Source organism: Pan troglodytes, chromosome 7, assembly GCF_028858775.2.
Source record: "Pan troglodytes isolate AG18354 chromosome 7, NHGRI_mPanTro3-v2.0_pri, whole genome shotgun sequence".
Classification (NCBI taxonomy): domain Eukaryota; kingdom Metazoa; phylum Chordata; class Mammalia; order Primates; family Hominidae; genus Pan; species Pan troglodytes.
This window is the reverse complement of record NC_072405.2, coordinates 105,480,001-106,535,000: the sequence shown is the minus strand read 5'-3', so window position 1 is coordinate 106,535,000 and position 1,055,000 is coordinate 105,480,001. Positions and strand designations below refer to the sequence as shown.

Genomic DNA, 1,055,000 nt, shown 5'->3' with positions numbered 1-1,055,000 from the left:
GCACCCCCGACTTGTGGAGCCAGTTCCACAATGTGGGAAAAAAGATGATGTTAATGTAGAGCCCAGAGTCAGGAGCTCTTCGGTGAGTTGAGTGGAACAGGCATGGTGGCAGGGTTGTTGTAGGAATCTGGGGCATGAAAGCTCTAGGCTCGTGTGTGTGAGCTGGGTGTATGAGCCAAACTTGAGAAGCAGAAGAGATTTTGGCTTGCCAACAAGCCTGCACGTGGATTCTGAGGATGCCACAGCAATGCCAGGGACATGGAGGCCGGGTACCTGGCTGCTGCATCCCACACGCACTGCTCCATGGCTGCACAAGCAATCCCTGGATGGCTCAGAGTGTGGGAGACCCCCTCTCCTGGCAGCCAGGGCCCAGCCTCCAATAGTGGAAATGAGATGTGTATCCATGTTAACTCAATGACCACACAATCACACAGGATGCCAGGAAGGGTCCTCCAAGTTCAGGAGTGAGCTTCTAGCTCTGATTAAGGTGGGCAAAGACACCTTTTTGGAGGAAGCAAGAGCTAAGTGTGGCATAAACAATAGATACAATTCCTATTGTGCTCCTGTCAACTTTCTAACTTCCAAAGAATCCCCGGCACAAGGAGGGAAGGGGAGAAGCGGGTCTTGGGTGGCAAACCCAGAACTGTTCTGCTTAGTCGTTTAGATACTTAGTAGGATTTGGGGCAAGATGCCATTTGAAGAAAGGGGATCGGCTGCTAAAAAAAAGCTTTGTAGGCCAGGTGTGGTGGCTCACGCCTGTAATCCCAGCACTTTGGGAGGCTGAGGTGGGCGGATCACGAGGTCAGGAGATCGAGACCATCCTGGCTAACATGGTGAAACCCCGTCTCTACTAAAAATACAAAAAATTAGCCAGGCGAGGTGACGGGCACCTGTAGTCCCAGCTACTCAGGACGCTGAGGCAGGAGAACGGCATGAACCCAGGAGGCGGAGCTTGCAGTGAGCCGAGATGGCACCACTGCACTCCAGCCTGGGCGACAGAGTGAGACTCCATCTCAAATGTAACTACTGTCAGAGCTTCTGAGATGTCAGTGGAGGTGCACTTGAGTGCAGGGGGTGGGGTGTGGCAAGATAAAGGGAGGATGAACAGACACAGTCACGAGGAGAAGGGGAACTGGCTATAAAGCTATACCAGCAGGATGGCGGTGACTCCCCTGTGCTGGGAAGGGACCCCCCTCCCAACATCTGTTCCCCTGTGTTTGCACCCTCTCCCTAGAAGGAAGCTCATGCTCATAGTTGCATCTACCCTTAAGACAGACAGTCTAGGCTGCGTGCCGTGGCCAATGCCTGTAATCCCATCACTTTGAGAGGTCAAGGTGGGAGGACTGCTTGAGTCCAGGAGTTCAAGACCAGCCTGGGCAACATGGTGAAACCCTGTCTCTACAAAAACTAAAATATAATTAGCTGGACATTGTGGTGTGTGCCTATAGTCCCAGCTACTTAGGAGGCTGACGTGGGAGGATTGCTTGAGTCTGGGAGGTCAAGGCTGCCGTGAGCTGTGATCACTGCCACTCAACTCCAGCCTGGGCAACACAGCAAGACCCTGTCTCAAAAGAAATAAAATTTAAAAGGAAAGAAAGCCTGAACTATGGGCCTGGAAGAACAATAGAACAAAAGCACAATTATGAGAAATTGTAAGGAGGAGAGAGGGGTAGAATGGGAAGCCAGCAAAGGGAACTGAAAACAGAAAAGTGAGAGGAAATACAGGACAGATATTGCAGAGGAAAGAGGACAGTTTCAAGAAGGCAGATACTGTGCAGAAGATCCAAGAAGAGGATGAGGAAAGGACTGGCTGGTTTGGAGCTGACCTTGGAGAGCAGCAGAGGTGGGAACTTATTGTGATGGACACATTAGCAGAGGTGGGATCACAGGCAGCGAGGAAACTGGTCGGGTGAGGAGCAGCTCTGGCTGCCTCTGGGAGGCAGGATGCAGCCCTGGGCCCTCAGGCAGGGTAGGCTCACTCTCCCACGAGGGCCCACCCCATGCACTCCCAGGAAGAGGAAAAGCAACTGTGCACTGCTGTTCAGCCGACGCTTGGCCACCTTCCTCCCAGGACCAGGCGATAAAACACTGCTTCTATTTAAACTGGGCCAATACTCTCTTTTTGAGGCAGAGAAGCTCAATTCTAATCAGGGTGGAATGGGGAAAAGACAAAGATGACATAAACCCCACACCTGAAGAATTTGTTTACATCAGTCTGGCCCCAAAACTCCCACCGAGCTGAAGGAACATCATGTGACATCTAAATAGAGAAACAGCCGACCTTTCCACACGGCTGCTTTCTCTCTGTTAGGGATCCCATTCCCTTGCTGGATGGCGCCCTCTCTCTGCTGAGTGCAACACCTTTCGTATAAAAGGTTTAAAAGCTCAGTCTATGGCACAACCGTTAGGGATGACATGTATTTAGCTACAATAGCAAGTAATTCATAAAAACATTTTGAGGATACCATCTTTATAGAAGAGAAAGTACCCTCTTCAGGAGAAAAAGGGTGGAGTGCTGGGAAAGAACCCCAGGCGGGTGATCCTATTTGACCTTTGCCTTCCCCTTTCTACCTCCCAAAAGGCAACATTCAGAAAGTCACTATTTAAGGCACTGCTCCCTCTCATTTCTCCACCTTACCAAAGTCTGAGATCATTCCAAAATTAGTGAAAAGAAAGCTATAAAGCAGCTATTAGTGATTAAAGGAAACCACACACTTCAGTGTTTTCTGTTTTGATAGGAGAGGAAATAATGACAAAATGGCGGGGAGGTAGAGCTGGGGCAGAGGAAGGAAGTGGGTGGCCTCCGGGGTCAGGAGAGCAGGAGGCTGTGGCTCCTGTTTCACCTTCCCTGGCTGGCAGTGGACTGTGCAGGGGGCAGCTCTCACGGCTGTTCACGCACACAGGAGGATCCACTGGGTGTGATTTATGAGGAGGGCTTCATTATTTTTCAGCATAGCTCACTGGTTCTCACAAGAGTCTTCAATCTCGGTATCACACTGTTTCGGGAGTTCTCAATTCTCAGTAAAGCACACGAAGCCCAGTGATCTCTCCTTTGCATTTCACTATATTTTAATCACTTTCAAATAAGGCACAACTTTCTGGGGCAGTGTTTACCACTCTTTGGCATTGTTTACTTTTTTCCTTTTTTTTTAAAAAAAAAAAAAGAGAGACAGGGTCTTGCTCTGTCATCTGGGTGGGAGTGCAGAGGCACAATCATAGCTCAATGCAGGCTTGACCTCCTTGACATCCTGGGTTCAAGTGATCCTCCTGCCTCAGCCTCCACAGTAGCAGACTACAGGCGTGTGCCATCATGCCTGGCTAACTTAAAAAACTTTCTGTGGAGACAACGTCTCGCTATGTTACCCAGGCTAGTCTCAAACTCCGGGCGTCAAGCGATCCTCCCACCTCAGCCTCCTGGATTGCTGAGATTACAGGCGTGAGCCGCCATAGTGGAGTTTACCTTTGCCGTTTCTCCCACCGTGGGGATGGTGTTTCATGGCTGTCCAATTAGAAAGAAACTTTGTCATGATGCGACCTCTCTCTCTGACCCACTTATTTCCCTCAACACGTAAATCGATACAATTCTGTGGAAAAAAAATCCACTCCACAGCAGAATAATAGGACCTTGCTAAGGACTTTTAAATATGAAAGCAAAATGCACGTGGAAAGAATGTGTGAGTGGGAGAGAAGAGCTCAAATGCAGGAAAAGGAAAGACCATTTCCTCCTTGGACAATCCTTTAGAAGGAGGGGCCCACATCCCTTCTTCCAGTACACAGGGCCCTCACACATGAAGCGGGAGCGCCACCTCTGCTCTGTCAGAAATCTGGGAGATGTGTGAATTCTCCCTCCTGCTATATCATGAACAAAGGAAACCAAATCCATCTTATCACCTTTTACGACAAACCACTTTGGGTAAGAAAATCAGCTTACACCATAGAACCTATGAGAAACAAATGACAATGGCCCTTAGTCTTCTAAGGGTCGGGAGGAACCTGCCTAAATCTAACCTGAGTATCAACATTTTTAGCCTTTAAAACTATGTCACCCTTCAGAATCTAGATGACAGCTGGAAACACACACACACATACACAGAAAAATGGAAAGGAATGACATTAAAATATTAACAACGATTATCTCTAAATGGTTGACTTTTTTGGGTGATCTTTAGTTCCTTCTAGATCCTTTTCTGAATTTTTATCATTGTGCATGTATTACTTTTTAATTGGAAGAATGTCCTGTTTAAAAATCTGTGAAAAGTAATTTCTTCTCTATAATGGGTTTTCCTCAATTTTTCTTTATACTCTCATACTCCATTTAGAACCTCGATTAGGTCTTGAAGCTAAGCCACCTTGGGGATTGAACTTCATGTATAGATTTGCTGGATGTCTCTGGAATTTCAGTCACTAAATGGGATGGTAAATTGTTGCTGATGTAAAGTAGAAAAACAACTTACTTGAGATATTCAAGAGGGTCTCACATTTAACAGCAAGAGGTTAAACTAGATAACCTAAGGTCTCTTTCTCATCAGTTAAATAATAAATTAAAATATAACATTTGAGGCCGGGCGCAGTGGCTCAAGCCTGTAATCCCAGCACTTTGGGAGGCAGAAGGTGGGTGGATCACGAGGTTCAAGAAATCGAGACCATCCTGGCCAACATGGTGAAACCCCATCTCTACTAAAAATACAAAAATTAGCTGGGTGTGGTGGCACGCGCCTGTAGTCCCAGCTACTTGGGGGACTGAGGCAGGAGAATCGCTTGAACCTGGGAGGCGGAGGTTGCAGTGAGCCGAGATCACGCCACTGTACTCCAGCCTGGCGACAGAACACTCCGTCTCAAAAAGAAAAAAAAAAGATATAACATTTGAATCTATAACAAGACCATTGTGACCATGCTGCTGTATGTTAGTACTCTTTGGAACAATAAAATTATACTTCAGTATATAGCAAGCAGCTGTTCCAAGGGGCTCTTTTGATGTGACAGTAATATGGGGTGTGGGTCGGCCCATGACAGGATGGCATTCCAAACTCAAGATACATCCAGAAGGAATGCAACCAATCCATTTTCTCTCTAATGTATTTCATAAAACAAAGTCTCAGAGTTGTTTGTGGGAAATACCATCTGATTTCCTAATTTATTTAAAAAAAAAAAGAGAGCCAAGGCCGGGTGCGGTGGCTCATGCCTGTAATCCCAGCACTTTGGGAGGCCGAGGGGGTCAGATCATGAGGTCAGAGTTAGAAACCAGCCGGACCAACATGGTGAAACCCCGTCTCTACTGAAAATACAAAAATTAGTAGGGTGTGGTGGTGCACACCTGTAATCCCAGCTACTTGGGAGGCGGAGGCAGGAGAATCACTTGAGCCCAGGAGGCAGAGGTTGCAGTGAGCCGAGATCATGCCACTGCCCTCCAGCCTGGGACAGAGTGAGACTCCATCTCAAAAAAAATAAAGAGAGAGATCCATTTCTTTTTGTCTGTTTGTTTTTTAACATGGAGTCTCACTCTATCGCCCAGGCTGGAGTGCAGTGCAGTGGCGCGACTTTGGCTCACTGAAACCTCAGCCTCCTGGGTTCAAGCGATTCTCCTGCCTCAGCCTCAACCAGCTAATTTTTGTACTTTTAGTAGAGACAGGGTTTCGCCATGTTGACCAGGTTAGTCTCGAATTCCTGGGCTCAAGTGATCCGCCCACCTCGGGCTCCCAAAGTGATAGGATTACAGGTGTGAGCCACTGCACCCGGCCAAAATAAGAAAGCCATTTCTATACTCTTGTTTTATAATTTGCCAAGTAACTATTCTTAACTTAAATCAGAAAAGGGAATATTAAAGATGAAAAGATATATCTATATGTATATAGATATAGATATATAAAATCTTGTCCACCTGCCTTCATAGAAAAATTATACTGAAAGGCTCTTAACACAGGGTCAAGAAATACCCAAAGAAATTTAGGGCTTAAGTGGTTTTTAAATCTCCACAATAACAGATTACTCACCCAAACACCCAGCACTGTGTTCCTACGCGCTTGCACTGTGTGTCGGTGAGGTAAGCGTAGTACTGTCTGAAAGAACAAAGTTGGAATTCATTGAGAGCTGCTGGAAGACCAGCGAGTCAGCACATAATTAAATCACTTTGACAAAGTAAAAAACGTCCCTCCTTGTCCCATGTCAGGCTGCCTGGTCTAGTTCTGTTCAAGAGAAGAGAAAGCCAGTGCCTGTTAAAACATTCCTGTAAGAGATTCAGCGTTTGGGTTAGGCTGGAGGGAGGGGAGCATCATTTAAAGAGCCAGATTCTTGTCTGGTCTGAGTGCCGGGGTGTTTACAACTAACTGATCACAACCATTTACAGATTTCTTTGTTCTTTTTCCACTCCCACTGCTTCACTTGACTAGCCTTAAAAAAAAAACAAAAACCACTAAAAAGAGCCAGATTATTGGCAAAGGCAGTCTGGATTCAGTGGTAAGACTTCCACAGCACTGCAAAGGAACCCCAGGTGGGTGTTTCCATGTGTAGCTCCGTGGAGGTGACTCCAGAGAGTGAGCAGCACTGTCCATTGGTTGTCTCCTCTGGTTCTCTCCAGGACAAAGTTTGCTGATTGTAACCAGGCAAAAAATATACAGATTTTTGGCTTTCAGAAACTGGAATGGGACCCCAGCTATACCTCACTGCCACTGAATGCCAATGACTTGGAATGTTACTGACAAGTTCAGAAAAAAAACAGGCAATGACATGGTGTTGAAAGGCTCAGAACAGCACCATCCGGTAGAAATATAATGCAAGCCATAAATGCAATTTTAAATTCTCCAGTAGACATGTTAAAAAAGTAAAAAGGAACATATAAAATCCATTTTATTAATATGTTAAACTAATATTTAAACAAATATATTAAAACATTATAATGAGGTATTTTATATTCTGTTTTGGCCCTGACTCTTCAAAGTCTGGTGTGCAGTTTCCATGCACGGCACATTTCATTGCGGAGTGACCACATCCCTAGTGCTCAATAGCCACACGTGGTGAGTGGCCTCTGGTGGGACAGCATGGCTTGGAGTCTTATAAGTACCCCTGAAACTCAATCTACCCCTTCAGCAGTAGCACCTGAACCAGGAACTCATCATCTTTTTGGGGTCACTGACTCTTTGAGGATTTGATGAAAGAAAGGCATAACACTTTGCATTAAAGTTCAGAGGATTCACGAATACCTGAAGCTCATGTATAAACTACTGTCGTCTCACCCCAAAGACCAGAGTGAAGAATTCTAATTATAAAGAATGTAGCTTTTCCTCTAACTTCATATTGTCATGACCTAACATGTCTTGATCATTTTAGCTACTTTACACTCTAACTGGACCCATCCTTATATTGTACTTTATAGTATCAGATTAAAAGCATGTTCACTCAAATATCTTCTCAAAGCAGATGTGTGTGAAAGTCTAATAAAAAAGGAAGAAGCTGGAGATGTTAGGATTTACACTGAAGCCTCTAAACTCTCTCTCCTCTCGGGACCTAACATTTGCTAAATGGGGTGGCTGTGTTAAAATCCATTAGCAGCACATCCATCTTTCCGAGTAACTTGTCAAAGAAACTCCTTACATGGGAACTGCCTCAAACAGTGTAAGGGCACAGGAAGTGTCTGATTTTTTAAACAAAGAGAGTTGTGGAGAAATCCATAGGGCATTGTAAAATTTTGAGGATCTCTCAAAAGTTCAAAACGTTGGATTTTTAGTGTCTAGTTTTTATTTTGGAATGTTTAGTACTGAAATTTCATGATAAATCATATACGATTTGCTATTTTGTTCTAAGAAGAAAATTCTTTCCATTCTTACTGACTTTATTGATTGGTCTTAATTTTATGAAAGAGCTGCGGTGAATCTTTCCTGAAAAAAATTATAAAGTCTCAAATTAAATTACATTTTAAATGGGGACTCTAAACCATTAAGAAAAAACAGGATTTATGAGATAATGACTGCAATAGACCACTAATCTACGAAGTTTCAAAGGGCTGCTGGCTTACTCTTCTTTTCCATTTTGGTCATAACAAAAAGAACAGATGGGAATGTTAGGCTTAACTCCTCAGGACTTGGACATGTCTTACTTGATTTGTTGAATCCAGGATCTGGAGGTTTTTTTTTTTTGGTAATAATGAATGATGACAAGAAGAGGTGCTGGCTGGAAGGTCTGTTTGACCAAGGTATAGATCTACTGTCCTTGGCAAGTGAGGCCCGCTGCTTATGGGGTTTGCAAGCACATTAAAAATAATGGAATAAACAATCTTACAGCTTCTGAAAAGCTAACTCTTTTAACTGCTTAAATTATATTTGTACCTTTGGCAGATCTTTGGTGTTGCTACTCATTAATGCCAGTATTCCGTATTAGTTATAAAACTCAAATGCCATTTCTAAATAGGAAAAATGAAACAAATGAAAATGCTTGCTTTGAACTGCACTGGGCCCAGTCTACTTGAGGGATGGTGTCTGAATAAGCCTCACCTCTAGGGCCCCACATTAATCCAGGGGAATAATGGCGGGAACACCCAAGCTTATCTCAGTTGTCCTGGAGGACTACAGGAAGGGCCTTTTTAAAAGGAAATTAAATTAATTGGGTCTGAAAAAGCTGAAAGTCTCATTCAAAAAATAATGTCATTTATGACTTCAGTTCTACCATAAAAACGTTTGCATTTTTCCAGTAATCTCATTTTTAAAAAACTCAGCATCACTATGCTGTTATTTTTTTCTAATATGATGTTATAGGAGAAAAAAAGATCGGCAGTCCAAGACTGTAAAGGAATCTGATAATAATGAATAGTACTATTGGTGTGGTGCTGATCAAGTGCTTCTCTTTTTAAATGTCTGGTTAATGTTACTGACATCTGAGAACAAAACATTTTCGTCATATTCTGGATGTACAATTCTTTACGATGGTATTTTCATGGAAAATCTGCTAGTTTATGTGACTTTCCTTATGCTAAACAGGACAATCTAAAGCAAGTTAATGTTCTCATATGACAGTCAGGCTTGTGCAGAATTACCTCACTGTGGGAGCCGTGATGCCACCAATAAAGAGAATTCTACCCCAACTTAATGGATGACTGGCTTGGAACACAAAGATATGCTTCAAGAAGAAGGTATTCAACTCAGTCAGCTGAAAAAGACGGAGAAATTAGTCAACCTGGTACCTCATGCTAATTCAAAATCCTCTATTCCTTAAATAGACATTCTACAATTAGAAATAATTGGTATGTTCAAAGCATTTTCAGAGAATAGATGTGGTCTTCCAAGGATTGCTATTCAAACTAGTTAACAGCCAGTACATTATGGGCAGGGAGCAACTGGAGGCCCAGGGAGAGGTGGCAGGGGTGGTGGATGGGCACATAGGGGAACAGGATTATCAGCTATTTGTCATGTTTCCTGGTTTGTATGATTGTTACTCAGCTCACACATGTGATCCACTGGGATAGTTGGGAGAGAAATGCTTTGAGCATACAGAAGTCATGAAAGCAAACCTGTGCCAGAGAACACCTATGCTGCCTTACAGAAATCAGGCCAGGTCTAACAGAATTTCAAACGTAGATAAGTAAGCTCTTTAACAATCAAAAGAGGCTTGAGGCCATGCACGGTGGCTCATGCCTGTAACCCCAGCACTTTGGGAGCCCGAGGCGGGCAGATCGCCTGAGGTAAGTTGTTTGAGACCAGCCTGGCCAACATGGTGAAATCTCATCTCTACTAAAAATACAAACAGGCATGGTGGTGGGCGCCTGTAATCCCAGCTACTCAGGAGGCTGAGACAGGAGAATTGCTTGAGCCTGGAAGGCAGAGGTTGCAGGCTGCAGTGGGCCGAGATCACGCCATTGCACTCCAACTTGGGTGACAAGAGTAAAACTCCGTCTCAAAAAAAAAGCAAAAAAACAAGCTGGAGACACATCTGAGAGATGACGATGGACTCGTGCAGCACACGCCTGGGACAGAGCAGATCCTCTACCAAAGGCAGTCCTTAAAAGTAGGTATGAAGGGTTGGTCCAAGTTTCAGCTGGGAGCAGTAGTACTTTTCCCTGAGGTTAGCATCCTCATGCAGTTCATCATGAGTAGCACAAAATATCTTGTGGCTGGGATGTGGCTGCTCTCTGCCTAGAGCCCAGCTCCAGGTAGCAAGCAAGGGGTGGAGATTATGGAACGGTCACTGTGCTAGGAGAACACAGTACATAGACTGGCAGGTTCATTACAATTCCACAAAATGCATGTTGTTTTCCCATAGCACTGACTTCAAGGACACAAAATAAAAAATAGTCTAATTAATATCACATATGGAAAGCTGATCCCAGCGCAGGGCTCACACTCATGGGAACAGTGTGCTCCATCGCATACCACCAGGTGGTTCCATCCTAACGGCACTATACTACTCTCCTTGACACATCCAATCATTCCTCCTTGTAATAAAAGAAAGCTTCTGCTTTCCGTGACATTGGGCCTGATAAGGCAAAGCTTAATCCCAATCCATCTACAGTCCTGTTTTTAAAGATACTGACCTCTCCAAACCACAGTGATTACTTACTTAACTATTCACGTACACTTCTGTATGCATAAACTTCATTTATTGCGATGGGCATTGTCTCTGTGTGAACAAGGAAGATCGTCTGTCCTAAAAGTGACATCTGCTAATTTTTTCCTTATGTTGGGAGTATTTTGTGTTTATGTGTCCAAAACATAATTTCTGATGACTCTGAAAGATCCTCTTCAGGCAAAAGCTGGTTTCCCTTGGCTACTTTCCAAAAGTTGTGAAACAACCTGGGGCCAGGAGCATCAGAAAAAATTGCTGTCTCTCAGAAACACAGATGCTTGATAATCTTTTGCCAAGACCCTGGGCTGTCAGAATCACTTCCGTCGTGAAGTGGGCCACTTGGAAATACAGCTTCTCTCCATGGAGGACAACACTCTGGAGGACTCAGCAAAAGGCTCCAATTCCCCAGCACTCATTTAGCACCCTACAGATTACCCAAAGTGGTAACAGCTGAGGAACAATTTTAACCAATAAACACTGAATTAGGAATGTAAGAAAAGCCTTCTCATTTGTTCCTTTGGTCTTGAAAATGATCATTCTAAAAAGCAATCCAATGCCTAACTCATTGGATGATGGATGCTAGACACAAATTATTTCACGGAATCTAATCTGTTTCTAATTTGTAATTCAAAGATCCATATTTTAAAACTGTCTTCAAAATGAGGCAAGACCTTAGGCATAACAATATCACTTTGCTTAATTATTCTACATGCCAGCTGCAGAATATTATATCTTGTAAAGTATGGAGCTGAAAAGCAATGTAAACTAACGTTAACTCTAAATTCCTAAAAAGTTTTTATTTTAGTTTTTGTTTTCCTCCCAACTTCTGGGCATCTGAAAAAATACCTGCCAGATGATCATGAAAAGGTACACTCCAGCTACTCTCTGAAAAGAAGATTTGGGGTCAAACCATCGAACATAGGTCCAGCTAGCAGGAGTGAACTGCAGAACAGCTCTCTTGATCTTCCCGGTGGTGGTATGAATGTCCCTGTAAGAAGAGAATGGCTCCAGTGAAAATCCAGAGATAACGCAGGGGGAAAACAAAGCACAAGAAAAAAATCCTGTGCGCTGATGATTTTTATAATAAATGCTCAGGACAAAGAGACTGCTTTTTATTTGAATTGTGTCTCAAAGGTCTCTCTATACAGGTAAAGCAGGTGACAGAAGCACACTCAATGGGGAATCTCATTGATGACAGGCACAGGGCAGCAAGGAGACTGTTCTCCCACTGCTTGTCTCCCATGTAAAACTGCACACACTCCATATTCTTGCATCACCCACAACACTTCTTTACCCTATTTCTTCCCCAGAGCAGTAAACATTTTGGGTTGATGAACAGTGATATTTAACCTTTCTTCATTTGCATCCTCGAAATCACTCAATTAAAAGTTTCACACACCCATGAAAGAACGAAACAGTCCTACAGTTTACAAATGCAGACATTAAGGCCCAGAGACAGCAAGTGGCTGGCACACTCAGCATGAGGAGTGGGTGCAGATTCCAGCCCTCCCTGTACTAGTCCAGGAGAGCCAAAACCCAAGGTATAATAAATACTATTTAATAACTGGTAAAGAGTCTTTAATTCCACAAATATTTATATCATGAACTTTTACGTCTCCAACATTGTGCTAAGTGGTTGGAGGCACAAGCACCAACCAGTCAGGCCTTCCGTTCTAGTGGGTGGGAGCAGGGAGAGTGATAGGAAACCAGGGCTGTTCCTTCATCCACCCACCTATCCACCAACAAACTCGTATTGAGAAAACATCACAGCAAGAAGATCTGTGGCACACTGGCAGCAAAAAATAGAGACTATCCAAAAATAAACAAGAACTACAAAAGACTTGTACTGTAAAAATAGCAAAGTGCATAGAAAGACTGAGAAGAAAATGGGAATAAAGAGAGATGCAGCGTGATCAAGAATCAGAATATTTAATACAGCAAAGAGGTTAATTCAACTTAATCTGTATTCATTTATACATTTAATATTACTTTAAAAAAACCACCAATAGGATTTTTTGTTGTTGTTTATTAGTTGGGTTTATGTCGTGGGAACTTGACAAAATGATTCTGAAGTCAAATTTCAAGAATAAACATAAGAAAACAAGGAAGTATACTGTAGCAGTGTTCAAGAAAGCAGACATCCTGAGGCCAGGCATGGTGGCTCACGCCTCTAATCCCAGCACTTTGGGAGGCTGAGGCCGGCAGATCACTTGAGGTCAGGAGTTTGAGATCAGCCTGGCCAACATGGTGAAACCCTGTCTCTACTAAAAATACAAAAATTAGCCAGGTGTGGTGGCGGGTGCCTGCAGTCCCAGCTATTTGGGAGGCTGAGGCAGGAGAATCACTTGAACCTGGGAGACAGAGGTTGCAGTGAGCCAAGATTGTGCCACTGCACTCCAGCCTAGGTGACAGAGTGAGACTCTGCCTCAACAACAACAACAACAACAACAACAACAACAACAACAAGGAAAGCAGACATCCTGGTGCAAATTCAGACTCAGCTGCTTGCTAGCTGTGTGTCCTTAGGCAAATTACTAAACCTAAGCCTCAGTATCACACCATTCCTAAACTGAAGAGAATAACAGTGTCTACCCTCAGGACTGATTCAAGGCTCAAATGAGATACTGCTTGTGAAGCTTGCTTGGAGCAATACTTGAAGCATGGCTACTATTTTTATTAGGTTAAATGCTGCCTTAAATATATTAAAAAGTGGCTGGGCATGGTGGCTCATACCTGTAATCCCAGCACTTTGGGAGGCCGAGTAAGGCAGATCACCTGAGATTGGGAGTTCGAGACTAGCCTGGCCAACATGGAGAAACCCTGTCTCTACTAACAATACAAAAATTAGCTGGGTGTGGTGGTGCATGCCTGTAATCCCACCTGGGGATTACAGGCACTGGGGAGGCTGATGCAGGAGAACTGCTTAAACCTGGGAAGTGGAGACTGCAGTGAGTTGAGATTGCACCACTGCACTCCAGCCTGGGTGACAGAGCAAGACTCTGTCTCAAAAAAACAAATACATAAAAATAAGAATTAAAATTAAATATATTAAAAAGTGTCCTTGCAAGTCAGTGACTAAAGAAAGGTTTAGTAATAAAAGGGATGGGGAAAACTGGTTAACCAATGGCAAAAACATTGTGAAATCTCCTCCTCACATCATATACCAAAATAAATTTGAGACAGATTAAATACTTAAAACAAGTAAAACCACTAAAGAACTAGAAGAAAGGCTGGGCACGGTGCTCACGCCTGTAATCCCAGAACTTTGGGAGGCTGAGGCGGGCGGATCACCTGAGGTCAGAAGTTCGAGACCAGCCTGACCAACACAGAGAAACCCCGTTTCTCCTAAAATACAAAAAAAAAGTTAGCCGGGCGTGGTGGCTAATCCCAGCTACTCGGGAGGCTGAGGCAGGAAAATCGCTTGAACCTGGGAGGCGGAGGTTGCAGTGAGCCGAGATTGTGCCATTGCATTCCAGCCTGGGCAACAAGAGTGAAACTCCATCTCGAAAAAAACAAAAACAAACAAACAAACAAACAAAAGAACTAGAAGAAAATACTGGTTAATATTTACCTAAACAAAAAGATTAACAGTATTTTTGATGTTTAAATAAAAAATCCACCACAAACTAGTTTAAAAGGGGATGACAGGCTGGGCACAGTGGCTCACGCCTGTAATCCCAACACTTTGAGATGCTGAGGCGGGTGATCACCTGAGGTCAGGAGTTCGAGACCAGCCTGGCCAACATGGTGAAACCCCATCTCTACTAAAAACAAAAACCAGCCAGGCGTGGTGGCACGCGCTTGAAGTCCCAGCTACTTGAGAGGCTGAGGCAGGAGAATTGCTTGAACCCGAGAGGCGGAGGCTGCAGCGAGCCGAGATTGTACCACTGCACTGCAGCCTGGGTGACAGAGCAAGACTCCATCTCAATAAAACAAACAAAAAAAAGGGGGTGACAAAATGGAAAATAAAGTCACATTTATGGCAAGGTGTTAATTAGCTTAATCTGTAGAAAGCACAAATAAAAGAGGGTAAATCCAATAGAAATTGATAGAAATCCAGTATCACACAATTTTATGTGTGATAAATTTGACAAAGGTTTAAAAATGCAGTTCAAGGAAATAGTGAAATGGATATACATATATATTATAGGTGAGATTACAAATTGGTACACTCTATTTCTAAGAATTTATTTACCAAAAAAAGGTGATGCACACTAAGATATATGTCCAAGAATGATCACTCCAGTCTTCTTTATGAAAGCAAAAACTTTGAAACAACTAAAGGACCATAAAATGGAACTGGTTAAATACTACATGGTTTATCCACATGTTGAAGTACAAAGAAGCCCTTTAAAATCATGTTTTAGAAGAATATTTAATGATGTGGGAAAATGCTATTTTGTTATATAGAGTAAACAAAGTTTTAAACACAATTGAAGCAACCACAACTTTCATTATCAGTACCATTATTCTTCCTTATCAATGGCATGATTCGTGCTGCAAAATGAGAAGCAAGTTTAACAAAGCAGGATAAAGCAATGCCGGCGGTATGACTGTCCTCTACTGGAAGCATAGTGGGGCATGCAACTTAAAACTATTCAGAGAACTTCCTGGGTGGCAAGTGAGCTAAGTCAGCAAAGAAAAGGATGATCAGGCTGGCCTATGGGTACACAGGCCAAATCTCAGGTGAAGAGAGGGGAGCATGTGCACAAACAGACTCTCGGTTGCCTGGGAGGGTGTAGAGAAAGGATCTCCCTACTGGGGTAATGGATGTATTGACCATGACCAAAGACCATGAGAAGCCATCACAGGGGAATGACATGATGAATCTGATGTTCTTAAAAAGATCACTCAAGCAATGGTGTGGGAAGGACTGGAGGACTTAACCTGGAAACAGAGATGAATTGATCCAGGGATGGGAGTCTGAATGAAGGCTGAGGCAGTCGGGATAAAAAAGAGTGGGGGTGGATTTGAGAAATCTTTTGAATTAGGACGATGGTGTTAGGACCCCCTGAATACATAGGGTGAGAAAGAGAAAATCATAAATGATTGAGCATTTTCTGGACAAATGCTTGAAATCAGGTTTATAATCATTTATGAGTTTCAGTTATTAACATGGAATTTATTCCTTATCGTCAAAGATCATACTAAAATGGATTCCTACCAAAACAATTAAATATATATCATGAAAAACTGTGACTAATATCCAAAAAGAAGGTAACTCACTTGAAGCTTGCCCAGTGGTAAGTCCTCATCTCTAAAAACCGGCAAACGACCATGCCCAGCCAAATGCCACCGCCATTGCACAACAGGATGTCCAGAATGACTTGATCCCACCAGCACTCGGCAAAATTGGGGAGGAGATGCATGAAGAAGAGCTGAGAAACACAAGAGCCCATGGTTGGAAAAATAAACAAAACTGGGGTACCATGCAGATAGATAGATTTCCTTTTTAACAATACATTATTTTAGAAGAAGTTGTTGACATTTCATTTTTTCCTAATGTACAGAAAATAACCAACAGTAACAGGTTCTGCAATCTGTTTCTTGTTTTTTATATTGCAGATGGTTTGCAAACAAACAGCACATATCCAAACAGCTCTTCTCTTTTTGACACAGGGCTTTTAAAGAAAGAATGGTCTCTCTTGAAAAATACTACCAATTAATTACCTTGGCTAATGACAACATGACAAGGATCTGGGAGGGGAAAAGGAGAAAAGTTTCCAACCCCGACAACAAAGCATTGTCATAATTCTCAAAATTAGCAGCTTGAGAATTCAAGTTGTGCATTTCAAAAATATCCCCTAGATATTTAGGTAAAACAGTGAGTAAGCTGTAAAAGAACAGTTAGCTCTTGATGACACGATGTAGGAAGCATGACAGCTTAATAGGAAATCTCACACCAACTGATTCACAATGATGACAATCTTTTATTAAGTTCCCATGATGTGCAAGGTGGTGAGAGAAAAGGAAGTCAAGGGTCTTGATTTCAAGGAGAGGTGTCAGATGTTGTATTTTTTTTTTTTTTTCTGAGACAGAGTCTTGCTCTGTTGCCCAGGCTGGAGTGCAGTGGTGCGATCTCGGCTCACTGCAACCTCTGCCTCCCGGGTTCAAGCAATTCTCCTGCCTCAGCCTCCCAAGTAGCTGGGATTATAGGCACACACCACCATGCCCGGCTAATTTTTGTATTTTTAGTTGAGCCAGAGTTTCACCATGTTGGCCAGGCTGGTCTCGAACTCCTGACCTCATGATCCGCCTGCCTCAGCCTCCCAAAGTGCTGGGATCAGATGTTTATCCAGATAACCAGAACCACAAAATATGGTAGACTGAGGAAAGTGTTACAATGGTGACATAAATGGAGTATGGTGGAAAAAAACATTCATTCTGACTGAGGCTGAAGGTTCCTTTGGCCTCTGGAACTTTCCTGGAGAGGGCTTCTGCAAGAAAGACATATTGGAGGGGGAACATTAAGGACAAGAATGACTGATTTCATGAGATGGAGATGAAGATGCGGGCATTCCAGGAAGAGGAAACAGTAAGATCAAGGGTAGAACAGAAGTTCTCTGGAAATCAAGTTGTTTTGTCCAAAACAAAGGGCATATCCACTGTGTTCAGAACAGCATGCCCTGCCGTGTGAAGGCCCAATGTAAAAAGGTGAAATTACTAAGACAATGCCTGGGAGTTCTCTGGAAAGAGACAAGCCTGTAATTACAAACCTTTGAAGTAATATAATAAATACTGCAAAGATAAAACAGTATTCATGAAAGCATTTTGTAAGCTATAAACAAATTATAAATATGAGGAATTTTTTGTTCTTAATGAACCTGCTGTCAAGAAGCTACAGAGTAGCTGCTGCATGAGATGGCTTGTGGCTGCATTATTAACCCCGGGGGCCTGGTACTACCCTTGAAGTGTATTCCCAGGTTCCAAGCCACGAGATGGAGCCTTAACTCTTGCCCTTAGAGAGGGAAGGGAGAAACTTCAGCAGAAGTCAATGACACATATTTGCTGAAAGAAAACTATGCAAGAGAAAGTGGGAATGTGGAGGACATCCTCCAGCCTAAGGAACTTTCCTGGAAGGTACCAGGTTCTGGGGGTGAGAGGAGCCCCCGATAGATCCAAGCCCAAGGAGGAGGGGGCTGCATTCTTTCATTCACTACAGATTTGTGGAGCATCTGCCATGTATAAGGCAAAGTCCTTGGGTCTGGGAATACACAGGCATGGGCCCTGCCCTCTTGAGGCACAAGGATTAGCAGAAGAGACACTTATCGAGTGTCTAACACATGAGGAGCATTTCAAAGGAGAGTGGCAAGGTGTTCTATTTCCAGCTGTATGAAGATGGAGCACAGTTACTTGAGGGGCAGGGAAAGCCTTCCAGAGCTGAGCTCTGGAGACAGCTTGTTAGCAGGTGAAGGGCAAGAAAAGAGGGAGGAGCAGCAGGGAGGACTCTGTGGTGGGGAAGACAGCAGAGGCGGCTGCAGCACTGAGGGCAAAAATGAGGCATGATGAGGGTGAGGCTGCAGGCAGGGGCCGGTGAACCTGGAGCCTCGTAGGCAGGGTTGGAAGTTTGGATTCTATTTTAAGAGTAATGGAGGCCTGGTACGGTGGTTCACACCTGTAATCTCAGCACTTTGGGAGGCTGAGGCAGGTGGATCACCTGAGGTCAGGAGTTAGAGACCAGCCTGGCCAACATGGCGAAACCCCATCTCTACTAAAAATAAAAAGTTAGCTGGGTGTGGTGGCACATGCCTGTAATCTCAGCTACTTGGGAGGCTGAGGCAAGAGAATCGCTTGAGCCCAGGAGGTGGAGGTTGCAGTGAGCCAAGATCGCACCACTGCATTCCAGCCTGGGTGACAAAGCAAGACTCCATCTCAAAAAAAAACAGAGTAATGGACAAACACTAAAGAGCTCTGAGTAGGAAAGAGCCTTGGTCTGGTGGGGTCTAAAGAGGATCATTTGGCAATAAATAGTGAAGAGACAAGCAATTCTGACAGAGATGACCATGGATTAGAGACAGGTGGGAGCAGAGGTCTGAAGAGACGTCAATGGACGACTGGGTGCTTAGAAGACTCTACAGAACTCTATAGGGCCTGGTGACCACAGGCACTGGGAAGCAGGGAAAGAAGGTACAGCAGATGCCCAGTCTGCAGTGCAAGGGGGAAGCAAGCGAGGCCGACAAGGGCCAGGTGCCTGACACAAGCCTATGCAGCGGCCGGGTTCCAAAGACACTTGGAATTCAGAGGTGGAATGTGGTATAAGGGCAGGAACGTGGGCTTCACATCTGGAATCCAATCCTAACTCACCTAAGGAAGCAAGGCTGTGCACTCCGGATCCCCCATCTGTACAGTGAGAACCTATATGCACCGCCTTTCCCGGTTTGTTGTGAGGACTTAGAAGGCATATGTAAAGTGTTGGGCACTATTATGGATCAGTTGAATTGTGTCCTCTCAAAACTCCTATGTTGAAGCCCTAACCTCCAATACCTCAGAATTTGAGCTTATTTGGAGATAGTCATTGGAGAGGTACTTTGTTAAGATGAGATCATAGGCAGTACAGTGAGCTGCTAATCCAATATGACTTGTGTCCTTATAAAAGGGAATGCTCTTGTGTCCTTATGAAAAAGAACACATGGGGCTGGGCACAGTGGCTCACGCCTGTAATCCCAGCACTTTGGGAGGCTGAGGTGGGCAGATCACAAGGACAGGAGATTGAGACCATCCTGGCTAACATGGTGAGACCCCGTCTCTACTAAAAATACCAAAAACTAGCTGGGCGTGGTGGCACACGCCTGTAGTTCCAGTGACTCGGGAGGCTGAGGCAGGAGAATGGCGTGAACCCAGGAGGCGGAGCTTGCAGTGAGCCGAGATCGCGCCACTGCACTCCAGCCTGGGCGAGAGCGAGACTCTGTCGCAAAAACAAAACAAAACAAAAAAAAACAGAACACCATGAAGGCTCAGACACGCACAGGGAGAATGCCACGTGACCACGAAGGGGTCATGCATCAACAAGCCCAGGGACCACGACTGCCAGCAAACCACAAAGATAGAGAAGGAGCCTGAAAAAAATGCTCCAAAAGGCCCCAGGGGGAACCAGTCCTGCCGACGCTTTGATCTTGGACTTCTGGCCTCCAGAACAGTGAGAGGCACATTAACAGAAGCCACATCTAGTTGGCACATGTCTCTAAGTTAGGGTCAGGACAATGATGAGCATGGAGAAGTATACTGCGCATGTGGCTGAATTCTGTTCACTGGGAATGATTCATAATAAAAGAACAATAATGAGTTAGTTCCCAAAATTTCATTTTGCTATAGTTTTTCAAGACTGTAACTCTTTTATTAAGTAAATGCAACAAACTTTTGATTACTGACATATTAGAGCTAACATTTGGAATCCATTTTGCAGCTACCAAATACCCTGGATGCTCTTATAGTACTTGAACACACAATTCTATTATCTCAAACTGGAAGCTAGTTAGTAGGTCAACTGATCTATTGAATTCTAAGCAGATCTCCTCATTCCCATTTATTTGTCTTACTTGGAATTTTAACTTCATTCTTTAGCTTTATTTCATTTGTTTCTCTTTAAGACTTGCAGGACAGAGGTACACTTTATTAAGTTAACAAGGACGTATTTTTAATATTTGCTTGTTTTTTAAACAGAAGTATTAAATATTCTTATGGGATGGTTTAAATACTGTTTTGTACCACAGGGGCTGGAGAACGGATTAACTGACTGTTAACTGACATACTTTTTCCTATATATAAACTACACACATGGCACAGTCTGGGGAACCCCCAATGCCCTCCTTCTTACCTCAGTCAGCTCCCAGGTAATACTGATTGTCCAGCAGAGACCGTAACTACGGATCAGCAAGGCCTTCATGGCCCAGCCCCAGAAATGTCCAAATGCAAAAATATCAAAGTGGCTGATAATCCTCTCCCAGGTGATCACATGGCAGTTCACAGCATACTCCTATTTAAAATAAAAAAGAGAATAATTAGTGAAACTCTAGAAATCAACTTGCTTCCAGGATTCTCCTGGTAAATGAAAAGAATAGATATGAACTTGACAACTAAATAATAAGTCCTGCTCAGTAACAAATGAGAAAGTTTTAATAACTTAAGGGCCTTGAGGGAAAATAGACAAGTATTTGAGTTTATAAATCAAAACTGCTTTGCTCTGAATTGCAAAAGCTGCATTAAAATGAGAAGCAAAATAATTTTACAAAGGCTCAACATATCCTAAAGAAGTGGTATCACATAGATCATGTCATCGGACCACAGGGCAACAATATTAAAGCCAGTAACTAAAGCACAAATAAAAGATTCCCAATAGATTTGGAAATTTAAACACACATTTCTAAATATCATGGATTAAAGAAGAAATCATAATAGGAATTTTTTTAACGTGTCATAATGATAATGAAAAAACACCATGTAAAAATTGAACTTTAGAGGAAAATGTAAAGCCTTAAATAGTTAGCTAGAAAAAAGAAGAAAAGCACCCAACTTCAGTAATTAAAAGAGAACTCCCCTCCCCAAAAATATATCGGATACTACATAATTTAAATATTAAAAATTACAAAGCTTTTCAGAATGTTGGTTCCATTTCTAATATCTTTGTTTTTGATTATACGTATTTCTAAGTAATTTAATAGCTTATCATATGACTGCATGACAATATGATAATATAACATTTACTGGGAATCTCTACATTTCACATCCTTTCTTCCCAAAATTAATTTGACAGGCAGTAGTAAGAGTTGGCAAATATTCACCCCCTATTATCAGCCAGCTGAAAAATATTCCTATAAACTATAATAGTTTTAAATTCCAGAAATGATACTTTCTGAGAGCAAAAGAGCTTCCCTGTCTCTTCTGAAACCCACCACACATCAGATTTCCTTCTCAGATAAAATGCATTTCGACTTGCAAAGCTGAACAAACATTTTTAAGAATTCTATTTTTTGAGAAGCAGTATGATGTGAGATTATGCTGTGTAAATGGGAAATCTGGAGAAAAGAGGATAAAATTCAATAGGGTAAGTCAAGATAAGGCTTTAAAAAAAAACAAACTGCCCTGCAATAAGATGAAAAGTCTCTTCCCGGACTCTGGAACAGCATGTTCTTGTCACAGAGAATCGCAGGCTGACAGAGGGAAATGCCCTTAGGCTGAAGCAGGTTGTATATTAGGTTAAGGAGCAGGGCCACGTCCAGTCAACCTCAAATGTCTCAACCACCCCACCCTCTTCTTTACTCTGGAATACACTGTGTAGGGTTAGATAAGAAAGGGGTAAGATCTGTTTTTAGAAGGCTGCTCTTAAAGTAATCACAGCTTGCAGATAACTCTGGAGGACTTTACACTCTATTAAGTAGCTCTATGCTTTGACATGTGGGAAGGCATTTTAAAAATCACAAAGACCAATCCGTCTATTTCCAGTATAGTTAGTAATGAACAGATATGCCAGTTATCCCCTTCATAAGACCTGAGGTCCTTGTCCTGGAAGGGCCACAGGGCATTGCAGTTTAAAGCAGCCAGAGAGCTGCATGCAGGCAGAACCCTGGGAACCAGGAGGAACAGGCTTTAACTGAAGACAGCGTAGAGCTGAAGCCTGGAAAGGGGGTCAAGTGGACAGGTGCATGTCTGTGAGCAAAAGATGGGTAAAGACAGATTCTGCTGACTTCCCAACTGGTCCTAGGCTGATCTTGGCGGCCTTACCCTCTGCCTTGCTTGCTGGACACCTAACCAAATACCAAGTCCTATTCACTTTACCTCCCCAGGTTGTTCTTTTATGCATCTCGCTGCCACTATTATTTCTTGCTTAGACTTCCGTAATAATAGCTTTCGAAAACTGTGGAATGTGTCAGGCATATAACAAAGTATAGATGATGCTATAATAAGCACCTAGGTATTCACATCCAGCTTAAGACTACAGAGAGATCTTGAAAATCATAATCAGATCACGGAATGTGCATGCATGTGTGTAAGGGTGTCTGGGGCAGGAGGGTAGGAAGAAAGGGGTTGGGTAGCATGCCCATCCCAATGTAGAAGGATCTCCACTACTACACACGCCAGGTCTCCAGCCCAACTATCTCTTCACTCCTCTCTGGGGCAGTTGCTGACTTTGGAAGAAGAAAGAGATCTAACCTCTTTTGGGTCCTCTTTGGAAATTATTTGCCTACAGACAGCACAGGTTCTCATCAGCTCCCCCAGCCATGCAGCAATTTTTGTGCGTCAGGCCCTGCTTTGCAGAAGCAGCTTGTGGTTGTCTAATGGGCTAGGGGAAGACAGGCTTGCTTACTTCAGCCCAGGTCTAAAGCAATCTGCTCCACTGAGCTTTTACAGGAAGAAATCAGCTGAGATTTTGATCTCTTGTTTCTGTTTCCAAACTCAACTAGAAATGGAGGTATTTATTGATTGACCTCCTAAAACATCAACACAGGTCATGTAGCTCCTCTGCTTATAAACCTTCCATGGCCTTTTCATACACTTAGAATAACACCCAAACTCCTCATCCCAGCTGGCTCAGCCCTGGCAGCCTCCTAGCCTCAGGCAGGGCCCTCTGCCTCATGATCCCTACACTCCTTCTGCATCAGACTGGTCCCAGCTCCCCACACCCCCAATCAGGACCTCTACACAGACTGTACCATTTGTAACGATCGTGCTTCCTTGAATCTATGACATGCCTTTTTCACACTGTATTGTTTTGACTATTTCAATATATTACAATGTATAGCACTTTAAATATAAGGTTTCTTTTCTTTTCTTTTTTTTTTTTTTTGAGACAGCGTTGCCTAGGCTGGAGCGCAGTGGCACCATCTCGGCTCACTGCAACCTCTGCCTCCCAGGTTCAAATGATTCTCCTGTCTCAGCCTCCCGAGTAGCTGGGATTACAGGTGTGTGCCACCACACCCAGCTAATTTTCGTATTTTTAGTAGAGACAGGGTTTCACCATGTTGGTCTCAAACATGGTCTCAAACACCAGGCTGGTCTCAAACTCCTGACCTTATGATCCGCCCACCATGGCCTCCCAAAATGCTGTGATTACAGGCATGAGCCACCATGCTCAGCCCAAGGTTTCTTTTTTTCTCCTCCAAAAAGTCATACCTATAATTGATGGTGCATCTTAAAATTGATGTTGACCTCACAAAGCCATGACCAATCTTAACATTATAAAAAGCGAGACCACCAGACACTGTGTGCCTCCCAGTGTGATACGCAGCACCAGCTATGAAGCAGTCCCACTATAAAAACTGATCTGGAATCTAGAATCTCATCCAGCCCCTACACCTGAGTTCTACTTTATAGAAGATATAGGGGGACAAAAAGAGCATGTTAAATGATGATACTGCAAATGCAGCTGCAAAATCCAGATGTGAAAAACCCTATAGAATAAGCAATGTGGTTTCTTTGACAAATAAATTTTCAGGACATGATGAGGGGAATTACAGATGAAAAGAGATTTAAAAGACACATCATATGCAATGTGTAAACCTTGTCTGGATCCTATTTTGAATAAATCAACTATACAGAACATTTACGAAGCGACTGCAGAAATGTCAACACTCACTGCGTACTGTTCACTGTTCAGTGGTTATGCTAAAAAAAAAAAAAAAAAAAAGAAAAGCCCATCTATTTTAGGTTTAATTCCTGAGAACTGTTTCAAAATAATCCAGGATGTGGGATGAAAAGGTGAAACAAGTTTGGGCCTGTGTCAATAATACTGACACTGGGTGATGGGTACCTGAAGTTATAGATTCTCTCTACTCTTGCATAGGTTTAAAATTTTTCATAATAAAATTCTAAAAAGCTGTTGAAATTGTCTTAGGGTTCAATAGCCAACAATTATTTGTTTAATTTGCTTTCTGGTAGACTCTAAGCTCCAAGAGGACAGGGAGCATACCCACCCTCTCCCCCACTCCCCCCAGCATGGGATGGTATCTTATGCAGAAGAAAAGCTGGGTCAGCATTAATTAGCCAAAGACTGCTGCTTCAAGACAACCCAGTCTACAAACTTGTCTGAAGCTTAAAGACATATTTTTGAATAGAATCAATATTTTAAAATGCAGCAACTTTTCAATTACACAAAAAACTGCCTCTAATGGGATTTCAGTGATCCAATTTATAATATTTATAATAATATTAATTCTAAGGGATTTATATTTTATAAATGTTTATAATATTTATATTATTTTATAAATGTTTATAATATTTATAATATATTTTATGAATATTTATATTATATAATATTTTATAATATTAATTTATAATATTAATTCTAAGGGAAAATGAAGTCTGAGTCTCAATGTATGATACCAGGCATGGACCATGGTCTATCAAGATTAGGAATGGGTAGCAACATGAAGGAGTGGAGAGAGTAGGGACTCTGGGAAGCCAGGAATTATAGACCTGTCTTGCATAAAGGAACCACTAATGAATAGGTCCTTAGAATTGCAAAAGACAATTTAAAGAAGTATAAAGGGATGGGATTAGAGATGGAGAAGATGAGGCTGTTTTAGCACCAGTTAGAACTCTACAGGCTGAACACAGCCTCGTGCTTTACTTTGGCAAGAAAGATTTAGCCAATACTTGAAAACTAGAGTTTAAAAGCCAGGTTCAGCTACTTGGGGCTGTAACTTTGACATCTGGATGTCCCTGTGATGTCAAATTCTTAAGAAAGCCAGGTGTCAAGAGCATTATCATTTGATTCAATCTCCTCCTACTGGCTGTGAGAATTGGATCAGCAGAGGCACACAAGCACATCCACCTGCAAGTCAGTTTACTTTGCAATGTGACCACTTTTGCTCAAAAATGCAAGAAAGATGTTTGGGAAAATATTACACTTGGGATATCCTTCTCCCAATTTCTATTTCCTAAGGCTCCTGTGAGCATCAAAGCACTTATTTTTATAACTATATACTGAAAGCACACTCCAAATGAAAAGCACAGGTTTTGACGCCAGAGAGATCCATCGGCTTGTGTTTTCAGTGAGATACTGCATTTTAAGCTTCCATCTCCTCCCCTGTAAAATGGTGATATGAACATCTAGCATGCATGCACGAGGCTTATGTAGAATATAAAGTGCCCTGCACAGTGTCTGACACAGACAATTCATAATAAATAACTGCCCTTATCCTCATAACCGTCATCTGCATTATCATCATCATCATAGGCTAAGAAGTCAACCTCCGTCATTCTCTCCCTTAGAGTAAAAAAATTCCAAAACAGACTTTCTCCCCCGAGACTGATAAATAATTTCTGGCATTCTTATTTTTGCTTTAAGCATATCCCTTAAAAAATTTATAGATAACAATCTTTAAATACCACTCTAAGAAGGATTTGACCAATGTCACTATGGGGGAATGATTATTTCTTGGACCTTTTATGAAGTCCCTTTGTGTTACTTCTTGTTTGTCAAAGCAAACCCATCTATGGCCCAAATTCCCGTTCTCCTTTTCAGAAAAAAATTAACCTGTACCAAATGTTGGGATTAAAAAACATTAGAAAAGAACATATTATAGTATAAAATAGTGTGATACTGTGATTCATAATAAATACATAATTTGGTCCTTGTCCCCAGTTCCTGGCCCAGAGCTCCTGAAACCCTTGCAATTTCCTGACCAATAGGGGTGCCAGGTGCATCTTTTGTTCTAATATCTGTTCTTTGACCCCAGTTACTGACACAGAGCTCCTAATTCCTTGGAGTTTCCTGGGTGATAGGAGCATCTTTTGTTCTAATGAGGTGACTTGGTAAGTTCCTGGGTTGGGGCTGATCATCAGAAAGACCAAACCATGATTAGAAGCCTAGAACTTTCAGTCCCACCTTCCATCCTCCGGAAAGGAGAGCAAGACTGGAGATTGAGTTAAAAATCATGGGGGTCTGGGTGCAGTGGCTCACACCTGTAATCCCAGCACTATGGGAGGGCAAATCACCTGAGGTCAGGAGTTTGAGACTAGCCTGGCCAACATGGTGAAACCCTGTCTCTACTAAAAATAGAAAAATTAGCCAGGCGTAGTGGCAGGCGCCTGTAGTCCCAGCTATCTGGGAGGCTGAGGCAGGAGAATTGCTTGAACCAGGGTGGTGGAGGTTACAGTGAGCCGAGATTGTGCCACTACATTCCAGCCTGGGTGACAGAGCGAGACTCCATCTTGGAAAGAAAAAAAAATTGATCATGGGCCAGTAGTGGTGGCTCACACCTGTAATTCCAGCACTTTGGAAGGCTGAGATGTGTGGATCAGTCAAGGTCAGGAGTTTGAGACCAGCCTGGCCAACATGTTAAAACCCTGTCTCTACTAAAAATACAAAATTAGCCGAGTGTGATGGTGCATGCCTGTAATCCCAGTTCCTCAGGAGGCTGAGGCAGGAGAATCACTTGATCCTGGGAGGCCAAGGTTGCAGTGAGCTGAGATCATGCCACTGTGCTCCAGCCTGGGCGACAGAGTGAGGCACCATCTCAAAAAAAAAAAAAAAAAAAAAAAAGGCCAAGCGTGGTGGCTCATGCCTGTAATCCCAGCACTCTGGGAGGCCGAGGCAGGCAGATCATTTGAGATCAGGAGTTCGCAACCAGCCTGGCCAACATGGTGAGACCACCATCTCTACTAAAAATACAAAAGTTAGCCGGGTTTAGTGGCAGGCGCCTGTAATCCTAGCTATTCGGGAGGCTGAAGCAGGATAATTGCTTGAACCTGGGAGACAGAGGCTGCAGTGAGCCGAGATTGTGCCACTGCACTCCAGCCTAGGCAACAGAGTGAGACTCTGTCTCAAAAAAAAAGATCATGCCTATGCGATAGTCTCCATAAAAATCTCTGAACTCCGGGGTTCAGAGTTTCCAGGTTAGTGAACACATCCACATGCTGGGAGGGTGGTGTACCCCAACTCCACAGAGACAGAAGCTTCTGCCCTCAGGACTCTGCTGGACCTCGCCCTAGGTACCTCTCCATCTGGCCGTTCACCTGTATCCTTTATCATGTCCTTTACAATAAGCCAGCAAACTTAAATATTTCCCTGAGTTCTGTGAGCCATCATAGCAAATGATCGTGCACAAGGAGGATATTGTGGGAACCCCTGATTTGTAGCTGGTTGGTCAGAAGCACAGGTGACAGCCTGGACTTGCAAGTGGCATCTGAAATGTGGGCAGTCTTATGGAACTGGGCCCTTAACTAGTGGGATCTGACGCTAACTCCAGGTGTCAGGAAAGTTAGAGAATTGGCTGGTGTGGGAAAAACCTACACATCTGGTCACAGAAGTGTTCACCGTCAGTGAAGAGAAAAAGTTGGTTTTTCCCACATAATCAGTCTCTTCAGTAAAAGCCAAAATAAAGTCGTTTTAGCCAAGAATAAAATTTTTTTGTATGGTTTAATAAAAATAATAGTAACAAATGAAATAAACTAATTCATTACAACTGGCCTCTCTGTGGCAAGCAGTGGAGCAGGATCAAGGCATCAGGGCCAGAGAGTGCAGGTGCTGAGAGTGACACTGACAGGTGCAGGGGCAGCCGCCGTGACCCAGGGCATGGCCCAACAACATGGGGTGTTGGGGGCACCATGGCCCACCTCGCAGAAGGCCTCACAGATAATGCTACTTTGTTCACTTCACAATAATCCCCAAGTAAGTATGACTATGTCAACTTACAAAAACATGGAATAATCTAACAAGTACTTTGCCCAAAGTCCCACAACTACCAAGTAACAGAGGCAGAATTCACACCCAAGGCTGTCTGACGATTAAGTGTGCATTCTTCCTCACAGACCCCTTTGCGTAATGAGAGGATTTTCGTTCCCTGGACTCTATCACCTGTGGACAACCATGCAACTCAACAACCCTCCCAGAGACCTGGTTTTTAGGTAACTACACAGGAAATACAGAGAAGGAACAATTTAAAATATGAAGTCTATTACCTCTTACACCCAAGAAAGAGTCTACCAGTTTCTCCAAGAGGCCACTGACAAGTACATACCATGACATCTGCTTCCCTTGTGGCGTATCGAAGATTTGGATCTAGCCAATACATTAGAGATTTAACCTGCTCAAAATTCAGGAAGAGTAGGAATACCAGGAACAGGAAGTAGAGCACACTGAGTCCTGAGAGAAACAAAAACATGCTGAAGTTTAGAAGAGATCCAATAGTCAGACACACACAATACACATTAGACTCGAATGGCATTGCCAAAACCAGACACTAAGATTGCAGCACAGCCTGTCAAGACTCCTCTTATAATCTGGGATTTCCCTTGATAAGGCACTGATACACAGTCCTAATTCAGATTGAGAGTGGTCAAGAAAACTATCTCTGAGAAACTGATGCTAACTTAGACTGAGACTTGAAGGATCATGAGGCAAAGGGTGTGCGGGGTGGGTGTGAGGATTGCACGCAACATTCAGGTAGAGAACAGCATGCAGGTCGGTTTCCGAAAAGAGAAATATCTAGGACCCCGTATGTGGCTAGAGCACTGGCAGAGAGGGGAACGGAGCAAGGCGGCCCTGAAGCGACCGTCAGGGCTTAAAGGCCACGGCCAACATTTCAGATATGATTGTAAGTTAAGTGGGGAAATAAGATGATCTAGGTAACATTTTAAAAAGCCAACTAAGTGGACTGGAGGAGGGCAAGGCTGGGTGTGGACAGTACTACCAGTGTAAGGTTCAAGAGGTGGCCCAGGGCCACTTTTTTGAGACTTACACTCCACATTACCCCGTGTAGGCATTATTTTATTGTTCTATCATCTCATAATTGCTATCCTAATAATCACTATATATCATTTTAAAAAGAAATGTTAACAATGCACTTTTAGAAAGCAAAAGCCTGTCCAATACGTTTTAGAGAGATTTCAGAAATGATCACGAGGGGTTTTGTGGTTTCTCTTTCCCTTGAACTCATTGGAATTAGAATGTTTATGCGGGACATTTAGAGATCGTGATACAAATGACCTTGGATCACAGCATCCATCCAAACTTGGCTCAGCACTAATCTCCAGTGAGCCACTCCAGAGGAGAGCACGTCCGTGGCTGGAATGAAATCCACTGCAAGCGCTATAGTGCCAGGCCTTCTAACAGGCACCCCTCTCCTGGCCTCAGGGAGTTCAAGGGAGGCCCGGGTGGTATGTGGCCAGCCCATAATTGTGCATCCTAGGGCCCAGGGAATGCACATTTTTTAGGCAAGTTGATATGAGAATTGCCTTCAGTTTGCACTTATGCACCACCCATTTTTTACCAATTTTCACCACAAACGCCCCCCACTACACTTTTTAATAATTATGATCCTCTTGAATAATTACATTAGTACAGAAAGAATCTGTGGTGCAGGGATTCTCAATCTGGAGTTCTTGGTTGGGCTTCGAGGTCTGTGAAGCCCTGGACACTATATGCAGAGCTGTGCATGGTGAATGTCCATGGATGCACACATAGGGAATGGGTCTATCTATAGGTCTCATCGGATTATCAAAGGGCTCCATGCTCCCAAAAGGCTCTCAAGAAGGAAATAAAACTGCTTACTACCTACCATAGATCATTTGAAATAGGAAGAATTCAGATGTGTCCAAATAGCTGAAAATAACTTATAACTTCAAACAGCACTATTAAATCAATGGGAGGTATGCACGTTATAGCCAGAACTATCTTTTTGAAAATGTAAATGGAATCAGGTCACTCTGGGAAAAACCCTCCCGTGATTTCCCCCTGCCCTTCATGCCCTGCTCTTTACCCTGGCCCACAGTCCCCATGATTACATCTGTGCCCGATGACTCTGACTTCTCTCCTACTCTTCTCCCAGGGCTCACTATACTAGGGCCACACTGGCCTGGAAGTGGTTTCTAGCTGTGGGCCATTTTAGCAGCTTTTCCCCTTGCCTGGGATGCTCCCCTCCCCCAGAATCTTTGCAGGATTGGATCCTTCTTTGTATGACAGTTTCAGACTTGGCATCACTCCCTCAGGCCTCCCATCACTCCTCAAGCTAAACCAGACACCAGCTCCTGTCACCTCCCCTGGTCTTAACTAGCTTCCTACTAACTTCAGATAGCTGATATTTTTTTGATTACTGATATGTGTAATAGTTTGTTTACTAGCTGTCCTCCGTCTCCAAGTGGAAGGGCAGCTCCTTGAGGGCAGGCTCCTGTCTGTCTGGCCTTCCCTGGTGGCCTCAGGGCGCAGAGCAGCACCTGTCACACAGCTCACTCAGTGAATGGCTGCTGAGTGAAAAGTTCACCAATCAATTCAAAGAGACTAAGAGTTACCTAGAAGCTCTGAAGGCTGAAAGAAAAATAGGCAGCCTTTAGCAAAATAGCAATTTCTTAGAGTTCTTGTACATTTTTACATAAGATTACATTTTCCAAACCTAAAATAATTTGGTGACTTATTTAGGTCAGATGAAGCCAATATCCAAAGTTTTGAAGATTCATTTTAAATCCTTTAGGTGATTTCACTATTTAGACTACAAAATCAAGTAAAAATAAGACATCCAATATTTATATGCTTATTTCTAACCCTTAGTTCAAATTAGGGTTCTTTATCAGAAGTCTTTCTCTTTCCAACTTCTTTCTTATTCAGAAAACTGAAGAAATTGAATTGCTTTGTTTTCATTCCCTTCCAGATGCTCACAAGACAAATGTGCTCATCGTAAGTTCTTGGGCTTGCACTAGTAAAAAGCACTATGAAAACACATAAAGGAAAACAAGAGATATTTGCTTAAGTCAAATCCTGTGTACATTAAGAGACAACAACATAAGGAGGCATGTGGAGTTGAAACAGTTCATGTGTAAGAGAATTTAAGTCATCCTCAACACTTTATTTTGTGTCAAATAATTTTAAGAAAACATGTATATTAGGAACATCAAAAAGCAAAAAGCTAGAATAAAGTTTTAACTATTGAGAGTAGCAAGTAAAAGTCTTAAAGTGATAAACAGAAAAAAGACTAAAAAAATAGAACATCTTTTTACATTGCTAATATAAACTCACCAAAAACCATTCGCCATAGGGCTGGATGAGGTCGAGTGAACGGACCTGCAGATAAATAACATTATAAAGTTAGAAGGAACTGGTTTCAGAGAAGGCTAAAACTTAAGGTGCTGCTGATCTCCATACAGATAACAAGAAGAAAAAGCTCTCTACTGTTAAAAGTTTTTTTTTTTTCTACATAAACACTTTGAGGTCAAAGTTTGGTTGAAATGTTTTCTCCACATTATAACGACTGTCACCACAATCATCACAGGCACAACTCTCCACAACAGAGATTTTTTTTTAAAGCTTTGTCTTGAGAAGTCAGAACATAATTTCCCATGGAAACAATGTTGTAATAGTGAGTGGGTCATCAGGCTAGGCTTAAGTGTGTGTGATACATATTGTACCTTAACAAGTAAAATGTCCCAGCTGCCCAGGAGCTCCAGGGAAAGAGGCTCTGGACAGCACAGTCATCATCATGTGTGTGCGTTTGCATGTGGGTGCATGCGTGTGTGTACGCGTGTGCACGTGTGTGGGGGGGTGTGTGTGTGAGAGAGAGAGAGAGAGAGACTGAAAAATAACAGAGGAAACAGAAACACCGTGTGGCTTTTCATTATGACCTGTGCTGACAAAACACCTCTGACATGGCAATCCAGTTCAGACACATGCAGATTCCACACAACTGAAACAAAAGTCTCATAGGACAAAACTTTCCCTTACGACAAGTGATAGGCCAATACTTTCTCTTTTTTCATTAAAAAGCAGAAGAGGGAGAAGAAAGCAAGCTGAGCCTCGACCTTACACCTCACAGCTATGGAAAAGCACCATTCTGGTGAGTACCTGTTCTATGAGGGTCTGCCCACGCCTTTCGAACAGCCTTCCTACACTTGCGGAATTTCCAACTTTATGAATCCCATGTCCCCAGGAGAGACACCAGAGCTTGTTTCCCAGCCTTCTTTACAGGTAGGGCTCATTCTGCAGTGACACTCGTGCCAGGCTTGGCCTCAGGAGCTAGTGACAGTAAAAGGAGTAGGTACAGCTCTCCTCTCTCTCTGTTTCTCTAGCCCTGGCCAGTAGGGGCAGTAGGCAGGTGGTGGCCATCCAAAGTGGCACTCCCTTAGAATCCATTGCAGAAGTGACACTGGGGCAGACCATAGCCCATGCTCGCTGGGGTTTCCTCCTTAGAACAGCTCTGGGGGTGGTGCCTGTTTCTGGAAGGTCAGACTATGGTTGGTTTCCAAGCAAGCCTATGACACTGTGAGCCACTCCTAGTCTTTAACAGGCTCTTTAATAAGCACAGTCAGCTTCTGTTGCTTGCAATCTTGAATCCTATCTGAGGCAAACATTCTGCTGCAATTTTTATTCCTGAATTCATTCTAAAATCATCTATATATTCTTAAAAAGACCACATTGAAATATATTTTAACTACTTTCTTTTGATGAGTCGAGTTCTTATTATGAAAATCAGTTACAAGTACCCCCCACCATTCAAATCTATCAGTTCCTAGGTGGCAGTTCGGATGGTGAGTTTGGTTCATGAGAGACTCTGCTTTATCCAAATGCATTTGCGTTTGGTTCCTGCATTTTGGATGGCAGGTAGTGAGAATGCAGATGGTTAGGGGTTTATTGAAAATTCATCTAAATCTGTTTGATTTCTGAGTTCTAATAGTGAGGGCTCAGACAGTGAGGAATACCTATATTCCTTTTCAAAATCAGCTGCTTCTTTCTCAGAAAGTCACAGTGAAGGTTATAAACCAGGATCCCCCGCCAGGTAATGTGACACCATCACCTTTTGTCAAGTCATTGGGAAACTCATGGCTGAAATTATCATCTTTTAAGTTATTTTCACTTCCAAATGCTTCTCTTTACTCATGGTAGGCCATAGCTCTTGACGTGTCACCATAAGTGACTTCTGTATTTGGTGGCTGCCTGGCTTGCAAATATTACTTCATCTATAACACTAAATTAACTTTTTAGATATAAAATGGGACGTCAGTTTTCTGTATAGTTTCCTCTTATAAGGTTCACCTCTAAAACTGTATGACCTATCATTTGGCTTGTGACAAAATCAGCACTTAAAAATTCTATAATGTTATTCTCAAGAGCAATCATAATGACAGGAGTCAGCAGTACCTTCCTGAGCACTTACTATGCACCAGGCTGTGGAATGAGACACCCCCACACAGTGTCATAAGGACTCAGTGACAAAGGTGTCATCATTACTCCCACTTTACAGATAAGGGTACTGAGGCAGAGGAACCTGCCCGGGGTCATACAGCTCATGGAGTCCACCTTAGTTCCATCAGAGCCTCCTGTGTCACCAGGCTGAGTCGTGAGGAGCACCTGGGGACTTTCCTATGAACTTTCACAGAACTGGGTCGGCTCAGGAAGAGGAAAGGGTTAGAGAGGGTATCTGAGGGTTGAGCCCGGACTGGTTTCAGAACCAGGAGAGTGAGGGGAAAGAAACAAGCTAGGAGTGTTTAGAGCCGATGCAACAGGGGGAAAGGCATGGCGCAGGCTTTACCATAATGTGGAACTGATAAGCAGGCTCAGGAAAAGCAAGACCAGGGAAAGGGCAGGGAACTGATAGCTCTAGAGATAAAAGCCAGGGACCACCCTAATCCAGGGAGGTGGGAACCACTGGTAACTTTTGCCTACAAAAGGTGAGATAAGGCCCTGGAATGTAAGGTGGCCCTTTCAGTAACTAACTTCAAAACCCAGTCTAGGTTTGATTTCAACCATCAAATCTGCCGCCCTGCGAGTGTGAACCTTGTCATAACTGCCCATTGCCTCCTGAGAAGAAACTCTGAATTTTTTAAAGTGGTATTTTAAAAAGTACATTTTAGTAGCATTATATACTAACAGTGCAATCTTTACTGTCAGACAGCAGTATTGCTAAAAGTATCATTTTACTTTTTAAAAAAAAATCGAGGATGAGGCTGGCGTGTTCTAGATTATAAATCCTGATACTTATGCTCACTAGGTTACTTGCACCTGGCTACTCCAGTCAAGTCACCTTTGCAGAGCCTAAGGGTGTATGTGCCAGGGGTGGGGATGCAACTGAGGAGGAGCCCCGCCTTCCACAGCATCACCTGCCCGGCATGAGCCCCACCTGTAGCATCCTGTGAACATTCATGTCATCTCAATGCCTTCCCCACAGATCTTATTTCCCAACAGACTATTGACTACTTTCTCAGTGGTCTTGTAAAGGCAGGCTTCCTTTTCTTCTCTGACCATTGTTATGGTTCTTAGGTTATTAGAAGGGCTTAGCCTCATGGTTGCTTTCCACAGGAGTTCCTACTCCTTATCTGTGCTTTATATCGGATTTGATAAAAGCTGCCTGGGAGAATTTGGATCTGTGGTTTGGTTACTTACTCTCTTGCTTATGTTGGAGAATTGGGGAAGACTTCTTAGGGCAGTGGTGCAGCAACAAACGCTGGGGTTTGGTTTTCTTATGAGGGACATTTAAAAACTATGTGTTTTATTTACCGTTCCTTCCACCTAGAATACATCATTTTCTTTTTCTTTTTTGTTTTTTTGAGACGAGTCTCACCCTGTCACCTAGGCTGGAGTGCACTGGCGCAATCTCAGCTCACTGCAGGCTTCAATCTCAGCTCACTGCAGGCTTCAGTCTCAGCTCACTGCAGGCTTTGTATCCCAGATTCAAGTGATTCTCCTGCCTCAGCCACCCTAGTAGCTGGGATTACAGGCATGTGCCACCACGCCCAGCTAATTTTTGTATTTTTAGTAGAGACAAGGTTTCACCATGTTGGCGAGGCTGGTCTCAAACTCCTGACCTCGAGTGATCCGCCCACTTCAGCCTCCCAAAGTGCTGAGATTACAGGTGTCAGCCACCACGCCTGGCCTAGAATACATCATTTTCAATCTTATATTAAGAGCAAGGTTAATTTCAAAAGAACTAGAAACCAAATGTCTTCATGAGAAGAGCTAGCATTTTAAAATCTACGTCAGAAATTAGAAAATAAGATCATTGCCTGACTCACCAGAAAGTGTTATACCTAGAAAAAATTAAGTTCACAGGACTTCACCTTAGGGAAATATAATTATTTTAATAAAAATCAGACATTGCCTGTCCAACAGCTAACATTTGTATCCTCAGGCCAGAGGCCCCCTGGCAGACCCTCTTAGTCAGCTTCTCTTTTTGATTATTATTAGTTAGAGTTCTTCTAGGAAAATTTGAGAAGGTGAAAAAAATGATCTCTAGGCAACTTTCAAACCTAAGGAAAAGAAAATTTATTTATTTATTTATTTATTTGAGATGGAGTATTGCTCTGTTGCCTAAGCTGTAGTGCAGTGGCGCAATCTCGGCTCACTACAACCTCTGCCTCCCGGGTTCATGCAATTCTCCTGCCTCAGCCTCCTGAGTAGCTGGGATTACAGGCATGCGCCACCCCACCTGGCTAATTTTTGTATTTTCAGTAGAGACAAGGTTTCACCATGTTAGCCAAGCTGGTCTTGAACTCCTGACCTCAAGTGATCCACCCGCCTTGGCCTCCCAAAGTGCTGGGCTTACAGGCGTGAGCCACTACGCTGGGCTGGAAATTTTTTTTTTTTACAAAAAGTAGTGAAGGAGGGGACACAGGATGGAAGGAGAAAGGAACTTTTTTTTTTTTTTTAATTTAGAAGATGGTGACCTTTTGGACCACTTCTAAACATCAAGGAGACATGATTATCATTATCTTAGCAAAGAGAAATCAAATGACACAGAAGAAGAAACAATGATAAACTCAGGAAAAATAAGAAATACTAGTTTTTCACTCTCCTCAAAGACCGTAAAAAAGTGCTGAGTGCAGCCAGGTGTGCTGGCTCATGCCTGTAATCCCAGCATTTTGGGAGGCCGAGGCAGACGGATCACCTGAGGTCAGGAGTTCCAGACCAGCCTGGCCAACATAGTGAAATCCTGTCTCTACTAAAAATACAAAAAAAAAAAAAAAAAAATTAGCTGGGCGTGGTGGCATGCACCTGTAATCCCAGCTACTCAGCAGGCTGAGGCACAAGAATCGCTTGAGCCCGGGAGGTGGAGGGTGCAGTGAGCCAAGATTGTGCCACTGCACTCCAGCCTGGGCAACAGAGTGAGACTCTGTCTCAAAAAAAAAAAAAAAAAGGGCTGAATGGTGTTTCTCTTGCAGACAACAAAAGGGAAAAAAGAGGTCTTGTTCTGTGAACTTTTTTCCAGGTGGATTTATTATTTAATTCAGCATATATTCATGAGAAGTTAATATGGGCCAGGCACTTGAAGTACAGATAAGGCTGGGCTGGTTTTGGGGGCGTGGTAAGGTGGAAAGGGGATGAACAACAGTTAAAGGGAGTTCTCAGAAGCAGGAAATGTACATCAGAAGGTCGCCCGTTGAAAGAAATCTCCAGCCAACTGGAGACTCAAATAGGTTTCTAAATTTCACTCCAGTGATAGGGTGGTATAGTTAAAATTACACAGACACTTGAGTGTCAGTTGCTATAATGGGATGAAGGTAGCAATTAAAACATTTTTGTAAGGAAGCCAAAAGAGAATGAAGAGGAGAACTGAAGAGGCGAAGAGGGCAGGAGAGAAGTGTAAAAGCAGACATCAGACCCTCTCCTTCCCCTGCTCTCACTGCCAGCCCTCTCCCTCCACATCTGCTTATGGGACTGAATGAAAGAACTCTGGGACCTAATCCTGCCACTCACCCTGTTGATTGTCACACAAAATTTTGTTTGAGTGTCCACTCCTCTGCCATATAGCTCAGGGGTGGATTCTAAACCAGCGGAGGTAATCCTAGTCCCCTGTCATTCTTCTAGCCAACAAATATCTGTTGAACACCTACTCCTCTACACACTATAAATTTCTGTCCTTGGAACTGGTTGAGAAGAGACATGTGGCCCAATCCTAGTCAAAGACATGTAAGTGTGCTGGAGGATTGCTAGAAAAGGGGTCTCTACTCAAGTAAAGACACACGAGAAGAGATGATCTCTTCATCTGCTGGCCATTGCCTGCCACTACATGGCTGGCACTGCAGGAGCTGTCTCAAGGCCAGCAGGGCAGACTGCAGCCTAGAAGACGGCAGAACAGAAAGGGGTAAAGAAGCTGGGTCTTCACAGGTCACTGAGCCACTGAATAAGCCAGTCTGCCAACCACCCTATCTCAGAACGTCTTGTTACGTAAGAAAATAACAAATTTCCTTAGTGTTTAAGCCATTTTGAAATGTGTTTTCTATCACTTGCAGCCAAAAGCATCCTGACTATTATAAAATCCTATGGAGAAAGTCAAAGGTCTTTTTTGTTATTTAGACTCTACAAAAAGAATCACAAGGCTCCCTTCCTGTAGAAGTTGACCAAGTCTACCACATAGATAACATATATGAACTCACACATACGTGATGAGACAAATGGACACAATCCACTTTTGGCCTATACACAGCCGTGCAGGGCAGCATTTACCAGGTCAAGGATAAATGCATTTCAAGTTGCCAAAAAATTGTTCCGGACATGCTATCCACTGCAGGCACTTCCCCAAAACTGTCTGTGAAGGAGAGGGCAAGTTTGGGCTCCATTTTTCCTATTCATTTTCACTACTTGATTTGAGAATATGTGCCAAGGGTGGGGAGAATGGAAAATAAGGGGACAAGACTGAGTGTGAAGGGGCATGTACACTCCACTCACAGAGACAGCCGTTCAGCATGGGCTCCTGGGGAGGCCTGTGGCCTGAGAGAGGGCTCTAATAGGGGAGGCCACGCACCTCAGGGGCACCCTGCCCAGGGCCCTCCCAACTCCCCACCATCTCCACTAGCACCTTCCAAAGCCATCCCTAATTTGAAAATATTCAATAACATTCTTTCATGTGGAAAAGTTAGTTTTACTACTCTTAGGTAAGGTATGAATAAACAGATCTTTAGAAAACAAACGATGTAAACACAGTATGTTTGCTATATACACATGGCTTCAAGAGAATCCAAGTCCTCCCTTTGCTGACTAATGTCCCAATCCCTCCTGCACAGGACACTGAACTGCCATCCTCCTTGTTTATACCTTCTATACCTATCTGAAACCTTATTTTTGGCATGGTCTGCCTTTTGGTGAATGGTGTGTGTGTGTGGGGGAGGGGTGTGTGTGTGTGCGTGTATGTGCCTGGGAGGAGAAGAAAGGATGGTAGGGCAGAAATAGAGTGGAAACAGGAGACAGTAGGAAGGCTCAGATCAATGTGTCAGCTCCTGCCAGTCACAGACAACACATGAGCAACGGAGGAGCATCAACTCAGTCACCACCCACCTCCTTTGTGGGATGCAAAGCACGCTAGGTCCAGGCCAACTAAGACCCCACCATGGGGGAAAAGACAAGCCAGAGACTGACAGAAAAAAAGAGAAACAGCAGGAGACAGAAAACATATTATGGAGAAAGCCAGAGATAAAGCACCTTGCAATGGACCTAATATGAGATATGACCAGAGCAGCACCGCGGAAGGGAAATGCACAGCTGTGGCCCTGCCAACAGGCTGACATCAAAGGCTGGGGTACATGGTGGCACGTTTCAGCCTTCTCACTGGTAAACCGAGCTGGCTGAACTAGATGAGCTCTGTGGCTCCTCCTCCCTTTGTGTGTATCACAAAGTCCATGCAGCCAGGATAAGGAAACGGAGCTTCAGTTTTATCTTTCCAGAATCAAAACAAAAGCACAGTCCCACAATGAGAGATTGAGCAGCTGAAGTCAACTTTGAAGATTAGAGGACTTCATTGGGGAACAGAGGCAAAGCCAGAAGAAATCACACAAAGTGTTACATCAAATAGATTTAATCCCCTAACCTTCAGTGCTTTTGGTACCTCAAGAAAAACATCAGCTAATGAAGCCCCAATACTCAGCTCCCGCTAAAGACTTAGAGAAGGGACGGCTGTACAAATCACAGCTATTGAGAGACTAATCTTTTAGAATCCTCACACTTCTAAAACAGCTCTGGGCTCAGAAACAGCAAATTTTTCATAAGGAGCCAAAAAGAAACTTTCAAAGCCATGAAAAAGTAACCCTTGAGAACTAAGCAACAAATAACACAGGTCAAGGAAAGCTGAAGACTTAAAGAACAGACCTGATACCTGTGCACTGATCAGTTTCCTGAGGACATATGCACGTATCATGCTCTGATTGACTGATAAGGGAACAAAAAGGACAGAGGACATAAGAGAAATAAGAGAAAAGTAGGAATAGAGGGCACAGACCAATAATGGTCATGGCATTGAGTGATGACAAAGAAGAAAGCAGCAGATCACGGGATACAGAAGGTAGAATGGCTGAGGGGAATGGGGAATAAACTGTCACTACCATCTGAATAGTCACCTAGTCATGTTTTAGAGGCTCCAAATGTCTGCTTTGGTGGTGGTCAGCCTTGTGTTGGTATGTAACCTGAGATAGAGTTTGCCATTTCCTTGCTTTGAGATGTATTCTTAGGCCACCTTTGTACAGAAAGAGCTCAGGGAACCCACCCTTGGCTGGCCACTTATGCCATATACAATACAGCACTCTTGAAGGAGAGGAGGGTCTACATAAGACCCAAGCACTCCTCTAACCTACAATTCAATGAGAGGGAAGGGAAAGTTGGCAAATAGCCAAAAAGCTGTTTGACGTCAGGGATTTTTTTCAGTAAATTTGATAGCAGGAATCCCAGCTGCTCAGGGAGCTGAGGATGGAGGATTGCCTGATGCCAAGAGTTTAAGACCAGTCTGGGCAACATAGTGAGACCCCATCTCTATCTACAAAAAATATAAAAAATTAGCTGGGTGTGGTGGTGTATCTCTGAAGTCCCAGCTGCTCAGGAGGCTGAGGCGGAAGGATTGCTTGAGCCCAGGAGTTTGAGGATGTAGTGCCCTATAACCACACTTGTGAATAGCTATTGCACTCCAGCCTGGGTAACACAGCAAGACTCCATCTCTAAAAAATTTTTTTTTTAATTAAAAATTCAATAGCAGGGTCAACACCCCTTTATTCCATGACTTACCCATATTATGCACAACTTGTCTTCATACCGTGATAATTGTGCATTACCAGAACCACCAATCCTTACGGAAAAGCCAAACTACATTTGACATATCTGCATAAGGTATGCAGATTTTCATTAAAAAATTCTTTTTCACCTAAAAGCTTGAGTGGTTGGAGAGCTAAACTCAGCTCCCAAATAACTTGGCTATGTAGAACAATTCATTCTCTGAGAGATTCAGAGTCATGGTTTTATCAGCATGATTATTATGCTAGTCTGCTACATACTAAAACCACTACATTCTTGTAAACGCAGTGCTACGTATGAGTCTGCCTCCAGAGTGATGCTCCTAACTACGATGGAAAACTCGGATTATTATTATTATTATTATTTTGCAATGGAGTTTCACTCTTGTTCCCAGGCTGGAGTACAATGGCGTGATCTTGGCTCACTGCAACCTCCGCCTCCCGGGTTCAAACGATTCTCCTGCCTCAGCTTCGCGAGTAGCTGGGATTACAGGCACGCACCACCACGCCTGGCTAATTTTGTATTTTTAGTAGAGACGGAGTTTCTCCATGTTGGTCAGGCTGGTCTCGAACTCCTGACCTCAGGTGATCCGCCCACCTCGGCTTCCCAAAGTGCTGGGATTACAGGCATGAGCCACCACACCCGGCTGTTTTTTCTACTCTATCTTCTAGATGACTCGTATCTCAAAAAATAGGACAAAATTCCACTGCCACCATCTTAGGAAGCCTGAAGGCCTTGACATGCAACATTTCCAGGTAGCATCTGATAACATTCATAATGAGCTTCTTATATTACACATGATAGCCTACTGAATAGCATGAGCGGTTACAAAAGAAATGCATCTTAAAGCAAGATATTTAAAACCTGAGTACGTCCGGCCCATGGAGAATAACCCCTAAGAAAGACTGGAACAATTTCCAAATGTCATAGGTGTTTAAAAAAAAAAAATAGAAGACAAGAGTGAGCGTTTAGAAGTGGCTACGGCGAACAAGTAGAGAATATTCTAGTGGAAAGGTACTGAAAGGGAATAAGAAAAAAGAAAACAACTTTTAAGGAAGAATTTGGAGGAAAGGGATGAATTATGAGCATGGCAGAACACCAAACTTGCTTTTTAAACAAAAGCTTTGCCTCACTCACTCCATAATCATGATGGGGGTAAAATTCACAGAAATCATTGTCTTTTTTTCCTGCTGATGAAAATTCATCATATCCTAAATGCATAATCAGCAAAGTTTATGGTGATAGAAGATCACTTGGGACAACTTATTTAAGTAATACTCATTACAGCATTGACCCTGTCCTTAGCAAAAAGGAAGAACTCAGCAGTAATGGAGTATTTTATGACTCAACTGATAATAACAAAAACAGCAACAAAAAGAACCACATTTATTGAGAGCTTATAATTTGTCAGTCATGTTCATAGTGTTTAACGTGCACCCATTTAGTTAACCCTCACAACCGTACCTGTCTGCTATCTCCATTTTATAGAAGGAAACTGAAGTATTCTCAGCACTCTTAGGAGGCTTCTCTGGGGCTAGGAAGTGGCAGAATGGGCAGTCTGCCTCCAGAGCCTGTGCCCCTAACTGCTATACAAAACTCAGATTATTTCTTTACTTCATTTTCTAGACGACTCACATCTCAAAAAAACCAGAAAGGCACAATATAGGAGAAATGTGGTAATGCATGACGTTACTTACCATTGGGGAAAGCTAACACACTGATGATAAGAAAGAAGAAAATAACAGAGAGGATGCCTCTCCAGATGTTGTCTTCTGGAACAGAGTCATCCCTGAAAATAGAAAAACAACATTGAGCATTTACTTTCAGATCCAAATAGAAAACCTAGAGGAAGGAAGACTTCCATGTTCTAAAAACTGGGGGACTGCTAGATGTATGACAGGATTGAACATAGGTTCTGAAATAAGAGATTTATACAGATCATACAATAATTCTTAGATCATTATGTGTCCAAACGGCACTAACAAACTAATGCTGACTGTTAATTTCACAGACCTGATTATAAAACCAGACTACATAATCAGACACACTTTACCTTCCAGTGAAGTGCACTTTTAATAGACACCTAACAACTGAATATCTGCCCAGAGGTTATAAATGTAGCCCTCAAAATGCCAGCCTGATCTTTACTAGGGTACCTGTGATGCCTTCTGGCTTAGATAGGGAGGCTCAACATCCAATTTCCAGGAACACCAGTTTTTACTTAAGAATGGCTGCACACTGAGGGCACACAATGTCCTCATTCAGACTGACATCACATAATTGACATCGGGAATGATGATGACAACATTAATAGCTCCCATTTATCTATCTACTGTGTGCCAGGCACTGACCAGGCAGTTTATAAACGTTATCCCTAATGATCACAAGTTTGCAAAATGGAAGTATTATCAACCACATTTTACAAAATGAGGTTGCAAAAGTTCAGAGAGATTAAGTAACTTGTCTGAGGTTGTGTAGGTAAGACATTGCTAAGCTGGCATTCAAAACCAGGTCTGCTAGACACTGAAGACAATGATTGTTCCCCCAAGCCAAGCTATCTCATGAAAAAATGATCTGTCATCCTAAATCAGCCTGACTTATGTTAGAGGCACAGGGTTGGTATAAAAGACATTGACAGGACACACAATATGTAGGTTACAAAATAAAAGCAAAGCTGAAATTAACAACTGTTGCATGGGAAAAGAAGGTTCATTCTGTAACTCATACTTTATAATAAATATATTCTGGAGGATTCAAAAAATTAAAATTAAAGATTCAAAAAATTTTAAAAAATACTGGAAGAAATTGGAGAATTAAAAAAATAAACGAACCTCAAAACAAAACAAAACAATCAACAATCATGAAGTGGTAAATTCACATGGCAAAGAAATCAGTAACAAAATCGAAGGAAAAGAGGTAAACTTGGGGGAAAAAAATTTATAACTCATATCAAGACAGAAGACTAATTTCCTTAATATGCAAAGCATTTTCCCCAAAATCAACTAACAGGAAGAACAACAAATGAACACAGAAAAACAAATAGAAAAACGGGCAAAAGATACGAAGTTTGTTCACAAAGTAAAAAAATCTAAATAGAAAAATGGGCAAAGCATATGAAGAGTTTGTTCAGAGAGTAAAAAATCTAAGGCTCTCAGAAGTGAAAAGATGGTCAACCTCACTCATGGTAAGTTAAAAATAGTGACCGTTTTAAAAGTCTACCTTATTGAAAAACGGGCAAAGGATATGAAGGGTTTGTTCACAGAGTAAAAAATCTAAGGCTCTCAGAAGTGAAAAGATGGTCAGCCTCACTCATGGTAAGTTAAAATAGAAACTGTTTTTAAAATCTACCTTATTGATAAAGGTAAAACTTTAATGACTGAGCTGGGGAGGATATGAAGAAACAGGAAAATAGGCATGCTCATACATTGCTGGTAGCAGTATAAATAAATCACCTTTATGGAGGGCAATTTGGCATTATTTTAAGTCTACAAATGCATATGCTCTGTGACTCAGCAATTTTACTTTCGGGTATTTATCCTTTAGATAAACTCTCATTCATGCAAAAATGACATATATCCCAGATTGTTCACATGGCATTACATGTATTCTTAAAAAGTTGGAAGCAATCTAAATGTCCACCAAAAAGAGACCGAGTAAAGAAATTATGGTCCAGTCTTGTGATGGAAAGCTGGGCAGCCATTTAAAAAAACAAGGAAGCTTTTTAAGAATCAACTGACTCATAATAATTTAAAAGATATCATTAAGTAAATAAAGCAAATTGCAGAATAGTAGGTATAATAAGCAACTATTTGTGCAAAACAAGGTGGGGAATGTGTATGGGTATGTAGCTTATAATTTATGCTTATGCTTGCATAGGATGTCACTGGAAATCCACCCAAAAAAATGGTGACACTGGTTTTCTCCAAAGAGGAAAAATGAGGGGCTGGGGAGAAGTACGGAGAGAGGTATTCACCACATACCCTTTGATGTATCTTGGACTTCAAGCGACGTGAATACATCATTCTCTTTAAAAACATTAACTAAAATTTTAATTAATGGGTTATTAACCACAAATAAATGGCCATGGCAAATCAGTAAATTAGTCTCTATTTAAAATTATCTACCAATCAAAATGCTTGAAAAGGTACATCAGCACTAAATTTATAACTAAATGGGTAATATATTAGGTTGTAAAACCAATGAAATGGCAGTTTTGTAAATTTTGAGCAATTTTATTAGAAAAAGAGGATCAAATGGATGGCCTAGTTTCAGAGGCGGGAAAATGTTGATTAAACGGAATAAAATAGCAGGTGGTTCTGAAAAGTTGGCAGTTTTATATTTGTCTAATTAGGAAAAAATGTATTAATGAAAGACAGTGAGGTCTTTGGATAAACTGAAAATATGCAGTATGGGAAGATCAAACTTCTGCAATCAAAGATTAGGGGATAGGAGAGTGAGTTTACGAAGCCATGTGAGTCCTATCAGACTAAAGGCCCCAATGTCATACTCTACTGTGAGTTTCGAGAGCAGAGAGGGTGTCCCCACCTCATTTAGAACAGCCCCTTACCAGTCTGTGGTGGTGGTGCACAAAAAGAACAGAATGCCTGACAGGTGAGGATGCCAAACTCCCCTCTGGCCACAGGGCAACCTGAGCACACAGGGCCATTCTATAAGGTCTGGTGTGAGTCCCTCCTCTCTGAACCCCGAATAATCCAGAGATTTAACCACATGCTGAAGTTTCCATAGTTAATCATGAAACAGAACTTGGCTGCAGAGTCCACATGAGTGGACCCCAAATGAGGGACAAGATCTAGTATCCATGGACAGCCACTATATTCTAGTGGCTTTGCATGTTAGCTCTCTGAATCTTTGTAACACTCTATAGCAGGAAATGATCATAATCTGCATTTTACTGATAGGGTCTGGCCCCAAAGTACAAGCTATTTCCCCTACAGGAGGCCATACAGTGCAGTGACTGGTACAGGCTGGGGCCAGACCACCAGCCTGTGTGACCGTGGGCAGATTACTTAACCTCTCAGTGCCCCAGTTTCCTCCTCAGTAAACAGAGGATGGTAATAGTTCTACCTCATAGGGTTGTGTGAGGATTAAATAACTTAAAACATGTAAAGCACTTAAAACAGTGCCTGGCACAGAGAAAGTGTCCGTTACTATCATGAGTTCACAACGTTTGAATGCCCTTCATTTATGTCCACTCATTCCTTCTTCTAGTTAATGCCTATCATTGGGTAGGGACTCTTTGAGGTCTGAGATAAAGAGACATGGCCCTTATTCTTGAGTGGATCAAGATAAAAAAGGACAATGAGACATTATCTTAGTATAGCCTTGCCCTGAAGGAAATGTTTTTCATATGTAGGAACTGTCTCTGACAAACCTCAAAAAAGCCTGGGTATTCACCTGTGATTGGCCCCTTGGTGGGATTGTAATTGTCTCCTGGCTTTGTGAGGCTGCAGTGTGGTTCCTGCTTCTCAGGAAAGATCATGACTTGTGGTCTGGGCTGCCCAATCCTCATCTTGACTCTTCCTGGCCTAAGGGTACTTGCTCAACTAAGACATGTTGCTTGTTCACAGCAACAACAAATATGAAGACTTAAAGCTTTCCATTGTGATGCTGTGACACTGCCTTGACTTCTTTCCTGGGTCTACTAACAACAAAATGCCCCAGTCTGCAGTGCCCTGAACACTCCAAAGAACTTTCACAGCTGGTGTTTTATTTAACAGTTCCACAGTTCTGTGGGGGAAGGCAGAGCCAATATTATCTTTGTTTGAAGGATGAGGAAAATTAAGCTCTTGGTTTATCTTGCCCACAGTCACACACAAATAGAGGCAGAGTGGAAGTAGGTATGAGGGCTTCTGGAATGCTGGCTGTAGGTCAAGATTGCTATTATACATTCTCCAATAAGGACACAAACAGACAAGCTTAGGAAGGCAAAGTCTTCCTCGCTCTCTGCTAAACTTAGGAGGTGCTCCAGAATAGCACTGACCACATATTGTGAAAATACCAAATGTACAGATTAAAATAAGAAAGCTCCCCAGGGCACAAGTCCCACCTCATTTCCCCAAGGTAGCTCTAGTGCCTGGCACAATGCCCTGACACACAGCAGGCATCCACCTGCCATAGTAGGTGGCAAGAATGAGCAAGATGATATGACAGAGTAGGCCAGTGACTCAGGTAACATGAGGGGGGAGTCTCAGCCTGACCCACAGGGTCCACTGGCAGCGACTTCCCTCTCCCCTTGCAGAGTGTTGGCTACAGAGGGCTATTGAGACCATCAGCAAATATCTAAAATCCCAATCAAGTTTTCAAACACCTTGGCTTCTTCTGCAGAGCATTGTTTCAGCTAGGATAGGGAACTACCCAAAGAGACAAAGTCTTAACAGCAGGAAGTATCAGGAAAGCCCTGAGTTAAAAAAAAAAAAAAAAAAAGTTTGCACTCCAAAGAATTTCTGGACTCTGACTCCGATTCTGTCTCAATTTAATATTTGAGTACAGGAATTTGACCAGAGGGGTGGTAACTTCAGGAAACCAAAGCAAAGTCCATTCACTTGCCTACAATCTTTTAGACAAGTCTTTCTCCCTGGGGTCAGGCAGCCAGGAATATCTAACCTTTATTATGATTCCTAAGGCTTCTAGGTTAATTGTCCCTCTCCCCCTCCCATCTTCTCCCTCATTACTTTTAATATGAGTCCTTAAATAAAGACCTATAGGTTCATGTTTAGATGAGTCACTGTTTAAGGATCATCTCTCCCAATAAAAAGTTTAATCCCAGGTTACATGGTAGACCAATGTTAAGTAGCTTAGGTATTATCTTTAATACCACATTCATCTATTTTATAGAAAGTTATGATTCTTGTTAAGAATTATGGGTGAGACATCAACTAAAGGAAAAGAATGGTGATAAATTTTAAGTTCTTATTGAATAAATGATTTCATGCATTCAATTCATTCAGCATTTACTGGATGTCTATCCTGGGATGACTCAGATAACTGGCCTCAAGAAGCTGATACAGAAACTAATATTATGACATGTTAGATACAATAATAACAAGTATTTGGAAGGATATAAACATTTCTTCCTCTGTGCTTCTTGGAACAATTGAGAAAGGTATCTTGGAGGGGAACCATCCAAATGGATTGTGAAGGATGCCAAGGGTGGTGTCATGTGTGGGCAGGAGGTGGCGGGAGGTGCCTTCCAGTCTGAGAGATGGCAGCCCTGCCTAGGTATGGGACACGTGAGCTGCCGGGGCCTGCTGGGTGTTGGGTGTTGGGTGTGCTGTGTATGGAGGGAGGGATAGAGGTGGGAAAGTAGACTTACTCCATTACAAAGGACGCTGGAGTCCAGCTAGTACTTTCCTATAGGTGACAGGCATCTACTGAAATACCGATGTCAACCAGCTTTGGTGTTATCTTTCATACCATACTAATTTCGTTTTATGGAAAGTCACAATCCTTGTGAAGAATTACAGCTAAGTTATCAACTAAAGCAGGAGAAAGATGATATGTTTTAAAGTATTTATTAGATAAACGAGAATTTTAAACAGGGAAAGATGGGACCATGATTTTGTCTAAAAAGATCACAGGGGCAGCACTGGAGGGAGGGGAAGCCAGGGCCTGAGAGTCAGCTATCCCAAAGGGTTGGGAGTTTGCTGAGCAAAGGCTTGGGAATGGAAAGAGAACAGTCCCGAAAGCTATAAAGGCCCAATCAGACCTGCTGAAGATAAATGAGATGGTGAACTCCAGGTTGGGAGAAACCTGGGCTAGAGGCAATGAGGACTATGAACTGTTGAATTGAATTAATTAAATTAAATGGGATGCCAGGGCTGAGGAAGCAGTGCAGGCTGACTGGACTAGTCCTGGTTCTGGGATTAGTTAAGACTGAAAAACTGTAACTTCTCTACAGAAATCTGGGGCAATAGGAATTATGTCACAAGATAAATTGCGTTACATCTGGTAATAGAACTACATCTAAAATGCTAAACACAGTTTATTCAGAACAGATGAACTTGAATTAAGGTTGCTTACTAAAGAGGAGTCTGAAAGGCAGCAGTTCCTAGGTATATAATCTCTGTGGGCTGAGGCATCATCTAAGCCAAATAAATATTTAAGTCACCCAAGTGCCCATTCACTGCAGAAGACCCCAGAGAAATATATGGCACATTTCCCCCTTTAACAAATTAGAAATCGTATTATGGACATAAAACTCTGGAAATCAGTATAACAAAAAATGTAAAACATTAAGTTCAATAAAAAATTTGATTCAAATGGTAACCGGGGAAAAGAAATGCTAACAATCATTGATAACTGGACCTCAGGTGCAACCTAACACAATGTTCACCTCCAGGGCTGGTTTAATCCTAGCCCATAATCACTATAGATGAGCATTTAACATTGCTAGTGTCAGCCAACAAGGGCATGCAGGGCTTTTGTTGCTGGGAGAGAAGGAACATGATGTATATAAAGGAAACAGGATAAAGACAACTGAATCAGCAGTATCAGGGGACATTTTCTAATGGGAATTTATGTGGTCAAGAGGGAAAGAACAGGGAAGGCTAGCAAGTATCCATAAGCAATATAATACAGGTGGCCAGAAGTATGCCCCAATGATATGACGGTGAACTGGAGTTCCAAAGCCAATAAGGGAAATTAAGTAAAAACCATTATTAACAAATCAATCAGTCAATCAATCAGTCTGTCCATTTCCCTGTCCTTGCCTGTCTCCTTAGTTCTAAATCGAGGAGAAATGAAGCATAGACAAATTGATGATCACTTAAGTACACAAATCCGCAGAAAGGCAATGTCTTCTAGGTAAGTAACAATTTTTGTTGGACAAGTGCTAACAAAGGCTGATTCTACTGTTTAATGGCAGGTGCCTCTTAAGGAGAGGTGGGCTTCTTTGAATGTGAATTAATAGATTCTGGTGTTTTCTAAATCTAAAGCTTGAGTTTTTTAAACTAAAGGCATTCAATATTTCCAAGTTTACCAACCCCTGAATGCAGAGTAAATATGAGGGTATCTTATAGGTAATTATTATACTCTGAGCTTGAGACAAAAGTTTTCCTTGCCCTACTTTGCTAACAAACTTCTAAGACATATGCGTAAGCATTTATTTATAAAAATACTATTTATTTTTTAATAGAGATGGGGTCTTGCTATGTTAGCCAGGTTGGTCTTGGACTCTTGGCCTCAAGCAATCCTCCCACCTTGGCTTCCCAAAGTGCTAGGATTACCGGCATAAGCCATTGCACCCAGCCTACTTATTCTAAAATGTGGGAAAATAAGTTTTTGGTTTTCTTTTGAGACAGGGTCTCATTCTGTTGATTGAGTAGGGTGGAGGCTGGAGTATGGTGGCATGATTTCAGCTCACTGCAACCTCTGCCTCCTAGGCTCAGGTGATCCTCTTACTTCAGCCTCCAGGTGCATGCCACCATGCCCAGCTAATTTTTGTTTTGTTTTGTTTTGTTTTGTTTGTTTGTAGAGATAGGGTTACACCATGTTGTCCAGGCTGGAAATGAGCTTTTTCAAATAGGAAAATGATTAGGTGGTATCTAACTTTATTTTTAATGATGGTGATAAAGACAGGAGATTTAAATACTATGGTTTAACAGGGAATTGACCTAAGGGCCATCTAACAAAAGAACTACTTGACAAATCCAAACTTGTCTCAGACTTCAGTGCAAGGTATCTAATCCTCTGTAATTCTAAATTCTTGCTGGATCTCTGAAGCATGTGACAGTACCCAAGTACTGTTTCTCACATACTGGTTATATGACATCCCAAAAGAATCCTATCTCCTTGTTCTCTTAGACAACTAGTCTTTGCAAAACAAACTTTAAGACATATCTTTTAAGTTTTACTGAAAGAATTGCACTGAACAATTGTCCAACTAAAATCTTATAAAATAAATAATAAGGCACTGGAGTTAATCATTACAAAAGAACATAGGATAAATTTTCATTTAAGAAGTCGTTACTTTCCGTCTTTATGGAGGAATATAGAGCTATCATTGTAATGCCCCACTTATGTCACAAATCATTACAAAAAATGAGTAAGATTTAGTAAGTACTAATTCTATTAATGGTGCTTATGATTTTATATAAAGTGAAACTTGTTATTAATTAGTTCTTCATTATGTGATTTGTCTCTTTATGAAATTAGTGGAAGAAATAAAATTGTTAACATTTTTGGACGAGGCTACAGTCTGAAGTTCAGATTATGGTTCTTCTATTATTTTGGACAAGCTGTTAAAATTCATATTCATTTCTTATACTTTCACTGCTGCAATTTATTGACTGCCTTGACAGAATATGATGTAAAAGGAAATTTCAGAAGATTGTGACTTTTTATATCAGAAAAGAGGAAGAGAAACCTATTTTGAAAGGACCTAGAATAATATTAAAAATGAAAGGCTGAAACAAATGGCTCATTCTTGCTTCTCATTATTTAAAACAAAATACCATAATTATTTTTCTAATTTCCAGAGAAACTCCCTCACTAATTTCATTATTTCAAGCCCACACCTAAGATGAAGTTAAACTGAAGTTAACATCAAACAGGTATGTATGTTATCTAATGTCCATTTTTCCAGTGCTTTTATCCTTCTCAATTACAGAGCATACTACATCCTCATTCAATAATAAATATAACTTAGAAGACAGTAGCATTCAATGAAATCACATCGTAATAACCACTAATGTTTATTAAGCACTTAATACTTGCCATGCACTGAGCTAAACAGATTATCTAAAAAGATGAATTTAATCCTCATGACAGATAATCCCGACAGATTAATGTATTGATATTTTCATTTTACATACAGATAAGGAAACTGAGGCCTAGCAAAATTATGTGGCCACACAGCTATTAAGTGATAAAATCAGGCAACATAATGAAGTATTTGAAAGTAACCATAGTTAGGGACATGACTCATTTCTCTCCAAAGCTAGAAATATGTCTGGTCAGGTACTGTTGAAAGGTCTGGTCTTCACCTGCTGCACAGCTTTAGCAGATTTTATAGTAATAGTGGCAAGATCCCTCAATCATTAAAGAGTAAGCAATTGTTACTTAAGCTTTATACCTTTAGGTAGATTCTTTCAAATGGATAAACACTTACATAACAAGAACCAAGAGTCAAATGAATCCCAGAGGTAAGGAACAAGTGTGATGTGGGAGGATATTAGTTTTATGAGGATTTGAAAAACTGCAGTTATTCCTAAGGGAGGCACCACCGGCACTTGTGTGTGTGTATGCAAACGACTGTGTAGAAGACAATTCACTTTATGTTGTACAGCGCTGTCACATATGTCACAATACATTTAGTATCCGTTAACTGCTCCCCCTCCCAAATACTAGAAGTTCTCTCAATTCTTGTGACTACCCAATACATATATCCCTACACATGTTCTGCTGACCCTGACAGAGAACCTTGATTGTTGGATAAAAATATTGGGAGAGAAGTAACTGACATGAATTGTACATTGTGCTCCAGGGACTCTGCTAAATGCATTCACACACATTCATTTAATTTTCATAACCCTATATAAGTAGATATTTCATCCCCATTTTACGAGTGTGGCCCCTGAGGCTCAGAGCAAGGTTATGCAACTTAATTAAGGACACACAGCCAGTTTTGAAACCAAAAGTGTGGCTCAAAAACTACTCTACTCTAAGTTGGCCTTTTAAGCCATAATGGTGAGACAGGTGTGACTTCCCTTTCTTTAAAGAGGTTCATTCAGAAAGTATAAATCATTCTAAGTAGGAACCACGGTGTGTACCTCCTTATGAACCAAGGATGAATTAGTTCTCTAGGTTAGGAATGAGGAGCCACAGGCGCAGTGCCAGAGTTAACATGAGGTGTGTTCAAGATTTGGGCTGGGCAGCTCCTATGAACCGGTATATATTAGAATGTGTGTGTATGTTTTCCAGGGAATAAGAGAGTTGTGTTATGCTGTGTGAGGTTTATGTGTTTCATTTAACACACAGCAGTTACTATACCCCAGGCACCATTAAAATTGCTGGACAAGATCACATTTCAGCACGTATGTTAGGTAATGAGTGAGCAGGGTATGCACCGCGTGATGTGTGGCGGGCTGGTGTCTGTGCAGCCATGTACACAGATGATGGGTATTGGGCTGTGCTGGAAAGGAAAGGTCCGCTGTGAGGTGTGTGTTTAGAGTGGCAGTTTGTGCCGTGGTACAGATGGTAGTGTTTGAGGCTGGGGGAAGTGTTATGCTGGATGACTTGTGTGCAATGCATACGGGAAGTGCTGCACAGGAAAGACCGTGTATGTAGCACACATGTGCATTTTTTGTGCGTTACGGATAGTGCCGAATACCGGAGTTCCACAGGAAGGGATCTAGGTTGTGTCCTGGGCCTGTGTATGGTGCCTGCAGGCGCTGTGGATTGGGGTGCTTTGTATGTGTAGCGGTGTGTGCTGAAAGTGGTGCATACGACATGATTCATGCGGTGTGCTGGGTAGGGACGAAGGCTGGAGCAGTGCAGAGGAGGGGCCCGCGTCGTGATGTTGTGTGGAGCGATGCTGAGTGCGGTGGGTGGGGGGGCGATCGTGCTAGGTGACTCGCGTGCGTTCCCCGTGTAACCGGAGGCGCTGTATGGAGAAGGGGCACTGAGGGGTAGGGGAGCAGGCTAGCGTACTGTGAGACACCGGGCGGGCGGAGGGGCCGCGTGGGCGGCGGGCTGCCAGTGCGTGTGCGTGGAGCAGCCAGCCCACTTCCTCACCCAGAGCCATGCCGGGCCCCCCTCCCTGCCACCCTCCCTCCCGCCTCTTCCCTAGCCCTTGGACGCGCCCCCCGCTCGGCTGGGCCGCCCCACCTGGTAAAGGCGAAGTACATGAGGCTGACGATGGTGAAGCTGAGCAAGGTGATGGTATGCGGCCGGTAGAAGAAGTCAATGGTGATGTCCTCCACTTGCTGCTCGTTGATCATCCGGAAATGCATTTTGTAGTTCACATCATCCTTGCTTAGGGTCCGGCTCCCCACGCAGGACGCCATGGCCCGCCTCCCCGTCCTGCCGCGGTGGCGGCGGCCCCAGCCCGAGAAGGCCGGGACCCCGGGGGTGACTAGCCACAGTAGGCTAATAGCCGGACGGCGAAGCCGGGTCTGGCGCCCAGCAAAGGCTGGGAGCAGAGGGAAGGACAGGCGCGAGAGGGCGGGGTCGCGGCGCCGCCACCGCGGCCTGGGGCAGGGGACGCCGCCGGCCGTCCCCACGCTGTCATCCTGGCTGAGGCATCTCTACGCACTCGAGGAATTTTCAGACTCCAAGTCCACAGGACTTCAGGGGAATAGCGAGCCGGAGAAGGGTAGCCGCGGCCCCTGGCTGGCTCTTTTCAGAGCACGTAGCCCGCTGTCTCCCCGCGCAACCCGACACATGGTCTCGCCCACTCCGGGCGCAGCCCACGTGGGCCCGGGAGCGCGGCTGCGCTGTGTAGGGCGGGCTGAGGAGCCGGCGTGCGGCGCGGCGGGACCGGACGTGCGGCCCAGCGAGTTGGTCGGTCCCGGGGTCACCCGCTACGGGAAGCAGGCCTCGCCACAGGTAAAGCAGGAGCTGCCCCAGCACGAGGATCGCGCTCCTGGCGAGGGTTCAGGTTCCGGCGCACCCGCGTCCAGACCGCGCCCCAGGGCCTCAAGGGCCTTTAGGTTTTCGCGGCCCAGTAGAGGGTGATTGGTTTTGTTTTGTGTTTTTCCCCTGGCTGATGTAGTGAAAACTCAACCATGCTGGCTAATTAGCGCAGTGTGAGAAGCCTCAGGAGGGGGCTCTGCCTTCCTGCGCAAGTTTGGGGAACTGAAGTGGGCTAAAATGGCCTGGGAAGTATTGAGAGACCCTTTATTAGGAAGCTGCCCCCATAACCGCCCTTCTCTCCTAATTTCATTTATAGCATTTCGTAGGTAGAAATCTTGAACTCTATTTCAGTGCCTTTTTCTAGCGAAGCACTAGGCACTCATTGAGAACAGTATATATGAATTGTTAAGAGACTTCAGTTTCTTTAAGGGTTTTCTGTAATTTTCCTGATGAAAGGACCTTGTTAGAAGACTTCTGGTTACTACCTTACAGGGCTTTTATACACATCTGCACATCCCCTACCCGCTTTTGCATACTGTGTAAGCAAGTGAGTTAACTGTACTTGCCATTGATTTATTTCCATTCCGCAAACATTAGAGCAGTACAAGGCTCTGGGAAAGTAGAGAATAGTCCCCGGAAGGGTGGATCCAGGGATGAGACCCAGCTCTACTCTTGTGCATGAACAGTTAATCAATTGTTAAGATGTGTAGGTAGCAATGAAAGGATGTGGAGAAGATAGTGCACTTGTAAATAAAAATGCAAGGATAAACATTAGTTGTATGCACAAAGATCTTTTAATGACGGGGTGAAATTTGAAAGTGAGTCTTCCTGATGTTTAAGTGGTATTGAGTGTGGAAAGGCTTCAGGATGAATTTGGGATTTCAGGAGTTTGAAGTAGGATGAAGTGCTTAGACGTCAAAAAATGTTAGAGCTGATAGGGGCCTTAAGAATCATCTTATTGTACCCCTAGCCTTTTAAAAAAGCATTATTTGAAGAATGGTTATTGACCCCACCCCCACCCCCCACATCATGGGCTAGACTGCTGCTTTTGTTAGACTGCTGCCAGAAACAGCCTTGTCAAGGTAGCCCAACCGAGGTCTTCTGACTTTCAATTTAGTGCCCTTATGACTACCGTGCAGAGAATGAATGTTGTAGGTTTGAGGGAAAACTTGGCACATTTGGAGTCCCATTTCTCACCAAAATCTAACAGAAACCACCTATCCCAGCAGGGTATTGTGAATACTTACTTCTTTTCTAAAATCATCGCAGAATGGGCCGAGCGCAGTGGCTCACGCCTGTAATCCCAGCACTTTGGGAGGCTGGGTGGATCACCTGAGGTAAGGAGTTCGAGGCCAGCCTGGCCAAGATGGTGAAACCCCGTCTCTACTAAAAACACAAAAAATTAGCCGGGCATAGTAGCGGGCGTGGGTAATCCCAGCTACTCGGGAGGCTGAGGCAGGAGAATCACTTGAACCTGGGAGGCAGAGGTTGCAGTGAGCCAAGATGGTGCCGTTGCACTCCAGCCTGGGCAACAAGGGCGAAACTCCGTCTCAAAAAAAAAAATAATAATAAATAATTGCAGAATGAAAGGAAACTTTCACTTTTGTAAAATCTCTTTCAGCTAACTTCCCAAAACTACAGATCTCCAAGAAAAGATTAGACCCTCAAGTATTTGGTCTAATTTAGAGCATAAAACAAGCTGAATTCCAGTATGCAGAAAAACAAAGTATAAAGTTGTAGGCAGCAATTAATTCAGCAGAATTTTTGTATTTGGTTGCGTAACCAATAATAATGGCTAACATTTATTGAGCATTTCTTATATCCTGACTCCATCCTGTGTTTTATATGGATAATGTTATTTAACGTAAGATTATATGCATCAAATTTACCTTTCTAATTAGCTGGCTAAATATAAAATCCCTTCATATTTCTGGAGTTTAACATAGCACTAGCCTTTCCTGATAAAAATATTTTTGAAAACTACTTTTTCAGTCAAAATATACAGGTATTAATTGCTGGTTGCTTATTTATTTCTGTCACTTGGTTTTGTTTACTAGTTTTGACCTTTTCTTTTTGAAGGCTTTTTTCTCCTTTCCTACAGGGAAACAAAACTTGACAAAACTGGTTTTGTTCAATTCCCTTTGGAAGAACAGCTTTATCTGTGAAGTAATCAACAGTGTTCAGCCCTGAGAATGAAGCAAGAAACTGCTTTCACTGTTCTATATATCAATGATAATATTTTGATGATTTGTTTAGGACACAGTAGATTTCTGTTTTTTCATTTTGGGACAAATTTATATACATAAAATGCATTTGAATAATTCAGTGTTACTTTGATCAGCAATCTGCTGCGGAAACACCCTTCACACCAAATTTCAAGAACACTTATTTGCATCAGCTTATTCTCTTTAAATGATTAAATTAACAGATTAGTGAGGTCTGCTGTCACTTGAACATTTGCAGATTTTTGTTTTAAGCATTTTTCTTACACCAGTGTCATTGCATTTTGTTTTTAAATTGTAAAGTATATCTTTATTTTTCCACTCAGAAATTCCTGTCTGTTGGTTTGTAACTGAGATTGCCTTGTTGTTGGCTTTTCCTGTACATAAGAAACATCTCACTATTTTAGACTAAATATATATTTAAACACCTTTCAATTAGAAAAAAATAATTTCCAGTTTATCTTTTTGTTGTTTGAATACTGTTTTAAACATTTAAGTAAATTAAATTTCTCTTCTTTTGACGGTTATATCTTTCCTTTGTAGACTAAGAAAAATGGCTTTGTCAGCCCAACAGATACCCAGATGGTTTAACTCAGTTAAGTTGAGGAGCCTCATTAATGCTGCACAACTCACAAAACGTTTTACTAGACCAGCAAGAACATTGTTACATGGCTTTTCTGCTCAGCCTCAGATATCCTCTGACAATTGCTTTCTCCAGTGGGGATTTAAGACTTACAGGACTTCCTCCTTATGGAATAGTTCCCAGTCTACTAGCTCAAGTAGTCAGGAGAATAATTCTGCCCAAAGCAGTCTGCTTCCTTCCATGAATGAACAGTCACAGAAGACACAAAATATATCCAGCTTTGATTCTGAGCTGTTTCTAGAAGGTAATTCTGAACTTTCAGAAAAGTCTCCCTTTCCCTACTTTGGCCATTTGAACAAGCTACCTGTTTACCTTCTGCTAGCCCATTTCAGGTAATATTTTGTGCCAAGAAAGAAAAAGAATAATACTAGTTCTATTGATGAACTTCTATCATGCCTTTATTTTACTGGTAAGAAAAAAGTTCGTGGGCTAACGTGTAAGATTATTTTATAGCTACACATATAAAACATTTGCTTTTTAAATACTTTATTGTTTAGATTCTTAAAACAAAATTATTCTAGTGGTAATTAGTTTTATTAGGGTATAATTATATCAAGTAAAATTCATCTTGTGGGATATATAGTTCTATGAATTTTGACATATGCATTTAGTGTGTAAGAACTACTGCAATCAACAAATAAAACAGTTATATTAACTCCACGGAGTTCCCTCATGGTCGCTTTTTAGTCAATCCTCTCCTTCCTATGGGTCCTATTCTAGGAATATTTCGCTGGTAATGAAATAATATAAGGTTAAGTAGAATATGAAGGAAAGAGAGCTGGGGAGAGGGCAGGGAGGAGATGCTGGCTATAAATGATGAGAAAGGATAGTTAATGATGAGAAGCACAAAACAGAACAAAAGATCACAGACCTGATTCCTTAGCTTAAGGTAATGTGTAGTTCTAAGTGTCTTCCATGCTGCGTTTGATTTTAAAAAAACAAAAACAACTTCAGAATCAGGGCTGTACTAGAGAGTCACATCTCCTGTAGAGAGGACTGCAGGTTGTAGAAACAATCATAGAAGCCCTTTTAAAGATGTATTTGAGGGTAACTTGGAAGGGAGGGCATTGGGTCAAAACAAAGACTTTCAGGATATGATTACTTTAATCCATGCAATTCAGACTGTTGGCATATGTGTACTTTTAGCCAAGTTAACAGGCTATGGTAAACTCAATCTCTGTTTCAAAATTCACTTGAAAGTTAGGTGATTTTTAGCATTCTCACCTACTGATTAAGTGAAGGAAAGGCATTGTATGCTTTGAAATTTACCAACAAATTTCTAATCTCGGAAGAACAGTAGTTAGTCTGTCTAAATAGTTGTAACCTTACCTCTTAAAAGGTGAAAAATTGGGAACTTGGATGTTTAATTCTAAAATGATCCCAAGATTTAACCACTGAAAGAAGCAAACAAGGGAAGAGCTGGTCTTTGTAGAAATAGTTTTAAGTGTGCATATTAGAGCACTAATTTGTTTCTCTCTTTCAAAGAACTGGATGAATTGCCTCCATTGTCTCCAATGCAGCCAATTTCAGAGGAAGAGGCTATTCAGATTATTGCAGACCCTCCATTGCCACCAGCTTCATTCACACTTCGAGACTATGTGGATCATTCTGAGACTCTGCAGAAGTTGGTTCTTCTAGGTAAGTTTGACTAAACTACAAGTACTTTTTGCATGTACTCTTCATTACTTTTTTTACTTTTTTAAATTAACAATTTAATCTATACTAAGTAGTATACAAACATAAGCAAAAGTCTAATAGCATAAAGGCTTCTAGTGAGAAACTGTATTCCCTGCCTCATCCTTGCTGATCTTGCATCCTATTCCCCAGATGCATCTACTTAACTTGTATCATTCTTTTGTTTGTGTTCAACCTCCTCATTTTAAAATAGTTGTTTGTAGTGCTGTTGTTTGGTTCATCAGTTTTAGACATCATTTGATCTCTTGTATGTACACATGTACTTTTCCAGTATTCTTTTCAATTCTCCTAATATAAATTACAATTTTAGATAAATCATTAGTCAGTAGTTAAATTATGACTATAAATATTGCTATCTGCCCTAACAAGAAGTATGCTATCATTATTTACCTTCCTGTACAACTTTTCATTTTTCCGGCAGTAATAGTTGCCTTGTTCTTCATTTGATGAATTGTTTTGTTTGTTTGTTTGTTTCTGGGGTTAAACTTTTCCATACCTTCCAGTAGCCTCTCAGGACAGTTTTTCCCAGGTAACCCTATCAGATGATGTATTTCATTTCTCCAGAGTGGATTGTTCCCTGCTTGTCACACTACCCCGACCTCCTTCCTGAAGCCACTGTCCTCCTGATTTGAATGGTTTCTAGGCCTACTCTATAGCTGCCTTCACTTGTTGACCATTAGGTTGCACTTGGATCTGGATAGCTTAAGGGAGCCAGGGGATCTCCCTCCAAACTTTCATTTAGTCATCTTATTTTTAGTCTGGCATTTTATTACAAACTTTTGCTTTCCTCATTTCTCTGGGTTTGGTACTTCTCATACTTGATTTTCCCAGATAATGAATCTCCTTTCTCCTAGTGCATTGAGAGGAACTGGATTTGGGGGAGGTCGGGTTTCTCCATACCCAATACCCCAGTTTTTAGTCTGTGCCTCACCTCTAATCTCTCAGATTTCTAGGGACTCCAATTTTGGAGACCTTTGAGTTTTTTGTGGTACTGATCACTTACCACTTGCCAGATTCTCATTTGCAGGCATTTCAGTGTCGTCTTTCTCCTCTCCGATAAGGCTGTTGCCATGCTTTCATCTGTTTTCAGATGTTTTCAGATATGTGGGGATATAATCTCGTTTCCTCAAAGAAGGATCTCATTTTTTGTTTGTCATTCCCCATATTTTTGGGAGGTGATTTTTAACAGGAGAGGAAAAAGAGAAAAATCTGTGCTCTGTTAGAAACTTTGGGGGTCATCCTTGATTTTTTTTTTTTTTTTTTTCTTCAGACTGGGTCTCACTCTGTCTCCCAGGCTGGAGTACAGTGGTACCATCTCAGCTCACTGCAACCTGCCTCCCAGGTTCAAGTGATTCTCCCGCCTCAGCCTCCCTGGTAGCTGAGATTACAAGCATGTGCCACCATGCCTGGCTATTTTTTGTATTTTTAGTAGAGACGAGGTTTCACCCTGTTGGCCAGGCTGATCTTGAACTCTTGGCCTCAAGGGATCTGTCCACCTCGGCCTCCCAAAGTGCTGAGATTATAGGCATGAGCCATCGCACTCGGCCTATCCTTGATTCTTATTGCTTTTGTCCCCTCCCTCTTTACATCTAATTTAACAGCTTATCCTATGGATTCTACCCTCTCTATTTCTTTCAAATCCATCCACTTCTCTCATCCTACAGTCACTACCTTGTTTAGGTCCTCATTTGTCACTGAGTGGCTGCAGGAGCCTCCTATCTTGATAGTCTTCTCCTCAGCAGTATTGGCTCTGATATCTTTCCAGTGTTAGTGCTCTTTCTGAAATGCAGATCTAAGTCAGTGACCTATTTAAAATCCTTCAAAACCTTCCCATGGCATCAAAGCTTTTCCTGATTTGGCTTCTGCTTACCTGTTCAGCTTCATGGCTTGCCACTTCCCTCCTTTGTTTAGCCAACTCCAACAACTGGAGAACATCACTGAAGTCCAAGTAACTTCTAAAGTGTCTTCTTGACCCTGCAGACAGAGTGACCCTCTTCAGGCTCTCATTTCACTCCCTGCTTACTTGGATCCTAGCATTAATGACACTCTATTATAATTGTATACGCATCTCTCTCTGCCCAGTTACCCATATGTTACCCATATGTTTAGAATGGCCTTTGTTCTCAAGAAGCTTCAAGTCCTCAGAAACATCTAAATATATAAGAATAACTGGAATGCAAGGATGAAGAGCAAAGTGATAAGTCCCACATGAGAGGCAAATAAAGTGTTCTGTGAATCAGCCTAAGTGTCCATCAGTGGATGAATGGCTAAAGAAAATGTGGTATATTTATACACTGGAGTACTAGTCAGCCTTGAAAAAGGAGATCCTGTTATTTGCAACAACACGGATGAACCTGGAGGATGCTATGCTAAGTGAAATAAGCACAGAATGACTAATGCTACGTGATCTCACTTATATATGAAAGCTAAAAAAGTTGAACTCATAGGAGCAGAGGGAGCTGGGGAGTGGGGTGGGGAGGAATGGGGAGTTGTTGGGCAAAGGGTACAAAGTTTCAATTAGACAGGTGGCATAAGTTTTGGAGATCTATTGTCCAGCATGATGATGGTAGTTAATAATAATGTATACTTGAAAATTGTTAAGAGAGTAGATTTTAAGTGTTCTCACCACAAAAAAAAGTCATGAATATGTAAGGTAATGAATATGTTAATTAGCTTGATTTAATCGTTCCACTATGTATACAAATGTCAAAACAGCATGTTGTATCCCATAAACATATAATTTAAAAAGTGTACATTCAGAGGCAGGAAAAAGATGACGTCTGCTGTGAGGAGACAGTCACCTTTCCTTTCGAAACAGCTTTCCCTGTCTTATGGCAGGTGCTATGGATGATACAAGATAAAACCTAAGACACAGTCCCTGTCTTATCTTTTTTTTGACACAGGGTCTTGCTCTGTCACCCAGGCTGGAGTGCAGTGACACAGTCTTGTCTCATTGCAGCCTTGACCTCCTGGGCTCAAGTGATCCTCCCACCTCAGCCCCGCAAGTAGCTGGGACTATAGGCACATGCCATCTGGGCTAATTTTTTTTTTTTTTTTTTTTAATAGAGGGAGGTCTCACTGTGTTGCCCAGGCTGGTCTCAAACTCTTGGGCTCAAGCTTTCCTCCCACCTTGGCTTTCCAAAGTGCTGGGATAACAGGCATGAGCTACCGTGCCTGGCCTAGTCCTTATCTTTAAATAATTTACAGTATACTTACAGGTTTGGAATATGTTTCAGCCATTCCTTTACCTGTATGCTGATACTTCAACAGCATGTCTTAGAAGTAACTTAAATAATAGTAACTTAGGGGAGCCTTATTTGCTCTGTCAGACAGTATTTTTGAGTACCCAAGTCCTAGTTTTTTCTCTGTTTGCTTCTGAGACCTGTTCTCTGCCCGATCTGTATCCCAGGAGGCCAACCCCTATGCACCAGGGCTCCTATGCCAGCTGGCTTCTTGGCAGCTTCAGCCAGTGGGAGGCACCTACAGGACAGAAGGTAGAAGGGTCAGGTGGGGATATTTTTCCCGTTCCTTCCCTTCTTTGGGTCCTGTACCTGCCTCACTCCGTGACAACAGCACTCTTGAGCAGCCCTTCCTTAATAGCCTCTAGTCCCTCTGCGCCGTGGTAACATTTTGCCTCCTTGTCTCTTTAGTGTTGGGAAGGCTCTTGTTTGTTCTCTTAAGGCTGCTCACACCGCTGTATAGAGTCCCTTCCTTAAAGTCCTTGTCATTTGTACTTTCCAGGGCACGTTGTATAGCCTGCTAGACCCTGATTGATGTACTAAATACGTGTAACCATAACTGAATAAAATGGTAATATTCGTAATTACTGAACTGATGAGGTAAAGCCCAACTAGACTTGTCACCTAGAGGTTAGAATCGTGTATTATTCTTTTTTTATAACCCCAATACCTAAAAAAGTGCCTGGTCCATAGTGGGCATTCAGGGAATATTTTTTCAAGTTAATGAAATGAAGTGAGCCCAAGTTATTTGCATTGAGAGCAGTGTGCATTCCTGATGAGATTCTGCTCTCCTACTGCTGTTAAAAAGCAGCTTTTCAGGATTTCTGTTCGAGCACAGTCAGGGTGTGACAGCTCATGCTGAGCAAAGCACTTCAGTTCATGTCAGCTGTAATATTTAGTTAAATGTGAAGTCTGAACCCTTTATGTTATTTTTAAAGCATCTGATCCCCCATTTATCACAGATTTTTGGAACTGGTTTTCATCTTATTTATTTGTCCATCTAATAATTGGATTTATTTTTCTACTAATATTATTTTTAAATTACAAAGGAATTACATCCGGTTGTCAAAAGTGCAGATATTATAAGAGAAGGACCTCTTACCCTCTCTTCGTCCCCAGTTCCACTTCTCAAAGGTAACCACTATTAACCAAATTGTGGAATAGCTTTCCAGACCTTTTTCTACACTAGGTTTTATACTATTCTGTAGTTAAACGTAATTTTTTTTGTTGTTCTAGTAGAGTTAATATATGTTTAGATTCTTTATCTAGAATTAATTTCTGTATAAGATACAAAGATAATTTTTTTCAAAAGTATAGCTAATGGTCCCATATATTTTAACAGTCTATCTATTTGATTTGAAATGCATTATTGTTTGTATAATAACATTTTTTAGTTTATTCTGGATCTGTTTCTCATCTTCATTGAGTGTGCGTATTATTCTGTTTTCACACTGCTGATAAAGACATACCCGAGACTGGGCAATTTACAAAAGGAAGAGGTTTAATGGACTTACAGTTCCATGTGGCTGGGGAGGCCTCACAATTATGGCAGAAGGTGAAAGGCACGTCTCACGTGGCAGCAGCCAAGAGAAGGGAGCTTGTGCCTGGAAACCCCCCTTTTTAAAACCATCAGATCTCTTGAGACTTATTCAGTATCACACAACAGCACAGCAAAGACTTCTCCCCATGATTCAGTTACCTCCCACCTGGTCCCTCCCACGACACATGGGAATTCAAGATGAGATTTGGGTGGGGACACAGCCTAACCATATCATTGTGTCTGTGTATTTAATCTATTTTACTGTTCATGGGCATCTTAATACCTGTTTAATATCAAGAAATTTGGATTTATAATTATATTTGGTTCTAATAATATTTGGAGTTATAATGAATATGACAATTTTTTTTTGACTGTGTGATGCCATTAAGAAGTTTTAAATGTGGAGGTTTAAGGTTGTATACTTTCTGCTTTGTTGTATACTTGAAGGGCTATGTGTTCACTTGTTCTCACTCAGACATTTCTTGAGTTTCTTCAAGGGACTTGTCTCCGCGCTAAAGACCTAGAAATTACAACGATGAGTAAGGCACAGGGTCATTTTTATTCCCCCTATGATGGGAATCATAAACATATTTTTAAAATAATGCTTATAACTAAGGAAAAATAAAATCTTCAAAGAAGGTAACATTTTATTCATATTGTTTGTTACCCTGCAGAATTACCAGTTACTATGGGGTTCATTTGGGACTGACAAACATTCTGAAACAATATTCAAGAAACCTTAGACAAAGATGATGACCCTACACCAATATGACTTAGTGAATTTGTTTTGGGGGGAAATGTAGCACTAAATGCTCTATTTTCCTCTGTACTTGATTTTTAAAATAAATACTATGTTGTTTCTGCAACCAACTTAGTTTAAAAATATTTAGAAGTTTCTATTGATCTATCTCAGTGCTCCTTTGGATAGGTATTGATCTCCATCAGTAATTTCTTGTGCTTATGTATATGAGTTTAATGGGTGAACTAAGAAGTCATCTTCAGACAGTATTTATAATTTATTATAGGCGTGGATTTGTCCAAGATAGAAAAACATCCAGAAGCAGCAAACCTCCTTCTGAGACTGGATTTTGAAAAAGACATTAAGCAAATGCTTCTGTTTCTTAAAGATGTGGGTATAGAGGATAACCAACTGGGAGCATTCCTGACAAAAAATCATGCAATTTTCTCTGAAGACCTTGAAAATCTGAAGACCAGGTAGGACTTTTAAAAGGATTCTCATATAACCTAAGAAGTGGTTATGAAGGAAATATATGTGGAAGTTATTCTTTAAGTCTCTGCTGCACAAGGGTCTACTGAGATAACATGAATTTTTTTTTGTTATAGACCTTCTTTGATCTAAATTAAGTATTTACAACAGTTCTTTTATTCAAGTACCCCTTCTTCTTCTTCTTCTTCCTTCTTCCTTCTTCCTTCTTCCTTCTTCTTTCTTCTTTCTTCTTTCTTCTTTCTTCTTTCTTCTTCGAGATGGAGTCTCGCCCAGGCTGGAGTTGAGTGGCAAAATTGCGGCTCACTGTAACCTCCGCCTCCCAGGTTCAAGTGATTCTCCTGCCTCAGCCTCCCAAGTAGCTGGGTGACTACAAGTGGCCACCATGCCTGGCTAATTTTTGTATTTTTAGGAGAGATGGGGTTTCGCCACATTGGCCAGGCTGGTCTCGAACTCCTGACCTCAAGTGATCTGCCCATCTTGGCCTCCAAAGTGCTGGGATTTTACAGGCATGAGCCACCCTGCCTGGCCCCATTATTATTTTTATGTTTTCAACTTATTACTGAGTCAGTAATTAACTCTTTCTCTTTAGAAACTGGAATAAGTTTTTTTCTTAAAAAAAAAAAAAAACCCATCAACAAATAGCTAACTTATCTGAGAGTGCACTTAAAGATATGATCTTTTGTGGTTTTTGTAGTTTTTGTCTGGCCAATTTTTGTTGTTAGACATTTGAGATTGTCTTGGCAAATTACTGTATAATTTGCTTAATCATTTCCATAAGTTGGCTATTTTGGTTGTTCCTTGTTTTCTTCTTAAGGAGCACTTTTATAAACATCTCTGTACTTCATTCAACATTCAAAGAATTATTGAATTTGTGAAAATAAATACAGTGAGATATTGATCTATGAGGTAAGAATCCTGCTAGGCATTGGGAATACCACAGAGAACAAGGCAAAACCCCTGTCGCTAAGTTAACATGTTGAATTCATCATCGCCCCCACCTGTCACTCAACCCAGTCTGTATTCCCAGATTCACTGAATACCCTTTTGCCCAACTCAGAAATATTGGTATTAACTTGCTTTCTCTTCTTTTATCATCTACATCTAATAAATCATGAAAGCCCATCAGTTCTTCTCTTCTTATAGCTCAAATCAGTCATGACATTTCTCTGAATCTTTGCTTTGACTATTTTGCCTCAGTTCCCCATAATATCACACCAAGATTACTGCAATGGTCTCCTAATTGGTCTGCCTCTAGTCATGACCCTCCAGACTGTTCTCCACACTGATGTTGATTCTTACTACATTTCAGAGAGCTTTGCGATTCCTTAAACCATCAGTCTAATGTCTTTTCTCGGAATTAGGAAAAAAAACTAAACAAAAACCGCATTTATTAAATTGAACATTTGAGCCCTTCTATATGTGACACACTGGCCTAAACTTTAGACATCAAAAACAGTCTTTCCCTTCATGAGAGTGATAGTCTATCACAATACAGAAGGGAGAGAGAATGATTCTAAGAAACTCATCTGACATATCCAGCTCTAGTCTTCCTGGCGTCAGGAACACTAATTCTCTCTGCAGTCAAAAACCAGCTTGCCCTTTTTGCTCAAGATTTATTCCAAGAAAGCATGAATACCAGGAGGGTAGGGATCATTTCACACGCTGCACCATTATTGTTAATAGCACCTTTGTACATGGGAGTCGCAGAGAGGTTAAATAATTTGCCCAAGATTACACACCGTTAGTATAAGTAGCAGAGTAAGTGGTTTCAACCCCAGTTAATCAAACTCCAGGGTTCTGACTACTACACACTGTCTCTACATTTAATTCTTTGAAGGAAACTTAATAGCTTAAGTTACTTGCTCAAGCCATATATGCTCCTAACAATTGAGGAATATTCTCACGTCGGTAGCATAGTCCATTGATTCCTAAACCTGGCTGACTATCAAATTAAACTGTAGAACATTTTTAAAAATTACTTAGAATTTTTTAATAGGTAATGCAGCCACATGTATTCAAAAGAGTATACAGTAAAAAATACTGAATAGGCACAGGTATGAGAACCTTTATTTAAATGAACTTTGTTTCTGGTTCTGATATATGCAGCACTGATTTCATGTACTTATTTTTTAAATAAAAAGTTATATTTTAAAAATCCTTGTAGAATTTTCAAATGAATAGTCGCATTTTAATTATTTAAATACTCTTTTTTTGGTTGGGTGGGCCTTATATCTTGATTTTTTATTGGAAAAATCATTACAATGTAGACAATAGTTTTGATAATTTTTTAATCAAATGCTGAACCTTGCTGCCAAAAAAACAAGTAATACCTCCTTTTCTCCTACTTTGTCCCTTGGACTTTCAAGACCCACCTATCGACACAGCTACTGTTATCAGGATTTTTTGTTCAACCTTCTAGGAAGCATATATCTGTGTATACACACATGAATACAAATACATAACAATTGGTAGCATTTATACACACTATTCTGTATCCCACTATCTTACCTTCACTGTATCTTGGAGATTATTTTTTCTTGGTGCTGCCTATTCTTTTTAACTCTAGTACAGTCCATGCTGCGGATCTCGCTAGTACCTATTGATAAGCATGGAGTATGTTTCCAGTCCACTGTTAGGACAAGGCTGTAGTGACTTACCTTGTAGATACTTCTGAAAAATCACACATATTGGTGTCTCTCTGTAGGACGTATTTCTAGAAGTGGAAATGCTAGGTCAAAGGGTGTGTTCATCTGTAACTTCAATAGATATTGCCAAATTATCCTTCATAGGGGTTGTTTTCCAGTTTATACTCTCCCCAACAGTGTACAGAAGTGCCAGCTTCCCTGTTATCCTTACAGATACAGTGCTATCACACTTTGCTTTCAGTTGATTGTATAGATAAAAAGAGTACTTTATTTGTTGGTTGGAGCATCAGATGTTGAAACATGGAATGTTGTTTGGAGCATCTTTTCATATGTTGAATTTCTGTTTACATTTCCTTTTCTGTAATATATCCTTTGCTATTTTTTAATCAGGCTTTTTTCTTTTTTGGTAAACGTTCTTTTATATATGAAGAAAATTAGTTCTGTCTCTGAGACATGTTGCAGATATTTTTCCTAGATTGTCACTTGTCTTTTGACTTCATTTATAGTGGGGTGTTTTTGTTTTGTTTTGTTTTGCCATGCATTTAAAATTTTTATATACTTAAACTTATAAATATTTTAACTATTTTTAAAGGAGTAATAGTCATGTGATTATAAAGTAATATAAGTTTTGGTATATAGTATAAAAATACCATAGGCTTTAGATGTAGGCATGCCTGAGTTCACATCTTAGTTTTGTCAGTAATTAGGTGATGATCTCAGACAAGTTATTTAACTTCCCTGAATCCGTGTTTCCTCATGGAAAATTCACTTGGCTCACAAGTTGTTTTGTTTTTCTGGTTAGAATTAAACAAAATAATATCCTGATATATTTTAGACATTTAGTAAAACCATCTTTTACTATGTTTTAGATTTTTTTAAAATGTTATTTTATAGCCAAACTTTCTATATTTTACTAACGTACATAGTTTGATCTTCAAAAACTTAGCAGGAAAATCTCTCAGTTAACAAAATACATATTGAAAGACTGTAGTAAAAATCATTTATAAAAATACATACTCAGGCCAGGCATGGTCACTCAAGTGTAATCCCAGCACTTTGGGAGGCCGAGGTGGGCGGATCACTTGAAGTCAGGAGTTCGAGACTAGCCTGGTCAACATGGTGAAACCCCGTCTCTACTAAAAATACAAAAATTAGCTGGGTCTAGTGGTGCGTGCCTGTAATCCCAGCTACTTGGGAGGCTGAGGCAGGAGAGTCACTTGAACCTGGGAGGCGGAGGTTGCATTGAGCCCAGATCATGCCACTGCACTCCAGCCTGGGCAACAGAGCGGGACTCTTCCTGAAAAGAAAAGAATAGAAGAGGGGTGGGGAGGGGCTCAGTAAATATACTAACCTAAAAAATGCCTCTCTCAGTTATAACCATTATTTCCTTAATTTTCTTAATTTGTGTTATTTTCTTAATTTGTGTTTTTCTGTTCTTATCAAAAAAAAAAAAATCTTAAGCAGAAGCTATTTCATTCTTTCTTACCAAGTAATAAACCAGATTAATTGAAAAGAGAATCTAAAGGTTGGTGCAAAAGTAATCATGTTTTTGCTATTGAAAGTAATGGCAAAAACCGCAACTAATACCTATTAGTGGATTTCAGAATTATTTTCTGTTTTTAAGTATAAATGGAAACCATCTAGAGTTGGGTGAATGCTTGTTTTTTTTTAAACATGTTTTTGCCATTGTTACAGAATGCTTTTATTTAGTTAGTAATTTAGGGTGTGGGAGCCTTTTTAAAAATAGCTGTTACTTTGGGAAGTAGCATGAGACTCCGTCTCAAAAAAAAAGAATGTAAATGTTTATCACATGCGTATGTATTTATGTTTCTCTAGGGTGGCTTATCTGCATTCAAAAAATTTCAGTAAAGCAGATGTTGCACAGATGGTCAGAAAAGCACCATTTTTGCTGAACTTTTCAGTGGAAAGACTGGATAACAGATTGGGATTTTTTCAGAAAGAACTTGAACTTAGTGTGAAGAAGGTAAAGAAAAGGAGAGAATTTGTTTATTTCCATGTCAGGTACATTTTAATAGCTGATAGATCTCATGTTCCCAACAGATGCCTGGCCCATGTGAATCATATAAATTCCTGGTATTTTTTGTACAAAAATGAATTATCCTGCTAGTTTAAACATAGAGCTCCATCATTTTATAATACTTAATCAAACTGGTTCCTTCAGTTTTTGTTTTCTTTTTTTCCAAACAGTACTAATCTTATATATTCCTGGGGTTCCTATCACTTTTCTGATTGGGTCATATTTTAAGTTTTAACTTTGTATCTTAATAATGCCTTAATTTTCCAAACTAGTTAAAGATGCACATATAGTAATACTAGATTGTTTTGTTTGCAACCACAGACTAGAGATCTGGTAGTTCGTCTCCCAAGGCTGCTAACTGGAAGTCTGGAACCCGTGAAAGAAAATATGAAGGTAGGACAACTTTAGGCTTTTTGAGAAATCAGTTTCTTTAAGTGTTAAAATCCTCTGAAGAGAACAGATTTTGCTATTGTCATGTAAAAGAAAACTAGACTTTAAAATAAGTTCTTTCTAAAAAGAGAAATAGGAACATTTAACAAATGTCTAGCAAGCAGTTTGTTTCAGTTAATATTTTCACGTTGAGCAGGTATTAACATGAGTAAATCACCTTGCAGACATTGATACCCACAATCCTAAAGCATTAGATAGGGATATAAGTGGTACCCTGAAACTGCTTCTGTTGCCCATTGTGGGCGTCTGACGTCTTTGTTACCTGGGCAGTGTTACCAGTCTATGAAAGTACTCCTGTTGGCCAGCATGACAGTCTGTGTATGTCTCAGGGAGTTTTGGAGGCTGGATCCAAAAGACTTCTGTGAAAAGAGTAGCAGCCAGCACATTGTTCTCCTTTGCACCTGTCCCAGTTGCCGACTCTCATTCTATCACAGAATGTACCAGACACTCTTTACTGTCCTTCCTCCAAGAGAATAAGATAAAGCCAAGAGCAGCTGACTAGTTAGTATATAAAGCTGTAGTAGTATTTGAAATATTATATAAGGGCTGTTTTCTGAGGTGAACAGTTCAGTCATTGAAGAAATCTTTATTGAGCTCCTGCCCAAGCGCCATGCTGAGGAGACAGCTTCTCCTCCCAAGGAGCTTACAATCTAGTGGGGGATCAAATCCAGAGTGATGGGGGCAGTTACTTGGTGGGGGCACACAGGACACTATGAAAGCAAGTAGAGGACCTGGCCTGTGTTTGGTTGTTTAGTTCCTCATCTCTGCTTGGAATGTTGACATGTCGTTTTTCAGACAACACATATGTGGGTGTACTTGGGAGCAAAAGCTCAAAAAGCATTTTGAAGATCCTGCTGCTGAAGGATCTGTTTGGTGTTGGGCCCATGCCTCTGACCTGCAGCCCTCCCATGTCACTCATTCTCTCTTGTAATTATGGTTGCCCCTTTGGTGATCTTCATGACCATCACGGTGTAGCTGTTTCTCAGCAGAGGGGTTTGAAATTCTGGTGACCCCAGGAGCCGGAAGCTGTAATTCCTTGAAGGCACTGGCATAGCTGTCTCCAAATTTTAAAATGTTATTTTAAGTTTAAAAGAATCATGGGTCAGGCGTGGTGGCTCACGCCTGTAACCCTGGCATGGGAGGCCGAGGTGGGCAGATCACTTGAGGTCAGGAGTTTGAGACCAGCCTGGCCAACATGGTGAAACCTCATCTCTACTAAAAATACAAAAATTAGCCAGGCGTGGTGGTGGGCACCTGTAATCCCAGCTACTTAGAAGGCTAAGGCAGGAGAATCACTTGAATCCAAGAAACGGAGGTTGCAGTAAGCTGAGATCGTGCCACCACACTCCAGCCTGGATGACAAAGCGAGACTCCATCTCAAAAAAAAAAATCATGGTCAGGCGCGGTGGCTCACACCTGTAAGCACTTCGGGAGGACAAGGTGGGTGGATCACTTGAGGTCAGGAGTTCAAGATCAGCCTGGCCAACATGGTGAAACCCTGGCTGTACTAAAAATACAAGAATTAGCCAGGTGTGGTGGCATTCCTCTGTAATTCCAGTTACTTGGGAGACTGAGGCAGGAGATCATGCCACTGCACTCCATCCTGGGCAACATAGCGAGCTCCATCTCAAAAAAAAAAAAAAATCAGTGCAGCCTTGCCATGGTACCAAAATAACTATTTCTACTTACGATTCATAGCAAATTTACTTTCTTTTAGGTTTATCGTCTTGAACTTGGTTTTAAACATAACGAAATTCAACATATGATCACCAGAATCCCAAAGATGTTAACTGCAAATAAAATGAAACTTACCGAGACGTTTGATTTTGTGCACAATGTGATGAGCATTCCCCACCACATCATTGTCAAGTTCCCACAGGTAATGCCACTCACAGCTCTCTCTGTAAGCGCTGCCATTGCGCTTCATTTGGAGCTGCTCTCCAGCTGCATAGTTCTGTACGCTGGGAAGAGTTTACAACTTGCAGGGCGCAAATATCCATCTCCTGAGGAGAAATCAGTGATTAGTCTCTTTCCCTGGAGTTTCTACCTAGTCCTAGTTCTGATTGTTGGAATTAGGCCAACAAATTTAATGTAGTCTCCCTCATGTTTTTCTCTACTTTACTTTGGAATAGATCACTTCCCTTAAAGGTCCTTTCACTGCTACGTGTACTTTTTAGTCACAGTTTATTTAAATTCATGAATCAATAAGCCATATTGTAATGATCCCCATCCCAATATAAAAGTGATCCAGTTTGCCATCATGCCAAAGCCGTAATTATATTTTCTAAGCTAATCAAGCTTCCATCCATATTCTTTACCTAGTGAGTGATATTATCTGCTGTTCACAAGAATATTAATCTTGAATATTGACTCTTTAAAAGCAGAAACTTTGTCTGATTTATACACTGCCAAATCCTCAGTGCCTAGAAGTACACCTGGCACTAAGTAGGCACACAATTAATATTTGTTGAACAAATGAATGATTGGATTTTATCAAAGTAATCCTTTTTTCCTATTTCCTATGCAAATAGCCACTCAGTATTTATTGGATAAATGACAAACTGGATTTTTATTTAAGTGATCCCTCTACTCCATTTGCTAGAACACATGTTCCTGTTTTTGAAAAAAGATGGGTAAAAGAAATATGACCTTAATACAACTCTCAGAACTAGATTGCATTAGGTCCAGTTCCTTCACATACAGCTATATTTATTTGCCTATTATACTTCACTAGGAATGGGCCTCTAATATAGGATTTTCCTATTTTACCAAACGTAAATATACCCATTATAGAAGTGTTAGAAGCCTACAGTTTTGTGAATTTGGCTCATGGAGTAATTGTGAAATAATCTTCAACGAAAAAGAAATGACAATTTGTTTTTCCCTGGGTTGGTGGGTAATTCATTTTTCCAGTATATCACTGAGCATCCATCAGTGCTACACATTGGGCACTGAGGATACAAAAGTCAAGCAGACATGATCTCTGTTCTTGTGGAACTTATAATCGAGTGTGGAAGACAGGTTTAAAAATAGAATTGCTTTATATGATGGTAAAGAGTCCTAACCAGAGCTCCTACAGTGATTTAGAAGTGGTAGGAGAATTATAGAAGTAATAACAGCAATTGAGTACTTACTGTGTGCCAGCTCTATCTTTATTGCTTTATTTGTATTAACACAGTTAATTCTCACAACAACCATATGAGGTAGATTCTATTATTACCCCTATTTTACACGTAAAGAACTTAAGCTTAAAGAGATTTAAGTAACCTGTCTATAAGGTTACCCAAGTAACAAGGTTGGGGCAGAACCACGATTAGAACTCCAACAGTCCAGTTTAAAAACCCAAGCCCTTTACTAGGATCTGCTAGAAGTACATTTGAATTGTCTGTAGAAGAGTGAGTGGTGTTTAAAAGATGGAGAGGAGCTTTCCAAATAGAAGAAATTATAAGCTGACCAGATGCATCAAAATCACTTAAAAACACAGATTTTAGGCACCCCAAACCCTTGCCTCAGAGAAGCTCTGTTGCAGAATTGTGGCTTCCAAATTGGGATTCTCAGATTCCTAGAGTCTAGGTGGAATTATTGGGGAAAAAAAACAGAAAAATAAAAAGCTTATTAATGAAAAAATACATTAACGGACAGTAAGGCTGTGAACGGGCTGATATAGACTTTAAATTTTTGGCTGGTGTTTAAATCTCAGTGGCGTGGAACTAATTTTCTCATGCAGATAATATTCCTGGTTGGCAGATCTGACTTACGATTAATTAAAAATGGGGAAAGAAGTATAACTTAATAACTATGATCAATTTAGTCATTTCAAAGAAGAGATCTTGGAAGGTAAAGGATAACAAAAGCAGTTTTAGGGTAATGAATGTGAAGAAATCACTAGGCTAAGGAAAGAGGTTATATTCAGGATCCCCCGAAACCTTCACTCTCCCCTTCCTCTGTGACTTTCTGTGAAGGCAAAGTTGAAGTCCACCTTAGGATTAGAGGGGACCAATAATTCTCAGGCTAGGGGCACTTTTTTTAACTCTGAAGAATTTAATATGTCATTAATAGGATGAAATTTTTGTGCCAATGGCAAAGTAGCCCCTGGTGACCAACAACCCTCCCCCCACACCACCACACCCATAAAAAAAGAAGGGAGAAACACCGCAATCTGAGCAGTAGCTTTTGGACTTGAAAGAGTACACAACTCTCTAATGATGGAGTAACTTCGGTCCACTGGAGAAGTAAACATATAATATCTGCTCATAAGCTAAATAAATGCTTTGAAGTATTATTATATTTAGGAAATTAGTAATCGTTTAGGAGCACCAGAACCATTTGTGGTTTTGTCTGTTGTTGGGTGATAGTTTTTTTTTGTTTTTTGTTTTTTTTGTTTTTTTTTGAGACGGAGTCTGGCTCTGTCGCCAGGCTGGAGTGCAGTGGTGTGATCTTGGCTCAGTGCAACCTCCGCCTCCCGGGTTCAGGTGATTCTCCTGACTCAGCCTCCCGAGTAGCTGGGACTACAGGCGCCTGCCACCATGCCCAGCTAATTTTTGTGTTTTTAGTAGAGACGAGGTTTCACCATGTTGGCCAGGATGGTCTCAAACTCTTGACTTTGTGATCCGCCCACCTTGGCCTCCCAAAGTGCTGGGATTACAGGTGTGAGCCACCGTGCCCGGCCGGGTGATAGTTTTTTAAGCCAAGAATCACTGCATAGGAGTCATACTTCTAAAAAAAAAATCTATCTAAAACCTCTTACATCTTCGTTATCCATAATATAGTGATCATGGGAATTTAGTTATCAGAACAAGGGCAGAATAGCAGAGACTGAAAAGGGAGATGTTCTGTTCCAAAAGCAAGCCAAACCTATGTTGAGGTAGCACCCTGTGCTTTTTTTAGTCACTCTTCTCATAGTACTTTGGTTTTCAACAATTGCTTTTCAGTGTCCTTTCCAACTGATCTGTTACTGTTTCCACTTGAATATAGGGAAAGAGGCCTAGGGGTTATGTGTCACATCCCGTGTTCACATTATATCTGTAACAGCCAAGAGGAGAGCTTGAGGCAGGCATAATATTGAAAGGGCTTCCTCTGAGCCTCACCAGGGAACCTCACAGGTCTCTCAGGCTTCAGGGCTGTAGCTCGTCTGGCCGGATCTCCCATTTCTCTCTTCTTTCTGTAGCTGACTGTAGAGCCTTGCCTGCTTCTGACTCCTTTCTAAAGTTGCTGCCGCTCACTCTAGTTTTTAGGAGTTTTACTTTGAGGCAGGTAAGACATACTTTCCCTAGTTGCTCTCCCAGAGGTCAGATTCATTTCATTTTGATTCTAGTTAAGGGGAGGAGTGCAAATTTTAAAAAAGGGAGAGAGAGAGGTGTTACAGATTATGAAATCTTATACAATTTTTTATAATAACATCTTAATCTCTAACATTGGTTCTCAAACTTGGTAGATATCAGAATCATCTAGAGGGCTTGTTAAGACAGATTTCTGGGTTCTGCTCTCAAAGTTGCTGATTAAGTAGTTTTGGGGTGAGGCTTGAGGATTTGCCTTTTTTTTTTTTTTTTGAGATGGAGTCTTACTCTGTTGCCCAGGCTGGAGTGCAGTGGCGTGATCTCGGCTCACTGCAACCTCCGTCTCCTGGGTTCAACCAATTCTCCTGCCTCAGCCTCCCGAGTAGCTGGGATTACAGGCATGCGCCACCACACCCAACTAATTTTTGTATGTTTAGTAGAGACAGGGTTTTGCCATGTTGGCCAGGCTTGTCTTGAATTCCTGACCTCAGATGATCCGCCTGCCTCAGCCTCACTACAGGCATGAGCCACCACGCCCGGCCGAAGATTTGCTTTTTTAACACATTCTCCTCTGTCTCTGGAGCACTCAATCTTCTTTGCCCACAGTATAGCCCTTAATTATTTTATTATTGTTTTGTATGTTGATTTTGAATCCCTTTTTCTAGTTTCTTCACAGAAAATATAGGATTTAAATCCTCTGGCATTTATCCTACTTACTGAACGCATGGTCAGTACTTGGTATTGGTTAACCTATTAAAATTTTTGCCAAGTAAACTTTTTAATATTTCATCCTCCCGTGTGCAGTGTTTTTTAAAAACTTTTTTTTCTTTTCTAGGTATTTAATACAAGGCTGTTTAAGGTCAAAGAAAGACACTTGTTTCTTACCTATTTAGGAAGAGCACAGTATGATCCAGCAAAACCTAACTACATCTCTTTGGACAAACTAGTATCTATTCCTGATGAAATATTTTGTGAAGAGATTGCCAAAGCATCAGTACAAGACTTTGAAAAATTCTTAAAAACGCTTTAGATTTTTATGTATGTTAAAATGCAGTATTGTAAAGTGAATATATATATGAATAAATGAATATATTTTTAAATGCCTCGGGTCTCAACTGATATTGGAAACCATTTGATACTGTAAATTTGGGTACATATACTGTGGTAGAACTTTCATCAAGTTCCTAGTGACTTAATTCTTGTTTGACCTTTTCCTTCCTTCTTAGGAAATACAGCAAGCTCAGAGAAGGGGAAAGAGTTGGTTTACTTTAAGTTGGTGCTTTGTCATTCTCATGAAGATAAAAACAGTGGAGGATTTTTAAAGTGGTTTCATTATAAAATGGCTTTATTTCCTTTGAACTGTTACGAGTTTCCAGAGCATACTACATTAGTCATCTAATATCTACTGCTCAGATAATGCTACAAAACACACTTCATTTTGGATTATCTACATTGTTAACTTCTTGAACACAGATATTCACAGTTGGCTAAGAATAAGGAAAAGGGAAGTGGAGTTTAAAGATTAGGGGCAATGAGATATAGTGAAAGGCTTAACTAGCCTTTGACTTATTACCAGTAAACAAAGATTTGTTTTCCATTTACAACATGTGTTATCCTGGGCAAGTGATTTCATTTCTGAGCCTTTGCTTTTTTATTTGTAAAACGAAGCATCATGACTTCAGTTGTCTGCCTTATGATCACCAGATTGGGTAGACTGTTAACACTGGTGGCCCCCATGAACCACACCTGGTATTTGCACTCTTGTGTAGTTAGTCCTCTCCCACACTGACTCTGGGCCGATGTGATTTGGCCCAGAGGACATTTGTCAAGCAGAGGCTTAAGAATTTGCACATCAGGGCTTGCCCTCTTGGAACATTTGCTCTTGGCACCCTAAGCTACTGTGTAGAGAGGTCTGGTTACTCTGCTGGAGAAACTAGGTGGACAGAAAGATGTCTGGCCAAACCCAGCTTTTTCAGACATGCCAACTGAGCACCAGACATGCATGAAGAAATTATCTGGGATGTCCCAGACTTAGTAGATACTACACTAAGCAGAACGACTCAGCGGAATTCAGAATTGGGAGAAAGTGTTTTAAGCCGCTAACTTTGGGGGTAGTTTGTTGTGCACAGGGTTCTGTGGTGTGCTGGATGCCCTTTAAAAAACCTCATGAAAAACTAAATTTGGAATTGGTCAGGGCCAGGTATAGTGGCCTTCCTGTTACATATTTTATTCATGCAACCGACATTTGAGTTCTAGAATACAGTGGTGAGTGTGGCATAGATATGTGCTTTCATGGAGTTCTCCAATGGATGAGATCAATAAACAGGAAACAATAAAAAATAAGCTGGGGACACCATGGAACCATCCTGTCCTCTCTTTCTGTGGCTCACAACCTCATTTTGCCTTTATGAATAACCCACTGAACAACCTTAGCAGTCAGAATAGGCAAGTTGTGTTAATACAATGAACAATGCTAAAACCTCAAATGATTGAAAAACCACAAAAGTTTTTATCTTATACATGTTTCTTAGGACCACAAAGGCTCTGCTCCACATCGTCTTCAGTGATACAGGTTGATGTATCCTGTCTCCATCATTTCTGGTGTTGCCAGTCTATGGAAAAGGAAAGGAATGTGAAGAATTGCTCTTAAAAAGTTGTCACATTTTTCTTGGCCAAAGTATCACATGGCCATGCCTAACTTTAATAGGGCAGAGAGGCAATCCCTAATCCTGTGCTGGGAGGAAAGAAAACCAAAAATAGTTTTTGAATCAACAATCACTACCAGCAAACATTCAGTCTCTCTAGCTTAATTCCTTAGGAGCTGGATTTTGTGACAATTTTGGGTTTCAGATCTTTTGATATGTCTTTTCTTGCTACCTTCACCTGTAACCAGCAAGCTAAAACTTAAAGGGTGGAAGGGAGGAGAGTTCATTGAGTACCTACCCTCTGCAGGGCAATGTGCCAATGTGCAAATGTATTGCATTTCTTCACATCTTTCAGACTTCACTTTGGCTAGTGTAAGATAGAAGAGATCATTCATCAGCTTTAGTGCTGTATACAGGACTGACTAATGAAGAAATTGTGACAGCATGGAGATAGAAGAAAAAGGAAAATCAATAGAATTTTAGAACTGGAATGTGACTAAGATCGTTAAATCTAACCTTTTGAACTTAGGATGAGACAAGGCTCTACTCTATATTGTCCCAGCTCTGAGCTTAAAACTGAGGGGAAAAAAAAGATATCACTGAGTAATGGTAGAAGTTCACCAGTTAACTATCAGTCATGCTAGCTCCCCCTAATTGTTTTCTGTCTCTAGATGTTTATGCCTAAGACTTCGCATGTTGGGGCTGAGACCTTAAAAGTGAGAAAATCTATATACTTCTCTTTTGTCTTAAAATTGTGTGCAAATTCTGCAATACATCTTAGATTTAATCTTTAAAAACCTTTTCTGCTGGGCATGATGGCTCACGCCTGTAATCCAGCATTTCGGGAGGCTGACATGGGTGGATCACTTGAGGTCAAGAGTTTGATACCAGCCTGGCCAACACGGTGAAACCCCGTCTCTACTAAAAATACAAAAATTAGCGGGCATGGTGGTGTGTACACCTGTAGTCCCAGCTACTCAGGAGGCTGAGGCACGAGTCATTTGAACCCAGGAGGCAGAGGTTGCAGTGAGCCGAGATTGTGCCATTCAGCCTGGGTGACAGAGGCTGAACAACAAAAAAAAAAGGGGTGAAAAAAAACCCAAAACCTTTTCTGACCTAACCTTCCACTAAAATAGCTAGATATAGATCTTCAGCTGGAGAAACCCAAGGCCTGAAAGACTTGGTGTCTTTCCTGGATTAGTAGTGTAGCAGTATAGCATATGACCCTAGAATTAAGGAGCCCCAAATTTGCATCTGGATTTTCAGATTCTGGAAAAAGAACCTGGACTCTTCTAGTCATGTGCTCTTGGACAAGTTATCCAACCTTTCTGTGCCTCAGCTTTCTCCTCTCTACAATGAGATAATTACAGTACTTTTAGAATTAAAAGATAGTGTAGGGGAGTGAGAGATCACCTCCAACCCTCCCTCCCCTTTGCTCTTATGTGGGCTCTTTGGTTGGATCTAGGAACCAAATTGACACATGGCAGATTAACAAGAGAAAAGCATACTAATTTTACTAGTTTTACATGTACATGGGGATCCGCACAAAAGAGTGAAGTGGCCAATGTAAGATGCCTTTATACTTTTTACACGAACTACAAATCAGAAGAAAGGGGATCTGGCTAGGGGCAGTAAATTTCTTGTGGAGTCATTAGGAGAAAAGTGTGTGTGTTGGGGTGTAAACTTAGTGGAAGATAACGGTTACTTCGGAAAGTATATTCAGGTCCAAAGCAGCCCCCAGTTTCGTCTCTGGTGATAGGTGCTATTTTCTCCCTCTGGTAAGGGACGGGTACTCCAGAGGAATCCTGGAGGAAGCTTTATGGCTTGCTGCATGCAGGAAGAGATAGGTCATCAAACCTTTTCTGAAACTACAATTTCTCCAATATTTTCAACTCGAAATAATCAATGTACCAATTCCATATATTTTTGGGATGGCACATCCATCAGTCCTTCAATAGAAAGTAAGACGATGCCCTTAAAACATTTAGCTTCCTGCCTGGCACAAAGAGCTGAATTAATACTGTCCACGCTCTCATAGCTATTAACAGCAAATAACAGAACCCAGCTTTAAGCCTCGGTCTCCTAATTCCTGACCTGTGTTCTTCCCATCACATCACAACCAATACTTCTTAGAATGTAGCACGCAAAATGCCCCGCCTACTCCATTGGCTTCACCCTGGCCGAGAGGTGCTTACGCAGGTGCTGAACGGCCGTCGTCAGAACTGCGCCTGCGCAAGCGGCCTTTCTCTGTTCGCGATGTGACGTAACGCGCCTGCGGACTGGGCCCAGCTTGTCCTCTATGACTTACCCAGAAGGCAACGCTTCTCTTTCTGGTCAAAATGGCTGGCAAGCAGGCTGGTAAGTAACTGGGGGTCTTCTTGGCCGGCATCGTCGCGCTTCACCGTTTATTTTTGCTGCAGCTTGCTACGTTTTCTCTCTTCTTTGTAAGTGGCCAAGTTTGTCGCGGAAGGGAAATTGGCTGCTTCAGTCCAGCGCAAAGGATGTGCTTCCCCACTCGTTTGCTGTCCCCAGGGCGGGCTTGCCTGTATAGGGTTGGGATGTTAACCCGCTGTTTGTGAAGGTGCCCGCGGTGGCTCTGACAGCCCTGGAGTTCCAGCTGCCTGTGCTCGGAAGTCCTTCCCCTTGGCCTTAGAAAAGTTAAAGGGCACAAGAGGATAACTAGTGGATGACTTTCAACCCGAATGAGCTCAGTGCTTTCTATGACCCAAGTGCTCTATCGTGTGCATTGGCCCTATAAATTTTCTTGCCATTGCGACGAGGGAGATATTAATTTCCCTTTTACGCTGATAAGATAACTGAGGCAAAGTGACCCAAGGAAGTAGAATTGGAAATATCATTGCACCCCTCGCGCTTCTCAAACTGCGAATCAGAGACAGTTGAGCAAGGGATACGAGCGACGCCTCAGGTTGACCTTGGATTATCTAGAGCGTCAGCTTGATCAGTAGGTTTGGAGAAATTTGAATTTATTGTAGGTTCTTTTTTTCTTTTTTCTTTCTTTTTTTTTTTTGCTAATCTCTGCCCTCTGGCGGTACAAGTTGGAGTAGCCGTTTTGTTTGTTTGTTTGTTTGTTTGTTTGTTTGTTTTGTCTTTGAGACGGAGTCTTGCTTTGTCGCCCAGGCTGGAGTGCAATGGCACAATCTCGTCTCACTGCAATGCAACCAAGTTGGAGTAGCTTTTAAAAAATGTTGATCCTTTTCTCCCCGCCCCCAGCAATTGTGAAGCTGTTAGGAAACATCAGGTTGCCAGAAACATCCGTTAACCTAATTGACATTGAGCTTTTTGGGGGTGGGGGAGACTTTTTAAATAATTATTTTATTAATTTGGCAGATATTGAAGGAGTCTTACTAAATTCAAGACACTGCTTCTTTGCGTGTTTGGGAACTACATAGACCAGATCTCAACTCCCATTAGCTAACTCTGACCTTGGGTGGGGTCACTTCTGTAAGCCAGCTTCCCCTTCTGTAGTAATAGACATGTAAATAAATCAGCTAATGTTGGTAAAGCAAATAGGAAAGTGTTTGGTGCACAATAAGTGCTTAGTGAATATTATTATAGTCACTGATAGGTGGTTGAAATGGTTGAAAATAATCTGTTTTCCACAAGTATGTTTGTAGATTGTTGACTGATACTTGTTTTTCTAGCAGCAGTTTTATACATGACTCTTAATTTCCAAGGAGATTTGCTAAAGCCACGTAATCTGTAGTGCACTGAGTTTGCAAGCAAGGAGAGTTGAGTGAAAGGAGAGTTTGCTTTCCTTCCTTGGTAAGGGCTAACCCTAGACAAAATTTTAAAAGAGAATACAAACTTGTTCTACCTCTCCTTTTGTAAAATGTCTCTCCTAAAATGTCAGATACGGTCCTGCTGTACTTGGACCCTGCTGGGTTACTTATCAGGCTCAGCCCTGTTCCCCAGTTTTAAAATTACCTATTTCTCATCCGTTTTCAATATCCATTCCCTTGGGGGGAACTTAGTTGCTTAGGAGGAGGTAAATGGACTTCTTTTACGAATCCATATTAATGTTTAAATGACTAATGGTATCAAAATCCTCCCCAAAATACATACATTTTTAAAGAATGTGGCCAAATGAAATAACTGTAATATCGAGTGAAAATTTTAGAGGATGAGGGTCATTTAGACCTGCCAGTCTATGCTGAAATCTCACTGTCTTTTCCCTACAACTCCAGCTCTCTTGAAATGAAAAGTTTACAATTATTTCCTGTGATCTATTTATGAAATTACAAATGATAGAAATTTCCAAGTCCTTTTCCTATCTCCCACCCCTTCATTTCTGAACGTAACAGGGCAGGCATAAGGGCACACGATGTACCTATGGATCTTTTGTACATTCAGTGTTTGAGTTTACCCTTTTCTGTCATGACTTGCCACCATTTTCCTGCAACCACTTTTGCTCATAAATAAGCACTTTTTATCAACACTTTATAGAGTATAAACTTTTTTCTTTTAAATCTAATTCTTTTTTGATTAAATTCTTGCTGTATATACTATATACTTTTAAAAGGAAATTTATTTCTATGTTTGCATTCATCAGCAAGATAACTGAGTACTGGTTGCTTGCCTATCAATGTGTTCATATAGTATAATTAAATTGTAGCAATTAACAGTGTGACAATTATCAGTTTCAGCATCAGGCAAGTGGCTGGATGGTATTCGAAAATGGTATTACAATGCTGCAGGATTCAATAAACTGGGTAAGCAGCTGTGCTGTTTAATATTTGTTGTTGTTGTTGTTGTTTCTTTGTTTTTTTAATTTTTCTGAGAGTATTGCTTTTGCAAGTGTTACTGTGGTTCCAAAAACCATTTCAATTCTTGTATACATCAGAAGATTTTAAAATTAAATCACATTATGTTAAATCCAGTTCCTTTTTAAAGTTTTTTTGAGAGAAGAGGGATGAAAGCCTCTAAAATGTTCGACTTGGTAATGATTTAAGTAGTAAGACATTTTCCTTCTACACCCCCTTTCCCAACTCTTCCACTTAAAATTTTATTTATTTATTTATTTATTTATTTATTTGAGACGGAGTCTTGCTCTGTCACCAGGCTGGAGTGCAGTGGCGCAGTCACGGTTCACTGCAACCTCCACCTCCCAAGTTCAAGTGATTCTCCTGCCTCAGCCTCCTGAGTAGCTGGGATTACAGGCATGTGCCACCACGCCCGGCTAATTTTTTTTGTATGTAGTAGAGACGGGGTTTCACCATATTAGGCTGGTCGCAAACTCCTGACCTCAGGTGATCCACCTGCCTCGGCCTTCCAAAGTGCTGGGATTATAGGTGTGCACTACTGCGCCCAGACTTCCACTTAAAATTTTAATTTAAATTATATAAACATTGAAAGTAGAGAGTTTTCGAATATTAAAATTTTATCACGTCCATGCAATCATATGATTCCTAAGCTTTTTTAGAACTTTGTAATTTACCATGAACTTCATCTTTTGCTATTGAAGCTTGAAGAAAGTGTAAGCAAAAGTCACTATTCCTTAGTATGCTATCATTTTAAGATTCTTTAATACCTTGATCTCAGATTTAAACTGAGAAGAGATGTGGTTTTTTAATGTGTGTTTAAAAACAAAGTAAACATTTAAAATATTTTGTAAATGGTTTAGATAAAATATGAATTTTGTGGCATTGGATTTTAAGAGGCTCATATATTGTTTCCATAGTCTAGTTCAAGAAGTAACCCATTATATCAAGTAATAACTCATTACTTTTAATGGCAAAACTGCAATTACTTTTGCACCAACCTAATAATGTACGAAATGCATTGAATTTCCATTGAACCTAGTGATTTGAATTCGATAGTTCACCAAAAGTTGTAAGTTATAAGTTATAAGTCATAAAGATATTTTACTAATTTAAAAAAAAACGCGATTTTTGAGATGCATGTGCAATCTAACTTTGTCGTCTATCATAGGGTTAATGCGAGATGATACAATATACGAGGATGAAGATGTAAAAGAAGCCATAAGAAGGCTTCCTGAGAACCTTTATAATGACAGGATGTTTCGCATTAAGAGGGCACTGGACCTGAACTTGAAGCATCAGATCTTGCCTAAAGAGCAGTGGACCAAATATGAAGAGGTAGCACAGCTTTATTTACCTGACAGTGTTGCTCATTAAGGATGGAGTTTTAGAAACAAGAGAAACATGTTCATTTGCATAGTGTTAGAGTTCTCTGAGTCATGTCAAATAAATATGTGAGGTTAATAAAGCAAATGTTATTTCCGTTTTAGAAGAAAACCACATTGAGTCTTATGTGTGAAATGATGCTTCTGAAATTACTAAGCAAGTCTCTAATATAGAGAGCCAGGACTAAAATCCAGGTCTGTTGCCTCCCAGGTCTTTGCTCTTCCACCTCTGCACTCTGCTTCCTATTTAGATGAAAAGATCAGCCCATTGAGTGTCCCTCCAGATCCCAAGAAGAGCTTCTGTGAAGCAAACTCTCACCCCTTGAACTGCATTGAAACTAGGCAAAGGCCTGTAGACATTCATTTCTTTTTCTTCCTGAAAAGACTTCCCCCTCATAACCTATCAAAGCAACTTATCACACCATCACCACAGATTTGACATTTTAAAAAGCAGATAGTTCTTAGGTTGAGAATATGTTTTCTAAAATTGGAAATTCAAAAGTAATTGCTTTTTTCTTGTTATTGAAGACCTGTTGAGTGTTTGGGATATATCAGTACATGATGGTAACATATAATATTTCATTCATTCTTTAGGAAAATTTCTACCTTGAACCGTATCTGAAAGAGGTTATTCGGGAAAGAAAAGAAAGAGAAGAATGGGCAAAGAAGTAATCATGTAGTTGAAGTCTGTGGATGCAGCTGTTATGAAGATGGTTAAACTTGAAACAAACAATTTTAAGAATTATTTGGTCTGCAGATGTTTTACTTTAAATAAATGTCTATTGTAATGGCTGGAGTTTTTGAATTCCAAACCTTATACTGAATAACTACTGAATCCCTTTACTGTTAAATTTTTTTCCAAACTTTCAAGATATATTTAGTTGTGTTTAACTGCTACTTGGAGCTCAGAAACCACTTTATCAGTTTTCCTCACTGGTTGGATAGCCTATCAGTTTATGGAAGGATATAACTTCCGTAAGTTACATCCTTATGGAAGCTACTGAATAAAAGAAGGGGGTATGCACCCCCTAGTTTGCCAAGATTGAGAAATAGCCTCTTCACTGCTATGCAAACAGATTTGATTTTGCATCCTATCATTTAAAAAGAAATTATGTATGCACCCCAACATAGGCATACTTAAGTAATATATATACTCCTATGCTAACATGTAGACTAGAAAACAAAAAGACGTTAGAAAAATAAAAGTATAAAGACAAATCATACTGTCCCCATATCCCAGTGACTTTTCCACTTTGGAAATGATTGTTATGAAGTTTAAGGGATGGATACTAGTCAGTTAAAAGTTTTAAGATTATAGGGTAATTTTTAAAAATATAAATTAGAATCATTGGCGAGGCATGGTGGCTCATGCCTGTAATCCCAGCACTTTGGGAGGCCGAGGCGGGCGGGTCACCTGAAGTCAGGAATTTGAGACCAGCCTGGCCAACATGGTGAAACCCCGTCTCTACTAAAAATACAAAAAATTAGCTAGGCATGATGGTGGACACCTGTAATCCCAGCTACTGGGGAGGCTGAGGCAGGAGAATTGCTTGACCCCAGGAGGCGGAGGTTGCAGTGAGCCTAGATCACACCACTGCACTTCAGCCTGAGCAACAGTGACTGTCTCAAAAAAAAAAAATTAGGATTATTCAATGTTGTCATCATTTCCACTCCTAAATTCTGAAATGCTTTCTTTGGTAGAGGTGAGAGTGCGGAGCCACAGCTAGTAGAGAAGGAACAGTAGGACCTGCAGCCTCCCTGGTTTTCCAGGACAAGTCATTGCTGTGTGTGGCAGGAATGCCTTACCTCAAATAACAAAACAGTGTGAAAAACGAATTTGTGTTACATTTAAAATTTGTAAAGCAATGAGAAATGTGTGTATCATAAAGAGCATCTTTAAATTTTTGCTAAAATATTAGCCTCTTAAATTCTCTAGGAACCCCCTCCCCCACTTTTTTTTTCTTTCCGCTGGTCATTATTTTTCTAAACCTATCCTGAAATCACGTCAATTTTCCTTTGTATGGTTGAAGACAACTAGATCACTTGATAATGGTTTTGTTCAGGTCACATTGTGACAAGGTTTTAATGTAGTCCTACTTTGCAGAAGGAGGCCAAGAAGATGGGCTGTCTAGAACCCCCTTTAAAAGCATTTGTCTATTCAGAAATTTTTCCTGAGTAGATCTCTGCAAAGCCTCTTTTAATAGTGATTTCAAGATCACGTTTGCAGGACTCTGGTCTATTCCTTCAGACGTCTACTGTGCACAATTACAAGGAGATTACAACTGAGGCATCTCAAAGAGCACTGTCAAGGTGTGTAGGGAGCCGGGTGGAGGGAGGCTGGGCTCTGACCCTAGAAACCATGCTTATGAATGCTGTTAATGTTTAAAGCAAGCCTAAGGGCACTGCTGAAGGACAGGGGAACAAATAGAACTGACCAAGACTGAGGTATAACAGGAACCCCCAGGCTATCCACCTGCTCAAGGTAAAGTGTGGTATTACATAGGGCAACCTCTGATTTTGTAAGAGTTCTTCCTAAAGCCAAAGTGTATGCCTATTCTATGTTTCCAGATTACTTCATTCTTCTAAATGAGAGCAAGTGTGCAAAAGTTCTTTGAACACTAGATCAATGTTTTGTGTTCATTATAAATTATGGTTATCGTCCTGCTTGTTATGAAGACTAAGAAAGTAGATCTAGTATTTGGCTCACACAGGTGAATGGGTGAGAATTTGTTAATCCATCAGTGAAGTCCTTTCATTTGAAAGAGAGGGCCTTTCTATTATCAAAAGCTGTCCTGTGTGAAAAATCACCATGAGAGTGCCTGAAACACAGGCACTCTGCATTGTCCTGTAGACCAAATCTACATTGTCCTGTAGACTGGTCTACATTGTCCTGTAGACCGAATGGTAGAGTGATTCAGAGCTAATTCTGGGTTAGACTGCACAGGTCTGAATCTATTTTCTCACTGTGTAGTGCTTTAGGAATACAATTTAACCTCTCCGTGCTTCAGTTTGTTTGTTCCTAAGATAGAGCTAATGATAGAAACCTACTTTACCCAGTTGTGAAAATTAACTGACTGCATGTCAAGCACTAACAGTTTCTGGCACATAGTATGCATAATGTAAATTATGTGCTGAGAAGCGAGAAAAAATAACTTGGGAAAACGCTGAATATCATCAATGTCGAATAGCTAACCAGTAGCTAAGGTCCAAGGTCTCCTCTCTTCCTTCTATGTGGCACTCTTGTTTCTGGTTCATCTACTCCCCTTGGGTGTCACCTCCTTGAGTGAAGTACCTGCTGGAGATGAGAAGAGTGGAACTGGATCTGCATGACAGCTTTGATTAGGATGGAGCTAAGACTTGGCTATCTCCCTGTTTTGTGTTTTGGATGGGTGACATTTTAAAACTGCCAACATTCAAATCCTGCTAATTTGCTTTGTACAGTTTAAAATGTTTGCTATCTTTTGTTGTTTAAAGTTTGAGATTGGTTTTGAATATACGGTTTTCCTACATCTTGAAGAAGGTTATGTTTGTTTACTCTGAAGTGGTCTATGTTCTGTTTGTTCGTTTTACTTTGCAAAAAAACAGATGGCTGGCTTATGTTCACTGTTGTAGTGCACTACCTAGTATCACTTGGCCTTCCTGTTGTCAAGATGTAGGAAGCAGCGTAAGGGATGTTGGGCCTTCAGACCCCCAATTGCCAGCTGTGGTCCTAGTTCCAGATTGCATGGAAATATTTGATAACATTCCTGCACTGAGTTATCATGGTCTGAATATTTATGTGACGCTCTACGAGTGGTACCAAAATGTTAGTGATGGAATTTTCCCTAATGGCACCTTTTCCTGTTTTTAAATTCTAGAATCTTAATAAATCCAAAGTGTACATTTTGGTAGTGATTTCATTTAGTTATTTACTTTAAGGACTCCCTTTTCAAGCATTAACTCTGCACTAATTTTGACTTATGAAAAGATTCAGCAGTAAGAATAAAAACTGGGCCAAAGCCCAAAGTAATAATCCTTCACAAATAGGATGGAGTTTTAAAAATATGGGCATCCTGTGTGTAGCTTTGAAAATAACCAAAGTACTTGGAATTAAAAAGTTAGGTGAACATGAAGATTGTCATAACCAAATCCTTGACAGCTTGATGGATGAAGAGCAGATGGGTTTACGGTGTATGGGAGGAAGCATGGATTTTAGGAGGGACAGTATCAGAGAGGGATGGTTAGAAAGTGAGTAAGACAGCTTGCTCTTTGGAAAACAAGGAAAATCCCTTTATTAGAACAAGGCATGAAATTCTGCCACTAGGTGGCGATGCCCTATAACTTTACAACTTAGGGTACATCACAGGAGCACTATGGAAGATTTCTCCATTCTGCACCCCACCAACTCCCTCCCCTCCTTCATTTTTCAGGATGACAACACCTTAGAGGTTTATGGCCATCAGGAGAATTTACTACTAAGCTATATACTGATGTAATGAAATCTAATATATGTTGTGCAATGAATTATGAGATGTTATTTAGTTTCAGGATTTTATTACTTCAATCAGTTATGACCATATTTCCTTTTATATGATTGCTCACTCGTTAAACATACCAGATGACTGTATAAGGAACACCTAATAAAGTCTATAGATGTTAAAATATTTTAAATGTTTTAATTTATATGCCATAATTTGTTTACATTCTGGTTATACTGGAGTTCATATTAAAAGCCATAACATGTTAGAATCTGAGATCTCAGGTCGGATAGTGCCTCTAAGTTATATTTTGCTGAGAAATTTTCTTGTATTAGCAATTGAGCAGGAAAGAAGAACTGAATCGTTATAAGGTGGTTAATTTTTAGCATAGATGTCAGAAAGCCTGTTAATATTCCAGAGGCTTATGATAAACTATTTAAATTGTCATTCTGGATTCTGATTATATCTCCTACAGAGAAAGAGTGTATTATTTATTGAACTTTTTGTTTGAATACATGTGCCTATTTTTGCATAAATGTAAAAATGTAATTTTAAAATAAACCCCTGAAAACTTCTGGTAACATTATCCAGTTGAACAATTGTTCTGTTAGTATTCTAAATATTTTAAGAAAATTGTATACATATCTGTGACAATTGTATTCACAAGCCAAACCAAAAAAAGATAATTATTTGTTTTACAAAGGAGTCAGCTTACAATTTCTCTCTTATGCATGCATTTAAAATGTGGTTTGCCATTAAACTGGAAGCACTGATCTGAGGCCAATGATTTAGGCAAGTCATTAGTCTAAAGATTGGCTTCCTCAGCTATAAAATGAAGGGCTTTGACTAAAAAGTCTTTTTCATTTCAGTACCAAAACCTTCTGGGTCTGTGATTTAACTTATGCTCTTTATTGTTGGGATGAACTAATACTGATGGAATACTAGCTTTGTACCAGGCACTGTTCGTATGTTGTCTCTTTTAATCCTCCCTGCAACCTTCTGGCATGGCTATTATAATGCCCATTGTATGGAAGAAGAAATTGGGCTTTGAAAGTCCATTTTATGCTTGTTCATTACATAATTTTCTGGATTTTTTAAATTGATGTACGTGTTTATGTTCCAGGCTAGGCAGAAGCTAGGAAGAATATAGCAGCCTCGTCACTGTTGAAATCTGGGGCTAGATAATTCTTTGTTGTGGGGGCCTCTGTATGTCACAGGATATTTAGCAGCATCCCTAGCTTCTACACAGTAAGTACCAGTAGCACCTCCTGCCTCCAATTGTAACAACCAAAAATGTTTTGAGACATTGTCTGGAAATGTCCCCTGGGGGAGGAGAATTGCCCCCAGCTAAAAACCACCAGTGTAGGGAATACAGAGAAAAACCAAGATGGTAGAGACAGGTATGTAATCAGATGCATGAATATGTAAACATATATGTACATACTGTGTGAATTGTCCACAAAAAATATGTCCTGGGTACTATGGAAACATGGAGAAGGTAAACTAACTAAACCTGGATGGGAATCAGGGCCTCTGATAATGTGGCTGATTCCAGAACAGTAAGCAAAGTTAGCTAAGCCAAGAAGATGGTGAAGGGCTTTCCAAGCAGAAGAAAATGAGCAGGAAATGCTCAAAGGCATGGAAGTGCAGGGTGTATGTCTAGGGAAGGACAGGCAGTTTTGCACTGATGGAGTGGCAAATATCAGCTGGAGAGACATGGGAGATGCAACCTGAAAGGTGTACGCCATATTGAGATGCTTGGACTTCATCCTGTGAGCAGCAGAGTGTTTGGATAGATTCTGGGAAGTGAAAATGTTGGGGCAAAGGGGATGAATATTTGAAGTTTTTCAATACTGGACTTCCAATTTGCTTTTCAAAAGTTTATAATAATTTATATTCATCTAAGCAATCACGAGGGTCCCTTTATTGCATTCCTGCCTGCACTGAGTGCTCTCATTAAAAGCAATCTTTGTGAATTTGGTTGGAGAGTTTCTTGTTTAAACTTGCATTTCTTGGATTGAGTAGCTAGACGTTTTTCCATATGCTATTATCAAGTTGTTATTTCTCTTTCATCAATCTTGTTCATGTCCTTCACCTATGGGCCTATTTTTAATTTTCACAGCCTTTTCCTTATTTGTTTAGTTTTCCTCTTAGCTCCCTCTTCCCCCTTCCCAAACCTGGGTCAGTTCTTATCTATTTGTATGAGACCTTTATATGTTTAGATAGTACCCCTTTTACTTACATTTGCTGAAATGATATTTTTATTTCATTGTTTGAATTTTATTTGGGGTTTTTTGGATGCCTTTTCAACTTTGTTCATGGTGGGTTTTGTCAAATGGAATTTTCTGATTTTTATGTAGTACAAACTCTCAGTCCTCTCCTCTGTGGTTTTGCCTCTGAGGTCATGCTTTGAGAAGTCCTCTCTTTACTCCAAGGTTTCATAAATATCCAGCAAGGTTTCATCCAGTGCTTTTAGGTATAAGAAACAAAACCATAAATCTTCAATCCCTCTGGAGTTTAGGGATATGGTGTGAGCAGAGTATATTTTTGAGAGATACTAAGAAGTCCAGTTGGCCTGACTGGATATCAGTTAGATGTGTAGGAGGTGGATGTGAGGAAGGGTAAAAGAGAGAGGTCCGGAGGGGCCCCGCAAACACGGGTCTGTTCAGGGTGATGCAGCCTGGCAATCAGCCCCTTCTGTGGCTTCTCATTCTGTGAGACGTTGGCTGTGCTGCATATTCTAAATCTACTCTTGTCTCTCCAGGATTCAGCTCTGTACCCCAGGAGAGATAAATTGATGTAAAGACTGCACAAATAGACACTTTTGCCTTCTGGCTTCTGGCTTGGGCTTGGCCAGCCAGTGTGGGGAGGGTGGCCATCTGCAAGAGAGGGCAGATGAGAGAGACAGGGATATTTATTCCCCAGCCCACGTTCCTCTGAAGAAAGCTACAGCTCCTGTCAGGCAGCCCCTCTCAAGATTCCTACAGCTCTCCCTTCCATCCCTCCCCACTGTGCTATCTCTATCAAAGTTGGTTCTCCTTGACCTTGCCTGCCCTTTGTTAATTGTCCCTTCATTGGACATTCTTTGGTTTGCCTGATTGGGTGGGCCACACTTTCCTGCCAGGACTCTGACTCACACAGAACTGGGCTGCCCTTGAGAATGGCTGGGTTGCCCCATGAGAGCACCAAGTGCTGCCACTTGGAACTGGTTTGTGGTCAGTTCCTGGAAAACCAAAACTTGCTTCTTTGAGGTAAGCTAACTCATGCCCCAGAGTCAGACTCCAGGAGACCACACTAGTTCCAGTTGAAGGGAGTGGCCTTCCAAAGCCTGGCTTCTACCACCCCCACCTGTCTGCCTCTACCCATGATAGATCTGCTTCCAATCAGAGACTTACTCTTCTACACAATTTAATGCAGGTAAATGCCAGTGCTAAAAAGATGCCATATGATAGAAAACAGAAGGTTTGTCCATTCTGAAAACATTGTGTTCTCTTTCCTCCTGTTTTAACTCCCTCTTCCCCAAACACATTCTGCAAAATTCTACCTCTAACCTTTTTTCCTTCTATTCTCAGTCCCCTGCAATGCCACTTGCAATCCTCACCATACTCTCTGTCTAAATTCTAGCTTTACTTTAAGACAAAAATTAAATTCTGCCTACTGGGAGAAGCTCTTTGTCATCCGCAGGCACTTGACATTTCTATTTTCTTTGACTTTGTAAAGCACTTACTACTTCAACCAATCATTTATTATTTAACAATAATGAATACTATTTACCTAGTGTTCACTGTGGGCCATTTCAGGTTTCATTTATTCCTTGAAAATTTTTCCAAGGTGAGCACAATTATCCTCTTTTCATAGAGGCTCAGACATGTTAGGTAACGGGTACAAAATCACACTTTGCAAGTGAACAAATGGAAAGTTAAATTCTGTCTTCCTTGAAATTGCTATGTTGTCTTTTCTTTTTTATTTAAGGTGTACAGCATGATGTTTTGATACAAATATACATAGTGAAATGATTACTACAGGCAAGCAAATTAAAATATCCATTACCACAATAGTACTTTGTGTATGTGTGTCTGGTGAGCACCTAAAATCTATACTTTTAGCAAATTTTTAGTTTACAATATAATTAATTATAGTCACCATGCTGTACATGAAATCTCTAGACCTGTTCATCTTATATAATTGCAAGTTTGTATCCTTTGACCTACCTCTCCCCATTTCCTGATCCTTCCCACTCTGGAAACCACCATTCTTCTCTGTTTCTATGTATTTGACATGTTTTAGATTGCACAAATAAATAAGATCATGCAGTATTTCTCTTTCTGTGTCTGGCTTATTTCAGTTAGCATAATGTCTTCCAGGTCATCCATGTTGTCACAAATGGCAGTATCTTATTATTTTTTAAGGCTTAATAACATACCATTGTGTGTGTGTGTGTGTGTGTGTGTGTGTGTGTATGACAATTTTTTCATTCATTCATCTGTTGGCAGACACTGGTTGTTTCCATGTCTTTACTATTGTGAATAATGCTGCATCGAACATGTGGGCACAGATGCCTTCTGAGATGGTGGTTTCATTTTTTGGAGGTATATATCCAGAACTGGGATTGCTGGATTGCATGGTAGTTCTACTTTTAATTTTTTGAAGAATGTCCATACTGTTTTCCATAATGGCTGCATGAATCTACATTCCCACCAAAGTGCACAAGCACTGTCTTTTCTCTACACCCTCACCAACACTTGTTATCTCCTGTCTTTTTCATAGTAGTTACCCTCATAGGTGTAAAAGGATATTTCTTTGTGGTTTTAATTTGCATTTCCCTGATGATTAGTGATAATGAGCACCTTTTCACGTACCTTTTGGCCATTTTCATGTCTTCTTTAGGAAGATGTCTATTCAGGTCCTTTGCCCATGCTTTAATCAGGTTATTTTATTTTTTATTTTGTCTTTTCAACAATGCTGTCCCACACTTACCTTTATTTTTACAAACTCAATTCCATTTTGTACTCATCTTTTGTTTATACTTTTCTTTCTAAACTCTATTTCTTAAATGAAATCTTTAGTTGTGAAAGTAGAGTGATCATGCTGTCTGTGAGGAGATGACATTTGAACGTTGGAGAGGAGCCACCACAGGAAGCCCTGGTTCTTTAGGTGGGCTATGCAGAGAATCACCTGGGAAGCTTCAAAACAAACAAGCAAACAAACCCCAAATAACCTGATGCCTGGGTCCGACCCCCAGAGTTTCCACATTAATTGGTTTGGGAAGCAGCCTGGGATGCAGATGGTCTCAATGTGTAATTGAGGCTGATAAACATTGATCTAGAAAAGAACATTCTTGGCAAAGAGGACAGTGAGTGCAAAGGGCCTGTGGTAGGAATGAGCTGGGGGTGGCTGAGAAGGAGTTGACAGAGAAGTCCACTGTGCTGAATCCAAATGGAGAAGGAAGAGTGCCAACCCTCAGGTCAGAAAGGTAGGCACAGCCACCCCATGGAGGGCATTTTAGACCAGAAGAAGGAGTTTAAATTTTACTCAAATGCAACTGTAGGCCCTGGAGGGTTTTTAACAGTGAAATATGATTATAAGGCAAGTAGTATGTATAAACTACCTCATTCTTTTTAAGAAATGCATACAACTCCGGATTATGGATGTACCACAATTTATTCAACTACTTGCCTGTTGATTGACATTTGGGTTGCTTCCAATCGAATGTTATTACAAACAAAGCTGCAGTGAATATCCTTGTGCACTTGTGCTTTTGAATTTTGGTAGGATAGAATCCAAAGGCTTAAAAAATTTAGACAGGAAACATGGTTGGTAGGGAGGGGAGAAAATCCCTGTCATGCAAGGGAGAGAGATCTCCTAAGTTCAAATGTCTCAAATGCGTGTTCTACATCAGCCTGGATAAAGCCAGGTTTAGCAGACCATCAAGATTTTGCAACCAGCCACTGGAGTGTCCTACAATAACACTGAAGTGTGAGAAACATAGACACACCCAGCATTACTCAAACGGACATTTAATTTCTCATTAGGTTTTAATACTATCATATGTTGATTACATTGACTCTGCTTTCGGTTCTGTCCAAGTGATTTAGCTAACATATTGTAAGTTTACTCGGCTTTTTACCGTTCTATCATAAATCTGAACAGAATTTTCCTTTTAGAGAAGTATATGATTTTTTATAGTTTCCATTGTCCAAAGAAAAGGAGCCTAGTATGAATGTTTATCTACTCAGAAAGTTTTTTTCTTAAGCCACTTCCACCTTTTTTGCACATTTATATACAAATAAGTTTTAATTTGTTCATGCAACTAATATTTATTCATACAATGTGTTAGGTGTTGGCATGGAAAGATGAATCACATTCAGTCCTTGTTCTTACTGAGTACAGTCTGGAGGGGGAGATAGCCCAGTAAGCAGACAATCACAACTCAGGGAGAGACAGACTCCTTCACAGGAAGCAGGAGGTGGCATGGGAGCATAGAAGATGGGTACCCAACCAACGCTGGGGTGTAGGCTAGAGGTGGGTAACATTCAGTTGGTAATAAGCAACTGAAATGGACTGTGGTTTAATTCAGCAGAAATTTGTATTGAGAGAATATCATGGAATCAGTGAGAAGGTGTGTTAGTTGAAAACTTTCTATTGCTGCTGTAACAAATGAACAGACTTAGCAGCTTAAAGCAACATAAATTTATTATCTTACAGTTCTGGAGGTCAGAAGTCCAAAATGAGCCTTATGGGGACAAAATCAAAGAGTTGCGAGGGCTGGCTCCTCTGGGGAAGAATCAGTTCCTTGATTCTCTGAGCTTCTAGAGGCTTCCAGCATTCCCTGGCTGATGTCCACATCACTCCAATCTCTACTTCCATTGCTACATGGCCGTTGCCTATCTGTGACCCTCCTGCCTCCCTCTTATAAAAGCTCTTGGAATTACACTGGCCCACTTGGAAAATTTAGGATAATCTCCCCATCTCAAGGTCCTTAACTGTATCACATCTGCACAGTTCCTTTTGCCATGTAGGTTAACATACTCACAGGTTCCAGGGAGGAGGATAGGAATATCTTTGGGGAGGTTGTTACTCAGACAGAGGGCAAGAAAGAAAAATGCAAGAGAGGTATGGATAGCCTCAAGTACATAGCCGAGGTCCTGCCCAGGACCTGAAGCATTGCACTGGCCACTGCAGCTGCAAGCCCCTGCTGCTGCCGTGAGTCATTTCTCAGCTATCCTTGTGCCTGTGTGATTCCTGCAAGACAAAGTTCTTGAGTTGGAACATATAGTTGGTGAAGCCTGGTTCAGGAATACTGGGCCAGCTTTCAGGAGAAGGCATATAGTTTCTGATGCTCCGGTAACAGGATGGAGGGGTTTATCTTCCACCAGGACTCACACTCTGAAGGGTTCCTTCCCTCCACCCAGGAGGCAGCATGTTCAGATGCGGAGTTCTGATGTGGACACATCTAACACCTAGACACCACAGGAAGGAATGGATAACTGGGGGGTCCTCGTCGAGCAGGAGATGCCTGGGCTGGGACTGACGAAGGGTTTTAGAGTAACTCAGGTGAGTTCTTTTGTCTTTCTTCAGGTAACTCATTTAAGGATGCTTGGGCCCTTTATTAGGTTGTCATTTTCCAAAAAACTTTGCTAATGCAAGAGATCTGAAAAGAAATCAAAGCTACACAATGCATTTCAAGAACATACAAACAGGCTGGGAGCAGTGGCTCATGCCTGTAACCCCAGCACTTTGGGAGGCTGAGACGGGCAGATCACCTGAGGTCAGGAGTTTGATAACAGCCTGGCCAACATGGCGAAACCCCATCTCTACTAAAAATAGAAAAATTAGCAGGGTGTGGTGGCACATGCCTGTAATCCCAACTACTCGGGAGGCTGAGGCAGGAGAATTGCTTGAACCCGGTAGGCGGAGGTTGCAGTGAGCGGAGATCTCGCCACTGCACTCCAGCCTGGGCGACAGAGCAGAATTACATTGGCCCACGTGAATAATTTAGGATAATCTCCCCATCTCAAGGTCCTTAACTGCATCACATCTGCACAGTCCCTTTTTCCATGTAGGTTAACATACTCGCAGGTTCAGACTCTGCCTGAAAAAAAAAAAAAGACCATACAAACAACAAAAAAAATAGATTCCTTTACACTTTAATACATTCCGGGTCAGTGTGCAGATTGAGATGATCTTTCTCAAAAGCAATTTGGCAGCAGATGCTGTCTTTAAAAAGACATACCATTTAACCCAATAAGTAATTTCACATCTCAGAATGTAAAAGGTGTATATAAAAATGCAGAGATTTATGTACAAGGATGTTTATGACAGCATTATTTATAGTTCAAGTTACTGTTCAAGCATAGTTAGAGTTACTGTTCAACCCTGGGAAGATGGCTGGTGGAATGTTATTCACCCTGTAAAAGTGATATTCTCAAAGGGTACTTAAGGATATGGACAAATGTGCATGCATTCTTGTTAACTGAATAAAAAAGCAGTTTCAAAACAAAATATACAATACCAGTATTATAAAAAACCACGTATGGGTTTGGAAAAAAAAAAGACTAAGCAGTAGTTTTCCATAAATTTTTAGAGGTTTGTGCCACAGATCTTTTGAAATCTATCCAGATTGAAACTCCATAGACTAAAAGGGTATTTCTGATTACTGAAATTAGAAATGATGTTAAGATTTTTATGTATGCTTTTTCACATTTTCCAAATTTTCAGTGATTTGTTTTTATTATCAGAATGTGTTCTTTTTTAAAATTAATGGTATTGGAAAAATTAATTTGTGATATAAGAAGAAAATCAAGGAGAAAAAATACATATGTGGTACAATGTTGTTCTTAATTCTTAATCTGCAGTGGTTCTAATGTATGACACACACCCAGGCCCTACCCTAGAAATTCTGATTCAGCATGTATATTAGTCTGTTTTCACGCTGCTGATAAAGACTTACTTGAGACTGGAAAATTTACAAAAGAAAGAGATTTATTGGATTTAAATTTCTGTGTGGCTGGGGTGACCTCACAACCATGGTGGAAAGTGAAAGGCTTGTCTCACATGGTGGCAGACAAGAGAAGGGAGCTTGTGCAGGGAGACTCATGTATTTTCTAAACCATCAGATCTCATGAGACTTACTCACTATCACGAGAACAGCACAGGAAAGACCCCATGATTCAATTACCTCCCACTGGGTGCCCCCAACAATACGTGGGAATTCAAGATGAGATTTGGGTGGGAACACAGCCAAACCATATCAGTATGCAAACAAACAAACACAAAAAACATGAGAATCATCTGAATGCCCCGGCCAAGGATTACCAACATAGTATAACTCCAAACATGTACATGTTTCCTATATTTAAAATCAGACTCCAAACCTTCCTCAACTGGAATGCCCCATTTCTCTTCAGTTTTTCGTAACTAAGATATTTGATGATTCTTCAGTTTCTCTGCTTTTCATTTCTCCACCTCCTTCTTACTTCTTAATAGCATGCATCTTGCTGGAAAGCACTATCCTAACTTATATCTTGGAATTCTCTCATTCTTTAATATGCATTTTGGATTGAATCTGTGTCAGAACCCTCACAAATAAGTTTGCCAGCATTGCGGGCTTTGCTACCATTTAAATGATTTTAAATACTTAACTATTGAAAAGTGGCTTTTATTGTCCCATTTTGGAAGACCTGGGAGCAGTTTGTTGACGGCAAGAAGTCCTACATTGCCCTCCAGAGCAAGGGTCAAATCTTAATGCCTTTAATTAGGAAATTGACTCAGTAACTTGGTGATCAAAACTTGGTATAAAAGCAACACATCAGATATCTTTCATCAGTGGGAGAACTTCCTAGTGGAAAATTGGTTGAGAAGGCGAAGAACATGTTGAACCATTTGCTGCAACTCGCTTCTGGGGTTAGAGGGCACCTTATGTCTCTTACTCAAATATTTGTAGCACAAGGTGATCATGAATAGGTGGTCCAAAAAAAGAAATAGTCACTTTGGGGCTGGTCACTGGTTTGTTTTTCTCTTTTCTCCCTAAATTGCTTTTTTTTCAACCGACATTGAAATTTTGATATAAGATTTTGTTAGCTAGCTAACTTGAATATTGAGTCCTAAATACATTGCTTAGCTGACTGACCCATATTTTAAGCCTTTAATTGTTGAGATTGTTATCTGAAGATCATGAAAAAGTAAGAAAAACTGATTTGCCAATGAACAACTGTTTCAAATTATAACTTGGTTGACTTAAAAAGCAAAATATCAACATTAGACCTTAACACTTCAACTTGGAACTCGGCTTTGGGGCTTGATTGAATTTATAATCTCAATTTCACAGCTCAATTGTTCTAGGAGAAAAGGCTCGGTGGACTTTGGTTCAGAGATTTAAGATAAGGATTTGAGAGTAGAGGGGTTGGTGAAGGCAGTTGTTTAAATATCTGAAGAAATTCTTTCGTTTGACAAACAAGTTTGTCTTTGAAGTTTAGGCATTGTGCCTGAGTTAAGCAAAAACAGAAATATAGTATTTTTACATTTCTTTCTGATCGTTTAGAAAATCTTTACATGAATCCTAACCTGAACTTATTTTTACTCTGGAATCTTTACTGTCTTTCAACTGTGAAAATGCCAGCGGTAATTACAAATTGGAGCCATCTCTGCTGTGAGTTGACAGAGGTAGCTCAGTCTCATCATAATCCAGAGACACTTTGTGAAGTTTGGACACACTGGACATTTCAGGAGGAAGATATAGACAGACCCTGATATATGAAGAAATGGGATTGTCTGAGTGATTGAATTAAACAATCCTGGCTGAGTAATTCTGTATTTCAGGCAATGGAACATTTGGGATACAGTGGTGAATAAAGCAGATAAACTGTCTACCCTTGTGACACAGTGACAATAAATCAGCCTTTTGAGAACAAGGTGTGGGAGAGAAGAATTAATTAGACATTCTGTCTGTGTGAAGGTTGAGTAGAGGTGCTTAGCAGTGAGGAGAAGCACTCTCTGGACTTGGTCCAGGATTGTGCAGTTTCTCTCTCTCTCTCTCTCTCTCTCTCAATCTCGTGTGTGTGTGTGTGTGTGTGTGTGTGTGTGTGTGTGTGTGTGTGTGTGTGTGTGCATAAATTTTCGGGTGCTGGTGAAGCCTCAAAGAATGATATCTGCTATGAACTGAATGTTTTTGTCCTGCCACCAACCCCTAAATGTATATGTTGAAACCCCTAATTCCCAATATAATGGTATTTGAAGTTTAGGTCTTTGGGAGGGAATTAGGTCATGTGCCCTCATGGTAGAATTAGTGCCTTATAAGAAGAGACAAAAGAGATCTTGCATCCTCTGTATCTCCTGTTTGGCATGTGACATTATGAAAAGGTGGCTGTCTACAAACCAGGAAGAACGTGCTCACTAGACACCAGATCTGTTGGCACCTTGATTTGGAACTTAGCCTCCAGAACAATGATAAATAAACATTGGTTGTTTAAGCAGCCCAGCCTGTGGTATTTTGTTATAGCAGCCTGACCTAACTAATATAGCATCTAATAGATCTTTTTTTGGCTGTGTTATGATTATGAGGCTGGTAGTTTTCTAGTCCTCAAACTAGATTCAAGCTACATGCCTTTGGTGGGTCACTGGTTGGATATATACATATTATGTCCAGCATTTGCACCTCAGTCTCATCCACATTTGAGGGCACTATGCATTTTCCTTCTTTCTCATCAGGGTGAGCACCCATCCATGCCAATGCCATGTTAAGGCACTTATCAGGCCTCTCTGATTGGCTGGTTGGCAGGCATGCTGGCAGCTATGGACCCTGTGCCTAGGTCAGTGCGGTGAGATCTGTATTCTTGGCAGGACCCAGTCCAAGGAGCCAGTGCAGCTGCTGTTCTCTCCCTATGTGGTTCTCTCTGCTCTTCCAAGCAGCCTTCACTTGCTGCCCTCCAACCATGGGAATGGGGGTGGGCATGTTCCCCAGGCCACTTAGCCATTAGTCTCACACCTTTGCTTAGAGGACAGGCTGGGTCTGGGGTTGGGGGGTAGTTAAGGGGTTCTGAATTCAGACTGTCTGGGTTCAAATCCCAGCTCTGCTGTTTATAAGCTGTGTGACCTTAGACTGGTTGCTTAGCCTCTCTGTGTCTCTGTCCCCTCATCTATAAAAATGGGGATTATGATAATATTACTTATTTCCTAAGATGATGATGATGATGATTGAGATGGAGTGTTGTTCTGTTACCCAAGCTGGAGTGCAGTGGTGTGATCTCGACTCACTGCAACCTCCACCTCCTGGGTTCAAGCAATTCTCCTCCCTCAGCCACCCGAATAGCTGGGACCATAGGCACCCACCGTCATGCCTGGCTAATTTTTGTATTTTTAGTAGAGACAGGGTTTCTCCGTATTCTTCAGGCTGGTCTCAAGCTCTCTACCTCAAGTGATCCTCCTGCCTTGGTCTCCCAAAGTGCTGGGATTACAGGCGTGAGCCACAGCACCTGGCCTATTTCCTAAGTTTATTGTGATTAGGTAGGTAAGTGAGCAGAGCAGTGCATGGCACTTACTTTGCTTATAATCATAATATGCGTTGCTTATTATGATTTCACAGGTTGTAACACACAACTAAACCCTGACCTTCAGATGTCCAGTACTGGAACAGGCTTCTTTTCACATTTAGACTTGTTCATTTCTACATGAAGTGACAGTGGCTGGAATAGAAAAGGGGCTTATTTTACTGATTTGGAGAAGAGGCGCCGCAGGGAAATGTGACCTGGAGGGCAACGCGAGGAAAGTGGGTCAGGGTCCCAAGAAGTCAGTATCAACTGTTCTAGACCAACCAGCTGGTCTGACAAATGAAAAAGCCCTGCTCCTTCCCATTTCCCCTCAAAGTCTTGACCCTTCAGGAGCGTGACTACCTACAAGTAGCTGAGAGTGAGAGGAATAGGGGAAAGAGGCAAGGGTCTGTTTTGTTGCTTATTAATAACTAGAGAACAGACCTCGGGGTATGTATGGACTGCACGTGTTCATTCTCTCCTAACATCCACCCTGCCTTCCCCATGCCTACCTAACCACTGGCACTGAACGAACCATCAACAAAGGTTTACTTGTGTGTTGGATTTTTAAGGCGGAAAGTCCTAGATTCGTACATTTGTAAAGAAAAAATTATCTGGCCCATATCTTTGCCTCCCGTTGTCAACAGCAGATTGGTGGCTTCCAAAGTTTCTCGACCACAGAAAGCTGAGCTTCCCAGCTCTAACTTTCTGTGTAAGGTGAGACTGACCTCAGAGTTTTGTATTTATCATTGGATTTTGCCAAACAAACCAGCTTAACGAAAAACATGGAATTGAGAACGTCTTCACAGGGCCAAAACCTGAGCAGTAACAAGAACAGAAACTTAGAAACTTGGCATTTGGGTCTCCATTTGTTACTGAAATACTTTTCTTGTCCTCTCCCTCTCTTCCCCCTGGAGCGTTTAAACATTTGAATAAAGATTTCATTCAAAGGGAACTGATTGGCTCTCCTGCAAGTGGGGTGGAAGATGCGTCATTGAGCGTCAGCAGAAGGCAGGAAGGTGGTATTGCTGGCACTATTTACGTCAGGGGATCAACTTTCTCTTTTGGCTGGTGTTTTGTTATTAGAGTTTGTTTAAAACTGGAATCCTTAGAGTCCCTTTCTGAATAGCACCATCAGCATCTTTCTCAGCAGCAAAGATGTTTCTTTCCATACCTCAGATCTGCCCTTTAAAAACCAGACCATGTCAGTTGGCTTGTTTTGGTCTTCTGGACAGTGGGGTTTTCAGACTTTTTGAAGTCTTAGAAACTTTATCAAAAAAATAGGAACCTTGATTAAGAGATATGTTTCAAAGATATAAGGCAAACATTAATAAAGTGCAAAGTACAGTTCTTTGTAGACAATATTTTGTGTTAAAAGGGATCTTATAAAAGATAACAATAAAATATTAGGGTGGTAAGGATGGAGGTTTAGGGATTGTAATAAAATTCAGTTCAACCCAACAAAACTTTATTGCAATTATATTGTTATGCTCTTCCCTAGCTAATGGTAACTGAACCATGTCAAGGGCAGAAAGGTAAAAAAGAATTGTGGGGATGATAGAGAGAGAGGAAACAAGTATGGCTTTGGAGTTGTAAATTTTAGGAGGTGGTGGGATGGTGATGTCTTTAATTGAAAAACAAGAAAATAGGTTTGGGGATAGAAAATTGTGGTTCTATATTGGATGTATTGATTTTAAGTGCCTGCATGACATCTGTCATCCAACCATAAACTCCATGAAGACACCAAGACTCTCATGTATTTTTGTATCTGGAGTACTTACTACCCAATAAATGTCTGATAAATGGTTGAATTAATGAATTAATGGCTCCATGTGGAAATGGCCACCATACAGGCAGGAAAGTAAATCTGGTGCTCCAAAGTAGACCTGGATCATTAATTTGGGAAAATCCACAGAGAAATGATCGTTGACTCTCGGAGTAGATACACTGAAGAGTGAGTGTTGAGTGAGAAGAGAAGGGTACTCAAAACAGATTTGGGGTATTGCTTATGTTTCACTAGTGTCAGCCTCCAGGAAACCCCCATGTCTTCTATACTACCAGGGACCCTGTTGGCCCATCATAATTGCCAGAATGGTTTGAGTAAAAGCCTGAGGATTAGAAATGAATGAGAAGCGTATGATCCCTCCCACAAACTATGTCCATTGGGAGGTATGTTACAATAGAAAAAGCAAGCCTCAGAGGAATTATGCCACACATATTTATTAGCAACAAAAGACATTCATCCAGTCTTTTCTTGTAAGTTTGGTGAAGTCCTAGATTGCCCGCAATACTTTGCATGACATTTTCTTGAGGCAGATGAACTAGCAATGCAGCCAGCTTCTCTTCTAGGCTAATGGGATAAATCCTGCTTGAAGTAGAGACACACAGGATCAAATGGAGCCTTAAGCCTATGGGGCCGTGTGGTCTAAAATCAAGACCCAATATTGTGTGCTGCCTTGGATCTTATAAAATCCATAGGGTCTCAAATGGCCTAACTACCAGTTCCCCTCCCTCTGTTCTTTTGGATAAGGTCCCCCAGCCAAACAAAGCTCCTTATCATGGAAACCACAAACAGTTTCTGCTTATCTCTGAGTAGCTAGTTTTATTCCCTGCCAGCCTGTGGAATTATTCAGACAAGCCTATTGCATCCTCCTGCAGGAACTAGGGGGGCGTCTCACCCTCTTGATACTACAAGCCTGCCTCCCACAGCCCCTGGTTGTTCACTGCATTCCCAAGTATAACCTCCGTGCGGCCCTGCATGGCATGCAGTGTCTCCTCCCAGGCTGTGAGTATATGTGACTAATAAACTGCTGTCAATCTCACCTGTCCAGCTGTGTGTTCAGCTGTCCTCATGACCTCAGAGCAGAATCTCTTTCTCACCAACAGGGTGCATAGGAGGTGATTAAAACAGGACCTTTTGAAGGAATTAGGTTCTTAGCGTCACCAAATCTAATAACCTGTTCATGTAAGGAGCCTGCGCAGCATTTCTAGCCAATTCCTATATATTTAGCACTACTCCTTTCCCCAGTGAGGACATTTGTATAACAGTTTTGTTGTTGTTTGAGATGAGGCCTCCTATGTTGCTCAGGCTGGCCTTGAACTCCTGGGCTCAAGTGATCTTCCTGCCTTAGCCTCCCATATAGCTGAGGCTATAGGTGTGTACATCACGCCAGGCTCTTGTAACATTCTTTATTAAAAATTTTTATTGATTTATTTTTATTTTGAGAGGGAGTCTCGCTGTGTTGCCCAGGCTGGAGTGCAATGGTGTGATCTTGGCTCACTGCAATCTCCGCCTCCCGGGTTCAAGCAATTCTCCTGTTTCAGCCTCCCAAGTAGCTGGGATCACAGGCATGCGCCACCATGCCTGGCTAATTTTTGTATTTTTAGTAGAGACAGGGTTCACCATATTGGCCAGCCTGGTCTTGAACTCCTGACCTCAGGTGATCTGCCCGCTTCGGCCTCCCAAAGTGCTAGGATCACAGGCGTGAGCTACCGTGCCTGGCCTTTAGTTTACAGACCTGAGTGCAGCATCAAAGCCCTTGTGGTAGCTGCTTCCAGAGTGTATATGCCTAATTAGGGTTTTCCAAATGCTAACTGTGCTTCTGATAGGTTACTCCTAGGATAACATATACATATATTTCACTCTATGCTGAGGTATTTTAAATCAAATTACAGACAGTGTTAGTTCTTGTTTCCTTTAATGTTGAAATCAGTTGGCTTGAGCTTCTTTTTCTTATAAGGTGGATATCTACTATACCTTTTTCTAGATCTCTTGGGATTTCATGATGTGTTCACCTCTTACCTCTCTTCTAGTCAACTGCTATCTCTGAATTTGCAATCTCTTGTGTGCATTCTCCCTTTCTCAAACCCTTGCCCCTTCAGGACATTACCTTGGTTCCTTTACTCCCCAGATTACCACTGACTGTGAGTAGCAGACTTTACTGAAGATGCAGGGCAAGGAGGGACCTTTCACCTAAATTGAATACTAGAAGGGTTGCCAGATTTAGCCAATGAACATATGACTCTCAATTATCTTTGAATTTGATGTAAACAAGTAATTACGTCCCAAATATTTGCATGGCATCCTGTATTTTATCTGGCACCTTTTTTTTTTTTTTTTTTTTTTGAGATGGAGTCTCGCTCTGTCTCCCAGGCTGGAGTACGGTGACGCAATCTCGGCTCACTACAAGCTCTGCCTCCCGGGTTCACGCCATTCTCCTGCCTCAGCCTCCAGAGTAGCTGGGACTACAGGAGCCCGCCCCCATGCCCGGCTCATTTTTTGTATTTTTAGTAAAGACGGGGTTTCACCGTGTTAACCAGGATGGTCTGGATCTGCTGACCTCATGATCCACCTGCCTCGGCCTCCCAAAGTTCTGGGATTACAGGCGTGAGCCACCGCGCCCGGCCTTATCTGGCAACATTAAATACTAACCCCCAAATAATAAACCCTAAATAGACATCTCCATTCTTACTCCATCAACTAGAAATCACTCCTGATCTCCTTTCCCGACATTTAACAACCAAAGAGCAGTCATAGTTATGAGAGATAAGCTGTGGACTGAAAGCCTGAAGTGTGGTAAAGGGTGTGCAATGCTGAAAGGAAGAGATAAGAGAAGTTGTAAAGAAGCCATCAGGGCCAGGCATAGTGGCTAATTCCTGTAATCCCAGCACTTAGGGAGGCTGAGGTGAGAGGGTCTCTTGAATCCAGGAGTTTGAGACCAGCCTGAGCAACAATAGCGGGACCCCATCTCTACCAATTTTTTTTTTTTTTTAATTAACCAGGTGTGATGGCATGTGCCTGTGGTTCCAACTACTCCATAGCCAAGGTGGGAGGTTCACTTGAGTCTGGGAGGTCGGGGCTACATTGCACCACTGCACTCTAGCCTGGGCAACAGAGCAAGACCCTGTCTCTAAGAAATAAAAAAATAAGAGGCCATAAGCCTGAGCTTTGTGACCGTTGTAAAAGCAATGCCATTGAATGTTGGGAGGAAGGATGATTTTAAGAGACTGAAACTAAATTAAGAGAGACTGTTGAAGTTTGTTAGTGAAGTGAAGAAGAGCGTGGATACCAACCTGAAGGGGATAGAATGATGGAGGATTTTTTCATTGCATAGAGTTATATGCATTTTTAGCTGAGGAGAAAGAGCCGCTGCAGATAAAGATGGCAGAGAAATGAACTATGGATGAAGGATTCAAGAATAGGGGAGTCCTTTCTTTTGGCTGCTGTTCTGATGGAGAAGTAGTGTTATGGACTGAATTGTGGTTCCCCCAAATGTATATGTTGAAGCCAAGCCCCCAGCATCTCAGAATGTGACAGGATTTGGAGACAGGGTCTTTAAAGAAGTAATTAAAGTAGAATGATGTCATCTGGGTAGGCCCTAATCCAATATGACTAGTGTCATTGTAAGAAGAGGAGACGAGGACATAGACACACACATACAGAAGACGATGTGAAAACACAGGAGAAGACAGCCATCTACAACCCAGGAGAGAGGCCTTAGGAGGAACCAACACCGTCGCCACCTTGATCTTGGATTTCCAGCCTCCAGCACTATAAGGCCATTTCTGTGTTTAAGGCCCCAGTCTGTGGTACTTTGTTATGGCAGCCCTGGCAAACTAATACCAATAGTATTTGTAGTCATTGCCCACACAGGCTTTGGGGTCAGACAGTGTGGGTTTGAATCCTGACTGGGCTTCTTTCTGGCTATGTGATCTTGGGTGACTAAATCTGGAAGCCACATGTTCCTCCTCTGGAAAATGGGCCTGCCCTCCATTTAGTATTGTTGTGAAGATCATTATGAGTTCATGTATATGAGACCCTTAGCATAGTGTCTAGCAAGTGGTTAAGTGCTCAATATCTTTATTCTTTCAATAAAGATTTACTGAAAGACTCTGTGCCAAGCACTGGTCTAGGTGCTGTGGACATATCAGTGAATTAGACAGACAGAAGTCCCTGCCCTCAGGGAGCTTTCATTCTGGTGGGGAAGGCAGACAAACAATTAGGTAAAATCTATAAGTGTTGAGGAGAAGAAGTAAAGCTAGGAAGGGGTAAATGAAATGCTAGGAGGTAAATTTGAGATAGAGTGACCAGGGAAAACCTCCCTGAGGAGGTAACTCTTGAGTAAAGACCTGAAGGAGGCGACAGCCAGCATTCCAGCAGAGGAAACAGCACATGCATAGTCCCCGTGGGAGGAATGAGCTTGGTCTACACAAAGCACAGCAAGAAGGCCAGTGAGTACGGAGAGGAGAGAACAAGGATAAAAGGAGCAGAAGATTAGGCCAGAGAGGTGAAGGGGATAGATCACATAGGGCCCTATAATGGGTTGAACGATGGTTGCCCCAAAATATATGTTTGTGTCCAAATCCCTGGAACCTGTGAATACTCTCTTACATGGCCAAAACATGACCAAGTTAACCATCTTCGGCGGCAGAGCTTGTTCTGGATTATCTAGGTAGCCCTAAAGGCAATCACATGTATACTTATGAGTCAGACATGAAGAAGAGCAGGCAATCAGAAGACAGAACACAGAGAGATGTGTCCACAAGCCAAGGAGTGCCAGCCAGTGCCAGGAGCTGGAAAAGGCAATGAACACATTCTCCCCAAAGCTTCCAGAAGTAGTGTGGGCCTGTGTGCACCCTGCTTCCAGACTTCTCACATCTAGAACTTTGAGAGAGTAAAATTTCTGTTGTTTTAAACCTCTATGCTTGTGGTAATTTGGTACAGAAACCCTAGGAAAGTAATACCAGCCCTTGATTTATCTTCTTAGTAATATGGAGGACCATAGGAGGGTCTTGAGCAGTGGAACAGTATAATCATGATTGAACTTCCATTTTTTTTAAAGTACTTTGCAGACTATATTGGGGCACAAGGGCAGAGGCAGGGGCACCAGTTAGGGACAATTTTAAGAGTGCAAGGGAACAATGATGGTGGCTTGGACCAGCGTGGCAGCAGAGAAGGTGATGAGAATGGACTGAATTCTGGGTGTGTTTTGAGGTAAATCCAATAGGATCTCTGATAGTCTCTTGTGCAACGTGAGAGAAAGGAGGAATCAAGAATGATTCCAGGATTTTTGGTTTGAGCCACTAGAAGAGTAGAGTTGACAATGCCGAGACAGGGCCAATGGCAGCAGGGGCTATGTGGGTGCACGCAGGTGAGGGCCAGCTAAAGGCTCAGGGACATAGTACGTTCGAGGTGCCTCTAAGCCCTCTAGGTGGAGATGCTAGCTGCTGCAGATGGGTGGGTTGCAGAGTCCATGTGAGAAGTTCTAGCTGGAGATGTACATTGAGGAGTCAGTGACACACAGGTTGTATTTAAAGCGGAGACAAGTTAGTCTTAAACAAGTGAGGGAGAGTTTTAGTCTTATTTTATGTTATTGGGTTTTAATTGACAGGACCAAGGACCACCACACTGCAATAGGCACGGTGATTATTGAGTCAAAGGAACATAAACCTCTGCCTCTGGATTTCCATTCTCACAGTGGTTGTCTCCTGATGTGTCCTTAGTTGACTGGGAGCACATGGACCACAACCACCAGGCTGATGATGTCATCTGGCAATGGCACTGACTTCAGACTTACTAAAATGTAAAATATTTAAAAATCAGTACTTTTATAAACGAGTCCAAGCTTCACTCTTCTTGCAAAATACCCATGACTCTCCAAATAAGCCTCCATGAAACACAGTTTGAAGATGAGCGCTGTCTGGTGCTTGGGTCTTGCACCCAGAAAGGCACATCCTCAACAGCACTCTTCCAAGAAACGGAAGTCTTTCCTTGAGATCTCAGGAATGGAGTATAGTTGCAAACCCTTCCATTTTTAAAAAAAGATAAATTTACAACTGCTCAAGGTTAAGTTAAAAGAGCTGTGAGAGCAAGTTAATTAATTTTTCCGAAAAAGATGTGGCCCATTTGAAAGCAGTAACAATGACATTAGCTTCACCACTGCTGTGCTTGATACAGCATTTTATATTCACAATTGGTTTAAATGACTGTCACATTTATCATCATAATCACTTCCATCCTGCTTTCTCTTGAAAGGAAATCTGAAAATATCATTGACTTAGGGGAAAAATAAATTTTAAAATCAGGGAAAGTCAAATAGCTTAATTAGAAAAAAATTTTCTATATTTTCAATTCGATTTACTTCATTCCTTAGAGGATTTTGTGTGGGTCGAATATCCATTTTTTAAAATGTAGCTAAGCTCTCTGGAGAGGTAACAAGCTGGAAGAAAGAATATAGGCATTGATGTAAGAACTGGCTTCAGATCCCACACATGTCCCTAACTATCTGTGTGTCCATGGGCAAATTGCACCAGATTTGTGACACTGAGTCTCCTTCCTTCTTAAGTGGGGGCAATAGCATCTACTTCATAAAGTTATGAGGATAAAATAAAGCATTATCCTGAAGGCACATAGCAGAGCACCCATCACATAGACAGTAAAGGTCAGTTGCTTCTCTGCACACACCTCTAATTTGTAGCATAAATTAGGCAAAAAGCTCCTGTCTTGTCCTAGGCACTCACATTAGATGCTAGCAGTTGAAGGATGAGTAAGACACAACCCTGGCTGTTGAGGCTCTCAGAGTCTTTTGAGGAATTCACTCATTCATTTACTAGGTATGCATTAAGTGCTTATGATGTTTTAAGAGAACACTCTACTTATTACTGTTATTACTCTCTTATGAGTGTTCTAAAAGAGAATTGATGAAGTCCCTGTCCTCAAGGAGCTTTCCTTTCGCTGTAAGTAGCTATATGGACAAATACAAAGGAAAAATTAAGTAGGTAGGCCAGTGCTCTGAAGAGGGTAGGGGTCTAGAGAGTGGTGGTGGGAGTTGGCGCTAGTTGGATAGGGTGTTTGGGGACAGCCTCTCTGAGGAGGTGGTTCTTAAGAGGGAAATGAGGGAGTGAGCCATGTGGCTCCGGGGGAATAGAGTTCCCAGAGAGTGCAAAGCCCTGATGTGGCAACCTGCATGACTGAGAAATGGAAGGAAAGCCAATGTGGCTGGAGCAGGAAAAGGAAGGAGGGAAATGCAAATCGAAACCATAGTGAGATCTCACCTCACACCTGCCCAACGGCTATTATCAAAAGATGAAAGATAATAAATGGTGAGAATGTGGAGGAAAAGGAACCCTTTATACTGTTGGTGGAAATGTAAACTAGTACAGCCATTATGGAAAAATGTATGAAGGTTCCTCAAAAAATTAAAAATAGAACTACCATATGATCCATCAATCTCACTTCTGGGTATTTATTCAAAAGATTTCAAATCAGTATATCAAAGAGGTGTTTGCATTCCCATGTTCATTGCCGCACTATTCACAATAGCCAAGACATGAATCGATCTAAGTGTCTACCAATGAATGAGTGGATGAAGAAAACACGATATATTTATACAATGGAGGATTATTCAGCCTCAAAAAAGAAGGAAATCCTGTCATTTGTGACAACATAAATGGAACTGGAGGCCATGATGCTAACTGAAATAAGACAGGCACAGAAAGATTAATACCACATGATCCACTTATGTGTGGAATCTGAAACAATCAGACCCACAGAAGCAGAGAGTAGAATGGTGATTACAGAGGCTAGGGGGTGGTGAGAATGAGTAGTTGATGGTCAAAGCAAACAAAATCTCAAACAGAAGGAATAGATGTATATATATATATATATATAAATATTTATGTATATAACTATACACACACATATATATATACATATAGAGAGAAGGGAGGGAGTTCTATTGACAGTGTAGTGAATATAGTTAACAAGAGTATTGTGCACTTCAAAATTGCTAAGAGAGTAAATTTCAATTGTTCTCACCACAAAAAATGTATTTGAAGTGATGGATATGTTACCTAGCTTTAATTATACCACATAGTATGCATAAATCACATCATTTTGTGCCCCATACATTTAAACAATTATAAATCATTAATTTAAAGTTTAAAAAATGAAAAATCAAGGGGGCAGTAAAGAAGGTAAAGTTGGAGAAATAACCAGGGCTCAGTAGTGGTGACAGGTTTTTCTGGTGAAATGAATGTGGTGCTTTGGAAATGCAGAGGAGGGTTTTCTTACTCCTGCTTGAAAATGAGAAATAGCATGCTGGTTGGTGTAAGGGAAGGCTTCTCAGAAAGGTGGAAATGGAGCTGAGCTATTGAGCAGATGCTCAGACACTGCTCAGTGCTGGGGTGCAGAGACAATCAGATAAGGTACATACAATCTATTGAGCTTATGAAACAAAATACTTGTCCTGATAAACTGGAATGCAGTGGAGCCCCACTGAAGCAGAGGTCAGTGGCTTGTGGTGTGTATAGGGCAGGGGGTTGCCTACTGAGTATTTGGCATTTGCTGAAATTAATTCAAAGATATGCTTTCTCTAACCCGTCCAAAGGAGATCTTGGCCAATGGGACACAATATACACAGGCCATCTCTCCCTTCTGTCACAAGAGTGTGGGTGAGGGTAGCTGTTGGCGGCTTGCTCTTCTGTATTTCAGTTGTGTTCCCTCATGATTTTGGCCTCCATTTGGTCTGGAGGCCCCTGTGCATCCCGAGGATTATCAGAAAATGTAGATATATACTCAGGATGACTGCATGTCCTTTTGCACTGGCTATCCTGTTGATATGGGAAATGAGAGAGAGAAACTGTAAGATGGGCTTACCAGAAGCCATGAGAGGCAGCAGGCATGGAAAGCTTTCAGTGAATCAGGCAGATCCAGGCCTGATTTCCAGTTCCACCCTAAGGCAGCTGATGGTGGGTCAGTTACTAAACCTTTCTGGGCTTTCTATTGCTCATCTGTAAACTGGGCTAATAATTGTATCAGTGTCACCATGTTGTTGTGAGGACAAAGTGAGTTAATGCTTAGAAAGCATAAGCATCTTGCCCAACACATACTCAATTTTCAATAAAGGCTTTTTTTTAGTTAATAATGCATCTCATTAAAAAGATAGAAATGGTCTCAGTTCAGATTGAAAAGTTTGAACTACTTGAACTTGATATGGTGAACCCATAGGAGCTAGCAAAGTGCTTTGAGCAGTCAAGCAATGGGATCAGATGCCACAGTGAATAACATTGAAGATAAACTTGAGAGGGGAGAAAGTGGTGCTAAAAAAAATGTAGGCAGCATAGTAGGTCCCTGTTTCAAGACATTTGGTGGCAAAGGGAAGGAAAGACTTTCAGATTGCTTGAGGGGAATTTTTAGGTTAAGTTTTCCGGAAGCTTGGCAATCTAGGCTGCCGCAGCTTATGTGATGTGGCTGATGTGATGATGCTTGGGCTAGCATGGATACCATTCACTCCCAGGGAGGTGAGTTTGGCTCTTTACTCTGGCCAAGGGGTTGGTAGGGAAGAAAGATGGTCTGGCCTTCTTAAGCTGGTACCAGAGAGTGGAACAAGGACAGAGTCCTTACTTAGACATTACTGATAAGCCCCATTGTCAACCATAGAAATTACTTTACTCATAGCCTAAAGCTCATCCCATGGTTAACTCATTCCCACCTCTAAGGCCAGAAACAACACTCACCGTGCTTCACCATACCCGGCACATCATACATACCCAATAATTATTTTTGGCTGTATAAATAAATCTATTTTTTTCTTTAATCAAAAATTAGACAAGGAGTTAATATCTAGAATATACAAGGAACTCAAACATCTCAACAGCAAAAAACAATCCAATTTAAAAATGGGCAAATGATCTGAACAGACATTTCTCTAAAGAAGACATACAAACATCCAACAAATATATTTTAAAATGCTCAGCATCACTAATCATCAGGGAAATGCAAATCAAAACCACAATGAAGTATCATCTCACCTTAGGATGGCTGTTATCAAAAAGACAAAAAGTAACACATGCCGGCAAGGATGCTGAGAAAAGGGAACTTTTACACACTTTTGGTGGGAATGAAAACTAGTACAGCACTGTGAAAAATAGTATGGAGGTTCTTAAAAAAAACTAGAGGTACCACATGATCCAGTAATCCCAATACTGAATATTTCTCCAAAGGAGAGGAAATCAGTGTATTGAAGAGACACTTGCATCCCCATGATTTTTGCAGCACCATTCACAATAGCCAAGATATGGAATCAACCTAGGTGTCCATCAACAGATGAAAAGATAAAGAAAATATACATATACACGATGGAATACAAAATGAAATCCTGTCATTTGCAGCAACATGGATGGAACTGGAAGACTTTATGTTATGTCAAATAAGCCAGGAACAGAAAGTTAAACACTGCATATTCTCACTCATGTGGAAGCTAAAAAAAAGTTGGTCTCACAGAAGTAAAAAGTAGAGGCTGGAAAGGGTAGGGGAAGGAGGAAGAAGGGGAGAGATTTGTTAAAGGATATAATATATAATATTACAACTAGATAGGAAAAAAAGTTCTAGTGTCCTATATCACTGTAAGATGACTACAGTTATCAATAATCAGTTACATAGTTTCAAATAGTTAGAAGGAGGCTATCAAATTCCCCAATACAAAGAAATGATAAATGTCTGAGGTGACGAATATGCTAATTACTTTGATCTGATCACTATACATTATATGTATTGAAACATCACTATGTAGCCCATAAACATGTACAATTATTATGTGTCAATCTTAAAATAAAATATTTTTAAAAATAAATTATAATCTATTATTGGATAAGCACAAACTGATCCTGATGGCTAGGTCTGATGATTAGATGATTTGACCAGTGCATAGCTGATTCAAGTTCACAGTCATAAACTAGAATTATTTGGCAAAAATACTACTAAAGATTTTGCAGGTCACATGCATTTTTATTGGCCCATGTTTGCCAGAGAAGTGACACAGGTGGAACAATAATTGAAGTCAGCCTTTTTCACGTGGACTTTGAAAGTCGTTACTTACTCTGGACAAAGAAATGGTGGAAAAGCTATGCAGCAGAAACCTTTGCAGTAGAAAACCTTGAGGCATGAAGACTTATCAGCAAATTTCACAGCTGGAAAAATGATGGTATAGGAAGATTAAGTGACTCAGTCAATGTACCAAATTTAGGGACATGCGTTGGAGATTATTAGTGATAACTTTCCTGTGAAATTCATCAACAGACCACTAAGGAAAAGTTGTTCATTCTAACACAGAACTCACTAGAAGGGGGAGGTGGTAAGAGGAAGATGATTAAACAGTAAAACTCTACTAGGGGGAGGTGAAAATGTGTCCAAAGTATATAGACAAGGAGCAATATTAGAGTCAGCCAGAAAAGACCCAAAGAGCTACAACTGTTTAAATAAAATTGCCATTTTATATTCACAAAGGGCCAGATTTTATCCCAGTATAGCTCTTCAGGAATTCTTTGGAAAGGTTCCTAACTCTAGAATTACTTGGTGAGAGTGAATTGGGGCCCTATGAAAATGATACTTGGTGATTTTATGCAAACCACCTAATAGACATAGAATTACTTTTCTACTAGTCCCACATTGACACAGCCTTGAGCCACATAGAGATGAACATTCAGCAAATCCCATTATACATGAATTTGACTTTCCTTTCAGTTTAATAGCTTTTATGGAAAAAACCTCCAGTGAGTTGTGTATTTGTCTAATTATTTCAACATACATATTAATTTCTACAGAATAAGTGTACTATGCAAAGTTGGCCCAGCCATATAAGTTTATAAAGTCCAGCAAATCTTGTAAGAATCATTTAAGGAATGAGAATTTAAAACCTAGCAATGTCTATGCACCTAGATAATCAGATTGCTTCTACTGCTGCCTGTTCCCTTGTTATGGGCAGCAAATACCAAGGAAGTTTATTCTGTTTCCTCATGCTTTGTCCATCTGTTATCTTTATTGTAACTACATCCTTTCTTCTGATAGTTTAAAATGTTCCTACCAACTTAATCTTTCCGTAAGTTGTCCTCAAATTTGGGGAGCTGTTATCTTCTTCCTTATGCTTTATTGTCCCAGACTCACCATCTAAGAAAAGCTGTCTCTCTCCTTCCCTCCCTTCCTTTCCTAACTCTCATTTATATGGTGATAAATAAATCATAACCTTTGTCCTTGAGAAAGTCACAGCCTAGTAGAAGGTGGAAGTATAGTGATTAGGAAAATAATGGAAGCATTAAAGAGAGGAATACAAGGGGACTCCAAAAAGTTCATGGGAAATGGAATTTAAAGATAAAAATTTTAAACTATAAACTTTTTTCTCAACATAATTTCCATCAGGTTAAGATACTTTTGGAAGTGATGATACCAGCCATTTAGCCCAACCCCCAAAATTGAGGGTATTGGGAATTTAACGAGGTATATGCAGTCTTTTTCACATTATTCATTGAGGAAAAATAGGTACAGACTTTTTAAGATTAGCAAGAAAAAAGAAGTGAGAAAGGGGCCAAATCAGGACTGTAAGGTGGATGCCTAGTGATTTCCCACTGAAACTCTTGATGAGAGTAACAAGAAGGAACATTGTCTTGGTGGAGAAGAACATTCTAGTGAAGCATTTTTTTTTTTCTGCTAAAGCTTGGCTAAAATTCTCAAAACACTCTTATAATAAGGAGATGTTATCGTTCTTTGGCCCTCCAGAAAGTCAACAAGCAGAATGTCTTGATCATCTCAGAAATCTGTTGCCATGACCTTTGCTCTTGACTGGTCCACTTTTGCTTTGATTGGACCACTTCCACCTCTTGGTAGCCATTGCTTTGATTGTGCTTTGTCTTCAGGATCATACCAGTAAAGCCATGTTTCATCTCCTGTTACAATTATTTGAAAAAAAAATGCTTTAGGATCTTGATCTCACTGGTTTAAAATTTCCATTGAAACCTCTGCTCTTGTCTGCAGTTGATCTGAGTGCAATGGTTTTGGCACCCATTGAGTGGAAAGTTTGCTCAACTTTAATTTTGTAGTCAGAATTGTGTAAATTTGAACCAAGTGAGATGTCTATGAGGTTGCCTATTGTTTCTGCTGTTCTTGGTCTTGTTCAATTAGGGCATTAACAAGGTTAATTTTTTCCTTAAAAATTGATGTGGATGGTTTGCCACTGCAGGCTTCACCTTCAACATCATCTCATGCCTTCTTACAATGAGAAATCAATTTATTAACTGCTTATTTCTTTGGGGCACTGTCCCTACAAACTTTTTGTAAAGGATCAGTAATTTCACTCTTCTTCCTTCCAGGCTTCACCATAAATTTGATATTTGTTCTTGCTTCAGTGTTAGCAAATTTGTGTTGCTCTGACAGGGGTTCTTTTCAAACTGATGTCTAATTCTTGTGAGTGGTTCAAACTATATCCTGTCTAGAAATGTTATAGCAAGTTATTATGAGCTTATTTTGGTGCAAAATTTTTTTGAAATCTGTGCATAATTTTTTCATAATAAGAATTTTCCATGAACTTTTTGAAGACCTTTCATATCTGCCAGCCTGGAAAGAAATCCCAGAAGGACTCCAAAAAAAACCTGGCATCTTAACAGAGTCATAAGGTATGAATGAGAGCTGGAAGTGGGTAGGCAGAGAGGGGAGCAGGGGAAAGAAGTCTGGGCAAAGTAGACATGAGCAAAGGCAAAGAGGTGGGCAATAGGAAAATGGGTGCTGTGGCCAGGGGTGGAAGACTACAGGTCCTTGGGATGGCACAGTAGGAAGCAGGAAGCTGGGGAGATGGGGAAGGAGGGGTAGACAGGTCTTCATCATCAGACCCAGTCATGCTTGGAGATTCTCTTTCTAGAACTCTTCTGTGCCAAATCTTCACAGAGTTCTGTTCCCAAAAGAAAGTCTCCTCCCTTGCAGTCATGGGTACGTAACGATACATTGTTGGAGGAATGAAAAATGAATCACTAAGAAATTGTTTTTATGGTGAGGCTCACAGAGGTATTGAATAATATATGTAAAGTTCCTTAACACGGTTCATAACAAGGACTTGGTTTCTGTGTAGATTAGACTCACAGTCAAATTGCTTGATGATTTATTCAGTTTTTACTATGTACATTATTGCCTACGATGTGCCAAACCTTTACCGGATGCTAAGGATACAAAGATAAAGAAGATACCAGCATGCCTGGCTCAGAGTATTGTGTTTTCCTTTAAAGGTATGGCTCATGGAATTCATGTTCGGTTACAAAAACAAGCAAACACTGGTGACGTGCCCTAATCAAGGCTTGAGTTAAGCTGGGTAGTGGTGAAGCCACTGATATGCAATCGGACAGGAGGCAGCATGGCGCCGAAGAAAGATCTGGGGCTGCGAAGTCAAGACTTGCTCTTCCAGATTGTGCTCTAACAATTAATAGCTGCGTGTGGCCTTGAGCAAGCTACTGACCCTCTCTGAGTCTGCTTTCCTTCTGTCAACTGAGAGTAATGACGTTTACCTCAGAGAGCTGTTTCAAGGATTACATGAGATCATACATAGGCCTGGCACATTGTAGGCACACACATTTCCTTTCAGCAAACATTCTTCCAAGATGCAATTTGTGTTTGAGTCATATACTATTTCTTTCTTTCATTTCCTTTGTTTAGAGGAGGTACCTCACTCTGCGGCCCAGGCTGTAGCACAGTGCTGTGATCATAGCTCACCGCAGAGTCAAACTTCTGGGCTCCAGAGATTCTCATGCATCAGCCTCCTAAGAAGCTACAGGTGCCTGCCACCATGTCTGGCTAATGTTTTTTAAAAAAAATTTGTAGAGACGAGGTCTCACTATATTGCCCAGGCTGGTCTCAAACTCCTGACCTCAAGTGATTATTTCGTCTCAGCTTTCTGAGTAGCTGTGATTACAGGCACACACATATACTATTTATTTTTTCTTTTCTTTTTTCTTTTTTTGAGAGGGCTCATTCTGTCACCCAGGCTGGAGTGCAGTGGCACAATCACGGCTCACTGCAGCCTCAACCCCCAAGGCTTGAGTGATCTTCCCACCTCAGCCTCCCGGGTAGCTGAGACTACAGATGCACACTACCATGTCTGGCTAACTTTGTGCATTACATATACCTTCCTAATCATCAAAACACTAAGAATTCAAAGATGAATAAAACACAGTTTAAATTTAAGACACCTATCACCAAGTATTAGCTCTTTTCCAATAATTACAGATATAAGCTTCTATTTCATATTTCTGTTTCTCATCTACCATAAGGTTAGTTTTTCTGCTTTTCTCCCCTCATCCATAGATAGTCTCACCACCTAATAGTTTAAACATTTTCCAAGCACTGGAAGAATAAAAAACTTACGCTATAAAACTGAATGTGTATATATATATATATCTTATCTTTTTTTATCTATCTATCTATCTATCTATCTATCTATCTATCATCTGTTTGGTTTTTTTTTTTTTTTGAGATGGAGTCTTGTTCTGTCTCCCACGCCGGAGTGCAGTGGAGTGAGCTTGACTCACTGCAACCTCCGCCTCCCGGGTTCAAGTGATTCTCCTGCCTCAGCCTCCTGAGCAGCTGGGATTACAGATGCCCACCACTATGCCCAGCTAATTTTTTTGTATTTTAAGTAGAGACGGGGTTTCGTCACCTTGGCCAGGCTGGTCACCGGACTCCTGACCTCAAGTGATCCACCCGCCTCTGCCCCCCGAAGTGCTGGGATTACAGGCGTGAGCCACCGTGCCCGGCCTGAATGTATATATTTTTATATAGTGTGACATTAAACATACATCCTGAAAATAAGTTAACAAACAAACAAACAAACAAAAATGCCAGTTTCCACATAGGCTAGGGCTGGTGCTGCTTTGGCTCCTAAAGTTATAGGTTACAGCATGGCTTCTCCCAGGACATGGAAAAACTGTGGGCAGGTTTTTCTGGCTCATGCCCATAATCCACTTATGTCTCCTTGGTGAGGGAAAGGCAGACAAAGTCACAGGAGACTCAGTGTTCTGATACTGCTTCTAAATGCCAGTGCTATCACTGGGCAGGGACGCAAGAATTCCACAAGCCAAGTACTTTTTGATGATCATGATGGGGTGAGATGGGGGTGGGGGCATCTCCATCCTTTAGGACTTTGTTTCTTTACTGTGATGTGCTACACTTGTTCATCTGTTCCATGTGTCCTCATTATTAGCCAGCAGCTTTTTTCAAGCTATCTGGGCCAATCCACAGAAACACTTAAGCATTCAGAGAACATTAGTGATAATGCACCTGATAAATCCTTTTCTGTTACATTGTTTTCCTGCAGAGAAGCAGGGAAAAGACCAGCATTCTGATGACATTCTAGCCTGTGGGGCACACCTACCACAGATTAAATGACCATTTCAGGGGCTCACTTCTGAAAATGATTTCTTTTCATTTTGGAAGGACAGCTACAGCTGTGCCTCACTGCAGGTTACGTTCTATTAAAAGCAGCCCAAACTTAGCAGTTGTTAAAAATTTCAGACCACTTTCACTGATGTGTGTGGGTTTCAATGAAGCAGAATTTGTCAAATAATGTTGTTGCGTGTATTTTTTCATTTCTTTCTTTCTTTCCTTCTTCCTTTCTTTCTTTCTTCTCCTTCCTTTTTTTGAAAATAAATCTTTCAGGTGATTCAATTGAATTTTAATTCATCAAAAATCTTGTCCCACAGTACAGAGCATCCTGTTAAGTGCATGGTCTAACTGGAATCTTCTGTAGTTCCTCCGCAAACAGATGGTGTTTAGAAATGTAGGACATATCAAAGTTTGAAAAGCAGAATTTGCAAAACACAATATGGCCCACCTGCACGTGTAGACCATGGTTTGTACTCACCCTGGTGAGAGTTTGTAGTGAAGAAGATGTCGTGTGTCTTGCAATGACAGAGTTCAGGACAATTCTAGAGCTACCTGGCCAGTCTACTGTCAAAAATAAACTAAGAAGAGAGTACTCTGCCTCCTCTCCTCTTCTTGTCCATCCCTAGGACCCAACCTAATCTCACCTCTCATGCTAGCCCTCAGGTTCTCTCAGCATAATTCAAGGGGAAATAAAGTAGAAATCTGATTTGTGAATGGAAAACAGGAGGAACTCCTGGTGAGCTCGGACAATGGCTTTTTGTTACTAGGAACTGAAATTCTGTCACTGTAGCTCCAGAAATGGGTACTCCTGTAATAAAGAAGACTGAATATCATGAGAATCATAAAACATTGGCATGAGCAGACCTCAGGGAGCCAAAGATGGTTCAGGGCATCTCTGAAGCTGGGCTTTCTGAGTCTACTCTTGTCATCACATTTGGTGGCTTCCGCATCCACATAGAGAGATAATCCCCTTAACACTTGCCTCAGTCCCATGACCTGCCACTTCGAATGACCTCTCCTGCTATCTGTTAGTTCTCTACTCCAAGAGTCTAACCCTGAATCTTGACATTACCAATAAGTGCACCACCTCCTAAATCACGATTTCCAGCACCCCACATTCCTTTGTTTAGTATTTCCACCCCCAAAATTCCATCTTTTAACACCCTTTTCACTGTCCTTTCCCACCATCTCTTCTGCCCCAACCACCTCATTTCCCTCTCTACCCAGCATGGATTCTGTAGTCCATCATGGTAGCCTATTACTACACCCCCAATCTATTACTTATACCCTCAACTCCCAGAGCCCTCTTTTCCTCCACCATACTCACCTGGAAAACTCCCAATTCAAATTCAACCAAGCTCTCTGATTACTCTGTGCCTGCCCTCAAGCAGCTAACTCAGCTAGGGGAAAACGCACATCATGTTGATTTTTCCTTGTTTAAATTTATGATCATGCATCTCAAGTGGGCCCTCTGCACCACCCAGTGCTCTTACCACCTTTCTCTGCTCAATTCACTCTTCCTTCCACAGGACAACTATGTTACACTTTCCTTTCTCTCCCTACACAACTATCCTACGCCGTCCCCTCCTCACTCTCTCGGAGGACCTCTGTTCTCTTCTCACCAGGAAAGCAGAAGCTGTCCAAAAAGAACTATTTCATCATTCTGCCGCCAGAACAACAACCTGTCTCTGTATCTACCCACTTGCCCTGCCTTTCCTCCTGTTATAAAAGACAAATCGGTTTTTTATTTTGGTCTCTCATCCAAAGTGAACTTCCCTGTCTTGTGGAGTAGATCCTACCACTTCTCATCTACTCAAGAACTTTACTGCTGCTGTTTTCCCTTTCTCACCTCCAGTATTCTCTTCTGCATGTCAACATTCTGTAAAATCTTCCATATTTTAAGATTTCTCCCTTGACCCAAACTCCTTCTCCAAATACAGGCTCATACATCGTTTCCCTCCATAGCAAAATGTTTCAAATGAATTTGTATACTCCTTTTCCTACTTGCTCATTTCCCACTCTTTTCTGGATCCTCCCTAATTAGGGTAACCCATTACTCTTCTGAAATGCCTCTTGACAAGGTTGCTCATCACCTCTCTGCTGCCACAGATGTTAATTCTCAAATGTCACCTTCTACCTTTCAGTCAGCTCGAAACGCTGGACTCTCTTGGCTCCCAGGACACTGCATTCTTCCATTACTTCTTTCATCTTAACCTCTAAGTGTGGCATTCTGCCAGCCTTGTTTCTCTTTTCCTGTCCATCCATAAGTCCCCAGGTGGTCTCAGTAATATATATATTTTAAAAATGACAGTATGTATATACTGATGATTTCCCAAATTGTAGCTCCAACCCTAATTTCTCTTTTGAGCTCCACCTTAAAAATGCCAACTTCCTACTCTGCTTCTTCATTTGCATGTCTCCAAGCCATCTCCAATGTCGCATGCCCACCACAAAGCTCTTTATTCCTGCCATCCACCTCTCCTGCCAACTGTTCCTGATTTCAGTAAGCAGCACCACTATTCACCTGGTGATGAAGCCAGAAACTAAGACTCATCCTCACTGTCTTCCTTTTCCTGGCATCCCTTAGCCGATCCATCAACAAATGCTGTCAGCTTCAAGCTTCCTGTGTCTCAGTGCTCAATCCATGAAATGAGAATATTAAGATTTACTTATAGATTGGTCATGAGGTTTAAATGAGGTAGGCGTGAGAGATATTTGCTGAGAGCATAGTAGCCACACAATGAACATTATTCTCCTGTGACTTTCCAATGACCTTGAACAGTACTGATGCTCACTGCATCAGTTCCACACCTCCACGTGGCATTTGAGACTTTTCAAGTTATGGCCCCACCTTATCTCTTCACACTTAAGGCCCAATGGTTACATTACTACTATGATTTATACTTTACAGAGTTTTTTGGCATATCTTACTTGTTTCTAATATTATCCACATTAAATTGGTATTATTATCCCTATTTTACGGGTTAGAAGATGGGAGGCTATGTGAATTGCTGAAAATCATAAACCAGTCAGTGATAGAGCTGGAAATGAAACAAAGAATTTCCAATATGAGATGTCTTACTTTTCCTATCATGCTATGCTGCCTCCCCCACACAAAACTTTCTTATCCTCAGGCCAGAGTTCTTTTTTCACTCTACCTGAAATCCACTCCATGCCCTGCTTTTCTTTGTTTTTCTTACCAAGAAGGCTCTCTCTCTTCTTCTTCTTTTTATTCGTAATTCCTTTGCCGAGTACTCCAGTGTACAATTGTCTCGCAGATTAATGTTTATTGTTTCATTAATTTACTCATTCATTACCTCCCTCTCTCATTTTCTCGCTCATCAAACATTTAATGATAATAAACTATGTACAATTCACCTTGAAGGGGTCCTTCATATCCCTTGTAAGTTGGATTCTAGGTATTTTATTCTCTTTGTAGCAATTGTGAATGGGAGTTCACTCATGATTTGGTTCTGTGTTTGTCTGTTATTGGTGTATAAGAATGCTTGTGATTTTTGCACATTGATTTTGTATCCTGAGACTTTGCTGAAGTTGCTTATCAGCTTAAGGAGATTTTGGGCTGAGATGATGGGATTTTCTAAATATACAATCATGTCATCTGCAAACAGAGACAGTTTGACTTCCTCTCTTCCTATTTGAATACGCTTTATTTCTTTCTCTTGCCTGATTGCCCTGGCCAGAACTTTCAATACTATGTTGAATAGAAGTGGTGAGAGAGGGCATCCCTGTCTTGTGTCAGTTTTCAAAGGAAATGCTTCCAGTTTTTGCCCATTCAGTATGATATTGGCTGTGGGTTTGTCATAAATAGCTCTTATTATTTTGAGATATGTTCCATCAGTACCTATTTTATTGAGAGTTTTTAGCATGAAGGGCTGTTGAATTTTTTTGAAGGCCTTTTCTGCATCTATTGGGATAATCATGTGGCTTTAGTCATTTGTTCTGTTTATGTGATGGATTATATTTATTGATTTGCATATGTTGAACCAGCCTTGCATCCCAGTTATGAAGCCCACTTGATCATGGTGGATAAGCTTTTTGATGTGCTACTGGATTTGATTTGCCAGTATTTTATTGAGGATTTTTGCATCGATGTTCATCAGGGACATTGACCTGAAATTTTCTTTTTTTGTGTGTGTCTCTGCCAGGTTTTGGTATCAGGATGATGTTGGCCTGATAAAATGAGTTAGGGAGGAGTCTTTCTTTTTCTATTGTTTGGAATAGTTTCAGGAGGAATGGTACCAGCTCCTCTTTGTACCTCTGGTAGAATTCGGCTGTGAATCCATCTGGTCATGGGCTTTTTTGGTTGGTAGACTGTTAATTACAGCTTCAACTTCAGAACTTGTTATTGGTCTATTCAGAGAGAACTACAAACCACTGCTCAAGGAAATAAGAGAGGACACAAACAAATCGAAAAACATTCCATGCTCATGGATAAGAAGAATCAGTATCGTGAAACTGGCCATACTGCCCAAAGGAATGTATAGATTCAATGTTATCCCCATCAAGCTACCATTGACTTCCTTCACAGAATTAGAAAAAACTACCTTAAATTTCATATGGAACAAAAATAGAGCCCGTATAGCTAAGACAATCCTAAGCAAAAAGAACAAAGCTGGAGGCATCACACTATCTATCTTCAAACTATACTACAAGGCAACAGTAACCAAAACAACATGGTACTGATAGCAAAACAGATATATAGACCAATGGAACAGAACAGAGGCCTCAGAAATAACACTACACATCTGCAACCATATGATCTTTGACAAACCTGACAAAATAAGCAATGGGGAAAGGATTTCCTATTTAATAAATAGCGTTAGCTAGCCATATGCAGAAAACTGAAACTGGACCCCTTCCTTACACCTTATACAAAAATTAATTCAAGATGGATTAAAGACTTAAACATAAGACCTAAAACCATAAAAAACCTAGAAGAAAACCTAGGCAATACCATTCTGGATATAGGCATGGGCAAAGACTTCATGACTAAAACACCAAAAGCAATGGCAACAAAAGCCAAAATTGACAAATGGGATCTAATTAAACTAAAGAGCTTCTGCACAGCAAAAGAAACTATCATCAGAGTGAACAGGCAACCTACAGAATGGGAGAAAAATTTTGAAATCTATCCATCTGACAAAAGGCTAATATCCAGAATCTACAAAGAACTTAAACAAATTTACAGGAAAAACAACAACAACAACAACAACAACAACAACAAACCCCAACAAAAAGTGGGCGAAGGATATGAACAGACGCTTCTCAAAAAAAGACATTTATGTGGCCAACAAACATACGAAAAAAAAGCTCATCATCACTGATCATTACAGAAATGCACATCAAAACCACAATTAGATAGCATCTCACACCAGTTACAATGGCAATCATTAAAAAGTCAGGAAACAACAGATGCTGGAGAGGATGTGGAGAAATAGGAAAGCTTTTACACTGTTGGTGGGAGTATAAATTAGTTCAACCATTGTGGAAGACAGTGTGGCGATTCCTCAAGGATCTAGAAACAGAAATACCATTTGGCCCAGCAATCCCATTACTGGGTATATACCCAAAGGATTATAAATCATTCTACTATAAAGACACATGCACACATATGTTTACTGCAGCACTATTAACAATAGCAAAAACTTGGAACCAACCCAAATGTCCATCAATGATAGAATGAATAAAGAAAATATGGCACATATATACCATGGAATACTATGCAGCCGTAAGGATGAGTTCAGTTCCTTTGCAGGGACATGGATGAAGCTGGAAACCATCATTCTCAGCAAACTAACACAAGAACAGAAAACCAAACACCTCCTGTTCTCACTCATAAGTGGGAGTTGAACAACGAGAACACATGGACACAGGGAGGGGAACATTACACACTAGGGCCTGTTGTGGGGTGGGGGACTAGGGGAGGGATAGCATTAGGAGAAATACCTAATGTAGATGATGGGTTGATGTGTGCAGCAAACCACCATGGCACGTGTATACCTATGTAACAAACCTGTACGTTCTGCACATGTATCCCAGAACTTAAAGTGTATATATATATGTGTGTGTGTGTGTGTGTGTGTGTGTGCAATTCACTATGCTAAGGATGGAATACAAAGATGAAGGTCATAATAGACCTTAAGATTGAGGAGCTCACAGTTTAGGATATGCATTCTTAGCAGGGTAATATGGCTTCCGCCAGTGGGTGAAAATTGGCTCCTGGGGAACAAAAAATCCATAATTTGTGACCCCCCCCAAAGCTGGAAATCTTATTTCTTAGTATTCCTTAGCATTTACTTTCTGTTGTTGGGTTTTCTTGAGTAGCCCATCAGCAGCATTGCCACTGAGTTCATGGAAAATACACAAAATATATGCAGGATAGTGCTATGTAAGGTCAGTGCTACAAAACTATGGTGACTAGGGGGCTGTGATTGTAGATCTTTCCCTCAATTGATTTTGTAATCTTTAAGTTCTCTTGTGAGAGGTGGCCTGTGTATGCCTGATGGCTGCTGTTGGCTGTCTTGCAAATGTTGTTTGTATTTGATCCTTAGTGCTTTGTCTTTGAGAATTAAAAAAGAATACTTTTGTATTATCGAAATGCATAAACTTGAATTATCATCTCAGTAAGCACTTTAACCTTGCATTAAAAATAAAGTAATCCTTATACTTTTAAAATGTGGACCCAACATTATTACATGTTGTATATAGCATATGAATTTTGTACACTGGATAAACATATATATGGCAAATAAATAAAAAGTATATCTGTGAGGTTAAAATAGCACACTCTGGTTGTGCACATCCACAGGTTGATCATCACCACTGTCTTAGTCTGTTTTCTGCAGTTATAACAGAACATCACAGATTGGGTAATTTATAAACAATAAAAATGTATTTGGCTCATGGCTCTGGAAGCTGGGAAGTCCAAGGGCATGGTACTGGAATCTACGCAGCCATTTGGTGAGGGTCTTCCTATGGAAGAAAGCAGAAAGGCAGATGAGCACACAAGGCAGAGGGAGGCAACTGGGCCAAACTCTCCTTTCTATCAAGAACCTACTCCTGTGATAACTAACCCACGTCTGCAGTAATGGCATTAATCCCTTCCCGAGGACAGAGCCCTCATGGCCTAACCACCTCTTAAAAGCTCTACCTCTTAATATAGTTACAATGACAATTAAGTTTCCAACCATGAACTTTTGGGGGACAACACTCAGACAACAGCAGCTACCTAGTTGCAAGTCAATCATGTTTTGTGAGACTGAGTCATCATTATATAATCCATGGACAAAGTAGCAATATGATACTGATGATAGAAGAAGTTGTAAGTGGGGCTAGATGTTATATCCAGGTGACATGGTTCTGTCAGTTCCTGATTGGAGAGATTTGCTTTCATATTTCTTGCTGTTCCTCAACAAGCCAAGCACATCCCCACCTCAAGACCCTTGGTGGGACTCATGGTTCCCTCTGCCTAAATTGCTCTTTCTTCCAGAGTATGGCTCACTCACTCATTTGGTTCAAGACTTTCCAAATTTCATGTCCTCAGAATGCATGTCCTGCTGGCTTCTAGCACTTTCAACCTTTTACTCCGTTGTTTGTTTGTTTTAACTTATGATACCTACCACCACTTGACATTGAATTTTATGTCTTTTTGGTTGGTTACTTTGTTGATTTTCTATCCCCCTCATTAGACTGTAAACTTCATAGGATGGGGTCTTTTGTTTACAACTGTACCTCCAACACTTCCAAACTAGGGACTCAGTGTTGAGTGAATGTGTAAATTATACATTAATAAATAATGGAGCCCTAGTTCAATTCTTAGCTTTAATGGAACACAGCTTGAACATTTATTTTTCCTTACTTTACGCAACTTTTCTACCTAGTTGAAGTAGTGGAAGTGAAGTATCTCAGGAAAACAAGCATCTCTTACTCTCTCTAGCTCTTTTTCTCTTATGCATCCCCCTTCCTCTCTTTTTTCCCTCTCTTGCTCCATCTATCACACTTTTCATATTATAAGTGATTGATATGGTCCAGGCCCTGAGTGGATAAACCTCAGAGGACCTGCTCCGAAGACTCCTCCTTTCTCTCTTACCTACTTAGAGCAAGTCTATAGCGGAATTTCCATGGACATATAGTCTTTGAAGATGTTTTCTTCACCTGGTTGCAAGGGAGAGACACCCACCACTTGGCCACGTAGCACTGGGATGACCAAGGGCCTCTGGCCCAGCCTGCTTACCAGGTCCTATTGTCAGGTGTGAGTTACTGTGGGCTTGCATGTCTCATCTGAGTGTGATGACAGTCTCCTCCAGAACGGTCATGCAAAACATTTCTGCTGGAATATATTGCTCTAATCAATTTCAGACCTTTCCTTGGATGTCCTCGAAGCTTCCCAGGAATGTCTGAAAGTGAATTCCCATGAGATTCTGGCCTAGGACATCAGAACACTTTGAAATTAAACTCCCTGGTGAGTTTAGACATTGCTATATACATATTTCTGGAGCAATCTGAAAGGACAATGTAATTTCTATTGTAGGTCTGGGGGTTGTGTTTATCTATCGTGTGAAATGGCAGAAAAGGAAACACATACTGATTTTTGCAAATGTATACCTTTTATGGTCTCTAAAGAAATGAAATAAATTAGAAACCCCATTTGCTATTGCCATATGGAACATAGTGCAAGAAAAATTTACCAGCCTGCAAACCTGCAGTTTCTGGTCTTAAATCTTACCTATGAATTGTGTTTTTCTTCCTACACATGGAGATCCCTTGAACATTTAAATGGAGCACTCACTTGTCCCAATGCAGATACCTTTTTCACTGGATTAGGTTGTTTGGGTCCCTCTAGCCATAAAGATTCTTTCCTTGGCATCCATATATGTTTTGGAAAAGTGAATAGATCAGTGGGAGAGATGTTAACCTGACATACCTTTTGTGTTGATGGCATGGCAGTATAGCATACTAGTTAAAGAGTGAGCTTTGAGGTTGGGCAGACTTGGATAGGAATCTCGTATTCTCTACTTCCCCAGTTCTGTCACTGGGGGCAAGTTATTGAAGGAGGTGGTATTGAAGAGTGATTAAGACCATGGGCTTCCACGTCTGACAGCTTGAGTTTAAATCTCAGCTCTGTTACTTATTCTGTGATCTTGAACAATTGACTTTACCTCTCTGTATCTCAGTTTCTTCTGTAAACTAATGCTTACTTTACTGGATGAGGATTAAGTGAAACAATGCATATAAAGCTCTTAGCACAGTGTCTGGCACATAGTAAGGGTGAAATAAATACAGCTGTTATCATAATAATCATCAGTAATATTAGTAATTGTGGTATTAGTTAAGATGACAAAGATAGTTAGTGATGAAATCTAAAAAACAAAAAACAAAAAACAAAAAAACAAAAAAACAGCCCAAGAAAACAAAACAAAAAAATACCCTCTCACTCTATTCTCAGCCAAATGATTATTTTACTATGTCAAAATATGTCACTTTGGGAACACATGGGTCAAGGAGTTAGATAAATCAGTGTGGAAATGATGATGATGTTAGTGGTGATGGTGATCAGTTGAACCACAGCTTTCCTTAGAGCAGTGGGTCTCATGTTTGGTCACATATTGGCATCATCTGGATGGTTTTCAAAAATACCGATTCCTGGGTTCCACCCCCACAGATTTTGATTTAAATGGTTTAGAGTGCCGTCTGGGAGGCGGAACTTTTAACATATGCCCTTGGTAATTCTACTGTATAGCCAAAGCTGAGAACTGCTGCTTTAGAGGTGCTTCCTGTGGCTTTCAGATCCTCAGTGACAATGGCCAAGCTAAGGTCAGGCTCCAGCGCCCCCAGGAAGGAAGTCAAGCAGAACAGTTTTATTCACTTGTTCCAGAATTATCTGCTTTCACAGGACTGAGAGGAGCAGCATGAGCTTCATTCACCTCACAGGGCATTAGGAGAGGAAGCACAAGCAGCTGGCTACCTCCCTACCGGAAGCTGCTAACCCTTGACTTTCTATGGGCACCTCTCTCTACACCTCTCTCAAAAGCTAACTGAGAAGCAGAAAATGCTCCCATATGGAGGCCTGCACATGTTTAAGAACACATTATCTTGGAGATTGCCATGGGAAACCTGAAATGCCTGTGTGTGTGTGTGTGTGTGTGCAAGCATCCGTGTGTGTGTATGTGAAAATGGAATCATTACAATCGATTTCCAGATCCCATATTCAACCATATTCAATATAAAATTGCTGAATATTATGTAGTGAGGGGACCCTGGTTTGAAAGCACCTTAGAGTTGCTCTAAACCACCAGGTGGTACCATATTGCACACCTAACTAATGGCTTTCTGTTTAAGAGGGGTAGTCAAGTCCACATAAGGATTAGTAGTCATTATTTATTAATATATGGTACTCCTTATGCTCAGGGGTGAACAGTGGGAGGACAGCCAGCCTGGTTTGAGAAAATCTCACAAGGATGAGTGACATTTTAAAGTTACGATGTGTCAAGCTGGAGAAAAGAGCCTCAGAATAGTGTCCTTGAGGAGCGGGGAACTGAATCTGTAGTAACAAATCCAAGAGCCAGGGTTCTGGAGAAGGAACCAAGGTGTAGAGTCCAAATAAGGTGTTGTGATGCCAGGAAGGCAGAAGATGAGGGGTACAGGGGATGGAGAAACAGAAGGGGTCTTGGAAAGATGCTGGCAAAATGGACCAATGTGTCTCCATTTGTAGGGGAAGTGGAAGCCAGAGTTAAGTGAACAATTATTATTATTATTGTTGTAGAGACAGGGGTCTTACTGTGTTGCCCAGGCTGATCTTGAACTCCTGGCCTCAAGTGATCTTCTTGCCTTAGCCTCCCAAAGTGCTGGGATTATAGGAAACAGCCACCATTCCCAACCCTGATGTGGAAAATTGTATTTGTCTATAATTGTTTATGTCTCTGTGGTAAATTATTTGCCTTGTGAAATTCCAGCTACTTCAGATAGCTGTCTGGAGCTGGTGATTTTATCAATCCACTAATCTCTTTTAAGCCACTGTGGGGTCTTGTCGATGGATAATAGGCCCTCTGGAGTCTTCTTTTTTGAGACAAGGTCTTGCTCTGTCACCCAGGAGGGAGTGCAGTGGTGCGATCATAGCTCACTGTAGCCTCCAGCTTCTGGGCTCAATAGATCCTCCTGCCTCAGCCTCCCAAGTAGCTGGGACCACAGGTGCACACCACCATACCTAGCTAGTTTTATGTTTGTAGAAAAGGGGTCTTGCTATGTTGCCCAGGCTGGTCTTGAATTCCTGGCCTCAAGCTATCTTCCTGACTCAGCCTCTCAAAGTGCTAAGATTACAGGCATGAGCCACTGCTCCTGGCTCCTCTGGAGACTTCTCCCCACCTTGCTTTAGTTGCTGCTTCCCAAGCCAAACCCTGCCTTTCGTCTTCCAGGTGCACCTTCTTCTGAGGAGACACTTCTGCCCTTGCCCTGTCCCGGGCTCTTGACTTGGGGCTGCTGTTCTGTGTCCTTGCTCCGGACCCTTTGTTTCTTCCTGCAGTCTGTTAAATCCCAGCAGTCAGCGAACCTTCCTGCTGAGACGGGTGAATAAACTAATTTACACCAAGCTATGACAAATTTAGAAAAGCTTACCATGTTACTTCCCGTTAGAGTACTTGCATTTTTATAGGGAAGAATACTCTAGGGAAAAAACTTTTAATAAAACAGAAGTGCAGGTGTCTGTCATTAGACTGGTGACAGATGAATAAAGAAAGACACCTTTGAAAAGGGCTGTTTGAGAATTTTTAAAGTTATCATGGCCACTTCCTATGCCTCTGAGTCAAGAACTGTTTAAATTCGGTTTTGTTTCTCCAATGTGCACGCCTGCACAGAGGTCTGGGAAGGGTGAGGCGGAGAGGCACAGAAGGACAAAGCACACGAAGGAGACTAAGGAACCTGGGGCTAAGCTCACACTTGGGCACCCAGCAGCACCCAGGCGATCTACCTGACCTTGCATTTTCATTTGAAAAATTAACTCGGCCAACATTTATTGGACACACACTGAGTTCTAGGGCTGTGCTAGCTAAGCTTGGGCATGCATGAAGAACAGTGTTTATTAGGAAAGCGAATGCCTCATCACAATGCTCTCATAGAGGGACATACAAAGGGTGCACAGAAAAGGAGTGGAAGAAATGCATTAACTTTGTAGGGGGCTGTCGGGGAGATCGTTTCAGAAGTGAATATTGTGCTAGAAGACAGCTGCTCAATGACTACTGCCTCATCGGCAGGAGCGAGGAGCCCCGGAGTCACAGAGTCAGCGTGGATCCAGGCCCTGCCGCTTACTAGCCGTGCAATATTGGGGGCATTATTTAACTTCTCCATGCCTCCATTTCCTCATTTGAAAAATGGGGATGATGATAGTGTACATTCCGTAGTGGGAAGTAAGATAATAGGAATGAAATGGTTGGAATGGTGCCTGGCACATAGGAAATGCCTGCCTTTGTAATTTATTGAGAAAATGATACGGAGGTTTCCTGGCAAAGACAAGAGATTGAGGTAAGAGTACTCTAGGCATAAATGATGACTTGAGGAAAGGCAGGAATACGAAGCGAATGATGTGTTTGGGGACTAGAAGATATGATAGGAATGGAAGACAGGTTAAGGTGTAGGGAGAGAGTGAGGGACAAGGCTGCAGGGGGCCAGTGAAGGCCAGACCTAGACAGGCCCTGCAGGCACTCGGAGGAGTGTGGTCTCTACCCAGAGTACTGGGGCAGCCATTGACGGGTTTGGAGGATCAGAGAAGGAAGTCTCTGGCAGCTTCATGGAGGAAGGGAGCCTGGTAACAGAGGTGTGGGAAGAGCAAATGAAATAATGAGTGTGAATCAAGCTCATTTTAATCCGCAAAGTGCAAGGTGAATATGAGTGGCCCAGGGAGACCAAGGCGTGGCTGGGAACTCCCCTGTAGCTGGAGGGACCTTGGGCAAGAACTGTTCCTGTCCTGCCTGGGGAGGAGGTGGAGAGAGCCGGGACAAGGCTCCCACCTCTTTCTGCCTGCGCTTGAGTTTACAGCAGGCTGCTGCAGGCCAGCAGACAAGGATCATCAGAAAGGACCCCACCCTGTCCCCGTCCATGCATGCTTTTGGATGGGAAACTCTCCATTACAGTTCTATATAGACTAAGGATGAAGGTGCTGGAAATAGACTGGATTTAAATCTGCTTATCTTAATTACTAACTCTGTGACCCAGGCAAGTTACTTAACCTCTATCTCCTTTGGCTTCAGTTTTCACATGCATAAAATGGGGTTTTACCTGCACCATATAACATGGCTGTGAGGATTAAATGAGTTAATATGTGAAAAGTACTAGAATGGTGCTTGGTACACAGTAAGTTCCAAATATAAAGTTATTAATTAAAATATATAGAATAATAATTGTACCTACTTCAAAATTAATTGTGTGCTTTAAAGTATTTAGGGTAATGTCTGGCATATTATACACCCTTAATTAAGTTAGTTGCTACTATTACTATTCTAATGGATGCCCAGACCCAAGCAAAAACCAAGGGGTGAGGTAAAGGTGTGGATGGGAATGATATTTTCCGTTTTAGTGAATCTACTTGAACATGAACTTCATTTTGTTGCATTTCTGTTTGAAGTTTACTTCGGTTATGTTCATCATTTTTTTTTTTTTTGCATTTACAGATTCTCACCTATACAGCTGCAATTTCCAATGTCCATCTATGAAGAAATATTTATCCCCACCCCCACCCCCACCCATAGGATGAGGCTGTTGTCTGCCTAAAGCAAGTTGAGTCCAGTTCTGCTCTGAGACAGAAGGATGGACTAAATGACCTCCTCCCACCCTAAAGATTATTTTTCTAAAAGCAATATCACCATGGCCTTTCTGACAAGTCAGATTCCCATCTCTGTGCCCCCACACCTTTCTTCCCTGACATTTCTCTCAGTTGCTTTGCAAGATACATGTAGGATCACTTCTCAGTTTCCTGGAGCTGCCCCTGGGTTTGGAGGGAGGGTGGCCATAGGGTGTCTTCTTTGGGACCTGTGGGGCCCAGTTTCAAGAGGGAAGAGAAGGTGAACATTTCCCGAAGGAGGAGAGAAGAAACCAGGCAAATGGGAAGCTGGGAGAATCAAGACCTCCCTGTTGTATAAGGGCTTCATGCCCTGGGCCCTCTTCCATGCACAACAGCATGGCCACCCACAGGAGGAGCTAGCTTTCTCCAAGGGGCATGAGGGAAGCCCAACTCGGATCCCAGCTCTGCCTCTTGAACTGCAGGATCTGGCACCACGTACTTAACTTCTCTAGCTGTCATTTCCTCATTTGTAAAATGAGAACACAACAACACATCATGATTGTTTATAAGAATTCATGAGTTAATAGCTTTGTTTCTGCTTCTCAGACACATAAAGTTTGTTCCCACCCCAGGGCCTTTGCACCTGCTGTTTTCGCTGCCCAGAGTGATCTCCCTCTGGACTTCTGTGTGGCTATTTTTATTTCATCATTCAGGCTTCAGGGCAGATGTTCTCTCCTCAAAAAAGTCTTTTCTGACCACTTCATCAAAAATGGCCATCCCTTGACACCTTGATCACCTAATTCCATTTTATTGTTTACATAACACTTATCACTACTTGAAATTGTTTTTACTTGTTTACTTGGATGTTACTGTGTTCCCTGACTAGAGTATCAGTTCTGTAAGTACATATTCATCGACATACACCATGCTTGGCACATTTGGTGAATCGATAATGCAGTAAAAGAACCTGTACATTCAGCACCTAAACCTCAATGATGTAGTTGCTATTATTATTATTTTACCAGGAAAGGGTATCAGTTTTACCATTCTCTTGTTTTATTTCTAACAATTCGGAATTCTCTAGACTTTTATCATAGACAACTTCAAACTATGTGCTATTCAATTCTGATAAAAACCCATTTTTGAGAAAAAATATCTATAGAGGCATGAAGTCCCTCTTTTTCTAAATATCCCAAATTCTGCACCATCAGAAAAACTATAAGAACTTGCCCATTTCAAAGAGTAACTTAAGTTTTTTGCTTTGCTTTTAGCTTTCACTAAGGGATGCTGTGAAAAATCACTATAAGAATCATTTGCTGTTTGATCGATATTAGGGAGATGGTTCGTTATAGCATCAGGAACCACTATGAGAAACCCCGGTGTGAGAAATTCCTTTCAAAATTCAACCCTTAGTAAAACGTTTGCTTCCTTTAGGGAGCTAGTATTTTTGTCTTCAAGAACGAGGTAAGAGACCATATTTCCCTTTTCACTTCAGCTGCCAGGAAGCCCAGGGTCAAATATTTAACTCAAATGTACCCACTTTGTAAGCTTTAAGGTAAGGGCCTGCATACTTACATTTTTTTCCTAACCTTTATTTCATGCTCTAATTCATCTTCAGTATAATTCATCTCTGGGAAGATAAAAAACATTTGGCTCAGGAAATGGGAAGGTGCCGATGGAGGCTGGACAGTGAGAACCACAGCCTAATCATACCGCAGTGACTATCTGGGAAGGGCACTGCTACCCTGGCCTCTGGACACAGGCCCCTGACACTGTAGGTGCAGAGTCCTCAGAGGTAGTGTCCACCTAGTCAAGACCAGGCATGTGCACAGACCCTCACAGCCAGGGAAGCAGTGCAAAGTGAGTATCTGAGCTTCGAGGCATCTTTATGACAGACAGCCCTGCCATTCACCCACTCAAACAGTAGGTAATTCCTCAAACATGGGAAAATGGTTCATATATTAGACAGCTTCCAAAATATAGCTGCTCATTAGAGTTTATTTGTATTCTATGGATTTTTTATAGAGCTCAAAGTTTTTGTGAAATGAAGTGAGACAGGAATAAATCAATAAATACATAAAACAGGTATGAATTGCTCCAGGCTACCAGGAGAAAGACACTTTCATTTCTTTACTTTTCTAAATGAAAACCTGCTCCGGTTCCCATCTCCAACGTTGGTGAGAAGTTCAGTGTGAATTACTTCCTGTAGCCCCGTCTTCATTCCTTGGGCTATCAGAGCCTGGGAGTCACAATTTTTAGGAAAAAAAAATGGGAGAGAGGATCCATTCTCGGATGAGCGCTCCACTGTGGTTACTATGGACATGCGCGCTATCCAGATGCCTGCATCCATTCTGAGATGGGCGATCCCCATGGTGACACCCACTCCCTCTGGGCCATCTCATGTGCTGTGTTGGTTGCAAACCGAGCCACTCTTAGGTGAAGGAGGAAGTATTTTAGATACTGTATCTTTTTAAACAGATTAAACCGGCGCATGCTGTGGTCTGAACACCAGAGGGCGCCATTAGCTTGGTTTCTGGACTCTGCTGCTGTGATCGGTACAAGAACCTGACAGATGTGACACCGTCAAATAAAATACAATCTTAATCTTTTTGATTCAGACACAGAGTACTAGCCTCCTTGCTGTGAATTAGGGTCACTAATAGTAAAATAGGGAAGAACTTCTTTGATTCCTTTTTTCCTTTTTTTAAAAAAAATTTTATTTATTTATTTATTTATTTATTTTTGAGCGGGATCCTAACTCTGTCGCCCAAGCTGGAGTGCAGTGGCGCGATCTCGGCTCACTGCAACCTCCGGCTCCCGGGTTCAAGTGATTCTCCTGCCTCAGCCTCCCGAGCAGCTGGGATTACAGGTGTGTGCCACCATGCTCAGCTTTTTTTTTTTTTTTTTGTATTTTTAGTAGAGACGGGGCTTCACCATATTGGCCAGGCTGATCTCGAACTCCTGACCTCAAATGATCCGCCCGCCACAGCCTCCCAAAGTGCTGGGATTACAGGTGTGAGCCCCCGCGCCCGGCCCCCTTTTTTCCCCAATCTTAAGATAAATAAGTAACCAAGAGGCTAATTTAAATGGTTTCCAAAGCACAAATTATTCTAGACATTGAGGTAAATAATAGTGATTCTGGGCACCAGAAGCCCTGAACCTTGTACAAAGAATGAGGCAGGCTTTTAAATAATTTCAATGAGAAGGCTCCCAGGCTCTACCACTTTAATCATCTCAGAGCCAAGCAGGAGATGCTCATTCTCTGCAGCACCGCAGCAGCTCTGGGACCATCCCCGGTCCGGCATTGTTCCCAGAGCTTCTGTTTGAAAGTGGCCCACCACAGGGACCGACATGCAGCCATCGGGGTCCTTCCACTGGAAATGCATCGTCTTTTTAAGTCTGGCCAGAGCCAGGGCAGGTTATGGAGAAAGCACTAGTTAAGCAAATGAAAACCACAAATAAGATCTCAGGGGATGTGATTAAAGCTTCCGGTCGGTGGCTTTTTTTTTTTTTTTTGAAGGAGTCTCGCTCTGTCACCCAGGCTGGAGTGCAGTAGCCCAATCTCGGCTCACTACAAGCTCTGCCTCCCGGGTTCACGCCATTCTCCTGCCTCAGTCTCCCCAGTAGCTGGGACTACAGGTGCCCACCACCAAGCCCGGCTGAATTTTTTTGTATTTTTAGTAGAGACAGGGTTTCACCGTGTTAGCCAGGATGGTCTCGATCTCCTGACCTCGTGATCCGCCTGCCTCGGCCTCCCAAAGTGCTGGGATTACAGACGTGAGCCACTGTGCCCTGCCAGGTCCGTGGCTTCTTTATTGTGTGTAAATAGATTGAGCTGATCATAAATGAGTCTCATGGGGCTGTAAAAACAGGTCTCAGCAGGGCATTCACTTGGAAACACGGATAGCAGTTACGGTTTTGAAAGTAACACATTCTTTAAAATCCATGATTCAGACTCTATTCATTTATCCAACATTCAATTAATTACTTATCAAACACTGGCTATTTGCCACTGTGTCCCAAATGTGCCCCATTGGGGGATGAATTTGATGTGGTCCTTTGCCCTGGGGCTGCTCTTGGTCTTGTGGGAGACAAATACATGTCAAATGGAATTGCTGTGCTATAGGATGAGGGCTGGAATGCCAACCATGCAAGTGGAACATAGGAAGAGAACCAAGTCAATAGGAAACGTTAAAGGCACATTTCTCCTCCAATAATTCTGTACCTCGTCATTCATTCAACAGGTACTTATTACTCAGCATCTAGGTGTAATGCGCTGTGAGGCCCTGAGTGCAGCAGTGCATAGAACAGACATTCTTCCTGCCCACATGGGGCTAACACTCCCTTCTTTCCTGTTGACCTGAAAGAAAGGCATTTCGGTTTCTCTCCTTTTCCAAATTCACAGAACCAAATAGGCCATATGTCTCTAAAGGAGGATCAGAAATATTTTTTCTTCCTAAGGGCTACTGACCGATGGAGAAATGGAGGAAAGAGGAAATGAATCCACGAAAGTTAAGTAGTAAGTTTCAGAAATCCAGCTTAAACAAATTTAAGCAGAAATTGAGATTTATTGGAATGACATTTCATATGGTTTACAGAATGGAAAGATATCTGACCATCCCAGCTTCGCGGGGGAGGGACGCAGATCTGGGGATGTTAAAGGCTGGAAGCAACTTTTTTTTTTTTTTTTTTGAGATGGAATCTCGCTCTGTCGCCCAGGCTGGAGTGCAGTGGCGCCATCTCCGCTCACTGCAAGCTCCGCCTCCCAGGTTCACGCCATTCTCCTGCCTCAGCCTCCCCAGTAGCTGGGACTACAGGCGCCCGCCACCACGTCCGGCTAATTTTTTTTTTTTTTTTTTTTGTACTTTTAGTAGAGACGGAGTTTCACAGTGTTAGCCAGGATGGTCTCTATCTCCTGACCTCGTGATCCGCCTTCCTCAGCCTCCCAAAGTGCTGGGATTACAGACTTGAGCCACCGCTCCCGGCCCCGGAAGCAACTTCTGTAATAGTCAAGACTCTTTGGGTCACAAGTGATAGAAAGTCAACTAAAACTAGCTTAGGCCAAAAAGGGCAGGGATGAATCTTAGATGAACAGAACTAGGGACTCCATGCCATCAAGACTCTCCTCTCACCTTAGCCTTTCTAAGAGGTGGCCCCCATTCTTTCTGACGGAGCACCAGCTTTCTCTGAGGGGCTTCAGCCAAGGTTGCTGGCAGCTCTTTGCTGACTTCTTGTCGACTGTGTCACTAGAGAGAAAAAGGACCATCTTCCCCAACTCCATTTAGAAAAATCTGGGCAAAGGCTTCTGATTGGCTCAGCACCTGTCTTTCTCCAAACCTAGACCAACCACAGGGGCTGGAGGGTAGGTAGAATACTATGGCCAGGCCAGCCTGGGTCCTGGTCCTGGTCCTGGTCCTCACTCCCTATACAGGGCTGGGGTGGGAGGTGCTGGGATTAGGGTAAGAGGGACTTTCCACAAAGCTGAAGGTCTGGTCACCTAAAGAAGGGCTAAAAATCACTGAGTCAACAAAATAACAGCTGACTGCAAATGGAAGATAGATTGGGGAGGAAATTGTCAAAATTTACCAATGATTATTAAGTGCTGAATGCATGCATTATATCTCACACATCTTAACATATGCAGTTGAACCCAAAATTTACCTTATTAAGAATTTCTTCTCCAAAGGTCTAAGGTTGGTTTTAGTTGGTCCTATAGAAAGAAGGAGAACAACAAGAAAGACTTTAATGGGGAAATCCATTTATAAATATGTGTTTAGTCTAAAAGGCAGTGTGATAAGAGAGAATTTAATTTTAAAATTTTATTATGACTATGTTTGGTTCAGAAAGAGAACTTGCATATGGCTCCTTGAGGGCTATCACTGGGGAACATGTCTTCCTTTTCAGGGGAGAGTCCTTGGAGGGTATTCTCAGATATGTAAATGTAAGTAGACATGCTCATTGGCTTGGGTGGCAGGTGCAATAGGATTGTATGAGGCCAAGGAAGGATGCTTTTTCTGGTACTCCTTAATACACAAATCTGGCAGTTTGGTAGGTGGATGGGAACTAGGCATAGAAGTAAAGGAGTTTTCTAGGAAGGAAATAACTCAGGACTCACCGTCCTTCCTTTCTGATGAGAACTTTTCTGATGGGCTGAGATGGCCTCAACGAAAGTCCACGTGTGGAAAGGACCCCAAAGGCCCTTGAAAAGCGCTCACATGCAGGAAAGGGGGAGTATCATTTATTCTAGTCCAGTGTATATTTGAGCCTGGAAGGCAGCCTTGACCCTGACATCCTGTAAGAAAGGGCAGAGTTGGGAACCCCTGAGCACAAACATAAAAGCTTTACACCAGAGACCCCAAGGGTGGAGCATCCTTGGGTGAGAGTAAAACACAGGAAGGAGGAGGAAAGACTGACTCCTTTAGACTCAATAAGTTTCTGAGGCTCTTGAATCATTTAAGTGAGTAGCAAAGAGGTAAAAGTAGGGAACCAGCAAAAATGGCTATTCTGTTAAAATGGACAAGTGGGAGCTCAAATGATTACTTGAATATTCAAAAGAGATGAGGTCTTATTTGGATATCAGACTGATGAAGCAGTTCATACCAGAAACATTGGAATGAGTAAAATTTTGAAAACTCACAATAAAAAAGATCTTCAAGGCCAGTGCAGTGGCTCATCCTGTAATCCCAGCACTTTCGGAGGCTGAGGCTGGAGGATGGCTTGAGCCCGGGGGTTTGAGACCAGCCTGGACAGCACAGGGAGACTCTGTCTCTACAAAAAATATAAAAATGAGCCAGCTGTGGTTGGCACACACCTGTGGTCCCAGCTACTCGGGAAGCTGAGGGGAGAGGATCGACTAGGCCCAGGAAGTCAAGGCTGCAGTGAGCTATGATTGTGGCACTACACTTCAGCTTGGGTGGCAAAGTGAGACCCTTTCCAAAAAAAAAGATTTATACTTCACCTAAGATTTGGAGGATGAACTTTGGAAACAATTATTTTTCTTTTTTTTTATTATACTTTAAGTTTTAGGGTACATGTGCACAGTGTGCAGGTTAGTTACATATGTATACATGTGCCATGTTGGTGTGCTGCACCCAGTAACTCGTCATTTAACATTAGGTATATCTCCAAATGCTATCCCTCCCCCCTCCCCCCACCTCACAACAGGCTCCGGTGTGTGATGTTCCCCTTCCTGTGTCCACGTGTTCTCATTGTTCAATTCCCACCTATGAGTGAGAACATGCAGTGTTTGGTTTTTTGTCCTTGTGATAGTTTGCTGAGAATGATGGTTTCCAGCTTCATCCATGTCCCTACAAAGGACATGAACTCATCATTTTTTATGGCTGCATAGTATTCCATGGTGTATATGTGCCACATTTTCTTAATCCAGTCTATCATTGTTGGACATGTGGATTGGTTCCAAGTCTTTGCTATTGTGAATAGAGCCACAGTAAACATACGTGTGCATGTGTCTTTATAGCAGCATGATTTATAATCCTTTGGATATATACCCAGTAATGGGATGGCTGGATCAAATGGTATTTCTAGTTCTAGATCCCTGAGGAATCGCCACACTGTTTTCCACAATGGTTGAACTAGTTTACAGTCCCACCAACAGTGTAAAAGTGTTCCTATTTCTCCACATCCTCTCCAGCACCTGTTGGGAAACAATTATTTTTCAGGAATAAGATTGCCAATATGGAAACTAGGGTATTACCTCTAGGGGCTTTCAATGCCATGTTATCCTAACACAACTATTGTGGAAAAACTGCTGTTACCTGTTGGATTATCTCCTATGGACCACAAGTAATAAAATAGACAATAAAGTTTGAACAAAGTCTTCTAATCCTTACTCTAAAATATCTACAGGACAATTCAAGAATAGATGCAGAGAAAATGGAGCATCTATCCAGGCACTCTGCTTAAGTAAGTATATATGTATATTGGAGCGCGTTGTCTTGTCCAGTTCTCATTTTTTGCCTTGATGGAATCAGGTCAGCCAAATGTTGAATTGTACCCTTAACTAATTTAGCTAAAGGCTTATAGACTCAGCCAAAGCTGTTGGTTTAGGGGGTTTTTCCTTAGCCATGATGAAGTTACCCATGTGACTTACATTTAACTTCATATAAGAGGTGTGGCTGGGCTGGCAGTGTGCTAGCTAGCACATTGGGCTAGATAGCAAATATCATTAACAACAACAATAACAAATGCTACATTGAAGAGTCCTGGAAGTATGAGCACATATTTTCTTGCTCAGAAAATTCTTTCAACATGCTTGGTTTTTATAAACTCTAAATGTCACATATTTAATAAATCAGTTTCTCAGTTAAGCAAGTTTATTAAATATCCATAGTAGTGAGAAGAGGAAAAACACTGTTAGAAACAAACCTTTAAAGAATCTGACTAGGTCTGTTTCTGCTTTTAAAGATTGGGCAGCATATTTCATATCAGGGTAAGGGTGCCTTCCCCAAGAATTTAATCTGATTCAGAGAAAAAGTGAGCTTTTGATTTCAGTATATTTATAGGCTTCTACATATAATGACTGGAGACTGGCCATCATGGTTGAGTCTATTGTTGGTTGGCTTATTGCAATGGGCTTTGTATCTCTTGGGTACCAATAGAGGAAGAAACGGGAAGCTGATTTGATTTATGTAATAAAGAAACAAGATTTTGAGATGTCCTGGGCAGTCTGTGAAGAAAGAAGGGGGTAGGGAAACTGGGCAGAGATGAGAGGGATGGGAATTGGAGATGGCTTGTGAGAAGGTCACAGAGGTGATCCAAATGAGAATGGCTTAAAAACAAAGACTTCTGGACCGGGCGCGGTGGCTCATGCCTGTAATTCCAGCACTTTGGGAGGCCGAGGCGGGCGGATCATCTGAGGTCAGGAGTTCAAGACCAGCCTGGCCAACATGGTAAAGCCCCGTCTCTACTAAAAATACGAAATTTAGCTGACTGTTGTGGCAGGCACCTGTAATCCCAGCTACTCAGGAGACTGAGGCAGGAGAATTGCTTGAACCTGGGAGGTTGAGATCCCGCCATTGTACTCCAGCCTGGCGACAGAGCGAGACTCCATCTCAAAAAAAAAAAAAAAAAAAAAAAAAAAGACATCTAATGTTGGCATCTGCTGGGCTTCCGCCTTCAGTAGCAGCCTGACACAGGTGGCATTCTTGTGTACTGTGGGGAGCCAGAGGCGAAAGCAATGACAACTGCATTCAAGGCAAGATTGCAAGGAGAGATTGTCATAGAAGGACAGAAGAAAGTGAAAATTCAGCATAAATTTGGAATAAGAGGAAACTGGGAGAAACATCATCCTCCAAGAATCCCCAGAAATACCAAGGCCAGGAAGAATACCAGTTTTCCCACTTACATGGGATAGAAGCTCCAGACACTTTAAAGTGAAAGATTAAAGAAATATTGAGGTGGCAAGATTGACCGGCACCCACACATGCTTGGCCCTTGAGTCATGCTACTCTCTCAGGCACTCTGCTAGCGTTTTCCCACAGGCTTTTAAATCAACTTATCAACTGCCTGGTTCAAAAGCATGTTAGTGTACCCTGAGGCTAACCGGTCTGGATTGAGTTTTTCTAAACCAATAAGTTTCAAGAACAGTGATTTGATGGGGGCAGGAGAAGAGGACAAGAAATAACCAGGTTAAGTTTGCTGTCTGTGTATTTTAGTTTTATAAAAGAGAGTCTCAAATGAAAAAAAAATCACATTGAACAGTTGCCATGAAGAACTTCTTCAGTTCTTTGTGGGAGGGAATGGCAGCTTGAATTAATTGGCCTCAGTTATTGGTTTTCTTTCATCTCCAGCCATTTTATAAGAAAGATAACCACAGGACTGTAGTAATTATAGAGTCATCAGAGTGATTTGCCAAAGGTAAACCTAGCTGGTGGAGTACTAGGGATTCTGTAAACATTTTGTCAGTTTGCACATTTTGCAGACAACTTTTAAGGAAACATCAGTTTGTTTAACGGGCTTCTTTGGGTGAGCTCTGTCCTCAGAGACACTGACTGTAGCTTTTAATCCCTCTTTCATTTAAGCTGATGCTGTTAATATTTTTGAGCCATCAATCATGTGGCCAATGCAACCTGTCCTGGTGGAAATTTGGAGGCTATGGTCAGGGCTCTGATCTGGCCAGCCAGCCAGAGTAATCATTTCCTGGAAAATGGTAGCAATGAGCAGCCTCTGCCTGCAGCTACACTTTTCCCTCACTCCTTTGTCCCGGCTCTTTTGCCTGCAATGTAACGTGGCTAAAGCAGATGAGTATCCCGGGGAGGATAAATAGAAAAGGCCATTATTAGTGAAACCATTTATTCCAAAGGAATTAAGAAGGTTGTTCCTCACAAATTTTCTAGCTATATATCTCACCATGCTAAAAAGTGTTAGAGAACAATTCTAAAGAAATGTTTTTTTTTTAAATTAACCACATCTCTAGTAAGAATTTTATGGACAACCCACAACACACACACACACACACACACACACACACACACACACGTACCACTGAAATTTTCCAAGAGAATGTTTGTACTATGTTCAAGGTATTCTGATCCATTCCATTCTATTCCATTCCATTCCATTCCATTCCATTCCATTCCATTCCATTCCATTCCATTCCATTCCATTCCATTCTATTCTTTCTGTTCTGTTTTATTCTATTCCAATCTTTCACTTCAAAAAAATCTGTGGTCATTATTCATTACTCTGATATCATAACCCACTACTATGTCACAACCCACAGTTTGTGAAACACTGCAATCGAGAGCATTTGGCATTGCATCACCACATTGAAATTGTCCATTTGTTTTCAATCCAGCATGCCTGGATAGTGATTAGAAGGCATCGGTTGTAAGCTCTGCTCTCTCATCAGTACCCCCAATCTTTTTTAAAATCTGTTTAGTCATCCTGCAAAAACTCACTGTGAACTTCATGAAGTTCATGAACACCCACCCTTTTATTACCTGGTTGAATGGTAGTCAGGAGACATGGCTTTTCATCCCAGCTCTGTCACTAACTGTGAGACTCTGCACAGAACCTAACCCTGAGCATCATTCCTCTCATCTGTAAAATCATAATATTACTAACAGTAAGATGTTTCTATGTGACAGTCAGTATTCAGAGGGTTTTACATGTATTCGTTCATTTTATCCTCACTGCAAACTTGTGAATTAGATGGCATGTTGACCCCACATTATAGAAGGGGTTAAGAACAGAAAACATTCTGTAAGATGCCAAAGCTGTATAGCTGCAATGGTAGCGGCAGGATTTGTGCTTGGGCAGCTTGAACCATTATTCGACACTGCCTATTTTGAGCCAATTATACTGGGTGATCTCTTAGGACTTTCTAAGATCTGACTTTCTGTGATTCTTCTTGTCACAGTGGTTAGGAGTTTCTCAAAATGTAGTCTCACTAAATTTTCCTGCCTATGGTTCTTTTGGGAGAGTTCCGTGCTACATGGCTCTAGAGAACTGTTACTTTACTAGGATGAACCCCAACCATGCTTCTTACTCTAGGAAGAGATGTATGTATGTGCAGAGTTGGTTGGAGAACATGGAAGGCAGAAGAGCTGATAAAATCACTCAAGGGGTTTATTTTTCTTCTTTATCTTTCAGATCCACATACGCCCATTCTGCAGGACACATTAGGAGCTAGGGCGGGGGCGGGGGGGGGCGTGGTGCCATGAAACGTGTCTGTTACAGTTAGGTGCAGATGGTGGAGAGGAGGCAGGCAGGCCAGCCTTCCACATGAGGCACATGTGTTTGCAGAACATAGGTGGCAAGAAAACACATGCAGATTTAGAAGGATCCACAACATCATGTGGCTCAATTGCCAGATCTCTGCTTAGAAGTAAGGGGAGATGAAGTTAGGGCTAGAATGTATTGGCCGCAGTAGATGCATTGGCTCATGCCTCTAATCTCAGCTACTCCAGAGGTTGATGCAGGAAGATCACTTAAGGCAAGGAGTTTGAGACCAGCCTGGGCAACATAGCAAGACCCTGTCTCTAACAAACAAACAAACAAAACCTAAAGAAGACCTTGAGTGCCAATAGAAGCCAAAATGCTTATGGAAGAGGCTTATAGTGTTAAAATTATAATTTCAGATATTATTAATTTATATTACACTCCTAAAGTGATAGTCTTGGCAAGTTACATACTGCCTAATATTGCTAAGATATGAGCTAACTGCTAAGAGAGGGTCAAACTGAATCCATGGCAGCCATATGAACCTTCAAAAAATGCAGCAAGGGAATTGTAGTGTTGGCTACACTACACCCAACCATAAAAACACACCAATACAAGGAAGGAATCTGTATTTATTTGATGCCATATTTAAACAAATACCAAATAATAAAATCCTTATGGGACAGATAGGGTTTAAAAAAATTTTTTTCCCCTTTCAGGGCCACTGTGGGAAAATAAATCTATCAAGGGCCACATTTAAATAAAAGGAAAAGTAGATTAGTTTCAACTGGTAGGATTTTTTTTTTTTAGAGGAAAATATAAAGTTCAATTCGTTTGGTCCTTAAATTAGGGTCAATGTGAATGGAAAGTTTTAAAATGTGCTTCAGTCCCAGATGTTAGCTAGTTAGAGGAGAAAGGATAGGAAGAGAGCTGGAATGAGGAAGAGAAAAAGAAAAGGCTGGGAGAAAGAAGAGGAGGCGGGAATGAAGAGGGAGGAAGATGGAGAAAAACCAGTAGTGGAGAGGAAGAGAGCCAGTCTCTGAGCAGAGAAGAAAGAGAGCAAATGATGAGAGAGGCCCTGCTGAATTGGAAAGTCTCAGGGAGCCAGGGAAGTGAAAATAACAGGAGGCAAACTCCTAACTCGTCCCTTGTTATTTTCTTTAAATTGCTAATGGGTGGATTCACCACTGTTTCTGCAACTCTGATTGTTCTTTAATATTAAAATGTTAGCATTCTCAATAATTAGAAATGCGCTAACCTCCACCTCAGTGACTTTTTTCTACAGTGAGAATGTGTAGAGGCCAGAACTAGAACATTCCCGAAAGTGGATTAAAAGAACCCAGGGCTTTATCTGAAATCTGTCTAGATTAGGTTGTGTAAGTTCCTTTATGGGAGGACATTACGTTGAACAAATAAAGTCTTGTTGAAACACCTAAAGCAGACAGAAAAGGAAAAATTGGTCATGAGTTCATAATAGTCTTCAAGTAAGCAAATTGCTCTATATGGATTATAATTCCTGTTGTCCTTGCTGTGCAGGAGATAGAGGAGGACAAGAGAAAGCGAAGGTCAATTCATTTCGACACAGATACTTAAATAGATGATATAGATTGATAACTATGTCATGTGTGCCTCACCCAGTGGGATATACCTAACAGCATTTAAAGTATGTAAATACCTGTATTTGACACCTGTAAATATCAAGTACCTGAATATCTCTACATCATGCTTACCCAGCCCAGAGGGGAATAGCTAAAAGTATGTAAAGCATGAAAATTATCTTCACAGTCCTCAAATTTTTTGGAAAGGAAAGACATTCAAATGGATACTCCTTGGAGAACAGTACAGGAAAAAGTGCTGGTGTTCTAAAAAGAGTCCTGGATTCATGATTGGGGGCTGGGGCTCTCAACTTGATGAACTACACAAGCCTCAGTAAGTCTCTTACCAGTTTCTGCAGCCATAGTTCTTCATCTCTAAAAGAAAGGGCTGGGCCATGTGATTTTTATAGTCCTGTCCTGCCTTCATGAGCTATGATTGTAACATGTACACTGTAAATGTGGCAAGATTCCAAGAAAGGAATACAGCCACATAAACATATGGGACTGTCATTGTGCCTGGATCACCACCACCACCATTCAGACGTCATGATTTTTGACCTGAATACTTTTTTGGTATTCAAGAATATTTTATTGAAATACATGTATTTCTTGAAAGCTTAAGCCTGGAATCAATTTACTCTTGGAGAGGTAGATATTAGGCATTAATTGACATTTAGCCAAGAGAAAGACACACTGGGAACATGATGATTCTGGAAAGAGAAGGCAAGGAGGAAAAATATAAATTTTAACTATTTCAGAATTTTTCTTCCTTGGAGGCCTGTTAAACATTGGAATAGGCACACCAGGAACTTATAGAATCAACTTTTCATATGGTGCTTTAAAATCTCCTTCACAGGGAGGGATAGCGTTAGGAGAAATACCTAATGTAGATGACGGGTTGATAGGTGCAGCAAACCACCATGGCACGTGTATACCTATGTAACAAACCTGCACGTTCTGCACATGTATCCCAGAGCTTAAAGTATGATAATAAAAAAATAAAAAATTTAAAAAAATCTCCCTCACATATTAGTCCTTTAATAAAATAGCTTAGCAAATTCTAATCTTTACTGAAACAGTCTTATCTAAGGAAAAAAATAAAGTGAGAAATTCAGGATGGCTCACATGATACAGCTGGAGAGGTAGAGTCAAAAGGACTAATAAAACATTCCCCTTGACATTTCTGTAAATAAACAAAAAACCGCACTCAGTTATGCTTATTAACAAAGTCTATGCAGTGAAATGAAAAAGCCAAAATTGTCAACAAAGCTGTCTAAAAAAGTTTTGTCTTTAAGCATACATTTTGCAAGTGGATTTTTTTGGAAAATTTTTATTATATGTGTATTTTTTATTGTAGTCAAATAGATACCATGTAAAGTTGACTATCTTAACCATTTTTAAAGTGTACAGTTCCGTGCCTTAGGTACATTCACCCTGTTGTGCAACCATCAGTTCTGTCCGTCTTCAGAACTTTTTCATCTTCCCAAATTGAAACTTTGTACTCATTAAATACGAATTCCCCATTTCCTCCTCCTGCAGCCCCTGGCAACCACTATCCTACTTTCCATCTCTGTACTTTGTATTTAAGATCAACTTATTATAACTTGCAGCTGTTGATATTTCATAATCTTAGCACTTGAGAAGAAAAGTCATGGAAAGGTTTTTTGAGAAAGGTAGGGTTTATCCTGACTTTTCAAACTCTTAAATCCCATAGTTACTCATTTCAAAATAAAGTTTCAACCATTTCTAAGACTTAAAGTATTTATTTAATTAATTCTAAATAAATAGGCAACAAATTTGTGGGTTTTTTTTAATTCCTAGAAACAGACACATCGAAGTACTATTTTAAAAAAGCACATACAATTGTTACATCAATCATTTTTATTTGAGTAGAATATATTGAAACTACTCCACACAGGCATATGCCCTAAATATTAACATAAAATATAGGAAATTTTAAAATTATCAAGAAAGCATTTGACACGTTTGATTGAAAGTTAATTGCTCTTTTCCTTTTCTCTCATGAGTAAAACCTGGTAAATTAACTAATAGACAAGACAGCAATAAACAACAGATACTGTTATCATTTTGTTAATACTATTTAGAACTCTGAAGTAAAAATAGATTATGATAAATTGATAGTAAATGTGACATTCTCAGTGTATGTAAATAAACCCTGAATTTGAGAACCCTGTTTTCCCAGAGCCCTAGTAAATACACTTTTAATAGAGATCTCATGTAAAGTAGCCATATGCTTATAATTATCCAAACATTGTAGATCCCCTGTGTGAAATTTCACATCTTTATTGCTTCTATTTTAATGTTTACAAAGTTGGTAGTAATTTTTCAAACCAAATTTGATCCTAAACAGGAAAGACAATTTCCTATATGATTGTTATTCTCTATGCTAGATTTGGCAACGATCAAATCATTCCTAGAATTTAATCATCTTTACTCTCATAAGCATCCTAGACGCTCATTTGAGAAGGCACTTCGTCTGTTCAATTTAAGTATCCCAATACCTATTAGCAAACTGCAATGTGTTTTTAATCTAGAATATTTGGACAAACATAAAACATGTCAAATCATTACAGAAGAAAAGTATTGCCCCAAATTCACAGTGAAATAGAGGAAAAACTCGCTGTGTCAAACAAACAGCCATTTTAGAGAAGTTACTTAACGAAAAAAAAATTTAAGAGAATATAAAAGCGAGTTAAACTAAAAATTTTAAAGTGTAACTCCAAAATGAAAGTATCAAGATTGAGAACTACTAAAATTAAAGAATTCTTCAACATTTAAAAAATCCAAATAATTGACTAATTAATAATCACCATATTTACTTACATCTGTGGTAAGATTTACATATGTTATTGTATAGTCTGCACAAAAAACTTAGAGGGACATATTTTCACCTCTGTTTGAGGTGACAAAACTCACAGTAGAAGATTTTGAATTCACGTAGCTAGGAAGTGACGGAGCTGAGATCCAAACCCATGGCTCTAAGCCCCTCATTTAACATCCAGAGTGTATAAGAAGATATCTGCAGTCAACTTCATTCTGATGACGTTTCTGTCTTCCTTTCAGATTATAAACAGGCCGAATTTCACTTACTTTTAGAGATCAAGCCAGATTAGCTACATTTGGCCTGGTATGGCTGTAGGCAATTAAATACACGTGGTTCACATGGAGAATGAAAATTATTTGCTCATTAGGAATGAGAATCATTAATTTGAAAATAAAATTGCATACTATGCATTTCCTTTACAGCTTTCCCTTTAAAATCAAAGCGTTTCTTGAAGTTCTTGGCAGGTAACTTGCCCCTGTTTCATGGTGTAGGCCAGAGGGGCTCAAATCTTGGTGTTCATCAGAATTCCTTCAGGGCTTGTCAAAACACAGATTGCTGGGCCTTAGCGACAGAGTTTCTGATTCTGAATCTGGGTGAGGCCTAAGAATTAGCATTTCTAACAAGTTTTCAGGTGATGCTGATACATGCTGCTCGAGGGGCCACACTTTGAGAACCACTGGTGTTGGCAAACTACAAGATGGTTGGACATCTATGTGCCCTGCAGTGGAACCAAAGAAGGGCAGTGACTGGGTTGCTTTGATTCCCCCCCGCGAGTGTTGGTGCTTCTTTCAACATCCAGAACTAAAATGCCAATTCCTACCAATCTCAGTGCTGTCATTCTGGTGGCACGCATGGGACCAACTGAATCTCTGATTTGCCTTTCACTGAGACCCCCCCGTTCAGCTGATCGTGGGGGGAGGCTGAGACCCAGAGTATTCTGTCATCTGGCACAACTCGTTTCATTTAACTTCTCTGTAAATTATTCTGCCAAGGAAACAAATAAATAAACAAAAGAAATGGAATAATCAGTCTCAATATAAATTAGGGAAAACAGAGGGTATTAATAGGGCTGGTACCTCCCAGTCTAAGAGATAAAGGAGAAGCTGTATTTTGTGTGTATCTGTCACAGGTTTTTTTTTTTTTTTTTTTTTTTGCCTCTTCTTCCACTTTCCTGAAGCAGAGTCTTTACCTTTCCTCCTGCTGCTCAAGACTTCACGCATTTTTCACCCTGACCACCCTCTGAGGAACACTACCCAGTACTCTAAGCCAATAGCTTTCATTTTCTTTTCTTTTTTTGAGGGATCTTTTTGCAGATGAAATTTTATGAGACTGTCAAAAACAGATAAAAGCAGGACTGCTCAGGCTGAAGCAAGTGTGGGTAACCTGAGGTGCACCTGATTGGTTTCTTCCTTATTCTTGCCAGAGGCTCTAGGAGTGCAAAGGAACAGAATTTAAAACCCAGCCCTTTCTGTCTTCTTATAATCAAAATCCACCAATCTTAAGTCTCATTACTTTTAGACCAAATAGGTGTCAGCTAGCCAGTCTTACAGGATTATTAGTTTATTTGGAATAGTCTAATAGTGGTAGTAAAATACGAATGGGGATCCTACTAGATAATGTTTGTGTTTCAACAGGGGTCTTATAAAGAAAGTACCTTAAAGAAGTGACTTTATTTTTGCAAAATTTCAGGTGCTAAGACATCTTTCTAGAGTATATTTCCAGAGCCCCTTAAAGTATGGTTACTTCACAGCTAGGTGGAGTCCATACCAAAGTCCAACATCCTCAGTCATTGTTATAAAAGTTGTCTTTGGAGTGACACCTGAATGAAAAATGAAATAACAAAAGATATAAAGTCTTCTACTTATTTAAGAGAATCTTCTCTCCCTAGATTATTGTAAAATAATAATTTTAAAACAATACCAGCACCGATTTGAGATAATAACAGGATAATTCTATTTGCTTTTGGTCCTGTATCTCTGGGTGGACAGATCTCTCATTTATGGATGTTTTGTTGCCAAATGATACACATACCTTAGACATGACTCTCTGATTTCTTAAAATTATGTTAATAGATGCCACTATCCCTTGCTCAACTTTGAAAGTGCCTGTAAGCATGCTCCTGTCCAGTATTGTTTTGGTTCTCCACAGGTAACTCCGTCGGCGTCCACAGGGGGGCAGGAGATACCATACTGCACAGTTGTACGTCTTCCATCTGTTTGGTGTAGAAAAATCTAACCACTACAAGAATGCCACGGTGCTCACATCAGACCTTCTCAATGCATCTCAAGAAACTTTCACTTTCCTAACATTTTTCACAGATAAAGTTGTTTAAGATTACTAGAACATCTAAGATTAGATCGAAAATTTAAATTCTATAGCACTAGTTCAAAGACTCAAAATGTTCCCTGAAGATCTTAAAAGCAGATTTGGACTTGTGGTTTGCTCTTCGTATCTTTATTTTTCACACACACACACACACACACACGCACACACACACACAGAGAGAGAGAGAGAGAGAGAGAGAGAGAGAAAGAAAGACAGCATGAGTGCAAAGGCTTTGGTGTGGTCTCCACATTGGGGTGGATTCCTATCTGAAACTATCTGAAATTTACCCACTGGAGAGGAAGAGATCAGACACTATATATTACTGTGGGTCATTGTCATGATCTTTGAAATTTTTTTTTAATACAGGAGAAGCATTCGCTTAGGAGTCAGAATGTCTTGGCTCCTAATCCTAGCTGTATTTTGGACTAGTTTAAAACCTCGGGCTCTCTCCACTGAGTTTGTCTGCACCTCTGTTTCCTCACCTGTAAAATGATCGCTGCAGCCCTTTCAGGCAAAGACCAGCTAGAACTTTTCTTGCAAAGACCCGAGGCTGATAGCAATGACGGAGGGTAATGTCAGCCCCAGGGGAATCCTGAAGGACAACAGACCATGGCCTTTGTGGTCCCTGTTTCAGTGTCATTTACTGTTCTGTGTGGCTCCATCTAGCAGGCTGAGAGGTCCTAAACCACAGCAATAGGCTCATTACTTTGTTTCCTGTTTACTGATAACTTGCAGCAGATAATAATTGCTGTGGGCAAAATGAAGAGAGAACACATAGAGTTGCCACTGCAGGCAGGAAACATACAGTACTTATTGGATGGAGGGTCTGAAACTGTAAAACTATGAATCATTGTTAACCAGGCACCATACTGATAGAAATTAAAATATTGATAACACAAACCACAAGTGTTGTTTCCTGGGGAAGGGATGGAAATAGATCACAAGGAGGGCACTTTCCTGGATGACACTTGAGAGGCAGACATACAGAGCAAGACACAGGGCAGGCCAAAAAAGACCACTTACATCCCACGGGCGACAGGTAGGCAGGGGGGAAATGTTCCTTCTGCAAATGAGAAATGGGGAGTTTTGAGTCTGTGGTTTTGCAGAGATTGCATTTGCAGGCCAGCAGAGGGGCAGTGAAGGGGGGACATAGGGGAGAGACATTGAAGGCAGTGGATTTGGTTGTAAAATGTTAAGTGACAAGGGAGGAATCCAACATAATATCTATCCCTGGATTACAATAATATGAAAAGGATATGTGCATAACAAATAAAGAAGGAGTGGAAGGGAACCCAAAAGGTAAAAACATTTGGATTTGTTGTAGTGGCAAAAATCTGAGAAAGAATTTTTTCTTTCAGTTTATCTCCTTTTATTTTATTTTATTGTAAATATTAACAAGCCATTTTAAAGCACAGAGAGAGGAAGGAAGAAAATATTACAGTAAAAGCACCTTCAAGTATAAGGTCTCAGAACTTGACAACCAAGAAACCAAAACTAGGGGACATAAGTAGAATTGGGATAGGGCCAGAAGGGGCATCCACGGAGACCAAGGGGAGAGCAGCCAAGCTCAATAGCCCAGTGATTAAGAGCCCAGACTCTGGAGTAGTGTGACCCTGGGCCTCAGTTTCCCTATCTGTAAAATAGGAATAATACAGCACTTATTTCAGGATTGCTGTGAAGATTAAGTAAAATAATATTGGCAAAGGGCTTCAAACCATGACTGACACACAAGTTCTCTGTGGGTGCTTGCCATTACCTGGAGGAGGCCAGTGTCCAGGGTGGAGGGCATATCCCAGACCTTAAGGAAGTTAAAGGATGAGGGGAGCAGCGCAGCAAAACTCCCTCCCCCTGCAGGCTGTCATGTGAGTGGTCCCTGCAGGACAGAAGAGGTGATGAAAAAGCAAAAGGAAGAAGGGGTTAGAAAGTGAGAGGGAGGAGATTAGAGAGACTGGGAACACACACAGAAAGTAGCATGGAGGAGAAAGAAGCCACCTGAGATCAAGTGAAACCATAAAGAGAAGAAAAAAGTCAGAACTGAAATAGAGAAGTTGGGCCAGGAATGACTGTCTATGCTGTAGTGGGAAGAATCTTGGGCTTGGGGTGGGAGCCTGGGTTCTGTCCCTTGCTGCATAACCTCTTGGCAGAGTGGCCTTGGAAAAGTCACTTATCTCCATTGAGTCTTTTTTTTTTTTCCATCCGTGAAGGTGAAAATAGTCAACTCCAACCTCACAAAGCTGTTGGCACGATTAAAGGAGGGTACTTTATGGTTGGTGCCTGAGCACCCAATCAGTACTGAGGGAAACTCTTCTGCCCATAGCAGTCCAGGGCAGAGCACTGTGGCAGACAGAAGCAGCGCTACGCCGCATCGCCTTTCAGCGTGCAGGCCCAGGAATGAGCGAGGCAGTGGGCGGGGAAGACAGGCACGGGGAATCTGGGGACAGATAAAGGAAACTCGTGATGGGGCGAGGCTGGGCTGAAGAGAAACAGATTGGGGTAGAGCTGCAAAGGGAGGGGTCCACTGGAAGGCGAGGGGGGAGGCCGGGAAGAGAGAGGGTGGGAAGGCAGTGTGAGATGGGAGGGCAGTGTGAGAAGAAAAGCAGGCTGGGGAAAGAGGGATTGGAATGCAGAAGGAACTTGGGGAAGGAGGAAGTCCTGCAGGCGGGAGGGAAAGAAGAGAGGGAAAATGGGGATGCAGTGGAGGCGGGGGACAGGCCGCGAGAGGGAGAGGATCCCGGGAGCAGACGAAGAAGTGGAGCAGCTAAAGTCTGCGTCAGAAGAGGTTGGGGACTGCGAGAGGAGAGGCTGGGGCCTGCAGGGGAGCGCAGCAGCTTTTAGCATCGATCCAAACTCTAAAAGACTCGTGGCCTTTGCCTGACCTCGAGGGTCGGGAATAGACGCCTGTCTTTGTGGAGAGCGATACCCCACCGAGAAAATGGGGCTGTTCCGAGCTGGGCCCTGCGCCTGGCCCACGGCGAGGCTTCTCTGGCTCCGGGCTGGCCCCTGAGGGGCGCAAACGGCAGGCCTGGCGGTTGGGGCCGAGGAGGGAAGGTACCACCGCCCCGAGGCAGCGCGCAGCCTGCAGCAGAGGCGCCTGCTCCAAGCTGTCTCTGGGGGGCGCCGCCGCCGCTTCCCTCCTCCGGGGCCGCTCGCTCCCAGGGAAGTGGAGGCGGCTGGCGAGGACCGAGAGCCGGGGCCGCGCTGCGGAGGGACCACACCTCCGGGAGTTCGAGGGGGACCCTGGCGCGGCGGGCCAGCCTTTGCTCCCCGGCCACGGGCCGGCAGCGCCCGCCTTCCCCCGGTCAGCGCTTGCGGCCCGCGCTGCGCGCACCGCCCGGCAACCCCGCGCGCGTCCCGCGGGGGCGCTGCGTCTTCCTGCCACACCGGCGCACCGCGGCCCCTCTCCCCCACACCTCCGGCCCGCACCACCCGGCTCTCCTCCCACCCTCCCCACCCCTCCTCTGCCCTCCCTCCCCATTCCTCCCCTCCCGGCGAGGGGCGGGAGGGGGCGTGGCGGGGCCGGGGTTTGTGTGGCTGGGACCCGGCTCCTCGCACTCCGAGTCCGCCCGAGGAGCCGGGCCCCGGCCGCTGTCCAGCCGCTCCGTGCCCCGCGCGTCCTGCGCCGCCGCCACCGCCTCCTGGGGAGACGCAGCCACTTGCCCGCCATGGATACTCCCAGGGTCCTGCTCTCGGCCGTCTTCCTCATCAGTTTTCTGTGGGATTTGCCCGGTTTCCAGCAGGCTTCCATCTCATCCTCCTCGTCGTCCGCCGAGCTGGGTTCCACCAAGGGCATGCGGAGCCGCAAGGAAGGCAAGATGCAGCGGGCGCCGCGCGACAGTGACGCGGGCCGGGAGGGCCAGGAACCACAGCCGCGGCCTCAGGACGAACCCCGGGCTCAGCAGCCCCGGGCGCAGGAGCCGCCAGGCAGGGGTCCGCGCGTGGTGCCCCACGAGTACATGCTGTCAATCTACAGGACTTACTCCATCGCTGAGAAGCTGGGCATCAATGCCAGCTTTTTCCAGTCTTCCAAGTCGGCTAATATGATCACCAGCTTTGTAGACAGGGGACTAGGTAAGTGGCAAAGAAAACGCTCGACTCCCCTCCCGCTGGAGCTCGGCAGCCAGGGAGCTGTTCCCGCTGGAGGTTGCATTTGTGAATTCCCTTCCAGCTCTGGACACTTCCCTTTTACTTTTCTTAAATTGTTTTTCTCAAGCTCGAGTAAGTTTCTGAATGTGGCTGCGGATTCTATTCCAGTCTCTAAACCTCCCTTCCTTTCCCCCCCTTTCTTTCTCTCTCCCTTCTTTCCTTCTTCCTCTTTTGCAGAAGGCAGCGTGGTTGCCGCTTGTTGGTGGCTGGTGGGGGAAACGTGGAGGACGGGAGGCAGCAGGCGGATGAACCCGGCTGGAGAGGGGTCGGGATGGGGACTGATGGAATCGGTGTCTCGGGATACTGGGTTCGCAGTCCAAGGCCTGAGCTGCTGGGGCAGATCTAGGGCATGAGAGAGCCTTGGAAAGCCCTGGGCAAAGCCGGCACTAGGGAGTCTCACAGTCTGAGGAACTAGTCCGCGAGCGACGTCGGGCAGCCCCCTGGTCCTGACGCCGCGCGGGTTTTCCGTTGGTCCCTGCGCTGGGTGGGATGGTCAGCCGGGCTGGAGCCCTGCGCCCTCCAGCTTTTTTGCTCCAGCGTGGTGCTCCCGGCTGCTCCGAGGCCTCAACACGAGTGGTTTCTGCAGATGCGGCGGCAGCAATTGGGCGGGCCGGGACAGGGACGGCTAAGTTCGGAGGTTGTGGGTACTTAATACACAAAGGTACATGGGTATGCCCATCCACCTTTCTCAGCCAGGCGACGTTCCTCTCTCTACGCTATTCCTGGGGGCTGGTGGGGGTCTGGGAAATCCCTGGTACCCTCTGTGGGAACGCCTGTATGTGTGGGTGTCTGCGGAAACCCTTGCGGCCCCTTCTTGCCACCGGCGTTGATCTGCAGCGTGGCCAGTGCCCTCAAGAAAACCTCGCACCACCTCTGGTCCCAGAAATCAGGGAAGGATCCACAGGCGTCGGAAACTCAGCTCCTAAAGGAGAGAGACAATAATGTGGAAGGAGACAGGAAAGGAAGAGAGAAAAAGGAAAGGAAGAGGAAAGAGAAGGAAGGAAGAAAATGAGGGGATAAAAGCGATTTAGGCAGATATCCACTCCTCCATCCTCCCTAGACTTAGCTCCATGACTTTGACCTGCTCCCAGTTAAGTGGGGTTGCCCGGAAACCTTGCAGCGCTGGGGTTCGGGATTCGGAAGCTGCTTCAGCCACTGCTACCCTGGGTGCTCGCACATCTCTTAAGCTTTTTAGAGCAGGCTAACGGCCCCCCCGCCCCCAGCCCCGAGCTCTTCCCCGGCTCCAGTCCCCGCCTCTCACTCATAGTCGCGTTCCTTGCTCGAGGGTCCTGCCCACGCCGGGTTCGCCGCTGCAGCCCGAGGTCAGCGAGGTTCATGAGCTGCTGAAAGGTCCAGAGGGCAAATTAACGCCGGGTATTTTATGATGATTTTAGGGCTACTAAAGTCACCTTTGCAAAGACACGTGGCTTCTTCGTAGTAGTGCAACTGAGTCCCTGGCCTCCGTGCTGCCCGTGCAGCTCGCCAACCCTCCCCACGACGCACGCCTTGCTACAGTTGTTTCTGTCCCTCAAAGTCCTCTGTTAATCGTGCACTTTCTCTACTACAATTGCGGAAGGAGGCTAAGGAAGCTCAGAGAAGACTGCTCAAGAGGCCCTTCCTCAAGAGAAGAAGTCCCAGAGGCCTAGGCTGGCCGGCGGTTGGGCGCGGATTTTCTTTGCCCGGGAATGAAGTGGCAAGAATCTCTGCCCCTCCCCCAAGTGGGCACCCTAACTGGTTCGCTGCGCCCTGTGAGTTTGGCACAGGACCAAAAGACCCTGCGGGCTGTTCGGAGGTGTCTCCGGAAGCCTGTGGCATTCAGACAAGGGTTGGGGAAAAGTCTTGGGGGCCCCAATCCGGCGTAGACGCGTTACCCTGGTTTGCCCTGTAGCCTCCCCACCCCCATCCCCGCCACTGCGCTGTATGCCCCCGATCCTGGAGATAGAGGAGGGATTGCATGTGCACCCGGTCTGGGGAGGCCTCTGTTCCCGAGCCAAGGCCTCCAGACTAGCAGGACCGAGATCCACAAGTACCGCTACAACCCCGGAATGCGGTGGAGGGCTGGGGATGCGAGCGGTCCACAGCGGGAGGAGACGCTGCATGACCACCCGGACAGCATCTTCAAAGGCGCTGTCTCCTCCGCGTCTCCGGGTTCTCAGAAAATGCGAAGAAAGGCAGTTCGTTGACTGGGAAGGCGGTGCGGCTTGTCGCACGCCGCGCGGGGGTGAAGGAGTGCGGAGCCACGGGCGGGAGGGGTGCGCAGAGGAGGGGGTGCGTTGCTGGCTGCAGCCCCAGCTTGATAAAGGGAAAGCCTCACTTTCCCTCTCACTGATTTTGATTTGATGTGTCACCGGCGGTGACCTCAGGCTGGACCTTCCGGGGCTTGCTTAGCATCGGGCCCCTGATTGGAGTGTTTCAACTCAGCGATCTAATTGAGGGTTCATGTCATAACACATCAAACGGTGTCTCGTCTCCCGTGATGGAAGGGACCCGCCAGCCGCGCATCCCCGGCTCCTGGCAAGGACTTCCGCCCCTCTCACGTGGGGCTCTTAACCGCGCCAACCCCCCTAGGGTCCCCTCCCCCAACGCGTGGACGGCCTGGCGAGGAGGAAAGAGCAGCGGCCCGCCTAGAGCTGGGCCAGCAGCGCTAACTTGGCGCCTTGCCTAAGGGATGTTTAAATCGCCGTCGAGTGGGGCTGGCCTGGCTCGGTGGAGCCGGGGGTCCCCCAAGGGGAGGAGCGAAGAAAAGGAAAGGAGCCCCGAAGTCAGTCCAGGAGGCATGGGCGACTTGCTCCTGTACAGTATCTGTAAAAAGCCTTCCTTACCCCGGAAACCCCAAAGTTACACCTGAAGCCTATGGTTGAGAGTGGGAGAACAGGCATAAACTCTGCCCAAAGTGAATGAAGGACGCTTTAGGTTTATAAAGAAAGCAAGTTCTGTACTCCATCCCAGGCCACTTCTCCCTATCCTCCAGGAGGAGAACTTATTGGGGAAAAACAAACAAACAAACAAACAAACCTAAAACAGGTCCCTTCTTTCAGTATGCTCTCCAGACACCTAGGAGTAATAATAGTAACCACGATTTATTGAAAATTTACTGTGTACCAAGCATTGCACTAAAATTTGTTACATGAATTATCTCGCTTAGTTATCACAACCACTTCCTAGGAAAACGCTATCATTACCACGTTTTACAGGTGAAGTAAAGAAGAGAGAGGAGTTAAGCAAGTTGCTCGAGGTCACACAGCTAGCGAGAGGTGGGGCTTATATAAGATTTGAGACCCTGCATGTTTAACTAGAGCACTGTATAGATAGTTTAAGTGGTGAGGTGGTTTCTAATGGATGGTTACAAGAAGCAGAAGTCAAGAAATGGAAAGATTTTCCCCCAGTCTAATATTTGTCTGCAGTCACTTAAGACCCAGTTAGGAGTGTGAGTGAAACTAGATGTGAGGGTCTGAATTTTGGTGTGCTTTGCTTCCTCCTGTTCTTATTTTAGCAGATGCACAAACCATATTATCCCTGATTTTTAAAAATGCTCTTATATTGTGCTTTAAAAATGATGTTGGATCCATAAAGGTGAGAAGGTGTGTGCCTATGTGTTTCGGTGCCATCATGGGATGAGAATGGACAAGGTTGGATATGGTGAAATTACCATTTGCTCATGAAATAACGCATTAAAAGGCTACTAGTACTGGGGCCCTGGACCCCCAGCCCTGGGGCCTGGGAAAGCCAGACAATTAGTTCTATGAATTCAGCAGGGCTGAGAGATAGAGGGGAGGGAGGAAAAGAGAGAGACAGAGAGAGAGAGAGAGAGAGAGAGAGAGAGAGAGGGAAAGAGAGAGAGAGAAAGAGACTGACTGATTCAGACTTTCAGTTTATGTAGGGAAAGGTGCCACATAATTCCAACAAGGAGAAAAAACAACTCTCAAGAATGAGAGAACCGAAATGAGTCTAAGACTATTGCTGTGAGTTAGGTTTCCAGATGGCTTTGAAATAAGAATACCCTTTACTTTTTTCTTGTTGTAATAATATTCTCAAAAAGGAGGCAGTGAGGAACGGATAAAAACCAAAACGAGATGGGAACATCCTTGAAGAACTTGATGCCCTAGAAATAACTCTCAGGACAGTTTGCCACTGACTGTTTGTTGGCTTCTCCATTCACCTTCTGGGTCGTGATTATCAAAGGGCAGAGCAGGACCATTCTGGGAATAGCCCGGCTGCGGGGAGGGCATTCAGAGAGTTGCACAGTTCCCTCGCGATTGAAGTTCATCTGGTACCTCATGTTATGCAAAACAGCGGGTTTCTGGGTGGACCTGAGCCGCAGAGTGGTGTAATCAACTCAGCAGCGCTTTTGCCGGTACCCTGTTGTCGTTGGCAAACCGAAAATGAAATATAAGCAGGGAAGTATTTTAATGGGGACGGAGGGAATTCACAACTGTTAATTATTTGGTGACCTTGTATTCGATTTGTTTGAGTCCCTTATAAAAACACTAATGCAGACCAGACGGCCAAATGAGGAAGCTGGGCAGAAGGTTCCAATCTAGGCTTTATTTCCCCGGAAAGAGGGAACAGCCTTGGAAAAGGCTTGCTAAGCGTTCAAGTGTGTGCGTATGAGGGTGCGCCTGCATGAGCGCGGGCACGGGGTTTGTGCCACTGTCCAGGTTCAGGGTCCTCCTCCAGCCAGGTGAACTGGAAGGTCCTGCAAAAAGCCTGGGGGTAAGGGAAAGAAGCCTTAAATTGGAAGTTTGTTTTGCTCTTCTGGTTCGAATAAGGCAAGTTTAAGGCCACAGACCAAACTCTTAGGCACTGACTTGCTGTTAAACATCAGTTATTGTAGTTCCAATCCTTAAGGCCTTAAGGTCTGCCTTACAGGGAAAAGCAAGAAGATTCTAAAAAGAAAGAAAGAAAGACCACCTAGTATGCTCTACAGCGAGAGCGCAGGTTGCGCAGGGATTCTTGGCGAGTTTCCTTGGCAAAGGAGGCTAATCTGAGACGGACATAGCGTTTTCCTCAACGCGGGAGGCTCTCGGGCCTCTGGGAGTTTGCGCGGTGGAGTTGCCGATGGGGGAGGGGATCTAAAAACGTGCTCAAACATCCTTGTGGTTTCTGCGCATTAAAAGAAAAAAGTCACTCAGACCACAGATCACGACAGGCCTGGCGAATCCCTCTTCTCCACCCTCCCCACCCCCCAATTGAATCAGGACTTGAAAGCTCCTCTTTCCGACCGGAGAGGATGCGTGTCACCTGGACCCGCGGGGAACGCAGGGCACTGCATCGGAGGCCCTAACACCACATGTTTTTCTTAGCTGGAGTCCTTGAGGTTCTTACACACCTCCTCGAAAGTGGTGACTTCTTTCTGGGGCGGTGGCGGAGAAGGAAGAAGGGAATGAGGTGGAGAGGTGGGGAGGAAGATGGTATGATAGAAACAGGGCAGAACGAGAACTTCTGTTTCCTGCTAGGACTACTGCGTGCACCAAAGGTCTTAGAGCAAATCAACAGTAATCCCTGGGGGCTTTTAAGTAAAAGGAAAGCCATTAGTTCGATAACCCCTCGGGTATTGAATAACCCGGGTCAAACGACACTCTTTGGACCAGGGGACTGAATCGAGCCGAGCCCTCGAGGTGTGGAATGCCGGAATGTGGATTCACCGTGCCATTCCGTTGCTTGACATCCCTCCATCCCCCACCCCAAGGCCTGGCTGTTTATTTTTAAACTCTAAGTCGGTTAAATAGTATCTCCTGTTTACAGGAATTAAATAGGTCCTCCTTGGACTAATGGGTTCCAGGGTTGCAGTTCTCTGCCTTCTAAGACAGTCCATTAGCATTGCTGGGGACTGAGGGTTGGGTCCACTTGGGGTGAGGGGCTGCAAGAGCTTGGAAGGGGCGGGCGGCGGGCGGCGCTGGACAACGTTCCTAGGGAAGCGCGCGCGGCGGCGCTAGTGGCCCCGGCGCCTGGGGGCGGGGCATGGTTTAGGGACCCGAGAGTGGGCGTGAAAGAGGCCAGGGGCGGGCCTCTAGCCCAGGCTGGTTTAGCTTGGGGAGAAGGGCAGAGGACGGGCACAGGGGCAGCGCAGGGGATTGGCTTTAGTGGGGTGCAGAGGGCATCCCTTAATAACATAGGAGCCCAGGAGAATCGGTGCGCCTGCTTTGCAAGCCTGGCTTCCAGGCAAATTGGTCCAGCCTCCCACTCCACTTCCCAGCCCACTGCCGCTCCGAAGCTCAGCGTGGAGGGAAATTGACTAGGAATAGACTAGGGCCCACGAATCTCACTTTGCTAAATTGTTTCGAAAGTCAGACCTAAATGAACAACGCAGACAGAGATTGCGGCTCTCCCTTCCTCCCAGACTGCACACGGCCCAGCACCTTAAAGAGCACAGCACAGCGGTTTCTCCTGCGCAGGACCCCTGGGTGCTGAGTCCAATATCCTCCCCGCGACTACAAGCCAGTTTGAACCCTCGCCCCCACCTGCAAGCTCAGAACTGGTCAGGGAGCGGAAGTCACATAAAATGAACACCCTTCCTTCTACTTTTGATCTCGAAACTGAAGCCATGCAGCCCGATCATATTCCAGCTCCGATGGCAGCTTGAGGATTCCTCCCTTTCCGCTCCCCTAGCCTTCGTGGAGGACCTGGTTGCTCCCCTGGGCTCCCGGGTGACTTACCGGTCGACAGTGCAGGGAAGGCCGCCCCTAGCCAACCCCCCAGGTCCCGGCCCCAGGGGAAGGGCAGGCCGCGTGCGCGCCGCAGTGAGGTGGGGAGGGAGGGCTCAGCGCGGGAACAGTACGAGAGCTTCGGTTTGGGTTTCATCTGCAGTTATGTCAAATTAAGATTTGAGCCGCTGTGGTCGGGAGCCCAGAATGGGACCCCGTTGAAAAGAGAAGCACAGTGAAGTGCCCTTGATCTCAGCTTTGCCTCTCTGGCCCCTCAAGAGAGCACGCAGCCATCAGGGTCATTAACTAAGTTCAGGAAAACTGCTTTGTAAATGAATCTGTTTCATCCTCTAGAGACAAAAGGAGTTTCCCTAAAGCGCCTTGGAGCTCCTGATAGGGTGAGCAGCACTCACGGGAGAGGGCTTCTCCCCAGCCAGCACTGCTTGTCAGAAACAGGCACCCTGGGGTTAGAGCTAAGGCCACTAAAGGCGGTGCTGAGGCCCCGAGGTGAGGGGTGCGAAGCTGTTTTCAGTTGGGTGGGATTCGAGGATCTCCTTTCTTTTCTTTCTCTCCACTCTCATTCATTTGCCTCACCTTGAGCCGCAGCTTGCTGTGCCCATACAGGGATTTCTCCCAGGGATCCAGGCAGGCCACTAGACCCACTTAACTTGTGGAGTCTACAAGGCCCAGGCCCCTCAGGAAGAGAAGGGCCTGGGTCTGGAGGCCTGAGGGAAAGAGTGGAAAAGCCTCTCCAAGACTCCGTGGAAGACTTGCCTTGGACCCCTCTGGTCTTTGGAAGGAGAAATACAGGGCAAGCTATTGGGGAGGGCACTGGGGAAGCCAAGAGACATGAGAAAAGCTGGACTGGTGAATGTGTGACGAGAAGGAACACACACTGAAGACAGACCCGCGGACGAAACCTTCGAAAGTGACAAGCACCACAGGCCTGGCCTCATGCTGCAGCCCAAGGGGCCCTCCATTGCAGCCCTCCCCATCAATATGTGTCTGGCCCTTTGCACAGTGAAGATCAGTAACATCTGCCTCCTTATCCCCACCCCAGACTGGCCCTGTGGTCAGATCGTGCCCCCACAAAAGGACACCAAAGTGGGGAAAGAAACGAATCCTTAGGCCTCTCAGGGCTGCACTGCCAGCCAGGGAGTCATTTGGGTTAGCACAAGGGCTGTCACTGGCCTTGACCCCTGCAGAAGAGGAAACCTGCAAGAAGGGCTGGATCCTTGATGTGGCTGGGGTGGAGGTCATCTGTTCACCTGGCACTGTGGGAGGGACAGCAGTGGTGACAGGGCCTCACGGGACTGAGAAGAATCGGGATGATGAGGTGAGGCTGCAGCCTCCATGAGCCTTGACTTTCACTTGACTTCAGATAAGCAGGAACTGGAAGCGTCTTCATCTTTCTCATGCTTCCTAGCACCTTTCCTCCACTCACTTCTGGAATCTTGTGGAGAGAAGTGGACCACAAGGACTGAAGTCCAGAGAACTGGATTTCAAAGGAAGTCAAGAGAAGGACAGGTGCACCTTCCCCTAGAAGATGTAAGTAGTCACAGAAATATTGGCTGCATTCACTGGACGTCTCTACGTACCATGCACATCCCTGAGTACTTTGACTCTGACCTTTACAATGATCCTGCAAGGTACAGGTGGTTCTCTCATTTTACAGCTGAGGCATATGAGGCTGGGAGAGATTATGCGACCCAGTCTAACCAAGGTCACCCAGCCACTAAGTCACAGATCAGGACTCAAATTTATGTCTCTTAGACTTTAAATTCCTATGCTCATTCCACATTGTCAGTAGTGACTGACATTTGCGTTCAGAAGTCTTTCTCTCACACCTTATCTCATTTGCACCCCTCTGTGGCCCTGTTAAGTTTCCTCCTAAATTCTCTTTCACAAGTCCAATCATCGACATTTCTTCCGCTGAAGTAATGACTGCTGTAGTTCTGCTGAAGTGAGCGACTCTTGCAGGCCAGGGATTAATGCCCTCCCTCCAGGCATGGGCAGCATGGAAGAGTTTCTCAGGGTTTCTACAAGGCACAGAGATCAGGGCTGGGATGTCTAGGGTGGTGGCACAGATACTGGAGCCAGATTGCCCACTCTACTACTTAGTATCTTGAGCCAGTTACTCAAGCTGTCTCTTTTAGTTTAGAATGATGGCTGTCTCAGAAGTGGTTTTGAGAATTAAATGAGTTACTACAAGTTAAGAATTTAGATCATGCCCAGCACAGATTTAGTGCCACACCAGTGTTTGCTCTTAACGATTATTATGCTGGGGGATCAGGCATGAGTATTGGGGTTAAGAAAAAGCACCCTGGAAAGGGTGAATTGTATGGACTGCTTCCCGAACTTACATCTCAGTAAGAATGTTAGCAATGCGTCAGCAGCTTGCAAAGCTCAGATCTCAACAGAGGCCTGACTCAGGATGAGTATCTCCTCAGGGGGAGGCCCAGGAGATCTGTATTTCAGGAAGAGGGTACATAGTTGGCACACAGATTCCCCTTAAAGCCCTTCACACTCCAGGAGGAGGGGTTGGTGGCTCATTTTTAATCACCCAGTACACCTGGCTCTATTTCCAACCTGATGGACTTTGCCCCCTCAGTGCAGTGCGGAAGGTGAGAGACTTAGTTGAGAAAATGACTCCAAGCCCAGTCATGAATTTTGAGCTTGGAGGTCTTCTTTGTAGTAAAGAAAAGAAAAAAAATCCTGGGGGAACCCAGCCCACCTTGATTACATTAATGATGAAGCTATGTCCTATTTCCTGGCCCCCTGCCAAAACAGGACCCTGGTAGAGCAGCATGGCTGCAGGACTGGGGTCAGAGCACTTGGAATTAGGACCTTCAACACCTGTCTCTTGCGCTGCAGGACTGGGGTCAGGGCACTTGGAATTAGGACCTTCAACATCTGTCCCTTGCTAGTTTCAAGACAATGGGCAAGATACCTCTTAGAGCTTTAGTTTCTTCATCTATAAGTGAGTATCACAGTAGGCCTGACCTTAGACGTTCGCTGTGAAGATTCAGTGAGAGAGGCCATCAAAGCTCTGAGCACGTGCCTAGCACAAAGGTGGTGCCCTACAAGCGCTCAATGCTGCTGCTGGCTCTAAAATGGGGTAAGGGAAAGGCGACTAGAGTTTCTCTTGCAAAGATGGGTGATTCTCCCTGCCTGGGGATTGGGGATGGGAAAGTCCACTATCTTCTCGACTTTCTGGACAGTGGCCTAGTCGCGGGGCCTGTGCCACCGGAGAACATGGCTGGGAGGCGTGGCAGGACGCCTGGCCAGTAGCTATCCAGGGTCACTGCGTACTCAGAGATGTGAGCCAGGTGCGCGCGGAGGAATCTCGTGGAGCCCAAAGTCAGCCGTACCAAGAATCGTGCAAGTCTGGGAAGTTGGAGCCGTGGGTGCACAGCCAGGCGAGTGACAAAATCCAACTAGGACTTTCAAAAGGGACCTCAAGCTGAGTATATATCTCAGAGATGTCTTGGGAAAATGCAATGCCGGTCCCTTCCCACCTCCAACCAAAGGAAGTTTCTGGTTTTTGGAAACCCTCTACAGGCTAGCCCAAGGAAGTAGCCCCCAGCAGAAGGCTCTGGGGCTGCAGTGGGCAGGCTGGAGTGGGCAAGCGCACAGAGTCCTGCAGCTACGTGTCCCTCCCTCATGCCGCCCTCTTGGGGCTCAGGTTCCCCGGGCGTCTGGCCTTTGGCGTTGCGGGCATCTTTTCCTTTCCGCTCTGGAGTTTGCCACTCCAACTTTCTCCAGCCACGTACTGTGACCGTGGACAGATGCCCTTTTCCTTTCTAGGCCAGTTTTCTCATTTAAAATGGGTGCAATGGTAATTACTTTGCAAATAGGTACCATTCCTTCTCTTGGTTTCTTTTTTTAATTAAAATTTTATTTTTTACCTTATATTCACCCTAACTGAAAATTTGTACCCTTTGACCAACATCTCCCCTCTTTTAAATTTTTCCTAAATTCTACACCAGAAATATATGTTTGAGGTGCTTTCAGCCTTTTACCAACTCGTTGACCATTATGAAGGAGTATCTTCTAACATGCCACGGTTTGTTCCTTCCTTCTTATTTTTCTCTCTTCACCCTCCTTTCTCTACGCAGCTGCCAGGAAACGAAGATAAGCCCAAATCCAGCAATTGTAACTGGAAATGTTTATATGTCTAATGTTCAGCAAACACTGTTAACAGAGGTGTGAATAAGCTGTAACAAACCAGGTTGATGCAAAGTAAAAGGGAAATAAAAAACTCCCACCATGTATTTCTGGTCAATTTCAATTTAAGGGCCCAAAGCATAGGATTCACTTCCAGGATGTGGGAAAGTGCCACAGATTTTGAAGTGACAAGTGCATGTTTTTTTAGTCAAAGGGGTGGGAGAGAGGATCATTTGATGACATCAGTCTTCATTTATACAAGACTTAATGGGAGAGGAGGCTTTTGGAACGGAGTATGAAGGGCTGGCTTTTTGCCCACAGATGGCTCATGGCAGCTGAGCCAGGCTCTGTGATGCCAGGTCAGCAGACAGCAGGCAAAGTGTCTTCAGGGTAACAGTGCATGGTGTTGTATTCACTCCCCAGGTTGGATGCCTCCTCTGAGCTATTTCTGTGATGCAGGTTTAGACAGGTAGGGAATGTGGTCTGCAGGGGAGCTGCACAGAGGAGCCACTTTCTTGGACCTTCTGTTTAGGGGTTAGAGGTTCTGGGGACCCAGAACCAAGAGAACTTGTGGCTGAAAGGATAAAAAAATGGGGGTGGCTTTGGGGGCCACGAATGGGCTGGGAGAGGTAGAATTGACTTGGTCCTGGTGAGTACCACCTTAGATGCTGCCCTGAGCCCTGTGCTTTGCAGCACCTTGTTTGGTGCTCCCCCCTACTCAGTGGTGAATTCAAAGAACCTAGAGGACAACCCCCAGTTAGATCAGTGGTTCTTAGGGTAATTCCTTGGACCAGCAGAATCAGCATCATCTGGGAGCTTACTAGAAATACAAATTCTAGACCCTACCACAAGCCTCTAGAGTGAGAGAGAATTTGCATTTCTAGCAAGCGCCTATGTGATGCTGATGATGCAGATTTAAAGACCACTGCAGATTTAGTGGCTTTGAGAGTCACTATTCCAGACCAAGCTCCAGATACCTGGGCCATATAATTCTTGCCCAAATATCCCTGAGCTCACTTGCAGGGTCTGGACAGCCTCTTCATCCATTCAGTTCCCCCAAAGGTAGATCACACCACTGATGTGTGCACCTGTGAAACTGTGCACAGCTTTAAGCTGTCAGCTGGGATGTCCACATGCTCACAGGTGAGGCCCCTTGAAGTAGGTGATGGAGCTAGTGTGGAAAGAGAAGAGAGAAGAAGCTGAAGTCCCATTTGCATTCTTGCACTGAAACGTGGAAAGGGTAGGGGTGGGCTGGTCTTGCTGGAAAGATCATCAGAAATCCTAAGGCTGCAGAATCAGTAAGAGATCTTTCTCTACAGATGCTTGCCTCAGTTTTAACTCAGCTGTGCAAATTAATCATTTATTAGCCCACACATTTTTTTTAAAAGAGTAAAAACAAAAGCAGGCTGATTTCCCCCATATTGCATGAGAGAGAAGTAAATCATAATTCTTTACACCTGCCTAATGCACTCCAGCCAGTGGCAAACCATCTCAAGAGTTGTGTAAGCAAAGATGGAAATGATTTCCTAAGGGAGCCTAGATTTTATTCCTAGCAAGCCCTGCAAATAATTTGGACTCTTTCCCCCTTTTCTTATACACTGGCCACTTCTGGTTACTTTTAGACTCCAGTACCTGGACTACAGTGGAGAGGCAGTGGGGTTTAGGGGCTAAATGCTCCAACTCTGAATTAAATAGACATAAGTATGGCTCTTAGCCTCACCACTTTCTGGCTGTCTGACTTTTGGCAATACCTTTATTTCTCCAATCCTTGGTTTTCTCATCTGTAAAATGGGAATAATACAAGTAATTACCTTTCAGAACTGTTCTGTGCAGGTGGATATAGATTAGAAATATGTTATTCCTAACAACATTTAGCTAGTGCAGCAAGTGCCTTAGATTTGTTGCTCTCATCTCATCCCTAGTTTGGCGAGAGAGGCAGGAAGCCAAGCCTAAGGCAGTATGTCCAGAGATCTGGATGGAGGCTGAGCATTGTCAGACACAGGTTTCTTTGAAGGAGAAGAAAGTGTGCTGAATTCCCCCTGATTTTAATGTGACCCTGGTCTGTTTGAAGGTCTTGGCTTCCATAAATCAACTGCCTGCAGCAGCTTTTCCCTTTTCACCTCTCTAACCCTTCCCACACCCCATCTCAGGTTGGGGCATGTGCGTAAGAGTGAACCAGCCAGTGCTACGGTCAGCCCCGAGTACAAACTGGGTGTGGCAGAGGCTCCAGAGCCAGTGCCCCCGGGCTACATCTGGACTGGTAGAGAGGGTTGGATGCTGGGCCCAGTGACACTTTTACTATTGAAATCGACCCAAACTTTACTAGCTTCTGGGGAAGGCTGGGGGCTTTGGGGATTTTTGTATTTGCTGGGTTGTAAATATTTTATGGGAAGGCAGCCCAGGAAAATCTGGTTAGCTTTCCGCCTTGCACATTGAAGTGGAGTTGGCTTCGTGCACAAATGTGTCAAAAAAGAAGTCCGGTTTTGCCTTGGTTCTGAAGAATTTGCCTTGGATTTTAAAAGCCTGTTACACTCCCCTACCTCACCTGTCCTAAATTTCTTTTTCTCACTTATGACCAAACCTTTTATCTTCAGGAATAGTTGCAAAGTGAGAGAATTTTAGATTGGGAGTGTGAGGAGAGATGGGAAAGTCTCTCTCTCTCTCTCTCTCTCTCTCTCTCTCTCTCTCTCTCTGTGTGTGTGTGTGTGTGTGTATCTAATTGTCCCTGGCTGAGGTTTTCTGCCTTCCAGTTTTCTGCCTTCCAGGTACATATTTTTCTCATTGACGGCAGGATGTTCTCAATGGACAGATGCAAGGTGTGTGTGTTTGTTCATTTCTCACCCCCTGCCCCCAATACTTCTGAAACTTCATTGCTCTTTTGTTTGTTGTTTAATGATTGGTGAATAAATAAATAAATCTCTCACCAGCTCTTCATTCTGCCTGCACTGTGTTGGACCCACCAAAACCGCCTGATGGGCAGCAATGTTACCCCAGACTAGTGAGTCTAAACTAGAACTGCACCTTTAAGTCATCTTGGAGTTAAAAAAAAAAAAAAAAGCAAACAATAAACAAAAACCCCATGCCCAGTCCTGTCCTTAGACAGTGATTCAATAGGCTGAATCAAGCCCTGGCCCTGGCAGTTTTTCAGTTCTCCAGGACATTTTAGTGGGCCAGATTAAGATTCGCTGTCGTAGAAGTTTCCCACTTACCTGACCGGCGTGTGCTCCAGGTCAGGAACCGCCCTAGGCACTGAGGGGAGCAAGGTGGACAATGACATCGGCCTAGCTCCTGTGGGTTGGTGGAGGCAGACAGAGTGTTGCTGGGAAAGGCAGACTACTAAAGAGATAAAAGTAAACAAGGTAATTGTAGATAATCCTAAGTACTGGGAAGATAATCAAGCCAGTCCTGTGATAGAGACCTGGAGAGGCTACTTTAGATCAGGGTGCTCAGGGGTGGCCACTTGGAGGAGGTGACATTTGAGACGTCAACGAGAACGAGCCAGCCCAGCCCAGAGGAGGTCTAGGGGAAACGCGGCCCAGGCTTGAGACCACAAAGGGCACATTAGTGGTTACGAAGCCTTTTGGGGGGAAAACCCGGTAGGCCGCCGCCGCCTCGCCAGCAGCCACCGACTTCCGCCCTGAGAGTCCGGAGCTGACGCGAAGGAGGGGGCCTGTCCTGGCGCGCCCCCTTCCCCGCGCCATGCACCAGCCAGATGGGGAGCCGGGGTGGTCAGGCCCTGGTCCGGGCAAGCTGGACTGCCCGGCCGACCTGCCCCCACTCCCCGCCCTTTTCCTCCCGGGGCGGCCGAAGAGCACCGGGCTGATCTCCCCCTTAAGTGAAACTGACTGTAATTATTTTTTATCTCGCAGACGATCTCTCGCACACTCCTCTCCGGAGACAGAAGTATTTGTTTGATGTGTCCATGCTCTCAGACAAAGAAGAGCTGGTGGGCGCGGAGCTGCGGCTCTTTCGCCAGGCGCCCTCAGCGCCCTGGGGGCCACCAGCCGGGCCGCTCCACGTGCAGCTCTTCCCTTGCCTTTCGCCCCTACTGCTGGACGCGCGGACCCTGGACCCGCAGGGGGCGCCGCCGGCCGGCTGGGAAGTCTTCGACGTGTGGCAGGGCCTGCGCCACCAGCCCTGGAAGCAGCTGTGCTTGGAGCTGCGGGCCGCATGGGGCGAGCTGGACGCCGGGGAGGCCGAGGCGCGCGCGCGGGGACCCCAGCAACCGCCGCCCCCGGACCTGCGGAGTCTGGGCTTCGGCCGGAGGGTGCGGCCTCCCCAGGAGCGGGCCCTGCTGGTGGTATTCACCAGATCCCAGCGCAAGAACCTGTTCGCAGAGATGCGCGAGCAGCTGGGCTCGGCCGAGGCTGCGGGCCCGGGCGCGGGCGCCGAGGGGTCGTGGCCACCGCCGTCGGGCGCCCCGGACGCCAGGCCTTGGCTGCCCTCGCCCGGCCGCCGGCGGCGGCGCACGGCCTTCGCCAGTCGCCATGGCAAGCGGCACGGCAAGAAGTCCAGGCTACGCTGCAGCAAGAAGCCCCTGCACGTGAACTTCAAGGAGCTGGGCTGGGACGACTGGATTATCGCGCCCCTGGAGTACGAGGCCTATCACTGCGAGGGTGTATGCGACTTCCCGCTGCGCTCGCACCTGGAGCCCACCAACCACGCCATCATCCAGACGCTGATGAACTCCATGGACCCCGGCTCCACCCCGCCCAGCTGCTGCGTGCCCACCAAATTGACTCCCATCAGCATTCTATACATCGACGCGGGCAATAATGTGGTCTACAAGCAGTACGAGGACATGGTGGTGGAGTCGTGCGGCTGCAGGTAGCGGTGCCTTTCCCGCCGCCTTGGCCCGGAACCAAGGTGGGCCAAGGTCCGCCTTGCAGGGGAGGCCTGGCTGCAGAGAGGCGGAGGAGGAAGCTGGCGCTGGGGGAGGCTGAGGGTGAGGGAACAGCCTGGATGTGAGAGCCGGTGGGAGAGAAGGGAGCGCAGCCTTCCCGGTAACTTCTACCTGCCAGCCCAGAGGGAAATATGGATTTTCACACCTTGCCTGGCCACCCTGGAAAAACAAGCCAAGGAGGATTTCTTTTGTTCTGTTTCTCTCTCTCTCTCTCTCTCTCTCTCTCTCTCTCTATTACTGTGGCTTTGGATTTCCTTATGTGTCTTACAGGCTTTGATAGAAGGGGAGGGGAGGGAAGATGCATACCCGTTTCTCAACTGCTCCATGGATTGAAAAAATAACAGTTTAAAAAGGGAAACAATGTGGGAGGAAGAATCACCGTTGACGCATCTTGATTTGGTTGGTTTTTACATGTGTAAAGAAGGTGGGGTCTCTGGCCATGTCATAGCCCATGTCTTGTGCCCTCCCACACAGAAAGTGTTAGATAGGGAAATTGGCAAAAAGAATAGTTAAGTCAGGAATGGTCCTGCCTATAGAAGAGCTTTGAGAGAGGTGGGCCCACGGGTGCCCCTCTCACCCATTTGTGTACTCTGTGAGTTTACCAGCTCTGCCCTGGCCTCTTTCGGTACCAGGAACTGGCAACCTTCATCTCACTCCTGAGGGCCCAGGTCTCTGCCTTCATTGTTGCTTTTTCTGGTGGGGGCAAGGGGAGCTGGTATGGATGGAATGACAAGAATTAGTCCAAATGGAACCCCTTGAAGGATAATGAAAAACCACAAGGCCTGCCTCTGACTGGGGCTGACACGGAGGTGCATTAGCCCAGGCTGGAGGTAGCCCACCCAAATGCCCTTTCTGATTCTAATTGATTTCTTTCAACAGAATTTGCCAAAATTCAGACATGCACTTCTAAGGGGAAGGTGATTTTCCAGTTCAAAAAAATGGGCAGGAGTGGGGAACAAAACAATTAATGTAAGAGCTACAAAGGAGGGAATAGGAACCAAGAAGTAGAAGGAGTCCCATCAGGAGGGAAGATGGTGGGCCTCAGGGAGGATGGGGATCAAGGGACAGGCCAGGAGCCAGGAGTGGGGAAGGGAGGGATGAAAGGGGACACAAGTCCCTGTCTCTGAAGGTTCTTTAAAATCTGAGTTCCCTCCCCTCTCTTTGACATTCCTGAAAGATTACCAGCCAGCAATAGCCCCGGGCTCCCCCAAAAGAATTGTTTCAGATTGTAATTATCAGTTAGGCAATGTTTTTAAAACTTAGTAATGAGAAACTGTGAAAAGAGCCAAGTGTTACATTGAGCTTGGGGTGGGAGATGGGGAACAGGCAGTGAGGAAGGAGACAGGGGTGGAATTCGTCTTCTGGGAGGAAGCTGGAGAGAGCACAGTGAAATTGAAATACCCATTCCCAGATAGTCAAAAACATGAACTTTCCCCCAGCCTGCACCAGTATTGTTTTCAAACATTGCCCATGAGTAGGCCCTTTGAAGAGTTAGCTTCCTCCTCATCTTTGACTATAAAATTGTTTAATCAATGGAATTTGTACCAGCCCTTCAAAAAGTTTTAGTTTTTCCTAAGTGATTTTGCTCTCTTCCAATCTAAACCTGTTGCTTGTTTGGTTCAGAGAACTACAAACTGTCAAAGAAAGGGTGGGGATGATAAGAAATGCTAATATAAAAATGCTAAGTGAAAAAAAGACTTGGCCAGGAGAAATAATTTAAAATGCACATTTGCTTTGGATGCACTGTTGTTCTGTTAAGGCTGTATATATTTGTTTATTTAAGGTGACTGAAAGTGCAAAGAGGAAATGGACAGCATGCAATTCATCCTAATGTACAAAACGTTATATGCACTCAAATGTTATAATTTCTAAAATTTTTAAAGTTTATATTCGAGTTGTACAAAGTTAAGCATTAATCAGATATTTCATTTTTTCATAATGTTACCATTTTCTTAAATATTATTACAAAATTTTAAGTCTGTCTAATGGAGAGTTTTTTTTAAACTGTCTACCTCATATAATACAAGTATTTACAACGCTAAGGTTACCAGAGGTCAATGAATAATCAAAACATTTTTTACAGTACACCTTTCCTGGATAATACGCAATCGAATGCTATATTATTAAACGCATTTTTCTCCTTAATAACTCAGCCTGGTTTATATGGATCGATTTAGAAAAATCCTTTTCTCACAGAATTATTGTCAGAGGTAGTTTGTTCCAGTATGGGACTGAATGTCTGAAAACAAACTGATGATTTTAAAAATCTGTCATTTAGAGCATTACACTTTTTCTTCATAACTCTTCAATAACTCCTTTTTCATGACATTTTTATTCACTAGAATAAAGCCAAATCCTTGTCACCTATTAGACCAGTGTTTATAAGCCTGTCCCTCATCCCAGCACTTCAGGAATCCAAATAGAAATTGGATTATTTCTTAGTTGCTTTAATGTTGAAAAAAACAAAGCGGTAATGTTGAGGTAAGAAAGTGGTTACCTAAGTCAACCAAGATGTCAGTGTAATTACTCATTACCTTTGTGGCATACTGGAAGCAGAAGATACAAATGTTTTTCTGTGCTTGCTGTGAATTGGGGAACTCATGTATGAATGTGAGCACTCACTCTATCAGGCATGATGTTATTCTACACATGTAGAATCTCATTTAAAACCCTCAGAGGTAGATATTATTATAATCCCCATTTTACAAATGAGGAAACCAAGGTGCAGAGAATTTAAGTAACCTGCCTGTGGGCATCCAGCCAGGGAATTGTAGTTAGGATTTAAAATTAGTTCATTCAGACTCTAGAGCCTGAGGAGTTAACCACTGTACAATTCTGTCCCCAGATCATCTACCTGCTCTCTGATTGGTCCCTAAATATTGACGTGGGGAATGTGCAGTTAGCTACAATCCTTAGGGTTGGTCAGCTGGCGGAGGAGGAAATGGTACAGAGGCCAGCAGCATTGCCTGAAGTTTTGGAGTGTGTGAATTGTAACTGCTGGCATAAGGGCAGCTGAAAAATGGGTATGGGTTGCAAAACTCCTTGAATTCTTAGCTTTGGGCTTGGCCCAGTAAACTTACAGTTTAAGCCATTACTGGGCTTTGGCTCTCTACTCTTTGCTGGGACTGCCCTGGGTGTGATTTTTATGAGTTTTGGTTATCAACACAATAGTCAATTTACAAATAGGTCATGTTTCAAAAAACTGGTTGCAAGTGGACCCTTAGAACTAAGAAACACTTTCCCGTGGACACAGTGATTGTTTGAGTTTCCAGGTCATTTTGCAGAAACTTTATTTACCCAAATGGAACTTTTTAACAAAGCAATTTTGACTTCTGAGTTTTGAGAGGATGTAATCGCCTGGGAAAGTGGAAAAGAGACTGTCTTTTCTGGGTGGAAGCTGCTTTTGAAATCGTTGAGAATTCTTTGCATTTTTGCACCACTCTTTTTATACCTGGCACCCAATTTGCCCAAGCTCACGAATGCCCTGAGGACTACCAGACTTGTACTTTAATATGTTCCCAATCCAGAGATTTCCCTTTTCTGAACAAATATTTTCATGTCCAAAGTTATTTTTCTTTCTTTCCTCTATTAGTTTATTCCTTAACTCAGGTGTTAGGAAAAACACAATCTGATTGAATTACATGAAGATGTAAATATCTCCTAGCCTTTAACCTTAGAGAGATTTGTATTTTAAGAAGAAAATCTTGGTTAACTCAGATTTTTTGGGAATGATGTGAAAAACTCCAGAACATAGAGGAGAAGATTCAACACTCAAGCTACACACAATTTTGAGAGTTAAACGTGAATGAGGCACTAGTGATAAAAGAATGAATAGAGACACTTGTCAATGTGAGTTTTTGGTGTCCCTTAGGAGAAATTCTGTGCAATAAAGAGGCTATGTATGGCCAGTTTGTTTTATTGTTAATATCTAACATATTAAAGCAAAGAATTTAATAACTTAGTTTTTTAATTTTCTCTAAAGCTCTTAAGTTTAACGTGTCCAGGCCCCATTATGATATGTTTTTGCCCTTGTTTTGTTCATTGCTATATTCCTAGCACCCAGAATAGTGCCTAACACATAGCAGACACCCAGTAAATATTCTGAATGAATACATTACAAATCCTAGTCTACTTGTAAATCTAGAAATTTTGACAGTCACTTTCAAGGAAGCCTTTGATTGATGTCTTCAACTCACATTGAATGGACCAACCTCCCTTAATTAACCAATTCTAGTTTCAACCTAGTAATAAACTTCCTTTAACTATTGTACATTGCTTTTATGAGCTTAATATATCCCATTTTCTTTTTAAGGCACTTCAAATTTCTTTAATGGGAAAAACCTTCCAATATACTTAAACCATTCCAAGTAAAGCTAATACACTAAACTTCTAAAGATGGTGATTCATAAGTTCTATTAAGCATCCCAATGTAGTTTATACCTTTTGACTCAACATCAGGAACCTACAATTAATTACTCAACTACCCATTTAAATTGGTGTTAGAGGCTAACCTGTTAGGTATCTTAATAAAGTACATTTTTAAAGCTCGCAAACATCTTATTTATTTATTTATTATTTTTGGAGATGGAGTCTCACTCTGTTGCCCAGGCTGGAGTGCAGTGGTGCGATCTCAGCTCACTGAAACCTCTGCCTCCTGGGTTCAAGCGGTTCTCCCTCCTCAGCCTCCTCAGTAGCTGGGATTACAGGTGCTCGCCACCACGCCCGTCTAATTTTTGTATTTTAGTAGGGCTAATTTTTGTATTTAGTAGAGAGGAGATTTTGCCATGTTGGCCAGGCTGGTCTTGAACTCCTGACCTTAGGTGATCTGCCCACCTCAGCCTCCCAAAGTGCTGGACTTACAGGCATGCCCAGCCACAAATATTTTAAATACCAAATATATATAGATTGTCCCAATTATTACAAAAACTATTTTTGAACTTAATACAAAATTGTTAATAGTTTAAATTTGATTTACCTAATCTCTGTACTTCATTCTAAAATATCTTTGGGTTAAAAACGCTAATCTGTTACAGAAAAATCATACTGTCACAAGGAAGACGGGGTGACTATTTCAGCAGACTGGCGCAAATCTTCCAGAGGCGTTGGTCAAGAAATGAGATGGATCTTACCTGGACACTAACCAACATGTTAAGTCCCCTTTAAGCGTCACAGAAAAAAAGGAACCCCAAATTTATCTTTGACGAGTTGGCCTCTCCTGGGTTCAAGATAGGCCATTTAATTAATTTTTCCTCCCGATTTGGGTAAGTTGAACTCCACACTCCCCATTAAGATTGTAGGTAACTTGCTTCACTAGTTAATTATATTTCATTATTATTTATCTCTCTTAGGACCTTTCTTTGCTTTCATCCTTGGCTTTAAAAGTACTTTATTGACACTGTATTGAATTATTCTGCCCTTACATATTTGTTCATAACCTCTTTTGACTTTATCATCAAACTCTGATCATCTGAATTTTGTGTGTTTCTTTTTCTATATTCTTCTGTCTGGAAGAGCTACAGCTCTTACAGATGTTAAAATGACATCTAACGGAAATCATACATCCCTTATTCTTTGTCTAGTTCTCTGGTCACAACACTAACGTGTGTTAATGAAAAACTGGTCCCTATGCTTGAAGAGTTCACAGGAATATTATTACTACTCTTATTTTATTAGGTAATTTTTGCAACAACTCTATTATTACTCTGCTTTACAGATGGAAAAATTGGGAGTTAGAGAGGTTCAATAACTTGCTTGGGAGGAGCTAGAACTTATCTGGTAGAATCTAGAGCGCATTCTCATCTGCCCTTATTCAGCTGTTGTTTAGTGAGTTACTGTGGTCTGGCAGGCACTGTTTGAGGCTTTGGGAAACTTTACATATAGAACTAGAGAGAAAGGAAATTCAAAATTGAAGATGAACTTCTAAGACTTTCGAGACTCATACAGGCAAGCTGTTCCTTCGACCTAAGTTCTGCTTTTATGACTTACTCCTCTGCTTTCTAACTTACAAATTCTGTCAAAGCTTAATCCGCCTTTGTCCCCTATAACTACTGAGGAAGCAGGGAGAACAGGATTAGGGATTGAGGGATGAGGAGAAGGGTAATATTTATAGCCATGGGTTCTTTATACCATTCTGATGTTCAAAACAGGTATAATGCTGACCCTTCTAAGAAGTTCAGACTTATTAGGAATATAACATGTTTGTTAAGGCAGAATTTAATAAATACTTACTATACTTATTATATATTGGTATCATCTGAGAATAGGTATGCCAGATGTGTCTGAGAATGATCACATGAGTGAAAATTAGAACTTCTTGATTCAACTTTCTTTTTGAAAATTCACATTTCCAAGTGATTATTTTTTAACTTCTGAAAATTAGTGGGTGATTTTAATCATGATAATTATTTAGTAACAGGAATGTGAAACTAGTTCATATATCGTTTCCCCTGAAAACAGATAAAAACCAACAAGACGTGTCAAGGGAATTTTAAAACAAGCATAACAGGAGTATTTACTCTTAAACTAGGTCAATGACTAAAGGGAATATATCCATGATGCTGAGATTCAGCATCCACAGCTTCATGTTTGGTCACCCCCTTGTTGGAAAAGGGCACATCTCATGTGTCTCTGTATCTCTTTTCTATTCAGAAGACTTCGTGATTTACTTGGGAAAACCAAGTGACTTATGCCATCCAGTTGTGCCCTAAACTTCAAAAAAAAAAAAAAAAAGTGATTTGATTCCTACTTTGTTAACATTCTTTTGAAAGTTCCAGGAAAATGATGGGCTCTAATTTGTTGGAAGAAAGGGATACTTGGACTCCAAAATATCATCACTCCTTTCCTTTAAAACCAATCTAGTAATCTACATAGGGAATATTTACCTGTCTGTGCCAAGATAGTCTTAAAAGTCTCAGAGGTTTGGTCTCAATTTTGGAACGTCCCATATCTCCAGTTTTATCCCTAAAATATCTGACAAGCTGAGAAAACTACATAAATAATTAGCCTCTGAGTTATATGATTATTTTTGTCCTTACTAGTGGCTAATGTTTATCGGACACCAACAGCATTCAAATCATGGTAGAAGATTTAGAGTTGTTCAAAACCCTTGGTTAGAGGGCTCAGTTCATGCTTTATTCACATAAGAAAGCACTTTTCATTTTTCTGACTTTAAAATTGCTGTCTAGAACAAACAACAACATTATTCTTATAAGTATGTTTGGTTTAGGCTTAAACAAAACTGTATGTATTCATTCCATGCCTTATCTTTTACTAAAGCCTGACTCCTGAAGTTTGTTGGGAATGAGTTGTTAGTGACCATTAACCCCTCCCATTGCACTGAACAAACGATTTTTCCTAAAACGATTTCCTAGATAATAGTTTTATTAAAAAAGAATTTTCTGTTTTCTTAAAGTTTACTTGTGTTAATTGGAAAGTGGCTTCTTAGCCAGCACATAGATAGCTGCTGTTCTCTAGTCGGCAGTGAGAGCACCTTCGGCTAAACAATGGGCCAGGGTAGTGATTAGAGACCCCTTTGAGGCATTCTCTGAACAGCCACTGTATCTTGGAATTCCTCCAGATTATCCCATATGTCTGAATTTGGGCTGTCTATTGGTGGGTCTGCAGCTGTAGACAGGTCTGTCTTCTGCGTATCTTTTCCCCTACACCTAAAATAGTCTGCATTATTTGTTATTTAACACACTGATCTTTTTCTACATATGGAGAAGATGGTAAATTTGTATGAATGTTATCAGTTGAGTTTCTTTCATGGACCACACTTTGAGTGCCCTATAACCTCATATGTTATTTTGCTTCAGAAAGGTAGACCATAGGTCAAAGTATTTCTTCCAAAAAGCACACTCAACAAGGCATTCAGAAGTCAGTTCAGGTTCTGGATATGGCAGGGGTGGGTGGAGAGGAGAGGAGGGGCTTTCAGTGTCACAGCACCAAATTAAATGGCTTCTTTTTTGATTCTGTGTGACTTGGGCATGGAATGTAGCTATAGATATAATGTAGAACTAAATACACACAATACATAAACCTCTCTCAGTGTTTTTTCAAGCTTAATAAATGACCTAGTACAGTTTGTCCTGGCCCTCTGTATCTGGGTGTTCCACACCTGTGGATTCAACTAACCCTGGATGAAAAATATTTGAGGAAAAAAAAGTGTCTGTACTCAGCATGTACAGACTTTTTTCTTGTCATTATTCCCTAAACAGTACAGTGTAACAACTATTTACATAGCATTTACATTGTAATCTAGAGATGATTTAAAGTATATGGGAGGATGTGCATAGGTTATATGCAAATACAATGCCATTTAATATCAAGGGCTTGAGCATGGAGGATTTTGGCATCTGAGGGAGGTCCTGGAACCAATCCCCCATGGATACTGAGGAAAAAATCCATGTAGAAAGTGCTCTGGCGAGAGGATTGCTTGAGTCTGGGAGTCAGAGTTTGCAGTGAGCCAAGATTGCACTGCTCCACTCCAGGGTGACAGAGTGAGACCCTTCCGCAAACAAAACAAAACAAAAAAACAAAAACAAAAAAAGAAAAGAAAAGAAAAGAAAAGAAAAAAAGTGCTCTGTAATTATTATTACCATCATCATTATTATCATTTTTTAATAGATGTTTTGAAAGCTACATTCATTTTTGACTGGTGATAGGAACGGTAGTTGAAATGAGCCTGTAGTAAAGGACATAATTTATTAAATAGTTGTGAATATTTTTTTGTGCATCTACCATTTGGCAGGTATTGTGCTTAGCACTAAGGATATAGACTTAAATAGAAACATCTCTGTAGAAGACTTGCTAAAATCATTGCCCAATGTGGTAAATAGATTAGATACTCACATAATATGCTAAAGAAGAGGAAGCAGATCTCCTCTGTACAAAAGTGAAATTTCCCTGAGTCCTTAGTGAGCCATTCACCCTCACTGTTAATTCTCACATTGGTGAGATAGCCTGCCAGGCTTAGTGTGCAACATGTGATCACAAAATTAGTTTTTTCTCTACCTGAAATGAACTATGTATGCCTTTGGAGAATCAGAATATTGGCACATATCTTATTAACCCTGATGAGCAAACTCACCTGGAATCTATATTTCAGTAAACTATATTAAAAATTATGGAGGGGGTATTATGTCAACCCTGCTTGGTAGAACAGATAATCAAATGAACCAGTGCAGAGAATTTGTTTTGGGGCCAAAAAAAAAAAAAAAAAAAAAAAGAAGGAAAAAGTAGACGTGTCAATTAATATTAGATTCATCTGCCTAAAACCCCAAACAACAGTGGCTTAAACAAGAATATAGACAGTCCTTGACTTACGATGTTTTCAAGTTAGGATTTTTTCGACCTTACGGGCTACCAAATACATTTTGGGGTACTAGTATTGGGGTACTAAATACACTTTCAATTTATGCTATTTTTTAACTTAGGATGGATTATTTATCAGGACATAACCCCCATCAGAAGTTGAGGAGCAGCTGTAGTTTGTTTCTCTCTGGTAAGAAACAGAAACAAAAACAAAACCTGGAATTTGGCATTTCAGTTTTGCTATGGTGATTTCTCATCAGATAATTTAAAAAGTCATTTAAAAGTATGGCTTTTATTCTCAAGTTTGCCACATAGTTCAAAATAGCTGCTGGAGCTCTGGTCATCACATCTATGTTCCAGTGAGCAAGACACAGAAGAGGGAAAGGCAAAAAGAGGTCACCCCCATCTCAGCAGAGTCAGCCACCTTTAAGAAGTCTTTCTGGAAATCTCACCTGACACTTTCACTTACATCTCATTGGCTAAAACTTAGTCATGTGCCTCCCCCAACCTGACTACAAAGAATGATGGGAAATGTAGTCTTTTACCTGAGCACATTGTTGCCACCGATAAAACTGAATTTCTGTAACCATGGGAGAAGGGATAATAGATATTGGGAAGACACTAATAGTCTGTAAGACAATAGGCATTAGTATGGATTACCAGACTCCGCAGTTGTTAAGAAGAGTGGTATGGGACATGTCAGTGGGAACAGAGAAAGAAAGACGAGCCAGGAATGTAGGGTGAAGCTTTTTTTAAAAAAAAAAAAAAAAAACAAGAAAAAAAATTCCTACTTTTCCCAATTACGAAGATGATTTATTCTTAATTTTATTAAATGTCATTGTACAATGTGCTTTTAAGATACTGCTTTCTTGAGTTATCCGGAAAATTATGACCCATGGTGGGGGGAAACTAATGTCATGGGAGATGAGGGTAGACTGTTCATTTCCACCCCATGAAGAGCAGTAGCACTGCTCTTCAGTTCCTAACCACTGAATAGCGGTGGAAGGGGTTAATGAGTTAGTGCTTACACAGGGCTAGAAGATGAAAACCAGTAGGGTGGGATATTATTTTTATTGTGTTGACACAGATGCATTTTCTTAAAGATTTATAAGAAACTTTTAATTTTTCAAAATACTCTGCTTCTTGCTTTACAAATTCCATTTTACTTATGTATGTGTCATCTACACTGCAGCCTAACCAGGGGAGAACAACAACAAAATATATTTCTCTTTACTTTGAGGTTTTACATTCATGGGGAACATTTTTACTGAGTCAATAAATTGCGGCTTACCAGTAAGCATTCCCCTAAAGGAATTGATCTTCGGAAAATTTTCTGAAATTTGGGCAAGGTACTAGCCATCCAGGAAGAAGATTCAAACAAGCAGATTTAACTTATCAACTTCCAAGACAAGCAGTGGTTTTGCATAAAAATATCACCACCACCCATAATAATAAAAAATGCCAACCATGTATTCACTTCTTACAATACTAGGTGCATTTTCTGCATCCAGCACATCCTCCCCCATTTCTTCCTCTCTACTTGTATTATCCCTAATTTACAGATAAGAAAACTGAGGCTCAGAGAGGTTAAATAAAATACCCTTGGCCATAGCCAGAACAAGGCAAAGGTGGGACCCACAGCAGGCAATTTGATCCCAAAGCCCACAGTGGTCTCAACCAGTGTGTAATGCTGTCTCACAAACATCCTCAGAATCTGCTCCATCTCTTATCACCAACAAAGCGTTGGATTTGCTGGTACAGAAAAAAAATGCTTGAACTCTAGCTGGGCTCCTCTAGTATCTGTTTTGACAGCCGAAATTAATTGTTCATTTTCTGAGCACTTTTTGGCAACTCCTTCTAATGACCCGAACTGCCGTCTCCTTCCTTTTCAGCTTGGCAAGGCTCCCCGGTGTGGAGCTGACGGGGCGCGGGGCGGGGCGGGTGCTAGAACTCCACTGATACAGTGGTCTGGCAGGGCTGCAGGCTTTAGGAGAAAGGAAATGATTGTTTTCACTCTCTGGAGTTGCTGAGAATGACGATGGGCATTTTCTGACTCTGGTTAAAATGAAAGTCTCACAAAGCTGATTAAACCAAATGTGATAATTGAGTTGAAGATGAGCCTATCTCATCTTTGTGATTGTCTTCCAAAGCAAGACAATCTGTCTTTCTCACACTGCACCTCTGCACGCTCAGAGCAAAGGGGAATCTCTCTTCCCTCTGCACTCTCCCTCGGTGTTGACCAGAAGAGGGAGCAGCTTCTGTTGGAATGTGAGTGATGCATAGGCACATGTTCCGAATGGGCACCTAGCTCCAAAGATGCTTAGACTCTTAGGATTAAGAGCACTTGTTAAATTTAAAAATCCTGTTGGAGTAGAAAATACCAATATTTTCTGGCAGCTCTGAGCCCTTAGGTACCATTTTGGGCAACATTATTTTGAAATGTGCAGAAGCTATCCTCAAACGTGCATTAATTACTTGAAAGCCCATCAGCATCCTTGATACTGTTATTCTCAAAATACACATGTGCTAATCCAGAGGCTGGTGCTTGAAACATGCAGAAGGCATGAGTTGTATCTGCAAGGTTAAAATATTTTAAAAAGGTGTAGAGGAACACCAACATTTCCCCCCTTATTCATTTACTCTGTCTCTTTCTTATAGATAAAGCAGAATGGAAATAAATAGGGCAGGTTGATATTTGGCTTTGGATAGGAATATTTCCTCTCCAGATTCTTTACCATCATGGCGGAATTCCTGGTGAAGGTGAGCTTCAAGGTGGGTTTTAATTGGAAAGAGAAGGGAAAATCTGAACTACGAAGAGGAGGTAATTCCTGCAGGTCAGGACTGGATGGAAATCTTTGAGAGACAGAGAGAAAGAAATGGACAGAAGTTGCCAGTATTTGCTTGACAGCAGATCAAACAAAGACTTTGGGTCTGACAGGCTTGTGGCAAACTCCAGGAGGAAGAGTATGAATTTCATGCTAAAAGCAGTGGAAATTACTAAAGAGTACTGAGGCTGGAATGAAGGGTAAGAAGATGATGCTGGCCACGTCACGCCATGGTGGTAGCATTTAAGTGTTGGAACCTGGTGGGCAAAAATTCAAGTAATAAGGCCGCAGTTAGGAAATCCAGATGTACTGATTGGTCAAGGAAGGTCCCAGTTTATATTTACTGCCCAGGCAAAACTATTAATAGCTCCTTTGTTCACTGCCCAAGTATCCTGTTTGGTTGTTAAATTACACAGTCACCCTGGCCTTAGTTTACATATGGCTGAGGGTCAAGGAATAAATCACATACTTAGCAATGCACACGCAGGGGGAGAGAGAGATCTTGAAGAGATGGTTGTAAACAAACAAACGAAAAAGCAGGATGATAGGAATAGTGAAAAGTGACCTACCTGGTTATGTCCAGTCAACAAGGACAGTGAGCAGTCAGTGAGGGGGACCATGAGGGAAAGATGTAATGTTCCATATCATGGCAAGATCCCCAGGGACAATAGATATTTATTACATAAACAATGTGGAAGAACCAATCAGTGCCTGTTAGATGAATGAAATTGTGCACAGGTAGAGGAAGCAGGACTGATGTGAAGAAAGGACATGGAGCAAAGCCAGGAAGTGGGTGTTTAGGAGCAGATTTGATTTTCCAGGACAATGATATCTAGAAAGAAGTGTGAAGGCTCTGTGGATGTTAGTGGGTCACATCAAAGGAACAGAAGTGACACTGGAGAGGCAATAATTTGGGGAATGGAAGAGATGTAGAGCAGATGAAGCTTCGGGTGTGGAGAGAGGGGTGGTGAAGATGTCACTTGCTGTGTGTGCCAGGCACTGTGCAAGGCTTGGAGACAGAGATGCAGGGAGGCAGCTCTCAGGGTCTGGTGCTTTAAGACAATCACAAGCAGTTATTCTCAGTGTTGTTTGAGGAGCACAGTCACGAAGGGGCGAATTCTGCTTCAAGGTGGGGAGAGGGAGACTGCTTGAGAGGGGCCAAATTAGTGTCAGAGTTGGAGATGGCTGGTGAGAACCTTGAGGAAAGCATAGGGATTTCCTAGTTGTACAAGTGGGGGAAGGTGGAAGGATTGTGTGAGCACATGCAGGGAGGTGCGGCTGCAGTACAGAACATCTCTAGGATTGTGAGGGCAGGTGAGGATGCAGGCGAGGATGCAGGATGGGCAGCCTTGCATTTCAAGCTGGAGCATAAGAATTTTATCTCATGGTTTGCCAGGAACAGTTCTTAAAGTAGGAGAGTGTTTCACAAACTCGCTGTGAGCATTGGCTTGAAGGACGTGGAAGGATGGAGAGTCTGGATGGAGCAAGGGAAACAGGGGAGGAGAGAAGCTGCAAGAGAATTCCCAATCTGTCAGAAGCAGAGGAATAGAGAGGAAGAGATGGAGTGAGGGGACACTTGCAGGGTCTATTTGGAAGGTCTTGAGGACAATTTGGATGTGGAAGGTGAGAGAGAGAGAGAGGACTCAAATATTTTGACTATGAGGAAATCTTTGGGAAGGCGGTGAAAGGAGACAGTCCCAGAAACAGAACTGCAGGGATGTAAGAAATGAGTTTGGTGAAAGAAAGCAGAGACAAGTTCAGAGAGCTTAAGCCTGGAGGGGAGGGTTGAGATGGAGTGATAGTTTGATGGTGGGGAGGGGACAGGGAACAGGAAGGAGAAAGGTGGAGGCGGGCATGCTGCCAAGGCTAAATGAAAGTGGTTTTGTCTTGTTTCCTAAGATGGATGGGGAAGCCTGGGTATATTTGGTTTTGATGGGGTTATAGAAACAGAAGGAAAATGCTGATGAAAAATGAGGGAGAGTCTGTGGTCACTGAAGAAAGCAAACAGTTCCAGCAGATGTTACAGTTCTGGTCCGAGGATTCTTACCAGCAGGTACTCCAAGTCTTGAAGATAATGATGGGAAGTTAAAATCCAGGTAGAAATTGGGGGATGGCCGAAAGAGGGAAATTACTGAAGAGGCAGAGAACAGCCAGGGACAAAAATGGGACTAATGTGTGTCTGAGGTAGATACCAAGATATCAATAGAGATATCAGTAGAGAAGGGAAGAGAAGAAAAAGAATATCTGGCTCATGTGGGTGCCGAATGACACAGAGAAGATGAGAAGAGAAAAGCAGAAAGCAAGTTTAGGATTGTAGTGGTTGTTTGTTGTTTTTGCCACTCAACATTCATACACACTTCTTGAATCAAGAATGCCCTGATTTTGCTTTGGGGAAACCACCTTTATTCAGTGTTTAGCCTGCATGCTTGGAGTTTAGCTGATGATACCGAGTCCCAGCATTGGGGTAACTTCGTCCAATTCTAATAGTGTATTTCGCCCCCTGGGCACAATGATTTGTACATGAGTATGCACCAAGCTCAAGTCAGAGCTAGGAAGACTCAACCCTGGCATGTTTTTAATGAAGCTATTGATGGAGAAGGCTCTTTCATCAAGGACTTGAGTGTAGAAGACTATAAACTGGAGATGCTCCAGACATTTTACAACCACGAGGGGGGAGAGTCTATCAGGGAATGCAGACAACATAGTGGAATGCACAATTAATAGATGGAGAGAGAAACTGGGTCTTCATGAAATCATCTGAGCCCTATGCCTGCAGCCAGTCCTAGCCCTGCGATTTTCAATTGTATGAGCACTAGATTAGTTTTCTTTTGATTAAGCCATTTGGATTGGGTTTTCCTAGTTGCCAGAAGAAGAGTTAAAACTGATGAAAGGATGTAGGCGGAATGTTATGGAAGCACAAAAAAGTGAGTGAAGAAGGCAGGTATTTGAGGATAAGAGCAGAAAGGAGGCAGAAGCAAAGAGTCCATTGAGATAAGGTTGATAGGAAATAAAAGGAAAGGATTAACTGACAGGGGCTAGCCAGGCTTTTAACATCCATGAAGAGGTACCCTTGGACTGTAGTAGATTTCATTGATGAACACTAACCTAGGAATTAAAGCCACCCTGGGGGTTCAGTATTTTTTCTCATGTACACAAAGAGAACAACATGCAGTGATGATAGTCACACTCTGTAACACCGGTGGATGCCCATTCATTCATTCATTCATTCACTGTTTCATTTATTTGCTCAGCCAAAGTTTATTAGCATCTGCCAAACAACATGTTAAGAATTAGAGGTAGAAAAGACACCATATTCTCCCTGGAGGTGCTTTATTGAAAGAGAGCAGCAGTCAGATGTAATTACAGTGCTGGGTGGTCGGTAGACTGGGGATAAGTGTGTAAGTTTGAGCTCAGAGGGAGCCTCAGGGAGGTGACTGCAATAGCTAGCATAAGTTAGTAAGAGTTGTGCAGCTAATGGATACCTGAAACAACCCCTGGTTTGGGTATTGGCAGTCTAGATGAGCTTTGTTCTCTCTCAGAGTCTTGGTCCCACATTGGAAAAGAGGAACCAGATGAATGTGTTTCTGTTTTCCTGTTTCGTTTCTCTTAATGTGAATGGACACTTGCTTATTAACTGTGGTACCCTCTGGTTATTGTAGGATGCTGTTCATTTAGGCAGTCAGATATGGATTTTGAAAGTCCTCTTGCCTTTTACAAACTGGTTGCATTAAGTACAATAAGTACACTTTTCTTTATTAATATGCTGACTGTCTTGTATACCTAGGCTGAACAGGTCTACCTTGTTTGCCTCTCAGAGCAATGTGTATAAGCAGCTGCAAAACATATTTGATGCAATGAAAAAGCAATTTTTGTCATTAAAATAAACACCAACTTTTCTCTTCTGTAAGCCTGTCCAGATGATCAAAAGCCAGATAAGGCCTTAAAACAAATTCCCTTTTCCCATTTGCAATGTAAAAAACTCCTTTATTCCCAATACACCCTCCCCTTTCATTAATGGAAGCGCAGCTCTTATCTTGATGTATGTGTAGCTGGTGCTTCTTCAGTTCTGACAACAAGAAAAGTGAGCAACAGAAAATAATGGAGCCCTGAAAAATTGCTGTCTTATAGCCCTGAAATTTCTCCTTCTTTCAGGCCAAATCCACCCACGTACCATGTTTGAGAAATGATGAGCACAAGAGGTATCTGTTAAGTCAACAGCCTGCAAAGCTTTTTCTTTTAAATAGCCAATGATTATTGAATCGTTGGCCAGTCTTGAACACTCTTAGGCACAGTGACAGTTAATAGAATGGAGAAGGCATCATCTTATGGCCTTCAAAAGCTTCTGAACTAAGATGGGTACAAGGAATTAGAAGGAAAATAATTGAACAGCCAGAGCTGCAGCAATCTCAGAATCTCTGGACTCAAATATAGTGGCTGCAGCTTCCTGGGACATGTCCCATTCTTAAAGTGTGCGATAAGCAAAAAACATGTACTATTCTCTTGTTCTTCACATACTGTGAAAGATAAACATAAAAGTAAATTCACCATCTGAGGGAAATCCTGCATATCCAAGCTGTGTAGGGTGGCAATCAAGTATATACTAAGTTCTGGTTGTTGCTCAATGACGAGCACAGCATCAAGCCTGCCAGCACTTACAATAGAACAGTGATCTGTAGCTAGACCAGATCTTCAGGTGTTTCAATAAGGCTACAGGTAGTTGATTGATTTCTTTTGCCATCTAGGATGATTCTATATCAAGGACTATGAAATATGTTTGCTCACATAATTTTGACCAGATCTTCAGGCCAGACGACTTTGTCTTTAGTCAGTCTGCAGCAGGCTATGGCCACAGAAGGAAGGAAGCAGACCTGATAGCCTCCATCGTGATATCGTATCTAAGGTATCTAGAGCCATTACAGGCTTCAAGGCTTCCTATGGACTCAATGGCTAGATGGGGGCATGGGCTCCGGCATGGGCACACTTCTCATTTGCAAGGTCTGTATCCAGGACCCTGAGCACCTCCTAACATCTAGCACAAGCCCTTCACCCAAAGTTTAGGCACCATGGCCAAATACCATACCATATTCTCTGCCCACTGGTTGGTGGACACCATAAATAATGAGGTGCTCTACTTTGTTTCTGAAACTTCAAGCTGACCCTCTGACATTGACAGTGACCTGAGCCACGCCATCTTGATCTGCCTGTCTCCACTTTCCAGGCCAGTTCAATACAAACTTCCACAAACTGGTGGTCTGCCTGGCCCCCGTTCCTTATGTTACTTCTTTATGTAAGATTTTGCCTCACTCACTAGCTTGGGAAACTACTAGTACTCGGCTCTGACTGCAGCAAAGCTCACCCAGCAAACTCTCAATGCCAAAACAAGATGGCAGCATGTGATCTATGTCATGCTGCTGTTATCATCATCATCATTTTTTGAGGACAGAAGTATATGAAGGAAGTGTATAAGGACATGCTCAACTAAGAAGCAAGAGCAGCAGCTGCTACAAGGAATGGATCCCCAACAATATCAAGACAGTTATCTACAACATTCCAACCAATGGGCCCAAGGTGGACATTAGCAAAAAACCACCATCCAAGAGCTCTTCAAGGGACTCTCCTAGTCTAAGCAGTTTAATGCTATGTCCTGTCTGAATGCTTTCTACATTAGAACACAGGGAAAAGAATGAGTGAAATGCAGTTCCTGGAGAATGAGAGCAACAGGAACACCTTTGTTAAAAAAAAAAATCAATGGCATCAGAATTCCACAAGGAAGAAGAGAAGGAATTTCAGCAAAGAGTCCAAGAAGGAGGTCTGAGGACCTAATCCTCTGTCCCCATACGTTAGTCTTCTCAGTTTACACAGCCTTCAACATGACCCCATTCCCCCCCCCCCCCCCCGCTAAAATTACCATTTTTTCAAAGTCTCTATCTTTGTTTATTTGTTTTTCTGGGGAAGGGAAAGGGGGACTTGTCTCTTTCTTCTGGGGAACTGGATTTCTGGGTCTTTTTTTCTATCCAAGAGCATACTACCACGTCCTCACAACTCAAATGCCTACTGACTTGAACTCAGATCATAGCCAAGAGAAAAAGAGGACCAGAGTGATTGACTCCTAGTAGAAGCAACTGGGTCAATCCTAATTTGTCTTTCATTGACCATCTCAAGTTGTTTCTCTGGTTTTTGTATGACTACTTCACTTTCTCCTCCACCTTAGGTTCAGGCGAGATGTTGATGGTATTGCTCAGTTCTCCTCTCAGTTCTGCTCTGAGCCTTCATTTTCCTTTGGAGGAAATGAAGAGAGGAAATAACAGAGAGGCCACCCGGTCTGTTAAGGTGGCCCGCATACTTTGCCTTCTTTTTGGGGGCAGACAGGAAGTGGGGAGAGAGAACTGCTTGATCTCTAAGCCTCTAAGGAGGACCCCCCTCCTCGTCTTTCCTTGCTCATTGCATCCCTAAGATATGGAAAGAAATGTATTACCAGCTAAAAACAGAATACAGTTTTTTTTTTCCCCAGAAGATGGAGGAATCAAAAGATGCCCCACCATCACTCCTTTGCAATTTCTCTTCTTTGTTTTTTTCCTAAGCTGGGACATTTTTTCTGCCTTCGTTTTCCTGTTCTGCCACTCAGATTTCAGTTTTGTGTGAGATTTACTGCTCTTTGGAAAGATGAGCTTCTGTGAGTCAAAAACAAACAGAAAATGAAAAAAAAAAAAACTATGCTAAAGCGTGACTCAATTCTGCTTTCATTCAATCAACTTTCACAAAGCATCTAGTACATGCCAAGCATTGATTTGGGGAGGGCACACACCCTGTCCTGCCTGCAGCATCTGGTCTTGCTGCCCTTTAGGTGGGAGTTGAGCCAGGTAGCAGCTAATGAATGGTGGGCCACCCTCTGGAGGGCAGGGATTAATTGTGGATGGAGGTGCTAAAGTGGCCAACCCCGATTGCAAGGATAGAAAGCGTGTTGGAATCGCTTTCTGTGATCTTGTAACTCTTCAAATCCCTCTAGGAATATTGAAATTCCCAGTTTAAGGAAAACTGCCTTCACACAGTGGGATATAGCCACAAAAATGCATTTATATAGAATTTTTGCTGTTTATTCTAAAGAAGTAGATCAAAACCAGGCAAAAACTCCCTTCCCTCTTCCACCTCCCTTTTCAGGGACACTTGGCAGGAGGCATTTTTGATTGTTTTGGTTGGGGGGACAGTGAAGGTGGCATCTAGCAGGTAGAGGTCAGGGATGCTGCTAAACATCTTTCAATCCACAGACAGCCTCCCATAACCAAGAATTATCAGGCCCAAAGTGTCAACTGTGCTGAGGTTGGAAACCCCGTTCTAAAGGAAGAGACCTCTGACCCTTCCCTAATTGTGCAGTGATAGTAATAATGCACATTTGACAAGCACTTACTGTGTGTCAGATGCTGTTCTTAGGGTTTTACTTGCAATACTTCACTGATTTCTCATTATCAATGACAAAGGAAGTCTTATCATCATCCCCATTTTCCAGATGTGGAAAATGAGTCCTGGAGAGATTAAGTGTTTTGCTGCAAGTCTCCAAGCTAGAAAGCAACTGGGTCAGGATCTGAATCTCAGCAGCCTGTGGCCAAGTTCATATACACTTAACCTTATTTATAGGTTGCCTCTCTCCTGGACAACAAAGCTTGCTAAAGTTTATTGTTCTCTGTTGGAAGTATAGTTTTTTTGTTTTTGTTTTTTTTGCTTGGGTGAACATAGCAACCTAGAAGAGGGAGTAAAGGAGAAGGGACAATCTCAACAATTTGTCTTTGTAATGAGAATAATCAAAGTCCTCTTGTCTCTATTGCTGCACTGGAGTGGGTGGATCCTGGTGAACATGAAGGAAGAGATGCACCTGACCAGACAGGACCCGCATTAATGACAGGGCACACTGTTTCAGGCAAGCCGCTCCTCTGAAGCCACACACACCCTGCTCGCTGATCTCCCTGCAGTAGAAGGTTAAGTCTGCAGCATCAGCCAGCCCCAGAACCCTTTGAAATACCATGTCGGAAACTTCTTGGCAAAGCCTAACAATAGAAACCATAAGCAGATTCTAAGTTACCATTATCATTAATCGGGGTTGACATGTAACTGGCCCCTTCTAAGTACTGCTCAATCATTGCCCCCCCTTTATTCCTTTCTCCAAGGTTCCCACAGGCCTCCTCAGACTAAAGGGTACCTGAGCCGTGCCCCAGTGTGTGGTCCTCGGCAGAACAATGGAAGCAAAGTAATCCCTGACAGAGCCGGGCTGGGACCTTCGACATAAAGCAGATATGGGGGCAATGTGAGAAAGGGCCATGGGGAGAAGCTCAGACAGGGAAGAAGACCGGGAGAGCAGCCAGGTATTAAGAGGCCGGGTAGGGACAAGGAGAGCCAATAATACAGGGTGGGTGAAATGGAATGAACACGGTTTGTGTTCAGAGTTGGCATTTGTCACTTTAATGGATTCCAAAGAAGGAGGCAGGCATGCTTTCCAACTAGCCTGGGAAACCAGCTACATATGGGAGAAGAGTTTTTAAAAAGCCCTTCATCCAAGAAACCTACCTGTAAGCTATTGTTTTAGAGCATTTTTAAAATAACTGTTAATTATGCTTCAGATTTTTTTCACTTTTGCACCACACATGGGTTTTAGGAACTGCAAGAAGCCCAGACCATATCTTTAATCTGTCCATTCACATATTCAGCTATTTGGCAAATGTTTATTGAGATCCTACTAAGTGCCAAGCACTGTTCATAGCACTGGGGATGCAGCCATGGACGAAATACGTATGGCCTGGCCCTCACAGAGACTGCATTTTAGAGGGGAGACAGAAATCAAAACAGTAAGCATAATAAACAAGTAAATGACTCCTTCTCATCAAAGGACACAATCAACACAATGGAAAGGCAACCTATGGAATCAGAGAAAATATTTGCAAATTGTATATCTGATAGGGGTTAATATCCAGAATACATAGAGAACTCCTACAACTCAACAATGTCAACAATAAAAACTTGATTTGAAAATAGGCAAAGGACATGAATAGACATTTCCCCATAGAAGATATACAATTGGCCAATAAATACATGAAAAGATGCTCAACAGCACTAATTGTTAGGGAAATGCAAATAAAAGCCACAATGAGATATCACCTCACATCCATTAAGATGTCTACTACATTAAAAAACCAAAACTCCAGAAAATAACAAGTGTTGGTGAGGATGTGGAGAAATTGGAACCCTTCTGCAATATTGACAGGAATGTAAAATGGTGCAGCCACAATGGAAAACAGCATGGCAGTTTCTCAAAAAACAAAAATAAAATTACCATATGACCCGGCAATTCTGCTTCTGAGTATATAATCAAGAGAACTGAAATCAGGATCTTAAAGAGAGATTTGTACACCCATGTTCATGGCAGCATTATTCACAACACCTGAAAGGTGGAAGCAACTCAAGTGTCCATCGAAGAATGAGTAGATAAGCAAAATGTGATATATACGTACGATGAAATTTTCTTCAGCCTTAAAGATAAAGGGAATTCTGATATATGCTACAACACGATGACCCTTGAGGACATTTATGCTGAGTGAAGGAAGACAGCCACAAAAAGACAATTCGACTTTATTTTTTTTATTATAATGTCTTTTTCTTTTCTTTTTTTTTATTATACTTTAAGTTCTAGGGTACATGTGCATATTGTGCAGGTTAGTTACATACGTATACATGTGCCATGCTGGTGCGCCGCACCCACTAACTCGTCATCTAGCATTAGGTATATCTCCCAATACTATCCCTCCCCCCTCCCCCCACCCCACAACAGTCCCCAGAGTGTGATATTCCCCTTCCTGTGTCCATGTGATCTCATTGTTCAGTTCCCACCTATGAGTGAGAATATGTGGTGTTTGGTTTTTTGTTCTTGCGATAGTTTACTGACAATGATGATTTCCAATTTCATCCATGTCCCTATAAAGGACATGAACTCATCATTTTTTTTTTTTTTTCTTTTTTATTGATCATTCTTGGGTGTTTCTCGCAGAGGGGGATTTGGCAGGGTCACAGGACAATAGTGGAGGGAAGGTCAGCAGATAAACAAGTGAACAAAGTTCTCTGGTTTTCCTAGGCAGAGGACCCTGCGGCCTTCCGCAGTGTTTGTGTCCCTGGGTACTTGAGATTAAGGAGTGGTGATGACTCTTAACGAACATGCTGCCTTCAAGCATCTGTTTAACAAAGCACATCTTGCACCGCCCTTAATCCATTCAACCCTGAGTGGATACAGCACATGTTTCAGAGAGCACAGGGTTGGGGGTAAGGTCACAGATCAACAGGATCCCAAGGCAGAAGAATTTTTCTTAGTACAGAACAAAATGAAAAGTCTCCCATGTCTACCTCTTTCTACACAGACACAGCAACCATCCGATTTCTCAATCTTTTCCCCACCTTTCCCCCCTTTCTATTCCACAAAACCGCCATTGTCTTCATGGCCCGTTCTCAATGAGCTGTTGAGTACACCTCCCAGATGGGGTGGTGGCCGGGCAGAGGAGCTCCTCACTTCCCAGTAGGGGCGGCCAGGCAGAAGCGCCCCTCACCTCCCGGACGGGGCGGCTGGCTGGGCGGGGGGCTGACCCCCCCCCACCTCCCTCCCGGACGGGGCGGCTGGCCGGGCGGGGGGCTGACCCCCCACCTCCCTCCCGGACAGGGCGGCTGGCCGGGCAGAGGGGCTCCTCACTTCCCAGTAGGGGCGGCCGGGCAGAGGCGCCCCTCACCTCCCGGACAGGGTGGCTGGCCGGGCGGGGGGCTGATCCCCCCACCTCCCTCCCGGACGGGGCGGCTGGCCGGGCGGGGGGCTGACCCCCCCACCTCCCTCCCAGACGGGGCGGCTGGCCGGGCGGGGGGCTGACCCCCCACCTCCCTCCCGGACGGGGCGGCTGGCCGGGCGGGGGGCTGACCCCCCCACCTCCCTCCCGGACGGGGCGGCTGGCCGGGCGGGGGGCTGACCCCCCACCTCCCTCCCGGATGGGGCGGCTGGCCGGGCGGGGGGCTGACCCCCCCCCACCTCCCTCCCGGACGGGGCGGCTGGCCGGGCGGGGGGCTGACCCCCCCACCTCCCTCCCGGACGGGGCGGCTGGCCGGGCAGAGGGGCTCCTCACTTCCCAGAAGGGGCGGCCGGGCAGAGGCGCCCCTCACCTCCCGGATGGGGCGGCTGGCCAGGCGGGGGGCTAACCCCCCCACCTCCCTCCCGGACGGGGCGGCTGGCTGGGCCGGGGGCTGACCCCCCCACCTCCCTCCCAGACAGAGCGGCTGGCCGGGCAGAGGGGCTCCTCACTTCCCAGTAGGGGCGGCCGGGCAGAGGCGCCCCCCCCACCTCCTGGACAGGGCGGCTGGCCGGGCAGGGGGCTGATCCCCCCACCTCCCTCCCGGACGGGGCGGCTGGCCAGGCGGGGGGCTGATCCCCCCACCTCCCTCCCGGATGGGGCGGCTGGCCGGGCGGGGGGCTGACCCCCCCACCTCCCTCCCGGACGGGGCGGCTGGCCGGGCAGAGGGGCTCCTCACTTCCCAGTAGGGGCAGCCGGGCAGAGGCACCCCTCGCCTCCCGGACGGGGCGGCTGGCCAGGCGGGGGGCTGACCCCCCCACCTCCCTCCCGGACGAGGCGGCTGGCCGGGCAGAGGGGCTCCTCACTTCCTGGTAGGGGCGGCCGGGCAGAGGTGCCCCTCACCTCCCGGACGGGGTGGCTGGCCGGGCGGGGGGCTGACCCCCCCACCTCCCTCCCGGACGAGGAGGGAGGGCGCTCCTCACTTCTCAGACGGGGTGGCTGCCGGGCGGAGGGGCTCCTCACTTCTCAGACGGGGCGGTTGCCAGGCAGAGGGTCTCCTCACTTCTCAGACAGGGCGGCCGGGCAGAGACACTCCTCACATCCCGGACGGGGCGGCAGGGCAGAGGTGCTCCCCACATCTCAGACGATGGGCGGCCGGGCAGAGACGCTCCTCACTTCCCAGATGTGATGGCGGCCGGGAAGAGGCGCTCCTCACTTCCTAGATGGGATGGCGGCCGGGCAGAGACGCTCCTCACTTTCCAGACTGGGCAGCCAGGCAGAGGGGCTCCTCACATCCCAGACGATGGGCAGTCAGGCGGAGATGCTCCTCACTTCCCAGACGGGGTGGCTGCCAGGCAGAGGCTGCAATCTCGGCACATAGGGAGGCCAAGGCAGGCGGCTGGGAGGTGGTTGTAGCGAGCCGAGATCACGCCACTGCACTCCAGCCTGGGCGCCATTGAGCACTGAGTTAACGAGACTCCGTCTGCAATCCCGGCACCTCGGGAGGCCGAGGCTGGCGGATCACTCGCGGTTAGGAGCTGGAGACCAGCCCAGCCGACACATCGAAACCCCGTCTCCACCAAAAAAATACGAAAACCAGTCAGGCGTGGCGGCGCACGCCTGCAATCGCAGGCACTCGGCAGGCTGAGGCAGGAGAATCGCGCAGGGAGGTTGCAGTGAGCTGAGATGGCAGCAGTACCGTCCAGCTTCGGCTCGGCATCAGAGGGAGACCGTGGAAAGAGGGGAGAGGGGAGAGGGGAGAGGGGGGAGGGGGGAGGGGAGAGGGCAAACTCATCATTTTTTATGGCTGCATAGTATTCCATGGTGTATATGTGCCACATTTTCTTAATCCAGTCTATCATTGTTGGACATTTGGGTTGGTTCCAAGTCTTTGCTATTGTGAATAGTGCCACAATAAACATACGTGTGCAAGTGTCTTTATAGCAGCATGATTTATAGTCCTTTGGGTATATACCCAGTAATGGGATGGCTGGGTCAAATGGTATTTCCAGTTCTAGATCCCTGAGGAATCACCACATTGACTTCCACAATGGTTGAACTAGTTTACAGTCCCACCAACAGTGTAAAAATATTCCTATTTCTCCACATCCTCTCCAGCACCTGTTGTTTCCTGACTTTTTAATGATTGCCATTCTAACTGGTGTGAGATGGTATCTCATTGTGGTTTTGATTTGCATTTCTCTGATGGCCAGTGATGATGAGCATTTTTTCATGTGTTTTTTGGCTGCATAAATGTCTTCTTTTGAGAAGTGTCTGTTCATGTCCTTTGCCCACTTTTTGATGGGGTTGTTTGTTTTTTTCTTGTAAATTTGTTTGAGTTCATTGTAGATTCTGGATATTAGCCCTTTGTCAGATGAGTAAGTTCCGAAAATTTTCTCCCATTTTGTAGGTTGCCTGTTCACTCTGATGTTAGTTTCTTTTGCTGTGCAGAAGCTCTTTAGTTTAATTAGATCCCATTTGTCAATTTTGGCTTTTGTTGCCATTGCTTTTGGTGTTTTAGACATGAAGTCCTTGCCCATGCCTATGTCCTGAATGGTAATGCCTAGGTTTTCTTCTAGGGTTTTTATGGTTTTAGGTCTAATGTTTAAGTCTTTAATCCATCTTGAATTGATTTTTGTACAAGGTGTAAGGAAGGGATCCAGTTTCAGCTTTCTACATATGGCTAGCCAGTTTTCCCAGCACCATTTATTAAATAGGGAATGCTTCCCCCATTGCTTGTTTTTCTCAGGTTTGTCAAAGATCAGATAGTTGCAGATATGTGGCGTTATTTCTGAGGGCTCTGTTCTGTTCCATTGATCTATATCTCTGTTTTGGTACCAGTACCATGCTGTTTTGGTTACTGTAGCCTTATAGTATAGTTTGAAGTCAGGTAGTGTGATGCCTCCCGCTTTGTTCTTTTGGCTTAGGATTGACTTAGCGATGCGGGCTCTTTTTTGGTTCCATATGAACTTTAAAGTAGTTTTTTCCAATTCTGTGAAGAAAGTCATTGGTAGCTTGATGGGGATGACATTGAATATGTAAATTACCTTGGGCAGTATGGCCATTTTCACGATATTGATTCTTCCTACCCATGAGCATGGAATGTTCTTCCATTTGTTTGTATCCTCTTTTATTTCCTTGAGCAGTGGTTTGTAGTTCTCCTTGAAGAGGTCCTTCACATCCCTTGTAAGTTGGATTCCTAGGTATTTTATTCTCTTTGAAGCAATTGTGAATGGGAGTTCACTCATGATTTGGCTCTCTGTTTGTCTGTTGTTGGTGTATAAGAATGCTTGTGATTTTTGCACATTGATTTTGTATCCTGAGACTTTGCTGAAGTTGCTTATCAGCTTAAGGAGATTTTGGGCTGAGACAATGGGGTTTTCTAGATATACAATCATGTCATGTGCAAACAGGGACAATTTGACTTCCTCTTTTCCTAATTGCATACCCTTTATTTCCTTCTCCTGCCTAATTGCCCTGGCCAGAACTTCCAACACTATGTTGAATAGGAGTGGTAAGAGAGGGCATCCCTGTCTTGTGCCAGTTTTCAAAGGGAATGCTTCCAGTTTTTGCCCATTCAATATGATATTGGCTGTGGGTTTGTCATAGATAGCTCTTATTATTTTGAAATACGTCCCATCAATACCTAATTTATTGAGAGTTTTTAGCATGAAGGGTTGTTGAATTTTGTCAAAGGCTTTTTCTGCATCTATTGAGATAATCATGTGGTTTTTGTCTTTGGCTCTGTTTATATGCTGGATTACATTTATTGATTTGCGTATATTGAACCAGCCTTGCATCCCAGGGATGAAGCCCACTTGATCATGGTGAATAAGCTTTTTGATGTGCTGCTGGATTCATTTTGCCAGTATTTTATTGAGGATTTTTGCATCAATGTTCATCAAGGATACTGGTCTAAAATTCTCTTTTTTTGTTGTGTCTCTGCCTGGCTTTGGTATCAGAATGATGCTGGCCTCATAAAAAGAGTCAGGGAGGATTCTCTCTTTTTCTATTGATTGGAATAGTTTCAGAAGGAATGGTACCAGTTCCTCCTTGTACCTCTGGTAGAATTCGGCTGTGAATCCATCTGGTCCTGGACTCTTTTTAGTTGGTAAACTATTGATTATTGCCACAATTTCAGATCCTGTTATTGGTCTATTCAGAGATTCAACTTCTTCCTGGTTTAGTCTTGGGAGAGTGTATGTGTCGAGGAATTTATCCATTTCTTCTAGATTTTCTAGTTTATTTGCGTAGAGGTGTTTGTAGTATTCTCTGATGGTAGTTTGTATTTCTGTGGGATCGGTGGTGATATCCCCTTTATCATTTTTTAGTGCGTCTATTTGATTCTTCTCTCTTTTTTTCTTTATTAGTCTTGCTAGCGGTCTATCAATTTTGTTGATCCTTTCAAAAAACCAGCTCCTGGATTCGTTAATTTTTTGAAGGGTTTTTTGTGTCTCTATTTCCTTCAGTTCTGCTCTGATTTTAGTTATTTCTTGCCTTCTGCTCGCTTTTGAATGTGTTTGCTCTTGCTTTTCTAGTTCTTTTAATTGTGATGTTAGGGTGTCAATTTTGGATCTTTCCTGCTTTCTCTTGTGGGCATTTAGTGCTATAAATTTCCCTCTACACACTGCTTTGAATGTGTCCCAGAGATTCTGGTATGTTGTGTGTTTGTTCTCGTCGGTTTCAAAGAACATCTTTATTTCTGCCTTCATTTCATTATGTACCCAGTAGTCATTCAGGAGCAGGTTGTTCAGTTTCCATGTAGTTGAGCGGCTTTGAGTGAGATTCTTAATCCTGATTTCTAGTTTGATTGCACTGTGGTCTGAGAGATAGTTTGTTATAATTTCTGTTCTTTTACATTTGCTGAGGAGAGCTTTACTTCCAAGTATGTGGTCAATTTTGGAATAGGTGTGGTGTGGTGCTGAAAAAAATGTATATTCTGTTGATTTGGGGTGGAGAGTTCTGTAGATGTCTATTAGGTCCGCTTGGTGCAGAACTGAGTTCAATTCCTGGGTATCCTTGTTGACTTTCTGTCTCGTTGATCTGTCTAATGTTGACAGTGGGGTGTTAAAGTCTCCCATTATTAATGTGTGGGAGTCTAAGTCTCTTTGTAGGTCACTCAGGACTTGCTTTATGAATCTGGGTGCTCCTGTATTGGGTGCATATATATTTAGGATAGTTAGCTCTTCTTGTTGAATTGATCCCTTTACCATTATGTAATGGCCTTCTTTGTCTCTTTTTATCTTTGTTGGTTTAAAGTCTGTTTTATCAGAGACTAGGATTGCAACCCCTGCCTTTTTTTGTTTTCCATTTGCTTGGTAGATCTTCCTCCATCCTTTTCTTTTAAGCCTATGTGTGTCTCTGCACGTGAGATGGGTTTCCTGAATACAGCCCACTGATGGGTCTTGACTCTTTATCCAATTTGCCAGTCTGTGTCTTTTAATTGGAGCATTTAGTCCATTTACATTTAAAGTTAATATTGTTATGTGTGAATTTGATCCTGTCATTATGATGTTAGCTGGTTATTTTGCTCGTTAGTTGATGCAGTTTCTTCCTAGTCTTGATGGTCTTTACATTTTGGCATGATTTTGCAGCGGCTGGTACCGGTTGTTCCTTTCCATGTTTACTGCTTCCTTCAGGAGCTCTTTTAGGGCAGGCCTGGTGGTGACAAAATCTCTCAGCATTTGCTTGTCTGTAAAGTATTTTATTTCTCCTTCGCTTATGAAGCTTAGTTTGGCTGGATATGAAATTCTGGGTTGAAAATTCTTTTCTTTAAAAATGTTGAATATTGGCCCCCACTCTCTTCTGGCTTGTAGGGTTTCTGCTGAGAGATCTGCTGTTAGTCTGATGGGCTTCCCTTTGTGGGTAACCCGACCTTTCTCTCTGGCTGCCCTTAACATTTTTTCCTTCATTTCAACTTTGGTGAATCTGACAATTATGTGTCTTGGAGTTGCTCTTCTCGAGGAGTATCTTTGTGGCGTTCTCTATATTTCCTGAATCTGAACGTTGGCCTGCCTTGCTAGATTGGGGAAGTTCTCCTGGATAACATCCTGTAGGGTGTTTTCCAACTTGGTTCCATTCTCCGCATCACTTTCAGGTTCACCAATCAGACGTAGATTTGGTCTTTTCACATAGTCCCATATTTCTTGGAGGCTCTGCTCATTTCTTTTTATTCTTTTTTCTCTAAACTTCCCTTCTCGCTTCATTTCATTCATTTGATCTTCCATCACTGATACCCTTTCTTCCAGTTGATCGCATCAGCTTCTGAGGCTTCTGCATTCTTCACTAGTTCTTGAGCCTTGGTTTTCAGCTCCATCAGCTCCTTTAAGCACTTCTCTGTATTGGTTATTCTAGTTATACATTCTTCTAAATTTTTTTCAAAGTTTTCAACTTCTTTGCCTTTGGTTTGAATATCCTCCCGTAGCTCAGAGTAATTTGATCGTCTGAATCCTTCTTCTCTCAGCTCGTCAAAGTCATTCTCCATCCTGCTTTGTTCCGTTGCTGGTGAGGAACTGTGTTCCTTTGGAGGAGGAGAGGCGCTCTGCTTTTTAGAGTTTCCAGTTTTTCTGTTCTGTTTTTTCCCCATCTTTGTGGTTTTATCTACTTTTTGTCTTTGATGATGGTGATGTACAGATGGGTTTTTGGTGTGGATGTCCTTTCTGTTTCTTAGTTTTCTTTCTAACGGACAGGACCCTCAGCTGCAGGTCTGTTGGAATACCCTGCCGTGTGAGGTGTCAGTGTGCCCCTGCTGGGGGGTGCCTCCCAGTTAGGCTGCTCAGGGGTCAGGGGTCAGGGACCCACTTGAGGAGGCAGTCTGCCCATTCTCAGATCTCCAGCTGCGTGCTGGGAGAACCACTGCTCTCTTCAAAGCTGTCAGACAGGGACATTTAAGTCTGCAGAGGTTACTGCTGTCTTTTTGTTTGTCTGTGCCCTGCCCCCAGAGGTGGAGCCTACAGCGGCAGGCAGGCCTCCTTGAGCTGTGGTGGGCTCCACCCAGTTCCAGCTTCCAGGCTGCTTTGTTTACCTAATCAAGCCTGGGCAATGGCGGGCGCCCCTCCCCCAGCCTCGCTGCCGCCTTGCAGTTTGATCTCAGACTGCTGTGCTAGCAATCAGCGAGACTCCGTGGGTGTAGGACCCTCGGAGCCAGGTGCGAGATATAATCTCGTGGTGCGCCGTTTTTTAAGCCCGTCGGAAAAGCGCCGTATTCGGGTGGGAGTGACCCGATTTTCCAGGTGCGTCCTTCACCCCTTTCTTTGACTGGGAAAGGGAACTCCCTGACCCCTTGCGCTTCCCGAGTGAGGCAATGCCTTGCCCTGCCTCAGCTCGCGCACGGTGCGCGCACCCACTGACCTGTGGTCACTGTCTGGCACTCCCTAGTGAGATGAACCCGGTACCTCAGATGGAAATGCAGAAATCACCGTCTTCTGCGTCGCTCACGCTGGGAGCTGTAGACCGGAGCTGTTCCTATTCGGCCATCTTGGCTCAACATCGACAATTCGACTTTTATGAGGTATCTAGAGTAGTCAAATTCTTAGACACAGAATGTAAAATGGTGGTTGTCCCTGCCTGTAGTACCAGCTACTCCAGAGGCTAAGGCAGGAGAAGCACTTCAACCCAGGAGGCGGAGGTTGCAGTGAGCGGAGATCGCGGAGATCGCGCCACTGCCCTCCAGCCTGGGGGACAGAGCCAGACTCTGTCTCAAAAAAAAAAAAAAAAAAAAAAAGGTGTGTGTCAGCGGATGGAGCAGAGGGAAAGGGGAGTGTTTGTTTCACGAGTAAAATGTCAGGTTTGAAATATAAAAAGGGTTCTGGAGATTGGTTGTACAACAATGTGAATACACCTAACAGTAGTGAACTATACACTTAGAAATTGTTATGATGATAATTTTATCATGTTTTATGTAATTTATTCCAATCGAAACTTAAAAAATAAGTAAATAAGAATAGTTTGTTAGAAGGTGATGAGTGCCCTGGAGACAAAGTGTAGCTGAGGGGCAGGGAGTGGCTGTGCAGGGTAAGCCACTTTCAGACAGTGAAATTTGAACGAAGACTTGACATTGATGAAGGATTGAGCCATGTAGATGTGGAGTAAGAGCTTTCTAGGAAGAGGGCAAAACTAGGGCAAAGGTCTTAAAGTGACCTGGCGTGTTTGAGGGACAGGAGGCCAGGGAGGATCCAGCCAGGTGAGCCAGGGTTAGAGAAGCAGCAGATCGTGTTAGGCCTTGGATGCCACTGTAAGGATCTGGCTTTTATACTGAGTGAGGGCCAAACCACTGGAGGACTTTGAGTAGAAAAGAGCAATATTTTAACTGACTTATGTTTCTTTGGGATCGCTCCACTTGCTGTGCTGAGAAAGGACTGTAGGGGGCAAGAAAGGAAGTTGGAAGACCAGCGGAGGCTGCTGCTTCAATCCAAATGAAAGAAATTATGATCACTTGGACCCAGGTGAGAAGAGTAGAAGTCTTGAGAATTGGACAGATTCTGGATAAAATTAGAAGAGAAAGTCCATTGGATTTCTTGGTGAATTGGAAGTAAAGTGTGAAAGAAAAAAGCAAGAATGACCCTAAGACTTTTGTCATGCGCAATGGAAAGAATGGAGTTACTGTTAACTGAAATGTGCAGAGCAGCAAGTCCAGAGGTTTTGGGGAGAAGAGCAGGTGTTTGATTTAGGCATATTAAGTCAGAGATGATAATCACGTATTCAAGAGGGACTTCAGTGGATATATGGGTCTAGAATTCATGGGGGAGGTTGGGGAATTATTAGTATACATAAGTCACTTGGGGAATTATTAGTACACAAATGATATAGATTAAAAGCCACGGATCTGAAGACGGTCACCTTCAAAGTGAGTAGAGAGAGAAGGGAGGGGGCTATAAAACGCACCTAGGATGACCTAATATTAATAGGCCCAGAGAAAAGGAGGCATCAGAACAGGAGACTGAGGCAGGTACCATTCAGAGTCCATAGTGGCTACAGAGAAACTCCAAGATGGAGCAGGAGAGGCTACCTTCTCAAGGTAAGGAAAAACTGAGTCCCAGAAGGAAGATGGGATTTACTAAAGTCACATAGCTAGTCAGTGGCAAACTGAAAGTAAGTACTTCTCATAGGAACGTGCCTATTCAGCAAGCAGAAACAGAATACCTAATTTTAATGGAGGTGGGGACCAAACCTTCAGTAAAGTACAAAAATTCTTTCTTTGAAGTTCATCTAGACTAGCATGTAATTAGACAGTATGTTACAAATGCTGTAAAACTGACAATACAATAAGCAAAGCCAAGGAAAAGAAAAGTTAACTGTACATCCTGGTGACTTCATGAGCTTGAACAGTTAATAGGCTAGCAGTGCTAGCACAATTATGAACTTAACTTTCAAATCTGCTTCTTCATAGAAATTCTCTGTTCAGCCCTATTCAAAGCTTGTCATTTTCTCAAAATTCTTTTTTAATCACCAGACCTATAATAATGCCTAGAAGTGTTTTGAATACTCATGTTGAAGAAATTATCAAAGCCCACCAGACATAAGAAACAGTGTTGTGCAACTCAGTGTTATTTGTAAAATGAAGCCCTAAGAGATGCAAATTGTGTATTTTGAGCCACAAGTTTTTCTTACATTGTCATTTCAGTGGCATTCTTAATGCATGGCATGTTTTACCTTGACCTAGTCTACTTCAAAAATATTTACACATTGATATTTTGAATATTTTCAATAACATCCCAATTGTATTTTTTCCATGTACCTTTATTTTGTTTCCCTTTTTTTCCCTGAAGCTGCTCCATATCTCACCTCTCATAGTTTCAGGCTTTCAGAAAAACTTGGAAGAGGGAAGAAAAAAAAAGTAAAGTCACCCATAAAATCATTATCCAGAAACCATAGCCATTACTAACATTTTAGCAAGTTTATTTGTAGTGGATTTTTCCCTCTATGCTTAACTCCTTTTTAATTATCAGTAATTTTACAGTCCTAGTATCTTAGGTTACTAGTACTTCCCAAACAGCTGGACTATTCCGGACTCTCTGCTTCTGGAGAAATGTGACTGAGCAGAGAGCAGAGAAAACAAAACCCATTCCTTGGCTTTGGGGTTTGAAAGCCAATGTGTTTAAGCATAGGAAGATTATAGATCAGCATTGTGAGGACAGGATTTCCGAAGTATAGGAACTTGCTCTTACTCACTCCTCAATAAACACTCTCTCTCTCTCTCTCTCTCTCTCTCTCTCTCTCTCTCTCTCTCTCTCTCGGCTGGGAAAAAGAAAAAGATGACCCAGGGCAAATTTGGAAGCTTCCAGAGGAAGACATTAGGCTCTATTCTTCAGGTTAATCACCAGGAAAATGGCAACAACTGAAGACAGAATATCAGATTTGAGACCAAAGGAGTCTGTTCTCATCTTTCAGGTGGGACCTGGGGAAGTGGTAAGATATTAAAGAAAAAATGGCCCTGGGTTTGTTCAGAAAAGGAAGCCTAAACCAGTCTCACAGAGGGTCTTATACTGTGGTTTAGAAGCAGCAAGATGATCCAAGATGGAAGGTTGATCTTGGCTGAAAATGAGGGCTACGGCAGATTGGAGGGTAGACTTTTCCACAGGAGCCCAAGTGCCCTGCTGATACTGAGGAGCACCTAGGAGAAAGGAAAAACTCTGGATTCTGTAGTAAAGTTTCTAGCACTCCAAGGAACATAGCTCAAAAGGGAAATTAACTTGTTATACAATTTTTTTTTTTTACCCTTGGGTTTGTGAACTGAACTCTTACAGATATGTTTTATATCCTGATTTTTTTGCTATCTTCAAGATTTCCTAATGAAAATCATTTTTAATACTGGCTTAATATGTCGTTGATTTGATGCCATAATTTTCCTAACCAATCCCTTATTTTTAAACATTTTTATTATTTCTATTTTTTGCCATTATAATTACTGCTATGTATTTTAAAGCATGAGCATCTAGGATGAGTGTTTAAAAAAATTCCTGAAGCGGAGCTATTGGTTAAAAGGCCAGAACAATTTTCTTTCCAATGGTACATTATTACCAAATTGCTTTCCAAAAGTTTTGTAGAAATGTAATCATGAGTCATCTATAGGAATTCATTGTTAGACATGATATCAGCATCAAATGACTTTACCATTTTATAGTTGAAGAAGGGATTTCACTGGTCTATAAATCACGTATATTTCTTTTTTCTGTGGTTAAAAGGGCAACATATATTCATTTTAGAAAATTTAAAATGTACAGGAAAGTGTGAAAATCACCAATAATCCCATTACTTGAGGATAGCTACTGTTTACATGCTAATGTACTTTTCCCAGTCTTTCTTTCTCTGAGTGTGCATATCTACTCACATACAGAATCACATGCACCTATATTTTGCTTCTTACAAAATTGGAATCATATAATATATATCATTATGCACATTTTTGATTTAAGAATGATATGAAAGTTTTCCAATATCATAAAATATTCTCCTAAAACATTAATTTGCACAATTATTAATGTTTGAAACCTGCCTTAGACACAAAACACTCAATAATAGCTTGCTGTTGCTGTGATGTAATGGGGATAGTAAAACCATTAAGTGGAGGCTGAGGCGGAAGAATTGCTTGACGCCAGGAGTTTGAGACAAGCCTGGGCAACATAGCAAGACCCCATGTCTACAAAAAGAAACCAACAGTGGGAGGATGGGCTGGAGCATTAAAACATGACTTTAAATGACTCTATATAATGTATTATAATGTTTTGTTATATACCGCAATTTTTTAAATCATCTCCCCAGTTATTGGAGATTTAGATTATTTCCTATTTTTCACCATTGTAATAATTCCAAGAGGATCATCCCTGTATACATCTTTGTGCACATATCTAGCTCCAATTATTTTCTTCAGATAAATCGTTAAATGTCAAGATGTTTGAATAAAAAATTATGCATGTGTTAAGGCTTCTTGTTGTTACCAAATTGCCTTCTAGGAAGTTTATACCATTTTCAACACTCATTAGTAGTAATTGTATGAGAATATCTATTTACTTGCACCTATGCCAGAACTGGGCATTATAATATTTAAATATCTCTGCCATTTCATTTGCAAAAAACAACATCTTGTGGTTTAAAAAATTTTGGTTAATAGTGATATTGACCAGTTCCCCAAGTATGCTAATTATTATATCTCACCGTTTGTAAATATTCTTTTTAATGTCTTCTTCAGGTGAATTCCATGACCTTGAGAGCAAATATACTGAGTAGTATTTAATAAACACTCGTTGATTACTTCGAGATGCATATGAATGCCAATTCTTTCGGTTTGACTACTTCTATTCTGAGGTTCTCTGGGGGGGATCCATTAAAACAATAATAGCGTTCTTCGGTTTTCTTTTTTTAGTGTTTCAAAAAGCTTAGTAAAAATTTGTACACATATACAATAAGATTGGACAGCTTACTAAAATATCTTTTTTTTTGCATTGGCTCGGAATTTTACATCATTGTTACGTTGTACTGATTGAAATCTCAGATTAGTGGTTTGAAATGATAGATTGGTGAAAAAAAGTGTTGCAAAATACTGCTTTGCTTGGCGGTTGCCAGGGAATAATACAAATCCCTGTTATTGAAAAGGGTGAGAACCATTAGATTATGATATATCTAAGTGCTGAGTTTAGGTATTTCCTTTTTTTCCCTTTTCATCATAATTATTCTCATTTATAGATTTTTTGATTGGCTAATTTAAGCATTACATTTTGTTGTGGTGGTTTATATACTTTTATTCTTCCATAAAAATAATTTGTGTTCATTAAAAAACAATCAAGCAGCACAGAGAGCCCAGAGAAGAAATGTTGGGGGTGCAGATGGGGGTATTAACAGAGACCAGGCAAATCAAGGCCAAGCAGATTTCCCAAACAATTTCGATTAAATATGAACACCCCTTACGTTTCATGAGTAGTTGCTTACCTCTACTTCTCTTGGACTGGTCTTGGTAATACACACATAAAGATGCACTTACACAAACATCTATTTCACATAGATATTGGCACATGATTCTGGCCTTCAAAATGTATGATAAGGCTGGGTGCGGTGGCTCATACCTGTAATCCCAGTACTTTGGGACGCAAAGGCAGGAGGATCGCTTGAACCCAGGAGTTTGAGACCAGCCTGGGCAACATAGGAAGACCCTACCTATAGAAAAAATAAACAAATTAGCTGGATGTAGTGGCACGCACCTGTGGTCCCAGCTACTTGGGAGGCTGAGGTTAGTGGATCGTTGAGGCTGCAGTGAGCTGTGATTGCACCACTGCCCTCCAGCCTGGGTGACAGGGAAAGACTCTGTCTCAAAAAAAAAAAAGTATGGCAATTTGCAGTGTACAGTAAGCCCTCACTTAATGTCACCAATAGGTTCTTGGAAACCTTGGTTTTAAGCGAAATGATTTACTGCATGATGTAGGAGCTTAAAGTTGTAATTTCCAAGAACCTATTGACAACCTGGAGGACTTACTGTAGTTTAGTGTAAAGGGTATTGACTTTGAAGTTGGAAAATAAGGGGTTTGAGTTTGATTCCATTATTTGGCAGTCATGAGGCTTTGGGTAAACTAATGAGTATCACTCTCCTTTGCATATCTTTATTTTAGGGGTTTATTGTGAGCGTGAATGGGAAAGAATTGGAAAATGTCATGTCTGACATCTTTGGTCCATGTATTGTATCTCCACTGGACTTTAGTATTCAATCACACCAAATCCAATGAATTAGTTGAGACCTGGAGCCCAAAGAATCATTTCTGGTTTGGCATCTCAGAACCTCTTTCTCCCTATCTAGCAACCGTAACAAAGTGCTTGTGAGTTGTAAGACTACTAGTATAGGGGGACTCTAGTTATCAATCTTTTATTTTTTTAAGAACTGGACCAGAATCACATTTTTAGCTTATCAGGTTATCTATGCTCAGTAATGAGTTGGCTGTCCACTGGCTTTCTTCAATTGACCCTACCTATAGGCAATTGCTAAATACCCAATTCTTGGGAGTAATTGTTCTTCCCCTCACTTTTATATAGGGGTGGCCTGTTTAAAAAGCCATCCCATTAAGTGGAACAGCTAACTAGGCTGCCTTATATTCCGCAAAGCAATTATGACCAAACCTGCCTGGGATTTGCCTTGCAGTGTGCGGGCACTTTCAGCTGTGAGGCTGCACCATGTAATGTGTTCTGTCGGACCCAACTTGACACAACTTGCATGGTGCATTTACTTTCTTCATTCAAAGAGATTCTCTCTTTTAAGGCACTGGCTACTGAAAAATATGCAAGTGACCTGAGGGAAGAGACCCAGGGCCTCATCTTTATTCAGACATATCTCAGGTTAACCCCGAGACGGTTAACCCATCATGTTTATTGGTGGTATTTTAGCAGCAAGATGTTGATTTTACAAGTATGTTATTATTGGGTTTTATTATTAAGCTACCTATAAAATACCTGATTCATGTGGATATTTAACAGCAAGACTGAATTGTTTTTTAGTATTTCTTTTTAATTACTTAGAAATATTTAGAAAATGTTATGATTTTACCTCCCAATCTTTCTATAGATGAATCAGAAAGACTCTCTGCAGCCAATTTCCTTAGTACCCTTGAGAAAATCAGTTTAGCTATGCTTAACTCTAGTTTCCTGGATGTAAAAACAAATGTTTGGGACTTGAGAATTTCCTGAAACCTTTAGAGAGAAGGGGCCTTTGAGAATATTCAGAGGAGGAGGGGTGAAGGGCAGGGAAGGAGGAAGTGATAAAAGTCATTTTGCTCCCTGAGGCTTGGGATATGTTCCCTAAATAAATTTCTTCTCTCCTTGGTTGTTGAAATATTTTGTCTCAATGAGAAAATTGTGGTTTCCTTTCTTGCTCAGGGGAATATTATTGTGGACATATCCCTGACTGCATGTGTGTGTAAACACACACACTCACATGTGCACACACAGACACACACACAAACAATTATGCAGGGGTGTTGGAGTAGAACAGATATGGCCAGGTGCAGTGGCTTACACCTGTAATCCCAACACTTTGAGGGGCCAAGACAGGAGGACTGCTTGGGCCCAGGAGTTCGAGACCAGCCTGGGTAGCACAGGGAGACCCTGTCCCTCCAAAAATAATTTAAAAATACAAAATTAGCTGGGCATGGTGGTGTGCGCCTGCAGTCCTAGCTCCTTGAGAGGCTGAGGCAAGAGGATTGCTTGAGCCTAAGAGGTTGAGGCTGCAGTGAACTGTGATCACACCACTGCACTCCAGCCTGGGTGACAGAGTAAGACCCTTTAAAAAGAAAAAAAGAGCAGATATGATTAGAAAGACTCTTCAGCCAACAGTTAGAAGTAGCATTTATTGGATGCTTACTATGATCTGGGCACAGTGCAAGCACCCCATTTGTGTTATTTTATAGTCACTAAAAAAACTCTCACATGAGGGCAGTGCTCTTATCACCCCCTTTTACATGAGAACACTAAGGCTCAAAGAGTTTAAATTGCTTGTTCAAGCCCACATAGCTGTTCTGAGAGGGAGCCAAAATCACATCCAGGCCTGGTCGACTCCAAAGTCAGATGCACGTGAGAATGGCGGAGGCCGTGAAGCTGTGGGCTGGAGGCTTCATGGAGCCCTGACTTGGAAGGGTTGCAGAATTGCCTTGGGACCCTCAGTCTCTAACCTAGTGTGGGTTCTGTGAGGACAAGAAGCGGGCGCTCTAGGCCCTGGAAATGCTGAGTGGGTCCATGCCCCTGACATGGACCATCTGTTCTCATTTCCTCGTGTGAACTTGTTATGGTTAATTTTATGTGTCTGCTTGACTGGGCCACGATGCCCAGATAGTTTGTCAAATGTTATGCTGGGTGTTTCTGTGAGGGTGTTTTTTCAGATGAGATTAGGATGTAAATTGGTAGCCATCAAGTTAAGCAAATGGTAAAGTAGTGGGCCTCATCCAATCAGTTGAAGGCCTTAATAGCACAAAGGTTGACCTCCTCTTACCCTGCCCCCAACCAGCAAGAAAGAACTGTGCCAGCAGGCAGCCTTCAAACTCTGAACTGCAACACCAGCTCTTCCCTGGGTCTCCAGTCTGCCCACCTGCCCCATTAAATGTGGGACCCACACGGCCACTATAATCTCATGAGCCAATCCCTTAAATCTCTCTCTCTCTCTCTGTCTCTGCATACAACTTCTTGATTCTGTCTCTCTGGAGATTGCTGATTCCTACAGAACCTGTTCAAACTGTTAGTGATCGTCTCACTTTTCCTCTAGGATCCCCCATAGCTTGCTATGTCCCGCCACACAACCACCACTGAGCATCTTAAAGGTGTTTGTTTTTTCTTTTTTCCAATTTTAAAAATTACAGTTACTCCCGTTCTTCATTTTTTCTCACCAATTTTTTTTCTAAGAGTGAACTTGACAGTGCTGGAAGTTCCTGGCCCCCTGGGGGGAGTCTCACCCCGCTCTCTCCCTCACTCCAGGCAGCCAGACCTTCTTCTTCCTTCAAGTCTCCTCCCGCGCTTAGCATTTGAGGTTCGCGGTGCTTGTAACAATTTCTCCCCAAAAAGGTTCCCGTCTGTTTCCTTCTCCACACTCAGGCCTTGGCTTACACATCTGCTTCTGATAGACCTTCTAACACCCACTTCAGAGTAGGCTCTCCAGTCTCATTCTAGCACATCCCTTTGTTTTATTTTCTTCAATGCATGTATCACTTCTGATGCATCTTCTTTCTTTACTTCCATAGTGTTTGCTTTCCCCGCCAGAATGTCAACTCTGTGGAGTTCTGTCTGTCCTTCTCTTGCCTGTCCTTTTCACAGTTATACTCCCATGCCTTGAACATTGCCTAGCACAGAGCTGGAGCTCAAGAAACAGTAGTTGAGTGAATGAATGAATGAATGAATGAATGGACAAATATATTTTATCAGCTGGGTAGGCAAGGGTGTGCAGGTGCATGATATCCTACTGGTGAGAAGAGAGTAAATTGCTCATTTTTGAAGGTGCATTAACTCTTTCAGGCCCCTAGGGTATCATTTAGTTCACTGGAATAGTAATTTACTAAACTGTACCTTAGGGGCCTGAAAATGTTAATGCACCTCCAAAAGTTTCTAATTTACACCAGGGAGCAGTTTATTTACCCAGCAGGGTTTGACCTAATAGGTCTTAACTCCATTTAAGAGAGTCATAAGGACTTTATCACTTTTCCACCTTCACATTTCCTACTTCTAGCATTTATCTGCTTGTGGAATACTGTTGCCAGTAGCTACTGTGTTTATGCACACCCATCATATTCATACCAATACCAAGACCTGAAACGTTGCTTTCTTATGGCACTGGCACACATCTTTCATGTATATTTTAATTTGTATAATTAAAAAAAACCTGTATATTGCAATCCATTCACATAATGTTATTTTAGTGGCTTCTTGGTATATATTTTAAATAATTCTTTAAATAGCTCACATTTTGTTTTTATCCAATAATTAAATCACGGTTTTAGAAAATATAAAAAATTCTACGCATTTGGGTTACCAACCCTTATCTACAATATGCAGGCCATTATTTTATTTCTTTTTGTTGTTTCAAATAGCAAAGCTGCTTCCACTCCTAGTCTTGGACACTTTTGTCCTGAGGTTTTCCAGATTTAGTCTAATCTTTCCTCTTTTGCTAATTAGTGTCAATTCTGTACTGTTGTAGCATGTCAAAAAAATCTCCTCCCCTCCTGAGTTTATTTTTTTGAAGAATAATTCTTACAGATTCAACTGTGGAGATATCTTTTCTTTAATTCTTGTCACACTGATGTTACAGGACTTGGTAAAACGTTTCTCTTGACTTTGGGGTAAAATCAGGTATGATTGTTACCAGCAATAAGTAGCAGAGTTTTTCATAAAACTGATTGTGGAGTTTTCCAAATATGTGGGGTTTTCCAAATATGGCATAAACCCATTAATGAAGCATTCCCTCATTTAGTCTTTGTGATGATTCATCCTGGACTGGGTTTAAATGTGCCCTTGCTGTAGAATGAGGGTTTGCTAAGTAAATAATAGTGTAAATCAGATTAGAGAGAACAATTGCTTTTGAGAATGTTAGTACTGTATGGTAAAATCTTGACAGGGTTACTTAATTTTTTGGTACCATGAAGTTTTTTGTTGTTTTTGTTTTTGGTTAAACACCTTAGAAACATGTTCTTTTTTTCTGTTTCAGCTAATAAGGTAATTAAATTTGATTTCTGAATATTTTAATTCCTCAGGGATATCATTCTGGACAACAATGACCGCTCAACATAGGTCAGTAGATGTGAATTAATTGGAGTATCAAGTCTCTGGAAGTTTTAAATGATATTTGTTGATGCAGAGTTATGGTCTTGTGAGTTGATTCATCCTTCTAAAGGTAGATTGCAGCAAAAACATGAGCAGGATCCAGGGTAATGGAGGTTTTGATTATGGTTCTTTACATTTACAGAGATCCTCCAATTTCAAATAATTTATTTAATCAGCAGTTTGTGTATTTGAAATAAGAAGATATCTTTTATTTCAAAAATTTTATCATTCAGACTTTTTGTTAATTCAGAATTTCTTCTGCCTTCTAACCTTCTAGGCCTTCAGGATTAAAGGGCAATCCTGAATTATTACTCTACTAGAAAAACATTTTTAGCAAGTAGATTTCAAAAGTGGGCTTTTTCTGCCTCACTTCTTTTGTGGGTTGTAAAAAAATTACAAAAGCTAGACTTTATACTGGAAACACAGTAGTGTTAGGAGAGGGTTTGGGTGAGCGCTGTTGCTATGGAGACCTTTGTTGGTATCCTCCTGCATAGACTGTCCCACCTCTGTGTTATCTACAGGTGGTAGCAATATTGGAAAGATCAAGGGTCTTACTTTACTGACTTGACCCAGGCATTCTGAAGAGCTACCCCTTAAATTCCTAGCTCCTTAATGGCCTTGTAGCAATAGCTGCTGCCCAGATTGCTTTCTAATTCTTGTTCATATTCTCAAGTTTGAAGCCTCTACCTAACTTCACATTTTTTTTCTTGAGTCATACAATATATGACTGAACTTTCATCTGACAGCTGGGGATGAAAAACTATATCCCGAAAATGGTCTTGTCTTGCAAATGGAGAAGTCTGAGCCAGTTCATCACTGACTCTCAATCTGTGTTGCTTTTAACAGGATAATTGAGGTCTTGCCATTTTTAAAAAAACATTTATTTTGGTTCCCCGTGGATGAAAGACATCCAGAAGGTATAGAAGTTACACAAGAGTCATGTCAGAAGATGGGAAGTGATTGTTAGGGGGAAATATCAAGCTGTGGATTCTTTAGTTAAATGTGATTGTTTTAGTCAAAATGACTTGTTTGGGGCTATCTTCATGTGTCTTAAAGTATTTGAATGGCACTTAATTTTGTATAACTCCCATAGATCTCCTTAACTGATTCTTCAGTTAGATAAAGTTTTACGTACTAGTGAAAGTTAATGCTGATTTAAGCATAATCAGATTGAAAATTCTTCCCTGTGGTCTACATGAAGGCAGATAAACTTCACATGAAGAATCCTAAATGTTATGGGACACACACAAAATCCTGAGTTTTAGAAGTAGTGAGGCACTGTGCTGCTGCTTTATTATTGGATACTATATGCTTTCAAGGAATTTGTTATATATTTATTTGTAATTTTCACAAGATTTTATTACACTGAAGAAATATGTAAATACATGTGAGAAAGCTGTATTTAGCCTCAAGAAAAAAATAGTAATCGTTATTTCAATCTCATATTTCAATTAACCTTAATCTTTTGTTTGTATAGCCTTGAAAAGCTGTAAAAATCAGTCATTATAGTTTAATTACTAAGCACTATCCCAGGTGGTTAACTGCACTTCCTTCTAAACAAGTTCCTTCTTTCATTTAGTTTTTAAATGCTACGATTGGCATTCTCTAACAATGGTATTATGCCTTATAGCCAGGTGCTGTAAGTTACGCTGTAGAATATTTTAAGTCTTGTTGGTTCCTACTGGTACCAGAGATCTGCTGCTTCTTCTTTTCTTTCTTTTTGAACTGGCCTGTTTGCTGTTCCACTTCAGCATAGAATCACACTTGACTTTTACATAATGACAGAAGTTGAATGTTTCCTGCACTAGTGTTTATTTAGTAAAACATTTTACATTCCTGGATAGATACCAGTCTGTCATTAATGGATTCTTGGCTTTGGGCCAATAGCTAATAGTTTTATTGGTCCTCATAACATAGCTATGTGATTTTTGTAACCACAAGGGGCTCTTTTTGGTGTTTGTCTTTCTTTCTTTCTTTCTTTCTTTCTTTCTTTCTTTCTTTCTTTCTTTCTCTGCTTCCTTCCTTCCTTTTCTTCCTTCTTTCCTTCTTTTTTTTTCCTTTCTTCTTCATATTCTTTTTTTTTTTTTTTTTTAGAAAAATAACCTAACAACCCAGAGGTGCACCAAATTTAAGGACAGAGTATTTTCTTTAAACTGTTATCTTTTCCACCTCATTCATTCTCTTTGCTCTTAGGAAATTCTCACATATCCTGGAGTATTTTGAACAAGGCTTGGGACTCAGTTGCACCATTCCCAGCTCTCTTGTTGCCGTAAGGAGGCCGAGCAAAGCTCATATTCTCTGCCAGGTGCTATTTGCCTATCTCAATAGGGAAAGGACAAGAAGGGTTATTTATTGTAGGTGAACTTGTTAAGCTTTATTTGATTGCTATAAGCATTGAGTAAGGAGGGCCAGCTTTGGAAATCTTGGAGTCAGGTGCCCTAAAAGAGGAAGAAAATGTCTTTACAATTGGGTAAGTGTGAGCCAAGTCTGTGCAATTTATGTAGTTTTTTCTCAGACGTATAGGTGTTAATCTTGAATTCAAAACCTGCCATTTCAATCATTAAAAAGTCAGGAAACAACAGGTGCTGGAGAGGATGTGAAGAAATAGGAACACTTTTACACTGTTGGTGGGACTGTAAACTAGTTCAACCATTGTGGAAGACAGTGTGGCAATTCCTCGAGGATCTAGAACTAGAAATACCATTTGACCCAGCCATCCCATTACCGGGTATATATCCAAAGGATTATAAATCATGCTGCTATAAAGACACATGCACACGTATGTTTACTGTGGCACTATTCACAATAGCAAAGACTTGGAACCAACCCAGATGCCCATCAATGATAGACTGGATTAAGAAAATGTGGCACATATTCACCATGGAGTACTATGCAGCCATAAAAAAGGATGAGTTCATGTCCTTTGTAGGGACATGGATGAAGCTGGAAACCATCATTCTCAGCAAACTATCTCAAGGACAAAAAACCAAACACTGCCTGTTCTCACTCATAGGTGGGAATTGAACAATGAGAAAACTTGGACACAGGAAGGGGAACATCACACACCGGGGCCTGTCGTGGGGTGGGGGGACGGGGGAGGGATAGCATTAGGAGATATACCTAATGTAAATGACGAGTTAATGGGTGCAGCACATCAACATGGCACATGTATACGTATGTAACAAACCTGCACGTTGTGCACATGTACCCTAGAACTTACAGTATAATAAAAAAAAGTGGAAAAAAAACACCCGGATCATGAGACCCCTAAAACAACAAAAACAACAACAACAACAAACAAACCTGCCATTTTTGTCCTGACCTCACACAAGGCTATGCTGTGGGGTCATTAAACTTCCCTGCCTGTTTCCACTCTGTGACATTGCCTGTTTGGATCTTTCTTTCCCCATCCCCCCATGTATTTTAAAACAGAGGCTTAAAAGAAGTTAAAGTGCTTTGTGTCTCTAAATTCCCTACAAATTCAATCTTCTCCCTAGTGCATAAGTTACTATGCAATCTCACGATCACAAAACCATCTAAAAATAAACTATGAAATTGGGCTGAGTTCCAGGATGGCAGATTCTGCTTTTTGCTTCGCCTTAAAATCTACTAAACAATAACAAAAACATCAACAACAAAATATGAAGATCGTGCCTGCCAACTGTGGAAAATTCAGAAAATACAAAGAGGATAAAAACAGGATAATTATTCCCAATTCCCAGTCTCCATTTCCACCTCTGTCCCATCACAACGATACATAATTTAGCCTATTACCTTAAGGTAGTTGTTTTTCTCTATTTTTCACATAGTGGAGAGCATTCTTTACATAAGATTTTTGCATTCTTATTTTTTATTTGTTATATAATGCTTATTTCCACATGCCATTTAAATTCTCTATTAACACAATTAAAAAAAAACATAACATGCCATGATAGTTGTACTATAATTTACTCAACCATCTCCCAGTATTGAGTATCTTGTTTTTCTTTTCCTTTGCAGTTATGAAAAATATGGTCATTAACATACTTGTGCATAAATCTGTGTCTCATTGTCAAAATTCTTGGAGATTTTGCCTGATTTTAAACACAACCCCACAAGACATTAGGGAAGTCTAGTTCTATTGATGGACACTCACTTCCAGAGTGAGTGTCCATCACTCACTGGCTAATTCCAGAGAAAATACGTTGCCCAGGGAGTAGTAAATAAAAATGCTCCATTTTTGTGTAAGAGATTTGCCTTCAAAAAGAGGTAAGATTCTGAAGGTTTGGCGGGTGAGGGGAGGGTCCTGATTATTTTTCAGAAGGAGGTTTACTCTTGGAGCTCAGCTGGAGAAGTTATGGTATGACATATGTACAGATGCATTCTGTTGGCACGGCTCGCTGGAGAAGATTGAGCACTTTGGTGACGTAGGTCAAGTTTCCTTAACGCTGTGATGTTTTAAAACAGGATGGTGCCAGTTCAGCTAAATGTCCCAAAACAACAGCGTGCAAGGCCATTCTTTGAAAAACAAAACAAAATAAATGTTTCCTACTTTTGAAAACAGTGCCTACAAATAAATCAGATTCTACATAGAACAAACCAGCCACAAAATAAAATGTATTAGAAAAACTAAGAGAGAGGGCTCTACCTGAGGGCACCAATGATCACCCATCAATCCATCAGTCAGCTGTAACTGCCTACTGTAAAACTAATGTATTTTACTGTTATGGTAAAAATTACATCTGGATTTACTGAACTCATGAAAACAATAATAGCTAAAATAAAAGTCAATGTTCTTTTATGTAATAAGCCAGTATTTTTATTTGCTTGGCTGATGCCTTTAAAGAGCAGCATGTTTCTACTACTGAATCCAACCTCACGCCTCCTGTTACTATGACAGCCAGGTGTATTTGGAAGCTGAGAGGAGAAAAAGAAATAAATTATTGCTCCTGCTGTTTCTGATTATGAAATTAAGCCTGTCAGTGATCAGAGTTTAAGAGGAATGCTTTCTTCACACCAGTTGTCAGAGAGCTCCTTTTGTGTACATTCTGTTCAGGTCACCAAGTCTGGTTATGAATTTTATTAACCAACTTGGTTGGTGGTTGAATAAAATCCCACTTACTAGCTAGCAAGGGAAGAACTCCTTCTCTTTTGTGTCAGTTTTGTGTGAAAATCTGGAGTGACCAGATGAATTTAGCAGCCCAGTGAGCCAGTCTGATCTTCAGAGCAGTCTCTGGGTCTCTTGAAGGTCCCACATTAGCACCCTAAGTCTGACTGGAAGAAGAGAGAGTGGTAAGTTTAACCAGCACCAAAACTTCAGTTTGGTTTTTGACCAGGAAATAGCTAGTTGAGAGGCATAGTTCCAAAATCAGAGGATGTAGTTTAATTTCCTGCAGCACCAGTGAAAACTCTGATTTACCTGAACAACTATCTGAAGCAAGTCCTAGGCCCAGCCACAAAGTTAGTAGAAGAGAAAAGCCTGGCCTCTTAGAAGATAAGATCTACATCTTCATCTTCATGTCTCCCTTGGCACTTAGCACTATGTTATTTATTTTATTATATTTCATTTTATTTTTGAGACAGGGTTTGTCTCCTGTCTATCACCCAGGCTGGAGTGCAGTGGTGAGATCACAGCTCACTGCAGCCTTGACCTCCCAGGGTCAAGCGATCCTCCCACCTCAGCCTCCTGAGTAGCTGAGACCAAAGGTGTGCACCACTATGCCTGGCTTTTTTTTTTTTTTTTTTTTTTTTTTGTAGAGGCAGAATTTGGCCATGTTGCCCAGGCTGGTCTCAAATTTCTGGGCTCAAGTGATCCCACCTTGGCCTCCCAAAGTGCTGGGATTACAGGCGTGAGCTCCTGTGCCTGGCCAGCACTGTTTTGAACATGGTAGTTCCTTATTGAACATTTGTGGAAAAAATGATCAAACAAATAAGTTAGGAGTAGATAATAGAAGCTAAAATGTATTAATAGAGCCAAGTCTCATGCCAAATCTAGGAGTATATATTTTTGCCCTGTGTTATGTGAGGCCCCAGGATGCTGAGATAAATGAATCAATCCTTAGGGCTCCCTGTGTACTGTGATTTGGGATCTGCCAAGCGGCAGTCACAGTGGATGACTTGTTTTGAAATAGGTTCTGAAGAGGGGACTGAGCAGGAGGTGGCCACCTGGTCTGCAATGAATTCTCACCAAGCCAGGCCTACTATAAACAGGAGTGTTTTAAAATAGCAGGATGATAACGTGAGGGATTCCACAAATGATCATTTCTCTCTAGTTAAATGGGTTATGAAGTAATGCTCTTGTCTATGCACTTTCCTTTCATTTTGAACTCTCCATCTCGGCCTGAGCAAGAATTTTGCAAGCTTTGAAATATGTCAACATAAAATAAGCTTTGAGACAGCTTGAAAAATGTAAGATTCATAATGGACTCCACTAAAAATATGGTTTGTTAAGAAAACAAACCAGGCTCGATCTTCCTCACTTGGAAAAACAATCAGATGGAACTTGAGCTATCACCACCCTTTTATAGATTCCTGCACCATGAGAAGTCAAGCATTTCCCAATTAAAGCAGGCATATTTGTGATGTTCTTTTCAACCACTTCCCTAATGACCTCCATGACCTCTTCAAGTTCTACTTGACATTCTTCAAGGCTCTTACAGAGGCTGCCTATTCCATGAAGCCTTCCAGACTACTCCACCATGACAATCTGTCCATCTAATTTCACACTCCGCTGTGCATTGGCATGTACTATCCACTGATTGATTCATCAGTGTTTTCTTCCAGCTTCCCAATAGACAAGGCCCTTGGTGGTAGGAATGAAGTCTTTTATTTAATGTCTTAGCACAACAAAAGTTTATTTCTTATTCATGCAGGCCCTGATGCTGTTTGCAGGGGCAGGTTGGAGTATGTTGGAGAGCTTTTCTCACGACTTAGGTTTCCTTCGTCTTGTGACAGCATTTTCTCAGTAGCGACCTTCTAAGATCACTGCAACAAGGGAGAGTGTGGAGGTAGCTTCCAGCTTATAAATGTCTCAGCCTCAAAGTGATGTACATTACTTCTCATTTCAGCTGCAAGATGGCTGAGAAGTATAGCTGACACACGGGCTCAGGAAGAAGAGGAAATTGTATGTGGGTGACCCTAATTAGTGTCTACTATGTGGCTAAACCAACTCAAACTACTCTCTCTGGCTCTGGTCTTACTCATTCCAATCCATTCTGCATACTTATAAAAAAAGCAAAACAGATTATTATACTTTCTGAACCATCCATTACTTATATGGTAAAGTCCTAACTCTTTAAAAAGCATAGAGTTCCTCCAGAATCTGCTCTCTGTCCTTCACATTTCTCTTAGTTGCTCATAAATACTCTGCTTTTTCAAGCCTGAATGGCTTTGTACATGCGATTCCTTCGTTGAGCCTGAAATATTCTTCATCTCTGCACATCAGGTAAATTCCTGCTCAATAGTCCTTTTAGAAGTTTATTCCTATGAAAGGGCCTCTCCCACCAGAATTAAGGACCTCTTCTTTGAGGTCCCATGGAACCATCTTTCATGGCTGGGCCACTTACTAGCCATGTGACCTTAGCAACTAACTTCTAGGAGCTTCCATTTCTACATCATAATAATGTTAATGTCCTGTCCCCAGCTGAGAGTCATTTTGAATAAGAATACATGTAAAAGCATGCTGGAAACTCATATAATATACCAATGTGAAATATCTTTATTAAAATTCAGGATCTTTTCTCTTCTTTGCTATGATGCAAACAGACAAAACTAAGTCCACTTGAAAGTCCACTTTGGAAGAGAAGGTAAAATTTGAAAGGTTTGACTGTTTCTTATTTATTCACTCAAAAACATTTATTGAGCACCTGATATGTCCCAGGCATTGTGCTCAATTTTGGGGCTTCCACAACCAATAAGATAGACAAGATCCCTGCCCTCCAGCAAGTTTTGACAAATGGGCAGTGAAGGCAATTTCAAAAGGAGTCACTTCTGGCAGGCCTACTGAGGTAAGGGTGCCACTCAACATTAAAGAGCACATATTTAGGGGCTTAAGTTCCTAAAAGTTTGTTACTCTTCAGTCAACTCTACTGTTGTGGCTTCTTCCCTGTATTAGATGGTCATAGATTTGTAGTTCCAAGCAGTAATAGGAGGTAGTAGAACTGGGTTTACCTTTGTTCTGGGGAAAATCTCTTTGTGCCTCAGGTGGTCATAATGATGTACAATGTACTTCCAGGGGTCACCTTTCTGAAATGGGCTGTCATTGTGTCCACACTTTTCAATATATGGAATCATCTGAGATGCTGGATAGACAAAATAACATTAGCAGCAGCTTTCTCCTCCAGAGAAAAACCATGAAATTATGCATGCAGCAAGAATTAAATTAGCTACCCTGCCATTTTCCCCCCTGCTTTAGGTAACGGCACTCCAATTTCTTTTGGGGGACCCCATCCCCCTCTACTGTTATGTGATTCTGGTAGGAGTCCACTCTCCAACTCAGGAATAGACATGAGATCCAAGCTAACCAATCAGGGGACTAATGCTCTCAGTTTGCACAATTGGTAAAAAGTGGTGATGTGGCCATGTGGTGAACAAAATTCTCTTGGTCCCTGTGATTGGTGGAGGGATGAAAATAGGTTGTAAGTCTACTTAATTAGAGTGGATTCCAATGCTTTAGTGTAGTAATTTCTTCTTCTGAGATTGCAGAGAGAAGCACACATTCCTGGACTGCCTTTAACCATGGGCAGAGCATGCTTGAAAACAGAAACATTCAGAGGAACCATGTCCTGATTGTATTGTTTGTGTTACCTCATTCACTGGGGCCTGAAATCAGACTAGCCCTGAAAGTTATTAGTTATCTAAGGAAATAAATCCTCACCTTTATCCTTTTTATTTTTATTGTTTTTAATAAGCGAGTTTGAGTTTTTTTAAAATCACTAGATACTGAGGAAGTTTGAACATTCCTAAACATTCATTCATTCATTTATTCCACAAATATTTATTGATGGGCAAAAGTTTAAAGCACAGCAATATGACTCAGATAAATGCGTGTGTAAACAGAAATATATAAAATGGGTGACTATGACTTGCAGTTTTATTTAGTCTGTTTTTGTTTGGATCTTTAGAAGGTCCTTTCTGTACAGTGGTTTAACCTGGGAAGGCCTCCAATCTGTGGACATTTTGTGGGTCACAAAGCTTAGATTAGTTATATAGGTATGCAGGGAGATACTGTGTTAGCAGTGGTTTCAAATGTTTGTGCATCCGTTTGACTCTTGAGGTCTTGATTTTTAATAGACCATATCATATGAAAGTTTCATATTATCATTTGGAGGAAATTCAGATATTCTGCAATGAAGTGATATCCAAAGATATTCTCTGTTTCTGGGAAATTCGTATTATATATCCTGTGTTTGTTTGCAAGATATGTGCATAAAACCCTCTTCAGGGAAGGCCAACCATACTGCACAAAAATGGCTCACCATCACTAATTTTTAAAGAAATCCAAAATGACAGGCAAGGAGATCTACTCACATGACCATTATTCAAAGCTCGATAGGTATTTGAGTTCATGTCTGGTTCACTGATACTGCAGCGGAACTGATTTGCTTTTGGTGCATTCTCAGCTGGCTGGACTGAACCATGAATTCATATTGGATACCTGTTACTTAAATCAATTGCCAATATCTGATCCAAAAATAACTTAGTTCCTCCTGCAGTGTTCACTGGTGCTTCCTATTACATTCTATAGGATTTTTTTTTCCGAGTTACATTTGTCACATGGCATTACATTTTGCCACATTAGCTGATACTTCATAAAGTGAGGAAGCAGGGTACAGGACAATGTAGAAGATGAATAAAACAGAATATACATTAGCATTAGTATGCTTGGATATTTTAAAGCAAATTCTAAATTATTTTTTGACTTAATTCATAATATCAGCATCATACCTAACACAATTAACAATATTCCCTAATTATTATGTGATACACAGTCTTTTTCAAAATTTCTGTTTGTCTCAAAATGTCTTTTTACAGTTGGTTTATTCAAACAAGGATATAAACAAAGTCCATACATTGCATTTAGTTGCTGTGTCTCTTTCTTTATCCTCCTGTATCAGTCCACCCTCTTGTATCCCCTACCTAATGCTGTCTATTTGTTGAAGGAATGGACAGCTTGTTCTGTAGAATGTCTCACAGTCTAGGTTTGGCTGATTGCTTCCTTTTGGTGCCCTTTAACTTATTATTTTATTCCTTTTATTTTTCTGTAAGCTGATCATTAGGTCTAGGATTAATGAAATTCATATTTATTTTATTTAGACAAAAATATTTGCAAGGTAATATGCTTCCTAGTCTGTTACATCAGGAGACACATAACCTGTCGTTCTTCCTCTATTATTGGTGCTACGATTGAGCAATGGATGTGGCTGCTCTCTGCCTCATTTATTTATTATAAAAAGTTCACCCTCACCTACTTAGTTGTTTTAGTATTCATTGACTATTGTTACCTGCATCCATTCTTTTATTAGGCGCTGCAAAATGCTTTATTTCTCCTTGATGGTTAGCTGGAAATTTTCCATAAAGAATGTTCCTTCTGTCATTGATGTTGAAGCTATAGACTGGAAAAAGGGAAATAGGCAAACACTTCAAGGTCTGATTGACTTTATATCTGGGGACGCAAAGAATCATCACAGCCTCCACTTAACCTACCCCAGATCTGGTTTACGGTGGATCCACTGAGACCACGGCCACACCTGGACATACTTAGTAGTTGGCACAGCCTGTACATTCATTCTTTGGCTTCTGGGTTAAGAGCTCTTGTAGTGAAGAAAACCAGGTGGAAGCCTCTGAAACTGCCCACATATTCGGGCCAAGATAGTAAATAAAAAATGACATTGCCTCCCAGAGGAAGGAGAAGTTTACCACAACCTTTAAAGGTACAAAGTATAAAGAGTGGTGGTCTCTATTAAGTTTATATTTAATTTGTCATTCTGACACTTATGAAAATTAGTTGATCATGGAAGATGACAGTAAATCATCACAAACTCAAACAAGTAATAGTTCTTTGCAAGGCTGCTCTTCCCGATGCGGCATCTTTGCTAAAACAGATTGACATGGCCTCAGGTATATGGTATGCAGCCACTGATCTAGGAAATGTGTTACCCTGCACCAATATCAGAAAGAAGGATCAGAAGCAGTTGGTATTCACTTGGAGTAGACAATAAAAGTCAGGTAGAGTCTTGACCCAGGACTGTGTTAACTCTCCAATCCTCTGTCATTGTATAGTTAAAAGACACCTGGGCCATCTGGACAATCAGAACATAACACTGAACATCCAGTCTATGGATGACAACATTCTAACAGACTAAATGACTAAGAAGTGGCAAGTATATTAGAGCCTGATAAGATATGTGGGCTCCAGAGGGCAAGAGATAAACTCTGGATGGTTCTCAGGTCTGTCCTATTAGTAAAACATTTAGAAGTCTAATGGTCTAGAATGTGTCAAGACATCCTCTCCAAAATAGAGGATGCTTTATGCTGCATAAAGAGAGGATGCCTTTCTGCATCTAGCACTGGGAGGAAGAATATTTCACACCTGGGTATTTTACTCCCAAGATGCAAAGGACATTAGGGAATAGGGTTGAAAGGACTTGGCAATGGGTCAGACCTCTATTTGTACAAATAAGGGAGACAAAGATGATGCTGAGGTTTCAGGTCTGAGACATTGAGATGATGGTGATGCTAGGAACTCAACTTTTGCACAAAACATGAGGAGTTAAGTTTTAGACAAATTTTGTTTGAGATGCATACATAGTTTGAGATGCATGTAAATAGTCTAGCAAACAGTTGGACATGTAGGGCTAGAACTTGTAAGATATATCAGGACTAGAAATAACATGACTTCACTAGTCATTCAATAATTATTTACTGGAGATTCCTGATGTTCTTAGAGCTGAAGCTAGGTCTCAGCTCTGTGTCACAAGAAAATTACTAGATGCCCTCTTAAGATGCTAAATTTGCATTCAGGAAAAACTTGCAGTTTATTTGACATGAGTGTCATCAGGATAGGCATGATACTGAAGCCCTGATTTTCATTTGTTCCCTCATTTGTTAACTTATTCATTCATTTACTTGAGATTTCTCAGGAACATAGAGGGCAGAAATCACCTGGGGAGCTTGCAAAAAATGGAATGTCTGCTCTTTACCCTGGACAGAATGAATCAGAAACTCCAAGAGTAGGGCCTGGACGCATACATCTTTTCAAAGCTCTACGGGTAATTTGACATTCAGCCAGAATTGAAAACTACCAGTGGGTGAAAAAACACATGAAAACAGCTCATTTGTGAAAGAAGAAGAGCTAGAGAAAGACACAGAGCAGGAGGGTATCAGCAAAACAGAAGGTGACTCAAAAGAGGATCATATCATGGAAGCCAGGGGAATAATATTGTGCATGTGTGTGTGTGTCCATTTAGAAGGTGCATGGAGGATAAGGTGAACTTATAACCAACGTGAGGAGGGAGGCATTTGGAGGAAGGGAAGAGCAACACTGATATGATTGCTACTGGAGGAATGGTGGCAAGGAGTTTCTGTGTAAAGAAGGCTCCATGTGCATGTGTATTGTTCTTACAGGATTGCAATGGCTCTTGAATTATATTAAATCATAATTTTTGGCTCGGGCATGGAGTCTCACTGGAAAGATGTGATCATTTGGTGTACCATTGTCTGGGAAAGAGGAGTCCTTGTACCCAAAACCAGAACCCAGAAGCAATACCCTAGGTAAGTACAGGAGAGCATTCAGCCTCCCCTGATATTCCTGAACTCAAGGCAGCAAGATAGTGCTTTCACATGGACAACGCATATGAAACCAAGCTTGGTGAAAAGCTATGATAGGCTTAGTGCCCTGTGCTGTACCTCTGGTAGTGTATATTGCTTATGAGTTCTGTGTGTTTGTCATAAAGTCCCTTCTGATAGTTCTAGTCTCTCTCAGCTGTAGAAGGAAATGAAGGAAGAGCATTTTGTTCTCTGGAGTCAGAAAATGAAGCACAGAGAAGCCAGCATGGTGGTGCCACGCTTGGTGCAGCCACCTCCCCTTTCTAGGAGAGTCTTGTTCCAGACTTTACCCTGTGGGTTCTAGAGAGTGTGTTAAGCAGGAAGACCTAAATCAGGGTATGCAATGAGGGAACTTACACATTTAAGTATGATTTCTATGTGTATTTCTGGTTGTTTTCTCTTACAAAATCTTCTTCCATGGAGAGGTCAAAAGTAGGCCATTACCTTTTAATCTCCAACTTTTTGTTGCAAAACATTTTACAAAACTTTAAAGAACAGGATAATGATTGATCATATTATCGCTACCTAGACTCAATAATTGTTAACATTTGGCCAATAGTTGCATTATCTGTCAATCAATATTTTTTTTCCTGAAGCATTTGAAAGTAAGTTGCAGATATCATGATATCTCATCTTGAAAATACTTCATAATTCATCTCTCAAAAATATGGACAATCTCTTGCATAGTCACAATATTACTCTTATATCTAAGAAAATTAACATTGATTTCCTGTTTCATCTAATTTCATATAAATCCCTACTGCCTCTTAAATGTCTCCTTACCTGGATTTTTTTTAAAAACAGGGTCCTGGCCGGATGTGGTGGCTCACCGCTGTAATCTGAGCACTTTGGGAGGCCGAGGCAGGTGGATCACTTTAGGTCAGGAGTTTGAGACCATCCTGGCCAACATAGGCAAACCCCCTCTGTATTCAAGAAAATTCAAAAATTAGCCATGTGTGGTGGCACATAACTGTAATCCCAGCTACTCAGGAGGCTGAGGCAGAAGAATTGCTTGAATTTGGGAGGCAGAGGTTGTGGTGAACCAAGATGGCACCACTGCACTTCAGGCACTCCAGCCTGGGTGATAGAGTGAGACTCTGTCTCAAAAACAAAAAACCAACCAAACAAACAAACAAAAAAACCAAAAAAAAAAACAAAAACAAAAAAACAGGGTCCAATTAAGTTGTAGGCATTACTTTCAGTTATTATGTCTCTTCATTCTCTTTACTCTAAGACAGACTTTCACGATATGGGTGTAGCTTTTTTTTTTTTTTTTTTTTTTTTTTTTACTCTAACACAAACTTTCATGATATGGGTGTAGCAAGGACCGTATCTTAACACTTTTAGTCTCCAGTCTTGAAACTGACCAGGGATAGTGGTAGATTACTGCTTTTGTAACTGCCCTTCGGTAGACTCCTCTCCTTGAATCTGGGCTGGCCCTCCAACTTGCTTTGTCTAATAGAATGCGGTAGACATGATGTTCAGGAACTTAAGACCAAGCCTTAAGAAGGCTTGGCAGCTTCCAGGTTTACTCTTTCAGAGAAGCCAGCCCCTCTAAGAATTCTGACAACTAGATCTCTGTGCTGTGAGAAGCCTAACTTAGCCAACTGTAGAGTTCAGCTGGAGGAGAAATGAGGTTTCCAGTTGATGGACAGCACCATCTGGCCAGCCACGTGAGTGAGGCTATCTTGCAGGTGGGTCTTCCAACCCCAGCTGAGCTACCTCGGCTGATGCTGTGTGGAGCAGAGATGAGCTGTCCCCACTAACACCTGCCCAAATGGCAGAATTGTCAGCAAGTAAGTGCATGTTGTTTTAAGTCACTAAGTTTTGGAGTAATTGGTACTCAATAATCAAGGACGATCCTGAAGAGTTGTTTGTTGAACTGGACTGGAAAAAAGCCTGAACAGAGGTAATTTAAGAAAAGCAGTCAGAAGCTGTAGGAAAAAGGCCTTCTGACTGAATCAGCAGATTCTTTATGGTCTTCTCCCAGATCACAGGAATCCAAACTTGGCCAAACCCTAAAGTCAATGCCTGTCTTCTTCCTTGCATCCTCCCAACCCCAGCCAAAGGGGATCCTGTCCCACCCCACTCTTTGCTATCTCTTTGCTCTCTTCACACCCAGACCCCAGTAGACTTTTGTAATCTTGCTTCTTATAGCTGCCTTCCATGCATGCTGTGTCCTGGCCTGTCCTGAACTTCCCAGGTTCTCCTCAGCATGAAATGCCATCCACCCATGTCTTCTCTGTGTCTATAGGCTTGTCAAATGCCACCTCCTCTATGAAGCCATTCCTAATGCCACACCAGAATTAATCTAAGCTCCTAAAGCAGTTGTCTATGTCCCTCCTATTCTATCTGTCACATTTTTCCTTGTTCTGTGGTGATTTTTATACATGTGTCTCTTTCCTCATAGCTCACAAAGCCCTGGAGAGTAGCAGCCATGTCCTTCCATTCTGCTGTTCCTCCCACTGCATGGCTTACAATGAGTGGCATGGGACATGCACCCAAGATTAGAAGGTGGCACGGCACAGTAGCTAAGCATGGGCTTAGAGTCAGGCTGTGGGTTTTGGTCTTCATCCTGTCACCTATCAACTGTATGATTCTGAGAAAGTTACCCAACCTCTCTGTTTCTGGATTTATCATCTGTGAAGTGGGGATCATAACAGTATATATCTCATAAAGATGCTGTCAGGATTAATGAGATGCACAGAATGCTTGGAATAATGCTTGTCACAGAGGAAGGACTGCATAAATGTTAGCTATTTTAATCTAAGCAGTTCACTGAATTGAATCAGTCATCTCTTTTTCATACTATAGTACTGCACTTCTTTTTCTGTGCAATCCTCCCGCCCACTTTAGACTACGTAATTTTTACAGAAAGTATTATTGCATTGGAATTAGAGGGAGAAATAAAGGTAGGGGGTATTATAATATGAATAATATGATACACAAACCTCAGGAAGAAGTTATACCTTAAATGCCAAGAAATTTCTTTAATAATTTCTCGAAATAGATGGAATTTAGACTGGAGAAGTATATGAGAGTGAGTGGGGAGGAGGAGAAGTGTGGGACTAAGAAAGAAGAAAGTCCCCAGGTTTTTCTTTTCTTTTTTTCTTTTTTTTTTTTGAGATGGAGTTTCGCTCTTGTTGCCCAGGCTGGAGTGCAATGGCACAATCTTGGCTCACTGCAACCTCTGCCTCCCAGGTTCAAGCGATTCTCCTGCCTCAGTCTCCCAAGTAGCAGGGATTACAGGCATGCACCACCATACTCGGCTAATTTTTGTATTTTTAGTAGAGACAGGGTTTCACCATGTTGGCCGGGCTGGTCTCGAACTCCTAACCTCAGGTGATCTGCCCGCCTTGGCCTCCCAAAATGCTGGGATTAGAGGCATGAGCCACCAGGCCCGGTCCTTGGTTGGGTGGATTCAGCTGGACCCCACCCTCATGCCAGATGCAGTTATTTACTTCCAGCTTTATTTAGGAACCACATTAGAGAGGACACACCCTTTGGGCCCTCTTGAAAGATCCTGTAAAAATGAAGGCACTTCCTTGTAAGTAAAATATCCCTGAATGCAACAATATTTGGATAATTATAGTCTCCCAGGAGCATAATCCTTAAATGGCTGAGATAATTATAGCATCCCAGGCCTGTGGCATTTCTCTTTTAAGAGCCTAATCCTATGGGCAGAGGGAAGTGGGGACCCCAGGATGCTTCTTATGCTGAGTCCCCCTTGCCCACACCCTAGGACAGATCATTCTCTTAGAAAGCAAGACTGGTGAGTCTTCAGACCAAGACTTCCTTATTCACACTGGATGTGTTCCCTAGGGTGCAACAACAACAAAATCTAGCACGAAACAGTGTGCATGAATGAGTACAGCTATTTCTGACAAGTAGAAGATGACTCTGCATATAAACAAATGAGATAAGAAATGATTCTTTGGAACGACACCTCTGATAGTTACTAGAACCCTGATAGTGCTTTCCGGCACAGGCTTGGGCAAGGAGAAAGCAAGTCAAAGTTCATGGTCATTGGTGTGACCTTTATTGTTATCTTCTCATCTAGTCTGGGAAGTGAGTTGGGTGGGGTGTGATATTTTTGCCATGGCTATGTTTGATCTCTCAAAAAGAAAAATGGAGTCAAAGAAAGAAAAGTGTTTCCTTGGCTTTGGGCTGTACCTCTACCACTGGCCAAGGAGCCTCTTTTAAATTTGTGAGCTGGTGTTCACAAGACAGAGATGAGAGAGTGATGATTGTTTGGTGTAGCCTACCACCTTTACTGGGAAAACAAGCCAAAGTGAGCCTTCAATTGATAGGCAGGCAAAAGCGTCCTGCCTGTCCATGAGTGACAGTCTCTCTATCTTTTATTCCTGGATGCCTTATCCCTCATCGCTTTCATCGCTTGCATTCTGTTAGTTTTCTCTTGATTGAAAGTGACTCTCTGAGTGACTTAAAGGCACTGTGAGGGATATATAGATATAGATATAGATAGATATAGATATATATAGATATATATACACACACACACATATATATATACACACACACATATATATAGATACACACATATATATATATATATTTTTTTTTGAGATGGAGTCTCACTCTGTCACCCAGGTTGGAGTGCAGTGGCATGATCTCAGCTCACTGCAACCTCTGCCTCCTGGGTTCAAGCAATTCTTCTGCCTCAGCCTCTTGAGTAGCTGGGATTATGGGTGCATGCCAACATGCCTGGCTAATTTTTGTATTTTTAGTAGAGATGGGGTTTCCCCATGTTGACCAGGCTGGTCTCGAACTCCTGACCTCAGGTGATCCTCCCACCACAGCCTCCCAATATTTTTTCTTATTAACTAGACTATGAACGCCCATGGATAGGTACCATGATTGATAAGATAGAGGAGAATACTCTAAAGCCTGTTAACACTGTCTCCAGGACTTACCCTGTGGTTTATGGGAACATGCTGCATTTTCCTTTTATAACCTGCCACCGTTAGGTTCCCACAATCAGAAGAGGTTGTTATGATTCACTTTGCTTATAGAACTCTTTTCTTTTGAAGCTTGGCAAGTGTACTTTTTGTAGTTCAGCTGACTTCTATGGGCCCTGGGATGATTTTTTTTGTTTTTTTTTTTGAGATGGAGTCTCACTCTGTTGCCTAGGCTGGAGTATAGTGGCGCAATCTCGGCTCACTGCAACCTCTGCCTCATGGGTTCAAATGATTCTCCTGCCTCAGCCACCCAAGTAGCTGGGATTACAGGCGCACACCACCACACCCCACTAATTTTTGTATTTTTAGTAGAGATGAGGTTTCACCATGTTGGCTAGGCTGGTCTCTAAACCCTGACCTCAAGTGATCCGCCCACCTCAGCCTCCCAAAGTGCTAGGATTACAGGCGTGAGCCACCGCGCCCGGCCGATGACTTTTATAGATAAGAATAATAAAACCCTTTTTTGACCTCTATTTCCTAAGCTGGTGAAGAGGGGGCTGCACGAATTTATCTCTAAGATCCCTTTGGGTTTTACACAATTGTGTTTATTTATTTTTTTGTATCCACATTCTTTGCAATATTTGTTCATTCATTCATTCACTTGCTACTATTTGTTTTATTCTACTTTACAGACATGTACTAGACACCAGGAAAAAATTAAGATATATGGCTTGTCCTTTCAGAACTCATTCTGTAAATATGGATGCTCAATAAGTGGTGCTCTGGTCTCGTAAAGCACAGCCATGTAACTAGACTATGTTATCATGAGCTGTTTTGCAGCCATAGATACTTAACATCAACTTTCTTATGCTGCAGTTATTTTCCCCAGTGACATCTTTTTGACACTGTTCCGTAAAGGTGATTCAGAAAAATTTCTTGCTGGGGCCTTGCCTTTTCTGATTCATTTTATTTCCAGCTATTTTCTCTTTGAAGAATGTAGGTATCAAACTGGGTATATTTCTTGGGACTCATGTTGCCTGGGTGCCTGTTAGGGTTTCTTTGGGGGCTGTACAAAGAGGCAAATGTTGTAGCAAGAAAAAGCAAAACTGAGAAGTGCTGGCAAGAGCCAGGACAACCCTCTACTCAAGCTTCTGACAGCAGCAAACACAAAAAATCAAGCATGAAGACTATTTCACAAAAGGGACATGCTGACTTGTGAACAGACCCCCAAATCAAGTTCTCCCTTAGGTTCCCTGCAAATTTGAAGGAGTCGGAAAGTATAAAGAATATAGTCCTTAGATTTCTCTATTTTTCCTTGGGGCGAGAACATTTGCCATGAGATCTAACTTCTAGAAGATGAAGGTTTATTTATTTGATACATTGTATTCTGGTCAACACTGTGTTCACAATGCTTTAAAACCCCAGCAGAAGATGAAATATCCCTACCACAGGATATGATGTCCACCTAAATCTGACTTATATTTGCACCTCCAGCCATAGCTCCCACCTTTGTCTTTTCTCCCTGTAGGTGGCAGCTTCATTAAACTCCCCTGGGTTCCTTCCCACATCAAGTTGCTTCATGTCTTTTTGGCTCTACTTATCTTGCTCTCTCCCAGGAATTGCTTTTCCTCCCCTCAATCTCTGTACCTGAGTCCTATGTAGACTTGAAGACTCAGTTCGTGTGTCACCTCCTCCAGGAAGCCTCCTCTGAACTTTCTTCTCCCCGCATTCCTTGCACTTCCTCTCTGCTCCCACAATACCCTGTTCGTAGTTCTATCATTTAATTTCCTGTGATACATTTATCTGTTTCTGTGTCTGGAACTCTCACCAGACCTCAAGCAACTTGAGGGTGGTGGTGCTTTATCTCTGTATCCTGAGAGTCTGGCAAAATGCCTAGCAGAGTCATAAGTACTCGTGGACTGAATTAGTGAAAGTTATTTCAATTTTCTGAGCTTCAGCTTGCTCATCTGCAAAATGGGGGCAATAATACCTCTCTTTCAGGGTATTATTGTGGGGATAAGAGAACTTATACAAAGCACCTAGGCCAGTACCTGCAAATAAAAGGAACCCTGTGAGGGATAGCCCTTGTTATCATCAATGCAAGTGCAGTGGCTGCAGTGCAGAGAAGGCCATATTCTGACTGTGGGCCAGGAGTCCTGGCAGAAGAATGAAAGACAGCATTTTGTGTGCTTCTCAAGCCATATCAGTGGAATGACCCAGAGCCTGGGTCCCAGCTCATTCACACAAGTGACAGTCACTGAGAGGTGGCTGTGGGTGATTGTGGCTCATAGATTCTTGAGGAAACTACCTTCCACTCCTTTGATAGACACGTCAGGTGACCCATGAAAACCACGCAATAAAACAGAATTAGGTTGAGCTTATTTACTTTCCACCTCCTGCAGGAACTGTGGTTCTCATGAAGGTGTAGCAAATGGCTAATTCTGCTTCAAATGCTCAGGCTGCCCAAGGCCCCATTTGCAAGCTGCTGATATTGTTTGCATGCCAAAAAGCTGTGCTATTCTGGATTTGTACAGTTAAATCCCAATTAATCAGAACTCCAATAACCACGATTTGGAGTTCACTTTCCAAATCAAGAGGTAAGTCTTACAGTGCACGAACTAAGATCAGGACTTAATGAAATAAACAAACAAGGAAAATGCCTGACAAAATCCCAATGAACAAGCAAATAAAGCTCAGAAAGGACCACTCACAAATAACTTCCAGAACTTGATTATATATAGTTCAGAGTTGGGTTCAAACTTCTTTGGTATGCACAGAATAGAAGACTTGAATTTTGAAGATAGGGGGACTTGGGTTTAAGTCCCAGTGCTTCCATGTATTATTAGTTTTTGAGATATTGGGCAAGTCATTTTAACTGCCTAAGCCTTAGTGTCCTCATCTGTAAACTGTGGATAACAATGGTAACTACAGATGGTCCCCAACTTATGATGGTTCAACGTAATGATTTCTTGACTTTATGATGGTGTGAAAGTAATAAGCATTCAGTAGAAACTGTACTTCGAGTACCCATATAACCATTCTGTTTTTCACTTTCAGTACAGTATCCAATAACTTACATGAGATATTTGACATTTTATTATAAAATAGGCTTTGTGTTAGATGGTGTTGCCCAACTGTAGGCCAATGCAGGTGTTCCAAGCATGTTTATGGCAGGCTAGGCTAAGGTATAGTGTTCAGTAGGTTACATGTATTAAATGCACTTTTGACTTATGATGTTTCAACTTATGATGGGATTATCAGGATGTTTCCCCATAGTAAACTGAGGAGCATATGTACTTATTCAAACTAATAGAAGCAGAGAATAGAATGATGGTTACCAGAGGCTGTGGGGAGGGGAAAAAGGGAGCTGTTCAATTGGTATACAGTTTCATTTAAGCAAGGTGAGAAGTTCTAGAGAACTGCTATACAGTATAGCATCCATAGTTAACAATAGTGTAATGTGCACTAAAAAATTGTGAAGAGGGTAGACTAAGTGTTCTTACCACACACACACACAAAAGGGTTTGCAGTGATACAGTCACTTTTTATTTTTGATTTTTTGAGACAGGGTCTCACTCTGTTGCCCAGGCTGGAGTTTAGTGGCATGATCTCAGCTCACTGCAGCCTCCACCTCCCTGGGCTCAAGTGATCCTCCCACCTCAGCCTCCCAAGTAGCTGGGACTATGGGCACCTGCCACCATGCCCAGCCAATTTTTGTATTTTTTTGTAGAGATGTGGTCTTGCCATGTTGCCCAGGCTGATCTTGAACTCCTGGGCTCAGGAGATTCGCCCACCTCCACCTTACAATGTGCTGGGATTACAAGCCTGAGCCACTGTACCCAGCCTTATAATCATTTTTGTCATGATGAGGCAGCTCTACCTGAGAATTGAGGTACTACCTGATGGGGAGCAGAACCAGCAAAATCATGGCAAAACAGAGCTGGGACTATGATTACTAATCTACTTTTTAAAACTGACCTACTCTGCACATTTTCTAAGATAAAAATTTCCCCTTATTGTTTAAGCAGATTTGGGTTAGCTTTTCTGTCACAACAAAAAGTGTTTGCAGTCATATTACCAATCCCCTTGAAGTCTACATTTGGAAAGGCAACATTCAAATTAAATTTAATTTATTTTGTGTGTGGCAAAAGTGAGGGCAAGTACAATGACATTCCAAAACGGACGTGGAGAGGCTGAGCCATGGCCCACTGTTGTGGAGTGAGTCACACAAATGAACTTGATCTCTTGATGACTTTCTGTATGCATGCATGCTCACACTTTCTCATACACAAATGTTTCTGATGTATGCTAATGTATAACCTTCATTCTTTCAATACAACCCCCTACTTCATGGATGTTCTAAAAATTCACGTAAAATATTTAGATATACTTCGCACAGCAACCAAGCAAATTACTTCCAAGGGAAGGGGAGAAATGACATCTTTATTCACTACAAGCCTACTAGGGCCATATGGTAGGCAGAATAATACCCCCAGTTACCCACCCACCATCATATCCACGTCCTAATCCCCAGAACCTGTGAATGTTAGGTTACATTACAAAGCGGAATTGAGCATTGAACTTGCCAATCACCTGCCTTGTTATTTCTTTTTTGAGACCAATTTTGCTCTGTTTCCCAGGCTGGAATGCAGTGGCGTGATCTCGGCCCACTGCAGCCTCCACTTCCCCAGTTCAAGCAATTATCCTGCCTCAGCCTCCCGAGTAGCTGGGATTACAGGCATCTGCCACCATGCCCAGCTTTTTTGTATTTTTAGTAGAGATGGGGTTTTGCCATGTTGGCCAGGCTGGTCTCAAACTCCTGACCTCAAGTGATCCGCCCATCTTGGCCTCCCAAAGTGCTGGGATTACAGGCGTGAGCCACCACCACGCCCTCCACGCCCAGCCACAAGAGTCTTTATAAATGGAAGATAGAAGCAGAAGCATGAGAACCAGAGAGATGGCCGCAGGAGAAGGACTCAGCCCAAGGTTGCTGGCTTTCAAGATGGAGGATAGGGCCAGAGAGCACAGAATGTGGACAGCCTCTAGAAGCTGGAAAGGGCAAGGAAACAGATTTTTCCCTTGAGTGTCCAGAAAGAATGCAGCCCTGCCAACACTTTGGGTTTAGCCCAGTGAGACCCATTTTTCACTTCTGACTTCCAGGATTTAAGATAATAAATTTGGATTACTTTAAGCCACTAAGTTTGTTGTAATTTGTTACAGCAGCAAACAACTAATGCAGGCCACAACAATACGTTTTTACAATTGAGTTTTCTATTTACTAGTAGAAAATTTAGTCAATAGAAGGAAGGCAGGGAAGGGTAATAGGAAGTTTAAGGTTGTTTGAACTCCAGGCAAGTCATTTGAAATATCCTCTACATTGCTCTTGAACATAACTCAGCAAGAAGAACTGGAAGGTTTTTCTTTTTTCTTTTTTTGTTTTTTAATGTATATAATCATAGAGACAACTTGGGTAAGATTGAATGTTCTCCCTCCATTATGCATAAGCAAAATGTCTGATCCTCTAGAAGAACCTGTTACTACATTATAATAATGCCTAAGTAAAAGTGAAGAGGTGACACAAATGAAAATCTTAGAGGGAAAACAAATCACTATAGCCATGAGGGAAGTATTATCTAAAAGATGGTGTGAGGCTGGGCGCAGTGGCTCATGCCTGTAATCCCAGCACTTTGGGATCACTTGAGGTCGGGAGACCAGCCTGGCCAACATGGTGAAACCCCATCTCTACTAAAAATACAAAAATTAACCCGGTGTGGTGGCACGCACCTCTGGTCCCAGCTACTCGGGAGGCTGAGGTGGGAGAATCACTTGAATCCAGGAAGCAGAAGTTGCCAAGATCAGAAGTGAGCCAGGGTGAAACCCCGTCTCTACTAAAAATACAAAAATTAACCCGGTGTGGTGGCACGCACCTCTGGTCCCAGCTACTCGGGAGGCTGAGGTGGGAGAATTGCTTGAATCCAGGAAGCAGAAGTTGCCAAGATCAGAAGTGAGCCAGGGTGAAACCCCGTCTCAGCTAAAAATACAAAAATTATCCGGGTGTGGTGGTATGCACTTGTGGTCCCAGCTATTCGGGAGGCTGAGGTGGGAGAATTGCTTGAACTCAGGAAGCAGGAGTTGCCAAGCAGAAGTGAGCCAAGATCGCGCCCATGCACTCCAGCCTGGGTGACAGGCATGACTCAGTCTCAAAAAAAAAAAAAAAAAGATGGTGTGATTTTTTGAAGCCTGGTTGAATTAGGCCAATTTAGCCTCTTTAACCACATTTCCAAAACGTGGAAAACATCACAGTAGGTTTCTATAATGCCAAAATAATTGTGAAATAGATAATCATAAGCTTCATGAAATTATGTCATCTAAATAGAAGTTATTATTATCTCCTTTTGTTGAGGGATTATGTAGAAAGACTTGGCTTCCCAACAGTACCTTATGGTTTTAGAAAGAGATTGAGACTTTTTGCATCAGGTTCCAACAGATTAGTGGTTAATGTTTGAGTTATAAAATACTCACAAACCCAGGGCGGGTTCATAATGTGTACGGATCTCAAAACTTTAATCATACAATCTTCTGCCTAGCTCCATCTCAGCCCTTCCATTCTGTTTTTAAAATAAAGCTACCAGTTTATAAACAACTTTGAGACCAAAGGCGTGACCCCCTGGGTGGTAAGTGACAAAAGAGGAGTACTAATGGACATTTTAAGTGTTCCACATCTGCAGACTTAGCCTGCCTCAAACTGGCTTGGGGTTATCAGTGTAATCTTTTAAAAATTACTTTCTAAACAAACTTAACAACTAAAATGATTGGTATAAGGGAAGGAAAGTTAAAGCCAAAAATATTTCAAATGTAGCTTTGAAAAGAATAATGGCACATACATCACCGATCAATTTCTGAGCTCTGGACATTTTCCTGTTTTCTTTGTAAAGCAGAAGAGTTTTCCTCTGCTCTTGTGCCTTTGACCTCCTGCCACACATCATAAATTTAAAAAATTTGTGACTGTCATAAGCATTATTCAGAATTACTTCTGCACACGACACTGTGTTAGGTGTGATGGTAAACAAGTTAAACAGTCTCTCTCATGAAGCAGCTTTTATTTTAAATCAGTCTTAGCTGGTCTTCTAGTTAAATTGATGTGTTGATTTCAAGTGTTTCTTTTTCTTCTCTCTTTACCTCTTGGGGCCCAAAAAAGAAGACAGAAATATTGAAGGATAAAGATAAGAGATTTGAACCAATTTTTGGAAGATTGAAAACAGAACCAGGAGTTGTACCTGACATAGTAGAATAGAGGAAGTTTTAACATAAATTACTTATTAAGAGGGATGCTAATGAGGGACCAAGAATGATATTGATGACAGGAAAATTCATTCCCTCCTGCAAACTTCCTTCTGTAGTACTTAAGAATTTAGAGTCACCAACAAACCCTGAAGGTGAGCATGAAATGTGGGACTGAATACAGGGAACTTATTGAACTGAAATTTTGCAAAAGGAACAATTGGATCCCAGGATGTCCTCCCTGATGCTGTGTGAGCAGGGGATTCTAGTCTATGAATAATACTGAAAATGTATTCTTTGGAATCATTCAAGGATATCAGATAGAGAGGGGGGCAGGGAAGGTGTTGAGCTGAAGCAGAAGAGTAAGTCAAAACCACCCTAATGAAACGTAGGACCTGTAGGATGTGTCCCTCTTATCATCTCTGAAAACATAAAAGTCCAAGCATGCAAACCTTAGGTAAGAAACTAGAAAACTTCTCTTTGGAGAAACTCCAGAGAAAATACTTTCACCTACTGATAACTGGGAGTTCCCCAAATCTAGCTGGCATGCTGCTGACCCATTTCACTAGAGTGGAGACTACCAGTACACAAGTCTTGCTTACTCACAAAATTTCTAAACAGTTTAATTAAAAGTCTTTTGTTATAGAAAACTTCAAACATATAAAAGTAGAGAGAAGAGTATAATAAACCCTCACACACCCATTGCTCAGCATCAATGCTTAGCAATTCATGGCCAATCTCAAATCATCTCTACTTTTACCCAATTTCTCCCACCTGTATTATTTTGAAGAAAGTACCAGGCATTATATAATTTCACCCTTAGATATTTTAGGTTTTATTTCATGTTTTCCTAAAAAAGTCTGGCTCTTAGCCTGTACTCAGACAGCATCCCATCCCCCTGCACCATCCCCGTTGCTTTTTCTGTACTGCTTTCCTGGAATGCAGACTGCAGGCCAGAGACTGGGGAAGGAAAAGCAGCAGAGACCCAGCCCGACCCATCTTGCCTTTCTGCCGTGGAACCTGAATGCGGCTGCTTCCCTCTTGCCTGCACACCAGAGCTGGAGGCTAGGTTGGAGGCGTAGGCTGAGGGCCTGGCAGATTTCCCGAGTGCTGTCTGCAACAGACCAGCCCCAACAGAGAGGAACAGGGATCTGGTGAATGACCACAGCCACCAGGAAGTGGACTGGAAGAATTTTTCACTTCTCCAGAGATATTCTTACTGGTAACTCCAGGGTCTATATATTAGACAAATGAGGTAGGGGTGGAAGGGTGGTTGGCCAGAATAGAATCCCAACTTTGTCACTGACCACTAGCAGTCATGTGACCCAGACAGGTCGTTTCAATCTCTAACCCTCAGTTTCCATTTTATAGTGGGTGCAAAATAAGTGGTTCCTGTGGTTGTCATGATGACTAAATGTAATCCTGCCGTGAACTTTCCAAATGTCAGGAATTGGCATGACATCATGACATCTACACAAATGTGTGCCATACCTTCATGCCAGTTCTACTGTTATTTCTCTGAGACCTCCCCCTAATTGCTTTGCTTTTTAAACACGGGCATCTCTCAAAGCAATGCTGCTTGAAAAACAGGGTTTATTTTACAGGTTATTGTTTCCTAATCTACTTAAAATAAATAGACAATTACTAAAGTAAGAAAAAAAACAGACTGGCTCTTTAGAAAAATAACCACACTACTATTATCAGAACCAAAATAAATAACAATGATTTGTTAATATCATCCAATACACAGTGTTCAAATTTTCCCAAATTGTCTTATAAATATCATAATTTTGTTTTATAATTTGTTTGAAACAGGCTTCAACTTAGATTTGTCCCTTGAAATTAGTTGGAATGTCTTTTAAGCTCTTTTCATCTATAGGAGCGCTCTCCATCTTTTTCTCTTTTTTGTTTGCAATTTGTTAAAGAAACCAGGGTTTCCCTACAGGACAGCATAGTAAGATTTACTGGTTACATCTTTGTGGAATAGTTTAACATCTTTATTCTCTGCATTTCCTGTAAATTAGATCTAAAGGCCAGATCAGATTTAGGTTGAAATTTTGGGGGAAGAAATATTTTCAGGTGGTGCTGTGTTCTTTTATTTGTTGACATATAATATCTGGCTGTCTCTTTTTGTCTGATGTTTGCAGTTCTTGATGTTCACCCATTATTAGGTGATGCAAAATATTGATATTCTAATTCTATTCATCTTCCATTTATTAGTTGGATGTTTCTATAAAAAGGAAATTCCTCTCATTTGACATTTGCTTACATATAGGAAAGGTATGATTAGTACTTGATTCTTCCTCTTTGCAATTTTCTAAATAATGAATTGGCTCACTAATATCCTCCAGTGATGACCAATTAGGTTTTGTTTTGCTTCACAGTTTTCATGAACCCATAGATTTAAAAATATTTACTTTGTTCTATCCAAGGCATTAGTATTATTATATTTATTGAAGCTTAAATTGTGCTTTTGGTCAGTGGGTTTGGCTACTGAACGCTTCTGACATGACATTAGTAATCATTGATAGCTTCTTTACTATTTGGAATTGCCACATGATTCAGGCTCGCTTAGACATTTCCTTATTCAAAACATAGTCATTGGAGAAAAGTGTCTAACATGAAAAAATAAATCAAAAGAGAAACCCAAAGAAAACAAAGATAATGTAGGAAATTATATAAACCTTGAAAAATCCCTCAGGGAGATCACTCGGATGGGAGATAAAGTAAAGACAATTTCTGGAGGAAAAAAGGGTAAAAACAAAAACAAATGAAAAAATGACACATAGGTCCACCATTCAACTGATTATAAGATCAGAAGAAAAGATAGAAAAAATCAAAGGAAGAAAATTACTTAAAAAGACATAACCCTCAAAAATCTCAGAATTAAAACTACAAATCTTAGAACTGAGAAGGCTCACTGAGAACCAAGTACAATGAAAAAAATAGACACACAACATGAAATTTCAAGAATTTCCAGAATACCAGTAATAAAAAGAAGAGCCCCTAAAACTGGTTATATATGAAGAAACAAAAATGAGAAAAGCATTGGATTCCTCAACATTAAATACTAAAAGACAATGGAGGGACTTCTGCCTCCATATAAGATGTCATAACAGGGATTGAATTTATCCTCTTATCCAAAACAACTGAAAACCAATGCTTTCAAGACATCAGATACTAGGCAACAAAAAATCAATGATCCCTGAGAGATGGGGAACAATTAAGTATGCCTCAGCTTACTGTGTTGAGAGAGTTTTCTGGCCATAGAACTGAATTTAGGGAGATTAAACTAACGGTTAAGGAGATTAAGCTGACAGTCAGGAGAGGTCAAAACAACTGGAGCTCACAGGGCAGAACACTAGAGAGAAGAGAGAGATAACTCTAGAGAACTGCAGAAGGGCCCCCTCAAGTATTCAGTAAATTACTGACCAGTATCCCTGCAGAAGCTGGGGAAAGAAACATATAAAAGAATTAGAGGTAACAGTACCTTGAGCCCACATATGTCTGGGAATAGTTTCTATTTCTACCATCCAGACTGGCAAATGTCACTATGAAGAGTATCAGAAGGGTCTCTCCTTATTAGTGGAAAATAATTATCCCTAAATCAAATGCTGTTCTGATCTTGCTTATCAACTATTAATAGCAACACCCCAAGAAATCAAACTATTTTTAGGTAATTTCTAGAATATAGTTTAAGAATATTTACAGAGAGATAAAAATTTCCAGCATCCAAAAAGGTAAAATTGATCATGTCTAGCATTTAAGCAAAAATGACTAGACATACAAAAAAGAAGGAAAATGCAACACATATTGAGGAGAAAAAAACACAATCAATTAAAATTGATGCAGAACTGACACAATAGTTAGAATTATCAGGCAAAGACATTAAAACAATGGCTACAACTGTATTCCACACAGTCTAGAGATCAAAACCATGATGTTTGGGATCAAAATCCCACTTGGTAGGATTACCAACATATTAGACATTGCAGAAGAAAAAAAATATATATATATATTTTAATTATACTTTAAGTTCTAGGGTACATGTGCACAATGTGCAGGTTTGTTACATATGTATACATGTGCCATGTTGTTGTGCTGCACCCATTAACTCGTCATTTACATTAGGTATGTCTCTTAATGCTTTCCCTCCCCCTTCCCCCTACCCCACGACAGGCCCCGGTGTGTGATGTTCCCCTTCCTGTGTGCAAGTGTTCTCATTGTTCAATTCCCACCTATGAGTAAGAACATGTGGTGTTTGGTTTTTTTGTCCTTGTGATAGTTTGCTGAGAATGATGGTTTCCAGCTTCATCCATGTCCCTACAAAGGACGTGAACTCATCCTTTTTTATGGCTGCATAGTATTCCATGGTGTATATGTGCCACATTTTCTTAATCCAGTCTATCATTGATGGACTGTATTTGGGTTGTTTCCAAGTCTTTGCTATTGTGAATAGTGCTGCAATAAATATACATGTGCATGTGTCTTTATAGCAGCATGATTTATAACCTTTGGGTATATAACCAGTAATGGGATGGCTGGGTCAAATGGTATTTCTAGTTCTAGATCCTTGAGGAATTGCCACACTGTCTTCCACAATGGTTGAACTAGTTTACAGTCCCACCAACAGTGTAAAAGTGTTCCTATTTCTCCACATCCTCTCCAGCACCTGTTGTTTCCTGACTTTTTAATGATCACCATTCTAACTGGTGTGAGATGGTATCTCACACTGGTTTTGATTTGTATTTCTCTGATGGCCAGTGATGATGAGCAATTTTTCATGTGTCTCTTGGCTGCATAAATGTCTTCTTTTGAGAAGTGTTTGTTCATATCCTTTGCCCGCTTTTTGATGTGGTTGTTTTTTTCTTGTAAATTTGTTTGAGTTCTTTGTAGATTCTGGATATTAGCCCTTTGTCAGATGAATAGATTGCAAAAATTTTCTCCCATTCTGTAGGTTGTCTGTTCACTCTGATGGTAGTTTCTTTTGCTGTGCAGAAGCTCTTTAGTTTAATTAGATCCCATTTGTCAATTTTGGCTTCTGTTGCCATTGCTTTTGGTGTTTTAGACATGAAGTCCTTGCCCATGCCTATGTCCTGAATGGTATTGCTTAGGTTTTCTTCTAGGGTTTTTATGGTTTTAAGTCTAACATTTAAGTCTTTAATCCATCTTGAATTAATTTTTGTATAAGGTGTAAGGAAGGGATCCAGTTTCAGCTTTCTACATATGGCTAGCCAGTTTTCCCAGCACCATTTATTAAATAGGGACTCTTTCCCCATTTCTTGTTTTTGTCAGATTTGTCAAAGATCAGATGGTTGTAGATGTGTGGTATTATTTCTGAGGGCTCTGTTCTGTTCCATTGGTCTATCTCTCTGTTTTGGTACCAGTACCATGCTGTTTTGGTTACTGTAGCCTTGTAGTATAGTTTGAAGTCAGGTAGTGTGATGCCTCCAGCTTTGTTCTTTTGGCTTAGGATTGTCTTGGCAATGCGGGCTCTTTTTTGGCTTCATATGAACTTTAAAGTAGTTGTTTCCAATTCTGTGAAGAAAGTCATTGGTAGCTTGATGGGGATGGCATTGAATCCATAAATTACCTTGGGCAGTATGGCCATTTTCACAATATTGATTCTTCCTATCCATGAACATGGAATGTTCTTCCATTTGTTTGTGTCCTCTTTTATTTCATTGAGCAGTGGTTTGTAGTTCTCCTTGAAGAGGTCCTTCACATCCCTTGTAAGTTGGATTCCTAGGTATTTTATTCTCTTTGAAGCAATTGTGAATGGGAGTTCACTCGTGATTTGGCTCTCTGTTTGTCTGTTATTGGTGTATAAGAATGCTTGTGATTTTTGCACACTGATTTTGTATCCTGAGACTTTGCTGAAGTTGCTTATCAGCTTAAGGAGATTTTGGGCTGAGACGATGGGGTTTTCTAAATATACAATCATGTCATCTGCAAACAGGGACAATTTGACTTCCTCTTTTCCTGATTGAATACCCTTTATTTTTTTCTCCTGTCTGATTGCCCTGGCCAGAACTTCCAACACTATGTTGAATAGGAGTGGTGAGAGAGGGCATCCCTGTCTTGCGCCAGTTTTCAAAGGGAAATCTTCCAGTTATTGCCCATTCAGTATGATACTGGCTGTGGGTTTGTCATAATAGCTCTTATTATTTTGAGATACGTCCCATCAATACCTAATTTACTGAGAGTTTTTAGCATGAAGGGCTGTTGAATTTTGTCAAAGGCCTTTTCTGCATCTATTGAGATAACCATGCAGTTTTTGTCTTTGGTTCTGTTTATATACTGGATTACATTTATTGATTTTCGTATATTGAACCAGCCTTGTATCCCAGGCATGAAGCCCACTTGATCATGGTGGATAAGCTTTTTGATGTGCTGCTGGATTCGGTTTGCCAGTATTTTATTGAGGATTTTTGCATTGATGTTCATTAGGGATATTGGTCTAAAATTCTCTTTTTTTTGTTGTGTCTCTTCCAGGCTTTGGTATCAGGATGATGCTGGCCTCATAAAATGAGTTAGGGAGAGTATCCTCTTTTTCTATTGATTGGAATAATTTCAGAAGGAATGGTACCAGCTCCTCCTTGTACCTCTGGTAGAATTCGACTGTGAATCTGTCTGGTCCTGGACTTTTTTTGATTGGTAGGCTATTAATTATTGCCTCAATTTTAGAGCCTGTTTTTGGTCTATTCAGGGATTCAACTTCTTCCTGGTTTAGTCTTGGGAGGGTGTATGTGTCCAGGAATTTATCCATTTCTTCTAGATTTTCTAGTTTATTCGCATAGAGCTGTTTATAGTATTCCTTGATGGTAGTTTGTATCTCTGTGGGATAGGTGGTGATATCCCCTTTATCATTTTTTATTGCATCTATTTGATTCTTCTCTCTTTTCTTCATTAGTCTTGATAGCGGTCTGTCAATTTTGTTGATCTTTTCATAAAACCAGCTCCTGGATTCATTGATTTTTTGAAGGGTTTTTTGTGTCTCTATCTCCTTCAGTTCTGCTCTGATCTTTGTTATTTCTTGTCTTCTGCTAGCTTTTGAATGTGTTTGCTCTTGCTTCTCTAGTTCTTTTAATTATGATGTTAGGGTGTCCATTTTAGATGTTTCCTGCTTTCTCTTGTGGACATTTAGTGCTATAAATTTCCCTCTACACACTGCTTTAAATGTGTCTCAGAGATTCTGGTATGTTGTGTCTTTGTTCTCATTGGTTTCAAAGAACATCTTTATTTCTGCCTTCATTTCTCGTTATGTATCCAGTAGTCATTCAGGAGCAGGTTGTTCAGTTTCCATGTAGTTGAGCGGTTTTGAGTGAGTTTCTTAATCCTGAGTTCTAGTTTGATTGCACTGTGGTCTGAGAGACAGTTTGTTATAATTTCTGTTCTTTTACATTTGCTGAGGAGTGCTTTACTTCCAACTATTTGGTCAATTTTGGAATAAGTGTGATGTGGTGCTGCGAAGAATGTATATTCTGTTGATTTGGGGTGGAGAGTTCTGTAGATGTCTATTAGGTCCGCTTGGTGCAGAGCTGAGTTCAATTCCTGGATATTCTTGTTAACTTTCTGTCTTGTTGATCTGTCTAATGTTGAGAGTGGGTGTTAAAGTCTCCCATTATTACTGTGTGGGAGTCTAAGTCTCTTTGTAGGTCTCTAAGGACTTGCTTTATCAATCTGAGTGCTCCTGTATTGGGTGCATGTATATTTAGGATAGTTAGCTCTTCTTGTTGAATTGATCCCTTTAAATGTGTAATGGCCTTCTTTGTCTCTTTTGATCTTTGTTGGTTTAAAGTCTGTTTTATCAGAGACTAGGATTGCAACCCGTGCCTTTTTTTGTTTTCCATTTGCTTGGTAGATCTTCCTCCATCCCTTTATTTTGAGCCTATATGTGTCTCTGCATGTGAGATGGGTCTCCTGAATACAGCACACTGATGGGTCTTGACTGTTTATCCAATTGTCCAGTCTGTGTCTGTTAATCGGAGCATCCAGCCCATTTACACTTAAGGTTAATATTGTTATGTGTGAATTTGATCCTGTCATTATGATGTTAGCTGGTTATTTTGCTCATTAATTGATGCAGTTTCTTCCTAGCATTGATGGTCTTTATAATTTGGCATGTTTTTGCAGTGGCTGGTACCAGTTTTTCCTTTCCATGTTTACTGCTTCCTTCAGGAGCTCTTGTAGGGCAGGCCTGGTGGTGGCAAAATCTCTCAGCATTTGCTTGTCTGTAAAGGATTTTATTTCTCCTTCACTTATGAGGCTTAGTTTGGCTGGATATGAAATTCTGGGTTGAAAATTCTTTTCTTTAAGAATGTTGAATATTGGCCCCCACTCTCTTCTGGCTTGTAGGGTTTCTGCCGAGAGATGCGCTGTTAGTTTGATGGGCTTCCCTTTGTGGGTAACCCAACGTTTCTCTCTGGCTGCCCTTAACATTTTTTCCTTCATTTCAGCTTTGGTGAATCTGACAATTATGTGTCTTGGAGTTGCTCTTCTCGAGGAGTATCTTTGTGCCGTTCTCTGTATTTCTTGAATTTGAATGTTGGCCTGCCTTGCTAGGTTGGGGAAATTCTCCTGGATAATATCATGAAGAGTGTTTTCCAACTTGGTTCCATTCTCCCCGTCACTTTCAGGTACACCAATGAGATGTAGATTTGGTCTTTTCACATAGTCCCGTATTTCTTGGAGGCTTTGTTCATTTCTTTTTACTCTTTTTTCTCTGAACTTCTCTTCTTGCTTCATTTCATTCATTTGATCTTCCATCACTGATACCCTTTCTTCCAGTTGATAGAATCTGCTACTGAAGCTTGTGCATTCATCACGTAGTTCTCGTCCATGGTTTTCACCTCCATCAGGTCCTTTAAGGACTTCTCTACACTGGTTATTGTACTTAGCCATTCATCTAATCTTTTTTTAAGGTTTTTAGCTTCTTTGTGATGGGTTCGAACTTCCTCCTTTAGCTTGGAAAAGTTTGATCGTCTGAAGCCTTCTTCTCTCAACTTGTCAAGGTTATTCTCCTTCCAGCTTTGTTCCATTGTTGGCGAGGAGCTGCGTTCCCTTGGAGGGGGAGAGGTGCTCTGATTTTTGGAATTTTCAGCTTTTCTGCTCTGTTTTTTCCCCATCTTTGTGGTTTTATCTACCTTTGGTCTTTGATGATGGTGACATACAGATGGGTTTTTGGTGTGGATGTCCTTTCTGTTTGTTAGTTTTCCTTCTAACAGTCAGGACCCCCAGCTGCAGGTCTGTTGGCATTTGCTGGAGGTCCACTCCAGACCTTGTTTGCCTGAGTATCAGCAGTGGAGGCTGCAGAACAGTGAATATTGCTGAACGGCAAATGTTGCTGCCTGATCGTTCCTCTGGAGGCTTTGTCTCAGAGGGGTGCTCGGCCGTGTGAGGTGTCAGTCTGCCCCTACTGGGGGGTGCCTCCCAGTTAGGCTACTCGGGGTTCAGGGACCCACTTGAGGAGGCAGTCTGTCCGTTCTCAGATCTCAAACTCTGTGCTGGGGGAACCACTACTCTCTTCAAAGCTGTCAGACAGGGACATTTAAGTCTGCAGACGTTTCTGCTGCCTTTTGTTTGGCTCTGCTCTGCCCCCAGAGGTGGAGTCTGCAGAGGCAGATAGGCCTCCTTGAGCTGCGGTGGGCTCCACCCAGTTCTAGCTTCCTGGCTGCTTTGTTTACCTACTGAAGCCTCAGCAATGGTGGGTGCCCCTCCCCCAGCCTCACTGCAGCCTTGCAGTTTGATCTCAGACTGCTGTGCTAGCAATGAGCGAGGCTCCGTGGGCATGGGACCCTCCAAGCCAGGCACAGGATATAATCTCCTGGTGTGCAGTTTGCTAAGACCATTGGAAAAGCACAGTATTAGGGTGGGAGTGAGCCAATTTTCCAGCTGCTGTCTGTCATAGCTTCCCTTGGCTAGGAAAGGGAATTCCCTGACCCCTTGAGCTTCCCAGGGAAGGCGATGCCACGCCTTGCTTCGGTTCACACTCAGTGGGCTGCACCCACTGTCCTGCACCCACTGTCTGACAAGTCCCAGTGAGATGAACCCAGTACCTCAGTTGGGAATGCAGAAGTCGCCCATCTTCTGTGTCGCTCATGCTGGGAGCTGTAGATTGGACCTGTTCCTATTCAGCCATCTTGGAACCACCCTCCAGAAGAAAATATTAATGAATTTGATAATGTAGCAATAGAAATGATAAAAATGAAACAGAAATAAGACTCAAAAGAAAAGAACAGAACAGCAGTGAGTGGTGGGACAATTTCACGGGGCCTAATATTATGGGTAATTGGGGCACCAAAACAGGATGGAGGGAAAGACATTTTAAGAACAATGGCCCTAAATTTTCCAAATTTGATGAAAACTATAATCCCACAGAGCCAAGAAGCTCAACAAACCCAAATCCAAGCAAAGAAAAAGAAAAAAGAAAAAACCTACACTCAGGTATGTCATAATCAAATTGTTCAAAACCAGCAAAAAGTAAATATGTTAAAAGCAGCCAGAGGAAAAAAGATACCTTTCAGACAAGGAAGAAAGATTAGTATTAGATTTCTGATTAGAAACAATGACAATGTAAGCAAGAAGATAGTTGAGCAACATTTTTAATAGTATTGAAAGAGAGAATTTCAAACTAGACTCCAATAACCAGAGAAACTATCTTTCAAAACAGAAACTGAAGTTGAATTAAATAAATTTTCAGAAATACAAATTTAAAAGATTCTATCACCCACAGACTATAAGAAATGTTAAAGGAAGCCTTTCAGGCAGAAGGGAAATGATACCAGATAGAAATATGGACCTATGCAAAGGAATGATGAGCATCAGAAATGGCAACTAGTCTCTGCTCCTCCTGTTTGACATACAGCTGCAGCTTCTCATGCAGCACCAGCTTTTAACTCTGGCAAAGTAAATATTGTCACCATCAATGACTCCTTCATTGATCTCAACTACATAGTCTACATGTTCCAGTATAATTCCACCCATGGCAAGTTCCATGGCACTGTCAAGGCTGTGAACAGGAAGTGTGTCACCAATGGCAATACTATCACCATCTTCCAGGAGCAAGATCCCACCAAAATCAAATGGGTTGATGCTGGCATTGATTATGCTGTGGAATCCTCCAGTATCTTCAGTATCTTGGAGATGGCTGGGGCTCACTGAGAGTGGGTAGCCAAAAGGATCATCATCTCTTACCTCTCTGCTAATGCCCCCATGTTTTTGGTGGGCATTAACCATGAGAAGTGGAAAAAAAAAACTCGTGATCCCTAGCAATGCCTCCTGAACCAACAACTGCTTAGCCTCCCTGGCCAAGGTCATCCATGACAACTTTGGCATTGTAGAGGAGGACTTATGACCACAGTCCATGCCATCATTGCTACCCAGAAGACTGTGGATGTCCCCTCTGGGAAACTGTGGTGTGAGGGCAGGGCTCTCCAGAACATCATTCCTGCATCTACTGGTGCTGCCGAGGGTGTGGGCGAGGCCATGCCTGAGCTGAATGGGAAGCTCACTGGCATGGTTTTCCATATCCTCACTGCCAATATATCAGTCGTGGACTTGATCTGCCATATGGAGAAACTTACCAGATATGATGATATCAATAAGGTGGTAAAGTAGGCCTTGGAGAGCTCCCCTGAAGGGCATCCTGGCCACACTGAGTACTAGGTTGTCTCCTCTGTCTTTAACAGTGACACCTGCTCTTCCTCCCTTCAATGCTGGTGAAATGCCCTCAATTATCACTTACTTTGTCAAGCTCATTTCCTGGTATGACAATGAATTTGGCTACATCAACAGGGTGTTAGACCTTATAGTCCACATGGCCTTCAAGGAGTAAGAACTCCCTGGACCACCAGCCCCAGTGACAGCATGTGTGGAGGAGAGGGGCCTTCAGTGGCAGGGAAGTCCCTGCCACAGTCATTCACCTCCACACTGAGAATCTCCCCTTGACACAGTTTTCATGCCAGAAACCCTGAAGAATGAGAGGGGCCTAGGGAGCCCCACCTTGCCATGTACTGTACCATCATAAAGTCCCCGTACTCAGCCAAAAATAAAATAAAACAAAATAAAAAAGTAACCACATTGGTTAGTACATGACTTAAAAAGTTACTTACATCTCTTTATAAGATAATTTACTGCTTAAACAAAAATAATAACAATGTCGTGTAGGGTACATAATATATGTAGAAGTAAAATAAACTACAACATTAGCACAAAGGCTAGAAAGAGAGAAATAGAAGTAAACTATTGTAAGGTTCTTAGACCATACAAGAAGTGGCATAATATTACTAGAAGGGAGATTGTTATAACTTAAAGATTATACTGTAAACCACAAAGTAACCACTAAAATAATAAAATAAAGAATTGCAGCTAATTAGTTTACAAAGGACATATAATGGAATAATAAAAAATACTCAATACAAAACAAAAGGGCACAAAAAAGAGGATGAAAAAGTAAACAAAGAACAGTTAGGACAAATAGAAAACAAATATCATGACGGTGATGTCAATAAACATACTAAATGGAAATGTTCTAAACACCCTAATTATAATGCAGATATAATCAGATTGGATATAAAAGCAAGACCCCAATTATATGTGGCCCACAAGAAACCCCATGTAAATATAAAGACACAAATAGATTAAAACTAAAAGGGTGGAAGCACATACACTATCCTAGTATGAATTAATAGAAATCTGCACTGGCTATGTTAGTATCAGACAAAGTGAACTTCAGAGCAAAAAATATGACCAGGGATAAAGAAGGTCATTTCTTAATGATAAAGGAGTCAGTAAATCAAGAAGACACAGCAATCCTAAGTATTTCTGCACCTAATAATATAGCTTCAAAATATTTGAAGCAAAAACCAATAGAACTGCAAGGAGAAATAGACAAATCCACAATTTTAGTCACAGATTTTAATGCCCTTTTCTCAATTTATGAAACAAGACAGAAAGTCAGGAAGGATATAGAACACTTGAACAATGCTATCAACCAATTTTACCTAGTTGACACTTATAGACTGCTCCTCCCAACAGCAGCAGAATACACATTCTTTTCAAGTACACAGGGAAGAAGTTTATCAAGGACCAAGTACATATCAAACAAATCAACACACAGTTTAGCAAGATGGACCACGTTCTAGGCCATAAAATATGTTTCAATAAATTTGAAAGAATTCGAGTCATACAAAGTATATGTTTAGAAATGGAACTAATTAGAAATCAATGACATAAGGAAATCTGGAAAATTCTCAAATATATGGGAATTAAATAATATGCTAAAAAACTTGGCTTTCACTCACCTTTACTGAGGAAGCAAAAACTATGTGTTCCAGCACAATTAGAGAGTAAAATAAGGAAGGGAAAAACTTGAGCTTCAGAATATAGGAAATTCTAGACAAGATCTTGTAAAATCGAAGTTCAGAATAACAGCCATCCTTAAGAGAGCAACCGGTTTAGAATTGGGAAATTGGAGGGAGAATTTCATGAGGAAGGTATCCAGGAACGACATAAAATTGATACATCATCCGGTATGTTTAAACATAGGCATATGATGGAGAGGTTTGAAACATCTAAGGATATTGTTTATAGATATGGTATCTTTTATCTCATAAAAGATATAGATGATTATGATAAAAGGGAGGTAATTAAGTAATACCAGTAAAAATCAAAAAGTACAAGAAGCATAATTATATTGTAGCATTTGCTATGCAGAGAACAATATTTTATGTTGTTATGATGATGGAAACAACAGTTACTGATTTTACTAAAAACTCTGATAACTGTATTGGGAAGGTGAAGGAAAGGAAAAGGTATATTGGGGTTAGAGAATTTGATATCTATCATAACAGCAGTAAATAATGCATCTATTTGATAAATCAAGAGGTAAATTCTTATTTAAAATAATGGCAGAAATATAAGAAATGGTTTTTAAAAGTTAAAAAATATTGCTCTTGGAAATTACATTAGGAAAAAGTGACAGGGAAGACATTCTTCGTTATAAACTCTGCTTAGTTTTGATTAAGATAAAACTCTGTGTAAGTATTTTTTTGGTGAAATATTTTTAAACAAGAAATGAAACCAACTAAACAGAAATCAGTCATGTCGCCTATTACTCTCTACTTCAACTAAGAACAGAATAAGAAAAAATAGTCAATTCTTTGGGGATGGTTCACTGTCATCTGAGCTGTAGTAGGTAAAGCAGAATATGTCCTAGGTGTAAAATTTTGACACACTTCTATAGTATTTAACAAAGTTTACTAACTCATAATGTTGGGTTGTAAGGGTAATGACATTTAAAAATAGTATTTAAAAGGGACATTCTAATAGACAATTAATGGAGAGGGTGGGGAGCATCAAAAAACTCAGTAATCAAAGTAAATAATATGTTAATGCAATATTTTAAAATTAAAATCTGCAAAATAAATGCAAAACATTCATAATGAATACAATATCAAAATTTTAAATAAAAATAGGATCAGTATTGCTGAATTTTTTCTTTTGTCTTAGGCTCCAGTATGGCCCAGTATGGCACGGGTTTAACTTATAAATATTAAGGGTTCTGGGTACGGGGAGAATAATAATCATCCTCTTTCACATCTCATAACTCTGCATGAAGATGAACTATTGTCACGAGGGAAAGTTTTTTGAAAACTTTAACATGCTGTATAAATATGAGTTATTTCAAATAATCTCCATAGTGCTTTATTACCTACTAAATCATTCATTCTGATCAAAGGTGTATGGTTTCTGGTGTCTTCTAGCAAGCTCATCAATCCTGTATTTTCTTCAATGACCTTAGCAAAATGAATAATTCTTCTAGATACCATTTTCTTTGCAGGTGACTAGTGTTTAGTGTTATTAACCATCTGTTCCATTTACTTTACTCGCCACAAGTAAAGGGCAATTTGTCCAAATTCCAGTGTTGATTTTTTTCTGTGCTCACAGCATGGACTGTAACAATGGGGTGAGACTCAATGCATTTTCTGTCTTGGAGAAAGCGCACCTGTGAGAGAGTGAGCCATAGACCTCCAACATTTTGAAAGCAATTGGGGAATTTGGAAGCCAATAGGTAACTAGTAGAAGAAATAGAGTCATACTTCTGAGTAGGCACCTTCCTCAAAGACCTGTTTCTCTCAAGGTCCATCTTTCTAATTGCTGACTTTGCACAGACTCCACAACAACCTGCATACCATAATCTGAAAGGAAAGGTCAATCTAAAGGTCACAGGTTTTAAGGGTGCTACTTCAAAGACATTTATCTCCTTTACAACACCATTAGGCTTGGGTAATGGTCTATTGTCTTTCATCATCCCAACCTCTTCACCTGCTTGTTTACTCTGAGTCTAACGTCAGAATTTAAGCCCCAGCATAAATGGATGCTTTCCTGCTACTTAACATGGGCCCAATGGAAGCTTGTTCATAGTCTAACTTCCAACTGTCAGTTGTTTAAAGGAAATACAGTTACTAAGAGAGGGATATGGTTTAGTCTTTTGGATAAACGATGAAAAGGAAAAGAACTTTTTAGATAAATGATTAACAATGAAGAAAATAGCTTTATGCATTAAGTTGCTTATTGTAGTTTTATTGGTATTTCTAAAAAAATCAGGAACATAAATATCCAACGATAAAAATTGCTATATTTTCATAGTACTGATCTAAATATTTTATATCTGATATCTTACTGAATCCTCATTGTAACTCTATGAAGCAGGTATTATTGTTAGTCCCATTTTGCTGATGAAGAAAACTATTTTACGAAGAGGTCATGTTATTTTTCAAGGTCCTAGTAAGTGGCAGAGATGGCATTTGAACCCAGGCAGTGTGGCTGTGAAGCAGGGTCTTTAGCCTCTATGCTAGGCTGCCTTGCACACAAAGGAATAATATACCAACTTGGTGCTTCATTTTTCAACCTTTACAATGGTAGAAAGTCTATGTAGCAACATAAAAAATATAAATTAAATATAAATTTCATGACCTTGTTATTTAAACTATATAAAATATATAACAGTGTAGATAAAGACTGAGAGGTAATAGGAAGAACTGACTTAGGTCAAGGACCCCAAGTGGTCAAAAGAAAAAAAAATTACAAAACCGAAATATGACAGGAAAGGCCCTTGGTAGAATCTAAGTATTACTAAGAACTGCTCCTGACTAAATTCCATTTTCCAAACTCAGCTTTGTCCCTAGATTATGACATTCTGGAAACTTCTGGAAAGGTTCTTAGGGAAGTCTTTTACTGAAGCATGTTATCCAACTATCTTTGACTGCTTGAATCACAGACTCATTTACCCTCGTATGGCTGATACTCAACATCTATTTCCAGTCTTTCCTTCTACATAGTCCTCCCTGTAACACAAACAACAATAATGAAAATAGTTCTGGTAGTGTGCTATTGGGATTGTGTTGATCATTTTCTCTTATTAGAAATGTTTTTCTGTTGTAAACATAAATAAGGTAAAATTGGACATGAGCCTGCAAATTAAAAAAAAAAAGATGCTCCCATAATGATGAATGAGGTGATATTTGAAAGAACATGTAGTATTGGGAAAAAAAGGAAATGATGAATTCCAGACAGAGTCAGTGATCAATTTACATCAATCCATTCATCTATTCAGCAAATATTTATTGAGCACCCACCATGTGCCAGGCACTGTGCATGTGCTGGATATTCAGAGGTGACCACAATGGATAAGATCCTGACAGTCTCAGAATTTACTGTATAATCGGTGGACTTTAAGCAGGTAAATATAAATATGTAATTACTAACTGTGAAGTGATATGAAGGAAAAAGCAGAGTGTCAAGACTAAGAATAATCTGGGGACCTGCTTTAGACTGAGCACTCAAAACTGGTCTTCTTGATGAAGTGAGGCTTAAGATAAGACTGAAAGATGAAAGGAGATTGGCCATACCATAAGTCACTGTAAGCACTCTTCAGGGGAGGGAACAATAGGATGCGTAAGGACTCTGAGGTGGTAAAGAAAAAGTCAAAAAGGCTGAAGTGTAGTGAATGAAGAGGGGAATGAGGTAGGCAAGGGGTGAGATACAGGTCATGTGAGAGTAGAGGATTTAATTATAAGTGTACAAGAAACTATTGAATATCATTCCGGATGTTTAGAGAATAAACGTGAGGGTTACAAGAATGAAAATAAAAAGGCTATTGCAGATGTCCAAGTAAGACTTGGTTGACCCTTGACTAGAGTGTTGGCAATGAAGATGAAGAAGAGAGGAAGAATTGAAGAAATATTGTGTTGAGAGAATTCTCAGAATTTAGATGAGGGGTTGCACTTGGGAGGAAAATGAAAGTAACAAAAGCATGTATTAGGCAGGGCAGGAGCTGCTGTAACAAGCATCCCTTTCCAAATCTCAATGACTTAACCCACTATTTTCTTGCTCATATCACAGTCCAATATGGGTCTACAGGAGAGTGAGGGAGATCTGCTCCACAACTTGTGGCACCTCCATTTTCAACAGGTGGCCTCTAAAGAATATAAAGAGAAAGCATAGAGGATCATAAAGGACATTTTAGGAGCCAGGCCAGATGTGGAGTTCATTACTTTCACCTACAATCCCACTGGCCAGAGCTCAATAACATAACTATGTTACTTTAGGGGGTGCTGGGAAATGTAATCTGGCTGTATGTTCAGGTAAAAAAAAAGTGAAATAGGTTTGTGAACACACAGCATTATCTATGCTCCAAATGACTGCCTGGTTTTGGCTTGAATAACTGGCTGGATGGTGTCAGCTCTATCTACATACTCAGCTGGGGAAGACTAGAGGAGGAATACGTTTGTGGGAAGAGATTGCTATGGTCTAAACACTTGTATTCCGCCCAAATTCATATGTTGAAATCTTAACCCTGTTGGCCATTTGTATGTCTTCTTTTGAGAAATGTCTATTCTTATCCTTTGCCCACTTTTAAATGAAATTATTTATTTTTTGTTCTTTTACTGTTGAATTATTAGAATTCCTTGTATATTCTGGCTATTAGTCTCCTGTAGGATGAATAGTTTGCAAATAGTCAAATATTTACTCCCGTTCAACAGGTGGTCTCTTCACTCTTGATTAGTTCTTTTGCATTGCAGAAGCATTTTAGTTTAATTAAGTCCCATTTGTCTATTTTTGTTTCTGTTGCCTGTGCTTTTGAGGTCTTTGTTATAAATTCTTTGCCTACATCAATGTCCAGGAGAGTTTTCCCTATGTTTTCTTCAAGTATTTTTAGAGTTTCAGGTCTTATATTTACGTTTTTAATCCATCTTGAGTTGATTTTTTATGTATAGTGAGATATAGGGGCATAGGGGTTCCATTTCATTCTTTTGCATGTGGCTAATCCAACTTTCCCAGCACCATTTATTGAAGAGGGCATCCTTTTCCCCATGTAAGTTTTTGTCAGTTTTGTCAAAGATCAGTTGGCTGTAAGTATATGGCTTTATTTCTGAGTTCTCCCTTCTGTTAAATTGGTCTATGTATTGATTTTTATACCAATACCATGCTGTTTTGGTTATGATAGCCTTGTGATATCTGCTGGTACCTTGATCTTAGATTTCCCAGCCTCCAAAACCATAAGAAATACATTTCTGTTGTCTATAAGCTACTCAGTCTATGGTATTTTGTTATGGAGGCCCAAATGGACTAAGACAAAGATCAAGCAATCGGTTTTAGACTTGCTAAGCTTGAGTTGCATAGTAGCCATTCAGGTAGAGATGTCAGGTAGGCAGTTTGATACTCATGTACTGAGTTCAGTTTTTGGTTAGATACATAAGCCACTAGGAAATATGTAGGTAATTTGATCAAGGTCATGCACATTGACTGTATATTTGCTTAGCTATTAATTATTTACTGAGCACTTATTGTGTTCCAGGCATTGTGCTAGGCACAGGGTAAATAGGGTTATACACAATAGTTAATACGTTTAGAGCTTTGATTCTACTGGAGACAGACAAACAATAAAGCAAGACAAATAAGTAAAATACATAGTATGTTGAATGTTGATAAAATCTAGAGAAAAATAGAGAAGGGGACTGAGGAGTGAAGTGGATTGGCTATTGCAATTTTAAACAGGGTGGTCAGGGAAGACTTCACTAGGAAGGTGACTTCTGACCAAAGACCTAAAAGGAGATGAAGATCAAGACATGCGGTTAACCAGAGAGTGGAGATTTAGGCCAGAAAATACTAAATGTAAATGCCCCAAGGCTGGATGTGACTGGCTTTGGCTGGACTAGACTAGGAGAGGAGGGGTGAGAATGAAGTGGCTGAGGTCACAGAGGTAGTGGGTAGGGGTTGAGCCAGACTGTGTAGGTCTTATAAACCCTTATAGGACTTTATCTTTTACTTTGGCCATGCAATTTATGTTTATTTAAAGTTTTCTTCTAAAAGTTGAATAATCACTCACTTTTTGAATTTTCCTTTAGTCCTCTGTCCTGCTTTAGAATACAATATAAAACAGGGTAGAATCACCTCATTTTATAGTAACACACTGGTTAGAGTACCTGTTTCTGTGAGGCTAGGCACTGTATTCACAGATACATTAAACAAGAGAAACTAAATATGTATTTTTTCAATGGCTTATTATTTAGTAGTCATTAGGCCAGGCACTGCGATACAAAGATAAAAGAGATATGATTCCACTTACAGAACTTCCTGAAACAGATCATTTTTAATATATCATGTTAAGTACAGATAGATACATGCAGAGGGTGTTGCAGAAAGCTGTTTAGCAAATGGAATATGTGCCAGGAGAGGTCAATGCTTGAGGCAAGACTTAACAAGTGAGTAGGCTTCATACAAGCAAAGATGGTGGAAGTACAAGTGAGTGAAACAGAAGTAAGTGTTCAGAAAGACAGTTTGGGCAGAGTAGACAGTGTCAAATCAATGAATATCATATTTAATGGAAGGTAAGAGAATTAAGGTCAGAGAATATTTTGGAAAAAAGTTTGCATGACAAAATCCTTATTCCACACATTTCTATTAAAAATAATTATGAGAACTTCCAATCTAAAAAAAAAGCACATTCGCTCCAAGAACTCAAAAAAATTATCTAGACTCTCACTTTACAGATGAGGGAACTGAGAAGAGAAGAGGCTAAATGACTTGTTTAACACCAAACAGCAAATAAGTGGCTGCTGTAGGACTCAAAGCCGTGGGTAATGGTTAAGCTGATGCTGTCCCAAGTGCTTCCTCAAAAATAAACACACTTTTTGTTCTGGTTTCTTTATCACTTGGAATATGCATCTTTTTGAGCCCAAGTGTACTTCCAAGTATTTTTGGAGACTTCAGGATGGTTCCTAAACTCTCTGTGAATTTGTTTTCAAACACCTGTTAGAATTGGTCTTACTCATTGGTTTCTGCTTGGAGGATTGCTCTCAGCCCAGTACAACTGTTCTTCTACTGAGACTTTCTCCAAAAAATATAGAATTTGTTGGTTCTACTTAGTTTTCAGTTTTGCTCTGTTAATTTTTCTCCTTCAGTCTTGGAGAACACAGAGAACTTATGAGGCTAATTTAGGGCAGATATGCTAAAAGTCAAAAGTAATGTTTTCTCTTTGCAGAAAACACCCCAGGGGGCAGAGAATGCAGGAAATTGTGTGTCACTGTGATGAAAAGCAAATGAAAGGCTTTACAGCAGAAATGTTGGTCTCTGATCATCTAACACGTCCATCACAACTTGCAGATGTGTTGTGTAGACACCAGCCAACTGAGCATCCAAAAACAGATTCTTCTCATTCTCTTGTTCACCACGTCCTTCACTGGAACTCTCAGAGATCAGTAGGAAGCAGTAGATGTTGTGAGAAAAATGTGAGAGCATGTGTAACTTTTACGATAATTAGATTAGAATGTAACATGTGACCTTGTATAAGGAAAGAACTCCCTTGAAACTATAGTTGCTTTCCTCTTATTGAATAAATGTCATGGTTATTTTATTTTATTAATATATGGTTATCCAAATGAGATAATTCCTGTTTCAGTTACCTGGGGAAGAGAAATATCCCAGATAGGAAGTGAGACAGAAGATCTGGGAATGTCAGCGGAGAAAGAACACGTGATCTAGTCTTTAAGGGCTTCATGTGTCCGGGAAGATTTTCCTTTAAGAAAGACTTAAAGTTGGCATCTATCTAGAGGAGGCAAAGCAGGAGGTAGGAAGAAATCTCAAAATATCATTCATTTCTCTGTGCTTCAGTCAGCCGTAGCTTGTAAATAACATTAGTTAGATTCATAATCCTTTCTGAATTTATTTCCCCTTTGTTGTATCCCAGAAGCAATGAATCTTGGGCACACTTGAGCAAGCAGTTTTTTTGTTTTGTTTTGTTTTGTTTTGTTTTGTTTTACATTTCTATCATTCTGTTTAATGATTATATATTACCGATTACTTTTGCCACTGAGAGTCAAGGTTTATATCTTTCACATGCCAGTTTTTAACCCCCTTAAAAAATGCAGGGGTGTTATCCCTTCTATCCTGCTCCGCGCACATTCTAAAGAAGCCAAGAATTGTTTACCATGGCCCGTACATTCTTTGACATGGCATTTCCCTAGCTCTTCTATTTGTCACTTGGGCCAGTTTTAAAGGAGTGAATGTCCTGAGGCCAGAGATAATCAAGGAGAGACTCTAAAATAGTAGTTCCATCTGGGGGCAATTTTGCCTCCCGGGGGACATTTGGCAATGTCTGGAGACATTTTTGGTTGTCTTAACTGGTGGAGAGGATGCTATGGTCATCTAGTGGATAGACAAGGGATGATGCTAAACTGAGTCCTGCAATGCACAGAATATCCCCACAATAGAGGACGATACAGCTTACAATGTCCATAATGCTAATATTGAGAAACTCTGCCCAGAAAGGGAAGATGAATCTCAAGAGAACAGAATTGGCATCATGTGGCCCAGCTGTTTCCAACTTCCAGAAGATTTTCCTTTCAATGCTACCTCTGGAGGTTCTGGGTTTTCACTGTGACTGGGATAAGCAACATTTCCTTATTCCCATCTTAAGTAATATGCTTTTCCTATTGCCAAATCTGAGAAACCTCCTTGACTTCTCCCACTCTCCAAGTCGTTAATACCAAATATTGATTGATATTATACTAGTCTTATAAACTAAACTGTGCACTGGGGATAGAAAGAAATTTGAGACGTTATCCCTTCCCAGAGATGACTAAAGCCTTACTTGAGATCCCTGACATGTCACTGTCTTTATAAAATTTCTTTTGTAAAATAACTTGGTTATTTGGAAAAATGGGCCTTAGCTCCCACTGTGAGCAGGTAGGTTTGACTCTTCTTCTAGGTACTCCCAGAGTCAAGAAGTCATTCCTGAAGTTTATAACAAACGCCTGTGACAGTAAGATATTTGCAATCCTTTTAACCTAACCAATCATGAAATATAAAAAGTGTTTGGGCCGGGGGTGGTGGCTCATGCCTGTAATCCCAGCACTTTGGGAGGCCAAGGCGGGCGGATCACAAGGTCAGGAGATCGAGACCATCCTGGCTAACACGGTGAAACCCCGTCTCTACTAAAAAAATACAAAAAAATTAGCCAGGCGCTGTGGTGGGCACCTGTAGTCCCAGCTGCTCGGGAGGCTGAGGCAGGAGAACGGCATGAACCCGGGAGGCGGAGCTTGCAGTGAGCTGAGATTGCGCCACTGCACTCCAGCCTGGGTCACAGAGCTAGACTGCATCTCAAAAAAAAAAAAAAAAAAAAAAAGTGTTTGGTATTAACTGTTCAAGGTTCTTAAATTGTGTTATGCTTTGACTTCTTAGTGGGTTCTAATGTCTCAACTACATATTGCTCATTGCATTTTCCCTTGATAGAATGAGGATTGATTTCTCTCTCCCTTCCTTCCTTCCTTCCTTCCTTCCTTCCTTCCTTCCTTCCTTCCTTCGTACCTCTCTTCCTCTCTCCCTCTCTCCCTCTCTCCCTCTCTCCCTCTCTTTCTCTCTTCCTCTCTCCCTCTTTCCTCTCTTTCTCTCTCTCTCTTTCTTTCTTGTTTTTTTGTTTTTCTTTTCGGGGTCTTGTGTTCTGTTGCCCAGGCTGGAGTGCAGTGGCGCTATCTTGGTTCATTGCAACCTCTGCCTCCGGGGTTCAAGCGATTCTCTCACCTCAGCCTCCTGAGTAGCTGGGATTATAGGCTCACGCCACCACACCTGGCTAATTTTTGTATTTTTTGTAGATACGGAATTTGGCCATGTTGCCCAAGCTAGTCTCCAACCCCTGAGCTCAGGTGATCCACCTGCCTTGGCCTCCCAAAGTGTTGGGATTACAAGCATGAGCCACGGCGCCTGGCCAGGATTGATTTATTTTTTAAAGAAGACCTGCTTTAAGAGAGTTATTCTTGAATCTCGTTTTTTTAACAAAAGAAAGGCAGGATTGGAGACTGTCAAATATTGTTGGGGACTATTAGTTGCCAATTCTGAACAGACCTAGAGTTTTTGGTATGTGTATATATTATAGCCCCCTCCACAGGCAAACAAAAGAGTAGAAACCACTGGGCACCCTAGCTTGGGGGGTGGGTTTGAGGGGGTGAGGACAGACAAATCAATAATCCTACAATTTTTATAAATTATAAAAGAAATAGGAAGAAAATGTAATTGTTGTGAAAATGCAATAGCAATCGACATCTTAATAATTTAAAACTGTAGGTAGTTTTCCCTAGAAGTACAACACTTATCTCTTATTTCTATATATATATATTTCCTTTTTGTGTGTGTGTGTTTACACAGTGGGCCTCTTCCTTTTATATTATCAGCTGTGTGTGAGGTCTGCAGTTTAAGCTTTGATTCTGACTTATTGACTCAAGAATGCCAAGGGCTATTATTTCTACAAGGTAAAATGGAATATATTAAAGCTCCTGTTCAGCCAAAATCTCATTACTAAAGAAATAAATTAGATTAAAGGTGTTATCATCCCACAGAAGGATTTTAAAGGTGGGAAATATGTAAACATGCAGTAGAGAATGAGATACTTTATAGAATTCAGAGAGTTAGTTGGAAAACCTGACCACAAGATAATTCAATTGAGGTGACTTCCAAAACACTTATTGAATGCCTGTTGCATATACTAGAATTAAAATAAAATGCGATTTTAAAACTGAGAAATTGGTGCAATGCTTTGTCTTAATTTAAAAATTATTATTATTTTTTCAATTCAAATGTATTAATCCTACCATGAAGATACCTGATAACATTTTCTGGCATCTATACATCTTGACAAATTAAAATCAAAGTTACAAACATTTAATTAACAAATCAAAATTAGCAAATATTTACTGAGTACCTACTACATAAAAGCAACTGTTTTAAACATAAGTGAGGTAGAGCAGAGTTAGGAGGAGGTATAAACACAGGTAACAGCAGGCTCCTAACCTCAAGTATCTTACAGATTAAGCCATTTGTACTTAGTTCAGTCCCAGTCTCGGAGAGAAATATATGTGGTGTGTGGGTGGTGGCGGCGGTGTGTGTGTGTGTGGTGTGTGTGCATGTTTACAATGCCATTGGCATATTAACCACTGAGAAGTGTCCAACTCAGAAAGAGTTGGACAAGGAGCTAATACCAACCTTCCTTGTAAAATTCTTCATTAAACTACTGATAGGATGTACAGAGAAAGCTAAAGATCTCTTATAAACAATTGAGATTTGTTTAGAAGCTGTGAACAATTACGGATTTCTGGAGAGCTGTTGAAACAAAAACCAAAGCAAGAAATAAACGAGTGTATCATGTGATACTAAAGTGTAGCAGAGGATTGCTCCCCCTTCCCCCAGAACTATGAATACAAAGAGAGGGAGGGAAGGTATCTGGCTATTTACATGAAAAATGACTCTCCCCTATAATCACCTTCTGTCAATAAAATGCTTATTTTCTGACATGTCAATTAGGTGATTCATAATCCAGATGACCATCCCCTTCCATTTAGTACTGTTGGGCTGGGTTAAATGTCTTAAGTGTTTACCCTTTATGACCAGTGGCCTGGATCTGTTCTCAGTCAAACTGGGCCACTCATGACATGTTTGCCTGTAGGATTTCTCTTGAGGTAAAGTAACCATTATTATCAGATTTTAAACTGAACGGCAGATTAGGACAGTGGTTTTGCCATCAGCGGTGAAGAATGCTTGTTTTATAGTACCGTGTATCCAAAATACGAAGTTTGTGGGAAGAGTATGATGCAAAATAAATAGCCTGTAATTTACAGAATTACGGAGAATGAGGCTTATGGGGCTGAGCTTGGTACTTCAAAGGAATCGTCTGTTGTTCAAAAGCCCATTATTAGGGAGGGATGATTTGTCCTCAGCATCTTTAGCTAATTTTAAAAGATTTGACTGATAATGAGGTAAATTTTAAAATAAAAATGGAGATAAAATTCACGCGACGTAAAGCCTGCCATTTTAACCATTCAAAAGTGTACAGTTCACTGACTTCCAGTACATGAAATAGTCATTTTTCAAAAGATTAGTGAACAGCATTCTAAGGAATGGAAAATAAAATTAAGCACATTGAAATTTTCATTCATAAATACATCCAATTCTACCTAACAAATATTAAATAAGTACAGTATTAATATATCAGAATGCTCTTTTGTAATTCTATGATGAAATCTTCAAATAAATGATATATTTTATTGCTACTGAAGGTACAAATTGTCAATCAGTTTTACAATCAAAGTTAGAAGGGTGTTTGCAGCTTTAACTCTGAGGAAAGGCAGATGGAGTTTAAAATATCCACATTGTCAACTTACTTTGCAAAAATGATATTTGGAGAATGTTTGAATGGAAACTTTGAAAATAGTTCTGGGAACTAGAAAACATAATTTTTGATAGCTAAGAATTAGATTTTTGTAAAGACATGTTTGCAGATAGGCTATATTTCGGATAAGACTGCTTTTTACTACTTTGGAGTAGATGTATGAGGACTACAGAAATCGCAAGTTTAAAACTTCAGATTGCTGGGCGCGGTGGCTCACGCCTGTAATCCCAGCACTTTGGGAGGCCGAGGCGGGCGGATCACGAGGTCAGGAGATCGAGACCATCCTGGCTAACACGGTGAAACCCCGTCTCTACTAAAAATACAAAAAATTAGCCGGGCGTGGTAGCGGGCGCCTGTAGTCCCAGCTACTCGGGAGGCTGAGGCAGGAGAATGGCGTGAACCCGGGAGGCGGAGCTTGCAGTGAGCCGAGATCGCGCCACTGCACTCCAGCCTGGGCGACAGAGCGAGACTCCGTCTCAAAAAAAAAAAAAAAAAAAAAAAAAACAACAACTTCAGATTGCCATGTAAATGACATAGTAAGCTAGTGAGAGACTTTGGGTTAGTAAGTAGAAAATAGAAGACAAAAATTTGTTTTGGCTGAAAGTAGATCCTTTTAACCAGTGATTCTTCGCTAGCGATGGAGGTATGTTCCCATAAAGATAAGTACAACTTCCTAGAGGCTCTTTTAAATTACAAGTCTTCTGAGGCACCCTGCTACCCTTTCCCTGCCAAATTTTGATTTGTCCTACTGGTACATGGTGAGTAGTAATAACCTCCTCCTCAGCTGAGACCCAAGAAGGGAAGATAACCACTGGTCTTAACCAACAAGACTTTCGTTAGTAGATATATAGAAATACTTTTTTATTTGAATCACACGTAGTTGGAATTTATAATAATTTTTTGAAGAGTTAGGGTTTATCTCTGAGTTATTTGTGAAGGAAAAGACTTACTAAGTAGCTGACCAGAGTAAAAATATTAAAGCCTCAATCATTTACAAGTGTATTGGTAAATACAGAGAAAGAATTCTATTTCGTTAAGATAGAACTACTATGGACCTCTGCGTGACCATCTTTTTTACACTACAGCTGTATTTCCTAAACAGTTGTGGCGAGGGAGAATTTGATAAATAAATTTGAGACATATTGAGTTAAATAAATTGAAGTTAGCTTACAGATTTCTCAGCCACTTTAAATTACCATTGATATTCCAAGAGGGCCTTGTCTGATAAGCAAATTTTGCCACTTGATTAGTGTTTTAATTTGTATTTTTCTTTACATTGGTGAAGTTGCAGAACATCTTTTCATCTTTTTATTTTTCTGTACATTGCCTGTTCATATCATTTACCTGTGTTCCTATTGGGCTGTTGGTCTTTTTCTCACATTCCTTTTGTATTACACATGTTGCAAATATTTTCATTCTGTTACTTGTCCTATAACCTTATGGTATCTTTCTTGAAACAGAAGTTTTTAGTTTTGATGAACTGAATTGGCAGTCTTCCCTCTTATTACTTCTGGGGTTTGTTTGTGTTTTAGAAAAGCCTTCCCTACTCCAAGATTATAAAGATATTGTTCTCTTTTTTTCTAACAAGGATATAGTGTTTAAAATATTTCAGTGCCAGTAGAGCCTTCTGCAGTGATAGAAATACTCTGCATCTGTGTTGCTCGATGTGGTGCTACTAGCAACATGTGGCTATTGAACTCCTAGGATGTGGCTGATACACCTGAAAAACTGAAGTTTTAAATCACTTTATTTATTTATTTGAGACACAGTCCCGCTCTGTCGCCCAGGCTGGAGTGCAGTGGCATGATCTTGGTTAACTGCAACCTCCGTCTCCTGGGTTCAAGTGATTCTTGTGCCTCAGCCTCCTGAGTAGCTGGGATTACAGGTGCCTGCCACCATGCCTGACTAATTTTTGTATTTTTAGTAGAGATGGGGTCTCACCATGTTGGCCAGGCTGGTCTCGAACTCCTGACCTCAAACAACCCTCTTGTCTTGGCCTCCTAAAGTGCTAGGATTACAGGCATAATCCTTAGCACTGTGCCCGGCCTAATTCATTTTAATTTAATTTTATTGTTAATAAATTTTATAGTTCACACTCAAGGTTTACAACATGATGTTATGGGGTAAATATAGATAGTAAAATGGATACCATACTGAAGCAAATCTCATATAGTTACTATTTTTATGACAAGAACAGCTAATATCTACTTAGTAAACAAAAATCCCAAATATAATATGATTTTATTAACTATAGTCCTTATGTTGTGCTTTAGATCCCTAGACTTGTTTATGCTACACATCTACTACTGTGAGAAAATAAGCTTATTTGCTACTTTGTATCCTTTGGCCTGCATCTTTTCATTTCCTCCACCTGCCTCCCCCATTCCCTGTGACCACAGTTTTATTTTCTATCTATATATTTGACCCTTCTTTTTAAAAAAAATTCCACATGTAAGTGAGATCATGTGATATTTTTCTTTCTGTGCCTGGCTTATTTCACTTAGCATAATGTCCTCCAGGTCCATCCATGTTGTAGCAAATAGCAGGATCTCCTTTTTTTTTAGAAGGCTTAATAATATTTCATGTGTGTTTATTTATATATTTTATCCATTGGTGGATACTTATGTTGTTTCCATATCTTCTCTATTGTGCATAATGTTGCAACGAACATAGAAGTGCAGGTATCTTTACAAGGTGGTGATTTCATCTCCGATACCAGAAGAGGGATTGCTGGGTGATATGGTTTGGCTCTGTGTCCCCACCCAAATCTCATCATGAATTGTACTCCCATAATTCCTATGTGTTGTGGGAGGGACCTGGTGGGAGATACTTTGAATCATGGGGGCAGTTTCCCCCATACTGTTCTCGTGGTAGTGAATAAGTCTCATGAGATCTGATGGTTTTATCAGGGGTTTCCACGTTTGCATCCTTCCCATTTTCTCTTGCTGCCACCATGTAAGAAGTGCTTTTTGCCTCCAGCCATGATTCTGAGGCCTCCCCAGCCATGGGGAACTGTAAGTCCAATTAAACCCCTTTTTCTTTCCAGTCTCCAGTATGTGTTTATCAGCAGCATGAGAATGGACTAATACACTGGGTCACATGAGATTTCCATTTTTAAATTCTTTAGGAACCTCCATACTATTTTTCATAATGGCTAAACCAGTCTACCTTCCCACCAACAGCATATAAGGGTTCTCTTTTCTCCACATCCTGGCCAACATTTGTTATCTCTCATCTTTTTGGTAATAGCCACCTTAATGGGTGTGAGGTGATATCTTACAGTGTTTTTAATTTGCTTTACCCTGATAATTAGTGATGTTGAGCACATTTTCATACGCTTGTTGACTATTTTTATATCTTCTTTACAGAAAGTCTTTTCAGGTCCTTCATTCATTCTTTTATTTTATTTATTTATTTATTGCTATTTAATTTTGAGAGTTTTTTAAAAAATAAATTTTAATCATTAATTCTTTTTCAGGTATGTGGCTTGCAAATATGTTTTCCCAGTCCACAGATTGCCTTTTCATTTTGTTGTTTCCTTTGCTTTGCAGAAGCTTTTTAGTTTGATGTAGTCTTATTTATTTATTTATTTTTGCTTCTGTAGAGTGAGATTTTGGTATGGGATCCAAAAAAATCACTGCCAAGGAGTTTTTCCCTATGTTGTTTTTCCAAGAGTTTTATGGTTTTAGTCTTACATTTTGGTCTTTTATACATTTTGAGTTGATTTTTTGGTCCGGTGTAAGATAAGGATCTGATCTCATTGTTTTGCACGTGGAAATCTAATTTTCTCTGTACTATTTATTGAAGAAATGATTCTTTTCCCCATTAACATTTTAATTTTATTAATTTTAAGTTTTATTAGTCACTTTTGGATAGTGGCTACATATTTGAACAACAAAGATATATCTTTGACCTGTCTGAAATTTGTTTTTATGTTCATTGTGGATTAGAGATTTTTCCTATACGAATGTCCAATTATCCTGACATTATTTCTTGACCAGTCTTTATTATTCCTCATAATTTGAAAAGTTACTTATGTCATATTACAAATTCCCATGTATATATAAATCTGTTCTGGACCATAATTTCTTTCATTGATCCATTCGTCCGTCCTTGAGCCAATACAGCATGTTTTAAATTACTCTTTATCAAGTTGATAAGACATTTCCTGTTATTTTTCTTCTTTTTCAGAATTTTGTTGCCTCTTTTTGCATATTTTCTTTTCTAGGTGAAGTTTAGAATTGGCTTGCCAAGTTTCATGAAGTCGTTCTGTTAAGTTTTTTTTGCTATTATTATTATTATCACACAATTTGATGTGATCTAAGTAATACTTAAATTTTTTTATACTTATATTTGTACATGTTTATGGGGTACATGTGTATCTTATTACATGCATAGAATATGTGATGATAAAGTCAGAGTTTTAGGGTATCCATCACCCAAGTATTTATCATTTCTATGTATTGGGTACATTTTGAGTCCTCTTTTCTAGCTATTTTAAAAGTACAATACATTGCTCTTAACTATACTCACCCTACTCTGCTATCAAACATTAGAACATTTATTTATTTATTTATTTATTGAGACAGAGTCTCACTCTGTCACCCAGTCTGGAGTGAAGTGGCACGATCTTGGCTTACTTCAATCTCTGCCTCCTGCGTTCAAACGATTCTTCTGCCTCAGCCCCAAGTAGCTGGGATCACAGTCACATGCCATCACGCTCAGCTAATGTTTGTATTTTTAGTAGAGATGGGTTTTGCCATGATGGCCAGGCTGGTCTTGAACTCCTGACCTCAAGTGATCCACCTGCCTCAGCCTCCCAAAGTGCTGGGGTTATAGGCGTGAGCCACCATGCCCAGCTTGTATTTCTTTTATCTAACTATATGTTTGTACCCATTCACCAATCTCTCTTTATCTCCCCACCCCCACCCATATGTCCTTCCCAGTTTCTAGTATTTATCATTCTCTTTAGTATTATCATACTCTCATGTGATCAACTTTTTTCACTCCCACATATGACTGAGAACATGCAATATTTGTCTTTCTGTGCCTGGCTTATTTCACTGAACACAATGACCTCTAATTCTATCTATGTTGCTGCAAATGACATAATTTCATTCTTTTTCATGGCTGAATAGTATTACAATGTGTATAAATACATTTTCTTTATCCATTTATTCACTGATGGACTTGTAGGTTGATTTTACATGTTTGCTATTGTGAATAGTGCTGCAATAAACATGGGAGTACATGTTTTCCCTTGATATATTGATTCATTTTCCTTTGGGTAAATACCCAGTAATAGGAGTGCTGGATCCCTTGGCAGTTTTATTTTTAATTTTTTGAGAAATCTCCATACTGTTCCATAATGGCTTTACTAATTCACATTCACTCCAACAGTGTATAATAGTTTCCTTTTCTCCACATCCTTGCCAATATGGTTTTTTTTGTCTTTTTGATATTAGCCATTCTGCCTGGGGTAAGATGATATCTCATGGTGGTTTTCATTTGCATTTCCGTGATCCTGATGATTAATGATGCTAAGCATTTTTTTTCTGTTGTCCATCTTATTTTGAGAAATGTCTATTCATCGTCTTTGCCCACTTTTAATGGGATTATTTGTTTTTGTTTTGTTTTTGTTTTTGTTTTGTTTTACCGTTGAGTTGTCTGAGTTATTATTCTGGCTGTTAGTACCCTGCTGGATAAGTAGTTTGCAAATATTTACTCCCATTCAACAGATTGTCTCTTCACTCTGTTGATTGTTACTTTTGCTGTGCAGAAGATTTTTAGTTTAATAGTCCCATTTGTCTATTTTTGCTTTTGTTGTCTATGCTCTTAAGGCCTTAGCCATAATATCTTTGCCTAGACCAATGTCCTGAAAAGTTTTCCCTAAGATTTCTTCTAGTAGTTTTTACAGTTTTGGGTTTTAGGTTTAAGTCTTTTTCCATCTTGAGTTGATTTTTGCATCTGGTGAGAGATATGGAGTCCCGTTTCATTCTTCTGTGTATAGTTACCCAGTTTTCCCAGCACCATTTATTGAAGGTGGTGTCCTTTCCCCAGTGTATGTTCTCGTCAGCTTTGTTGAAGATCAGTTGGCTATAAAAATGTGGATTTATTTCTGGGTTCTCTATTCTGTTTCACTGGTAGGATTTTGAAGGGGGATTTCAATGAATTTATAGATCCACATGGAAAATAATTGACTTTTTTGATATTAAGTTTTCTCTCTAGCTATTCTTTAATATTTTTTAGACTGTATGGGCTTTGTTTACTTTTTGTTAGATTATTCTTAGATATTTTACAGTTTTTGATGCTATTACAAATAGTCTTTTTTGTTTGTTTATTTATTTATTTTTTGAGACAGGGTCTCACTCTGTTGCCCAGGCTGGAGTACAGTGGCACGATAAGGGCTCACTGCAGCCTCAACCTCCTGGGCGTAGGCGATCCTCCTTCCTTAGCACCCCCCTGCCCACCGAGTAGCTGGGCTTACAGGTGTGCACCACCACACCTGGCTAATTTTTTGTAGAGATGGGATTTCGCCATGTTGCCCAGGTTGGTCTTGAACTCCTGAGCTCAAGCAATCCACCCACCTCAGCCTCCCAAAGTGCTGGGGTTACAGTCGTGAGCCACCGTACCTGGCCTACAAAGAGTATCTTTTTTCAATTAAATATTATAATTGATTATTGTTGGAGTATAAGAAAGCTATTGATATTTTCATGTTGATCTAATATCCATTTACCTTGCTGAACTTTCTAAATCATTGTCTTTATTATTTCTGATTTTCTGGATAGTTACAATCTCTTCAAATAATGCCAATAATATCTTTGTTTTCAAAATGAAGAAAATTTTCATAGTCCTTGTATATGTATGTGTGTGTATATATATGTATACACACACACACACATAGTATCCACACAGTAGTTAGGAGATTGAGAGCAATGTTGAATTAACTACCACAATTAGGAGTATTCTTTTCTTCTCCTTTACTGTTGGGGCTGCTTCACACATTTGATTGCGATATGTATAGCTTGTTGTGCACATCCCACAGCCCTCCTCTCCAACATGCTCCTCTTGCAACTTTCCCCATCATAGAAATGACACCTCTAAACTGCTAGTTCTTTTGGATAAAAGTCATGGGCATCATTCATGACACTAGACTTGCTCTCAAATTTTATCATACAAATGAAAATCCTGTTGGCTGTACTTTCCAAAGACCTGCAGAATCATTTCACTACCTCCATCACTTCTACCACTTCCATGTTGATTCAATCAATCATCACCTCTTGGTGGATTATTGCATTAGCCTCCTGTCTGGTCTCCTTAATTCTGCCTTGGTCGTCTATCCTCAACATAGGAACCAGAAAGATTCTTTAAATTTGTAACTCAGATTATATCTTTGCTCAAATTCCTCCATTTCCCAGCTAACTGAGAGCAAAAGCCAGAATTCTGACAGTGTCATCTAAGACTCTATATGGTCAGCCTTCCTCACTATCTCTTTGAGTCATGTTCTTTTACCCTTACTCTCACTTACTCTCTCATCAATTTAAAGTTTCTGCTAAAATGTCAGCTTTTCTATAAATTCTTCCCTCACCACTCCACTAAATTTTCACAACACCTACTTCTTCCTCTCCTATTTTCCTGTTTAGTTTTTCTCTACAGCTCCTATGAGCATCTGACATATTGTACACTTTGTTTATTTGTGTGTTGTCTATCTTCCCCCACTAAAATGTAAGCTCCATAAGGGCAGGGATTTCTTCTGTTTTGTTCATGACTGCATCCTCATTGCCTAGAAGGGTGCTTGATGCATACTAATACTTCAATGTATATGTCATTTTTCTCCTTAGTTCTATATGAATTCAGATTTAAATGAATGTGTAGTAATCCTTGTGTTCCTGGAATAAACTCTTATTGGTCGTGATGCATAATGTTTTTTATTCACTGCTGATTTTGAGTTGATACTGTTTTATTTAGTATTTTTGCTCATAAGGGAGAATATAGTTTTCTGTTTTGTATAATAATTGTTTGGTTTTTATAGCAGGATACTTGTCTTATCAAATGAATTCAGGAGATTTCTACCTTTTATTTTCTATGCTTTGGAAGAATTTATATAATAGAGTCTCTTCATTAGATATTTTGTAAAATTCGTGCATAAAAATCTCTCAGGCTTGGTATAAAGTTTAGGGTCTGTTGACTAAATTTTCCCTTCTGTGGAGATTGATTTATTCAAGTTTCCTAACTTTTCTTTTATTTAATTTTGATAATTTATATCTTCCTAGAAAAATCATCCTTTTAATTTATATTTTTAAATTTATATATGTATAGTGGATGTCTTTTCATTTCTAATGACATTTGAATCTTTTTTATTTTTTGCTTACAAAAATTGATCTCCTACTTTGGCCTTTTAAAGAAAGCGTTGATTTTCCTTTTATGTATTATTTTTCTTTCTCTTTATTATTTTTTTCTCTTAGCTTAATTTATGCATACTTTGGACAAATTTGTCTAAAGCATTGTCAAAACTTTGAATGCTTAGGATTTTATGTTTATTTTTTGTCTTTCTTTTTTAATGAGTACATTTAGTGTATAAAAAGCACTTGAGCTGCAGCTCAAAGATTATAATGCATTGTTCTCTGTCATACATTTATAAGTAATCTGTAGTTTCCATTTTGATTTCTTTTTTCATCCAACAATTATTTGAAAAAGAGTTTTAAAATTTCCAAAAGCATAGATATTATTTTATTCATTGTTTTGACATTACTGTTATTTTCATTTTACTATGCAGAGAATCTGCACTCAGTATACATTGTTGTTTATAAAATTTAATAAGACTTTGTCTTTTGGCTTGATGATTTTTTTCAATAACTACGTCATGGGTGTTTGAAAAATATTTTCTTCCTTTGTTGTGTGTAAAACTTTATAGGTATCCATTAGAACCAGCACAATAGTTTGTATTCAGAATCTCTGAATGGTTTGTTAATTTCAGAGACAGTGTTTTAAAATCTCCCTGTGGATTATGTTTTGCATTTCCTTAATTTATGTTATTTATTTTTCAAAACTATACATTAAGTGCATGCCATCAACATTTTACCCTTACATTTTCTCTGTGGATTGCTTTTATTAAAAACCAAAATAATCTTTTTGCCTGTTTATTTTTATTGTTTCAAATTCTATTTTTAATGAGCTTTATTTACTTATTTTTATTTTTGATTTTTTCCCAGTGTATCTTTTTTCTCTTATTTTTTTTTCTTTCTTTCCTTGGTGATCCTTGTTCTGATCTCTCTTTTTTTCTTTTTGTAGAAATAGGATCTCACTGTTTTGTCCAGGTTGGTCTCAAACTCCTGGGCTAAAGCTGTCCTCCTACTTCATCTTCCCAAAGTACCGGATTACAGGCATGAGCCATCACATTCAGCCTCAATGTATTTTGATCTGTACAGATTGAATGAGTTTTATTTTGTCAAATCTGTTTTGTTATTGTTAGCATTTTTTGGCGCACATTTATATCTTTATATTTTAAACCTTTCTCTGTTACTTGGCTTAATTGTGCCTCTTCTAAATAATATTTAGCTAAATTGTAAGTATAAACGTCTCTCTCTCTTTTTTTCTTTGAGACAGAGTGTTGCTCTGTTACTCAGACTGGAGTGCAGTGGCATAATCTTGGCTCACTGCAACCTCCGCCTCCTGGGTTCAAGTGATTCTCCTGCCTCAGCCTCCCAAGTAGCTGGGATTACAGGCACCTGCCACCACGCCTGGCTAATTTTTGTATTTTTATTAGAGATGGGGTTTCACCATGTTTGTCAGGCTAGTCTTGAACTTCTGACCTGAAGCAATCCACCCACCTCAGCCTCCCAAAGTGCTGGGATGACAGGTGTGAGACATCACACTGGCCAAACATCTCTATTTTTAACTGGAGAAAATTAACATGTGAAGCTGTAAAAGGCTAATATTCATAAACTATTAAGAACTTCTATGAGTCAATAGGGAAAAGACCAACATCCCAACATAAAATGTACAAAAGATATGAGCAAAGAATTCATAGAAAAAGAAAATCAAATGGCCAATAAACGTGAAGTGAAACCCTCCTTAGGGTGCAAATTCAGGAAGTGCAAATTAAAATAACAATAAAAATCATCTTTTGCAAAAAAGAAGAGCAAAAAAATAAGATAAATAGTCTTTTCAATAATACAATGAATAATTGGAGCAAGGATGTGGAATTCTCAAGTGCTCTGAGTATAAATCTGTATCAATTTTTCATGTTATGACTTCTTTTGTGAGAGAGGAATAACTATTTTAGCACTTTTCAATCATCCTGAAGGACTTAATTGGCCCAAGACTGGGCAGTCTACCCCAGACCATTTGGCTTTGGTAAGGCTTATGGCTGAACAGAGAGCAGGATGATATGATTGGTTGAGTGGTCAGTGTCTACTCTGGAATCACCAATAATGGCCAGGGCTAGGGTCAGGGAAGACTACATGACTCCCAGAGTAGCCATGGGGGCTAGGCTTAAGGGAGAAGGGAGCAAGGGGTTAGATCTCAGGCAAACATGGAAGGGTTGCTTGGCAGACGGTTTCACAGACGTCCATCAAATTTTACTTTACCACGTGCAAAATGGGAGAAATAATACATCAGATACATCAATGCATGAACTAATTTCACTGTCTACCTTTCTCAAATAAACAGACCCACTTGGAAAGCTTTCTTGATTTGAAAGGAAATAAAGCTAGATAAATGAGCCAATGTATGTGATATGTCTTGCAATTGCTTAAATGACTGAGTAAATGCGAAAAACGGAGGTGTTGATTACTTCTAAAACCAGTAAGGAAAATAGGAGCCCATGTAACGACTTTCAGAAGGGAATCGATCTGGTCTACAGAATAGAATTCTAAATTCTTAAAAAGAGAAGTTCATGGAAATGTCACCTCACAGCTGAGGCATTTCAGTAGTATTGAAGTGAAGGGGAATTTCAGATTGTTCATTCATCTGCCTTCCCACTTAAAACTGTGTGGTGTATTTTGCAATTTGGCTGAGATGGCCATCCTTTCTTAATAAGCATTCCTGCAAAGCAAACCTTTACTCATGTGGAATAAAAGGCAAAGGAAAATCACAGAACCATGTAATTTAAAGCTAGAAGAAAGAGAGGAAAGAAGAGAGTTCTTTTTTAGTTTAACAACCTGAATTATGGAAGATATTTAAATAGACGTAATTTTATAAATCTTAAGTACATGTTGTGAACTAAGATACAAATAGACCTCAGTAAGAAAAATGAGGCAAGGAAGAATGACAATTTACCTGGGTTTCACATCACAAAATACGATGCCATTGTGTAATGAGGGATGCCAGCAGCCTCAAGAATTTTAACTAGTCATGTATGCTCTCTTGGGAAATATGTGCTTTTGGCATTTAAATATATTGCACTGCAATTATTTGGTTTCATGTATGTCATCTATTAGCATGCCTATGCTTTGAGGGAAGGTATGTGTCATTCATTTTTGTAATTGCCCTGCCCAGAGCTCTAATTAGTTCCCAAATTGTACTTGATGCTCAACAAAAGTTTGCTGAGAGACTGAATGAATAGAATGGATAGAAAGGATTTATATAGACTGGTCAAAATCCATCATGACCCTGTCCCCAGATATTCCAAACTCTTGGTGGATGAAGTAATCAAATTAAGTATGAAAATCATCTAAAGTGTCTGCATTTAGCAAAAACTCTGAGTTAGTAGGGTCCAATTTGTTGAGGACTTTCTGTGTTTATTCACCATGGGATTATATGAGGACAGAGTTGTACACACATTCCTAAATCCCTCATTCCTTTCCTCTGCAGCTTGAATCACCTCCTGCCCTGGTGTGCCTAGGAAAGTTCTGACTTATGCTGTTGTCTCAGTGTATTATTTGTGTTCCATTTCAAAAGTGTCTCAGGTTGGAAAATAAATTATATAGTTAGTTTATATATAGCACCTTTTACAAACCCATGTTTGAGAACCTATCTGCCCTTCTAAATACGGGAGATTCTTTTATGTTTGGAATGGACCTTTTCTCAACCAAAACGAATCCTTTTGCTGTGAAGTTCTGCAGAAACACCTTATAGCTGTGGGAGAGTCAAATTTTACAGCTTTGGGAGATGACATCTTTGGTTGCCTCAACATGCTAGGATGTTTTTGACTTCAGCGTTTTGGCTCCAAGGGGTCAAACCATCTTGGTGCAGTTTTTATGAATCTAAACCACTTTCTGTTCATTGCTTTTTAAATTAAATTAAATTAAATTAAATAAATTTATTTTATTTATTTATTTTTTAATACTCTGTGTTAGGTGCTTGATGTTTGGCCTATTGAAAAAGGAAGAACTATCAGCTTTCTCTGAGGCTTTGAACATGAAATTCTTTCACACTCTGGCAAAAATCTATTGCCAAGAGAACCGTCATAAAAGAGGCCTAGGCAGTGATGACAGTTTGGAGCTTCCTGTGATTTCAACCCCAAGTATCAGGTATGTGGTAAAGGTAGGTTGGAGACCTGTAATCATGACTCTTCTATCCCCTGACCTTTTGTGACTATTTATTCCTCTTTCCTATCCTTACCCAGTCAGCCAGCCTGACTCCATTGTCTGCTTGTTGGTCCTATGTTCTTGTTAACATGAGTCATAAATGTAGTTGCTACAACAGATATTTGTTCAACATACATTTTTCAAATGCCTGTCATATGCTAAAACTAAAAACATAGATTTTCAAGAGATCTCTGCATTCTGGGTTCTCATGTTCTAGAAAATGAGATTGATACATATACGTAGATCATTACATTGTAGTATATGATAGGGACCATGCTGGAGTCTATCCAAAGTGTTGTGTAAACATTGAGGCAAGAGTGATTGATTAGTTAAGTTTGAGCTATTCTATTAGATGACCGAGTACAAATGCCCTGTAGGCAGTTAAGGGCTCAAGAAAGAGGCCGAGTTAGAGCAGAAAATTTTAAGTCATTAACAAAGAGATAGTATTTGGAGTCTACCAGGATGGCACACAGTGTCGCTTAGAGTTAAAAAATGCAGCTTCTGGAGATAGACTATTTGAGGTAAAATACTGCTCTGGTAAGATACAAAAAAAAAAGCATTTTGCTTCTCTTTTGGAACTGTCTTCATTATGGTTATGTTAAATCATTTCTGTTGGAAGTATATAGACATACTGTCATATGTCGACGAACATACACAAAACTTCTAAAAAACCTTCCTTTTGTTAGGCAAAGAAAATTGCTTGATTTCTATTAAGGATGGAGTGAATCTACTGTATTATGTAGTACTAACGTTCCTTTAATGAGACTTTATCAGTGTATCTATCTATCAAATCTAATCTACCTGGAACAAGTGAAATTGTTGCTTTCCTAGTTGAAAATCATGGGAAGAAAAATACTGATGGTGAGAAAAAATTTTATCATGTGAAGGAACGTTTTAGGGAACTAGCTCCAAAATTTCTATTGTTTTACAGGTATTCCCTCTTAGCTCAAGGTGTGTGAGATAAGGCAATCTAGATTTTATCTTGGAAATGACTCGGGGAACCTAATCCTGATTGGAGACATCTGGGCAAAGAATGCTTATCTCCCTTACTCCTTTTTACCCTCAGGACACAGAATAAGAATAATACAAAGTCTTATTCCCAGTGCCTCTCAAACAAAAACCTAAATTATTTTATAGTTATTCAGTCCTGTAATCACTGGCAACTTCTTACTCCACTGCCAGGGATCATAAAATTTTCTGGCAGCAGATTAGAACTTATTTGAGCAAAATGACATAGGAAGGCAGTGTTGCAACTAGAAATAGTATGTGGGACATTCTCCAAGATCTTTCTTAAATAATGTTTTTGTTTAGGGCATGAATGATTGAAGGTATAGGAATGACTTATTTAAGTAGCCTCGAAGGAGAAAACAACTGGGAGGAGGTACATGTGTTTATATGTCGTGCAGACCCCACAGGCAGAAAACGCATTTACATTTATTTTTATTTTATTTTTTTAGAGAAAGGGTCTCATCCCATCACCCAGGCTGGAGTGCAGTGCTGCGATCATAGTTCACTGCAACCTCAAACTCCTGGGCTCAAGCAATCCTCCCACCTCAGCCTCCTGAGTAGTTGGAACCATAGGCATGAGCTACCTCGCCTGGCTCAGAAAATAAACTTTTAAATATTTATGCTATTAGAGGGAAGCAAAGACATGAACAATTTAATAATGATGATAAAATAATAACAATAAAATAGTAACAACTACAATGTTAATAACCAACAGTTACATAATGATCACTACGTGCCAGGCGCTCTTCTAACCACTTATTTAATCCTCACAACAACAAATCTATGAGGTGAGGATCTTATTATCTCCATTTTATATATAAATCAGAGTCAACAAACCCAAGAATGCCTTTGAAACAAATCTGGGATCCTAATTTGATTAAAATTTAATAATTCTATCTTGGGTCAGGATTTTCTTACAGAAACATGAGAAATGATAATGGTAATTATCAGTGAATGTGATACCAAAAACATTTCAAAAACTCGATTTTTAAGGCAAATTAATTTAACATATGCATCTGATATCTTTTTCATCCCTTGAAATCAGATTATATTTGGTTTAAGAATGGCACAAAGAAACACGTTCTAACTTAGTTGTGAAGCCTTTTCTGGATTACTTTGTCTTGATTTCAACTAAACACATGCTCTTCCTCACCTGTACCAAACTGGGACTTAATTGGGCAGGAGAAAGGAGGATTCTTAGATAATCTGCTCAGTGGTGAAACACCGCAGATACTTCAGAACTTGCTATCATTCAAAAAAATGTTTGTGTAGGGATTGAAGAAATGATCCACATTTAGAAGTCTTTGGAGAGTTTGAGCTTGGTAGTATATTTAAAATCGAGTCCTGGAGACTGTTAAGCATGTTTTTGCTTCCTTTTATAGTTTTGGTAGAGGAAAGAAAACCCATGTAATGTATTGGGTATTAAATGGTATTACATTACCATTTAAAAGAGAAATTAACAATGCTGTGCTCCCACACAGGAATTTTTCCACCCAGTGTTGACATTGGGTCAAGTGAGCCTGATAAGTCAAGCCACAAGATGGATGGACAAGAGGTAGCTGCCCCAGAACACGAACATGCTGGATGCTTTGTGCAGAAACATGAATGTCGGAATGACAGAGCTCATGTTCTGTGGATGACTGATAAGAGTCAATGTGTGTAGGAGAAAAATTCCCGGGGTTGAAATCAGAAGCTGGGGTTTGGAACACTAGCTCTATAATACAGTGGTAGGGTGGCCATAAACAAATCACCAGAGGTCTTGGAACTGCTGGTTTTCCATTATGAAATGGAAGGCATATCTAGTTTACTGTTAGACATAGGATTCACTGAGACAATGCAGGTATTTTTAGGCTGTACAGTGATAAATGTTTTATTGATGTTAAAATGTGTTACTAAAAACAGTAACACATTTTAATTGTTTCTTCTGCAAATATCTATTGAGTGCCTGCTGTGTGTTAGGCAGAGTTCTAAGCACTGATAATACAAGAGTGAATGTGTTAGATCTTTCAGTGGGGAAGACAGAAAATGAATATGTAAAATAATATGTATGTAAATTTATAGATTATATGTGTAAATTTAAATAATCAATCAGTCAATCAATCTTTTTGCTAAGTAACATATTGCACCAAAACTTAGCACCTTAAACAAACAGATGCTTGTTATCTAAGACAGTTTCTGAGGGTCAGGAATTCAGGAGTGCCTGGGCTGGTAATTGCAGCTCAGAGTTTTTCATGAGGTTGCAGTCAAGATGTTGGCTGGGGCTGCAGTCATCTCAAGGCTTGGCTGGGCTGGCGGACCCACTTTCAAGCTCATTTGCATGGCTACTGGCAGGAGGCTTTGATTCTTCAGCCTGTGGGTCTCTCCATGGTATTGCTCACACAGTGGCATCTGGTTTCCCTAGAATGAGTTACCCAAGAGGGAAAGAGAAAGAGTGAGATGGAAGCTGTGTCTTTTAAGCTAGTCTCAGAAGTGACATACCATCACTTCTTCTCTACTCTATTGGTTACACAACTCAGCCTTGGTACAGTGTGGAAAGAGACCACAGAAGGTTGTGAATTTGAGGAGATGGGAATCACTGGGGGTGATCTTAGAGGTTGGCCATCATGATACTCTAATACATATGGTAAGTATTGTGATCTTTAGGGGGTAGGGTTCCAAGATGGCCGAATAGAAACAGCTCTGGTCTGCAGCTCCCAGCATGATTGACGCAAAAGATGGATGATTTCTGCATTTCCAACTGAGGTACCTGGTTCATCTCACTGGGACTTGTTGGACAGAGGGTGCAGCCCACAGAGGGTGAGTCAAAGCAGGGTGGGGCATCGCCTCACCTGGAAAGCACAAGGGGTGGGGGGATTTCCCTTTCCTAGCCAAGGGAAGCCATGACAGACTGTAGCTGAAAATCAGGACTCTGCCACCCAAATACTGTGCTTTTCCGATAGTCTTAGCAAACAGCACACCAGGAGATTATATCCTGTGCCTGGCTCAGTGGGTCCCATGCCCACGGAGCCTTGCTCACTGTGAGTGCAGCAGTCCGATACTGAGTTGCAAGGTGGAAGCCTGGCTGGGGGAGGGGCATCCACCATTGCTGAGGCTTGAGTAGGTAAACAAAGCATCCTGGAAGCTCAAACTGGGTGGAGCACACCACAGTTCAACAAGGCCTGCTTGCCTGTCTAGACTCCACCTCTGCGGACAGGGCATAGCTGAACAAAAGGCAGCAGAAACTTCTGCAGACTTAAATGTCCCTGTCTGACAGCCCTGAAGAGAGCAGTCATTCTCCCAGCATGGTTTTTGAGCTCTGAGAACAGACAGACTGCCTCCTCAAGTGGGTCCCTGACCCCCGTGTAGCCTAACTGGGAGACATCTCCCAGTAGGGGCTGACTGACACCTCATACAGCCAGGTGCCCCTCTGAGACAACACTTCCAGAGGAAGGATCAGGCAGCAATATTTGCTGTTCTGCAGCCTCAACTGGTGATACCCAGGCAAATAGGGTCTGGAGTGGACCTCCAGCAAACTCCAACAGACCTGTAGCTGAGGGACCTGACTGTTAGAAGGAAAACTAACAAACAGAAAGGAATAGCATCAGCATCAACAAAAAGGACATCCAGACCAAAACCCCATCTGTAGGTCACCATCATCGAAGACCAAAGGTAGATAAAACCACAAAGATGGGGAGAAACCAAAGCAGAAAAGCTGAAAATTCTACAAATCAGAATGCCTCTTCTCCACTAAAGGATCGCAGCTCCTAGCCAGCAACGGAACAAAGCTGGATGGAGAATGACTTTGACAAGTTGATAGAAGTAGGCTTCAGAAGGTCGGTAATAACAAACTTCTCCAAGCTGAAGGAGGATGTTCGAACCCATTGCAAAGAAGCTAAAAACCTTGAAAAAAGATTAGACTAATGGCTAACTACAATAAACAGTGTAGAGAAGACCTTAAATGACCTGATGGAGCTGAAAACCATGGCATGAGAACTACCCAACGCATGCACAAGCTTCAGTAGCCGATTCAATCAAGCAGAAGAAAGGGTATCAGTAATTGAAGATCAAATGAATGAAATGAAGTGAGAAGAGAAGTTTAGAGAAAAAAGTAAAATGAAATGATCAAAGCCTCCAAGAAATATGGGACTATGTGAAAAGACCAAATCTATGTTTGATTGGTGTACCTGAAAGTGATGGGGAGAATGGAACCAAGCTGGAAAACACTCTTCATGATATCCAGGAGAATTTCCCCAGCCTAGCAAGGCAGGCCAGCATTCAAATTCAGGAAATACAGAGAACACCACAAAGATACTCCTCAAGAAGAGCAACTCCAAGATATATAACGGTCAGATTTACCAAAGTTGAAATGAAGGAAAAAATGTTAAGGGCAGCCAGAGAGAAAGGTTGGGTTACCCACAAAGGGAAGCCCATCAGACTGACTGACAGAAGATCTCTTGGCAGAAACTCTACAAGCCAGAAGAGAGTGGAGGCCAATATTCAACATTGTTAAAGAAAAGAATCTTCAACCCAGAATTTAATATCCAGCCAAACTAAGCTTCATAAGTGAAGGAGAAATAAAATCCTTTACAGACAAGCAAATGCTGAGAGATTTTGTCACCACCAGGCCTGCGTTACAAGAGCTCCTGACACAAGCACTAAACATGGAAAGGAACAACTGGCACTAGCCACTGCAAAAACATGCCAAATGGTAAAAACCATTGATGCTATGAAGAAACAGCATCCATTAATTGGCAAAATAACCAGCTAACATCATAATGACAGTATCAAATTTATACATAACAATATTAACCTTAAATGTAAATGGGCTAAATGCCCCAATTAAAAGACACAGACTGGCAAATTGGGTAAAGAGTCAAGACCCATCCGTGTGCTGTATTCAAGAGACCCATCTGACATGCAAAGACACACATAAGCTCAAAATAAAGGGATGGAAGAACCAAGCAAATGGAAAGCAAAAGAAAGCAGGGGTTGCAATCCTAGTCTCTGATAAAACAGACTTTAAGCCAACAAAGATCAAAAGAGACAAAGAAGGCCATTACATAATGGTAAAGGGGTCAATTCAACAAGAAGAGCTAACTATCCTAAATATATATGCACCCAATACAGGACCACCCAGATTCATAAAGCAAGTCCTTAGAGACCTACAGAGAGACTTAGACTCCCGCACAATAATAATGGGAGACTTTAACACCCCACTGTCAACATTAGACAGATCAATGAGACAGAAAGTTAAAAAGGATATCCAGGACTTGAACTCAGCTCAGCACCAAGCAGACCTAATAGACATCTATAGAACTCTCCACCCCAAATCAATAGAATATACATCCTTCTCAGCACCACATCACACTTATTCCAAAATTGACCACATAGTTGGAAGTAAAGCACTCCTCAGTAAATGTAAAAGAACAGAAATCACAGCAAACTGTTTCTCAGACCTCAGTGCAATCAAATTAGAACTCAGGACTAAGAAATTCACTCAAAACTGCACAACTAAATGGAAACTGAACAACCTGCTTCTGAATGACTACTGGGTACATAATGAAATGAAGGCAGAAATAAAGATGTTCTTGGAAACCAATGAGAACAAAGGCACAACATACCAGAACCTCTGGGACACATTTAAGGCAGTGTGTAGAGGGAAATTTATAGCACTAAATGCCCACCAGAGAAAGCAGGAAAGATCTAAAATTGACACCCTAACATCACAATTAAAAGAACTAGAGAAGCAAGAGCAAACACATTCAAAAGCTAGCAGAAGGCAAGAAATAACTAAGATCAGAGCAGAACTGAAGGAGATAGAGACACAAAAAACCCTTCAAAAAATCAATGAATCCAGGAGCTGGCTTTTTGAAAAGAGCAACAAAATTGATAGACTGCTAGCAAGACTAACAAAGAAGAAAAGAGAGAAGAATCAAATGGATGCAATAAAAAATGATAAAGGGGATATCACCACCGATCCCACAGAAATACAAACTACCATCAGAGCATATTATAAATACCTCTATGCAAATAAATTAGAAAATCTAGAAGAAATGGATAAATTCCTGGACACATACACCCTCCCAAGACTAAACCAGGAAGAAGTTGAATCCCTGAATAGACCAATAACAGGCTCTGAAATTGGGGCAATAGTTAATAGCCTACCAACCAAAAAAAAGTCCAGGACCAGACGGATTCACAGCCGAATTCTACCAGAGGTACAAAGAGGAGCTGGTACCATTCCTTCTGAAAGTATTCCAATCAATATAAAAAGAGAAAATCCTCCCTAACTCATTTTATGAGGCCAGCATCATCCTGATACCAAAGCCTGGTAGAGACACAGTGAAAAAAGAGAATTTTAGACCAATATCCCTGATGAACATTGATGCATAAATCTTCAATAAAATACTGGCAAACCAAATCCAGCAGCACATCAAAAAGCTTATCCACCACAATCAAGTAGGCTTCATCCCTGGGATGCAAGGCTGGTTCAATATACGCAAATCAATAAATGTAATCCATCATATAAACAGAACCAAAGACAAAAACCACATGATTATCTCAATAGATGCAGAAAAGGCCTTCAACAAAATTCAACAGCCCTTCATGCTAAAAACTCTAAATAAGCCAGGTATTGATGGGCTGTATTTCAAAATAATAAGAGCTATTATGACAAACCCACAGCCAATATCATACTGAATGGGCAAAAACTGGAAGCATTCCCTTTGAAAACTGGCACAAGACAGGGATGCCCTCTCTCACCACTCCTATTCAACATAGTGTTGAAAGTTCTAGCAAGGGCAATCAGGCAGGAGAAAGAAATAAAGGGTATTCAATTAAGAAAAAAGGAAGTCAAATTGTCCCTGTTTGCAGATGACATGATTGTATATTTAGAAAACCCCATCGTCTCAGCTCTAGATCTCCTTAAGCTGATAAGCAACTTCAGCAAAGTCTCAGGATACAAAATCAATGTGCAAAAATCACAAGCATTCCTATACACCAATAACAGACAGAGAACCAAATCATGAGTGAACTCCCATTCACAATTGCTTCAAAGAGAATAAAATACCTAGGAATCCAACTTACAAGGGATGTGAAGGACCTCTTCAAGGAGAACTACAAACCACTGCTGAATGAAATAAGAGAAGGAGGGCAGCTGTGCTGAGCCTTGACCTTTTTTTGGATTGCTCTGACTTTTCTCTGGTCAGCAGGAAGGGTACTGACTTCCACTGAAGGCCAGGCATTGTGCCAGGCATGCATTATCTCATTTAATGCTCCCCAAAGTTCTGAAAGGTAAGTATTTTTATGCTTGTGTTACTGTTGAAAAGAATTGTTACTGAGATATGTTAAGTAACTTGGCTGAGCCTGGATTATATTTGTTTATTTTTACGTACCTGATCTCTTTCCATGAAGGATGTACAATGGTGCTAAAGGATGGGGAAGAATCACTGAAGGGCAGGAAGGCCTTTGGTGATTTGGACTGTCATCCACTCAGGGCCCAAACCTATAGGTCTCAGTGTGTTTGCTTCACGTGGATCTTCTCTTGCCTCACACATCCTGCCACTCCACTCCTACCACAATAGGCTAGTGTCAGGGAAAATTGCTTAACCTTAGGCAAAAGAGTGATTTAAGCAAAGTTTTTATTTCCATGCCTTTGGCTTCTAATGTCTTCCTCGGGTCCTTTTGCTCTGCTCCAATGCAGCTGCCTCTTAAGCCTTTGCCTCTTATTAAATCCTGTTTTAGAGAAAGAAGCAGATAAACTCATTCTCAATGAGGTGCAAATTGCACATCAGTCTTGGTAGATGGCCTTTCCTAGAGGTATTTTCTTTTTTTAAGAGGGGAAGAAAAGACTTACATAAAAGGAATGGAAAGCTCTCAGGGAAGGACTTCTGTAATTAGAGAGCTGTTGGGCAATTGGCATACATTTCACCTGGGAAACTTTCTCTGGGCTCTGGAGAGCATTTTACACCCCCATTGTAGCTGAGGCAGCCGCCATGGGAACAGGGACCAGGCCTGCTGGGGAGCAGCAGGGCACACCCATTGAAGACTCTCCCCTTCATTCTCCTCTGGCTCCCATTCTGAGATTTTCAGCCTTATAAATATGTCCTTAGATTTGGATAGGGGAGAGACATTTGTTTTACATGCGTGTCATTAATAACACAGAAGAAAATGACAACATTCTCTAAACTGTGATTTAAGGGAACTGAACCATTGTTTGAAGGTAAGGTAAGGTAAAATGACCTATACATTTTCTAGTTCCTGGCATTTTTAGAAAAACATTTGGGACTGTATACCTTTATATAAGGGGATTTGGGAAAAGATTGTCATAGTTTATTTTTAAAATTCACTGCTTTTATTAGATTTCAAAAAATATCACTAATACTGCTCATTGAAGTAAGTCATCGTATAGAGTGGCATATAAGGGAGAAGTATCTGTTTTCTCCTCTTACTCTAATCTTACTCTCTGAAGAGACAGTTTGGTGTGTGCCCTTTCACAATTTTCCCTGTGTTCTTACAAACATATCTATAAAATTTATATTTATATAAACATATACATATGCATATGCATACACAACACATACATGCACCTAATAGGGTTTATTTTCTAATTTCTGTAAATAAAATGGTATCATGATAAAGAAATTACCTACAACTTGCTTGTTTTCACTGACTGTTGGTTCCATAGATCCCTCCAAATCAACACAAACAGATTTAGCTCAGTTTTTAAAAATACAACATTCCATAGCACAGCAGTGTCATAATTTATTTGACGCTATTTCTCTACTGATGCACATTTAATTATTTTCAGTCCCTCCTGGGAAGGCATTATGAGCTCTAAAGTTAAAGAACATTTGCAAATTGATCAGAAAGGAAAAATCTAGTAGTAAATTGGCAAAATTTATAAACAAATAATTCACAGAATCCAAACTGAAAATGTCCAAACATAAATGAATAGATGTTCAACTCTCTAGAGTTGTGGATATACAAATGGAAACAATTTACTACTTTTAAAAAATCCAGTAGATTAACAAAAATGAAAAAGTTTGCCAACACCCATTGTGGTTGAGATAAGGCAAACAGATACCCTCATGTCTTGCTAGTGGGAATGAACTCTACCTAGCAGCATCTTTCAAAATCAGGCCTGCCTTTCTCCTGACACTGTAGTCTCACATTTGGAATTCTAGCTGACATAATAGAAGCACCAGTAAGAATGATTCTTTTCAAAGAATATATGTTCAAACATGTTTACTGCCAGTTTGACCTTCAGATCCAGACATTTTATTTCACTCTGATGCTCACAAGAGAAAAGTTCATATATTGTTTTATCAGAAGTCTTAGTACAGTGCCAGGTTCATAGGAAATGCTCAGTAAATGTTTGCCATTATTGTTATTGGACAAACTAGAGACAAGAAGAGGTAAACAGCAACAACAAAGGCAAAAGAAGTAAACAACACAGATAACAAATAAGAGAAAAAATTAAACAACAATAACAAAGGGAAAAGAAGTAAACAACAACAAAACGACAAAAAAGGGAAAAACAATACAGAAGAGCTAACCAACCGTGAAAAGACTCCAGTTCATGTTTGTGGAATATTTGTGAGCATGAATTCCATACGGATGTCCCACTCTCCCAAGAAATGTCAGCTCTGGGAAGTTGGGGGAGTCATGTGTGTGCTCTAGGTACCACGCAGCCTGCTGAGGTTATGTAGTGATTGTTAAACAAAAAGAAAACTAACCCTGATTATTTTCTCAAATTGTGTACGCCTGCACTCAACTCTGATTTTATTCATAGAAAGAAAGGCACAATGCACACTTTTAATCTTTTCCTACTTATTTTAAACTACTTACCTTCTTTTCAAATTGGAATTTCAGAGCACTAATATTTCAATATCCTCCATTAAGGTTCTGGATAAATTATATAGACTCTACATGTCATCCAGCAAATATGGACTGTGAACCTACTATGTCTCAAGAGTCATTGAAAGGCCTGAAATAATGCACATGATAGGTGTCAAATAGGGTTTAGCAGCCCCATTTGAGGCAGGGAGGAGGGGGAAAGGAAGGTGTGCAGAAAAGGCGGTTAAAATTCTTTGGAATGTAATGCGATAAGTGCTAAAGGAAAAGAATGAGGCGCCTTAAGAGGAGATGACATTGAGTCTTGAAGAATGCATGGACTTTTATTTCAGAGGGGATGGGCGTTTCATATAGAGGGAGAAACAGATGCAAGCTCATGGATTGAGGACAGGCCTGGGGAAGACTCATGATTTTGGAGTGATTGGTGTAGTGCATGATGGGAGGTGGGACCAGATGTTACTTTGCATCCAGATCACAAAAGCCTGTGTTGACTATGGGCTCTAACAAGAGAAAGTCAGGGGGGTTATATGTCGGAGAAAGGATCAGAGCTATACTTTTGTGAAACAAATTCTGGAGAATTTCTCGAGACTGAGTAGAGAGCAGGTGGCAGGGAAACCACCAAAGACCCCGCTGTGGTTATATGGAGGGATATCATGATGTAATTTATGGTTAAGATTACAGCTGGATCCTTGAGGAATCACCACACTGTCTTCCACAATGGTTGAAGTAATTTACACTCCCACCAACAGTGTACAGATGTTCCTATTTCTCCACATCCTCTCCAGCATCTCTTGTTTCCTGACTTTTTAATGATCACCATTCTAACTGGCGTGAGATGGTATCGTCATTGTGGTTTTGATTTGCATTTCTCTAATGACCAGTGATGATGAGCTTTTTTTTCATATGTTTGTTGGCTGCATAACTGCACATGTATCCCAGAACTTAAAGCATAATTAAAAAAAAGAAAAGATTACAGCTGGAGCCACATTGCTTGGGTTCAAACCCCAACTCCATAATTTCTTAGCTATGTGATCTTGGGAAGATTACTTATTTCTCCATCTATAAATTGGGTATAATAAATCTCATGGAATTGTTAGGAGAATTGTATGAGTTAATATTTGTAAAGCGCTTAAAATAGTGCCTAGCACATAGTACATGTGTTATAGATAATTGTTAAGTAAAATAAATGAAAGTAATAGATACTGATGGTCAAGACTAAGTAATTGGCAGTAGAAATAGAAAGGAAGCCCTGGCTGGAATTGAGAAGTATTTATTTCTGAGGTACAATTTCAGTGGTTTTGGTGACCAGTGGGATGGGGCAGATGAGGAAACAGGAAGAGATGAATATGAAGCTACACAGCATAGCAAGGCTCTGAAGTAACACAGCTTTGAGCCCCATGGCCAGGACATCTAATACGGCCCTAAACTTCATTTTTCCTCTCTATGAAATAAGGCTGCTAACGAATGCACTGTAAACCTCCAATGGTTCTTCTAATGCTTAAATCAGAAAATGCATATAAAATGCTTAGCACGGTGCCCAATAACTGTTAAGTTGTTAATAAATGTTACTTAAATTATTATGACTCAAAGTTTACAGCGAGGATGAGAGAGAGAGAATGGTTTATGGTGTCATTCACCAAGATAGTGTGTGTGATGTTGAAGAGATGGAGGAGAGACAGCGAGTTCCATTCTGAACTATGTTTGAGAGGCCTGCAGGACGTCATGTTAAATACTTAGTTGGGAAACGGCTCTGGAGCTTCTGTGAGAGGCTTTTTCACTTATTTATTTATTTATTTATTTATTATTATACTTTAAGTCCTAGGGTTGCTTAGGCCATGGGGCCAGAGATGATCACCTACAGAGAGTCTCCATGGCAGAGGAAGAAAAGGACACTAAGACAGCCTTCTGTGGCCCCCAAAATTCAAGAGTCAGCTTGCTGGAGGAGGAACCAGGGAAACCAAGAAAATAATGATGTTTCTAAAACAGATACAACAGGAGATGTGTCCCGTAATACTGTGAAAGTTGAATGTCTATCCACAAGAATGATCTCACATCTTAAATGTTCTTTACAGCAGTTTCTCATGCATTATCTATTTTAACACTCCCAGCAACCCTCTAAAGTCTTCTTTAGTTATGTAAACTGAGTCTCAGCTTTTCAAATGGCAGAGCTAAGACTGGAAACCAGGGCTTTCTCTGGTTCAACATACGCAAATCAATAAACATAATCTATCGTATAAACAGAACCAAAGACAAAAACCACGTGATTATCTCAATAGATGCAGAAAAGGCCTTTGACAAAATTCAACAGCACTTCATGCTAAAAACTCTCAGTAAATTAGGTATTGATGGGACGTATCTCAAAATAATAAGAGCTATTTATGACAAACCCACAGCCAATATCATACTGAATGGGAAAAAACTGGAAGCATTCCCTTTGAAAACTGGCACAAGAAAGGGATGCCCTCTCTCACCACTCCTATTCAACATAGTGTTGGAAGTTCTGGCCAGGGAAATCATGCAGGAGAAAGAAATAAAGGGTATTCAAACAGGAAAAGAGGAAGTGAAATTGTCCCTGTTTGCAGATGACATGATTGTATATTTAGAAAACCCCATCATCTCAGCCCAAAATCTCCTTAAGCTGATAAGCAACTTCAGCAAGTCTCAGGATACAAAATCAATGTGCAAAAATCACAAGCATTCTTATACACCAATAACAGACAAACAGAGAGCCAAATCATGAGTGAACTCCCATTCACAATTGCTTCAAAGAGAATAAAATATCTAGGAATCCAACTTACAAGGGATGTGAAGGACCTCTTCAAGGAGAACTACAAACCACTGCTCAATGAAATAAAAGAGGACACAAACAAATGGAGGAACGTTCCATGCTCATGGGTAGGAAGAATCAATATTGTCAAAATGGCCATACTGCCCAAGGTAATTTATAGATTCAATGCCATCCCCATCACGCTACCAGTGACTTTCTTCACAGAATTGGAAAAAACTACTTTAAAGTTCATATGGAACCAAAAAAGAGCCCGCATTGCCAAGACAATCCTAAGCCAAAAGAATAAAGCTGGAGGCATCACGCTACCTGACTGCAAACTATACTACAAGGCCACAGTAATCAAAACAGCATGGTACTGGTACCAAAACAGAGATATAGACCAATGCAACAGAACAGAGCCCTCAGAAATAATACTGCACATCTACAACCATCTGATCTTTGACAAACCTGACAAAAACAAGAAATGGGGAAAGGATTCCCTATTTAATAAATGGTGTTGGCAAAACTGGCTAGCGTTATGTAGAAAGCTGAAACTGGAACCCTTCCTTACCTTTATACAAAAATTAATTCAAGATGGATTAAATACTTAAATGTTAGAACTAAAACCATAAAAACCCTAGAAGAAAACCTAGGCAATACCATTCAGGACATAGGCATGGGCAAGGACTTTATGTCTAAAACACCAAAAGCAACAGCAACAAAAGCCAAAATTGACAAATGGGATCTAATTAAACTAAAGAGCTTCTGCACAGCAAAAGAAACTACCATCAGAGTGAACATGCAACCTACAGAATGGGAGAACATTTTTGCAATACACCCATCTTATAAAGGGCTAATATCCAGAGTCTACAAAGAACTTAAACAAATTTTCAAGAAAAAATCAAACAACCCCACCAAAAAGTGGGCAAAGGACATGAATAGACACATCTCAAAAGAACACATTTATGTAGCCAAGAGACACATGAAAAAGTGCTCATCATCACTGGTCATCAGAGAAATGCAAATCAAAACCACAGTGAGATACTATCTCACACCAGTTAAGTCAGGAAAGAACAGGTGCTGGAGAGGATGTGGAGAAATAGGAACACTTTTACACTGTTGGTGGGACTGTAAACTAGTCCAACCATTGTGGAAGACAGTGTGGCGATTCCTCAGGGATCTAGAACTAGAAATACTATTTGACCCAGCCGTCCCATTACTGGTTATATACCCAAAGGATTATAAATTATGCTACTATAAAGACATATGTACACGTATATTTATTGTGGCACTATGCACAATAGCAAAAACTTGGAACCAACCCAAATCCAGTCCATCAATGATAGACTGGATTAAGAAAATGTGGCCCATATACACCATGGAGTATTATGCAGCCATAAAAAATGATGAGTTCATGTCCTTTGTAGGGACATGGATGAAGCTAGAAACCATCATTCTCAGCAAACTATTGCAAGGACAGAAAACCAAACACCACATGTTCTCACTTATAAGTGGGAATTGAACAATGAGAACACTTGGACACAGGATGGGGAACATCACACACTGGGGCCTGTCATGGGGTTGGAGGAGGGGGGAGGGATAGCATTAGGAGATATACCTAATATAAATGACGAGTTAATGGGTGCAACTCATCAACATGGCACATGTATACATATGTAACAAACCTGCACGTTGTACACATGTACCCTAGAACTTAAATTATAATAAAATAAAATAAAATAAAAATAAAAAAGAAATTATTTTAAGCAGATAGAGAGGAAAAGGGGTCCTTGGGAAGTTTTCATTAAAACAACAAAAAGAAAAGGAAAACAGGCCTTTCTGCCTCTAATCCAGTCCTTTTGCAACTGTCTCAAGCTTTTGCCAAAATAATAAAATAACAATAACAATAATTAATACTACCTTTTTAAGAAAGCCAAGTGAAATGTAGAGCTGAGTCACTCTATTCCTATAATTCTTGGGACTATATGACCTGTTGGTATTCTTTGACCCTCTACTTTTCAGTCACTTTTCAATCACACCAATGACTGTTAATGTCTTTTGGCACCTGCTCTTTGGTCTGGGCCCAGATGAATTGGAAGAGCAGCCTTGAGGGCTCAGAGAGCTGAGGAACAGGCCTCCTTCCTCAGGGCAGGTGGATAGAGAAGGATGGAACACAGGTTCTTGCAGATATGTTGAAGGTGATTGGGAATTTTTGCCCCCATCTTGCCCCTGGTGAGGGGCAAATGCTGGTTTCTCAGCATTTCTGTCCTTTCCTCATTTACCAGATGAGAGAACATTGGCTTCAAAGTTGATCTAGTCTGCTTCTAGATTCTGGTTCTGCCACTTGCCAACCATGTGACCTTGGGCTTGTCACTTAACTCTTAAAAGAATCAATTTCCTCTCCCAGGAAATGGGCTAGTGATATCTTCCTAAGGGATTTGGAAGTTTTGTTTGACAAATGATGGATGCTTAAGAAAAATTGGTTAAGCCTCGATTGAAATTAAAGCTTTCAGTGGCTCCCATTGCTCTGGGATAAAGGGCACTTTATCTTAACTGGGCTGTAACTCCCTGTGAAGTCCAGCCTCTACCTTTCAGCCTTCCCCTGCAGCATGAATCACCAAAGCCCTTGGCTCCAGACACACTGGCCTTCTTTCCATCCCTCCCATTCACCATGCACCCTCTCACCACGGGACCTTTGCACGTGCTGCTCCCTCTGTCTGGAACGTCCCTCTTTTCCCTCCTACCCACCTTTTAGAACTCAGCTTACATGTTCCTACTCCAGAAAAGCCTTCTCTGACTTGTAGATAGGCTGACCTTTGTACACATCTTCCTCATTGCACTTATCATAGGTGCAATTTTCCATTGATCTGTGTGATTTTTGGTTCATGTTTGGGAAGATTGGAACCTTGTCTGTTTTTGTTATCTTTGAATTCTTAGTGCTGGCACATATCCTGTCACATAGTAGATTATCAATATTTGTTGACTAAATGAATGAACGAGATAATGTATACAATTTATTTGACAATTGCTAGTGTTTAGTTGATTTCGGTTGGTTTCACAGACTTCAGAAGTGTAGCAGAGATCTCTTGTGGTTGTGAAGTGCTGAGTCCCTCTGGAAGATAATATTGTGTTATGATACTAATATAGTGTTTAGAGTTGTGCTGGAATGGAATTTGAATCCCAACTTCACTTACGAACTGAACAAATTATTGTCACCTCTCTGACCTGTTTCCTCATATGAAGCATGGGACAAAAATCGCTTCCAGAGCTGTTGTTGATATTCATTCAAATATTTATGGAGTACCTTCTGCATGCCAGGCACTGTTGTAACCACTGGAAATACAGCAGTGAACAACATCAATAAAAGTAGATGCCCATATTTTGGTAGGAAAGACAGAAAATAAACAAAGCAAGTAAGTAAAATATATGTTAGATGGTAATAAGGGTAAGAAAAAATGCAGCAGAAATGAGGGTAGGAAGTATGCCATTGATATTTACATGAAGAAAATGATATTGACAGGAAGAAATGAAGAATGTGTGAGAACATTTTAGGCAGATGGAAGGTAAAAGCCAAGGCCCTGAAGCAGGAATATGCGTGGCATGTTTGAGAAATAGAGTAGATTAGTCTAGCTGGCTGGAGAGGAGGGGTAGGGGTGGAGGGTAGCAATCAATGAGGTTTGGTGACAGTGATAAGATCATGTAGGATTTTATGGGTCACTATAAGGACCTTTAGTCTGAGTTGAGGAGAGTTTTAGATAGATAAGTGACATGCGTTTTAAAAGGACCACTGTGGCTGCTGTGTTCAGAATAGAATGATTAATCTTAATCAGGGAAGAACCAGGGAGACCAGTTAGATAGGAAAGTCTAGTGTTTGAGCCAGGGTGGTATTAGTGAAAGTGGAGAGGAATGGTTGGGTTCTTTACGTATTTTCAAGGTAAAGCTGATTTGCTACTGGCGTGGATGTGGGGTATTAAAGAAAGAGGACTCAAAGGTGAGTGAACAACAGGAAGAATGGAGTTGCCGTTTACTGAGAGGGGGAAGGTTTGGGGAGAAGTCAGTCTGTCACATGGAGTGGAAATCAGGACTTTGTTTCTGGACTTCCTAAATTTAAGATGCCAAGTAAAGACATACAATGGCAGTTAGATAAATAAATCCAAAGTTTAGGAGAGGGATCTGTAATGAAGATATATGTTTGGGAATTGTCTGCAAAGGGATGATATTTAAAGCTGTGAGACTGGATGGAGTAACATCTTGTCTAATTTTGGTAAATGTAGATTTAGAAACAGATTAGATCCAAAAACTGACATTTAGTAGAGGTTGGGATGGTAGGGGATGCCAGCAAAGAAGTCTGGCAGCCAGGAAGGTAGGAGGAAAACCGGGTGGGTATGTTATCCTGGAAGTCCAATGAAGAAAGTGTTCAGAGGGGAGGGAGTGACCCACTAGAGTCAAATGCTATTGAGAAGTCAAGTAGGATGAGATCTGAGAATTGACCATTGGATTTAGCAATGTGGAGGTGAATGGTTTTATTATTGTATGCATCTGTGTGTGTAATGGAGGAAGAAAAAAAATTAAGCCACAGTGACTTTCTAGGAAGCCTGCTTTTCATTGAAGGGAAGTTTTTTTGGGTCAGCTGAGTCTCTGTTAATATATGCAAGTGTATGCCTGGAGCCTTAGGCAGTAGGATCCAGGGTAAGCTGGACCCTTTCTATAATGGAGTGAAAAGAATATGAATTGGGGGTGCATTGGGGCTACCTGGAAGGAAAGGGATGAGAAGGAAGATAAGAGGAAAGTGTGTGAAAGAAGTTACTGAGGTGACCTGAAGCTGAAGTTGTAAGAAGGACCCCCGAAAAATGTCTGATGGCCAGAGACACAGAGCCTTGAAGAATAGGAAGGATAATATTTAAATTAGATGATTTGCTGGGATGCAACCATCTCTCCTTTGGCTAAATCTTTGGTCAAGTGTATCACACACATGAATAGCATTTGAGAGAGAGAGAGAAAGAGAGTGAGAGAGCAAGCATGTGTGTCTATACATATGCATGTGTGTGGTAGAAACTGGAGAGGTTGAACTTCATGCTTGAGTTGTCAGGAGGTCAGCCAGATGGAGGATGTATGAGATAGAAGGATGATCCACAAACTGAATAGATGCAGCAGGGCATAGAAATCGGAGCTACAGATGATCATGGGAGGGTTAGTTTCCCTAGAAATTTACAGAGAAGGCTTTGGACTTCCCCTGGTGTGGCATGCGAGGCTTAAGGTGACAATATCCAGAGACATCTAGGTTAGAACTTACAAGGCACCAAGCATTCAATAGAGTTTCAGCAAATGCTACTTTCATTTCTCCATCCCAGATCCTTTCTAACCAAAAATAAGCAGGCTCTTAAAACATTTCATTAATTAATCACTATGATTAACTATTCAAAATGTACTAGTTGCAGTAGGCAGTATAAAATCGAAGGTAAAATAAGAACTTTGTTTCCCTGGTGCTTGCAGTTGAGATGAGGAGCTAATGCAAAGCAGGATGAACTCAAGGGCTAAGTGTCAGACTTGTCAGTCTGAACAAGGGTTCAGACTATTAGAGCCATGGATTTGCTCAGTTACTTGGTGCTGTGCAAGTTTTTGGCCTTCCAAAGACACTAGACAATATTTAACCACTATTTCACAGGGCAACGAATCGGTCAATTTAGGTAATACTGTAGCAAACAGTGCCCAGATTTCAGTGACTTAATCTGACAAAGGTACACTTCTTGTTTATGTCCCAGTCCAATGTGGATCAGCTGGGGTTGGAGTGGGTGGGGTGTTTTGCTCCACGTTGTCATCCAGGGACCCGGATCTTTTTGTTTTTAGTGGCCCCTTTGGCCACTTAGGCCTCAGAGTCCTCTGCTGGGTATTCTGCATCTGATTGGCCAACAAATGAAAAAAGAGTGTGCGGGGAAGGACTGTCTGATCCCAGTTGCCTCCATCTAGTAGGGGCACACTACTCGGACTCATATACCTGTGGTGAAGATTGGCCATGTGGCATCTCTTTGATGCAAGGGAGATGGAAAATGTGGTTTAGCTGAGTATCCATGAAGGGGAACTGGGTCTAGTGAACATCTAAATTTTCAATAATCCCTTCCATGGAGGAAAATAACATAATTACATAGGAAACTTTTTAAACAGAATGTTAAAATCTGGGTGAAGATTTTTTAAAAAATACTTTTTACTTCATAAGAGACAAATTAAGAATACAAATTAAATGGTAAGGGCATTAAATATACTTGACAGCTAGTACCTGATATTAGAGGATCCCAGCAAACCTCTTTTATTGACATTTTAGTATTTATTTATAGACATAATTACATTCATGTTTAGGTGGTAAAAGCAGCTTCTTGCAAATGGGCTTCTGGACCAAGCTGAGTTCTCAACTACTTTTATCATTAGACTAACATTGGTGAAGCTGTATTTTCTCAAGCTGAATTTGGGGGCTTTGAGAACATTTTTGACATAAACTTTCTGAAGGAAAATGGGACCGACAGTTGGAAAAATATGGAGTGAGGGTAAGCGCATGTGTTTTTTTCTGCTTTTTAGGAGATAGAGCAGGTATTTATTTCAATTTAAAGGATAAATTTCAAGAGCAATCCCAGTGTATGAGTTACTGTGGATATAAAAATGAACTTATTTCTCATCCCACCAAGAGAATACAGACATACCTTGCATATATTGTGGTTTGGTTCTAGATCACAATAAAGTGAGTGTTACAACAAAGTGAGTCACATGAATTTTTTGTTTCTTTTTAGATTATTTTATTTTATTTTATTTTGAAACAAGGTCTCATTCTGTTGCCCAATTTGGAGTATAGTGGCACAATCATAGCTCACTGCAGCTTCAAACTCCTGGGCTCAAGAGATCCTCCTCCCTCAGCCTCCCAAGTAGCTGGGACTACAGGTGAATGTCACCACACCTGGCTAATTGAAAAAATGTTGGCGGCGGGGGGGTCCAGATATGGTCCTGCTATGTTGCCTAGGCTGGTCTCAAACTACTGCCCTCAAGTGATCCTCCTGCTTTGGCCTCCCAAAGTGCTGGGATTAAGGTCGTGAGCCATCATACCCAGCTGAATTTTTGGATTTCTCGGTGCATATAAAATTATGTTTACACTGTACTATAGTCTATTAAGTTTACAATAGCATTATACTTAAAACAACAATGTACATACCTTAATTGAAAAGTACCTTATTGCTTAAAAACGCTAACAATCATGTGAGCCTTCATTGAGTAATAATCTTTTTGTTGGTTGGAGGATCTTGCCTTGATGTTCATGGCTGCTGACTGTGGGTGGTGGTTGCTGAAGGGTGGAGTGGCTGTGACAGTCTCTCTTTTTTTTTGAGACAGAGGCTTGCTCTGTCATCCAGGCTGGATTGCAGTGGTGCGATCTTGGCTCACTGTAACCTCCGCCTCCCAGGTGCAAGTGATTCTCCTGCCTTATCCTCCCAAGTAGCTGCGATTACAGGTGCACGCCATTATGCCCAGCTGATTTTTGTAATTTCAGTAGAGATGGGGTTTCATCACGTTGGCCAGGCTGGTCTCGAACTCTTGACCTCAAGTGATCTGCCCGCCTCGGCCTCCCAAAGTGCTGGGATAACAGGCGTGAGCCACCGTGCCTAGCCTTGTTTCTTAAAATACAATAACAATGAAGTTGGTCACATCAATTGACTCTTCGATGACTGAAATATTTCTCTCTAGTATGTGATGCTGTTTGATGCCATTTTACCCACAGTACAGCTTCCTTCAATATTGGAATAAATCCTCTCAAACTCTGCCACTACTTTATCAACTTAGTTTAAATCCTTTGTTGTCATCTCAACAATGCTCACGGCATCTTCACCAGGAGTAGAGTCCATCTCAAGAAGACACTTTCTTTGCTCATTCATAAGAAGCAACTCTCATCCCTTCAAGTTTTCTCACGAGATTGCAGAAATCTGAACACATCTTCAAGTTCTACTTCTAATTTTAGTTCTTTTGCTTTCTCCACCACATCTGAAATGATTTCCTCTACTGAAATCTTGAATCCCTCAAAGTCATCCTTGAGGGTTGGAATCAACTTCTTCCAAGCTTTTGTTAATGAGAATATTTTGACCTCCTCCCATGAATTATGAATGTTCTTAATGGCATGTAAAATGGTGAATCCTTTCTAGAGGCTTTTAATGTACTTTGCTGAGATCCATCAGAGGAATGACTGTATAGCTGCTATAGCCTTATAGAACGCATTTTTTAAATAGTAACATTTGAAAATCAGAATTACTTCTTGATCCATGGGTTGCAGAATGGACATGTGTAGCAAGCATGAAAACAATATTAACCTCCTTGCACGTCATTAATCTCCGTCTACAATATTAATCTCCATGAGAGCTCTTGGGTGACTATGTGAATAGTCAATAAACATTTGAAGGGAATCTTTTTTTCTGAGAAGTAGGTCTCAAGAGTAAGCTTAAAATATTCAGCAAACCATACTGTAAACAGATGTGTTGTGATCCAGGTTTTGTTCTTTCATTTATAGAGCACAGGCAGAGTAAATTTAGCATCATTCTTAGGAGACCTAAGATTTTTGGAATGGTCCAAAGAGCGTTGGCTTCAACTTAAAGTCACCAGCATTAGCCCCTAACAGGAAAGTCAGCCTGTCCTTGGAAGCTTTGAAGCCAGGCATTGAATTCTCCTCTCTAGCCACGAAAAGTCCTAGTTTGCACCTTCTTCCAATAGAGGGCTGTTTTGCCTATGTTGAAAATCTATTATTTAGAATAGTTACCTTTATCAATGATCTTAGCAAGATCTTCTGGATAACTTGCTGCAGCCTCTTCATCAGCACTTGCTGCTTCACCTTGTATTTTTATATTATGGAGATGGCTTCTTTTCGTAAACCTCATGAACCAAGTTTGGCTAGCTTACACTTTTCTTCTGCAGCTTCCTTACCTCTGTCGGCCTTCATAGAATTGGAGAGACTTAGGCCTTACTCTAGATTAGGCTTTGACTTAAGGGAATGTTGTGGCTGCTTTAATCTTCTATCCAGACCACTCAAACTTTCTCCATATCAGCAATAAAGCTGTTTCACCTTCTTATCATTTGTGTATTCTCTGGAGTAGCACTTTTAATTTCCTTCAAGAATTTTTCCTTTGCATTCACAACTTGGCTCTAACTGTTTGGCACAAGACGGCTAGCTTTCAGCCTGTCTCAGCTTTCTACATGCCTCCCTCACTAAGTTTAATCCTTTTGTAGCTTTTGATTTAAAGTGAGAGACCTTTAAAGTGACTCTTCCTTTCACTTGAACACTTAGAGGTCATTGTAGAGTTATTAATTGGCTTAATTTCAATACTATTGTGTCTCAGGGAATAGAGAGGCCCAAGAAGAGGGAGAGAGACAAAGGAACACCTGGTCAGTGAAGCAGTGAGAACACACACACCACAGATTGGTTAAGTTCATCATCTTATATGGGTAGGGTTTGTGGCACCCCCAAACAATTAAAATAGTAACATCAAAGATCACTGATCACAGGTCATCATAACAGATATAATAATAATGAAAAAGTTTGAAATATTTTAAGAATTACTCAGATGTGACATAGACACACAAACTGAGTGCATGCTGTTGGGAAAAATGGTGCTGACAGACTTGCTGAAGGCCGGGTTGCCACAAACTTTCAATTTGTAAAAAAAATGTAGTATCTGTGAAGCACAGTAAAGTGAAGCACAATAAAACGAGGTATGCCTGTAATTATTTTGAATAACACACGAAAAAGGACCTTTGATTTGGCTAAAATAGTGCAGTTAGCCAAACTTTATCATCATCAAGCAAAATGTAATATAGTCATCTTTCTACTTCTTGTGGCTGAAGCAGAGTATTTGAGGAGAAGCAGAGCAAGTGTTGTAATAATGTAGGTGAACTAGAGAAGAATTCTACGGACAATTTATAAACCATATGTACCATTTTCAAAAGAATACTGACATCTTGGGGCAAAACCTTATGGGTTCTGTTGTGTGTTAGTCATATGCCATTGCTTGAAATTATATCACCAATACAGCCTTGAAATATGAGATTTCTTTTAATTAACATCCTCATGAACCTTATCACCAGGTTCAATGTGATTTTAGATCTTGATATACTCACTCTTTTGCCTGAGGCTGCCTACAGGAGGCCACGTCCCAACTCTCCTATAAAAATGACTTCCACATTCCACATCCCAATTACTCTGAAGGACCTGCCCAAGATGCCTATAAAACCCTACTACAGTCTACACCACCTTCTAACTAATATTCTACATGTGTTTTTGATCAATGAATCAGATTTTCAAAAGTCAGAATGGTTTTCCACGTGGAATTTGAGTAAACATATAAACCTTTGTTATTTATATACATGTTTCAAAAAATAACATATGAGGCCAAAGATGTAGAAAGAGCACTGGACTTAGAGTCAGACGAGCTCAATTATCAGGCCAGCCACTTATTCTCAGAGTGACATTGGGAACATTAGCTAATCTTTTTGAGCCTCAATTTCCTGATTTATAGTTACCTCCAGGGTTATTGTGAGACTGACATGAGCTAGTGTATGCCAAGGGCTCACACAATGAGATGCTTATGCTAGGTGTTCAGGAGATAAACCTGCCTTGCCTTTATGAGGAATTTTTAGGTATCAAGCAGAAACATATTCAGCTCAACTGTTACTGGGAATACTTTTGGTTACAAGTGACAGAAGCTTAAACCAAATGGATTGAAACAATATAAGAAATTTCTTAGCTCATTTAGTTGAAAATTCCAGAGGTGCAGCATCAGGCATGGTTTGGTCCAGATGTTCTGCATATCACCAGGGCTGTATGCCTGTTTTCCTGGAATACTCTTGGTTTTGCCCAGTTTCATATTTTGGCTTAATCTTGGGTTGGCTTCTTTCGTGTCACATGGCTGCCAGCTGCTCCAGGACTAGTTTCCTCATTAATATCCAAGGAGAAAAATAGTTTCTGCTGCCCCAAACACCAAATGGTAATTATGATCTTCCCTCTGGTTGGACTAGTTTAAGTCATGGGTTCATCCCTGAACCTATCAGTGTGACTAGGGAAATCTGATTCCTTGATTGGCTTAGACCAATCAGGGCTAATCTCTGGAGCTGGAGAAATGGAGTTAAAATTGCGAAAATCACGAATCTGGGGAGTTTCTTGTCTTATTAGGAATGGGGGAAGGAATGGGGGGAAGACATTCCACTGACAAATCCACTCCTCTGTCTTCTTCCCATGTCTCACACTCCTTTCTTTCCTTATGTACATCTTCAAAAGTTCATGCCTACTGAAATCACAAGCAGCTCTCATTTTGAATTCCAGATTCTGGATTTGCAGCTGATGTGTCTTCTTCTAGGTCAGTTTCTGGATGGAGTTTTTCATAGTCTGGTATAGCTAAATAATGTTACCCACTCCTGTGGAAAAACCTGCAATTTTCCCCTCATTATCTAATCTCCCAATCCTCCCTTTAGTAATAGAACTCCTGATTTTCAACCAAGCACATGGCCACCCAGCTAGACACCACATTTCCTAGACTTCTTGACATTAGATGTGGCCATGACTCCAAATTCACAACAAAGGAATATGAACAAAAGTCAAACGTGCCACTTCTCCTTTATAGCCTTAAAACATATCATTTGTCCTCTCTTGTCTGTTCACCTTCCTGGGAATGAGAATGCCATGTGGTGGTGAGCAAGGTGGGCTAAAGAGCATAACAACCCAGGCCAGTGGTTCTTGAAGAGGGTCCTGGACCAGCGGTCCAGGGAGCTCACTGGAAAGGCATATTTTCAGGTCCTACTCCAGAACTGGTGAGTCAGGAATTATGGCAGTGGGGCCCAGAAACTTCTGTCTTAATAAGCTCTCCAGGGCATACACACAGAAGTTTGAGAACCACTGTTGGGGTGATTTTTGGCCCTATACCCTCCAACATTTGGCAGTATTTTTGATTGTCACAATGTGGAGGGACAGGAAGGTACTGCTACTGCCATCTAGCAGGTATGGAACAGGCTCACTCTAAACATCCTACTATGCACTAGATAGTCCCAACAGCACAGCTTTATCAGGCCTCAAAAGTCAATATTGCTGAGCTTGAGAAATCCTACTCTAAGGAAAGTGGAATAATGAAATCGAAGCATTGTGAGTTCCTGGCTAACCCTGGAAAGAACTGTTTAGGGACTCTCTCTGATCTCTACTCTGCACTGCCCAATATGGTAGCCACCAGCTACATGTGGCGTTTGAGCTCCCGAAATGGGGCTAGTCTGAATTGACATGGGCTATAATTTAGTCCCTCCCAAAAAAGAATGCAAAATATATCAATAGTATTTTATATCAATTACATGCTGAAATGAAAATATTTTGGATATATTAGTTAAAAGAAATATATTATCAAAAATTAATTTCACTGCTTATTTTTTCCAGTGTGGCTACTAGAGAATTTTAAATTACAAATGAGACTTGCCTTATATTTCTATTAGACAGTGCTGCTCTAGCACTTAAGAAATAAATTTCTTTCTGTCTTCTTTGAGCCACTGTAGTTTTAGGTCTCTTCGTTGCAACAGCTAAGCCTGTTTTCCTTTCTATGATAACCCAGTAAATATAAAATGGTGGAGGATAGCCTCAAGGAAAACTTTTATTGGAAGAAACAGACAATGAGAAAACAGTACACAGTGGTCTCTGATTCACTGCATGTATTTTTCCCTGCTTGACAGGAACAGTGAAGTGTTCTTGCCTTGGTAATGCAGTGAGTTCCTTGGTTAGCCAATCTGACAAATCCTAGATGTGCTGTCTGGAAACGTCTCCCTTGTCCATTGTCCTCTTAGCCCATCTGAGATAGATGTTGGCACATATGCCCTTTTTGGGATCTGTACTTCTTTGGAGCCCATTACTTTTTGGTGCAAATTTGAGGGGCCTGGAAATTACCTCAGGGATTGAAGAATCACAGGCTGTTGTCAGCCAGGCTTGGGTTTCTTGGACTGAACCAAATTCCTTAAAAACCTGAAGGCTTCCTGTCTATTTGCCTTCCACCAATTCCATGAGCTGATAATCAAAGCCAGAGTCCTTGTCTAGTCATCTCTGAGTCTGGGAATTCCGGTCTCTCAGCAACAGGCTTCTGTGCTCTGCCTTGCCAAGATAACCAGGGCTGAGCACTTCGCCAAAATTCTGCCATCCATCTTGCACCTGAAAAGCAGCCAGCCCACGGGTGCCGCCCCACAGAGATACCTGGCACTTCGTGGTGCATAAGCAAATTGCCGGGATCCTGCCTGTGAGTTTCCATTCAAGGCATGGGAAGAGTCAGTTGGTCAGCAGTGTCTGAAGCTGGGGCAGCAGGGCCAAGAGGTGGTGGGGTCGTCGTGAAAGAGGTGGTGGGGTCATTGTGATGGCTGAGCACTTGAATAAGCCACAGTCCCCTGTTGTGGAGCAGCAACAAGGCCAACAGGCATGAGAGCTTTTTACACGCTGAATAAGGCTCCAGTTTCTGAATATCTTTCTGGGCTCCATAAAACGTAGTTGTGTGGCCAGGGTGATGGGTTTCAGAAGTGAGAGCAGGGTGACCTCTCTATATAGGAAGTCCCATATAAGAACCCTTTTTCCTGGCCTAGCCAATACCTCTCCAAGTGAGCATCCCAGTCATGCACCCCTGCTGTCTGTATATAGCACACCCTCTTCCTAGGGGGTACTTGTCAGGCACTCTAAGTCCCCTGCTTTTAGAAATGGACAGAATAAAATCCCCCTCTTAGATTTGTAAGTAGATTTTTCTGGCAGAATAACGAGCCCCTCTTGCCATTAATCTTAATAAGCTTTGGGGCTAACAAAATCCATTTTCCCAAGGTCGGAATTATTCTTAAGTGGACTTTGGGAAACATTTTAACCTTTTTGTCACTCAGGCTAAAGAATTAAAACACATTTCTGGAATTTTTTTCTGGGGTTACTAGGAAGCCAGAGTGAGGCGTGGCTGCCTTTGTGTATTTTTCTTTATAAAAACCTTGATGTCAGGGGACCCGGGCCCTTCTCAGCTCCGGTTTGTGTTTGTATTTCCACGTATAGTGCACATTCCTGGTGGATATTTCTAGGAAAAAGAAGAAAAAGTGGCATAATGATAGACTAAGGCAAGGAAAATGTTTTTATGAAGCAAACAGGCCAAAAATGAGAAAATGGGAGCAACTCTGACCCTGGTATACCACCCTACTCATAACCCAGGCAGCGGGGTTACCAGCTTTGCCTTACATTCTCAGACTAAATTCGTCTAATGTAAAACAGTGCATGGGAACCGAACTCCCGTTTTCTCTCAGGTATGGTGACATAGTAGGAGATGTCACTTTGAATACTTCCAAATGAGAAAGAAAGATGACAGATTTGGCTGCTGCATGGTTCAAAGATGCAGGAAATGGATACAATACGTGGTGTCGTTTAGATTCAAAACAAGGGTACTTGAGTGTTCAGTGTTACTTGCAATAAATATATTAGATTTAAGCCTCAGTTTGAACCTAACCATAACTGGATTCTTAACTATCTAGTTTAAATGACTGGTAACATGAAGCATTTCATAATTTCTGGTCCATTAGTTGCGATCAGGTCCTAATTAACATTCCAGGACCTGGTTTTAGCCAACCTATGTGGAAAATTTGAAGTGGGAACACATATCTGGGGCTATGCCTCTAGTATGGTGTGTATCATGTTGTGGTTTCTGCTACATTTTTTTGGGGGGGGGGGCGCAGAATTGGACCAGTGGAGATTACCCACACAGTTATGAGTTGCTTAATGACGGGGATATGTTCTAAGCAATATATCATTACGTAATTCTGTTGTGTGAACATCATAGTGGGTACTACCCAAACCTACATGGTGTAGCCCACTACATACCTAGGCTATAAGATATAGTCTATTGCTCCAAGGCTACAAACCTGTACAGCATGTTACTGTACTGAATATTGTAAGCAATTGTAATACAGTGGTAAGTATTTGTGTATCGAAACATATCTAAATATAGAAAAGGTACAGTAAAATTATGGTATAAAAGATATAAAATGGTACACCTGTACAGGGCACTTACCATGAAAAAAGCTTGCAGGACTGGAAGTTGCTCTGGGTGAGTCAGTGAGTGAGTGGTGAGTGAATGTGAAGGCCTAGGACTTTACTGTACACTACTATGGATTTTATAAACACAGTACACTTAGGCTACACTCAGGCTACACTCAATTTAGGAAAACATGTTTTTCTTTCTTCAATAATAAATCAACCTTAGCTTACCGTGACTTTTTAACTTTATAAACTTTTTACTTTTTTAACTTTTTAACCTTTTGTAATAACTGCTTAAAACACAAACATCGCTGGGCATGTGGCTCACACCTGTTATCCCAGAATTTGGGAGGCTGAGGCAGGTGGATCACCTGAGGTCAGGAGTTTGAGACCAGTCTGACCATAATGGTGAAAACCCGTCTCTACTAAAAATACAAAAATTAGTTAGGCATGGTGGCTCACACCTGTAGTCCCAGCTACTCGGGAGGCTGAGGCACGAGAATCACTTGAACCCGGGAGGCAGAGGTTGCAGTGAGCCAAGATCACACCACTGCACTCCAGCCTGGGCAACAGAGTGAGACCCGGTCTCAAACAAACAAACAAACAACAAACAAGCAAACAAACACAAACACATCACGTTGTACAGCTGTACAAAATATTTCCCTTCTTTATATCCATACTCTATAAGCTTTTTTCTATTTTTAAAGTTTTTAACATTTTTCTTACTTTTAATACTTTTTTGTTAAAAACCAAGACATAAATACACACCTTAGCAAAAAAAGGGTCAGGATCATCGGTATCGTTGTCTTCCACCTCCACATCTTGTCCCACTGGAAAGTCTTCAGGGAGAGTAACATGCCTGGAGTTGTCATCTCCTGTGACAACAGTGCCTTCCTGTGGAATCCCTTCTGAAGGACCTTCCTGAGGCTCTCCTTGAGAAGGTATCACTCTTTTTCAGGAATATATCCATGGTGATTTATTTTTCTCACCATAGATTTGTGTGAGTAATGCATTGTGCTACAATGTTACAATAGCTACAATGTCACTAGGCAATAAGAATTTTTCAGCTCAATTCTAATCTAAAGGACCATTGTCATATATGGGGTCAATTGTTGACCAGAATGCCATTATGTGGCACACACTGTATTTTCTCTCTTTGGTATTAACTGAGCAGTATTTACTTCCTGGTCTAAAGATACTCTCTGTGTGTAATGTAAGCAAAATCCCTTCTTTATGGCGGTAAGGTTCTTATCTATTGATCAGTTAAGGCTAAAAGCTATACTCAACTTCTCCACTTCACTTCTTTATCTGAGTGAGAACTGAAACTCTCCGCTGCCCATATTATGCAGCCTTGTCTGGAAAATCCACACCATGTACCCCTTGATCCTAACAGGAATCCATCCTGCTTCCCTGTAGCCCACTGTCCCTCTCAGGGAAAGCTTATAGGTTTTTCTTAGACTCAAACACATCAAGAGGTGATGTACCTAAATAACTTGAAGGAGAAATATCAAAAAAAAATCCAATACTCCATCCAGAAGGATCTGACAGACAGGGTCATCCCAGCTAGTGTTTCACGGAGCAACAGTGATTAGAGTGAGAAATGCTCAGTCTGGGAAGAGATGTGAATGGCCCGAGGCTGATATTGCCTCAGGACTCATAGCCCTGCCAGGCTGTATGAAGTGATCTTAGCATATAAACAAGAGCAAACATATACCAGAGACAGCTAGTTGCTTATCCCAATATGTCCAATGGCACTTTTTTGTGGTATAAAATGGAATAGAGTTGCCAGGATATAACTCATCCCTGGATGTGGTTTGACAATCTACAAATACTTTTAGTCTCAGCAGGGTACCTGTCCATGTTTATATGTATGTTTGCATGTTTGTGCTGCTCTTGCATTTGTCACTGGAAAAATTCCCTATGGATTAATGTGTCTCTGATTCTGCACACATGCTACTTTGGAAAAAATAGAGATGAAGAGCCTTGCTTAGCTGGCTGAGACTTCTTCCTTTGAGAAGTGGGGACCAATGTTCTTGATGACTGGGTAGCTACTTACTAGCTCTAATAGGAAGAAGAGATGGAGGATATAGGCATAGGGCTGGAGGCAGGCATTTGCATGCTTAAACAAGACTTTCTGAATAGAATTCATATAATAAACAGATTTCCAACTTCCATGCCACAAAAAGTCTAGATGGGTGATATTTGGAAAGTAGGAGGATTCTCCCCCATTTTTGTCAGTATCAGCTATAGTCAGATATATATCTTACTTCTTTTTTTTTTTTTTGAGATGGAATCTCGCTCTGTCACCCAGGCTGGAGTGCAGTGGCGCGATCTCGGCTCACTGCAAGCTCCGCCCCCTGGATTCACACCATTCTCCTGCCTCAGCCTCCCCAGCAGCTGGGACTACAGGCGCCCGCCACCACGCCCGGCTAATTTTTTGTATTTTTAGTAGAGATGGGGTTTCACAGTGTTAGCCAGGATGGTCTCAGTCTCCTGACCTCGTGATCCACCCACCTCCGCCTCCCAAAGTGCTGGGATTACAGGTGTGAGCCACTGTGCCCAGCCTATATCTTACTTTTATCAAAGTGGGTAACTGATATAGCTGCATTTAGACAAGTGCATCTAGAGAGAAAAGAACTTCTACCTACCATAATATTAATAATGATCATCTATCATTATTGCTATCTTCCAGATCATGGTGATCAGGACGTTATAATATGTTTTGCACACACATCCCAGAAATGTAGTTCCTCTTTATTTTGCCCTCAGTATACATGCAATTTAAATTATCTGTAGACTGCTAACTTCTCATGTGACACAGAGTAGATGAATGGGGAGAAGAGACCGCAGAGCTTCAGGTAGAAGAAAAAAAAGCATTTCTTTCCTTCCTTTCTTTACCGTCTGATGACTTAGTGTATAAACAAGAGCAAACGTATACCAGAGACAGCTAGTTGCTTATCCCAATATCTATTCTCCCTTCCTCCTTATAAAAGAGCCTGATAGCTAGTTTTGTAGTTTGAAGGTTTGTCCCTCAAACCTCATGTTGAAATTTGATCCCCAGTGTCAGAGATGGGGCCTAATGGGAGGTGTTTGGTCATGGGGATGGATCCCCCATGAATAGATTAGTGCCCTCCCTGGAGATTGGGGGTGAGTGATTTCTCACTCTACTAGTTCCTGGGAGAACTGGTTGCTAAAAGAAGTCTGGTACCTTCCCCCATCCCCTACTTTCTCTCTCTCCATTTGATCTCTGCACAGGCCAGCCCCCCTTTACCTTCTGCCATGAGTGGAAGGAGCCTGTGGCCCTCACCAGATGCAGATGCCCAATCCTGAACTTTTCCAGACATCAGAACTATGTGCCAAATAAACCTCTTTTCTTTGTAAATTACCCCTTCTCAGGAGGTATTCCTCTATAGCAACACAAAAATGGACTAAGAAAGCTAGACACATTGCCCTAAGATAAAAGGCTATATTTTCAAGCCTCTTATGTTGCTAGGTATGGCCCCTGATTAGTTTCTAGCCAGCAAGATATAAGCAACATACTGTGTGGGACTTCTAGGAAGCATCCTTAAAAGTAAGATAATGTGCTTTTATTTTCATTTCTTTTTTCATTCTAGTACCTAGAGCTCGTACGGTATGGATGAAGTGCCAGCAAACATTTTGGACCATGAGGACAGTGGAAAGGGCAACTGAAAGAAGCCTAGGTCCTTGATGTAGGTTGGTTCTGGTTGACCCATTTCCCATTTTCTCTTATAAGAGAGAAAAATAATCTTGTTTAAGCCACTGTGTCTGTATTATATGTAGCCAAATCAAATGTTAACTGTTACACTGTGAACAAGGAAAGAGTGGGTGGATTGAGTTCTGGTTCTTGGCACCCAGTGTCTGACTGCAGTAATGACATTTACCTGGAGCACATTTTTTTTTCCCTGGGCAACATACCAGCTTTATATGAGACAGTCACTCACTCTTCAGACAGGGGTCAAAGCAGCAAATAGCAAGATTTGTTGGGTTGATGTCTTAGTCTGTTTTGTGTTGCTATAAAGGAATATCTGAGGGTGGGTAATTTACTCTAATATAAAGAAAAGAAGTTTGTTTGGCTTATAGTACGGCCAAAGCTACCAACTTCTTGTTGGGAGTATTTACACCATGGGAATTGGCAACTGCTAAAAATCAGTTGTTGTCATTGTTGTTTTTATCAGAGATCCTGCTTATCCACAGACCACTGGCTAACACTGGACTATTGTCCTAAATTATTTTTCTTTCTCATTGAACTATCAGAGAACATTCTAGGGTATAATAATTATATACAGAATTCGAGGTTAATGGGTTACAAAATGCTTTTCCTGATATTATATCACTTAATTATTGCAACAACCTGTGAAATAGGCAACACGGTTTTTGTCATCCCCTTTGTGTAAGAGAGGAGCTGAGATTTAGATTTATACCGAGTGAACGAGGAGCAAAACTGAGATTAAAAGCCAGTGCTGTTGTTTCTTATTTCTGCTAATTTCACTGGAATTAACTCATTTTCCAGTTAATTTGGAAGAAGAAAAAGAGGAGGAGGAGGAGCAGGAGAAGGAGGAGGAGGAGGAAAAATCTATTCCAAAGGAAAAGACAAATCAAAAACCATAATAATTTTTTCATCTTCAGTGTTTTTTTTTCTAAAATAGGCCTATTTGAAAAATAGTATGTAAAGAGTCAATGTAAGAGTTTAGAAAATGGCACAGTATTTTTCTTTGAATACTAGTACCAGATGTAGTTATCTGTTAAGCTGTGGTGGGAGCAAGTGTGCTATCGAGGAAAGAGTATGAGTTTTGGAATCAAATGCCAGCTGCCATTCTCAATTGGCATTCTCAATTTACTGCTGTGTGAACTTAGGCGAATCACGTAACCTTTGCATGCATCAGTTGTTTTCACCTGCTAAATGGGTCTAATAATGAACTCTTAGGGATACTATGAGGATTAAATGAGATAACTGTGTAAAGCAGCCAGGACAATGCCTGCTACATAGTGAATATTTATGAAAAGCCATGGCTCTCTTTACTTTTCGATTTTGAGTACTACCTATCATAAAGTAAATCATGGGCTGTGATTCGTGCCTACGTTTTTCTCAGAATGACCCAAAGTGTCTCTAATCTAAAACCATATATATTATAAGTGTTCTGAAGGGTCTTGTGGGTGTCCAAATCTAGAACTCATATTACAAGTTTGGGGGAGACTGAGAATTTGGAGAATTTTGTGAGAAAGGACAGCAGTTTTTAATTTTGCTGTCTGTCTCTAGTACATTCCATGCTGGCTTTTGAGACCAAAACCAAATCTGGCAGCAGCAGGCAATCATAGAATCTTCATGTAATTCAATAATTTATCACAAAGAATATTCATTTATAAACAATGACTTGTTTTGGAATGATAGCAGCTGTCAGTTTGGAGGCCTTGTTTCTCCCCCCGCGGGACAGGAGTCTGGCTTCCCCCTTTGTTAAATCATGCAGGGTCGCTGAGTTTGGAATCTGAGGCTGAGTGCACTTTACAATGTGTTTATGTTTTGGTATGTGCATTATTTCGTTTTTACTTTGTGGTCATGAAACCCATGTTGCCAGATGCCAAAGGAGTCTCTGAATAACCCCCTGTATGTGGAGAGGAAATAGTCAAACTGAGAGCAATGATTGCACCTGAAAACCTTGAACCAGAAGATGTAGAAACGTAATCCTCTTCCATGACAGACACACAAATGTCCTGGTGCTTCTCTGTGTCATCACTTAGATTTGCTTCAGCAAAAAAGAATCCTGGATCCTTTGCTCTTTGGAAAATTTATTGCCAGAATGATTTGTACATCAGAAAGTTGTGATTATTTCTCTCTAGTGTCTTGGGAAATTCAGTGTTTTGAGTTCCAGAGAAGATCAAACTGCCTGCTGGGAATAAAGTATTCAGCATCCTATGAAACCATCTGATACCTTGCACCACTTTCACAACTTTCATGTCACTAGCAGCCAAAGGTCCCTGGTTTCTCTTACAGCTCCCCAAACTTCCATGAGAGCCTGGAAAGCTGTTAGTAAATCGAGAGGAACTTGCCCAACTCCTGGAGGCCTTCCATGTCCAGCATCAATTTTCATTGCCTGATGTGGCATTTACACTCACAAATTAGTCTTTGGAAGTTCAATCAAGTACACTCTCAATGGCCACTTACTAACTGTAGTCAACTGAGGACCTATGACATGGTCTACTGGGGGGTTGATTGGAGGTTGCATTGTGTCCCCCTGCCAAAAAACCAACAACATTTGTTGAAGTCCTAACTTTCAGGACCTATGAATATAACCTTATTTGAAAATAGGATTTGGATCTTTGAAGATGTAATCAAGCTAAGATGAGGCTATTAGGGTGGGCTGTAATCAATGTGACTTGTATCCTCACAGAAAGAGAGAAATTTGGACAAAGACACACAAAGAAAATGTTATGTGATGACAGAGGCTGAGATTAGAGTGATGTAGCTGCAAGAAATGCCAAGGATTGATGGCCACCATGAGAAGCTAGAAAGAGGATGCATGTTTCAGAGAGAGGATGGCCCTCCAGACACCTTAATTTCAGACTTCCATTCTCCAGAACTGTGAGGCAATATTTTTCTGTAGTTTTGAGCCACCCCACTTCCAGTACCAAAATCTGTGTTAGTTTTCCAGGGCTGTAGTAACAAAGTGCCACAAACTTGGTGGCTTAAGTTCTTCCTGGGTGGCTTTCATGTGTCATAAGAATCAGAAAAGCCCAATGGAATTCTGCAAATCGTGTCCTCCCATCCTTTTAACACAACTCCCCTGTCTGCTGCTCTTCCCCTAGCATCTTATAATGCTCTTCACAACTCTGTCTGCTGGCACTCTGAGTGTGACATCACCATTCCAGGCAGAGGTGCTCGGGCTCCTGGCTTCCTTGCCCTGTGTCTGATTTCCTCACTCATTGGCCCTTTGCCATGGAGTAGCAATCACTTAATGGGATGAATAACTTCCCAGTGGGGTGACTTCTCTATGATATTCCTTCCAAGGGTCATGTTGCCTTAACACAGACATCATCTTAAGACTTTTCTTAGGAAGCACAGTCTCTTAAACACCAGGATGGGCTAGAGGGGAAGATAGTATCAGTAGCCCCCTTGAGGTCCTTTAAAGAACAGAGGTGGTGCTGTGTTTTAATTTCCATTTTACAAAGGAACAGATAAGTCAAGAAAGAAAGAGCCACTTACCTAGGTTATCTCTCTTAGTAGTAACTCTTCAACCATTGCTGTTTTTGCAAAAATAGACTTTGTCTTAGGAGAAGGGATTTTCCCTTGCAGTAGAGAGACCATGTGTGGTTTCTAGTAAGCAGGCCCACTTAATAGAGGTCTTTCCTTTTGTTAAGGCACTAGATCTTATGCACTGAGAAATATGTTGAAAATGAGTTGTAAATTTGTAATGATATTAAATCAGATCCTCTCATCCATTTCTTTCCTCTAAGTTGAAGAGCCTTGAGTCACCTTCATTTAGTCTGCCTGTGACCAACGAATGGTCTGGCACAGTGAGGCATGTGGTAAATTTCCACTCCTGTTTCTCCTTTAAATAGACACTTCTAGCTGTTTTTCCCCACTCTTGAAGTTATATTCAACTTAATTACAAATTGTTAGATTAAAGTAAACAATATGGGGCATTTTAGAATGAGGAAAAGGAGAGGAGAGTTGGTGGTGGCGGGGAGAGAGACAGAATGAATAAAGAGCATCTGGAAACCTGGAAGAAAGTGGTACATTTGAAACCTGATAAGCTGCTGCTGGTATTACCAGACCTCATGGTTTATAACAGCCATGCAACATTTATGGCTAAAGACATGTGCACTTCTTACACAGGCACAGCACACTCACACTCCAGGGCAAATCGGGGACATGGCACTTGGGACTTGAGCCTGTGGTTGGCTAAGCCCTGCGCCTGCACCAAGCTCTGTGTGTGGGGACATGATTGTGTTGACATCACCAGTGGACCCATTTTAAGCAGCTGCCCAATCCATATCTGTAAGATATCTGGGAAGCATGACAGATTGAAATGAAAGCAGAAGAAGGGATTGAGGAACTCCTGAAGCCCTCAGATGGATCACATTGTAGGGGGAAGCAGATGGACCAGGTGCTTTCTCAGTAATTATAACAGCTACTCAAGCCACCAATTATGGATGTTTCCCATGCATTTCGCATTGTGCCAGGAATTTGACATGTATTATCTCATTTAATTCTTACAACAACCCTATGAGATGTTTTATTAATTCCTTTTGATAGATGAAGGAGCTTAGTCTTAGAGCTTAGCACACTGTCTGACACAGAGTTGGCCCTTAATAAATGCATGTTGACAACATGATGAGGAGTAACAGTAATGCACTTAGGTTCACATAGTTAGCAATTGATGGAGCCACATTTACATCCACTCTGTGTGGTATTTTCAATTATGCAAACCAATGTACTCTGAATGGAATTTTAGATTGAAATAAGAACTGGAGCTAGATTTGCTCAAGCGAAATTCAGGAATCCAAGAATAGTAGCATTGAAATACTTTTTTTTGGCAGAGTAAAGGATGGAGGGCTGGTGTTGACTACAGTAATAGATCAGGACAGTCAGGGTAGGGCTGTGAACAAGGCAGGAAGGCTTTCTAGGTCATGGTTTGTGAGGATAGACTTGGGCTTGTATAGGGGTTCTTGGGTGTAGATGAGGTAAGGGTGGAGAGGTTCTGGAATCTTACAGGATATGAGCATAAGGAATGAATTAGTTGGGTAAGGGCAACTCTGGACCAGCCAATGCCAAGGGATCAGTGATAACAATCTTGGTTTCTTTCTTCTTTTGCTTGGAAGAAACTGCTATGTCTACATGCTAGTGTATGGTTCTGCAACCCCAGGTCCTGTTTTAGAATCACAAGGGCATTTAGGGCAACAGAAGTTTGATTCCAAAGAGGTATATCACACTGGGCAATCTGAAGATGAGTACTTCAGAGATCGGAAACAGTCTGTGTCATCGTCAGCAAACATGGCCCTCCAAGAAGCAGCTGTGGCTTGAGTCAATGGAAAAAATATCGTGAGCAGGAAAATGTGAGCCATGTGCCTGTGCCCTGCCCAGTTGCCTTCCCCATCTGAGGAATGGTCTGCCCTTTGAAATACTAGGAGTGAGGCGTTTGCACGCAGGGGCTTGAATGGTTTGTGACATGAGAATGTAGAGTTGGCCAATTCTCCAGGAAGGGAGCTAAGTTTAGAGAAGTTTTCAGGCCTGGTTTTTACTTCATTGTGTAACTGCTGCCTCATGGGAAGGGAATGAGCCCATAGGAGCAGATGTGGTCCCCCTAGGTCAAACAAAGCTCTCTGAAGCCTCCACAACCCAAAAAGGCAATGGAATGGAGCTTCAAAATTAGTTATTTCTTATTCATGGGTTATACCAATGTATCATCTAAATAGTTAAAGGGCACATACCCAATCTGTTGGACAGTGTCAATGGCCTATCCAGCATCCATTCTCTCCTTTCTTCACCGTGACATCTCAGTTTTGTTCGTAGGATTTAGGGGAAGTTACCCCATCTCTGACTTCAGTGGTAAGACTCAATTAATTGAAACCAGCTAAACAATCTAATCCACTTGTTAGTGAATGCTTCAGGAATGGGCATATGACCCAATTCTGGTCTAAGAATGGGTTACTGGAGACTTCAGGCAAGTTCTTCCTTGTCCTTAGGAGAGTAGAACAGAAGTCAGCTTCTTCTTTCAAAGGATGTGAATAAGGCGGGTGATTCCCTACCTCTTGCTGTTGGCTGCCATCTTATGGCCAGAAGGGAAGTCAGATTTAGATAAAACAAATTAATGGAAGAGAGCAGAGACTTACAGAGAAATGGAGGCCTGAATTGACCATGAGAATAACCTCTCTACCTCTGAACTTCCAGCTATTTAGCCAATATAATTCCTTGATATTTTAGCTAGTTTGAATTGGATTTCTGCTACTAGCAGTTGAAACCTTTTGTACTGATAAACTCTAGAACTGGCAATAACATGAGAGAGAGAAGAAATGGTAGTAGTTAAGGTGAAGTATAGGTATGAGAAGGAAGACTGGGGAAGTGAAAGAAAAGGCAAAATTTACCTGAAACAGCTGGTTGGGACATTTGGGACTCATACTCAACCTTACCCTGTATTTTTGTTTATTAATGGTTGCAGGTAAAAGGAGGAATGGCAGCTGTCAAGGTTTCTTTTGCCCAGTGGATTATGGTAAAGATTTGTCAAAATTTAAAAGCACAGCCTCTGTATCAATGTCAGATGGTAGTAAAGAACAGAGGTGATGAGTGCATGCTGGAAGAAAAAACAGATAAAATGGCCCTGCCCATTGGCCTGGAAAAATTGTGTGGTCTCTTTCCTCATCTGAATGCATTGTATACCCTCAGTCTGCAGGGCAGATTTACACAGCTATCCAGAGACTGGAAAGTTTTAAAATGCCACTGCAGGGAGCTATTATTTATATCCTTGGCAGTAAGTGTTTTTGATTCTAAGTAGGAGTTTGAGGAGCACCGAGGTTCTCAGCGATCCATAACAATTGTCACATTTGATCTTTTGGTCCAGACTGTGACCATAGCATGTATTTAGGAGATACTGGCTGGTGGCTGGTATGGAGATGGGGTTTAGGGAACCCACAGGTCATGCCTATAGTATAAATTAAGTAGTCTCAGTACACAGATTGAACATGAAGTCATGACGTTGGCCTCATTAGCATTCCATCTAGTGCCATTTGCAGAGTGGCTGATGCTTTTCCTAATCTTATCTTAGACACAGCTGTGCCAATGGTTCACAGAACCAGTAACTCACTTTCTACACTAAACAACCAACCAATTAATCAACTGTACACGTGAACACACACACACACACACACACACACACACACAGAAGCAGGGAGGGAGAGAGAAAGGAGAATTTATTAATGCCAGCGCTGTTTCTTAATTCTGCCTTACTACAAGATCACACTGCACAGGAATGCCACTTTGGCCAGTAAAACCCTTAAATATCCTTTTCTGAGTGTGAGCTTGCTTTATATAATAATAATGGCTAAGAATCAAATCCCTCTACATTAAAAAGTGAGAAAGAGCCTCACAATTCCAACTATGACATGTACTGAGACCTTGAGTGTAGAGGTTCCCAACTGTTTCTGCCATAACATGAGTGATGGATGATGTTCACATGCAGGACGCATTCCCATTGCATCCCTATGCACTATCCTAGGGGTCCTTGAAGTAACATGAACCCTTTCGCTCCAACTCAATAAAGCATATCAGAGAATGTGGTGGTTTAAAGTGGCATTATTATAGGGCTTACCTTGAAGCTACCACTAAGTTTTATTTAAAAGTGAATTATTAACAAACTTTAGTAGTTTAACTATTATTAACTACAGATCAATTGCAACATATCCCACAACATTCAAGTAGACTCAGACCTCTTGTACTTCCAGAATAAAGTTTATTCTCCTTATTTAACCCAGTGTCTGTTTACTAAGTTAGGAGATAGTGTTGAGCTTGATTTTGAGAAATCATTTTTTTCCACACTCAACTTGTAAGCCCAAATATTTCATGTCACTCCACAAATGTAACTATGTGTTAAATTTTCTATGTGGCTCACAACTTAATAAAAATAATGAAGAAATAGGTTAATCTGAGTCTATAAAAATAAGATTTATTAAAGAAAACTGGATTGGAAGAAGCAATTGATTTCATCATGGTGAATATTGTCAGAAGTAGCAGAATGCTGAATAACTAAGGTTTCAATGAACTTTTTTAAAAGCAAGTTTTGGGTTTGATAGAGTTTAGATGTAGATGGCCCTATCTAGCTCTTGTGGAACAGGTAGAAAAAACATTCATCATTTGACATGCCAACTCTTGTCTGGGCTGTGAGGGCAGCCTTAGGTGGCCCAGGTCTTTTTTTGTGGCTTCCAGTTTGGGAGAAGCTCTTGGTGGATTGGCATGATGCCAATATCCAACACAGCTGAAGTAATAGCGACGATTTCTCTCACTTGTCCATGCTGAGAGTGGACTTGACCTAGTGGTCTCCTGTATACCCTCTTCCCAACTGAGAATAAAGCTGCCTGAAGTGAAGAATGCTGGGAGAACTCCCAGAACTTGAGTTCTTCCTCCTGTTTTTGAGAAGCCTTGCTTCTCATTTTTCTGCTCCTGGTTGACAGGTGGATAAAACCCAGCACAGTGGAAGTCATAGGAGGAATTCAATTCAGTCTCACACTAAGTCAGCCAGTTGATCTGACTACAGAGAAGTGAAGCCTACCCCTAGTCTGAGTTAATGTCACGAAATATGTTTAATCACCACCAGTCAGTGCACACACACATACACTCATAAACAAACACACTCACACTCATACATCATAGCAATAACAGCTCAATCAAGTCAGCACTGTGGACGAGTGGAGACATTTTGCCAAGCCCATAGTGGACTGAAGCACCAAGGGATTTGGAATTTGGACCCTCCCACTACACCCCTTCAATCCTGGGGAGTGGAGCATGTAATCTCTTGGCTAAACAAGGCTTCTTAATATTCAGGGAAGAAAGGTTCAACATGGTATTATACACCAATGCAGAGCCTGTGGGACATGATAGCCTTGAGAAGAGGAGATTTGGTCAGTTACGTGTAAATGAATCAGAAACAGATGGATGATATTTTTGTTAAAATACACATGGGTTTTTAAATTAAGAGGGTGAAGAAGAGTTGCAGAGACAGCTTTGGCAAAAATGTCTTGTGCTCTGCCGGGCCCTAAGGAAATGTTCAGTGAACCTAGAGTACAGCCAAGGTCAATGTTCTATCATTAATGGATAGCATACAGCCCATGACCACACACAGGCCAGGAAATAGGAAGAATCCTAATATATATTGGCATTTATCAGCAAGATTTTCAGTTTGTGATAAAAATAAAAAGGCTCATATTATGTCATGGAACGGCATGACACGCATTCCATAAGCCAGCGGTTGACTTGGTCTTGGAATGTGAAAAAGAGGAAGGTATTTTCTATATCTCACCCCCTTCCTCTGTCACAAGTTTTTTACATGGTATTAAGAAGCAATGCGTCCAGATTCTAATTTGCTCTTCTTTTTATTTTTTTGCTGCATTTCTTTACTAATTGAAAACGGACAGCAAAGATACCCCCAACCACAAATATCTAGAAGAAAATGGAGACATTTGGACAGACTGAAAAAGTTTTATGAGCTCTAATAAGGCTAATCAAGGCTCTGGAAAGAATTTTGTTTCATGGTGGACTCAACAAAACAATGAACTGGGTCCTTCAAACAATGAGCTGATTGGCCACAGCAGGAGGCCTGGGGGCCAGGGCCCTGATGAACTGCTGGTCAATTTGGGTGTTGCAACCACTTTCCATGGTGACGCAACCGTGGTGGAACTTAGGCACCATCTGTTGCTTGTCCTTCAGGCTGCTGTCAATCCCCCATCCCTGCAAGTCCTAAATAAGCCTCCCCTGAAGTTCTCAAAGTGGAATCTAGCCCTCAGTGAATTTGTTTTCTGAGCAGTTCGCTCTACAGTGGAGGCATGTTCCCCACCTCATTTCTTTATGTCAGTGTTACACAGTCCAGGCTGAGGAGTGAGGTGGGTGAGTGAAGAGCACACAGGAAGGGCTACTCTGTAGGGATAGCAAAGGAGAAAGTAGAGTTGATAGACAAAGGGGCAGTTCCCTCTGGGTTAGTGCCAACGTCAAATTCCTCTGTGCTGGGAAGAAGGGGAGTGTAATCCCTTTCCCTCACCCATCCTTCATCCCCTCAAGTGATCTCCTAGGGAATAAGAAGGTTCTACCAGCCAGTAGGTTCTGAGGACTGGCTGAGCCTGGAGGCCTCCTTTCTAAAGACAAAGCTGCTCTGAAGTGGGTGCGCTTTACCTTTGCCTGGGCAGATGCCACTGCTGTGGTGCCTCCACAGAGCCCTGGGAGGAGCTGAATTCCACCTTCAGTTCCCCTCACCTCCTTTCCTAACCTGCTTCCTCTTTTTTTCCCAAGTTGTTTCCATGAGTTTTTCCTTCCCCTGACAAGCTACAGATTTCCCCAACTTCTCAGGGGCAAATATTATAAACTCCTGAGGCACGGGGACTCTATCTGATCTAGTTTTATAACCTTAGTTTCAGCACAATGCCTAGCACATAGTGGGCCTACCACAAATATTTGGAAACTTCTAAGACCTCGGATCTCCCAGCACCTGAAGCTTGGTGCATCAGCTGTGATGGGGGCATGAAAGCCCATCTACCTTCTCCTTCCCTTCATCCTCCTGCAGGTGTGTGTTTTCATATGCTATCACTCTTGTGTATGGCAGACCCACACACAACGGCATTTTCTAAGTCGGTTCCTCCTTACACTCTCAACACCACAAGTGTGTGAACTTGAAACATCAAAATTTAGCTGTGCCATGTCCCGTTCCTTCTATTCTGGAAAAGCAAAAAATTTAAAATCCCTTCCTGCTAATGTGGCCTGACTGCTAATGGATTACTGAGATAACATATTTCTGTTACAGATAATGCCCTAATTGAAGGAATGACTCCAGTGGAGGGAACTCCAGGCACCACATTGGTATGTCCGGGCCAGCTTTCCACGGCCTTCCTTCGGTAGGGAAGTGGTATGAAGCATCGGAAGGGCATGGTTTCAGACAGATCTGGGTTTGTTCCCAGGTTCTCCCACTTATTCGCTGTCAAATATAGGCAATTTACAGAAATTCCCAGAGCCCATTGGAAACCAATACTCATCCTTGGGGTTATCGGAAGGATGAAACAAAAATGATGTATGTAAATCTAGTACCGTGCCAGGCACACAGTAAACCCAAATTCCTTTCTTTCAGTTATTCATTTGCCTCAACAGTAAATTATTACTAAAAGCCTACCTTTGCCAGGCACTCTGACTGCACTACAAAGATGCAGTGTTTCCCGTTGGCATTAGAGGTCTGGGATTCTCCACTTCTCAAAGAGCCCCCAACTTACCTGAGTAATCTCTTGTAACCAGATGCTGTTTGGCTTCTGAAGTTGAGCGAGTTCTCTGTACAGATACACATATTTCTGTGATGAGTTCTCATCTGCACACCAGGGATCTCGGAGACTCTACCGATGAGGAGAGGATTTGGGGGCTCACCTCTCCCCCTGGGATTGCTGGCTATGCATCTTCACAGCTGTGGGTCCAGCTTCCCAGCGGAGGGAAGCAGAACACCCTGAGCTTCCCTTTCCCAAAAGAAAGAGCCCCACAGTTGTCTCTCCCCTCAGCATCCTCAGGCACCAGCTCGGAATTGCCTTAGGAGCGTGGGAGCGGGAGAGGGCGGAGCAGAGGCCATGAAGCTGGTCTCAGAGCCTGTCCCCTGGAGTGTGGATCTCTGCTGACCGGCCCGCTGCCGCGCTAATAAATATCAAACCCTTCAGCGGGAAAATAAATTATCCCCAACTGCTAGGCAAAACAGTCTTGATAAATTGTCGTTTTAGCCAACAGTGTTTAAAGTAAAATCAGTAAAGTGTGAGTAATGATGGCTAAGTCAAAAGTCCTGTACTAAACACAATGGTCCGAGGAGAGCGGGGGCAGCGTTCAGAGAAAAGCGAATGCAAGTTTAACTAAAACAACTCTTGTTCAGAGAGAAAAAAAAATTTAAAAAGGACTTGGGATTTATTATCCTATTAGCTTTTTTTCTGTAGGAGCAGCTCTCAGGGTGTCCCGGGCATAAAGTCAAAATTTCCATTTACCAGAGATGTTTAGAAAACATGCTCTTAAAAGTGAACTACCAAGTTTTTGACTGGACAACATAAATAAGGTTAAATTCTTTCAGTATAATGAAGAATCCTGAAAGAGCTACAGTTCTTAAAGAGGCTGTCTAGGAAGAATTTCCGGGTGAGGAAAATCTAGAGGACTTTTTTCTTAAAAAAAAAAAAAAGATGAAATAAAAAGCACAATGATCAGTTGCTTATGTGACCCTGTATTTCAATATTTATACATTATTTTATATATGTACAGTCAAACTTTACTAATTCTGACTGAATTAGAAAAGAATCTGAATGATGAGAAGTTGAGGGTGATACATTAAATGAATGGGCTTTCATGTTTTACAGTCATGATAAATAACCATAGATAACACATATTACTAAGAACTTAATGGGTTCTAGGACCTCTGCAGAACATTTTACATGACTTCAACATTAAGTAACTTTCCTAGGGTCACTTAAGTGACAAGTGGTGTAGCCAGTATTCAAACTCAGTTCTGCTTGTTTCCAAATCTGCATTCTTGACCATTATATATTTGGCCTCTATAGTCAACCTATAAATTTCATTTTTTTTATAATCTAGCACATAGGACTACTAAAAATGGTAAACAAATATGCCAAATGGGTACCCTATGGTTCATATTTTAACGTAACAGAAATTTTATTAGTAATGTAAATATTGTCATATTAACGGTTGATCAGCAAGGGTGCAAATAGCTAAAGTGCTAGTTGCTTAAACTGGTTTATGTTTAAGGACACAATGGCCTTGCACTGTCAATTATGTCACAGATACTATTACTTTTAATTAGTTAAGAATTTGAGGCAGCTTAGTACATATATACAGTAGAGAAAGGACACGTCTCCTTCTGATCTGAAGTCAGTCCCTCCACCTGGACTCTTGAGTCCATCCCCTCCAACTTTCTCAAAGGGGACTCTTATCCATAGATCACTTCATGTCTTTTCTTCATCTTTGCCTTTTCTCTTGGTAGCGGTCAATGATTGCTTTTTGTTTGTCCAACATTCTTTGATTTTGGGAACATTTCTCCTCCACTGCATATGAATAAGGTGGGGCCGTCAATCAAAAGACTCTGTCTTCTCTGCCACAGGATTTGGCACATGATACAGGCTGGACAGTAAGTGCATCCTATATCTATGGACACCATGGTGAAGCCCAGGTGGCCATAGATTCCACGCATGACTGGAGTCTTTTTTAAAAAGATTTGCATAAATGTTTGTAGTGAGAGAGGAGAGAGGTCTCTTTCTTTCAGATATTGTGACTTCAAAGCCTGTAAATCTACAGCTGATTATAGCTATCTGTAAATATACATGGATAGATTCTAATAATAAGGCCAATGCAGAGGGAATCAAGCTGAGAAATTGGAGAGGGGGAGCCCTGAAAATATTTTTTGAACAACGCCTTAGATTGAATGAACTCTTCTTTTCTGATGACCATAGGTGATAATTTAATGAACTGTTATGCTAGATTATTATCCCAGAATACTAATTAAATTTTCACAGCCTTCATCCCAATAAGGTCAGTTTTCCAATCCTAAAGTCCCTCCATTTCTGTGGGGGCCTGTGTAAGTCACTCTTTGCTACCAATTTCTATACTAGTCCAGGTTCTTAGTTGTAAAAGTTTTAGCAGAACTTGATTTACTGTTCAGGTTTTTAGTTGCTAAATTTAGCAGAAGTGCATTTATGGAAAGGCCTTTGGATAGTCCACAAAATTGATCAAAAGTTAAAACACTAAACTAGACAATGGGCAAGGATCAAGAGAAACGTGGCCACAGAGAGCAGCCAATGCCTTCTTCCAGGAATAGTCTGACTCGGCAGTACTCACCAGCACTGTGGTTGGGCATTTGTTGCCTCTGTCACTTCTCTGTAGTTGGACAAATATCTTCTAATTATCCCTGCTTTATTATGTCAACTCTTGTCAGAATCAAAGTCCTGGAGGGCAGCATCCTGTTGTTTCAGCCTAAGTCATGCACTGACTCCCGTTCCTATTCAGTAATTTTGTGTTTATTTTCATAAGGCATGTTGGTATATAATTTTCTTTCATTGTAATGTTTTTATTTTTTGCTATCAGGGTAATGCTGGCCTCATAAAAGGAGTTGGAGATATTCTTTCCTTTTCTATTCTCTGAAAGAATTAATGTAACTGATATTACTAGTTCCAAATGTGTGGTAGAATTTGCCAGTGAAGCTATTTGGGCTTGAAGGTATCATTCTGGGAAGGCTTTTAAATAACAAATCCAATCATTTAAATTATAGAGGACTCTTCAGATTTTTTATTTCTTTCTGTGTCACTTTTGGTAATCAGTGTCATTCAATAAATCTATCTATTTTACCCAATTGTTGAGTTAATTGGCATAAAGTTCACAATATTTCTTTAAATATCTGAATGATATCTATGAGTCCCTCTTTTTCTGGTCAATCTGTCTAGAGTTTTATCAATTATTAGTCTTTTCAAAGAGGTGGATTTTGGTTACATTAATATTTCTTTATTGTTTCTCTGTTTTCTATTTCATTAATTTCTGTTCTTATCTTTATTTAGCTTATTTTAGATTTCACTGGCTTTTCTTCTACTTTCATAAGGTAGAAGTTGAGATCATTGATTTAAGATTTTTCTTTTCTAAGATAAGCACTAAATATTATAAATTTCCCTTCCAAGGACTGTCTTACTTTATCCCACAAACTTTGATGTGTTTTCATTTTGACTCATTTCAAAATAATTTATCTTGTGCTTTCTTCTTTAACCCATCAGTTATTTAGAAGTGTGTTATTAAGATCCAAATATTTGGGGATTTTTCATATACCTTTCTGTTATTGATTTCTTGTTTTATTTCTCTGTGGTCAGAGAATATGCATTTTATAATTTCAAGTATTTTAACTTTACTGATGTCTGCTTTGTAGTACAGAATATGATCTATTTTAGTAAATATTTCCTGCACACTCAAAAATGTGTTTTAAGCTGTTATTGGATGAAATGTTCTATAAATATCAATTAGGTTGAGTTGTTTGATAACAATTTTTACATCTTATACGTCCTTACTGATTTTCTGTCTACCTGTTTTATCAATTACGGGGAGAAAATTGTTTAAATTTCCAGCTACAATTAAGGACTTGTCTACTTCTACTTTCAACTCTATTAGATTTTAATTAATAAATTTTGAAGTTCTATAATTAGGTTTACTCATTTAATGTTACCATATAGTCTTGTTTTTATCATTATAAAATATCCATCTTTCCCATTGTAAGATTTTTTTTGTCTTAAAGTCTACTTTGTCTGATATCAATATAGTCACTCTAGCTTAGTGTTTGCATGATATCTCTTCCTCCAGTTTTTTTTTTTGAAAAACAGTGAAACTATTTGCAGATGACGTGGTTTTGAATGTAGTTGACAACAATAACAGCAGCAGCAACAACAAAAGCCCCCAATAGAACTAATAAGCGAATACAGAGAGATTGCTTAAGATACAAAATTCAATTATGTTTTTATATGTGAGGAATGAACAATCTGAAAATGAATTTAAGAATATTATTTCATTCATTATATTGTCAAAGAGAATAAAATACTTAGAAATAACTTTAATAAAAGAAGTACATGACTAGCAATTGAAAACTACAAAATATTGCTGAGAAAACAATGAAGATTTAAATAAATGGAGAGACATTTCATGTTCATGAATTGGAAGCCTTGATACTGTGAAGATAGCAATTTTCCTCAAATTGATTTACATATTTAACACAACTCTTATTAAAATCTTAGCAGATTCCTTTGAAGAAGCTGACAAATTGATTCAAAAATTTACATGAGAATGCAAGGGACCCAGATTAGCTAAACAATTTTGGAAAGAACAGAGGTGGAGGACTTATGCTATCCAACTCCAAAACCACCTAGAAAGCCACAGCAAAGTACAACATTGGCCCAAGGAAAAACATGTAAGTCAATGGAACAGAACGGAGTCCAAAAATAAACTCTTAACTTTATGATCGATTGATTTCTTTCAACAAAGTTTCCAAAGCCTTCAAAGGGAGGAATGGATAGTCTTTTCAACAATGTTGGATATCCACATGCAAGAAACAAGCAAACAAACCACATACTTTTACCTGACACCATACACAAAAATTAACCCCAAATGGACCACAGATCTTTTCACTTTTTGATCTGTGTTTTAAAATTTAAAGTGCTCTTGCTTTTTAATCCAATCTAACAATCTATGGTTTTTAAATGGGTCAATTAGACTTAATTTGTTTAAGATAATCATTGATTGGTTAGGTTTAAATCTACCACCCTGCTTTTTCTTTTCTGTTTATCCTTTTGTTCTTTGTTGTCTCCCGTCTCTTTTCCTGCCTCCTTTAGATTAAGCTTGTTTTAAGCTTTTATGTTATATCTAATATTTGCTTGTTAGCTACACTTTTGAGTATGTGATTGTTTTCTTCAGTAGTATAGTAACAGTCAATTAAGAAGACGAAAAATGAGAAAAATGGTTATATATATATATGCGCACATATTAATCTTTTGTTAGTATTCAATTATTCATTTCTTTGTATAGTCCTATGTTTCCTTCTGGTATTATTTTCCTTTTGTTTTTGCCTGAAGAATTTCCTTTGATATTTTTTGTAGTTTCGGTCTGATAGTGATTAATTCTCTTTGCTGTTTCTTGTCTGAGAAGTTTTTACTTTGTCTTCACTTTTGAAAGATATTTTCACTGAGTAAAGAATTCTAGGCTAACTATGTTTTCTTTTTGGACCCTAAAGATGGTAATCATTTTTAGAGTCCAGATTAACATCTAAAGATGTTAATCATTTTAATCGTGGTCTATATTGCATAGTTTCTGATGAGAAGTTGTCTGTCATTCTTATCTTTGTGTCTTCTTTTCTACCAGCTGCTTTTAAGATATTCTCCTTAATTTACTTTTACTGATTTGATTATAATGTGCCTTGGTGTGGTTTCTTTGTTTCTTTTGCTTGGGTTTTTCTTTAACTTCTTAGATCTGTGAGACTATAATTTTAATCAAATTTGGAATAATTTTAGCTGTTCTTTAAAAATATTTCTGTTTCTTTCCCCTTTTTGGCTTTGATTATGTGTATCTTAGATAACTTGATAACATCCCCAAGGATATCGGTGTTCTGTTTACTTTTTCATTGTTTATTTCTCTCTTTACATTTAAAAAATAATTTCTATTACTATGTATTCAAGCACATTGAATTTTTATTCTGTAGTGTTTTTTATCCAATGTATTTTTAGCTCCAGATATTGTAATTTTTATCTTTAGAAACTCTTTTTTATATATTCCATTATTTTTTATTATGGTCATTTAACAATGTATTCTGTTTTGAGGCCCTCATTGGTTAATTCCATCATCTCTTTAATTTCTTTGTATGTTTCTATGATTGAGTTTTTTTCCTGGTTACAGGTTATATTTTCCTGCCTCATTTAGTTTTCTGTCACACAAAGACAGACCAGGTGAGTCAAAGACTCAAGTGGACCTGCTTTTATATCTTTGGAATGCTCTCTTTTTGAAAAATCTCTCTTTTCTCCAGCATTCTGTCCTACAAATTCTAACTTGTCCTTGCCCTCCCAAAAGTCCAATCTTTCTCTTCCCAGCTTAGCAAAAACATTAAGCTCTGTTCAGAGTACCCATTTTGGTACTGTGTCCTGGAGACTGTCTCTGGGCTGTAAGTTGGTATAATTGTAAGGCATACTGTTTTTTTTTTGTTTTTTTTTTTTTTTTTTCCAGAATTACTGCACTGGCTGCGGTCCTATGTCTGAAAATTGTTTTTCATATATTTTGTCCAGTTGTATGCTCACTTAAGATAGAAGAAATCTATCCTTTGTTGCTGCATCTTGTCTGGACATAGAAGTAACCACATAAGTTTATATTATATTGTATTGTATTATGTTGAATTTCTTCCTAAAATATTAATTTTCCAAAGAAGAATTACTGGGTCAATGGTTGTAAAATTTTTTTTAACCTCTTCCTATATGTATATGTATATAGATATAAATATGTAGATATCTAGTTTATCTATCCAGGTTATCTATTTGTCCTTGTCTGAGTTTTGGTAGATTGTGTATTATAAGGAATTGACCAATTTCAACTAAGTTATCAAATTTGGGGGCATAGAGTTATTCATAATATTCCTTTACTGTCCTTTCAATGTCCATACGATCAGTAATGAGGATCTTTTTTATTTCTTATATTATTAATTAATGTTTTCTCTTTTCTTCCTTAGTTAGACTGGCTAGAGGTTTATCATTTTTATTGATCCTTTCAAAGAATCAGCTTTTGGCTTCATTGATTTCCTCTATTGATCTCCTATTTTAAATTCCATTGCTTTCTGCTGTAATTTTTATTTCTTTTCATCTGTTTACTTTGGATTTGGTTTGCTTTTCCTGTTCTAGTTTCATAAGGTGGACATTTAGATTATTGATTTTAGATCTTTATTCTTTTATAATATATGCATTCAGTGCTACAAATTTCACTTTAAACATTGCTTTTTTTTGCATCCACCAAATTTTTATGATTAGCACTTTTATTTTTATTTAGTTCCAAATATTCTCAAATTCCTCTTAGGACTTGCTCTTTGGCCCCTGTGTTATATAGAAGTGTGTTGTTTAATCTTCAATTATTTTGGTATCTTCCAGCTATCTTTCTGTTATTGATTTCTCATTTAATTCCATTGTAGTCAGAGAGCATACTTTGCATCTCTTTTGGTCTTGGATACCCTCTGTTACTTTCAGGCAAAACTAGCCATGTGAGGTATTGCTCAATCCCTCTGCCCTAAACATGACTACTATCACAGGAGACATTCATTCTTTTTATACTAACTAGCTTCTGGGATTGGGGGAAAATATGCAGAGGTCATTTAGCCTTCCTATAGTCATGTCTGTATCCCAATGAATTCAATACTCATTTGCCCCATGCTTCTTCCTAATCTCAGCTTTCTCCTCGGATGTGAGCTATCATGTTCTTCTCATCATTTAATATAATCCTCTTCTGAGAATTCTTGCACATATTCTGAGCGATCTTTTATCTGTATAATAAATCCCATCTGTTTCTCAAGGATACTGCACTGATAGTTTTCTCTCTTATGTTTGAGTACTCAGAATATGTTATTTATTGTTGTGTAACAGACCAGCTCAACACTTAGTAGCTTAGAGCCTTAACACTTACTTAGTTCATGGGTCAGCAGTTTGGGCTGGCTTAGCTGGGTGGCTGGGCCAATTATGGCTGACTAAACTCACTCAAACATTTGCTGGCAGCTGCCTGGTTAGCTGGGGGTTGTCTGGTCTGAGATGGTTCAGCTGGAATGGCTTGTCTCTGCCCTACGTGATGTCCTACCATCCAGCAGGCCAAGTCTGTACTTGCTCACATGGCAACAGTAACAGAGGTTTCAAGAGAAAAAGAAGAAGCATGCATTTAAGGCATCATGAGGCCCAAGCTTAGAACTTGCACAATATGACTTCCATGGCATTCTACTGATCAAAGAAAGTTTCAAAGTAAGTCCAGATTCAAGTAGTGGAGAAATAGACTCCACTTGTTGATGAGAAGAACTGCAAAAAACTGTGGCCATTTTTACAATCTAGCACATTTTGTTATATAAACATTTATCTTGTCTATAACTTTTAAGTCTCGTTATCCTGGTTGTGGTGGTGGTGGTGGTGGTGGTGGCAGTGAGCTCTATTAACACTTTTGTGTGGACTCAGTTCATCATTTTCTACTTAACTCTTTAATTCTATTTGCAATTTATTCTGGTATATGCTGTAAGACATATTGCTAATATATTTTCCTCTAAAATGTATATATATATATGTATCTGAATTTTAAATCATTTATTAAAAATTATTTTATGATTATTTTAGAAAGCTTACTTTATCAACTATTGAGTTTTTATAGATAACAGGGTCTATTTCTGGACTCTTGTTTCATTGAATAGTTTTTGTTTTCCTTTAACACCTCTCTGTTTGAATTATTATTTCTTTATGATAAGTTTTAGTAACTAATAGAAGGAAATATCCTTACTGTGCATTTTTTCAGTTTTTTTGTCATCCTCACATGTAGATTTTTCCTTGTGAACTATCAGTGTTTTCTAAATTCCATAACTATATTGATACTGTGTTCAACTGAAAAATAATATGGGTGGAAAAATTAAGTTTTCTAATTTTTAAGAATACTGTAAACCTAGATGATAAATCTCCTTATATATTTAAAATTTTAAAAATACAGTAATATTTAGACTTTCAAAATACACTTTCTAAATTTCTTTCATTAAATTTACTTGTTGTATTGTTTCCTTCCTATTGTAAATGAAATCTGGATCTATCTTTTTTAGAAATGATATATAATTTAAATAGTTATTGCCAGCACAAAGAAGTGGTACTGATTTTTCAGAATTTATCTTGAACTTCAACTATTCTACATAAATTATTTTATGACTTTAGGTGGTTTTCACATGATTCTTTTGGATTTTTTTTCAGGTATACAAAATCATGTCATCTTCAGTTATTAATTTGTCTCTTTCTAATACATATTTTTCTTATTTGTCCTAAAATTTTGCATTATTAAAAATCTCTAGCTGGGCGCGGTGGCTCATGCCTGTAATCCCAGCACTTTGGGAGGCCGAGGCAGGCGGATCAAGAGGTCAGGAGTTCGAGACCAGCAGCCTGGCCAGCATAATGAAACCTCGTGAAACCCCTCTCTACTGAAAATACATAAAATTAGCCAGGCCTGGTGGCAGGCGCCTGCAGTCCCAGCTACTTGGGAGGCTAAGGCAGGAGAATCGCTTGAACCTGGGAGGCAGAGGTTGCGGTGAGCCAAGGTCACGCCACTGCACTCCAGCCTGGGCAACAAGGGTGAAACTCCGTCTCAAAAAAAAAAAAAACAAAAAAACTCTAATACATTTTAAAATAAAAAGGATAGCATAGGCTTCTTTGTTTTGCTTTTGAGTTTAATTAGTACACCATTGAGAATAAAATCAATTAATTACAGCATCTGCTGAACAAATAAATTTGATTGTACAGATTTTTGATGTGGGTATTTTTATTAGATCTTAAAATATTAAATCATAATTCTATTTCTGAAATAATAAGTAGTTGGTTATGATGTTCTTTTGAATGCTGATTATATTTCAGTTTAAATATTAATTAAAAGTTAGAGATTTTTGTGTATTTATAAAAATAAAAATATCCAAATACAATATGACTTTTTGTTTATTCTTCCGTTTTTAACATTTTTTTGCTGTCTGTATTTTTTTATTATTGATTTTAAGGTGCATTCAAATCATTTTTTTCCAAAAAGTGTTATGTTTTTATAAATAACTTATATCTGCCATCACAACATAATGATCTCCTTCTCTTACATGCAAAAGCTCATTAATAATATTTGCCCACATTACATTTTAGACTATTGACTCTCTTTGTGCTTTATGTGCATCTCTAAGTTCATGCAAGGATTTAAATAATTAAATAGGATATCTTGATGAGTTTTCTACATAATTTTATGTTCTTTATTTTGTTAATTCTCTATCTTCCTATTTTATGTTTTTTAAAGTTGAACTTCTATGTTTTTTCATTTATATTATGAATGTTAATGGACTGTACTGTTTTCTTTTTCACATTAGAATAATTTGAAAGTTTAATGTCCTACACTTACCATTACTTATGACTAATTTTAAACAGTCCATAAGCATCCTTAATTGGAGTAGTCATTAATTTATTACTATAAAATTAGCCACAATTGATCGAGACCATCCTGGCCAACACAGCGAAACCCCATCTCTACTAAAATACAAAAAATTAGCTGGGCATGGTGGCGCTCGCCTGTAGTCCCAGCTACTCGGGAGGCTGAGGCAGGGGAATCACTTGAACCCGGGAGGCGGAGGTTTCAGTGAGGTGAGATCACGCCACTGCACTCCAGCCTGGCGACAGAGCAAGACTCCGTCTCAAAAAAAACCAAAAAACAATTAGCCACAATCACTTTTGGCACATATTTTCTAGTCTAATATTACTTTACGTCTATACATTTAAACACAATTACTGTGATATCTTGTCTATGGAGGATAAGACATTTTTGTGCTTTGTGGCTCCCCCTTTCTTCTATTCATTATTTTCTTAATATGAGGCACTTATGCCTTCATTATTTTTTATTTTGTCCGACTTTTATTTAAATTATTACTCCCATTACTTAAATGTTTCAGCAATATCAATCTCCTTTTTTCTTCGATTTGCTCTTATTCCGTTAATATCAACTCACTATCTTTTTCTACTAACATTTGCTTATTTTTAAAAGAAAAAAAGGAAACTTGACTTTACTGGATACCAGGCTGCGTTTCTACATCAGCTTTCCCCTCCAAAGACTCCTTCTTATGCTCCTGTCCCAGGGTTTGGTGAGCTGGTTAACACTCCATGTGATCTCTGCAGAGAAGATGTTCTGGAGGTTTTCTAAAAGATAGACCATTTGAAAATTTTTGTCTTTCCTACAACTCATAGCTTGGCTGTGTATATCGTTCTTAGATCTGACTTTTTTCCTTAAAAATTCTGAAGCTCTAATTCTATTATCTTGGGATAGCAGTAAAGCAACCTGAAGACATTCTAATTTTGGCTTAAAATGGTGAAATCTTTATTCTCAAAGTTGAAGCATTTTAATAGTTACTTTCCAGAGTTAGTTTCTGTTTATTTATTGAACATGAGGCAGTGATTTTTTAAAATTAATTTATAGTTCTTTTAATAATTTTTAAAAAATTCTGGATCTTAAAAATTATATCTTGATTATTCATTTTAATTTTGCCCTTCAGGCACTTTTTTTTTTTTTTTTTTTTTTTTTTTTTTTTGAGGCGGAGTGTCTCTGTCGACCAGGCTGGAGTGCGGTGGCGCAATCTCCGCTCACTGCAAGCTCCGCCTTCCGGGTTCACGCCATTTTCTTGCCTCAGCCTCTCCAAGTACCTGGGACTACAGGCGCCCGCCACCACGCCCGGCTAATTTTTTGTGTTTTTAGTAGAGACGGGCTTTCACCGTGGACTCTATCTCCTGACCTCGTGATCCGCCCGCATAGGCCTCCCAAAGTGCTGGGATTACAAGCGTGAGCAACCGCGCCCGGCCCCCTTCAGGTACTTTTATAGTTTGCATTTTGGATTTCTGTTCTTCATCTTCCATATCTTTCTGTTTTCTGGTATTCTTTTGGTCTTAATAATAATTATATGCGTTGAGCCCCCAAGAATGTATACGTATTTACAGATCTTTAAGTGTAACTCCTTGGGATTTGTATCAGAGCAGACGTTGACCTTGCTTCTTTTTAAAGCTTTGTTCTTTTGAGTTGGAAAATTTTATTTTAAAAATACTTTTAATACTCTTCCCTCCTTCTTTTATTTGTTTGTTTCTGAGGATGCAGAAAATTTAAGCACATACGAACTGTGACTTGTGGGAAAGTGATATTTTGATTCCAGTGTTGTTCTCTTTCAGCAATCTTTCCAAGTTATACTTTCTAAGCATTCGTGTCAAAGTCTGGGTTCCTCCTACCAGGAATATAACAAGTGCAACATGCCACCTTCACAATTAGACTCCGTACCCTCCCCATCCCTTCAGCTACCATAAAGATCCTGGATTTGCAATTTACTGATACTAACCAAAGAACTTAGAGAAAAAAAGTGTGACTATTGGCAGAGCATGGTTTATTTAGAAGGGTACCTACAGTAAACATTCTAAACGGAGACAGGGGTGTGCTTCCTGTCTGACAACAATCAAGACATGCAGGACAGCCAGTGCAAGCCAGTCCTCTTCTAGCAGCAGGCTGAACTCCGTGAACTCTGACCACCGTTGCTGGAAAGCTCCAGGAAGGGGTCAGGCTTGGCATGCCAGCTGAGAGCCTCAATTCTCAGAGCTAGACAGTGAAATGGGCTGCTTCTTAAGAGGTCTCCGGGGAGGCAAGACTCAAAGCCCAGAATTGCCTAACTTGCATTCGTTCAGGCTTCCTCTTGACACATGATGAGGCACTGCAGAAGGCTGAAGTCCTCTCAGGTAACAAATTTCAGCAAGAGCCCTTTGGGAGGGCCAAAGCCCTATCATTATATAGAGAGATTCTTCAAGGGGATTTTTTCAGCTGTGCTAGCTAGACTTGCTGCATCAGCCTCATCTGAGAAATTGTTAGACATGCAGATTCTCTTTTCTTGGTGGTTAATTTTTCTTAACTTTTATTTTAAGTTCAGGGGTACAAGTACAGGTTTGTTACGTAGGTAAACTTGTGTCATGGGGGTTTGTTGTACAGATTATTTCATCCTCCCCGCTCCTCCCACCCTCCACCCTCTGAAAGGCCTCAGTGTGTGTTGTTCTCCTTTATGTGTCCATCTGTTCTATTATAAATGTAGATTCCTGAGCCCTGCCTCAAACCTACTGAATGACAAACTCTCAGGGTGGAGTCTAACCATCTGTGCCTTAACAGATATCCCTGGTGATTCTGATTGAGAACCACTATTTTACAGACTGGCACCTACAAGATAGAAATACTAGGTTAACTGAAAAAATTAGGCTGGGTGTTATCCACTTTGGAACCAAACAACTGTATTATTATGGCAAAAAAATTATACGCTTTATTTTCTTTTGAAGACATTATAGCCATGCAGATTGATTCTTTTAGATAACTTCAATAACATTTGCTAATTCAATTAGCAATGACATATTGAACATATTCAATAACATTTGCTAAAACAAATATCTATTAAACATCTGCTGGTTTGTGAATTATATCTCAGTAAAGCTGTTAAAAAATGCAGCAGCAAGGAGTGGTGGCTCACATCTGTAATTTCAGGACTTTGGCAGGCCAAGGTAGGAGGATCACTTGAGCCAGGAGTTTGAGACCAATCTGGGCAACATAGTGAGACTCCGTCTCTACAAAAAAAAAAAAAAAAAAAAATAGCCAGTCATGGTGGCACATGACTGTAGTCCCAGCTACTTGGGAGGCTGAGGTGGGAGGATTGCTTGAGTCCGGGAGGTCAAGGCTGCAGTGAGCCATGATGGCACCACTGCACTCCAGCCTGGGTGACAGAGTGAAATCCATCAAAAAAAAAAAAAAAAAAAAAAAAAAGAAAGAAAGAAAGGAAAGAAAGAGAAATGAAAAGGAAAAGAAATGCATTGACCACTTAAGACCTGCGAACTCTACCTGATTATGTTCTTGGCAGGGCCCAGAAAACATTCAGTTCACTAAGGCAATAAGAAATACACTGGTAAGAGGGTTTGTGCTTTTGTAATACTTGCTGCTGTGGTGGCAATGAAGTGGACTCCATGTAGAGATGACCACTGAGGAGGAGGCTGGGGTGAAACAAATGGTCGAGGGCCCCAGGTACAGATGAAGCTGGGAGGAAATGAAGTAGTGATTACTAGGTAGAGATACAACACTGCCTATTTAATGTGTCTATGTCAAAGAATATAATTTAAGGTGCCATTCTAAAGCAAAGCACACTAAGACTTATGACTGACATGTATAGGAAAAATATGTGGGATGAAAGTTATTGAATGGAAAAAGGCCAATATTTCAACAGCCTTTATCTCTGAATGTGAATGGACTAAGTGATGTATTAAAGGAACAAAACATTCCCAGGCTTCTTCCTGAGAGCTTATCATGTTATGGATTATTTACGTAACTTATTTATTTAATCATCTTAACAGGTTTAAAAACAATGTATTGCCTCTGTTTTAAAGATAAGGAAATTATAGCATGCACAGATGACTTTAACTTGCCTTGCCCTGATTATACACCTAACAATGGCAGAGCAGAAATGAAATCCAGAAATGTCTGGCTGTGATGCACATCTGCTGAGTAGCTACTGCGTGTACTGGGGGAGAGATAGCATCCTGTTTCAAGTGTGGGTTCTCCCGAGAAACAGTGTCAACAGAATCAATATCTATATCATCTCTATCCTTTCTCTCTCTCTCTCTATATATATACACACACACACGTATATATGTATATATATACGTATGTGTATATATATATATACGTATATATGTATATATATACGTATGTGTATATATATATACGTATATATGTATATATATACGTATGTGTATATATATATACGTATATATGTATATATATACGTATGTGTATATATATATATGTATATATGTATATATATACGTATGTGTATATATACATATATACGTATGTATGTGTATATATACGTGTGTGTGCGTGTGTGTGTGTGTATATATATGTATGTGTGTGTGTATATATATATATATATGGAATTGGCTCACACAATCATGGAGGCTGGCAAGTTTCAGATCTGGAGGTTGAATCAGCAAGCTAGAGACCGAGGAGAGCCAATGGTCTGTCTCCAGTCTGGGTCTGAAGGCTTGAAAACCAGGAGAGCTGATGGTGCAGTTCCTGTCCAAAGGCTGTTAAGCTCAAGACCCAGGAACTGATGGGTCTTGAAGGCCCAGGAATTGTTGGGAACTGCAGTTGATGTTTCAGTTTGAGTCTGAAGTCATAAAAAAAGAGGCAGTGTCCCAGTTAGAAGGTTATTGGGCAGGAAGAATTCTCTCTCACTCAGAGGGTCCACCTTTCTGTTCTATTCAGGCCTTAGACTGGATGAGGCCCACCCACAAAACCGGGGTACAATCTGCTTTACTTTTTGACCAATTCTGATATTAATATTAGCCAAAAACACCCACACGGACTTGCCTAGAATAATGTTTAGCCAAATGTCTGGGTACCTTGTGGCCCAGACACAAAATTAACCACTGTACACACCTCATCTTACTCAATCCTGACAATTGCCTATGATTGCTATTTTACAGCTGAGACATGGAGGATGGTCAACTAAATGGTCCTTTCGTGGTCACTCTGCTAGTCACTAGGAAAGCTGAGATTCAAACTCAGCACTCCCTGGAGCTAATGCGAGCTGTTTCCCTTGTATGCCACACTTCTTTCAACAAACAAAGTGTTCCATAATGGGGAGAGGCTGTTGAGAAGACGATGAGGACGTGTGTTCAGCAATGTTTTGGGAGGACTAATTAGCAGAGAGTATGGGATGGATTTGAGCTTTTTCAAGTGTAGGGAAGGAGCGGAAGACTAATGTTTATTCTAGAGTCTCATTTAACACCTCCAGATCTTTAACCACAGACAGAGTTCATTGATGAGAATTTGAAGCATAATCCTAGAGTTCAAATGTACTAAGCCTTTTGTTATTCCCATATGTGTTTTAAATAATTTCTCTTTTCTAATAACTATATCCTGGATTTCTGTAGTGTGTTGGGTTATTTAGTTTTGTTTAGTTATTGAAGTACTCTCATGCTTCCCTTCCAAACACTTAAGATTAAATAGATACTACTATTCACCTTTCACGATTGGAAAATTAATTTATGCTCAAATGGTTCTTGGTACTTACTATTGAAAGGCAGTAGAACACAGTGGTTAAGAGTTGAACTCTAAGTCAGACCCCAGCTCCACCACCTACCAGCTGTGTGTCTTTAGGCAAATTACTTAACCTTTCTGTGGCTCAGTTTCTTCATCTGTAATGGGTTGTAATATAGGAGTCATTGCATGAGAAGCACTTAGAAGAGTGCCTGGCACAAATTAAGGTTTCTAAGTGTTAGCATTTTTTATCATCGCTGTGTGGTAGGCACTGTTTTAGGTGCCAGACACAGAGCAGTGACTAAAACAAACAAGGTTATTTTGTCCTTTGCTTTTGTGAAACTCACATCCTATTGAGGAAGACATACCTCGATCTTTACTGTTTCTCAGATAAATAATTTTAGCGGAGCCAGGCACAGTGGCTCACGCCTGTAATCCCAGCACTTTGGGAGGCGGAGGCAGGTGGATCACCTGAGGTCAGGAGTTCGAGACCAGCCTGGTCAACATGGTGAAACCCCATCTCTACTGAAAATACAAAAATTAGCCGGGCATGGTAGCAGGCACCTGAAATCCCAGCTACTTGGGAGGCTGTGGCTGGAGAATCGCTTGAACCTGGGAGGCAGAGGTTGCAGTGAGCCAAGATCATGCCATTGCACTCCAGCCTGGGTGACAAGAGTGAAACTCCATCTCAAACAACAACAACAACAACAACAACCAATTTTAGCTAAAAATATTATTTTTACAATCAAAGAAACACACATAAACACATAAACCCAAAACATGCCTAACCTCAATAATAATCAAGAAACTGAAAACAATTAAAAATATTTTCCTTATCAATTTGGCAAAGAGGAAAACGATAGTGCTGGTGAGATTGTGGGGAAGGAGGGTCTATGGTGCTGAGCGCCACGGCTTTTCTACAGGGCATCTTCAATTGACCATCTTTCCCTCATGCTTCGTACCTGGTCCATCTGCAAGTCTGTGGTCTTTGTCTTGAAATACACATTCAGAAATGTCCCCGCTATCTCCTTGCCCCAGGGCAAACGCTTTTATCCTTGTCTGAACTATTGCAACACACACCTAACTGAACTTCAGCTTCCATCATCCATTCTCCACCCAGCAACCAGAATGGTGTTCTTAGTGTGGAATGCCAATCATATCACTCTCCTGTGCAAAGAGCTTCCCACTGTGGTTAGAACCTTGTGGTCTAGCTCCTGCTGACCTTCCCCATATTCCTCCTCTGGCCCATTCCACTCCAGCCACCTTGGCCTGACAAGTCTTCAATTGGGCCAAGCTCGAGTTTTTCCTGTTTTTTTCTCTCTGCCTGGAACACCCACAGAGGTGGTCTCTGCTCACAAGTCATGCTCTCAGACAGACTCTCTAACCATGCTCTGCAAAATATCGAGGCCCCATCACTTTACTTTTGTCTGAAGCACTCATAACTCTCTGCAATCACATCATGAATTTACTTTTTCATTGTGAATTGTCAGCCTCATCCACAAGTGTAAGCTGCATGTGGACCAAAGCCTGGTCTGAGTAGTTCAGAATGCCCAGGATACCATTTATCTCAATAAATATTTGTTGAGCAAATGAATGATGTTATGGACTGAATATTTGTGTGCCCCCCCCAAATTTCATATGTTTTATCTTATTTATTTACATTATTATTACTTTGCTTTTTTAGAGATGGGGCCTTGCTGTATTGTCCAGGCTGGACTCAAACTCCTGGGCCCAAGCATTTCTCACACCTCAGTTTGTGGAGTAGCTGGGATTACAGGCATGTGTCACCATGCTCCAAAATTCGTATGTTGAAACCTGATTCCCACTGTGATGGTTTTGGGTAAGGCCTGTGGGAGATGATTAGGTTGTGAGGGCGGAGCACCCATGAATCGGATTAGTGCTCTTAAAACAGTCCGAAGAGACCAGCATTCTTACTTTTCATCATGTGAGGACACAGCGAGAAGACATTGTCTATGAACAAAGAAATAGGCCTTCATGATACACCGAGTCTGCCAGCACTTTTATTTTGGATTTTCCAGACTCCAGAACTGAGAGGGACAATTTTTTATTCTTTATAAGTCACTTAGTCTATGGTATTTTGTTATAGCAACCTCAATGGACCAAGACAAATGAGTACGAAAAGTGCTAAGCACATGAATACTCTTAATCCAGCAATTCTAATTCTAGGAGATTATAAAAGCAGACAAAGGTATTGCTATGGGAATGTTCATTGTAGCATCATGCTAGTACCAAACTTGGCCCAACAATAGGAAATTGAATCATAAATACCCCACATTTATTTGTTAAATACTTTGAAACTATTAAAAATATGTGGTAAAATATTATTTAATACCATGGGGAAGTATTCACAATACATGATTGACTTAAAAAACTGTAAGACACAATGTACCGTAATAGTTCCTTTTGAAAAGAATGTACTATCTTTTCAATGGCCACTGTCTCTTGAACTGTTGGCCTTTTCACACCTGAATAGTAATAAAACCCACATTTAAAAATATGTTGAGGTGGATATTTGTGATCTGGTGGTAAATCAAGACTGCTTCATGCCTTGGCTCCAAAAGAGACAGCTGAGTCTAGCAGTCAACACTTTCTGCCTTTCTCCCAAGTAGAGGATGCTGTGCAGCCTCAAATAGGTTGTTCAGACAATCAAGACAGTAACAGTATCACTGCATTTTTAGCTCTCTAAAGCTCATGTTCTGAATTGCCTGTTGTTTTAGAAATTTTAATATTGAGGTTCCTTGTCAGCCAGTTGCAGACTTGGGTGGCTTTGGCCATTTTAATGAGTTGCTCAACATAATGCCCTCTATCTCGTGAGTGACAGCTACTTCTTTGACCAACAGTAAAAGGGTTGAGCAGAAAGTAACCTTTTACTAAGCCAGTTAGAAAATGCATGGATTGTCATGCTTTGTAGGGGCACAAGAGGGAAAGAATGAATAATTCAATGTAAGAAAGGAAGGGAAGCAGCTGCTTGTCCTCCCAAAATAAGAAAATAAAGATCATTTACCTTAAACTAATCAGAAATTCAGCCCAACTAGACTGATATTGAATTAACTTAAAGTGAAACCACATTTCTTTCTTTGCCCGAACCCATTCTTATGTTAACCTGCAAGTGTTTTGGCCGGGATCCCAGTGGATTCGTATGAAGAATGTATTTTTTCTAATTTAAGTTTGCCCTCTTGATGCTGTAGAGTGATACTGCCTTGGAAGTAGCTATAAACCCAGGACAAATTTGTAAAATTTGCAGCTAGTATGAACAATTGATGTTGCCATTTCTCATGAGATCATCTCTTCCAGTTGGTGTAGAGTAGTTTCATTTTGAAAGAAATATGTAAATGTCTGTATTTTGAAAATATGTTTTATGCTACATTATAGCATAATTTTTGTTGAGTGTTTTTTTTGTACATGGACTATAATATGAATCTTTTTCTCAAAGAAAAGACTACAGTTTTGTAACAGAGCTTACTTTTGAAATCAAAATCCTTAGATTAAAAAAAATCCTAATGCATATATCTAAGCCTATAAAAATGCATGATTCTGTGCACATAATGATGCAGTAAGAATTCAGAGTTCTCAAATTTGAAGTTTGTGGAGTTGGGCAAACCTCGGGAAAAAGGGTTCATGTTTTTTGGGTAATCCTTGCCACAAAGAATCCCACTGCTGTGAAGTGTGAAAATGAAAACCATTCAAGAAAAGAAACCCAGTATACATTGCTCCTTGCCATTCTGCTTCTGACAGAGACAAGGAAAGAACTGAAACTCTGTCTGATACTGAGTTTCATATGAAAATGCCTAGCAATTGGAGGCCTACGCAAAATGGATCGAAAGCAGGTCACAAGTGAATTGAAAAGACCCTCAAAGGGCATATTGCTTAGAACCGATAGGGAGCCACTATATGGAACCGTATGATTAACTTCAGGAGACAGAAGTCTGAAATGAATTTCATTCTCTTTAGTGATGTTCTGGGTTGTGGGAAAGCCTTTGAAACAGCATAGATCTTCCAAGAAGACCTGGCTTCTGAGATGGCACAGGTGGAATCCTCTTCCTGTAGATATTTTGGACTACCTGGCTCTCTCATGCTTAGGAACTCCAGGATGCTAGCAGCTTTCCTCCGAGGTGGGAGGCTCCCCTGGAGGCCATCTGTACCTGAGGACCGACCCCTTGCAAGGGCTCTGTTTGCTGACTCAGTGAGATCTGGCCATCTGCACTCCCTGCTAGGCAGATGTTCCTTTCAGGATTCAGTTCATGTGGCAGATGAAGATGCAGAATGCATATGTGAGCACACATGGAATTCCTCATTCTCCAGTTCTGGGGAAGCCCTTCAGAGAACTGGAGCCTGTCTCTCAAGTCCCACCAGCAGATGCCCCTGCTGTGTGTGAAGGCCAGAAGCATCTTACAGGCTTGTGTCTGTGGCCAACTTGGGTCTTGATCTAATTTGACCCTCTCATTAGTTCTTGATGAGGGAGTCAATGCTTTGCACTGGGCATGTTGTTCTGCTTTTAAAGATATTTTCCTAAATAAGGCCAAGGAAAAACAAGACATATTTGGAAGTTATTTTTAAATACATCTCACTGAAAAAGACATCGTTTCCTTCATTTTCAAGTGACCACATATGCAGTCTCTTCCGTAAGTTTTGCCACAAAATGTTCTCAACAAAATAACTCTGTGCAGACTTAGTTTTAAGCAGAATTTCTGCTAGCTTCTTGCTTTGTGACCCTGGGTAAGTCTAAAATGTAAGTCTGGTTATAGGGTTCCTCTACATAACCCTGGTCCTGCCTCCTGATTCCCCACAGTCCGCTGCATGGCTACCAAGGCCCTTTGTGATTGAGTCCCCCTCCCCTCCATTCCCTCTCCCTGGCAGTCTTGGTCATACCTGCCTCAGGCCATTCCTGCAGCTGGCTGTGTTCACTCTTGCTCCTGGGTCATGCACACACTGTTGCCTGCAGATGAGCTGCTCTTTCTCCTTCCTTCCCCTCATTATATTCAGCATACTACTACCAATTCTCTAGGTCTTTGCTTAGATATTGTCCCTTTCTGATCCCTCTGGTGTGGGTTCAGTGCCCTTTGTATGTTCTCGTACTGCATCCGATAACCCCATGGTAGCTCTTCATTCTTCTGTATTATAATTGCCTGTTTTCTTGAAAATTATTCTCCCTCTAAAGCCCCTCTAAAATAGACTTTAAGCTCCTAAGAACTAACTATAGACTAGACTACCAATAAGCTGGGGCTTACTGATCTGACTGTACCATTGGAGCTGGGCTTTGCAGCTGGGCCAGATTCCTCTGGGTCTATACCAGTGTGACAGTCATCAGGGCTGGTCTAGTGTTCGGGCTGTTTCCTTCCAGGCCAATGATGGGATTGTATCTCCCTGTCCACTAGATGTTAGGTATGGCTGTGCTGTATGATTTCCTTTGATCGATGGGAGGTGAGCAGAAGTGTGGGGCCTTCAGAGCTAGTTTGTGTTTCCACACATCTCCTTTGCCTTTCTGATTGGCAATGTTCCAGATAAGTGTACTCCATTAGCTAGGGCCTTGAAGTGAGCATGATCATGATGTGGAGCAAAGTCCCTAGCCAGCTGTTAAAGGATGTGTAATCTAAACAAAAGATGAATCTCTGTTGTTTTCAGCTACTGAGAATTTGGAGTTATTTATTAATGAAGCATCACCTACCCTATACTGATTGAAAAACTAAGATGATGGATAGATTTTTTCTGTGATGTCAACTCTTGATTGCCAATGGCTACTTAGAGCATTGAACTGTGAAGTGTATGTTTGGGTTCAGTGGGAAAGGATGCTGTGATGTATTAATGTCTCTATTAGCATAACATGGGAAATCAGAGCCTACTTGCCTATCTTGATTTATTCTGTGCTAATAATGAGTATATTTCATACCAGGTGTCTTCTCTTTTCCTGATGACCTATCTGCTTGACTCCTTGTTGCCTCTGCTATATGCATCAGCGTAACTAGTGTTAGAATTTCAACATAGCATGAAACTGAGTAAGTAATTCCCTAGCGGTCATAGGGTAAGTTAAGGAACTGAGACTAGTACACTGACTTCCAATCAAATATCCTTTCCCAACTGGATTGTTGTTTATTAACAGGTAAGCATATGAGATTCTCTACTTGAAAAAATGTTTTTTTCCTGAAAAAAATATAAAGTGGTGATTTAATTCTGTCTTTTGTCTATATTTCTAATAATTTACTAGCCATCGTAACATTCTTTTTAGTTCATTTTTATTACACGATGATGACACTTTTGGGTAATTAAGTCATTTTTCAGTACTTTAATTCATATGAGACTATAACTATGAATAAAAATATTTATTTTTTAAATAAAATTTATACATTGCCCCCTTCATTTGACATTTATACACCTAGACAAGTATAACATTTCTTTGGCTAACATTTCCTAGGTGTGTCCATGCTGGGCAGTATTGAGTCATTCAGTGATCACTACTTGATGCTTGGTGCTCTGTTTGTTCTTCCTCAGTTTTTTGGCTGGCACTTCCCTCTTCCCACTTCTCAAATCATCCTCTGAATCCAATCATCAAGCACACCCTACTATTCCTGTCCTCTTAATTTCTTCCAGCACTGTTCCACCTTCTCCATCTCCATCTTTGCTGTCAAACAACAGTGCCAGTGTAAGCTTTCTCATCTCTGGCCCACACTGTTGAGGGAATATCCTCACTGGACTCCTTGCTTCATGACCTATCCCTTAGGTAACTGTTGTTTATTGAGTCCTTACGTTGTGCAAAGCATCAAGCCAAAGATTACATATATTGTCTCTCTTAATCCTTACAATAACCGTATTGTTTTCAGGCCTCACAGAACCTGGATCCCTCCTGTCGTACCTCAGTCAGAATTTGCTTAGAGTAGATCATATGACTCCAAGCATCTGGAGAAACTATAAGTAGGGGGAAAAAGGCCAAGAGTGAGGGTCCTCATTTATCTTATCTCTCAACGAGAGAAGAACTTGCTTTGAGTCTCTTCAGAAAATGCTTTAACCCAAAGTCTGTTCCCTCCAGGGGGTTCTTAGGAGGCATTTTTTGAATGTGACCTTCTAATCCTGTGTCCAAACCATAGGTAAACACAGGCTTCCCATCTGTGCATGTTTAACACTCACAGGTGTGTCAGCCGAGGGGCTTTCCCTTTCCCAGTGGCCCTCAGCCCACCACTCAGCCCTCCATATCCTCTGGTGGGAGGTGGTTCCCCCTCTGTAGCCCACGCCAGGTATCTCCTCCACCCCAGGGCCTGAACCAGTGTCCTGTGATGCTGAGGGGAAGACAGACATCTTGGGATGGAGAGATTGATGAATCCTGGCCTACATGGATGGGTTCTTCCTTTCAGAAGCTTTGTGATCCTCCCATTCTATAACTGAGTCCCCAACAATTAAAAAAGAAAGACACCAGCTCAATTTATATTATCACTATTACCTATTTAGTGTATTTTTCTATTTAGCCTCATCTGTGTTAAATGCTTCCCACTAGAGTGAAGCTTTAATACTCTAAAATGTTTATATCTCCCCAAAATAGTGAATTCTGCACAAAGGCACAACAATAAGGCTCCCCTCAAAGCTTAGGAAAACTTGTTTTGGGTGAGATCAATTTCCTGAGAAAACTAACTTTTCCTAAGCAATAATTTGAACATAGTGGCTGAGATATTTAATTAACCCAAGTGTAGTGTTAAGAATGCAAATGACTTGACCAACAAGCACATAAAAAATGCTCAACATCATTAATCATTAGAGAAATGCAAATCAAAACCACAATGAGATACCATCTCACACCAGTCAGAATGGCTATTATTAAAAAGTCAAAAAACAACAGATGTTGGCAAGGTTGTATAGAAAGGGAATGCTTACAATGCTGGTGGGAATGTAAATTAGTTCCACCACTGTGGAAAGCAGTTCGGTGATTTCTTAAAGAACTTAAAAGAGAATTTCTATGCGACCCAGCAATCTCATTATTGGGTATAGACCTAGAGGAATATAAATTGTTTTACCATAAAGACACATGCAACTGTATGTTCCTCACAGAACTATTCACAATAGCAAAGACATGAAATCAACCTAAATGTCTGTCAGTGGTAGATTGGATAAAGAAGATGTGGTATATATACACCATGGAATGCTGTGCAGCCATAAAAAAGAACGAGATCATGTCCTTTGCAGCAAGATGGATGGAGCTAGAGGCCATTATTCTAAGCAAATTAACACAGGAACAGAAAACCAAATACCACATGTTCTCATTTATAAGTGAGAGTACACCGAGTACATATGGACACAAAGAAGGGAACGATAGACACCAAGGGTGGAGGGTGGGAGGAGGGTAACGATGGAAAAACTACCTCTCGGGCACAATGCTTATTGCCTGAGTAACAAAATAATCTGTACACCAAACCCTCATGATGCTTAATTTGTCTGTATAACATATGTGTACATGTACCCCTGAACCTAAAGTAAAAGTCAAAAAAAGAATGTATATGACTATATTAACATGTCTAACGTTGAGACCTGGTCAGTTGTGTCTTCCAAGTGAACACAAGGGGATTGTCTGCATAAAGTCTAGAAAATGAGAAGCTAAAGAAATACAATTTTTCAGAGCATCTCTATCACTGTCTAGAGAAGATGGCACCCTGGCTAGTCTTTGGGGCCATTTCCATCAACTCAGGAAGGATATAGAGAGAGTGCTGAGTGGTTGGATGGATGAGTAAGTTAAGCCGACTCCTCTTCCTCTAATTGTGTGTTTATCAAGGAAATTTTCTCATTATAATCTTGTTTTCTCCATAGATTCTCCTGCTGAGATAATTCTGACTATAGAATACTGGCAATTAAAGTTTTGGGCAGTTATGTTGTGCATAACACTAGTAGACAGCATCTATGGTGACCCTACGTGGTCCTAGTAGACCTCCAAGGTGGCAGGACTTGAGTAGACACAAGCGTCTCTAGATGAGCTCTGTATCTCCTTTGCTGTAAATGTAAGAGAGTTAAATGTTAGTTTGTTTTAAATCTGTTGAGATTATGGTTAGTTGGGATTTGGTTCATAGGTATAGCTATATTCATGTTCTTCTAAATGTTCTTTACTTATCCATTTATTCAATTATTATTATTATTTTTGAGACAGAGTCTCGCTCACTTGCCCAAGCTGGAGTAGAGTGGCATGATCTTGACTCACTGTAACCTCTGCTTCCTGGGTTCAAGTGATTCTCGTGCCCAGCCTCCCGAGTAGTTGCGAGTTCAGGAATGAGCCACTACACCAAGATAATTTTTTGTTTTTTCTGTTTTTTTTTGTTTTTTTAGTAGAGACTGGGTTTTGCCATGTTGGCCAGGCTGGTCTGGAACTCCTGACCTTGGGTGATCTGCCTGCCTCAGCCTCCCAAATTGCTGGGATTACAGGCGTGAGCCACCATGCCAGGCCCATTTATTCAATTATTTATGTAACAAATTGATTACCACTATGTTCCAGGCACATTATGAGATCCTGGGAATACAACCATGAATAGTGCACAGTCCCTGCCCATCAGGGGTTCTCAGTTCAGTTGGAAAGACCATATTTTAGACAAATAATCGTAGAATATGATATGTACTGTAAAAGAGTTACAGAAAAATAACTGGTGCAGGAATGCTTAATTGTGCTCATAGCAAAGTCAGACAAGGCTTCCCATAGGAGGTAACATGGGGGTAGAGTCTTGCAGGCTGGCCAGGGGTTTGCCAGGCTGATAGGATAATCATAAATTCTCCAGGCAGAGTGAAGAATGTCTTCAAATAAGCTGTTCAGTCAAGACCATTTGAATGTGGGTTAGGGAATAAGGAAGGGGAAGATAGATGAAGCTAGAAAAATAGGCAGATGTCAGGTGAAGGGTTTTGTATGTTAAGAAATTTATATTTTTGTCCTGTATGCTAGAAGACAAGTTCTTGAAATATTTTTCAGGGAATTTCATGTATTGCATCATCTCTGTCTGATTATAGAGGATAAATTGGGTGGGTATAGACCTGGTATCAGGAAGACCAATTGGCAAACTCTTACCAGGGTCTGGTTGAGGGCTGAGGATTTGAATTGAGGCAGTAAAAATAAGAATGGATAGTTAAAGCCAGTTTTGAAGAAAATTAAGGCAGACAAAGTGTCAGAGGGCTGGGCATAAGTCCCAAATTTCTGATTTGAGGGGAGGGGCTGCCGGGAACCTCAATAAAGCATAAAGGAGAAACAGCAAGATATTTTTATGGAGAGATGCAAGATTTGTTTTGTGTTGACTTTGATCTATTCAGGTCAAATTTGAAGCTCAAGAAAGGTATCCAGGCTGGAAATAAATGCTTCAGGATTAATGAATGAGCAGAAAGTGAAGCCGTGGGCAGGATGACATTGCCCAAGAGGATCTTGTAAATTGAGAGAAAAATAGGGCCAGAGCCAGGCCGCGAAAGAACTTTCACATATAAGGATTGATCTGAAGAGTGAAGGAAGCTGAGAAGAAGGCGTTAATGGAAGATATGTTTTGGAATATTCTCATGTTAATTACCTTGTTTATAATTATCAGGACCATTCTTCCTTGCCTTTTTCTCTCTCCCTATTCTCCTCTTCCTGTCATTTCCTCCACCACTTTTTCTTTTTCCTCTTCCTCTTTTTCCCTCCTCCCTTTCCTCCCCTTCTTTCTTCTTTTTTATTCTTCTTTATTCTTTCCAACTCTTGACTGCTCCAAAATAAAATCTCTGATACGGGATTTTTTTTTCCTGGCAAAGTTTTTTCATACCCAATCTCAGAATCTTAATATAGACAAAGCACCATTTACTTACTTTGCAATAGCTACCTAACAGCTGATAGTAAGAAAAGCTAACACTGGTACTCTAATTATTCTCATTTTTAAACAGGAAGAAACAGGCTCAGAGAGGTTACCTGGCTTGCCAAAAGTCACATAACCAGATGTGCTAGTCAAGAGTCAAACCTATATCCATGAGCTTAAGTCCTAGGTCATGTTGCCCTTCCCTCTTCCCTGTTACTTGCTCTTCTTGCCAATTCTAGTTTCGTGATGTTCCATCTCTTTGTAACTCAGCATCATTTTGAATCCTCCGAGTCTTAACTCCTACCTAGAAGAAAAGACCCCTTCCCAGTCTCCTTTCAGTGGCTTCAATAATTTTCAAGCTTTTCCTCAAGACCCCTGTAGTTTTGCAAATACAGCTTCAGTTCCTGTCTCCTATCTTCCGCCCAGTTTTGAAGTCTGCTCCTGAAGGTTGATTTTGCTACAAAAGAAGGTGACCTCACTCCTGATATATGATGGTGGTGATGATGATAATAATAATAATAATAATACTAGCAAACACTTGCACTAATCATAAGGCAGGTATTTACAAGTTCATTTTCACCTCCCAGCTGTCCTGAGGATAGTGTATGGGGCTTTCTCCACTCATAACAACAACTCCTTTACATCTAGACTTGGCCCTGGTTGGCTTTCCAGGAGTCTCATGTGGTGCTGCCTCCTTACTTTACGGGGTCCATGGCCAAGTCCCATCTTTTCCTCTGGTAGCATCTAAGTCCTTCTCTCTGGCTAGGCCCTCCTGCATAACCCCTGAGCATGTGGTCTCTATTTCCTAGCACTTTTGCTTCCTTTCTTTCTGATTTCTACTGCTTTTGAAAATAAACACTCCCAAATCTGCCTTTCCAAGTTGCTGACAATGCTGCAAATAGGGTATTAATGTGCCTCACTGCTGGAAACAGAGTTAAAAGCAGACATGGCCTCTCTCCTGGCACAGACTGCTGGGCAGGTAGAACTGCCCCAGTAAAATGAGCGTTCTTGTTTTCCAAAGACAACATTTTTAGGCTAGTTGAATTTTATTTTTTTGCTTGGTTTCTCTGGCTGTAATAAATCAGGTAACATCCCAGTTTTCTCATGACCTTGGTGGGCTAGAGGAATAAATCTTGCCTTTCAACTTCAGGTTCCTACCTCCAAAACTAGAATGTTCTATCTCAGAGAGAAACGAAAGTGGGCTGGGGTTTGCATACCACAGGGTTAACATGCCGCATTTTCCTGTAGCAAGAGCTTTATTCTATAGAAGAAATAAAACCCCTGTTGATGGCGTAGAACAGAAAATTCACATTATTTTTAAGATAAAATGAGACTTCAGATTTCCTACTTTATAGGCTTGATTCCCAGAGGTTTGTATCACTCTCTTTCAAGGTCAGAAGTACTTTGGTGGAAAATTTTGTGAGGCTCTGGTCTGGAATGTTGATGAGCTGAGACAGGTGAAAGGGGCTGGTAGACAAGTGAAAGAGGCTGAGACAGGTGAAAGGTGCTCAATAAATTCTTTCTTCCTACCTCTTCCCATCTGCCTTCCCTCCATCCTTCTCTCTCTCCTTTCTTTTCTTCCTTTCTCAGGTTCTAGCTTTTATTTTCTGTCCCAGTGAAATGCCCTTTTTAGTGGGGACAGTTTGTCACTGGCATTTTCTAAGCATCAATGTGTTTGGGGATTGTATAATTGTTATAAACTCTTAGAATGCAGGAGCTCACAGTGACCACAGAAGTTTACCCCTTTCACTTGCTAGGTAAGGAAATCAATCAAGGTCACATAGGAGGTTGGAAGCAGAGCCAGACTACACCTCAGGGCTCTTGGCTCAGGGCTCTGAGCAAAGTCAAAGGGGCTCTAAATCAAGGCACTAGCTTTCGTTTCATGAACAGGCTGTGGGATTTGCAGATCATCTGTTGTTGATGATGCCATAAGAACAAGATTATGGTGATGATAGGAGGTATCTGCTCCAGACTAGTAACAGCACAGACCTCTGGAAATGCCAGGGCTGGAGGCCCCTGCCGAACTATAGCAAGCAGTGCCCATGAGGCCCAGGGATCCAGATTCAGCCAAAACCAGGGCCAGCTGCTCTGGAGGAAGGAACACTTTCTTTTTTTCCTGCCTATCCGGGGAGCTGGGCATGTCCTGAGGCAGGACACTGATACTACAGCTGCTTTCCTGAGATGGAGGACATCATCAGTGCCTTCACATTCCTGTATCCTTGTTCTCCTTGGAAACTAGTTAAGTAATTTTTCTCAATGATTATATGGTAGATTGATAAGTGAAAGCTATTTTTAAAAATTTTATAAGCAAATGCAGATCTCTTCCTACAGATAAACTATTGCTACATGGACCATAGACCCAGAAGGATTCAGAAAACATGGGTGAGCCAGATAATTTTGCATCCTATCTTTTCTTCGACAAATATATTTGAGAACCACTGTAAGACAAGTATTGCTAGAGGAGCTTGGAAGACACAAAGACATGATTCCTGCACTCAAGAATCTGACTGTCTACTGGGGGATTTTATTCATTTTCTATTGCTGCTGTTAACAAATTACCACAAATGTAGTGACTTAAATGATGCAGTTTTTTATCTTAGAATTCTGGAGGTCTGAAGTCCAAATGGGTATCACTGGTCTACAGTGAAGATGCAGGCAGGGTTGTCTTCCTTCTAGACTCTTTCAGGGAGAATCTGCTTCTTGCCTTTCCTTGCTTCTAAAGGCTGTCCACATTCCTTGGCTTGGGGCCCCCTCCTCCATCTCCAAAGGCAGCACTAGCCAGTAAAGTCTTTCTCCAATGGCCATATCCTTAGTTCTTACTTTTCTGCTTCCCCCTTACATGTCTAAGTACCCTCATGATTACACTGAGCTCACCTGGGTAATCCAAGATCATCCCCTCATCTTAAAGTCAGCTGATTAGCAACCTTGATTACCCTTACCATGTAGTCCAACAAATCCACAGGTTCTGGGGATTAGGATCTAACATCTTTGGGAGGCCATCATTCTGCTCACCATGGAGATGCAGACATAGTCATAGATGATAATTAAACACTAGGATTTGGGCTGTGATGGCAGCATATAGGAGGAGCACCTAACTCTGTATGGGTAATTATGTGATGGCAGGGCAAAAGTCAGAGAGGTCTTCCTGGAGAAGGTGACATTTGAGTTCAGATTTTTAGCTTGTGTGAGAGTCTGGCCAAGGAAGGGGAAAGGCATTCAAAGAAAAGAGAAAAAGGTACAATAGAAACAACGGTATTAGAACATGAAAGGGGATGAAACTGTGGCTGGAATGTGGGGTCTGGTAAGAAGAGTAGTGAGTGATCAGTAAGGTTGGAAAAAGTCATGTGTTGGAAGGTCCCAGCAAGAAACAGATGGCACTCTTAAAGAAGTAATCAAAAGGCCTTTTTACAATGGCTTCTTCAGGGTGATGCCTTCCTATAGTCAAAGCTCTCACCATTTCTCAGTAACTCTTCCTTCCCATGGCCCCCAGGCCTAGGAAGGGTAACACTCCTGGTTGTTGCTAGTCCTGGGGAGCTTGATCATCCCTTGTTGACTTACCTTAACCTAGTCCAAATATTGTAAAAGGGCCCTTTAACCAAACATTGTAAAAACTGTGGAATGCTGTGCAGTGAATATGTACCACATTTTCTTTATCCAGTCTACCAATGATGGACATTTAGGTTGATTCCACATCTTTGCTATTGTGAATGGTGCTGTGATTAACATATGTGTGCATGTGTCTTTATGGTAGAAAGATTTATATTTCTTTGGTATATACCCAACAATGTGATTGCTGGGTCAAATAGAAATTCTGTTTTAAGTTCTTTGAGAAATTGCCAAACTGCTTTCCCCAATGGCTGAACTAATTTACATTCCTACCAGCAGTGTATAAGTATTCCCTTTCTACACGACCTAACCAGCATCTGTTGTTTTTTGACTCTTTAATAATAGCCATTCTGACTGGTGTGAGATGATATCTCATTGTGGTTTTGATTTGCATTTCCCTAATGATGAGCATTTTTTCATATGCTTGTTGGCTGGATGTATGCTTTTTTTGAAAAGTGTCTGTTCATGTCCTTTGCCCACTTTTTAATGAGGTTGTTTGTTTCTCGGTTGTAAATTTGTTTAAGTTCCTCATAGATTCTGGATATTAGAGGGCCTTTGTTGGATGCATAGTTTGCAAAAATTTTCTCCCATTCTGCAGGTTGTCTCTTTACACTGTTGAGAGTTTCTTTTGCTGTGCAGAAGTTCTTTCTTTAATCCAGTCCCATTTGTCAATTTTTGTTTTTGTTGCAGTTGGTTTTGGTGTCTTCATCATGAAATATTTGCCAGGTCCTATATCCAGAATGGTATTTTCTGTGTTATCCTCGAGAGTTTTTATAGTTTTAGGCTTTACATTTAAGTCTTTGATCCATCTTAGGTTGATTCATGTATATGGTGTAAGGAAGGGGTCCAGTTTCAATCTCCTGCGTATGGCTAGCCAGTTATTCCAGCACCGATCATTGAATAGGGAGTCCTCTCCCCATTGCTTGTTTTTGTTGATTTTGTGGAAGATCAGATGGTTGTAGGTGTGTGGCATTATTTCTGGGCTATCTATTCTGTTCCATTGGTGAATTTTTATTGAAGTCATAAGTGAAGGCTTCTGGGTTCACTATTTGGAGAATGGTCTTTGTGGAACTATTATGCTCCAGCAAGTCTGCATAAGCAGACAATTGTACCTGAAAATAAACAAGCATGAATATGGTTTCCTTCTGTACTCTAAGAAGGCTGCACTGCTGTTTTACTTTCTCTTTCAGGTTTGATTAACTTAATGCTCAGTTGGAGGCATGAAATACAAGAAGATGAGCCTTTCCTCAATCACGGCCTTCTCTTACCTCATCACTCTCCAATAAGGGTTAGGGAGTTGGCTCAGATGTATAGCTTGAACAGATAGAGCACTGAACTGAAGAGTACAATGCCTCTCCTTATGGGAATATGAATTGTGTGCCTCCAAAATTCATATTATAGTCCTAACCCCTAGTGCCTTGAATGTAACTGCATATGGAGAAAGATTTGCCTTTAAAGAAGTATTAAGGTTAAATGAGATAATATAGGTAGGCCCTAACCCAATACGATTGGTGTCTTTATAAGAAAAGGTGATTAGGACACGGACATACACAGAAGAAAGACCTTGTGAAGACACAAAGGAAGATGACCACCTACAAATCAAGGGGCGAGGCTTCAAGAAACCAGCCTTGCTAACACCTTGATCTTCAACTTCCAAACTCCAGAACTGAGAGGAAATAGATTTCCGTTGTTTATGTCACCCAGTCTGTGGTGCTTTGTTATGAAGTTTTAGAAAACGAATGCACTCCCTTAATTAAAAGAGAACAGCCAGAGGAAGACTTTTTAGAATCGACTCCCCCAGCCCCATCCCAGCATGCGTAGAGGGTGATTCCAAGCTGCCTGCCAGGAGAGGCATGCCCATGGAGGAAGCTCCAAGAGCTGTGTGTACTGGAAACTCACAGGGGCCCTTCAGAGTGGCCAGTGAAGGCTGAAGACAGATGGTGCTGGGGTCCTTTCATGTGGTCTTCCCTGAGGCTTTGCAAGCAGTTCCAATTTGTTCCTTGTAGGCTGATGCTAAATTCCGTTCATTAGCAAGTTTCCCAATGGCCTAATTTTAGTGGTTCCTCAGGAGTTCCTCTCTTGCTTTTCAGGCCTCCAGTCATCTAAAATGTGGTGTCTTCAGCAAATTCACTCACCTCATTATGTGTGATCCCTCTTCTAGGCCATTTAGTCCTTCTCCCAGCTCCTAATAAATAAATACTGATTCTAAGACCAAAGCCCAAGAGGCCATACATTTAATTGCTTTCCATGCTGAGAGAGAATCATTTATTAGCGCTGTGCAAAGCACTGTGTTTGAAAACTCCAAACCACATGAAACGCCACAAGTTTTGAGCCAGAGCCTAACGGAGAAACAGCCAAGTTTCATCCGAACTTTGTTAGGCCTCATGACCTTTCACAAAACCTCAAAGCAAACATAATTCAGCCCCTGGATAGGCTCAAACTCTGAGTTGAGTGCTGTCATTTGTTTGGTTTTGTAGCAGCTGCTTATATCACAAATCCCCACTTCTGGTTCAAAAAAAAAAAAAAAATCTACAAGATGGCTTCAACCCAGTGTGACGTTCATTTTATTTTTGTTTTGTAATATATCTATTGATTGTGAAACTCATGACTCCTTTGGAAAGCTAGCTCTACAGAACAACTTGTGGGTTTAGAACTGCCAGGTGAATTGGAACCAAGAGAGTAAAGTGGAATTTAGTGAGAAACCAATTGTAGTGAATCTGACTGGAAGGATGAGAGGAGGAGATGGGGGTAGCAGTCAGGAGGTCAGAGGAGAGTAGTTTTATTTTGTTTTCAAGAAGAAATATTTTGGGCCGAGGCCTTGTCTGGACCTAGTAAGTGTTTGGTAAGAATTTGACTGACTTTTTCAGCACGTGTAATCTATAGTTTCCCTGTGTCCTAAACTTAATTCAGAGATCCCTGTAAAGGACATGAGAGCCCTTTATAGATCACCATGTATCCATCTGGGCCTGCTGGGATGCTGTCTGCCTGATTAGAATGGCTTGACAGTGAAGGCTATTTGGAGAAGGAGGCCAGCCCATGGCTCATCTTGTTATACTTGGACTGAAAAAAAGCACGAATTGGCAGACAGAGCGGGTGTGGACTTCAAATCAGACATGTCACTGGTTTGAGACAGGGGCCTTGGGTTGAGGCAGACCCAAAAGTGGGTAACAGAAATGTAGTTAATACTGTGGACTAAACACATTCCTCAGACATTCTGGTGATAGTTCAGGCAAACAGAGATGATCAGAACAAAAGTAAGGTCTTCCTCAGGCAGGGGCAGCCTCATGACTGCCAGCCCTTTGAGGGTCGCCTTAGGTTAGTCTGGTAGCGGGTGGCTTACCCAAGTGGGAGACTAAAGTTTGAGGGCAGGATTCTGATCATTGTGTGTTCAAAGTTGGTTTGAGGTAGGAGGGGATACTCATGGTGTGGTGCTGGGGTAACAGGATGAAGAGTAGATTTCTTCGAGTTTCAGAGTGGGAACTTAGTTCTAACAGCTGGCAGATGCCCAACTGTTAAATGGTGTCTAAAAATCAGATAAACTGATGCTGACTCATCTACGAATTAGATCAGAACTACTTAAAGCACTTCTCATTTCCCTTTTATCCCCCTCTCTACCCTCCTCTACCATAGATGTGGATGGAAAAGGTTTTGGAGCGGGGGCGGGGGGTCAGTGGAAGAAAATAAGGTCACAGTAGAAGGGGATCTAGATCAAGTGGGGCCATGTAGGTCACTGTGAGAACTTTCAAGGCAAGGAAGGCTCCAGCAATTTCAGTCACCATCTGCCCTTCTCTGCTTCTATGTCCCAGGTCCAAGACAAGCCCAAGCGGGAACCACAAGATAAAATTTGACTTCGTTTTCTACATTTCAGGTGATACATGAACCAAATCCAAATTATTTACATTGGCAACCTTTTTGTAGGTATTGATCTTATTTTCAATAGCAACTCCTTGCATTTGGTCACATTAGTGGTTTTATAATCTTACATCCATTTCACAGAAAGGAGCAAAAGAATAAATAATATTTTGACCCTACTGTTTTGACCCCACTGTTTTGGACTTCCTTATTGATTCCATAAATATTTTATCTCTGTGTTTATATATACAAATATTTTAATAAGAATTACACCAAAATTAATATTTTTTAAGGATGAATCTTTGTTAATTCAATCATTTGATAACATTTTCAAAAAGTTAAACCATTTTTATAAAAGCATTACTTTAACATTAATTATTATCAGGATCAATTATTTTCTAATGTGATTTATTTATTTTGACTCAACTTTTACCTAGTTATGCATTCTATGATTATGAGTTTTCTTTTGCAGAAATTATTTCTACCAATTCATTTCTCAGGTCAAATTATATAAATATATAAAGGTTTGATGCACTTTTAACTAAAAAACATTTTAAATCATGCAATTTTATATACTATAGATTTTGTTTTAAAAATTTATTTCAACCAAGTCTGTTTCCCACTTTTAATTTTTCAGGTTTTCATCTATACCAAATTTTAACCACCTACAATTTTAGCCAGTGTTAGTTTCACCAGCATTTAATGATCTATGTTGATTATTTCTTCCAGTAACACTCAGTAAGAATTAGATAAACAGCTGGTGATTGGGAAATTTTTATCAACACAATGGCAAAAAGAACAATCACAGGAATTGGATATAGGACAGTCTAAACATCGGGGTCAAAATGTCTTGCGCTTGGCCCTCCCTGCCTCTTACCAGTCCACCATGATGTCCAAGTCCAGAAACCCTTTGGGCACACAATGACGCCTTTTAGGAAGATCCCTTTGTTAGCTCTTTGACATGTGCCAATTTCACCAATAGGGAGTGGTGGTGGTGGAGGAGCTGGGAAGGAAAGAATCTAAGAGACAAATGACAATGCTTTATTGTGACAAAATTCCAGAACAAAGCAAAAATTTTTATATTCCTTTGACAATAAATTTTGGCCCAAGATTATTGTTCCCGGGTTACAACTTTGCTGGATTTGTGTCTTTTTAATTCACAAAATTTAATGAGATGCTTAAAAAGTTAACAAATGAGAAGAAAAGAGACTGTTATGAGTACTTAAAAAGTTGAAAATTTGCAGGATTGAAACAAACAAAGAAGGCTGACTTAAGTGTGGAAAACAGACACTGTAGACTGTATTGGAAAGAACAGGAATGTGGGGTCAGAAGACCTGGTTTCCAGCCGCACTGTGTCCTTTTTCTGGCGTGGGGGATATAGGGTCTTCTGGAGTTTCAGTTTTCTCATTTGTAAAACTCTAAACACCTCATAGAGTAGTTGTGAAATTTATGAAACACAAACGCTCTGGCTAATGTGAAGGGAGAAGCAAATGGCAGTTATTACTGAGTTGTGGTCATGAACTTGGGGAATTAATCTCTTTTCTTTTCAGAGGAAAACTTCCTGCCCTGTCCCTTCGTCTCCTTGTCTCCCCTCATCTTTAAGTCCTCTCCCCCTTGTTTTTTTCCTCCTTTGGATGACCACACCCAATAGTCTTAGGGTGGGGGCTGACTACAAAAGAAAGTATGAATTTAGGGCAATAGCTCTGGCTAACATGGTATCAGATGACCTAGAGACTGAGTTCATTCATGTGGACAATCAATAGACCAATCAATTAATCATGCCTATGTAATGAAGCCTCAGTAAAATTCTGGACACAGAAGCTCAGGTGAGCCTCCTGGGATGGCAGAACTCTGGGGGATTTTGCTAGACTCTACCTTATACATCTCTTCCTTTGGCTGACTTTAGTGCATCTTTTCCCTATAGTCAATGTAACCGTGAATATAATGGATTTCATGGAGTTTGTGAGTCTTCTACTGAGTTATTGAAACTCAGGGTGGTTTCGGAAAACTCTTGAACTTGGTGTCAGAGTGAGGGTGGTCTTATGTGGGCTCTTCCCTCTAACTTTGTCATTGGACCCTAATTCTTCATCTTTGGGGTCAGAAGTCTTGGGCAGCACTGGCAGTCTGGAGGATCATGCCCTTCACCTGGCAGTTTGGCTAACTCCAGGTACCATTCCTGATGTTTCTTAATTCTCCCTTAAAATTCTGAAAAAACTTGATTCATTGCATCATCTTTTTTCACCACTGGTGATTTCTAGAAGAGGAGCAAGAAAATAAACAATTTTCAGGTACTTGCTTGTTTTGAGCTATGGGTGAAATGCAATAGAAATGCAGTTTTAAGTTCCTTCGGTGAGACCTAAAGAAAAGTTTACCTATATTATTCATATGGCTCATTCACTCAACAAACACTTGCATGGCTCTTACCATTGGTCAGGCACTGTTCTAAATGCTATATATGTATTAATTCATTTGATGTTGACAACCGTGAAGGCAGACTCAATTATTATTATTATTCCTATCATTGTACAAGTGAGCTTCTTAATTTTACTTTTTTTCAGTTTAGTCCTTATATACTGACTTTCCCCCTTTGAAAAATGAGGATTTTGCTTTCTTTCACATGCAAATGTGACCTCTTTTACATGCAAACACACATTTTACATTTTCCAAACCTCCCTATGTATATGTAGTAAAATTCAAATGAGATCAATCATAAGTAGTTACATTATTATGTCCATGAAAAAGCTATTCATAGCAGAGACAGGGACAGTGAGGACGACTCATCCTTAGCTGCCTAGCATTCGTTTTTCCCTGGCATTGTAAGTACCTTCTTTCTTCATTTGTTTTTCTTTGTTTAGTCTTTACGTTCTGATTATTCAATCCCAAACTTTCCTTCAGCAACATAAATCTCTTCTCAGTATATTTAAGCATATGAAGTATTTTGTGATTTTCATCTTCTTGAAGAAATCTTTCTGAGAGCCCTCTGTTTTGCCCTAAAATGGACAAGTTGGTCTCTAGGTCAGCTGCATGGCTATTGTCATGGTGTTTCTCTTCATCCTCTTAAATATTTCCACTTTTGTATGGATCTCATTCCTGGATCCCATGCCTTCCTCCTTCACGACTTGCTCCATCATTCTAGGGAAGCATTGTATCAGTCATGCTCCAGTCAAGAGGCAGAAAGCACACCAAATTACTTTAACAGGGAAGATCTCATATAGTGAATTTTAAGTAAACTAAAAAAGGCAAAACATAAGGTATCACAGAGAAAGGGAGTACAGGAAACAGATGCTACTAATAGGACTGAGAAAATAAAGGAACAATTAGGAAGGCTCAGAGAGGGGTTCCTGCCAAGCTGAGATCCAGAACCCTGGGGAAAGGAGCATTGTTCAGCCAATATTGGTGGCTCTGGAGCTTAGAGGGGAGACATTGCTGGGATTCATACCTCTGAGGAGTGGGCACCGATTAAAGCTTTTATCTCTGAAAGGATAATTTATAAAACCTGCCAACTGGAACTAACTGTTGCTACCCAGGTGAGAACCGTTAAGTTGGGATGAAACTTACAGAAACAAGAAGCCAACAGGAACACATCCCTTCTTCCTCCTCCAGCCTTGCAGCCTCTCTTGCTGGTGCCCCCTGTTGGCAGAGACTGGCATGGAGCCCACTGCAAAAGGAGAAATAATGGTTGTAGAGTCCAGCCCAGCATCCGAGGAAGGAGGAAGGGGAAGTTAAAGCTAGGAGACATTTGCTCAGTAACCCTCACAGGGATATTCTCCAACAGCTTCCTCAGGAAGAGTGCATTGTGGGAGTGTTTTATTTTGGTTTTGTTTTGATAGTTTCATGCTTGAACATTTTACCTCTCAGTGTGATTGGGGCATGGGATTCTAGATTGTATGTTATTTTTGCTTAGAGAATGTTTCTGGCCCTACTCCTGTGTCTTCTACCTTCAGCTGTTATTGCTGAGAAGTGCAGTGTCATTCTCTTCTTGACCCTTTGTGTGAAATGGATTTATTCCTCTCTCAAGCTTATATAATCTTCTCTTTAGTCTTCTGAAATTTCTTGATGATTTGCATTGGTGGGCCTGTTTCATTGTTCTCAGTTGTCAGCCTGTTTAGGTTGAACACCTGTGTTCTTAAGTTCTGAAAAATGTTCTTAAATTATTTTTTTGATGATGTATCTGCTCTCTCTTTTTTTTCTCTCTCTCCCTTCCTCCTTCTCCCTCTCTTATTTCACGCCTAGGACTGTTTTCTAATTTTATTCTCCCCCCATTTCCTATCTCTTTGTCTTTTTGTTCCAATTTCTGCAAGATTTCCTCAACTTTCATTTTCAAAACTTTTACTGAGTGTGTGTAATTTCTGCTCTCATATTTTAATTTCCAAGAGTATTTGTTGTTCTCTTTAATGTTCTTTTTGTATAGCACCTTGTTCTTTTTCCATGAATCTAATAGCTTCTCTGTTTTCTGTAAGTCTTTTAGTAGTTTTTATTGAAGTTTTCTTTTTGTCTCCCTAATGTCTCCACAACTTTGCCTTTAGCTGTTTAACCTAATTAGTACAGTCTTCTAATTTGAAATACATGTCATGTCTATAATTTTGTCCACTTTTAAATAACCATTAAATAACTATTATCCTTCCTTCCTTCCTTTCCTTCCTTCCTTCCTTCCTTCCTTCCTTCCTTCCTTCCTTCCTTCCTTCCTTCCTTCCTTCCTCCGTCCCTCCCTCCCTTCCCCTTCCACCCCTGTCTCTCTGTCTGTCTTTCTCTCTTTCTTTCTTTCATCAGCCTTGAATTTCTTTCAAAAGCCGGAGCTTAGTGTGAACTTAGCACTCGTATTTTGGTTGGCAAACACATGCAGGAACCTGCCTGCAATATGCACTCATGTAGTTCTCTTATGCGCAGATGATTCAGGGGTCACACTGTGTATTTAACCACCCATCCCCCAACCCCTAAGGTAATAACATCCATTAAAGCTGCTGTAATATTTTATTAATTTTTGTAATGTTTCCTATCTTGAGCTCAAATAATTTTTCCCCCTGGCTGAGAGCCAATGAAGAGATGTGACCAAAATGTGGCTTGTCATAAAAAGAGCTAATTCTCATTAAGGGACTTACTTCACACGCTGATCATCTCTGCTATGTCAGTCTGTACTTTGTAAGACCCGAGAGAAAATATTAGGAGTATGTTGTGTGCTGTCTAGCACCTGATTATTGCACTAATAATGTTCCAAGTATGTCATTTATCACAGCAGTAATTAACAACAACAAAAAAACCCTTATATGCCACTGAGTTCCCTGAAATCCACTAAGTAATCACAGAATAATCATGGCTTTTCCTCCCAGACATGGCCCTTAGAGATCATTTAATTCAATCTCTTATGTTTGAGGAAACAGTATGGGAGGAGTCAATGATGCGCTCCAGGCCACATGGCTGAGGCCTTGTGTGCTGTGACTGACCCCCCCGCAGGCACATTGTTTTTCCTGAAGGCAGTGTGGGTTTCCCAGGGTTAGCTGCTGGCTCGCACACCTGCAGTTAGGACCTGTGGGCAGCCTCTGCTGCAGAGAACATGTCACATATGGATTGTCCTTTTCCTTTGTAACAGAAGTTCTTGGAACTGAATTTTGATGTGCCAATGTGGACCCCCACACGTTTGCAGTACTGGCTGATAGGGTTAACAGACTTCACTCCTAGAAGATTCTAACTGTTCAAAATGAACTGCATTCAAGCCAGTATGTTCCATATTAGCTGAATTTTTAAATAATAGCGGACCAAGCACTTTCTTGAGCCTCAGCCTAACCTGGGCTTGTTTCTTACTGCCTGTCTTCAATTGTACACTATGTGGCAATGCTAACGTAGGAACATGACCACAGCTCCAGCTCTGCTGGAGACTCTAGAGGCCACAACCCAGGCAGCCCTACTTGTCTTACTTTACTTAACAACCAGAGCTGAAGAACCTGGGAAAAGAAGAGATCCTGTAAGAATTGCCCTTGCGGCCGGGTACAGTGGCTCATGCCTGTAATCCCAGCACTTTGGGAGGCCGAGGTGGGTGGATCACCTGAAGTCAGGAATTCGAGACCAGCCTGGCCAATATGTGAAACCCCATCTCTACTAAAAATACAAAAATTAGCTGGTTGTGGTGGCACATGCCTGTAATCCCAGCTACTTGGGAGACTGAGGCGGGAGAATTGCTTGAACCTGGGAGGGGGAGGTGGCGGAGGTTGCAGTAAGCTGAGACCACGCCATTGCACTCCAGTCTGGGTGACAGAGTGAGACTCCGTCTCAAAAAAAAAAAAAAAAAAAAAGAACTGCCCTTGTCTGTCATCTGTGGCTTCTTGTTGTGGGTCTTATACATAAGAACTTTCTGGACAGAGGAAGCAACCAACAAACTTCAGGGAATATCTTCCCAGCCTGATTCCTGGATGTGCTCTGCTACCTTATCTCAAACAGATAGTGGGCAACAGGGCTTGGCTCCTGAGTTCAAGTTTTGTAATTGGCGATGGACTTCTGTTTGTGTCCTACGTGTTGCTGTGACTGTCCATTTTTGTGGAATGACCATGCCTCAATACCTAATTCCATGGTTTCCTCTTCTGTATATAACTAGAAAGGAGAAGACGCTAAAACAAATACAGCAAGACTGATTGTTTTGACCAAATTGGCAATTAACTAACTCCATGTGCTAGAAATTGCAGTCAACGTCTGCAGCAAGAGCAGCAGCAGCTTCTGGATGAACAGAAGAAATTAAAAGAAAAGGATGAAGAAGGGGTCTGAGATCTTGGTTCATAAGCTTTTTGCTATGTAAACAGGGACTGATGTTCATTTCTAGGTTTTGTGCAAGCAGCTCTCAAAGAGTGGTGCCTGTGTATGGAAGAGCAGGAAGAAAACTTTAATTACATCTACTTTTAAATGGGAGATGGAGATGGAAATCAGCACTTGCTATGTTTCAGAAGGGGAACAAAGAGCCACCCCTATTTGATTCATGTGTATGCCTTTTGAGAGAATTTCATTTCCAGCAGGAGTTACTTTGACTGTGAAAGAATCCACTGGAGAGGACTTCTTTCCTGTAGCCTGGATGCTTGAGGGTGACATTGAAATGCAATTGAGAATGGAGGCTGGAAAGACAAGGTAGGGATGGTGAAGAGTGGCTATGCCAAAGCTGGTATGCAGCTAATCATGAATAATAGTGAGACCACCACTCCTTCTTCCTACTGCCTTCATTAGTTTCTGCCAGTTTCTTGTGTGTCTCCTGAGAAAATTTGTTTTTATTCACAATCCTAATTGCTTGAGATACTGAAACCATGAATGCGCGTGCATGCACATGCGCACACATCCATTCCATCCCATCTCACCCCATCTCCCTTTCTGATCACGGGGACACTTACGCTCATGGCTTCTGCCTTTGAGGCAGGAACAGTGATTTCCCAGCTTTTTGGTGAGCCCTCCTTATGCTATGTGGTAGCTCCTTATGCACATGTGCCCACTGTGCGTGTAGCAGCTGTGGAATGATGTGCACAATTTTTCTTGGGTCATGACTTGTTTTTCTTTCATTTGTTTTGCTTCCTATATTTTTTCTTAAATGAACAAAATCTTGGAATATGGCATATCTAAAAAAAAAGGCTGTTCTGGTTTCCATTTCTAAGAGAATTTTGGCAGTAGAAGGCACAACCGCTGGATATTTTACTGCAGTTATCAAGCATTGTGCATGTGGGAACAGTCCTATGTAGATAAACTCTCAGAGCAATCGCTGTTTGTAAGAGGCCATTTTGAAAGAAGGATTTTTTTAACCCCAAGTGGAGTAAAAAAGAAAACTATAAGAAATAGATGACAGAAAAGACTCAACGACCAAGAGAAATAATATAGCTTTCTGTTTCATAAAAATAAAGACTGGTAACTCATTTGTAGTCAGACCTGATAAACCTGATTTTATAAGTCAGAAATTGATTATTTGCAAATCTAGATATCAAACTCAAACCATTTTAACCAAGAATGGGAATTTGTTCTCAAGATTCTTGATCCTCAAGGGAAATCCAAGGAAGAGTTAAAGACGTTAGCTATAGAAGTAGCAGGGTTGGCTGGGCGCAGTGGCTCACACCTGTAATCCCAGCATTTTGGGAAGCCTAGGAGGGCGGATCATGTGGTCATGAGATTGAGACCATCCTGGCTAACACGGTGAAACCCCATCTCTACTAAAAATACAAAAGTTACCTGGGCGTGATGGCAGGTGCCTGTAATCCCAGCTACTTGGGAGGCTGAGGCAGGAGAATTGCTTGAACACGGGAGGCAGAGGTTGCAGTGAGCCGAGATCACGCCACTGCACTCCAGCCTGGTGACAGAGCAAGACTCCATTTCAAACAACCAGCAACAACAACAACAAAAACAAGAAGTAGCAGGGTTGCAGATGAGCCTACTTTTTTTTTTTTTTTTTTTTTTTTTTTTTTATGAAGTCTTGCTCTGTCGCCAGGCTAGAGTGCAGTGGGTTGATCTCTGGCTCGCTGCAACCTCTGCTTCCTGGGTTCAAACCATTCTCCTGCCTCAGTCTCCTGAGTAGCTGGGATTACAAGTGTGTGCTACGACACCCAGCTAATTTTTATGTTTTTAGTAGAGACGGGGTTTCACCATGTTGGCCAGGATGCTCTTGATATGCTGAACATGTGATCCACCCATCTTGGCCTCCCAAAGTGCTGGGATTACAGGCGTGAGCCACTGCACCTGGCCTTGAGCCTCCATTTTAACTGGAACACTCTCTAGTGTCATCTGGCTTTCTCCACATGGTAGAAAATATGACTTGAGTTTCTCCCTTCACCACTGAGAAAAGACTGATATAATTCAGTCCCAAGTCCAAGTATTCAGTGTGGAACTTACTGGCACGACTTCGGATAGGTGCTGACCCCTGGAATAGTCAGCTGTAGCTGGAGAGATGGGACACTGGATTGGTCTAGCTTGGATCTGGTGCCCAGCTCTGGGTTGATCAGCTGAGTGGAGGGTGGGGGTCATACCATGCTCACATGGAGTTTCACGTGTTAACTATTGTGGATTGAGGAGGGACTGAGAGGAAAATGCCATAGGTGTCATCTGCATAGTTCAGCACTATTCAGAGAAATGCCTTTTGCACACTTGTTTTCCTTACAACTTTGCTGATTATAGAAAAATAATATGTTGCTTCAACTTAGCGTAGAATGGAACCTACGTTTGTGTTTGTGTCTGGGGGATATTTTTGGGTCTGGGAGGTTAGGCGCGAACTCTCCCCAGAGTGAGCTCTGATGGCATTAAATATTGGCCTTTGTAAGAACCAAATACAAATGGATGCTAGCCAACATCATAGTTTGAAAAGTATTGTGTTTCTTCTAATTAAAGGCTCTTAGGCAGCAGCTGGGCTAAGGAAATGCTTGAATCAAAGATCAGCATCTTACAGCATGCTGATTTTCAGTGAACTGTGAGCTGGGATTCATTGCCACACACCTCTTCCTGCCACTTGAGGCATTCTCAAAACACTCCATTCCCCTTATGACTCTATAAAAAAAAAGATTGATATATTGATATAAACATTTGAAAGCTTCTCATCCCTAACTTATAGATTATCAGGATGACTGGTTAATAATTCCCTACTGGCTTTATTATGAAAATCACTGAAAAAAATGCAAGATTTCAATAACATCAACAGGAGTACTAGTCAAGGGTTTTGTAATCTGTAGAGAGAATTTGCATCAACCCAGTCACGTATAGAATCCTAAAAGATATAGCAAGTTTAGGAAGAAATGCAGCTGGGGTTGTCCAACACCTCCATTGTTTACATACAGTAATAAAATCACACATCTGAGGAGGAGATAGACAATCAGAGCACATGAACCAACAAGGGGAAAAAAATCAACAAACGGCTTGTGAAAATATTAGGAAATATAAGAAAGAACAAAGAGCTCATGTAAGATACCAAGGAAAACTTGTGTTAGAAAAAAGTTAACTGAAAGAATACAAAATAAATCTTTGAAAGCATCTGTTTTGTGTTCTCGATAAAATTCTCAAAACATGTCCTTTATCAAATAAGAGGAAAGAGAAGGTGATGAGACAATAGACTGAGATTAAAAGTAAGTTGTTTAGGGTGTAGGAAGAGATTAAAAAGGCTCAATGAGGCAAAGAAAGGTAACGAAAAAATGTAAATGCTTCATACCTTTTGTTTGTTTGTTTTTGAGACAGGATCTCACTCTCTGTTACTTAAGCTGGAGTACAGTAGCGCAATCACAATTCACAGCAGCCTCAACCTCCTGGGCTTAGCAATCCTCCCACCTCAGGCTCCCCCCACCCGCCGAATAGCTGGGACTACAGGTGCGTGACACCACACCTGGCTAATTTTTCATGTTTTTTGTAGAGACGGTATCACTATGTTGCCCAGGCTGCACTCGAATTCCTGGGCTCAAGTGATCCTCCCACCTTGGCCTCCCAAAGTGCTGGGATTACAGGTGTGAGCCACTGCGCCTGGCTGCTTCATACCTTTTAAAGTTGAGATCACAAGTTTAAATAGTTGCAAAGGATCTTTCTAGTGTATTATGAACATTAATATTTCAAGACAAAAATATATGATCACTACTTAAAATGTGTCCAGTGTAATCTAAATACTTTAATTATTTCTATAATGACCATTATCTGCTTTAAAAAGTACATGAACAAGCTCGTCTTTAACAGTTGAAAATTTAAAATAGTTTTCAGATTTTCAGTTTGATTTTCCTTTCCCTGTAGGGTATATTTTAAGCATGGATTTTTAAAATATTGATTATCATATTTTCAACAGCAGAAATATGATATACATTTAAATTTAAAATTGATACATTTAAAAATTTAAACTTGAAAAAGTTTTCTGTGACAAAACTTGAGATCTTCCCTCTTAGAAGATTTCAAGTATACAGTATATTATTATTAACTACAGTCACCATGTTATACATTGTATCTCCAGTAATTATTCATCTTAGAGCTGAAGATTTGTACCCTTTGACCATTATCTCCTCTTTTCCCCATGCCAAAGCTCCCAAATTATGTGAAGTGATGAATATGTTAATTAGTTTTACTGGGGTAATCATTTCACAATACATACATATGTTAAAAACATGTTGTACACCCTAAATATATGTAATTTTTGCTAGTTATACCTCAATAAAGATAGAAAATATTTTTTCTGTGACCATAGGCTCTAAGTGTTAAATAATTTTTTTCTAGTTTGAGATATAATTACAATTGTTATCAACTGATTAAACTGATGTAGCTACATCACCTTTTTTTTTTTTTTTTGAGACAGAGTCTTGCTCTGACCCAAGCTGGAGTAAAGTGGCACAATCAAGGCTCACTGTAGCATTGACCTGGACTCAAGTGATCCCACCACTTCAGCCTCCCGAGTAGCTGGGACTACAGGTGTACACACTTGGCTAATTTTTGTGGTTTTAGTAGAGATGGGGTTTTGCTGTGTTTCCCAGGCTTGTCTCAAACTCCTGAGCTCAAGTGATCCACCCACCTCGGCCTCCCAAAGTGCTGGGATTATAGGCATGAGCCACTGTACCTGGCTATCACACATTTTGATAAATAATTGTTAACCATAAGAAGTATGATTTTTATTGGAAATGCTGTTCTTAATGAGATGTTTAGGTCTGTTTATCTTTTGGTCAGTTCACATGATCCTGAGCAAATATTACTATTAGGATGAAACATGATCTCGCATCCACTCTATTCTTATTTTTTATTTTTATGAATGAAAATGCAATGATATTTTGTTTACATAAATAGGACTAGAAAAATTTGTATTATAGCTAATATTATATATTCTTTGAATTGTTTATGATTTATATACCAAAATTCACATAGCTACCAAACATCAAAAATTATTTTAATTATCTAACAGCTAATAAATCTGTAAAGTCTTATTATAATTTTGTTGAAAGGATTAGAAGCCACGTCATGTAATAATGTGTGCTAGCCAGTCATTCGAGTCCTTCATTTTTATCAACATCTGTTCCAATATTCCAAATGATTCCTTTGTTTGGTGCCCTGGAAGTTTTTAAACCCTGGGCCAATGCACCTGGGTCAGTTCCTGTTGTTATGTAAGAAACCATCCCCAGACTCAGAGGCAAACAACCATTTTGTTTTATTTACAGATTCTATGGTTAAGAATTGGTCAGGTCGTAGTGAGGATGCTTATCTCCTCTCCTTGATGTGTGGGGACTCAGCTGAGAAAAATCAAAGGCTTGTGTGACCCTAAGCTGGGGACCAGAATTATCTAGAAGCTTCTTATCTTAGTCTATTTGTGCTGCTATAACAAAACACCACAGACTGGGTATGAAGCACAGAAATTTATTTCTCATGGTCGTAGAGGCTGGAAAGTCTAAGATCAAGGTGCCAGCAGATTGTATGTCTTGTGGGGGCCTTCTTTCTGTGTCCTCACATGGTGAAAGCATAGAAGATAGCAAACTCACTCCCTCTCACCCTTTTATAGGAGCCCTAATCCAATCTATGAGGGCTCAGCCCTTATGACTTAATCACCTCTTAAGGTTTCACCTCTTAATACTACTACATTGTTGATTAAATTTTAACGTATGAATTTTGAAGGGGACACTATCATTCAAATGCCCTGTATCTGGACTGAAATTATTTGAAGTCTGGACTTAGCTGAAACTGTCCGTCCAAAGGCCCACACATAACCTTTCCATGTGGCTTGAGCTACACCACTGCAGCCTTGGTATAGTCAGACTTCATAGGGGGTTCAGAGCTCCAGTACAAGTTTTCCAGTAAGCAAAACAGAAACTGCATTGCCTTTTATGACTTACTCTTGGAAGTCATTTAGCATCTCTTCTACTGTACTCTATTGGTTAAAACAGCTATAATCTAGCCCAAATCTAAGGGGACTCCACTTTTTGATGGAAGAAATGTCAAAGGCCTAGCAGCCACTTTTTAAAAACCACTACAGCACCTTATTAAGATTTAGACAGAGTGAGAGAGTTCTTTTCTAACGTGGCTGTCTTAGTTCATTTGTGTTGGTATAAAGGAATACTCAAGGCTGAGTAATTTATACAGAAAAGAAGTTTATTTGGCTCACGGTTCTGCAGACTGTACTAGGAACATGGTGCTGACGTCTGCATCTGGTGAGGGCCTTAAGCTGCTTCCACTCATGGTAGAAGGCAAAGGGAAGCCCAACCCATGGTGTAAGCAGGGAGAAGGAGAGAGAAAGAGAGAGAGAGAGAGAGAGAAGAAGGAGGAGGAGGAGCCATGCTGTTTTCAACAACCAATTTTCATAGGAACTAAGACTGAGAACTCACTCACTCCTGTGACAATGGCACTAAGCCATTCATGAAGGTTCTGTCCCCACAATCCAAACGCCTCCTACCAGGCCCCATCTCCAACATTGGAGATAGAATTTCAACATGATGTTTGGAAGGCCAAATATCTAAACTATAACAGTAGCAGAAGGGTACTTGTGAAAGGGGAAGTACAAAAGAAGAAACTTTTGATGTCTTGATAGCATGCCTTTGCTAGGCAGATCAATTTTATGAAAACTTATGTATAGAAGCTGAGAATCTGGAAATTAATTCCTTTATATCTATGCCCACATCCAATTTGAAAGTCTTTCTATACCACCAGGACTATGTGTATGTCAGTTTGAAGATCACTGTTGCAGGATTCAGTTTTGGCAAAGCTGATTTAGATATATTCTGATGAAACTTTAAAATTATACAAATAAAAAATTATACAAAGATCATCAAATGAACAAGACTTATAAACAATAACAACGCAAAAATACCTTAAATAAATAAATGAAGAAACCTGATACAGAATTTCTTTTTTGCAATACTGAGAACTAGGGAACCAAGGAATACTCTGTACAGAACTTTAAAGGAAATGGTTGAGATTCAAGAGTTCTATACTCAGTAAATTTTCAAATGAAAGAAATTTCAGGATAAGAAAGAGCTCAGGAAATAGATCATTTATGTATGTTCCTGGAATAAACAAACAGCTGAAAACACTAATTAGCTGCACTTCAGCTAGTCCGGCGTCTATAAGTTAATAACATCTTAAGAATTAGGAAAGACGGCTTTGGTGGTGACTGCATAGCTCTGGGACCTTCCTGAATCCCCATATTAAAAAAACAGAGCATGTAGATAGCAAAACAAAATTCATGGATATCATTTTAAAAACTAGGTGATAAGGTATCTCCACAAACCAAATGTAAATGAAAAGTGACAAATCACCATAGCCACAAGTTTGTGTGTTCCATCAGTGCTGGAGAAAGCAGAAGGACCTATGAGTGAGGGAATGCATAGCCCAAGTTATTTCCTGGGGATCATAGTCAGCTGATTTGAGAAAGTTGATAGATCTGAGCAAACTTTTGACTTTATAGTAGTTTGTGAGTGCATGGGACTCCCTATAAGGCCTAAAGTGGCTGAAACAGTATACCTCCATGAAATCTCACAACTGACCCACAAGGGCATCATACCAAAGAAACTTCTGGGAGAAGTATAGAGGCAGCAGAGCCAGGAATTTTTGAAAATAAGCCACTATATTTTAAAATACTATACAAAAACAATGTAAGAGGTTGTCTAATGTAAAGTTAAAAGAGATCTCTGAGCCAAGCCTCTTTCTAAAAGTTAAGAAAAGCTAAATTCACATAAAAATAAGCAACAGAAAATTACTAAGGCCAAATCTCTTGCAGAGGTATTATAGGAAAAAAGAGATTAAGAAGTAGAATAACATCCTTGCAGACAATGAAATCATGCCAGAAAGACATGTTCATAAACCTGTAATAGATGAAACTGTAATAGATCATTCCAAAACCAATGGAAAAGATTAAGAAAATTATACTATGTGTGAAAGAACATGAATCAGAATTAGAAAACCTAAGAAATGAGATGACATAACTCAATAAATAATTAAACATGCAAGAAAAAAACATTTTAGAAATGACTAAACTAGAAGAAAAGCAAGAATGAATAAACATGACAAATACCTGAAGTGAAATAGAACACGTAAACGAGAAAACATCAGAATCAAGAGAAGAAAAAGACAAAAAAGGGATTGACAGAAAGTGACAAATATTGAAGACAGAAAAAGGAGATCCAAAATATTGATAATAGGAGCCACCACAGAATAGGGGAAGCAAATGAACAGAATGACTAATGAGAACTGTAATTCAAGGATACTTCACTGAAATAAAATAATATTTGAAATACCATACTGAAAGAGTACATGGTATATCTAAGAAGAATGACCAATGCCAAGATATAGTCTAGCAAGATTACTGGACATTAAAGAAAAACATGTTTTTGATGTCTGGCAAAAATAAGCAATAACTTACAAGAAAATATAAGTTATCCTCAGACTTTTGACATTAACGTTTGCATAAGAAGAAAATGAGGTAACATATTTAAGATAGTCGAGGAAAAAAACATGAGCCAAGAATTTTATGTCCAATAAAATTTTCTTTCAAATATAAATATAAACTGTTGTAAACTTTTAAGAACTCAAGAAATATTGTTCCCATGAGATTTAATAAACAATCTACTGAAAAAACAGGCTTTAGGCGAGCAAAATGATGGGTAAGACAGCAACCTAAAGACACGTGGTAAGTATTCAACATATAATTATTTGCAGAAATAAGACCGTATGAGGTTTAAAAGGAAGTGGTTATAATATGTAATGGCTAAAAGATCTGAAAATATAGATACAACCCAACCATAAAATTGTGAGGAAGAATGAAAAGAACAAGAGCAAATTGAAATTAGAACTGTTTCTAGTAATTATAATTGGTGGTAGCAATATTAAGTTGTCATTCTAAGACAGTTGTATGTGAAGACTGGATAAAGCAAGCAAGTAAATATGAGGTATTCTATTTCTATCATCTCTTGTGTATTTGAGAGCCAGGATTCTCAGAGTGGAATAAAAGGGATACAGATATAATATAGAAGAGGTTAAGCAAAAATGCTTCAGTTCTAAATTTGAATGGAAAATATCAGTAAATAGCAGTGTAAACGTACAAAGTATTTTATTTTAATAAACGGATAAATATATATCATTAAATATAAAATTATTTTATATATTATAAAATATATTAAAAAAGAAAGCAAGCTATAAAAGATTATTAGGATCACATCAAAAGCAAAAAACAAAACCCTCATAACCAATTGGAAGAGGATCCCACTAGTCAAAGATAGAATATTTTGAGTTTCATTAAAGATAAAAATTGGAATAGATCAAAACTCATCTAATAGTCTTAAATCCATGGGATATTTTAAAACAAACCAATTGGTCATTTTCTGAAGATAACAGGGAATTAATATGTTAACTTGAAAACTGGGTGAATAAACAAAAGAATCCTGCTCTTTTGTGTATGATCTGTACCATGGTGTAACCAAATGGTAGATGAGAGGAAACATCTTATAAAATTATTTCGCTAATAAATGAAAACAAAATGATAGAATTTAATGTTACCATGCGTCAACCTACAATTCTGATCACCAATGGCTATAACATTATGAAAACAGAGAAATCATACATAATATGCCTCCTATTATCTTGCCAGTGGGGTAATGGGAGTGGCAAAATAATAGGAGGCACTTAATGTCTCTGGATCCAGCTGTCCATTTGCAGGAAACTCAAAGGACCAAAAACGTGTTGAACTGCACCAAGAGCATGTGCTGTGCAAAAACAGGCCATAGGAAACTCTACAGGTTAAAATCTTTGGTTCTTCAATGCTTGATTTACAAGGAAAAGAAAGGAATAGAGGGAAAGTGAAGGCCAAAAAAGACTTAAAAGATAAGTGATAGGCAAGACTAAAGGATGCACACTCGGGGATAAAACAAACCCTAAAGGCATGCAGGAAGGGATTATGAGGAAAGTCTGGACAGAGTTCTTTTTTTAGGGTAAGGGTAGGGACTGTGATTGGGATAGGACTCATGGAGGATTTTCTGGGAAAGGCAAGTTTCTATTTCAATCTATAAGTATTAATTATTAATACTTAGAAAAATATAGGCTGAATGTATTTTAAAAATATAAAAGTAACCATCAAAATAATTAAAAATTGCATTTTTTCCAATTCATTAAAAAACTGAAACCAACCAACCAAATAAATAAAACTACACAGCACTTACACTGAAATATGGGAAAGAAAGGAAAGCACAGGGATAATTAAAAAGAGATAACATGAGATTACAGATGACCAAACATAACAGCTTTTACTTAAATTTGCTGATATTTATGTTAATAAACAAAGATGATCATTTTAGATCAATATGCAAAACTGTATTTCATGCTGTTTTTAAGAAACACACTGTATCAGTCAGAGTTCTCTAAGAAAACAAGACCAACAGGATGTGTGTGCATGTGTGTGTGTGTGTGTGTGTGTGTATCAACATCTATATCTCTTTTCTCTCTTGCACTCTCTCTTGATGTTGTAGTTCAAGTCTGAAGGCTGCTAGTAGAGTTCTGTCTTGCTCAGAGGAATTCAGTCTTATTTTATTAAGGCCTTCAATTGATTGGATGAGGCCCACTCACTTTATGGAGGGCAGTCTGCTGTATTCAAAGTAAACCAATTTAAATGTTAAACTCATTGAAAAAATGCCCTTACAGAAACATCCAGAATAATCTTTGACTAAATATCTGGGCCTCATGGCCCGGCCAAGTTGACACATAAAATTGATGATCACACACATCTAAAAGCAAAATGACAGAGAACAATTAAATGTAACAGAAGGGGAAATATTTATTGGGCAATAACAAACCAAAAACTGATTTGACAATATCTACTTTAGACAATATCTACTTTAGACAATATTAATTAGCTGCAAAACATCAAATGAATGCAAGTTATTTTATGTTGTTGATAAGCTGTAAAATAAACAAGACAGGTGTCATAGTCATGAAGAAGTTTTGCACTTAATAACAATATTGAATTATAACAAAATAATACATCAAAGTAAATCAAATAACAATAAGCTTATATATACTAGTAGACATGACCAGAAAGACAATAATAGTGGATGAATTTAATATGCCACTTTTAGTATTTGATGGTTTAAGTAAACTAAAAATAAAGGACATTAAATGTTACTAGGGTTACCTTTTTAATAAAACATTAATGTTTTTATTACTAATAGTATTAAGAGTTATTCACTGATAACATGCCATTGAAAACATACCTTTCTTTTTGACATCTATGGATTATTTACAAAAGTGGATCTCATAACTGAGCTCAAAACAGGCCGTAATGAAAATCCCAATACATACCAAAAATAAAAACAGCTTGGGGTTGAGTTATATTCTTTGTCTATAAGGCAGCCAAACTAGAAACTAATAGAATAAATTTAAACAACGTAAACAGAGGAAATCCTACACATTTGAAAAAAAATACTCTCCTAAATACTCTTGGTCAATTTACAAATTAACAGTAATGTGAACAGTTTATAGCAAAATTTAAAGGATGCAGTGAAAGCTGCATTCATACCTCCTGTCATTCCCTCCTATTTTTATCATTAAAACAAATATTATTCAGGAATCTTATGGATGGAAGCAAATCCAACCTTAACCAGTTGGAACAAAAAGGAACACCTATTGGTTCACCAATGGGAAGTATGGATGGACGTTGCTGCTGCTCAGTTGTCCCAGAATTCTTTCTCTCTCCTCCTGTTCCTGCTTCCATCTGTGTGTCAGGTGCACTCTCTCCTATTGCAGGCTGAATTTTTCCATGGAGTGGCATCAGGGTTCTTATTTATACCATCACAGAGGAAAAGGTCCCCCCACTCCCTCTCCCCATTTCTTTCAGCTCCAGTTTGAATAATCCTGGAGCAGAACTCTGATTGGCCTAACATAATCAGATTCCTACCTCTTGACCAATACCAATCACTGGGCCAGAGAGGCAGGTGTAATCTACCTCCTATTCAGAACATGTGTTAGAGAGGGGGTGGAGCACTTAAGAAAGTGGGTATTCTTTATGTGAGAAGGGAGAGTAGCTTGACCAACAGAAGTAAAAGGCCCACTATGAAGAAGAAGAAGAGTGAACATGTATTCAACTAAAGAATCTAGTAAAATAAAAACAAATTTAAAAGCAGAAGAAAGAAAAAGAGAAGAAATAAAAAGAGATATAAAGAAAGTATGGGGCAAAACATAAGAAAATAAAGGGATGTAAAATGTGTATGTCAGGCCATTAATGACCCCTCAAAAATATTAATATTGCAATATTAATATCTTTAATATTGCGAATATTGATATTACTTAAAGTGAAATTTAAGGCAAAAAATATGAGAGATGAAGTTATTTAATATTAAAGAACAGTTTACTAATAATATGTTAAATTCTGAATCTGTGTATATCTAAACATTTAGCTTCAATGTGGAAAAAAAATTATAAGGAGAATTGACTACTCCACAATTATAAAGGAAGATTACTATAGTTCTCTCAAAAAGTAATAAATTAAATGTATAAAAATGTAGTAAGTATATAGAAGATTCAAAAAATATAATTACATTGTCATTTCCAATGGACACATACAGAAAACTGGACACATATCTTAAAACACATGTAAAAATTTTTAAAAATTGTTCTCATACTAGGCCACAAAGTTAACCTCATCAACTATTAAATAATTAATTTAGTAAAAACAATATTTTTTTACTATGATGTAATAAAATTAGAAATCAATATAAAAATAGTGAAGAGGCCAGGTGCAGTGGCTCGTGCTTGTAATCCCAGCACTTTGGGAGGCTGAGGGGGGGTGGATCACCTGAGATCAGGAGTTCAAGACCAACCTGGCTAACATGGTAAAATCCTGTTTCTACTAAAAAAAAAAAATTATAAAAAATTAGCTGGGTGTGGTGGCCTGTGCCTGTAATCCCAGCTACTCCCAGCACTTTGGGAGGCTGAGGCAGGAGAATCACTTGAACCTGGGAGGCAGAGGTTGCAGTGAGCTGAGATCATGCCATTGCACTCCAGCTTGGGCAACAAGAGGGAAACTCCATCTCAAAAAAAAAAAAGTGAAGAAAACCCCATAGAAATAGAAATGAAAAATTACACTTCAGAATAATTCATTGGTCAAATAAGAAATCTTAAAGAAAAATATTAATTATTTAGAACTGAACATGTAACAAGAAAATTCTACAAATAAAAACTTGTGCTTAGAGGAAAATTGATACTATAAAGTAGTTAAAAAAAAAAAAAAAGACAGGCTGGGCGCGGTGGCTCACGCCTGTAATCCTAGCTGCTCAGGAGGCTAAGGCAGGAAAATCGCTGGAATCTAGGAGGTGGAGGTTTCAGTGAGCTGAGATTACACCACTGCACTCCAGCCTGGGTGATAAGAGTGAAACTCCATCTAAAAAAAAAAAAGACTGAAAATCAATGAGCTAAACATTCAACTCAAAATTTAGAAAAATAACAATAGAAAAAATCCAAAGAAAGTAAATTAAGAAAATAATTTTTGAAAAGGGTAAAAAGTCATTAAATAGAAAACCAACACCAGTTTGAAAATCTTAATACAACGACAAACTATTGACAAAATTAATCAAGAAAAAAGGAGAAATATACAAATATACAATATTAGGAATAAATAAGCACTAAAATTATAGAAGACTAGAGATCTTAAAAGCCATAAGGGAAGTTTATGCCAATAAATTTGGTAATTTTAAGGACAATTTTTTCTAAAACATGAATGACCAAAACTCAATCAAGATAGATTAACAACCTAAATACACTTATAATCATTAAGTAATTTAAATCAATATAAAAATTCACCCATAGTATTATTTATTTGTTATTTACTACACGATAAATATTTATTATTGTGTTAGAGTTTTCAGAGGAACAAAACCAATAGGATGTGTGTATGTGTGCATGCGTGCATGTGTGTATGTATACAAAGATTTATTATGAAGCTGAGAAGTCCCCAGATCTGCAGTCAGCAAGCTGCAGACCCAAGGGAGCCAATGGCATAAGTTCTAGTCTGAAAGCTGAAGCCTGCCAATGCTTTCTGTCTCAGTCTGAAGGCAAGAAAAAAGCCAATGTCTTAGTTCAAGCAGTCAAATAGAATGGGTTTCCTCTTGCTCAGTCTTTTTGTTCTATTCAGGACTTCAATCAATTAGGTGAGGCCCACCCATTTTAGGGGCCACAATCTGCTTTACCCAATCTACTAATTCAATTTTTTTTTTTTTTTTTTTGAGACAGAGTCTTGCTCTGCCGCCCAGGCTAGAATGCAGTGGCGCAACCTCGGCTCTTTGAAGCCTCAACCTCCTGGACTCAAGTGATCCTCCCACTGTAGCTTCCCAAGTAGCTGGGACTACAAGCATGCACCACTATGCCCAGTTAATTTTATTTTTTGTAGAGTCAAGTTCTCACTATGTTGCCCAGGCTGGTCTCAGATCCCTGGGCTCAAGCAATCCTCTCACCTTAGCCTCCCAAAGTGATAGGATTACAGGTATGAGCCACCCTCCTGGCTGATTCAAATGTAAATCATTCAGGAACATCCTCACTGACACACCCAGAACATCCTCTGGCCAAATGTCTGGGCATTTTGTGGTCCAGTCAAGTCGACACATAAAATTACCCATCACATTCAAAGTCTTCCCAGGAATGCATAGAAATACTGGGGAAGGGTTTTGGATTCCCACTGTCTGAAAAACTGGGGATCTGAGCCAGTGTAATCTATATCTTAATAGGGCAGTAGAATTCAACTTGAGTGAAAGAATAAAGATGTGTGACATCGAAGTATCTCTCTGTGGGAGGGACAAAGCCTTTATAGGAATGTGGTAGTTGATCTGGGTATTGAAGCATGCATATGTGTGTGCTGGACTGACAAGGTGAGGAAGAGCCGGGGGAACAGGATGGGCAAAGTCACAAGACAATAGTGTGGTGCTTAAGAACACAGACGCTGTGACAGATTGCTTGGTTGAAATGCCAGCTCAGCCACTTACTAGTTATAGCACCAGAGGTAAGTTACTTCCTCTTTCAGTGCCTTCATTGCTTTTTCTTTTTTTTCTTTTCTTTTTTTTTTTTTTTTGCAAAATAAGGATCATAATAGCATCTACCCTCAAAGAGCTGTTTATCTGCTGTTTCCTGAATGCCTGGTAAGCAACAGCATCAGTGGGAGTTGGGCAGGAGGGAAGCAGGAAGGTCCTTTGGAGCATGCAGATTTGAGCCTCAGCACTTTTTACCCTAGCTCTTGAAATGCATCATGATTTCTGTTCAGTGGATGGTAAAGTTTATCTAGGTTATCTTGGAAAAATGGCAACAAAACTTAATTGGAATGGGCTTTCGCTACTAAGGACCACTCTGAAGTGTGTAGGTTGCTAGAAATCCTCCCGACTTAGCTTTTTTTGAATTTGAACCCAAGATGTGGCTGAAGCTGTATGAGAGCTAGATGGAAGATCACTGTGTAGCTGCCCTGTGAGAGCAGAACTGTCAAATGGTGAAAAAAGAAGTAGAAATGATGGCCCACCTATCTCTTGGGACTGTCACCCTCGAGATGATCATTGTAGGAGTCCTCCACCTCTCCGCAGATGTCCAAGAAGGAAAAGCTTCTCTCACAGGGGGAGTATCTTCTTTTCTAGAGATAGGAGAAAACACAGAGATCACTGTCTTGGGAGAGAAATCACAAGCCGTCCCGATCCTTCTCTAGGTCTCAGTCAGTTTAAGTTGAATGAAAGGAAATAGAAGACCAGTTTGCAAGAGAAGTTGTATACAGGAAATAACTTCATTTGACTAGAGTATGTGCAGAAAACTCAAGTTTTGTTTGAGACTTCATAAGCATGGTACATTTTAAAGATGTTTTAACTTTTCAAATTTGTCTGCCTTTGGGAACAGTGACACACAAAGGTGCAATTCTCTGTGGTTTGAAATGGATTCTATGAAGCATGTAACACCAAGAATTGCTACTTTATGATGTTCCCTTAAGCAAAATCGAATTTGCTTTGAACTTTAGTTATGCATAGACTGATAATAAACCTCTAAATTCTGCCTAGTAGAAATGTAATTTTTAAAAAAATACAGAAACAAAACTGGCAAAAATGGAACTAAGATTTACTTTTTTTCCATAGCTGTGATATAGTATGCAGCTATAGTTAAGCAAGTGGTAAAAGTTGCTGTGGAACACAAGCCAATGGATAAAAAGAAAAGCTGCAACATCAAACTAAATTAGAGGTTTTTGAGAAATCCAACTGGTTTTCACCCTGGGAGAGGTTGCCAAGTTGGTATAGAATCTGTTAAATTTCAAATAAGTTTACCTTTACTTTAGGTCATAAGTTCCTTATGTAATTGCTATATATGAAGACTTGCCTGTTTGTAACATTCTTCACTAGGAAATTTGAGATTTCAAAATACCAATGTCCTGCCAGTTTAAGGGTATTTTGTAGAAGTGAACTTTGAGTTACTACGCAAAAATTTGTTTTCATGCTGTCATTTGTAATATGTTTTGTGAGAATCCTTGGGATTATAGTTTTGGTTACCAAAAAAAAAAGCTGTTTATGACCATTGAATGAGTCACCAGTACACAGTAAACTCTCCCTGCATTAGCCATTGTATTTCAGCGTTCTTTAGAGGGACAGAACTAATAGGATAGATGTCTGTATAAAGAGGAATTTATTAAGAAGTAATAACTCACACGATCACAAGCTCCCACAATAGGCTCAGGAGCAAGGAAGCCAGTCCAAGTCTCAAAGCTGAAGAAACTAGAGTCCGCCGATGTTTGAGAGCAGGAAGCATCCAGCATGGGAGAAAGATGTAGGCTGGGAGGTTAAGCCAGTCTAGCCTTTTCACGTTCTTCTGCCTGCTTTTATTCTGTCCACTCTGGCAGCTGATTAGATGGTGCCCACCCAGATTAAGGGTGGGTCTGCTTTTCCCAGTCCATTGACTCAAATGTTAACCTCCTTTGGCAACACCCTCACAGACTTACCCAGGAACAATACTTTGCATCCTCGAGCCAATCAAGTTGACACTCAGCATTAACCATCACAGCTATTATTGTCATATTCAGGGAAAAATTTAGTAGCTCAGCATGACCTGCATCGGTGTGCCTAGTGGTGAGATTTCGAAGGTAGATTGTGTCTACCAGACTGATTTGAGAATGTCTTCTGTTGCATAGTTTTTAGTGTGGTCAGAGTTGCACTTTAGAAAGGTGTCTGTGGTATTGGCATCGGGCAAGGATTGGAAGTGAGTAAAAGTGAAGACAAGGAGAAAAGTTGTGAGGTTTCTGCATTATCACTGCAAGGTAGTGTAAGCACTCAGTGATATTTACAGAATCACTGAATGACCCGATAAATTATATTCCAATGTGAACTTACAAAAGAGAAGCGGAACCACATAGTATGGAAAAGAACGATGTGTTTATAATCGGGCTATTTTGTTAAATGCAAATGCAGGAAGCACCTAATATGTAATGTGTTAAACTTAAATCAGAACATAAAAAGGCTAGAGCCGATTTTCCCATAGACTCCAGGACTTTCTAGGTTGCCAGACTGATGGCAAGGACAAGAGCAGAGCCTCTGCCTGCACTCGTCTCATGGGCACATTCCTTTCCAATGCTCCATCAGGCCCAGCCAGTGCTGCCAGGCAGAGCAGGAATCGCCTCTGCTGGATTTGAGCCCATTGCTGCTTTCATCTTCTTCCTGGGAAGGGGGTGAGATCCTCTAGTCTCATCAGTCATTTGTTCCCTGTCAACAAGCCTGCTGCTAGAAGCCTGTGTGGCTCAGGTGGCTGCAGCAAGAAGTCCCTGTGGGGTGGAGGCTGTTTGGAGCCAGCAGAAGCCTCTACACCCAGCAGGTGCTTAGGAGCCACAGAGGAGAGGAAACAACTTAGACGCCTTCCCCTAAGAGGTAGTTTTACCAGAAGAGGGATGAGCAGGCCGGAAGCCATCCCGCCAGCAAACCTCCTCCTGTCAGCTCCAAGCCGGACAAAACAAATGCGCTTTATCTGCAAGTAAGATTGGCTTCCGAGGGCCGATATATCATGCAGAGGCCTGGCGACTCCCTCCCGAGGAGCGTCATCTTCTCCCTTCTCGCAGTGCCCCAGTCCCTGAAGGTCTTCCCGCTAGCAGCCAAAAAAGTTCAAAAGAGCAGAGGATAAGAGATGTTCCTCTCTTCTCCCACTCATCCAACTAGGTCCAGGCCCCAGAGCCCAGCCTGGCTTCAGGTGGGGGCAGCGGCTCCAGCCTCTCTGGTGTGCTTGCCAGGGCCCAGCAGCCAGGCCTGGCCAGCCAGGAATGGCTGACCTCCAAGTGCCTTGCTTCCCTCCGGTTGCTCCACCTAGGCGGCGCAGAAGAAGCTGGAATGCTGGTTGGCTTAGTGTTTGGGTCACTTTTCATCTCTGGTGGGAGGATCAGGGGAGTCAATGGCTCAATGGCTCAGCCTTGAGGATACAGCGGCACTGATCGTGGGTTTTACTGGCATGGCTGGGGTTCCCACTGTGTGACAGCAGCCTGCCAATAGGTTAGGAGAAGAAGGTTAATATTGGGCTGGAAGCTGGAATTGGGAAAAGAAAGAAACTTAGGTCATTTTGAGCTCGCTTCTCATGATCCTAACATCCTTCTCACTCAGTCCTTATTCTGACCATGTCTGCCTGCCATTTAGGGATAGGAAAGGAGGAATTGAGAGTAATGGGAAGGAAAGGATAAAAACAGAGGCCAGAATAAAACAAGGGACATGAAAAAAGCGAGGGGAAGGAGGTTGAGGTTATTTGAATGAAAAGCAGTGGAACAGAAGATGCTGAAAGAACAGGGCTTCTGCTCTGCTGAACCCACTTTTTCATTTTCTTTTAAGTTCTTCTATTTCTTTTAATCTTGAACATTGCCCTGGTTTCAGAAATGCTTGGAAAATCCTTGTTGGTGGTGAAGCCTCTTTTCACATTGAAGGAGGCCAAACTTGCAACTGCCTCGTGAGAACATAAGCCTGTATTCCTGAATGTAAAGTCTCATGCAAAACTCTGGAGGATGTGGCTCCACTCATAGGATTGCAATCAGCCCTATTGGGAAATGACGTGATGGATTGGAAAGTGTCCCAAATAGTTCTTGATTCAACACTACCCTTAGCAGGCTGCATGACATTGTACAAGTCACTTCGCTTCTCTGGGTCTCGGTGTTCTCAATTGCAAGATGACACACCAAATTATTTCTAAGATCCTTTCTAGCTCTAAAACTGTATAATATCTGATCATATCTTTCATTTGTTTAAAAGCAATATAATACTTTGCCTACTAACTTCACCTAGCATAGCATGCTAGGTCCCCACTGTCCTCTCCAGCTGTATCTTCTCTTTCTCTTTTCTTCGTATTCTGTGCCCAACCCATTGTGAAGTACTCACAGTGAGTCTCTCTTGGTCCAGTCTTTGAACACAACATTCCCTCTGCTTGCAATGCCCACCCTTCTCTCCCCACCCGTATCTCCTATTTTTCCTTCAGGGCTCTGCCTTTTTTGGGAAGCCTTCTCTGGTCATATCCTTAACTTCAGCTGAGTGAAGTCTCCTATGTATTCTTAAAGCCTCTATGTTGACCCATATTTCACTTTGCAGAGAATATTATAATTGCTTTTCGTCATTCTGCCTCATTAGATCTTGATCTCATTGAAGACATGAGCTGTCTCTTGGACTCTTATGCCTAGTTCTGTGCAATAACACAATGCATGCACCAATTAATTATTAAAGCTGACCTTAGAGCCCTTGTCCATATCTTTCTGAGTTTTTCTTTTCTTGGAAATATGTGGTAGAAATGTGTTCTTTAGTGAGAGAACCAAGGCAATGGGAGTGGCAGAAAATGGGCAATAAAGCAAATGTATTTGGACCCCAAAGGCTTCTGGATTCTGTTAAGGAACTGTATACACTCTTGGACTAAAGACATAAGGCAGCTTGTTTCGAGGATTTGGAATGCACAGCATTGACCTCAGCAGCCCTATCCCTTCAGGGAAAAGCACAATGCTGTTAACTGAGGCTAAAATGTAGAAAGACATTTAGAGAACTGAGCAAGACAAGATATCTGGGTACATTTTATGAATCACTTTTCTAATTTTTCAGTCACCGTGTTACTCATTCTCCCACCCATCTTAGTTCTTAACTACAGAAGCATCCAAAACGTATAGTCAGACACTTATCCAAATCACAGCCTTCCCACACGATCCAAGAACAATGAACAAGACTTTGGAAGAACCTGGGGTGATTCCAAAAAATTGCAAGAGAGTCAAAAGGGCACATGCATGTCATTATTTACTGAGCAAATGGGAGGTAGAACTTTGGAAACACATGCTTATTAAAGAAAAAGTGAAAAATGGAGAAACACAGCAAGAAGGGGGAAAAATGACTTGAAGTCTACCTGCCCCTCCCCAAAGACAGCTACCACTCGGAGTTCAGCAGGTTTTATTAACATTTTTTATGCACTTTCCCCCACCTCTGCTTTACTTTAAAATTAATTGTTTCCCTAGTATGCATATAACTTTCAATTTTAATTTTTTTTTTTTCTTTTTTGAGACAGAGTCTCACTCTGTCATCCAGGCTGGAGTTCAGTGGTGCAATCTTGGCTCACTGTAACCTCCACCTCCCTTGTTCAAGTGACTCTCCTGCCTCAGCCTCCTGAGTACTTAGGATTACAGGTGCCCACCACCACATCTGGCTAATTTTTGTACTCCTACTAGAGAAAGAATTTCACCATATTCACCAGGCTGGTCTCGAACTCCTGACCTCAAGGGATCTGCCCGCCTCGGCCTCCTAAAGTGCAGGGATTACAGGTGTGAGCCGCTGTACCTGGCCACATTTTCTTATGTAAATAGCAAACAGTGGAGACTACACAGAAGTGAAAAAAATTTGAGTTGTAATCGAATAAAACAATGAGTTTAATAAGGAGTGTGTCACCATTGTTGTTTTGCAAGAAAGAGGCATAGGTGAGTGGCTCAGTGAATGATCTGTGGAAAAATACGGTGCTCCTTTTCTAGAGTGAAAGTAAGCATTTCTGGAGCTAACTTGGGTAAACAGTGAGCTTATAAAAAGGGAAGAAAAAAAGTTTGTGGTTCCTGGCTTGACTTTCCCCAAGAGAAGGCAGGAGTCAGCCACCGTTCTTTCCCCGCTATTAGATCAGGCCACGTAGCCACCAACATTCCAGATTACTGTTGGTTGATTTCCAGTCTGAAGGTGAGAGACAGGCATAGAGACCCTGGGCCCGTGGACAGCACATCTCTCCTGCTGGGGACACCTGGAGGCAGAGTCACCTCAGACCTTCTGAAGTAGACATGGCTCTTTTCTTCTTCCACCAGGAGCTAGTCCACTTCTTCAGCTGGGATGGAGGTGGGCCCACGGCGCTTCTCTCCACAGAAGAGGCAGAGGGTAAGAGTGAGGGGACTTCTGCTTGCTCAGAGTGATTCCTTCACAGCTGCCAGAAATGCTGTGAAAGAAAGTTCCATTCAGGTAGAGCCCTTGGCAAGGATTAACCGGTGCATGTGAGTTATTCACTAACACAGAAGCCATTCTAGACATGCATAGAAAATGTAAGAATGGAGGCTGGGTGCGGTGGCTCACTCCTGTAATTCTAGCATTTTGAGAGGACGAGGCGGGTGGATCACTTGAAGTCAGGAGTTCAAGACCAGCCTGGCCAACATGGTAAAACCCCGTTTCTACTGAAAAACACAAAAATTAGCCTGGTGTGGTGGCTTGTGTCTGTAGTACCAGCTACTTGGGAGGCTGAGGCAGGAGAATTGCTTGAACCCAGGAGGTGGAGGTTGCAGTGAGCCGAGATCACACCACTGCACTCTAGACTGGGTGACAGAGCGAAACTCTGTCTCAAAAAAAAAAAAAAAAAAGTAAGGCTAGTAATAAAAGGATTTGGTTAAACTATAGGCAAAGAAGTCTTCCAAATACTTCCAAAATATGATTTGGAAGAATCTGAAAACGTCTGGTTAATATATAACCATGTGAAATGCCTCTTATTGTTGACTCTGTTATTGAGTAACAGAGCTGTGAATAGTTTTTCTTGTTTTTATTTTGTTTCGGAACTGTAAACTTTATCCCATATCCCTATTTAGGTATATCTGATTTATCTAAAAAAGAGTGAGGTGAAAGAAGAATTATAAATTGCTAATTCCAAGACTCATTAAAACAAAGGTGACAAAAGACTAGGTCTCCTGACAGGACACATAAAATTAAAGGTTTTTCTCCCATAGCTGGAGAAAATCCTGCTGTTGTGTGTTAGAGAATTTTTAATATAAAAAATGACTCTATCAAGAGAGAATATGATTAGAATAAAAGTTTAAAATCTGCTTTCTTTTTAATATAATATTTTAAAAATATAACAGTAAAAAGCAGAGATGTACAGTTATATAAAAATAATACATGCAGTTAAGTTGCAGATGCTTAGGTGATTTCTAAGCATTTTAGGTAGCATTATCAAATATTTTCCTAATAAAGGGAAGAGAAATTTTTTTATGGGGGGCATGGAGAGGAAGAAGGGAAGGACTGAGATGTCATTTTGGAACAGAATGCTTCTTAGGTGACAATAGGTTACATTTCCAACCCTGATTTCCTGTTACATGTTCAACCCTCTTCTGAGTTCCAAAATGTATTTCATTCATATAACATTTATTGAGTGCCTAATATGTATCCATCAGATTTAAGGCTGCATTCTGAATCTCCTGTGTATCCAAAGACATATTTTACATCAGAGGGGGAAAACGATAAATATGTATTGTTTTCCTGCCCATCCCTGTTAGATGCACCTCCAAATCTGTTCTTTCTCCTGTTTGGCCATCTAGCTAACAGAACACGTGCACCCTGCCTCCCAGGCTGGGAACCTTGCTCTCTGTTTCATTTCCTCTTTTACTTACCACATTGTAGTCGGTCACCAAACCCTGTTGAGACTGCTCTCATCTGTGTTTTGCCTCTCATCTCCATCTTCTTGAACTCTGCGTTGAAAAAGACTGTTACCATCTCTAATCTGAATTATTGCATTTGCTTTCTAGCCTCATCTGAGTTCATTCCCTTCAACATTACAGCCAAGGAGTTTGCCTCTCACAAAGTAGATCACATTATCTTTCTGCTTGCATTTCTGTAGGCTTAAATACCTGCAGTCTAACTTTCAGCTGTGCTCTGTCTCTGGAAAAGCACCATTTTAAAATGATTTGTCTTTTTTCCTATCTTTGCCTGACATTCCACTGGAGCATTCTGAGGACAGGGCCATGTGCTTTCATATTTGTATCCTTCACCCACAGCCCAGCAGCAAGTAAGTGCTCAGCAGCAATTTGCTGAATAGGACCGACTTAGGAATGGGCACAAGGGAAGAGGATAGACGTAGGAGAAGAATAGAGGGAGCCACTTCTCTTCCCAGGGGTTGGCAAGCTCTTCACGAATCTTTTCCCCCATGTTATTCCACTGCTCCCCTTGTTCTGTCAGGAGTGGCAAAGGAACTTGACCCCACCATGCAGTAAGTCTTCCTGATAAGCTGATAAGTATGCTGAAGTGTATAATTCCACTTATAGAACTTTTCAAAGGCACAAAATTATAGTGATAGAGAATCGATCAGTGGTTGGCAGGGTTGTTTAGGGATAGGGTTGTGGGAGGGTATGACCATTAGGTGGTAATGCGGAATTTTTATTATGGTGATGGAATAGTTCTGTATGCCAGCTGTGGTGATCTTTACGTGAATCTGTACTTGTGATACAATTTATAGAACTGTATATACATTAAAAACTGGTGAAATCTAATTAAGGTCTGTACTGAAGTTAATAATACTGTACCAACATCAATTTCTGAGTTTTGAAAATAAGATTTTTTCATTGGAGGTAGCTGAGCAAAATATATACAGACACCATACTATTTTTGCAACTTCTTGTGAGTGTGAGTCTTAAATTATTTCCAAATAAAAAGGTGTAGATAGCCAACTCTCATTATTTGTGTTAGCTATGGTCTCTGAAGTCTCTATGAACATTGAATTAATGAATACTGAACCATCGCTCCTAGGAGATGTACAGGGCTAGATTCCTGCAGCAAGCCTTTGGCCACAACATTTTTGTCAACTGATCAATATATAACCTTGTTTTCTGCGTGTTTCTGTTTAAATATTTAACATCTATTTAATATCTGTTATCGATTTATTAACACTGAACTCACAGGCAGCAGCACTATAACTCATGCCTCAATGAAGCTTATCTAATACATGTATTTTCTCTGTAAGGCACATCACAGCCTTCTAAAATTTAGGAACACTGGACAGCTCTTCAATACTGTGGATGGGCCCATTTTAAACAATGAAACCACAAACAAAAGCACAAAAATGTGAACAATATGGCACTAAATAAACCACCAAAAGGACATGTTTACAGTATGAGAGTATGGGAGCTGATATTCTACAATAAGGCAGACTGTTGCCTTGTTTTAACTCAGTTGAGACTCTATTCATCAAGCAACTCAAATTGCCTGTATTCATCAGGCATCTGCTGCTCTGCACATGTCCACAAATGACCATGAAAGAACTGTAAGTATTGATTTTAAGATTACAAATAAATTTTAGTGAGTAGGTAAATTCACAAATACAGATTCTACAAATAATGAGGATTGTCTGTACATGTCTGTATATGTCCATATATGCATATGTGCACATATGTGTACTGTATTATTTTTGCAACTTTAAGCTACCCAGTTTATGCTATTTCTTATAGTAGCAAGAATGGACTAAGACCACAGGATGAGGATAGTGGGAAGGCATTCTAGGTATTCTTGAAGTCATACTTCCCAGCTTGCTGACTGTCTAAAAAGCCCTCCCTGATAACATTATATTTGAGTGCTCTGTTAATAAAGGCTAAGAATGTACATAGTTCTGTGAAAAGAATTATGTATATAGTTCATATATTATATATGTGTGTATATATGATGTATATATGTATATCTTTTTATATGTCATGGTGACTGCAGAAGAGGCTGGAGCTCAAATTTATGTAATGATATACATATTGTATAATAAAACTAAATGTCATCTCAATGGGAAAAACAATGTCTGACAAATTGACATAAGAATCGCTCACATTTTCTTTGTAGTTTAGATATTTGCAGCTTTTTCTGAATTATGGGATTTTTTTTGTCTAAACTTTAACTGCTATGCAAAAGGGTAGCTTTTGTCAGCATTATTCAGAAGGCCATTTTTTTGTTTGTTCGTTTGTTTTTTTTTGTTTGTTTTTCCTGAGACGGAGTCTCTCTCTGTCACCCAGGCTGGAGTGCAGTGGCACAATCTTGGCTCACTGCAACCTCCGCCTCCCAGGTTCAAGCAATTCTCCTGCCTCAGCCTCCTGAGTAGCTGGGACTACAGGCACCCACCACCACGCCTGGCTATTTTTTATATTTTTAGTAGAGACGGGGTTTCACCATGTTGGGTAGGATGGTCTCCATCTCTTGACCTCGTGATCCACCCACCTTGGCCTCCCAAAGTGCCGGGATTGCAGGAGTGAGCCACCACGCCCGGTTGCCATGCTGGTTTTTCAGCCATCAGTCACTGCTTTTTATGCCCCTTTCTGTTTCGAACTCATAGTTAAATGTCTGAGCTTAAGTGCACAATTACCCTAACTCCAGCTTTTCCTTCCAATGACACACACGTGTGGGGGGTGTGTGTGTGTGTGTACTCTTCACCTAGTATAAGTGTATGTATACAGATAGTATGCTATGGCCTGAATGTCTGTGTCCTTCCAAAGTTTGTATGTTGAAATCCCAACCCCTAAGGTTAGGAAGTGGGGCCTTTGGGGAGGTGATTAGACTATGATGGCAGAGTCCTCATGTATGGGATTAATGCTCTTGTGAAATAGGATAAAGGGAACCCATTCATCCTTTCCACCATGTGAGCATACAGGGAGAAGGCATTGCTTATGAACTAAGAAGCAGGTCCTCACCAGACACTGCATTTACCAGCACCTCGATCTTGGACTTTCAGCCTCCAGAATTTCAAGAAATAAATTTCTCTTGTTTGTAAGCTACCCAGTTTATGCTATTTCTTATAGCAGCCCAAATGGACTAAGACCATAGGATGAGCAGAGTGGGAAGGCATTCTAGGTATTCTTGAAGTCATACTTCCCAGCTTGTTGACTGTTTCAAAAGCCCTCCCTGATAACATTATATTTGAGTACTCTGTTAATAAAGGCTAAGAATATACATAGTTCTGTGAAAAGTAACAGCTGTTTCTCCTCCTCATTGGAACTGTGTGCCTTTAACTGTTAGAAAAGGTGGGGTTTTAAAGATCCCGAGAGGAATCCTATTTCTTGCTATTATTAGGAATTACCAGAGCTCTTTCCTGCCCATACTGGGAACGGTCTTTTAGTGATGGTGAGTGAGAAGCTCATTTTGACAGTCTGGAATGACCCTTTTCATACTTGGTATCTATAACCATTATACTCTCCATTATGAGTAAATTGCTTTCCTCGACTTTGGCTTCTCTCTAATCCCTTGTAGGCATATGCTAGTTCTGGAACTCTTAAAGAGTCTCTGGTTAGTGTATTTCTGAGAAGTTAGATAAGGCCAAGCTTTAGTTAAGCTCCACATAGCCGAGTGACATAGAACTGTTTTTGGCTGAAAGCCCTTTAATTTTCCAAGTGCTCAAATGGAATCATTTGAAATGTAAAATGTATGAACATCTTTCCTCTGAATGAAATGGTACGCTTTTTCTTGGCTTAATTTCCTCTAGACATAAAAATTAAGCCTCGCCAGTACCAGGGATCAGTAATGTTGTACATGTTGCCAGACTTACAGATTAGATAAGCATTTTGGTTTCCAGTAGTGTTTTCATGGAATTATCTCTATTCAGGTCAAATTCTATTTTGAGAACTCCAGCTGATTCAACAGCCCACAATTTGTACTTTTGGTCTCAAAGTAAATACTTGATTTAACTCAAGCCGGGAGAACTACACTTGCATCTGAGCCCTGACCCATGTAATTTTAAATACCCATCAGCCCCTACTATGGGATGTAATTGGATGGATCAGATGCTTTGTAGGTTCATGCCAACAGAGGGGAAAGCATTTAGGCCATTTCCCTTCCAAAGCAAACAGTGTGAGTCTATTGGTCTAAGCAGCAGTCGCCAATTAGGCTTTGTTTCTCCCTTCACCACTTCCTTCCGCTTTGTGTTGTGGGGCCCTCAGTGCAGAGAGATGAAGGAAGAGGGCTTGGAAAAGGGCATACAACTGCTTTAGCAGGTCTAGATGCAGATGTAAACTTGTGGTAAAGATGTATTCAAGAATACAGAAACACTAGTCCTCAAGGTGTAGGGATTTACAGCCCGAAAGGAACATGGATCCCACCAGAAACTTCCATGTCTCCCAAGACACAGGGCAGAGAGTGTGGGACAGAGAGAGAATCCATGCAGGAACTGAGTCATTACAGGCATAAAGAGTTAGCGTTAACCTCAGGGTTAATTAGGAATCTAAGAAGCTGATTTGCAAGCAGGTAGAAGAGGAGTATTCACAGCAAGGAAAGATGACACACTGCGAAGTCCAGAAATGAAACCAAATCAAAATCTGAAGAGACTAGGTGATCATTAGAGACAGCAATAGAGACTCAAGCACATAGCACTTTGGTGGAATTGCTGCTCGTTTGCCCAAAAGGAAGCCCTCAAGCATGCCTGCTTTGACCCAAGGATGCCATACATACGGTATGTGGTAATCCTGGAGGCAATGCTTGAAAATGACCATTAATGATAAAGTAGTCATTATAATAGCTACCTCTTATTGAGTGCTTACTGTGTGCTATGTACTAACTTTAGGCACTTTACATACATACCCCTGGTCTTATGCAATCTCCACAACTTCACTTTAGAGTGGGCTTGTTTCTGTTTTCTAGTGGAAGAAACTGAAGCTCAGAGAATTTTAGGAATTTGTATTAGTTCAAGCAGTTTCTGAGTGATAGGATTAGAATTTGAAAGCATGTCAATCTAACTTCAAAGCCTATGTTCGTAACCACTAAGCTACACAGGCTCTCAGTATGCCATCAAGTGGCATGTAATTTAAATAATTAGAATTACCACCTGTAATTCTAATTAGCTAGGGTCTTTCATATTGCAAGGAGCAGACTCCCTAGCTATCTTAGTTAATGAAGAGTTAGTGCAATAGGAATACATAAGGAAGTCAGAGTAGAAAAAAAAGTTGTAGCCAGGCCTCAGAGAACCAAAATGTTAGCCATATGCAACTGTAACTCAAGTGGGCTTACAACAGCTTCACCAATGGTCCCCACAGAAGGCAGTTACACTACCTTATTCAGTAGTCTAACATTATTGGGGCTCAGTTACTTCACATCACCTCTTCAACTTTCCTGGAGCCTACTATGTACATTTTATTCACTTTCCTTTCTATGGTATAATGTTTGCTTACTCCTAGCTTCTACAGTCCCATGATGACTGCTGTCGAATGCATTTTGTTTACTGACTTGTCTCTATCATCTTTTCCTCCCTAATGTCTGTGTTTCTCTGTGTCAGGCACTCATGCTCCCTGAGAGGCAGGAACTAATCACCAGCCAGGGGAAGATACTCACACTGGACAGTGTTAGACCACTTCATAGGCTATGGCCAGCCTACAGAGCAGCCTTTGGGTGAGGTAATCATTCTTGGCCCAGCCAGCTGTGAACTTCTACATGGTGACCTATGCACAGAGAATCTCTCATAATGGGCAGTGGGCACAGTGGGCACCTTATCTGCCTGGTTTTTGGATAAATTACATTTCCCTAAGTATTATCCCATGTATAATCGAACTCTAGTAGCCTATCCTGCTGTAAGCTGGGTTGGGATGACCCAGAGACTCTCTTCTGATATTCCTCGTCAAGCCCTAAGCCACGGAGAGATCAGAGCCTAATGTTTTTATAAGGCCCTCAGCATGTGGTTGTATGGCATTGAGTCTATGTTTCTGCATTTTATATCTAAGTATGTATTTTTGCCTGGCTATATGTTCCTAGTTTATCTTTCCTTCCCACTGAGAGAGAGAGAAAAAAAAACCCTGAAAACTCCTCTTTGATGTGGCAGTGCTGAACTCTGTCTGTTCTTAAGGCACTAATAACAATGTTAATAATATCACTTTATAGCACACGTATGCTTTTAACACTTTGGGTATTCAGTTTTGTGAGGAACAACTTTATGACATGAATAATTTCAAAATTGACCACTATCTGCAGGGATGAAAGGGAGCCCATTTTCCTGATTACTTTAGTCTTTAGATTGTGTTTTATGCATCTTGTCATATGGAAGTAATAGTGCCACATACTGTTCACAAAGACATCAAATGCAATCTGAGACTTTGAGTCTTTGAGCCTTCTATTGCTGCATTATGAAACCAATAAAGCAAGATGTATGTTTTATTCTTCTTTTGTTCCCTGTAGTTCTTAACATGGTGATCTGAACATAACTGCTTTTTAAAATATTTGTCATGACTAAATGAATGAACAATTAGAAATGTGACCTGTAGGGATCTGTTCCAAGATGGCAGAATAGGAATAGCTCCGGTCTGCAGCTCCCAGCGTGAGCGATGCAGAAGATGGGTGATTACTGCATTTCCAACTGAGGTACCTGGTTCATCTCATTGGGACTGGTTGGACAGTGGGTGCAGCCCACAAAGGGCGAGCTGAAGCAGGGTGAGGCGGAAGAACAAGGGGTCAGGGGATTTCCCTTTCCTAGACAAGGGAAGCCATGACAGACTGTACCTGGAAAAACGGGAAACTCCTGCTCAAATACTATGCTTTTCCAACAGTCTTAGCAAACAGCACACCAGGAGATTATATCCTGTGCCTGGCTCGGCGGGTCCCATGCCCACAGAGCCTTGTTTACTGCTAGCGCAGCAGTCTGAGATCCATCTGCCAGGCAGCAGCCCAGCAGGGAGAGGGGTGTCCGCCATTGCTGAGGCTTGAGTAGGTAAACAAAGCAGCCTGGAAGCTCAAACTGGGTGGAGCCCACTGCAGTGCTGCAAGGCTTGCTGCCTCTATAGACTCCACCTCTGGGGGCAGGGCATAGCTGAACAAAAGGTAGCAGAATCTTCTGCAGACTTAAATGTCCCTGTCTGACAGCTCTGAAGAGAGCAGTGGATCTTCTAGCACGGTGTTTGAGCTCTGAGAACAAACAGACTGCCTCCTTAAGTGGGTCCCTGACCCAGGTGTAGCCTAACTGGGAGACACCTCCCAGTAGGGGCCGACTGACACCTCATACACGCAGGTGCCCCTCTAGGACAAAGCTTCCAGAGGAAGGACCAGGCAGCAATATTTTCAGTTCTGCAATATTTGCTGTTCTGAAGCCTCCACTGGTAATACCCAGGCAAACAGGGTCTGGACTGGATCTCCAGCAAACTCCAACAGACCTGCAGCTGAAAGACCTGACTGTTAGAAGGAAAACTAACAAACAGAAAGGAATAGCATTAACATCGACAAAAAGAACATCCACACCAAAACCCCATCTGTAGGTTACCAACATCAAAGACCAAAGGTAGATAAAACCACAAAGATGGGGAGAAACCAGAGCAGAAAACCTGAAAATTCCAAAAACCAGAGTGTCTCTTCTCCTCCAAAGGATCGCAGCTCCTCACCAGCAATGAAACAAAGCTGGACGGAGAATGACTTTGACAAGTTGACAGAAATAGGCTTCAGAAGGTTGGTAATAACAAACTTCTCCGAGCTAAAGGAGGATGTTCAAACCCATCACAAGGAAGCTAAAAACCTTGAAAAAAGATTAGATAAATGGCCAACTAGAACAAACAGTGTAGAAAAGACCTTCAATGACCTGATGGAGCTGAAAACCATGGCACAAGAACTTCATGATGCATGCACAAGAACTTCATGATGCATGCACAAGCTTCAATACCTGATTCAATCAAGTGGAGGAAAGGGTATCAGTGATTGAAGATCAAATTAATGAAATAAGTTGAAAAGAGAAATTTAGAGAAAAAAGAGTAAAAAGAAATGAACAAAGCCTCCAAGAAATATGGGACTATGTGAAAAGACCAAATCTACATCTGATTGGTGTACCTGAAAGTGACGGGGAGAATGGAACCAAGTTGGAAAACACTCTTCAGGATATTATCCAGGAGAACTTCCCCAACCTAGCAAGGCAGACCAACGTTCAAATTCAGGAAACACAGAGAACACCACAAAGATACTCCTTGAGAAGAGCAACCCCAAGACACATAATTGTCAGATTCACCAAGGTTGAAATGAAGGAAAAAATGTTAAGGGCAGCCAGAGAGAAAGGTTGGGTTACTCACAAAGGGAAGCCTGTCAGACTAATAGCGGATCTCTTGGCAGAAACTCTACAAGCCAGAAGAGAGTGCGGGCCAATATTCAACATTCTTAAAGAAAAGAATTTTCAACCCAGAATTTCATATCCAGCCAAACTAAGCTTCATAAGTGAAGGAGAAATAAAATACTTTACAGACAAGTAAATACTGAGAGATTTTGTCACCACCAGGCCTGCCTTACAAGAGCTCCTGAAGGAAGTACTAAACATGGAAAGGAACAACTGGTACCAGCCACTGTAAAAACATGCCAAATGGTAAAGACCATCGATGCTATGAAGAAACCGCATCAATTAATGGGCAAAATAACCAGCTAACATCATAATGACAGCATCAAATTAACACATAACAACATTAACCTTAAATGTAAATGGGCTCAATGTCCCAATTAAAAGACACAGACTGGCAAACATGATATAGAGTCAAGACCCATCAGGGTGCTATATTCAGGACACCCATTTCACCTGCAGAAACACACATAGGCTCAAAACAAAGGGATGGAGGAAGATCTACCAAGCAAATGGAAAGCAAAAGAAAGCAGGGATTGCAATCCTAGTCTCTGATAAAACAGACTTTAAACCAACAAAGATCAAAAGAGACAAAGAAGGCCCCATTACATAATGGTAAAGGGGTCAATTCAACAAGAAGAGCTAACTATCCTAAATATATATGCACCCAATACAGGACCACCCAGATTCATAAAGCAAGTCCTTAGAGACCTACAAAGGGACTTAGACTCCCACACAATAATAATGGGAGACTTTAACACCCCACTGTCAATAGTAGACAGATCAATGAGACAGAAGGTTAACAAGAATATCCAGGAGGTAAACTCAGCTCTGCACGAAGCGGACCTAATAGACATCTACAGAACCCTCCACCCCAAATCAACAGAATATACATTCTTCTCAGCACCACATCACACTTATTCCAAAATTGACCACATAGTTGGAAGTAAAGCACTCCTCAGCAAATGTAAAAGAACAGAAATCACAGCAAAGTGTCTCTCAGACCACAGTGCAATCAAATTAGAACTCAGGGCTAAGAAACTCACTCAAAACTGCACAACTAAATGGAAACTGAACAACCTGCTCCTGAATGACTACTGGGTATAATAACGAAATGAAGGCAGAAATAAAGATGTTCTTTGAAACCAATGAGAACAAAGACACAATGTACCAGAATCTCTGGGACACATTTAAAGTAGTGTGTAGAGGGAAATTTATAGCACTAAATGCCCACAAGAGAAAGCAGGAAAGATCTAAAATCGACACCCTAGCATCACGATTAAAAGAACTAGAGAAGCAAGAGCAAAGACATTGAAAAGCTAGCAGAAGACAAGAAATAACTAAGATCAGAGCAGAACTGAAGGAGATAGAGACACAAAAAACCCTTCAAAAATCAATGAATCCAGGAGCTGGTTTTTTGAAAAGATCAACAAAATTGATAGACCGCTATCAAGACTAATAAGAAAAAAGAGAAGAATCAAATAGATGCAATAAAAAATGATAAAGGGGATATCACAACTGATCCCACAGAAATACAAACTACCATCAGGAAATATTATAAACACCTCTATGCAAATAAACTAGAAAATCTAGAAGAAATGGATGAATTCCTGGACACATACACCATCCCAAGACTAAACCAGGAAGAAGTGGAATCTCTGAATAGACCAATAACAGGCTCTGAAATTGAGGCAATAATTAATAGCATACCAACCAATAGAAGTCCAGGACCAGATGGATTCACAGCCGACTTCTACCAGAGGTACAAAGAGGAGCTGGTACCATACCTTCTGAAACTATTCCAATCAATAGAAAAAGAGGGAATCATCCCTAACTCACTTTATGAAGTCAGAATCATCTGATACCAAAGCCTGGCAGAGACACAACAAAAAGAAGAGTTTTTAGGCCAATATCCCTGATGAACATCAATGCGAAAATCCTCAGTAAAATACTGGCAAGCCAAATCCAGCAGCACATCAAAAAGCTTATCCACCATGATCAAGTCAGCTTCATCCCTGGGATGCAAGGCTGGTTCAACATATGAAAATCAATAAACGTGATCCATCACATAAACACAACCAACGACAGAAACCACATGATTATCTCAATAGATGCAGAAAAGGCCTTTGTCAAAATTCAGCAGCCCTTCATGCTAAAAACTCTCAATAAACTAGGTATTGATGGAACGTATCTCAAAATAGTAAGAGCTTTTTATGACAAACCCAGAGCCAATATCATACTGAATGGGCAAAAACTGGAAGCATTCCCTTTGAAAACTGGCACAAGACAGGGATGCCCTCTCTCACCACTCCTATTCAACATAGTGTTGGAAGTTCTGGCCAGGGCAATCAGGAGAAAGAAATAAAGTGTATTCAATTAGGAAAAGAGGAAGTCAAATTGTCCCTGTTTGCAGATGACATGATTGTATATCTAGAAAACCCCATCATCTTAGCCCCAAATCTCCTTAAGCTCAGGATACAAAATCAATGGGCAAAAATCACAAGCATTCTTATACAACAATAACAGACGAACAGAGAGCCAAATCATGAGTGAACTCCCATTAACAATTGCTTCAAAGAGAATAAAATACCTAGGAATCCAACTTACAAGGGATGTGAAGGACCTCTTCAAGGAGAACTACAAACCACTGTGCAGCGAAATGAAAGAGGACACAAACAAATGGAAGAACATTCCATGCTCGTGGATAGGAAGAATCAATATCATGAAAATGGCCATGTTGCCCAAGGTAATTTATGGATTCAATGCCATCCCTGTTAAGCTACCACTGACTTTCTTCACAGAATTGGAAAAAACTACTTTAAAGTTCATATGGACCCAAAAAAGAGCCCGCATTGCCAAGATAGTCCTAAGCAAAAAGAACAAAGCTGGAGGCATCATGCTACCTGACTTCAAACTATACTACAAGGCTACAGTAACCAAAACAGCGTGGTACTGGTACCAAAACAGAAATATAGACGAATGGAACAAAACAGAGGCCTCAGAAATAACACCACACATCTACAACCATCTGATCTTTGATAAACCTGACAAAAACAAGCAATGGGGAAAGGATTCCCTATTTAATAAATGGTGCTGGGAAAACTGGCTAGCCATATGTGGGAAGCTGAAACTGGGTCCTTTCCTTACACCTAATACAAAAATTAATTCAAGATGGATTAAAGACTTAAATGTTAGACCTGAAACCATAAAAACCCTAGAAGGAAACCTAGGCAATACCATTCAGGACTTAGGCATGGGCAAGGACTTCATGACTAAAACACCAAAAACAATGGCAACAAAAGCCAAAATATACAAATGGGATCTAATTAAACTCAAGAGCTTCTGCACAGCAAAAGAAACTACCATCAGAGTGAACAGGCAACCTACAGAACGGGAGAAAATTTCTGCAATCTACCCATCTAACAAAGGGCTAATATCCAGAATCTACAAAGAACTTAAACAAATTTTCAAGAAAAAAAAAAACAACCCCATCAAAAAGTGGACAATGGATATGAACAGACACTTCTCAAAAGAAGACATTTATGCAGCCAACAGACACATGAAAAAATGCTCATCACCACTGGTCATCAGAGAAATGCAAATCAAAACCACAATGAGATACCATCTCACACCAGTTAGAATGGCAATCATTAAAAAGTCAGGAAACAACAGATGCTGGGGAGGACATGGAGAAATAGGAACACTTTTACACTGTTGGTGGGAGTATAAATTAGTTCACCTATTGTGGAAGACAGCGTGATGATTCCTCAAGGATCTAGAACTGGAAATACCATTTGACTCATCAATCCCATTAATGGGTATAAACCCAAAGGATTATAAATCATGCTACTATAAAGACACATGCACATTTATGTTTATTGTGGCACTATTCACCATAGCGAAGACTTAGAACCAAACCAAATGTCCATCAATGACAGACTGGATTAAGAAAATGTGGCACCTGTACACCATGGAATACTATGCAGCCATAAAAAGGATGAGTTCACATCCTTTGCAGGTACATGGATGAAGCTGGAAACGATCATTCTGAGCAAACTATCACAAGGACAGAAAACCAAACACTGCTTGTTATAACTCATAGGTGGGAATTGAACAATGAGAACACTTGGGCACAGGGAGTGGAGCATCGTACACTGGGGCCTGTCATGTGGTAGGGGGCTGGTGGAGGGATAGCATTAGGAGAAATACCTAATGTAAATGACGAGTTAATGGGTGCAGCAAACCAACATGGCACATGTATACCTATGTAACAAAACTGCACGTTGTGCACATGTACCCTAGAACTTAAAGTATAATAATAATAAAAAAAAAACTAAAAAAAAAAGGATTTAAGAGTTTTTCAGAGACAAGAAGATGATTCTTAAAGAAAATCAGGGCCATCAAGAAGTTATAAAATCTACAGATAAAAATAAATATCCTGGAGAAATTCTTTAAAGAAAGAAAAAAAAAAAGAAAGAAATGTGACCCATAGAGGTTTGGATTGCATGCATGCAACCTTTGATTCATGGCAGTACTCAGACTGGGATATTGCTAGGTTACTAGTCAGTAGGTTTCATTTGATTACTACTTCTACTATTGCTAATATTGGTAATTTATATTTATTTAATGCTTGCCATGTGCCAGACGTATGAGAAAACAGGCTCAGAGGGTAAAGTATTTTGCTCAACATTGGGTAGTAGGCAGTGGATGCTGGACTTGAACTGAGGCAGTGGGACTCTGAAAGCCACATTCTTTCTATGCTACCTTGATCATGAAAGAGGTTGCTATAGAAGAATCACTTGGGACCAGCAAAGAAGAGTTTTGGGAACTCAACCTGAGGTGCTGAGTGGCCCAGTTTCTCAATAAATGCCTTTGATATGATGCAAGAGACTAAGTAGGAACAACTAATGACCAACTGGGCTGTCCCTACGGTCTGAGAGATTTAGATAAAATTGTCCCTACCTGGTCGGGATAAGTCAGTGATCTGGAATAGATGCTAACTTAGCTTATCAGTCCATAAAATGTAGGGTGTGACCACTGAGTGCAGAGTCTGGGACTAGGAGATAATGGGGAATCCAAGAGGATGAGAAGACCACAAATGCCTGCTCTTATGTAATTTTCAGTCTATCAGTGTAATAGAATTTAGGACTAAAAGGAAAAAATAGGAACATAATAAGAATCATCACACAGAGGACAGCAAATTAGTGCAGTTTATGCAGAGCAAGCAAGTATTGCATTATGCTTACCAACATTTGGGTTGTGGGGCTTAGTGGGTATCCTATGTATAACCTAGGGAATCTGTCTTTTTATTTTCCATTAATTCTGATTTTTTACTTTGAAAGGAGCCCAGGGATTATCCTTTAGAATGTTTCCCTTTTACTTATACAGTATATAAATATAGTTTTATTGTCATACACTTGTTCCTGACTGTGAGATCTTTCAACATCCACTCAGTGAGTACCTACTACATGCCAGGTACTTTACACAGATGAAACCAATATGATTCCTGCCTTTAGAAAATAGAAATTTATTGCGATGCTAATAGTTTTTACCTGCGGGTGTTAGAATTATGGATGAGATTTATTTTCCCAACTATATTTTTCTGCATTTATTAAGATTTCTGCAGTGACTATGTAAGACTTTTATAATCAGAATGCAAAAACTGAAATAAACTAGGATACACAAATTTAGTCTTATGACACATGCAAGAAGATAGACAATAGTAATAGTAATTTTGAGAGCTTCCTATATAACAAATACTGTGCTGAGCATTTTATATAAACTATTTTATTTAATTCTCATAGTGTTATCAAATTAGTACTTTTTAAAACCTCATTTTCCAGATAGTAACACCAAGGCCAAAAGAGAGTAAACCCCAGACTACATAGCTGTAAATGGAACAACTACAATGGAAACAACTGTACTAATCAGACAAATAAAAGCAAAGTGAAGATTAAACACATCTGTTTTGGCCCTGGGAACTCTCTTCATTATGTAATCTTGTAGCTATATACAACCAAGTGGCTTTATACACCTGTACATATTTGGTGGTATATGGTGTTATTTTTGGAAGAGTTTGTTTCCTTTCGATAGAGAGCAACTTAAGGCCAAGAATCATATCTGCCTCAGTATTTTATGTATTTATTTCTTCTTTGGTTTGTGGTAGAGGCTTACCTGTCTGAGTAACACTTAAAAAATCTTGTTGACTGCCTGGCATAGTAGGTGTGTAGTCACAAAGTTCTCCTGCTTTGCTGAGGGAGACTGTGGATTCTCATATGACCCTTAGCTGGGCTCAGTTTCTTAGCTTCACCATGGGACCTCAAATAAATATTATTGTTTTTCATAATAATATTTATTAAGCATCTACATAGTTTCTAGCACCAAAAAAAGGATTTCAAAGGGGGAAATGCATTGTATACACAGTGTTTAGGTAGCTGTGAGGGATCATCCAGCTACTCCCAGGACTGCTCTGAGTCTAGATGTTGTGCAGACTGTAAAGTGCTTTAAGCTTCCCTGGAGAAAACAACTATGTCAGTTCCACTGAGTCTTGATTTTATTTTCTGTGATTAGGTGACCCATGTGATAAGCTGCATATTTTTCTCTTGTTGAGAATTTGTCTAAGAACAAACTCCAGTTGGATTCAAAAGAATGGCTGACCTATTTTATGAGGTTATTTAAATATGGAATTCTAGGGTGAATAGTTAGTAAACATTGGACTGCCCTCTGATCATCTAGTTTTAAAGTAATTATTTATTGAGCATGCTCTTCATACAAGGCATTATGGTTGGTGCTTCAGATAATGCAAAGATGATGAAGATGTGATCTCTGACCTCGACAGTTATAACCCCTAATGACACAAATACAGATAACTGGAAAACAAAGCAAGAAGTAGTAAAGTAACACATGAAGGCTGAGGGCCCATGCCACATGGAAACCTACTACATGGGAGGTCATTGGCGGCATTGCCAGAGTGTTTGAGCACTCATATTGTACCCAGACACCAATATAAGAGCTTTATATGAATTATTTCAAGCAAATTCTCAAAGAACTCTGAGTGCTGATGTAACACACCCTTCTCTGCCTGAGATTTTAACCACTAGAGAAATAAAAAGAAAGACAGAGTAATAAACAAGGACCCTTATTACTGATAAAGGCTATGTTAGTGGATGTAGCTTAGGATCATAAACAGTCTTTCTAATTTACTATCTAGACCTTGGAAAAACCTATCGGAAGGAAAGTTTGAATCTGCAGAGCAAACACTGTTAGCCAGGTTATTGCCTCCCCTGGAACGGAGAGAAGGAGAAAGAGAGAAAATTTCCTGTGTTTAGACCTTTGGGAGATGAGCTCCACTGGTGAAGAATTGTGGAATGATAGCTGTAGCTACTGACTGGGTGTCACTGGCCAGGTATTTCACACCATCTCCATGGGGAGGAGGAGAAGGGAGGCCAGGAATGACTAGAGAAATCCCTTTTCATTGAAATAAAAGGGGGGAAATGGGCTTTTCCCTCCATGGTTCCCCGGGTTTTAATTCCCTTTATCCATTGAGTTTGCCTATTGAGTGTATGATTAAGATAAGAGTGTGGCTTTCCCTTTGAGAGAGGAGTCAGGTAATTGATCAAGTTAGTCCTTCTTACCCATGAGAGGCCACACCCTTCCTTTGAGGGACATCTAGAAAGCAGTGAGGATTTTTACCTCAGAAAGCTCTGAGATGAGTCAGAACAGAGCATTACAAAAATACACTTTGATGCCACATTGTCCTTAAGGCCAAAAACATATTACCTATTCCAATCCCAACCTATATCCAGCCATGTGTAAAATATAGACAATTAGAGATTCTGCCACAGGATAAGTGAAACATTAAGACGCTTCAATATTAAAATGCATGAATACACGTTAGTAATAAAATGCCAATACAATAGAAGCATTCTAAGCTTGATTTTTAAAAGCTCTTATTATCAATTGGCCTGGAAATAATGAAGGCCCTCAAATTAATTCTTTTTGCAAGGTAAAGACCCCAAACTTTCAAGTCTAATGGAATTAAGAGCAACATCAAATGATCTTGCCCTGATTAGTTAAAAGCAATTTAAGTCTAAAACTCACCCTTGTCTGATTTTTTATTCTGCTGTCGAGGGGCTCTTCTTTGCAGAGTGGACAGGGGCAGCTGGAATTCTTTCAGCAGATGCCGCCTGGGCTGAGTATCTCTCCCTGCAGTGGGCAGAGTTCCTTTAGGACCTATGAAGCTGACCCAGTTCAATGCCAATTCTGTAAATTGCTCTCCTATGAAAAGAATTCAAAGACAGGCAAGTTAATCACAGTAGGGGCCTCGTACCCACCATATTCAGGAAACAAAGTAATTCCTAGCCCTTATCAGTTATTCCAGGTAGAATTATGTTGCTAGAGCCAAGTACCAATGGCCGTCTAAGAGAAGGAATGTTGCTGGAGAAACAAAAACAAACAAACAAACAAAACATGGTTTCAGTTCCTTCAGAGGCAGTTAGACTATGTCAGTTGTCCAGAATCCATGATCCATTTCATAGAAGGGACTCTCTCCTAAGAGAGCAAGGACTATATGGAGCAAAGGGTCTTTTACCAATGAGCATTGTCTCTTCTCTCAGAGAGTAGCCTTTGAGCCATAATGACTCTTTACAAAGTTTAGAAACTAGCCCCAGGCAGCATATCTTATGTGAGGTGTGCTTTGTTTTTGCTTTTGTTGTTGTCTTAAGCAATGTTCCAATCTTTTTGTCTATCAGCTTCCTTTGAGATCCAGTTTCTGGCACCCTAGGTCAGCACTATCTACTGAGGTCCATGAGTAGCAACATGGCATCCATTCTCTCCTTTGAGCCACCCTGGCTGCTTCGCGGGGATTTTTTAGATGAAAGGTGTCTCTGTGCCCACATTTGTTCAGCTGGAGAATCATCCTCAGCAGATTCATGAATTGGAGCTGTTGTCCTTGCTCCTGGAGATTATGTCCATGGGAGGTTGGTGACTCCCAGTACCTCTCTGCCAGGTGCTTCTCAGGGCACTACCCTCCTCTACTTTTTTAAAAAACTCATTTTTAATGGAAAATTTCAAATATATATAAAAGTAGGCAGATTAATATAATACATTCCTCATCTACCGATAACATGGTTTCAATGATTAGTAACTCATGCATCCTTTTGTTTTCCTCGAGGTTTGAATATTTCAGATCTCGAGGAGGCTTTCTTTCTATTGCGTCTTTCTCTGCAACACTGGAGTATGCCTCCAATATTTTCTTCCCATCTGCTCTTTCCCTCTTCCTCTGGCAAAGCTTAGTTGAGGTTCTAACAGCTAATCCTTTTTCTTCTCCAGTAGATACAGGGCTAGAGCTATGGGCTGGGAGAGAACAGTTTTCTTGCTTTTACTTGTGCTTTGCATTTAGTCCCACACATTTGTTTGTTTTTCTAGTAAAATTCTTTAGATTTTGTTAGATGATGTCTCCCATATAGAAAGCTATGGCATGAATCAGTCCCAGGCTTGCTAAAAGCTTTCATTATTAAAAAAAATCTTTCAATATAGTTGACAAGTATATTTTGAGCATCTACTAAGTGCCAGCATTTTTTTTTGCCCTGGATAATTTACAGAGCAAAGAGGCAAATAACCCTGCCCTCAAAGAGCGTCCATTCCACTGGAGGGAGACGGACAAAAAACACACATTGCTAAAGCATATGTCTATCAGATCATGAAAAGTGCCAGGAAGAAAAGTAAAAGCAGAGAGGTATGGAGGAAGTGCCTAGGGGTTGGGTGGGCCTGTCACACTTCAAAATAGGGTGGTCAGGGAAGGCCTGGCTGAAAAGGAAGCATAGAAGAAGAGGTCTCCAGGAAATAAGGAAGAGCTTTGCACACATCTAGGGAAGAGTATTCCAGGAAGCGGGGCACAAAAAGAGCCCAACCCTGCAAGGAGAGTGTGCCGGAGCACAAGGAGACTGGTATGGTAGGAGTGGAGTGTGCAAGGGAAGAGAGTGGTAGGAGATAAAGCAGAGAGCGAAGGGGTGGGACAGGTCTAAGAGGGTGTGGTCTGATCTGAGGAGTTGACTTCTACTCTAAGTGAAATGAGAGCTTTAGGAGGCCTCTGAGTACAGGAGTGACAGGAGATACTCTTCTGACCATGAGACAGGCATTGAACCCAGGTCTAGGTTGACTTACTATTATTCTTCCTGGTACCCCTTCACTGTGGCTCATCTCCAATGTGCTTTCCTTGGAGCCCAATTCCATGACTTTCTAGGGCAGGTCTCCTTAGAGTCTAGGCAATACTTTTAGCTCTTACAATGATTGTATGCCTTGAAACTCACAAATCATACTTTAAGTATTCTTCACTGGTTTTCCCGGCCTTCCCTTCTCAAATCTGTCCAGATTTTCTTCTTTTCTTTTTTTTTTTTTTTTTTGAGATGAGTTTCACTCTTGTTGCCTAGGCTGGTGTAGTGCAATGGCACAATCTCAGCTCACCGCAACCTCCGCCTCCCAGGTTCAAGCAATTCTCCTGCCTCAGCCTCCCAAGTAGCTGGGATTACAGGCATGCACCACCATGCCCGGGTAATTTTGTATTTTTAGTAGAGACGGGGTTTCTCCATGTTGGTCAGGCTGGTTTTCAACTCCTGACCTCAGGTGCTTCGCCCGCCTCAGCCTCTCAAAGTGCTGGGATTACAGGTGTGAGCCACCGCGCCCGGCCTGATTTTTTTGTTGTTGTTGTTGTATACTTAATACAGCTCTCCTAGCATTCGTCGGGCAATTTTCTGCTTGTTTTTACTATGAGCTTGCTACTTGTGGCTTAGAATTACAATAGTTTCCTGGATTCTGTCCCTCCCTGGAGGAATCATTTTACTGCCTGTGAGAAAATGCCTCTTTCTCTGAGAGACTTTTCTGGATCCCAGTAACTTTTTTTTCATCCAGTTACACTTGGACCATCTGTCCTTTTTCTTTTCTTTTCTTTCTTTTTTTTTTTTAATTTTACTTTAAGTTTTGGGATACATGTGCAGAACGTGCAGGTTTGTTACATAGGTATACATGTGCCATGGTGGTTTGCTGCACTTATCAACCCATCATCTAGGTTTTAAGTCCTACATGCATTAGGTATTTGTCCTAATGCTCTCCCTCGCCTAGTCCCCCACCCCCTCAACAGGCCCCAGTGTGTGATGTTCCCCTCCCTGTGTCCATGTGTTCTCATTGTTCGACTCCCGTTTACGAGTGAGAACATGCAGTGTTTGGTTTTCTGTTTTTGTGTTATTTTGCTGAGAATGATGGCTTCCAGCTTCATCCATGTTCCTGCAAAGGACATGAACTTATTCTTTTTCATGGCTGCGTAGTATTCCATGGTGTATCTGTGCCACATTTTCTTTATCCAGTCTATCGTTGATGGGCATTTGGGTTGGTTCCAAGTCTTTGCTATTGTAAATAGTGCTGCAATAAACATATGTGTGGATGTGCTTTTATAGTAGAATGATTTATAATCCTTTGGGTATATGCCCAGTAATGGGATTGCTGGGTCAAATGGTATTGCTGGTTCTAGATCCTTGGGGAATCACCATACTCTTTTTTTTCTAGTGCTCTATTTCAGAGAAATTTGACTTGAGTATTACTTATCCTTTCCCTTTTTGCTTCCTTTTTAGTATTTGGGATCTCTTTGTTTTGTTCATATCCATGTAGTCTGTGTCCTAGGACCTCAGCTTCTCTCCTATGGAAACATTTCTCTTTTCTCCAGGAAGAGCAGTTGGACTTCTTTGCTTGCTTTCATTCTTAGAGCCCATAGGTGCCCACTGAGGCTAGGACTAGGATTAGAAAGCCTCCAAGCAGCCTTCTGGAATTTATCCAATTTCTGGCACCAGCTCTGTCTGGGATGCTAGGTAATTATTATCATGGATCAGCAAATCTCAGAAAACCTGAACTTTTCACTCAAGAACAAGGTTGCTCATTGTCACCCCATTAGAATAATGAAATTAAGGGAACTCTGACCCCTGAGGTTCAGCACAAATCTATATAAGCATTTCTTCATTGGGCATGTGAGAGGTTGAAATTTAAGGAGGCTGGTGGGAGAAGAAAAGAAGTTTTCCCCAGAATTAATCTCCTTTAAGAACAAGGAAACAATATTTTACTGTCCTGAACTGCCAAAACTCATTTTTATGGAATCGAATCCATGAAAAATTGGCCATGGTCCATGTAATATTGTGAGTGTTAGAATTTGCACTTGGTCCCTCTAGTTACTTGAGCTGTGTGAAAAAAATGCCCATTGCCAGCTCACTCCCTACTGGCTACTCAGAGAGTATTATTACTCCACTTAGGAATTACACTTTAAAAAGAGACTCCAATTAAGACCATTTTCAAATGACAGAATTTGAGGACATGCTAGGCTATTTAATCTCCCAGCGTCTTCCCTATTTGTGCTGCTCCACTTTGATTCTCTTGTAGCAGTTAGTGACCCATTTTGAAAAGCCCAGCATTAGAGATCCTACTTCTGAAGTTTACCAGGTACAAATATTACACCTAAACACCTTGGGTCCCTTTCAGTTTGATGGCTGGCAATTCTGCCAAAGTCCTTAACTGAAATTTCAATTGAATCCTTTTTCAATTGGGTCAGTACATTTTCCTTAAAGCAGTTTCACCTGAAGCAGGGCATCTAAAATTAGTTTTGAGAGACCCATGGATCACACCCCCTTAGTGGTAGGTAGGATGAGGTTGATTGGTTACAAACTTTTTTTTGTTTGTTTTTTGTTTTTTTTAGACAGTTCTCGTTATGTTGCCCCAGGCTGGACTCAAACTCCTGTGCTCAAGCAATCCTCCCACCTTGGCTTCCAGAGTAGCTGAGACTACAGGCATGCACCACCATGCCCTGCTTGGTTACAAACATATTTGAATGGGCTGCATGTGCATGCTTATTAGCAAGAGACCGCTCAATTATTCATTCATTCATCAAATATTTTTTGAACAACTACTCTATTTCAGGCACTATTTTATATGTTCAGTTTATTGTGATGAACAAGAGCCTAAAATATTTTATACCTTGGACAATCAAACAATCAATGCTTCCCAATAGCAAGAGGACCATGATTGAGGTCACCCTCTCCTTTGGATCTTCATTATCACATTGCCTTGTCTGAGCCTCTCAATTGTGCATTCAATCTCCTACTGTATTTGCAGTCATAGCATCAACTAAGCATCTGGAAAGGCAAATACCAGTGAGAACATCTTCACAATATAAACTTTACATGGGTCAGAATTTGCACTGTTATATTTATGGGCTAAGTTTATGATAAATGATCCTTACTGAGGTGGAAATACAATCATAAAAACATGTAATTTTAAAGTCAGAATGAACTTGGACATCCTGAAATCCAACCCCTGGTATGATCCAAGAACTACAAAGTGACCTACTAATTCATTCACAGATGTGCTCATTTATTCAATAACTGGTTATTAATTTGCTATTGTGTAAAGTATTGTGATAGACACTGGTGATACAGTGGTAAATAGGATAGACTTAGTGCCCTATCCTCACAAAGCTCATAGATTAGAAAGGGAAGTAAAGCTTAAGCCACTATTTACACAGTCAATTATTTACTTGCATAGAAATAAAGATTGCTAAAGAAGCATCTCACAGGGACAACATTTCCCTTGTCCAGTAGAGTCACGGAGGCATCTCTGAGGAAGTGAAATATAGGGGAAGAGTGAAATAGGCAGAGGAAACTGTGTTCCAAGGCTAGAAAAAGCATGCCATATCAAAAAATCTGAAAGGAATCCAAGGTGGTTAGAGTATTCTGAATGAAGGGGAATGATTCAGGATGAAGTTAGGGTAAGCCAGGGCCCTGTTATGCAGGCTTTTATAGGTCAGGTTCAATGTTTTGAATTTTATTCTAATTTCAATGCTAATTTACTTAAAGAGTGTAACAGGTAAATTGCATATTTCGTTTTTCAGTTATTTTTTCTTCTCTATTTTTCCATATGCACTGTTCTCAGGAAAGTTTGATATATAGAGAATAAACGCTTCAGATCCTGGCTTTTGAATCCCTATGTTGACTTTTTTATTGTTATTATTATTATTATTATGGTTAAAAACACATACCATAAAATTTAGCATCTTAACCATTTTTACTACATTGACTTTTGTAAACATATAGCAGAGACAAGAGTTGTAAAAGCCATGGCTTTCAACTCAAAATGCTAGAGGATAAAGGTCTTTTGACTGGAAATATCAAGTCCAAACCCGAAGGAAGAGAGCACAAACTTCATTCATTAACAGTAGATTGGAAAGAATCTGCCCAGAGCTGGTTTCAATGAAAAGGGAGTAGCATCGTATTTCACTAGAGAGAACAAGGAGGAGATGAGAAAGGAAGCAGCTAGAACTTAAACATCGTGGGTCTCTGGAAAAGGCTCAGCACCTCGGCTGCTCCTCCACAGAGGATTCCTGGAAAAAAGGAGGGCAATGAATGCCCCATGTAAGTTTTTGGGAGAATCCCAGAGCAGATGGCATCATTGCTGTCTTCTCAAGGGGAGCATAGAATATCATACACCTGTTCAAAAAGCCCTCCACCTAATTAGTAAATAATGTTCCAGTCCTCTCTTGCTGTATACAAATCACTCCCAAACACAATGGCTTAAAACAAGAGCAATCCTTTTTTATTATCAATCATGGCTTCTGTGGGTCAGGAATTCAGGATGGGCTCCACTGGACAATTCTGGTATGGGATCTCAGCAATGCTTTTGGGACATTGATGACATACCTGTGTTCCAGACACCAAGAAGGGCAAAGTGGACAGAGATAAAGGAGGTGCCATCTTCAGTTGAACACTTCTCTTTAAAAGGTCTTTCTGGAAGGCTCATACATTATTTGGTCTGCATCTTACTGGCCAGAACTTATCCATATAAGCCATACTTAGCTCCAAGAGGCTGAGAAATGTGATATTTTTATAGCGTCACAAATAAAATCAGCCTTTTCTTGAAGGGCAAAATAAATTGTGAATACAATTAGCAGTTTGTGGTGCATTACATAAAGCAGACTGAGTTTTAAAGCATAAGAGACTGAGTTACCTGGCAAGACTAGTAGTGAATTGCTAGAATTCAGGTTAGAGGTCATGATGACTTGGACTAGAATAGCAGCAATGAAGATGTAAAGAAATGGACAGAGTCAAGTGACATCAAGGAACTAGAGTCAACAATGGCCTGGGGGAGGGAATGTGTTAAAGATGACTTCCAGAATTCAGGCTAGAATGGCTGGGAGCAGATAGTAGAACCCTTTACTAAAATAAAAATCACTAGGAGAAGACCTTGTTTTGAATAAAATAATAAATTCCAATTGAAGTATGCTAAGTTTGAAGTGCTTTTTTTATAATTTCAACTTTTGTTTTAGATTCAAGGGGAGCATGTGCAGGTTTGTTACATGGGTATATTTCGTGATGCTGAGATTTGGTTTTGAGACATTGAAGAGAAATGTGAAGTAGGCAGTTGGGTATTAGGGTCTGAAGCCTGGAGAAGTTAGAATTGGACATATATATTTGGATATTGGTATATAAATGGTGATTGAAGACATAGTTGTGAATGAAATAATTTAAGATGGGCTAATAAAGTGAGCAGATTTTAAAATTATGAAGAACGGATTGAGTCAGCAAAGGAGACTAAAAAGAAATGCTTAGAAAGTTAGGTGGAAAACTTGAAAAGTAAAATGATATATAGAAAGGAGGGAGAAGGAAGATCAAATATTTGCACTGTGATTTTAATAAGAGCTATCCCAGAGGCTCGGTAGAGGCAGAGGCTAGACCAGGTGAAATAAAGAATGAGGGAGAGGTGAGGAATCAAAGGCCACAAGAGAAGTCCGCTCTTGAGAAGTTTCTCTATAAAGGGAAGTAGGGCAACGTGGTAGTGGTTGGAAGGTGAGGCAAGGTGAAGACCTTTCCTTCTATAAGAATGAAACTTAATAAGAAATTAAGAAATTGCTATTTTCTTATACTTTCTTGTTATCTATAACTTACTTTTACTGCCTAAGCACTGTGATAATTATTGAGTTGATTTTAATCTATAGTTAAGGCATGATTAGTATTCTAATCAGGCATATACTATTTAAGAGTATTTAGTTTAGGATGTTAAAACTTCTAATTGGAAGCCCAGACATCCATGTTAATATAATAGATACAAGCAATGGCTTTTTTTTTCGGTGAAAGTAGAAAGCTCAAGACGTGGGTAAACTAGAAATATTATAAAGGTACCCCTGTCCCTGCATAGACAAAGTATAAAAATCCATGCCGCCCAATGGCTTGTACCCTTTAAAATTATGTCTGAACCTTAATTTGAAAATGGTTCCTAATTCACAAGCTATTCCAGTACATAAAAAATTAGTAACCTATATAACTCATTTACCAGACTTCAAAAACTTAGAAAGGGAAACAATAGATAAGGGAAGTATAGATTGTTCTTACTTAAAAATACAAAGCAAAAATTTTAAATGGAAATGTCAGTAAATAGAACACAACTCTATTAAAAAAATAAAGCACATGACTCAGTAAAGTTATACAAGGACTGCAAAGATGACTCCATGCAAGAAAATTTTGCCCATGTAATTTAGTACATTAATAGGCTGATTAAATTTATGCAAATAATAAAAAATAGACTAATTAAACAAGACCCTTTCAATTATCTCCAAGGGATACTGAAAAGGTATTTGATACAATCTATTCACCAGTAAATCATAAACACTTCTAGTCATCTAAAAATAAGATAGATTTTAAAAAATTTTTGATGAGCATCTAATATAAATCTAGAACAAACATCATACTTAATGGGCAAACATTAGAAGCATTTCTAACTAAGTTAGCAAAAAGACAAGGATGTCTATTATCACTGAGACTCTAAACTTTGTACTGGAGATTTTAACCAATGCACTAAAACAAGAAGAAAAAATAAAACATGTAAGAATGGAAGAATTATCACGTATGTCCAAAATGACTTTTTTATATTAAAAATCCAAGAAAAGTAACTGAAAACTCTTAAAACCAATAAGATAGTTAAGCAAAGTGGCTAGATATAGGAAAAACATATTAAAATTAATTACTTTTAAAATTTTGACAATCTATAATCAAAACAATGCAATTCATTCTTCATTCTGGATGACGTCCCAAGAATAGGTGGCAATTGTTTCCATATTCCAAAGTTAGGGTCTGGGCCATCCATAAAGGACTAACCAGTTTTGTGACCCTTGAGTTTTTTATGTAACTCAGAGTGTAAAAGAATTAAAAGTTTACAGTTAAAAATTAAGGACATTATTTCTTTGATGTGAGAGAGGCTGTGTGAGGACCACTTGGAAAGGCTGATACGTGTTTCCTGGAGTTTGAGGGCCCAGAAAGCAGGTCTTGAAAACTCGCCTGAGGAATCAAAACATACAGCTAAACTACACGTATTTCCATGTTCATGTACTTACTTGTAAATCTGCAAGGAAATATCTTACACTAACAAACAATAGTTACTTTGGCATGGGCTTGTTATTGGAGCAAGGAGGGTGTCAGCTTTATTTGAGCAGTTTAAAGACATACTATATTGCTTCATCAATGAGTGAGTTACATACTGAAAACTCACTTTTTTCATTTATCTATGTCTGAAGAGAATATAACAGCTAGGCCCACAAATTCATTAACAGACACTACTTTTGTTAACAAAGTGTTTCCCAAAAGTTTTAGGACATAATTCACTTCTATAAAAAGGCTTTATTTTTGATCTCATACCATTTTCATGAAATTTTTTAAACTCTTACATGTTTATATCATGCTCATTATAAAAATTAAATAATATAGAATTCAAATAATATAGTATCTTATTAGTTTTAAGAATTAATGTAGAATAATGTAATTTAAACTAATGTTCCCCTTCACCTCTCCTTCCTCTAGCCAGGGGTAATCATCATTATTAATTCAGTAAATATCTATTGAGATAATTTTTGTGCATTTACATTTGTATTTATAACACATTTTCATAAATTAGATTAAGCCACACATATTATTCTATGCTTACTCTTACCCTTAGTGATAATTGTGGAGGTTGTTCCATGTTAGTACATATAGATTTCTCCTATTCTTTTCAATTCTGCATAATATTTTTTGGATGCTCTATAATTTCTTTTATTGTAAGACAAAATAGAAGAATTCATTAAACTGAACATACTCTCTGTGGCTCCAAGTATGTAGTTGTGTGATTTGAATATTATGCAGTGTTATTGTCCTATCAGAAATTTAATCACCTCAGTACAAAATTTAAGCTTCTGAAAGATATTACAGATATATTGTAAAACTTTTTCTGTATTAATTATTCCAAATAGTGAAATTAATTACCAGATTCAAGTATTCTACTACTTACTATTCTGTATTTTGTCAATGTTGCAGTGGGAATAAGACAAACCCACTGAAGAATGAGAATTAGTATAAAAATTGGCAACATTTATCAGATATGCTTAGTAAATGCAAAGAAACTGTAATACACATAAGCAATAATAATATCCACACTGAAATTTAATTTGGAAGACATATATATATATATAGAAATGCTGAAGAATAGACTATACAAATGTTAAGAAAAAATATTGGCATAACATTATTGAATGTATGTAATTCAGTTTTGGCATGGTGATATCTAGTATTCTGATGATTATTCATGAATATGAATACAGTAATGAGAATTGTCTTCATTTGGCAGAAATTGTAGCAGAAAATTGCTAATATTTTGTTGATTTTCTGTAGAAATTAAACATTGACACCAAATAATATCACACACTGTTTATGGTGTTGAAGTTTTTAGAAAGCACTAAAATTATAGTGCATGTAGTAACAAACCATTTTGAAAGAAGTAAGAAATTCTGTTACTCAATTTTTTTCTTTATATTTTATGTCTATATTTAAGGTGTACAGCATGTTTTGATATATGTGGAGAGAGTGAAATGATTACTAAAAGTAAACAAATTAACATATCCATAATCTTCCATAGTTACGTCATTTCTGTGTGTGGTAAGAGAACATAAAATCTACTCTCTTTGCAAATTCTTAATATAAAGTACAATATTATTAACTCTAGTCCTCCTGCTGTACATTAGTTCTCTAGACTCATTGATCCTACATAACTACATGTTTGTACCCTATGACTTACAGCTTTCCCTTTCCTGACGCTTCCCACCTCTGGTAATCACCATTCTACTCTCCGTTTCTATGTACTCAGCTCTTTAAAAGATTGTACATATAGACGAGATCATGTAGTATTTTAAAGTAGCAGGAAATAAAATCAACATCCAAAAATCAATTGCATTTCTTCACATCAATAATGACCTATCTGAAAAAGAAATCAAGAAAACAATTCTATAAAAAGAATAAAATATTTATGAATAAATTTAATCAAGGAGGTGAAAGATCTGTATACTGAAAACTCTAAAGCATTGATGAAGGAAATTGAAAACACAAATAAATGGAAAGATATCCCATATTTGTGAACTAGAACAATTAATATTGTTAAAATGTCTATACTACCCAAAGCAGATACACAGATTCAATGCAATCCCTATTAAAATTCCAATGGCATTTTTCACAGAACTAGAAAAAGAAAATCATTCTAAAATTTGTGTTGAACCACAGAAGACATCAAATAGCTGAAGCAGTCTTGAGAAAGAAAAACAAAGTTGGAGACATCATACTTTCTGATTTTGAATTATACTACAAAGCTATAGAAATTAAAACAGTAATGTACTGGCATAAAAAGAGACATATAGACCAATGGAAAAAAATAGCCCCAAAATAAACTCAAGCATCTATAGTTAATTAATTTTTTAGCAAGGCCACCATGAAGAAGACACAATGGGAAAAGGTGAGTCTCTTCAATAAATGGTGTTGTGAAACTGCTATCTATATGCAAAATAATGAAATTGAACACTTGTCTTACACTATACACAAAAATAAACTCAAAATGGACTAAAGACCTAAACATAAGACTTGAAACCATAAAACTTCTAGAAGAAAACATAGTGGGAAATCTCGTTGATATTGATCTTGGCAATAATTTTTTGTATATAGTGCCAGAGCTCAGGCAACAAAGGCAAAGATAATCAAGTGGGAGATCAAACTAAAAAGCTTCTGCACAGCAAAGAAAACAATCAATAAAATAAAAAGGTGGCCTATAGACTGGAAGAAAATATTTTCAAACCACATACTGATAAGTGGTTAATATCAAAAATATATGAAGAACTCAATTCAATAGCAACTGCCCCCAACCCAAACACACACACAAGAAACTAAATTAAAAATGGGCAAATAATCTGAGCAGACATTTTTGTAAAGAAGACATAAAAATGACCAACAGGTATATGAAAATGTGCTCAACATAACTATCATCAGGGAAATGCAAATAAAACCCATAATGAAATATCTCACACCTGTTAGGATGGCTATTACAAAAAAGACAAGAGATAAGTGTTGGTGAGAGCATGGAGAAAAGGAAATTCTTGTGCGCTGCTGCTGTGAATGTAAATTGGTACAGCCATATGGAAAACAATATGGAGGTTTCACAATAATTTAAAAATGGAATTACTATATGACCACATGCATATCCCTCTGCTGGGTGTATAATAAAAGGAAATGAAATCAGCACCTCATAGATTTATCCGCACCCCCATGTTCCTGCCAGCTTTATTCACAACAGCCAAGATATGAATCCAACCTAAGTGTCTAGAATTCTATATTCTAATGAGCAGATATAGAAATTGTGGTGTGTGTGTGTGTGTGTGTGTGTGTACTCATATAATGGGATACCATTCAGCCTTTAAAAAGGAGAGACTACCACAGTGGCTCACGCCTGTAATCCCAGCACTTAGGGAGGCTAAGGCAGGTAGGTCACTAGAGGTCAGGAGTTTGAAATTAGCCTGGTCAACATAGCAAAACCCTGTCTCTACTAAAAATACAAAAATTAGCCAGGCGTGGTGGTGGGCACCTGTAATCCCAACTACTCAGGAGGCTGAGACAGGAGAATCACTTGAACCTGTGAGGCGGAGGTTGCTGTGAGCCGAGATCACCCCACCGCACTCCAGTCTGGGTGACCCAACAAGACTCTGTCTCAAAAAAAAAAAAAAAAAGAAGGAGATACTACCATGTGTGACAACATGGATGAAACAGGAGGAAACTGTACTAAGTGGCTGACCTATAGTTTCTTTAACTATCCTCCTATTAAACAGCCCAAATTTAGTTTTTTTTTCTAAATGTTAACTGCATTGAAAATTTTTGTATATGTAACTTGAAGTACAAATTAAAATACATGAATAGATGTGAGATGAGATGATTTCTCAAAGGAGAATCAAGGTACTGTTACTTCAGGAAGGTTGGGTCGATGGATGGTGGGTGAGCAAAAGCATCAGGCAAAAACTCAAGATTGGAGAACTTACCTGTTTAAATATGTTTACTTTTGGAATTTGGTTGAACTATGTGAGAATGCTGATAGCGTGTTTTGGGGTGTTAGATCTAAGCTGAGAATAACCACCCTATAACCTGTGAATGGGTAAAGTTTTGTCTTTTAGAGATAAACTGAGACTGAACTTAAGTTCACATAAGCACCTTTATCAATGTGAGCTGTAAAATAAAACTACGTATTGTATTGATATCATTCTACGTGATGGACAAGAGGACAGCTGGCAGGTCTTTGCCTAGTCTTGATGACTAAAGAACACTGATTAGGGTAAATCATGTTCCACTGTGTAATATCTATACTAATTTTATGGTGTGAAACTCTATAAAACTTGATTTTATCAACTGATTGTTAATCTACCCTTGATCCTCAGCTTTGTCAGTTCAGTCTTAATGATTTGATGCTCTTGATTTAGGGGATTTTAATTTATGATTTCTATACCAGGTTTGGGTATTTTATTTTCCAAGCTTTTTACCTTCACTTATTCTTTCCTCCGGATCCTAATGGCTTGGTTTGAATGACAGCCTGTTAACATAGCCTGCAAGCCTGGTCCCTCCTATCTCTGAATGGGATGACGATCCCACCATTCCTTAGCTCATGGAGAATGTCTTGCAGCTGTCTGAAGAATACAGATCATTAGTGATTTTGGCAAGATTTTGTTGGAAGCACAATGCTAAAGATGAAAGGTCAGTTTTATTTAACTGATGAAAACAATGAGTAGCAGATTAAGCTAGTTTTCTGGTAAACAGTGCCATTACTTTCCAGTAAATAATGTCAGGATGCCTTGATGAATAACATACATGGAGATAAAGAAGAACATCTCTCAGGGATGGAAAATTAGGTATCTCTATAAACCCAAATATGCCTTTAGTTTTCTTCTTGCTATGAGCTGTTCCCTAAAACATTCACCAATAGGTCATTTGGTTGTACTTGTGGAAAAAATGAAGTATGTCCTGTTGAAGACACAGTCTACAATGATGGGCCAGTTTAAGGCTTATTCTTTTCATCTGTCAGAAGTGTTAAGATGCCGAAAGAAAGCAGTGTGTTCCATGCTGCTTCTGCATTGCCCACCCGTCTGTTGACGCTCAGGGATGAGCTGGAATGCAGGAAGAGAAGAGCCGGTCTAATAAAAATGGAACGCAACATACCAACCCATCAGCATCCTTCACTGCAAGACAGAAGATATAATTTTGGCCTGCTTGCATATGTTTTTTTTGAAGCACACATCGACAGTCCATGCTGAGAGGCAGAGTTTCTGAACTTGAGACAAGAAGCAACACAGTGCTTGCTATCTGGAGAGTTCAATTCTCCATAGTACCCAAGTCTCTATGGTATTAAGATGCTGAGGGTAGGTGCTTAAGGAAGAACATTAACTCTTTCAAGGTGTTCATGCGCCAGTTAGTAATTTTTATTGTGGCACCACTAATAGTAAGTAAAATAACAACTACCATTCATTGAATGCTTATGATGTCCTAGGCATTGTGCTCAATACTTTCCAGGAATAATTACATTAAATTCTTTCAGTAACTCTATGTGGTAGAAAAAAAGAGGCACAGTAATTTTTTTTCAGAGGGGCTAATTTTTTTTTTACCCCATCCTGATTTATCCTAAAGGGCTCTGTATGGTATTTAAAAACTAAAAGAAAAAAAAAAACTTGAAACAATTAAATGTGTGGGTTTTTTTTTTTTTTCATTTATTTCTAGCCTTTTGCAACTGCCCTTGAGCAGCACTCTGCTGAGCCGTGCCAAAGATAGGAGTGCGTGAGCCCCTGACCTTTGGTGAATGAATTTCCTAGCACTCACGAAGGCTAGGGTTCTCACTTTACACATTTTGAAAGATCCCGATGCCTAAAAAAAAAGGAAGAGTAAGAGAGCCAGCAAGTTGGCCAGCGTGAGGGGAATCCAGCTGCGCTTACCCATGTCTGGTTTGTTGCCTCAGATGTTAAAGGAAAAAATCTTTTGAAACCATTGCTTAAAAATAGAGCTTTTTGGACACTGATTTGGAACTGTTTTTGATCTTTTGGCCTTGTTTTTGTTGAAACAATATACTGTTTTACAAGCAGTGCTGAGCTCCAATCCTCCATTCCTACTGATACAACTACAATTATTTCGTGGTTTCAGTATCTTCTCCGGTAACCCTATGCATAGTATTTTTTAAATAGTGAGATAAATGTGTGTACATGTGTATGCACGTGTGTGTGTTAGGTGTAGGGTGGGGAGGAAAATCTCTCAGGGGAGTGCCAGATCTGGCTTTCGGTCCATTCAGATTTTTCTGAGTATGGACAACAAAGCAGATGTATCCAAAGCACCAGTATTTATAGTGCAACCTGTTTGTGCAGCAGAAACAAATTGGTCCTGGTAAAATGCAGTGGGTAGAATTGGATGTGGCTTATTGGCTTTAGGAGAACAAGAGGCAATGCTATCTCCTTGGGTGATAATTTTTTTCCTTTAGAGTGATCATGTAGAACCTTCCTAACTTGTTCTTTCTGCTTTCTATTTTCCAAATGGAAGTTACAGTGGAGAACAGGACTCAATTGCCTTGTAGCGGTTTGAGACCCTAATTAGTTTTGCTCAACTCACTGGCCAATTTGAATCTTAAGCAGGAAATAGAGAAATCAAATACTTCGGCAGTGCTTCTTACATCATTAACTATAGTATTACTGCAAAATTATTTAGTACTATAATTAATAAACACTTTCAGATAATTTTCTCACTTGATTTTTCCCATGAATACAGGAAAACCAGCATTGTCCCCATTTTGTCATATATGGTAGCAAAGTTAAAAGACATGATAGATAGCACCCAGCTGGTAACTGTTGGATCTGGGATGAGACCCAGGTTGTCTAATTCTTATATTGAGCTTTATTTTAGTATACCAGGATCCCTGTAATCTTTTAAATATGACATTTATAGTTATGTAATTATAATGTAACATTATTGTAGTAAACCCAGAAAATATAGAAGAGTAAAATTACCAACAATCACACCAAACAGAAGCACTTACTATTCATATTCTGTATGTTTCATATATATGTATATGCAGGCATATACATATATACTTTATATATTTAATATATATATATTGTTATATACACAGACACACATATATGTAGGTTAGTGCATGTACACAGTTTAAATTTCAACAGGTATAAAGACTACAAGTCTTTTACCTGCCATTATTCTCTAGCCTTGCAATCTCCCTCTCCACATATCAAAATAATTTGTATTAGGTTATTAGGTTGCTGCAAACACATTAGGTTGGTGCCATTACTTTCAATGGCCAAAACTGCAATTACATTTGCATCAATTTAATAGTTTCTTGTATGGCTCTCTGGAGATATCTTATCCAGAACTATTTTATCCATACAAGAAAAAAAGAACATACATATATTCATATATACATATGCACATATATAATATGTTTTATATGTATGTATATGTGTGTAGGTACATTCATGTGTACACACACACACAGACACACACACACACACACTCTCACCTCCATACCCATTCATTCATGAATGGTAAAATGCTATGTACACCTTGTCATTTTCCAAAAAGATCAAATATCTTTGTTTCTTTTTTACTTAACAATTTATCTTGGAAAAATTTTTATATAAATATATAGTTTCCTAAATCTTTTTAAAATGGCTGCATGGTTATGCATTAACCTGTCCCCCTATTGGTGACATTTAGGCTGTTTCCAAACTTTATGGTTACTTACGCTGGTTAAACTGTATAAAGCCATTTTAAGTGTGTGAGTTTGTGTTTTAGAACCAATTCTGAGAAGTGATATTACAGAGTTAAAGGGTGTATAGATGTCTAACTGTAAAATATTGACAAATTGGCATCCACAGAGGTTGAACCAGTTTGTATTCACCAGCTATACATGGGTGTACCTATTTCTCCACATGTGTATCAATAGAGTGTGTTATCAAACTTTTTGATATTTGATAATCTGATACATAAAACATGATTTCTTGGTGTATTTTTAATATGCAAGTCTCTTATGAGTGGATTAAATGTCATGTTTTTTGAGAACTAGTTAATTGTATCTTTTGTGAATTGCTTCTTTGCTCATTTTTCTATTGGCATATTGTATTTTTAATTAATTTATGAGTTATTTGTATCTTAGAGAAATTAATCCTCAGTTTGTAACATAAATTGATAGTACTTTTTTCTAATTTGTCTTTTTTTAAAAAAAGAACTTTGCATATGATAGTTTTTACTTTGCAGTTAAAAAAACTAGGTAGCCAAACTTATGAATTTTTTTATAGCTTCTGGGTTTTATATCATAGCTAGAAAATCCTTTCCTGCTCAAAGGTTATAAGAAAATGTTCCCTCTTATAGAACTTTTACGGTTGCAGTGTTTATATTTAAAATACTTATTATTTTATCTTTGTATAATCTATTTTGAGTAATGTATGTGATGTAAATCCACTGTTTTTTGTTTGTTTTTAGAGATGGGTACCTCTGACTTCCCTGGCCATTTACTTAATTTTTCCCTACAAAACTGAGATATCCTCTTTGGCAAAAACTAAATTCCTCTATAGATTTGTATTTATTTCTTTGCTTTCTATTGTGGTGCAGTAATCTATTCAAGTGCCAGTATGACACTGTTTTAATTCTTGATCCTATAATAATAAACTTTATTATAATAATGTTTTTTTCTTCTGTAATACATCCTTATTACTTTTCTTTTTCAGAGTTTTTCTGTCTATTCTTGCTTGTTTATTTCACTGCATAAACTTTGGAATCACCTTGTCTGGTTCCAGAAAAAAAAATGTGTCGATAGTTTTATTGGGATTATGTTGTATTTATAAATTAATCTAGCAGAAACTGGCATTTTTATGATGTTGAGTCTTCCCCTCCAAGAACATGGTATTACTCGTCATTTGTTCAAGTCTTCTTTATGTCCCTCAGGAATATTTAAACTATTTATTCAAAGAGAAAACTTTCACATTTCATGCTGTTTTTTCTAGTACTTTTCCTTTTTGCTGTTACTGTAAATGTAAATTTATCTTCCTTATTTCTGACTTGGTTAGATATTAATTTTCACTCAGTCACCAGCAAAATGTGAGAATTTTACTTCCTTTTTTTCCAGTTTTTATACCTTTAATTTCTTTATCTGGCAAAATTGCTTTGACTAATGCCAATAAACAATATTAAGTCAAATATTAGTGGTCATAGTGGAAATCATTGTCTTTTTTCAGATTTTAATGGCAATATTTCTTGTGCTTTACCATTAGTCATTATTCTGGCTCATGTGTTGAGAGATTTTTATTATGTTAAGAACATTTTTATATCTTCTATTTAATTAAGAATTTTCTTCAATTATTTTTTAAGGTCAAGAATGGGTTTTGAATTTTACCAAATGCCTTTTCAAAATCTGTGAAGAAAATCACAAGATTGTTTTCTTTAGAGCTATTAATATATTGGATCACAATTTTTTTTTCTCATTATTAAACCACCTTCACATTGCTGGAATACATTACTAGATGTAGTGTATTTTTTAATGAGCTACTGGGGTCTGTTTACTAATGTTTATTTGATATTTGCATCAATAATCATAAGTAAGATTGGTTTATAGATTTGTTGTACAGTCTTTGTTGGATTTTACCAATGTTATGCTTGATGCATAAAAAAGTGGGAGCTTTCTTTTTTTCTGTTTGGAACAGTTTAGCTGAAGGATCATTATTATTATTTTTAGGAAGACATGGAGGCTCCTCATGCAGCTGTCTAGGGCTGGTGATTTTGAAGGAAAATAGCTCTTTATTAGCTTCCTCCATTTTTTCTATAGTAATTGATTTATTTAGATTGTTTTTTCCTTCTATAGACAGTTAGCTTAGTAAATTTTATTCTGCTAGAAAATGTATTCATTTCATTAAGGTTTCCTAACATATACATAAAGTTGAGAAAGTCATTGCATATGGTACTTTTTGGTTTCTTCTATATTTGTAGTTATTTTCCTTTATCATATTTTGTTTACATATTTATGATTTCTCCTTTCACTTTTTTGGATCAGCTTATTAAACAGTTAATTGAGCTTATTGGTTTTCTCATTCAGCCTTTGGATTTGTATATTAATTTAAAAATGTATGTGTTTTTATAAAACATATTATTTTAACTTTAATTTTCTTACTTTCATTAAATAATTTCTTGATTTGGATTCTTAATCCATTAAAAAAATTCTTTCTTGTTAGTATAAGTACTGTGGACTATGCATTTTCCTGTGAACACTTTTAGCTGCTTTGATGCATATTTTTATTATTATTTATTATTATTATTATTATTTTTAGACAGTGTTCAGAATTTATTTGGAGTTTTTCACCTCCTTGAATATCTTCGCAGTTTATCACCCATATGCAGTCTAGAGATCTTAGTGTTTCTCATTTAAAAAAACTTCGTGTCTTTCACACTCTTTAATCCACAGGCTTGCCTCTCTGACCCTTGCGTTTTCTCCAGATTGGCAGCCAGATCAGACTTGTGCTCTGTCCCTTTGGCAGGAAGTGTAAGTGAGGGTGGGTTCTTCCATCGGGTTGTCTCTCTCTCCTTTTGTTGGTGCTGGCAGCCATTGATGCTCCTTACCTAGATCCATTAATTCATTGGGGGCTTCAAATGGTGATCATCTAATTTCATCATTTCTTTATCATTTATTACCTGTACAAAGAGGTTTTTATTTTCCTACCTGCCAGTCATATAGGAAAGACAGGCTAAGTCCTCAGATCTTTCCCTTTATTCACCAACTTTACCTGGTTTGCTGCCTTCCTCTGAGTGACCAATTAGCCTGTTTAAATCATCATAATTCATGGACTTAAACATAGTTGATTGATGGGTTTCAATCAACTGCAGTTATTATCTTCTGTAAAGCTGAAGTTGTTCTATTTTTGGCCAATGAGAGTCTCTTCATATTGGCTCCTGGGTCCTTTTGACACAATCCTGAAGTCTTTGATAGCTTCCTTGCTTTCCAGAATAATGAAATGTTCTAGGCTCATCTTGTGAATTTCCTGCCCCAGAACTGCAACCAACCATTCCTAGAAACATCTCTGGTTTCTTTCAGTGACAAATTCTATTTCAAAATCATCATGTAGGTGCTGGGAGTGCTCACTGCTACTAAGGGCATCTTTCCAGTAAACAGAACCCATCAACACCTCGTGGATTTATAGGACAATTCCAATTCCAATTCAGTGTTCCTTTTTTTTTCTCTAAAACTTTTCAGTATTACATCTATTCATCTCTGTTCTCCCAAACTGAAAACCCTAATTCTCAAGGACAGAGAAGATAATAGAATTAGAATATTCCATAATCACTCATTTATTTTGTCTAACATTACACTCATAAAAGTTTCAGAAGAACTATTATACCACAGCAATATAATTACTGAAATTATAACAGTTGCAGTACATACATTATCTAAGAAGATTGCCATTAGATTGGATGCTTTCCCTCTTCAAACCCTTATTCATCAGTGCTATAATCAACTAGAGGCTTAATGCTCACCACCAGTCTTTGCAATGTCTCCCCATTCGTTTTCATTGTCTGAAGCTATTTTTTCTGTTAAATTTATAAAGAAGGGGACATGGGACAATCTCCTCTGAGTTCTTGTGTACTGTTAATAGCTAGTGATAAATTTCATGCACAAAAGTCCATTTTTCTGGATGTGAAATCTTTGACTTACATTTTCTTTACTTGAACATCCAAAATATGTCACTCCATTTTCCTCTGGCATGAAGTGTTGCTGTCAAAAAAATCTGTTGATAATACAATAGTTTTGCCTTGATAAGTCACTTGCTGTTTTTGCCTAAAAGTATGAAGCATTTTTATTTTTATTTAAAGTCCAATAATTTGACTAGAATATATTTTTGTGTTGGTCATCACATTCTCAGGTACATGATGTGTTCTGTCAGTGTTAATTTAAAATAAATTAACCACACCTGTCATCCCAGCACTTTGGGAGGCTGAGGCGGGCAGATCACTTGAGGTCGGGAGTTCAAGACCAGCCTGGCCAACATGGCAAAACCCCGTGTCTACTAAAAATACAAAAATTAGCTGGGCATGGTGGTGTGTGCCAGTAATCCCAGCTACTTGGGTGACTGAGGCAGGAGAATCACTTGAACCCGGGAGGTGGAGGTTGCAGTGAGCTGGGATTGCACCACTGCACTCTAGCCTGGGCAACAGAGCAAGACTCCATCTAAAAAAAAAAAATTCAGCAAAGTGTTTTGAATTACAGGATATGTGTTGCCTCTCCTCAACATATTTATTTTTTCTAAAATACTATTTACCTCATTTCTTTTCTATTTTAAAAATTTCCTCCTCTTTTCTAACCTTCTGTTCTTAAGGCATTAGCTGTTGTGTTCATTTATTCTTGTCTTCCTTTTAGGTTCGTCTTTATTTCTGCAATGAGGTTTTATTTTTAAATTTTTTCTGTTGTCTGATATTTTATAATTCAATTCTAACTTTGATCTTGTGTAATTATTATTATATGTTACTATGTTATTTATATTATACATTAAATATCATATGTCATTTAAGACAATTTATATGGTGTTATATCTTGTATAATTTTCTTGGCGTTTCTTAGCCTGTTTTGAAATAGCGCATTACAATTTTAACCCAGGTTTGAGCATGTCCTTCTGATATACAGACAGCATTTTGTTTCTCTCTCTTTTTCACTGTCTCTCTCTCCCCTTCCCATTCTCTCCCTAATAACTTTGTATGGGATTTGGTTTTGATATATTTATATCATTCATTTTTATGTAAAATTAGTTTTCTAGAAGGAGGCATGATTCGGGCTAGCTTTTTAAATTTCACAGAGCTCCTTCTGTTTTTTGCTTATTGCTTTTTCTTTTTTGTCTTTTTTCTTCTTTATTTTTCATTAATTAATTAATTCATTCATTCATTTTAGGGGGGTGGGCGTTGTGTTAAAAAATATGATGGCTCACTTTCTGAGATTTCCTGGCACTATTCTTCTCTCCCATTGTTATTTGAATCTTCTCTTGCCTTCATCTCTAGTGACCCTTTTCTGCTCAATTTTGATTCTCCTTCCAACAGGTTTTCCTCAGTGTAAAATTCTGTCCTGGAAGGGAGCCCTGGAAAGTCAGTTTTGAGAGCATATGGAGTTTAGACTGATCCAACTCCTTTAAATCTCCCTGTGAGCCCCTTGCATTGGTCTACGATTGAACTAGGAAAAACATTCTCCATTTCAGCTGCTGTTCTCAGGTGGGCCTCCTGGTGCTTTGCTCTCACCTGGTTGCATTTGGGAGTTCACAGACCATCTCATCATTCAGTTTTTAATATAAATAGTGTCTGTGGAATTTGCTTTTTCTATCTAGTTGCTTCTGTTTTAAATGTGGGGATTTGGAAAGATTTTTCAAAAATCTGTGATGACATTGTTGTCATCTTCCAAGAATCTCCTTCAGATTTCTTTCTTTTTTCTTTTTTTGACACAAGATTTAAAAGAGAAGTTTTTTGTTAGTGATGATATTGTTTTGTTTTAAAACTTTTTGTTTTTAACTTTTAGAAGAATTGCCTTTTACCTTCTTGTTTTATTATTAAATTTCTAGATTTGTTATAAGAGTTCTAGTCTTGTTTTTGTATTCAGGAATGGCTTTGGGTGCAAAGATATTCATATCTCTGTTATCTTCATTGTGAAATGTACTCCTTACCATTATAAAGTTCCCTTTTTTGTTTTATTTAAATAATTCTGCAAGTAGATGAAGTTACTTTTTGTTTGCATTTCCTGCAATATTTTGTTATTATTTTTTATTTAAGCAGAGAATTGTCTTTTAAAAGGATTAAAACTGGGAAGTTTGAAATTTATATTTATGGGAAGTAGAATAGTGAACCCCAAAGCTTTCCAAATCCTAATCCCCAGAACCTGTGATTGTTGCATTACAAGGCAAGAATCAATTAAGTTTGAAGACTGAATTAAGGTTGGTAACCAGCTAACCTCAAAATAGGGAGAGTAGCCTAGATAACTCAGGTGAGCCCAATATAAATCACAAGACCTTTAAATGGGGATGATGAGGGGCAGAAACGTCAGAACCAGAGAGAAGACGTCACGAGAAGGGCTTGATCAGCCATTGAAGATAGAAAAAGACATGAACAAGGAAGCTGGAAGATGCAAGAAAACCATTTCTTTTCTAGGACCTCCAGAAAAGAATGCAGCTCTGTCAACACCTTAATTTTAGCTGAGACTCACTTCAGACTTCCGACCTCCAGAACTGTAAGATAATAAGTTTATGTTATTGTAAGTCAAATTTATGGCAATTTGTTATAGCAGCAATAGGAAACAAGTGCAATATTATTTCTATATTTACCACTTATGGACCTCTTCATTCCTTTATGTAGATACAAATTTCCATCTGGTGTCCTTGTCCTTCTGCCTGAAAAGCCTCCTTTAACATCTCTTATATTGAGGGTCTGATATCTGAAAAAAATATTTGTGTCACCCTCAATTTTGAAAGATATTTTCATTTGGTACAGAATTCTAGTGAGTGTTTTTTTTTTTTAATGCCTTATAGATGTCACTTCCTGCTCCTTTGGTGTGCAAAATTCTAATGAGAAGTACAATGTCATTCATGTTTTTGTTTCGTGTACCTAACGTGTCTCTTTCCCCCTCTGGCTGTCTTTAAAATTTCTCTTTATCATTGATTTTGAGCAATCTTACTATGTGCCTTAGTTTCATTTCTGTTATGTTTATTTTATGTGATATTTATTGATCTTTTTGATCCTATAGGTTTATAGTTTTTATAAAATTTAGACCAGTTTTAACTGTTTTTTCAGATTTTTTCAAATTTTTAAAATCTTTTTCTCCTCTTTGAAGAATCCCATTATACCTATATTAGACCACTTGCTATTGTAATAGATATCATGGAGACTCCTACAACTTTTTTCTTTCTCTCTGTGTGTCATTTGTATAGGTTCTGTTGCTATTTGTTCAAGTTTATTGATCTTTTCTTCTTCAGTGTCTAAGATATTAGACAAATATTAATCTCATCCAGTGTATTTTAATTCAGGCACTTTTAATTTCTACATGTTCCATTTTGTTATTTGTAAATGTCTTCTATGTCTCTCCCAATAATGTTAATACTTCCATTCACATTCTCAATAATGTTTTTTTTTTTTTTTTTTTTTTTTGACAGAGTCTTGCTCTGTTGCCCAGCCTGGAGTGCAAGTGGCGCAATCTCACCTCACTGCAACCTCAACCTCCTGGGTTCAAGCAGTTCTCCTGCCTCGGCCTCCCAAGTAGCTGGGATTACAGGCGCCCACCACCATACCCTGCTAATTTTTGTATTTTTAGTAGAGACAGGGTTTCACCGTGTTGGCCAGGCTGGTCTCAAACTCCTGACCTCCAGATCTGCCCACTGTGGCCTCCCAAGGTGCTGGGATTGTAATCCATGCCCGGCAAGAATGTTTTTAATATTTATAATAGTTTTTAAAGATCCTGTGTGCTAATCTATCCTCTCGGTCATGTCTAGGCCTGTTTATAATGATTGGATTGTCCCTGAATTGTAGTTTCCCTTTTCTTCTTTGCATGTCTGTTAATTTTTGATTGGATACTAACATTGTGAGTTTTACACTTTGAGTGATCTGTTTTGTTGTATTCTTCTGGAGAGTTGGGTTTTGTTCTGATATACAGTTATTTTGGGTCAGTTTGATCCACTTGTGGCATGCTTTTAATTTCCATTAAGTCAGGTCTAGAGTATCCTTTTTTCTAGGGATAATTCAGTTCTACTACAAAGGTGAAAGACTTCTGAGGGCTGTATCAAATTCTCAGTAGACTACAACATTTCTTCACAATGGCTTTCCTTTCTGAGCCCTAGAGATTGTTTGGTCTACTTTGTTCCAGTATTTCTTTTCCCGGTCTCAGGGAATTTCTACTCGTGTGTACACTGACTACTCAACCAAGACTCAAGGGGACCCTCTGAATATTTTCAGAGCTCTCACTCTGTGCATCTTCTTCTTCTTTGCTAGTATTTGCCCTTATAAATCCAAGACATTACAGCCTCCTGAGATATACCATTTCCTCTTTTAAGCAAGACTTGTAGGCTGTGCGGTTAACACTCTGAGCTGCATTCCAGAAACTGCCTCCAGGCAGTAAGCTTTTGCATTGTAAGGCCCACCTGATCTGCTTCCCTTTTGTCAGGAATCAGTGCCATGTTGCTTGTTGGCCAATATCTAATAAGATATATATATATATATATATATATATATTCCAGATTTTGATTAGAAGGGCAATTCCCATAGCAATTAATCCTTCGAGGGAAGAAACAAATGTTCCCTACTCCTTTAAAGACAAATTCTCATACCCTAAAACTTGAGGGAAGTCCTGCTTCAAAATATTATGATAGCTTTTAAGAAGTGTATGCTTCTTTTGTGCAAACACACACACACACACACACACACACACTTTGGGAAAGAAAAAGGGAGGATTTATGGCTTAGTATGGGCGCCAATTTGGCTTCTCCTAAATCAGAACATGAGACTAGTACTTGTGTGCAGGTAGTTTATTTGGAAAGTAATTAGATAAAACAATATGAGGTAGTTGTGGGGAGTGAGACACATCAGGAGGAAGACCAGGGTAGAAGAAAGAAAAAAATGGAATTTGATTCTGCTGTGATCTCTAAAAAGTATATAGAACTATAAATCAAAAGTATTGGAAGCTGAGTTTTCTTGGGGAGCATCAACTCCTCTGTACTCCCAGGCTGCCTTTGCTCCTATACCACTCAAACCCCCTTGGCAATGGGGAAGGCCCTGGGGTTAGAATGTGTAAAGCAACCAGGCACACTCTTGAGATGGGTGCTGGCAGTGCAAAGGGAGTTGGAGATATTCACCAGAGCTACAGCTGAAGTCAAAGGTGAGTCAAGGAGCAGTGGAACAGGCACCACAGATGTTGGCTACAGTGTAATTTTTGGGATGAGAACACAATACATCCTCAAGACTAGACCATGAAAGAAAGTCTGACTGGGCTGTAACCAAGCCTAGGTATTAATGTAGTTTCCTATTGAAATTTGTAGCCTTGGATAAAAGGGATCCTATGGCCAGCCTATAAGTTAAATCATTTATACATTTGCCACCAGAGAGAAAGAAATGAAAAATATAGCAGAGCAAAGGTCTGGGGATGGGTGGAGCACACATTTTATACAGAGGCTGGGTTCCTTTGGATAACAGGCTTCCCCTGGCTTGGATTCTCGGTCCTCTTTTTCCAACAATTTAATGTTCTGCACCTCTTCCCCTACTCCTAGAGTTCCAGGGTCTTTCTATCCCACAAAACACCCTGTTGAGAAGGCCGCAGTAGAAAATAACCTTAAACCCTCAGATTTAGCAAATCCTGGCCAACCAGATGCTGACCTGCTGTTATCATTGAATAATACTTTTAAAAAGACTTGATGTCTATTAAAAAGTCATAGGACACTAACAGAAAAAAATGATTTAACAACGTGGTATTGCCCCAATTCTAAATCTCCATGTAAGAGGATACATTTCCTCTTAAATCTCCTGACTCTAAGCATACCAACTCAAACTTTACAACTATATCTGACCTCTTCTCCTTACAACATAACTCCTCTCCTAGAATTCAAGCCCTTATCATAAAGTCTCTGGATGAAAATCACCAATCTTGAGTTCTCGACAATAGAGCTAACAGATGAAAGAGTAACAGATAAAACAAAGTATATATCCTGCTCATTATGAAATAACTCGGAGGTATGGGACTATACCAGGGCATTTGTCATTGATAGTTGAAATCAGGCTCTGCCCACGATGACAAATTTGTGCTGATGCTAAGGAGGAAGACATTATTTATAATTTTAGGAAGCACTTGAACATTGCAACTGGTCTGTTCTCCTGGTGAAGTCCTCTCATCTGAGAACTTCAGTGTATCATCATGCAAGGGGAATAAATTTCCACTGATCATACTGTTCTCCTTTCCTCTGTGACCTACCTTAATTTCTGAAGAAAGATGAAAATCCCCATGGCACCTTTATGAATCTGTGAAATTGTTAGAACAGGGGCAGATCAGGCAATGCATTAGTCAAATCAGCCTGCATTATGGTACAGTCCCAGAGTATGAATTGAATTGCATCGGGACATTACAGAATGACTCAAGTTCTACGTATCTAAGCTATAAGAAACAGTCATATTTAAAGAGTGGAACACAGGGCTGGTCCCAGAAGAGATTGTAAAGCCATCCAAGACAAGACATCTCGTGCTGAAAACTTAAGTATTAGAGGCAGAGCGCAAGAAGGAATGAGATAGGTTCAGGTCAACAGTTTTAGAGGGCTGGAGCTGTCTTAATGGATGGTGTCCAGCTATGGGTGATGGGCGGAATTAGATAAGAATGGGTAATTTTGATTGGTTGGTTTAACTGAAACGGAGCTGGTGTAGACAGGCTCGTCTCATATTCTGCCATGTATTGAAGATTGAGTACCCTATCCAGATGGTAAGCACTTTGGGGATAATGTGGTGTCGTGTAATTTTCTATAACCAACATACCACCCAGAACAATGTTTTTCTCACTGCATGTTTCCTAACTGGCTGAAAACCCTGCTAACATATCAGCCATTTCATTCAGTCTGGCATAAATAATGCTAAGTGCTGGTTCATGTAAACTACATTTGACAAATCGGTGTTTAAATGTTTTATGATTTATTATAACTAGCAATATTTACTAAACCCATTTTGCTCTTTAAAAAGTAAATCAAGAACATATTTGCAGGAGGTGTGTGAATTTTAAATCACTTTCACCCACATTAAATGTTCTCATTTAATTTAATGAGAATGGTCTCATTTCCATTAGGAAGTTCTCTTGTGTTTTACTGCCTCAATGCCTTAAAGAAAGAGTCAAGTTTATATTCCGGCAAAAGGGCAGTGTTCCATCAAACCTGGGCTGCCTGCATTATATTGAAAATTCCATGCTGCATTGATTACTGGTCTCAATAAACACATTATGAAGACTTTTATGATTACCAGTGCTTGAGAATTATTATAAAATATAATGAAAGAAATATTTAATATTGCCATGTGATTGCTTCCTACATTTTTGTTTCTATTTTAAAGAGTTAGTTAAAATGGTATTGTTCACCTCTAAGATCCCAATACTCTGTGGTTATAATAAAACTAAGAGACACATAACTTTAAAGAGCAGCCGAGCAGCCGAGGTTTGATGCTTTCCAGATGACGTGGTCAGGCAAAGTGATCTCTCAATCTGAAGGGCACAGGTGCTCAGGTGGACAGCGAGGACAGCCAGATTCACTTCACACTGAACATTCCGGCCAAGATCTAACATTTACCAAATATTGAAAATACATGAAACTAGAACTTGTGGAATGATGTTTATGGACTACAGATTAGTGTTTATGTGCATGCACGTGTATAGGACTAAGGGGGTCTTGATATAATAGACTAACTTTGCCTATAGACTTTATAATGGTCTTTCTTGGCCTCGAGAATTCAACTGAAAGTTCTGAATATTCAAATTACTTTTGAAATTAAAACAATTATTTTTTAGTTTGTGACTGATGTGATGAATTAAGAATATAATCTTTATTCTATGGACTTTGAAACCATTCTAGACTCAAAGGCATTCCCCAAAGAGGAGTTACACAGAAAGGGGCAAAGAGGTCTAATATTTACCTGTGGTGGTTTCATAAAGTGTCATTGTGGCAAAGCTGAACTACACTTCCCAGAATTCCCCTTTCTGTTTTCAGAAAGGGTGGGCCACAAGAGGAAGTGGGAGATTTGGAGGAGGGAAGTGAAGCAGTCGCCATTTTATAGCTCAGCATGTTGTCACTAATCGGCTGACTCCCTTCAATGGTGTGAGGTAGTAGCTAGGCTTGCAACTGCTTCACAGTCCCCTCGATCCTCCTTCAGCTTCTTCAACTCCTGGGAGAGTAGACATGTTTAGCTCCATAATGAAGGATCCCAGCCATCCATACCACTAGAGTCAGAGGTGACAAGGACTGGCATGGGTGCAGTCTGTCCTTGCAGAGGTCTAGCTCATGCTTGTGGATTCTCCCCTGCTTTACATTCATCTTCCCTTCCTAACTGCCTGCCCTGTGGACTTCAAGTTCCAGGTCAAATCCCTGTCATGGTGTGTATCAGTTTATATATTGATCAGGACTCAGAGAAGCAGAACCACAGGATACATTTAGAGACGCTTGTGTCTGCACATGTGTGTATGTATATATATGCTTTCCCTCTGCTTCTGAGAGAATCTTGACTGATGAACTGTCTCTATCGGTCACACTGATATTGAGGCTTGGGTTGAAGGCCTAGGTTTGTTATTGTTCTTCTTGCTGAAATGCATTCTTCATTTCATTTTGGGTGATCTGTGTTAGTGAAAATGCCCTTGTAGTGGTTTTCTAGCACCTCCCCTAAGAGATTACTTTAAAAGAGCTGAAGTTGTAAAATCTGGGAAGATTTCCAAAGTGCTTTTATTAACCTCTCCTTACTCCTCTTCTCTACTGGTGTCCCTCTGTTGACTAGTCTACTTTACATCTACAGGAAGGAGATTACACCTAAGAGAGTGGCTATGAAAACAACATCTTTATTTCTTCTATGATTTTTAGTTCTGACTTTAAAGAAGAAAATCCAGAAAGAATTTTTCCAGTGGTCAAGCCTGAGAACTTGGTCTGAAATTTAAAAATCAAATTATGTTTAGTCTTGCACATGGAAAGTTGGCTCAATTCTCTCATGATTTATTTTTCACTTTGATCTGATGTTGGGCATGCAGTACGCAGTGGGTTGCAGGATTTCAGACCTGATGACCTGGCCTGTCAACTCCTTTGTTACCTCATCACTCAGAAGAGGGGGCATTTGGAACTTTGTTGATAGATTGGCTTATATATGAACAAACTAAGAGTGATCCAGCTTTCTCGTCCAGATCAACATTGGCTCAGTAATGCTGACAGTAGCAAAAATTGCTTGTGATTGCAAGAGCGATTACCTTCCGCCACAGGGAGCAGATCTGCTCTTTCTCCTGAACTGACATGGTCCTCTGCCATTACTGTCATGGCAGCCATTCTGAGGTTTCCAAATGCTTTTAGGCCAGATGTGAAGGCACACTGAGCTTGGACTGATTTTGGAGCTTCTTGAAAGCCAATTCAGTTTCTAAGAATTTAGACCAAGAATTTAAATAATAACAGCTCACATTTACAAAGTGCTGATTCAGGCTTAGTGCCAAGCATTTTACAGGCATTTTCTCATTAGAGCAACTCTCTGAGGAAGGTGTTATTATCCCTGTGTTAGAATTGAGAGCACTGAGGACCCAAGGGGTTAAATAACTTGTCTGAAAGTCACATGACTAATAACTTGAAGAGCTAGGATTTGAAACCAAAAAGTTGAACCCCAAGTCCATGTGCATAATCACCATGCAGCACTGGAAACTGGGGGTAAGTCCCATGGGAAGGAATGAAATACTCTGCATTGGCGACTTACAGTAATAGAATAGAAGATTGCCTTGCTCCCTTTCCCATCTCACCCCAAATCAGAGAAGCCTATCTTATGGTCAGAGAATAGACTGGGGAAGAGCTGAAAGTGTACATTTATCTCCCTCTCATAGCCCTTGGAGTCAAAGCAAAAAATAAAAATTGACTCAGCAGGTGAGCAGGTGCCTCAAGGGCACTGCCTGAGGTGTCTCTGCCTCTTCTGTCTGTAGCCCAGTTCTCTGCTAGGACAACAGATTAGAGCAATGGTGGTGTTTCTCTGAACTTTTACTAAATAACTGGGGAAGCTACACATACACATTTTCTCAGACTATTAAATTACTACCAAGTTAGGAGATAGGAGTGAGGCAGAATGAGCAGATTCTACTCCCTTTGGCAAGCAAAGCAAACAGACAAAAAAATCTGGTCCACATGATTCTAGTCAAATATGCTAAATGCCCTGTTACCCAGAAAGTACATTTTATGCCCCTTGGTGAACTATCAGGGATTGCTCTGCTGAGTGGCAGGTGGACAGAAAAGCCAGTCCTGCAGGCTGCTCTCTGCGCCTGGACTGGTACTTGAGCTGGGCCCACTGTTCGACCTGTCCTTTTAGTTTTAATTAATATTCTCATTGCCTTCCCATTCATGAAGTAAAATCAATATGATGACTAGTACTTGACTTATGATATATAGCTTGCAGCATTGCCTCTGTCCTTCCAATCTGTAAGAACTAATGAGATATATTCAAAGTCAGAATTCTGATTCAAGTCATCTCACATTTTGTAAGCACAAATGTATCTGTCCTTGTATCTCAGTTTCATCATTCCCCTGTTTTCTCTTAAGAAAATGTATTCACTCCTTAGGACATAACTTAAGTGTCTGTCTGTGTTAGGTGCTGCAGATACCAAATCCCACATGGTCCCTTACTCAAGGAGGTCAGGGACTGGCACGGGAGCTTATGGTGTGAATGAGCCACAGCCATCCAGTGCCTCCTGGGTGCTGGCGCATCTCTGTCTGTGGATAAGATTTCGGGGAAGTCTTTATAGAAGGCAAAAGAGATGATTAAGCCAAAATTTGAAAGATGCAAAGGAAAAGAGGCTTGAGAAGCTATGAGAATTTGAATGACTGAGTAGCATGAGTAGAAAAAGGGCACATGTAGGTGCATTGCTAGAACCACATGGAAGAGTAGGCAAGAAGCCAAAAGGAATCTTGAATATCATGGTAAATAACTTCCATGAAATGGGAAACAGCAACCATCAAATGATTTGAAGCAAAGGAGAAACACAATCAGATTAGTATTTTAGAAGTTCTCTCTGCAGCAATGTTGAAGATGGATTCAAGAGTCCAGATTGGCGGTAGGGGGACCAGTTAGAAGCCTTTGCATTATTTTTGCCAAGAGGTGTGGAAAAAAGGAGTCATTAAGCAGACTTTAAAAAATGGTCTTCCAAGCAGCAGGGGTAGATCCAGGATTGAGGATAGCCAATCAAGGAGTTTCAAACCAAGGCAGGAGGATTTCATGAATACAGAGTGGCTGACAATATCAAATGCTGCAGGCACATCTGAAAAGATGCACAAGTAGCTGCTGGATTTGGCATTTTTCAGATGACTGGTAACCTTGGTAAGGTTAGTTTCAGTAAAGTGGCGAGGAAAGAGTCTGAGTGTGTTGAGGAGGGCTTGGGAAATGAAGATGTTGGGAGGTTAGTATGGCCTGTTATTCTGAAAGGTGCTTGGCTGTGATGATGACCAGAATGACAGGTTTTTTTTTTCTTTTTTTTCATTTAAGAAAATAAACAAAAAATAGGAGATGGAAATGGCTGTGAAAATGGAACTGAGTCAGCTCCCTGTGGTCTTGCTAGTATTGGCTCTTTCAGTCCCAGGACATACTGCAGCTTCAGAAGGATGAGCCAGTTGGACTAAGCCACCACGAGAATAATTTTTTTTTTCTTTGTCAAGGGCGACTGTCCTGACCATTTTCCTACATTTATACCTGAATCCCATCTCCTGCCCCCTCGCTGAACCTTCTCCCATTGACTTGGTTAATGCTTGTGCCTTTACTAATCCCATAACACTACTGTTGACAACATTACAGTCCTCTGGCTCAAGTTTTGACTCTTTTTACTCCAGGTCCTAGACTGTGGACAGACTTTATAAGGTCATCCTGGGTTGCAGTTCCACCCATGCCAGGATCTGAACCACACAAGGCCAGGATCTGAACCTCTCCCGGGTTAGCATCCTCTAAACAGAATATCAGATAGCAATTGGAGGTTTAGAGTGGGGGCTCTGTAGCCAGATTGCCTGGGTTCAAATCTTGGCTCAGCTACCTGCTAGTTGTGTGATCTTGGACACATTTCTTCACCTCTCTGCCTCAGTTTTCTCATCTGCTCTGTGCAAATAACAGAAGTCACCTCAATGCATTGCTTTAAGGATTAAATGTGTTAATATATGTAAGGTGCTTAGAACACTGTTTGGCACATAGTAAGTCCTCAGTACTTGTCCTTATAAATAGGACAAGTTCCACATAAGTTCCAGCAAGGGTTTTTACCTTTTTGCTGCCCTCTGGTGGCCAGTGAACATATCGGAGGACTTAAAACCCAAAGTTGACCCCATGTGTGCTGAATACAATGTAGATCAGACTGTAATGATGATGATGACAGCCGAAATACTTGCTTATTTTATGTAATACCCTAAATAATTCTACTGAAATAGGTAGTAATCATTGTCACCTTTGTATAAAGAAGAACATTGATGCTGAGAAGAGAATTTACCTAAGAAAAGCTGTATGTAAGCTATATGTGGATTAAATGAAATATCATATGCACTAAAGTAATCCTTATTTGTAGCCAGGGATTCAGTTTGAAAGAAATAAAAATTTAGTTTAGTTTAAATTCAGTTCAGGGAATATTTTGATCTGATTTTGTCCCAGTTCAATAGTTTCATAAAACATACAGTTTTGGCTTCAAATCAAACTGCTTTAGTAGGTATTTTTTTTCTTCCCCAGGGAAAGTTGCTTCAGTTCATGGTTTAGTGAAACATTAACATTTGGGTTCAGTTCTATTTGAAGATTGGTTTGGAGTTAGGTTTGGTTCAAGTCCTATTTCCAGGAGTCTGGTGAATTTTAGATTGATGGACATATTCAGGAAACAGCCAATGGCTAACAAGAATGCACTGCGCCTGTTTCATCAAAAACGTTTCCACGGCTCTCTTGTCTGGACTCGTATGATATCTGGTTCTCTTTAACTTGGCTGTCCTGAGACAGAATAATAATGCTAAACATAGTAGTGAGTAGTGATTTTGCAACACTGACAAATGATCTCACTTTGCTGGATAGACTTCTAAACTCACAAATTCATGAATTTAGTCACACATTCATTCTAAAAGATTGTACCTCATAGATGGATGGAATCTGGGGGCTACATGTGTCTTGTGCTTGCTCTCTTGTCCCCATTGTAACTATGCAAACAGTGTGTGATTGTGACAGCCGTTTCAAATATAGACAATATCTCGCTGGTAAGTTATCATTTTTCATTTTAAAAGATGTTATGAATTCTGAGGTCCAACTTCAGTATATACAGTGTCCAAAATGTTTTTGAGAAAATTGTGTTTTCAATTTTAGAATGCAATTTAATGACAAAATAGGACTAAGTTTGTGGAAAAGGTGTTTATAACCAACTTAGCTGGAACATATTCATTCTGTTGAGCAAGGGGAAGCCTAAATTAAGATTTTGTCTGTATTGGGATAGTGGTTAATGTGTCATAACTGAGAGAATTAGGAAGCTGGGACCAGAGAATATAGGCTGAATTGGGGTCTTCATCAAATCATAATTGTGGTAACATTTATTGGTCATAGACTGTGTGCCAATCCTCCGTTACATAGGTACTATAATAATTTTTTTAATAGTTAAGAAAAACAAAGCATAAAGAAAAATAAAGTAACTTGTCCAGAATAAAGCAACTTGCCCAGAGTGTGCCAGTTAGCAAGAAACAGAATTTGAACCCAGCCTAATGCAGAGCTCAGTCACTTAACCATCATAGCGATTTTCAGGTAGTTAGGAATTGGGCACAAATATAAATTAAGATCTAGGAAAAGCAGAAATTCAGACACCAAGCAGACAAACAAAAATCAGGGCATGTGCAGGGACCTGGAGTCAAGAGAAGTCAAGGGTCAGAACCTTTTCACGTAGATGAAAACCAGAGAGGGGAGAAAACTAGTCTGATGATAAAAGGAGAAGAAAAAAAGGTAAATTTGGCCAGGCAAGACAAGGGGGCTAGGAGAATAAGGCCTTAGCTGTAAAAGTCCCTTGTCTGAAAGACGTTTTCCATCCTGGCCAGGTGGCATTTGTTGAGATAGAAACCAACTTGATATTGAGCTCCTTAGGTGTGATTATAGCAAAAAGTATATACATTCACTCAGTTTGGGTAGCTATGGAAAGTCAGAAATAAGAACAACTTTATATAATATTAAGCACAGGGGCAAAAAATCTACAATTTTGTTACACGTCATCTAGTTCAAGTCCCCACTCAAAGGGAGACTTTCTTCGGTGGCACCTCTGATCAGGTTATGCAATCTTTGCTTTCACGTTTCCAGGGGTGATGAGCTCACTTCCTTCTAGCCAGCTCCTTTCTTTTATTACAACATTCTAATTGCTGGCATGTTCTTTCTATAAAGGCCTAGAATTTCATCCTTATGACTGCTGTCCATTATCTTGACTGTCTGTCTGTGACCAGCCAAGAGCACATACATGCATTTTTTTTCTATATGACAAACCTGTAAGAGATGAAAATGTTTTTAAAAATCCAGGATACAAAAATCTTCCCACAGATTAAAAAAAAAAGCCCCAGGTGTCTTTGCTTGTTTTATTAGGGTTATAGTTACAGGTGGGAAGAGATGCCACACCCAACAGTAGTCCAATGTTTCCATTTTCACTCCCACTCCAAGGAAAGTTCACCCTCAGATACCAAGTCTTAAACAATATCCTGCTGTCTTTGTAAAACTAGAGAGTTAATAGTGCTTTCTTTTTCTCATTAACTGTGTAAAAACAAGCTAGCATTTTGCAAAAAGAAATGTATTAAGAGTCAGAAAGATTAAAAAAAACAGCAGAAGAAAAAATGAAAAAAGAAGAGTGACTGTATGATTAATAGACATTTTCATAAATTTGCCCTATATTTCTCCTAAGCCAGGGTGATTCCTTCTATCTGCTGTCTATAAGACAGGGGAAGGAGACTGCTGTGGAATTTCATCTTCCTTTTGAAGAGTTATAGCAGTGTTATGTCAAATGTTGAACAAGGGAGCTGTGGTGATCTACTCAGATGGTTGGCAGAGAGCACAGTGGTCATTACTTCTACTGTGAAAAGAGAACTAGAAGAATCAACCTTTTATTGAGCACCTACTAGGGACCTCTTAATCCTCCTCATGGTAACCTAGTAAGGAAGCATGCATTATAAAACATTTTATGGATGAAAGAGCGGAAGTTTAGAGAGGGTAAATTGCCTCAAGTGCACATAGTAGCATTAATAATAGTAATAAAAATACAGGTGGCTGCTAAGTTTGGATGTTTGTGTCCCCCACAAAATTCATGCTGAAATTTAACTCCCAATGCAATAGTATCAAGAGGTGGGGCCTTTTGGGGGTGATTAGGTCATGAGGGTTCCACCCTCATAGATGGGATTAGTGCCTTATTAAAGGCCTGGAGGGAAATAGCCAGGACCTTTTGCCCTTTCTGCCCTTCCACAATGTGAAGAGACAGCATTTGTTACCCCCCTAGAAGATGTCGCATTCAAGGCACCATCTTGGAAGCACAGACTGGGCTCTCACCAGATACCAAGCCTGCTGGTGCCTTGATCTTGTACTTCCCAGCTTCCAGAACTGTGAGAAATAAATTTCTGTTCCCTATAAATTACCCAGTCTCAGGTATTTTGTTATAGCAGCAAAAATGGACTAAGACAGTAACCATCCTTTATTAACATCTGTCACATAGTAGTTACATGTAGCAGTTACTTGACATATTCTTTTTCATTCATTCATTTAAATATTATTAACTTATAACCAGTACATGGCTAAACTGTAGTTTGAAAGTAATCAAACTAATGTATATAGATTGAAGGCCTATTGACAAGCCAGGCATTATGCTATGCACTACGTTTGATCAACAAATTACAATCCCACTTTCAAGGAATTTACCCTTCAGTAATAGATTAGCAAACAAATAAGCAATCACAATCTAGAATGAAGAATATTGGTCTGAAGGCTATGCTCTCTTCCCTCCAACACATTGAGAAACATGAAATCTGGAAACATGCTGATGGTTCCTTAGGCTGGGCTCCAAGGAATTCTCCCTGTAAAAGTCTCTGGGCCATAGAGCCAGCTCTGCTTACTCTGCATGATATGGCCTCAGAAGAGGAAGGAGTGGGCATGGAGGTAGCAGTGTGGTGCCTGGAAATGTCAGCAGGAGAGGACTTGGAAGTGGCTGCTTGGCCACGTGTGCATGTGTGTGTGTGTGCACGCGCACACTCAAGGGGTGTGCGTGTGTGTGTGCATGTGCACACACTAAGGGGCTTCCAGATGGCTCAGACCTTCTAGTGAACTGCTTGCCAAGGTATGAGTGACCTCTTCTGTAGGGCACTGGAGTATTGGCTGGGCCTGGGGAGTGGAGTGGGGGTAAATGAGGTGGGGGTTGGAGGGAATTGGTGTGCTGTGGTCCACAAAGACAGGAACATAAATTTTTTTCATTAAAACAATCTTGAAATTGTTGGCAAGCCCATAAAAAGGCTTAGTTAGAGCCGTCTTGGGGCAACTTTTCTTTGAGTTCAGTTTATTAATTTAGGTTTTTACATGGCTTTTTATTAAGAAACATATGGTACTTTAGGCCATTTAACACCAAGGAAAAGCTTCATAAAGAAATGTTCTGAGCACCAATATAATATAAACTTGTCCTGTTACCTTTTACAGAAAAACAAGTTATTGAGAGATTTGTGAACGTTTTCTGTACTTTCTTATATTTAATGATGAGATATTTTCATTTACAAACATGTATTAAGCCTTTCAAAAAGGAAAAGAAGAACTTGGGTTAAAAAAAGTATGTGTGTGTGTGAGTAGTTGAAAGAGGATGGGAATTTCACAATAAAATAATATATGCTATATACTAACCCAAATGCTTTATTGGCCTGTTGAGGAGTTTTCTTAAAGCAGCTGAGGAGGATGTCTTGTGTTGCTTGAAATTAGGGTAAGATTCCATAAAATGAAATCCTTTCAAAACTATTCTCTACAAAGAAATGCAGTCCAATTAGAAAAAGAGCCTCGGGGTTGACCTCATTTGCCCCACTTCATTGGGCCCATTGCTGGACTCTGGTTCAGAGTTCCAGCCCCAGAGACAGAGACTTCTCAAAGGAATAGTACCCAACCTGGACAAAACATCTACTGGAGACACACCCCTCTCACCTTCTGTTCCATTGGGAATTACGTCCAGCATTGCAGTTGACAGCCTTGCCACCCATGGTGGAGGCAGCCATCCAGGAACATCCACATGCCAGGGGCTGAACTATGGACACTAATCCCAAAGATGATATGTAGCTGATTGTGGGCTGCCAGTTGGAGGGCTGGAGCTGAGACCAGTGGAATCTCAGCCTTACAGGGGTCACATATGTGGCAATTTGTGCCAGGAAAGCCTTACATTGATGGTTCTCAACTGGGGGAAATTTTTTCACCCAAGGGATATTTGACAAGATGTGGAGACATTTTCAGTTGTAACAACTGTGGGAGGGGGTGCTATAGGCATCTAGTGGGTAGAGGCTCAGAATGCTGCTAAATATCCTATTACTTTTGCACCAACCTAATATAATGCATGGAATTGACCCTACAACAAAGAATTACCCAGCCCCAAATACCAATAGTCCTGCTGTTGAGATATTAATACAGAGAGATGCCTGCTGGGAATTGGATTGGTGAGTGCACAATTGAAGTGGAGCTATTGTTTTCCTTTCATGGTCTATCCAGAATAGTCCCAGAAACTCACCTTGATCATGCCTGAGAGTCCTTTGAGGCACTCTATCAACTCTACTTATCTTGCCATGTAGGTAGGGAGTACTGACTTTTCAGGTGACTGTGCACCTTAGGAGGGTGGACACATGGGTCTGTTTTCCTTTTGTAGGCTTTAAAGTGAGATAGCAGAGACACAAAGGAGGGGTGGGGTGGACAAAGATATTTTAGGCTTTGAGTTCATGAGGTGGAAGATCCCACCTTATAGAATGGAATTGCAGTCTTGGAGGTGGCTGTGTCTGTGACCAGGAAGAGGATGGCAGTGGAAGGCATCATTACCACCTCAGGTCATTGGAAGAGGAGAGGACCAAGACTCAGAACTAAAATGGGACTTCCCCTGGCCAGCTGCTGATCTTCTACAAATGTGCCCCATTTTGGCCACAGTACAGGTGTTTTGTTGCTTCCTTAGTTGACTGTCTTAGTTGCTTCCCCAAGCTGCTTCCCTAGTTGACTGAGGAAGCCAACACTGTTGTCCTCAGGGAATGACCTAGGGTGGATAGCACACCATGATCTGGAAAAGATGAGAATGGATACTCAGTTTACACCAAACTTAGATTTTCATTGATCCCATGTAGCAATGAAATTCGCATATTTATTCAGCTCTTGCTATTAGCAAGACACTGTCCTAGGATCTGTGGGAAAGATATAAAGAGGAATGGATCATGCCCCCGCTCTCAAAGACTCATTCTATTGTAGGGTAGACAGACATATTTCCCACTCTGTAGAATATAACTATAATAAAAACATATTGTTGTAAGTGCTATAATAGAGGTATGACATGCCACATGTAGTGGGACAATTGGGAAGCAGAAAAAAATTATTCCCACTGGGGGCATGTGGGAGGACCTTACAAAGATCCATCTTTCTCTCTGTAAGAGAGAAAGTGGCATTTGCACAGGACCTTCAAAGATAGTAGGAATTTAATGGAGAGATGAGCATTCAGTGAACGCAACAGAGCACATGGCTTGTTAGAAATCACAATTAATTTGGTATATTTGAAACAGATGAAACTTTCAGGGGAGCCGTAACAAAGATTTTAAAAAAAGGGCATTTAGAGTTGATCACAGAGGACATGAGTACACAGATGAGGAATTTGTGTTTTATCCCATATGTAGTAGCAAACTGAAGACATTTGAGCAGGGGATTTATATGTTCAGCTCTTTTCTTTAGAAAGAGTTTTGTCAGTAGCCTTTAAGATGGAATGGAGAGATGGGAGGCTAGAAAACCAGGTAGGGAACTTTGGAATCAATGGCTGAAGTTTTGTCTTCTTTTTTAGAGACAGAATGAAGCTGAAAGGTCAATCCCATGTCTGAGGCTGGCAGTATGGCATAGCAGAAAAGAGCAGGGGAAAGCTACACCCATGCCCAAGTCCTTATCTGCCACTTGGTACCCATTTGATTTTGAGCAAGTTACTTTTTATACCTCAGTTTTCTCATCTGTAAAACATTGCTAATAAATGGAATATTCCTTACAAGGATGTTGACAGGAGTTTTAAATGTGTTATCTAAAAAGTGCTTAAGATAGCATTAAAGCTGGTAATTAAACTTTCAGGAATTTCACAAGGTGGTAGACATCATGTTGGTAGATGGAAATAAGCAATAATGTAAGTATTTACACCGTGGAAGCTGGAAAATGCTACAAATCAAAGAGAAAAGAGAAGGAAAGAAAGTGAGAAACAGAAAACCCACATAGGACTGAGCTCTGAGACTACCTCAGATTTCAAAACCAGCATGTCAAGCAACTTTGAGTTCTTTGAGTGGTACTAAACATTTGATGGAAAGAACAAGGTCTTAAAAATTAGATATTGTTCAAAGATCAGAGAGTTGTAGATGTGTGGTATTATTTCTGAGGGCTCTGTTCTGTTCCATTGGTCTATATCTCTGTTTTGGTACCAGTACCATTGCTGTTTTGGTTACTGTAGCCTTGTAGTATAGTTTGAAGTCAGGCAGCGTGATGCCTCCAGCTTTGTTCTTTTTGCTTAGGATTGACTTGGCAATGTAGGCTCTTTTTTGGTTCCATGTGAAACCTGACAAAAACAAGAAATGGGGAAAGGATTCCCTATTTAACAAATGGTGCTGGGAAAACTGGCTAGCCATATGTAGAAAGCTGAAACTGGATCCCTTCCTTACACCTTATACAAAAATCAATTCAAGATGGATTAAAGACTTAAATGTTAGACCTAAAACCATAAAAACCCTAGAAGAAAACCTAGGCAATACCATTCACGACATAGGCATGGGCAAGGACTTCATGTCTAAAACACCAAAGGCAGCGGCAACAAAAGCCAAAATTGACAGATGGGATCTAATTAAACTAAAGAGCTTCTGCACAGCAAAAGAAACTACCATCAGGTGAACAGGCAACCTACAGAATGGGAGAAAATTTTTGCAATCTATCCATCTGACAAAGGGCTAATATCCAGAATCTACAAAGAACTCAAACAAATTTACAAGAAAAAAACAACCCCATCAAAAAGTGGGCAAAGGACATGAACAAACACTTCTCAAAAGAAGACATTTATGCAGCCAACAGACACATGAAAAAATGCTCACCATCACTGGCAGTCAGAGAAATGCAAATCAAAACCACAATGAGATACCATCTCACACCAGTTAGAATGGCGATCATTACAAAGTCAGGAAACAACAGGTGCTGGAGAGGATGTGGAGAAATAGGAATACTTTTACACTGTTGGTGGGACTGTAAACTAGTTCAACCATTGTGGAAGACAGTGTGGTGATTCGTCAGGGATCTAGAACTAGAAATACCATTTGACCTATCGATCCCATTACTGGGTATATACCCAAAGGAATATAAATCATGCTGCTATAAAGACACTTGCACACATATGTTTGCTGCGGCACTACTCACAATAGCAAAGACTTGGAACCAACCCAAATGTCCAACAATGATAGACTGGATTAAGAAAATGTGGCACATATACACCATGGAATACTATGCAGCCATAAAAAATGATGAGTTCATGTCCTTTGTAGGGACATGGATGAAGCTGGAAACCATCATTCTCAGCAAACTATCGCAAGGACAAAAAACCAAACACCACGTGTTCTCACTCATAGGATGGAATTGAACAATGAGAACACTTGGACACAGGAAGGGGAACATCACATGCTGGGGCCTGTCATGGGGTGGGGGGAGGGGGGAGAGATAGCATTAAGAGATATGCCTAATGTAAATGACGAGTTAATGGGCGCAGCACACCAACATGGCACATGTATACATATGTAACAAACCTGCACATTGTGCACATGTATCCTAGAACTTAAAGTATAATAAAAATATATACATATATATAAATTAGATATTGCTTATCTTATTACACTTCTGTTGGACTTGATATATATGGAAAATGAAAAAGTAGAATTTGAGGTGACTTTCAGGGAATTAGATAAAGTAGATTACCTCAAGCAGCAAGTGCTATATGAAACACTTTATTGCTATGTTAAGCCCAAGACCATACGATATGGAAAATACTATGGTTTAGTTGGAAGTAAGGATCAAGGACAGTATAGCTGGTTTGAAAATAAGACTACTTGAATTTGAATCCATCTTATATTACTCATTAGTTTAGACAAGTAACACCAAACTCCCTTTTTCCTCCCTACCCCCAACTTTCTCTTATAATTGTATTTCCAACCTTATCGACAATAGTCAAGATCTCTTCCACCATCCAGTTAGTAATGTAAGTTAGGGATCTTCATATCCTGGAGGACTTCTTTCCTTTTATCCTCCAAATTCAAATAACTAGGAGTTTGCTTCTATTCTACTGCATGTATTTTGTTTGTGCCAGAGTTTTTGCATCTATAAAATATGGTAATAATGACATCTCTGTTGCAGGGTTATTGAAGGGATTATATAAGTTACAATATAAGTTAATATGTAGACTGTATAGAACAGTGCTGGTACAGGGTAAATGCAGTAGCAGAATTAGCTACTATTATTGTTTCCAAATATTAACTGTTTGAATTTCATTAAATTATTTTATTTCCTTGAGGCTGGATTTCTCATACATAAAAGAGAAATAATATTAACAACTACTCAACTATCTCACAAAGTTGTTGTGAGTCTGGAATAAAATATATTGAATGTGGACTTGCTTTGGAAACCATAAAGCATGAAAGAATCACCTTTGGTGATTATGAGAAAAAATATAGCACAGAGAGGCAGTCTTGGAACACAACTCCAAGGAATGATATAGCTATTTTTGAGTAAAACCCACAGAGTGATTGTGAACATAAGAGGAAAATTACAACAGGCTGTGCAAATCATGAATACATCTGCCAAGCACACATCAATATGCACATGTGCCCAGCATGGGAAGGAGGCTGGCCACACATTAGTCTTTTTGGCCACAAACCCATAAACAGACAGCAATCATTGTAAGCAGCACCAACACACTGAAACACTCTGCCTGCCTAGCTACATCTGACAATGGAAGAGCCACTACATAGTGAGCAATGGTGTGATGTTATGAGCTCCAGGAAAGCCTCTAGTCTCTCATCCCCTTCCACCAAGCCCACCTATATTGGCTGAATAATGTGTGACCTCAGTGCATTTCTTCTTTCATTCCAAGGGAAGCTTTAAGCCATTTTCAGCTATTTAAACCTCAGGGTGAATGAAGAATTAGAGAAAAGCCTGTTCAGATCTGGGAATGCTGTAAGTGAATACTCTCCACAACTCTGTTTGGATTGCTTCTGCTGGTGTGATCGCTGTGTTTTCTGATGGACAAACCTCACTTTGTGATTGATAGTATTAAACTCCCTTATCCCCACCACACCCACCTTCTTTTATTTTATTATTTATTTATTTATTTATTTTAAGGCAGAGTCACTCCATCACCCAGACTGAAGTGCAGTGGTTGCAACCTCTGTCTCCTGGGTTCAAGCGATTCTCATGCCTCAGCCTCCTGAGTAGCTGGAATTACAGGGATGCACTAGCATGCCCAGCTAATTTTTGTATTTTGAGTAGAGACAAGGTTTTGCCATGTTGGCCAGGCTTGTCTTGAACTCCTGACCTCAAGTGATCTGCCCACCTCAGCCTCCCAAAGTGCTGGGATTACAGGCACGAGCCACTGCCCCTGACCCCACACCCACCTTCTAAAACTCTCTTTTCCTTGAGTTCCGTGACATCACCTTATTTGGTTCTTCTCTTCCTCCCTGGCCATTTCTTCCTGTTCCCTTTATTGATACTTCTTCCTTTTAACTGTTGATATGCCTCTTGTATTTCTTGGTTCATTCTGTGATTTCTTCTGGGTGCTCTCAACTGTACATTGATGTTTCCAATACTTAAGTCTTTAGCCCAACTCTCTTCCATGAAATCTGCTATTGTTGTGGATGACTTCAAAGCACTTTGGGGTCAAATGTCTAAAACCAAACTCATTTTTTCTTCCCTATCTCCAACTTTCTCTTCGAATTGTATTTTCAACCTTAACCATAGTCAATGTCTCCACCATCCACTTAGTAACCTAATTTAGGGACCTTCTCATCCTGGATGACTTCTTTTCTTTCACCACCTTCAAATAGCCACCAGTTTGCATCTTTTCTACTGCGTATATCTCAATGAATTCTCTTCGTTTTGTGCTGTTCCTCTCTTGCTGCCTTCATTTATGTCCTCAACACATTCCATTTGCACAAATGCAGTATTTTCTTAACCCATTTTCCTGACTTGCATCTCTCTTTCCACTGGTATTCATTTACCATGAGGCCAACAAATTATGTTTGTAAAGTGAAAATTGTATTATTTTACTCCCCTTATTATCACTATCTATTAGATATTGAATTGTGTTGAAGTTATCACGTGATCTGGCCCTAAATACCATTCCAGCCTCCTCTTCCATCTCTGTCCAAACATGCACTCTGTGCTTTAGTGGCAGAAAAAATTGACCAATGTTCCATTAGGCTTGCCTGCTTTTATGCATGGGAGCCCTGCACCCCTACTCCCACCCCCACAGTTCAGCTAAATATAATCTCTTGTGGGAAGGCATTCCTCCTTCTCTAGCCTCAAAGTTGTAGTTATCATGAAAGTAGGTATGACATGATTAAAAGTAAATATCTGCCAATGAAGACCTTGCCTCCAGTTTCACACAAAAAATTGAAGCAGTCATGGGAGAACTTCACCAGAATCCCACCACATCTTTCTACCCATCAGTATCTGCACATGTAGTTTACACATTTTACCTTCCTGCCTGCTACTGTAAGATTTGCATTCTGTGTCCCCATATAAAGCAAGTTCCTCTGTCTACACACTTGATCCCACCCTGAGTCACCTACTGAAGGGTGGCACTCCAGCAATTCTTCACCTCTCTCTAGACCCATCAATGTTTTTTGCACTCTCTACTGAATCACTCCCATCAGCACTCAAGTCTACTTTTCTTTCTTTCTCTTCTTTCTTTTTCTTTCTTTCTTCCTTTCTTTCATTTTTTTCTTTTTCTTTCTTCCTTTCTTTCATTTTTTCTTTCTTTTTCTTTCTCTTCTTTCTTTCTTTCTCCTTTCTCTCCTGTCTCTCCTTTCTTTCTCTCCTGTCTCTCCTTTCTTTCTCTCTTTTCTCTCCTTTCTCTCTTTCTTTTCCTTTTCCTTTTTCTTTTTGACAGAGTTTTGCTCTTGTTGCCCAGGTTGGAGTGCAATGGCGCAGTCTCAGCTCACTGCAACCTCCACCTCCCAGGTTCAAGCAATTCTCCTTCCTCAGCCTCCAGAGTAGCTGGGATTATAGGCACCCACCACCATGCCTGGCTAATTTTTGTATTTTTAGTAGAGACAGGATTTCACCATGTTACCCAGGCTGGTCCTGAACTCCTGACCTCATGATCCACCCCACCTCAGCCTCCCAAAGTGCTAGGATTACAGGTGTGAGCCACTGCACCCCAACTGCCTACAATTATTTCTCCTATCTTAAAAAAAAAGATAACATTTTACAATTTAATTTAATTTTTTGACTTTTAAGTTCAGGTGTACATGTGCAAGTTTGCTTTGTAGGTAAACTTGTATCATGGGGGTTTGTTGTACAGATTATTTCATTACCTGGGTATTAAGCCTCATACCCATTAGTTATTTTTCATGATCCTCTCCCTCCTCGGGGGCCTCTTCATCTACCAGTAGGCCTCAGTGTCTGTTGTTCCCCTCAGTGTCCATGTGTTCTCTTTATTTAGATCCCACTTATATGTTAGAAGAGGTTGTATTTAGTTTTCCATTCCTGTGTTACTTTGCTAAGGATAATGGCCTCCAGCTCCATCCATGTTCCTGCAAAGGACATGATCTTGTTCTTTTTTTATGGCTGCACAGTATTCCATGGTGTATATGTACCACATTTTCTTTATCTAGTATACCTTTGATAGACATTTAGGTTGATTCCATGTGCTATGCATGCATGTGTCTTTATGATAGAACAATTTATGTTCCTTTGGGTATATATCCAGTAATAGGATTGTGGGGTTGAATATTATTTCTGTTTTTAGGTCTTTGAGGAGTTGCAACACCGTTTTCCACAATGGCTGAACTTACTCCCACCAATAGTGTAAAATCATTCACTTTTCTCCACAACCTCACCAGCATCTGTTATTTTTTGACTTTTTAAAATAGCCATTCTGATTGGTGTGAGATGGTATCTCATTATGGTTTTGATTTGCATTTCTCTAATGATCAATGATGAGCTTCTTTTTATATGCTTATTGGCCAAATGTATATCTTCTTTTGAAAAGTGTTCATGTCCTTTATCTACTTTTAATGGGGTTGTTTTTTCTTGTAAATTTGTTTAATTTTGTTTAAATTTCCTATACATATTAGACCTTTGTCAGATGCATAGCTTGCAAAAATTTTCTCCATTCTGTAGGTTGTCTGTTTACTCTGTTGATAGTTTCTACTGCTGAGTAGAAGCTCTGTAGTTTAATTGAACCCATTTGTCAATTTTTTCTTTTGTTGCAGTTGTTCTTGGTGTCTTCATTATGAAATCTTTGCCCGTTCCTACATCTAGAATGGTATTGCCTAGGTTGTCTTCCAGGGTTTTTATAGTTTTCAGTTTTACTTTTAAGTTTTTAATATATCTTGAGTTAATGTTTGTGTATGGTGTAAGAAGGGGTCCAGTTTCAATCTTCTGCATATAACTACTCAGTTATCCTAGCAGTATTTATTTGAATAAAGAGTCCTTTCCTCATTGCTTGTTTTTGTCAGCTTTGTCAAAGATCAGATGGTTAAAGGTGTGCAGCCTTATTTCCAGGCTCTGTATTCTGTTACATTGGTCTTTGTGTCTGTTTTTGTACTAATGCCATGCTGTTTGGGTTACCATGGCATTGTAGTATAGTTTGAAGTTGGGTAGCATGATGCCTCCAGCTTTGTTCTTTTTGCTGAGGATTAACATGGCTATTCAGGCTCTTTTAGGTTCCATATGAATTTTAAAATAGTTTTGTTCTAGTTCTCTGAAGAATGTCGTTGGTAGTTTAATAAGAATAGCATTGAATCTGTAAATTGCTTTGGATAGTATGGCCATTTTAACAATATTGATTCTTCCTATTCATGAGCATGGAGTGTTTTTCCATTTGTTTGTGTCATCTTTGATTCCTTCTAGCAGTGTTTTGTAGTTCTTCTTGTAGAGATCTTTCACATCCCTGTTTAGCTGTATTCCTAGGTATTTATTCTTTTTATGGCAATCTCATTTTGTGGATGGGATTGCATTCCTGATGTGGCTCTTGGTGTGACTGTTGCTGGTGTATAGGAATGCTAGTAATTGTTGTGCATTGATTTTGTATCCTGAGAATTTGTGGAAATTATCAACGGAAGGAGCTTTTGGGTTGAGACTATGGGATTTTCTAAACGTAGGATCATGTTGTCTGCAAACAGGGATAGTTTGACTTCCTTGCTTCCTATTTGGAAGCCCTTTATTTCTTTCTCTTGCCTGATTGCTCTGGCCAGGACTTCCAGTACTATGTTGAATAGGAGTGGTGAGAGAGGGCATCCTTGTCTTGTGCTGATTTTCAAAGGGAATACTTCCAGCTTTTACCCATTCAGTATGATGTTGGCTGTGGGCTTTTCATAGATGACTCATTATTTTGATGTATATTCATTCAATACCTAGTTTATTGAGAGTTTGTGACATGAAGGGTTGTTGAATTTTATCAAAAGCTTTTTCTGCATCTATTGAGATAATGTTGGTTTTTTGTTTTTTGTTTTTGGTCTTTAGTTCTGTTTGTGATGATTCACATTTGTTGATTTGTGTATGTTGAACCAACCTTGCATCCCAGAGATAAAACCTACTTGATTGTGGTGGATAAGCTTTTTGATGTTGCTGCTGGATTTGGTTTGCCAGTATTTTGCTGAGGATTTTTGCATCAATGTTCATCAAGGATATTGGCCTGAAGTTTTCTTTTTTTGTTGTGTCTCTGCCAGGTTTTCGTATCAGGATGATGCTAGCCTCATAGAATGAGTTAGGGAGGAGTCCCTCCTCCTCATTTTTTGAAATATTTTCAGCAGGAATGGTACCAACTTTTCTTTGTATGTCTGGTAGAATTCAGCTGTGAATCCGTCTAGTCATAGGCTCTTTTTGGTTGGTAGGCTATTCATCACTGATCAATTTTGTAGCTTGTTATTGGTCTGTAGAGGAATTCAATTTCTTCATGGTTCAGTCTTAAAAGGGTATATTTGTTCATAAATTTACCCATTTCCTCTAGATTTTGCAGTGTATGTGCATAGAGGTGTTCATAATATTATCTGATGGTTATTTGTATTTCTGTGAGGTCAGTAGTAATATCCCCTTTGTTGTTTCTAATTATGTTTACTTGAATGTTCTTTTTTCTTCTTTATTAGTCTAGCTAGTGGTCTATTTTTTTAAAAAAAACAACTCCTGGATTCATTGATCTTTTGATGGTTTATTGTGTCTCAGTCTCCTTCAGTTCAGCTCTAATTTTGGTTATTTCTTGTCTTCTGCTAGCTTTGGGGTTGGTTTTCTCTTGGTTCTCTAGTTCTTTTAATTGTGATGTTAGGTTGTTAAATTGAGACCTTTCTAACTTTTTGATGTAGGCATTTAGTGCTATAAATTTTCCTTTTAACACTGCTATATCTGTGTCCCAGAGATTCTGGTATGTAGTATCTCTGTTCTCATTAGTTTCAAAGAGCTTCTTTATTTCTGCCTTGAATTCATTATTTACCTAAAAGTTATTCAGTAGCACATTACTTGATTTCCATAAAATTATGGTTTTGAGTGAATTTCGTAGTCTTGATTTCTAATTTGATTGCACTGTGGTCTGAAAGAGTGGTTGTTATGGTTTCAGTTATTTTGCATTGGCTGAGGAGTGTTTTATGTCTGATTATGTGATTGATTTTAGAGTATGTGCTATGTGGCAATGAGAAGAATGTATATTCTGTTTTTGGTTGGAGAGTTCTGTAGATGTCTATCAGATTCATTTGATCCAGTGCTGAGTTTAGGTCCTGAATATATGTGTTAATTTTCTGCCTTGCTGATCTAATACTGTCAGTAGGTTATTAAAGTCTCCCACTATTATTGTGTAGGAGTCTAAGTTTCTTTGACATTCTCTAAGAACTTGTTTTATGAATCTGGATGCTCTTGTGTTGGATACATATATATTTAGGATAGTTAGGTCTTCTTGAATTGAACCCTTTACCATTATGTAATGCCCTTCTTTGTCTTTTTTTTTTTTTATCTTTGTTGGTTTAAAGTCTGTTTTGTCTGAAATTAGGATTGTAACCCCTGCTTTTTTCTGTTTTCCATTTGCTTGGTAGATTTTTCTCCATCCCTTTATATTTTGAACCCATGTGTGTCATTTCATGTGAGGTGGGTCTCTTGAAGATGACATACCAATGGGTCTTGGTTCTTTATTCAGCTTTCCACTCTGTACATTTTAACTGGTGACATTTAGCCTATTTACATTCAAGGTTACTATTGACATTTGTGGATCTGATCCTGTCATCATGATGTTAGCTGGTTATTATACGGACTTGTTTATGTGGTTGCTTTATAGTGACACTGGTCTATGTACTTAAGTGTGTTTTCTTAGTGGCCAGTAATGGTCTTTCCTTTCTAAATTTAATGCTTTCTTTGGGAGCTCTTGTAAGGCGGTAACAAATTCCCTCAGTATTTGCTTGTCTGAAAAGGATCCCTTCACTTATGAAGCTTTGTTTTGGCTGGATATGAAATTCTAGTTTAAAATTTCTTTTCTTCAATCATGTTGAATATTGGCCCCCAATGTCTTCTGGCTTGTAAGATTTCTGCTGAGAGGTCCACTGTTAGTCTGATGGGCTTCCCTTTGTAGATGACCTAACCTTTCTCTCTAGCTGCCTTTAACATTTTTTTTCTTTCATTTCAAACTTGAAGAATCTGATGATTATGTGTCTTGGGAATGATCTTCTTGTGAAATATCTTACTGGGGTTATCTGCATTTCCTGAATTTGAATGTTTGCCTTTCTAGCTAGGTTGGGTAAGTTCTCGTGGATGTTATCCTGATATGTTTTCCAAGTTGTTTGCATTATCCCCATCTCTTTAAGGGACACCAATGAGTGGTAGATTTGGTATCTTTACATTATCCCATTTTTCTCAGAGGTTTCATTCATTCCTTTTCATTCTTTTTTCTCTAGTCTTGTCTGACTGTCTTATTTCAGAAAGCCTAATTTCAGTCCTCAAGCTGTGGATATTCTTTCTTCTGCTTGGTCTGTTCTGCTATTAATACTTCTGCTTACATTATAAAATTCTTGTAGTATGCTTTTCAGCTCTATCAGGTTAGTTATGTTCTTTTCTATACTGGTTATTTTGTCTCTCAGCTCCTGTCTCATTTTATTGTGATTCTTAGCTTCCTTGAAATGGGTTTCAATGTACCCTGCATCTCAATGATATTTATTCCTGTCCATATTCTGAATTCTATTTCTGTCATTTCAGCCATCTCAGCCTGGTTCAGAACCCTTCCTGGAGAGGTGGTGTGGCCATTTGCAGGAAAGAAGGCAGTCTGGATGTTTGAGTTGTCAGAATTCTTCTGCTGATTGTTTCTCCGCTTATGGGCTTATGTTCCTTCAATTTTGAAGTTGCTGACCTTTGGATTTTTTTCTTTTATCCTACTTGATATCCTTGGGGGTTTGATTATGATATAAGGTGCATTTGGCCAACTGGCTTCATTTCTGGACTATTTTAGGGGATTGACACTCAGTTTCCAACTCCTGGACTGTGTACTCTAACTCTGGGGGGACTTGTCTTCGGCCGCAACTTTGTTCTCTGGCTCCTCAAGGTTTGGAATCCATTGTGCCAGGGGTGCTGAAGTGCTCCCGGACCACTGGTCACTACACTCCAATGGGTGGTGTCAGCTACAATGTTTTATAGTATGGTGACAATGGGATCCATCCTTCTTTGCACATGGCAGCAGTGGTGGCAGTGGCGGTGCAGCAGGGTGCACACTTATTGGTTGCAGCAGGGTGCTAGCAGGTACTGGGGTGCCTGCCTCTGTGCAGCTGTTCACCACAGTGGTGGAAGCAGCATGGCTCAGGGAAGCAGGGAGCCCCTGCTGGCAACTGTGTGGTCACACTGGTGGTGGTTGGCATGGGGGGCAGGAAACTCGCAGGTGCAGGTCTGTATGTGTCATCTGTGCACCACAGTCAGGGGTGGTCACTCAAGGCAGGGGAGGGTCTACTGTTCTCTGTGCCTAGTTTGATTCCTGTGGCAGTATTGACACAGGGCAGGGGGCTGGCGGGGTGGGGCTGGCAGGCTCTGTGCCTGCCAAGGCTCTAACTGCAATGGCAGTCGGCAGTGGTGAGAAGGGATGAACTGTACTCCTGCCTCAGCGGTGGCAGCGCAGGGTGCACACACATACGCCAGTGGGGCAAGGAAAGCAAAACCTGCTGTTGTCTCTGATGGTTAATACTGAGTGTCAACTTGACTGGATTGAAGGATGCAAAGTATTGATCCTGAGTGTGTCTGTGAGGGTGTTGCCACAGACAGTGGGCTAGGAAAGGCAGACCCACCCTTAATTTGGGTGGGCACCATCTAATCAGTGGCCAGCATGGCTAGAATATAAAGCAGGCAGAAAAATGTGACAAGACTAGACTGGCCTAGCCTCCCAGCCTACATCTTTCTCCTGTGCCAGATTCTTCCTGCCCTTGAACATCAGACTCCAAGTTCTTCAGTTTGGAGACTCAGATTGGCTCTCCTTGCTCCTCAGCTTGCTGATGACTTATTGTGGGACTTTGTGATCATGTGAGTTAACACTTAATAAACTCATATATATATATATATATATATATACACATATATATATGTATATATATATACATATATGTATATATATACATATATATGTGTATATATATACACATATATATATGTGTATATATATATATATACACATATATATGTGTATATATATATATATACACATATATATATGTGTATATATATATATCTCCCATTAGTTCTGTCCCTCTAGAGAACCCTGACTAATACAGATTTTGGTACAAGGGATGGTGCTTCTAGAGAAACAGAAAATTAAGGATAGGGTTCTTTAGTTGGTTTTTGGGATGCTGGAGTTGGCTGCTTAATAAGATTAGACACAAAAATGCTAAGGACTCTACTTCTAATAGTATGAAGAATACTGATAATCCTTGGTGTGAAATGTTTAGAGAGTTATGCAAAATAAATGCACTTGACACTCCTGATTCACCACTCATGACAAGCAAGGAGTTTAGTGACTCCATACATAATAACTTTGACCATATGTGGAGAACCAAAGAACATTAATGAAGCTGGTTGGTTGCCCGTAAGTTTAGTGGACAAAGTGATGAAAGAAAATGATGAACTCAGGGATTCTAACTTCTGACTTCAGAAGCAGATACTGAGCCTCATATCTTCTAAGATTGTCCTGGATCAGGGTCTTATCTCTTGTAGAAAATGAGCTGAAATTTTGGAAAAACAGACAGAAACTCTTATCATGCAAGTGGCTGACCTGCAACAAAAGGTACATGCACAGTCTTGCCAGTAGACACTGTGCAAAAGACAGATGGATCTTGGAGAATGACAGTGGTTTGTCATAAGCTTAATCAAGCGGTGACTCCAATTGCAGCTGCTATACCAGATGTGGTTTCATTGCTTGAGCAAATTAACACATCTCCTGGTACCTGCTATGCACCCATTGACTTGGCAAATGCCTTTTTCTCCATTCCTGTCCATAAGGCCCACCAGAAGCAATTTGCCTTCAGCTGGTAAGGCCAGCAATATACCTTTACTGTCCTACCTCAGGGGTGTATCAACTCTCCAGCTTTGTGTCGTAATCTTATTCAGAGAGACCTTGATAACTTTTCGCCTCCACAAGATATCACACTGGTCATTTACATTGATGACATTATGCTGATTGAATCCAGTGAGCAAAAAGTAGCAAACACACTGGACTTAATTTGTGAGACATTTGCATGGCAGAGGATGGGAAACAAATCTGACTAAAATTCAGGGACCTTCTACCTCAGTAAAATTTCTAGGGTCCAGTGGTGTGGGGCCTGTCAAGATATTCATTCTAAGGTGAAGGATAAGTTGCTGCATTTGGCCCCTCCTACAAGCAAGAAAGAGACACAATGCCTAGTGGGCTTATTTGGATTTTGGAGGCAGCATATTCCTTATTTGGGTGTGTTACTCCAGCCCATTTGTTGAGTGTTTCCCACGCAGCTGTCTCCATCTCAGGTGATGGCAAATCCATCTTGCCTCTTGCTTGGGCCTAAAAATCTTGAAACCTTAACTCTTCTATTCCTCTCTTATTTCATATCCAACCCATCAGGAAATCATGCTGTGGGTATTTCAAAGTATACCCATAATCCAACTGTTTCTCACCACCTCCATTGCTACCACTCTGGTCTAGAGCAACCCTCCTTTCCTACCTAGACTGTTGCAGTAGTTTTCTAACAAGACTTTCTGGCTCTAACCTTTCCCCACTATAGTCTTTCTCCAACACATCAGCTAGAGCAATCCCTTTAAAATGTAAGTCGGGTAATGCCACTCCTCTACTCAAAACATCGTTTTACTCAGATAAAAGGCAAAGTTCTTTCAATGACCAAAATGCTCATCCTGATCTGCTGACTCTGGACCTATATGACTTCCTCTTCTTCCTCCTTTCTTTTCACTCACTGCCCTCCAAGCACTGTGGCCTTTCCCCTTTCCTGAAATACTCTAGGCGTATTCCTGCCTTAGGTCCTTTGTTCAAGTATTCTGTAGCTCAGGAACTCTTCTCCAGATATTCCTTGGCTTGCTTATCTCCTTTAAGTCTTTGTGTAAATATCACCTTTTCCATAAGGCCTTCTCTGACAACAAATGTTTATACTGCTACCTGTACCCACCCTCCACATCCCTTTTACTATTTTCTTTTTTTTTGTATTTCCTTTTGATTCATTCATTTATATTATTCATTGCTTTTTTCTACTCTCCCCAGTAGAATAAAATCATTATACAGGCAGGGTGTTGTTTATTTTGTTCCCTAATTTATCTCCAGTGTCCAGAATAGTGCCTGCATAGAGTATATGCTTAATAATTTTACTTCTTTGTTTTCTCTTTCTCTTTTTTTCTTTCTCTTTCTAAGTACACAAACACTTTAAAAACTTTAAAACAAACACCTCAATTAAAAGTGGGAAATGAATAGACACCTCACCAAAGAAGATACATAGATGGAAAATAAGCATACAAAAGATACTCAAAATCATTTATCATCAGGGAAATGCAAACTAAAAGAACAATTAGAAAGTATGACATACCTATTAGAATGGCAAAAATCCCAAAACTGACAATATTGATTTCTGGCAAAATGTGAAGCAATGGAAATATTCTTTTATTGCCTGTGGGGATACAAAATGGTACAGCAACTTTTGCAGTTTCTTACAAAGCTAAACATGATCTGAACCAGCAATTGTGTTCCTAGGTATTTACTCAACTGATTTAAAAACTTATCTTCACATAAAAACACGAATAAAATGTTTATAGCAGCTTTATTTATAATTATTAAAAACTGGGAGAAAAGATAATCCTTCAATAAGTGACTGGATAAACAAATTATGGTACATACATATAAAGGAATTTTAGTCCAACAAAAAGTGATAAAAAGGAATGGGCTAATGAACCATGCAAAGCCATGGATGAATTTTAAGTGCATATTGCTAAATAAAAGAAGCCAGTCTGAAAAGAGTACATACATACTGTATAGTTCCAATTATATGGGATTCGGGAAAGGGAAAAATAAAAGAGATGGTAAAGAGATCAGTGTTTGCCAGAAGTTCAGGTGTAATAGAGACGATTGAGTTGATGAAGCATGGGATTTTTTAGGATGGGAGAACTCTTTTGTATGATACTGCAATAATGGATACTTGACAATATCTGTTTGTCAAAACCCATAAAACTTTAGCACAAAGAGTGTACCTTAATGTATGCAAATAAAATATATTTAGGAGGTCAAGGAATCTCAGGATGGAACTCAGAATGTAACAAAATAATCTAACTGTATTTCAGTGTATGAAACAATCTCACTGCAGGAGAAGGCAGAAGAAGGAATGGCCTAAGTAACTTTGGAGATAAGTATAGCCTGTAAGACTAAGGCAGAAGGAACTATATATAAGCGCTGAAGTCTAGTTGATGAACTTGTTTCCCATGGGAGTAAAGTTTAATAATTCTGTACCTGGTTTCCAGCATCAGGAACCCATTTACCTAATTGTTTGATTCCAATATGCATGTAACTATACCGTTAAGTAAATGGATGGTAGATGGTGGGAACCTAATTTCTCACTGTTGAAGTAGGAAGTTACAGATAAGCAAGGGAGGAAGAGGCTATGATGGCTCATGTAGTAATGAATTAGAGTTGGAGGCATTTGTGTAAACTCGCAGTTAGTTTAGTATAGATATAGAAAATTGCATATAGAAATATTTATAGAGATGTGTATTTAAAAAGTTTAGTTTAGATACAGGTTTTCTTGCTCTATCGGCTGGGAGGTACTAGAAGCAACAACACCACAGCAACAAGGAGCATACCTAGCACCCAGGTCTTGATTTCTAGTGCTATTCTCCAATAAAAGGATCCAGAGCTCCTTAGAGAAATAATGGGTTCTAATATTGGGAAAAGAAATAAAGATGAAATATAGATGAGCCTGGAGCATCTTATAGTGCCAGAAAGAAAGTGTTCAAACATGTACACACACACACACACACACACCCCCCCCAATAATGACAATATGTTGAAGGGTCAAAGGGACACTGGAGCTGTCTGAAAGACCTCCCAAATGACCCAACTGAAAAGATTTGAGCAAAAAATGAAGTAGTATTGGAAAGCATAAAATATATATCCATGAGTCCATACTGATATAAATAAGTAAATAAATAAATGGGGGAGAATAGATAAATCTCCTATGCAGAAGAATTTCAAATAATTTATGTAGATATTCTGTCCTCAAAGAGGTGGAGCACAACTCCCCATTGTGTGGAAACCGGGGAAAAGAGACTTTACATTGGAGAAACCTGACAAACAGTCCCTCAGCCAGGTGGTCAAGTTTAACATTAGGAGTAATAAGTTCTGTTGATAGTATGTACTCTTTAAAAAAAAAAAAAACAAAAAAAACTTTGAGATGAGGTCTCACTGTGTCGCCCAGGCTGGAGTGCAGCTGTGTGATCACGGTTCACTGCAACCTTAACCTCCCAGGCTCAAGTAATCCTCCCATCTCAGCCTCCTGAATAGCTGAGACTACAGGTATCCACCACCATGCCTGGCTATATAATATAATATATATAATATATAATTATTACTTTTTTCAAAGACGAGGTCTTGCTATGTTGCCCAGGCTAGTCTCAATCTCCTGGGCTCAAGTGATCCTCCCTCTTCAACCTCCCAAACTGCTGGGATTACAGGTATGAGCCACTGCACCCAGACTGATACTATGTACTCTTGACATGATATGGTGACAATAACACTTTACCTTTGTCGTGGTTCTACTAAAAACTCATAACGCCTGTCTACTTATGAGAAGAGACATCAGAAAAATAACAAATGAGGGACATTCTACAAAATACCTGACCAGTACTCCTAAAAACTGTCAAGGTCATGAAAAACAAGGAAAGTCTCAGAAACTATCAGGAGCCTAAGACACACGATGGCTAATGTAATGGAGTATCCTGCATGCTATTCTGGAACAGAAAGAAAACTAAAATTCAGAAAACATGAATGAACTATGGGCTTTAGTTAATAATAATGTATTGATATTGGTTCATTAATTGTAAGAAGTGCACAATACTAATACATGTAATGTATAAGATGTTACCAATAGGGGAAGTAGGTGTGGGGTATATGGAACTCTCTGCATTATCTTCCCAGTTTTCCTGTAGATTTAAAACTATTTTAAATTTACAAGTGTATTTTTTAAAAGCTCTTAAAGAATCTCAAATTTACAGAAAACTTGCTAGTACAAAGAACCCTTTATTTCCCACACCATTTGAAATGATGCCCCCAGATACCCCACCACCCTCAGAAACTCAAGTGTGTGCTTTCTACAAACAAGAACATTCTCCCACATCCTCACAATACAACCATCAGTATCAGGAAATTAACATTGATGTATCACTACCATCAAATCCACAGACTCCAATTATCTCAATAATGTCCTTTTATCACATAGGAACCAGTCCATCACACATTGCATTTAATTGTCAAGTTTAAAAAATCTCACTCACTTTGGAATATTTTCTCAATATTCTTGATTTTCATGATCTTGATTCTTTTTGAAAATTACAAACCTGTTATCATGTAGAATGCCCCTCACCTTGAGTTTCTAAAATATTTTTAATATTACAATTAATATTGTTTATTTATTTATTTTGAGATGGAGTTTCACTCTTGTTGCCTAGGCTGGAGTGCAATGGTGCAATCTTGGCTCACTGCAACCTCCGCCTCCCAGGGTCAAGCAATTCTCCTGCCTCAGCCTCCCAGGTACCTGAGATTACAGGCACCTGCCACCACGTCCTGCTAATTTTTGTACTTTTAGTAGAGACGGGGTTCACCGTGATGGCCACGCTGGTCTTGAACTCCTGATCTCAAGTGATCTGCCCGCCTCGGCCTCCTAGAGTGCTGGGATTACAGGCGTGAGCCACCACGCCGGCCTATTGGTTTTTGTTTTTTGTGGAGATGGGGTCTTGCCATGTGGTCCAGGCTAGTCACAAACTCTTGGCCTCAAGTGATCCTCCCTGCTCAGCCTCCCAAAGTGTTGGGATTACAAGAGTGTGCCACTGCACCAGCCTATATAATGTTTTCTTGAGGTTAAATTCAAGTTGTGCATCTTTGGCAGGAATATCACAGAAGTGATGGTCTTATTCTTACTGCATGATATCAGGTGGGGATGTGTCCCATTAATGATGAACTTAACTTTAATCACTCAGTTTAGGTAGTGTCTACCGGTTTCCTCCACTGTAAACTTACTCTTGGTCCTTTTGTAGCTAAAAATTATTTGGGGGGATATACTTTGAAACAATGTATACATCCTCTTTCTCATCCATTTTTCAATTTCTTCGTTTACTTTTTTTTTTCTTTTTTTTTTATTATACTTTCAGTTTTAGGGTACATGTGCACATTGTGCAGGTTAGTTACATATGTATACATGTGCCATGCTGGTGCACTGCACCCACCAACTCGTCATCTAGCATTAGGTATATCTCCCAATGCTATCCCTCCCCCCTCCCCCCACCCCACAACAGTCCCCAGAGTGTGATATTGCCTTTCCTGTGTCCATGTGATCTCATTGTTCAATTCCCACCTATGAGTGAAAACATGCGGTGTTTGGTTTTTTGTTCTTCCGACAGTTTACTGAGAATGATGTTTTCCAATTTCATCCATGTCCCTGCAAATGACATGAACTCATCATTTTTTATGGCTGCATAGTATTCCATGGTGTATATGTGCCACATTTTCTTAATCCAGTCTATCATTGTTGGACATTTGGGTTGGTTCCAAGTCTTTGCTATTGTGAATAATGCTGCAATAAACATACGTGTGCATGTGTCTTTATAGCAGCATGATTTATAGTCCTTTGGGTATATACCCAGTAATGGGATGGCTGGGTCAAATGGTATTTCCAGTTCTAGATCCCTGAGGAATCGCCACACTGACTTCCACAATGGTTGAACTAGTTTACAGTCCCACCAACAGTGTAAAAGTGTTCCTATTTCTCCACATCCTCTCCAGCACCTGTTGTTTCCTGACTTTTTAATGATTGCCATTCTAACTGGTGTGAGATGGTATCTCATTGTGGTTTTGATTTGCATTTCTCTGATGGCCAGTGATGATGAGCATTTTTTCATGTGTTTTTTGGCTGCATAAATGTCTTCTTTTGAGAAGTGTCTGTTCATGTCCTTTGCCCACTTTTTGATGGGGTTGTTTGTTTTTTTCTTGTAAATTTGTTTGAGTTCATTGTAGATTCTGGATATTAGCCCTTTGTCAGATGAGTAGGTTGCGAAAATTTTCTCCCATTTTGTAGGTTGCCTGTTCACTCTGATGGTAGTTTCTTTTGCTGTGCAGAAGCTCTTGAGTTTAATTAGATCCCATTTGTCAATTTTGTCTTTTGCTGCCATTGCTTTTGGTGTTCTAGACATGAAGTCCTTGCCTGTGCCTATGTCCTGAATGGTAATGCCTAGGTTTTCTTCTAGGGTTTTTATGGTTTTAGGTCTAATGTTTAAGTCTTTAATCCATCTTGAATTAATTTTTGTATAAGGTGTAAGGAAGGGATCCAGTTTCAGCTTTCTACATATGGCTAGCCAGTTTTCCCAGCACCATTTATTAAATGGGGAATCCTTTCCCCATTGCTTGTTTTTCTCAGGTTTGTCAAAGATCAGATAGTTGTAGATATGTGGCGTTATTTCTGAGGGCTCTGTTCTGTTCCATTGATCTATATCTCTGTTTTGGTACCAGTACCATGCTGTTTTGGTTACTGTAGACTTGTAGTATAGTTTGAAGTCAGGTAGTGTGATGCCTCCAGCTTTGTTCTTTTGGCTTAGGATTGACTTGGCGATGCGGGCTCTTTTTTCGTTCCATATGACCTTTAAAGTAGTTTTTTCCAATTCTGTGAAGAAAGGCATTGGTAGCTTGATGGGGATGGCATTAAATCCGTAAATTACCTTGGGCAGTATGGCCATTTTCACGATATTGATTCTTCCTACCCATGAGCATGGAATGTTCTTCCATTTGTTTGTATCCTCTTTTATTTCCTTGAGCAGTGGTTTGTAGTTCTCCTTGAAGAGGTCCTTCACATCCCTTGTAAGTTGGATTCCTAGGTATTTTATTCTCTTTGAAGCATTTGTGAATGGGAGCTTACTCATGATTTGGCTCTCTGTTTGTCTGTTGCTGGTGTATAAGAATGCTTGTGATTTTTGTACATTGATTTTGTATCCTGAGACTTTGCTGAAGTTGCTTATCAGCTTAAGGAGATTTTGGGCTGAGACAATGGGGTTTTCTAGATATACAATCATGTCGTCTGCAAACAGGGACAATTTGACTTCCTCTTTTCCTAATTGAATACCCTTTATTTCCTTCTCCTGCCTAATTGCCCTGGCCAGAACTTCCAACACTATGTTGAATAGGAGCGGTGAGAGAGGGCATCCCTGTCTTGTACCAGTTTTCAAAGGGAATGCTTCCAGTTTTTGCCCATTCAGTATGATATTGGCTGTGGGTTTGTCATAGATAGCTCTTATTATTTTGAAATACGTCCCATCAATACCTAATTTATTGAGAGTTTTTAGCATGAAGGGTTGTTGAATTTTGTCAAAGGCTTTTTCTGCATCTATTGAGATAATCATGTGGTTTTTGTCTTTGGCTTTGTTTATATGCTGGATTACATTTATTGATTTGCGTATATTGAACCAGCCTTGCATCCCAGGGATGAAGCCCACTTGATCATGGTGGATAAGCTTTTTGATGTGCTGCTGGATTCGTTTTGTCAGTATTTTATTGAGGATTTTTGCATCAATGTTCATTAAGGATATTGGTCTAAAGTTCTCTTTTTTTGTTGTGTCTCTGCCTGGCTTTGGTATCAGAATGATGCTGGCCTCATAAAATGAGTTAGGGAGGATTCCCTCTTTTTCTATTGATTGGAATAGTTTCAGAAGGAATGGTACCAGTTCCTCCTTGTACCTCTGGTAGAATTCGGCTGTGAATCCATCTGGTCCTGGACTCTTTTTGGTTGGTAAGCTATTGATTATTGCCACAATTTCAGCTCCTGTTATTGGTCTATTCAGAGATTGAACTTCTTCCTGGTGTAGTCTTGGGAGAGTGTATGTGTTGAGGAATTTATCCATTTCTTCTAGATTTTCTAGTTTATTTGCGTAGAGGTGTTTGTAGTATTCTCTGATGGTAGTTTGTATTTCTGTGGGATCGGTGGTGATATCCCCTTTATCATTTTTTATTGCGTCTATTAGATTCTTCTCTCTTTTTTTCTTTATTAATCTTGCTAGCGGTCTATCAGTTTTGTTGATCCTTTCAAAAAACCAGCTCCTGGATTCATTAATTTTTTGAAGGGTTTTTTGTGTCTCTATTTCCTTCAGTTCTGTTCTGATTTTAGTTATTTCTTGCCTTCTGCTAGCTTTTGAATGTGTTTGCTCTTGCTTTTCTAGTTCTTTTAATTGTGATGTTAGGGTGTCAATTTTGGATCTTTCCTGCTTTCTCTTGTGGGCATTTAGTGCTATAAATGTCCCTCTACACACTGCTTTGAATGCGTCCCAGAGATTCTGGTATGTTGTGCCTTTGTTCTCGTTGGTTTCAAAGAACATCTTTATTTCTGCCTTCATTTCGTTATGTACCCAGTAGTCATTCAGGAGCAGGTTGTTCAGTTTCCATGTAGTTGAGCGGTTTTGAGTGAGATTCTTAATCCTGAGTTCTAGTTTGATTGCACTGTGGTCTGAGAGATAGTTTGTTATAATTTCTGTTCTTTTACATTTGCTGAGGAGAGCTTTACTTCCAAGTATGTGGTCAATTTTGGAATAGGTGTGGTGTGGTGCTGAAAAAAATGTATATTCTGTTGATTTGGGGTGGAGAGTTCTGTAGATGTCTATTAGGTCCGCTGGATGCAGAGCTGAGTTCAATTCCTAGGTATCCTTGTTGACTTTCTGTCTCGTTGATCTGTCTAATGTTGACAGTGGGGTGTTAAAGTCTCCCATTATTAATGTGTGGGAGTCTAAGTCTCTTTGTAGGTCACTCAGGACTTGCTTTATGAATCTTGGTGCTCCTGTATTGGGTGCATATATATTTAGGATAGTTAGCTCTTCTTGTTGAATTGATCCCTTTATCATTATGTAATGGCCTTCTTTGTCTCTTTTGATCTTTGTTGGTTTAAAGTCTGTTTTACCAGAGACTAGTATTGCAACCCCTGCCTTTTTTTGTTTTCCATTTGCTTGGTAGATCTTCCTCCATCCTTTTCTTTTGAGCCTATGTGTGTCTCTGCACGTGAGATGGGTTTCCTTAATACAGCCCACTGATGGGTCTTGACTCTTTATCCAATTTGCCAGTCTGTGTCTTTTAATTGGAGCATTTAGTCCATTTACATTTAAAGTTAATATTGTTATGTGTGAATTTGATCCTGTCATTATGATGTTAGCTGGTCATTTTGCTCCTTAGTTGATGCAGTTTCTTCCTAGTCTTGATGGTCTTTACATTTTGGCATGATTTTGCAGTGGCTGGTACTGGTTGTTCCTTTCCATGTTTACTGCTTCCTTCAGGAGCTCTTTTAGGGCAGGCCTGGTGGTGACAAAATCTCTCAGCATTTGCTTGTCTGTAAAGTATTTTATTTCTCCTTCACTTATGAAGCTTAATTTGGCTGGATATGAAATTCTGGGTTGAAAATTCTTGTCTTTAAGAATGTTGAATATTGGCCCCCACTCTCTTCTGGCTTGTAGGGTTTCTGCTGAGAGATCTGCTGTTAGTCTGATGGGCTTCCCTTTGAGGGTAACCCGACCTTTCTCTCTGGCTGCCCTTAACATTTTTTCCTTCATTTCAACTTTGGTGAATCTGACAATTATGTGTCTTGGAGTTGCTCTTCTCAAGGAGTATCTTTGTGGTGCTCTCTGTATTTCCTGAATCTGAACGTTGGCCTGCCTTGCTAGATTGGGGAAGTTCTCCTGGATAATATCCTGCAGAGTGTTTTCCAACTTGGTTCCATTCTCCCCGTCACTTTCAGGTACACCAATGAGACATAGATTTGGTCTTTTCACATAGTCCCATATTTCTTGGAGGCTTTGCTCATTTCTTTTTATTCTTTTTTCTCTAAATTTCCCTTCTCGCTTCATTTCATTCATTTCATCTTCCATCGCTGATACCCTTTCCTCCAGTTGATCGCATCGGCTCCTGAGGCTTCTGCATTCTTCACGTAGTTCTCGAGCCTTGGTTTTCAGCTCCATCAGCTCCTTTAAGCACTTCTCTGTATTGGTTATTCTAGCTATACATTCTTCTAAATTTTTTTCAAAGTTTTCAGCTTCTTTGCCTTTGGTTTGAATGTCCTCCCGTAGCTCAGAGTAATTTGATCGTCTGAAGCCTTCTTCTCTCAGCTCATCAAAGTCATTCTCCATCCAGCTTTGTTCCGTTGCTGGTGAGGAACTGCGTTCCTTTGGAGGAGGAGAGGCACTCTGCTTTTTAGAGTTTCCAGTTTTTCTGTTCTGTTTTTTCTCCATCTTTGTGGTTTTATCTACTTTTGGCCTTTGATGATGGTGATGTATAGATGGGTTTTTGGTGCGGATGTCCTTTCTGTTTGTTAGTTTTCCTTCTAACAGACAGGACCCTCAGCTGCAGGTCTGTTGGAATACCCTGCCGTGTGAGGTGTCAGTGTGCCCCTGCTGGGGGGTGCCTCCCAGTTAGGCTGCTCAGGGGTCAGGGGTCAGGGACCCACTTGAGGAGGCAGTCTGCCCGTTCTCAGATCTCCAGCTGCGTGCTGGGAGAGCCACTGCTCTCTTCAAAGCTGTCAGACAGGGACATTTAAGTCTGCAGAGGTTACTGCTGTCTTTTTGTTTGTCTGTGCCCTGCCCCCAGAGGTGGAGCCTACAGAGGCAGGCAGGCCTCCTTCAGCTGTGGTGGGCTCCGCCCAGTTGGAGCTTCCCAGCTGCTTTGTTTACCTAAGCAAGCCTGGGCAATGGCGGGCGCCCCTCCCCCAGCCTTGCTGCCGCCTTGCAGTTCGATCTCAGACTGCTGTGCTAGCAATCAGCTAGACTCCGTGGGCGTAGGACCCTCCAAGCCAGGTGCAGGATATAATCTCATGGTGCACCGTGTTTTAAGCCCGTAGGAAAAGCGCAGTATTTGGGTGGGAGTGACCCGATTTTCCAGGTGCCGTCTGTCACCCCCTTCTTTGACTGGGAAAGGGAACTCCCTGACCCCTTGCGCTTCCCAAGTGAGGCAATGCCTCGCCCTGCTTCGGCTCGCGCATGGTGCGCGCACCCACTGACCTGCGCCCACTGTCTGGCACTCCCTAGTGAGATGAACCCGGTACCTCAGATGGAAATGCAGAAATCACCATCTTCTGCGTCGCTCACGCTGGGAGCTGTAGACTGGAGCTGTTCCTATTCGGCCATCTTGGCTCGAGTCCCCCTCGTTTACTTTTTTAATATCAGTTTTGACTCTTGGTTTCCTGTTGTATTCAACAGGTTATATGATCTGTGGCTATCATTTTTTATTTTGATGTTTGCATTGGTTTAGAGTTAAGCTGTTCTGTGGACTTTTGGTGTCTCATCATCATTCTTACTTTTCAGACACAAGAAAATGTTTGAGGCTCCTCTAGTTTTTCCTTTTCCCAGCCCTGGAACCAGCAGTTGCTCCAGAGAGGGGTTCTTTTCAGTGGAGAATGGTGTCCAGAAACAGGTTTCATGTCAGGATGTGCTCATTGTCCTTGCTCTCATTGAGAATGCACACATGCATACATGCACGCACGCACGCACACACACACACACACACACCCCAAAGATCATAAATTCTCACTGAGACGTATCATTCTAATCCAAACTGCACAAGATTCGGTCTAGTTTTCTACTTCTCCATGTTTGTTACTTCTCCATTCACAGTGACAACACCAGCATCTATTATCTTTAATATATTTGCTGATCAATCCTCCTTCTCATGTAACCAATCTCTCATCCCACTGCCTGCCCAGCACGATGCCCGCCTTCCCCTCTCAGACTCTGACACCCCACTCTAGGTTGTGTCTCCCTGCACTGATGCGCCTTTCACCCCTGTGGGCTCCCACACAGTGCGCCAGGCCACTGCGGAAGGTGGAGACGCCTTACTCACTGCTGTAGCTGGCACCTGTGCAGTATGTCCTCCTTTGCTGATGTTTTCCTCACCCCACATGAGCTCTAACATACCCCACTGGAGGTGCTTCCCACCCCACCCTCTGTGTGGTCACCTCCTCCCTGGTCAGACTCTGACACCTGCTGTGGGCCTTGGTACTTCCTCCACCCTGGTGAAGATGCCCTCAAAATGGATTTAGGACTGAATTGTTCTGAAAAGGAAGAGAAGAGAAAGAAGAAGCAGAAAAGGAAGCAATAAGTATTTCTCAAATAAATAAATGCCAAAAAATCCCATACTGCTGAACTATTGCTCCCTATAGGATGCCTAACCATATTGTACAGGGAGTGTGTTACATTGTTCACGACAGGAGGGATCAATTTCTAACTGAAATCGAAGCTGGAAGTCATACCCATCTTCAAAGAGGTTTTAGCATAGACTTCTATAGTCACAGTTCTCCATAGATTGGTGGCTAACCCACATGTTTGAGCCTAAATCTCTCCAGCTTCTGAACTTTCTCTCCATGCCAGTGGCAGGGCAATAGGAGGAGATTAAACACGAAAACTACCAAGATCCCACTATTGGGATGGGGAAGGTTTAAAGATACTGCACAGGAAGTATCACTTGTCGTGGTACTCGGGAGGGATCCATTTTGAGCTCATATTTTAAGCAGGAAGTGCCTTTTCCTGCCAAAAGAATTTCTAAATTTGTCTTCTATTGCTATAGTATATGTGACATCAATGAGAAGAGAGAGAAAACAGGGTCATTCATGGTCATTAAGGGGGTGGGTCACTGCACAGCTTTTCTGGTTAGTAAGTGAAGTGTGCGGCAAGCAGTGTGCAGGACTCAAAGAAGGCCACAAAAACTTCTATGGAGATCACCAATGAGTGTGGAGAGGCTCATCTGAGCAATGAGTAATCAATATTTATCTGGGCACCGTGGCTCATGCCTGTCATCCCAGCACTTTAGGAGGCCAAGGTGGGTGTATCACCTGAGGTCAGGAGTTTAAGACTAGCCTGGCCAACATGGTGAAACCCCATCTCTACTAAAAAAATAATAAAAATCAGCCAGGTATGGTGGTGGGCACCTGTAATCCCAGCTACTCGGGAGGCTGAGGCAGGAGAATCGCTTGAACCCGGGAGGCGGAGGTTGCAGTGAGCCGAGATAGTGCCATTGCACTCTAGCCTGGGTGACAGAGCAAGACTCTGTCTCAAAAAAAAAAAAATTCAAAATTAGAAACAAAAATTAGTAACTTTATTACGTAATCAAAAATTTAGTAAAATGTAGCCAACCCTGCTCAGATGGAGTAATCCAGAACACACTAGAGCTATTTCTTTAGCCACAGTAAATGATGGCTATCACCCATTTGTGGCTCAGTGTGCTGGATTGTGTCTTGGGAACTCAGCACTATTTTTTCTCTTTCCATGCTCTCTCTTCCAGTAGTCTAAAGCCTGGGAACTATGTTTTCAAAATTTCTGCCAGCAAATTCTAGATTAGGTTTCTTCAATGGGAAGCACTTTATTAAAATGTAGGTTTTTAAAGTTATTCAAGTATGGTGAGGCCAGCAGACAAGGATACAATTGCCATTGAAAAGCTAGCTCTGTTTACAGATCCCAAGAGAGGGGATATGTTGTACCACTGGGGGACAGCACATGGGAGAAGCTCCAGAGTTGCTCAGGAGGCAGGGTGGGTGGTGAGGGTGAAATGTGAACAAGAACCTTTATTGTGGTTTCCACTGGAAAGAACAGGTGGGGTAGGGTATACAGGTTTAGGATTGGCTTGTCTGAAAAATTTCAGTGGGCTCTGGGATGTAGAGGCTGTCCTTAGTTGTCTGGTATCTGGGCCTGGAGTGATTAGGGCAGATGGATAGTGACCCAGAGTAGTAGACTCCCATAAAGGAGGTGGTTGGGGTATGGAGTCCGGATGGGCTAGCTTGTTTCTAAAAGGTATGCTCAGAGGATATTTATTTGCTATCTCTAGGAATTAGCTAACCCTGGGAGGGGCAGTGCCTCTTGGGTAAACAAGGTCCCAAGATGTCAAAGCATCAGAAAATAAAGACATGGGTAATGTAGGCACTCACATGAGATTTGGAAGGCTGAGCAGAAGCAGAAGTTGTATTATTGTTTTTCCAGCACCAGTAGGCAGGCATGAGATTTTGCGTCAACCCCAGAGACATTTCCTGCTAAACACCCAGCTCAGAGCTGTGAGTACTGCCAGCAGTTTCTTGTTGCTGTAATTTCTTGACTTCCTTAAAGCTAGCAGTGGTCTTCTCTGATCTCCCTTGTGCCAGTTCTATGCACAGTTTTGTTAGTACCCCCAGTTCCGTGTATTAAAATCTTCTTGCTTGAAATATCTAGAATTATTTCTGATTTTCTGACCAAACCCTTACTGATACACTCAGGAAATTGTGGGGATTACTGTGTACCTTTTATAGTTCATTGTTGATAAGTATGCTTGTGCTAATTTGGCTTCTCCCAGGGCAAAATTTTTGTACAACTGGTTTTTTTTTGGAATTCTAACTTAACAGCTCTTGTGAGCTGCATGCTACAGTCTTATCTCTTCTATTCCCAGAGCACTGTATCTTCCTTTCTGCCACTGTATGATAACTTAGTGTCATAATAATTTGTACACACACTTGTCTCTTCTGAAGGATCCAAGGGTTCCTTTAAGATAGGGACCTTGTATATATCACTGTTATAGTGTCAGGATTTTGCACAGTTCTTGGCCTACTGAAAATGAATGAATATATACTTCCCATAAAGTGGGCATGCCCAGCCTTGGCTATAAGCAAGGTGTGTACAAAAATAATCACAAAATGGCCAGTGTTTATTGGTTGTACTATATGCTAGGTGCTTTTTAATTGTTATCCCATTTCATCCTCATAGAAACCTTGTAAGGTAATAGTATTTGAAATTGAGGCTTAGAGAGGTTTGGTCTTGCTTAAAGTCACACAGCTAAGAAATGCTATAGCCAAGAAGTAAACCCAGTTCTATCTGCAAAGGCTCATTCTATCCAGTATGCTGTTAGCTCTCCCTGAGAACAAGGAAGGTACCTAGTTCTAGGAAAGAGGCAGTAAAATATAAAGGTCAGAGAAATTTGAATGCCAAGATGAGGCTGAAAGTCTGTAATACGTTTTCGTCTATAAGCAGAATGAGGGAGTAGAGACTAGCAGAGCCACTGACCTACTGTATGAGGAAACAAACTTGGAGACCAGGAGCTGAGGGGTTAGTGAGTGTGGAAAGGATCGAGAAGAAACAATTGAGAGGAATCAGACTAGCTAGAGCAAGACTTGATAGCTGAAACAGTTTGCTGCTATAGCTCTGATTGCCTTTTTTGTCTCTTACCCGATAAGGGATTGCGGAGCTGCATGGGTATTGAAGGCCGGGTAAGCAGAGTGTAGGCAGCGAGTGGTTCTGCTCACAGGCAGGTAACATTCCTGAAAGAGATGCAGTCCTGTCCTCCCCCCACCTCCTCTCAGCATTAAAGAAACAAAACACGGAGGTTTATTTAAAACCAGTTGAAATACCAGCACTTTGAAGAGGGGTTTGGGGCAGAGCAAACTCAACGTTAACTGCTCTTGGAATGAGAACAAGAAAGAAAATGAAGAACTTGGCTCTCAAAGATTTAGCCAAGAAGATTTAGAAAGTTGCACAGAGGAACAAATTCCCAGTTGAGTGGGGATCTGTTTTCTCCACTTATCTGAGATCAGAGCCAACTGTCCTAGTGGTTCTGAAGGGCTCTAAATGTTTCTTTCCACTTGGGTGGAGCTGTTTTGGCCTATTTAGAACTGGATGCAAGTGGTTGCCCACCGACTTGCCTAAGAACTCTTTGAAGGAAAATGGATTATTCATCTTTACATTTTCACCACTTAACACAGTTCCTGACTTGGGTTAGTTGAAGGAATAAATGATAAAAAAAAAGGCAAATAAACAAATAGATACATGGAAATGAATTAATTTACCCTGAGATATATCTTATTTTCTGTTGTATATAAAAAGACATAAAATATTTGTCTTAAATTTATGTAAAATAATGGTAAATTTGTACAGGCTTTGGAAAATATTCTTGGCAAGCAAGGTTTGTGGACTGATAGCTTCAAAAACTTGATCTGCGAGACTATTTCCTGTTTGGTGGTCTAGCTATTAAGATCTTGAGATTGTCACAGGCAGGTGAGCTGATAGAACTAACGTGAAGTTTTCCCATCCAGTATTAAAGTGCAAATGAAATCCAATCTTAGAAAGATGATGAGCACTGAGCCTTGGAAAAAAGAAAAATTGTGCTTGCAGTGACCTTATTATTTTCCTTTATAACTACAAGTATTATTTCTTCACTTTACTTTTTCTGCCAATTTCTCACAGAGCAGTATGCACACATTATCAAGTTGTACAATAATGTGTATTGGTTTTCCAGGGCAGGGTATCAAAGGCCCTCAAGAGGAAAGAAAAGGTTTTTGTAGAATGACACTAGATACTCTAAATGTTCTCATGTTCTTTGCCTTCTTAAACTGGACCTCTTTTTTGATCTGATTTTACATTTGAATATTTTGAATATAAGACATCTAGGACAGAAGAACAGTGTCCTCATTCTGCTAACATTTTGACATATTTTAAGAAGAAGAAGGAAAACAAGATAGCCTTAAGGGACAAAATTAAATCTTCCAGGAAAATCAGTAATGGGTTTCTTATTTTTAATTCTATTACAAATATAAAATTGGATATGTCAGTAAGTGATCCTGCCTTTATTCTGCTCACCATCTGCAGTATTCCAGATCAAAACTCTGATGATGGCCCATCTTACTGTATTTAAAGTTATCCAAGTAATTTACAGTTGAATCATCTCCACCTGTCCTTTGGGAACTTAGAAGAAAACTAATATTAGGCTTAATTTTCTTAGGACTTATTTTTAAGATGACTAGGCAAAAATGTTAAATTTAAAGCATTTGTGGTTATTCACATTGACCAGTGAATTCCTTCCCTGAAGTTCAGTCTCACAAATTGTTTATGAAGAATGTATACTAAGGCTTCAATTTCCAACAGCTCCCAAGAATGAGATTGTTTTATTGATATGATTAATCTCTTGCTCTATGGGGCTAGCAATACTCTCCTTGTTGCCTCCCTTCCACTAACCTCCCAGAACAGTCTAATCAGAAGAGAATAGTCCCTGAAATGTGGTCCTAATAGATCACGGCATTCTGTAGGACACTTGTTCTCAAAGGAAACATTCCAGATGTGAATTGAGAACAGTAAAAAGAATGCAAATGTCTCATTAATTAATAAATGTTGTTGGATGCTAAAATCAAACAGTTTGAAATTGGGGCCAGCATGTTTCTGTTTTCCAGTTAAATCTATAAATAACCTTTTCCCACTCACCTGAATTTGTTTTAGATATGCTTCAGCTTCCAGAGGAATTTAAGGACATGAGCCTTGAAAATGAGATGACTTCAGAATACCAAGTCTTAGCACCTTTTTCAGCAAGCAGGCTAACAAATGCCAACTTTTAAAAGTATTCTATGCATCTGCCGATACTTTTACCAGTCCACATTTTTAAAAAGTCTATCTTCCTAGCTATGTCAGTGCTCTAGCATACCCTCCTCCCCACCAGCCAAAGTGGTCCAACACATAAATGAAATGAAACCTTTCATAGACAGAAAAACTGTTTATTTTGAATGATTCTCAACTTTTTTTCTATCTCTTATTCATAAGGAGCATTTGCTAAAATAGGAATGCACAATAAAATATCTTTCGAGTTTTCTATCACAAAGATAATACTAACTAAAGAGACTCCTTAAACTGGGAAAGTGGCATAAGTATCATCTCTGGTCTTTGCTCTCTAAGAACTTATAGTCTAGCACCTACAAACAGTGAAGATGTACTACCAGGCTGCATGTGGTAAGAAACAGTGAATGGAGGGGAAAATGTGAGCTACTGGTGCTATTGTGGAGATCCTGGTGTCAGTGGGGCAGTACTCAATAGAGAGAGAGGTTCACAGAGAAAATGAAATCTAAGTTGGACCTCCAATGACAGTGTATGTGGCTCCCGTTGCTGCCGCAACAAAAGTATCTTAAACCGAGTGGCTTAAAACTAGGAAGCTAGAAATCCAATATCCACATGTTGGTAGGGCCATGCTCTCTCTGAAGGTTCTAGGGAAGAATCCATCCTTGCTTCTCCCTAGCTTCTTGTGGTTGCTGGCAATCCCTGATGGTCCCATTTATGGCACCACAACTCTAATCTCAGCTCCCATTGAAACATGATAGTCTTCCCTCTGTGTGTGTCTATCTGTGTCTGTCCTCCTACAAGGACACAAGTTGTTGGATTAGGAACTATCCCAAGCCAATATGGCCTCATTTTAACTTGATTACATTTTAAAAGACCCTATTTCCAAATAAGTTCACATGCATGACTACCAGGGGTTGGCACTTGAACATATCTTTTTGGGGGACACAATTTAACCCAAAACAGACAGTATCTTATATCAGGTTTGCTAGAAACAGAGCCCCAAAATGGGGAATCTTGAGAAGATAAATGTTGGACAAGATGTTCTCAGGAGACAGAGAGTGAGGTGAGCAGGCTAAGAGAGGGTCAAGAAGCCAGCCAAGGAAGTGAGTTCAACTGGAGTCCAGTTTCAGCTTGGTCTCACGAGGGGCTCTGGATCACAAACAGCACCACAGAGTTGCCCCGCCTTGAGGAAAAGGGGCCAGGCTGTATCCCTATGTCTGTTCACTCCCTGTCACTGGCTGTGGTTCCCCAGCCCCTGAGGAAGGGAGATGCATTACTTCATGGTAAGGCAGTTTTCTGGAGAAAGAGGTGCTATGAGCAGGTAGCAGCCAGCAAACACAGCAGCTGGGGATGGGGACATCAGCCTGGTGAATAGGATCTGGTGGGACTCCAACCGCATTTACCGCATTTCACCCCTGGTCCTGTTCAGATCTGCTTGCCTTTCACACTAAGTTCCCTTCATTCTGGCACAATTTCTTTCAGCTTTTGGCTGTCACATTTTACAGAAAAGCTTAGGAGTAATGGCTAGTGGCTGCTACAGTTGGTCCTGAGGCTGTAGCTGACTCTCAAGAGTCCCTTTCCTTCTACATTTTCCTTATCTCTTGGCCAAACTTCTGCTAGTCTAAGTGGTTTGCATGGGGTGGGGTAGGTGTAAGTTTCTCTCTATCATTCCCTTATTAGGCCTCATTTGCTCTACTTGACAATTTCTGGTGAAATCCTGAGTGACCCAGTTGACCATGAGTGCCCAACATATTTCTTCCCATCTCCATTAGGTCACTGCAGTCCTACCTCCTCATGATGAGTAGGTTTAATTATTCAAGCTGGTATCATCATTCCCTTCTGCTCCTGCTGGTCTGCTGGCAGAAGTAGCCCAAAGGGCTCAGGCAGAAGCCTTGGCTCTAAGTTCAGTGGAACTCTTACTGTATCACCCGATTGAATCTTTCTATCCAGGACTTGGGACTTCTAGACCCACACAACCTAAAGTTGTGGTTATGGGAAGCACGAATTCCTCAAGGAGGTCCCTGGGAGTGATGGTCAGTGGGGCCACCCCTACTTCCATGTCTTGGTTCTCAGGCCTATGTATTCTTCCTTCTGGGGGCAGGGCACCATATGATGGTAATTGGTTTAAGATATATAGCACATCCTGAAGAATGGCACCCCATCATTGCAGGGTCATCTCTAAGCAGAAGCCTTAGCTTCCCCTTCAAGAGGCCATTCCAGTGCTGATAGCTTCTAGATGGTGCCATATGTGGTGGGGTCAGTAGGACCCACTGTCATATACCCACTGTCATCCCTCCTTTGTTTTAAGTAGGTGCCTTGCTCTGAGGCAGTATTATGAGGGATCTCATGCCAATAGATCAGAGCCCCCAAGGAATGGTGCTGGCTAAGGCAGTGTGGCAGGAAAGGCAAACACACATCTAGAACACATGTCCCTCTCTGTTGAGATAAAACGTTTGTTCCCCTTTGAAGATGCAAGGGTTCTGATATAATCAATTTGTCACCGAGTGACTGTTGAATCTCCTCAGGTGATGTTACCATATCGAGGGGCAGCATTAGTTTCTGCTCTTGGCATGTTGGACATTCAGCTGTGGCAGTAATTAGATAATCCAGCCTTGGTGAGAGGAATATCTCCCAAGACCAGCATGCCAGAGAGCCATCTTGGGAATATTGCTTCAGGCAAGGACAACTGAAAACTTTTGAACAGCAGTGAAAAAGAGGAACTGATGAAATTGATATTTTAGAAAGACTTATCTAGATAATTATTATATATGTGTTAGTTACTTACCCAAATAGCCAGTTTCTTTTCTTTATTACTAAGCAAATTCCAGTTTTGTTCAGAGCCACCCTGTTGCCTTTTTCCAGGGCTTGAATTATGATAGTGCAACCCAGCCATGACAATCCTGGCTTACATTCCTAGCCTCCCCTCAGATCTGGCCAAAGAGAAATAATAAGAAATCTAGTGGGGAAGTTCCTGGAAATGTTTTTGTTTTGATAGTGATTTAAAGATGCAGCTGGTCACACCCCTATTCATACTCCCAACCTGAGCATGGATGTGATGGCTCTAAGGGTTGTAGCTGCTTTGCTATTACATAGGAAAGGTCAAGAAATCGAAATGTAGATGTCAATTCTATCATTCATTGTCTGTTAAATCAAAGCTGGCAATTGCCTGACTCCAAACTTCTTCTATAAGAAAAATAAACCTGTATCCATTCAAGTCACTATGATCAATTTGAAACCAAATTTATTCTTAAATATGTTTGGTTTAAAGGAGAAGTTAAATGTGGTCAATAAAGGCACTATTTAAAGGGCGATTGGGGTCAAGATTATGGTGCTGGAAAGCTGTTGATGGATGCAAGAGAAAATCCAAAGCAAATATTCAGAGAATTGGTTCATGTTGATGTACAGTTATAACTGATAATGAACTTACTTTTTATCACCACTATGCCATAATAAAACTACAGTAATTCTTCAATATCACATAATAGTTTTCCCATATTCAAATTTCTACAATTGTTTAAAGGTTTTTTTTCTCTAACTAGTTTGTTTGAATCAGGATTCAAAGTCCACACATAATATACAATTCTTATTCTAGAACAATTTCTTTCTCACCTTTTTTTCTAGTTGATTTGTTGGAGAAACCAGGCTACTTGTCGTGTTGACACTCCTATATCCTGGGATGGGCTTATTACTTCCTGGTTGTTCAATTTGATTCCTCTATCTCCTGTATTTCCTCTAAATCAATAGTTAGATGTAAAGGCCTTATTGGATTCAGCTTTAACTTTTTAGGCAATAATATTGCACAGGTAGTGCTGCATATTTCTTACTGCAGCCCATTATGATGTATATTTTTTTTAGTAATGCTGACTCAGCCTGATCCTTCCATTACCAAGTTCCACCTAATGGTTTTAACATCCAATGGGAATCTGCCTAGAGCCATTATTTCATTAGTAGTGGTACAAGTGCAGTTCTCTAATTCCATTATTCTTTATTGGCTGGAATTCCTCTTTAAAGAACATTACCTTGGCATTCTATTTGGCAACTCTAAGATACAGCTTGTACAGGAAAGGCAAAATAAATGCTTAATTCTTTTACTTTATAAGGTTTCAGAGTAAATAGTTGATACTCTAGCAATCGGAATAATGACCAATTAGGTATTTTTTGTTCTTTGTGTAAAGTAGCATTGCAAGCTTATGGAATTTTATATTAACCCAGGCTGTGCATTAATCAGGGATGTTATCTCCATGACATGAAATGAGCATAGGCTGAGTACACAGGACTTGCAGTCAGAGAGAAAAAGGTTTTCATTTATTGAATAAATTTTATTTTCCATGAGCTTGTAATGTAAAATTCACTGCAGTCATCATTCTTTGCTAATTCTTTTGTTACTGAAAATCCCTTCACATTGTCCTTTTGACAGGACCCAGCTAGTCTTTGATAGCTTTCTTGATTTCTGGCACAAAACAATGCCACAAACTAGGAGTTATTTATTTCTTTAAAGATCTCTTGTTCCTCTTTGTTGGAAATGCTATTACAGGCCATTTAATTGGCTGCTAAGGATGCTCATTGCTACTGGGTCATCATTGCTTTAGAGTCTTTTCAGGGCACAGCACTAAAAATATGCATTTTCAAAAAGATACAAAATTGTGCAGTCATTTTAATATTTCCAACTCAAATTTAATTAAACATACAGCACATCTTTAGAACAGGATTGGAACACCTACTATGTATTGGGAAGAGTCAGATGACCCACTGGAAAAAATAGTGACCTGTCATAAAATCTGACTTTCTGCTCTGATGTAGCAAACTTCCAGCTAAGACAGTCAGTTATGCTCTGTGGACCTGGATTTCTCCCTATGCAAAATAAGAGTGTCGAACATGATGATCCTTATATTCCCCCTCAGCTCTAACATTTTCTGTATCTATGAACACAAACTCCATAAATAGAATATGTGTTTTTATCTGCTTAACAAGCATTTGTTGAAGGAGTGAATGAATGGACGAAATGCTTAGAAACAACACTCTTACTAAATATTTACTTTTGGTGTTTTCTGACTAATAAACATGAGTTAAATGATTTCATTGAATTATTATGTAATGCACAGCATTATTTTAGGTACTCTGAGTGATTCAAACAAAAATAAAGTTAGATCCCTGTCTCATGAAAATTTGGGCCTACGTTAGGAAATAAGACATGTTCATGGGCAGTCCTTCATAAAAGCCCGCTGAACCCAGGCTGTGCATTATTCAGGGATGTTACCTCCATGATGTGAGGTGAGCATAGGCTGAGCGCACAGAATTTGCAGTCAGAGAGAAAAAGGTTTCCAATTTTTAATAGCTATTGGTTTGGGGATGCTCAATAGGTGCTACATATTATGCTTAATACTTTTAAAGTAATATCTGATTTAACTTCATTTGCTAGTATGAGATTTCAGCGTACTAGATTAGAGGTGGCTACAAGTTCTTTGATGCTCCTCCCAACAAGAGGTAATGTCTACATCCCTCCTCTTGAATATGGGCTGGACATTGACTGCTTTGACCAATAGAAGTGATTCTATTGGGAGATCACATAGGAGGGGCCTGCGGTTCCATGGAGATGGATAGGGGCCCAGCTGATTTCAGTCTGAAGACATCTCTACAAAGGTGCCAGCTATGTAAATTCAGTCACATTGGACCCTCCAACCCAGCCACAAGCTGTGACCCTAGTCAATGCCAGGTGGAGCAGAAGAACTGAGTAGCTGAGTCCAGCCCAAACTCCTGACACAGAAAACCATGAACTAGAATAAAATAATTGTTATTTAAAGCAACTAAAATTTTGAGTAGTTAATTATGCAGCAGCAGGTAACCTGAACACTTGGGTAAATAAACTCTCTGGAGCTCAGTTTCCTCATCTGTATGATGAAGATACCATCAACATCATTTTTACTTAAAATTTATTGGAAATTTACTATGTGCCAGGCATTCTTCTAAATATTTCCCATTTGCTGTAGTCTGAATGCTTGTGTTCTCCCCAGATTCATATGTTAAAATGCTAACCCCCAAAGTAATAGTATTAGGAGGTGGGGCCTTTAGGAGGTAGTTAGACATGAGGCTGAGCCCTCATGAATGGAATTAGTGCCCTTAGAAAAGAGGTCTGAGGGAGCTTGTCAGCCTCTTGCACCATGTGATCATGCAGCCAGAGAAGCCACCGTCTATGAGAAACAATCCTTCATTAGATGCTGAGTCTGCTGGCGCCTTGACAGTGGATTTCTAATCATCTCAAACTGTAAGAAATAAATTTCTGTTGTTTATAAGCCACCCAGTTATATTTGTTATAGCAGCCAAATGGATTAAGACATTTAATCCTCATATAATTCCTGTGAAATAAGTACTATGGATATTCCCAATTTCCAGATAAGGTAATTGAGTCATTGAGAATCTGAATGACTTAAACAAGGTCAACAGGCTAGAAAGTGACAGAGCTAAGATTCAGACTCAGGCAGGCTGGCTGTGAGATAACAGGTTTATAAAACATGTAATATAGTGCTAGCCACACAGCAGGGGCTCAGTTCGCGGTGGTGGTGGTGACGGTGGGGGCAGTAGTACAGTAGTTGTAACTACTGTTACCATTATCATCACACAGGAAAACCTTTGCAGGGAATCTGAGTACTGAACAAAGATCTTGATGAAAGAAAATGTTGTGTTTGGGATGATAGGAAAAATATCTTTGACTAGAAAGTGGAAGCAAAATGTAGTAGAGGAGCATGCAAGCATGGCGGGAGATGCTGCTGGGTGAGGGTGAGGGTGGGGATTAGAGTGGAGCTAAATGGAAGCTGAGGCAAGTAATTCAAAGCCGTGGCTCAAAGAAATTGACAGGGCCAGGCTGTGGGTGATTTACTGTGGCATCCAATCAGGCTGCACATTCATGAAATGCATGACTTGCTGCTGCTCCGCATTACCTTGTTTCCTCTCCCCAATTAAGGGAAATACCTTTTCATTTATGAAGTGGTGCGTGGGCATCCGCGTGGTCCCACAGTGGAGGAGACCTGATGGGGGTCATATCAACATGACCAAGGTCAAGTGGTCAAAAGTCATTTACAGCCCATTAGGCACCATTTATGTCAGCCAGGCATATCCTGTGCAGCCTTCTTAAATGAAGTAAATATGCAAGATCCTTGGCTTTTAGCAGGGCTGCATGGCCATGGACATTTGTAAGGTAGCTGTGAAGTGCAAAAAGCAAGAGCCAAAGGGCTGGATGACCATGCTGCAGATGGGTGCTCAGGAGGCACCTATCTTATCCTCACATAAGGGTCACTGGTTTTCACAGAATCATCAAACGTTAATTCTGGAAAAGACCTTAGTCTAATTCACTTGTTTTAGAGATGCATAAACTGATGTCTATCAAACCAAAGGGACTTGTCCAAGGTCACACAGCCCTTTATTGTCAGAGGCTAGGCAGTGGAACTACTACATTTTGTTACTCTTTCACTAGTTTTCCCTTAGAATATGTGGAGACCCAAGATTACTTAATAAATGCCTTTGCATAACAATATCAAGTTGAGATAAATCATCTTGTATAGCCACACAAAACTCCTAATTACAAAAAATGTCATCCCCCCTAAAAAATAGAAAATACATTTATTTTGTTAATAGAGGCATAATATAATTATGTGAGATTAAAGCAATAAGATAATTTAAAATATTTGAACACATAGAAAAGGTCAAACTGTTCAGTAAAATAACAAACATACAATCAAAAGAAATATCATAAATTTGAAAGCCCTTTAATGACATAATAAGATTTAATAGATAACTGGAAAGATAACTGGAAAGAAATGTAAATAGACGAATTGGCCAAATGTGATATAATTATTAAACGCATGGTGACATGTTAAACCTCATTGACAATCAAAGACATAACAATTAAAACAAGGTAAAATTATATACACCTATTAAATAAGCAAAAGTTTAATTTTTTGGATGATAGCAACCATGCTAACAATTGTAGTGATATAGTTTTCTGGTGGCACTCATATATTGATATAGTTGTTTTGGGAAATGATATGTCAATATTTATTAAGAACCGTGTAATATTTTTATAACTTTGGCTTGGTAATCCCACTTGAGACTGTATCTAAAGTAATATCTCAACTAATCAATGACACCCAAATCTAATGCTCAATTTCTGATCCTTGAGAAGCATTCTAGTTTCCTATTTCTATTCTCCAACTCTTCCTGGTACCTTAAACTCTTCCTGTCCAAAGTGAAGCTCATCCCCTTTCCTCTAAACTGTGCAGCATGTCACTTTTAATCTCTGCATCACTGAAAACTAGCCCAGGGTTGGGCACATAGTAGGCTCATCATAAGGTTTGTTGAACAAATGAACTACTCCCATGTTTTTATCTTGCAAACTAAACTAGGAAATTTGGAGTTATACTTGACTGTCCCTTTCCTTCATCTTGATATAAAACCTGTCACAAAATTTTGTTATTTCAAAATGTCTCCTTTTGGTCTCTCCTTTCTTCTCATACTCTTCTTCTGTCCAGGTCCCTATGGCTTTGTACTTTGTTAACTGGAGTAGCCTCCTGGTTCATCTTTTGCTTCTCACATTTCTCTCTTTCCAAAATCATCCCATGGAAGTGTAACCTCCAGTTTATCAGTATCAATTAGATATCATTGGTGCAAGCAACAGAAAGCAATTCTGGCCAGCTTAAACAATAAAAAGAGATTTGTTAGATTTCTGTGGAGCTCATAGAATGGGAGGAGGAGCTGATCAATCAAGTATCAGAAAGCTCAGAAACCGGGCTAGTCTCTGGATTTCAGCAGTATGAATTTCCATACTGTGTCTTTTGGGTACTGCCATTAGATGATTAGCTCCAAGTGATTTTTAGTGCAGCAATGATTTTCCTAATGTTTAACATGTTACGCTTTCCTGCTGTATTGTAAGTCCAACAGGAAGGATCCTATAAGCTACTTTTCAGCCCAATAGTATTGAGCATATGGCACATATTTGATTAATAAAGACCAATGAGAGGACAGAAAAATGAGCCTGGCTTGTGGTAGTGTGTGGGGTGGATCACTGGGGAAAAGTGGCTCAGATGGAAAGCCTTATCTGGGATACCTCTTTACCTGTGAAAGCAGATACATCTGTTCCTTCTGGAGTAATATGTTCATCTGGTAGCCCTAGAGATCCTTGGCAACTTAAAGAGGAAAAAGATAATTGAGAAAGCAAATATCATGCCATCTACCAAACCAAGAGCATGCAGGTAACCCTGCCCTGACTCTAGAACTGAGCTCTTATTAATGCCAAGACGAGATGCCTCATGATTTCTGTGATTTGTCATGCAATAGTCCAAGCAGTTGCACTTATACCTAGAGAATTCTGAGGATCCTGTTAATAGTAGACTCCATTTTTTTCTCTTTTATTTTTAGTTGACATGTAATAATCATACATATTTAGGGAATACACAGTGATATTTTGTTACCTACATATCTGCAAATTTTCAGCCAACCACATTCTATGGGTTTCAAAGGAAATGTACAAAGAATACTGGACAGACAAATGAACATTTTCTATGGTAGCTCATATTAACCTGGTGACTCACGTAGTTCAGTCTCAAAACATTGTGTCCAGAAATAAATTTAAAGCCAAGAGTAAATGAAAAAGGGATTCTGGTCTTTGTGCTGCAATGAACATTAAAGGGGATCCACAGGAACACTTGCTGGAGCCCCTTTCCTCTCCCATCCATTTTTCTTATACCTACAGCTGCTACAGGGCCTCCCCTCCAGCCACTCTTCTCCTTGCCTTCATTCCTGCTTCTCCCCCGGAGTGTACCTCGTTAAGTAGGTCAACTTAGCCTTGCTCCCAAAGAGAAAGAAGCCTCCCTCTTTAAGAGTAGACAGGAGGCTTTGGACATTCAACTGACAAGTAAAAAATTTTCTCAACCTTTTTACGATTGGGGGTTGAGTCTCAGAACTCTGCTATCTCAATATTTATCTTATCATATATTACTAATCGGAATTTTTTTGTGAAATACCTATCTGATCCCCTTTCTTCATTACCTAGTTATTTGAGCTGGGAGGATTTATTTTGCTTAGGTGACCATAGCAGCTGCATGGGCAGAAAGAAAAAGAAAAAAGTGAAGCAGTTTTTCAAAAGGGTTTCTCTAAGAAAGCTAAGAGGACAAGGGGGATCTTGAAAGGAGGAGCCTCTGATGGGTTCTCCAGGAAGAGCAAGAGCTCTGAACCTTGTTGCTCCTCCTACCAAATGCCCCACCACTGACACCTTAGTCCCATTTGTTAACCTATACAACCCAACAGAACCCTTCCTCTTCAGGGCTTGGGGGTTTGAACTCCCTCTAGAGGCTGAAGTGTGCCAGTAAGAACAAATCATTACCATATACATATATATTTATTGCACTTCAAACAGGTTGAAAGGTAGCCAAGTGTGAGGAACTTTGAGACTAATGAGAGACAGTGACTTGGTCCAACTCAAAAAAACTCAAAAAAGGCTTCATAGAAAAGGCAACAGAAAGAATGAGTGAGTGTATGAATGTGTATAGGAGTGTCACCTTGCTCTAGTTTATACTTGATTGCTCAAATTTTTCATTCTACATCCTTGAAAAATGCATGTAAATTACAGGCTGCATTCTATTTGGGGTGGGTGGGGGCGAGGCATTTCTTGGTTCTCTTTCTGGAATTTCTCTAGGTTTCTCCTTGCCATTCTACTTCCCAGCTGGCTGGCTTCAGGACAGGAATTCTTGGCTCTTTCTGAGATATGGTGGATGATAGCAGTCCCTTGGGGTAAGTATAGCTTCGATTTATGTCTGTGATCTTCCAAAGGGCTTGAAGCCCCCAAATGCTCTAAAACCAGGGCCAGATATTTTGAAACAGAATAACGAGACAGGGACAAACAAACAGATCTATCCCCCGCCTGCACTTCCTCTACATTGGCTTTAAATGGGGTGATGGTGTTTAGAAAAGAGGAGCCACCCAACTAGAAACACAGAGTGGTTATTTTCTTCCCTGCTCTAGGAAATAATGGATCTGCTTTGAATGCCGTGTGCTGAGGGTGGGTGATAGCCAAGGAGTTAAACCACTTCCCAAGTTGTTTTTAACTAAACTCTTGCCGCAGGGTTTAGAAATCTCCCTCTCTAATTGATGTCTTTGGTCAGTGGCTGCTTATAATCAAGAAGATTGCACTTAAAAGGTATAGAGGCTGGTCTTGTTATTGGCATTAGAGGATTTTGCTTTGTAATTACAAGCCAGGATCTAGAACCAGTGCACAGGCTGTTGAGTTTCAGATCTCATACAGAGAAAATGGCAGGCATTTTAGTGCAAACTCTGCCTATTGATCGAGAAAAACTTTTGATCAACAGGCACAGTTTGATCAATAGGCACAGTGCTGTGCTGTTTCTAACAAGAAGTACCACTGGTTTTTCATCTTCAGAGTGTCTGTTATTCTGTTTGTCTTATAATAAAATTACTGGTTATATTTATTCATTAAGCATTGTGAAGAATTTGGTATGTGCCAGGCATTATACAGAAAGGTTTATAAACAATGAACTACAAAAAGACTATATTTGAATTTAAGGCAATATGATCAGGAAGATTTGGGGAGGACATACATCAGAAGTTAGCAAATTTTTCTGTTAAGGGTGAGACAAAATATTTTAGGCTTTGTTGGCCAATACAGTCTCTGTTACCATTGCTTGACTCTGTTCTTGTAATGTGAAATCAGCCACAGACAACACATAAATGGATGTTGTCCAAGAAAACTATATTTTATTTATGGGTATTAAAATTTGAATTTCATGTAATTTTCACATGTCACAAAAAAATCTTTCTTTGATCGTTTTTCAACCATTAACAAATGTCTAAGAACCATTCTTAGCTCACAAGGCTTTACAAAAACAGGCAATACAATATATTTGGCCCATAGGCCATAGTTTGCTGACCCCTGAGATGGACTAATTTCTGGGACCATCCTGTTGTTATTTGAGAGGTATCTGATGTAATGAAGGAAAGGACAGCTAGTACATTCCTTTGTTTCAGGCATGGCCATATGCAGCACTGTCACAGAGGCATTAGAATTGGTAAAATGTTGAAAGGTATTTGGAGGACATTCTTCACACTCCACTCCTCCCCATAGTAACTGTTCCAATGTGTAGAAACCTTCATATGAGGAAAATTCTTCCCAAGGTCTAAATTGAATCCATTGTGCTAGAGGTAAAGCATTATCACCAAAATGAGGCGAAACACTAATGCATCTGAATTGTTCCTCCATAAAACCTGATAGCATGGGAAGAGCTTGGCTGTAGATGTGAATTATAAATAGGTGTGGGTTCAGGTGAGCACAGGCTTCAGACATCAACACATCAACCTTATTCCTGTCACCTGGAAAGAACCTTTGTCAAATTTAGAGTCTATCCTATACTAAATTCTGAAGCCGGAATGAGTGACTTTCAGAGGCAGTAAGTTACCCCTACTGAAATTATGTAAGGAGGGGTTAGAGATCACTTACTGATAATGGGAAGACAGTGAAACGGGATCTGCAATTTGAAGTTATAAATTTGAAGAACATCAAATATGTTGGCTTTGTGTTGGATGTCATCTTGTCTCAGTTGGAGAAACAGCCTGAAAAAAGAGAGATTAAAATGCAACATTTCACCATGCACCATATTTTACATTTCCAATCACATAGGCACAGCCTCACAACTCAGCGGACATAATTATCAACACCCACAGTTCCCTTAGTCCCTGGGATGAGTAAATGATCACCAACTAGGTGAGCATTTTACATCCAGTTTGGATTTTTCTCAGCCTCATGAGCAAAGCACCAGGCATTTGAGTAACCGAGGATGAAAAAGTGGAGGCGTTTCATTTTATTTTATAACCCAGATGAACGTCCTCTCCCCCGCTGATTTCTGATCTTAGAAACTAAATATCTGCTAAGGGGGACAAATTCCGAAAAGGGGAAAATTAAGCTGAGTTTTAGTTAAGTGTGTCCCAGTGGTGAGCATTTAATCAGAGCTCAAGGAAAAAAAAAAAAAAAAAAAAAGTCTTATAAACCAAGTGGTGAAGCCTCCCCGCCCTGGGCTCTTAGGGTCCAGCCCTACGAGAAAGGGCAGGTCCCTAAGGCAGCTCTCTCTTGCACTGGCTGGATGAACTGCTGTGTCAGCAGCTCCATGCATCATTAGCCGACCTGGAAAAACTCCAGCTGCTTTCCTCTTACACTCTCTCTGTACCTCTCACTTTAAAAAAGCTTTCATCAACATCATCCCAAACATCTTTTGTTTTCCCAGCTGGAGTAGCCTTTCTTTCTGTTTGTATCCCATCTTTAGCCAACTAAGTTATTTTGCCCTTAAGAACGGCAACCATGAATCAAAGGGAATCATCACCTGTAAACTCTAAAGTGAGTCTGAGCGCTTTGGGATTCCCCCTCCCATCTATCTTCTTGGAGCTGCCATATTTAGTTACATTTTCCTGTTCACTGTTGGTGGTCATTATCTCCCTCCTTTTTCCATCCTCTGTATTAGAAACAAAAGTATGAAGATCCTCCCAGCAATATTTTCTTCTGAGATTTAGCTCCAATACAACATAATCCTCTCTTTGCTTGGTGGGTTTCCCAATTCCTCTGTCAGGCAGGGGTGAGCTACGTGTCTGGTCTTTGGCTGGAGTTATTTACTACATAAAATGATCTCTTCTTCCAGGGTTTCCCCCAAATTCCTCTGCAAATGGTTTTACAATAAATCCAGGAAAGAAAATCAGACCTTTTTTTTCATTTGTTTTTTAAAGAACTGACACCTATTCCTTGCCTACAAAGCCTCACACATAATTTTTGGCTTTTACTGTCTTCAGTACTTTAATCTTCATCATACAAAACTGGATCGAACATTTAAAAGTCATCTTTTCATCCTGCTGTCTCCAGAGAAGAATCTCTGCTTTGATTTTAAACATTGTAAAAGCACAAAATTCTGCTGTTTCACTCAGGAATTCTGGTACCTCAGGAATACTTCTTTATAATTGTTTCTTATGCCCATTTCTTGCTATTTTAGATTATGGCAGAAATGGTGAACAGTCTATCATTATTTTCTGGGTGACACAACTTGAAATGATGAAAATATTTTCTAGGTGAGCTGCTTCCAAGCTGGGGGTTGCTGAACTTTCACCATAGCTCAATCAATTCAGCTAGCCTTTAATACCAAGCCCCATGTATTGTCTGTCACTTGCTTCATCTTTTTGAATTTGGAAAATCCAATACCCAGATCACAAGATGAAAAAATCCAGGGAATTGAGAACAGTTCAAGTACATACAAAAGTATTAATTTACAATTTGTTGCTTACTAAAAGATTTTAATTGTTCCATGTAAGTAGATCCAGTCTCTTGGATGAGGTTGAAAATCCTCCCTGGCCCATGTAAAGCTTTCTGGATTTTTATTCTCAAAGTGTCAACTGGTTACTTTCAAAAGCTAAGTTCATCATGTCAAGCTAAAAGTATTGACTGATTATGTGAGAGAGACCTCTGTTACCCTTCTAGATAATTCCTGAGTGACAGAAAGGGGAATGGAAAAGGAAAGAAAGTGAAGGAAATGGGTACCTTTGGAAGGTGGGGCTTTTGTGCCAGTCAATAAACTTAAGGAAAAACTGTTAACATGGCAATGACCATACCTTGAACTTCAAGTACCTGAGCCTAGTAAACATGTAGCTTTCACACAAACTAGAAAACTAAAGCCCCAAGAGGTGGTGTTATTAGACAAAACCATATACCTAGGAACTGGTAAGACTCAACTCTCTTGGACTATTTGCTAAAATATTGACATATTTCTGTGTGGTTAGTAAATAGCTATTTCCTTGATCCCCAAGTAACCCCTGCTGCCCTAATTCTTCCAGCGTTCACCCAGCAGGCCTTATTCATTATCCTGCAACTGAAGGTCAGCCCTAGACACAGCAGGAAGCCTCCCGCACCCTGCTGTAGCTCAATGGCTGGTATTCCTACCAATTTGTCAGGACCTGTAACATCTCAGTTAAATATTGAAACATGGTTCCCATTCTTAATTGTGAAACTTGGCTCCATCTGCTGTGCTGGCATGTGACCACAGCCTCCAGTGACCTCTACCTGGGGAGTCTGAGAATCTCAGAATCTGGGAATCCTTGATCTTTGTATTGTGTTTGTTTTTGTTTGTTTGTTTTTAAGGGCCCAGCCATTTTTGGATACACAAACTGCTTTTACAAAACTCTGGTCTTTGTTGGAATCAGTACCTGTTATGGGCTGAGTTGTGTCCCCTCCAAATCCATATTTTGATATCCCAACCCCCAGTACCCCAGAATATGACTGTATTTGGAGATAGGGTCTTTAAAGAGGCAATTAATTGTTTCTCAGACTTTTGGCTAAGATGAAGTGTAAAGAGGTAATTAAGCTAAATGGAGGGTGGATTAGGGCAGGCCCTAATCCAATATGACTAGTGTCCTTACAAAAAGAGGAGATCAAGCCACAGGCATATCCAGAGGGAAAACCATGTGAAGACAAATGCTGAAGGTGGTCACCTGCAATCCAAGGAGAGATGCCTCAGAAGAAACCAACCTTGCCCACACCTTGATCTTGGACCTCTGTCCTGCAGAACTGTGAGAAAATACATTTTTGTTGTTTAAACCACCAAGTCTGTGGCATTTTGTTATGGCAGCTCTAAAATTCTAACACAGTACCTCTTCCTGACCTTGTCATTAATTCATGCGATTCATAGATACACTTTCTTTGTAGTATTTAAGTTCCTTTGCTAAAGAACATTATGCTTAGGATGCCTATACCTCGTTGGACAGGATAGTTCCAGTTTATGCCTGCTGTGCTGGTATAATGTTTATAGTGCTTCCTTTATCTTTCAAAGATATCTCAGCCTGGACAATAAATTGCATGGCTATCCTAAGTTTGTTTAACCCTTCGTTCTTTTATTTGTAATTTTCTCACATATTCTCAATCTCTTCCTTGTTATGTACTTGTCACTTCTTTCTTCAAAGCCTAATATTTGCTATGTCCCCGGGGTGCCCATAAAGTAGCCTCATTCATGATTCGGCCCACAAGGCAATGTCATTATTCAGTGAATGGACACTATGGGCGGGATATTGAATACGTTTTCATGGAGAATTGTATGGAATAAAGACTTCACTCCTTCCTCTGAAGAGCAGTGACCTGGCAAGCAACACACATAAATCAGAGTCATCTTGTGTCATCTTATTTCTGTCCTACACAAACTATTATTTTATCCTCAAGTAATTTTTTGGAAAATGTCCTTAAATGCTGTTTAATCTTCCCATCCAGATTCACTGCAGCGAATTTATGGCAAGCTTCAGAATACAATTAATGCACACTTCTATCCCATCCCATTTTGTCACTGGCTGTGGCAATATAAAGCTTTTGGCAAGCTGACAAGGGAAGGAGAGGAGAGGCTCTGTTCTTAGGAAACATGTTAGCGATAAGTGAATTGGCGGTGTTTCAAATGGTACTGGGTAGCTAGTTTATGGCCCTACAACGGTGGCCTTACCCAAACACTTCCACAGAATCACTGTAGTAAATGCTTTCTCTTCCTTGCCTCCCATGTTAAATTTAAAAATATATATATATTAGCAGCTCAAGAAAACATGAATTTATCACATCAAAGCCAGCATCATATGTAAAGCTTGAAAGTAGTGATTGCATCAAGGACTAGAAGACAAGGCACAAAATTCTTCCTTCTCTTTCTCTATATTTATTCTTTTTCTGCGGTTGAATAGCTGTGTGTGGTACGGGGTGGTAGGCAGGGCTCAGAAGGCTCTATTCTAAATCAAGTTCAAGATTCTGAACACAGCAGTCCTCTGGAGGAAAGCCAGGTAGTGATCTTATCCAAAGATCCATTTGGCTGATGAGGACACAGCCCAGCACTGAGTCTTCTCAGCTCCATTTCTAAATGGCTTGTATGAACTTGGATACATGACCTCACCTTCTTGGCCTTATGTCTTATGGTCAGTGCAGTGGGCACAGTGGCACCTGATGGCCCATTTAATAGGTGTGTAGGCCGGTTCCCACTGAGGTTGGCTGTACACACGTACGTGGGCCAGGAGCCCTGGACAGTCCTGCAGACATGCGTTGATTACTCTCCTGGCCAGTTTCTCACTCACATGGAAAGCCATCCCATGTATCCATATATGGATTTGGAAAACTGTCCTGGAGAAATAAGAATTTGTTTTTCCATAAAGACTGGTTTCCAGTCTTTATGTCCTACATTTTTTCATGAGATATTCTGGCAAGCTTGCTTTTCTGTATCGTCTCTATTAAAGAATTGAAGAAATCTATGTCTCTGTGCTTCAAATGCATTTGAAAGGGAATGCTGTGATTGGATGTTATTGCTGTAAATCATCTTGGGTGTAAAAGTGGGAGGTGGACCATTAGAACGGGGAAAGGAATGACCAGATCATGTTTGTGAACAAAGCTCTTTTGGTATGCCCAATCTAAGTCTTGATGACATGTATGGTAGAACCAAGAGAGCATTTCTCAAATCTTTGCCCACAGCTTGGAAACACTTCAGAGCACCACTGGAGGCCCGAGAACCCAATATGGTCAAATACTGTTATTACTCAATATTACTGTAAGTTTGAAAAAAAAGGAAGAGATGAAAGAATTATTTGGTTGAAAAATCCTTTAGACTTATATATGTTCTTAGAGCCTTGTATCTTTTACTTACAGATTTATAAACAACAAAATTACTTTAAAAAATCTACCTATAACTTGGACGACTTGGTAGGAAAGAAAAAGTCTTCACTAATTATTTTCCCCACGCATACCCTGAAACCACTTTTTGATTGTCAGTGCAGACGTCCAGAAACCCCACTTTTACAAAGCATATATGTTAGTCATTTGCTAGCCCCATTTGTCTTTGAAGAAGGAGGATCCATTTTTGTAAGGTGATCCATTTTATTTTTTCAACCAGTGAAAGGCTTATATGCTGTAAGAATCCTCAACCCACAACTTTAGGAGCTTAAAGTTAAGCTAAGGATGGACGTGCCATGACCTCCCCCAGTGCCATCAGGATGCATCCATTCCCCACTCTTCATATCCTTGAGGGGAGCATGAGGTTCTGCCTGCTCTGCTTCTGCCTGGGTCTCTTGGGGTACCAGGGGTTTCTATGTCACCAGGCAGGTGTGGGAAGACATTCTTGTCTTCATTCCAGCTGAACTTGTTCTGCTCTTCCTTGCCTTGTTTCAGAAATGAACTGACAGTGTAATTGACACCAATAATAATTCCAATATATTCATTCAAAAATTGTATTCTCTCCCTTTTCTCTGGGCCAGCTTCCCCCTTAGTTCTCAATGATCACCCTGGAATTGGATTGATGTAGTCCCACTCTTCATCTTGGGTTTAGGACTCTCTCCCTGAGGACGTTCTTGATGCTAGATACCATGGGAGAAATGAGAAAGGCTTTGGGACACTGGAATTAAGGCTTTTCGCCAAAACAAGGAGACATGAACTGCCTGTGGCTCTTAAGGATGAAGGGATGGTGGCCCAAGGAGAGTACGGTGATGGTTCAAGGAGATTGTTAGGATGTAGATTCAGGGTACTGGCACTCAAAGCCTTTCAGGCCACTCTCCGGGAATCCCAGTAAGCTGATTAAAAAAAAAAAAAAAAAGCTGGAAAGAGGATGCAAAGAGCTTGTCTTAAATGCTAAAAGACTAGCAGCTTCCGACTGTAGGAGTCAGGATAACATCTCTGGAATTCTGGATTCTTAGAGTAGATATACAATCTAATTCCCGCTACTACAATCCTGTAGCATTACTATTCCGTGACTTCTTTTTTAAAACTGCAGATCCCAAGAGTTTTCTAGAAACAGAGGAGTGAAGTGGAAACTGAGAGCTTACCTGAAGGTGGAGGCTACCCAAATCTGAATAGAAGTGTAATTATTAATATCTCTGCATATTAGGGTTCTCCAGAGAAACACAACTAACATGATGTGTATTTGTGTGTGTGTATACACACACACACATATTGTGTGTATATATATATGTGTGTACACATACTGTGTGTGTATATATATGTATATACACACATATATACACTATATATATGAAAACAAATGTGTTATAATCAATTGGTACATACAATTATGGAGACTTGCACATCCAAATCTTTAGCATGGACAGGCAGCCTGGAGACCCAGGAGAACTCGTGGTGTAGATGGAGTCTGAAGGCAGTCTGCTAGAGAATTCTCTCTTGCTTCAGAGAGGCTTCTCTTTTTGTTCTATTTAAGCCTCCAATGGATTGGATGGAGCCCACCCAAATTATGGAAGGCAACCTGCTGGCTCAAAGTTCACTACTTTAAATGTTAATCTCATCCAAAAACACCCTTCCAGTTGACAGATAAAACTGGCCATCATACCTTTGGCAGTTCCAGACAAAAAGAGCATCCCAGAGGGAAGTAAGTGTCAGCCAGAGATGGCTGTGGTGTCTAGCTGGCTTTGGCAGGTATCCAGGGTGGAGTGGGAGAGTGAGGCATGGAGACAGATCAATGTGTGCAAGTACACACATGCTCAAGGCCACTGTAGTACTGTGGACATCCTTAGCTTCAACCTTGCAGGCAGACCTGGAAACTAGTCATTGAGTAGCCCAAACACCACAGCTTCTTCCCGATTAAGAAAATGAGGCTGCATTTGGCTACTGCTTTGTTTTGGGTTCCTGAGGAGTTTGTGAGGATATTAGACATAGATCTCAGTTTAACACTGCCTGGCCGAATTCTTGATTTCAGTCACCTCAGGTCACCTTTGCAGTAGCCCAGAGGAAATATTCAATTTAAGCAAATATATCAGACATGGGTTTTCCTTTATCAATCCATGCTGACTGATCTTTAATGAATTAGAGAGAAATCCATTCCACATTGCCTGCATAAAGATGTAAAGCTGATGCATAAATCTTAACTTTAAGAAGAAGTAAATTCAAACCAGAGTTAGGAGCTCGTGCCTTTTGAGGCCATAGCAGGAATATTAATGACTCACAGTTATGTAATTATTTGAGCCTATTTATATCTCAGGAACACCAAATGCCATTTCTCTTCTTCTCGAGGTATCCATTCAGACTCTGCGAGTTTGGAGTATTAGTGAAACCCACTGCCTGCCATGGCCGTCCTGTTCAGAGTTCACTGCATTTCTTTGTTGGACAGAAGTCTTTGGCTCCTTTTCTCTTTTATTTGTGTTCATTTGGTGGAAGAATAACTCATTCATCCCTGAGCTGGTTTGATTGAAAAAAAGAAATTCAGAACTTGTTTTCAGTCTGTTCCTTTTAAAACTGTCCCCTTCATCCCAATTTTGCTCTCAAGAGATATGACCATTGTGGAAATTAAATTATAATTAGGGTCAAGGACTTTGAAATAATGACCCCCAGACTGACCTCTCTGTCTGTACTCTTAAACGTCTCCTGTCAGTGCACCCAGTGTTGGGTTCTGGGCCATTTTAAACCTGTTTCCAGAATTGCCACCTGACACTTAACCGTCACACAATGCCTTGCCTTAGCAAATGCATCTGTTATATGGTACAGCACTAAACGCTTTTCTGAAATCCAGATAAATTATGTCTGCTGATTTGGTAATGTGGCCCAAGAATTCAATTTAGGCAAATGTATCAGACTTGGCCTCTCCTTTATCAATCCATGCTGACTGACCTTTAATAAATTAGAGATAAATCCATTCCGTATTGGTAGATGCACAATCTGAGTGGAAGAGTAATCAGCACCGGATCTACAAACACACTCCTGCCCTAATTTCCTGCCCTTAATGTGCTCCAGTCTGTGACAGGGCATAGGGAGGCTCACTGGAATTACTTTAGACTCTTGAAGAGCCAAATGGGATATGAGGTTGAAGGAAATGTGAGGTTCTTTATGCCTCAGAAGTGCAGGGAGGGGGAGCATAGTGTAGTCATCTGGGTGGGCTTTGCAAGGCTTGGCTTCTAGGAAAAGCTGGTGTGTGGCTTTTAGGCCAGTTGCTTCCCATCTCGCGGCCTCAGTTTCCTTGGCTGTTGCTGGGACAGGCGACCTCTCAGGCTCCTTTCAGGTCTAATAACTTTCAGCTCCAGGGAAACAAAGCAGGGAACAATTACTTGTACTCTAAGGTCAAATGAGACTGGCATGGAGGCTTGCCTGATGCTCGTCTGGGATCCTGACGAGCCTGAATTGGGTCAAACTCACTGATCAGAGGCATTCAGAAGCAAGGAACATTAGAGTTTTCTTTTATCCCGGAGATCTTATTAGAAGCAATAATATTTGAAAAAGGCGCCAGAGGTGTTTTCTGTGATTATTATTCTTGTAATATTCCATTTGAATTTCAATGTACTTAAGATATGGATATCTGCCGAGTTAAAGGGAAAATCCTAGGCCAACCAGTACCTGAATTTGGTACTGGTCAACAGGAAAACGGTCTTAGGGGTGATTTAACTCTAAAATGGTACAATAGTAAATTCCACTCCACGTACAAACTCTGTGTTTCACAATCCCATTTAAATTCCCATTCAGATCCGAGAAAGGATCTGAAAACTGCTACAATAAAGGAATCTGTTTAACTTTGGGTAACCCGGCATTTTGTGAACTTACTTGATATTGGGACCCATTTTGTTTGATTTGTTTTCTGCGATGGCTATTAAAATAATTTAGAATTAAGATTCCACAGAACATACTTTGGAAAATGCCAGTCTAACCTTTTCAGGGATCCTCCTGTCTGTTTGCATGTCATGGTCTTTAAGATAGTTTTCATTCTTTCTTTGGAGAAGTGTTCATTTCCAGTTATCTTCAGGTTGCGCTTATCCCCAAGTCTTTTGAAAATATGTTTTTCCATTTGGCTGCACATTCCTATCTTAGTTAGATCTACAAAAACTTGCCAAATATGGGGCCGGGCGCGGTGGCTTACGCCTGTAATCCCAGCACTTTGGGAGGCCGAGGCGGGCGGATCACGAGGTCAGGAGATCAAGACCATCCTGGCTAACGCAGTGAAACTCCGTCTCTACTAAAAATACAAAAAAATTAGCCGGGCGTGGTGGCGGGCGCCTGTAGTCCCAGCTACTCGGGAGGCTGAGGCAGGAAAATAGCGTGAACCCGTGGGGGCGGAGGTTGCAGTGAGCCGAGATCGCGCCACTACACTCCAGCCTGGGCGGCAAAGCGAGACCCCGTCTCAGAAAAAAAAAAAAACAACTTGCCAAATGTGAAAGTCTTTACTTAAGCTACTTTTGAGTTGCTCCTGGAAGCTTCAATATTTAAAAGTATCAATTTAGCACAAAAATGAATGAATAGATGAATCAAGGGCTCTTTAATTTAAAAAAAAAAGTTTTCCATTACACTAGGTTTTTGGAGAACAAGAAAGTGGCAAATACATCCATGTTTGGACTGATGGCATGTAGAGGAACCCTGGACACATTGTGTTTTGAACTAGCTGAGTGGCAGAAACACCAACTGTGCCCTGGGGATGCCATGCTTGTGGGTGCTGCATGGAGGCAGAAACAACTCAGGCTGGTGCATTGAGAAGGTGAGAGTGACTCCTTAAAGCTGCCCCTGGCATTCGCGATAATTGCTACCAGACCACATTTTTTTTCTTTGCTTTTCACTCCCTCCTTCAATTCCTAGCGTGCTAACAGCACACTTTATTTCTGAGTTATTAAAAATTACATCTTTCTTATATTGATTCTTGACAGTTGCCAGCTGACCTCTAATTGTTTCCAGGTCTGAGGTTTCAAATTTACTGATTTCCTTTTTGATATTTTAATCTTTCTCCTGTACCCTGCTCATTCCCTCGCCTCCCCTGCTGGTTTGCCTTGTCTTCAGAATTTCTCAAAGCAGCTGTGAGGACCCTAGCTCCATTTCTTGTTAATTATTTCTTTACATTGCAAAGGAAAATGGCCAACCACATAGATGGGCATTGCTGTTGCTACATTTCTCTGACTTGCTTTGAACAACTGCTGTTTACAGCAGAGCAACAGGCCCAGAAACTCCCTCTAGGACATAACTGTGTTCAGCCTCCTCCTCTGAACACGACTCTGCCACCCTCCCCAGAATGTTTGTGAGCCTGGCCTCTCCTCTCATTCTTAGGTGATGTTTGGGCAATATTAAGAACTTGGCATTGAACCCCAAACAGGTCATAAGCTAATGCTAAATTATGGAAATGGAGACTGCAATGAATTCATTTTGCATGACTTGGGAAGGATGGAACTGGGACTGATGTGAGCTAAATGAACCCGACTCAGTAAAATGGTGAGATTTGAGATGACAGCAAGCTTTAAGAGATCAGAGAATGTCTGTTTGCTTAGTACTGTGTATCCCGTGCCTGGCACAGCATATGGCTAATACTAGGCACTGAACGATTATTTGCCAAGTTTGCTGTTGTTGTTTTGTTTTGTTTTGTTTGAGATGGAGTTTCACTCTTGTCGCCCAGGCTGGAGTGCAATGGCGTGATCTTGGCTTACTACAACCTCTGCTTCCCAGGTTCAAGCGAGTCTCTTGCCTCAGCCTCCCAAGTAGCTGGGATTACAGGCATGCATCACCACACCCAGCTAATTTTGTATTTTTAGTAGAGATGGGGTTTCACCATGTTGGTCAGACTGGTCTCGAACTCCTGACCTCAGGTGATCCACCCACCTCGGCCTCCCAAAATGCTGGGATTACAGGCGTGAACCACTGCGCCTGGCCATTTGGCAAGTTAAGTATGAGTTTTCTTCTCCCTCTTCATGGTTCTACCCAATTATTAGAGTTTGGGACAAATTCATAATTGGTGTTCGCAATAATTGCTACCAGACCACATTTTTTTCCTCTGCTTTTCACTCCCTCCTTCAATTCTTAGCATGCTAAAAGCACACTTTATTTCTGAGTTATTAAAAATTACATCTTTCTTATATTGATTCATTCCTGTTAAGATCTAACAGGAAACTTTCTTTTTTCTACTGAACAACTTTCCCACTCTTAACATCATTTAGGAGTTTGGCTCAAGAATATATCCTGGAAAATGATCTCACAGTACCTCCCTGGAAAGCATAGGTTGAATATATAGATCCATAGAATGTTTGAGAATGGAAGGAATCTTAGGGTCGCTCTGGTTCTACACTTTAATTTTGCAGCGCCACATTGAAGCCGTTGGAGGTGAAATGATTTCCTCAAGGGAGTCCTGGTCTGTCTGGAATGCTCGGTGGGCACTTTGTTCATAGAAGAAACATTTGCTGAGAATTTTTTGTGAATTCCCTGGCACCTCTGGCCTACTGCACATGCAGGAAGAGTCATCTTTCCCAGTTCTGGGGGAAAAAAAATCTTCCAACCACAGAGATGCAGATATTGGTAGTGGAAGTTATCTGGAGGAGAGTGAAATATGTACGAAACATGAGGGGTGGGGGCTGACAGCATCTGCTACACTTAGTTTGGTGTGGGAACAATAAGCAAGCCTTCTTCAGAACATGACAAGGAAGATGACAGCATATTGGAGGGGAACATGTAGCTCTGTTTCTTTGACTCATAGTGGAACTTACAGGGAATGCATTGCCTTTTTGAAATGCTGAGGTTTAGGGTTTGAGAGCACTGGGAAGCTGTCACAGGGGCCCTGGTAATACTGGTGCTGATGAGGCTCCCTCTCTTGGGCGATTCACAGACATTGACGTCAGTATCAGTATCTGCAAGGGGGTGCCAGGGCAGAAGGATATGAAGGCAGTCTTTGTGAGATCTTGTCAGATACTCCTAGGGAGTCCCAGATTTAACTGGGGAAGTTTTTGAAGTGGGTCTTACATTACACCAATAGGAGCACAACTAGTGAAGTTGGAGTTGTCATGATTTTTGTAACTTCATCAGTACATAAGGGCTAGTAAGACCCAGGAAAACTCCAGATTTAAGAGCAGATGAAGTAGAAAGTGAGGAAATGAACATAATCCCCTATTGGGCTCCATATTCTCTCTGTCTTCTCTTTCCACTGTTATTGAGGACCAACACTGGGACCAGGACTTGGAGAAGAGGGCCGTAATAGATTGGCTCATTGGTTTCCAACTCTTCACACATCCCTATGTTAGTATTGTACATCTGTACCCTTGGCCATGTGACTTTCCTTATTCCCGCTAGGGAAGAAGTGTGTTTCCCTGCCCTTTACTTTTGGTTTGGCCTTGTGACTTGCTGTGGCCAATGGGATGTTAGAGGAAGTGACATGGGTAGGGGCCTGAAATGTGGTTGGTTTTCCCTCTTGAGCTTCTTCCATTTTCCATGAAGACAGGCACCAGGTAGCTGCTGGTCCCAGTAGGATGGAGGCCATATGGAGCACACCTGAATCCAAACTAAAGCCTGGAGCCAACTTAATAAACCTGCACCCTAAAGCACAGCCTCTCAGCTGAGCCCAGAATAAATAAGCCAAACCATAGCTGACGTATAACACACAAGACCCTGAGATGTCTGAGGTTGTTTTAGATATACTGTAAGCTGGCTACTACAGTGGAAACGTGTGTGGAAAAAGTCCTGCAAATGCATGGAAAAGGGAGAATTCTAGACCATATGGATTTTCAGGGTAACCAAACTTTACCACCCAATATCTTTGACCACATGATTAACAGAGGCTTTGCGAGGAATCAAAACTTGGATAGAAGCTTCAATGAACCAGCAGTATGGGTAGAGGTGGGCCAGAAATGTGAAAGAAAGGCGATGGAGCTTTGCAACACTTAAAGCAATCAAAATAAACAGTTGTGAAACCAGGAAAAGGCAATCCCCAGCACCGGGGTCTGCTGCTGGCCTGCCGCAGCTTTGGTACGTTTAATCTATCGCATTAACACAGCTTTTAGAGTTACAGTCCCTCCAAAAGATTTGAGCTCCACTTCAATTGCAGTTGCCAGGGCCTAAAACTGTCATTTAGAAAACCATTTACCCAAGTAAACCCCTCCACTGGCTGTCAGGTGAAAACTATTACTCCAACCTTCATTTTGGCCCTTTCTTTACATGCAGATCCAAACTCTTCAAAACTGCTTCCCTGTCCAAATCACATTCCCAGAGAGTGTTACAGAAAGGAATGCACTTTGAAACAGTTTGCAACTATGCAAAAGTTAGTCCTCACGGCTTTGTCTCAGAGTAGGTGTGATACTGTGGTTTGATTTGGCATAGAGTGAGCTGAGCTAACCTTTTCCATGACGGCTTTTCTTGATTTTTTGGGTCACTCTCAGTTCTAGCTTATTGTTGATTGAATAAGGTAGATTGAAATGAACTGCCTTGTCCCCTGGTCCCATTACCTTCACGCTTCTTCTGGAAGAGTAATAAAAACAAGAGTTGTTTCTAAACATGATCTATTCTGGTCTGAGATGCATAGGACAGGAGTAGCTTCTTGCACCCACATTTCTGAAAGCTACCACCCCCAGAGGGAAGGGAAGTTAACATTTCCGGAGTGCCTCTGCTTATATTGTCTCATTTAATCCCTGACCTCAATTAACCTCCTGAGAGGAGGGCCCAGTAGTCCCACTTTACAAAGAAAAAAAACGAAGGCTAGAGAGGTGACTTGATAGAGCTGGGATTCCGGCACAAGTCTCTTATTTAAAAGCCAGTTTCCCTCCTCTTTATACAGAGCTGTTTGGAGAGAGAAATTTTATAGGAAAAGACTCTGAGTTCTCTTCTCAGGCATCCTGAGGTAGGCTAAGTCTCTTGCTGTGTAGACCTGTGTTTGGGTATGGGAAACCCTGCATATTTTTCCTTATCTGAAAACAGTCAAGGTATTGAGCTTCAGAGATGCCATGTGTTGTCTAATAGCTGCTGGTCTCCTTACCTCTACTCTTTCTTCCCTAATGTTCATTCTCCATAAAGTAGCGCAGCAACAAGCAGGGTGCTTTTTGTGTGTCTGTTTATTTTTATTAAAGACTATTTTTTAGAGACGTTCTAGATTCACAGCAAAATTGAGAGGAAGGTACAGAGATTTCCCATCTGCCCCCTTCTCCCACACATGCATAGTATTCCCCGTTATCAACATTCTCCATCAAAGTGGTGCATGTGTTACAACTGATGAGCCTACATTGGCACATCATAATCACCCAAACTCCATAGTTCACATTAGGGTGTACTCTTGGTGTTGCACATTCCATGGGTTTGGACAAATGTGTAGTAACATGTATCTACCATTATAGTATCATACAAAATATTTTCACTGCCCTAGAAATCCTCTGTGCTCTGCCTATTTATTTCTCCCTCCTCCCTCACCCTGGCAACCACCGATCTTTTTACTATCTCCATGGTTTTGACTTTTCAGAATGACATATACTTGGAATCATACAGTATGTATCCCTGTAATATTGGCTTCTTTCACCTAGTAATATGCTTCATAATAAGTTTTCTCCATGCATTTTTATGTCTTTATAGCTCAATTCTTTTTATCATGGAATAGTATTTTGTTTTCTGGATGTACCACAGTTTATTTATCCATTCATCTACTGAAGAACACCTTGGTTGCTTCCAAGTTTTGGCAATTAGAAATAAAGATGTTATAAACATTTATGTGCAAGTTTTTGTGTGGCCACAAATTTCAACTCCTTTGGGTCAGTATCAAGAAATATGATAACTGAATCACAAGATAAGATAATGTTTATTGTAAGAAATGGCCAAACTGTTTTCCAAAGTGGCTGTACCATTTTATATTTCTACCAGCATTGAATGAGAGTTCCTGTTATTCCATATTCTCACCAGGATTTGGTGTTTTCAGTGTTCTGGATTCTGTCCATTCTCATAGGTATGAAGTGTTATCGCATTCTTTTAAATTTGCATTTTTCTGATGATATACGATGTGGAACATCTTTTCATGTTTATGTGCCATCTGTATATCTCCTTTAGTGAGATGTTTGTTAAGATACTGATGTATTTTTAATCAGGTTGTTAGCTATCTCATTGTTGAGTTTTAAGAGTTCTTTGTGCATTTTAAATAACAGTCTATTATCAGATGTGTCTTTTGCAAATATTTTATCCCAGTCTATGGCTTGTCTTCTCACTCTCTTGACATTTCCTTTCTCAGAAGTTTTAAGTTTATCAATTCTTTATTTCATGGATTGTGCCTTTGGTTTTGTATATAAAAAGCCATCACCATATCCAAGGTTATCTAGGTTTTCTTCTATGTTATCTTCTAGAAGTTTTACAGGTTTGCATTTTACATATAGGGCAAAGATCCATGAGTTACTTTTTGTGAAAAGTATAAGATCTATGTCTAGCTTTATTGTTTTGCAAGTGGATGCCAAGTTGTTTCAATATTATTTATGAAAAGGCTGTCTTTGTTTCATTATATTGCCTTTGCTCATTTGTCAAAGACCAGTTGACTGTATTAAGCGAGTCTATTTCTAGGCTCTCTATTTTGTTCCATTGACTCATTTGTCTATTCTCTTGCCAATACCATGCAGTCTTGATTAGTGTAGCTTCAAGGGTAAGTCTTGATGTCAGGTTGTGTCATTTCTCCAACTTTGTTCTTCTCCTTCAATATTGTGTTGGCTGTTCCGGGTCCTTTGCCTTCCCATGTAAACTTTAGAATCAGTTTGTTGATATCCACAAAGTAACTTGCTAGGATTTTGATTAAGAATTCATTAAATCTCTTTATCATGTCTGAAAGAACTGACATTTTGATAATATTGAGTTTTCCTGTCCATGAACATGGGCTATCTTTTTATTTGTTTAATTCTTCTTTAATTTTATTCATCAGAATTTTGTAATTTTCCTTATATCAATCTTGTATATATTTTGTTATCTAAGTATTTCATTTTTGGGGATGATATAGTAAATAATATTGTGTTTTTAACTTCAAATTATACTTTTTTATTGCTGATATAAAGGAAAGTTATTAACTTTTGTATTTTAACCTTTTATCATGCAATCTTACTATACTCACTTATTAGTTCCAGAAGGTTTTTTTTTAATTCTTTCAGATTTTCTATATAGACAATTATATTTTTTGAATAGACAATTATATCACCTTGGAGCAAAGACAGTTTTATTTCTTCCTTCCAAATTTGTGTACTTTTTATTTCACTTTCTTGTCTTATTGCATTGCTAGGACTTCCAGTATGCTGTTGAAAAGCAATAGTGGGAGGGAACATCCTAGCCTTGTTCCTGATCTTTGTAGGAAAGCTTTGAATTTCTCACTATTAAGTATATGATATTAGCTGTAGTGTTTTTTGTAGATATTCTTTATCAAGTTGAAAAAGTTCCCCTCTATTCTTAGTTTTCTGAACATTTTTGTCATGAATGAGTGTTGGGTTTTGTCAAATGTTTTGTCTGCATCTATTGATGTAATCATATATTTTTTTCTTTTTTAGCCTATTGATTTGATGGATTACCTTAATTGAGTTTTAAATGTTGAACCAGTCTTGCATATCTGAAATAGACCATACTTGGTCATGGTGTTTTATTCTTTTTATACATTGTTGAGTTTCATTTGTTAATATTTTGTTGAGGATTTTTGCAGCTATATTCCTGAGAGGCATTGGTCTGTAGTTTTCTTATAATGCTTTTGTCTGGTTTTGCCATTAGGGTAATGTTTGTCTCATTCAGTGAATTAGGAAGTATTCCCTCTGCTTCTGTCTCCTGAAAGAGATTGTAGAGAATTTATATAGTTACTTTCTTAAATGTTTGGTAGAATTCTCCAGTGAACCCATCTGGGCCTGGTACTTTCTATTTTGGATGGTTATTAATTATTGATTTGATTTTTTAACTGGATATAGGCTTATTTAGTTTTCTATTAGCAAGATGTTTTTGATTTGTATATAAGATCACCTTTCCAAATTTTTTCCATCTCACTTAGGGTGAAATCTGAAGTCCAGACCTTGGTTCACCAGATCGTACATGGTCCAGCTCCCATCATCCCCTAAATTCATCTTTCACTGCTTACCCATCATTCATTAAACGTTGGTCACTATCTAGGCACCTTCTGTTCCTACAACATGCCAAGCTCATCTCTGACTCAAGGCCTTTACCATTGTTTTTTCCTATGTCCAATACATTCTTACCCCAGATCTTTGTATGGGAGGGCTTTTTCACCTTCTCCTCAGAGAGAACTTCCTCCACAATCCTGGCCAAAGTAGACCTTCCTGCTTGCTCTATCTTAGCCATGCTCAGTCTCACAGTACAATTGTATCTCTTTCATAGCCGGTATAACTCTCTGAATTTATTATATTTATTCATTTACTTGTGTACTTTTATATTATCTATCTCTTTACACCAAAGTATTGGCTATTGATGGCTGGACCTTTGTGAAACTTATTCATTGCTATATCCTCAGTGCATATGACAGTTCTTGGAGCAATGAAAGGTATTCATAAAAATGTATTGAGTGGAAAGAAATGTTTGTGCTTTGTACCTAGCTTATTCTGTTATTGTTTATTTTAGATTTTAAAAGCTTATTCTACTACTTTCTGAGTTAGACACATGATAATCATATTTTTCAGGCTATTAAGGAGAATATAGATAAATGTAGAACAACTCTGTGACCTCTAAGCTTTTCTCCTCCCTCACCATGGAGTAGCTTGTAGTCTTGTGCAGGCTTGACCTCTGCCGCCATGTCCATCATTGTATCCCTATGCCCACCATAGTGCCTGGCACATACATGGTAAGAGAATGAGGAAGACATTCAAAGACTGCAGAGTTCTTAGGGGACCCAAATGTCAGCCAGGAGTGGAATTTTAGGAGAAGGAATAAAAGGACTGTAAGTGGAAATGAATGCAAGCATTTTCTCCCTTTTATCTTTCTTCTCTCAGTGCTCTCTTCTTTCATTTTAAAATGTTGTGATGATGCTGTAACAGGGAGATGCTCTCAGCTTAGAAGTCCAGGCAAAGCCAGTGAAGAACCCAAGAATAGGGTATCTGGAGCAAACCTCTTTGTTCTGCCTCTGACCTAGGGCAAGTGCTAAAGAAGCAAGAGAGGTTTTTGAGAATTCTACTTCGTGAGAAACCAGAGAGAGCTTGGGAATGAAGCTCCCATTTGGTGTGCATTTTCCTGGGATGTCTTTGAACAGACAGTTTCAGAGAGCTGGTAGGTGAGTTGGAAATTATATGGGAATTTAGGGTTTTGAGATATAGACCATAGCTCTTCCCTCTTTCCATTGGCAACAATGGTTCTTGAAAGCCATCAGTGTGAACTAGCTGAAATATGTGCCTTCATAAAGAATGGAACTATCTATTAGCTTAAGAAATAGGATAGGAAGATAAATAAAACCTAGAAATATAAATGGGAAGTTGAGTGAATTTGTGACCTTTTAATTTAAGAGAAAAGTTGTTCCAAGGAGAGAATATTAAGTAAGATTTTGGGATCTATTGTTTTAACTTTAAAGAAAAGCAGATCAAAACTTATAAGTACATGAATTTAAGAACTCAGAAATAAATCCTTTATTTCTTAATTTTTCTACTGTTAAAAAAGCGTGTTTTGTGAGGAAGCTCTAGATAGATTTCTACTGGAATAACTTTGTCAAAGTCTGGGTGAATAACATAAAGGGGATAGGATGGTCTCCTTATGAACACAACATCCATTTTGTTGTACTTGTATCTTAGGAGTGAGATCAAGTAGACCTAAATTAACAATATTTTCATTTAATATAACAGATATGACAGAGTGAGCAACTAGAATAAATTGTCAGCAAGTAAAACAGAGTGGGTTTATTTAGAAGATATATTAACAGAAGATAAACTATTCATATGAAAAACCAGAGGTACTTGAGCAACATCAGCCACTAAAAAAAATATAGGGTTAGCAGAATATGCCAATTTTTCCTAGATATTAAAATAGATTCTTTCCAATATTGTGGTGGTTTTCTCTCTAACAATTCCATACTACAAGTGTATATTCAAACTGAAACATATTATAGTCGTTGACTCTTTCTGGGTTGCATTGTTAGCCATTTGGGAGTGAATCTCTCAAGTGTTCATGATGGCCCAACTGAAGTAGTGGACTGAGAAGTGAGATGAAGGAAGATTTTCTATGACTGTGGATCAAGGTGAAAAATGGACCACAGTCATCTTCTGCTAAAGGCAAGATGAACTCCTGGAGGTATATTTCCACCAGTGGAAGATCTGATCTCTACTACAAGTTTGTTGGTAATGCATTATCTTGACTATTTAATATACTATAATGTTGTTTATTAGCCAAACATGATATTGGTATCAATATCTAGAACTATATCCTAGTCTTAAACTCCAATTTATTCATTCTTTTCAATGTAGGCCAGACAAAACAATATTGAAAAAGAAGGAAAAAGTTGGAGGACTCACATTCTTGATTTCAAAACTTACCAAAAATCTATATTAATCAAGGGAGTATAGTACTGGCATAATAATAGACATATAGACCAATGTAATAAAATTAAGTGACCAGAAAAAAAATCTCATACATCATCGTCAATTGATTTTTTTTATGAGGGTGGCAAGTTCAATAAAAGAGGAGCTAATAGTCTGTTGAAAAGCTGGTTCTGGGCAACTGGATTTCCACATGCAAAAGAATGAACTTGAACCCCTACCCCACATCATATACAACATTTTTACTCAAAATGGATCAACATCATAAATATAAGGACTAAACCTATAAACCTCTTAGAAGAAAACATAGAGGTAAACCTTTATGACTTAGATTTGGCAATAGATTCTTATATATGACACCAAAAGCATGAGCAACAAAAGAAAAAATAGGGAAATTGAACTTCATCAAAATTAAAAATCTTTGTGCATCAAAGGAATATTATCAAGAAAGTGAAAAGACAATCTACAGAATGGGAGAAAATATTTTCATATCATATATACCATAAGGTTCTAGTATTCAGAATATATGAAGAACTCTTACAACTCAAAAACAAGACAACCCAATTTTTAAAAATGGGTGAAGGAGATAAATAGACATACCTTGAAATAAAATATACAAATGGCCAACAAGAATTAGTCATTAGGGAAATGCTATTCAAAACCACAATGAGATACCACTTCACAGTCAGTAAGATACCAATAATAGTAATAATAATACTAAAACAGAAAATAACAAGTGGGGGTGAGGATGTTGAGAAATTAAACCCATCATACATTGCTGCTGGAAAATGTTAAATGGTTCAGCCATTATGAAAAACATTCTGGTGGTTCCTCGAAAAGTTAAACATAGAATTACCATATAGTCCCACAATTTCACTCCTAGATATATATCTACAAATAACTGAAAACAGGTATTTAAACAAATTGTTGTACATAAATGTTTATAACAGTACTATTCACAAGAGACAACAGGTAGAAACAACCCAAATATCCATCAAGGGATGAAATCAGAAATGAAATGAGGTATATACGCGCACTGGAATATTATTCATCTATAAAAAATGAAGTACTGATATATGTTAAAATATGGATGAACCTCAAGAGCATTATGCTATGGAAGAAGCCAGACATAAAGAGTCAAATGTTGTATGGTTCCAATTTACATGCACACCTTGTTTTATTACACGTCTTTTTATTGTGCTTCTCAGACAATGCATTTTTTACAAATTGAAAGTTTGTGGCAACCCTGAGTCAAGTCTGTTGGTGCCATATTTCTAACAGTATGTGCTCACTTTGTGTCTCTGTGTCACATTTTGGTCAATGCAGAATGGCTAACAGAGATTAAAAATTAGAAGGCAATTTAGTTGTTTGACATTGAGTTGCATATATTCCTATTTAATTCTATCTTATTTTCCTTTCTTACATATTTATTATTTATACCTCTCCTACTTAAAACAAAAAAAAAGGACTCAGCGTTTCTTGTACTTCCTTCCTATGGGGATTACTCTGAACTGGACTGTACATCCAGACATTTGTCTAACCAGTTGGCCCATTATCTTTTGCAAAAGGAATTAGATTAATTATAATATTTAGAATGTGTTAAAGTGAATACATTCTTTCAAATTTGGCTACTTTTTTATAATTTATATATTGTTAACCAATCAGGAACATTAGATTTACAATTATAAACATTACTAAGAATCACAAATATAAAAATACCTAATCTAACGCTTGAGTGTTCTACTTCTGCCTACTTTCCAGCCACAAAACTGTCCTTCCACTTGCTCTTTTGAGCCTGATTTCTAATAAGTTACTTCAGCCACAGTCCAAGATCTGAGCTAATAATCTCTGCGATGTTACTTAAACCTTTTTAGAATTCCAAGTATATAATGCCAGTCTTTCCAAGGTCACTATGGAAACTATATCCTAGAAAAATCCAGTGACTTACTTCAGGATGACCTATTCCTTATAAAACTAAATTGGCCATTTCTAATAAACTTAAGCTTTTAAAATTGTTCCCTTACTAAATAGTTGGTAATTGTATTCATAAATATTCCTACCATGACCAATAATACAATTAATATGAAACCAAGGCATAATATCAAGATGGCTTTGGTATATTGGGAAAACCATTGGATTTGAAACTAGGGTGTAAAATAGACTCTACCATTTACTCTCAGTCTTTGTTCGAGTCACATTGCCTTTCCAAGCCTCATTTTCTTCAAATTTACTATATAACATGGGGTAATAGTGTGTCCGGAATTGGTGGGTTCTTGGTCTCACTGACTTCAAGAATGAAGCCGCGGACCCTCGCGGTGAGTGTTACAGCTCTTAAGGCGGCGTGTCTAGAGTTGTTCGTTCCTCCCGGCGGGCTCGTGGTCGTGGTCTCGCTGGCTTCAGGAGTGAAGCCGCAGACCTTCGCGGTGAGTGTTACAGCTCTTAAGGTGGCGCGTCTGGAGTTGTTCCTTCTGATGTTTGGATGTGTTCGGCGTTTCTTCCTTCTGGTGGGTTCGTGGTCTCGCTGGCTTCAGGAGTGAAGCTGCAGACTTTCGCGGTGAGTGTTACAGCTCATAAAAGCAGTGTGGACCCAAAGAGTGAGCAGTATTAAGATTTATTGCAAAGAGCAAAAGAACAAAGCTTCCACAGTGTGGAAGGGGACCCGAACGGGTTGCCACTGCTGGCTAGGGTAGCCTGCTTTTATTCTCCTATCTGGCCCCACCCACATCCTGCTGATTGGTAGAGCCAAGTGGTCTGTTTTGACAGGGCGCTGATTGGTGCGTTTACAATCCCTGAGCTAGACACAAAGGTTCTCCACCTCCCTACTAGATTAACTAGATACAGAGTGTTGACACAAAGATTCTCCAAGGCCCCACCAGAGTAGCCAGATACAGAGTGTTGATTGGTGCATTCACAAACCCTGAGCTAGACACAGGGTGCTGACTGGTGTGTTTACAAACCTTGAGCTAGATATAAAGTGCCGATTGGTGTATTTACAATCCCTGAGCTAGACATAAAGGTTCTCCAAGGCCCCACCAGAGTAGCTAGATACAGAGTGTCGATTGGTGCATTCACAGACCCTGAGCTAGACACAGGGTGCTGATTGGTGTATTTACAATCCCTGAGCTAGACATAAAGGTTCTCCACTTCTCCACCAGACTCAGGATCCCAGCTGGCTTCACCCAGTGGATCCCGCACCGGGGCTACAGGTGGAGCTGCCTGCCAGTCCCGGTACTGTGCGCCTGCACTCCTCAGCCCTTGGGTGGTCAATGGGACTAGGTGCCGTGGAGCAGGGGGTGGCGCTCGTCGGGGAGGCTCGGGCCGCACAGGAGCCCATGGAAGGGGTGGGAGGCTCAGGCATGGCGGGCTGCAGGTCCCGAGCCCTGCCCTGTGGGAAGGCAGCTAAGGCCCAGTGAGAAATCGAGCGCAACGCCGGCGGGCTGGCACTGCTGAGGGACCCAGAACACCCTCCGCAGCCGCTGGCCTGGGTGCTAAGCCCCTCATTGCCCGGGGCCGGCAGGGCCGGCCGGCTGCTCCGAGTGCGGGGCCCGCCAAGCCCACGCCCACCTGGAACTCCAGCTGGCCCGCAAGTGCCGCGCGCAGCCCCGGTTCCCGCTCGCGCCTCTCCCTCCACACCTCCCTGCAAGCTGAGGGAGCCGGCTCTGGCCTTGGCCAGCCCAGAAAGGGGCTCCCACAGTGCAGCGGTGGGCTGAAGCGCTCCTCAAGTACTGCCAAAGTGGGAGCCCAGGTAGAGGAGGCATCGAGAGCGAGCGAGGGCTGTGAGGACTGCCAGCAAGCTGTCACCTCTCAATAGCACCTACCTCAACAAGGCCCTTGTTAAGATTTGATGAAATTAAAAATAATCAGCCCAAGGAAGCTACAAAACACATATTCTTTATTGTAATTATGTCTTCTACCAATTTTCTGCTGTTATTAGTGATTCATATTGAGGTAGAATATAGTTAGGTAAAGAAAATAAACAGATAACTTATTAAAACTCAATATAACTTTAATTTTTAAACTCTTCCACCAAACATTTATCAGAGCTGATAAATTGCTACAATACAAAGGTAAATTTGAATTTGTCTTTCTTCTTTCGGAACAAGTTTCCTCTTTGGAACTGATTGATGGCAGGTATGTACAGACAGAGACAAAGGATGTAGAGAGAATTCACAAACTGGATTCTCAGTCCTAGATATTTACAAGTTGAGTGGATTTGACTTTCCTATTTTCATTTATTCACTACAAATCCAGAAAAATCAAATGAGCATTTGCAGCAATCTATCGTGGGATAATTATAGCACAGATCTGTCCAGGAATCAGAGGGTACACCCTCTGGGGAAAGCAGTTCAGCATACTGCGTCATCCATCAAACCTCCTCTCAGTAAATACTCATCTCTCAAAACCCCTTTCAGATTGTTGATGAAATATTTTAAGATTCTAGTTAACTTGGATCACCCTGAATTATAGATGGTTAGGGCTCTGAATCACTAGGTTTATTCCTCTTCAATCATATAAGACATCTCAACTACTTTGGCATAAAAATGAGATTTATTTTTCCCCAAAAATGGCCACCAATCAACATGTTAGTCATATTAACTTTTATGTAATTTCAGCTGATAAAGCAGCTTCATTCCGGCATTAAAGACTTGGTTCCATCCATTGTAATTTTATAGCACTCCTCCTGGCCTGAGGGCAGTTCAGACATTTGGCTCCAGCAGTTTAGAGGCGGTGAAACAGAGGAGTGGCTATTTTCTTATGCTTACCCTACTTCTTTAGGGTGATTATCCTGATGGTAGGTTGGGAAGTAGTGAGAAGAAAAAAACCCTTGCATTCCTCATTCGGTGAGATGCTGGACCAGACTAAGCCCCAAGCAATGCCCAGGCATTGGTGGTCATTTAGGTGATTCACTGACCCTCATCTGGAGGCTCCCTGACATTACAGAGTACACAGGGCTACATAACAGAACAGCAGCCCCATATCCCCTGCAGTCTCAACTCTGTTGCCTGCAGGCAGTAATGTGATGAAAAGTATTTAACAGCTTGCTCTCCAGAAGAAAAAAAGAACCACAACTTGTAGCGAATGTCAATTTCTATGGTGTAAATACTCCTGCTACTCACCAGAAGTAATTGAAAGTGGAGTTGGAAAGAGACACACACCTTAGTAAGGCTGGGGAAAAAATAATGCGTTAGTAATTTTATAATAAATCCTTGTACTTAAGTGCAGTTCTCATTTGGAAAGATTGTAAGTAGTGTATATAACACAAAAGATATAGATGAGATTGTGTCACTCAGCTGTTGAAAATTTCTCAGATGGCTCCCCTTCTTTGCCATAAATATTTCATAGCAGATGAGTGATTTTGGGATCTAAACTTCTTCCATCATCTCTACCCCCTTTCCAGCCTCTTCTATTGCTCTTCCACCCTCAGCCTCTGGTAAAATTGTACTGATACATTCACAATATCTTAAATGCTCCATATATTTTCATGACTCCCTGGTCTTTCATTGGCACCTCCCAGTGTTTGTAATGCCTTCTTTGACTGGTGAATGACTGAACTTCAGAACTAAGACTTTAGATTTTCTTGCGATATCTTGTTCAAAGCTACTCACCCGTATATCCCACTTCACTAACTTTTGAGCTTCTGTCACATCAAAAACTGATTTTCCTGCTGCCAAGGAGTTTTTGTTTCTAGCAGAACAATTAAGCCCAAAATAAATACAAAGCCCCAGCTTTTACTGGTACACACTGAGATGAGATAAAGATAACATAATGTACATGTTGGCATAAAATAACTGATTTTTCTTTTCTTTGGAAATATTTTTCTCTATTCTGAGATCATGCCCTTAATATTTTCATTGCTAAAGGTATTTTCTTGCTGCTAATTCCAGAAAGCATGTAGATTATGGCAGTTCAATAATCAGAAAATTACAGATATATTCTAAAAATCATACTGTAGCCTCTGAGAGCTGGGGAAGTAAGAACTAGAAGAACTGAAATGCAAGAATAGAAGACATTTCCTAGATAGTCTGGGAATTGTGAAATGAGTGTGTGATTGATCTTTGCCAAGGGAGCAAACCTCTGCTGGGGGGAAAGAAACTAGCAACGATTTTAGTGCTCTTACAAGACTGGAATAAAAAATTGAAAGTCGTTCTCTTTCAAATATTTGTAAAAAAATAGACGTTTGTTTCTGTAGTGAATGTGTACAGACTTTTTTCTTGTCATTAGTCCCCAAACAATAGAGTATAACAACAATTTGCATAGCATTTACATTGCATGAGGTATTATAAGTAATCTAGAGATGATTTAAATAATACAGGAGGATACATATTGGTTATATGCAAATACTATACCATTTTACATAAGGGACTTGAGCGAGCATCCATGGATTTTGGTGTCTCAGGAGGCAAGGCAAGGTGTCCTGGAGCCAATTCCTCATGGATAATGAGGAACAAGTCTGTGTGTGTGTGTGTATAAAATGATACCTTGTTCATAACTATTCATCTATACTTACAGAGAGAGATAGAGAGGGAACAATATCAAGGGATTGGCTCATGTGACTCTGGGCACTAGAAAGTCTGACATTTTAAAGGTAAGCCAGTAGGCTGGAAACTCAGGCAAGGGTCAATGCTGCAGTCTTGAGGCAGATTTTTTTCCTCTGGAAAACCTGTTTTTGCTTTTATGGCTTTTCAACTGATTGAGTGAGGCCTACCCACGTTACTGAGAGCATTCTCCTTTATTTAAAGTCATCTGATTATAGATGTCAATTACAGCTACAAAATACCTTCATAACAATACCTAGATTAGTGTTTGATTAAATAACTGGGTGGCTATAGACTAGTGAAGTTGTCACATAAAAATAACCATCATATGTGGGGACTGAGGTCAAGAGCTTCAAAAAGGCAGAGTGCAATCCCTCTCCATTGCTCGGTGCTTAGAAAAAAAAAAAAGAGTTTCTGGGAAAATTGACCAGTCTAAAGCACATGTCCAGCCTCCCCCTCAATACATCTGCTATCTTTTGAAGTCCTGAGGCAGGAGGCTGGAGAGTTGGTCTGGGAACCTCTGAAACATAAAGCTCTATATTCCATGGTATCCCAAGGATGAGACAATTTATACCCAAGAGCCTGCAGGGCCATACAAGGAATCAGAAGTCGACTGAATCTACACCTGCAACCAGCACCATCCCCGCTCAATTCTCAATTAGATGGAAGTAATCCACCCCTCATCCTTCTTATCTAACAAAGGAAAGAAAGAGCCATCTTTGGCAGAAGATAATATCATCTGGAGCCTCTATAGTTTGTTTGTTTGTTTTACACAAAGTCTGGCATACTTTAAAGTACATCGTGAACAAATAAGAAAACATGGATGATAATCAGGAGAAAAGACAAATAATAGAAACAAATCCACATATATTCTAGCTATTGGAATGAGCAGATGAAGACTAAAGATTAATACATTAAAGAAAACAGAAGATGGACAAATTAAATGAAAAGACAGAATTTAACAGAAAATTTGAATTCATAAAATAATGCTTTTAGACAGTTTCTAATAATTCCCAAAAATAAATGGTTCAATCCTTCTCAAAGATGTATCCCTAAATCTGATCGCACCCATAAATCTTCAAAATATTTCAAGAAAAATTTGGCAAGATATAAAAAATAGATAGGTACCTAATCATGGTAGAAGATTTTAACATAGTCAATAGCTGATACAACAACCAGTCAAAAAATTCAGAACAAAATATAAAATCTGAATAACACAATTAACAAACTTGGCTTACTTGATAAGTATGGAACATTGCACCAAAAATGTCATTCTATTCATGCACATAAAATATTTACTAAAATTGACCAGATGCTAGGCCATTAAGCAAGTCTAAACACAGTTTAAAAGATTGATATATAGAATATGCTCTTTGACTACAGTGGAATCAAGAAAAAGAAAATCAGTAACAAAAAGATGATCAGACATTTTAGGGGAAAATGGTGGACAGGAGACAGGACTAAATTGTAGCTCCCATTTGGACAGACAGAGCAGTGTGTGGAGACTCACCTTGTGAACTTTTGCTCCAAGAACTACTGCAGGAACATACCAGGAAAGCTGAGAGAACCCACAGACCCTCTGAAGAAAGTGGATTGCTCCTGCAGGACCCAGGAGACAGCCCAAATACTGTGAGTGCCCAAAGCATAAAAGTGGGAAAGGGGATCATTCACCCTCAAGCACACACCCTCATGGGGGAACGTGAAGGTCCAGATCATGGGAAAAGCGTTTGACCTTACCTGGACCTAAGATAATTTAGAGAGCCGGGAGAAATACAGGAGTAGAGGAAGCAGCGGGAAGAGCCCTGTCAGCTCTTTCGGTCCCCAGGGAAGCCATTTCTGACTTTGTCTCACAGGGAAAGTGCCACCTCTTGGCAGGAGGCCAACCAGCACAAAATTAGTGCAATAAACAACAATAATATAACTAATGACCGTCACAGAGTCCATTTCACTCCCCTGCCACCTCCACTAGAGCAGGTATTGCTATCTATGGCTTAGAGACCAGAAGACACCCTCCAGTACCAGCCCAGAACCCAGTAGCCCCACTGGGAGGCTAGTCCAGAAGAGAAATAACAATCACTACAGTTTGGCTCTCAGGAAGCCACATCCCTAGGAAAAAATGGAGAGTACTACATCAAGGGAGCACCCCGTGGGACAAAAGAATCTGAACGGCAGTCTTTGAGCCCCAGATCTTCCCTATGACATAGCCTACCCAAATGAGAAAGAACCAGAAAACCAATTCTGGTAATATAACAAAACAAGGTTCTTTAATACCCTGAAAAAAATTACACTAGCTCACCAGCAATGGATCCAAACCAAGAAGAAATCCTTGATTTTCCAGAAAGATAATTCAGAAATTTGATAATTACGCTAATCAAAGAGGCACCAGAGAAAGGTGAAGTCCAATTTAATGAAATTTAAAAAAACAGATAAAGGTATGAGTGGAGAAATCTTCAGTGAAATAGATAGCATAAATAAAAACAATCACAACTTCAGGAAATCAAGGCGCACACAGAAATGCAAAATGCACTGGAAAATCTCAGCAATAGAATCGAACAAGCAGAAGAAAGAACTTCAGAGCTCGAAGACAAGGTTTTTGAAATAATCCATCCAACAAAGACAAAGAAAAAAAGAATTTTAGAAAATGAACAAAGCCTCCAAGAAGTTTGGGGTTATGTTAAATGACCAAACTTAAAAATAATTGTCATTCTTGAGGAAGAAGAGAAAAGTTTGGAAAACATATTTGGGGGAATAATCAAGTAAAACTTCCCTGGTCTTGCTAGAGATCTAGACATCCAAATACAAGAAGCTCAAAGAACACCTGGGAAATTCATCACAAAAAGATAATCACTTAGGCACATAGTCATTAGGTTATCTAAAGTCAAGACAAAGAAAAAAAATATTAAGAGCTATGAGGCAAAAGCATGAGGTAATCTATTTAAAAAACCTATCAGATTAACAGGAGTTTTCTCAGCAGCAGCCTGACAAGCTAGAAGGGACTGGGGCCCTATCTTCAGCCTCCTTAAACAAAACAATTATCAGCCAAGAATTTTGTATCCAGTGAAACTAAGCTTCATAAATGAAGGAAAGATTGTCTTTTTCAGACAAAACAAATGCTGAGGGAATATGTCACTACCAAGCCAGCACTACAAGAACTGCTAAAAGTGGCTCTAAATCTGGAAACAACTCCTCAAAATACATCAAAACAGAACCTCCTTAAAGCATAAATCTAAATTACCTGTAAAACAACAACACAATAAATATTAAAATAAAAAACAAGGTATTCAGGCAACAAATAGCATGATGAATAGAATAGTACCTCACATCTCAATACTAACCTTGAATGTAAATGGCCTAAATGCTCCACTTAAAAGTATCTGCTGCCTTCAAGAGATTTACCTACATAAGGACTACATAAACTTAAGGCAAAGGCGTGGAAAAAAGACGCTCCATGCAAATAGAAACCAAAAGTAAGCAGGAGTAGCTATTCTTATATCAGACAAAACAAACTTTAAAGCAACAGCAGTTAAAAAAGATAAAGAGGGACATTATATAATGATAAAAGGCCTTGTCCAACAGGAAAGTATCACAATCCTAAGTATATGTGCACCTAACACTGGAGCTCCCAAATTTATAAAACAATTACTACTAGACCTAAGAAATGAGATAGATAGACAGCAACACAATAATAGTGGGGACTTCAGTGCTCCACTGATGGCACTAGACAGGTCATCAAGACAGAAAGTCAAAAAGAAACAATGGATTTAAACTATACCCTAGAGCAAATAGACTTAACAGGTATTTACAGAACATTCCACCCAACAAATGCAGAATATACATTCTCTTCATCAGCACGTGTAACACTGCAAGATCGACCCATATGATAGGCCACAAAACAAGTCTCAATAAATTTAAGAAAATTGAAATCATATCAAGTACTCTCTCTGACCACAGTGGAATAAAATTGGAAATCAACTCCAAAAATAACCTTCAAAACCATGCAAATACATGGAAATTAAATAATATGCTCCTGAATGATCACTGGGTCAACAATGAAATCAAGATGGAAATTAAAAAATTCTTTGAACTGCATGATAATAGTGACACAACATATCAAAACCTCCAGGATACCGCAAAGACAGTGCTAAAAGGAAAGTTCATAGCGTTCAATGCCTACATCCCCAAGTCTGAAAGAGCACAACTAGACAATCTAAGGTCACACCTCAAGGAACTAGAGAAACAAGAACAAACCAAACCCCAACCCAAACCCAGCAGAAGAAAAGAGATAACCAACATCAGACCAGAACTAAATGAAATTGAAACAACAACAACAACAAAAACCAACAAAAAATAAATAAAACAGAAAGCTGGTTCTTTGAAAAGATAAATAAGATTGATAGAACATTAGCAAGATTAACCAAGAAAAGAAGAGAGAAGATCCAAATAAGCTCAATTAGAAACAAAACAGGAGATATTACAACTGACACCACAGAAACACAGAAGATCACTCAAGGCTAGTATGAGCACCTTTATGCACATAAACTAGAAAACCTAGAGGAGATGGATAAATTCCTGGAAATATACAACTCTCCTAGCTTAAGACAGGAAGAATCAGAAACCCTGAACAGACTAATACAAACAGTGAGATCGAAATGGTAATTAAACAAAATTGCCAACAAACAAAAGTCCAGGAACAGCCAGAATCACAGCTGAATTCTATCAGATATTCAAAGAAGAATTGGTACAAATTCTATTGACACTATTCCACAATATAGAGAAAGAAGGAATCCTCCCTAAATCATTCTATGAAGCCAGCATCACCCTAATACCCAAACCAGGAAAGGACATAAGAAAAAAAGAAAACTACAGACCAATATCCCTGACGAACATAGATGCAAAAATCTTTAACAAAATACTAGCTAACCAAATCCAACAGCATGTCAAAAAGATAATTCACCATGATCAAGTGGATTTCATATTAGGGGTATAGGGATGGTTTAACATATGCAAGTCAATAAAGGTGATACACCACATAAACAGAATTAAAAACAGAAATCACATGATCATCCCAATAGATGCAGAAGAAGCATTTGACAAAATTCAGCATCCCTGTATGATTAAAACCCTCAGCAAAATCGGCATACAGGGACATACCTTAATGTAATAAAAGCCATCTATGAAAAACCCACAGCCAACATAATACTGAATGGGGAAAAGTTGAAATCATTCCCTCTGAGAACTGTAATAAGACAAGGATGACCACTCTCACCCCTTCTTTTCAACGTAGTATTGGAAGTCCTAGCCACAGCAATCAGACAAGAGAAAGAAAGAAAGGGCATCCAAATCAGTAAAGAGGAAGTCAAACAGTTACTCTTTGCTGATGATATGATTGTATATCTAGAAAACCATAAAGCCTCCTCCAAAAAGCTCCTAGAACTGATAAATGAATTCAGCAAAGTTTCAGGACAGAAAATTAATTTACACAAATTAGTAGTTCTGCTACACACCAACACCGAGCAGTTCTTTGATTTCAGAATCAAATAAAAAACTCAACCCCTTTTAAAATAACTGCAAAAAAAACCAAACAAACCTTAGGAATATACCTGCCCAAGGAGGTGAAAGACCTCTACAAGGAAAACTACAAAACACTGCTGAAAGAAATCATAAACAACACAAACAAATTGAAACATATCCCATGCTCATGGATGGGTAGAATCAATATTGTGAAAATGACCATACTGACAAAAGCAATCTACAAATTCAATGCAGTTCTCATCAAAATACCACCATCATTCTTCACAGAACTAGAAAAGACAATCCTAAAATTCATCTGGAACCAAAAAAGAGCCCGCATAGCCAAAGGAAGGCTAAGCAAAAAGAACAAATCTGGAGGCATCACATTATCTGGCTTTAAACTAGACTATAAGGCCATGGTCACCAAAACAGCATGTACTGGTATAAAAATAGGCATATAGATCAATGGAACAGAATTAAGAACTCAGAAATAAAGACAAATACTTACAGCCAACTGTTCTTTGACAAAGCAAACAAAAACATAAAGTGGGGAAAGGACACCCTAGTCAACAAATGGTGCTGGGATAATTGGCAAGCCACATGTAGAAGAATAAAACCGGATCCTCATCTCTCACCTTATACAAAAATCAACTCAAGATCGATCAAGGACTTAAATCTAAGACCCAAAACCATAAAAATTCTAGAAGGTAACATTGGAAAAACCCTCTAGACATTGGTTTAGGCAAAGACTTCATGACCGAGAACCCAAAAGCAAATGCAACAAAAACAATAATAAATAGGTGGGACTTAATTAAGCTAAAAAGTTTCTGCACAGCAAAAGAAACAATCAGCAAAGTAAACACACAACTCACAGAGCAAGAGAAAATCTTCACAATCTATATATCTGACAAAGGACTAATATCCAGAATCTACAGGGAACTCCAACAAATAAGCAAGAAAAGAACCAAACAATCCCACCAAAAAAAATGGGCTAAGGACATGAAGAGACAATTCTCAAAAGATGATATACAAATGGCCAACAAACATATAAAAAATGCTCAACATCACTAATTATCAGGGAAATGCAAATGAAAACCACAATGCCATACCACCTTACTCCTGCAAGAATGGTGGCCATAATCAAAAAATAAAAAAATAGTAGACGTTGGTGGGGATGTGGTGAGCATTACACTGCTGGTGGGAATGTAGACTAGTGCAAACACTATGGAAATCAGTGTGGAGATTCCTTAAAGAACTAAAAATAGAACTACTGTTTGATCCAGCAGTCTCACTACTGGCTATCTACCCAGAGGAAAATAAGTCATTATATGAAAAATATACTTGCACATGTATATTTATAGCAGCACAATCACAACTGCAAAAATGTGGAACCAGCCAAAATGCCCATCAATCAATGAGTGGATAAAGAAATTGTATAGCAGCACAATCACAACAGCAAAAATATGGAAGCAGCCCAAATGCCCATCAATCAATGAGTGGATAAAGAAATTGTGAGAGATATATATATACACCATAGAATCATGGAATACTATTCAGCCATAAAAAGGAATGAAATAATGGCATTTGCAGCAACCTGGATGGAATTGGAGACCATTATTCTAAAGTGAAGTAACTCAGGAGTGGAAAACCAAACATCATATATTCTTATTCATAATTGAAAGCTAAGCTATGATGATGCAAAGGCATAAGAATGATACAGTGGACTTTGGGGACTTGGGGGAAAGGGTGGGCAGGAGTGAGGGACAAAAGACTACAAATTGGGCACAGTGTATACAGCTCTGTTGATTGATGCACCAAAATCTCACAAATCATCTCTAAAGAACCTGCTAATGTAATCAAACACCACCTGTTCCCCAAAAACCTATGGAAATAAAAAACATAAAATCAAATAAAAAGATGATTAGAAAAATGTTAACTACCTGGAAATGATAGATTTATAAATAATTCAGGTATTGTAGAATAAATCAAATTGAAATTAAATATTTTGAACTACATTGTGATAGATATGACATATTAAACCTTGTAGCATGCAGCTAATATGCTACTTAATGTGTGATTTATAACTGTAAATGAAGATAAATGAACAAATTCAGGAAATCAATGATTTAAACTTCCATCTCGAGAAATGAGTAAAAAGCCCATCAAATCAAACTTAAGGAGATTAAGTGAAATAAGCAATAAAGGTAAGAGCACATATCAATAAGATTAAGAAAACTCACAAACATACAATAGAAAAAAATAATCAAAACCAAAAAGTTAGGTCCGTAAGAAAATTATAAAATTGATAAATCCCTAGCAAAATTGATTGGGAACTAAAAGTAAATTATCAATATCAGGATTGAAAAGGAGAACATTACTACAGATCCTATAGATCAAATTATAATAAGAAGGTATTATTAAAAACTTCACATGAACATACTTGGTAATTTAGATAAAAATATTACTTATCCCAACTGACAAAAGAAACTTTGGTACAAGATTTATTTAAATAATAAAATTTACTATTAAAATGACAGATCAACTCTCTTATAAACATAAATGCAAATTTTTAAACAAAATTTTGGAAAGTGCAAACAAGTGTTATATAAAAAGGAAAATACAATATGGCCAATATATTTTATTCTAGGTATGAAATGTTGATTCAACATTAGAAAAATGAATCAATGTGATTCACCATATTAACAGAAGAAAACAGCAGATTATCTCAATAAAATAAAGCATTTGACAAAATTCAACATATATTCATGATGAAAATTTGTAACAAACTAGAAATAGAAGGGAACTTTCTAAATTCGATTTTAAAAATCTACCAAAAAATTACATGTTATTGTATTTAATATTAAAATGCTAAAAGCTTCTTCCTTGAGATCAGTACTGTATATGGTATGACTTTATTTGCATAAAATACAAAACAGGCAAAGTTAACTTATCTGTATTACAATCCAGAATAGTAGTTACCCTATTCTGGATTCAGGAAGGAAATAGTAGAAAGACTCCTGGGGTGCTGGTAATGTCTGTTTCTTGATCTGATGTGGCTATAAAGTTATATTCACTTTTTGAAAATTCATTGATCTGTTCACTTATAATGCATGTAATTTTCTGTATGTTTACATTAACAAAAGATTAATTTAAAACCATGCTGATAGAAATTTTAAAATCCAACTTGTATTTCAAATAACTAGCTTTCTCTCAGGAGATAATAGGTTGGAGGATTTTTCAATGTTCAGACAGTTCTTTGCCAGCATGTTGACCCAGCCTTGGCAAGGGCTAAATGATGGATACCTTGGGGGCCCATTTATAGAATTTGAGCTCCCCAGACAATGCTCAGAAACCAGACAGGTCTTTCATCGGCTTTCCCATAGCTAAGTGAGCTTTTCCAACACATTTTCCAGGCCTCAGATAATGCAATTCTATTTCAGGAAACTTTCTTAGTGTGTGCAGCTGCCCAGCATCTCTCCAAAGGAAAGGTCTGCGGAGCCATTGTAGATCTGTTTCTCACTGTGCTGTCCCTATTGGGGTGGAAGGCAAAGTAAAAAGGCCAAGCCTCTTAGGACTCAAACTATACATTGGGTAGAGGCAGCAGTAGAAGTGAACAATAACCTGCAAGATCCTCTGATCAAGAAACATTACTCCATGAACCTCCACACCAAGAGCAACAGCCATATGCTACTAGGAACAGCTCTTGAAGCTTTATCTGAAACATATTCTCCAAAGAAGTTGCACATCTGCTCTCTAGACCTAGGTACTAGATTTCTTCTCCAAATTTCATTGCACTTCGTTATCTGTTCAGGAGCTCCCCCAACTTCATAAATGAGACAGGTGGAGAGGTAGCACATTTACAATGGATGCTGTTGACCCCTTGCTTTCTTTGTTTAATTTTATTTTTTAAATTGAATTATAATAATTGCACATATTCATGGGGTACATAATGATGTTTCAATACATATTATGTATAGCAATCAGATAAGGACTATGAATATATCCATCATTTCAAATATTTATCACTTCTTTGTGTTGGGAACATTCAGTATTCTCCTTCTAGCTATTTAAAACTATACATTGTTGTAATTTTCTTAGAATGGAAATCTACCCAGACAGTTTTAGCAAAAGAAACTGCCTGGCTTTTTACTTCTTTTCTAGAAAGCAACATAATTTTGATCAGCTAACTTCCCCTTCTTCCAAGAAGTTCTTAGGGCTTATTCCAGTACACGATCCTCTCTCTTTTCTCTTCTCTCTGAAAGCATGTGGGAGTCATGTTCAGCTTACAAACTGGCTGGCTTTACAGACACACACACACACACACACACACACACACACACACACACACACAATGTGATATATACATCTATGGCTTGGAGCCCTGCATTTTGTATAGATGTAATATTTTTGTGGTGCCTACTTTCTTAGGAGGGTCCACGAAGTCTGCTCAATATAAGTGGATCCAAAAGATTGCATCTGTAGTATATGAAAGCCCTTGTCTTTTTATAGCAGCATTTAGCAGCAGACGTAGCCTTTTCAGTTCTACCCTGATAGAGAATGGTCTTCTCCCTAACCTACTCTAAATGCCTTACTGTGATGATCAGGCTCCTCTCTAGTTCTTTAATGTCCTTGTTTATTCCATTCATTCCCTTTTTTATTATTCTTCAAACTGGCTTTTCCCCCATCAAATATGTCAAACTAGTTTCTTTCTCAACCTGTGGTCTTTGCTCTTCCCTCTGCCTACAATACTCTCATCTAGGTCTTCAGCTGACCAGCCCCTTCTTCTCATTCAGGTGTCAGCTTAAGTGTCATCTCCTCAGAAGACCTTCCCTGATTACCAATCAATTTATAACAAGTCATTATCTAGTTTTTAAATTTATCTTATCTATTTATTCTCTTGCTTATGGAATATTTACCCCCACTATGATGCAAGCACCATGAATGAAGGGCTCTTGTCTGTTTTATCCATTTTTAGGTCTCCAGCACCTAGCACAGTGCCTGATACATAGTGGGCAGATATGTTAGTTTGAGTCTTCTGAGAAGCAGATTCCCAGATGGGATGAGACATACAAGAAATTTATTAGGAGAAACACCTGTGAAGCATAAAGGGGAGGGTGCCAGGAGAGCTTCAGAGTATGCCAGGAGAGCTTCAGACTGTGTCACAGGTCTTAAACCTGTGAAAGAAGAGAGAAAAGGGAGGTTTAATTAAGAAGAACCTCAGACCACAGTGTAGTTCTGAGAAAGTCTTGGTCAGGCTGAAAAGGAGAGCCCATTCAAAGGTTGCCCATTAAAAAAGCCCCGTGTTGGACAGGAATGTCCTGGTTCCAGGCCCCCCACCATGCTCAGATAGTAGCTGAGAGTGAGCCTGAGAAAGCTGGGTACATAGTGGACCCAAAGGGGCAGCTTCTGGGGCTGTAGTCACAAGGCTCCCCATGTAGATTAACTTGAAGAGGTACCTGAATGGTGAACCCAAGGTCTCCGCAGCAGTTCCTAGACATTTGTTAAAAGAACAAATGAGTGGATAAATGCATGATAAATCTCTGAACTTCATGGTAGAGGAACCCACATGGCCTAACTAGACAAATTCTTTTTGAACTCTTCAACTGGTCTCATGAATGGACCTGCAAACTGGCTGTTCCTGGCCATCACTTCTATGGATGAGCCAGGTACTAGTGGTATTGTAAGTGATATCATTTGGATATTTGTTCTCTCTGAATCTCATGTTGAAACATAATCCCCAGTGTTGGAGGTGAGATTTGGTAGGTATTTTGTATCATGGAGGCAGATCACTCATGCATGTTTTAGTGCTATGCCCTTGGTGATGAGTGAGTTCTTGTTCTGAGGTCATGCAAGATGTGGTTTGTTTAAAATTATGTGGCACCTCCCCCACTCTCTCTTGCTGCAGCTCTTGCCATGTGATGCACTGGCTACCCCTTCACTTTCCAGCATGAAAGTGTAAGTTTCCTGAGGCCCTCACCAGAAGCAGATGCTGGCACTATGCTTCCAGTACAGTCTGAAGAGCCATGAGCCAATTAAACCTCTTTTATTTATAAATTACTCAGCTTCAGGTATTCCTTTATAGCCACACAAACAGACTAACACAGTAGGTCAGGACCACTTCTGTGCTTGATACCTCACAATGAAGACCTTAATTGACCCATAAATTAGCTTTATTACTATTATTGTTTATTGTTGTATCATTGTTTTCTCTAACCAGAGGATAACCCAGGAAGACTTACAAATGCTTTATCCTTTTCCTGTTTTTCCCTACACTTCTTAGCACAGTGTAGTTCTAAAGTAAAGATCCCAACTTCAAAGGCTTACCAAAGCCAGGCATTTTATGGAGACAAGTGAAGCAGGCCTGGTGGAGAATGGTAGGGATGAGAACTGGAGTTGGCTTGCCCCATCTAGATGGGGCAACTGCCCTCTAGCTGCAAGCAGATGATTGCCAGGTGGGAATGCAGACTCCATGTGACTAGGTCAAGTAATGCCAGAAATCTGGATTTTTTTACGTGAAATCTCCTGATTTTTCAATGTTGGGAACTAATTAAGTACGTTTTAAGCACTCCACAAGCCAACTCTAGTGTGGCCAAACAAAACATGCCTGTGGGATGATTTGGCCATCAGTTTATGGTCTCCATTCTAGACCAGTTGATGGACAACATTCTAGATCTTTAAAACTCAGTTTTGCTAAAAGTTTTGTAGCAGTTTTTCTTGGAAGTCTTCTCAGAACAGCTGATGACTAACCATTTATGTCACTCCCCAGTACCCTGGACCCAGACATAATGGAAGAGAATAGACCATAAATGTCTGAGTCACAAAGTCCGTGGGACTCCATGAAATGCAAGGTGACAGGCATCTCTTTACCAGTGTGTGAGTGGGTCCACCAGTGAGGACAAGGCTGAAGATAAACAGATGGATCTTACTGCCTGCCCAGAGGGAGTACAAAGTGGCTTCAGGGAGTGAGGACTAAATTCCAAGGCAGAGTTCACTTTCAGCAAATATTATGCCCTACAGCTGGAAAACCCAGATGCATTATTTGTTTATTTACTTATTTTTGGTAGTAAGTCACATAATTAGAAATCCTAAGAGGTAAAGGTAAGAAAAATGGAAAAACTCACTAGTGATTCAAAATTATGAAAGACTTAAAACAGTAACAACAATAATAATTTTTAAAAGTCCCTCCCAATAACAAACTTGTTTTGTTTTGTTTTTTGAGATAGGGTCTTGTTCTGTGTCCCAGGCTGGAGTGCAGTGGCACCATCATGGCTCACTGCAGCCTCGACCTCCTGGGCTCAAGGAATCCTCCCACCTCAGCCTTCCAAGTAGCCAGGAGTTTCAGTGTTACCCAGGCTGGTCCTGAACTCCTGAGCTCAAGCAATATGCCCGCCTCGGCCTCCCAAAGTGCTGGGATTACAGGATTGAGCAACTGCACCCAGCCCCCAAATAACAAGTTTTAATCAATTTTATTACTGCATGCATACAGCATATGTGCCGAATTATATATTTGATTCATTTTGGGCACGTTGATGAGAATGTTGATGTTTAACATAATGAATAATTTCTAATATTTAATTGGGACCCACATCCTGATTCAGACTCCAGGTTTGTAGCATCAATGGTGACTCACTGCTTGGATTTTCAGAAGCATAAAAATCACAATCCATTTTAACAGACCCAGGGGAATCTAAACATTTTCCAGAATTTGACACATAGTAGGGATATCAGTTACTGGATTCATGTACTTATCAACAAAGCTGTTGGTGGAAGTTGCATTGCTTTTAGGTCTATGGGAGGCTCTTAAATAGTGCTACTTTTTCAAAGTAAATCCTTGTTCATTCTTTGAACTTGTGATTCCAATCCAACAAAGACTATAATTTGCTTCTGGAATTGATGAAAATTCTGTTTTCATCAATACTTCTATAATCCTTTAAAATTTTTATTGCACGATGGTTGCCTTCTTCAAAAGGTATCTATCCAGTTTGAACACAGACAGCTGCACTTCTGAAATTATTGGTGATGCTCTGCACTTTGCTTTTCTTTTGAAATTTTGAATTCAGTATACATCCATGTTTTGTCACAACTATGAGAAAGCATCGTCATTGAACAAAAAGCACTCCAACAATGTGGGTTTCTCAGTCCTTCATCCCCAAAGTTCTTGATCTGAGGAGGCAGCTCAGTGAATCTCGTGAGGTTTCCCCATCTGAGGGCTTAAAAATAAACAGCATCTGCCTACACTGATTTATGTGCTTCAAAATATCTAATAAACTGATGATGGCTGTGGGGACTGGCTTGAAGAACCATCACAGTTGGAATCATTTGCTGCATTGCATCACACATGGACCTCCCCACAGAGGTCACAGTCCCAACTTTTTCAGGAAGAGGCAATGGCAGCCTCCATGCAACCTATGCTACTGACTGCAGTCACCTGTCAAAGCCACCTTGTCCTCTTTCATACCAAAGGTGTCCCATTGGCAAGTGAACTCATCTTTTCCATGTTTTGACCAAACTTCTCAAATTCCTTATTGGCATGAGTTAGGACTTCCCAGCTCAGGTATGCCAGGTAATTTCACATGTATATGTACAGGATTGTCTAAGAATCTATGCTTATGCTCTTGAAAAGCATTTATAGCTCCCTATATATGGCACAGGCCAGAAGACTGTCCTACAGCCTAAACTTCTAGGTTCTCTCTATCTTTTCATTAATTCAACAAATATTTGGTGAAAACATACTATGCCCAGATGCCTAAATTTACATCTTACTTGTTGAGCTTTTAATTGTCAACTCCAGTCTTTTTTCCAGAAACAGCACAACAAGGACAGAAGGTTTTATTTTCAAATGGTGTTGGCAGAAATTGATGTAGCAATTAGCCTCTCTAGAAGAATCCCCTGCTATTTCATCAGTTTACTAACTTCTGTGCACTGGAATTGAGAGAGCTGCCAAGTGCAGGCTTCTTTTTGGGAAAAAAATAGTAAATCCTAGTTTAAAATCCTCTACATAATCATATTCTGCTTCACTTGGCAAAACTTTTAACTTCCATGATTGAGACATCAACTGTGCTTTTTTTAACTCTCCAGTAGTAAATCTTGTATATTTCTAAATCCTTCTTGAAATATTATATTTACTATATATGTTCTACCATGGGTAGTATTTTTATAATCCTTTATCAAAATGCTTTGTGACCTGCCTGCATTTAGCTATCTGCAAACTATCTTTTACTTAGTCCACATCTGCTTACTGCTGAACAGCTTGCCTTTGCTGTAACTTTGTGTTAAACATGACAAGTTATTATTGCATTTGCTATTTGCTGCCATTTGCAATTGTCATCTTTTAAGACATGCTGTCTCCCTAGACCACTTTTGATCATTTGCATGACATGAAAAGAAATGACTGCAAATAAAAATTGCTCAAATGCTATGCCTGGTTGTGGTTTTAAGTGGAACATCTGGGCTCATTCAAATCACCCTTCCTTCTGATGTGACTTTCTTTGCCATGACTCACAAAGGCAGGAGGTTTGGTCAGGTGGCTTTTCCCAGGAGTTACTGGGGAAAAAGGGAATTTTTACTCCAGAGACTGTTTCTGAGCTCTTCAAAGCTTTCAGGAAGAAACAGGGCACTTCATGTTATTCTTTTCAACCTGTTCTGGGCTACTGATAGCTTTGACAAGAAAAGTCTCTGGAACTTCTTTTGACAAGGGAGCCCAGAGGATGGTCACCCAGGAACCGAGATGGAGTGGATAAAAATGTGGAAGCCTGGGGAAGACCTGGTTGGATCTTTGAAACTGTGCAAGGGAAACAGGCTCAGTCTGACTGGCTGCAGAGTGTGGAATAGAGGGTATCAGAATGGAGGGGGAGAATTCACTTCAGCAAAGTTGATGGACAGTCCCTACTTCAGGTCTCAGCTCAAAGATCACTTCCTTGGAGAGACTTTCTCTGCCACCCAAGTAGATCTCCCTCCCTTGATTTGCCTAATCATGTGACTCTGCTTATTTCCTCAAAACAGTTCTGAGACCATGAGGTTTCTTGTTTATTTATTTTTATTGTTCTCCCCAATGGAAAGTAAGCTCCATGGTGACAGGGACTCTGTCTGCTTTGTTCACCCACTCCTCTCCAGGTCAGGGCTGGCTACACAATTTGTGGGGCCCAGTGCAAAATAATGTAGGGTGCCTTGTTCAAAAAAAGAAGGGGAAAAAGCACTGCTAAGGGCACTAAAGTGTGATATTTTCCTTTCTTGAACAGTCTCTCAACTTGCCATTGTGTTTCTTTATTTGCTATTTAATGATATTCTAAGTTAAAAATGAAAATTTAAAATTATTAGCATGGTTTACTGTTTATCTTTACAATGTGTAATGTCAGTTTTAAGTGCAAATATAACAGCATTTAACTCTTACACAGAAATCATGAAAATTTCTCTGCAACCTCACCAACATCTGTTGCTTTTTGACTTTTTAATAATAGCCATTCTGACTGGTGTGAGAAGGTATCTCGTGGTTTTGATTTGCATTTCTCTAATGATTAGTGATTATGAGTATTTTTCATATATTTGTTGGCCACATGTATTTCTTCTTTTGAGAAGTTTCTGTTTATGCCCTTTGCCCATTTTTAAAATTGGGTCCTGGAGAAGAGGGAACACTTACACACTGCTGGTGGGAATCTAAATTACTTCAGCCACTGTGGAAAGCAGTGTGGAGATTCCTCAAATAACTTAAAAACTAACATTTGACCCAGCAATCCAACTACTGGGTATATACCCAAAGGAAAATAGATTGTTCTACCAAAATGACACATACACTCATATGTTCATTGCAACAATATTCACAATAGCAAAGACATGAAGTCAACCTAGATGCCCATCAATGGTGGACTGGATAAAGAAAATATGGTTCATGTACACCATGGAATGCTACACAGCCATAAAAAGGCATGAAATTATGTCCTTTGCAGCAACATGGATGCATCTGGAGGCCATTATCCTAACTGAACTAATGCAGAAATATAAAACCAAATACTGCATGTTCTCTCTTATAAGTGGGAGCTAAACATATCTATCAGGTGCTATGCTATCTGCCTGGGTGATGAGATCATTTGTACACCAAACCTCAGCGACATTCAATTTATCCATGTAACAAACCTGCACATGTACTCCCTGAATCTAAAAAAAAGTTGAGAGAAAAAACAAAATAAAACAAAACAATTACCAAAATTACACAATTAATATTTGTAGCTCAAAAATGCATATCTATTTCACTCTTACCAGAACAGTGGAAATGCTACATGAAACTCAACAGTTTTTAATTCACATCATGATACATTCTACCAACACTCTTTACCTTCAGTTTACTTATGGGTAAGGAAAAATTAAAAGGAAAAGAAACTATGGTATTAACATTTTCTCTCCTAGCATTTCAGCATTAAAGTAGTTGGCTAATACAGGGAAACAACATGAATAAGAAAGAATGCAATAGGGTCCCTTGGTTCTTGTTCTCTTTCAAACAAAAAAGCATAGCCTCTAGGATGTCAGCACCTGCCTCCTCCCCACCTTTCTCAGTAGTAGCCCTAACACAATTGCCTTGTACTTGCTTTTAGTTTCACTGAATGCTTGAATATTGTGGGCCGCCAACTTCTGTGCTCATGGGGTGTCATCACAAATGCTATATGTGAATGGGAAGGCACTGTGGACATTTCCTCTGCTCATGTGCATGCTCCCTCATCCCATTAGACTTTCTTACAAAACACAAGTTTCATGAAATTATTCAGAATTGCAAGATAGTGGTAGCAGTGCGTTAAACCAAATGTGGGACCATTTGACTGTGTAAGTCTCTGCCCATGAAACCAGCCCTGATCCATTTTCCATCACAATGTAGTTAATAAAGAGCACACCAAGCACAGAGGTTGGGCACATGCATTCTTGCTGAATGATGAATGACTGAACAATTCGGAACTGTTGACCAGTGAACTGAGCTGCAGCCATAAGTGACCTCATGGCCCAGAAAGAGGAAGACAAAGACAAAGGTAGAGAGCTTCAGTTTCCAATACTGTTCCTGTTCCTCAGCCTACTTGTACCTCCTAGCCTTGAGTTCAATGAAATATTATTATTCCCTATAACAAATCTCCCCTGATTTATCTGTGTAGGTTTTTATAGTTCTTGACAAGAAATTCATTTTGTGCCGTGGCCCGCCCATGACCCTCTCCAGACATACCCAGCTATACGATCTTCTGAATGTGTCATGATTTTCACACTGGCATGCCTTTGACCACAGAGCCATTGTTCTCTCAATGACTATGCCCTCTTCTTTTCTTTTCTTTTTTCTTTTCGTTTCTCTCTTTTTTTTTTTTTTTTTTTTTTTTTTTGAGATGGAGTTTTGCTCTTGTCACCCAGGCTGGAGTGCAATGGTGTGATCTTGGCTAACTGCAACCTCAGCCTCATGAGTTCAATCACTTCTCCTGTCTCAGCCTCCCGAGTAGCTGGGATTACAGGCACCCGTGACCAGGCTCTCTTTTCTAATAAGCCAACTCCTCTTCTTTCTCCAAGATCAGCTCTCCTGTGATACGTTCTTCAGTTCTCACTTGAGATAGTCACTCAGCTGTCATTGTATTGAGGTAGATGCTGACATTTCTGTCCCTGAGATCTCCTTGGGGGTGGGGTAAAGCAGTGTTCTCTTTTGTATTTCTCTTGCCCAGTACCTCATCTAGTGCTTGATACTTAGATTCTCACTGTTGCATAAGACTTCATTGTTGATTTACCAAATTACCATATATGGCTACACCTGGGGGACATTATGTTAGGACTATTTTCAGAATACCTCAGTTGCAAGTTGTTTACCACTTCCCAGTCCTTATTTCTTGTGTTCAAAGATGAGTTTTCATTGAAAACTCTTCTAGCTGATTATACGAATTATTTAAGTTAGTGGTAGTAGAAAGAAATGTGGACAATAAAAAGAGGCATATTGAAATGGGCTTGGATTAAAGCCATCCAAAGACTATCTGTGCTCAGTTGTGCCTAAAGTACTTTTGGAACAATCTATTTATGAAATGATAGACCACAGATCACTGATGATGACACCCACATTCATTCTTGAAAACTATGACTCATTCGTACGTCATGCACATACACAGGAGCAGGAATAGATCACAGATCACTGACTGTGACACCCACATTCATTCTTGAAAAGTATGACTCAGCTGTAAGTCATGCACATACACAGGAGCAGGAATCTGAGGGGAAGAAATATCTATCCAGTGCAGATGCCATTCACAGAGATCCCCAGACAGTCTCCTAAGCAGCCTGAATTGTTCTTCTTGTCTGGTCTGCATCCCACTGGGAAACAGTCCAAGGTGTTAAATATTTTCACTGAATATGGTGGTCTCCCTCCTTTGGCATGATGTTTTGGAGGGGTCTCTTCCAGTGGGACATTGTTTATCATTTATTTCTCATCCAAACTGAGAATTACAGAACGAATCCTGCTTTCATTCAGATTACAGATTTGTTAAAACAATATCTGAAATATAGCAGATATTGTCATGATTTTGCCAAAACAAAACAAAAACGAAAAAGTCTTACAAGATAGAAATGCTTAATGAATACATAACACATTTATCAGGACTTGTTTTCTCATTGTTATCAAGAGTTGGCCATGAGGAATAGGATATTAGGTCATATGCAGAGTAGGAAGTGGAAAAGGCCAAAAGATAAAAATTCTACAAGAGACAGAGAAAGCCCTTACATGTCTATCTTTTTTGCTTGCTTCACACATGAAGTGATTCCCTGCTGAATGGAAAGACAGACAGGTGAGACTGGCTTTCATTCAAATGATGGGTGGAAGTGCCCCTGCCATGTTTGAAGGTTTAAAAAGTTCTAATATTCAGATGAAGAGGGAAGAGAGAATAACGTTCTCCTCCCCTCATATGCAATGCAGTCGGAAAATCAGTCCCATTCTTTTATTTATGTGGTCAAAATGTAAGTATAAAAATTATTACCCAGATTGCAAGTCAATCTAATCACTGCATCATCTTTCATTAGCTCTGGACATTTAGCTCTCTGTGATACAACCGTTTCTCTGACCGAATAAGTCTGTGTCAAATAATTGTTAAAATTTCCACTGATCCCCAAAAGTCTGAGCACCAGCTGGATGTAGATGTTTGCCAACACCAGCAGTCATGTGGAACTCACTAATTGGGTATATGCATCCTGGGCATACAGACATGCCATGCCAAAGGGGTGGCCGTACCTCACGATGCCTTTGGAACATGCAATAACTTCATTGCTTTACAGAAAAAAAAGGAAAAGACAAGACTTGGCTGAAAGCAAGATTGCTTTTCAGAAGGGAAACTCTTTTCCCAGGGTGCACTGTGCAGACAAAACTTACTGCATCCCTTCTGAAAATGTGTCTGGAGCAGTCTTCCAAGATGATTAATAGAGCAAGTATTTCTCACAAGGGTCTGACCTTTGAAAGCACAGACAGACAAAGGCATAAATAGTCAGAGAGGGATGGAGAGCGTCAGGCTCACGAGACACCCGTGCCCACACACTCACCTCTTGTCAGGGCCTGGAACACACTGTGCTGTCCCTTGGGGAAAGCCCTTTAGGACCATGATGCCTTTGAAAGGCTTTTGTGTCATTGTAAATGTCTTTACCTTGAAGATTTTCTTTCAAATGATGAAACTGCCAGTCGGTGTATTGTAGGGTGCAGAGACTGCAAAGACAAAAAAAATTAGTCACATGATTTCCTGCACCAACTGTTCAGCTCAGAGCCATGGGCCACACATTTAGACACCAATTCTTTATTTTTTTTATTTTAAGTTCCGGGGTACATGTGCAGGACGTGCAGCCTTGTTACATAGGTAAATGTGTGCCATAGTGGTTTCCTGCACCTATCAACCCATCAGCTAGGTACTAAGCCAGGCATGAATTAGTTATTTTTCCTGATGCTCTCTCTCCCCACAACCACCCCCCGTTCACAGGCCTGTGTGTATTGTTCCCCTTCCTGTGCCCATGTGGTCTCATTATAGAAACGAATTCTTAAATGCAATGTGTGTGTTTCACTGAAGAGGGGAGGAAAGGAAAGTAGATATTTTGGGAAAAGAAAACCAGTATTTTTAAGGACCTAATGTTAAATCTTTATAGCAACTCTATAAAACAAATGTTTATGTTCCCATTTGACAGACAGATGAACTAGAACTTGAAGAACTCGGTAAGGTCATGTGGGGATTCATGTGTATGAAGTGTTTACTATGAGGAGGACAGTCAGCTACACAGAAGAATGTGACCCTTATGAGGCTAATCAGATATTATCTCCATGGGTCTCTCTGGGACCTTTAAGAAAAGTACTTTCTCTGTTCCTGTGTTAGTTTGCTAAGGATAATGGCCTTCAGCTCCATCCATGTTCCTGCAAAGGACATGATCTCATTCTTTTTTTATGACTGCATAGTATTCCATGGTGTATATTACCACATTTTCTTTATCCAGTCTATCTTTGATGGGCATTTAGGTTGATTCCATGTCTTTACTGTTGTGAATAGTGCTGCAGTGAACATACATATGCATGTGTCTGTCTTTACAGTAAAATGACTTATATTCCTTTGGATATATACCAAGTAATGGGATTGCTGGGCTGAATGGTACTTCTGTCTTCAAGTCTTTGAGGAACTGCATGCTTGCACTTATAAGTGCAAGCTAAATGATGAGAACACATGGACAAATAGAGGGGAACAACACACACTGGGTTCTTTTGGAGGGTGAAGGTTGAGAGGAGGAAGAGGATCATGAAAAATAACTGATGTGTACTATGTACAAGGCTTAATACTTGGGTGATTAAATAATCTGTACAACAAATCTCCATGACACAAGTTTACCTGTGTAACAAACCTGCACTTTTACCCCAAACTTAATCAACCAACGAGCAAAATAACCAGCTAACATCATAATGACAGGATCAAATTCACACATAACAATATTAACTTTAAATGTAAATGGACTAAATGCTCCAATTAAAAGACACAGACTGGCAAATTGGATAAAGAGTCAAGACCCATCAGTGTGCTGTATTCAGGAAACCCATCTCACGTACAGAGACACACGTAGGCTCAAAATAAAAGGATGGAGGAAGATCTACCAAGCAAATGGAAAACAAAAAAAGGCAGGAGTTGCAATCCTAGTCTCTGATAAAACGGACTTTAAACCAACAAAGATCAAAAGAGACAAAGAAGGCCATTACATAATGGTAAAGGGATCAATTCAACAAGAAGAGCTAACTATCCTAAATATATATGCACCCAATACAGGAGCACCCAGATTCATAAAGCAAGTCCTGAGTGACCTACAAAGAGACTTAGACTCCCACACAATAATGGGAGACTTTAACACCCCACTGTCAACATTAGACAGATCAACGAGACAGAAAGTTAACAAGGATGCCCAGGAATTGAACTCAGCTCTGCACCAAGTGGACCTAATAGACATCTACAGAACTCTCCACCCCAAATCAACAGAATATACATTTTTTTCAGCACCACACCTCACCTATTCCAAAATTGACCACATAGTTGGAAGTAAAGCTCTCCTCAGCAAATGTAAAAGAACAGAAATTATAACAAACTGTCTCTCAGACCACAGTGCAATCAAACTAGAACTCAGGATTAAGAAACTCACTCAAAACTGCTCAACTACATGGAAACTGAACAACCTGCTCCTGAATGACTACTGGGTACTAATGAAATGAAGGCAGAAATAAAGATGTTCTTTGAAACCAACGAGAACAAAGACACAACATACCAGAATCTCTGGGACACATTCAAAGCAGTGTGTAGAGGGAAATTTATAGCACTAAATGCCCACAAGAGAAAGCAGGAAAGATCCAAAATTGACACCCTAACATCACAATTAAAAGAACTAGAAAAGCAAGAGCAAACACATTCAAAAGCTAGCAGAAGGCAAGAAATAACTAAAATCAGAGCAGAAGTGAAGGAAATAGAGACATAAAAAACCCTTCAAAAAATTAATGAATCCAGGAGCTGGTTTTTTGAAAGGATCAACAAAATTGATAGACCTAACAAGACTAATAAAGAAGAAAAGAGAGAAGAATCAAATAGACGCAATAAAAAATGATAAAGGGGATATCACCACCGATCCCACAGAAATACAAACTACCATCAGAGAATACTACAAACACCTCTACGCAAATAAACTAGAAAATCTAGAAGAAATGGATAAATTCCTCGACACACACACCCTCCCAAGACTAAACCAGGAAGAAGTTGAATCTCTGAATAGACCAATAACAGATCTGAAATTGTGGCAATAATCAATAGCTTACCAACCAAAACGAGTCCAGGACCAGATGGATTCACAGCCGAATTGTACCAGAGGTACAAGGAGGAACTGGTACCATTCCTTCTGAAACTATTCCAATCAATAGAAAAAGAGGGAATCCTCCCTAACTCATTTTATGAGGCCAGCATCATACTGATACCAAAGCCGGGCAAAGACAAAACCAAAAAAGAGAATTTTAGACCAATATCCTTGATGAACATTGATGCAAAAATCCTCAATAAAATACTGGCAAACCGAATCCAGCAGCACATCAAAAAGCTTATCCACCATGATCAAGTGGGCTTCATCCCTGGGATACAAGGCTGGTTCAATATACACAAATCAATAAATGTAATCCAGCATATAAACAGAACCAAAGACAAAAACCACATGATTATCTCAATAGATGCAGAAAAGGCCTTTGACAAAATTCAACAACCCTTCATGCTAAAAACTCTCAATAAATTAGGTATTGATGGGACATATCTCAAAATAATAAGAGCTATCTATGACAGACCCACAGCCAATATCATACTGAATGGGCAAAAACTGGAAGCATACCCTTTGAAAACTGGCACAAGACAGGGATGCCCTCTCTCACCACTCCTATTCAACATAGTGTTGGAAGTTCTGGCCAGGGCAATTAGGCAGGAGAAGGAAATAAAGGGTATTCAATTAAGAAAAGAGGAAGTCAAATTGTCCCTGTTTGCAGACGACATGACTGTATATCTAGAAAACCCCATCGTCTCAGCCCAAAATCTCCTTAAGCTGATAAGCAACTTCAGCAAAGTCTCAGGATACAAAATCAATGTACAAAAATCACAAGCATTCTTATACACCAATAACAGACAAACAGAGAGCCAAATCATGAGTGAACTCCCATTCACAATTGCTTCAAAGAGAATAAAATACCTAGGAATCCAACTTACAAGGGACGTGAAGGACCTCTTCAAGGAGAACTACAAACCACCACTGCTCAATGAAATAAAAGAGGATACAAAGAAATGGAAGAACATTCCATGCTAATGGGTAGGAAGAATCAATATCATGAAAATGGCCATACTGCCCAAGGTAATTTATAGATTCAATGCCATCCCCATCAAGCTACCAATGACTTTCTTCACAGAATTGGAAAAAAACTACTTTAAAGTTCATATGGAACCAAAATAGAGCCTGCATCGCCAAGTCAATCCTAAGCAAAAAGAACAAAGCTGGAGGCATCATGCTACCTGACTTCAAACTATACTACAAGGCTACAGTAACCAAAACAGCATGGTACTGGTACCAAAACAGATACATAGATCAATGGAACAGAACAGAGCCCTCAGAAATAACGCCACATATCTACAACTATCTGATCTTTGACAAACCTGAGAAAAACAAGTAATGGGGAAAGGATTCCCTATTTAATAAATGGTGCTGGGAAAACTGGCTAGCCATATGTAGAAAGCTGAAACTGGATCCCTTCCTTACACCTTATACAAAAATTAATTCTAGATGGATTAAAGACTTAAACGTTAGACCTAAAACCATAAAAACCCTAGAAGAAAACCTAGGCATTACCATTCAGGACATAGGCATGGGCAAGGACTTCATGTCTAAAATACCAAAAGCAATGCCAACAAAAGCCAAAATTGACAAATGGGATCTAATTAAACTAAAGAGCTTCTGCACAGCAAAAGAAACTACCATCAGAGTGAACAGGTAACCTATAAAATGGGAGAAAATTTTCGCAACCTACTCATCTGACAAAGGGCTAATATCCAGAATCTACAATGAACTCAAACAAATTTACAAGAAAAAAACAAACAACCCCATCAAAAAGTGGGCAAAGGACATGAACAGACACTTCTCAAAAGAAGACATTTATGCAGCCAAAAAACAACACATGAAAAAATGCTCACCATCACCGGCCATCAGAGAAATGCAAATCAAAACCACAATGAGATACCATCTCACACCAGTTAGAATGGCAGTCATTAAAAAGTCAGGAAACAACAGGTGCTGGAGAGGATGTGGAGAAATAGGAACACTTTTACACTGTTGGTGGGACTGTAAACTAGTTCAACCATTGTGGAAGTCATTGTGGTGATTCCTCAGGGATCTAGAACTAGAAATACCATTTGACCCAGCCATCCCATTACTGGGTATATACCCAAAGGACTATAAATCATGCTGCTATAAAGACACATGCACACGTATGTTTATTGTGGCACTATTCACAATAGCAAAGACTTGGAACCAACCCGAATGTCCAACAGTGATAGACTGGATTAAGAAAATGTGGCACATTAGGAGATATATCTAATGCTAAATGACGAGTTAATGGGTGCAGCACACCAGCATGGCACATGTATATGTATGTAACTAACCTGCACATTGTGCACATGTACCCTAAAACTTAAAGTATCATAATAATAAAATAAAATACAATAAAAATAAAAGTTAAATAAAAAAGAGATAGAGTGGAAAAAAAGTACTTTATCTTTCTCGTTGATCTCAATCTGTGAGGAAAGTAGGCTTAGATATGTCAGTGCTCTCTTGCTGAGAGAGAGGGAGACAGAGGAGAGATTTTGAGACCTGAAGTCAATAGCTGAAACTCTGGAACAGTAGATATCAACTGAGGATTCCTGAAAACTATATGGTGTTCTTTGTTCATTGCGTTTCAGCAAGAGTGCACTTTTAGTTCAAACAGGTGCAGTACCTTCCACATGGAGCAAGAATCACACTTATTTGTGTTTTTGTCTCTTGCAACTGAGGTGTTCTAGCAACTATATGGTGTTGTTTGTTCACTGCATTTCAGTAAGAATGCAGGGTACTCTTGATACCATGGGAAAGACTTTCTTATGTTATGAAACCTTTGCAGCCACAAAAAAATCATGTTTTTGGCATATGCTTAACGACATGGGAAAATGCTCATGATAAAACAATTAACTGTTTATAGTGCAAGATCTAGTTTTTTTGTGTGTGTGAGAGATATATTTATATAATTCAATACAAAGTAGACTGGAAAGAAATATACCAGAATTTTGGAAGTGGTTATCTATGTAGGTAGAATTAAAAATTATAGTTGTAATTTTCTTCTTTATAGTTTTCTTTGTTTCCCAGATTTTCCATACTACACATAAACCGTGTTTATAATCTTGAATAAACAGTATATTATTAAAGTCTGAAAATTCATACTTATGAGTTAATTCAAGATAGCTTCCTTTAGCCCACAGCGCACCTCCAAACATATCAAAGGTTGTGTTTCAAACACCTGAACAATTGAGTGTTTAACTTCCAAATGCAATCCCTTTGGTGTTTGTGTATCTCATTACAGTGGATCCTTACCTACTGGATCTAGCCCTGTTGCACATTTAGTTCAAACTGGTAATGAAAACGGTACCTTCCACGTGGGGCAGGAGACCAGTTATTACTACAGATATTAAGATAAAGGGCAAGTTCATGAACCCTGTATTGACAGGGCAGTTGTGTCATCTGGAGGACATTTCTTTTCAATTTCATCTGACAAAAAGGCTCTATGTCAAATTCTTAAACAAACAATACCAACTTCCTGTGGGGGAAGAGCAAGTCAAATAGGAGATACTTGTTCTTGGCATAAAAGTCTATATTTAAGAATTAACTTATCACGTTTCACAGCTCACTGTAAACTAAGAGGGGTAGGGAAGAAAGGGTCAAAGGCTGCTCTAATTACTCTCATTTTAGCAAGCAGAATGAAATGAAGTTTCCTGGGGTAATTAATCAAGTCGTGATGAAAAGCTAACACACACTGGACACTTTTTTTGGGTCAGAGATTTGCTGGAAATTGCCACTGCCTCATGAAGGACACTGTCATTAGTCTGGCAGAAGGTTCTCACTTAGGAAAGAATGTATAGTAATGCAAGGTCCAGCATTCAAAATAAAGTCTTAAGGAAAACAGCAGCAATTATCTGGCATTGCTCTTGCTGAGTTTTGGCTTCAATTCTTGCTGGTAACAGGAGGCTTGCGAGTTTCTACGGTGTGTTGGGTGGAAACGGTCTATGCCTGGTGATTTTCACAAACAGATGAATATACTCCTATTTCCAAGCATGCGATTCAGCCACTTGGACTCCAGCAATAACTGCCACCCGTTTCAAAGGAACTGCTGTAATGCAGTCCTTACTATCTGAGCTCATATCTATTACGAAAATCAAGCTGCATGTTTTTCCAGGTGCTACCATCTTGGAAATAAGACACAAGGGGACCAAAAAATGTGTGTCAGAACCTAATGTGAAAGCCTCCAATTAGGCTTTTTTTTTTTTTTTAAATCTAGTTATTGCAAGCTGTTTTGGCTAAAACCCGAATGTACTTAAATGTCTTCCAACAGTGGATATTTGCTGCTGTTATGATTGATATTTTATTTGAAAATATTCAAAAAGTACCATCAAATTAAATGTATATTTTACATTGTAATCTACTTTGGTCTTTTTTTTTTTCATTTGAGTGTCAAATTAGGCAATGCCTGTTGATTGTCAGTAAAATGAGTACAGTAGAATGACTAAATAGCAAATAGTCCAACTGTCAGAGGATTTCTGAAACCAGACCAGGAAAAACAGCAACATGGAAATTAAATGCCATTCAGGGACTTTGATTCTCTATCTATCTGTCTCTTTATGGTGTTCCGTGTTTCAGGCCAATCCTATTCTGTCCTTTTCCTAAGCTCCCCAAATAACATGGAAAGCAAAGAACAACTGTCCTGCTGAACACTGTTATTCTGAATTTTATTCTTTAAACTTTTTGCCCAGTTAGTCATACGTCTGAAAATGCATAGAGTATCCTCTTAAGCAAGAGTGTGACTCAAACTCTCACTACATACTTGCGAAAGAACTTTGGCATGCCCCATCTCTGAGAAGGCTGGTGGGGTTGAGGCTGGACCAAATAGTGGCCGAATGCCTTCATGAACATGGAGATCACTCTTGAGATCAAGGCTGGGTGGATCTGAAGGGTGGGGCAGCCCACTGGGCACCACGTAAAATCAGAGGGGCTGGAATGTTGGGGAAAAATTGAACAGACACTGAAGGAGTCAATCTGTGGTTGCTGCCAAGTGTCTCCTCCTCTTCTTCTACTATAAATTTGGAATCTGCGTTTATCTCTTTCACCTCCCCCACTCCAGTCCTTACCGGAGTCTCTATTTGTTCTCTGCTTGCAGTCACATTTCATTCCATCTCCCGCACTTTAAGCCAGTGTCTTTATCATAAATTTGGCCACTTCCATCATACTACAAACCTTCCAGCTTGTACAGTACCCCTTATAATCCTACAATAATTTCCAATTGCTTTCCCAAGTGTTTCATGAAGCTTCTCTGTAAGGCTTTCTCTTGTATTTTCAAACCTGGATACCTTACCTATTCTTTCCACAATACTCATCAAAATTGTCAATCCCAAATAAACAGACCATGTGTAGGTTTGCTGTGAAATAATGGATTGGATCCTTTAAAAAAGACTAAAAATTACTATAAGATGCAAAAGCAATGGAGTTGATAGCACTGGGATCAAAAACCAATGTAATAGCTGTCACTATAGAATGACTGAAGATGAACTAATAGATTCCTCTCAGTGGCTGTTCAAAATGGTACTTTTAAGAGTACCTTTAAAAATTTACTTTTCATGTTTAATGGTTCATAATACATGATCATTGTAGAAAATTAGAAGACATAGATAAAAAATTATCCATGACTCCATCATGAGACTGTTGATGTTTCTGATGTATATCCTTCAAGACTTAATAGTAATATTTAATATATTTATGTATATGTATATAATACACACACAAACACATGTGACAAGATATTCTGAGTAGGGCAGAGCTAAGATTCAGATACATTTGGTATATGTTATTTGGTGTCACCTTCTACCTATTTCCTGCTCTTCTCAAATACCTGTTTGTTCCCCATGATCTACATGGAGCCTGAGGAGTCTTATGGGAAAGGAATTCAAAACATGTCCAAATTTGAGGTTCTAACATGTATAGTTATGTTTGGAAAACTTAGTGTGTATATGTTTGGAGTGATGTTCACTCCATAGAAGCCAGTATTAAAGAGGATCTATGAAGTCCCTGAGAAAGAATCCATCCTAAAAGTCAAGCTAATTGGGGCAAACTCAGAAACAGGGACTGAAGGAGAAAGTCATGATTCTGGATTCAGGGTGTAGTTATAATGTCAACCCCTGTCCATCCCACTCCCAATGCCCTAGACTCCTAGGTTAGTACACTCTGAAGATGAAGACACAGTGAGCAAAAATGAGAGCTTAAAATCTAGGATTCCAAACAACCTTGCAGTAGTTCTTCCTTACCTCAGCATAAAAAGAGAATTAAGAAGCTGGTAAAACTCAGGCATCAATGATAGTTGTCCTTAATGGGAACTTCACAGACTGTTGTCATGTCCTCCCTAACATACACATACAAATGCTGTGTCATACTCTATAACCTGCTTTTAAGAATTGAGTATATTATGATTTTCTGTTGACTCCAGTAAATATATTTCTGTAATAGCATTTAAAGTGGTTTCAGCATATACATTTTCTCACAATTTATTTATAAACAGTGGGTCAGTGAACATCCTTATAGCTAAATCCTTGGGTAAATGCTAAATCATTTAATTGGGATGAATTATTAGAAGTAGGATTGTGGGTCACATGGTATGCATATGTTTAAACCTCTGACATGTACCAAACACATATATGTTATATACCCTTTAGGGAGGCTGAACCAACTTCCTCCTATCAGCACTGAATGAAAGTGACAGATATAATGTTATCCTTTTAATTCCGTTGACCTCTAGCTAACAGATAGAACAGGTCTTCCCTTTCTAAAACCACCACCCACTGTAGATAATATAGACGTATTAAACCAAGTGGATTTGTCCACAGTTTGCAGAACCCAGTCGCATCTTAGAGCAATATGGCAGGCACAGGCCCATGCTCAAACCATTAATCTTGGCTGATCTCAGTCCTCTCACTCTGCAAGCACATATCTAATCTGGCTACTCCACAGTATATTTTGTTGAGTACTGCATTTTTCTCCTACTTAGTATCATGTTTTTGGAATAATTTTCTTCCCTGATGTATTATTTTATATTTTTCCAGATCTTCTCTTCCTTGGTATTTCTATACTGCTTTACCAACCTCCCTGAGCAGGCTGACTTACAGTGTGAATTCACTCACATCTTAGCCACTTTAAATTAATGAGCCACATAAAAATCCATGAGGCACTACTATTATCAACTGTGCCTCAATATACTGCATCTGTTCCTTCCTTGCTCTCTGTTTCTTTTTGTGAGCTCATTTCTAGTTTCATCAATATTCTCTATTCTTGTGATCCCTGTTCTATTCAACATTAGATATGCATTTTTAAGCTACCCAATTGTTTAAAAGGGAACTAAAGAAACATAAAATGGGCTGAAGAATACATTATAAGTGCAAACTTTATTACTTGGCAAAGGTTGTAAAAAATGGTGGTTATATGAAAATAAAAAAATTAGCACTTATACACTGGTGGGTGTAAATTGATATAGTGTTTCTAGAAGGTAATCGGGAAACAAATATCAAAAGCCTTAAAAAGCATTTTATGCATACAATTGTAGCTCTGTGAATTTATATGGAGAAAATAACTGAACAAGTACACAAAGGTTAATTTAAAAGTGTGTTTATTGCAGCATTATTTATAAGTAGAAATGGAAACAAACAGAAAGTTACATAATAGAGAATTAAGTAAAATAGGGTTCTATGTGCATATGGAAATATATGCAGCTATTAAAATGATGACATGAGTTTGTGTTTACAGTAATGGAAGAACCTTGATGATATAATGTTAAATAAAAACAGCAGGTTGCAGAGTAATTGGTATAGTATGATCCCATCTCAGTAATAAAGGCATTTGCATGTCTCTAACCAGAGTAGAAAAGCTGGATCTCATTTCTATTGGCATGCATGCTAAGCATGGGAGAAAAGGACACCAGAGAGGTGTTAGGGACACTTGTGCCCAGGGAAGGAAAAGGAGAAAGCAGGAGGGAAGACCGTGGCTGGCCTAGGTAATGGTTTGATCCCTATAAAGATGGGGGCATTCTCTCCAGTTTCAACCGAAAGTAGCATATGGCTCTGGAACCCTGAGCATGCTGAGAGTGGAGGTGCTGTGTTCAGCCTAGGAGAGACTGCTCTGGGAGCACCAAGAGAGGATATCTCCGACAGGAGACTGGCTTCCAAGAGCAGTGGCAGCAGGCAGTGTGCTGCAGAAACATAAAAACCCTCTTAAGAAACTGGCATACAGGCATTCCTCCCTAAAGCAAGTCACGTGGCCATTGCAACGTCAGGAGGAGAGGAAATACACTCTACCTCTTTAGCAGCACTGGGACATGTAGTCATATGGCAAAAGGCATGGATTTAGGAAAGGGTAAAGAATTGAGATCATTATTGCAATCTATCACACCTGCATTTTCTCATATTTTGGACAATAATCCCATAACACTTATGTATTTATGCCCATTAAAATAGGTGATATGTTAGATTGTTACACTAATGGTTCCCAAAGAACCATGTTGCCCAGTGTTTGGGCCTGTATTGGTTTCCTAAGGCTGTTGTAACTAAGTACCACAAACTAGGTAGCTTCAAACAAAAATGTATTCTTTCTTAGTTCTGGAGCTCAGAAGTCTGAAATCAAGGTGTTGGTAGGGCCATGCTCCCTTTGAAGCCTCTAGGGGGAGGATCCTTCCTTGCCTCTTCCAGCTTCTGGTAGTTCCACGTGTTTCTTGGCTTGTGGCAGTATAACTCCTATCTCTCCCACCTTCACTTGTCTGTCTTCCTTCTGTGTCTGTGAGTCTTTCCCTGTTCTTATAAAGACACTTGTCATTTTGATTTCAGGACCCATTTTACTCCAGTACAGTGTCATCTTAACTTTATTATATCTGCAATTACCCTATTTCTACCCTATAGGGTCACATTCTGAGGTATTAGGGGTCAGGACTTCAACTTCTGTTTTTGAAGGACACGATTTAGCTCATAACAATGGCCTTGTGTTGTTCCCTCCCTCATTGATTCTGGGTCATATGACTTGCTTTTGCCAACAAGACAGCAATAAATTTGACATAGAAAAGGCTGGGCTGGGCTGGGCATGGTAGCTCATGCCTGTAATCCCAGCACTTTGGGAGGCCAAGATGGGTGGATAGCTTGAGTTCAGGTGTTCGAGACCAGCCCAGGCAACATAGTGAAACTCTGTATCTACCAAAAATACAAAAAAATAAGCTGGGCATGGTGGCTTGCACTTGTGGTCCCAGCTACTCAGGAGGCTAAGGTGGGAAGATCGCTTGGGCCTGGGAGGCGGAGGTTACAGTGAGCCAAAATCGTGCCACTGCACTCCAGCCTGGGTAACAGAGTGGGACCCCATGAAAGAAATAAAGAAAAGAAAGGGAGAAAAGAAAGAAAGAAAAAGAAAGAAAGAGAAGGAAGGAAAGGAAAGAGGAAGGAAGGAAGAAAGGAAGGAAGAAAGGAAGGGAGGAAGGAAGGGAGGAAGGGAGGAAGGAAGGAAGAAAGGAAGGAAGGAAGGAAGGAAGGAAGGAAGGAAGGAAGGATTGATGAGCACTCGAGCACTGAGGCTTGCCCTCTTGGAGTGCTGCCCCCACTATATGAGGAAGCCTGGTGTAGCCTTTTTGAGGATGAAAGGACTATAGGCCAGCAAGGCCCAGCTATCTCACATGTCCTGGCTAAGCTCATTGCCCCGCCAAACCTCAGCTTGAGGGTGGGCTGGGCACTGAGGTGAAGCCATAGAACTACCCAAGCAAGTCACAAAATTGTAAGAAATCATAAATTACCATTTCATAGAAGTCACTGAGTTTTGGAGTGGCGGTAATAGAAAACTGAAACAAATAGTTGTTGGTTTTCCTAAAATCTAAGCCCCAAGCAGATTTGATATTCCCCAGCCCACCAACTCTAAAACCATTGGTTTTATTGGAATTGAAAAGAACTTTAGAGATAATCCAGTCTGACTTCCTCATCTCACAGATAAGAAAATTGAGACTCAGGATCTTAAACCATGCCCCTCTCAAGGCAGGCATCAGTCTACTGACTTTTGGTTCTGTGCTTCTTCGACATTACCAAGAGGTCACATGCTCTAATATGAAACTACTACTCTTAAGGGTGGGGCTGGCTCATGGTCACACAGCTATTCAGTGTCAATATCAGTTCTAGAAATCGGATTTTCTAACTCCTCATCTAGAATTCTCTTCCTTTTCAGGGAGAGTGAGGAGTATACAGTGTGTGTCTTTTACTCACACATTTAGCTGAGTATTGTCCTGCAAAGTGTTATCTTTGTCCCAGAGTGGGGTTCAAGGGGAAAGGGATACCATTGCTTATCTTTCCTACCTCTGAAACCTCTTTCTCTTCCTTTTTTACTCTCCCTTCCTAAATCCCCCAGCCCTGGAAATATGAGTAAGAAGTCCTACCCCTCCCCATCAGCCACCACTTCAAGCAGGATGGATTAATGAGGTTATGTCTCCAAAGAACTTTGAGTTCCTTGGAAGAAAGGCATCAACATGCAAAGTGGCGGTTGTTATTGCGATTACTTCACTGAGTAGGGTTTCACAGCTGTCCTGATGGAAAAGGGGCCAACAAAACAGAATGCCAGTTTCCCCCAGCAGAGGAGCAGCTGGAATGGATTATAAATGAGACCTGTGTGCCCGGTTCTCTTTTTCGTCAAAGTCCATCAGCCTGTCTCAATGCCCAGCTCTCCCCTTGACAGCCCAGCAGGGTCTCTGAGCCAGACAGGTGTGGGCAAGGCACCATCTAAGCCCCACGTGCATAAGCCTGCTTGGCAGGGGCAGCAAAACCCTATATTCTGAACCAGGGCCAACCCATTACCAGTGCTCAGTAATGCAATGGATTTCTCCAGTGGCGATTCGGGGTAAGTAAAACATTCTCATTGCTCAAACTTCCCTCCACTTTATAGGGCAGGCGGGACAGAGCAGGGAGAGAAGAGGCTGTGCAGACTCAGACAAATGTTACATTGCCAGGACCAGAGCACCTCTACCCACCCTTCCTGCCTTCTTTCTCTTTTCCTTCTTCCTGCCTTTCTTCCTCCCTCCCTCCCTCCCTTCCTTCCTTCCTTCCTCTTTGCTCCCTCCCTCCCTTCCTTCCTTCCTTCCTTCCTCTTTGCTCCCTCCCTCCCTTCCTTGAAACATATATGTATTTAATATTATGTCGGGCATCACGTTAGGTCCTGGAGAAATAACAAAAAACAAGATGCAGCCCTTGGCCTTTGTGGGCAGTAATGGTGGTAGTGAGTGAGGCAGAAACAGACAAATGAATAGAAAATCACATCTATAACACATTCTAAAAGCCACATTGCTGTGGCAAGACTACGTATACGGTACCCCAGGGACACACAGAAGAGCCACTCACCCTGGTTTTGAAGGGATCTTGAAGGGCTCCCAAAGAACCAATCGAGACTAGTCAGGTCAAGTGGATGGCAAAGAGAAGGGATATTCCAAGCAGCCTCAGTACCACTGGTTCTGAGATAGTATAAAATTTATCAATGTTTTGTGTATACGGAAAACAGATTATGAACATTATAATAGTATTACTTAGGCTGTAATCATGATATTATTCCTTCATTTATTGAATATTTTCTATCTGCCAAGCACTATTAAAAACTTTACATACAATGCCTTATTTAATCCTCATGGCAATTTTACAAAGCAGGTTCCATTACTATGCTTACTTTGCTGAAGATGAAACCGAGGCCCAGAGAGATTAAGTGAATTGCTCAGTCACAGAATAAATGAGCACACACTCGCTCTCACACAGCCTCACTGCAGAGGCCATGTCTGGAACCAGACAAAACAGCCCCTTCGTACAGAAACCTACCACTTCCACATGTAGGTTAGTTCTGTTCTGATTGGACTTAAGAAAAAAAAAAAGCAGGTCTGTAATATTAAGGTGCAATACACGTAGCGGGTTCTCAATACCTATTTGCTAAATAAAATATTTCCTCAAGTAGAAGACATAGGTTTTCTGGTGTTTTGGGAAGAATAGGTATGCAAAATGATATTTTCTTCTGATCCAATAACTCATGCATGAAATAGCTTTTTAATTTTTTTAAAGAATAAAATCTTCCTGTATCTCATTTTTCCCAGCTTTATTGAGGTATAATTGACAAATAAAATTGTATATATTTACAGTGTTCAATGTGATGTTTTGATATACATAGACATTATGAAATGATTACTACGATCAAGCTAATTAACATATCCATCACATCACATCATTAAAAATGAAAAAGCATTTTTAATCAACACAAAATTGTATGCAAAAATATGTTCTCTGAGACAACTTGGCCCCTTTTAGTCACAACTTGTCTTTAAGTTGTTAGTCCTTTCCTAACCCTTTTGTCTTGTCTCTATAGCCAGACCGTAAATCCCTGGAGGTTGGAGATTTGTCTGTCATCTTTTTCCATCCTTGCCAGTACCCAATTCCACCCCCTCCATTATGCTCCAAGGGTGATCTTGCTGGGTCTTCATTAAAGAATTTATCACAGCATTCCTCTTAGTTGTGTTAGTTGTGTGCAAATTTAATGAATTCTTGAAGGCATTTATTGGGGCACATGATACATTTCCAGTAAGGGCTTTTGATCTGAAAACAGAAGGCTGTTTTCAGGGCTGGTAGATAAACCAAACCCAAGCCAAAAACTTTCAACCAACTTGTGGACTTTCTTCAATATCCTATGCTTTTCAATCCCTTCAGCCCTCAATATCCCTTTCTTCACTCCCCGTCTCTGTGCAGCCGTCCTCAGCTATACATCAAAACCATGTTTTTATTTTCTTGATTATCACGCTGAGTTATATATTTTGTCTGGGAAATCACCCGGTTTTAGGACTTTTCTTTTTCTTAATATGATGACCATTTCAAATACCAATGAAAATGTTTTGTTTTGTTTTTAGATTGTGTGTGTGTGTGTGTTTATTAATGCCAAGTGATCTGTTTAATGCATTCTAATCATCTGGCTTGCTTCTTTTCTGTGGTGCTTCCTACTTAAACAAGAGTTCTTTGCTGATATAGAGAATAAAGATGACTTATTTAATCAAAAAAGTAAATGATTACTGATTCCTTATTTCTAGAATGGCGTTGGGCTTAGCATTTTTAATGCGTTATCTCATTTGAACTTGATAATGCCCCTCACAGGTGAACATTATTATCATGTCCATACTATAGATGAGGAATCAGTGGCTTGGGGGTTATAAGTGATTTGCAAATGAAACACCGGAATTCAAATAGATCTGATTCCCTGGTGTTCCTAAAGACTCAACTCTCATGCCTCCTCTTATTTACGTAGAATCAAGAATTTCTCCAAGCACCCCAGGGTTGATCTCATTTGCCTCCCACAAAAAGAGGGAAACTGAGGGGCACATTAGGTGATATGCCTGAGATCCCAGAGACGGCTAACCATTGATTCTGGTTTGTGGGTGACACTCCACTATTTCTGTCTGTTTTGAATAATGAGACCTAAGAGAGTAGGTATCAAATTATTCCTGCTTGCTTTGTGCAGACACAGGTTACATTTGAGTGACAGATGGAAACAGATATTTAAGTGTGTCTGGGCTCTGTAAAAATTAGCTGCAAAAACCACTTCTGCCTTTCTTGGCTCACCAGGACAGCCATAGCGAGAGTGAGGCAGGACGGGAGCCACAGAGCTCCACATCGTTCTGTGGTTACTTTCTATTGTCCCCCAGGCATATGTAACCAAATTGTCAATTCCCAAATGTTTCTTCCATGTGTGGCATTTCCTCTGAAGCAAGTTGAGCTGGAAGAGGACAGGGACCTGGCAGGCTGCCTGTGGGCTAATCAACCCCACAAAAATAAAGAAATACAGAGCTAGGACTTGGCATCTGGTTGGATCCCATCCATCATAAACTAAAATTATTGCAGAAGGAATCTTCCTTTTTCATTCGTTCTCCCCATTGTTTACCTAAAATCTGATAGGGGCTGTGTGGGATATTTGGCATCTCTCTGCACTCCACACTGTGTGCAGGTAGCATGCAGTGGGCACGCTGTAGAGTGACACTTGAGGAGGACGTCCAAGCCACCACTCCCAGGCACCCTCTTGGCAGCGACCTCACCATTTCATGCAGACCCAGGCTGTTGTGAGCGTTCAATGTGGCAACCACTCTAAAGCAGTGGCCCCCAACCTTTTTGGCACCAGGGACTGGTTTCATGGAAGACAGTTTTTCCATGGATGGGGTGTGGCGGGGGGCAGGAGGATGGTTTCGGAATGAAACTCTTCCACTTCAGATCATCAGGCATTAGGAAGATTCTTGAAAGGAGCTTGCAACCTAGATCCCTTGCATGCACAGTTCAGAGTAGGGTTCCCACTCCTATGAGAATCTAATGCCCCCACTGATCTGACTGGAGGTGGAGCGCAGGCTGTAATGCTTGCTCACTGACACCTCACCTCCTGCTCTGTGGCTCAGTTCCTAACAGGCCACTGACCAGTACCAGTCCATGGCCTGGGGGTTGGGGACCCTGCTCTAAAGCATCTAGCATAGGCCTCAGTTCATGGAAGTCACTTAACAAATGTTAACTTTAATTCCCTCTTTGTTCATAATATTTTTGATGAGTTGGATAAATTATTTTGTCCCAGATTTGAGAGAGAGAGAGAGAGAGAGAGAGAGAGAGAGATAGATAGATAGATAGATAGATAGATAAACAATTTTTCTTCCCTGTGACTACCCAGCTCTCTGCTCATGGGCATATCCCTGGCCTAAGTGGCCCACAAGAGTGTAGACTCCAGGCCAGGTGCAGTGGCTCACGCCTGTAATCCCAGCACTTTGGGAGGCCGAGGTGGGTGGATCATGAGGTCAGCAGTTCAAGACCAGCCTGGCCAAGATGGTGAAACCCCATCTCTACTAAAAAATACAAAAATTAGCTGGGCGCGGTGGTGGGCGCCTGTAATCTCAACTACTTGGGAGGCTGAGGCAGGAGAATGGCTTGAACCCGGGAGGCGGAGGTTGCAGTGAGCTGAGATCCTGCCACTGCACTCTAGCCTGGGTGACAGAGCAAGACTCCATCTCAAATAAATAAATAAATAAATAAATAAATGAGTGCGGACTCAAGCAGGCTGCCTACATTTGAATGTCTACCTTGTCACTACCTAGCTGTGTGATGTTGGAAGAGTCACTTAAACATTCTGTGACTCAGTTTCCTCATATGTAAAATAGGTATAATAACAATAGTACCCATCTCACAAAATTATCTTGAGGATTTGAAGAGTTAATCCACATAACTGCTAAGAATATTGCCTGGCACACACAAGTGCTTAATAATCATTAGCTATTTCTGTTCTGTAACTAGTCCTTCCTTGCCCTCTGCTTTTGCATGTTATATCTGTAAAAACAGGAAAATCGATAGTTGCTGCATTTATCTCATTTAGCGCTTGTGAAATACGCAGTGCAGAGGACCTACTATGTGCAGGTCCGAGCAGCTTATGAGGATAAAAATGAAAGAAATTTAAAATGAGGAGCAAAATTGGGTGAATTTTTAAAAAGTCATATGATTCAAGTTGACATCTTAAATGATTGGGGAAATTTCCAGAGTACTGGAAACTGTTGCCTGTCACTCCAGGGAGATGGTTGTGTTGAAATTTCTGGGTACTGGGGATATGGAATCAGTGATGTAACAAAAGGAGCAGGTGCCACTGGCAGATTTTTCCAAATTATGAGACCAGATTGTCCACAACAAGAGTATCAGTTCTCCCTTCTCTCCAGCCCTTTGCATGTGGCCTTCCTTTGAAGTGCTGGTTAGTGATTGACTTTATAAGCTGACGGTTTTCTCTGGGGTTGTATTAGTTCATTTTTATGTTGCTGAAAAAGACATACCTGAAACTGGGAACAAAAAGAGGTTTAATTGGACTTCAGTTCCACATGGCTGGGGAGGCCTCAGAATCATGGCGGGAGGTGAAAGGCACTTCTTACATGGTGGCAACAAGAGCAAAGTGAGGAAGAAGCAAAAGCGGAAACCCATGATAAACCCATCAGATCTCATGAGTCTTATTCACTATCAGGAGGCTAGCACAGGAAAGACCGGCTCCAACCCCACATTTCCTTTCTGTACTGACCTAGCAGAGGTTCTCCATGAACTCCCCGCCCCTGCAGCAAACTTCTGCCTGGGCATCCAGGTGTTTCTATACATCTTCTGAAATCTAGGCAGAGGTTCCCAAACCGCAATTCTTGATTTCTGTGCACCCGCAGGCTCAATACCATGTGGAAGCTGCCAAGGCTTGGGGCTTCTATCCTCTGAAGCCACAGCCTGAGCTGTACATTGGCCCCTTTCAGCCATGGCTGGAGCATCTGGGACACAGGGCACCAAGTCCCTAGGTTGCACACAGCACAGGGACCCTGGGCCTGGCCCAAAAAAACACTTTTTCCTCCTTGGCCTCTGGACCTGTGATGAGAGGGGCTGCCGTGAAGGTCTCTGACATGGTCTGGAGACATTTTCCCCAGGGTCTTGGGGATTAACATTAGGCTCCTTGTTACTTATGCAAATTTCTGCAGCTGGCTTGAATTTCTCCTCAAAAAATGGGCTTTTCTTTTCTACTGTATCATCAGGCTGCAAAGTTTCTGAACTTTTATGCTCTGTTTCCCTTTTAAAATGGAATGCTTTTAACAGCACCGAAGTCACCTTTTGAATGCTTTACTGCTTAGAAATTTCTTCCACCAGATACCCTAAGTCATCTCTCTCAAGTTCAAAGTTCCACAAATCTCTAGGGCAGGGGCAAAATGCCACCAGTCTCTTTGCTAAAACATAACAAGAGTCACCTTTGCTCCAATTCCCAGCAAGTTCTTCATCTCCATCTGAGACTACCTCATCCTGGATTTCATAGTCCATATCATCATCAGCATTTTGGCCAAAGCCATTCAACAAGTCTCTAGGAGGTTCAAAACTTTCCCACATTTGGGCTGGGTGCGGTGGCTCATGCCTGTAATCCCAGCACTTTGGGAGGCTGAGACAGGTGGATCACAAGGTCAGGAGTTCGAGACCAGCCTGGCCAATATGGTGAAACCCTGTCTTTACTAAAAATACAAAAAAATTAGCTGGGCGTGGTGGCACATGCCTGTAATCCCAGCTACTAGGGAGGCTGAGGCAGGAGAACTGCTTGAACCCGGGAGGCAGAGGTTGCAGTGAGCCGAGATGGTGCCACTGCACTCCAGTCTGGGCGACAGAGCAAGACTCCATTAAAAAAAAAAAAAAAAACTTTCCCACATTTTTCTGTCTTTTTCTGAGCCCTACAAATGTTTCAGCCTCTCCCTGTTACCCACTTCCAAAGTTGCTTCCACATTTTTGGGCATCTTTTCAGCAATGACCCACTCTACTGGTACCAATTTACTATATTAGTTCATTTTTACGCTGCTGACAAAGACACACCCGAGACTGGGAACAAAAAGGGGTTTAACTGGACTTATAGTTCCACATGGCTGGGGAGGCCTCAGAATCATGGCAGGAGGCGAAAGGCACTTCTTACTTGGCGAAGGCAAGAGAAAAATGAGGAAGAAGCAAAAACGGAAACACCTGATAAACCCATCAGATCTTGTGAGACTTATTCACTATCATGAGAATAGCACAGGAAAGACCAGCCCTCATAATTCAGTTACCTCCCACAACACGTGAGAATTCTGGGAGCTACAAGTCAAGTTGAGATTTGGGTGGGGACACAGCCAAACCATATCAGGGGTATGATGTGAAAAGAACCAGGAAAGTTTCCACCCAGAAATGGCCCCTGTCCCCACTGTCTGGCATGTGCAAAAGGAGCTGGTCTCCACCTCTTTCTGTCCCCTGCCTCCTTCTATACTCATTCCATCTGCTTGTAGCTTCCTGGACACTTTATGCACTGATCACCTTCAGGCCTTTGCTCTTGCTCTTCACTCTGCCTAGAAATCTTTCGTTGCTTATATGAGAACAACAAACAGAAAAAGAATACACTGTGAATGTTGGAAGTCTCAATTAAGTCATCATCTTCTTCATTTAGCCTTCCTGAGCACCTTCCCCTTCAACCAAAAATTGATTGACCATGCCTTTCCTGGTGCTCACTACAGGTGGTTTAATGAACCTGTGCACAGTCCACCAACAAAGGGTAAAGGGAACAGATGTAACACTGCATTACTCTTGCCAGTAAAATGCCCATATTCCTTATGAACTAGAACTTCTTGAGTAAGAAGATATATCTTAATCATCTCAGCTTCCCTAGAACCTAGCAAAGCACCTGACATATAACGGATAATCAATAACCATATCTTGAAAGGAAAGATGAATGAACGAATAAATGAAGAGGCTTAAATAACTCTTGTTATTCAGAAAGCCACGGAGAGGCAACTGAAATCAACTACTTTCACTACTTCAAGCTGCTCAAATTCTTAGCTAAAATATTTTCTGGAAGATTTATTTTATCTCATCTTCATTTCAGTGCCATATAGCATTTGCATCAGTGTATATTACCTAGTAGGTGCTCAAGAAATGTTTGATGAATGGATAGAATATCAAAATGATTGCATTTTTAGTCACAGGATCTTGGCAGCATCCCATGAGAAGGTGGCCCCCATAGCCTACAGCCTGAAGAAACAGTGACAGACACTTTCTAGGAGATGGAGTAGGAGCTGCTATCTTGAAAGCCCCAGCACCAGTCAGATGCATTAGCCATCTTGAGGCACAACCCACTGAGGGCGGAGCCCAGGGAGGACATCTCTCCCTTCCACTATCCCCCTACTGGTGGTCCAATTTCTTTCTCAGAACACATGTGATAACATAATATTTTGAATATTTCTGAATGATGTTAATATTATTTATATTTTCTTTTTAACGTTATTTCTCTTTTCTTCTCCCGTGATCAGCTTCTTAATCAATACAAAATAATGTTGTTGCAAAGTAATGAAAAAATAAAGAAAAATTATTACTGGAGTTTTGACATTCAAAATAGGAACTTACAGCAAGACAGTGGTCTTGAAGGCAAATATTATAGAGTGATGATATTCTAAATTACTCTGGTTCCCTTTAATATATCAATACTGGTCCTACTGGAATACATTATATGGTTTTATGTAAGGGAGAAAAGAAGGGAACATAAAAGAAAAGTTTGCCTCCTCTAGACCTAAGGGATTGTGGAGAGGGAATGATGGAGTGAAGAGCCCAGAGAAGTGGGAAAGAATGCAGCCAGCTGAATATCTCCTCTCTGGGTCTTCAAACCCCATGGTGTGAGGAGGGCAGTGGATATGTTAGGACCAGAGTAAGAACACAGGGATTCTTGACCCACCCCTTGTTTGGATGGAGACAACTATTACAGGAGCCTCCTATAATTCAGAGTGTGGAGTGGGACATACAGATTGAGAAAGGGACAAATGTGTATACCTGAGTTTCCCCGTCCTCCCACAGTATGCCAATCTGAGAAGCCACAGACCTGCCACAGACTGCTGGGATGGAGGCTGAGGTGACCTGCAGCCTCAGTTCCAGGGTTGTCAGCTGGGTCCAAAAGTCGCAGATATGGGAGAGACTCAAAAGGGTCTTCACCAGCAAGAGTGGGGTGGGGAATGAGGCAAGGCTTCATGGAGGGGCCCCCATACTCTGAGCAAGCAAAGCAGAAATAGACCACAAGTCCATCAGCCACAGATGTCAGCTGTGGGCACCAGCTGGGGACGCCAGCCATAGGGTGGTGCCAGTCATTCCTCAGCAGACACAAGGCACCTCACACCCAAGCACAAGTGCAAATCCATAGCCTCCCTTCCCCCAGAGCCATGGCCTATGGGACCCAGAGAGAAGCAAGAAAGGAAGAAGATAGCTGTGAAGAACTGAGCAGAAAAACTAGTTAATACAGAGTTTCTGCGTAAATAATTGGGCCAAACTAACTTTAAACTAAATTGGACTAAATATAGTTGTTGTTTTTTCTTCCTACCCAAACAGGTGGAAGGCTCATTTAAAAATTAGATCAAGTATAAAGAAATAAAGTAGCTAATTTCCTTTGCATACCTGAATGTTGTGTGAGTAATCTGGGGCCTCTGCTACTCAGAGGCAATTTTGATCCCTGTCAGATTATTCGTGGGCTCGGGAAGGATATCATTCACCAGGTAAAGCCAGGAGCAATTCCATTCAATATCATACCAGGAGGAGTTGCAGAGTGTGGGATACTCTGTCTGTCCTGTCTCCATGTCTTTCTTTCTCACCTCTGAGCCTTCTCTTTTCCTCCATCCTCTCCTCTTTCATCTCTTGATCCTTTTGTTTTCAGAGAAAATGCACACAGATGGGCAAGCTGTCTCAGAATGGTTCCTTTGTGAGCCGTACAGATATTCAGAAGTCAAGCTGAACTACATAAGCCCTCAAATAGCCTCTCTCTGGCAAAGTTACAGGTATCCCCAAAGAACGTGACAGTGCTATTATTTATCGAGCCTATATTTTCACTTCAGAGCTGAGGGAGGAATATGAAAGGGAAAGACAAAAGCTCTCTAGAGGATTTCACATTTAGCTGATGAATATGTTAGTGAATTGAAGAAATCCTCAAAAACTTTAGCAAGTGGAACATTCCTGATGTAGTGCGTTAACTGGAGTAACCTAATATAATAACCATAAGGAAAAAACAAGTCATGCTCCCCAGAGACTATCTATAGTCATAGAAAGAAGATGTGGAACTTTAAGTAAATAACTAATTGGTATGATCCAAAGTGTTGTCTTGACTACTAGTGGGGTCTCTATTTGGAAATATGAACTGTTTTTGCTTTGAGGTTTTTCACACAAAGAATAATCCTACGCCAGTGAAATTTCCGAGTGTTTAGTAAATGACAAAGTCTTGGAAATTGGGATTAGAACCAAGCAATTTCAAGGCCCATCTGCAAGACAAAGACAAGCAGGTAATAAAACGCCCTGCTCTGTTTCCTCTTTGGCCTCTTAGTTTGTGTGAACTTTTAACCCAAGAACATTAAGTTTAAAATCAAATTCAATTTGAAGCAATTTTGAGCCACACAACTGGGTGAGGATAAATGGCTCTATATTAAAATGATCTTTTCCATTAGAAATGACTTCTTGGATATCATTTGGTCTCATTGGTTGATGACCAGGAAGTAGCATCAGTTGAGCTCCAACTATTGTCAGGCATAACATTGGTTATTCTATATGGCTTATTTTATTTAATCCTCACACCATGCCTAGGACTTGAAATGTTATCTCCACTTTGCAGATAAGGGATCATTTGATCCAGCCCCTTGGGGGAATTCCTGAATTACCAGGATATATGTTTGTCCTTTCTTCTCCCAAGGCCTCCAGGAAGAGAAGCCTCTCAACCTCTCAATGTGGCCCCTTTCTGAAGATTTTGAACATAAATTGTCATTTGCAATCCAAGTCTTCCTTAGCCACTGATTCCTTAGAGATTAGACCACTTCACAACAATGCATGGGTTTCCTTGAACCTAGATAAGATAGTATCAGAAAGAGAAAGGTCAAAGGACAGGAAAGACAATGAGTAGATTTCAGGGCACTGAACTTTGCTCTACAACTATGAAATACAAGTTATGCTCTTATATTACAAAAGAAGTATACACCCTTTATTTTTAAAAGTAAAATATTGTGTCGTATTTGATAAAGAGAGTGAAATTCCTCTGAAATCCCACCCTCAGCGTGTTACCATTAGCTGTTGGTCTTTAATAAAGAACTGTCTCAGGAGGGAGTGTGGCTAGGTTCTTGGTCTTTGCTGCTGCAAGTCAAAAACAGGACTTTCGTCAGTTAGAAACAGTGAAAAGAGCACATTGGTTTTGGAGCCAGACAGACCCAGACTTGAATCTCAGCTCTGACCTTGAGCAAGTTACTTACATTCTCTGAATCTCAGTTTCTTAGATGTCAAATGTCATGACAGCACTAATTCATAAGGTTACGGAGAGGCAGAAAGGTTAGGCATGCAAAGGTCTTGGCATGGTGCATGGCACAAAGTAGGCATTTGATAATTGTGTCCAATTGAATATCACAGATGTTCCAGATATTAAGATCCTTTTGCCTGCAGTGTAAAATTACCAGCTGCTAAGACAATTCCCCAACCTCCTCATTATTATTTTTTCGCTGAGTTAATGGCTGGACTTCAGGCACATAATATACAGAACAAGCTCTTGGTTAAAGTTTGTTGACTTTTATCAAAAGGTGCCTATAGGAATTTTCTTCCGTTTGTTTTTTCTTTATTGAATTCTTGAAGCTACTCATAAAGTAAACACCCAAATTAGTAATGATTTTATTATATCATTTTTGGACTCGCAAAATAAATTTTACTTCTGTAATGAAAGTCGATCAAGCCTACTTTTGATCAACTGAAACCTTGGGGCTTCCCTTTTCGGTCTTTGGATGAGAGCTGGTGGTGTTGATGTCATGAGAGAGTCTTGAAATGGGGAAGGCTGTTTCTTCCTAATGAATGCCCAGCCATCCCCCTTGGTTTGGTTGAAAAGCAAGACGCAAAGTCTCAGATTCTGTCACTGCCAAGATCCTGTCACTCCTAATGTGCTCCTTTCCAGCTGTGGCCCATGATGCCTCTTCAAACAAATTATTCTGCAACGATTGATCGTGTCGCACTCCCTTTAGATGGCCCATAACCACATTTGAGAGTTTAGACAGAAATACTGCCTGACAGATGATCCAAGTTGGAGCCAGAAGGCTTAAAGTACAACATCTCTCAACCAACTTGCCAGTGAGGGACATGCCCAGGGCCCACACCTAACAACTGTGTCGGTGGTAACAAGGTGGTAACAATTGTGCTGAAACACTGAGCTGCTTCCTGTCTGCATGGCCTCAGGGATTGAGGGCAAGGGCCCATCTGGACTTTTCGTCCTAAGATCCCACGAACCTCCATCAAACAAGCAAATAATTTTGTTAATAATCTGTCTTCATCCAGCTGGACGATTAGCTCCGTAAGAGCAAGAAATTTTTGTCTGTTTTGTTTATTGTTGTATGCCTTGTTCTTAGAAAGGTGCCTGGCATATAATAGCTGCTCAAATTGTATTTGTTATATGAGTGAATAAGAGGAGATTCCAACAGTAAGGTCTTTCCTCAGTTTTCCTCAAGGGAAGAGAAATTTCAACAGAAATACACAGGTAGGGAATATACTGATTATGGGAATTTTCTTCATTAAAACCAAGATACTTTAGGATACCTGTTCATCATTGTAATAGGTGCTCTTAATTCCGAGGTTCAGTTGCAATGCAGCCAATGATATTCCTTCCAGATTATCAGCTAACATTACAGATGAAGAAAAATGTGCTCATTTTAATTTACTTTTACTATTACTAATAACTAAAGAATCTGAAATGGCCACATGTATCATTTTAATAAGATTGGATTTTAGTAATTGACCTGTCAAAAAAGACCGTGATTTATCCCATCAAATTCAGTGTGAGTTTATTGTTTATATTTGCAGCATGGGAGTAATTTAAAGGATGTTCTAGAAATATTTCATCCTCTGATGAAGTCTGAGAACCAAAACAGTTTAATAATTCTTTCTTCATTTATTTAAAAGGATTTGCTTCTTGTAATATCTAGCTATGGCTGACTCTGACCATGCCAAAAATCTGTCATTTTCCTTTATTGCACTGTCCTCACCTGGCATATGTTCCAACTGTGGCCATTTAACATGAGTTTACTTGTTTACTTGTTTAACATTCATCTCTCTTGGCTAGATTATAAGCCCCTGCTTATAATCTTTTATCAGTTTTGTTTGTGTTATTTCCCTGGTGCCTATAATAGTGCCTGGAATGTGGTAAGCACTTAAAAAACATTTGCCAAATAAGTAAATTAGTTAAAATTTATGTTACAGATCCCCATATCTGTGTAAATGTACCTCAGAGAAGAAGTGATGGCAATACCAAGGATTGGCTTTCAGGACACTCATTGTAGAACAAGGAGGTCTGGACTTGGACAAGTAAGTAATCAAGCCAGCTCCACTCTTTTCTATATGTGTTGCCATCAAAGCATTTAATCTCCCCAAGGCTCAGTTTTGACATTTTCAAAATGGGAATAACAATAGCTATTGAATAAGATAGCTATGAAGATGACATGAGATTAAGGATATAAATGTACTTTGCACAAACTGCTAAGACCTACAGAAGCATCAGACTTCATTATGCATTGGATAGACATGTCTATTGATGGAATGAGAGTTTGAGCTGCACTAACCAATTACTTAGTTCACCCTGTCTGCTGAAGAGTCTATACTAATGGAGGCTCGGTTGTCACAGCAGGTGCATAAAGGAAGATGACTTTTCCAGGAAATAGCAGGGATGAAGGACTCATGAGAATCTTCTAGGAAGCTCTTAAAATGATATATTCTTAAGTGTAATTGCTGTATTACTTGTTCACAATCATTTGTCTCCCTGGCTACACGAGGAATTGCCATATGTGCCATGCTTTCCTTTAGGTAGTTTAGTCCTCACCTCATAAAAATTGGCATGGCCACAGGTTTGCCTTAGTCAACGAATTATAAGTGGACATGATGCATGCCACACCAATGTAGAAACCCTAGATGTGTTGGCATGGTTTTTCTTGGCATCCCTTTGAGCTTCTTCCCTCAGTTATGAGAATGGCATGCCCTAGTTACTGGATATTCCTTTAGCCTGGCTTCTGGAGTGAGAATACACATGCTTCTAGGTCAAGCCCAGGCAAGCCCAACAGAGCTGCAGCAGACTCACAACTCTCATGAAACATGAGCACACATATTTGTGTGAGTCACTGAAATGTTCAGGTGGTATGTTACCTTAGCAAAAACTAATCTCTACACTCACTGAAGTACATGCTCTGAGGCTCAGGAATTTGTGTTTTAAAAAGTTCTTTATGTGATTCTGGTAATAAGTCAAGTTTAGGAACCACTCTTCTGGACTACCTACACCACCTATTCTCCTTCCTGCCACCTGCCCATGTGAACAGGGCTTGACTAATGCTTCCACCGTTCCTATAACTCAGCTAGTAGCATTCCTGATTGTCAGGCCAGTAGGAAAAGAAAGAACTGCTCCTCTGCTTTTGAGATGGTGATAAAATGTGGAGCTGCAGAGACTGAATTAAATCAGAGACTTTAGGGTCACCTGACCTTTTCTCTCCAGCACTTTATTGGGAATGTGATAGAATAATTTATTACTGAAAAAGCAAGATAAAACCTATGGAAGAACATACTTTGTTATGGGCCAGATGGTTTAGATTTGCGTGTGGTAATTATTCTAGTTTCTGACAATCCCTAATAAGTCTGCCTATGTTAGCTACTAAATTACTATTGGTGAATCGATGCCCAGCAGCTCTGCCTGTTGACAAGGTCTTGAGGCACCCACAAAAGGCAAAAGAACACTGTCAACGGTCACTGGTGGAGATCAAGCCTGTGGTTCTAAGGAAGACTTTTCATTTTACTCACTAGCATCTCAGCCAGAAAACCAGAACCTGCATGTTTGGATTCTGAAGAATAATGACCTTTTTGTTCACTGACCTCTTGTATTTAGGCCATATGAAAGGTCATGGACAAGGATAAAATAACCTTATTTTACATGAGTAAAAAACTCTCCTTCAAATTTGTTGGATAATCCTTCATAATCATGGTTTTCTCTTAATAAGGTTTAGACAAGACTCCCTGGAGGATCAGATCTGCAACAAATAATCCTACTTCTTTCAATGTCAGTGACACTCCAGTAAGGAGGTTACCTGGTTTAATTGTTGTTGTTGTTGTTTGAAGGGGGAACAAAGAGATAAAGAAATGTTTTTATTAACTTTAATGAAACAAAAATGGAGCCTGAGTTTTTGTTCTTATTTTCGCTTGCTGGATCGCTTGCATAAGTTGTAACTAACTGTTCTCTTCATGTTGTAAAAGTAAAATTCCCAAAGCCTTGGGATTATAGTCAATAGGATAGAAAAAGCTATTTTATGTACCTAGCTATGGCCAAAAAGACTTTTTGAAAAGAGTATTATTACAGAGCTTGGGGCTAATCTACTGGAATCCCCTGAGCCTTTCTTTCACTACACAGGTATCTTAGTAGATCTAGAGGGTACAATCACTCGTGACAAGCAATGAATATACAACAGGCTTCTAGAACATTCATTTCATCAGCACAAGAAACTTGGGAATATCTATATTCAAATACATTGAAATGGGGATATTTAGAGCCAAAAGCTATGTAAATCCCATTACCCCTTGAAAATGGATGTCTACATTCCTATGAATGTAGCTTTCCTCAGCTCCTATTCCCCATGATTCTCAGAAGTATGAAATTGATAAATATCCAATTACACCTTGTAGAGGAGACTTAGCAACCAGCGTTCATACTGGCCTCACTTATTCTTTTGTTTTAAAATGTGACTATTTTAAGTATTATTTGGATAACAAAATCTCAACCTGAAACACCTAGAGCCAGGGGTCCAGGATGCTCCAGCTGATGATCACGTATGCTTACTAACGCTCCCTGCTGTGATGCTGGCACACAAGGTGAAAAAGCAGAGTCGGGTATGCTGCTTTTTGGAATGAAAACTTAGTATGAATTTGTTCACTTGGCATTTGCCATTACTTCCAAAAATGAAGACCAAAAATTCTTGGTAATTAAAGTTTCTGCATATTTAGATTCTGTTATTCTATTTTACAATGTATGTGATTTTTTTTTTTTTTTTTTTAGTTAACATGGCATTTGAAAACCTATTGCAAGCAATAGAACTATCCTCCCCAGAAATCTAAGTTTCAGGGGATTCACCTGGGGTTATGGAGCCCTGGTTAAGAGCTCACAAGATAATGAAAACAGCATGATACAAAAACCTACAGCTAACATCACACTGAATGGCAAGAAATTCGAAGTTTTCTCACTGAAATCAGTAACAAGGCACGGATTTTTCTCTCACCATTCCTTTTCAACATTGTACTGGAATTTCTAGCTAATGCAATAATATAAGAAAAGGAAATGAAAGGTATACAGATAGGGAAGGAAAAATAAAACTGTCTTTATTCACAGATGGCATGATTGTCTATGTAAAAACCCAAAAGGACTGACAAAAGACTCTTAGAACTAAAGTCAAATATGGTGGTGTGTGTCTGTAGTCCCAGCTACCCAAGAGGGTGAGGTGGAAAGATCACTCGAGGCCAGGAGTTCAAGGCTGTAGTGCAGTATGATTGCATCTGGAAAAAGCCACTGCACATCAGCCTGGGCAACATTGTGAAATCCCATATCTTAAAAATGAAAAAATAAATCCTGGAACTAATAAGCAATTATTGCAGAGCTGCAGAATACAAAGTTAACATACATGCAAAAGTCAATTCCTTTCTTATATGCCAGCAAGAAACAAGTGGAATTTGAAATGAAAAACACAATATCATTTACATTAGCACCCTACAAAATGAAATACTTAGGTATAAATCTAACAAAATATATTAAGATATATATGAAAAAAACCTACATAACTCCAATGAACAAAATTAAAGAACTAAGCAAATGAAAAGATATTCCATGTTCATGGACAGGAAGACTCAATATTGTCAAGATGTGAGGCCTTCCCAATTTGATCTGCAGATCCAATGCAATCCCAATCAAAATCCAAGCAAGTTATTTTGTGAATATTTACAAACTGATTCTAAAGTTTATATGAAGAGGTAAAAGACCTAGAATAAACAACACAATATTGAAAGGGAAGAACAAAATTTAGAGGACCAACACTAGCTGATATTAAGACTTACCATAAAGTTACACTAATCAAGACTTACCATAAAGCTACACTAATCAAGGCAGCATGGTATTGGCAAAAGAATAGACAAATAAATCAATGGAACAGAATAGAGATCCCAAAAATAGACTCACATAATTAGCCAACTGGTCTTTGACAAAAGAGCAAAAGCAATACAATGAAGCAAAGAGTCTTTTCACAAATGATGTTGGAACAACTGGACATCCACATGCAAAACAATGAATCTAGAAACAGATCTTACACCTTTCACATAAAGTAACTCGTGGATCATAGCCCTATATGTAAAATGCAAACCTATAAAACTAGAAGTTAACATAGGAGAAAACCTATATGACCTTGGATATGGTGATGGATTTCTAGATACAAAACCAAAGGCACAATCTATGAAAGAATTGAGTAACTTAAAACTTCTCTCCAAAAGGCAATGTCAAGAGAAAGAGAAGACAAGCCACAGATATACACATGGCACATAAGCATATGAAAAGATGCTACACATTATTTGTCATCAGAGAAATACAAATTAAAATAACAATATATCATTACACACCTATTAGAATGGCAAAAATCTGGAACAATGACACCAAATGCTGATTGAGGATGTGGAAGAGCAGGAACCCTCATTCATTGCTGGTGGGAATGCAACATAATACAGCCACTTTGGAAGGCAGTTTAACAGTTTCTATTTTTTTAATTTTAAAATATTTAATTGACATACAAAATTATATATTCAAGTTGTATAATATGGTGATTTGATATCCATATACATCGTGTATGAGTACCACAATCAATTACTGCATCCATCACCACCCACAGTTACTGTGTGTGTGTGCGTGGTGAAGACACTTAAAATCTGCTCTCTTATCAAATTTCAAGTAAACAATATAGTTACTAACCATAGTCACAATGCTGTACATTCGATCCTCAGAACTTATTCCTCTTATAACCAAAAGTTTGTAATCTTTGACCAATATCTCCCCGTTTTTCCCACCTCCAACTTCTGGCAACCACCATCCCACTCTCTGCTTCTATAAGTTCAACTTTTTTTAGATTTCATAGATAAATGAGATCATACAGTATTTGTCTTTCTGTGTCTGACCTATTTCACTTAGCATAATGTCCTCCAGGTTCATCCATGTCGTTGCAAATAGCAGAATTTCCTTCTTTTTAAAGACTGACTAGTATCCTATTGTGTATACATACCACACTTTCTTTATCCATTCACCCATTGATGAGCACTTAGGTTGTTTCCATATCTTGAGTATTGTGAGTAACACTGCAATTAATACGGGAGTGCTTGGAATCTCCATGATGTTTTCCATAGTACCAATTTACATTCCCACTAACAGTGTATAAGGGCTCTCTGCTCTCTTTTCTCCATTCTTTTGCCAATACTTATCTACAGCCTTTTTCACATAGCTATCCTAATACATATGAGGTGATGCCTCATTATGATTTTGATTTGCATTTCCTGATTGATTAGTGATGTTGAGCATCTTTTCATATTCCTTTTGGCTAGATGTATGTCTTCAGAAAAATATCTATTCAGATCCTTTGCCCATTTTTCGCATTGGGCTATTTGTTTTGTTTTTGTTTGCTATTGAGTTGTGTGAGTTCCTTATCTACTTGGACATAACCCCTTATCAGTTTTATGGTTTGCAAATATTTTATTCCAATTGCAGGTTGCTTTTAATTTTGTTGACTGTTTCCTTTGGTGTGCAGAAGCTTTTTAGTTTGATGTAGTCCCCCTTGTTTATGTTTGCTTTTTTTTTTTTTTTTTGCCTGTGCTTCTGGTGTCGTATCCAAAATTTACTGCTGAGACCAATGTCAAGAAGCTTTTCCCCTTTGTTTTCTTCTAGAAATTTGATAGGTTCAGATCTTACATTTAAGTCTCTAATGCATTTTGCATTAATTTTTGTATGGTGTAAGACAAGGATCCAATTTTATTCTTGCACCTATGGATATGGATATCCAGTTTTCCCAGTGCTATTTATTGAAGAAACTGTCCTTTCTCCATAGTGTATGCTTGGTGCACTTGTAAAGATTAGTTGACCATATATGTCTGGACTTATTTCTGAGCTCTTTAATCTGTTCTATTGGTTTATGTGTCTGGTTTAATGTCAGTACCATACAGTTTTGATTACTATAATTTTGTAATGTAGTATAAAATCAAGAAGTGTGAGGCCTCCAGTTTTTTCTTTCTCATCAGGGTGTGTGTGTGTGTGTGTGTGCTTGCATACGCATTTTAGGATTGTTTTATCTATTCCTGTGAAAAATGTCACCAAAATTTTGATAGGGATTCAATAAATCTGTAGATTGCTTTGGGTAGTGTGAACATTTTAATATTAATTCTTCGAATCCCTGAACACAGAATATATTTCCATTTATTTTGTATCTTCTTCAATTTCTTTAATCAATGTCTTATAGGTTTTAGTATATAAATCTTTCACCTACTTGGTTAAATTTATTTCTAAGTATTTTATTTTTTCCATACTATTGTAAATGGGATTGTTTTCTTAATCTATTTTGAAGGTAGTTTATTGTTGCTGTATAGAAATGCAGCTGATTTTTGTTTCTTAATTTTGCATCGTACAATTTTACTGAATTTGCTTATTACTTCTAACAATTTTTGGTGGAATCTTTAGGGTTTTCTACATGCAGGACCATGTCATCTACAAACAGAAAACAATTTAACTTCTTCCTTTTCAATTTAGATGCCTTTTATTTCTTTTTCTGGACTGATTGACCTAGGTAGGACATCCAGTACTATACTGAATAGTAGTAGCAAGAGTGGCCATACTTGTCTTATTTCTGATCTTAGCAGAAGTCCTTTTAGCTTCTCACTGTTGAGTATGATGTTAGCTATGGCCTTATCATATATGACCTTCATTATGTTGAGATACATTTCTTCTATACCTAATTTGTTGAAAGTTTTTATCATAAAACGATACCAAAATGTGTCAAATGTTTTTTTCTGCGTATGTTGAGATGATCATACAGTTTTTATCCTTCATTCTGTTAATGTGGTATGTCAAATATATTGATTTTCATCTGTTGAACCAGACTTGCATCCCAGGGATAAATCACACTGGATCATGGTGTATAATCTTTCTGATGTGCTGTTGAATTTGGTTTGCTAGTACTTTGTTGAGGACTTTTGCATCTATATTCATCAAGGATATCAGCCTATAATTTTCTTTTCTTATGGTGTCATAATCTGTCTTTGTTGTAAGTTTAATGCTGGGCTTGTAAAATTAGCTTGAAAGTGTCCCCTCCTCTTCAGTTTTTTGGAAGAGTTTGAGAAAGATTAGCATTAATTCTTCATTAAATTCTTGATAGATCTCACCTGTGAAACCATTAATTTGGGGATTTTCTTTGCTGGCAGGTTTTTGATCACTGATTCTCCTTACATGTTATTTGTCTGCTTAGATATTAGATGTTTTTATTTCTTTATGATTAGGTCTTGCCAGGTGGTACACTCCTAGGAATTTATCCATTTCTTCAAAGTTATCCAAATTGTTGGCGTATAATTGTTCATAGTAGTCTCTTATGATCCTTTGTATTTTTGTAAGATTGGAAGTTTATTACAAAATTAACAAACTCTTATCATATGATTTAGCAATTGTACTCCTTGCTATTTACTCAAAGGAGGTGAACATGTATGTCCACACAAAAACCTTCACACAGGTGTTTATAGCAGCTTTATTTGTCAAAACTTAGAAATAACCAAGATGTCCTTCAGTCGGTGAATGAATAAATAAAGTGTGGTACATCCAGAAAAATTGAATTTTATTTAGTGATAAAAAGATATGAGCTATATGTTTTTAAGCCAGAAAAAGATATGGCAGAACCTCAAATGCATGTTACTAAGTGAAAGAAGCCAGCCTGAAATTCACTTATGAAATTCACTGTATGACACTCCAACTATGTGCCATTCTGGAAAAAACAAAACGATGGAGACAGTAAAAAAAAATTAGTAGTGGTCAGGACTTAGGGTGCGGGGGAGAGAAGCCATGAATAAGCAGAGCACAGGGGATTTTAGGGTAGTGAAAATGCTCTAGATGATACTATAATGGCAGATACATGTTACCATACATTTGCCCAAACCCAAAGAATGCATAACACCACGAGTGAATCCTATGTAAGCTAAGGATTTTGGTTGATTATGATGTGTCATGTGTTCATCAGTCATAACAAATGTACCAGTCTGGAGGGAATGTTGATAATAGGGGGGTCTTATGCATGTGTGGGGGCAAGAGGTATGTATCCTCACCAACACCTGTTATTTATGTGTTTTTTTTAAATTTATTATTGCCATCCTAGTGGGTGTGAAGTGGTATCTCATTGTGGTTTTCCTTTGCATTTCTCTAATGACTAATGCTTCTTGGCCATTTGTGTATCTTCTTTCAAAAATGTTTATTCAAATCCTTTGCCCATTTTTTAATTGGGTTTGTTTTTGTTTTTGTTGAGTTGTAAGAGTTTTTGTATATTCTGGAGACTAGACCCTTATCATATGTATGACTTGCAAATATTTTCTCCCATTCTGTAGTTTGTCATTTCACTTTCTTGATAATATCCTTTGATACACAAATGTCTTAATTTTGATAAAGGCCAATTTATCTATTTTTTCTTTTGTCATTTAGACTTTTGCTGTCATATCTAAAAATTCTTTTGTCAAGTCCAAAATCATGAAGATTAACTCTTAGGTTTTATTCTGAAAGGTTTATGGGTTTAGTACTTATATTTATGTTGTTGATCCCATTTGAGTAAACTTTTTTATATGGCATGAGACAGGGGTCCAATTTCAGTCTTTTGCACATGGAAATCACAGTGGTGCCAGTCTCAACTGTTGAAAAGACTATTCCTTCCCCATTGACTGTAATTGGCACTCATCAAAAATTAATTGGCATAGATGTATGGGTTTATTTCTAGACCCTTAATTCTATTTCATTTGTCTATATGCCTATATTTATGCCAGCACCACACTGTTTTGATTACTATAGTTTTGTAATAAATTTTGAAATTGGGAAGTGTGAGTCTTCCAACTTTGTTCTTCATTTTAAAAGGTTGTTTTGGCTATTCAGGGCTCCCTGGAATTTTACATGAATTTGAGGACCAGCTTTTCCATTGCTGCAAACAAAAACAAAAACAACCAATGAAACAAACAAAAATTCCTGGAATTTTGATAGGGATTGTATTAAATCTGTAGAACACTTGGTAGTGTTGCCATCTTAATGATATTAAATCTTCTAATCCATGAACGTAGATGTATTCACATGTATTTAAGTCTTTACTTTCTTTCATCAATGTTTCATCATTTTTAGCATACAAGCCCTTCTCCTCCTTGGTTAAATTATACTAGATATTTTATTCTTACACTATTATAAATGGAATTATTTTCTTCATGTTCTTTTTAGATTGTTCATTGTTGGTATACAGAAACAACTTTTTTTCTATGTGTTGGTATTATATTTTGCAGCTTTGTTGAATTTATTAGCTTCAGCAGCTATTTTATAGATCCTTTGGACTTTTCTATATATAGGATTGTCTCATCTGCAAATAAAGATAATTTAACTTCTTTCTTTCCAGTCTGGATGTCTTTTATTTCTTTTTTTGTCTAGTTGCTCTGACTAGAACTTTCAGTACCATACTGAATAATGCTGGTTAAAACAGGCATCCTGATCTTAGAAGGGAGGTTTTTCAGTCTGTCACCATTGAATATGATATTAGCTGTGGGTTTTTAAAAATAAACACTCTTTATTATGTTTCAAAAGTTATCTTCTATTCCTAGTTTTCTGAGAGATTTTAATCACAGGTGTTGGATTTTGTTGAATATTTTTCTGCAAAAATTGAGATGTTCTTCCCTTTTTTTGTAATGTGTTACATTATTTTTCATATGTTGAACCACTCTTGGATTCCTGGGATAAGTCCCACTTGGTCATCACATATAACCCTTTAAATGTGCTGTTGGCTTGATTTTCCAGTATTTTGTTGAAGAGAGGGTTTTTAAATTTAATTTCTTTATTTTAAAATTTTAGAACTGTAAATAAGGAATTGTGGACTTGTAGTTCCATACAGTAACTAATCATTACAGCAAAAGAAGCTGATTAATGGAGCCACGTTAATAAGAAGGAAGTCTTTAACAGTATGTTCCTGTGTCCTGGGGTTCTGACTGGTTCTCTTTAACCATTTACCAATGACTTGAAGACAAAGAAGGCCTGCTTCTCACACTTGAAGCTGACAGAACTGAGAAAGACAACTAATATTTGAGGGAGCAAAATAAAGATTCCAAAAGGTTCTGATGGCCTTCAATAATCAGGCCAAATTAACAAGACAGATTTAAAACCTGGAATCAATATTTTGAGTTCAAGGAAAAGATTGAAGAAAAGGAGGGGTTGCTGGATTAACAGCCATTCCCATGAAGACAGCTGGGATTTAGCTGACTGCAAACCTGGCCTGAGCTGAGAATTTCAAGGCTCCAGAGGAGGAGTGCAGGCTGGAGTGGTGCTGACACAATGTTGTATCGACAATGTATATGTGCACGTGTGGGGTGTATGGGGCTTGCTTAGTCCTGCTCTTGGCTCTGCAGGCCCATCCACATCTGGAATATTTATTGCCTTCAGTCTGGGTGCCAATTTTTAAGTGACAAACTGGAGCACATCCAGACAAGAATGACCAGGATGAAGAAAGGGCTCAAAATCATGTTAGGCTGGGAAGTGTTGAAGGAACCAGGCTGTTTAGCCTAGGGCGGAGAAGATTAAATGGGGATTTCATAGTTGTTTTCAAATCACATGAAAAGAGAAACAGACAGGGTCTGTGTGTTTCCAGAGTGGAGTAGAAACCTAGAGGTGGAGGTTGACAGAGGGAGGGATTGGTCTTCTACAAGAAAGACATTTTCAATAGTCAGTGAGATCTGAAAATACAGTGGATTGGACACATGATGGGTGCCAGAACATTTATCTCCTCCACCCCATCTTCTGGGGAATAGCTTTCCACACCCTCATGGGTATTATAGGAATACACTGTAGATTGCACCTGACCCGAGTCAGGCCAAAGAGCCCTGTCCCTGTGATTATGGGATTTGGGAGTGAAGAACAGTTGGGCTGCCTGTGGCTGAAGCTCTAAGAGGCAAAACTAGAGAAGAGTTTCTCATCAAAAGGAGAAAATGAGGAGAGTGGAGGGGAGGGGAGAGAAAGGGAGGGGATAAGAGGAGGAGAGAAGAGGAGAAGAGAGAGAGATGGAAAACAGAGAGAAAAGTATTGAGTTCTGAATTCCAGATATTCCTGAATCTCATGATCCTCTTATTCTCCCACAACCCTGTCACTCAGCTCTTTCTTGAAGAGTATGAAATACCTTAGTATCATTCCAAAGGGTGGTCTCTCTTAATTAAACTAGAGTCGGGTTTGTTTGTTTGTTTTTTTGTTTGTTTGTTTTTGTCGTTTTCAGTTCAAAGGATTCTAACTAACAACAGCTGTCTCAGGAGGTAGTGAGGCCTCCAACTTTGAAGGTATTTAAGGGAAACAGGTTTACCATCACCTGCCAATAATTCTATGAAGTGGGTGGGAATAAAAATGAAATAGGATTGGTCATGAGTCGATAATTGTTGAAGCTAGGTGATGGGTTTATTATCATATTCTCTCTGCTTTTTTGTATCTTTAACATTTTTTCTAAGAAAAAAATGATACGGAGAGGACACAAGCACTGCGAGAAGGTGAACAAATTCAATGCTTCTAAAACATATCAGAATCCTTTGGGTAGACTTAAACAACAAAAATTTGTGGCCTTACCCCTGGAAATTTGGTTTCAATTGATCTGGGATGAGGCTCTGGATTCTATATCTTTTCAAAGCTCTCCAGATTATTCCATCATCTAGGTAAAATCACTGCCGGATTAAACGATATTTAAGGGCATCTTGAAATGTAAGATCCACAAGCTCAAGGGTATTAAAGGCTGGAAGTGACTAACACCTTCAATTTTAAAATGTGGAAACTAGGCCAGGTGTGGTGGCTCACACCTACAATTCTAGCACTGTGGGAGGCCGAGGTGGGTGGATCACTTGAGGTCAGGAGTTCGAGACCAGCCTGGCCAACATGGTGAAACCCTGTCTCTACTAAAAATACAAAAAAATTAGCCGGGCATGGTGGCATGTGCCTGTAATCCCAGCTACTGGAGAGGCTGAGGCAGGAGAATTGCTTGAACCTGGGAGGCGGACATTGATTGCAGTGAGCCGAGATGGCGCCATTGCACTCCAGCCTGGGCAACAAGAGCGAGACTCTGTCTCAAAAAATAAAATATAAAATAAAGTAAAATGTGGAAACTGAGATCCAAAGAGGTCAAGTGATTAAGGTTAACAGAGTTAGTAAGTGATAGTGGAGAAGTCTAAAATCCAAGCAATCCCCTGTTCTCTGTCCTGTACACATTGATTTTATAAAATTATGAAAATCTTCTTGATTGATAAGGTTATACAAAGAAAGCTGACTTTGGATCCAGACTGCTTGGTCAAATCTTGGTTTTTCCACTTACTCTCTGTGTCTCAGTTTCCCCATCTGTACCCACTTTATATGGGATTGTTGTAAATTAAATATATATAAACAATAATTAGCATATGATAAACAAGGGTTTGCTATTGTTGTATTTATTACTTGCATCATACTAGGAAGGAACTGTCACTGAAGGCCTTCAAGACTTTGTATGGCTATTAATTATTGACAGTTGGAGGCAGGGGTGAGCACTGCAGCCCACATCCAGTGTCCGGCTTATTGCTTCATGTCATCCTGTTCAGTATAAGAAGCTATTGCTCAAGTTGCAGAGCTTGAGTCGTAACTTCACTCCTGGTGGGCCATTCTGGCTATAGTGTGAGAAAAGCAAGAGCCAGAATACTAAGGGCAGCTTGACAACTGGAAAAAAAAATAGTTAACCTATATATTCCAGAAGTGTTCTTGCTTTATTATTATTACTACCTCTATACCCAATCACCAAACAAACAAAATAACACCTAATTTTAATTAAAACTAACACCAACAAAAACAAAACAGCTAAGAGGGATATGATGGCTTCTAAGACAGCTGCTAGATATTGTGAATTAGATATGCTAGTGTTTTTAAAGAATAAATACAGGAAACTAAGAGTGGAAGCATCAGGCAGGCAGGGTTTCTGTCTGCTTTGTTCCCTGTTGTATTCCTGGCAGCCAGTATGGGGTCTGGCACATGTTGGGTATTCAATAAATATGTGTTCAATAGATGATCTTTCATGGAATGGCTCATAAATTTCACAGATAATTGAGATAACTTATGGTTCAAAGTGTAAAGCTACAACTTTAGTCATTTCTTTAAAAAATATAAAATGAAAATTTTATGAAGAAATATTTTTAAAAGAAAATTTGAAATTAAACATTAAAAAAAGACTAGATCTTTCCTAAGATCTAAAAGGCTATTTCTAAATAGAGAATAGTTTTCAGGGGCAATCATAGGGGAAAGCAGCAGTGTGTGAGAAAAGCATTTCTATCCTCACATGGGTCCAGCTTTCTCCCTTCTCTTTTCATGTTTTGTCCTCTTTATTTATTCTCTTCTACTGACTTTCTTCCATACCTTGTTTTTAAAAGACTGTTGTCTTTCTTTTCCTTTTTCTTCTCTTTCTCTTTGTCCTATTTCTTCTCTAAACCAGTCGCTTTTTTTTTTTTTTAACTGAATCTCGCTCTATCGCCCAGGCTGGAGTGCAGTGGCACGATCTCAGCTCACTGCAACCTCCGCCTCCCGGGTTCAAGCAATTCTCCTGCCTCAGCCTCCTGGGTAGCTGGGATTATAGGCACCTGCCACCACACTCGGCTAATTTTTGTATTTTTCATAGAGATGGGGTTTCACCATGTTGGTCAGGCTGGTCTTGAACCCCTGATCTCGTGATCCACCACCTTGGCCTCCCAAAGTGCTGGGATTACAGGTGTGAGCCACCGCACTGGGCACCAGTCACTTTTCTTTTGGTGATAATATGAGGCAGAAATATTAGTTAATTCATTCCTTTCATTAATATTTAGAAAGTTCAAACTATGTGCCAGGTATGTTTTTACCCCCCTTATCTGCAGGGAATACATTTCAAGATACCCAGTGGATGCCTGAAAATTTGGATGGTACCAAACCCTATATGTTTTTTCCTATACATACATACCTATGGTAAAGTTTAATTTATAAATTAGGCACAGTAAGAGATTAACAACTAATAATAAAATAGAACGATAAAAAATACTGTAATAAAAGTTATAATGTGATGTCTCTCCCTCCCTCCCGCTCTCTTTCTCTCTCTTCCTTTCTCTCAAAATATCTTATTGTACTGTACTCACCTTTCTTCTTCTTCTTGTGATCTGCCTATCTGATAACCGAGATGGCTACCAAGTGACTAAGGATGGCTAATGTCCACAGTGTGGATACACTGGACAAAGGGATGATTCACATCCCACGCAGGACAGAGCAGGATGTCACTTTCATCACAATACTCAGAAAGGTGTACTATACAATTTAAAATTTATGAATTGTTTATTTCTGGAATTTTCCATTTAATATTTTCAGACCAGAGTTGACCTCAGGTAGCTGAAACTATAGAAAGCAAAACTGTGGATAAGCAGGAACTGCTGTATTAATTTGATTTTTTTGTTAAAGCATAATTTACATACATTGAAGTGCACAAATCTTACGTGTACAGCTTGAGGAATTTTCACATATGCACATACCTGCAGAATTAACACCAGGTCAAGACAAAAGACATTTCCATTCTCCCTGCAGGCTCTCTCATGTCCTCTTGCAGTCAATACACCCTTTAATCACTATCCTGACCTCTAACACCAGAGATTAGATTTGAACCTGATATGATTAGAATTTTGTATATATTCTTTGTATCCCTTTCTGTTCAACATTATCTTTGTGGGAATTATTTATGCTGTTACCTGAAACAGGTCCTATTTTTTCCAATGAAGTTTTATGTCCCCCTAAGAAGGAAATTTTTTTATTTCTAAAATTATCAACCAAATTTCGTTGCCTTGTACATAAGGTTGGTTTATGATGAATATGTTTTCCTTGCCATCCATCCCCAACTCCTATCCTTTAGTCCCATGTGGGTAAGTCCTACTAGATTAGAAAAAAAAAGTTTCTCATGCTAGGATTATACCTCCACCTTCTCAGTGGAGCCAGGATGGTAACATCTGAGGTCCCTGAGACTGGGATTTTTACAGGTTACTCATTGTTGTGTGTCACTAGTTTCCCAGATTAGCTGCCTTTGCAACTGGGCCACATAGGACCCATGGACCACAGGAAACCTCCCTTAGTTAGGAATTCAGATACTATCTCATTGTTCTTCTTGCTAATTCTTTCCCGCCACTAGAGGTCAGGGTTCAGTTATTACTACAGAGGGCCGAACAAGTGTGAAGGGCTAATTGGCAATCAAAAGGACCCCAGGTGGGCTGCCTCGGGGGATGTAGTGCCTTGTGTGTTCAGGTTGAGACCAGGAATGAAAAGGCTGAGCTAGCTGAGCAAACAGACTGTTGTATCATCACATGGAAAATTGACCTCAAACATCCAAAATTCTATTTTTATTTATTTACTAATTTATTTATTTTTTATTTGTATTATACTTTAAGTTTTAGGGTACATGGGCACAACATGCAGGTTAGTTACATATGTATACATGTGCCATGTTGGTGTGCTGCACCCATTAACTCGTCTTTTAACATTAGGTATATCTCCTAATGCTATCCCTCCCCGCTACCCCCACCCCACAACAGGCCCCGGTGTGTGATGTTCCCCTTCCTGTGTCCATGTGTTCTCATTGTTCACTTCCCACCTGTGAGTGAGAATATGCGGTGTTTGGTTTTTTGTTCTTGCGATAGTTTGCTGAGAATGATGGTTTCCAGCTTCATCCATGTCCCTACAAAGGACATGAACTCATCCTTTTTTACGGCTGCATAGTATTCCATGGTGTATATGTGCCACATTTTCTTAATCCAGTCTATCATTGATGGACATTTGGGTTGGTTCCAAGTCTTTGCTATTGTGAATAGTGCCACAGTAAACATACGTGTGCATGTGTCTTTATAGCAGCATGATTTATAATCCTTTGGGTATATACCCAGTAATGGGATGGCTGGGTCAAATGGTATTTCTAGTTCAAGATCCTTGAGGAATTGCAACACTGACTTCCACAATGGTTGAGCTAGTTTACAGTCCCACCAACAGTGTAAAAGTGTTCCTCTTTCTCCACATCCTCTCCAGCACCTGTTGTTTCCTGACTTTTTAATGATCACCATTCTAACTGGTATGAGACGGTATCTCAATGTGATTTTGATTTGCATTTCTCTGATGGCCAGTGATGATGAGCATTTTTTCATGTGTCTGTTGGCTGCATAAATGTCTTCTTTTGAGAAGTGTCTGTTCATATCTTTTGCCCACTTTTTGATGGGGTTGTTTTTTTCTTGTAAATTTGTTTGAGTTCATTGTAGATTCTGGATATTAGCCCTTTGTCAGATGAGTAGATTGCAAAAATTTTCTCCCATCTGATCTTTGACAAACCTGACGAAAACAAGAAATGGGGAAACAATTCCCTATTTAATAAATGGTGCTGGGAAAACTGGCTAGCCATATGTAGAAAGCTGAAACTGGATCCCTTCCTTACACCTTATACAAAAATTAATTCAAGATGGATTAAAGACTTAAATGTTAGACCTAAAACCATGAAAACCCTAGAAGAAAACCTAGGCAATACCATTCAGGACATAGGCATGGGCAAGGACTTCATGACTAAAACACCAAAAGCAATGGCAACAAAAGCCAAAATTGACAAATGGGATCTAATTAAACTCAAGAGCTTCTGCACAGCAAAAGAAACTACCATCAGAGTGAACAGGCAACCTACAGAATCGGAGAAAATTTTTGCAATCTATTTATTTATTTTTAATTGGCAGGGGAATTTTGTTTAATACATAATTGACATTTCACTTTATTTCCTTTAGGTAGAAGAATGCTTCAAGCTTCAGACAAATTTAAGCATTCTCACTTGGAAGCACCTTAAATCCTTGGTGTTCAGATTTGACAACTGTAAAAATGTTCGCTAAAGAGGTTTGCGGGGGATTTCTTGAGCAGCACAAGATTATTTTTTTCCCAACAACTAAAGATATTTAGTAGGTAAGCATCACTATTTTATGGACCGAATTTCTTTGAGGATTCTAAAGCCTTGCTGCTTAAAGTCCAGGTCTCCAATGCTTCCTGATTCTCTACTCCATCACCCCAATTCACTCTGACCTTAACAGGGTCTATACCAATGAGGTATAATGGGGACTATAATTTTAATCAGTCTCTTGAAAGCTGAGAGCAAGAATGACAAAATTTGGAGCTGACGTAGGCCAGTGGTTTCCAAAGAAATGGTTAAGCTACAAGCATTTAATTTTATTAAATCTTACTTAGAAACTTCATGTATAAAACACATAAAAAGTAGATTTCCTCTGTGAAGTAGGGATGTGAAGCTATGACTTCTGCTCACTTGGCTCCCCAGATCCCTCTACCCCACACTCTGTAGCCACTGAGGATATGTTTGTGAAATCCTGTAACTCTAGAGACAAAAACCACCCATCTAGTCCAAGCCCCTCATTGTATGAATGAGGAAACTAAGATCCAGTACTTGCCCAGTTATAATCATACATTAACAAAGATAACTGGCAAGAAATATGGCTGGAGACTATTTTTATTAAAATTTTAGGGTGTTTTTGAAAACATACTCTTCACTTCTTATCCCAGGCTACACATACATGTGGTATATAATGTACATATAAAACTAAACAACATTAAGTTTGCTCAGTTTTGCCAGATATTTGGATTGGTGAAACAGCAACCCTGTAGGTTAAAATCATGTCCTGATAAATTTGAAATTGCACTAAGAAAGGGGATTTGATCCCTTTGAAGAAGAAAACAGTCTTATATCTTGGTTGTGAAGTAGAAGTTGTTGTTATGGAGACCGCTTGCTAATACAGAACACTGGAGAGCAAGGGAGAAGTTTCCACAACACATAAGGAGGAGCCACTTCTGCGTGGAACGAAGGTAACCAGGCCATTCATGCTGTTTATGGGAGAAGTGTTGTGCAACTGGTATACAAGAGAAAGTAGGAAAGAGCTAACCTTAGAGGATTCAGGGAGAATAGTAAGGTCTTCGGTTGCCTTTTTCAGTCATGTAAGGGACTTATTCTTATGCTAGTTAGGGAAAGAAAGCAATGAAAATTTGAAAGCAACTTCCAGCAAAGGCTTTTAATAGCAAATTGCTCTCTATTCTTCTGGATCTATCTATATGGCCCAGTAATCATTTACTCAAATGTTAGAGGGTCTAACTGAGATGACCAACGTCATACTCCAGTTTAGGAGAAACCAGGATGATTAATACCAGACAAGGACTAATGAGTAAGGAACTTGCTTATCCCTGTGTTGGAATTTCTTTTTTCTTAATTTAACTTTTGTTTTAGGTTCAGGAGCACATGTGTAGATTTGTTATATAGATAAACTTGTATCATGGGGGTTTGCTGTATAGATTATTTCATCACCTAGCTATTAAATCTAGTACCCATTAGTTATTTTTCATAATCCTCTCCCTCCTTTCACCCTTCACCCTCTGATGGGCCCCAGTGTCTGTTGTTCCCCTCTATATGTCCATGTGTTCACATCATTTAGCTCCCACTCATAAGTAAGAAGATGTGGTATTTGGTTTTCTGTCCTTGTGTTAGTGTGCTAGGAATAATGGCCTTCAGCTCTATCTATGTTCCCGCAAAAAACATGATCTCTTTCTTTTTTACCGCTGCATAGTAGTCCATGGTATATATGTACCACAATTTCATTGATGGGCATTTAGGTTGCTTCCAGGAATTTCTTTAGGTATTGTTCTAAACTGTACCTCATCTTTAACTTAAAAATCATTAGCAATCATGTTTTGTTCTTTTAATAAATAGTTGTGTTTTGAATCTTAAAAAATTCTTGGAGTCCTGTGATACTCAAAGCAGAAATAATTTCCTATCATTTTCCTCTTATTTTATTAAATCTGATGAGCAGCTACTTCTTCAGAGTATGTAGGCAACAACAGAGCACTCTGTGGCTATTGGGCCAGGAAAGGAGTAAATATATTCTTGCAAACCTAAACAGTGAGCCAGGTTTAGTTTTTCCATTTGTACCAAACATCATATCCCCTCCATTCTGTGAGAGTAGAACTGGGAGAAGACTTCAGAGTTTGGATCCTCCTTAAGGTAATATGTTACTTGCATAAGTGTGGGTTTAGAGTTGTTTAGTTATTTGCAGTGGGGTGTGTTGATATGTGTGCACGAGATGAGGGATGGAGATGTTTGCTATGCAATGGAGGTATTAGCAACGTGTTGCACCTTCCAACGTTTTGTTGGGGGTGGAAGGCAGAAATAGTCTGAGTGAAGACACACCGCCCAATGTGCTCACTAAGCAAATAATGTGAGGTTCCGCTTTTTCACTTTGGCTACCAGCAGTTTTGCAAACTTGGAAGCAAGAAGAGGGCTAGTCAACTAAAAGCCCCCAAAACTGAGGAATGTGGTCCAAAGTGCTGCTTCGAGCAGTCCACATTTCTGATGCTCTGATCATTATTACTGTTAGAGTGAGAGGCTTTCCTCAACAGACCAAAACTAAGGATCTTTCATCACTAGGCAGTGAATAGAGAACCAAAAGGACAAAGCAAAGCATCAATTAAAATCTCATCCCTCTGTCCAGGGTTTGTGATAAATACATCAATTTCTTGCTCTCTCCTTTGGGATCCAAGTCTTTGGAATAGCTTATGGCTGAGTGGAACTCCCTCTGGTAGGTGGATGAGTGTTCAATACATTTGTGATGCTGAGACATTTATCTTCATTGCCTTAATAATTAAGCATCTAAGTCAAACTTCTGGTTTGACTTCTGACCCCTGTGTTTATTGACATTCCCATTCAAACACTTAGTTTGAGCTCCTGATTAGTTTGAGACCAGCCTGGCCAACATGGTGAAACCCCATCTCTACTAAATATACAAAAATTAGCCTGTCATGGTGACATGCGCCTGTAATCCCACCTAATCGGGAGGCTGAGGCAGGAGAATCGCTTGAACTCAGGAGGCAAAGGTTGCAGTGAGCCAAGCTTGTGCCACTGTACTCCAGCCTGGGTGACTGAGAGAGACACTGACTCAAAAAAAAAAAAAGGCCTGAATTAATACGACTAAGTTTGCCTCACATTCACATCTGCAGGCAGAGTTCCCTCCATAGAGAATGGGAAGTTTGTCCTAGAGGTCAATTATTCAGATGTACAGCTTGTATTCTGGGGGTATTCTGTCATTCAAAAAATATTTGTTGAGCACCTACTATGTGCTGGGTACTATTCTGGACATAAGCAATACAATGAGCAAAACAGATTCTCTGCTTTCATGAAGTTTAAAATCTAGTGGAGTAAATCAATATTAATCAAGTTAATATATCAACATATAATTAAAAACTGTGCAAGGGTCTTGGTGAGCAGAAATTCTTTCAATTTGTATTCTTGCAGAAGGGCCCTCTCTAATCAGACATTCATTATGTCTCTCTTACCTGCCCATGGCAACTTCTTGGAATACCCTTCTGCTTGTCTTTGTCTTCTCAGGAGTTTTTGATTGCTGGTACTTACTTACTTAGATGGTGTTTTTTATCAGACAGTGGCAGGAACCCTCCCTCTAAATACAGTGAAACAAAATCATCATTTGCCTCAGATGAGCATGGGCCAGGAGTTTTCCATTTCCCTTTCTGCCAGAGTACACAAGAGCACCTACTTATGAAGGCGCTGAAAAATTGCTCTGCCCTCCTGGCAAGATACAAATGGAGAGACTGAGATGGAGAGACATCATAAGGCTTATTGTATGATGGCCTCAAGAGTTAGTTATTGGTACCAAATTCCAGAAAATTTGGACTGGAGCTTTAACTCAGCTAGACCACAAGAAGAGTTGGCAAGAGATTTCAAGCTTCTCTAGGGAAACAAAGATACATGGATCGGTTTTAGAGATGGGGTTGTCTCCCAAACAGTAATCAGATTCCTCTCTTGCATCCCACAATCTCGCAGGTGTAAACCACATGAACAAATATGTGCTTGGGGTGAGGGTAGGGGTGGTGGGGGAGGTGATGACAGTTTCGACTTCATAATGCATCATCTCAGGTGGCAGCTGTGCATCTGTTACATATTTTGAAACCTCCCTCTCATACCAGTAGAGCTATTTCAGCAGATAATATCTCGAATTGACTAAAGAAAAATCGTATGTTACCCAATGTTCTGAAATGGCTCAAGAAGATGGATAAGGGGAAGGTGTTGGGGTTGAAACTTGTATTTTACCTCCTGACTCTTAAAATCATTGGGATGGCAGCTTTGATTCAGTCTTGGAAACTGGACTTAATTAGTGGGAGCCAGCCCTCTATGGGGGAGCTCTCGGACAGGCACTTTGGGTCCCTGCCTCCCCAAGCTCCCTCTCAAGGATAGGGATTTGAACAGTTGCAGCCCCTGGGGCCCCTACAAAATACTTCCAGCACACATGCGGCTAAAAGCGATAATCCCAACACGTTTTGCAGGAAGAAAAATTGTGCTGGGAACAGCAAGTCAAGCATTTGCTGAGTTTTAGTAGGAGGTGTGAAAAATATGTAACTCTACTCAGGGTCATTCCCCTTGGCCTCACTGCTAGCCACAGCGTGTGTGAGGGGCGGCAGAGGCAGCGCCAAGCTCCCATCCATCTTTCTGTGGCCCCATTAATCTCTTCTCTTCCTGAAAACCAACTTATCTTGCAGTTGGTTTAAAAACCTCCCAGCCCTGCACATAGGGGCTGCTGCAAGCGCTGATGGGCCTCTGTGCTAATTAGAAAAAGACGGTCCCTCTGGGAGGGACCCTTGCAGAAAGACGCCCACTCTGGGCAGGCCAGTTAGTGAAGAGGTGCCTTCTTTCAGGCGAACTCAGGCCTGTGCTGGGGCTCACGGCTCAGCAATCAGAGTACATTCTGGATTTTAGGCCCCCAAAGATTTCCCTCAGCTGGGCCCCACTGTGTCCAGTGGCTGTGGCAACAAAGCATCCTTTGTGGCTCACAAAATCGACACTGACTAGTCTCCATAGTTGGAATGCGCTTGGAATCCTAACCAAGTTCTCTTGCTTACGCCTGTATTCTTAATCCTCTGCATTTAACAAACACTGTGCAGGCAGAGTCCCCTCAGAGATATTGACAAACATCACCATGGGACAGATGAACTAATGGAAACAGGCAACAACATTGGTTTCATTGCACTGTCCTGTTCAAGGAAGTAATTACCGGCTCTTTAGACACAAATCTTGGACACAAACACTGCCTAGGTACTCTTTTCTTTTTTCTTTTCTTTCTTTCTGTCTTTCTTAGAGACAAGGTCTCACTCTGTTGTCCAAGCTGAGTGGAGTGGCACAATCACTGCTCACTGCAGTCTCAACCTCCCGTGCTTAAGCAATTCTTCTGCCTCAGCCTCCTGAGTAGCTTGGGACTACAGGCATGCACCATCACGCCCAGATAATTTTTTATTTTTTGTGGAGATGACATCTCACTATATTGCCCGGGCTGGTCTTGAGCTCCTGGACTCAAGTGATCCTTCTACTTTGGCCTCCCAAAGTGCTTGGATTACAGGCGTGAGCCACCACACTTGGCCAGCCTAGGTACTCTTTCCTCCATGACTTTTTCTCCAACATTTTCTTTCCCTTGATGAGTAGGCTGCAGGTTTAGTCTTATATTTCCTCTGATATTGGGAACAATTTTCTGTCTTGTTTCTCTTTGTCATTAGTTCAAGGTTGTTTCTGATTTTCGTAAGCCATTTTGTCACATTTTGTCTGTCCTTTACCTATGCAACCTGCCCTATGACTTCACCCATCAATGATAATAGATACAATAACACTAATAGCAAGTATTGGTTGAGAAGTCCCTATATGCCATGTGCTATTCTATGTGCTTCCTGTGGATTAACTCATTTAACTTGTCATAGAAGTCTTATGAGGATAGTAGTAGTATTATTCTTGTTTTAAGATGTGGTAACTGAGCCAAAAAATAAAAAAGTTAACTAATTTGCCAAGGGAGCAGTGGAGCCAGGGTTTGAGCCCAAGCAGTGTGGCTCTAGAGCTCATGTGCTCCACCACTGTGCTATGGAGACTCCATCTATTCATTCGTGAGTGCTATGTCCATCTCTCTACTCATCCTCATAGCTATTGCTTCATCTATTCATTTGTCCTACAAACATGTGTTGAATAGCCATACCCCAAGCTCATGCTCAGTACTAAGACTGAGACCACAAGCAAAATACAAACTCTAAAATAATGACATTTTTAGAATAGTGAGGTTGACAAGTATTCAGGTAATTTGATTGTACACAGTTTCATAGCAGACTGTCTTGAATGTCTACCTTGCCAATGGCATTCTACTCTGGGAACATTCTTTTCCCATTGCTCCTGCTAAAGGGACAATCCTCAATGCCATATCATAGCACATTGCTGTCCACTGGCCACAGATGATTGGAACAGAGTGGACACATGACCTATGACCTACCAATGCAATGAACATAAAACCACAAATTTACCCTTTTAGGGAATTTGAACTAAGAGACACAGTGGAAGTAGGTCCTTGAACATTAACAGGAAGGATGGAGTTGGCATTTTGGCAGCAGGCTCACAAGTTGAGGAAGCTCTGATGTAGCAAAGGCTCTGACATGGGGCAAACCATGGTAGCCTGTGGACAATTAAGGACCTGTCTTGCTGCCAGGGAGACAGCCTCTGGGCTGAGGGTGATAAGATATGAGATGGATAGATGTAGCTCAGAATTCTAGAAATAATCCCCATGAGCCACAAAAGAATATCAATCTTATTACTGTGTGCCGTAACTAATGACTGTGGAAAAAGGTCCTGAGAAATGGCCTTGGGGACAAATGAAGGTACCTGCACATAATGCAGAAGGCTGGTGGCCTTCAGACAGTTTTTTTCAAACTAAATCTCACAGAGTAACCCCATTATAAGGCAGACAAAATAATGGATGTTCTGTTACAAGCAAGGGCCAAGGCCATGGGGCACCTTTTCCTTTCCATACAAGGTGGATGGTGTCCACTAGAGATGTGTTACTCGAAGGATTTGTTGGGAGTTCTTGATCAGAAGAGCGTAGGTTAAGAGGAAGGTTTTCACCATAGACTGGCAGGGCCAGAGTTCCTGGGGGCCCAAACTGGGGGCAGCGCAACCTCCAGGACTCCTGCAGCGGCCCCGAGGTGAGGGGCTGAGGGCAGAGCGAAGGGCATGGAAAGGGCAAAGGTGCTTGTTACTTTGAAGAACTGGCCAACGTCCAAGTTTTGTATCTGCATTCAGTTACTCGCGGAGATTCGTGTGATCTTCCAGTCTTTATCACCCAGTTAGATGGTCTTCTTAGCACACTAGATGGGACAGTTGGTTCTAATCTTGATTTAGCATGATTTGAGCTATGCAATGTCAAATATTGACCTCTAAGGCAGTTCCAAGCCTCCGTTTAATTCTGAGTTCCTACACTGGAAAGAGATGTCCAATGTTTATTTAAATATTGAACTAATTTGAAGTAATTATAATGAAGTAATTGATTACATCAGTATCATCATAGAATTAAGATCAAAACGTTGCTAGCTAGTGGGAGAGAAGCTCCATTCCTCTACTACAGGAAATTTTAGGCATGATATTTATTTAAGTGATGGAATGAGTAAAACATTATATATTTCTTCCACCTCATAATCTGTCAACATAAATACACCAAGGCTTTTGGAGTTAGACAGACATAAGTTCCATGAATTCTGGAATTCTAGCTTACTATGATTGATAACTGCAGGCATGCTATTTAAATCCTCTCAATGTCAGTTTCTAAAATAAAGAGAATAAAACCCACTTCCTAGGATGGTTGTGTAGATCCAAGGAGGTAACATGGGCAAGTGGTGCATTCATTGCCTGGCATACAATGAGCACAGATACATGTTCGATTAAAAACCTAAATACAAGTTAGTTCACTTCTTATCTCAGTTTTCTCATGTGAATAATGTATAATGATTATACAGCTTTGACGGGTTTTTGAGGGACCAAATGAAATAATGCACATGGGAACTCTTAGCCTTCATGATAATGACATGAAATAGAATCAGTGTTTTGGAGCTGATAACCCGAAATGTAACAAAAGGGACAAAACTGAAATCTGAGAAGTTGTTAAAAGGAACATTTTCTTCCTCTTTGTAAATCTTAAAAACAAAAACAAAACAAAACCACAAAACCATTTTATGGAACAGTCAATTTGTAGGGGAACTTCTGTAGTTAACAACGAAATTGTGGGTGATCCTTTTTTCTTTCAGGTTTGGGGCCACAGCTTTGTCCTCCTGACAGACAAGCTTCCAGGGACACCAGAGCCCTGGCCCCAATCCATCCAGATGCTTGGGCAGCTACGTCAGTAGGAGCCATCCCTCCCGCGTGAAGCTGACTCTGAATTCTCTCTGTCTGTGTTGGTTCGTCTATTGGGACAACACAGAGTTGATCTGTATAATTTGTTCTCCACAGTAAATATTATTTTAGTGCTGCCTACCAAAGCCAGTTCAAGAGAATTCCTTCCAATATCTGATCATCATGTTTCTCCTTTCCTTTAATGAGGCTGTTAATCATTTATTTGTAGGTTAACTTATTTTGATTAGTGTGGTATAATTAGAATTTGACTTTAAGTATTTGAAGTAAAAGACACATATAGGAAGAGACCATTAAAATAAACGTTAAAAAAAAGTTGATGAATTTACAGATAGGTAGAGAATGTAGAGAATTTAATGAATAGTACTAAATAAAGTATGTAAAAGTATCAAATTGTCAGTCACTATGCAAATACTGCTATGTATCAATAGCTGCAATTTTGGATTGTGGTTAGTGTACCATCACATAATTTTTCTTTTTTATTTTATTTTATTATTATTATACTTTAAGTTTTAGGGTACATGTGCACAATGTGCAGGTTAGTTACATATGTATACATGTGCCATGCTGGTGTGCTGCACCCATTAACTGGTCATTTAGCATTAGGTATATCTCTTAAAGCTATCCCTCCCCCCTCCCCCACCCCACAACAGTCCCCAGAGTGTGATGTTCCCCTTCCTGTGTCCATGTGTTCTCATTGTTCAATTCCCACCTATGAGTGAGACTATGCGGTGTTTGGTTTTTTGTTCTTGTGATAGTTTACTGAGAATGATGATTTCCAATTTCATCCATGTCCCTATAAAGGACATGAACTCATCATTTTTTATGGCTGCATAGTATTCCATGGTGTATATGTGCCACATTTTCTTAATCCAGTCTATCATTGTTGGACATTTGGGTTGGTTCCAAGTCTTTGCTATTGTGAATAGTGCCACAATAAACATACATGTGCATGTGTCTTTATAGCAGCATGATTTATAGTTCTTTGGGTATATACCCAGTAATGGGATGGCTGGGTCAAATGGTATTTCTAGTTCTAGATCCCTGAGGAATCGCCACACTGATTTCCACAATGGTTGAACTAGTTTACAGTCCCACCAACAGTGTAAAAGTGTTCCTATTTCTCCACATCCTCTCCAGCACCTGTTGTTTCCTGACTTTTTAATGATTGCCATTCTAACTGGTGTGAGATGGTATCTCACTGTGGTTTTGATTTGCATTTCTCTGATGGCCAGTGATGGTGAGCATTTTTTCATGTGTTTTTTGGCTGCATAAATGTCTTCTTTTGAGAAGTGTTTGTTCATGTCCTTTGCCCACTTTTTGATGGGGTTGTTTGTTTTTTTCTTGTAAATTTGTTTGAGTTCATTGTAGATTCTGGATATTAGCCCTTTGTCAGATGAGTAGGTTGCGAAAATTTTCTCCCATTTTGTAGGTTGCCTGTTCAATCTGATGGTAGTTTCTTTTGCTGTGCAGAAGCTCTTGAGTTTAATTAGATCCCATTTGTCAATTTTGGCTTTTGTTGCCATTGCTGTTGGTGTTTTAAACATGAAGTCCTTGCCCAAGGCAAAGTTCTTTCAATGACCAAAATGCTCATCCTGATCTGCTGACTCTGGACCTATATGACTTCATCTTCTTCCTCCTTTCTTTTCACTCACTGCCCTCCAGGCACTCTGGCCTTTCCCCTTTCCTCAAATGCTGCACTTGGAATCAAATCTTGTATCAGTTTACCCATGAGAGGGCATCTTTAAATGAAAGAATCCAGTCTCTAGCTGGAACTTCAAGAAGCAGTGAGTAGATATTGGGAATGATTTGGGGGACATGAGCAAAGCTGCTCCTCCTGAGACAATCTCTGATCATGTCTTTTCTCTTTTTCTGACTTCTTTCAGACAAGACATTGCTTAAAATTCCCCTATCTGTTAGAAGGCTAAAACAGTCACTCCTTTGGAGACCAACGCACCTGCAGTTGTCCTATTTTCTTCTGCCACACCAGCCATTGTGCAACATCTGGATAAGTAGCTACAACACAGCGTCTTTTCCTGTCTTGGGGCTCAGCCTCCCGTGGACCAAAGGGTCAAGTGTTTTGCTTAATTCCATGGCCTCCTCTGCTGTCCCTTCCATCAGTGCTGTCATTTCCCCAGTTGGAGAGATGATGACTAGTCTGGACAATAGGTCTGCTATAAGAGAGTCTTTGCCTGGGGTATAGATTACTCATAAATCATATCTTTATAACAGTAATCATAAATCATATCTTTATAACAGTAATAACATTCCCTGTCGTCTAGCAGGTGCGTTGCCTGGTGGTTTGTGATCTGTCTGGACAATCAGGCTTCTGCCAAATGCATATTTGTGGAACTCTCGTAGTGTACATATCACTGCCAATATTTTTTTTCTTGCTTGCTCAAGCAGACTTTTTTTTTCCCAGCCAAAGCCAGCATTAGAGATGTGCACGTGACTACTGAACAATCCAGTTGCTTGCCAAGAATCTCACTATACATTCTCAATGGCCTTGTGCATTATTAGACAGTGATTTCATTCGTGCCAAAGAACTTTAAATAGAGGAGAAAAGAAACGCACATTCACTAAGCACCTATAAAGTGCCAACCACTGTGCTAGTCGTCTCACCCATGATATTTTATTTAATCTTCCCAACAACCTCATGAGTTACTTTTTTTTTTTTTTTTTTTTTTTTTAGACAATGTCTTGCTCTGTTGTCCAGGTTGGAGTACAGTGGTGCTAACATGGCTCACTGCAGCCTCAACCTTCCAGGTTCAAGCAATCTCCCACCTCAGCCTCCTGAGTAGCTGGGACTACAGGCATGCACTACCACACCCAGGTAATTTTTTATTTTTTATAGTGATAGGGTCTCACTATGTTGCCCTGACTGGTCTTGAACAACAATAGGACAATAGGTTTGCTGTAAGAGTGTTGGCGTGGGCTCAAGCAGTCTTCCCTCCTTAGCCTCCTGATGTGCTGGGATTACAGGTGTGAACAGCCAGGCCTCACTTTAGGTACTATTATATCTTTACGATCATTTTACAGATGAGGAAACTGAGACTAAAGTTTAATGGAAACACTAGTAGTTTTTGAGCCCTGATGCCAGGCACAGTGATAAAGGACATTATCTCATTTAGTTTATTTTTTTTCTTTTTCTATTTCTTTTTTTTTTTTTTTTGAGACAGAGTTTTGCTCTTGTCACCCAAGCTGGAATGCAGCGGCGCGATCTCAGCTCACTGCAACCTCTGCCTCCTGGGTTCAAGTGATTCTCCTGCCTCAGCCGCCTGAGTAGCTGGGATTACAGGCACCTGCCACCAGACCCAGCTAATTTTTGTATTTTTAGTAGAGGTGGGGGTTTCACCGTGTTGGCCAGGCTGGTCTCAAACTCCTGACCTCAAGTGATCCACCCGCCTCGGCCTCCCAAAGTGCTGGGATTACAGGTGTGAGCCACCACACCTGGCCTCATTTAGTTTCTAGAGCTGTCCAATAAGATAGCCACTAATCACATGTGGCTAAGTTTAAATGGATTAGATTCAAATGAAATAAAATTTGAAAATTCAGTTTGTGAATCACGTTAATCATGTTGCAAGTACTCAATAACTACATGTGTCTAGTAGCTACTGTGTTGGACTATGCAGGTGTAGGACATTACTGTCATCTCCAAAAGTTCTATCAATCAGTGCTGCCCCAGAGCAATACTATAAGGTAGGTACAGGCATTACAATATCCACGTTAAGGATTAGAAGATGGAGGCTTTGGCTGGTTATGTAAACAGAGCTAGTGAATTGGATCCAGGCCTGAACCCAGTTCCAGAAGCCTTGCTTTGGGCACAAGCCTATTTTATACACTGAGTGACTTACTTAAGGTCACCCCACTGGTAAGTGATGGCGTGGGGCTTCTAGACAGTATCCTCCCTGAGAATTCAGGATAGCTGTTGTAGTCTCACTATAGACCCTTTCCCACAAGCTTCTTTCTAGTGCTAGGCATGCAGTCTACATTCCTGACATTTCCTTGATCTGGTTTCACTGCTGGAGTCAGCAGATGCCCCAGGCTCCTTGCCTCCATGGTTATATGCATGAGCTTCTCTGAGGGTCTCTTGCCCCTGCAGGAGCCCATCTTGCATTCACTCTCATGGTGTCATTTCTGTCCACATGGGGCTGTGCTTTCCTTCCCCATCTGCCTTGTTCACCTGTCAGGGCTGGTGCACTTACCCTGGAGACTCCCACAGGGTCTTTATTATTCTCTGAATGATCTTAGAGGCTGACTCAATCCCAAATAGTCTGAGTCTGTGACTCTGGCATGCTCTGGGGAGCACGAAGGGTACAGAGCAAAATGGTCTGTCGTCAGCTAGTGTGCAGTTCTTTTTCTGGCTCAGGACCCAGGACCTCCTCCATGCCCCAGAAGACAGCTGTGGCAGGTAGCCAGGTTTCCTCCTCTAATTCTGGCCTTGGGCCTCTCTTTCTTTCTCAGAACCATTGAACTTACTCCAGTCTCCGAATTTTTCTGAGATTTCTAAAAGTTGCAAAGGATGTACAGCAGGACCAATGCAGTCTGTTGAGTGACCCTGATATATCAAGGTTCTTTACTAGACACTTTGGGTAAAACAATAATGCTTCTTCAGCCCTTACAGTGTGTCAGGGACTCTGATAAATACTTCGTGTGCATTTTTTCAATGACTTCACAAAATCCTCAAGTGGCATATGCATTATGATCTCCACTGTACAACTAGAAAATCAAGGTGCAGAAATGTAATTTGCTTGAGGTCACACAGCAATTTGGGAGTTAATTGGGATTAATACTTTTTTTTTCTTTGAGACAAGGTCTCACTCTGTTGCCCAGGCTGGAGTGTGATGGCGCAATCTCAGCTCACTGCAACCTCCACCTCCCAGGCTCAAGCCGTCCTCCCACTTTAGCCTCCCAAGTAGCTGGGAATTACAGGTGCATGCCACCACACCCAGCTAACTTTTTTATATTTTGTAGAGATGGAGTTTCACCATGTTGCCCAGGCTGGTCTTGAATTCCTGGGCTCAAGTGATCCACCTACCTCAGCTTCCCAAAGTGCTGGGATTACAGGCATGAGCCACCGTGCCCAACTGACATTCATATTTATCCTATCAGTGTGCTGTATTGCATTCTGTCATTTGCTGTAATTCTATATACATAAGAAATCATTATCCATGATTGACTTATGAAAAAAAAACAGTCTGTTAGAAATTAAGAACTGTTGTCTAGGACATAAACAATAAATAGCTAAGCTAGAAATCACCATGGTAACATGAATATATATTTTAGCTAATTTTTTTTAAGAGATTGGGTCTCCCTCTGTCATCCAGTCTGAAGTGCAGTGGCACAATCATAGCTCACTGCAGTTCAAACTCCTGGGCTTAAGTGATGCTTCTGTATCAGCCTTTCAAGTATCTAGGACTACAGGTGTGTGCCACCAAACTAAACTGATTTTTTTTTTTTTTTTTTTTGGAGAGATGGAGTCTTGTTATGTTGCCCAGACTATTCTCAAACTCCTGGCTTCAAGTGATCCTCACCTTGGTTTCCCAAAGTGCTAGGATTACAAGCATGAGCCACTGCACTTGGCCTATATTTTAGCCTTTTGTTTTGTTTTGTTTTTTGAGTCAGAGTCTTATTCTGTTACCCAGGCTGGAGGCTGGAGTACAGTGGCACGACCTCGGCCCACTGCAACCTCTGCCTCCCGGGTTCAAGTAATTCTCCTGCCTCAGCCTCCTGAGTAGCTGGGATTACAGGAGTGTGCCACCACGCTCGGCTAATTTTTGTATTTTTAGTAGAGACAGGGTCTCACCATGTTGGCCAGGCTGGTCTCGAACTCGTGACCTCATGATCCACCCGCCTCAGCCTCAAAGTGCTGGGATTACAGGTGTGAGTCATGGCGCCCAGACTATTTTAGCAATTTTTAAAAGTCCTATTTTAAATAATTCAGCTTGAAAGTAAAGATGTATTTTAAGAATAAGGTAAGAAGTGCTTTGTGAAATTTAAATCACTCTGCAAATACAAGGTACTCCTTTTTATGTAACAAACTCATAATTAACTTTTTGATCATATTCTTTAAGTTACTATTATCGATGGCTTTTGCTGTAATACATGTTGAACACCCAACAAAAGAAAACAAGTTTATCAGTAAGGACTAAGTTGAGATGCATTAATAGAACAATGTGGCTGAAACTTAATAGAAGTTTACTTCTCTCTTGTGTAACATAAGTTCAGAAGGGAGAAGTCCAGGGCTGATATGGGCATCTCCTCTTTGGCCCTCATTTTCATGGGCCAAGATGGCTACTAGAATTAGGGCCACCATGTCCATGTTGAATGCAGTTGGATGAAAAAAGATGAAAAAATTTTAAAAAAGCTTGAACCCAGGAGGCAGAGGTTGCAGTGAGCCGAGGTCATGCCACTGCACACCAGTCTGGGTGACAGAACGAGACTCTGTCTCAAAAAAAAAAAAAAAAAAGAAAAGAATGGATACTTTTCCTGTTAATAACACTGTACTACATTTCTATACCCATTATACCATTGGGAGCCTGGGAAATGGATTCTTTTGGCCATGTGGGAATATAGCCTGCTAAAAACCAGGCTTCTGCTTCTAAGGAGAAAAGCAAAAATAGGAGTGGGGTAGAAAACTACCCTCTCTGCCATAAGAATTTCCAGACTAGAGTAAAAATAATGATGCCAATCTATTAGTTAATTTAGGCTATCACCTCTTTTCGGATCACCTCCCAGTCTGGTTTTTCTCAATAATTCAATATAAAGGTCTTCAATGCTTCATGGAACAATCTCCTTTGATTATTTGGATCTCAGAAGCAACAAAAATCACATGTTGTTTTTCCTTTTCCTTATTCAACATCCCATCCAGAGCCTTTGCAGGGCGATTTTCCTCTAAAAATGATCTTGGAAAATCATATTATCCTCTTTGTATTTCCTGTTCTGTGAGGTACTTCCCAATTTTGGCTTGAACAGTGTATTTGTTTGGAGGCAGACCTCGTCTCTCACCCACTCTTTGATTCTGAAGTCTGGATTACCACCATTAGATTTGGGTTTGGCAGGATTTGAGTACTAGTGAGATGTCACCTCCAACTCCAGCGCAGGCCTTCACCTTAGGCCATTACCACCTAATAAGGTAGAGCAGCAGTATTGCTGAGTAGAGATCTTGGGAAAGCATTTTAATTACAGTTAAAATATCAATTGTTTGAACATCTTGCCCTCTCTGAGGCTCAGTGTCCTGACCTTTCATATAAGGGAGTTGGGCATTCAATTAGATGATCCATGAGGTTGCTTTCAGCTCTGAGTACTACAGTTCCCTTGGCCCTATATGAATGGGACCCAGGAGAGCCAACAGCTTTCAACAGCCAACACCCTTCTCGTGTAGGGTCCAGAAGTAAAGGTCCTGGCACTAAAAGGGAGGTTGGAAGAGGCCAAACCTCTTTATGATTTCTGCCAATCTGATGGAACATTTCCTACTATGAACTTTAATCAGTCATATTTGAATGTAGCACAAAGGTGCAGATATCTGCACCTCTTCCTTCCTCTAAGAAGAGGCAAGGGCTTGGAGGGCCAGTGTGTGTGAGCATCCCTTTGGGTGAGTGGGATGAGGAACATGCCTCAGAGCTGCCCTTCTGGACCTCCCTCTATGTCTCTGCCTCGCTTCTTCTCAATCTACATCTCTAACACTTCCAGCTCCATCTCTACATCTCAGTGTTCCCAGGGGTCTATAATCCTCTTTTTGGTCTTCTCACTCAATACACTCTCCCTTGTCTGTGTGAGCTGTACACATCTGTATCTCCAGCCCAATTTTTTCTGTTGAGCTCCAGACCCATAAAGTAAGCTTCACAGATCTTACAAAATAATACATTGACAATGGACTCATCCCTTTCTCCACAAAACATGCTTATTTCCCAATATTCCCAATTTCGAAAAAGTACTTTACCACCCTACCCGGCTGCCAAGTTCTGAAACCTGAGAGTCATTTGAGATTCCTCCCTTTCCTTCCTCCTACCTCCATTCCTCCCTTGGCCTGTCGGTTAGCAAGCCATCTCACTTCTGTCCTCCCCTCCCCACCACCAAGGACTCACCATTTTTATCCACATTGATATAATGATTTATTATCCTTCCCCTATAAAAGAAACTTTTATAAATGTCCGTTAATTATAGTAGCAGAAATAATCACCGTCACTTTTTCTGCATTGGGTACAAATGTTTTACACTTACTATCTTCAATACTCACAACAACTTTGCCATGTATTTATTATTTTACCCATGATACAGATGTGGAAACTAAGGTCTAGAGAAGCTAAACAATAGTCACCAATGTCATCACACCGTCCTCTCTAGCTTCAAGTCATGTTCTGAAGGACTTCTTGGTCTACCATGTATCCCTCTCCTGTTGCCTTTCAGGATAGAGTTTCAATCTTCCCGGCATGATGTTCACAGGTCTTGATGATCCAGATGCTTCTCAGCTTCCACTCCTGCCATGTCCACTCCCTGTACCACATTCATTCAGAACCACTGTCAGCTTCCAGATTTCTCCTGCCTCTTGTGTGTCTACCACTTTAATAAATGCCCCCCTTTGCCTGGGAAGGCTTTCTCCATGGATCACACTGCTCTAGATCCACATATCCAATTCAAATGTCCAAATGTCACCTCCTCATCAAAGCCTGGCTGGCCGCAGAGTCTGTTGCTTCCACTGCCCCGAGTTAACCATGATCATAGCATTTATTATTCCAAGTTTTTATTGCCTCCCCCTCTCCTCCTTATAGCAAGAAATCCTCTTTTTATTAATATTTCTCTTGAGCCTAGAACAATTTTGCCCAGAACATTTTGTGCTCAATAAAAAATAATAGTGATAATGATGATTTTCATTATGATGAAGACAAAATTGATGGCAATATAGCTAGTATACCTGTGACTCTGTCTTGTCCTTCATAAGCTTTTCCTAAGTCAATCTGTCCAATCCTATGGCTTTTCATACTGACTTTATATTGATGGCTCCAAAATGTTTGTCTCCAGATCTGACTTCTCCCTTGACTGCCAGATGATTATATCCAAGCCTTCATTTGTTAATCTGATCTGCATCTGAACCTTAACATAGCCAGAATGGAACTTAGGGGTATCTCCTTCCCAAACTGTTACTCTTCCAGTCTTCTCCATGGCATTTGATGGCCCCATCTTTTACTCACTTGCTTTGGCCAACAACTGAAAAGGTAACCATTCTGTCTCTCATACCCTACATCCAATTGATTAGTTAGTCTGTTGGCTTTACTGCCTGCCAAAGTAATAATGAACTCTACATCCTCATCTCTTTCCTTATCACTGCTGCTATCCAAGTCTAAGCTGAAGTCATCTTTTGATAATCTGGTCTTCCTATTTCCATTTTTTTTTCTCCACTCTACCATCCATTCTCCACAGAGCAGCCAGAATAAACTTTCAATAACAGAATCAATCGGGTCGTGTCATCACCCTTGCTTCAAATCCCCCCATGATCTCCCATTGCATTTGAAACTAAAAGATACTGTGTCCCTACCAGAATCAACAGGACATTGCTGCCTACTTCCCTGACCTAATCTTCACCACTGCCTCCTTCCACCAAGCTCTGGCTACACTGACATACTTTCTCTCCCTTGAGCCAGATCAGCCAGTTCCTGCCTTGGGCCTGAGCACTTGTTATTTGTTGTCCAGAATGCTCTTGCCCCTAGATCATTGCATGATCAGCTCCTTCTCCCTATTTTCTGCTCAGATCTCACCTCTTCAGAGCGGCCTCCCCTGTGCACCCCACCCAAAATAGACCCAATCCCACCATTGCTTTTTATCCATAACCTTTTTTATTGGCTTCTTAGCAATAATCACCACCTGAAGTGATTGTTATTTGCTAATTTATGTAGTCATTCACTTTTTATTGTGTATTTCCAATTAGGATATAAACTCCATGAGAATAGGGACCTTAATCTGCCTTGTTTACTGGTAAATCCACAGTAACTAGAACAATTATCCAGTGGATCAATAAATGTCTGAGGAGTTAATGATTGAAATAATTCATGGGAACTCTAGTCTATGGTAGTTTTCCTTTTTTTATTCTTTTCTTTTTTTTTTTTTTTTTTTGAGACAGAGTCTCACTCTGTTGCCTAGGCTGGAGTGCAGCAGCGCAATCTTGGCTTGTGGCAACCTCCACCTCCCGAGTTCAAGCGATTCTCCTGCCTTAGCCTCCCAAGTAGCTCGGATTACAGACATATACCACCATCCCTGGCTATTTTTTTGTATTTTTAAAGGAGATCACGTCTCACCACGTTGGCCAGGCTGGTCTCGAACTCCTGGCCTCAGGTGATCCATCGGCCTCAGCCTCCCAAAGTGCTGGGATTACACGTGTGAGTCACTACGCCAGGCCAAATTTTTCAATTCCTGTGAAACTCAGGGTAATAAGACAGTGGTAAAGAGTTTGCAACAGCCTAGCTCACAATAAATGTACCCAGAGTAACTTCAAAATTTCATTCAGTATATGCTCCTTAGAAGGCTGGGCAGCTCAAGTCCTAATGTTTGATCCTTTCATCTTGATTAGGTCTGAGAGAGATTTTTTCCACATGTAGTCCTATAAAATCTGCTGATTTGTCCTGAATTTGACTTTAGTGGAAAATTACTTGTCTGTGGATGATATTTCATGAAAATGTGAATATATTTTTGTATATGCATATGTACATGTATGTGTACATGTAAATAAATGTATTTTTATATTTTATGCATTAGATATGTAAATCCCCTGAACCTCTTTCTGATATTACCACAGTAAGGTCAACAAGAAATACTGGAGTATAAGAAGTAAAATCTCTTTTGCTCCTTACTTTGCTGTTGCCTTGAACACCTCTCTTCAGGAAATCTACTGCACTTAACAATGATTCTACAAAATAGTGTGATATCTGAAAAGATGGTGGTATGATACACGCAACAACAGGGATAAAACTCAAAAACATCATTCTGAGTAAAAGAAGCCAGTCAGGAAAGAGTATGTAGAATATGATTCCATTGACATAAAATTCAAAAACAGACAAAACTGACCTATGGTGACAGAAATTAGAAGAGTGGTTACCTTTGAGGGCTTTGACTGAGAGACGCCTAAGAGAACCTTCTGAGCACTAAACTGTTCTTGTTCTAGGCAGTTACCACTGTAACTGTATGTAACTGTATAGTTACATACATGAGTATTACATATGTATATACATATACAAACATTTGTAAACCCCTACACTTAAGATCTGTGAAATTTACTCTTTGCAAATTATGTCTCAGTCAATGAATAAAGCTAATAGTAGCAGCCATTTAGCCACACTGACATTAGAACCTTAAAGGTTTTTGTTATAAACATTTTAGGCAAAATACAATTTTTAGGTTTCAGTGCAGGCTTCACTCTAGGCAAAAATCCCTTGAAAATATAAGATGATGGTTTCAGCACACCAAGCTGTACCCTTCCTGTTAAAAGGAAAACTCTACTTAAGCCTTTACATTTACTTGCTCCATTCCCTGTAGCTCTCAAGTACAATAGTGAATGTAAGCTACAATAAAAAGGTCATTTTCTTCTTTCAGCAACAGTAACACAAGTGGCTACATTTCCTGATTCTGGATTAAGTTCAAGATTTCAAATACAACTGGACTCGTTTCTGATTAGAAAGTTTGATATTTATCATAGACTTCCCTGTCTTCCATAATCAGTGTGAGAGAGATTGCAAAAAAAGTAAACTGAAAGGGCCCATTCTTTTATTTAACAATTAACCCCATCTGGGTAAATAATACGGTGTGGTGCACTTGAGCCATTGCTGTTAGGCTCTGAGTTCAGAACTCAACACGGCTTCAAAGCAGCGTCCATGAACCGATGACAAGATGCTACAGAAATGGCTTTTTATGTGGACTATAATGCGCATCTAGTGTTACATAGTACAGTAATGAGGAGAAGAGGGTTGTAAAGACAGAGAGGATAGAGTGTCTGGAAGTACTTACCTGAGGGAAACACAATCTTGGTTTAGTTCAGGCCCTTAGGCCTAGAAGCACAGTATATGGTCTAGAAACTTGAATATTCGAAAACAATTTCGCTAAGGTTGTAAGGTTTCCATCACAGGCAAATACAAACAAAATTCCCTGGCAGTCACCAAAGCAGTCAAGAGCTAAGATGCTTCAGAAAACCTGAGCTTCATTCGCTGTTTTATCAGATAATTTCATTATACAAAGGGGCATATGTCTTTTAAAAGTATCAAACAGCACATTAGAACCGTGAAAGCCCGTCAGTCAACAAATCCTTTTGATAAAGATCGATCGCTCCCTGAATAAGGGGAAAACACAGTCCAGGTCAATCTGTCAGCAAACGCATTCAAAAATCTATACTCTGAATTGAGACAAGAAACTCTAATAAACTGAGATTACTTCCCAAGAAAATATTTGGATATCCCTACAAGCCCAGGCCCCACACCTGACTGCATTTGCCATCCTGGGAAGAATAGGCCGAGTGACACACAGAGGTGTGCAGGCATCTTTAGTTACTTCTGAGAAGCAGGCCTCACCTGATTTCCACCCACCTGTATCACTTTTAGTAAATGGTGCAGGGATGGAAATAAGTGGGGGAACCAGCTCAAGACTTGTCAGCTCCAATTTCCCAAGTGGGTTTTCTATTGTAATATGGGTAGTCTGAAGACCACATGAGAAACCCAGGGTCTGGGATTGGCTTGAGAGTAAACTGTTTGCAAAGCCCCCCTGGAACAAAAAGGATTTGTGCATCTAATTTCTGTTTGTTGGTTACAGATGTCTCGAGAGAGATCCATGTGGAAAATAAAACATGGAGAAAATAGATATGGATCATTTTTGTGACCTAGGGAAAATGGCTGTTTTTGTCAATTAGTTGAGGCATTGTCTCTGTCTGCCAGGGAGCACCAAGGGGGTGCTCCTACTTATTGAACTCCTACTGTGTGTGCTTTGCAGTTTGCAACCATTATATTACTTAGCCCTGGGACAAGTCTGAAAGGCAGTATGAGGCCCATGCTATAGGTGGCGTGGGAAGCATAGGGAATTAGTGTCTCTTACTCAAGACATTGAGCTAGCATCAACAGTGGCATTTGCACGCATGTGTCCTGTGTATCAGGCCCGTCCAACAGAGTGACTGGCTTTCCCTTAAACTTCATGGTCCAGGGCCACACGCCCGGCATTCCAACTGACCTCATTCTCAGGAGTTGAGCTAATCTCTGCGGTGGGGTCGGCGGGGAGTTGCCACACAGTAAAAGAGCCCGGCTCAAGATGTCAGCCAGGTAAAGAAGAACTGGAGGAAGAAGCTGCACACTTATAAAACCATAGATCAAAACCCAGATACACTGTTCAGAAGCAGAGGAGCATAATATTCTCCATCAAGGTAGACAGAGCAGTCCACAGACTGGATGGATGATCCACAGTCAGGGATGAGGAGAGGGGTAGGAGGCAGGAACTCTGTGATGGGGTCGGGGAGACTGACCACGCCAGCTCGCCATCCAGCTTCCACCTGTCTTGACTTGAAGGAAAAAAGGTGACTTCCATTTTGGAAGGACTGGTTTCAGATAAGAGCTCTCTGCCTTCAAATGCAACTGTGGGACTTGGGGCAAAGGAATTCACCCCACTGAGTGCCAGTTTCATTATTTGAGTATGCAGGATCATAGCACTACCTAATGGGGAAAAAAGGTGAAGATGAAAAGGAGTAACACATAGCAAAACACCTAGCCAAGCGCCTTTAACAATAAGCCCTCAGAGATCTTAGGCTTCCCCATTTCGCTTTCCATCCTCTTCAGAAAGAATCAATTCTACAGTGACATTGGCCCTAAGGCTTAGTATAAGGAAATAAGTGTCAGTCAGCTGGGCTGAGGAATTCAGACACGAGGTGTGATGCAGCCCACAGTGGAGGCAGTTGTGAGCAGCAGCCGCTTGAGGAAATACCCACCTCCCCCAGTCCCTGCAAAGCATGGGACGTTATTGCTTGGAAATATAACTGGGGCATTTTGCTTCCCTACCACCACTTTGTACAATAACACAGAGAAGTGCTCTGATATTCATCTTGGGCAAGAGTCCCACATGGCATCTCCCTGGGCCCAACCTTGAACCCAGCAGTGGTACCCAGTCACCTGCAGCCATCTCACCCTGAATGACAGCCACCATCCCTGCTCCTCACCCACCAGTCCCTCATCCCCATGCTCTGGGGCATCTCCTGTTGGTTTCAGCCTGCATTCCCATCTGGCTGTTCAATGACACGGTCATGTTTAAGTGCCTGGCTTGAGTCCATGAGTCTAAGCATAAAGAGTGAAGGAGAGGGTAGGGTATGTACACATGGAAGTGGAAGAGAGAACCTCATCCTATAAAGGAAAAACGAGATCATTTTACCCCTTTCTCCTCACCTTACCTTAATAATTTTGTAGAAGAGTAATTAAATTTGGAGTCTGGGATCTACCTTTTTTTTTTCTTTTTTTGAGATGGAGTCTCACTCTGTCGCCAAAGTTGGAGTGCAGTGGCGTGATCTTGGCTCACTGCAACCTCCGCCTGCCGGGTTCAAGCAATTCTCTTGCCTCAGCCTCCCGAGTAGCCGGACTACAAGCACGTGCCACCACGCCCAATTAATTTTTTTTTTTTTTTTTGTATTTTTAGTAGAGACGGGGTTTTACCAAGCTGGCCAGGCTGGTCTCGAACTCCCGACTTCGTGATCTGCCCGCCTTGGCCTCCCAAAGTGCTGGGATTAAAGGTGTGAGCCACCACGCCTGGCCGGATCTACCTTTTTTAAGTGACTCAAGGTAAGGACTTCTGGTAAGTCAGAGACTTCAATTTTCTACTAGGAAAATACGGAGTTTCTTCTATTCAAGCATTCCATGAGTCTGTTATTCTGTTTCATCCATCCATTCTTAAAGAGAATGAAGGAGGCAAAAATAGGGTTAGGAGGCTGCATAAGATGTGGCACCAGACTTGGAGTCCTTGGTTCAAGATAAGGGTCTGCCTCTAACTCGATATCTTCTTAAGTGAGACACTTCCTCTTTAGTGAGCCTCCCTCTCCCCACCTATAATGGGAGGACTGTTATCAGGTGACTACTGAAGACTCTCCAAACTCTAATATTCTGCAATCGATTCAATAAGCTCTCATTCTAGGGCGTAACCCCTATCAGACCCTTTGCCAGATGGAAAAACTTTTGTGGGCAAAGAAGTGTACATTCTAGCAGGGATGAGTTTCCTGAAGCTTCTTAGTATTGCTGGTAGACAACAGAGGGCACTCTTGGCATGTGTGCACCTAAAGGGTCCCCAGAGACCCTTGGTGTAAGCTGCCACTGCAGACAGATTTTTTTTTTTGGAGCCGCAGTTTTTAAGGTATGTTTCTGTAAAGTTCTGTCTGTTCCATCAGCCTGCCTCTTGCCTACTGAGCCATATTTAATCTCCATTTGTCCCTGGGTTCTCATTCATTAATTTACTAAACTCTGATAATTATCAGGAATTAATCTGGGGTCCAATTCGCCTATATTCAAATTCTCATGCAAATATCTACACAGGGCTGATGTCCATCTCTCTTCTTCTCCCTCTGCCCTAAGCATATTCTTACTCCCTCTCTTACTTTTACCAGATTTTTACCAGATTCAGCACTGTTTTACAAATTAAAAGAGAAAATTAAAATCCACAAACACAGTAGAAAATCCCAAGGTTTGTTTTGTTGCAAATTTTCTTCCTCATGTGTTTCTTTAAAGAATAAAATGTGATAATGTGCGTGAAAGAGTTTTTAGGAGAGACAAGTAAAGAAGCTTTATAGACTACTTAAAGTCAAGCAGATTACTACATGAATATCACATAAATCATCATGACTGTGGCCATATTTTAAAGGAGAACTTTACGACAGACACTTTCTTTCCTCTCAAAAGCCTAATTTCTTAACTATGAAGCCTTATGGAAATTCTTGTTGACTGTTAAGTTATCAAATGCATTCAGAAAGGAAATATCAATCCATACGTATATAAGGCAGTTGGGAAATTTCGGCAGTGACAAGATTCAGGAAAGGGTGGTAAGTGAGCACATTTGGGGTTAGCAGGCACAATTCTTAAAACTGTGTTTGTCCTTAAGTGGCACTATCTGCTTAGTGACCAGCAACGCCAGTTGCATCTGGTCTTAACTTGGCTTTCCTCAAGTGAGTCACTTAACCTCAGATTCCTCAGGTCTAAAATGATGGGCTCAGCTGGGTGTTATCTAGGCCCTCCTATTTGTGGGTGTCTACAGATGCTAAGAATTGAGTGGCTGCTTGGTTTAGGGAAAGGGTCTGTCTTTGAAGTGGGGCAGAGCTCAATGCAAATCCCTGCTTTGCCACTAACAGCAGGCCTGGGAAATCTTGCCTTCCGTTGCTAATCTCAGTTTTCACATCGTCAGCATGGGGATAGGCACACCTGCCTTTTGAGTGTTTTCTGAGGATATAATGAGATAGGCCATGCAGGGCCAAGCACACATAGAAAATGTCCAGTAGATGTTAGTTCTCTTCTCTTGCTCATCTGTTGTAAAGTATATCTAACCTTGGTTTGCACCCATCTGGATGTTCTAGCAGAGCTTACCAGTTATCCTATATTGGATTCATCTGTGTGTAGTCAAGGGTGAGTGTGTAAGTAAAGTAGGTGAGACTTTTAGTCCGAGGGTGCAAAACAATGTCCTGGATTTTTCTAGAGCAGAATCATGTGGGGTTTTGGCAATTTAATTCAGAAGTTTGTGCCTCTGGTTAAACAGCCATGAGACAGCAGTGGAAGTAATTATTCTACAAGCAGCCTTCACTGTTCTGCTTGCCTTTTGGCCAGAGCAACTAAGGACTATCAACCTGTTGCTGTTTAGTCCCTGCTTGGGGTTACTTTGCTTTCTGAATCCCTTTGGACTTAAAGGGGGACAGAGATTTGGGAAGTGAAACCTGAAGATGGATTCTAGCACAGTTGAGAGCATCCCAACTTGACGTGCAAATAGCCTTTATTTAGGACATTTCACTTGGTCTTTAAAATAATGTATTTAAATTGTGGGCATTAAACAGCAGAAGAAAAAACTAAGAAGGTAAGTCTTTTTTGAGTTGAGCAAGTGGAATCTGCCCAAGCTTCTAGGCCATTTGCTTTGAACTAGTGAAAAAGACAAGAATGTGTGGTGGAAAATAACCTACTACATTTTGAAATATTAGTCTCTGAAGCAGCAACCATGCCCCTTTTAAGTACAGATCACACGACCTAATATACATACCGTATGACATTCGAGGGTGCCTGTAATTGCCCGTGAAGATCTCATTTTGTAATGCATCTTGACCTTTCCCTAGAACTAGAATCAGCTGCCACTTACAGGTTAGAATGTACCTGACATACAAAATATAATGTTGCATTTTTTGGCAGTTGCAGCTTTGGTTCTACTAGAGTGTTTCACTTTAAGAAAAAAACATTTGGACAAATTCAGCACTACTTTTAGCAAAATAGTGTGGCAACTTCAATCAGGGTTACAAACAATGTCAAAATGCAGCAGCATTGAAAGGAAGTGTGGCCATAGGCCCCAACCAGGCGCCTTAATATACCAGATAGAAATTCAATGATTTTTTTTTTGAGTTTGATATGGTCCCTGTATTTTTTTCTCTGTGATTCCAAGAGGAAATGCTTATAATTATTGACTATCCATGTAATGATTATCACATTTTTTTTTTATTTCAGCACAAACACCCCTGGAAACACATTCCTTGTGGTAACCTGAAACCTCCCATTTGGGCAAGATTCTGATTGCTTTCAGCAGAACAAAGAGACAGTTGCATCTCATTTGAAACCCAGATGAGGAGCTCCATATTTCATTTTAAATTGGGAGTGATAATGGTTGGGTGGTCAATACTTCAAGAGAAGCGGGAAAAAAGCCCAACAACAATATTGAGTAGTGCTAGTGTACAGTGGCTATTTTTCTGGGCTGGAACTGGTTAACTAAGAATTGAAAAGTCACCCTCTGGTAGCCTGAACAGGAACCTGCAGTCTGCAAACACTTACTCCCATCAACACTGCTCCAAGGAGGTGCCGAAATGCTGGGTGCCTCATTCTGATCTTGCGTCTGTCCTGGTATGAATTAACAGAGGGGAACAGGAAGTGGATCGACACTGTTCATAAGTAAGGAGGCCGAGCAGGAGTGGGGGTCCTTCTGCTTTCAATCAAGAGAGAGGGCACAATCTGAGGCGTCATCAGTGCATCTCAACCATCGGTAAACCCAGGCTTCTGCAGGGAGCTGGGATTCTTTATGGATGGAATTACACACTTTGTGAGTGAAAATTATTTCTTGTATAGAATACCTATTAGCTTACAGCAAAAATGTGGGTGGAGGGAAACAAATGGGACTGATAAATTTGGCATTGGCCCCAAAAGAGAAATCATTATCATCATCATCATCATTCTTATTATTTAATAGCAATTTTTTTTCCAATTGCCAATTTGGAAGACCCAGAGAAAAATACAAAATCTTTCTCTGGATACAAAACATCTCATGGAAAAAGATACAAAAACATCTCATGGAGATGTTTAGAATCCAGGAACTTAGAAGCAATTTACTCTGCCACTGGATTGTTTGTCTTGTAATAAGCGCTGCTAGCCTTGCTTCTAATATTATTGACACTGATCCTTGCTTTGTTGACATCTTGGGTAGCTACTATTAAGGGGTAGGAAATAATTTGCTTAATTTCAATTTACTAATTCAATAAGCTTCCCTGTTTACTTTGCTTGCACAACATGTCTTTGAAAACCAGATGGTTAAGCCACTTCCTACTCCAGGAAAGATTTGTATGTGGGCATTTTGTCTGAATCAGAGAAGATAGATTTGTCCCAGGGTGGATGTGGTTAGAGGCATTGCTGAATAGGAGCAGAAGTAGAAAACTAGAAAACTGCCAACTTCCTCCCGAGTCACATCCTCAAGCATGGCAACAGGATTCCATTGGAAATGAGTTTCATTGGTATCCCCCACCAAAAAACAGTCATATATAAATGCAAGCACTAAAGCAGAAGACGTATTACTTCTTGTTATTTACCATTTTATTTAGACACATCTCAGTTTCTCTCCTCTTGTGCAAATCAATGGAAATTGCCTGTATTTTAAGGAGCATGTTGGAGATGAGTTGTATCTTGAAACCTCATGTTTGTCGAGCAGTTTGATATTTTAGCATTAGAGCCACAAAGACACTAAGCCACCTCATTGCTATAAATCAGGTGTATTTGAAACTGTATTACTATTTATTAAACTATGGCATTTATGAAAAAGACCTAGCTTCTTTCCTCTAAAAAACATAACACAGTCACTTATTTAAAAACACAATGTCCTTTGGGAGGCCGAGACGGGTGGATCACGAGATCAGGAGATCGATACCATCCTAGCTAACATGGTGAAACCCCGTCTCTACTAAAAATACAAAAAATTAGCTGGGCGTGGTGGCGGGCACCTTTAGTCCCAGCTACTAGGGAGGCTGAGGCAGGAGAAAGGTGTGAACCCGGGAGGCGGAGCTTGCAGCGAGCCGAGATCGCGCCACTGCACTCCAGCCTGGGCGACAGAGCAAGACTCATCTCAAAAAAAAAAGAAAACCACAATGTCATTGCCCACCGAAATATAGAAGAGGTCTGACTTCATCAAGATAATTCTCCAAGGCCTACCATAATATCCATTTGATGCATATAGGAATTCAATAAATGTTTGACAAATAAATTATTTGTGTAGACTGCTGCCACAACGTTCAATTGGCTCTGATACTTCTTCATGTACTCACAAAATATCTAACTCCTATAGCTGTGTCTATATAGAGCCAAAACTGCATTTAAAAGTTATTCACACCAATTCTTTCTTATGCATTTTTTGTTGTTGTTGTTGTTTTCTGAGACAGGGTCTTGCTCTGTCGTCCAGGCTGGAGTGCAATGGCGCGATCTCAGAGCACTGCAACCTCCGCCTCCCAGATTCAAGCAATTCTCCTGTCTCAGCCTCCAGAGTAGCTGGGATTACAGGCGCTCGCCACCATACGTGGCTAATTTTTGTATTTTTAGTAGAGACTGGGTTTCACCGTGTTGGCCAGGCTGGTCTCGAACTCCTGGCCTCATGATCCGCCCGCCTCGGCCTCCCAAAGTGCTGGGATTACAGGTGTGAGCCACAGCACCCAGCCTTCTTAGGCAATTTTTAGGCAAAACTGATGGACTGTTTGTTCTTCATCTAGCCCTCCGCCCCAATTTTCAGGGTTTGTCTTTGTGTCTATAAACATAGGCCTGGGGCAGCATTTCCCATTATTCACTTACATTTTGTTTTAATTTTTTTTTTTAAAGGAGAATGTTTCTCTTGTAATCCAAATGAAGTCTGGTCATTTCCATTTCAAACTGATCATAACAGTATGATTGGAGAAGAATATCCAGGCAAATTTTATTTTACTTGCCAAAAGGTCAGTGCAATGTAAAGAGGAATTTTCTTGATTCTGGGACCACAAAGATGTGGGGGAACTCTTGGATAAAAGTCATAATCCAGCGGATAAGGATGAAGGAATTTAAAGGTGAATTTGGGGACTTCTTTGGAAATTTAATACAGTGATTTTGTATCAGATTTAAATTCTTTCCAAAGCCACTGTGAAATCAAGGTGGGGGAGGGGCTACTTACAGAAAGTTGAATGTTATTAAAACTATATATAAAAGTATTCACCAGCCCCTTTTGTTCTCTTAATCAATATAATTTTTTAAATTCTCCATATTCATATTACATACATAAATTCTCCAAAACACATACTGCTATTGTATTTTATTGAGCTACACGTTCTAACAAATTAAAAAACAGTTGTGTCTGGTACTAAAGATAAAAGTACAGGTAAGTGTGTAAATTGCAAGGGTAAAGAGAGATGTACTACAATTTTGTAAATCTACAGATCTTGCACAATTTGAGAAGCTAAAATACCAATAAAACTGAGAATTGAGCCAGTTCTTTCATGGCAAAGAAAAACCAGATAGATGTACCAGGAAATAAATTCCTAAATGAGCAGCTGAATGGATGGCTTTCAACATGCATGTTCTTCCATGGCCTGGAAAGTTCTGTGCTTGGGGGAGTTTTGAAGACATTCTTTTGCACTCCCAATGGGAGAACCCAGAGCCAGAGAAAATAAAGGAATATGGCTGCACAAAGTTACAGATGAAGAGTGCTTCATTTTCCAAGAGCTAAACAATATGGTAATACGTTTTTTCCCCAGCATGTCCAATTGGCAATGGTAATTTGTTCAGTGCTGGAAGACTGGTTGGTTTCCATGAAGAGACCCCTCAGGATGAAATATGGCCCTAAATAACAATCACGCTGGTTTTCCTATAGCTTCTACCTTCTGGAGTCATCTTTCTTAGCTGTAGCAACTCCAGTTGGAGAGCTAATACAATAATTACCTATTAATATATTAATTCTTATATAATCATAGCTATTAATCTACTAATAGTTACTGTGGTTAAAATTGCATAGACTTCAGAGTCAAATTGAGATTTGAATCCTGGCTCACACTCTCTCAAAGCCTTTATACCTTTATCTTAAAATAAAGATTATAACACTAAATTGACTTGCTTACTGCAAGGGACAAAAGAGAGAAGTGTGGAGAGCTGTTAGTATAGAAGTTGGTTTAAGTAAGCACTTAAACCAGCCCAGTATCATCATTTTAAATTATAAGGAATGATAAAAATTTGACCTTAATAGTGAAATTCATAATTTCCCAATCAAATGGGTATCCAGTTTATGATAAATTGTGGATGGGAAAGTCAAAAATAAAACAAGCAAACAACAAATGTTTATGTTTTCTATCTTTAAAAAGTTGTATTTGACATTTGCTGCGAGTCCTTTTTGTAAAGATTGATTGAGTGATTGATTGAGATTCACATAGTTGCTCAAATGCTTTAATAATTCCACCTTGACTGATTCATTTCATAGGATATTTGTGTATTAGCTCAACCCTTTACAAATATAAGAGGATCATAATTTTACACTAATCAACAGTAAAATTAGTAATTTTTTTCAAAGCAATATCCTTTGACCAGGAGCTTCAAATTATTTTCTTTCTTTTTCAACTTAAGAAGCTTCCCAGTTGTGAAATTTTGTTTAGCATGACTCTGTAATTATTCCAGTTCCTTCTCTAAGAACAACTGTAAATCTGAGCGCACCACTTTATTTTCTGTCCTCCATATATAGCATGTTCTTTTGAATAATTTCAATCTTTATTCTTTTCTACTTCAGGTTTCTCTCCACAGAATCATCAGTTCACCTTTTCCTTTGGAATAACCATCTTTTATTCCTGTTTTCCCCATTTATCCATGCTGCAAATCTACTTATCAATATATGTTTTCCTGAACTGAATTAATTCTAAATTGGAACAGAACACAGATTCAGAAGTATTTTTTGTTAAAGGGATAAGTCTGTGCAAAACAAAAAAAAGAATGAATAAATGAGTAAATAATAAAGCCTAATAAGAGTTTAGGATAAGTAGATACTTTTGTTTTATCTTAAGCATTACTAAAACTGGAAACGTACCCAGGTTAGCAGTGTTCGCGAGGAATGGCAAGTACAGAACACTCATACCAACATTCCCCATGCCTATGCCCATCCATGCAAGGTATTTTAAATGGGTCACAGCATTCTTTATCATGGATACAGTATCAGACCTCATAGCCCTTCATCACAGCTCTCCCAGCAGCTACTATCAACCAATTGTAATTAGCATATGTCAAGGAATCTATTTTCCATTGCAAACCTGTTAATGCATTTTTTGTTCAACAGTACCAAAATGTATGATAGAAAACTTTTTTTAAGCTTGCAGTGGAATGTTTGAGGACCTCTGTTCTGAAGCGACTCTATTTGTCAGAACCTAACTCTTACTTTTAACATCTGTTGAGCAGTTTTCCTCGGTTTTATTTCTGAGAGTAGGCAATAACACAGGGTTCTCCCAAATTACTATTCCTGATCGTGTCCCCTCAATTGGGATCAATTTATATGTGGCTGCTAATTCTATGCCTATAGAGGTTTTCTAGTTTCATCTTGGGTCTTTTTCCCCTAAATGATTATTCTGTGAAGCAACATACAAGAGAATTTGGACACACATAGTTTATTTAGCAACCGATATTAATATGCGGAAAGGTAAAAGACACAGTGGTATAGATAAACACTAGAAGAAAACATTGGACGTGTGAATTTGGCACTTGACAACTCACAAGAGCTATTTACTGAGTGTTTGTTAATTATGCATCAAACACTTTACCTACCTACCCCATTTTATTTAATATATATGACAACCTTATGAGTTAGATATAATTTTTTACATAGAGGATATTGAGGCTCAGAACAGCAAAGTAAATTTTCCGAGGTCACACAGCTGTTAGATATATGAGCCTACATTCAACCTAGATCTGTCTGATTTCAGAATCCATTTTATTAACCACTGTGTTTCCTGCCTAGCATATTAATAAAAATTCTTTTAAAAAATCTCTGAAGATGTTCTTGTAAGGCATCAAGCAAATAATAATATCCTTTTATATAAAAGGTCAACTTCTGCGTGAAAACGAAGCATCAGAATGGTGTATATGATAAGACTTTGAAAAAAACCCACAGGAAAGGAGGCCCTGCCACTCACAGAACAGAAACATAAAAGATAACAAAGAAAGCCTAGAGCAGGGCGGTTTCATATTTTACATTGAAAACAGACTACAAACGTGTGTGGTCAGGTGACCTGTGTGGCTCCTACCCTTAACTCTTTTGCCTTTTCCACTGAACCAAGAGGGAATTTGGGGAATTCCCCCCCACCTCCACTAAATTCTCAGCCTCAGGAAGGTCAACTCTATGTTTTTTCTAGGTGTTCTCAAGACCTAGCACAATGGCTGGTACACAACAGGCATTAAATAAATGTTTGCTGAAGGCATGAATGCTTAGATGCAAAGGATGAAAGGGGTAAGGGAAAACGGGAGAGAAAGAAGAGAAGGATGGAGAAAGGGAAGGAAGAGAAGGGAGAAGGAATAAATAGATATCCCTTAACATCCTACCCTAGTCCTGTTCCATAATGGACCCCTTCTCCCTGTTGTACTATGTCTCTGCTGCTGCAGATTTACCTGCTTGGACCTCCATCAATTATGGACTGCCACACTCCTCTGCGCTGACTACTCTGGGCTTTTCAGCTTCTTTCTTCCCATCTTGTTTGCAGCTAAGACCTTCCAGTATTCATTGCCACTTTTTGGGGGAGGGAGCAATGTTGGATGCAGGGCAGTGGGGAAGATGGTAAGAAGCAGGGTATCCAGGTTCTGGTCTTTACTAGATTGGCCTCTCTCACCCTTGATCAAGCTGTTGCTAGAACAGTATCTAGAAGCCTGGATACTAAGGACCCTAACCAGGGGACTCTCTCTATCCAGACGCAATAGCCATTAGGGTCTAGTGGTCAATATTGGCTACCTTGGTCAGAGAAAGGTATCTGCTTCATAGTGACAGTATCCTACCCAAGATTCCTAGCCTGAATGTGGCTTTCTCCACCATTTCACCTCTGGCCCACATGAGACCTCCTTGATCCTCTATTCTCTGTGAAATAGCTCTGCCTTGAAAGCAGGCATTCTCTTCTTCAGATGGACCCTGTAATTTATGCTTGAAACACAGTTTTGGATTTTCCCATCAGCCTCTGAAGCCCCCAAGCTAGCTGCTCCTCCATGGTTTTTCCTCCAGAATGTTCTCTCTGTGTAATGGCATCTACTTGCTTAAGTATCATTCTTGACTATCATTCTTTCACATATCCCATATTCAAACCATCCTCAGTCCTTTCACCTCTGTATTTGAAATGCATTCCAAATCAGACCACCTTTTTCTACTCATGGTATCACTACCCTAGGCCACATCACTATTACCCCTTACCTGTTCCAATGAAACAGACTCCTAACTAGTCCCATAGCTTCCCCTCTTGACCCTCTTTAATCCACTCTCTACAGGGAACCAGCTGGTCCTTTTTTCAGAAAAAGTCAAACCATAACATTTCTCTGATCAAAACAGTCCATTGGTTTTTCCCATCACGCTCAAAATGAAATCCACAATGTTTAACTTGTCCTGTAGGCCCTGCTCACAGAGGACCCCGGTTATTTTCCCAACCTCAGCCCCTACCACTGTCCTCCTCACTCACTCTGTGCTACCCCATGAGACCGCGTGCTGTCTGTGAACATTCCAGGCGCCTCCACCTCAGGGCCTTGGTGCATGTTCTTTCCTCTGCCTGGACTGCTCTTCCCCAGATATCTGCATGATTCAGTCTTCCACTTCATCCACACTTCTACTCATTGTCACCTCGTTAGAGTTGACAGACTTTCTCCTTCCCTTATCCTGCTAAACTTTCCTTCACAGCACTTACTGTCTGATGTGTTGCATATTTATTTGTTCGTTTATTGAACATGCATTATCTCTTCATTGAGTAGAAGATTCACAAGAGTGGAGAGTTGGTCCTAGAGCATCTTTGCACAGTGTCTTGAGCAGGGGAGATGTTTGACAAATATTTGTTGAGTGAGTGAAGGAATAACTGAAAGCTTTCCAGACAGCTTAGACAGAAAGCAGGAGGGGTTTCAGAGCATCAGGCCCAGAAGAGAGTGAGCCCAGTAGCCTTTTTTTTTTTTTTTTTTTTTTTTGAGATGGAGTCATTCTGTCACCCAGGCTGGAGTGTAGTGTTGTGATCTCGGCTCACTGTGGCCTCCGCCACCTGGGTTCAAGCAATTCTCCTGCCTCAGCCTACCAAGTAGCTGGGATTACAGGCATCCGCCACCATGCCTGGCTAATTTTGGTATTTTCAGTAGAGACAGGCTTTCACCATGTTGGCCAGGCTGGTCTCAAACTCCTAATCTCAGGTGATCCACCCACCTCAACCTCACAAAGTGCTGGGATAATAGGCATGAGCCACTGCACCCAGCCACTTTTTTTTTTATACCAAATATGCATCTCCACATTGCTGTTCTGCACCAGACTTCAGCACCTGCTAGTTACAATGAAGTTTTTGCTGCTGGGCAAAACCAAAGTTTGGAGATTGGAAAGATCTGGCCCCATCTATACCACTGCCCCATAACTCCATTTTTGGGTCCATGATTCCTGCCTGATTACCTAACAGCTCTGAGTAACAGCGAATAAATGAGTCCAATCCCCCAAACAATGAGGCCAGCAGATCCTTGTAAAGTTAAACTGAGGCATTGAGGCATCATGATGAGACAAGGTCACACGGGCAGTTGGGTAAGAAATTAGGATTAAGATCTAGACTGCATCCCTTCTTTTGGGTGTTGGCTCTCAAAAACATTGTGGTTGGAGCTGGTCCATGTTTCATGGACGTTTCGTTCAAACACAAATGAAAGAGAGTCCCTAAAAAAGAAACTGGTTTGTTAGCTTTCCAAAGCTGTGGTCATTGTGTATGATAGGACAGACGAGTTTAAGTGATCAGAACATTAGCAAGCCTCCCTTTGGGTTTCTCTGACTGCTTCCCTCTGTTTGCAGACATAATATTCAGTTTCTCCAAAACATCTCTGGTTACCGAAAGTAAATTTTGTGGGAAAAGTGTGACGATGGTCCAACAAAGAGTTAACGCAATCAAAACAAAAAATCCAGTTTGAAATATTTTTACAACGTTCTTTACACTAGAGAGCAGTGGAGAAAAAACAGCGTTTTAAGTGCTGCTCTTTTTCCCATTAGGTTGTCTGCTTTTACAGGTGGCAAGTTTCAGCAAGATCTAAAGGCGAAAGGCTCATGCAGAGATGGTCTGGAGCAGAAAGGCCCGACCCGCCTGACCTCCTGCCCATGCATACAACATAATCACTCACAAAATAGATACTAAAATAATGTTAGCAGCCGCCTGGCCTAAACTAATAAAACCAAGCATGTTGAGAGTTAAGGCAGAAACCCTGTCCTTAACTCACCCCCTCGGGCCTCTGCATTACCTCTTCCCTGGCCTGAATTAACAGAGCTCAAACCAAATGGCTTTTTGCACCTCCTTCTTTTCCTTGTGTCATTCTGTCACAGCTGTTTTTTTTTTTTTTTTTTTCTAACAGGTCCTGACTCAGTGAGTTTAAATGCCTCTCTCTTTCTCACTCACCACATGCAAACTTTAATTAAGTCTGTCTCTACATAACACCAACATAACTTGTTGAGAAGTGAAACATTTAGTCAAATAGCTGAGTTTGGGGCCATAAGAGGAGGGAGAAGGGAAGGTCACAAAGGGTCACACAGAACAGCAAAAAAATACCTCAAGTATTTATACAGGTTCCTTTTCTCTACATGCCCTTCTTCTCTGGACTGTAAGCACCAAGCTGCTTGTTTTCATTCTAGAGAACAGATATTTCTTCACTAAAGTAGATCTACATGTCATCAGAGCCAGCCTCTTCCCTTGGTCGCACATAAACTTCCTATACTTTACTATCTTGCCTATCCATGTTAGGAGGGAAATGGTTGGTCTTATCCTCTTTCATAAAAGAGAAATCTGAAGTTCAGAAGGTTAACACCAAGCCCACAGTCTCAATAAAAGATTAATTTAGGCCGGGCGCGGTGGCTCATGCCTGTAATCCCAGCACTTTGGGAGGCCGAGGAGGGCGGATCAGGAGGTCAGGAGATCGAGACCATCCTGGCTAACGTGGTTAAACCCCATCTCTACTAAAAATACAAAAAATTAGCCAGGCGTGGTGGCACGCACCTGCAGTCCCAGCTACTCGGGAGGCTGAAGCGAGGGAATTGCTTTAACCTGGGAGGCGGAAGTTGCCATGAGTGCAGATTGTGCCACTGCACTTCAGCCTGGGCAACAGAGTGAGACTCTGCCAAAAAAAAATTAATTAAAAAAAAGTAAAGATTAAAGAAATAAAAGACCAAACAGGGACCTCAATTTACAGTCCTTTTCTTTTTTTCTTTTTCTTTCTTTTTTTTTTTTTTTTTTTTTGAGACGGAGTCTCACCCTGTCAAACCAGGCTGGAGTGCAATGGCGCGATCTCAGCTCACTGCAACCTCTGCCTCCTGGGTTGAAGCGATTCTCCTGCCTCAGCCTCCTGAGTAGCTGGGACTATAGGCGCACACCACCACACCCAGCTAATTTTTGTATTTTTAGTAGAGACAGGGTTTCACCACGTTGGCCAGGATGGTCTCGATCTCCTGACCTTGTGATCTGCCTGCCTCAGCCTCCCAAAGTGCTGAGATTACAGGCGTGAGCCACCACGCCTGGCCAACTGAAACTTTTCAAAGGAATGAGGATATTGCTGGATATGCCACTGAGGTGCTAGTAACAAACTAGGTTGTGCACATGTTATAAAAGAACCCCAAGACTCCAATTTTTCTTCTAATCGTTTATGTAGCTTATAAAATAGGGATCATGGAATGGGTAAACAGGTGGTGATTCCTTAGCTTTGCAGACTTAAGGGATGTTTATTATAAGTTGGTGCAAAAGTAATTATGATTTTTGCCATTAAAAATAATGGCAAATAAAACCGAACTAAAACCGAATTTAGTTTGAAGATGGGGGAAATCTTATAAAGTTAACTGAAGTCATGTCACATATACCACAGAGAAATACAGTGCATTGGTCTCTTTTCAAATTGATATTACTTGGCTTGTTGCTACAGGAGGCTAAATTAGAAGCTTCCTGAAGACAGGAATTCTGTGTATCCTCTTGCTCTTTCTGCCCCAGTGCTAATTACAGAGAATGACACATTGTGAGCACTCAATTTATTTTTAAATAAACAAGTGCAAAAGTAATTGTGGTTTTTGCCATCAAAAGTAATTGCGGTTTTTGCCATTAAAGGCAATGGCATTTGGTTTTTACTCATTTTACTCATAAAAGGCAATGGTTTTTGCCTTTAATGGCAAAAATCGCAATTACTTTTGCACCAACCTAATAGCTTTACATGGGAAGGTTCACTGCCTCCATTATCGCTATCCAGTTACTCATTGCAAGTTGCAGTTGCAAAATTCTCTTTAGGTTGCAATAGGGAAGAGACAAAACCCAGTGACAGTAATCAGGCAGAAAGCCTCACAGCTTTGAAAAGGGCAAGGTAAGTAATTTCCAGCTAATCTGTACTTGGACCAATCATTTTGCTGAATGTACTGGGCCAAGCAACCTCCTTCAGGAGTATGGTTGATGAACACTGGTTTAAAATCTGAGTTTCTGAAATAATTTAAATGGGAAGATTGACAATGGACAACGAAACCAAACAGTTATAATCCAAACTTACTCAGTTTTGTCTAGATGCAAAGTGTTCAGCCCTTGAAATATAAGGGGTATAATGAGAACAACAACTTTTGATTTGCTGTAATAATGATGATGATAATAAAATGATATTTAAGTGGGTTTGTGTATTTTACATGTCCAATTCATACTAATTGTTACATTCCAAATAAACATTTGTTGCTTAAAACGCATTTAGAAATTTTTGAGAATTGTTGCTTTGAGAAAGTTGCTGACAATATAAGCTCTCATGGATTGTTGTTTTGAGACGGATGACTTGATAATATCTATAAAAATTACATGTATTTCCTTGAATCAAAAATTCCTAGTTTGGCTATTTTAGGGTATAAATATTCATACAAGTATAATGTAAATTACTGCATTATTTTCAAATGCAAAAACTAGAAGTATCATAAGTGTTTATCAATAAGCTTCTTTATAAGTGACTTATAGAATATTTATAGTGGAGAAGTAAAAACTATAGGCTTTGGAGTCAGAGACTCAGTTTGGATTTTAGCTCTCCCTAGCTGTGGGAACTTGATCAAGATCCCTCACTTGCATAAACCCATTTTTTTCACTTGTAAAATAGAGAACATAATGTAACCTATTTATTGGTGGCTGTGAGTGACACTTTAGTTAGCGTAAAGTACATAATCATTTAGCATGGCATCTAGCAATGCAGTGAGCACTCAATAAGCATTACTATTCTTTTTATTATGATTATTATAACCACACTATGGACTACTATGCAGGTATTAAAAATGATAAAGTAGCTTAACTTATGCTGGCATAGAGAGATGCCCATAACCATACAACACATCACCAACGAATGTTCTCTTTCTTATGAATGCTCATTCTCATGCCCAACCCTGCTTGACTGCAAATTCTGTGAGGGTGTATGCACCAATCCTATCTTATTCTCCATGGTGTCGCCGGCACCTAGAAAAATACCAAGCCATTCCATAATATTTTACTGAATGAACAGATGTATACATGAGAGCATTAATTGTTTATCTGTATATTAAAAAGTCAGAAGCAATTACAACAACTGCTGACAGTGCTTTCCTCTGAGGAGTAAAATTAGGAAAGTAGATTTTCATCCACTTTTATCTTTCTCTATTGTTTGGAATTCTCACATTAAGTAACGACAAAAGATATTCTCACGTCCAGATGATGAAAACGTAACTGAAGCTATAAGCACAACCATGTTTTTTTCTTGTAAATTTGTTTGAGTTCATTGTAGATTCTGGATATTAGCCCTTTGTCAGATGAGTAGGTTGCGAAAATTTTCTCCCATTTTGTAGGTTGCCTGTTCGCTCTGATGGTAGTTTCTTTTGCTATGCAGAAGCTCTTTAGTTTAAATAGATCCCATTTGTCAATTTTGGCTTTTGTTGCCATTGCTTTTGGTGTTTTAGACATGAAGTCCTTGCCCATGCCTATGTCCTGAATGGTAATGCCTAGGTTTTCTTCTAGGGTTTTTATGGTTTTAGGTCTAACGTTTAAGTCTTTAATGCAACTTGAATTAATTTTTGTATAAGGTGTAAGGAAGGGATCCAGTTTCAGCTTTCTACATATGGCTAGCCAGTTTTCCCAGCACCATTTATTGAACAGGGAATCCTTTCCCCATTGCTTGTTTTTCTCAGGTTTGTCAAAGATCAGATAGTTGTAGATATGCGGCGTTATTTCTGAGGGCTCTGTTCTGTTCCATTGATCTGTATCTCTGTTTTGGTACCAGTACCATGCTGTTTTGGTTACTGTAGCCTTGTAGTATAGTTTGAAGTCAGGTAGCGTGATTTACAAGAAAAAAACAAACTTTACAAGAAAAAAAAAACAACCCCATCAAAAAGTGGACAAAGGATATGAACAGACACTTCTCAAAAGAAGACATTTATGCAGCCAAAAGACACATGAAAAAATGCTCATCATCACTGGCCATCAGAGAAATGCAAATCAAAACCACGATGAGATACCATCTCACACCAGTTAGAATGGCAATCATTAAAGTCAGGGAACAACAGGTGCTGGAGAGGATGTGGAGAAATAGGAACACTTTTACACTGTTGGTGGGACTGTGAACTAGTTCAACCATTGTGGAAGTCAGTGTGGCGATTCCTCAGGGATCTAGAACTAGAAATACCATTTGACCCAGCCATCCCATTACTGGGTATACACCCAAAGGACTATAAATCATGCTGCTATAAAGACACATGCACACATATGTTTATTGCGGCACTATTCACAATAGCAAAGACTTGGAAGCAACCCAGATGTCCAACAATGATAGACTGGATTAAGAAAATGTGGCACATATACACCATGGAATACTATGCAGCCATAAAGAAGGATGAGTTCATGTCCTTTGTAGGGACATGGATGAAATTGGAAATCATCATTCTCAGTAAACTATCACAAGGACAAAAAAACCAAACACCGCATGTTCTCACTCATAGATGGGAATTGAACAATGAGAACACATGGACACAGGAAGGGGAACATCACACTCTGGGGACTGTTGTGGGGTGGGGGGAGGGGGGAGGGATAGCATTAGGAGATATACCTAATGCTAAATGACGAGTTGGTGGGTGCAGCACACCAGCATGGCACACGTATACATATGTAACAAACCGGCACATTGTGCACATGTACCCTAAAACTTAAAATATAATAATAATAAATAAAAAAAGCAAAAAAAAAAGCACAACCATGTAAAAACGTGTATGCCTACAAACAGGAAATAGGAAGAAATGGGAGATGTAAAAATGAATGATGTTTTCAGCTAGCATTATTGTATTTTCTTTCTTCAATGCCTTTGTTTTTACCCTAATGATGTAGTTCTAAAATATTTTAAGTAGATTATATTCAAATATTATAAGAAATAAACACTCAAAGAGAGATGAATTCATTTTCTATTATTTTACTGTAAGAAAATTCACTATTGGGTTTAAAATCAGAAATAACTTTATTATAAAAGTTATAGAAGTTTCTTATATAAATTTTGGAAAATATAGAAAATTAATTTTTAAAAACATAGAAAATACATTAAACCTAGAAAATATCTTACCACTTAAAGATAATCTCTCAAAGAAAATGCTAATATAATGTTATCTAGACAAAGTCAAAATTGAAATGCAGAGAGCATGTAATCACAGAATTTAGTTCAAAGACTGGAGAAATCTTATAAAGTTAACTAAAATCATTTCAGATCTACCACAGAGAAATATAGTGCACTGATCTCTTTTCAAACTGATATTAATTGGCTTGTTGCTACAAGGGGGCTAAATTAGAAGCTTGCTGAATACAGGAACTCTGTGTATCCTTTTGCTCCTTTTTTTTTTAAACTCCAGTGCTAATTACAGAGACTGGCACATTGTGTCAGTCAATAATAACTGTCAACTTATTTTTAAATAAATGAATCATCTTTTGAAATGTAAGAAATAAATTTAAAAAGAGGAACAGAAAGAGATTGGAGCAAAAAAGAAGGAAGGGGAGGGGAGGGGAGGTAAGGGAAAGAAAGAAGGAAGGAGGGAGAGAGGGAAGGAGGGAGGTAGGGAAGGAGGGAAGGGAGAGAGGGAGGGAAGGGAGAGAATGGAGAAAAGAAGAATAAAAGGAAGAAAGGAAATATTAGAGAGTCTGAAAGAAAATGGAGAGATGGAATGAGTCAGAAGTTGCCCTTTCTATCTTTCTATTTCTCCCTTCTGTGCTTACAGCAGTTACACAAGTCATGCACACTGGGTCTTTTTTCAGAGGCTGACTTCGGTAGCAGCTATGGCAACACTTTCAGAATGTATTACCTTCTGGAAAAAAAGGATGAGACTTGAGAGAGCCTATAACAACATTTATTCTGGACCTCAGTCTAATCTGAAGCTACACATCTGGGAAGGTAGGAAGTCAAAAGGCCCAATTCAGCCTTTCAATTGTGGCAAAGGGCAGACGCTTCTTTACAAATAATATGAGCAAAAAAGACAATAGCTAGTTCAACTTGACACCCTATTTGTTAGCAGTTAAGTAAAACACAGAGATAAATCATGCCCAGAGTGAAGAAGAATAAGCAGCAGGTTACTTGGCATAAATCTAATTATGCATTCTAAAAAGAGTCTTACTTTTTATTCTGTTTGGAAGATGGGAGCAGGAGGTGAAGGAGAAGAGGACAGGAAAATAGCGAGCTATACTTCTTTGGGGCTTTTAGTTCCTTGTCCATTTTGATCTCTCTTGAAGATGCTTGTCAAATACATTTTGGAAGGGCAACAGCAAAATTATGAAGCATTTTTAAAGGAAGATTGGTTCTTAAATCCAGCAGGGATAGAAGAATACATACTTTCTTGTCAAGCTATACACTCATTCTTGAGAGGAAAGGCCTGAAAGAACAATAGGGGTGTGTGTGTATGTGTGTATGTGTGTGTGTGTGTGTGTGTGTGTGTGTGTGTCTATATGTATATCTGAGACATGAAGAGTAGGTGAGGTTTCTCAAAGGATTGGAATAAAATCAGGGTGTAGATTAGAGATTATCATGATAATTCTTCAGGATAAATTCAAATTCCCTCACAGTCTGTCTCTTGCTTGCTTATACAGGCTCATCCTCTATTTTCCATCTCTATGCATTTATACTGACCTTCTCACTTCCCCCCTAAGAAACCGTGTTCATTCCTGCTTTATATTTTTAAACATGCTGCTCCTTCTGTGTGACATGTTCTCCCAATTTCTGTGTATCTCTCTAAGCTCCATTTATAAAACACTTTTGTTATTGTCACCTTCCCCAAAACCCTCAAGTAGGGTGAACTGCTGACTTGGTTGCTTCCTCCTCTGTGATTTTACAGATCTTTGTTTAGGTGTCTACCACAGAGTTTTATCATCTGTCCCTCTCTATATATGGAGACTTCTTTTTTTTTTTTGAGATGGTGTCTCACTCTGTTGCCCAGGCTGGAGTGCAATGGCGTGATCTCAGCTCACTGCAACCTCCACCTCCCGGGTTCAGCGATTCTCCTACCTCAGCCTCCCGAGTAGCTGGGACTACAGGCACCTGCCACCACACCTGGCTAATTTTTATAATTTTAATAGAGACAGGGTTTCACCATGTTGGCCAGGATGGTCTCAATCTCTTGACCTCATGATCCATCCGCCTTGGCCTCCCAAAGTCTTGGGATTACAGGAATGAGCCACCGCGCCGGTCTATATATGTAGATTTCTTTACCAGCAGACCTTGAAATTCTTAAGGCCACCAGTGATAATCTTATTTAATCCCCAATATCTAGGTAATGTCTGGCATAATGGATACACTTACTAGAGATATGTTACATAAACCACATTGAGGAGCATTCAGATTCTGACCATTCCAAGGAAGATGGCTTCATGCAACCTTAGCTCCTGAGATGAAGGAGTGAGCCTGGGAGAAACGCCCTGGCATGTGCGACATCTGGCAGAATGACCACGCAAACACTGAGGAAGAAAGCATAAAAAATCAAAGAGACGGCAGGCCTTGGCATGGACTATTTGCACTCCCTACAGATTACAACTGGGGGCAGAGCATTAACAGGACTTGATGGGCAGCAGAGTCCAGTAAATGAGAGAGCATAGACCATGGGTTCAGCCTGGCCCCTTGATCTCATGTGAAATAACATGCTTGGGCAGAATCACACTTGATTGTGATCTTGGGGAAATAACTGAAATCTTTGTGCCCACTTTCTCAACTATAAAATGTGTCTATTGTGAGGATGAAATACATTCATAGGTGTAAATACTAATGGTAAGTAGTTCTTGGCATGGAAATAACCAATTTCATAACTTACTGCACCAGTGAAATTCTAAAATCCAAGTGGCCAAGGTAGGAAGCAGAATCCAGCTAAGGCACAATGTTCAACAACTCACTCCCAACCCAGATCCCCTCTGCTTATTTTCTTTGGGATGATATGGACCTAAGCTGTGTGAAAATTCAACTTTTAAAGGTGAATCTATGTTTGGGGCCTAAAGAATAAAAAAGCTATATAGAAAATGAAACAAGTAACATGACCTGCCAGTACTTTGTGGAACTTACTGAGTGTTGTAAGCATAGAATAAACTGTGGGCATGTCTTACGTGCCTAAGAGGCTTCCATGCTCCAGATGATATTGCTGAGGAAAATGGGGGTATATACTTCCCAGTCAATAGGAAAATTGCTCTTGTTTCCCCTGCTACACAAATTGAACTCAGGGCAGCCAAGGCTGACATATTGAATGAGGTTCTTCACTACTTCAAAACAGGTTTGTGTTTACACTTCATTGTGTGATTTTTAATGGTTTGAAATGACACAGGGGAAGTTACATAATGTTTATGGAGACACGTGCTGGAAAATAAACCAGGAGCCACAATGGTAGTGTTAGAGGTAGCTCCTGAGTAATCATTCTCATTTATTTACAAAGTGTGTTTTAAATAACAAGCAGGTAATTAGAAGAGTTCTAGTTCTGTTCATGGCAGAGTAGCTTGTATTGGACTAGCCCTCTTGCCAATAACAACTATAAATTCTGAACTTGAAGCCTTGGAAGGCACTGGAGAGAACGTAAAATCAGGAGTACACTGGAGGAGACTTGCTGTGAAAGACAATATACAAATTAGCTGAGATTCACATTTATCCAACTTTTCCCCTAAGGGCATGCCCTAAGTTGCATGGAAGTAAGGGATAGAGCTCAGACCAAAAGCATCAGTCTGATGGCACTGGGGAGTCAGAGATTGGATCTTGAGCTGCCAGCACAGCTAGGAATTAAATGATGGCTGGGGGAGGTATTCCAGAAAGGAGTTAGTCATGTATGAAGGAGCACATATCTACATAAAAATTCTTCTTAAATATTTGGCTGACTCTAAACCTATGAATGCCAGGGTAAGCCTCCAAGGAGAAGTCAATCAAATGCACAGCTGGAAGCAAAGAATTGAGCAGAGATGTCAGTAGGCTAAGTGCTGGGGAGACAGAGTTTGGAGTTCAAGTCCTACCAGGTTAGAGTGAATTAGTAAACAGCTAAGGCTTCCCAGTAAAACCTCTGAAGGGTCGTGCCTTAGAAGTAAGGACCATATCCCAGAATTAAGAGCTGTGTCTTTACAGAACCAAAATAAACCTTCCCTAATAAAGCCCTAAAACTAAATCTTTTCAGAAATGAGATAGTGTCAGTAATTTAGCATTTACTGAAACAAAAATCAACACTCTAGAGGAAAATAATAAAAGCCAGAATCTCTATGATATGTCTTCTACAAGAAAACATACTGTTCAATTTAAAACAAAAAGTTATTAGACAAACAGAAAAAAAAGACCTGTATTTCAAGAGAAAATATAGTCTACAGGAGGAGACCCACAGATGTTGGAATTAACAGATAAGAACTTTAAAATAATTCTGATAAATATGTTAAGGAATTTAAACAAAAAGATGGATTGCCAATGACTTAAGAGATGGGCAATTTCAAGAGAGACATGGAAACTCTGAAAAGAACCAACTGAAAATCTTAGCATTGAAAGATAAAGTACTAGAAAACAAAATGTTGTTAATAAGATTAGAAGCAGATCAAAAACTGTATCAGAAAGGAGCAGTAAATTTGAAGTCATGTAAATAGATACTATTAAAATCAAAGCACAGAAAGAGGAAAAAGATTGAAAAATGAAGGAAGAAAGCTTCAATGACTTGTAAGACAATCAAACAAACTTTTGTATAACTGGGATCTCAAATGGAGGGCAGAGAGAAAATGGAGCAGAAATGTATTTGGAAATTCTTCAAATTTGATAAAAGCCAAAATCCACTGATCTAGGAAGTTAAGGGAACTCCATGCAGGATAAATACACAGGAAGCCACAACTAGGCATATCATGATAAAATGGTTGGAAATCTAAGATATAGAAAAAAAATCTTAAAAGCAGCCAAAGAAAAAAGACAAATTATAAAGGAACAATGATAAGAACAATGCCTGATTTCTCACTGAAAATCATAGAGGCCAGAAGCAATGGTACAATATCTTTCAAATGCTGAAAGCAAAAAGAAACTGTCACCTTAAAAATTTATAGCCAGTAAAAATATCTTTCAGAAATCAAAATAAATTAATGACAGTTTTAGATTAAAGGAAGCTGAGAAAATTCATCTCCAGTTCTGTAGATAGAAGGGAATAATACCTGGTGGAAATTTTGGATCTACGGGAGGAAATGAAAAGCACTAAAAATAGCATATATGCAAATATAAAAGACCTGTTATTTCTCACATGGTATTTTTAGAAAGATGGTTAAGGCAAAAATAATGACAGTGTACTGTTGAGGTTATAGAACAGTAATAGCACGAAGGATGGAAGGTTGTTATATTGTTTTAAGGGTCTTACATTATAAATACAGTGACTTAATATTAATTTAATGTAGACTTCATATTAAGGATTCATGTTTTAATCTCTATCTACAGCAATCACACACATACACACACACAAATATTCACAGTTATCCTTAAAAAGAAAGTAAAGGAAGTTAAATGATACTAAAATATATTTGATTAATTGAACAGAAGACAAGAAGGAAAGAACCAAGAAATAACAGGAAAGACAAATAAAATGCAAGTAACAAGATCATGGAATTAAACCCAATCATATTAATAGTTAATTTAAAAAACATACAATAATGATAAAAGGGTCTATTCAACAAATGGACATAATAATCCTAAGTATGTAACGCCTAAAACAAAGCTTTGATATATACTAAGCCAAAACAGAACTAAATAGACAAATCCATGATTATCACTGGAAGTTTTAACACTTCTTTCTCAATAATTGATAAAACAAATAGAAAAAATTTAGTGATGATATACAAGATTTGCATTACACTATCAAGCAACTTTATCTATTTTATGTTTATAGAATATTTCATCCAATAATAATATAATACATATACTTCTCAAGTAAACCTGAAATGTTTGTTAAAAATATTGTATATTGGGCCATAAGAGTATTTTCTCTCACCATAACGGAAGTTAATTCGAAACCGATAAGAATAAGATATTCAGGAATTGCCCAACTATTTGGGAATTAAGGAACACAGGTAAATGATACATTTGTAAAGAAGAAATCACAAAATAAATTTGAAAATGTTTTAAACTGAAAGATAATGAAAACACAATAAATCACAATTTGTGACATAAAGTTAAAACAATGCTTGGAGAAAATTGTAACTTTAAAAGCATATATTAGAAAAATAATAAAAACCTATACTTTATTAAGCTGCGGCAGAGGAGAGCAAATTAAACTCAGACTCAATATAAAACAGGGTTGACAATCAATGAATTAGAAAATAGCTTATCCCCCAAATTGAGAAAGTATAGAAGCTAAAGTTACTTCAAAGATAAGATTAATAAACTTGATAAAATCTACCAAGAATAATCTAGATACAGAGAGTGAGATAAAACGCAAACTAGCAATATGAAGAATGAAAGTAGGGTTCATCACTATTGATACTATTGATAACTATATATAATAAAGTAATGGATATTATGAACAACTTTTCAATAAATTTGACAATAACATGAAATGAACAAATTCCTAGAAAAACACAACACAAGATATAGAAAATGTAAATAGCCCTGTTCTACTAAAAAATACATTTTATAATTTAAAAATTCCCACAAAAGATAACTCCAGATCCAGATGGCTTCGCTGGGGAATTATACTAAAAAAAAGGAGAAATAATAGCAATTTGGCATCAAAAGTAGAAGAAGAGAGAATACTATCTAACTTATCTATGAGTCCAGCATGACTCTGATACAAAAAACCAAAAACCCCAATACAGGGAACAAAACTACAAACCATCATTTCTAATGAGCATACAAGCAAAAATCCTTAATAAAACATTAGTAAATCAGACACTGCAATATATAAATACACACACACACACAATATAATATTAGTAATATCAAATCCAGCAACATATCAAAAGAATAACAATACATTGACCTTAGAATGCAAGTTGGCTTAACGTTTGAAATCAGACAACTTGCCATATTAACATAATAAAGTAGAAAAGTATAAAGTCAACTTGTTTGAGGCAGAAAATGCATTTGAAAAAAATCAACACACATTCATGGAATAGAAGGAAACTTTCTCAATCTCATAAAGAACATCTATTAAAAATCTATAAATAACATCATATTTAATGGTGAAATATTAACTGTCACCTTTAAACTAAGAGAAGGATAAGAATATCCATCTTTACTACTTCTACTCTCCATTGTCCTGAAAACCCTGGCCTGGCAATAAAGAATAAAAGAGGAAAAAAAGAAAAGGAAGAAAGAACACTGTTGTTATTCACAGATAACATGTCCCATATAATCTACAAAAATGTAACTAGAACTAATAATATAGCAAAATTATAGGATACTGGATTCACACAAAATTTATCTGTGATAGAAACAAACAGGTAGAAAGTAAAATTTTAAAAATACCATTGACGGCTGAGCGCAGTGGCTCATGCCTGTAATCCCAGCACTTTGGGGGGCCAAGGCCGGCAGATCACCTGAGGTGAGGAGTTCGAGACCAGCCTGGCCAACATGGTGAAACCCAATCTCTACTAAAAATACAAAAATTAGCTGGGCGTGGTGGCGTGTGCCTGTAATCCCAGCTACTGGGGAGGCTGAGGCAGGAGAATCACCTGAACCTGGGAGGTGAAGGTTGCAGTGAGCTGAGATCATGTCATTGTACTCCAGCCTGGGTGACAAGAGTGAAACTCCAAAAAAAAAAAAAAAAAAAAACCCACCATTGACAACCATAATGAAAATAAAAAATAATTAGAAATAAATTTAAGGAAACGTTTGCAAAATTTCCACATGGAAAATTATAAGACACAACTGAGAGTTTTTCAAAAAAACACTAAATACTCTGAGAGAGACAAAGTGTATTGATAAAAAGAAACAATATTAGTAAGACGTTAATTTTCTCCAAGTTAATCTGTAGATTCAACCCAATTGTAATCATCACCCAAGCAGACATTTGGTAGACATTTACAAGCTGGTTTTAAAACTTAAATAGAAATGTTGAGGGCTTAGGATAACCAAAACAATCTTGAAAAAGAACAAAGTTGGAAGACTACTGATTTCAAGAAACACTATAAATCTTCAGTAATGTAAACAATATGAATAGACATGTAGACAGATGGAACAGAATAGATTATCCAGAAATAGACTCCCTCTGTTGATTTTTAACAAAGGCACTAAGATAATTAAATAGAGAAGAGATGTATTTTTAACAAATGATGGTGAAAAAAACTGGATATCTGTATGGGAAATAATGAATCTCAATCTTTTCTTCACAACATACACAAAAATTAATTTGAGTTGGAGGATGGATCTAAACATAATAGTTAAAATAATAACGTTTCTATATGAAAATATAGGAGAAAAATAAAGCCCTTTGTGACTTTAGGCTAGGCACTGTTTCTTAGACAGGACAAAACATAATAACAATAAAAGAAAAACTGATAGATTGGACTTACTTAAAATTAAAAACTCTTATTTACAGGAGACTTGTTAATAAAATGAAAAGGCAGGTACACAAACTGGGAGAAAGTATTTGTAATGCATGTAACTGACAATGTATGTGAATCCAGAAAATGTAAAGAATGTTTACAACTTCTAAAAAACATGAAGGAATTTTGAGTGCATATTACCAAGTGAAAGAATCCAGTCTGAAATGACTACAAACTCTATGATTTCAACTATCTGACATTCTAGCAAAGGCAAAACTAGAGAGACAGTGAAAAGGTCAATGGTCGCCAGGCATTTAGGGCGAAGGGGAAAGGGATGGACTGGGATGGACTGGTAGGGCACAAGGCATTTTTAGGGCGGTGTGAAATTCTTCTTCCTGATACTGGAATGGTGGCTACATGACATGGTACATTTGTTAAAATCCATAGAACTGTACAACACAGAGAGTGAACCCTAATGTAAACTATGCACCTTAATGAATAATAATGTATCCATATTGGTTCATGAATTATAACAGATGTACCACAATAATGCAAGATGTTAATATTAGAAGAAACTGTGTACTGTGGAAAAGAGGGTAGATGGAAGCTCTTTGTACTTTCAATGCAATACTTCTGTAAACCTAAAACTGCTACAAAAGAACAGTCTATTTGTTAACAATAGAGAGATCTGTCTTTTGAGTAAATCATGTTTGGGAGATGCTAGGTTAAACAAAATTAAACCAGTTTTTTTACTGAAGAGCTTTCCAGAGCCTTTTACTATGCTGATCTGTACTGGATTCTCTATGAGGGAAATTGTGAGTGCAGCTTTTCCCATAATTGCTTGACTGAAAAACTTGTCTTTTTAAAGTAGTTAAGGAACTTCTATTCTTCAGAACACATTTTTGGGAGTAATGGAATGTAGCAATGAATTAATAATTTTTAAATACATTTTCTATGTATGCCTGAATAGAAAATTATGCCACATATAAGGCAATCTCTTCTTTTTCCAGTAACAAAAGTCTAAAAAAATTATTATTTTGACCAACTTTAAAACATCAAGTTTTGGAGAATATAATTGAAATAATCAACTCTTGATTTATAATATTTAATTTCTTAATTTACTTATAAGTATTTACATGTGAAAATTGATAAATATATTACCTTATTTCACTCATATTTAATAAAACAACTTTACTCAAATTTTTCACATGCATCTTCAACATTCACCTCTCTGACTGTGGGTATCAAGAGGCAAGGTGACCCTAGATGTAACATGTTAAAGATGGTAGAACTTCCCTCAATCTCAGCCTCTGAATGATGCTTGCAGAAGAATCATCAACACACAAATACCCCTCAGGGCTCTTATGAAAGCGAGTCTCATCCCAGATTCCATAATCTAAATCAGGTCTGTATGCAGTGGAGTCTCCTTGGGTCTACCTCCTCAGGTACAGTTCCTCTCAGTCTGACTATTTGTGAACTAAAGAGTTTTCTGCTCCCTACCCACCAGACAAAAAATGGTACCAATACAATAATCAACACAGTCATCTTGGAAGTAGCGTTAACAGTTTTCTACAATGGAATCGTCATTCTCACTTTCACCTAAGTTGTTTGAGATAGAGGACTAGCACTTTTTTTGGATTTATATATAATATTGTCACTGGAAATTTTATCCTGAGCCATATTCTTCCAACCAATTCATATAATAGATATCCATTCTATTTATTCTGCAAGTGCATGCTTTATCTCTACAACATAACCACTTAAGGTATTGATTTTTAAAGAACACTTTAAAATCAAATTAAAAAAATAAAATTTAACATATACATTGTGAGATTGTACACTAAGAAATAATTATGAAATAATTTGTTTCCTTTTGTTATTAAGACTTTTTAAACCAGTTTTGTTAGGTGACCTCCATACAACATCCCAAACTAGCACTGATTATAGTCATTTCAAGCTAGTGTTTTTCTTCCGAACTGTATCACATTGTCTAATATAAAATGCTTGTTTGAATGTTTTGTAATGTTTGAAGGATTTGACTATAAGGCATGTTCTTCCTTTCTGAGTACTAATCTTGAAGAAAACAACTTGCTTTTTATTAAGACATTGTATTAGTTTGCTAGAATTGCCATAACAAATACCACAGACTGGGTTGCTTAAGCAACAGAAACTTATTTTCTCACACTCCTGGAGGATGGAAGTCCAAGATCAAAGTGTTGGCAGGTTTGGTATTCTTCTGAGGCCTTTCTCCTTGGCTTGCAGATGGCCTGGAATCTCAGAATGTGACCATATTTGGGAAGAAAAGATCTCTGTAAATGTGATTAAGATAAGAATTTTGAAATGAGATCATCCTGGATTAGGATGGACCATAAATCTAATGACAAGTGTTCATAAAAGGGAAAAGAATGGAAGAAGACACACCAAGAACGTTATGTGAGGACAGAGGCAGAGATTGGAGCAATGCACCTACAAGACAAGGGGCACCAAGAATTGCCAGCAGCCACCAAAGCTGGATCAGAGGCATGGCACAATTCTCCCCCAAGGCCTCCAGAAAGAGCTGGCCCTGCCAATACCTTGACTTTGAACTTCTGGACTCCAGAACTGTGAGAGAATGCAATTCTGTTGTTTTAAGCCTCCCCGTTTGTGGTAATTTGTTGCAGTTGCCACAGGAAACTAATATACCTGAACATCATATTCTGGAGTCACCACAATTGATTCCCTTTCTCTTACTTTCCATAAAAATGTGGATGCTCACGATGTTCACTTCAATTCCCCATATGGTCCTAAATCATCCCAAAGAGATGCCACTAAATTCTGTCTACTGAAGCAAAAAATTGGGCCAATTCATTTCATCTTGTGTTATTTTAATTGTAAAAGAAACCCATTAGCAATGTAGTAAGGTAGGGATCTGGAGGATGAAAATTGAATCTGTTTTAATGTCACTACAACTTATCACAATAGGTTACTTGTATATTCCCTTCTAGTCATAAACATACAGATGCATATATAATGCAAACGTGTACTCACAGCTGCAATCATGTCATCATAGATTGCGCTTAAAGAGTACTCCAAGATAGTGTTCTTACCACAAAAAAATAAGTAGGTGATAACTTCATTAGCTTGATTTAATTATTCTACAATATATACATGTATCAAAACATCACATTGTTCCAAACAAATATATACAATGATTATTTGTCAATTAAAAATAAATTTTTAAATACTGAACATAAAAGAGTACTCCAAGGTAAAGGCTTAACTGAGTTTGTTGCATCTTTTGTATCATAACTAGTGAAGATACTAATTTTACACATTTAATATAAAAAACAGAGCTTGGTCTAGTCCTTTGAGAACATTAGATGTTGGTTACATGAGTACAGTATGTATATATGAGATGGTTGAACCTTATAAAACAGTTATTAATAAATAACACACGTCTAAGTTGTCAGGCCCTTTTGTAAAAAGACCCAATTCGAAACAAAATTAGCAGGAAGAGTTGATAACTAGGGCATAATTGTTTAAAAATGTGAGTTTTTCTCAACTTAGGAAATAGTCAACATTTTATTTTTGCTGTCATCAGCTAATTGTGATATATGTAAAGAATGTCATAAATTTTCCCATTGGGTAACTGTGAAACACATTCTACATGAAATTATATTTTATGGTTCCTCTAACAATACCAGAACCAGAGATTCATGGGCTACCAATTAGCTGCAAGCCTTGCTATCTGTTGACTATGTTTACTTTTTTGATACCTGGAAGTAGATTAATAAATCCTCATATATGCTTTTCAATCGGCACACTGAAAGAAGTCAGCTGCCTGGCAGGCATGCACAATCCATGTGGTCTGATGTGATTATACTGTGACTCATCCTAGAACTCTCACTTCTGCTGCCATCAGTATGGTCCCGTCCTTCCTGCAGTAGTCATTACCCATAGCAATGAATCAAAGAATCAACATAAACTATTCTGTAAGCCAGACTCACAGCATTTGGTGTTAAGCAGTTCTTGGCTTTAATAGGCCTTTCTCCTACTTTATAGCTGGGAAGTCTGTGTCTGGGTTCTTCTGGCTCTCCTATGAGGCTTGAAAACATTGACACTGATCCCTGAGAAGACTTGTCAACACTCACTGAAAAATCAGGTTGCACTCTGTGAAATGAATGAAACAAAGGGTGACCCCTTCCTCTCGTCACTCATTCCATAGTACAGTAACTAATATTTTGGAATAATGTTTGAATGCTAGGAAACGTGCTAAAGGTTTCATGGTCATGATCTCATTTAATCCTCACAATGACCCTAAGGATTGTCTCCATTTTACAAAAGATGAGAACGGAGTGTAGAGAAGTTAAGAAATTTGCAGACTTAACAAGAAGTGGAGACAGGCTTCTGACTTGAGTCATTTTTGCTGCAAAGCCTGTGTCCTAGCTGCCACCCCATGTTGCTTCCCCGATGAACCAACTAAAAGACCACCTGAGTATCCACTTGTACTTTTCCAATTTCATCATCTAATTGTACTAATGATCATTCATCTCTTGCTCTGGGAATGAATAGGAGATCAGAGGACTTGCCATAATACATCTTTGGTCTGAAAGGAATTAAAAAGTGTCTCTACTTTTAGATATTGGCAACCATCTTAAAGTCATCAAGAAATAAATGTTTCCATGCAGCTTTGTAATTACTGTCTACATATTCTTAAAGGATTCTTCATGTTCTATTTGGGCAGGTGATGCATTTTTCTTCAAACTTCTTCATCTGGCTTTGTTTATTTATTTAGGGACATTTTCTCTTTATTATGAAAATCCTTTAGGTGGCCTACACTGAATAATTAGAGGCTGGCATTTGACACCATGTAAGACTCTACCAACAAGCTATCAATTTCTGGATTTTCCCATGTACAAGGGTATCTTAATCCCAAGCATTAGTCTTTCTTTGCACATTTGTGAGAGCTGTCTGATAGTGAAAGCATAAATGAAGCCTCCACTTCCTCTATAAATATTTGTGCAGTGACCTCTGACTGTTGGCCAGCCTGCCTGCCAACACCCCATTAGAAGTCATCCCTTTTACAATCAACTACTATCATTTGATAACCTCTTGGGGTTAAGAGTACAGATGTGAGATCTCGGAGATTCCTGATGGGAATACTTCATATCCCAAGTATGTTTTCCCTTGAAAATGACATCACCACAGGGATACATTTTTCACATAATTTGGCTACCATGTTATGAAAGCTTCCTTAGAAATATAAAGAAAGAAGTACTCTGCAGCTCAAACCAATTTTTTCAGAATCCAGGAATAAAAGAAAAAAATCTTAGCATATAATTAGGCTTAGATGGTTTTGGTGTGGCGAAGTGACAAGGACAGGCCCAAAATAGGTCATTAAAAAGACTGCATTATATAACTTTTTGTATCAAATTCTAATGTTATAAAAGCTGACAGTAAATAGTTTTTGCTTAGAAGGTAGTTTTTAATACTTCTGGGTTGGAGCATAGCATTGATTAGAGTTATGTGAAAACTTGCTCCTAAACAGAGCAGTCAAATGGCTGCTGTGGGTTCAGATTTTCATCTCCAAGTTTCTTCCCACCTGTTATTGCTTTATGGATAAATGTCACCGAGGTAGCTCTATAGCTACCTCTTTGATTTAAAGTCCTGAATTCCTCCTAAAATGCTGCAGCAGTAAGATTATAGGACTGAGAGACTGGGCTATGAGGACAACCTTCCCCTTTGAGAACTAGAAACAGATTGCTATGATAGAAGAAATATATATGACAGGTAAATTTCTCATCTTCTAGTCCCCAGGGCTGTATGTGTGTGCGTGCATGCGTGTGTTCTAACATAGTTTTCTTGCAAAGTGTAAAGTTGGAAAACATGCATTAAATATTTATTAAGGACCTCCTACATACTATCTTCTTGGTAACACACTCCCCATGCAGAGATAATAGTAGTTACAATAGTAATAATAGATCACTTTTACTATGGAATTACTATGTGTCAGGCTCTGCTCTAAGCACTTTACAGGTGATTCTTCATTTGGTTGTTGTGCAGACAAAGAAACTGAGGCTCAAAGCCATAAACAAACCAAAGATACACAGCTAATAGAAAATAGAGCCAGAATTCAAATCCAGGCCACCTGACTAGAAGTTACATTCTTAACCACGATGTTACACATCCTTGTTCATGTTTCTCAGGAGCTCAAAGCCTGGTGAGAAGAGAGGTGAAGCCGGAAATTATTTTAGAGATCTGCAGAAAAAAAGTGAATGCACAAATAAAGATGCTGTCTCTCTTCCAAGGGCAGGGGCCCAGAAGGACTTACAGGATTGGGGTTAAAGCTAAGGCATGGAGGGGAGAAGCCTTCTCAGGTGGGCAAGCTGAGGAGGGGGCTTTTGGATAAAGGGAAATAGAGAATACAGATGTGGATGTGTGAGACTGAGTAGAGTGCAGAGTCACTACAATGGGTCAGTGTTATTAGAATGTGGGGCATGTAAAAATGTGTAGCTGGTCTGAGATGAGCTGAATGGATGGGCAAGAGTAAAAGAGGGAAGGGCCTCACATCCTATGCCACAGAGTGAGGGGTTTTCTAACCTCTAAGAGTCTATGAAGGACTTGAAGCAGGACATTTATATGACCTGATTTTTATTTTAGAAAAGTAACCCTACGGTCCGTGTGAGCTCAGATTTGAGGGGGCCAAGGCTGAAGGCAGGAGAACAGTTAGGATGTCACATAACTATTCAGGTACGGGATACAGGGTTCTAAACATAGCAGTGGTAACAGGAATGAAAACATATCTTTTAGAAATGTTTTGTGCTAGGATCCATAGAAATGAGAGGCTGCTGGGTTTAGATGTGAGGGTGCAGGAGAGGGTGAGATCATGGTAGGCTCTCAGGCTACCACCTCGAGTAACTGAGTGGATGGTGAGGTTGTTCCTTTCTATACAGTATATAGAATGGAGAGCAGGTTTGGGGGTGAGAAGACCCTTGAGTTCTGCTTTTGAATTGACCTCTTCACTTCCTTCTCTTCACCCATCTCACTCTCTTCTGAGCTCCAATGTCACCTCTTGATGTGATTATGTGAATCTTTACCTTCTTATATAATCATTTAGACCTGTCTTCCATACGCGACTATGACCTCCTTGGCAGCAGAAATTATCATGTATTCATCATGCAGTAAATTTCTGTTCAATTAGTGAATGAATAACATAACCTTTTTTAATAAATGATAATGGAACATTCAAGGGAAACTACCCTGTAACGGCCAACCATTTATCCCTACTCTGACATCAAAATACTTAGAATAAAATGAATTATTCTTTTACAAAATATATTATGGGTTTGAAAGCATTGATTGTACTACCCCTCTGAATCTAATCTGTTATGTTTCAGTTAGAAAATCCCCATTAGCTAAAAATGTTTCACATGCAACATAATTCCCGTATACTTTTATCTTGCTATTTGCCCTCCTCTGGGCATGTTCCAATTTCTCTGTGTTCTTCTTAAATTGTGATATTCTGCTAATCTGACCCACACATAAGACAATATGGCCATTACTTCTAAAGAGGGGTGAAAATAAATTATTTTAATCACAATCCACAATTATTTTTTAAAAAGAAACTGCATTTAGGAAATTAAATCAGTAAGTGTCTTGTGGTATAAGGTAAGATTTTGAAGGTGTGGGTTAGTGGGAGTCAAGTAGCCAAAAGATGTAACTAAACTGTTTTATCTTGGAAACTCATAGAAATTGTGGATAGAGGAAAAGTAAGGATGGTTAGTCTAAGGAATTATTTTTTGGGAAAATTTAATTGAAATGTAACATACCCTAAAGTGCACAAATCCAAATTGTACAGTCAATGAATTTTTACACAGTGAAGACACTCAGACTATGAAATAGAAACATTATCAACACATAACCCGTTTTGTCCCCTTCTAGTCATTTACCCCCACCAAAGGATGTACTAACTGTTAGAGGACTTTTTTCTCTGTCCTCTAACAATAAGCCTTCACTAAGGTCCTAGCATGGATTCTCCATTCATGATGTCTCTGATAAGCAAGTTGTCTTAGGGTAAAAGAGTTGTGGCTCACCAATGCTAACTGATTATTAATCTAGGGCTTCAGATTCTCACCAGATGTTAGCAGGTTTCCTCCCTCCGTGGGGCTTTGTCTCCCATGCAATGGGAAGTTTTGCTTTGCAAGGCTTTAGCTTAGTCTTTAGCCTTATGCTGCACCCACCTCTGGAATCCAGGGAAAGATGCTCCTCGGCTTGCCAATATTGTTGCTTCTGTCCCATGTGACCACCAAAATCTCTGCTGATTTATTTGTCCTCCATCTGGGACTCTCTACCCAAGCCAAACCTGGATCCCCACACTCACCTTCACCAAGAATCAACAAATGCCCCCAGGACCAGCTGTATTTCCTCAACTTTCCTCTGAATATTTCTTCCCTCTCTGAAAGTATATACCTTTTAGTCTTCAACACTTCTGATCTTCTCTGCCTTTAAATATCTGGAATCAGCAAACTTTCCTGTCAAGGCCAGATAGTAAATTTTTTTTTTTTGGCTTTGAAGGCCATAACAGCCTCTGTCACAATGGCTCAACTGCGTGCAAAACACAAAACAGCCATCAGACACACAAAAAATAGGCATGGCTGGAATGGGCCTATGGGCCATAGTTTGCTAACCCTTCACATATAAAATTATTTTGCTTACTAGTTCTAGTTCTTCTCAATGAGATTACTGTCCCCCATGATCTATTCTACCCTAGCTGGGAGAAGAACACTGCCAAAGGACGTTTAAGAAGAAGCATGTCTAATATGTAATCTGAAGTTCACATGTGGCTATAATGTAAAACCTTCTCTTTATTTCCCTAAACTTTCAGCAAAATTTTCTGTACATGAAAATACTTCTGCGAGTAGGATTTGTGTGTGTGCTTGTGTGTGTGTTTGGGGGAGGGTGGGCATGTGAAAGTAAAGGGGCTGAATTCAATTTGAGATTCATAAATTTTGGTGCTTTAGGAAGCCAATAAACAATACTTCATTTTTCTCCACCTGGTGTCTAAAATAATTGAGAGGTAGACACAGGAAACATGAAAATGGAGCTCAAAATATCACTTTCATTAGTGATAAGCTAGTTGTACGAGGTTTTTTGGGTTTTTGTTGTTGTTGTTGTTTGGTCACGTGTTTTTTGTGCCTTCTTTTGGATGAATTGAGTGCTCTTTCTGATTCCTACTACTTTATGATCTCTGTTGTTGGTTTATTAACTGTGTGCGTGTGTTGTGTATGTGTGTGCTGTTTTTATAAGTAAACTTTTATTGGAATACCACTACACCCATTTATTTATTTATTGTCAATAGATGCTTTTGTACCACAACAGTAGACCTGAGTGGTGTGACAGTGATCATATTGCCTGCAAAAACAAAAATATTTGCTATCTGGCTCTCGATGGAAAAATTTGCTAATCCTTACTATTAGGTTTACAATTTATACCTTAATTCATTAAGTCTCCCTATGACTATGGATTTTTCCATGGATCCTTTCATTTCTGTCTTTTTTTGTTTTATGTGTGTTGAAATTATGCAGTGGGGTACACACAGATTTAAAAGTGTGATTACCTCATTTTATAATGATTTCCTTATCATTATGAAATGTCCCTGATTATCCCCAATGAAGTTTGTCTCTTTAAAGTCCAAATATTCTGATATAAGTATAGCTACCCAAAATTTAATTCAGTTAGTTCTTACATTATGTGTTTTCATCCTTTTATTCTTAAATTTTCTGATCTTTGTATTTAAAGTACATCTCTTATTAATAGCATATTGTGAAGTTTTACTTTTTATCCAGTTTGACAATCTTATTCTTTTGCTTATTTAGTCCACTTACATTTAATGTAATTACAAATATTGTAGGGCTTGTACCTACCATCTTGCTAGCTTTTTTCCTCCTTTTTTGGTCATCTATTTTATATTACTTTAGTTTTTGGTTTTTTGACTCCTTATAGGTTAATTAAACATTTATTATTCTATATTCTATTTCCCCTTCTCTAATTTGTTAGTTATACACACTCTTGTTTTCTTTTAATAGTTACCCTAGAAATTATGATGTGACTTATTAGAATCTAATACAGATTTCTAACTTTCCCACTTCCCAAATACTTTTAGACCTTTTAAACTCAGTTGATGCCTTTCTCTTTTATTTGTTATTTTATATATATTAGTTGTAAATGTATTTGAAACTTCAAAAGACATCATTATAACTGTTTTCTACAGCCAATATATACTTGCATACCCACATATATATTTATATATAATATTTGCTTATTTACTCACATACATATCTTTTCTGGTATTCTTTTTTTTTTTTTTCACTCCTGCCTTTTGAGTTATACTTCTGGGGTCATTTTCTTTTGCCTGAAGAAGTCCCTTGAGTATTTCCTACAGTAAAGACCTACTGGCAATTAATATTTTGGGTTGCTGCTTTTCTGAAAATATTTTTATTTTGCCTTCATCTTTGAAGAATATTTTCACTTCCCCTCCCCCTCCACCATTTGGGCCTGCAGAGACAATACTCCATTTTCTTCTGGCTTCTATAATTTCCTTTGACAAATCAGATGTAAGTCATTTCTGTTTCTTTGAATTTGTTTTTATTTTCTTTTTTCCCAATGCCTCTAAAATCCTGATCATACGTTTAATTTAAAAGTTTGATAACTATGTGCCTACATGTGGTTATCTATGTGTTTATACAGCTTGGGGCATGCTAAGCTTCTTGAATCTGTGGATTAATGTCTTTCTTCAATTTTGGAAAATGCTTAGTTATTATCTCTGACATTCTCTCTCCCTTTATTCTAGAAGCCATTTATACACATATTTAAGTAGTTCTCACTTCTCTCTTACGCATTTTTTTTTATTCTTTTTTTCTCCCTGTGCTTAGGTTTGAGTGTATTTTTATTGACATGACTTCTAGGCCACTAATTCCTTTCATCTGCTGTGACCCATCTGTTGCTAAACATCCAACAAGTTTTTAAATAATAAAATGGCTTGCGATGGTCATCTCAACTGAGTAGTCCTCCACTCTCTAGAATTTTAGTTCATCTGTTCTTCACAGTTTTCACAGCCCTGCAATGTCTTTAAAACATAATTCTTGTAAGTTACCTTTTTTCCATTGTTACAGTAGAAAAATTGACCTGCCGCAACCTATTTTATTATACTCGAAGTCAGAAATTTCTTGAAAGACTATTCTTTATTAGTGAGCAAACTGTTGCAATATGTTTAATCCAGTACTCAATAAATATTTACTGAGTATCTTTGTATCTGTAAGGAATCCATCTGGCTGTGGGTAACAGAAAACCTGACTATAGAGGCTTAAAGAAATAAGGGTTTCTCTTGCTCACCTAATAAGAACTCTGGAGTTAGGTAGTTACTGATATTGTTTCAGCAGCTCAGTGATGTCAGTGTTGATGTCTTTGAAATTATCCTGGCCTTTTCTTAGTACATCTCATCTCAAGGTCACCAGATAGCTGCAGCTCTAAATAATATTTCCACATTCTAGTCAATAAATAGGTAGAAGGAAGGAACATGACAGTCAGCTGTGTTTGGGTTTTTTGTTTTTCAGGAACACAACAGCTATCCAAAACCTCTGAGCTAAATTTGGATTTTATTTGACTGATCAGGCTGTATCATATAGCCACCACCAGTAGTAAGGGAGGGTGAAAAATTTGGTACCCACCTAGGTAGAAGTTGACTGGGTAAAGAGTAAGTGGGTAGGCAAAGAAAATATAAGTGCAAAGGACAATAGGTGAGGAAACATATCAGGCTTTCAGAAGCAAGAAACAGAAAACCAAGTTAGTGTGCTTCAAACAATAAGGTCACTAATTATCTCACATTACAACACACCTGGAGGAAAGGTAGAGTAATTTAATAGTTCCACAAGATATTATTTTATCTTCCCATTCTGCCACTCTCAACAGTGATTATTTCCACTCATGATCGTAAGTTGGCCCTAGCAACTCTAGACATCATATCTTTACTCATCAAATTCCAGAGGTAATGATAGGAATCATTCCTGTCTTTGATCCCAAAAACCTTCAACAAACTTCCTCTCAGTCAGTGGTGACACTAACTGTCAGAGTAAAAATTTGTCAAATTAGTGTCACATAATTAATATCACTGATGTGCTTAATTAAATCAGCTATTTTGAAAAGGTAATGAGTTGACTATAATTAAGGTTTATCCCCAATAACTAGGAAGAGGCCCAGCCTTCTCTGAAGATATATCTGCCGCAGAACCAGTAAATACATTTAGGATTCTTTAACAAGGAAGAACGGGAAAATTACTATACATTCTGCAGTGTTTGCTACAGAGGGCATGAGACACTCAGGAAATTCAAATAATTCAGTATGTTTGAAATATAAAGAAGAAGATTGGAAATGAAGTTAATGGAAAATCAAGGTCAAGCCAGATCTTGATGGGCCTTTAAAGTCACCAGCCTGAGTTTAGACTTTCTCCTGAAGGCAATGGGAAGCTATTGTACCATTGTAAGCAGGGAAATGACACAATTAGACTGGAAATAAAAGTCTGGATTTATTATGAAGAATGAATGGATGGGACAAGATTAAAGACAAGAGGGCATAAGGAAACATAAGGCATGGCTGTCAAGTAATGAGATGGTTTCCACATGACTTGCAAATAATATTATACTAGCTAACATTTACTCGAATTAGCTCATGCAACCTTCACGATAACCTGGTGAGGAAACTGAGAAACAGAGGTTAAGTAACCTGCCCAAAGTTTAAAAGTTATGGCAGAGTTGGGGCTGAAACTCAGGAAGTCTGTCTCCAGAGCCTATAAGCTTAACCGCCATGCTGTAAGCCTTACCGTGTTAGCTTGGAAGTAAGTCTCTAAGAACTCTTGCATAGTCCCTGATTTTAGGCCACTGACTAATACTCCTAAGAAAATAAGATAAACTTAAGGAGGAAGTATGGCTGCATAGGGCTCTGGGTTCAAACCTTGGTTCTGATGCTCATCAGCTGCAGCCTTGAATGAGCTTCCTGAGTCTTCTGAGGCTCAGCTTCCTCACCTATATAGTAAAGGAGGCCATTTCACTTTGAATATTTGTGCAGATTGAATTAAATGGGAAAATGTTTGAAAGTTTTCAGCACATGGAAGACTCTCAAAATTGTTCAACCCTTTCTTGTCTTCTTCAAATAGCAATACCATGCTGAAGGAGACATTCCAGATTATTTGATATTCTAGAAGGCAAGAAGTGATGTGTGATTGCTAATGAGGAACACAGAAGACCAGCACTAGAGCAGGAGTTTAAACCTGGGCATCCACGAGCTTGAGGAAAAAAAAATATCACATCTTGTTTTTTATCAGTGTCTAACTGAAATTTAGCCTTTCCTTCATTGTTAACTATAGGCAACAAATCTGAGTGGCACTAGGAATACCTGTGCCTCAGGCCAACAGAAATCAAATAAAGTGCCTTCAAATCACATTTCAGTTATTACAGATGTCAAAACATTTTTGACACTCATCACTACTTTGAAATTACATCAGTTATTAGCTCTGCCATTAAATCTTGTAATTTAACAAATTGATAAGGTATACACACGTTTCTATTGCTCATAAATGAAAAAAGTATTTTGATAATTCATTTTCCATGAAATGGGTTTCCATTGTAATCCTGTGTTTTTTATTTTATGTATCTAAAAACATTATTTTGAGAAGTCCATGGGCTTCACCAAAGGCAAAAGGGAGTCCATGGCACAAAATGAACTTCTGCACACGAGGACCTCAGCCAGCGGTGTGGGCGGACTGCAGAGGGAGGAGGGCAGCATGAATCCTATCAGTCTCATGCACCAGGAGTTTGGGGGAGGAAAAAATGCCCAACACTATCCCGCCTGTGACCCTTGGTAGAGCTGGGGCAGGATGCAGATGACCCGGCCCTGGCAGCTTCTGAGACTTTTTCCTGAGCATTCTTGTAAAACAGCAACCACATTGCCACATGTGCCTGGAATTTGATTTCCAGGCCAAGTGTCAGCTTTTCCATGCTGAGACTCCCTCAGGTTTTGGCCCAGGTCCTCCCGCTGTCAAAGCCCAGCCCTTTCAATACCTCGACCACCTGCCAGAGAGAACAGATTCATGGAATTTTGGCCGGCACTTCTGAGTCACGTCCTCAGCCACAGGATTCCACCTGCGGCCCCTGGAGGTCTGGACTGCAAGGTGCCTGCGGATATAACTGGCGCTGACCCGGCCCCAGTCAGGGCAGCGTGTCCTTCCCTGATGGGTCAGGAGACTTTACAAATGGGGCCAATTTCCTCCTCTCTGCTCCAAAGAGGCATTTTCTTCTCAGAGAGCGTGTCTGAGTTGTTTTAATCTTATCTAGAAATCTTAGTTTCTACCAAGTTATTCTTTTTTCTAGAATCCAACAACAAATTTACCACAGGAAATGGTAGGGAGAAAGTCTTACGCAATGGGAGGATATTGTTATAAATAGGAGTCCTTGCTGTGACTTTCTTAAATAAACAGGTTGCTAATGTTTTCAGGCAGTGGTAGAGCTACTGTTCAGAGACTGGTAAGAATGTTCTCCTTGTAAAACAGAATCACTCTCCTTCCAAACTACTGCTTCTCCAAAAGTAAAATGAACCCCACTACAAGCTTGGTTCGGGGAAATGGTCCCACTTCACCTGACTAGATGAGGGAAGTAGGCCAACCTTCTAGAGATAATGACATAAGAGGTTTGTGTTGCACAAGTGAGAAAAAAGCCCCCTGCCTCCCATTCCCTTCCCTCAGCCTTGCAACTAGGACCTGAAATTTTATAGATATACTACCATGACATATATTTACCTGTTGTTAAAACTTCTAATGTTTCCAAGACAGGAATACATTAAATTGTTCGATTTGTATTCCCTTTATACTATTTATCTGATCCTTTTCAGTTAAGAATGAACTGACTGATAGCAAGAGAGAAGGACAATTTCATTAGATCCATTAAGAAGTCTTACAAGTCTACATCCAATGAGAAGAAGAGAGACCAAAGCAGACCCCTGGAAGAAATCAGCCATTTTTAAAGGGGTGGATCAAGGAGGAGTCCATAGAGATGAAAGAGAGCCATCCAGGTTCTGGCATCTAGTAAGCAGTCAATAAATATTTATTAACTGAACCAATAAAAAATGGAAGAATAAAACCATTGCTCCATCTTATCATTCTTATGTCAATAACTCCCTCCAAGCTCCATTTGAGGAGGAGCCACGTCTTGGCTAAAATTTAATAGAATCTCTAGAATTGATTGTTTCAAAGCTTTTCCAGTCTTTGGGTGACTAAGGGAATATCCATTAACAGGTAACTGACTCAGCAAGGGGTCTACTTTAATAACTTCCAGGCCCAAAGGAGTACACTTTAAAAGTAAAAGGGGGTAAGAATTAAATTTAAAACTAGGAAAAGGAGAGAATGAAGAAAATGAAATCACATTGCTTTTCATAACATGAAGTATTATTAGGTTGGTTGGTGCAAAAGTAATGGCGGGTTTTGCCATTGAAAGCTATATTTGCATTGCAGATAGAGTTGTAAATTATAAGGCAGTTAGAAAACTCTATTTGTTTATAGTCTATCATTGCCTCTAAGAATTAAAATCTGTCCATCAGAGTTGTACTTATACAAGGGTTTCAACATGGCAAGTGAAGATCTTTCCAATTATGTTGGATAGCTAGATGACTGGAGAGGGCTAGATGGATGAATGGAGGAACATATGAAGGAGAGCATACGTTAATTGAATGTCTACCAAGAACACTGTATAATATTAGTATTGATGAGTTTTTATTCATCACAGATTAAATGCAGTATATAATTATGAGGAATTACATTTGTATTTTAGTATTAGCAGAAAAAAATAAAGTTTCACCTCTTCTTTTCTAGACTAATCTTATCTTTGGCTTTTACTATACCAATGAGTTACGGTGGAAGATATGGCTTAATACAATATCAAGTGGAGTCAAACAAACCTGACTTTATATTTTAGATTTAAAGATACCAAATCTTTAAATCCTCATAACGTAAACACATAAAAACAATTTTTTCACAGAGTGTCTGTGTTTAATCCCATAAAGAATGCCAAAAATATTTTGACCTAACATCACATTTTAATGAGTCCCACATTCTCACCTAAATGGGTTTATCAGCATGATGTCCTCAAATTTTAAAAAAGAAGTATAGTTTTAGCTAATATGTATTAATAAATCTAGATACTCAAACCATACAGTCACTTGGGAAATGAATGAATTATTTAGTTGGCCTAAATTGATTGAATTAACCTGATCATTGCTAAATCTAAATTTCTTTCTGCCCATTAGAATAATTGCTAATGCAGATTAGAATAAACAATGGAAAAGTCCAAAAGTCTAAAACATGCAGTAGAAATATCACTTCATTAGCAATTCTTGGATACTTTTAGTTGAGAGCTAGGCAGAAATAGTCCCTGACAAATTTTTGGGTTGCTAACAATTAGGAATTAGAGTTTTCATTTTCCAAGCCCTGATAGTTCTACAAATTGAAAATATAATTTCTCTTTCCATGGGTAAATTCTAACTGCTGTTTTTGAAAAGAAAAAAAAAGCAATAAAAGTAGAGAACAAGGGCTTTCTGACTGTGGTGCTCAATGTCCTGCCAATTGTATTGCACATCGTTCTTCAAAATGCAGTTCAGTGTTTAATGCTAACTTAAAGTGATCTCATATGGTGTTACTTGCTCCTATGATTTTCAAAGATTTATAGATAACCTAATGTACTCTTATTAGACAATTTAACTTAACAAATTTAAAGGAGGAACCGTTTTTGTAAATTCTTGTAGACCATTAATACCATTCACAACAGTTAATCCCCAGATTATTTGAGATTTTGGGAACATGAGATTCTATGCGGGTAAATTTTCTAATTTAGCTTCTAATATTTTATCTATTGTACAAAAGTGAAAATATGTGATTCAATTAAGGGGTAGCTTCAATTTATATAGCCTTAATAAAATTAGATTTAATGAATTTAAAAGTGGCTTACATCTCAATTTGTTACAATATTTAGCTTGTTACTTTAATATGGACTAAGATGTTCAGAGCTGTGAATTTGTCATTAATTTCCCCAACATCCCAGTGAGGAAAAGTCAGATCATATGCATCTTACTGATGGGGAAATTGGGTCATATAATGCTAAAATGTTTTGTTACGTGTCCTACAACTGTTTAGTATCAAATTTAGGAACAGATTTCTCCACTAACTGGAAGTGAACTCATTGAAAAATGACATTTTTGATTATGTGTTCTGCATGTTCCAATGAGAAAATGCTTGCAATTTAAACTAAAAGTATTTGGCTACAGTATGTGCACAAGGTCAGCGTTGCCCCTTGAATCTCCGCTATTTGATGGTTGCTCCTCATCAGTTCTGGGGATGGCTCAGATGCAAGTTGTTGTTACAGGTTCCAGAGAAGAGGGAAAGAATAAATTACTAGTTTCATTCCAGGGATACATCTATTTTCCTCATTCAATTCTTTAGAATTTGTATGGTCCTGGCAAAGATAAAAATTCTACTCTTTTATTTTGGCATGGGAAGAATCAAGAGAAATTCCAATTATTACTAGCAACTTAAAGAAAATCTGCTTGCAAATATCATTGGTATTTTTAATCCAGAAATTTTAGGAAAAACAAATGTAATTTTTTCATCAACTAGGCATCTGGCTCAGTTATTCAAGGTGGCTTTTTGAGTATATGTGGAATGTTGTGGAAAATTCTACAGGGTTACAAACATGTCATAGCTTTACTATATGCAGAGGCAGGAGAACAGAAATAGAAGCCACAACTTGGATTCCATACCACCCTTACCTTTATGATCCTTGAATATGTTATTTCAGTTTTGAGGGAGTTGATATTTTCATTTGTAAAATGAAGGCATTATGTGAAAATAACTTTAAGTATCATCATCTCTAAAACACTATTATTGTTAATCTAGTTCTGTTTGTTTGTTTGTGTCCTTGATGTGTTCGGTAGGCTTTAATGACAAAAAGACATTTCTGTAATAGTGTGAACATCTTTACAGTAACTCTTATGTTTTATTTCCACAGTTTGAAGCACTCTGTAAGATGGGATGAATTACAAACTTCAGGTCAAAATGAGAATTTTCTGAAAGCTCAAATCAGGCCTTCACCATACTTATTTGAGAAGAAGAAAATGTAAAAATATAATAATATTTCTATTATTAGAACACTAGTAACAAAACCTCCATGGAGTTATAAAAGTCTTTATCAGCAAATATTTTAAAAAGCCACACTTTGGGTAATTACTCCATGAAAATGTCTCTTTGAACCTGCATGAATGGCTCTTTTTGGTGATTTTTAAAAATTTTTTCATTCTTTCTTGCATTTTCTTTATCTCTCTTCTCCTATAACCTTTTTTTCCCCCTCAAATGGAAAACAGCAAATTACTATTGTTCTTATTAGGTTGGTGCAAAAGTAATTGTGGGTTTTGCCATTATTTTCAACTGCAAAAACCATAATAACTTTTGAACCAACCTAATATTTATAGTACTTTCGATAGGCATATGTTTTCTAATCTTACTTTTAAAAGTAGACTAGCCCAAATTTTCTCTTTAAAAAGCCTCTGAAATCACATCACTCTTTACATGTATGGTCCTTGATTGCCTGTGGGTATGTTGTTCACCCTGGCATTTGGCTGTTCTGATTGAGCTTCTCTGCATGGCTACATCTCCTGAAACACATCACAATTCACCATGGAAACAAATGAGTAGTAATGATGGTTATGTTTCAGCCCCAAAATTGCTCCAAACAACCAGGCCATGGCATCTTGTTTTCCTCAGAATTTAAGGAAAATGAATAAAACAGCATTAGTGTTACACTAAGCATGCTGTAGCTTTAAGCATGTCGTGATTCTGTAATGCCTGACAAAAGGCTAATACCTGACTCATTTCACTGGAAAATTCAGTATTTTAGCAAAACAGATTCATCTAAATGTGGCCTGAAACTACAAAGGAACTGAAAAACCAAGAAACAGCCCCTTTCAGTTGTGAAGTACAGATGCCTTTGCTTTTTCATTGGCAAGGGCAATAGTTTTTGCCATTAGATATTTTATTTTCAAGAAACAGCTGTCCAGTTTGGACTTGTCAGTTCTGTGACTATGATTAGTTAGAGATGTTAGAAACAGCAAAGTGACTCAAAGAAGTGGAGCCTACCAAGGCAGCGATCCCATACCCAACTGTAAGTATTTGGGGGGGGGGGGAATTACTTAATGGAAACTAAGATAATAATTTTCCTTCTGTGAGGGATTGTCTTGATATTTTCCTTTTCAGAATAAAAGCCTATTATAATTAGTAACTATTTTTAGACATATCATTAATTGCCGTATAAGGGGTGGGGGAGCATTTTGTTAACTCCTTGTTGGTTCAGAAATTCAGAACAAATGTGAAACAAGCAATCAATGGCCTTTATGGCTTATAGATAATAGTGATAATTCCTTCATATTTGTTTTACTTTGCATTTTATGAAATCATTCTATGCCTTGTATAATTTTTATCCTACTGGTAGATAATGAGAGTATCTCTATTCTAACTTCACAGATTATTGCTAGCCCAGGAGTGGGGAAAGTCCCACATCCTCAACTATCCAGCTATCCTGCCTGCACTAAGGGTCCTGTTTCCACAGCTTCGATGACAGTTAGCATCTGTACATACAAAAAAAAATACTATTTACTCCATCAAATTGTTTCATCTGTTAGCCTTTGTTCTTTGAGGAATGGAAATCAGTCTTTTATTTCTTTATTTATACCAGCTGTTAACTGAGAACACTGTAAATGCTCAATAATTTCTCCTTGATCATTTGATTCAATTGAGTCTAAGGTTGATGTAGAAACAGTCAACAGAAGCTGAGTTTCCCAGGAAGTTATAGCCTAGCCTATAGCTGTCACTTCCTTATCTACAAGCCACTTGCTTTGCCCCTGCTGTGGTTTGAATATTTCCCAAAACTCATGTGTTGAAACTTAACCCCATTGTGCTGATATTAAGAGATGGGGCCTTTTGGGAAGGGATTAAGTCCTGTGGGTGGCGCCTCTTGGATTAGTGCTTTATGAAAGGGCTACCAGGAACTAGCTTAGAACCTTTTTGCTCTTTCATTCTTCTGCCATGTGAGAACACAGTGTTCATATCCTTTTTCTCTTTTCATCGCTCCCACCATGTGATGATACTCACATGGCACCATCCAGGAGGAACAGGCCTTGACCAAACATGCAATCTGCTGGAGCCTTGATCTTGGACTGCCCAGCCTCCAGAAATGTAAAAAAATACATTTCTATTCTTCATAAATTACTCAAAGATATTTTGTTACAGCAGCATAAATGGACTAAGGTATTTCCATTGTTTACCTGCATTTATTACCAGAGCTCTTTTTTTTAGGTTTAATTAACTCTTGCCCAATATTTATCAGAAACACTGTATCTCAGATATGAAGACACAGCCTCTACATTCCAAAAGAGCAGAAATGCATACGCAGACTTCATCAAATGGTGAGGGTAACAATGCAAATTTTTACAGGGCAAATGGGAAATATGCCCAAGATCAAAGTTTGTTCTGAAGTTAACATATAGTACACACACACACACACACACACACACACACAGAGAGAGAGAGAGAGAGAGAGAGAGAGAGAGAAAGCATTAATTCTGACTGCCAATTGTCTTTTAATATCAATTTTCCCCTTCTCACTCAGAAAACTCTTAGGTTTTAGCTGGGCATAGAAGCCACGGAGAATAAAGACAACATTTCCAAGGTTTCTTTGTAGCTAGGTATGGCCATGTGATTAAGTTCTAACCCACGGGATGTAAACAGTTATGCCACATGCTTCCAGACAGTGTTCTTAAAAGGAGCACCTTCTTTAACCTCTTCTTGCTTTCTGCTGGTTTGAATGCAGGTGTAATGATTGAAGGTTAGCACTGTTTGGAACCATTATGTTGGTTCTTCTTGCTAAGGTTAGATTCTGAGTCCCTCATACCACAAACACCAGATCTTCCATGGACAATGTTTTACTGAGACAAAAATAAACATATCTTGTCCAAGCCACTATTATTTTGGGTTTTGTGTCACCTGCAGCTATACCTAAACCTAATGGAATCACTAAAACTAGATTAGAAAGAGCATTACAAATAAAAGTAAGTGTGAACTTTCAGTTTCAGTTCAGACATAAAAAGAAAATGGACATTGTCATTCCCATTCTTACAATAACAAAATGTTGGGGGATAAAAAGACTTTTCTTAGACTCATCAAAGAGCTAAGGTCACAGAGAAAATTACCTCCCATTATCTAGAGAGAGAAGTACCTCTAGGGAGACAAAGGACCTGAGTATTTGCTTACCTGAAGCAAATGCCTCTGGAATATTAAAATAGAACTTTTGATGAATTCTGGAAGCAAACTGTGAGATAGCATCAAAGTGAGAAGTTTCTGGGGGCCTCCATATATAACTAAACTTTTCTTTCAGAATCTCATCAGGCTGTTAGGGCAGGTCAAGGAGACAGTCCAAAAAGTTTCCCTTGGTGCTCTGACAGGAGGAGGGGAGAGTAGCCATGGTGAAATCCACTAAATTGTTTCACTCTCAGGCTTAATCTCCATGGAGGACATGTCAGACAGCAACAGTAAAAATCCATTCCAACTGGGCTTAGGGAGCTGTGTTCTACTCTATCCTATTTTACCTAAGAAAGCAAAGGAACAATCTACAGGGGAGAAGTTCTCACAAAGGAAGACTGGGAAGACTGGAGAACACCTGCTGAAGGCTGGAAAGGGATAAAGAGCAGAAAGAAGAAGGCTCTATTCCTACAGAAGGGACAGAAACACCTGTAAAGGCCACAACCCTAAAACACAGGCCCAATGTGCACTCCAAAGACTGAGGCTTAATCAAAAGATTAGAGAGTGTGTGGCCCCCAAGACACACATGCTACCATTATGCTAATAATCCTCCAGCGACAATAGCATTAGTTTACAGCTAAAACAGCTACAAGAGAAATATTATCTCTCAGGAACAGCAAGAAAGGGAAGCCCCAAAGCTAAGAGTCAAGACAAAATAAAGTTACTAGAAGAATTTGAACCCTCTGGTATCCATAGCTAAAATAAACAAACTTAGCCCAAATGCAGGTCAGATTGACATAAATCCTCATATAAAAAATCTCTTTACCTTATTATCTATTTCCTTATACAATATGTCCAAGTGTCACCAATAATTTAGAAGACGTTCCAAAAATATAGCCTGAAGAGACAAAGCAATCATCAAAACCAAACTCAGATATGACACAGATGTTGGAATTATCAGACAGAAAATTTAAAAATAACTAACAATTAAAAAGTTAAAGGCTCTAATAGAAAAGGTAGACAACATGTGTAAGAGAAATGGCTGCACCTCAGTCAGGAGTAGGCCAAAGCAGCCTTCCAAGGCAGCGTGACTCAGCGGGTTTGGAGTGCAGGCACACAACCCTGCACAGTATGTAACCATGCCATGCAAGGCACATTAGATGACCACTCACATGAGCTCATGCTTGGCTTGGAGCCACTATAGTCTGTAAAAGGTATAACTACCCTGCTGATGCTGTACAGGCAGTTTGGCTCACGACCAGAGAGAGAATAAAGCCATGTCAAGACTGCCTATGATTCCACAAGTGTTTTTCCAGCTACACCCCACCTGCCCACCAACTCCCCTCAGACCTCACTTTGGGCTAGAATCTGACAACATGCAAGACCACATGGGTAATGTCAGCAGAAGTAGGGACACTATAAGAATCAAAGGATATGCTAGAAATCTGAAGGTGAGTGACAAATAAAGAATGCCTTTGACAGGCTCATCAGTACACTCAATACAGATGTTAGAAGAATCAGTGAACCTGAAGATAAATCAATAGAAATCACCCAAACTGAAATATGAAGAGAAAACAAACAAACACAGAACAGAATATCCAAAGCTATGGGGCAATATGAAATGGTATAGCATATGTATGATTGAGGTACCAGAGATTAAGGAGGAACAGAAACTAATAACGGCAGAAAATTTTCCAAAATTACTGAGAAATAACAAACAATGGATTAAAAATCTTAGAGAACACCAAGCAGAATAAATACCAAACACACACACACACACACACACACACACACACACACACACACACACACAGTCATATAATATTCCAGCTGCAGAAAATCAAAGACAAACAGAAAATCTTGAGGGCAACCTGAGGGGTACAGAAAACTTCTTATTTACAGAAGAATGAGGTTAAGAATTATAAAAATAAAAATGTGATCTAAGGTAAAAGCAGGTGGTTGGTTTGTCCCTAAATATTTGAAATGCCAAATAATAACTTTGTCACACTTGTAAAGCAAGAGCAGGAAACACCTTATTACATGGTTGATATATTTAATTGAGCAGCAGGACTTAGACACTGAATTATAAGGGTAGGGTAAAGATATATCACTCTGCAAGGTCAAATTGTTCATTTATTTTTAGTGATTCAGTCTATCCTCATCTGTTATAGAATTATCTATCTGCTTTACTTTTTTCAATTTTTTTTTTTTGGAGATGGAGTCTCATGCTGTACCAGGCTGGAGTGCAGTGGCACGATCTTGGCTCATTGCAACCTCCGCCTCCCAGTTTCAAGTGATTCTTCTGCCTCAGCCTCCCAAGTAACTGGGAATACAGGCACCTGCCACCACACCTGGCTAATTTTTGTATTTTTAGTAGAGATGGGGTTTCACCATATTAGCCAGGCTGGCCTCAAACTCCTGACCTCACGTGATCCACCTGCCTCAGCCTCCCAAAGTGCTGGGATTACAGGCGTGTTATTTTTCAACTGCAGTACTGTTCCTGAATCATGGAAGTTGTCATATAGTTTCTAAGTAAAGGTCTAAAGGGAACTTACACTGCAGTACAGAGCTTTTTGTATGCCTGTTACATGACTTGAGGAGGTCTTCAGAAATGTATTCTAATCATAGAATATACCCTCTTCTCTGAAATTAAATAGAATTATGGTAGAATATATTTATCAGCAAGCTGGATAGAATTCAGTTCTGATTGCTTATCTACCCCACCCCCAGAAAAACCAGTTAGCTCAGTGTGGCAGGAGCTTAGGACCAGTTTATAGAAGTATATTTACGGGTTTTCTTGAGCTCAGACCTTGCACACAGCTATTGCATCTCTACTTTGTGACTGGAACACCTTCCCTCTTTGAGAGTTTTGTACGTTATCTACAGAATGAATGAGAGCAATGAGCTTGTACCTAAGCAATATCTGTCCCATGGAAAAGGTGCCATCCATGAACTCATCATCAGCCATTTAAGATGGCAATGAACGAAGTGAAAGTTAAATCTTCAGGTGTTATACTTGAAAAGTCTCTCATTAATTTCAAGAAATGAAAAAAAAAGGTCTTGGAATAGATAATGGAAAAAGCAATTTCTGAACAATTTATACACTAGTGTTCACATAATTGGACACATAAGACAAATTAAGCAGTAAAGAAATTCTTCTGACAGATTGATTTTCATCTGAGAAGTGAATGCTGTGCTTTGTCCCAGACTGGATTTATTCACAGGGAATGTTCTCTGCTCCAGTTTATACAAGTTATCTCACTTGACAGGCTCCAGAGAGACTTGGGACAAATACAGAAATCCCAGTGGAACAGCATAGAAAGCAAGAAATATTTCAATATGTAACATGGACATTTACCTTTACATAAGTAGGCACACTTCTTTTCCAAAGAAATCAGAGGATTAAGGAGTTAATAAACTTGATTCCACAAAATTTAGGTTTACACAACCAAAAGAACTTAAAGCCAAGATTTAATGTGCCTACTGTGTTGCAAATGTGTTTACATTTGCTCACTCTCCCAACTTTGTTACCGGCTATGTGTCATGTAATAGGCATACAAATAACTCTGTACTACAATATGAGCTTTTTTGTCTGGTGGACAAAGCCTCATCTGAAAGATAACGGGTTTCGACTAGATCTGGGAGGACAAATAGATATTCTCCTGCATTCCAAGGCTGATCAGTTCATAGGAGCTGCCTGGAAAGCTGCAATGAAAAGGATCATAAAGCCATGTCCAGACCCAGAGAAGACAAATAAGTAGATAAGTAATGTTCAAGGCCCCAGGAATAACAGCAAACATAACATATATTTCCAGACCCCAAATTATATGATCTCTAAGGCCAGATGTTATTCAAAGTTTGTAACAACTGGTACAACATAGGACTGGCTAATCAGAACAAACAATTGACCAATCAGATGGACACCACTTTAAAAACTGGCATGACCATAAATAATGTGGCTGTATTGGTGCATACAAGGTGAGATAAAACCTGACTCTACACTAATATTCAACAGCAACATTCTACAGTTATATTAATTCTCAGTGGCTTACTAAAATGTTTAAGAAGGGTAGTTGGGATGGCCAAAATCCATTTGTAAGAGGTTGCAATTTCTAAAATTATGAGTAGTTATTTTCCTTCTAAATAGGAGACTGGAATTCGTCTCTGAGGCCTGGTAGTGGCCCCTTGGTTGAAGTTGTTATCTCTAAGCAAAGATAAAGCAAGGATTTTATGCTGAGATGGAAAGATTCCAGGGATTATATGGCTATAGTATCTGTGTTATAAGGTTAAATATTTTCATCATTATGGACAGAATTGCATCTCTGAAGCTTATAGTCTTTTTATAAAAAAAATTGGAGTTTCAATTTCTCCAGGAATCTCAGAGCTGTGATCATTTAGCTTCCAAACAGAGGACATGTGCTACAGGGCAATTTCAGAGAAAAGGAAGGTAGGCTGACCCCTGGAGCATGGCAACTGGCTAAAGCTAATGAATGAAAAGAGAAACTTCTAGGGAAGTGGCCTGTGTGTTAGGGGAGCATAGTGCCTGGTTTTGGTGTCCATGTTACATTACATTGTTGTCATTGATGTTGTTTCCTGCATTGTAACTCCATTTGTTATCTGCAAATTTTCAATAACCTTCTCCTAATAGTTTGCTTATAGCTGTTTTCCTCTGGGAAATTAAGGGTCTGGTTTGCATGCATACTTTGGGCAAACATAAAGGGAGGGGAACAGCAGCAGCATGAGGAAAGCTGGTTTCCGCATAACAAAGACGACAACCAGAGAAGTGAAGTTGTGGTCAGGAGCAAGGCTGAGGGGATCAGACAACCAAGATGGACTTTGAAACTTAGGGAACTGGAAAAAACTGGGCTGCCTGTCATAAAATCAATGGGAAATTATGCTATTAATTTTCTATTAAAGGATAGTGTGATTCCTTAAGACTAGAAATGCTAAAGAAGGTATTCGTTTAATATCCTCAGAATATTCTGTGCACAAGGACTGGAATATAGTAGACATTGAATGAAATATGAGAATGATTGAGTGAACACAGAAATGAATGCTGTTAATTCCACTCTTGTTTCTCCCCCTAACTCCTGCTCATTCTTCAAAACTTGGTTCAAACAACATATCCTTGATTCCAAGCACTTCCTGACATCCCCAGACTGAATGAGTCACATCCTCCCCTGTGGTCCACAACAGGCTGCATATGCCTCCATTTGATTACGTGATGTTGTGGTCATGTTCATGTGTCTGTTTATTCCCTAGACTGTGAGCTTCCCCGGTTAGTTTCTGTACACTTTCCATCTGTGCATTTCCAGGGCCTAGTGCAAAGTAGTTGCTCAATAAATTTCAAAGGAAGGAAGAAGGGAAGAAAGGAAAGCTATCCTGCTACTGTCTTCTAATAGGATTGTTAATCAATAGCAATATTCCTATCTTCTTCTTACTCACTTTCTGAGAAAATTATGTTTCAAGGAATGTACTCCAGCTCCCAATTCTTATTTCTGCTCACTGATATTTCAAAGGAAGAGCAAGCTTGATTCTCAGTCTACCTTTTCAAGAGCTGAAAGGCTGTCCCCAGCTCTTGCCAAACTTATAAATGCAAAACCTCCACAATTTTCTTCCTCATATTTATACCACTCACTGTTGTCACACAGGCAAGCAGAAATATTGATAAATAGGAGGCACAGCATTACCTGGAATGAACCTATCTGGGTTCAAACCTCACCTGTATAATTTCTCACCCTGTGATGTCAGACACAGTTCCTCATCTCTCCATCCCATTTCTAGATTCTTCAATGAGGACAATCCTAGCATCTACCTTCAAAGTGTTTCATGAGCTTCCAAAAAAAGTCCCGATGTATGGTGCATAGCCTAATTTCTGGAAATTAGTAAATGTTCAATAAATATTAACTATGATCACACATGTATGATTGTAGTAAATATGATAGATGTACATACATATGTATATATATATGTAATTGTGTGTGTGGCGAGATATACATGTGTGTTTGTGTGTGTGTGTGTGTATATATATAAAAACTTGAGTTCTCCTAATAAAAAAATTCCCACAAGTTTTTACCATCCATAATCATAATCAACATAACCATTCCATTTGTAATTTTTTTTAGAATTGCAAAGATAAAAAGTAGAACTTGCTATACTTTTTCACTTTAAAATTAATTAACAAGTCACCTATTGAGCATGTACCACACTGGAATAACTAGGGACACAACAATGTAGAAGGTAGATAAGGTCACTGCCCTCATTGAATTTATAGCTTACACACAGCATTTTCATTCTCACATTGAACCAGAGGACGAGCCACTGCTAAAAATAGCACAGACTGGTGTTACTTAACATTTCCCTCAAATAAAAATTTAATTAAAAATGACATTTTGAATTAACATTTTAAAACATGGGAAATGAAAGGGCAAAAGGAAAAAGTACATTGTGATCCTTTTTGTTGTTGTTTTGTTTTGGAGGTAGAGAGGTTAGGTCTCTTGTTTGGTGACTCCTTTGCTTTTTATACCACCTATAACTCTGTGCTTAATAAAAGTTATTAACATTAACAACAGTGATAAAAATCAGCAATGGGACACAGAGCATTTTGTTCCATGAGAGATGTGGAAAGATTGATGCTGACTTGTAGAGGAAACAAATACAAATTACCCACATAGTTCAAGCTCCGAGAACCTGGATGGTCCCACATACAGCAGCCAGGACAGGTTTAAAGAGGGCTGAGGAGGAGATGTTCCTGGGCACCTTCTTTTATGGCACAGAACTGCCACTGTTAGCTCAGAACAAGCTCAAAGCCAAACTTGGGAGCAATAGCAATAACAGCGCTCATTATGGAGCAAATATGATACATATATTAACTCAATTAATTCTTATAAAAACCCTAGGTTGGTAGCTACTCTTATTGTATCCATTTCACAGATAAGAAAACTGAGGCAGAAAAAAAATTAATAATTGCCAAGGTTGCACAGCAAGAAGGGATGGAATAGGGATAAGAAATAGGCTGGCACAACCAGGTGCAGTTGCTCACGCCTATAATCCCAGAACTTTGGGAGGCCGAGGTGGGTGGATCACCTAAGGTTGGGAGTTCGAGACCAGCCTGGCCAACATGGTGAAACCCCATCTCTACTAAAAATACAAAAATTAGCTGGGCATGGTGGCGCATGCCTGTAATCCCAGTTACTCAGGAGGCTGAGGCAGGAGAATCGCTTGAACCGGGAGGCGGAGGTCGCAGTGAGCCAAGATCACGCCACTGCACGTCAGCCTAAGTGGCAGAGTGAGACTGTGTCAAAGATAAAATAAAAAATAAATAGGCTGGCGCAAGAATGTGTGTGATTAACCACTAGAGCAAGCTTGTCCAACCTGTGGTCCAGGACAGCTTTGAATTTGGCCCAACACAAATTTGTAAACTTTCTTAAAACACTATTAGACTTTTTTACAATTTTTTTTTTTAGCTCATCAGCTATTGTTAGTGTTAGCGTATTTTATGTGTGGCCCAAGACAATTCTTCTTCTTCCAATGAAGCCCAGGAAAGCCAAAAGATTGGATACCCCTTCACTAGAGGCACTGCCTCTCTTTCCTCACTCCCTCCCTACCAACTGTTACCCTCCCAGTGAGGTAACTTCTCTCAGCACCCTACCAATGGTATCCTGACCCAGTACAGAGAAGTCTCCATATTCTAATATCCCTGTCCCCACTCCTAATCCAAATGGTCTGCAGTGGCCATGACCTAGGGACCCACTTTCTGTTTAAGTTGTAACAATTTTTTTTAATATAAGACTTCTCTAATTGTAAAATAATATTTCTTCATGAAAAAGTCAAAAGAGGTTTTATGGTTTTGATGGCAGCGGCGATCTGTCTGGAGCAGCCACTGCCATGATGCCAGTTGCAGTGGGGGAGGCACGGCCGGGCTGTGTGCTTCACGGAGCCAGTGGGAACCAGGAACAGGCAGAAGCCCTGTCCCACTTCTGAGTTGGCAGGGCAAGAGCCTCACATTCCCTGGGCAGAGCTGTGGCTGCCCACCCATGGCTATGGACCTGGGCATCCCTGTGCTCTTGGGGGCTGGGAGCAGGCAGGAGCCCCACCCTCCCAGGTGCAGCTGCAACCACTCAAGCCACAGCTGCGGGCCTGGGCATCTCTGCACTCTCAGGAGCCCAGGAAGTCCCCCTTCCCCCGCAGGCTCAAGGGTATCTGCTCCCACTGCCTGCTGTCTCCCTGCTCCTGGCACCCGCTCCGATCTCGGAATGGAGTTGAGGCCAAGCCTGGGTGCTGTCACAACCTGGCTGGCTGTGCACATGCTTGGGGCAGTGCTGATATGCCAGCCCCATGCCACCTCAGCCAGCTCTGGACTTCTGGTGCCAACAAGCATGGGAGTGAGGCCAACGGGGGTGGTGGTGAGGGCAACTTGGTGTGGGTGTGCAGATTCACCTCAGCAGGAATAGCCTGGGTGCCATGAATAGCAGCAGGAGGCAGACAGGCCCCTGGGCAGAAAGGGTTGGGTCCCAGGTGAATCCCTACCTTCAAGCCAGGGGAGGCCTGAAGCCTGGAGGCCAGGCTGCCAGTCCCGTGAACCAGAGTGGGAACTTATGGTGCTTTTCCCAGGCCAGCCCATGGCCACCCATAGACCAATCAGTACACACTTCTGCTCCTCAGAAGCCCATAAAAGCCTTGGACTCAGCCAGACCCAAAAAGAGACAACAGGGCAACCAGCTGTGGAGAGGAGCTACCCACCCAAGGGTCTCCTCTCTGCTGATGACAGGATGACCTGCCTGTGGAGAGGAGCTACACATTCTAGGGTCTCCTCTCTGCTGAGAGCTGAACACTCACTGGACACCCTGGCTGTGGAGAGGAGCTACCCACTGTGAGTCTCCTCTGAGCTGTTCTGTCACTCAGTAAAGCACCTCTTCACCTTGCTCACTCTCCACTTGTCCACATACCTTATTCTTCCTGGGTGCAGGACAAGAACTTCAGATCTGCTGAATGGCGGGGCTGAAAAAGCTGTAATACAAACAGGCTGAAATATGCCCCTTGCTCATCATGTTGCAGGAGACAAGAAGGAGAGAAGAGCTGTGGCCCTTCTGAAAGCCCAGACCTAGGAGTTCCCTGAGCCAGGGCTGTGATACCCTCTTTGGGGCTCTGTGGTTCCTGGCATCTCCAAGCTTCCAGGTGTAACCACATTCCCCAGTGCCAGTCATGGAAACTGCTTGCTGTACACCTGGTCCACCTGCAGCCTTGCAGGGAGCTAGCACCTGTAGGTACCTACCCCACCACAGCTGGTGTGCTTGGCTGTGTGCAGTGGCCAGACCCCATGCTTGCTCACTCACACACCCCTTGCTGCTGCACTCACCCTGGGCAGGCATGGGATCCAGGCTGGCAGTGCAAGCCAAGTGCAGCCAGCCAGGTCGAGTAGACCCAGTGGGCCCAAGCAAAACCTGGGCAAAGGCACCACTAGCCGCAGAGGATTCTGGCTGATGAAGCAACACCCCAAGGATCCCATGACAGTTTCATAACCTAGATATTATTCATATATATATATACACACACACACACACACATTTGTACATTTTGTACATTTTTAGTTTACACACAACAATGGTTAAAAACATTACCCATTTTAATAGCTACACTGGAACCACCAGAGGATGTGAATTTGAGCCAGTTAGCATTTTGAGATATATTAGAACAGCAACTGTCATCCTAAGTAACACAGAAAACTAATCTGCACTTATAATTAGCTTACAAGCTGAATTACCCCTTCCAGGTACATAAGCATTTAAGTCAGTGAGGATCACACAGTTCTTCAGGAAAATCCTTACAAGCCAAATGGGGAAGGATTTAGAAAATAAGTATAACTTTCAGGTATCCAAAAACTGTACCACATGAGTGATTTCCTTGTCAGTTTATGGTGGAATCTGAACAAAAGCACACTACCTTTGATCCAGCTGAGCCACTGAGTCCCCAAGTTCATGTGGCTTATGCATATGGGTATAGTTATATATCAGAGTTCAATTAAAAAGATCAGAGCCATTATATATTCATTTTTACAAGAATTTGACCTAACAAAATTGTGGGAACAATTTTCTCCACATCTAATACTGGAGCATTGATGGGCCTCTCAGTTCTCATGGTAATAGGGTGACCCAAGGTCAGTTTCCATTTTTACTAAAACCCAGTAATAATCCAAAAGCTTGTCTCAAAAGAAGAGTAGTTATCTGCAGAGAATGGCATGGCTTTGCTACAAAATCCAAAGAGTATGAACTATGATTCAACCATAGAGAACCACAAGAGGCTCTTACAGCATCCCTCCCTGACACTGACATTTTAAGTACCATCAGATTTGTTGGGTCACACAGTCCAGGTAGTAGAGCAGCTTGCATACAGCCTGGACCAATTCCAATGCCTTTTCTATTCTTATCCCTACTCAAAACAGGCTTCTTTTTGGGTAATGAGGTAAGTGGCTTAAAGTAGTATGCCTGAATAGATTATACGCTGCCTCTGAAATCCAAAAGTATCCACTAGGTATTGTGCCTCTTTGTTAGTGGTAGGAAAGGTAGGTAGGAGATGCAGTGACTTTTCTTTCACCATTGAGGGAATAACTCAAAGTGCTCCAGCCTACTGAAATCCTAGAAATCTCACCAATATGGCAGATCCTTAAATTTTTGAGGTATTTCTCATTCTGAAGCATACGGTACCTTAACAATGTGTCTAGAGTAGTTTTTACTTCCTACTCACCAGATCCAAGCAGCATGATACTATCAATATAATAGGCCAGTATTATGTCCTGTAGAAAGGAAGGCAATCAAGGTCCCTACAGATGGTATGATGCTATAGGGCTGGAGAGTTCATATCGCCCTGAGGTAGGACAGTAAAGGCCTTTCAGCTGGCCTTGCTAACTTCAAAAAAACAAAACAAACGAACAAACAAAAAACCTTCTTCCAATGGTGTTTACTAACAGGCATAGAGAAAAGAACATTTGCATATTAATAGCTGCATATGAATTGCCAGGGGATGTGTTGATTTGCCCAAGAAATAAAACCACATTGGAACACCAGCTGCAATTGCAGTCACTACCTGATTATGTTTACAGCAGTTCACTTGTCTTAGTTTGGGCCACTCTAGCAAAGTACTACAGACTAAGTGGCTTATCAACCACAGAAATTTATTTCTCATAGTTCTAGAAGTTGGGTGTCTGACATCAGGGTGCCAACATGGTCAAGTTCTGGTGGGTGTCCTCTTCTGGGTGGCAGATGGCTGTACCCTCTCAGGGTAGAAGAAAAGCTAGAGCACTCTTTGGGGTCCCTTTTATAAGGACACAAATCCCATTCATGAGGGCTCCATTCTCATGACATAATTATCTCCCAAAGGCTGCACCTCCTAATACCATCAACTTGGGGGTTAGAATTTCAACATATGAAATCCTAACAACTTTCAGTCCATAACAGCCACTATCATTCTCTAAGATCTATCTGTCTTCTACACAGGTCAATTATATGAAATTCACAAAGATAAAGTGGGAATCACTAATTTCTGAAATTATTCAAAGAATTCAGTACTGATTTTGATTTACTATTTTGATAGGTAGAAGCAGTTCTAATGGCTTCCACTTGGCCTTTCCTACCATAATAGTCCCCACTCCACAGGTCAGTTGTGGGTATCTACCAGTTGCTGACTGTGTCTATTCCAATTATTCAAGAACCAAGAAAATAATCACAGAGTGGATTCAGGATCCAATGGTGCCACAGTGAGATGTAGCTAACCAAAATTTCATTGATCACCTGATCTCCATAAATCTCTACTCTGATTGGTGGACCACATTCATTTTTGGCAGTAGAGCAGGCTTCTTCCTCAAGGGGACCCAGTTTCCTCCTTATTCAGGGGCTTCTGGGTCTACAAAGTGGCTGAAATATAAGAACAAATTGTGGGGTTGTTTAATGAAAATGAACTTCCTTGATATGCTGTAGAGGAAGTATGCAAAGGCTTTGAGAAATTGGAATGTCACCATGGATTTTTCATGTAAGATCTGCTCACCCACCCTCACTGTATCTTTGGGAGAGTTCAGAGGATGCTTCTTTTACCAAGGTCTGAATCAAGGCCCAGAGTGGAGCAGCTAGTACATATGCTATGGCTATTAAGTCACATGAAAAGCTGTGAACTCAGCTAGTTCACAAAGATACAGAGCCAGAGAGCAAAGCTGGGAAATAGTCAAGAACCAGAGATGTGAACATTCTCACACAGCCTTCCTGTTATGTGTCTGGAGACAGAATTTTTCTACATTATCAGGGTAAGGTAAACACTCCCAGGAGATTTTATTAATAGGCAAATCTAATAAAAATTAGACCTGGGGTACTGAAGTATCTCTACTGTGTTCAATAATTGATTTCAGTGCACCAGATATCAGGCTAAAGGGAGAAAACACGGGATCTACCTAGCAATAAAGTTTTTGTAAAACCCTTCTGGCTGGGTGCAGTGGCTCACGCCTGTAATCCCAGCACTTTGGGAGGCTGAGGCGGGTGGATCACGCGGTCAGGAGATCCAGACCATCCTGGCTAACACAGTGAAACCCTGTCTTTACTAAAAATACAAAAAATTAGCCGGGCGTGGTGGCGGGCACCTGTAGTCCCAGCTACTCGGGAGGCTGATGCAGGAGAATGGCGTGAACCTGGGAGGCGGAGCTTGCAGTGAGCTGAGATGGCACCACTGCACTCCAGCCTGGGCAACAGAGCGAGATTCCATCTCAAAACAAAAAACAAACAAAAAAAAACCTTCTTTTGGGACTTTATAATTAGGAGATGCATATAGTCTTTTCCCATTCATAGATAACTTCTCTACCAGCAAAATGTGTGTTAATTTTGGTAAGTCTAGCCATGGCAGGGAAGAAGTAAACCTTTAACACAGTGATGAGGAAAGAGGTAAACAGAGTGGGACATAACTATAGCCATCAGAAGACTGTTGAAGGTAAGAGCTGGAGACACAAAAGATTTGGCAATCAAAACTGACACTCCAAAATGCTGTGCAGGTCTTACCTATTCTATATTTTTTCCCTGTGACATCTTTGGATTGTTTCCATGATCCCTCTCCATCTCTCTCTGTCTCTGTCTCTCTCTGTCTCTCTTCTCATTCCACCATTTAGTCTTCTTTCACAATAATCTTTCTCACATGGTTTCTCAGTTTAGTACCATTTCCTGCTATCTGCTTTGAATTTTCAAGTCTGTTTCTGAATACCTATTAATCTTACTATCAATATCAGATGAAAATATTACTGGGGTTCACATTTTTCCCATGAAAGGAATTCATGATCTGAAGTTAAGTTTTCTCATTCTTTTATATCACCACTTCCCAATTCAAAATAACCTGCTATTCACCAAAATTAACGTAGGCCCATAGTCACCCAGATTGAGTTTGGACTGCAGTGGACTTCAGTGCCCTGCATGATATTATTTTAAGGCAGATGCTGGCTTCTCGTTGTTCAGATATAAATATTCCCTACAGAATGATTTTTCCTTTGGGGATTAACCTCAGTGTCAGTCACTGAATGTCTTCCAATCCAGCATTTTTCTCTTAGAGTCTGAAATATCATGAGATCTTTCACAATGTCCCAGTCATAGAGCTGCATGAGCTCTTCTTTTGTTGTATGTAACCATTTAAAAACACGAAAGTCACTCTCTTGTGATAATCACTTCTTTACACAAGTTGCTGAGCCTTTAGCTTCAGGTTGTCAATATAGCTAGTGTTGGTTTTCCTCAAATTAAAAATGTTCTCAACCATATTGCTTATCTAGTGATATAAGATTGTAATTGTGACCAACTGTGCAGGCAAAATTCTTGATCCAGATAAAAGCCACAGCCTTCAGAAGAACAAGCTACTCGTATGTTTGGGCAATTTGGGGGTTAAGTATAAGTTTTTTACCACACACTGCTTCAGTGTTAAGTTTGGGGATCTCAAAAACAAATCTGAGGTACCTTAGTCACATGTCATGATTCAATTGATTCTGAAATAATACTTCTAGCCACTTGTCTGCAAAGACATTACATCTTGAAAAGCAATCAAATAGTGTTCTCATTTCTAAAGCTAGTAACTTGACCCCTATATTCTGTGGGAAATATATTCTCAAACAGCCAACTTTTCCACCTCTTTACACAGATAACAACCTAAGCAGCTCTTTAAAACATCTCCTTTCCTAGATGATCTCCTTAGGGTATTAACAATTTTTCTATTGAGAGAATATGACAACATGGCGAATCCTCCTCTCTACAATGATTTCTTTAGGGTATTAACAATTTTTCTATTGAGAGAGTATGACATGTATTGTAATGTTCTTGTCAGAGACCCAAGCATTAAATGTCTGTAAAAGTGCAAGAGGGTCTTCAGACGCTCATATTTTATTTTATATAACTGGATTTAAAACATAGTTAAAATATTATTCCAAAATGTAAAAATGTATAATTTTTTAAAGAATTGAAATCCATTAATTCTTTAATGCTAGACAAAACATATTGTTACTTGAGAATACATGTACACACATACACAAATCTGAGAGCATTTGTGCATGATAGTTATCAACTAAAAGGGTCAACATCTCTTTATCAAGTGCCTCAACGAAAAAAGCACACTATGTTTTAGTTGAGAGATACAGATATAGAAAGATAATAAAATGTTTTCCAGAAAGTGGACTCATATCATGAACCACAGCAGTTGCCATTATCTTTGCCATTGAATGTCTTGCCCCAAGCTTTTCCAAAAATAAAAATAATTTCCACCTACTTTGACATAGGATAGAACATCTATCAGCTCCTCAATTTCAGCTGCATATTGTAAGGAAACTTTTTACTTTTAGTTCTTTATATATATATATATATATATATATTCCTTTAGTAGATTCATAATACCTGTTTTAAGTTCTTATCTGTTAATATAATCATCTCTGTCATTTCTGAGGATTTTTTTCTTCCTTGTTACATGTCACATTTTCATGCTTCTTCATATGTCTAGTAATTATTTATTTATTTATTTTTTTTTTTTTTTGGAGACGACCTTTCACTCTGTCGCCCAGGCAAAGGTACAGTGTGGTGCGATCATGGCTCACTGCAGCCTCAATCTCTTGGACTCAAGCAATCCTCCCACCTTAGCCTCTCAAGTAGCTGGGACCACAGGCGTGTGCCACCACACCTGGCTAATTTTTGTATCCATTGTAGAGAGGGGGTTTTGCCATGTTGTCCAGGCTGGTCTTGAACTCCTGAGCTCAAGCAATCCACCCACCTAAGCCTCCCAAGGTGCTGGGTTTACAGACATGAGCCACCACACCCAGCTGATGTCTGGTAATTTTTGGTAAGATGCAGACACTGTATATTTTACATGCTTGAGTAATGGATGCAGTAGCCTTTCTTTAAACGTTGGGCTTTGTTCTGGAAGACAGTTAAGTTACTTGTGGATCAGCTTGATATTTTGAGGCTTGTTTTTAAGCTTTCTTAAGGAAGGTACAGACTATCTCTTATGCTAGGGGCTGGTACTAAACTAGCATCTCTAAAGCCTGGCCCATCTGGAGTCTCTGTTGATTTCTCTGAGTATTCACTAACAACTCTCCATTATGGCATGTCACACCTGGATGTCTCCAAACCCTCTGTGAGCTCTAAAAATTGTTCAGTTTACTGCTACTTGGCAGTTTTGCTTAGGCTTGTATTGTTTCTCCTTATACATACATGGCTTAATATTCAGCAACAGACTGAATTCAAAAGAAATCTTACACAGATTTCTCTATGTAGTTTCCTCCTCTCTGCTGCTCTGTCCTAGACATTCCGTCTGCTTCAGCTTTCCTGGACTCTTATTTTTATCTCCTTTCCCAGATGAACTCGGCTTCAGATCCCCCTTTCTCCGTGTAGTCAGAAGGTGTCTTCAGGCAGGAAGCTGGGAGATTATAGTGCTCATCTCTTTCATTTCCCTTCTCTCAGGGATCACAGCTTTGTGCTTCCTATTGTTCAATATCTGAAAACTGTCCTATATTTTGTCAAGATTTCTACTTGTTTACATCAAAAGGGAAGATCCAGTTCCAGTTACTACACATCACAGATAGAAGTTTGTGGTACTTCTTAAATACTGCTATGGCCAGGCTCTTCCACAGAGAATCTGACTTTCCTAGTAGAGATGAGGCCTGGTTTTGGTGTTTTATTGAAAAGCTCCCCAATTTGTCCTAATGTTTACTCTGGACAGAGAGTCACTGAACATAGAAAGTTCCCAAATCAATCTTGTAGATAAGATGAGGTTCACATGGTTAGAGTAAGAAGAGGCTGAAGTCAGACAGAGGTTATCTTCAGGAGGGAGTCATGCCTTGAGGACAAGAAGTTGTAAGAGGCATAAGGAAGAGCAGTCCTTCGACCTCCTCAATTATAATTTAGTATGAGCTGTTCTAGACATTCTTTTTATGTTTTCCTTCACTCCTCTACTTTTCTCTTCTCCTTCTCTCTTCTTCCAAGAGTGACTGGGTCGAGGGAGGCCCAAGTCAGATGTAGATCAGGTATTCTCATTAGCTGCACAGTAGAATCACCTGGCAAGGATTAACTTGTATTTCGCCCCCACCAAAGACATTGAAGTCCTTATTTTCAGCACCTGTGATTTTGACCGTCTTTGAAAATAGGGTCTTTGTAGACGATCAAGTTAAGACAAGGTCATTAAGATGGTCAATCCAACATGACTGGTATCCTTACAAAAAGGAGAAATTTGGACACGGAAACATGCATAGAGGGAAGACCATGGGAAGACAGGGGGAGAATATCATCTGTATCCAGGACAATGCCTGAGGCTACCAGAAGCTAGGAGAGAGGCATGGAATACATTCTCTCTCACAGCTTTCAGAGGGTACCAACCCTGCCAACACCTTGATCTTGGACTTCTAGCCTCTGGAACTGTAAAGCAATAAATTTTTGTTGTTTAAGCCACCCAGTCAGTGGTACTTTGTTATGGCAGCCCTACAAAACCAATACAGCTAGCGAGCTTTAAAAATACATATATCAGGAGCCAGTCCCAGAGATCCAGATTTAGTTGATCTCCAGAGCAGCCTAAGGAACAGTAATTTTTATATCCTGACCAGGTGATGGGCAGCAAGGTTTGAAAACCACTGTTCAGGGGATATAGGTTGGTGTTGGTAGAGAAAACTCATTACAGTTTATTGGCTTCCTACTTCATTCTTCCCCAGCAGAAGCTCAATACCTTCTATTTCTTCAGTATCACCAAAGTTGAAAATCATGAAATATCTGATTATTTCTGGGGTTTCTGGGATTATTTCTGGGGTCTCTTACATAATAAAGCCAGCAAGAATCCACTATTGTGAGGCCCCAGGAATTAATACATGAAATGTAGTCACATTACAGCTGCAGCAATCCCTCCCTCTACTAGCTTTATGTTAATAGAACTTTGTTTTATATGGCCAGGAAACCACTGCCAAATCATTCGCCTCTGTTTCCACTTGAGTGCTGTGTGTACTATTGATGTCCACTGGCTCACACCCAGAGAGGCCTTGGCTCTTCAAGAGCTGTTATTTTTGGGAAGCCCTCCTTGACCCTGAGGTCCTGTTTGTGTCTGGGATTTCCAGCCCTTTTCCATTATGTCCCCCGACCTCATGCACCTGTGTGGGAACTGAGACCAACATTAACTTTCTAAGTTTAGGCAACTGAGATTCCACACTTCATCATGTTTGGATATTACTTCTAGGAAACAGCTTTGCCAAGGATAAAAGGATAACATGAGTTATTATCATTTTTCTTTGATTAATAACTAACTATGGAGACGGATCATCCTAAGACACTAGGAGTGGCATTTCCTTTAGTAAAGATGTCCCAGGAGATGTTGGAAGGTAAGGGACAGCAGGCCAGATAGCTAACGAAGTGTTGTGCTTGTCTAGAAACATTTTGCAATATTTAGATGCTTGTTTTTAAATTTCATATACGGAATGCAACCAAATGTGTACCTCCAAAGGGACAAATCTTCAGATATGGCACAAAAGCAGATAACCTCAATGAAAATGCTTCCCCCTCAATTCCTCCCTACTTCACTTCATGACATCACTATTCCTCCTGACAGCCTGGCTTGGACTTCAGTTATCTTTTTCTCTGCCATCTCTCTTCATTTCCACATCTCAACAAGTATTCAGTTCAATCCAACTTGTATTAGCTGAGTACCTACTGTGTGCTCATAGTTTCTAGTGCTAGGGCTGTAATTTCATGTACTTTAATTCTTGCTAAGGAAGTAAATAATAAATAAATTTACAATATGCTTGGTGGTTGTATCTGCTATGAAAAAATACATTAAGGATAGGAAATAATAGGTGGGTGCTACTTTATTTACAGTGAACAGGGAAGGACTCTCTGATGTGGTAACACATGAACAGAGAAGTGAAGGAAGTGGTGGAGTGAGCCACGTGAATATTTAGGGAAAGAGCCTTCTGGGCAGAGAACATAGTAATTGCAAAAGGCCTTTTAAATCCTATTGAGAACAGACACACAGTTTCCTCAGTACCAAAGCCAGGTTCTTGAACATAGTAAATGCTCAACATGTATTCATTTATTTAAGTGGAGAAAAAACAATGAAAAATAAGACTCCTTAAAAAGTAAGCAAATATTCACCTACTATATATACTGTCAGCAATATGACTGTATCAGATAAGGTCAGCTTCTGATCTGATTGGCCAGTGTGCAAGCCAAAGCAAATGTCAAGCATCTTGAATATCAATCTATTAATAAGTGAGCAGTAGTCACACTATACCTGCAGCAAATATCCTCTTGGATCAAGGATAAAGACTGTAGATATTTAAAAATACTTGTTATATGAGAATAAAAGAAAGAAAGGATCAAATTTCTATGAAGTACCTCACGGTAAGAATATGATGGAAATGAATGTGTCAAAATTCAGTTATGAATTGAAGAGTCACTAGAGCATCTAACACAGTGCCTGACACACAGTTTTGGCTGTCAGTATCTGTTGCTTGAATAAGAGGAACTAAGGTGATATTCTTCAAACCATAATGGTGATGCTATATAGGGTAACCATGCTCACTTGATATCCTTTGATTTGCTAAAAGATAGTGACCACTGAACAAACTTAGTTTGATATTGTGGCAGATAGTATCTTCCAAAGATGGCCACAACCATATATCCTAAGCCACATGTTCTTTAAGACCCTTGCTGTCTCCATCAAAAGGAGGAGTCCATGTCTTCTCTTCTTGAACTTAGGTGAGTTTTTCTTACTTCCTTGACCAATACAGTACGGCAGAAGAGGTGCCATGTGACTTCCAAAGCTAGGTCATAAAAATAACAAGCACTTCTGCTTCCTGCTTGGGTCACGTTCAAAACCAAGATAATATGCTGTAAGGAAATCCAGGCAACTTGCAAGAAGGCTCAGAGGAACTGAGAACCCTTGGCTCAAGTCCTGGTTCAACTCCCAGCAGAGATCCAGCATCAATTTGCCAGCCATGAGTGAACTAGCTTGAAATGGATCTTCCAGCCCCAAGTAGCACTGCCCCAGCTAATGCTGCGTGGAGTAGAGCTGGACCATCCCTGCAAGTCCTACCCAAATTACAGAACTATGAGAAAAATAAATGAATAGTATGGTTTGGAGACAGAAGGTTTGGGATGGTTTGCTGCACCTCAATAGATAACCAGAACTACTGGAAACAGATGGCCATTATGAACCACTTTTAATAAATTTCAATTAGAAACTCATATTAGTGGACCAGACCAAAGGATGTACTAGGGAGTTGTTATGAATATTACTAGATTAACGTGATGATAGAAAATTCCTTCCTCAATGGAACCAGTCTGGAGAAAACCTAACAAGGAGTAAGAAAGCATTTGAAGTGTCTTATAAGTTGATTAACAGACCAGTTAGATATTTAAAGAAGTCAATCTACCTAGATTGCCAGCCCAATCTGCACTGTTTATACTATACCTAATTATTTTCTTCACTTATCATACCTTCATATATCTTAAAAGTGCTAAATCTGATTAATTTTGAGCAATTTATTGTTGAAATGGAAATAATAACAATGTAAGAATGTTGTAAGAATCAGGTGCCTTAGAGCAGGGATACAGATCAAGGGTCAACTCTGATTGCCTGGTGGTGGATGTAGACCCCCAAGTACTGAGGAAGAATGCAAACCATGGAAAGAGTACCTCGACTGATTAGTGATGCCAGCCATAGGCACAAAACTGAGACATGGAGCTGCCACAATCAGATGTCTGCAATCACAATCATAGACCTTGGGGCCAGCAGACTTCATGAGTACCAGAGAAGAGATAACTCAGCTGTGTGAAATGATATAAAAGTAGTTCCAGGGGGTCAGGCTGTTCTCCAAACCATAATTCTGACTAGGAAATTGCAAGTGATTCCAATGAGGAAGAAATGGGAGAAGCAGCCTAAAACTTAATGGCTACACAGAGAACTTTCCAAGTAGCTTAAAGTCGAAAAGGAATGTACAAAAGATAGAAATAAAGACACATAACCAAGGATCAACAAAAGAATGCAGCAAGAATGGTGTCCAGAAGGTTCATGCTGGGAATAAGCTGAAACTTGCAAATGTAAAAAGAACACTGAAATAACTTTTTAGTGTTGAGGACAAGAATAATAAAGAAAGGATAGAACTGGAATTGTATAGATGACAGAAAGGTAGTAAAAATTATGAGGTATCCATCTTCTCTACCAAAACAATTCGTCTTTCAACTGGAAAGGATGAGACAGATATTGGATAAAGACAGTGAAACTGAAGCTCAGTGCAAGCCTGGAGCTTGTAAGAACAAAACTAAGTGTTCTAATTGAGTTCAGGGACCCTAATGAGAATTGCATCCTGGAGACTACAAGGCAATCAGCTAACTTCTATCAGTTATCTCTGTGGCATCACTAACGGGGAGAATTCAAATATTTCAAAATGATTAAAAAAATATTGATTGTACAAAGCATACATCAGTGAGTTTCATGCCAGTATGAGGCAAGGTTTTATAAGACATAATTAAAAGAAGTAGTATGAGTTTTGTTAGGGCAAGCCTTTTTGGAAAAGCCTCACTTCATTTTGTCATAGGGTTTCTAGAGCAACAGATCAAGGAAACAAACAGCATAGTGCCTCTGGATTTTAGTGAGCTTCTCAACAGTGTCTCAAGGCATCCTTCGAGACAAAACAAGAAATGTGAATGGTTAGATGGATTTATTAACTTGTTTAATGACTGCTTTTGCTATTCCCCTTCAGGGATGCTTCTCATGGCATGCAGTAGGGTCTTTTCCTCAACCATATCCCACTAAATTAATGGCACGCTGATCACAAGTGTAATGAATAGAAGCCAAGAAAACATCTTAACTTTGCATGAATTTTGTAAGTATCATACAAAAACTAACATGATGAGATAAATGTGGCACAATTTAATAGGCACATGTGTATGGTTCTGTGTTCTGAAAATGTCCACTGAATGAGAGAAATGAGATCATGTTTGGTTGTAAACTCAGTGATGAAGGTTGAAACTACAGTATCTACCTAATTCTATGTCCTTTGAGGTCTAAAGTAAATATACAGTCCAGATTTGAAAATCAAAAGTTGAGCCTTCTGTCATTTATAAATCACTTACTTTGTGCACCTTTTCTCAAGTAGGCAGACAGCCTCCCTTCAGGCTTTTTCACTAAATAGTTCCTTATGACAAAAGGAGAGATGTGTGGATGAAAATAAAGCTTCAGATTGGTCCTGGTTAATTGAGATTTGGATTGATTTTTACCAGTGACTATTTTTTCCCTCTTCTTTAATACATTGAGTGAAGCTTCAAAAATTAACTAAGGAGACCAAGGGCAGCAGTAAACAAAGACTCCGATTTCAGAATAATTATATTCCCTTGATACTTAAGAATCACAATAATTAAGTGATATGGTTAGGCTTTGTGTCCCCATCCAAATCTCATTTTGAATTATGCTCCCCATAATCCCCACATGTCAAAGGAGAGACCAGGTGGAAGTAATTGGATCGTGAGGGCAGTTTCCCCTATGCTGTTCTCATGATAGTGAGTGAGTTCTCATGAGAACTGATAGTTTTACAAAGGGCTCTTCCCCCTTCACTCAGCATTTCTCCTTCCTGCCACCTTGTGAAGAAAGTGCCTTGCTTCCCCTTTGCCTTCCACCATGATTTTAAGTTTCCTGACGCCTCCCCAGCCATGCTGAACGTGTCATTTAAACCTCTTTTCTTTATAAAGTAGGCAGTGTTGGGCAGTTCTTCGTAGCAGTATGAAAATCCTTATCTAATACACTAAGCAGTATCTAATACACTAAGATAATTGGATTTTACTAAAGTTCTCACAACTCTATTTGATGCCCCACCAAAATCAGTGAGAATCATTACATCATTACTAATGAGATCCCTTCCTTTCTTAATTAATTCATTAAAGTAATTGTTACAAGCAGTATGTGTCTTGTAGAAAGTTAGAAAATACTGATCAATAAGAGTAAGAAAATAAAAACACGAGACTTTTACAATAACACTAAGTATTAAGTATGTTCCCAGATTTTTCTTGCATTTAATATATATCCATATATGTACATGTGTGTGTTAAAATACATGTGTATTTTAATACAATTTAGATCATATCACACATGCCATTTTGTAATCTACATGTTTCCGTTGCTAATCTCTACCTTTCCATACCCCAAAATGTGTACTTTCCCTAATTCCTAATCTAGTTTTGAGTTTGCCCAATTGTGTCAAAACATCCTTTGCAGATGAGCAGTTCAGACCGGGTCCAATCCAGGATCACATGTGACATCTGCTTGTTCTGTCCATTACCCCTCTTCTAATCTAGCACATCCCCCACTCCAACTGGGTTTTATGACATTGACTCATAGGACTGATTTCCTGCAGCTAAAGGCTTAAAGGATTAAAGTTAAACATTTTTGGCTTGAACACATCATAGGTGATATATTGCATCACAACAGAGACATATACTATCTGGTTGCCTAATAAAAATATCAAATTTTTTAAGTAGAGGGGGTTGATGGATAATAAAATGGTTTACACTGAGAAAAAAATATAACAAAAGAAATCATTGAAAGATTTGGAAACAAAATTTAGTGATGAAGACAGAAAAGAGAGTGACTGGAGGATTAACAACTCAAAAGTGGGGATATAAAAATAGCTCTTACATTTTTCCTATGTCTGTGTTCACAGCAATGTATCAGACATCAAACAGAAGAAGCTTCTCAGATTTATCACTGGAAGCAGTGTTTCTTCCTGAAGATGAAATAAGTCTACGAAGGATTAGGAAGACAACGGCTGTCCAAGCCTGTCTACATAATTTATAAAGAAGGATCATTAATTTTTAAAAATAAATTTTCTTTGATAGTGAGAGTTAAGGATCTGGTTAGAATGTAAAATGCTTGCCATGTAAACCTGGGACAGAGTGACCTCAGTAACAGAGAACCCAAAGTGAGGTTTTCTATTTTACATGCACGCATTTGTTGTCAGGCAGAAATTATGTTCTCTGAAATACCAGATAAGTTCAGAGGATGTTATAAAAGATGATTCCATAATCCTTTCTCCAACCTGTGAGCTTCAGTAAGCTACAGAGTTTCAGCAGTTCCCCAGTGGTCTAGGTCAGGACTTAATGTGTGTAGGAAAATGGGCCCTACATGGCCTGAGCTGAACTGGGACTATTGCCTCTGCTTGGTTAGGCTTTTTGCCTGCAAGGACTTCAGATGCTGGGTTAATAGGAATAGATCCAGGAAGCCAAGAAGGAGGCTGCTGTTTAACCTGAAAAAATAAAATAAAACAAGGTAATAGCTTCAGGGAGGAGGAGGCAAGAAAAGATAAGGTAGCTGTGTTTGGAAGAGCAAGGCAAGAGTTACACAGCTGCACAGCCAAGCAGCCATTTGTAATAACTCCACAATACACGTGCCAGAGACACACACCTCCCACCTAGGAGAAGAGGAGAGTAATGCCCCTGGAGACTCAGAGATACATGTCTCACGTCAGAATTAAGGAATAAGAAGTTGATTGTACATTAGGTTGGGATAAATGGATGAATGCAACAACAAAGAAGATTTTCCCTTCTTAAAGTTGGGAGCAGAGTTATCACTCATCTTTATTTCCTCCTGACTTTCTCAGTTTGTTTGGAATGCTGTGCCTGGCCCCAAAACATTATTTATCATTCATGAAAAGAGGAAACAGATCTCTGTCCTGACTAGGCTGATAGGTCTATGGACACAGGCCTAGGGATATCAGAGACACCAGGAAACATTTTTAAGAACCCACATGTGCTGAGGGTTGTCCCAAGTTAATGAAATAGATGCTCTTCCTGCCCCTGAGAAGGTTACATCTAGAATCTCACGACAGTCTATAGGTCTTTATGTAGTCTATAGGTCCCTCATACATCTATCTGAAGTTATTTCATGAGTCTGGGAAACAACATTTGAAAATTGTGAGTTAATAGTAAAAGAGTTTTGAAAATATTTTTTAATGCATTGGAATGATATCTTTGAAGATTTAATGGATATCTTTACTCAGAAATTTTCTACTTTATCTTCTTTAACTTCACAAGCAGCTAAGTCATTCCAGGCTCATAGAATCAGGGGAAAGAGGCAACAAGGAAGGAAGCCAAAGAATTCTTCCTGGCTCTGTTTGCAAAAGCCTCATCCCTTGGAAGAATAAAAGCATTTCTAGGGATAGATAAAATGCTTGAGATAAATATAAGAGGAGAGAGAGTAGGACATTTTCTGCCTATCAGACAAAGTGAAATAAACAGGTAGAGGATGAAACAGATAAGGAATTAAGGAGAACAGAGAGGTGAGGGAGTCATTTGACAGAAACAAGAGTGTTTTAGCAAAGAGCTGTTTTAGGGAGCTTGTCTGAGCACCCAGGAGCCATATGGGAACTGATTCAGCATCCAGGTTAGCCTACCCTTCACTGCAATGAGTATTGCATAGGTGACCCATGCATAGGTATCTGCAGAGGACTGCACTTTGTCCATATCTAACACCTCTCTGGCAATCATCAAAGAGAAGTGATGCCAATCCATGCCTGAAGAAACTACTCCTTTGTAATTTCCTAGGACATCTATAAATCTTGAAGAATTACCGAAGTAGTAGTAACAGTGTTGGGGAAAAAGTGTCCCCACGACCCAATCAGAAGCTGAGCAGAGCCAGCTCAAGATCTTTTCTAAGCCATGATGGTGAAGAACACAGCCTCACTACAGTTGGCGCTCATCAGATTAGGAACTTGTAAATCTGGTATGATGTAAATTAGAACATGAGCTGGTAGCTCCCATAGCCTAGAGGCAAGCATTTCTCTCTCATTCTCTTAGCATTATTTGGGACAGGCCTTACATTGCTAGAAGATTAATACAACAGGATAGAAATCAATACATTCTAATGGTAAGGATTCCTATTGGGTTTGATGAGGCTAGAAGAAGGTCAGAGACTTTATTAAAACAAATTAGAATGTGCAGTTCTGGGCTAGATGTACCAGCAAAGCAGTGAATCGAATAAAATCTGCTGAGAAGTCTGCTCATCTACTGACCCTAAAATAAACTGGTCCAAGAGAGAAAATATAGCCATCTTGAAATGCTGACTAGGGCACACAATATGGATTGAATTCATAATATTTTATAGCTGGTTTGGCATAGACAGAGAGGTGTGTTAGTTTCCTAAGACTGCCAAAACAAATTACCACAAACTGGTTAGCCTAAAACAATGGAAATTTATTCTCTCAGAGTTCTGAAGAGTAGAAGCCCAAAATCAAGGTGCCTGCAGGGCTGTGCTCTCTTTGAAGGCCCTAAGGAAGACTCATTTCTTGCCTCTTCCTAGCTTCTGGTGGCTCCCAGCAACCTTGTCATTACTTGCCTTGTAGCTGCATCATTCCATTCTCCGCTTTCACGTCCACATGGCCTTCTTCCCTGTATGGCTCTGTCTGTGATCTCCCCTCCCAGGCCATGTAAATCTGTTCTTATAAGAACACGTGTCATTGGATTTAGGGCCCAACCTAGTCCGGTATGACCTCATCTTAACTAATTGCATCTGTTAAGATCCTATTTACTAATAAGATCCTGTTCTGAGGTTACACGTAGACATGAATTTTGGGGGTACACCATTCAACACACTATAAGTAGATAACAGCAATAGCACTGGAATAGATCCTTAGGGGCCCTCTTATGTGCCCATTTTACACCTTAGTCATTGTATTGTGGGCCCATGAGCCAGGCATGCAGGAAGCATGTAGAAGCTGGAAAAGGCAAGAAGGACAAATTATCTCCTAGAGCCCTTGGAAGGAATGCAGTCCTGCTGACACCTTGATTTTAGCCCCATGAGACCCATCTCAGACTTCTGAGCTCCAGAGTCATAAGAATAAATCTGGATTATTTTAAGCCACTAAAATTTGTGGTAAATTGTTACAGCAGAAATAGTAAACTCACACAATAAAAAAACTTAAGCCAGTTGAGGTCCATTTTGCTGTCACTAAACTAAAAGAATCTTAACTAATACACTGCTGAAATCACATAATTTACAGGTAACAAATAAACCACCTACTGATTGATATCTTCTCCACTTTCCTCCCATGATGCTCTTTCAAAGATTTTGGCTAATGAAGGCTCTACAGAATCATGAAGCAAATGAGAAAGATGATAGAGCTACCTTGGCGGTGAAGCAGAGATATTGAGAAGGTAAGGGATTTACTGTACAGAAAAAAGAGTAGTTCATCCAAAGGCAGACAGGAGAAAAGAACAAGAAGCTGGGAAAGAAAGGGTATGTGAGGGGTGATAATACATCACTTTGAATGACATAAATGTTATGTCAGCATTGTAGAATAGTTTTAATAATAATCATTTCCCTTAGTGATATCATCACAACATTTTGGCAAAAAAGTCATAACTCCATCTCATCAATGAGCATTTTCAGTATCAAAGAGGTTAAGAAACTTGCTCAAGTATATAGATAGCTAACAAGGGACAGCTTAGATTCAATCACAGCCTAACCCCAAAGTCTGTAGACTTAACAACTTGTTATGCTGTCAACATAAACACATGTTCCCAAGCTTTCTAACCTCCAACCACTAGATTCTCACATATGCACACAGAGTTCAATGATAATGATGTATCTTTCCATGTTCTGTTCACTGAGTTGCGATTAAGGAAGCGCATGTGCTTTAGGGAAGATAAACTTTGGCCAGTGGTTTGACCTCCTTCTCGCCTCCGTTCCCAGATTTGCTATGTATAGCTGTGTGGCCTTGAACAGGTCACTCCACCTGTCTGGATTTCTACCTGTTGTTCTCTCAGGAGAATGAACTTGGGGATTGTAAAACTCTTGCAAGTTGTCATATCCTTTGTGTTTTTCATCTAGCAAAGCTGAGGAATTTGAACACCTGGATGAAGTGTTTACATTTCCCAGAGTAGATAGTAGCTCCTGAACAGGGATATGATAAACCATCTGAAAAGATTAATCAGCAGTTGAGCATAAACATGAACAGGTAGATGCCAGAGGCAGGAAGATGACAGAGGAAGTCATTGGATTCCACTCATATTTTCTTCATTGAGATAATCACATGCGACAAAGAAAGCTTTCCACTGTAGCACCTCTGTATACCTGATGGCTCTCTCATTCTAGCAACTCAGAGTACAAACGTTTACATGCGCTCAGGTGCTATGAGTATCTGGGAAAGGTTTCATGTTGAAACACTGGCCTTTAGCCACCTGGGTGAGAAAGACTAAGCTGGCATTAGCACTGCCTATTGGCAGCCAGGATAAGTTCTCAGGTTGAAAGAGTGGGCCACAGGCAGGGTGGAGAAGGAAGGGAAAGTGGAGGGTGCAAAGGTAGATTCCTGGGAGCCATGAACAAAGGCGCCAAGGCAGGGAGCCAGGTATATCACTCCCACCTGTAAGGACATGGCAAGGAGACAGGGACACAGCATGGCAGGCATTCTCTCAGCTGCTGCTTCTGAGCCAAACCCTTCTTCTGTTTCACAGATGAGAATAAAGACAACGTTGAAAACAGTCCAGGAAAATAAAAAGCCTGGACAAATAGGATGGTTTGCTGCTGTCCTTATTACTCTGCCATTGTCTTCATGATAATCAGTTCTTCATGGCTTCTTCATGCCTCTAATCAACAGACTTACTTGTGGACATACAAAACCAAGAATCTAGTCCAGTAAATTTGAGGGGCTTCTTGGTACCTCACCACAACTACCTTCTGTTAATTAATGTGCAAATCTTTGAAGAAATTATTTGAAACGTTTGTAAAAGTTATGATTGGGAAAAATAAACAGTAAAAAAAAGGGAGGGAATTTTGAGTTTATGTTGAAGTCACTAACTACAATGAGATGAAAAAAATAAGTTAACCATTAAATAGGTAGGGGAAGCGGTGGGTATTTGGGTCGCCGTGGATCAACTATCAGCTATTGTCAGTCAAGAACCTCCAAGCTGATGATACACTGTGTGAGTTGACATTGTAAGTCTACAGAGTTGAGGTACTCTCAAATTGGCCATTCCCTGGGTCAACGAAATCTCTGCAAAAAAATATCTAACAAATATTTATTGAGTCCTTGCACAGTGCATGGCACTGTCATGGGAGCTGTGGGGCACTGTCATGGGAGCTGTGGGGCAACGCAAAGATTAAAAAAAAAAACAAAAACTTGTTCCTAGAACTCAAGGGATTTACAACTGTTGGAGATGATCTTTGCTTTCCCTAAGGAATTCATGTGTATTTTCTTTATGGGCATATATAGGAAACAGGTAATTATTATTTGTTTTGCTCTGACCACTAGAAACATTTAAGTTCACCTTTGATAAATGTCAGATCTTCTGGCCTACAAATCTGTTTTAATTTCCCCACCTCTCTCGTAGATTTTTTTTTAATTTCAACTTTTATTTTAGATATAGGAGGTACATGTACAGATTTGTTACATGAGAATAGTGAGTGATGCTGAGGTTTGGAGTATGGATCCCATTACCCAGTTAGTGAGCACAGTACCCAACAGGTAGTTTTGGGTATATACCAACCTGTTTCCCTCCACCCTCTAGTAGGCCACAGTTTCTAGTGTTCCAATATTTTTGTCTATATGTGCTCACTGTTCAGCTCTCTCTTATCAATGAGAACATGCAATTTTTAGTTTTCTGTTCCTGCATTCATTTGCTTAAGATTATAGCCTCCAGCCCCATCCATGTTACTGCAAAGGACATGATTCCATTATTTTTTATGGTTGTATATTGTTTCATGGTATAAATATCCCATATTTTCTTTATTCAGTCTACCACTGATGGGCACTTGGGTTGATTCCATGTCTTTGCTATTGTGAATAGCCTAGGAATGAACATACAACTTCAGGTGTCTTTCTGGTAGAATGATTTGTTTTCTTTTGGGTATATACCTAGTAATAAGATTGCTGGGTCTGACAGTAGCTCTCTTTTAAGTTCTTTGAGAAATTTCCAGACTGCTTTTCACAGTGGCTGGACTCATTTACATTCCCACCAACAATGTATAAGCATTCCTTTTTCTCAGCAGCCTCACCAGCATTTGCTGTTTTTTGACTTTTTAAAAATAGCCATCCTAACTGGTGTGAGATGGCATCTCAGTGTGGTTTGATTTGCATTTCTCTAACGATTAGTGACACTGAGCATTTTGTCACATGTCAAAGGCTCCTAGAATTGATAAATGACTTTAGTGAAGTTTCAGGATACAAAGTCAATGTACAAAAATCAGTAGCATTTCTATACATCAACAACATCCAGGTTGAGTGTGAAATCAAGAACATAATACCACTTACAGTAGCCACAAAGAAAATGAAATACCTAGGAATATAAGTGAAATACCTAGGAATATAGGTGAAAGATCTCTACAAGGAGAACTACAAAACACTGCTGAAAGAAATCAAAGATGATACAAATAAATGGAAAAAATATTCCATGCCCATTGATAGGAAGAATCAATATTATAAAAATTGCCATGCTGTCCAAAGCAACTTACAGATTCAATGCTATTACTATCAAACTACCAACATCATTTCTCACAGAATTAGGAAAAAAAACTATTCTAAAATTCATGTGAAACCAAAAAAGAGCCCAAATAGCCAAAGCAATCCTAAGCAAAAGAACAAAGCAAAAGGCATCACACTACCTGACTTTAAGCTATACTATAAAGCCACAGTAATCAGAACAGCTTGGCACTGGTACAAAAACAGACACATAGACCAATGGAACAAAATAGAAAACTCACACCTACAACCATCTAATCTTTGACAAAGCCAACAAAAACAAGCAATGGAGAAAGGACTCACTATTTAATACATGGTGCTAGGATAACTGGCTAGCCATATGCAGAAGATTGAAGCTGGACCCCTGCCTTTCACCATATTAAAAAAAATCAACTCAAAATGGATTAAAGACTTAAATGTAGGACCTCAAACCATAAAAATCCTGGAAAACAACCTAGGAAATACTCTGTTCAGCATCGGTTTTGGCAAAGAATTTTTGGCTAAATCCCCAAAAGCAATTGCAACAAAAACAAAAATAGACAAGTGGGACCTAATTAAACTGAAGAGCTTCTACTATGTTGATAGCAAAAGAAACTATCACCAGAGCAAACAGACAACCTACAGAACGGGAAAAATATATTCGCAAACTGTGCATCTGTTAAAGGCTTAGTATCCAGAATCTGTAGGGAACTTAAACAAAGTAACAAGCAAAGAACAAATAACCCCATTTAAAAATAGGACATGAACAGATACCTCTCAAAAGAAGATATATATAAGTGGCCAACTCCCAGATCTTGATCCCTATTTTATCCATGACTTTCTGCAATTAATTGTTCATCTGCAGTCATGAGAATAGAAAAGCACTTATGCACACAGAAGGCTGAGACATGTTCTTATAGAAAGGTATACGTGCCACAATAGAGGTTCACATCAGGGAAGGGGAAGGGCTTAGACGAGAAAAGTACTGGGTTAATCGGGATAGAACCAGGGACGTCCTATAGAGGATATGACATTTAGAATAGAGGTTGCAAACTCAGATACATAGAGGGAACTGGCAAGCGACGTCAATAAAATAATTAGGCATGGAAGAGACGGGGGTGAATGGTAGGGTTCATAAATGCTCTAAAGATGGTGGTCACTCTGCAGCTCCAGCTTTTAAGGCACAAATTGCCCATAGATCAAATTATGCTTGAAAATGCATTAAATCACTTAAAAATTTCAGAACCAGTGCTTGAATCCCAAAAGAATAATGCATATGTAAGCATAGGTGCTGTGACATCAAGTTTGGTTTTCATTACTTTATGTCATATCCTTTTCCCAGTTTTGTGCTAGTTGGTGGAGCTGGGAAATTCAAAAAAATGATTTCATAGTCATTACTCTTGAGAACCAAGGAAGTTGGATCCCTGTGAGTTAAAGTGCATTTTATGCTATTCTTTTGTATATTCCATCACCAAACTACAACTGAGGTAGAGCATCTCCCGCAGAAAAACACCATAGGTCCCATATGGATGCCATCTGCCATTAGCAGATGACTATAGGAGGGCTTCAGGTTTTATCCAAGATTGCTATGGTGGCAAGTCAGAAATGTATCAAGTCGTCATCAGGCAATTTCTAATAAAATAGCGTCCAAAAATAGACGGGAGAGCAAAGAAAGTAAGAAAAGCAGCGGGAGCCCCCAAAAGGATATTGTTGGCTTGCAACAATACCCTGGGATAAACTGAAACAACATTTGGGGTATGGGCAGTAAATTCCATTTTGGCAGCCTGGTCAGGGCCTGAAATGTTGCGTCTAAATATCAAATTAGCAGCAAACCTTGGTCTCCAGTTTCTTCTGAACTTCACTCCCCTAAGTTTCACATCTGACTGTTTCACTACACCAAGGCGTTTGGGAAACAGAAGCTTCTTGATGGCATTTGAAATCTAACATTTTACTCAAATGCGCACTGTACAATTCAGTCAATTGTTTAACAGAAACCAGGTACAAGGGTCAGCAAACCTGGCTCAGCTATGAGGCTACTGAAAGAGTCCAAGTTTATAGATTAAAAAAAAATCTAAAATAAACTGTGATTGGATTTCAAGGGTTTAAATGAACTCCACAATGAAGCAACCTGATAAAACCACCTTGAGAAAGAAAAGCAAGAGAGGAATCAGAATTCTCTAGTGATAACTGAAGTCATTTTGTGCCAGAAAGAATGATCCAGTGAAACTGTTAGAATCTAATCAGGATGAACATTTGCATGTTAAAGGGCTCAAATCCACAGTTCCCTTCTGTAAAGTTAACATTTTCTGTCTTTTAAAGGGAGTACTGGGTCACAAATGGAGTAATAATAAAATAACTGTTCTTTTTTCCCTGACTGATCCCCAACTCTCAGCCCCCATCTTGTTTTCGTGACAGAGTCCTGTGCAGTAAGAAGTGGGAAGCTTGTGAAAAGACATTCCATGAGAGGAGAAATTTGCCTGCATCTGGTTGTTTAATTTTTTGGCTTCTATTCACCCACTACAATTGTGTGGTCTGTTTTTAGAAAACTGAGGAAGACAAAAAGATTCCCCAAAGTTAGAGCTCTGGTGTCTGAGGGCTGGAGTCTGATTTCTATGGACAAGGGAAGGCAACTTATTGTCATATATGTGTTATGATCAAGCCATCTGCGAATAAAGACCACACTGGACTATAAAGAAAACTGTCCCAAATCCAGGGAAATTAATTTGTGGTGCTGGTAGGGGAGGGGGCAGTACTCTATTATACTACTGAGGAAACATCTGTGGCTCATACAAATTGGTTTAGAAGACTGACTGGTGGTAGAGTCCCTTAGGAACAGATTGATCTCACAAGCAATATATTTATTTTAAAAAGAAAATGTTTACTAAAGTTTCCAACTTCTGCCACTTTACAAGGCATAGCCCTAAAGGTGGCAGGTACAAGTGGAACAGACACAAATAGAACAACTCACATAACTTCAAATGGGAGGATAAGCAAAACTCCAAAAGAACAAGGTGTGCTGTGGTTTGGCTGCCTTTCCTAAGAGATTATTCCCACTCTCCCACTTATGTTCTGAGCTGAGCCACTGAAGAGGGAAATGAAATTTTTTGGTGACAAAGGCAGGGAGAAGGAAAAATATAAATATTTCCCAAAAGACTGATAGACTGAATGTGGTCAATGAAATTATGCTGGGTATTGCTTATTCAGGCTCTTGATTTGGCTTTCTCCTCTCCTGCCTGCCCTTGAATCAGATCATTGCTTCTTCTGCCATCACCAGAGAAAAGGCATGGAAAACTGGGAAAATCTGGAAGTGAAACAGAACTGGAAGTGTGGTCCTGTGGAGCAAACCTAAAGTCTAGGTCCTTATGTAGCTCTTAAGTGTTTCATAAGACCTGTGAAAAAATATGAAGAGAAAACAATACTGTTACAAATTAGAGTTATGTAATTGTCAAAAGGAATATTGTCATTTGAAAAAGTTTAAATTGGAGTACAATTTCAAAAGTCTTTACCCAATCAAACATAGGGATAGTTCACTAGGCATGAAATTCATCGTTAAAAACTTATCAAAATTTTAGGATAGAAAAAGAGTTCCATCTTTTTAATCAATAACATTGCTGTATTCTGGCTCCAGCCCATTTTCTTGTCTGGAAAAAAAATGAGAATTAATGATACATTTGGAAAGTGCTTTGTAAACTCTGAAATGATACTGATATAAAGTAGGTTTATTATTACTATTAATTTATTTTTTTTTGAGACAGAGTCTCGCTCTGTCACCCAGGCTGGAGTGCAGTGGCTCGATCTTGGCTCACTGCAAGCTCCACCTCCTGGGTTCATGCCATTCTCCTGCCTCAGCCTCCCAAGTAGCTGGGACTACAGGCACCTGCCACCACGCCCGGCTAATTTTTTGTATTTTTTAGTAGAGACGGAGTTTCACCATGTTAGCAAGGATGGTCTTGATCTCCTGACCTCGTGATCCGCCCGCCTCAGCCTCCCAAAGTGATGGGATTACAGGCGTGAGCCACCGCGCCCAACCAAATAGGTTTTTTAAATAAGTTTTGGTCAGGTTGACCACTCTAAATTTAGTTTCTTGTTATCAGCCTTATAAAACACTTCTGGAAGAGGTTGTTCCAGCTTTCTATGATTCTGTGATATTTACTGAGCAGTGACCACATGCCAGCTATTGCTGTTAGTCCTGGGAATAAATAAAACAGGTGAGTCTTCTGCTCTTGTGGAGTTTGCATTTAATGTGTGTAAGAGGGGGGGAGAAATACACAAGAAAACCAACACGAATAAGCTGAATTAGAAGAGTGTTAAGTGCAATAGGAACATCAAACAAGGTGATGTGAGAAAGAAGGAGTGGGATGGACTACTTTACTTAGGTGGTCAGGGAAGGCCTCCCTTGTAAGATATCATTTGAGCTGAGATTTTAATGCTAACAGGAGTCATCAGTGGTGACAATGAAATTACTGTTTTGAAAGGTATCAAGTCTAGTGTAACTAGATTCTAGTAAACAAGAGGAAGAGTGGCATGAGAGGAATTCAGAGTTATGCAGTAGCCAGATGGGATAAGATCTGGTAAAGTAGAATAAGGGATTTGGGTTACTAAGAACAATTGGCAAAGCCACTGAGCATTTTAAGCATAGGATAATACAATTTGATTTATGTTCTTTAAAGATCAGTTTGGACGTACTTTGGCTTGGGTAATTAGGTTGTTTAGGATCAGTCTTCCTACTGAGAAGAACTAGAAAAGGAGCAATAAGACTAACCCTTGACTTCTCAACAACAAACACACGAAAGCCAGAAGAAAATGGAATGGTACCTTTAAAATGCCAATACACAATAATTGTCATCTTTGAATTCTATACCCACTTTTATTCCACTTGTAGGTATATACTCAAAAGAAATGCATACAGCTGTACACATGTGTACACACACATTCATAGCACATTCTTCATAATATCCCAAACTGGAGACAAACAAAAAGGTCCGTTATTAGTGGATTAGATAAATAAATCAAAGTATATGCATATATAAGAACATTATTTAATGATGGAACTAAATAAACTTCTGTTATACACAACATGGTTGAATTTCATACACATAAAATTCATCAAAAATGAAGGAAAAATAAAGACATTTTGAGCAAGCAAATACAGAAATAATTTGTCACCAACCAAACAATGTTAAAAGAAATACTAGAAGGTATTCTTCAGGCAACAACAAAATAATTGCAGAAGGAAGTTCAGAGATGCAAGAAGCCACATAGAGCAATGGAAATGGTAAATATGTTAATAAATTCAATGAACATTTATAGTGTAAAACAGTAATAGAAATGTCTCCTAAGTTCACATATATATAATTAAAATGAGTAACACTTAACAGTACAAAAGTCTGAAGGGGATAGAGATAAGATGTTCTGAGGATCTCACATTGTTCATGGCCAAAAATAGACAAGATATTCTTGAAGAATAGGAAAAAGAAGGGGGAAAATGAGAAAAAAAAGGAGGAATGGAGAGAGAGAAGAAAAAAACAGAGTAGGAGAACTTAATTTATTGAATCAAGACTTACTCTACAGGTATAGTAATTGATATAGTGTGGCATAAGTTCAAATATAGACAGATAGACAACAGAGCAGAACAGGGTGTCCAGAAACAGACTGATGGATATAAAGCACTTGATTTTATGATGAAAGTCATGCTGCAGGGCAGTGGGGAAAGAATGATCTCCTTGGTAAGAATGATGGTTCAATTGATATCTACAGGGAAAAAAATTGAAATGACCTCTTATTTCACACCATATATGAAAATGAATTCCCATGTGGATTGTTACTCTAGTTTCGAAAATTAAAATTATGAATTTGGAAATAAATAGGATATCTCTACAAATTTGAAATAGGAAAACATTTCTTAAATAGGCATTTAAGAAAAAAGCTCTAACCATCTCACAATGACCCATAGTTAGAAAACATGAAAGCTGAGACTGAAACAAAGACTAAATCTGAAGTCATCACCTTTAACTACTATGTGACACCACCTCCCCAAGAAGAGGGGAGAGAGGCGTTCCGGTTATGTATTGCTGCATAAAAACTTAGTGGATTAAGACAGCAATCATTTTATTATGCACAGGTTTTATGGGTCAGATACACAGAAAGGCTTTTGGCTCAGGATCTTTCATGCCATTGTGGTTGAACAGTGCCTGGAACTGGGACAGCTGAGGTGGAGTTGGGGGAACTTAAGTAGTTGGAGGTTGGGCAAGCACTTCTATCTCTCTAGGTTGTCTCAGGGCCTCTTTGTGGGATCACACCACATGAACTATGTTGGTCTCCCTTACAGAATGAAAGTTTTGGGATAGTCAGACTGTTTACATGGTAACTGAAAGTTCCAAGAGAACCAGGTGAAAGCAGTGTCACTTTCTGTGACCTAGCCTCAGAAGTCACATAACATCACTTTTGCTGTCATCACAAGCCTACCTATATTCAAGGGGAGGGAACATAGTCTCCTAACTCTTAATGGGAGGTGTGTCACCATAACATCGTAAGAGCATGTGGGACAGGAGATATTGTTGCAGCCATCTTTGAAAAATAAAATGTGCTAAACAAGAAGATACTAAACAGTGAAGAAAAAGGAAGAGATACAAAAGGGGAGTGCAAATTGCATGCAACTAATATAAAAGTCATTCAACAAATAATTGTCAGACACTACTTGAGTTGAACACTACGAAGAAGTAGGAGTACATTGGTAAGCCCAAAGTGGTCCTAGCCCTAAAAAAGCCAGAATTTTCTAGATGAAAACTTTAGGTATAAAACAGAGAGGAAGGATTTAGGCGCTCTTATACAAGGACAACAAGATTCATGGCATCTTATGGTGTAGAACAAGAGCTGGCATACTACAGTCTGCAAATCATATCTAGTCTACCACTTATTTTTGCAAATACAGTCTTACTGGAACACAACCACACCCCCTCATTTACATATTTCCTCCAGCTGCTGAATGCTACAAAGGCAGTGTTGAGTAATTGGGACAGAGACCTTATGGCCCTCAAAGCCTAAAATATTTACTATTTGGCTCTTTACAAAAAAACATTTCTCCACTTCTCAAGTAGAATATTGTGCATCCACTCCAAAGAGTGGATAAAGAAATAATTCCTTTCTTTATCTGTAAAAGAGTGGATACACAATGTTTTGCTCCAGAAGTGGACAAATGTTCAGAATGGAACTGAAGCCAAAAGGGAAAGTCCCAGATTTGCAGCATAGTATAGAGGAATGCACATGGGTCCCTGATTTAGGATAATGATATTATTGGCCAACCACTGGGTTGCTCCATGACTTTGAGGAAGTTTCTCCCTCTTTCCAAGTCTTAGTTTCCTTTCCTAAGGAAAAATCTTAGTTGTCCTTTTAGCGCCTGGGATTATGTTGTGAATCAAGTAAGACAATGTGTAAACAAATGCTTTGTACACTCTGAAATGCTAATAAGCACATATTCTATCACCTTTTCCACTCTTTTTTTCTCAATAAAGCTTTGTTGATGGTCTTTTATTTCATCTGTATTTTTACAGTCAAGACATAATTTTCTTCTTTTATAACTTTCAATGAGCACTTTTTTTTTCTATTTTTGATAACCAAAATTCTCATTCTCTGATCTTTGGTACTTTCTTGTTTCAAGACACTAGAAACGATTCTTTACAAATCCCGACTTCTACAACTACTCTCATTTCTCTAAATCCTTCTCTAACAGAGACCTCACTCTTCTCTCTTTCAGCCTGAAATGATTTTCCTTGCCCCATTTCAACATTTATTCCCACTTTTCTACACATCGCTCTGCTTATATACTGGAGATAGAGGTGGATACTGGTGGAAAAAGGCCCCTAAATACTCTTATTCTTTTTGATACTCTTCATTTTAAGAAGTCCTGAGAAGATCCTCCCACAGATATCCTTGGGAAACTCTTGCAAGTCTATGAACCCATGACACATTGATCACGACAATTCAACTAAACTCATCACATTCCAATGAGTCTAAACCACACTATCATTAATTATACCTTCCTTTGCTACATTCTTTCATGTCACCATATTAGCTGCCAATCTGCCTTCATCTAGGGAACATTGGCACCAGTAATCTCCTCCTTCATCTCCCTCTCACTGAGCATCTTCTATGCAATTTATAATCTCCAAAGGATTGGACTAGTCGGGGAAATCTGGCCACATGGAATTTGAGTAGTTATAAAACAATCATATTGAAATTTCTCATTCAAAGGGGTACTAATTTCACCCCTCGGTTCAGTTGAAACTTTCAGCTCTTGCACTTCTGAGCCAGCTGGTCATTTAACACACATTCCACACACAGACAATGTTCCCATACCAGAAACCTCACTAAATAACTATGACAATAAGCTCAAGAATGTTATGGCCAAGGCATAAATGGAGCAGGAGGATTTCAGGAGTTCTTCCAGGGAGAACCACAATACGATCCCTGGTATTTCATGGTGCAGAATAACTGGAAAAGTAACCGGAGGATAGTACAACAGGAGAATGCCAAAATTTAGACAGCACTACTACCTAGTTGAGTAAGTGAATGATAAATAATAAGACTCTTGTGGACAGAATGTCGTATCAGATTAAGGCCGTTGGGAAATGGGTAGCAATGTATTTATGTGAACAGGGTAAAGAAAAAGGATGTAGGAAGAGTTTAAAGGGGAGCTAGATCAGATGCAGTGTGTTTTTAAATGCCTTAAGTAGGAAAAAGCTTAACTTATGTAATAAACACACTGCGTTGCAAATTCCTCATGAAATTTCTTTAGAAGAAACTCTTTTTGGTTCTGGCCACATTACAGGATTGAGCCACACTTTTAACTTGAAGCAACTTTTATGAAATTGGACATTTATTGGACCTTGAAAATGGCCAATTACACGCTTTGTTGAATGAATGAATTTGTGTCCTGGCAAAAAATAAAATAAAATAAAATAAAAAAATAAAAAAACAAACCTAGGCCAAGAAGGAGAAACACTCATGGAGCACTGCAATATCTTTATATGTTTTCTATTTTTCACTTGTGTGTGTTATGTTTAGTAATGTCTGTGTGTTTTAGTTCTGTGAGTCATGACTCTGTTGCTTGAGATATTCATGGGGTATGCAAGAAAGAGAATGATATGATGTCAGATTTATTAAATTACAGAATCTTAGACCTCAGGCAGCCCTAGAAATTACCTAGCTCCATGGTTTCAGAACAGTCATAAACTTACCAGTGCTGTCCAAGATTAAATCTTAACAAGCCCACAGCAAAATAAGAAAAATGAGGAGGATATGTGTGTGTGAACATTCGTGTGTGTGTGTGTGTGTGTGTGTGTGGCATGTTTGCCAATTCTTGTCTCTTGTAAAAGACTATTATATTAAAATGCCCTTTCTCTTGTGAAGTGGTCATTGTAGCAGATGTTAGTTGTGTGTGTGTGTGTGTTTGTAACATCTTCATTTGGCAAACTAAAATGATGGCAATACTCCGTTTGCCCTACCCAACCCCCACCAAGTTTTTGAAATGTTACCAGTAAAGTACATGTAATCTGAAAATCCTACTTTCCTTCCTTCCCACATTATTCTGTCTAACTAAAAGCCTGTTGTGCTAATAAAGAAATCTGGAGAGACAATTTGGGAAAGACCCTCCTTTAAAAGTTAGCAGGACAAAAATATATAAAATGTCTCCCCTCCCCATTCCTATTCTCTTCTCCCACAAAGACTCAGAATCCTTTCCTAAATCTTGAATTTTTTCCTTTGGAGAAACTCTGGGCATGACCGCCCCTCCTTCACATTCCTGGAATCAGCTGCAGTTTTTTGTGTGTGGGTAGGAGACTATGGCCTTCCTGTTGAATCAGCGAAGAGGCAATTGTTAAATGGCACCCAGGGTCCTGGGAGGAAGAAAAGCATGACATATCCAGAGCTATTCCAGGGATCAGGCTCAGCTGGTATCAAAAATTCAACCCTGGTGGGCCAGGTGCGGTGGCTCATGCCTGTAATCCCAGCACTTTGGGAGGCCAAGGTGGGCAGATCACCTGAGGTTCTGAGTTCGAGACCAGCCTGACCAACATGGAGAAACCCCATCTCTACTAAAAATACAAAATTAGCCAGACGTGGTGGCGCATGCCTTTAATCCTAGCTACTCGGTAGGCTGAGGCAGGAGAATTGCTTGAACTTGGGAGGCAGAGGTTGCAGTGAGCCAAGATTGTGCCATTGCACTCCAGCCTGGGTAACAAGAGTGAAACTCCATCTAAAAAAAAAAAAAAAAAAATTCAACCCTAACTGCTTCTGCTCTGCAGCAGGACATTGATGTTGGAGACCAGGTCATCTTTTTCTGTCGCTTTCTTTACCTACATTAAGTATGTTTACAAGAAGATAGTATTCAAGAGCACTCTCTCAATGCTAATGAAATGCTGTCATTGCATCCTGAATGATATGGGAGCAGAGGGCAAGGAAAGAAAATTAGAAGATGTTTTTACCTTGGTTCAATATCTGCCAAGTAACAATGGACCAATATGTATATTTTAATTTTTACTTGTTGAAAACATGTTCAAAGATGACAGATTGCTAAGGACCCAAAAGAACACATTATGGATAAACTAGTAAAAGTAAATGGGAGGTGATCCACTCTCTGAGAGTAGATTATTAATTGTTATCCTTCCTATTCAAAGATGACCTTGTGGTGTTTATCACAAGGTGCAAGTGTGACCAATCAGAAGTTCCTCCACATGGTGCTTCAGAAATGCAGTTTGTAGTTTTGTAGCTGTTAGCACTCAGCACCCAAACTACACAATGTGTTATCTCTGGTTTTGGGACACCAGAGTTTTCAATGTCTCATTTAGTTATTTAGCAATTGTTTATTAAATAACTATTATATGCCACTATATGGTCACACAACAATTCATAAGACACAGTCCTTCCACTAAGGATATTAATCTACTTGAAACTTATTGAATATCTACTGTATATTAGTTGTTATGGACTAAATTTTGTCCCCCCCAAATTTATATGTTGAAGCTTTAATCCCCAATGTGACTGTATTTGGAAATAGAGTCTTTAAAGGGGTAATTAGGGTTAAATGAGGTCATCATGGTGGGTCCCTATTCTGGTAGAACTGGTGTCCTTATAAGAAGAGGGTCAAACATCAGAGCTCTCTCTTTCTCCATATACACACAAAGGGGCCACGTGAGCACACAGCTTGAGGGCAGCCACCCCCAAGCTGAGTAAAGAGGCATCAACCTGAAACCTACCTTGCTGACACCTTGCTCTTGGACTTCTCAGCCTCCAGAACCGTCAGAAAAAAATTCTGTTGCTTAAGCTATCTAGTCTGTGGAATATTTTATAGCAGCTGTAGCAGACTAAGACAACTAGGCAATGTAATAGGCATTTTCTTTTAACATTTCCATAGTATTCCCCAAGGTGCTATTGCTTATCTTGTTTAGAACTGTGCTTTAATGTGTTTCCTCAGTTGTAACCCACACTGGTTCTAGTTTGGGGTTTTTTCGTTTTATTTTATTTACAGGGCCCTTTGTGTATCTCTTCTAGTGCCTGGCTTCCCTCTATAAACCTATTCGCAGAGAATTCAGTTCTCTCAAGCTGCTGTCAAGCTGCACTGAAGCTTTTCCTGAGATCCCTCTTCTGAGACAAGATGATTCTCTTTTTATTCTCTCTCCCTTATTTCCATCAAGACCTCCATTCAGAGGATAGTGTAAACAGATACACCCAATTATACAAAAGTGTCCATGAATGAGAACTGTTACTTCTCATCTGAAGACTGAGTACAAGGCTACCTCGCTATTCAAGGTGTGGTCTGCAAACCAGCAGCACTGGCGTCACTTTGGAGCTTATTAGAACTGCAGAATCTTGGGCCCTTCTCCAGACCAATTTGCATGTGCAGTAGAGTTTGAGGAGCTCTGCGTTACCAATAGTTAAAATAATTAGTTAGGCGTGTGTCTATGAGCCAGGCAGCACCTGACGAGACTGAATTTCCTCACCCTTAAAATGGAAACAACCATTCAAATGATCTTCCACTCCACTATTCCCTTTCTAGTCATCTTGATATGCTCCTGTGAAGTTCACCTCCTTGCTAAATGTTGCCATCCTCTGCCTCCTTTCAGGAACATAGCAGCACACATGCAATCTCCTAACCCATCTGCCTGGGGCTCTCTCCTTCTATTCTGTGACCTGGTCTCCTCATTCTGTTTAAAGAATGAGGAAATTCCTTCCTCACTGGAGATCCAGGCCTGCTGCTATGCTGTCCCTTAGATCCCAAGCCTACTGGTCACCAATTTCTCCCCTTCCACTTTACTCAGCAAATTAACACCAGCAGAAACTCTTTCTAAGGCAAGAAGACCTAAGCCTTTCAATCCTTTGAAACTTTTCTCAACTAGAGCTAAAATTTAAACATATTCATATGTGCACACACACAACCAATTAAACAAAAAACCAGATACCAAAGTCACAAAGAGAAATAAAGAAAATAGAAAAACTTTCTCAAGGGAATAATATGTATTCAACAGAGCATTGGCAGCAAATATCCTGAGTCAGTACGATTTAATGGTTAATTATTGTGGGATACTGGAGTAAGACTACCTGAGTTCAATCCCAGATACACCACAGAATAATCAGAGAAATATAATGAACTCTTAAAAATGTTCTAAGATTGGCAGTATCTTCGCAACATCTAGCTATTGAAACTCTCACAGATGCAACTGTTTTTCCTAGCTAATATTGAAGTGCTGTGAAAGTTGGTTTTGCCCCTAGGATAGGAGAATATTACCACTCCAAGAGTATGATAGTGTTATAGTACAAATGTTAAAGCATTGTAGCATAGGGTATGGACCCTGACTACCAGAGTTTGAATCCTGGTGCTGCCATTTACCAGCCATGTAGCTTTAAACAAGGTACTTAACCTCACCATTAAGTTTTCTCAATGCCAAAGAAGAGATAATAATAATGTCTACAGTATAGGGTTGTTATAATGATTAAGTGAGTTATTCCACATAAAAGTACTTAAAATAGAGTCAAATAATAATACCAAAAATGTTAGTTATTATTTTAATATTATCATCTGTTGAGTACAGATGCTTTTTAAAAATAAAGTCTTTCATTTCCTACAGCAATCACTAAACCCAATTAAAAAAAATGTGACCTTATATGCAGCCCTTATCTGTGGTAGCCAATCTGCCCGGTATTCTTCTATGGTGTCCCTGTATCTTAGAGAAATAAAAACACTGGGTAAAATTGATGAAGGTAATAGATAGGTAAATTCATTTATTCATTCAATGAATGCATATTTTTTCCTGAGTGCCTGCTAGGTGTCATGTATGATGTCTTCTTGGAGCTAGCAGTACAGGAGCAGAGATAAGCATAAACAAGTCGATCCAAAAATAAACATATAAGTTCAGACTTTGGTAAGTGCTCTGAAGAAAAAAAAAATCTCTCTATTACAGAGAATCATAAGGGGACCTGCTTGGGGAATTAGATCATAGTGGCAATAGAAAATTCTAGAAAAAGAAACTTTTTGTACTTAATGCATTTCCCAATGTGATTCAAAAGAATACAAGCTCCATGTGGTCAATCCTTCTCAGAGAAATTCTCTTAAATTCCTCTTGAAGCTTCACAATTCATGTGGTCTTAGTAAATTTAGAGGCCAGGTACAGCAGCTAATGCCTGAAATCCCAGCATTTTGAGTGGCTGAAGTGAGAGGATCACATGAGCCTAGGAGTTCAAGATCAGCCTGGATAACATAGTGAGACCCCTACAAAATTTTTGAGATCTCTACCAAAATAAAAGAAAAAAAAGGAAAGAAAAAAAATTAGCTGGGCACAGTGGCGCACTCCTGTAGTCCTAGCTGCTTGGGAGGCTGAGGCAGAAGGATCGCTTGAGCCCAGGAGATCGAGCCTGCAGTGAGCTGTAATGGCACCACAGAACTTCAGCCTAAGTGACAAGAGTGAGACACTGTCTAAAAATAAAAATAAAAATAAAAAAGGTCCTGGAAGAATCTGGAGTAAAGATAACTGTTCTAAATTACAAACTTGGTTTTTCTGATGTGTTTACCCTTTCATCTTCAGCACCTAGGGTAGTGCTAAGTATACTAGAAGAATTTAGTAAACACTTGGTAAATAAATGAATGAGAAAATGAATACATGAACAAACAAATCATGAAACCATTTTTACATAACATCTGTTAAAACTCTTCAGAACTAATGACCTGGAGACCACATGGAGTGGGCGGGGGGGGGTCACCAAGGAAACACTGTAATGCGGAGAGAAACAAAGGCTCAACCCTCCCCAGTCTGTGCACTTTCACAATTAGTCCAGTAGAAGAGAGGACACAGGATCAGGACTAAGTCTAGGATTGCTAAAGAATTCTTCTGTTTTGATTTTGTACAGAGACATTACAAAATCTCTGGGCTTGGTATTTAGAAATTTTCTGTAGGTTCCTCTCCTCAGTCACCATCCAGTTTTTATGTTTTCCCTGTGTTATTTTGGCATCTTTTTCCATGCTGATGACTAACTTCAGTTAGTCCTTGACAGCTTATTGCTAGATCTTCAGTCAGAGCTGGGAGGAGTTGAATTTTTTTTTTTTCTCACAGTGTTCAAATTGTCACATGTTAAATCTGGTTCAAGAAGTTTGGGCCATGTCAGATCCAGGTCCAATCCATCATCCACTGCAGAGCACAATGTGTTAGTGCCATCTTGTTGCCAGACAGTTGTGGCTTCGAGACCTTCATCACTCAACCGTGGAAGAAACCACATTCAGAAGTTGTTTGAATGAGTAGTATGGCTGACACTTCCCTCCAAGAAACAGGCCCTTCTTTAGAGACAGAAAGCAGATAAGTGGTTTCCAGGAGAAACCAGGAGATAAGGAGAGAGGGAAATGGGCAATGACTGCTTAATGGGCATGGAGTCTCCTTTAAAGAGTGATGAAAATATTTTGGAAGTAAATGGAGGTGGTGGTTACACAGCACTGTGAATGTACTAAATACCACTGAATTGTACATTTTAAAATGGTTAATTTTATGTTATGTAAATTACACTTCAATTAAAAAAAATACATGGTCCTGGGAGATCTTCTGACATTTCAGTCCTTAACATGATGTGAAGAGGAGAATGCTCCATTAACAGAGGATACAAGCTTCTGCACCTAAGATTCTGGGAATGCTCTGAACTATGGAGCTCACTCTGCTCCACTTCAGTGTCAAGAAGGAAGATGGGAAATTGTCTTTGTTAATGCAAGGAAGAGCTGTGGCCACCAGGCATTTGTCAGCAGGACTTTGATATTCACATGACTTTGATACATGTGAATATATCTGTTCAAGTAAGTTTCTGGATTTTGGTATAAACCACAGTATCAAGACACTTGTGAAACATAAAGAAAGCTTAGTTACAAGATCCAGTATTTTTAAAATTTTTCTTTGAGGTCTGGAACTAAAATATGTATAGGTAATAGGGATAGAAGAGGAATTGCTAGGGTGGGAAAATACAGCTATGAGGAAGGAAAAAAAAGGGAGAAATGACTGTTTCTTTAAACACATGTATTAATCACAGTTCAAATGCAACTCAAAGTAGGAAGTCACAGCTGTGGAGGGCAGAGGGAGCACATGATTATTATTTTAAATACATTTACATTAAATCATTACTGAAAATGGGGAATAAGACTAGGAATTTGCAGCTGGGAGTAGTGTATGGGGAACTTAGTCCCCATCCTTCGAAATGGATGAGTTAAATGGGTCTCAACTAGGTCAAAGGGGGCACCCTCTGCATCTGGAAGTGGGAGGACCACTGGAGAATGCTAGTTTGTCTCCCTGTCACTTTAAAATATGTTCCTTCCCTCTCAGTGTAGGAGCTGCTTACAAAATAGAGAACATAGGAAAGTGGGAGAAAACCAGCTTCCTAACTAGGCTACTTTGATTTCTCAGGTTTAAAAACTCCATGGATTTTGTAAGATACTGTTATTTTTTTATTTCCCTGGGGGAGGAAGTACCAATGTCTTTATACTATGTTTTCATCCTGAGATCCACTCTTGACATTCTTTCAATGTTAGAAAATTTCTTTAGGGCAGAGGCTATTAACCTCCCACATTAATTTATATATTCCAGAACCTTGCACAGTGTCTGGCACTATTATGGATGGATGGATGGATGGATGGATGGATGGACAAATGCTCTCAAGAAACCAGAGCTAAATATGCATCAAAAAAGGGACATGGGCAACACCTAGGAAGAAAGTAGATTTGGGTTTAGAACTCTGGAGTAAGCTTAGGAAACTTCATAGACAGAATAAGCATGAGAAAATATCTGCATGAACTTGGATGACCCTTCTTGGAAAGGCATAGTAGAGCCAAAGGAAAACAAACCAGAAGAAGGTAATAAGTGAAAATAGCTTATGGAATCACTTGGAAAGAAAATCTCCACTATGTCCACAATTATTCCACCCTCTCTAGGGAAATTGAGTCCATCATACCACACAGGAAATAGTACAGGCTAATCTGGAAAATCACTGGCTTTGGTAATCTCACAAACCTGATTTCAAATATTGGTTCTGCCACTTGCTGACTATGTGACTTTGACTGAGTAGCTTTATCTTTCTGAATGTCAAGTTTCTTATCTACAAAATTGTAATCCTGGTAATAACATTCAGGCAATATTGTTGTGAAAATTAAACCAAATGGTATAAATAAAGTGCCTAGCATGTACAGATAGTCAAAAAATGTTAATTCTCTCAGCTGGATATAGTGGTGTGCTAAAGCCAGGTTGTACCAGCTCACGAGAGTCAATTATACACATCTCTTCTTAATTCTTGAGTTCAGTGTCATCAAGTTGGGAACTCAAAATTGGCCATAGTGGAAGTGTCTATATCACAGAAATTGGCAAACAAAATGATCAGAACTTTTTTTCAGAAATATAATCATTAAACATTTGACAGCATACCACTGACTAACATTCCAAACGAAAGTGTGGGTGATGGAAAGAATTCTGGTTTGGAAATCAGGAGAATTAAATGCTAATCCAAGTTTTGCAAAGTGCAATTTGCATGGCTTTGAATCATTTACTTTACCTACTTCATCTATTAATATAAAGTGAGAGCTGTTGAAATAGATTGTTTTTTATAATGAAGTATTGCTATTTGGATAATGCTCCCACTATAAACTAGAAATGCTAAATAAATACAAATAATATTTGTATTTATAAATACAAATAATATTTGTATTTATAAATACAAATAATATTTGTATTTATAAATACAAAACTATATGCAAATAAATATATAAACTATATGGAAAAATATTTTTTAAAGATCAAAGATCTAAGAAGAAAGTAAGGAATTACTAGGACAAAACTGAAAGGAAAAATGGAATGAATGCAGTAAGTAGGAAAGAAAATGTTTTTGCCTTGAGAGCATTTGCCTATTTCAACAAATGTGAATTTTTATTTTGTTGGCCTCACTTAGCATGGGACATAGAAATTTAAAAGCCTAAACCCACATAATTGAGTATATAATAGAGTAATCGCTTCACAGTAAACTAGAACTTTAAAATAAACCTACTCTCTCATGTTGTTTCAAATTCACTTTCTATGGCTCAAGAAATCTGAAAACTTCATCTTGGATAGAGGTGACCCTGGACTTTATTCCCTCATGTACCTGAGAGAAGCAAATAGAATCCCTTAATCTTTGGCCTCAGGTTACTCCTACAAATAAATTTTTCAAGTATAATGAACATATTAGAGTCAAAGATAAGCAGACCTTTAAGAAAAGAAGGCACCGTAAGTAATAAGCAGCAGAAATAACAAGCAACAGAAAACAGATTCACAAAGACTTAGATAATAAAATTAGACAAAATACCACATTATAAAACAATCACACCTAAAAAATAAGCTTGAAAATATACACAGGGAATAAAGTAACTATAAAAAGTAACATAGTAGATTTAGAAAAGAAAACTAAATAGAACACCTAAAACTATAAAATGGAATAACTAAAATCAAGTAAAGGAACTTAAGTCATAAAATGGGAGTCTGAGGGCCAAATCTAGCCTGAACACATATGAGAGATACTGAGAGTTTGGACTACAATGTTTAAGTAAGAGTTGAACCAATCTTTTAAAATAGGAAGATTTCACATAAAATTTAAAATTTGAGTTTCTCTTACAAATGGAGATCTGGCAACATTTATAAGATGGAGCTGACGCTCTCCCATTTGCTACAGTACCACTACTTTCTATCTCCTCATCACTGAGGCTGGTGAGTTACCATTTTCAGGGAATTGGCAAACTGTTTCTGTAAAAGACCACGTATATTTTAGGCTTTGTGAGCCATCCTGTCTCTGTTGCAACTACTCAACCCCATCATTGCAGCATGAAAGCAGCCATAGATAATATATAAATAAATGTGTTGTGTTCTAATAAACTTTATTTACAAAAACAGGCAATGGACTAAATTTGACATTGGGCTATAATTTGCTGACCTCTGCCATAGATCTTTGCACTTGCACTACTGTTTTTCTCAGAGGAATATTTCTCACTACTTATGTCATTGTCAACAATGGAGAAAAAATATATATATACATACACACACACACACACACACACACGCACTCTAAGAGGACCTTTTATTTCAAGAAAAATGAATGACATCATAAAATTGGCCTACATCAATCATTTGCATTACCTCTCTGGTCTCTGTAGGCCTTTGTGTTTGTGTCACCAAGTCTAAATAATCTCTATAATTCCTTCCAACCCTATACATTTATTGTTTGATGGTGATTATCAGTGTAGCCAAAAGTCAGAACTCCTGGGCACCGTGTCTTCCCCACTTATCTTATCCACGTTATAACAGATATGTAAGACAGGCATTCACAAAAGGCACAAAGGCCTGTCAATGCAGAAGCAAAAGGATAAATATGCTCATATCTCCTGGTGTTTCCTCTATTATCATCTAGTTTTTATAGGTTTTTGCTTACAAAGTACAAAACAGAGAGAAATATAAAGATAAACCCTACTCAAGTTTTTTGAATGTCAAGTAATTTTTTTTTTTTTTTTTGAGACAGAGTTTCGCTCTTGTTGCCCAGGCTGGAGTGCAATGGCACAATCTCGGCTCACTGCAACCTCCGCCTCTGGGTTCAAGAGATTCTCCTGCTTCGGCCTCCTGAATAGGTAGGATTACAGGCATGTGCCACCACGCCCGACTAATGTTTTATATTTTTAGTAGAGATGGGGTTTCTCCATGTTGGTTAGGCTGGTCTTGAACTCCTGACCTCAGGTGATCCACCCACTTCGGCCTCCCAAAGTGCTGGGATTACAGGCGTGAGCCACTGTATCCGGCTGAAAGTCAGGTAATTTTTTAAAGTATTAATAGTCAAAGGCAAAAGTAGATTCATTCCCGTTTAAAGTCAACTTCCAATCTGAAAGCAAGATTTTGAGTCAGTTAATGATAGAATGTCTTTGCCTTTTTCTCCACTCAAATTCTAATAAAATATTTTTTCTTTTTAACAAAATAGTAATCTCAATAAAAATGAATACAGAAGTAAACCAGATTTTCTCTATGACTTTATTTCCTGAATTCATTCTCAAAGATGATGCCATGTATATAACCCCTTTATAGATGGAGACCTCTTGTTTACTTCAGACTCTGAGCTTCTTGTATAAACTACAGTAAAAATTATCTAATCCCAGATTCTTCTCTAAAGTATACTGGATTATGATATTAACATATTTTATCAATTCTAAGAGGTTAATTTCTTCACATTTTAATATCTTCATATTTGGGATTACTCTCACAATTACTGTTACCTAGTTGATGGTTGTAATGAAATCGGCCATGTAGGTACATGAACAACTTTAGTTGTTAATCCTGATGGAATTTATTGTAACAATGACAACTCCTCAGCAGTTTAGTTAACAAACCGTTTAGGAACTATTTGAATGCTACTGACTTTTGTACATTGATTTCGTATCCTGAAACTTTGCTGAAGTTTTTTTATCACCTCAAAGAGCTTTTGAGCAGAGACTATGGGGTTTTTTAGGTATAGAATCCTATCATCTATAAACAGGGGTAGTTTGACTTCCTCTCTTCCTATTTTGATGCCTGTTATTTCTTTCTCTTGCCTGACTGGTCTGGCCAGGTCTTCCAATACTATGCTGAATAGGAATGGTGAGAGAAGGCATCCTTGTCTTATTCCAGTTTTCAAGAGAAATGCCTCCAACTTTTGCCCATTCAGTATGATGTTGGCTATGGGTTTATCATAGATGGGTCTTATTATTTTGAAGTATGTTTCTTCAATGCCTAGTTTGTTGATGATTTTTTAACATGAAGGGATATTGAATTTTATCAAAAGGCTTTTCTGCATCTATTGAGATAATCATATGGTTTTTGTTTTTAGTTCTGTTTATGTGATGATTCACATTTATTGATTTGTGTATGTTGAACCAACCTTGCATCCCAGGAATAAAGCCTACTTGATCATGGTGGATTAGCTTTTTCCTGTGCAGTTGGATTCAATTTGCTAATATTTCATTGAGGATTTTTCCATCCATGTACATCAAGGATACTGACCTGAAGTTTTGTTTTTTTATTGTGTCTCTGCCAGGTTTTCATATCGGGATGATGCTGGCCTCGTAGAATGAATTAGGAAGGAGTCCTTTCTCCTCAATTTTTTTGGAATAGCTCTTCTTTATATTTCCGGTAGAATTTGGCTGTGAATTTGTCTGCTTCTGGGCTTTTTCTGGTTGGTAGGCTTTTTATTACTGATGCGATTTCAGAACTCATTATTGGTCTACTCAGGCATTCAATTTCTTCCTGACTCAATCTTGGGAAGTTGTATATTTTCAGGAATTTATTCGTTTATTCGAGTTTTTCTAGTTTGTGTGCATAGAGGTGGTTTGCAGTAGTCTCCAAGGGTTTTTTGTATTTTGGGGTCCGTGGTAATGTCCCCTTTGTCATTTCTGATTGTGTTTATTTGCATGTTTTTGTTAGTCTAGCTAGCAGTCTATCAATCTTATTTTTCTTTCAAATAACAATCTCTTGGATTCATTTATCTTTTTATGTTTTTTTTGCATCTCAATTTCCTTCAATTCAGCTCTGATCTTGGTTATTTCTTATCTTCTGCTATCTTTAGGGTTAGTTTGCTCTTGGTTCTCTAGTTCCTCTAATTGTCACGTTAGGTTGTTAATTCGAGATCTTTCTAACTTTTTAATGTGGGCATTTAGTGCTATAAACTTCTCTCTTAACACTGCTTTAGCTGCGTCCTGGAGATTCTGGTGTGTTGTATCTTTGTTCTCATTAGTTTCAAAGAATTTTTTGATTTCTGCCTTAATTTCATTCTTTACCTACAAGTCATTCAGGAGCAGGTTGCTTAATTGCCATGTAATTTTATGGTTTTGAATGATTTTCTTGGTATTGATTTTTATTGTTCTGTGGTCTGAGACTGTGGTTGGTATAATTTCAGGTTTTATTTAATTTGCTGAGGATTGTTTTATGTTCTATTGTGATTTAGAGTATGTGGCATTGTAGAGATGAGAAGAATGGATATTCTGTTGTTTTGGGGTGAAGAGTTCTGTAGAAGTCTATTGGGACTGTTTAGTCAAGTGTCAAGTTTAGGTCCTGAGTATCTTTGTTACTTTTCTGTCTCAATGATCTGTCTAATACTGTCAGTGGAGTGTTGAAGTCTCCCATTATTACTGTTTGGTTATCTAAGTCTTTTCATATTTGATCCAGCAATCCCATTATTGGGTATATACCCTCAAAGTATACAAATCATTCTTTTGTTTTTTGAGATTGGGTCTCAGTCTGTCACCCATGCTGGAGTGCAGTGGTGTGATCATGGCTCACTACAGCCTCGACCTCTCAGGCTCAAGCAATCCTCCCACCTCAGCCTCCTGAGTATCTGGGACCACAGGCATGCACCACCACACCCAGCTAATTTTTTGTATTTTTGGTAGAGACAGGGTTTCACCATGTTGCCCAGGCTGGTCTGAAACTCCTGAGCTCAGGCAATCCACCTTCCTTGGCTTCCCGAACTGCTGAGATTACAGGCATGAGCCACCATGCCCGGGCAAAAAAATATAAATCATTCTACCATTGAGAAAATGAACACGTATGTTCATTGCAACACTATTCACAATCGCAAAGACATGGAATCAACCTAAATGTCCATTAACAGTAGACTGGATAAAGAAAATGTGGTACATACACAACATGGACTACTACATGGCCATAAAAATGAATGAGATCATGTTCTTCGCAGCAACATTGATGGAACTGGAGGCCATTATCCTAAGTGGACTAATGCAATAACAGAAAACCAAATAACGTATGTTCTCACTTATAAGTGGGAGCTAAACATTGAGAACATATGGACACAAAGAAGGGAACAACAGACACCAGGGCCTACTTGAGAGTGAAGGAAGAAGAGGCTGAGGATTGAAAAACTACCTATCAGGTACTATTCTTATTACCTTCGTGATGAAATAATGTGTACACCAAACCCCTGTGACATGTGGTTTACCTATAAAACAAACCTGCACGTGTACCCTTGAACCTAAAATAAAAGTTTTTAAGAAGGAACTATTTGGGAATATGAGCATGGTTTATTTTCTGATCACCTTTTGTCGATATCCTATGAGCAGATCAAAACATTTTCATAATCATAACTTGCATAGCAAGCATCAGTAACCAGAAGAAAACACTAGAGATCATACTAGAGCATTCTTTTAATAAATAACATGTTATTAATACTCCCAATGGTACAGAGAATCATATTGCGTAGAAAAATATAAATATCAACAACTTTGAATTTAAAAATTATTCAGGATGGGACTTCCAGTTACAGCAACGTGAAGAGGCTGGGAAATCCTCTGCCCCCCAAAAATAAGTTTAAAGTGACAAATTTTTCAAAAATATGCATTTCAGTGCTTTGGATATTGACCAAAAACAAACATTATCTTAAGAAGCACTAATTCATGGCAAACTACTATAATTTTGAATAATAACACTGGGAAGCTTCAGATTGCTTGAGTGTGGCTGCTTTCTCTTACCAGGGTGAGTCTGAGGAAACCACCAACTTCCTGCCAGCAGAGGCTATTTCAGAGTGGAGAGTGGAAATTAATGCCTAGCAGTGTATTGTCAGTAAAAGTAAGAGTTGTAGGCAGCTCTACCAGCCTGAGAGTGTGACTTCAGCCAGGAACTTAATAGAAGAACCTGGATATGAGAGAGCTATAGAATGGCTAAACAAGTTCATACTTATCTCTGGTTGATTGGGAAACTATAGGCAGGCATTGGGAAGATCCAAGGGGAGTCAGCAGAAAGTAAAAACTGAGGCAGGACTGAAAATTTTCAGGACTTTAAATGTGCACGTTAACACAAATACAAATTACGTGGCAGAGAGTGGAAGTCTTAAGAGCTGAGGGGTTGAAGCATAGCCTCTGCCTGATGACTGGCTGACGAAGAAGCTACACAGACACGGGGGCAACTTCTTGAAATCCAGGATAAAAAATATAAATATGATTTTCTAAAAAAAAAAAAATTAACAAAAATATCTGTGGCTGTACATTGTGAAGGAGACAGGTCCTGCAGATTAAGCCCAGGCATGTTACTAAAAATTGTAACAACAAATCTTAGGAAAAGAAACTCAGAATCCAGAGTTACTATAATACATTATATAAAATGCTCAATTTTCAACAAAAAATCATGAGATTGCAAAGAACCAAGAAAACATGACCATGCAAGGGAAGAAAAAAATAGCAGTGAATAGAAACCGACTCTGATGGCATCCTGACATTGTTTGGATGTTTGCCCCTGCAAATCTCACATTGAAACGTTGCCTCTAATGTTGGAGATGGGGCCTAATGGGACGTATTAGATCATGGTGACTGATCCCTCACGAATGGCTCAGTACCAAGGCGTTAGTTATGAGTGAGTTCTCATTCAGTTAGTTCATATGAAATCTGGTTGCTTAGAAGAGCCTGGGACCTCCCCCTTCTCTCTCTTGCATGTGATGCCTACTCCACTTTCACCTTCCACTATGATTGTAATCTTCCTGAAGTCCTCACCAGAAGCAGATGCTGATACTATGCTTAGTGTATAGCCTGCAGAAACATGAGACAAAATAAAACTTCTTTTCTTTATAAATTACTCACTCTCAGATCCTTCTTTATGGCAATGTACAACAAACTAACACAGACTTAGATGTTGCAGGTAACAGACAAAGACTTCAAAGCACCTATTAAAAATATGTTCAAAGAATTGAAGGAAAAACGTCTTCAAAGAATGAAAGGAAAATATGATGACAATGACTCCATTAATAGGGAAGTACAGTAGAGAAATAGAAACTACAAAAAGAACCAAATGGAAAGGCTATGATTAAAAGGTACAATAACCAATTAAAAATCACTGGATGGGCTCAACAGCAGATATGAGTTAGCAGAAGAAAGAATTTCTACTGATCCAATCTGAAGACCAGAAAGGAAAGAGATAGAAGAAAAATGAAAAGAGCCTCAGAGACCGGTGGGACAGCATCAAACATATCAATATATGTGTAAAGGGAGTTCTGCAGTACAGAGAGAAAGAGACAGAAAAAGTACTTGAAGAAATAAGAGCAAAACACTCTCAAACTTGATGAAAAACAAGTTCAATGAACATAACATAGGTAGACTCAAAGAGATCCACTTTTAGACTTGTCATAGTCAAACCACTAAAACAGGAAGAAAGTCTTGAAAGCATCAAGAGAAAAATTCATATCCTGCAGGGAAAGAATATGATTAGTAGATGACTTATAATCAAAAATCATGGAGGTCAGAAAATAGTAGAATGACATATCCAAAGAAATAAAAAGAAATTTCAAGCTAAAATTCTGTATACACTAAAACTATTCTTCTAAAATGAAGATGGAATAAAGACATTCTGATATAAACAAACTGAGAGACTGTTTTTAAGAGGCTCATGCTAAGGAATACTAATTAAAGTCTTTCTAACTGAAAGGAAATGACGCTAGATAATGCTAAAGCACAGGAAAAAAATGAAAAGCACCAAAAATGATAAACATGTGGTAAGTATAAAAGTCTGTCTAAATATTTTTATGTTCTTCTCTTTAATTTTTTTAGAAACATGAAATTGTATAAAGCAATAACTATATTACAATATTGTTAGATTTATAACATTAATAATTATATACAATAGTAGCACAAAGGTGGGTGATCTTGGAGAGCAATGTTAGAGCAAAATTGCTGTCTTTTACCAAAGTAATCCAGTATTAACCTGAAATAGATTGTGATAAGTTAAGATGAGTACTGCAATCCCTGGAGCAACCACTAAGAAAATAACTCAAAAAAATTAAAAACCAATAGAAAAATTAAAATAATATACTAAAGATACTTGTTTAATACAAAAGAGGAAGTAAAGGAGGAAAAGAGGGAAAAATTGAATGAGACATATAGACAACAAAGTGGCAGATATAAATCTCACCATATCAATAATTATATTTAATATGAAAGGACTAAATATTCTAATCAAAAGGCACAAATCATCAGGCTGGATGAAAATACAAGAGTAACTATATGTTACCCAAAAGAAACACACTTAGATGACTTTAAAGAAACTGTCAAATAGATTGTTAATAAAAGGATGTAAAAGGTATAACATGAAAAAATAACTACAAGAAAGCTGGAGGGATGATATTAATATTAGTCAAAATATACCCTAGTACAAAAAATATTGCTAAAGACAAAGAGAGACATTTCAAAATGATCAAATGGTCAATATGTCATGATGGAATATAAATATATATTCATGCATAATACATGAAGTAATAACTGGTAATTGAAAGTATAAATAAGCAATTCAAAATTGTAGTTGGAGATTTCAGTATTGCATTCTGAATAACTAAAATAAATAACTAGAAAGAAAATTATTAAGGGCACAGAGGACTTCAAGAATACTACCAATCAACTTAATCTGACATTTACAGAACACTCCATCCAGTAGCAGGAGCACATATATACATATATATGTATGTATACACATATATACATATATATGTATGTATACACATATATACATATATATGTATGTATACACATATATACATATATGTATGTATACACATATATACATATATATGTATGTATACACATATATACATATATATGTGTGTATACACATATATACATATATATGTGTGTATACACATATGTACATATATATGTGTGTATACACATATGTACATATATATGTATATACACATATGTACATATATATGTATATATACATATATACATGTATATATACATATATACACACACGTGTATATACATATATATATGTTCTTTTCAGTATAGAACATATGCTAGGACATAAGACATGCCTTAATGAATTTAAAATGGTTGAAATCATTCAAAATATGTTTTCCTACCACAATTGAACTAACTCATAAATAATCTACAAAAAGAAATTTGAAAATCCCCCAAATCTTGGAAATTAAATAATATTCTTCTTAATAACCCATAGATTAAAGAAGAAATCACAAGGATACTTAGAAAATATTCTGAAATTGAATAAAAGTAAAAACAATGCTACCTTATTTCAAAACTAACTAGAAAGCTAGAATAATAATCAAGACAATATGGTACTGGTGTGAGGACAGACATATAGATCAATGGAGCAAAAAAGAAAGTCAGCAGATACACTCTTACATTTTTGTTCCATTGATTTATTGACAAATTTTCCAAGAAAATTCAAGAAAGGATAGTATTTTCAATAAATTGTGCAGAGACAATTAGATATACAAACACAGAAAAAATAAAATTAGACCAGTACTTCAGATCACACATAAAACATTAATTCAAAATGAATTAGCTAAAGCTTTCTTTGTAGCAAGCATCAATAATTTTTTCCTTTCTATTGTTGAACAGTAAAACAACAAAAATATGATTCTTAAAAGAAAAGGTTGATACTGTAGATTTCATCAAAACTGAAAACATTTGCTCTTCAAACCATTAAGAAAATGGAAAGAAAAGCCACAGACTAGGAGAAAATATTTACAAAGTATACCTCTGAAAAAGACTTGTATACAGAATATATAAATAATTCTTACAACTTAATGATAAGAAAACAGATAACACAATGGACAAAATGTTTGATAGATATTTTACCAAAGACAATATATAAGTAGCCATTATATGCAGAAAAAATGCTCAACATCATTAGTCATTAGTGAAATGCAAATTAAAACCACAATGAGATACCACTACATAATCACCAGGATAGCTATAATAAAAATAAAACTAACAATACCACAAATAGGTGAGGATGTGGAGAAACTAGAATCTTCATACACTGATGATGAAAAAGTAAAAATATACATCCACACTGGAAAATGTTAACAGTTTCTTTAAAATCATATATGTAATTCCCACATGGCCAAGCAATTCCATTTTTAGGTATCTACCCCCCAAAATAAAAATGTGTTCACACCAAGCCTTATACATGAATGTTCATAGCAGCATTATTCATAATAGCTCCAAACTGGAAACAAATATTTTAAAACACAATGTAACATAGCCATATAATGGAATACTACTCAGCAAAAAAAGAAACAGGGAGGGGGGAGGGGGGAGGGATAGCATTGGGAGATATACCTAATGCTAGATGACGAGTTAGTGGGTGCAGCGCACCAGCATGGCACATGTATACATATGTAACTAATCTGCACAATGTGCACATGTACCCTAAAACTTAAAGTATAATAAAAAATAAAATAAAATAAATAAAAAAAGAAGAAACAAACAACTGATACATGCCACTTATAGATGAATCTCAAAAAATTATGCTAAGTGAAAGAATCAAGCACAACACAACTACACATTGCATGATTCTATTAATATGTAATTTCCTGAAAAAACAAAAAGAAACAGAAATTAGATTACTGTTTGCCTCAGGATCGGGATGGAAGAGACTGAATACAAACAGGCATGAGGCAACTTTTGGGTTGATAAAAATGTTCTAAAACTGGATTACGGTAATCACCATAGGACTCTATGTCTTTTCTGAAGATTATTAAATTGTATACCTGTACAAGGTAAATTTATGTTACATAAATTTTGCTTCAATAAAGCTTCTTTTAAAAGTGATTCAGAAAAATTGAAATCTAAATATAAAAAGGCTTTGGAAGTTTTACACTTATATTTTCCTTTTTATATAGACACAAGAAGCTGAAGACCAGGGAGATAAAGTAATTTGCTCAAGATCACAGAGCTAGTTAAGTGAGTGCCAGAATCAGAAATAAGAATTCCTAATCAATGGACTTTTCACTGTGAAGGTTATAGGGGATTACACAGGTTAACTGGAAAAAAAAATTCAATGGAGTAATTGCTTTAAATCATTTTTTCCAAAAATGTGAGCATAAATTGATGATAAATGAATAGAAACAGAGTACTCCTGGTAAGAACTGGAGTCTTCCACAGCTTTCCTTGAAGTCAGCTGCCAATCTATACAGTTTACTGAAATTACTAATAGCAAATTAGAAATTACCCAAAAGCACTATCTTCAACCTCTTCACTTTTCCTGATTCTAAGGAGATCTCAAGATTTGTCAAGGAAATAAGAATCTCAACATCACACACACACACACACACACACACACACACACAATGATAGAAGCTTGTAAGATGCTTTGATTTTTTTTCCCTTTACCTCCATAGGGGAAATAAAACTGCCCTAGAGACCGAAAAGCAAATATTTTTCTATATATTTTTAAAACCAGAAAAATGGAAACCTACATTTTAGCCTTTAAGCTATGGTCTATGGCTTGGACAGGTGGAATGAGAAAAAAAAATGTAGTACCAAGACTCATCTCTTCTTTCTCTCTGGCTACATTCAAGAAAAAAAACGGAGCCCTCTGGTGGTAGAATTACTATATTCACAATTAAGTTTCTAACATAAACCCTTTTCAGTAATCTAGTGGCAAAAACTTAAATTTTATATCCAGAAACTTGGCAACTCTTAATCTTCAAAGAACATTTTATTAAAATGAGTGTAGCTCTTTATATAGTCACTAGTTTTATATAGCTCTTTATTTTATGTAGCTCTTTGTGGTATATGTATGTTTGGGGGAGCAGGGGTGGTCCCTGGCAAGGGGTTTAAAGCTAATAAATATTTAAATTCTAGAAATGGCACTTCTTAAGTTATGTCGATTAGAGGTTAGAAATAAGTTCCAGAATCACTCCAACAATTAGATCATTTTGATAGTCCCTCACCCTCTCAAATATAAAATAGTTTCAAATATCAAAATATTTGGTAACCATTGTGGTTTATTTGGAAGTTTTACCACATCCTATATCTAACATTTAAACTTCTTCATTGGTAGTTACAATTGTTCCTTTGCAAAGCACCATGGAAACATGTAGCTTATAAGACCAATGAGTTTATGAGAGGTAAATTAGGCTATCACTTTTATAAGATGCCTTCTAGTTCATAGGAATTGTCTTTTGGAACTTAATCCTGTTGACTTTGGTGGTCGATGGGAGGCAAGAAAAACTATTCTTTGGTCCCCACATTTTTCCCCTTCACTGCAGGGAAACAAGAAAACACAGATGCCAGGAATGCAGTCATTAGCAGAAAAAGTTCAACTGCCTGGTAGAATTAAGGAAAAAAAGACAACAATTGCCTAATTTGATTCTGAAAGTTTTTGTTTTATTTTTAATCATCTAGAGTTCAGTTTGAAATAAGTTGATTCATCTAGTACCAGCTAAAAGGTACTGCTTTGCTTCAAAGGCTTTGTTGGGAAATATCATTTAGTGGTGTGAAAGGTCAGAAGTAGGGTAGACACGCGTTTTATGTAACTCACCACATAAGCAAACTTTACCTAGCCATTACTTCGTTTATTTCCTTAGAGCTCACTCTGGATAATTCTCAGACTCGTGTTTTATTTTCAGAAAATCGAGACTCCTCTCTTCTTCAGTCACACAAATTGCATCAGTTCTTAAAGAAAGCCATACCTCAGGACCTCACAAAGAGGTATCTATTACCAGGAGCTCTAAGCAAATGTTCTTTTAATTAGCTACATTTATCTTTAATCCCTGTTTTGACAGAAACTCTAACATAAACATACATTACCAATACATAAAACCCAGCTCAAAGTATGGTTAATTTTTATATTTGACAGAGCCAGTTGGAAAAAATAACTTTGCCCTTTCTCCATCTTTGTGTGATGTCACTACAACCTAGTCTCAGAACCAAAGACAGAAACAGTGGCATCTGCAGCTCCAGCACAATCATGACTCTTAAACTGCTCCTTAAAAGTGGCAATAAAAACCCTAATAAGACCTCTGGGCCTTATGTTGAAGCATCTGCAAAATCAAGTTAAATAATTTTTGCAAAGACTACAGTAATTATAAAACTGATTAAAGTTTACCTACACTTCATTCCTAGAGGGTTTTCACCAAGGACTTAGAAACCAGATGGTTCAAGACTATGCATGATGGATATATTCCATGAAGCATGTCCGTTGTCATGGAAACAACAGAAATAACATTATCTTTACTGTCTATTCCTTCACAAAACCATGCATTCAAAAGTTGCCGCCAATTTAAGTAAAATTCAAACAAATATTGGATACCAGGTCAAAAACCAGCACCTCTACCCACATTTAATCCTAAGGCCCAACTGCTGGATTCACTTAAATGTCTTTAGTGAATACAGCTACTTTCTATAGGAGTGTTCAAAGATAGTCTTCATAATTTTCAGAATTTTAATACTTTTTGAAGAGAATTGGAAAAACTAAAGATTCTGAGGGATGGGAGCTGGGGCTCAGAGATTACCCCTCTCCAAGACGGGAGAATTGTTAGAGAGAGATCATCTGCCCCGGATGGCCCTGTGGCAAAGCAGCTCTGCTTCTCCCTAAAGCTAGCTCTTCTGGCTACATCCAAAACTTATCCCTACTTTCCTGCTAAGGAATTATTTTATCAAACTTATGCTTTCTTTCTGCAGCATCTTCAATCATAGCAATAACAACAATCAAATATGTATTGAGCACCTAGTATGTGCCTGACATGCATCATGCCATTGCATTCTCACAACTGCTCTACAACACAGGTATCATCATTGTCCCTTGTTTTTGTTTGTTTTGTTTTGTTTTGTTTTGTTTGAGACGGAGTCTCACTCTGCCTCCCAGGCTGGAGTGCAGTGGTGTGATCTCGGCTCACTGCAAGCTCCGCCTCCCCAGTTCACATCATTCTCCTGCCTCAGACTCCCCAGTAGCTGGGACTACAGGCGCCTGCCACCACGCCCAGCTAATTTTTTGTATTTTTGGTAGAGACAGGGTTTCACCGTGTTAGCCAGGATGGTCTCGATCTCCTCACCTTGTGATCTGCCCGCCTCGGCCTCCCATAGTGCTGGGATTACAGGCGTGAGCCACCACGCCTGGCCCATTGTCCCTGTTTTAAAGATGAGGGAACTAGAATGATAATACACACATGAATCCCCCAGGCATCTTTTCAAAATACACAGACCTGAGGCAAAGACCAGGATTCTGCATTTCTAACAGGCTCCGGGTGCTACAAATGAATGTTAGTCTGTAGACCACACTTTGAGTAGCAAGGACTTGGTTGGTTAAGAATCATTCCCAGTCTGTACATGTATCCCAGGACTTGAAGTAAAAAAAGAAAAAAAGAAGCATGTCCCAAACACCCACTTCTGTATACTGAGGTCCAGTTCTTAATCACTATGCTCTCTTGTCTCTCAATCCATTATTCTTAGCAGCCTCTACTTAAAAGTAAACAACTGCAGCAACTAAAAGTTCTTAAAAACCCTGACAACTACCAACCCAATCTTTCTCCTCAACCAAGCTTTTCAAACCAAGAGTTTGTACCTGGATCTCTGGTGTTCCTATACTATCTACTTCACTGCTGCTCTGAAATCTCACTTCTAAACCTATGACTTCCCCAAATGTGCCATATCTTTCTATCATGAATTACTCTTGAAAAATAACCATGGCCTTATTTATGCCCAAATTGCATACATGCCTTTTTACAGTGCTGTGTATGTTGAGATGTCAATTGGATTCTTACACATGTAAATGTTAAATAGGTAACTCAGACAAGCTACTATTAGGAATAGCTCTAAGCAGGGAAATGAACCAAAAAGTAGTTTGGAAAATAGAAGATAAGAATCAAGAGAAAAGTTAGCTCAAAAGGACTTTATAATTAAAGGGACCTGAGTAGACCTGGGACTTCAGGCAGATGAGATGTGACTCTCAACATTTAGGGGGTAGAAGATGGAACGCTCCAGGTATGACTGAAGGTCTAAAAAGAGAAACTAGACTAATCAGAAAAGGCCTGAGCTAGAAAATGAAGTTTTCAGGGAATTAGACCAAGAGGCTATAGTAGCAATACAACCTTTCTCTCAAACTGGACTAAGCAGGCCTCTGTGACTCCACTATGTACCTGGAATTTGCTCACCTGTACTTAGAGTTTGCACCTTCAGAATTTTCAGTCAGTGATAAAATGTTCTGGGCTGAGTTGGGGATAAAAACCACAAAAGGATCTTCCTATGGGGTTAATTTTAAGGAGTTCAAGAATTGTCTCTTAAAATGATTCTTGTCCCTCCAGATGTCTCTCCCACTATAAAAATTTCCTATAGTCGAAGAGGGTTTGGAAGTCAGGTAAATGAGGTCAAATCCCAGCTCTACCACTGAAAAGCTGTGTGATCTTTGGCAGGGAAATGAATGTCTCCTAGCCTCGGTTTCACCAACCATAAGATGTCAGTAATATTTTACATTGCAGGGATGCTGTGAGAATTAAATAGGCTAACATATAAAACACGCCTAGTACCACCTAGAACCTCTGGGAGTAGACTCAGACTCTTAGTTTTTTCAATTTCTTCTTTGAGGCACCTGCATCTCTTATCCCTTGCTTCTGTAATATTGGACCTCTGCGACTGTTTTGGTACACCTCTGATTGCTTGTTGATAGAATTTGGATCTGTGTCCCCAACAAATCTCATGCCTCAAACTGTAATCCCCAATGTTGGAGGTGGGGCCAGGTAGGAGGTAATTGGATCATGGGGGATTTCTCATGAATGGTTTAGCACCATCCTCTTGATGGTGTCCTCATGATAGTGAGTTCTTGTGAGATCTGGTCATTTAAAAGTGTGTGGCACCTCCTCCTCCACTCTCTCTCTCTCTTACTCCTGCTTTTGCCATGTGTTGTGCCTTCTCCCCCTTTCCTTTCCCCCTTGAATAAAAGCTCCCTGAGGCCTCCCCAGAAGCCAACCAGATGTTGGCACTGTGCTTCCTGTACAGCCTGCAGAACCATGAGCCAATTAAACCTCTTTTCTTATAAATTACCCAGCCTTGGGTATTTATTTATAGCAATGCAAGAACAACCCAATATGTTTGTTTTCAGTCTCTTTCACTGATTGTTTTTCCTTTCCACTTAAAACGTCTTGATCTCATTTCCTTATCTATAGATAGAGTGAAGTGAATCAAATGATCTCAAAATTCTGATTTTCGTGCCAAAATGTATGTGCAAGTACTCTTCCTCCTTTGGGCCTCACCCAATTCACACACTTTTTTTTTTTGAGACACACTTTCACTCTTGTTGCCCAGGCTGGAGTGCAATGGTACACTCTCAGCTCACTACAACCTCTGCCTCCCAGGTTCACGAAATTCTCCTGCCTCAGGCTCCCAAGTAGCTGGGATTACAGGTGCCCGCCACCACACCCAGCTAATTTTTTGTATTTTTAGTAGAGACGGGGTTTCACCATGTTGGCCAGGCTGATCTTGAACTCCTGGTGATCACCCGCCTCAGCCTCCCAAAGTGCTGGGATTACAGGCGTGAGCCACTGTGACAGCCCCCAATTCACACACTCTTAAAATGTAAGCAAGCCAATATTCTAGTGACACCTGAAGCCACATGTGCAAACTCAACATTTTTTTTTTTTTGAGATAGAGAGTACAGCGGTACGATCACAGCTCACTGCAACCTCAAACTCCTGTTTCAAGCAATCCTCCTGTCTTAACCTCCCAAGTAGCTAAGACATCAGGATGTGCCACCATACCTGGTTAATTTTTTAAAAAATACTTTTCAGAGATGGGGCTTCGCTATGTTGCCCAGGCTGGTCTTGAACTCCTGATCTCAAGTGATCCTCTTCCCTTGGCCTCCCAAAATATTGGGATTATGGGTAAGTGAGTCACTGTACCTGGTCAAGCCCAACACTTCAACTGATTCTAGCCCCAATTTCAAATTTCCTAAAGGAAATCTAAAAATAAACCAAAAATTTGCCCCCAAACAGCTCCTTTTCCTAAGTCTCCATTTGGTACCACTACTTTTTGAATAGTCTCTAGGATACAAACCTTGCAGCTGCCTTGACTCTTTTTAAATCCATTCCCTATGAAAAACTCAGTTACCAGGGTATTCAATTAGGAAAAGAGGAAGTCAAATTGTCCCTGTTTGCAGATGACATGATTTTATATCTAGAAAATCCCATGGTCTCAGCCCAAAATCTCCTTAAGCTGATAAGCAACTTCAGCAAAGTCTCAGGATACAAAATCAATGTACAAAAATCACAAGCATTCTTATACACCAATAACAGACAAACAGAGAGCCAAATCATGAGTGAACTCCCATTCACAATTGCTTCAAAAAGAATAAAATACCTAGGAATCCAACTTACAAGGGACATGAAGGACCTCTTCAAGGAGAACTACAAACCACTACTCAATGAAATAAAAGAGGATACAAACAAATGGAAGAACATTCCATGCTCATGGGTAGGAAGAATCAATATCATGGAAATGGCCATACTGCCCAAGGTAATTTACAGATTCAGTGCCATCCCCATCAAGCTACCAATGACTTTCTTCACAGAATTGGAAAAAACTACTTTAAAGTTCATATGGGACCAAAAAAGAGCCCGCATCGCCAAGTCAATCCTAAGCCAAAAGAACAAAGCTGGAGGCATCATGCTACCTGACTTCAAACTATACTACAAGGCTACAGTCACCAAAACAGCATGGTACTGGTACCAAAACAGATATATAGATCAATGGAACAGAACAGAGCCTTCAGAAATAACGCCACATATCTACAACTATCTGATCTTTGAAAAACCTGAGAAAAACAAGCAATGGGGAAAGGATTCCCTATTTAATAAATGGTGCTGGGAAAACTGGCTAGCCGTATGTAGAAAGCTGAAACTGGATCCCTTCCTTACACCTTATACAAAAATTAATTCAAGATGGATTAAAGACTTAAACATTAGACCTAAAACCATAAAAACCCTAGAAGAAAACCTAGGCATTACCATTCAGGACATAGGCATGGGCAAGGACTTCATGTCTAAAATACCAAAAGCAATGGCAACAGAACCTGAAATTGACAAATGGGATCTAATTAAACTAAAGAGCTTCTGCACAGCAAAAGAAACTACCATCAGAGTGAACAGGCAACCTACAAAAAGGCAGAAAATTTTCGCAACCTACTCATCTGACAAAGGGCTAATATCCAGAATCTACAATGAACTCAAACAAATTTACAAGAAAAAAGCAAACAACCCCATCAAAAAGTGGGCAAAGGACATGAACAGACACTTCTCAAAAGAAGACATTTATGCAGGTAAAAAACACATGAAAAAATGCTCACCATCACTGGCCATCAGAGAAATGCAAATCAAAACCATAATGAGATACCATCTCACACCAGTTAGAATGGCGATCATTAAAAAGTCAGGAAACAACAGGTGCTGGAGAGGATGTGGAGAAATAGGAACACTTTTACACTGTTGGTGGGACCGTAAACTAGTTCAACCATTGTGGAAGTCAGTGTGGTGATTCCTCAGGGATCTAGAACTAGAAATACCATTTGACCCAGCCATTCCATTACTGGGTATATACCCAAAGGACTATAAATCATGCTGCTATAAAGACACATGCACACGTATGTTTATTGTGGCACTATTCACAATAGCAAAGACTTGGAACCAACCCAAATGTCCAACAATGATAGACTGGATTAAGAAAATGTGGCACATATATACCATGGAATACTATGCAGCCATAAAAATGATGAGTTCATGTCCTTTGTAGGGACATGGATGAAACTGGAAATCATCATTCTTAGTAAACTATCGCAAGGACAAAAAAAAAACAAACACCGCATGTTCTCACTCATAGGTGAGAATTGAACAATGAGAACACATGGACACAGGAAGGGGAACATCACACTCTGGGGACTGTTGTGGGGTGGGGGGAGGGGGTAGGGATAGCATTAGGAGATATACCTAATGCTAAATGACGAGTTAATGGGTGCAGCACACCAGCATGGCACATGTGTACATATGTAACTAACCTGCACATTGTGCACATGTACCCTAAAACTTAAAGTATAATAATAATAAAATAAAATAAAATAAAAAAGAACAAACAAACCAATGTTAATCATTTAACAAAATAAAAAAAAAAAAAGAAAAGAAAAACTCAGTTACCAAGCCCTGTGAATCCTTCCTTCACAGAATCTCAGAGGACTGGACTTCACTGCCAGGCTACTCTTTCTCTCTCCTCATGCCTAGCTCCTCATCTACTTCCTGATCATCTACTGAGGTTCCACTGCCTCAATCTTCCCATAGTTTGCACCAGAGTATTTTTTTCCCTTTCACAAGAAGTCTAATAGGACAGTAGTTTTCTACAATAATCAGACTTGTTGGTTGAGGGCTTAGTGTAGCTTAGCAATAGCAACCACAAAGAGACTACCACATTTTTTGAGTGTGTACTATATACTGGGCACTGTGCTATGCTCTTTATCATTATTATTTCTAATGCAGCCTTTCCAGATGAGGTTCTGGAGATATGCCAATAAAACATAGAAAATAGAGGCCCTGCTATCTAACACATTTGGAAACCACTGTATAAAAACTCTTGTAGTCAATAGTATTTGTCTGGTGGTTGGGTGAGCTACCAGCATTAGAACATACTTCTTGTGTTCTCATGAGTCTTAGTGACAGCAGAGCCCATTTCCCCAGTAGAGAAACTGAAAACACACACTCATTTTTCCAGTTTTCCTATTTGGAGCTTAGACACATAGCCTAGACTGTGCCAATCAGATTTAAGAATCCTGTATTCATCTTCCATGGCTGCTATAACAAATTGCCACAAACACAGTGTCTTAAAACAATTCCAGTTTATTTTCTTACCACTCTGTAGGTCAGAAGTGCAAAATGGGTCTAAGATACTCTCACATCGCCTCCATTAAAATACCTGTATCATTATAATTAAAATTACAAATGAAGTAATATATTTCTAAATATTTTAGAATGTCATGACTCTTTTTTAAGTGTCTAGTCCTCTGAGATTTTGTGAAGGAAGAATTCACAGGACTTGGCAACTGACTTTGTTATAGGCAATAGCTTATTACAATTATTTAGTCTTTTCATGTACTTATAAGTCACTGGATTTTCTAATATGGTAGCACTACTGAGAGAATGATAAATGAAGGAGAGATAGACCATTTTGTGATTATCACACACTTTCCATAAAGAAAGACAGATTCAAAAAGGTAATATTTTAGTCAAATCTCTATGTGAGTGGCTCCATTCCTCACTTTCCATCCCCAACCCCCAATTCAAGCAGCAGTAATGTCTTTCAACATGCACTTACCTTAGGGAAGAGACTTGGGGAAGGGAATAAAACATTACATTCTTGGCTGTTTAGTTCTGAAATCAATTTTTTATAAATCTAGAGCAGAGACAACAATCCTAAAAGCTACATCTTTTCAGTTGCAAGAGTCAGACACTTAAAGGAGAAAAGTTTTCTTTTTTTAATTCAAGAGGTTGGATTCAGTATAAAGCACCAAATCCTGGAGGACCCACATGATCTAAACCATGGAGTGGATGAATGCAGGGTAATGTAATACCATCACCCACCCAGAGGAAGAAGAGGGCTCCATCCCTTGTCAAAGAGAGGAAAGAGAGCAGCAGCACCTGGATCCCAAGCCAGCCCCCAGGAGCAGCAGGATAACAGAAAGCTCAGAGAAGATCCCCAAGCAGAACAGAAGATTCCCAAGCAGCCCCCTTGAAAGGCTGGGGCATAAACTGAAAGGCTGCAAGCCACATAGGATTCTTCTAGAATCCTCATTTGGCTCATTAATTACCACCCCCTCCCTACTAAGGGACAAAATGTTAGACTAAAAGTCAGTAAATTTTCTGGAACTGACAAGATTAAGTGTTCTACTACCAAGCCAACATGGTACATAAAACAGTAAAGAAGCAATGACTGAAGAATATTTCTAAGAAGACAGACCTCAAAGAAAACTCCTAGAATCCTGAGCATACCAAAGTGCTGTACGGAAAGCCTTTGGCCTCCACCGTCTCACACTCTTTCCCCCTCCACCCTGCCACTAAGTATGCACACAAGTGGCTGAGGGACTGATAGTCCAGAAGAGGCCTCATGGCTGTTATGAGGGCAGCACAGAGTCAGGAGAGAACAGAATAAGAGAAGCCAACCCCTGGGAGCCATGGAGAAATGGCTGACATCAGCAGTAGGTGATGCAGACTTAGGTAGTACAGCCCAAGGCTTGAAGGGACGAATTCCACCTCAGAAGAGGCAAACCAGCATAGAAGGTAATCAGAAACACATGCCAACCTCCCCACACGACACCCTATGGCATATGTGATTTGGATTTGGACCCCAATCCAACCTAGGAGAAAGAGAAAAATCCAGACAGTGGAGAACGCTCATTTGGCTAATTACCACTCTTTCCCTACTAAGGAACCAAGTGCTAGACTAGAAGTTAGAGAATTTTCTGGAGCTGGCAAATTTTCTACTACCAAGCCAAGGCAGGTTTTTAAATCTAGGCTGAGTTTACTTATTGATAAATAAAACCATGACATTTTGCAAGGTGATTTTGAGTTTGTGACTGAGTTCATACTTGGTTCGCAAGTCTTAAAGAAATGTGGACTTCCTATTGGTATGGTGTGAGGTGGTAGGGCATTTTTTTATTATTCAGATTACTCTGTTATGCTTCATTTATAACGTTATGAGTCATAAACTTGAATGAAGGGTTTTTTTTTTCCATGGTGGGAGGAGAAACTGCAGAGCAGGTGGGTTTGGGCCCTACCAGTTGCTAGGAAGCATGAGAAGGCCTCGTTGGTGACCCACTTTGCTTGTGAAGGCTGGGCGGTGAGCTGACAGGAGACTTATGGGCCACCTGAAACAGGTTTGTGAGCCACTCATGGCTCATGAGTGAACAGGTGGGGAACCACTGGAGTAGGGGAGGAAGCTATAAAAATGCATGACTATAGAAGAGAGTTGGAACTGCAAAAAGAAGAAATCAGCTATAGTTTCATAGAAAAAAATGCAAGCATCAAGAAATAGATTCTGTGGATTCATAAGGGACTCTTCAAAGATATAAAAGCAAAAAGAACTCATTCTTTTGCATTAAATAAAAAAAGGAAAGGAAATCAACTGAGAAAATAATGGAATGGGGCTTTTAGCAAATGGCTGAAGATCATTCTATACAAATGAATGCTATTCAGATTAAGAGAGATTAAAACCTCCAGAAAACAAACAAAGATAAAAAGGAGAAAGACACAAAATTGGTGAGAAAATAAACGAAACAAAAGTTCTTGTAAGAGAAAGTGCTTCATGTTGCTAATTTTCACAAGAGAACACAATCATTAATGCAGCAGAAAGAGACTAAGAAGTGACATAAGTCAAATGTACTAAATTGTCATTTAAATTGCTTTACCATTTTAAAGAAATATATAATCAACTTAAATATAAATACTCTATAGGCCCAAATAGTATGAATTTTATTTAATATTAAACAGTACCTTTGATAAATTAAACCTAACCCATCAACTGTCTTAGTAGTCTATTATCCTCTCCATTGTAGAGACATTCCACCTACAACAGTTAAATACCTTCTTTAAGGCCTGAGTGAGGCAGTTATAGACAGACACTTTTCCCTTGGTTTCTCATTTTAAAAAAGGCATTGTATATGTATACAATGTGATGTATGTGATATTGACACAGTGAAGATCCATAGAGTAACAAAACAGAATAGAGAACCTTAAAATACACTCACCCAAATATTGACTCTTGATCAATGATAAATGCCACATTATGGATCAAGAAAGGACAGATTTTTAAAGATGATGGTAGAAAAATTGGACATCTAAATTAATTAACATGTGAAATCAGCTGCCTACTTCACACCAAAAATAACTACAAATTAAACGTTCGAATGTAAACTGAAAAACTATAAAGCTTTTAGAAAATGATAAAGGAGAATATCATCTATCATCATGATCATGGGATATATGGCAGAGACAGTGCTTTGGGTTCACCAAACCAATGTCCTTTTTATCGTGAGCGCTCTGAGCATATTTCCGAACCTCACTTGTATTTCCCCGGGACCATATAATTGGCATCTGGCCACTGGAATTTAGGCGGAAGTGACCGATATACAGCACCGATATACAGGCCTGACTCCTGTAAAACTTTCCACATGATCCTCCTCCTCTTACGTTATGTCTCTCCTCAGATGCTGGCCAAATGTGGATGATCTGGTGAAGGATTCCAAGGTTCCAGGACGTAATAGAACTACTGACTGGAAGAGCCTGGGTTTCTGAATGACTGCATGGAACACAGCCCTCCTCACTCCCACCGCTCTGTGATATACAAATCTCACATGAATCAATAGAAAAAAAGCAGGTACCCAAGGGGAAAATGGACAAACAGCTAACCAAAAGAAGGCATCCAAATGGCACATAAACATGTAGAAAGCCATGAAACCTACTTAGTTATCAGTAATACACACATTAAAAGGATAAAAAATATATAAAAGTCTAATAATATCAAACATTGGCAAAAATGCTGAGCAATGGGAACTCACTGCTGGTAGAAGTGTTCATTGATACAACGACTTTGTAAAAGAGTTTGCCATTATCTAGTAAAAATAAAGGTATAAATGCCCAATGATCCAACAAAATTAAGCCTATATATCCAAGAGGGACTCATGCACATATACACCAGGATATATACCTGAAAATATACATCTAGAAGCAACCCAAATTGTATTCCATTAATAGTAAAACAGATAAACAAATTTTAGAAATAATCTACAAATGCATTCAATAACTGGTAAGTCTTTAATATTGAATAAAAACAAGCCACAAAAAATATATACAGCATTTTTCTGTACATGTAAATTTCAAGAATAGGCAAAACTAAACTATATCATTTAAGTATACATAAATGAATAGTAAAGAAAGCAAGGAAATCTTTTTTTTTAAGTCAGGATAATGGTTACTTCAAGAAGTGACTAGCAGTTACACAAATGTTTGTTCTATAACGAGTTTTTAAATGGTATCTGTAAATTTCATGCACTTTTTAGTATGTGTGATATTTGCAATAAAAATGAGGGGAGAAAAAAATAGAGTTAAGTGATAATCTGTAAGGCAACCAAGCTAAAATTATGAAAACTTAGGAGAAGGAAAAGTGAAAAAGAAATCACCACAATGTAAAGAGAAGAAACTCAATACCAGAGAAAAAGAAAGAATCATTATTGAAAAAGAGAAAAAAAATATAGTGTCGTTAATGTCATTCAGAAACAGAGATGATTTTTTAAAAAATCAACAATAAATAAATTTTGGTTTGGTCACAAATGACAACAATTTCTCTTTGGTTCAACTTTAAAATTCTAACTTTTACAAATCTCTTTTAGAGGCAAAATACACACAACGTAAATTAAGTCAAAGGACAAACAACTCCTGTGAAGGGGAAATATTTAAGCTGAGATCTGAGGGATAAGTAGAAATTCACCCAGCAGAGAGTGTTCCAGGCTCAGGGAACAGCAAATGAGAAGGTGCAGAGGTGCAAAAGACCCTGACCCTTGCCAAAAACTGAAAGGAGACCAGCTTGGCGGAAATGCAATGCCGACCTTCATCTGGAAAGGGCTTCCTGAAGAGGAATGGTGGAAGAAAACCAATTCTGTTGATTGTGAAGATTTTCTCCCATTCTGTGTGTTGTCTGTTTACTCTGCTGACTGTTCCTTTTGCTGTACAGAAGCTCTTTAGTTTAAGTCCTACATATTTACCTTTGTTTTTGATGATTTTCAAAAGAAGATATACAAATGGACAAAAAACATATGAAAAAATGCTTAACATCACTAATGATCAGGGAAATGCAAATCAAAACCACAATGCCATACCACCTTACTCCCTCAAGAAAGGCCATAATTGAAAAGTCAAAAATAATAAATGTTGGCGTGGATGTGGTGAAAAGGGAACACTTCCACACTGTTGGTGGGAATGTAAACTAGTACAACCACTATGGAAAACAGTGTAAAGATTCCTTAAAGAACTAAAAGTAGAGCTACCATTTGATCCAGCAATCCCACTACTGGGTATCTACCCAGAGGAAAAGAAGTCATTATAAGAAAAAGATACTTGCACACGCATGTTTATAGCAGCATAATTCACAATTACAAAATATGGAACCAGCCCAAATGCCCATCAATCAAAGAGTGGATAAAGAAACTGTGAGAGAGAGAGATATATATGTATGAATTATATATATATATATAATATATAGAAATATATACAAACTGAGAGAGATATATATGAATTATATATAATATATAGATATAATATGAGATATATATACACACATATGTATATATGTATATATGAGATATATATGTATATATACATATAATACACATATATCATACATACATGTATATCAGTTTATCCATATATACACATATATGTATATATACATATTATCCATATCTACATATATGTGTGTATATATACATGTATATGTATGATATATATGTGTATAATATATATACACACATATATATATGATGGAATACTTCTCCGCCGTAAATAGGAATGAATTAATGGCATTCACAGCAACGTGGATGGGATTAGAGACTATTATTCTAAGTGAGGTAACTCAGGAAGGGACAACCAAACATCATATGTTCTCACTCATAAGTGGGAGCTAAGCTATGAGAATGTAAAGGCCTAAGAATGATACAATGGACTTTGGGCACTGGCAGGGAAAAGGGCAGGAAGGGGGTGAGGGATAAAAAGCTACAAATTGGGTTCATTGTATACTGCTTGGGTGATGGGTGCACCAAAATCTCACAAATCCCCACTAAAGAACTGACTCATGTAACCAAACACCACCTGTTCCCCAAAATCCTATGGAAATAAAAAATGTAAAAATTTTTTAATAAAAATAAATAAATACATAAAAGATTATTATTAAGGATTTAAAAAAAGAAATTCTAGAAACTTGTGCTTTGCTAAAAGGTTACTGGTTGGGTCTCCATGTTATCACCTCTGATAACTGCTACTTCCTCCCCACAGAGAGTTTTAAGGTGAACAGGAAATTTGCATTCATAGAGAAAAAAGTACAATGCTGGACACTAAATTAATTCTACCAAGATGTTTAATCTCTGATTTCTGTGTTGCTGTAAACTTCATACATACTCAACCAGCACTGAAAAGAAGGAAGAAATTTAAACGAGACAAAGGACATAACAAATTCTTTCCCTTGACTCTGAGTTTAATGCTGAACAACTATAAAAGCTATTGGTAGGACTTGGGTGTTCCCGAACATACAAGCCCTATGACTTCTGGGAGAGATAGTGGGTTCCGTCAGAACTGAAGTTACCCCTTTCCAACTGCAATGTCTGTAGTATTTCCAATAAGGTGTTCAAGATTCAAGGCAATCGTTTTCCAAACGGGAGCAGACAGATTTTCGAGGTGTGATCTACTTACCCTTATTGAAGAAGAAAAAAAACAAACAAACCAATAAACAAAAAAAAGCCTGACTCTTTATATTTACCTAAATTAATAAATTGTATTCTTGTTGACAATAGCTTTGAAGTAAATATGCACACTGTGCTTTAAAAGTACACTCTGTCTCCCTGCTTTATTTTCATATACAATACATACATTATTTCAGATATACATTCAAAAGGACAGCTAGGTACTGGTACTTTTAAAGAAATTATACATTTTCTGGTGCCAGAGCACACAGATGGTCCATTTACCACTTCAGGGAACTTGCCACTGTTTTTTAAGCAGTAAAAGTTTCATTTTCTCACTTTTTTTTTTTACTTCCTATTCTCTTTCATGATATTCACTAATACTATGAAATTATCCAGACATTTTGGAAGCCATTAAAAGTATAGAAAATTTCTGTTCTCTATAGAATGTAGATCTTATATTTGTTTTTAAACCAAACAGGTGTGTTGAAAAAGGAGGCACAGGGATTTACACTTCTACAGTAACAAGGCCTTCAGTTCAAAGGCAGGCACACCAATGTCTAATCACTTCGTCCAGTCACTTTCACATAGGAGGAAGTCAAGGCCTGTTGGTTAACTGATTCATTAGTTAGTTAATGTAACAACTTCAGCTTGCCTCCTTTCTATGAGACCCAAAAGTTCAATGGAAATTAGAAAAATATAAAGAATCCAGAGACTCTTAGATAGTACAGACACAATTATCCCATAGAAAATGTAGAATGTCATATTTTGTAAAAATTCTTTGTGAAGTAGTTGAAGATGCTTTTTCAGAACCCCAGGTACTCTCTCAAGTTCATTGTATAAAATGCTTAACAATGCTTCATCAAGAACTTATATAAAATATAAAATCTGGGGAAATACCATTCTGGTCATAGGCCCTGGCAAAGATTTCATGATGAAGCAATTGCAACAAAAACAAAAATTGACAAATGGGACCTAATTAAACTAAAGCACTTCTGCACAGCAAAAGAAATTATCAACACAGTAAAGAGACAACCTCCAGAATGGGAGAAAATATTTGCAAACTATGTATCAAAAGAGGTATAATATCCAGAATCTATAAAGAATTTCAACAAACCAACAAACAGAAAACAAGCAACCCCATTAAATGGTCAAAAAAATGGTCAACCCCAAAAAAATGGTCAAAGATCATGAACAGACACAAGAAGACATACATACAGCCAATGAGCATGTGGAAAAATGCTCCACATTACTAATCATTAAAGAAATGCAAATCAAGACCACAGTGAGATATTGTCTCACACCAATCAGAATGGCTATTGTTAAAAAGTCAAAAAGCAACAGCTGCTGGCAAGGTTGAGGAGAAAAGGGAACACGTATTCACTGCTGGTGGGAATGTAAATTAGTTCAGTCACTGTTGAAGGGAGTTTGGAGATTTTTCAAATAACTGAAAACAGAACTACCATTCAACCCAACAATCCCATTACTGCATATATACCTAAAGAAATAGAAATCATTCCAACATAAAGATAACGTGCATGCATATGTTCACCGTGGCACTATTCACAATAGCAAAGACATGGAATCAACATAAATGTCCATCAATGGTGGACTGATAAAGAAAATGTGGCATATATACACCATGGAATACCACACAGCCATTAAAAAGAATGAGATCATGTTCTTTGCAATAGCATGGATGGAACTGAAGACCATTATCCTAAGTGACACATGAACAGAAAACCAAATACTGCATGTTCTCACTTATGAGAGTTAAACATTGAATACACATGGATACGAAGAGAACAATAGACACCAAAGCCTAATTGAGAGAGGAAGGTGGGAGGAGGATGAGAAATGAAAAACTACCTATTGGGTACTATGCTTATTACCTGGGTGATGAAATAATCTGTACATCAAATCCCCAAAACACACAATTTACCCATGTAACAAACAAATCTGCACATGTACCCCCAACCCAAAATAAAAGTTAGAAAGAAATAATAAAAATAAAATATATATATGTGTGATTGATCCATGTCTACTTATGAATGTATCTACACCCAGATTTCTAGAAATACATACACAACAGTTCCAAAAGATTACAGGAAAACAGGAAGATATTTATGCTTCAGAAAACAAGATTTAATAAACATCTATTTGGTAACTATTGTTTTTCAGTCATGGTCTGGCTAGTGAGGACACTACACTGAATAAGTCAGACATAATACCTGCCTTCATAGAGCAAGAAGCAGACAATAAAAAGTATGAAGAGAGTAACAGAGATGAGAAGGACTAAAAATGCACCAGGGACAAGATAGCAAAGGCAGAACAACTTTTCTTGTTTTCAATAACATTGTGTTTCATAAAATGACAGCAAGAATTATAATCATAAATTAGAAATTCATTATAAAAGTAGTTGAGATCTCATAAGTGGTTGGTGCTTTAAAAAGTGGTAAAATGGAAACTAAGATTTACCTTACCGCATAATCCTTGAATCCCTCATGGCCATTGTTGCTGAAAAGGAAAACAAGAAAAGAACAGTAATGAGATGAAGGAATGGATGGCTAATTGCAATTGATTGGTTGATCTTGTCAAGGTGGAGTGAACTACACAGATGATATGAAAAACCTTTTGAGTATCTAGTTACCAACTAAAAATAATTACCTCATCCTAGGTCAGCATTTGATTGGGTTCCAACTGGATGGCAATTTAATTATTCTAAGTCTCATCATACAACATCCTGCCAACAAACACTTAGAGATCATCTCTAGATGCTATTCACACTTATACCAAGGCTTTAGTCCAAACATATTTCCCTTTTGTTCCTCTGTGGTCCTTTTACATATGTTGCTTCTTTACTAACATTTTGCTTTATCTAGGCATATCAACTTGTGAATAAATATATGTATATATTTTATTTTGTTTCCATATTTTTAGGAAACAGGTGGATTTTTGTTACATTGGTAAGTTCTTTAGTGCTGATTTCTGAGATTTTGGTGCACCCATCACTCAAGCAGTGTACACTATACCCAATGTGTAGTCTTTTATCCCTCACCCCACTCCCATCCTTCCCCCTAAATCCACAGAGTCCATTATCTCATTCTTATGCCTTTGCATCCTCATAGCTTAGCTCCCACTTATAAGTAAGAAATACCACCAACATGGCACATGTGTACGTATGTAACAAACCGGCACGTTGTGCACGTATACCCTAAAACTTAAAGTATAATTTTAAAAAAATACAATATTTGGTTTTCCATTCCTGGGTTACTTCACTTTGAAAAATGGTCTCCTGGGCCAGTTGTGGTGGCTCACACCTGTAATCCCAGCACTTTGGGAGGCCGAGGTGGGTAGATCACCTGAGGTCAGGAGTTCAAGACCAGCCTGGCCAACATGGTTAAACCCTGCATCTACTAAAAATACAAAAATTAGCCAGGCGTGGTGGCATGTACCTGTAATCCCAGGTACTCAGGAGGCTGAGGCAGGAGACCTGGGAGGCAGAGGTTGCAGTGAGACAAGATCGTGCCATTGCACTCCAGCCTGGGCAACAGAGCAAGACTCCATCAAAAAAAGAGAAGGAAGGAAGGAAGGAAGGAAGGGAGGGAGGGAGGGAGGGAGGGAGGGAGGGAAGGAAAGAAAGAAAGAAAGAAAGAAAGAAAGAAAGAAAGAAAGAAAGAAAGAAAAGAGAAAGAAAGGAAAGAAAAGAAAGGAAGAAAGGAAGGAAGGAGAAAGAAAGAAAGAAAGAGAAAGGAAGGAAAAGAAGAAAAGAAAAGGGAAGAAAAGGGAAGAAAGAAGGGAGGAAGGGAAGGAAGGAAGGGGAGAGAGAGAGAAAGAAAGGAAGGAAAAGAAAGGAAAGAAAGGATGATCTCCAACTCCATCCAAGTTGCTGCAAATGCCATTATTTCATTCCTTTTTTATGGCAATATTTTTGGACAGAAACACTGTTACTTGGATTGTCCGGTGACTAAAGAACACTCTGTCAACAACAAAAATTAATTCATGATTAACATCAACCATAATAACATATTGTAACAAATTTCTAACAAACTGATAGCAAAAATATATATATATATTATATTCAACAAATTCTACTCTTTGTAAAATCTGGGCAATTCAGTAGTCATTCAAAGGCCAAAGTAGGAGAAAACTCAGATAGTTCATCTAATTAAGTTTAAAAAGCATGTTCTTTAATTCTCTGCTAGAACTTCCCCCTTTCTCTTCCTTCGGCCAATACAGCCAGATTAGGCAAGGGTGGGTTTGGTCTACCATCAGTCCTGAGTACACAAAGGGGAGACAAAGCATGAAATATTTACAACTGGGAAATATTTGCATTAGTGCAAATTGAGGGGCTTAGCACAGTCATAGACTTAGGATAAGAAGTCCTCTCTTAGAAGAATCCTCAAATTCTCTCAAAACTATTCTTTCTTACCTAGGACAAAGCCCATCACTTAATCATGATGTATCTGAAGAGGTAAAGCCTAGCTATGCTATCTAAAATAATAGCCACTAACCACATGTGGCCATTAAAGTTAAAATTAATTAAAATTAAATAAAATTTAGAATTGTTACCCAGACACACTATCCACATTTCAAGTATTCAGTAGCCACATGTCATTAATGACCACAGTCTCAGGCAGCACAGTTCATTTCCAACATCTCAGAACATTCTACAGACAGAATTGCAGAGCCTTCCTAGAAAGTTCTTCTCTTTACTTGGGAAAGAGGAATTGAGTCTTGAACAAATCCTGTTGGATGTAAAAAAAATTATATTTGCTTCTCTGTAATTGTTGCCAGCCCTCAGGATACATCCCCACCCTGGAAACTACTGTGTTAATGTCAGTTATTCCCTTCTCTTTGTCTTTCATTTCAAATTTATCTGCTTGGACTGCCCAGTCCCACTTCTTTGAGTTTTACATCTCAAACACTTTACCACTATCCTTAGGCCAGGCTCAGACCTGCCTCCCAGATTTACCTACACTTTCTATCAGATCAGCCTGGTTCTTGTTATATTTTCTCATCACAACAATACATTTTTACATTTTGAAAGGTTCTTCATATGGAACTCAGTACACACCCATCCAGAGAAAAAGGTAGAACGCAGACCTTTCTTTAGAGAAATAGAATTAATTAAGCCATTTCAGATCAAGTATTTTTCAGAATTCTCTCCTCTTTATCAACTGTATCTACCCCAAATATCAAGTGAATACTTAGTCATAATATCTCAACCTAATGAGAGATAAATTCATGATTACATGAAAGTCAAACTTTTCCCTTAAGTTTCTTGACCTTGACATAAAGAAAATGTTAGAACTAAATTTCAGATTGTGTTCTTCTGGGCAAAGGTTTCTCTTATTCAAATATACCTTTTGAAGCCAGTCAAAAGGACTTGCTGATAAACATTTCAACACCACGCTTTATTACAAGTTATTTCTGTTGTTTACTACGTGGTTCGACCTTGATGAAAAGCAGATCTTCACCAGTGCATTTTTGTGCAAATTCCTTACCTTTCTGTTTACAAAAGAAAGTGAAGACCTTTCAGGGCTATTTGTCACCATGCCCTAGTAGCCAACAATGCACATTGTCAACTGCTTAAGTTTTCACTTCCTAATTAACTTTCCTAGAAGCATAAGAACTGTCTGAAAACACAAAGCTCCCCTATTAACCTTCCTTCATTGCACTCCACTCAGTCCTGGATGGATGATGAGTGTATTGAACAATGAAGTCCTCCAGTGGGGTAGGAACCATCTGCACACAAAGAGAGTAATCTGAGAAAGCTTTCTGCAGAACAAATTAGTTATCTACTTCAGTTAGAACCTTTTTAAAGGATTACGACATTAAGACAGTCCTGCCCCAAACCCATGCATGAATGTTAAAGTTATTCTCAAACATATTTATTTCCTTCATTCCCAAAATGAGATTCATTTTCACTTAATCACTAACAATATTTCCCAGCCCTTAGCTGAGAGATTCCAGATCACACATGCACACAAAATCCCAATGTATTAGTGACGGGGAACTTTAAATACAGTCATTATTAAAATAAGTGGAATTTTATTTTAAATCCTTGTTTGATTAGGCATTTGTAATAAAATGCACTCCACTAAAGAATTAAATAACTACTTGAGTATCCTACAATTATTGTGCTACCGTTCATTTTAATTGAAGAAAATTATTTTGGCAAAATTTTTGGATTATGTTTTTAAAAAATGTAATACTGCAATCATTTTACTTTGTCATAGATGCAGGGATTGTTTTGCCCATTTTATACAAAAAGGAAATAAGGAACAGAAAAGTAAAGTCACAAACCTCACATTGCACAATCTGTCAGCACAGAAATCAAGAGCACACTGACTCAAAATAAGGTACATGTGTTTTAAAGGAAATCTCTTATCCTCACCATGTCAGCATAGTCTACCCATCTTAGAGAAGAAACTCAGATAGTTTCCTAAGCAGCAAGCTGTTATTCATCTCAGAATATTCCTAAGTCTTTGCAATCCTTTTTTTTTTTTTGAGAGGGAGTCTTGCCCTATCGCCCAGGCTGGAGTGTAGTGGCACCATCTGGGCTCACTGCAACTCTGCCTCATGGGTTCAAGAGATTCTCCTGCCTCAGCCTTCCGAGTACCTGGGATTATAGGCGCCTGCCACTACACCCGGCTAATTTTTGTATTTTAGTAGAGACGGGGTTTCACTACGTAGGTCAAGCTGGTCTCGAACTCCTGACCCCAAATGATCCACTAACCTCGGCCTCCCAAAGCACTGGGATTACAGGCGTGACCGCCACGCCCGGCCAATCTTTGCAATACTTTTATAGCAACTAGAAATAGGGAGAGAAGAGTAACCATGATATATCTGGCATTTCTTAATGAATGATTCTGACTTCTTTCTTGTAAGACCACTCATTTTTACAACTCTGCCTTTTCTCTAGACCATATTCAGTCAACATTATTAAGCAGATAATGTATCTCAGGATACATTTCCAAAGCCATGATATCCCCGACTAAACTGGGCTGGCTACACAAACCACCATTGATTACATAAACATCTGCTTTCCACTACTAAAATTCATTTTGCATAGAAGGTAAAAAATTCAGGTAACTTCACTAGTTCTTCCAAATAATCTTTTATATCTACCAAAGAGAAAAGTGGTGAGGGGATCGTGAGTTTGGTAGATGAAAGCAGCTGGAAGACTGAAGGCAATGCATACAAACTCCAGTAGGGAGTGATTGTCACTGGGTCTTATTGCCACGTGGTCATAAGGAAAAGCCCAGCTGAAGTCCAGAAGAGCTAATCTCCCTGCTATGACTCAAATATAAAAAAGAAATGCCTATCTTAGTAAAGCTCCTGGGGACCAGTGGCTGGGATCAGCACACAAAGCCTTTTCTGAGACAGCTCTTCTTTGGCAATTACTTATCCACTGAGTAGGAAATTTAAGGGCAAAGGTAAAATGAGTTAAGAATACCCAGAAAGAACATTCTGATCTTAAAAGCAAATGAACATGGTCTCTTCATTAAAGGACATTTAGAAAGGCTGGCTGCATCTAAGTGCTGCCCGCTTGCTGCTCAAACATAGCAGCCATTTGTACAGTGGAAGAGTCAATGACACTAATAATTTGTAATTCTTGTACAAGCAATCTGGGCACTTGCCAGGTCAGCTTAAGTTGACTGTGACCAGGTTAAAAAGAAAAAAGGACTTTCAAGGACCATCAAGAACAAACTAGCCTGCTGCATATGAGAATCTGAACCATTATTTATGTAAACATTCTCATGCAGAATAGTGGCACTGATTTCTTACTTGAGGCCTTGCCTAGCTAAATATATAAGAAAACAGGAAATCCCACCTGAACCTCGTGTTATTCCAACTTACACACATTGCCAAGATGTAAAGAGATAACCATGTGTAAAATTGTTGTGCAGAGCCTTGAACTAACAAGCAGCAAAGGAAAAGGAAGATGAAATAATTTAGAATCATGTGGCTGATTAAATAATTGCCAAAATAAAGTTTTCCAACATCAAACTCTTCTTCCCGATGGAAGTTCAGTTTGGACTATAAGTTTCACTCTCAGATGTTCTTTTCTGCAGATCTGAAGCAGGTGAAGTAAGTAAGTAAACGAGAGAGAAGGTCCCATTGCTAAATCTGTGTGCAGCAAGGGGAGGAAGGCAGCCTCTTTTCAGTGACAGTGACATATGCTCGGTGTCAGAGACCGGGGACAAACCAGGTTGGCGAATGCGAGGAGGAATCAGAATGCAGATGAGTCGAGGCATGGTGGGCAGGCCACTGAGCCCTCAATAGACCTGCCAATGAGAAGGCCTTGAGAACATTCAGAGGAAGGCAGGAATCCCAAATGCAAACATAAGGTTAAGTTTGAAGCCAATGGCGATCTGATCTTGTACAACATGAAGGGATCAGGCACCAATTTTCCATGAATGATTTGCTGCTGTGTCCATGAGCTTCTGTGAACCCAATTTAGAACCCATAGCTCTTTTTAAGAGAAACAAACTAATAACCGATTATCAGTTTACCTGTAGAAACAATGTTGCCCACTACCAAGTAGGAGACAGAAAAGAGGTAGAATCAAAATAGTGACTTCTGAGGTCAAGTAAAAATTTCATGTGCTAGTATACACTGTTAATATACATAACATCTTTTCCCCCCAGGAGCAACATAGATATATATCAGCTCACATAAATTAATAACCACATCCTCACACTTTACGTAAAAATCATGATGGAGAAAGAAAAAGTCAAGGGTATTAGGATATGGGGTTTTGGAATTTTTCAAGGTATGAATATTTGCCCTTCACTATAATTTGTAACTGCTTTTTATAAAAAGCACTCTGTGTGACAAAATGTAAGTGGTGATTCTGAAATGTTGAAGAGAAACAACTGCAGGTTTTATGCAGGTGAAAAATAACACAGAATTGTGTTGCTAGAGAGGGAAAGGAGGGGAGAACAAAAAGTAGACAGAACATGATAATGGCGTCAAAGGTCCAAAGAAGAAGGAAAAAATGTAAACATATTATTAGTCACTGCTACTTTAGGCATTCTGCTAAAATCGCTTTGGAACTATTATATTTTAAAAATCACAAACTGTAATATCCCCACTGAAAAGTTTACCCATTTTAGTATTTCCTTCTTGTAACATTGATCACCCTTTATTATATTTGCATGCTTAATGTCTCTCTTTATAGCTAGGTGCTGTGCTCTCTGAGGTCAGGTTCCTCATTGACTTTGCTCACAATTATATTTCTGAAGTCTGGCACTTTGACACTGGAAGTGCTAAATAAATATTTTAGGGATGGGGAGGGAGGAAGGTAGGGGAAGGAAAAAAGAGAGAGGGAAGGAAAGAAAGGAGGAGGAAATGAAGAAATTACATGTAATTTTAAGTAACAATCAAGGTACTTAATGTCTAAATAGTATAACTTGATCTGAATAGAGTTATTGGTAAATGATTCGAGCGAGCTTCAACAATTTGTATCCCCAGGGTTATGGACACATACATAAGAATTTAGATAGTAGGATGTAAAATACATTGTAAAACTTTTGAAAAATAAAAATTCATGGGGGATGCAAACTTCCCATGAGTAAGATTTATTTATTTGTTTATTTATTTATTTTTGACTTTTAGGTTCAGAGGGTACATGTACAGGTTTGTTTGTTACATGGGTGAACTGCATGTCACTAAGGTTTGGTGTACAAATAATCCCGTCACCCAGGTGGTGAGCATAGTACCTGATAGTTTTTAAACCCACAACTCCTTCTCACCCTCCTACCTCAAGTGCCTATTGTTTCCATCTTTGTGTCCACGGATATTAAATTTAGCTCCCACTAACAAGTGAAAATATTCAGTATTTGGTTTTCTGTTCCTGCATTAATTTGCTTAGGAAAATGGCTTCCACCTGCATCCATGTTGCTGCAGAGGACATGATCTCATTCTTTTTAACAGCTGTGTAGTATTCCATGTTGTATATGTACCGCATGTTCTTCATCCAGTCCACTGTTCATAGGCATCTAGGTTAATTCCATGTCTTTGCTATTGTGAATATGTGCTATGTATTCACTGTGCTATGATGAGCATATGCATGCATGTATCTTCATGGTAGAATGATTTATATTCTTTTTGGTATACACCCAGTAACGGGATTGCTGGGTCTAATGGTAGTTCTGTTTTCAGTTCTTTGAAAAATCTCCAAACTGCCTTCAACAGTGGCTGAACTAATTTACATTCCTACCAGCAGTGTATAAGTGTTCCCTTTTCTCCACAGCCTCACTAGTATCCATTATTTTTTGACTTCGTAAAAATAGCCATTCTGACTGCTGTAAGATGATATCTCATTGTGGTTTTGATTTACATTTCTTTAGTGATTAGTAATGTGGGGGATTTTTTCACATGCTTGTTGGTTGTGTGTATGTCTTCTTTTGAGAAGTGCCTATTCACATCCTTTGCCCTTTTTTAAATGTGGTGGGTTGTTTTTTGCTTCTCGAATCATTTAAGTTCCTTATAGATTCTGTATATTAGATGTTTGTTGGATGCACAGTTTGTGAATATTTTCTCTCATTCTGCAGGTTGTCTGTTTACTGGGTTGATAGTTTCTTTTACTGTGCAGAAGCTCTTTAGTTTACATCCTATTTGTCAATTTTTGGTTTTGTTGCAATTGCTTTTGGGGACTTAGCCATAAATTCTATGCCAAAGCCAATGTCCAGAATAGTATTTCCTAGGTTTTCTTCTAGGGTTTTTATAGTTTTAGGTTTTACATTGCAGTCTTTAATCTATCTTGAGTTGATTTTTGTATATGGTAAAAGAAATGGCTCCAGTTTCAATCTTCTACATATGGCTAGCCAGTTATCCCAGCACCATTTATTGAATAGAGAGTCCCCTTTCCCATTGCTGATTTTTGTCAACTTTGTCAAAGATCAAATGGCTGTAGGTGTGCAGCTTTATTTCTGTGTTCTCTGTTATGTTCCATTGGTCTATGTGCCTGTTTTTGTACCAGTATCATGTTGTTTTGGTTACCATAGCCTTGTAGTATAGTTTGAAATCAGGTAGTGCGATACCACCTGCTTTGTTTTTGTTTTTATGCTTTTGTTTTTTGCTTAGGATTGCTTTGGCTATTTGGGCTCTTTTTTGATTCCATATGAATTTTAGAATAGTTTTTTCTAATTCTGTGAAAAATGTCCTTGGCAGTTTCATAGAAATAGCATTGAATCTGTAAATTGCTTTGGGCAGTGTAGCCATTTTAATAAGATTGACTCTTCCTATCCATGAGCATGGAATGTTTTTCCATTTGTTTGTGTAATTTCTGATTTCTTTCAGCTGTGTTTTATAAATTTTGTTGTAGATATCTTTCACTTCCTTGGTTAGCTGTATTCCCAGGTATTTTATTCTTTTTGTGGCTATTGTAAATGGGATTGTGTTCTTGATTTGGCTATCAGCTTGTACTTTATTGGTGTATACAAATGCTACTGATTTTTGTACACTGATTTTGTATCCTGAAACTTTTCTAAAGTTGTTTATCAGTTCTAGGAGCTTTTTTTGGCAGAGTCTATGGGGTTTTCCAGGTATAGAATCATATTGTCTGTGAAGATAGTATGACTTACTCTCTTCCTATCTGGATGACTTTTATTTCTTTTTCTTGCCCACTTGCTGTAGCTAGGACTTCCAGTACTATGTTGAATAGCAGTGGTAAAAGTTTGCATCCTTATCTTGTTTCCATTCTCAAAGAGAATACTTCCAGCTTTTGCCTATTCAGTATGATGTTGGCTGTGGGTTTGTCATAGATGGTTCTTATTATTTGGAGGTATGTTTCTTGGATTCCTAGTTTGTTGAGGGTTTTTAACATGAAGGGACATTGAGTTTTATCAAAAGGCTTTTCTGCATCTATTGAGATGATCATGTGGTTTTTGTTTTTAATTCTGTTTATGTGGTGAATCACATTTATTGATTTGTGTATGTTGAACCCAACTTGCATCCCAGAAATAAAGCCTACTTGATCATCATGGTAACTTTTTGATGTGCTGCTGGACATGGTTAGCTAGTATTTCATTGAAGATTTTTGCATTCATGTTCATCACAGATATTGAAGCTTTCTTTCTGTTGTGTCTCTGCAAGGCTATGGTATGAGAATGATGTTGGCTTCATAGAATGAGTTAGGGAGGAGAACCCTCTCCTCTTTTTTTGGAATAATTTCCATAGAATTGGTACTAGATCTTTGTATGTCTGGTAGAATTTAGCTGTGAATCTGTGTCATCTCAAGGTTTATTTTTTCATTGGTAGAGTTTTTTTATTACTAATTCAATGTCAGAACACATTATTGGTCTGTTCAGGATTTCAATTTCTTCCTGGTTCAATACTGGGAGGCTCTATGGTTCCAGGAATTTATCCACTTCTGCTTTGTTTTCTAGTCTGCATGCAGAGAGATGTTCACAATCGTCCCTGAAGGTTTTTATATTTCTGTGGGGTTAGGTGGTAATGTCACCTTTGTCATTTCTGATTGTGCTTAGTTGGATCTTCTCTTTTTAGTAATCTACTTATTGGTCTATAAATCTTGTTTATTCTTTCAAAAAACAAATTTTGGTTTTGTTGATCTTTTGTGTGGATTTTTACATCTGAATTTTGTTCAGTTCAGCTCTGATTTCAGTTATTTCTTTTTTTCTCCTGGCTTTGAGGTCAGTTTGCTCTTGTTTTTCTAGTTTCTCTAGGTGCAATGTTATGTTGCTAATTTGAGATCTAATTTCTTGATGTAAGCATTTAGCACTATAGATTTTCCTCTTAATACTGCTTTACCTGTGTCCCAGAAATTCTGGTATGTTCTACCCAGTAGCAGAATATACATTCTTCTCATCTGCACACAGCATATACTGCAAGATTGATCACATGCTCTGCCATAAAGCAAGTATCAATGAATTAAAAAAAGTCAAAATCGTACCAACCACATTGTTTCATTAGTTTCAAAGAGTTTTTTTTTTTATCTCTGCCTTAATTTTATTCTTTACCCAAAAGACATTTAGAAGTAGGTTGTTTAATTTCCATGTAATTTTATGGTTTTGCGATATCTTCTTGGGATTGAATTCTATCTTTATTGAGCTGTGGCCTGAGAGTGTGGTTGGTATAGCTTTGGTCTTTTTGAATTTGTTGGTACTTTATGGCTTAGCATGTGGTCAATCTTAGAGTATGTGCTGTATGCAGATGAGAAGAATGTATATTCTGTTGTTGGCTGGAGTGTCTTGTAAATGTCTATTAGGTCTATTTGGACAACTGTGGGTTTTAAGTTCAGAATATCTCTGTTAGTTTTCTGCCTCAATGATCTGTCTAATGCTATTAGTGTGGTGTTGAAATCTCCCACTATTATTGTGTGTTTATCTAAGTCCCTTCATAGGTCTCTAGAACTTATTTTATGGATCTGGGTGCTCCAATGTTGGATGCATATGTATATTTAGGACAGTTATGTCTTCTTGTTGAATTGTACCCTTTATCACTTTGCAATGTCCTTCTTTGTCTTTTTTGATCATTGTCTGTTTTGTCTGATATAAGAATAGCACCTCTGCTTTTTTTTATTTCCTGTTTGCCTATAGATCTTTCTCCATCCATTTACTTTGATCTTGTGTGTGTCATTGCATGTGAGACAGATCTCTTGAAGACAGCAGACAGTTGGGTCGTGCTTCTTTATCCAACTTGCCACTGGTAGCAGGTATTGATCTTTTGTTTCCATGTTCAGCACTCACTTAAAGACATTCTGTAAGGCAGGACTAATGGTAACTAACTCATTTAGCATTGTCTTCTCTGAAAATAATTTTATTTATCCTTCTCTTATGAAGCTTAATTTGGTGGGGTATGAAATTCTTGGTTGGAATTTCTTTTCTTTAAGTATGCTGAAAATAGGCCTTCAATCTCTTCTGGCTTGTAAGGTTTCTGTCGAAGTGTCCACTATTCACCTGACAGGCTTCCCTTTGTAAAAATAAGGAATGCTTCATGAATTTCTGTGTTATCCTTGTGCAGGAGCCATGCTATCTTCTTTGTATCATTCCAATTTTAGCATGCGTGCTGCAAAAGCAGGCACATGAATAAGATTTAAATTCTGAGTATACTGAGATGAATGAATTAACAGAATAACTTAAATGATGTGAGATTTAATAAGGATAAGGACTATTTGGGTACTCATTCTCTTCTTGTATGTTTTTTTGCTTCTGGAGAGTTCTAGTAAAAGAGTAAATTGATATTAATAATACAGCAGCCGTTGGTAAACAATAACTAAAGCATTAAGTCTAGGGAAGTATGGTGTTAGGGTAAAATCACTGATTCAAGAGACATGGGGATTTATCCCTAATAAATCCCATAATCTAACTAGGTTACAGTTTTTCCAACTGTTAAATGAAAGTAGTAAATCAAATTATTTCTGAAGACATTTTGATTTATAAATATCTTTGTCTTTATACATAAGTTTCATACTTTAGTGAGAGTGCCAGAAAAGCAACAACAATAAATAATATGTCCTCTTAATACCCAGATATTTTTATGGTACTAATTCTTTGTGGCTGTTAGGCAAAACTGTAAACTTCAGGATTTAAAAAACAAAGTTGTTAAACAAAGGTTTAAGCATTTTTTTAGCTCTCAGTTTTATGTAAATGTTCTCACCTGATTATTTTCTCAATATAAGTAATCACATTTTTCTGCTTGAAAAAACTACCCAACTGAGCCAGAAGGCTTAGACAATAGAATTAGATATTTGATGTGTGACTTAAGAAAGCAAAAGCCTCAGGCAAGGTGTCCCCTTGAATGCAGGTGGTCTTTTACAGTCACCATTGTAATATTAGATGTTTGGCAATGTGCTAACATGGTTACACTTTATCTTATCTGTTTATCGCCACAATCCTTAAGAATAGAAATTTTTGTTCTCATTTAAAACATTTAAAAACAGAAATTTAAAGAGCTTCAGTAACTTGATCATGGTTACACAGGTAATAAATGGTAGAACTGGGCTTTGAACCCAGGTCCAAATGGCTTTTCAATCTGTGCTCCATGCTGCCTCCATGTTCTCTCACACGCTTCAGCTTACTGAAGAGCAAAGAGCCAAAAACAAAAAATGGGATCCAAATTGTTACAGAAAGTCCTTGAATCACTGATGGATATTGCTACCAATAGCTCTAAGTAATATATGTGTGGGTGGTAGACATCAAAGCTCACACAGCAATCCCGGTCAATTGTCCCTTCAGAAGAATGTCCATAACCACTGCTGGAAAATTACCAAGTTGCCACAGCAAAGGAAAATAAGGATCTAATAAATGATCTCTCTTTTGTGGAAGTGGCACATAGACCTTCACTCACAACTCATTGGTCAGAACTGGTAACATGACTCCTAATGACCAAGGGCCAAGAAGTCAATCCTATCAAGAATAAGGGAAACCAGAACTATTTTGGAAATAACACAAACGGCTACCACAATAACTATAGCACCAAGTGATGTGAGCTGTATGTGTGTAAGAAGTGTTAAAGAAGGATATTGGAGGAGCAGAGAAGGTTGCATAAAGAAGTAACATTTACATAGCCCTTTAAAATATGCTGTAAATATTATCTTTGTAAAGAAAAGTAAGGGCCAGGCACAGTGGCTCATGCCTGTAATCCCAGCACTTTGGGAGGCTGAGGCAGGCAGATCACCTGAGGTCAGGAGTTCAAGACCAGCTTGGCCAACCATGGCCAACATGGGGAAACCCCGTGTCTACTAAAAATAAAAAATTACAGGTGGTGGGCACCTGTAATCCCAGCAACTCAGGAGGCTGAGGCAGGAGAATCACTTGAACCCAGGAGGTGGAGGTTGCAGTGAGCCGAGATTGCACCAGTGCACTCAAGCCTGGGCAACACAGCAAGACTCTGTCAGAAAAGGAAAGAAAGGAAAGGGAAGAAAGGAAAGACAGGAAAGGAAAGGAGAGGAGAGGAGGAGAGAAAGAGAAGGGGAGGGGAGGGGAGGGGACGGAGGGAAGGGAAGGGGTATTCCAGGAGAGGAAAAAGAACTACCAAAGGCTACTATGTGATGGTAATTGCATATTCAGGAAAACAATGAAATAGCTGGTGAAGATATGGCAGAAATGCTTAAGTTTTATTAGGCTTAGCTTAAGAATTATCTGAGGAGATCCAGATCTCACCTGCCCCCATAGATATTCTAATGCTGCAGATTTGGGGCAGGTTGTAGGTATATCCATCTCCACCCTCCCTCTCATGCTGTGGTTCCAATGCAGAGGTCCATGGACTACACTGTGAGATATACTAAAATAGGAAGTATGATAAGAAGTGGCCTATGAAGGTCTAGAAAGGAAGAATTGGATCCAGAACCTGAAAGTGTTAGTTTTTCTAGCTAGACAATTGTCCTTAATCTTTAGGGAAGGCAAATGTGGGTACCTTTAATCAGAGGAGGTGATTGGTGGCAGTACGAAGGATAGATTGAAATAAAAAGAGACTACAATGAGAACAAGTGGTCTAGGAAGCTACTGCTACATTGATGTAAGGTATAGCTGGTGAAAACCTGAACTACAAGTGTTACTTTGAGACTTGCATGTGTATTATTGAAAAATAAATAACGGCAACAATTGTTTTGAATTTAGACTAATGAAAATTTTTTGAGAAAAGTGATTTTCTCACTGACATTGTTTCGAATTGCTAATACATGGGGATAATAAAAATCAGATTGACTTTTAGTCAGTTTCATTATTATTTTAAAATCTCTGCAGACACTGCATGCCCCTACTCTGTGTAGCTTGGAGTGCCCTGCTCCCACCACCCTACCTTTGCTGTGCCTCTGCTGGGGAACCAGTTTGCAGTTCAAGGAGTTTTGACAAATACATACATCTATGAAACCACCATTACAATCAATATATGAAAATTTCTGTCATCTCCAATGGTGCTCAGTAACCCTTCCCAGCCAGTTCCCAACCTCCACCCTTGGCCTTAGTAACCATTGATCTACTTTCTATCACTATAGATTTGATTTGTCTTGTCTAGAGTTTTATATAAATTGAATCATTCAATACGTATTTTGCATGTCTGGCTTCTTTTTCTCAGAAGACTGTTCTTGAGATTCATCCAGGTTGTTGCATAAATCAACAGTTCATCTCTTTTATTGCTGAGTAATATTCCATTGTTTAGACGTACTAGAGTTACTTATCTGTTAACCTGTTAACAAACACTTGAGTTGTTTTCCATTTGGGGCTATTATGAACAAAGCTAATTCAAACAAATCTTTGTGTAGACATGTTTTTTTACTTTTTCTGAGCAAATACTTAGGGCTGCTAAAATTTCTATGTCATATGGCAAGTGTGTGCTAAATTTTATAAAAAACATTCAAACTGTTTCCAAAGTGATATCATCCTATATTCCCACCAGCACTGTATGAAAGTTCCAGTCACTTCAGACCTGGTGTTATTACACTTTCTAACTGTAGCCATTCCAGTAGATGTAATGATATATCATTACTGACCCTTCCCTTTGGCTGTAAATTTTTTGTAATATTAGTGATTTGTACAAGATCATTCCGATTATTTTCTTAACACTCTCAGACCCCAACTGTAGCTAAAGGAAGAATTCAAGCCATGATTATTTATAAGGATAAATATAAGGATTATATTATAAGGATTACTCTTCAATAATAATAGGTAGACTCAGGGTTTTAATGATGATGGAAAAACAAAGTTCTATACATCACTTTTTGGTGAGTTCTACATTTTACCTAGTACTCATTCAAAGAAAAGAGGCTATTCCTGAAGTCCTGCAATACTTCCTTTTCCTACCTCATATAGAAATACCCATACAAAGCAATGGCTTCTCTTTATAAGGCTTGTTTCGTTTCCATATTCCAGGTTAAGTATTATTTTTTTCTTTTGAACTAAGATTACGTAACAAACAAAAGACACTGCAGAGAAAAATCAAGTGACACATCACATAATTTTTTTTAGGTTTGGAAGAGGTTTCTTATGGAAGATCAGGACCAAACTGCTCCAGGGTGAGAAAGAAAACAGAGCTACAGTTATAAGCTGCAAATCAGCTAAGGACATTTATTTTTTCTTGTAACTAACTTAACACTTCTGAATGGTCATGATTGTTCATGTAACGAAGCTATTTTTTTTGAAGGATCACTTCCTCAGCTGAAGATGATTTTGTTCCGAAGGGAAAACGCACATGTACACACAAACACATGCTCCAACACACACTCAGCTATTGTTGCTAAGGTTTAGGTATGAATTCGCACAATCCTGTATTTAAACATCTGGTTGGGGGTAAAAAGTTATTGATCATAAGCATAAGCAAACTGTGATATTATTTAATAGTAAGTAGTATCCATAAGCAATAAAACTATTCATTTTATTTTACAGCAGAAATTCTGGTAATTCTTATAATTATAATTCTAGTGATTCTATCTGAATATACACCCTTTGTCCTACCTATAAGTGTCTATACATAAACTCAGAAATTTAAAGCTAATGGAGTGGAGGTAAGATGCTATCTCACACCAGTTAGAATGGTGATTATTAAAAAGTCAGGAAACAACAGATGCTGGAGAGGATGTGGAGAAATAGGAACACTTTTATACTGTTGGTGGGAGGAAAAATTAGTTCAAACATTGTTGGAGACAGTGTGGCAATTCCTCAAGGATCTATAATCAGAAATACCACTTGACCCAGCAATCCCATTACTGGATATATACCTAAAGGATTATAAATCATTCTACTATAAAGACACATGCACACATATGTTTCTTGCAACATTATTCACAATAGCAAAGACTTGGAACCAACCCAAATGCCCAACAATGATAGAGTGGATAAAGAAAATGTGGCACATATACACCATGGAACGCCATGAAGCCATAAAAAAGGATGAGTTCATGTCCTTTGAAGGGACATGCATGAAGCTGGAAACCATCATTCTCAGCAAACTAACACAGGAACAGAAAACCAAACACCACAGGTTCTCACTCATGAGTGGGAGTTGAACAATGAGAACACATGGACACAGGGAGGGGAACATCACACACTAGGACCTGTCGGGGGTTGGGGACTATGGGAGGGATAGCATTAGGAGAAATACCTAATGTAGATGACGGGTTGATGAGTGAAGCAAACCACCATGGCACACGTATACCTATGTAACAAATCTGCATGTTATGCACATGTATCCCAGAACTTAAAGTATAATTTCAAAAAGATTATCTAGTCCAATAACCTCATTTTCCAAATTGAAGAAATTGGGGGCCACATGCCCACAGAGCCTTGCTCGCTGCTAGTGCAGCAGTCTGAGATCAAACTGCAAGGCAGCAGCCTGGCTGGGGAAGGGGGGTCTGCCATAACTGAGGCTTGAGTAGGTAAACAATGCAGCCTGGAAGCTCAAACTGGGCGAAGCCCAACGCAGCTCAGCAAGGCCTGCTGCCTCCATAGACTCCACCTCTATGGGCAAGGCATAGCTGAACACAAAGCAGCAGACAACTTCTGCAGACTTAAACTTCCCTGTCTGACAGCTCTGAAGAGAGCAGTGGCTCTCCCAACATGGTATTTGAGCTCTGAGAATGGACAGACTGCCTCCTCAAGCGGGTCCCTGACCCCCATGTAGCCTAACTGGGAGACACCTCCCAGTAGGGGCCGACAGACACCTCATCTGGGCAGGTGCCCCTTTTGGATGAAGCTTCCAGAGGAAGGATCAGGCAGCAATATTTGCTGTTCTGCAGCCTCTGCTGGTGATATCCAGGCAAACAGGGTCTGGAGCAGACCTCCAGCAAACTCCAACAGACCTGCAGCTGAGGGACCTGACTGTTAGAAGGAAAACTAACAAACTGAAAGGAATTGCATCAACATCAACAAAAAGGAAATCTAAAACAAAACCCCATCTCTAGGTCACCAACATCAAAGACCAAAGGTAGATAAAACCACAAAGAGACTGAGAAACCAGAGCAGAAAAGCTGAAAATTCTAAAAACCAGAGTGCCTCTTCTCCTCCAAAGGATCGCAGCTCTTCACCAGTAACAGAACAAACCTGGATGGAGAATGACTTTGACAAGTTGACAGAAGTAGGCTTCAGAAGACTGGTAATAACAAACTTCTCCAAGCTAAAGGAGCATGTTCTAACCCAGCGCAAGGAAGCTAAAAACCTTGAAAAAAGGTTAGACGAATGGCTAACTAGAATAAACAGCATGGAGAAGTCCTTAAATGACCTGATGGAGCTTAAAACCGTTGTACGAGAACTTCATGACACATGCACAAGCTTCAATAGCCAATTCAATCAAGTAGAAGAAAGGGTATCAGTGATTGAAGATTAAATTAATAAAATAAAGCAAGAGGACAACTGAAGATCAAATTAATGAAATAAAGCGAGAGCAGAAGTTTAGAGAAAAAACAGTAAAAAGAAACAAAAAAGCCTCCCAGAAATATGGGAATATGTGAAAAGACCAAATCTACGTTTGATTTGTGTACCTCAAAGTGATGGGGAGAATGGAACCAAGTTGGAAAACACTTATGCAGGAGAACTTCCCCAACCTAGCAAGGCAGGCAAATATTCAAATTCAGGAAATACAAAGAACAACACAAAGATACTCCTCAAGAAGAGCAACCCCAAGACACATAATTGTCAGATTCACCAAGGTTGAAATGAATGAAAAAATGTTAAGGGCAGCCAGAGAGAAAGGTCGGGTTACCCATAAAGGGAAGCCCATCAGACCAACAGTAGATCTCTGAGCAGAAACCCTACAAGCCAGAAGAGAGTGGGGGTCAATATTCAACATTCTTAAAGGAAAGAATTTTCAACCCAGGAGTTCATATCCAGCCAAATTAAGCTTCATAAGTGAAGGAGAAATAAAATCCTTTACAGAGAAGCAAATGCTGAGAGCTTTTTCACTACGAGGCCTGCCTTACAAGAGGTCCTGAAGGAAGCACTAAACATGGAAAGGAACAACCAGTACCAGCCGCTGCAAAAACATGCCAAATTGTAAAGACCATCGAGGCTAGGAAGAAACTGCATCAATTAACGGGCAAAATAACCAGCTAACATCATAACGATAGGATCAAATTCACACATACCAATATTAACCTTAAATGTAAATGGGCTAAATGCCCAATTAAAAGACACAGACTGGCAAATTGGATAAAAAGTGAAGACCCATCAGTGTGCTGTATTCAGGAGACCCATCTCATTTGCAGAGACACACATAGGCTCAAAATAAAGGGATGGAGGAAGATCTACCAAACAAATGGAAAGCATAAAAAAGCAGGGGTTGCAATCCTAGTCTCTGATAAAACAGACTTTAAGCCAACAAAAATCAAAAGAGACAAAGAAAGCCATTGCATAATGGTAAAAGGATCAATTCAGCAAGAAGAGCTAACTATCCTGAATATATTTGCACCCAATACAGGACCACTCAGATTCATAAAGCAAGTTCTTAGACACCTACGAAGACATTTAGACTCCCATCCAATAATAATGGGAGACTTTAACACCCAAATGTCAATGTTAGACAGATCAACAAGACAGAAGGTTAACAAGAATATCCAGGACTTGAACTCAGCTCTGCACCAAGTAGACCTAATAGACATCTACAGAACTCTGCACCCCAAATCAACAGAATACATATGCTTCTCAGCACCACATAACACTTATTTTAAAACTGACCACATAATTGGAAGCAAAGCACTGCTCAACAAATGTAAAAGAACACAAATCACAACAAACTGTATCTTAGACCACAGTGCAATCAAATTAGAACTCAGGATTAAGAAAACTCACTCAAAACCACACAACTACATGGAAACTGAACAACCTGCTCCTGAATGACTACTGGGTACATAACAAAATGAAGGCAGAAATAAAGTTGTTCTTTGAAACCACAGAGAACAAAGACACAACATACCAGAATCTCTGGGACACATTCAAAGCAGTGTGTAGAGGGAAATTTATAGCACTAAATGCCCTCAAGAGAAAGCAGAAAAGATCTAAAACTGACATCCTGACATCACAATTAAAAGAACTAGAGAAGCAAGAGCAAAGACATTCAAAAGCTAGCAGAAGACAAGAAATAACTAAGATCAGAGCAGAACTGAAGGAGATAGAGACACAAAAAACCCTTGAAAAAATCAATGAATCCAGGAGCTGGTTTTTTGGAAAGATCAATACAATTGATAGACTGGTAGCAAGACTAATAAAGAAGAAAAGAGAGAAGAATCAAATAGATGCAATAAAAAATGATAAAGGGGATATCACCACCAATCCCACAGAAATACAAACTACCATCAGAGGATACTATAAACACCTCTACACAAATAAACTAGAAAATCTAGAAGAAATGGATATATTCCTGGACACGCACACCCTCCCAAGACTAAACCAGGAAGAAGTGGAATCTCTGAATAGACCAACAACAGCCTCTGAAATTGAGGCAATAATTAATAGCCTACCAATCAAAAAAAGTCCAGGACCAGACGGATTCACAGCCGAATTCTACCAGAGATACAAAGAGGAGCTGGTACCATTCCTTCTGAAACTATTGCAATCAATAGAAAAAGAGGGAATCCTCCCTAATTCATTTTATGAGGCCAGCATCATCCTGATACTAAAGCCTCGCAGAAACACAACAAAAAAAGAGAATTTTAGACCAATATCCCTGGTGAACATAAATGCAAAAATCCTCAATAAAATACTTGCAAACCAAATCCAGCAGCACATCAAAAAGCTTATCTACCATGATCAAGTCAGCTTCATCCCTGGGATGCAAGGCTCTTTCAACGTACACAAATCAATAAATGCAATCCATCACCTAAACAGAACCAATGACAAAAACCACATGATTATCTCAATAGATGCAGAAAAGGCCTTCGACAAAATTCAACATCCCTTCATGCTAAAAACTCTCAATAAACTAGGTATTGATGGAACATATCTCAAAATCATAAGAGCTATTTATGACAGACCCACAGCCAATATCATACTCAATGGGCATTCCCTTTGAAAACTGGCACAAGACAAGGATGCCCTCTCCCACCACTCCTATTCAACATAGTGTTGCAAGTTCTGGCCAGGGCAATCAAGCAAGAGAAAGAAAGAAAGGGTATTCAGTTAGGAAAAGAGGAAGTCAAATTGTCCCTGTTTGCAGATGACATGATTGTGTATTTAGAAAACCCCATTGTCTCAGACCAAAATCTCCTTAAGCTGATAAGCACCTTCAGCACAGTCTCAGGATACAAAATCAATGTGCAAAAAGCACAAGCATTCCTATACACCAATAACAGACAAACAGAGAGCCAAACCATGAGTGAACTTGCATTCGCAATTGCTACAAAGGGAAAAAAAATACCTAAGAATGCAACTTACAAGAGATGTGAAGGACCTCTTCAAGGAAAACTACAAACCACTACTCAATGAAATAAAAGAGGACAGAAACAAATGGAAGAACATTCCATGCTCATGGATAGGAAGAATCAATATCGTGAAAACGGCCATACTGCCCAAGGTAATGTATAGATTCAATGCCATCCCCATCAAGCTACCAATGACTTTCTTCACAGAATTGGAAAAAACTGCTTTAAAGCTCATATGGAACCAAAAAAGAGCCTGCATTGCCAAGACGATCGTAAGCAAAAAGAACAAAGCTGGAGGCATCATGCTATCTGACTTCAAACTATACTACAAGGCTACAGTAACCAAAACATCATGGTACCGGCACCGAAACAGAGATATAGACCAATGCAACAGAACAGAGGCCTCAGAAATAACACCACACATCTACAACTATCTGATCTTTGACAAACCTGACAAAAACAAGAAATGGGGAAAGGATTCCCTATTTAATAAATGGTGCTCAGAAAACTGGCTAGCCAAATGCAGAAAGCTGAAACTGGATCCCTTCCTTACACCTTATACCAAAATTAATTCAAGATGGATTAAAGACTTAAATGTTAGACCTAAAACCATAAAAACCCTAGAAGAAAACCTAGCCAATACCATTCACGACATAGGCATGGGCAAGGACTTCATGTGTAAAACACCAAAAGCAATGCCAACAAAAGCCAAAATTGACAAATGGGATCTAATTAAACTAAAGAGCTTCTGCACAGCAAAAGAAGCTACCATCAGAGTGAACAGGCAACCTGCAGAATGGGAGAAAATTTTTGCAATCTACCCATGTGACAAAGGGCTAATATCCTGAATCTACAAAGAACTTAAACAAATTTACAAGAAAAAAACAACCCCAACAAAAAGTGAACAAAGGATATGAACAGAGACTTCTCAAAAGAAGACATTTATGCAGCCAACAGACACATGAAAAAATGCTCATCATCACTGGTCATCAGAGAAATGCAAATCAAAACCACAATGAGATACCATCTCATGCCAGTTAGAAAGGCGATCATTAAAAAGTCAAGAAACAACATTTGCTGGAGAACATGTGGAGAAATAGGAATGCTTTTTACACTGTTGGTGGGAGTATAAATTAGTTCAACCATTGTGGAAAACAGTGTGGTGATTCCTCAAGGATCTAGAACTAGAAATACCATTTGACCCAGCCATCCCATTACTGGGTATATACCCAAAGGATTATAAATCATTCTACTATAAAGATACATGCACACGTATGTTTATTGTGGCACTGTTCACAATAGCAAAGACTTGGAACCAACCCAAATGCCCATCAATGATAGACTGGATTAAGAAAATGTGGCACATATACACCATGGAAGACTATGCAGTTATAAAAAAGGATGAGTTCATGTCCTTTGCAGGGACATGGATGAAGCTGGAAACCATCATTCTCAGCAAACTAACACAGGAACAGAAAACCAAACACCACATGTTCTCACTCATAGGTGGGAATTGAACAATGAGAACACATGGACACAGGAAGGGGAACATCACACACTGGGGCCTGTTGGGGGGTGTGGGGCTGGGGGGAGGGATAGCATTAGGAGAAATACCTAATGTAGATGATGGGTTGATAGGTGTAGCAAGCCAACATGGCACATGTATACCTATATAACAAACTTGCATGTTGTGCACGTGTACCCTAGAACTTAAAGTGTAATAATAATTTAAAAAAAAAAGAAGAAATTGGGGCCCATAGCAGTTTAGTGATTTGTCCCCAAGTTCCTCCTGTAGTTAGAGGAAAAGTTGAATCTAGAGCCAAGATCTTTGTTGCTCAATCTGGGTATACCATCCTATGTCCCATGAATAGCTAAAACATAGAGTTGAAGCATGAAGATTTTTTTAAGTGTACCATATTTGTAAAACCTTTAAATAAATGCAATTTCCTAATGCCCTAGCAAAATGTAAGCAAAAAATTCTAAAACGAAAAAAAACTAAAGTTACTTCTAGATGGCATCAATGTATTCCTCTCTCAGTCTCCACGACAGAAAACTAAGGAAGTCAGGGTTCTATACCATCTCCAACTTTCTAACAGTTACTTCAGTAAAAACATTAATTTTTTTTTTGCAATCGAACATTGCAAAGAAAGAATGGTGGTGATCTTTTCATTCTAGGTGAACTCATGGGCCTTGGCTTTTTCTACATTCAAGACTATATGGGGGAACAGACAGGCTAATGTCCTGCAAAGCCCTAGATCCACAAAGCCTAGATTGACAAAGCAGATAGAAGAATTTTACTGGGGAGGGTTCCCCATGAATTTATATTTTCTAGACTCCCCCCATTTTACAGTTTGGGATCAAATAACTAATCCTAAAGTAAATGATCTCCTCATGCCTCCTACCTGACATTCCATACAGCCCAGGTCCCTTCACAATTTGGCTCGAATTTCCTGGAAATTCAGCCGAAATTCAATCTCAGTTTGTGAACCTTGGCAAAGCATTCTGCTGGCCGGCTCCAAGATCCCCCGGGCCGGCAGCATGCACTCTCTTCCCTGTCAGGAGGACCCAGGGGCCAGCTTTACTGTGTGTTTGTGTTGGTTGGCCTCCCCAAGTCCAGGGTGACGTCTCCCTTCCCAAAACTCCACGTCTACCATACCCTGAGGTTGATCATCACACTCCAGAATGAAAATAAAAATCGTGGGCCCATACTAAAAGTGAAAAAAAAAAATTTTTTTTCAGCTACAAATAAACTTTATTTGATGTAATGTAATAAAACATTTTCAAGTTTAACAATATGTATCTGACCATAAATAATCATTTAAATTATGAATATAATATATACAGTCACTTTAGCAAATTTGCGGTTCAGGAATTTGTACAAGCTTTGTCTGAAAGGACAGTGCCCTCCTCCCCTTTCAGGAAAGGCAGCTTTTCCCCATGTCTAGTAAGAAGCAATGTCAATGGGAGTTAGAAGAAGTCCATAATCCATGTCAGAATTCCACTTTATCCTGTGAGAGAACAGCTTGCTTTATTGTAGGAAAATAATATTCTCTTTCAGTTCACTCTTATCAAATAAAGAATTGCATTCATTTTTCCCCTTGTAGGTACAGGTACTCTTCTATTCTCATCTACTGTCTTTCTGTCTCCTTAGCTCTTAATTACTACATAGTGCCATTTAAAAAAATATATATCTGCAAAGAGACCTTTTCTGTTTCCTTACCTGCCTTTCATGTCTACCATTTTTTGGTGGGTAGGGGTGGGAATCAGAGGACAGTATTGCTTAGGCACACATTTGATTTAAGATACATAGAACACAAAAACAAATTCTCTAGAAGGAACAGACTGGTGAAAAATTTTATAGCATCCTTCAAATTGTCCAGTTTAGTCTTGCACTCCCTCCCTTAAGTGCCTTTCCTGTTCTCCACCTGTCTCTTCCCCACCCTTAAGAATATTCTTACACAGAGTTTCACCATCCCTTGAAATTATTTTATTCTAAAAAACCCTCTAGCCACTCTGCCCTTTACCACAGATTTTCACAACACTATGTGAAAATCTACCAAGTGTATAAAGACTGTGAGAAAGTCTATAACGTGTATATCACTCCATTTTATCATTTGGTTATTCCTGCAATTAAGTTAAAATGGTTTTCTATATAGTATCTCTCTATACATGAAGAATTCCTATCAAGAAATTTGCAAAATTAAACCTAATTCTTTTTTCAAAATATTATCTGCCACCTCCACAAATTAACAGTTATATTTAGAGCAATTGCGATTGTAATTTTGTGATTGCATTAAATCCCAAAGTGACTTTCCTAATGTAATGACTCTAAAATTTATAAAATCCATGGAAAATTAAGCAAGTGAAAACACGCCATAAAATTGGGGTTGGGGACAAGACCGCCATAACTTAAAAGCATCAAAAAGCGATAATAAGTAAAACATTTTTGTGACAACATGGTACTCAACAGACGGACTATACATTTTTTTAAAAATCCAAAAATACATATTAATTTAATAAATGTCAAGGGTGAAAATTCATACTGGATCATTTGTTCATTCGGAGAAAAATAGTTTTCTATCTCACAGCATGTACTAATATGCTACATGGATTATAAAGTTAAACAAAAACAGAAAAAGAGGAAATTTTTAAAACTCAGGTTTCATTGGTCTAAAATTCAGTATTTAGAGAAATAAAAATTAAAATAAGATTCAATGTTTTACCTACTAGCTTTACAAAATGAAAGAAAAATTGAATGTTGACAATTATATAGAAATAGGCTTTCTCGGCCAGGCACGGTGGTTCACACCTGTAATCCCAGCACTTTGGGAGGCCAAGATGGGTGGATTACCTGAGGTCAGGAGTTCGAGACCAGCCTGACCAACATGATGAAACCTGTCTCAACTAAAAATACAAAAATTAGCCCAACATGGTGGTGCATGCCTGTAATCGCAGCTACTCGGGAGGCTGAGGCAGGAGAATTGCCTGAACCCGGCAGACAGAGGTTGCAGTGAATGAGACTGCACCATTGCACTCCAGCCTGGGCAACAAGAGCGAAGCTCCATCCCAAAAAAAAAAAAGAAAAAGAAAAAGAAAAAGAAATAGGCTTTCTCATTTGATACTAGTAGGAATTTAAACTGGTAATTTCTGAAGAGCAATTTCAAAAATAGGTATCAAGAGCCTTACAACTGTCATACATACCTAGATATTCAAATACTAGACATCAGGCCTAAGACAATAATCAAAAATTATGTAAAGGTATGGGTACAAGGATGTTCATCATAGCAGCATAATTTATAATAGAGGTTGTTTTGTTTTTTAATGGAAATACATGGCCAAATCAATGTATAAGTGAAGTATCATAAAGTTCCATAGGAATGAAGGGGCTGAACATTTAAAGTTAAATGTGGCCCTGATTAAGCTAGATCATATGAAAGACAATAAAAGATGAAGGTTTGAGATAAATGAGAAAAAACTCTATATTAAGATCATGTTGATTCCAGATCTCTGAAATTTCAATATGCCTGATTGGCTCCACAGAAATGTTGACTGCCTGGAAAGATTGGTAGACATTCACAAACAAGGAGGCATTCATACCTTCTATAATAGACACAGAGTCTATTATAAACAGGTGACACTTAGTTCCATTCTGCTTTACACAGACCTGGTTTACACCCATGGGCTGAGTGTAAATGGTTAATAGGCATCTCCTTTTACTCTCAAAAGTGCCTAAGTATTTAGACAATAAATTATATGGTAACCTTAATGATCCATTTATCTTAATTAAATATATTCCATTTATTTTAACAAAATGGTGTTTTGACACAGTGGAATATATTGAACAGCATTATGTGAAATAGCTCAATGTAATTCATTACAGTATTTGCTAAGGGTGCTGTCCATTATATTATGTTGTTGTTCTGTTTATGAACTCCTGAGAGGCATTTCTCTCTCGTCTCAGCTGCAATGTCACTGTTTCTCTTGAGTATCTGGTGTATTTTTGTCTCCTGGACTCTAAATCACAGAATTGGCCATGTTTCCCACTTTGTTTTCAGTCCATTGCTAGATTCATAGAATCAAATGTGTGATTCACCTTCAGTGCAATCATGGCCCTCACGTTCTGGGAGATAAATAGTTAGTTCCCTAATTTCCATTTGACCTCTTGGTCAGAGTTCAAATACTTGCTCTCATCACATGGGTTAAAAAATAACAAAAGTACCATTCCAATCACCCACGTCACATAATAATAGCAGATTTCTGTACTCCAAAAGATATATGTATGATAAAAAGGTAATAGGTACCACTAGCATACATCACATGTGTCGTGTCATGCCTTTAAACACAGCCCATGTCTTTCCTTTGCTGCATCAGTGATACACCCTCAGAGTTCAGACAAAACAGGAAACCCAAGGCTTATATTCTGATGATGATTGACAGTTTATTCCTGTAACTGGCACCTCCCACCTGTTTTTGTGTTTGGATCGGTTTTATGGGTTCTACAGAAAGCTGTCACTCCAAATGCTACCTGGTGACTTTAGTCTCTGATCATTCTAAGAATATGACATAATTCTTCCTTTGACTGTTAGCAGGTAGCAGAGGCAGCTATTGGTAGACCCTCAAGTAGAGGGCAAGCCTAGAATTGATTGCTGCATTTGCAATATTGGTTGGCAGAAGGTAGGGACTTAGTCAGAAAATAGAGAGGTTAGGCAACAATATACTCTGGTTTTATTTTCCTTCCAGGTATCTTTTTAAACTGAGCATTACTATCTTATCAATTATAAAGACACATTTTAATTTTTAAAAAATTGTCATACATTCTTTATAACTTTTCTGTAAATCCAAAACTATTCCAAAATAAGTTTATTTCTAAAAAAGGATAGTGGATAGTGTCTTTTTAAAAAAAAGTTCTGTGTGCTAGCTGTTAATGATGCTAAACAAATATTTGCAGGTCTCCAGACTCCAGGCACATAGTAGGATTGCACTTTCAGGACTCCTGGTAACGTCATGTGACTACCTCTGGCCAATGAATTGGGGCTGCAAGTATTTCCTGACATAGCAATTAGTTCCTGCTACAAGATACTCCTTTCCCTCTGCCACAGGGATTGAGAATGTTCTAGATAGTGGATGTATCTTGAGTAATGATGTATCTTGATACATCAAGATACACCATGTATCTTGAGTAATGATGAAGAAACAGAGGAAACTCCCAGCTGTCCATCAATGGACATGTGTGTGATTAAGGTATGAACCTTTATTTTTCAAGCCACTGAAGTTTGAGAACTGCTCTTTCCCACAGCATAACTGAGCATATGCTGGTGCAGCATGCCAGGACTTTAGAAAGAATGAAGTCCAAGTTTATTTGAATGTATACTGTATCTACATATGTGTGTGTGTATGAGACAGAGAGAGAGAGGGGCTTATTAAATTAGCCCTTACGCACTATTTTTTTTTTTTTTTGAGATGGAGTCTCACTTTGTTGCCTAGGCTGGAGTGCAATGGCATGATCTTGGCTCACTGCAACCTCCGCCTCCGAGGTTCAAGCAATCCTTCTGCCTCAGACTCCTGAGTAGCTGAGATTACAGATGCTCACCACCACACCCGGCTAATTTTTGTATTTTTAGTAGAGATGAGGCTGGTCTTGAACTCCTGACCTTGTGATCGCCCACCTCGGCCTCCCAAAGTGCTGGGATTACAGGTGTGAGCCACCGTGCCCGGCCCACTCTATTTAGTATAACTGTGTGTTCCTGTTCAAAAAACTTCAGGTTAACATCCATTGTCCTAGAGTAATTAACCAGAAAGTTGCCTTTCGTTAAGTGCCCCCATTTATGCAACAAATTATGCAGTCACACTAGGACTAGTCATCTCTAACAAATGTGTTAGATGTCATAGTATACATTTTCTGCAAAAATCTCAAAATAAACCTCCATCTTATTTTCATAACTTAATTTTTACCTTATTTTTCTGATTTATTTAGAAATTTCTCCACTTTGTTGTATTACCTTTTAATTTTCCATTAAGAAACAAATGTATGTATACAATTCATTTTAATTATTTCATTCCAAACTAAGTTTAAGTTATTAAAATTAAATTTTTATTTTTACAAATATGTTTGAAGACTTATAAGTAGATTTCTCTCTTTTACTCTTATTATGTGCCCTCCTCCATTTCATATCATTACCCTTCACACTCCAGAAAAGCAGCTCATTCTGGTGACTAGATTAACTAGATAGTGTGCTATGAGTGTTGTATTAGAGCTTTTAGTCATAAGCAACAGAGGGTAAATTCTGGCTAAGAAGAAAATTGAATTAATTAAGAAGATAACAGATAATTTACAGTATTAATAGAAGAGCCTGAAGTTCAGCAGCTATGTAAAATCCCCCAATCTAGAGCCCAATGAGGAAACAGATTCTACTGATTGGCCCTATAGCCATAAAGAGAGGGTTCTTTTTATTTTTTCAGTTACTAGATCCTGAATTAAATTCTGACATAGGTATTATTGACTGATTTGTTAAGTGACTGTGTTCTACTGCAAATAGGTAGGAAAAGCAAAAATCTAGCATTTTCAGCTTCAGTAGTATAAGACAGTCAGACAGTCTTTAATCCACACCAAGTCACATAGGATGGGGAATTAAACAAGTATTCCCTTGACCTTTTACTAAGAGTTTATATGCTAAACCAGGATGAGTGAAGAGCCAAAATTAATGGAAAGTGTCTACTTTAGGCAATGAAATTCAATACAAAAACGCAAGTGATCATTATGTTGTGTACACATGTGATGTTGATCTACTTTGTGGTCAAATATCTACAGACCTATGCACCTGGACCACAGCTACTAGATGAAGAGCCAGATGTATTCATGCGCCTTACACCAATTTGCAAATTCTTCCTCCACTAATGACTGTGTAGAAAATGACTAAAAGCAAGGCAAATATCTTTCTCTCTTTTCACAAACAAACAAACAAACAAACAAACAAAAAAACCACTCTGCAGTAACAGCACCATCCATATATTTAGGAGAAGTAACAGCAAATCTCATGGGCAAAGCTAGCCCCAGAGTTAGTAACAAGCCCACTTGCCTACTTGCCCAGGTCATTTCCACTGTGAATCCCAAAGTACTAGCTAGCTAAACATGAATACGTTAAATAAAAATTGTTATTCGTTACTCCTCAAGCTGCAGTTAGAAACCACCTTTTATTTTTTATTTATTTATTATTACTTTTTTTGAGACAGAGTCTTGCTCTGTCACCCAGGCTTGAGTGTAGTGGGGCGATCTTAGCTCACTGCAACCTCCACCTCCTAGGTTCCAACGATTCTCCTGCCTCAGGCTCCCGAATAGCTGGGATTACAGGTGTGCACCACCATGCCTGGCTAATTTTTGTATTTTTGGTAGAGATGGGGTTTCACCATGTTGGCCAAGCTGGTCTTGAACTCCTGACTTCATATTCCACCTGCCTCGGCCACCCAAAGTGCTGGGATTACAGGCATGAGCCACCGTGCCTGGCCAGAAACCAGCTTTTCTAGTCAGTCACAATGTGCCTTTAGATATCCGCTGGTGACGTTTTTACCAACTATAAAATAAGGCATTTGACAGCAATAAGATCCTCAAAGTCCTTCCAGATCTCAAATCCTATGATACAGCAAATCCCTTTCTTAGACAATTAGGCAAGATTGGGCCCAGGTAAAACCTCTTGACCTAAGCATGGTATTAGTACATGGCAGACACTAAACAAATGTTGGCTGAATTAATGAATAGTGAATAGATGAATAAATGAATGAATGATGAATGAATGAATGTTTCTTTGATTCTTTGTTGAATGAAGTATAACAAGGCCGGGAAACAGCCCTCCACTGAACTCCCTATGATTATCTTTTACCCTTCCAATTATCCATAGGCCTTTCCCTTTTTCCAAACTAACGTTATCACTAAGAACTGCTTAGCTGAGATGTTCTAACCATACCTTCTTTTCCCTTACTTTTAATAAAGCCTATTAAGATATATTTCACACATCATACCATTCACCCATTTAAAGCATACAATTAAATGATTTGTTGTATAATCACTCAGTTGTGAAAGTATTACCACGATCTAAGTTTAGGACATTTTCATTATTCCTCCTGAAAAAAACTTCATATACATTAGCAATCACCCTCCATCCCAACCCCCAGCCCTAAGCAACCACAAATCTACTTCAGTTACAATAAATTTGCTATTTTGTACATTTCATATAAATGGAATCATAAAATATGTACTCTTTCTAACTGGCTTCTTTCAGTTAGCATAGTTTTTTATTGGTTGTTCATGTTGTAACACTTATCAATGTGTCATTCCTTTTTATAGCCAAATAACATGTCATCATATAAATACATCATTTTTATTTCTTTATTCATCAGTTGAGCATTTTAGTTGTTTCCACCTTTTTTACTAATATGAAATATAGCTATCATAAAATATATAATGGTGCTATGAACATTACCATACCAGTTTTTGTGTGAATGCATGTTTTCATTTATCTTAGGCAAATGCCTAGGAATGGAATTGCTGGGTATTATGGTAACTCTAAATTTAACCTTTTGAGGTACTGCCAGACTGTTTTTCCAAAGTGGCTGCACCATTTTACATACCCATCAGCAAGATATGAGAATTCCAACTTCTTCATGTCCTCACCAGCACTTGTTATTATCTGTCTTTTTGATCATAGCCATCCTGATGGGTGTGAAGTGGTATCCCATTGTGGTTTTGATTTACATTTCTCTGATGATTAATGATGTTGAGCATCTTTTCATGTGCTTATTGGCCATTTGTATGGCTTCCCTGGATAAATGTCTATTAAGGTCCTTTGATCATTTTTAATTGGGTAATTTGTCTTTTTATTAGAGTTATAAGAGCTCTTTATATATTCTATATATAGGCCCCTTATTAGATTCATGATTTGAAAATATTTTCACTAGACAGGCTGAGGCAGGAGAATTGCTTGAACCTGGGAGGTGGAGGTGCAAGATTGCACCACTGCACTCCAGCCTGGGTGACAGAGCAAGACTTTATCTCAAAACAAAACAAAAAATATGTATTTTTTCACTCGTTCTATGGATTGCGTTTTCACATTCTTTATGGTATCCTTTGAAGCACAAAAGTTTTTTATTTTGGTGAAGTTCAGTTTCTGGAAGTTTCTAATATTCTAGGAATTTAATTTTGGGGGCATACAGTTTCTCATAACATCCTTTTTTTTTTCTTTTTTTTTTTTTTTCTTTTTTATTGATCATTCTTGGGTGTTTCTCGCAGAGGGGGATTTGGCAGGGTCACAGGACAATAGTGGAGGGAAGGTCAGCAGATAAACAAGTGAACAAAGTCCTCTGGTTTTCCTAGGCAGAGGACCCTGCGGCCTTCCGCAGTGTTTGTGTCCCTGGGTACTTGAGATTAGGGAGTGGTGATGACTTTTAACGAACATGCTGCCTTCAAGCATCTGTTTAACAAAGCGCATCTTGTACCGCCCTTAATCCATTCAACCCTGAGTGGATACAGCACATGTTTCAAAGAGCACAGGGTTGGGGGTAAGGTCACAGATCAACAGGATCCCAAGGCAGAAGAATTTTTCTTAGTACAGAACAAAATGAAAAGTCTCCCATGTCTACCTCTTTCTACACAGACACGGCAACCATCCGATTTCTCAATCTTTTCCCCACCTTTCCCCCCTTTCTATTCCACAAAACCGCCATTGTCTTCATGGCCCGTTCTCAATGAGCTGTTGAGTACACCTCCCAGATGGGGTGGTGGCCGGGCAGAGGAGCTCCTCACTTCCCAGTAGGGGCGGCCGGGCAGAAGCGCCCCTCACCTCCCGGACGGGGTGGCTGGCCGGGCGGGGGGCTGACCCCCCCTACCTCCCTCCCGGATGGGGCGGCTGGCCGGGCGGGGGGCTGACCCCCCACCTCCCTCCCGGACAGGGCGGCTGGCCGGGCAGAGGGGCTCCTCACTTCCCAGTAGGGGCGGCCGGGCAGAGGCGCCCCTCACTTCCCCGACGGGGCGGCTGGCCCGGCGGGGGGCTGACCCCCCCCACCTCCCTCCCGGACGGGGCGGCTGGCCGGGCGGGGGGCTGACCCCCCAACCTCCCTCCCAGACGGGGCGGCTGGCCGGGCGGGGGGCTGACCCCCCAACCTCCCTCCCAGACAGAGCGGCTGGCCGGGCAGAGGGGCTCCTCACTTCCCAGTAGGGGCGGCCGGGCAGAGGCGCCCCCCACCTCCTGGACAGGGCGGCTGACCGGGCGGGGGGCTGATCCCCCCACCTCCCTCCCGGAAGGGGCGGCTGGCCGGGTGGGGGGCTGACCCCCCCACCTCCCTCCCGGATGGGGCGGCTGGCCGGGCGGGGGGCTGACCCCCCCACCTCCCTCCCGGACGGGGCGGCTGGCCGGGCAGAGGGGCTCCTCACTTCCCGGTAGGGGCGGCCGGGCAGAGGCGCCCCTCACCTCCCGGACGGGGCGGCTGGCCGGGCGGGGGGCTGACCCCCCCACCTCCCTCCCGGACGAGGAGGGAGGACGCTCCTCACTTCTCAGACGGGGTGGCTGTCGGGCGGAGGGGCTCCTCACTTCTCAGATGGGGCAGTTGCCAGGCAGAGGGTCTCCTCACTTCTCAGACAGGGCGGCCGGGCAGAGACGCTCCTCACATCCCGGACGGGGCGGCAGGGCAGAGGTGCTCCCCACATCTCAGACGATGGGCGGCCGGGCAGAGACGCTCCTCACTTCCCAGATGTGATGGCGGCCGGGAAGAGGCACTCCTCACTTCCTAGATGGGATGGCGGCCGGGCAGAGACGCTCCTCACTTTCCAGACTGGGCAGCCAGGCAGAGGGGCTCCTCACATCCCAGACGATGGGCGGTCAGGTGGAGACGCTCCTCACTTCCCAGACGGGGTGGCTGCCAGGCAGAGGCTGCAATCTCGGTGCTTAGGGAGGCCAAGGCAGGCGGCTGGGAGGTGGTTGTAGTGAGCTGAGATCACGCCACTGCACTCCAGCCTGGGCGCCATTGAGCACTGAGTGAACGAGACTCCGTCTGCAATCCCGGCGCCTCGGGAGGCCGAGGCTGGCGGATCACTCACGGTTAGGAGCTGGAGACCAGCCCGGCCAACACAGCGAAACCCCGTCTCCACCAAAAAAATACGAAAACCAGTCAGGCGTGGCGGCGCGCGCCTGCAATCGCAGGCACTGGGCAGGCTGAGGCAGGAGAATCGGGCAGGGAGGTTGCAGTGAGCTGAGATGGCAGCAGTACCGTCCAGCTTCGGCTCGGCATCAGAGGGAGACCGTGGAAAGAGGGGAGAGGGGAGAGGGGGGAGGGGAGAGGGGAGGGGGGGAGGGGGGAGGGGAGAGGGGAGAGGGGAGAGGGAGCTCTCCATAACATCCTTTATAATGCTTTTTATTTCTTTAAGGTCAGTAGTGATATCCCCTCTTCCATTCTTAATAATTTGATTTTTTTTCTATCTTAACTTTTGTTGATTTTCTTTATTGTTTTCTAATCTCTGTTTCATTAATCTCCACCCTAATCTTTACTATTTCCTTCCTTATACTTTAGACTTAGCTTTCTCTTTTTTTTCCAGTGTTTCTAAGTGGAAAGTTAGGTAATTGATTTTATTTATTATTATTTTTTTGAGTCTCACTCTGTCACCCAGGCTTGAGTGCAGTGGCACAATCTCAGCTTGCTGCAACCTCTGCCTCCCAGGTTTAAGTGATTCTCCCGCCTCAGCTTCCTGAGTAGCTGGGATTACAGGCACGTGCCACCACGCCTGGCTATGTTTGTATTTTTAGTAGAGACGGTTTCACCATGTTGGCCAGGCTGGTCTTGAACTTCCAACCTTAGGTGATCTGCCCATCTCAGCCTCCCAAAGTGCTGGGATTATAGGCATGAGCCACGGTGTTCAGCCTCTTCTTTTTAAATATGGGCATTTACAGCCATAAATTTTCTCATAGACCTAAAACCATAAAAACCCTAGCAGAAAACCTAGGCAATACCATTCACGACATAGGCATGGGCAAGAACTTCATGTCTAAAACACCAAAAGCAATGCCAACAAAAGCCAAAATTGACAAATGGGATCTAATTAAACTAAAGAGCTTCTGCACAGCAAAAGAAACTACCATCAGAGTGAGCAGGCAACCTACAGAATGGGAGAAAATTTTTGCAACCTACTCATCTGACAAAGGGCTAATATCCAGAATCTACAATGAACTGAAACAAATTTACAAGAAAAAAACAGCCCCATCAAAAAGTGGGCGAAGGATATGAACAGAGACTTCTCAAAAGAAGACATTTATGCAGCCAAAAAACACATGAGAAAATGCTCATCATCACTGGCCATCAGAGAAATGCAAATCAAAACCACAATGAGATACCATCTCACACCAGTTAGAATGGCGATCATTAAAAAGTCAGGAAACAACAGGTGCTGGAGAGGATGTGGAGAAAGAGGAACACTTTTACACTGTTGGTGGGACTGTAAACTAGTTCAACCATTGTGGAAAACAGTGTGGCGATTCCTCAGGGATCTAGAACTAGAAATACCATTTGACCCAGCCATCCCATTACTGGGTATATACCCAAAGGATTATAAATCATGCTGCTATAAAGACACATGCACACGTATGTTTATAGCAGCACTATTCACAATAGCAAAGACTTGGAAACAACCTAAATGTCCAACAATGATAGACTGGATTAAGAAAATATGGCACATATATACCATGGAATACTATGCAGCCATAAAAAATGATGAGTTCATGTCCTTTGTAGGGACATGGATGAAACTGGAAACCATCATTCTCAGCAAACTATCACAAGGACAAAAAACCAAACACCGCATGTTCTCACTCATAGGTGGGAATTGAACAATGAGAACACATGGACACAGGAAGAGGAACATCACACACCAGGGACTGTTGTGGGGTGGGGGGAGCAGGGAGGGATAGCATTAGGAGATATACCTAATGCTAAATGACGAGTTAATGGGTGCAGCACACCAACATGGCACATGTACACATATGCAACAAACCTGCACATTGTGCATATGTACCCTAAAACTTAAAGTATAATAATAATAAAGTTAAAAAAAAATTCTCATAGACATTGCTTAAACTGCATCCTATAAGATTTGGTATGTTTGTCTTCATTTCCATTTATCTAAAAGTATTTTCTAACTTCCCTTGTGATTTCATCTTGACTCACAGTTACTTAAGAGTGTGTCCACTAATTTCCATATATTTTTGGATTTGCCAAACTTCTTTCTATGATTGATTTCTTTTTTTTTCTTTTTTTTAATTTTATTATTATACTTTAAGTTTTAGGGTACATGTGCACAATGTACAGGTTAGTTACATATGTATACATGTGCCATGCTGGTGTGCTGCACCCATTAACTCAATTGATTTCTAAGCTCATTCCACTGTGGTGAGAGAGCACACTTATATGATTTCAATATTTTTAAATTTATTGAGACTTGTTTTATATCTTAGCATATGGCCTATTGTGGAGAATGCTTCATGTGCACCTGCACAGAAAACATATTCTGTTGTTGTTGGAGATGTTCCATACATGTCTGTTAGTTATATGTGCTTAATAGTTTTTATCTTCTGTTCTATTCATTATTGAAAGTTGGATACTGAAATATCCAAATATTATTAAATTGTCTCTTTCTTCAATTCTATCAGATATTGCTTTATGTATTTTGGAGTTACGTTGTAGGGCATATATAGGTTTACAATTATTATATTGTTCTGATGGATTGACTTTTTGATCATTATGAAATATCCCTCTTCATCTCTAGTAACTTTTTTTGTTTCTAAGTCTATTTTGTCTATTTAATGTAGCCATTCTGGCTTTCTTTTGGTTGTTGTTTGAATGATATATCTTTCTATATTCTTTTATATTAAAACTATTTTTATCTTTGAATTTATACTATGTCTCCTATAGACAGCTTATTGCTAGATCCTGTTTATTTATGCAATATGACAATCTCTGACTCTTTTTAGTCCACTCACATTTAGATTCCTTATTCCATTCACATTTAATGTTATTATTGATATTAGTTGGGTTTACATGTCATTTTACATTTTGTTCTCTGTATATTGCATGTCTTTTTTGATCCTCTCTTCCACTTTTATTGCTTTCTTTTGCATTAAATGAATTAGCACTTTTGCTTAACTGAATTAACATTTTAATTCCTCTAATAATTTCTTCACTACATTTTCCTATTTTCTTAGTGGTTGCTGTAGGGATTATTACACACACTTTAATTTATAAGAATATACTTCAGATTATACTAACTTAATTCCAGTAAAATATAATAGTTTTTCTATATACCTCTATTGTACTATTATTATTATACATTTTAAATCTAGGCATGAACTTTCCTACACTCTATTTCAAATAACGTCAGTTCCTCTGGAGAGAGCTTGGAGCGCTCTGTTCATATGATCTTCTCTGTCCCTGGGCAATACCTCTGCACCACTGCTCCAAAACTTGGGGCAGGGACAACAACCTTCTTCTTTCAAATGACACCGCTGCCTTATGAACAGGGCACTAGGCTAGGGCAGCAGCCTCTGGGTTTCTCAGCTTCCTCTCCTCTCCCACTGTGTAGCCTCCACCCTACAAGCAAGACTGGATAAGGAAAATCAGGACTGCAGTATTCTTGGGCTGCCATGCCTGGGGTAGAGATTTTACCCTATGAGGGATGACTAGGGAAAGTAAACTCCAGGTCCCTCGGCCACTCTTTCTGGGAATAGAACCTCTGCAACATTGACCTGGGACAGGGAATGAGAAATTCTGGTGACCTGTATCTCCCAGGAAGATAACATAGCCCTCAATCAGGAGCTAGGGAGAGGGAGAGAGATCCCCGTGTTATTGGCTACATGCACTTGGAGTAGAGATTCCATCATGCTGGACTGGGAGCAGTAAGAGAGTTAGCAGGTTGTGACTCAAATACCACAGACTTCTGCAACGCTTACTGAAACAGAGTAGATGTAATTGAATACATTTTTCTTCATTTATTCTTTAATTATAAATGTACTTTATCCAAACACATTTATAAGATCTTAGAACAATTTCCAAAGACTTTACTTTTTTAGTAATTTTTATGAGTTATGGTTGCTTCATTGGACAGAAGGTCTACAAAGCTCATCACGTCACCATTTCAGCAGTCATCTCTCAAACATCCTAAATAATTATTTGAACTTCAAAAAGTTTTGATTGCTATGTCATACAATTTGTATTATAAAACCTTCCTAAAGTTAAAAAAAATGCTGTTTTTCTTGCTTTCTTCTTCACTCTCATATTGTTCACTCTACCAAATAATCAAATTGAAAGAATCAGAAAAATCAGTAATGTTGATTTTTATATAATACCATAGGAGCCACTGAGTCACTGACCTACAGCAGTTTCTGAATAATTTTTAGGATGTACACAGGCTATCTTGTTTCATATAAGATAAAAAATTCAGCTTCAATGTTCTTCCAAATTTTTTGTCTTTAGTTTTAAGCATGCTTGCAATGACATGCTTTACTCTAAGCTTCGCTTCTCCCTTACAAGCAGTGGGTGTACAACATATTCTCCACACATATGACCAGAAATGTGATACTGTAATGGTCTAGTAGTGTGACATCAACTCTAACACTGTGAGACACATCCACTGTAATGCAGCCATCAAATCTTGGCCAATTACTTGATATCACCATGTGCTTACTGAATAGTTGGCAAAATCCAGTTTTGTCAACAGTTTAAACACATTCATCGCAATGTTTTTATTGTTTCCTACATTTTGCTTGTATTAGAAATGGAATAGCAAGCATGCTTATAATAATACGGTCTTTCTGATTATTAATGCAGTTATGTAAGGTCCTAGACAACTTACCAATTGTAAATTTAACGAGTATATTCCATCCTATCTCATTAGTCATGACTCAAACTAGTAGGACTAGCTCCAGTAGAATTACACCTGATCTCCTCTGCCTTTTAGTTGATGGAAAACCACGGATAAATCACTATGAATAACACTGTAATCAGTTGTGCCTTTTAGTTGATAGAAAAACCATTGATAAATCACTGTGAATAACTCTTTAATCAGTTTTGCACTCTCTTGGCAGTTGTTTGATCTAAACTTAATTTTCGGGGATTCTGAGTGAATCTATCCAGGAATTCTCAGCCTTACCCAAAATTTGGGGATTCCAATATATAGCTGGTCCGAGGAAATGTCTTTTAAGCATTTATATATATATATGCCTTTGTGTTTAAAAATTATAATAATAACATTCGTGTCTCTTTGTGGAGCTCCACTCCCGTCCTCAGGCCTAGATGAGAATGAGATGATAATCAATTTAATCTACAGAAGAAGAGATAGAATCTATCTTGGGTGATTCAGGCAGACTATGGATGACATACTAATTTAATTTTGAGGCCATCTCAAAATATTATTATTAACTTTCTAGAACACTATGTTGAGAAATAGTCTGAGTCTATGTCTAGAGTTAGTGGGAAACAGTGTTGCATGATTAGAAGGACCCATAAGGAATTTAGGAGGAGAGATAAGTAGTACTCATGCTGTCTATGTGTTGTCAACAAAGTCTAGATTAAATGACACTGATGTTGCTTTCAGGCACAAGGTGCTATGCTTAGTAACATTGCCATTATTCATGCCATATTTCTCCATGGGGTGACAGTCCTCCTGATGCTGAATTTCTTAAAAATGATAAAAAATTTCATATGAACATGCTACAAACCATCCTGCTTCTCTCAGTTTCTCTTACTGGAATCATGGTTAAGCTTTACACTGTCTGCCTATGAATAACAACATATCAGAAAAATCCTTTTAAGTTCTATAACAAATGTTTTGAATATTAACAAAGCCTATCAGGAAAAAAAGTAAGGAGAACTTTCAACTCAACTGATGAACAAACTGAGGGACATGCCAAAGTAAGGTGCTAAACATAATGAGTAGGTCCTGGTTGTCTATGCAATATGACTATTTTAAGAAAAAAGCAAAAAAAAAAAATCAATGAGTGATGATTATGAACAGAATAAGTGCTTCCAGGAACTTGGTATGTCTGTACATATGAATTCCTTTGTGACTTTCCATTCATTTATCTAAATTCAGTAATAGAGATTCTGCAAGGTGGTATATTGGGAGATTCTAGTCCTTATACCTTCATAGAAACATCAATTTTGACAGTCATCCATGGATGTAAATAACTCTGTGCCCACATGACTTACGAGATAACATCAAACAAAACAACATGAGCAATATGACCGTGCCAGAAAGGACAGGGAAAGAGAAAGGGAAGGAAGACTCACTTTAAAAAATAGTGACAGAAAACTTCTCAAGTCTGGGAGACAAATTAACATTCATAACTTTGATATCCATAGAACCAAAAATAGACTGAACAAGAGATATTCACCAAGACACATTGCAGCCAACGGAGAAACTCATAAGACTATTGAAATGGGAGGAGTTTTCTCTTACCCATCCCAGGGGGCATGCGATGGGGGTGTGGCTCACTTCTTCAGTGCCCCACAGCTCAAACCCCTATGGGCAAGTCATGGGGAGCGTGGGCTCTGACCCCACAGCAGCGTCTAGGGTTGAGTGTTTATAGCTCCTGAAGCCCCAGAGGGTGTGTTTTGCACTGTGCTCTTTCAGTTTAGCCATCCAGCAAGCCATTGAGCTTATGTTAATCAGCTCAATTAGACCCTCTGCCTTATTGCAAGGACACAGGGTTTTCCGTATCCTGGGGTTCTTGCCCTAGTGTACCCGAAAAATCAGATCACATGTGGGCTTGGAGAATGAGTGTAAGGTTTTATTGAGTGCTGGAAGTAGCTCTCAGCAGATGGATGGGGGGATGGAGTGGGAAGGTGATCCTCCCCCGGAGTCGGGCCACTCAGCAGCCACTCCTCCAACTGCCCTCAGCCAAATTTCCCTCGGCATCTGCATCGTTCCACCATCGATGGCCTGCCAGTGTCTATTGGTGTGTTCTTCTGCCGGTGTGTTCCTCTCAACATCCAGCCACTTGTGTCTGTGCCCGCTAGGGTCTCCGGGTTTTTATAGGCACAGGATGGGGGGCATGGTGGGCCAGAGTGGTCTTGGAAAATGCAACATTTGGGCACAAAAACAGGAGTGCCTGTCCTCATTTAGGTCCATGGGCACAGGCCCGAGGGTGGAGCCCTCACCAGGGACCCCGTCTTTCTCTACCCAGTACTTCCCTGCCCCACTCGTGTATCACTATCAGCAGATTTCTCAGCATAAACCTTCCAGGCTAGGAGTGGGATGATATATTCAAAGTGATGAAGGAAAAAAAAACCCTGCTAACCAAGCATGCTTTACCTGGCAAAGCTGTCCTTCAGAAATGAAGGAAGATAAAGACTTTTCCAGATAATGAAAGCTGAGGGAATTCATCACCACTAGATCTACCTTACAAGAAATGCTGAAGGGAGTTCTTCACGTTCCAATAAAGGAAACTAAATAGCAATATGAAAATATATAAAAGTATAAAACTGACTGGTAAAGGTAAGTATATAGTCAAATTCAGAATATTTGATACTGTAATGGTGGTGCATAAATCACTTTTAATGATAGCATAAAAGTTTAAAGATAGAAATATCTAAAAATAACTATAGTCACAATAATGTGTTAATGAATATATATTATTTTAAATAGTGACATCGACAATTTCAAATGTGTGTGTTGGGGAGGGGGTTAATAAAAACAGAGTTTTGTGTGAAATCAAAGTTTTTACCAGTTTAAAATAGTCTATGTATTAGTCCATTTTCACACTGCTATAAAAAACTACCTGAGACTGGGTAATTTATAAAGAAAAGAGGTTTAATTGACTCACAGTTCCACAGACTTATCTGGAAGCATGACTATCAGGCCTCAGGAAACTTATAATCATGGTGGAAGGCAAAGAGGAAGCAAACACATCTTACTATGGTGGAGCAGAAGAGAAAGAGAGCAAACGGGGAACTGCCGCACAATTTTAAACCATCATCTCTTACGAGGACTCACTTACTATCATGAGAACAGCAAAGGAGAAATCCACCCCCATGATCTAATCACCTCCCACCAGGCCCCTCTTCCAATTCAACATGAGATTTGGACGAGGACATAAATCCAGACCATATCAGTCTGCTATAATTATAAAATGTTTAAACAAACATTTTATAACATTATAAACATTATATAAACATTTTGTAATTATAAAATGGCAATCACAAAGAATTATAAACGGTAATCACAAAGAGAAACCTTTTAGTAGATACACAAAAAATAAGAAAGGAATCAAAGCAGAACACTACAAAAAAAAATCATGAACTCAAAAAGGAAGACAGCTAGAGAGAAAGGAACAAACAATAAAACATTTGAAAAACAACTAACAAAATAGCAATAATAAGTATTTAGCTATCAACACTTATTTTAAATGTCAATGGATTACATTTTCCAATCAAAAGACACAAAGTAGATAAATGGATAAAAAATAAGACTCAACAATATATTGCATACTAGAAACTCACTTTACCTTTAGGGACACACATTTGGCTGAAAGTGAATGGATGCAAAAGTGTATATATTTCAAACAAATAGTAACCAAAGTAGAGGAGGGGAGCTATTCTTATATAAGACAAAATAGGTTTTTTGTAAAAAGAGACAAAGAAGGTCACTATATAAATGGTAACAAGTCAATTAATCAAGAGAATATAAAAATTATAAGTACTATAAATGGTAACAAGTCAATTAATCAAGAGAATATAAAAATTATAAGTACGTATGCACCTAACATTGTTGCACCAAAATATATAAACCGAATATTAATAGATCTGAAAAGAGAGACCAAATGAAAGATAATAATGGTTGGGGACTTCAATATCCTCCTTTCAGTAATGGATAGATCATCCAGACAGAAAATCAATAATAAAACAGCAGACTTGAACAACACCCAATAGACCTAGCAGTCATAGGCAAAACATTCTATCCAACAGCAACAAAATACACATTTTATCAACCACAAACAGAACATTCTCCAGGATATATCATATGTTAGGAAACAAAAAAAATTAACAACTTTAAGAAGACTAAAATTGTAAGACTAAGATTTTCTAACAATGGTATGAAACAAATGTTCCTTCCCCAGTAGTAAGAAACTAGAAATCAGTAGCAAAGAAAATTGAAAAATTCCAAATACATGGAAATTAACACACTCCTAAACAACTAATGGGTCAAGGAAGAAATCAAAAAGGAAAACCAGGTAATATCTTGAGACAAACAAAAATGGACACAGAACATACTAAAACATATGGGATGCAGCAAAAGCAGTTCTAAAGGAAAATGCCAAATGCTTACATGAAGAAAACAGAAAGATCTCAAACAACATAATTTTATACCTCAAGGGAGTTTAAAAAGAACAAACTAAGCCCAAAGTGAGCAGGAGGAAGGAAATAATAAAGATCAAAGCAGAAATAAATAAAATGAAACCTAGAAAAGCAATAGATCAATAAAAGTAACAGTTGGTTTTTTGAAAAAAATAAACAAAATTGACAAATCTCAGCTAGCTTAAGAAAAAAAGGAGATAACTCAAATAAATAAAATTATAAATGAAAGAGGAGACACTACAACCAATACCACAGAAATGTGTCTATAATACAAATAATTAAAATAATAATCATAATAATACAAAGAATTATAAGTGTCTAAGACAATGTATTATCCTATAAGAACTATTACAGGACAACAAATTGGATAACTTAGAAATAAACAAATAAATACCCAGAAAAACATAAGCAACCAAGATTAAATCAAGCAATAGAAAACAGGTTGAATCGGTAATCAAAAATCTCCCCAAAAAGAAAAGCCTAGGATCATATGACCTCACTGGTGAATTCTACCAAACATTTAAAGAATTAACACTCATCCTTATTAAACACTTCCATAAAACTGAAGAGGAGGGAAAACCTCCAAACTCACTTTATGGGGCCAGCATTACCCTGATACCAAAGCCAGGCAAGGACTCTCCAAGAAAACAAAACCATAAGTTAGTCTTCCCGATTAACATAGATGCAAAAATTCTCGACAAAATACGAGCAAATTGAATTTAATAGCACATAAAAAGGATCATACACATGATCAACTGGGATTCATCCCTGGGATGCAAGAATGGTTCAACAATCAATAAATATGATATGCCACATTAACAGAAGGAAAGACAAAAATCTTACAATCATCTTAATGAATGCAGAAAAAGCATTTGACAAAATTTGAAATTATTTTATGATTTTAAAAAAACTCTCAACAAATTTGGGAGAGAAAAGCTGAAAGCCTTTCCTTGAAGCTCAGGAACACAAAGATGCCCCTTTTTCACTTCTATTCAACACACTACTAGAAGTCCTAGGCAGAGTAATTAAGCAGCAAGGAAATTAAAAGCATCCAAGTTGAAAAGGAGTAAGTAAAATTATCCGTTTGAAGATGGCATCATTACATACTTAGAAAATCCTAAAGACTCCACCAAAAATTGTTAGCACTAATAAACAAATTCAGTAAAGTTGCAGTTTACAAAATCAGCATACAAATATCGGTAGTGTTTCTATACTAAAAATGAACTATCCAAAAAGAAATTAAGAACGCTGGCCCATTTATAACAGTATCAAAAAGAATACTTAAGAATAAATTTAACCAAGATGAAGAATCTAAACAGAAGCTGTAAGACATTGATAAAAGTAATTGAAGAAGACACAAATAAATGGAAAGATATGTTCATGAATGCAAAGAACTAATATTGTTAAAATGTCCATACTCCTCAAAGCTATCTTCAGATTCAATGCAATCTCTATCAAAATTCCAATGGCATTTTCTACAGAAATGGAAAAAAAATTCTAAAATTCTTATGGTACTACAGAAGACCCCAAATAGCTAAAACAATCTTAAGCAAGAAGAACAAAGGTGGAAGCATCACATTATGTGATTTCAATTTATATTACAAAGCTGTACTAATCAATGCAGTATCGTCTGGGCATACAAACAGACACATAGACCAATGGAACAAAATAGAGAGACCAGAAATAAATCCAGGCATAAACAGTCAACTAATCTTCAACAAGGGCTATAAGACTATACAATGGAGTAACATTAGTCTCTTCAATAAATGTTGTTGAGAAAACTGGATATCCTCATGCAAAATAATGAAATTGGACCCTTGTCTTCCACCATATACAAAAATAAATTCGAAATAGATTCACACATTTTTTCCATATACCTGTTGGCTATTTATTTGTCTTCTTTTGAAAAATGTCTTTTCCTTTTGAAAAATCAGGTTGTTTCCCTGCTATTGAGTTGAGTTCTTTATATATTTTGAATATTAACTCTTTATCAGATGTATAGTTCGCAAATATTTTCTCCCATTCCATCAGTTTTCTCTCCTTACCATATTGATTGTTTCCTTTGCTATGCAGAAACGTTTTAGTTTAATGTAATTACAGGCTCAACGTCACTAACTATCAGGGAGAACCAATTAAAACCATGAAGAGATATTACCTCACGCCTGTTAGAATGGCTATTATCAAAAATATGAATCATAACAAGTATTGGCAAGGATGTGGGAAAAAAAAGGAACCCTCATACATGGCTAGTGAGAATGTAAATTAGCTAAGATTGGAAACTGTACTCTGGTTCCCTCAAAAAATTGAAAATAGGACTATCATATGATACACCAGTCCCATTTCTGGGTATATATCCGAAGGATATAAAATCAGTGTGTTGAAGAGATAACTGCACTCCTGAGTTCATTATAGCATTACTCACAAAAGCTAAGAGATTAAACTAACCTAAGTGCTCATCGATTTGTGAATGGATAAAAAAGAGTTGTACATATACACAATGAAATACTATTCAGCATTTAAAAAGAAGAAAATGCTGTCAATTGCTAAAACATGGATGAATCCAGAGGACATTCTATTAAGTGAAATAAGTCAGGCACAGAAAGACAAATACTGTATGATTTCAGTTATATAAGAAATTTTAATAATTAGAACTCACAGAAGCAGAGAGTAGAATTACAGTTACCAGACGCTAGGGAGTGAAGAGACTGGGGAGATGTTGGTCAATGGATACAAAATTTCAGTTAGACAGGAAGAATAAGTTCAAGAGATCTATGATACATCATGGTGACTATAGTTTATAACCATATATTGTATGATTGGAAATTCCTAGAAGAGTAGTTTTAAGTGCTCTCATCACAAAAAGTAAGTATATGCAGTAACTCATATGTCAATTAGCTTATAATAGCTATTCCAAAACATATACATATATCAAAGCATTTATATACCATAAGTATATACAATTTTTCTCAATTAAATAAATAAGCAAACAAAATGGATGAAAAGACTTAAATCCCAGACAGAAAACTGTAAAACTCATAGAAGAAAACACAGGGAAACATTCCTTGACTTTGTTCTTAGCAAGATTTTTGGATATGACACTAAAAGCAGAAGCAATAAAAGCAAAATTAAATGAATGGAACTGCATCAAACTAAAAAGCTTCTTCACAGCAAAGTAAACAACAAACAAAATGAAAAAGCAACCTATGGAAGGAGAGCAAATATTTGTAAGCCATATGTATGATAAGGGGTTAATATACCAAACATATAAGGAACTCATACAACTCAATAGCAACAAACGGAAGAATACCTGATGTAAAAACAGGTAAAATATCTTTGGACATTTTTGGACAGAAAGACAAATAATGTATTATCTCACTTATATGTGGAATCTAAACTTGTCAAATTTAAAGAGACAGAGAAGAGAATGGTGGTTACCAGGGGCTGGAGGAGGGGGCAATGAGGAGATGTTGGTCAAGGATACAGTTTCAATTATGGAAGATAAGTTCTGGAGCGTTCATGTATAGTGTGGTGACTACAGGTAACAATACTGTACTGTATACTTGAAATATGCTAAGAGGGTAGATAGATCCTAGACATTTTTCCAAAGATGACTTACAAATGGCCAATAGTTTTATGAAGAGGCACTCAACATCACTAATCATCAGGGAAATGCAAATCAAAATCACAAAGAGATACCATTTCACACCTGTTAGGATGGCTACTATTAAAAAATACAAAAGGGGCCGGGTGTGGTGGCTCACGCCTGTAATCCCAGCACTTTGGGAGGCCAAGGTGGAAGATCACGAGGTCAGGAGATCAAGACCATCCTGGCCAGCATGGTGAAATCCCGTCTTTACTAAAAATACAAAAATTAGCTGGGCGTGGTGGCAGATGCCTGTAATCCCGCTACTTGGGAGGCTGAGGCAGGAGAATCACTTGAACCAGGGAGTCGGAGGTTGCAGTAAGGCGAGATTGTGCCACAGCACTCCAGCTTGGGCCACAGAGCGAGACTCTGTCCCCCCACTTCCCCGCCAAAAAATAAAGGTGGCAAGTGTTGGCAAGTATGTGGATAAAAGGGAACCCTGGTACACTGTTGGTGGAAATGTAAATTGGTACAGCCATTATGAAAAACAGTAGGGAAATTCCTCAAAAAATTAAAAATAAAACTATCATGTGACCCAGATATCTTACTTCTGGGTATATATCCAAACGAATTGAAATCAGGATCTCAAAGAAATACCTGCATTCCCATGTTCATTACAGCATTATTCCCAATAGCCAAGATATGGAAACAATGTAAAGGTCTGTTGATGAATAAGTATACTGTACTGTATACTCGAAATATGCTAATAGGGTAGACAGATCCTAAGTATTCTCATCCCTCAAAAAACAAATAAGGTAAACATGTGAAGTGATGGGTATGTTAATTAGCTTCATTGTGGTGATTATTTCACAGGGTATATATATAACAAAACATCAAATTGTACATCTTAAATATATATAATCTTTAAGTAAACTGATTAAGAGCTGGGGGCAAGCATGGTGACCCACTCCATGTTAGCATCAGGTGGTCAATTTAGGGCAAAATTTTCACTTGTTTAAGAGGATCTATGAATTAGTAATATTCTCTAGACTCTCAAGGCACGAACACTCAAGTGTCATGATAATATTTTAGTCTACTTCTGTTAAGCTCATATAAAGCCACATTCTCACTTTGCTTTTTTGTAAATTTTGTTTTGATTTTTGTGGGTACATAATACATGTATATATTTATGGGTTACATGAGATATTTTGATACAGACATGCAATGTATCATAATCACATCAGGGTAAATAGGGTACCCGTCACCTCAAGCTTTTATCCTTTGTGTTACAAACATCCAATTATAATCTTTAGTTATTTTAAAACATATAATTAAATTATTTTTGACTATAGTCACCCTGATGTGCTAACAAATACTAGGTCTTATTCATTCTTTCTAACTATTTTTTGTACCCATTAACCATCCCCACAACCTCCTGCCAACCTCCCACTATGCTTCCCAGCCTCTGGTAACAAAACTTCCATGCAATATCTCCATCAGTTCAATTATTTTAATTTTTAGTTCCCACAAATAAGTGAGAACATGTGAAGTTTGTCTTTCTGTGCCTGACTTATTTCACTTAACATAATGACCTCTATTGTGTATATGTACCACATTTTCTTCATCTGATCATCTGTTGATGGACACTTAGGTTTTTATCATGAAGGATGTAGAATTTTATCAAATATTTTTTCAGCATCAATTGAAATAATCATATGGTTTTTGTCCAGCATTCTGTTGATATAATGTATTATATGAATTGATTTTCATATGTTGAACCATCCTTGCATACCTGACATAAACCCCATTTGGTCATGATGAATGATCTTTTTATTTGTGTTGTTGAACAGTTTTCTAGTATTTTGTTGAGGATTTTTGCACCAATATTTATCAGTGACACTGGCCTGCAGTTTTCTTTTTTTGATGTGTCTTTGTCTGGTTTTAGTATCAGGGTAATACTGGCCTCATAGAATGAGACTGAATGTGTTCTCTTCTCCTCTATTTTTCAGAATGGTTTAAGATTGGTACTAGTTCTTCTTTAAATGTTCGGTAGAATTTAGCAATGACGCCATTGGGTGACAGGCTTTTCTTTGCTGGGAGACTTTATTACAGCTTCAATTTTGTTACTTGTTATTAGTCAATTCAGGTTTTGGATTTCTTCCTGGTTCAATCTTGGTAGGCTGCATGTGTCCAGGAATTTATCCATTTCTTCTAGAATTTCTAATGTATTGGCATATAGTTGCTCATAGTAGCCAATAATGATCCTTTGAATTTCTATGGTATCAGTTATAATGTCTCCTTTTTCATCACTAATTTTGTTTACTTGGGTCTTCTCTCTTTTTTCTTAGTCTGGCTAAAGGTTTGTCTTTTTTTTTATCTTTCAAAAACTAAATTTTTGTTTTGTTGATCCTATCATTTTCTTCATTTCAAATTCATTTATTTCTGTTCAATCTTTATTATTTCTTCTACTTATTTTGGGTTTGGTTTGCTCCTGGCTTTCCTAGTTCTTTAAGATGCATCATAAGGTTGTTTACTTGAAGTTTTTCTTCTTTTGTGATGTAGGCATTTACAGCTATAAGCTTCCCTGTTAGTACTGCTTTCCCTGTATTCCATAGATTTTGGTATGTTGTGTTTCCTTTATCATTTGTTTCAATAAATTTTTAAATTTCCCTCTTAATGTCTTCATTGACCCACTGGTCATGCGGGAGCATATTGTTTAATTTCCATGTGTTTGTTAGTTTCCAAAATTCTTCTTATTGATATTCAGATTTATTTCATTGTGGTCAGAGAAGATGCTTGATATTATTTCAATTTTTTTTGAATGTGCTAAGACTTGTTTTGTGACCCAACATACGGTCTATTCTTGAGAATAGATCATGTGCTGAGGAAAGGAATGTGTATTCTGCAGCTGTTGGATGAAATTTTCTGTAAATATCTATTAGGTCCATTTGGTCTATAGCACAGATTAAGTCCAATATTTCTTTGTTGATTTTCTGTCTGGAAGATCTGTCCATTGCTGAAAGTGGGGTGTTGAAGCCTGCAGCTATTATTGTGTTGGGATCAGTCTCTCTCTTCAGCTCTAATAATATTTGCTTTATATATCTGGGTGCTCCAGTGTTCGGTGAATATATAATTGTTGTATACTCTTGCTGAATTAACCCCTAAAATTTCCTACTTACATGTTTCATAAAATATGATTTTATGCTGTGTTAGCTTTATATTCCCATGTAACAAAGTATCACGAACTTAGCATATTAAAACAGTACCCTCTTATTAGAGCATTCATCTTCAGGTCAGAGGTCTGGCATGACACAGATGGGTTCTCCGATCAGGGTATCATATGGCCAAAATCAAGATGTTGGCTGATACAAACCTCCTGACTTCTTGTCTGGGGGCTCTAAAGAAAAGTTCACTCCCATGTTCGTTCTTGTAATTAGCAGAATTTTGGTGTTTTTGCAGTGATGTCAGCTCCCATTTCCTTTCTGGCTGACAGGCAGAGTCTGCTTTCAGCCCCTAGACAATGTTCACATTTTTTTGCCACTTGGCTTCCTCCGTCTTTAAGCTAGTGACAGTGCACCAAATGCTTCAAGTCTCTCACTTCCTCTTCTACGACCAGCCAAAGAAAGAGCCTTTATGGTTAGGTCAGGCCTATATAGATAATCTCTCTACCTTAAAGTCAACTGTGCCATGTGACATACCTAATCACAGAATAGAATCCATCATATTCACAGTCCCAGGGATTGCACAGCCATGGGGAGTTGAGGCAGAGGAAATTTCTGAGGCCATCCTAGCATTCTGCCTACCACATGCTCTATTGAGCTTCATATCTGAATTTGGCAATTGTTTTCCTTGAATTCTGGAACTTTTTTTATCCTTTGTTTGGAGGGAGTCTGTCTTTGTGTAAAATAGGTAAAAATTATTTAATTTCAAGGGCCAAAATAATATTCACTAAATACCTCCTGTTTTTTTTAAAAAAAAGTAGCAACTGCACCTGTGTACTATATATTATGGATGTTTAATTTCAACATCTCAAATTTCACAGGGAGTAAAATAAAATTACTTTCTTTAAAAATTTAATTTTAAACATGGTTTTTTGTTGTTTCCCATTGAGTTATTCCAAAGGAATGCCTGTGGTTTCTGCTGACTTATTATAGATCCATCCTTTTATAACATAAACTAAGGACTGTGTGATAAAGCATTCCAGTTGAAATATAAACATATATATCATAGATAAGTAATGATTTTTATTCCTGTGAATACAACTTATGTCACTTAAAAGCTGGATTCAAAAGAAGCTTATATTTAGAGATATTTAGAGTTGGGAGATATAGCAAGCAATAGCAACACTAGCTAATTAAATCAAATACCATTCACGGTCTCTGTTAGCATTTTAGGTTCAAGATGAAACAAGATGGAAAAAGTGTATGATCCCTTGATAAGTATAACTTGCAACAAGTTGGCAAACGGGTTAGAATTAGAAGCCAAAAATAGCAGTTTTGCTGTGTAATTTTTTTTTGCAATGACTTTATAGCTCCACGTCCCAGCTTGCATTACTCATTTTGTAAAATAAAGAGAAAACTATATTTTAAAAAACTTATTTTAAATAAATTACTCCACCAAATTGACCAGTTTAAAGAAAATATCCCATGGACTGATGGCATTTTGAGGTTCTATATGGGAAAAAGAGAACCAAACTTTTTTGACACAGAATAGCAAAGCCAAATATAAAGTAATAACTGCAAGTCAATGCAACTTAACTGTTTAGTATCATGGCTGTTTTAATTAAGGTGAAAATACCTAAGGTAGAACCTTGTTTCTGAATTCTAGTTTAAGCAATATTTACATTGTTTTTCCATGTCGATGTTTCTATATGGAATCCATCTTAAAGCAATGCAATTAAGAGACTTCAAGAACTACAGTTCCCAGATATAAGAATAAATGGCTGATGCAGAATATTGTGAGTCTTAAAGAATGTGCTTTACTTTGGGGAAAGACAGGTGTGTGGAGATAGAGCAGCATGTGGTCAGTTTTTTCATAGGATAAGCTTAGACTCCTGATCCTTGCTTTGTGTCTGGGTCATGAGATGTTCTTCAAAAATCTGAGGATTGGAAGGTCAATTCTATGCCTACTGATTCCTTATTCTGGCTATGTATTGGCTTTCCATGCATCTGTAGGTGAGTATCCCCAGAAATTTGAATAGGCTTTTGACCACTGGATGAGCCAAGCACTGGTCAATACCCTGAAGTCATGAGTGTGCTCAGATTCTGATAAACTCCTATTCACCCTATTGGTAGAGAAGGGATATCCCACACTAAATAGTATGAGATGGCTGAACACACAACACTTGACGTTAAACAGATGAGATTGATAGCAGTTTTTAGTCACATATACCATAGCCTGAGGGAGGAAGACACTGTATGCCATGCAGGCAGGGCCACACAGGGGTTGCACATGGGAATAAACTAAGCAACCAGGGGCTCTGAGACGCAGCCTTTATAATATCAAGACTTGGAGGTGTCCCCTGGTTCCAATGGATTGTTGGAGTAATTTTTCAGTCCAGCAGGGAAATGAAATCTGTTAGTTTGAGAACTGGGTTGGGTGAAGCTGGTCTGGCTAATGGGGGAAATAATCACAGGTGGGTGAAGAGGGAGAGCCTTTTCCACTTAGCAGAAGGCATATCTAGGAAGTGCAGAGGAATTCATGGTTAGGCTTTGGGGGACTTGTGAGGTTCAAAGATGTCAAGGCAGCACTTGAAATGTTACGTCTTACAATACAGCTTGCATGAGAAAACAATTTAACAAACCAAGACCCCACACCACCCCTATCAGGACAGAAAACAAACCCTAACCACTAGCCACTGTGAATTTTCTCTGTAAATAATAATAATAATTACAACAACAATAATTCCAGAATCTTATCTTAAAGTTGTGGGAGGAAGGAAATTCCTTAACACATTTCTGCCTGGCTGCTTTATTCTTTCTTCTGACAACTATTGACTATGATTCTCATCATAATATTTATTCACACATTTGCCCTCCTTACTTTTCTTGCCTGAATAATCTCATTTTTTTTACCCGGGGTAAGACCAGACTACTCCAGGAGGTGACCTGGTGCATGTTCAAACTGCTCCCTGCTCACTTCCCTCTTGGCCTGGAGACTGTCGTTTCTATGATGAGCTGTTTCTGTTTTTTTCCAGAAAAGTACTATTGAAGTTTTATTTACATGAAGTGATTCATTTCCACCTTTTTGTCCCCCTCCCCGGTAGCTTAGAAAATGCCAAAAAACTCAAAGTACCTCATGCTGATGCTGAATCATCTTTAGATGTTCTTGGAGTACGACCCTGAGTTCACGAATGTGCCTATCACAGGAGAAGCTGCCCCTTGGCCTCAGCAGACACCAAGTCAAGTCACCTTCTATACACAAGCTCAGCACCACCATGGAAATACAAAGAGTGCGTGTGAAAGAGAGGAAGGGAAAGAGAGAGAAAGTGACAGAGAAAAATAAAGATAGCAAGAAAAAAAATTGCAAGATTCAAGTAGATTCCAGGAACCAGTGCCATCAATAACATGTGTCACTCTTGATGACATTAGGAGCCAAATTCTGGACTTCACGGCCAGCCACCGGGGGAAGTTTTTGCTGGTACAGTCACTACATAAACTCCCATTTGGTCTTTTTGGTACCCCCTGCTCAGCAGGCATCCTGTAAATTTTCTTGACTCTATTTCACAAGATTTCTGAACCTGCACGTCCTCCCTGTGCGGTAAGTGCCAGCAAGACTGAGGTCACAGCAACACTCACTCCTGGAGTTTTGAGGAAGGTGATGGGAAGCAGCTGTTCTGTGCTCGGTTACTGAAAATCACCTGCTGCCTTGGAAAGGCTAAAAACCAACCACTCCAGAATAATTCCCCCTTCCTGCTTTTATGCCATCCTCATTCATTCATTCATTCATTCATCTATTCAAAAACGATTCACAGAGCATCAACTATGGGGCCAGGCATTCCCACCACCATTGCTTTGGTCCAGTAGGATCTGCTCAGAGAAAGAGGAAGAAAGGAATGATGGAAACACAGGTGCACAAAAGCCATCCCTAACTTCTTCTTCTCAGCCAGTTCATTCTGGATAAAATGGAACATAAATTTCAAAACAGCTGAAGGCGTTAAATAGAAATAATTTTTGAATTGGATGGTTTTCTATAGGGTGCTATTTAAGTCAACACTATATCAAATTGGTTTGGAGTTGAAAAATTAACCTGAAAATAGAGAAATCAATCTTGTCATCTCATTTTGACCAGGTAATAGTACCTATTAATAAAATCTGTAGAAGGCCATTGGTTTCAACTAAACTCCCACACCAGGGCTCAACAGACTAAACCAAAATGGAGTCACTTGTGCTAAGGTTCCACACCACTAAATCAAAACTGAGTTGTTTATCTTAACTTCCAAGAAATCAGGAGAGAGAAGCCAAATCCCCAAATGGGTAGGTTTTAGCTGTCATGATAAGGAAGTCCACCACCCCTTTACAAGGAAAGTAATTTTGTAATGACCAATCTGCTTTTTGTTCTCCATTTCAGCTTTCTTTAGCCCTGTTCTATCTATAAAGCCAACCTCCACTCAGCAAAATGGAACACTCATTCTACTTTATAGAATGAGGTGTCACCTGATTCTAGAATCATCTATAAGAGCCAATTAAGATCTATAAATTAAGTTTGTCATAATTTTGTCTTTTAACGTACCTAACCCTGTGAATATTATTTTTAAACAACCATAAATATTGCTTTGGTTTTCTAAGAACTCTGTTTATCTAAGATTGATGTTGTTCTCAAAGTACATGGATCAAATTTTAGTTTCTAGTAAATGTATTTTTTAAAGTTCCATTTATATAGGAGAACTATTAGATCCCCAATGAGTCTGAGAGGCATTTTTTCTAAAATGCTAAGAAATAAATAAGTCCTAATTGCAATCCCATATTAAGAAAAAAAAGTGGTGTCCTCATTAGTTGGAAAGAAAATTAAAGGTTATTTTCTTCTGAGCAGTATGTTCACAAATGTTTAATCACATATTTGGTATAATCATTTTGATCAGGTAATAGTGAAAATTCTCCATCATTTTCAAATGTTAACCTCAGAAATAAAAATTAAAATTAGCGAACTCCTGAATCCACTAAGAAAAAAAGTGGAGAGTAAGAAAACCTGGAGTATATGTAATGAGTTGAAAAAGTGAGACTTATTTTTAATAATTTTTGTAAACCGAATAAGAAAAGCCTTCTTGGAAAAAAAAAAAAAAAACAACCAGAAAGTTTATTGTTGATGTGTTCACATGTTAAATACACTAAATATTCCAGATGGCCCTGGCCTTGAGATCAATGAGAAAAGGCAATGGGTCTTACCATCTCAATTTTCAGTGAGTTGAGGTCATGAAGTTATAAGAATTTAATTTAAACATAAAATACACAAACCTATAAGATTCTATGTATGTGGTTTTTTTTAATAAACAGAGAATGGGCTACTATGTTAAGTATAAGCCTAAACCATTGTTCAATCTGAGAAAACTAGTAGAGAGACTGTGTTCATTCTTGGTACAGCCACAGTGGAAAAAACTGCAGATAAAGTAGAAATCACCCCCATCATTTGAAGACAGTCTTTGCCTCTATTTTATAACTTAAAATGGTAATAAAACTGGTAGTTGATTTCCCTAGCCTCTAAATAAGATCCCAGGCTGGCCAACACCTTGACAGCCCTGTGAGAGACCCTGAGCAGAGAACCCAGTCAAGCTGCCTGGATTTCTGACCTGCAGAAATGTGAGAGAATAAATGAATCTTGTCGGAAACTGATAAATTAGTAGTAATTTGGTAGTTTTCTGTTGCTGCATATGAAATTAAAGAAAGTGATCAAACATTGATTCTCTGCTTCTAAATGAAATTCCAAAGGATCAGCCGGAGTCATCACTCATATCTGCCCCATCTAATTCTCAACAATCCTAGTCCCAACTGTACTTCCTTTGGCCCATTCCCTACTTGCCACGTGCATGCTATGGGATGCTTTTTCTGATTATTACTTGTATGCCAAATACCATATTGTTGTATAACTGCCTGACGCTGCATCCTTGGACCTGCCTCATAAGAAGCATTTTACGGCACAATGCTGGACTCCATACCCTCAGAGCTGCTAACACCTCCCTCTCGATTTGCCCCATTACAGAAGGCAGGACTCATGTAAATTCCAACCATTTATTTGGCTTGTTTTGTCACAGAGGGCTGACCCCCTAGAGAAAAAAAGATTGAGTATGGAAAACATTTCAGAAGAAAATTAGTCCAATTTGAAACTGACTACATATGGAGGCTAAAGAAAAAGGGCCAAGTGTCGAGACTGGGGGGCATGGGGAATGGTGAGGCCACTGTCAGACATGGCAGGACCCCTGGGGAGCTGGCTGTCAAACGCAAGAAGATGAGATCAGTTTTATCATACTGAGTATAAAGTGTTAGAGGGGCCTCCAAGCCTAGCATATCCTCCTTAAAACCATAAGCTTGTTGAGGCCAGGAGTGCTATCCATTTTATCCACCTTCTATAATGTCAGCAGCATTTTAAGTCCTCATTAAATAGTCTTCATTGAATTGGTGGAGATATAAGTTATTCATTTAGCAATTTTAAGTATTCAATTAGGGTTTGGAGGGAAGGGTGTTGGAGGTTACATCTCTAACAAATAGTAAAAGTACTAGTCTTAAGCCACAAATTAATGTTAATTTAGGAAGAAACTTTACAGGAAGCTCAGAAGAGATGAAAACCAAACACACATTGAGTATTAGATGGTATGACAAACTGACTGTTAATTTGGGAGGAAGTGATAATGGGATTGTGGTTGTAGATTTCTCAAAAGTCCTCTTCTGTTTGCAATATAGACTAAAATGATTGTGAGTGGAAACAAACAATGTCTGGGTTTTTATTTAAAATATCCCCTCCAAAAAAGTGTGAGGCAATGGGGGTTGACAATAATGGTGGAAAAATATATAGTTATGAAAGATGGTTGACAGATGCATGGAGATTTATTGGAAAATTCTATGTTTGTGTTTCTTTGAAAGTTGTCGTAATGAATGTTTGCAATACAGAAGGAAAGAAGGAAAGCCCTGAAAACAATAGCTGCACCTAGTTGTCAATTATTTTTTACCAGCATCCAGTTTGTTGGGTTGTGGAGATTTGCATCTATTTCTGTCTTTAGAGAGTTTTCATTCTTCTATTCATCAAATGTTTACTACATAGTGACACTATAGTGCACCATACTAGAATTGGGTTGACATAAGAGGTAAACATGTTATGTGGGAAACCAATATAAGGTGTAATTTTTACCAGAAAACGTAATTATTTTGCAATTCAACATGAAATCATCCTCATTGAACGGCTGTAAAGTACATGGGCAAAATACTTCCTTCTTTTGTTCTAATGTCCTGAAAACAAGGACTCACCATTATTACCCTATTGTGTCAATACTTGAAGTAGGGAATCTGATCATTCTGACTCCATCAGGAGAAGCCAGATTTAGAAAGAGTGACCCCTGCTCCAGAGAGGAGCTAGAGGGGGGCCATGACCACCCAGTCAGAAGAGGCACCAGTCAGCCACAAGCGGCCCCTGACCTAGTGCTGTAATAACAACCCCAACAGAGAAGTTAATCTCCTTAATGGAAAACAGATACTTTTTTTTACTTACACCTATTACTGTTCTGGTCTTAAGCGTTTCCTGCCTCTACTCTGCTCAGTTAAGTGGAGATAAAGAAATGGAGATCCATGATGTCCCCAAGTACAGTCAAGGTGAAGCACAACAGACAAGATTACCTGTAAAATGCCTTTCTTCTCTTCTCACCTCTTCCCATGGATACCCAGGGAGTGGAAAAGGAAGAAAGGAGCTTGGCAGGTAATTGAATAAAATGTGGTGGGTAGGCAACAAGCACTTTGCTCTTTGTTTCTGGGTAATTCTCTTTCTTGGGTGGCACAGGACTGTGAGCTAAGAAGGATGAATTCTGCTGGGTTTATTAAAGGTCAGGATTGTGTTTGGAGGAGCCATGCGGCTTTTCTGACGTGCACAGACTCCCCAAGCCTGGAACCCTATCCACTACATTGTGATTTATTCTTTTTCGTCGTAATAGGAGGAAATGGCACCATGTTAAGGACAAGGTTGCAGAACAAATGATCTAGAATAGTCTAATTTAGTTATCATCTGGCCCTAATATCTTGAAAATAAATCACAATGTAGTTGATAGGGCTCAAAGTTTGAGAATAAGTCCCCAAGATCAAATCTTCACTTTGCTAATTACTGGTGTGAAAGAGTCACTTAACTTACTTGGCCTTGAGATTCCTGGCTTGAAAAGGGGCTAATGATGCAATCCAGGGCGGTTGCTGAATGGTTACATGGGGCATTCATGTGCATGGGTAAGGTGTTCTCCATTCCACTGAATGACCCAGATACAAATTTCTCAAACCAAAGCTCAGGTGTATGAAAACATAAGCTTCTATTTTTTCTGTGGTTGAATTTAGATTATATCTTAAGCTTCCAGTAGCAGAAATTAGTTAATTCCAGATAATCAGGTTGCTTCCAGATATTCAATTCAAGAGTGTTGAACACTCATTTTGGTTGTATGAGCATGAGCCTTCTTCCTTTGGGTGAGGCAGAGGGTATGAGATGCCACAATGAAGAGGAGCAAAACCCACCCCATCAGAATCAAAGCCAAAAATAACTGCAGAGTGGGCACATGACAAATGTTGGCCAACAGGATAGTCCTATCCAGGACATGAAGTCTGCAGTGCATGGGAAATGAGAGACCCTGGAGGATTTATTCTGGCAGCAGCATCAGTGGCTCCATAACCTATTCTAGGAGTGGCAGAGGTTGACTGCAGTGATGTCCTGTGTCCATTTCTGAAGTAGTCATGCCAGTAGTGGTGTCATCAGCATCTAACCAGAAGCTTCCTGTGCTGTGGTTTTGGCTGAAGGCAGTTCTGCCCTTTTCCTGAGCCCATTGATTCTGAGGACTCTCTGGTGTCCTTCCCGTAAATTCCTTTTCTGTTCATGTTAACTAGAGTTGGTTTCTTTGCTTGGAACCAAGTCCTGACAAGTTCAGCAAGTGTTTCTCCCTAAATCTCCCTAAGAGGGTGGTGGGGAGAGGCTTTCAAGATCCACGGAGCTTCACATAGCAGGATCTCACCCAGAGGCATCTTCTCCCTGGGTCGTGATTTGTTCCACGCAGATATCTGCTGAGCTGTACATTGTTCTATTCGATCCTTAGTGATCATCCTATCTCCAGGCTGGCCAAACCTGATATGTTGTTCTTCCCATTTGGACTTATGGGTCCATGGACTTGTGGATCACACCACATCTACAATGGCATTTCCATCCTCCAAGTCTTTCAGTCTCAGGTGCTGGACAATGACAATCACATGTAAGGAGTTTTCATCCCTTGCACCAACTAAGGCACATGGAGGATTGATGGATTTGCCTTAGGTCTGCCTGCCTTGGCACCTATACAGGTGCTACTATTTGTCTAACTCATAGTGGCTTAAGAAACTCTGGGGCTTACTGCCTCCCAAGGCCCCCAACAAGAAGTGAAACATAGGACTTCTCTATATTTGGATTCTCAAATATATCTGGGACTTTCTATGGCAATTCCCAGGGATTCTGTCCAGGATAGGGCAGGCTGCAGGGCATATTCTTGAGGACTTTCACCAGAATCTAACTATCCTGGTGTTCTCTAACTCTCCCCCAACCCCAGTTTGTAGGGTCTTATACTTCTTTGAGAGAAGGGGGAAAAGTGGTCTAGACATGTCATGTATTCTTCCACATTTATTCCATACTTTTTTTTATTATACTTTAAGTTCTGGGGTACATATGCAAAACATGCAGGTTTGTTACATAGGTGTACATGTGCCATGGTGGTTTGCTGCACCTATCAACCCTTCATCTACATTAGGTATTTCTCCTAATGCTATCCCTCCCCCAGCCCCTTACCCCTTAACAGGTCCCAGAGTGTGATGTTCCCCTTCCTGGTCCATGTGTTCTCATTGTTCAACTCCCACTTACGAGTGAGAACATGTGGTGTTTGGTTTTCTGTTCCTGTTTTAGTTTGCTGAGAATGATGGTTTTCAGCTTCATCCATGTCCCTACAAAGGACATGAATTCATCCTTTTTTATGGCTGCATAGTATTCCATGGTGTATATGTGCCTCATTTTCTTTATCCAGTCTATCATTCATGGGCATTTGGGTTGGTTCCAAGTCTTTGCTATTGTGAACAGTGCCACAATAAACATACGTGTGCATGTGTCTTTATAGAATGATTTATAATCCTTTGGGTTTATACCCAGTAATGGGATTGCTGGGTCAAATGGTATTTCTAGTTCTAGATCCTTGAGGAATCGCCACACTGTCTTCCACAATGGTTGAACTAATTTGCACTCCCACCAACAGTGTAAAAGTGTTCTTATTTCTCCACATCCTCTCCAGCATCTGTTGTTTCCTGACTTTTTAATGATCACCATTCTAACTGGCATGAGATGGTATCTCATTGTGGTTTTGATTTACATTTCTCTAATGACGAGTGATAATGAGCATTTTTTCGTATGTTTGTTGGCTGCATAAATGTCTTCTTTTGAGAAATGTCTGTTCATATCCTTTGCCCACTTTCTGATAAGGTTGTTTTTTTCTTTTTTTTTTTATTATTATACTTAAAGTTTTAGGGTACATATGCACAACATGCAGGTTTGTTACATATGTATACATGTGCCATGTTGGTGTGTCGCACCCATTAACTCGTCATTTAGCATTAGGTATATCTCCTAATGCTATCCCTCCCCCCTCCCCCCACCCCACAACAGTCCCCGGTGTGTGATGTTCCCCTTCCTGTGTCCATGTGTTCTTATTGTTCAATTCCCACCTATGAGTGAGAACATGCAGTGTTTGGTTTTTTGTCCTTGTGATAGTTTGCTGAGAATGATGGTTTCCAGCTTCATCCATGTCCCTTCAAAGGACATGAACTCATCCTTTTTTATGGCTGCATAGTATTCCATGGTGTACATGTGCCTTCTTGTAAATTTATATTCAGACAGGAAGAGAGGAAGTCAAATTGTCTCTGTTTGCAGATGACATGATTGTACATTTAGAAAACCCCATCATCTCAGCCCAAAATCTCCATAAGCTGATAAGTAACTTCAGCAATGTCTCAGGATCCATGTACAAAATCAATGTGCAAAAATCACAAGCATTCTTATACACCCATAACAGACAAACAGAGAACCAAATCATGAGTGAACTCCCATTCACAATTGCTATGAAGAGAATAAAATACCTAGGAATACAACTTACAAGGGATGTGAAGGACCTCTTCAAGGAGAACTACAAACCACTGCTCAAGGAAATAAGACAGGACACAAACAAATGGAAAAACATTCCATGCTCATGGATAGGAAGAATCAATATTGTGAAAATGGCCATACTGCCCAAAGTAATTTATACATTCAGTGCTATCCCCATCAAACTACCATTGACTTTCTTCACATAATTGGAAAAACCTATTTTAAACTTCATATGGAACCAAAAAAGAGCCCGCATTGCCAAGACAATCCTAAGCAAAAAGAACAAAGCTGGAGGCATCACACTACCTGACTTCAAACTATACTACAAGGCAACAGCAACCAAGACATCATGGTACTGGTACCAAAACAGATATACAGACCAACGGAACAGAACAGAGGCCTCAGAAATAACACCACACATCTACAACCATCTGATCTTTGACAAACTTGACAAAAACAAGCAATGGGGAAAGGATTCCCTATTTAATAAATGGTGCTGGGAAAACTGGCTAGCCATATGAAGAAAGCTGAAACTGGATCCCTTCCTTACACCTTATACAAAAATTAACTCAAGATGGATTAAAGACTTACATGTAAGACCTAAAACCATAAAAACCCTAGAAGAAAACCTAGGCAGTGCCATTCAGGACATGGGCATGGGCAAAGACTTCATGACTAAAACACCAAAAGCAATGGCAACAAAAGCCAAAATAGACAAATGGGATCTAATTAAACTAAAGAGTTTCTGCACAGCAAAAGAAACTATCATTAGAGTGAACAGGCAACCTACAGAATGGGAGAAAATTTTCACAATCTATCCATCTGACAAAGGGCTAATATCCAGAATCCACACTTATTTTTTAAACCAGGATTTTTAAATTTATAAATGTATATATAATTTTTTAAGTAGTTCTGTGCATATATATATGCATATATACATATGTATAATATGCACAGAACTACTTCCAAAATTAAGTCATTTAAAACATCTAATTATATTAAAAGGCATGTAATAAAAAAACAGTAGTTTTCCCTTACTTTTACCATTCTCCAATCAACTAATTTTAAATATTTTCGCTATTTATTCTATAATAAGATTATGGAGTTTCACTCTTGTTGCCCAAGCTGGAGTGCAATGATGCGATCTCGGCTCACTACAACCTCCACCTCCTGGGTTCAAGCGATTCTTCTGCCTCAGCCTCCCGAGTAGCTGGGATTACAGGCATGCGCCATCATGCCCAGCTAACTTTTTGAATTTTTAATAGAAATGGGGTTTCACCATGTTAGCCAGGCTGGTCTCGAACTCCTGACCTCAGGTGATCCATCTGCCTCAGCCTCCAAAAGTGCTGGGATTACAGGCATGAGCCACCGTGCCTGGCCAATAAGGTTATATTTCTATTTATTAATTTTTCTGTTAGCTTGCCCTCATTAAAGATGTGTATTTAGAGCTCTTAACATTTCCCTCCTCTCCTACTTGCCCTTCCACTAAAATCCTCATTAAAACACATTAAATACCTAAAGATATAGGACTGAAAGATAGGACAATTATTTGGTTGTCAAGTAAGCCATTGCCAGAATATGGAAGAAACTGTTCTATATTTATGTAGCTGAAATGAGAATTATAGTTAATAAAAACTGAATGCAAATATCAAAATAATTATTAAAAGAGAATATAAATAAAACACATGTACTGTATTTATAAAATTATACAAATTTAAGAGGAAGGAAGGGAATATGTGGGAGAAGGATAGGAGAGAAAACATGTCACATTTTACATAGAAAAGAATCAAAACACATACATTATTGACTTTGTTTAACAGAAAAAATAACACTCAGAAGAAATACTTTTGAATATCTTAAGGCTAACTATCAGCTGAATTGAAATAGGATTAAAATTTTCTAAATGATTGGAGAAGAGAAAAACATTTTTAAAGCTCTATTCCATATGCAAAAGAAGAAATTGCAGAAAATAAGAAAGGGTAGTTGACATGAGTACAGAAAGACAATATCAAAAGATTGTAGAAAAACAAACACAACAGTTTTAACAATAAGTATAACTGGTTTAAAATTTCTTATTGAAATTCAAAGACTCAGATTTGGTTAAGAAAACACAATTCAATCCTATGTTATTTCTAAGTTTATTTAAAGTCAACAGGCCTATTTTAAAATTCAGGCTGTGCCATATTGTAGCTGTGTGATTTAGGCATGTCTCTGAACATCTTTGTAACTCAGTCTTTTCATCTGTATATAAAAATAAAATGCCTACTTCAGGTGGTTATTGAAGGATTAAATGAGATGACATAAATCTCAGTACCTCCTCCTGCACAAGTGTCAATGTATTTTCACATTCAAAGTAGCACAGTCCAAGATTCAAAAGCAATTTAATCTTTCTTTGTACCTTTTGGAAAACATAAAGGAAACTTCATTTATAACTTAAAAACATGACTTTTCAAATTTCCGCTTTCCATAATCCATAGCTTCTCTACAGTCCCCTTCCAAGTCCCTCACTAGGTGACACTTTTGCCAAGCTCTCCTCAATATTGTCTGTACTAGCTTTTGTTTTCTTGTTTCCTCCCCACTTTCTTCCTGAATTGTCCAGTATCCACTCTCTTTACCTTCTTCCCTCATTCTGGGTTTATAAATTATAAGAACCTGGCCACAAATTCAAGTCTCTTCTTACAAGGGAGATGAAGAAAGAAGTTGCATTGACTAAGAGGCAGAGAAGAAGAAGGAAGGAAGGAAAGTTGGAATTATGCTTTAATAAAATTTTTCTCCATAGCATATATAAAGTGCCTTACACATAATAAATACTTAATCAATACCATTTCCCTTCTCAGTGTTTCACAAATGTTTCACAAATGCTTAGTCTTTGTTTTTGACATATCTTCCATAAATAAAAATACTTAATCCTTGAACACTAAATTTCTCGACACTCTCTTCCCCAACTCTACCAAATTAACAATCTGAAAATAGGCACTGATTCACAGGAAAGAAACTGCTTTTTTAAAGCAAATCCATGATTGTGATTCAGATACATTTAAAATGCATATTATAATATGAATAATCACCTCCTAAAGTCTCTATTCTATGCCTGATTTTTTTCACAGCATTTTCTTAAAGGCACACCTGCACCCCTACCATCCTCAGGGGGTTCAGAGTGAAACTAGAGCCCACAAAAGACCCCCTTGGTTGTTTCAACCTTTCTAAAAGTATGATTTTTTTCTCCTGACATTTTAGAAGTGTTATTAAAACTCACTGGATTCTTGGGATTTGGAGAGGGAAGAAAAGAAACAACTGAAACCTTGATTTTCCTCCCCTGGATATCATGTTTGTTTTGACATGTGGGTGTGGTGTGCTTTTCTGGCAATGACTGCACAAATTCAACCCTGAGTGTCTACAGGACACAGCACAGCCATGTCTGCATTGCTTAGACAAGGAGTATTGCTTTTCTTTTTGCAGGTCATTCACACACAGCTGTTAGACTCAGGTGTCATAGCACCAAGTTGCTTTGCTCTTTCATTAAGATCTTAGGCTACACGCTTATGTGTCTGATAACAAAAAGCAGGGAGAGAGACTAGTTAAAAGTTTAATGTGGTGGATATGGATCTGAGCTGTCTTGGGTCTGCAGGAGGGTACAGGTTGCAAGTTTGCCAGCTTTTGGATATGTTTCTAACTGAGTGTCAGGATGCCATCATTTCTGCCACCTCTTTTCTTTTTTACTTTTAAGTTCAAGGGTACATGTGAAGTATGTGCAGCTTTGTTACCTAAGTAAACGTGAGTCATGGGGGTTTGTTGTACTGATCATTTCACCACCCAGGTATTAAGCCTAGTATCCATTAGTTATTTTTCCTGATCCTCTCCCTCCTCCCCACCTTCCACCCTGTGACAGGCCCCAGTGTGTGTTCTTCCCCTCTATGTATACATGTGTTCTCATCATTTAGCTCTCACTTATAAGTGAGAACATCCAGTATCTGGCTTTCTGTTCCTGTGTTAGTTTGCTAAGGATAATGGCCTCTAGCTCCATCCATGTCCCTGCAAAGGACATGATCTCATTTTTTTTATTATTTGCTGCATAGTATAGGAAGAGAGGAAGTCAAACTATCCCTGTTTGCAGATGACATGATCCTATATCTAGAAAACCCCATCATCTCAGCCCAAAAGCTTCTTAAGCTGATAAGCAACTTCAGCAAAGTGTCAGGATACAAAATCAATGTGCAAAAATTGCCAGCATTCCTATACACCACCAACAGTCAAGCCAAGAGCCAAATCATGAACAAACTCTCATTCACAATTGCCACAAGAAGAATAAAATACCTAGGAATACAACTAAAAAAGGAAGTGAAAGATCTCTACAAGGAGAACTACAAACCACCGCTCAAAGAAATCAGAGATGATACAAACAAATGGAAAAACATTCCACGCTCATGGATAGGAAGAATCAATATTGTTGAAATGGCCATACTGCCCAAAGCAATTTATAAATTCAATGCTATTTCTGTTAAACTGCCATTGACATTCTTTACAGAACTAGAGAAAACCATTTTAAAATTCACATGGGACCAAAAAAGAGCCCAAATAGACAAGGCAATCCTAAGCAAAATGAATAAAACTGTAGGCACCACACTACTGGACTTCAAACTAGACTACAGGGCTGCGGTGACCAAAACAGCTTGATACTTGTACAAGAATAGGCACAGACCAATGAAACGACAAAGAACCCAGAAATAAGACAGCACACCTACAACTATCTGACCTTCGACAAACCTGACAAAAACAAGCAATAAGGAAAGGATTCTCTAACCGTATGCAGAAGATGGAAACTGGACCACTTTCTTACACCGTATACAAAAATTAACTCAAGATGGATTAAAGACTTAAAATACCCAAAACTATAAAAAAAACCCTGGAAGACGGCCTAGGCAATGCCATTCAGGACATAGGCACAGGCAAAGATTTCATGATGAAGATGCCAAAAGCATTTGCAGCAAAAGCAAAAATTGACAAATGGGATCTAATTAAGCTAAAGATCTCTGCACAGCAAGAGAAACTATCAACAGAGTAAACAGACAACCTATACAGTGGGAAAATTTTTACAAACTATGCATCTGATGAAGATCTCATATCTAGCATCTATCTATAAGGCACTTAAACGAATTTACAAGGAAAAAAACCATTAAAGTCTGCCACATCTTTTTTTTTTCCTTTCTGCAGTTCTTTCTGCTTGATATTTCAAGGGGAGATCTTCTTAGACATCTTTGAAAGTTTGAGGTTGCATCTCTCTCATCTTGGCACTCTGTAGCTGAGTGACATGTTTTTTGTTACAGAATTCCTTCTGTTTAAATGAGTTCTGATCTTGTCTCTCCCTCAGACACCATTCTTCCTGTTATGAATTTTTCTGGTATGCCCATATAGAATAAATTTTTTGGAGTTAATGCACTTATTATATTATTTCACACCTTCATATCTTTGCATGTGCTGTTCCCTCTGCCTAAAATTTATTTTCTTCATTTATCTATTGCCTACCTGTCCTTCAAAACTCAACTTAAGTGTCACCTCTTCCCAGAAATCTTCCTTGACTCTTCCATTGTATTCTCATTGTAGCTTGTACATAGCACTTTCATTTTTAAAACCAGTATTTGCTGAGCATTTACTGAGTAAGCATGTAACCTCTATTCATTCACTTAATCTTAATGACAATCGTATGTTTTAAGAACTATCACTTAGAATCATCTTACAGACAAGAGAGGGAAGTGTAGAAATATTAAGGAACTTGCCGCAGGCCAACTTGCTTATGAGTGGTGAAGTCCAAATTAAAGTCCAGGTCTATCTGGCTTCAAAGCCTGTTCTCTTCAGCACTAGCTTATTCTACCTTTTCTAATAACAAAAGTATATTTGCTGATATACGTTTATTATGGATAAACTTTGCTGTTTCTCCCATTAGTTAGAAAGTTCCTTAAGGTGAGAACTAAAATCTTACTCATATTGGTAACTTCAGTGCATACTAGCCAAGTCCCTGGCATAGATCAAATTCTCAAGAAAAAACTGTTGCACATATGAGAGAGGGGGGTCTCTATTCTGTTACTTTCATGTTCAGAATGCCTCTTTTCTCAGTGAAATTGAAACTCAGCTTCACTAGGTCAGACCATACCATATGCTAGTGAGGAAAAGCAGAAGGAATCCAAGGCAACTGGTATATTGGCAGCTCTGAGTGGGGTGAGCAGGAAAAACAATGTGTAAGTGCACAGGGAAGCCAAGCTCCAGGGATGAATTAGTTTGTGCAGCTGGGAGTCAGTGGCAGCCAGCCCACCAATTTCACATAAGAAGCAATCATCGATAGAGCAACATACACTACGAGCAGGAGAAAGATACCCTGTGAGACCAAAAGCTCATGGAGGAAAATCCAAGAAAGCCCAAATAAAGTACAAAATGGCATAGACCAGAGGAAAGGTAGCACCTACCTCAGTACTGGTGTTCTGTGACTACAGGATGTGTCCAAGCATCTATTTGCAAAAATCCAGATTACCTACAGTTAGGACTTGACAGTGACTCCCAGAGCAACAAGAAATAGGATTTGTTTAGAAAAATTGTACTGAGGAAAGAAAGGAGTTGCACTCAGAAAAGAACTATGCAGAGATGTACCTGAGTGGTTTTGGACCCGGCCCCCCCGCCCCGATCACTTACTTAAAGAATAAATGAAGCAGTGAATAAAAGCAATTATGTGACATAATTAAAAAGATAGGATTTTGTATTAACAGTCCCACTGGACTTCCACTGGAAGTAACAAGCTGGAGATTTGTATGAGGAAAATATGATTGTGCATGAGATCTATGATGACAAAAAGGGAGGGTTAAATATTTGCCAGGAATTTCGAATGTGAGCATAAACGGGGTCGTGTATTATATGCATAGCTGGAGAAGTCATACAAATGTTAACACAGAAAAGAGGGGTTACGTAGTAAGTCAGACAAAAAAAATAGCACCACAAAGTGTTGCAGATGAGACAAAGGGTAGGAATAGACAAATACGTATTTCAGGTTTTTATATGGAGAAGAAAATATAAAATTGTTAGGAGTAAACATGAAATGCATCAAGAAAACAGTGGAGAAAATTAGAAAGCTACTTCAATATCAAAACCCTGGAGATCAAAATTTTGGCTTCCAAAGAATCAATTTTAGGACAAGAGGTTAAGGCAGCAGAAAAGATTCAGGAAAATCAACGAAAGGAAAAAAATGAAAATAATAAAAACAATAACTCTCTGTAGGAAACTTAGACTCCAAGTCTACAGAAAGATGCAGTAACACAACCTGAGACAGCAAAAGACAAAAAAGAAGGGGGCCCCCACAGAGTGGGGGGTAGGGAGATGAAATAAAGCATGAATACCACAAGTACGGAGAAAACACATCTTCAAGCTGGAACATGGGGTTTAAATAGAAGCACATGGAACCCTAAAAGGAGCACTGAGCAAAAAGAAAAGCTCCTATTTTAGAGTGAGAAAAAAATATCAAAAATTAATACTGATTTGGGAGCTCTTTATACAAATCAATGTAGTAATACAGATACATGGGGTTTAAGATATTTGATGAAAGTTTGAAAACTATGTCACTTCTGGTAACCAATATATAACTTTGAATTGTGCAAAAAGAGCTAGTATAAATAAAATTATCCTAAAAGATACATGAGAGAAAAATTATGGAAGGAAACGGTATTTGTCCTATAGAATACTTTTCATCTTGGCTGAAGGTTAGACTCACACGGGAGCGTCTTCAACCATACCAATGTCTAGTTCCCTGCTTCAGATATTCTGAATGAAGTTGTTTAGGGTGGGATCCCAGCATCAGTATTTTCTAAAAGCCCCTCCCTCCAGGCAAATCCAACATGTAGCTAGGTCTCAAACCACTGCTATACTCCCACGGTCACTTAGTGGTGTAAGAAGGAATTTCATCTGTATTAGCTGGGAAACATGAAAAGTAACTGTCTGAAATTAAAAATTTGGGATCATTCTGTAAGAAAATCTAATCGAAAAGTGCTTATTTATATAAACCTGTTTACCATGTAAAATGCCATATCAAACAGAGAAGTGAATAGAGGGTATATTTATGTATCAATAAGAACAAAAGTATAATTTTAAAAAAATAAAATTAAATTAAAATACCTGTAAAAAATTGAGAGATTTGGGAGGGGCATACAAAGAGTCAGCAAATTTTGTCAGAATATGAGGAAATTTAAAATAAAGTGAGATGAATTCACAGAGAGAAGGAAGCCCATTCTCTCTTTAAGGAAAGGATCTATGTCTGTGTCTCCTGTCTAGTGCAGGGCTTGGCATGAAGTTGGAATCCATAAATGTTTGCTGAATAAAGGAAATATGCACCAGAATAAGCATGAGATAGGAAATCAGGGAGGCAGTGTAACGGAAACATGAGAGCAACAAACTGGGAGTCAGCGGGCCCCACCCACCGGAATGGCGCCATGTGACTGGACAAACCCATACATTTCCAAGGCTCATTGTTGGGTTACATGAACTCAAATATCATCTAGCTCTAAATGCTTATGACCATATCATAGCCTTAAAAATAAATAAACTTTCAAGTGGAAATGAGAAGTCAAAAGCCTTAAATAGCAAAATGGAGTGCTCCCAATGGCCTTAAAGGAATTCACAGATAGACAAACTGAATATAGGGAAATGAAAGCCAAAACACCAAAAATGGCAGTAAATAACAGGAATTTATTGGCACATTAAAATGGAAGCTCCCTGAGGGCAGAGACTTGGTCTGTCTTGCTTCCTACTGTATCCCCAGTACTCAGACTGGAGAAATGGTGCCTGACTCATGGTGGGTGCTGACTTAACTGAAAAGATATGAAATGCCAGATTTTTACATAGGCTCAAACCAGGAACTGGTCTGGAAAGCAGTGTAGGGGAGACAGCCAAGATAAAAAGATCTCCAAAAAGTGCACACTACTCACAAGCCATCATCATCATGTCTCTATATAATTTACCTCTTGCTAGGAGATTTCCATCAACTTCTGTCATTGTCACACCATCTGTAATAATTACACCAGAGGATTTTTCATATGAAATAGTAGCTTGAAGCTATGTGTGATGACAGAGAATTAATTCGGATATTGAGAAGACTTTAAAGCAGTACAATTCCTGCCAAGTTACTTTTTTTTTTCTTCAGCCAAATGCGTGTGCTTTTCCATGGAAGAAGGCCAACAAGCCTTGATCTGAATCCATATTGGTATTGTGGGAACATTCCCTAGGAAGCACCTCAATTGTAGGCAAAGCCTTGCCCACAGCTACCATGCCTCCAAGTTCTAGCTCAGTATTTTTTCAACAAGCAAATCTGGTCCTCTAATTTATAACTCACAACTTTCCAAAGAGTAGTAACTCCAGCAAGGAGTCTGCATTGACCTACCTTGAGTTTGAAGACTATGTGGACTTAAAATTAAGTTGCCCTGTCTCCCTTCATCACCCTCAAGCCAAAGGCTTAGATGAAAGAATGGAGCAAACCAAACAGAGGCCCATATGCATTGTCATAGGAGCCTGGTCAGTAAGTTGTGCCAAGTTTTCCAGGGCCTGACATGGCATTCCTTTGATCCAGCATCCAACACTCTCGTATTGAACAGCTGTATTGCGCACTGTGCTAGAGCTGGGAGCTAGAAAGATTCATGTCAAGGCATCTCCCTGCAGGGTTTCATGATCTAGTGGAAAGAGACAAACAGGTTTACATCTAAGCAGGAAAAGAAAAGAAATGAAACTGACGTTTGTTAAATATCTGCTAAAGGCAAGGCTTGTGCTTTATGTATGATCTGCTCTCCTCTATGTAATCTTATAATCTCTCATACAGATAAGAAAACTGAGGTTCAGAGAGGGTATTTACTCACTCAAAGTCTCAAACCTGAACACAGAAGAGTAGGTTGGATACCCAAATTTGACCTTCTTGAAAATCCACCCTCTTGCCCTTCTACCATACTCAAATGCAATTTCTAAAATGTTCAAATGACAATAGGTGACAAATGCTATACTAGTAACTTGAACGAAGGGCTGTGGGAGCACAAAGGGTACAGTTAAACTGTGACTAGGAGAGGAAAGGGGTCAGAGAAGGCATCACCGAGGATGTGACATTTGAGCTGGGCCATGTTAAACAGTTGGAGTCAGTCCTGCTGGATTACTAATGTGTTGATTTTTTGACTACACCTCTTGGGCACTTACCAGAGCCACAAAGTGAAGGAAGCAATAATTCTTCTCTGGCCACCAAAACTGCTGAAAGGGAGTCACCTGCTATTTCTACACCCACTGGTTTCACACAGAGAGTTTCTCAAATAAGGTTGCAGGGTAGAGGATGTTAGCTTAGGGCACAGCAGGTGTGTGGAGTGGAGAGGGGTGCCGGCCATACCCGATGGGAGGAGGGAATGCTGTGCTCCTCTGGAGGCCCTCTCATTTGCATTGCTGGGATTAGAGATACCCTGATTAGACAAAATGGAAGTAAAGAACTCCAAATAAAATCTGCAAAAGCATACGAAGCAATTTTTGTCTGAGAGTTGTTTAAAAAAGAAAGATCTCAAGCGTGACTTTTAAAAAAATATAAGGAGTTTCTGTTTACCTATTGATGATAAATCAACAGGGTTGCACAGCAGCCAAATGGGTCTTTGAATGTGCTGCTTCATTTTTCCCATTAAGACCAAGGAGAGTCCCAGAAATGGAAAAAATAAGGCATTAAACTTCAGTGAAGCAAAATTTGGAAAAATGTGTGTGATCCACTGAACAAAAGACACTGGTTTGGAAATAAATGGAAAGTGCCTTAGAGTAAATTATGGAAAGTTTAGTTACTAGGTTCTCTGAAAATTAAGGTAAATAATGGAATGCCTACATAAAGCACACAGAGTCACCAAATGGAGAAGGAAAAGAAAAGAAGCGAAAACATTTTTAAAGCAATATGATGTTTCTCTATAGAATACAGTTAAAGGATACTAAAGCAATAGCTGAGTAACTGAAAGCCAAAGGGGTGCAGTGAAATGACTGAGCAGTGTCCTTGCTGGTCTCCAAGCTCCCAGCATTGGCCCTTCGCCCCCACTGTAACCAGATGTCAGTTGCTGACAAACTAGCCATTTAATATTTCCCAGTCTAGTGGTGTGAAATAGTATGTCATGCCAGTTTTCATTGACATTTTCTTCCTAATCACTAATGAGGTTGAATATCTTTTCGGTTGTTTATTAGCCATTCATATTTCCTTTCCTATGAAATGCCTATTCATGACTTTTGCCCATTTTCTCATGAATTCCTAGGAGTTCTTTACATACTGTAGATATTAAATCTTTGAAGTTTTCTTGCAAATATTTCCCCCCAAAATGTGACTTCTCTATCTATTGATGATTTACTTTAAGGAACATAAGTTTTTTTATCTTAATGTGGTTAAATTTAGCAATTCTTTTATAACTTATATTTTTGAGGAATAAAATCCTTCCCTCTTCAGAAGTTATAAAGATGATATTAGGCTATACTTTCTCCTGAAGGCTTATCAATTTCATCTTAATCTATCTGGAATTAAATTTTGAATATAATGTGAGGTAGGCATCTGACAATATTTCTCCTATAGATAGCCAGTCATCCTAGCACTGTTCATCTACAATGCCAGCTCTGTAAGATTTAAGGTTCCAAACAAGTGTGACTTTGCTTCTATTCTCTCTATTCTGATCCACAGATCTAATTTTCTACACCTTTGCCAAAAATATGCTGTTGTAATTAATTGTGAGCTTGGAATAATTTTTTATATCACTTACGCTAAGTCCTTCTACTTCATTCTTCCTCAGGACTATCTCAACTATTCAGCGCTCTTTGCTCTTCTGTTTATATTTCTAGAATCCATCAAATTCTAAGAAAATCCCTACTGAGATTTTGATTGGAATGAGATTGAATTTGGATATGAATTTGAGTTGATATCTTTATCATATTGAGCTTTACTCTCTGTGAAAAATGAAGTCTTTTTTATCTGGGTCTTATCAATATATTTCAATAGATTGTCATAATCTTCTCTCGAAAGGTTCTGCACGTCTTTCATTATGTTTATTTCCAAAACGTTATTTTTTTTTTACCAATGTAAATAGTATCTCTTAAATATACATGTTTTCTAACTGCTTGTTGCTGATTATAAAGATGCTGGCTCATAAATATTGACCTATATCTAGCACCCTTGCTAAACTCTCTTACTAGTTCAAAACAAATAATCGGTTTATTTTCTACGTGGATAATTCTATCATCTGCAATAATGGCAGTCTTGGTTCTTCCTTTCCAAATTGTATACATTTTATTTTTCTTCTTTTACTGTGTTGGTTAAGATAGCAGTAAACAGTATAATAGAAATGGTAATAGCATAATTGGTTTGTTTCTGATTTTAAAGGGAATGTTTTGACATTTCATAATTTAAATAATATTTTCCGCAGTTCTTTGGTAGATGCTTATCAAAGATGTTCATTTTTATTCCTAATTTACTAAGTTTATTTTGAATATGAATGGATTTGAGGTCTTAATTATTGTTCTTACTTTGCATCTATTAAGATGATTATATACACTTTTTCTCTTTAATCTGTTTTTTTGTTGTTTTTGTTTTTTGTTTTTTGAGATGGAGTTTGCTTTTGTCACCCAAGCCGGAGTGCAATGGCGCAGTCTCGGCTCACTGCAACCTCCGCCTCCCAGGCTCAAGCGATTCTCCTGCCTCCGCCTCCTAAGTAGCTAGAATTACAGGCATGTGCCACCATGCCCAGCTAATTTTGTATTTTTAGTAGAGACAGGGTTTCACCATGTCGGCAGGCTGGTCTCGAACTCCTGACCTCAGGTGATCCACCTGCCTCAGCCTCCCAAAGTGCTGGGATTACAGGCATGAGCCACCGTGCCCCACCTCTTTAATCTATTAATGTGGTGATTTTCTAATATTGAACAAACATCCTAACTATGAAACTCAGCTTAGTAATTATATATATTTCATTGGGTTTAATTTGCCTATTATTTTCCGTAGAATTTTTGCATCTATATTAGTAAGTGAGATTGTCCTGTAATTTGTCCTTTTTCATACTACCATTGTCTGGTTTTGATAATAAAGTTTAATAGCCTCATAAAATAAATTGGAGATTTTTCTCTCTTTTCCCATGTGCTGAAAAAAATTGTGGAATTACCTGTTATTTAAATATTTGAAAGTATTTACATGAACTTACTTATAAAATCATCTGACTCTGGCATCCTTTTGTGAATAGATTTTAAACCACTGATTTATTTTATGATAATAAGACTATGCAAGTTTTCTCTTTCCTCTTGAGAAAAGATGTTATATTTTTTTCAAGAGTGTTAACATTCCATTCAGGCTTTTAATTTATTGACATGTTATATATAATATTATCTTTTTAATTTCTTCTGCATCTTTATTAGGAATAAAAAAATCTGTCTCCTTTTTTATTCCTAGTATTTTTGGACTTTTATCTCATTTCTTCAAAATTAATTCTAAGCCAACATTGAGTAATTTTATTTATCACTTCATTTAAAAACCAACGTTGTTTTGCTGATTCTCTGTTTTCTATTTCATTAATTTCTGCTTTTATTTTTATTATTTCTTTCTAATTTCTTTGGGTTTATGATATTGCTATTTTATTTTAATTTTTAAGTTGTAGGGTTAGCTTATTAAACTTCAGTCACTGTTTTGTTTTCTGATACAGTAGACACTTGAATAACTTAGGTTTGAACTGCATAGGTCCACTTATACATAGATATTTTTCAATAAATACATTGGAAAGGTTTTTGGAGATTTGCAACAATTTGAAACCACTTGCAGACAAAGCACATAGCCTAGATATACTGGAAAAAATAGGAAAAAGTTAGGTATTTCATGAATACATAAAATATATGTAGACACTATTCTATTTTATCATTTGCCACCATAAAATATACACAAATCCATGATTAAAAGTTAGAATAAAAAGTAAGTGCATACACAAACACTTACAGACCATACATGGTGCCATTTGAAGTCAAGGAAAATGTAAACAAATGTAAAGATTCAGTATTAAATCATAACTGCATACAATTAACTGTAGTACATACTAATAATTCCATAGCCACCTCCAGTTGAATTGTGGTGAGCTCCAGTGTTGCGAGTATCTGCTTAAAACGCTGTATGACACTAATCAACTCCAAGTGAGCATTTTGCCTCTAGTAAATTGTATATCACAGTAAAGAGTGATATCTCATGGTTGTCACTTATGCTTTCATAGTGCTTGGGGCAATACTCTTAACTTTTAATAACTCCATCAGACCCATACAAAGTGTCACTAGCGATGCTGAAAAGTCCTCCCAAAAAGCAGAGAAAAGTCATGATGTTAGAAGAAAAAGTTGAATTGCTTCATATGTACTGTAGATTAAGGTCTGCAGCTGCTGTTGCCTACCATTTCAAGATAAATGAATCCAGTGTAAGAACCACCATAAAACAAAGAAAAGGAAATTCACTAATCTATCACTGCAGCTACACCAGCCAGCACAAAAACCTTGTACTTTTTGCAAAATACCTTTTTATCTCATATTGAAAATGTAGCTTTTATATGGTTACAGGATTTCTATAAGAAAGGCATACCTATAGATTCTAATACGATTCTAGAAAAACAAAGTCCTTATGTGACAACTGAAAGCAAAAGGAAGGTGAAGGATCTAAACCTAGAGAATTTAATGCCAGCAAAGGATGGTTTGATAATTTTAGGAAGAGATTTGACTTAAAAACTGTCAATATAACAGGAGAGGCTGGGCGCAATGGCAGACGTGAGTTCCCAGGCACCATTAAGGAAATCGTTAAGGAGAAAGGACATCACACCCAATACCCTATGAAAAGAATTGTCAATCATTGAGGAGAAAGGACATTTATCTAAACAGGTTTCTAACACAGGTAAAAGCAGCTTATTCTGGGGGAAAAAAAAAGCAACCAAAGACATTTATTACTAAGGAAGAGAAGAAAGCACCAGGATTTAAGGCAGGAAGAGATAGGATAACTGCCATTTTGTGCAAATGCAGTAGGTTCATAATCAGGACTGCCCTTATCTCTGAATCTGCTAATCTCTGGGCTTTGAATGGGAAAGATAAACACCACCTGCCAGTCTTTTAGTTGCACAAGAAGGTCTGAATAACAAGAACACTTTTTCTGGATTGGTTCCACTGATGTTTTGTCCCTGAAGTCAGGAAGTACCTTCCCAGAAAGGGACTGACTTTTAAAGTTCTTTTCATATGAGACAATGTCCTTGGCCACCCAGAACCCCATGAGTTCAACATTGAAGGCACTGAAGTGGTCTACTTGCTCCCAAATATAAGGTCCCTAATTCAGCCTCCAGATCTGGCGTCATATGGACCTTTAAGGCTCATCACACACAGTACTCTATGAAAAGAATACATGTACCCTAAAACTTAAAGTATAATAATAATAATAAAAAAGAATTGTCAATGCTATGGAAAAACCCCTGATAGAGAGAACATCACGAAGTCTAGAAAGATTACACCAATGACGATGAAAATGTCATTGTTCTTATATAATGGAAAAAGCTGTGAAAGTCATCAAGCCTGAAACAATAAATTCCTGCTGGAAAAGACTGTGTCCAGATCTTGTGCATGACTTCACAGAACTTATGATGGATCCAATCAAGGAAACAATGAAAAAGATTGTGGATAGGGCGAGAAAGGTAGGGCCTGAAGGGTTTCAAGATACAGGTCTTGGAGAAATACAAGAGCTAATAGATACCACACCAGAGGAATTAACAGAAGGTGACTTAATGGAGATGAGTGTTTCAAAACCAGTGCCAGAAGAGCAGGAAGAAGACATAGAAGAAGCAGTGCCAGAAAACAAATTAATATTAAACAAACTGGCAGAAAGAAGGGTTTCAATGATTCAAGGCTGTTTTTGACTTCCTTTACAACATTGACCCTTCTATGATATGGGCACTGAAGCTAAAGCAAACAGTGGAAGAAGGATTGGTACTACATAGAAACATTTTTAGAGAAATGAAAAAAAAGTCAGATAGAAATTATAATGTATTTCCATAGAGTTACATCAAGCATGCCTGTCTCTCCTGCCTCCCCTTCCACCTTCTCCACCTCTTCTGCCTATGCCACTCCTGAGATAGTAAGACTAACCCCTCATCTTTTCCGTCTCTTCCTCCTCAGCCTACTCAACCTGAAGATGACAAGAATGAAGACATTTATGATAATCCACTTCCAGTTAATGAGGAGTAACTATATTTCGTCTTCCTTATGATTTTCTTAATAGCATTTTCTTTTCTCTAGTTTATTGTAAGAATACAGTATATAACACATATGACATGCAGAATATGTGTTTATAGACTGTTTATGTTATTAAAGCTTCCAGACAACATAAGCTATTAGTAATTGAGTTTTGGAACAGTCAAAAGTTATACATTGATTTTCTACTGTGCAGGGAGTTGACACCCATAACCCTCATGTTGTTCAAGGTTCAACTGTATAAATATATAAGTACTGCTTTAGCTGCATTGAATAAATCTGATACATAATATTTTCCTTTTTATTCCATTCTATTTTCCACATTTCATTTTTATTTTTCTTTGACCCATGAGCTATTTTGTCTTTAAATTTTAAAACGTGTGATTGTACTTCATTAATCTTTTTGTAGTATGTTTCTAACTTAGTTGCATTGTGATCAGAGAATACAGTCTGCATAACAGTTCTATAAAATTTAATCAGACATATTGCAGTAACTAGTCAGTTTTCATAAATGTTCAGTGGATGCTTGAAAAGGATAATTTTTCTCTAATGGCTTGGTATTGGAGTCAAAGTATCAAGTCTGATGACTGTGTTGGGTAAATGTTCTTTATCCTAATTAATTTTTCTGTTTGAGTTATCAGTTGGTAAGCGTTATTTTAATATTGCTTATAATGATGGTGGTTTTAAGAATATGTATCCTCATTGTTTAGCATTTTTTATATGATTTAAAGTTATGCTTTTATGTACATGCATGTTTTGAACTGTTATTCCAAAGGAATTCAATCTTTTATCAGTATGCAGTGATTTCTTTTGTTTATAATAGTAATTCTTGCCTTAAAGCTTTATTTTGTCTGATATTACCACACTAATTTACTTTTCATAAATATTTTCCTAATATATCCTCATTTAGCCTTTTATTTTCAATTTTTATAATTTAGGCAGTCCCCTCATAAACAACATAGAGCTAGATCTTTCTAAGTACAGACTGACAAACTTAACCTTCTAACAGAAAAGTTTAGTTCATTGAGATCAATTGAGTTTATTGCTACATTCGAATTTTTATCATCTTATTTTTGCCTTTTATTTACATTACTGTTTCTGCTTATTTTTTCATTGTCTTTTTTTGGATTGCCAGAGGTTTTCATAATCTTTCCATTGTTTACCTTTGCTACAAGTTGTATATTCTATTTCCGCTATTTTAGTAGCTGTTTAGAAATTTTAATATGAAAATGTATTAAAGTCTAAAATGCTCATATATTAATCACTCCAACATATATGTTCTTATCATATTTTACTTGTATACATGTTTTTTGAAATCCCACACATTAAACATTACCATTGTTATTGTTAAGTATTGTTGGATACAGTATTTATGTCAATTACTCACATATGTATTCACTCTTCTTGCTTGCTTGCTTCCCAGATCTTCCTTCTGGGATCACTTTTGAACTCCTTGAAGTATATTCTTCCGAAGTTTCTCTACTGATGGTGGTAAATACCCTGCTTGGTGATAAACAGCTTTTTGTTTGTCTGAAAATATCCTTATTCTACTCTGATTCTTAACACATTGTTTTGCTGGCTCCAGGTTTACCTCTATTTTCTCTCAGACTATCCTATTTTTCATGTTTAATCTACCTAATTGTTACTTGTTTGTTGCTAATCTATCTTGTCTGATTACTCTTTAGATTTTTTTTTAATCTTTGTTATTCTGCAGCTTCACTACAATGTAACTAGGTGCACATGTCTTTGCATTTATTTTCCTGGAAATTTAGTGTGATTCCTAAATCTTAAGATTTGTGTCTTTCATTAGTTTGGGAACATTTTTACTATCATCCTTTAGAATGTTACCTATTTTTTATTCTTTCCAGTCTCTCCTTCTGGACATCTGATTACATATATGTTCGACCTTCTCATTTTATGATCTTTGATTTGCGATGTCACTTTCATAGTTACATTTCTTTGACACCTGTGCATTCTATTTCTTTAACTTCACCTTCCAGTTTAGTTTTTCTCTTGAGCTGTTTCTAATCTGATTTTAAAGCTTAGTTTTTCTTTACTTATGTTTTTCAAGTTGATAATTTTCTTTTTCAAATGTGCATTATTGAGAGCCTCTGAACCTTACTCATACATTCTATAGCTTTTATTTTTCCTTAAACTTAAAAACTGTTCATTTTTTAAAATGCCATAATTTGCATATGTCTTTGTGTGTTTAAGTCAACTATTGGATATTTCTGCTGACTCTTGGCTATGTTTCTTGTTCTCACACTTGTTTTGTGATTTTTGACTGTTGTGTACATTAACTGATGCAATTTTATCTGACAGTATTCTCAGAGGCCTGAAGTGGACATTTCTTTCAGCTGGAGAAAATTTTACTTCCTTTTGCCAGCCACATTAAAACTATTTTTCTTTTTTATTTATTGAGACGGAGTCTCACTCTGTTGCCCAGGCTTAAGTGCAGTGGTGCGATCTCAGCTCACTGCAAACTCTGCCACCTGGATTGAAGCGATTCTCCTGCCTCAGCCTCCTAAGTAGCTGGGATTACAGGTGCCCTCCATGCCTGGCTAATTTTTCTATTTTTATTAGAGACGGGGTTTCACCATGTTGGCCAGGCTGGTCTTGAACTCCTGACCTCAGGTGATCTACTCACCTCGGCCTCCCAAAGTGCTGGGATTACAAGCATGAGCCACCACGCCCAGCCTAAAACTATTTTGTTTCTACAACTTTGTTTTTCTCTCCACCTGGAGCTGAAGTTAAAATAGGTAAGTTCCCCTTGTAAAGTAAGATTTCCCTCTAGTTTGCTGTTCACTGAAGTTGTGGCTCTTTTGGGTAGGTAGGGTCTTGGCTTCACATGGAGGTCTTTAATCTGACTCCTTCACTATATGGACACTAAAATTTGTTCTGTGCCTGCTATGAGGCCATTAAAACCTAATCTCTGGATCTCCAGAAATCCGCAGATGCCCTGAGAGCAGTCATAGGCTTCTCTCACAGGATTTATGCTTTTGCTTCATGTTTGGCTGCTGGAGATTTCCTTACTCTGTTGCCAGCTCAGCCATGCATTAAAAAGTTCTTCCAAACACTTTATAAAGTATCTTGGATTGTATTTTAGTGCAAAGCTTTTTGGGGTATCAAATTTGTAATATTGCCAAAAATGAAAATCTAATTTTAAAACATTTGCCTAAATTATAAATGTTTCTTTAGACTATTTATTTAAAATTCTTTTTATAATTATACAAATTGAATATGTTTCTGCAAAAGTGGGAAATTACAAAAATTCATGGAATATTACTGGAAATTTTATCACTTTCCAAAGATATTCATGTGTTAGTATCATATTGAACCATGTGAAATAGTTCTTCTATAGGTAAAAATCGGCAACTTTATATGGTACAACTATATATTTCCTCTTAGGCTTTTTTCAATGATTATTTTACATAGTTGAAATGACAATTTATATATGATTTTGTGTATATACCTAATATACATAAATTTTGCATATAATTTTGTATTTTTTTCTCTATCTGGAAATATTTTCTCATTTAACTTTTCTTAATATGTTTATACAATATTTATGTGAGATTTAGCATCATTTCAATTGTTTCCTATTTGGGGAAATTTAAATTGTTTTTCTTTCTCTTACAACTAACACTATGGTAAGCATCTCTGTGCAAAGACCATTTTCTGAATTTTATATTTTTCTTCAGAATGAATAAATAGCAATGAAATTACTGGTTGAGAATATTGAGGTTTTTAAGAATCTCGTTACCTATCAGCAAATTACACTCTAACTTGCAGGTTTAACATGTCAGAAGAGAAGTATTTGGGGCCTCTTTTAATTTTATAATTTGGTATTTCAGTAACTTAATAGAAAATACATGTGATACCTTTGCTCTAAGCTGCATCTCATCTATTGTGATATATTATTTTCCTATTATCTATTCTTAGTTTAAGTAACTCTCAGATTCTTACCACATTTTGTGCAATGACTGGAAGAATCTCATTCAACTTCCCTTGGAAAATTGTTCAAAAGTGCTATAAAAGTGAAATTGCATAATTTTGTGAAAATTAATTATTCAAAGAGTTATGCCAATTCTTACCGAATAACTAAAATTTAGTTTCAAGCAAGTGTTCAGATCCCATTTTATTTCCTTTAATGGAAAAACCCATTTGTTCCTCTCTCCCAAGTGCCTGTCTGATAAAAATAGCAAATAACTTCTACATTTTTCTCTCACTAGACTGTTTGAATAATAATAATAAAAGCTACCCTTTATTGACTGTCTACTTTATGCCAGAACCTATGTTAGGCAATTTGTATATCTCTAACTCACACAGTAAACTTGCAAGGTATTAACATGACAATTTTATAGCTGAGGAAAAATTGAGGCTCAGAGAGGTTAAAGATTCACAAAAAATAAATGATGTGATCAAAGCTGAAATATATTTGACTTAAGTCTAGTCTGCCTTTATAGAAATATATACAGACACAACCAGTCAAAATATGGCTCAAACAAATAAATATATAAAAATAAGAGTCTCTTTTGCATAGCATACCAGGTGTCTTGGGGCAAATAAAAGACCGAGGGGCACACTGGCTTATCTTTTGTGCCACGCATGGAGTTTAAAGACTGCAGTAGGGAAACCCAGCTACCTACTTTGTGAAATTTTTTCAGAGAAACAAACAAACAAAGCTGAGAAAATGAATGGATGGCCCCAAAGATAATTTTCCCCGTGGCTCTAGTTTAATCAGCTACTAACACCCAAGAGCAGCATAGCTAAGCTAGTTCTTTCATTCAGTGCCATATTCAAGTGATGTTGTTTCACAACTTTAATAGTCTTGTCAGTGTTCATCAGGAAATCAGTGCAACCCTCCAAAATCCTGCCATAAAAATACAGTGGCTTTTTAAATTAGAGCTATGCAACCTTCAACACACCCCTACTCTATGTTGAATTGATGTGTCTCACTCTCACCTTAAGCTCACCAAATTCAGATGAATCCAAGGGAAGCAGAAAAGGTTCATTGTGGTTCCAGCTGAACTGTGTTTTCATAGGTTTCACAGTAAGCTTTTAATTTTTGATGCTATTGCCTTTTAAAAAGGAATAAATTATTATAGGAAAATCTAACTCTCAGCAACGTAAGAATTATAGGTAGCCTATATACTGGACACAAGTTCTGTGAAACATGGAAAAGTAGATCTAAATTCAACATTCAAGGTTACTATATTTGTATATATCTGCACAGCAAACTGTTTTTCAGGCAGGAAATTGGGAGCCTAATTTAATTAGCTGGTTTCATTATTTCCTCACAAGTTATATTCTTTACCAAAAGCTTCACATCTGCATTGTTTTGAAAAATATACTGAGTCTGGTTTTTTGTTCTTGCGATAGTTTACTGAGAATGATGGTTTCCAATTTCATCCATGTCCCTACAAAGGATATGAACTCATCATTTTTTATGGCTGCATAGTATTCCATGGTGTATATGTGCCACATTTTCTTAATCCAGTCTATCATTGTTGGACATTTGGGTTGGTTCCAAGTCTTTGCTATTGTGAATAATGCCGCAATAAACATACGTGTGCATGTGTCTTTATAGCAGCATGATTTATAGTCATTTGGGTATATACCCAGTAATGGGATGGCTGGGTCAAATGGTATTTCTAGTTCTAGATCCCTGAGGAATCGCCACACTGACTTCCACAATGGTTGAACTAGTTTACAGTCCCACCAACAGTGTAAAAGTGTTCCTATTTCTCCACATCCTCTCCAGCACCTGTTGTTTCCTGACTTTTGAATGATTGCCATTCTAACTGGTGTGAGATGATATCTCATAGTGGTTTTGATTTGCATTTCTCTGATGGCCAGTGATGATGAGCATTTTTTCATGTGTTTTTTGGCTGCATAAATGTCTTCTTTTGAGAAGTGCCTGTTCATGTCCTTCGCCCACTTTTTGATGGGGTTGTTTGTTTTTTTCTTGTAAATTTGTTTGAGTTCACTGTAGATTCTGGATATTAGCCCTTTGTCAGATGAGTAGGTTGCGAAAATTTTCTCCCATGTTGTAGGTTGCCTATTCACTCTGATGGTAGTTTCTTTTGCTGTGCAGAAGCTCTTTAGTTTAATTAGATCCCATTTGTCAATTTTGGCTTTTGTTGCCATTGCTTTTGGTGTTTTGGACATGAAGTCCTTGCCCACGCCTATGTCCTGAATGGTAATGCCTAGGTTTTCTTCTAGGGTTTTTATGGTTTTAGGTCTAACGTTTAAATCTTTAATCCATCTTGAATTGATTTTTGTATAAGGTGTAAGGAAGGGATCCAGTTTCAGCTTTCTACATATGGCTAGCCAGTTTTCCCAGCACCATTTATTAAATAGGGAATCCTTTCCCCATTGCTTGTTTTTCTCAGGTTTGTCAAAGATCAGATAGTTGTAGGTAAGCGGCGTTATTTCTGAGGGCTCTGTTCTGTTCCATTGATCTATATTTCTGTTTTGGTACCAGTACCATGCTGTTTTGGTTACTGTAGCCTTGTAGTATAGTTTGAAGTCAGGTAGTGTGATGCCTCCAGCTTTGTTCTTTTGGCTTAGGATTGACTTGGCGATGCGGGCTCTCTTTTGGTTCCATATGAACTTTAAAGTAGTTTTTTCCAATTCTGTGAAGAAAGTCATTGGTAGCTTGATGGGGATGGCATTGAATCTGTAAATTACCTTGGGCAGTATGGCCATTTTCACGATATTGATTCTTCCTACCCATGAGCAAGGAATGTTCTTCCATTTGTTTGTATCCTCTTGCATTGAGGGTCTAGTGTTATGAAAGCCAGGGCAAGAGATGAAGCCAGCTCAGAAAAGAAATGAAGGAAATGGTAAATGAGGATAAAGACTGCTAATCTTGTGCTGTATTGAAAAAAGCTTTCAAGGAATTAATGACTCAAGAGACAATTTTATTGTATGTTGCTGTTAATGTTGCTTTAGCTAATTTTGACTTGATTTAAATCTAGACTTAAAGTGTTGATCATTTTTCTCCCTGGTGAGCCATATGGTGCACTCAGATACTTCTACCTAGTTTCTGTTCAAATATCAGATTGTCAGTGATACCCTTACTGACACTCTATAAAAGTGTAAAATATCGTCACAAAGCTCACATCCACCCTCTTTTTGCAAGTTTTATTTTTCTCAATAAAATGTATAAAGAAGACATTTAAAAAAAAAAAAGAAAAAAAAAAGAAAAATATACTGAGTCTTCTATGATTATCACCCCTGGTTTCTGGAGGGACCTGTGTACTCACTGAAAATTTGTAGCTGGAGGACTTGATAAAGAGCAGGAAGATTCAACAATAATGTATAGACATTTGCTGCTTTTACCAAAAATGTAAGGATTGCAGGCTTCTGGATCTTTTCCTGTTGAAACCACAATACAATATGGTGATGTTCACTGCTGGGTTTGAAGCTTTCATTGTTCATGAGATAAATTTTAGAAGTTTGTTCCTTTTTCATCTTACAATATATAAGATATAGCCAGGTCCTCATACAATATCTAGGACTTGTAATCTTGACCAAAAATATAATTTTGTGTTTAAAACTACATAACTTTTACAATGACAAGAAGGAGAAAAGTACCTACTTTGAATCTCTACCTACTATTGATCTTTTTGCAACTGCCATTGATTTCCATAAGATAAAACCATATGTTAAATATGATATGAATTGGTCTTTCAAAAAATTACATATTTATAACTTAATCATCTTGGATTTGACTTCAAATTAAAATTCTTTCAAATAAACATATACAGTACCAAGTAGTATAGATATAAGAAAAATTCCTCAAATACTCCACCAGAGAATATATTCATGCCAATCATAAAATTAAAACTTTTTTTACTATTTTTATAAAGCAAACATTTAGTATAAAATGTTGGTTTCCCAAAATTCATGTACAAATTTTGACCTCACTTTTGTAATTTGTCTTGGCAAAATTTCTGGAGCAAATTAATAAAATGCAACCTTCCGCAGGAAACGCACTTCTGAGAAACAGCTTCCTTCACTGAAATGGGGTCTGTAGAATGACAAGCAAGCTCTTCACTTTACAATGTAAAATTTAATGCTTATTTGCCAAAATATTTATTTTTAATGATAAGAGGAAGCTTTGATCAGAGATTTATTAGGTGTGAAATAATCCATTTCCTGTTATGACCCCAAATGCTCAGGTACAAATAGAGCTAAATATCTAGAATTGATGGGTTGGAAAGAGAAGAGCAAATTTGTAGTCATATTTTCACTCAGGGTAATAATCTAAGAGTCCTCCTATATTTTGGCAAATTAGGTTTGAGGCCAAAGTGGAACAAAACAGGTAAGGAAATTAAACTTGTTAAATTTCTTGTAATCGTTGTAATGGGAAGTGACATCTCATAAACTTGCCTAGGAAGAAAATCCTACTCTCCTGTAATAAAATCACTATGTGCAGAGAAATGGCATGAGGGCCAAATTGAGGGTTTCTGTGCCTTCCCTAGAAGAAATACCAGGGCACCTTTGGTCAGGACTAACTGCATACATGGGCCTCAGAGAAAGATACCCAAGCTGCATGTTCTGAACATGCTGGTAATACTGTCCCTCCCAAAACACCTTTTCAAGGTCTACTACTGATACCTGAAATTCCACCATTAGAAGTGTATTCCCCTTCTTTCATGTTTTTCCCATGATAAAATGTAAATACTAAAGACAGGAATAATGCACAAAGCTTGTCCGTCATTTCTTCCCTCATGGTGAAGAGTTTTTAATAGAAGAGAAGGTGAATAAAGCTGGAAATAGTCATCTTGAAAACAGGAAGGGGAATGCCAGTGGAAGGGTCACGTCTTGGAAGATGTGGGAAGACACTAGGGGACTCAAAAAGGCACTAGGAGATGTGGAAAGGCACTGGGGAACAAGGAAGGCAACTGTCTTGCTTAGGTGGCTGTTGGAAAGCCCGACAGTTTCTATTTAAATGGAGTTTTAATGGTCCTGGAGCAATAGCTGTATGGAGGAAAATGTTGATGGCTGGGTCCAAACTCTACTTCCAATAGCTAGAAACATACATGCAAAAAGCATGAATAAGGTCTTCTCAAACAGAAAATTAAATATAACTGGCTAAGAAAATACACCATCTCTGGATTTGAAAATATGATCCCCAAAAATCATTCTCTACAGCATTTCTTTTTCTGTTTCTCCAGCATGGTTGGAAGGCAGGAAACCCAAAAGCAACCATTTAAGAGGTGGGTGCAAGGGAAGAAACACAACATAAGCATTTGTCAAAGGGTGTCCCATGGAATAATTGAGTAGACAGAAGTTAGAATGATGGTGGGAGAAGATCTGTGGATAAGTGAGTTTGAGAAAGCCTTATACTACCAGCCTCTCTTTTAGAGAGTTAAAGTGTGTGTGGCAGAGACTATGAGTTTGCTACAATCCATTTCCTTGTCCTCCTAGGCATCTATCCAGATCACGTTTCCCAGTATTCATTGCAGTTAGGTATGGCCATATGACTGAATCTGGACGAGGAGATGTGACTTCTGCATAGAAATCACGTGCACCACTTTCTGGCCTGGTCTATTAAAAACCTTCCATGTACCATCTTCCCTGCTCTTTGTTTTTTCCAGCTGTCTAGAATGGATATTAACCTAGGGTGACTTTGGAAGCTACTGTTGAGGATGATGAAATTCCAATGAATGAAGTTTGGCTTTATAGATGACCTCTTACAGGCAGCCTCCTAAGCAAGAACCCTAGCACTGGATCATGTCATGAACTAGAAATACATCTTAGTATGTTAAGCCACCGAGATTTCATGTTGTTTAATTTTACAATATTTATTATAGCAAATAAAATGTTTTACTTTTCAGATGTCTGAAAGATATTGCAATTAAAAAAGCATAATTACATTTATTAAACCCAATTTTTTCTAAACTACTTTGACCACAAAAACTTTATGGCTTAGTTTTGTTTCTAACGTAACAACCATTAACTAGTAGAAGTTGTTTTCTTGTTTGGGGAAAACTGCACTATGTTGTTCTTAACTTCCCCTCCTTTCCAGAAGTTTATTTTATCTGAGAGAGAAGGTCTAAAAATCAAGCTAGGGACAGGGCTATAAGGAGGCTATAGCACCAGAGATTTCAATTACAAATTCAGAGCTATGTTGCAGATAAACATCATTATTTCAACACAGAATTAAATCGGTGAGCTCAAAGAACCGAAGCATGTTCTCTGAAGCTCTAAAGTGAAAGGAGAGAAGAACCAAGAATTTTGCATTGTAGCTGAGGATTAGTAAGAAGGGCCCAGTGTGCTGGCTGAGCATGGTGGCTCACACCTGTAATTCCAGCAGTTTGAGAGTCCAAGGCAGGAGGGTCGCTTGAGTCCAGGACTTCAAGACCAGTCTGAGCTACATTGAGACCCTATCTCTACAAAAAATTACTTTAAAAAATTAGCCAAGCATGGTGGCATGTGCCTGTAGGTCCCCCAGCTATTTAGAAGGCCGAGGCAGGAGGATTACACGAGCCCAGGAGTTCAAGCCTGCGGTGAGCTGTGATCACACCACTGCACCCCAGCCTGGGTGACAGAGCAAGACCCTGTCTGGAAAAAAAAAAAAGAAGGGTCCGGGAATTTTGCATTTTTTTCTACTTTCATATTACATCATCTTACAGGATTAGTAATTACTAGTAATGGCCTGATTCAGCTATTTTAATAAAGATATTGATATGGTTTGGATCTGTGTCCCCACCCAAATCTCACGCTGAAATGTAATCCCCAATGCTGGAGGTAGGGCCTGGTGGGAGGTGATTGGATCACGGAGGCAGAGTTCTCATGAATGGTTTAGCACCATTCCCCCTTAGTACTGTATAGTGATAGAGTTCTCAGGAGATCTGGTTGTTTAAAAGTCTGTATCACCTCCCTCGACCCTCTTGGTCCTGCTTCTACCATGTAAGACATCTGCTTCCACTTTGCCTTTGCCATGAGTAAAAGCTCCCTGAGTCCTCCCCAGAGGCAGATGCTGCCATCCTTCCTGCACAGCCTGCAGAACTGTGAGTCAATTAAACCTGTTTTCTTTATAAATTACCCAGTCTCAGATATTTATTTATAGCAGTGCAAGAACAGGCTAATATAGATATGTATTTTGATCTTGTATCAAGAAGGACTGTATGGGTCTCAGGACCTGCCCTGCCAACGGTTTCATAATATCTTCAAGGGTTGGCTTTCTTTGGTCTCTCTATTCTTCCTGTATGAAATCAGCAACATCTTCAGTTTGCCTCCCATGTAGTAGCAAGAACTTCAGCAGCTCAGGGTTTGCATCAATATATCACAAGACACCTTATTTCCCCAAAGCTCCAGAAAACCTCCACTCACATTTTGTTGGGATTACCTAGGTCAACACCCCTTCTTACACCTGCATAAATTCCATTGTTCAGGAAAATGCTATCTACTGATTGACTTACATCTGGATTACCTGGACCAGTCACTAGGGATTCTCCTAATTAGATTGTATAAATCAGGGCCCTTACTTGTATTTGTGGGTAAGAGGACAGACTCCTCCCCCACATCCTATGGCTGCCACACACCAGGGAGGAATTGCTTTTGGGAGGATAATCACAGATCAACTTATTTATTTATTTTATTATTATTATTATTTGAGACGGAGTTTCACTCTTGTTGCCCAGGCTGGAGTGCAGTGGCATGATCTCAGCTCACTGCAACCTCCACCTCCTGGGTTCAAGCGATTCTCCTGCCTCAGCCTCCTGAGTAGCTGGGATTACAGGTGCCTGCCACCATGCCTGGCTAATTTTTTGTATTTTTAGTAGAGACAGGTTTCACCACGTTGGCCGGGCTGGTCTTAAACTTCTGACCTCAGGTGATCCGCTCACCTCAGCCTCCCAAAGTGCTGAGATTACAGGTGTGAGCGACCGCACCTGGCCACAGATCAACTTTTGAATAAATTATGTAAATGAGAGTTAACATTTATGTAGTTATCATATACCAGGCACTATGCAAAGCATTTAAATATATTAACTCATTTAACTCTCACAACCCTATGAAATAGGCTCTATTATTAACCGCATTTTACAAATGAGGAAACTGCTTTGCAGGCAGATTACATAACTTTCCAAAATCATCAAAGCTAATAGATAACAGAGCTGGGCTTTGATTCCACACAGTCAAGATCCAGAGTCTACCCTCTTTTGCCACCATGTTAAATTTTTGTAAAGCCATCATGTATTACATAAAGTATATGCACACACATATATGCATATACATATGTAAATATACATACACTAAGGGTGCATAAATACATTTATACACACATACACACTCATATATTACGTGAGAATTCCAGTTCTTCAGACCTTATAACAAAGGTGCCATCTGGCGTTAGAACCCTCTAATTGCAGAAAAAGCACCCACACGGAAATGAAGATTCACAAACAATACAAACTCAACTTGTAAAGTAGTCTAAAATCCTAAAAACATTAACCTCAGGCAGCAGCTGTCCTGCCTTGTCTTGGAGGTATCCTTCACATGCCTGAAAGCACATCTAAGTAATCTCACAGTGCTGCTTCCAGCTGGCCCTGCACACTTATTCTCTATCTAACCTGCAAACAATCACTCCTGAGTGGGAAGCACTTCATTCTCATGTTAAGGGAGAGAAGATAACATGGACTTTTCTTCATTTGTGGAAAAATGAGTTGTCTTACAATCATGACACACCAAGTACCGCGCCCCCACCGCCGCCCCCCGCCATTTTTAGCACCTAACCTTGCCCTTCGCTCACAACTGCCTGTCCCAAGTGGCTAACCTTGGAAGCAACATGGTATTTTTCTTTCCATTCTAATCAGGGGGTAAAATGTGATGGTTGCAAATCTTGCCCAAGACATGGGAGTACATTGTGTCAGGCTTCCTGTTCAATTGTCTGCCTGCTTTGGATCTGAGGCTCCTCTGCCTCTACAGGGAACTCTCCAGGGATGATACCTTGTATAGACACCCAACTCTGAGTTTGCTCTTCCCTTTCAAAATAATTCTAGATTTTTGAAACTACTTTCATAATTAACCTTGAACTGAAGCAAGATCACCACCCGGAGAAGTATCCTCTAGTCTAGATCTTTTTACCAGCCCTTTTAATCCACCGTTGCTTACCCAGTCAGAATTTCCTCCAGTTAATGCTTTGATGAACCTGCTGGTAAACTGGAGGAACAGCTTAACTTGCTCACATTGACTTTTCTCCTAAATAGCTCTGTATAAATCTAAGTGATTGCTGCACTCTCAAGTGAGCACTCCCTTAAAAATAAAAGATGAATTGCTATACACACACACACACACACACACACACACACACACACACCTCCAACACTGTAAGGTTTAGAAGTCCAAACCTTAACCTTTGGGCTACTAAATGTGAAGTTTCTCATAGCACATAAGGTGTTAATAGTGTGGTGTTATTTCATTGCATTTAAGCTAGCCGAGAGTTTTTGGCAAAATAGAACATCCTCTTAGTTCAGATTCAAGTAACAAGGGTTACATAAATGCAGATTACACAATTTCACAGCTGTATAACATCAACATGGTCAAACATATAAAAAATAAGACATGGAAAGAGAAGGTGCTGAGCAGTTCACTGATACACAGCAAGCAGCATGGGGCTGGTTTTCCTTTGAATCAGTGTTTCATGACTTCGTTTGGCAATAGGGATTTATCATAATCAGCATGGATTAGAGACATTCTGAGATCATTTAGCTTTTTGGTGGGTAACAAGTGTCATGGAAGGAGCCTGAGCTCTTCTCAAATGCTGCCTCTGCTCTACTGGTCCATTAGTAGCCACCAAACATTTGCCTCCTAAAGCTCAGGTCAAGAGTTGAATAAACAAGCCAGGGACAGAGATGGAGTGATATTTATGTACTGCTTCTTTACATAATCTGGAAGACTGAGAGCTCAAACTACCCATTCTGGAAAGAGATCATGAAGATATTTCTTTGATACCAATGGAAATGCTACATCTAATTAAGATTCCTTATTTCTTACTCTTCCTAGTTTAGCTGAGTTTTTGTTGTTGTTGGTGGTGGGGTTTTGTTTTGTTTTTTGGAGTAAATTCTTCTCCTTAATTATAAGGGCCATTGATGAACTCACCTGTGAGGGCAGTCTTTAGCATTCTTCTGTGGGCCAAGATACCACACATCACACCACTACCTGCTCCTGCCCAGCCCAGTTCCACTATCTCTTTTTGCCCTAGACCTCTTGTACAGTAGCCAAGGTCTGAAGACATGGATCCAGTTTTAAAATGAACAAATAATGAAGAAACTTTCAGCTGTGACAGAAATATTAGCTATCTTGCTTTAAGTGGGAAATTAGTGTATAGAACTTTCAAAACACATAGAAAACACTAATATCTGTATTCTCTTTGTAATGTAAATTATGTTTTATTTTTAAAATGAGTGAAGAGCCCCTAACCTTATTAGGCAATTCTCTTTGGATGGCATGATTTTATTTCCTTCAATGTAATACTCATCTACCAGGGCAAATCTGAGGGAAGCAAAAGTCCCCATTTTCACACTGGGCTCTCTGAATATGTGTTGGTGATGAAGGTATCTGATGAGAAACCTTAATTACCCAGGACTCAATTCCAGAGCTGGTGCCACACCAGGATGACAATGTCCAGTGTGCATGATTGCAATGTCTCCTCTCTAAAATGCCTGACTGTCACATACAGAAGCATGATTCCTTCGACACGGTAGAGAAAGTAACTTCTGCAGAAGACTCAGTCTCCTAGCACTCGAAAGAGTCATGTGAAGAGAGGGCATAAGGAAGGATCTAAGTCTAATGATGCCCCCATTTCAAGGACCTGCTATAACCAGATGGCCTAACTCTCATTCTGATTATCTGCAAGTAATTGCCAGCATTGGTTAAGTACTTACTATGTGCTAAATGTAGTTCTAAATATGATACTTGCATTAACCCACTTTATCTTCACACTTTTAGTTGTTACAGAGAAGAGCAACGGACAAGGAGGAAGGTAGTATGGAGTAACTGCTTTATCTGCCACGACACCCTGATCTTCTTTCTCCTTTCCTGCCACGTCTTCATGGAAGTAAAAGAAAGGGTTGGGGATAGGCATGATCTCTAAAGGGCAAGATAAGAACAGAAATGGGAGGACAAAGACATCCAGCTACATAGGCACCTTCCAATAATTAGAATCAGAATGAACACTGGCAGTGGCATGCAAAAAGCAAGTGTATCTAACTGGTGCACTGGGAACATCTTCTGTAGAGGATGTAAAAACAGTAATAAAACTGACTAAAAAGTCGATCTGCTTTTTATTATCACCATGTGCTGGCAATTCTAAACAATGTCAATGAGAACCTACTGTTTCCTAAAAAAAAATCCTTAGTTGGTCTAAGTTCTAAACAATTATTACAATTTCCATTTAATTTTAACACTAATATGCAAGCCTCAAATTAGCACATTTTCATTTGTTATTTAATATTATCTTATGCATGAAGGTTAATTCAGAAAACTCCTAGTTATACAGCCAAACCTCAACGCATGCAGACTCAGTGACACACATTTGTTTGGAGAGTAGGTTGGTCATAGTTCAGAATCTTTCAAACTCACTTTGGGTACAATTCAGCTCTCCAGCCCTGTAGTTCTACATATTCCTGTATTTATTCAGTAGATTCAAAACAAACAATAATAGCACAGTGATTGTGAAGGCACAGAAATAGAGCTTGAAATACTTCAATTTGACATTCTGTGTGACTACGTAAAGTTCTTACTTTTTTGGAACTTCAAGCAAAAGTAGTTCATTCACTTCAGTATCACCTCGTTGTTGGAAAATTCTGTGTAATGTAGGTATAACTATGAGAAAGCTTTTCCAGACAAGATGAAGCTGTGTCCACAGGAATGACAAATTTCATGAAGTTAATGTCAACCTTTGAAGTACTATGCAATCTAAAAGAAAATGTGGCACAAAAAGATCAGCTCAAGTTTTATTCTTTCCTTTATATAATTATTTTTCTTTTCCAAGTAATTTTTTTTTATTTCTGTTGTGAAGCTTTGGATGAGTGATGTGGTTTGGCTGTGTCCCCACCCAAATCTCATCTTGAATTGTAACTCCCACAATTTCCACATGTCACGAGAGGATCCTGGTGGGTGGTGATTGAATTATGGGGGTTGGTCTTTCCTGCACTGTTCTCGTGATGGTGAATAAGTCTCACAAGGTCTGATGGTTTTAAAAATGGAAGTTTCCCTGCACAAGCTCTCTTTTTGCCTGCTGCCATCCATGTAAGACATGACTTGCTCTTCCTTGCCTTCCATGATTGTGAGGCCTCCCCAGCCACATGGAACTGTAAGTTCATTAAACCTCTTTTTCTTCCCAGTCTCAGGTATGTCTTTATCAGCAGTGTGAAAACGGACGAGTACAGTAAATTGGTACCAGTAGAGTGGGATGCTGCTTAAAAGATACCCGAAAATGTGGAAGCGACTTGGCAACTGGGTTACAGGCAGAGGTTGGAACAGTTTGGAGGGCTCAGAAAAAGACAGGAAAATGTGGGAAAGTTTGAAACTTTCTACAGACTTGTTGAATGGCTTTGCCCAAAATGCTGATAGCAATATGGACAATAAGGTCCAGGCTGAGGTAATTCTCAGATGGAGATGAGGAACTTGTTGGGAACTGAAGCAAAGGTGACTCTTGTTATGTTTTAGCAAAGAGACTGGTGGCATTTTACCCCTGCCCTAGAGATTTCTAGAACTTTGAACTTGAGAGAGATGATGTAGGGTATTTGGCAGAAGAAATTTCTAAGCAGCAAAGCATTCAAGAGGTGACTTGGGGGCTGTTAAAGGCATTCAGTTTTATAAGGGAAGCTGAGCATAAAAGTTTGGAAAATTTGCAGCCTAACAATGTGATAGAAAAGAAAATCCCATTTTCTGAGGAGAAATTCAAGCTGGCTGCAGAAATTTGCATAAGTAACAAGGAGCCAAATGTTAATCCCCAAGACAAAGGGGAAAATGTCTCCAGTGTATGTCAGAGGCAACGGCAGACCCTCCCATCACTGGCCGGAGGCCTAGGAGTAAAAGAATGGTTTCATGGGCCAGGCCCAGGGTCCTTATCTATGTGTAGCCTAGGGACTTGGTGCCCTGTGTCCCAACTACTCCAGCTGTGGCTAAAAGGGGCTAACATAGAGCACAGGCCATGGCTTCAGAGGGTGCAAGTCCCAAACCTTGGCAGCTTCCATGTGGTGTTGAGCCTGCAAGTGCACAGAAGTCAAGAATTGAGGTTTTTGGAACCTCCGCCTAGATTTCATAGGATGTATGGAAATGCCTGGATGTCCAGGTAGAAGTTTGCTGCAGGGGTAAGACTCTCATGGAGAACCTCTGCTAGGGCAGTGCAGAAGGGAAATGTGGGGTTGGAGCCCCCATACAGAGTCCCTACTGGGGCACCGCCTAGTGGAGCTATGAGAAGAGGACCATCAGACTCCAGAATGGTAGACCCACTGACAGCTTGCACCATGCAACTGGAAAAGCTGCAAACACTCAACACCAGCCCATGAGAGCATCCAGGAGGGAGGCTGTACCCTGCAAAGCCACAGGGGTGGAGCTGCCCAAGACCATGGGAATCCACCTCTTGGTGGGAATCACCGTGACCTGGATGTGACACATGGAGTCAAAGGAGATCATTTTGGAGCTTTAAGATTTGACTGCCCCAGTGGATTTTGGACTTGCATAGGGCCTGCAGCCCCTTTGCTTTTGCCAGTTTCTCCCATTTGGAACAGCTGTATTTACCCAATACCTGTACCCCATTGTATCTAGGAAGTAACTAGCTTGCTTTTGCTTTTACAGGTTCATAGGCAGAAGGGACTTTCCTTGTCTCAAATGGGACTTTAGACTGTGGACTTCTGAGTTAATGCTGAAATGAGTTAAGACTTTGGGGGACTGTTGGGAAGGCATGATTGGTTTTGAAATATGAGGTCATGAGATTTGGGAGGGGCCAGGGGTGGAATGATATGGTTTGGCTGTGTCCCTACCCAAATCTCATCTTGACTTGTAACTCCCATAATTCTCACATGTCATGGGAGGAACCTGGTGGGAGGTGATTGAATTACGGGGTTGGGTCTTTCCTGCACTGTTCTTGTGATAGTAAGTCTCACAAGATCTGATGGTTTTAAAAATGAGAGTTTCCCTGCACAAGCTCTATTTTGCCTGCTGTTATCATATAAGACATGACTTGCTCCTCCTTGCCTTCTGCCATGATTATGAGGTCTCCCCAGCCACATGGAACTGTGAGTCCAATTAAACCTCTTTCTCTTGTAAATTGCCCAGTTTCAGGTATGTCTTTATCAGCAGCATGAAAGTGGACTAATACAATGAGATTAATCAGATACAAAAATATTTCCAAACAACCAGAATCCACCTTGAACAATGTATAGCAAGACAGCAAGTTTTGAAAGTGATCCTTTAGATCAACTCACATAGATAGTAGAGAGGGCCATTTACTATGCAACATTAAAATGTAAGGAAATGAATTTCCTTACATTTCCTAGAAAAAAGAATCAAACTTTGAAGGATGCCAGAAGAAACCACAAAAGATGCTGGTCTTACATTGCCAAAAGCAATTAAAAGGCAATATGTGAATCCCTTAAATGTTTTCTCCAAGACCTGGGCACTAGTTCTAAAATCATGAATCAAAAAATGTCAATATTCTCTGTCATTCAGCCATTTTTTTAATGATATTTTGCTTAAGAATTAAAACATTGGAAATTCTTAACAGAAATAATAGAGATTTCTAATGAATTTTCTAGTGAAAGTAATTTAATGGAAATGTTTCTTCTGAGAGATATCTGAAAGACACTAGAAATGTGCCTTTAAAAAAGACACGACTAGTATTGCAATTTCTGGAATATTATGATTAAGATCTGTGTGACTCTCTATCAAACTTGGTTACGTATGAGACTTTTCCTATTTATATATTTGTTGCCTTACATAAAAAAAATTGAAATTAATATAAAGTTTTCTTTCCATCAGCTATGAGTGAAGATAAGTTGATGAATCTGGCCATAGTGCCTATCGAACATGAATATGCAAAGAAGATAAATTTGTCATTGACAAATTTGCAGAAGTTTCAATAACAAACTGTAATATTATTATTCATTACTGTTTCTGACTGATATAAGGATTTTTCCCTTTTCTCAAAAAAACACATTAATATGTTAAAAGTATTCATTTATTACTTTTTCCTTTTTGTACTATAATATTTATTTTATATTTTCATTGGCATGATTATATACACAAACATCAACAAAATAAAATTTCACTTTTTTTTTCCTGGCCATTATTATTACTCAGTTCATTAATCAGTTCAGTATAAACGGGGAAAATATTTTTAAAAAACAACCCCCCTAGACTGGGCGCAGTGGCTCACGCCTGTAATCCCAGCACTTTGGGAGGCCGAGGCGGGCGGATCACAAGGTCAGGAGATCGAGACCATCCTGGCTAACACGGTGAAACCCCGTCTCTACTAAAAATACAAAAAATTAGCCGGGCGCGGTGGTGGGCGCCTGTAGTGCCAGCTACTCGGGAGGCTGAGGCAGGAGAATGGCGTGAACCCAGGAGGCGGAGCTTGCAGTGAGCAGAGATCGCACCACTGCCACTGCACTCCAGCCTGGGCGACAGAGTGAGACTCCGTCTCAAAAAAAAGAAAAAAAAAATCCCTATTGGTGCTTAAGATACTATATACATCACTGGAGCCAAGTGTAAAAAGAAGTTGAGAAAAATGGAGGTGAACGACGGGTAGCCCATTATCTCATTGTCCTTCTTTATTATTTAATGTCTGGTATATTATACACTTCTCTTCACTCCTAATGTATCCTTCGCATTGCTGCCAGATTCATCATTCAAATCCTCATAGCCCAAGTCAGTGATAGCTACATAATTTCTATATGGAGGAGCTTACAAGTATCCATCTTCTTGGAGGGGAAGTCAGAGGCCTTGTCTAAGGCTAAGTTTGCTTAGCAAAGGCACAGTTGTACTTGCGTCTTCATCCATTTAGTGCTGCTCTAACAGAATACCTGAGACTGGGTAATTTATTTAAAAAAACAAAAATTTATTTCTTACAGTTATGGAGGCTGTGAAGTCCAAAGTCAAGGGCTCTGCATCTGGCAAAGGCCTTTTTCCTGTGTCACCTCATGGCAGAGGGCAGAAGGCCAAAACAGTATGCGCAAAAGCAAGAGAAGACCAAACTCGCTTTTCTTAATAACCTACTGTCTGGATGACAAACCTCTCCCACAATAATGACATGAATTCATTCATGAGGGCAGAGGCCTCGTGGCCTGTTCACCTCTTAATGGTCCTACTTCTTAATATCATCACAATGGCAATTAAATTTCAACATGAGTTTTAGAGGGGACATTCAAACCACAGCAACTTGTATGCTAATTTGGAGACACTGGGGATGGGGAGAGGTAAATCAAGGACAGGAAGGGTCAACAGCCACCCAAACACACAAGCCACCCATTCCTGACTACCACTAAGTAACAACAGTGTGGTGGTGTACTAGCTCCACAGGACTGGAGATCAGGGAAACCCAGGCTACATCCAGTGATGTCAGCTGGTCATATGATCCTAGGCAAGTTTCTACTCTCAGTTTCCTCATCTGAAAAATGAGGGAGTTGGCGTAGATGATCTCTAAAGCCACTTCCAACCATAACATTCAATGGTTATGACTCACTGGCAATGGCAGTTTCAACTATGGATGGCCCTAGATTTGTGCCAAATTTACATTGCATCAAAGTGAAGAGACAAACAGCCACTGAGCCAGAGACTATGAGTTAATTGCCAAGTCACATTTGGATAAATGAGAAAGTATCAGATTCCTGTTTAAGGCACCAGGTGTTTTACATAGCGTGTGTTGTTCTTCCATAAACGTTGGCTTCTTAGATCATGTCTATGTTCATAAGTCCTTCTGTAAACCTGTGTCACTATCAATAGAGACAAATACTGATGTCTTATCTTTCTGTGCAGCCTAGAACTCCTTTCATTCCACTGGACAAAAATTAGGTATAAATAATTTTTTGAAATTACTGCATATCAATCTAGTTTACACAACAAATATTCCCATATGGACAGGAGCCAGTGCTCTGGTATTTGGAGGACAGACAAGATCTTGGAGTGGTCTTTTAAATCAAAAGCCAAATGTGGGGTGAGCTCATTCACTGGAACTTCATTAAGAAGAATTCATTTCACTTCCTTGGCATAAATTAAGCTGTAGCGAGCTAGTGAAAGATTCCACCACCTCTGACTGAAATGGTAAATTGAGCTTGGCAATGGGGGTCAAAGAGAGACCTAGGCTCCCTGGAGAATGTGAAGAGAGAGAAACACAGATGGTGGGGTGCATTGGCCTCAGCCTAAAGCAGGGGGAAGCAAAGAAATGGCGGCAGTGAGACTTCAGGACTGCAGCCTTCAGTAAGAGAAAAACTGGGAGAATCCCTGGATCCTACTGAGGCTGCAGGCAGGGAAGAGGGGAACGGAGAGAATTGTCTGCAGGAGATGGGGTGGGACTCCCATCACAGCCCTCTTCTCAGACTGAATGCCCCACACCAGGGCAAACAGCTGCCCACTGAGGGCCCCTCTGTTGCTGGTGAGTGTAGGCTGCCGTCTGCAGCCTCAAGCCAAGAAAGAGCCTTCATTACCAGCTCATTTTCTCAGTGAACTCTACAAATGTGGATGCTCACAGCCTTCCTCTTCAGACCCCTGCACCCCTCAGAAACTGCATTCCTTCAGAGCAGCTTCACTCACTCCATATCTGCAGTCACCATCTGTGAACTGCCATGTCCTCGCACCTGCACCTCAGCCCAGCCCATTCTCCTGTGTGCTACACCCCAAGACCCAACAGCTTATTGAGCCTCTCTACTTAGACATCCCTTAAATACCCCAAACTCCTATTCAAATCCAAACTTCATACCTCCATTCTCACATGCCCTCTCAGTAAGTGCCACCAACAGCCCCCTACTCACCTGGGTCAGTAACCTGAAAGTCAACCTCAATTTCCCTTGCAACCTCCATTCAATCAGTCACAAAGTCATATACATTTTCTTCACAGTTACAAATCAATTTTCCCTCACATTTCCCACTGCCACTGACTTAATTCAGTCCCTCGCCATTCACTTCCTGGAATAGTGCCCTCCTACAAACTCCTAATAGTTGCCCTGCTAATTGTGTTCCTTTCCATCAATCCTCCACGTGCTTGCAGAATGGACTTTCAGAAATGGAAATACAATCTGTTACTCCCTTGCTGAAAACCTTTTGGTGACTCCAAAAACAAAGTCAAAAGGCACATGATAAAATGGGAGGAAAAATATGCAGTACCTATATAAAGAGTTCATATGCCTAATGTATACAGAGTGCCCATACACTAGAGAGAAGATTAACGATACGACAGAAAAATGGTCAAAGGTGATTCATTTATGAGGAAATGAAATACTCAATAAACATATGGAAATATTCTTGAGGTCTAGTTCTCTGGTAATCACAAATTTTAAAGAACAATAGTTATATTTTTTCACCTATAAGATTGGCAAAAATTAAGGAGATTGTGAACATCAAGGACTGAAAAAGTGTGCGGACTTTTGCATGCTCATCTATTGTCACAATCTGTTTGAAAAGCTGTCTGCCAGTATATATTAAAATTTTAAAAAGAATGAACCTTTAGGGCCAGCTGTCCCACCTAGAACCCCATCCAACAAAAAAAAAGCACCAATAAGAATATCAGTCTAAGGATGCTCATTGCAGCACTGTTTGTCACAGCAGAAGAGCTAGAACAGCCGGAGTAATCATCAATAGATGAAGAGTTAAATATAGTACATCTTTATTATGGAATAATATTATGCAGCAATTTAAAAGAATGAACTAGTTCTAAATGTATTATCATGGAAAGAATCCAAGAGATAGATAATACACACCCTAGAAAGAGACCTGCTTTTAGACATGGAATCAACCCAAATGCCCATCAATGATAGAATGGATAAAGAAAATGCAGTACATATACACCATGGAATACTATGCAGCCATAAAAAGGAATAAGATCATGTCCTTTGCAGGGACATGAATGAAGCTGGAAGCCATCATCCTCAGCAAACTAACACAGTAACAGAAAACCAAACACTGCATGTTCTCACTCATAAGTGGGAACTGAACAATGAGACCACATGGACACAGGGAGGGGAACAGCACACACTGGGGCCTGTGGTGGGGAGGAGGCAGGGAGGGCATCAGGATAAATGGCTAATGCATGCAGGGCTTAATACCTAGCTGATGGGTTGATAGGTGCAGCAAACCACCATGGCACACGTTTACCTATGTAACAAACATGCATGTCCTGCACAAGTATTCCAGAACTTAAACTTGTTTAAGTGACGTGCTTTAAAAAAAAGCTTAACAATAATATTAATATGAATATTATTGTTAAAACTTAATAATATTAATATGAATATTATTTTTAAAACTTAATATTAATATGATTGATAATAATATTATTGTTAAAACTTAACAATATTAAAAACAGGTCACTTTCTAAGGTGTGTATTTTCTATCTCTTTCCAACCAGAATACAAACTCCATGAGGCCAGAGACCATACCCATCTTGTTTACCAGTGTGTTGCCAGCATCACACAGGGTTTAGCATTTTAAAATATTTGTTGAATTAAGGCACCAAATGTTTTACATAGCATGTGTTGTTCTTCCATAAGTGTTGACTTCATTATTGGCTTGAATTGGCTTCAAATGAATTATTCGTTAATAATTCAATACTTCTGTAATTTTAAAAGAAAATAAAAAGTGAAACCCCTTCACAATAGCAGAGACTTAGAACCAACCCAAATGCCCATCAATGATAGACTGGATAAAGAAAATGTGGCACATATACACCATGGAATACTATGCAGCCAGGAAAAGGATGAGTTCATGTCCTTTGCAGGGACATGGATGAAGCTGGAAACCATCATTCTCAGCAAACTAACACAAGAACAGAAAACCAAACACTGCATGTTCTCAATCATAAGTGGGAATTGAACAATGAGAACACATGGACACAAGGAGGGGAACATCACACACTGGGGCCTGTTGGGGGTGGGGGTCCAGGGGAGGGATAGCATTAAGAGAAATATCTAATGTAGATGATGGGTTGATGGGTGCAGCAAACCAACATGGCACGTGTATACCTATGTAACAAACCTGCATGTTCTGTACAGGTACCCCACAACTTAAAGTTTAATTTTAAAAAAAAAAGTGAAACTCCTATAATGGTCTTCAGTTGCTGAAATCAAAATTCGCAGCACATTTATTCACCATCTGGTTCCTGCCTTCCCCTGAACCTCGTCTCCCAGCTCCCAACACCAGGGCTCCCATCCTTCCCCAGGAGCTCTTCTCTTCAGGGCTGAGATTCCTTGAGGGCAGGGACCGTGTCTTATTGGGTGTTGGATCCCCATGCCTTGTCCAGGGCCCAGTGTGTTGTAGTTCCTTGGGGAATGTTTGCTAAATGGTTGCCTCCATTGCAGATGGAGGGAAAAAATCAATGTGATCGCCCAGACCTGAAGTATGGGATCCCCTTTTGCAAGTGGCAACAGCTAGAGCTGCCTTGCCCATTATAAGCTCTGGGACCTTGGGAAAATCACTTATAAAGTGGATATAACCTCAACATTAACCCCTTTACAGGGTTATTATAAAGGCAAAAGGAGATAGCAGGTGTGACTGTATAGTGTACACTTTAAGATCTACCCATGTACTGTTAGTCTACTATCTTTTTATAATGATAGACTTAATGTCACATTTCTTAATATTTCTCTAAATCAAATTTAACCTGCTCCAGATGCCAATGAATTGGCAAGAAATTTCATTTTAGTTATTATCGATGTCCTCTTCCGCTAGGGGACATCATTCAAAGGTGCTGTGGGACTTTCCCTGGTCCTAACATGTAAAGAGGGCCCTCTCATCTTTGGTCCATACTGCTCTACTGCAAACAAGCTTAGGGTTCAAAGCCAGGTGGCTTCATGAAGACAGGAGGCGCTGTGCTTACATGTTATGCTAGGACATGTGCTTTTGCCTTGGTGGGGTGCTCTGGCATCTGGAGGTCAAGTGGCCCAGCTGCACCTTCCCTTCTGGGGTTCCCAGCAACAACTGTGAGGAACCCCAAAGCTGTTTATTGCTCAAGAACCTAGAGTCTCACACCCATTCCCAGCTCTGGAAATACTTCCTACTTTCCCAAGTTGTCCACGTCCAACTCCACCCTCCAAGCCATTTCTTTCCTCTTGGAACAAACCTGGCATAATCCCTTCACAGAGGGGTCTTCCAGCAACTTCTGAGGTACCTGAAGCAAGAGAACGCAAAGGCCTAGTTACCTTCCTAAGGCCAAGATACAAATAAAGCACAAAGTAACGACCCTATAAGTTAGTCAGACACTTTATTGTTTTTAAAACAATAACTAGACTAGAGGAATAATAGGAAACTTCATACAATGCAGTTAACAACAATTCCTGGGAAAGCTTTCAGTTTAATGACTCCCAAAGCTATAGTTTAGGAATTTGAAAGGGACCCTCAAAAGGGCTTACCTAGTTCAAAGCACAAAGTTGAGGTTGAGCATCCATAATCCAAAATATCAAAATCTGAAATGCTCTAAAATCCAGAACTTTTTGAGTGCTGGCAAGACACTCAAAGGTCATGCTAAAAGCAAATGCTCTTTGGAACATTTTGGATTTTGGATTTCTGGATTTTGTAAGTATAATGCAAACATTCAAAATTTGAACAAGTCCAAAATCTGAAACACTTCTCGTCCCAAGCATTTCAGAAAAGGGATACTCAGCTTGTACTGTCTTCCAACTTTCTTGCTACCATTATTATGAAGCGAAGAAAATGCCGCATGCAATCTGACTAGATAATTCTGTTCTTAAATAGGATTTAAATCCACTGAAGAAATCTGTTGTCATCAGTGTTCCATTTTTCAGAGGGGAAAACTCTTTACCCCTCCCTTATATAATACACCTCAGCTTGTTGTGCCAGATATTCTCTAGGAGACTGTGTGCTAGGTCTCTGCTGTCTGCGAGCTGTAGTAGCTTCATTAGCACTCTAAGACTCCTCAGGCAAGATGCTGGTATCATCAGTGGTGGAGCCCACTATTTAATGAGTCAGTTATCCAGCAGCTCACCTGCCATGGGGTCTCCTGCAGAGACTTACTATCTGCTTTTTGTGTACAGGGATCCCCTCAGTGTGGGACTTCACTGCTTTTCTGATAACTGAGGAGACTGCTGTTTGCCTGCAAGCACAAATCATTTCATTTCATGTCACATCTCCCCTGCAGATTCAGGGTGGAAGGTGGAATACACAAGTGAGTCTGGATGTTCTAGAACCAGACCTTAACTGATGCACAGTAAAACCTCGGAGCAGCTCCCCTGCCCCACTGTGAAGTGTGTATGCTGCCACCAAAGCGTCCCAGCCATGTGACCTTGGCCAAGTTGCAAACCTGCCAGATACCTAATCTGCAAAACAAGAGAGTAACACCACACACCTTAAAGTGGCAGCTGGATCAAAAGACTGCTCAATCAACTACATTATTAAGCACATCTAATGAGGCTTACAAAAACAGATATCATCTCATGGGATTCCTTCCAGCTCTAAAATCTCACATATTATTTCTTTGGCAGATTTGAGGGACTTGAGGATTTGTTTGAATGTTTTCAGTCTTAGTTTGTTCTTGAGTAAAACACAAATAATAATCCTTGCTTGAATCGTAACATTATGGTAAGAAGATCAAACAAACTATGCAAACATATTTTAGTAAGAATAAGGTTTTGGCCAAATGTGAGATATCATTTTTAGTGACTAGAGATCTTCTTTAAGAATTGGTAAGCAGGCCAGGCGCAGTGGCTCATGCCTGTAATCCCAGCATTTTGGGAGGCCAAAGTGGGCAGATCCAAGGTCAGGAGTTCAAGACCAGCCTGGCCAGCATGGTGAAACCCCATCTCTACTAAAAAATACAAAAAATTAGCCAGACATGGTGGTGCACAAGTCCTAACTATTCAGGAGGCTGAGGCAGGAGAATTGCTTGAACCTGGCGGCGGAGGTTGCAGTGAGCTGACATCACGCCACTGCACTCCAGCCTGGGTGACAGAGCAAGACTCCATCTCAAAAAAAAAAAAAAAAAAAAAAAAGAATTGTAAGCAAATGAAAGAGAATAAAATTAACCATAATTATTTTCATATAGCTGTACTGCAGTCTGTTTGTGTCTTATTTACGTAATTATTTCTTGGTCAAATGATTGTTATCCTGAATTATCAAACAAAACAGTTAAGTAACTTTAGACAGCCCCATTACCACACAATCTTAGTTAAAGCTGGAGATGGAAGAAATGCATTTAATTATTCCATCATTTCCCTGGACTATCAGATGGTCTAAGATTTTCATCTTGGCTAGGAAATCCTTATAATCTATATCTTCTTACATCAGTGTATACACTCTATCAGAATTACTTCCTCTAGTCTGAAATTTGGGTAAAGAAATCAGGTGGCATTCAAATCTCGAATATATTAAATACCTTTGGGTTTGATTGAGTCGGATTTGTAAACAAATGACTTTCCTAAAAACATGAAGTCATATAAAATCTTTTACTATTAATGCCTTGTTCTCTTCTGACACCATAAATAAACCTCATTTCCCCTCAAGGATTAGTGAGAAAAGCACATTTTGAAAAACCTCTCTTTCGGCAAAGATATTAGGTAATCGCTACCCGCTGCCTTGTACTTGCTTCTCTTTAGTTCCTAATGAAGAAAGTAAACAATGTTTGAAGTCGAGCGTTTCTCAGACCTCTGCGTTTTAAGCAGACGTCTACTATCTTGGCGTTTCTACAAGGTCTGTTACATGATTTACAGTGAAACTGGCTGTGGTGAGCAGCCTAATCTCTACCAATGCCACATAAAATCAGCCTTAAAACATTTTAACATTGTCTGCTATTTCTTCTGACCCACTCTTGGGTTTCCTTTCTAGCTTCCTATCATTTTTATTTGGCTACCCTTAGAGCATCCATCACACTACCCTGGTCATTCTGATTTTTTTTTTTTTTCCTCTTTCAATGCACATGCATAAATCTCCGCTATGGGCAGCGCTCTGTACCCGTTTCTGTGGGAAGATCTAGAAGGATCAGGACAGATCTGCCCCCAAGTGGCTCACAGTAGCACAGGGCAGAGCCCACAGAAATCTTTCCTATAAAGCTGAAAGTAACAAAGATATCAACTGTGAATAGTATTTGCAGCATGGAAGACTTCTTCAAAGAGGTAGTCTTTGGATTGAACAGCGAAAGGATCAGTAGGAACTGGACCTATAGGGGTGGAGGAGGGAATACTAAACAAAGGAAATGGTGTGGAAGAAAGGCAGTGAGGTGAGAAAACTCCTCAACGTGTGCACAGCCTGAAGCAGTTCAGGTTGGCTAAATCACTAGGCACCTGGAGGGAAGTCATACAGAAAAAGGTTGGAAAGGTAGTTAACAGGTCGTGGGTATTTGTGGTTAGTACTGTGATCATGCTATGTTATTAATCAACATAGAAATATGTTCTCTCTGCTATTAAATGCTGGATTAAGCCTCTATGCTGGGGGAGGGAAGAAAGGAGAATGGAGGGGAGTATAAAGAGTAAACATCATGGTCCCTGCCCTCAAGGAATTTAATGGAAGAGAGAGATACACGGCGATCCTTATAGTGTTACCAAAAATGTGGTCCCATTCTCCAATATGGGTCTCTGAACAATTGTCAGAATACAATGCCTCCAAATACTAAAACCCAATTTTCTAAAATGAATTCATCTGTCTCCAATAGATGAACACCATATGACATTTCTTCTGTGTATTTTGTTAGCAAAATCCCATTTTCTCTCTCTCCTTCTTTCTTTTCTTTCTCCTTTCTTTCTTTCTCTTTCCCATGCCTTTGGGTGCCAGACATATAACACATTGTGAAAAGCAAATTAGTAGGTGTAAAAGAATAAAAATAACAGGGGCTTTGGTGAACTAAAGACCGTATTTTAAGACTTATTTTTAAACTTCTCTTTATGAGATAAGTGTTGATTCAGATGCACTTATGAGAAAGAATACCAGGATCCTGTGCATCCTTTACCCACTTTCCCACAAAGGTGGCATCATGCAAAACTATAGTACAATATCACACCCAGAACATTGACTTGGATAAAGTCAGGATACAGAACACTTCCATTGCTACAAGGATCCCTGGTGTTGCCATATTATAGTCACACCCACTTCCCTGCTTCCAATCCCTCCTTAATTGATGGCAACCCCTAAATTGTTCTTCATTTCTATAATTTTGTAATGTCACAAATGTTATAGAAATAGAATCACAGTATGTAAACTTTTAGGACTGGTTCTTTTTCACTGGACGTTATTCCCTGGAGGTTCAGCCAGGTTGTTGCATTTATCGATATTTTGTTTCTTTTTATTGCTGAATAGTAGTCCATGGTAACGATGAACCACAATTTGTTTAATCATTCACTCATTTAAAGACATCTGGATTTTTTCAAAATTCTGGCTATTATGAATAAAGCTGCTGTGAACATTTGTATACAGGTTTTGTACAAACATAAGTTTTCATTTCTCTGGAATAAATGCCCATTTATTTTTCTGGAATGCAATTGCTGTGTCATATAGGAAAGAAAACCCAGACCTTCCTAGCGTCAATCCTATGCTCTTTTCCTCTTTGTTACCCTTTTTCTTCCCACCCTAGATGACTGGACTCTCTTTGACGTTATCGTAAGCACTTTAGCTTATTCACTAAGCATTTCCTGAACACCTACTACATTGTACGTATCGTGGCTGGCTTGAGACAGTAAAATAAGTCATGTCTTTATTGTATCCTTGAAGAACTCACTTTGTATCTGGTGGTAGTCAGAGAGGCAGACAGAAAAATCTCTCCAAAGAACTGATAATAATATAGGTACATGGTAAGATTTTTTTTTTATTATACTTTAAGTTTTAGGGTACATGTGCACATTGTGCAGGTTAGTTACATATGTATACATGTGCCATGCTGGTGTGCTGCACCCACTAACTCATCATCTAGCATTAGGTATATCTCCCAATGCTATCCCTCCCCCCTCCCCCGACCCCACCACAGTCCCCAGAGTGTGATATTCCCCTTCCTGTATCCATGTGATCTCACTGTTCAATTCCCACCTATGAGTGAGAATATGCGGTGTTTGGTTTTTTGTTCTTGCAATAGTTTACGGAGAATGATGATTTCCAATTTCATCCATGTCCCTACAAAGGACATGAACTCATCATTTTTTATGGCTGCATAGTATTCCATGGTGTATATGTGCCACATTTTCTTAATCCAGTCTATCATTGTTGGACATTTGGGTTGGTTCCAAGTCTTTGCTATTGTGAATAATGCCGCAATAAACATACGTGTGCATGTGTTTTTATAGCAGCAAGATTTATAGTCCTTTGGGTATATACCCAGTAATGGGATGGCTGGGTCAAATGGTATTTCCAGTTCTAGATCCCTGAGGAATCGCCACACTGACTTCCACAATGGTTGAACTAGTTTACAGTCCCACCAACAGTGTAAAAGTGTTCCTATTTCTCCACATCCTCTCCAGCACCTGTTGTTTCCTGACTTTTGAATGATTGCCATTCTAACTGGTGTGAGATGGTATCTCATTGTGGTTTTGATTTGCATTTCTCTGATGGCCACTGATAATGAGCATTTTTTCATGTGTTTTTTGGCTGCATAAATGTCTTCTTTTGAGAAGTGTCTATTCATGTCCTTCACCCACTTTTTGATGGGGTTGTTCATTTTTTTCTTGTAAATTTGTTTGAGTTCATTGTAGATTCTGGATATTAGCCCTTTGTCAGATGAGTAGGTTGCAAAAATTTTCTCCCATTTTGTAGGTTGCCTGTTCACTCTGATGGTAGTTTCTTTTGCTGTGCAGAAGCTCTTTAGTTTAATTAGATCCCATTTGTCAATTTTGGCTTTTGTTGCCATTGCTGTTGGTGTTTTGGACATGAAGTCCTTGCCCATGCCTATGTCCTGAATGGTGATGCCTAGGTTTTCTTCTAGGGTTTTTATGGTTTTAGGTCTAACGTTTAAGTCTTTAATCCATCTTGAATTGATTTTTGTATAAGGTGTAAGGAAGGGATCCAGTTTCAGCTTTCTACATATGGCTAGCCAGTTTTCCCAGCACCATTTATTAAATAAGGAATCCTTTCCCCATTGCTTGTTTTTCTCAGGTTTGTCAAAGATCAGATAGTTGTAGATATGCGGCGTTATTTCTGAGGGCTCTGTTCTGTTCCATTGATCTATATATCTGTTTTGGTACCAGTACCATGCTGTTTTGGTGACTGTAGCCTTGTAGTATAGTTTGAAGTCAGGTAGTGTGATGCCTCCAGCTTTGTTCTTTTGGCTTAGGATTGACTTGGCGATGCGGGCTCTTTTTTGGTCCCATATGAACTTTAAAGTAGTTTTTTCCAATTCTGTGAAGAAAGTCATTGGTAGCTTGATGGGGATGGCATTGAATCTGTAAATGACCTTGGGCAGTATGGCCATTTTCACGATATTGATTCTTCCAACCCATGAGCATGGAATGTTCTTCCATTTGTTTGTATCCTCTTTTATTTCCTTGAGCAGTGGTTTCTAGTTCTCCTTGAAGAGGTCCTTCACATCCCTTGTAAGTTGGATTCCTAGGTATTTTATTCTCTTTGAAGCAATTGTGAATGGGAGTTCACTCATGATTTGGCTCTCTGTTTGTCTGTTATTGGTGTATAAGAATGCTTGTGATTTATGTACATTGATTTTGTATCCTGAGACTTTGCTGAAGTTGCTTTTCAGCTTAAGGAGATTTTGGGCTGAGACAATGGGGTTTTCTAGATATAAAATCATGTCGTCTGCAAACAGGGACAATGTGACTTCCTCTTTTCCTAATTGAATACCCTTTATTTCCTTCTCCTGCCTAATTGCCCTGGCCAGAACTTCCAACACTAAGTTGAATACGAGTGGTGAGAGAGGGCATCCATGTCTTGTGCCAGTTTTCAAAGGGAATGCTTCCAGTTTTTGCCCATTCAGTATGATATTGGCTGTGGGTTTGTCATAGATAGCTCTTATTATTTTGAAATACGTCCCATCAATACCTAATTTATTGAGAGTTTTTAGCATGAAGAGTTGTTGATTTTTGTCAAAGGCTTTTTCTGCATCTATTGAGATAATCATGTGGTTTTTGTCTTTGGCTCTGTTTATATGCTGGATTACATTTATTGATTTGCATATATTGAACCAGCCTTGCATCCCAGGGATGAAGCCCACTTGATCATGGTGGATAAGCTTTTTGATGTGCTGCTGGATTCGTTTTGCCAGTATTTTACTGAGGATTTTTGCATCAATGTTCATCAAGGATATTGGTCTAAAATTCTCTTTTTTGGTTGTGTCTCTGCCTGGCTTTGGTATCAGAATGATGCTGGCCTCATAAAATGAGTTAGGGAGGATTCCCTCTTTTTCTATTGATTGCAATAGTTTCAGAAGGAATGGTACCAGTTCCTCCTTGTACCTCTGGTAGAATTCGGCTGTGAATCCATCTGGTCCTGGACTCTTTTTGGTTGGTAAACTATTGATTATTGCCACAATTTCAGCTCCTGTTATTGGTCTATTCAGAGATTCAACTTCTTCCTGGTTTAGTCTTGGGAGAGTGTATGTGTCGAGGAATTTATCCATTTCTTCTAGATTTTCTAGTTTATTTGCGTAGAGGTGTTTGTAGTATTCTCTGATGGTAGTTTGTATTTCTGTGGGATCGGTGGTGATATCCCCTTTATCATTTTTTGTTGCGTCTATTTGATTCTTCTCTCTTTTTTTCTTTATTAGTCTTGCTAGCGGTCTATCAATTTTGTTGATCCTTTCAAAAAACCAGCTCCTGGATTCGTTAATTTTTTGAAGGGTTTTTTGTGTCTCTATTTCCTTCAGTTCTGCTCTGATTTGTTATTTCTTGCCTTCTGCTAGCTTTTGAATGTGTTTGCTCTTGCTTTTCTAGTTCTTTTAATTGTGATGTTAGGGTGTCAATTTTGGATCTTTCCTGCTTTCTCTTGTGGGCATTTAGTGCTATAAATTTCCCTCTACACACTGCTTTGAATGTGTCCCAGAGATTCTGGTATGTTGTGTCTTTGTTCTCGTTGGTTTCAAAGCACATCTTTATTTCTGCCTTCATTTCGTTATGTACCCAGTAGTCATTCAGGAGCAGGTTGTTCAGTTTCCATGTAGTTGAGCGGTTTTGAGTGAGATTCTTAATCCTGAGTTCTAGTTTGATTGCACTGTGGTCTGAGAGATAGTTTGTTATAATTTCTGTTCTTTTACATTTGCTGAGGAGAGCTTTACTTCCAACTATGTGGTCAATTTTGGAATAGGTGTGGTGTGGTGCTGAAAAAAATGTATATTCTGTTGGTTTGGGGTGGAGAGTTCTGTAGATGTCTATTAGGTCCACTTGGTGCAGAGCTGAGTTCAATTCCTGGGTATCCTTGTTGACTTTCTGTCTCATTGATCTGTCTAATGTTGACAGTGGGGTGTTAAAGTCTCCCACTATTAATGTGTGGGAGTCTAAGTCTCTTTGTAGGTCACTCAGGACTTGCTTTATGAATCTGGGTGCTCCTGTATTGGGTGCATATATATTTAGGATAGTTAGCTCTTCTTGTTGAATTGATCCCTTTACCATTATGTAATGGCCTTCTTTGTCTCTTTTGATCTTTGTTGGTTTAAAGTCTGTTTTATCAGAGACTAGGATTGCAACCCCTGCCTTTTTTTGTTTTCCATTTGCTTGGCAGATCTTCCTCCATCCTTTTATTTTGAGCCTATGTGTGTCTCTGCACGTGAGATGGGTTTCCTGAATACAGCACACTGATGGGTCTTGACTCTTTATCCAATTTGCCAGTCTGTGTCTTTTAATTGGAGCATTTAGTCCATTTACATTTAAAGTTAATATTGTTATGTGTGAATTTGATCCTGTCATTATGATGTTAGCTGGTGATTTTGCTCGTTAGTTGATGCAGTTTCTTCCTAGTCTCGATGGTCTTTACATTTTGGCATGATTTTGCAGCGGCTGGTACTGGTTGTTCCTTTCCATGTTTAGCGCTTCCTTCAGGAGCTCTTTTAGGGCAGGCCTGGTGGTGACAAAATCTCTCAGCATTTGCCTGTCTGTAAAGTATTTTATTTCTCCTTCACTTATGAAGCTTAGTTTGGCTGGATATGAAATTCTGTGTTGAAAATTCTTTTCTTCAAGAATGTTGAATATTGGACCCCACTCTCTTCTGGCTTGTAGGGTTTCTGCTGAGAGATCCGCTGTTAGTCTGATGGGCTTCCCTTTCAGGGTAACCCGACCTTTCTCTCTGGCTGCCCTTAACTTTTTTTCCTTCATTTCAACTTTGGTGAATCTGACAATTATGTGTCTTGGAGTTGCTCTTCTCAAGGAGTATCTTTGTGGTGTTCTCTGTATTTCCTGAATCTGAACGTTGGCCTGCCTTGCTAGATTGGGGAAGTTCTCCTGGATAATATCCTGCAGAGTGTTTTCCAACTTGGTTCCATTCTCCCCATCACCTTCAGGTACACCAATCAGATGTAGATTTGGTCTTTTCACATAGTCCCATATTTCTTGGAGGCTTTGCTCATTTCTTTTTATTCTTTTTTCTCTAAACTTCCCTTCTTGCTTCATTTCATTCATCTTCCATCGCTGATACCCCTTCTTCCAGTTGATCGCATCGGCTCCTGAGGCTTCTGCATTCTTCACGTAGTTCTCGAGCCTTGGTTTTCAGCTCCATCAGCTCCTTTAAGCACTTCTCTGTATTGGTTATTCTAGCTATACATTCTTCTAAATTTTTTTCAAAGTTTTCAACTTCTTTGCCTTTGGTTTGAATGTCCTCCCATAGCTCAGAGTAATTTGATCGTCTGAAGCCTTCTTCTCTCAGCTCGTCAAAGTCATTCTCCATCCAGCTTTGTTCCGTTGCTGGTGAGGAACTGCGTTCCTTTGGAGGAGGAGAGGCACTCTGCGTTTTAGAGTTTCCAGTTTTTCTGTTCTGTTTTTTCCCCATCTTTGTGGTTTTATCTACTTTTGGTCTTTGATGATGGTGATGTACAGATGGGTTTTTGGTGTGGATGTCCTTTCTATTTGTTAGTTTTCCTTCTAACAGACAGGACCCTCAGCTGCAGGTCTGTTGGAATACCCTGCCGTGTGAGGTGTCAGTGTGCCCCTGCTGGGGGGTGCCTCCCAGTTAGGCTGCTCGGGGGTCAGGGGTCAGGGACCCACTTGAGGAGGCAGTCTGCCCGTTCTCAGATCTCCAGCTGCGTGCTGGGAGAACCACTGCTCTCTTCAAATCTGTCAGACAGGGACATTTAAGTCTGCAGAGGTTACTGCTGTCTTCTTGTTTGTCTGTACCCTGCCCCCAGAGGTGAAGCCTACAGAGGCAGGCAGGCCTCCTTGAGCTGTGGTGGGCTCCACGGAGTTCGAGCTTCCTGGCTGCTTTGTTTACCTAAGCAAGCCTGGGCAATGGCGGGCACCCCTCCCCCAGCCTCGCTGCCGCCTTGCAGTTTGATCTCAGACTGCTGTGCTAGCAATCAGCGAGACTCCGTGGGCAGAGGACACTCCGAGCCAGGTGTGGGATATAATCTCGTGGTGCGCCGTTTTTTAAGCCGGTCCGAAAAGCGCAATATTCAGGTGGGAGTGACCCGATTTTCCAGGTGCGTCCGTCACCCCTTTCTTTGACTCGGAAAGGGAACTCCCTGACCCCTTGTGCTTCCCAAGTGAGGCAATGCCTCGCCCTGCTTCGGCTCGCGCACGGTGCGCGCACCCACTGACCTGCGCCCACTGTCTGGCACTCCCTAGTGAGATGAACCCCGTACCTCAGATGGAAATGCAGAAATCACCCATCTTCTGCGTCGCTCACGCTGGGAGCTGTAGACCGGAGCTGTTCCTATTCGGCCATCTTGGCTCCTCCCCCCAAGATTTTTAAGAAATTTTCAATCCGTTTTCTGGAGTGGCTCTACCATTTTACATTCCCACAAGCAATGTATGAGTGATTCAGTTTCTCTGTATTCTTTCCAGCATTTGATGTTCTCACCATTTTTATTTTAGCTATTCTGATAGGTATGTAGTAAGATCTCATTGTCGTTTGAATTTGCATTTCCATAATGGCTGATGATGTTAAGCATCTTTCCATGTGCTTCTTTATCATCTGTATACCCTCTTTGGAGAAATGTCTCTTTATGTCTTTTGCTCATTTTCTCGTTGGGTTGTTTGGGGGTTTGTTTTGTCTTTACCATTGATTTTTCAGGTTTTTTAAATATATTCTAGATACTAGCTATTTGTCAGAAAGGTAGTTTGCAAATATTTTCAGCCAATTTTTAGCTTGTCTTTTTATCAGAGTTTTTCACAGAACATAAATTTTTAATTTTGATGAAGCGCCATTTATCCATTTTATCTTTCACGAATTGTGCTTTTGGTGTCAAGTCCAAGAACCTCTCAACTACCCCTAGTTCTCAGAGATTTTCTCCTTTATTTTTTCTAAAAGTTTTAAAGGTTTATATTTTACATTTAAGTCCATTTGAGTTAATTTCTGTATAAGGTATGAGACAGGTTGAGATTCTGGGTTTTTTGTAGTTGTTTTGTTTCACTTTGTTTTTTGCCTGTGGATGTCTACTTGCTCCAGCACCATTTGTTGACAAGGCTGTCTTTTCCTCATTGAATTGTTTTTGCAACTTTGTCAACAGTTAGTTGGAAATATTTATGTGGGTCTATTTCTGGGTTTTCTATTCTATTCCAGTGATCTATGACCTAGCCTCTGCTAATGCCACACTGTCTTGATTGCTGTAACTATACAATAAACCTTGAAATTGGGTAGACTGACTCCCCCCACTATATTTGTCTTTTCAAAATTGTTTTAGCTATTCTAGTCCCTTTGCCTTTCCATATAAATTCAAGAACAATTTTTTATACATCTACAAAAAAATCTTGCTGGGATTATGAAATGCATTAAAACTGCATGTCAATTTGGGGAAAATTGACATCTTTATTACGGAAGGTATTCCGGTCCATGAACAAGGACTATCTCTCCACTTATTTGGACATTCTTTGATTGCTTTCATCAGTTTTATACTTTGCAGCCTGTAAGTCCTGTTCATGTTTTGTTAGATACACACGTAAGTATTTTTTAACAATTGTAAAAGGTATTATACTTTCAATTTTAGTATCCACATGTTAGTTGGAACTTTATTAGAATATAATTGATTTTCTTATCATACTTTAAGTTCTGGGATACATGTGCAGAACGTGCAGGTTTGTTACATAGGTATAAACGTGCCGTGGTGGTTTGCTTCACTCATCAACCCATCATCTACATTAGGTATTTCTCCTAATGCTATCCCTCCCTGACATTTCTCCTAATGCTACCCCCGACAGGCCCCAGTGTGTGGTTCCCCTCCCTGTGCCCATATGTTCTCATTGTTCAACTCCCATTTATGAGTGAGAACATGAGGTGTTTGGCTTTCTGCTCCTGTGTTAGTTTGCTGAGAATGATTTCCAGCTTCATCCATGTCCCTGCAAAGGACATGAACTCATCCGTTTTTATGGCTGCAGAGTACTCCATATTGTATATGTGCCACATTTTCTTTATCCAGTCTACCATTGATGGGAACTTGGGTTGCTTCCAAGTCTTTGCTATTATGAACAATGCTGCAATAAACATATGTGTGCATATGTCTTTATAGAAGAATGATTTATAATCCTTTAGGTATATACCCAGCAGTGGGATTGCTGTGTCAAATGGTATTTCTGGTTCTAGATCCTTGAGGAATCACCACAGTCTTCCACAATGGTTGAACTAATTTACACTCCCAACAGTATAAAAATGTTCCTATTTCTCCACATTCTCTCCAGCATCCATTGTTTCTGACTTTTTAATGATCGCCATGCTAACTGGCATGAGATGGTATCTCACTGTGATTTTGATTTGCATTTCTCTAATGACCAGTGATAATGAGCTTTTTTTCATATGTTTGTTGGACGCATAAATGTCTTCTGTATCCTACAACCTTGCTAAACTTAGGTCTAGTTTTTTGGTAGACCTTCCTTTGGATTCTTCATAAACAATCACATCTGCAAGGGTACAGCATTATTTCTTCTTTTCCAATCTGTGTGCCTTTTAATTCTTTTTCTCACTTTACTGTACCAGCCAGAACTTGCGGCACTCTGTCAAGTAAGAGTGACAGGGAATCCTTGCCTCATTCCTGATCTGAGGGGAAAAGTATTCAATTTTCTACCACTAAGTATAATGTCAGCTGCAGATTTTTATAGATGCTTTTATCAAGTAGAGAAAGTTTCCCTCGCTTCCTATTTTTCTGAATGTTCTTATCATGAATAGATCTTTTGATGTTTGTACATTGTGCATGCCAAACCAAATCTATCTGCGTATTATTTTCGGTCTCCAGACTAGTAGCTTACAACCTTGCAAACAGTTTGTCCACATCTTCATTGTTCCCAACCATTCAAAAGCAAGAGGAAAAGATGAAGTGAACAAAGCTATTGACCGCAGAAGAGGCCAAGGTTATTTTCATTATCCTTCCTAAATCACCATGTGGTTTTGTCCTCCACGTTTGAGAGCTTCACCCAGTTCAAAGTACCTTTTATATTCAAATAGCAGCATCTCCCCTTCTAAGAAAGTCATTTTCTTCATGACTTCCCTTCAAAGACACAGACTTACTCGTTAGTTTAGTTTTGTATAAGGGATCGAGGAGAAAGAAAATATCCTTGATCACCTCTCAACATTGGATTTACCCATCACTTCAGTGAGCCCTGCTACCCAGCCATACAAAATTCAATCTTTCCCATTACAGCATGTAATTATAATAAAGTCTTTCTGAACTACACTTTGACCTCTGTATTCTGAAGTAAGCAATCTTTGTCAATTTATCCTGACTGCTTTCGAAAAAACGTTCTGTCCTAAGTGGTGCAGATTGAGTAATTCTTCTGATCTCACAGGGCCATGGGACTTCTTAATGCCATGTCCATTTCAGTTGGATTAACTCTGAATGAAGGAGAGTTCTGCTTTGGATACTTGGCAATGTAACCATAAACAAAAGACTAATCTTTCAATAATACAAGTTTAAGAAAACAAGAGGTGACTGGAACTCTGTCGTAATGAAATTACCCATGCATGGCAGTTTCAGGAAGGGTTTTTGTTTTGTTTTGTTTTGTTTTTTCTGGGAGCATCAGGAGAGCCCCACACTGCCTCTACCCAATGAAAGTAATTGAGTGAATGATTTCACTTGTTTCTTCTTTGGGCTGAATTAGGTCGTTGCCATCTGTGGACTGTGCTAAATACCATAGGGGAAGGAGGCTGTTTTCTCATGTCATTTATGTAACGGCTGTGTTGTCACTTGCCACCTTTGAGCAAAATCAATATGTAGCAGGAGTTCAGCCAGGTTTCCTACAGTTGAAATAAAGTAGGGAATTGGGGCAATTGTTCAGTTAAAATGAGCACATTTTAAAAAGCAACACTCGCCTTCGAATTACTCAAATGCTTCAGGGAACATTTCTAATTGTTCTGGCTTCACACTTTGTTTCAGCTATTGATGTCTGGCCACTAGCACATGCAAGTGGGTGAGGAATTTTTAGGGTGATACATTCTCTTCAAATATTGGAAGGGTAGTCAGGAATAAGGACTGGACTTTTCTGCATGAAACTGAAAGAACCAGGAGGACACTGGGTAGGATCTACTGAGTCAAGTTTAAGCTCAGTTAAAAGAGAAGCTCCAATTTTCTGATGATAAGATGGGCTTTCCTGGGAAGTACTGAAGTCTGTAGCTGGAAGCGTTCAAGAGAAGGATTCAATCAGTGTTTCTCAAACTATGGCTCACAACTCACTAAAGGGTTATCAAGTGAATTTACAGGGTTGTAACCAGTATTTTTTAAAATGAAAATGGAATGAAATTAAATAGAAGAGAAAAGAATAAAAGGTATCAGAGAGCATTACAATAGATATCAATATTGTTTTGTGAACTTTCTTTTTAATTTGTGTGTGTGTGTTTACTAGGTTACAATGCAAAATGCATTTTTAGTATGGGCTACAGTCTAAAAAGTTTTTCTAACTAGATTATACATCTAGTTGAGGGGAAACACAAGTATTGAGTGGGACTGATTGAACTAAATGACTATTAAGACCCAACTCAAAAAGGCAAACAATCATAATGTGAAAAGGATCACAATCTCCATAAGCTAAAATGAAATCAGTTTGCCAAAAATATGGAAGTATTCCCAATCCTGAGTCTGGAAAAAAATTTTCCTGGGCTCTTTTAAATACCTTCTTACAATGCACACAATGACAAGTTTCATAGAGATGTTTTAATGATATCCCAATATATAAGCTCATGGCATCACACCAAAGCAAAGGTCAGAAATCAAGTCTATGGAAAGCCAAGATTGATGCAGTCCAGGGCAAGTCTTTCAACTGATTTGGTCTATCAATGGGCAGATACAAGCTTGAAGGTGCTCATCTCCTTCACAGTTAAGGCCATATCATCCGCAGAAAACAGGCTAAGTAACCAGCAGATCATGTTAAGGACCAAACAATGGCCATCTTTCTATCTATCATAGAAAATTCTAAATGCCTTCCCGTTTAGAACTTTGAGCATTTATCCAATTATATTATTATCAGTTCTTTGGAGAGATTTTTCTGTCTCCCTCTCTGACTACCACCCGATACAAAGTGAGTTCTTCAAGGATACAATAGAGACATGACTTATTTTACTCTCTCAAGCCAGCACGATACATACAATGTAGTAGGTGTTCAGAAAATGCTTAGCAAATAAGCTAAAGTGCTTACAATAACATCAAAGAGAGTCCAACCATCTGGGGTGGGAAGAAAAAGGGTAACAAAGAGGAAAACAGCATAGGATTGATGTTAGGAAGGTCTGGGTTCAGCCAAGGCAAGAGATTTCTCTGGTAATTCAAGAAGGGAAAGCTCAACCTAGATAAAGAATAAAATCATTTTGTTTCCACATCTTCTTCTCTGAGATTTCAATAGAAACATCAAGGAGACATGAAAGCCCAAGAACCTCCTGCCTCATCTAGATTTTGTATTATTCTATGTACTTGTAAACATATTTATATACTGTAGAAATTTCTGTTGCTCTGAAACTAATATCAGAATAAACTTCCATACAGATAATTCAGGAGAAATTTAGGAAGGAAGAGACACTGAGAGAAAGGACAGAGTAGAGAGGGACTTCGTATATGGAGGAAGGCTGAAAGCCCCAGCCTCAAGATGGTAGCAGGAAAGGCTGTACCACTCCAGCAGGAGGAAGAGTATTTCTCGTTTCTGTAAGCCAGCCAGCTCTCTGTGTCCCTTTAAGGCATCAAAACCAAGTGTGTTCCAATGAGGGAGTGGTGTCTAGTCATTAGAAAAAAGGACTCAGAGCCAGATTTTTGACTTTTTCATTCTTGGCTGTGCCTCACAACCTCACTGTCGCGTTGGCAAACTTATTCTCTCAACATCTTGAGGTCTCTCTTGACACATCTGTGAAATGTATATGAGTGCTGGGGCATGTGATGGGTGGATGACATCAAACTGTAGTCAGGGGCTGCGGTTCCAGTGGAGAAATGGTGGAAGCATCAATAAGCATCATATTCCATTGAAGAGCCCAGGCTCTATCCTATCAAGGGGTGAGTGTTTGAAAACCACAGAAGAGGCAGTTAGGAGCCAAGTAGTATATACTGTGTTGCAAAATAAAACGGCACTATACAAACCTGTATAGTAGAGCTCTAGACAAGATACAAAACCAGATTAACATAAAAATGCAAAACCTACACAGGACACATAAAGACACCAGCGTTTAAGATTCCTGGATGGCCACCTCTAATTGTCATGTTTCTGTCTTTTGGAGCCATCTGGAATTTTAAATTTTAAAGTTAGAAAGATGCTTAGAGATCGTAAAGTCCAGCCTTTTTGTCAAAATAGCAATCTTCCTCCAGAACCTCCATGCAGGGAACCATTCCACTTTTGTGGGGACTTTCCCAGTATCAGAGAGCTCACCATCTCTCAAGGAAGCCCCATCACTGGATGGCCAACTGTCCCAGTTTGCCTGGGACTTATGGGTTTTTTGCGGATGCAGGACTTTTCATTACTAAAACAGAGTTGCCAGCAAACCAGGAAGGTTGATCGCCTTAATTAAGAGATATTAGAAATGCACCTCCCAGAAGGTACGAAAGGATACTTACTCCCATCAGACAAGTATCTTCCTGGCAATATGTCCTTTTGGGAAGCATTGTCTCTCAGATCGAAGCATTGGAGGAAACTGTGGGGCTGTCTCTTAACATGATGGGCTCTTCCCTGATTACATTTCTTAAGATAATTATTTTATTTGACCTACTTGGGGGTATAACTGCTTTAGTGTTCTTGGGGAAAAGCATAAAGGATTTCCCATGTTAACCAATGATGATCACATGGGAATACCATGTCCTATAGACAATGATGTGTCCCTCACACAAAACACTTGTAACACAGATTAGCAGTAAAACAATCAGTCTAGAGAAATCAAACAAGGAGAAATAGATAAAAAGGCCTTGGTCTGTCTTTGAAATTGCATTCTCAAATCAGAAAATTCCAGGTGAGCAATCTAATCTTCAAAAAGTATTAAATCTTCCTACAAGGAATGGACATACCATCCATGGAAGTGCTCCATGCTGTCTGAGGGAATTCTAACCCCATTACATTTGTTCACTGAGACTTTTTGTATACATTTATCATGTACAACATGACATTTTAAATTACATATGTGTGTGTGTGCGTATATATATATATATATATATATATACAGAGAGAGAGAGATGAGAACACTTTACATCTACTCTCTTAGCCTTTTTCAAGGATACAATATATTCTTGTTATTAATAGTATAATAGTTATTAACTATAGTCATCACGTTGTACAGCAGATATCTTAAACTTATTCCTGCCCTCTAACTGAAATTTTGTATCCTTTGACCAATATCTTCCCCTCCCGCAGCCATCCCAGGCCTTAGTGACCACCATTCCCCTCCCACTTCCATGAGATCAACTTTTATAGATTCCACATGAGTGAGATCATGTGGTACGTGCCTCTCCATGCCTGGCGAATTTTACTTAAAATAATGTCTTCCAAGTTCATCCATGTCATTGCAAATTACATTGTTCAGGGAGATTTGTTCCTTCAGAGTCCAGGACTCCCATGGCTGGGTCCTGAGAATTAGAGAGGCAAGGCGGTGGAGTTCAGCCTAGGGAGCTGGTCTCTTTGGGAGTGGATGTTGAGCACAGAGAGATTCTGTAAGAATTCTTATTCTATAAGATACAGAATGAGAGCAATACTAAACATGAAAGGAGGAATATAAGAAAACAAGGGACTTCATGTTTGGGGACCTTGCACTCTACAAGCGGAGAAGTCATAAAACCATATATATGAGCCATTTAGCAATTCATTAAATAGTTATAGAGTCAAGGTTCCAGAGTGAACAATATCTTTTTTTTCCCTAAGGGTAGGAGGAATCTCAGCTCCTGGTTTCTCACCTAAAAAACTAATGGAGGAGAGAAGATAAAAGTATGCACGGATTCATACACAAAGATGCCCTAATGCCTTCTCTAACTCACAGGCAGCTTTGGTGTGAGAATGCAAGCACTTCCTCTAAGCCATCAGGGTGCAGCTTCTCCCTTAGCAACTCATTTTCTCACAGGGTGAGACTAAGAAAACCACAGAGTATGGATTTTGTTTTAATCCTAAATTTTATCTGCAAATACAAATTGGCCATCTAGCAGCAACTGGCTTGCATGGGCTCCATTTGCAATAAAGATGAAGTTCAAAAGGTTAATCAAGTTATTAACATTTTAAAAGAAGGGAAATTTTCTTTCCCAGATGGCTTAACAGGTGACTCCTATAAATTACACAGTACATTACAGCAGGCATCCGCTAGCCCAGTTATAGTAGAGAGTCTGTCAACATTTCCATTATAAAGCCTTATTTTCAGAGTTTATAACTCAGCCGTAAAACTCTGCTCCAAGCTGGGCCTTGGCTTTCTAGTCAAATTCTCAACTCAGCAACAAACCCTTTTTTTTTTCTTAATTCCTTCTCCTTCTCCTCTTCCTCCTCCTTTTCCTCCCCTTTGCCTTTCTCCTTTTTCTTCTCGATTAAAAAAAAAATTGAATTGCTCTAGTTTGCCTAAGTTACACAAGGACTTCCACGCAGAGAAATCTTTCAGCCACTTTATATTCAAGCACATTTTTTTTCAATGCTCAGGTATTGAGATTTTTTTCAGGAACTATTAGGAATCAAGATGTTTCTAATAAGGCCTGTGTTACAGTCCTTCAAATCATAATGAAGATGTATAAGCCACTACTATTTGATAGTGGGGGTGGGAGGTTTCAGAAGAGGGGATTTTATCAGAGAAATATTTCACCTTGTTTCTAGAATTCTAAATATCTATTTCTAATCCTGTTCCCTAAAGGTAAAAGCAATGCATATATCCCATTATTTTATCAATGTGTGCATGGGCCCTTGCAGAACATAGCATCAGCACAGTAACTTCCAGATGGGGGTGTGTGTGTGTTTGTGTGTGTGTGTGTGTGTGTGTGTGTGTGTGTGTGTACAGGCCACCAAGGTGGAGAGAGAAACAAACAAAATATGAAGTGACAAGGAAGGTGCACAAGTGACGAGTGGAGATCTGCCGTTCCAAGTTTGGCTGGTCACAGCCTGGGGAGTTTTTATGGCCTATTCAAGGCTGTGGTGCAGACTAAACAAGGTTTTCTTTACTTTCACCATGACATCCTCGAAGACCAGGCCAGAGGGCGGGGAAGACTGACACACACAGCCAACTCTGCTTAAACCAGAGATTGTTGCTTTGCATGAAAACTCTGCTGCCGACCTTGGAGCCTAACCTCCAGGGCCTCTCCAAAACCCTATCTCAGACAGAAAATTAAGCCACATGGGCAATTTCTCTGCTAATGCAGGGGAAAGAGAGTTCCAGGAATGGGGTTGAAACACTCTCTCACAGGGGGCAAGTAAAAAGAGAGCAGGGCACAGTGGTACTTGGACAATTTTCCCAAGACCCAGGCCAAGAAGAAGGAATCTGAAAATGCTCAGAGAGATGGTGGTCTTTCTCATGATATATCTATCAGCGTTTATTTTGATGCCAACTCAGCAGGTCCTAATGTTAGGCATCACCTCCCACCTACAAAGGGAGATGTCCCAGGGACAAAGGGTAACTAATCCCCCATTTTACTCACAGAAAGACCTATCAGCCTCCTCTTGCATCAAAACAGGAGACTGCAGCTCTTGGGTTCTTTGGGGGATGGCATTTTGGCTTAAGAAATACTCTAATGGAAGGTGCTATGATTTGCCTGCTGAGCTTACCACAGGCAAATCTGCTGAAGAACCGCATTTACACATCCCATTCTCCCAGCCAATTGCCTTTTCCTACGCTTTTCATAGTTGTTTATTAACATACTTGCTCATTAACAAAGGCATTTGACTTGGAGGAAAACTGTGCCCTTGACAGCTCATCTTTTCCTCCTCTTGAGTCCTGTAGTCACATCATAGTATTTGAATTTGTGATATACATCGTCATCATTTCCATAGCAATAGAAACAGTGGCCGTTGTGAAAACAGGATTTATGATTCAATGAAAGAAAAGAATTGGAAAAAAGAGAACAGCTGGTTCTGCTTCCTGCCATAGACAGGTACACAGCTAAGCACACCAAGGACTCTTTTCAATCGGCACACTCCACTCACATGAATAACATGCCTCTCCTTGCTGTTTTGTAACTAAATAGATGACTGTCTCACTCCTGGACAAACTAGCCAAGAGCTTCAGATGGCAGGCACTGCATCTTTTCCATCATTTTCCCTCTAGCATTTTACCCAATGTTTGAGAATAGTGGATACTTACATTAGTTGGTAGAGTGATGAAGATGTCATACATTGAGCCTATAATCAGCTTTACAGCCAAGATTTCATCTTGATATGTGTAAGTAAAGTATCTTCTGTTATAAGTTAAATCTATTGAAACTTCTTTCTCTAGGTGAAAGATGTAGATTGGGCCAGGCGCAGTGGCTCATGCCTGTAATCCCAGCACTTTGGGAGGCCGAGGCGGGCGGATCACGAGGTCAGGAGATCGAGACCACGGTGAAACCCTGTCTCTACTAAAAATACAAAAAATTAGCCAGGCACAGTGGCGGGCACCTGTAGTCCCAGCTACTCGGGAGGCTGAGGCAGGAGAATGGCGAGAACCCGGGAGGTGGAGCTTGCAGTGAGCAGAGATCGCACCACTGCACTCCAGCCTGGGCGACAGAACGAGACTCCGTCTTGGAAAAAAAAAAAAAGAAAGAAAGATGTAGATTGATCAAGGATATCCATAAAACGATTATTCATTCTAATGCCTAAGTTCATACTGATTCACTACCTAACATTTTTATTGCCCTGCTTAAAAGTAGACAAACTCATCTTTATCACAATGCTCTTTTTGCTACAACATCCGTGATAAGTGGTAGGTGAAAAATAACCCCCATAGGTTCTTAGTTAGAATCCACTCCTGATACAAAAGACAGATTAACAAGTGAAAAGCAAAAAGAAGTTTCTTAATGTCTATACATATATATATATATTTTTTATTTTACCTAAGTTCTAGGATACATGTGTAGAACTTGCAGGTTTGTTACATAGGTTTGTTACATGTGCCGTGGTGGTTTGCTGTATATTTCATATATACATGGGAGACACCCAGAGAATGGGTAGTTCTCAAAGAGGTGGCTTTGAATTCCAGCTTATATAGCATCTTCAACACAGAACAGTACATTTTTAGAGAGGTGGCAAGACAAAGGAAGAGGACTTTGAGTCTCTACAGGTGGCAGCTTGGGAAAAGGCAAATAACTGGCAGATAAGGCTAGTTAGTAAAGCTTGTTAATGTAGTTTCTTCTGATGCCATCGCAAGGCTAATAGGGGTCCAAAGCTGATTTCAGTGGTTAACCTTTGTTCTCTCTGGCAGAGAGAGAGACAGGATACCCCTTTTGCTATTTATTTATTTATATGTTTTATTTTATTTTTAAAATTGACAACTAATAATGGTATGAGATACCGTTCTTTTTTGTAAATCCATGCCCTGCATTTAGGCAAACAGAGGGAGACCAGAGAGCTGTTCTGTGTCTGCTTCTTCTAAATTGTCTTCAGCTCAACAATCCTTTATATTTTGGGGCAGCATATTCTGGTCTGTCACATACTCTATTTCTCTTTTACATTTTACAATTCAATTGTAACTTGAAGCACTCAATGAGGATTCTGGAAACCTCTATCTAGCCCTGCTATCACTAGCTGAAGGACCCTTGCCAAGATGAGGAACTCTCTGTTCTCTCAGTCCCCTCATCTGTAAGATCCCTGCCTATGTCACAAGGTTCATTGTGGGGAGAAAGTAATATATGTGAAAGCTTCTGAAATTCTTAATTGTATACAAGAGGCAAGTATGAGTGTTATTAAAATTATTCAGGTAAGGATGTATCCAGTGCTGAACACAGTGGATTGCTTACTAACCCAGACAGAGGTGGTCATGACAATTTCCTTTCACAACATTACATTTGTCCATGAAAATCAGAGCTGAACAAGCACAAATTTATAGCTGGGGAGCATGTTGGGGGTATGGAGCGGGGAGAGGTGTGGGGGAAAGGGTGTATAGAAAATTACTAAAAGAAGATATCACGGGTAGTAGGAGTTCTTGTTACACTGACCTAACAGGATTCTTGCTGAAGGGAGGCCTAGGTAATCAGATACGGAAAGTAGGGGAATGGGGAATTTGACCCGGGTATCAAGAATGATCAGATATCAAGGTTGGGGAGATTCTCACTAAACTGACTTCACAGGATTCTTGCTATGGAGGCCCACCAAGAATGATAGCCAATGCCAAGGCCTAGTCAAAGAAGAGGGTTGAGAGGACATTTTGAGCATTGTAAGCAAGATGAATTTTAAAGGAATTCCATTTTCCATCTCTTTGTAAATGGAACATGTAAATATGTAGGTTCTAATTCATGGACTGCAAAGTTGTCCTTTTGAAATTAACTATTCTTAAAGCAAAAGCTACCTGGAATACATTTTTAATCCCTAAAGGTAACATGCTATTTTCCTGTGATTAATTTTTTTTCATTATTTTACTGTCTTATTATTTCCTCCAACCCCACCAACTTCAGTAAGAATAACAATTGACCAGATACAAATGAAATTTTTGTTATCTCACCCCAATATTTAATGGCAAAATCCCATGTTAACCTAGAGTCTTCATTATCGGACTGTAGCCTCTGGGTTTTATATATTCTCCAGCCTGTTGTCCAAGAGCCCTGGAGCCAGCCATTCATCAGCCTGATAGAAGCACACACATTGGCAATCACCCTTCTGGCCAAACAAGCACACCTGTTAACAAGCACACCTGTTAACACCACTTTCAAATGTTTTGACCTGAGAGCCCTGTGAAGCTTCTCCAGCACCACTCTGCCACTTCCATCAAAGAGGCATCATTTTTCTTCTCGTTCCACTGAATGGAAGTTAGATTATGAAAAATCCGTTTTCTCCGTCCTCCTCTTTGACCTTACATATCCCAAATCATCTCGTACCTTTTCTAATCAGCCTCCTTCCTGCTTTAGCCTTCCTCTCATTTCCCTTCATAAGTGGACAATTCCTGGCTTCATTTTCACTTCACGTTTGCCTCTCATGTTTTTCATGAGTCTGAAGTTCTGCATTTTGCTGTACCTTCCTCCCCTCCCCCACAGAGTTCGACTGGATCAACCACAGTGGGAACAGCAATGAGGCCCTGCTATGGGCTGTAGGTGTGATGTATTTGGTCTTTAATCTTGACAACAATTCTATTGGGCAGGGTAATTACTATCATCTTCATTTTACAAAGGAAGAACCTGGAAGCCCAGAGTCTGTAAGTTAATTGATCAAGGCCACACAGCTGGACAGATTAGGGAACTTACTTCCTGATTCCAACTTCTGCACTCTTTCTGCTAAGCTAGTGAGATTTGCTGTCTCACTCTTCTATGTCCCCATTGCCATTCTTCTTACCATGTTTCCTTTCTCTCAATTCTTCATCACCTTTACATCAACGATTCAACTGTTTAACCCATGAACTTCTGTTTTTGTCCTGTCTTTACCCTTTACTGCACCGCTCCCCAATCCCTTTTATTTCCTTCCACAGAATTGATGTGGTCCCAAAGATTTACTCTTCCTTGAGAAATAACTGGACAAATAAAATAAAATCTGGGGCAAACAGAGAACAGATCCAGCTTCTGGGAGGTCTGAGGCTTAAAAGTTTTGAAAGATATTGCATTAGTCCATTTTCACACTGTGTATTAAGACATACCTGAGACTGGGTAATTTATACAGGAAAAACCGTTTAATGGACTTACAGTTCCACATGGCTGGGGAAGCCTCACAAGAATGGCAGAAGGCAAGGAGGAGCAAGCCACATCTTATATGGATGGCAGCAGGCAAAGAGAGAGCTTGTGCAGGGAAACTCCCATTTTTAAAACCATCGGATCTTGTGAGATGTATTAACTATCATGAGAACAGCACAGGAAAGACCTGCCCCCATGATTGAATTACTTCCCACCAGGTTCCTCCCATGACATGTGGGAATTGTGGGAGTTACAATTCAAGATGAGATTTGGGTAGGGAAACAGCCAAACCATATCAGGTATCATTAAGAGAAATAATGCAAAATTGCTACTATAATTTTAGGCAGAAATATAAGTATTAACTTAGAATGAGAAAACAGATTATAACAAATTACAAACTTAAAAAGCTAACAAAGCCATAATCACAAAATCCAGAGAGTCAAAATAATATTTTTATTAATTAAATAGCTGACATATCTGTATGCCTTCTATATTACTTTTTTGCTATTGTTTCTGATTGCCTCTTCATATCACAAAATATTGTAATATTTTCTATGGAGAAACTGTCTTTAAAAAAAATTAGTTTTCCTCTAGCATAACTGCTCAAAATTTATTTGATATACTTGATATCTTAGAAAAGTTTATTTCAGGTTCATTACTACTAATGGTAATGTCATGCTAAGATGCCATTCAATACATTAGGATGCATAAAACATACAATGTCACATGAATATATTATCTATTTTTAGTAAAACTATAGTTTCTGCCCCACAAATATTAAAATTCTGATAAATTCTGTTTTATGCAGTTCCTATAAATAGAAATAAAAGACCATATGATGCATTTACAAATGCATGTGCTGCATTAGAGAAGATAATTTCATCAGGGGAGAGAAACATTTTGCTTATGCATTGATGATAATTAAGTCTATTTCTTACAATCTTGCACACTAAGCGTTTTTAAGAATTTTCCACAGATCGCTTCTGGCTGCCTACACTTCAAACTTTGTTTCTCCTCCATACCACTTGCTTCTCATGCCAAGCACTGCTCTGTACCATGACTTCCCATCTTGCAACTCCATGTTCAAACACTCAGGGAGTCATTTCAGTGATCAGCAGGTATATTCCTATGTTATTCCTACATGAAACAGCTAGAAAACTGTTCATGAGACTACAAACTAAATATATCTTGCAAAAACCAAGCCAAGTGAACCCCAACTGAGCTCTTACTTAGCTGTATCCCCAAAATATCCACAGCACTTCATTGCCATCTGACATGAGCAGAATGACAGAGGAAAGTTCAAAGTGGAGACAGTCTTGATCAAATGCAATATCCTTGCATATTTTACGAAGACTATGATCATATAAATCCATTTATAGAATCCCTGCATGAGCCTTAAAGGGGATCTGTGCAAGCAAGAGAGGCTCTGAAATACAAGTTTCATATCCTTCAGGGTAAATCTGCCTCTGATAGTTAGCCATGAAACCAGCTTTCCTGAATACTTTTCAAGGCACAGTAGAATGAAAGTTACATCAAACAAAAACAAAAGGACGGTTATCTAACAAAATAAATGTTTTAATAGGAATAAATCTCGTAGACAAAGTCACTAAATCCAATGGTCTCCACAGTCTTTGATTGTAGGTATTTTTTTGTTTGTTTTTTTGTTGTTGTTTTTGGTTTTCATGCACAGATAAACACCTGCATGTAGTAATTGCTCAATGTGAGTTTTATAAATGAATTAATGAATGAACACATGAATGAATGAATGCCATTAAAACCCAGTGTTTATTGCCATTTCCTGAAGAGATCTAAATAGAAGGCCCATTTATTAGCCGACTGAACAGTCAGTGTGTATTGATTGTGGGTCAGCAGAGAGTCCTACCTGTCTCTGTGCTTTTATAATGGTCCAAGTGTGACTCAAGATTTCATAAACTGACTCCCAAGGACTGAGATAATGATCATGTGCCCTAAAAGGAAGATAATATAAACATATCACAATAACCTGTGAACATTTATAGTAAGAACAACCTTCCAAAGCTTATGAAATTAAATACATTATTCCTTTTCTATTTCTAATACTGGGAATAAAGCTTTGACCTTAAGCCTCCCCTGAAAAGAAGAAAAAAATAAAAACACAACAACCAGCATTTGTAAATGTAGCCATGATAAGTAAAACAGAGTGTGAGGTGGGGAAGATAGAAAGCCATATTCATGATCCTTGAAATTGCAGTGTCTGCCCCACACCTGTCAAAGAAGTTGTAATTCAAATGATGATGTTTTTAAACAGAGATTGTTGTCTGACAGTGAACAACGGTCTCTTTCCAAATAAAAATGTTTTTAAACACTCCTGGATGTGAATCCAATATGGAAATGGATTTGAAATAAACATTAAACATTTTGCCATCTGTTGCCCTGCTGAGTCACTGAAGAATATCCTCCCCAAATGTTCATATTTTCAGACGAATTGGTCCATGGCTGCCAGGCACGAAGAAGAAAGAAAATCTGAAACTCAGTGATTCCACTAAGTTGTAAAAGATGCACTACAGAGACATTGCTATTTGAAGATGAAGTTGTGGATTAACAGTGGAGTCAAACCAGGGAAAACATTCCTAGGTTGTCAGAACATCTTATCCAAAAATTCATCACAATCAGCACATTCCAGTAACTTTGATTAATTTAATACCTAATTTTTTATCTCAAAATTTCTACCAAAATACATTTACTTTACATTTCTAATCTTTAGAGAGCATTGTTTTTTAATGAGCTCTAGAAATTTGAGGAAGAATTGGAAAAGCAATGGAAGAAAAAGATAAAAGGGATAGAAGGAGAGACAAGTAGAGTAAATGATGGATGAGTGAGATTTCCAAAATAGCAGCAAGAAAGGGGAGGAGAAGACTTTAAAATAGTCAAAGAATCCTAGTACCGTTCCTCACATTGCAGGCATGCCTTTCCTCTGAGGAGTGTAGAACAAGCTAAGGAAGTTAGCTCCGGTCTGCTTGAGACTCAGAGGAATGGCACAAAGTTGGTCTCCCCACTGCCTGCTCTCACCTCTGACTACCTCCAGAGTTACTATCCAGCACTAATTCTCCCATGTTTAAAGGCTCAGCCTGAGTCCTGAGACCGCAGTCCCAATCACAAGACCACCTTCATGCTACTTTCATAGCCTTACTGTCATTCTGGATCAACTGCACGTTAGCCTCAGCATATAGGGGATGATGGAAACAAGAAATAGAGGCAGACGCAAGGGAATAATTGAAGGAACGTTTCTTAAGAGGACTGAGGAAATTTCTCTGGCTGATAAAATTTATCCTAATAAAAATCCCAGCAGAATGCTTTAGAAACCAACAAGCTGGCTGAAATACATTTTTTAAAAATCATATAAAAAAGCAGAGGACCTAGTACAACCAAAATAATTTTGAAAAAGAACAAAGTTGAAAGACTCATAGAACCTAATTTCAAGACTTAGCATAAAACCAAGACATTCTGTTATTGGTGAAAAAATAAACACATAGATCAGTGGAACAAAATAGAGTCCAGACATAAAACCACATATATGTGGCCAAGCTGTTTTTCACTAAGTGTCAAACCATTTCGGTGGATAAACCAGTCTCTTCAACAAACAGTGCCGAACAATTGAATATACATATGCAAAAATATAAACTTCAACCTATACCTTACTCAATATATAAAAATTAACTCAAAAAGAATCATAGACCTAAGTGTGAAATGTAAAACTATAAAACTTCTAGGAGATAACATAGAAAAATATATATGACCTTGGCTTTGGCAAAAATTTCTTACATGTAACATAAAAAAACATAAACCATAAAAGAAAAAACTGATAAATTGGCTTTCATCAAAATTAAAAACATCTTCTCTTTGGAAGACAAAGTTAAAAAATGAAAAAACAAGACACAAACTGGGAGAAAATATTTGCAAAACATATATCTAATAAAGAACTGATATCAAGAATATATAAGCCTTTCCAAAACTCAATAACAAGAAAACAACCAACTTAAGTAAAAAAAAAAAAAAAAAAAAAAAAAAAAAAAGAAGAAAGAAAGAAAAACATTTTAACAAGACACTCTATCAAAGAAGCTCCTTGGAATAAATAGGTGCATGAAAAAATTGCTCAATATCATTATCAATGGAGAAATGCATATTTAATGAGATACCACTGTATACCTATTAGAATGACTTTTTTTTTTTTTGAGATGGAGTCTCGCTCTGTCACCTAGACTGGAGTGCAGTGGCTTGATCTCAGCTCACTGCAAGCTCCGCCTTCCGGGTTCACGCCATAGAATGACGTTTTTAAAAAGACAATTACCAAATACTGCTGATGGAGCAAATAAAATGTTATGATAACTAAAAGAAGCCAGACTCAAAAGGCTGTCATATAGATGGCTTTATTTATATGACATTATAGAAAAAGCAAAACTAGATGAAAATAAATCATACCAATGGTTTCTAGGGAAGGGAGATGGGATTATCTACAAAGGAACTTGAAGGAAACTTTTGAGATTATGGAAATTTTCTGTATGTATGTATCTTGATTGTGATGGCAACTGCATCATTTAAATTTGTCAAAGTTCATTGAACTGTATACCTAAAAAGGAAGAATTTTACGTGTAAATTATCTCTCACAAAACTAAAAAAAATCATTACAATAAATTCAAAATTAATTGCATATAAATTATCTTGTGAAATAACATTTTTTTGACATGTACTCAAATTCAATCAGGACAGAATTCAGTATATTATTTGAATCATTAAAATGTCTTCTTGTGATTGATTTTCAGATGAATAAAATACATTTTCCTAAAGCATTCACCACATTGTTCAAAGGTAAGGAATCGTTTAGTATTGATTGGTAGCTATAGTTAATTGCTGTGATGATTTAACATCCACTTATTGAAACATTCAAGAACCACTTCTTGAATATTACTAGACTAGAGGCCTACAAAGGACTAGGACTCAGTTCTCCCCAGTTCTGGACCAACTGGATATGCTTCAGTTCTCTCCAATAAACTTTCATAAGGTAAGATCAGATGGGACTAAATATTAGAAAACTAACTTCAAGCTTAGTTTCAGCTGCTACATAATGATAGAGTTGTTTAATATTAGAAAATAATTTCACACGGCATGGCAACATTACAAACACCGTAATTACTACACTTAGAATGAGTGAAACTTATGGAAGACATTTTAAGTGGTCCACATATTATAACTCTCAGAATACTCAAAAGCAAACTGCTAAAAAGGTAATGTAAGCTGTAGGAACACTACTTATTTTAATAGTGAATGGAAGTACGTTATACATGAAATTTTAGTCATACTGTCTCTGCTAGAAGACATCTCAGATGGGGAGCCAGTGGCTCTAGGTTCTACTCTCATCTATGCCAACGCTTTACATTTTCTCTACATCTCACCTCTATCTTTGAAATAATTAAACAACCCACCAATTTCAATAAAGTCTTGCTGTGAATATGAACTCACGAGTGTTTTCAGAGTTCCCAGAAGATGAGCCATCTATAAAGGGTTGATCCTGTGGGCATGTCTCCTATACAGTCCTGCTGGTCTCATGCTTAGAAGGGCCTGCACTTGGTTTACCGTTCCACTCTTGCTGTCTTGAAAGTCTTAATATTTTTTTAAAAGAGCTCCACATTTTCATTTTACACTAGGCCCCACAAAGTATGTACCTGGTCCTAACTCCATAAATACCAAAGCTGAGGTGAGGATTCTCAGTTACTCTTTACATATAGCCACTTAGGTCATGTGTTTGACTAAAAATCTAACTAAATTTATCTTGAAATACTTTGGCTAAGAGACTATAGATAGAAAGTTGGCAAGCTGGGCTTATACAATTTCTGGAAACTTCTGGTAAGACAGACATCTTGCAAGGACAATCCACTTGTATGAGGGTTTGGAGTTTCTACTTCCTATTCCAGATAAAAGAGGGTAGACAGAAAACTAGATAGATTTTGTTCTCATGTGACCATCCAACATTGTATGCAAGCACATATTTAGACTTGGTTTTATCTGAATCTTCATTTGAATCTTTGGTCAGTTCTTGCTCCTAAATGTTTTATGTGTTCATTTACTTATTCATTAATTAAATGAAGATTTAATGACTCCCTACAACATGCCAGGCATTGTGCTTAACACTAGATATAAAATTAAAAAACAATAATTAAACGAACAAGACAGCAGTTTCTTCCCTCATAAAACTTAAAGTCACTGAAATCAGGTCACTTCTAATTGTCCCATCTATAGACTTTATAATTTTGTTACTTTCTTTCCCCAGGACATTGATTTTCAGTATCTGAACCTAGAAGAAGGATATGCTGCATACTAGCTTTTTCAATAAATAAGTAAATGTGCTTTTTTAAATGTCAGGTTTTATTATGTAATAATGAAAGAAATTTGGCTAAAATAAATGGCCTGGGCTGTGTAAAATGTATCCAGTAAACAATTAGCATTGCTCCTAAGCTAAACCACGTCACCATTCTCCCATTCGTATTAAATGGCATGCACTATCATAGTCAGTCTCAGAGCTGGCTTCCAGCCCAGTCAGCTCCTGCAGCCAGCAGGGCCCAGGGCAGCAGTGTCTTTTATAAGTGGGCTAAAAGCATTTGGCTTACATCTCAAATGCTGAGTCTTTCTGCAAGATGGCAAATACATAACCCAAGTGCTTTGGAGCAAAGCTGATTTTAAAAGCACTAGAACAACTGAACCTTCTCTTAATCATGGTCCAAACAAAAACCAGTTGGTCCCCTGCAGTCTTTCTTCATCCTCAGCAGTGTAACTGGGATTCTTTGGTTCTGGAAAAGTGTCTCTCTCATGCATTAGCCATAACACAAAGCAGCAGATGCCGAATACCTATTTCCATACCAGTTCCTCGGCTGAGGAAGTGACAACTGGTCGGAATTAAACTGAACCTGGAAACATCCTGGGGTTCATTTTTATTTGAGGTTAGAAAATCAACAAGTGCCATTTTTCTGGGCTTGGTAAAGAGGAGCATGGTAAAGGCATCAAATGGCACTCATATACTTGGATGTGAATGAAGGGTCATATCCCCTGACAGCTCAGCAGGGGTGAATTTAGTTCCTGCAAAGCATATGGAGGCTTTTATTCCTCCCCTCAGTGAAAATGTGTTATTTTATGTGCTCAGACTATCACCTCCTCCGTTGCTTTTTTAGAGAACACCTATTTCTGATGAAAGCTGCCAATTTACTATCCCAGAATCCCACCCACAGCTGGACACATCATCAGTAGGAGCCAATCAGAATCTTCCTCTGGGTTTTCTCACGAGGTCTGGAGGGAAAGAGCTTTCTTTCCTCTCTGGTCAGTAGACTATAAGAACATAACATCCTGGGCTCCTGGAGTGTCATGGAACCAGTCAGCTGGAGAGAAGACAGCTAGAAGGTAGAGAGAAGTAGAAATGAGAGGTGACAAGGAAGCCCTGAGGTGCCATTTCCTGGACCTCATCATTCAAGAGACCAGTTCCTCTGCTCACCCCATCATTTCAGCACATAAGCTAGAGCATCTCTCTTTTATATTTTGCTTTGTTTATACTAACTCAGATTGGATTTCTGCTACTTTTAAAAAAGAGTCCTGACCAATTCACCCCCTGCTGCAAAGGCTGCATGTCTAGAACCTGCTGGACATCAAGTAAATTCAGGTCATATCCAGGAGGATGAGAGGAAAGCATATTCTCAGGCTCAAGGAAGCCTACCCGCTTCCCGTCAATTAACTTCCTAAAGTCCTGTCAAATTTATGCTACCAAATTTATGGAAGCAATTTATTAGAACCTAATACTCTTTTCTGTGCAGAGTGGAGATGTCAGTCACAGTCTATGGCAGTTAAGCAAGAGAGGATGAGGGTTGGGGAAAGAGAAGGCAATACACACCTAAGGGGACTACTCAAAGCTGGAACTCTCCTTATCCCACAACTAACAAAATGAAAGTGCACCTCCATCCAGGAACTTTCATTTATATCACTAGTTGTCTCCCTTCTCCATATCAGTAACTTCTGTAAATCAGTAACATTTACCCAGAGGTAGAGACCAGATTAAACAAATGTCATTCTACATACCGTGGAATAGAAGAGTGTTCCCCATGAGCACTTCAATATATATAATAATTTCATAGGGATGTTATTCAAAAAACAAGGTAAATGAGATGAAAAGGGAAGCTAAAAAACTAAGAAAACAAATTGAAGACTAATTCAGCTGAAAAGTAAATGATTATCCTCTCCCCAACACACACACACACACACACACACACAAAGACTTGAACAATCTTAGCAAATGCATAGAAAAAAAGGCAGAGATTAAAATAAGAGGAAAATATAGAAGAATGACATGGACAGCCTAGAATAAGGACAAGTTTTTGGTCTCCCTTAGGTATAGAATCAAATACATGGAATATAAAAGTCATTCAAAGATGACGAGAAGAAAAAAATTTCTCCGAAATGAAGAAAAGCCTGAATCTTCTGATTGAAAAATATATACCATATTATAGATACAGCTAGGTTTTTCACCTCATATTCATTTCCCTTCCCCCTTCCTAACAGCAACAGGTTTTCATTTAGATGTCCACCCCTCCTCTACATGACTTCTATGCTTGGGCTCCCTGATCCCATGCTCGGTACCAAGGATTGGCTCTGATTGGTTTAAACCAATGAGAAGTCTACCATCAGAGTAATTATTCCTCAAAAGAGAATCTGTCTTTTGTGTCTATAATTAAGATATTATCATTGTCATGGATGTTCTACAGTTTCACTACAATTTTTGACACATTGTAGTGAAACTGTAGAACATCCATGACAATGATAATATTTTATAGACACAAAAGACAGATTCTCTTCTGAGGAATAATTACTACATTTAGCATATGCAGTTGTGTTCTGAAGTCAGCTCATATTGGCTCATGAGAGCCAGTTATGCACATCTCTTCCCAATCCCCATTTCAGTGAAGTCATACTGGTAACCTGAAATCAGCCATAATGACAGTATTTACACCACAGCAATTAACAAACACTATAAATCAGGGCTTTCTTCAATCGTGAAGCGCTGGTTGTTAATATTTACCTGCATGCCACTGAGTACATAGTTCTTTAAAAGCTGGTATTTTTCATCAGTTTTGGAAAATTGTAAGCCATTATCTCAAGAATTGCCCCTTCTCCAATATCTCAGAATCTCTCTCTCATTTCTCGTAAATATTTTTTCAGTTTTTACCATCTCTTTATCTCTCTGCTACATTCTACATAATTTTCTCAGTTGTCTTCCAATTCACTAATTCGTTTTTCAGCTGCTTATAATCTAACACATAACTCATTCATGGAGATATCAATGACATGCCCGTATTTCTAGAAGCTCTATTTTTTTCTTCAAATTTATCTCTTCACGGTGTATTGTTCTCTCCTTATGATTTTCATTTCTTCTTTTATCATTTTAACCATTTGAAGCATGGCTATTGTATAGTCTTTCACAGATTGTGCTATTATTTCAAGTTTGTGGGAATGCTAGCCTTCCTACTCATACAGCCTGCTGACTCTCATTATAGATTATTTCCCCATGGAATTTACAGGTTTTACTTGTTTCCCTCCATTTTCCCCCATCATACCTGCACATCCTGGAGTGTAAAAGTCTTGCTATATAATTATTTAACTTTTGCTTTTGTCTGGAATAGTTTTGATGTTAGTTTCTCAGCTTACATATTCCAGCATTAAATTAAGAATGTAAATGTCAACTTTACATCTATTTTTGGGGACCAGGAGTTTTCATTTCTCTCATATTTTCCCATCCAGAGTTCCAAAAAGTAACAAATTTTCTAGTCACACTACCTGAGCCAGTGAGTTGTTGTTTTTTTGTTGTTTTGTTTTGTTTTTTTTTTTTTGGCTAGTCTCCTTTTACCAAGGAAGTAACTTTTCATCTCCAGGGTCCCAGTTTAAGTAGGGATCTGTGTTCCAGCTCCCTGCCTCAGTCAGGCCCAATGCCATATTTCCCATGTCTACATGGGCATTAAAACCTCAGCCTCTAATCCCTTTATCCAGCCTAATATCTTTCAAAATCATCACAGCATCTGTTCATAAGTTTACTGCTTAAACCTATTTCTGGCATGCCATCATACCAGAAATGATCTTTTTTCCAGATTAATTTATATATTTTATTTGTATTTGTATAATTATTGCCAGAACCAGAAAACAATCCTGTTTTTATAAAAAGTATCTTTCTCTTTTAATCTATTTGTATGTGTGCATAGAGAAAAGTCCACAACAATGTTCACTCAATGGTTATAACTGTAGTTCCAGATCATTGAATTAGTAGTTTTCTTACATTTCCTTGTACTTGTGCAAATTATTTATAAATTTAATTAATCAGCTTGTCTCATTTTTAGCTGAAAAAAAATGTTGCTATAGAATAAATATTAGTGTCCTCCCAAGTCTGTTGGAAAAACACTAATCTCCCTAGCTACTAACCAAGGACTTTCATGATTGACCTCACTTGCCTGTGTAGACCCATTTCTCAACAGTCTCCCCATATTCCCTACCCTCTGTCCCACTGGACAGCACAACATTTCCCATACATGCCTCCTACTGTCACATTCTCATGACTTTATTAAGGTTCCTCTCTTGGTCAAAATCTCCGCATGTCTTTACCTTCTTAGCAGGTCCCTATATTACTCAACCTTCAAGACCACTTCTTTCTTAAAACCTCCTCATAACCCTTTACTTCCTTTCTTAGTCTTTCCAAGTCCTTAATATACAACACTTGCCATATAAATCACATTTATTTATATGTTTGTTTTTCCCTTGAGGGAAAGGCAGGCACTATGTCTACTATTTTTTGTGCTTCAGTTATTCAATAAATGAGTTCATGAATAAATAAATGATATAAATGTTTACAACTTGCTGAGTTAAAAGCTAGCTTCTCAAGGATTTCATAACTAAGACTGTGGGTGGGATGCAGGTTCATCTGAGTTGCCAGATAATTTTCTTGTCTTCTGTTGGGTGGTAGTGAATTAAGATGCTTTGGCAGCTCTGAGTAATTGTTGAGAATTCGTTAGGGAAGGAATGGCCAATGGTATTCTGTAATGCCCTACACATGTATTGTCTTTGGTTGTCATAGCATCTTCACAACCCACATTTCATTTGATCCATTGAGGTCAATGGGGCAGTTATGTAGTCATCTGTCAATCAGAAAACTGATATCTAGAGCATTTGTGACTTGTCCAAAGACTCAGGGAAACAAGTTTGACCTAGATTTTCTGTTGCCCAGCCCAGTGATCTTTGCTCTTGTCTACTTTACCATCAGTCTCTACAACTCTGCAGGTATCCTGCTCCCTACTGTGATGGCAGTTATAATGCCAGCTAAAATGTCATCATGGTAAGAGAGCCATGCATCATAACACTGGCTTTGCCCTGACTTGATGAGTGACTGCATGTCACCTCTCTAGCCTCCAGCCTTTCCATATGCAGCCTCAGTTTCTTCATCTCTAAGATGAAGAGGTAGCAATCTCAAGGTTCTTACTCTTGGTTGTTTCATGAGCCCAAGCCTCTGTGAGAATTTGCTGAAAGAACCATGCCTAGTTTAAGTTCTCAACTTCTTCATAGCCACCTTTTCCAGACTTCTGCCCAAAGATAAGTATCAGCGTCTGGAGTCCTGCCATAAGAGGAACCTGAATCTTTTGACCAAACGACATTCATGTTCCATTCTTTCTACCATTCTTTTTTCTTCAGAAGCCAAAGGGAACAGTTAAATAACTGATACCAGCTAGACTTAACCAAAAATTGTAATAGCATTTAATGCAGCCCACGAAAAAAGAAAACTAAAGTCACCAAGCATGGTGCATAAACCTAACACCAAGTCCCACCTGCTTCCTATTTCTCCTGCCTTTTTTCCCACCAACAATTCTTTAAAGCTTTATTATTTCATTACTTAGCATATTTTCAACAAAAACAAACCAATCCACTCCAACTGTCCAACTGAAAAGTGGGCATTTTATCAAATGTATTTTCCTTCTTCTTTTATTTTCATCACATTTTAACACCTTGTAGATTATTTAAGGGGTAGAAAATGAGCCCTTTTTTCTTAAGGAATCATCATACAGTTAATTTTATACAATAGTCAGAAAGCTATACCCTGAATGAGGTAGAAGAACTAATATATAACTTAAAATTCCCTACAATGCTACCATCAATGTAAAACAAGTGTGTTAAATCAAAATGCCACTAAAATGTAAAAGACGAAACAGAAAGGCAAAATCTATTATACATGCATTTATTTGCAGTCTTCATCCAGGACAAACTGGAGCCGACTGGCTTCAATTCTGTTTAATTGTTTTATAATTTTATTTTATTGGAGCACTTTCTTCAAATAAAGAAAATAAACATGTACCTGCTATCAGAGCATGGAGTGAGAACAGAGCTAAGCACTGCCTTGGTGAAACTCGTATAGCTGACAAAAAAAAAAACTTACCAGGACTGACTAGTTGGAGTTGACCTATAAATATGGCACAGAGCCGAAGAAGGAAAGCTGAGTACAACTGCTCAGTTTGTTTTACTTTTCTGGTGAAATGACCATTTGTTTTCAAATAGTCCCAAAGCTCATGTCTTTAACGGCCATTACTCCACTGTACTGGCATGCTGCTGAGGGCTTTTCTTATTCCCTAATTATCAAAAAGGGCTGCTGGAATTTATTAAGAAATTATAAGTAATATCCCAAGTACCTTAAAAACCAAGTTTGGCAATATCCTTAACTCATCAATGTAGACTCTCTTGGTTTGCTCTGAAACAGACTAAAATTGACAATGCTGGAAACATCTGAGTCAAAGACAAGACAGCTGGTTATTTTCCAGTAATTATTTTTCCTACGACTTATTTAAAAGTCCTTCACATGGGCACATAAGAACAAACCAAACCATTTTAATTAATAAAATATAATCTACAAGCTATGCAAAGCTACTAACTAATATGGTAGAAGTATAATTCATTCAGATGTTACAGAAAAATTATACCGCCTATTTTGAGTTATTGTGGAAAGTGAAATGTGTAAAAAGTAAGTAAAGAAGCCACATTTGAGATTCAGAGATTTTTTTTTACAATTAATTTAACTACTTACTAATCCAAGTCAACTCCTATGGCAGTAAGTTTTGTCACAACCAACATTTTGCTCCAGTAAAAATATTTTTCAGAACGGTCTGAAACCCAGCAAAATTCAATGTCAAATCCCAGTACAACTTTAGTTCAAATAGCCTCTAAAGTTGGCTCCAATGGACTTTGACATCGAGTCCTTCCTTGAAAGTCAATTCTTTTTCTTACATAATTTTATCTACCATCTACTGATCTTTAATATGTCTCAGACATTACACTAACCACTTTATACACATAATCTCATTTAATTACCACAATAATCCTTTGAACAGAAACTATTATTATTCCTGAGTATACAGGGATGTATACAGATGGCACTGAAACTTGGGGAATCTAAGCATTTTGCCCTCAGTCACATAGCAGGTAAGTGATGGAACCCACATTCGATCTCAGGAGGTCTGACTCCAAAACCCATGCTTATCACAAATATGCTAACCAGCCTCATCTCCCACACACACACTATTTTTCTCTATCCCAGAATCTTGGAACAGTTATGATTTTAATGTTGTCTAAGATTATAATCCATAACTTACCTCCATGATAAACTTTCTTCCCTCTACCTAACTAGACTCATCAATACATAAATGGGAAACTTCACAAACACTAGAATATATATATATGCATAAACACACATACATATACATATATACACTATGCATACTCTATATCTTTATGTCTATATCACATACATGCACACACCCAAGAGAAAGAGAGAGAGAGAAAAAAGAAGGGAGAGCAAGAAAGAGATAGAGACAGAAAGATTGATGATCCCAACCCAATCCGACAAGATGATATTCAACAGAGATAAACACAAGTTCCCACATTTATGTCAGGCACTCTGCTAGATCTGATGTCCCCATCACCTAAGACAGTGCCTCACGCATAGTAAATGCTTAACAAATGTTTGTAGAATGACTGAGGGAGAGAGTGAATGAATGATAAGTGACATTAATAGGTAATTATAAATAGGGGAGACATAATTTTATGTGTGCAATAATCCTCAATGGTCCTCAGTGGCACTAAGGTCAACACGAGTAAATAACTAGATGTGGCCACCAAGAGTGGTGGTGCAGTATAGTCTGTTTACAGAAGCCTCTACCTGAGCCATGATGGTGTTAGTCCTGACCTCCTTTGCTGCCCAACACTAGGGGAACCTGGATGGGGAGCAGCTAAGAAGAGAATATGGGTGACAGGGTGTCAGAAAGGCTCACCATGAGAAAAGAAGGCTCAGGGAAACCTACACTTTTCAAACATTACAGGGCTATCTAGAGAAAGGGATTAGGCCTGTTTTGTGTAATCTGAAGATAATGAACTAGGAACAACCAGTAGAAGCCACAGAGAGGCATATTTAGCTTCAAAGTAAGGAAGGACAGGCATTCTGCCTCTTTCCCCGTGGTTTTGCCCTCCTTCCTCACCAACTTCCAATGCACAGTACATACTGTGTGTGAGTATGACAACATACTCACTGAAACTGAATTATGCACTGAGTATTGCTGGTTTACAAAAGATAGACATCTGTCTAAGTCCATTTTCTGCTGCCATAACAGAATTCCACAGACTGGGTATACCCACATAGCTTCTGTGAATACCACAGAAGCTGAGAATAAAACAGTGTTTGCCAAAGACTAGGGGAAAGGGGAAAGGGGAAATGGGAAATTTTTCAATGAATATAAAGTTTCTGTTATGCAAGATGAATACATCCTAGAGTTCAGCTGTACAACAAGTACCTATAGTTAACACTATGGTATTGTGAACTTTAAAATGTTAAGAGGATAGCTCTCATGTTAAGTGTTCCTACCAAAGAAGAGGAAGAAGAGAAACACAAACAAACACAAGGACATTTTTGGAGATGATGAATATGTTTATTGCTTTAGTTAAGGTAATGGTATCACAGTTTGGTATGCTTATATCCAAACTCATCAAGACATATACATTAAAAGCGTGCAATTTTTTGTCTATCAGACTCCAACAAAGCTAAAATGGAGCTTTATTGGGTATGTGACTTATACCCCTCCAGTGTCAACCCTGCTAATCTTGGTTTCAAATAATTCTATCCATTATCTGTCTTACCTGTATGTTTCTCCATCTTGCTATACCTCCAGATAAAATAAACAGACTCCCATCCTCTACTTCAATCTTTGTCCAAGTTACACTGTATTCACTAAGCAAAATTGCTTTTCTCCTCTACCAAGCCACTAACTTTCTTCAACCCAACCCAGACCAAGGCACCTACATCATGGAAGTTTCCCACATTTAACCCATCCCATCACCCTCCAGAAAAATCCCAGCCCAGCCATTACTCTTCCATGCCCTGGGAGTTAAGTCATCTGGTTACATTTCAGTTGATGATATGTGTCTGTTTGTCTCCTCTAATGGCTTGTAAGGCCTTGGGGGTCGAGCTCATGTCTAATCTTTGCCGCATACATCTGTACACTACTGAATACATCATTACTATACATTACTCTAATCCAATGGGGACTCAATAAAAACTTGTTGACTGACTGATTTAGCACGGGGATGATTATTACGTAAGCCACTTTGGTAAATAAATTTCAAATAATGACCAGCTCACACAAATGTTTTACTAGCTCACCCTCCCCATGGAATTAACATAAAGAATGAAAATCAGCAGTCATTTCTACTTGCCCAACATTAAATGTTAACTCACCCCAAGAGAGTAGCTATTTTCAAGCCTAATTTCAAGTCAAAATGTCTAAAATTGTTGTCATTCTTGGTGACGTGCTGGGAAGATTCAAGAAATGAGGTACCAAATCCAGTCACTTCCACAGGTTATTAACCCCAATACTGCAGATTATTATTTCCAGCACATTACTGATAATAATTCTGACAGTTTATATTTGTTCATGTTTATTCAATGAAAAAGCACTGGACATTCTAACAAAAGCAATTTGATAGACAATGCTTTATTGCTTTTTTATAATTTTATGCTATATTGAAATAAAATTGATTAGGAACTTTATTTGATTTATATCATTCTTTAATAATTCAATTGATTCAATATATAGGAATGTAGCTATGAAAATAATTATCTGCCTACATACTTACTTGAGGCAAGTGTGTGTGTGTGTGTGTGTGTGTGTGTAATAAATTTTTAAAATAAATTAAACACATGCTGTTTCTTTTTCCCTTCCATTTTTGTTATCCCTTCATAGAAGCCTGTATTGGGAAGAAGAGGATGAAGAATTTTACATGTATAATCATCCCCGCGTATCTGCAGGGGATTAGTTTCAGGACCTCCCTTGGATACCAAATTCCAAGGATGCTCAAAGTCTTTGTATGAAATGGCATGGTAATTGCATATAACCTATGTATATTCTCATGTATACTTTTAAATCATCTCTAGATTACTTATGATACACAGTAAATACTATGTAAATACTTGTTAGGCTGTATTAGTTTTTTATTTGCATCATTTTTTGTGGGATTGATTTTTTATTATTGCTCTTTATTTCTTCTTACGGCTTTTTAAAATTTTTTATTTCAATAGTTTTTAGGGCATTGTTTCTTTCCTGGAATATTTTTGATTTGCTCTTGGTTGAACCCATGGATGGGGAAGCTGCAAACACTTTCTGTACTCTGTGTCCAAGTAATTTTAGCCTTCTGATATGAATGGGACAGGGAGAGAGTGACACGGCTCACAGTTCAAGGGCATCAGGTAGTAAATGAGTATGGATTGAGTCAATTCCAGTTTAATAGTAGACACAGTTTTCTTACCTAGACCAGTGATTTTAACCAAATAGTTTCCAGGTTATTTTAATTCTTATCTGTGTATGTCATAAACAGGTTTGAATATTTAAACTATCAGTTTGGATTACAAATTTTAAAAGTGAATTTGAAGGAAAATGTTTTAAGAGGTACTAAAATACTTGAGAATTACTGTAAAGTGTCATACAGCTAATTATATTTAGCTTATTTCAGACTGTTCATGAGAAAATGGATTAGCCTATCCTCTGCCATGCTGTGAAAAGATAACCTGCTTTGGGTGCTCTGATACCTTTTCAGCAAACAAAAGGTTCAATCACATAAAACACTTGAAGCATTTCAGATCCCAGGAGGTTTCTTCAAGTTGGGTCTAGCCTGATTCACGGTGACAGCTTCTCTGAAGTTGTATTCTTTAAGAAGCAATAATTGTCATTTGGGGGCCTTCCGGGTGAAAAGGTAAAACAGAAGCAACTGAGCTAGAACACACAATCGCACAGCAAAAGAAATGCTCAGGGTGTCAAGGGCAATGAAGTGAGTACTTAAATGTGTATTTGACTTTAAAGTCGATCTCTTCATTTTCTCCACTTTCTTAGGCAAATGGCAAATACAACAAACTGTCTTTAAAATTTGAGATGTATTTCAATAAACTTCATATCCAACACACTGGGCTTCTAAGCTCTCCTTATACATATAAATGGAAATAGTTAGACTTTAGATGAAAAAACTCTGACAGAACAAAGGACCATGATCTAATATCAGAATAAAGTTAACAAACATCATTAAGTGAGATGATTGGTGATGAGTGAAGGTCATGCCCAGTTTACTTTTCACAGTTGACAGATCAAAGTTGTTCTTTCATTTGAGGTAAAGATTGAATGCAATTAGCTTGGCCTTGGAAAATCCTTTCACATAATATGAAGGCTCTCTGGAGTCTGCAGTTTCTAAGGCACATGAATGGTTAGGACAAGAGTCAGGCATCCAAAGCAGGGCGGGAAAAAATTAAAGATTACATCTCAGTTTAAATGACCTTTCTAAACACAGGATTAAATAATAGGGAAACTGCAGTCATAACAGAGCTTCCAGAAGATGACAGTACAGTATGTTCATGAATATTACATGGATATATAGAAAGATAAACAAATAGATAGACGATGTCATGAAATGATGGACTTGTGAGGTTGGAAGGCACTTTAGATTACTTATGATACATAGTAAATACTAAGAAAATACTTGTTATACTGTATTAGGTTTTCATTTGCACCACTTTTGTGGATTTATTATTGCTCTTTATTTCTTCTTATGGCTTTTTAAAATATTTATTGCTATAGCTTTTAAGGTATTGTAAGGGGTCATCATGCCTAACCATCCATCTGGTCCATGAATTTTCTCCCCTGCCAGGTGGATATCTAGTCCATGTTGGAAGCCTCCACTGGTGGGGACTTCTCTGGTCCTGCTGTAACCATGCCATACCTCTATCAAAAAGCCCTGTCTTTCTGTGACCAGAAGTCTAGATTCATCTATTGTGCTCGATTGCTCCCCCTCAAAACTAAACAGAACAAACTAAATCCTTTCACCACCTGGTAATCCTCAATTATTTGAAGATGGTTACCTCACTCCTACCATGACCACTATCACCACTTTCAAGACTTATTAATCCCTTCAAATATTCCTCATGGGGATGGTATCCAGTCTTCTCACTATTCTCATGAGGCTTTGTAGTCACAATCCAATTTGCCTATGTACCTCTAAAAATATAGACCTAACTACAGACCTTCAGGTAGACTCTTCCCACGTCAAAGACAATGTCAATTATCACTGCTCTTGCTCTAGGTGCTACTCCTTCCTTAAGTTAGTTAAGTTCTCATAGGCACTTTAGGTGGCTACTATCATTTGAGCAACATTTCTCCAACCTAGAATAACTGATGTTTATTTCATACTTTATGCTTTACAAATTGCTTTTATCTCTCTCTCTCTCACTTGACCCTGATAGCAACTTATAATAAAGGTATTATTTTCATCATTTTCATATGATGAAACTAAGATTTTCAGAGGTTAGGCAATTTTTTCTAACCACATAAATAAGATGTGAAGCTAAGACCCAAACCAAGGTCCCCTGACAGTAAATCACGTGCCTTTGTGACTATATTACTCTGCTTTAGACTCTTTGATTCTGTTCTGCCAGTGTGGGAACCATGTCTTGCGATAGAACGAGAGCAGCATGGGAGGCCACATCATGTTGCTTCCTTTTCAGAGTAGTCACAAACCATCCTTTTATTTATACACTCCAGATTCTTGGCCATATTTGACTCAGTGGTCAGTTGGTTATGGTCTAATTCTTTAATTTTGAATTTAAAACTACATTTTCAATATTCCAGCCTTCTGACACCTTCCCTGTACTTAAAAATCAAAGAGATAACCAACTGTTACTCAAGGTCCTATTAAGTTCAGAACTCATTATGTGATGTATTTGCTATTACTTAAGACCTCCGCAAATGTAATGATTTGCTATATGCTTCCATGCAAGACATGGATTTTTTAAAAAACTGAGAGGACTGGGCCGAGACCAGTGACTTAGGAAACTTAGAGACCTTTGTGACTTCCCTTCAACTCAGGAGCATGACACAACACCCTAGGAGGCACATCAGAGTCCCCATGGTGAGAAGCTAGAGAATGTGTAGATTTGAAAATGCATATTTAATACCATAATTTTATATTGAAAAACATTACTGGCCTCCCACAACAAGCTGCAAAAACTGTTTTCAAGTTTACTAATTATGGCCAAGGATTTTGAATGTTTAAGACATACTACTCTTTACTTCACAGTCACCTTCTCGGTGAGACTTTGCTTGGCCACACTATATTAAATTGCAACCTCCTGCACAAACAACTCAAACCCCTCTATCCTGCTGACATTTTAGGACTTACCTACATCTAACATATACGTATTTTACCTTTATCTTGTCTGTTTTCTGAATCTACCGCTGGAATGTCAGTTCCAAGAGGGCGGGGATTTTAACCCTTTTGTTCACTACCATATCCCTAGTGCCTATAACAGCTCCTGAAACATAATAGATGCTTAAAAACACTTTCTTCATTTGGTGCTGTTGAATGAATGAACGAATGAAAGAAAGATTTTCAAATTATCCCCTGTCAAGGAAAGAAGTAGGGTTGGTGGTGGTGACTTGGTGAAGTCATGGGAAGTCCCTGTGACCACTGCTTTGTTACTTCCCAAATCAGCGCTTTGATGATCTATTCTACACTGTTGACCGGAAATTCAAACTGTGGTTCTCATATCTAGAAAGGGCACTTGACCAGTATCTCATGCACCCTATATTTCCCTTCCCAAACCACTCGGCATTGTGCCTCCCACTGACTGCACACTCCAAGAAGGTGAGGGCAGTGTCCCTCAGTTCCCTGGTACAGCCCCAGCACGGTGCCTGGGACCCAGTAAATGCTTAACAAATATTTGTACATTATAGCATTCATGAAACCACTTTCATGTTTTATTTTTTTTAATTAGAATGCTACTTGCTCATTTCCAATCCTCAAATAGCCCTAACAGTTGTTCATCAATTTTATTCTCTAGTTTTTATAGGATTCTAAGAGTTATTGGCCAGAATTGCTGAGCTAATTGAGAACACATAGGTCCTGCTTCTTCTACTTGGGCTTCAGTTTCCTCTTCATATTTTTTCTACCCAAACAGAAAAGACAAAAGGAAAATAACAGGTAAGCTGTCCTTTATTTCTCCCTCACCTGTCTACAGTACATCCCTCACTACAAGCAGCAAGTTTGGCCTGCCTGGTTCTTCTGTTTCTCCCAACACTTTTTTAACTTCTTTTTCATGGTTGCTAGAATGTTCTGAAAGTCCCAGCTTATTTAGGTGTTAGTCTTTCTAAATCTATTATAAGCGCAAGCTACTTTCATGTTCCTTTTATTATATCCTCCACTTTTCCGTGTTTAGGCATAGTTTTTGTGTTGTGTTATGTTTGTTTGTTTTGGCTTTTTTAAAAAACCAGGTCACTAAACTGCTGTATTTCAAGTACTGTTCTTCCTCTGAGGATAAATGCAGCTGCACAGTAAAAATTACATTTATGAGGGCTACCTGGCTTTAAGCCATGTTCTACACTTCTTCAATTTACACAGTGATTAGGCTCCTCAAATGTGGCAGGTAATTGAAATATTTTACATCAGAACCAATATTCTCAATAGAAATAAATAAAACAAGATATGCCATAAACAAAAACTTTCAAGAAGTTTGAAAAGGATATCAGTCAAAATTGGTTTGTTTGGCTTTTTTGCCATATTAACATAGAGAGAAAATGAAGTTTATTAACAAGTGGATATATAAAAAGAGTTATTCATGAAAATGTTTTAAAGTCACTGATAATAACCAATTATCATCTCTGTATGTTTTAAAGTCACTGATAATAACCAATTATCATCTCTGTATGTATTTCTTTTTAGGGTGGAGCTAGATCCTTATTGTGATGTTCCAAAATCAGGACATCCAAAATGGGGCAGAGTAGTGATACTGACTCTCTCTTTTTTTTTTTTTTTTTTTTTAAGACAGAATCTCCTCTGTCACCTAGGCTGCAGTGCAGTGGCACGATCTCGGCTCACTACAACCTTTGCCTCCCAGGTTCAAGCGATTCTCCTGCCTCAGCCTCCCAAGTAGCTGGGATTACAGGCGCGTGCCACCATGCATGGCGAATTTTTTGTATTTTTAGTAGAGACAGGGTTTCACTGTGTTAGCCAGGATGGTCTCTATCTCCTGACCTCATGATCTGCCCACCTCCGCCTCCCATAGTGCTGCGATTACAGTCATGAGCCACCGCGCCCAGCTGATACTGACTCTTTCAAATGTATGTTTAATCTTTTAAATAGGATGTTCTCCACGACTACCAAATTATTCAAGATACATTTGCTAACACCCAGAGATAAAACTTACACATGATTTGTTTTTGGATTTGGACCTGTCCCTATACATGTGCATGGCAGGTGGTCAGTGAGCCACCTCTCCACGTACAAGAATAGAAGACCATCAGTGAGTCACCTGTTCGTGTACAAGTGCATGGCACATCATCAGTGAGTCACCTGTCCACATACAAGTGCATGGCAGATCTTCAATGAATCACTTCCACCAAGGCTTCAACCGTCTTCCTGGAGGTCAGAGAGCACTGGACATTCTAGCACAGTCTCACATCAGTAGTCTGCCATTTCTCCTGCTCACATATCCCTAAAATAACTTAGAAAACTTATGAACCTCTTCACACATTTTAAGTAGTAATCTGAAATTTTCATCATACATTTGAAAGCATATTTTTAATAGTAGGTAGAAAATCTTTAAAATTCAGAGTAAATAGTTCATTGCACAATGTGATAAAATAGGCTTTTGCTACCTTAGGCAATAATATACCAAATCCAAAAGAAATCATGTATAACTTTTATCCAAGGGTGTTGGCAAATGTATCTTGAAAAATTTTGTAATCTGAGAAAACATTCCATATTAAAAATTAAATATACATTTTAAAGAGTCATAATTATTAATCTACACCATTTTGGAGGTTCTGAATTCAGAGCATCTCAATACAGATTCAGCTCTACCCTAATGGAAATATGTACAAAACAGGGCAAGATAGAAAATCCTCACCAATATGACATACTTTAATTAAGCTTCTCTAAAACAATATTTCTATTTATGACTTTGGTCACAGAGGTGTTTATACTCTGGGACAATCCACCAGAATAAGATTCTACTTAGGGGTAAATATGAATACAGGTGAGTTCTCAGAGAGCATTAAAAAAATACTAATGGAAGACAAGCAAAGATCAGAAATTGATTAAAATCAATTTCTGCACACACGTACCACTTGGAAAGTCAACATACACCTTTAGCGGTACACGCAGTTGAAAGGCTGGTGTCATGAGCTAGTTCTCAAACTGAGAAGTGTCCAGGGCCCAATGCCCTTTGTCATCCCACCCCATTCCTGGTACCTGAGAGCTGACGTTTCCAATCTAAAAGATGACGAGAGTTCAGGCCTATGTACAACAAGTTCCCCTTTAAAAGGAAGCCAGTGAAGAGCCCAGAACTTAAAGTAAAAATTAAAAAAAAAAAGATTATACATATTATAAGAAAAAAGAGAGAGAGAGAGAAGACCAATTTTAATGGCTACCGCTGAAAGAGGTGGGCTGTCCCGAATCATTTATGTGAGAGAGAGATCTAGTCACCTCGTGACCTGAGCAGTTCAGATTTCATATACTCTGGCCCATTGTCCTCATGAGAAATTCTACACTTTTCATAAAGGTAACCCATCTTTTGAGTGAGTCATCACCTGTTCTCATAGATGTTTCATAGAAGATAATCTAGAGCTTTTTCACTTTAAGATGAGGGAAAAGAGTGACTTCTAGAAATTTTTTTTTTTTGAGGTCTGGTATCACAGCACACCAAACCTCTTCATAGAAGTTTCTTAACCCTAAATGTGGGTGCATGTGTGTACATGTGTTGCTGTGCATTGTGTCTGAGTGAGAGAGAATGAGAATAAATAAGACTTACAGAGACTTCTATGGTGAAGTTGGAGGTGACAGTGTACTGAGAAATAGTTAATGTGTCTGATTTTATAATAAAACATATTGGAAGAGAAGAGAAAATGATGAGATGCAGCTCTAAAGAGAAATGATACTGATGGAAGTAGTGAAGCAAGGTTTATATTAGGCCATATTTGCAACTTGAGGTAGCTTCTTTTAAAATTATTGTAAAATGCAAACTTCTACAGGCAATGCAAAAATTATCCTTTCAAATCAAAAGCAGTGCTTTGGGAATCTGGAATCAAACCATTAGATTAAGCCTATACAATCAGAGCACACACAGTCAAAACCAAGATGCTGCATTTTCAGGAAAACTTGATTAAATGGTGCAAACACATTTCAAATACCCAGGGATTCTCTGGAATGGGGTTCTAAACAAACTTCCTAGGAAATAATTACAGAACTGGAGGACTGAAACAAAGAAAAATGATTGCAATCCCTTCTTAAATCTTCACCTACAGAAACTACTGTTTTGTAGTCGGGCCAGTGAAGAACCAAGTTTCCTAGGAGTGTCGTGACTTACATACCAAAGATGTGCAACTCAACACATACCATCTTAAATATGAATCCTAAAAGAGACTGGAATAAAGCAGGGAAAGCCGAGCCTAAGAGCTATATGGCATTGGTCAGAATACTTACCATCTCTGGGCCTCAGCTTCCTCATCTGTAAAATCATATTATTCATTTCATAGGATGGTTGTGATGACTAGTTTAAATTACTCCACATGAAGCACTTAGTACAGTACGAATGGCATGAGTTAAGTATTCCATAATGGAAGCTATCATTATTATTATCATTATTCAAAAGACCTAATTTCAAATTCTGTCTTCTCTGCTGAGCAGCTGTATAACTTTGACCAAGTTATATAACATCCCTTGAACTTCTATTACATACCCTTTAAAAACTCCAGAGGTTTGCTCTGAAGATTAATGACATAAGAGAGTCTTAAGCATAGAGCCAGGCATATAGCAGGTGCTCAAAAACATCAGTTGCCTTCATTTTCTAAGATAATTTTCAGTTATTTTGCTTTAGTGACCATTTCTTGTCTATAAACACATAATATTCAACCAAAAAAAATGGTAAGTTATATCCCTTAGTTGAACACAAAAAGCACAAGCTTTAAAAGACAAACTGAATTCCATTCAAATTTAAAACTTCCATTTTTTTGAAAGATACCCATTAAGAAAATAAAAAGGCAAGCTACAGACTGAAAGAAAATATTTGCACTACATATACTTGGCAAAAGACTTGTATCCAGAATACATTTAAAAAAATAAAACCCTTCCAACTCAATAATAAAAACAACTCAATTTTTAAATTTTTTTAATAAATGGAACAGACACTATACAAAATAAACTATAGCAATGGTAAATAAGCACATGAAAAAAAATGTTTAGTATCATTAATCAAGTTAAATCAAGTTTAACCTAAAGCTGCTTCCTTACATATTTTACGTTCAGCCTAAAGGTTTCTCTGTACATTGTGAACTATTACCTAAATGGAGGTATAAACACACTGTAACCTACTCTTGTGCCAATCACTGAGTTTTGGCCAATCAAAGGGGGCCAACTGTTCAAACTGTGGTCAAATAAGGCAAACACTAAGCTATAACCAATTTGCCTGTTTCTATACCTCACCTCCATTTTCTGTATGCCACTTTTCTTTTTCTGTCCATAAATCTTCCACCACGTAGCTGCACTGGAGTCTTTCTGAGCCTACTCTGATTCGAGAATCATTCTTTGCTCAATTAACTCTGTTAAGTTTCATTTGGCTAAGGACTTTCTCTTAAGTCATTAGGGAAATGCAAACTAAAACCTCATTAAAGGTGCCATTAAGCCACCAGAACAACTACAATTTTAAAAGACTGACAATACCAAATGTTATCAAGGATGTGGAACCACCAAAACTCTCATACACTGCTGCTGGGAAGGCAATATGGTAAAGCCACTAAAAGACAGCTGTAGAGTTTCTTCTAAAGTAAAGCATACACTTATGCTCTGATCAAGTAATTCTACTTTTAGTTACTTAGCCAAATAATTTTTTTAAATTTGTAAACAATTGTTTATAATCGTTATTCCTAACAGCCAAAATGAAGAAAAATGCAAATGTCCATCAACAGGTAAGTGGATAAACAAATTGTGGTACATCAACGATGGAATACTATTCAGCAATGAAAAGGAACGAACTATTGATATATGCACCAAAATGGATGAGTCTTTGGAACAGTAAGCTGACCAAAGGAAACCAGACATAAAAAGAGTAAATACTCTATGATTTCTTTTACAGAAAACGCTAGGAAAAAAACAAATTAAGCTTATGGTAATAGAAAGTAGGTCAGTGGCCTGGGCCTACACTGAGGGGACACGAGGGAAATCTTGGGATGGTAGAAGCATTCTGTGTCTTGATTGTGAGTGAACACATTTGTTAAAACTCATCAAACTGTGCATGTAAAATCAAGGTATTCTAATTATACATAATCAAGGGGGATTTTTTAAAGTACACATGCCCTTATCCAAGATGCCAAAATCCAAAAGCTCTGAAAATGGAAAGGTTTCTGTAAGTGCAAAACCTGAACTAGCCTAATGTGAAGTTATTCGTAGTCAATGTGTTTGCTATTGAATGATAATATCCATGAATTAAACTGCAAATAATAAAAAAGTGGTTCCTCAGACCTTGCTTGGGGTATATATATTACGCCATAATAGATGTATGACTACATCTATCACTCAATTACCTTTCTAAAGCTTGGAATATTCTGAATTCCAAAACATACCTCACATGGGGGATTTGGATAAAGAGTTGTGGATTGCTTTTCGTATCATATAAAAAAGAAAGGAAGAAGAGGATAAAGCAAAAAGGAAGAGAGGAAGGGAGGGGAGGAGAGAGGGGGGAGAGGAGAGAAGAGGAGGACAGAGGGGAGAAAAAGGTGTTTTCTGAGTTCTCCTGGTGCCAGTACAAACCCTTCACAACAAATCTGCTCTCCTGAGTGTCTCCATCCTGGCCCTATGCCAGGAGGGAGTGACACCTGCTTTGGTCCCTGGTGAGAGCCATCAGATGGGTTGCCCCAGCCCTCCTCTCAATGCTCAAACCAGGAAAACTTTCTCTAATTGATCAAGTTTCTTTAGAAGATTCTGAGCATTCCCTTTTTAGAACTGGGTTCCAAGAGCAGGCAGGCTGGGCCCCTTTATCACGCCTATCTCAGAATTAAGAACCTGAGGGAAAAGAGGGGGAAACATAATGAAAGAAAAACTATTTTGAGAATTTGCCAACTGATGAGTTTTTTCACACCCCTCTCTTCCAGCCTTTCTACAGAGGGTTAGCTTGAATCTAAACACTTCAAAGCTCTTTCTGTATCTATTTTCCCTCTGTCCCTACACCCCTCACCACAGAGCGATGGAGAAAGGATCCAAATTTCATTGCAGGACCTTGGAATTAATTTAAAGCAAATAGTTCCCCTAAAATGTTTCAATCCACAAAATGAGATTGTTTTTCAAGCTTTTATTTTACTTATTCTCTTTCCAACATGGTCTAGTTGCAGCCCCATGTGTAAACTATTGTGAACACATTAAATTAGAAACATGTTTTCTATTGTTATCTTTACCTCTTTAACTTTTTGTCTTCCCTAAAATACCTTGTGACCTCTGTGGGACCACAACTGTGTCACATGAATTTTATGTTCCTTCTTTCTTAATCAACTATCGTTATAGAGCAGCAATTCTATGCAGAATAGAGAAAACTCAGTACTTTCCTGAAGAAAGGGTTAAATAGACAAATATCAGATCAGATTCCCCTAACACCTTTGGATTAATTGGATTTGAGGCTAAAAATAAATTACCCAGTAGGGTAAAATGAGGTAATATTGAAAGAATCCTTTGAAAAGGAACTACAAAAATGCAAGAGTTTCACCTTGAATAGCTAAGAACACCTTGCAAAGGGAGAAGAAAACAGGTATGTTTCTTTTTTTTTTTTTTTTTTTGAGACAGAGTCTCGCTCTGTCACCCAGGGTGGAGTGCAGTGGCACAATCTCAGCTCACTGCAACCTCCATCTCCTGGGTTCAAGCAATTCTCCTACCTCAGCCTCCCGAGTAGCTGGGATTACAGGCGCCCGCCACCATGCCCAGCTAATTTTTGCATTTTTAGTAGAGACAGGGTTTCACCACGTTGGCCAGGCTGGTCTCAAACTCCTGACCTCAGATGATGTGCCCGCCTTGGCCTCCCAAAGTGTTGGGATTACAGGTGTAAGCCACTGCACCCAGCCACAGGTATGTTTCTTAACCTGATGCGAACACTTCAGGATGCTGGACGTGTTATCCCTAAGAAAGTGATTAAGGGCAACAATATTATTGGCCCTTTGTGCTTATAGTATTGGGGACGCAGATTGATACAACAGAAAAGTTCCTGCTCCTGAGGAATTTGCCATCTTCTAGCATTCTGCTGTAAGCCCAGAGTGGCCTTTCTTCCTATGTGATGCCCCAAACAGGTAAAAGAGTTGTATGTTGGGGGCAGGAGGGGATGGATTTTGTGGTCAAATCTGGGGGAAGAAATGCATGCTCTAGCTCCTTCTTGGAGATTTACTGTCACTGTTAGCATGCCAAAGGCTCTGAAAACTCCTGCAACAAAGAAACCTGTTTACATCTATTTAAAGTATAATTTCCCAAATTTACTTGACCATGAAACTCTTTGTACATCTACTAATAGCTTACAGAACTAGGGTTCCTTGGAACAATATTTGGGAAACATTGTTCTAGAGTTATTATTTCCCATGTTGTGGTATTACTATTCAACAGATGAAAATAAATTTTCCAGGTTTGGTCCACAAGATCCACACAGAGAAGGTGCAAGATTTTGCTCTTCTAATCCCTGTGGGTTTTTAGGAGGAAGCTGCTTCCTAAAAAGTAGGCCATTCATCCCCCTAGCACTGTTTTTTTCTTTTTTAATAGTAACGATAGTTAACATTTATTGAGGGTTTATAGTGTGCCAGGCACTTTCTTAATCACTTTGCATGTGTCAACACTCACAGTAACCTTATTAGTTAGGTACCATTACTATTATCCTCGTTTCACAGGTAAGGAAACTGAGACACAAGAGGTTGAGTAATGAGTCCACAGTCCACACAACAGAAAGTGGCGGAACTCATGAAGCATGCTTGGTGGTGACTGACCTTGGCCGTGTCTGAGCACAGGCATCAGTACTGGTCTATGATGAGTCTCTTGCCACACTGAGCTCACCATGCCTGCAGTTGCAAGAATGTAGGATAGGGGTTATGTATTTGGGCTCTGGTACTAAACTGCCTGACTTCAAAACTGCTCCACTGCACATCATCTGTGTGCCTTAGTTTCCTCATCTGTAATATGGAGGTAACGACAAGTGTCTGCCTCATTAGGTTTTGTATTTATTAGGCAGCTACTTTTGTCATTACCTCCATATTACATATGAGGAAACTGAGGCATACAGATGATGTGCAGCAGAGCACATCTAATTAAGGTAGAATAATTATAAAGTTAGTGGCACATCATTTCTTAATAAGTAAAAATAATTATAAGAATAAATCACAGATCCATATGTTTGGAGTTCTGAGTATACACATAAGGACCAATGTCACAGCGAGAAATGGAGGAGTGCTTTAGTAATGGCTGAGTAAGCACAAGATACCCACAGTGCCAGGTTCTCTGGGAAGAATAAGAGGCTGGAGAATAAGCCTAAGCTTGAAAACCGCTGAAGAGCCCCCTCTTCCTTTTCTCATAGATCTAAAATAACTTAATCTATAGAGCAGATCGGTCTGTCTTAACTGTTGAGGCACAGACACAGAGAGAGAGAGAGTGAGAAAGAGAGAGAGAGAGAGAGACTTAGCTAGACCTATGTAGGGGGCCAAATCCCATCAGGCCTATGTATGGAGGAGACAAGGCAAGAAAACTACCTCATAAGTATTAAAAAGATACCATATGGATCCAAAAAAAGGTAGACCAAGTGTATGCTCTGTCCCCAGGGTCCCCAGGGGTCTAGCCTCGGACTCATACTGTGGAATATTAACTATAAAAAAACAGTGCTGTCTTGCACACTAAATTTGGGAACATTCAACTTACAACCTATCTAAATAATCTATAAAATAATTTACCAAGTAAAAATATAGAACAATAAAAGTGATTCCATAGAGTACTTTTGAAAATTGGAAATGCCCCTGTATTAGTCAATTCTCACACTGCTGTAAGGACATACCTGAGACTAGGTAATTTATAAAGGAAAGAGGTTTAATTGACTCACAGTTCAGCATGGCTGGGGAGGCCTCAGGAAACTTACAATCATGGCTGAAGGGGAAGCAAACACATCCTTCTTCACATGGTGGCAAGAGAGAGAAGAATGAGAGCCAAGTGAAGGTGGAAGCCCTTTATAAAACCATCAGAGTCCCCAAGTCCACATTATCAACACAGTTATGCCCATATTCATCATTGTCCTGGCAGTGTACAGAAAGCCCAGGTCAGGGAGGAGGAAGGGAAGGTGAGGAATTCCCAGAAGGTGAGTGTCTCTGGGTCTCCTGCTAATGCTGCTCCTGGTTTCCAGCTGTACTTCCACCAGGTAGGCAGCCAGCGCCATCCCTCACCCCCGTCCATTCCTCCCTGGACCCATCTTTCCTACTGTCCTGGTTGCTGCCTTCTTACATCCTTTGAGGCGCTGCCTTCAGCTTTAATCCCTAGAGTTTACAGAAAGAACATGGTGCAGGGAGAACAGATCAAGGACCAGAAGCATAAATATCTATGGCATGTTGGCAGAAGAATAACTGCCCACATCACTGGTAAAATCACCACCATTCCTCTTCTCCACATCCACAGCTGGTTTTCAAATTCTTTCATGCTCACTTATCTGTTCACTAAAAATTCCAACTCATAAATGGAGAATTCCTACATCTTCCCAGAACCAGTGGGTGGATCCTCAGGAATATTCCCCAAAATGACTAAGACTCCTCTTCAATAATGTGACAGGGTGGGGTTCTCCATGTGAGGACCTTGATCATTCTTTTCTTATTCATGCCAACAGATGCCTGAAAGAATCCCACAATACAGAAAATTTGTGCCTTCATTTCCAAGAGTTACCATGGGGTCCCTCTACACATTTTCTGTCCCCAGAGTATAAGTGCTTAAATCCCTGATGTGTCAATAAGAGCAGCCAATGGTCCAGAATCAAGTCCATGGCCATCAGACCCCTATCACATACAAGGGGTCTGCCAGCCAGGATCCAACATAGCTCAGTCCTGCCTTAAAGCACTGACCGGGGATTTGGGTTGCTTGTGACTAAGTAAAGCTGGCTTGGCAGATTGCATCTGAATGTGAGAAACTGGATACAACTGTCAAGTCAAGAAATGGAAATGGCTTTCACTAGGTCGTCCATGGATATTTAGGATAAGTCTCAGCCAAGCTGACTCTTGCCCCTTGAGTTGAAGCCCTTTCATTTCTCACATCCTCTATGAAAGGGATTTTTGTTCAAATAGGCCTGCACATCTCAGGAAAGGCCATTTGATTCTTTCAGTATAACTCACAGGAATTGTGCTGTGTTGTGTACCCCTCATGGGTAAGATGAAGCTCAGGACTTCCAGGGCAGCTGACTCTGGGGGCAGGAGGTGGGTCTACCTAGGGCTGGGAGGAGCCCTGACCCAAACTTATGACACTTTTCCTAAAGGCCAGACATGAGGGCAGTGAGAAGGCTAGACCTCCACTGCAGCCATGATGGGTGCTGGAGCAAAGCCCTTCCCTACTGGGACCCTGAGGAGAGACAATTGCCATGTCACACTCAGCCACCAGCTTCTCACACCTTGCCAGGTCTGGGCTACATTCTCCAGCTCTCAGCTCACAAAGGCAGGTCTAAGAAGGCCCCAGGAGTGCTACACAGGACGAGTGCTGGCATGCACCACCTACTAGACCAGACCCAGTCACCTCCCCTCAAGTGAAGCTAAAATGGTTTACCCTGACCCTTCTAAATAATTTCAAGGTCCTTTGTCTTTCTTTTACAACATACACTTAGAGATTCTCCTGTGATACCCCCTCGCCTACTATGAAGTAGCTGGAGCTGCTCTCACTAAAAAAAGGAACAAACACAAAATTAATATCTGAAAGGCTTTCCCTTCCCATTCTAATGTACTATCTCATTATAAAAAGGTTTGTGTGCCTCTTCTAATTACATGTTCGAATAATTTTGACAGAGTAGACCAGCCATATGCATTTCTGTCCAACTTTCTGACAGACACAATTGCCTTCTTAATGACAAGTACAGTTTCATACTCATAGATATATCTGAAACCCCTAGCATCGTGACTAGCACAGATTAGGATCTATGTAAATATTCTGCAAATGAATGAATTAGATGCTATTTCTTTTGATTTTACATTTTTTAAATTCAGATTCTCTTTAGGATTGAGCACAAACTGCTTTGCCTAAACTTTTATATTTCTTTTGCCAAGGTTCATGCAGATCCTCTGAATATCTGATTTTGGATTGATGGTCTTCTGAATTCTATTAATATAGCATGTTAATTGCTGATGCCTGCCTTTTCCATAGCCATCACCTCCAATTAATCAATCTGCTCTATAGAATTGACCTCCTCAATAAGTCTCAAATCCATTCACTTCTTTCTTTCTGCTGTGTGACCTCCATAGTCTAAACCTCTTCATTTCTTTTCCAGACTCTGCAGCAATCTCCTAACTCGTCTCTCTGCCTTCAGCATTACAATCTTGCTCAAATGCATATCCAGCCATGTCACACCTATGCTTAAAATCCTTCAACAACAGACACATACTGGGGTTCTGGAACATGGGGATCTGAGCAAAGTGCCCTTCTCAGCACTCCCAGAATGATCTACTTGCTTCTCCAGCACCTGGCAGGTTCTGAGATCTGTGAGTAAGACCTTGGGTTCTATAAAGTTCTTCACACAGAGCTGGTGTGGAATTCCCTCCCTTTAGGGCTAGACAGTCAACAGCAGACCAGAGGTGATAGCCAGGACCTGTAGATGTAGATATGCAGGTGGAAGGACTTGTCAATCAGGGGTTTGTGGATCCCAACTTTGCCTCCATTTCCTCAAAGTTAACATCAACCTTGTATAAGTATGTCAGATCTTGCAGACCCTTCCAAAGCCAAGAGAGGTAGAACAGGTGAATAAACTTTCCCTTCTCCTAAGCTGAGTGATTAAAGGGAGATCATAGGAGTTTCTTCAGGGATCTCAGCAGAATGCTAACATCATGCCTTTACACTACAGGCCCACAGACCATAAACCCATTTTGCTTCTTACCTCCTGTAGGATTCCCATCATTAAGGAAACTTCAACAACCAGACTTGAGTCTTAAAGAGTGGACAGGGAAAACTAACAGTCCCTCTAAGAGGTCCCAGCAAACCAGAGAAAGGAAGATCAGGTAGAACACTCAAAATGAGTTCTCATGAAACAGAACTGCCAAAGGAAATAGGCAGAAGCCTGAATAGAAAATAAGGTTGCTAAGGTGTTCTAAAAGCAGTTTTAAAATACTTTACTTGCATAAAAATATAATTTTTCTTTGAAAATTCAGTAAATTAAAGATGATTATTATTAAGGCTCTAATTAGTGCTCTGGAAGATCAAATGCAAGAAATACTTCAAAGTACTGAACAAAAAAAAGAAATTTAAAGGATCCAGAAAAAAAGAGAACTAGAGGGATCAGTAAGAGTTAATATAAAAATAATAGGTGTTGCTAAAAGAGAAAACAGAACAGGTGAAGAAAAGGTAATAATTCAATAAATGATAAAGAAAAGTTCCCTGAACTGAAGAAGGATCTGAGTTCTCAGATAGGAAGGGTTTGTATAGAGTTTCAGCTGGATTGACAAGAAGAACCACATACAGGCAAGTTGAAATTCTTGAACTTTAAAGACAAAGAGAAAATTTCACAAGCATACACATAGTAAAAACCAACCCATCAGAGATTATGGGGGAAAAAAATCTGACTTCTCACCCACAACCCAGAGAGCTAGGAGTCAGGGGAAAGTATCTACAGATAATTGAATGGAAGGACTATGAACTAAGATACTCAGCCAAGATACTATTCCCTTGTCAGATGAATGAAAAAATACTACAACACAGGCAAGAACAAAAAATTATGTTACTCAAGTGTTCCCTCTGAGGAAAATATCTGAGGAAAAAATTAAAAAAAAAAAAAACACTAAATTAACCAGAACAGACACTTGAAGATGGAAGAACATAAAAAGAAATAAATTACTGAGCTGTGATCCTTAACATGTGTGTATACTTAAACCTTAATGAAAATACATAGTCTATTTCTGTAGTATATAGGTGATATGGTTTAAATATGTTCCCCAAATTTCATGTGTTGGAAACATATGAAACATTCCCAAATTCATATGTTGATTGAGGGTAGGGACTTTGAAAGGTAATTAGGACTAGATAAGGTCATCAGGGTGGGGCCCCCTTGGTGGGAGACCTGAGCTAGCATGCTTGCTCCATTTTACCAAGTGATCTCCCTGCCGTGTCATGATGCAACAGGAAGTCTCCCACCAGATACTGGTGCCATGCTCTTGGACTTCCCAGCCTTCAGAACTATGAGCTAAATAAACCTCTATTCTTTTGTGGTATTTAGTTATAGCAACACAAAACAGACTAAGACAATAGTGTGTAATTTATTTTATATGAGGACTGTTGAAATAAGTGGGAAATATTGTAAGAAAAAACACTATCTCAACAAAAATGTAGGAGTTGGGGGTGGAAGGTAGAGAGAGGAGGAAGTCAAACATGCTGTCAAGAGTGTAGAGAAAAGAGGAATGGTAAAGGGAAATTAAAGCTATTCTGCAAGGAGGAAAATGGAATGAACAGTACCTCTGGTAGCCATGGAGGTGCCACATCTTCCTTCAAGAGAAAACAGCCATGAAGAAAGCAATGCTACCAGCCTTCAGAGACTGGGAAAAAAAGTGATTTCTCTTAATGCTAATGACATGACTAAATATTCAAAACAGAAATAAGACAATATGGAAAGGAAATGAATGAATACAAGTTGAATATTTTTAAAATTATAGCACTACTTTATTCTACAACAATCCTCTGGAAATGAAATGAGGGAAATATTTTAAGAGGAAAAATAACTATGAAATACTTAGGAATAAATTTGGCAAGAAATGCACAAGAACTATATAAAGAATAAATAGTATTAAAAACAAACAAGAGAGCCACTCTCCTGTTAAGAAGACTATGTTAATTCTCCCAAAATAAATATGAAGGCTATGGGGACAGAATACTCTCATATACTGCTGGTGGAAGGACAAGGTTTCCTAGCATTTGTGGGGAGAAACCTTACAGCATACATTAAAAGTAACAGTATCCTTCAACTGAGTAATTTCAGTCCTGGAAATAAAAGCATTAACACTTACGAACATACATACAAGAATGCTTATCATAGCATGGTTAGGAGTCACAAAAAGCTTCATAAACAAAATAAATATTCATAAAAGGGAAACGGGCTAAATACACTGTGATATATCTGCACCATAAAATAGTATAAGGCTACTTAAGAGGATGAAAAAGAGCTATGTCAAGTGACTTGGAGAGGGTTCTACACAGTATTGTTGAGTCAGAAAAGCAAAATGCAGGAAAATGGCCGGGCGCGGTGGCTCACGCCTGTAATCCCAGCACTTTGGGAGGCCGAGGTGGGCGGATCACGAGGTCAGGAGATTGAGACCATCCTGGCTAACATGGTGAAATCCCGTCTCTACTAAAAATACAAAAAAAAATTAGCAGGGTGCAGTGGCGCACGTCTGTAGTCCCAGCTACTCGAGAGGCTGAGGCAGGAGAATGGCGTGAACCCAGGAGGCGGAGCTTGCAGTGAGCCGAGATTAAGCCACTGCACTCCAGCCTGGGCGACAGGTTGAGACTCCGTCACAAACAAAAAAAAAAGAAGAGACAAGAAAAAATCACTACCTATCCCATTCAGAAATGTCTCTGTGTGTATATATAAACTATTTGTATTTCCTTGACTCTGAAACGCTTGTTTTCACGTTGTAATTTTTCTGATATCAAGATGCCTCTTTGTCACCATCTGCCATGTGTCAGTCATTGCGGCACCCTCCTTGCCTACACATGCACATCAAAGCATGTGCACCCACCTGCAGGGGGATTGGAGGCTTGCAGGAATACCACAGAGGTAACAGTGGGGCACTGTCACAGGCAATAATGCATCACGGGAGCTCTGGATGCACCGAGGACGATGGGGTGTGGAAAAGCACAGACCCCAAAGCCTAGGAATTGAAAAGGGATTCAGAAGAGTCAGACTCCAAAGGCAACGTTTTTAAAATATCTCACCCAACTAATGTCACTAATAGTTTTCTTCTCATGTGTGCGAAGGAATGATCTCTAAATAGATCTAAAAGGACTAATTTAATAAGTTTAAAATAAAAATGACAAGTCAGAACTTGAAGCCAAATACCAAAGATGACTGACTACATGTCAAAAGGAAAATGCACAAAGTTATTTTAGGTCCTGACACTTCAAGGTAAGGAATGGTGTCTTAGCACTCCCAAATTTTACATGATTTTTCGTTGATCATCTTTCCCATTTTCTAGACATGCTTTGGGTCATAGTGTGAATGACAGCATTTTTTCTTTCTACATAGAACATAAAATCACTGTCTTTCACTAATGGCATCTTAGGTTAAGTGAAATATGAAGTATAGGTATATATATTAATATTTGTATAGGATTATACGATCAAGAAGAAAATTATGGATGCACAAGATCTAGGATACTAATATGGGTGTGTTAGTTTGCTCAGGCTGCCATAACAAAATAACACAGGCTGGGTGGCTTACACAGCAGGAACTTATTTTTTCACAATTCCGGAAGATGGAAGTCCAAGATCAAGGTGTGAGTAGATTTGGTTTCTCCTGAGGCTCTTTCCTTGTTTGGTTTGCAGATAGCTGCCTTCTCGTTGAGCGCTCACACTGTCTTTACTCTTTCCCATCATCCCTGGTGCCTCTCCCCCTTCTTACAAGGATACCAGTCATACTGGATTAGGGCCTCTCCCTTAGGATGTAATTTAATCTTAATTGCCTCTTTAAAGGTCCTAGGTCCAAATGCAGTCACATTCTAAGGCACTGGGGGTTAGAGTTTCAACGCGTAAATTTGGCTGTGGGTGAGGGTACAATTCAATCCTTAACAATGGATTCCTTGGGGAGAGTTTGGGGAAAGAGAAGAAGAGAAACCAAGCAATAAGACAAACAGAAAAGGACAACACACACATCAAAGGCATGCATATATGGGCACTTACATAAAATTATGTATATATGTAGGTAAATATATAAAGATGCAAATATAAAATAATTATTTTAAAAACATATATTTAATGGTTTCTCATTGTCTTTAGGATCAAGTCCAAACTATAACATGGTTTACGTCCTTCTAGGAGCGAGTCTCTGTCTCTCTCCCCAGTCTCCTCTGTCTCTTGCATTCCTTCCTCACTCTCTCTGTACTAGAAACCCCAGATTTCTTTCACTTTTTCAGAAACTCCTACCTTCATTCATTGTCCATTCTCCCCTGAATACATTTCTCCAAACTGCCCGTGTATGCTTCATTTAGTTTTCCAGTCTCAGCTTAAATTTTATTTCCTTAACGAGGTCTTCCCTACCCCAGAGCAGGTTTTTCAGAGTGGTCCAAACTTCAACAGAATTACCTGGATTCTCTCATTTAAAATGCAGGCACCTTGTTTTCACTCTAAAGCTATTGAATCTGACTACTATTGATGGAAGGAGAGGAGGGAAGAGAGAAAGTGAGAATTCTTCTGCACCCTAAAGTGTGTGAATCCATGCCATGGACTAGTTAATTCCCCTAGCTATACTCTCCCACATCACTTTGAAATTTCTCTTTTAAGATCCATCAGAAGTGTTATCGTTTATTTAATGCAAAGATTGGCAAACATTCTCTATATAGAGCCAAATAGAAAATGTTTCACCCTTTGCAGGCCCAAAGGCAAAATCAAGAATATTATGTAGATACTCATATAACAAGATTGAAAACAAATTTCTACAAACTTTTTATTAACAAAATTCAAAAAGCAATGAAATACAGTATTTTGTAATTCAAGTCTACTAAGGAGAAGAATGGAATTTGGGGGGAAGGACATTTCCCTTCATTGGGGTCAAAGTTAGTGTTTCCTAACATTATAGTAGAAACATGACCTCATCCTTCTACAAAGCTTTCCCTTGCTTCCCCGCAACACAGTGCATTGCATTATTTGAATGGCCATAAGTCAACATCACTTTGAAAAAAAATGTGATACAGAGCACCTTTGTAGATTGTCATATACATGCACATACACATAAACTCTGCCAATGATGAACACAAACTCCAATGAGCCACTCAAACCAGCCTCTAGAATTCCATTGCTACTTTACTTGTAATGAAGTCTCTACTCTGGTAGTCAATTAACTTGTCTATCTCTTATGGGGTAAAACAAAGGAAACTGCCAGTTATAGCTGATATATTTTAAAGTCAGCTTTCCAGATGGAATAGCCACATTTTAAGAGTTGGAACTTGAAGCCAAATACAAATGATGACTGACTACATGTCAAAAGGAAAATGCACAAAGTTATTTTAGGTCCTGACACTTCGAGGTAAGGAAAGGTGTCTTAGCACTCCCAAATTTTACATGATTTTTCTTTGATTGTCTTTCCCATTTTCTAGACAAAGAGAGGCATGGCAAAGTCAAAGGTGCATTAAAAGAAAACATGAGTTCATAGAATAGAAAAAAACTGTCCTAACTGTGATTCAACATTCAGAAGCTTCCTGCATAGGAAAAGAAACTATCATCAGAGTGAAAGGCAACCTACAGAATGGGAGAAAATTTTTGCAATCTATTCATCTGACAAAGGGCTAGTATCCAGGATCTACAAAGAACTTAAATAAATTTACAAGAAAAAAACAACCCCATCAAAAAGTGGGCAAAGGATATGAACAGACACTTCTCAAAAGAAGATTTTTATGCAGCCAACAAACATATGAAAAAAGCTCATCACCAATGGTCATTAGAAAAATGCAAATAAAAACCACAACGAGATACCATCTCATGCCAGTAGAATGGAGATCATTAAAAAGTCAGGAAACAACAGATGCTGGAGAGGATGTGGAGAAACAAGAATGCTTTTGCACTTTTGGTGGGAGTGTAAATTAGTTCAACCATTGTGGAAGACAGTGTGGCAATTCCTCAAGGATCTAGAACTAGAAATACTATTTGACCCAGCAATCCCATTTCTGGGTATATACCCAAATGATTATAAATCATTCTACTATTAAGACACACGCCCACATATGTTTATTACAGGACTATTCACAATAGAAAAGACTTGGAACCAACCCAAATGCCATCAGTGATAGACTGGATAAAGAAAATGTGCCACATGTACACCATGGAATACTACACAGCCATAAAAAAGGATGAGTTCATGTCCTTTGCAGGAACATGGATGAAGCTGGAAGCCATCGTTCTCAGCAAACCAACACAGGAACAGAAAACCAAACACTGCATGTTCTCACTTATCAGTGGGAGGTGAAAAATGAGAATACATGGACACAGGGAGGGGAACATCACACACTGGGGCCTGTCAGGGGGTGGGTATGCTAGGGGAGGGATAGCATTAGGAGAAATACCTAATGTAGATGACGGGTTGATGCATTCAGAAAACCACCATGGCATGTGTATACCTAGGTAATAAACCTGCACATTCTGCACATGTATCCCAGAACTTAAAGTATAAAAAAAAATTCAGAAGGTTCACCAAAAAAAATGCATATATATACATACGATACATAAAAGAATTTGCACAGTAAAGAAAAAAGACACACCACCATAATATGTAATTAAAAACACAAAGGACAAAAAAATTGCAATTTATGTAGAGAGAACTTTTAAAAATGGAGAAGAAAAAGATTAAACACCTCATAAAAATTTTACTAGCAATATAAATGGACAATTCACAGGAAAGGAAATAAAAATGACTGTTAACCATATTTTTAAAAAAAACACTCAAGTTCTTTTATAATAAGAGAAATGCAAATTAAAACTACAATGAGATACAATTTCTCACCTATCATATTGGCAAAAATTCAAAACTTTGACATCATACTCTGTTGGCAAGACTTTGGGGAAAAGACACCCTCATAATTTGATGATGTGATGCAAAATGGTACAACCCCCATGAAGGGGAATTTGGCAGTTTCTAGCAAAATGTCATACGTATTTACCCTTTGACCCAGCCATCCCACTTCTAGGAATCTCTCCCACAGAAATACTGGCAAAGATACAAAAAAGGCACATGCGTAGGCTATTTATTTCAGCACTATTTGAAATAGTTAAAAGCTGGAAGCAACCCAAAGGTCCATCAATAGAGAGCCAGTAGAATTAACCACAGTACGTATATCCACCCAAAGGGGTATTATGTAGCTAGTCTTCAAAACAAAATGAGGACTCTTTCTATATACTACACAGATTCCCAAACTTCCTCACTTCATAATGCCCTTAGTGTCTCAGTAACTTTTTCATGGTTCCCTAGGCTGAAGGAAATGCCTAACAGTTTTACTTATTAATGGAATTAAACAAGTCCATGTATTAATATTTGAATTTGTTTGGTCCTGGAGTAGGCTGGAGGAGACAGGATAGAAGTTAAAATTCTTGGAGCAGAGGTGGGGATGGTTAATGGATGCAAAAAAGACAGGGAGGTCATCAAGACAACAAGGGGATGTTGGGACATGTTGATTCTGAGGATCCAGTGGGGTTGACAATATCCTGTAGAAAGTTGTGTGTCCCTCTCTAAAGTTCAGGGGGAGACTTGGTCTGAAGATGAAGCTATAGGTGTGTGAGATTGCTCCTGGAGGACTACAAAGTGAGAAAGGAGGATGACTGTATTAGGCTGTCCTTGCATTGCTATATGGAAATACCTGAGATTGGGTAATTTATAAACCAAAGAGGTTTGATTGGCTCTCAGTTCTGCAGGCCATACAGGAAGCATGGCACCAGGTACCTGCCCAGCTTCTGGTGAGGCCTCAGAAAGCTTACAATCATGGCAAAAGGTAAAGTGGGGGCCAACATATCACATGGCAAGAGGCAGAACAAGAGAGACAGAAGGGGGACATCCCAGACTTTTAAACAACCAGATCTCGCATAAAATAACTATGCAAGAACCTGGCCGGGCACGGTGGCTCATGCCTGTAATCGTGGCACTTTGGGAGGCCGAGGCAGGCGGATCACCTGAGGTCAGGAGTTCAAGACCAGCCTGGCCAACATGGTGAAACCCCGTCTCTACTAAAAACACAAAAATTTTTGAGGCGTGGTGGCAGGCACCTGTAATCCCAGCTACTCAAGAGGCTGAGGCAAGAGAATCACTTGAACCCGGGAGATGGAGGTCATGGTGAGCCAAGATCACACCATTGCACTCCAGCCTAGGTGACAAGAGCAAGATTCCATCTCTAAATAAATAAATAAATAAATAAATAAATAAATAAATAAATAAATGCAAGAATTCACTTATCACAAAGGGATGGTGCTAAATCATACATGAGAAACCCACCTCCATGATCCAATCACCTCCCACCAGGCCCCGCCTCCAACACTGAAGGTTATAATTCAACATGAAATTTAGAGGGGACAATATCCAAACTATATCAATGACCAAGGACAAAACCTGGAGAAATCATTTATCCACTCAATAATTCCTTTTCTTGATAAAGGCAGGGCTCACGGGAAGGGAGGACCTATTGAAATACCCTGGGCTAATCCAGCCCTCCTGCCTCCTGACTTCTGAGAGCAGAAGAGGGCAGAGGGTGAGGGGCTAGGAAAGTTCACTAACAGGTTACATGGTCAGAGAAGGAAAGGAGAACCAGAGAAGAATGGTGCCAAAGAAAGTAAAGGAAAAGATGGTATCACAAAGAGGTGAACAGTTTCTAGTGACAGAGAGAGAGCAAGTAAGATTAAGACCGAAAAGGGTCTTCAGGGTTGGCAAATAGTGAATGTAGTCAGGGTGGATTTGGTGCAGAGATTAGGACAGAAGGAAAAGATGGAGAGGAGCAGCCTCTATTGTGGAGGGAAATGGCTAGAAGAGCAGATGATATCAACATGGCATGGGGAATAGGCAGAAAGCACATCCTGAATGGAGAAAAGGACTTTACCTGAAAGCAGAGCTTTAAATCATGCTGCTATAAAGACACATGCACACGTATGTTTATTGCGGCACTATTCACAATAGCAAAGACTTGGAACCAACCCAAATGTCCAACAATGATAGACTGGATTAAGAAAATGTGGCACATATACACCATGGAATACTATGCAGCCATAAAAATGATGAGTTCATGTCCTTCGTAGGGACGTGGATGAAGCAGGAAACCATCATTCTGAGCAAACTATCACAAGGATAAAAAACCAAACACCGCATGTTCTCACTCATAGGTGGGAATTGAACAATGAGAACACATGGACACAGGAAGGGGAACATCACACACCGTGGACGGTTGTGGGGTGGGTGGAGCGGGCAGGGATAGCATTAGGAGATATACCTAATGCTAAATGACGAGTTAATGGGTGCAGCACACCAACATGGCACATGTATACATATGTAACAAACCTGCACATTGTGCACATGTACCCTAAAACTTAAAGTATAATAATAATAAAAAAAGAAAAAGAAAAACAGGCCTGCAGTCCCTTATCCAAAACCTTGGAGCCAGATGTGTTTCTGGAGTCAGAATTTTTCAGATTTTAGAGAAGTTAATAATGGAACACATACAGTCAATACATAACACCTGGAAAGCACTCCATAATGAAACACACATATTTCTACAAAGAAATGTATGGATATTAACAGCAAGTATAATAAATACCTGCACATCAACTTAAGTTTTTGTTACCAAATGGGACAGGAAAAACTTTCAGCTCTCAATGCATTTCTTTATTTCAAAATTGGAGGTAAGAAACTGGGTTTGTAGCAGCAAAACGCTAAGCACAGATCTCTAACAGGTTTCTACTGAGCAGATGGTGAAAAGAACATTCACAGAGAAGATTAAGATCAAGGACCAAGCATCCTTGTCCTCTTTCAGGACAGAACAGAACTTTTAGGAGAAGGAACAGCGGAGTAAAGGAGGACGGGAGAAGCCCTGGACAGTATGAGGAGAAAAGGACTCTGAGTAGAGGCTTTCCTTCTGGGGCAAGGGCCGAGATTCCAAGGATGTGGGGTCACAGTTGAATCGACTATGGCTTGAGCAGATTGAGTCCCCAGAAGTATCAGAAGGATAATGAGATTAAGACTGTATCCTGGCTGGGACCAGTGGCTCACACCTGTAATCCCAGCACTTTGGGAGGCCAAGGCGGGTGGATCATGAGGTTAGGAGTTCAAGACCAGCCTGGCCAAGATGGTGAAACCCCGTCTCTACTAAAAATACAAAATTAGCCAGGCATGGTGGCGGGTATCTGTAATCCCAGCTACTCAAGAGGCTGAGGGAGGGAACTGCTTGAACCCAGGAGGCAGAAATTGAGTGAGCCAAGATCCCGCCACTGCATTCCAGCCTGGGCAACAGAGCAAAACTCCGTCTCCAAAACAAACAAACAAAAAAACAGCATCCTTTCTTACTTTCTAAATGGGAAGCTGCTGAGAAGCTCTTCTGGAGTCTTCTGAACAGAAGTCCTACCAAAGCAGTGAGGGGTTGAGGAAGGCTTTCCAAATGCACCCTCTCTGTGGAATCACAGCTTCTGGGGATGGTCGGGGGCATGAGGCTTCATGTGGACAGTACAGAACCTCTACCACCATGCCGAGAGAAAAATCTTGTCTCACACACATAACACCCAAGGCTTGGAACCCTGAAATTTAGGTGACTGCAGTCTCAGAGCCCTGCTATCCCTTTCCCGGGGAACCTGTATGTAGAAAAAGGATTCCTAAGTCTCCTGCCTTCCTCTCTAAAGAAGGTTATTCCTGAGAAGCAGAAGGTAATGTTTTTTGTTTGTTTGTTTGTTTGTTTTTGAGACAGAGTCTCACTCTGTCACCCAGGCTGGAGTGCAGTGGCGCAATCTCGGCTCACTGCAACCTCTGCCTCCTGGGTTCAAGTGATTCTTCTGCCTCAGCCTCCCGAGTAGATGGGACTACAGGCATGCACCACCACACCCAGCTAATTTTTTTATTTTTAGTAGAGACGGGGTTTCACCATGTTAGCCAGGATGTTCTTGATCTCTTGACCTTGTGATCCTCCTGCCTTGGCCTCCCAAAGTGCTGGGATTACAGGTGTGAGCCACTGCGCCTGGCTGGAAATGCTCTTAATGTACTTGGAACATCACAGACAAAAGAAATGCCTTAAAGTAGACATGTAATTTGACAGGCCTCTGGAATGTCTTTTTTGTTCCACACATCCTAGGTTTAACAGTAGTTATAGAGATTACATTTGGCTTGGTCTAATAATACTGAATACACCCCTATCAGGCTTGAAAGACTCTTCAGCCTCAGCCAAAGTTTTTCTTTAAGACTCACGTACAATGAACTCCGGTGACAGTAAGTTCCTGGCCACAGAGGCATGACAGGAGGAGAGGTGAGAGATCATGGATACCAGAGGATTTTTGCAAGTGTTTGAAGGCAGAACCAGACCCCCAAGTACTGTCATTCCTGCCCCGTGCACTTCAGCAGAGTGGCAGAGATTACCAAAACATCACATTAAACCATTCAGCTCCCTTTCAAAAAAGTCACGGATGGAGCGAGGGGAACACCAGGCTACAGTGTGGGGCTGTCAGGACGCCGCAGGCCTGCGGTCCCCAGGGAAAGCAGCGGGTTTAGGAACACCTGAGAGCAGGCATGTGAGCTGGTGTTTAAGCAGTTCCAACATATCATCAAAAGCTTCAGCCAAGTTAATGAGAACCAGAGCTCCAAACCAAAATGCTTATTTTGAAAATACCTATTTTTCAAAGATTTTGCATTTTAAATTAAACCAGATGAGTAATTGTATCCTAGCTTCGGAGTACATTCTGGAAAAGAAAATTCTTGTCCCCTAACTTGGGAAAGAACATCATGATTTTGCAAAAGGAAAGCAGTTATTGAGAAGGGGTTAGAGCCTGGGGCTGCCCAAGCCCAGGCTACAGCAGCTGCCAGGTGACCGTGGCCACACAGAGAAGCAAAGGTTCTTGTGAAGTTGCCAGACTGCTACTTCTCCCTCCCCCAGAAAGCCAAGTTCACCTTGCAGGCTGACCTACCTCCACCTTGCTTCTATAGAAGGTGAGAACTTGTCTTAAGTTAGTGTATTTAAGGCATTTGAAATTCATGGACTGAAAAGAATGGTGTTAAAGTGCAGACATTGTTTGATAGCTCCTAAATGGGACAGATCTGTTTTATCAGAGTAAGAAGGTATTTGTTATTTATCTCTTTTTATTTTTCCTTTATTTAGTTTGTGCTTGTTTGTTTTGTTTTGTCCTGGGGGTTATCTAATCTTTCTGATTTTTATTTCCAGGATTCATATATTGCTCTACACAGCTATTTCCAGAAAACCTGTCTGAGGTTTAACTAACAATAGGCCCACAGACTACAAATTTTCACAGACCTAATGCTATTGCTCCTCCTTCTTTAACTCGGTGACATTGTTCCCAGAACTATTTAGTTCTATAATCAATACTTTCTTGTCTTTAAAATCAATTAAGGAGCCTTTAATAAAACTTGCCTATTCTGAAAAGGGCATTTACATACCCCCTTACCCAATTAAACCGTTAAATAAGGTGAAGATGGGAGGATACAGAGAAAGAACACAAGGAAACAGATGAGAAGTAGAGGGGTTCAACAAGGTCAAGCAGGGAGTTGTGAGTTCAAATCCTCCTTCTGCCACTGGACCATGTGGCCACTTGCCAACCCTGTGAATAGAAATTAATATGTACGGAGCTTGACCATGCACCAGGCCCTCCCCTCAGGCATCCTCTCATCTAATTTTCACACATAAAACCCATTTTCTTTTTTTTTTCTTCAACTTTTAAGTTCAGGGGTGCATGTGCAGGATGTGCAGGTTTGTTACCTAGGTAAACGTGTGCCATGGTGCTTTGCTGCATAGATCATCCCATCACCTAGGTATCAAGCCCAGCATGCATTAGATATTCTTCCTGATGCTCTCCCTCCTCCCCCCACAGGCCCCAGTGTGTGATGTTCCCCCCATGTGTCCATGTGTTCTCATTGTTCAGCTCCCACTTATAAGTGAGAACATGCAGTGTTTGAAAACCCATTTTCATGACAAGGAAATTGAGACACCAAGAAGGTAATTTGACTTGACCAATGTCTCAGAACTAGAAAGTGGAAGAATAGGGACTCAAACCAGGTCTGTTAAACTCCAAAGCCTCTTAAGACTCAAACTGGCAAAGTGAAAATTCAGACAAACTAGGCCCCAGAATTAAAGAAATGGTTGGAGTTAATTGATTTGTAGCCAGCAGTGATAGGAGAGAAGGAGCAGGGCATCTGTTTCTAAATTCAGTCTTCTCCCCTTACTAGTGATATGACCTTGGATGAGCTATTTAAACTGTGCTTCAGTTTCCTCAATTGAAAAATGAAACTAATAAAAATTGCACCTCTTAGTCTTATTGTCAAGATTATCCGAGAAAATCTATTCCACAGAATCTCAGTAAATGTTGCTTGGTTAAGGAAGTTACTCAAAATGAAGCATAACATAGCATCTAAGTGCATGCCTTCTGACTCATTCTACCAGGTCCAAACCCCAGCTTTCCCAGATAGCATCAACTTGAGCTAGTCTCTTTGGCTCTTGGTAAAATGAAGGCAATAACAGGATTGTTGTGAAAACTCATGGAAGGTCTTAAAACAGTACCTGACATATAGTAAGTACAATATGAATGTTACTATAATTATGGTCAATATGAGTGAAAGTAATAGATTCCTTCAGCATGCTAAGCAGTTGTACCATCACATGCTTGGAGAAGTGGAAGAACACAGGATTGCTGCAGAAATAAAAAAGAAGTTTAGTCTATAGTTTTTACTAAACAGCTCAAGCTAAAAACTTAATACTTGGAGATATAACTATATAGTTATGATTCAGTGGTTGTCAATAGTAAATTATTTATGAAATAGATCAAAGACACTGATTTGATTTTTCTACACATATTGTGTTCCAGGTACTATGCTTGGACTGAAAATGCAAAAATGAATGAGGCAGATTCCTGACTTTGAGAAGCATATTGTCTATGGGTGAAACAGGCATGAAAACAAATCACCCTAATATAGGTACTAAATGCTACATCGAGGTTAAGAGTAAAGTGCTAAGGAATCATGACATCAGATGGTTTTATATTACTTGGTGATATAACCATGAACACGGATTATCACCTTCTCACTATAAACCACAAAGCAAGACTATCTGAGATCCTTATTGGTGAGTGAGACACCAACTTCCGTATAACTTGTTCCCCAAACATCAAATAGTCAAACAAATTCTAAGTCAATTTGAGGGGGTGGTTCCTGGTTAATTTAAAGCCTGAACTAAACAAATGCATGTCTCCTAAATACCCATACCAGGCATTAATTGGCCAGAGTTCCAGAAGTTTCAAGCTATGATGACAAAGACGTATACTTGGGGTGGGCAAGGGAAGAGCAGGCAAGAACCCCAACAGGGGGGCCTAGATATACTTTCAGAGCTAGCAGGAAATGATTATCAAAGCAACCAAACTGTAGGTATTCTGGCAAAATTATGGTGGTGATGGTAACTAAACGACATCTCTAATTGCACCATCAACCCCAGAAGTATAGCAAGACTGAACTGGGCTCACAGCTGGGAGAAAGTAGCCATGATGTGCTGGGTTCAGTTCAAGATTAGAAATGGCAGCACCCAACAGAGGCAGCAACACATGATCCTTCCAAGTTGGTGAGAACCAGCCAGGCGCCCAAAGGGTCTCCATCTTCAGGAAGTAGAGCATTTGGTACAGGACAGTTTGTGATACTTCTTTTGAGCAATTTGCTTGCTGGTGACCTCTACACTTATTGGTCATGCTGCATATAGGGAGAAACTTCCTAGAGAAATTACCCCAAACCCCTAAATATGAGGTCAAAATGACCAACCCAGGACAACTGTGAAGGCTACTCTATTTCAGGGAGAAATTAGGACTGGCCAGGCCAGTATGAAAAGGATCAGCAGGGAAGGGGCTATGGAGACTATGAGGTCTAAGTCTCCTGGGCCATTCCTCAGGGTTCCCTAGAGTTCCCCTTGACCTCAGCTTAGCATTTAGTGTTTTCACCCTGAAGAGTCAACTGTTGCACACCTTTCCCCCCAAAAGACTATAAGCAAGAACAATGTCATTTTCCTTTATATATTCCAGATCATTTGGCATAGAAAGGTAGCACGGTAGAGAGGAAAGAACAGTATGGAACTGAGCCCTGGCATTGAGCCCTACTCTGTCGGATAGCACAGTGGTTGAAACTAGTCTATGGAGCCAGGTTGCCTAAATTCACATCCTCCCTCTTCTTATTGACTATATGATCTTGGGCAAGTTGTTAGTCACTTTGCACCTCAGGTTTTGCACATGTCAACTGAGAATAATAATGCTCTGAGAATTAAGTGAATGTAAGCACTTACAGTAGTATTACTACTGTGGTAGATCATATTATTAGTGTCCACAGCTTAACAAACTAGTACATGTTAATTTGCCCCCTAAGCTTTAATTTTCTCATCTGAAAAAAGTGAGGGCATAAGATCCAATCTCACAGGATGGGATATAGGATAAAATTGGATAATGGAAGTCAAAAATATGTTGAACGAAAAATGCAATCCAAATGCTTGTGTTTCCCATTATTGTTGCACATAGTAGGCACTGGAATCAGTGATTGCTAAAATGTGGAAGCAAAACAGCCATGGAGAGATTGGATCAGATCCCCTCAAGATTCACCATCCTGAGATCTTGCACAGGAAAGTTATTTGTAAATGTGAATGCCAGACAAGTGTTCCTCGTTAGCTATGCATGGCCCTGGAGACCAAGACTGCCATGTGGTAAGATCAAATGAAGAGACAGACCCTGCCAAGTGTGGTTCTGAGACCATCCCCTTCATGTGCCTGAGAAATGACTCCCCCAGAGGCCTCCTGCACTGCACTGTGCCCTGGCTCCCATCTTGCCCACCTCCATGAAGACCCCTGCCCTCCCTCCAGCAATCCTCCAGTCTTCCCATTCCTAGTTGGCAAGGAAGACAGAGCTCAGCACATTCCACACTCCATCCCCCTAGATCCACCCCAATGGTGTGATTCTGCCTGACTGCCCCACACAGCAGCTCTAGGAGGGTCAAAAAGGAATGTGCTCAACTTGCCAATGCTGGGGCAAAACCAAAGCCAGCATGTCCTGTCATCCAATGGAGCTTAGTGCTCTCGTCATCACCACTACAGAGACACAAAGCAGGCCCTGGGAAGAGCCTGCACCTTCCCCAGAGCCAAGGTGGCCAGAAAATCACATGATGTTGTAGGTTCTCCTGCAAAAGCTGGGCCACCAACACTGGAGCCCTGGAAAGCCCTTTCCGAGTGGACGCTTGGCAAATGAGAGGGAAGAAAGGGAACTGGCAGAAAAATAGCATATGCCACTGATGTTCCCTGGCTCCACCTAAACCTTAAAAATGACTCATTTAAACTCAAATCTTAGAGATTTGTGGTAAGCTAAAATAATGACAATGAATTGGAAGGCATTCCTTCTCTAGATTTGGAGTGCCTAGAAAATCTTTGTAAAGAGATTTTGAGCAAGGACTTGGCCTTTCTGAGCTGTGTCATCTGTATAATGGGGATTAAAATACTGATTGTGCATGGGTTCTATAAAGAGAATGTACAAAAGGAAGCTGGTACATAGGAAGCTTGACTATTAATAAGCCAAGTAGTTTCACCCAGTTCACAGTAGATCTTGATTACTTTTCCTTAGATGCGAAGCTCTTTCATGCAATTACCCCAAATGGCTGAAGGCTATTTGCCTGCAACTGTGCTCATGGCACACCCCAGAGCTGACATTCCCAAGACTCTTTCTGCTGTTGCCTCCATTGGTCTAACCAATTTTTACAGGTGCATTTGGAAATTGATAAATCCGTGGTGATGAACGTGCTGTTCACAGCACTATGGTCTCATAGTTATTCAAAAACATTGATTCACTCTGTTCCTAACATGGAGTCCTTTAGCCCTTTTTATTTTTCATAAGTAGGATTATGGCCCTTAATTCAAATTCATACTCATTCAATCATTCATTCACTCATTTACTCAACAAATACTTATTAGGTGCCTACTATGTGTCTGGCACTATGCTAGGAACAAGAGATGGAGTAGTGATCAAAGCCAGAGACAATTCTTGTTTTGTAGTCCAGTACATGCATTCTCCATGGGGGTAATATTGCCCCAATGGGGAAAACAAATTCTTGGGGTGGTAGAAAAAACTTTATTCTATTCATACGTAAAACACAGATATGTATAGAGCACACACACACACACACAGAATTGTATTAGTTTTCTATTGCTGCTGTAACAAGTTACCATAAACTCAGTGGCTTAAAATAACAGAAATAATTATCATACAGTCCTACAAGCTGTGTCACTGGGCTGAAATCAGGATGTTGGCAGGGCTGCATTCCTTCTGCAGAATCTAGGGGAGAATCTACTTCCACAGCTTTTCCAGCTTCTAGAGGCTGCTGACATTCCTTGGCTGATAGTACCTTCCTTCATCTTCAAAGCGAACAATAGTCAGTCAAGTCTTTCTAACACTGCATCGCTCTGACACTGGCTCTCTCGCCTCCTTTTTCCACTTATAAGGGCCCTTGTGTTTACATTGGGCCCGCCCAGATAATTGTCTGTCATAGAAGGAAGGTACTATCAGCCAAGGAATGCCAGCAGCCTCTAGGAGCTGGAAAAGGCGTGGAAACAGATTCTCCCCTAGGTTCTGCAGAAGGAATGCAGCCCTGCCAACATCCTGATTTCAGCCCAGTGACACAGCTCCTAAAACTGTAAGATAATTATTTCTGTTTTTTTAAGCCACTGAGTTTATGGTAACTTGTTACAGCAGCAATAGAAAACTAATACAACTCTGTGTGTGTGTTTGTGCTCTATGCATATCTGTGTTTTATATATGAAGAGAATAAAGTTTTTTCCACCATCCTGAGAATTTATTTTTCCCATTAGGGGCAATATTACCCCCATGGAGAATGCACGTACTGGACTACAAAACAAGAATTGTCTCTGGCTTTGATTACTACTCCATCTCCTGTTCCCAGCATAGTGCCTGACACATCGAATCTCATCTCAAGGTCATCTGATTAGCAACCTGAATGCCATCTGAAGCCTCAATTCCCTCCTTGCCATGTAATGTAAGATATTCACAGGTTCCAGGGTGTAGGATGTGAATATCTTGGGGAGGGGAGCATTATTCTGTACGCTACAGTGTAGTTGTGGTAGTAAAATTTCATGGGAGATCAGTAAAACATATCTAAACAAAGGTTCTTTGGCCTCAAGAGCTGGGTGGGAGGGAGGGCAAACATGAAGCAAACATTGAGAAACACTGATGTAGTAGGAAGGCAACACAGAATCGTGATGAAATATGTGCACCGTGGGGTCAGCCGGCCTGGCTCAAATCCCAAATCTGTGATTACTAGGTGTGTGGCCGTGAGCTAGTTACCTAAGCCCTCAGGGAGGGTAGAAATAGGAAATATTTTCTCCGTTTTTGTAAAAACCAAGTATGTTAATATACTGACACACTTAGAAACTTCTAGGTTTGCAATTAGTCCTCCAGACATGTTTCCAGTATTGTTAGTGGAAACAACAAGATTCTTCAAATCACAGAAATAAATGTGTCAGCTCAAGTGACAATAAATGCTAAAAAGCAGAAAAATGCTCTTGCAGTATTGTGAGAGTAGAGAACAAGGGGATCTCATGGGGGTGGGAGGGTACAGAAGAGTTTTCTAAGGAAGTGATCTCAAAACCAAGATTTGAAGCATAGGTGGGCATTAAGCCAGTGAAGAGCAAGGGGTAGGGCATCGTGGAGTGCTCCCAAGGTAGAAGGAACAGCACGAGGGTGTCTTTGGGGCAGGAGGGATGTGGCACAAGGTCACATGGCTGGCAGGCCAGCGTGGTTGCCCTACAGAGGGCAGATCAGGCTGGAGAGCTGGATGGGGCCAGATCATAAGGGCTTGGGCCATGTTAAGAATTTTTGCCTTTATTCTAACGGCAACAGGAAGCCACCGATGGATTTGAAGTAGATGAGGGTGGTGTGAGTGACATGGTGCAGACTGATTGGACAGAGACAATAGTGGATGCAGAGAGACCAATTAGGAGGTGATAGCGATGGGACCAGGGTGGGGAGAAGATGAAGACAAAGGAGCAATATGAGAGATATGTAAGAGGTAGAATCAATAGAACTTGTTGGGCGCAGCAGAAAGGAGAGGGTTGTAGATGCACACACCTTGTTTTTAATGCCCCTTGTGCCTGTCCACATGTGTTCATCAATGCCTGAAGCCACCCCCACAAGCTTGGGGGTGTCCCGTTCAGGGAGATGTCCTGCCAAAACATCTGATTGGTCCTGCCCAGATGTGTGGTAATTTCTCAGCACTCTGTGCACCATTCCGTATCCTGGGTATAAAATAAACTTTAAATTGGATACAGCTTTAACAAAAAGTGATGCTGGCAACAGATCTTCTTTTAAGGCCTCTGTTTACTGTAGAGTGTTTTAAGCATGACGTTTTAATTTCAAATTTTTTTAAATATGTATTTTGTGAGAAATAAACAGAGATGACTTAACTGGAAATTGAACTGGGGGTCTCCTGGCCCTTGGCCCATGTTTCTACCCAGGGACCAACTGTCTGCTGAAGTATAAATCCATCTACCCAAGCTGCTGTATGACCAGTGTGAGCTGTGTTTATGTTCCTCTTAAAAACGCATGCACTTCTTGGCTGGAGGGCTCATGGGCCAGAGCATTGATCTATTAGACCTTCTGCTCCAAGAAAACCTAATTCAATTCCTGGCATAATTACTGAAGACAAAATTGTAGCTGCACATATTTTCCCAAAAGTTCTCTGCATTTGCTTACTCCAAGTCCAAGGTTTTCATGCCTCCCCTTGACCTGGCAGGGCCACAGTTTACAAATCAACAGCTCTGGGTTCCTTGAACCATTTGCCAAGGCAATGGTTAGGAGAGAAACTTACTGGGAAGGATGAAGACTAGCAGAAGCTAAACTATGAAAAGAAATAAATAATGATTAGGGTGGAAGAGGGGAAAGGAGAAAAAAGGAGGGATGTCACAGCTTCCGTTACTTTAGAAACACTAAAGTGAAGAGACTTGAATTTTACTCCACCTATGTCACTGATTACGTGTGTAATCTTTGGCAATTTAGCTCCATTCAGTTCAACAAACAGTGAGTGAATGAGTGAGTGAATGAATGAATTCATTGGACATGTCGTATAAGCCAAACACTGTGCTAGGCACTGGAAGATGTCTAGGGCAAAGTGCATACCCGTGGGGGGCTTACAAATGAGACACAGACACAAATACTTAAACAGGAACACAATAAAATGTCATAACCAATAAGGCATAAATATGCCCAAAGGCTAAGGAAAAGATTAATCCCAACCTGGGGTGCAAGGAAGACTTCTTTGCAGCAAATATACTTGTGTTTATGTTAGAACATGGGCAAGATTTAACTAGGCAAATAAAGATGTGACAAAGCACTACAAGTTAGCCATGAAAGGACACTGAGCAGCTCACAGAATTGTCACAAAGGCTGAGGAATTATAATGGCCAGCTATCCTTCTTTGGGATGCTCAGTGTCTGAACTTCATTCCTTTGTTTAGAGAATTTTTCTCCTTTTGAAGCTTGGTAGAATTCCTACTGTAGAAGGTGTACAACCCTGAGACTTCCCTTTCTTCTATACAGTTAGGTAGGCATGTGACTTAGGTTTGGACAATCAGATAGATACACATGCCAAAAGCATTAAATCAGGAGCCAATGGTACAATGAAACACAGACCATGAAAAGTCATTTCTGGCACCGTCAGCCGTCATCCCAAGGTCTCGTTCCCAGAGACTGTGATGCCAACGGAGCCAGGGGCAGCACCCAGGTCCCAGTGTCAGAGTGTGGACAGTGCTGGCCACAACGTTGGGGGCTGCAGTGGTGTGAACTCAATAGATCTGTTCCAGAGCATGATTTGAGCTATGATTTCAGCTGGCTAGCCTCCGACCTAGTTCTTCAGGTTTAGTGGCACTTCTGTAAGCTGCCCAATGTCCCTTTAATAAATTTCTTTCCAGCCTAAGTTAACCAGGGTTTGTTTCATTTGCTTGCAACCAAAACATCTGACTGATACAGGAACAATGTGAGCAAAACTTCAAATGTAAGTGAAGTTTGGTGGTGTGGATATATGTTGGGGGTACCACGTGCAGCTCAATGTTAATAGAACATAAAGAATGAGATGAAAAAGATTTTCTAAAATCAGGCTAGAGAGACAGAGGTTATGTCACAGCGCAGCTGGCATACCGGGCTAAAAAACTTGAAACTCATCTGAAAGGTGATGGGTACTCACTGAAGGTATAAAGCACAGAAGTGGCATTGACCACATTCATATTTTAGATTGACTGGTCTAACTCCAGTGGGAGGGACTAGCTAAAGAGAGACTACACCAGAGGCAATTTTGATAGGGTCCAGAGAAAGGTGATGAATACTGACCTAGGGCAGAGGATGTTGGGGGAAAGAGGTGGTGACAGCTCCGAGAAATATTTAGGCAACAAAGCAGGTGACCTTTATATTCACATTGAGATAGGAGAAACCCCTTTGTCATTCCTGGCTCAATTTCTTCATCTTCAAATTAGGAGTGACGTTTAGGTGTCCTACAAGGCATGCAACAATCCACGATTGTGGTTAAGGGAGATGCAGGCACACCAACCTGAAGACAATGGAAATTGTCACTGAGAAAGAAAAGAAACTTCATTATGGGGAAGGGTCAAAACAGGTGAGCCAGCCACTTCAAGTAAGAAAGATGACCCAGGAGGGTTAACATTGAAGGCTATGGACTTGTGAAAGGCACAGCTTATGGTAAAGATGGACTTGTTTACTGAAATGCATGTTTCTATGATTGAAGCTGGAAAGAGGAGATGTTCTTTTATAAAGGGAGGCATTGCTGTCTACAACAGGTGCACTGCCAGGGTGGACTAACATTTGAAGATCTGATATACTATAAAACACCATCTTCTTTATTAACTGACTTTTTTTTTTTTTTTTACTATTTACCCAGATGTTTTCCCAACACAGAGACAAGCATTCACAAGCAGACAATTTCTTGAACATTCTCACTAAAATGTTTCTTTAATGAGACTACAACATTTCTTAGCAGCACTACACTCTTCTGACCGAGTATCTGAAGGGTTGGGTATCAAAACATACAGGATAGGATTATAACTTTTAAGTATGTTTACAGCTAAAATTGACAAGAAGAGTATCCAAGACTAGAAACATGAAAGATGGGCATTGTCAAAGAATCTCAGCTCACCAGTGGTAAACACATGCTTCTGGCCCAAGTGGGATTTGTCTTTGTAGTGCACGAGTTCTTTCTAACCAAAAAGAAAAAACTGTTTGTTTTTCAGTTATTGTGATTGTAGTTTTGTTTGAAACTTTTTTTTTTTTTGGACACAGAGTCTTGCTCTGTTGCCCAGGCTGGAGTGCAGTGGCACAATCCTGGCTTACTGCAACCTCCACCTCCTGGGGTCAAGCAATTCTCCCATCTCAGCCTCCTGAGCAGCTAGAACTACAGGCATGTGCCACCCCACCCAGCTAATTGTGTGTTTTTAGTAGAGATGGGGTTTTACCATGTTGCCCAGGCTGGTCTTGAACTCCTGGCCTCAAATGATCTGCCTGCCTTGGCCTCCAAAGTGTTGGGATTACAGGCATGAGGCACTGCACCTGGCCTTGTTTTAAAATTTTAAGTGACCAAGAAGCCTTCTTAAAATCATTTCTTTGAAGACTCCAAAATAAAAACACATGTTGTATTATTTTCCACAGTTAATGAGTTTGCTACCTTCCCCTCCAGTGTAATCAAGGGAAATAAGATGACATACCTTCATCTCTTGTGCTAGCAAACTCTTGATCACCTCACCAGGTAGGGCTACTGACTTCCTGAGGAAAGACTCACAGTCCCTTTCCAACCACAGGCAGAAAATGGCTTTCAGAGGACGTGCTTCTAAAAGTCCTGTTGCCATGATTATTTGGCCCACTGAAAAATATGAATTAAAATAAAATTTATAATCACTGTTTATTCCAGTTTACTTTTTCTGTCTTTCAAACCGGCATTTGGTAAGTTTCTGATGGGTAATGTGTGTAATTAAACCTTCTCCATATCCTGAACACACACACACACACACACCCTCCAAATTAGAGCACATGAGAAAAACCAAGTTACAACTTGAGATGGCAGAAAAGAGTATTTTCCTCTTTTGTTCAGCTTGAGGTACCCTTGGAGGATTTTCTGATTTTGCCTTCTGAGCCCTTTTTAAGTCTCCTTAATTTCATGAAGAACACATTCATTTATGAAAAACCATTTTTCAAGCAACTATGCACTGATTCCCAAGCAGCTGAATTTTTAATAGCTAAAAATGTCACCACCACCCTCCCTCCCACAAAAGGGTGCTTATTTTTAAAATCCGCTTTCCTGAAACTTCAGGTTTGTTCCTCTGAGCCACAGCACCTTCTAAGCGTCATTGTACAGCAGAGGTGGTGCGACCCACCCTGGCCGGTACAGTTCTTTTTTTCTCATATTTCTAATAGTTCCCCTAAAACCCTAATTTCAGTAAAGTGTGCTGGGCAGAAAAATGCTAATACTTCAGACAGTCTCGTTCAAGGAGAGACAACTGGGCTGTGGGTGCAGGTGGACAAGATCAACAGCCCTCTAAGCTGTGCAGCAAACCCTGAAGAGTGGGAATCTCCAACAACAAATACTGGGAAACAATTTCTTGCTGTTAACCGGCTCGCCTTTGCCATGAATAATCAATTATTTGGAGGAAGAGAAAGCTACTTTAAAACAGACTTTTTAAAAACATCTGTTTGTTTAGTATAATTTTCCTGCTGCATCTTTCATTCAAGAAATAAGTCTTCCCTGTCTGACAAGGACAAATTCCCCCAACTCCTCCACTGTAAACCACCTCGCCATCCACTTCCATAGAGCCCTTGCAGCCCCTAAATTGGATTCCATGATAAATAAATAGTGCCGCTGCTGCCATTGACTTATCTCAAACCAGAAAATGAACCCGATTTCAAAAACCTGTTTTCTAAACTCCCGGCGGCTGAGACACGAAGGGCCTGGGGGAGAAGACGGGACAGCCTGTTTGTACATCCCCTGGCACTGCCTCTTCCTCACCAGCGAAGCTTTCCATGGAAATTCTGGCTGCATTGGCCTTGGCTAAGCTTGGGACTATTTTTGGAAGCCTAAAATCCTCAGGGGAGTGACTTTTACTTTTATTCATGTACAGAGTCCTTACTTTTATTTATTAAAGAAACAAAAACATGTCTCCTGCTTAACTTCAACCAGCTTTCATGTCAAGTAAAACAAAACTTGTTGGCTGGTCCAATCGGCCATCGGCCAGGATGGACAGGGAGCCCCCTCCATCATGGGTCTGAAGTGTTTGTGACCTGAGTATTAATCATCTCTCCCAGAATGGGAGGAGCCATGGGCTTTTGAGACTCTTGTCCCAAGGGAACAACTTTGGGGGAGTATCTGAGTCTGGCTGGGAGAGAAAAAGTATCTAGGCAAAATTCCAGCAAATTTGAAGTTTTACTTTTTAAAAGCATTTCAGGCAAGAAAGAGATGGAAGGCTCAGCACTAAACCCCTCCCCCACCCCAGAACTGTGACACTGACATCCCAGCACCTAAAACAATCAGTGGGGAGGATCACGGAGCGAGAATCAACCCTCTCGCCCCCCTAGAGTCTAAGTGTTCACTTTAACAAGTTGTGAAGGGCAGGCAGCCAACTCCTCGGCCTCCATGAGGCAAATTGATTCAAGGTTTTCTCCTTGAGCCTACAGCCAGGGTGCCTGCAACAATAGCAGCTGGGGAGGTGCTATTGTTTTATCTCAGTGGAGATTTGAAACTTCTTTACCCAGGGCAAGTGGCCCAGCAGGCGTTTACAAATGGGAAAAAGAAACAGCAAGAAATGCAAGCAAAGTGGCATGGAGCACTAAACAAAGCAGCTGTGAGCACCCTCCAGGGAATTTGCTTGGATGGGCATCCCCACGCCACATGTCCGGCTAGCTCTCTGTGACCCCAGCTCTGTCTTATTTTCCTTCTACATCCTCTTCACTGCCCCGCTGCCCCCAATTACGATTCTAGCTAGGATTCACATCATATCCCAACATACTGGACGATGGCTACAAAGATCTATGCCACATTGGGCAAATTGCATTAGCTTCCCAGGAACTCAGTTTCACCCTGTTAAATGCATGTGTGGCAGAGACCGCTAGCTCTTCACCATAAATCTGGCATATGTTTCATCTTCTTCCCAGGCACACAGCTAGACTCTATCTTTGGTGTCCTTTCCAGTTACACATGGCCATGTAACTGTCATTCCTACCCAGCAGAATATGCACAGAAGTGATGTGAGCCATTTTTCAAGCCAAAAATTTATTGTGCCACCTTTTCCTCTTCCCACCAGTTGCACGTGGATAACGATGAGGACCTGGTTGTCTACATATTAAAGGATGGCAAAGCTGGAAAATATATCCCAGAATGACCCTGTGAAAGAAAGCTGCCCTCTAACCCAAAATATCTTCCTTGGACTGTTTCATTAGCAATGGGTAAACATTGATTGGGTTAAGCCACCAAAGTTTTGGGGGCCTATTTATTACTGAAGCCTACTGTCTTAGTCTGTTTTATGTTTCTATAAAGGAATAACTGAGGCTGGATAATTTATTTTTAAAAAGAGATTTATTTTGCTCACGGTTCTGCAGGTTGTACAAGAAGCATGGTGCCAGCATCTGCTTCTGGTGAGGACCTCAGGAAGCTTCCAATCATAGCAGAAGAAGAAGGGGAGCTGGCATATCCCATGACCAGAGAGGGAGGATGAGAGAGAACAAGAGTAGCGGTGCCAGGCTATTTTCAACAACCAGCTCTCACATAAACTAACAGAGAACTCACCCATTTCCATGGGGAAGGCACCAAGCCATTCATGAGTGATCCACCCCCATGACCCAAACACCTCCTACCACGCCCCACCTCCAACCCTGGGGATCAAATTTCAACATGAGATTTGGAGGAGACAAATATCCAAACTATGTTACCTACCCTACCCTGATTATTACAAGGTGATAATAACACCTACCCTGCCTACCGCAAAAGATGGTGGGAAGAATCAAATAAGATATGTGTGAAGGCTGAGTGCAGTGGCTCACACCTATAATCTCAGCACTTTGGGAGGCCAAGGCGGGTGGATCATGAGGTGAAGAGATCAAGACCATCCTGGCCAACATGGTGAAACCCTGTCTCTACTAAAAACACAAAAAATAAAAAATAAAAATTAGCCAGGCATGGTGGCGGGTGCCTGTAGTCCCAGCTACTCAGGAGGCTGAGGCAGGAGAATCACTTGAACCGGAGGCGGGGGTTGCAGTGAGCTGAGATTGCGCCACTGCCCTCCAGCCTGGCAACAGAGCGAGACTGTCTCAAAAAAAAAAAAAAAGATATGTGTGAAGACACAAAGTGTATATTAAAAATATATTACATCCTTCAAGTCTAGAGCAGAAATAACACCATCTGTGGAACAAGAACCACTCATAAATTCACAGTATTTATTGAGTCCAGTCATCATGCTATTTAAATGTTTTATATGGATTATTTCCTTTAAGCCACATAACAAACTAGAAATACCATTTGACCTGGCCATCCCATTACTGGGTATATACCCAAAGGACTCTAAATCATGCTGCTCTAAAGACACATGCACACGTATGTTTATTGTGGCACTATTCACAATAGCAAAGACTTGGAACCAACCCAAATGTCCAACAATGATAGACTGGATTAAGAAAATGTGGCACATATACACCATGGAATACTATGCAGCCATAAAAAATGATGAGTTCATGTCCTTTGTAGGGACATGGATGAAATTGGAAATCATCATTCTCAGTAAACTATCGCAAGAACAAAAAACCAAACACCGCATAGTCTCACTCATAGGTGGGAATTGAACAATGAGAACACATGGACACAAGAAGGGGAACATCACGCTCTGGGGACTGTTGTGGGGTGGGGGGAGGGGGGAGGGATAGCATTGGGAGATATACCTAATGCTAGATGACGAGTTAGTGGGTGCAGTGCACAGCATGGCACATGTATACATATGTAACTAACCTGCACATTGTGCACATGTACCCTAAAACTTAAAGCCTAAAAAAAAAAAAAAAAAAAAAGCCACATAACAATGTTATAAGACACTGTTGTCTTCCCCATTTACCAGATGAGAAAACTAGGGCTTACATAAGTGAACAACTCACCCAATATGACAAAGCTAGCCCACAGTTGAAGACAGAAAGTCTAGCACCAGAATCAATATTCTTAACCATGAATCTAGAAAGAAACCACAGCTTCAGATAAATGAATAATTGTGACTTTTAATTAAATAAGTGAAACTTTAAAAGCACTTTGCTTCAATTGCCTATTTTTTAAAGCCACTTTGGCCTCCTATTAATCCTCAGGCTGACCTGGTTTTCCCACTTTATTTCAATATATACACACAGTTCCCATCTTTGGTAGCTGGTGTTCTTTTAAGAACATTTCTAACCTAACAAAGTAGACCACCACCTAGCTTCTCATCATAAGCTTGTATGCAGGGTTTGACTGGGTGCATTCTTACATCTCACTCCAGTACATTTTTTTATTCCCTTTAGGAACTCTTTTGTCCTCTTAAATGTATTTCATATAAGCTAAGAGACAAAGACATTCTGTTTAATGAGTGAAAAGGGGCAAGGGCACCTCCCAGGTATTAACTCATTTAAGAAATCTTAAAACAATGTTACCTCATGCTTCCACCATTAGACAGAATCCCAACATAACAATTACTGAAGCCTAGTAACGAGACCACCAAAGGTAAGCAGGCCATTATAAAAATTTAAGAGCTATTGCGCACCATGAGTTTTTACAGTCGGTCAGCTCAGAGTTATTTAGCACATGTTTTTTCCATCCTTGCAGTGCATGGAGAACATTCACAGTGTCCAACATCTCTCAAAACCACATTTCCACCTGTGTGGGGCAGTGGAATTAATAAGCATATAGAATAAGCTCACAAATTTGGATCCTACTCATCTGGAATTCATGATATTTCAGTTACGCATATGTGGGCCTAGCCAGACAAAAAGGCTGGCAGGGGTGGAGGTCATTGCATAAAGCTAGAGCAAAATAAAGGCTGGCAGGGTCAAGAGGGGAGAAGAGATTGGTCTGCAGAGCTCAGAAACTGTTTTAATGATCAAATAAGAATTATATATATAAAGCCACTAATTGTGTGCTGAGATGGAGTTTACCTTTTGGTATTCATGAGGGTTTGGGAAAATTAAGCTCATAAATGAAATTGCAGGAGGAATGTTTAACCTGCTTGTAAATAATGCATTTTCTTGCACTTTTCAGAAATACATTCACAAAAGCTATCAGCACACTTTTCTATTCACTAAAGGATGTATATAATACAAAACTTAGAGGCTTCCTAGCATAAAAGTAATAAAATACTGGTGGTTTCTTTAAAAGACAAATACTGTATGATCTCACTTACATGTGGAATCTGAAATAGTCTAACCCACAGAAGCAGGGAGTAGAACAGTGGGTTGCCAGGGCCCTGGGGGCAGGGGAAAGGAGAGGTGATGATCAAAGGGTACAAAGTTTCAGTTATGCAAGATAAATAAGTTCTGGAGATCTACTATGGTGCCTATAGCTAACAAGACTGTATTGTATATTTAAAATTTGCTAAGGGAGTAAACCTAATGTTAACTGTTGTTACCACCAAGATGAATAATTAAATAATAATGACAATAATAAAGAAGGTGGGAGGAAACTTTGGAAGGTGATGGATGTGTTTACGGCCTTGATATGATGGTAGTGATAGTCTCACAGGTGTATACTTCTCCCCAAATTCATGGAGTTGTATACCCTAAATATCCACAGCTTTTTGCATGTCAATCATGCCCCAATAAAGTGGTCTAAAAAATAAAACTAAGGATGTGCAGACTTGTTACACAGGTAAACGTGTGCCATGGTGGTTTGCTGCATAGATCATGCCATCACCCAGGTATCAAGCCCAGCATCCATTAGCTATTCTTCTTGATTCTCTCTCTCCTCCCACCCCCACACTCCTGCAGGCCCCAGTGTGTGTGTTCCCTCTGCACCTCATGTATCCATGTGTTCTCATCATTCAGCTCCCCCTAAACTACCAGTCTTTAAGATGGAATTCAAATTTGAGGCTTCCAGTGATGCTAATAACCCTCCTACAATCCCTAATATTCCCACATACACATGACCTGCTACTGAGTCGAGTGAGGCGTGGCTCCACTGCAGATGCAGAGGAGATAGGTCCAAGCTCAGACCTAACTGTGGACCCACTAAGGTATGGCCATGCTTGTTGTGCTTGTTTCTTTTGTTTAAAGAACAAAACTCCTGTGAAAAATAAATAATATGAAACTGGGCTTCTAAACCACACTTGATTAACCATTCTGGGGCTTGGTCTCCATTTTTCCCCACGTGCCTGCTTCCTCCAGCCAATTCAGACCTCCCCTAAGGTAATGAGCATAAGGCAATCTTGATGGGGTCAGCTCCATTTTGTTGCTGTTAGAAAGATAAAAAGTGAAAATAGTCCTACAGAGACAAATAAGCCTGCTCCATTTACCTCTGTGAGGACATCAAAATACATCATTTCCTCCTAATAAATAAAACACTAGTATGGTATGACAAATACCTTCTTCTCACACATGGGCTATATACTTGGCAGAACAAAAGTTAAAAGAAATCCAAACTCTGTTTAACTGTTTATTGAATCTTCTTTTTTCTTTATTCCAGAAAGAAAAGCTATAATCAATCACCTTAGGCTCCCAGGGCAGTCTCAGGACCCTTGCAAGTTGCTCTGTCTGTCCCATCTTTCCCAGCCATTTTCTGGCTACTGATGAGAAGAAAAGCACAAATAACCTAAACTGGATTCCTAAGAGGAAGTACCTTCTTTTATTCCGATTATTCTCTTTACCAAGCATTCAGAAAATACAAATTATAAGGAAAAGAATGAAAATCGCCTACAATCTTACAGCCCAGATAGCATTTTAGCATACATCCTTTTAGACATTTCCAAACTATATATATATATATATATATATATATATATATATATATATATATATATATAGTTTGGAAATTTTATATATATATATAAAATTTAAAATGTTTACCAAGATGGCATGACACTATCTTTAGATGCTTTATAGTCTGTCTTATTTTTTTCCCACTTAAAAAACATATGTCCGGGCACAGTGGCTCACGCCTGTCATCCCAGAACTTTGGGAGGCCGAGGCAGGCAGATCACCTGAGGTCAGGAGTTTGAGACCAGCCTGTCCAACATGGTGAAGCCCCGTCTCTACTAAAAATACAAAATTTAGCCAGGCGTGGTGGTGAGTGCCTGTAATGCCAGCTACTCGGGAGGCTGAGGCAGGAGAATCACTTGAACCCAGGAGGCAGAGGTTGCAATGACCCGAGCTCGCACCATTGCACTCCAGCCTGGGTGACAGAGTGAGACTCTGTCTCAAACCAAAACAAAACAAAAACATATGATAGGGGAGGAGAAATGTGGAGAAGTTAGTCAAAGGGTACAAAATTTCTATTATACAAGACAAATAAGTCCTAGAGATGTACTGTATAGCATAGTGCCTACAGTTAACAATCCTGTATTGTACAATTTAAAATATGCTTATGTTAAATGCTCTCATCACAAAAGTAATAATAAAAGGAATGGGGGAAATTTTGGAGGTGATTGTAAGTGACGGACAGATAGGTTTATGGCATAGATTACTGTGATAGTTTCACGGGGATATACTTACCTTCAAACTCAGCAAGTTTTATATATTAATTATGTACTTTTATTGTATGTCAAAAAAAATTTAACAAAAAACAGATGGTTACATTTCCTGATCAATAAATACAGATCAACATTATCATGGGGAATGGCCATGCCATAAATTTCTTTAACTAATCCTTAGCTGATTTACATTTAGATATTTTCCAATTTTTCTCCATTATAATGCTGGGATAAACATTCTTTGTATATACAAGAGTGAAATTACTTTATCAAACAGTATATATTTTCTAAGGATATCAATACTTTTGTCAAACTATACTCCAGAATCTGGATATCTGAATTCACCATCTTAATGGCTAAGTAAGCAAATGTTCACTCCCCACCCCACCCCCTTGGCCACACTTAGTACTAACAGGCTCTTTGTCATTTTACTCTTTTTACGTCTTTTATTCTTTGCCATTCTGATTGCTGTTCACTTTTTAGTGAAGCAAGATAAGCATTCTCGGCTTTTATATTTCTTCATTATTTACCAATCTACCTCACACATATTTTCTAATGAGATGCTGCTTTTATTCTGAATAATTTTCTTAGCCTTTGCCTGAGGGCCTGGGACCCTCAACTGCTCTGCAATTTCTCCAAAGTTGTCCTTGCCTTCTGCTACATATCTACTCGCTTCAAACTAGAAATGTGTCTTGTCATCTCTTTCCTAAATCTGTACCCCCCACCCCCTGGCAAATGATTCTTCTATTTTAGCTTTGGACATCTTAAGGAGCCATGCTGTATTTTTCTCTATCTTGATTAAAGTGGGGCCAATGTGGGGGTGGACGATGCTCCAGGTGACATCATAGAAAGCTACAGCTGATGGAGTAAGGCGCCCACTGGAGCCTAAGCTATATTTTTTCTGCTGAGACAGACATGGGCACTGCACTGAAATTTAGAAATGTTGAACACAGATTTTCCTTGGAACTGCCAGGCCCTATCCCGCCCCCACCCATTCATTGCCCCAGGTAGAATAACAGCAGGGATGCAAAAAGGCCATTTTAATATTCAGTTTCTAAGCTTGTACATGGATATTAAAAATATATAACAGAAAAAAGATAATTGGGGAAATCCAAACATTTTTGTATTGTAGAAACCAGCCTTTTTGAGAGGAAAAAAAGTTTTTGAGAATCAAAAGCTGAACTTTGAAGGAAACAAGGCTTAGAGTTTGTGACCATGACCCTCTCATTGGGATCTGCGAGAGAAGTGGTACCTCCCCCTCTTTCTCAAGGATGGTGGAGTTGGGAAGTAGGGTTAAGCTGGAAATCTGGGAGCAGGGATTTAATTATGACTATTTAATTATCACAATGCCAAAAGCATCCTCTTTGAGAAACTGCTCGAATGAGTGGATTGTCAAAAAAAATAGACAAAGACCGGAGAGTGTGACATGGACAGCAGAGGAGAGCTGCCCAGGCTAGGAAGTGGAGAGTCTGACCTGGGCAGAGCTCTGTGAATCTACGGTGAGGAGGCCAGAACTGGACAGACAGGACCGAAAGGAGCTGGGTCAGCTCTGAGTGACTGCCCAGGGCCGTGCCCAACACATGTGGTCATTGACCAGTACCTAAGATCCAGGCAGGAGCTGATCCCAACCTGCACACCATCAGCCACCATTCTTGTGCGCTCCTTTGCCACCTGCCTTGAACAGCCATCCGAGCTGTCCTTGTTTCCACCATCAGCTGCATACCACGCAAGAATCGGCCTTGCCATCCAAACTGTCCCACATGGGCAAGTCCTATTCATCAGGCTTATAAACCTTCTGAAACCGAGGGTAGGAGGGTAGGAGTCTGACATTGAGTCAAGGGTGAGTATGAAAGGGTAAGCCCCAAGCACCTGATCTTGGGAGGGAGGGAATGAAAGACACAGAGATTCCCCCACCCCTTGCATGGCCCACTGTCACCTCCAGGTAGGATTAAATCCAGCCCCATTACACCTGCCTGGCCTCACCTGGCAGAAGAGCAGGACAGACCTGCCCAGAATCCACCTGCTAAGAATCAGAGGAAGCTTACAGGGAAAACACCTAAAGACAAAGGAGGTAGACACACCAAGTTGGCTTAGTACTATAGCCCTAAATTTTTGAGGGCAAGGATGCTATCTACTGGATCACCATTGTATCCTACGGATCTGACCCTGAACCCCTTACTGGTTCAGAGTCAGATCTGCAGGATATCACTGAATTGAGATATCATGCTGTACTCCATTCATCCATTTATTCATTCATCCATGAATTTATTCATTCGTCCATGAATAAATGCATGAATGCACTACAGCATGATGCCTCTCACTTGGATTTATCTGAATTACAAGGAGGCTGAGAGATGTTAATCAAGAATGTATAGCTGTGTTTACTCTGAGCTCCCAGTAGGAAACAGACAAAGCAACACTGTTTTCGTATCCTTAAAGCAAAGAGTAATAGAGAAGAGGACATGCCCAGCTCTCCACTCCTGCCCTGGCACATGGAGGGCTCCTGAAAACACAGAGCAGCTTGGAGACTTGGGGTAACAGCAGCGCCCAGTCAAGGGCAGTCCTACCAATGGCGAATGCCTTTAGTGATCAGGAAGCCACTAAAGGGCACCTCACAGGGAGAAGGTATGAAAAAGCTGGATCTTGTGATGACCCTTTTTTATTTCATTTTGTTTCACTTCATTTCATGTCTTAGGTATTTACTGAACATCTAGCTCCAAGGGGTTATGTGGCAACCTCAGAAACAGGGGATTTGGGAAGAACTCTGAGAAGCAGAAGGGGATCTAAATAAAAGGAATGGAGTGAACAAAGATATGAAGGCAAGAAAAAGCATAACTTATCTCATGTAGAAGCGAGACAAGTGTGAGAAGACAAATAGGCAGGTCCAAGTGGGTGCTCTAGGACTGATAACTCCCAATTTTGGGGTAGATTGGTAAAGGCAATGAATAGAAAATAGGGAAGTGATATGCTCACCCTCCCATCACCCTCCTGGCTGGGCACAGCCAACTAGACACTACTTAAAATCTCCATACAATGGTACTTCTCTTAGACCAACCGAACAGTGGCCAGAACTCACCTGCCTTGGACTATGAGTTTCTAGGACAGTTTCCTTAAGGCACTTGTATTCCACATTACAGTCGTTTTTAAATAACAATCTTGAGCAAGGCTCTCAGACATAAAATCTTTAAGTGGTTTCATGGCAGTTGCAAAAACTGGGCAGCCTCAATGAATTTATTCTTCAGAATCCTGGGCAGTTAGAATTCTGGGTTGCTATTTACAAGACAAAAAGTTAATTCTCCTCTTTTTTCTTACAGTTAGCACTGCTATATATCCATTGAGAAAATGCTGAATGCTGTGTTCATGATTAAATGAACTCAACATTTTAAAATCAATAGTAATCTGTGTTTTAATTCCCAACCCAAATTTCAGAAAGTGGCAAGGTCTAACACTTTTCCCCAACCAGAATCAGGTAATATAGAAATAATACCTTGTTTCCCTTTCTCCTCTTAGTACATCTCCAAACCTATGCCCCAAACTCTTTAGCTAACACGTCTCTTGAATTAATGTGTAAAGAGTTTCCCAAGATCAACACTGACATCTTTCATCAAAGCCTTAATTCAAAACTAACTGGTGTTTTAAGGTAACAGAACCAGCTGTGCACACAACATGCTTGCCTGAGACAGCTCTGCAAGATCCAGGCATCTTAATATAATCCTTCAAGCATGAATGAGCCCCACAGCTCCCTGGAATCTCTGACCAGATAAAAGCAGGCAGGCAACACTAACTCTGTGAATTTTGCATTCCACATTGAGTACACCTGCTTTGACCCCCTGGGAATTTTTTTCTCTGTAATTCCAAGTATTTTGACCAAGCATCTCAGTCCCGAGCAATCTGACAGTTCAATTAATATTGTCATACCTAGATAGATGGGACTATAAAACATCCATGTGTCATTATAATATGCCCTATTTTTTAGGAGCCACCAAAACTGGAGAGGGGTCTTACAGTCACCACAGCCTTTGGATTTAGAAACTCGTGATTATAGAAAGGTCCCTCCTGTTCTCACATACCCTCCCTTCATGATTCATTCTAGCAGGTGATCAATTACCAGTGTCAAGAGTCAAAAATGCCATTTATCTGCTGCATACCCCAAAGAACTTAGTCCCTGATTATATAACTTACTGGTAGAGGCTTTCCATATGCTTTAGAGCCACAGTCTAATTCCTCTAACAAAAAATTTCTTTTCTTGGGAGCTCAGGAACTGAGGGCAGACAGATAGCCTTCTGCTTCTACCATCATCATCCTTTTGTCTAAGAAGAGGCTGTTTTTCATTGGCACCATAGTAATTACAATCTGAATATTTGGAGAGGATTCTGACATAAGATTGCCTGATTCCAGAGACACTGTACAAACTGACCCTTTGAAGAAGCAGAAAATCCCAACTGTGCAGAAATACAACAAAAAAAAAGGGCTTCCAGCTTTTGGAGGTACCAGGCAGATTTCATTTGAGAGAACTTGAAAAAAAATGAGATGAATTATTTTTCAAATAAAGTAAAATAACCTCATGTTTGTAACACATTATTAGGCTCTGCAAAGACTGGAGAAATGAAACTGGTTTCCATGTAACTAGAAGTCTTGTCTTGAAATGGTCAGATGCTTCTACTGCTGTCACGATACTTTTAAAAGTTTACGATGTGCTTTTAATTGAATTCTGCCTATGTGCCTCAGTTTATTCCTCAAAAGCGTTCAAGAAGTTGTTGGTTTTTGTTCTACTTTGTAGAAAGAGTTAGAAGTTTCCAGATGTACCTTAGATTTGCTTTGTGGCTCTAAGAACTTACAATGGGGACTAAAAGTTTTCCAAAGCAACATATTCTGTGACATTTAATGGGGACCAAATTAATTTTGTGAAAATATGGCAGAATTAAGTTTTCTTTCGCTTCCCTCTCCTTTTCTGGAACTGGGAGCAAGATCGTCTCCTTTCAAGGAACTTGGCCATAAAACATAATAAAAGATCTTTGAAATTCAGGGAAAAGAGACTGAGACATTTAAGTAACACACCAGAGTTTTGCTCTCAGAATATTCAGGCACAGCCCCTCTTCTTCATGACCTCCGTTCTCTATTGCAGTACCTGAAGCATACACATCCCCACCATGTCCACCAGCACCAGCCACCCCAACTCCACAGAGAGGAACAAACGGAAGCTGGGAGGAGAAGAGGAAAGCTTGGGAAAGGTAGAGATGATCATGAGGGAGAGAAGGAAGGGAGGAGACAGACAGAGAAGAGGCTTCTAAGGCCCATCAGAGGACATTCAGTATGGGCTAGGATAACCTTGAAGGGAAAAGAACTGACTTTTACTATCTACTGATCGCCAAATGTGTTTGATCCTTTAGCAGTAAGACTTTTGTAAAGGACTGTACATTCCTTACTTCCAGAAGTCATGGGTGGGACTGAGTTTCCATGTATGTGGTTAAAAGTTGTAGAGAAGTCTCATGATGCTAAGGAAGGTCTAGGGTCCACAGATTCATACATTAAAAAAATAAGAATAAGGTTCTCTGTCAAGATAGACTCATAGCTTCATTCTTTGCCTTCCACTCTGTTAAACTAGACTAAATTTGGCCTGAGGATGCCTTTGTACTTGGGTCCTTACATAACAAACTGTAACCTAACTTAGTACATAAACTAACTGAAAGTCTAATTTACCAGGATGTTTCTGTAACAAATAGCTGAGTCTCAGACAATCACAGCAGCTGAGCATCAGTCAATCACAAGTGGCCAGCTGTTCAAACTATGTTCAAATAAGGTAAGCGCCAAGCTATAACCAATTAAGCTGACGCTGTACCTCACTTCTGTTTTCTGTATCTCATTTCCATTTTCTGCCCATATAATGCTGCCTGATCATGTAGCCAACTGGTGTTTCTCTGAACCTGTTCCAAGGTTCTGTTCTGGTTCTGAGGCTGCCCAATTTGTGAATAATTCTTTGCTCAAATAAACTCTGCTAAATTTAATTTGCCTAAACCTTTGCTTTTAACAACTTTCTTCCAAATAATAGACAAAAAGAGATGAAACCATAAGACATATCTATGCTCAAAATATCTACAAAAATCTAAATTCAGGGCTGACACTGTGGGCCTGCTGGGTTCTGGAGTCAGAAGCAGTGATAGCCAGAAGCTGCTGGAAGCAAGACAGGGTAATGAGAACTAAAGGTTCCCCACTTGTGGGTAGGCATTGGGCCAGGTTCCGTGCAAGAAGCCATAAGGCTGGAGTTTTCTTGATTATGTTAACAGCTAGAAAATAAAGGGTTACTGACCTCATAAAGGGAAGTATAGCTTCATAAGAAGTTGTGAGCCAAGGGATATGGGAACAAAGAAACAAAGCTTCATGACAAGAAACTGAGTCTGCAATCAAATCTCAATTTTAAGACCTGGCAGCTCAGTGATAAAGCAAAAATGGAACAATAAAAAAAAGAACTGAATATTAAGAGAGAGAAAAAAACAAAACAACAAAAGCTCTCTCTTAAATCCGCAAACCAAAATTCTAAAACACAAGAAACCTAATACCAGGAAAGTTAGCCAGCAAACTTGAACGCAAATTCACTCCAGATGAAATAAACTCTATGGTAGAATTTCAAAAAATAATATTGGTAAGCATTTAGGATACTCAGAGAAATAAATGAAAGAAAGACACCATTAAACATGACCAAAAATTTATACAACAAAACACAAAAATGAAAGAAAGGACTGCTACACATGATTTTCAAAAGCTTATTTGAAATATTGGAAATGAAAAATATAGTCACTGCAATTTTTAAAGACTCAAAGATGTAATGTACTCTAGACTAAAAGCAAAGAGATAATTAGTGAAATTAAAAAGAAGGTAGATCAAGCAGCATGAGAAGATCATCCATGCAGGAGCAGCAGCCTGGAAACCAAGCCAAGTAAAGAGGGAACTCACATGTGGGGGCAGCCTGTATGTTGCATACATATATGCATACATACATACATATGTTTATATACATGCATATATCTATCTACTGTATGTATATACGTATGTATATAGAATACACATGTACATATTCCCTAGCTCTGTCCACTGAGAAGGCCTTGGGGCACAGATACCACAAGAACCATGAGCACACCTACTACCCAGATATTGGCTTCTAAGTACTATTCTGTACTGCAAGATCAGGGTTTCTTTAAAAAATTCCAATATTGGGCTAGGGAAAGTATAAGATGAGACTAAAACATTTCGTCATACTAAAAAGCAAGGAGATCCTCAAAAAATGATGGAGATATATCCAAAGAACACAGAAGCAGCCTGGGTGGACTCCCAATGGCCAAATCAAGAACAATTTCAGTATCAAAATAAATAAGAGTACCAGATTACAGTCCATTAAATAGAGCAGGAAACCATCAGTTCACAGAGATACGAATGAATTGAAAGTGTGATAAGTAACAGTATATTTACACAGTTTCAAAGTATCTCCCCATAAAACACATTTTAATTAGAAAGAGGAAGAGGATAACTTTACCCTGGCAAAGTCTGGCAGACACCACCTTCGTCAAGCTATCAAAGAAAAATCATCAGTAATGGGACAATGTGAAATAATGTGCCGCCTGATGGAATACAGTGAGAAGAATACCCACCACTTCTGTGATATTCCCACCAAAGGTGTGTGAGATCAACCTTATCATGAAGAAACATTAGATAAACCCAAACTGATGAACATCCCATCAACTAACTGGCCTGTAACTCCTCAAAAGCTCATGCTCAAGAAAGTCAAGGAAATACTGAGGCTCCATTCCAGACCAAAAGAAGGAAAGGAGACATGACAACTAAATGCAACATGTGATTCCAGCCTGAATAATTTTGCTACAATTGGAACAGGGTGAGCTTTGAAGGGAGAGTCTGGTAGCAACGTGACTGTTAATTTTCTGATCTTGACAATTTCCTTGTGGCTATGTAGGAGCATGTCCTTAGGGATAGGAAACACACCAAAACATTTGGAGGTGATGTAGCATCAGGTCAGCTATTCACCTTCAAATAGGTCTGTAGAAAACAAGTTACTTGTACTATACTTCCAACTGTTTTGTAAGTTTGTGATTATATTTTTAAAATTTTTAATTTTAAAAAAGAAAAGAAAAACAGGCCTGGGAAATTCAGCATAGACCAATCTCAGCTCAGATAGACACAGTTAAGAGAGATGTGGAAGAGAGAAGAAAAAGGTCCATAATAATATCAATGTTGGAGAAGCAATATTTGAAAAGATAGCAGCTTAGATTTTTCTAAAATTAAAGAAAACAAAAACCCTCATATTTAGGGTGTACTTCAAATTCTGAGATCAAAAATAAAGATAAACCCATACGTGGGTACATCATAGTGAAACTATATACTATCAATGTTTCTTTCTAAAAGTCTTTAACATGAAAAAGAAAAACAACAGATTATCTGCAAAGAACGGCAGATAATCTTAGAGTTTAACACACTTCTCATCAGCAATAACGAAGTCCAAAAGGCGCTGAAGTGGTATCTTCCGAGGAAAAATCCCAGTCACCTAGAATTGTATGTCCAGCTTATTAAAGAGGGAAAAATAAAAATTTAATTATACCTATGTGTTTACATTTCTAACTCTTTCTTCCAGACTTAGGCAAAGGCAGGGATTATGTCTGATCTGCCCCTGAATCACTCTCACCTAACTGAGGGCTGACAGTGCCCAGTAAATGCTCCCTGCTGAAAGAGAAGAAAGAAGGGGGTGGGAGAAGAAGGAAGGGAAGGGGAAGAATAAAGCATACTGATTTAACCCTATTATGCTACTGCTTTTACTTCAGGCTTCTCAGAATGATCTGGAAGATTAGGATAGGGGAGGAGTTTCTGACCCTAAGAACCCTCCATGCCTTGACTGTTTGTAGTTGGGATCTAATTACCAGCCCCTGCACCTGTAGGGAAAGAAAAAGGGAGGGCCCACACAATTGCCAAGACATGGGACAGGTCCTCTTCCTATGACAGCCTTATGGTAGAATTCTCTGAACTCAGTATAACCTGAGGGTTGGGCTGTGAAGGGTAAGGGGAAGAGGCAGGGCAGCGGCTCTGTAGGTGAATGGAATCAGTGATGCCAACTCCCAAGTGGCTCAGAACAGAAGTGGAAGTCACAAGGAGAGGATTGAGGAAGGGGGACAAGGTGCCATGCTGAGACCTTCCCTGGGTCTGTTTCCAGAAGCAGGTGAGTTATCAGCTAAGTTTGTAAGCCTCAAGCTGAAAATCTTGGAAGAGCTAAACTCCCTGGCTAGATCAGGAAGAGAATGCTGAGGCTTTTCCTACAAACATCTGAAGTGTTCAAGCTTCTCATAATACGATCTCCTGTAAAGCATGAGGGGGTCTAGCAGGTGGAGCTTGGAATGTGTGTTTATAAGACTTAAGTCTCACTCTGGCACTTATTTGCTCTGTGATCCTGAACAAGTCACTCTGCCTAAATCCATTTCCTCACCTATAAGATACGGATGATAGTTTATAAGGCTATAAACATTACACGGCAACAGATATGAAAGTTCCTGGCAGGTAGTAGTTGTCTAACTTAAGTTTGTTTCATCGGTTAGTCCACAAGTTCTTACTGAGCACTTACTATACACCAGACATAGCTCTGGGTACTAAGAATACAGTGGTGAACAAGGCAGACTTTGTGCCCTAGAACTAATTTTCTGACAGATGATAAACACAGAAACAAACCTGGTGCTACCCAGTACAGGCAAGTGCTCTAGAGAAAGTCTAGAGAGTGAGCTGGACCACAGCACTAGCTCACGCGATCAAGGGGGAGGCCTCTGTGAAGAGGGGATATTTAGTTGGGGACCTGAGGGGTGATAAGGACATCATGGAAGCATCAAAGCTGTCACTCATGCAGAAGGATGAGCAAGTGCCAATGTCCTGAGATCAGTAAGGTTTTGGCATTCCAGGGGGTCAAAATAAGGGTGTCTTGCTGAACACAGTGAATGAGGAGAAGGAAAGGAAGATGAGGCCAGAGTAGGCAGGGGCCAGATCACGCTGGTGGGCCTTGAATGCCACCTCAAGGAGTTTGGGTTCTATTCTGATTTCAATAGGCAGATCCAAGGGTGCTTTGATGTGATAGACACAGTATGCAATGACGAATAGACTCATGGTCAGGTGGATTCTTTCAAAATTTGTGAATGAATGAATGAATGAATGGACCCAAGACCACATTATTATATCTCTGTCTACCTGGGCATCCCTATGGCCATGGCAGTTCTCCACAGTACTGGTGATGTTAAATAGAGTAATGACACAGAACCAGCAACCAAGTCTCCTGGACACGAAAGTCCCAGCCTCATGTGGGGACAAGAACAGAATGTCAGACAGCCCTCCTCACATATTTGATCTGACTGGTTTTGTTTTTTTTTATTACACCTTCTGAAGTACCCAGTGCTAAAAAGCAACAGTGTGAAAATCAACTGATTCCAGGATGTCCTTCAGACTGCCTCCCTGTGAACACCACAGTCTGCACATTTAAATTCCCAGATGTAGACATTAACTTTAATTCTGATCTTGGTGATCAAGCCAGCTCTGAAATGGCCTGCTTTTTAGAAGGTCTGTGACTCATGTTTTTATTTCACAGAATCATAGAAATTAGAGATGGAAAAGATTTATTAAGTCATCTTATACTTGCCCCCTGCCAGAGAGACATTGTTCCCCAAGGTATATGTGCTACGACTGTACGTAGGCATGTTTGCAATCCTTCAGACAGTGAGGCCAGAGTCCCCCACTGTGGGCAATGACTCTACGTTCTCCAAGTTCTTCCACTCAGAAAGTTTTTCACCCCTGGGATTCAACCACACTAGTCCTTTTGTAGTGTTTTTTGTTTTTTCATCTCATTTTACAATTACAGCTTTCTTACCACTCCCCAACAGAATAGGAAAATTGCCTTTTGGCTCTGTAGCCCTTAAAAGGGGCTGGACCTAAAATCTTTAGTGAAGATTAAGCTTTGGTTTAACCCCAGAGGCATTTCTGACATTGTCCAATGGCAATGGTGTAAATAAACAGAGGTCGTGGGAATAAATAGTAAGTTACAGGAATCCCCAGAATATGCAGAATTTTGTATAATTCAGAGGATATGCATTTTGTGATGCAAAAAGTATAGAGCTTCCATCCGATTATCAAAGAGTGACCATGAAATGTTTAAGAACCACTTCCAGGAGTAAGATCGCCAGGGAGCAATGGAGTTGGGAATAGATCAGGAATATGTTCTAGAATCTCCTGCCAACTAACTATGTGGTTTGAATACATCTCTTAACCTCTTTAGGTTTCAGTTTCTCTCTCTGCCAAAGGAGAGCAGGAAGGAAAAGATAGAAAGGGAGAAAGGGGAGGTTGAATTAGGTTATTTCTAATGTCCCTTTCAATTCATAGAATCTTGTTCCATGATGGACATCAATGATTCTTGCACTCTATTTCAGACAGCTTTGCCTACAAGCAGACAGCTGCTAATCCATTCCAATTCCAATTCCTGCCTGCCTTCCAGATTCTGAGGATTGCTGGCAATGTCTTGCTGTTTGCAAACAGCATCAGTCTCAGTCACCTCCAGTACAGACAAGCATGAGCACATCCAACACCACACCACCCCAAGCTTGTGAATAGAGCCCCTTGAGTCGCTACTCAGTCTTACTGCTCTTGAGTTTGTAAATTGCTCCAGAATAGGGGCCACAGTGCTTTACACAGGGATTGCTTTGCTAATTCCCCATTCCATTTTTCTTCTGTAGTCCACAAGTATTTATTGAGCAGCTACTGTACACCAGGCACTAAGCGAAATCCTGGGACACTACTGTAAACAAAACTGGTTCCCATCCTCAAGAGGCCCCTCTCTGTGGAGCTGCCCTGGGTTAGTACTGGCTTGGTTTAAATGAGAAGAAAGAGGACGGGTTGGGCTGGGACTGAAATAAGAAGGAAAAGGAGCATGCAAGAGTGCCACACACTCCACTATCCAGGAAAAGACAATGCTGGCACCCTCCCAGGAGTGAGAATGAAAACCCAGCTAATCGCCTAAACCCACACCCCTGAGCTTGGTCAGAAAAGATGCTAAGGTTTTGCATTTTTCATTTGAGTTTTCCTTCCACTGAAAAGAAACTGACTGCCATACTAGATTAACACATGAATATTGCTCTCCCAAAGAGCAGGATTCCATCCAACGTTGAGCCAGCTGACTTCATGAGACCACACCTAGTAACACTAATCCGGGTGTTATGTTTCTCTTGAGGAGAGAGCAGACAGTATCTGTCTGTTTCCCCCAAATAGCTAATATTTCTTGCCTGTGTTCTTTTCCTTTCAAGTTTGCATCTTATTGGAAAAGCACTTCTCTTATTTAAGACAAAGTCTTGCCAAATATAAAGCATTCTCTCCTGACAATACCAAAATGCATAAAAGTCTATGCTTAAAATCGAAATGTTTGAACTGGGTGTAGGGGCTCATGCCTGTGATCCCAGCACTTTGGGAGGTCGAGGCAGGTGGATCTCTTGAGGCCAGGAGTTCGAGACCAGCCTGGCCAACATGGCAAAACCCTATCTCTACTAAAAATACAAAAAATTAGCCAGGCGTGATGACAGGCTCCTGTAGTCCCAGCTACTTGGGAGGCTGAGGCATGAGAATTGCTTGAATTGCAGTGAGCAGAGATCGCACCACTGCACTCCGGCCTGAGCAACAGAGCGAGACTCTGTCTCAAAAAACAGAAAAAGAAATGTTTACCCTTTCTTTCTGGTGGTGATACTTGCCTGGACCAAATCTGTTGGCTTACAAAGCAAAAGTAGGCTCATAGCAGTGAATAAAGTGGTCACTGCACCATAAATCCAGGACTGAGACTCAGGATGCCAGGAAGATATTCCCCTCCTGCCAGGGACTCAGGGAAAAAGACCTCGCCATGCTTAGAGAGAACAGGCTTGGTCCCTGCCTCAGCCACCCACTCTTCCCACCCCCATGGCTAGACAGGAGTGGGGATGTCCTGTGTAAAAGCCAGAATTAAAGAGGCAATAAGAATAAAGAAAATTGTACTCTTTCACTGTACATGCATTAGAAAATGTATTAATGACTTTAGATGAAGGGAAAAAGACCCCAAGGGGCTCACTTGAATAGCAAAGATGATCATCTTATAAATGGAGAAGGTCCCATCAACTGAGGGGTCGCCTGTGTCCCTCCATGTGGAGTTTGATGCTGGAAGGGCTGAACTGCACTACTATTCATAAAGGCCAGGAGCCTGAAGTTCCCGAAGCAAAGGGGAGGTGGGACGGGGAGTAGGTCCAAGGTGGCTGGGGGCCATGAAGGGAAGGAAGGAGCAGGGAAGCGGAGAAATAGAAGAGCAAGGGGAGAAGAGAAACAGCTGTTGAGGGATTATAAGTTGTACTAAGATGTGCAATGTATATGTCGTCAAGTTTCCTCTGTGTCACATAAAGGTGACAGAGCTCACTGATGTTTTTGTGCAAGTGGATTATTTGGGATTCTAAGTGAAATCAGAGGGAGTCATTCAGACACAGAAGCTGGAAAATGAAAGGCCACATGGCTCACGTGACCCCGTCACACACTCACTACCCTATTGTCCCTCTGAGGACTGTTCTGGGGCAGGGGAAGGAGGAGAGAAGGAACCCATGGGGAGAACTTGTGTGGGGGCTCAACCACGCTGGGCACGGTCTCCTCTCTGGAATTCAGTTCTACAACAGGTCTGTCACCATGCCCTTCCTACTGGAGGTGACTGATCAAGCCACTTGCCCCAGGAATAGACACAATCAAACTACACAGGTCACAGTTCATGCAGTCAGAAACCAGGTACACCTCCTTAAGGGAAAAAGGTACTCTGTAGTAAACCAGGTCCCAACTTTATGGGCGGGCAACCTGTGCCCGCATTGCTTGAACGCTCTGCTGCTGCTGTCTTGACATTCTTCATCATTTTTGAGCAACGACCCGTCTTTTCATTTTGCACTAGGTCCTTCAAGTTGTATAGCCAATTCTAGTGATAACTACTACTCTGCCAGCAAAGGAGTGACCAAGAAACCAAATTAAACGTGTGAACAAGAAGGCCAGGGAAAGGTCAACAGTAAGGGGTGAGGATGTCTGATGCTGTAAAAGGAAACCCGGACTTAAAATTGAGATCTGGGTTCAAGGCCTGGCTCTGCTATGAGCTGGGTTTTCTTGGATTAATGTCCAGAATCTCTGGGACGCATTCAAAGCACTGTGTAGAGGGAAATTTATAGCACTAAATGCCCACAAGAGAAAGCAGGAAAGATCCAAAATTGACACCCTAACATCACAATTAAAAGAACTAGAAAAGCAAGAGCAAACACATTCAAAAGCTAGCAGAAGGCAAGAAATAACTAAAATCAGAGCAGAACTGAAGGAAACAGAGACACAAAAAACCCTTCAAAAAATTAATGAATCCAGGAGCTGGTTTTTTGAAAGGATCAACAAAATTGATAGACCGCTAGCAAGACTAATAAAGAAAAAAGAGAGAAGAATCAAATAGATGCAACAAAAAATGATAAAGGGGATATCACCAACGATCCCACAGAAATACAAACTACCATCAGGGAATACTACAAACACCTCTACGCAAATAAACTAGAAAATCTAGAAGAAATGGATAAATTCCTGGACACATACACTCTCCCAAGACTAAACCAGGAAGAAGTTCAATCTCTGAATAGACCAATAACAGGAGCTGAAATTGTGGCAATAATCAATAGCTTACCAACCAAAAAGAGTCCAGGACCAGATGGATTCACAGCCGAATTCTACCAGAGCTACAAGGAGGAACTGGTACCATTCCTTCTGAAACTATTGCAATCAATAGAAAAAGAGGGAATCCTCCCTAACTCATTTTATGAGGCCAGCATCATTCTGATACCAAAGCCAGGCAGAGACACAACCAAAAAAGAGAATTTTAGACCAATATCCTTGATGAACATTGATGCAAAAATCCTCAATAAAATACTGGCAAAACGAATCCAGCAGCACATCAAAAAGCTTATCCACCATGATCAAGTGGGCTTCATCCCTGGGATGCAAGGCTGGTTCAATATACGCAAATCAATAAATGTAATCCAGCATATAAACAGAGCCAAAGACAAAAACCACATGATTATCTCAATAGATGCAGAAAAAGCCTTTGACAAAATTCAACAACCCTTCATGCTAAAAACTCTCAATAAATTAGGTATTGATGGGACGTATTTCAAAATAATAAGAGCTATCTATGACAAACCCACAGCCAATATCATACTGAATGGGCAAAAACTGGAAGCATTCCCTTGAAAACTGGCACAAGACATGGATGCCCTCTCTCACCACTCCTATTCAACATAGTGTTGGAAGTTCTGGATAAATGTCATAATGTCCCTGAGGCTCAGTGATGTATTCACTGGTTCATTCAGTTATTCCTCACACATTTTTTATCTACTTAGCCCCTAAGCAAGGTGCTGGAGATGCAAGAATAGCACATGGTTGCTTCCTTCACATGGGAAAAGCAATTGCATGAAAAATTATACTAGAGTGTGATGTACATTTTAATAGGATAAATAAACAATGCTGTAAGAGCACAAAGAAAGGGCAACTGATGCTGAGGAGGAGAGGAGCTTGGAGGGGCAGATAAGGGAGGCAAGCAGGTTTGGAGAAAAAGTTAGGAAGGTTTCCCAGTGTGGAGATTCTGCCAGCTGCTGAGTGTGTCTATTTCAATTGTGCATTATAGATCTGGGGAAATAACCACAGAATGGGTTTGGGGACCCATTGGGTCCACTGTGAAATGGACCTGAACTAAAACTTCATTGATCACCTGACTTCCACAAGTCCCTACTCTGCCTGGTAGACCACAGCAACATTCTGGGTCTCCTGGAATTCATCTCAGTTCAGAGCCAGCATCCAGCAGTCCCTGAAAGGTGTGATTATTTCCTTTCTCCATTGCACAGTCACCCCCAGCCAAAGGTTGTAGATCTTGCAGAAAAGGAAAGAGAACCTGCACTGCTGCAAAAATGGTTCTATTTCTACCCGGTCTGCCTACACATAGGAGCTGTCAAGAAAACCAAAGCAGACAGCCTTGGGCATTATTAATATTGGGTAACTGATCAATTGAAAAGATGAATATCATAAGAAAAGATGCTTGTTACAACATGGCACTTCTTTCATAGACAAGAAACCATGGTCATCTTTCTTGTTTTTCTTTTCATGATTTAAATCTCTCACAATAAGACTCTTGGACTAGATGTAAGATCATCTGTGCTTGCCATTTCTAAGATCTCAGATAAGATCCAACTTAGATCTTCCTCTATGTCTCAGCAGCTGAGAGGCAGGCAGACACAGGAACTACTTTCTTTTAACTTAGTGGTATTTGGCAAGCAGTGATGACATACACACAAACATTGAGATCTGCACAGGAGACCATTTATTTTAGCAGTAAATTGTGTAGTGCAGACTGAAAGCACTGGCAGCACCCAGCCTCAGACTAGAAGCCGGTGCCCCAGCAAAAAGGGGCAGCTTCCCGCGGGAAGTGAGCCTTGATGAATCACACCACTTCTCCCCTCGGCAAGGCCAGTCCAGCTTGGTCCCCTCCTGGTCACCACAGGGATGCGCTTAGTCATCAAGAACCTGTTTGGTGCCTCCCGCTTCCTCAGCCCATGCCTCATGCTGCACCTCAGAGCTGATACACTCACCATTCTGAGGTGATAATTACACCTCTTTTGATTAGCTGCCACCACATCCCTCAGCAGAAATTGCTGGGATTGGGGAGGTTGCTTTTTATAATTTGGGTCGAGTTCAGGAATTTTTCAGAACAACTGGATCTCCATTTCTTTGGTAGAACAGCATCTCATATCTTTGGCAAAGGAACATACTCTACACTGAGAGGGGTCTGTGGTGTCAGGAACAGGTGGAACCCCTGAGATACAAAAGCAACAGATCATCTAGTGTTTGGGGGACAAGAACCTAGAACAGTCAAGAAGCTCCAGCCATGAGTCTTTTCACACCAGGAGCCATGCCCTGTTCATGCTGAGGGGATGACAGGCAACAGGCAGTACAGCGAAGGGGGCTCTGCAGCCCACAGCTGGTCTCTGGCTGGTCCCATCTGTCTGACGACAATGCTTATTAGAAAGCACCTTCCCAGCAGAAGTGGCACACAAATATTTTTCCAACTTTTATGTGGATGTCTTCAGAAGATTTCATCTTTTTGACCTCTTGATAACTGATCACTGTGCCCTAACTACTCCCATTTTATTCTTGAAATCACAAGTCTAAAGTTGACCACTGGACGTCATAAGTATAGCAGAGACATTTACTGATCACTGAATATTCATGAGCTCAACCAATGGGCCATGAGTGAAAATAAGGCACGCATGCCACTTCTGGATGTGCCACATGACCCCTCCAACCCTGTAATCTGCTTCAAAAGCATGGCTATTTAATATTGAGCAGCCTCCATTTCTGAGTAAAGGCCTGGAAGGAAGATGCCCTAGGGAAGCACCGGGCAAGGCCTGAACAAGAAATAAACCTATGCTGGTTGGGCGCGGTGGCTCACACCTGTAATCCCAGCACTTTGGGAGGCCAAGGCAGGCAGATCACTAAGTCAGGAGATCAAGACCATCCTGATTAACATGGTGAAACCCCATCTCTACTAAAAATATAAAAAATTAGCCGGGCGTGGTGGCGGGCACCTGTAGTCCCAGCTACTCGGGAGGCTGAGGCAGGAGAATGGCGTGAACCCGGGAGGTGGAGCTTGCAGTGAGTGCCACTGCACTCCAGCCTGGGCAACAGAGCAAGACTCCGTCTCACAAAAAAGAAATACTAAATAAATAAATAAATAAATAAACCTATCTTAAGTCACTGAGACTTTGCAATGTGTTCATCACTGTGCAGCGCTTCACCCGATGAATGCGACTAGGCCTCCAGAAGCACCTGCCGCTCAGTGGGACTCTAAACTGGGAATGGAACACAATAGCCCTACACTCTCAGATACAGGCACTCTGACCTTTCCTCAAGACTCTCTGGGTCAGAAACTACCAAAAATAGTGGCCATATAACTGGCAATAAGAGAAAAGTAGCAAGGAGAGGTGCCAAATAAAATATTGGGACAGGAAACGTTGGTAATTGATGGAAGAGTGCCCTCTCCTGTGGCCATCCTGGTCATCTCAAGGATGTGTGCTTGGGAAAGATGTTATTGCAGCGGGCTCAGGAGAGGATAGGGATGGAGGCGGTACAGCGCGGCATGGAACCTTTGCTTCTCAGCCAAACCCCAAACTTTCATGTCAGGCCAACAGCAGGGTACATTAGAAAGCTGAAAACCTGGGCAGCCATGGACAAAACTGTGAAGTTTATTTTTAGAGCCTGATATCTGCCATGCAGCTTGGATTATTTGTTCACTCTCCTTGCCCCCTGCCTCTTTCACGACCTTGAGCCCCATCCCTCAGCCACCCAGTGTCTAGTTCTTCTGAGGTCCCAAACTTCTGAAGCCATCCCAGCAGCACCCCACTCTCAACACCTTCCTTCTCGTCTACCCTATCTTGTCAGTCCCAAGCCCAATCCTCTTAGAGCCTGGACAAGCTCATATATCAATTTTAATGAGCCAAGGTGATACTGGCTACTTTGGGAGTAAGCCATTAATTATTCTCCTAGTTAAAAGCGTCGTTGCTGTAATTGAAAGATGTGACTGTCTGAATGTCATCTCTCAATGCAAATCCACGGAAGAAAGCTTTAGGGGAAAAAAGGACTATCGAGGCTTTTCAAATCACTCTGGGGATACAGACAGCTCTCTCCTGTGCTCCCCTGTGCCACAGAATCAGGCATTGTGATTACAGAGCCACCTTCCCTGTCCTGTCAAAACCATAACCCCCTCTCACCTGTCCTATGGCTGACACTCTTAGCCCAAACTTCCTCCCCCAACCACTCACAATGACACATCGACGTGGCTCTCACTGTGACTCTGGAGGCAGAGAAAGAAGCAGAAGGACACCTGGGTTTTCTGCCACTGAAACTGGAACACAGTCCTTGAGAAAAAAAGATGTTAACGTCCAGCGGGACATATTTTTCCATCAAAACATTGTAAAATGAGTAGAGGTTTCACATGACGCTCATGTCTTGGTATGTGTTTGTTGTTTTTAGAATAGCAGCCACATATCTGAAGTGATACATGCATATATGATGTAGGCGTTACCATGGCAAATGCCATGCATTTTTTTGGTTGAATAGAAGGGTAAATAAGGGTGGAAATATTGCATTTTCTGTTGTCATGGAGATGTAACAACCTGGGCCCTCATCATTTTGGAAAGTTTTTTTATTTTATTATTTGGCTTCATTCCCTGCTGTGACTCTTCCTATCAGAAAGTCTCCAGGTCCCGCCACTGCTGTAATTATGCTTACCCAACCAGCATACTAGATTTGTCCTTTCAGATGGGATATTGCTGATCCCTAGGGGAGAAATTCTTCTGTTTTTTTTCTTTGTTCCCAGATGTGAAATCTATATTTTCAACATGAAAAGTATTAATGTTGGCCGGGTGCGGTGGCCCACGCCAGCACTCTGGGAGGAGGCAGGCGGATCACTTGAAACCAGGAGTTCAAGACCAGCCTGGCCAATATGGTGAAATCCCATCCCTACTATAAATACAAAAAAAAAAAAAAAAGTTAGCCGGGCATGGTAGCAGGCTCCTATAATCCCAGCTAGTTGGGAAGCTGAGGCATGAGAATTGCTTGAACCCGGGAGATGGAGGTTGCAGTGAGCCAAGATCATGCCACCGCACTCTAGCCTGGGCGATAGAGCGAGACTCTGTCTCAAGAAAAACAAAAACAAAAACAAAAACCAGTATTAATGTTAAAAACATGTCAATACGTCACAATTGTCTTTAGTCTGCCTGGCTATAAAGAAGGGTGTCTTTTCCCAGTCTTGAAGGGTTTTTTAAATATTTTTAAACTAAGTGCTTTAATTCCTAATTCTGTGTGTCAGCATAGAAAGCCAGATGTTTAATGTTTGCAGAGTCCTGACATCTCCATCACCGTCATTGACTTAGATGTTTCTAGCATGTAAGCTAGAACCTGTGGTTTAGCATCTGCTAAACTTGTCTGTAGTCTACAATGAACAAAACTCTAGATTTGGAAACTTAGATTACTTATTCTAAAATATGCCGGTTTGCTTATTACCAACTAACAAGCATATTGGACAAGCACTGAAACATTTAAAGAGCACCTACAATGTTCCAGGCATTGTACAATGCATAGGGAATTCAAAAATAAGTAAAGCACAGTCCCTCCCCCTAAGGAACTTGTCTTGTTGATAAAACACCAAGGTGTTTCTTTGAATTTTTATGTAGGGCTGAAGTTGGATTTAATTGCCTCTAAGGTTTCTTCTAATCCTAAGATTCTTAGAGGCTAAACTTTAAATTTAATTCTACAATGAAGTTCAAGGCTAAATTAACACTAACATCAAAAATTTACAGCCTATTTTGTAGTTGCTACTGGTAACAAAAACTAATTTGACTATACTTTTGCTCATTGAAAGAGGTGGTTAGGCCATGGAGGCACAGTCTGATTACACTGTGTTCTCTTCCAGACCCCAACCAGCTAAATAAGTGCCAACAAGAAGACAGACCCACTCTAGCCAGAGATGAGGCAGCCCAGAGCAAAGTGGGTCAGAAAGGAATATCTCCAATGATTACCTCCAGAGTGGAAGAATTGGCTACCTTCAATCTGTGGCAAACAAGCTTTATCCACCACACCCCTTACCTATTCATGTTATAGATATTTGACATTGTCCCTGGTCTAATCATTCAGACTTGGCACTTCAGTGTCATCTTGAATTCCTTCTTCTTCCTTGTCTCCAACTCCCAAAGTACTACATATGATTTTTGTTTGAAGTGAACATAAACTCAAGATTTTATTGTCTTCATAATAAAAGATGACACTTAGAACTAGATCACTTGGCCCTTTCTCTTCTTATCTCCTCCCAGTTCAAAATGCTTGCATCTTTTAATAGCCAGCAATCTCTTAGATCTGCAGAAGTACTACATATGATTCTATATTGTGTGTGAATGCATGCACATATGTGCATGCGTGGGGAGACTTGAAAAGTACACACTGTGATTCAGATATTGCAAAAAAAAAAAAAAAAGTCGTTTATTTTGTTATAACGACTCTACTTTTTTTGAGCCCCCACATCTGCTGATGGCAGAAAAACAAAAATATTCAAAGCAGCCAATTAAAACCACTCAAAGTTTAAACTCCATGTGAGGACAGCTTTTTCCCTCTTGAGAGGTCTTTCTCCCTCTCCTCATTCCCATGAAGTGCCAGCATTTCCCCCAGCAGTGAAGGGGGCCCTGCAGACCTAGGTCCAGGCTATCCTCTGCTGAGATGTTTCTCATTGCCCTGCTCACTGGAGTCCTGTGCTGGAGGCAACAGAGCTGTACTCAGCTGGTCCGCCTGCCTCTGTCAGCTCTGAGCTGTCACTTTGCTGATTGACAGCTGACATGGTCCTTCCCTGGCCCTCCAGATGCCTCACGCAGCATGAGCAGGGCTTTCCCCTTTCTGTCTACCAGAAATTTCCCTCCTGCCAATTGTCTCCCCCTTTTCCTGCTCCATAGCTTTTGGTAATATCTTCAACATCTAACTTAACCACTCTTGGATCTTGATATAAACTGAGAAGCTTTTGAAATTGATGAAACCTTTTTCTCTTTAAAAAATAAAAATAAAATTGAAAATAAAAGCTTCATTCGCCTTTGCTTGAATTCAGAACAAGTCTGATTTGAAGCTCAAATCTAGGCAATGACCACTTAATTTTAGGCTCTATTTCAAACAACAAATGTCATTAATTCAATAGGTAAGAACTATGGGACATCTAGGATCTAGAGTTATTGGGAAATCCATTGCTTTACCACCACCCTAAGCCTGTTCTCTTGGTTGCTTTGCTCAGATCTCCCCCTTGGGTGGCTTCACAACGTTTCTATCCTCCTCACCCCAGGCCCAATATAGATCAATATGTTTAAGGCACTAGGAAAGCAGGGGAAAAACTTGAGAAAGCTTTAATCAATTCAACCAGAATTTTGCTAGCTGAAATTTGGAAAAGAGGCTATTTTAATTCCAATGTATAGATGAGTTTGGAGTTTTATGGTTTTTAAGACACAGGTGGATGGGAAGGGGGACCATAACTTTTTCAGTGTTTAACTTGACCCCTATCCCATCTAAACCCCTGGAATGTGTGTAAATGTTCTACACTTTTACTTCTGTTGTCACTAAGGAAAGGGTGGACGCTCCTTATCGGGGCCTGGCATGTAGCTGTGCGGCAATAAAGGGTCAGGATCCAGAACTAGACCACCTGCTGGAGCGGGGAGACCCTGGTGGGACAGAGTCTTCTGCAGGCTCTCAGGGAAGTTGAGGCCTGCAGGCAGAATACAACACCCACCCAAAGGAAAAAGGAATGGCAGGGGTCACCTCTGGCAGCAGTGACCATCAGAGCGTGGACTAGGAAGGTCTAAAGAAAGCAAGAGAGGTGTCCACACAGACTCGGAATTCAGGAACAGGTGAAAATGGGTGAAACCGGCAAGCAGACCCCAAAGTCTGTCAAAAAGTAGTAAAAAATCACCATTCAAATCTAGGAAGTCATGGGACTGGCTTCAGATGGGCTGAGACACTGGATCAGGTATCAAGACAAGGGTCTCTGTCACAGAAAAGCAAGACACAGCCATGAAGTGGGAAGCAAGACTGAAGAACAAGACAGAGACCCCAGGGATGCAAGCTCTCATAGGAGGTCAGACCCCAAATCGCAGTCACATGACTAGCAGGCCACCCAACTGCATAGCGCAAGCTGGAGCCCTTCCATTGCACTGAGTGGGGCTATAGCAAGAGGAAGGACGTGTTGCTTTCGTTCCTGCAGGTGCCACCTTGGTCTTCTCTTCTGGAACAGCCCCACAGTGTGGCACAGACCTGGTGCTCAGTGGGTGCTGAACAAGTAAATTGGTGTGCCAGCCTTCTAGCTGGACTTGCAGCCAGATGATTCTTCTGTCAAGATATCCTGTGTATCACCTATGCAGGTATCTTCCTACAATGCCACTTGCAATCTGTTACTTCCCAGCTCAAGCAAAACTTAAATGCCTCTAGCAGAGGCTGAAAACTAGAAGTCTCTGAGCTCAATCCAGCCCACAGATGGCTTTTGTTTGGCTTATACTGTGTTTTTCAAAAACATAATTTAGATACAACATTTTTAAATTGAGATTTTGTATGACACACACAGAGAGAGAGAGAGAGAGACTGAGACTGATTGATTGATTTCTGACTTCTCTTAAAAAGTCAGAAAGTCTGGCAACTCTAAGCCCATGTTTCTACTTGGCAATGATCTGCTGCCACTGAGTGGTGGCTGCTCTGTCCCTGGCACCTGCTCTCCACGGCCCACCATGACCCCATCACCACTTCTGCATCTTTCTTGGCCTTTCCCCACTATGGTTCCTGCCTGCCCCCTGTAGTGGTTAGATCTGTTAACCCTTGACCTACAGAATGAATTCTGAACTGTTGGCATTCAAGGCTTTCCCCGGTCTGACTATGTATAACACTACTGCTGAATATCTGACCCCTCCTTTCAAAAACTTTTCTACCTGATAGCCCTTGAAAATATCACCCTTCCTGCATTAAACAAACACTACTGCCAGCTCACCATGTGCTAGAGGTAAACAGTAAGCAAGACCCACACGGTGCCTGCCCTCAGGAAGCAGTGGGAAGACTGGTATTCAACCAGCAGGTGCAAAAGAGAGGGCAACTACCATCAGGCTGAAAGAAGAGATAAGAGATCATACAAGGGTACTGACCCCATCTAGAGGTTTTCTAGAGGAAGTCCTTTCTAACACAAGGTCAAGGGTGGTGAGTGAGAGAGAGTGTTACATGCTGGGGCCACAGCATATATTAGGTTGGTGAAAAAGTAACTACGTGTTTTGCCATTATAAGTAATGGCAAAAGCCACAGTTACTTTTGCACGAACCTAATAGCAAGGCCTAGCTGTGTGCAAAAAACAAAAAGGAGGTGGGTTTGGAAACAATGGTCAGGGGGAGTGGTGTGTGAGGCTCTCAGAGCCTAAGAGCTGACACTGGGGAAGTAGGCAGGCACAGCACACAGAATATATCCCAGGCCAAGGGGAAGCCTTGCAACAGTTTTCAGGAAAGGAGTGGCGTGCTCAGCTTCATGGTTTAGAAAGGGCAGTGTAGGCTAGGTGTGGTGGCTCACATCTGTAATCCCAGCACTTTGGGAGGCCGAGGTGGGCAGATCACGATGTCAGATCGAGACCATCCTGGCCAACATGGTGAAACCCTGTCTGTACTAAAAATTACAAAAATTAGCTGGGCATGGTGGCGTGTGCCTGTAGTCCCAGCTACTCGGGAAGCTGAGGCAGGAGAATCGCTTGAACCTGGAAGGCGAAAGATGCAGTGAGCCGAGATTGTGCCACTGCCCTCCAGCCTGGCAACAGACCAAGACTCCGTCAAAAAAAAAAAAAGAAAGAAAAGAAAAGAGAAAAAAGAAAGAGCAGTGTAACTGCTAGTGGAGAACAGATTTGAAGGGGCAATGAGAAAAACAGAAGACATGTTAAAAAGACCAGAATGGGAGGCCAGATGTAAAAGGCCACATATTGTATGACTCCATTTACATAAAATATCTGGAATACGTAAATCCACAGAGAAATAAAGCAGATTAGTGATTGCCAGAGTCTGGGAGAAAGTGGGAATCGGTGGTGACTGCTTCTTAGTCTGCTCAGGCTGCTGTAACAAATACCATAGACTGGGTTTGTAATGATTTTACAGATATTCGTTTGTAATGGTTCCTGAAACTGGGAAGTCCAAGATGAGGGTGCCAGCATAGTGGGGTTCTTGGTGAGGGCCTTTTTCCTGGTTATGTCCTCACAGGGCCTTTCCTTGATGTGTGCATGCAGAGAGAGATCTCACATCCCTTCCTCTACTTAAAAGAACACTAATTCCATGATAGGGCCCCCATCCTCATGACCTCATAGAAACCTAATCACCTCCCAAAGGTTCCACCTCCAATATCATCACACTGGGGATCAGGACTTCAACATACGAATTTTGGGGTGACACAAGCATTCAGTCTATAACACTACTTAATGGGTCCAGGGCTTTCGTTTGGGGTGATGAAAATGTTTCGGAAAGAGATAGAGGTGATAGTTGTACAACACTGAGAAATACTATATGCCACCGAATTGTCCACTTTAAAATGGCTCACTTTATGTTATGTAAATTTATCTCAATTTTTTTAAAAAGGATTATCATGGGGTCCAAGCAAGAAACAATTGAAAGAAGAGGTGTCATGACATAGGAGCTCCAGCCTCTGTCCTTTGCCCATACCAGTCCCTCCTCCCTCTGAAATGCCCTCTCCCCTCCTCCCTACCTTCCTCAAGTCACTTGTCCTCCCGCCCCACTGCACTCCACTGGCTGCCGCCTCTGAGATCAGCCAGAGCTCATGGCCTCCTCTTCAGAATCAGGGCCCAGGCTTCTCATCACACAGACCCTGCCCCTTTTTAATCATTCCATTATATCTGTATTTCTCATTTCTGTAACTATATAAGCACCTATATGAACAGCACCATTTAGTGAATACAGGATAAGAAAGGTAAATGCTAACATCACTATATGGGTTTTTAGCAGGTAAGTCAGGAGGAAAGATACAGAGTTTTTTGCCACCTAAATGTGATTTTGTATTTTATATTTACATAAATATGTGTGGGTTTTTAAAATTACAATCCAAGAACTTTTTGGACCAAGTAGAAAATGTCACAGAAACATTTGAAAGTGATACACAATTTTTACATTCTGTCAAAAGGCATCTACAGAAGCACACATTATTACAGTGTCTTTTCTGAGATGATCTGTAAACCTAAATTTCCCTGCTTCCTGCTGATGGAGCTCTTACCCAATGGGGACCTGATCCCCCACATTTCTCAGTTGTATCATCTAGTCCCCCTTCCACTGCTCAGGAAACGGGTACATCCCTATGGAGTGGTACTTCATCCCACTCCAGAAGTGGAGACGCACTCAGATAGGCCTGGGATGCTAGGCATGAGGGCGGACCAGAAAACCTGGGCTGTCAGCTCAGACTCCAGCCCACTCAGGGTGCCAGCAACAGCCACACAGCCCAGGAAGTGAGTAGCACCTTCAGAAAAGGGGGTGGTGGGGAGCCACGAGACAATGAAGTGCCAGGTTCTGTAGCCAGAGTAATGACTCAGATTGAACAATATGCCCTCAACAGTTCTGCATTCTTAACAGTACCTGGCTCTGATTTATTCATTCAACATACAGTTATTGAAAATGCATCACCAACCAGGTACTATGGTGTGAAAATAGTAGGCATCAACAAGACACAGTCTGGCTCCTGGGGCTTTAAGTCTAGCCAAGTTTTAAGCCACCAGGTTTGTGGTAATTTGTTATGGTAGCCCCAAGAAATTAATAAACTTAGCCTCTGTGATCTTCAGTTTCCTCATCTCTAAAACATGGTTAATAACGGTACATACCTTACTGGGGTTTTCAAATGAGATAATGCATAGAAAGCACTTAGCACAGCACTTGGAACATGGCAAGTGCTCAGTAACTGCTATTAATATTATTATTACTAGTAGTAGTGATGTATTAGGAACACAGAAGACAAGTCTATTTCAGACTTGGGAATAGCCTTTTAGAGGAAGTAGCATGCAACTAGGCATAATGGATGAAAAGGAATTTGCCAAACAAAGGAAAACAGAAAAGGGTTTAGAAGGCAAGAGTGGGAAGAGAGATGTAGGGCGTGGAGTTTCAAGTGGAACAGCATGTACAGAGGCCAGGAGGCAGGACAGACCAGGGAACAGTGGGGAAATGGAAGGTTTTAGGGTATATTGGATGGTATTTGTAACAGCTTTATTTCCATACTGTATAGATGCTGGCATCATTTCAAGTTTGTGTGAGGACAGCAGGAACATCTGATTTGGTATTAATTTTGCATTTTACTCTCCATATCCAAGTTCTACCAAATGTTCACAGATATACCTTCCCCATGTACAGCTTGGGTGGGAGGGACAAATGAGAAGTGAAGCCGGCTATGCTTCTGGGTCAGGTAGGGACTTAGAGAACTTTTCGGTCTAGCTAAAGGATTGTAAACGCACCAATCAGCGCTCTGTATCTAGCTAAAGGTTTGTAAATGCACCAATCAGCACTCTGTAAAAAAGCACCAATCAACGCTCTGTGTCTAGCTAAAGGTTTGTAAACGCACCAATCAGCACTCTGTAAAAACGCACCAATCAGCACTGTGTCTAGCTAAAAGGTTGTAAATGCACCAATCAGCACTCTGTAAAAACCGACCAATCAGCACTCTGTAAAATGGACCAATAAGCAGGACATGGGCAGGGCCAAGTAAGGGAATAAAAGCTGGCCACCCAAGCCAGCAGGCCAGTGGCGGCAACCTGCTTAGGTCCATTTCTATGCTGTGGAAGCCTCGTTCTTTCTCTGTTCTTTCTGTCTTCACAATAAATCTTACTGCTGCCCACTCTTTGGGTCCGCACTACCTTTATGAGCTGTAACACTCACCACCAGGGTCTGCAGCTTCATTCGTGAAGTCAGCAAGACAACGAACCCACCAGGAGGAACAAACAACTCCGGATGAGCCATCTTTAAGAGCTGTAACACTCACTGCAAAGCTGTGCGGCTTCACTTCTGAAATCAGCAAGACCATGAACCCACCAGAAGGAACAAACTCCAGACACGCCGTCCTTAAGAACTGTAACACTCATGGCGAAGGTCTGCAGCTTCAGTCTTGAAGTCAGCGAGACCAAGAACCCACCGCAAGGAACCAATTCCGGACCCAGAAGGGTTTTCAGAAAACAACTAACAAACGATTTCCCTTTTGCCCTTGTACTACAAATCTCAAACTCGGTGCTATCTGAATTCTCTTTTTTCCTAAGTGCTTTGATTAGGCATGTATTCTTCTGGCACATATCCATCAAATAAATATTTTTATTTTATGGAGGATGTAGGGATTCTGCCACGTGCCAAGTCCATAGTGACTTCCAAATGGCATGCATGTCACTGACCCATTTGCTCTCACACCCATTCCCAACCTTTCCCTCCTCTGCTCCCTACCTACATGAGGCTTCCTTGCCCTCTGGCTTCCTGGTAGATTCAGCCAACGGAAGGTGTCTCTCTAAGCCTACATTTCCTAGGGACACTATAATAATCTTGCAGTGTTATTGTAAGTATTCAATGAAAAAAAAGGCATATGTTAGATGCCTAGAGCAAAAGCTATGCTTTTCACTCATTTTATGATTTCTCTTTCTTCTACTGTTATCTGTAGCTGGACACATGGCCATTCAGAGTAAAACCTACATGTTCAACCTCCCTTGCAACTACATATGAAAATATACATGAGTTCTGGGATATGAAAAAAAAAATGTGTGTGCAATTTCCAGGCCTTCCCTCTTTTCCCCTTTCTTCTTTGCTCTGGCTCACCTGTGATGTGGTGATGGGCTACCTTGGAACATGAGCAAGGACAACATCCTAGGGACAGCAAAGCAACAAGTTGGCTACGCAGTAGGCACTTAATGATTTGCACTGAAACAAGTTATCTACAGAGACGAATTTAGCTTCCTTGAAAGCTGAAAAAAGAATGTCTCTTCTGAAAGTAACAAAAAGTCACTGCCTTCTGGATGCAACCCAGAATTTGCCTTTGAAGCAGCCTATCCCTTTGTTCTCAGAGCAGTAACTTGGTTGAGCCCTTTTAATTATGTAGTAAGGAAGTTATCTTAGAATTAGCTGGGGAACATTTCAGAGAAACTAATTTCCTGCAATTAGGCCAATAGGTACTCCAGCAAATTAATTGGGATATTAAAAGAAAGTGCACTCTTATTTGCGGGACACAGACTAATAAGGCTGAAGATTTATTGGTTACACAAGTTACTTCTAATCTTTCATCATGGCCAGCCCTGGACAGAGTAGATCAGGAAACATCTTAAGCAATAGTTGGATGGAATGCTTCTAAGACTTTCCATTTCATGGCCCTTTTATCCAAAATCCAAAACCCTTCTACAAGGTTCCGGGCCTTCTCAAAGTCAGCCTCTCAGTCATCTCATCTCTCCCTGCCTCTCCATGGTATCAGCTGGGTGCCAAAAAGCAGACAACTGTGACTCTATCCTTCTGCTGCTGAGGGACTTGCCAAATATCTTTGGCCAACTCAATTGTGTTGTCTGTTGTTCTTCCAAGATCTCCCTTACCTTTTTTCAGTAATTCATATTTACTCAACTCTCAAACAACTTCTCCTTCTTATCTTCTTATCTTATATCCCAAACCCTTTCCTGACTGTGCTCTTAACACACACTCACCTGTCCCCATTTGCTATCAACAATGGTCACTGTAGCTCACAATCATGGTCTCCCTTTCAATACTATTTTATATTGTCCCAACAGTCATTAGACACTAGGTAAGATATTGAGCCACTACGTTTACCTGGAAATCTTCTAACCCTGTTTAATTTTTACTCCCAAAGAAACAGACCCATGTTGGGCAGGCCTTCTGCTGAATAGCTCATAGTATAGAAAGGGCAGCCAGTTACTGGCTCGTGTTTTCTTTCTGGTTCTCTCTCTTGATTGTTACAAGCAGCCATATTAGAATAAAAGGAGTCTCCACACTTACCCAAAAGCTCGCAGTTGTAGGACAGGCTGGGAAGCTCCGTTTGATTCTTTCCTACCCTTCACTTCCTCTCCCACTCACCACAGCCACTACCACCACCATAGTCTTTATTATTTTGATGCAGAGAATTAAGCCCAGCTCAGGAGCTGTAAGCCTTGGGCCTTTGAGCTCTTCTGCTGGCACCAGCCCTGCAGGGTCTCTGGGGCAGTCTGTGGGATTGGAATTGGAATGGAGGGGTATTAGGGGAGTTGCTGCCAGGGGGATTCACAGAGCCCTGAGGCTCTTAACCCCACACTCTCTGTCAGTCTTCTCCACACCTTAGGCACGGAGGCTGCTCTTCTGGGGCTCCTTTTTCCTTCCAGTGCTTTCTCTGCCAGTGGTTCTGTTTGTAAGGAAATATGGGGAGGCTGGAGGGAAAGAGGCCACTAAGAGGGTTGTATTCAGGCTGCTGGCATGCATCTGTGAGGAGAGGTGTGCGATGGGAGCTGTGAGGATGTGAAAAGCCACATAACCTCTCATCATTCTAGCTGTTTCTGTAGGGGAAAGACAAAATTCACAATTCTGCCCCCATCCCCAGAGGACACTATTCCCGATGTCTTCTCCCCTCAAGTTTTTGACCGCTGCTTTCTTAAAGTGGATAATCATCACCATTGCCACCTCACTGGCAAAGCAAGGAGAAGCAAAGTGACAGCGGCCCCAAGAGGCTGGGGCACCCCACAGTTCCAGGGCTTGGCTCCAAGCACTCTACTTTCAAGGGCTCCTTCCATGCTGGCTCATTTGTATTTGGAAAATGTGGCCACATCAATCCACCACCTCTGCAAAAGAAAACACCTGTAAAAGGAGAAACCGGCTCTACATAGGACCGTGGAGGTGAGGCTCAGTGTGCACAGGGCACGAACAGAAGACTCACAATCAGCAGGAAGCAGACCAGAAATAAAAATGATTTCCACCTCCCACTCACCCGAGTCAAACTTGAAAGGAGAGGGAAGTGGCCACAGCTGCGCTGGCCCTTGGCACTGGCAACTGCCTGGTTCGTTCCGAGTCCTGCCTCAGGGTTTGGCTGGTCGGGAGGTGCCCCTGCACTGCCATAAAACAACACACTCGAGTATGTTTTTAGTTACCATAATGTGTACTTTGAACCTGACTCCTCTGCTGTGGAAAAAAAGATAAAATTGGAGTACTGGAAGGGACCTTAGCGATTACTGAGCTTAACAGTTTGCATGTGCTTCAGTTCCTGCATCTGGAGTGGGGTAGAGAAGGTGAGTTGACTTTTCTAAGGCTCCACAGGAAAAAAAAAAAAAAATTGGCAGCACAGACACTAGACTCTCTTCTGACACCTGTCAGTGCTCTTTCCACATCCTTGGAGGTTACTTAGCATCATGGCACTTTGGGAATTATAGACTCCTATATAGGTATTATAGATTGGCCAAAACAAGTCCCAATCATTTGCAGTTCCTCCCATCAATCCCATCAAGAAGAGGTCTATTTCTCTACCCTGGAAGCTGAGCTTGGCCATGTCTCTCACTTAGGCTAACAGGACATTAGCAAACGCAATACAAGAAGAGGCTTAAAGCATCCTTGCTGGAAAGCTTATGAATGAAGTGCCAAGTAACCCTAGGGCAGGGTGACAAGCTGCACCTGCTCCCTTTTAACCCTTCGATTCTAGGATTTTTCTGAATGTTCTAAAAAAACAGAAAAAAAAAACTACAGCTTGAAATCATATTCCTAGAAAAGAACAGCCTGAAAGTTTCTTCTTATTCCCTGCATATTCTGAAGGTATAAAGGGAAAAATGGCCATTCATTCACTTGATAAGGGTTGTGGAGCACCACACTGGGGCTAGGGTGATCAATGGAAGTCTAACTAAAGGCCTCTTGGTTTCTGAAGCATCCAGCTGGAATTATTGCAGTTTTGAGTCTGTCTTGCTTTCTCTTGCAGTACATGTTCTGGTTATCTATGGCTGAGTAACAAACCACCCCAAAATGTAGAGGTTTAAAACAAAAATAATCACTTATGTTGTTCATGAATCTGCATTTAGGCTAGAACTCGGCAGAGATAGATCATCTCTGTTCCATGAAATGACAGCTGGGGAAGCTCACTGGGGCTGGAGGGTATGTTTCCAAGATGGCACACACACATATCTAGCAAGCTGATGCTGGCTATTAACTGGGAGCTTAACCAGTTTGGGATCTAGGAGCTTTGGTTCTTCTCCATGGGGTACTTGGACTTCATCACAACATAGTGGATAGATTCCAAGAACAAGTATTCCAAGAGGTCTTGAACAAAGTTGACACATTTCTTATGACCTAGCCTCAGAAGTCCCAGAACTTTACTTTCACTACAATCTACTGGTCAGGCAATCAACAAAGATCAGCCCAACTCTAAAGGTAGGCAATCAGACAGGGAGTAGTAGCAATGAATCAGCACCCCACTTTATTCTACCATAGCAAGATTAAGTCCCTTAAGTTCTCACCCACAGTTTTTCCCCCATGATTCTAATCACAAGTTCTTTCGTATGTGTCTGAAGAAAAACCAACCCTCTGAAGATTCCCTCCAAAAAGAAGTGTCTAGGAATTGGCCTGACAGTCTGCTGGGTGCTGGAAACTCTAGCAAAAAATAAAGCACAAATTCAATTTGAGATTAAAAGATTTTTCATATAGTAATGCAAAATTCCTTTACTAAGTATGGTAGACACTACAGTCTGATTATCCCCAATCCATTTCCCTTTTCCTCTCATCAGAGCCCCAATTTTGTTCAAAATCACTTTCTCTACAAAGCCATGTGCTTCAGAAGTTGGTGCAGCTCTAGCTCCAGGGGGTGAAATAGGATTGGTTTGTGCCAATGATGGGGGTCTTGTTACCCTTGCTGGTGAATGGATAGACATGTGACATATTCCTAGCCAATGAGATGTGGGAGCAAATCTCTTGGAATGTTTTAGGGAAGGATTTTTCACTAACAGAACAAGAAGAAACAGTTCCTCTTTGGTTGTGTCCAGATGGGATGTCCAGCACTGCCGCAAACATCCTGCAGCCATGAGAAGAGCAAACCTGAGAATGTCCATCATCTTTCTGCACAGCTCCCCACTGTGCTGCATTTTAGGTATAAAAGGTACAGACATTTGAACTGATTGGTTTTTGACTCTTGGGACAATCATGGAATCTCAGTGTAAGAAGGCAAGTTAAATGGCATCTAGAATAATCAACTTTTAGCCAAATTATAGACAGCCATGAACATCAAAAGGCTAATATACAGCAGATCCTCATTATTTCTGAAATTCATATAGTCACTAAAATTTATCTGTAATCCCAAAATAATGATTTGCCCTGCTTTTGCAGTCATTTACAAGCACGTGCAAGCACAGAGCAGGTGAAAAACCTCAGTGGCCTGATGTGCAGGTTCCTAGCTGAGGTCAAACAAGGTGGTGCTCTGCCTTCTTGTCTCAGCTCTCCTGCTGGAAACCAGTGTCCTTTCATGGCATAGTTGGTGCCATATGGTTTGCATTTTTTGTGCTTTTTCTTGGTAACTTTGTTGCTTAAAATGCGCCCCCCCAAATGTAGTGTTGTATAACTTTCCTAAGCACAAGAAGACTCTGATATGCCTTACAGAGAAAATATCTTGTTAAATAAGCTTTGTTCTACATGAGTGGTATCCTGCTGGCCACGGGTTCAATGTTAATCAACAATATATATTAATATTGCATAAGTGTCTTTAAACAGAAACACACATAAAACAAGGCTATGCATTGATCAGTTGATGAAAGTGTTATGACCAAAGGCTCACAGGAACCTAACCCTGTATTTCCCCTAGGCTCAATGGTTTAGTATTCACTAAATCAGTGTTCACATAACTTTATACTATCTAACTACTATGAATAATGATAACTGACTATATGTTTTGCTTCCTATTATTTGCTTCTTTCTCTCACAAAAGGTGTCATGTTTGGGGCAGGGTTGAGGAAGGAAGCTATAGAAAATGAATATCATCAATCTCAGTGACTCTCTCCCTTATGAGATCCAACCTCACGATTATGAATCCAGCCTGCCTGGAACCCATTAGTGGCCTGGCATCATGATCAGATGACCCAAGATGGTTCACCTCCACATCCCAGCAATCATTAGCAAGTCACAGCATGTGCAGCTTGCAACCTTTGCAGTCAAAAACATTAGAAGAAAGTTTTCCCAAAAGCAGAATTTTCCCACAAACCATGGATTTTCAACCCGAACCTCATTGCTCTCCCAGGTTTCCTCTCCCAGGGTGATGGTACACACCTTTATGAAGTGTTACTTTGATCTGGAGTTTCCTCTAAACCCACGTTAGAAGAATGGTCTTCCCAAATACAAGCATTTGAGCCCAGACTCAAAGTCCACTCTTCATAGTCTGGAGGCCAGGTTCCTTCTGAGTCAGAGGTCCAGCACACTCTTCACAAAGAGCCTGGCTGCATGTTCCCCAATCCTTCATGTTTCATCAACTTCTTCATGTGGTGGGACCTTTTTGTTGGCCACTGCTAAAGTCAAGACCACTGACGCCTACAGCAGTCTGGCTAACACATGCCACTTTCACCACTGCCAGAACCCTGAAATTCAGGAGACCTCTGAGGCCAACTCCTCCATCCCATTGAAGGCCATGACTGAGGGAGGGGGTTATGGCTGTCTTTTTCACAAGCCAAAGTGGATATAGACTCTCTTCAGGGCTAGTAGTCCTTATAGATTGGCTTACACTTGACCAGGAGGTAGCCCTATGTTCCTGGCTGAAGTTTGCATCTCTGAAAAACCAACTTCTCAAATAATTCATTTTCACTTAATGTGTCCCTCTTTCCTCACTCTTCAAGTTGTCCTCAACCTCTACTTTGCCACCTACAACTCAGGAAAGTTTTCAACAGCTTGCTAAATCACACAATTTCCAGTCTTAGCATTAAGGCACTCCTAGCAGCATTTGACACTGCTAATAACTCTCTACTCCTCAAAACACACTCTTCTGTCTGCTTCTGAATTTCTCCTCTCTCCCTTTCTCTGTTCCACAAAGTCCCCAGCGCCTTGGCTCGCTTACCCTCCTCAGTCCACTCCCAGATTCCTGGAGACCTGAACTAGGCCCTTTTCCTCCCTCACTCTATACGCACTCCCAAGACAGCCTTGTCCCCACATGTGTCTTCACTTACTATTTATGAACAAGCCCCAAGTTTATATGAGCAGCCCAGACTTCTTTGAGCTTTGGACTTGTATATAAATAATAGTAATAATGACTAACATTTAAATAGTACTCGCTCTGTACCAGGCACCAATCTCAGTTTTTGTGTATGCTAAACTTATTTGGATCTCCGCATTTTACAAATGAAGAAACTGTAAGGCACAGAAAGGTTAGGTAACTTTCCCAAGGTTGCACAGATGCTGGTCACATGAGCTGCTAAGACCATGCTTTTAACCACTACACAATACTGCCTTTTGATTTATTTGCTTACTACAAGTCATTATTTGGATGTCTTATAGAAAGTAACAACTAAACATGACATTTCTCCCCAAATCCAGCCTTCCTCCAGTATTCCGCAGTTTGGAGAATGTTACCACCACCCTGACAGTTATTTTAATGCTCCCTTACTTGCATGTCTAAACAATCACCAAATCCTCCAAAATATTTCTCAAATTTGACTCTCCTCCACCCCTGTACTGTTACCACCCTCATGAAGCAACAGTAGTCTCTTGTCTGGGTTTCTGTAACAGCTTCCTAACTGGTCTTCCTGCGTGCACCCAGGCCTGCCTCTAGACCTTTCTCCCATTGCAGAGTGACTTTTAAAAACTCCTATCTGGCCATGTCACATCCTACTCAGTTTCTCACTACTCAGAGAAGAAAGTCCAAAATCTTTTCCAGGCCTATGGAGCCAACTGTCCTCTCTAGGATTGGCCCTGCCCCTTGCCTCCCTAGTCTAAGGCTTCTGTGACTTCCTCACATGTGTACTTTACTCCTTCCCACAGGTTGTTCCCTGGGTCCTCCCCTTTGCTCCCCCAGTCTCCCTCCCCCAAGCCATACTCCATCTAATTTGCTTCAGCTAACACTTCAGAACAGCTTCTTGAGTTCAGCTTGCCTTCCCTGACTTCACGTTCCCATAGCAGTTTCCAAGCACATGGTGCTTCTCCTCTGCAGTTCTTCACATGAGTTTCAAATAATTAATTTCATCATAATCTATTTAAAATCTATCTCCCTCATTAGAATATAAGATCCATGATGGATGACAGGGACAACTTGCTGTCCTGTTTGCCACTATATCCCCAGAACCATCAGTGTGCTCTAAGTGTTTTCTTCAATGATTGTGTGATAGTTTGGAGCCATGATGTGAGCAGCTTAAATGCCAGATGGAGAGGTTGGCACTTAGCTATTTAGAAGGCAGTGCTTTAAGCAGAAAGTAGTAGGGGTCAAGTGCCACATTAGGAAAATTAATATGATAGTGCTATGGAGAATGAGCCACATTAGGTAGATGAGCAGTTAGTCCAGCTATGTGCGGATCAAAGCCTAGACTGGCAGAGTGGTGCTGGAAATGAACAAGGCAACAGAGTTGAGAGATACAGCAAAGTAGAAATCTGCAGGACATGGTAACTCAAGTAATTGATTAGTTGGAAACTGGTCAGTCTTATTCTGCTAGTTAGTAGGGGGCGGAGGTGGCTCCCTATTAGATGCCTATGATTTAGTCAAATGGAAATAGAAGAGTGGATTCTGAGACTCTGATAGGAGGAAAAGATTGCAGGAAGGGTGCTCAAATTCCCCCTTGCATCCTAAGACAACATAGATCAAGAAGATAATTACACTAAATATGCAGACAAATTAAGACAGGGACAGATAACTAAAACAATTCTATATCAACACAGGACATTCACTCCTCCCTATCTAGTACCAAAAAGACTCATCTGTTGCTGCTTAAAAGCAGGTAAACCTGAATGGTAGTAATAAAAGCCTTTCTGCTTTGGGCATGCTCTGTTCTCATCAACAAACAACCAATTTTTACATCTGAAACTGAAGTTTTATAAACTCGTTATCATATTTTAAAACATCTACCCCCTTTCATGAAACAAAACTTAATAAAATGGGAGAAATCCATTCCAAGTGCTCTCTGATAATAGACAGAGACAAGTGTTATCAAATAATCTGGCTGTGGTTACAAATGCACAGTATTTAAACTAATCTGAGTGCTACAGCTTAAAGGACATTATTTACTTCTAACATTAGAGAGCTTTCCATCATGCACTCATAATAAAGAAATGGAAAGTCTGAACTGCCCCACAAATGAGATGCCTCTGTACCTCTTAGGCCTTGAGAGTTTCTCCACTCCCCTCCCCAAATATACTTGGAAAATTTAAACTTTTAACTTTCAGGAGAGGCTCAGTCGTAAGCGAGGTATAAGTAAGTATATAAAATGTCAGACTGCATTTCTCAATCCTGGCCTTTTGTATTGAACTTCTAGTTCGTGGGAATAAAATGGCACTCAATACCACATTCTGCAAAAGCATTTTGGGTGCATCATGTAATTTCTCAGCCAACAAAAGCTTGTCTGAATCAAAATGCATTGGAAATTTCTTAAAAATCTAACACTCTGTGCAAATCTTCAAGTAAACGCTCAGCCCTTCCCCATTTCCCAGTGAGGCTGCAAATGGATTGAAAAGACAAATCAGAACTATAGGCCAAGATGTGCCCTTATTAACCAATTGTAGAGCATTTATTTATCCCAGCCTCCATGTGGTGGCCAGTTTTCCGTGTTTGCGTTTGTGTCTCTCTTATCTTAAAAATCGTGATTTATCTGGACAAACTTTTAATAAGGTCAGCGGTTATGTCAACAAAAGAATGGTTATCTGGTCTTGAAATAAATAGGAAAAGCTCAAAGCAAAGTACAATTAACAACAACAAAAAATCCACTCCAATCAAGAGGAAATGTCTTGAATGAAAGCAAAAGACTTAAATTTTAAAAAAATAAACTATTTTTAAATTATACAAATGCAATTTCCCACTTCTGCTTACTTTGGCCATATTATTTTTCTATTTACATATATGCCAACTGGGGCTAGCTTGCTGATTTCATCACAGGAAAGAGCAATAGAGGAGTGCTAAGTTTCTCCATACCTGCCATGACAGAAAGTGCTCCCATCAATGCTCAGTGTGTTCGACTTGTGCCGCTGCCAGAGATTATTATCTTACATGACTTCTTACCTTGATATAGCATTAATTTCATCCGCACAAGCCTGAAATCAGTACTCTGTGTCCACTTTACAGACAAAGAAACTGACTCTGAAACGTTGGGTGGTCAGAAAGGTTAGGGAATCAGCCAGCAGGGGCGTGAGACGTCACATAAACTCAGGTCTTCTGACTCCACATCCATTCCCCACACATACTGCTAGGTGGCAGGCACAGATCAACATGTCTGACATTCCTGACATGCCCAGGGCTAAAGCAAGACCCTTCATAGCTATATGAGTCTGACAGCAGTATCCCTCACCCCTCTCTCAACCTAATGAGTAGAATCAAGCCTGAAATAAACAGCTCTACTCACTAACCTCTAAAGCAGACTCAAAACATTTAGGTTTTCTTCAATCAACTCTATTGACCACTGACCACAGTCACCAAGTGTTTTAATACTTGTAATAGCAAAAGAAGTGTCATTTCCCCCTCTTGACTCACCTGTCATAGGTGACCACCTTTACTACTAGCTGTGTCCAGGGCAAAAGGAATTAGTGGGTCTGGGGTCAGCTGCCTCAGCGAGGTAACCATTCTTGGAGCTCCATGGTTTGGCAGCACTAAATTAGACCCATAAAAATCTTAGCTCCAGATTGCTAAAAAAAGAAAGGCTCTTCTCTCAATCCTCAAATGACTGGAACACATACTGTCTGCCATTTATTCATTTACTCCATTCATTCAACAAATGAGCACAAAGAACTCACAGTGTGTCAGGCACTGTGCTAGGTATCAGGGAACAAGAGAGAGTTTACCTAGTGTGGAGAGGTTAGAAAACACATGCTTTGAAGTGTCTTAAGGGCAGTGGTGAGAAAGGAGAGTATCTATGGAAGACGTGCCTAACAGACTTAGGAGGAGGAGATTTCCTGAAGGAAGGCATGTCTAAGCAAAACTATTAAGGGCAAGTGGGAGTTAGTCACAGGAAGATTCTATTATGCACTAGGCATTTTCCATGTATTCTCTTGCAGTCTCTTAATCACCCTCTATGGTTGTTATGTCCATCTAATGTGGGAAAACTGAGGCTCCAAGGGATCTCGTGATTCTCAAGGGCCAGGTAGTGTCAGAATTCTAATCTAGCTCTGCAAACCCAAAGCCCATGTCTCACTGCTCTTTCACTACTCTGCAAGCAAAACACCTTCTCCCCACTGATTCAATAGGAGTCCATGAATACTCCTTAGTGTCAGTCCAAGATCTCCCCTGGACTGTGCTTCCATGAGGTCAAGAGATCGAGACCATCCTGGCTAACATGGTGAAACCCCATCTCTACAAAAAATTAGCTGGGCATGGTGGCGGGCACCTGTAATCCCAGCTACTCAGGAGGCTGAGGCAGGAGAATCACTTGAACCCGGGAGGCAGAGATTGCAGTGAGCCGTGATCATGCTACTGCACTCCAGCCTGGGCAACAGAGCGAGACTCCATCTCAAAAAAAGAAAGAGAAAGAAAAAAGATGTGCAGAAAAGGTCTTGATATCAGCTGCTGTGTGGGCTGCCATCAAAGGCACCCCAACAGTGCTGCTGGGGCAGGGCAGACACACAATTTGAGGAGGGTTTCTTCAGAATATGCCCTTCCTGGACCACAGGGGAGCCTTGGGTTCTCTGGTGGGCTGAGTTAATCATAGTGATTAATCCAGGTGTGAGCATCTCCATGACTTGTCAAAGCCATGCATTCTGCTGTATCAAAAGTGATATACAGCGTGATCAGCTATCTTCTTCCTTAAACTTGAAACTCAGAGGCAGTGGAATGTTTTCATAAATACCACCCACTGTCAAGGGAAAAGAATTTGAATCCATTGGAGGTATTTAGAAGAAAATATCACAGGCCCTGAGGGACAATGACAGGACCCTGGGAATTACCTGGATAAAACCATAGTACAGGTTTCTACATTAGCTTCTTTGAGTGGGTAAACCACTCAGTTTGTGTTCAAGTTATGATGAATTTGTTCAATGAACAATCTCATCACCTGCCAGCTTCACCTTGACCAGATGATCTAACTTCGATGAATGAGACTCTTCCAAGACTCCAGACTTATTCTGGAAATTAGTTCTCGTTAGTAAGCTGTAGGCAGTGTAGACAATTTGCTAAACCTAAAATTTGGCCCCTATAGCATCCCCTATAAATCCTAGATGCTGCTTGCTTTCTCTTGCGGCTTTCTGCTAATTGCAGATGTCCCAAATATATCAGTTAATTGGGGCTTCTGCTGAGTTATGTTTCAGTTAATTGAGGCATCTTTTGGGCACAGGTTAGTTTTACGTTCATTAAGACCTCCTAAGTGCAAGGTGCCATATACACCCAGCATAGGACCTCCTCTTCAAAGGCAATTTTTCACAATCACAGATGAATATTGTCATTTCTCTGGCAAGCCTTGTTCTGACCCAGGCATCAACTGTGGGAGGGAATCTTCCCTTGCAAAGTTGTCTTCACCTTCAGAAAGACAGCACTGTTCTCTGATCTTCCCTCTCTCTCCATCCTCCCTGTTCCATTCTCTGGGGCTCTCACACCATCACAGCCCCCCCATGACCTCATATTGCTTCTAGCTACTCACAACCTCATTATGGGGAGAACAGGTCTCCCTGAAATGATGTCTTCCCCACAGGATTTCTCTGTCCTAAAAACTAATCCTCCATCCCACTCCTCAATCTGTTTCCCTCAAAGAGATCACCTCAGACTCTCTGAAAGTAGTTTGAATATAACATTGAAATAATTATTAAGATAACAATAGCTAATATTAGTAAAATTAATATCACTGGAGCATCAGCAGACTTAACCCCTCCAGGAGGCATTTCCATTTTAAGGACAATTTTATCACCCAAAGGAACTGCTAATTGAGCAGAGGACAGTCTATCATTGCTCCTCCTTGGTGCCATAACTGCACAAGAACTTTGACCAACAACCTACCCAGATGCCTCCAGTCCACTGCTGGCCTTTGCCTTAAAACAGATAGTAACATCCACTGGGCTCAATTTTCTCCCATGCTTAGGCAAGAATTAGTTGCATGTTGTCCTGAAACACAGAGAGGAGTGATGAAAATTTTGTCTTTCTACACCATTCATTTATCCAACCATTACTGAATATCTGCCACATCAGGCATGGTCTAAAAAGGCCTTCATGAAACTTGCGACTTCATATGCTAAAGAGACAGACATGTATACAAAAAAGGACAGTACAGCACGACAGATGCCAGCCTTATTAGAGTCACACACAGGGTCCTGTGGAGGTAGATTTGAGGAACACTCAAGACAGGAAAGGGATTTCAAGCAGAGGGAAGAATATTGCAGAGGCCTGGAGCTGTGGGAGCTCAGTCAGAAAAGGAGCCCTAGGAACACAACCAGATGGTCTACCGGGCAAAGGTCAGCAAAGAATTAAATCAATTGCCCAGAAAACTCACAGAGCTGATAGATTGAACAAGGCACCATAGTTTAGTAAGGGGCAAAAATACCAGCCTGGGTATGTATCTTGGCTCTGCCAATATTAGCTGTGAGCTTTGGGTCAGCTACTTATATTCTCAGATTTTCAGTTTCATTATCTGTAAATGGCAAAAAAGGTATACACCTCATAAAGTTGTCTTAAATATATAATTATAGAGGTAGTATATGTGAAATATCTAGGCCAGGGAGAAACAATCTCACAGCACCCCCTAGTTTCTGATTTTCTCTCCAGTCACACCTGTCTATATGGAAAACCTAAGTAGAAATGACTGTTCCCAACAGCAGCAGAATGAAGCGATTTCCAGCATTCAGGTCTGCAGTCTCAGAGAAGCAGGGGAGAAATGAATGCCAGGCTATGTCTAATTTGACTTTGTGTCTAGAATAGGCCCCTGTGTGCCCCATAGATCCAAAGGCCATAGGCACATTGACTAATTTGCAACGGAACCTGGGCTTATCTCCCTTACCCACCCTTTTGCTGGTTCTTATCTTTTCTAAATTCTTTGAGCCCTTATTAGCTAACAATCTGGTTTTCTAGTAATACCCTGAGGGACATCCAACTAAGGGCAAAATCTAAAGATAGATCGGGGGGTGGGGAGCAATCAGGAAGCTATGTGGGAGAAGAGGGTACCTTCGTGGGCAGGCACAAGACGAGCTTCACCCACTTCATATCCTTGTTGAGGATCAGGCCTGACTGGTATGCCAGGGTCCTCTAGACATGAAGGATAGCATGGTTCTGGTAAAGTTCCAGAACTGGAAAAGGACTTTCTAAATCATCAGGCCTACCGTCTATTCTGGAACGTAAGACCACCTAAGAACTATAGCAAAGGCAGAAACATCTGCTTAATTATTGAAGAGACCATTTCTCATGAGCCACCAAATAGATTTTTTTAAATCCCTTTACTGCCTCCCCCAACTCAAGAAACACTTGTGGGTTGACCTCAACCAGCTCTGAGTGACAAGCAGAGAAAACAAAGCAGTAAAGAGAAGGGGGAAACGTGTCCAATTAAATCAGTCAGACTTAATTGCCCATATGGAGTTAAGCTGGACGAGGGTGATATCAAAGGACAGCTGGAGGTGAGAATATCTGCATGCTTTAGGGGCTGAGTTTGGGGGCTAAGAAAACCCTGTGGCTATTTAACCCACTTCTGTTTAGTCCTCAGGCTGTGCTGATGTTAATATCAGTGTAACTTCCATCACTAGATTGCTCTCAGGGAAGACCAGAAACAAAGCAGCAACGCCTACTCATTCATTCTGTCATTGGAAGCTTGCTGTGTACCAAGGGTGCACCCAGGCCTCTGCCAGGAAGTTGGGTGGACACATGAGGTTGCCACCCCTGGTCAGAGCAGCCCTTGTAATCTGAAACACCCCCTCCAGACTGACCATGACCACGCGTGAAAGCAAGATGTATACTCTGCTTCCCTCTTTTCATGGCTCATATCAACATAGGGCTAGGCACCTTGGACGTGCTCGATAAATCCTCACTATTTGATAATCCAGAAGACAAGTTCCCTGACCTCAGGATAGAATTTAATCCACAAAACACAACTTCTTTGGAAAGACCTGTTTTATAGAGTAGATTTCAAAAGACTAACTTTGTGCTCAGAATAAGCAAATTGACATGATAAAGGCCACATTTGGGGTGCCCCTAAAGTACGGGCACATGTGGTACAGGACATGAACGAGCTCCAAGCTTGCAATTGCTTTGTTTTAACCTTGGCAGCCCTGCAGCTTGGCTCCCACATTCAAAGGGATGATGTATTTCCCCATATTTATTATTTGCAGTAGACTACTGAGGAAAAGAGCAGAGCAGCAGGCGATGTGTCTCAGTGTGCCTGCCAGGAATAACAGAGAGGCCTTGCACCAGCGCCTCATTAGCTTATGGAAAACAGTTCCCTAAGGAAACTGCAGGGTGTAAATAAATTTAAAACATTTCAGCCTTTTGAGGCCTGTAGATGCCAAATTTGTAAAACAGTGGTGGCTCAAGAACGCCGTAACATTCTGTTGCACGTCTCATAAATTTAGCATAAGTTCTATAGTCTGTTTATAAGCAAAATAATGTGATATCATGAACATACTCTTTTAATGTAACATCTAATACTTTATTATTTATAAAAAGAAAAACTATTTGGTAAATTCAGTAGTTAAAAAAACAGGATAGTTCTAGAGACAGTCATGTATATACCTTCCTAATTCGGGGCCCTGTTTAAGAAATGTCATCTGTAGATGCTATACAGTGCCATAGTATATGAGCAAAGCTTGATGCATCTCCATGCATTATCCATGCCTCAAACAGGGTGTTAGAGCATTAAACATGAGAAAAGTGAATGAAGTCTAAACTTAAGCCTAACTGAACATTTCTCTACTGACTGTTAATAAGGCATGCAAAGAGAGTGGTATCATAGACTTGAAAGTCATAGACAGCATTTAATCTAAACCCCTCACTTTATAGACAAGAACACAGAGATCCAGAGAAGCAAAGTGATTTACCAGAGTCACACTGCAGGTTAGTGGCAGAGCTGGGAGAACAGCATGAGAGTCTTTGTCCACTGCTCATGAGACTAATAGAATAAGGGTTGCATAGCTCTTAGCACCCTGCCTGGCACATCATGAGCACTTAGCATGTACTAACTATGACTGCCACTCTTATCATCATCATTTCTGTTACCCCAAGATGCCAAGTAATACAGCTTATTTTCATCTCTTTGCCAACAGTGATGACTTCTCTAAGAAACTCAAACTAGGGTTACTTTCACACCTGCTATCAAAAAATGTTAAAGTGTCATTTTAACCCAGTTTCATCATCCAATTCATTAGGTGATCCTCCCTAATATTAACTCCTGAGTCCAAGAAATCCCAGAAACTCTTAGTTTCCCTTAGTAATACAGAATGTACTATGTTCTGCTAAATCATCATAACTTTGTGAGGGCAAGAACCACATCTGTTTTGCTCATCGTTGTAAGCCTCAGATCCTAGTGCATAGTAGGTGCTCAGCAGACATTTGACAGGCGCGGTGCTAGATAATGAGACACAAAGGCAAATAAGGCATACCCCTCACCTTAAGAGTTTCACAGTCTCATGACGCTACCTCTTCTTGAACCTATTTCAATATAGTCCATGCCATCCCATATATTTTATATTTACCTCTTCACAATGTAATCCATATTCCTACTAACCCAAGAATAGTCTTCAAGCAAGATTTCATACAAGATATGCCTTAGATAATAGCCCTAACAATAACAATAAAGCACCCCAAATATATTAAAGAAGGGTGACTCTTAAGAGACAAATGGACACTTGGGCTATATAATAAAAGAAAGCTGCGTAGCTTATGCTAAACAATAAGTCTACATCATTTTTTCAAAGAAGCAAGTGAAATTTAACCTAAATTTAATTCCAATCAGGGAAAATGAACCACCCTCAATAATTAAGTTCCGTGAAGCTATTTGGTGTCTAGCACATCAAAAGGTGTCTAGCCCATCAGTTAGCAGAGCCAATAACTCAACACAAGTATAGGATTCAGAACATACAAACTAGTGCCAAAAACACCTGGCCACAGGCTAAGGCTAGCCCAAAAAGGGAGCCGCTGGGAAGCCTAGAGAGGTACAACCAAGGTCCCAATTCATAGAACTTTCCAGGGGGTTCTAGCAGTGCTTCTCAAACATAAATTGCATCAGAATCCCCTGGAGGGCTTGTAAAAACACAAGCAACTGGCCACACCCAGGGTTTCTGGAGTGGAGACAGAGTCTGTATTCGTAACAAATTGCCAGGTGATGCTGATGTTGCTGGTTCAGGAACCCTTGGTTAGGGAAAGCACAGTACACATGTGCCCCAAGATGTCTAGACAGCAAGGAACTAGTGCCAACAGCCTGTAGTAGATGTCCTATTTTTGCTTTTTTAAAAATTTCTTGTGGCAGTCACCAATTATATCTGGTGACTCTCAAGCCAAAGGAGAACATAAAAGAATTAAGAAGCCATCTCAGTAAATGGGGCAGAATGTAGGAAATAGGCTGAGATGAAAGTCAAAAAGGGAAATAAAAAGTTTCTGTGATAGAGAAGAATCAGAACCAACTCAAGGGGGTGGCTGGAAGAACTTGACCGGGGAAAGCGGATGAGAAGAAACGGCACCGCAGAAGCCGTGTGCTGAGGAATTGGGATTCCCCAGACTGTGAACACAGATCGTGTAACAGCCCCATTTACTGAGCTCATACTACTATTCCAGGCCCTGTCCTAGGGGCCACACATCTCTATCAAACCTCACAACATCCTCTGAGATACTTATTATCTCTCCTTTACAGATACAGAAAGGAAAGCTGGCCAGGCACAGTGCCTCATGCCTGTAATCCCAGTGCTTTGAGAGACCAGAGTGGGAGGATCACTTGAAGACAGGAGTTCAAGACCAGACTGAGAAACATAGTGAGACCTCATCTCTACAAAAAAATTAAAAAAGAATTAGTCGGGCGTGGTGTCACACACCTGTAGTCCCAGCCACTCCAGTGGCTGAGCCAAGAGGATGCTTCAGCCCAGGAGGATGAGGCTGCAGTGAGCTATGATCACACCACTGTACTCCAAGCCTGGATGACACAGTGAGACCCTGCCCCCTAATCCCCCCCCCCAAAAAAAAACATAAGAAATGAAGGTTCAAAGCGATGAAATAATGACACAAAGGTAGCAAGTAAGTGGTGGATTCAGGATTCAAACTTGTGTCTGATTCCCAGGCTTGACTCTTAACATCTAGGTAGTCTGCCTTCCCATCCCTCCTCTCCAAAGATGAAACCTACAGGGGAAGGTACTGGGGGAACCACAAGTAATACATATGGCTATAAAGAAGTAGGGCAGGCCAAGCATGGTGGCTCACATCTGTAATCTCAGCATTTTGGAAGGCCAAGGCGGGAGGGTCGCTTGAGCCCAGGAGTTTGAGACCAGCCTGGGCAACACAGTGAGATCCCCCTTCTCCCCCCGCCAAAAAAAAAAATTAGCCAGGCATGGTGGCACATGCCTATAGTCCCAGCTACTCTGGAGGCTGAGGCAAGAGGATCACTTGAGACCAGGAATCCAAGGCTGCAGTGAGCTATGATGGCACCACTGCACTCCAGCCTAGGCAACAAAGTGAGACCATGTCTAAAAAAAAAAAAAAAGAAAGAAAAAGAAGTAGGGCAAACAGTGGGTGTCATATGCTGACTCAAGCTTTGGCTTTGGAACTGGATAGGTCCGCATTCAAATCCTCACTTCAGGGTGATGTAGTTTTGGGCAAATCACTTAATTGGACCCCAGTGTCCTTATCTGTCTAATGGGGATATTAATATCTACCCTCTGATGTTACTAGAATGAGTGTAGGCCATTTTTACATTGAACTGTAGACACCTACTACATTTTTTTCAGTACATTTCCTAGCAAATAGATATTCAAAACTGAAGGTCATTGTGGTGATGACGGCAAAGGCAAGACTGAGATCCTAGCAGTGGAGGTGCTAGGAAAATATTTGACAGCTTTAAATAAGTTTCAAGTCTCCAGGTTTGAATCAAGCCTATACTCAATACGAAGAGAACCTGCCACTGTCAATTCCCAATGTGGAATATGAGAAATGGAGACAGAGATGAAGACTGGAAATGAACAACTTCTTATCCTATTTTCAAAAATAAAATATCATGTATATTCCAGAAATTGCAGACTTTCAAGCTTATAGTTGAACTTGTATTTATTCAGCAGTCAGGTACCACAATGGAACATTTATTAATAATTTAGAGATGGCCGGGCACAGTGGCTCACGTCTGTAATCCCAGCACTTTGGGAGGCTGAGGCAGGCAGATTATGAGGTCAGGAGTTCACGACCAGCCTGGCCAACATGGTGAAATCCCATCTCTACTAAAAATACAAAAATTAGCTGGGCATGGTGGTGGGCGTCTGTAATCCCAGCTACTTGGGAGGCTGAGGCAGGAGAATCGCTTGAATCCGGGAGGTGAAGGTTGCAGTGAACCAAGACCGCACCACTGCACTCCAGCCCGGGTAACAGAGCAAGATTCTGTCCCAAAAAATAATAATAACAATAATTTAGACATAAAACAAGTTGCCCCCTAAGCATTATCCAATAAAATCAACATATAATGCTGGAATTAGACCAGAAGCATTCAGTCACCTTGAGGAGACATTGGCTCAGTCTCCAACAGTTTTCACTGGAACCTAATGGAACCTAATATTTAAAGAATTAAAGGAATAACATAAGGAGGTTGATACGAAGTAGACATAAGAAAAGATGGAAGTTGGCAACAGTGGCCAGTAACTTTACCAAGAAGACTTTGTGCTGGTCCAGTCCCTGGCATTGAGCCAAAAGCGCCTTGAAGACAAGAACTGTTCCTATTCACCTTGGGATCTCCAGGCACGAGCACAGTGCCCAGCGATGCAACTTATGAAATCCCCAGTGTGATGACAGCCTTCACAGAGGATGGGCTGGCCCCTGTGCTCTGCTTTTACATGTCATTCAAAAAGGTTCCTAGGTTTTCCATGGGAAACCCCTAGTGTGAGGTTGCAAGTCATTCCTAGCCTGACATTCTAGCCTCATTCTATTTTCCTTTCTACTGGGGTTCCCCATTCCATTTCCTAAATCAGCTCTCTACTCCTTCCAAACTGATCTACTCATGCCCATGCCCCCCAGAAGCCTTGTATTATCTTGCCTCTGTGTATTTTGCTACACTATTTGAACCATAAATGCTCTCTCTACCTTTCTGCACCTTCTGAGATCCTATCACTAGAAACTCCCTCCCTCTGACCATCTCAGGAGAACTTTCTCTTTCCCACTTTCGAACTCTTTGAGCCATTGTTCTCCTACCACTCATTCAGCACCCACCAAGTACCATCTTTTCTTAACATTTGTGTTTTTTCAAGTAATTGTGTCTTATCTCCCCAGACAAACCACAAACCTCATGTCTTATTTATTGTTGCATCCAGCCTTGGGCCTTACACAGAGTTAGCACTTAATAAATGTTTGTTGCTGCTGTTAATGACAAAAAACTAACACTTCGGTAATTCTCAGGCATCTGACACACCCAACTCCACTCAGACTTTATGTCATCATTTCTTCCATTGTAGGTAAACACTGTCCCCTCCACCAGCAATTTCCCCCAGTTTCTCCCTGACTAACCAGGGACAAAAGGAAACACTTGTTATTTGTTTTATCCCTAATAGAGGCTCACAGGCCCTCACACTCCCCGCAGTGTCTCTCTAGACCTTATTTTGGCTGCCAACCAGCTATAGGATCTTCTAAAAAGCACTCAACATCCCTGGACCTCTGGCCTTAAATGTCTCTGCCTTTCCACATGAGGTTGTCACTAAGATAAGAGAGATAACAGATCTGAAATTGCTCTCAGAAGTTTAAAGTCCTATGCCCAAGAGAAGTAATATTTTTAGGAATCCCACTTAGCTCTTTCAGGTCTCTAGGAGATCACTTAGATGGTACCTTGGCACCCTAGCCACTTGAAAGCATTGTCCTCCTTAGAGCCTAGCTCTGTTTTTTTTTTTTTAATCAGAAAAAGATTAGAGCATTAGAGAGACATTGGCTCAGAGAAGAATCTTTAGGCAGGAGAGCATTTTAAGAGTTCATTACATTGTGTTGTGTTCATTTTCTTCTATGACCAAATTCTGAAATTAGACATGGTAAAAGGTGCTTCATTTCTTTCAAAAGCTTCAGAGAATAGCCCTGAGAAAACAACAGAGATGGCTTAAACATGCAAGACAGCTGAGAACAGAAGGTCAGGCAGGCTTGGGAAACCTCAGTCCCTCCAGATTTCTCCAATTCCATAGGCCGTGGTTAGACGTGGAGACTCCACAATAACCCCCAATTGGCTGAGAAGAGTCAAGGGAAAAGCACCAGGCTAGAAACCCTGGTAGTTCTTTCTTCTACTAAGAGGCTGCTTCAAGTTGACAATGTCCCCAAAGAAATGTTCTTTCTCCTCTACAGGATGCCCCAATTAGTGTCTACTGATGAGTAGATGCTGACATGTTCAGCTAACTAACTTTCAAACATCTACTGAGTGCTTATTGTATGCCCAGCAGGGCCACAAGGCTAGCATGCTTTGGATTTCCCATATATGACTGGAAGGACCTGACGTTTGATATACCACAGTTAGAAAATCCTTTGGCCAAAATATTAGTGCCTGCTCCACTACAATTCCCCTTGAAAGGGTTTCTTCTTTATCAGGTCCCACCATTCATGCTGCTGATTACATCAGGCCTTTCTTGAGAGCAGATATCAATAGGTAGACAGATGATGATAAAAGCACATGGAAGGTGGACAAGAAGGTAGAGGAAAAAGTAAGAAGACCTTTCACTGACCTATCACACATTAAAAAAAAAAAAAAAAAAAAAAACTGGTGAGGCCTGTTTTAGTCAGCTCAGGCTGCCATAACAAAACACCATAGATAAACCTTCAGTCCATACACATATCTGTCAGGGAGTGATGTTCAGATCATCAGAGTGGTTCCAAAGATTTACTGTGGTTCCAAAGATTTACTCAAAGCACAGCATTGAGCCCTGCAGGCAGTAGATGAAACACTGCTGGAGTTCTCAAAGGAGCTTACCGTTTAGTGCAATAGGCAGACAACATACAAATCAGGCAAGGGAGTAGATGGGGTGGGCTGCAGATGAAGGTTAGGTGCTGAGTGGGAATCTCCGGGTTCTAAATCTGGGTCCCAGAAAGAACTGCTTTTTAGTGTCGAGGTTGTGCAGGAGCAAGGCCAAGACTCAGTGGGTACACAACTGTGCACTATAATGGCTGTTAAATATGGAAAGACCAGTCCTGGTCAGTCAATAAAGAGTCTGGGAACAGCAGGGGCCTCCAGGACCCGGGCCAGCCATTGTAGGTCTATGGGAGTGGTTGGATGGCAAGTGTTTTGAATATCATGCCCATAGGTGAGAGCACACTCTGGAGAGAGATTCAGACCAAGGGGCCCCTGGGCAGAAGCAGGAGATGGGAGAGACCATTGGGCTTTTTAGCATCCTTAGTCTTTTATTAAATTAGTTCCTAGGTGCTTGTGTAGAAACAGAATTATAAGTGATATTATGCATATGTTGTGTGCAATATGTGATAAATTCCTAATCTCTAAGACTGTAAAATAAAATAAATGAAGGAATAAGGGTGAGGGCAGAGGTTCAGGGCCCACCACTCTCTCGAGTCAACTAAAGCCAAGTGGAAGTCAGTGGGATTGCAGGCTGTGTAGAAATTCAAGGCCATTATCTTACTAACAGAGGTGAGGTTCTGATTCTTCTAGTGGTGTAGAGAACAGCTCCATAGATCCTCTGTGGTGCTGTTATGGCCTGAATGTTTGTGTCCACCCCCCCACACACACCATTCATATGCTGAAGCTTTAACCCCTGTGTGATCATATTTGGAGATAGGGCCTTTGGGTGGTAATTAGGATTAGATGAAGTCATGGGGGTCAGACTCTCATGATGAAATTAGTGCCGTTCTAAGAAGAGACACCAGAGAGCCTGATCTCTCTCCCCACCTCTCTCTTTCTCTCCCTCCTCTGCACACAAAGAGATCACGTGAGCCCACAGAGCAATGGTAGCCACCTACAAATCAAGAAAAGAGGTCTACGAACAAAACCTACCTAGACAGCACCTAAATCCTGGACGTCCCAGCCTTCAGAATTGTGAGAAATTTCTGCTGTTTAAGCCACCCAGTCCATGGTATTTTGTTATGGCAGCCCAAGCTAAGACAACATGACATTCTTGTTTCTCTCAAGACAATGCTGTGAGGTAGGTACTATCATCTCTGCATAATAGAAATAAAAATTGAGGCTTAGAGAGGTCACTTAATCCGTCCATGATCATAGAGACAGTAAATCCAGAATCAGGTTCAAGTCTACATTCAATGGAACCAATAGGAAAGACTGCCACCTAGAATTGCCTCACAATAGAAATAACCGTCATCATCAATGCAATAATTATAGCTAACATACAAGGTATCATGCTTAGCACTTGGTTTTTTTTTTTTTTTTTTAAAACAAGATCTTGCTCTGTCACCCAGGCTGGAGTGCAGTGGCATGATATCGGCTCACTGCAATCTCTGCCTCCCAGGTTCAAGCAATTCACCTGCCTCAGCCTCCTGAGTAGGTGGGATTACAAGCACACACACCACTGTGCCTGGCTAATTTTTGTATTTTTGTAGAGACAGGGTTTTGTCATGTTGCCCAGGCTGGTCTCAAACTCCTGAGCTCGGGTGATCTGCCTGCCTCGGCCTCCCAAAGTGCTGAGATTACAGGCACGAGCCACCGCGCCTGGCCAGGCACTTGCCATTTAAACTCACTTCATCCTCACAACAACCCTCCGAAGTAGGTGCTATAATTCTCCCCACTTTAATAGCACCTATGAAAGAAGTCAAGGACTTTATGGCTCTCTTCACTCTGACTCCTATCAATATTCGACTGTATCCCATGTGTCTCCCTATGACCACCTTCACCAAATATTTATGGAGACTCATGTGCCATCTCATTGGGCTGTGTGCATCGTTCCAAAGAGCCCCTAAATTCTTTCTGGAACAAGGCAGGGTACGCCCTGACTTTTCTTCTTCAAATCCACAAAACAGCAGGATGTCAGAGCCCCACTGGGCTCACAAGGACGATGTCTGGAAAAGAGCCAGACAAGATGCTTTCTGCTGGTGGTTTCTTATTTTCTGTCAATTCACACGAAGCCTGCGGTCTGGTACTGAGGGAAGCAAATCACATCCAGGCACACGCCAAGGAACAGGTCCAGCCCCACTCCGCTGGCAGAGCTACGGCCCCCACCCTGCCTCCTCCTCCCTGCTCAAGCAGGGCTGGAGCAGGCCGCCAGCACCACACTTCTCAGGTTACACTGAAGAGTGGAGGGGCTACCACTGCAGCGGCAGATGTTGTCCAGTGCACCACCATCCATCTTCCCTGCCTCTTCCAGGATGGAGCAGAAGGTGCTAGATTGATTCTTTTCCACTGGGAGTCAGAAATGGAGCCCCTGCCTTCAAGCCCAACCTCTCTCCCAAAGCTCCTAGAACTGACCGCATCTCCTCTAGACTCCCAGGCTTCCTGGGGTTGGCTTCATCCCTTTGCAAGGCTTCGGGGTAAAGTCTGACATCACAGCATGACCAGAGTGTGAAGTAATAAGTGGCCATGTGCCAAAAAACTGTCTTTTATCCTTGCTGGACCCCCGGAGCGGTCCAAGGAACGGCTGTGTACCCTCAGAGCAGGTTTGCAAAGTTGAGAGCAGCACATTCAGGCACCTCACTGATTCATTCAGGAATCAAATGGGGTAAGATGGCTCCTGGGAAGATCAACTCCATCCCAAGTGCTGTGGCTACCTGAAAGGGAGCAGGGGATGGACATATTCTTTTTTTTTTTTAGAAAAGGGGGCCAGGTGTGGTGGCTTACACCTACAATCCCAGCACTTTGGGAGGCCAAGACAGGCAGATCACAAGGTCAGGAGTTCAAGACCAGCCTGGCCAACATAGTGAAACCCTGTCTCTACTAAAAATACAAAAAAAATTAGCCAGGCATGGTGGTGGGTGTCTGTAATCCCAGCTACTTGGGAGGCTGAGGCATGAGAATCGCTTGAACCTGGAAGTCGGAGCTTGCAGTGAGCCGAGACCACGCCACTGCACTCCAGCCCAGGCGACAGTACGAGACTCCATCTCAAAAAAAGAAAAGAAAAGAAAAGAAAAGGGGACACCTCGTGGTTCAGTGCTTGTTATTATCAACCTTCCCTCTGGTTATTTTCTTAAAATAATAGTATTGCTGTTATCTTCTGACTAGTTATTTCTAAGGACGTGTGTTTCCTCCACAGTCACTAAAGCATCCTCTGATATGGGAAAGTCAGCTCTATCCACACCCAGGGCAGTTAGGACTCACTTGGTTGGACAGGTGGGGTCCTGAAAGGCCCACCTCACCAAATCTCTCCTCCACCAGCCTGGCCTACTGATCTTGATGCAGGAATGCCCACCATAAAGTTGTCCTTTAGTCAAGAAAGCCAATCAGAACAAACTTAGCCAGAATTCATCACTGTTATTGAAAAGGATTGCAATTATTTTTTCTAAGTGGTAATATCTGTATCAAGGGTCTTAAATTAACACACTGCCAATCTAATGTGCAAAACAGTTGCTTCTTGGCCAGGCACAGTGGCTCACACCTGTAATCCCAGCACTTTGGGAGGTCGAGGCAGGTGGATCACCTGAGGTCAGGAGTGGAGTTCAAGACCAGCCTGGCCAACATGATGAAACCCCATCTCTACTGAAAATACAAAAATTAGCCAGCCATGATGGTGCGTGCCTGTAATCCAAGCTACTCAGGAGGCTGAGGCAGGAGAATCGCTTGAACCCTGGAGGCGGAGGCTGCAGTGAGCCAAAATTGTGCCACTGCACTCCAGCCTGGGTGACAGAGCAAGACTCCATCTCAAAAAAAACAACAACAACAACAACAACAAAAACAGTTCCTTCTTTTATTTTTCTACATCTGAATGGAGACTGTTCAAAAGCCCATTCCCCGGCATGGTAGAAAAATAATAATAAACTTGCAAGTTAAGTTTACTCAGTCTCTTCCTATTTAAAGCAGTTTCATTTGGGGGTAAATATTCTCTCAAAGTTCAAACTCACTTTCAGTTGGGATTGTTTCTTTCCTCCAAAAGGAAAACATGGAGAGTGGGCATGAGGTGACACTTTTGCATCCTTGAGGCACTGAGAGGAGGGGTGTCCCATACCACCCTTCTCCGTTGATCACTGTGATGACTCCTAGTACCTGGGAATTGGCCTCTGTCTACTGCAAACTCTAAAGTGTCCATAGCTGGTGATGCATGCGGTCTGTTTCCTTGGCCAAAAGCGGGCCCAAGGACCCCCACTTTGGCTCTTGCTGTGCTATAGGTCCTCAGAGTGTCAGCCACATGCTTCCTCTGATCTATGGACTGTCCACTTCAAAGTTCCTGGGCATGCTCACTTTGCCCCATCAGCACAGCAACCCCACAGGGCAGATGCACTCTTTCTCCACTCTCAGATGTTTTCTTAGTTCCCACTAAAGGCACAGAACCCAAACACTTCTTATCCCCTACCTTTCAGACTAGACCAAACCACACGGTCTATTGTTTGATTTTGCAGTGGCTATTCAACCCACTACCTTGTTCACGCCTTTATCTCCTACAGCCTGTTCTCAACGCAGCAGTGATCCTTTTAAAATAAAACTTAGTCATATCACTCTTTTACTCAAAACCCTTCAATCGCTCCCATTTGACTCAGAGTAACAGCCAAAGGCCTTAAAATAGCCTACAAGGTTGCACAGAGTGGATACCCACGTCCTCCCTAGCCTCATACCCTCCTTCCAGTCACCTGCTTACTCCACTTATCACAAAGGCCTCATTGCTGTGTCCCACCTAGGGCTGGAAGGGGAAAGGAGGAAGGAAAACAATAGAACGTAGAATCAGAAAGGGGCAAGATATGGAAGAAAGGGTTAGAAACCAGAGGGAAGAGAAGCATATGTGTATGGGGCCTCACAGTGGGCTTCAGCAGACACAGGAGAGGACACAAGAAGCTGGCACCTCAGCCCCCATCACCGTCCCCCACACGTGCATGTGGCCAAATGCCTGTCTCCTTCATGCCTTTGTTCACCCCTCACCCTCTGCATGAGGCCTCTTCTGCCTTTTAATACTGCAGTCTGCTCCCTGAGACTCATGGGGCCCTTATCCTATTCTCTGTTTCTATCTTTCTATAGCACATATTACCTAACATACTCTGTGAACTACATATTTATTACATCTGTCTGTGTTATCTTCCCCACTCCCTCACCTGCCTCATTCCTCCAGAGCAAGGATCTTTGTTTTGTTCACTAGTATATCCCAAGTTCCCAAGTGCCTAGAACAAGGTCTTATACAAAGTAAGATTTCAATAAATGACACTTTTTTTTATTTTTTTGAGACACAGTCTCGTTCTGTTGCCCAGACTGGACTGTAATGGCATGATCTCGGCTCACTGCAAACTCCACCTCTCGGGTTCAAGTGATTCTCCTGCCTCAGCCTGCCCAGTAGCTGGGATTACAGGCACACGCCACCACACCTGGCTAATTTTTGTATTTTTAGTAGAGATGAGGTTTAGCCATGCTGGCCAGGCTGGTCTCAAACTTGTGGCCTCAGGTGATCTGCCCCACTTGGCCTCCCAAAGTGCTGGAATTACAGGCATGAGCCACCATGCCTGGCAATAAATGACTTTTCAATGAGCAAGTGACCCTTATGGATCTTTTCCATCCATGACGGAGGTGGAGGAGGCCCGGGGAGTCTCCCAGGCCCTTTTTCTGCTGATGTATTCCATCAGGCTACCATTCCCACCTCAGCCACCCTGTGTCATGGGGCAGCATCCCCTAGAATCCCAGGTTGAGTTTGGAGACTCAATATCACCTCTGTTTTTGGCTTCCCCTTCAACCTATCTGGCATTTATCTTTTCTCCCTGTCCCACCATTCTCTGCCCTCCCCCTATCAGGTGGGAGGAACTTCTGCATCATATCCTGTATGGTATAAATAGAAAGAAAATAAGATCTGATAATCCACTAAGCTTTACTTTTAATATGAGAATTTAGGAAATCAGGACTCCTTTTCATCTTTCAAGAAAGCCTGGGTTTCTGGGCTGTTAGCTCCTTATGATCCCAAAGGCATAGCAGTGACAGCTGTTTCCTGCTGCTCCTGCTCCTCCCTTCTCTGGGGCACCCAGCCTGGAGCCTTCGCTGTCATGATGGGGAAACAGGCTGGCAAAGCAGGTTGTGGTCCACTGACAGTTGTCCCCAAAAACTATTTGCCCATTCTTCATTGTTGTAGAATTATACCTGGGCACATGGATGCCCAGATGAAAACATACTTCTTAGTCTCCCTAGAAGCCAGTGTGGGGATTGGACTGTGTTCTGATCAACTGAATGTGAGCAAAACTGATGTGTGCAACTTCTGGGTCTTGTCCTCAAAAAGATTAGATGTGGGCATCCCTGACCCTTTCCCCTCTTCCTGCCAGCTACTAGGAGATGATGAGAAGTAGAGTAATGTGTTGAGGGTAATAGAGTCTTCCCATCACCCTGGTCCTCTTCCCCACAACTCTGATGTAAGAGAGAAATGAACTTTTAGCTTTATATAAGCCACTGTATTTTGAGGCTCCTTCTGTTACAGCTGCTTAGACCATGCCCTAAATAATACAAAGAGAAAATACATTTATTATTAAATACCTAAATATAGAGACCCTCACCTGAGATCCAGAAAACCTAAATTCTAGTCTTGCCCCAGACCAATTAAATCTCAATCTTTGGGAGTAAAGCCAAAATAGGCATACTTTAAAGGCTTCAGGTTTGAAAATTATGGAAAAATCAAGAATATTTTTCTGAGTAGTAAATCTCAAAAAAAAATCTCAATAGGTAGCAACAATTAGGCTTTATTCACTCACCAAAAAGAAACGAATCTAAAAATTAAACAAAAATAAACCTTACAATCAAGAGAATAAAAAACAATTTTAAATAAATTATATCAATCTTAGAGCTTAAACTTTTGGCCAGATTTGATTCCCAGGCTAATAGAAAGGGCAATATAACTAAGTAAATGTTAACAGATACTTACATAATTTTATAAATAAATACATGCACATGTATGTTGATACATATCAACATTTATCTAATTTATATATGTATATATGTATATACATATGGGTGTGTTCATTATCTTCTCTCTAATTAGACATTCTTGATTTTTTTCTCGGTAAATCCTTCATTTTTTCCTTAAACTTAAATATGACAATTTCAACTCAGAAGCAAGCAATTATTTTAAAAGCTTAATGTACAAGAAAATGGAAATAAGTATTTTATAAGTAATAAAGCATTTTCAACATTGAAAAAAATTAAAAAATAAATTATATCAAAGAGAAAAGTAATAACATAAACTCAAGATATCAGTTCCCTCAAGGACAAGGGCAAGGTTATGATGGAGAAGGAATAGACAGGTTCTGGGGTCTTGCCAGAGTTATTTTCCTTTACCTGAGCTACTCATGTAAAACTAGACATCTTAAACTAGACATGTAAGTTTTATGCATAATGAAAATGTTTCAGGGAAATAATTTAAGAGATGGTATCCAGAGCATCCTCAAAAGTAAATGCAGTTTTCAATCCATGTATCACTACAAAAGGGTATGGGTTGGGAGTTGTGCAGATATGGGTAATAGATCTCCCTTTTATGCAGACAAAAGGGAGGTCCTGAATTCCTAAACTCCCACTATATTAAAAGTACAGTTTAGTGGATTAGAATCTAAGGCATAAGTATAGAGAAAACTGGACATGATGCAGATGGAGTTTGCATCTCTGTCTGCCACAACTACTACGTCCCTTCAGGCAGGTTACAAAACCTGCCTGAGCTTTATTTCAATTTGTCCATCTATACAACAGAGATAATATAGGTATCTATTTTCAGAAGGTTGTTATCAGGATTAAATGAGATAAAGCAATAGTTTCCCCAATGCTGGTTTTCTAATTAGGAAAGTATTCACAGAGTTAACACACGTGGAAGGTCACCTACCTCTGCCCTTTCCCACACCATGTATTCACTGCACATACTGGCTGGATGCACTAGTTGGGACTATGAGAGGCCTGGAGACCAGAAAGCACATTGGGTGCCCAATGTTGACAGCGGGGAAATCATTGCTCATGGAGCCTGGACCCTGGTAGGTACTCGATGTGTGTTTATTAATAAAATAAGTATTTAAAAAGGCTTTTTCTCAATAGAACAAAAAGTCTTTCCAGGTTTAGAAGATTCTATGAGCAATGCAGTTCACTTAGATGAACTGCACTTACTTATTTCTAGACTGTAAATAAATGCAATTCATTTAAAAGTCAGTGGATAAAATTGGAGCCTTCTCCCTTTACATCTCAAATATGACCTGCATCCCATACATCCTCATATTGTCTCTTAGAAAGCAGCAAGTTTAATAGGTGAGAGGAAATGACTTTCCTCTGTGATGTCAACCTCATAACTTTAGCATGTACCTAATGGTTTCCCGTAAGAATTTACCCTCCATGACTTAATTGTATGCCTCTCAGACCTATTTATAACTTGCTCCTAGACCACCCTGTAGATATGGTACATTCCTTATGTCCACTAGCAGTAGTATTATGTTGGAGCTTCCAGCATAGCCCCCAGTCTTACTGGATTTTATAAAATGTAATCATATGCCCCTTGCAGACTAAAGAGCCTTGTTCTTCATAGGGATGCCCCTGTGGCGCCAGATTGCTTAAAATGTCCTTCTCCATATGAGAGAAGAGATTGCTGGTTCTGTCTGGAGCCCTAACATAAGTTGTTTGAGAAAGATTTCCAGCACCCCCTTTCTCTTCTCCCAAACATCTCTGCAAAGCAGATTTTATTCTCTCCTTTCCCCCACTGCATCCCTACCCCCTCCTCTTTCTGCCACATACCCTAGGCTAACCTCACACTTCCTATAATGCAAGTTTGATCATTTTCAGAAACCTACACCGCAGTGTGAAGGAATCTCAGATGCTTGCCCAAGTGCAAGACCAATGAAACAAGGGGAAAATGAGAGGGGATCTGAGTGCCTTAAAGAACCAGGAAGCAACGGCCACTGAGGAGAGGCAAGGCAGTGAATAGGAGGCACCAAAGAAAAAGAGAAATAAGATATGGTATCTTTTCAACATCTGTTGTATGCCAGACACCATGGTATGATTTGACTTTACACAAACTTATTTCATTTAGTCCTTTTCCTCTTTTCCATTTTCCATTTTCAAAGGAGAAAACTGACTGGTTCAGAGGTGAGGGATCTTTCGTGAGATTAACTCAGTCAACAAAAATTTAATGTGCTCTAGAAAGAGGCACAAAGGAAATTAGCAAGGCGCAGCACCCATCCTTAGAAGACACTACCTGCTAAGGCCCAAGATAGCAGAGGACACAACCAACTTCTAAACACCTGGTGCCACACGCTTTCCCCTACACTGAATTGCCCACATCCCTGCTTTTCCTGAAGCCAGCCCTAGCAAACATGGCCCCACTATGGGCATCTGGATGATTCCTCTGAAGAACAGTGCTTAGCTCAAAGGCAGGCTGACCGCTCTCCCTTTGCACCACCAGATGGGAGCCAAAGGAGACAGAAAACATGAGCGGTGCCTTCCCTGCTCTCCATTGTGCACAGAGCAAGATGAGCCTGGGCCAGGAGTACTACCTGGAGAAGGTAACACTTGCCACCTCCCTCCTCCAGATCCCTCTAAATACTGCCCAAAGTTTCTAACAACCAGAAGTGCCCTACAAAGAATACTGAACAGTGTAATCCAAGGTTAATGCTTGAGTCTTTGTACTGGAGAGATGTGCTTCCCCTGCTCAAGGAAACACTCAGAAGACAAGAGTGGATGTTTGCTTCCACGAGGCCCACACAGACATTGGGAACAGGCCAGTGGGTAGAGGGGTCATTATCAGCGAGATTTACACTCCCCCAGAAGGAGCCGAAAGGCAGCCCAGAGTTACATGGCTCACTGAAGTTCAGGGTTAACGGATACATCATTAAGAACATAAACCAGTGGTTTCTGAAGGTGACCATTAACCACAGCACTCAGTTTTCTTGGGTCTGGTTGGCATTCTTCAGAGCATCCCACTAAAAGCCTTTTTATTATCAGCAACTCTCCTTTAAAAGATCCATGCAGCTAGCCACCCTGTAGTGTGCCACTTTCCCTGCCAAGATAGGCTCAGGGAAAGTAAATTTTTTCCACTTAAAAAAGTCATATTAAAGTCATTTATTTTAACAAAAAAAAACAAAGCCACATATAGAAAATTTTCACTTAGAAACCAGGATGCTGCTTTAACAACACTCAATCACAAAATCAAGTTGCTAACACCTGGACCATGCTGGCCACAGGCTCCTTTGCATACTGTACCCTGCCAGGGTCCAATCTGATCTGTACCCTGAAATGGGTGCTGTGTCTCCTTACAGTTTGGTTACATATATTCCATCTGAAAAAGAATGTGAAAAGGACTGAGGATTTTTTCTAAAGTTCAATCACTTTGCAAAAACCAGGATACAAATAAAAGCCTTCTAACACTTTAGAGGTGATCCTGAAAAGAAAGCAGACATTGGAAAGCGAGAAAACAAAAATACGTTCTTATGAAAAACGCATAGGAAATATTCTTGAATAGTTGCCCTTCTGTCAGCTTCTTCTCGAAGGACTTACAATACCCGCAAATACCTGGATGGCAAACAACAGTGATTCCTTGGAGGCCATTCCCAACCACCTTTGTCTTTAGCACATTCCCACCACAGAGGATGAGAAAAGCCAGATACTCAATTTCCAAGCCTCCCTTTCAGTTAAGGTGATCATGATACCCACTGCTGGGCAGGGAGATGCATAAGGACATCTGGGACAGATTTTTCTGCCCTAATGAAATGAGAGAGGCTCATTTGCCCTCAAATTTCAGGCTTGGTGACTAGACTATGCAGCCAGCGTGCAACCATGAGGGGCAGATAAAGAGAATACCAGAGACACAGAGCATCAGGGCATGCTAGATGTGTTCAACCAGTCCTGGAACCACCTGACTCCAGACTTCTTATTAATAATAAATCGTCTTTGCTTAAGGTCATCATTTGTTGGTTTTCCTGTTACTAGCATCCAAAAATGTGATGGCTTACAGTACCTCTTCACCCAACTGTACTTATATGCGCCAATGCTATGATCTCCCCTGCAGCGCAGAATACAATGGGCATCCTCTGTTCTTGCTTCCCTGTCTGCCTTGAAGCAGAACTTGGCACTTCACTGCAGCCCCTAAAAGCAAATCCCGTTCTGCCAAGTATTAGCAATTAATTTTTGCTGAAAATCTTGTGGGCCTATGAAGAAGATGATTAAGCCACATAACACCTAGTAAAATTTAACAAAAATCCAGAAAAAAAATCATTTGTTTCCCTCCAAAGTCCCAGTTTGGTCCCAGTGACCTTATTTCCTCTTGACTTTTTTCCCATGCGGACTTCCCAGCCTTGTGATTCTGTCTTTGCTGGAGAATTGGAAATTCCCAATTCCCAGCCCTATTTTTTTAATCTCTGACAATTTAGCCCTCTCCTGGATTCTCCAATAATGAATCATTATACTTATCACTCTATTTGGCAAATAAAAGGCATTATTTAGTAGGATCAGTCCTCTTTAGAAGACAGAGTCTATGGATAGTAAATAGCAAATAATCCTTCTTGTCACAAATAATTTGTTTCTTACCACAGTATACTTTCTTCCACTGCCAGAGTTCAATTGGCTAACTGGGAGGGAGAAAGGAAAATTAGGGAAGTGGAAGAGAGGAGGGGAGAAGTGACCAGAGGGAAGGGAAGAGGAAAAGGAAAAAGAAGGGAAGGAAAGAGAAATGAAGTGAAGGCTTCTCTTCATTGCTCACTTTACTCTCATTACCCCTTTGTATTAGTCTGTCTTCATGCTGCTGATAAAGATATACTCAAGGCTGGGTAATTTATAGAGGAAAAAGTGGTTTAATGGACTCACAGTTCCATGTGGCTGGGGAGGCCTCACAATCTACATGGCAGCAGACAAGAGAGAATGAGAGCAAGCAAACAGGGAAACCTCTTATAAAATCACCAGTTCTCATGAGACTTATTCACTACCAGGAGAACAGTATGAGGGAAACCACCCCCATGATTCAATTATCTTCCACCGGGTCCCTCCCACAACACATAGGAATTATGGGAGCTACAATTCAAGATGAGATTTTGGTGGGGACACAGCCAAACCATATCACCCCTTCATCGCCCCCTCCCCAAAAAAAATACTTTCTTCTATTTTTCCCCTCTATATTTTGCCTTTGAGATCTTCTTCCATTAGCTGGAAAAAATTTTGAAAGAGCAACTGACACTCCCTGTTTCTCTTTTCTTGCCTCTCATTCACATCTGCACCCGATCTATGGCTCTGACCTCTCAGCATCACTCTGGAACTGCTTAGGTGGAGCCTAAATCCCCACGGTACCAAGACAACCCATTCAAGTGGACTTAAATTGCTGTCATGACAGTAAGGGGCTGCTTTACTTTAATGTAAGTTCCTATTACAAGCTAGGACCCCCATCTGAAAGTATCTTTGGACTGCAGCTCAAATTAAAAGACAAAACAAATTACTTTTTAATCCCCTATCACTATCAAGACATACACACACTCTACAGTCATTGCTTTTTAACAAGAATCTCTACCTAATTGTGACAATACTGGCTTGGGCCCCAGAGACCAGGGAGCCACATCCACCCAGGACCCACTTGGGTAGAAGCCGGTGCCTAAGAAGGTGGAAAGCGCAATCTATGATACAACAGGTGGCAAGCAACGGTGCTGAGCAAATGAATGCACGGGCATCAAGGTTTTCCAAGATACTTGCTGCCCCACAGGTAAGGCAGGTATGCTATGCTGAGATGGCCTACAGCACCTTTTCACCTGACTGTAATGACATATGCCAATGCTATGATCTCCCCTACAGTGCAGAGAAATAAACCACAGGCCTCAAGAAGCTTTTGCCATGGGTTTTTTTTTTTTTAACATTCTTTCTTAAAGCATGGACTTTTTTCAAGTTCAAAAGATTCCCTACCCATCAGGGTTAAAAGTTGAAAGCCAAGAGTGTGGCTCTAGCCCTTGAACATCAGCATGGGCTGCCTATAACCAGAGGAATGCATGAGGCTCTTGGGCCTCCTTTCCTGGGCTTACAAAGGGAGCTTAGGATGGGGGCCTGGAATTTGGAACTGGAACATTCTTTTGTCTTACAACTGCAAATGGCATGAAATTGAATCATGTGGAAAGGAGGAGGGAGGAGCTGCTGGAGCTATGGGGCTCTTGTCTTATGGCAGCACCATGGCTGAGCTTGGAGCTAAACGCCTTTGCCATCCCCTGAGAGCTAGGCTTGATAGGGTGACATATTGCTGGCCTCATCTTAGCCCAGCCATCACTTTCAACTCAATTTTTGTCAGGCATCATGAGGCCAAGGAAAAGGCTAGAGAAGTAAACCAGGCATCTGTTTATTCAAGTGTTTTTTTGTTCAAGTGTGTGTGTCATTGCACTTTGCTCTTTCCCAGCCCCGCTTGTAGAAAGAGCAACTTTGCCAGAAAACCTGGTAGCACCAGCTGCTTCAGAGAGGTGATTCACTCAGAGCCCAGTGGAGGCCAATTACCTGTTTGCTTGTCTAAGGAGGTTTCATTCAGCCAGGATTTGCTAAATGCAAGCTGCCTTGGAGGGCACACAATCACTCAGCTGATTTGATTTCGTATACATGTACGTAGGGCAGGGATTCATTAGAAAACATGTATTGAGTCTAATCATTGTGTATATCACAGAGCTGTTTTTCTGCCATATATTGGGGGTTAGGGAAAATGCAGGGGAACTGCTTTCTTGCAATTAAAAGGGGGAAAAAGTGCTAGGGGCACATTGCACTACATCCTAGAGCCTGACCAGAAGCCATCCTCATCTTGCTTGTATCCCTACCCCTCTTGTTCCTCTACTAGCACAAACAAGGCCTCCAAAGCCCACCCAGGACCCTTCCCCTGCACCAGCACTGCCCTCTAGGAAGGAACTAGGAACTATTGGGTGGAGCTGGCGCCTGTCTTTATATAGCCAAATTAATCCCATTGTCAGCTCTTTATCTTATAAGAATCGTATTTTGGTAAAATTATCAAATTATGTGAGTCTCCTCCTCTAGACCACAAGCCACTTGAGGGAAGAGACTGTGGCTTATTCATCTTTCTATTCCAGCCTCTTACTTGGCACACAAGAGTCGCTCTACAAACAGTGAAGCCAAATTGATCATTTCCTGGAATTAAATGGGTTGAGTTCTCTTTTTTTATATTCACCAAGCAAAGTCCCAGTTATCAGCTTTTCTTACGTCTTTAGGAATCTCAAAGTAAGCCAAATTTCTTCAAAAATTTTTCCTTAGGTTTCCTTAGGCCTGCCCTGGTTTACTACTATTAGTGTTATCATCATTTTCATTATTTCATTCCAAACATGCCTCAATCTGAAGTATAAATTATATGGTCATCTGTGTTGATCTAGGCCCACTGAAAAGCAGTCACCAAGATGAGATTTCACAGGCTAGACCTTATTAGAAGAAAAACCTTTATGAGAAGAAAGGGGGAGGAAGCTAGGTAAAGCTGAGAGAGCTGCCAGGTCACAAGGCAAGACTGACTCCCAGTAAAGAAAAGAGAGAGAGGAGGGTGGGTGGACGAAGTTTCTGCAAAGCAGTCAGGGAGCTCTGGAGCCAAGCTTGGCCATCAGAGGACACACATCACTCCCAGGAATAGGCCTGCCTCAGGATCCCTGTCCTGCTCAGTCATTGGCTGGGAGCAGGCTGTGAGAATCATGACCTCAACATGAAAGTGGCAATGGATGTGCCAGGAGAGCCTGGCGGCTACAGCCTTCAGTCAGTTACCCGACTCCCCTACCCGCCCCCCGCCATTCCCCAGCCCTGTAGGTGGCAGTCTTCGAGAGAGGAACACTTCCATGGCCACCACATCACTCTACTTAGGAGAGGGATTATTAATCTCTTTATGTTGCTATGCCATGCCTCTTGCTCTCTTCTCAGCCTGATGAAGCCCCAAGTTTTAGAAAAACAACCATTACAAACAAATCAACTGTCCTCCTGGAAGTCAGAAGGACCCTGGCTAAATCCAACTATGGTTCACCTTCCTCTGCCACAGCCAGGCCTGGGAAGTGACAGAAGCAGCTAAGAGCTACATATCTTGGCAAAGGATACCTCTTTGCAGAAGGAATTAGCAGAAGTGCCTTGGCAGGGACTCTGCTGCACAACTTCAGGGGCAGCAGTCACACTGTACCCTACATGGCTGGTACCTGCTTGACCTGTGTAAGGCAACGTCCACTTGAAGGGGCTTTGGCTAAACCCCTATTACCTCTATTGGACCCTGTAGCTGCCCATAATAAACACATTCTAAGTTAAAAGCAGTGTCCTTGTTCGGCCAACAGGATGCTGCTATCTCCATGCAGAAGCAACTTAAGAGCCCACAAGGTATACGACAGCCCACATTCTGCACTTCCCAGGCAGGCAGGCTCACCAAGGGCAAAGAGCCCCTTATGCCAAGGTCTGATACAGAGTCATCCTATGCCCTATTTTTGTTTTGTGTCTATTGATTTGAAAAAACAAAACAAAACAAACAAACAAACAAAAACAAAGAATGAGACTGCAATGGGAAAGGCTGGCAATACGAAGTCCTGCCTTTTCTTCCCAGAAGAAAGCCGTCAGACAGCAACATTTCTCCCCTCCCCGCCCCCATCACATCATGAACCTCCCTCCTTTACCAGAGCAGTCAATCCAACACCAGATTTTATAGCCTTCCCCTAAGACAAGAGAAGGCCAAGAGAATTTGGTGGCAAGGTCTAAATTTATCTTGAAGTCTGGCGAGAAAACTGCCCCAGCCCACCAAAATGTCCACTCTGTTGTTTCACCATGAAGAGTATGCACATGGAAAGACAATTATCTCAACTTACCTTCCTACTCTCTAGGCACAATCACTCACCCAGGCATTGGGGAGAGAGGAATGTTTCCGAAACCATCAACCCCAAAGGTCTCAGTTCTGTCTTTAAGTTCTGTATTCTCCTCAGGTTCTCTCTGCACTCTGACAAGTCATTTGTCCATGTGCCCTTTACATAGCCTTGCACATGGGAGATGCCTGATGAAGGCTGGCTGACATAATTGTCCATCCCTGCTGTCCGCAATGACAGCCAATCTCCTTATGCTGCCCATGTACCCTGCACTGAAACAGGAGTGGACCCCTTGAAAGCCATGTTTGTACTATATAGGTCACAGCTGATAGGGTCCAAATGAATACCCAGCCCAAATTGGGCCAATCAGATCGTCTATCCTAGGGACTTGGAATTAGAATTTTAAAGCTGATGGGATGTGTATTTGTGGCCGGGAGTGATAGAAAGTCATATTCCATCATGTTGACAGAGAGAAAGAGAAAGCCCATCTGCAGAGATAACAAGTATCTAAAGAAGATGGAGAAATGCAGGTGTGGTCTGTGCCCCACCCAGCAACCTTGGACTTCTCCGCTTTAGTGCACACTTATCAAATTCCAGCTGCCAGCATTTGCCCAAGAGATTTCTTCGAAGTCTCTGTCAGCATATAAACATCCCAGCTCCCCCACCACCCAGGTGGGAAAACTCTGTGTGTTCTAGAACACTGGTTATAAACTAGGGGCAATTTGGTACTGTCTGAGGATGTTTTGGGCTGTCACACACTGGGGAAAGGGAATGTGACTGACACCTCTGGATAGAGACCAGGGATGTTGCTAAATATCCTACAATGCTCAGGAGGGCCCACACACAATAGAGAATTATTCAGCCCCAAATGGCAAGAGTGCCAAGGTCGATAAACTACTCTAGAGGAAAAGATTAAGGACTAAGCTCCAGTCACCCACAGCTGGCAACCAGCTCAATAAAATAACCTTTACTGGCTGCCTTCTCCTTCTTCTCTCACTCTCCTCTTCCCCTACCAGTTTGCCTTCCACTCTCAAATAAGCAACTTGCCCTTCTATCCTTAACTCAGGATCCACTACTGAGGGAAAACAAACTAAGAGACGAAGATTCTATTTTCAGTTCCTGATTCTAATGCTTCCTAAGGTTCAAAAAATTCAGGACAACTGCAAGAGTTAGTCAACTGTACCGTTTTAGAGAGGCGCTGCTGATATACAAAACTGCCCTCACTTCTGCCACCAATTGCAGACTCAAGGGGCTATCAAACCCACCCTCATTTTCGACCCAGAGGTTAAACCAGGCTAGATCTGCTCACATTGTGCAGCTTTCTTTGATTGAAGCATCCACTGCATTCTCCAATCAGAATCTCTAATGAGATTAAGATGATCAACATTTCAGTTTTCCCAGAACTGTCCTGGTTTTAGCAATTTAGGTCCCACTTCCCAGGAAACCTTTCAGTGCTGGGCAAATTGGCCATCCGAATTAAGATTCAGCATTAAGACGGTTTTAGGTTATTGGAAGCTTGCTTGGCCAATGGATACTTTGGTCTCCATCTGAAATCAGCGTGCACACATTTTATGGGTCAAAATATCTGGGCAGGGTAAGAATGAGTGGTTGGATTTGGGCACATTCCCCAGGCTCATAATCTTATGAACACCAAAACTGCAGACTGGCTGGACTGAGAGACCTCACCCAGGGCCACACGGAGTCCCTTGGCAGTGAGGCATCACAGCGTGGTGGTGAGGTCATGCCTAGAAAGACTTCTGAAAATGTGAACTGCTAAGATTCATCATTAATTATATATTAGATGGCACTCAACCAGGAGATTCTCCAATATTATTCTTGGAGAATATGAAGATTGCTTGGAGAGAGACTCAGAGATACCCCACAGGCAATAAAAATAAAATTGATTGTCCCTCAACATTGAGTCTGAGAGAATCTAGTATTATCCTGCATTCCTGGTACAGGTACAATAGTCTCAAAAAGCTCAAAATCTGTCCATAGAAATGACAAAAAGAGTGCAATGTATAAGCAACCACCACAATATGTGCAATAGACAGCAAGCTCTCTAGGAGTTTGTTACATTCGTTTGTCCTGCAAGTGTTGTTGAGTATTACTGAGCATGTCAGACACTGTGCTAGGCACTAATAATGGGGAAAAGTCAGGTATCCCTGCCCTCATGAAGCTCATATTCTAGCAGACACAAAACTCCTGATGACATAATTATATAAGGGACAAATGTTTGATAAACACCATGAAGAAAAATGAGAACAATAATACCATGTGAGCAATGTTTATTGTTTTAAGCCAAAAAAAAAAATCAGCATTGTCATAACTTAGGTGAACACAACAGGGAGAATTATAGGGAAAGGGAAGTCTTGACCAAATAAAGATCCCTTCTGGAGGGCTGGAGTGAGTCTAGCAGGCATTGATTCAACTGAAGAAGGAAAAAGGGTGGCTTACTTTCAAACCAATGTAGAAAGTGAATGAGAGTTATGAATGTATGACTGGCTGGTATGGTTTAAATGTCTACTCCAAAGTTCATATTGAATTTTTTTTTTTTTTTTTTTTTTTTTTTTTTTTTTTTTTTTGAGATGGAGTCTCACTCAGTCGCTCAGTCGCCCAGGCTGGAGTGCAGTGGCGCGATCTCGGCTCACTGCAAGCTCCGCCTCCCGGGTTCACACCATTCTCCTGCCTCGGCCTCCCGAGTAGCTGGGAATACAGGTGCCCACGACCACGCCCGGCTAATTTGTTGTATTTTTAGTAGAGACAGGGTTTCACCGTGTTAGCTAGGATGGTCTCGATCTCCTGACCTCGTGATCCGGTCTCAGCCTCCCAAAGTGCTGGGATTACAGGCATGAGCCACCGCTCCCGGCCCATATTGAAATTTAATTGCCATTGTGATAAGAGGTGGCGCCCTTAAGAGGCAATTAGGTCATGAGAGCACGTCCTAATGAGCTGATCAATGTACTTATCACGGGAATGGGTTCCTGATAAAAGGATGAAGTTCCAGCCCCATCCTTTGCCTTCCCCACTCCTCTCTCTCACCACATGATACCTTCTGCTATGTTATGATGCAGCAGGAAGACCCCACCAAATGCAGCCTCTCAATGTATGACTTCCCGGCTTCCAGAACAGAGAGCCAAATAAGTTTATTTCCTTTATAAATTACCCAGTCTGTAGTAGTCTGTTACAGCAGCAGAAAACAGACTGAGATACTAGCATTTTGTGAAAACTACTGGTATCTTCCTTTGCTACCTGCTTTTCTCATCCTCCACCTCCATTGATTCATTCAATAGTTACTGAGTCTCCCCACTCACTATGTGGCAAGCACTGTGCTGGATGCAGAGTTTGTACAGTGCCAAAAGAGATGTAAGTGCCCTCAAAGGACTTGCTGTCTGGTGGGGGAGCAAGGCAAGTAAATAAGTCATGTCAGTTGTGGTAAAGCCACAATGGGGGTAAGTATAGAATGTCAAAGTGCTCAGTTCCCCACTAATGCCTCCCACTACTCCAGCCCGAGTCACTAATTGTGGCTCCCCTCACTTTGCTGACTATGGATGTTGTTCCTTCCCTTAATGCCTTCTCCCATGCTGTTCCAGATGCTTGGAGTTTCCTCCTGCTTCCCCCCTTCATCTGGCTAAGTCATGCTTATGTTCCACCATTCTCCCATTCACATGCTGTGACTTCTCCTTTTTTCTGTCATTATACATACCACTCTCCTACATATTATAATACTTAACACACTGTACAGAAATTCTTGGCTTATGTAATATTTCTTCCCTACTAGAGATGAGGAAAGAGCCTGCCCATGTATTATTTTTGCTGTTTCCAAATTTATTCATTCAGCACAGTACTGGTTTTTGAATGAATGAATGAACTGAAAAAAATGAATGAAATGGAATTATCAAAAAACACTATCTTCCAGGAAATCTAGCCTCTAGGAAAAATAGGAAAATGAGATTGATAATTCTGAACAAAGATAGGCGAAGATGACTGTGCCATTAGGTAGGATTTTGCTGGCCCTTGAGAATAAATAGAATGCAGACTTGCAAAGATGAGAGTGAAGGGCCTTGTGCATGAGGCCACCAGAAGAGCAGAGGCACAGGTAGGAGAGGGGTACCAGGGACATGTCACTGAGGAGATCCTCAGTCTCTTGCAACGATGAGGTAGGATGGACATTCATCACGTTAAAGAGCCAAGAAATTAGGATATGATCCTTCTTATTCTTGCTAACCAAAAATATTCTGAGGGACACTAACCAAAGATCTTCCATCAAGGGCAAAAGATTATTGTAAATCTAAGCTTTAAAATAGCAGTTAAAAAGAAAAACCAGGCCAGTGTGGTAGCTCACACCTGTAATCCCAGCACTTTGGGAGGCCAAGTCAGGAGGATAGCTTGAGTTCAGGAGTTTGAGACCAGCTGGAGCAACATGGTGCAACCCCGTCATGAAAGGAAAGGAAAGAAGAAAGGAGAAAGGAGAGGAAAGGGGAAGAAAGGGGAAGGGAGGGGAGGGGATGGGACAAGGAAAGGGGAAAGGAAAGGAGAAAGGAGAGAGAAGAGAGGAGAAGGGAAAGGGGAAAAAAAGGAAAGGAAAGGAAAGGAAAAAAAGAAAAGAAAAAAAGGAAGAAAAAAGAAAAAGAAGGCAAGAAAGCAAGCTAGCAAGAAAGAAAGACCATTCCAGATCAACCAATACACCCTATGGGCAAGATGCGGAGACCTGAGGGGCGTCTCCCAGTTCTTTGTCCCTGCATCCATGCAGCTGCAAGGGGGAGCTGGTGATCAGGACTTTGATGGGAGCATCAAAGGCTTGAAAAATAGGCAGACACTGTTCGCCTCAGCCGTTCAATGTCTAAGCACCTAGCCTAAAGAAATAAACAGAGTTATGAGCAAAAATGTGCAGCTCAAGGATGTTCATTGCTGTGTTGCTTATGGTAGAGAAAATGTACCACCAAACCAAATCTGTAAGGTAAGAGATAAAATACAACGCATATCCTTGTACTTAAATTCGGTGCAACTATTAAAATCCTATTTTAGAAGAATATTTAATGACATGAACAAACTGTTCATGAAGTATTGAGTAAAAAGAAAGATTCCAAAACAAAACATACTATACAGTGTAGTATACATGCTACACCACGTGATGATTAAAACTCAAACTGAGTTTAAAGGTTCCTTTGCCACTTACTATCTGTGTAAGCTTGGGCAAGGAGTTAAACTTTCTGTGATCAGTTTCTTCGTCTGTAAAATTAGATTAAAACAGTACCCACTTTATGGAGTTATTGTGAGGTTATATTACTTATTATACAATAAGGCACATGCTAAGAATTTAAACAATAGCAATTATGAATACTGCATGACCTTAATTTGTGATAAAAGAAACGTATGTGGTATATGAACATATATATATACTTGCACTCACACATCGCCATAATATATATGTATGTTATGTATGTTTTCCTGCCTATACTTGTACAAGAGGAAGAGAGAGGGAAGGGGAAACAGAGAAAGGAGACTGAAAGTTTTAAAGGATTAACACAGAGAATGTTAAAAGGGTTATCCCAATAGAATTATGGATGACTTCTCTTCTTTGCATTTTTCTCTATCTTCAAATTTTTCATGAGAATGATTACTTTAATGACTATTAGGGTCAGAGAAGATCCCCTACTTCATCCACACTCTGAACCAAGTTAGAGAGTGTCAAGGACTCAGCAAGATGGAGATCCCAGTATCATCCTTATTATTAATAAAACATTGTGCACATGTGTATGTACGTATGTCATGGCCAAGACTGGCCAAGAAACATGATAACTTTCCACAGGATTGAGCTGATGCCAAAACCCCAGGCTCCAGTCTGGGAAGAGTTCATGCCTTGCCAGGCTTCCTGCCAGTCTAAAGGTAGAGAAAGATGCTACTGCCTTGGGCTCCCAGAGAGAGGGCTGACCTGGCTGGGCTCTCAGCCCCATTCCTTCTCCAAAGCTCTCCCACCTTGAGGGAGTAGGAAAGGAGGCCAGGAGTATCTCTCCAGTGGAGCTCCCTTTGCTCTGAAATGTGAAGCCTTGGGAAAAGTCCCCCAATCCCAACCACCTCCCAAACACAGTAACTAGAAAAGCAATGTTAAGGGAAGTCCAGGCCCTCCAAGGTGTGGGTTCCAGACTTTCAGAGCAATTTTGAGATTGTGATCCCTACTGTAATATATTCGACAGGACCTCTCAATAATCACTGATAGTTCAGGTTCCCCTCTGAGATGTAAAGGAAAACCTCACATCAACCCTGATGATCTAAGTTCATCGCTGATTATGGGAAAGAATGACCTGCTGAACTTTCGCTTTCAAAGGGTATTTAAAAAAAGAAAAGGAAGAGAGGCCATGCCAACTTTTAGATTCAATCACATCACAGTGATCTGTGATATTTACAGCGCCCAGGTGCATTTCACCTGATCCAAAATATAAATACCCTTTTGCATGCATAGGTACGCATGACCTGCTGTTTAGCCTCTTAATCACAAGGAAAAAAATACATTTATTTGCTGAGAACTGTAATGTATAAGCCCCTGAAGCACTCTGTAGTGCAGCATCTGGAATTCATCACCAAGGTTATGCTATTCAAAGAGCCAGAATAAGGGAGATAGGCTAAGCTTTCAAACTTATACAAACATGGAAGTGGGCTGAGGCAGGGCAGATTAAAAGCCCATCTTCAACTTGATTTTGCTCCTGAACAATTAATTTGCAGGTTGAATGGAATTTACTAATAGGACTAAGGCTGCCAAAGCCATTAAAAACATTGATCTAGAAGCAAAAAGCTGGGGGAGGTTGAAAGTCTTCAAAAAAATCCAGATACCTCTCAATATATGGCTGTTTTTTTAGACTTAAGGGTGTGTGTGTGTGTGAGTAGCTTCTCATTGCTGAAAACCAGAATCCTACCACGCTTTTACCATAAAATAATCAGGGTGGTGTTCTGTGAACTGTCCCAGGTACCTTACTGGGGCTTCCTGCCCCTCAGAAGTGGTGCAACTTTGATGAGCTTGTAAGTGATGGATCATTCACCAGGCATCAGACTGCCTTGTGCCGAGCACTGCTCTTAGTGAGGGTTTTATAGCCCAGATGAGCACCTAAGTCACCCTGACAAGGCAGAGCACACCTGCAAAAGAACCAAGAGCCACATGAGGGAATTCCCAGGTCAGACACCTAGACTGAAGAAGAGTATGAATCATAGAATCACAGCTGACTTTAAATCCTGGCCCTGTTTCTTTAGAGGTTGGAAGGCTTTGGGTACTGACCACAGATTCCCAAAATGTCAGAACCAGAGAAAGCCTGAGAAATGGTATAGGCTGAGTGCTTTTTAAAATTTTCTTTAGACATAGACATTGACCTTCAAACAATAATTTTCTGTAGAAATTCAGACGTCACAGAGCTAATTTGTTTTTTGCAGGGTGAGGCGGGGAGCAGGGCAGAAAATGCCTGCATGCTACTCACCCCCAGGCCTGCAGTGATACCCTTGAATCACATCCACAAGACTCCCAAGTACCCAAATAACACAGAAAACTAGTGGTCTCATACACCCCTTGTGTTTTACAGTTGGAGAAACTGAAGCCCAGAAAAGCAAAGTCACTGCCCCAGTGTTACTCAAGGGCTGAATGACAGAGCCAGATCTGGGATCCAGGATGTTTTGCCATGTGATGATGATGGTCAGCCCCCCTCCAAGGGATCAAAAAGAAGGGGAAAGAAGAAACTTGTCTCTGTGGTATTCCCCACCCTCCCAGCTAGCACCCTCTTTCTGTATTATCTCTCAGTTACCCAGTGCCCTCATCCTAACCTTCTGTTGACAAATATTCTCCCTCCACCACTCATGTAGCACACTCTGGTCTTCCCTCCCTGAAGTATCCTATCCTCCAAACCTCTTCTGTCTCTTACTCCCTCTTAAAACTTATCTGTCCACTCTCTTGTTCACTTAAGACCCCACTTGCTGATCAACATGTTGGCAAATAGATCCATAAACATATTTTTGGATGCTTATATATTACCTAATTAATTTCTATAATTATATTTTAACAACAGCCTTCTAAATGCTCTTTTAAAAAAATAACTCTAAGAGCATATTCATGCTGATCACCAGGAAGTTTTAGACACGTGTTCTTTCAACTCACACGACGCCTTACCTGGACAGTAAATACCAGGATGACTCCACCAGCAGCATCAGTCACTCTGGCCACACCTCTGACCCCAATCATGCTCTCATTTCTCACTCACCTCCAAACCCAGCCAACTTACTACTATTGTGGGTTATCACACAGAGAGAGGACCTTGGTAAGTCACAGAGGAAAGTAGGAGCTGAATTAAACATACTGCTATGGTCTGAATGCCTCCCAAAATTCATATGTAGAAACTTCATCGCCAATCTGATAGTATTAAGAGGTGGGGCTTCTAAGAGCTGATTCAGTCATAAGGGCAGACCCCTCATAAATAGGATTATGGCCCTCAGGAAAGGGCCTGAGGTGGTGAGTTCACTCTCTTCCACTCTCCTGTCATGTGAAGACTCAGCATTTGTTCCCTCCAGAGGATGCAGCAATAAAGCACCACCTTAGAAACAGAGAGCAGCCCTTCCTTGGAAACAGAGAGCAGCCCTTACCAGACACCAAACCTGCCAGCACCTTGATCTTAGACTTCCCAGCCTCCAGAACTATGTGAAGGTAAATTTCCATTATCTATAAGTTACCCAGTCTGCAGTATTTTGCTATAGCAGCACGAATGAACTAAAATATCCTAAAAGGAAACCTGATTCCACAACTCCCCTGAACTTTCCACAAATACCTTCCTCATTCACTGTTCTCAAGCACCTGATGGGTAACTATACCTGAGCGGTGCAAAAATCACAAAGACTTTGATTGGACATAGTGCCACAGAAATAACTGGCAGTCAACGGACCCAGATTCTAGACCCAACTCTGCCATTAACTAGCTAAACAAGCTGGAAATTCTCATTATCCCTTTAAGCCCAGGTCTCTTCAACTGTAAAATGGAAATGGGAATATAATGGCTCTAAAGTCCCTTCAGATCTAATGTTGTATGGTTCTTTCATTTTTCAAGTTGTTTACCTTCTGGAAAGGATGGTGGAGATAACAGGCCTCCAAACATGTGGGCTGTTCCTTCTGGAGCTTCCCCTCCTCCACTGAGAAGCAGCAGCCTCACCAGGGGCTACTCCCAACATCCTTGAGCCTGGGTGCAGCCATGTGATGAGTTCTCACCAATGGAATATGAGTGGAAGTGGGCCAGGTGTGGTGGCTCATGCCTGTAATCCCAGCACTTTGGGAGGTCAGAGTGGGCAAATCGCAAGGTCAGGAGTTCAAGACCAGCCTGGCCAATATGGTGAAACCGTGTCTCTACTAAAAATACAAAAATTAGCCAGGCATGGTAATGGGTGCCTGTAATCCCAGCTACTTGGGAGGCTGAGGCAGGAGAATTGCTTCAACCCTGGAGATGGAGGTTGCAGTGAGCTGAGATCGCACCACTGCACTCCAGCCTGGGTAACAGAGCGAGACTCTGTCTCAGAAAAAATAATAATAATAATAATATGAATGGAAGTGATGCCCATCACTTCCAGACAAGGCAATTAAGACAGACATCCCTTTCCCACACTCTCTTCCCATCTCTGGCTGGATGCCAGGGGCCTATAGGAAGCAGAACCACAAAATAAAAGGAGCCTGAAAATAAGAATGACCCCATGGAAGAAGCTACCTCTGACCAGACACACTCTTGCTGGACAATTCCATGAATGGGAAATAAACTTTCCTGAGTGAAGCCACTGACATTTGGTAGTTTGCTCCAGGCAGCTATCCTTACCCTAACTACTACAAGAAGTACAGAGTGCTGCGAGATTTAGAGTCTCACTACAACTTGAAAAATACTCATGCAAAGCAGTATGATAAGAGCTGTGGATACTACACAACAAGAAAAATATAGTCCCCTCCCAGGCTTGAAAGTAGCAGAGCATAGAGACATATATTCAAGTTACTAAGTTGTGAGGCAAAAATGAGGTAAGTTCCATAAGAAAAGCAAAGATCTGTAGAGAAGGTAGAGAGGGAGAATGAATAAAGGCTACCCAACTCACCTCACTGAAGACTGCTCTGGAAAATATCCAAGTGAACCATAATTACTTCCCAGATTGAGTTGAAAGTATTTGTTCCAGTTAAGTCATGTCTCCTGGTACTCAAAGTGACCCACACCACCCTCTGGTTAACACACATGGTGTGGGGGCAATGGCTGCTTCCTCTGAATACAGCATGACTCCCAGCATGCCCTGTGCTAAGCCCAGGCACAAAGAATGTGACTTGCCCCAGAGCAATAGTTCATCCCCTCCTAACTCTTTAATTCTCACAGATAAAGGAACAAGATATGTCAGGCCCACCGACCACCCAGAGGGACTGGGGGGAAATACAATTATCATCATGGGAAAGCACTCTAAAAGAACTTATCCCAAGGTATTTCAAATTTGCTAACATATCTGAAAAGAGAACAGTTGGCTATCAGGTGGTCACTAGCCACTGAAAGTTACTCTAAACTACTCAGAGTTTGAGAATATTGCCATTTATTATTTGGGGACTTGTCAAAGTATTATTTTCATTTCACTAATAAATACTGTAAATGTCAAAATAAAAAATACTCTAAGTTCTGGAACTTGTCTTATCTAAATCTATATGATCTGGAAATATTTAGCAAGGGAACTCTGTAATACAAAACAGATACAGAAAAAGGGTCCCGAGGAAAGCCCTGGGGAAATGCCAAACTATTAATTACATGTTAAACTGAAAGTCTCTTTAACAGCAATTGCCTATGCTGCAAAGAACAAAGCCAAATGTATTCCAGGGAAAGGAGTAGAGAAGTCCAAGTTCTTTGGCTCCTTTGAGTAAAGGCCCTTTAAAGATAAAATTGTGATGGGTATGTGAATTTTGTTTGGATTATGGGGAGAGGGAAGGAGAAGTTTTTGTATTTTGTTTCTCAGATTTAAAATAAATAATTCTGATTTTTTATTTTACTATAATCATACCCAAACTAAATTTAAGTAAAGATGATCTGAGCGAAACTCCAAATGGGACAATTTGCCAGAAAGACTCTCACTCCCTGCAAATCTGTCTACAAGCACTCTTTCCACATGAAATTCATGTTATCTATCAAAATATTTTTATTTTAAATCTAAAGAAGAAAATAAAAATGACAAAACATGAACATTCAAAAGTGACCCTAATACATATGCATGGCTAAATAGCTCACCCTTTTTAAGGATGCCAGCATTAACGTAGAGTTTGTAACTATGTGATATGTGTTCTTTGAATTATTCCACGTAAGAGAGCTTAAATAATTATTAAACAGCAATATTGACAATGCAGATTGATTCCGTCAAATTCAGAATGAAGATGACTGTGACCTGCATACAGAGGACACAGTTTGACCCAGTTTGCAAACAGATCATAAAAAGATCTCAACCTCCTACCTAAATCCAGCAACTTACCTACACTGCCCAGCTCAGCTCTGTGCTTTTCCAAAAGCCATAACCACCCACAGTGACGCATCCTTGGGCACCAGCAAAGACTCCATAACTACTAGTACACTACACTAGGCCTATAAAGCCTGTTTTTAAGTTTGTTTATCTTTTATTTATGTGCTGAATTCCCCCACAGCCTTCTCTTTGAGGCCATTAAGAGCTCATTTCTGAAGCTGGTGCAATCCTTATTTTTCCTTTGGCTTTTGCCATTTAAATCTGGGTTTCTGCCCATGAGTCCCTGGTAGCCAGCTGGCTCTTGGATACCTGCTTGGCACAAGTTACTTACCCTTTTATTCCATGCTACCTGGCTTCTTCCTGCCACAAGGAGGTTTTCCCAGAGCGGATGGAAGGCATTTCACACAGGATGAGCAATTATTTGTGTTGTGTTTTACCACCAAGTCTCTTTATTGCTCTCCCAGGCAGATGTGATAGAGTTCCTCTGAACAGCCAGAAAGGATGTGAACCTGGGGAAGTTTCTAGTCAGTTATTTCATTGGCTATGATTATGGCATTGACAAATTTTATAGTGTTTTAAAAATCTACTTGTTTCTTCAAAAGACATTTCTGCCAGATATGGATATATTTTTAATCTGTTGTTAAATATTAGTGATAAAATAAGAATTCTTTAGGGTGCGAGATACTGTTGAAAACACTTTTCAGACTCTTCGAACTTACATGTGGGTAGTGAGTACTGGTAAAATTCAAATGATTAACTGCTTTCATATTAAGACTAGTTTTATAAATTCAATCTTACCTTGAACCATATTTAAAGTTACAATAGTAGATTCATAGAAGTTGTACAAAGCTTAGTCAGGTGATGGTGAACAGAACGCACATTGTTCTACCAAAACACAAAAAAAACTTCAGGATGGAAAATGACAGGCTTACAGAAGAGCAGTCGATATCACATATTCCAGTGAATTATACATGGAGAAGCTCCTCATCCTGCATTTGGCCCTACCAGCAGGGCCTCAACCTGTAAAGATGTCTCTCTGGCAACCATGAATTGACTGCCTTTAAATCAATTCCTGCTTCTCCAGCCACTGCAAAGACCAAGCACTGAGTGATGAGTTCTCAGCTGAATGATCAGTCCATTTTGCTTACTTCAACTCCTCAAATACATGTCAACAGAGTGGCAAAGTACATATAGGCACAGCCTACACAAAGTAAAAATGAATTCTAACTTAAATACTAATCCAGACTCTATAGGAATATATAAAGTATGTAAGTATAAAGTAAACAAAGAATATATAAGTAAAATATTTCAAGCATAAAAGTATATAAGTACATATACTTACATAAGTCAATAAGTATAAATAGAATATATAAGTAAAGCATATACACCTAAAGGTATAAGTATATAAAGTATAAAAATACTGATTCAGACTATAAAAACAGTGATTTCTTTTAGATTAGGTGTTTTGGGAGAATTGCTTCACAATTCCTGTGGGTTGAGGGGGGAATGCTACAGACATCTACAAATGAACAAATCACCTCTCCACTTCAACACTACAGACACAGCTAGTACAGACAAAATAACTGGGAAACGTTAGACCAGACAGTTTTTCTTGTAAATAGCACTTTTTTTCACATAACCTTTTTTATTTATTTATTTATTTGGTATAGCTTTAATATTACTAAGAAACTTGACATGAAATAAAAGTGTCTGCTTCTGATGTGGTTTTGCACTTCATCCAACTTTTACACAGAGAAAAACACTGAAAAAAATGTGTCAAAAGCAAGTAATTTTAAAAAAACAAAAGAGCGGTAACATTTCTAATTTGTATAGTACATTTCAGGATATTCACTAATTTTAGAAAAATAGACAGTATTCTGCTGAAACCCTCAGCTGTTTCCCTATAAATTTCTAACGAAAAAACATGGAGAAATCCATTTCACCACAGAGTAGTCCTGGTGTTCACAACTTCTGAGTTTCAGATCAAACTTGAACCTCTTAGGGTTCAAGTTTGTTTGCTCTCTGTGATACATGGTTTCCTGTTTATAAGAAAAAAGAAAAGTCCTTAAAAAGCTTATAAAAAACTCAAAAGGCTTCTTGGACCTTGAATCCCTCTTGCAAAACAACATTTTGATGAGTTAAGTGTAAATAAATCTGAAACATACGATTAAATTTCCATTAAAATGCACATGGGTTTAAAAATCAGAAGGAAAAAAATTCTAGGCAAAAGAAGTTTTACGCTTTGCTGACCCCATAGCACTTAAAAAGTGGTTGGATGCATGCACACGGTCACCAGCTTTGCCATCGGTATGTGAATATACCTTTCCAAATTTTTAATGTAATGCTCTACATTTGAGTGCACCATTCATCACCCCAGAGCTCTGCCACAGGAACAAGTACCAATGTGACCTTCATCCGGCCATCTGGTATGCTCCCCTCAGCTTGCACCCCAGAGTCTAGGCTCCCCACCCCCTCCTGAGGGAATGGGTCCAGACCAGGATGTGCTAACAATGCCAGAGCTACCCTAGGTGTTTGGGCTGCTTCCAACAGCTCAGAAAACAGAGAAGTGTAGGAAAAGGGGAAGGGGTGTCTTGGCTGTCCACACTCAGAAGCTATTCTGGAAGACCCCTCCCCAACATGAAGAAAAGAACTGGATTTTCAATGCATTGGTTGAAGTGACTATTTTTGTCATTTGGACTTCTTTACTGTACTCCAACCTAAACCATCCCTTTGGTTCACTTCAGCAAATATTGGCAGTGAATCAAAGCAGTACTGTAAGACCATGGATCTCATTTTCAAACGAAACATGGAAAGTAAGCAGGGAGAGCAGGAGGTAAGGATCTGAAGCATGCTCATTTTCCTATGGGACATGTTCCTTATGACACCCCACACTGCCTACATCATGGAAAGAACCCTCAAAGGAGTTTCCAAAAGCCACTGTTCATGTCTCCAGGTACTCTATAAAACCCAAGAATTGTACAACTGGAAGGGGCCTTATGACTGTCATCTCTATTCTGCCCTTGCTCTACAGATAAGGAAACTGAGACCCAGAGAAGCTAAAGAAACTCACAGACATCACACAGTTAGTTGGCAGCAGGTCTCCTAAGCCTGGGCCCAGAACTATCTTCACTGCACCAGGCTTGCTATTTGCCTTTAGTCTGTGGCCCTTAAGGCCCTGTTTAAGAGTGACAAGGTAGGAATTTTGCAGCTAGCTGGGAGAATCGTCTCAGCTAAATGATGATACAGTCTGCTGTACCATCTGCATCCAACCAGCCGACCCTCTGAAGCAAGGAGAAGAGCAAGTCTGCAGAATTCATAGTACCTGTCAATTCCTATGCCAGACACAATGTGATTTGTCAGCCACAACAGCAAATCTCTTTCAAAATTAAATCTAACGTCAGGGACAGAGATTAGTATTCAACAATGGAGGTGTGGCACACAGGACCCTGAACCATGCTAGGTGTCACCAAATAATGAAATCAGCAGAAAAAGAACATTTTAAAAAATAACAACACACATGCATGTACACAAAGGGCACATGTAAGCCTTAGAAGTGATGAGAAGCTGCCCCCTTTCTGCTCTCTGAAAAGCTCCCTGCAGTGCCGTCTGGAGTCAGGAATACAGAATAAAGCCCGAGGTGCTTAATGAGGTAAAACCTGCAACAGTTAAGACCTTTGCGTGGTTTCTGTGATTATCTACTTGCACATCAGCACCATTTACAAATTGCATTTACCTTTTCAGGGAACTATTTAAGCATTTTGCCCTAAGTTTAAGTAAAATAGGTCACTGCCTTTTTCAAAGGCTCTAGAAAAACCCAAAGATCAAAAATACCACCTTCACCCTGGCCTGGTGTCTAGAATGTTCCTCTTGGAGCTTGTTTTGATTATCTATGGCTGCACAGCAAACTGTCCCACATATTAGTGGCTTAAATAAACAACTATTTTACCATCTCTTATAATTCTGGGCTGAGCTGGGCAGTTCTTCTCTTCCATGTGATGCTAGCTAGGGCTGCAGTCATCTGAAGGCCCAATTGAAGGGAAGCATTAATGTCACATGGTTGGTAGTTGAGGTTGCTTTCGACCAGAGAGCCCACATGTGGCCTCTCCACATGGCTTGGGCTTCTCCACCGCAACTGTGTTCCGAGAGGATGCATCTCAAGAGCACAAATTCCAAAAATGAGAACATAGAAGCTGCCAGTTCTATGAAAGGTAGAGCCTGGAGCAGGCAAAGTGTTATTTCCACTGTGCCCCATTGATCAAAGAGCCTCTGACCCAACCCAGATGCAATGGGATGGAGAACTAGATGCCACCTCATGGTGGAGGGAATGACAAAGAATACGTGATCATCTTCAGTCCCACCATGGAGCACCATTTCTTTTCTTATTGTCATATGTATAAAAGTAGATGGACATGGTAGTGGCAACACATTAGGTTTTGCACAAAACCATCATTGCAGCTCAGTGGAAATGTTGCTTAGATCCTTTCCTGAAGGACAGTTCTATAGGAAGAAAGGTATATTATACCTTTCTATTCCTATACACCAAAATCATGGCCCCAATTATTTACCCCTTTCCATACCCACGCCCTTTGCCATGTAATTTGGCAATACCCTCCACTCTCACTCTGGGATCATCCATATTATTTGCTTTGGCCAATGATATGTTAGCAAATGTGATGCAAAAAGATTTCAAAAGTGCTTCACAATGAAGCTTGCCCTCCTGCTCGCACCTTGCCCTCCTGCTTCCACCTCTAACAACACAATGAGAACATGTCTGGGCTCACCTGCTAAAAGATACAAGACACCTAGCACAAGCCAAGTTGCCCCACCTTAGGTCATCTTAGGTCACTGGACAGCCAGCTGTCCCCAAACAGGTGAGAAAGCCCAGTCAAAATCAGCAGAGCCCTCTAGCCAAACCCTGGCCAACTTAAGAATGAGCAATGAATGCTTGTTATGGCACTGAGGTTGCATAGTTGTTTGTTATGCAGCATTATTGTGGCAATAGATAACCAATAGAGAGTGTTGAGACTAGTAATGTCTGAGAATGGTCAAGGTTGTTATCAAGAAAGAGATAGAAGACTGAAATCAAACAATATCTAATCGATTGAACTGTAGGTATTTCGCAGAAGTGATTCATTTGCAGCAGGGAATCATTTGGCACCAAGAGAATGGGGCTTATAAACAGCTTGTGATGACAACAGGAAAGTGCAAAGAAAGAGCCCCACTTGGTTTTGCTGGAATGAGTCACATCTATGGGCACTTGGGACTAGATGCAGCTCAGTAGAAACCAGAGCAAAATGACAAACGGGGCCCACTGACTGCATATACACTGGAGGGAACTCTGACCTTTGGCTTCAGTTCATTGACGAGATTGAGGTTTCTTCTTGAAAACCTGGGCAGCAGCTTTGAGAGTCCTTCCAGGGATTTAGTACTGAGTTAACAGGCAGATGTAAAGGCTCCTTTTGTCTAAGTTTGGGTGTTTTGCAAGGTTTTAGCCATTGAGCTTATTTATTTTGTTTGCCATAAATTACAAGCATAATGTGTGTATGTATAATATATGTGTATAAGTATATAACTATATACACATCTGTGTGTCTGAATATATATCTATCTCAATCCATGTGAGTATACAGGGGTAAGTCCTATAGGAGCTATAATAAATAATGGGAAATGCATGGAGCCCTTAAAAATGGTAATAATCCATGATTCACATTGTTTATGACAACCACACAGAAATTATAGCCTCCTTGCAGGTGCAGTTTTACAGATATTGCTATCTTTTCTTTCTAGCAAACAGCCTCTGTTATCATGATGACTGTAAATTGTCTTGTTATGTAACACATTGCCCTGAGCTTATGCAAGCTAGTTTTAACAAGAAGTTCTCAGCAGTAGATGGCTTTTTCCATTGTAGATATACCCCCAAAATGTGTAACACTGTAAAATACAAGCAAAACTACAGTTAACTATAAATTTGGAAATAATAAAAATAAATTGAATTTTCATGGTAACATTAAATTATTGCATTCTAGCCCTTTCATTTAAAATCTATAATTAAATAAAATATGTATACAGACAAATGAACAAATGGTTATGCAACCAATAACAGAAGAGATTCACACTTCATTTCTCAGGCATGACAGATGTGTTTTATTTGACACATAGTGCTCAAGGTCATATAAACTTGAACACAAAAATGAATCTAAAGGAGCTAAGAACACAAATTAACAGAACACATACTTAGGTGCTTACACATTTTTCAAATATCTAATTAAAACTTATAGAATTCTCAAAGAATATACTCAACTATATGATGGTTGGATCCATACATCTTAAAGTTCTTCTTTTGCACTATGTAAACAACAGTAACTAAAACAGTTTTAGGTCAAGAAAACATCTTTGGGGGTGGACCCCTCCACAAATGGACAAATGTAGTCCGGTATGCAGTCTCCCTAAGTTGTGAGTACACTGTGAGGTTGGGTTGGAGGAGAGAGAAGAGTTGAGAGAAATGGGAAAGTGGGCCACTTCTGAAGATCTAGCCAGATTTACAGAGCTTTGAGTTGCCCTTACAGATGGCCATGCTCTCTAGGCAGGTAGGTGGCAAGTGTGGAAGCCTATATCAGAAAGAATGAAAGAAACCGATGAAAGCAGATCGATGTTTTTCACAAGACTCAATTATCCGTTTCAAATTTATTTTTCACACTTGTAGCTTTAAAACTCTTTGGGACAATAGTTTGCACATAATATATATAGATATAGATATAGATATATGCATGCCAGACTATTTCCAAACAAAAATTTAGAAGAATCATCATCTATTCATCAATGACTGGTACTTACTTTTTTAAATAAAGAACCACAAAGCTGTTTGTATCCAAAGAAAATTTGACATCCTTAGTTTCAAATTCAATTCTGAAATCTACCTCCTACCTGGATGCAAGGAAAACCCTTCCTTCCCCCAACCCCTCCTCTATTCCTCCCTCCTGACACATTCTGGGTGGCAACTAGCCCTTTTTACTTAGAAATCTCAGAACCTTACGATCATGCCAAAGAATAACAATATTAATCACTTACTGAGCACTTAAAAGGTACCTGGCACTATGCTAAGTGGATTACATCATCATCTCACCTAAATCTTCCCAACACTACTCCAAGGTTTATGCCATTCTCATCTAACGGGTGGGAAACTGAGGTTTAGGAAGCTTTGTGGATCATGGAAGACAATTCCTCTGTCTTGGGGTAGAGGTGACTTGACCAACATCAGCCAGCTGGGAAGTGACAGAGGTAGGATTAAAATGCAGGTCTTCTGACCACCCAGCCAGATCTCTCTCAGTCACACTTAGCTTGCTCCTGGAAGACTTTCCCAGGGCGGGAATGGGACAGTGCCTACGAAGAAAAAATGGCACTAACCAGCTATCTCTGGGAAGAGTGGAAAACCATATCCTCATCCTCCAAACTCCTCCTGCCACCCTATCCCACCACCCAACATCATGGGAATCTGTCAGAGCTGCTTTTTGCATTTCCACATGAGTCCAGGCCCCACCCCACTGCAGGAGAATGGGACTCAGTGTTTTTGTGTTACCTGAAGTTGCTACGTAAGTGTTCAGTGTCATCCTGATATTGTTAAAGTATTTCCAACTTTCCCCAAGAACTTAGTGTTCGGTTCGAACAAACCTAAAAGATATTTTGCCCTGAGCTTTTTCACATAACTTTAAACCTAAAATTATTTTATGAGAAATTTAATCCATATGTTTCTGATTAATTTGTTAAGAGTCATTTGATGTCCAAGGGCCTTTTAAGTTTTTATAAGCCTTTTAAAGACTTTCACTTAGAGATGTTTTACCAAGAGAAAACGAACTTAGTTCTCCCATAGTTTTAGTACCAATCTCAACAATGATGGGACTCTGCTGAAACTATACTTCTTGCTGCTCTAAACTGATCATCTACAGCTCCAGGTGTAATTAACTCATCCCTTATTCCTTTTCTCAAGGCTCCTAGTGAGATATTGCTTATCTCATAAATGGGATGATGGTTAAGTTACATTACCAAATACGTATCTCACAATTTAGCCTACTTCCACACCAGAGAGACTCTTGCAGCTGAGTTGAATAACTGATTCCATAAAGCATTAAGATCAATCGCTATAGAAAAGCTCAAGATTTTTTTCTTTACCAAATAAGATTATTTCTCTATTGACAATCTGGCTTCTACTCTCAGGTCTATAATTTACTAGTTGTATGACCTTGGACAAGCCATTTACTGTCTTTGAGCCACCATCCCCTTAAATTATAATTTCAATGTTATAGTTATGACCATTTCAAGGATTAAACTTATAATGCCTGTCAGGTTCCTGGAATATAGTAGACCAGTGGTTCCTAAATTTGAGTCTATAGACAGAAAAACAGACAGGATGAATAGGATTAGATAGATGATTGATTGATTTAGAAATCATCTGAGGAGCATGTTGTAAGTGAAAATTCCTGGACCCCACTCCAAAAGTCTACTTCAGTAAATCCAAATCTGTATTTTTAAAAGTTTCTTGGGTAATACAAACTAGCTGAGGACTGTACTTCGAGAAACTTTGGTAATGTGGGAGGAAAGAGAATAAAACATAATAAAGGTATAATGAGATGATGATGATAATGAGGACATGTTGGCGTATCAAAGGAAGGTTATGAAATACTTAAGGGAAAATGATGCACTACAGTTTCTGGACACTTTCTTAATTATTTGCATTTCTCAAACGGAAACATAAGCACACACACAAAAATAAATTCATAAATGTTTCTAGTTAACATTCAAATTGATTCAGTCCCTTGCACACTGTTGGTGGGAATGTAGATGGGTGGAGCCATTATGAAAAACAATATGGAGGTTTCTAAAAATACCACCTGACCCAGCAATCCCTCTTCTGGTATATACTCAAATGAAATAAAATCACCACCTCATCAAAATATCTGCACTCCCATGTTCATTGCAGCATTATTCATAACAGCCAAGATATGGAAACAGCCTAAGTATCTGTCCACTGATAAATAAGAAAATTGTGATATATATAGATATGTACACAGATATAGACACACACACACACACACACACACACACACACACGCAATGGAATATTATTCAGCCTTAAGAAAGGAGATCCTGCCATTTGCCACAGCTTGAATGAGCCTGAAGAACATTTTGCTAAGTGAAATAAGCCACTCACAGAAAGAAAAAGAAAAATACTACATAATCTACTTATATGGGGAATTTTTAAAAAGTTGAATGCATAGAGACAAAGAAGAATGGTGGTTATCGGCAGCTGGGGAGTTGAAGAGATGGAAGTCAAAGGGTGCAAAGTTGCAGTTATGTAGGATAAATAAGTCTAGAACAGCATGAGTACTAACTATAGTTAATACTATTGTATTGTGTACTGGAAATTTGCTGAGAGAGTCTTGGTGTAATTTTACCCCCCAAAAAACACACACTCACAAATAAGATAACCATGTGAGATGATGGATATGTTCATTTGCTTGACTGCAGTGATCATTTGACTGTTTATGTATATCAAAACATCATGTTGTAGGCCTTAAGTATGTATAATTTAAATAGGTAAATAATGTAAATGTTAAATTTTTTAACTTAACCTATAATGTGAATAGGTTAAATTTTTAAATACTTCCACAAAGATAGAATTGAGTAGAAGAAATGAGTTCAATTTTATGTCAAAGATTGTTAAAATTTTAATTATAATGCAACTTGAAATTGGAGAAAACTATTTATGATAGAAAATGGTCAATTTTAATTTATAAACCAAATTTTCAAATTCAGCCCTAATTAATAGCTCAAATCAGAAGACACAGATTTTTAATAACAGGAAAGTTGAGAGATTGAGAAATTTTAAATTTCTTACTCAGGACTTTGAAAATGCCAGTGCATTATAGGCAACGAGAAAAATATGAACATCTTTAAAAGAAAAGATTCTCTGAAGACATTACAGATAACTGGAAATAAATGAAGGCCAACCAAATGAGAATAGGTGAAAGCTATTTATTTAGAGCTTGCTCTAATAAGAGTCAGTTCCCACAGTTTGCAAGGACTCAAAAGCAGGTGGGGGAGTGGGAAAGCTTTACAGTAGAAAAAGAGGAAGCCATCAGATAAGCCCTAATTAGAGGCTGTTGACAGGGGGAAGCTGTAGACCTGCTAACTAGAAGTGGGGCATTACACGTTTAGGAGAGTGCAGTTGGCTTTTTCTTACTGGTTTTATGTTAGAAGTAGGGGCAAAAATTAGGAAGTTACTAATTAAGTCCTTGTCATTTGGGGCCAGTTGTTACAGGGGCTATGGTTTGGTGTACTGGGTTGTTACTACAGATAGCAACCTGACTTCCTATAAGTCTGACTTATAACAGGTTGGCTTCCTGGGCTGCTTTTGTAGATAAAGGCTTGGTTTCCTATCTAGGTTGTAGGTTAGAATTCTATTTTTATGTATAGTCTGGTCATTTTCCATTTAGATATTCAGTCTCCCAGATAATAAATTTTTACCAGGATCAGGGTGAAGGTCTTATTTCAGATTTATATTTGTTTTATATCTTGTCATTGTAAAATGAAATATTTATAAGAAGAAATGAATTCTAGTTAATTAAAATGATTTTATATAACCTTAAAATTGAGACTACAGTATATATTTACTTAGAAGAAAATATGGCCAGGTGTGGTGGCTCATGCCTGTCATCCCAGTACTTTGAGAGGCCAAGGTGGGAGGATCACTTGAAGCCAGGAGTTCAAAACCAGTCTGGACAACATGGCAAGACTCTGTCTCTACAAAACAATAAATAATAAAAAAATTTAAAATACATATTTACTCACTGATTATCAGAAAAGTAGTATAGCACTATTTAACCTAACTGTAATTTAAATGATACTGTTGTAATTAATTCAACCAATATAAAAACTACTATTCACATCTTGAAGATGGGAAACACTCATCTTTTATCAATCATGATACAAATAAAAATACACAGTGACTCCAACAGAAAAATACTATGCCATCCTTCAACTTCTTCTTCACAATGAAGAGCTAACCCAGAGGCAGATTTAACCCTCTCTAACTGGAAACACCTAAACAAAGTTTTTGCTATTTTTGTAGGTAATCTGTAAGAGTTGCTTTTTTTTATGTGATCTTAAAAATAAATAAATAAATACCTAGAGATATCATCAAATTGCTGGCTAACCCTAAATTCTTCTGGTTAAAGAAAGAGCATTAGAGAGCTGATCTAATGAAAGATCTGTGATCAGATGTGGTGTATATGCTGTCATGGATCATTCATGGCCACAGAGAATGGACCGTGGGAGCGTATGCAGGTCAAGACTGAGTTGGGGGCTGGAAGAACTGAGTGGCCATTGAAAGAGGTAGTCTTATTCAATCTAAGCATAGGATTCAAAGACTACAGCAAGTTCATGATGCCTCAAGTGACAGCTTGCACTGGGCAGTCCATCCAGACAGGTAGAGTCCTGCAGGGGTACTCAAACAGACAGAAAATCTGGGGGTCAGCCAGGCAAGCAAATGCCAATCAGAATACCCACTCATGGCCATAGGACAGGCTTGAGTCAAGACCTTCATCCCAGAAAGCGAGCCTCAAAAAAGGAAGGCAGGTACCAGGGTCTGCAATCACTCAGCCTGACCACATGACCAAGAGAACCTCAACAAACTTAGAGCACAGGAATCATATCTGGCAGTGTTCAACTGGAGGAAACAAAACCACTCTAGCAATTTTCAGGAAAAAAAAAGAATTCAACATAGGGAAATCCTGCCTGGAATATCATTGGAAAGCTGGAAGTTTGGGCTCTAGGATGAGAATCCAGAAGCAACTCCAGGAACACTGCCAAACTGGCCCACCAAAGGAGCTGCTCCCTCTGCCATAAAGGAGGAGGTGTGGAATCAAGAAGCATCTACCAACTACACTATCACCACCACAACTTCTTGACTCCACAAAGCTACGGAGTGGGCATTGGATGCTGCTGCAGTCAGGGCAATCTGTACCAAACTACTGCAACTGTCCCTACAACCTTCCCATAACCCTCACGGATACCAGAGCACTGCTGCAGAAAAAGCCAACATCTCCTCTATCTTGCTTGGCAATAGAAAATAACCAGTGTTCCAAATATCACACTAGGTTATCTGATTGGTGGAAATGGATTCTCATCCAGAATCCCAGTGGGCTTTCCCAGCCTCCACCATTCAGAAAGCCATGTGGGAGCAAGGATAGATGCTGAGTGTAAAACCTCTAAGCCAAGATCAAGTCCCATGGAATGGAAAAATAAATTGCTTTTCTCAGAGTTAACAAGTACCTCGTGGTCACTCTTGGAGTATCCTAGGGATGTTTAATAATTGAGCAACTCAAGAAGTAATAAGGGAGTCCAGTAGTAGTCATAATTAGAAAGACAGCTACCATTTTCTGAGCATCTATGGGCCACTTTATATACAGTTTCTGAAAATTAATCCTGCAAAGTAGATAGTATCTCCACTTCGCAGGTAAGCAACTGAGTTCTAACTAATGTAAGAAACTTACAAAGACAGACAGCTAGTAAGTAACAGAGCAGAAACCAGAGGCTGAATCTAAATCCAAAGCCTAGGTACCTCCTACTATACTATACTATCTCACAGTGTTAACTAAGCCACCAGTTCCAAAGTCCCAAAGAATAATTTAATTCTAAACCCTACCAAAGGTTGGCATCATAGCTGCTGAAAAACCCTTTCGTAGATCAGAACTGACTCTGGACCTGCTGTTGCCACAGCCTTCAGGTAAAGATGCAGCCCAGTGAGATAGAAAACATAAGTCAAAAGCTGGTGTTATAAGTCTCTGTAAGTAACCGAAAGAATGCTAAATCTATTTTAAGTAAACAACTGGAAAGTTATTGAAAATATGCATATAGAATGAAAGGTTCTAGAGAATGAACTTCGATCCAGGAAAAAGTTCTCACATTTACTGTAGTTTATTCTCAGAGAATAGTAGGTTTATTCTCAGAGAACCAGTAGGTTCTATGTTCTGCTACCATCTGCCTTAACCCTTGTCTTTAAACCAAGAGGCCTCAACAATGTCGCCCCCTCCCCAACCCTATTTGTGGCAATTGGTCAGAGGCTTTTCTCACCCTGCTTCATAATTGGTCTTGTTTCTTTTTTTTTTTTTTTTTTTTTTTTTTGAGATAGAGTCTTGCTCTGTCACCCAGGCTGGAGTACAGTGACATGATCTTGGCTCACTGCAACCTCTGCCTCCCAGGTTCCAGAAATTCTCCTGCCTTAGCCTCCAGAGCAGCTGGGACTACATGTGCCCACCACCACACCCAGCTAATTTTTTGTATTTTTAGTATAGATGGGGTTTTGCCATGTTGGTCAAGATGGTCTCAAACTCTTGACCTCCGGTGATCTGCCCACCTTGGCCTCCCAAAGGGCTGGGATTATAGGCATGAGCCACTGCGCCCAGTCAGTCTTCTTGTTTCTAAGACAATAATTTTATTTTTCCTCTGGGTTACCTCATACCAGCCACTTTGAACAACTGCCCCTCCTAATTGAGTTCCAGCTCAATCAAGAACATTCCAGCCTCCCTTCATTTCAGGCTTCCCTCAAAGAGAAACAGTCATCAGTGGCCCAAGGAGAATCAAGAATATTCAAAAAAAACAGAAAAACTAGTTGTGCCCTAATATAAAACTGCTGGAACATTGTATAAAAATTGATAATCAGATGTTAAAAAGCATATCATGAAATGAGGACATTTTTTGGAAAGAGGCAAGAGAAGGTGGTAAAAGGCAGGTACAATACATGCAGATTTGACTACTCATGAAGGAACACAAGAAACTCAAAGAAGCCATGATCAAACTATATAAAACCATGAACCATTTGGATAGGAGGTGAGCAAATCCTGCTGAGACCTATGGTGGTTAAGTTGAGGGCTGGAATTAAACTACTGGAAATGTGTTCACCAAGTACTGAAATGTAAGAATTCTAGACCACCTTTTAAAACTTAAGGAACTTAAATTTAGGAAAAAATAGGAAGTACTGTTCCCAAAGTATAGATTCATGGAACTCATTACAAAAAAGTGGTAAAAAGGAGAAGTGTAAATTAAGCCCCAAAATATTTGGAAAAAATTATAAATGACCAAGCCAGAAATAGCTACTAAGAAAATCTAAGTTACAATTAAGTTTTAAGATTTCCATCTAGCGTTCCTTTGTTGAGGAGGGATTGTGAGGAGAGTGGAGGTTGGGTCCTGCAGTGAGGAATGTCCAAGCGGGCTGATGGCCCAACAGTGGCCAGAAGATCAGCTACATTCAGAGAGATTAAACAGGTAAATAAATATATTAAAGAAAATGGAAATCAGATTTATCACTATTGGAGAAAGGAGGTACAAATATGGAAAGCATGAAAGATAAATGAACTCTGTCATGTGTGACTGGAATTGAAGATAGCAGAATGAATTGTCTTTAATATATACAGATACAAAAATAAATACAAATGCAAATATGTGCAAATATATTTATACGCATATATATTTCCTAATGCTGCCTTCTGAGATAGCCTGGAATCAGTTACATCTCAGTAATAATGAGCACACCTACTGTTCAGATACTGATTTCTAAATGCCACTCTTCACTATAAGAAACCAAGGCTCCTTGGAGAAATGGTTGATTCCCAGACTAACACAGGGAAAACATAAGATGAGCCTTGAACATCTTGTTCTGTGAAGCAAATAGGAAAGTGCTCAAAGAATGATAGGGACATGTAAAAAGGACACAGAAGCCAGCTTGTAAGGTTTCCTACTGGCAAAGTCTGAGACAATTTGAGCATCAAAATAAATAATGATAGTAACAGACTAAGAACCATTGAGTAAAATCCAGGAGTCCACACTCATATAAATGAAAAAATAAATAGAGACAAAAGAAAGATCTTCCTTACAGTAGAATGCCAACCACCAAATACAGAAAGAATGACAGAACTACAAAATCACCATTTGGCAACATGATAGTAGTCACTAATTGAGGCAGGAAACATCAATGTATTTGAAAACTAGTGGATAAAAGTGGTGTGAGGAATGAGTTTTACAGAATCTCAAAGTATCTGTCTACAAAATTCTTATGAATTGTAAAGGGGAAAGAGGGAGGAACTTCATAGTGATAGAACCTGGCAGACACCATCTCCAGGAAGTTATCAATGCTAGCACTACCAGTGATGGAGCAGATCAACATCATGTGCCACAGTATAAGATATGATATCAACACATTCACTTCTGTGATATTCCAGCCAAAAATAAAAAACTTGAGGCCTAGTCAAAAAGATACATTGGACAAAGCCAAGTTGAGTAATATATTACAAAATGGCCTGTAATCTTTAAAAATATCAAAATCATAAAAGCCACGGAAGGACTGAGGAAATGTTCCAAACTGAAGGAGACCACAGAGACGTGATAACTAAAAGCAACATATAACTTTGACCTGGATTCTTTTGCTCTAAAGAACATTATTGGGACATTGGCAAAACTTGAATGAGGTCTCTGGATGAAGAATATATGGGAGTTCTTTGTACCATTCTTGCGACTTTCCTGTAAGTTCAAAATAGTCTCAAAATATAAAATATTTTGTTAAACCCTTCTTAAGTTGTTTTATAAATATCAACAGATTTTTCAAAAATCAAAAATAAAGTCAAAAGGTAAATGACAAACTGAAGGTTTGCGAACAAGGGGAGACTGACGTTAGGAAGAAACACAAATGCTCCTGATGACATTACTTGGGACCAACCCTTTGCAAAGGAATACTGAATAGGATTAACCATAACTCCAACTCAGTATGGCTACAGCTGTCGCCCCAAACTTAAAGTGGAATGTTGTCAGTGAAACCACAAAGATAGAGGCAGACAAATGCCTAGGCAGATAAGGGAGGGTCTCCAAAGAACCTCTGGCCCACCCAGGTCATTGTGCACAGGGGGTTTACCTAAACATGCCCAAGGTGAAAAATTCCATCCCTTAACACATGCACAGTAAGGGAAATAAGTCAATGTAGAGTGGCTCAGACTAAGGGCCTGCATGCACACTGGAAAAATGGGGTGGAGCCACCAGAAATTTGGGCCTTATGCAGGGGAGGAGCCTGGCCTCTTCAGCTCGTGTGTGGTGGCCTGGTATTCAATTTGTGAGGTGGACACCTGTGTACAGGACTCCAGCTCTTTGCTGAGAGCTTTCCTTTCGCTTAATAAATTCCATCCTCCTCACCCTTCAATGTGTCCACGTGCCTAATTTTTCCTGGTCATGAGACAAGAAACCAGATTTCGCTGAACTAAGGAGCAAAAACTCCTGCACCAACAGGATCCTAAAATTATGCCACTATATTCAGAATCACCTTTGAAAGTCATGGAAACCAGTCGTATCAATTATCTATCATATTACACACAGAGACACATCATAATTTACACCTCAGGGCACTAATTTTATGGGATAATAATGGATGTGATTTTGAAGGGGGAAAGGGGAAAGAAGTGAGATTTATACAGGCAAAGTTTGTGGAAGGATGGGATACAGGACTCAGTTCACATGCCTCTCCGCCTTTGCTTGGCCCTCTCTTTTCCCATACCATCAGCCACCAGGGCCTCCTCTCCACAATGCCACAGGCTGTCTCAGCCTTCCCCAGAGTAAGGACAAGGCCTTAACAAAGTCACCATCACATCCTCTGCAGAGGCACAACAGAAGATTCAATGTCCAGATCTAACCCAAGGGCCCAAGGCCATGTTGCAGAGCATGGAATCTGTCTAACCCAGCAGCTGCCCAAAGACATCCGGTAACACAACCCCTAAGTGCAGTGACATTAATACTCCATGGTTAAACTCTGAACAAGATAATTCCAATGCATGGTGGTTCCATACAGCCTGTCTAGAAGACATAGCCCTTGCTTGGTCATGAGGTGCTCCTCCTTATGAAACTGCAGCCAGATGGGTACTACATCAACTAGGACTTGCTTTTCCTCTTTCTCTATTTCACGTCCCTTCTGGCCTCACTCTTGCTGCCCTAGGATTGTACCTCCCAATAAATCTTTAGACTGTAACTTCAGCTCAGATTCCATTTTCTAGGAAACCATGTAAAGATCACACTTTTTAAGTTAACCCATTTTCTTTAAAAGACTTTTATGAGCCTTTAACATGCTGATATTCATTGTGAGTCTCCAAGATGGCATATTTTGTGCTACAACCAATTATATTTTAACAGAACCCTTTCCTGGAGAACATCTTGCAGAAATACCGCTCCATGCAACAAAAATTTAAAGAAAGCCAATGTTGTAGATTTCCATTACAAAAATCATTATTATATGAATTTAAATATTCCACCAATTTAACCTTGTCTTCCAAAACATACAATTGATAAATATAAATAAAACCATTATTCTTGAACCTAGGTTTTAAAATCAATGATATAAAATGGGGACTCTCTAGAGAGTCAGAGGATGTGAAAACACTTCATAAATTGCAGTGATGGCTGGGCTGGGATCATGCCTATAATCCCAGCACTTTGGGAGGCCGAGGCGGGCAGATCACCTCAGGTCGGGAGTTGGAGACCAGCCTGAACAACATGGAGAAACCCCATCTGTACTAAAAATACAAAATTAGCCATGGTGGCACATGCCTGTAATCCCAGCTACTTGGAAGGCTGAGGCAGGAGAATTGCTTGAACCTGAGAGGCAGAGGTTGCAGTGAGCCAAGATCGTGCCATCGCACTCCAGCCTGGGCAACAAGAGTGAAATTCAGTCTCAAAAAAATGCGATTACATAATGTATTTATTATAATAGTTAACATAAAAATTCTATGTGCCAGACAAAAGTCTAAGCCTTTACATACCAACCTAGGTAGACATTATTATCATTCCCATCATGTAGATAAGGAAACTGAGGCATACAGAGGTTTGTTAACTTGCCCAAGATGACACAGATAAGGAGTAGCCAGTCCAGGATTTGAACCCAACACCTGCATTCTTAACCACTGCATTGTCATCTCTACATGATAATTAGCTCATATATTGCACTTTCCCCTAACGAAGATGCAAAACATGATAGGATTTTTTGGTTTCTACCCAGCTTAATAGGGAATAAATAAGTCAGACTGTTGAAAGAATCCCAAAGCTTTGTCTTCCTTTGATGCCCCAGATCTTTACTACCCATCTCTTTAATTCTGCCAACACAGCAAACTGGTACCAAAGAGGAGCATCCTGTTTGGTAGGATTTGCCATGATAGCTGTGCCTCTCTAGGTCATTGCCTGTCACATGGCTTCCTGCAGTTGGAGACTCTCTTCTATCAGCTGGTATCTACTCATAAATCTCATATGCCTCCATGTGTCTACCAGATGGGTAGGTAAGAGTAGAGGCCAGGGGAAGGAACAGTGAGGAAAAGGAGCAGAAATGGAGAAAAGGAGGAGGTGCATTAAATCCAGCAGAAAGTAGAACAAAATCCTAGGTAGAAGAGAGTAAAGATTAGGAAGAAATCAGGTACATCTCCAAGGAGGTAGGTATGTGATTTAAGGTAATCAGGGGAAGCAGGTGTTAGAAGGAAGGACAGAACAGAAGGGGCTGGTGGTCAGGCTCTCGGAAAATTAGGTGCCCCTTCCTTGTACTAGTCTTCTAGGGCTACCGTAACAAAATACCACAGACAGTGGCTTAAACAACAGAAATTAATTTTCTCACAATTCTGCAGGCTAGAAGTACAACATCAAGGTGTTCCTGGTTTCTCCTGAGGCCTCTCTCCTTGGCTTGCTGATGGTCAACTTTTCACCGTGTCCTCACGTGGCCTTTTCTCTGTGCTCTGCATACCTGGTGTCTCCTCTTCTTCTGAGGACACCAGCCCTATTGGATTAGGACCTTGCCCCTGATGGCCACATTTAACCTTAATTACCTCCTTAAAGGCCCTATCTCCAAATATAGTCACATTGGGGGTTAGGGCTTCAACATATGAATTTTATGAAGACACAATTCAGTCCTTAAAAGCCTCTTAAAAGCAAAAATGTTTTGGTCCTACAAGAATCATAAGCATACAGCAGGAAAATAAACCAAGGTACAGTGTGGAGTCTCTGCTCAACTATTTCTTCCTGACATTTGTCTTTTTTAACAGTCACGTAACTTATCTGTAATGTAAGAATGCTGTGGAGATGGGTAGGAACTGAAAACCTCACTAAGCAAAAATGTTCCCAAAAAACTTGTGGAGAAGGGACTTCCTATCAGTCTCATCACCCCCTTTTTACAGCTGTCTGTACAATTCTAAAATTAAATTGATAAATTATATAACATATATTTATAATTTCAGAAAACTGATCTACTAACTACAATATAAAGGATAAATAAAAGTAATTTATAATAAAATGATTTGTATGTTAATATGTAAATGCTTATGCAGGACTGCAGTAGGAAACAATGAAATAGTCTAACGCATGTATTCACGCACACTGAATGCTTGTATTTGAGTAAAGATCAGAAGACATTCTGTGTGCATACAGAAAAATGAAAGAAGTGGGGTGCTGATGGATACTAAAATTTCTTATGATATATGTCAACCTATGGCAATTTCAAGTCTGGTGATAATAAGAAAAACGGAAAGCCCTACCTCGAAGATCAAGACATTTGAGAAGTAACTGGGAAACAAGGTGATTATTGCAGTGTGGGGCAATTCTACACATTAGAGAATATTGTGCACCCTTGCATTCTGACCACTACATGTTAGCAGCGCTTTGCAATAATAATGCTCCCACAGATTTCCAAAATGCCCCCAGTGAGATCCACTGACCTGAAAGTATTTGCCCAGAAATAAGCTACCCTCTTGACCTTTGGTGTATATCCACTTGGATCATCATAAATACTGGGTTCACTAGCAAGAGTTTAGAATTCTTTTTTTTTCTTTTTTTTGGTGGGGGGATGGAGGGAGGGGCCAATACAATTAAGTCTGTACAACAAATACAAACTGAAAAGCTGGTTATCATAAATTATCAAATGATCATTTATAAAGCTGAAATGCTCAGGTAAATAGTCCCATTCTTTTACTAAATCATAAAAGATAAACTTTGACCAAAAAAATTCAGGTTTACATATTCTGCTTCAAATCATTAGGTAACTGCAAGTCTTCTCTATCATTAGACACCTTGCAATTCAAACCCTTTATGTTAGAGTTCCAAATATTAAAACCACAATTCTCATGTGGGAGAACTCTTAGAATGAAAAAGGAAACAAATGTATTGAGTCACTATTACGTAGCGGCCTCTAACTAGTTTGCTTTACGTATATCATCTCATTTAATCCTTATTATAACTGTATAATGTGGGCAATATTATCATTGACATCTAACCGTGAAGAACCTGAGACTCAGTAACATTAAGTAACTTGTCCTGGTCAAACAGCCAGTTCATGGCAGAGCCAAGTTCCAGGTTCCCACTCAGGTCAGACTCCAAAGCCAATGTTAACATCAACCATTGCCACCAAGAAATCAAAGCAAAAAGAGGCTGATATATTTTTTATGTCCAATCCACATGTCATCTCTGGACCTATATTTCACACACATCATCCTTATAACCCAGAGAGAGGGAGATACTGTCATTGCCACATTACAGATAAGGAAACAAGCCCAGAGAGGCATTTAATTAGAATCACATAGCACAGATGTGTCTAAGATGAGATTTGAAAAGCATAGCATGTGCTTTTTTTTTTCTTTTCTTTTCTTTTTTTGAGTTGGAGTCTCATTCTGTCATCCAGGCTAGAGTGCAGTGGCATGATCTTGGCTCACTGCAACCTCCACCTCCCGGGTTCAAGCAATTCTCTGCCTCAGCCTCCCGAGTAGCTGGGATTACAGGCATCCGCCACCATGCCTGCCTAATTTTTGTATTTTTAGTAGAGACTGGGTTTCACCATCTTGGCCAGGCTGGTCTTGAACTCCTGACCTCATGATCCACCTGCCTCAGCCTCTCAATGTGCTCACATGCTTTTTACTACATCTTTGTGTTAGCCAGCATTCTTCCAGAGAAACGGAAGCAATAGGAGATAGATAGATAAAAGTGGAGATTTATTATCGGAATTGGCTCACACAATTATGGAGGTGGAGAAGTCTCATGATATGCCATCTGCAAGCTGGAGAACCAGGAAATCACTGGTGTAATTCATCTGAGTCCAAAGCCTAAGAACCACAGAAGCTAATGATACAGGTCACAGGTCAAGTCCAAAGGCCTGAGAACCAGCAGCAGAGGGAATAGGGAGCTGGTGTTGGCTACTGGGGTAAGCCCTGGAGTCCAAAGACCTGAGAACAAGGTGCTCCGATGTCCAAGGGCAGGAGACGATAGGTGTCCTGGCTCTAGAAGAGTAAATTTGCCCACTCTCCACCTTTCTGTTCTATTCAAGCACTCAATGAATTGGATGATACCTGCCCACATTGGGGAGAATGGATCTTCTTTACTCAGTCCACAGATTCAAATGCTAATCTCTTCTAGAAACACCCTCACAGGCATACCCAGAAATAATGTTTTATCAGCTATCTGGGCATCATTTTACCCAGTCAAGTTGACACCTTAAATTAACCATCACAGTTGCTGTTTTTCATGAAAGGAGAACCATCACATCCATGTTCAACAACTAACTAGAAAAAGTTATCAGGCCTTTGCCTGAACCTACAAGAAAGTTGAGAACAAAGAGCTACAGTTGTTGCTTAGAAAATTTTTTAGATCATCTAAGAAGACAAAACCATTTTATTGTTCTCAAATAAAAAGATCTGTTTGCCTCAGACTATCATTTAAACAGAGTTTTTGGCTCAGTGGTGTACAGTCATTTGGTTTACCTTTCAGTAATATCCTGATGTCAAAAGGTAAGGAACAGGCTAACATTTTCAAACAGCGCATGGAAGGTTTGAGTCATATTGTTCCCTTTGTCAGAATCTGGATGATCTTGACTTTCCTGCAGTTTCCTTTAGCCTTTTTGTAGTGTGGAGAATCTGATTCTTGGTGAGTTTCTGATTATTAAGTTGTTTGGTGTTTTTTTACACCACTGTGACCCACAGTCTCTGTGCAGGCCATATGGCTGATAAGAAACAGTATGTCCCTTGTTGCATAATTTCCTATCCGAAGTCATGCCAGGAAGACAAGATATGAAAGTTAAACAGACTGGAACTCTTCTACCCTGCTGATAAGAATGTAAATAGGTACAACCAGCTTGGGAAAATGTTTGCCTGGCAGTGCCTACTAAAGCCAAACACGTGTATGCCTGTGATATAGTCTTTCTTCTCTTGGGAATATCTCAAACAAAAATCAGTGGTTTCAAACACTAAAAGACTTGTATAAGATTGTCACTAGCAGCTTTATTGTAGAAAGTCATTACTGGACACAACCAAAGTGTTCATCATCCATAGACTATGACATGGCAATAAAGAAAAAACTACTGATACTCTCAACATCATGGATAAATATCACAGATATAATGTGCTTCCCTATCATGTCAGTAGCCTGCTCAAGGAGCTACAGGAGCCTCAGGTTGTCTTTCCTATGAGATATAAATGTGCCTTCACTGTCCCAGTCCCAAGGAATCAAATTCTCTTGATTCACCCCATGGAGACCCCTCCCTTGCAGCCAGGGAAGTATCTCCTATGTTAGTCTTACTCACTTTCATTATTTGGAGTCAAGTAACCCTAAATTCTACTATCACCTCTAATATTCTTTGCATAACCCTAGTCTTAGTTTCCTCCTCCCAAATAAAGAAAAAATTCCTACCACATTGTAAATTAATAAAGAAGATTTAATTTTTGAAGACAGTGGTAAAGCACTAGCACAGTGTCAGGCACATATGACTGCTCAACAATAATTAGTTTTCTTACCTACCTGGCTTTTCCATTCGCATTTCTTCTCAGCCATCTTCCAGCCTGGACCTTAGCACTTCCCACCAACAACTCCATAAACTCCCCTCTAAGAAACATGCCCTGACAAAACCAACTCTGTCTCCACTTTGATTTCCACATAATCTGCATTATCTACAGTCTAAACTAACTACAAATATGCATGCTTTATCTGTAAATACTTCCTTTATCACATCCCTCATTCAGGCCCCATCCTGGAACCCAGAAATGTACACACAGTGAATTCTCAATCACATGTGGGCAATTTTAATTCTTAGGTATGGGAAGAACTGGTGAAAATGCTGCATGATGGTAACAACTACCTGTTAGGCTGACTTAAAAAGGAGGATTTAGACATGTTAATAAACGATCTACACTTCGGTAACTATTAGTCATGCTTGCCCAAGCAACTCGAGAGGAAGGAAAATATCCATTTTACTAAATTACAAGACTAAAGAACTATTAGGATAATTATCCCATAACAAATGCCAGAAATAAGTGGTTATATTGACTTAATTTTATAGACACTTTCCAAAGTATATATTCTAGCCTTACCAAAAAAAAGGCAGTACCATTGCTCAGATTTTACTAATCCATGAGCCCCTGGGAAGAAAGCCCTAGGTTTATCCTATAATGGCAGCTGGCCACTTTTTCTGTGGACATAAAAGAAATTCAATTTCTCCGGACACTTTTTTCCTCTGCTACCAATGAGCTCCAGGGACTGGTAAACTCCTAAAGGAAAACTATTAAAAAAAAAAAAAAAAAAAAAACCATAATCCAGAAAAAACAAAATCCAGCTAGTTAAACTATCACCAATAAGAAACATAAACAGGAACCATTTTCAGTTGCTTGGAATCAAAAGCTCAATTTTTAAAAAGCTTCAAAACAAGAGTTTACTGTTTCCCGGACATCTGCAGTTGAAAAAACACAAAAACAGTTCTGGAAAGTGCTATGGTTTACTTCATACTGAGTGATTCCCAGGTGCAGAGGGGACTACTGGGGCAGAATAAAAAATGAAATGAGCATGAAGCAAAAGTTTTTCAGAGCCACATTCATATGCACCTTTCTCCAACCTGGTTGGTGACTCTTCAGGTATAAATGTGGCATGGGGTGGATTGTTCGAGAACAGCCTTATCCTTGGGAGAGTTTAATGTACATTTCCCTCTACCAGGCTCCACACAGACTTCTAACTTCGGGATCCTTGGAAGAAGGGCCTGGCTTAATATAATTTGTCATTGTCCCCATGTCTGGAACAGCAGGCAGATTCAAAACCTTTAAGATGGGGAGTGCCACAGCTTTAGAAGCAGAACTGCCAACCAGCTGTGTATGTGCCTCAGACTGTGGAACAAGCAATAAAAAGAAAAAAGGAAGAAGAAAATTGCCAACTTCTTGCAACATGGAGCCAGAACTCTCAGAGCCAAGCTGGTCATTTTTCCACCCAGCCAGCCCCAAGGTTGGCATCTGACATCAGTGTGGAGAATGACATCAGAGAGTCTCCAGTCACCTGCCTGCCTGACAGGCTTGCTCAAGAAATGCCATGAGAGCCAGCAAAGATGCAAGGAGGAGAGGAGGTGAGAGGAGGTGAAAGGAGGACTGATGTCGGTCAAAGTTCCCTTGCTTTTTGTTAAACAGACTACTATTTTGACCAACGATGTAGAGCTAGTTTTGCAGAACAAGATGAAAGAACAAAGCATTTTTATTTTGGAGTTCAGAAGGAAAAAATAAGACTAGCAAATTTAGATTTAGTTTCCTGATTTGCAAGCAAGGAAAACTGACCTTGGCTAGTGTTATGGACTGTAAGTTTGTGTCCTCCCCCAGAGTAAGTTCATATGTTGAAGCCCTAACCCCACAGTGTGGACTGTATTTTGAGTAAGGAAGTAATTAAGGTGAAATGAGTTTGTAAGAGTGGGACCCTGATCCAACAGGATTAGTGTTCTTATAAGAAGAGACATCGGGGAGCTTGCTCCCTCGTGCATGCTCTGTCCTTTCTCCTCTCTTCCCACATACATGCACAGAGGTTTCTTTTGGCCATGAGAGGCCAAAGTGGCCATCTGCAAGCAGGGAACAGAGCCCTCACAAGAAACCATAACACAAACTTACAGTCTACAGCCCCTGCTGGAACATCGATCTTGGACTTTCAGCCTCCAGAACTGTGGGGAAATTAATTTCTGTTGTTTCAGCCTTGCAGTCTGTGGCAGCCTGAGCAGACTAATCCAGATGGCTAACTCCAGCCAAGTGAAATGAGGGGCTTGAGGAACTGACCAGAAGCTGCAGAGCCAGCCTGGAAGCAGGCAGAATCCAAGCCAGCTCCAGAGAACCAGGAATCAAGAACTAAGCACTGGTCAGGGCACCACCACTGAACTACAGAAATTCCAACTGTTTCTCTCATTTTTCCATCACTCACTCAAAATTCAAAGTCCCAGGAAGATGTGTCTGATTTCTAAGCTTTGGTGACATGCCACACCCATACCCTACCCCAGGCTATGCCAGGATAGGGAGAGAAAAAATCTTGTCCTTTTCACTTCCATAACAGCTAACTGACATAGGGATTGTCCCAAGACATCACAGTGAGCAAAGCCTTGCCTCAAAAGGAAATCAGGATGTTTCTAGGAAGGACGAATGAATGCTAGGTAGTATAAACATTTCAAATGTCCATGACACTAATGATCATTACAAATTCCATCATTCTCCTGGTATGCATACTGTGTGTACCTAGGGTAGATTTCTGTGGCTATAGATTCAGGAACAGTGAATCCCAGAGGGGCACCTGCCCACAGGCAGAACGACAGGGTTGGACTTTCCCTCTGAGATCCAGACCTACACAGCATCTGTCCATGTAGCTAACTTCCTGATGTCAGGACTACCTACATAGTATTTGGCAGTCCTTGATCAAAATATTGATAAAAAGAAATGTCACTGACTACTCTATACTGTCATTCATTCATCAGTTCCATCACATCTAAATACCTTCTGATTGTCCAATTATGTTTGTTGAACAGCTGTTGTGTATCATGCTTTTTGCAAGGAGTTTTATCCACACCAGCTTATTTATTCTTTAAAATAGCCCATGAAGTCAAAAAGGTCAACACTGAGGAACAGAGAAGGTAACAAAATAGTAGTCTAGTTTCTATCCTCTATGACCTTGGAAAACAGCAAAAACTACAAATTACATAAACACAAAATAACCAGAGGGTAAATAAGCGACCTATGAACAAGTAGGAAATTGGTGTAAACTAATTGTACCAGTACCAATAAAAGTGGAAAATACCTGGTTTAAGGTCTTGAATCTGCCACTTGACCTCAGACAAGTAATGTCTTTTCTGGGACTCAATTTCCTCAACTGTTCAGTAAGGCGTGTATTAAATCACCTATATGGGGACTTGCAGCTTAGAGAGGATGTCATTCAATGCCTCCTAATGAGTTGAGTAAACAGAGTGGTGTGGAATTAGTCAGGAAAGGTTTCTTGAAAGGGGAGACATTTTCAACCTCTTCTCTGCCCGCCTAGAGGCCAAGTCCAGTGATTGCAGCTCAGCTCAGGCCTTACCCTACTTGACGCATCTGTTGCCTCTGCACTGCTGACTGGTCTACCTTGCTTCACATTTCCTCCTCCTTCATGTCCCTGCAGCTCTCTTCTCCTGGTTCTCTTCTTGCTCCCGGTTCTTCTTGCTCCCTGGACTCCCCTATTCTGGCTCCTCTTCCTCAATGTACCCTTAATGCCAATGATCCTGAGATCTGTCTTTGGCTTTTCTCTTATTCTTCCACATATTCTGACAATTTCATCCATACCTGCAGCTTCAAATACTAATTGCACAGAGCCTTATCTTTCTCTTTAATGGAGATACCTTCCCCAAATTCTGGATTCATTTATCAACCTTTATCAACCACCTACTAGATAACATGTTCTCAAAGGCCTTGACTGCCCAGGTTCAAAACTGAACTCGGAATATCCCCATCCACAACCTTGCTTTTGCCCTGGTTCCATGAATGATGCTGCAATCTACCCAGGCATCTGGAAGTCATCAGACCTCCCTTACATCACTGGTCATTAGGTCCTATCATTCTGCCTTCAACGTGTCTCACAAGTCCTACCCCACCTTTTCATCCCCACTGTAACATCTCAGGATAAAGCCTCAGCATCCATCTCTCCTGATCACCCTGCCTTCCCATTCCGAACACACCAGAGTAGTCTTTCTAACATTTAATCACGACCCCCTCCCCACCAGCTCAATATCCTTCATATGTCAAACGCTGATGGGATAAAATTCGAACTCCTTTACAAGGCAAATTAGATCTCTGTACCTGCCCCCACCGGAGCTTGTATTGCCCTGAACTGTGCTGTAGCTGCTTGACTTTGTCTATCTCATCATCATATGCCCACTGCTTAGCACGATGCCTGAACATAGCGGCTCAAGAAACTACTAATAAATGAATTAGCAAATACCTAAAATACCTAAAGTTTCCTCACAAAATTTCTCCCTCTATACAATATTTCATTTTTGATAAAATGATATCAGTAAAGATATATTCAATTTTATTTTATCTTAGAGTTTTAAATCAGTAAGTGAGCATCGAATTCAGTGGTTCCGAATCTTGGGTGCACATTAGAATCAGCCGCAGAGATTTTAAGCTGGTTTCCATCCAGACCAATGGAATCAAAATTCAGCCTTTGTATTCACTGTGGCCATTTGAGTGATTTCATTGGAAAAAGAAAATAGAGATAACATTAAAGAGATTCACATCATGCTTGATGCAGAAGATTTTATACATGGTATCTTATTTACTCTTTAAAAGAACCCATGAAGCAAGATTCTCTATTTATTGGGCACTTGAAACACAGAGAGATTAATTTACTTGAATGGGGTCACCCAAGTCGTATGTGGTGGGTCTAGAATTCTAATCCAAAGCTACTTCCAAAGAACATGTACTTTCTTCTGCCTGATAAGCCTCCATGTAGGCAGTGCAAAACGTGTCAGAGGAGGGAGAGAGGGAAAGAAGAACAGCATTTGCAGACACTGGATTTGAATGCGGGAACGACCCACAGTTTCAACACCACACAGTCGCCTTGAGTCCAGTGTGGTAAGAGTGAACCATCCATGGGCATACTGGCTTGAAGTTTTACATAAACATTACCATTTGGCAAACACCTAAGCAATCATTGTTCCAGGCAAGAACTATAGATGCTAAAATGAGAGAATGAATGGGAAAAGGGAGACTTATATAGTCTCAAAGTATCCACCATGGGATATTCATTTAAAGAGAAAGTAGTAACTTTATAGTGGAGAAGTCTGGCAGACCCCGCCTTAACTGACTGAGCAAAGTTTCATTTGAGTAATAAGACAAATTGAGATTATGCACCTCCTGACATAACATGCTGAGAAAGCCACAGCATCTCGTCCATGGCCCGCTTGCCAAAGATGCACAACTTTAAGTATGAAGAAACATCAGATAAACCCAAATCAGGAGAAAATCTACCAAATAATTTCAAAAAGGGTAAGAGAGACCACAGAACTGTTCCATATTAAAGAAAACTAAGAAAATATAGCTAAATGCAAATGTGTAGTCCTAAATTAGATACCGCCCAGAAAAAGGTCATTAGTAAGACAGTGTGTGAAATCTGGATAAAGTATGCAGATTAAGTAGTATTATAGTAATGTTAATTTCCTGCTTTTTATTATTATATTGTGGTTATACAATAAATCAATATTTTGGGAATTTGGATGAAGGGTATGTGGAAATTCAAACTATTTTTGCAGCCATGTTGAAAAATTTTAGACTTATAAAATTTAAAAGTTTTTAAAAATTAAAAAGTGAAAATGTGTGACAAAGTTATGAGACTGGATTTCATCCATGAATCTGAAGACAATTCTAAAAGCAGTACCAAATTATTTTGAGTGTTATGCATGGCACTTGCCTCTCAAGATACTTTTTAATGAGACAGGGTTATTTTGCATGCATAAAATGTCACACTTGTTACATTACCAGTCTCATTTCATTAAAATTCTATACTTAAACCTCTATAGAATGTTTCTCACTATCCACTTCACCAGATGTCATTTGACACGTAAGAATCTGAGTGACTCCCACAGCTCACAAGGCCATAAACAGCAGAGACAGAACTGGAAGCAGGTGTCTGCTCCAGCTTCAGGGCTCCTTCCACACTGAGCTACACTGCCTCGCAGATCTTCTAAAGTTCACCCAAGACCCACAATTCAAGGAGTCAGAGAGACCAAAGAAGCTGAAGTCGAGGGAAAGCATGATAGACTCCATATCTATGAATTACTATACTGCAAGGTTCATAAACATCTCTCTCTCAAGTTAACGTTATAAAGTATATTCATTAAATATTTTACCTTTTGGGTTGGGGGGAAGCTAATCTGTCCTTTCTCCCAAGACCTTTAATAATAGTGATAAGAATAGTCAACATTTCTTGAGCAATTACTATTGCCAGTTATTGTTCCAAGTTCTTTTTTTTTTTTTTTTGAGATGGAGTCGCGCTCTGTCGCCCAGGCTGGAGTGCAGTGGCGCGATCTCTGCTCACTGCAAGCTCCACCTCCTGGGTTCAGGCCATTCTCCTGCCTCAGTCTCCCGAGCAGCTGGGACTACAGGCACCCATCACCATGCCCGGCTAATTTTTTGCAATTTTTTTTTTTTTTTTTTTTTTTTTTAGTAGAGACAGGGTTTCACCATAGCCAGGATGGTCTCGATCTCCTGACCTCGTGATCCACCCGCCTCAGCCTCCCAAAGTGCTGGGATTACAGGCGTGATTAAATGTTAGCTCATTTAATCCCAGAAACAACCCTGTGTTGTAGATGTATTATTCTAGTTTTATAGATGAGGAAACTAAGTTACTGAGAGTTTGAGCAAGTTGCCTACAATCATATAGCTGAGGGATGAAAAAATTGGTCCAGGATCTTTTTTAGCATTTCCAGGATGCTTTTGCGTCTCCTACAGGCACTCTCAAAGTTCTCTATTTGCACACATCTAGTCCACATCCCCTTCTTAACACTGCCTTCCATCACCACAGGCTCCTTTGAGATCTTTAGGGGAACTTGTTTCAAATAGTAAAATACAGATCATCATTTTGTCAAATACACTAATAGTGCTCATTCTGCCTAAAAGACCACACCTGAGAAAATGAGAGGCAAGGACGAGATAAAAGGAAGAGGGTCTGGTTCCTACCCTTAAGGTGTTTAAAATCTCCTCAAAGAACACCTTTAAAAATTAACTTGAAATTTTTCACTATCCTAAGAAAAGGCAGTGACTCTCCTCTCTGTTCATAGGGATTTGATGGGATACACATTTTATCCTATATCAGCCACTGCTGGATACTAATCCTACACTTACCAATGGTCAGGATGCATAATGAGAGAGGGATCTGGTCAAAAATAATTGATTTACTTATTCAAAATGGTCCAGATTGTAAGAAACTTCTCAAATGAGATATAGTTAATTTTATAAGTCATCTGACTATGTCTCTTCAACAAGAGTATTTTCTTCTTGTCACACAGAGATATTATTGACTACACAGTGGTAACAATGGGAGTGAAGAGATTCATGGGGAGCCTACCCCTCTGATCAACAGCAGCAAGCTCTTTCTGGGGTTGGCAAACCTGCCAACAGCCTCTGAGGAAATCAGACCCTTGCTCTTGACCCTGTCAGTTCTCGACTCTTCAATTCAGAGGCTGATTGGCCAATCTAGGACCTTTTGGGGCAGGATCATCTTCTGTATTCTGCTAAATGTTATTTTCCTGTGCAAACTCATTTCAATCAAGTCTTCAGAGATTCCCCATACTATGGTGAAGCATTTCTTGGGCAGGATGCCTTCTAACAGATGGCAGCACAGAAAGCAGATTTTGAATTCTTTTTTGAAGATACACAAAACTTTCCAGGTATTTGCAGAAAAAAGAGAATCTCAGCATTTCTTATAATCCCACACAGCATTAAATGTTGAGTAAGACAGAATATTTGGGCCACCAGGCTTTGCTACTGCTATCTCTATAAAGTCAGGAAACCTTGAAGTTTAAGGCATAACTCCTTTTGTCTGCTACACACACACATTGTACTTCCCATTTTCTCTTCTGATTTACATTGAAATTCAGATAGAAATTCTGAGACAGTAAACCTCATAAGAATGGGGAAGGGGTGGTAATGCTAGTATAATATTAAGAATCATGAGCCCGTATACCAATTTTATTATTATATAGTATATTTGTAGACATTTCATAAGTTTGAAAAAAGGTTAGCTTATCAATGCTGGAAATCTTTCTTAACTTCGATATAGGGAATAATTTGCTATGATGTGGGGTGGGAAATGAGGCCACTCAGGGGCTTTTAGATGTGACTCGTAAATCAGAATAGCTTTTCTGATTCCTCTGTTATCTTTTGATGGGCCAGGGCTACAAGCATTCACTATGGAGAGTTTTTTGTTGTGGTTTTTTTGTTTTGTTTTCTTTGAGATGGAGTCTCCCTCTGTCACTAGGCTGGAGTGCAGTGGCGCAGTCTCGGCTCACTGCAACCTCCACCTTCTGAGTTCAAGTGATTCTCCTGCCTCAGCCTCCCAAGTAGCTGGGACTAGAGGTGCGCGCCGTTACACCCTGCGAATTTTTGTATTTTTAGTAGAGATGGGGTTTCACAATGTTGGCCAGGATGGTCTCGATCTCTTGACCTCGTGATCTGCCCACCTTGGCCTCCCAAAGTGCTGGAATTATAGGCATGAGCCACCATGCCCAGCCTTCACTATGGAGAGTTTGTAAGTCAAAATCTCTACTGAACTCCTCTTCCTGCCACAGCCAAATCTCCTCCAGACACAGCAGACCCACAGAAAATGTCCCTAAGAGGTGAATGGTACCAAAAGCAAAGGCTAATGTTGATGGTTCAGTCTACCTACAACATAACAAAGACGTGCACACACGCGCGTGCATACACACACACACACACACATATTCCTCCTCTGGAAGATGGAGTCAGATTGAAAATATGCTTCCAGCAGGCTATTTAACCACACCATGTTTAGAATCTTTTCAACCTGTCTAAAGTCCAGAGAAGAAGTTATTACTGAAAAAAATCAATATCTAAATACTTTCATATTTTTAAAATCAACTAAATTTTAAGTACCTTTTAGTCTCTCTTCTTCCTATGAATGGTGTCTTTCTGCCTGCCTTGGACATTCACATTCAAGAATCAGCTCACATAGGAACAGAAAACCAAATACCACATTCTCTCACTTATATAAGTGGGAGCTAAATGATGAGAACACATGGATGCATAGAAGGGAACACCACACACTGGGGTCTACTGGATGGCAGAGCGTGGGAGGAGGGAGAGGATCAGGAAAATTAGGCTTAAAACCTGGGTGATGAAATAATCTATACAACAAACTCCATGACACATGTTTACCTATGTAACAAACCTGCACATCCTGCACTTGTACCCCTGAACTTAAAAGTTAAAGAGATTATACAACAGGAAAACATGTTACAAAAAAAATTTTTGAAAAAGTTATATTTTCTATAAAATGGACTTCTTCCTCTCTCAAAAAAAAAAAAAAAAAAAGAATCTGCTCACAAACGATACCTGCTGATCAAGCCATGAATCTGAAAGTCAGGTGAATGTCTTCCCTCCTTTATTTCCCAAGTTCTTACCATTTTTTCAGGGGAGGGGGGCCTTCCCTTCTTCCCATCGTCTCACCCAGACCTACTGTTCATGCTCTAATCCTCTTGTCTTTTCCCTTCTTGGCAGAGTCATTCTAATTTTCATAATTTATGTAGAAACTGGTAGACGGTAGATCACAAAAGAACCCTAGATCCCTGTGAATCATGGTAACCAGTCATTATTATAATCTTGTCACAGACATAAACAGAAAACCTTCCAGCTAGTATCTGTTTCTTTTCACATAATCTTCCACAGATCCTTACAGCTTCTCAGAGTTAATTCGGAGATTCTACAGAATACTATCTGCACAGAAATAAAGAAGAAACTAAGACACCACTCTATATCATACCTCATTTTTATCTGGGCTTTTATTAGAGTTCCTCCTAAATTTCATCTGGTTTAAAAAAAATAACAACACTGGTTTAAGAAAAGGTCTGAAAACAACTTATACTCCAGCTTTCCAATTTTACACATGAAGAAACTGAGGCCCAGAGAAGACAAAGGAACAGGATGAAAAGTCAGGAAGTTCTTGAGTATCTACACAGCAAGACCTTGGTACAAGCAAATGTTTATAAAGATTATAACTAGCCTTGGATTGGAGCTGATGTCAAAGATTCATAGACTTTTACAATCTTGGGTTGGTGGGTATATAAAGACCTCTGGGGTCCCTCTGAATACACCCTCTCCATGGCAGCCCCCATGAAGCAGCCTAATACTGAGCTGACTGCTTTGGGAAATCTTAGTATACTCCCCAGAGCTCTAGCTTCCTATATAAGGTTGTCCAACAAATCCTCCTCTGTAGTAGGGAACAGCTAAAAATAGCCCAGATGTATATCCATGGACAATGGAATATTTTACAGCAATAAAAAGGAATAAGAAAACACTGTAGTACTAAAATAAAATTATCTCCAAGATATAATCATATTACAACCATAAAGCTAAGATGATGCGTAATTTGTAGAATGCATAAAATATTTCTAGAAAGCTGTGGGGAGGGGAAATTGGTGCCTGGTAGAAAGGGGTGGAAGACTTATAAACTTCTTTGCATCTTCTGATTTGAATCACATGAATGTATTCCCTGACGGAAAAATAACTTTGTTTTAAATTAAAATGCCCCGATTTCAAAACCTGTGTTGGGTTTTTGTTTCTGTATCTGTGACTCTTAAAATCTAAGATTTGTTTTCTATTTTCCATGGGTACCTCAATTTCCCTTCCTTGACAAAAAGAACTGTTTGTCCCTTCTTCATTTGATTTTATAATAAACTTGCTGCTGGCTTTAAGTTCAATTGCCCGACATGCAATAAAGCATCCAAGCATCCAATAAAGTCAGCATAAAAGATAGCTTCTTCCTGACATTTAAAAACACTCCGCTTTCATGCCTCTGGCTCCCCCGCATCCCCAATCTAAGGCTGCCAGATCCTTCTTTTGGTGCCCTGTCCAAATACATCATAGTCACACAACGGTCATGTCTGAGACATTTTTCCAGGGACGTTAGGGTCCAGTACTTCACAAACACCTAGTTAGAACTGATCCCCTATCCTTCAAGCTAAAACTTCCTTCTTTAGCTAATCACATCTCAAGAACAACCGAGATCTTACATTTATGAGTAATCAATTTCTCAGCAAGTATTACTGTAGCTAAAATAGGTGTATTATATTCCATACTTCATGTTCCAATAACTTTTCATGAATGGGAGGTGCAGGAGGCCTGGGAATCTCACCCTGCAGTGCCCCCTACTGGTCATTTTGAGAAGCGGCTAAAAGGGAATGAGGGGAAGGGCACTGGCTTTCTACACGGTGCTGTGGGAATAATCTACATGGGAGGGTTTTGTTTTATTTCCATACACCTTTCAAATTGGGTATCATTTTGGTCCATATGCCATCCTGGTTACAAGCTTACAGAGAATGTCTGTGACTCACGTTGGTGACGACCCAGTGTCAACAGAAGGGAAAGGCACTTCCACCTCCAGGGAAAGTAGAAGAGGACCCTCTAAGGAGGGACGCAGAGTGCCTTGAATCTCCACAGGCACTGCCCCGCCTCACTCCTGGCCCTAGACGGGGTGGCCACAACTGGACATAGTGTGAGTTTCATCTGCCAGAAACTATGCTGAATTTCTGTTGGATTTTTTTCCCTCTCATGAATTTTCCGTCTCTTTCAACACGCAGATAATTCTGGGAGAGTTAACTGCCTTGGTTTTGCATTTGTTTTAATGAGATTTCCTTGAAGCAGATTAGTTTTGTCTGACAACTAGTGAAAAACAACTTAGTTTGGAGTTAGATGGGACTAAAAGAGTTAAGACTTTTATGAAGGAGTTTGGGACATGGACAAGGGAAGCCCAAAGGCCTCCAGGTATCCAGGGGAAGCAGAAGGATCCTGAAGGAAGTGCCTACAGTCCTGGCCATGAGAACACTTAACCTTATCTTGGTGAGGCAGGATGTTCAAATGGGACTCTTCCCATCTTAACATTTTGGCCATGCCCCAAAGCTGAGACAACAGATGTCAAGGCCTTCTCTTCAGGATTTGGAAGGAAGTGACCGAAAACATTGTTCTTCCAGTGGGAGCCCACCATGCACCTCCTGACAATATTAAAGAAATATAGAATTCATCAGGAAGACAGAAGTTAGGAGGTAGTTGGGATTTTCTCTGAAGAGAGTTATGGGTGTCCAAGAGTCCCCAAGGACAAGGAGAAGGTGGTGCTTCCCCCTCCTAATGCCAAGAGGGCTCTTCAAGAGGGCAACTTGGAGAGTTTTCTGTTTGTTCCCTGGAGATTGTGGACTAATACCTGACTCGTCCCTCTAGTGTTGAAGATGAGAAGCTGGCTGGAATGGCTACCCGGTAGCAAAGAGGCAGAATGAAGGGAACAGCCAGCCTTTCCAGCGTTGAGTGGGAAACAGACATCCACAGAGTTCTCACTAGGCAACTGGAAACCCCATGGAAGAGAACCAGACTCTGGTTATCTTAAATGGATCCCCTGGAGGGATAAGGTGACCTCAACAGAGAGACAGACTGCCAGGAGCCAGGGGCTGAGGGGAGAGCCACAGATGTCCAACTGCAGGAGTAACTGCCCACATTAAGGGAATTGCATGTAGAAAAATGCTAAGACCAGAGTCCCTGAAAACTCACTGCAAACTCCCTCTGCCCACCAAGAGTAAGCACTAACACTGCATCATCCAAGCCGCCTCAGTGGCAGGTTACTACTGTCCTGCCAAACAGGACTTTCCCGGCCCCTTCACCTTCCCTTTCACCTCCACCTCCATCCAGGGCAGCAGAGTGAGTGGTGCAGAAGTAGAATAAGTTAGGGAAAGAGGCCCCAGCCATGCCTTTCCCCAGTTCCACATAGGCTTCAGCCCAGAGAGCCTGCGCTGAGGAAAAGGAAAAGCTTGGCTTCACCCGAACTTTGCAACCACTGTGATTATTCATTTATTTATCACTAAAAGAGAAAGAGAAACCTAGGCTCAGATCCCAGAATACCACCGCAGTTTGGTAATGATGCTGGAATACATTTTGTGTATGCCTATAGGTGGATCAAAAAACAAAAGACAAACTCCTGAGACCCCATGAGACATCCAATTTAATCTTCTAGGAAATAGGACTTTGGAAGCATAACGACTAATATTTAAATGGCACCCTACAAACCACATTCGCATACATTAGTAGTACATTTAATTCCCATAATAACCCCCATTTCAAAGATGAGAGAAATCAAGGTTCAGAGAACTAACTTGCCCCAGGATCAAGCACACTAGTGAGGGAATTTGAACCTAACCTATCTGACTTCAGGCTACTGACTCTGAAAACCATTTGTAAAACTCAGTCTGTAGTTTTGTGGGAAATTTCTGAAAATTTCAATGGATAAAAAGTGTTAATGCCCCCCCCCATGCCCCACCAAAATTCATGTATTGAAATCCTCAACCCCAAGGTGATGGTATTAGGAGGTGGATCTTTGAAAGGTGATGGTATTAGGAGGTGGATCTTTGAAAGGTGATTAGGTCCCTTATAATGGGATTATTGCCTTTATAAAAGAGTCCTAAGTGAGATCTCTTGTCCCTCCTGCCATGTGGAGTTACAGCAAGACCATCCATCCATGAACCAGGAAATGGGCCTCCACAAGACACCAAATCTGCCACTGCATTGATCTTGGACTTCTCAGTTTCCTGAGAAATAAGAAATTTCTGTTGTTTCTAAGCCACCCAGTCTATAGTAGTTTGTTACAGCAGCCTGAATAAACTAAGACACAAAGAATCTCATGTTTTATTTCCTAGCTACTAATCCATAAATGTAACCTACTGGTTAACTATTAGATGCCTAACCCACCAGCCAATAAATACCCCTTTAAAACTAGCCTAAAAATATTGATTTTCTTGTGCTTTCTTGAATACCCTAAAACACATTTTTCCTTGAGAAGCGGTCAGCTTCAACTATCTAAAGAGAACTAGAAGATCCCTTTTACCTGGTCAAGCTCTTGACCTCTAATCCTGCCCATCCAGTCTCTCGATAATTTCACTGCACAGGCATATGTGACATCCTGTGTGCCGCCTTTGTCCATAACCCACAACCCACAGTAGGCTGCGGTGGTTCCTCAAAGCTGAGACAGGGTACTTTCATTCTAACAAATCCCAGCACGTGCTCCCCTAACATGTCTGTTTTACTAATTTTACATTATATACAATTTTTCATTTTAACCTAAAACAAAGCTTTCAGTTTTTCTCAAATAGCATGGCAGGTTTCATTAAATCAGATTATTGCCCAGTTCCCCCTTCTCTTTCATCAAAAGAAGGGAAGATAGAAGCAGAAGAAAGGTAGAAACAGTCCAAGGCAGTAATATAGAAAAGTGAAAAAATGTAAAGGAAGTTTAACTCTCATCCCTCCTCCTAGAGATCCAAGGTCTCAGAGACAAAACAGCAGCTTTTCTTTTTGCACCTCACACATTGAGAGAGACTAGACTTCACTTCCTGGCAGCCCTTTCCATTCCCATTTCACAGCAACGGCTGTAGACACAGCATTTCTATCTTAGTTACACCAACCTTTTGAGTTCTGAGCAGAGCACTAAAGACTCACGATGCGTTTAAGGCCAAGGTCGCTTGGGGACCAAGATAGAGAACCCAGAAACATGTTTGGAACTTCAAAAATGCTGGGGAGGTTGGGAGGCCTAGGAAGTCGGGGTGCAGGATTCACTGCAGTTGCCTCCATCCCCACCGTCCCACCACTAGCCCCAGATAAGCAGACAAGGGTTCCAGTCCTGGCTTTGCCTGGGACCTTGGAATAGCTCTGGCCTGAGATAAGCCTGAGAAGGGCTAGAGTTTGGAATGGTGGGTTTGTCTGCTTCATAGGAGTCCTTAAACCTGGGCCCAGGCATTTTCCTCCTGTCGGCCCCCAAGAGCAAACCCCAAACGAGCTGACTTCCTAGTGCATTGTAAGCACACCTGAGAGAAATCACAAGCATACTCTGAGAACAACCTCGTATGGCAGACGCACCCGAATGTGTTCCGAGATAGGGAATCCGTAAGTCACCAACCCGGAGATTCATTCCTTGTCTGTTAGGAACATCTGAGCCCTCAGGCCGTCCCGTGGAACATTGGCCCTATGGGGGATGGAGGCCCTGAGTTTGGGGGTGGGGAGTGCGGTACATGAAAGCTACCAGGTGGAGATCATTAAGGAGAGGGTGTTAAATGAAAATGCTCTATAAACTGAATGCTGTTTGCAAGCAATTGTGGTTTTCCTGCCCAGCCTGCTGCCACTGGACCATACGTACAGTGGTTATATTGTCCAGCCCACCACCACTGGATTGTTTCTATAGGTAAGGTGTCCAGCTCGCCACCACTGGACCCTCTCCCCTGTAAGTAAGTCCCAGTAAAACCCCCAAGTCACATTTGCTAGCTCTAGGTCTCTTCTTTGGCCTCTTGAACTTGGTGCCTTCTCTATTGAGGTTAATAGGGGTTCAGCACAACACCTAGGCCTCCAGCACACCTCCCCATCACACCCCCCACCTCTTCTCCCCCATCAGATCCTGATTCTTTCCCTCAGCCTCAGAATTCTGAACCCTGGCCCTATCCTCTAGCTATCAGCCCCAACTCTCGCCCACTGATATTTGAAGGTCTTCTTACCTCTCCTGCAGTTCCCGTTGTTCTCCCATAGATCCTTCTGTGGTCCCTCCATCGGCAAGTTCTTCCACGGCCTCAGAGAAAGACATCACCCTTCAGACTTTGGTTCTTTAGAATTTCATCCTGGTAGCCCCACCTGTCCTCACCTAGGCTGCACTGATAAAGGTGCTGAGTCAAGCCCCCACGGCCCACCAAGGCAAGTTCTCAGGGCACCCCATCTTCCCAGTTGATCCCAAACCATTCCCTCTCACTCTTGTCTTGCTTACTATAAATCTTGCTTCTGTCTTCAGGCCCTCCATATTAAAGACTTACCCATGCTCTCCTAGCACGGGAACCTCAGCTTTTCCCCACAGTTGGTGTCAACTCCCTGATCAAGCTCAAACACCCCCATAACATGCTTCTATTGTTATCCCCATTTTACAGACACTAAAGTCTGCCAAAGAGAGCTTAGGCTGCTTGCCTAAGGAGTCTGAGTACAGACTCAAAATCTTCCTACACCAGTGGTTCCCAAATTTCAGTGGACATCAGAATCACCTGGAGGGAATCAGATGGCTGGGATTCAATCCCAGAGTTTGAGTCAGTAGGTATAAGATCTGATTATTTGCATTTCTAACAAGTTCCCAGGTGATGCCAATGTTATTGGTCTAGGGACCACACTTTGAGAACCACTCACCTACACTCTTGCTTCTGTACTTTTCACTACACTTTAAATAGGCCAATGAAGTCATAATCATTAGAGGTGAGCCCTAGACACCAGTGTTTTTTAAAAGCTCTCCAGATAATTCAAATGTGCAGGCTGATTTGAGAACTACTACATATAGTCTTGCCAATCAAAGCATACTGGCAGCATTAACACCACCTGAGTCCACTCAGACCCTATTACCGGATGGAAGGTCTTGACTGAGTTGTCCAGGTTCTTGGCATGTTGAACAAAGAATGCAATAAAATGCACAAACAAAGCAACAAAAGAATGAAACAATGAAAGACAAACAACAACAACAAAAAGTAACGAACGCACAGATTTATTGAAGCGAAGCTACAATTCACAGAGTGGGAGCAGACTCCAGCAAGTGAAGCAGCACAAGAGCACCCCCCCACCACCAACAATTAGGCTTTTTATTAAGTTGCAAAAGTTTAGTAACTCCCCTAGATGCACTTTAGAGGCCTCCAATTGGTTACACCCTATGAAGGATTGGCCTGTGACCAATTAGAGGCTGAAGTGGAAACTTCTGTCTTGTTATCAGAGGAGCAAGGATGTGGCCTGTTTGCTGCCTAATCTTGCCTAGAACTCGCTGCACCTGCTGTTCTTTCTGTATACCTTAACCCTTGGTTACCCTAATTCCCTGTTCTCCTGCCTCACCCCCAGGTGATTGATATCTCATTAAAGTTTAAGGAACGCTGATAAACACTCTACTGCCTCACAGTTCCTCCCCAGCTGTTCAGCCCTTTAACAGAGATCCCAGGCAATCGCTGTATCAGGTGGGGTTCTACCAGAGAAACAGAACCAGTAGGAGATCTTAGTAAGAGATGTATTCCAAGGAATTAGCTTACAAGATTGTGGGACTGGCTAAGCAAGTCTTAAATCCAAAGGGCAGGCCATCACCCAGGACAGGTTGCAGCTCTCAGGCAAAGGCTGAAGGTGCTGTCCCCAGGCAGAATTCCTTCCACTCTCAGAGATATCTCAGCCTGCTTTTAAGCCCCTTCAACTGATTGAATCAACTCGGATTATTCAGGATAATTATCCCTTACTTAAAGTCAACTGCTATGGACTTTAGTCACATTTACAAAATACCTTCATAGTTTGAATGAATAACTAAGAACTGTAGCTTAGCCTAGCTGACACAAAAAACTGACCATCACAACCACTGAGGTTGCTTGACGTAGTAATAGAGCCCATGGTTGGGTACCTTCTCTTTTATGAACAACCAAAGTAAATAGATCAGGCAGGGGGTGGTGGCTCACACATGTAACCCCAGCACTTTGAGAGGCCGAGGTGGGTGGATCACTTGAGGTCAGGAGTTTGAGACCACTCCAGGCAACATGGTGAAACTCCGTCTCTACTAAAAATACAAAACTTAGCTGGGCATGGTGGCACCCGCCTGTAGTCCCAGCTACTCGGGAGGCTGAACCAGGAGAATCGCTTGAACCCAGGAGGCGGAGGCTGCAGTGAGTCAAGATCGTGCCACTGCACTCCAGCCTGGGTGACAGAGTGAGACCCTGTCTCAAAAAAAAAAAATAGATCAATATGTCTTTACCTAAGCATTGATTCGTATATTGAGTCAGCTAGTGGCAAGTGATTACTTCCACTTCCTTCAGCTTTCATCACTGACTAGGTGCTCATAGATGACCATAATAAGTAAGCAACAAGAACCTCCTCTTTTTCTAAAAGATCCATCGGCTGATTTGAAACATAAGAAACACTGGTCATATAAGCAATAGAGTGTACTCATCTTTTGTGGATCTGAAGACTATACAAGACTATAGAGCCTATACAGTCTTCAAGCCTGTGCAAATTACAAAAGCTTATTCCCACTTTGAGCTGGACTCTAAATAATGCACCCTCATATTGTACGACATTTTCTAGCAGCCATGTCACATTCTTGGAGTGTTTTGAGCTTGAAAGCTACTGAATAATTCTCCCTGTTAATTCCTAAAAGACTGAATTTCTGCCGGTCTGTTAATTATTTGTTATCTGTTTATTATTTAAACCAAAGTTGGGGCTTCACAGTGCTTCCTTTATTCATTTACACAACAAATATGCTAAGCACACAACACACAGACAAGAAACTCCCAGCCAAGTGGGAGAGCAAAACCATGTGAGATGTCATGTCATAGAGATAAGCACAAAGTAAAAGCCCATTTTGCTAATTTGGGATCATTCTTATAACTTTTAAATTTTTTTCCTTCTGTTTTTAAGTGCATATCTATCTAACCCAGCTTCATCTTAACCACAAATTCGATAGGCACATTTTATTTTTTTGTCCAAATTGTTGCATATATATATATATATATTTTTTTTTTTTTTTGAGATGATGTCTCACTCTGTCACCCAGGCTGGAGTGCATTGGCGCGATCTCGGCTCACTACAACCTCCGCCTCCCGGGTTCAAGCGATTCTCCTGCCTCAGCCTCCTAAGTAGCTGGGACTACAGGCGCACACCACTACGCCCAGCTAATTTTTTGTATTTTAGTAGAGACAGGGTTTCACCGTGTTCCCCAGGCTGGTCGCAAACTCCTGAGCTCAAGCAATCCGCCTGCCTCAGCCTCCCAAAGTACTGGGATTACAGGTGTGAACCACTGCGCTCGGCTGTTTATATTTTAATAGCATTGGTTGGTACCTCAGAATTGATCCTCTTTGGGTTTGACTGTTTAATTACTGTAGTGGTTTGAATGGTGGCCCCCAAAATGTCAGGTCCATGTCCTCACCCCAGGACCTGTGAATGTGACCCTATTTGGAATAGGGCCTTTGCAGACATAATTAATTGAAGGATCTCAAGATAAGATCATTCTGGATTACCTGTAGGGGTCCTAAATCCAATGACAAGTATCCCAAGAGACACCTAGAGGGGACACAGAGAGGCAGAGATTGGAACTACACAGCCACAAGCCTGAAATCAATGGCTGTAGCCACCAGAGCTGAAAGAGGCAAGGCAAGATTCTGCCCTAGAGCCTTCCAAGGGAGCTCAGTCCTGCCGACACCTTGTGATATGGTTTGGCTGTGTCCCCACCCAAATCTCATCTTGAATTGTAGCTCCCATAATTCCTATGCATTGTGGGAGGGATCTGGTGGGAGATAATTGAATCATGAGGGTGGTTTCCCCCATACTGTTCTCATGATAGTGAATAAGTTCAAGAGATCTGATGGTTTTATAAGGGAAAACCCCTTTCACTTGGCTCTCATTCCCTCTTGTCTGCCACCATGTAAGACATGCCTTTCACCTTCCTCCTTCTGCCATGATTGTGAGGCCTCCTCAGCCACGTGGAACTATGAGTCCATTAAACCTTTTTCTTCATAAATTACGCAGTCTCAGGGATATCTTTATCAGCAATGTGAAAACAGACTAATACACCTTGATTTCAGACTTCTGGCCTCCAGAATTGTGAGAGAATAAATTCCTGTTGTTATAAGCCACCAAGTTTATGGTCATTCATGACAGAAACCACAGGAAGCTACCACTACATGTTTAACCACTGCCTGTTTTGTGCCTCCTTGATGGACATATTAGTAGAAGTCAGATGTTGTGTGAAGGAGGCAGCCAAAGGCACATACAGGCCCCAACGACACCTGCTAAAAGGCATGAAGACAGAAATATAAGTGACTACACTCAGGGTCCTTCATAAGAAGCCTGGACTAGCCTGAAGGAAGGAGTGCTGGGCTAATGGTGAGCAGTCAGCTTCAAGAGGAGAGCTGGAGATGGCAGGAGTTTGGACTTGATTTGATCCAAGGGGCAGCCTTAGGCTTTTGATTAAAGCCAGGTATTTTAATGGTTAAATTGGAAATAATATGCAGTATGGATGAGGATGTGGGCAGGGAGGGTAGTTTCTGAAAGAAGGCTGTCTCAAGATTCCAGGTATTAGATTAAGGCTGTGTCAAAGGAAGAATCCACGAGAATTAACACATTATAGAATTTCAAGGTAACAAATCCAATGTCAAACCTCAGAATACAAAAAAAAAAAAAAAAAAAAAAAAGGGAATGGCTCTGTCCAAACTGGAAATACTAGAACAAAAATTTAGTTTGAATGACAGTTTAACCAGTGACCATTTGAACATCTGATGCCTGCCCCTTGCTGGCACATACACAAGTCACTACTCCCTTACTCCTTCCACCTTTTCCCTGCAGGTTTCCCTTTGCAACTAGCAGTCACTGTCACTGGGCCTCTCAATAACCACAAAGTAACCCTGGTGCAGTCATGAGAATAAGCTCTGACCCATGTGGCCAGCTGCTTGATGTGCAGCAGGTACAATGAAACTCAAACAGATGAGGCTCAATTTGCTCCTCCTCTCTCTGCTAATGAGATTTTCATGAGAACTTAAATTTTGGGAGAGTGGGGGTGGTGCCTGAATGTCATTGAATTGGTAGATGTTTTAGCCCAATAAAATGAAGAGATGTAAGAAGAAACAGGTTAGCAGGCAGATGGGGAGGGGGGCAGGCATAAGCTGTACCCACGGATATCTGTCAAAGACATTTCTTCTAGGCTAAACAATTTTTAGCTTCAGTTTTGTTAAAAGCACAAAGTAGTCCATTATGGTCAATAATCCATTTAAAAAAGACAATGCAGTGAAAGTTCTAGGATTGAATCTGACTCAAAATCAAGATCAGTAGCTGGGACAGAACTGTACAAGGTTGGGGGACACACACTCACTGAGAATGTTAAGTACTAAGAATCAAGATATAATGGGTTAAATCCTTTCAGAAATGTTTATTGGGCATCTGCTATGTGCTAATCCCTGTTCTAGATGCGGGGTATAGAGTGGTAAACAAGAGAGACTTATCCTCCACCTCCTTACATGGCTTGCCTAAGGGTGAGCTGAAAATGAAAGCAACATAACCTCATAATCCAGTCAAAAGGACCCAAATGTTGTTATGTCTGTGAGATAAGCAGGATGTAGTCACATAAAAATATTAATGAAATGCAAAAGATATAAAGGAGACTGTAACCTCAATTACATCTTAGCAGCATGAGGTAATAGTGCTCTCAGAAGTGGATGTTTCCTTTTTAAAAGGAATTCAAGGACCTTTGAGATGATAGAAGAGTTCTGTATCCTGATTGTGATGGTGAACACACAAATCCACACATGATAAAATTGCATAGAACTATTCACACACACCCAAATAAGTGCATGTAAAACTGGTGAAATCTGCAAAAGATCTGTGGATTGCACCAATGTCGATTTCCTGGCTTGATATTGTACTCTAGTTAGGCAAGATGTGACCATCGGGGGAAATGAATTAAGGGTGTACAGCACCTCTCTGAACCATTCTGGCAGCCCGCTGTGAATCTATGGCTATTTCAAAATAAAAAGATTTTTTTAAGGAATTTGAGATTAAGGAATGTTATAATTGTGACTATGATCCACCCAGGACAGAAGGTGTCTGATTCTGCGACCGCTGTCAGAGTTCTAGACACAGCCCTGGAAGGAGACAGGGTAATCCATCCAGCTTCCTCAGCGTCCTAGAAACAAGTCTCCTCCTATGTAGCCCCTTTAACTATCCCAAGGATCCCACACCAGAGGCACACGTAAAAACCTATGGCAAATTCTGGACTCCAGCTCAGGAAATTCCTCCAGATGCCTCCCCAGGGCCAGCTTGAAGTCTCCTCATCACACACGCTTCTCGATTCTCTTGGCTTCTCGCCTTGGCTCCCTCGTGGCTTGTTGCCCAGGGTGGGGCTAGTAATGGTGCCCCAGACTCTTGGCACGGACCTGAGACTTCATGGGGCAAGACTTGGTCCTCATTCCTCAGCTCCAAGTTCTGACGTGCCTCTGAAAAATCAGGCTGAGGCCGTGTGACCTGGAGCCCAGAAAAAGTAATGATGTCCCCTGTTTCTTTACCCCTCCAATCCAATGAATATTTGTTACTGTCTTTGTTCAGGTTGTATTCTCAGCTAGCAACAATTAATCAATGATTTGGACTTTCCAGTAGATTCATTCACTGGGAGACAGTGATCAGAGAAAATAACCAATATTTATTATCATAGTTATTATACCCGTCATTGTAAAGAAATCCATTTCCACTCTGGTTTCAGCATGATTTAAGGCAGTCCCTCAGTACAGTATAGCAGTTATGACTCCAGAGCCAGGCTGCCTAGGTTTAAATCCTGGCTCTGTCCACACTTGCTCTGAAACCTTATATACTGCCACTTACTTGCTATGGGACCTCAGGCAAAAACCTCATTTCTCTGAGGCACTTTGTTTCCTCATCTGTAAAGTGGGATAATTAACAGAGCCTACCTCATAGGGCTGTTGAGAACATTAAATTGAGTAATACATCTAAAGTACTTCAAGTAGTGCCTACCTGCAGTAAGGGTTATATGGTAGTTATTATTACTGCCTGGAAATTAATAAAATGTTGAAGACTGTAAAACTAAGAGACAGTCCTGTACCTATAAGGACTGAGTTAACCTTAAGCCCTGCCTCACTAGCAGACCCAAACTGAGAAATGGGCCAGCTTCTGAGACTTCTCTTGCCCCCAAGTCCCTATAGAATTGGTATTTGTTCTGCTTGGTGAGTTTTTAAAAAGGGCCACAAACCAATGCTAAGTTTTGCCCTTCAATATTAAAATCATCTGGCAAGTGATTCCGGGCAGAGAAACAACCTGCTGGGAGTCCATACAGACCTGTTGCTGCACTGACTCACCCATGGAATAAGAGTTGCAAAAACAGTCCATGTAAAGGTCTCTGAAAATATCTCAGGTAGCAGTGTTTTGACACAAGAACTGCTTGGGAAAGAAGCACAGTCAGTGAATACTTCGCATGGGACTAGGAGAAGTGAAACTGTTCTAGGCTCTATGATAACAGATCAACCAACTATTCCAGCAAAGTTGACCAAAGAAACTAACAAACTAATCATTTCATTCAATTAACTTGCCAGTTTAGTGAAAGATTCAGTTAACTTTGTGTTCAATTCCATCAAAAGTATTAAACATGTTTTGCTATGATCACAAGCTTTACCTGTAGCTCACTTGACAAAAAATAAAAATGACAGTTCACCCAGAGAAACATACAAGAGTTAGAAACTGGCTATCCATTTCGCAAACTTACCAAAACCAAAAATTAAGTTTGTATGGAAAGAGCTTAGAAAGTCAAGCTATAGTACCTGTCAATATCATTAAAATCTGGTTGCCCTAAAATGTGATTCTGGCTAAGCTGAAAGAAAAAAAAAGGAAAAGACATACCTTAAAAGCTGATCACAACACAATTAATAAATACCAAAGTAATGGCTGTATTTGAACAGGTGATGGGGTAATTAGGCAGGGAAAGTTGCTTGGGGCTGATTCCGACTGATTCCATTAAGTCAACCGGTGAAGTAATACTGCTGTTTCTCTGGAGACACAAGACATCTCTGAAGACCTCTTTTATTTTCCCTACCATGGGTCCCTGGGCCCCTGGAGGAGTTCCAAATGCAAAAATCCTACATCCATACTTTGCACAGATTTCAGAAGTTGGCAAAATAAAACCAGAGATTTTTTTAAAATGACACAATCTCAAGGATCAATAGAACTACTAATAGAAGACCAAGACCTAATAGAATTCTCCTAATTGTCCATTCGTGGAAATGTTATTAGAAGTGGGGTGGGGGGTTGGAGAATGGAGCTGGAACATGAAAGTACCAAATAACAGCCAATATTTGTTGGGTGCTTACGATGAGGCAGGCATGCTTCTAAGCGCTCCTGTGCATTAATTTATCTAATTCTCAGGAGAGTGGTGTTATCAGTTCCATTTCACAGATGAGGAAAACTGAGATGCAAAAAGATTAAGCATCCTCCCGAAGATCCACAGTGAATAAGTGGCAGAGTTGGGATATTTTATCCAGGCAGTATGGCAGCAGAATTTATTTAGTTCAATACTACACTATGAGGCCAAACAGAAGACCCTCCCTTAAACAACGCACCATGGGGCCAGATGAATCCATTGTGACCCGATCAGCTTAGACGTACCTCCAGCAACAGTGGAGGTACATCTAAGAGCATGGGGCCAGTGTTTGAAAAGATGCAGGCACTGGGACCTGTGGAGCAAACCCAATGACATCTCTTTTTTAAATGTATTTTATTGTCTTAAAATGAATTAAGTGTACAATACATTATTGTTGACTATAGGTACAATGTTGCACAACAGATCTGAGAACTCATTTGTCTTGTTAACTAAACTTTTATGCCCAGTGATTAGTAATCCTCATTTCCCTCTTCCCCCAGCCCCTATTAATTACCGTACTACTCTTTGATTCTTTGAATTTGACTATTTTAGATATCTCATACAAGTGGAATCTTCTGTGACTGGCTCATTATTGCACTTAGCATTATGTACTCAAGGTTCATCTATGTGGTCATGTGGTGCAGAATTTCCTTCTTTATTAAGGCTGAGTAGTATCCCACTGTATGTATATACATTTTCTTCATCCGTCTCTCAATGGACACTAAGTTTGTTTCCACCTTTTTTGCTGCAATAAACACTGGAGTGCTACTATCTCTTCAAGATTCTCATTTCAACTGTTTTGGATAAACACCCAGAAGTGGGATTCCTGGATCATATGGTAGTTCTAATTTTTAGTTTTTGAGGAACCTCCACACTCTCTCTTAGCAGCTACACCATTTTGCATTCCCACCTACAGTGTACAAGATTTCCAATTTGTCCACATCCTCACCAACAGATGTTGTCTTTTGTTTTGTTTTTTGATAATAGCTACCCTAACAGGTATGAGATAATATTTCATTGTGGCTTTGGTTTGCATTTCCCTGATGATTAGTGACATTGAGCATTTTTAATATACTTGGCCATTTGTGTGTCTCCTTTAGAGATTAGACCATTATCCTCTATCATACACAAAAATCAACTCAATGTGGATCAGAGACTTAAATTTATGACCTGAAATTATAAAAACTCCTAGAAGAAAACATAAGGAAGAAGTCAATGATTTCATGAATATGGCACCAAAAGCACAGGCAACGAAAACAAAAATAAGTCAATTATATCAAACTAAAAAGCTTCTGAACAGCAAAGGAGACAAGTAAGAGAGTGAAAAGGCAACCTATGGAATGAGAGAGAATACTTGCAAACCATACATCTGATATAGGGTTAAACTCCAGAATACCTCAGAACCCTCTACAACTGAATTTTTTTTTAAAAGTAACCTGATTTGTTCTTTCTGCTTAGAATTGCTTTGGTTATTACATACATACTTGGTTTTATATAAATTCTAGCACTGTTTTTTTCTAATTTCTGTGAAAAAACACATTGGTAATTTGATAATTGCATTGAATTTATAGATTGGTTTGTGTAGTACACTTATTTTAAAAATATTGGTTCTTTTGAAAAAAAAAACTAGGCTAAGAACTTGAATAGACATTTCTCCAGTGACATCTTTATAAGATTGGGAAGAGGGAAAAAAGGGAAGAAATTAGTGCTGTAACAAAATATTCACCAGGTATCAGTTTTTTTCTTATGAGCCTTTGCACAGCCTCTATAGGCTGGCCACATCCACAGGGTTCTGTGCCTGGGAGGCATGGAAAACACTCTAAAACAGTGTCCTGGTAGCCATTTTAAAAAGGGTGGACTTACAAAACAGCAATAATGAAGTGTGATTCCCCATTACTGCAGCCCTGCCAGGCCCTATAAATCATCTGAGAGCTCCTAGCACCTGTGGCACTAAGGCCCCAAAGCAAGTGAGGGGAGAAGGGAGTGGCTACCTTTCCTGTTTCAGAGATGTAGAAAGAGGTGAAGGATGATAAAGCCTGCTAGTGCACAGAAAGGAAAACTCTCATCACAAGGAAAAGATATAGCCACCTGAAAAGTAAAAGTAATTATTATTATTAGTGAGAAATGAAATAATTAGTCTGGGAGCAGAGACCTGGCTATTAAGTATGTGTCTCATGAAACAGTCAAATATGGGCAAAGATCACATAAAGAACTGGAATGGAGATAAGTGGAGTTATTTAGAAAATGAAAAAATATATATATTTAAATCATCAGCTACAGTTAAGAATGGCCAAAATCTGAGAGCGTGTTTACAGAGGAAATTGACTGGAAACCCAGAGAGGTGTCCTCGGTCTACTCAGAGTTCTTGTTGGACCCTTCTAAGGAAGATAGAGGTGTTTGCTCTCCTTTATCCCAGGAAGCTGTCCTGAGTAGGGCAAGGTAGCATCACCCAAGCCATATGGAGCTTTCAAAGGAAAGAAGGAGAGGACAGTGAAGGTAGACCAGCTGTTTCTCACTGGGTTAGAAAAACTTCCAGAAAACCACACAGAGCCTTCTAAATGATGGGACATGCTGAACATGCCAAAGAGAAAGGTCCCATTGGGATGGGATTGGAGGGTATTTTCCCCCTTTACTTGTAATGATTCAAATACTGATGGATGCCATACAAAATTGAGGAAGCAGTGGGGGGAAGGGGGATCTTGATGGAGCTCATGTATGTAACATATGGAACAAGTTATTGAAGAAAGTGCTTCTAACAGAGTTTATAAAAGTTAAGAAGAGGCAGTTATGCTTCTTTTACAGACAGCAAAGATTGAGGGTGTGGTGAAAAAACACAGCAAAACAGGATTAAGATAAACCAAAACAGAGGAGAAATATTGGGCCAGATGAACTTTCACCTTCCCTAAAATGATTTATGTACTTATGAAGAGCTAGACTGGACTTGATTTCAGGGGGTGAGAGTTGCTGGTGAACCTGCATGTACCCAGTATTTCTGCAGAAATTCTGGACAAATCTACACTTCTACAGGCAAAGCCAACATTGAACATGCATGGTGATGAGGTTCTCTATTTAAATAGGACAAACACTTACTTGAGCACCTCATTCAGAGTAACAAAGAGAGAAGGAAATAAAAAAGGAAAGAGCATCTGAATATACAGAAATCTAAGTAAAGAAGTGGATTTTTGTAATGCTCTAGTTTTTTTATCTTTGTTCTAGAAAATAATCGTTTCTCTCTGTTTCATTTATGACTTATTGGTGTCAGAACTCAAGAGAGGCTCAAATGTGACAAAAGGCCCTGTGAGGACCCAACAAGATCTAACCAGTCTATTTCACAGTGGCTTAGGCCAGAGAGGATTGGGCAGAACAAAAATGGTTAGCATAGTGGTGAGCTAAATGTCAGTGTGTCTGACTAACTGTCACAGGGGAAAGCAGGAGCCAGAATCACCAGGAGATGAAGTGTAAGACTTGGAAACTTTACTGCATTGCAGGTAGTGGATGGGGAGGTTGAGGGAATGCAGACTAGCCAAGTCCAAGGCCCAAAGAGCCAGCTGAGGGTTGAGCCTGGAAGCTTTGCTAAGGGTTGAGATCCATGGAAGGGTCATGAAATCAAGGTAGCCAATATTTCTCCAGAATTTTAAAAGTAGAATAAGATAGGACAGGATAGGATAAGATATACAATAGATTATACTAGAAGAGTGAATTACACTCTACTAAGGATAAGTATTGTTTAGTGAAACTTTTAATTCAGAGGGGGTATATGTGGGTGTGTGTAGTGTTTCTGTGTACTGGGTCATTATATAATGACTCAAAAAAGTTTGAAACCACTGATAAAAGAGGCTCAAGTAAAAATAGAGGAGGAGGAAAGAAAGTGTTATAAAATAGGAAAAACCCTGAGATCACTACACCTCTGCATTTAGATGTGTCTATAACTTTCCTTATTGTATTACTTTCCTTATTGAGTCAGGTTTTCTATTGCTTGATGCTGACTAAATCACAAGGTAGCAAGGCTGAAGTGAAGATTCAATTAGATAATCTGGAGTTGGACATGGTAGCTCACACCTGTAATCCCAGCATCTTGGGAAGCTGAGGCGGGAGCATCATTTGAGGCCAGGAATTGGAGACCAGACTGGGGAAGATGGTGAAATCCTGTCTCCACAAAAAATTTAAAAATTAGCCAGACAAGCCATATGCAGAAAACTGAAACCGGACCCCTTCCTTATATGTTATACAAAAATTAATTCAAGATGGATTAAAGACTTAAACGTAAGACCTAAAACCATAAAAACCCTAGAAGAAAACCTAGGCAATATCATTCAGGACAGAAGCATGGGCAAAGACTTCATGACTAAAACACCAAAAGCAATGGCAACAGAAGCCAAAATTGACAAATGGGATCCAATTAAACTAAAGAGCTTCCACACAGCAAAAGAAAGTATCATCAGAGTGAACAGGCAACCTACAGAATGGGGGAAACTTTTTGCAATCTACCCATCTGACAAAGGGCTAATATCCAGAATCTACAAAGAACTCAAACAAATTTACAAGAAAAAAAACAAACAACCCCATCAAAAAGTGGACAAAGGATATGAACAGACACTTCTCAAAAGAAGACATTTATGTGGCCAACGAACATATGAAAAAAAGCTCATCATCACTGGTCATTAGAGAAATGCAAATCAAAACCACAATGAGATACCATCTCACACCAGTTAGAATGGCAATCATTAAAAAGTCAGGAAACAACAGATGCTGGAGAGGATGTGGAGAAATAGGAACACTTTTACACTGTTGGTGGGAATATAAATTAGTTCAACCATTTGTGGAAGACAGTGTGGCAATTCCTCAAGGATCTAGAAACAGAAATACCATTTGACCCGGCAATCCCATTACTGCATATATACCCAAAGGATTATAAATCATTCTACTATAAAGACACAGGCACACGTGTGTTTATTGCAGTACTATTCACAATAGCAAAGACTGGAACCAACCCATAATGCCCATCAATGATAGACTGGATAAAGAAAATGTGGCACATATATACCATGGAATACTATGCAGCCATAAAAAAGGATAAGTTCATGTCCTTTGTAGGGACATGGATGAAGCTGGAAACCATCATTCTCAGCAAACACAGAAACAGAAAACCAAACACCGTATGTTCTCACTAATAAGTGGGAGTTGAACAAGCAGAAAACATGGACACAGGGAGGGGAACATCACACACCGGGGCCAGTTGGGGGTGGGGGGCTAGGGGACGGATAGCATTAGGAGAAATATCTAATGTAGATAACGGGTTGATGGGTGCAGCAAACCACCATGGCACGTGTACACCTATGTAACAAACCTGCACATTCTGCACATGTATCCCAGAACTTGAAGTATAATAAAATAAAATAAAATAAAATAAAACATTAGCCAGACATGGTGGTGTGCACCTGTAATCCCAGCTACTCAGGAGGCTGAGGTGGGAGGATCCCTTGGGCCCAGGAGATCGAAGCCGCAGTGAGCTATATTGTGCCACTGAACTCCAGCCTGGGCAAGAGAGTTATTTATTTTTTTCTCAAAATAAATAAATTAGATTATCTAAAAGTATTTTGTAAACTAGAGACAACTTATACAAATGAGAGCTTTTCTCCAAAATCACAATGTTTCAACTAACCTAGGTAGAAGGGATTTTTTTAGGAAAAATCCTCAACTGTTGTAAGCCTCACCTTCTCTTTGTTGGGACATACTTGCCCTCTCTCTTGGCTCTGGAGCAGGGATTGCATTCTGTACAACACCTAGTGCATTATCAACACTTAATAAATGCAGAATAATGTGATAACTAACAAATTGCCACCAGATGTTCTTAAGGCTTTGCAACCTTCAGGTGAAACTGCACAAAATAATAGTTTAATTACTACATCATCCCTGGCAGTAATAATGAGTGTCTGTCTGTTTTAAGGCTGAAACCTCAAGTTAGGCTGCTGCTATAGTGTTTAAGACTAAATGCTCAAATATGGTCCCCAAAGGCAGATCTTGGGAACAGCCAATAATCAGCTTCTCTATACATCACCATGTTGAATTATTTTACTCAAAAACAAAGTTCAACATTCCAAATCAATATGTCAAAAAAGAAGTTTCTGGCTGAAATGAAGTTTCGAGAAGACGACAAGTACTATCAGCAGAGGCAGACAAGAAACAAAAAGCATTATCTGTAAGTGGTTAATGAGATGGTAGGATGGCAAGGCTGCTTGGAAGAACTCAAAGGAATTGCCCCCTCCAAAGGACACCGGGAAAGGAACTGGATCCTTCCATTCTCAGAAAATGTTTCTCTTCTCCAGTGGGGTCTCAACCCTGGTGTAGATTGGAATCACCTCGAAAGGTTTTTGGTATTTGGGGCTTTCTTTTAGCATCATGTCCCTGAACCCCACTCCAAACAGTTAAATCAGAATTTCTTGGAGAGGAACTTAAACTGTAGATACTGGACCAACATCACGAACACCACCTAGGAACTTGTAAGCAATACAGAATCTCAAGCCCCACTCAAGACCTATTTAATCAGGATTTGCATTGTCACAAATCCCCATGTGATTCTTGTGCCCATTAAAGTTGGAGAAATGCAAGAATCTTATTTTTTCTCACATAACAGTTCCAGGGTAGCAGTTCAGGGTAACAGGGAAGCCCTGCTCCACATGGTCTTTCAGGTACCAAGTTTCCTTCCTTTATGCTGCTCATCATCCTCCAGGACACTGCTCACATCTGCCTGGTCAAAGCTGGATTACTATGGGGTTCCCACCAGTAGCAGTGGAGGAGAGCCTGGAGGAGATCCTTTTATTGCCCTGAGGCCCATACCCAGAAATGCCACACAGTATATCTGCTCTGAATGTGGTCACAGGAACACATCTAATGCAAAGTAGGCTGTGAAATGAAGTCTCGTTACAGGCCTAGAAAGAAAGAGAAAACAATTTTGGTAGACAAAGAACAGTCTCCATGCCAGACACACAGTGCCCAATAAATGATGGCTATTATTATTAACCAGGATGTATGCTTCACCAGCTTAGAGTACAAATAGTGTTTCATTTATTTTTCCAGTGACTTGCTGAGGCCCAAGGACCTTACCAACAGAAAATCTGGTATTCCTTTCTTAGGGCCTTTCCCAATACTCTATCTCCAGACGATCCAACATTCTGGGGCCTTTCTCACTTCCAAAGGGTCAATTACACTTCCAAATGCCAGGTGGGAGAAATAACTAGAAAGTTCTATGAACCCACCAGCACCATTGCTTTGGTAGTTACCTCATAGGCATACTAAACACTGGTCTTGCTAGCCCAATGGCCGGTCATCCTTGTTTTGGAAATGTCCTTGCTGCTCACAGGTCACAGTCATATCTTCACTTGTATTTTTAGGTCATTGCACTTGCTCAGTTGTCATTCCTCAGTGAAACTGTGCCCAGCTGGCTTGGTGTGGAGGTTCATCCCTCAGCCAACTACTAGAAGGAACTATCCTTCCCCATGAGATGCTGACCAAGTACCAATGTTGAATTCAGATCACCAAACCGGACATGCCCATGGTGAACTCCCATCTAGCCCCGTTAGTGTTTTTTCCAACAAACTTCAGTCCAGTTCATCTCAATACATCAGTATCTAATGACATTAACCCTCACAAGAGAAGGGCCAAGGACTTTATCCCTTTCCTTCCAGGGACTCCTTGCCCTCTTGGCAAAATTGTCCAATTCCTTACTCAGGACTAGTTTTATACACCAAGGGCTATGGTAAGGGGGCCACCTTTGTCAGACCACAAACAAAAATCCCCTAATAACATTCCCCCAGGAGTAAGAGGTATCTACTGGCCTGACATTTTTACAACTATGGGGTGCACTCATGTGATTTTTTTTTCCTATTATAATGAAAATCTGCTCCAAGTCTGCTGCTCAATGTTGAAGAGGCAGTTACCATTTTTTTACATTTCATCTCACTGGTTCTCAATAACATCTAAGGTCTCTTTAAGCCAAGTATCACTACCTCTGTTTACCATTATAGAAATGAACAGTTTAAGAGACTTCCTAGTCTCCATGACCACAAAGCCAGGATTCAAAACCTAGTCTTTCTAACCCTAAAAACAATTAAATATATATATCATTTATTATACATTTTTTATTCACCAGCTACTTTTTAAAAACTTTTTAAAACAATTTACATGCAGAAAAATACACAGATCCCAAGTATACAACTTGCTGAATTTTCACAAACTGAGCTTCTTACTATTGAGCAGCAGACTTGGAGTAGATTTTCATTAAATAGGAAAAAAAATCATAGGAGTGCGTCCCATAGTTGTAAAAATGTAAGGCCAGTAGATAACTCTTACCCCTGGGGGAATGTTATTAGGGGATTTTTGTTTGTGTTCTGACAACGGTGGACCCATTACCATAGCCCTTGGTGTACAGAACTAGTCCTGAGTATGGAATTAGCCCATGTAATCAGTACACACAACAAGAAACACACATTTCCAACGACTCCTAGAAAGCCATCTTATGGTACTTTCTATTCATTCTCCCAACTAGGGTAGTCATTATCCTATTGTCTAGTTTTGCCTGGTTTTAAGCTTTAGATAAATAAAATCATACAGTATTTACTCTTTCATGTCTGGCTTCTTTCATTTTACATTATATGTGTGAGTTTCATACCTGTTGCATGTACAAGCAGTTTGGTCACTTTCATAGCAGTATAATATTCTATTACATAAATATACTACAATTTATCCCTTCTATTGTTGGTGGGCATTTGGGTAGCTTCCACTTTGGGGATATCACGAATACTGCTACAATGAACATTCTACTACTTGTCTTTTGGGAAACATATGTATTCATATCTATTGGGCGTATACCTAGGTGTGGTAAAGCTGGTCATATAGTATGTATAGTGTTCCAATGGTAGATACCAACCATTTAAGTGCTTTACATGTATCAACTCATTTAATCCTCATAATAGTCCTAATAATGTAGGTATTATTATTAGCCTTCATTTTTACATATGAGGAAATAAAGGCACACAGGGAGCAAATATATTAAATAGTACAACCAGTCAGTAAATAAGTTGACTTTTAAACTCAGGAAGTCTAGGTCCAAAGCCTGACCCATAACCACCATCCTGTATTCTTTTTTTTTTTTTTTTTTTTTTTGAGACGGAGTATCGCTCAGTCGCCCAGGCTGGAGTGCAGTGGCGCGCGGTCTCTGCTCACTGCAAGCTCCGCCTCCCGGGTTCACGCCATGCTCCTGCCCCAGCCTCCCGAGTAGCTGGGACTACAGGCGCCTGCCACCATGCCCGGCTAATTTTTTTGTATTTTTAATAGAGACAGGGTTTCACCATGTTAGCCAAGATGGTCTCCATCTCCTGACCTCGTGATCCACCCACCTCGGCCTCCCAAAGTGCTGGGATTACAGGCCTGAGCCACCGCGCCCGGCCATCCTGTATTCTTAAACCAGGATTGACTCTATAACTATACCATTCTGTTATTTGCTAATTCATTTCCCTTGCCATTTACATAGAAGAGTTAGAGTACATGCACACATACACATGCACACACACACATATGCACACACAAACGAGAGTTCTAAGGAATGACAATTGTTAACACCATTGATATCACTGACAGAAAACCAGCCACAAGCTGGTCACTTACATGAGCAGTTTGCATATATGTGAAAGGTTTAGATCCACCGGGGGGAGTGGTATTTTTACTTATTTTACTTCTGGTAAAATTTGAAATATATGAGAAGAGGATTCCGGGAAGATGGCAGAGTAGAAGCACCAGGAATCTTTCTCCCCACCTAGACAACAATTGCCCTGGCAGAATCTGTCTGATGTAACTATTTTGGAACTCTAGCATCTGTTGAAAGCTGGAAACTTCCAGGGGAAGGCCTGAACGGTAAAGTGGGGTTGATTTTGCTCAATTTCACCTCTTCACACAGCAGCAGCTACCCATCCTCTACCCCTAGCTCTATGGCACGCAGCTCTGCAAGTGTTCCTGCAGCAACCTGCACATAGCTTGCTGAGGCCAGGATGAGCAAAAAGGACCCTGTCCACCAAATACTGGGGATCTGTGCTCTGAATGGTGATTACTGCCTCTGGTCACAGAGGTGCAAAGAGGTAGGTGACCATTGTTGTTGCATCTCCCCACAATTATTGCAAGCCCCATCTCCTCTGGCATAGGTGATTACCAGGGGATTTAAAGAGCAGACACCCCCTTTGTTTTTCCTCTGTTCATTTTTCTTTTTCCCATTTTGGGGTCCAGGCACTGAAGACTAGGACATTCAAAAACAAATATATATATATATATATATATATATACACACAGAAAATTAGAAAGTGACTGTGCACGCACAGGGGAAAGTGAAGGCTCAGAAAAGACCTGAGAAGACTAAGTGTGCAACTCAGGATGATCCTTGGCACAGAGGCAGCCTACAACAATCAACAAAACAAAAAACAAAAAATAGCAAACAAAAACAATTTTCAAAAAACAGCAAACTCTAGGGAAGGAAGAGAATCTGAGTTCCAGAGTTACCACGTTATTAAATTCAAATGCCTAGTTTTCAACAAAAAAAAAAATCACAAGGCATACAAAGAAATAGGAAAGAATGGCACATTCAATAGAAAACAATAACAGAAACTCTTCCTGGAAAAGACCTTTTAGAAGAATTACTAAACAAATATTTTAAAATAACTCTTAAAGATGATTGAAGAACTAAATGAAGCTATGGGGAAAGTCAAGAAAATGATGTGTGAACAAAATGGAAACATCAATAAAGAGACACAAAACCTGAAAACAAACAAAAAAAAAAATCTGGAGCTTAGAAGTACAAATACTGAAATAACAAATATCACTAGAGGGATTCAAAGGCAGATTTGAGCAGGGAGAAGAAAGAATCAGTGAACCTGAAAATAGAACAATGGAAATTATTAGTCTGAGAGACAGAAAGAAAAAAGATTGAAGAAAAATGAACAGAGCCAAAGGGACATACAGGATACCATCAAATGTACCAACATATGCATTGTGAATGTTTCAGAAGGAGAAGAGAGAGAGAAGGGGGAAGAGAGAATATTGAAGAGATAATGTTTGAAAATTTCCCAAATTTGATAAGAGACATGAAAGAAACATCCAAGAAGCTCAATAAACTCCAAGTAAGATGAACTCAAAAGAGTCCCAGATTGAGACACATATAATCAAACTTTGAAAAGACAGAATCTAGAAAGCAGCAAGAGAGAAGTGACATAACATATCATATACAAGAAATCCTCAAAAAATATTATCAGCAGATTTCTCATCAGAAAATTGGGAAGTCAGAAGGCCATGGGCCAATATATTCAAAGTACTAAAAGAAAAAAACTGTCGGCCAAAAATCCTTTATCCAGCAAAACGGTCCTTTGTAAGTGAAGGGAAAGTTAAGACATTCCCAGATCAACAAAACCTGAGAGAATTTGTTACCACTAGACCTGTCCTGTGAAATGCTCAAGGGAGTCCTGCAAGGTAAATAAAAGGACACTAGACAATAACTTAAAGATATCTGCTGACAAAGATTTCAGTAAAGGTAAATACATGGTAAATTATAAAAGTTAGAATTATTGTAACTTTGGTTTTAACTCCATATTTTGTTTTCTACATAATTTAAGAAACCAATGCACTTAATAGAGTTATTAGTTTGTTTGGAGGCACACAATGCATAAAGATATAATCTAGTGACATCAACAGCCAAAAGGCATGGACATGGAGCTGAAAAGGATCAGAGGTTTTGTGTGTTATTGAAATTAAACTGGCCGGGCGCAGCAGCTCACACCTGTAATCCTACCACTTTGGGAGGCTGAGGCAGGTGGATTGCTGGAACTCAGAAGTTTGAGACCAGCCTGGGCAACATGGCAAAACCCCATCTCTACTAAAAATACAAAAATTAGCCAGGCACAGTGGCATATGCCTATAGTTCCAGCTACTCAGAAGGCTGAGGCAGGAGGATCATTTGAGCCCAGGATGCAGAGGTTGCAGTGAGCCGAGATTGTGCCATGGCACTCCAGCCTGGGTAAGCCAGACCCTGTCTTAACAAAAAAGAAAAGAAAAGAAATTAAATTGCTATAAGTTCAAATTAGAGTGTTATAACTTTAGGATGGCAAATGTAATCCCCACAGTAAGTACAAAGAAAATCACTTAGAATATACACACACCCAAACGAGAAAGGAATTTAAACATTTCACTATAAAAAAAATCTACTAAACACAAAAGAAGACAGTAATACAGGAAATGAGGGACAAAAAAGAAATAAAGCATATAGAAAACAAATGATAAAGTAACAAAAGTAAGTCCTTCTTTATCAGTAATTGCTTTACATGTAAATGAATTAAACTAACCACCCAAAAGAAAAAATTAGCAGAACAGGTAAAAACACATGATCTCATTATATGCTGTCCACAGAAACTCATTTTAGATCCAAGGACACAAATAAGTTGGAAGTGAAAGGATGTAAAAAGATATTCTACACAAATAGTAACCAAAAGAGAGCAGGGATGGATATACTAATATGTGAAACAGACCTTAAATCAAAAAACTTTACAAGAGACAAAGAATGACATTATATGTTAATAAAAAGTTAAAAACTGTAAGAACAGATAACAATATAAACATTTACACACCTAATAAAAGACCATCAAAATATATGAAGCAAAAACCAACAGAACTGAAGGGAGAAATAGATAGCTCTACAAGAATAGTTGGGCACTTCAATGCCCCACTTTCAATTGTGGATCAAACAACTATACAAAATATAAATAAGGAAATATAAGACTTAAAAAACACAATAAACCAACTAATAATAGATTTCATAGACATATACAGAACACTCTACCCATTGACAGCATCCACATTCTTCTCAAGTACATATAGGACATTTTCTAGGATTGGCCATATGTTAGGCTACAAATTAAGTCTCCATAGATTTTAAAAGATAGATATTATTCAAAGTATCTCCTTCAACCATAATAGAATAAAGTTAGAAATCAATACAGAAGTAACTGAAAATTTCACAAATTTTTGGAAATCAAACAACACACTCTTAAACAACCAACCAATGGATCAAAAAACAAATCACAAGGGAAATTAGAAAATACTTAGAGACTAATGAAAATGAAAACAACATACCAAAACATGTAACACAGTGAAAGAAGTGCTAGGGGAGACATATGTGGCTGTAAACACCTGCAGTAAAAAACAAGAAAGATCTCAAATCTACAACCTAAGTTTCAACTTAATGAACTAGAAAAAGAAGAGAAAACTAAACCCAAAACTAGCAAAAGGAAGGAAATAATAAAGATTGGAGCAAAGATAAGTGAAATAGAGAATAGAAAATCAAGAGAAAATCAATAAAATGTGAAGTTAGCTTTTTGAAAAGACAGACAAGATTGACAAAGCTTTAGCTAGACAGAACAAGAAAGAAAAGACAGACGATTCAAATTACTAAAATCAGAAATAAAAGTGGGGACATTACTACTGATTCTACAGAAATAAAAAGGATTATAAGAGAGCACTATGAACAATTATATGCCAACAAATTGAATAGCCTAGAAGAAATGGAAAAATTCCTAGAAACACAAAACCTACCAAGACAAGATCATGAAGAAATAGAAAATCCGAACAGACCTATAAGTAGTAAGGAGATTGAATCAGTAATCAAAAATCTCCTGACAAAGAAAAGCCCTGCACTTGAGGGCTTCACTTGTGAATTCTATCAAACATTTAAAGGCAAACTAATACCAATTCTGCTCAAACTTTTCCAAAATATTGAAGAGGAGGAAACATTTCCTAACTTACGCTAGAAAGACCAAGGGACTTAAATAGCTTTCGGTTCTAAGAGTTTTAGTCATACTGTACTTAGAGCATGGATATTGATCTGGATTTCAGTCACAGGCCAGTGTGCAAATTCAGCACATGACTCCTTCCTTGAAATACAGACTTATAAACTTTTCCTGGCTGACTGAACTTGCTGGCCTTTTCCTTTACACTCATGTCTCTTTTCTGTGTATGTAGGATGGTTACTGGAAAATGTTAACAGTATACAGACAGATGTTACACAAAACATGGCAATAAATGTAGAATAATGAAACTGGCAAGAGGATTACAAACTTATATGCAATAACAGACCTTGAACTGGAAAGATCCCCCAAACAAAAATTTAAGAATTAAGTTGTCTGGTTGAGAAAATTTGTCTGCCAAGTCCTCACAAGTAATTAGAAAATCAATTAAAGCTTATTCCTCTCCTAGTCTCAGTTTTGTTTTGTTTTAATGAGAAGGAGAGACAACAATAAGATAGATAATAAAGCATGTAAAATATAGTACAGCATGGTAAAATGAACATGAATTTTACAGTTAGACCCAGGTTATATGACCTTGGACTAATAACTTTACCTCTCTGTCCTTACTTCCTTTTTTTTTTTTTTTTTTTTTTTTTTTTTTTTTTTGAGATAGGGTCTTGCTCTGTCATCTGTCACCCAGGCTGGAGTGTAGTGGTGCAATCTTGGCGCACTGCAACCTCAATCTCCTGGATTCAAGTGATCCTCCCACCTCGGCCTTCCTAGTAGCTAGGACCACAGGTACACGCCGCCACACCCAGCAATTTTTGTATTTTTTTAGTAGAGACAGAGTTTCACCGTGTTGCTCGGACTGGTCTCCAACTCCTGAGCTCAAGTGATCTGGCAGCCTCAGCCTCCCAAAGTGCTGGGATTACAGGCATGAGCCACTATGCCTTTCTCTGTCCCTATTTCTTGATCTACAGTGATTAAGTAAAATAAGTTCTATAAAGAGCTCAGAATAAGGTAGGTATGCAAAAAAATATGTTATACACATGATGATACTATAGCCAACACATCATTGCCAAGAGGCATGCAGAGACCTCGATACCAGGATGACAAGGAGATGGAAGCCATTCCAGTATGGCTCAAGCTAAAAGAACTGACCTGAGCTTGGGCTTATTTGTCCATCAGGCTACATCACAGTATTTAAAGGCAAGCTTAATCTGATCCAGGCTGGCACTTATACCCAAGGGCCTAGAAATGGAGGCCTAGAAAGATATGACTGTGGAGATAGTCATAGTCAAGTGGTTAACAATTTGATTCCAGACAGACTCATTCATGTTAAAACATACCCTTGGCCAGGACCAAAAGAGATAAGGGGCTGATCCCCCCAAAACAGGGGTCAGCACAAGCCAGGAGTTTGTCAGGGCCCTTGTACTAGGCTGAAAAATGGCCCCCAAAATGATATCAAATCACATCGAATCCCTGGAACCTAAAAATGTGACCTTATTTGGAAAAAGAATCTTTGCAGATGTGATTGAGTTAAGGATCTGAAAAAGAGGCACTTATCCTGAATAATCTGGGTAGGCCCTAAATGCAATCACCTGTATCCTTATAGAATAAACACAGAGGAGAAGGCAATGTGAAGACAAAGGCAGAGATTATACTGATGTGGCTACAAGCTACAGAATGCCAAGGAATCCCAATAGCCACCAGAAGCTGGAAGCAGCATGGAGCAGATTCTCCCTTAGAGCCTTCAGAGGGAGTATAGTACTGCCCATAACTTGATCTCAGACTTCTGGCCTCCAGAACTCAGAGAATAAACTTCTACTGTTTTAAGTGGTGATTTGTTACGGCAGCCCTAGAAGACTCCTACAGCCCTGGACAACGCTTTGGGGTTTGGACAAAATTTCAGCCCAAGAACAGAAATGGAATTCAATCTAGAAGTTGAGTAGAAGCCCATCCACAAGGGTTCATGGAGAAGACAGCAGTGTGGCATTTTGCTCAATGCGTACCAGACCTAGGCCAGCCAGACCAATTCCAGATCTAACCATGATGGGGAGGAGCAAGTCTTGGGTTAGCTAGGAACTGGGTTCACCTTGCAGATGGGATATTTCAACAGCCACAGCCAGGCTGGGCAAACAGGAACTGGCAAAGCAGTGGGTGATGTTTTGGCAATAGATGATAAATGTCTTCTACAATCTGACCACATATAATTAGAGATAATGTCAGTTTCAAAAGAAAAAACACAAAGGGTCAGAAAATATGCTGCTCTTGCCGCGGAAGGAATCTGTCCAAGGACCTGGAATCACTAGTTCCTTCCCTTCACAGACCAGGCACACACTAGCCCTAGCTCTGGGGTACGGAGTGTGCCATCTATTCTGGCCCTTTCTGTAGCCCCCATACCCTCTCTGGAACTAAGACCTCCCTGTGTGCTCAGAGAGACTCCTTCTTCAGCCAAGAACTTCTGTGACTTGAACAGACCATTCTGCACCCATATTAGTAAGAAAGGAGAACTGAGAAAAGGAAGAATTTACTATCCCTACAGGGTTCAGACTCATGTCTGAAACTCAGCCTCATTGTTAGAATACAACAAGGATCTCTTACCTCCCCCACAACAACAAAAAAAATGGTATCATAATGGGCTCTCAATTTAGATGTTCTCAAAAGCTATACTTCTCCCTCCCTATAGGAGAAATAAATGTGCATCAGTTATAGTCCCTGTCCTTCAGAAGTTTGTGTCCTCATACATAATATGAGGTCAAAACACAGTCACTAATCTAGAGAGATGTGAGTACAGTAGAGTGGCACAAGCTATCAGAGTTGAAGAAGTTGAGAACAGAGCATGAGAGATATTTGTATTAATATGTCAATGGCAGGAATGAAAGGATTCCAATATATGGCAATCTGACATTAAATTCATAGCATCAATTTTATGGCCACTAGACATAACCTGGGCAACATGGTGAAACCCCACCTCTACAAAAAATATAAAAATTAGCTGAGCATGGTGGTGTGTGCCTGTAGTCCACACTACTGGGAGGCTGAAGTGGGAGGATGGCTTGAGCCCAGGAGGTGGAAGTTGCGGTAAGGCATGATCATGCCACTGTACCCCAGCGTGGACAACAGAGTGAGACCCTGTCTCAAAAAAAGAAAGAGAAAGAAAGGGAGGAAAGAAAAAGAAAGAAGGAAGGAAGGAAGGAAGGTGGTGGGGAGGGAGGTAGGGAGGCAGGGAGGAAGGGAGGCAGGGAGGAGGGAGAGATGAAGGAGTCTTATCCAGAATGACCATCATGATGTTGAAATAAAAGAATGCAACGTATGGTTATAATGAAAATCTCTGAATAGTCAAAGAATTTCTAAATCATTTCACCACTCTGGCCTTGATCTTGATTGCTTTATCTATCAAATGAAAGAGGTGTTTTTTTGTTTTTTGAGACACACTATGTTGCCCAGGCTGGAATGGAGTACAGTGGCGTGATCTCGGATCACTGCAACCTCAGCTGAAAGAGTTTTATACATTATCACTAAAGTCCTTTCCAGCCCCCAAATATTCCTTAGACAGTTCATGGCAAGGTCGATACCAACAGGTACCTTTTGTAAGGCCATAAAGATTGGTTGACATGTGAGTCGGTAACTGAGGAAATAGAGCAAATTGGTCTGCATAAAACCTTGGGTTCCTTCCCAAGAGGCAATATGGCCAATCAAGGGAAATGGAAGACTGATGGACACCAAACCTAAGCCCAGGCCTGTGGAACATGTCCCATCACCTCCATCAATTTGGTTTCACTTTGCCTTCATTTTAATGCCTGACTGAAATTGCTATGCCCCTCCCCTATTTCCCCAATTTTTTTTTGAATTAGGCTTAACTTTCTAAAGCTTAAAAATTATAAAACAAAAAACAATATGAAAAAGGGGGGAGGGAAGGAGCTGTACTCACATAACTGTAGAATTGAAAGGACCACTGTGATGTTAAAGCCTCAAAAAGAGGCTGAACTACTGACTCCTCAGAGGGTTGACTGGTTTGAGCCACATATATTAGCACTTGCCTCCTGAGACTCATCTGTTTGTTGGTTGCTATGTGGATGGTGATAAAATACCCATTTGGGTGGGGTCAAAAATTATATTACACTCTTACAGCACATCTGCAAATCCTGGCCTTTTGAACAAATGACCGCAGTACACCAGGCCTCCGTGCTGTCAGAAGCTGTTTCCCAAATACCAACTTTGAACCTAGCCCTACCATATGGACTCATGGGGTCAATGAAAAATGGTGTCTGAGGGGCCCCAAAGCATGAGAAGTTCTGGCAAAAAGTGACAGGTTTTATCCAGGCTGCTGAAGAGAAATGTACTGAGACTGGAAAAGCTAAGGAGGTGCACGCCTTCAGAACGTGTCTGTGGATCAAAATACACCCTAACAGATTCTTGAGAGAACCCCTGGCGGCTGTGTTAATCTTGGCATTGTTATCATTAAGAGGCTATGCTCATTTCTGGCACCTAACACTGGACATATTGACAGCAACCGGGTTGATGGAAGAGGAAAGAATCTGTTTTGCAGTTAAAAAAAAAAAGTTCTCAGATTTCTCAAGCTATTTGAAATCACGCCAGAGAAATACTTGATTTCAGCATTCTTCAGCTCTCTGCGATGATGCCGCAAGTGGTGTCCCCCACATGTGATGATGTATTTCAGAGCCAGAGTTTTCTCAAGATGTTCCAAGCCTGCAGGCTCCTGATCCTTTTTCAAATTACCAAGATAACAGTATCCCAGTGAGAGTTGTGATTAGTCTAAACTCTCCACAGCTGTGAGAGATGAATGTACAAATTCCAATAAAGATTCTGCATGTTCTGGGCTGAATTTACCTACATGACATCGAGGCCTAATTCAGGGACCACTTAAAAGAACTGGAGCTGCTTCGGTGCTACTCCATTCTTCCATGGCATCAGCTGCTAGGAGGCTTGCAACTGATCCAGGAGGATGCCTCCCCTCATGCCAATGTCACCGCCCACCAGTGGGTATTTGTTTAAAAGGCCTGCAGTATGCAGGGGAAAGATGCAGGGAAAGGAAAATTAAACCTAAGTACATGGGAATTCAAAGAAGCCTTGCAATTCATTATGTGAGCAGCCAGGGAGATTACAGAACACCTTGTAACTGAAGCAGTTGGCCTGAGGCTGTGTGGGACAGCAGAACCAGCTGCCTCACCACCTCTAACTCATTTATAATGGTGCTAGCAAGAAACCAGGCTCAGAGAGTTCTTCAGATTCTTGGGAAAGCCAACAGTGCTTTGGTTTCCTAATTTGGACACCTTTTACCTAAAATACTTCCTTGAATACTAAGTGAATGTAATAATACATGACATGCCCCTTTACCATGTTTTTTGTTTTGTTTTTAAGACAGAGTCTCATTCTCTTACCCAGGCTAAAGTTCAGTGGCACTATCTCGGCTCACTGCGGCCTCCACCTCCTGAGCTCAAGCCATCCTCCCACCTCAGTCTACCACATACCTGGGACCACAGGTGCAGCGCTGCCATGCCTGGCTAATTTTTGTAATTTTTTTGTTAGAGACAGCATTTTGCCATGTCACCTGGGCTGTCTCAAACTCCTGGGCTCAAGTGATCCGCTCGCCTTGGCCTCCCAAAGTGCTGGGATTACAGGCATGAGCCACGGCACCCGGTCTCCTTTACCATGTTAATAATTGTATCACCTGGAGGCACTTGCCTATTCTTTACGAAATACCTGACACTCAGCATGCTTTCCATGACTGGGAAAGACAGGGGACAAGGATTCACGACATTGTCTACACACGTTAACAATTATGGAGAAAGAAATAAGATTGTTAGTTAAACAGAAAGTTATACCAAAGGAATTTATAGCCCGGTTTAAAAAAAAATGATCTAATAGGATTTGCCTGAATGTAGAATCTTCTAAAGCCACACTACCTTCATCTTATACATCCACATCCATTGTTTAGAGCCCACTGAATTTTTAACTGTATAACTTTCTTTCTGACATCTGGAGATTTTAATAGTGCACTGTAATTTTACAGTTTATCACACAGCCATACACATATGTTACTCTTATGTGACATATGGCATTTCTCCTTGTAGACTGAACTCAACCTTTCACTCTCAGTGGCAAACCAGAAAGAGAACATGACTCAAGTCAGGAGACCCACCGGAGAGTTGAATGAGCCATAAATGAAATTCTCAAAATACCAAACTCTGGATGATCCATACATCCATTTTATTAAAATGGGAGTGGGCAGGAATGGAAAACCAAGTATCATATGTTCTCACTCGTAAGTAGGAGTTAATTTATGGGTACACAAAGGCATATAGAGTGGCATAATGGACACTGGAGACTCAGAAGAGAGGAGGACGGGTGAGGGGTAAAGGATAGTAACACTATCTATTGGAGGCTAGGTGTGATGGCTCACGCCTGTAATCCCAGCACTTTGGGAGGCTGAGGCGGGCGGATCACCTGAGATCAGGAGTTCGAGACCAGCCTGAACAGCATGGAGAAACCCCGTCTCTACTAAAAATACAAAATTAGCCCGGCATGGTGGCACATGCCTGTAATCCCAGCTACTTGGGAGGCTGAGGCAGGAGAATCACTTGAACCCAGGAAGCAGAGGTTGTGGTGAGCAGAGATCAAACCATTGCACACTCCAGCCTGGGCAGCAAGAGCAAAACTCCGTCTGGGAAAAAAAAAAAAAAAAAAAAGAACACTACCTTTTGGGTATAATGTACACTACTCGGGTGACAGGTGCACTAAAATTTCAGACTTCACCACTATACAATTCATCCATGTAACCAAAAACCGCTTGTACCCCAAAAGCTACTGAAAGTAAATAAAATCAATAAAATGAAATTTTAAAATGTAAACGGAATAAATTATCCAATCAAAAGACCAGAAAAATGGGAGTAGAAGTGAGGGAGCGAGGGAACACACTAATTTTTTTCTAATATACACAAAAAACAAAACACAGAAAACCAGAAACATTTTCTCTTTTATTTTTTCACCATCTCTCATTGCAAATCTTCTACACGCTAATAGATTCTTTTTTTTTTTTTTTTTTTTTTTTTGAGACGAAGTCTCGCTCTGTCGCCCAGGCTGGAGTGCAGTGGCGCGATCTCGGCTCACTGCAAGCTCCACCTCCCGGGTTCACGCCATTCTCCTGCCTCAGCCTCCCGAGTAGCTGCCAGTACAGGCGCCCGCCACCACGCTCAGCTAATTTTTTGTATTTTTAGTAGAGACGGGGTTTCACCGTGTTAGCCAGGATGGTCTCCATCTCCTGACCTCGTGATCCGCCCGCCTCGGCCTCCCAAAGTGCTGGGATTACAGGCGTGAGCCACCGCGCCCGGCCGCTAATAGATACTTTCAACATTGGTACAGATCCCCTCAGATTTCATCTTCTCAAGAGCAAAATCAAATCATTAATGTAAGCCTGTTAAACTGGATGGCAACTAACTATGACTTCCCCTGGAACCATGTTGCAAGGACCGCTTTTTCAAGCAGCTTTTCCTTGTCTTTCTGCTAGAGGCCGGTTCTAGGTAAAATCGCCCAGCAAGGCAACTTGGAAAAAGCTTTAAAAAATTAATTAGTTGGAAATCATAGAATATGCCAGGATTCTAGACAAATAACTAGTGTCCGAGTCCCCTCCTTGCCCCAACATTGTCTCCCCACCCTCTAGAGTTCTCTACTCTGACTACAAGGGTAACACATGTCAGGGGGCCTCTAGGATACTACTTAAGCATCCTGACAGTGTCTGATCTGAG

The 1,055,000-nt window shown here is 40.1% G+C and overlaps 4 protein-coding genes, 2 long non-coding RNA genes, 1 other non-coding gene and 2 pseudogenes across 11 annotated transcripts in view; 5 read left to right on the top strand and 4 right to left on the bottom strand.

Annotated features, from left to right (window-relative positions):
* Positions 1-53,952, bottom strand: part of PTDSS1 (phosphatidylserine synthase 1) — a 72,924-nt gene extending 18,972 nt beyond the window's left edge. Inside the window, exons 1-9 of the mRNA XM_519868.8 lie at positions 53,306-53,952; positions 42,157-42,248; positions 31,496-31,540; positions 28,506-28,630; positions 20,363-20,521; positions 15,775-15,926; positions 11,395-11,536; positions 9,023-9,135; positions 5,991-6,056 (exon numbers count right to left, since the gene is read on the bottom strand). Of these exons, the coding sequence (XP_519868.2) occupies positions 5,991-6,056; positions 9,023-9,135; positions 11,395-11,536; positions 15,775-15,926; positions 20,363-20,521; positions 28,506-28,630; positions 31,496-31,540; positions 42,157-42,248; positions 53,306-53,484 (1,073 nt within the window). The 5' untranslated portion in view covers positions 53,485-53,952. The remainder of the gene's footprint in view (positions 1-5,990; positions 6,057-9,022; positions 9,136-11,394; positions 11,537-15,774; positions 15,927-20,362; positions 20,522-28,505; positions 28,631-31,495; positions 31,541-42,156; positions 42,249-53,305) is intronic.
* MTERF3 (mitochondrial transcription termination factor 3) lies at positions 53,922-76,128 on the top strand. 3 transcript variants are annotated; one of them, XM_024345251.3, is made up of 9 exons: positions 53,922-54,025; positions 55,279-55,389; positions 56,818-57,161; positions 58,403-58,555; positions 64,417-64,606; positions 69,101-69,248; positions 69,624-69,695; positions 71,470-71,631; positions 75,864-76,128. In XM_024345251.3, the coding sequence occupies exons 3-9, from the start codon at positions 56,828-56,830 to the stop codon at positions 76,056-76,058; spliced, it is 1,254 nt and encodes a 417-aa protein (XP_024201019.1). In that variant the 5' UTR covers positions 53,922-54,025; positions 55,279-55,389; positions 56,818-56,827; the 3' UTR covers positions 76,059-76,128. The 3 variants fall into 3 exon arrangements, with proteins under 3 accessions (XP_024201019.1, XP_519867.1, XP_016815193.1); XM_519867.9 differs by lacking the exon at positions 55,279-55,389 and having other exon boundaries at positions 53,924-54,025; XM_016959704.4 differs by lacking the exons at positions 55,279-55,389; positions 71,470-71,631 and having other exon boundaries at positions 53,928-54,025.
* Positions 76,129-77,514: 1,386 nt separating this feature from the next.
* On the bottom strand, positions 77,515-79,903 carry LOC104007691 (uncharacterized). Of its 2 annotated transcripts, none has more exons than XR_001720319.4 (3): positions 79,768-79,903; positions 77,972-78,095; positions 77,515-77,640 (listed from the first exon to the last, which is right to left on the bottom strand). It is a non-coding gene; the product is annotated as an uncharacterized LOC104007691 (long non-coding RNA). The 2 variants fall into 2 exon arrangements; XR_008536790.2 differs by having other exon boundaries at positions 77,972-78,040.
* UQCRB (ubiquinol-cytochrome c reductase binding protein) lies at positions 79,807-84,632 on the top strand. Its single transcript, XM_519866.7, has 4 exons — positions 79,807-80,031; positions 82,332-82,403; positions 83,623-83,789; positions 84,431-84,632. The coding sequence occupies exons 1-4, from the start codon at positions 80,013-80,015 to the stop codon at positions 84,506-84,508; spliced, it is 336 nt and encodes a 111-aa protein (XP_519866.1). The 5' UTR covers positions 79,807-80,012; the 3' UTR covers positions 84,509-84,632.
* Positions 84,633-154,707: 70,075 nt separating this feature from the next.
* Positions 154,708-173,664, top strand: GDF6 (growth differentiation factor 6). Its single transcript, XM_016959702.4, has 2 exons — positions 154,708-155,317; positions 170,073-173,664. Exons 1-2 carry the CDS (start codon positions 154,912-154,914, stop codon positions 171,032-171,034), a joined length of 1,368 nt encoding a protein of 455 aa, XP_016815191.1. The 5' UTR covers positions 154,708-154,911; the 3' UTR covers positions 171,035-173,664.
* Positions 173,665-247,611: 73,947 nt separating this feature from the next.
* LOC100614575 (glyceraldehyde-3-phosphate dehydrogenase-like) lies at positions 247,612-248,947 on the top strand (annotated as a pseudogene).
* A 126,665-nt stretch (positions 248,948-375,612) lies between these two features.
* LOC100614478 (serine/arginine-rich splicing factor 3-like) lies at positions 375,613-376,181 on the top strand (annotated as a pseudogene).
* Positions 376,182-482,202: 106,021 nt separating this feature from the next.
* Positions 482,203-1,026,707, bottom strand: LOC134810681 (uncharacterized). 2 transcript variants are annotated; one of them, XR_010159286.1, is made up of 5 exons: positions 1,026,558-1,026,707; positions 1,025,010-1,025,080; positions 719,347-719,380; positions 529,196-529,355; positions 482,203-482,999 (listed from the first exon to the last, which is right to left on the bottom strand). It is a non-coding gene; the product is annotated as an uncharacterized LOC134810681 (long non-coding RNA). The 2 variants fall into 2 exon arrangements; XR_010159285.1 differs by lacking the exon at positions 482,203-482,999 and adding an exon at positions 518,347-519,837.
* LOC112204229 (U6 spliceosomal RNA) lies at positions 730,814-730,919 on the bottom strand. The gene has a single exon (XR_002937808.1). It is a non-coding gene; the product is annotated as a U6 spliceosomal RNA (small nuclear RNA).
* Positions 1,026,708-1,055,000: the final 28,293 nt, after the last annotated feature.

What these genes read in the sequence shown, in the direction of transcription:
- MTERF3 (XM_024345251.3), top strand. Translation starts at nt 56,828, where the DNA reads ATGGCTTTGTCAGCCCAACAGATACCCAGATGGTTTAACTCAGTTAAG. An exon ending in TTGAACTTAGTGTGAAGAAG is followed by an intron (nt 69,249 to 69,623) that starts GTAAAGAAAAGG and finishes TTGCAACCACAG; the next exon opens with ACTAGAGATCTGGTAGTTCG. An exon ending in CCGTGAAAGAAAATATGAAG is followed by an intron (nt 69,696 to 71,469) that starts GTAGGACAACTT and finishes ACTTTCTTTTAG; the next exon opens with GTTTATCGTCTTGAACTTGG.
- UQCRB (XM_519866.7), top strand. An exon ending in TGCAGGATTCAATAAACTGG is followed by an intron (nt 82,404 to 83,622) that starts GTAAGCAGCTGT and finishes CGTCTATCATAG; the next exon opens with GGTTAATGCGAGATGATACA. An exon ending in AGTGGACCAAATATGAAGAG is followed by an intron (nt 83,790 to 84,430) that starts GTAGCACAGCTT and finishes TTCATTCTTTAG; the next exon opens with GAAAATTTCTACCTTGAACC.
- GDF6 (XM_016959702.4), top strand. Translation starts at nt 154,912, where the DNA reads ATGGATACTCCCAGGGTCCTGCTCTCGGCCGTCTTCCTCATCAGTTTT. An exon ending in CTTTGTAGACAGGGGACTAG is followed by an intron (nt 155,318 to 170,072) that starts GTAAGTGGCAAA and finishes TTTATCTCGCAG; the next exon opens with ACGATCTCTCGCACACTCCT.